Below are 1,153,433 nucleotides of genomic sequence, written 5' to 3' on the forward strand. Positions count from 1 at the left end.
GTCCACACAAATAATAATTTGCTTGCCCCTATCTGACAGATAGCACAACAAGGCATCCAAGTTTACCAGGAATAAATAAAAGTTTCCTGAAGGGCACCTATATACTGTTACAATTACAAAAGAGCCCTCCTTCAGTTTAAGTTGACAGGCACATGCTTCTATATCTTGTTCTAGAGAAAACGTTTTTGTATCTATGCTTTCTACACAGTGATAACTTTTGACATATATGGCAACTTCTCCTCCCACATTACCCTCTCTACTCATATGTGCAGCTAGTTTATAACCACTAATATTTACCTTTTGCATATCAGACACAATGTGATGCTCAGACAGTCATAGTATATCGATTGCGTTATCAGATTCAATGACATCTAAACAAACCAGGAGCTCATCTACTTTATTCTTCAGTCCCGGAATATTTTGGTGAAAAATGGTAATATTATTTTTTACTTTACTTTTGTGAGAATCTACTTTTTTCTTTAATCCATCAATATTTTGGTGAAATAATGTAACATTATTATTTACTTTCCTGCTGTGAGAATTTTGTGCGTTTTGGACCTCTTTAGGACCTGCCTTCCTGAACTTCTCATTGGACACTGATATTAGTCTAAAAAAGAGGTACATCCATGAATACTAGTGTATCCCCTTATGGATTTCGCTAACAACCCTGCCAGTTTACCCTTCCCTTTCCTACTGAGATGTAGCCCATGCCTTGTGAAATCCCCCCTATCAATAGCCTCGACAGGAACCAATCCAATGTCTGGCAGAGTGGCCACCCTACGCAACTGATCCAACTCCATATTTACCCCCCAGAGCGGTTCAGCTGGGGCTGATCACGCCGCACAAAAGCAGGCACAAGCCCAACATTGGTATGGGTCATTGCCGAGGCTATTTTCACCAGGTCACACTCAATACTGTAGCCCTGATCCCTATCAATACTGTTTCCCACTCTGCCCACTATCATCACATGATCCTGCTTTGTAAATCCCTTGCACAAGGAACCTATACCCTCTACCACTTGGCTAAGACTTGCACTTGGCTTGAAAAAGTTTGTGACCTGGTACCTGTCACCTAATTTTTCCTGGAAAATCTGGCCCACGCCTCTTCCATGGCTGCTACCTAGCAACAGAACTTTCCTCTTACTTTCTACTTTTTTTGAAACGGTTTACTAGTGAGATTCTGTTGCATCTTAACTACATCTACTTGAGCCTCTTCCTTACTTAACTGTGCTAGCAAGGCAAATCTATTGGTTGTGCCAATTGAGAAACTGTCAGACACTGTCCTCTTTCTGTGGCCCCTGTTCCCAGCTACCACTTCCCACCGCTGTTTTCCCTCCTCCCCCCTTAACCTCTTCAGTTCCTCCCTCGCTCTGTCCAAATCTCTTGAGCAAACCCTGCAAAAGAATGGAAGAGTCTCGTTTGCTTCCCCAATTCCCCAGCCGCTACAATTTCCCCAATGAAACCACCTGTCACAACAGCTGCACAAAACCCCTGAACTAACTTTCCTGCTGCAGCTCACACACTTAGTATCCATGGTAGTTTGGAAATTAGTTAAGAGATTCACTAAGTGATAACGATAATATATTAAATACAGATGCAAAAGGTCACTAAATATGTTTTGGAAACTAATATGTAAGTAAACTATTACCAAATGCACTTAAATTTGTGGTATAACGCTAAATATACACGATCAAAAATTTGGCCTAAACAGCCGAATGTAACCAAAACGAACTTTTTGCGATAAGTGGAAGAATACGTAAATAAAAGAAAAACCTTTAATGGCAAGCTTGAAGAATGAACGTATTTAATTAGTTAATCTATACCAAATGTACTTAAGATTACGCTAAGTACGCACACTCGGAAAGTAAGGCAAAGCTGCGAAATATAAACAAAACAAACTTTTCGCGATTACTGGAACAATACGCAAATAAAAGAAAAACCTTTAATGGTGATCTTCAAAAGCAACCTAATGAACGTTTTTAATCGATTAAACTGCAGCAAATGCACTTCAGATTGCGGTATAACGCTAATACGCAAGTAAGAGAAAAGCTTTTAATACTGAGCTTGAAGAATACACTAAGGAACGTATTTAATTAGTTAAGAGTGTTCAACTACAATTAATTACAATCTAAATTACTTATCTTCCACGAGAGCTCCGTCTCCGTACGTGCGGCCTTGTGCAGGGCTACCAACACTTATAATGTTGTTTGACTGTTTGATTGAAACTCAATCTCCTTCGTCGTTCTGTACCCCTAAAGATCTTTAGTAGTATCTTCTCGCCTGGTTGCTCTGCGTCTATAAGACTATAGGGTTGGATTCCAGGGGATTTTAAGCTGTTTTGACTTTCTAATAAACGTTGGGATCGCCTTCTCTTGCGCTGTCTGCAACGCGCAGAACAATTCGTCGGCTTTGGCGTCAAAATCAGAGCCGCTTCCTTGCAGTGGTTGTAATTTGAATTCTGCCTTTGAAAGTTCCCAATTCGCTTTGCTAAGATTGTACAGTCGTTCGTGATGGATGCTAGCGTCTAAGTCATTACCTGTGTCTGTAATTTTGAAGTAAATGAGATCATGATCACTTGTTGTAACTCCGTTACATACCTTGCAGTTGGCAATGTAGTCACTGACTTTAGAGGTTGCGAGGATGATATGTATATTTGTTCCCATACTTGTGTGATTTTGAAAAATAGCTGAGTTGAGAGGACTCTTCATCACATGAAGGCCAAGTTCTTGTATAGCGCCCTGAAGTCAGAATCCTTGTTCATCCATTACTCTTCACGTCACAACTTTGATATAGTGTGTGCGTCCATTACGAAAATGTGTCTGTTGTGTCGTCCCAGTATTGTTGCTATTTCCTATATGCATCGGTTATTTTAGAAACAACGTAACTTCTCATTTTATGCAAATTGAGTTATCTATGTCTAGGCCTTCTTTAAGGGTAGCCACAGCGTTCTATACGGAAACGACGTAATTTCCATCTATATGTGTATGTTTTTGTGTCTGGGAAGTTTGTGTTAGATTAGAGACACCGTTACTATTGGAGTTCTGGTGTTTCTAATATTAACCTGGCAGCACTGTTGATTCTGTTGGCAGTGCTGTGTGTTCTGTTTATTCTAGTGATAAGATTTGTCATTTTTAAAGAGTGGTTGTCCTTGACCTCTCCTTATCTCATGTAATTATGAGGTGCAGGCTGGTAGCAGTTTTATTTTAAAGTTCTGTGATAATGGAAAACTCTGCAAAATGAAAGAGTGGTATGAGGAATGAAGCTAAATACATGAGTGACGCGATTAAAAAAGCGTGTGTTCCTCAGACGCCTTTGTTAGATCGATTTAATAATTTCAAGAGCAAAGATGAATAGGAGATATAGTTACAAGATCTCATCGCCTGTATCGATGTACAATAGCCTCATCCATCTAAAAATGTGTCATCCATTAAACGTAGTCACAGTTTTAATTATTTCATCATACTCAGTTATGAAAGGAAGGAGGTCTGTCAAAAGGCATTTATAGCTTTCCATGCTCGTATGGGTGCCAGTAGACTCCATCGTCTAAGAGAATTGTTGATATCTGGTAAGTCTCTAGTTGATTTAATGGGAAACACTCCACAGTAGATTCAAAGCCTGCCGAAAGTAAGGTGCTCATTCATCAACACATTGACTCTTTTGCAAGAAAACAGATTCACTATTCCTCCAAGGTGAAAAATTACCTTTATGCAAAGTTAAATGTGAAAATCATATTTCAGATGTTTAAGAAAGAACATCCTGATGTAGGCATCACATATCAGTACTATGTCATATACTTTCATCTAAGTTTTGGTATGCCTCAGCTAGATACCTGCTGTATATTCAACGTTCTGGAACAGAAATTGAAGCCCCATTCCTCAACGAGATGGCAAAGAATGTTGCTGAAGCAGAATTAATGATACACAAAACAAGAGCTGAAAATTTTACAATACTCTTCAATCTCTGCAAAGAAAGGGAGGATCTGGCTGTTAGAACATTTAACTAAACGCCAAATATTTCAATGCCTACTATTCCAGTACAGGAGTTGTTTGATCTTCGACAGTTAATCCTCAACGTTTTTAAAATTCATAATGCAAAATCGTGAGGTCATTTTTACCTCTAAGATGAAAACCAGGGTAATATATGACCAAATGAAGTAGCTTCTTTTCTTCTACATTACATAGGTAATTGCATTCTGAAGTATGTGAAGGAACTGCACCTCTTTTGTGATAGCTGTGGTGGTCAAAAGAGAAATTATACGACAGTAATGTTCCTAGTGGCTCCTGGAGAAACAAAGCCTTTTGATAAAATCCAGCTCTTCTTTCCCCTAAGAGGGCATTCTTTTCTTCCCAATGACTATTATTTTGGTGTTGTGACAGGCTTGTGTCAAAGCATGATCGAATTTGTCTTCCAGTAGAAGTATGTGAGATAATAGTGAAATCAAATCTCCCTGGGAAGTTCATGGTTACTGTGGTAGGTATTGAAGATGTAATTGACTCCAAGTATTGGCGGCCTCCTCTATATAAGAAGATAGTAAATTCAGTGGAAAGCGAACATCTATCAAGAGACAAGCGTACTGCATTCCAGATATTAACATTAAGACATTTCAAGCACTCATCTCGGCATCCAGGGCAACGGTTGCTTCACCATTCATCAACACAGAAGTGGAACATATGTTCATCCTGTGGGGTAATGGGAAGCGAAGTCTGTGTTTAAAGCAAACAAGAGCATATAATAGATAGCTGTTAACCACTGAAGCTAAACATACTGACCTGAATAAGATCTTGCAGTATACAAGGGGCGTTTGAAAAGTCCGTGCAAAGTCCGATAGATGGCACCACTGGGGCGTATCGAGGTCATGTTTAGTTAGTAGCATCTTTGGAAAGAACGCACACCAAGTTTCAGCCATATTCGTCTAGTTCTTTGTGTTTGCCATTCGTGTGAATCAAGGAAGTCGAGTGACTGTCAAAAACTAGACGAAAAAGAATTTCGTGTGGTGATTAAACATTACTTGATGAAAGGCAAAACACCTCAGGAGACTAAAGAGAATGTTGATAAACATTACGGTGACTCTGCACCTACGATTAGTACAGTATATAAGTGAGTTCAAAATTTTTGGAGTGGCCATAGGGGCACAAGTGATGCTGAATATTCTGGACGCCCTGTGGAGGTTATGACTCCAGAAATCATTGACAAAATCCATGATATAGTGACGGATGACAGAAGAGTTAAGGTGTGTGAGATTGCTAGTGCTATGGGCATCTCGAATCAATGGGAACATAATATTTTGCATAAACATTTGGACATGAGAAAGCTATCCGCAAGGTGGGTTCTACAATTGCTCATGCTTGACCAAAAACGGAATTGTGTGAAGTGTTGCAAGGATGGTTTGCAGCTATTCAGGAAGAATCCACAGGACTTTAAGCTTCTTTTGTCACTGTGGATAAAATATGGATACATTACCATAGTCTTGAGACCAAACAACAATCTACACAATGGGTTACCAAGGAAGAATCTGCACCAAAAAGACGAAGACCATTCCTTTGGCTGGAAAGGTTATGGCGATTGTCTTTTGGGATTCGCAGGGGATAATCCTCATTGATTATCTGGAAAAGAGTAAAACTATTACAGGTGAATATTATTCACTGTTATTGGATCGTTTGATAACCGAGCTGCAAGAAAAACTCCTGTGATTGGGCCGCAAAAAAGTCCTTTTCCATCACAACAATGTACCAGCACACACCTCAGCAGTTGTTGCCGCAAAATTAATGGAAATAGAATTCCAGCTCGTTTCACATCCCCCCTATTCTCCAGACTTGGCTCCCTCGGACTACTATTTGTTCCCCAATTTGAAGAAATGGCTGGTGGGAAAAAGATTTTATTCAAATGAGGAGGGGATTGCAGCAGCTAATAGCTATTTTGCAGACTTGGGCCATTCCTATTATTCGGAAGGGATCAAGAAATTAGAGCAGCGTTGGACGAAGTGTATAAGTCTAAAAGGAGACTATGTCGAAAAATAAAAAAGATTTACTCCAAACATGTAAGTCGTTTTTATTTTTGCACAGACTTTTCAAATGCCCTCGTAATTGTGTCTCTGAAGAATATCAGCAATTTTACCTTGAAATTTTGGGTAATCATTGGTAATATGAAGTAATTGTTCTCAGTCTTACATTTGTATTGCTAAGTAGTAACTAGAGGCCAGGTTATATGCATGTTGCATATGCATTTGCATATTTGGCTCCTTTTCACTGGTTATTGCATATTTTAACTAAAAACTAGTGACAATGCATATTTTCACTTTGTGTTTACAATATTTTAAAAATTTCGATGGTCGGTCCCTAGCTCGATCTATTTTTGATGTCTCACAGATTGATCATGGCCTAGAACTGCCTGCAGTCGCTAACCGAGCAGCCACTGCCTAGCGAAATCATTGCAGAAGAGGAACAGGAACAGGCAGAGTCAATGCTCCTGTACCCATGTCCCTGTTTAATCCCCTCCGCTGTCATACCGTACACATCAGCAACAATTAAGCGGAACTACGCAAGTTTTTAGTCGCACATCCATTCTTTCAGTTTATCTTTCTATTTACTTGTACCTGTTTATAGCATGTAATGTCTAATGTGTTGTGCTCCACGCTGTCCGAATGAAGAAACTTCGTTTCGTGGATAGCTGACCATCCTGGAACGTTTACAGCTGACGGAAATGAAAAAAAAGTTTCAAATAGACCAGCATGTCAAGACAAGTCCTCAAATACACATCAAAAAAAGTTTTGCATCACCCCGATTGCCAGAACTCCTGAAGATAGACGTTGACTGTGGATATTGTATCACAGAAACAGTCCTTTTGACTGTTCAGAGATGTCACTAAACCCGCACAAAGATGTAAACAACCATGCATGAGCAGCGCCTATTAGACGGAGGGGGTCCGGCAGCCGGTCAGTTCCAGTCATTCCACCAGGCAGGAGGTACACAGCTTGTGTTGTTGTAGTTCCACCATGTCTAGATGGTCAATACCAAAGTTCGATCGCGACCGCATTGTTACTTTGTGCCAGGAAGGGCTCTCAGCTAGGGAAGTGTCGTCACGTCTCGGAGTGAAACAAAGAGATGTTGTTCGGACATGGGGGAGATACAGAGAGACAGAAACTGTCGATGATATGCTTCGCTCAGGCCGCCCAAGGGCTACTACTGCAGTGGATGACCGCTACCTACGGATTATGGCTCGGAGGAGCCCTGACAGCAACGCCACCATGTTGAATAGTGCTTGGCCTGCAGCCACAGAACGTCGTGTTGTGACACAAACTGTGCGCAATAGGCTGCATGATGCACAACTTCACTCCCGACGTCCATGGAGAGATGAGTGTTGCATATGCTTTCAGCCAGAGAATCGTCGGAGACGTGTTTGGAGGCAACCCGGTCAGGCTACACGCCTTAGACACACTGCCCAGCGAGTGTAGCCAGGTGGAGGTTCCCTGCTGTTTTGGGGTGGTATTCTGTGGGACCGACGTACGCCGCTGGTGGTCATGGAAGTCGCCATAGCGGCTGTACGATACGTGGATGCCACCCTCTGACCAGTAGTGCAACCATATCGGCAGCATATTGGCGATGCATTCGTCTTCATGGACGACAGTTCGCGTCCCCATCGTGCACATACTGGGAATGACTTCCTTCAGAATATCGACATCGCTCGACTAGAGTGGCCAGAATGTTCTCCAGATATGAACCCTATCGAACATGCCTGGGATGGACTGAAATGGGCTGTTTATTGACGACGTGACCCACCAATCACTCTGAGGGATCTACGCCGAATCGTCGTTGAGGAGTGGGACAATCTGGACTAACAGTGTCTTAATGAACTTGTGGATACTAGGCCACGACAAATGCAGGCATGCATCAATGCAAGAGGACTTGCTACTGGGTATTAGGGGTACCGGTGTGCACAGCAATCTGGCAAGCTGGACTACCACCTCTGAAGGTCTTATTGTATGGTGGTACAACATGCAATGTGTGGTTTTCATGAGCAATAAAAAGGGCTGAAATAATGTTTGTGTTGGTCTCTATTCCAATTTTCTGTACAAATTCCGGAACTGTAAGAACCGTGGTGATGCAAAACTTTTTTTGATATGTGTATCTCAGGAATACAGAAGAAAAGACCACAACAACAACTTCTGACAACAGCAAGTTGCAGTAGCAGTTCCAAAAGGAACCAAAAAAAGTCGGTTTAACATGGATCTATGTGAAGCATTCATTGCAAGCAAGATTCCTCTTCACAAACTTACAAACCCTATCCTAAGAGGCCTCCTGCGCAAATGTTGCTTACATCAAAATATACCAGATGAATCAACGTCGGGTAAAAATTACATACCGACAATTTACGTAAATGTTATGGAAGAATTACGCAATGAACTCAAGAACAGCATTATCTGGATTTCAGTTGACAAAACTACAGACACATATGGCCATTAACACTACAAATATAATTGGTGGTGCTTCAAAAGAAGAGCGTTCTTCTTCCTATTTAGCAAACTGCAAAGAACTTCAAAAAGTAAATCATTTGACGATTGACAGATTTGTGAATTATTATATTAGAAAAATATTTCCAGAATCTTCTGCAGATGTAAGGGTGTTTGTGTTTATTTCAGATGCTGCTCCCTATAGGATCAAAGCAGGAAAAGCCCTCCGAGTATTGCATCCCAATTTGATAAATGTGGCGTGCTTTGCTCATGGAGTACATTGATTGCATGGTTGAAAAAGTACGTTCCACGTCTGTGAATGTAAATAAACTGATTTCATCCGAAAAGGCTCCTGTGTTTCTAAAGGCTCCTGCTAGCATCAAGGCCTACAAAGAAAAACCACCAAATGTGCATTTACCTCCGGAACTAATGGTAACTTGTTGGGGTACGTGTGTCGAAATTGTGTTATTATACAATGAACATTTCGAAGCCATTAGCGGGGTAGTAAACGACTTCGATAGTGCAGAGGCTTTGGCAGTTTGCCAGTGGAAAGAATCTTTTAATGATTCTGTAATGAAAAAAGACATTGCTGAAATTAACACTCATTTTTCCCATATACCTGCAATTATTGAAAAGCTTGACTCTCAAGGTTTGGCATTGAATGAATCTATTCAGTTAATAAATAAAATTATTCTAGTTAACTCCTCATTGCCAGAGGTACTCCCAAGAATACTTAAAGAAAAACTCGAAAAAAATTTAAGCAATAACCCAGGCTTTGAACCCTTGTGACAAACTGACAGGTTTATTAATACGACTGGTGAACTTTTACCAGAAACTGTAAGTGCCAACATAGCGCCCAAATTCAAATACTGCCGAGTTACCTCAGTTGATGTAGAAGGATCCTTTTGTGCTTATAAAAATGTTTTGAGTGATCAAAGACATAATCTTACTAATGAACATTTAGAACAGTACATGGTCGTTTATGTTTACAATAGCAGAAAAATGTAAAATAAATCGTAAATGATGCATTGGTCCAATACTATCAATTAAAAGTTAATGCTGTTCAAAAACTTCATGGTTGTATGTTGTTTTTTTAATAAAATATCACGGAGTTTCTGCGCGTGGCCCTCTGCGTGCGATGTATCTCGAAGTTGGTCCTGTACATGTCGATTGTTTCGCTGCGACTCACTTGCACCGCATCCACTTGTTAGCGACAACTGTAGCAAAAAAGGAACAATTACAAAACACGGTATTCGTCCCCATTTTGCAAAATTTGGGAAATAATCCCAGAAAGGCCCTTTCCTAACCTCTACCAGAAAGTATTAAGAAAATGGTCGGCCTCTTCCTCGTAACTGATATGCAAGGTTCGAATTTGAGATTTAATGCACATGGTAACTACCTTGTTATTTATCATTTGATCTCGCTTGTTTCGACAGTTTCATGCTTTTTAAGCATTTTTAATGCATATTTGCGTGTATTTTAAGGTTATGCATATAGTTCGGTCTCTAGTCGTAACATTATAATGCTATTTTTATTGTGTAATTTAAAAAAAGTTAGATTCCTCAAATTAACGTTAATGTTAAACGCAGTGCGTTACTGCTGTCATACTTCTGTGTAGATTTGCTGTATAAATCAGTTTTTATATGTTTCACAGTCCTCTTGGAAGTAAAATTATTATTAAACTGATTGCAATAGCATACTTCAGTGACGAATTTTCGTAAGTGTTTGAGTTAATTTTAGAAAAAACTTAACTCCAATCATTTTGATCACTGTTTTGGCCCGGTCTACTAGGAACTGGAGATTATATTGTATGTTAAATTACTCACTTAACTATACACCTTAAAAAGGATGAAGCAAGCTTTGATATATGTTGAACATTCTTTTAAAAATAGTTTCCTATGTTTCCTGAAAAAATATGCATTTGGAGGTATGCTTTTTCTAAAATGGCCCATTTCTATGTGGTTGCCTCTCCTGACTGTATCTAAAATGTTGATTAGCTAGGTAAAATTTAAGGCAGCCATTATTTCTATCATCTCCCTGTGTTCGTCCCAGAGTTGATGTACCTTGGTCACTGTTATAGCTTTATTGGGCACCTCAATGGCAGCCATTGGATGATGACCTGATGTTGTGATCAGTGCTAAACTGGCAAGTGGGGTAGCGCCACATTTATGGAATATGGCACCTGTACACATAGTATGCTTAGGTCAAACTCCTCTAACACTTTCCCGAGCTCTAGCACCACCATAGCACTGTGCATCACATTTATCTGGCCCATTTTAGTCATTTGCCTCTGTTTAATTACCGATGAGGTGTAGTTTGGTTGTAAGCGAATGCTATGGAAATCTAGTGTGCACATAGCTATTCAGCCATTCTAATGTGTAATCATATACAGTTCGTCTATGTGCCATCGCTGGTTGCTTGCACAGATGCTAAATCTCAAGTGTCTTCTGCCTTCCTCTAAAGATGATCTCAGGTTGTCGACACTGTGGCAGGAACATTTGTAGTACAGGCTTTTGGATGAATGTGTCTTACCACGTGTTTTATTGCTAACTTTAAGACATGCATATTCTCCAGCTCAGTTAGTCTCATCTCTCAGGCCGCAGATTCGACCATAGACTTCTCCCATTCTTCAAATTAGCTGCATCCGGGTTTGCATCATTTTCATTATTCCTGTTGCCATCCGTAGATTCTTCTATGATCTGTGTTTCATTAGCTGTTGCGTGCGACCACACTCTGCTGCTATAATGTGTTGCATTCATTGCACATTCAACTTTTTCTGAATTTGAGAGTATGTTCTTCTTCTGTCTTCCTTGTCTAGAGATACATATGCTGTCCATTCCTGATTTTCCTTTCTCCTTAACCACTCCCTGAAACTCCATTCCTTCTCTCTGTTATTCTTATTATTGGCCTTTTTGCTGTCCATCTCATTATCGCTCTTGTCTGTACGGTTGGGCACATTTTTGGTTTGTGTCACTATGTCTCTTCTCGTTTTATGCTTCAAACTGGGCCAAAATATTTTGGCTCTTTCTGGGTCTCGCTTTCTTTTCCGCCAAGGTTTCCATTTCTTACAAAGATGAAAGCTAATTGTATAATCTGTTTGATCAATGAGTCATGTTTAATCGCTTTTCTTCCTAAACAATGTTCCATCTTCTTTGACTGTTGACCTGATATTTGTTGCGTTTGTATTAACTGTACGGTTTCGTGTGATGCTCCTCAGCAGATTACACAATGGTTCAGAATCCATATTCTGTTCTTCGAATTTCCACTCCCAGAACATTTGGTATGTCACACAGCGTTTACCTCATTGGCTGCATTATTTCTTCCTTTTTGCTTATAGAATGCACACAGGAGCTCGCTTGCTATTTTCATAGTCCTTTTTAGATGGTCACATTCTCCATAGTGAGGGCATTTTGGTTTTTTTTCCCTACAGTACTTTGCAGTGTGCCCATAGTCATGGCAGTTATAGCATACTGCAACGTAGCTCTTCACAGTGGTTGATCGAAATCCATCGTGTATTCTTTTCTGTGTAACCAAGTGTGCTTTGACTTTTGGCTTTACCTCCAGCACATAATTTACTGTCAGTTTCTCCGGTGGACATGTTTAGAACCTCACTTATGTTTTTTGTTACTAAGAATTGCTTCCTATCTAAGGTTCCCTCCTAGTTCTGCTCATACAGTGACTCAATTAATACATTTTCTACCATCGTAACTGGGACGTCATACACTATCACTTTCGGCATCCATTTCCCTGGTGGCTCACAAATCGTTTTATTTAGCCCAGAACTTTATTCCCTGTCTTCATTTCCTTGATTCTTATCTTTTCTTTCTTTGGATCAGTTAGATTCGTGAAATTCTTCGGTATTTGCTTAGAGTCTTTCTTGTCCTTCGATTTTATGACTAGTGTGCTAACTTGTTTGGCTTGTGTGGCCTCAGTCTTTGATTTTGTGGTAGCCCTAGAGGGCTAGTGGAGCAGTGGCTGCCACATTAGCGAAGGTTTTTGTCTTCCTCTCTAAAATTTGCATTTTCTTTTTCTAATTGTCCTATGCATCCAGTCAGTTTTGCATGTGATATTGCTCAATGAGTGAGTTTGTGCACCTACTCTAGTATTTTTGTGGTTACACATAATTCCTCATCGATGTCTCAAGTTCGTCTGGCTTTACTCTACTTGACTCTGAGTGTTCTGAAGTTTTTGTGGAGCGCTTTGTTGCACACTTTATGTCTCTTTTTGCCTGATGCATGTATCATACTGCATGGATGAGATGCCTAGGCCTTGATATTTTTGAACTCACATACAGACGCCATTACACCGAACTTGAGACGCCACAATAGTCGATTCATCCACCACACTGAACGCTTGGTTTCATGCAGGGCCCTTGTAAAATCAGTACGTAATTGAAATGGTACCCACTAAAGATGGTGAGCATGTTAAAGCATAGTCAGGAATTATTAAACTAGTCTGAAATAGTTACTGACACCCCTCCCCTGAGATGATTTCTGGCACTCACAACACCCCCCAGTATGACATGCTGTGATGTACGCGCCTGTCTTTCTCTTGGGCCTCGCTGCTCTGTCGCCAACGTCACACATCTTCTCTGCCAACGAAGCCGATGTCCTGTGTGGCTGGTGGTGTGATAGCTGGTGTCCATGCCACTGCTGATGTTTGCTGTACTCCACTTGTCACAAACGCTGACACTTCACATTCCAACATGGTACAATGCAGCCCAAGCCACAGAGAACGACTGTTACAAGCAGGCAAATACCCAAGAGTACTTACAAGTCTGTTATTAACACAGCCACATCCGTACAGATCCCACTCACTCACTGTGGAATCAGTGCCATTGCATGCACTCACTAATCGAATATGAATGTTTATAGATTCCATTTTCCATCGCAAATACATAGCTGCCATTACTGAGTTCATTCCCTGGGATTTAGTCCCGCAGCACGACTTGCCGTCCGACTCATGCCAGCGAGCAGAGGGTCGAATATCGCACTGCACAGCTGTCTCCACTCGCTGTCATGGTGACCACATATGATGTTGGGAGTCCGTCCCAGGTGTGGTCTCCGCCTCTGACGTCGCGACCATAGCCTACAATGGCCACCGTCCCTGCATCAGCCTTCTGTCAACACTGTGGGGTGCCTACGCAGCATCCTCTCACTAGGGCAGAAGCCGCCACCCATAAATCAGAGCTGTCCAGGATCAACAGCGTTTTTTGCCACGCTGAGTGTGGCTGAAGCCTGTACAGAGATTGAATGAAAGCCTTCTTTATTGTTAGCATTGTCTTCACTATGCCCTCTGGCTTCGCAACCACCATTCAAATCTCTGTAACCACAGTCAACAGCAGATGAGAGACCAAAGAAACGTGTATGTGACGAATGTAAAATTTTTCAGTTGTGGATGTGCAAAACATGTACAGAAGTAATGCTACCTGCCACAGGTGTCATAGGGATGGAGTGGACTCTCCACAATTTAATGGAAATGGACCAATGGCAGGGATGTAGGAGTAATTGGAGAAGTGGTCTGGGTGGTAAGTAATGTCCGTTAAACTTAAGAGCTGTAGAAAGAAGTTCCCAATAAAGTACAGTGAAAATGACTGCAAAGGTAGAGTATCCAATAGTGGGTGTGTTAAATGGTAGGGAATATAATGTTTTGTAGGAAACACAGGTACATGTGTCAGTGGCCTCAAAAGAGTTAGGAGATAGGAGGCATTGGAACCCACCATGTTACATGTTGTGTGGACAAGTGAATAGTGACGTACAACCAATGATGTCAGTAATAATGAGTTTTTCGTTTGAGAGGACTAAGTCCAGGCGATGTGTGAAACTGATGTCTCATGTAAGCGAGGGCTACAGCATTATCCTAGGGTTAGACTTTCTGCATCAACATCATGCCATAATTGACCTTTGATGATGTACAGTGGAGCTTAGTGAGAAGACATTCGGGATAGGGGAAGCTATTCTAAATGTTTGTCTGTAATGAGGAGCATCTAGTGTACAGGACAATCCAGTTAGACTGCAAACAATGACATTAAGGAATAATTGGCATTACTGTGTATGGAGAGGCACTGGAAAATCCCTATGGGTGACTGCAGAGCCTGACTTACCAAGTCATATGTCATGTATAGCGGAACTGCTGGAGGTCGTGAGTTATTGGATATAGAATGTTGTTTGGTGAGATGTAGTAGTGTACGTATACAAGAAACGGATGGAAGCAAGGTGGTACTCATCAATGAGAAGGCTGTGAGAGCTTATAGGATATTGCTAGGACTGCATTTCGTGAAAAGCTGCAGCATCTGAATGGGGCAAAAAGGACATAGACAGAGGACCTGCTATTAGAATTTAAAGATCTGTTTTTTTTTTTTTCTACAGTAAGATAACACAGGTCACTCGTGACCCATTTCTTAATTCTTTCATTTGCCACTCTTTTGTGTTATTGCCTAGAGTGCTGAGTTTCTGTGACTTTTTATGAAATAAGGCAATTAGCGATTACACTTAATTTTACATTTTATAGGAAAACCATAAAAGTGAAATATGATGATTCACCCAGAACCGTAGACAGGTAAGTTCTGACCCTTCTGCTGCAGCCACTATAATACTTGCATTGTACATGTAGCTTCATGCTTACTGTTAGACTGTGTGTGGTCAACAATGGCAAAATTCCCTCATTGCCTGATGACGTTGCAGTTTTCTAGTAAGCAAGGAGAAGGAAAGCAGGTTGAAACGCGCCTGACTAGGCATGCACATATTGCATAACCAATGCTTTGTTTCATTAAATACGGTTTTAGTAGTATATTCAAACTGTGTAAATAGTTCTTGCAGCCTACAAATTTATTATGGCTAAACGTCTACGAACAGAAGAGGACATTATCAATGTGCTAATTGAAATTTTGGATCATGAACCTGAGGGCGAGCCACTGGTGTCTTCATCGGAGGAAGAATTACAAGTACCTGTAATCCACATTTTTCATCAGAAGATGATGTTATTCCTCAGGATGTTCTACTGCATATTGATGAGGAAGGTATGCATGTTTATGTGTTTATTTTTATAATAATTATTATTTATGTGTATGCTGCATAGGCACAGATTTCAATTGCATCAGTTATGTTTATACTTTGGTGCTTCCATGAGTTTGTACAAGTCTTACATTACATTTATGAAAGAGCGTTTTTTGTTCGAATATTTCATAACATTTTGAATACCAATACTGTATTGTAATACTAATCACTACTATTACAGAAAGAGCTGCCAAAAAGGCTAGGTCAACTCATGGCTATGGGTGTTGTGGACAACTAAATGGCCAAGTTTGTGGACTATTTCAGTTTCCTTCAGGTAGAGATATGAAACGACCTGGAAGTGGGAGTTATAGACGACTGTTCAGCTGGCAAATAGTGACAACAGAATGTTTACAAAGACCATGCAGGACCCTCTCCGCATGCAAAGCGAAATGTGAGACCTGCTACAGTGCTTGGCATCTTATGATAAGGGACAAATTTTGAAAGACAATGCAAAATGCACTGTGACAGAAACATGAAAGTTCAAGAACTGGAAGCTTTTATACCTATATCGAACGCCTATATTGATATAGGAGCGTAGAGCTTAGAACTAGACACGGTATGGTCAATGAAGCGGGGAAATAATTTTGTGAAGTCGAAAATGGCTCATGACAGATTCAGAGAGATAACGCATTATCTCAGATTTGACATTATATCCATAAGATCAAAACGACAGGAAGAGGACACGTTTGCTTTGATATCAGAGACATGGTCTGAGTTCATTGCGAATGCACAAGTAGCTACATACCAGGCCCACATATAACAATCGATGAACAGCTCTTTCCTTCAAATTGACATTGCAGATTCACACAGTTCCTGGCCTCAAAACAGGACAAATACGGGCAAAAATATTGGATGGACTCCAAATGTATTGTAACTGCTTTCCCATATCTTGGAAAGGGTGACACTAGGCCAAGAGGTGAGCGTTTTGGGGATTTTGTTGTGAAAAAATTGATGCAACCTTACCTCAGTGAAGGAAGAAATGTCACGTGTGACAATTTTTTCATCTCCTTGGCTATCTCAGAAATCTCGAAAGCAAATGCTACAAGCCTCTTGGGCACCATAAATTTATCTCTTAGGAAAATTCCAGTGTGTATGAAGAAGGCAAAAGAAGTGTTATACAGCACAACATTGTTGAAGGAGAATGGTACCACACTGGCAATTTACTAGGGAAAGAGCAACAAGAATATGCTGATTCGCAGCACTATGCATCCTTATGTCAAACTTGAAGATGGTTTGAAAAAGAAGCTACATGCAGTAACATTTTATAATGGCTCTAAATATGGAGTGGACATGGTGGACGAATTGCTCACAAATCCTCTATCTTTAGAACTTGCTGGATTTGGCTAGGATAAATGCCTGGGTATTGTACAATGCTGTAAACGAGAAAAAATTGAAACGTAGAGACTTCATACTGCCCCTGAGGGAGGAGCTTGCTGAGAAGTATGCAGCAACCAGAGGACTAGTATCCTCATCACACCAGAAGACATTCCTGAGGGACAAGAAAAGCGAACACGTTGCCTGGTAAAGTGTAACTGTGAAGGAAACAAATCATTTATAAAGTGTCACATGTATAAGAAAACTCTCTGCAACAAATATACATCAAAAGACTGTTATTTGTGATCATAGCCAGTAAAGGCACCTAGCAAATGCGTGTAAGTTTTTAAAAATAATGAATGATAATTTGTGTAAAGCTACTTTCTTTTTGTTGATTTCATAGTAAAATTTCCAGCACTTCAAAGAATAGATTGATCAATAGTAACAATAGCCCACTGACACAGAATAATAAAACGGAAAGTCATGGGGCCATTAGTGACCCAGCCATGGTTCTAGGTAAGCCCAGACATCAGCGGTTCTAGTGCTAATCCGAACTTGTAGCGATCCCCAACACTCGAACAGTACTCAAATATGGTCACACTAGCGTTCTATACGCTGCATCCTTTCTGAATGAGCTACACTTTCCCAAAATTCTCCAAATAAAACGAAGTCGAGCATTCGCCTTCTCTACTACCAACTTGATGTACTCATTCCATTTCATATTGCTTTTCAGTGTTACCCCTAGAAGTTATCTGAAGTGACTGTGTCAGGCAACACCCTACTAATGCTGTGTTTGAACGTTACGGGTAGTTTTTCCTACTCATCCGCATTTACAGTGGAACCTCCCTTAACGAGCACCTACCATAACGCGCAGTTCGCATAATAAGCAAAACAAATTGTAAAAAAAGACGCGTTTAGCCAGCGATGTTTCGCATAACGAGTGGCGACGATTTAGTGTGACGTCACCAGTTGTTCGCTCTCGGCGGGGGAAACGTTCAACAACATGAACACATTGTCTTCAGCGACATATGAACAGTGTATTCAGTACATACTGCAGTCTGGGCTTAACGCTCTTTCTGCTACGATCTTAGTGCAGCTCGTGGGTACAAATTTTTCTAAACTTGTTTTCACACAGCGATTTTTGTGTGCAAATTTTAATAATCTTTGTAGAAATGTCCCAAAGATAAAGCCACACGAAGACATAACCATGGAGGTAATTCTTACCTCCATGATTATAACTATACGAGAAAGAAAATGATCTTAGAAATGAAATCTAACATTATAAATGGAAATGTCGTGTGACGAGGGCCTCCCGTCGTGTAGACCGTACGCCTGATGCAAGTCTTTCGGTTTGACGCCACTTCGGCGACTTGCGTGTCGATGGGGATGAAATGATGATGATTGGGACAACACAACACCCATTCCCTGAGCGGAGAAAATCTCCGACCCAGCCGGGAATCGAACCCGGGCCCTTTGGATTAGCATTCCGTCACGCTGACCACTCAGCTACCGGGGGCGGACATCTAACATTATTAAAAAATGCAAACATGGTGTGAGCATTGCTGATTTAGTACACACATACAGTCGGTCTGCATCAAATATTTGCACTATTCTCAAGAACAAGGACAACATTAAAGACACAGATGCTTCAAAGGGAATGACAAAAGTATCTAAACAACAGTTTCGTACTCTGTTCGGCGTCGAAAGGTTGCCCCTTATACGGATAAATGAAACGCTATTGCAAGGCGACATTATTAACGAGAACATCATTTGTGAGAAGGTGAAAATGATTTTCGCCGACTTCGTTAAGAAGACGCCAGGATCATCAACAGCCGGAGAAGTGTTTAAGGAAAGCCATGGGTGGTTCGAGAAGTAAGAGAAGAACTGTTATCCACAGTGTTGTGAGGCACGGCGAAGCCCCCAGCTCCAATACAAAGACAGAAAAGAACTCAAGATACTCATAGATTCTGAGGGTTATCTGCTGCAACAGGTTTTTAATTGTGATGAGAAAGGTCTGTTCTGGAAAAAGACGCCGAAGTATATCTTTATAACAGCAGAGGAGAATGCAGTGCCTGGTCACAAGCCAATGAAAGATCGTCTCACACTGTTATTCTGTGCCAAAGCAAGCGCCGATTTGAGAATTAAACCGCTGCTTGTTTACCATTCAGAAATTCCACGAGCCTTCAAGAAGGGTAAAGTCTAGAAGTGCAGGTTAAATGTGATGCAGAGGTCCAACAACAAGGCTTGGATGACATGATAATTTTTGTGTTTGGATCAATGAATTGTTTCTCCTTCGGTGAAAATATAGTTGCTTGACATGAACCTGCAATTCAATGTCTTGCTTGTTGTGGACAACGCTCCTGCCCATTCTCCAGACCTACAAGACCACTTCCTTGAAGAATTTCAGTTCATCAAGATCCAATATCCGCCTCCCAACACTAACTACCCCGTTATTCCAGTCTATTGGCCAACAAATTATTTCTAACTTCAATAAGCTCTACACTAAAGCATTGATTTGAATTGACTGAAGCTACCATCTCACTCTCAGAGAGTTTTGAAAATATCACATCAACGTCGTTGCCTGCTTCAAGATGATCGAAAAGGCGTGAGAAGGGGTTACCAAGACAAGTCTGACTTCTACTTGGAAGAAGCGTTGGCTGGAGCGTATTGTCGAATGTAATTCTGAGGCATTTGAGTACCTATGGAGCGTGTAGTCAAACGAGATCGTGGCTTTGCCAAGAGCATGGGACTAGGAGTGGGTAACAATGTCATCGGTGAACATGTGGAAGATCACAGGCAAGAAATGATCACAGAAAAGCTTATGGAGATACAGTGTGTTTGACGGCAGGAAATCGTGGAGAGGAGTTCTTCAGAGAAGGAGTAGGAGGCGGTAACAGCAAAACAGCGATTTTCTGGCGCATTAAGAGAAATGCTGAAAGTGTGGGACTCGATTGCATCATACATTGAAAATCGTCACCCCTATATGCGCACTACAAATTTATGTGACGATAATGCTATGTCGCATTTTCGCCAAGCACAGAAGCGTTGGCAGATACAGATGACTCTAGATATAGCTTCCTAGTAAAAAAAATTTGTCATGTGTCGTGAATAGTAGAGTACATAATGCTGTATGTATAATTTTCTTTGACTAAATGGCATAAGTAAGATAAATCTTTTTTACTTTTTCTGCGTGGAATGCATTGTCGTGTTTTGCATTAATTTATATGCAATAAGTTCTTCCGCTTCATGAGTGTTTCGCACTACAAGTAAGATTCTGGAAGGAATTATGATCTCTATGCGAGGTTCCACTGTACTTAGATTTTTCCACACTTAGCCCAAGTTGGCATTCATCACTCCACCTAGAAATTTCGTCTAAGCCATCTCATATATTCCTACAGAGATTCGTGATAAATGCAAGATTGGTAAGGGACTAATGCTGTAGAATACTCTTTGTAAAATTGAACTGGGATTCGATCTGGACATGGTGATTTATTTATTTTCAAATCTTTAAGTTGCTTCTCTATGTCAGGTATGTTTATTTCTATGTCATCCATACAGGAGTCTGTCTGCTGGTCACATGATAGTATGTTTTTACAGTACCCCTGCATGATCGATTTCTTGTACGTGAAATTTAAAACTTTGGCTTTCGTTTTGCTATCTTCAACTGCTACACCAGACTGGTCAACAAGGGACTGAATGGAAGCCTTAGACCTGTTGAGCAATTTTACATACAACCAGAATTTCCTCAAGTTTTCTGCCAGATCTTTTGCTATGGTGTGATGGTGGTAATTGTTGTATGCTTCACACATAGATCTTTTCACAGATGTATGAATTTTTGCTAACCTTCGCTTGCCATCATTTGTGCATCCCCTTTTGAACCTGGAGTGCAACAGCCTCAGCATCTTACGAATTTTGTTATTAAACCATGCTGGGTCTTTTCTATCCTTTGTCCACTTACTAGGCACACAACTCTCCAGACCACAATTTACAATCTGCTTAAACTTTGCCCATAACTACTCTACATTCATCTTACTGGTAGGAAGTGATGACAATTCACTGTCTAAGTAAGATGTTAATAACTGCTGAGGATATCTGGTCTATCTAGCAGGAACACTCTCCTAGCCTTCTTGACTGATTTATTGCCTTTCATAATCTTAGTTGTTGTAATGACATCATGATCGCTAATCCATGTTTCCATGCTGACATTTTCGATAAGGTCTGGCCTATTTGTAGCTAATGGGTGTAAGATATTTCTATTGTGTGTATGCTGCCAAGCTAGCTGCTGACAAATTTCAGAAAACGTGTTCAACAATATTTCCCATGACTGTGTGTCTTTACCCGACCCACAATGAATCCATAGACATCCCAGTCTATACTTGGTAAGTTAAAGTTGCCTCCAACTAGTATTGCATGATCTAAGTATTTATGCTCTATTGACCATAGACTTTCTTTGAATGACTCTAGAACTGCCGCAGCAGAATTGGGTGGCCAGTAAAAACATCCAACAATTAACTTAGTTTCACCTACACCTTTATATGTGACCAGATGATTTCACTGTTGCTCTCATCTTCGACCCCAAGACAGACAATATTTTTAGTCAAGTCTATGGGCTCTAATCTGTCTTTCCAATAGATGTTCCATGACCCTCTAAATATCTCAGAGCTTTCCACTTTGGGTTTGAGCCAGTTCTCAGTCCCAAGAATAATTTGAGCTCAAGAACTTTCCTGGAGGGCAGTAAATTCGGGAACTTTATTGCGAATACTTTTACAGTTTACTGATAAAATTGTGACAGTCAAAGTGTCTTTATTCAGAATGCCATTTGACTTCCCTTGCTGTGAATTGACTGGCGAGTGTTCATCAGGGCACCTCAAACTACTGCCTAGGCTAAAAAATCCTCATGTGCACTCCACAATGACTCCACTACCCAAGTAGCTACTTCCTTTGTGTAGTGCACCCCTAACCTATCAAGGGAAGTCCTACACCTTCCCACAGGTCCAGAAATCTGCAGCCAAGACATCACAGAGTTGACAAGGCCTTTGGTTGAGACTCTCCACTTGGCTCCAAATGAAAGGACCCTGATCAACTCTAGGAATGATGCTGAAAATTGGGAGCTCTGCTTTCACCCGGCAGGCAAGGCCATCAGCCTTCACCACCTCCGCCAGCCACTTGTATGAACTGAGGATTACATCATAAACCATGGGACAGACATCGTTGGCGCCGATGTGAGCCATGACTTCCAGATGACTGCACCCTGCAGGCTCAATAGCCACCAGCAAGGCCACTTCCACCTCTCGGACGAGGCACCCTGGCAGACATACCAAGTGAACATTGGTTTTTTTTCCCAGTTCTGTATGCTGTCTGCCTAAGGGACTCCTTAACACACCCAACATTGGAGTTCCCAGTAAGCAGTAAACCCCTCCACTCTGTGTGCCTGCTCAGACCCTGCTGAAGGAGGGTCCTGTCCAGTTATAGGATGAATGGGCGAGGCCAGGCAGCCAGTCTCCACATTGACTCTCTGCCCTGAGCGACGTGAAGGCATTACCACCCACCACTTGCCCTGCCGTGAGGGCAGAACCACTGCATCGTGTGCACTAGGTCAGGAGGTGCCTCGGAAGCAGAGCCTGTGTGTAAAACAAGTCACACTTGAGGTGTCCCATGCAACATGCCAGATTCTCTGCAACCGCTACATGCCGAGGCAGCAGCCCGAAGGTGACTGCCTGTAGCCAACAGCATGTTCAGCTGTTTGTGAACTGTGGCCACCTTCTCCTGCATCCGCACACAGAATGCATACATCCTGCTGATCCTAGCAAGACTAACTGAACAAGTGAACTATAAAAGCAGACATCATAGATGTGCGACTTGCTACCTTCCTGATGTGTCACCAGTGGACACTGGTGCATTAAGAAGCTACATAGTTGGGCATTCAGTGTGCATCGATTGCGCTAAAGAGTGAATAAATTTACACTTACAAAAACACGAGATTAACTCTCTTAAACAGGGAAGCATACATGAAATTTAATAAATATACTATGCGGAAAACACGGAAAAGAATAAACATTGAACTTGCTGCCCTGTAGATGCACTCATATCACAGGCGAGAGATGGAGCCTGGTCATGTTGATAAGGCAAACAGGAAGAGTATGAACATGATGTACAAAATTATAACCATCACAAATAGGCAATTCGGATGTTCCTTGAAACAAAATCAGAGTATACCACCAAACTATATTAGCATCAACTTGGGAAGCAGCTTCATTAGTCAGGAGTTCAATGAGGAGTGTTACTGAGATTAACGGGTGCTTACTGTATGACCCCCTATGATGAATTGTTAGTAATTCTAGAAATATTCCCATTGGAGTTGGAAATCAGCACAAGAGGAGCTCTTTATTGGTTAAAGAAAGGCGAACAGAAGTATGAAGGATACCTGGACCTGAGACAAGTATGAAGAAGTTAATACAAGGTTGTCTTACAACTGTTGCAAAATAAATGGAGCATTTCAAGCACAGGCAGGAGAACATTTGAATTCCTCCCTAATATCAGGGAGAGTCTAAAAATGAGATTTATTCACTTGGCAAGTGGACTGATACACAGTCGAACTGGCCATGAGTTGTATGCTAGGCCTACATATCTGTAGAAAATCAAAGGTCAGGTAAACGACAGCTGTGTCTCTGACAGTAAGGGCACTCCAAAGCAAACATTATATGACTGTGCTCTATGAAGATGTTGCTAGTAACAGTTATCAGGCATTCATGATGCTGGATCCCAAAACAGCACAGAGGAACAAATTAATATGGCACATCTTGGACGATATTGTAGCTGCAGTATCGAAGAAGGCCAAGGGCAGTTTTGTGAGAGATTTAACCACATGTCAGCATGCTGCTAGCCTGGTAAGATAATATTATCTACAGATGAAGGGGAGGCAGGTGAGACCAGTGACCACTGAATGAAACAGTTTTCAATACTTTCCATCATGTTTATTATGGAAGAGTGGTATCTAAGATGTGATGGGGATTCAATAAATCAATTGTTATACTGGAAATGCTGCTGTGCTGCTTCTCTGCCCAAAAGATCCAGCAGACAGTCAGTGTTGACTGGGGTAATTTGATGGCAGATCCAGTGGCAGGAATATGTGTCTACAGTTTATAGTTACCTTAATAAAGGAACATAAACAGAAGTGCACCAATGAGATTCTGTAATACCAGTAAGAGTAAAAGTAGTTGGGTAATTTGTTAAGAGGTTTATAGTAGTTCGGTATTGGTAAAAAGTAAGTTTCTTTTCTATTTTTGATTCTTTGTTGTAGTATTAAATGGTTTCTGTAGTTTTGTTGTAATCATTATCTTGTTTCCGACTGTTTGCAAGTAACAGGTAAAACTAACTAATATATACACTTACCATTATCCACAAAAATGTAACTGGAATGGCCTATGTTAGCATCCTAAAAAATAGGCTGTAGTTGTGAAGAATGAATAAATAAATAGTCACCATATATAAATGTATTGGCTACTTGTATGATTTGTTCATGCAAGGACTTGAATATGCAGTGGTGTAGTAAATGGGATACTACAATTGCTTCCAGCCTGTAACTTTTTCATCATACATTGCTGCGTCAGTACCACTCATGACAGATGAAGTGCCAGTGTTCATTGGGATACTACAATTGCTTCCAGCCTATAACTTTTTCATCATACATTGCTGCATCAGTACACTCATCGCAAATGAAGTGCCAGTATTCATTGCAGCAGGTCCTTCAGAGCTGTATCAGTAATCTGCACAATTAACAGCTCTTTTAAATTTAGTGACTGCAAGAGAGCTTCGACTGTAGGCAGAGTATCAGTAACACAATTTTGTGTCAGTGATGTGTCAGTTGTGAAATTTAGATTGCTCAGCTGTACTCACAGATAGTTGTTCCAGGGGCTGCATAAATGTGAATTTCGACTGTTAGCAGTCTGTCTAGATGGTAATTAGTGGGCCTTCAACCATAAATCTAAAGTTTTTAGGACCTGATAGGCAGCCATAGAACAAGTTGAAACATCTGAAAACTTTGACTAGCATGCTCTGATGACAGGATGTATAACAACCACATGGAGTGGTGCATCGTTCACAGGGTTGTTTATGAGCCAGTAATAAGTTTATTTTATGCAGGTATTGCCACAGTTCTCTCAGTGTCTTTGTGATCCGGTTCTCTTTTACGACAGTAATGCCTGGTGGGGTTAGGCATATAATAACAGCAGATGCCTTGAATTCGGTGAACATCACTTTTGTAGTGGCTATAACACACTTTGCCGATTTCAGTGGATTTCCTAGTCAGTGAAGGGGCAGAAGATTCCTCAAAGGTGATGATCATGTCTTCTGGTAAAGAAGACGCCACCAAATCATTAATGTATGTAAAACAAAAGTCTAAACTCATTAGCATTCATCAATATATCTTTGGAAGGCCTGTGCAACATTGCATAACCCCTATTATATAAAGGATACTTAAAACAGTATAGTAATTAATATTTTGTGTATCTCCTCAGGTACCACTTGTATCTTGTCATAGACCTTGATGAGGTCTATGGTGGGAAAACCATACAAACAGCAAGAAGACATACTAAGTCTCTAATGTGTCACTTTATATAGCTGTTGAGGATTGTTCAAGCATTCTATGCTCTGTATTTTCTGCATGATTTAACTGTTTGGTTTCTTTGCTACCACTTACAGTGACAATGTGCACACATTCTGAGGGTAATGCTATGTCTGCCTCAACAATTATTTCAGACTCTGCCTTAATGATTCAAAGTTTGTTGGGTGGAGGAGAGGAGGGCCAGTACATATGTAGGGCCATATGTAGTACACTGTTGTGTGGCATGGAAGATGGGTTGGGAGGGGGGAGGTTTTGCCACATGTACTGAACATGCAGTCAGTGAGAATTCCATTAATAGGTAGGTAAATGAGGGTTGTTCTGAGAGAATATATGCTGTCGAATCAAAGCACTGAATTAGTTGGCCAGGTGTTCTAGCTGAAGTTTTTTGGTACAAGATGCAACTAATTTCACGCCTTGAGCAAGACGTCGTAGGAGGACAAAAAGTCCATGCCTATAATCTGATATGTGACAGTGGAGATGACAAAGGGCCACTCAGAAACTCTAGATAAGCCCAAGATTCAAATTTAATGTTGCCAACAGTAATTTTCTGTAGGGAAGCCATTTGGTGCCATGCAACTGAAAATCCACATTGCTACCATGAGAGTGCATGTGAGAACACATATGAAGAGTTTGTTTCTTATAGGAATTCCAGAACAGTGGCTTTATCCATCACTCTTAGTTGTCACAGTTGTTGGTGGAGTATGGAGATATTCCTCCCAGTCTAGCATGGAAATGGATCTTGCACTGTTAGCTCTGGATAAAGCAGTGCATTCCTTTTTGCTGTGTTAGGGCATCACCATCCATTATATGCTGAATGGTAACAACTTGACATGTGAGATCATTCAACTGCAGTGCCATGTCATCCATGAAACACCAAATGAGATAAACACTAGTGGGACATGACCTATGATATTGGTCAGCTGTTTACCCAATCTTGTTAAAATCTAGTTCATGTGGCACCAAAAATAAGGTGCCAAACATGACATCCTTATGGACCACAGGAATCTTTTGGGCTCTTCTAGAACCCCAGCTGATAGAGATAGCAGAGAAATTGACATGGTTTTGTTTATTTCATCTCTTCCTTTTACCATAGCTGCTGTCAACATTGCATGTGTTAGTTTGAAAGCTGTCAGTCATTTTTGTATCAGCTGGTCGCAGGGGGTTTTGTGATTGATTCATACAGTTCGAGAGTGGTGCAGCTGTTTTAATGCGCCACAATGAGTATAGTTGCATGCATCCTGCTATTTGCTTGTTGCAGTGAAATGACTCTTGATGTGACTGAGTCAGTGTTAGGTATTCAGTTCAGAGCTGAGATTCTTTGAAGGTCACAAGGTGTGCTGCTCGCCTGAATGGCACAAAAAATCCAACTGACTTGCATGCAAGTGGTCTGTAATTATGGTGGCTGGACCTGCATGTGGTGTGTTGAGTTGTTGCTGACTTGGACATAATTGAGTTTGTTCCTGCAGAGAAATTTCACATTAATGGTGGCCTGTTAATATCTGCCACTGATCTTGATATTTCTTGTGTTAGGAGGTGACATTATCGTGCTACAGTTACTCTTGATCCCAGACAAGCACTTCTTCCTGGGCAAACTCTTGCTGTCAGTGCAGTAGTTGCTACTGCTTCTGTAACTGATTAGTCTACATTTACTATTGATGTAACTTGTAGCTGTGCATTCAGCTGTTCCAAAGTCACTGTCGATGATAGTGGACCTTCAAGATTCCAATGGTGGATTTTCAACTTTCTCATATCACAGATTTTCAACACTTGAATTACATGCTCACAAATTGGTGTCCTTGAGTCTGTGTCACCACTTTGTTTGGGACTAACATCAGTATACTGTGATATAACAACAAAAATTATCAATTTTTGACAATATAGTGTAATTGGAAGGATAAAAAACCTACTCACCAAGCAGCAACAGGAGAACACACATAAAAAGAAAGGTTTTAGGTAACAAAGCTTTTGGAGCCAATGGCTCCTTCCTCTGGCAGAAGGGTTGAAGGGGAAGGAAGAGGGGTGAAGGAAAAGGACTGGAGAGGTTTTAGAAAAGGGGTAGTGTCTGGAGAAGTCATGCTAAAACCCAGGTCAGGGGAGACTCACCAGACGGAATAAGGAAAAACAGACTGCTGGGGACTGCACTGGATTGGATTTGAAAACCTGAGAGCTTAAAGGTGGAAGACAGGATAATATACAAGACAGAGATTACTGCTAAAACATCATACACAAGTTAATAAGAGTGCTAAGTGTATTATATGTAATTGAGATGAGAAGGGGCTGGCAAAAACTAGACAGGTCAGAACATGAAAGATGTAGAAAACTAAAGAGTGAAGAAAGAAGTCGTTATTGTGAAGAAATGCAGAGACTGAAGAAATGTAACCTAAATTAAGGCCAGGTGGGTGGCGAGAACCAAGGACATGTGGAGTTCTGAGAAACTGGTGTCTGGGGGGAAGAATCCAAATGGCGCATGGGGTGAAAGAGCCACCAAGGTCACAGCTGTCATGTTGTGGAGCATGCATTCCAACAGAATGTTGTGCGTCGCCAGTACACACTGTCTGCCTATGCCTATTCATCCTAACTGATAACTTGGTGGTAGTCATGCCGATTTAAAAGGTCGAACAGTATTTACATAACAGCTGGTATGTGCTTTCCTTCTCATCCTGTCTGGTAAGTCTGCTCTTGACCCGGGTTTCTGGGTAACTTTTCCGAACTCTAACCCTTTTCCCAAACCTCTCCTGTCCTTTTCCTTCATCCCTCTTCTTTCCCCTTCAACCTTTCTGCCAGAGGAAGGAGTCACTGGGTCCGAATGCTTGCATACCTAAAACCTTTTTTATATGTGTGTTCCCCTTGCGCCACTTGGTGAGTAGACTTTTTATCTATCCAGTTACTATACTGTGATAAGTACACTGATTTTTTTTTATGGAATTATGTACAGAGCACCTCATGTTCATGACTTCTTACACTGCCATTCACCAGGTCAAAAGCTAGGTGTGCACACTGACAATCCTCTGAATTTTCTCTGTTATGGAGTTTCTGATAAGTTTCTGCAATTGTGTTGCTGGTTCCACTTACAGTGCCACAAAATTACCAGCACTGGTAGTTCTACCACTCATACAGTCACAGGTAATGGGAATTTTTATTATGTTTTGTAATTCAGTATGTTATGAAACTAATGCATTTTGTATTTTAATATGTTATATTCTTAATACATTCAATTTTTTCCATATCCACTGCCCTTAACTGATGTTAATTTTTTTGTTTTGAAACTGTTTAAAGAAAAAAGTTCATCAACTGTGTTGGGTGAAGTTTAATGTTGTTGAAAATAAATTTCAGCAAAATAATGTGGACTGCATTGTACATTACAGCAGTAACAGGAAGCAAAAAAAAAAAATTTATTTCCTGAATTAGCTGCCTTTCTGAAAATGGTAATTGAACTTGCAATCAAAAATATTGAGAAAGAGTCACTACAATCTGGAAACCAAACAGATGGCTAAGGAAATGGAAGTTAACTAAAAAGGAATATTTTGGAAGAAAGAACCTCCATTTGTAATAGCCTAAAGAAAAATGTTTAGAGCTGGCATATTTCAGGGAAACTGAAATTTACAGCAGCATCTGGACACAAAGCAGACTCCCCTCATGACTGAGTAACATCCAGGACTGGATCAACTGCATCACATTACCCAACACGGTATAGATCACCTCTTGTTGTGCCTTGAAATGAGGAATACCCTTCCCACTGTCCTTCACAACCTTCCTACAGCAGTCTTGCACCACCCACCAAACCTATGCAATATCCTTGCCCATTCTTACCCCACCCTGCCCCCAGTCCCATGCCTCATGGATCATATCCCTGCAATAGATATACGAGGTGTGAGCAAAAAGTAACAGGAATTTTTTAATTTACCCAGCTTTATACATCCGTTTGTCAATTTTTTTTATCTTGTTGGTACATATGTTCACGATTTACTCCTATGTTTGCATTTTCAGTTAATTTAAATATTTAATTTGTTGTTGATAGTCGGAAAGGTTATACCTGTTTTCAAGAGCTCAGCAAATTTTTACTTCAGAAAAAAGATGGATCAAAGAATATTCATGTTGGAAACATGGGGAAAAGTGCAGCTCTGCATTCAAAATGTTGACTGTGGCTTTTGGTGAATCTATTATGTTTAAGACAAGAGTTTACAGGGGTATAAATGTTTCAAAGAGGATTGAGAAGACCTTGAAGATGACAACTATCCTGGACCCTGTACCACATCAGTTAATGATGACAATGTGGAAGAAGTAAAGAAAACTGCCGAATCACCATCAGAGAGGTTGCTGATGATGTTGCCATATCCTTCATCTCATACCAAGCAATTTGTTTGGTTGTTTTTGACATTAAATGTGTAGCAACCAAGTTTGTTCTAAAATTGATGAATTTTGACTAAAAATTGTCACATAGACATCCCTCACGAATTGCTGAATGAAATCGACAAAAATCCAGAACTTCTAAAGAAGGTTATAACAGGTGACAAAACATGGATATATGTATATGACATTGAAACCAAGGCCAAATTGTCCCGATGGAAACTGCATGAAGAGCCAAGATCAAAAACAATTTGACAAGTTCGATCACATATGGAGGTTCTTCTTACTGTTTTCTTCAATTGCAATGGGATAGTGCACCATGATTTCCCGCCTTAATGTCATATGATCAGTAAGGAATGCTATCTGGGAGTTATGCGCTGTTTGCTAGAACCAATCCAAAGAAAATGACCAGAATTGTGGCAAAACCTCTTGTGGAAACTTGCACCTCAATGCTTGTTCATAATTTTTTGACAAAAGACAAAACTGTTATGTTGCCTCAGCCAACGTATTCACTATACATGACCCCCTGTTTCTTTAAAAAAAAAAAAAATGATCTTAGGAATGAGAAAATAAAACGATTTGGTCCTGTAACACTAAAATGGATTCTAGATCTTTTTAACAACTGCTTATGCTCTGGTAGGATCCCCGAAGTCTGGTGGAAGGCTCATGTCATCGCTATCCTTAAACCCGGTGAAGAGAACAATGACCCTAAGAACTACCATTCCATCTCTCTTCTTTGCCATTTGTATAAGATCTTGGAGAGAATGACTTTGAACTGTTTGACAGAAGCAATTGACTCTGCACTCATATATCAACAGGCTGGCTTTACACCGGGTAAAAGCTGCACATCACAGATCCTCAGTCTCACCCAGTACATGGTTTTGAATCATGTATGGTAACTGGTGTGGCCTTTGTTGACCTGTCTGCTACGTACGACACTGTGAACCATAAATTACTCCTGAAAAATTTTTATGATGTCACTAATGACTCTACTTTAACCACCTTAATAGCCAACTTCCTTAGCAACAGGAGATTTTTCGTGGAATTTCAAGTACAGCACAGTAGATGGAGACTACAGAGGAATGGCTACCCCAGGGCAGTGTTCTGGACCCTATACTCTTTAATATGTATACGAATGATCAACCACTCCCGCTGTACACCAGGAGTTTTCTGTATGCGGATGATCTCACATTGGCCACCCAGGGAAAGGATTTCCATGACGTCAAAAATAAGCTGTCTGAAGCACTGGAGAACTAGGACGGTTCTACAAAAATAATAACTTAAGGACTTACCATATGAAAATGCAAGTCTGTGCTTTCCACCTAAAAAACTGACAGGCCAACCAACAACTAAATATTTCATGGAATGGCAATCAACTTGAACATTCATTTTCCCCTAAGTATCTTGGGGTGACCATAGATCAGACCCTAACGTTCAAAACACCAAATTGAAAGTGTGCGCAAGGAATAATATCATATGAAAACTAGGGGGATCTAACTGGGGTGCACAGCCAGTCACTATTCAGACTTCGGCTTTGGTGTTGTGCTACTCTGCGGGTGAATATGGAACAGCTGTCTGGCATAACTCCTGCCATGCTAGGCATGTGGACATTGCTCTGAATGAGATGTGCCGCATAATCACTGGATGCCTGAGACACTTAAGTGGAGCAGCTGTATTATCTAGCAGGTACCGCTCTTTCCGACATAAGGTGTGAAGCACCTGCTCAAGCGAAAGTATGTAGAGCCTTCACGCCTGACACTCGCCCATTATTTGGCCATTCGCCAGCACCGTCTCGCTTTAAGTCCAGAAAAAGTTTTCTAAGGGCCTATGTAAATAACAACAACACAAACCAAAGGCTAGACATGTGGAGAAAGAGAGTAGATACTGCTCCTCTTGGCTGGAGACAACCTAAAGAAGAACTACCTCCCAGTGATAATGAGAGCTGGTGTACCTGGAAGTCCCTCAGCAGATTATGAACTGGTGTTGGGTGATGTAAAGAAACTCATGAAAAATGGGGATACGCTAGAGGACCCTCGACTTGTGAGTGTGGAGAGGAGCAGATGATGTCTCACCTGCACAACTGCTGTCTGTGCCCGTCATTATGCACCGAAGAAGAGTTGATGCTGGCCAGTTCTAAGACCTTGGACGTTGCCCGTTTCTGGGCAAAGACAATTTAATTCAATGTCTGTTAGCCTATACTTAAGTGTATTTATGAATTTTCATTTATTTGTTGTGGTTGGCAGGAGAGCCAACACCGGGTTACTAGAGGAAGCCGAAAGGCACGCGTTTTAGCTCACACAGGCTGGCATGAGGTCTGGAACAGGACAAGGAAATTAGAATTTAGAAAAAACGGACATAGCTGGTGGAATACTTAACTTTAATCCATTAATGGTGAACGTCGCTCTTGACGGTACATGATTCAGTATTAATAGTAACTGGTAATGGCACCTTGCTAGGTCGTAGCAAATGATGTAGCTGAAGGCTATGTTAACTATCGTCTCGGCAAATGTCAGTGAACCATCGCTAGCAAAGTCAGTTGTACAACTGGGGCAAGTGCTAGGAAGTCTCTCTAGACCTGCCATGTGGCGGCGCTTGGTCCGCAATCACTGATAGTGGCGACACGCGGGTCCGACGTATACTAACGGACCATGGCCGATTTAAAGGCTACCACCTAGCAAGTGTGGTGTCTGGCGGTGACACCACACGTATAATTACTTCTAACTGTATGATAACTATAATGCTTTGAACGTAGCTCATTTTTGGGCAAAAGCAAGTTAATTATAGATTTCCTTGCCCTTTTTCATTAATGTCCATTGTCTACTTACATGTTTTATAACTGTTAATTCCTTTGTAACTGATGCCTTTGACAAAAGAAGACCTGTGACTTCTTCTTTTCCGAAGGCTGAAGAGAACCTTGAAAGGACATCATTTTTCCACCATTGATGAGATAAAAGCAATCACTGAAGGAGCTAAACTTCATAACGAAAACTGAGTTCTGGCACAAGTGTATTATATCTGAGGGGGATTACTTCGAAGGGGACAAAGTTGAATGTGATGACCAAATAAAGATTTTTTAAGAAAAACAAAAATTCTCATTACTTTTTGGTCACACCTCCTAGATGCAAGACATGTCCCATACATCCTCCAACCATTACACACTCCAGCCCAATCACAGGTACATCCTGCCATCAGAGGCAGGGCTACCAGTGAAAGCAGTCTTGTGATCTACAAAGTAAGCTGCAACCATTGTGCTGCTTTCTAATGTGCATGGTGATTAAGAAACTGTCCAGCCACATGAGTGTTTACCAGCTAACTGTAACCAAGAGGCAGCAGGCTCACCCAATTGCTGAACATGCTGCCCAATACCATGTACTGCTTCACAGCCTGTGCCATCTGGATCACTCCTACCAACACCAGATTTTCTGAATTGCACATGTGGGAACTCTTCATGCAATATATCCTATATTCCCAAAACCACTCCTGGCCTCAACATTCACTAGTCCCTGTCCTACACTTACCTATCCCCTTCCCTGTTCCCACTTCAGCACAATACAGCTTTCCATTCCACCAATAGGAAAGGGACTAGCGAATGTTAGAGGCCGGGGATGGAAAAACAGGATATATTACAGAGAGTATTCTCACCTGTGCAATTTAGAAAGCTGTTACTGGTAGGAAGGAGTCAGATGGCACAGGTTGTGAAGCAGCTGTTGAAACGAAGCACATTGTGTTGGGGAGCATGTTCAGCAACTGGATGATCCAGCTGTCTCTTTGTTACAGTTTGCTGGTGGCCATTCACGTGAAAAACAGCTAGTTAGCTGTCATACCAACATAGAAAGCAGCACAGTGGTTGGAGCTTCGTATATAGATCTCCTAATTGCTTTCACTGACAGCTGTGCCTTTGATGGAACAGAAGATAATGAGACTAGATGGGAGTAGGTGGTGGTGCGGGACTGTATGGGTCATGTCTCATATCTATATTTATTGCAGGGATATGAGCCATGAGACAGTGGTTGAGGACAGGGGTGGAGTAGAGATGGACAAGGAGATTGCAGAGGTTTGGTTGGCGGTGGAATCCCACTGTGGGAGGTGTGGGATATTCCTCATTTCAAGGCACAACGAGAGGTAGTTAAACACTATCAAAGAATGTGATTCAGTTGCTCCAGTCGTGGGTGGTACTGAGTCATGATGGAAGTGGTCTTTTGCGTCCAGAGGGTGGGTATGTAGGAGGTAGTAGGTGACTAGAGAGACAAAGCATGGGAGATCTGTTTCTGTACAAATATCGGGGGGGGGGGGGGGGGGGGGCAGTAATTCAGGTCTGTGAAGGTCTCAGTTATACCCTTTGTATATTTGGAAAGGGGCTGCTCATCATTGCAGATGTGACAACCACAGTTGGCTAGGCTGTATGAAGGGGACTTCTTGGTATGGAATGGGTGGCAGCTGTGAAGGTAGAGGTATTGGGTGTAGTCTGTAGGTTTAATATGGACGGAGGTATTGGTGTTGTCATCCTTGAGATGGAGGTCAACGTTGAGGAAGGTGATCTGTTGGGTTGAGGAGGACTAGATGAAGCAAATGGAAGAGAAGGTGATGAGGTCCTGGAGGAATATGGATTGGGTGTCCTCACCCATCCATATAATGAAGCTGTCATCAATGAATTTGGATCAGGTGGAGGGTTTGGTTCTCTGGGTGATTAGGAAGGATTTCTCTAGATGGCCCATGAACAAGTCATCATAAGATCGTTTGAGATCATGGGTAGTAAAGAAAGGATTGCTCTTGCTGGCCCATGAATAGCCTAGCATAGGATGGTGCCATGTTATTGCCCATTGCTGTAGCATAGAATTGTTTGCAGTTGATATGCCTTCAAAGTACAAGTAATTGTGGGTAAGGATAAAGTTTGTCATGATGACCAGGACAGAGGTTGTAGACAGTGTTCAATAGCAAAAAAGCCATGGGCACTGGAGATGTTAGTGTAGAGGGAGGTACCATCAACAGTGATGAGCAGTATGCTGTGTGGTAAAGGAACGGGTACTGTGGAGAATCAGTGGAGGAAATGATTGGTGACTTTTTTTATTGGAGGATAGGTTATGGCAATAGGCCAAAGCTGTTGGTCTACGAGAGCAGAGATTCTTTCTGGGGTGGGGGACACTCTTACATAATTGAGTGCAACACTTATTAATTAAACAGATAGCAGCAGATGCAACCAATCCCTCAGACAATAAAGATCCAAGAACAGTTATTGTGGTTCCTTTTGATCTCTTATGGTGGTATTTGAGCTTTACATTGGATTTGTTCTGTATTTACAACCATAGCGACACATCGCAGCAGGTAGTTTGTGTTTCTATTCTTTGCCTTCATGTTTCATAATATATTTTTGCACGAAGTATTTTTCAGCATGTAAAAAAAACATTACAATTTTACACATTGCGATGTGATATTGTGCTAAATTCCATGCTTTGATTTGGAACAGTAATGTATGAGAAAATAAAATATCAGAATGCAAACTATCACTCATGACCAAGTTACAGGAGTAAAGATTCCTAGATGATTATCAAAGGAAATGAAGCATAAATCGCATTGCACGTTTCATATCAGGTACTTGTGTATCTAACAAACATGGGTTGTATTAAATGTCGTTCCAACAGAATTACAGACTTCACACTGCTGTTTCTTTTTGGCATCTATTCCAAAGTAAAAGATGTTTATTGACAATGAAATACAACAATAATACAAAAAATAAATATAATAAATTACAACATAGCCTGACAAAAGATATTTAAAAAAGTTTTAATTCATGAGGTAAGATGTTATTACAATATCAAACTTTGTACAAGAATCACATTTTGTGCAGGAAGGGCAAAAGAGAAGGACTGTCAACATAGAATAGAATAGAATATAGATGGCTTATGCAATATTGTGGAATTTGTACATTAATATATTGGGGTTGTCAATTATGAGACTTGAAATGGTCGTTAGTTGTGAATTAAGGATTTGCTAGAGAAGGGGAAGTGGAAAGAAGTATCATTAAATGAAGTCACTTAGGTCTTTGGAGGACGCCAGTGACTTGATATCTAAATAAACTGGAAAATGCATAGTCTAGGTTACTTTTGATTTAGTTAAACAGATTACCATATTTGCCTTCAGCCATTGTCAGATCTGTGATGTTCATAACCATACCTTCCACCAGTGCCACTGGCACCACGTTGTAACTTTTAGCAGCTGATTAAGCAGTGTTTATTTTGTTAAATAGGTCAATTTATGACTGTGCATCCTGTACATTATTATTCTTTTTTATGACCTGATAGTGGCTGTAAAGCTGAAACCAGAAATCTGCTTAAGAAAATCAAATGTCAAAACACTGCATTCTTCATTTTATGAAAAAAAGTAATTTTCAAACATTATGACTAGTTTGGCTTGTAAGAAATAACGTATGTAAAATTACCTTGTTTCATACAAGTTGTAAAGATTTTTTGCTTTAGCACGGAAAACTTCTTAATACAAATTGCAAGACACATTATATGTAGTCTTAGTTTCTGTTTGTTGAAACAGTCTTCAATAGTTAACAAGTATTTATAAAATATACATATCACTGTATGTACAGAGTATATATATTACACCGATATGTATGAAATGGTGATTTACACAACTCTATAATAATAAAGCTATGGTTTTGTCACAATGGCATAATTATCACTTACTATATTTACAAATCGGACAAAAATCTATTACTCAGATCTTCAATGCTTTGTTATTATTGTAGTAAAAATATAAATGAAATTGGCCAACATTCTTTGTGGGGTGATAAATTTAAAAATGTGAGATGTTACAAGTAGATTACTTCAACTCATATATTTTCTTATGATGAATTTTTATGATGAATGAAATATTTTTTTGTGTACTGTCAGCACTTATGTATCTGTATACTTTATGTTATGCGCACACGGGCATGCTGACAAGAAATTAGGTAGTTTATTTTGTTGGAAATTAGCTGTTACTTTGTACAATCAGTGTAGTTTAAATACAAAAAGAATTAATAACATTTTGTTAAGGAGAATGAAACCAGATTTCCATCTGTCATGATGTCCCTCTGCATTATGAAATAGAAGCTGATTTTCATGTTCCTTTTCTTTGTTGCTTGTTTCATTCTTAGGAAATACTTAGCTGGTGGTCCATTTGGAAGCACTGCACCTTGTATGTCATGTCATTTTGAATTTCAGTATTTTCAGAAAACAGTGGTTACAAAGGAGAGTGAATCTAAATATTTCATTAGAGTTTCATTGTGTGTACAGCCGCACACAATACATTGGATCTGAGCTACTCATTAAAAGATATAAAGCAAGGCAACATAACCATACAATAGTAATAGTAAAGGAATGATCAAGATTATACAGGCATTAGCTGAATTTTCAAATCTTGATAAATCCTCCAGTCTACTTGTCAAGGTCATATAATGTTAATTCGCTATGGAATATGTTTTGGTCTGAGATTTAATATGCAAAGTATTAACTCAGTCAGTCTTGTTATCATTACATTTTACATATTTACATGTATGATTTCAACATATGCTGGAAAAATTATGTTCTCCAGTTTATTGACAATTAATATTGAAGTTTTGAAGCACTTCTTTTTGTGGAAGTATGCACCAGCTATCTGAAATTATAATGATGTGTTGTATTCTTCTTCACTCTCTTCAGTCCTTTCACTATCACCAGCTGCACTGTGCTGTATTCTGTTGATACAGTTGCTCGTAATATGATTTGTTTCACCACTTTTAATTACACCATTAAGTTCTTTATTTGAAATAACATTAGTTATGTCTTTCTGAGCATTTTCTGGCATAATTTCTTCGTTAACAATATCAGGAGACTTTGGTTTTAAAAGAAGTTCATAGTTGTCACCCATGCAAACAAAGTATGTTGTCATGTAGTTTTTGCCTTTTACATAGGTAGGCCCTCGATATTGACAACATACACCTTGCTCTTCAAGCACTTCTGCAGTGTTTTCAGTGACCTGAAAATTAAATTTAATCATGATATGCTTTGCAGAGCGGTACCAAAATACATATTTACTTTAATTACTAAATGTGGTAGATTTTCTAAATGCTAACAGGCATTGTATAAAACAAATAAAATATAAATTTTACTCATATTGGGGTGTTCTTTGACTGATTGATTCCTTCATTTATTTATTGTTAATTTGCTTTTGAGTCACATTGTGTTCCTTCAGGAATGTGGAATCAGTCATATAAAACATTTATGGGCAGTAATAGCCACTGCAAGTTACTCTGTAAAGTTTATTATCAACTAGTTACTGTAGTGCTGATCTACTCTCATAGATAATTAAGGGAATTACTTGTAGATCAGTACTTAGTAGAAAATTGGGCTCTTTAAAAAAGGGGTACCATTGCTTTTGTCTTACGCTACTCAGATGTTGTTTTTATACAATATTTCATACTAATTGACACTCTGCAAAAGGACTGTCACATTATTAAATATACTGCATAAAGGAAAATCAATAAATGAAACAGAAGGTTCTAAATTTTTTGGTGTATATATTGATAAGGACCTGGACTGAAAATCTTCTAAATGTCTAAGCTCAGCAGTTTTTGTAGTATGGATAGAAGTGGACCCTAGGAGATGAAACTTTGAAGAAGTTAACAGACTTCTCCTTTTATCATTCACTGATTTCTTAAGGCATAATATTCTTGGGCAACTCTTCATTGAGGAAGAAAGTGTTTGTTATATGGAAGGGTGTAATAAAAATAACACGCAGAGTGTGGTCTACAAATGTTAGTCATCGTTTTAATAAACACCACAAAAAAGTAATGCAAATAATTTTTTGTTTGTTTGCAGGTGCATGTCTGCAGTTCTGGTGCATGTTAAAACCCTTGCACCACATTATTGTAACATACCACTAGAGAAACCAAGACAACATGGCACATCCAATCTTCACTCGCTCATCTACCAGATGTAGGAAAGTGACTAGCTGTAGTGAAGATTTTTTATGAATTATTATGCCCCAGTCAGCACCACAAAAACTGTAAATACAGAAGTATCAAATTCTTTGCCTGTTCTCGCAGACAACAGAATTTAATTTTTCATCTAAATGTACAGTCAATCAGAAACAAAATAGATTTATTCCTAATTTCAAACCCACGCCACATTTTTTGTGTAAATGAACACTGGCTCACGCCTGATGAGACTGCTCTGTATATCCCTGAAGGATTTGAGTCAGCAAGTTCATACTGTAGAAACAAAAGCAGATATGGAGGAATTGCAATTTTTGTAAATAAAAACTCTGACATTGAATATGTAGCACAGAAAGTTGATCAGTTTTGCAAAGACCAACTTTTTGAAATTTTTGTAGTGCTACTTCCAAAACAAAAGTTAGTGCCCATCTTTATTTATCACACCCCAAACTCTGATACAAATCAGTTTATTGATCAAATGGAGACTCCCTAAATAAGTACCTGCTGGTAAAATACATGCACCACAAGATAGTATACATTGGTGACATTGACATTCTACAAAAAACACCAACTGTCACACATTTTCAAAACCTGCTAAGATCCAACAACTTTTACTGTGTGAATGACCAGCCAACACGATTAGTGGCATGCCTGGATAACATAATTTCCAATTTAACAAAAGATAAATATCAGTATGGAGTGAAAGATCCAATATTATCTGATCACCATGGCCTATGGCTGATGGTCAATCGTGAAAGACACCCTATTCAGCAACCTAAACACATTAAGAGGAGACTGCTATATCCAGCCAACATCACATAGATAAGACAAAAATGTCTGCCTGTGTCTGTATATGTGCGGATGGATATGTGTGTGTGTGCTAGTGTATACCTGTCCTTTTTTCCCCCTAAGGTAAGTCTTTCCGCTCCCGGGATTGGAATGACTCCTTACCCTCTCCCTTAAAACCCACAACCTTTCATCTTTCCCTCTCCTTCCCTCTTTCCTAATGAAGCAACCGTGGGATGTGAAAGCTTGAAATTTGTGTGTGTGTTTTTTATTGTGTCTATCTACCAGCACTTTCTCGTTTGGTAAGTCACAGCATCTTTGTTTTTTAATATATTTTTCCCATGTGGAAGGTTTCTTTCTATATATATATATATATATATATATATATATATATATATATATATATATATATATAGAGGGAAACATTCCACGTGGGAAAAATATCTAAAAACAAAGATGATGTGACTTACCAAACGAAAGCGCTGGCAGGTCGATAGACACACAAACAAACACAAATATGCACACAAAATTCAAGCTTTCGCAACCAACGGTTGCTTCATCAGGAAAGAGGGAAGGAGAGGGAAAGACGAAAGGATGTGGGTTTTAAGTAAAAGGGTAAGGAGTCATTCCAATCCTGGGAGCGGAAAGACTTACCTTCGGGGGAAAAAGGGACAGGTATACACTCACACACACACACACACACACACACACACACACACACACACACACACATATCCATCCGCACATATACAGACACAAGCAGACACCACACGATATTGTGCTTGTGTTGGCCATGATCCCCTAACTACCATGCAGTTATGGAATTTATGGATCCAGCATAACCCTACCCAACATCATGAAGAATATCAGTGATCCCACGGGACTAGCACTTGAGAGTACAGACGTATTGTTGCCTGACTTGATATGTCTGCTTGTGTCTGTATATGTGCGGATGGATCTGTGTGTGTGTGTGTGTGTGTGTGTGTGTGTGTGTGTGTGTGTGTGTGTGTGTGTGTGTGTGTGCGCGTGCGCGAGTGTATACCTGTCCCTTTTTCCCCCTAAGGCAGGGGCGGGCAGGAATCCTGCACGTGTGTGGTGCACTTGCACGCGTGCAGTTAACAGGTGTTCTGCATGCACACAGGGGCAAGCTGACAACCCGCTTATCTCCCCTCCCCACCATACCTTCTGTCCGCTCCTTCCTCTGCAATGTGTTTTGTGTCCTAGCTTGGTTTATTGAATGAAGGAATGAGGTTAGTAGGAGTGCTTGAAAGAAAGCATGGCTTGAAAGAGTACCTATTACGTACGATACTTTTTATTTAATTATCACAGGTGGAGTTTACAATACGTTTAATATCTGGAACAAAATTTCTACGTACAGACAAACGCAAACAGTTATGTAAATTTTCATCACTGATGTTTGCTCTTAACAGAGACTTATTAATTCAGCAAATGGCTTTCCAGCTCTCACTATATTAAGCACAATCTTATAACTTGCACGTACCGCTGGGCTATCATTGTTGTCGTCCTGAAAAATTGAAAACAGTGCTCCATAAAATGTTAAATCAATTAGGTGAGAGAGATGACGAAAGAAAGTCGCAGATCTCTCATGACAACAGCAACTACGACAGATCATCTACTATCGTCAGATCGCTCTTCTTAAGCTCAGTCAATTTCCCCATCCGCTCAGAATCCAACAATAAATTGTACTCGTCCTTGTGAAATTTATTATAGAGGCCTTCAATACTAGACTTCCGCTGACCAGTGAGAATACTGCCACATATTAAACATTTCGAATTCTCACGTTTTTGCTCAAAGAAAAAATGATTCTCCCATTCCTTTTTAAAAGATAGCAAATCTCCACTTCTCTGTTTCCTTGATTCACTCTACATTTTCCAGTTCTTGAAATACAACGTTCACTACGTAGTGGTCACTTCGCATCAACGTCCGCAGCTTGGCCTGGCACTACTCTGCCGCAACCTGCTGGCTGTCGCCACTGCCCCGGTCGACGATTGCACGCGAGCAGCACACGTGCACCGCTGTGCGCTCATGAGCCGCGTGCAACGTTTGCCCGCTCCTGCCCTAAGGTAAGTCTTTCTGCTCCCAGGATTGGAATGACTCCTTACCCTCGCCCTTAAAATGCACATCCTTTTGTCTTTCCCTCTTCTTCCCCCTTTCCTGATGAAGCAACCGTGGGTTGCGAAAGCTTGAAATTTGTGTGTGTGTTTGTATTTGTTATTGTTTCTATCAACGTACCAACACTTTCATTTGGTAAGTAACAGAAAACAAAGTAATAGAATCTTTGTGTGTATAAAAAAACAAAGATTCTGTTACTTACCAAACGAAAGCGTTGGTAGAAACAATAACAAACACAAACACACACACAAATTTCAAGCTTTCGCAACCCACAGTTGCTTCATCAGGAAAGAGGGAAAGACGAAAGGATGTGGGTTTTAAGGGAGAGGATAAGGAGTCATTCCAAGACTTACCTTACTCGCACACACACACATATCCATCCGCACATATACAGACACAAGCAGACATATGTAAAGGCAAAGAATTTGGGCAGAGATGTCAGTCGAGGTGGAAGTACAGCGGCAAAGATGTTGTTGAATGACAGGTGAGGATTGAATGATTCCTTACCCTCTCCCTTAAAACCCACATCCTTTCATCTTTCCCACTCCTTCCCTCTTTCCTGATGAAGCAACCGTGGGTTGCGAAAGCTTGAATTTTGTGTGTTTGTTTGCGTGTCTATCAACATACCAACGCTTTCATTTGGTAAGTTACATCATCGAAAAATATATCTAAAAACAAAGATGATGTAACCTACCAAATGAAAGCATTGGTATGTTGATAGACACACAAACAAACACAAACACACAGACAAAATTCAAGCTTTTGCAACCCAAGGTTGCTTCATCAGGAAAGAGGGAAGGGGAGGGTAAGACGAAAGGAGGTGGGTTTTAAGGGAGAGGGTAAGGAGTCATTCCAATCCCGGGAGCAGAAAGACTTACCTTATGGGGAAAAAAGGACAGGTATACACTCGCACACACACACATATTCATCCGCAAATATACAGTCACAAGCAGACATATGTAAAGGCAAAGAATTTGGACAGAGATGTCAGTCGAGCCGGAAGTACAGAGACAAAGATGTTGTTGAATGACAGGTGAGGTATGAGCGGTGGCAACTTCAAATTAGCAGAGGTTGAGGCCTGGTGGGTAACGGGAAGAGTACTTCGTCACAGCGGGACCCACCTCCTCTTCCTCAAAATCACCCTCTCCAAACCTTCCAGGAATTTCTCATATATTAATTTTAGCTTAGTGTATTATAAAACTGTTTTGGTCCTCTTTTCTTCTTTTGTCTGTATGAAGGAACAAAGAGATAAAGGACAATTCAGGTTACCTATGAGATAATCTGAAGGGTACAACTTTCTTGATGATATTGTAAATATAGTTTCACAGTAGTGAGTAGAATCGAGCTATTACAATCAGAAAGATTTAAAAGTGTTTTACAATGTATTATCTTGCCTCTCAATCCATCTTGAAAAACCTTAATCCCACTCCCAACATCACCACTGCTGAAGCCCAGGCTATTCGTGATCTGAAGGCTGACCGATCCATCGTCATTCTTCCGGCGGACAAGGGTTCCACGACCATGGTACTTGATCGTCGGGAGTATGTGGCCGAGGGACTGCGTCAGCTTTCAGACAACACTACATACAAAGTTTGCCAAGGTAATCCCATTCCTGATGTCCAGGCGGAGCTTCAAGGAATCCTCAGAACCTTAGGCCCCCTACAAAACCTTTCACCTGACTCCATCAACCTCCTGACCCCATCGACATCCTGCACCCCTACCTTCCTTTTTTTGATGTTTTGGTTCACAAAAATGACAATGGGACTTTGGAACATAGTGCATATCAGGAACATACGTATATTGACCGTTCTCATCATGCAACCAGCTGTCATCCATCCCACCATCTCACAACGATTTTGCAGACTTTGCTGAAGAGAGCCTATGCCATTACCAACACAGAAAATTTGATACAGGAATTGGACCATCTTAAAATTGTTTTTAAGGAGGAGGAGGATATTAGTGTTTAACGTCCCGTCGACAACGAGGTCATTAGAGACGGAGCGCAAGCTCGGGTGAGGGAAGGATGGGGAAGGAAATCGGCCGTGCCCTTTCAAAGGAACCATCCCGGCATTTGCCTGAAGCGATTTAGGGAAATCACGGAAAACCTAAATCAGGATGGCCGGAGACGGGATTGAACCGTCGTCCTCCCGAATGCGTTGTTTTTAAGCAGAGTGGTTATAGTGACCAACAAATATGTCATGCTCTTCAGTTTGGACCACTGGGGAAGCAATCCGAGGATACTTGTCAATCTGTTGCTTTTTTTGCCTTTTGATGGGAGAATTTCATCAAAAATTTCAAAAATTTTAAGATGATATGACATCAAAAGTGTATTTATGCCACTGGTTAAGATTAGAGCCCTTCTCGGATTCCTAAAGGATGACTTGTGTCTGCGGAAACCTGGAGTTCGCAAAATTCCTTGTCATTGTGGGGTGGCTTATATTCACTAAACTGTCTGTAATATTCAGGACCTAGAAAACACCATCACACTTATTTGCTCCAGCCAGAGAAATCTGCAGTGGCAGAACACTGTCTTAATGAGGGATGTAAGACGCTGTATAATGAGATGCAAATTATCACTCCTGCTTCCCGCTATTGGTAATATATTCTACAGAAATCTATTTAAATTCAATTATCTGATAATACTATTAATACGAATAAAAGTTTCCCTTTACATAACACACAGAATCTGATTTTATCTGATATTATTCTACAACGATCTTCATTTTGACCAGCAGATTCTTTTAGTTAATGTTCTGCTAGTGATATACCATTTTGCCTATTGCTTCCATTGGTGCACTACTAGTTCTTTGCACTTGAGAACAGCAGCGATGGCGCTCACACACTTAAGGCGGGCTGGCTGCGGAGTATAAAGGGGCCACTGATTCGGTTGGAAACTCAGTTCAGGCAAGATGGTGCATCAGCATACACACCTGAAGATGGCGGCCTGTTGGTCTGTTGAAATATCATCTCAAGACGACTAAATTATCCTCTTGGATACTCAAGAGGAGTATCATCAGTCATTATGTTGGGAAAGTCTACATAATCACAATCAAGTCTGGTTTGCATAGCTCATAATTTCGATGGCAGCCATTACATTTCCAAAATGTAAAGTCTGTGGCTGTGCCCTTTTTCCAGGTTTCTGTGACACTGTCTTTCAACAAGATAACACGAGGCCATATGTTGGTCGTAATGTCCTGCCCTACCTCTATACAGAGGGTATTACACTGTTGCTATGGCCAGCACATTCTCCATGTCTCTAACCCATTGAAAACATCTGGTCATGAGTTACCAAGAGCTGTGGTATAGGGTTGAAGCAGCATGGAATGACAAATCCATATCTGTCATTCACTCTCAGTTGAACTTGATGCTGTTGTATTAGAACCATAAGTTCTGCAACGGGTAACAACTCTGTGGACTTAATTTTGCACCCTGCCTGTCCTCAAATTGCCAGCAAGTTTAATTATGTATTCTTTGTTTTATTCTGACACATACAATAAGTAAAATTTCATTATTTGCTATTCTACCGAGTGTTGAAGTTTTAAAGAACAGTATAATTATTGTCTTCAGAGGGAGATGTATAAACCTTTGTCTGGGTGTCCACATTGTAACTTCCAGGAAATATTGTTTTCATTTCCACACACACTGTATTAATTTTAGCATAGTGTATTATAAAACTTTTTTGGTCCTCTTTTCTTCTTTTGTCTGTATGAAGGAACAAAGAGATAAAGGACAATTCAGGTTACCTATGAGATAATCTGAAGGGTACAACTTTCTTGATGATATTGTAAATATACTTTCACAGTAGTGAGTAGAATCGAGCTATTACAATCAGAAAGATTTAAAAGTGTTTTACAATGTATTATCTTAACAAGTAACACTATAGTTTGTTATTTTAGGAGGAACTTAATGGTACCACTTTATAGCATACATTGAACAGAGAAGATACATAAATAGAATTTGCCAAGAGGAACAAAATGATTTTGCTTAACACTTTTTGTCAGTACAAAACAAAAATAAAATGCACTTGGCAAGGACCAAGTGTATGATGATGATGATGATGATGATGATGATGATGATAATGATGATTACTATGTGTTTAGGTTGCATTAGTGGAAGGTCTTCAGAGCACCTGTACTAAAATTCTGAGAGATGAGTATGGATAAAAAGTGCTAAAATAATAAAACTTCCACTAAACTACGAAAATACCCTAAAATCCTCACCCTTCCCCCCCCCCCCCCCCCCCCCCCCACGCCCCCTCCCCTCCCGTCCCCACGCACACACACACAAACTGAACAAATATTAAAATCATATGGTTTGTCAGTTCTAAAACTAATAATAAAAAGAGAAATTCAGTGGAAAGACTTAAAATAGCAGTGCAGAAAACTGTGACTGGCTGATTGCTGGAGAAACAAGGGTGAGCCAATCACACTGCAAAACCTCCCACCTAAAAGCTTAGAATGGAGTCCAAACACTACACAGCAAGTGATTACCACATTTGTCTCATCATCAGCTAAAACTGAAGACAGAGTGCTGCTTTAATTTGTTCCTGCTCCTCATCACAATATAAGATGCCCTCAGTTGAAATGTGGCCTGTAGTGATTTGTACACCACAGGCATCATAGACATGCTGGTCCACTTGCTGAAGTATGAAGCCATGTGTTGCAGAACGGTGGGGTAGAGTTACTTCTTCCACATATACAGGATTACTCTGCAATTCATACTTAAGTATTTGGCAGAGCATCCATAGAACCAGTATCTCAAATGAAACGGGGCAACTATTGAAGAGGAGGCAAGATCAGTAAATAATAATAAAAATGTGACAAAATATGTTGAATTAAAAAAACTGTTTAGTAAATTCAAGAGAATGTGAGAAATCAAATAGAAACTTTTGTTCGGTAGACGTCACTGTTCATCAGTGTAGATGGCAGATGGCACAGTAACTAACAACAGAAGTAAATTATACAAGTATTCAAAGATTTATTAAATGTATCTAGGTTGATGAGATGAATCAGAAACAAAGACAGTGAAAGCAATGATGACTCAAGGACAGTCAAAGAAATAAACACCAGGGTAAAAAATGATGTAGAGTGCTTTCGGTAAAGCAAATAGAGTTTTTGAAATGAAGATTCCAATTTTTCTGAAACAGAAAGTTACAGTCAGTGTGCAGTGTGAATTAACAGCTCTGACTTCTGGCAGGACACAAAAACCATTCAAAAACAGTATTGCTCAGTGCACAATGGAAAATTTTGGAACACGTATTGTGTTAGAGTATAATGACTTTTCTGGAGACTAGAAATCTACTCTGTAGGAATCAGCATGGGTTTCGAAAAAGACGGTCATGTGAAACCCAGCTCGCGCTATTCGTCCACGAAACTCAGAGGGCCATAGACACGGGTTCACAGGTAGATGCCGTGTTTCTTGACTTCCGCAAGGCGTTCGATACAGTTCCCCACAGTCTTTTAATGAACAAAGTAAGAGCATTTGGACTATCAGACCAGTTGTGTGATTGGACTGAGGAGTTCCTAGATAACAGGACGCAGCATGTCATTCTCAATGGAGAGAAGTCTTCCGAAGTAAGAGTGATTTCAGGTGTGCCGCAGGGGAGTGTCATAGGACCGTTGCTATTCACAATATACATAAATGACCTTGTGGATGACATCGGAAGTTCACTGAGGCGTTTTGCAGATGATGCTGTGGTGTATCGAGAGGTTGTAACAAAGGAAAATTGTACTGAAATGCAGGAGGATCTGCGGCGAATTGACGCATGGTGCAGGGAACGGCAATTGAATCTCAATGTAGACAAGTGTAATGTGCTGCGAATACATAGAAAGATAGATTCTTTATCATTTAGCTACAAAATAGCAGGTCAGCAACTGGAAGCAGTTAATACCATAAATTATCTGGGAGTACGCATTAGGAGTGATTTAAAATGGAATGATCATATAATGTTGATCATCGGTAAAGTAGACGCCAGACTGAGATTCATTGGAAGAATCCTAAGGAAATGCAATCCGAAAACAAAGGAAGTAGGTTACAGTACGCTTGTTCGCCCACTGCTTGTATACTGCTCAGCAGTGTGGGATCCGTACCAGATAGGGTTGATAGAAGATATAGAGAAGATCCAACGGAGAGCAGCGCGCTTCGTTACAGGATCATTTAGTAATCGCGAAAGCGTTACGGAGATGATAGATAAACTCCAGTGGAAGACTCTGCAGGAGAGACGCTCAGTAGCTCGGTACGGGCTTTTGTCAAAGTTTCGAGAACATACCTTCACCGAAGAGTCAAGCAGTATATTGCTCCCTCCTACGTGTATCTCGCGAAGAGACCATGAGGATAAAATCAGAGAGATTAGAGCCCACACAGAAGCATACCGACAATCCTTCTTTCCACGAACAATACGAGACTGGAATAGAAGGGAGAACCGATAGAGGTACTCAAGGTACCCTCCGCCACACACCGTCAGGTGGCTTGCGGAGTATGGATGTAGATGTAGATGTAGATGTAGATGCATACTGGGATTTTCTAGGAGAGAGAGGAGAAAACAGGGGGATCAAGGAACAGACTGGAGGGAAACATCGAATTAAGGGTGCAACTAAAATGAAATAGAAATGTGCAGAACACATAGTCAGGCAAATGAGTTGTCAGAAGACCAAGGAACAACTTCACTAAATTACGAGAGATGAGAAAGACTCAGAGGGTGACTAAATGGGAGGTGGATAGATGATGGTAGAAAACATGCAAGAGTAACATTGATCAGAGTAGCTGTAAACCCTAATGCTTGACAAAGTCTGCCAGAATCCTTTATTCTGGCAATGGGTTTCAGATGGCTATTGATGATGATAAAGGTAAATAATTATATCTGCTTTATACACAATTAATTTAGGTGACATGAAATGAAGACCGCAATATATGTCAGTTTAAAGAAACATGCCTTTATTAATAACTTGATGAATCATAAATGAAAGCAGCTTTTGAAACTGATATTTTGTAAGAGGATATGTTAACACTGTGTAGGACTGTAATTTACATATCAGTTACTTTATCACAGTAAGACATAGCATTTCAAAAGCTAGGGTCTGTAGTATAACATGTTTTTAGTATCTTTTGTGCTCCATGGTATTTTTCATGTGGCTGTCATCTGTGACTGGTATGATTATCATGAATAAAGACGAGATTGCTGGAGTGAGCTCTATAAAAAATTGATATAGTGCTGAGGTGTGAAAAACAATTCTGGCTTGAGTATGCCGTCTTGTCAATTCTGATTGATTGTGAATACATTGTGGATGAGGAATAAATGTCTCACTTGACATATGTGGTGAGACTTAAATTAAAATTGTTTGATATGTCTAATTTGTAACTGAAAACCACTTCTGCTCTTGTTATTAAGTCTTAGCATTGCATATTAGTGGTTTGTAGGAGGCTACAGAATCTAACTTTGTTGGTGATTTTCCTTCCCTACTAGATTTGACAAATTACTCCAGTCATAAACTGCAATGTCTTGTACATAGAGTAGCCTTGTACCAGCCATCGACTTTGTCTTTACAGAAAATTTTTAAGAATTCATTGAAGGGGACTATAATAACTAAAAGAATGCACCCCACGAAAATATTATTATATAGTGTCATCTGTGTTCAGTATTAATGCTTCCAGCAGTTGAATAGGTACAAATAAACAAAAACAAAAAAATATTATAAAGCCTTATATAAAAACTCCACAGTACATCCTATACTCCTTTCATCTGCACTGCCTAATCATCAGTGATTTTTCTGTTAGTATACCTGCCTCTTGTTTTCTTTTCACTGAGTTTTCTATGCCTTCGTCTCCTCTCCTTTATTCTTGCTGTTGTTATCGTTGTTGGTGGTGGTAGTGATATCATTTAGCCTAAAGAATGGTTTGATGCAGTTCTCCACACTAGTCTATCCTGGATAAATCTCTTGGTATCTGTCTACACACTTCCATCATCAAATTGACAACTCCTTGACGTCTCAAAATGCATCCAGTCAAATGACCCCTTCTTTTAATCAAACTGTGCCATACAGTTCTTTTCTCCTTATTGATATTTTATATCTCCTCATTAGTTATCTTCAGCATTTCTTTGTAGCACCACATTTCCAAAGCTTCTATCCACCTCTTGTGTGAATTGCTACAGTTCAGACAAATAGCTTCGGAAAAGACTTTGTAAGACTTAAATTTATTTAGAAATTAATGAATTTTTGTTTTCCAGAAATGCTTAAATAACATAATTGTTTAATGTATTATAATGTAATGTAAAAAGCCATTGCTTTCAAATGATAGCTCCCACTTTGTCTTTGTTTTTGAAATAGAGCCCCTACTTCACTTACAATAGTGACTTACTATTTATCTGTAATTATGATTCATGCCATTACTGTCAGGGATACACATTTTGACATATGCAGAAAATGTAAACCACAACACTTGCATTTATATTCAGTATTAACAATTTTCTTTTACAGAAATCCTTAAATAACATATTTAATTATTATATTATCATGTAATGTGGAAAGCCATTGCTTTCAAGGCATAGCTCTCACTTATCTTACGACAATGTATTACTATTTACCTGTAATAGCAATTTATGCAGTTATAGGTGGCAAGTACAATTTGATACATGCAAAATAATGTAAACTATATGATAAGCTACAGTATTCAGACTAATTGTAGTGAAATGTTAAAGTAAGTATTAACTCACCTGGATTTTCCCAGCTTCTCCAGTTGAATCCATCCTTGACGCCATATTAACGGCATCGCCCCATATATCGTACAGAGGTTTCTGTGCTCCAATAACCCCAGCAGTAATTGGACCATGTGAAATGCCTAAAAATGATGAGTTCATAAACCATACAATAATGTAAATGTGTGGAGAGTATATGAATAGGAAGGTAAAAAACCTTGCATGACTTCTTATCATCATGTTCATCATAACTTCTATTGAATTTGAACACTTACCCACTCTCAGCCTATATGACTGTTGACCTTCGGCATTTATTTTTTCTAGTGCAGCCATCATCCTTGTTGCAAAACGAGCAAGCACATACACAACATGTTGGGGGAATGTTTGCCTGCTAATGGAAGTTGTTGAGTCCCTGCGTCCAGGATCCAAGCCACAAGCAGCCATATAAGTCCAGCCAACTACTTTTATTTTCTCAACACGCAGAAAACTTGGTTCAAAGAGTAGCTGCATTATAATAAAATAAACACCTGTTATTTGGTAGTTCCATAAATATGCACAATTGATTTCACATTATGTATTAGTAATCAGTGTTATAATGTTTAGTGAATCCAATGATGACTCTGTTTAACAGACATTTAAAATAATTTTTCATCTGAAGTTTATGTAAAAGCAGTGGGATGGTGAAAGAACATGTGAAATATTATAGTTGGCTTAAGAAATAAAACAATCTGCTACATGCTTACGTACACAAGTTTTCTTATTAATATGGAAAAACTTTCTGTTTTCCACACTATGATCTATGAACATTTTTCAAAGAGAAAAAGAACTTGGTTTTCCATTCACACAAATCAGTAACCTCCATTTGTTTCTCCTTCTGCTTCAATTTTTCAAGATTTGATTACTGGTACAAATTGAAGATAAAGTCAGTAACTCACCTTGTCAAAGTCACATATGATTTCATTGAGTACTCGTAGGCTAACTAGTTCATTGCTGTTTTCAGGATGATCAAAGTCAAAAAGAGTGTAATCAGTAACAGTAGCAAACAAGACAGCTACTGAGTCATATTCTTCATGATACAGTTCATCAGAGGTCCTTTCTATGTTCAGGTAGAGCTCAGCTATAAAAAAAATTATATATATACAAATGAAATTTTTCTGCTACCAAGAGGCAACAGACACTGATAAAAATAAATAAAAGATGAAATTAAAGCTAGCTATCAAATTGGAATATTCCCAGTACACTAGACAAAATAATGTAAGGGGGGAGACTGTGAGTACAAGCCCAAGTGGAAAAAAATATAAGGAAGGAAAGTCAAACTAATGGAAAACAAAATCCATCTTTGCATACTTACATTCAATAAACTATGGAATATACCATTGAGAAATTGGGGAAAAAAAACCTTGCAGACATGCATTCAGACTTCAAAAACAGCCAACTGTTTAGAGAACTTAGGGTTCTTCCTGTTTCAAGTGTCTGTATTCTGAAATGTACAGTGAACGCAAACACCGTCTAATAAAAAGACTCCCTTCCCAAAACAAATATTCTTTTTACTGGTTTGATGCCATCCTAAATCTCTTCCTATTGTCTTTGGATACCTATGAAACCAGCATCCTCAGTAATCTTCTTGCATGTTCTGATCTTTATTTACCTAACAATTTCCTGATTAAAACTCTTTTCAGAATGAAGTTAGCCTTTCATAGATGCCTTTGCACATGCACCACTAATTGTTCTTACTTTTGGTAAGAGTAGTCTGGAGACTTTTCAATTCTTCTTCTTTTAAGTACTTCAACTGACATTTTGTATCTTCACATTAGTTTTAACATTCCTCTGTATCACTATACTTCGATATATTCAATTTCTTCCCTACTTTTCTGATGGCCTTTGGTTGTTTTTGTTATAGTAATGTACACTGTTCATATAATTTCACAAAGATTTTCCTCAATTCCACATCGATATTTGCTATCAATAGTTGTTCATGCATTTGTTTCCCAGCAGTATAATGAAATTAATTAAATTCACTAAATGCATAGATCAGTGGGGATGAAATCAGTTAAGATCCAGTTACATGAAATGATATTAGTGCAAACTGGCTAAGACTTTTCCTTTTGATATAACCAGTGTCCTCCCCCCATGGACCATGGACCTTGCCGTTGGTGGGGAGGCTTGCGTGCCTCAACGATACAGATAGCCGTACCATAGGTGCAACCACAACGGACGGGTATCTGTTGAGAGGCCAGACAAATGTGTGGTTCCTGAAGAGGGGCAGCAGCCTTTTCAGTAGTCGCAGGGGCAACAGTCTCGATGATTGACTGATCTGGCCTTGTAACACTAACCAAAATGGCCTTGCTGTTCTGGTACTGCGAACGGCTGAAAGCAAGGGGAAACTACAGCCAAGGGCATGCAGCTTCACTGTATGATTAAATGACGATGGCGTCCTCTTGGGTAAAATATTCCGGAGGTAAAATAGTCCCCCATTCGGATCTCCGGGCGGGGACTACTCAAGAGGATGTCGTTATCAGGAGAAGGAAAACTGGCATTCTATGGATCGGAGCATGGAATGTCAGATCCCTTAATTGGGCAGGTAGGTTAGAAAATTTAAAAAGGGAAATGGATAGGTTAAAGTTAGATATAGTGGGAATTAGTGAAGTTCGGTAGCAGGAGGAACAAGACTTCTGGTCAGGTGAATACAGGGTTATAAATACAAAATCAAATAGGAGTAATGCAGGAGTAGATTTAATAATAAATAAAAAAGTAGGTGTATGGGTAAGCTACTACAAACAGCATAGTGAACGCATTATTGTGGCCAAGATAGACACGAAGCCCACGCCTACAACAGTAGTACAAGTTTATATGCCAACTAGCTCTGCAGATGACGAAGAAATTGATGAAATGTATGATGAGATAAAAGAAATTATTCAGGTAGTGAAGGGAGACGAGAATTTAATAGTCATGGGTGACTGGAATTCGTCAGTAGGAAAAGGAAGAGAAGGAAACATAGTAGGTGAATATGGATTGGGGCTAAGAAATGAAAGAGGAAGCCCCCTGATAGAATTTTGCGCAGAGCATAACTTAATCATAGCTAATACTTAGTTTCAGAATCATGAAAGAAGGTTGTATACATGGAAGAACCCTGGAGATACTAAAAGGTATCAAATGGATTATATAATGGTAAGACAGAGATTTAGGAACCAGGTTTTAAATTGTAAGACATTTCCAGGGGCAGATGTGGACTCAGACCACAATCTATTAGTAATGAACTGTAGATTAAAACTGAAGAAACTGCAAAAAGGTAGGAATTTAAGGAGATGGGACCTGGATAAACTAAAAGAACCAGAGATTGTACACAGTTTCAGGGAGAACATAAGGGAACAATTGACAGGAATGGGGGAAAGAAATACTGTAGAAGAAGAATGGATAGCTTTGAGGGATGAAATAGTGAAGGCAGCAGAGGATCAAATAGGTAAAAAGACGAGGGCTAGTAGAAACCCTTGGGTAACAGAAAAAATATTGAATTTAATTGATGAAAGGAGAAAATATAAAAACACAGTAAATGAAGCAGGCAAAAAAGGAATACAAACGTCTCAAAAATGAGATCGACAGGAAGTGCAAAATGGCTAAGCAGGGATGGCTAGAGGACAAATGTAAGGATGTAGAGGCTTATCTCACTAGGGGTAAGATAGATACTGCCTACAGGAAAATTAAAGAGACCTTTGGAGAAAGGAGAACCACTTGCATGAATATCAAGAGCTCAGATGGAAACCCAGTTCTAAGCAAAGAAGGGAAAGCAGAAAGATGGAAGGAGTATATAGAGGGCCTATACAAGGGCGATGTACTTGAGGACAATATTATGGAAATGGAAGAGGATGTAGATGAAGATGAAATGGGAGATATGACATTGCGTGAAGAGTTTGACAGAGCACTGAAAGACCTGAGTCGAAACAAGGCCCCCGGAGTAGACAACATTCCATTAGAACTACTGACAACCTTGGGAGAGCCAGTCCTGACAAAACTCTACCATCTGGTGAGCAAGATGTATGAGACAGGTGAAATACCCTCAGACTTCAAGAAGAATATAATCATCCCAATCCCAAAGAAAGCAGGTGTTGACAGATGTGAAAATTACCAAACTATCAGTTTAATAAGTCACAGCTGCAAAATACTAACGCGAATTCTTTACAGACGAATGGAAAAACTGATAGAAGCCGACCTGGGGGAAGATCAGTTTGGATTCTGTAGAAATGTTGGAACACGTGAGGCAATACTGACCCTACGACTTATCTTAGAAGAAAGATTAAGGAAAGGCAAACCTACGTTTCTAGCACTTGTAGACTTAGAGAAAGCTTTTGACAATGTTGATTGGAATACTCTCTTTCAAATTCTGAAGGTGGCAGGGGTAAAATACAGAGATCGAAAGGCTATTTACAATTTGTACAGAAAGCAAATGGCAGTTATAAGAGTAGAGGGGTATGAAAGGGAAGCAGTGGTTGGGAAGGGAGTGAGACAGGGTTGTAGCCTATCCCCGATGTTATTCAATCTGTATATTGAGCAAGCAAAAAGGAAACAAAAGAAAAGTTTGGAGTAGGTATTGAAATCCACGGGGAAAAAATAAAAACTTTGAGGTTCGCCGATGACATTGTAATTCTGTCAGAGACAGCAAAGGACTTGGAAGAGCAGTTCAATGGAATGGACAGTGTCTTGAAAGGAGGGTATAAGGTGAACATCAACAAAAGCAAAATGAGGATAATGGAATGTAGTTGAATTAAGTCGGGTGATGCTGAGGGAATTAGATTAGGAAATGAGACACTTAAAGTAGTAAAGGTGTTTTGCTATTTGGGGAGCAAAATAACTGATGATGGTCGAAGTAGAGAGGATATAAAATGTAGACTGGCAATGGCAAGGAAAGTGTTTCTTAAGAAGAGAAATTTTTTAACATTGAGTATAGATTTAAGCATCAGGAAGTCGTTTCTGAAAGTACTTGTATGGAGTGTAGCCATGTATGGAAGTGAAACGTGGACGATAAATAGCTTAGAAAAGAAGAGAATAGAAGCTTTCAAAATGTGGTGCTACAGAAGAATGCTGAAGATTAGATGGGTTGATCACATAACTAATGAGGAGGTATTGAATAGAATTGGGGAGAGGAGGAGCTTGTGGCACAACTTGGCTAGAAGAAGGGATCGGTTGGTAGGACATGTTCTGAGACATCGAGGGATCACCAATTTAGTATTGGAGGGCAGTGCGGAGGGTAAAAATCGTAGAGGGAGACCAAGAGATGAATACACTAAGCAGATTCAGAAGGATGTAGGTTGCAGTAGGTACTGGGAGATGAAGAAGCTTGCACAGGATAGAGTAGCATGGAGAGCTGCATCAAACCAGTCTCAGGACTGAAGACCACAACAACAACAACAACAATAACCAGTGCAAATTGCTCAGATATGCTGGACCGGCAATTAATGAATGTATAGTGACATTTGGAAATTTGTAACACACCAGGACACAAACCCAGATTTCCTGTTTATTGCATCCAGTCAGCTTACCTTTTAGACTATGTGAGCATGCCTACAGGTCTGATTCAAACTTTTAATAGTCTCTGACACATAAATGAATTAAAAGCCCTGAAATGGAATGAATGGATTGATAACAATGAAATTAATCAAGTGCAGTGACATGAAATAATATCAGTGACAACTACTGAGATATGTTGAATTTGCAAAGTGTGTAGTGACAACTGAAAATTCATGCCAGGCTCGAAACTGAATTTAGATCTTATGCATATGGAAAGGAGTTGTCTTTACCATTAGGCTAGTTGAACATGCTTCCAGACATGGCTCACACTTTCATTGTCACTGATACTTCTCCCATTGAGATATCATTTATGAGTAACTTCATAACATCTTCAATTTCATACTCATAGATCCGTTTATCTCATTCTCAATCCATTTAATTCATTTTGTATTTGTTCCTTGTGGCAGTGTAAGCCAAGGTCCTTTACCAATTCCTTTTCCCCAGTGATGCTTTTTTCACATACCCCTTGGGAGAATCTCTGTTAGTAGTGTCTGGAAATCGTATGTGGAAACATTGACAGTGAAAGTTTTAGTAAGGCCTGTGCCTATGTTCACATTGCCCAATTGTTAACATGAACCACTCTAAGCAGGAAATCTCGGTTCAGGTCCCGATACAGCCCGAATTGTCAGTTATCACTGCATGTTCATTAACACCAGTGCTGAAATAATTTTTTATATACTTGTGACATCATTAGCCCATGCAAATTGTACGGATACTTGGATATGATCTGAAACATGATTGAATGGCCTAGATTTCTTTTCTACCATACAATCGATCGTCTTAAGAGCCAAATATATTTGGGAGGGGGAGGAGCGATGAAGGAATGAAGAAATTGATCTTGTGAAATAATGAGCAATTCTCTACTATGGGTTGTAAAGTACAGAAATGTTCAAATGGATTCAGAAAGCATTGGAGGAAGACTATATGATCTGTACAGAGTGCCAAGAGTTGTTATAGATTCTTAGTGAACCAAGCATCATATCTAATAGTTGTAATGGACAGACTTCACATGAATCACATCACTGCAAAAATTAACCCTCAGTTGCTACTGGACAAATTGAAAAAAAGGCCACTTTCACTCAGAAAATGCTTGAAAATTTAACTGCCACTGAAAACATTTTGAACAACATAATGACAGGAAATGGGACACAAATTTATGACTATGAAATATACACAAAGATGCAGCCATGTTAGTGAAAGGGGAAAGATGTTCTCCGCCACAGAAAGAAAGACAAGTTGACACAACATCAAGATGCTGATGTTTTATTTTCATTGATTGTTTATGCATTTCCATGCTGTACAAGGAAATGAGAATTTCACCAAGTTTGTTTAGGAGATGCCATGCATTCTCTTTGGCTGGGTGCAACTGAGTAGCTGCTGGGTGTCATGCACCCCCTTCCCTACTCCACTCTTCCTACCACTTCTCCTCTTCCCACTGCTCCCCTTAGCTTGCAGTCAGTACCATCACCACCACTTGTCGCTAGCTGAGTACCTGCCGATGAGAGAGGCATGGAGGCATGAGGAGTGGTTTGTCTGGAACTCAGTGTATTTGCATGAATTATTTATTGCAAGGACTGATCATCATGGTCTCAATTCATCAACACACTTTTAGTGCCTCGTGACTGTGAGTATGAATAGCTACCCACAGCTGAATGTATTTCCGTGGTGGGCCAGTTCTGTGGATACATCTGACACATCAAGCCTGCCAATCTGAGGCCCATCATTTCTCACTAATGTGCAGGTCAAACCCATTGGATCTAGTCTGCCTGATCTGCTCACACACCAGGTCCATTAGTGTGTGATGGGAATCGGCAGATTTCCATGACTTATTCTTGCCCTTCAGATCTCAGAAATTGTCTGGAAATCAGGGATCTTCACTTTGGGAAGCTTATGGAAACCCTGTGTGGTTAAAGTCGGAAATTTGATAGCAAAATTTGAATACTCACATAACTGCCATATAAAACTGGCCCACAAGCAAGAAATGTCAAAGTGATGGTAAAAATATTTTATAGATTATATTTATAAAATTCAAGGGAGGTGACTTCACAAAAGTGTCCATCAAGTATTAGACATCTGATGGAAAATAATTTATCAAAAGATATTTATTAATAAAATTCTTTAATACCACAGCTATTCACAAGAAACACAACTGCACACTTAAGACAATACTAATGGCAGAGCCCTTCTGCAGTAAGTCTTGAGTAATACTTAAGTTCTATGTAATGCAATACTGATGATAAAATGCAGTGGAACAGTCCAAAATACCAAGATCTAAACACTGAGATCAATAACATTTTGGATACTAAAGGCCAAAATGCTTCATTATTCTGGTGGCCTGTATTGGTATGACATATCTGATCGTAGAGGTCCACAGCTCGTGGTTTTGCGGTAGTGTTCTCGCTTCCCACACTAGGGGTCCCGGGATTGATTCCCAGCGAGGTCAGGGATTTTTCCTGCCTTGAGATGACTGGTTGTTGTGTCGTCTTCATCATAATCATCATTCATCCCCATTACGGTTGGAGGAATGCAATGGCAAACCACCTCCACTAGGACTTGCCTAGTACAGTGGTGCGGGTCTCCCACATCGTCCCCTATGCTCCTCGGAGTATGGGACCTCATCATCATCATCGTCATCACCTGATCTTAGAGATGATTCAGTACACAGGACCATGCTACTTTAGTACGGGTCACAGTTCTTTTGTACAATCTGTTCTGTTTATCCTTGGGAAACTGGTAACACTGTATAATGTATTTTATCTATTATAGACAATCATTATGAAAAATAGAAGACTGGCTAGGAAAAGAATTTTGAGCAAGTCTTCAAAGTTGAAAGTGTGTCAGAAAATAAATGAGGAGAGGAAGGGCTTACAGTGATAACTAATCAGGTAGAGATATCGAAATTTACTCATGTTCAGGAAAAGGTGGCAGTTGTGCATTAACATTTATGTGGACCATTAATTATGTCATTTTGTGTTCAGTGGTTTGGGAAACATTGTAAATAAGTTTTGTCATGGACTTACATAAACAGACCCTTGTGTGTGCATGCAGCATACATTTTTAAATTTTGCTGTGGACCATCATGGGCTAATTCGCAGAAATGATAGCATCTTATAGCTGAAGTTTCTTATTACTGTATCAACATTAGAACATAAGCCACCAATAAAGCTAATACAACAGGCTCTCAAAGCAGTGCGACATACCATGCAGACTAGTCGACATATTGCCTGCTGGCAGCTGTTTAGGTATTTTGGCCAATAGCTGTTTGCAACTGGCAGGAATCCTCAAAGAATTATCCTCTCTTGTTTGTGTGATGGCTGTTTGATAAGTAATCTGACATTTTGCCAGCATAAGTTACTGGTGTTCTTAAAGAATTATCCTTTATTGTTCATGGAGTACTGAAGTTGAGCAATGGAGGATAATTAGTTGAGAGTGCCCAATACTTATGATGGTGAGATGTCAGATTATCAGTCAAAGAGCCATAGGTTAAAATACCTCAAACACCCGCTGCCAGGTGATATGTCTATCAAGTGGCTATGAAAGTCTCAGTGATTACATAAGACTAGTCCCTATTAATAAGCAGTGTGACGTGATTCTCCCTTGGGCCAGGGTAAGTAAGTCAGATTCACACATTTCCATTAAAAGCTCATTGTACAGAATCTGGATGTTGTTGTTGTGGTCTTCAGTCCGAAGACTGGTTTGATGCAGCTCTCCATGCCGCTCTATCCTGTGTGAGCCTCTTCAACTCCAAATAACTACTGCAACCTACATCTCTCTGAATCTGCTTACTGTATTAATTTCTTGGTCTCCTTCAATGATTTTTACCTCCCACGCTTCCCTCCAGCACTAAATTGGTGATCCTTTGATGTCTCAGAATGTGTCCTGTCAACCGATCCCTTCTTTTGATCAAGTTTTACCACACATTTCTTGCCTCCCCAGTTCTATTCAATACTTCCTCATTAGTCACATGATCTACCCATGTAATATTCAGAATTCCTCTGTAGCACCACATTTTGACAGCTTCTATTCTCTTTTTGTCTAAACTGCTTATCATCCATGTTTAACTTCCATACATGGCTACACTCCAGACAAATACATTCAGAGAAGGTTTCCTAACACTTAAATATATATTTGGTGCTAACAAATTTCTCTTCTTCAGAAATGTTTTTCCTGCCATTGCCAGTCTACATTTTATATTCTCTCTGCTTCACCTATCATCAGTTATTTTGCTGCCCAAATAGAAAAATCGTATACCACTTTAAGTATCTCATTTCCTAATCTGATTCCCGTAGTGGCATCTGATTTAATTTTTATCCTTGTGTTGCTTTTGTTGATATTTGTCTTATATCCTCCATTCAAGACACTGTCCATTGTGTTCAACTTCTCTTCCAAATCCCTTGTTGTCTCTGACAGAAATGCAACGTCATCGGCAAACCTCGAAGTTTTTTTTCCTATCCCTGAACTTAAATTCCTTCTCCAAATTTTTCTTTTGTTTCGTTTACTGCCCGTTCAATGTACATATTGAATAAAATCAGGTATAGGCTGCAACCCTATCTCACTCCCTTTTCAACCACTGCCTCCCTGTCATGCCCCTTGACTCTTATAACTGCTCGATTTCTGTACAGGTGTCAAAAGCTTTCTCTAAGTCTACAAATGCTATAAATGTAGTTTGTGTTTCCTTAACCTGTCTTCTAAGATAAGTCACAGGGTCAGTACTGCCTCATGTGTTCCAACATTTCTACATAATATAAACTGATCTTCCCCGAGATCGGATTTTACCAGTTTTTCCATTCTTCTGTAAAGAATTTATGTTCATATTTTGCAACCACGACTTATGAAACTGATCATTCAATAATTTTCACACCTGTCAGCAACTGCTTTTAGTGTAGTTGGAATTACTACATTCTTCTTGAAGTCTGAGAGTATTTCGCCTGCCTCGCACATCTTGCACGCTGGATGGAATAGTTTTGTTATGGTAGGTTCTCCCAGGGCTATCAGTAGTTCTGACAGAATATTGTCTACTCCCTAGATCTTTCAGAGCTATGTCAAACTATTCTCACAGTATTGTATCTCCTGTTTCATATTCATCCACGTCCATTCCCTTTCTATAATATTGCTTTCAGATTCATCTTCATTGCATAGACCCTCTATATACTCCTTCCACCTTTGAGCTTTCCGTTCTTGCTTAGGACTAGTTTACCATATGACCTCTTGATGTACATACAGCTGATTCTCTTACATACAGCTGTTTCTCTTTCCCCAGAGGCCTCTCTAATTTTACTGTAGGCAGTATGCATCTTTCCAATGATGAAATATGCTTCTAAGTAGCTTGCTGCTTAGCAATTTTGTACTTGTGTCAGTCTCACTTTGTTAAATGTCTGTGTTTCCTTTTACCTGCTTCATTTGTGGCAGTTTTAAATTATCTCTGTTCATCAATTAAATTCAATATCTCTAGTGTTAGGCAAGGAGTTTTACTAGGCCTTGTCTTTTTACCTATTTGATCCTCTGCTGCCTTCTCCATTACATCTCTTAAAGCTACCCATTCATGTTCTGCTGTATTCTTTTCTCTGTTCTAGTTAAGTGTTCCTAATGCTCCCTCTGAAACTCTCAGAAACACCTGCTTCTTTCAACTTATCCAGGTCCCACCTTCTTAATTTTCCATCTTTTTCCAATTTCTCCAGTTCTGATCTTCTGTTGATAACCAATAAATTGTGCTCTGAGTCCACATCTGCCTCCGGAAATGTCTTACAATTTAACATTTCCTAAATCTCTGTTATACCATTGTATAATCAATCTGAAACCTTCTGGTGTCTCCAGGTCTCTTCCATGTATACAGCCTTTTTTTTAATGATTCTTAAACCAAGTGTTAGTGACAACTAAATTATGCTCTGTGCAAAATTTTACCAGGCACCTTCCTCTTTCATTCCTTTCCCCAGTCCTTATTAACCTACTATTTTTCCTTCTTTTCCTTCTCTTCTTTTTCCTACTATTGAATTTCAGTCCCCCATCACAATTAAATTTTTGTCTCCTCTAACTGCCCGAATAATTTATTTTTCTCATCTTACATTTCTTCAATCACTTCACCATGTGTGGAGCTAGTTGGCATGTAAACTTGTATTACTGCAGTAAGTGTGGGCTTCAAGTCTATCTTGGCTATGATAATTTGTTCACTATGCTGCTCATAGGAGCTTACCTGCATTCCTATTTTCCCACTCCTGCATTACCCTATTTGATTTTGTGTTTACGAGTAGAACCCTGTATTCAGCTGACCGGAAGTCCTGTTCCTCGTGCCACCAAACTTCACTAATTCCCACTGTATCTAACTTCAACCTCTCTATTTCCCTTTTTAAATTTTCTAACCTACCTGCTCCATTGAGGGATCTAACATTCCACATTCCAACCCATAGAAGGTCAGTTTTTTTCTTCTGATGACGACATACTCCTGAGTACTCCTAACCCAGAGATCAGAGTGGGGGATTACTTTACCTCTGGAACATTTTACCCATTTAACCATACAGTAGAGTTATATGTTTTTGGGAAAAATTACAGCTGTAGTTTCCTGTTGCTTACAGCCATTTGCAGTAACTGCACAGAAAGACTGTTTTGGTCGATGTTACAAGGCTAGATCCCTCAATCATTTGGACTGTTGCCCCTGCAACTACTGAAAGGACTGCTGCCCATCTTCAAGAATCACATGTTTGTATGGCCTCTCAGTGGTACCCCTCCATTGTGGTTGCACCTCCAGTATGGCTATTTGTATTGCTGAGGTACGCAAGCCATCCCATCAAATGCAAGGTCCATGTTTCATGGGGGGGGGGGGGGGAGGGGGGGGGAGAAGCTGGCTAGTAATGACATAGATCTTTCACTGTTTATGCTGGAAATAATGAATACTGACTTAGACTTAATGCTGTTAATTCATTCATTCAAGTGAAGTAATCAGGATGAGCCATATTAAAAGTGACATGTGTAATTAAGATATTAAAAAGTTTATATGTTTTTCTAAAAGGCACACAAGAACTCTTCAGAAATGGAGTATAATGATGTGATGCTTTTAATGCTTGTAGTGAGACTTCTTGAATAAATATTTGAGAAATGTGATGGGAAATTTAAATGTCGAGACTGTTGGTCCATTGAGGTTTCATGTTCGGTTGCAGATAATAGGTCAGATGATATCACTACCAACTAAGCTTAAAGAAGAGTCATTCAAACATGGCTTTCTCTTCAAAGGGAACAGTACTACCACTAAAAAAATCCATCATTTTGTTGAAAACAAAATAAAATAAAATAAACCCCCAGGAACAAAGAATCTTTCACTCTACAGCAGAGTGTGCACTGCTTTGAGACTTCCTAGCAAATTGAAACTATGTGCCGAATTGGGATTTGAATCCAGCAGTACTCTTACTGATCAAACTATTCAGGTAGGACACATGATTTATCCTCATAGTTTTGCTTCTATTTGTACGTCTCTTCTACTTTCAAGGAGTGCTAGTCCCACAGGGTATACAAGAGAGCTTCTGTGAGATCCGGACAGTAGGAGAGAAGTAATGGCACAGGTGAAATTGTGTGTTTGAATTGTGTCACACCTGGATTGCTCAGTTGTTACATACATTGGAGCAAAAGGCAAGGTTCTAGGTGTGTTTTTGCTTTTAGGAAGCTTTAACTGTCGAGTCCTAGTAATAGAGTTCCATAGATTTCGTGTTTGTTTTGAATACTGTCAGAGAGAGTCCCTTTAGTCAACCATAGTGCCAGGAGTGCTAGTGTTTGTTTTCAATACAGTTCAGAGACAGTTAGTGCTATTTTCATTGTTTTCTACAAGAAGTGTCTAGCAACCACAGTTTAGTCAACAATTAGCCGCCTTCAGTGAATTAGCAGCCTAGTTAAAAGTTGATTAACTCTCTACAGTAAATTGATTTCTTAGGATGGATAGGATGTGTGACTGCTGTGTACAGACGCAGGAGGAGCTGGCCACTGTTCGCGAACAGCTGAACATGTTGATGGCCACGGTCAGCCATCTTCAGGTTGCTGCCTCGGAGTGTAGCAGCAGTGGGGAGTCTGGTGCGTCGCATGGTACACCCCAGGTGTTACATGCTTCACCCACTGTCCCTGCTGTCGAGACATCTTCGCGGGTACAGGGCGCGGTTGGGCCACCCTCTCCCCAAGGGGAGTGGCAGGTTCAGCGGCGTTCACGGTGCACGAGGCGGAGGGTCAATGTGGAAGCTGGCCGTGTGGCATCGCCCGCTCTGCCTGTGAGTGGACATGTGGCTGCTCCTTCAGCAAGGTCCGAGCAGGCACATGGGGGGAGGGGTTTATTAGTTATTGGGAGCTCCAACGTTAGGTCGAGGAAGAAGGCCAGTGTTCACTCTGTCTGCTTGCCGGGGGTTTTATCCAAGATGTGGAGGAGGCCTTGCCGGCGGCGATAGAGAGCACTGGGTGCATCCGACTGCAAATTGTTGCTCATGTCGGCACCAATGACTCCTGCCGTCTGGGTTCAGAAGTCATCCTCAGTTCATATAGGTGATTGGCGGAATTGGTGAAGGCGGAAAGCCTTGCTTGCGGGGTGGAATCTGAGCTAACTATTTGTAGTATCGTTCCCAGAACCGATCGCGGTCCTCTGATTTGGAACCGAGTAGAAGGCTTAAACCAGAGGCTCAGACGATTCTGTGGAGATCTGGGGTGCAAATTTCTCGACCTCTGCTATCGGGTGGAAAATGTTGAGTCCCCCTGAATAGGTCAGGCATGCACTAGACGCCGGAAGCGGCTACAAGGGTAGCGGAGTACGTGTGGAGTGCACATGTGGGTTTTTTAGGTTAGAGAATTCCCTCCCTAGGCCCGACAAGACGCCTCCTGGGACGCAGCAAGGTAGGAGTGGGCAAAATGCAACAGGGAATAACAATATTAATATGCTAATAGTAAACTGCAGGAGCGTCTATAGAAAGGTCCCAGAACTGTTCTCATTAATAAACGGTCACAATGCCCATATAGTACTAGGGACAGAAAGTTGGCTGAAACCAGATGTAAACAGTAATGAAATCCTAAACTCAGATTGGAATGTATACTGCAGAGACAGGCTGGACAGTGAAGGGGGAGGCGTGTTTATAGTGATAAGAAGTGCAATAGTATCGAAGGAAATTGACGGAGATCCGAAATGTGAAATAATTTGGGTGAAGGTCACGGTTAAAGCAGGGTCAGACATGGTAATTGGATGTCCCTATAGGCCCCCTGGCTCAGCAGCTGTTGTCGCTGAGCACCTGAAGGATAATTTGGAAAATATTTCGAGTAGATTTCCCCACCATGTTATAGTTCTGGGTGGAAATTTTAATTTGCCGGATATAGACTGGGAGACTCAAACGTTCATAACGGGTGGCAGGGACAAAGAATCCAGCGAAATTTTTTTTAAGTTCTTTATCTGAAAACTACCTAGAGCAGTTAAACAGAGAACCGACTCGTGGCGATAACATATTAGACCTTCAGGTGACAAACAGACCCGAACTATTTGAAACAGTTAAGGCAGAACAGGGAATCAGTGATCATAAAGCGGTTACTGCATCGATGATTTCAGCCGTAAATAGAAATATTAAAAAAGGTAGGAAGATTTTTCTGTTTAGCAAAAGTGACAAAAAGCAGATTACAGAGTACCTGACGGCTCAACACCAAAGTTTTGTCTCAAGTACAGATAGTGTTGAGGATCAGTGGGCAAAGTTCAAAACCATCGTACAATATGCGTTAGACGAGTATGTGCCAAGCAAGATCGTAAGAGATGGAAAAGAGCCACCGTGGTACAACAACCGAGTTAGAAAACTGCTGCGGAAGCAAAGGGAACTTCACAGCAAACATAAACATAGCCAAAGCCTTGCAGACAAATAAAAATTACGCGAAGCGAAATGTAGTGTGAGGAGGGCTATGCGAGAGGCGTTCAATGAATTCGAAAGTAAAGTTCTGTGTACTGACTTGGCAGAAAATCCTAAGAAATTTTGGTCTTATGTCAAAGCGGTAAGTGGATCAAAACAAAATGTCCAGACACTCTGTGACCAAAACGGTACTGAAACAGAGGATGCCAGACTAAAGGCCGAAATACTAAATGTCTTTTTCCAAAGCTGTTTCACAGAGGAAGACTGCACTGTAGTTCCTTCTCTAGATTGTCGCACAGATGACAAAATGGTAGATATCGAAATAGACGACAGAGGGATAGAGAAACAATAAAAATCGCTCAAAAGAGGAAAGGCTGCTGGACCTTATGGGATACCAGTTCGATTTTACACAGCGTACGCAAAGGAGCTTGCCTCCCTTCTTGCAGCGGTGTACCGTAGGTCTCTGGAAGAGCGTAGCATTCCAAATGATTGGAAAAGGGCACATGTCATCCCCGTTTTCAAGAAGGGACGTTGAACAGATGTGCGGAACTATAGACCTATATCTCTAAAGTCGATCAGTTGTAGAATTTTGGAACACGTATTATGTTCGAGTATAATGACTTTTCTGGAGACTAGAAATCTACTTTGTAGGAATCAGCATGGGTTTCGAAAAAGACGGTCGTGTGAAACCCAGCTCACGCTATTCGTCCACGAGACTCAGAGGGCCATAGACACGGGTTCACAGGTAGATGCCGTGTTTCTTGACTTCCGCAAGGCGTTCGATACAGTTCCCCACAGTCGTTTGATGAACGAAGTAAGAGCAATGGACTATCAGAGCAATTGTGTGATTGGATTGAAGAGTTCCTAGATAACAGAATGCAGCATGTCATTCTCAATGGAGAGAAGTCTTCCGAAGTAAGAGTGATTTCAGGTGTGTCACAGGGGAGTGTCGTAGGACCATTGCTATTCACAATATACATAAATGACCTTGTGGATGACATCGGAAGTTCACTGAGGCTTTTTGCAGATGATGCTGTGGTATATCGAGAGATTGTAACAATGGAAAATTGTACTGAGATGCAGGAGGATCTGCAGCGAATTGACGCATGGTGCAGGGAATGGCAATTGAATCTCAATGTAGACAAGTGTAATGTGCTGCGAATACATAGAAAGATAGATCCCTTATCATTTGGCTACAAAATAGCAGGTCAGCAGCTGGAAGCAGTTGATTCCATGAATTATCTGGGAGTACGCATTAGGAGTGATTTGAAATGGAATGATCATATAAAGTTGATCGTTGGTAAAGCAGATGCCAGACTGAGATTCATTGGAAGAATCCTAAGGAAATGCAATCCGAAAACAAAGGAAGTAGGTTACAGTACGCTTGTTTGCCCACTGCTTAAATACTGCTCAGCAGTGTGAGATCCATACCAGATAGGGTTTATAGATGAGATAGAGAAGACCCAACGGAGAGCAGCGTGCTTCATTACAGGATCATTTAGTAATCGCGAAAGCGTTACGGAGATGATAGATAAACTCCAGTGGACGACTCTGCAGGAGAGACGCTCAGTAGCTCGGTGCGGGCTTTTGTTGAAGTTTCAAGAACATACCTTCACCGAAGAGTCAAGCAGTATATTGCTCCCTCCTACGTATATCTCGCGAAGAGACCATGAGGATAAAATCAGAGAGATTAGAGCCCACACAGAAGCATACTGACAATCCTTCTTTCCACGAACAATACGAGACTGGAATAGAAGGGAGAACCGATAGAGGTACTCAAGGTACCCTCCGCCACATACCGGGGCTTGCGGAGTATGGATGTAGATGTAGATGTAGGTGACTGCTGGTCTGGCACACGGAATAGAAGGGAGAACCGATAGAGGTACTCAAGGTACCCCCCGCCACATACCGTCAGGTGGCTTGCGGAGTATGGATGTAGATGTAGATGACTGCTGGTCTGGCACACAATTTTAATCTGCCAGGAGATTTTAAACATTCAGAAAAATTACTTGACAGAAAACCTCCTTTTGATATCTTACTCCATGTATGAAGTATTATGGGTTCAGTCCATATACACTAATCAGCCAGAACATTATGACCACCTACCCAATAGCCGGTATGTTACACCTTTGGCACAGGTAACTACAGTGACGCATCATGGCATGGAAGCAATGAGGCCTTATTAGGTTGCTGAGGAAGTTGGTACCTCATCTGCACAAACAAGTCATCTAATTCTTGAAAATTCCAAGCAGGCGGTGAAGAGTTCTGACACCACGTTCAGTGACATCCCAGATGTTTATGACTAGGTTCAGATCTGGCACGCTGGGTAGCTAGCACATCAACTGGAACTCACCACTCTGTTCCTCAAACCACTCCATCACACTCCTGACCTCGTGACATTATCTTGCTGAAAAATGCCACTGCCTTTGGGAAATGTGATCATCACAAAGGGCTGTATGTTATCTGCAACCAGTGTACGATACTCCTTGGCCATCATGGTGCCTTTCATGAGCTCCACTGGACCCATGGATATGCCCACACGAATGTTCCCCAGACTATAATGGAGCTGCCACCAGCTTGTCTCCATTCTGCAGTACAGGGGTCAAGGAGCTGTTGCTCCAGGGGATGACAGATTCACGTCCTCTTATTGGTATGATGAAGAAGGTATCACGATTCATCACACCATGAAACACTCTGTCACTGTGCCAACATTCAGTGCTGACGGTCACAGGCCCATTTCAGTCGTAACTGCCGACATCATGGTGTTAACACTGGCAGATACATAGGTTGCCGGCTGCAGAGGACCATCATTATGAGTGTTCAGTGCACTGTGTGTTCAGACACACTTTTACTCTGCTCAGCATTTGAGACTGAGGTTAGTTCTGCACCTGTGCTGTTTTACTTGTGTGCCCAGCCTACAATGTCCAACATGTCTAAGGAGGGGTGGCTGCCCAAACTCATGACATCTGGACACGGTTTCACATTGTTTTCGCCATACATTGAAGATGCTCACCACAGCACTTTTTGAACACCTGACAAGTCATGCAGTTCTTGAAATGCTTGTGCCGAGTCTCTGGGCCACCACAATCTGCCCTCAGTCAAAGTCAGCTAGATCACATGCCTTTTCCATTCCATGCATGGACAGCATGTTCATTGAAACTACATGAACCGTGCATGTGTCTGAAAAGCAGTCATTCCTTGACAGATGATGCTACTATCGCCTGACAGTTTTATATTATAGTAGGTAGGTGGTCATAATGTTCTGGCTGATCAGTGTACCTATGTGTGAATTATGTCATTCAAAAACATCTGATTTTTTCTGGTCTCTTTCAATAGGAAGGAAAAGATGAGAAGCAGAGAGAGATCTCACTGCTCATTACAAACACTTGTGCTCTTATTAATTTTTTTTATTGTAACACCGTTCCCACACCATTTTCCAATTGCAGCCTGTCACTCATTTCCACTCAGTCGAAAGCAGTTTCCACAACTTGCATTGTTTCTGTTTATTGTTATTCTAATTTCGCTCTTCAAATTATTTGGTTGACTTTTTTTCCAGTCTGTACCTCATAAACATACTGTGCCTAATTTGACAATAAACAGAGCTTTCTTTATCGTGATAGGAGTCCATTTATTGCCATTATTTTATTTTTTATTTCATTTTGTACATTTAGTATATCTGGGAATTTGGCTTACCACCTAGGCAGTGCTGAAGCAATAAAGGACCAGCCAGCTGCGAAGGGAGAGTAGCATACTAGCCACCATGACAAATGTACATTTGCAATACCATTTGTGAAATAGAGAGAGTCAGAAAGTTATAAGTTGTAACGCAATTTAATAATGAATTTTAGCATAGCAATACAAAGTGGCAGGGTGGTGATTCTTCTGGAAAACCTAGATTTCTCAGGGAATTACATTTCAGGGAAATCTCAGGGAATTTCAGGAATTTTATAAAATCTTGGGGAATTCTGAGTTTTTACCCTACATTGTAATTCAGTTTTACTAAGCTTTATAATTCATATATTTTAAAATGCTTAGTATTTCAAAGTGTGTTAATTATTTGAATATTAGAGTATATAAGTTATTGATGATTAAAAACTTTGGTTAAAATACAGCCAAGAGGGAAAAAAAGAGATGCTCAACCCATACTGGTCCTTCTCCCTGCAGCTCATGGTTAATTTCTCAGGAGCTCGTTACAAAATTATCTTCGTATCATCTTCTTCTCCTACCTGGAATTCTCAGGGAATTCTTATTTCAAGTTTGAGTAGCCACCTTGAACCAAGAATGATAAATACAGTAAAAAGGTTCTGGTGTGACAATGTAAACTATGAAATTGTAGAATTATAACATGATTAGGGACCAAGACAGCTGTTAGTGAAATGAACTCATTTGAAAGAGCCTCACATCGAACAGTAATCAATGTAGATAGTATGAGCTTTGTAAAAAGTAGATAGCAATCAAACAATGGGAAATCCAGAATGGAATGTAACAATATTATGAGAAGGAAAGTTGCTACTCACCATATAGTGGACATGTTGAGTTGCAGACAGGCACAACAAAAAGACTGTCACAATATAAGCCTGTCACAATACAAGTTTTTGGCCATCAAATGTCTTTGCCAAAAATAGACCACACACACACACACACACACACACACACACACACACACACACACACACACACACACACAAACAAACAAACAAACAAACATATACGCAAACTCAACGCACACACATGACTGCAGCCTCTGGCAGCTGAATCCACAATCAGATAAAACTGCAGATGATAGTAAGATTTTACCTTATTGTACAGGGTGTTACAAAAAGGTACGGCCAAAATTTCAGGAAACATTCCTCACACACAAATAAAGAAAAGATGTTATGTGGACATATGTCCGGAAATGCTTAATTTCCATGTTAGAGCTCATTTTAGTTTCGTCAGTATGTACTGTACTTTCTCGATTCACTGCCAGTTGGCCCAATTGAAGGAAGGTAATGTTGACTTCGGTGCTTGTGTTGACATGTGACTCATTGCTCTACAGTACTAGCATCAAGCACATCAGTATGTAGCATCAACAGGTTAGTGTTCATAACGAATGTGGTTTTGCAGTCAGTGCAATGTTTACAAATGCGGAGTTGGCAGATGCCCATTTGATGTATGGATTAGCACGGGGCAATAGCTGTGGCACGGTACGTTTTTATCGAGACAAATTTCCAGAACAAAGGTGTCCTGACCGGAAGACGTTCTAAGCAATTGATCGGCATCTTAGGGAACACGGAACGTTCCAGCCTATGACTCGCAACTGAGGAAGACCTAGAATGACGAGGACACCTGCAATGGATGAGGCAATTCTTCGTGCATTTGACGATAACCCTAATGTCAGCATCAGGGAAGATGCTGCTGTACAAGGTAACGTTGACCACGTCACTGTATGGAGAGTGCTACGGGAGAACCAGTTGTTTCCGTACCATGTACAGCATGTGCAGACACTATCAGCAGCTGATTGGCCTCCATGGGTACACTTCTACGAATGGTTCATCCAACAATGTGTCAATCCTCATTTCAGTGCAAATGTTCTCTTTACGGATGAGGCTTCATTCCAACGTGATCAAATTGTAAATTTTCACAATCAACATGTGTGGGCTGACGAGAATCCGCACGCAATTGTGCAATCACGTCATCAACACAGATTTTCTGTGAACGTTTGGGCAGGCATTGTTGGTGATGTCTTGATTGGGCCCCATGTTCTTCCACCTAAGCTCAATGGAGCATGTTATCATGATTTCATACGGGATACTCTCTACCTGTGCTGCTAGAACATGTGCCTTTACAAGTACGACACAACATGTGGTTCATGCACGATGGAGCTCCTGCACATTTCAGTCAAAGTGTTCGTACGCTTCTCAACAACAGATTCAGTGACCAATGGATTGGTAGAGGCGGACCAATTCCATGGCCTCCACGCTCCCCTGACCTCAACCCTCTTGACTTTCATTTATGGGGGCATTTGAAAGCTCTTGTCTACGCAACCCCGGTACCAAATGTAGAGACTCTTCGTGCTCGTATTGTGGATGGCTGTGATACAATACGCCATTCTCCAGGGCTGCATCAGCGCATTAGGGATTCCATGCGACGGAGGTTGGATGCACGTATCCTCGATAATGGAGGACATTTTGAACATTTCCTGTAACAAAGTGTTTGAAGTCATGCTGGTATGTTCTATTGCTGTGTGTTTCCATTCCATGATTAATGTGATTTGAAGAGAAGTAATAAAATGAGCTCTAACATGGAAAGTAAGCGTTTTCGGACACATGTCCACATAACGTATTTTCTTTCTTTGTGTGTGAGGAATGTTTCCCGAAAGTTTGGCCGTACCTTTTTGTAACACACTGTATAGGATCCAATGTTGAAACAAGTAGCCAGCATACACTTAAAAATAATGCCTGTGACAGGATGATTTGATTATAGGATCTGAAGATCGATGCATTGAATAAAATAATAAAATGGGAATTAATGTGGAAAAGGCATGATGTGACGAAAAAGTACAATGGTTTTAGTAGAGCAGAGACTGAGTATGCAACCAGTGAGTTATAGTACATTCAATACCAGAAGATGATGACAAATTTCATGGTACTGTTAGCAGTTGCAATGCTGTAGACATGTTGTACATAAGCATATTGTAAAGCAACAGCTTGTAAAAATATACCTAGATACAAGCAGTACTGGCAGATAGAAATTAATTTGTCTGAATTTAGTTGCCAAGAATAAGATGTTGTATTGTAACAGCAGTGGTAGTAACAGTGTGTTTGTTGTGATATCGTTGTAGTGAGAACATGAGGTGAAGGGAATAGTAATGCATGAAAAATAAAAATAGGGAGCAAATCAAAGAAGTGTGGTTTTAATAAGTTGGTATCTTGAGAGAGGGAGAGAGCTGTATTGTTTCCTGTGTGTACTGGCAAATGCTTATCATGACAAAATAAGCTCAGATGGTGAAATTTACTTGGGGACAAGAAGTGGAGATGAAAATATTTTGTGATTTAGTATGTGTAAAGGAGAAAGGAGAAAAACAGAAGAAGAAATTATTTTGTGATAAATTTTGGCAGCTAGAAAAGAAGGAAGATGCACGAGAAGAAACAATTGAACTAAAACCATGAATCTGAAGGTGAGGATCAGCATATGTACAGTTAGTTGGTATAGTAACAAAGTTATAATGGTGTGCAGAGTAATAGAACACAAAGACCATTTAGAAGTCAAGTGGCAAGTGTATTGAAACAGGCAGCTGAAGAATACTGCAAGACTAGGTTGGAGCCCAGAAGTCAGTCACAATAATTATAATCTGGCAACGACCTTGCCTTGTTGAATATACCAGTTCTGGTTAGATTACCAAAATTAAGCAATATCGAATGTGGCCAGTACTTGGATGGGTAACATCCAGGGTACGCCAAGTACTGTTGCTTGCTTTCCCTTTGCTGTTATGGTAAAGAGGAGGAGGGTTGGTGGCATTAAGTTTCTGATCACTAGACACTGTGCCAATGCCATGGATTAAATTCCAAACATCTCTGCAGCAACTCATGAAGGGAGTGCATGTGACACTGTTAATGGTTAACCATCAGATGGGGACATTAGCCTCAGTAGTCACCTTAGTGCTATTTGAGAGGAGTAGGCTATGTGCCAGCACTGGGCTTCATCCTCTCCCTTCTCTTATCTTCATTGTCCAGCACAAACATGGCACTACACACACCCATTATAGTCAACTACACTTATCAGTTACACTAAAACACACAACTCTCACATATTTTCAAAGAAAAGATGCCACTGTGCATGATAATTGTACACAACATCAGGATAATAGGCAGCAAGGTTGGAGTAAATCCTATGTCAAATGCAATCATGATGGATATAAGCCTAGGGCATGGTGGAAAGAGTACTACCGATGAATGCTAAATGTGTTTGGAAAGATCATGTGAGTGACATATCACAACCTAGTGAATTTTGCCATAGCAATGAAAACAGACAAGGTGTCAAGCATGAAAACAAATAGTGGTTCTATGCACGGTTTATTCTTGGACAATGTGAGCAACTGAAGCTGAAATGGAGGAGGAAGAACACAGACTACTAGTGGAAGTAGAAACTGAAATTGGAGGCAGTTTGGTCGTGGTAGCCCACTGTGCTCTGTTTCGTAAGATTTATATTACAAATATCTGAAATCTTGCAGATATGTATTCCCACTTGTGTTAAAATTATGGTTGTGGTTGGAGGCAAGAGTGGACATAAAACACTAGTAGTAAAAGTGATGATAATGGGAACAGTACATGAGAAGGTGACTTTGGTGGTGTTGCATTTAAACAAATTGTATGCTAGGGACCATCTAGTTTGATGACTGTTGTTGTTGTTGTTTTCATTGATGTTACCATTACAGGAATTTTCACTATATTGTGTCTGGTCACAGATTTGATGCTGTCTTTCACTGTCTCTTTATTTCATCTCATCTTCTTTTACATTGCCTCTGACTAAATGGTTGAAACTATTGAGTGGAAGGAAATTATCATTGCAGTTGCTTGACACTCAATGTCCATTTATGAATGTTAATATTATTGTGACTAGCATGTAAGAGTTATTTTCTGATTACAGTGTGTGGTATTATGTTTGTTGAATATTTTAGGTCATGAAACTGTGTTAAGATTTGCAAAGAAAACCAAATTTAAGAAAATATTTTTAGAACAGTTGATAAATCAATTATTTATATTTTATGTGGATAATCATACCAACATGAGATGGCAAGATGTTCTCCAGAAGCATCTTGTTCACTAGACGAGTTGCAGCTGATAGATCCTGCTCTTCTGAAAGTTGACGTTTCCAAAGATAGTCCAAGCGATTCATGTACTCTGACTGTGAAATTGCAAAAAACAGTGATTTCCTTTGTTAGAAACATAACCAGGCAGAACTATGCAATAAAAAGACAGACAGTCTGTTAATTTTCTTACCTGTCTATCTATCAGGTGAAGTGAGAATGTTAAGAACACAATGTACATGATGTGAGCTACCTGAGGTTCTAGATTTGGATTTGATGTCTCACTGTTCTGTTGAAAAGAGAAAACTGTTTAAAAATTTATTTAAATTCTTATCAGTAACTTTACTTACTGCCAACTGTCACTAAATTATGTATAATACGAAAATGTAAAAGTGCGTCTTAAGTTAATATACATGCTTGTGATAGGCTGAATCATTGTGTAGTTGAACATATCATAATGCATTGTTGTTTATGAAATGAATATGTTTATCCTGTGTAGACTCATTATAATATTGACAACAAACTGAGATTCACATTTTATTGTTTAATATGACTTCTTAAAAATAAAGTACAATATTAAATTGTTTTATTTTGTATTTGTCCGGTGAACTAATACCTTCCATCTAAATAGAAATTAAGTTATGATCTGAACAGATGATGTCCATCACAGTTATATTATTAAGTTTATAAAATACAAGAGAAAAACAGTTTTTTGAATTTTTTTCAATTTAAGAAAGACTCTTAATATGTCGGCAGATGCACAAGCAGACCTTAAAATACCCATGTATCATCGAATCATGATATGTTAGAAGAAGTAATGAATGTAGTTAATAATATGTGGCTGATTTTGGTCAAAATGTCATAGACCAGAAGAAAATAAAGCAATTAACTATCAAAACTAACAAAGAAAAGAAGTGAAAATTTCTGAATTTTTTATGAGAAGAGACAATTACATACCTGGTTGAACCATATTTTGTTAAACTGGTAGGAAGATACTGCCCACCTGTCAACTAATAAGTTCCTACTATTCTCTTACAGTGGCTTCATAAACAGTAGTAGAATAACAGAAATGAATTGAGGCATCAATTTTTTGAAATGAGAAAAATGTATTAGGGGAAGGGATAGAAATGATTAAGATAAAAGGTCTCCATTAGTCCAGAATGATAATGGGGTTGTAAGGAAGACAGTTTTACAAGAAGTGCAGGTGATTTAGTGGCCTTTATATACTTAATCTGTGGAGCTCTGTTTCACTCATATTGCTACTGCAGATACATTTTAAAGTTTTTCTGTGAGGTATTCTCCTAAAAAGGTCATGTTTTCTGTCATTTATGTCAATTGTTTACGAAGCCAAGTTTCTCTACCATTTCTTACAGGCCACATTCACACTCTCCCTCTTTTTCATCAATATATGACTAGCATTTTTTTCTTTCTCTTTCCTCCATATAGAACTAGAGTCTTTTTCTCATTAATAATTTCCAAAATGAAACTTTTCCAAATTTCTTTAAAATATTCATTTGTGTTTCTTGTTTATCTTCCCTCTTTCTAATTTTTATTTTTATTTGTTTCTCCTTGTCATTCATTATTTTTTCTGCTCTTTTTGCATTGCATTGCTGTTCTATCTATGCTTCCCTTCTTTTTATCTTCTTAACCATTACTTCAGAAATCACTGGTTTCTGAGAAGGCAGTTATATTTCCCAAATAGTTTGTCATTAACAACTGTGAAAATATTCTGTGTGGAAGTGTCATACACATTTCTTGTTCTTCATGGTGGAGTCTGCAACACCATTCCTCATCCTGGTTGACATTACCAGTTACTACCATCCTGGGGGCTTTATTCTGGCTTCTCACATGAAACTTGGTAAGCCAAGGTTGCTAACAGTGAGGTCACTGTTGAGGTGTTGCAGCTGACCATATGTTGTCTGTTACTGCTGTCTCCAAGTAGAATTGGTTTTGTGTGCAGGTAGTGCTTTGGTTTATGTTGTGACTGCTACTTTCCAAGTTAATATTGAATTGCTGATGAAATGAATGAGGTCAGGCATATTTGTGCTGTTGCAACAACATTGTCTATAAAACTCTGGATGTCATGTATCATCTGGTCCCAAAATACTTTATTGTTTATCACATGTGGATATCTTATTGCAAACAAATGAGTAAAATAAATATATTAGTACATGTCCTGCCTGAGGATTATGTGTGGGATTTGTAAAATGGGCTCTTAGGTTTGCCCACAGAAACCAAGAGCTGTCCCTTCATAGAAAAAACAAGATAGGATACAAAGCTCTGAATGCTGTAATAAATTCTAGCAATATTGGGCCTAAGAGGACAAATTAATTTCTTGAGCATGTTAAAGAGATGTTCACAGTACAAAGTCTATCTTTTTTTTAGCTGTTATGTGCGTTATGTAGTTGCTACTAATATTGTATTATTGAGAATGCATAAGCCTGCAACTAAAGGCGTTCAGTGCATTAAATGCAAGACCATTTATCATCTGACGTGTGCAAAGACGAATTCAAAGCGAAAAATCTGGCTCTGTCGTCAGTGCTGCAAAAATGATTTAGTTCTAAAACTAGAAAATGTCGACAGCAAAAACATTGTCATCTCCATACTACTGGACAAGATAGAAGTTTTGAATCATAAATATGACGTATTATCGGAGAAAAATGGACTTAATGAACGTGAAACAATAAAGAAGTGTAATTTGCAAGGTGCTACCAAACATTGCTCGCATAATTTCAAACTGGCCAAAGAAAAAAATAGCTCTACGCCAATGAAAAACGTAAACGATGCTGCTAAAGGCACAGCTGATATCATAGAGAAAACAGTTGGCCACTTCACAAGCACGACTAAAAACGTTGTGGATAAAACTAGTAGAACTCCCAAGAATAACAAAAGTATGGCAAACAAAGTCGAAGTGTAGTAATAAAATACTTATGCTGACTGATAGCCATGGACGTGGCTGTGCATCAGTCATTAATGAGATGTTAACCTCGGACTACAAAGCATCAGCGATAGTTAAACCAAATGCACGTTTTGAAGAGGTTGTGAAGGAAGCAACTGAACTCACTGGTGACTTCACAATGAATGATTCAGTGATTGTTGTACCAGGCGCTAATGACATTAACCAACAAAGAAGAAACTTCAGTGCAGCTGCTCAGAAGCTAATCTCGGTGATGAACCATACACAGCTGATACTATGTACAATACCATACCGATATGACAAGCCATACTTGAACAAGTCTGTATTTAATCTCAATAGCATTCTAATGGATGTTATGAGTGACAAAGTCCGAGTAGTGGATATCAACTATCTTTTACAGAGGTATGATTACACAAAACATGGGTTACAACTCAATGCAAGAGGAAAACTTAATTTGTGCAGAAGCCTTGCTGTTTCAGTTAAATGCACATGGAATAGAACAGAGGTAATGAAAACAGTTCCCAGTTCAAAAAATGGCTTTAAATCGGATCTGAGGCAAAGTACTCAGTTGATGGAATGCAGTAGGACTACTACCCAGCCCCATGGTTCATTACAGAACTCCCAACAAAGGAAAATGTCTGCAAAAGCCATCACACAACCTGCAAATGCTAACTGTGATACATCTTTATTCTCTGCTGAGGTGGTGCAAAAAGCAAACAGCCAGACCATGTGTAGCATGAAACAAACTGCAGTACGGGTTTCCTCTAGGGCAAGAAAGCTACCAAAGAGAAGAAATGATTTTTTATGGTTAGCTCCAGGGAATCTGCATCACCAGCACCTGGATCCAGCACCGACAAGGAGTTAGCAGCATGTGTGAGTAAGCCTACTCCAAGTAACAGAAGACTTCACACGGCAAGCTCACAAACTGATGTACAATTGCAGAACAATTTAGACCTGCCATCATGTAACAATGAGTCCCTTTTATTCATGCATATAAATATCATGTCTTTAAGAAATAAAATTGATGACTTGAGTATTCTGTTAGGAAAGAACAAAACACCATACTATGTGTTAATGAACACTGGGTAAGTGAAGGTCAGTTGGATTTGTATTTACCACCGGGCTTTGATTTAGTTACAGGATTCTGTAGAAAAACACAACAGCATAGTGGAGTTTCAATTTATATTAGTAGTGATCTAGATTTGCAATATAGTGTCTTTAACATTGCTGAATACTGTATAGAGAATGTGCTTGAAGCTGCTGCAATGCTACTTCCAACACTAAAACTCCTAATAGTGTCAGTATACCATACTCCAGATAGTGACAGTGAATTATTTACACAGGTCTTAGAAAAAAATGATCTTACACTTTGAAAAGTTAAGCAAATACAGAATATTAAAAATTGGGAGACATGTACATTGATATAAGGCTAAAGACATCAAAGCAGCTTTATCTACAGAATATGTTATGATCACATGATCTACATTGCATTAATAACAATCGAACAAGGCAGTTATCCTGTCTTGATAATGTTATCACCAATGTTGAAAAAGATCTGTATGAGCTAGGGTTGTTCAGTACTTATTTTCTTTCAGACCATGAGGGGATATGGTTAAAATTAAAAATCAATAAACCTATATCTAACTACCCCAAAGCAAAGCATATCAGGCTACTGTATGATCAAAATATTGACAACTACAGGACACAGTTGCAGCTGTTTAGATGGAATGACATCCTACTTGATAGTGAAAGTGTCGAGGATGCATTTACAGTTTTTATCAATATACTCGCAGACATTTTTAAGACCTGTTGTCCAAAAGTTCTGAAAAGAAATACGGCAACAACCAGAAAACATGACTCTACACCCAAGTGGTTCACACTCACTCTGTGGAGGATTAGAGCATTGGTTATGATTTATTATGATAAATATAAAAATCATGATGCAGACAAAGCTAGTTATATTAAGTTAAAGAGTAAATACAGATCAGAAATCAGGTTAGCAAAGTGTGAGGCAAATGACAATTACATTAATAATTCTGACAACAAATGTAAAGCTGCATGGAATTTGTAAAGACTGAACTGGGGGGAAGTAAGAACTGTAAAAGTGATGACTGTAATGTGAATATCACACCAGACGAATTCAATGCCTATTTCGTTAATGCTTGTGACATAAGTTCCTTTGCTGCAGCTGAGTCAAATAATAAATGTCAACAGGACCTAAAGGAAGCTGTATCTTTCCTACAACATTTGAAACACATTTCTCCTACATGTGAATGGAAAGAGGTCCAGTTAAGTGATATCATGAGATCAATTGGAAAATTAAGAAATTCAAGAGCGGAAGACATTTATGGTCTTTCTAATTTTGTAATTAAAAAAATAGGTGATATAATAGCATTTCCACTATGTGTAGTTGTAAATTGGATGTTTACTAGTGATTGTTTCCCAACATGTTTAAAAATGACAGTGGTCACACCACTACACAAAAAAGGAGACAAGTCATGTCCAAGTAATTATCGACCAATTTCTCTTATACCCATTCTATTGAAAGTAATAGAGCATTGCATGCAGCTCCAAATGCATAGGCATCTATCTGCCAACAACCTCCTTAGTGATTCTCAATATGGATTCAGACCTGTGTTATCAACTGTGAAGATAGTGAAAAATATTATTTCTTTCACTTTGTCTGCATTCGAATCCAAACTTTCTGTAAATGCCACACTTGTAGATCTAAGTAAAGCTTTTGATTCTGTCAACCACAGAATTCTATTAAATAAGCTTTGCTCGTATGGTTTTGAAGGCAAAGTACTATCTCTGATTACGTCTTATCTGTGTGAGAGAAAACAAATAGTACATTTTAACAGAAACAAATCAAACACACTGGGTGTAACACGAGATGTGCCACAAGGGTCCATGCTTGGACCCTTGCTTTTCATAATTTATGTAAATGATTTGTCCAATATGATGCCTTGTAAGTCCATACTATACACAGACAACACCACCTTTCTTACAGTAGATAGGGCCTTGGACATACTCAAGCACAAAAGTGCAGAACAGCTCAGAATATCCAGTGGATGGTTCAGAGCAAATTAAATACAAATTAACTACTCTAAAACTGTAAATATTCTATTCAGCCTATGTAACAATGACAACTGTAGTTCCTCAGTTAAGCTTCTTGGCATTCATCTGGACCCAAAATTAACCTGGGAAACTCACACCAATTATGTATGCAAAAAGTTATCCCGAGTCACCTATCTGCTAACTAAGCTCAGGACTTGTATGACGGACGAGCTACTGCTAAATGCCTATTATGTCTTTTTTCATAGCCACCTCACGTACGCAGTGCTGTTATGGGGCAACACCTCTGGGGCAAAAAGAATTTTTCTTTGGCAGAAAAAGGCCATTAGGTGTATTACTGGAGTGAGAAACCTTGTATCATGTAGAGACTATTTCATAGAGTTAAAAATACTGACACTTACATCACTGTTTATTCTCAGTTGCTTAGTGCATATAAAGGAAAACCAAGAAAGCTATAAACTGCGCGAGTCTGTACATAGCCATGACACACGTCAAAGGCAGATGATGGACATCCCAGTTACTAGGCTTAAAAAAACCCAAAACAGTTACACATACACAGGGATACAATTATTTACCATGCTACCACCTACAGCAGTCAGTGTATCACTGAATGTCTTCAAAAATATTGCAAAAAGGTGACTTGGACAAAAAGCATTCTATACAATAGAAGAATTTAAAGTATGTAATAAAAATGATATAATCTATTAAAACTGCTGTATGACATGACCACCATATTACAAGAGCACTTCTGAAAATGTTATTGTGTCATGCAGTTGTGCTTTATTTACATAATGCATTTTCCCCAATGGTTAACATGTATTAAGCCTGTCTCATTTATATGTGTTAAAATGTTTTTCTTAGCATGTGTATTGTGTTACACATACAGTATCTCCTTTTGTCATTCTGCACGACTCATTTATGTTTAATGACTACTAAACATGTGCAGTATAAAACAAATTTACTCTTTCAGAATGTTAAAAATGTATGACTTATTTTGTAATTATTAGTCCGCTGCTCGTGGTCTCGCAGTAGCATTCTCGCTTCCCGAGCACGTGTTCCCGGGTTCGATTCCCACCGAGGTCAGGGATTTTTCCTGCCTCGAGATGACTGGGTGTTGTTGTGTCATCTTCATCATCATTCATTCCCATTATGGTCGGAGGAAGGCGATGACAAACCACCTCCACTAGGACCTTGCCTAGTACGGTGGTGCGGGTCACCCGCATCGTTCCCCTACGCTCCGTCACGGAGTATGGGACATCATCATCATCATCATCATCATCATCATAATGTATGTAAAATAACGACATCAATTGCATGAAAAATGCTTGAAGATGGATTAATAAATCATAAGCACATGATTACGATTTACCTTTAACACTAAGTTGCCACACAAAGAGAGTATCACTTGTATACAAAATCTGTGTGAAAAACTTGAGCAGTAGTTAGTATTGAATCTATTCAGGATTCAGTCATATTTGTGGGAGAGAAATAAAATGAGGATCTCAGGAAACAACTAATGGCTATATTGTATCTTACAGAAGTCTCTAAAATGAAACATGAGACTGTTAGGAAGGACATAAAGGCTATTTTGTCACAACTTTTCACATCAGGATATATTCAATGCTCATTAAGTGTTCTCTGGAGCAAGGTTTTCAACCATTGTAAAATCAATTGAATTTTCTCATGTTGAGAAAGTATAAGAAGTGATCTGTTTTACTTGGTAAAAACTTTCTAAAGCCAAGATCACATAAATATTTATTTATTCAGAAACAACCAGTTTCGACGGACTTTGCAGTCATCATCAGGTCTTCAAAAATTTATGCTGTAAAACGTGTTCATTCTGAATTGGACCCCATGCCACATTGTCATGTAGATAAAATTTAGCAATTATCCTTTTCATAATATTGTCATTATTTCATCCTAGATTTTCCATTGTTTTGTTTTGTGTAGCCATTGTGACATTTGGTACAAACCTCCAGTTATATTCAAATATACTTCTGAAATGCATATCACAGTTGAAAGATAGCCCTTGTGATCATATCTTTTGTTGTGTTTATGAAATCAAGTAAAACAAGTTTTTCATCTAGTAACAGTTCCTTAGCAATTGCAGCAACAGACACCTTACCAAATGCCCATACTATCCTGCCGTGATCTCTAGAGGTTGCAAAACATGTTTTATGTGTGGGTAGAACAAGCTGAAAGTTTCCGTATGTTCAAATTTTTGGGTCAAGTAATAGCTACAATCCATAGTCTCTCTCATTCCGGTACTTTTTTTCATTATTTACAAGAGCTTGTTAATCATTTTGACATTGTAGGCAATAATGTATTGGCTGCTTCCATGTCACAAATGAACCATGCACCATTATCATCCGAAGTATCACATGAGCAGGCATAACTTATTTGACTATCTATGTCTGTTTAATCTCTTAATAGTCTTCCTCGTTCCAGTGCCGTTTTTTTATTATTTCCAAGAGCTTGTTAGTCATTTTGACATTGTAGGCAATAATATATTGGCTGCTTCCATGTCTCAAATGAATCATGCACCATTATCATCTGAAGTATTTCATGAGCAGACGTAACTTATGTGACTGTCAATGTCTGTTTAATCAAAAGTAAGAACAGATACTCCATCAAAGGCTTGAATCAATTCTTCCCCAGCTTTAATTAATTTTGTTGCCTTTTTCAAAATGCTGAGCTACACTCGGATTGTTTCATCCATTTTTTGGGGTGTTGAATGCCAGGGTGAAGGATTCTTCTGTCTCTTCAAATAAATGTATGCTTGGGAGAAAGTGGTCATAATGTGAGTACTTTAGCAGAAGAGACCAATGAAGACAGTGAAAATCTTCTTTTAAAACCTTCTTTTGAGTCAAGTTACATGTCAAACTAGACACCAATTTAACTGGTGAGTTGTGTTATAATAATGCTCTAGATAGAGGTGAAGACTGCTTGCTGCTAAAGGCTAATTTCAACTGTTCAAAATGTTCCAATGAAGATGTGGCACTGCATTCATTGAAATCTCTGGCAGGTTACATTGCCTTAAAGTGCATAAACGTCAACAGCTCATTGGAATGTCAAATAAGAAGTTGTCAGCCAACTGCAAAAGAAATCGTGGATCATTACTCACTTACTGGAATTACCAAAGGAGATCTCACATCCATATCACCTGAGTGACTGATTATATTGGTAGGGTCCAAGCTGTTTTCACAACTTTTGTTGTAGAAAGGATTTCAGTGTGCAGAAATGATGGAAGTACTGATGTCTGTGATACACTCTTAATTCAACAAAATAAACAAATAAGTTGTTTTCTTGCACATGAAGTGAAGTTCTTTCATCAAGTTGTGATGTCTAAACAGGAAGGCTGAATGGAGGCCATTAAGAAGAATACAGCAAGGAGACATCAGATCTAGACTGCAACTCTTTTAGTATACACAGATCAAACACATGCAATATAAATGTTATTTATTATCTTGCCTAACATGTCCAAAGTGTAAAATTATTATGGTGAAACTGGTATTCATATTGATCTAATAATTTTCTTAAATAATCCAGATATGCAGGTATGAGGGGTCATGAACCTGTCTTTGCAAAATCCTGCTAATGCTCTGGTGACATGGGGCACAGACCAATGGCATCATATTAGCCTGAACTGTCCTCTCTCTCGTATTTTCATTTACCTTGACTATCATCTTTATTTGTATCTCTGAAGAAAACAGAAATTCTTGATACAGTAGAAGTTATTGTGTGTTGCAGTTAAATGGAAGGAGATAAGGGCATGTAGTAGTAAAAACACACTAATACATGTAGTAGTAAAAACACAGTCTCCCACAAGTCCAACCCCTGGTCCAAGTCATGGGGGACGGGCAATGGCATGAAGTAGGGGATTGCCTGTAGGAGCGAGGTACATTGGGGACTGTATATGACCCGGGACTGCTACAGTAGCTGTGAAGGTCCTACAGGAACCCTGAAAAGTGACGGCTAATGGGGCTCTGGTGAAGCTATGATAGGCCAGCAAGCCAGTAGTGGACTATGATTTCTGCTTTCAAAAATAGCATGGGCCTTGGAAAGGACAGATTTAATCAACAATGAACTGGCTATAAACAAGGACTAAGATCTGGAACTTTAAATATACAAACATTGACTGGAAAGGTGGAGGAGATGATAGACATGATGGAAAGAAGGAAGTTAGACCTATTGGGGTTAGCTGAAACAAGATGGAAAGTGGAAGGAGGGAGAGAGCTGAGGAAAGGCTACCAACTGCACTGGAGTGGAAATGAGGAGGGAACGAGAAACGGAGTCGGAATGGATTAAAAGAGGAAGTGAAGAGAATAAGTGATAGGATGATGAAGACCAAAATATGACTCAAGGGGATGACTATAGAGGTAATACAAGTGTATGTGCTGCAGGTGGGTTGCACTTCTGAGGAGAAGCAAGAGTTTGAAGAGGAAATGAAGAAGCAGATGGGAAGGAAGAATATGATAGTAATGGGGGATTTAAATGCACACTTTGGAAGAGAAAGAGAAGGCTGCAAAAGTGTGCTTGGGCCAGAGGGTTGGGGCTGCCGAAATGAGGAAGACGAAAGACTATTGGAGTTCTGTCAAAGGAATGACTTGCTAGTTGGGAACTCTTGGTTCAGGAAAAGGGAGAGCCACAAGATTACTTGGTACAGTGAAGACTTAAAGAGGAAGTTGATAGTTGACTACTTCCTGTACGATAGTGAGACGAATAGGAACATCACTGACATTAAGGTATTACCATCAGAGGTCTTGGATAGTGACCACCGTTTGCTGTTAATGAACCTAAGAGGGACTAAGGATAATAAAGGTACTGAAAATCAGGAAAGACGTATAAGGGTATGGAAGTTGAAGGAGGAAGAAAGCAGGTTACAGTACCTACATCTACATCTACATCTACATTTATACTCCGCAAGCCACCCAACGGTGTGTGGCGGAGGGCACTTTACGTGCCACTGTCATTACCTCCCTTTTCTGTTCCAGTCGCGTATGGTTCGCAGGAAGAACGGCTGTCTGAAAGCCTCCGTACGTGCTCGAATCTCTCTAATTTTACATTCGTGATCTCCTCGGGAGGTATAAGTAGGGGGAAGCAATATACTCGATACCTCATCCAGAAACGCACCCTCTCGAAACCTGGCGAGCAAGCTACACCGCAATGCAGAGCGCCTCTCTTGAAGAGTCTGCCACTTGAGTTTGCTAAACATCTCCGTAACGCTATCACAGTTACCAAATAACCCTGTAACGAAATGTGCTGCTCTTCTTTGGATCTTCTCTATCTCCTCCGTCAACCTGATCTGGTACGGATCCCACACTGATGAGCAATACTCAAGTATAGGTCGAACGAGTGTTTTGTAGGCCGCCTCCTTTGTTGTTGGACTACATTTCCTAAGGACTCTCCCAATGAATCTCAACCTGGCACCCGTCTTACCAACAATTAATTTTATATGATCATTCCACTTCAAATCGTTCCGCACGCGTACTCCCAGATATTTTACAGAAGTAACTGCTACCAGTGTTTGTTCCGCTATCATATAATCATACAATTAAGGATCCTTCTTTCTATGTATTCGCAATACATTACATTTGTCTATGTTAAGGGTCAGTTGCCACTCCCTGCACCAAGTGCCTATCCACTGCAGATCTTCCTGCATTTCGCTACAATTTTCTAATGCTGCAACTTCTCCGTATACTACAGCATCATCCGTGAAAAGCCACATGGAACTTCCGACACTATCTACTAGGTCATTTGTATATATTGTGAAAAGCAATGGTCCCGTAACACTCCCCTGTGGCACGCCAGAGGTTACTTTAACGTCTGTAGACGTCTCCCCATTGATAACAACATGCTGTGTTCGGTTTGCTAAAAACTCTTCAATCCAGCCACACAGCTGGTCTGATATTCCATAGGCTCTTACTTTGTTTATCAGGCGACAGTGCGGAACTGTATCGAATGCCTTCTGGAAGTCATGGAAAATAGCATCTACCTGGGAGCCTGTATCTAATATTTTCTGGGTCTCATGAACAAATAAAGTGAGTAGGGTCTCACACGATCGCTGTTTCCGGAATCCATGTTGATTCCTACAGAGTAGATTCTGGGTTTCCAAAAACGACATGATACGCGAGCAACAAACATGTTCTAAAATTCTACAACAGATCGACGTCAGAGATATAGGTCTACAGTTTTGCACATCTGCTCGACGACCCTTCTTGAAGACTGGGACTATCTGTGCTCTTTTCCAATCATTTGGAACCTTCCATTCCTCTAGAGATGTGCGGTACACGGCTGTTAGAAGGGGGGCAAGTTCTTTCGCGTACTCTGTGTAGAATCGAATTGGTATCCCATCAGGTCCAGCGGACTTTCCTCTGTTGAGTGATTTCAGTTGCTTTTCTATTCCTTGGACACTTATTCGATGTCAGCCATTTTTTCGTTTGTGCGAGGATTTAGAGAAGGAACTGCAGTGCGGTCTTCCTCTGTGAAACAGCTTTGGAAAAAGGTGTTTAGTATTTCAGCTTTACGCGTGTCATCCTCTGTTTCAATGCCATCATCATCCCGGAGTGTCTGGATATGCTGTTTTGAGCCACTTACTGTTTTAACGTAAGACCAGAACTTCCTAGGATTTTCTGTCAAGTCGGTACATAGAATTTTACTTTCGAATTCACTGAACGCTTCACGCATAGCGCTCCTTACGCTAACTTTGACATCATTTAGCTTCTGTTTGTCTGAGAGGTTTTGGCTTTGTTTACACTTGGAGTGAAGCTCTCTTTGCTTTCGCAGTAGTTTCCTAACTTTGTTGTTGAGCCACGGTGGGTTTTTCCCGTCCCTCCCAGTTTTACTCGGCACGTACCTGTCTCAAACGCATTTTACGATTGCCTTGAACTTTTTCCATAAACACTCAACATTGTCAGTGTTGGAACAGAAATTTTCCTTTTCATCTGTTAGGTAGTCTGAAATCTGCCTTCTATTACTCTTGCTAAACAGATAAACCTTCCTCCCTTTTTTTATATTCCTATGAACTTCCATATTCAGAGATGCTGCAACGGCCTTGTGATCACTGATTCCCTGTTCTGCACTTACAGAGTCAAAAAGTTCGGGTCTGTTTGTTATCAGTAGGTCCAAGATGTTATCTCCACGAGTCAGTTCTCTGTTTAATTGCTCGAGGTAATTTTCAGATAGTGCACTCAGTATAATGTCACTCGATGCTCTGTCCCTACCACCCATCCTAAACATTTGAGTGTCCCAGTCTATATCTGGTAAATTGAAATCTCCACCTAAGACTATAACATGCTGAGAAAATTTATGTGAAATGTATTCCAAATTTTCTCTCAGTTGTTCTGCCACTAATGCTGCTGAGTCGGGAGGTCGGTAAAAGGAGCCAACTATTAACCTAGTTCGGTTGTTGAGTGTAACCTCCGCCCATAATAATTCACAGGAACTATCTACTTCTACTTCACTACAGGATAAACTACTACTAACAGTGACAAATACGCCACCACCAGTTGCATGCAATCTATCCTTTCTAAACACAGTCTGTGCCTTTGTAAAAATTTCGGCAGAATTTATCTCTGGCTTCAGCCAGCTTTCTGTACCGATAACAATTTCAGCTTCGGTGCTTTCTATCAGCGCTTTAAGTTCCAGTACTTTACCAATGCAGCTTCGACAGTTTACAATTACAGTACTGATTGCTGCTTGGCCCCCACATGTCCTGACTTTGCCCCGCACCCTTTGAGGCTGCTGCCCTTTCTGTACTTGCCCGAGGCCATATAACCTAAAAAACCGCCCAGTCCACGTCACACAACCCCTGCTACCCGTGTAGCCACTTGCTGCGTGTAGCGGACTCCTGACCTATCCAGTGGAACCCAAAACCCCACCACCCTATGGCGCAAGTCGAAGAATCTGCAGCCCACACAGTCGCAGAACTGTCTCAGCCTCTGATTCAGACCCTCCACTCGGCTCTGTACCAAAGGTCTGCAGTCAGTCCTGTCGACGATGCTGCAGATGGTGAGCTCTGCTTTCATCCCACTAGCGAGACTGGCAGTCTTCACCAAATCAGACAGCCGCCGGAAGCCAGAGAGGATTTCCTCCGATCCATAGCGACACACATCATTGGTGCCGACATGAGCGACCACCTGCAGATGGGTGCACCCTGTACCCTTCATGGCATCCGGAAGGACCCTTTCCACATCTGGAATGACTCCCCCTGGTATGCACACGGAGTGCACATTGGTTTTCTTCCCCTCTCTTGCTGCCATATCCCTAAGGGGCCCCATTACGCGCCTGACGTTGGAACTCCCAACTACCAGTAAGCCCACCCTCTGCGACCGCCCGGATCTTGCAGACTGAGGGGCAACCTCTGGAACAGGACAAGCAGCCATGTCCGGCCGAAGATCAGCCTGAGACAAGTAGTAAAGGAAAGCATCCCAGAGGGTGAACCAAAAATGGTAGAAGAGGTTTGGGGTAGATTCAAGGGAACATTAGTAAGTGCGGTGGAAGCAATATGTGGGAAGATAAGCAACAAAAAGAGATGGAAAGAAACACCCTGGTGGAATGATAAAACAAAAGATATAGTACAAAAGAAGAATAGAGCCTTTAGGGTATGGTTCCAGAAGAGAACAATAGAGACAAGGGAAGAGTATCAGGCAAGAAAGAAAGAAGCAAAAAGAGTGGTGGCAGAGGAAAGAAGAAAGTGGATGGAACAGTGGACCAGAATGATGGACAGGATAGAGAGGGTTCAAAAAAGGGATGGTTAAAAGTAAGAGGAAGAATGGCAAGGCAGATTATGCTCGAATGGTGAACAAAACTGGAAAATATGTAGAGAATAAAGAGGAACTCAAGAATATGTGGAAGGAGTATTTTGAAGAACTCCTGAACCCGAATGGGGACCTGGATGAGGAGGAACAAGCCAAGGAGAAAAAAGATGAGGAACAGCAAATAGAAAAAGACCTTACATGGAGAGAAGTGGAAGAGGCATTGGGCATGATGAAGGGAGGGAAGTCACCTGGTCTGGATGAGCTAAGAGTAGAGATGGTGAGAGCAGCAGGAGAGGTGGGGATACAATGGCTTTATCGAGTAATAGAAATTGTGTGGATACAGAAGATGATCCCAGAAGACTGGAAGAAGTGAATAATTGTCCCGATCTTTAAGAAGAGAAATAGAAAAGAGTGCAAGAACGATTGATGAGTCATTGTGCAAAGATATTTGAGAAAATTTTGGAAGCATGAATTCAGGCAAAATTAGAAGGAAGAATGGGAGAAGAGCAACATGGCTTCAGAACAGGAAGGTCCACGGTGGCTAATTTTTGCTGTAAGACAACTGCAGGAACAGCACTATGAATATGGAATAGATCTACTAATGACCTTCCTGGACATCAAAAAAACTTATGGTAGTGTACGTAGAAGCAAAGTGTGGAAAGCCCTGGAGAACAGAGGAGTTGCGAAGCAGATTATTTGGAGGATAAGGGAAATGTACCATGGAAGTGTGAGCTGTGTGAAAGTAGGAGGAGAGAGATCAGCTTGGATTGAACAGAAGAATGGCTTGAGGCAGGGAAGTGCACTTTCACCATTACTCTTCATTGTAGTGATGGATGGTATAATGAGTACAGTAGCACAAGTAATTGGTGAAAGGAAGATGAAAGCTGTGGTGTTTGCAGATGATCTGATGATATGGGGGTATAAGGAGGAGGAAGTACAAGAGCAGTTGGACGTATGGGAACGAACAGTACAAGAATATGGGATGAAATTTAGTATAAGTAAGAGTGAGATGATTATCACAACAAGAAAGAAGGAGAGAGGAACAACTGAGATAACAATTGGTGAGGAACAATTGGCGAGAGTGGAGAATTTCAAGTACCTAGGAAGCCTGATACAGAAAGATGGAAAAAACAACAGAGAAATAAACGGGCAGGGGGGAAAAGCAGAAGCATTCCAGAAGTGTGTCAGAAGCCTGATATGGAGTAAGGATGTACCCCAAATCAGTAAAAAGCTTATATACTGGTCATACTATGTCCCAATCCTGACATATGGATCAGAAACCTGGGTTATGAAAGGAAGAGAGAAAAGCAAAGTACAAGCCAGTGAGATGAAATTCTTGAGAAACAGTATTGGAGTGACAAAGATAGACAGGTTAAGAAATGAGAGGATCAAAGAGGTGGAACCAATACACGAGGAGAGAACAAGAGATAGATGTCTGAAAGGAGTAGAAGAATGCGTTCAGAAGAAAGGAAAAGACTGGACCAAGGTGGCAAGACAGAAGATGATGGAGAGGCATATGTTCCATACAGACCCGGCCAGAGGCTGGAAACTGTCCAAGATGATGAGTAGTAAAAACACAGGACTCATATATAGAACCGAGATTTTCATTCTTGTTAAGCTATCCTGATGAGGATTTACCAGCAATCACTACACGTAAATTGTTGTAACACTGTACAGACACAATCTTAGAAGTAACACCAACCAAATTTTATTCTGCTTCCACATGAAGAGCTTCACAATAACACTGAATGCAGTATAGAACAATACAAAGTCTCATAACTATAGAACACATCAATATTCAGTCTCATATGTGAGAATACAATAAGAAAATAAGCATAAGTGATGCCGAGAGCCCAGTGGGCTGGGCTTATATCGGCTTATATCTTGCAGCATCATCTGTCCAGGTTGTATGGTGACCTCTCTAGGCTGACTGTGGAGGCACTTGTATTTGTACTCTATTTGATTACCCAAGCTCACACTATAGGGTTACAGCACAAATGCTGGCATTCTTAATGTTGTGCCTTTGGGTGTACAGCTGAGTGACTTATTTCATTTTTCTGCATGATATTTCATTTTTCTGCCTGATATTTCATTGACCATCCAGTGATATTCCTCAGGTGCTGTGAGCTGTGTAATTATGTCTACTTATTGCCTGAGCCTCAACCACAATGTGAAAGATATACCTTCTGAAGCCCAGTTGTTTTTCGAGCCCACACCATTAATATGTGAAACACAGTCTCTCTGTGTTTTCCACGGGCAGCGAGATCTAACATAATGTTAAATTCCAAGTCTTAATTAAGTTGAAACCTCAATTCCAGTTTACAAAGTCTTCCAACATCTTTATTTCAGTAGACTTTTTCATTACAATGTCCCACAGACTTGGCATTTACACCATGTTAGTGTTCTCATTGTATTTCATTTCATGATTATATTTGAGGCATAGCCCAGCATCAAATGCTGTGCAAGATGTTTTTGTTCAATGTTTCACAGTTGTTCATTGTGCCTCTCCTTGACTGTTCTAACAGACATATCACATTTGCTTGGAAAGTGGCACACACTCAAATTTTGTCAGTGTAGATCATCTTTAACATCACAAAGAAGACTTTTCATTTTTGTTGATGGAAGCCAAATACATTGATTGGATGCCATGATTCCATAGGAGTCTATCAGCTGACAAAATACCTGAAATGTGGGAAAGTGGAAACACAACATTTGCAACTCTTGCAACTCTGCTCAATTTGCATACCATCCTAGTCAATTATGACTCTGGGATTTGGATATTATGATCAGTTTCGACATGGTTTTTCTCTTTATGAGAACCTTATTTTATGAAATTTCAGAAGGAATTGCAGAAAATAAGACATTTATTTTCACTGAATTATTATGGCATGTTCCAAGACCAACTTGCTTTCTAATTGATCAAAAATGTTATGAACAAACTAATAGTGTGGTGATTGCCTGTCTTAACATATCTATACCTGGAACTAGAAGCAAATATACTAGAATCCATTTAGTTCAAGCTAATATGTTGCCATGAATATTTTGATGACATTTTGTAGTTTGGTCATATGGCCAAAATATCTGAAGAGTTTTGGAACATTTAAACTATCTATGCTAACATAAAATACATGATGGAACTTGAAAATCATGGACAGCTACCTTCCCTCAATGTGCTAGTTAAGAGAAGAAACAGAGAATTCCTGGATTGCAGTGTGTATAGAAAACACATGCTCACTGACTTCTATTACTGCTCCTTGAGCAATCGCCATTCATCACAAAGAAAATAACAATTGGCAGCTGCTGTGAATCATTGTGTTGGAAAAGCTCCCGACAGTCACGTACCTGTGATACTGGTAATAAGAGTACCTCAAGTACTATCCATTCCTGTGGATACTGCAGACTGTGGAGCGTGTTGGAACAAATGACACCTGTTGTCTGGGCTCGGAGGTCATACTTGGGTCATTCCAGCGACTGGCAGACAAGGCTGAGAAGACCAGACCTGCATATAGTGTTTCAGTGAAGCTTACAATTTGCGACATTGTCCCCAAAACTGATTATTTGCCCTTTGGTTCTGAGTTGAATGATGGGCCAAACCAGAGACTTTGAAGGTTTTGTGACAGGCTAGGCTGTGACTCCCTGGACTTGCGCCATAGGGTTGTGATCTGTAGGGCCCCCCTAAATGGGTCAGGTGCACACTACATATCAGAGACTCCTATCATGTACCTGAATGTGTGTGGTGCACACAATGGTCTTTTGAATTGGGTGACTCTCCATCCAATCCAGATAACGTTAGCTGTAGGAAACCCTGAAGTATCAGTGTAAGATCTGAAAGAAATGCTTCCCACAAGTGAAGCACTCACAACAAAGTGCCAGAGTTTGAAGTGCCCCTGAAAATCAATAAAACTCACATAATATTAAGTACAGAAAGCTGACTGGAATCTGAAATTGATAGCAGTGACTTTTTTGGGAAAAATTTAAGTGTATATCGAAAGGATATGTGAATAGGAAATGAAGGTGGTGAATTTTTCACAGTGGGTAAGAAACTCAAATCCACTGAGATAGAAATTGAAGCTGCATGTGAGATTGTTTGGGCAAGACTCAATATCAGGGGTGGGCATAAAATGATAACTGGATCCTTCTGTTGCCCACCAGACTCATCTCCTGATGTAACTGCAAACTTTAGAGAAAACTTCAGTTGACTTGTAAGTTCCCCGATCGTACTGTAATCATTGGTAAAGACTTTAATCATTCAACAATAAATTGGGAATATTACAGTTTTTTTAGTGATGAAACATTAATAAATGCCTTCTCTGAAAACTGCATAGGACAGATAATTTGAAACTATATTGATGATGGGAATATATTGGATTTAATGGTAACAAATAGACCTGACCTCTTTGAAGATGTCTACATTGAAACTGATATCAGTGACCGTGTTGTGGTTGTGACAAGAATGATTACCAAAGTACAAAGGAAACTAAAACAAGCAGAAAGATATGTATGTTCAGTAAAGGAGATAAAAAAGTGGCAGTGTCATACCACATTGAGGAACTTGAAATTTTCAGCACAGGGCAGGAGCACTTAGAGGAACTATGGCTCCAGTTTAAAAGAATAATTGACCATGCAACTGGATAGATATGCACCCAGTAGGACAGATGATAATACGAGGAGCCATCCATGGAATACAATCACTGAAAAGGAATTTCTAAAGAAACAGAGATTACTGCATAATAGGTGTAAAACAAAGCTTAGGGCTATAGATAGTGAGTCATTGAATGAAATGAGTCTGGCTGTTATGAGAGCAAAGCGTGAAGCCTTTAGTGAGTACCATAGCAGAATATTGTCAAATGATCTTTCACAAAACCTAAAGAAATTCTGGTTGAAAGTAAAGGCTGTTACTGCACCAAAGTTAGTGTCTAGTCCCTAGCAAATGAGACAGAAACTGACATTGAGGGTAGCAAAGCAAAAACTAAAATACTTAACTCCTTTTTCAACTGTTTTTTTACAAAGAGAAATGCAGGAGAATTGCCCCAATTTAATATTTGTACCACTGAAAAGGTGAGTGAAATAAGTATTAGTGTCAGTGATGTTGAGAAACAGGTGAAACCGTTAAAACTGAACAAAGTTCCAGGGCCTGAGATGGATTTCATATCAAATTCTATATTCAATTTGTGGCTGAGTTAATCCCTCTTCTAATAATAATCTATCAAAGATGCAACAAACAAACGTGAAACCCAACTCAAACTTTTCTAAAATGACATACTGAAAGTTTTGGACCAAGGGAGTTGGATACATGCAGTATTTCTTGACCTTTTGACTCAGCACCACACCTACACTTATTGTCAAAAAGTATGATCATATGGGGTATCAACTGAAATTTGCGACTAGATTGAGGATTGTTTGGCAGGGAGGATGATGCATGTTATCTTGGTTTGGTGCATTGTCATCAGATGTAGAAATAACTTCGGATGTGTCCCAGGGAAGTGTGTTGGGACCCTAGCTGTTCATGCTCTATATTAATATAAAAATATGTGTTTCAGTGTCTTTGGAAATTCAACCCCTATGGGGGTGAAACGGTGGATGAAAGTTTTTACGGAAATATTTCATTGTGCAAGCATTTCTGAAGCTAAATCTATGAAAATTTGTATTTGGCTTCTCTGTTAGAAATAATACATACATGTCACTGTTTATGGAAATTCCACACCTAAGCATTTTTAAAGCTAAACCTTTGAAAATTGGTGTTTGGCTTCTTGGTTAGAGATGATTTTTCACTTTTTTGAAGTTCAGCATCTAAGGGGGTGAAGTAGGGTTGGACTGATTCACTGAGCCATCACCACCCAGACCAAATTTGCTGAGAACTTGAAGATGAAGAGGATGTGGATCTTATACTGTAGGCATTGTTTAAGAAGAGATCATCTGAAATTCCATTGCTAAGGGGATGAAATACAGTATGAAAGGGTTTTTGAAAGTATGTCACCATTACAGGAATTTTGGAGCTAGAACTACGAAAACTAGTATTTGTTTTCTCACTCAGAAAATAAAAAAATATATGTTTCAGCATTTTTGGAAATTCAAACACTAAGGGGGTAAAATGGTGGGTGAAATTTAAAAAATAAATAAATAATTACTAAAGAACTACTAAAGGATTTTTAAAGCTACATCTATGAAAAGTGTTGTCTGATTTCTTGGTTTAGAAATTATATATATATATATATATATATATATATATATATATATATATATATATATATATATATATATATATATATATATATATATATATATATGTCTTTCAGTGTTTCTGGGAATTCATCCCCTAATGAAGTGCAATAGGGGACGAAAATTTTTAAGAAAGTATTTTGTTACATTAGAAAAGTTTTAAAGCTAAATGTATGAAAACTGGTATTTCACTTCTCGGCTAGATATAAAGAAATGTTTGTTAGGGGATGAAAGTTGCTATGGAAACATCTCTACAAGAACACAAAAGGTATGATTAACAAAAACCTTGGACTCCAGCTAGAGAATCAATTTGTGGTTGGGAGTACATTTGGAAAAGACCATGATTATATGGGCTTAATTAGTGTGAAAAGCTTAGAAGGTGTTGCAATTTGCGAACAACATAAAAATTTGATTTTTTAAAAAAAAAAAACAACAACAAACCTCCACAAGCCACACAATCTACACAAATGAAGCAATGGACAGTAAGCTAGTTTGCACATAAAATGAAGGAAGGGCAACCAGTCACACCATACACTGATCATGGCCTCCATCAGCATTAGCTGAGCACCTTGCAGAAAGTGTAAGGGGGTCCACAAGCACACAAGACAAAATCCCTGTGGTTACTGTAATCAAAGGGGCAGATTTTTTTATGCTAGAGTCAAGTTACAGACAGAGAGTACTGAAAGAAATTAAAGCAGTGCAAGACCATAATATTTGTAACAGTCTCCAGAAAAATAAAATTAATTTGTTACATCGGAACATTCAAGAGTTGGAAAATGAGATAGATGAGCTTATTGTTTGCCATGGAGATGCTGAAAATTCTGAAGAGATAGATGTTCTTTGCCTCTCTCAACACCATGTAATGACAGGGATGGAGAAGTTAAATATCAAGGATTATATACTTGCATCATTTTTATGAAGATTAACTTGAAGAAAGGAGGACTTTTGACATATGTAAAAGTTGGACACAAAGTCACAAATATTGAAATAAACAGATTGAGTGTCAGAACCTATAAGCATGTACTTGTGAGTTGTCACTTCAGAATACTTCTTTGATAATTGTAACAGTCCACATATTCCCTCTAGGAAACTTTCAACTGTTTATGAGAAACTTACATACAGTATTGAGCTACCTGTCAGAAAAGAAGAAACAGTTAGTAGTTTGTGGAGATTTCCGTGGAGATTTCTTAGGACACAGACAGAAAAAAAAACCTAGAGCTATAATACCAGAGAAAGAAAGTTGCTACTCACCATATAGTGGAGATGCTGAGTCGCGATAGGCACAACAAAAAGATTCGAGACTCAGCATCTCTGCTATATGGTGAGTAGCAACTTTCCATCTCTGGTATTGTTACATTCCATCCTGGATTTTCCAAACTAGAGTTATAGTTTAGACATTTCCATCTACTCATGCACTGCAAAACAGTAGGACACTGATTGATAAGATTTTTATAGACAGTGCTCAAGCTGAAGCAATTAATGTGTACCCAGTAGCCAGTGGACTGTCTGGTCATATGCACAAATATTGGAAATAAACAGTTTTGCACCTTACAACCTGGAGCAGTTCCTGAACTACAGTGTTTAGCATTTCTGAACAGAACAGAAGCAGCGAGGATTATTGATGAGAACAGGATACAGTGTTTTAAGAGTAAGCTGAAAGGGGTGGTATGGGATGAGGTACATATAATTTATTTATCGTTCCAGTGATCCATGTTGTGACAGTATCACAGGATATGAAACGTGTCATAAATCTACGGTAGCATATAAAAACGAAACAAAATGATTTCAAATTACAGTAAACAGTAACTTAGGTTCTAATACAGAAAACCAGTTTTGAGATATAAATAAATATTACAAAATAATAAGTGTTACAGAAAATAAATATTGCAAAATATGTGTTTACAATAAAGAATAGTCAGGATTACAAATGCAGATTTGGGCATACATTTGCAGTTAACAACACAAGAAATGCTAAACACTGTAGTTCAGGAACTCTTCTGTCATATAACTGCCTTAAACTTTTTTTTAAACAAGAGCTCTTCTTCTACAAAACACTTAATTCTTGAAGGAAGGGCATTAAAAATCTTGCAGCCAGTGAAATGGACTTCTTGCTGTTCATACTTAGATTTGCCTGTTCATAGTGGATATCATGTATTCCTCTCATCTCATGTCTATTATACTCACTATTCAGTTTAAAAATTGATTTTTCTTTCGTTATGAAGCACATCAAAGAGAATATATATTGCGCAGTGGAGGTAAGAATTCCAAGTTTCTTAAAAAGATTCCTGCATGTGGCTCTAGGATGGAATCCACACATTGGTCCTTATGGCTCTTTTTTGTGCACACAGTACTCTTTAGCCAGTGATTTCCCCAAAAGATAATTCCATATGCCAAAATGGCATGAAAATAACTATAATAGGCTGACTTTATGGTTTCCATAACTCTATAAGAAGGAACAATGTGTAATGTGTAAGTTGCTGGATTCAGTCTTTTGTATAGGTCCAGGATGTGGTTTGATCAGTTCAGTTTGCTGTCAATCAGCAAGCCTAGGTATTTTGAGGTATCCACCCTGGTTATCACCTGCTCATCTATTTTTACTACTGTTTCTTCATCTTTGAATGTTGTGTGGAACTGAATGTAGTTTGTTTTAATATAATATAAAGAAAGGCCATGAATGTTAAACCAGTTCACTGTTTCACTTAAAACCTTATTTGGCATTTCCTCAGGTTTATCTACTGAATTATCAATAAGTAGTGTAGTATCATCAGCAAAAATGGTGAATTTACAATATTCCGTGCAGAGAGGCAGATCATTTATAAAGATAATAAAAAAATAGAGGGCCTAGAAGTGAGCCTTGGGGCACTCCACATGTGATGGTATGCCATTCTGAAGATAATGGTATTCCATTTTGACTATCCACTACAACTTTCTGTTTCCTGTTTGATAGGTACGAGTCAAGCCACGGACCACTTATACCAAGATGTGCAGCCTAATTATAAAAGAATCTCGTCACTGAAACACTTTTGTTAGACCACAAAAAATCCCAACCACTTTCAGTTTTTTTGTTGATAGATTCCAAGACTTTGCCAGCAAATGCAAATATTGCATCTTCCGTTGACAAACCTTTCTGAAATACAAACTGACTTTCACTGAGGATATTTTACTCCCTGAGATGCTTAACTATGCTGGTATGCATTAGTTTCTCTAAAACAATTGAAAAACTTGTCAGTAGTGATATTGGCTGATAGTTAGCAGCATCCTCCTTATCTCCCTTCTTATACAGCAGTTTTACAACTGCAAACTTAAGCCTCTCAGGAACTATTTCTTGCTAAGTGATGCATCAACAATGTGGCAAAGGACTTTATTAAAATACTGCTGCAGCTATACAAGTAATTTGTTAGAAATATTGTCAATTCCAGTAGAATTTTTACTTTTCAGGGATTTAATGACTCTTTCAATTTCTTGAACAGTGACTGTTGTTACCTTCATGTGTTGTACTGATGTAGGTACACTGGCTTTTAGAAGATTGATGGATTGGTTCATGGAGCTTTGTAAACCTATTTTTTCTGTTACACTTAAAAAATGTTTGTTTAATGTGTCTGCAAGTATTTGTGGATTGCTAACAAGATGACCCTCACTTTTTATTTGGATATGTCAAATTCAGTTTATTCCATAGTAAATCTGTGCAACATTTGAAAGTTGCTTTCCTAAAAAATTATCTAAAAGATCCATTAAAACACAAGTAAGCTGTGGATAAGTAGGGGAACAGGAAGAGGGAAATTAATATAAAGGCCAGGGAAAGTCAAGATCTTACATTGCTTGCATACTACGAAAAAGTACTGTAGTATTTTAAGGAAAGTCGTTAAAATGTTCAAAAGTATGGATGTTGTGACAGAAATAAATAATGCACATTAATAAGTTGCAAATTATATGGGACATTGTCAAACGGGAGACAGGACAGCCAGTCAATGTACGAGAATACATAACAGCCAAACTAAATGACAGTGTTGTGACATATAATTCATAAATTGGAAGTACTTTCAACAATCACTTTCTAAATATAGCAGCAAATATAGAATTAAATGGTTCAGTTGAAGATGCAAGAGAATATATTAAAAATGTCATTCCACAAAACTTTAAGTAACTAGAGGTAGCACCAACATTCTTCACTGAAATTAATACAATTATTAAACAATTATCATCCAATTTTCTTATTGCCATCTTATCCCAAAATATTTGAAAAATTAAAGAGTAACTGCACACTTGCTGAGTATGCTATTTATACATTCACTCATCAAATAATACAAGCCTTAAAGAATAACATATTGCCAGTTGCTATTTTTTGTGATCTCTCCAAGGCCTTGTACACAATTGATCATGATATATTTATGAATAATGATATTCTTTTATTGAACTGATGGCTTTACACACAGCTGTTTGGAGTCATATGTGACAAACAGAATGCAAAAGGTTGTACTGAATAATTCAGACAATGTTGGAAAGTTAGAAAATTTTAGTGACTGGAGTAAAATCACAAAGGGTTCAGTTTTCGGTCCACTCCTATTCCTTATATATGTGAATGACCTTCCACTTAACATTCAACAAGCAATTTTTGTTCTTTTTGCTGATGATAATAGTGTTATAATAAATCCCTTTATAGAGAAAGCAATAAAAGAGTATTTTCCCAAGAATTATTAAGTGGTTCTCTGAAAATGGACTCTCCCTACATTTTGAAAAAACAACCACATTCAGTACTCTAAAACAGATAGTATTGTACGAACAATTCATGTAAAACCTTAGCAGGAGTCAGTAAGTAGGGTAGAATGCTGCAAATTTTTGGCTGTATATATTGATCAAAACTTCAACTAGAATATGCTTATTACTTAGCTTATCAAACAATTAAGTTCAGCTGTCTTTGCTCTTCATATAGTTGCTAACTTGGAAACAAACATATCGATCATCTGACATTTTATACATAGTTCCAGTCAGTGACACTGCACAGAATAATTTTCTGGGGTATCTCATGACTTAGAAAGAAAGCATTGATTGCCAAAAAGTAGCAGTAAGAATAATAAGTAATGTTCACCCACAGAAATCATGTAGTCACCTCTTAAAGGAGCTAGGCATTTTAACTGTGCCACCACAGTACATATTTTCACTAATGAAATTTTGTCATAAACAATCCATCTTAACTTGAGAGGAACAGTGATGTACATACGTACAACACTAGAGGGAAAAATGACTTATTAGCCATTGTTAAAACTGTCAGTGATTCAGAGAGGAGTTCAACATACAGCAAAAAAATTTTTTTGACATTTTTCCCAATAACATAAAATGCCTGATAGTGTAAATTGTCAATCTAATTTAAAATTAAATTTCCTGGACAACTCCTCCTCCTCCATTGATGAATTTCTACTTAAAAACTAATCATAATAATAATAATGTGTTCATTAATGTTAACATTTACGTATAAAGTGAGTCATTCCACATTATTTTGTAAAGAATTGGTCAAATGACCTATGGAACATGTAACTAACTAATCAACTAACTTACTAACTCATCTATAGCTGAGTGATGTGTGGCACATAGAAGCATGCAGCAGAAACAGTATTTGCACTAGCTTTTTAACTCTTGTTCTTTCTCTGACAAAAGCACACACCTTCACACACACAACCACACAGGTGCTCAAATACAATCACTTTCAGTGGGCAACAACAACAAAATTTTTGTGACCGTTTTGAAATCCAGTAGCTTATTTTGTGTTTTGAAAATGTATGATCAGCATAACAGAAATCTATTTTCATGTATCACATCAGGATTCTTAAAAATTGCACTTAATACAGAATTTTACATCATGCTTTAAAGTTGCAGTTCCACATTTTGTGTAAACTGTAATAAGACCAGTATAATGACTAAACAAGAATTAAATGTTTATTCTATTGCACTATTTTCATACAAGGGACAGAAATTAATCCACAAAAAATAATTAAAAAACATTATACCTTAAGACTTACTACAACGCATACCTCCTTTCCATTTCTTTAATGTCTTGGAGAGATCTCTCACTCAGTTCTTCACTAACTGACATGAGGTTTTCTAGAAGCTTATCTAGTTGTGAGTGAAGGAATTGTACCATCAGACTTATTTTGTATCTAAGGCTTTATATTTTTCCAGTATGCTGTTCATATATTCCACATAGTTTGAATCCGTATTTCCCAAGAACTTATGAACAATTTCTTTGAAACCAATCCAAGCTTTCTTTTCTTGAGGAGTCATACATTTTTCAAAGCTTTTATCTTTAGTTAGTTACATGTTCTGCAGCCCTAAAAATATACCACTTTCATTTTTGTTTCTGCGAGCACAGGAAACTTGTTGGTGAGGTATTTAAAACATTTTTTTCTGCAATGTAAATCACTTCATTAGTCCCAATTTAATGTGCAAGGGTACTAGAATTTTCTGAGGATCAGCTAATGTTTTACCAATGATATTGTTGGATCCTAGAATCAGTGGTTTTTCTTAGAGGCTATTCTCATGTTGTTCAATGGTTCTTTCTATCTTGGCTGTCCCATTCACAAAAATAACATGGACAGCTGGTAAAACCTTGTTGTTGTCCTTACAACATAAAGAGAACTTTGAAAACACTGAAGATTATCCATTGATGTTTGTTGTAATTTACTTTTTCAAGTAGCAGATCAAGGATTTGAGATGGACAGAATGACTGACCGAGTCTGATGCTAGAATTTTTTGAAAGCTTTCATGATGCCTTCAGCTGCCGTTGTCTTTATTTCATGTATGGTTGTACAATTTCAGCCTTAGGCCATTTTCAAGTGTTTACATAGTTTAGTAGTAAATTATGCCATGAATGTTGTTGCTCCTATGACTCCATGTTAACCTCATAAAATAAACCCAAGATGTTTTACACTATTTTCGGAGCACATTACCTTCAAGCAGTTGTTGCAACAACAGCTCAAAAGTAACACGCTCCAAAAATAGCATAAACATCTCACATTTATTTTATTAGCATAACATGGAGTCATAGGAGCAACAACATTCACAACATGATTTACTACTAAAAATCATCCGTAAATTAGTTGAAAAATTGTACACTCATACTTGAAATAATGAGAATGGCAGCTGAAGGCATCATGAAATCTTTCAAAAAATTCTTCACAGCTGCAGACCCTATTGCATTGTAAATGATTCTAGAATGTTACTGTTATGTAGTAACATGCCTTTTTAACTTCTATTAGTTGAGTCACTGAAGAGCCTCCAGTCATCTGTCTTGTAATATGCTCCTAACTTGTTCATTATGTTTGGAATGTCAGTGCAGTATACTAATGAGTCTCCTTGCCTAAAATGCTGTTCCATGTCTTTATTTCTCTCTCTCTCTGTGTAAAATGTTACACTTGTTCCCGGAGTGTAGCAAGTTCTTTTCTTTCAGCCTTGAAGCTAGAAGTGCTGAATATCCTTTGGGATATTTAAATCTGTGCCCAAATCATATAGTTCAAGTCATGGGAAATGTTGGGGCATGTCTCGTATATATGCCCAACCAGAATCTTCAGAAGGCTCATCTGATGTACAATTTAATTCGGAAAGCAGTATCTTAAGGTTATTAGGAGGTATAGCTACAGGAACATAAGCACCATGTGGCACAGTCTTCTAGCAGACTCCAAATCAGGATAAATAATTCCCTTCTTGATTTTTGTGTTGAAGTCTTTTACTCTGAAAATGCAGAAGTAGCAGTTGTTGAATACCACACCATTGGAACTCCAAGACTAAGGGACTTTAATTTTCCTATGGCCATTTTCTTAACTCCACAATCCAAATGCTACACACAGTATGAGAGGCCCATGATTTATCCTGATCCCCCATCCCTTCCCCCGTTCCCCTCCAAAACAAGCAAAATAAATACATTTAATAAATGAGGTTATGTTCTGTCTCTGTGTGGTGATCATAAAACGTCCACAAATATAACAAAGTAGATATGGATTGTCCAAACACTCCTCTGCATGGTTGCAGCTCAACAAATAAACTGGAACAAAATGATCCACTGAAACACTCTGCCCAACCCTATAAAAGGCAGACCCATGAGTGAATGCAGCCATATTATCTATCACCAATGCTGCAATTACAGTACATCATGCAATGTGTGCATGACAAGCATCAAAATTGTTTTCTCACACGAAAGGCCACTGCCAAACCATAGCAAATTGCAAACTTGACCATCCAGTTGCTGAAAATGGTGTACATCACGGCACAAATAACTTGTACACGCCACTCCTTCCTCACCCAGATCATGTACTGCCTTCTTCCACCTCCCTCCTCCCCCCCCCCTCGCCCTCCAATCTGGGCATTATCTTTTTGTCTCTAACCCTCCTCTCTCACTCTCTCACACTCTCACACTCTCTCTCTCACACACTCTCACACTCACACACTCTCACACTCTCTCTCACACACACACACTCTCTCTCTCTCTCTCTCTCTCTCTCTCTCTCTCTCACACACACACTCTCACACACTCTCTCTCACACACTCTCACACACTCTCTCTCACACACTCTCTCACACTCTCTCTCACACACTCTCACTCTCTCTCACACACTCTCTCTCACACACTCTCACACACTCTCTCTCACACACTCTCACACACTCTCTCTCACACTCTCTCTCTCTCTCTCTCTCTCTCTCTCTCTCTCTCTCTCTCTCTCTCTCTCTCTCTCTCTGCCCTTTTCCATCCCCTGCCTTTCCCTCTCTGATCCTTGTCTCCCTCTTCAACTCAACTTTCCTCTCTTTTCATCCCCCCATCCACTGTTTTTCTTGTATGCTCTACCCTCTGAACTCGTTTTGCCTTACTGTGCGGCCACTGAGTCACCTGTTGAAAGACCTGCCTCACAATATCCCACTACCCCCTCCTTGCCTCATGTGTCCTTCCCTCCCCCTTCGCACTCCCATCTTCCAAAGCAACTATTTCTCTCAATAACAGATAACCAACAGTCCATCTTGCTGCAGTCATAAGTGTGTGGTTTGGGTGTCTGCATGGTTGTATGTGCATTTTTGCTGGGGAAAGAGCAAGAGCTCAAAAGTTGGTGCAAGTATGATTTCCTGTTGCATGTTTTCATTGGTCAGCTGTTGACAGCCATATTTTCATTACCAAAATATCATTATATTCCTATGATTACATTTATCAGAACATTCTACAACTATTCAGGTACCTTAACACTACTGGTAAGTAAGTGATTGTTTATATTTGTAACTGTGCTAATGAAAGAGATGTTTTCATATTATTTGATATACTTATTCTACAAAAGCACTCAATTCTACATACTTGAAATACTGATGGTTGCAGTACCCAGATGACACAACCATATGCACCTGTTATGAGGCATCCAATCAGAAGTTTGAGCTGAAAATGCATTCTCAGGAAAAGAAAACTCATCAGCAACACAAGTGCACATGTTTCTGTGATGTGCTGAAACACACAAAATATTTATTTTGAGAGATTTTAATACATTCTTAAACTAAAATGAAGTTATTTAACTTTTAGCACTCTCAGACTTTTGTGCATATGGAAGGTATTTCCACAATGATTGGACAAACTTTCAAAGATGATGGAAAGTGGGAAAAGGAGTAAAATTATGAAGGAAACATCTGTTTGTGAGTACACTGTTCAAAATGTGTAAACCAGAATAGCTAATGGCAGTCAGCAGGAGTTCCTTTTGTTGTTGGTAAGAAAGCTGGATTTTTGTAATTTCATTTCTGAGCATAAATCTGAAAAATCCTCAACTAAAATCTCTGTAGGTGATGGGGTTAAATGTTATAGATATTACTCCATTAGGTGTATCTTACAACAGTGATCAAAATGGTAGTTATTGCACTGGGACATCATACTAATAAAGAAGTGAAACATTATAATATGTTCCACAGAGATGAGCCATACATTATTTTGTAAGGATAAGCAGACTTATTACATCTCTAGTGACATTACTAATAAATGCTGTATTGTAATGAGAGCTTCACACAATGGTAAGTTTCATCTAGTTTATTTCAGACATTATAATGTGGAGTGTCCAGGAGTCATAAGGGCCATAAAAGTAACATCTGTGCTGAGCTGTGTATGGTACATGAAGGCACCCTGAACAGTTTACATAACATTTAGCCTCACAAACAGTTTGAAAAGTATACACTAAATGCTGTCCAAAAGCAACATTCATTGCAGAGTCATCTTGAAGTGTTTCCTGTTGTGATTGGAACACAGGGAACACAGGATCTTGGTAAGGACAGAATGTGGATGAAGTTATCATTGAATTATTACTTGAAAAGGAGTATAATATACAACATAATAAAAGAATTTTGGAAGAGAGAGAGGAAATTTTCCAGCCCACGAAAAGACTAACAGAACATGTGAGAGACTGAGAGATGAAAATTATATCCACACAGTGCAAAAAGATACCAAAAAAGCAAAGACATGGTGGTCACCAAGCTCTATGTTAAGGGTTTCAAATTGATCATGTAGGAACCACCGGCAGAGAGAAGCCAACTCCCATTCAGACAAAAATTAAAACTCAACCTATTCCTAAAACCACTAATAATAAACCTTTCAAGATACTGCAGTATAGGATAGACCGAGTGAATGGCAACTAGGATATAAATATCAGAAAGAAATGGGCACACTGGACTAATGAATGTTACACGGTAGCTCAAAGAAGCTAAGAAGGAACAAAACAAACAAATTTTCTGGATAAAAGGGGAAGGTACCCATAGTCGAATGATGAGAAGCTACTTTAACAAAATGTTCTGATGCTTGGGAGAATCTTAAATCTGCTAGAGTGAACTTTGTAGAATTCAAGAACGAAAGGAAAAGAATAGGAAAGACTATCAGGAATGCCAACGAAAATTTGAGAAAGATCACCTGTGGAAATGGAATAACATTTAAATGAGAATAACATAAGAGACTTGTAGCAAATCTTTAAGTCAAAGCTTTATAGCTATTCATCACCAAACCTCTGCTTTAAGAATGATCTTTGGAGATTAATTTTGAACAACAAATAAATTTGTGACTATGTAGCCAAATATTTCAGACACCAACTAAACTGTGAACCACCACATAATAATCTGATTTTCCAAGAGCTAATAATTATACTTCCCAACTGAAGCTCACCAGATTAAACAGAAATGAAAAATATCTTAAAAAGCCTCAAAAATAACAAAACATCTGTTAGGGACTCATTCACTATGGAGCTTCTGGGTATGAAATACACTAAACTCTCACTAGTCTGGCCCTCAGTAGTCAAACCTCTTAGTAATCTGGCCCACATCCAGCCTCATGCAGAAATGACACACACAGTAATGAATTCTCATGTGCAGGAATGTTGTTAGTTAATTATATTGTTAAACAATGCTATACATGTTTGAAATTGTGGCTTTTTTTACAGTTCAGTATCATGGCTTCTAAAAGGAAATGTGCTTTTATAGACCTCAAGCATAAACTCAAAATTAGATATTTGTTGAACTGAGATTCTTCACAGAAAGCCATTGCTGCTGAGTAAATTGTTGGACAAGCAACTATTTACAACCAAACTTTGACAGAGAGGTAATCAAAAGCGTATAGGGAAGTTAAGATGTAAGTTATGAAGAAGAGGACATAGGAAGACGGACATGAAGATATCTCATGCTGCTGGTGCTGAAGCTGCAGACATCTTCCTGGAGTACATTATGCAACAACCAGAAACATGCAATACCAATGTAACGTTTGTGAAGCTGTTGTGTGATAAAGCATAATCACGTATTCTCATTGTGGCAACTAAAAATTTGGGATATGTTTGACAGTGAGTGATACTACTGTATATGTACACACTCAAGGACTAAGCTTTCCATGAAAATAAGTGCATCTTATGACTTTATAACACATAATCCCTATGTACTTATAATAAATGTAAGACACACTTAATAATCCAGTACATTCACTAATCCAGCACCCATATGTGCAAGGAATGGCCAGATTACTGAGAATTTAATGTACTAGAACAATTAAAGAAAATCATTTAACAGAAAAGACCCAAGATGAATGGAACATGTAATTATTTACCTATTACACAAGAAAGGAGGTATCAACAATTACAGAGGCATACCACCTTTTCCAGTTGTGTACAAAATACTCTCTAGAGAACTACAGAATAGAACAGCATGTCATGTAGAACTGCAACTAGGATAGTACTGAGCAGGTTTCAGAAAAGGACTGTCAGGCATATAAGGGATATTTGATAGAAACCAAAAGGCTAGCAGGAGATAAGAGGCATGTAATTCCATACACCAAAACACACTTATAAAAATGCTGGAAGAGTTTGGAACAGATGACAACAAACATTAAGAAACATACAGTCATAAAATAAATTCTATGGAGAGATATCAGAATCATTTCACATCAAAACAAGAGTAATGTGAGGAGATGGCTTCAACACCCCCCTCCCCCCAAAATCAAATGATATAGTTACTGAAAAGTTCAATGAAAATTTGACTCTCATTTAAAATAGGTACCCAACTCGTGTAACTATCAGTCTACTCTTGATGTGTTGGCAAAAGAATATGTTTGAAGTTGGTGATAGGCATAAAACATCATCTGAAATTGTATCAAGTATTTCTCTGAAAATAATTGTCAGCAATGAGTTCGAGAGCCAGCAAGAAATGAAAATAGTTGCAATCGTTCTAACAAGACTGAATACCATAACATCCAAATCCAACAAAAATAAACACATGTGTATCTATGTAAGAAAGAAAACAGATTAAAATTTTCTTGACACTTTCCTAAGAGTCAGTTTCCATACATCCCTACTAGCTATGTAAGTTGTAGACCAGCTGCAGCTTAATTTCAAATATTACAGCTCATGATGAAAAATGTGATGCACCCAGAAGACACAGTCAGATTTCAAAGTAACGTCACACACATACACATCATGGGTGGGTATGTACGATGAGGAGTGGCAATTCTGTGTGACAGAGTAGCCACCAGAGTGCATTGGTGGTGTTTGTGTTTAGTTTTATTACCAGGCCTGACGGGGAATGTGAGAGGCTTGAACAGTATCAGATGTTGAGAAACCTCTGTGAAGGAGACTGAGATGTTGCATACTTGTGTGTGAGATTATTATCAGCGCCCGACAGAGTTTCAGACTCAATGTGAATCTCTGTTTAGCCAGCCGGTTAAATTGTGCTACATCCAGATTTGTGGGGCATTTGGATGAGACAGTGGCCCAATTTTGAACTCCATGGGAATGTGAGGGCAGGCATACTCATCGACAAGCTTCAGGTTGACCATATACGATCACCACAAGGAAGGATCACCATATTGTGTACCAAGCACAGAAAAAATAACGGACACCCTGCATCAATCTGTATCATCCTGCGCCACTGGTCAAAGAGTATCAGCAGCCAGAATAAGGAATTACTGTTCCATGTGCAGGCTGCCACTAATACTATAACACAAGTGCCTGCATTTGGAGTAGTGCTGTGAGTAGTTAGCATGAACTGCTGAAGAATGGTGTCACACTGTGTTCAGCAATCAATCTTGATTCTGCACTACCCTTGATGACCATCGTCAATGAGTGTGGCATCAATCTCAGGAGAGGTCCCATTCTTACTGTGTTTTGGAGAGGCACAGTTGAATTACACCTGACAACATGATGGGGAAGCTGTCAGGTATGACTTCAGATTGCGGCTGATATTGATTGGAGGAACTCTGAGAGCATATCACAGACATCACATGTCCCCATGTGTTACCTCTCTTGCGACAGTCTCCTGGTGTGATTTTTCAACAGAGCAATGCTCATCCACACATGGCACACATTTTTATAATCTATCTGCTTGATTATTATGAATAATAGCCAGCTACACTGCTCTGTAATTTTTTTTATTGTATATCATTCTGGATGAGCCCATTTTGGCATATTGTCATCATCAGGTGCTCTCACAAGTAACATCAATGCTTCATGTCCTGTCTTTTTTAGAATTATTAGTTTCTCCTAGGTGTACACTGGAGATGTATGTCTAATTGTACTGGTTCCCATGTATGCTACTTTTCTGACAACGTACATGGAAACCAACTAAAATCAAATATACACTCCAGTGTATGCGAAAGAGGAAGTAATAATTCTAAATAAGATGGGACATAACAGCAATGATGTTACAGGTGAGAGCAACTGATAATGGCAACATGTCGAAACAGGCTCATCATGAATAATATAAAATTAAAACATTTTACACAGCAATGTAGCTGGCTATTATTTGTAACAATCATGTCATTAAAAGACATATTTTGTTCTGCGGGCCCCAAAGAATAGAAGTTGTCTGCATGATCCTGAGGTAACCCCATGGTCAGCAAGGTGATGGGTTCTGCCCTTGATAGAACATGTGTGGGACCAGCTTGGATTTCAATTCCATCCCAGTGCCGGTACCCATGACACCAAGGACCAGTTACAACAGCTGTGGGCCAGTTTGCTGCAGGAGAGGATACAATAGCTTTGTGGCACTCTTTCCAACTGAATCAGTGCCTGCATCCAGTCCAGAGGCAGTGCAACATCACACGGACAAATGTTCTCACATTGCCAATTTCTTTGTAATTTGATTTAATTTTACAGCACTGACATAAAATCATATACCCCCTCAATCAGTGAAATTTTATTTCTTTTCCACCTCCCCTTCTGGGTGCTTTACTTTTGTGTCAGGCAATGTAGTACTGGCACAGTTTAAAGTTTCCTACCAAGTAAATTAATAACAAATGAAACACATCCCCCATGTTATACATAACAGGTTAGGACACTGTTGGAGAAACAATGAAACAAACATACCAGGTTTCAAAGAATGCAAAAGGTTCCAAGATTGGTGATGTTTTATGGAAGCTCAAAATTTAGCAAGGAATTCTATGTGAGATGCTTCTAAAGGTTTCCACAATGAAATCCTCTTTGGAATTCTTGCAGAAAACTCAGAGACATTCTAGTCCTATGTAAAATACACCAGTAGAAAGACACAATCAATACCACTAAAGCTGAGATAGGAAACATGGTTTTCTAAAATACCTTCACCAAAGAAGATGTAGTAAACATTCCAGAATATGAATCAAGAATGGCTGCCAACATGAGTGCCTCAGGAGTTGGTACACTTGAGTGACTTAAATCACTCAATAAAGTCAAGTTTTCCAGCCCAGACTGTATACCAACAGGTTACTTTTGAAATGTTTTAATGAAATGGCTTAATTTTTAACAGTCATATAAATCACTCATGTGACGAAAGATCTGTACTTAGACTGGAAAGTCACACATGTCACATTAACACACAGAAAAGGAAATTGGAAGTAATTGACTGAATTATCGACCCATATCACTGACACAAATTTACACTAGAATTCTGGAATATATACTGTGTTTGAACATTGTGAAAATGTTGAAGAAAAAGACCTATTGCATGCAGCCTGTGCAGAATTAGAAAGTATCATTATTGTGAAACGCAACTGGCTCCTTATTTGTGTGAACTGATGAGTGCTACTGGCAAGACATCTCAAGTCGATTTTTTTATTTCTAGATCTCCAGAAAGCTTTTGTTGCCACCACTCTCCACAAATAGCTTCTCATCAAATTGGATGTCTATGGAGTATCGTCTCAGTCATGTGACTTGATTTGTGATTTCCTGGTGGAAAAATTGTAGTTCGCAGTAACCAATGGGAAGCCATCAAGTGAAAGAGAAGTGATATTTAATGTTCCCCAAGGAAGTGTTATACGTCACCTGCTGTTCCTGATCTATATACATGATTTAGGATACCATCTGAGTACACTTCTAGGATTGTGGATGAAGCTTTCATTTATCTTCTAGTTAAATCATTAGATGATTAAAATGAATTACAAAATGATTTAGACGAGGTAGTGAAAAGCGGTCCTAAACAATGAAAAGTGTGATATGCTCCACATAAACACTAAAAAAAATATATTAAATTTCAGTTACACAATAAATCACAAAAATTTAAAGATTATTGATTCAATTAAACACTCATGGATTTCAGTTATGAAGAGTCATCAAATAAAACATTATGGGCAAGGCCAACCAAAGACTGCCTTTTATTGGCAGCACATTTACAAGATGCAACAGATCTACTGGTAGTACCTACACTACACTGGTCTGTCCTGTTTTGGAGTACTGCTGGATGGTTTAGGATCTATACTAGATACTTTTGACAGAAGATATCGAGAAAGTTAAAAAAAAAAAAAAAAAAAAAAAAAAAAAAAGACAACTCATTTAATTTTATCGTGGAATAGGAGAAACAGTGTCATGAATATTATAAGCAAGTTAGGGTGCAATTATTAAAACTAAGACCTTTTATTGCTGATATCCTTTCAAAAAATTGTTGACTCCCCATCTACATAGTGAGATATGACCAGTATCCATAGTACGAGGGTGGCTTGAAAAGTTCTCACAGTCACTACGAGAGGTCAGCACTAGCGCAACAAGTTGTTCACATGATATTCATTGGACTGTGACACTGTCAACACATGCCACATCAGTGCTCTTGGTAGAGAGCTGTGGCGATGATGTGGCTCTGTTGTTGTTACTGCATAGTGATTTGTGAAGATGGACAAAATCGATATTCAAGCATTGATTAAGTACTTCATAAAGAAAGGTATGAAAACAAAGGACATTCATGACAATTTCCAGAATACACTGGGAAACTCTGCTCCTTCATATTCAACTGTCACAAAGTGGACAAATGAATTTAAATTCGGTCGGGAGAGCTTAGATGATGATCCGAGCAGTGGTCAGCCAAGATGTGTCACTACTCCAAAAATCATTGCAAAAGTGCACAAAATAGTCATGAGGGATTGCCGACTGAAAGTGTGTGATTGCTCATGCTTGCCAAATGTTGTCTGAAAGGTTATATCACATTTTAACTGAAGAATTAGAAATGAAAAAATTATCTGCAAGATGGGTGCCGCGACTCTCGCCGTGCGCCCGCACACATGTGCCGTCAACATGGCAAAATTACACGAACTAAGGTATGAATTGTTGCCACACCCACCTTATTCACCTGATATGGCTCTGTCTGACTCTGTCAGAGTTTCACTTTGCCTTTACATATGTCTGCTTGTGTGTCTGTATATGTGCGGATGGATATGTGTGTGTGTGTGTGTGTGTGTGTGTGTGTGTGTGTGTGTGTGTGCGCGCGAGTGTGTGTGTGTGTGTGTGTGTGTGTGTGTGTGCGCGCGAGTGTATACCTGTCCCTTTTTTCCCCCTAAGGTAAGTCTTTCCACTCCCGGGACTGAAATGACTCCTTACCCTCTCCCTTAAAATCCACATCCTTTTGTCTTTTCCTCTCCTTCCCTCTTTCCTGATGAAGCAACCATGGGTTGCGAAAGCTTATTTTGTGTGTGTGTTTGTGTTTGTTAGTGTCTCTATCAACATACCAATGCTTTCGTTTGGTAAGTTACATCATCTTTGTTTTTAGATATATTTTTCCCACGTGGAATGTTTCCCTCTATTGTAGTCACATGAAGAAAGACATACATGGACATCAGTTTCAGTCAGACGAAGAAGTGCAAGAGTGGGTGCAATTGTGGATCCATCAACAGCCAATCATAATTTACAAAACAGGAACTGACACCTTATATCTCAGTGGGATAAATGTCTTATCGCATTTGACAATTGCTCTTGAGTAGAACCATTCCATTGTCCCATTGTGGCAGATGTTCAGTTTTGATTTGACTGCCATTCATAAATAAAAAGTGAATTGTCACTGTTTGTTTGAAATAATATTTTAGATGTATTTAGTTATGGCTAAAAGCTCTATAATTATAAATAGATAGTAGATTGTATTTATACTAACCCATCCTGCAACACACCCTGTCTCCCAAGGAGAATAATCCGTTGATACTGACTGTAAATAACACTCTGCCTGTAAAAGTCATTCATAATTTGTAAAACATAATTAAAAATTATTAGAAAACAAACAAATATGTACATATATTGAGATTACTGTGCTCTTACCAGTTCAAGCATGTTGCAGAGTGACAAAGATGTGCATACTATAACATATAGGCACGTTCTGACACATGGTTGCTCAACTATTCTCTCTGAAGTTGTATAGAAGAATTTCAAGATACAGTTTTGTGGGGGTGTAACTGGTCCTTCATCACCATGGGGATCATAGTATTTATTCCACAGGAAATGAGTCCAAGTTGTAGGCTGGAGAATAAAAAGAAAAACTCCAACCATTCCATAGCCTAACCATGGCAGCCAGTGTGTCCTGCACAAAGAATACCAACTTAATATTTGCTATTTTTTCAAGGAAATATTAGTACATAATAGCTGACTTTATTTAGAGGCTTACAGATTTCTTAAGTTAATTGATTTATTTAATTTTTTGCATACAAATAAAATTTAACTGGTAATGAGCAGTTAACTCTGCTGGCAAAAACATGACTTACAAAATATGAAATATTTTTTAGTTGAACATACAAGAGAAAGCAAGTAATAAATGGTGATATTTTTAAGAGGGAAAGAAAGACATAATGGTTAAAAATGGACTATCTTATTCTTTTTGAATATAGGTCAGTTGCAAAAGCAGTCGTATTGTATATTTGCTTGACTATGATCACTGAAAAGTATTTATGTGGGCATATTTACTAAGCAACTATATCTGCATGGATGTATATCAGTGCAAAATGCCACAACCAACAGTGGGGAAGGGCAAGTTTGACTACCTGGTTGATGAGCATGCTGATGAGCATTGTGGTCAAATTCAGTACCTGCTAGACAGCCTGTGTCATCTTAAACCCCACTACTCCTCTTTCCACTCCCAACCTCCAAACATCAGTTTATATAAATCATATAGGTGGAAACTGTCACTCAAAGATGTTCGTCATTTACCTGGTTCATATTTCTTTCTGTTGTCTTGGAAGAGATGAATACAGATTCTGTATGGTTTTCAAGTAAATCTTGTACCATTCTTCCTGCAAAACAGTGGCAAGTACAGGTAGTGATGATGGAAATGGGTGGCAGTCATGCACTCTCCTCCCTAAAGTAGACCACAGAGGCACAATAATATTGAGATCTAGTGACAGCATAGCCAGGGGAGATCTAACAGTTCATTCTTGCACTCACAAAACCAATCGTGGACAATGCAAGCTGTGTGAAGAGGGGCCCTATTGCTTTGGAGTGCAGTACCACCATTTGAGAAAAAATATTGTGCCATGGGATGGGCCTGATCAGCCAGAATATGATGATAATCCTTGCCAGTAACTCAGAGTACCCACGAGGCACATGGAATAGAATGATATGGCTGCCCAAATCATAACTGAATGCCTGCCATATTTCACCCTTGGGATGCAAACTTGGCCAAAAGGTGAAAATAGTGTGCAGCAAGACTCATTCAACCAAAGAACTTTTTTCCATTGCTTCATTGTCCAGGTTTTATGGCTTCAGCACCATGATTTCCAGTTACAGGTATACACATCACTGATGAGTAGTTTTGGAATTCCTGGTGCTGACAGCGTTCAGGAATCATGGCTTTCATGTCTACAGTGACTTCTTGCAGCTGTTTTTCTCTTTTTTTATCTTTTTGTCACAATAATTTTCAGTGACCATCTGTCACAGTCGCTCAACACACACTTTCATCCATGTTGAGATGAGTGATTTTTTTCCCTCACTATCTCTTGACGTGGTATAAATCTTCAATATGGTGACTCTTGCAACACCAAACAGTTCAGCTACCTTGGTTACAGAAGCACCTACCATATGAGCATCATCATTTTGCCAATGTTTAAAGTCATGAGCTCCAACATAATGCAATCTCAGTTAAACAGAACACTGTCCCGATCACAACTAACTCTTGCATCAAATTGAAAACATTGCACAGGAGCCATTCATAGTCAAATTCAACAGTGCAACCTGCAGGGTTGGTTAGCATCTGCGTTTATGATCAAGCATGCATTCGATAGTGTTTCCATATTTTTGTCCAGTTCCCATGTGTTTTGATTTCATCTCTTAGGCTCACACATTTTATGTGGTTTGGATTCTTCTTCAGTACTGATGAAGGTACAAAAATGGAGTTCAGTATGTATAAAATGTGCAATACTAGCATTTCATTCCTCAAGAGTTACAGAGGACTGAAGTGTTGTTAAATAATGGATAATTCATTAAGAAAAATATTTCATGCAAATCATGGCATGTAAAGAATGGAATGAAGATCTACCAGTGTATAAATATAGATGAGGATCAAACTATTATATCAAAAGAGATTAAATGAAAAATGTGAAATGAAACAGATAGCTAGGAATGTAGATGGTGACTGGAATGCTATTAAAGAAATTGTTATGCAAGCAGCTGCTAATGTTTAGACAGGAGGAAAAAGAAATATTCTATAGTGGTACTGATAATGATTTGGAATGAGCATACTTGCAAGTTATGGAATGATCATATCTGCAAACTTTTTTAAAAAAAAAAAAAAAAAAAAAAAAAAAAAAAAAAAAAGTTGGTATCTAAAAACATTTTCATTGCTTAATAATATGGATTATAGAGAGAATTATAAAAGTAAACCTGCTTTAGTGAAGAAAGAAATAAGTAAAATTAAACAGGAATTGGAACCAATATCTGCATGATAAAGGACATGATATTCAGGTGAGACAAAACAAAACATAAAAATTATGAAGCACTTACATAAATAAGAACAAGATATTTTATAGTTAAATATAATATCTGAAAAGGAATAGTTGAAGTTCTTTAAATGCTTAGGGACTGATAATAAAGAAAAACCAAAAACAAAAAGCAATACCAATGACTGTAGATCTGATAGCAAAGGAAGAACAGAAAAAAATTATCCAAGAAACAAAAAGTCATCAGGCACTGATAATATATTTTATTACTTTTTGTATTCATCATCAGCCAATATGTGTTGAACTAGACAATTTTACATTTCAAGTTTTTTATCACATTCAGTATTTTACCATCTTATTTGCTAGAAATTTGCCTAGTGTTGATGTAGTGTGCGTGGAACTGGTAAGAAATGCTGTATGCACTCTGTGTTATACAGCTCTGTACTTTTTTGCATGCTCTTTTAACAGTTTCAGGAATACAAGATACTGATATTTTATTTCCTTCTTAGCTTGATTATTACAGTAAGTGATGGGGTGAGGAGATTTACTGGGGAATAGCCAAGAGAAGGATGGGGGTCAGTGAAGGTTGAGACCATATGATTTATGAACACAAAGGATAAGGTATGTTGTAGGGTTAGTTCCCACTTATGCAGTTCAGAAAAGCTGATGTTGATGGGAAGAATTCCAGATGGCACAAGCTGTGAAGCAGTCACTCATAGTTTGTTGGTAGCCATTCATGTTGACAGACTGCTTGTTAGTTTTCTTGCTCACATAGAATGCAGCACAGTGGTTGCAGCTAAGTTTGTAGAGCACATGGCTGTTTTCACAGGTGGCCCTGCTATTGAAAGAGTGGGACATACCAGTAACAAGGCTGGTGTAGATGGTACTGGGAGGATGTATGGGATAGGTCTTTTATCTGGGTCTATTGCAGGGATATGAGCCATGAGGCTCTGTGATATACTGAATCACGAGAAGAGTACTCCTTTGTGGGCAGACTGTGGGTATAAGGGGGATGGTAGTTGACTGATGAGACAAGGCAAAGGAAATCTGTTTCTGGACCCAGAGAGTAATTTCAGTCTGTGAGGGCCTCAGTGAGACATTTGGCATATTTGTGAGGGACTGCTCATCACTACAGATGTGACATCCATTGGTGGCTAGACAATATAGAAGGGATGTCTTGGTGTGGAATGGGTGTCATCTGTTGAAGTTGAGGCATTATTGGTGGTTGGTAGGTTTAATGTGGACAGGGGTACTGATGTAGCCAAGCAAATGGGGGAGAAAGCATTGAGGTTTTGGAGAAATGTAGATAAGGTGTCCTTGCACTTGGTCCAGATCATGAAGATATTATCAGTGACTCTGAACCAGGTAATGGCCATCTAGGATGGTGCCATGGGGATGCCCATTAGTGTATCAGAGATTTGTTTGTAGGTGATGTTTTCAGAGGAAAAGTAATTGTAGATGAGGATATAGCTGGTCATGGTGACCAGGAAGGAGGTTGTAAATTTGGAGTAAGTCAGGAATCGGGAAAGGTAGTGCTCAACAATGGCAAGGACATTGGGGATGTTTAGTGAAGAGGAAGTTGCCACAGTGACACAGAGGGCACAGGGCTGTGAATAAACAGGAACTGTGAAGAATCGGTAGAGGAGATGGTAGGTGTCTTTTATATAGGAAAGGTTGTTGGTCCACAAGGGCAGAGATTATCTCTCTTGGGGTAGAGTAACCAGCCACAGTGGGGCACCCTATACAGTTTGGATTATGTACTTTATGAAACATGTAGAAGACAGGAGTGCAGATAGTGCTGGGTCTAAAGAGAGTGACAGACTCAGGTGAGAGGCTCTGGGATGGACATAATGATTTGAGAAGGGGCTGGAGATACTGCTGAACTTCTGGAACATGGCCACTGTTTCAGGGCTTGTAGGTTGACATATCTGACAGATGCACTCCTAGAGAAAAGTTTCCCTATCTCTAGCCAGAACCCAGTGGCACATACTGTTTCTGGATTAGTTCCTAGCTCATGGAATCCCTCCAAATGGCCTGACCATCAAATTACTCATTCCTAACTGCAACTCCTCTGTCCACAATTAACTCTGTCTATTCAAATTCCTTCAGTCCATAGCCCTCACCAACCTAGTTCTGCAAAAGCATATCAATTGGACCCTCCTTTCCATCTGTTAAATTCTGTTGCTCTGCAGTCCCAAATTCCTGCATCCTATCCCCCTGATTAAAACTCTTGCACTCCTTGAACTAGAGCAGCATGCATAATACCACCTCAAATTGCTATCCGATCTGTTGAACCCCTGCCTTGGAATACCACTATCCACCATCGCTACAGGAGCCCCAATTAAAACTTCCCCATATCCCCTTTTAGCCTCCAGATCCTGCCTTGCAGGTATACAACATTTTCCACACATTCAGATATTCCTTCCCCCCACCCAACAGAACCCCAGAGCCTAAACAGACTCACAACACTGTCATGAACCCATTCTTCAAAAGTCTCAGTCCAACAAAAGTATCAGTTCCTTCCAATTTTTCCCTTTTGCCCCACTTCCAAATTCAGTTATGTTGGGCTTGTTAAACACCTTCTCTCCTTCTCCCACTCATTACAGCGGAAACACTTTCTCTCCACTAAAACTACCAACCGGACTCAATCCAAAACCAAAATTGAACCATGAATGACTCAGTTTACTCTTCAAACAGTGATTCATCCCCAGTGCCCCCAAATAAACCACCTGTTAACCTTCCGGACTTTCCCAGCCTCAAACTTTGCCTCACTATCATTCCCCAAATCCCACAACATGGAAACCAACCTTACATCTGCAGAAAGACCTATAATCCACCACATAAATGCCAATCCCACTCTACGAACCTGCCTACTGGCAAAGGCTCTGCCATGGTGGTTATGAACTGCAGGTATCACCTGGCAGAAGTACTCTGTCAGGTGTCAGATATGTTCAACTAGAAGCCCTGGCACAATGACCCAGTACCAGATATCCAGCAGAATCTCAGAGAGATTCTCTGCCCTTGTGGATCAACACATTCAGCATATTACCCGCCCATATAAGAGTCACCAACCATTTCCTCCACTGCTATTCTGCTGTTCCTGTTCCTTACGAACCTTGTGCCTTCCTCCTCACTTTCAATGCCACCTCTCTTTACACTTAGTGTAAGTTTTTGCTGCAGCCTTACTGCAGGCATCTCGCTGCTGGCACATTGCTGCTCGCACATCACACATCGCTGCTAGGCAGTGGCATTGTTGCATTTATATTGCAGCATCACTGCTCACCAGCAGTAATTATGGCACAGCTGTTCTTATAGCTAGCTGAGTGCTAGCGGATTCAAATGTGGCAGTGTTGGAGTGACCTTGAAGCAGCCAGTCATGCTCAAATTTCAGGGCACACTGTGATGGCTACAGTGTAAAACACAAACCAGCTGGATGTCACCACCTGGTGAGGATAGTAGTGAGCAGCATGGCGAGCAGTGTTGGTACAGTTTAAATAGACTAGTAAGACGCAGTAGGTTTGAAGCATCATCGCTGGGCCGTGTTATGAGCAGCAAGCAATGAGGTGGCAGAATACATGCACCCTAACATCCCCAATGCCTATGGACTTGCTCTCATTGAACACTATATTTCCCAATGCCTGATTGACTCCAAACCTGAAACATCCTTCCTGGTCACCATGACCAACTATATCCTAATCAATAATTACTTCTCCTTTGAAGAAATCACCTACAAACAAACCTATGATGAGGCTCCCACATGACATCTTGCTGTGCTAACCTACTCAGGGCCATCTAGGTGAATCCTTCCCAAGCACCCAGAATCTCAAACCCCTCACCTGTTTCAGATTCAATGATGATGTCCTGATGATGTGGACCAAGGCTGAAGACACCCTATCCACATTCATCCAGAAACTCAACACTTCCTCCCCCGTTAGCTTTACCTTGTCCTCCTCAGCCCAATAAGCCCCATTTCTCAATGTTGACACCTAAAGGATGGCTACATCAGTGGCTCCACCCACATCAAACCTACAAACCACCAACAATATCTCCACTTTCAAAGCTGCCACCCATTCCACACCACAAAGTCTCTTAAATACAGCATGGTCACCCAAGATCATTGCATCTGTAGTAATGAGCAGTCCTTCCACAAAATGTCTGAGGTCTCCGAAATTACCCTCCCAGCCTAGCTCAGAAACTGAATTCCCATGCATTGTCTCATCATTCACCTACCACTCCTCCATACCCACAGTCCAGCTGTAAAGGAGCAATCCCCCTTGACTCAGTACCACCCAAGACTGGAGCAATGTAATCACTTTCTCCACCAGGCTTTCAGTTACTGCTCATCCTCCCCTGAAATGAGAAATGTCCTCTCCTCTATTGTCTCCAAGCCTCCCACAGTGGTTTTCTGCTGTCCACCAAACCTATGCTACACCCTTGTCTATCCCTCCCCCACTCCTGCCCCCTAACCCTTACCTCATGGCTCGTATCCTTGCAACAGATCCAAATGCAAGACCTATCCCATATGTCCTCCCACAGGCAGCACTACCTTCTTCCTCCATATCTATCCTGCTATCTCTTCCCCTGCTTGCCCTGTGCTTCCACTGGATTTTCCTAATTTCAGACCCAGCTGCAATCAGTCCGTAGTGCTTGGAGACAGGGTATTTGAATTGTTGTTGTGTGAAAGTGAGAGAGTTCTACTTGTGAAGAAGGACTTTGTCCAAAAGCAGATAACATGTCTAGTATCCTTTCTCATTGTGCCTATCAGCTACTGAACATTAAGAAGTGACAATTTTAATTTTATGACACTGCTGTTGGCTGCTGATCAGCTTGTAATAGGAAAATCTGAAGAAAGGTTCAAATTGCAGTATTTTAGGTGAGTCAAGTTGTCGCTAAGTACAGAACGAGAGTATCGACTGATAAAAAGTGATGGCATTTCAAGGACTATAATGCTTAGAGCCAAAACAGTTATAGACAGACAAGTAATTGAACAAGCAAAACATTTTAAATATCTAGGGTGCAATTTTATATTTTCCAGGCCAGGTGACGTGGATTTAAAATATTGAGACATTGTGTGGAACTGTAGAACATATATTAAAATATAACACAGGGAAAGGAATGTTATTAAGAAAACTTTGTGAAGTAATAACATGTGATTGCTGTTACATGATAACACATGTTGGACCCTATCATCAAATCACTTATAACAAATCAAATCATCAGAGATTCTTTTCAGAGGGATATTCAATACTGGACCACAAATTACACAGGAACTAAATGTAGAACTGATTACAACTATAACTGAAAAATACGGACTGAACTGGATTGACTATGTCCAACATAAGTCTAATAATAGGATAACTAAAGCTGCGGTTCTGTATAATCTAATAGGAAAGAGAAACATTGGATGTTCCTTAAAAACATGTTGTAAACCATATTCTGAGGCAGAACAATCAAAAGGCCTAATACTTGAAGATGATTATCATGATAATGATGACGAAGAAGAATAGTAAAAATCATGGATCACAACAAAGCACATCATGCACATGAGGCAGAAAACAATATAAGTTATACAAGGGTAAGTCAATCATTATCCACAAAGTAGTTATAAAATTTTATTGTAATCAATGAGGAAACTTACAAGAACATCATTTTTTGACATAGGCAAAAAGAGGAAGATGTATGAGACAGGCGAAATACCCTCAGACTTCAAGAATAATATAATAATTCCAGTCCCAAAGAAAGCAGGTGTTAACAGATGTGAAAATTACTGAACTATCAGTTTAATAAGTCACAGCTGCAAAATACTAACGCGAATTCTTTACAGACGAATGTAAAATCTGGTAGAAGCCGACCTCAGCGAAGATCAGTTTGGATTCCGCAGAAATGTTGGAACACGTGAGGCAATACTGATCCCACGACTTATCATAGAAAATAGATTAAGGAAAGGCAAAACCTACATTTCTAGCATTTGTAGACTTAGAGAAAGCTTTTGACAATGTTGACTGGAATACTCTCTTTCAAATTCTAAAGGTGGCAGGGGCAAAATACAGGGAGCGAAAAACTATTTACAATTTGTACAGAAACCAGATGGCAGTTAGAAGAGTCGAGGGGCATGAAAGGGAAGCAGCGGTTAGGAAGGGAGTGAGACAGGGTTGTAGCCTGTCCCCGATGTTATTCAATCTCTATATTGAGCAAGCAGTAAAGGAAACAAAAGAAAAATTCAGAGTAGGTATTAAAGTCCGTGGAGAAGAAATAAAAATGTGGAGGTTCGCCGATGACATTGTAATTCTGTCAGAGACAGGAAAGGACTTGGAAGAGCAGTTGAACAAAATGGACAGTGTCTTGAAAGGAGGATATAAGATGAACATCAACAAAAGCAAAACGAGGATAATGGAATGTAGTCGAATTAAGTCGGGTGATGCTGAGGGAATTAGATTAGGAAATGAGACACTTAAAGTAGTAAAGGAGTTTTGCAATTTGGGGAGCAAAATAACTGATGATGGTCAAAGTAGAGAGGATATAAAATGTAGACTGGCAATGGCAAGGAAAGCATTTCTGAAGAAGAGAAATTTGTTAACATCGAGTATAGATTTAAGTGTCAGGAAGTCGTTTCTGAAAGTATTTGTATGGAGTGTAGCCATGTATGGAAGTGAAACATGGACGATAAATAGTTTGGACAAGGAGGGAAATGTGGTGCTACAGAAGAATGCTGAAGATTAGATAGGTAGATCACATAACTAATGAGGAGGTGTTGAATAGAACTGGGGAGAAGAGGAGCTTGTGGCACAACTTGACAAGAAGAAGGGATCGGTTGGTAGGACATGTTCGGAGGCATCAAGGGATCACAAATTTAGCATTGGAGGGCAGCATGGAGGGTAAATACGAGGGAGACCAAGAGATGAATACACTAAGCAGATTCAGAAGGATGTAGGTTGCAGTAAGTACTGGGAGATGAAGAAGCTTGCACAGGATAGAGTAGCATGGAGAGCTGCATCAAACCAGTCTCACGACTGAAGACAACAACAACAACAACAACAACTCCTTGCATTTCAACATACTTGGTCCATTGTTGTCCAAGCTTCCTGCTGCCCTTATAAAAGGTTCTCAGTTGAGCTGCAAGCCAGGAATGCACCGCTTCTTTCACTGCTTCATCCAAGGTAAATTGACACCCTCTTAATGCCTGTATGAATGGACTAAACAAGTGATAATCAGAAAGGGCAAGATTGGGACTATATGGAGGATGATCCAGTACTTCAAATTTGAGTTTCTGGAGCGTCTCAGCAGTGTGGGCAGCAGTATGTGGATGGGCATTGTCGTGCAACAACACAACACCTTTTGACAGCAATCCTCAACATTTGCTTCAAATTGCAGGCTTTAGCCTGGCAGTAAGCATCTCACTGTAATGTACAATGTTTAATGTTGTGCCCCTTTCCCCATAATGTTTCAGTATGGGACCTTGTGCATCCCAAAAAACCGTAAGCATCAGTTTTCCTGCGGATGGTTGGGTCTTGAAATTTTTCTTACTCAGCGAATTTTGATATTTCCATTCCAGACTCTGCCGTTCACTCTCCGGCTCGTAATGATGGATCCATGTTTCATCACCAGTAGTGATCCTGTCTAAGAAGTTGTCCCCTTCATTACCATAGTGACCCAAATGCTTTTTGCAGATGTCAAAGCGCATTTATTTATGCAACTGTGTGAGTTGTTTTGGGACCCATCTTGCACAAACTTTATGAATCCAAGGTCTGTTGTGGATAATTTTGTAGGCAGACTTTGCAGACAATGTGACACTTTGTCAATAGTTAATCAACTGTCTAAGAGAATCATTTCACATGAATGCTCAATGGTTTCTTCATTTGTGGTGGTAAACGGTCGTACAGCTCCTTCATCATGTGTAACACTTGTGCAAACATTTTGGAATTTTTCAATCTATTTGTAGACACTCATTATCGCAAAACACTGTTCCCTTACTGTACTGAATGTCTTCAATGAATTTCAGCCTCTGATACGCCTTCTGACCACAAAAAATGGATCACTGAATGTAGCTCTTCTTTGGTGCAAAAAGACAGTGGAGCAGCCATGACTGACAGCACGGCAGCACTAATGAAACTAACCTAGCAGCTTGAAAATTGCAATGATATAACAACAAATAGACAAAGCATGCTTCATCAACATCAAATGACAGTACTGCCAAAGTAAACAAAAAAATCGAAATTATGGATAATAATTGACTTACCATCGTATCTTAATGTAAATCAGGATCTGATTACATTCAAATAACTTGCAGGTTATGTATGATTGTGTTATTACTAATTAAAAATCTGAAAGATGGAGAGTGATAATTGGTATAAGATACAGATGGTTTTTACAGCATTTTGCAGCAAATTCTAGAGAGAGAGAGAGAGAGAGAGAGAGAGAGAGAGAGAGAGAGAGAGAGAGAGAATCATCAAATGCTCTCATCCCAGTGTGCATCACTTCCTTCAGTCATATCCCTTATGCTAAAATTTGTAACTGGAGTAACCTTACCTGGAGAGTTTTGCACCCTGCATTGCAAGAATGCTGATAAGTACTATCAATGAACATAGTATATAGTACTTGAATAATGGATCTGGTTGTTGAGAAAAAGGTATTTCCCATTTTAATTCTTCAAAGGTCAGGCACAGAGGATTAAGCTTTCCACTCTGGCACCACCGACTGTAAAGAAATATTAAATAGGAATGTAATAGATTTACAAGAACATTGACTTTTGACACACACATAAAAAAAAAATACTGGAATAACTTCCTGTTAATTAAAGCCAATAAAAATATTTATCCTGATGCCACCAACAAAATGTTGCAAACAGATATTTCTGGTAGAAGATGTAAAAGGAAACATTAAAAACTGATTGTCTATCAGTTTCTGTAGTGAAGTATATCATTATTTACCTTCTTGATTTATAGAAACAAAGAAACAATAGTATCTTACTTGAGCTGGAAAGAAGATGCATTACCACCCCCTTAGGAAAAGTTGCAGCAGTTAGCTCAAATGCTACAGCCTGAAATGCCAACATTGACCCACTTATCACACTAACAATGAGACAGGTGGTGCAGGCCACTAAAACTTTGCTACTCATGGTGTGCCCAGCACACAGGAGTCTTTCCTTTTACTGCACTACTCAGTCCTCTGACAGCAGACCTATTGTGGCATGACCATAGTACTTTTTATCATTCCATTTTCATTTTGTAGTCATTTAGAATCCTTTTATATGAAATTCATGTTCCTCTGTCTCTCCTTGTTTTGAATGACTCCCTACTATTTCTCTACAGCAGAAATGACATAGAGTGTTACATTATAGAAGATGTCATTTGCATGACACCAAATTTGAGTTTACAGTTTCATACTCTAGTATAGTCCAATGCATTCTGTATTACTCAACTTAAAACATTCCTTGTGGGACCCATCACTGAAATAAACAGTCAAACCATTTACTGAGGACACCTTAATCAACAGACATGCAGAATTTCAGCCCATCAAAGCATGGGAATCAATACTGGTGGTGCTAAAACGTTGTAGATTGCATATAAATGAATGTAGTGGGAACACAACAAATGCGTTCAAAGTCAGAACATCTAGGCTCGATACCAACAAGGTACACCTAATGTCACAAATCATCTTGTCGAGCCTCACTGTGCCGATCAACACTAACTGTTCTGAAAGACCTGAAACAACTCCCAGGCAATCATCAATAATGACATATCCTGTCTCACAACCAACATCCATCAAGAAACCTATGAAATGTCAAACCATTGCTTTTGGTTGGGCTCTTTGCACAGTGCGGGATCAGTCACTTGTTGCCACAGTGCAGGCTCTGGAATTCTACTTCCCCTGTGATGACATAAAGCCCCTTCTCTCCTCTAAGTACTTGCTCTTATGAGCTGGTGTATAAATTGGCTCACCTCTACAACTAACCCACATTTGCACTTTAAGATGAAGACCAGCAGTGTTGTTTAAATATTGAATTACTTTCCATGACAACATTTGATGATATACCCAACAGCCATTCAACTATTTAGAAATGCATTCAAGCATTTGGAAATCAGCAGCAGCACAGATCTCTAATTAATCATAGATTATATTTGCAAACAAGACACATATTATCTGTGTACAAAACTATTTTAGAACTGAGAGAATGCCTTTAACACAAATAAAAAACACAGAAAATAAGAATGGAACACTGAGACACAACATATTTAATGTCATTGGTTTCAGATCTATGTACACTTCTTAAAGTTTTAATAATGAAATGCTGTGTCCTGTTAGGATATGATTTTATTAAGTCATGAGAAATACCACTTATTCCAATATTATATTGCTTACACTTATTTCAATTACCCTGTTAACTGTTGCAGACGGAGTTTCACAGATATACATTTTTAAGGTATTATTGCATAGTCCATCATGTCCTGCAGAGAGGAGTAATTTAATGGGTTAGTAATGTCTGTTTCTCTGCCATCAGTGAAAGTTAGATAAATTTTAGCTCAAATGGATTCTGCTTGAAAATGTTTGTAATCTCATACTGGCCACTTTTCTTTTTATTGGATTTATTAAATTTTTAATGTTAAAAATTGAATTCATATGTACAGAAAATGTATGAATAACTTGCAGACCAAGTGCTACACACAAAAATAATCAAGAACCCACTGCAATTACAAGAAATCAAAACAAAAGCAATTCATGAAAACTGGGCTCTTATAATAAGAATAAATACATGGTGTAACAGACCTCCAAAATGCATTTCTATACAGCAAAACTAAGATCTTGATTTTGTTACTCAGACTTTTGTATGCCATGTAACTAGTTAAACAGTTTATTTTTCAGGTAACTTCATTTTTTCATTTTGAATTGTTTTATAAAATACTGCTGCGGAAACAATTTGTTGGAATAATTAAATGTTATATAACTCATGTCATATTACTTGTATCAACTTTAAACTGTAGAGAACTCTTTGACCAAGGAATAGATTTTTGGCATTAATGCCTAAATATGTAATATTTATCAAATGTAAGGCATATCAATAAAATGTAATACCATATAGTATGCTTTCTCATTCAGTTAGCTACACAGCATCAATTCATCTGGTCTTAAGCATTCTAAAAGATTTTTTTTTTTTCAGCTACATTCTGTACAATTCATCAGATAGCTTTGTTCCCCTTAAAGAAAGAATATGTAACTCATTATAAAATATCATCCTACTGTGGAGTGTGAGTCTGCTACCATTAAGTTAAATTTCCAGCAGCTTTGCAGTTAACTTATGATAAAATGAACTATTATGCTTAGTAAATATGTACATATCTGTTGGAGATGAAACTTTCAGATTCAGTAAGTTAAAAAATAGTATTCAGCATTCAGAATTTTATATTTAACCCACACAGTTATTTTTGTTCTTTCCAGTGTCTAATACACTTTTCAAGGGTAATTCCCTCCCTGACTATTTCACCATATTTTATGCCTATTATTATATGAATAACAGCATTATGTATTACAAAATATACATACTCATACAGTCCAAGTTTCATGTTTTCGATTGCTTTTGACATTTCTTCATTGGCTTTGAGTAATGCCTGCTGATACTGATGCAAGTTGTTGTCCATGAAAGCAGTTCTTCTTCGTGATGCAACAGCAATACCGTCCCTTGCTCTAAGCTGCAATAGTTATTTACATTGCTTCATGACATGTTTTAGTTCAGATAACATTGTTATATTAAAATAATCACCAGAACCAAAATATCACTTCTAAAATTTGTTATGTTATGTTACTGCAACCTGTTGTGTATTTTATGATACAACTATTTGTAAGAAAGCAAGTGTTGTACTTATGGTACTCGTCACTGAAACTATCACTTTAATAGTAACAGCTTCAGTCTACAGTTTTGTTTACAGAATGTCTGTATTATGACTTTATGCAAAAGTCAGTTATTGTTGTAAGCCATTGTGAAACAGAATGGAAGGGATGACAGGAAGTAAAGAGAATAGGTACTGTACAGTGGAAGAATCAGATCATAATATGTGAAAATATTTGCTGCTTACTATTTTGATAATGCTCATGATAGTTCCACATAATTTTTATAAGCATATGATGGAGGTACTTCAGATGTGTGCTGTAAATGTAGGTGAGTTCTTGCTGTATCTGTGCCATTTTTTTTCGAATGCCTTCCTTGTTTCTTCCATGCAAATAATATTTAAGTGACACAGCTCAGTGTGTCAATCTCCACTGGTGATGCATCAGGAGGTTAGCAAGTTACATATTTACTTTCCTCTGTGTGCTTGTATAGCTAATTCTTAAGTTATGTCTGCTTGTGTCTGTGTATGTGCGGATGGATATGTGTGTGTGTGTGAGTGTATACCCCTTCTTTCCCCCTAAGGTAAGTCTTTCCACTCCCGGGATTGGAATGACTACTTACCCTCTCCCTTAAAACCCACATCCTTTCGTCTTTCCCTCTCCTTCCCTCTTTCCTGATGAGGCAACAGTTTGTTGCGAAAGCTTGAATTTCATGTGTATGTTTGTGTTTGTTTGTGTGTCTATCGACCTGCCAGGACTTTCGTTCGGTAAGTCACATCATCTGTGTTTTTAGATATAATTCTTAAGTTAGTAATACAGGGGATGGATAGAATGTTTGCATGCTGTGTGAGGATGCAGGAGAAGCTGGCTGCAGTTCACGAGCAGCTGAAGGTGCTTTTTGCCACAGTCAGCTGTCTTCAGGCTGCTGCCTTGGTGTGTAGAGGTGGCAGAGAATCTGGTGTGTCACATGGGACACTAAGGGGTCACTTGTTCCATCCATAGGCTCTGCTGCTGAGGCACCTTGCTGTGTCTTCAGTGTGGAGGATCTGCTCTCACCACAATATGACTGGCAGGTGGTAACGTGTTTGCAAAGTTGGACGTGCACAGTTAACGTGGTGGGTTGCCAGCTAGCCTTGCCTGTTCACCCTGTGACTGGACACATGGCTGCTCCTTCAGCAGGGTACAAGCAGGCACATCGGGGGAGAGGTGTATGCTAGATTCTGGGAGCTCCAATGTTAGGAAAGAAATCCAATTTGCACTTGGTACTTCTGCTGGGGGAAGGGAGAGGCTCATCTGAGAAGTCGAGGAGGCCTTAAGTGCAGCTATCAAGTATGCAAGGTGCAATAATTTGCAAGATAAGGTTCACATTGACACCAGCATCTGTTGCTTGGGTTCAGAGATCACCCTCAGTTTACTCGGATGACTGGAAGAGGTGGTGGAGATGGCTGGCCTAGAGCCCACAATTCACAGCATCATTCTGAGAAATTGGAGTCCTTTGGTATGGAGCTGCGTAGAGGATCTCAAACAAAGATTCCATCAGTTCTGTGAAAGTCTTGGCTGCACATTTCTGGATTTATGTTATAGGGTGGAAAATTATAGGACTCCCCTTGATAGGTGAGGGGTGCACTGTACAAAGGAAGCAGCTACTCTAGTATTGGGGTACCTCTGGAATGCACAAGGGTCTTTTTTGAGGTTAAATGAGAGCTTGAGGTCCTCTGATGAATGATTGGCATTCGATATGCAGAGATCAAAACCAGACTGTGTACAAAGTAAAGACACTTTGACCATCAAAATTTTGACAGTAAGTTGACAAAGTATTTGTAACAATTTCTGAATTTACTGCCCTCCAGGAAAGCTGTCATGCTAAAATTATTCTCGAAATTGCAAGCTGGCTGAAACCTGAAGTCAAAAGATCTGAAATATTTAGCAGGGCATGGAATTTATAATGAAAGTACAAATTAGATGCCTTAGGTAGGGGAGTGTTCATTGCAGTCAAGAAAAATATTGTGTCTATTGAGGTCAAAACTGAGTGTAACTGTGATGTATCTGGACATGTGTAACAGGTCTAGATAAACTCAAGTTAATTATTGTATCTTTTTACTGGTCATCTGATTATTCTGTGACAGCTTTAGATTCATTCAAAGATAATATACACTCTGTAGCTTGGAAATACCCAGATCATGCAATATTAATTGGCAGCAATTTTAACCTAGTGAGTATTTGTACGTCTGTGGATTCATTGTAGATGGTATGCAAAGGCAGTCTTGTGAATTACTTTTCAATATGTTTTCTGAAAACTGGCCAGTGCAGCTAGTTTGACAGCACACATCCTGGGGAAATATTTTAGACCTCGTAGGACCTTGTCGATGGTGTCAGTATAGAGGTAGGGATTAGTGATCATGACATCATCACAGTAACAATGGTTACTAAAGTTAATAAATCCAAAAGGACGCTAGGAGAGTATTTTTTCTAGAAAAAGCAGAAGCTTTTATTAGCATCCTATGTAGACAATGACTGGACATAATTTAGCTCCAATATGATGGAGGCAGAGGAATTATGAGCAAAGTTTAAACGGATTGTAGATCAAGCTCTGGAGAAATGTGTGCTGCGTAAGTGGATTAAGGTCAGAAAAGACCCACCACAATTCAATAAAAAAACTGGAAATGTTGAGGAAGCAGAGATGATTGCCCACTTGGTTCAAAAAAGAACATGCAAATGATGACAGGCAAAAGTTAGTAGAAATTTGTGCATCTGTAAAATGATAGATGTGTGAAGCATTCAATGATTACTGTCATCATACCTTAGTAAAAAGACCCTGCTGAGAACCCAAGTAAATTCTGGTCCAAAGTAAAATCACTAAGTGAGTCAAAGGCTTCTACACAGACATTCGTTGACCGTTATAGTGTGGCAGTAGAAGACTGCAAAACACAGACATTCGTTGACCGTTATAGTGTGGCAGTAGAAGACTGCAAAATGAAAGTTAAAGTTTTAAGTCTTGCATTTAAGAAATCAGTTACACAGGAGAACTGTACAAACATATTGTCATTTGGCCTTTGCATGCACTTCTGAATGGAGGACATAGTAATAGGCATCACTGGTATAGGGAAACAACTGACAGATTTGAAAACATATGAGTCACCAGGTCTGGATGGCATCCTAATTCAGTTTTACTTAGCATACATGTATCATTAATCCCTCACTCAGCACAAAGACTCAAGTGATTGAAAAAATGTGCAGATGACTCCTCTAATATGAAGGGTTAAAGAAAAGACCTGCAAAATTACAGATCAATATCCCTAACATCAGTTTACTGCAGAATTCTTGAACATAGCCTCAACTCAAATACAATACATTTCCTTGAGACAGAAATGCTTCTGCCCACAAATCAGCATGGTTTTAGAAAGAATCACTCATGTGAATCTAAACTTGACCTTTTCTCACATGATATCCTGTGAACCATGGATGAAGGCCAACAGACAAATTCCATATTCCTATGTTGCTGAACAGCTTTTCTCATAGTATCCCACTGCAGACTGTTAAGGAAAGTACGAGCACATGGAATAGACTCCCAGATATGTGAGATATGTAAGTGGTTCAAAGATTTCTTATGTAATAGAACCATATATGATATCCTTGATGTTGGGTAATCATTGGAGACAAGGGTATCTTCAGGGGTGCACCAGGAAATTATAATTGGACCTCTCTTACTATTCTCTACATTCATAAATGATCTGCAATCAGGATGAGCAGCAATCTGTAGCTGTTCGCCAAAGATACTTTGGTGTATGGGAATGAGTCACGGAGTGACTGCAGGAGAATACTAGATGACCTAGACAAAGTTTCTAGTGTGCATGGTGACTGGCAACTGGCTCTGAATATAGTGAAATGACATAGTAGGAAAAATAATCACATAATGTTCAAATACTGCATTAGTAGTGTCTTGTGCTTGACATAGTCATGTCAATTAAATATGTAGATGTAATGTTGCAAAGCAATATGAAATGGAAAGAGCATGTAAGGACAGTATTAGGGAAAGCAAATGATTGACTTTGGTTTATTGTGAGACTTCTAGGAGAGTGTAATTCATCTGTAAAGGAGGCTGCACATAGAACATGAGTGCAACCCATTCTTGAGTACTGCTTCAGTGTTTGGGACCCTCACAAGACCAGATTGAAGGAAGACATCAAAGCAATTCAGAATGGGCTGCTGGATTTGTTACCAGTAGGGTCGATCAACATACAAGCATTGCAAAGATGTTTCATGAACTGAAATGCAAATCCCTGGAGGGCAGATGACATCCTTTTTGTGAATCATTCTTCAGCTTGGCCTTTGAAGATGACTGCATAACAGTTCTGCTGCCACCAACATACATTTTGCATAAGGATTGCAAAGATAAGATTACAGAAATTATGGCTCGTATTCTGCATATGTTGTTGTTGTGGTCTTCAGTCCTGAGACTGGTTTGATGCAGCTCTCCATGCTACTCTATCCTGTGCAAGCTTCTTCATCTACCGGTATTTACTGCAACCTACATCCTTCTGAATCTGCTTAGTGTATTCATCTCTTGGTCTCGCTCTACGAATTTTACTCTCCACGCTACCCTCCAATACTAAATTGGTGATCCCTCGATGTTTCAGAACATGTCCTACCAACCGATCCCTTCTTCTAGTCAAGTTGTGCCACAAGCTCCTCTTCTCCCCAGTTCTGTTCAATACCTCCTCATTAGTTATGTGATCTACCCATCTAATCTTCAGCATTCTTCTGTAGCTCCACATTTTGAAAGCTTCTATTTGGTGGCAAGAGGAACATGACTTTTGGTCAGGTGAATACAGGGTTATAAATACAAAATCAAATAGGGGTAATGCTGGAGTAGGTTTAATAATGAATAAAAAATAGGAGTATGGGTAAGCTACTACAAACAGCATAGTGAACGCATTATTGTGGCCAAGATAGACACAAAGCCCACGTCTACTACAGTAGTACAAGTTTATATGCCAACTAGCTCTGCAGATGGAGGAATATAGATAGTCATTTTTCCCTTGCTCTGTTTGTGAACAGAAGAGGAAAGGAAATGACTAGTAGTGGTACAAGGTACTCTCTGCCATACACGCTATGGTGGTTTGCAGAGTATGTACGTAGATGTGTTATGTAGATTTGTATTGTGATGGAGACACTGAAACAGAATGTACCTTATTTTACATTAAGTGCAAGATTTTTTTTTTTTTTCTTTTTTTTTTTTTTTTTGAAAGAGAAGTGGAGAATACTGAAGATAAGAAACTTGTTCATCCACCAAACTTTTTTGACTGTATTGTGTTTTCTAAAAGACAGGGTAAGTAATATTATAATGGAATTTTTGTGATGACACAATAAACAAAGTGTTACCATTGCTTCATGTTAGTGTATGTGTGTGTGTCTGTGTGTTGTATGAGAGTGTGTATTTTCAGCACAAAAAGTTCAATAGCTCAAAACCTTAGTTATGTCTCTGCAGTGTGACATGTGTTAATGTGACACACACCACTTAGCTATTGGAAAAGAGAAATAGTTGTTTATAGACTTGAGAGCTATTGACAATCTGGAAACTGTTTGTCTTTTGAAACTTTCCTATTTCACTATTTATTGGACAAAAATCCTGATGGAATGTAATTCATTCATTAATCCACACATTCTGTTCTGTAAATCTCATAAAAGAGCACCTTTACAGATGTAGAATGAGTGAAGTTATACGTTAACATGGAGAAACAGCCAATGCACACTACTTCTATAAAGCATATTTACAGTGATTTATAACTAATGGTTATCCACTAACATATGTGGACAAGTCAGTAAGTAAAGGAATTATTTTCCTGTTCCATAGGTTGACAGAACTGACACAACAATGACATGCATGTGCATGTGCCTCATTGTCCATGTGCATCTACGAAGAAATAGGGGAATGATTTGTTTTTTGTACTCTGAAGGGACTAAAGATTTGGAGATTATTCACACAAAATAGCTGTCGTGTGGTAACAGGTATCTTAGTGATAAAAACATTATGAGTGGATAAATTTCTTTGAAAGTGGATGTACGAGGGCAGTTCAATAAGTAATGCAACACTTTTTTTTTCTGAAACAGGGGTTGTTTTATTCAGAATTGAAATACACCAGGTTATTCCCCAATCTTTTAGCTACACAACACTATTTTTCAACGTAATCTCCATTCAATGCTACGGCCTTACGCCACCTTGAAATGAGGGCCTGTATGCCTGCACGGTACCATTCCACTGGTCGATGTCGGAGCCAACGTCGTACTGCATCAATAACTTCTTCATCATCCGCGTAGTGCCTCCCACGGATTGCGTCCTTCATTGGGCCAAACATATGGAAATCCGACGGTGCGAGATCGGGGCTGTAGGGTGCATGAGGAAGAACAGTCCACTGAAGTTTTGTGAGCTCCTCTCGGGTGCGAAGACTTGTGTGAGGTCTTGCGTTGTCATGAAGAAGGAGAAGTTCGTTCAGATTTTTGTGCCTACAAACACGCTGAAGTCATTTCTTCAATTTCTGAAGAGTAGCACAATACACTTCAGAGTTGATCGTTTGACCATGGGGAAGGACATTGAACAGAATAACCCCTTCAGCGTCCCAGAAGACTGTAACCATGACTTTACCGGCTGAGGGTATGGCTTTAAACTTTTTCTTGGTAGGGGAGTGGGTGTGGCGCCACTCCATTGATTGCCGTTTTGTTTCAGGTTCGAAGTGATGAACCCATGTTTCATCACCTGTAACAATCTTTGACAAGAAATTGTCACCCTCAGCCACATGACGAGCAAGCAATTCCGCACAGATGGTTCTCCTTTGCTCTTTATGGTGTTTGGTTAGACAACGAGGGACCCAGCGGGAACAAACCTTTGAATATCCCAACTGGTGAACAATTGTGACAGCACTACCAACAGAGATGTCAAGTTGAGCACTGAGTTGTTTGATGGTGATCCGTCGATCATCTCGAACGAGTGTGTTCGCACGCTCCGCCATTGCAGGAGTCACAGCTGTGCACGGCCGGCCCACACGCGGGAGATCAGACAGTCTTGCTTGACCTTGCGGCGATGATGACACACGCTTTGCCCAATGACTCACCGTGCTTTTGTCCACTGCCAGATCACCGTAGACATTCTGCAAGCGCCTATGAATATCTGAGATGCCCTGGTTTTCCGCCAAAAGAAACTCGATCACTGCCCGTTGTTTGCAACGCACATCCGTTACAGACGCCATTTTAACAGATTGATCAAGTATTACATTCAAATGTGCTAACCTCAAATACAAAATCTATTTCAGATGCATTACTACATAAATACTGTGCACACCACAACAAGCATCATGATTCCCACATTATTGCAGGCAAAATATTTTGTAACTGTTATATAGGGGACATTAGGTAATTGTTAGAACTCAACAGCTAGTGCACATGCACTGTGTGCGACTCAAACTTGACAAGCAAATAGAACGATGATTGCCCACTGCCATGCACACGCAAATAACCAAGCAGCTCTGGGCCAAGAGTTTTTCAATTAGCTTCTACCTGATGGTACTTGACAATGCATCTATTTCAATTTTGCTGGTCCATTCTGGAACATGGTTACTGATTATCATCGATGTGTACAGTAGATATTCATCTGTATCCATTTTTCATTTCAGTGCATTTGAAAACTAGCACTAGCACCATAAAAGTGCTTGATTCTGTCATTTGGTTAGAAAGTTTTCCACAAACCATTGCTTCAGACAATGGTCCACAGTTTTCTTCACTGAAATTCCAACAGTTTTGCCAACAAAATGGGATTTGTCATATCCAAATGGCACCGTTCTCTCCTGAATCAAACATCAAAGCTGACTGTTTTGTTCACACTTTCAAGACTCAAATGCCCAAACTTCACGCTTCACACTCAAGGGAAAATTATTTGTTGTTGCTTCTTGGTATCTATTGCATTCTGACTTTACATGATGCTTTGCCAGCATAATTATTACAGTTCAAAACAAGGCAATTGGAGTTTAACAACTTGTCGATGATGAAATCATTAAAGATGTGGCACAAGATCAGGTTGGGGAAGGAAATTAGTCACACCTTTTTCAAAAGAACAATCCTAGCATTTGACTTAAGTGATACATGGAAACTGTGGAGAACCTAAATGTGGATGGCTAGATGAGGATTTGAACCATCTCTTGAATTTAAGTACACCGTCTTAACAGCTCTGTCACCTGTCATTGTTATTTATGGCAAACACCATTTAAAATGCAGAAAATTGTAGTAGGAATAAAGTTAAGTTTACCAACTGAGAATATATATGTCAATTTATGAAGAATAAAAAATTATGACTGTGCTGTGATAGTATAATATTAATTTTTCTCATTCCTGAAAGCACATGCAGAATTTTGAGTACTAAACAATCAAACTGATAATTATAGAACTGGAAATAGCTGTGCTTTTCTTAAATATATGTGCTGAAAGGAAGTGTATCAGAACAGTGCTACACAGTGAACTAAAATAGTCTCAAAAACAGTGTTAGAAAGATGAGGCAGTGTTCACTTACATAGATACATATCAAATGACAGCAGGGACAGATACACATGGTAACATGAAGCACTAGTTTTCATAAGTAAATATTTCTTCATCTGACAGCAGAGAAAAAAGTATTGATACTGATCAAGAATTAAAGATGAACAACATCCATGATCCTGAGTTAAATAAGGCACACCAGGGAAAGATAAGAAGTCAGTTAGTAACTTAAGTTACACATTTCAGACAAGCCAGTTGACAAGTCAGAGATAAAGGAAAAACAGATGTCTAGATGAGAGAAAAAAAAATACATCAGAAAATCAGAGGTCTGTTATGAAAATTGATGGTGCAGTCCAGATCAGTGGTACTGTGTGACAGGAGTTACACCCATTTGTTGTCTAAAGTAGTCATTAGTTGGTATTGGATGATGCTGCCTGAAAAATTCACATGTGCATGAGGCTGATGGCATCACTGAAAGGAATGAAGACATTGTTGAGATTTGCTGTGGATTTACACAGCACATTAGTATCTGAGCAGAAACAGACATTTTACGAAGCTTTAGGTGAGGAGTATTAATTTGGAAAAGTTTGCAATTGTCAAAGTTCTGGTGAGGAATGCACAACATGTTTCTCCCTCACCATTCATCTCCTCACAACTTTCCTTGTGCTGTATTCAGATTGCTTCCTTTACCCCTTGCACCACATTCTGTCAGTGCTTGAGAGAACTTTCAGCCATAAAGCAGTCCCCACACTGATTTCTTGGCAGGTGAAATTAGCCACAGTGGATTCACAGTGATGCCCCTGCAGCACCAGAATGGCAGAGACATACTTTCTCTCAGCTGTCCACATTAGAGCAAAGTCTACCAGATGGTGTGACATAATTATCTGCAGCTAGTCGATCAAATGTTGTCATCTGATGAAGAAGAGGTGCTTCTATCATTAGATCTCATAGAGGATGAACAAAGAGCAAGGTAAACATTCAGTTTGAAACATCAGGTCTGAGGCCAGGAACTGTAAGTTTTGATAATTACTGTTACAATTCTTTCAGAAAACAGAAGTCAGTGCGTATATCAGTGTGGAAAGATTTAAGTTTGTTGAATATTGTACACAAATGTTGCACCTGTATTTAGATGAGGAACAATTTTTCATCTGCTTTAGAATGACCAGTGAATATTTTGATCAGATATCAGATCTCATTGAAAAGGATGTAGGAAAACAGGATACAGCTTCTTGTGAATCAGCTGTCCCTGATGAACGGGTCATCACTTTACTGTAAATGATGCTGTAACCATATGTGCACAGAAACACTTTTTTATTTATAAAATTACAAATGAACTGTACAGAACACAGAAATAGCTAAGTGACATTTTAAATGACAGAGCTATATTATGGATTGTTATTGATTTCTGGTGAATGATTGCACATATTTTGCATCAAATGTTGCACTGATCAGTTGTAGGGTTTCACATCCTTCATTGGTAAAGTTGGGAATATTCCCTTGCATATCCTTAGCCTTTTTATTAGACAAGATGAGAGTGTTCCATGGCCTGTTGGCTGTCCTGAACAGTTTTGTCTACATTGCATGTTGGTGGGTTGCTGATATGTTCAGGAATGGATTCCCTGTTACTAGTCTGGTGAAGTAACCCCGCTGCCAAGTCAGACAAGAGGTGGCAATTTCATAAGAAGTCTGCCCCAGCACTGGTTCACACACATCAGGGATGTCAAACTGACAAGTGTATCTCTCATGTAGCCTGAGAAATGCACTACTGTCCGTTCACTGTTCTGAAATAGTTGACAGAGGTGTCACTGTAACACATGGTTGTGGGTATGATATCCTAATCCTGTAGGCATTGTCAAACTAGTTTGGCCACTTGTCTCATTCCTTAGGTGACTGCACTGCTTGTCATGATCTAGAGCACTTATAGTGGGCCACTTCTGGAGTTTGGGTAGTTGCATGGCTGCGTTCAGTTGCATACTTTCTTGTTGAAGTGAGTGTGAAACCAGCACAACTGCAGCCATGCTTTCTTGCTGGTGTATGGAGTGTCATTGTTTATTATTGTGGGTGTGATCTCCCCAGCTGACTGCAGGTCAGCGCACCCCAGTTGGGAGTTCTCAGTGGTGTTCGTGAGCATTTGGGGTTCAGAGTCCCTGCGCATGTGCCATGACCCCCACATGGTAACTGAATCAGTGTGGGGTGCATAATTGCATCATGCTTCTGTCCGCTGTCATTTATTTTATTTATTTATTTATTCATCCAGTAAATCTCTACAGATTGTCAGATGTCATTGCATCACACACACACACACACACACACACACACACACACACACACACACACACACACACACAAACACACACACAGGTTACATATAACTTCAACATTTATTTTAATAGTACAATAAATTAATTATATTTGATCTTGCTTTAGCAGCAGTAGCAACTTTGCATGTTCTTGCTTCATGTCTGTTGTACTTCACATGGTTTAAGAATTCTACCACTGAATAGAAGCAGTGATCTAATAAGAATGCCCTTAGGGATTTGTGAAACAGAGAAAATGAAGAAATAACTTTAATTTTATGTGGCAAACTATTGTACATTTGTATTTCACTATTTGTACTGGAGATTTTATAGGCTGTTGTCCATAATGACTCAACATGGAGTTTGTCTTTTTGCCGGGTATTATGTTCATCTACATTATGGTTTTTATTCATCTCTTTGATGTTTTTCCTCACATATTTACAATTTTCTAGAATAAAAATACAGGGAAGAGGGAGGATGGAAGACTTCTGAAGGAGGGCTCTACATGAGTCAGTCTGTTTTGCATGGTGCATTGCTCTTACAGCCCTTTTTGGGTCTGGAAGATTACTGAGCTAGAGCTGTGCTACCCCAGAATATAATTCCACACTGTAGTATACTGTGGAACGGTACAAATTATGCAATTCTAACAGTGTGGAAGCTTGCTTTGTGTGCAAGTGTAAGCGTAGGCTGTAGCATACTTACTGTGGGATTGCATAAAGTCTGTCAGCCAAACATAATTTTATCTTTGTCCGATCATGTTCTCTTGAAATCAAGTGCACTGAATTAGTTGAGGTAATTAGAGCAGACACATGTACCAAAATGTGCTGTCTGGCATAATTATGGGAGAAAGAGGCTCACATTTATGCTGCCATAGTTGCGAAGGCATTCTGCTACCAATTCATCCTTTATTAATAAGCTGGCTTAGCTGTTGTTCTTGTGTTTTCCAAGGTGTTTTACTAGTGGTGTCTTGTGGTATTGAATTTTCCTGTGGTTGTGGTGCATGGATGGTGTCATTGATTACATGAGCATAGTTTGCTATGTTTCTCAATAAAGTCACAAATTTAGGTGTATCTTCCATGATGCTAAGACTTTGTAAAATGAGCTCAGCAATTTGAAGACACATTGCCATGTGTTCTGATTGGAATGTCAGTAATTTAGGTGTGGATCCAAGTTGTAATGGAATTCCACTTAAGTCTGATTGTTTTGTGAAGGCAGATTCAGTCTGAGCTCAGGGCATGTTCACAATGTGGGTGGAAAGACTGAACCCATCATGCAAGACCCAGATAGCTGGCCTATGAAATATGCAGCAAACTGATTCTACTGGCACATAACTGGCATGATAGAACCAGGAAATGTGTGCAAGTATTCGTTATTCAGCTCAGGTCTGGTTGTTTGAGCACAATCATGACTACTGTAGCACTGTGGTCATCAAAGAAGAAATTGCCAGGCAGATCCAGTTGGTGCAAATGTTGTTTGGGTCCATGGGTTACATCAGCTGTGTTGGCCACATGATTCATTGGAATGACACTTTCATGTTTCACTTCCACTGCTTGTTGAACAGGGGATGTGAGAATGTTTAGAGGTTCATTGTCAGAAACACTGTTCTGAAGAGTTTGCCTGAAAGATGATGTTCTTGTAGATGTCCTCTTGTTGGTATTGGCATTGTGTCTATAGTGGACATTTATAAGGGAAAGCCAAAACTTGTTGTGCTATCTGGGGTCACCACTGTAGGAACGCCGTACGGAAAGTGTACTGAATAATGTTCAGATACACCAATCATTGATACACTTGCTTTATTGATAGCAAATTTATAACAAGATGGAAGTTGGTACATATAGAACAAAGAAAAAGAAAAAAAAAACACTTCATCAAAGAACACTGATGTTATTATCACAAGAACTTCACTCTCTGATACACTTCACATCTCTGATGGTAGGAATTCCAACATGCTCAAGTCTTTCATTTACTGCTGTTGCTTCTCAGTTCCTTCATTACTACACTCCAAATGTCATCATGCTTTCTGGTATTTTTATTACCATTGTGTGGCACATCGACCAGAAAAGGAAACTGCTTCAGTGATTTAGTAAGTTTCTCTGTACCCGTTTTGAGGACATGGGTACATGCATTACCTGGTATGATTTTAAGGTGGTACATGTGTATGGCAGCAAATGCAGTCTGCAGTGAATGAGCTGCACTGTGTCAGAAAATATTGTGCCACCGCAGTGACACTGGCTGGCAACAGCAGAGTCATTGTGGGCATCTCCATTACATGTCGTGTGTCATGAAAGTCTCAAGTGTGCCACAGGGGCTGCGGTGCTTTTTCTGTTGCGTCAGTGTGGGAAACAATTTATTAAGTAGAGAAATGGTTTCATATTTGCTTCAGAGTGTCTTGTGTTATTTTACTTCAAGTTGGAATTTAGTTAGAAACATTGTAAACAGAATACAAATTAGTGTAAATCAATAGCTTCTAACTAAATCACTAGCCATTACATTACAACTTAAATTTATATTCTATCACTTAGTCAAAAGCTTGAGTGATCCTTTGTAAATGACATTAATAAAAGGAAGCAATGGTCCTAGATGTTCCTATCTTTTAATGTTATTTTTCCCTTTAATATTAGACAGAACATGTATTGAACACTATTAAAGTCTTTCTTTCAATTGCTGGTAATATATCAGCACCAGTCAGAATTACTAAATGTTGCTTTGTGAATAAGGCTTTCACACAGCAGACAATACAATGGTATACCTGAAGTATAGACAAATATACCACATGATATAAGTGCCTGCAGCATGATCAGAGTACAGTGCGGCATCCTTCCACCACTTAAGATGCATTTAGTCTAGACTGGAAATAGATAAGTCACTATTTTCTGCTTTAAAGATAACTTTGCTATGTCAGCTAGAATTCGTATGCAACAATATGTAACCTAAAGTGTACCATACATAAAGTAGCCGGCAACTACATTTTTCAATGCAGACTGGATGAATGGAATATTTAAATTTGAAACATCATAATAACTATGACCAATAACAAAAAGATTGCTAGTCAGTGGTCAAATAGCAATGTCTGGCTCTTAAAAAGTGAAATTCGTGAAATTTTTTAACTGAAAATTGTTTGAGAAAGAGGTAATTCTTGTGTGTGTGTGTGTGTGTGTGTGTGTGTGTGTGTGTGTATCAAGAACATGTGCATCATGCAGTGGCATGGCAGGAAATGCTGCACTGTTCTGAAACTGTGGCAGCACCACACTGCAGTCTACTATCTCAGTGTGGGAAGCTGCATTATACACCACATGTTACAAAAATCAAGCATGCTGTTGCAGCTGTGGTGAAATTTCTACCTAATCAGTGTGAGAACTGCTTAATACCTGGCCTCATTCCACATCAACTCATCATTCTCTTTAGGAATGCAATCTATGGAATTTGATGTATGCACAACTCTTCCTCTGAATATTGACATATATTTAGCATTTACTTGCAATGATATGATTCCTTCACTCTGCATGTTACACAAGTGAAAATGATCAAAGAAGCACTCTTTTATACAATCATCAACTGCATGGACCAGCCCATGAGACATATTTTTTGCTACCACTAGAATCTCTGACAATTAAGCATCTATAGAGGAGTTGCTATATTTTTATTCCCAGAGTGCAATATGGAACATGATTTGAGCTTAGTTAAATTTTAGGACCAGCTTACACTGTACAAGGAACATACAGACTAACAGCAAATGAGGGAACCAAAAAGTATGCAAACTTTTATTCATCATCACCACCACCACCACCACCACCACCACCACCACCACCACCATCATCAGGTACAGCATTTCTCTCTCCACTATATCCCATGTTACTATTCTCCTCTTGAGATCTTCCTTAACTTGGTCTGTCCATCTCTTTCTAGGCCACCCAATTGGTCTTCTTCCTGGTACCTCCATCTCCAAATACTGGCATGGAGTTTGAGTCAAGTGCATTCGCTTCACATGACTGAACAACTTCAATCTCAAAGCACTCATTCTTTCATCTGTAGTCAATGTCATCTGCAGGTCTCTCCTTACATAATCATTCCTGACTCTGTCTCTCCTAGCTTTTTGTAGAGCTGACCTAAGGAACTTCATTTCACATGCTTGTATTTACACTCTTCTCTCTTATTTATGAAACAGGCCTCTAGACTACCCATCATGATTGGTAGGAGATAAGTTTTACACATGGCCTGTTTGGCTCTTTGATGGACCTCCTTGTCCCAGATTAGAATTTGTACTTGGTGAAAGAAGCTAGATCCTTTTGTCATTCTGTTTAAGACTTCTGGTTTGGAACTTCCACCATGTGGTACGATGCTACCCAGATAATTGAAGCCTTTTACACATTCAACCGTCTCCCCCTCCAGTATGATGTGACAAGATGTGGGTGTCCTGTTCATCCTCATTGCCACTGCCTTGTTCCTGCTAACAGTTAATTTGAATTCTTTAAACTTTATGTTCCAGTAATCTAGTCTCCTCTGAACCTCCATTTCCGTCTCTCCCCAAATGGCAATGTCATCAGCAAAAACAAAAGCGTTGAGATCTTTATTTTCTTCTTCCTTGATTTCTTTCATAATTGTATCCATAAGTGTAATGAAGAGTAAAGAGGAGAGCAAACTGTCTTGCTGAACACCTCTCTTTGTCTTAAACCATTTTGCTCTTCCACCTCCTACTTGTACACTGCTCTCACAACCACCATACAGCATCTGGAATTTTTTAATTAATGAATCAGGAACATTATGTTTTCTCAAGCATTCCCATATTTTATCCCTTGGTACACTGTCATATGCTTTTTCCAAATCCATGAATACTACTGACGAGTCCTTTCCTTTTTCCCAGTATTTCTCCATTGACTGATGGAGGGAGAAAATGAGGTCTATTGTTCCCCTTTTACTTCTGAACCCCTGCTGAACCAAACTTTTATTGTGATATGAAAAGATACAGGTTAAAATCTTATTGGCATATTAAAAAAATGAAACCAACTAGATTACTAGACAGGTTGTGGAATTCTGCAAAAGTGGCTGTATAGATGAAATTGAAACAATAAAATGGATTGGTACAGTAAAAGAAGGCCTGAAAGTACCATAGGATACTAGATATATAAAAAAAAATTAGTCATAAACTTCATAACTGAACAGTTGGCCTGTCAGAAGACTCAATAATACTGAAACAGCTTGGTCTGATGTTGGGAAAAGAGCACATTATCATAAAATAAAAGTAACATAAGCACAAAGAAAGGCTGAAACAAAATTCTGAAATTCCCATAGTTTTAAATCACATAGTCCCTTAGTGTGCAACATGAGTAATAATTTAAAAAGAATCTGTTTTGTCCTTGTTCTTGCAGAGAAAACATTTGCTGCATACACAGGGTATATCATTATTAATTTATTAATAACAAAAACTGACAGGCAGAGGTATACGATGGTAAAAGCAAATGAACCATTAGTAAGGCAATTGCGAATTTACAGGTATGAGCACTACTGACTTCAATATGAACTATTGTTGTAACCAGTGAAAATGTATTTGAAATGTAAACTTTTTTACTTAGCACCTGTCAAATTGGACTCAAATTTTACCCTTGGCCCATGGTTGGTAAACATGGTAGATGCATGCTAGGCCACTGACACATTTTGTTGCTGTTGATATAAGACATCTGACATGCCAGTATGATACGAGATGCAGAGGGAGAGCAGGACCTAAACCTCGACCTCCAAGATCACCTCGTGAACTTTAGTCTTCTGAATTTTTCTGTCTGGGATAATCACAAAAGTTAATTGTACAGCACTTTCATTGATAAAATTATTTAATTGGATAAGTAAAATATATACTCACCGAGTGGTGGCAGAACACACACACATAAAAGAAAGAACACTTCCCTTAACAGGTATAAATGTACAGTAAACTGTAATGTATAATGTGGTGAAGATGTATTTTATTTCTTGTTAAGGTAGATCATGAGTGAAATTTGAGCCCAATTAGAGGGGAACTTCTTGAAAAGTTTAAATTTCAAATACTTTGTACCAGCTAGGACAATATTTCATACTGAAGTTGGTGGCAGCTGGTAATGAAACATTTGCAACCATCTCTCTAAACAGGGAATGTTTCTGCTTATATTTTCATGTCCTTGCATCTGTGTGATTTTTTGCTATTAGTTATGGTACACTGTTCTGTTTGTTTGTCAGGATTAGTGTGTAACATTCACATCCTCAGATGAGTTAATGGAAAGGAAAAGAAAGTCTTACCGATTTATTGAATGTGAGCCTTCTCACTCCACCACTGAAACGGCGGTTGTATGAGGGTCTCAGTTCATTGGAAGATTCCTCTTGACTGTGCTGCAACATGACTCATGTGGCATCACATAATTAGAAAGAAGCCACACTGACAAGCAGTGTTCTTTTCTAAATCAAACAAAAGTAGACTCACCTCATTTGAAATTACAAAATATGTGATGATATTATATTTTTGAAGTATGGCATTTCGACTAGCTCCATGTCCTTCTTCATATCGATAAGCATTTCCTAACTGGTCCATTGTTTGCTGGGTAATGTGGACACGGCTGTAAAAAACAGTATTATAACAATAATAAAAAAATGCTGAGAACTAGAATGTATAAATTACATGTTTTTTTCTTACACTTCACTGTTATGGATACCAAATGATATTTAGGCGGTTCATTAAGAACTCTGTTCCAAACCATAAAAGTTTAGCTATATTGTTACAAACATTTTCTTACAAAAATAATTGGTTATTGGTAATATAATGTAAATGGACAGATAAAAAAATCTAATCACCAAGCGGTGGCAGGGGTACATACATGCAAAAGGATTTAACTTTCACAAGTTTTTGGAACCAGTGGCTCCTTCTTCTGGCAGAAGAGTTGAAGGGGAAGGAAGAAGAGTGAAGGGAAAGGACTGGAGAGATTTATGGAAAGGGGTACAGTTTAGAAAAGTCACTTAGACACTCAGGTCAGAGGAGACTTACTGAATGGGATGAGAGGGAAAGTCTTTCCTTCTCATTCTGTCCGATGTCCCGGGTTCTGGGTGACATTTCTGAACTTTAAACCTTTCCCTAAATCTCTCCAGTCCTTTTCCTTCACCCCTCTTCCTTCCCATTCAACTCTTCCACCAGAAAAAGGAGCCACTGGCTCTGAAAGCTTGTGAAAGTTAAATCCTGTGGTATGTGTGTTCCCCTGCCACCACTAGGTGACTAGATTTTAAAAAGAGCAATTTACGTTATTTAATTACAGATGAGTATGCTGACTAAAATTATTAAATTATACGTCCTTTTACAGAACAATACAGTTTTATTGTTTCTTCATTTTGGTATTTTGAAATGCCTCACCCAACAAAAATGAATCTGAATTCTACAGGCAAGAACTGGCTCTGGTTTGTGTCACCAAGCTGTTCTTAATTTATGTTAATTTCTTGCCCTTTCCTTCTTATCCATCGCCTTCTAGAGTTTTCCTTTTCTGATTTTACTTTCTTCATCTGTATAAGTGTCAGTCTCCCTTTTATTCCTGGAAACACATTATTAGTATCTGGAACTTGAATCTCTGCTACTAGTCCACTACTTGTTCAACTCTTTTACTGTAGCTTGTGATTCTCCTGAGCCAATCTCTGGAGAGACTTCCTCCTTTTCAGGTCCCGTAAGTCTCATATGTTTTCTTTTTCCTAAATTTATCTTCTAATTGATGAATGGACTAGTTACACTTATGAAACCTAAAGAACTGACTTTTGTTCTTTTATCAGCCATTCTTCAGCTGTTGCAGCACCTGATAGTCAGACACTCTTCTGCTGTCTTAAATCGATACATATATAAGTGTGGAGTGTCTGTGTGTGCCACCAAAACTTCACACACAAATTTGACAACTCCATGGGTATTGTATGGTATCATGTCCCTCCATCCCCAAGCCATGAAAAGGATTTTGTTTTGGAACTGCAGGGGTAAGTTATGAAGATATGACTGCCTAAAGAGGGCATTTGTTTGTGACCACATAATAAATATAAATGTGGATGTCACTATAACTCTGGCACACACTCCCACAACCCCAGGGGGTTGTATGGTTTTTCCATAGAAAATATATCAATGAACTTTTCAAATGTCTGGCATAACAGTTATACTTGAAAACTATATATTCCATAAAAAGTGATGCATCGTTTCTCTACTGTATGCATTAAATTGCATTTCATATGTTAATCCTTAAAAATGATTCATGATACAAGCAATATCATAGATCAGAAATCCCACTTAAAAATATTTGAACAAAAACGTTTTCTATAATTAAAAAAAAAATTATATGTTGAAATTTTACTCCTAGATCTGTAGCAAATTTGGAAGTTCGCTAAACCAAGTCAAACAGTCAGTCTGTCATCTTTAATTTGGTAATTTGCTTAAAGTAATAATATTCTCATCTAGTGTTATGATCATCTACACCAATACACTTATTTGCTCTATTTGTTGTCATGATAGAATAGTCCATTTATAACATGACTAAGCTTTGCATATAAAAATGAAGATTGTATTGTACTTAGGTTTCACAACAAATTTATGTATAAAAGTCGGGACATTTCTCCATTGAAATAATAATGAAAATTACAGGATGAAATACAGTGAAACCTCTATTTTACGATTTCATGTGGTCCAGACCTAAAAAACACAAAATTGAGGAAAATACAGACCTGAGGAAAATGTTGAACCCCCCCCCCCCCCCCCCCCAAAATATGACTAAAAACACATGTAATTGGTGTATACGATTACCAATCACAATTCTCTCCAACACTTTGTATAAAATCTATCAAAGAGAAAGAAATTAAATTTACAATACAATTTTTATACAATAATTTGTCTTAATGATCATCATTAGTTCTCAAAAAATTACAGATGTGTAACAGCAAGTAAAAACACATCAAAAAATTGAAATTTGTATCTGGGTATAAGGTAATCAAGCAGTTTTCTGACATGCTATGACTACAGATTATACATTCAAAGCATGAATTTTTGAGAGATCATCCTTTGTGCTTACCCAGAAAAAAGCAAAAAGTGATAACATGTTGAATTAAAACAAAAACATGACAGTTAAGTGGTTAAATAAGCTAAAATGCAGCTGCTTAATGATATACTATGTCACCACTGCTGTTATTGTTTAATGCTTTTCTTATGAGCCACACTTCATATCCTCACCATAATTAAAGTATTATTTTAGCCTTGATGAAAGAAACAGAGACATGGAAAAGTGAGTTTGCTTCCCCACGTGACGTTACAATTTTATTAGAAGTTGGCTCAGTGAATTTCTGTACACTGTGTAAAATGTAAATTTGAAAGGTAGCTCAGGTGCTACAGTTTCGCTTCGTGCCCTCAATCACTGCTGCCAATCTTTATGATCTACAATGTTTGGTGTTAAGTATATACATGAGTAGTGTATGTAGTTGTTGCAACTGTATCATGTCAGATTTGAACATGAAAGTCTTTAAAATGTGCTATCATAAAACCCTTGTTCTATTTCCATATGAAATCTCAGTCATAGCACATCATCTGCACAAAAAGTATTTCAGCACTTCACAAAGTGCTTTCACCCCTACCTGCATTCCCATCTTAGAAGGGCCACTCCCCCTCTCCACACATCCAGTAGGTGAGCTCATTTTACATGTGTTAGTGTGGTGTGGTGGCTGTGCTGGCTATTGGGTGACTTAACAAGCCACCACCCAATAAGAGTTCACTAGCCAGAAATGGGCGACATTTCCTCAGTTATGACTGAGTGTATTCTCTGAGACTCAGGGTTGATGATTGATATTGTTGCTGAATTCAGTACACCAGAAATACATGCAAGAAGATGAGATTGACTTATAAGTGGCACAAGAAAGGTAGTGGATGGGCCCCTTTATCACGTATTGGCTTAGTCCAAAACACTTCACATCAACTGTCTGGTTTTTACGATACCACTGCAACCTAGCAGTAGTTCAAGTTGCTTTGGGAACACCAATCATGGATTACATCAGCATTGCCTCTCTCACATCTCCCCTCTCCACATTGGCCTAAAATATTTCCTTATTTCTGCCACCACACGTGGTATAAACCATCTGTCTTTTGAGCCATTTGTAACTTATTCAACCACATCAAATGTCAATAGGAAGAAAATGGGATGAAGTCAAGCAAGATGTCAAATAAGAACTTAGAATAAAGATAAACCTTACCAGGAAGAATGGTAAAATCAGGGAATTTTAAGCAATGATCTTACCGGTTTTCACAGGGGCCACAAATTAATATGTAGAATTGCGAAAAATGTAAAATTGGAGAATGTAAAATTGAAGTTCAACTGTAAGAAATAACAAACAAATATGAATAAAGACAACCACTCAGTTGCAGATGAATAAAAAGTGACAAACAGTCACATGTAACAGATCAGAAAGTGCTTGGGGGGGGGGATTGAGCCAGTAAAGTGAAAGACATTGGCTTATTGGTTTCCCAGTGGAAGTAGCAAAGAATGTGTGTATATGTGTGTGTGTGTGTGTGTGTGTGTGTGTGTGTGTGTGTAAGGATATACTTACTCTAGTCTGCTGCAAGCTTGTCTGGCTGATGCCATATGGTAAGTTGAGTGCCAAGTGTCTCCAGTGTGTTTTATATAGGTGTGGAGCAAAAAAGTTACACTCTTACCCAAAATGTTGTAGAATTAATAGAAATTGGAAAAAAACCCTATCCTCAATTATGGCACTTGCTCAAAATTTTACTTTATTGTATCCTAATAGCACAATTGCCTCTTACCCTGGTTTCCCAGATTGCTCCATACTATTGGCAATGATGACATCTCTTGACCATACATCGTACTGCCACTTGCATACTCCCAGGAGACCACTGAGAATTTTTCCTGTGTGAATTCCAATCCTCATATCCAACAACTGGTTCAGCCTCCGCTCCTCTCTGCAATTTCAGAATTTGTATTTATTTTGCTTGCAATGCTACTCATAATACAAAATAATGAAGAAAATCATCAAAGTAATAGAATGTTTCATTTTGCAAAGGGTATCCTGTGAAACAAAAAGAACACTCTGTGAAATATCAAAACACTCTGTGCAACCTTCACAGTTAAGTCATTACAAACCCTTCTGTGAAATCATAGCCAAAGTCATTAAAAATCCAAGTACAAGGGTTGGAACTTTAATAGTGGAAACTATTTATTTACAGCTCGTACAAAATAGATGTGTGTTTCAAAGTTTTAGTGACCTTCAAAGTAGTCACCAACATTGTGTAAAACCTGTAGCCATTGATGTGGAAGTTGTAGGATATTCTTAGCAGTACGAATTGTGTTGACAGTTTGAGCAGCGCAGTCTATTGCCTGACGAATTTGTAGCAGTTCTCAAGTGAATGCTATGAAGTGTTTTCTCCAGTTTAGAAATCGAGTTGAACTTACGAGGGCTTAAGTCAGGGCAGTGCAGTATGTAGTGTAGCACTTAGCAGCCCCACCAGTCATACAAATCAGTAACAGCTTGCATTGTATGTGCTTGAGCATTGTCCAGCAAAATGACGGTCAGGTCCTGCAGAAAGTGTCATCACTTCTGTCTCTAAGCTGGTTGTAGTTGTGTTCCAAAAATGAACAGCATAGAGACAGAACTAATGACACTTTCTGCAGGACCTGACCATCATTTTGCAGGACAATGCTCCAGCACATATAGTGCAAGCTGTTACTGGTTTGCTTGACTGATGGGGCTGCTAAGTGCTATACCACCTACTGCACTCCCCTGACTTAAGCCCTCATAAGTTCAACTCAATTTCTAAACTAAAGGAAACACTTCACGGCATTCACTTCAGAACTGCTACAAATTCGTTGGGCAATAGACTGCGCCGCTCGAACTGTCAACTCAACTGGTACTGCTAAGAGTATCCTACAACTTCCACATCACTGGCAATGGGTTATACACAATGCTGGTGACTACTTTGAAGGTGTGTTCCAACCCTCATATGTGTGTGTAGCACCTGAAATTGCTAACTCAGGTAATAAAGTCAAATTGATTACGAATGTGTGTGTGTGTGGGGGGGGGGGGGGGGGGAGGGGGGGGGAGGGGGGGGATGTTGTAATTGTTAATAACCCAGAAATAATTGACATCAAAGAAGTGTCTGAAATTTTTATCGATCACCTTTTTATTGTTACTGGACCAAAAGGTTGCAATGGTTCTGCTGACAATGTTTCAGATTAATTGAAATATAGCTTCCCTGAACTGCACAACCAAATAACTGTGTCCCTGTAACTGCTGGTTAAATTTAAAACTGGTACAGGCATAGATCGTCATTCAAGTAAGCTGCTGAAAGCCTGCTGTGATGAAAACCTGTAAGCAAAGTTTTGGCTCATATCTGGAATATCTCCCTTAAACAAGCTGTGTTTCCAATAGAATGAATTGTGCTGTTGTTAGACCTCTTTACAAAACTAGAGATGGCACAAGTGTTTCAAACTATTGCCCAGTCTCAATCTTAACATTTTATAAAGCTCTTGAAAAAATTGTCTATAACAGGATACTGACACAGCTCATGGAACTGGCCATTAAGAGTACACAGTTTGTTTATCAAAAAGATCAAGCGATCTTCTCATTTACCAGTGATGTGTTAGAATTCCTAAACAGTAATAAATCTGAGTGGTGTCTTGTGTGGTTTCTCAAAGGCTTTTTATTATGTATACAAGATACTTTTAGAGGAGATATGTCCATCCTGTTTGGTCTTTATGTAGTGTAAATGCTATATCCAAATTATATTTTTTTCTAGTTCAGGGAATAAGCTAAACTCACTGTGCCTAATTGTAGCATGTGTCCAAATCCTGTGGTTTCTGAGCATCAATGGTTTTTGTTTCTACATATTCCCAGCAGATGACAGCAGCTGCTCAAAGAATGCTGTTTATCACAGGGTCAGGATATCTTTGAGTAATAAAGTTAATTTCTGTTTGTTTTTAGTAATTTTGGACTTCCTAGAATGTGTTTAGAATATGATATAATATTATAATATACCCTACTGCATCAAACAAGTGATTGCTTATTTCGTATCAACAATATAGCTTTATATTCCAGAATAAAATTTTCACTCTGCATCGGAGTGCACGCTGATATGAAACCTCCTGGCACATTAAAACTGTGTGCTAAACTGAGACTTGAACTCAGGACCTTTGCCTTTGACAGGCAAGTGCAAAAAATTTCATTCTGGAAACATCCCCCAGGCTGTGGCTAAGCTATGTCCTTTCTTCCAGGAGTGCTAGTTCTGCAAGGTTCACAGGAGAGCTTCTGTGAAGTTTGGAAGATAGGAGATGAGGTACTGGCAGAATTGAAGCTGTGAGGGTGGGTCATGAGTCATATTTGGGCAGCTCAATTGGTAGAGCACTTGCCTGCAGAAGGCAAAAGTCCCAAGTTTGAGTCTTGGTCTGGCACTGAATTTACTGAATATTGTATATTTTCCACATATTTCAGTTATATTCTAACATAAATAGTATTTACTTTGAGCATGTCTTACAAGTTTAGTGAACCATTCCAACGTGTTTTCTTTTAAGTCTTATTCTGTCTAAGAATACTGCTTTTGCCACCAAAATAAACTTTTCATTCGTAAAATCTGAGATCATCAATGAGGAGGTTATGTCAAATGATTTATACATTATATTCTATTTTATTATATGTTATAGCTGCATTTCCAACAATTATTAATTGTATACAACTAATTTTTAAAACACTGGCATTGGAATTCATTTTATTTCATTTACGTCATTTTACTTTATTTACAGAAATTGTAAGCTGAAAGGACAGTAAGGATTCCAAGAGACAAACCAAAAAAAGAAAAGATAACAAAACAGTACTGGAAAACTGAAAAAAAAGCTGAGAGAGTGAGAAACAAGAAGAAGAATGACTATCTTAACGTTTCCACGATCGCATCTCACAGTTTATTGTGCCTCATAAATTTGGCTTACATGTCCAGGTGTAAATGCACCAAAAACTGGCTTCCCAAACATATTAAGTCAAGGAGAGAAAGCGGTAAGAGTAACTGTGGTTTTCATGGGAAGTGTGAAAAACCCAAGAGTACAGTGTACAGCGCCAAGTAGCTTTAAATGTTCTTTCAGCGCAAAACAAGTAAATGAAATGTAGACTTCTGTTACAGTCTTTTGGCAAGTGATCCAGACATTCATTACAGTGTGCCAGTTTATTTTTACTTTCTTTCTACAATAGAGGGTTCTTGATGTAATGTCTGGGCAGATAAGATTATTTCAAATTTGCATGCTGCATGAACAAATATAATTGCAGTGAATGATTGGAAAAGTCTGCTTATATCAGATAACACAAATTAAATGAGTCTTTCAGTAGCCGTGGGGAGGGCGAGCATAATCTTTTTTTATTTGTTTTCATTTTTATTTATTTATTTATATTTATTTTAGCCATTAGAGATGGTTCGTGTTATCTCTAGCAAATGTGTAGTAGCACTGATGCTCCATCACATAATTGTCAACATTAATTGATGTAAACATCCTATTTGGTGTTCTAGGACTTACTTATTCCAAATTCACTTCCCTCTTTTTGGGTTCTACAGTACAATCTGAATCAAACTGGAGAAGAATTTCTTTTAGGAGTTCTTTGGGATGTTGTAATATATTGTACTGTATTTTGTTATTACAAGAGAGAATGCAGTTCCATTGTAGAGAATGGGTAACTGTAAGAAAAAAGGGAGGTTGATTACAGCTTAAAGTCCCATTGACTCCCACGTCATTAGAGATGGAGCTCAAGCCTGAAATGAACAAGACTGAGGCAGTAAAGCAGGTATGCCAGTTTCAAAGACACTGTCTTGCCATTTGCCTTGAGTGATGTAGAGAAATCTAAATTGTCATCAATCTCACCAGTCTCTGCATTACCACTAGTGTGAAGATTTAAACTTTAAGGCAATATCATAGAAAGAGAAGGGGGAGTAGAAGACGATGAGATGAGATGTATGACATGCAAAAAGAATTTGACAGAGTACTGAAATACCTAAGCTAAAACAAGGTTTCTAGATTAAAAAATTATCCCTCAGAATTATGTCATGTTGAAGGACATGAAAGCTACACAGAAGCTGTGAGGGAAGTGAGACAATGCCCAATTTAGGCATCAGATCAGTCTTCCGACTGACCAATCTGAAGATGATCATAATTGACCAAAACTAGTTATCAAATAAAATGTTAAAAATTCTTGTAATCAGAGACTGATACAAATTCTACATTAGCGAAGTTGTATTGATAGTTGCTAAAATAGATATATTATTTGCCCAGTCTTCTGACTTTTACAAAGCAAGCTGCTGCAATGGTTAAGACACTGGGCTTTCATTCAAAATGATTTGGACCTAGTTTCATCCTACCATCATGGATCTGTTTTTTGGAGGGTCCCGCAAATTACTTCAGATAAATGCTAGGATGGTACCCTCAACAAATACGTAGCTGATGTCTTGCTCCTCCTCCATCCAATTGAGGGTAGTCCTCTACTTTAATAACTTCAATCTTGATGCAGTGCTTGACTTTAAACACTCTTTCTTCTTCCTACTTAAGCTGAGGCTTAATTAGGGAGCTTAGAGGTTTAGACCAAGTAGGTCTAATAAGTTTTAATCTATTCTGTTGGTATCACTTAAATTCATGACAGAATATAAATCTAAGTATAGCAGTAGGAGGACTGTGTGGTGAACTTGTTACTGGGTTGTCTGTAGCAGTTTTCATGTTTAAAATGTCTGTACTGTACAACCATTCTTCCTACAGAAAACAAAAGAAAACAAGTAAGACCATATACATTACTAAATGAAGGTAATAAAGTTTTGAGTTTTATAAATAAGAGACTGTGAGCACTGCTAAGAATCTTAAGTAGTGCAGACAACAATGAAATTCACTTTAAATCATTTTATGCAGATGATAGACTAGTTATGTATCCAGATTTATTCGATGGTCTAGTAATACAAACAAAATATTTGTGAAAGTTTATATTTTCAAAATTGGGAAACAAAATACCACTTTTTAAAATATGTGGGAAGTGATCAATAAACCGGTTCTTTGGTTGCTTTCACTACTTTTTCTGTTGTATAGATGAACTACTCTAACACATTAGTTCTCAGTTCAAAACTTTAATTTGTGCAGAAGATTAGTCTGCGATCAGGAATGATAAGTTAATACTCGATATGAGGTTATTAAGGCTTGAACAAATATAATCCAGTACTGTAGTAATGCAACTTATGAGTGCAATAACATCCCTCTTTTGTGCCATGATGCTGCTGTATACAATTAAAATAATAAATAAAAACCCTAAAATTTTGATTGATCGAGGTACAGTTTCTCCATAAAATATGACAACTGCCACCGCATAAATAAATCTTCTACATATGTGTAATAGCACAACAAAAAGTAATACTATATCTTTGAAGATGCAAGTTTGTACACTCACCGGACTTCTTTAATGATTGCAATCATTTCCAGTCCAAGTTCTACACAGTTTTTTGCATGATGAGGATTGGGATTTGGCACACCAGACACACAGTAGTAGCAATCACCCAGGAACTTTATTCTTAGGACGTTCTTTTCCTGTGAAACACTGCTCTCAATTCAGTATTCATTATGTTCATTATATGGGCACACATTATTCTCAAATAGTGTAATGTGATTTATTCCTAATTATATTCATAAAGCAATAAGACTGAAAGTTTTTTTTACACAATGCCACAATAAAAGAAAATTTTGTCCAGATTTTATTACATAATTAAATGCACAAAAACTTTTACATCATACTTTGTTTATACTTACCTCTGAAGCTTCATCAAATTTCCCAAAAAGTTCATTCAATGTTTCTACCAGTTTTGTTACTGGTAATGATACTGTCAGTGAAGCATAATTGACAACATCAGCATAAAGAATAGTAACATTGTCATGTTCCCTGACATACATACCACTGAAAGGAAATGTGTATGTATTAGACAAACAATGTTTTGTATGCTGATACATTTATGGCACACAAATAATTAATTTGTCATATGAAAATAAGAAAATAAACCTATTTTGACTAGGAAGATAAGTTGTAGAGAAGTAAATCCAAGCTATTTGCCTAATTAGGAGCTAGGCCTTCACTTGGTTGATCGTATTTTATTTTATCATGCATTCCTTCGACCCCAATGTCATTACAGTTGCTATGAAATGGAACAAGTTAGTGTTTTTTACATTATTGGTCGCAGACTGCCAAGTGAAGTTATTCAAGTTTTCCGCTTCTGATCAGCACGTAGGGCTGGAGTGGGCCAGCCAGCACTGACTTTGTTGAGGAAGGGAGAAGAGAGGTGCTGGAATCCCCACCAGAAAGGTGATCAGCTGGGCCATTTATCAGCACTGCCTATGGGAGTCACAGTCAATCAATGGGTTCTGGGGCATAGCTTGGTCCTGCCTTCTAGGGAATGGGTGTCTTGCCTTTTGGGGAGTGGTTGCTGGCCATGATGGTGATGGGGACAAGAATTTGGCCTCCAGGGCACTGCAATCCAAAAACACTCGTCCTCCATCAGTAGTGTGGCAAGGGGGTCAATGGTGCTGGTGGGAGCTGGTAGTGGCTCAAAGTCCATTAGATCCCACTGATAGTCATTGTCAACACTCTGTTGATGCCTAACACAAGGGCAGCAGTTGTAATGGTAGCAAGCAGGCCGCTGGACAGGCTTGTCCCAGCGATGGTTGCATAGATCTTGCACTGTCGACAACTGAGGGAGGGGGAGAGGGTGTACGTCCTATTGTGGCCAGAATTGATTTCAATGCCTGCCTAGATGCTCCTGGCCAACTGCAACCTCAAACATTTGCTGCCCCCTATTGCAGATACGATGCCTTTGGTCCACCAGGGGTCCTGGCCAAAAGTATGAGCCCAGACATGGGAGCCCCCATAGTTGGGCACAGCAGATTGAAAGGGGGCAGGGTTTGTGCTCATGTGAAATTTTGGTCAGGCTATGTCCATTTACGGGGGTGGTAGATAGTGAAGAAATTGTCAAGTGCTTCTTCAGAGTGAGCTGTCATTAATTCATGCATCTGAATTTTGATGGTTCTGATCATCTGCTTGGCTTCCAAATTGGATGGTGGGTAGAAAGGGGCAGTTGTCAGGTGCTCAATGCCATTGTGTTCATAAAAATCCTGAAATGCAGTGCCATGAACTGAGAGCCATTGTCAGAAACTGTTGGGTTATGTCCGCACTATAACACAACAAATATTCCATGATAACCAAATTTATTTGACCTTCTGTCACTGAAAACAAAACTTAAGTTCGACTACACAACACTTCACTGGCTGTAGTGCCAAGGAGAAATTAGAGTCACTAGTAGAGAATACAAGTCCAAACCACTGCCAGCCAGTCGATACTGACGCGTCGCAAGTTTCCAGCCAGGGAGGCCACAGTGTGATTCGATTGTCACACATCCAGCAGCCGGGTAGTAACACAGTCATCGGTGAAGATTGAACAAGTTAAACGGGCTCAGGGAGCTCGCTTCAATCTGCAGGTCCAGCCAGAGTGTTGGTAGATGGCACCCTTACACGGTTGCTCACTCTGATGGCAAGGGCAGCACCGCCAGGGTAATCCGTATCGATAATGGTGTGTACGCTGCCCCTAACCCTGCGATGACGCGTTCACTTGCACCAGTTGTTGACATCGTGTGTGGCGCCAGCGGTACTCGCTGTGTGCCGCACATGTTGCAACACGCCGCGCTGAGTTGACGGCTGCTGTGCGGCGGCCGATACGACAGAAACCAGAGTGGAAAGCACCCTGACTGTTGCAAATATGAGATGAGAGGGCATGAATGGTAGCTCCTGTGGTGATGGTATCCATCCATGCCACATGTGGAAAGTTAGGGAGGGCGTCAACAACTAGCAACCACATTGCTCCTTGGAATGGTCTGATGAAATCAACATGCACTCTTTGTCAGGAGTGGTCAGCATATGCCCAAGAATTGAAACACTGTGCTGAGGCTGACTGATTTTGGGTATAGGTCTGCACTTCCAGACAGTGCTTTCTATGGCGGTGTCAACACCAGGGCAATACACATGATGGCGCACTATTGCCTTCATTCTGCTCATTCCCCAATGTGCAGTGTGGAGGAGTTTTGGTACGCTGGGGCAGAGTGTGCAAAGAACTAGCAACCATCTTTTGGAATAATTCGTATTTAACGAAATGACACCATCAGTGATGTACAGCCTGTGCCGCAATGAAAAGTAGGTGTGCCATTCCAGGTCAGTGCCCGTAGACAGACACTCTAGACAACCATACCACATACCAGATAATCCCCTATGGAGTAACAGATAATGGCCTGTTTCTGCTGCTACTTCACACACCATAGTCAGGAATTCACTGAGGATGTGTTGCTGATTTATGTTTAAGGCAAAACACAGTGCCTGTTAAATTCTGATTCTGGGCTATACAGCAAGCAGAAAAATGTGCCAATGTTTGAGTACTGTATGATGGCTGATAATGGATCATTTAGGTGTAGGAACAACTCCAACTATTGCAACTGCTGTGTGATCTTATCAGGAAGTTTTGAATGGGGACTGAACAATGAAACGAGGGCTCTATGACTGATGATCAGTTGACACTTAATACCAGAGAGATGTAAGTGAAACTACCTGATGCTGTATATGATAGCCAGAGCTTCTTTGTCTATTTGTGAATAAGTTCTGTGCACTGTATTTAATGTTTTATATGCAAATGCAATGGGCTGTTCGATGCCTTTGGTATATTTGTGGGACAGCATGGCACAAATGCCACAATCTGACACATCAGTGGCAAGCATTAAACTTCAACCATGATGTTACTCGTCATACAAGTTACATAGAACGAAAAAGTCTACAAGCAGAAATTACTGAGATCACTGACTTGAACACTGTTTTGTGGTATTATGTGTTACTCAGAGCTAGCAGTAAATCCTTGAAATTTCTTCCTGCAGAGAAAATAAGGAAATGTGGTCTGAGAGAATACTGATGATGATTTTACATTGCATGTGCTAAATAATGGTTTTATTAAAACTTGTAGTGAATTACTCAGCGACAAATTGTTGTTAAGTTTATGGAGATGAAATTTCCTCAAAAACAAACCCACAAAATTTGAATGCACACACCAGAGCATGTAATACTTGGCCACATTTTTCTTAAATTCAACATCATTACTTAATGTTGGAAATGTTCAGATTACTTATGTCTCAGGTATTTTATTTTATTCTGCTTAGGAAGAACATACTTTATGACCACTCAGACAGTTGGTAAGAATGGTGAAACGATGGGTGGATCCTGAGGTTGGTGATGACAGACATCACAAAGTAAAAAGCTAGCCAAAATCAAAGTCCACATTACGGGAAAAATTGTCATAAGTGTACACAAACAGTCCTGCAAGCAGTTTGAATCAAAATTGATACAGGAATGGTTCAACACTCTGCACTAATCAATAGTGGAAATCTAAGGCTTCAGTGCATCCGCAAAGACTGATTGGCATGTGTCAGGGCAATGTATTTTCCAGCGCACTCATGTCGGTGGACTGACCCCTGACTCAGATGATACATTTGCTGTCTTTATGCTTTTTTTCCATTATTCTACTGATTTACTATTAGTGGACCAGCAACATTTCACTTCACAGCTCAAAACCACTGTTGCTGTGAACACACAGAATCCATGACTGTTTGTCACTTACACCTCCTGAACACTGTTAACCGCATATCTGTCATTACCTTACATCTAATTATAACAATTCATAGCAATACAGAAGTGCATTTGAGAGATCATAAATATTTGATGCAGTATATATTCATAGGAATACATTATTATATAAAACCTATCAATACAAGTTTCACCTAAAATGACGAAATAAAATATGGCATCTTCTCAGGACTCGATATGACCGCAAAGGTCAATAGACGTCCTAAATGGTCAAAACTGGACATGTACACATCATAGATATGTTACAGAGAGGTATCACTGTGGTAAGTCTGACATCTTCCATAAAAGCAAGGTGTGTCGATTGCATTGAAGAGAGACAGACATCAAGTGAACAGCTAGAAAAATAAATGTGTTGTTTGAACTAAAATATCAGAGTGGCATTAGTAGTATGACTAGGTAAGTAAAATACTTTTCAAATTTCCCTGGTACCAGATTTTTTTCCCCCAAAAATGTCTCCAAGTTTTCAGTTTCCCCAAAATTTCCTTCAAAAAAATATTTTTCCCCGAAATTGTGAAAAAAAGACAATCTGGAGATGCTATTCACCAAAACTGATGAAGTAAATATTCCTGAAGTCAGATCAACAACTGCTGCTAATATGAGTAACTTAAGAGTAGATTTTCTCTGTGCAGTGAAGCTACTTGAATCACTTAATAAAGACAAGTCTTCCTGTCCAGATTGTATACCAGTTAGATCCCCCTCAGAATATGCTGACATATAGCTCCATACCTAGCAGTCATTTAAAACTGCTTGCTTGATGAAAGATCCATATCTAAAGACTGGAATGTTGCACAGGTCACACCAGTACTCAAAACAGGGAATAAGTGTAATTCGCTGAATTACAGACCCACATCACCAACGTTGAATTTCAGTAGACTTTTGGAACATATGGACGAACATTATGAATTACCTTGAAGAAAACACTCTGGTGAAACGTAGCACATATTCAGGAAACACAGCTCTTGTGCAACACAACTAGCTCTTTTTTTATCATGAAGTAATGAGTGCTATCAATAGGAGATCTCAAATTTATATAGTATTTATGAACTCTCAGAAGAATTTTGTACCATTCCTCACAAGCACTTTCTAATAAAATTGCATGCCCTTGTAGTATCATCCCAATTGTGTGACCGGGTTCATGATTTGTTGTCAGAAAGGTCACAGTTCATAGTAATTGATGATAGTCATTGAGTAAAATGGAAGTGATATCTGGTGTCTCCCCAGGGAAGTGTTACAGGCCATCTGTTGTTCCTAATCTATATAAAAGACTTAGGAGACAATCTAAGCAGCCCTTTTACATTGTTTGCAGATGATGCTGGGATTTACTGTCTAATGAAGCCATCAGAAGATCAAAACCAATCAACTGCAAAATGATTTAGATAAGATATCTATCTGTATGATGTGAAAAGTGGCAGTTGGTTCTAAATATTGGAAAGTGGACGTCATCTACATGAGTTCTAAAATGAGTCCATTAAATTTTGGGCACATGATAATGACACAGATATGAAGCCTATCAATACAACTAAATATTTAGGAATAACATTTACAAACTTAAATGGAACAATGATGTAGATAATGTTGTGGGGAAGGTGAATCTAAGACAGCTTTTTATTGAGAGGACACTTAGAAGGTGCAAGAGATCCCTTAAAGAGACTGCCTACACTATGTTTCTCTATCCTCTGCTAAAGTATTGCTGTATGGTAGCAGATCCTTACCTGGTGTGTTTAATGGAGGACACTGAAAACATTCAAAGATGGGCAGCTTGTTTGTACTGTTGTGAAATTGGGGGAGAGAGTGTCATGGATATGATACTTGAGTTGGGGTGGCAATCATTGAAACAAAGGCATTTTTTTATGTGGAGAGATCTTTTCAAGAAATTTCAATTACCTACTTTCGTCTCCAAAAGAAAAAAAATAGTTTGTTGATGCCCACCTACATAGGAGGAAATGATAATCATAATAAAATAAGAGAAATGGGCTTACAAAGAAATTTAAGTAATTGTTTTCCCTGTGCTCTGTTTGAGGGTGGAGCATTAGAGCAATAGTGGGAAAGTGGTTTGATGAACTTAAGTGTGAATTGCAGAGTAGTCATGTAGATGTAGACATACATATGTTTGCAGCTGCAGCGGTGCCACTCACAGGAGCAAGCTGCGGCTCGGGCATGAAGCCCGAGTATCTCTGACCTGTCCTCCATATCAATACTCAGGCTGGGTGGGGATTCTGAATCACTATCAGAGACTACATTAGGCTAGCAATAAATAATTTATGAGAAACAATTTCCTTATCTGCATTTCAGTAAATCTGTGTTATTAAATTGAAATGTAATGTGAGTCACCAGGATGGAGCAGCATGTTAAGGAAGAGACCACAGTGGTAGCCAATGCAAGCAAGCTAACAGAATTTGAGAAGGAAGTGAGCTCGATCTGCAGAACACAAAGTTACAAACAGGGTGTTTAGGCTTTGGAACAGTCAGGAGTTCCGTCTTCAGTATATGAGATTATGAAGTTTGTGTTTAACATGCTTTCTGGGTAGCAAGTGGCCACATAGTGCAAGTATTGGTACTTGGATTATTTCATGAGCCCAGTTCATGAGAGGACTTGAATTATTTTGCATATGAAACTTAGAGGACCTATAAAGTTTTTATAGGGAGTTGTGATGATATATGTTGTAGACTTAGCAGTCTGAACATTTATTCACAAATTGCATGTGACATGTGCAGTCAGCTCTTGTGAATTTTGTGAAGGAGAACATGGTCCATAGTAGGCTGTAGTATTCTTTATTAATTGTGCAATCAGCTGTTTTCAACATTTATCTTATTTTCAAGCATATACGGATATGATTTATCATATTTGACATGGCATATAAATCAGATTACTATTCCGCATATGAAGTCATATATGACATGGTTCATGTACAACATAATATCTAAATGAAAACTAGGGCCTTAGACTGGGTGTCCCAGAAATGTTGTGACAAACTTTGAGGGGTTATAGAGGGTGTCTTGAGGAACAAATCCAGGACAGAACACCATGCCCAGAAGCATCAAGTGATGATGCTACAGAGTGTTGAAGTTATAGGTGCCAATGCCTGCCACCAGGCCAGTAATTCAGCAGCAAACCTGACTTTGTACACTGATTGACCACAGCTGGAATGTCTCACAATGTTATTTGTTATCCAGTGATCATGACTGATTGCCACGATCACCAGTGGAGAAGGTGAAGCTAGCTGCTCTATCGAAAGACTGTCTCTCCTACATATGTAGTACTCTGTTGCTCTGACGGATGATGGTTTTGAGCACAGGTTCCATCTGCAGTTTATTTTTCTCTTGGAACTCTCTAAAATCTCCAATGTTTTTCAGTATATAGGAGATCAATAAACTGCAGATGAGGCCTGTTAATACATCAGCTAGCTCCATCTTCTCCACTGGTGATCGTGGCAGTCAGTCATGATCAAAGTCACATTAGCTGCCAAAGGGATGGCCTAGTGGCTGGCACTAGTGCCTATAATTTTAACATTATGTAGCATTATTGGATGACGTTTCTGGACAAAGGTTCCTATCCTCAGTTTGTTCCTCAAGACACCTTCTATAACCCCTTGAGGTTGATCACAACATTTCTGGGACACCCTGTATGAGGTTTGATTGGAAAGTTTTAAGAATGGATCCACTACTGCTTATTAGTTTGGTGGGCAGGTACACGGAGGGTGGGGAGTGAGGCATTGCCTTGTCCTTGAACACCCTCTGACAGGAAACTGTGTTTCCTTTATTCAGTTCATTGTGGCAGCTGGTTGAGCATGGGTCTGTTAGGGTGTGTTGCCGGATTCTGTCTGTGTAAAAATGGACATAAAAATGGAGCAACGAGTTTGTGTGAAATTTTGTTTTAAAACTGAGAAATCAGCTTCTGAGACTTACAAACTATTAAAAACAGGTTTTGGAGATAATTCTATCAGCCAGTCAAATGTTTTTGTCTGGTTCAACAGATTTAAAAATGGCTGCGAATCACTTGAAGATGAACCACAGTCCGGCCATCCTTCCACCTCAAAAATGAATGAAAATGTTGTGAATGTTCATGACTTAGTGTGTTCTGATCATAGGCTTACAATTAGGGAGATGGATGATGAGATTAATTTAAGTTTCTATGCAGTTCAGTCAATTTTAACTGAAGGTCTGAACCTGCATCCAGTGTCCACAAAATTCATTCCAAAAGTGTTATCAAGTGACCAGAGTCAATACCGACTCCAAGTGTGCCAAGAACTGATTAATTGGTCTAAAAAGACCCAGATTTGTTAAATAGGGTAATTGCAGGTGGTGAACCATTGGTATATGGATATGACCCTCAAACCAAAGTGCAGTCTTCGCAGTGGAAGACTCCAGGTTCACCACGACCAAAAAAAGCATGGCAAAGTCGGTTGAAGGTGAAGACAATGTTGGTGATTTTTTTCAATTCTACCAGTACTTTGTACCATGAATTTACCCCTGGGGGACAGACAGTTAACCAGGAATACTACAAATGTGTCCTTGAGAATTTGTGCAAAAAGGTGCAGAAGGAAAGACCTGCATTGTGGAAAGACAGGAGTTGGGTGCTACACCATGACAATGCTCTGGCTCATCCTGCCTCCTCCATCATTGAATTTTTGACCAAATTCAAAATTCCTGTGCTTCCACAACCGCCATATTCCCCTGATTTGGCCCCTGCAGACTTCTACCTGTTTCCTAAACTGAAATTTTCACTGAAAGGGAAGCAATTTGACTTGACTGAAGACATCCAGGCAAATACAGAGACCGTCCTTAACACACTTCAGAAAAAAAAATGTCTAGGAATGTTTCCAAAAGTGGAAACATCATTGGAGTTGGTGTGTTCAGTCATAAGGGGACTATTTTGAAGGAGATGCATCACAGTATACTGTAAGTACAACCATTGTACAATTACAAACCCAGTCTTAAAACTTTCCAATCACACCTCATATTACATGACCAAGTGACTACTGTTAAGGGTTAAGATGTTGCAAATGCTGTGCCTTACAAAAGACCTGTTTCCCTAAATACCACAATTGCTAAACTGTTTAAAAATGTTATGCAGCATTCATTTTGGATATCACTATCATGAGTGCAGACAGACAAGGGAAATTAAACAAGCAGAAGAGCACTATAAGCCGCACATTCTACAATCGCCAGTATATGTTTCATGTATTGAATCTCGAGCTGCATTTGCTCAGAGTGGCCACTTGAGAGTATCCTGCAACCAGTCAGCATAGTGAACATGGTTAGAACAGACATAGCTTGCTTTGTCATGAATTTTCAGTTTTAAAATTATTTGCGTAAATAATAGAGATGAGAATATATATATGTTATAACCTTTAATCAGTAATAAATTGCGTGGATATACAAACGTAGAAACAATAGTGGGTTACATGCTACCAACTCCGTATCTGTCACTCAACTGCTGTGCCGTGACATGCGGCCGGCGCCGTTCATAGCCAGGTGGCGCTCCCGCGCTCGGCCGAGCTGCAGAGCGCCTCTATCACCGTGATCGCGTACTGACGTAGCGGCACTTTTAAATCTCGTGGCACTGTCACAACAATATATTTTGTATTTTTCTTTTTTGTGGTTGATTTGCTTACAGGTTTTATTTGTCTTTCATCAGTTTTCTCTTGCACATGTTATTTCATTTTTATTTATCTAGTTTGGTTTATTATTCATGCTGATGTGAGAATTATTGGTGTCTATTACCAGTTAAGTTTATTTCTTCACTTTCTGATAAGGTTCAAAATATTTTCATGTAAAGTATTATGATACTTCTCTTATATCTGTTGCATCAACAGCTAAGACATGAACAGAAAGTTTTCCAACAAAAATAAATCACTAGAAAGTAAACATATTTCCAAATGTCTTTCCTCTCTTTCTGGAAACGAACATATGATAGAAGAAGAGGAGGGTGACGAGGAGACACCAGATGAGTTTCTAGGCTTACAAGTGCCAAACAGGACACCCAATGATTTTTCTTGGTGGGATGTATGAGCATTTCTACATCTACGTCTATAATCTGCAAACCACTGTGAAGTGCATGGCAGTGGGTACGTCCCTATGTCCCACTGTGCCAGTTATTAGGCTTTTTACTGTTCCATTCATGTATGGAGCGTGGTAAAAATGACTGTTTAAATGCCTCTCTGCATGGTGTAAATAATCTGATCTCATCCTCATGATCTGTATGGGAGCAATAGGTAGGGGGTTGTATATTCCTAGAGCCAGCATTTAAAGCCGAGGGTTGTTGTATACTCCTAGAGCCAGCATTTAAAGCTGATTATTGAAATTTTGTTGGTAGACTTACTTGCAACAATTTCCATTTATCCTCAAGAGTCTGCCAATTAAGTTATTTTAGCATCTCAGTGACACTCTCCCATGTCATACAAACCTGTGAGAATTTGTGCTGCCCTTCTCTGTATGTGTTCAACGTTCCCTGCCAGTCTTAATTGGTATGTATTTCACACATTGGAGGGGTATTTTAGGATGGATCACGTGTGTGTTGTGTGAGCAGTCTCCTTTGTAGACTGGTTGCATTTCCCTAGTATTCTACCAATAAACTGAAAATCTGCTGCCTGTGTTACCCACAACTGAGCCTATGTGATTGTTCAATTTCATGTCCCTCCTAAGTGTTGCACCCAAGTATTTGTACAAGTTTACAGATTCCAAATGTCATTCACTAATATTATATTTGTGGATTTGTGTGTGTGTGTGTGTTTTTTTTTTTTTTTTGTTTTTGTTTTGTTTTTTTTTTTTTTTTAATGAAATACACAGTTTTCCATTTTTGAACATTTAAGCAAGCTGCCAATCATTGCACTGTTTCGAAATCTTATCAAGGGAGAATATTTTTACAGTTCCATTCAGACTGTATTTCATTGTAGATATCTGCGTCATCTGTAAAACATCTAAGGTTACTATAAATACTGTCTGCAAGATCACTAATATACACTGATGAGCCAAAAGATTATGACCACCTGCTTAATAACTTGTTGGCTATCTTTGGAATGCAATACAGGGTTATTACAAATGATTGAAGCGATTTCACAGCTCTACAATAACTTTATTATTTGAGATATTTTCACAATGCTTTGCACACACATACAAAAACTCAAAAAGTTTTTTTAGGCATTCACAAATGTTCGATATGTGCCCCTTTAGTCATTCGGCAGACATCAAGCTGATAATCAAGTTCCTCCCACACTCGCCGCAGCATGTCCCCATCAATGAGTTCGAAAGCATCGTTGATGCGAGCTCGTAGTTCTGGCACGTTTCTTGGTAGAGGAGGTTTAAACACTGAATATTTCACATAACCCCACAGAAAGAAATCGCATGGGGTTAAATCGGGAGAGCATGGAGGCCATGACATGAATTGCTGATCATGATCTCCACCACGACCGATCCATCGGTTTTCCAATCTCCTGTTTAAGAAATGCCGAACATCATGATGGAAGTGCGGTGGAGCACCATCCTGTTGAAAGATGAAGTTGGCGCTGTCGGTCTCCAGTTGTGGCATGAGCCAATTTTCCAGCATGTCCAGATACACGTGTCCTGTAACGTTTTTTTTGCAGAAGAAAAAGGGGCCGTAAACTTTAAACTGTGTGATTGCACAAAACATGTTAACTTTTGGTGAACTACGAATTTGCTGCACGAATGTGTGAGGATTCTCTACCACCCAGATTTGCACATTGTGTCTGTTCACTTCACCATTAAGAAAAACTGTTGCTTCATCACTGAAAACAAGTTTCGCACTGAATGCATCCTCTTCCATGAGCTGTTGCAACCACGCAGAAAATTCAAAGCATTTGACTTTGTCATCGGGTGTCAGGGGTTGTAGAAATTGTAAACGGTAAGGCTTCTGCTTTAGCCTTTTCCGTAAGATTTTCCAAACCGTCGGCTGTGGTACGTTTAGCTCCCTGCTTTCTTTATTCGCCGACTTCCGCGGGCTACGCGTGAAACTTGCCCGCACGCGTTCAACCATTTCTCCGCTCACTGTAGGCCAACCTGTTGATTTCCCCTTACAGAGGCATCCAGAAGTTTTAAACTGTGCATACCATCGCCGAATGGAGTTAGCAGTTGGTGGATCTTTGTTGAACTTCATCCTGAAGTGTCGTTGCACTGTTATGACTGACTGATGTCAGTGCATTTCAAGCACGACATACGCTTTCTCGGCTCCTGTCGCCATTTTGTCTCACTGCGCTCTCGAGCACTCTGGCGGCAGAAACCTGAAGTGCGGCTTCAGCCGAACAAAACTTTATGAGTTTTTCTATGTATCTGTAGTGTGTTGTGACCATATGTCAATGAATGGAGCTACAGTGAATTTATGAAATCGCTTCAATCATTTGTAATAGCCCTGTACATCACCAGTTCTGTATATAATGGATTTTACAGTTTATTTGTAGATTTGTGAAGTTATGCTGTACCAGATGTCCTTGCACAAGTAATTTAATTTGCTTAAATAGTGGGCCGCTGATTTGCATATGCAGTGATGGCACCTGATAGTGTCCCATATAGTTTCCATTGGATTCATGTCAAGTGAATTTTGTGGCCAGTACATCAACAAGAGTAAACTATCATTCTCCTCAAGCCACAGTGGCACAGTTCTGCCTTTGAGACATGGACTATTATCCTACTGGAGGGTGACATCGCCGGCGGAGAAGACATCAAGCATGGACGGCAGCTGTCAGTGTGTCATCAATTACTCCCACAGGTCTCATGTGAGCACAGTAGAACGTCTTCATTGCATAATACTACTCCCAGCAACCTGCGTCCGTGGCATGGTGCACATTTTGAACTGCCGTTCATGTGGGTGACGGTGCTTGGGGAGACGACCATTGACTTGATGCGGCAAACACATGATTCATCCAATGAGTCAACACATTTCCATTGATCCATGGTCCAATCTCAATGATCCTGTGGCCACTGCAAACATAATTCATGATGTCATTGGGCCAACATGTGAACATTAAAGTGTCATCTGCAGCAGAGTCCCATGTCCAACAATGTGCAATGAACGGTGTGTGCTCCAAATCACTTATGCATGCAACAGCATTTTGCTCCTTCAGCAGAGATGCCACAGATCACCACCTATCCTGCTTTACAGAGTGGACGAGCCTCACAGCCTAGCCTGCCACAGAACTCTCAGAGTTTCTGGTTCAAGTCATCCACATGGCTAAGAACCAGGAGGCCATGACCTGTTCTGTGGACAATGCTGCAGATTGTGAGCTTTGTTGAAAATCTGTGCACAAGGCTGGTCTTCTCAGCCTTCTCTGCTAGTCACTGCAATCATCCAAGAATGACCTCAGAGACCAGACAGAGAGACTTCAAATGGGCATTGTTTATTCCAACGTGTGCCAGAAGCTGTTGCTCATTGCACCTTGGTCAGACAGGGGCTACCAGAATAGTCTCATCAACATGCTGAATGAGGCCCCCTGACGTACACATTGAATGCACCTGGTGTTGATTCCCATCTCTTTCTGCTGTTTTGCTAAGGGGTAGCATTATTCACCATACGTTTGAACTGCCAACAATTAATAGATGCCTAGACTTTTGTGTTTGCCTCTCTTCAGACAAACAATTTAAATATTGGGCCTAACCTCAACAGCATGAGAAGTTATTCACTATGCATGGAGGAATGGTGTGACTTGATGATGTAATCAAGAGGAAATGTACTCAACTGGAAAACACTTTAGGGGTAGGTGGGAACTTTTCAGTATTCTACACAAAAAGATGTAAATGAAGCATGAGAAACATTTTCATTCCAAAACCCAAACATTCAGTGTGTCTGAAAAATAGTGTGAACAGAATTTGTTGTGAAAGTGTTAATGATGCAGAAGAAGGAAAAAAGTAATCATCAGGTGCTCAAGCTGGAAGAAGGTGCAACAAAATTGCAGAAATGTTTATTTTTATTTATTTATTTATTTTGCAGAATAAATTATTTACAACTCTTAAAAAGTGTGAGGTACTGCACCTAAAAATTCTGGATTTAGTGATAACTAAAAAACAGACATAGACCTATCAATAAGGGTTTTACTGGAATTTCAAACATACCTTATGAGTGCATAATATAGTAGCCCTTTGTGGTTTGACAAGTGTGTCATGATTCCTGTCTCATGCCATGCACATTGCAACTGTTCATGCTTCTTTCCTTGTAGATTTTTCACAAATCCATGATCTTTAGTGTAATTCCATAAAAATCACATGATGACAGATCAAGCAACCATAGATGACATTCAAAAAGCATAGAATCATAATGGAAAACATGTATAATTCAAAGCTGCAAAATTCGATGCTCAGATGAATATTGATTTTACACACTTAACAAAAACTTCACTTAACCATCAGAATGGACACACTTGAATAAACTGAATGATGAAAACAGACACATTGCCCTATGCACTCCATGCTCTGACACTACAGCCTCTTAGTGGTGCATTCAACAACTGATATACAGCAATGAATCATAACTCTGAAAGATTCTCTGACTGTTGTATGACTTTTTGCTGTGCCTCTTGTATAGTCACATTCTGTATCCTCAGAGATATGTGTGGATAATCCTGTTGTTGTTTTTGTTGTGGACTGCAGTGCAAAGACTGGTTAGATATAGCTCTCCATGCTAGTGCAAGTTCAACAATTTTTCCTGCTCGTATGTTTCCTACTGCCAAATTCTAGTCCCCATCGCAATTAAAATTGTCACCTCCCTTTACTATGTAAATTTGTTCTTTTTATCTCATCATACATTCTGTCAGTCTCTTCATCATCTGCAGCCCTTCTAGGCATATCGACTTGATCTACTTTGGTGTGTGTCGCCTTTGTGTTTATCTTGGGTACTATAATGTGTTCACCATGCTGTTCATAGAAGCTTACCTGCATTCCTATTTTCGTATTTATTATTAGACTGATTCCTGCATTACCATATCTGATATTGTGTTGATGACCCTGTATGCACCTGACCAGATCTGCTTTTCGTCTTGCCCCGGCATTTCTCTAATTCTCATTTCCCTTTTTTAAATTCTCTAACCAATCTATCAGAATAAGAGGTGTAACATTACATGCTCTGACTCACAGCACACCAATTATATTTCTTCTGGTGACTTAAGATGTCATCAGGAGGTGAAAACTTGAATTGCCATAGTGAAGGAGGCATTCAACAGAAAGAGGAGACTCTTACGTGGAAAATTAGATAAAGATCTAAGGAAAAGGCTTGGCAAATGTTTTGTCTGGAGTGTGGCATTATATGGGGAAGAAACATGGATGCTGAGATGAGAGGATGAAAAAAGGTTAGAAGCATTTGAGATGTGGATCTGGAGGAGAATGGAGAGAATAAGCTGGGTGGAAAGAGTGAGTAATGACAGAGTGTTGGAAAGGGTTGGTGAGTGAAGATGTCTGCTAAAGGTTGTAAGAGAAAGGAAAAAGAACTGGTTGGGACATTCATTGAGAAGGGAGTGCTTGCTAGCAGATGCTTTGGAAGGATTGGTTTGTGGAAGAAGACTGAGAGGAAGAAAGAGATACAAGATGATAGATGACATAAAGGGAAGCAGAAATTATGCAGACCTGAAGAGGATGGCAGAAGATCAGACAGCCTGGAGAGCTACCATGTGAAAACCTACCTTTTGGCAGAACACTGATGATGATGATGATGACTACATCCTTCTGAGTAGTCCCCACCCAGGAGGTACGAATGGAGGACTATTGTACTACCAGAATATTTTACCCAAGAGGATGCCATTGTCACTAAACTGTACAGTAGAGCTATATGTCCTTGACAAATATTATGGCTGTGGTTTCCCTTTGCTTTTAGCCATATGCAATACCATCTTGGCTGATGTACCAATGGTAGATCAATCATTCATCCATACTATTCTCCTTGCAACTACTGAAAAGACTGCTGCCACTTTCTAACCCTTGCATTTCAACAGACATTCCTCTGATGTAGTTACACCTACTGTATGGCTGTCTGTGTCATTGAGGAGTGCAAGACACCCCTCTGCAGAAAGGGTGACTGTTCGTGAAATAAAAATCGCATCCCTTGTTACTTAAGGCAGATACCCTCAATATGACATTTTGTGAGAATTTATACTACTTCCAAAGAAAATAATTAAGACAATTTGGAAATGAACTGTAATGACACACAAACAAACACAAACATACACACAAAATTCAAGCTGTCACAACCAACGGTTGCTTCATCAGGAAAGAGGGAAGGAGAGGGAAAGACGGAAGGATGTGGGTTTTAAGGGAGAGGGTAAGGAGTCATTCCAATCCCGGGAGCAGAAAGACTTACCTTAGGGGGAAAAAAGGACAGGTATACACTCGCGCACACACACACATATCCATCTGCACATACAGATCGGACAGCCTGGAGAGCTACAATGTGAAAACCTGCCTTTTGGCAGAACACTGTGTATGTGAGGATGGATATGTGTGTGTGTGCGAGTGTATACCTGTCCTTTTTCCCCCTAAGGTAAGTCTTTCCGCTCCCGGGATTGGAATGACTCCTTACCCTCTCCCTTAAAACCCACATCCTTTCGTCTTTCCTCTCCTTCCCTCTTTCCTGATGAAGCAATCGTTGGTTGTGACAGCTTGAATTTTGTGTGTATGTTTGTGTGTCTATCAACCTGCCAGCGCTTTCGTTTGGCAAGTCACATCATCTTTGTTTTTAGATATATTTTTCCCACGTGGAATGTTTCCCTCTATTTTATATATATATATAGACACACACACTCAGGGGCAAGATACAGCAGGATGAAATTAAACTGCTCTGAGCATGTCATGATAATTGAAGACACCAGAAAAAACATGGTACTGGGAAGCATAGAAAGAGAGATAGAAAAAAATCAAGGATGAGGGCATTGAACATCATGTTTTCTTATTAGATTCATGGAAGGACTGAGGAACAGTACCTGTTGTCCTAATGATTCAGAGGATGCGGACAGCTTACAAAGAATAGTGCATGAAGGCATGAGTCACACACTCAAAACAATGTAATTTCCTATAGGAAAAAAAATGGCAAACTTTGATTATCAACTTTTGTGAAATAACTATGTAGGTCATCATCCTGGAAATAACCAAAAATATATAAGCAAATAAACCGTTTCCAGATGCAGAGAGTAGATTTCAGTGATTAAAAAGAAGATACTTTTGTTCATTGTTACGAAGTAACAAAATAAACTAGAGAGCACAGAGTAAAAAGAATATTTAATGTTGCTTGGGCATAAACAGAAATATATTAGTTATAACAAAAATAGATCACATATGGCAGGAATTCATTGATGACAAGAATGAAAAATATTTCTTATGTTGTGGGGTGGATATCTAATTATGCAGGGCCAAATGGGCAGAAAGAGAGTGAAGCAATATAAGCACAGCATTATCATTATGGAAACTAGCAACATTAATCATTTTTATCGAAAGAAGAAGACAAAATTTTTTTTCTCCACTTTATGATGAAAATGGTTCATCTTATGTGCTCGAAATATTTTACAGTTATTGTTCATACTGCAATTATTTTATTAAAAAATAATAAAATTTAACAAAATTTTCAACCCTTACACTCCTACTATGCCAAATACTCATTAGTTCTATAGAGTTATAGCATAAATAAAATTAAGATTTTGAACCAGATGTCTACCTGAAAGGCTTCTTCTTCAGTGGTGACTGATTGAGCTTAATGTGTTGAAAAATACTCCATATGTCTTCCTTTACTACATCTACGATATGCCTTGGTAGAATGCTAAGCATCAGATGTTCCTGAAAGTTTGAAATAAAAACCAATCATAAATCAGTCATATTTGGAAATTAAAGGGTAAACTTCTGTTGACAATCCTTCGATGATTAATAGTGTTCAACAACTCACCTCTTGACTTTTCTCAAATTGTAGTTTGAATGTTGTCTCGATGTTTGCACGGTGATCCAGAAATGTCCTCCGAATGGCTATCTCATTGAGCAATCGAAAGAATATTCCTATGAGATTTATGCAGGCCATGTAGATGACTTCTGTAGCGACCTGAAACAATTTAATTACATTTCTTTTATCTCAGAATGTGGCCTAACAGAATATTAATATAAATGACTTGTCATCATAGGCAACTGTACAATTTGGAAAACTGAAAGTATGACATCACAGATTCTAGCGTAAGATGTTAATGCCTCAGTATAGACACTAAATGTGATTGTAGTCCTATGAGGATTGTGTGTTAAGGTTGTACTGAGTGTGTCTTGTGTTGAGACTTGAAGCAGAGCAGATTAAAAACAAAAAAATTACAATTCCCAGATCTGTCAATTTGCACAGACTAATGTGTTTTGCAAATAAAATGTAAGCAATCTGAACAATTTCCTCACTGTTCTTGACTCAATTAACTCATTAAGTACCAATTTTTTCTTTGATCTACATTTATTTCTGTGTTGCGTGACTGACATAGAGATGTGGAAAAGGAATATAAAATAAAAAATGCAATAATCTTGAAATAAATGATTTATTTCAATCGATCCCCAAAAGGGGACACGACACAAGCCACTCTCTTTTTACATTTTCTTTTATTTTTTGTGCCAGAAATAAAAACAATCAATATGGAGTTCCATATTGCACACAGAACACTGTTTCCTCACATTTTTCTTGCAAATTGCTCGCTTTCTTTGATTCCATATTGTTGGGCATTGAATCATGTGTCCATTTCCGGAAGTTCTGAGCTCAATTGGAACATGTGGAGGGGATGATTGTGGGTATGATGGACTTCCTGCCCTTTTCGGATCAGAAGCAGAGATGATTGAACAAGATATGCCCTTGTCACCATCCTCTGGAATTGAAGCAATGGAATATTTTTATTCGAGAGGCAGTAGATGATGTGCATGTTGACCAACGCTACATCTAATGCATTGCTGAACAATGGGAAGTAACATTTCTTACCTCGAATTATTACACGATCTTTCTGAACATTTCAATCCCTTTGTCCACACCTCCCATATGATTTTTGTATTCTGAAATCATTCTTGGCTGTGGAACTCGCACTTCTTTGTTCTCAGCTTTGCTCCATTTCTTTACTTGGCTTACTGGATGCACTGTCTCATGGTTGGGCAAGAGCTTTACACAATTGTTATCCTTCCATATTACTGCCATTATCTCTGTATTCTTGTCAAACCTACAGTCATACGCTCCTCTTCGTTACTTCTTCATGCTGTTCTCCGATTCTATTGGGCAGTTAAGGACAATTCCAGTTGCTCCTAGTCTCATTTCTGAGAGCTCCTTTATCAAACGGAAGATCGTGAAAAAGTTATGAAAAACATACTTTGTGAAGTTCAGGTGTCTGCAGAAAAGAAATCGTATTCAACACAACTGATATGCTAAGTCCCAGAACTGAAACATCACTTGTATCCTCCGTTTTTCCTTCATAGACTGACATATGGTAACAGAAACCACTTTGAGAACAGCACATGGCCCATTGTTTGAACCCAAATCTCACTGGTCTCCCATGAATGAACAGTTTTAGGTAATGGTGTCCATAATATTGTATCATTTGCTTATCAATGCTCAGTCTGTCGGAAAAAACTTAAAATTTCCTGAAATTATTATTCAGTAAATCCATCAACAGACAAATTTTAAAAAGTTTATCCCTTTTGTCGAGTGGGATTCTGTTCAGACATATGTTGTTATTGAAATGAAGGTGGCGCTTTATATCCAGATATCTGTTGCAACTCTTACACTGTCGTACACACTTTATGTCAAGGCCCTCATCTCCATTCCAGTATACCTTTTCCTATGGAAGAGCATGGTATCCAGTGAAGAGTAGTATATCTATGAACTTTTTTATGCATCCACAGTTGCGATTATTGTTCTGTGTAGCATATTGGGCACTTTCACTTACAGTCAAGTTCAATACCTGTTCATCAAAAAATTCTTCAAAGCACTCAACAGCAGATTTTCCTTTTGGTGCTGCCACCAAACTGGATTTCCGCTGTTCAATTTCTGTTGTATCAGGATAGGTTTTAGAGTAAATCGCATCTTCTGTTGTCGAATTAGAAGTGATAACAACTTTCACTTTCTTCTTTCATTGGCCTGCATGTTCCTTATTTCCCTTTTCTCCATTGGCATGAATTTCCAAGGAACCTGGCACTTGAGATGGAACAGTATTTTCAAATATATTTTCTTCGATATCTTCACATGATCTGGAGGGAGCTCGACAATGTCAGTGGTCTCATTCACATCACCATCATCACCAAAAGAGGCCATGAAGTTTGGGTCATTTACAATTTCTTCCCATATCCCTCATAGAAAGTGCTTCATAGCGACACATTGTGCATGAGGAACAAATAAAACCAAAATAAAGTTTTACATGGAAACTGCCATGAGCACCAAATGTGGATCGAAGGTCAGACAGGTGTCATGCAGAAATGAAATAAGTCTTTGAAATAAATGATCGATAAACATCTCAAACCATTACAGAACATGCCTGTACACAGATACTGGAAGTTATTTACATAATAATATAACTTATGCTGTTTTGAAAATGTGTAACTCTCGTAACGCTGAAAAATGTAGCTTCTTCACACAAATAAAAGTGTTAACTGACGAAATTTCAATGCAAGCACTCGAAAAAGGTCTGGACAACAATAGGAATAGGTAGCATTCACTGTCAGCATTATTAGAATTGCAAAATTTCTGTTACAAAGACGAATCCCCCAAATGGGGATCATGGCATTGAATGGGTTAAACACGTACCATTTCACTTCTGCTGTGGAATTACACAAAAATCTTAAATCGCATGGAAAAGATTGTTATTGCTCAAGTGTTGCAGCTATGCCTTGAAATAACAGTTGTCACCTTTTCTGGATTATTTAGTACTTCGTTTCATTTACAATAGATTCTGTTAAATAGAATTGCATTTGAAGCAGGTTTATGTTTTCGGTGCACAAAGATGATATCAGCTTCCAGTTGTGGCGAGACTGTGCTTACAGCTCTGTGCATATCATTTAGATCAGGGATAGGCAATAAGCGGTGTTCACAGTGGCTCCGGCAATGGTTGTCAGACACCGTCACCAGAAGTCGCCCGACAACATCGCCGACGGAGTGGTCACGCCGACCGAGTGGTCACGCCCCGGTTTTTGGCAGCGTCAAGGAAGTTAGATTAGAATATATACAAAGTATGAAGTAGGTTAGATTTTAACCTCTTAGAATGAGGTGGATGCCACGACGCCTCTGTGCTTGGATACGAGGATAGCAGCTTCTGCTGTTAAAGAGACGCCAAATGGATGTGAATGAGCTTTCCAGTCTGGTAAAGAAAGTGGTGAGTACTGTACACTCTATCCTCAGTTATCGAAATTAAAAGACGAGTTTTACGAATGTATGAGATGACGGGAGAAACGTTGTGTTACATACTCGTGATAAAATCGTGGTAACCTTGAAAAGCAAGTTATAAACACTGTTTCACTGCATCTATTTGAAGTTGTGCAGATGCACGTCAATTAACCCTCAATGACTGTCATTTGGCACCCGAGTGAAAGACAAGCATAAAGTGTAGCATAAGATACTCTGAAAACGTAAAACAGTTAAAAGTGGAAATACATACCGTTCACCACATTTGCAAACCATTTATTAACAGCACCTCTACCCTACTGGCATAAAACGCCAGTAAGCAGTAATAATAATTTGTAGACAACTTATGACATCCTACCACAAAAAAGATCCAGTACAGTAGCTATAAGCATATATGATACGCAATCCTTTTCACTTAAACAAACTGTGTTTTGAAGTTATAATCCACGATTAAAATTTCCAATAAAGATTTTGCCTATTTGAGGTTTCCAGTAAACCTGCGATTTCAGTCCATAGATTCCAAATTATATCCCGATTATGATGTTTTCACCCACAGGATGCCACAAACTCACTCTTTCTTGGACTAAACTTAACAGTTTCTCACAGTCCATATTTCGTGTGCGAGAACGTCGGTCGATTTGACCGAAGAAAACAAACTGTTTTGAATTCCACCGACTGTTGTCAGAAGTCTGTATGTTCAGGCCTTAAGATCGGCCATAACATGATCGCGCATGCAGTGGCGTACTGATTTGAAAAGATCAGCCATCTCCGGTCGATGTCGGTCATCGGGGGAATCCACCGATATCGTAACCAGTGTGACCGTAGCCTTAGTTTGGCGGCCACACCCTTTAAAATGTTTACATGTGTTAGTTAACTTTGCTTTTCAGAAAAGATATAAATTGTTACATAAACATTCTAACTGTCTTGGTGGTCCACACGAAAACCTTTAGCGGGGCGCTATTTGCCAACTCCTGATAGATAACTCTGAACTGTAGTGTCGACGAGACCGGTCTAGCTACTCTTGTTTCATATGTTTTTTCGTTCATCTATACCGTCGTTATACCATTATGGAGGAAAGTGTAGTAAGCCTTGGAGACGGGATACGGATGTTCTCGATCATCTATGCACGTTTGTGATGGATCGTGTAGAAGAGCTACCAAAACTGGATGATCATTCAGCAGTTCTGTGCGTCGCATCACTTGTGAGAACAGTATCGCCAGCCACCCACTGCTGCTTTGTTGACATAATGGCTGTGCTACGCCGCAGCACCGACTCAGAATCTGTTAATGTCTTGCACTAAGTAGTTAAGCTAGATAGGATGACAACAGGTTTCCTAAACCGATAAGATCAGTTTCTTATTCAGTAATTTGTAAGACAGACTTCTGACCATCACCGATGCCTCAGAACTCTAACAAACGCTTTATTCAGATGTTAATAATAATGTCTCTTTTTCACAAAAATTTTTCTAGCTTTTGCAGCTCTGCATATTATATCCTGTTTATGTCTACCATCATCGCTTATTTTACACCTCAAATAGGAAAACTCGTTCAAGACTTCCAGTTTCTCATTTCCTGATCTTCCGTCAACATCGGTTAAGTTAATTTTATTGCACTCCAATGCACTCGTTTCTCTTTTGTTGATGTTCATCTTATAACGTCTTTTCTAGATGCTCTCCATTCCATTCAGTTAGTCATCCAAGTCTTTTTGCTGTTTGACAGAATTACATTACCATCGGAAAACGTTGAGTTTTTACTTATTTTCTTCCTGTACTTTATTTCCTTTTCGAACTTCTCCTTGTTTTGTTAACTCCATACCAAATGTTTAGACTGACTATCATAGGGGACAGTCTACATCTACGTCTCACTTTCTTTTAAACTACTGCCTCCCTTTGATGTCCTTCGACTGTTATAACTGCATTCTGTTTCTGTACAAATTGTTGATAGCTTTTCTCTTCATGCATATTCTGCCAAAATTGTAACAAGTTTATACCAATTAACACTGTAAAATGCCTCCTCTGAATCAAGAAATGCTATAAATGTAAGTTTGCCTTTTTAAAATTAATTGTTTCAGGTAAATTGTAGGGTCAGTATCCCACATTACTCCGGAACCAAAAACGATCTCCTTCCAGTTCATTTTCTGCTAATTGCTCCTTTACATGGAGAGCATTAAATGAACCTTTTTCTGGGCCAATTTCAGTTAATTTTTTCTTTTCAGGAGGAGATGATTTTTTTTACACATGGAGTCGATCATTACAAAGAACAATTACGTTGATCCCAGTTCAATTATTCAGAGCCAGTCCGTTAAACAGAGATTTCTTCACAAGAGAGGCACCTTAGGAAGGTACAGGGGTTGGATAACAAACATGGAAACACCTCGAGAAATGCATGCAGACGATAGCCAAGCCTGCAGGTTTCGCTGTTGTATTTGACCAAGAACGGCACCTGTGCAGTGTCCTCAATGTGTAGCAGCCGTCAGCCTTGGTCAGAACGGTGTTCTGTGTAGTTGTGAATGTTTTATGTCAGAGCTGGGTGAGTCGCAACGAACAGGTGCTCATATGATGGGTGCTTCTGTAACCAAGGGAGCCGAAGTGTTTCGTGTTTCAAGAGGCACTGTATCGAAAATACGAGGCTCATTCAATAATTAAAGAGACAAAATGGTCTGGAGAAAAAAGCATTTATTTTTACCAAACAATACTTTTTCTACTTTTCAACATAATCCCCTTGAACATTTACGCACTTGTTACGAATGTACGAATTCTCTGCCCTGCGAACTTTCCGCCCCAGTAGAAATGTGCGAACTCTCCTCCTCGTATATGTGTCTACATCTACATCTACATACATACTCCGCAATCCACCATACAGTGCGTGGCGGAGGGTACCTCGTACTACAACTAGCATCTTCTCTCCCTGTTCCACTCACAAACAGAACGAGGGAAAAATGACTGCCTATATGCCTCTGTACGAGCCCTAATCTCTCTTATCTCATCTTTGTGGTCTTTCCGCGAAATGTAAGTTGGCGGCAGTAAAATTGTACTGCAGTCAGCCTCAAACGCTGGTTCTCTAAATTTCCTCAGTAGCGATTCACGAAAAGAACGCCTCCTTTCCTCCACAGACTCCCACCCGAGTTCCTGAAGCATTTCCGTAACACTCGCGTGATGATCAAACCTACCAGTAACAAATCTAGCAGCCCGCCTCTGAAATGGTTCTATGTCCTCCCTCAATCCGACCTGATAGGGATCCCAAACGCTCGAGCAGTACTCAAGAATAGGTCGTATTAGTGTTTTATAAGCGGTCTCCTTTACAGATGAACCACATCTTCCCAAAATTCTACCTATGGACCGAAGACGACTATCCGCCTTCCCTCGCAACTGCCATTACATGCTTGTCCCACTTCATGTCGCTCTGCAATGCCCAAATACTTAATCGACGTGACTGTGTCAAGCGCTACGCTTCTAATGGAGTATTCAAACATCACAGGATCCTTTTTCCCATTCATCTGCATTAATTTACATTTATCTATATTTAGAGTTAGCTGCCATTCTTTACAGCAATCACAACACCTGTCCAAGTCGTCTTGTATCCTCCTACAGTCACCCAACGACGTCCATTGTGTCCCGTCCTACCTGCAGTCGGACCGTCCTAATCACCTTGCTCTACCTGTTCTCTGGACTCGGCCGAACTCCGCCCGCACAGTCCCGTTTGCCTGCTAGTATCGCTCTAGTTTTCGTAGACTTCACATCGTGCCACTTGGATATTACCATCTTAGCAGTTGTGTTATGGAAGTTTCAACGACAATTCGTGGTAAGCGTAGTTGCCACTATGAATGTTATTCTTACACAGTGAAGAAAACGAAGGAAACTGGGACTGTGATTTGGCGCTGTTCAAAACAGAAAGAGAAGCATTGCCGGGGAAAGCTTAAAACCAAGGATTCTGCAGTGTTCTTTTCGCACGAGCATCAGTGTGGAGCTCCGGATGACGCAAGTTTGGAAGTACAGACGACTCTGAATCAGGCAAAGAAGAGGGCAGGAGAGGAAAATACGCCTGTTTCCAAAATCTATTAAGAGGAGCTAGGTAACTTGCATAATCGAGGGTACGACTTTGTGACAGAAATGCCAGAGCACCGAACAACGAAGAGGACGTTATACGGGCAAAGGGCAAAGTCGCAGGGAAGTGAGAGGGATCCAGAGACAAGAGAAGAGATTGAAATTAAAGCACAGCTATTAACTATGAATAATGACAGCAGTTTCCTGGTAAGCGACGTTAAATCAGGAGACATGATAATAATTTTTTATGGAAGAGGAGGGAGAGAGGCTCTGAGAAGTAAACGAGACTTTTTTATGGATGGCACGTTCAAGTGCTGTAGCAAACAGTTTTTACATATATATACAATTCATGCAGATTTTGGAAGTAATAAAAATGAGACTAATATTTACCCAGTGGCATTTGCATTATTGCCAAATAAAAGGAAAGAGACACACATCCGACTTTTCAGAAATGTGCTGGAAAATATTCCAGAATGGAACTCTGCAAGTGTGATTGTAGATTTTGAGTCAGCAGCGATTTCTGCAATTATACATATGTTACCAACTTCTTCAGTGCTTGGATCCTATTTCCATTTGAGAAAGTCTCTCTGGAGGAAAGTACAGGATATTGGACCCGCTCGCGAATATAAAAAAAATGAAGAAGTGAGACAACAAATTCGCATGTGTGCTACGATGGCGTTTCTACGGCCTGAAGATGTATGTGATGGCTGGCTGGAGATACGTTCACAGGCACCGGATGTTCCTAGGCTTTCTGACTTTTTCGACTATTTTGTAGAGAGATGGATGGAAAATCAAGAAAACGCTATCAGCCTTTGGAGCTGCTACAAACGGCTCCATCAAACAACTAAGTCCGTAGAGAGCTGGCACGACAAAAATAATAATATGGTTTCCCAACCAAATCCTAAAATTAGTTATGTAATTACTTGCATGAAAACAGAAGCAGAAAATTCAGCGTGCATGTTAATGAGAAAGAATGTACATGGAACGGGATGAAAGGCTGGAGAAAATATTGAAAAAGTACGAGGAGGATGGTAAGATAAGGGCTTGCTTGCTCCTGCCTTCAAAAACTAGACTAAATAGTGTATCAGAATATGCATATAAATAAAAATTATATGAAATGTAAATACCAATCTTAAAAAAATACTAATAAAAACGTAAAAATGATACAAAAACTTGACGAAGCTTATAAGCTGATTTTAAACAACCCTAAATGACAATAAAATTACTTTTGCCATTTAGCCAGTCCGAAGCCTGGATAAAGTACGATGGGAAACGGATTATTTTTAAAAGTGTAGGTATGTGATTGCTAACGCATCTAAACCCAAAGCGCCACTAGTCCCATGCCTCTGTAGTGTTTACAAAATAACAGCTACAATTAAGCTACACTACACGTATGTGAACATATTTACACTTAATATTTTGGTGTATTTAATAAGTGCACTTTTATGAAAATATATCTACTGACAATGACTGCTGTCTGGTGCTGTAAAAGAACCGAATCTTCTTTATGTACTGAAATATTCTGAAGTCTCTGTGAAGTCTTATTTTTGTTATATCTACTGTCTATTTGTGGTTTATCGTACCAAGCGAGGTTAGCTAATGGTAGTCTGCTCTATTTGATTTTCCTTGTTTAAGCAAATGCTGTGAAGGTTCCTTAAAGTGGTTCAAAAATGGTTCAAATGGCTCTGAGCACTATGGGACTTAACATCTGAGGTCATCAGTCCCCTAGAACTTAGAACTACTTAAACCTAACTAAGGACATCATACACGTCCATGCCTGAGGCAGGATTCGAACCTGCGATCGTAGCGGTCGCGTGGTACCAGACTGAAGCGCCTAGAACCGCTAGGCCACTCCGGCCGGCTTTAAAGTGGTCTTGTTAGCTTCCTCCCCCCCACCCCCACCTCTCCCGTAACTAACAATCTGAGCGAAATCTAAATCTCTAATGACCACAACTGTGGATGTGACATGAGCACCAAATGCAAAATTGGTTTTCTCTAGGTTGTAATGATGAATGATCATATACTGAGCTAAAATTAAGCATATCTTTGGAATGTAAACTTGCTTTTTGTGAGTTCCCATTCACTTTAGAAAGACGCGCACTAATGATGCAAAGATGATACTCCTGAGCTATTTAAATAATAAGTTATTGAATAACTTGGCGATATTTGCCGTGATCAATTTCGAGTTCACACAGAACCGTATTAATTTCCTATTTTGTTACTTACACGTCGAACATTTTGTTCTGCTTCTGACTGACGTTTACGCACTGCTTTAGCTATGTATTTTGGAACCCAACGTGGACTTCTGTCATCCTCACCAATTACCATCCTCACAAAATCATTTATTTGTTTACTAATTCCGATAGGACCATTCTTCCGTTTGAGGTGCTGTCTAGGTAAGGTATTTGTGTTAACAGACTTGTTCTAAGTTTTAAGGTTTAAAATTCAACCACGCTTGAAAACTTTTAACAAATTTATATGCGTTGTGTTCCAACTCGTGGCTGTAGTATAAAAAAAAAAAAAAAAAAAAAATGGTTCAAATGGCTCTGAGCACTATGGGACTTAACTTCTAAGGTCATCAGTCCCCTAGAACTTAGAACTACTTAAACCTAACTAACCTAAGGGCATCACACAAATCCATGCCCGAGGCAAGATTCGAACCTGCGACGTAGCGGTCGCGCGGTTCCAGACTGTAGCGCCTAGAACCGCTCGGCCACACCGGCCTGCTGCCTGTGGTAGACTAGAACAAGAATAGCACAAACTGTGATTTGTAGTTGAATGTGGCATCCAAGTTCTAAAAACTTTCTCACGCTGTGGCTGATATAGAAGGAGTCAGACGTTAACTGTTAATTAACGCTTTTTTTATCTCATTGCCTGTTAAACAAATTTTTGTTTTTAAATTTTTTGTCACTTACTATTTTGATGATTCAACTGTTAGATTTCCAAGACAGGCAAAGGTCACTGACAGATGTGAGAAAAGAAAACATTACTAATAATTTCATTTGATTCTTCTTCATTTGCTCTTTCTTCAACTAACACACTGTCTTCTTTTGCACGACAGTTACGTGCACGATTTTCTACGTTTTCTTTAATTCTTTCAGTTTTATCAAGAACCACCTCCTTAATAGGTTCTTAATTTTTGTTAGTCTCATCAGTTTTTTTTATGATCTACAAATGCACTCTTGAACTATAATATTTTTTCGCCTTCTTTCATGTCCTTTGGATCAAGTGCTTCTCTGACGTAAGTTTAACAAATTTCAGCATTGAACCAGCCAACAAATGGCCCTTCAAAAACCTGACTGTAATTTACTTGTTTATTTATTTATTTACTTATTTTGTGCTCCACTTGGGCAACGTCGATGTGTATGTGTTCTATACCAAATTTCTGCATAAATTAATGATATTTTTTACTTTTAATCATTAAGAACTCTCTATGTAAAAACATATACATATCAGAACTAATAACACTGAAATTGTTACATACAACATGTAGTATGGCTATTACCGTACGGTTTGAGCATGCTAGATCGTGTCCCCAGGGGATTAGTCGGCCATTCCTTGACATTTTCTGGGCGGAAATTTCACAGGACGGAAAATTCGCAGGGCGGAGAATACACCCTTGTTCAAACGGGCTACAAGGTTTTTTATTCCGGCTGCAAAGAACTCTTTATCTTGATGTTTGAACCAATTTCCCACAAACTTTTTCACGTCCTCGTTGTCCTGGAACTTCTTCCCAAGTAATGCCTCCAAACAAATGGAAATCACTAGGTGTTAAATCAGGACTGTAAGGGGGATGAGGCAGTACTTCCCAGCCCATTTTATCGTTGGGTACACGGTTTAGTTGAGGAATGTGAGGACGTGCGTTGTCTTGCTGGAGAATCACACCTCTCCTCTAAGATCCATGGCGTCTCTCTCTCATGGCTGGCTTCATTCCGTGTAAAAGCAAATCCGAGTAGAGTTACAACTCTGAGGAGCAAATCCGAGAAGAATTACAAATCCGAGTAGTGTTGGCTGTTTGTTGTACGCTGCTCTTCGAGATAATCACAAAAAACTGGACCTTCAGCATCCCAAAACACCATCAACACGACTTTTCCTGCTGACGCTTGGGTTTTGAATTTTTTCTTGACAGGTGAGTTGGTGTGCTTCCACTCCGTACTTTGCCTCTTGATTCTGGCTCATAATAGTGTACCCAAGTTTCATCACAAGTTAAAATTTTGTTGAGAAAGTGCTCACCTTCTCTTCCACAGCGTTTCTTTAGCTCTGTGTACACTTTCAAACTTGTTTCCTTGTGTAGCCGCGTCAACTCCTTTGGGACCCATCTTGCACATGTTTTGCAGTATTTCAGCTTGTTACACATAATGTTATGAACTGTACCAGTACTAACTCGAAACTTATCAACTATCATTTCCACAGTCACACGACGGTCGGTACGAATAATGTCATCAATTCGACTCCCAAGTGAGGGAGTTGAAACTGCATCTGGTCGGCCAGGAAGGTTTTCGTCAGTCACTGAGTCGCGACCATTTTTGAACTGCTCTACCCACTTGTAAAAATTTGCACCATTCTTACAACCTTCACCATAAACTTTAGATATTCTACAGTATATATTCACTGGTTTCTCGCCTTCAGCAAGTAAAAAACGAATGACAGAACGTTGTTCAACTAATGTGGACGTTTCAAGCGGACTCGCCATCTTGAAATATGTTTTTGAGGTTATAAACAAAACAATGTTGATATATCAGCTGATCAGGACTTCATCCCAGTGATGCCAACTTAAACCTATAAAAGTACTAAACTTGCCCTACTACAGCTTTCTCCTCAGACCAATTCGTCTCTTTAATTATTGAATGACCCTTGTAGATGAAGCACACAGGAAGGCGGAAAATCATCATCCTGTAAATCACAACATGGACGAAAGTGTGTTTGGGGTTGTCAGGTTCAGTAGATGCTGTTATGGAATACCTCAGACCAGACATTTCAAGTAACTCTCATAATATGAATTGGACCCTCACTACCCCAGCAGAAATAATGTTCATCATAAAATCTTTAAAATCAAAAACATCTAGTGGATATGACGAAATATCAACAAAGTTAATTAAAGAATGTGATTCTGAGCTAAGTAACATATTAAGCTATCTGTGTAACCAGTCATTTATCAGTGGAATATTTCCTGAATGGTTGAAATATGCTGAAGTTAAGCCACTGTTTAAGAAGGGAGATAAAGAAATAGCATCAAATTTCCATCCAATTTCACTGTTGCCAGCATTCTGAAAAATTTTAGAAAAAGTAATGTACAATCGGCTTTATAACCATCGTATCTCAAATAACATACTGTCAAAGTCACAGTTTGGATTTCTAAAAGGTTCTGATATCGAGAAGGCTATCTACACTTACAGTGAAAATGTGCTTAATTCATTAGACAAAAAATTGCAGGCAACTGGTATATTTTGTGATCTGTCAAAGGCATTTGACTGTGTAAATCATAATATCCTTTTAAGTAAATTATAATATTATAGTGTAACAGGAAATTCTGCAAAATGGTTCAAATCTTATATCTCTGGCAGGAAACAAAGGGTATTATTAGGAAAGAGACATGTATCAAGCTATCAGGCATCATCCAACAGGGAACTAACTACATGTGGGGTCCCACAAGGTTCCATTTTGGGGCCCTTACTTTTTCTCGTGTAGATCAATGATCTTTCATCAGTAACATTACCAGATGCCAAGTTCGTTTTGTTTGCCGATTATACAAACATTCCAATAAATAGCAAATCAAGTGTAGTCTTAGAAAGATCAGCTAGTAAAATATTTGTGGACATTAATCACTGGTTCCTAGCCAATTCTTCATCACTAAACTTTGAAAAAACACACTACATGCAGTTCAGAACTTGTAAGGGGTGTCCCACGAGAATATGTTTATCATATGATGACAAGAAGATAGAAGAAGTGGACAGTGTTAAATTCTTGGGATTACAGCTTGATAATAAATTCAACTGGGAGGAGCACACCACAGAACTGCTGAAGCGTCTTAACAAATCTCTGTTTGCAATGCGAATTTTGTCAGACATAGGGGACATAAAAATGAAAAAGCTGGCATACTATGCTTATTTTCGTTCCATAATGTCATATGGGATTCTTTTCTGGGGTAATTCATTAAGCCAAGCTAAAGTTTTCTGAGCACAAAAACGTACAGTAAGAGTTATATGTGGTGTGAACTCAAGAACATCCTGCAGAAGCCTGTTTAGGGAACGAGGGATACGAACTACTGCTTCCCAATATATTTATTCCTTGATGAAATGCCGGCCGGATGGTTGTGCAGTTCTAGGCGCTACAGTCTGGAGCCGAGCGACCGCGATGGTCGCAGGTTCGAATCGTGCCTCGGGCATGGATGTGTGTGATGTCCTTAGGTTAGTTAGGTTTAATTAGTTCTAAGTTCTAGGCGACTGATGACCTGAGAAGTTGAGTCGCATAGTGCTCAGAGCCATTTGAACCATTTGAACCTTGATGAAATTTGTCATTAAAAACATATCGCTTTTTCAAACCAACAGCTCAATTCATGGAATCAATACTAGAAATAGGAATAATCTTCACAAGGATTTAAAGTCACTTAGTCTTGTACAAAAGGTGTGCATTATTCAGGAACACACATTTTCAATAACTTTCCAGCAGCCATAAAAAGCTTAACTACCAATGAAATTCAGTTTAAGAGAAGCCTGAAGGATTTATTGGTGGCCAACTGTTTCTACTCCATTGATGAATTTCTCAGTAAAACCAACTGATATATATATATATATATATACAATATAAGTCCTGCACAATTTCAGTGCAGTAATGTGTTCATTGTAAATATATATATATATATATATATATATATATATATATATATATATATATATATATATATATATATATATTTGTGTGTGTGTGTGTGTGTGTGTGTGTGTGTAAGTACAATCTAACTTCTGCACCTTATAAATAAATGAAAAACTTTTTTATTTTAAATTCAGTGCATTAGTATTTGTAAAATGACTCTTTCATATAGTGTTCATTAAAAAATGACGATCATTCCACTTGGGACCTGTGGAATGCTACATTGGCTTATTTGTTTTAGTTGTAAATATTTGTCATATATTGTTGTTTTTCTGACATGTTCCACATCCTGGAGGACCTCCTCACTACGGATCAATTGGAATGAAAGTAAATCTAATCTAATCTAATTGATCGTGATAAAGGGCCATTGAAGGGGGTCGTGACGAAAAATAAGAGGACTATAGACAGCTGCTAAAGTCACTGCAGAACTGAATGTCACACTTGCGAACCCTGTGAACACCGAAGTAATACATAAGTAGAGAATTGCAGAGCAAGCAGGAATTCCAAAACCTCTCATCAGTGATGCAAATGCCTGTAACGGGAAAATCTGGCGCCAAAGTCATTACGTGGCTAAGGAGCAATGGAAGAGAGTCATTTGGTTGAATAGGCCTTGTTTTACACTGTTCCAACATCTGACCGAGTGTACGTCCCAAGAGTGAGTGATTTGGGCAGCCATATTGTGGTGCTCCATAGGCTCCATGGCGCTCTGCAAGGTCGCATTGCAGCCAAGCATTATGAACCCATTTTGACCCATCAGGTCCGTAGTACAATGTTCGTTCCTCAACCATGATGGTATGTCCCAAGGCAACAGGGGCCCTGCTCACTCTGCTACATCGTCCAGGACTAGTTTTGTGAGCACGACGAAGAAGTGTTGCATCATCCCTGGGCACCACAGTCACCCAAGACATCAATATTATTGAGTCTTTGTGTCCTACTTTGGAGAGAGGGATGCTCAATCGCTATCCACCTCCATCATCTTACCTGAACTTACAACTATTTTGCAGGAATAATGATATAAGATGCCCCTGAAAACTATACAGGACTTGTATTTGTCCATTCTCAGACGAGCGGAAGCTGTTTCGAACGTCAACGGCTTTCCTACAACGTATGAGGCCTCGTAATGTGTTGTTTTTTGGTGTTCCCAGGTTTTTGTCCAACCCTTGTATATTCTGTGTGGCTTTACTACCAACCACCAAGGCTGTGTTCTACAGAGAAGCTGAGTGGTATGGTTTTTTTCCACCAGGAGAGGCAGGAAACGCCGATGAAATCAGAATTGTGAAAAAAGCAGCCAGAGCTTGCCTCTTGTGCATTTTGTTCGTACTCTCAGAGGATGTATCACATTCTGACAGTGCAATATAAAGCAATAGTCAGATTGATCGTGTAGAAGTGTTGTTTTGTGCAGAATCGGTTCAAATTGTTGTCTTTTATGAATTCATTAATTCCTTTGTGTGCGTGAATGCATTGTTAATAGCTGGATGCAGTAATTTGAAAGATGCATCCTATCAAATAATTTTCTTGCTGTATTTCAGTTCAGTCTCTATGTCCGTTTACCTCATTCTACTGTATCATGTTTCCCCTTACTCTCTACCTGAGCATCAGGAATAATCACGGACAAAAGAACTGAGGAATATCTATCCCTGCACAGTAAGAGAGGTTCGATCTCTTCTTCCTATGAGAAAGAAATACCAATCTCCTAATGTTAATCTGTAGTATAATAATTCAGTTTAATTAAACAACTTAAGACATGGCATGAAAGCTTTTGAAAAGTAAAGCTGTATTGGCCTACACTTACGATTTTCATTTCGTATTTTATAATGTTACTTTAAATCCGTCTTGATTGCAAATTTTTTTATTATTCATATGACCGGTTTCGGTTCATTCAGAACCATCTTCAGATCTGATATTTAAGTTACGGGAGTAACCCGTCCAATTCAGCAACTTTCACATGCTACGTCACATAAAATTGGTTGGCACAATTAATGAATTATTATCAGTCAAAACATAGTTAATCAATTATTGGCAATATATTTCATTATCAGTAGATTAAACTGTGCAAAGTACCTAATTTTAAAGACAGAATGACAGTCCATTATTCAAAATCTCGGTAGATAATTATCTGTGTTGTCAGCATTGCACTTGGCTGACAAATTATGAACAAAATAAGTGTAGTTAGATTGTTATGACATTGTTTTATATGACGACTCAGCCTGACACACCACTTACGTAAAAGTTCCCGTTCCACCTGCTGCGCTACAAACTGGTAAACTTTATTTTTGACACAATTATTCACGTACTTAACACTACTGTCGCTCATCAGTAGAGCTGGCGTCCGATTTTTTATTTGCTTTTACAACTTAATCATTTCTTTCGGCAAAATTTCCACTGGAAAAAATTATTTCCAAATTATTTCCATTATTTCATTTACCGATCGTTATTGAATGGAATTACTTATTCAATAACGATCAAGTTACAACGTCTCCTGTTTCCCGCGGAATAATCATTATTTACTTCGGATTCGGATGCCTTATCCCGACGCGGGTCAAAATTCATAATTCACGGTCATTCTCAACTTGTAATTCCGCAAATCCCGGGAAACAGGGGGTGTTATAGGTGCAGGCTGGAGGGGCGAGCGTGATGACCTGGTAAATGTTTTGGTGGCATTACTGTGGTGATCTCTTCTTTCTGGAAGGCATAGTGGTTTAGCACAAGTATGCGTCTATCGTTGGGGACCGTATCCTCCCCTACATGTAGTTCATTTTTCCCTGGCATGATGGTATCTACCAGCAGGAAAATGGTTCAAATGACTCTGAACACTATGGGACTTAACGTCTGAGGTCATCAGTCCCCTAGAACTTAGAACTGCTTAAACCTAGCTAACCCAGGGACATCACACACATCAGTGCCCGAGGCAGGATTCGAACCTGCGAGCGTAGCGGTCGCGCGGTTCCAGACTGAAACGCCTAGAGCCTCGGCCACAGCGCCCGGCAGGAAAATGTAACTTGCCACACAGCTCACAGTGTACGTGTGTGTTTCGAAGAGCAGCAGGGTGACTTAATGATACTTCCCTGGCCATCAAACTCACTGGGTTAAAACACAACCGAGAATCTGTGGGACCACTTCGATTGGCCTTTTTGCGCTATGGAGCCTCAACTGAACAACCTAGCGGAGCTGGACACGGCCCTGGAGTTGGCATGGCTCCACATCCCTGTCGGTACCTTCCAGAACGTCACTAATACATCATTGGAAATTCTATTTCGATGAGTAATGGAGAAACATATGCTTGTCCCTACGTCTCTTATTACAGAGACCTCCATAGTCGACATCACATTGTTATTGGCGTAACCGTGGAAGCAATGCATTCACTGATTTGCACTGAAATATGAGTTCTTGTAATTTTTAAAGAAGGCTTTTAAGTGATGGGCATTGCTGTATTAAGACTTCAATGCAGCTCGAAAACCACAGGAGATTAGTAGATGGTCGAAACAATTGTGACATCACTGAGTTTATCGTGCGTGATCCTGGGGTAATATTGGCTCTGGGACAATTTGCATTACAGGTACGCTGTATCACTACAATCTGCTCAGCTAGATGCAAAATACTAACGCGAATTCTTTACAGACGAATGGAAAAACTGGTAGAAGCCGACCTCGGGGAAGATCAATTTGGATTCCGTAGAAATATGGGAACACGTGAGGCAATACTGACCCTACGACTTATTTTAGAAGCTAGATTAAGAAAAGCCAAACCTACGTTTCTAGCATTTGTAGACTTTGAGAAAACTTTTGACAATGTTGACTGGAATACTCTCTTTCAAATTCTGAAGGTGGCAGGCGTAAAATACAGGGAGCGAAATGCTATTTACAATTTGTACAGAAACCAGATGGCAGTTATAAGAGTCGAGGGATATGAAAGGGAAACAGTGGTTGGGAAGGGAGTGAGACAGGGTTGTAGCCTCTCCTCGATGTTGTTCAATCTGTATAATGAGCAAGCAGTAAAGGACACAAAAGAAAAATTCGGAGTAGGTATTAAAATCCACGGAGAAGAAATAAAAATTTTAAGGTTTGCCGATGACATTATAATTCTGTCAGAGACAGCAAAGGACTTGAAAGAGCAGTTGAACGGAATGGATAGTGTCTTGAAATGAGGATATAAGATGAACACCAACAGAAGCAAAACGAGGATAAAGGAATGTAGTCGAATTAAGTCGGGTGACGCTGAGGGAATCAGATTAGGAAATGAGACACTTAAAGTAGTAAGGGAGTTTTGCTATCTAGGGAGCAAAATACGAGTAACTGATGATGGTCGAAGTAGAGAGGATATAAAATGTAGACTGGAAATGGCAAGGAAAGCATTTCTGAAGAAGAGAAATTTGTTAACATCGAGTATAGATTTAAGTGTCAGGAAGTCGTTACTGAAAGTATTTGTATGGAGTGTAGCCATGTATGGAAGTGAAACATGGACGATAAATAGTTTGGACATGAAGAGAATAGAAGCTTTCGAAATGTGGTGCTACAGAAGAATGCCGAAGATTAGATGGGTAGATCACATAACTAATGAGGAGGTACTGAATAGGATTGGGGAGAAGAAGAGTTTGTGGCACAACTTGACTAGAAGAAGGGATCGGTTGGTAGGACATGTTCTGAGGCATCAAGGGCTCACCAATTTAGTATTGGAGGGCAGCGTGGAGGGTAAAATCGTAGAGGGAGACCAATAGATGAATACACTAAGCAGATTCCGAAGGATGTAGGTTGCAGTAAGTACTGGGAGATGAAGAAGCATGCACAGGATACAGTAGCATGGAGAGCTGCATCAAACCAGTCTCAGGACTGGAGACCACAACAACAACAACAGATACCTCAGCTAGAAATAGCACAGATAAACGAGACATAGCTCAAGCGTTCCGTGTTACACCAAGAAAGTAAAAGATGATAAAGAGATTTAGAAGCTAAATTTTAAACTGCAAAACATTACCAGTAGCAGATCTGGATTTTGACCATAATTTATTGGTATAAACTGTAGATAAAAGCTGAGGAAATTACAGAAAGGTTTGAAAATAAGTGTATGAGACCTGGGTGAATTAAAAGAACCACTGGCTGTTGAAAGTTTACGACGCGGCAGTAGGCAACGATTGGCAGAAATAAGGGTAAGCAGTACACAAGAAAACACAATAGTAGCTGGGAGAGATAAAGCAGTGAAGGCAGCAGAGGATCAAATAGGCGGGCCCATTATAAATCCTTGAAAATAACTGAAGACATTATTATGGCGAGATCAGAGGAAGCAGATGATATGGGGACGCCAAACTACGAGTAGAAGATGACAGAACACTGACAGTTATAAGTCGAAAATAGGCACCTGGAGTAGATGACATTCCATTAGAATTATTAAGACCTGCAGGGAAAACTAGTCACGAGAAAACCATTCCACCTGGTATGCGAGGTGTATGGGAATGGCGAAACACCCTCAAACTTTGGAGGAATGTAATAATCCCAGTCCAAAAAAAGGCAGACGCTGACAGAGGTGAATATTGACGAACCATCAGTTTACTAAATCATGGATGTAAAGCCGGCCGTGGTGGCCAAGCGGTTAAAGGCGCTACAGTCTGGAACCGCGCGGCCGCTACGGTCGCAGGTTCGAATCCTGCCTCGGGCATGGATGTGTGTGATGTCCTTAGGTTAGTTAGGTTTAAGTAGTTCTAAGTTCTAGGGGACTGATGACCTTAGAAGTTAAGTCCCATAGTGCTCAGAGCCATTTGAACCATGGATGTAAAACACTGACACGAGTAATTTTCAGAAGAATGGAAAGACTGGCAGAAGTCAACCTTGTATAAGATCAGTTTGGATTCTGGAGAACGTAGGAACATATGAGACAAATCTGTCCCTACGACTTACTTTAAGAAATAGTTTACGTTTGAAGCATTTGTAGACTTAGAGAAAGCTTCATCAGTACACTCTTTGAAATTCAGAGGGTAAGAAGAAGAATATAGAGGGAGTGGAAGTTTATCTTTGTAAAGAAAACAGAGTTCAGGTACAAGAGGAGTCAGAAGATACTGAAGCAGTTAGATTCGGAACTGAGACACTGAAAATAGTACTCAGGTTTTGCTGTTTGTGAGAAAAAAATTATTTATGTTGGCAGATTTAGCAAGGATGTAATATGCAGATCGATAAAGAAAAAAAAGATTCCATGAAATAGAGGGATATCTTAACACTCAATACAAATTTAAGAGTTACTGAAGTTGTCTGGATTATAGCTGTAAATGGAACTGAAATGTTGACGATAAACGGTGCAGACAAGGAGAAAACAAATGCTAATACTACTGGGAAATGTTGAAGATTTGATGCGTAATTCGTATAATTAATGAATCGGGGAGAAAAATTTATTATCCAACTTAACAAAAGGAAGGGCTCGGTTGGTAGAGCACATTATGAAACATCAAGGAAGGGTTAATGTGGCCTTACTTTAAGAAATACAACGCCTAGCCATTTTTTTTGTATTTTTATTTATACCAATACTCGTTTCGGGCTTTCGACTACCTTCAATTGTCGTACAAATACTTAAATCTTTACTTAGTGCATCAATAAAAACTTCGACTGCAATTTGAGTTCTGTAGCTGCCTTTCTATTCTGCATGTTGTTGCTCCCATTTTCCTCGTTTATAAGCATGGCACAAACAATTTTTCTTTGTATCCGCCATCTCTCGCTTTAGAGCTTCTTACTTGAACCTTCAATCAGTCTCATTCAGAAAGAGATCAGGAATTTCAAACACACCTTTTTTAAATCTTCGTTCATGAGAATAGGTCAGCTGCAGGCAATGTTTCTTTCTGTTTCAGTCTCACTGGTATTTATCTTTGCCGTAAGATATTTGGTTCTTTCAGATTTAGGTTCCTGGTATAATCTCAGGCTTTCTTTAACAGGATATCAAACATTTCCAAAGTCCTGCTTTTAGAACGGATATAGAAGGGTTCACTCCCACTGCATTACAATCTGGATTCTGTAGAGATCGGACAAGTTCTTCATATAGTCCAAACATTTCAGTAGCGTCTGTCTTTAACCGTTTCGAGCGGCTTCGCTTTGCCACCCAGGACTAAACGTCTTTTTGTATCTAATAGTGCTCTGTGTAGTCAATACTTCGGTCACTGTTTTCTGTGCCCAGTCGTAATTTTCCATCAAATGTTTCCCAGTTTTTAAACTTACACCTCATCGGGTCGGGTACATTGATGTATCAAACGTAGAACTTTCAGATTTGATTTCGTCTTTCGACACCAGATGTTAGCACGTCTACGTAGACGTTTTTCCTTTTTGTTGTTTCCAGAATTATATTTGAGACGTCTTTGGCAGTTACCAAGACATCACACAATGAATCACAGCTTCTTGAAACTTCCTGTAGCGCAATAGCCAAACAGTATTTGCTGCAGTAGATGTAACATCTCTTTGAACGGCCCTGAAGGATTTGCTTCACACCTTAGTTCCGCCTGGATATGTTAGCTGTACCAATGTAACAACGAGGGCGCAGAAATTCAGTTCCTAGTGAGAGTCTTAGAAGGATGGTATGTTGTTGCCAGTGTTTATGCTTTGGAGTCTGGCGGAGTGTATAAATCCCAGAAAAAGCTATTTTAGTTCGAGCATCTAATAGTCGACGCAATGTACACAAAGAGTGAACTGCTTCTGGCCAGCCATGTCCATTGTTGAATCTTCCGTAATTCCGTAAAATGGAGAATATTTTATTTGGTGCAGAATGTCTCATGTGAACTATAACTATCAATAATTTGTTTTGTATCGCCGGTGCCAACCACGTGCCGTAGCGCTTCAGTCAGCTCTTCAGTTCTGGTGCGTCTTTCCTCCTTTATTTGAGAAGTGTCATGAGGTTTCCTGCCATCGTTTCATGACCACTCAGTGTTCTATCTTTCTCCTGATCTGTCAGCACATTTCATACAATTTGGCCTATCATGTTGTGCTGTTTTCATGTTACTGAATAATTGCGATAGATTTTCAGTGAGACTTTTTTGCAGCTTTTTTCCAGTTACAGAAATCTTCTTTACGAAAAAAAAGGTTTCTTTCTGTAGTCTTCTCTTGCTAACTGTGTTGATAGACTCAATGCAGTCGTAGCAGATAACACTCTCTCTTTACTTCGTAAACTAGCTACGTATAAGACACAAACCACTCCGATTTGCAATATCCTCTATTCCATCGCGGAAATTTAAGACAAGGCAGGATACAATGTAGTGTAGTGTAGACAGATCGTTTCTTTACACGGATGCTACAGTTTAATTCAGTTGTAAGCAAAAATTACTCTCAACCAAAATACTAATCGCATATTTGCTGGTTACAGCATAGCTTTATCCCGGCTCTGCTTGTAGAACATGCACATGTCTAACAGTAAGTGAACTTTACAGGGTAGAAACCGTATTTTGCTTCCTGAGACATTAAAAATGGGAGGGGCGAACCCCACCCTCCAAGTTGATACACGGTTGGATGTACTGTCAGAGACCAGGAGGCAAAGTTGTAGAAGACAAACGCAACAGTGAAGATGCGACTGCACGAAGTGTAACTGTAGCAGGCCATTCAAAAAACCATCGTCGTCTGTCTTCATAGTGCACCTGAATCCACAGTCTACAGAGGTCTAACCTCTAGATCGCGGGGCCCAGGTTAAATTCCCTGCCAGGTTGGAGAGTTTCTTCACCCGAGGCTCCCAATCACTTCATCTCATCTTTATCAGCGAAGTGGTGCCAAATAGAAAGACTTGCGCGTGGTGGCCAAAGAACCACAGACGGGACCTCCCGGCCATTAATGCAACACAGTCATTTCATTTCATCACTCAAATCCACAGCAATCCGTATCATGCTCTTTTGGCGGGTCAGCAAATCTCCGCAATATGGTACAGTTGCAACGAGTCTCTGGTAAGTCGAATGTTTTTTGTGCCGTATCCCGATGTAAAGTTTATGGACTTTTCTTTTTCAAAGAAGCAATTATTACTAGTGATTGTTATGTTGATGTGCTAGAACTATGACTCTTCCCTCAACTGGAAGAAGCTGTTCCACAGATCTTTATTTGGCAACAAGATCGTGTGCCGCTGCACAAGCATAACTGAGTATGCACTTAGTTAAATGATGCACCCAACTGCTGGATTGTCCGCAAGGGGCCGGATGACAGAACTTGTTTTGCATGGCCTCCACGTTCCAGCGAACTGACACCGTGCGATTTTACCTTTGGGGCTTCATAAAGGATGTGTATGGACCTCAGCTACCAGCTGATCCACACGACTTAAGAAATAGGACTGAAGCAGTTGTTGCAACAATTACTCCAGACACACTGGTTAATGTTTGGGAAGAACTCACCTATCGACTCGACGTGTGCTGTGTGACGAATGGTGCTCACATTGAACACTTCTAAGAAAAAGTGTTTGATTTGCTCTTTATTTGATGTGTTATTTACAATTGTAAGTTGTCTGTAATAAATTCTACAAAGTCTTAAAACCCGGATATTCATTTTAGACACCCCGTATTTTGCACATTCGATGCTCAAGGAAAATATGTGAACATGAATAAAACCGACAAACCGCAGGGGCGGATTCCCGATTGGAAATGGAGGAAAAAAGGTCCTAACAACATGTGTCCGGAAATGCATCATTGGCACGGTAGATGGTGCTGACGAATGACAGTTCCTCTGCTCATGTGCCGTATGTTCCTTCTATGTTGCAGGCTGTGTGATTGACGCAGCATACTGTAAGCAGCAGAATGGTCCGGTAATTATGTCGGGAACAAATTGGGAAGGTGCCTGTGTATGGTCAAGCAGATGGAAACGATCAAGAGGCAGCACGGCCATACCACTACAAGTACATCAACCACATCACATAACATGTCAAGCCTTGTTCAAAACGGCTCTGAGCACTATAGGACTTAACATCTCAGGTCATCAGTCCCCTAGAACTTAGAACTACTTAAACCTAACCAACCCAAGGACATCGCACACATCCATGCCCGTGGCAGGATTCGAACCTGCGATCGTAGCGGTCGCGCGCTTCCAGACTGAAGCGCCTAGAACCGCTCGGCCACCAACGGCCGGCTGTCAAGCCTGTTTGGGCGTTTGTGTGGTCATGGGTCCTTTCAGACATACGAATGTGCTGGGAGGTCGCAGCAGTGGCGGCTGTTGTGTTAAGAGCGCAGGAGCACGTGAACACCCTAACTTTTGACACCTTTCGGAGTTCTGATTATTTTTCTGTGAACGCCGTTAAATATAATGTAAAAGCAGTAATCTGAAATATACGGCCCTAAATCTACCGGACTGTACTTCATTGGTATTCCTCTAGAATCCGTGAAACTTGGCATCAGGATCGTGAGTACACTTTCAGTTGTGCACATTTTAGAGACTTTTTGCGCATGCGCAGCTGGCGTGACGTAATTGCCTTACAGGCTAAATACCTACAGGTTTTCATAAACAATGTGCACGGTTCACGGCGTGCACTGCTAACCGTTACCACTCAACAAAAGTTTACATCAATGCCACCAGGTGTAGCACACTGCAGCAGACTTTTATCCCCATTCTCTTTGCATAAATCCCGGTAGACGGTAGCACACTCCTCAGGTATGCAGATTCACTCACTACATAGTGAAATGACATCGGACATCAATACATATTACAGTTATACCGACAGAAAAACCTATTTTGTGGGATTATGAATGAGATATGATATATTAAGTTTTTGATTTTATCATACAGTAATCCATCTAAGGCGCTGAGAACCACAAAGTACATCATCGTCGATTGTGAGATGGTAGCAATTATTCACGTTTCTGACATCTGTTGATCATGTTCATCTGTGAAGCCAAAGTATAATTAGGTGTATCCTGCATAACAATGCATCCCATGGGGGCCACTTTGAACATCTGTTATGACATGGACGCGATGCAGTTTTGTACTGTGTTCCGGGACCATTTGTTGTCGTTGTTGCACGCACACCGTCCGTTTGTAGGCAAATGTTCATAGGACCTTTTTCCTCTGTTTTCAGTCAGGAATCTGTCCCTGTGGTTTGTTTTATTAATGTTCACAATGAATAACGTTGTCATTTTTGTTACTAAAAATTGTTTACATGAAGGTGCATTAGAAACTAGCAGTAAAAGGCAGAATGTGTGGCTGACTAGTGGGATAAGGATATCGTGTAGAACAAAGCGGGAATCATATTAAAATGTTAGAAGTAGTCATTATCAGGCTACAGTAGCCCATTACAAACAGTATTGTAAGGTGTTTAAAATGTTATTAGGAAGGCAAAGATTATGTGGTACGCAAATAGAATAGCTAATTTACAGGATAAAATTAAAACCATTATGGTCAGTTGTGAAGGAAGTGTCTGGTCAGCAGCACAAGGCCGACGATATAAAGTCAGTTCGCAGCAAAAATACTTCTGTTACTGATAAGTCAGATATATGTACAGTATCTAACAATCACTTTATGAGCATTGATGATGAATTAAATAAAAACTTAGTTTCTACAGGGAATCATATAACTCTCTTGGAAAATGCCTGTCCGAGACTTATGTCTGAAATACTCCTCTGTGATACTGACAAGGGGGAGATTGAGTCAACAATTAAATTACTGACGACCAAGATCTCTCATGGATATAATGGAATGCCTAGCAGAATATTAAAGTACTGTGCTGCACATGTTAGCCCTGTACTTAGTCATATTCGTAATTTTTCCTTTAAGAACGGTCAGTTTCCTGAACGATTAAAGTACACAGTAGTAAAGCCGCTTTATAAAAGGGAGAAAGGGGGTAATGTAGACAATTTTAGACCTATTTCTATGCCATTAGTGTTTGCTAAAGTTATTGAAAAGGCTGTGTATGCAAGGATAACTGATCATTAATAATTTGCTATCAAATGTACCGTTCGGCTTTAGAAGTCGTTTAACGACTGAAAAAACTATGTTCTCTTTTCTCTGTGCGGTACTGAATGGATTAAACAAAAGGTTTCGAACGGTAGGCATATTTTTTGATTTAACTAAGGCGTTTGATTGTGTTGATCAGAAAATACTGCTCCAGAAGTTGGACCATCACGGAATATGGGGAGTAGCTCACAACTGGTTCACCTCTTTCATTAACAACAGACAGCAAAAGGTCATTATTCGCAGTATTGAGAATGGCTGTGATGTTGAGTCTGAGTGGGGTACGGTGAAGTGGGGGGTGCCCCAGGAATCAGTGTTGGGGCCACTCCTGTTCAAGTGATATGCCCTCTAGCATTACAGGTAACTCTAAAATATTTCCGTTTGCTGATGGCACTAGCTTGGTAGTAAAGGATGTTGTGTGAAACATTGGCTCTGTAGCAAATGGTGCACTTCATGACATAAATTCATGGCTTGTAGAAAATAGACTAACGCTAAATCACAGTAAGGCACAGTTTTTAACACACATTTCAACAAAACCCATTGTTTTAATTTCACAGAATGGGCATATGATTAGTGAAAAGGAACAGCTCAAATTTCTGGGTGTTCAGATAGATAGAAAACTGTCGTGGAAAGCTTACATTAAGAATCTTGTTCAAAGAATCAGTGCTGCCATTTTTACTATTCAATCTTTATCTGAAATAAGTGATAGTTCGACACGAAAATTAGTCTACTTTGTTTATTTTCATTTGCTTATTTCGTACGGTATTATATTTTGGGGTAACTCTTCCCATTCTAAAAGGATACTTTTGGCTCAGAAACGGGCATTTCGGGCAATAAGTGGTTAAGTTCGCTAGTCTGGGTATTTTGACATTGCCCTCTAAATATATATATTCTTTACTGTCACTTCTTGTTAACAATATCAGCTTATTCCCAAGAATTAGCAGCTGCACTCAGTTAACACTAGGCAGAAATCGAATCTGCATTTAGACCGCACTTCCTTAACTCTTGTGCAAGAAAGGTGTGCAGTATACTACTGCATCCATTTTCAACAAGCTACGATAAAATTTCAAAAATGTTAGCAGTAATCCATGCGCTTTCAAATCGAAACTGAAGAGTTTTCTCGTGGGTCACTCCTTCTACTCCGTTGAGGAGTTCCTTGAAAAATTAAGCTGATTCGCATGTTATATTGTTGATTCTACTTGCTTAAACTTATGGCTTGACTTTTTTTGGGTTCACAGATATTTTATTTTACCTGTTGTAACTTTTATGTTGCAATTTCACGTACTGACACATTTCATGACCTTGGAGATTTGCTTCTAATTTGGTCCTATGGAACTAGACGTGTAAATAAAACAAATAAAATAAACATACTACAGAAATAAACAGTTCCACCATAAAAGTGGACGTTAAAAAGGATTACGAGTATCGAAAATACACACATCAAAAAAAGTTTTGCGTCACCTCGGTTATGAGAATTGCGGAACCTGTACAAATAATTGGAATAGAGATCAATATAAACATCATTTCCGCCCTTTTTATTGCTCGTGAAAACCACACATTGCATGTTGTACCACCATACAGCGAGACCTTCAGAGGTGGTGGTCCAGACTGCTGTACACACCGGTACCTGTAATACCCAGTAGCACGTCCTCTTGCATCGATGCATGCCTGAATTCGTCGTGTCATAATATCTACAAGTTCATCAAAGCACAGTTAGTCCAGACTGTCCCACTCCTCAACGACGATTCGGCGCAGATCCCTCAGAGTTGTTAGTGGGTCACGTCGTCCTTAAACAGCCCTATCCCAGGCATTGTCGATAGGATTCATGTCTGGAGAACATGCTGGCCACTCCAGTCAAGCGATGTCGTGATCCTGCAGGAAGTCATTCACAATATGTGCAGGATGGGGGCGCGAATTGTCGTGCATGAAGACGAATGGCTGGCCAATGTGCTGCCGATATGGTTGCACTATCGGTCGGAGGATGGCATTCACACGTATCGTACAGCCGTTACTGATCCTTCCATGACCACCAGCGGCGTACGTCAGCCCCACATAATGCCACCCCAAAACAGCAGGGAACCACCACCTTGTTGCACTCGCTGTACAATTTGTCTAAGGCGCTCAGCCTGGCCGGGTTGCCTCCAAACATGTCTCAGACGATTGTCTGGTTGAAGGCATAAATGCGACATCCATCGTTGAAGAGAATGTGATGCCAATCGTGAGCGGTCCATTCGGCATGTTGTTGGCCCCATCTGTACCGCGCTGCATGGTGTCATGGTTGCAAAGACGGACTTCGCCATGGACGTCGGGAGTGATATTGCGCATCATGCAGCCTATTACGCACAGTTTGAGTCGCAACACGACGTCCTGTGGCTGCACGAAAAGCACTATTCAACATGGTGGCGTTGCTGTCAGGGTTCCTCCGAGCCATAATCCGTAGGTAGCGGTCATCCACTGCAGTAGTAGCCCTTGGTGGCCTGAGCGAAGCATGTCATCGACAGTTCCTGTCTCTCTGTATCGCCTCCATGTCCGAACAACATCGCTTTGGTTCACTCCGAGACGCCTGCACACTTGTTGAGAGCCCTTCCTGGCCCATAGTAACAATGTGGACACGATCGAACCGCGGTATTGACCGTCTAGGCATGGTTGAACTACAGACAACATGAGCCGTGTGCCTCCTTCCTGTAGGAATGACTGGAACTGATCGGCTGTCGGACCCCCTCCGTCTAATAGACACTGCTCATGCCTGGTTGTTTACGTCTCTGGGCGGGTTTAGTTGAGCGGTGGTAAAAATTGCTGCTTTGAAGAGCGCGCCGCAGCGCGTAGCGTGAAACAGTCGCCCTCCGTTTCTGGTGCTGGCGCCGCTGTGGCAGTCGCAGCTTTAGTGGGAAAGGGGAAAAGTTACCTGTTCACGTGCATTTAAGGGGCGGTATGAGCTTGCCAGTCTGTCAGTCTCGGCGAGTCTGGTCAGTCGGAGTGAGTCTGGGTCAGTCTCGCGTCACCAGTTGCTGATCTGTTTCTCGTTCGCATTTGTGCGGCAGTTAGTTCTGTCTGGCGTCGGAGTGCTAGTATGTCTGTCGTTTGGATCAAACTTTAAAGCCGGTAAATGAGAGTCTTGCCACTCCGCCAGTAACAGAACTCAGCTAGTGGTCGCCCGGTCGGGGCTGAGTTCCTGCATCTGAGTCTGCGCGTTAGGCCGCCAGTCTGCTCGAGTTGCTCGGGCAACGGTCATTGGCGGTTGGATCGATCGGTTGGTCGGTCGCGCACTCAGACAGAAGATGACTTGTCCGCCGTGAGCGTCGGCGCATGTGAGTCCAGTGTTCTGCGCCTTATAGCGAGGGGTAGTGGCTTCGCGGTCGACACAAGAGCAACAGGAGTCAATCCACGACATCGGGCTGGCCGGTGCGAGCTGCGACGCCGTGAGACGGGAGATCGGCGCGTCTTCGTGCGTCCGTTGAAGCGGCTGGCAGCGGACGGTTCGGGAGGGCGTTGGGGCGCTGCGCCAGGTCTTCGCCAGACACCGCAGTTTTTTTTTTTTTTTTGAAGTTAAGTGATTCGTGATATGTTGTTTCATTTACTTGTTAAATTCTACTTGTTTTCTTGGTCAGTCTCTCGTCCCCAGCTTGCTCGTCTGTCTCACGTCTGCATTGGTTAGGCAGTTAGTGTCTGTCTGTCTGTCTGTCGGTCTGCCGTACGTTAATAGCTGCATCTGTCATGTTTGTCTTGTCGGATTCGATGTTAACGAATTTATTCCTTGAAGTGTAACGGCCGAATTCCTGAAAGATGTTTTTATCTTGCCTATCATTTTGAGAGGCGGTGTATGTGTAATGTAGAGCATGTTTGTATATTTTATGTAAAACTGAATTTCAAGGGTTTTTATTTAAATGATCATTTTAGTATATAAAGTTGCCACCCTTCCACCGTAAGATTTTTAAAAAAAAAATCAAGTTGCAGTTTCGGTGTCAAGTTAATTTTTCTAATGTTATTGTTTTGTACCATTTCCATCCCTCCTAGGGGGTGCATAGTTATGTGCTTGTGTGAGTTGTTAAAATTTTTAGTTTAAAGTAATCTGGTGTGTTGCAGATTTGCACCAGTGTAATCTTTCAGAGGTTGTGAGCGGTCGTGACTACGGCCCTGTCAAAAGGGAGCGGCAAGGTTCTCAGCCCGGAAGCTCCTACTGTCAAAATTTGTTTTCTGCCTCTGAATAAACTGTAACTTGATATTTAGAGGGTGCTTTCTGGTTATAAATTTAAATCTTTTTTTTTTTTTTTTAAATTGGCTTTTAGGAATAAAATTTCCATTGATTGAAAGAAATTTAATTTGTTTTCATCAGTTACCCACTGGCAACTACTTCCACGCTCACATAGTGTGATTAAATGCGTTAATGTTCTCGATGAATCGCTAGTAAATAAAGTAAATTCTTAAGAAAAGGTTTTGAAAGTTAAATCACGGTTCAAGTGACATCTCTGAACAGTCAAAGGGGCTGTGTTACTGATCCAATATCCACAGTCAACTATATATATATACTAAGATGGTATCTGTTCTTTCGGACAGATGAAAATGTGTGCCCCCACCGGGACTCGAACCCGGGATCCCCTGCTTACATGGCAGACGCTCTGTCCATCTGAGCCACCGAGGACACAGAGGATAGCACGACTGCAGGGATTTATCTCGGGCACGCCTCCCGCGAAACCCACATTCTCAACGTATTGCCCCGCACTACATTCGTAGTGCCCCCGCCCATTATACTCATTACTCGCGGCGCGTTGCCGATTCTCGTAAGAGTTCGGGCGCTGTTTGTGCATTCGCACAGAAGAAGAAGATGGTCAACTGGCCGGTGAGACTTAAATGTATATATATTAAGATGGTATATATACTAAGATGGTTCCGAAAGAACTGATACCATCTTAATATATATACTGGGTGATCAAAAAGTCAGTATAAATTTGAAAACTTAATAAACCACGGAATAATGTAGATAGAGAGGTAAAAACTGACACACATGCTTGGAATGACATGGGGTTTTATTAGAACCAAAAAGAAAATCAAAGCTCACAAAATGTCCGACAGACGCGTGAAAGATCTCTTGTGCGCGTCGTTTGGTGATGATCGTGTGCTCAACCGACACTTTCGTCATACTTGGCCACCCAGGTCCCCAGACCTCAGTCCGTGCGATTATTGGCTTTGGGGTTACCTGAAGTCGCAAGTGTATCGTGATCGACCGACATCTCTAGGGATGCTGAAAGACAACATCCGACGCCAATGCCCCATCATAACTCCGCACATGCTTTACAGTGCTGTTCACAACATTATTCCTCGACTACAGCTATTATTGAGACATATTGAGCATTGGCTGTAAAGAACATCATCTTTGCTTTGTCTTACTTTGTTATGCTAATTGTTGCTATTCTGATCAGATCTGTCTTACTTTGTTATGCTAATTGTTGCTATTATGATCAGATCTGTCGGACATTTTTTGAACTTTTTTATTTTTTTGGTTCTAATAAAACCCCATGTGTGTCAATTGGTACCTCTCTATCTACATTATTCCGAGATTTATTGTTTTCAGACTTATACTAACTTTTTGATCAGCCGGTATATAGTTTCTTTCGGACATGTCCGAAAGAACAGATACCGTCTTAGTATATACGAGTATATAGTTAAGGCTCACCGGCCAGTTGACCATCTTCTCCTTCTGTGCGAATCACAAACAGTGCCCGAACTCTTACGAGAATCGGCAACGCGCCGCGAGTAATGAGTATAATGGGCGGGGGCACTACGAATGTAGTGCGGGACAATACGTTGAGAATGTGGCTTTCGCGGGAGGCGTGCCAGAGATAAATCCCTGCAGTCGTGCTATCCTCTGTGTCCTCGGTGGCTCAGATGGATAGAGCGTCTTCCATGTAAGCAGGGGATCCCGGGTTCAAGTCCTGGTATGGGCACACATTTTAATCTGTCCCCGTTGACGTATGTCAACGCCTATCAGCAGCTAAGGGTGTTCATTTCATTGTAAATCCACAGTCAACGTCTACCCTCAGGAGTCCCGAGAACCGGGGTGATGCAAAACTTTTTTTGATGCGGGTGTTAAGTGATGCCGGCGGAGACAAACGAGCGCGCAGGTTCGCAGCAGATGAGGCGACGTACCCTGTTAGAGATATCCGAAACGTCGCGGTAGGTGACGGTGGCGAAGACGGCAGCGTAGCAGACGGTGACGGAGACGCCGAGGACGGCGGCCTGCAGGTCGTGCGCGAGCGGCAGGTAGACGTAGACGGCGAGCAGCACGTGCGCGGGGTAGGCGGGGCGCAGGCGGCGCGTGGTGCGCAGCGCGCACGGCAGCACGTCGGCCGCCACCAGCGCCGCCGCAGCCACCAGCGACGCGGCGCCAGCCGTCCAGGGCGGCGGAGGGGGGCTGCCCGCGCGGCGCACGCGCACGCTCCACGCGGCCGGCGCCAGCAGCGCGGGCAGCGCGCACAAGTAGCTCACCGCGTCCTGCCACGTCTCCGACAGCCCGTCCTGCCACAGTCACGTGCGGACCAACAAAACTTAGAAACTACACGAGATGGGTGGCCAGTACACTACTGGCCATTAAAATTGCTACACCAAGAAGAAATGCAGGTGATAAACGGGTATTCATTGGACAAATATATTATACTAGAACTGACATGTGATTACATTTTCACGTAATTTGGGTGCATAGATCCTAAGAGACCAGTACCCAGAACAACCACTGTGGCCGTAATAACGGCCGTGATACGCCTGGGCATTGAGTCAAATAGAGCTTGGATGGCGTGCACAGGTACAGCTGCCCACGCAGTGCATCAAGAGTAGTGACTGGCGTGTTGTCACGAGCCAGTTGCTGGGCCACCGTTGACCAGACGTTTTCAATTGGTGAGAAATCTGGAGAATGTGCTGGCCAGGGCAGCAGTCGAACAATTTCTGTGTCCAGAAAGGCCCGTACAGGACCTGCAACATGCGGTCGTGCATTATCCTGCTGAAATGTGGGGTTTCGCAGGGATCGAATGAAAGGTAGAGCCACGGGTCGTAACACATCTGAAATATAACGTCCGCTGTTCAAAGTGCTGTCAATGCGAACAAGAGGTTGTAATGGTACTTAAATTACGTAACCATTACGGCACCTCACCTCAACCTCTCGATACCAGCAATATTCTACTGTGTTTCTGTAAAATAGTTAACATATTTCTGTGACAACATTCAGATTTGATTTCATTAATGTAGAGGTACTTCGATACATCCATATGTATACATTGCAATGATATTATTCTTATGTGTATTCTTTCTTTTGTCACTATGATCTCTGACGTACTTGTAACTCTGATTTTTGGGGCGCGTAAGCGGTTATTAGAAAGTCAAGTTTTAGTCGTCATGTTAAAAAGACGCAAATTGTAGTCAGTTTATGAAATGTGAACTTTAACAGTGAGGAAGATATTTTCAAGTATGTTTTATATTGTGAAGTCATGTTTTGGAACGAATTACGTGACATTGCAACAAAAGTAATAAAAAAAATAAGTGTAACTTAAATTCGGTGTTCTGATTACTTTTTTACATCACCATTGTCCTAACTTGCAAACGTTTCATCTTCAAGAATGGTTTATGCAACACATCTATAAAACTTTAGAATATCGCAGAATAACACCTAGGCCTCTTTGCATCCGAGCTTGGAATCATCACAACCTAGATTTTCGACGATTGAGCCAGGAGTTCACAACGAGACCGGCGTGGGAAACACGAAAAGATGAGTGCCTAGTTTATCCATTATTTCAATATATACCTTTATTAACTGTGCTCTAATGACACATGCCACTTAATATAACTTTGTTGTTGCCCGAAAATGCAATATTTAGCAGCGTGAGCAACACTGCAAACACAATTAATTTTTGACCTTTGTTGTGGTAAGGTTGTTAGAAGGTGACCGAGACGTGTAACCAATGGCACCCCATACCATCACGTTGGGTGATACGCCAGTATGGCGATGACGAATACACGCTTCCAATGTGCGTTCACCGCGATGTCGCTAAACACGGATGCGACCATCATGATGCTGTAAACAGAACCTGGATTCATCCGAAAAAATGACGTTTTGCCATTCATGCACCCAGGTTCGTCGTTGAGTACACCATTGCAGGCGCTCCTGTCTGTAACGCAGCGTCAAGGGTAACCGCAGCCATGGTCTCCGAGCTGATAGTCCATGCTGCTGCAAACGCCGTCGAACTGTTCGTGCGATGGTTGTTGCCTTGCAAACGTCACCTTCTGTTAACTCAGGGATCGAGACGTGACTGCACGATCCGTTACAGCCATGTGGATAAGGTGCCTGTCATCTCGACTGCTAGTGATAAGAGGCCGTTGGGATCCAGCACGGCGTTCCGTATTACCCTCCTGAACCCACCGATTCCATATTCTGCTAACAGTCATTAGATCTCGACCAACACGGGCAGCAATGTCGCGATACGATAAACCGCAATCGCGATTGGCTACAATCCGACCTTTATCAAAGTCGGAAACGTGATGGTACACATTTCTACTCCTTACACAAGGCATCACAACAACGTTTCACCAGGCAACGCCTGTCAACTGCAGTTTGTCTATCAGAAATCTGTTGAAAACTTTCCTCATGTCAGCACTTTGTAGGTGTCGCCACCGGCGGCAACCTTGTGTGAATGCTCTGTAAGGCATCATTTGCATATCACAGCATCTTTTTTCTGTCGGTTAAATTTCGCGTCTATAGCACGTCATCTTCGTGGTGTAGCAATTTTAATGACCAGTAGTGTAGATGGCATTCATATCAATGGTTATTGTTCATTTTCCAAGGGGAGCCCACGACGTTGGGACCACGGATTAACTTCTAACTTTGTACATCTTTAGTAGGCCATTAAAGCCACATAATGTGCAAGTAATGAGGTGCAATAATGTGGCAATTAGAAGAAAATCCAAGAGAAGTCTTACTCCTCTACTATATATCTGTGCGAACTTGGCGGCTGTAAGAAGTCCTTGTAGTCAAGACCAGCACGGCAGCTCAGCGTGTTCTGTCGAGGGATAGTGCCGTCTAAAAAAAATAAATTGAGTGAATGGAATAATGATGAACTTGAACAAGCGTCATGGGGCGTCCGCCCCGATCAAATACAACGACGAATAACGATCAAAATGAGATAAAAAAGAAGTTTAGCGTCCGCGCTATGCAAGGCGGTCGTGGACGAGGCGGTGGGCCGGATCCCGCTAACACTAATTTTATTAATCTATATGTTTTTCATCACTGGTCACATTATTTATTTTATGTGACATTTGACAGGTAATATAATGAAAGAAAACCACTTGCATTTTCATGAAGTTGTGAATTTCGTATGCTATTTGACTGTTTATTATTTCCAATTAAATTTTCGAGGACGAGGGACAGATTTGGAAAGCCCAAGTCAGACAGGGAGTCACCTTCATTTTTATTCGTTCTTGCTACATGAACGACGTCTCGCGGCTTCGCAGGTTAACTGCCAAGTGGGGCCTGCCTCTGTGTCTGCAGTTCGAAGCGTCGAGGTGCAAAGTAGTTCCGGGTACTGTACCAGACTGCATGTATAGAGAATTACGCAAATGACAGCAGGTATACAAATAACATGAAATTCACTAAACCTTCATGCAAGTATGCTTCTTTTTAACTATATTACCTCTCAAATTTTATATAAATTAAATAGATTAATAATTGAATTTGAGCGGGAGTCGAACTGTTGCCCTTTTTACGCAGCTCGAACACTAATCACTTCACCACCACGAACTCTAACGTCCGGCACCTATGCACAAGGCAAATAAGAGACGCGTAAAACATGTCTTGCGATTTTCTCGCAAGTACCAGAGTAGTCTTCTGCTTGCGCATTATGTTGTTGTAATGGCCTACTAAAGGTGTACAAAGTGTGAAGTATATCTGCGATCCCAACGTCGTGGCCTCCCCTTGTTAGCACATCTTGCGCAGTAACGTACCTCAAGTGCCAGCTTCATCTGTTTAATACACTATTTGCTCAAACGTATCCGAGCACCCTTACGTGATGCCGAACTGATCATTACATGACACGAAAGGCGGACCCACTAGTTATAAAAGTTTCCAGGGAGTACAGGGCGAGTCAAAAAGGACTTCACAACTTTGGAATGATATAGAAATTTATTGAGATAACTTACAGAATTGGTAGGTATGTCATTTTGTAGCAAAAAACCTCAGGTTTGACTTAAAGGTGCCAATTGTCTCTTTGTTTCGATGTGATTAGCATTTGTGGTGCGGCAAACCTCCCACCGGTAATCAATTTCTTCCCACACTCGTTACAGCTAATCGGGCGTAACATGCGCATCGCCAGTGTAGATTCGATTTTTCACGTCGGCTAAACTGTTTGGTAGGGGGAGGAACATACACACGGTCTTTAACGAAACCCCAAGAAAGGAATGCAGGGTGTCAAGTGTGGGGAGCTAGATGGCGATGCGATTGGCCCTTCACGGCGAATCCACCGACCTGGGAAGCGATTATCGAGGAAACTTCGAACTTCTGTGAGGAAATGAGGCAGTGCACCTGTTTGCTGGTAGTAAAGCAGCCCATATCGGTCACCTTCATCGATCTGAGCAATTAAAAAGTTTTCAAGCATATCAGGATACACAATACTACTGATAGTTTTCTCCACGAAGAAGAAAGGGCCGTATACTTTCAGTTTGCTAAGGGCATAAAAGACATTAACTTTGGGGCTGTCGCGAACGTGTTCCAGGGTTCCATGCTGATTTTCGGTCCCCCATATTCTGCGGTTGTCGATGTTCACCATATCACTGATATGAAATGTTGACTCATTGCTGAAGATTATTGTGTTCAGGAACGCCTCATCGTCTTCTATCCGATGCAGCGTTTCCTCTCAGAATTTCCCGCAAGCAACCTTATCTGTATCGCTAATGTGTTGTGCCGTTGTGAATATCTGGTTTCAAGAGCAAATGTCTACGCAGTACTCGCCAAACCGTCTTTTGTGGAAAGTCAGTCTCGCGAGACTCATGTCGCGTTGATTTTTGTGGACTGCGGGAAAAACTTTCCTTAACCTGCCCGACATAAGACATCAACACGCGGGCGACCTGTTGATTTATAATGCCACAGTGTACAACCCGTCTCAGAAAGTTCTTGTTCTAAGAGTAAATTACAGGTCTGGGTGGAGGTTCTTTAGCGTATTCGGTGCGAAATTCACGCCGCAAAGTTGTTGCAGAGTTCTTTCATGAAACCAAAACACAGCGCGACGACGCTCTGCCCCAGAGAAACTAGCTATTTTAACTGTGCACTTTGCTGGCGCTTCTCGCCCATATGTTAGATTGTAGGGGGCAGCCAAGACTTGAACTGTTTCCAGTGATTTTGAAAATGAATGGTGACTTTAAGTACCCATAAAATGTTTCAGTTGCGACCCTGTTATAAACCTGCGTAACACCGACTTTTAAATCATTTTCTTGAAAGAGAAATAGCTAACTACACTATATTTTATCCTTTCCGAGACATCAGAGACATATCGGAAAACAGAGTAAGGAACATTTTACGTTGATAACAATAAATGAGCGAACTTTATGCTACGTGGCTGCAGGCTTTGTTGAATGCTGACAAATCACACGTGAAAATTAAATTGTCTGCAATGTTTTGAACCAAACTGATTTTGTATCTCGACGTCTTGCTGTAGATGAAATGTGGGGCCCATCATTTCAGGCCAGAAAAGAAACTGAAATTCAGGCAATAAGTGGATGCCAATGGTTTCACATCAAAAAAAGATGACGTCCATTTCATCCGCTGGAAGCCTTATAACCTATAATTTCTCAGTCACAAAAGAAATTATCGTACTGTGTAGAATAACAACAAGTGAATATTATGCATATCCTCTGGAGTGATTGCATATAAAATACATGATAAAAACGACGAAGAGGAGGGAATAAACGCAGAAACAAGTTCTTCTTCACGAAAAATTATCTGCCACAAAGGAGAACAGAGACCTAAAGTAGTAAGTGTTTAAACATGTTGTATAGATGTCTCAAGAGGTACACAGCAATACCACGGGGGGCCAGCGCAGCACAGGCTCATTACTCGCCGGGCGCCTTCTAGTTCCGAGCAGCAGCCTCCAGGTGGCGCTCAAATTTGGACTACTTTCTGCTCTTACGCCATGTCCATTTGGGTGTCACACTAGTCAACACGTGAGGCAATACTGACCCTACGACATATCTTAGAAGAAAGATTAAGGAAAGGCAAACCTACATTTCTAGCATTTGTAGACATAGAGAAAGCTTTTGACAATGTTGACTGGAATACTCTCTTTCAAATTCTGAAGGTGGCAGGGGTAAAATACAGGGAGCGAAAGGCTATTTACAATTTGTACAGAAACCAGATGGCAGTTATAAGAGTCGAGGGGTATGAAAGGGAAGCAGTGGTTGGGAAGGGAGTGAGACAGGGTTGTAGCCTCTCCCCGATGTTGTTCAATCTGTATAATGAGCAAGCAGTAAAGGAAACAAAAGAAAAGTTCGGAGTAGGCATTAAAATCCATGCAGAAGAAATAAAAACATTAAGGTTCGCCGATGACATTGTAATTCTGTCAGAAGCAGCAAAGGATTTGGAAGAGCAGTTGAACGGAATTGATAGTGTCTTGAAATGAGGATATAAGATGAACATCAACAAAAGCAAAACGAGGATAATGGAATGTAGTCGAATTCAGTCGGGTGACGCTGAGGGAATCAGATTATGAAATGAGACACTTAAAGTAGTAAAGGAGTTTTGCTATCTGGGGAGCAAAATAACTGATGATGGTCGAAGTAAAGAGGATATAAAATGTAGACTGGCAATGGCAAGGAAAGCGTTTCTGAAGAAGAGAAATTTGTTAATATCCAGTATAGATTTAAGTGTCAGGAAGTCGTTTCTGAAAGTATTTGTATGGAATGTAGTCGTGTATGGAAGTGAATCATGGACGATAAATAGTTTAGACAAGAAGAGAATAGAAGCTTTCGAAATATGGTGCTAAGAAGAATGCTGAAGATTAGATGGGTAGATCACATGACTAATGAGGAGGTATTGAATAGAATTGGGGAGAAGAGGAGTTTGTGGCGTAACTCAACTAGAAGAAGGGATCGGTTGGTAGGACATGTTCTGAGGCATCAAGGGATCACCAATTTAGTACTGGAGGGCAGCGTGGAGGGTAAAATCCGTAGAGGGAGACCAAGAGATGAATACACTAAGCAGATTCAGAAGGATGTAGGCTGCAGTAGGTACTGGGAGATGAAGAAGCTTGCACGGGATAGAGTAGCATGGAGAGCTGCATCAAACCAGTCTCAGGACTGAAGACCACAACAACAAAAACAACAACAACAACAACAACAACTAGTCAACTGATAGTGTTGCCAGCTGCCTAAGCCCATTGGCACACGGACCATGCTTTTAAATGTCAGTGTTGAGCGTGCCGAGTTCAACGTGCTGCTGAACGCTCAGAAACGTTGAGACTCCTGCGTATGGTACATGTGCCTCAACGTGGTATATGGGATCGCAGCGTTCGCCAGTGACTGTTGTCAGCTGTATCTGGTTGGTAAATTACAACTATTGTGTAGCTGTGACTATCTTCGAGAAATATTGTGACTCACGAGTCCATGATGCTGCTGTCTGCCATGGATTTTTTTTCCAGTATTTAAAGAAGTCAATCAAAGTTATTAGGATCGGATTACTGAATTACAGAACCTAACGAGTTAATGTAAATTTGTTTTTGAAAATGACCAGTTTAAGAAATCTAATTCCCTGGCAATAAGTCAAGGAAGGACCTGCTTAGTCTAACAATCTTATCTTCGCAAGACTGTCTGACATTGATTTGGGCGTACAAACAAACACGTATCTACTGAAACTCTAGAGTGGAGCACGCTGACGCATTTACTCCGCGTCCACTACCGGTACGACCAAGCGGCCAAACACTGAAAATACAGTGAGAGCAAGCTACTCGACTGGAACAGTCAATAATCAAGTTTCGAAACACTAAATTACGACATTGTTCATGCTGTGGCTAAACCACAGTAAATACAACTGTTTCTATTGAAACGCGTGTTATAATTACTATAAATAGACCAGACATAGGGCTGAGGTGTGCAGAAAGAAGCACAACTGGCAAAAAAATAAGACATTCAAGCATACGCCAGTGGTTAACGATAAAAAGTCAAGTAATGTTCATAACGAACATGTGCAAATTCAAAAATTTTCACGGAAGATGCGTCATGTGAATATTATCTCTTCTATCAATAACAAGTCGTTATCTGTAACTCTTCAGGTTAAAAATCAGTTTTCAAACTGACGCTGGGTCGTCAATTTCAATCGTTAACTTACAGGTGTACTGAAATTAGGACTGCCAAAATTAACAGACTTTCAAAGTTCACTCTTCAGTTACAGCAATCAGAAGATTACTGGGAAGGAGAAGCCTTCACAGATGGTACCTATAAGAATTTTATGAAACACGCTACATTCGTAGTTGTAAATTCAAATAAAGCAATTTACTAGGACTGGATCTCTTCAGTGCTTTGGGCTTCACCATTCACGAGGGAGCGAACAGAATTCAGACTGACATTCCGAAAGGAACGTTAAATCAGCTGTTGAAAAAATAGGATGACATTATTTCTGAAGCAACGAGCAGTATTAAAGTTTGTGGACCACACATTACACTCAAGCTAAATGCAGTGCCAAAGTTCTACAAAGCACACAGCCTTCTTTTTCCGTCACAGGAAAAAACAAAACAAAAAAGGTACTTGAACAGAATGAGGATCTCAAGGCCGTAACCAGTAAACTATGGGCGACACCGATCGTAGCTGTACAGAAACCGCACGGCTCAATAAGCAGCTACAGAGATTTCAACGTGGCGGTTAACGCTCAATCTATTATTGATTCATATACCACTCCCAGGCTGGAAGTACTGACGTCAGAATTAGCCGACAGTGTGTACTTTGCCAGACTGGACCTTAATGAGGCTTATTTGCAAATCCATTTGGACAAAGACACACAGAAATGTATAGTGACAAATATGCCATTTGGTCTATATCGTTACAGAAGGTTAAGTTTTAGAATAGCCAGCGCACCGAATTTGTTCCGGTGGTATTAAGAAAAATTAATTCGGAAAGCTCCAAAAGCAATGAATATCTATATGACACAATTGTCTCAGGAACAACTCCAGCAGAACTCTTACAGGATTTGGCGTCTGTTTTCAAAATTCTACAGGTGGCAAAGACACATGCATCTTCTTTCTATGCATATTTTTTGCACACGGCATCAGGCCAATGGTGCAACATACTGACGCCATTGAAAACCTTCTGGCTCCCAAGGACATCCAGTAGTTACGTGTCGTATTAGGTCAAATTAATTATAATACGGAAGTTTCTCCCTCGTGCAGAACTAACAGTGAACTAATGCACTCGTTATTACGTAAATGCACCAAACGGAATTGAAACATTTTTAACAAACAAAAACAGTTTTCACTGGACCCAAATGTTTCATGATATATGCTCTAACAAAATGCTCACAGTCGCTACAGATATATGAGACTATTCCACAGGCGTTCTTCTGTCCCATAGACATCATGGTTTTGAACGACCAGTTGCGTTTGTTTCAGAGACTGACAGTGTCACAAAGAAATAACAGCCGGATCGAGAAGGACGCGCTCGCCTTTATGCACTATGTGATCAAAAGTATCCGGACACCTGGCTGAAAATGGCTTACAAGTTCGTAGCGCCCTCCATCGGTAATGCTGGAATTCACTACGGTGTTGGCCCACCCTTAACCTTGATGACAGCTTCCACTCTCGCAGGCATACGTTCAATCAGGTGATTGAAGGTTTCTTGGGGAATGGCATCCCATTCTTCACCGAGTGCTACACTGAAGAGAGGTGTCGATGTCGGTCGGTGAGGCCTGGCAAGAAGTCGGGGTTCCAAAACATCCCAAAGGTGTTCTGTAGGATTCAAGTCACGACTCTGTGCCGGCCAGTGCATTACAGGGATGTTATTGTCGTAACAACTCCGCCACAGGCCGTGCATTATGAACAGGTTCTCGTTCGTGTTGAAAGATGCAATCGCCGTCCCCGAATTGCTCTTCAACAGTGTAAAGGAAGAAGATGCTTAAAACATCAATGTAGGCCTGTGCTGTGATAGTGCCAACCAAAACAAGGGGTACAAGCCCTCTCCATGAAAAACACGACCACATGATTACACCACCGCCTCCGATTTTACTGTTGGCAGTACACACGCTGGCAGATCAAGTTCACCGGGCATTCGCCATACCCACGCACTGCCATCGGATCGCCACATTGTGCACTGTGATTCGTCACTCCACATAACGTTTTTCCACTGTCCAATCGTCCAATGTTTACGCTCCTTACACCAAGCGAGGCGTCGTTTGGCATTTACCGGCGTGATGTGTGGCTATGAGCAGCCGCTCGACCATGAAGTCCAAGTTTTCTCACCTCCCGTCTAACTGTCCTAGTACTTGCAGTGGATTCTGATGCAGCTTGTAATACCTGTGTGATGGTCTGTGTAGATGTCTGCCTATTACACATCACGAAGCTCTTCAACTGTCTCTGTCAGTCAACAGACGAGGTGGGCCTATACGTTTTTGTGCTGTACGTGTCCCTTCACGTTTCCACTTCACTATCATATCGGAATCAATGGACCAAGGGATGTTAAGGTCTGTGGAAACATCGCGTACGGACATATGACACATGTGACACCCAATCACCTGACCACGTTCGAAGTCCCCGAGTTCCACGGAGCGCCCCATTATGCCCTCTCGCGATGTCTAATGACTATTGAGGTCGCTGATATGGAGTACCTGGCAGTACGTGGCTGCACAATGCACCTAATATGAAATACGTATGTTTTTGGGAGTTCCGGATACTTTTGATCACATAGTGTATTTGCAGTCAAGAAATGTCTCATTATATTTACGGACGTAAATTTACCCATCCCAAAGAGCAAAAACCTTTATCTTTGGGCCCAACAATAATATTCCTACACGGACAGCTCAACTTTAGCGGCGGTGCGCGCAACTTCTGCCGAATTACGACTGTGAAATTACATTCGGATCCACAGCGAAACCCGGGAATTTATATTTGCTTTCACTTCTGTCAACAGGGCAACATAAATTGTATGACTAATCAGCTGACGTTCGTTTTTCACAAAGTACTAGTAGTCAAGACACTATGGAAAATTTACTAGTAAACTCAAATTTAATTGCCGAACTTGTGCCTAAAGATCCTGTTTGGTCTAATATCAAACAGTATATTCAAGCGGAATGACCTAACGATGTGATGTTACTTAATCAAACAGAGATTGAATCTAACCGGAATATGAGGCATGCATTTGCAATGTATAAAGATCTCATTCATGTACATTCAGTATCAGACAAGACACGAGTGATTATTCCTGCAGTGCTTAAATCTAAGGTACCAGAGATGTTACATCAATTTACGTAATTGGGGCATAGCAGATAGCAGTTCTGATGTCTTCCTCTGTTACAGCCTCATAATATTACTTGGAATTTTTGAATTTTTGTAATGCAACTATGCCAGAACTTTGCCAGTCGTGCTCAGTACCACCTGTAGTGACGGCTAAAGTGAATTTCGGGTCATGGAATTCAACCAAGACACAGAAGCACATTATCTTGGATTGTATTTTAAAACATTCTTTCAGCGCTTTGTAGTGTAAATGCTCAGGAATCGTAAATCGTTCGTTTGCGGAGGATGCTAAGGCACAGGGCACTAGGTGTTTATGTCAGGAGCAGCTGCATGTCAATTGCGTTCTGAACTTTCCCCTTTTCCGCTTGTTCTCTCCCACCCTCATCGTCACTATAACATTGCGCTGCCGTGCACTCTTCAGAGTCTCATCTGTAACACATTAAAACACAGCGTCACTATACACTACATAAGGAATTTTAGCGGTAATATACACAGTCGCTCCGATTCGGCCGTTGAATTCCTCTTACAGAACTCGCAGTTAACGAAAGCATATTACTTTAACTATGTTTTTCTTACCGCTCATACGTATATTAACTGTTGATATTGATGAGTTGACGAAAGACTGAAACTGAAACAGGGGCTGGCCGAAGTGGCCGTGCGGTTAAAGGCGCTGCAGTCTGGAACCGCAAGACCGCTACGGTCGCAGGTTCGAATCCTGCCTCGGGCATGGATGTTTGTGATGTCCTTAGGTTAGTTAGGTTTAACTAGTTCTAAGTTCTAGGGGACTAATGACCTCAGCAGTTGAGTCCCATAGTGCTCAGAGCCATTTGAACCATTTTGAAACAGGGATAGAGGGAGGGGGGGTGGAAAAGGAGCAAGGCAGGGAGTTGGAGTTAGACATGCTGCAGGATGGCTTCACCAACGAATGTGCATTTAGTTACTGCATTCTAGACGGTCCGATGTGAGGAAGTGAAAAACAAGAGGATCTGAAACAGCGCCAAATCTAAAATATGAAGTCCAATACAATTTCTCGATCAGAGCAAACGTTTATACTTATGCCAAATACCATAGTCCTTTGAGGTTACAGGTGTTCCTATTTTTCCGCAGAACTAAAATGCAGCAGGCAGTGCAGCACGGGCTCTCAGCTATCGCGGTCGGAGTGCCTGAAACTTCCTCTGACGTCAGGGAAAACAGTTGCAAGTACGTGCGGTTTTCCCGCACTAGAGCTTGCAACATCCACTTCAGCAGGTAAAGTCTGTTCGACACGGAAGCTATATAACTGCAACGTAGCGTGTATCATTCTATGCCGTAACAAGTGTCCCATTATTTCCTCAATGAAAAAAAGTTGATTTGTTATTAGCTACCAAGTTTCTCTTATCAGAAATAAAACAATCAGTTGACATCATGACAGAAAATCACAATCAGCTATTTTCGAAATATTTAGAATCAAGCGCAGTTTGTTAGGACGATCACAAAAAATTAATATGAAGTGGCACGTACAACTGATTTCTTTTACAAAAAAGTTAACATAAACGAAAGGTGCACATTTTATACCTTCACGTAGCGGCATCATTTGAAAGAATGATGGTAATTTCAATGAATTTTTTTTTTTTTCATCATTTTTCCCAGAAATGAATAAGGCAGTTTATGTGAGAAAGGAAAGATGTGCGAGCGGTTACTGTGCTGTGAGGAGTTCCGATACGTTCGAGTTTACGTTCATTAATTGCAACAGACAACATGATGTTTATTGCTAGATGTTGAAGATGTAGGAAATCGCCACACATTTCTCTCATGAAAAATCTGCTTTTGAATCTTTATTTTTTTTGTTTTTTGTTCTGTATCAGACGTTAGTTTGACCATGCTCGTGAACTGTCTGTACGACTCTGCAACACAGTCTGTCCCCTTAACTGACTTTCAGCGAAATCCTGTTGTGCACCTCCGGTGGTATGGATGGTTCTCCAGAAAAACAGCCAACCTGTTGGACGAAACGTTTCAGCTGTGCCATTGATGATGGTCCAACATAGCTAGTCGCCCTGATTCCAAGTGGCAGTGCTCGGCAGGTTAAAAGTTTGACTGCCACCTCAGACGAGTTACCATTGCTGTTCGCATGGCTACTGCCACCAAATTAGGAACAGTGTTGCATCAACAGTGCCATCTAGGACCACTCCGGACAGTTTCTGGACGCTGGGCTACGAATCAGCGTGCCACTCTCAAGGCTTTCTCTCGCACTAAATCACCATTCACTTCATCTCCGATGACGTCGCGAAAAATATGACTGCATGGATAACTAGGATAATGTTCTCGTTAATATTCAGAGCATGTTATGCTTCGACGAAATTGATGGACGTTTGCGAACAGGATGTAGGGGAAGGGAAAGGTAAATAGCAAATTATGTCAGGCAGCGACAAACAAGACTACGTATGCACTTCATGGTGTTGTGAGCCAAAATCTACAACGATTGCTTCTTGAGCGAATCCATGCAGTGCAGGATACATGTACGACACCAACCAGCCAGTTCTGTAATCATTTCTCAAAAATTGCGATTAAAGGTGGTACATTAAGCTTTAGGCATTTTCTTATCTGCGTTACCAGCATCACCCCTTGATCAGTTCGTATAACAGCTATAATTAGCACGGGTCACTATCTACCAAAATAATAAACAAAACTTCTGTGATGGTCTCTAGGATGACTGCAGGTCTGCATTGTAGCTAGCGGATAATGCACAGGATATTGAAGATTTTCCATACATGCTGATACAGGAGCGTTTCGTTTGCAAAGCCCTAAGTAATTCCGTAGCATATTCCTCTAGTAGTTGAGTTGGCTGTGTGTCTTAAATAACGCATTCAAAGATAATAAGATTATATGAAAGTACATATACACAGACTAAGAGCGACAAACTATCTAAAATTAGTCCTCTATAATCACAACATTGAACACTGTCTCGTGATGATTTTGTAGAAATTGACTTCTATAGGTACCTGAAATGTGCCAGTTTTAAGAACTCCTATTCCGTACATCTGCATATTATATACATTCTGCAAGCTACTTTACTGTGCTTAGCGGAGGGTCCTTCGTGTTTCATTCGCGTATCGAACAATTAAAGAGAAGGAACAATTAAAGAGATGTCAAACGTCCTCATTGGCATTTTTTGCACTGGCAACACATTTTCAGTGCTATTGTGTTCCCGGCACTGTGGTGCATGTTCCTAGACTTGTTCCAAGAGCCAAATAAAGGAGTAAACGTTTCAAAGATTTCGTTACTAGAGGGCGCATGGCCTTTGCGCCAAGCATTGCTTCGCCGTTCGGAGTGGCCGCCTGTTTTAAGGCGTCTTGTCACGGAATGCGCAGCTACTGGCCGCCGGAGGTTCGCGTCCTCCCTCGATCATGGGTATGTGTGTTGTTCTTAGCATAAGTTAGCTTAAGTAGTGTGTAAGTCTAAGGGCCGATGACCTAAGCATTTTGGTCCCTTAGGAATACACACCCACCCAAGCATTGCTTCCCACTGAAGTTCCAAGTGTCAAGCATCAAGGTCTCTTCCATATATTTCATGCACAGTGTGAGATGGTTTGAAGAGATAACACACAAGGTTTTGATGAATGTGCACAGCTTTTTGAGCTGTGGCAGAGATTTTGCACTTACAGAGAAACGAAGAAAGGTTAGCAATGCCTTTGCTCCACAAGATTTACGCAAGATTGTTGAATCAGCTAAAATTATGAATCCATTCCACGTAAATGCAATGCATACAACTGATTTCTTTGATTTTAAAGATGCTACTCGAACATTGTTGTCAATGCAGGAACGTAGAATTTCCAAGTGCAGTTTGATCAAAGTGTCTTCTACATCTACATTTATACTCCGCAAGCCACCCAACGGTGTGTGCCGGAGGGCACTTTACGTGCCACTATCATTACCTCCCTTTCCTGTTCCAGTCGCGTATGGTTCGCGGGAAGAACGACTGCCGGAAAGCCTCCGTGCGCGCTCGAATCTCTCTAATTTTACATTCGTGATCTCCTCGGGAGGTATAAGTAGGGGTAAGCAATATATTCGATACCTCATCCAGAAGCGCACCCTCTCGAAACCTGGACAGCAAGCTACACCGCGATGCAGAGCGCCTCTCTTGCAGAGTCTTTTCTATTCCTTGGGCACTTATTTCGCTGTCAGCCATTTTTTCGTTTGTGCGAGGATTTAGAGAAGGAACTGCAGTGCAGTCTTCCTCTGTGAAACAGCTTTGGAAAAAGGTGTTTAGTATTTCAGCGTTACGCGTGTCATCCTCTGTTTCAATGCTATCATCATCCCGGAGTGTCTGGATATACTGTTTCGAGCCACTTACTGATTTACCGTAAGACCGGAACTTCCTAGGATTTTCTGTCAAGTCGGTACATAGAATTTTACTTTCGAATTCACTGAACGCTTCACGCGTAGCCCTCCTTACGCTAACTTTGACACCGTTTAGCTTCTGTTTGTCTGTGAGGTTTTGGCTGCGCTTAAACTTGCAGTGAAGCTCTCTTTGCTTTCGCAGTAGTTTTCTAACTTTGTTGTTGAACCACGGTGGGTTTTTTCCCGTCCCTCACAGTTTTACTCGGCACGTACCCCTTCTAAAACGCATTTTACGATTGCCTTGAACTTTTTCCATAAACACTGAACATTGTCAGTGTCGGAACAGAAATTTTCGTTTTGATCTGTTAGGTAGTCTGAAATCTGCCTTCTATTACTCTTGCTAAACAGATAAACCTTCCTCCCTTTTTTTATATTCCTATTAACTTCCATATTCAGGGATGCTGCAACGGCCTTATGATCACTGATTCCCTGTTCTGCACTTAAAGAGTCGAAAAGTTCGGGTCTGTTTGTTATCAGTAGGTCCAAGATGTTATCTCCACGAGTCGGTTCTCTGTTTGATTGCTCGAGGTAATTTTCGGATAGTTGCTACACTCATCCATCACAGAAAGCTATTAAATACTCTTACTCTGAAACAGAAGAATGGAAAAATGTCGATGTATTCAAAAGAAGAAAGATCATTTCTGATGTAGGCCACACCATGCTTCTTAAAAACCAGCTATGTTTATCAGAGGCAAAACAGGAAGACGTATTGACGATACTGCCAGTTCTTCCACTGAAGCAGAGGAAGTTTTACTGTAAAACTTCGCAATACCTGATCATAAGAAGGCTGCTGCTTAAGAGACAAGAGTCGATACTGAGAGATTTTTTTCCCTGAAATTAATTTTGTTATTCTTTGGTAAAAAATTTAAAAATATGTGAAATGGCTTTTGCTGACCTAAATTCTGCTAGTTAAAATATTACTCCTATATTTCCGCACGTTTATTATCACGAATAAAACTTACGCTAAGGACAACACACACACACCCATGCCAGAGATAGGACTCGAACGTCCGACGGGGGCAGCCGCACGCATCGTGTTAAGGCGCGAGCGACGCGCGGCTGCCCCGAGCGGCAGTATTAATGGAATCTTAGTGAAGAGGACAAATGATTGAAACAAAATATGTTCGCTAAAGCAGCGAAGAGTTACTATAGCCCATGTTAGTTGAATTTGTTTTGCAAAAATGAGGTTTGTACGTGAACTTTGTAAGGTGTCAGGCAAATCCAACACCTTCCATGAAAACCCTGACATGATAGCAAATCCGGCAGTATGTCACATAGCTCCGAATAAATCGTGACATTAAATTAACCAAAGTAATAAGATCAACGAGTGAGCAAATGGAATACCACAGACTAACACAAGAACGCCTAAATGCATGTCATACCTTCCCACTGTGAAACAGACGCAGTTCCGAGGGGAGAAACGAGAACAGAAGCCGAGAGCAGAGTCGTGTAAGCTACAAGGCCCTACGATAAGGGACAGCCACATCTTCCGCCGACCACCAAGACCACCCCCCAGCCTATGTTAAAAGATAGAGCCCTCCAGAAGAACAGTATAGATCTTACGATAACACTAAAAGGGCCACACCAGCTGCAAGTTTTAGCGTGAGACTATACGCGACTCTGTTACGTAGCAAACATTAAAAACATTGCCGCACCACGAAAAGTATAACGTTTCTCATTGGATACACAGAATTTTTGTAGGCGGAGCTTAAGGTTAACATTGAGACCCTGATTGGTCAGTTGAAAACACAGCCAGATACCTTTTTCTTAAAGCAACTTCGGGAAATTGTAGTAAGGAGAGGTTAGAGAGAGTTGCTACCAAGACGGCGAGGTGTGTGGAGCTGCGCCGCCCGCCGCCCCCTGACGCTAACCACCGACAAGGTCATGAACGCACGCGATGCCGCATAAGAGCGCATACGGCTTCACTCAGAACTGCAGAAGTCTCATCTGTTACATCCCCTTTTTGCGTAATAATAGTGTCGATCGCCAATTAAACTTCGTGGTATTCACATTTGCTACTGGAAGTTAAAATCTGAAGGCGATGGATTTTCTGTTATATAATTATTGAGAAGCCACATCAGCCACTGCAATTTACGACATGTTAAATAAATAATTAAAGATAATTGAGGGTCACTGTAGACCATTTTGATAGTTTTCTCTTTTATGAAACTTAACTTAAAACCTAGATTATAGATGTGATATGGCATAGGTCATCCTTCGATCCATTATAGAACTTGGTAACCCATTCAGGGAATATTCGTTCACATTTTTGTTGAACGCAGTTGGTTTTTATCATCCTGTATTAAAGTATTTCCTTTTATCAATAGCGCAATTTATAAACAATATTTTGTGAGTAGAATAAAAATTCCAACGGTAAACTTAACTGCTTTTTCGACGTTATTTTACCAGCTAACTAAAAATAGGAAAGCCTTGAATCCCTTCCACTAAATTTAGATAGTATTAAGATTCTTTTACAGGGAGTGCAGTGGAGCTGACGCTGAAATCATTAAGTATCTGATTATATCAACGCTAGTCTCACTGAACTCTTCTGAACTCTACATGTCATGTGTGGTCTGGCGTCTCCTTACCAGCAACAGGTCCCAGGTTCAAACTAGTCAATTCCCTAAAAAACACGCTCAGAGCGTCGTTGCGCGAAAGTGGTATGGAGACACGACTTAGAACAAACAGACACCACGCAGAATGTTAGAACTTTCCAAAAGTTGTGTGTTTGTAGGGCAAACGATTGGTTCATCATTTTTCAGTACGATAGGGTTTACAACAGAGAAAAAATTTATAGAATTTTGAAAACTTTTTGGAAATACTATGTCTGTCACTCAACTCACATAAGCGATGCATTAAATAAAGAAGAATATAAGGATAGTTTCCTTCTGTTGACCAATAAAGGAAAATCGAAAGTCGTGCTACCCAAGAATTACAAAGTGGCCCTGATCGAGAACATTTTTGTCATTAATCGTAGTGACTTACCTGTACGCAATATCAGATAGCCTTTATCCCGTGCGATTTTATCAGTTCTTTGGTCACTTTTATGTCGTAATGAGGGTGTGAACCTAGGCTACCAATTCCCTGCTATGAGGGCGAATATTTCCCTTATCGAGCGAAATGAACGAATCTGCCACTGTCCCATAGATGTCCGTTGCCTACATCTAAAATAAATACTGTTTTAAGTCCCTGCATGTTAATCAGAGCGGCTTTCTTTCCACTCATTTTGTGATAGAAAAATATTTCTCATTTATTCGTAAGCAGTGTAGACAGGCATGAGGATTGCAGCCCAAGATCCAAGGCACGTATATTGGCTGGTTCTTTCTTTATGCTAAAAATGACTTGGACAGTTGGAAGAGCCACATACACAAAGTGCTACGTCATGCAATGAATAAGATTCCACGATAAACTGTAAATAGCGTCATTACATTCAGATTTACCTGCTTCTCTTATCACAGCCTACACATTTTGAGGTAAATTTCCAGAACTGAACAATCATTTACACTTCACAGTCGCCGAGATACCAGATAACACACAAAAACCTCAAAGAGTGGTTCGCAAAAATTACAAAAATTGATAATAATTAGTTTCATCATCATCATTATCAATTATGTTTGATACATCTAATCGTTATTACATCTTTATATGTCGCAACGGCCCTCTCTATCCGCAGCTACCTGTGTTGTAGTTCTCAACTTGCATTTTCATTACGTGTAGGACGATATCGAATACACTCTGTAGCTTAACATTAGCGACGCTGTAGCAATTAACGTGATAATTTTTAAATTGGGAGGGAATTATGGCATGATTACAGAAAAGTGGAGCGTCCTTCCAATGGCCAGACGACAACAACTGTCCATGAACGGTGTACAGAACATGAAAGATACACCCGTCTGCGGCAACCGTCAAATTCGGCAGTAGCAGAGCACCGTATTTCTTTGGGACATTCAATGGAATACAATGGAACAAAAATTTTAGCTTCGGTTTCCGGATTTTGGGATTCTGTAATCAAAGAATCAGTGGAAATACGTCTTGCCGATAATCTTATAAATCGTAACAACGGCTTTCAGCTGGATAAAAATTGGAATCCTGTTATTAAAATTATACAATCACAGCGGAATCGACGGCGTCATTCGATACTCAATGACTAGATGATCTTTTACTTTCACTACGGAGGGTAGCACGTACAACTCGGCCATGCTGCGCATGTCAACACCTGACGCATGCGCTGTAGGATGCCAGTACATTTCGCATGCGCGAGATTCGACATAAATACTGCGACTGCACCTGGGCTCTTCAGTAGTTGTGTACTTACCTAATGATGGCCGGACGTCTCTGGGCCGAAATATCGTGGCAGAATGTCGACGGGATCCGGCTGCATACCCGGAAGTTATTAGAAGAAGAAATACGCCGGGAAAATTTCAGGAGTCACAACTATCGTACGCACTTTTTTTTATCCTCTGAATTACGTGTGCAAACATAGAACACTTTAATGTACTGTTACTTTGATTTTTGGCAAGCATCTACGCCACACATTGCGTATGTATGTATTAAACCGTGGACCTAGAAACAACGGAGAGGCTTCGTCCCTCCGTAGCACTCAGCAGTTCACAACCCCACAACAGGCCACAGCAGTCCACCCACCCCACCGCCACCACACGCAGAGCCAAGGGTAACTGAGCGGTTTGGTCCCCAGTGGACCTCCCCGCCAACGTCTCATACCAGACGAGCATAACCCCAAACGTTTGCGTGGTAGAATAATTATGGTGCAGGCGTACGTGGAAACGGTGTTTGCACAGCAATCGCCGACATAGTGTAACTGAGGCGGAATGAGGGGAACCAGCCAGCATTCGCCGAGGTAGATGGAAAACCACCTTAAAAACCACCCACAGACTTGCTGGTACACCCGACCTCGACACGAATCCGCGGGCCCCACTCCTTCCAGCGCGGGAAGCAGCGCGTTAGACCGCGCGGCTAGACGGGAAGGCACTTCTTGCGTGTTCTGAGGTCGTTCCATGTGGTGACACATCTAAACGTGCTGTCCAACAGGACCCAACTGACAATCTGTAGTCTGCTCTCCACGACGTTCATGCAAAATACTACAAATTTCTGACAGTCTTTTGCTGTTTGAGAGTTTCAGTTTCTACGCACGCTCTCCGTTCTTCTATCGGCGTCGTACCTTAGCTATCTGCAACTCCGTTTCATACAGTGATGACTACCTGTAGCTTTCACTAGATCGACAGGGACAGTATGTACTTTTTCCTCAAAGTGCTTGATAGCTATGCTGTAATTCTATCGTCTCAGTAGCATTGTTCCCAGTCTACAGATGACCGTCATGCTTGTATTCCTCACCGTTTGCATGTAACAACTTAAATTACTGTGGCACGGTATGCTGTTTTCCTGGTGCATAACCCCGCCCCTTTCTTGCAAGCAACAGTTTGCTTTGCGTAGGAGTTTAGATGTTGTTTGCTGTTGTGATCTTCAGTCCTGAGACTGGTTTGATGCAGCTCTCCATGCTACCCTATCCTGTGCAAGCTTCTTCATCTCCCAGTACTTACTGCAACCTACTGAATCTGCTTAGTGTATTCATCTCTTGGCCTCCCTCTACGATTTTTACCCTCCACGCTGCTCTCCAATGCTAAATTGGTGATCCCTTGATGCCTCAGAACATTTCCTACTAACCGGTCCCTTCTTTTTGTCAAGTCGCACCACAAACTCCTCTTCTCCCCAATTCTATTCAGTACTTAATCATTAGTTATGTGATCTACCCATCTAATCTTCAGCATTCTTCTGTAGCACCACATTTCGAAAGCTTCTATTCTCTTCTTGTCCAAACTATTTATTGTCCATGTTTCACTTTCATACATGGCTACACTCCATACAAATACTTTCGGAAACAACTTCCTAACACTTAAATCTATACTCGATGTTAACAAATTTCTCTTCTTCAGAAACGCTTTCCTTGCCATTGTCAGTCTACATTTTATATCCTCTCTATTTCGACCATCGTCAGTTATTTTACTCCCCAAATAGCAAAACTCGTTTACTACTTTAAGTGTCTCATTTTCTAATCTAATTCCCTCAGCATCACCCGACTTAATTCGACTACATTCCTTTATCCCCGTTTTGCTTTTGTTGATGTTCATCTTATATCTTCCTTTCAAGACACAGTCCACTCCGTTTAGCTGCTCTTCCAGGTCCTTTGCTGTCTCTGACAGAATTACAGTGTCATCGGCGAACCCCAAAGTTTTTATTCCTTCTCCATGGATTTTAATTCCTACTCCGAATTTTCCTTCTGTTTCCTTTACTGGTTGCTCAATATACAGATTGAATAACATCGGGGAGAGGCTACAACCCTGTCTCACTCCCTTCACAACCACTGCTTCCCTTTCATGTCCCTCGACTCTTATAACTGCCATTTGGTTTCTGTACAAATTGTAAATAGCCTTTCGCACCCTGTATTTTACCCCTGCCACCTTTGGAATTTGGAAGAGAGTATTCCAGTCAACATTGTCAAAAGCTTTCTCTATGTCTACAACGTAGGTTTGCCTTTCCTTAATCTTTCTTCTAAGATAAGTCGTAAGGTCAATATTGCCTCGCGTGTTCCAATATTTCTACGGAATCCAAACTGATCTTCCGCGAGGTCGGCTTCTGCTAGTTTTTCCATTCGTCTGTAAAGAATTCGTGTTAGTATTTTGCAGCTGTGACTTATTAAACTGATTGTTCGGTAATTTTCACATCTGTCACACCTGCTTTCTTTGGGATTGGAATTATTACATTCTTCTTGAAGTCTGTGGGTATTTCGCCTGTCTCATACATCTTGCTCACCAGATGGTAGAGTTTTGTCATGACTGGCTCTCCCAAGGCCATCAGTAGTTCTAATGGAATGTTGTCTACTCCCGGGGCCTTGTTTCGACTCAGGTCTTTCAGTGCTCTGTCAAACTCTTCACGCAGTATCATATCTCCCATTTCATCTTCATCTACATCCTCTTCCATTTCCATTGTTTTGTCCTCAAGTACATCGGCCTTGTGTAGACCTTCTATATACTCCTTCCACCTTTCTGCTTTCCCTTCTTTGCTTAGAACTGGGTTTCAGTCTGAGCTCTTGATATTCATACATGTGGTTCTCTTTTCTCCAAAGGTCTCTTTATTTTTCCTGTAGGCAGTATCTACCTTACCCCTCGTGAGATAAGCCTCTACCTCCTTACATTTGTGCTGTAGCCACCCCTGCTTAGCCATTTTGCACTTCCTGTCTATCTCATTTTTGAGACGTTTGTATTCTTTTTTGCCTGCTTCATTTACTGCATTTTTATATTTTCTCCTTTCATCAATTAAATTCGGTATCTCTTCTGTTATCCAAGGATTTCTACTAGCCCTCGTCTTTTTACCTACTTGATCCTCTGCTGCCTTGACTATTTCACCCCTCAAAGCTATCCATTCTTCTTCTACTGTATTTCTTTCCCCCATTCCTGTCAGTTGTTTCCTTACGCTCTCCCTGAAACTCTCTACAACCTCTGGTTCTTTCTGTTTATCCAGGTCCCATCTCCTTAAATTCCCACCTTTTTGCAGTTTCTTCAGTTTTAATCTACAGTTCATAACCAATAGATTGTGGCCAGAGTCCACATCTGCCCCTGGAAATGTCTTACAATTTAAAACCTGGTTCCTAAACCTCTATCTTACCATTATATAATCTATCTGAAACCTTTTAGTATCTTTAAGTATCTCCAGGTACCACAACAGCAAGGTCGTTTTGGTTAGCGTTACAAGGCCAGATCAGTCAATCATCCAGACTGTTGCCCCTGCAACTACTGAAAAGGCTGCTGTTTCTCTTCAGGAACCACACGTTTGTCTGGCCTCTCAACAGATACCCCTCCGTTGTGGTTGCACCTACGGTACGGCTATCTGTATCGTTGAGGCACGCAAACCTCCACACCAACGGCAAGGTCCATGGTTCATAGGGGGGCGTTTGCGTGTAACAACTCAAATTACTGTGGCACGGTATGCTGTTTTCCTGGTTCATACCCCGCCCCTTTCTAGCAAGCAACAGTTTGCTTTGCGTAGGAGTTTAGATAAAGTTATAACTTCGAAGGTGAGAAGCAGCTTGCTTTGGTCTGGAGACGCAGGCGTACTTACGGCGAGCGCGAGCGCAGTGATGTGTGCGGCGCACAGCAGGACCTGCACGAACACCAGCATGGAGAAGTAGCCGTCCTGGAGCCGCTGCTGGTAGCGCGCGAACAGCTCCTCCAGGTTCTTCACCCGGAACTGGTGCTGCAACACGAAGAACGCGACTCCGGTTACTTCCAATACAATGACTCATACCAGTGTTGCAGGTGTCTGTAGGACACCGAGCCGACTCTTGCCACACTAATTCTACTCAGTATTTGTTTCGGGTACGGGAAAGTTACTTGTGGCCATGCTGGCTACTTTTGGGAACTGTGACTCTGTGGAGTGATTATTTACTTGTATTTTCTGTTAACAGTCACTTTTATACAGTCAGTTTCACAAGAAAGTGGACGCCATGATTGTAAATTTACCGCCGCGCGGGATTAGCCGAACAGTCTGAAGCACTGCAATTTACGGACTGCGCGGCTGGTCCAGGCGGAGGTTCGAGTCCTACCTCGGGCGTGGGTGTGTGTGTTTGTCCTTAGGATAATTTAGGTTAAGTAGTGTGTAAGCTTAGGGACTGATGACCTTAGCAGTTAAGTCCCATAAGATTTCACACACATTTGAACTTCTTTTTTTTATTTTTATTTTAATGTAACGTCCGTATCGACGTATTGGTAGCGGTCTCGAATCTATAACCAATGCGTTTTTGTCGGTTGGGTTGCAGTTTAAAATAAGTGCAAAATATCTGAAGAGTCGCAAAGCATTGTTTCCTGTGAATCATGCAAAGGGACCAAAGCTTTCTCATGGAGCTGCTGCTAAAGTTATTAGAAAGTCAAAAACACTCGTTGCTAAATGGGCCAAACGATATTTAGAGGTTGGAAACGTGGATGATGGTTCAAATGGCTCAGAGCACTATGGGACTTAACTTCTGAGGTCATCAGTCCCCTAGAACTTAGAACTACTGAAACCTAACTAACCTAAGGATTTTTCTGACGTTTCGCCTCCACGAGTGGCTGGCAAAACGTCAGAAAAATCATTAGATGAGCGTCGGCCGAAGAACCCGAGACAGAGGCCAATAGGCAGTTTGTCAACAAGTGGCCACGAAAGCCATAACAATTTTGTAATCTAAGGACATCACACACATCCTTGCCCGAGGCAGGATTCGAACCTGCGACCGTAGCAGTCGCGCGGTTCCGGACTGAAACGCCTAGAACCGCTCGGCCATCGCGGCCGGCAAACGTGGATGATTTTCCGGAGAGAAGGCTAAGGTGCCAAATTGTAATCGATAATGGCGGCGACTGGATTAACTATTAGGTATATGTGGAATTAGTAATAACATTTATTTTCATGTAAACATACACTGATGCGCCAAAGAAACTGGTGTAGGCATGCTTATTCAAATACAGAGATACGTAAACAGGCAAAATACGGAGCTTCGGACGGCAACGCCTACATAAGACAACAAGTGTCTGGCGCAGTTGCTAGATCGGTTACTGCTACTACAATCGCAGGTTATCAAAATTTAAGTGAATTTGAACGTGCTGTTATAGTCGGCGCGCGAGCGGTAGGACACAGCATCTCCGAGGTAGCGATGAAGTGGGGATTTTCCCGTACGACCATTTCATGTGTGTACTATGAATGTCAGGTATCCAGTAAAACATCAAATCTCCGACATCGCTGCCGCCGGAAAAAGATCCCGCCAGAACGAGACTAAGGACGACTGAAGAGAATCGTTCAACGTGACAGAAGTGCAACCTTTCCGCAAATTGCTGCAGATTTGAATGCTGGGCCCTCAACATGTGTCAACGTGCGAAGCATTCAACGAAACATCATCGATATGGGCTTTCGGAGCAGAAGGTCCACTCGTGTTACTATTGATGACTGCATGACAGAAAGCTTTACGCCTGTCCTCGACCCAACACATACATAGGTCTGTTGATGACTGGAAACATGTTGCCTGATCTCGTTTCAAATTGTATTGAGCGGATGGACGTGTGCGGCTGTAGAGACAACCTCATAAATCCATAGATCCTACATGTCAGCAAGGGACTGTTCGAGCTGGTGGAGTCTCTGTAACGGTGTGGAGCGTGTGCAGCTGGAGTGTTATGGGACGCTTGATACGTTTAGATACGACTCTGACAGGTGACACGTACGTAAAAATTCTGTCCGATGACCTGCATCCATTCGTGTCCATTGTGCGTTCCGACGGACTTGGGCAATTCCAGTAGGACAATGCGACACCCCACACGTCCAGAATTGCTACAGAGCGGCTTCAGGAACACTCTTCTGAGTCTAAACACTTCCGCTGGTCTCCGAACTCACCAGACATGAACATTATTGATCATATCTGGGATGCCTTCAACGTGTTGTTCTGAAGAGATCTCCACCCCCTGCAGGATTCACCGTGTCAGTTACCTCCCTCATTACTTCAGACATTAGTTGAGTCCATGCCACGGGGTGTTGTTGCATTTCTGCGTGCTCGCGGTGGTCCTACACAATATTTGGCAGGTGTACCAGTTCCTTTGCCTCTTCAGTGTTTATGTAATTGTGTCTTTCATTTCACACACATAACGGCGATCACTTTTTTGTGGAGCTGAATGTACTTTTTATGTTTAATTTAACGTAACGCAACACCGTTCGAGAGTGTTCTGCACATTTTCTACTTAAAAAGAAATTGTCTTAAAGAATATTAATGTAGAACTTTTATTTACTGTCTGCTGCTGGAGGGTCTGTTGAGGTTTTTGGAAGGATGGAGGGCAATGGTTGGCCAACAATTGATATCCAGTGACGTCTTCTGCTTGTGTGGAGCAGTGTCTCAGTGTTTATTATGACTGATGCCACAGATTGTATGGGATGCAGGTAGTTTTGCATCAGTTATTATATTGCGGAAATCGAGTGGTACTCATATATATGTATATATGACAGTTGTTTGGCGTCCCAAAGTTTCATTTTTCACCCATGGTACACTGACTGACCTGTTGTATAACATTACACTTTGTACTACTTACTTTGTCATTATTTCTTGACATTGTTTGCTGCGTAATTTTTTTCTACGTACATGTGAACACTATACGCTTAATACCATACGGCGGCCTTGTAGCGTTGATGAGAATCGATTATTGCATTTACAGCGCTATCACGAAATTGACAGTCTGGTAGTCGTTCTTTTACAATGGCGCATCTTAAATCTGTTGCATTAGAACTGGCTTAAGACTACTGAATTCTGAGTTTTTGAAATCGGTTATCTCACTAAGAATATTATCTCCAGCCGCGTGGTGTGAGGCGCCATGTCACGGTCCATGTGGCTCCCCCCGTCGGACGTTCCAGTCCCCCTTGGCCATGGATATAAGTTAGTTGAAGTTAGATTAAGTAGTGTGTAGGCTTAGGGACCGATGACCTCAGCAGTTTTGTCCCATAAGACCTTACCACAAATTTCCAAACAAAAATATTATCTCCATACATTGTATTATGAATGAAAATTTCCATTTCTTCCATGATATTCATTATTTTGCTTTTTCCGATTTTGCACAAAGCGAACAGTAAACAAAAAGATCTGTATTACTCCAGCTTAAGACAATTTGTTTTTAGGTAATAACTTTCTGTATGGTTAAACTTCTGAAGAGGGTAGAAAATGCTCGAAACGCATTACGTTACATTAAATTAAACGTAAAACAGAAAAGTGACCAGTAACAGAAAATAAAATTAAAACGTTATTGTGTTTGGTGAAAACAAAAGTAGGCGGACTACAAGAGATGTTTGCATAGTCTCAAAATGTAGTACAGTCTGTGAAATACGTAACTGAGTGAATGAGTATGCCCATTATTGGAGGTAGTGGAAATGTGCTACATTCGCCAGTATTCTCTTGGCGAGATTCTAATGACTATGGTTTGCCACTGCCTTTCATTTTCCTCTGGCCTGTCGATGCTGTATCAGATGTATAAATGTATCGTGTGACGACTGTTGAGTATCGTTATATTGTGTTTAGATCTTAAATGAGGATAGAAATTAATGAAAGCGAGAAGTAGAAAAAGCAGATGTCTGTACACAGGCTACTGTCTCGAGCAGTGTCAAGTTTAATGTCTCTGTCCGGTGAACGGATCACGGCCATGTGTCACAAGGCTGTGCGAGATTTTTCTAAAAGCCTATTGTCATGGTTAAAAAATCTATCATTTTGTTTCTATTCTGGTTTAAAATCTATTGACAATCGCATTTGGGTATGTACAATCTTGTATTTCTTGATACAGTTTAACATAAATAAAAAAATAAAAAACAAGAACAACAATACAACTATAAATTTTCTTGCTAGCAGTCAACAACTGTAGGCTGTTCATGTGAGTGCTGCAGGTGTGTCTATTAACTCTGATTAAATAAGGACAGATAAGAAATATTGTATATATACACTATGCGATCAAAAGCATCTGGACAGCTGGCTTTACATGACTTTCAAGTTCGTGGCGCCGTCCATCGATAATGCTGGAATTCAATATAGTGTTGGACCACCTTTAGACTTAATGGCAGCTTCCACTCTCACAGGCATACGTTCAGTCAGGTGCTGGAAGGTTTCTTGGGGAATGGCAGCCCATTCTTCATGGAGTGCTGCACTGAGGAGAGGTATCGATGTCGGTCGGTGAGGCCTGGCACGAAGTCGACGTTCCAAAACATCCCGAAGGTATTCTATAGGAGTCAGGTCAGGACTCTATGCAGGCCAGTCCATTACAGGGATGTTATTGTCGTGTAACCACTCCGCTACAGGGCGTACATTATGAACAGGTGGTCGATAGTGTTGAAAGATGCAACCGCCATCCCCGGATTGCTCTTCAACAGCGGGAAACAAGAAGCTGCTTAAAACATCAATGTAGGCCTGTGCTGTGATAGTGCCACGCAAAACAACTGAAGTGTTGGCAGAAGAGCCAACACTGTGTTGCTAGAGGAGGCCGAAATGCACGCGTTTAATTACACGCTGACTGGCGCGAGGTCTGGAACGGTTAAGGGAATTAATAGTAGCAAAGAAAGTACGTAGTTGATATAATACTTAACTTTAATCCACAATTGGTGTACATCGCTCTTGACGGTACATGTTATAATCTTAATATCAAATGCTATGGCGTCTTGCTAGGTCGTAGCAAATGACGTAGCTGAAGGCTATGCTAACTATCGTCTCGGCAAATGAGAGCGTAGTTGTCAGTGATCCATCTCTGGCTAAGTCGGCTGTACAACTGGGGCGAGTGCTAGGAAGTCTCTCTAGACCTGCCGTGTGGCGGCGCTCGGTCTGCAATCACTGACAGTGGCGACACGCGGGTCCGGCGTATACTAATGGACCGCGGCCGATTTAAAGGATACCACCTAGCAAGTGTGGTGTCTGGCGGTGACACCACAGCAACAATGGGTGCAAGCCCCCACCATGAAATACACGACCACACCATAACACCACCGCCTCTGAATTTTACCGTTGGCAGTACACACGCCGGCAGATGACGTTCAGCGGGTATTCGCGATACCCACACCCTGCCATCGTATCGTCACATTGTGTACCGTGATTCGTCACTCCACACAACGTTCTTCCACTGTTCAATCATCAAATGTTTACGCTCCTTACACCAAGCGAGGCGTCGTTTGGCATTTTCCGGGGTGGAGCATGGCTTATGGGCAGCCACTCGGCCACGAAATCCAAGTTTTCTCACCTCCCGCCTAACTGTCATAGTACTTGCAGAGGATCCTGATGCAGTTTGGAATTCCTGTGTGATGATCTGTATAGATGTCTGCCTTTTACACATTACGAACCTCTTCAACTGTCGTCGGTCTCTCTCAGTCAACAGAGGAGGTCGGCCTATATGCTTTTGTGCTGCACGTGTCCCTTCACGTTTCCACCTCACTATCGCACCGGAAACAGTGGACCTAGGGATGTTTAAGAGTGTGTAAATCTCGCGTACAGACGTATGACACAAGTGACACCCCATCACCTGACCACGTTCGAAGTCCGCGAATTCCGCAGAGCGCACCATTCTGTTCTCTCACTATGTATAATGACTACTGAGGTCGCTGATCTGGAGTACCTGGCAGTATGTGGCAGCAGAAGGCCCCTAATACGAAAAACGTATGTTTTTGGGGGTGTCCGGATACTTTTGATCACATAGTACACACACACCCACACACACTATATATATATATATATATATATATATATATATATATATATATATATATATAAAACTTTTTACACGATTTTATATTAGTTCTTATATTGTCAGTCTCTATCTATCTACTGCTACTATTACTCACTGTGCACATTTGGACACACACAAATTTGTGTTTGTTAATTATAATTACAAACGTAAAACAACACAATAACATTTTCTGATACAGTTAACCCTGATTTTCCTACTGGCAGTTATCTCCAGCATGGCTGTCGACTGCAGCAGCGTAACGCATAAACGTAATCGCTCTCCGGATTCTACTTCCGACACGTTTAGTGAGTTGTTACATAGTCCCACGTCCCTGGGTTAAGGCTTTGGGTCCAAATATTTAATTTCGCCTTTCCTTACTACTACTGTCAAATATCGCAGAGAGATCGTAACTTGCCAGAGGACATTGAAGATTGAGGATAGGCCATTAATCAGGAGATCCATGCAACCAACCCTCCTCGCCTTGCCGTTTGTGCACTGCTTTTGCAAATTTCTTGTACCACCAGAATTCGAACACGCTGTCTTTGGATAAAGCGCAACTGCATCAGCCTTCGTAAGAGACCTTGGTCATGGAAGCGAACACTTAAACTCGTAGTGTTAAATAAAAACATAAAAGTCTGTAACTCTTTACGATTTAATTAGATCCTTCTTTATCACTAGGCCAACTGCAATGATGATTAAATATTAAATGGCGCAACGTATCGAATTTTTTCTTAACACTTGTTTCTCAACACAACCTAGCCTGCAACATCCTTTCAAGCTGTTCAGACTGTCTCTGACCGCCTTGTATAAGCTACGTAAAGAAAAAGAAACAACGAAAATCTAATCACGTTTTGAGTTCTACATCTACATCTACATACATACTCCGCAATCCACCATACGGTGCGTGGCGGAGGGTACCTCGTACCACAACTAGCATCTTCTCTCCCTGTTCCGCTCCCAAACAGAACGAGGGAAAAAATGACTGCCTATATGCCTCTGTACGAGCCCTAATCTCTCTTATGTTATCTTTGGGGTCTTTGCGCGAAATATAAGGTGGCGGCAGTAAAATTGTACTGCAGTTAGCCTCAAATGCTGCTTCTCTAAATTTCCTCAGTAGCGATTCACGAAAAGGACGCCTCCTTTCCTCTAGAGACTCCCACCCGAGTTCCTGAGGCATTTCCGTAACACTCGCGTGATGATCAAACCTACCAGTAACAAACCTAGCAGCCCGCCTCTGAATTGCTTCTATGTCCTCCCTCAATCCGACCTGATAGGGATCCCAAATGCTCGAACAGTACTCAAGAGTAGGTCGTCTTAGTGTTTTATAAGTGGTCTCCTTTACAAATGAACCATATCTTCCCAAAATTCTACCAATGAACCGAAGACGACTATCTGCCTTCCCCACAACTGCCATTACATGCTTGCCCCACTTCATATCGCTCTGCAATGTTACGCCCAAATATTTAATCGACGTGACTGTGTCAAGCGCTTCACTACTAATGGATTATTCAAACATTACAGGATTCATTTTCCTATTCATCTGCATAAATTTACATTTATCTATATTTAGAGTTAGCTGCCGTTCTTTACACCAATCACAAATCCTGTCCAAGTCATCTTGTATCCCCCAAGAGTCACTCAACGACGACACCTTCCCGTACACCACAGCATCATCAGCAAACAGCCGCACATTCCTAGCCACCCTATCCAAGAGATCATTTATCTAGATAGAAAACAACAGCGGACCTACCACACTTCCCTGGGGTACTCCAGATGATACCCTCACCTCCGATGAACACTCACCATCGAGGACAACGTACTGGGTTCTATTCTACATCTACATCTACATTTATACTCCGCAAGCCACCCAACGGTGTGTGGCGGAGGGCACTTTACGTGCCACTGTCATTACCTCCCTTTCCTGTTCCAGTCGCGTATGGTTCGCGGGAAGAACGACTGTCTGAAAGCCTCCGTGCGCGCTCTAATCTCTCTAATTTTACATTCGTGATCTCCTCGGGAGGTATAAGTAGGGGGAAGCAATATATTCGATACCTCATCCAGAAACGCACCCTCTCGAAACCTGGCGAGCAAGCTACACCGCGATGCAGAGCGCCTCTCTTGCAGAGTCTGCCACTTGAGTTTGTTAAACATCTCCGTAACGCTATCACGGTTACCAAATAACCCTGTGACGAAACGCGCCGCTCTTCTTTGGAACTTCTCTATCTCCTCCGTCAGACCGATCTGGTACGGATCCCACACTGATGAGCAATACTCAAGTATAGGTCGAACGAGTGTTTTGTAAGCCACCTCCTTTGTTGATGGACTACATTTTCTAAGCACTCTCCCAATGAATCTCAACCTGGTACCCGCCTTACCAAAAATTAATCTTATATGATCATTCCACTTCAAATCGTTCCGCACGCATACTCCCAGATATTTTACAGAAGTAACTGCTACCAGTGTTTGTTCCGCTATCGTATAATCATACAATAAAGGATCCTTCTTTCTATGTATTCGCAATACATTACATTTGTCTATGTTAAGGGTCAGTTGCCACTCCCTGCACCAAGTGCCTATCCGCTGCAGATCTTCCTGCATTTCGCTACAATTTTCTAATGCTGCAACTTCTCTGTATACTACAGCATCATCCGCGAAAAGCCGCATGGAACTTCCGACACTATCTACTAGGTCATTTATATATATTGTGAAAAGCAATGGTCCCATAACACTCCCCTGTGGCACACCAGAGGTTACTTTAACGTCTGTAGACGTCTCTCCATTGATAACAACATGCTGTGTTCTGTTTGCTAAAAACTCTTCAATCCAGCCACACAGCTGGTCTGATATTCCGTAGGCTCTTACTTTGTTTATCAGGCGACAGTGCGGAACTGTATCGAACGCCTTCCGGAAGTCAAGGAAAATGGCATCTACCTGGGAGCCTGTATCTAATATTTTCTGGGTCTCATGAACAAATAAAGCGAGTTGGGTCTCACACGATCGCTGTTTCCGGAATCCATGTTGATTCCTACATAGTGGATTCTGGGTTTCCAAAAACGACATGATACTCGAGCAAAAAACATGTTCTAAAATTCTACAACAGATCGACGTCAGAGATATAGGTCTATAGTTTTGCGCATCTGCTCGACGACCCTTCTTGAAGACTGGGACTACCTGTGCTCTTTTCCAATCATTTTGAACCTTCCGTTCCTCTAGAGATGTGCGGTACACGGCTGTTAGAAGGGGGGCAAGTTCTTTCGCGTACTCTGTGTAGAATCGAATTGGTATCCCGTCAGGTCCAGTGGACTTTCCTCTATTGAGTGATTCCAGTTGCTTTTCTATTCCTTGGACACTTATTTCGATGTCAGCCATTTTTTCGTTTGTGCGAGGATTTAGAGAAGGAACTGCAGTGCGGTCTTCCTCTGTGAAACAGCTTTGGAAAAAGGTGTTTAGTATTTCAGCTTTGCGCGTGTCATCCTCTGTTTCAATGCCATCATCATCCCGTAGTGTCTGGATATGCAGTTTCGAGCCACTTACTGATTTAACGTAAGACCAGAACTTCCTAGGATTTTCTGCCAAGTCGGTACATAGAATTTTACTTTCGAATTCACTGAACGCTTCACGCATAGCCCTCCTTACGCTAACTTTGACATCGTTTAGCTTCTGTTTGTCTGAGAGGTTTTGGCTGCGTTTAAACTTGGAGTGGAGCTCTCTTTGCTTTCGCAGTAGTTTCCTAACTTTGTTGTTGTACCACGGTGGGTTTTTCCCGTCCCTCACAGTTTTACTCTGCACGTACCTGTCTAAAACGCATTTTACGATTGCCTTGAACTTTTTCCATAAACACTCAACATTGTCAGTGTCGGGACAGAAATTTTCGTTTTGATCTGTTAGGTAGTCTGAAATCTGCCTTCTATTACTCTTGCTAACCAGATAAACCTTCCTCCCTTTCTTTATATTCCTATTTACTTCCATATTCGGGGATGCTGCAACGGCCTTATGATCACTAATTCCCTGATCTGAGCTTACAGAGTGGAAAAGTTCGGGTCTGTTATCAGTAGGTCCAAGATGTTATCTCCACGAGTCGGTTCTCTGTTTAATTGCTCGAGGTAATTTTCGGATGTGCACTCAGTATAATGTCACTCGATGCTCTGTCCCTACCACCCGTCCTAAACATCTGAGTGTCCCAGTCTATATCTGGTAAATTGAAATCTCCACCTAAGACTATAACATGCTGAGAAAATGTATGTGATATTTATTCCAAATTTTCTCTCAGTTGTTCTGCCACTAATGCTGCTGAGTCGGGAGGTCGGTAAAAGGAGCCAATTATTAACCTAGTTCGGTTGTTGAGTGTAACCTCCACCCATAATAATTCACAGGAACTATCCACTTCTACTTCAAATGGTTCAAATGGCTCTGAGCACTATGGGACTCAACTGCTGAGGTCATTAGTCCCCTAGAACTTAGAACTAGTTAAACCTAACTAACCTAAGGACATCACAAACATCCATGCCCAAGGCAGGATTCGAACCTGCGACCGTAGCGGTCTTGCGGTTCCAGACTGCAGCGCCTTTAACCGCACGGCCACTTCGGCCGGCTACTTCTACTTCACTACAGGATAAACTACTACTAACAGCGACGAACACTCCACCACCGGTTGCATGCAATCTATCCTTTCTAAACACCGTTTGTACCTTTGTAAAAATTTCGGCAGAATTTATCTCTGGCTTAAGCCAGCTTTCTGTACCTATAACGATTTCAGCTTCGGTGCTTTCTATCAGCGCTTGAAGTTCTGGTACTTTACCAACGCAGCTTCGACAGTTGACAATTACAATACCGATTGCTGCTTGGTCCCCGCATGTCCTGACTTTGCCCCTCACCCGTTGAGGCTGTTGCCCTTTCTATACTTGCCCAAGGCCATCTAACCTAAAAAACCGCCCAGCCCACGCCACTAGAGATGGGCAAAACTGTTCTTTTCAGAGATTGGATCAGAACTGTTCACTCCCTGAAATGAATCCTCTTTTTCATGACTCACTACTCATTTACAATAGAAAATAAATGGAAGGCACATTGTCCTTTAAACTTGGTTTATTCCAGTACTACACCTGTATTTTGATCTTATTTGATCCTATTTTTAAGTAACACAGATAATGAGTAAGAATTTTGTATTGTTTATTGAAATATCCACGATATGACAAAGTTTTTGATTATTGATTTGTTTTGCACTATCGTGGTTTTTTGGGTGATCGGAAAATGTTGTAACTTGAGATTTACATTAACAATATATTTGGCTATAATGTATTAAAATTTCATTAACCTCATACAAATTCATCGCAAGCCATATATTTTTAAAGTGAACGTTTCCTTCCGAAGACGCCTAAAATCGCAAAATCCGTACCAGAATAAGAAAAAATATATATATAAATTTGACCGTAAAACGAAAGTGCTGCATATAGCCTTACGCAGAACAAAACAAGGAAAATATTGGTGTATCACATTTTGCGATACGTTTATCGGTTAGCTCGTAATTAAAGCGTAAATTCGAGTGTCCATAATAAAAATCCCATAGTAAGAGGAGTCATCAGGAACCTAATCTAATCAGTTTAAATAAATAAAAATAAAATAAAAACAATTGATGTATACATAACATAGTAATGTAATATACATAGCGGTATTACTACGAAGAACAATATCCAGTAGGGACGAACTCCGATGCAGAGGCGCTGAGTCGAGCGGGTCGAGCCGCGAGCTGTATTACTGCGTGAGCTGAGACCGCAGAGACCAGAGTGACACCTGAGTCGCTTTGCTCAACGCTCTGGCTAGAGTCGAGACGGTGGGGTGAGCGTTGAGCGGGCGAGTTCCGAGGGTGGGGGGAGCGGTGAACTCACCCGCTCCGAAACAAATCGTCTGTTCTCTTGCGAGCAGGTTGTTGCAAGTAGTTCCTATGTTATTCGCTAGGTGGCTCTCTGTCCTGTTGCTCGCATCAACTGCCCAGAGGGCAGGACGTGCGACTGAAACGATCGCCGACAGAGTGCGATGCGAAGTTAAGCTGCGCCAGACACTGCGCGCGGCAGACGACGCACATGGACGGCACGGCATATGTGAAACACAAAATCCAATGGGGCACTGCACAATGCAGGCAGCCAAGGTAGAAGCAGGGCAGAGGCCGGCGCTGGCTGTGTTGTGTGGCGTCCAGTGTGCTCTGACCAGCAAAGGCCCCGCTGATATGCTCCGTCTCTCTCTCTCTCTCTCTCTCTGCTGTGAGAAACGTTTGGAGCTACCGTTCTTTTTTTCTGAATCACTGATTGTTCACTCCTTTGAAAGATTCAACTCTATGAATTAGTTCAAGAGCCCATCCCCCATCTCTACACGCCACACAACCACTGCTACCCGTGTAGCCGCTTGTTGCGTGTAGTGGACTCCTGACCTATCCAGCGGAACCCGAAACACCACCACCCTATGGCGCAAGTCGAGGAATCTGCAGCCCACACGGTCGCAGAACCGTCTCAGCCTCTGATTCAGACCCTCCACTCGGCTCTGTACCAAAGGTCCGCAGTCAGTCCTGTCGACGATGCTGCAGATGGTGAGCTCTGCTTTCATCCCGCTAGCGAGACTGGCAGTCATCACCAAATCAGATAGCCGCCGGAAGCCAGAGAGGATTTCCTCCGATCCATAGCGACACAAATCATTGGTGCCGACATGAGCGACCACCTGCAGATGGGTGCACCCTGTACCCTTCATGGCATCCGGAAGGACCCTTTCCACATCTGGAATGACTCCCCCCGGTATGCACACGGAGTGCACATTGGTTTTCTTCCCCTCTATTACTTAAGAAGTGTTCGAGCCACTCACATATTTGCGAACCAATCCCATATGCACCTACCTTAGTTAGGAGTCTGCAGTGGGGTACCGAGTCAAACGCTTTCCGGAAGTCAAGGAATATGGCATCCGTCTGTTACTCTTCATCCATGGTTCGCAAGATATCGTGTGAAAAAAGGGCGAGTTGCGTTTCGCAGGAGCGATGCTTTCTAAAGCCGTGCTGATGCATGGACAGCAACTGCTCTGTCTCAAGGAAATTCATTATATTCGAACTGAGAATTGTTCGAGAATCCTGCAACAAACCGATGTTAAGGATATTGGTCTGTTCAACAAAATGGTTCAAATGGCTCTGAGCACTATGGGACTTAACTTCTGAGGTCATCAGTCCCCTAGAACTTAGAACTACGTAAACCTAACTAACCTAAGGACATCACACACATACATGCCCAAGGCAGGATTCGAACCCCGACCGTAGCGGTCACGCGGTTCCAGACTGAAGCGCCTAGAACCACACCGGCCGGCTCTGTGCAACAGATTTGCTCTTTTTAGTAACGGGAAACATTTTACCCAAATTTTTATTGAGCGTTGGATTCAGGGAAAACATAGCAAGTGAGTAACAGCGTCACAAGATACGGAGATGATATAAAAGTATCGGCTTATCGCTTCCTTTTAAATAGTGTACCATCTGCTGCCATTAATTACTCCACAATCGAAGCGTTATCGATGCATAGACGATGGGACCAGAGCGTTCAGGGGATAAGAGAGCTGTATCTCACACCAACGCAAATGAATGCAATTTTCACCTCGTGGTAAATGGACGGTCTATATGCAGACGGCTCGACGATAAGGAGGTGATAAAAAAGCGATATCGGCGATTTCTGGATAGTGAAGTGCTATCAGCAACGATGTAGTTTCTTTCCTGCTCACCACATACCCAAAGACCTACATAATACATACATACATACATACATACATACATACAAGCTTGTGCGATATGATCTGAAGGTAATAAAATTTCATTAAAAATCTCCTGATGCGAGAAAAATAAATGATTTCGTTATGGAAGCTTTTTTTCCGTTATAAGGATGTATTATTGAGTTCTGGCTGAAATTTACACTAATTTCTCGAGTCAACATACCTTTTTCTCAACACATACTAATCGTACAGGGATGAATGGGGCACCGTTGGAAAGATTTTTTAATCTGCTCCTGACACTGCATACCGATTTTGCACTAAAACGTACCATATGCGGAAAATTTTAACACAAGAGAGACTTTTGACCATCATAGGTAAAAGGGCGCCATGGATACCGAGCTTCATACCCATATTTTACGAAGATAACTTTTAAATCAAGAATAAGAGACTCTTTTTCCATATTATCTTATTACAAACACTTTTTTATTTATTTTAAAGTACTTAGTAACCGGATAATTTGTATGCAGTAGTCCATTATCTCTGTGAGTCGTGCAAGCTGACTTTTCTAAACGAATATTACTCCCCGAAACAACAAACATTTTTTGTCATTGTCGCCAACTACTCTTATCCCATCGACTACACTCATTCCAAATTCTGTCATTATTTACAACAATAAAGGTGCGGAATCTCTTATCCCATCGACTACACTTATTCCAAATACTGTCATTATTTGCAACAGTAAAGGTGCGGAAGTTTCATATGGGCCCCCTGTTTTGAAGTAATGCTCAGCTGATTGACACTGGGAAAACTGTTGTAATATCACGGAAAAATTTAACATCATTTGATCCCAGCATATCATAACTGTCTTCTTGACAGTTGCCTATTAAAATTGCATTTGCCATCACTGCGAACAAGTCGTAGGGACAAACGCTTCAGAGAGCAGGACTGTATTTACCAAACCCCGTCTTTACCCACGGAAGACTGCGCAGCCTTTTCAAGGATAACTAAATCAAGTCACATTTTTCTATATCTTAAAGAAAATGAAAAACAAAAAGTACACGAAGATTACATTCTTACGTCAAATATCGTTTACACCGAGTTATTGTAATGCTCTGAAAGAATTTGGTTCAAAATTTTATACATGGAAATGTATATACGAGGCTGTAGCATAAATTCATGATTATTATTTCACGTCGTTCGGTTCATTTTTAAATATCTTTTTGTTCCCGCAACTGCCCTTGTACCAACGACTACACTTATTCCAAATAGAGCTGCGCGGAGTGGCTGCGTGGTTTGAGGCACCATGTCACGGAATGTGCGGCCCCTCCCGCGGGAGGTTCGAGTCCTCCCTCGGGCATGGGTGTGTGTGTTGTTGTCAGCATAAGTTAGTTTAAGTAGTGTGTAAGTATAGGGACCGTTGACCTCAGCAGTTTGGTCCCTTAGGAATTCACACACATTTGAACATTTTCCAAATAGTGTCGGCGCTGTTTAAAATTATAAAAGTGCGGAAGTTTCGCAAGGGACCCTGGTACAACAGTTAAACCAAACTCCTACGTTAAAATGTTACACAATTTGTGTACTGAGAAGTTTTTGCAGTGCGTCCCCATTTATTTGACTATTCATAATAATCTCCTCTGCCCTCATGATCTACCTGATTCTTCGAGATCCATACTTTTCATAAAAACGGATTTGCGCGCGCGTGTGTGTGCGTGCGCGTGTGTGTGTGTGTGTGTGTGTGTGTGTGTGTGTGTGTGTGTGTGTGTTCCACATCTCCTACTATAGCACTGGACCAAATCCAATCAAAGATGGTACACATGTCACTTGTTGCCTGGACAGAATCACTGTGGGGTAAGAACCACATACCTATCAAAGATGTGGGGGTGAAAATGCAGTGTAGCCCACGAAGCAAGAATGCACATAATTTATTCACCCAGTATTTGAGAATGATAGCTCTTAGTGATCTGCAACGAACTTTCCACGTCTTTCATACCTTTACGAAGCTTTTTCTCGTTAACAAATCCCACAAAATGACGAAATGAAAAAAGTTTATCATTTACTACATTTTCGCTTTCCATGCAGTAAAACTGCCACATGAGGCACGACGTTTTATTTTCTTACTTCTTTACTACTAACCGAATTCACGACACAGTTTGCAGACAGTATTCACGTACACCATTGAATGTACCAGCAAAATTATATCACTGTGCGACACATAGTTGAGGAGATACGACGTTATAAACACTGAGACACGTGAATAAGCCGCATCGTGCAGGACGTTTTAATTTATTATTTCTTTGTTATTAACTCTATTCACACTGCATTTCGAGACAGTAGCCACATGTACCACTGGATGTACCTGGAAAATTATATCACTGTACGACACATAGTACAGGAGAGACGACGTTATAAACATTCGGATGCGGGACAATAAAATTGCAGGGCGAAATTCGCTAGAGATGCAACGGAAATATGTGAAATATATTGGACATTTGCGTACGCGGGCACATCCACCGGTAAGACGCTCATCCTACACCCCTGAAACGATTTCAGTCATATTTCGTACACATATTAGTCACGATGTGGAAAGAAATACTATGGGGGTAAAAACTACCAAGCTCCTATCGGAGTGAGGGTAATAACGTGATAACATCAATGTGCTATTCACTGCCTCACATATGTCGATATGTTCTTGACCGAGAGTCGACAGTTGTTTTATTCGTCATTGCAACACACACCAGCACATCGGTCAAAATTCGCGCTGACTACTTATCAGCAGCAGATTTCAACGTTCTCGTGTACCATTCTTATAGGCCTGGCTTTGCGACGTGCGGCTCTGATTACTTCCAGATCAAGAGCACTTGACAGTGAGGGTTGTTTATTTCAAGAGCGAAGGGCTTACGCAGGTGCAGAACGATGAGTGGGCACAACTGCCAGATAAAGCTTAGGGAACAGGAGTTTTGTGAGTGAGTAGCAGAGTACCCAGCTTTGCAGGGTATGTATTTATTCCAGTCTTCTATTATCCCATCAACGCCTTCCCCCTGTCGCCGCCGGCCGGTGTGGCCAAGCGGTTAAAGGCGCTACAGTCTGGAACCACGTGACCGCTACGGTCGCAGGTTCGAATCCTGCCTCGGGCATGGATGTGTTTGAAGTCCTTAGGTTAGTTAGGTTTAAGTAGTTCCAAGTTCTAGGGGACTGATGACCTTAGAAGTTAAGTCCCATAGTGCTCAGAGCCATTTGACCCAACCCCCTGTCGCCGTCCCCTTGTTCCCTCTCCGTCCATCTTCTCCTCTCCCCTCTAATTCTACCTCCCGCTCACCCCTCTACCTGTCCATCTCCCTCTCGCTGTTCATGTCCTCTTCCGTCTGTCCATCTCCTCCTCTTTCCTTTCTCTGACCGTCTGCTCCTCTCCCCTCTCTCTGTCCGTCTCCTGCTCTCCCCTTTGTCTATCTCCCCCTTCCTCATCTGCTAATCTCCTCCTCCTTCTTCTCTCTGCCCATCCGTTCTTCTCCCGTATCTCTATCCGTCTGATCCTCTTTCCTTTCCCTGTCCATCTCCTTGTCTCCTCTCTCTCTTCAACTTCGCCTCCCTCCTATTTGTGTCCTTTCCCATCGCTGCCCATCTCCTCCTGTCTAACCATCCAGGTTTAGGTTTTTGTTGGTCTCCTCACTTGATTAGAGTGGGTGCGAGGCCGATTTTTCTCCTTGCTTGCCCTATCCGAGCTTGTGGTGTGTCCCTAATGACTTCGTCGCTAACAAAACTTTAAAACCTATGCGTCCTTGTATCACTAACAAATCGTTACATCAATTACATCAATATTTCGAATATTGATTATGATATACATTGAAGCGCCAAAAAACTGGTATACGCACGAGTATTCAAATACAGACCTACGTAAACAGACAGAATAAATGTTCAAATGTGTGTGAAATCTTATGGGACTTAACTGCTAAGGTCATCAGTCCCTAAGCTTACACACTACTTAATCTAAATTATCCTAAGGACAAACACACAGACCCATGCTCGAGGGAGGACTCGAACCTCCGCCGGGACCAGCCGCACAGTCCTTGACTGCAGCGCCTAAGACTGCTCGGCTAATCCCGCGCGGCAAACAGACAGAATACGGCGCTGCGGTCGGAAACGCCTATATAAAACATCAAGTTTAAATGGCTCTAACCGCTATGGGACTTAACATCTGTGGTCATCAGTCCCCTAGACTTAGAACAACTTCGACCTAACTAACCTAAGGACATCACACACATTCATGCCCGAGGCAGGATTCGAACCTGCGACCGTAGCACCAGCGCGGTTCCGGATTGAAGCGCCTAGACAACAAGTGCTTGGAGCAGTTGTTAGATCGGTTTGTGCTCCTACAATGGCAGGTTATCAAGATTTAAGTGAGTTTGAACGAGGCGGTATAGTTGTCGCACGACTGCTGGGACACAGCATCTCAGAGGTAGCGATGAAGTCGTGACTTTCCGAACGACCATTTTACGAGTGTACCTTGAATATCAGGAATCCGGTAAAACATCAAATCTCCGACATTGCTGCGGCCGGAAAAATATCCTGGAAGAACGGGACCAAAGACGACTGAAGAGAATCGTTCCACGTGATAGAAGTACAACCCTTCCGCAAATTGCTGCAGATTTCAAGGCCGGACCATCAGCAAGCGTTAACGTGCGAAACATTCCACTGAACATCACGGATATTGGCTTTCGGAGCCGAAGGGCCACTCGTGTGCCCTTGATGACTGCGCGACACAAAACTTTACGCCTCGCTTAAGCCCGTCAATACCAACACTGGACTGTTGATGACTGCAAACATTTTGCCTGGTCGGACGAGTCTCGTTTCAAATTGTTTCGAGTGAATGGACGTGTACGGGTATGGAGACAACCTCATGAATCCAAGGAGCCTGCATGTCAGCAGGGTACTGTGCAAGCCAGTGGAGGCTCTGTGTTGGTGTGGGGTGTGTGTAGTTATATCGGACCCCTGATACCTCTAGATACGACCTTGACAGGTAAAAAGTGCATAAGCATTCTATCTCGTCACCTGCATCCATTCATGTCCACTGTGAATTCCGACGGGCTTGGGCAAATACCAATAGGACAATACGACACCTCACATCCCCAGAATTGCTACAGAGTGGCTCCAGCCACATACTTCAGAGTTCAAACACGAAGGAAGATGTACCAGTTTCTTTGGCTCTTCAGTGCATAAACACACACACACACACACACACACACACACACACACACACACACACACACATATATATATATATATATATATATATATATATATATATATATATATATATATGTCGGTGTGGGGTGTTGGTGAGCGGGTGGAATGCTGTGGCCTGTTGTAGGGTTGTGAACCACTGAGGGCTACGGCCGGACGAAGCCTCTCCGTTGTTTCTGGATCCTCGGTTTAATACACAACGTAAGAACTGAACTTAAAATACCTCCACACAGAGACTCGATACCGTTCTCCACTATTCCGCTGCGCCAACCGTTGCCTGGAAACCAGAGTAACATGAATGGCTCTTGCTTCGGCCAACCCGCATCTAAAGATACTATTTTTTTCCAAACACTCGGTCTTCGGGAGCTCCCAGTTCCATCACTTTCATTTCTGAGCAAGCCCTGCATATTTCGTAAATTTGGACGAAATGAGTATGCGCCTTCCCTTGTTAGTGTCAAACGCTTTTTCTAAAGACCTTCATTGGAGACAATGGTTTTCTATCTGAAGTAACAGAAAATTCTGACCTGTGACGACGCGCCGTATGTACAGTATGTGTAGTTCGTACGGCATTACCCCCATGTTGTTTTCATGGAGGGTGTGGCAATATGCCACCACTTTTGGAATAAGCTGAAGGACATGGTACTACTTATTACACGGCGTTCGGTCCCACCAGACTTTAGCCAGCTCCACATCCTAGTAGGTGCTACTTAATGGAGAAGTATGGAGAAATAGCGGCTTATAACGTACAACAGCAGCCAGCCACAAAATGATTCTGGTTTACTTTACTGAAAACGGACGATTACCAGTTAGAATTTACACGTTCATCATCAGACTCCTTGCATACTTATGTGTGCAGTGATCATATGGCTAGGAGACTATACTCGTTGTTTGGCCGCAGGGTGCAACTATGTTCATTGGACGCCACTTTGGCTACTTCCATGCCTTTGTAATAAATCTGAGATGAAATGCTCAGGACAACACAAACACTCACATACAACGAAGAAAATCTCCGACCCATTCGTGAATTTAATGCGGAACCCCGACGCTAAGCACTCGACCACGAACTGCAGACCATAAATTACATAAAAGCCTTCTAATAGGAAATTCTAAACCAGTTATAATACTCTTACAATAAAGTAAATCAAAATCAACTTGTGACTGGTTTCTATTGTATGCTATAGACATTCGTTACCAGAAGACAGCCACAGTTCTTCACTAATGTCATAATCGACCAAATAGCGTTCGGCTTAGTATGGCGACACCACCTTGAGAAGCTGTGGGCGAAAACAGCAAGGGAAGACGTTTTAAAACCGACATCGGTGCTCCCACACATCCTGGAGATTTTCAACACAGTAAATTGCTGCTCTCTTCTTGCAATTCGGGTACACCTACCTTTAACTTGAAAAGGAACTGTCAACATTTATTTTGACTTGGCACGCTATTTCTCAACTATGGGCAACGGGCACTTTGTGTTCATTCATTATCGAGAACTGCAAGGAGACTACTCAGGGTGTAAAGTGCAGATATTTCTATTAGTGACTCAGGACGGTGTACTGAACAACATTACATCAGTGTTTACGTCATTTGCAGACTTTTAATTATAGCTATTACAAGTGATATGCTTTTAGATTGGTTAGTACCTCCAAGTACATGTGGCAAGAGCAATCCATTAATGCTTATTTTCCCCTGGGCAGCGGGTCATGTGTTGAAGTGTAGACAAGTGGGTGCAAAACAGTTAATCTTTACCGACGGCCATAGTCCACTTAGTGGTGCAGTTACAGAGGTGCAGAAAATATCAGGTCATAAAGTTTGTGATGTCTTTGTGAGAAGACTGTTTGAAGCAAAGAAAAACTAACAAACATACTGATGCGTGTACATTTAGGGTACCACATGTCAAAGTGTCTGCACTTGTACCCGTTACACCCTGTATATTTTAGCATGAGAAGTAAATAATATTGCAGAACTGTCAGATACGTAACCTGACTATAAGAGTACAGCTCTTTAAGCAAAAATGTGACTTGGTCTATTGTGAGTTATGTTCTCTGCCAAGGTGTAGCAATAGAATTATGAAGAAACAGTCTTCAAACTCAACCTATTCAAAGAAGAAACTATCTCTATGGTTATTTGGTTTAATCGGTTTGGTTCTTCTAAGATGCGATAGCCGTTCGCTTTTCCTGTGTTTTTTACAGCGACAGCACTGAAACCTTTCGCCTCAAAAGATGGTTATGAAAGATAAGATTACGAAGGGCATATTGTTACACAGAACTGCTTCGAAACATATACCGTTAGCGTCCATGCAGTCATTCGATCATGTTAACTCTTTACTTCTTCTGGTCCGGACGATTTTTGTTGTATTCACATCGCCTTCAGTTCTTTGACGAAACATTGGTGGAGCGTAGCAACTGAGAAACTTCGCACGTCACATGCGTCATTCATGGACCACCGATATGTGATCTCTAGCCGTTCAAGTAAAGATCCGTTACCATACTCAGTTACAAGCAATGTTTATGTGTTTCAGGCCCACATTCTCATTAGCAGAAAACTGTATGGCACGAGGAGTTTCATGTTTCGTGTTGCAGGGCAACTTCAGACTAGGGATTCCGTTACTTGAGTGCTGAAAATTGCTGTGTGAGTGTAGCGTTACGAACAACGCGTTCAACTGCTGCCGACTTCCCCAGCTCCTCGGAAAATATTCAATAGAACGCTCATTTTCTATCCTTCCTGTGCTGTGCGCTTTTTATTAAATGTTATTAATGCCAAAGATTGTAGTCAGATAAAGTATAGCATGATACAAAAACACGAAGGATGGAGAAGGAATGCTTACTGTTTGGCTAGACAACGTCGATATCTTTAGAGATGGAGCACTAACCGTAACGGATATGACTGCGGTCGTCATGAAGAAATAGTTCCAACTTCTGCTGCACGAAAGGCACGTAAATGCTAAATCAGAATCTCTGGACGGGGATTCGAAACCTATTGCTGAACAGGTGTCCAGTGTATTAACCACTACACATCGCTCGCTTCATGAAGGTCGAGTGTAATCTTATACCATTAATCTACTATAGAGAGTAAATGCCAATCAAACGATTACATTTAAATCAGTCATAAGGCTATAACAACTACATTATTTGAAGTTCATTGCTACAAAAATTCTTTTACAAATTTTACGCGCTTGACTGAAAGTTTTGTCACCACATTACAACCCAGTCCAGCAAGATCACTGAGAAACACCCGTTAAGCAACAAGCAAAGGCAGTAGGTCTTATGTACAGATATCTGCTGAACTGTTGGCGTGGCCCCAAATGACGACTCCATCAGCGAAGCTAATGGATGCAAGATTGTTTCCAGGAAAACATCACAGACCTTCAGAATTTAAAACTGCCCTAAAACCCACCTAATCCTCTGAGCATCAAGTGAACTTCATGAAATAGGGCATCTGCTCATTCAACAGACTTCCCCCTCCCACTTTTGCACTGACAACAGCAAGTCATACAGCGCATTTGGCTATGCCGCATGACTTGTATCAACGCCTCATTATAACAAACATTTACCACTGATATTACAAGTCGAAATAACTTAAACAATATTACTGACTGGTTGCAAAAAAAAAAAAAAAAAAAAAAAAAAAAAAAAAAAAAAAAAAAAAAAGAAATGGTTCAAATGGCTCTGAGCACTATGGGACTTAACATCTATGGTCATCAGTCCCTTAGAACTACTTAAACCTAACTAACCTAAGGACAGCACACAACACCCAGCCATCACGAGGCAGAGAAAATCCCTGACCCCGCCGGGAATCGAACCCGGGAACCCGGGCGTGGGAAGCGAGAACGCTACCGCACGACCACGAGATGCGGGCGACTGGTTGCAACTCAGTGATTAAAAAGAGTATAAAAATATGCGTTACGTGATGCAGCTCCAGTAGCATTACTTGTACTGGTAATAGCGTAAATGATTGTCCAGTAAAAAACTTTGGGATATTTGGGTGATCAAGTGACTACGCCAATAGAAGTGCTGCTGAGTTCGGAGGCGATGGCAATTGAAATGCCAGCAACATTTCTGCTGATTGAGCTCAAAGCAGAGTCCAATGATTCCTGCTACCGGTGCTTGTGGTTAATGTTGAAATATTAAAATCTCTGGCTTGTATTAGTTTGACCATGTAGAACCTTTTTCAATCATTTCATCTCATTTGCGCGAGTTCGTGAAGCATCCTGTAAATGCCAGAGCTGTTGACTTTTGTGCTCATGACGTTTTCCAAAACAGTTTATTGCTGAAATTTTTATTAATGTCTTGAGGTAATAAATCCACTCTCCCGTTTAAATTCGTATTCTAACCCAGTATCTTTGCAATAGTTTAGTACGAGTATATGAACTTGTGATTGACTTACCGAACTGTGGAATCTGTAATGTTAGCTGCATGTCTTGTTTTCTCAAGAGAAAGATCCTCACTATATCGCACTGATAATAATAAATTGCTCGATATTTTCCTGACTTATTTATCTTAGACGTCTTCGTACACTGTTTCGTCTTATCAAGCGTGCGTTAAACTATCATAATTAAACCGCTGTACTGAAAGGCAACGTTTCCAAGCTTTACTTACAACGTGTATAAAGGAACTTTTATATAAAATAATAAGGTATTTTCGTTACAGATGTTCAAAGCACTCCTCTGTTATAGTCCTCAGTGACCCAATAGTATTTCCACTTCCTGATGTAGTCCTGGAAATCTGCTTTTGGAATTTTTTGTCATGGTGAAGGAATCACTAATTGTTTTGCCACAACTGTGGTCTCTTTTTCTGAACTGTTTCGCGCAACCTGTTAAAAACAGTTGCATAATAAAGACGTCTTTCTGTATGACCTAGTGCTAAAAACTCAAAATTCACGTTTTCATTGGCATCTAAAAGAATAGTGAGCCCTACTTTGAGATCTGATGAAGACTTTTGAAGATCAGCGCACTGTGGAGATATGACTTTTTTCTCAATATTGAATCCATATTTCCCATGAACGTTTCTTCCTCGACAGATTGCTAAAGAAGCTGCTTGGCAAGAGTTCTTTTAATGTTCCTTCTGCTCAAAAGAGGAACAAAATTTGCTGCAACTCGATACATGTTGTTTGCTCCTTAAAATCTCGCGACACGAACCAATTGAGCTTCCAGCCTCTCTTGAAAGTTCTCCGATAGTTAGATGACGTTTGATACCGCCCAGATCTTTGCTTTTCTGAGTTTTAACGCCAACAGTTGAGACTGAAGACCCTCCTGCTAGAGTGTCATCTTCAGTTGCGTTTGACAACCACCTTTATCGGGATGTAGATGCTGTAGCTGTTGAATGAAAGAATGAATGAATGAATGAATGAATGAAGAGAGACATCAGCTATACTGCCTATCACCGTTTCCCTGTTGGCAATAAAAATATTATCATATGTCAATCTTCTGTCTACTGACCGTGGAGACACGAGACCTGTTCACTTATTGGAAATTTTTCAGTTGCCAGAATTAATTATACAAAGTATGAAGGGACAGGAAGAAAATTACAGACCAGTAATTTACAGCAATTAAATAAGTTAAAGTAGGGGAGACCGGGACACATTTGTAATAGGAGAATGACAGCCAACTTGTATTATTTCATTAAACCACTATTAAAATGCCGCACCTATCATGGAAGTTGGTCGCTCAATACCGTCGCCTTTCCACAAACGCGCCAGTACATTTAGTTCGTCAAGCGAGGTAGGGCACGCATTTTATGTTTTCTTGTTAGTGGAAGAAAAGTGTGCTTCCTCAAGATATTTTGCTGTGCACCCATGACAAGTCCGTTGGGGGCCGAACCGCACAATAACCCTGGGTTCGTTGTGGGGTGGTGGTGAGGTGGGTGGACTGCTGTGGCTGATGTGGGGTTGTGAACCACTGAGGGCTACGGCGGGTCGAAGCCTCTCCATAGTTTCTAGGTCTGATCGGTTGCGAAGTGAATCTGAAGTGAAAATAAAAAATGTTTTATTTGCAACAGTTAGTTACATTTCCAGATGCTTCTCTACATAGTCGCCACACCAACTTAGGCATTTGTTGTAGCATGGCACTAACTTTCCAATACCTACGTCATAGAAGGCAGCCGCCTGTGCTTTCCGCCAATTCACTGCGCTGGTCTGCAGCTCGTTGTGTGTGCCCAAATGTTACCTTAATAGCCAGCAGTTCATGTGAGCAGAGACGAAAATCACAGGGAACCAAGTTCGGGTTGTATGATGGATGATGAAACATTTCCCATCGAAAACGATGCAGGAGGGTTTTCTTCGCCTCTGCAGTGTGCAGCCGAGAATTGTCATGAAGAAGGAAAAGCATGACAATTACGTTATACGGGGTTGTATGAAATCAGGCGAAATTTCTCCGCCGGTACCATCACTTGACGAGGCGCACTATTTTTAGGCACCTTTACGTGCTCACTGTGCGTTCAGAACTGAAAAGAACGACGTGACGCGACCGACGGGCATAGCAGAGACATTTCCCAACACATCTGTGACAAGCTTCATTCGATTTTTACTGTGGTTTCCATTTCGCGATCGATTGTACCTTACTGTCTGAATAACTCTCGTAGTTGTAAAACATGGCGCAGAGGTATAATTTCCAAAATTAGCACTTCACGCGTTTATTTATACATGAGCTGTGAGATTCAGTTTGAGTAGTTAGTTAGGGTTTGTTCTATAAATGTTGAAAAGAACGTTACAGTATTACAGACTAACTACTTGTCGACGTCGAGGTCTTTAGAAACTTTGCAGGGGTTCTAATTGGACAGAGATGAAGTACAATACAAGCCGTGGCCTTGTTGAAGGAAACATCCGATCACTCACCACAGGTAAGTTAAGATCAGTTAAATGGTCACGTGTATCAATTCGATACGTGTGTATATGCGAGGCAGATGGGTAGATTAGTAATGGTGCTGCGAGTGTTGCCATGAGCTTCGTCAGTTACCGCATCAACTCTGCGGGTGAGTCAGGTGTAATGTGTGACAGGGGGACGAGGAAGTCAGCGCCGCGTGATGGAGGCCAGTCAAGGCCAAGCACCAGGCGCGGAGTTAAGGCTGACTAACCCACATCCACTGGCAGGTTTACGGCCACTCGCAAACACCTGCGGGCGAGAGGAGCCGGCTCTTGTCAGCCGCAGCTATCACGGGTGTGTTCACCACTGCCAGCCATTTGCCTGTAAACACATCACTATTTTTTTTTTTTTTTTACCAGGAAAGGTACTTTCTGCAATTACCTACATAGACAATGTAGCGTGGGAAATTGTAATTCTCTAACAAGAAGAGTAAGTAGGAGACAGTAGCCGGCCGGAGTGGCCGAGCGGTTCTAGGCGCTACAGCCTGGAACCGGGCGACCGCCACGGTCGCAGGTTCGAATCCTGCCTCGGGCATGGATTTGTGTGTATGATGTCCTTAGGTTAGTTAGGTTTAATTAGTTCTAAGTTCTAGGCGACTGATGACGTCAGAAGTTAAGTCGCATAGTGCTCAGAGCCATTTTTAGGAGACAGTTAAGTCGGGAAAATAATGTATGTAGCGAAGTTTGTGGCAGCAGAGCGTATGTAACAGAATTGAAAATTAGAGGCCTAAGTAGGAGAAAAGCTATCATCCAATTATGGGCAATCTTCACAACAGCCATTCTTGTAATTCTCTAACAAGAAGAGTAAGTAGGAGACAGTAGCCGGCCGGAGTGGCCGAGCGGTTCTAGGCGCTACAGTCTGGAACCGGATGAACTGAGAACTCGAATAAAAAGAAAATGTGTGTGTGTGTGTGTGTGTGTGTGTGTGAATTTCTAAGGCACAAAACTGCTGAGGTCATCGGTCCCTAGACTTACACACTACTTAAACTAACATGAAGTAACTTACGCTAAGAGCAACATACACACACACCCATGCCCGAGGGAGGACTTGTAACATTATGTGATTGCCTTATCATTTTAAATCATTCATTAATCGAGCAGTCGCTCGGCAACAGCTACAGTTAGCAAATAATGTTGCGAGAATGTAAAATGTGAACGACCTATGACGTAACTTGTTTATTGTCGAAGCGCCGTCAGAGATGCTGTGAGTTATTGACTTTGAAAACCGCGGCGCGAAAAACGGACAGAAGAAGAACACTTTTTTACACATTTTCTTTTTTTTGATGTACGAGATATTCTCGATGAACAGTTACTCATTCTTCTCTTGTCTCCTGTAACTTGTGTCGGACGCGCATGTCTTGCCGCCGTATTATTATCGTTAAAAATAATATTGTTTTAGTGTAAAGTAAATGTGTAATACTAAAAGTGCCTAGCAGTAGATTTATTGTGCGACGTGTATGTGAAAACGTCGAAGGAATTGTTTTCATTACGAGAAGTGCCAGTCAAAACGGCATCCATGTTAAATCCTTCATTGCAGTGTAAGTCCGTCTATTAATTGCCATAAATTCAGACTTACATGGAACTGGTGTATGGACTATTTATTTAATATAGAATCTATGTCTCACTCCTTCATGAAGTTATTTAATTTTCTTTATGTTTCTTCCAAATAGAGAGTTCACAGTCACGAATTCTTTCGTCGAAATCGGACGGAAGTTGTATGCGGCGAAATATTTTCTCCGCTCCATGTTCTATTGGTAAATGCATGATAAACTACAGTCCCTTAGGAAATTCATGTTGAGCTATCCAAAAATAATTATATTTTGAATAGGCATTTACTCTCTTCCGCAATGCAACTTCCGACTGATCAGACGATCCAACAAGAAACAGCTGCACACGGTCGGCGTTCGCAAATATGTTTCCACCGCTGATTATAGCTATATGTTACAGCACAAAAGTAAACATATTGTTATAATTAGCGGCTACGAACGGGGACATTTATAACTGTATGTTTATGTATACACATTACGTAAACATATCGTTATAGACTCGAACCTCCGACGGGAGGGGCCGTGCAGTCAGTGACCTCTAACCGACCGGTCACTCCACGCGGCTAAAAAGGAAAGGAGACAAAAGGAGAAAGAAACGAGGAAAAATTAAAGGTCTGTTTACATGAGATTTATAAGAACTAAGTATAAATTTGAATCAATATGGCCGGCCGGAGTGGCCAAGCGGTTCTAGGCGCTACAGTCTGGAACCGCATGACCGCTACGGTCGCAGGTTCGAATCCTGCCTCGGGCATGGATGTGTGTGTGTGATGTCCTTAGGTTAGTTAGGTTTAATTAGTTCTAAGTTCTAGGCGACTGATGACCTCAGAAGTTAAGTCCCATAGTGCTCAGAGCCATTTGAACCATTTTTTAATCAATATGCTTTCGTCATATTTTAATGAAGAAGATGTCTGCACTTTGTTGTTTCATAGTCCTTTAATCCGTGTTTTATTCTCTCCATTATAAAAGGTACGCTTCGTTCTCGCTTGAAAGAAGTGAGATTAGGGTTTAACTTCTGTGTTCCCTTTGATTGAGACCTTCCTTCTGACGTTACTTTTTCAACTGCAAAGCATGTCCACGTAACATGAACCAGAAATAGGCGAGTATTTTACAATGTAACTATTACTTACAATTTTTTATCTATTGACGTTACACCTCCAAAACACTTATGTGCCGCCTAAAGATCTAAAATGATGTTCTACCGACAAACGTTTTCGTACTTTAGCATACTTGAAGGTTTTTTTGTGAAAAGTTTTGTTGTAAACGTTAACAAGAGTTGCGTACTTCTCATTTTAAAGGCTACCGAATGCCGTTAAAGATGTAGATTTTTTTCATTTCACAAACCTAGCTCCTTCATTATTTCGGTAGACAAACAATTGCAAAAATTCGCATCTGTGAACATTATTGTCGAAAACCTAGTTTCGTTGTCTTGAACAGTCTATGAAGTGTCATGGGTGTCTAATTTACGTGGATGACCTGCATATGTTTCGAGTCTCTAATCAATCTGTGTTTGTCCTCTTTCACACAATACGTCGATTATTACTGGTCTGTCACGTACCCCAAATTCGTAATCCGCTGTACGCAGTTTACGTTTGGCGTAGTGAGTCAAATCTGGCTAAATGGTATGCGGGAAGATATTTTGAATCAGAGGACTACTGGCAAGAGAATAAAGGGCTTTCAGTTACACCCACTGAAGCAGGCGATAGGCAAAGATCACAAGTGCCGCCAAGTTTACCCGAGACCGCACGTGGCATTCCCATTAAGAAAGTTTATGTTACAAAATGATTATTCATACGATGACTGACTTCATACAGATCTTCTGGTATTAAGAGACAGGTAATAAAAGACATAGCATTGAACAACTTTAATAGAGGATGAACTAGCTAAGAATCTAGAAAGACTTAAGTGAACAGCTCCAAGAAAGAGGAGATTCGTACATAAGTAATCGACTTGAATTGGCGAAGAGATACTGCTGTGAGTGTAGTGAAGTGAACCCTGCAGATTCAGTCTTGTCAGATATGAAACTGAAATTCTGCGAGAATGGTACGCACTTTATGGAAATCAATACTACGTACTGTAAAAGAATTAAAAACCCACAGAAGAGATATGTATGATAACGATTTGAATTGATTTCCCCTGAGAAAATGAAAATATCCGGAGAGAGTTGGATTTAGTGACGATACTCATAGAACAATTTAAGTGTATAGCTCTGTAGTGTACAGCAGAACAATAGATGTTGATGTTGCAGTTTTCAATTAATATGAATAAACTCTTCATTCAAATGCGAGGTGATATCTGTTTGAAATGTATTGTCTTTTAAATTACACGTCCCTCCTCTGCATGAGATTAAGAGATTATTACAGAAAAATGAAAACTTCGACAAAAGAAAATATGGACAATAAAAATAAAAATTCCGCGGGCTTGTTCACCAGTTACAGATTTGTAACGAACAAAGGGTACACTGACCATGAATTTATTTTCCTCCCATGATAGTAACAGACACAGGATGCGTACTTGGTTTGTTTTCCTCAGTGAAACCATTTTCTTTCCACCATATTTCTGAAATTCTTATATCATCTTCACCATTGTTTGTGCTGTTACGGACTGACCTTGGATACTTCCCCACCTAGCTCTACAATGTCACATGGAGACCTCATTGCCCACAATTCCATATGACAGAAGACAGATTGTTACTGATCTTAACAGATATTTCTACTGCAAATTCAAACAACCTTGCCCGAGTTATCCTACACTTTCTCTAATAGCCTATACATATGATGAGTTTATCAGTGACGAAACATGAATCTGTAAATAACATGCACCGCGAACATTGCATATTCCTGGTGCAGTATCAATAGGCGACTGGAGATTTCAGAAATAGATTCTTTAATGAACGTGAATTCATCCAGTACCAGCTACAAATGTAATATGCTGCCGCTCATGAGTAAAGTACTGGGACAGGGGATTAAAAAAAAATCTATACCAACAAATAATGAAAGTAAGAACATTCCGGAATTGCGCTAGTGATATTGTGCACTGCGTAGACGCTGACAAGCCTGATGTAAAAATAAAAACAAGCAACACTTTTATGTTGTAAAATATAGCTTTTGTAGCAACATTTGTATTATTATGACAAGGAATTTAAATAATGTACATAACACAGTGACGACCTTCCTGGCCGTGCTGTTCCATCGCATGACATAGTAGACTCAGAATAGGCGGTTCAAATCATGGTGGCGAAAGAAAAAAATCATTGCGAGGATTTAGTTGTAATATGACAGTCAACTACATCAGTGCAAGTGTGGCACGCAGTACATCGGCCAGACGCAGCGATCCATACTGCAGAGCTGTTTGCAGCAGGTGAGGAGTGTTCGCCTCTAACAAACCGACAGGTCTGGAGTAGCTGCCTCTAAAACGGTGTGCCTGGAATTTCTTAGAAACACACTATCACCATTTCGTTTTCCTGTTTCTTCATCGAAGATCCGTCATAGCCCTTACGATTATCTCAAGGAAAATATACAATCGACTGCTATCTCGCCATATAAATCCTCGAGAGCAGAACTGTAGAACGCACGTCAAGTCTTAATCAAGAAGGTTAAGATTCAATGTCCCGTCGGCGGAAGGAAGATAAGAAGTTTTTCGAGACAGAGCACAGGCTGGGATTAGCGAAGAATCAGGAAGGAAATCTGTCGCGAGTTTCTCAGAGGAGCCGTCCCGCATTTGCTTTAAGCGTTTTTGAGAAACCGCGGAAACTATGCACGACCGCACGGGTATTTGAATTCCCGTGCCCCGTAATACGAGATCATTGTCTTACCACAGCACCGCCTCGCATTAAATTGAGCATAAGTTCGGCTACAAAAATTATGAGAGAGGAATTCGGTAGTGTTCTCTTCAGAGAAACCATATCGGGATAAACATTGGTTGCTTTAGCGAAACCATGAAGAAATAATATGCATACATTAGTGATGTCAACGAATGACAAACACTGACCATCCAGAACATTTTGACCACCTACCTAATAGCCGGTATGTACACCTTTGGCACAGATAACAGCGGCTACGCGTCGTGTCATGAATGAAATGATGCCGTGGTAGGTTACTGGTGAGAGTTGTTCGCGAAGTAACGGGTCCAAAGGAACGGTTCACTAAGATGAACGGAAGGAGCGAGGAACTAATTCTAAGGAACAATCTTTCATAGTTCACTTCGGTCACGGCTTTCTACTTATAGTTCCCGGGAACGGGAAATGGTCGGTCTCGTTCCAGCCTCGGTCCCGTTCCCGTCTGTCTCCGTCTCGGTCGGCCGGAGTCATCCTTCTTCGCGTGGCCACTCGTTGCAGCTCCACTGCCGAGCCGACTGCTCATAGTTACTTCAGTATCGAGTTGTTCGTTTAGTTCGCTGCTCACGCCCATTCTAGATCTGTTTCAAACCTTTTTTGAACTCTGAAGGTTCTTTTCATATTCTATTCAGCGTCCACGACCGGTAATGAAAACGTATTTTATAATTACGTAAATTACATAAAAATTACATGGTATGTAATACGTACATTTTTCAGGTAGCAGAACGGCTTATCAGCTTACTTCACTGTTTCGATAAACAGCAGAAGAAATACTTGTAAAAAAGGCAAGATTTTTTTGTTATTACACATGCAAAGGAAATCGGCACACGGCACACAAGAGTGGCCATTTTCCGTCTTTTTTTTTTTTTTTAATCCAAGGTAAAAGTGAATGTTCATTGTTATGGAAGGCAGACCGACTTGGAACCGAATGAAGCCCGCGCCCTATAATCAAGTGTCTGGTGTCACATTCTGCAAAGAGAATATGATAACTTCTACAATATTATTTCAGTGGTACAGGGTAGCGCACGAAAAATCGGCCCCGAGTACTAGACTGCTCACTGTCGCCCTCCAATCGTCATCTACTGATCCGAAGTTTTTGTTTGCATTAACGTATTTGTTACTTCTTCACTGCCTCATTATTACATGTTTATCTATTCTGGTTGTAGCGGTCAACAAATCGTGTGTAATTGGCGAACAGTCTGTACTGGGGGCCGGTTTTTCGTGCGCCACCTTATATTATTTCACCGCGATCAGCCACACAACGCTACAGTTGGCTAAACGATAGGTTTTGCAGAATCACTAAAATTACAAGTGTGTGAGAATTCTTTTATGAATAAAAACTCTGTACTCCATGGGGGATGCAAGTGCTCGCTCTCGGCTCCTTCCGTCTTCAGTCACCTACGCTACTAATTTTCAGTTTTTCATAAGAACCATATACCAAGCACAAATGAACGGTGAACGAGTAAAAATGAAAGGTTCCCAAAAAAGAGCGATCACCAGCGAACTAGTTCCCAAAGATGAACGAGTTTGCCCCTCTCTAGTTGGCACCACATCTACACACACAACTCACCTAATTCCCGTAAATTCCGGGGACGGGGCGAAGAGCTCTGACGTCACGTTCCATCGCATACCGGATGTGCTTGATCGGGTTCAGATCTGGCGAGTTGGGGGGGGGGGGGGGGAGGCAGCACATCAATTGAAATCCGCCACTGTGTTCCTCGTACCACTCCAACATACTACTGGCCTACTGGCCTTATTACATGGGGCATTATCTTGTTGAAAAATGCCACTGCCGTCGGGAAACATGATCGTCATAAAGGGGTGTATGTGGTCAGCAATCAGTGTGCAATACTCCTTAGCTGTCATGTGCCTTGCACGAACTCCGCTGAACAAGCGTCTGGTGTTTCTCTGTAATCAAGTTAAAGTAAGCTCAAGACAAAAAACAGATAATAACTGAAAAACATATTTTATACAAGTTCGACGAAGTATTGAAGTAATGTTTGATGTATTTTTGTTTTGCGTTTTTTTTTTTTTTTTTTTTTTTTTTTTTAAATTACCTTCTTATTGAGAAAATTGCGTTTCTAGCGCTATATGATAAATCTGCCTTGTTTTCTTTATTTCTGTACAACATCCCTCCGTTTCACGTTACAACAACGTTTTTCGAGTAAAACCTGAACTGAACATTGACAATTTCAATTTTGCTATAAATACTTTTTATTTTTAAGTAATGGTTAGGAGGAGACTACGTAGAACAAAAATGTTGTATAGGTTGCCCAGCCCTTTACATATCCTCACTCAGTCTCTAGACGGTTCACTGCGTCCGGTTTTTGGAAAAATCTAGTAAGACACTGATGACACGTGCAAAGAAAGCGATCGAAATGAGGGTGCGCCCGACAGGTTTGCGACACCCTCAATGTACAGGCAATTCGCGTTCTATCTTAACTGACAAAAGCTACTGGGGAAAGTAACGTCGTCTACTCATATTTCTGATAGTCTACGGTAGACAACGGTAGTTTTACAACTCTAGCTGCAGTTGATATGTAAAATAAGATACAAATTACATTAAAATGTTTTTTAAATTTTTTATTTTATTTTTTAAGCAGGAAACAGTTTACTAGCCCATGTCGTGAAATGGCGTTCCGGAAATTGGAACAGCTGTGGTTTGAGCCAAGTGCGGGGGCTCTGTGTCGCCTGCGCTGAAACACCGTGTGATGAATGCTGCCTCGCACGGTACAAATCACACAGAGCCTAATCGGCCATCAGCGGCCAATTAGCTCCACACGGGAACAGGTTCGGCTGCTTTAAGGAGCCATTTGTATACATAATCTCCACGTCTTCGCTGTATTTTTACGTAAATTCGTGGTGCGTCTCTCGCAGCTAAACTCATGGAGAACTGTCTTGCTGCAAAGTAATGGCACTGAATAGTTGCTAAGCTGTACCGTGGAGAAGCCGTTCTCCATTTCCAAGCTGCCTTTCACGCTACTTAGCCACTAGCTACATCAGAAGTGAAGGTCGCAAAAGTTTAACTCTCCCATAATTTGCTTTTCATCTCGGACACAAACAAGTTTTTTTTGTTTTGTTTTTTGTAACTGTGCACTTCATACTGAAGACGTTTATTAGAATAGAATGAAAATGCACGTCAGACTGATCAGGTTTATTCTAACAGAATGAGATCCGACGCTATTAACCTAGTAGTCAACGGGAATTTAATCTTCCTTCCTTCTTGTATTAAAATGAACAAAATCGAAATTTTGTTTTTAAGACTAAGTAAACATAAGGTAGATTTTTAAAAAAGGAAATCAATATTAAAAAGAAAATCAATGGCTGCTTTTTGTACTAGTCACTGGCAGTCATTGATTTTAAATTATTAGACTTCTTTATGAAATCTACAGCACATTTCGAGCAAAACTCTCTTCGTCAGGAATTTATCTTTACCACAGCGCAAGTATGTAAGCATGTATTATAATTATTTTAACTTTTGTGGGCCTGTATACTGTATAGACGATGTGCAGAACAAGATGCTCAGCGTTGCTTCGTTTATACCGAATGTGGTTCCTTAACGTCTTTAAGCTGAGAAATGACAGTTCAAACTTTTTGTTTAACACTAAGCTAATGATAGCATTGTCTGGTGGGTCTAAATCCAAAAATAAGATATGTTACGGTAGTAGCCTGTTGAAGAAATCTCCTTCGGATTCTCCTGAATTGATCTGGGCTAAGTACAAACAGCCAGTATGCCCGTACGGGAATTTGAGCCGCTCTCCTCCCAAATGTGAGTTCAGTGGCTGGACTATGGCCCTGCCTCGCTCCATAGCAAGACCCACAGCTGTATGGATCTAGCTTAACCATCTGCCATATGATAATGAGCACGGTGATCCGATCTTGCGGCTTCTGTGAATTATTGTGGGTGGAGGTTACACTCAACAACCGAGCTAGGTTAATGATTGGCTCCTTTTACCGACCTCCCGACTCAGCAGCATTAGTGGCAGAACAACTGAGAGAAAATCTGGAATACATTTCACATAAATTTCCTCAGCATGTTATAATCTTAGGCGGAGATTTCAATTTATCAGATATAGACTGGGACACTCAGATGTTTATGACGGGTGGTAGGGGCAGAGCATCGAGTGACATTATACTGAGTGCACTATCCGACAATTACCTCCAGCAATCAAACAGAGAACCGACTCGTGGAGATAACATCTTGGACCTTCTGATAACAAACAGACCCGAACTTTTCGACTCTGTAAGTGGTGAACACGGAATCAGTGATCATAAGGCCGTTGCAGCATCCCTGAATATGGAAGTTAATAGGAATATAAAAAAAGGGAGAGAGGTATATCTGTTCAGCAAGAGTAATAGAAGGCAGATTTCATACTACCTAACAGATCAAAACGAAAATTTCTGTTCCGACACTGACAATGTTGAGTGTTTATGGAAAAAGTTCAAGGCAATCGTAAAATGCGTTTTAGACAGGTACGTGCCGAGCAAAACTGTGAGGGACGGGAAAAACCCACCGTGGTTCAACAACAAAGTTAGGAAACTACTGCGAAAGCAAAGAGAGCTTCACTCCAAGTTTAAACGCAGCCAAAACCTCTCAGACAAACAGAAGCTAAACAATGTCAAAGTTAGCGTAATGAGGGGTATGCGTGAAGCGTTCAGTGAATTCGAAAGTAAAATTCTATGTACCGACTTGACAGAAAATCCTAGGAAGTTCTGGTCTTACGTTAAATCAGTAAGTGGCTCGAAACAGCATATCCAGACACTCCGGGATGATGATGGCATTGAAACAGAGGATGACACGCGCAAAGCTGAAATACTAAACACCTTTTTCCAAAGCTGTTTCACAGAGGAAGACCGCACTGCAGTTCCTCCTCTAAATCCTCGCACAAAGGAAAAAATGGCTGACATCGAATAAGTGTCCAAGGAATAGAAAAGCAACTGGAATCACTCAACAGAGGAAAGTCCACTGGATCTGACGGGATACCAATTCGTTTCTACACAGAGTACGCGAAAGAACTTGGCCCCCCTTCTAACAGCCGTGTACCGCAAGGCTCTAGAGGAACGGAAGGTTCCAAATGATTGGAAAAGAGCACAGGTAGTCCCAGTCCTCAAGAAGGGTCGTCGAGCAGATGCACAAAACTATAGTCCTATATCTCTGACATCGATCTGTTGTAGAATTTTAGAACATGTTTTTTGCTCGAGTATCATGTCGTTTTTGGAAACCCAGAATCTACTCTGTAGGAATCAACATGGATTCCGGAAACAGCGATCGTGTGAGACCCAACTCGCTTTATTTGTTCACGAGACCCAGAAAATATTAGATACAGGCTCCCAGGTAGATGCCATTTTCCTTGACCTACGGAAGGCGTTAGATACAGTTCCGCACTGTCGCCTGATAAACAAAGTAAGAGCCTACGGAATATCAGACCAGCTGTGTAGCTGGATTGAAGAGTTTTTAGCAAACAGAACACAGCATGTTGTTCTCAATGGAGAGACGTCTACAGACGTTAAAGTAACCTCTGGCGTGCCACAGGGGAGTGTTATGGGACCATTGCTTTTCACAATGTATATAAATGACCTAGTAGATAGTGTCGGAAGTTCCGTGCGGCTTTACGCGGATGATGTTGTAGTATACAGAGAAGTTGCAGCATTAGAAAATTGCAGCGAAATGCAGGAAGATCTGCAGCGGATAGGCACTTGGGTCAGGGAGTGGCAACTGACCCTTAATATAGACAAATTTAATGTATTGCGAATACATAGAAAGAAGGATCCTTTATTGTATGATTATATGATAGCGGAACAAACACTGTTAGCAGTTACTTCTGTAAAATATCTGGGAGTATGTGTGCGGAACGATTTGAAGTGGAATGATCATATAAAATTAATTGTTGGTAAGGCGGGTACCAGGTTGAGATTCATTGGGAGAGTCTTTAGAAAATGTAGTCCATCAACAAAGGAGGTGGCTTACAAAACACTCGTTCGACCTACACTTGAGTATTGCTGATCAGTGTGGGATCCGTAGCAGGTCGGGTTGACGGAGGAGGTAGAGAAGATCCAAAGAAGGGCGGCGCGTTTTGTCACAGGGTTATTTGGTAAGCGTGATAGCGTTACGGAGATGTTTAGCAAACTCAAGTGGCAGACTCTGCAAGAGAGGCGCTCTGCATCGCGGTGTAGCTTGCTGTCCAGGTTTCGAGACGGTGCGTTTCTGGATGAGGTATCGAATATATTGCTTCCCCCTACTTATTCCTCACGAGGAGATCACGAATGTAAAATTAGAGAGATTCGAGCGCGCACGGAGGCTTTCAGACAGTCGTTCTTCCCGCGAACCATACGCGGCTGGAACAGGAAATGGAGGTAATGACAGTAGCACGTAAAGTGCCCTCCGCCACACACCGTTGGATGGCTTGCGGATTATAAATGTAGATGTAGATAAACCGGTTGCAGAATTTACAGAATGAACTAGTCGTCTCAGATCTTAAATAGGTACAGGCAAAGATACGATAACGCTACTTTTTTGTGTGTTCACCACGGACAGAAAATAGAAGGAATGGGCGCAGATCACCAGCGGAGACACAGACTCAAAATTTAGCCTTCCATCATCTTCAATGATACGACCGTGATAAGACCGTGCTGCTGAATGTGGTATCCATCCAGACACATTATAAATTTAAGCACCCCCCCCCCCCCCCCGCGTTTTTCTGTCTGTATGTGAAGATTAATCTCATGAACTATTGTAGGGATTTTGAAACGTATTTTACACTAATAGATAAACTGATTCAGGAGGAAGGTTTGCGTATTTAATTTATTAAACTACCACTACGCCAGACAAGTTGTCCGACTGTAGATGCTCAGAGCTAGTTACGCTTACACAAATGACGCAAAGTGTATTCAGTTTCGTCAGTTATTGTTTTATCGTGTTCGTGAACTAACGAAAGACTTTCATCCCTACATATTCTAACAACATAATTACACTTATTACTGCAAACGTAAAGATTTACTCGCTAAGTAAAACTTGAAATGTTTACTGTGGTCTCCTTCAGAATGCTCAGTAACTGTATCTCCCACGATGCCACACGCAAAAAAATTTTTGAACTCATCATACCAGATGTACATGTAGATGCATCTAACACATTATGGCGAGCAATGTAAGAAAAAAAATCTCTATGGACTCACATTTGCTGCTTGATCCTGTTGTGAATTTATTAGTGTTATGTTTCGACAACCATGGCCCCGGGAGTAGACAACATTCCATTAGAGCTACTGACGGCCTTGGGAGAACCAGTCCTGACAAAACTCTACCATCTGGTGAGCAAGATGTATGAGACAGGCGAAATACCCTCAGAGTTCAAGAAGAATATAATAACTCCAATCCCAAAGAAAGCAGGTGTTGGCAGATGTGAAAATTACCGAACAATCAGTTTAATAAGTCACAGCTGCAAAATACTAACGCGAATTCTTTACAGACGAATGGAAAAAGTAGTAGAAGCCAACCTCGGGATAGATCAGTTTGGATTCCGTAGAAATATTGGAACACGTGAGGCAATACTGACGCTACGATTCATCTTTAAGAAGCTAGATTAAGGAAAGGCAAACCTACGGTTCTAGCATTTGTAGACTTAGAGAAAGCATTTGACAATGTTGACTGGAATACTCTCTTTTAAATTCTGAAGGTGGCAGGGTAAAATACAGGGAGCGAAAGGCTATTTACAATTTGTACAGAAACCAGATGGCAGTTAAAACAGTCTAGGGACGTGAAAGGGAAGCAGTGGTTGGGAAGGAAGTGAGACAGGGTTGTAGCCTTTCCCCGATGTTATTCAATCTTTATATTGAGCAAGCAGTAAAGGAAAAAAAAGAAAAATTCGGAGTAGGTATTAAAATCCATGGAGGAGTAATAAAAACTTTGAGGTTTGCCGATGACATTGTAATTCTGTCAGAGACAGCAAAGGACTTGGAAGAGCAGTTGAACGGAATGGATAGTGCCTTGAAAGGAGGATATAAGATGAACATCAACAAAAGCAAAACGAGGATAATGGAATGTTGTTGAATTAAGTCGGGTGATGGTGAGGGAATTAGATTAGGAAATGAGACACTTAAAGTAATAAAGGAGTTTTGCTATTTGGGGAGCAAAATAACTGATGATGGTCGAAGTAGAGAAGATATAAAATGTTGACTGGCAATGGCAAGGAAAGCGTTTCTGAAGAAGAGAAATTTGTTAACATCGAATCTAGATTTAAGTGTCAGGAAGTCATTTCTGAAAGTATTTGTATGGAGTGTAGTCATGTATGGAAGTGAAACATGGACGATAAATAGTTTGGACAAGAAGAGAATAGAAGCTTTCGAAATGTGGTGCTACGGAAGAATGCTGAAGATTAGATGGATAAATCATATAACTAATGAGGAGGTATTGAATAGGATTGGGGAGAAGAGAAGTTTGTGGCACAACTTGACTAGAATAAGGGATCGGTTGGTAGGACATGCTGAGGCATCAAGGGATCACCAATTAAGTATTGGAGGGCAGCGTGGAGGGTAAAAATCGTAGAGGGAGACCAAGAGATAAATACACTAAGCAGATACAAAAGGATGTAGGTTGCAGTAGGTACTGGGAGATGAAGAAGCTTGCACAGGATATAGTAGCATGGAGAGCTGCATCAAACCAGTCTCATGCCTGAAGACAACAACAACAACATGTTTCGACGCGTTTCGTGTGTATTCCACATATTTCTTCGGCATCAGAGCTTATCATTTCACGGTACTCCTACGGTTTTTTATGCAATTCGCTGATTTCCTTACTATTATCAAGCTGACTAGTTAAATCAACGATAGAATTTGTGCTATGCTAGGATTCTGGATTCATGTTTCATCAACGCGGAACTACTTAATTACTGCTTCCTTCATTTTTTCCTGAAACGGCCAGTAACATTTTTTAAGCAAACGCAGAGATATATTTTTTTACTTCCTCCAGCTAGCACTCTAAGATTACTGTAAAACTAGATCGTGTAATATGGCTGAGAAAAAAACAGTAAATTTGAACACTGAAATTTGATTACAATTTATAAAGGCTTGCAAATAAAGGTTTAGAACAATGTCACGCATACACGCAGGTCAATCAACTGTTACAAGTAACGCAAACTTACCTGAACGGTATACAGTTGGTAAGGAAATCATATTAACATGTACACTGCGATGTAGAAACGCACACGGATGACGCAATTGTCGTTTGATATCGACATGCTTCTTTTGTAGTACGCTCTGGGAAAGTGCGAGCTAAACAGTAGGGGCCAAATAAGACAACAGGAAAATAAAACCTGATACAAGAGCAGTTAGTAGTTGGTTATGGTCAGCATGATCAGCATGGCTCGACGTTCGGATGGTAAACGACGCATATGCAATTACACCTTGCCCCCAAAACTCTCCCTCTGCACCCCCCCCCTCCCCTCAAAAAAGATGAGCGCTATTCAAAATATCCTACATCAGTTCATAATTGTGAGCTAGCTGAAGGAAAAACGTACAGCAAGGCGTGTGTAAGGTACGCTCTTATTGGACACAGTTAAATGTCAGATACAGGATGACGTAAGGTAGAAAGTTACAGTGGCCGCCAGATGGTGCCATTATGTTGAAAAGTGACGAGTATGTGTATTGTATTGCTACGTGGGGAACGAATTTGTTGATAGCGGGTGTGACGTGTGATCACACGCACACAAAGTGAACGTACATTGAACGATTTCTCTTATTCCTCCACCTCTCTCCTCTCTCTATTACACTTCTAAACGCAGTCTCATGCGGCAAAGGCAGGCCGCAAAATAGCAAGGAATTTCGACTTGTCATTATACTATAGACTCGAGCATCCTCCGATGACATATCAAGAGGAATATTTTCAACCGAATAAGTGGAAATGTTTTCTTTGTTCCTGTTCACTGGCAGATTTCCGATCGCGAATAATCGTGAACTGCGCAAAGTGCAACTTTTTGGAGTAGATGAGTGTAATGAATGTGTGTAGCGAGCTCTTCATGAAATAAGAGGATTAAGAAAGGATAAAATGAAATTCTGGCTCGTTGTCTTTTCAATGTATCAATGGCTCAGTGGGCCTTGCATCTCCATTCGTTCTTCGGATGGAAACGTTAATTTCGACGACGTCCTTTATGCGAGTAATAAGTTACATATCGACTCCGGATTTCACCTTCTCCTTTCTATAATTACTCGTAACGTCACGAATACAACACCACACTTTATAAGGACACAACATAGCGCCACAAATACACACTGAAGATAGAAGAGGTATCCTGTCTTATCATTCCGGTATGTTTCACCAAGACACATGAAAACGAGTCACAGCGTTTCAGTTCAACCTAATTATTATTCACTCCTTTCACAGTAGTTGCATGTCAATCCTAAGGAGCGTCGCGCTTCTAGTTGTAGACAAAGTTTCGCCAATTACTAGTTAACAGCGATCCGTTGAGGTCGCCAGTCAGGACCGAACTCCTGGAGCGATGGCCTAGCAAGGATAGACTGACACGAATATTTCATACAGCTTGTGTAACTGCTGTCGTTTTTGTGCTGGTGTCTCTCTCTCTCTCTCTCTTGTCTTCTCTTTTTCCCCACAAAAAACGCAATCATAAACCCGGAGGACCAGGTGAACTGCGCAGCTGTTCACTGATCGCTTCCCTAGGGTCTTTCAGTGCTTTATTTAGTATGCTGTTAATAGATGGTGTGTCCCAGCCTCTCATCCAGTACATACAGCCCTCTCTTTTGAATGGTATTGGCTGAAATGCGCAGGCGTTAGTGATGGCAGTTTACTAATACACCTAACATTACGATAAGCGAAAGTCGCATAGAGTGTCATTAGGCTCTGAATGACTGTTCTAGCATATAATCAGCCAAGAAATTTTCGCATATACGAATAATGTACTATACTTCAAACCCTTCGCGTTTCGCTTTTTTTTTTTTTTTTTTTTTTTTTTGTGAGGAAACGTAACATACATGGAAATAAAATACACGCGCTTCGCAAAGAGCATGAGACACTGTCTTTTTTAATTTTATTTTTTTATACCTTACTATCTCGTCAATTGTGTTTCTAGTTCCCTTATGCAGAAATGCAACAATTTAAACTGTCTTTTAAGACTGCGCCATTGCCTGGTTAATAATCGTTTTCTGTCTCCACTTCCTACTGCCTATGACCAACGCGAAAAACAGTTTATGGCTGACAACTAAACACACACACACACAAATAGAATAAGCGGGAGGGTTAGCCAGGGACAGTTTTTTAAGCTGTTTAAAGCTAGTTACGTGTTAGAAAACGACGGCAGTACTTACAGGCTGGTGACTGACGCTGTGCCTCATGGCTTAAAGCGTTACCGAGACTGACGGCAGAGAAGGCCGTGTGACTCTCCGAATACCCGAATCAGCAGATAACGGCGCTTTAAAGATATCGACTAGCAGAAACACGAGTAACGTTGTCATCCGCCTGATATGATTGTCGGCGATGTTCGACATGGTAACATCTACATTAATTACATCTCTCTCATGCGCTGCGGCCTCTGTGTGAGAAGCGCCCTTCAGGACTGGTAACGGGGGGAAGAAAACTGTTAGAAGGCGGCAGTAATTACCGGCCCATCCTCTGTGTTGCTTCACCAGTGTCTGAGAAAATCCTTGCAGAATACTTACTATCCTATAGATACAAGAATTTAGTCTGTTAGAGTTTGTCTCACCTATAAGGCAGTTACCGTAGGTATACAGATCGATTAGATTAGACAAGAGTTTGAAGTTAAAGCCCTTACGAAGTTGTTCAGTGCACAATGATACGAGGGTTAGAAGTTTGATAGTGGCAAATGTTTATTTACAGCTCGTACAAAATACATACGTGTGTCGACCTTCAGAGTAGTCACCAGCATTGTGTATAACCCGTTGCCGGCGATGTGCAAGTCGTAGGATACTCTTAGCAGTGCCAGTTGTGTTGACAGTTCGAGAGGCGTGGTCTATTGCCCGACGAATTTCTAGCAGTTCTGAAGCGAATGCCGTGAAGTGTTTCCTTCAGTTTGGAAATCGAGTTGAACTTGGTTCAAATGGCTCTGAGCACTATGCGACTTAACTTCTGAGGTCATCAGTCGCCTAGAACTTAGAAATAATTAAACCTAACTAACCTAAGGACATCACACACATCCATGCCCGAGGCAGGATTCGAACCTGCGACCGTAGCGGTCGCTCGGTTCCAGACTGTAGCCCCTAGAACCGCACGGCCACTCCGGCCGGCCGAGTTGAACTCACGACGGCTTAAGTCAGGTGAGTGCAGTAGGTGGTATAGCACTTAGCAGCCCCATCAGTCAAACAAATCAGTAACAGCTTGCACTGTACGTGCTTGAGCACTGTCCTGCAAAATGATGGTCAGGTCCTGCAGAAAGTGTCATCCATCACTTCTGTCTATAAACTGGTCGTAGATTGTGTTCCAAAAATGAACGGCATAGAGACAGAAGGCAAGTTTCTCGTGGTTTTCAGTCGAGCACCGAAACTAGAAATCCCTTGCGAAACATTCCCAGCTGGGAACCCCTTTTTCCACTCGCAGGATTTTGGGAAAACGACGAAGTTCTTCAACAGCCAGACCTGTCGTAACCGTAGTGAACGAAAAATTAAAAAAAAAGTTGGCTATCATTTGATCAGCGCTTAGAATTTCAAGAGCAATGTACACAGACTTAGTTCTTCTATAACAAACGTTGTTGTTCTGTTTCAATAACGAGATATTTCTTCATTTATGATTAGCTGACACATTTGCCATTGTCTGGGTATGTATTATGCGAATTTTCCATTGGATCGAAAACGATAAATGGACAGTGTTTGTAGTGTAATATCGAAAAAGTTTCATTTCCATATGGTCGTGAAAACGCCTTTGAAATTATGAAACAGTTTCTGTACAGTGAGCGCAGCTGCTTCACATCTCTACAACGCGAGTTTGTAAACGTCTCTATGACAACGCCTCTTCGTAGTTCTATTGACTGCTAATCAAAGACTGCGTTTTATTGACAGGACACTTAGAAAATGTAACAGATCTCCTAAAGAGACTGCCTACACTACGCTTGTCCGTCCTCTTTTAGAATACTGCTGCGCGGTATGGGATTCTTACCAGATAGGACTGACGGAGTACATCGAGAAAGTTCAAAGAAGGGCCGCAAGTTTTGTATTATCGCGAAATATGGGAGATAGTGTCACAGAAATGATACAGGACTTGGGCTGGACATCATTAAAAGAAAGGTATTTTTCGTTGCGACGGAATCTTCTCACGAAATTCCAATCACCAAGTTTCTCCTCAGAATGCGAAAATATTTTGTTGATACTGACCTACATAAGGAGGAACGATCACCACGATAAAATAAGGGAAATCAGAGCTCATACGGAAAGATATAGGTGTTCGTTCTTTTCGCGCGATATACGAGATTGGAATAACAGAGAATTGTGAAGGTGGTTCGATGAACCCTCTGCCAGGCACTTAAATGTGATTTGCAGAGTATCCACGTAGATGTAGATTGTTTTCGCCTATAGCCGTTTGCGCTTCACACTTGAAAGCTGTCGCAAGTGCTACCAGGTGTCAGGGATTTCCTTATGCTGATTCGACTGTAGGAATCTGTTAGTAGTAAAAAATAAATGTATTAAAACTTCATTCATGATGTAGCAGTTTTTCACGCATCTCACTGTTTAAGATGTAATATCTGCTGGACTGTGATAGGCACTTGGTTCTTTCCCCCGCAGCGATTGTTGCCTGACTGTAAGGTATGTGTGTTTGTTGAGCATGTTACAAATGTACCTGTCAGAAACTTTCTCACCACGTCTCTCTGGCGACTGCTGTAGGACCTGAAGGTGGGCAAACCCCACCCAAGGGGTGTCGAAGTGATTGCCCAACTGTCAGCGGCTACAGCGGCCACCAAGCTGACTTGGTGTCGAAATTTCTGAAGGTACATTTATAACAATAAAGGTACCCGTGGAGTTCCCGAACTAGTGGTCGTAGAGGGATACTCTGCTGTTTTATTGATGCAACAGGTTTACGTTGCCCTCCCGCGTGATTACGCTACAGAGGGGCGGACAACAAAACGGTTGAAAAAGTACGAGTTCCCTTTGCTGCTATAGATCACGTTCAATTTTCGTCGAATGTTTTTGAACGGGCCCTAATAGTTCCAACCTGTACACGAGAGCAAAAATTGCGGTCGCGCTGCACTCAAGAGGGATGCGATCAAGTCCAGTGAGGATGTAGTCCCACGATGTCCTCAGAGAAGGGCTGAAACTCCTGAGGGTGCCAGCAGTGTCAAAGATTGTCCAGAACGTCTTCCTGTTGCTCTTCGCACAGCGAACTGTCGTTTGCGACTCCGAAATGTGTGGGAATCAGCTGCCCACCAGGGAAAGGGGTGGTTTCATCATTGACGAACTTTATGGCAGCCCCCACCCCCGGGCCCCACGGTAACCCGAGGTCTGTTCGTGTTGATTCTGAGCGGTGATCTGTCTGAAATGTTTTTCTCGGCCAGTCATAAGAAAACCATGAGATTTCAATGCTGGGTATCGTGTTCTTGACCTCCATCGCAGAGACGTCAAGAGAAGAGTGAAATATGGGTAAGAGGGACTGTGACGGCCTCCTCCTCGTGTGACGCATCCACGATGGCGTTGGGCAGAATGGTTGTGAAATTTGGTACCAACCCATCCTACAGCTCACATAAAATTCCGAGCTGTGGCCTCTTTTTCACATGTGTTGGCATCTGAAGCTTCGCCAAGCACTTGGGTGACGTCCCAGGGCGCCACAATTTTGCACCATTACAGAGAAATATTCTAGGCACCTCTGAGCAAAATTTCAAACTTATGCGTCGTAATGGGAGACAATATGGTCTTTAGAAAAAGTGATTCTGTAGTTCTGTTGTGCAGATAATTTTTCGTCTCAGTACAGTTGTAATTTTCCATGTAGTCTATTATTTAACGTGTCACATATTTTATGTACTCTAAATGTTCTTACATCGCATTTTAACTGAAACAATCTCTCTCGTTTTAATCCTAAATCAAACATTAAGAACCGTCTCCTTCGTAAACCACCTGAGGTACTCTGTAGTTGAATTATCTTAAAATCTTCAAAGCCACACATATTTATCTTTGTATCTAACGATGGCATAACAGCCGAAAACCGGTTTGTAAAATAGCGAAGATGGCACAATATTACACCAATGTCGTTTTTCATTCTTAATATATATTTCTTTACAAACGTAAACTTGGCCTTTTGGATCTTTGTATAGTGGGCCATTAAATATCACGTGACGTGCTTTCATATCTCTGTATTGTGCCGGTCTGTGCAGTGCTCGCATCACTTAGTGTTTCCAGTTCGCAGCTCAAGATGTGCACTGCTGGGTTACACCACTGCTGCCCACGCAATGTCATATGTGTGCGTGCCACGGCTGAGTACCTACTACTGAAATTGAAGTGTAAACACACTCTAAGACGACAAAAAAAAAAAAAAAAATCGACGCACTGCGAAGCAATTATCCGTATGAGACGGAAATCTTTAGCTGTGATGTACATATACAGACAAACAATTGATTACAGTTTCAGAAAAATTGGATGATTCATTCAAGAGCTTGTAACACCTCCGTTTTTATCCCGACCTGATCTGATCGAATAGCAGCCCAATATTTATTATTAACATGACCGTAAACCTAATGGGGCTGGTAATCGGAATTGACTGCTATGGAAGTTGTTATTTTCCAGTTCGTCCTGTTCAATACTATAATACTGAATGTACGGTAATAAGGAACACTAACACAGTTCTACTAATTACGAACTTATATTCTTCTCAAAACACAAAAAAGAGACACCACTGCCTTCGTCATACATACCTAATTACGGATAATCTCAGCACAGGCTTTCTTCATTTGCCATTATCGTCACACGCTAATCCATCACTGTATCCAACACTTCAATCCAAGGTTAGGCCGGCGCGGTAGACGCGAAACTAAATATCGGCACTAGTAACGTCACTGATCACTTTTATAAAGATGCTTCATCACTTTCCCGGTATTTATTTATTATTTAGGGGTCTAACCACGGCGATGGTGACACCCTTCTCGGTTAAAAACCTTTATTCCAATAATGGCCTACACACACACACACACACACACACACACACACACACACACACACACACACACCATTCCCGCCACCGCATCTCAGACACTCGCTATCGCAACACGTCACAATCGATTGTTCGCCCTATCGACCTGTGCCGAGTGCAAAGTAATAGTAAGGGCCTACGGACCGCTTACAAGCTTCACATTTTGAGTAAGTCAGTAACGCGTTGGTCCGCTTCAGGCCCTTATGCAAGCAGTTACACGACTTGCCATTGATAGAGAGAGTTGTTGGATGTCCTCCTGAGGAATATCGTGCCAAATTATGTCCAACTGACGCGTTAGATAGTGAAAATCCCGATCTGGTTGCAGGTCCCTGCCCATAACGCTCCGAACGTCCTCAACTGGAAGAGATCTGGTGACCTTCCTGGCCAAGGTAGGGTTTGGCAAGCGCGAACAGGAGCGGTAGAAATTCTCGCTGTGTGTGGCCGGGCATTATCTTGTTGGAATGTAAGCTCAGAGTGACTTGCCATGAAGGGCAGCAAAACGAGACGTAGAATATCGTCGACGTACCGCTGTGCTGTAAGCATGCCGCGGATGACAACCAAAGGAGTCCTGCTATGAAAAGAAATGACACTCCAGACCATCCCTCCGGTTGTCGGAGTTGAAACTGCAATCGTTTGTCTGCTTGTACGTGTACATCAATTTTTCGATTTCCGTCCCATTCGGATAATTACTTCGTGGTGCGACGTCTCTTTTGTCTTAAGAGTGTATGTGGACATGTTGTCATCTAGTGTGCAGGCGGCCTAGAACTCTACGCCGAGAACACTAAGGAGGAGAATGTTACACTGCTACTAAACCATCGTAAAATTTACTTCTCCACATTTTATTCAAAGAAAGTTTTCATTTATGGGTTATGCTTCAGTAAATTACCATTACTATATCTCTAATAGTATGTTACATACCGAATTAAGTACTGACTGCGAAAGGTCTCTGTTGGATTCCTATCATGTTAATTTCTTAAATCTGTTGTCATTTACGGCATACATTCCACTTTTAAATTTACTGCGGTGTTTCTGACTATTTGGGAGGAGACTGAGCAGTGGAACGTGTTACTTTTACACATAATCGAGAACGATCTGTCACACCACTACACTTTAAAACACAGTTTATATTAATTCATGTCACACAGTCTCATACGGAACCTACATCCGCTTTCTTTTATATACTGTATATGATAAGATACTGTCATCCCCCTTCCCTTCTGTGTGAAAGGATGAATGAGCAAATGTATTTCTAGTTGCATGCTTGATGGTAGCAGACAAGCCTGTCTGCTAGAGAACAGTAGGACCAACGTCGGAACAGGTAGCTACGCTTTCTAAAAGCAAACAGGTTTCTATTCTTGGTATGGTCCTGTCCGTCCCTCATCATGTTGATATAGGAAGTTGCCTCTCTGGTTACTTCCGTTTGTATCTGTGATGCACCCTCAGGAGGGGCCTACGGCAGTCTGTTCACGGCGAGCGTGTGAAGTGGTAAGATCTCCCGCTAAGCGCGTCTCTGCTAAGTCCGTAGGACAATGGATTTCTTAAGTTCAGCCTAACTGAAAATTTAATCACCTTTATTTCAGGTTTAGATCTAAAATATCTTATGTTATGTTAAATTGCAACACAGTGTAATTCAAGTGTGAAGTTCAGAATATTTTCCAGTAGTTGCTTTGTAACTACTTCGTGAGTAAAGTGGAACCACGTGTTGATGATCTGTAACTCTAACTAAGATCATCAATCTTAAATGTGAATGTGCGTGAGATTATAACGTCTCGTCTTGACAATATTTTTCAATATAGCAACTTTTCTTTATGTTCAACCCACGTGGGGTGTACTTTGCGAGACCAGTACTACGTGCTTATACAATTGTTTGAGCCATCAGGTTAATAGTAAGACGATAGTAACCAGTTCGAGGTTTTTCTTTTGTAAATTGCGGTTAAAGGCGCTGCAGTCTGGAACCGCAAGACAGCTACGGTCGCAGGTTCGAATCCTGCCTCAGGCATGGATGTTTGTGATGTCCTTAGGTTAGTTAGGTTTAACTAGTTCTAAGTTCTAGGGGAATAATGACCTCAGCAGTTGAGTCCCATAGTGCTCAGAGCCATTTGAACCATTTTTTTGTAAATTGCGTTTCGATGTAATTTATTTTAATTATCAAAATTATTGTGGAGTTACACTCTTTGTGTAAACCAAGTTGACCACGTGAAGCATGTGGCGTAATCATCAAAGTAGCCCTCAGCTATTCTTTTCGGGACGATTTCACAGAGAGTTAGTATGAATTTAGTATACCAGTGTGTGGTAATTTCATGACGGACAGGATTGCGTTACGGACGTAACTTCTTTGGGTGAAAATTGAATCGGTTGGCTGTGGTTAATTTCCTCTTGCATATGTTTCAACGTTCTTCGTGTGTTATTTTATGAATGCAGTGTTGTATGTAGTCTCCCAATCTTGGCCCCCTATTTGATGTGTTCCGTAATATTACAAACTCACATTTTTACAATCCTAAATAAGGCACCAGCTTAGTTATGAATCAAGTTTAAAGTTTAATATGCTGAAGTTTTAACGGATCAATGATCAATGTTAAAATAAATGTCCAAATATAAACTGATTTATTTCTTTTTATATATATATATATATATCACCGGTTGTCGTAAGATGACTATTAAAAGATTATAATTAATGTTAGTCTGGTTGGGAATTTGGCAAGTTAGAATGGATACCTGGTGAAACAGTTGCTGAGTAATGCAAGGTTAACTTCCCCAGATAGCTCATAGCTTTTAACCCGCTTTTATTGTCTTGAGTATCACCACCGCTTTCAGAACAACTTAATGCATCAACATTACAACTGTCCTGTTTTATACTCTACTGCAGTGATAAATTTTACGAGAGTTTCTAGGGTTAATGTAGTTTCGGGGTGATAAGTTTCATAACAAAAAATAGCTGACTTACGGTGCTGATAAGCCCCAGAAACAGTTTGCTTCCTAAAGTTGAAAATACGAACATTTTGATTCGTTCTCACACGAACAGGCGTGTGCTATTACGGTCTAAAACAATCAGAGACATACAGGGAAAAGGCAGCAGGGGAGTAGCACACCACACATTGGATGATGCATGGCCCTTGGATGCATGTCGGCACGATTTTGCACAATGGCCGCTTGATGAGACAGCAAATAAGAGGGAGGCCGTTGAGTTCGAACTCAGCGGGAGGGCAGAAAATGATGCCAGTTACAGATCTCGTGCAGAAATCCACTGACCAGGAAACTTAACAGAGAGAAATTCTTGTCTTTGCTGGAGGAGGGGCGTAGCTGTGAAGACCAGCTAAGTTGGCATCTTGGAAGGAGCCGAGAGCAGAAGACTCTCTCCGAAGTCAAGCGCGGAAAAAGAATGCCAAAGACTTTCGTGCTCAATCGAAAAGTCACCTCTCGACAGACAGTGTTGAGAAGGAGAGGTATCGCATAGTCGTCTCCAAAAACGATGTTCCTCTGATTGAAAGGTTATTATTAAAGTAAATCGTAACTTCAACTTGAAATAGTTACCGAAATTCCCATAACGATTCGTAAATATGCCATATGCGTTTGCTGGCATTCCAACAACATCTGTGCCGCACCTGGCTCTTAAGTCCACGCCCCAATGGTACTCATTGTCGCTGCTGCAAAGCACGTTACAGTATGCAGGTAAGCTCTCGGTGTGTAACAAAACCCTATTGAAATTAATCCTCTGATTTCTCCCAAGTTGAGTGGATTTCTGCACTTTGTTTTCACCACGGTTTCTTCATTGAAACTGAAGACTACCCTTTTCCCCAGGGGCTTCGCCTACACAAACATTCAACACATACAGCATATTAAACACACTTCCTCCTCCCTCTCTCTGTGTCCACCTCTTCCTCCCTCTGTCTGTCCACCTGTATGTATCTCCTCCTTCCAACTCTCTTTCTGTTCTCCCCTCTGCCTCTCTTTGTCCATTTCTTTCACCCCTTCTCTCTGACAATATCTTCCTCCCCATGTATACCTCCCACCTACCTTACCCTAGTCCCATCTCTCTGTCTACTTGATCCTCTCCCTCAGTCTGTTGCTATCCCCAGCTATCTTACGCCTCTGGAATCGTTTCACAGTCACAATATTGCTCTTAAACTCAGTAAGTTGGATGAAAGTGATGGTATTAATCCACAGAATTTGTGTGAACATTGCTTAAATTAATGTGAGTGGTTTTTTGAAGGAATCGTCGAGTAACGTTTCTCTGGCAACTTTTATTCGTTTATTTCAACTAGCCATACAGGCACTGTGGTCAAAGTAATTAATGAGCCATGGGCTATTAATATATTGTTAGATACTGACAAGGAAGGGTGTGGAGTTACTACCACAAGATAATGATACATTGTGGAAAATTATATGGAGAATTCGAATTTTTCATTGTGCAGTTTTATTGAAGCTATCATCAAATGAATTCACTTGCAGTGGTATTTTAAAGAAAGCAATTAGAAGAGAAGAATGAAGATCAAAGAGAATATTGTCTTCAAGCTGAGAAGTTATGAGCTGTCAGAGTCTACGCTCTGGTATTCTGTTCCAAAATCGTAAACCATCAGAATTCGCGTTCACCGATTTTCCATATGCCGCGCTTCACTTGCTTACTTTTATTTGTCCGAAGATGTAATCACGCATTGGTACCTTTCCCACAATAAAATTTCTGCTTACTGTATCTGTCTCCATATGTACACCACCTCCTTTTTCTCAGAGCAAACTTGCTAATAAAACTGTCTGATTTGAAGAAGTATCCCCTACAAATATGTATAGAGAAGCTAGTGGTAAAGAAGCAGTGTTCATTGCAAACACTTCAGGGCGAGTTTCCGAAGGTCAGGCATTAACCTGCTAGCAGCTATTCAAGGCAATGCACACACCAACACTAAGACACATACATATGGTGCAGGTATGATATGGGAAATTTTGGAACAGACATTTAACTTAGCATGGGTAAGTAGTAAAGCTTTAATGTCATAATACCAAAGCGCACAAAGACTGAACACGAGAAAACTGGAAAATAAAGGCACACATATAACTCGATAATCACAACTAGAAAGTCTACATTGAAGTACTTGCATTCTCTGGTTTGTGGAAGTCGTAGAATGCACTGCCATCGAGTTTCCTAAACTACACTACTAGTACTACAACTAACGGATCCTCTCAGTAAAGGTTGTCTTGACAAAACTTATTCCATTGCTTCTCGTGCAGGGCCATGTCAGTCTAACTAAACACACAATGCGTAAACTATCACTAGTGTGACTGCGACTACCCGGGAACAGCGAGCTATAGCCCTCTAGCAGGGCAAACTATAAGCAAGAATACAGAAAACTTAGCCTAACTGCTATGTCTTGGATGAGTTGCGTCGCAGACTGGCGTTGGCTGCGGCTGCTGGGGCAGCTGGTGCCTTGAAATGTCGCAGCGGTGCCAGTGCGGCCGGGCTGGGGGATGCTGTTGCTCGGCGAGTCCTGCACTGCGTTGGCGGTTTCGATGTCACCGTCGTCGCTGTTTGACAAGCACTGTAGCACCACCTGTGGGTCACCATTTGTGCCTTACGATAGCTTCGCAGTCAGCTTCGATGTCCTGTTCAGTGGGGTATTTTTTGCTGCCCCGTGTCTGGAGATAGCTTACCGTGCCGCCGCATAGTCCTGTCTGTGTGTGTGTGTGTATGTGTGTGTGTGTGTGTGTGTGTGTGTGTGTGTGTGTGTGTGTGTGAAGGGTAGGGGTGAGGAGCCTGGCTGATTACACTATACTTTAGGCCAGCTGAAGACTTCATATTCCAGGAAACTATAGTCTCCACAGTAGGGCTGTTGATGAATTATTGATGTATCGATATTTTTTCCTATAAACGTCGGGTACATTTTTTCACCGATATATCAATATCAAAATGGCAATATCATGTGGCGATAGTTTTATTTTATATTTTTTGCACAATTTTCGGTAAATGTTTGAAGTTGTTCTATTGAAATAGTAGTAGAACATAATTTTACTTTCACTGTGGGAAGAAGCCTAACTTCTGTTTAGGTTTCATTCCGTCCAATCTTTCTCTTTGATTATGTGAAGCAAGTGTATGTGGCACAAAACAAGTGCGTGTTCACTTCGATCAGAAATCGGTAGCTAAGGTAGAATATTCAAAATTTCTAGGTGTATGCATTGATGAGGGGTTGAACTGAAAAAAACACACTGAGGATCTGCTGAAACGTTTGAGTTCAGCTACTTATGCTATTAAGGTCATTGCAAATTTTGGCGATATACATCTGAGTAAATTAGCTTACTATGCCTATTTTCCTTCTCTGCTCTCGTATGGCATCATATTCTGGGGTAACTCATCATTGAGTAAAAGAGTGTTCATTGGACAAGAGCGTGTAATCAGAATAATTACTGGAGCTCATCCAAGATCATCCTGCAGACACTTATTTAAAGAGCTAGAGATCTTCACTGTAGCCTCACAATATATACATTCACTTATGAAATTTCTTATTAACAATCCGAACGAATTCAAAAGTAATAGCAGTGTACATTGCTACAACACTAGGAGAAAGGATGATCTTCACTACTCAAGGTTAAATCTAACTTTCGCTCAGAAAGGGGTAAATTATGCTGCCACGAAAGTCTTTGGTCACTTACCTAATAGCATCAAAAGTCTGACAGATAGCCATATAGCATTTAAAAGGAAATTAAAAGAATTTCTTAATGGCAACTCCTTCTACTCAATAGATGAATTTTTGGATATAGTAAGTGGGTAATTTCCCCAACCCCCCCTCCCCCCCCCAAAAAAAGATTAAAAATATTAAGTGTCATGTAATATTTTGTGTAATGTAATATCTTGTATAGACACCTTTTATTAACCTGACACGTTCCACATCATTACGAAGTGTCGTATTCATGATCTATGGAACAAGTACTAATCTAATCTAATCTAGGGCTGGTGGTGTGAATGGAATAACAAGATTTGCGATGTGAAGAAATAGCACACCAGTTGCGTTAAAGAGCAATTTTTAACGCAACTAGTGTGCTATTTTTTTCTCATCGGCATTCTTCAAAACCAGTTGTTAGAAATGATGAATAATACTTTAAATGAAGAGAATGGTCTTTGGTCTTTACGGGGGGGGAGGGGGGGGGGGGAGCGGGCGGAGACGTGTGGGGGGAAATGCTGACGTAATCGGCGCTCGGCGCTACCAACAGAAACTACAACGTTTAGATTCACCACGCAGTTTTGACTCTGCAACCGCTATGTCTTTGGCGTTGCTAGAAATGAAAAAAACAGGGAAGTCGACCCGAAGTGATATGTGACGAACCCGAACGAAGGGCACCTTTTATTGTGCCACTTACATGAAATTACCACCGTTAGCAAAGTGGTTATCGCCAAGAGCGAACGTGCATCGTTTTCCTTTCGATTCTTGCTCTAAGGGGGATAGGCAGGCTGCTAGCTTGTTGATGTACAGAATATCTAACAATAAATCAATACTTAAACGTACAGCTCTAAAACCGGCAGCATATTTACAATGTGCAGCCGATATTTTTAGAGGCAGGTGCGTCGATATTTTTGACGTCGAGTTATCGATATGTAAATGTTTTTCTACGCTGTATCGAGGGCCTACAATGATATTTTATAAATATCGATGTAAAGGATTCTCGATATTTTTAAAACGTCAACAGTCCTACACCACAGTCATAGATTTTACATCATGGTTTGCGTGTTCGATGCAAGTAATACACTTAAGAGCCGGGATCCTTGAGAAAATGAACCGTGTCTTGACTGGGCTTCATTTGCTTCATTCTCAATCGCTCTTTGTTGTGTTATATCCTGCGGGAGGTATCTCCCTGATACCCCAGTGACGTTACACTTTCCCATACATCTTCTCTTTTGTTGACTTTTATCAGCGATTGTATTTTGGCTTCTAGCAAGGACTCGTTCGATGTTGACCTCCTACAGCAAATGAATAATAATAAAGAGATTCTTTTGATTTATTATTAATTTGCAATTGACACGTGCTGCCGTTGGCGCCAGTCGGTTCTCTGTATTCATTTAAGATCTTTGCGATCGACTCTGTATCGCGTGGCCGCGGTTTTCCTCTTTGGTCCCTATTTAAGCGCACGACGGTGTGAGGAGAGGGCTGGTTTTGGTCGGCTGGTTGGCCCTCCGGAGTGCAGTCTGGTTGTCGGCGGTCGCTCTTTGCGCATGCTCCGCCTCTTTCTGTCACGTGGGCAGCGGGGCTGCAGACGGAGGCGTGCTTGCGGCCCGTGAGTGTGTACTGCGTTTAGTGTGAAGACCATGGTCTCGTCTGTGCTGCTAAACATGTGAAAGTGACTTTAGAGTTTATCAGCCTGCAATCGGATATGCTACAGAATCAAACGGCGGGACTTATTCAGGTTCTTAAGGTCATGCTGTATGTATGTACTAGATATTGAATTTCGTGCTGTTTGCAGTTAACGGCTCTCCCAGTGTTTGGACGCCCATGTTATCTGTTTCGTATTGACCACAACTCATTGAACAGTGGTGTGAAATGGTGGATTTGCGGAGGACTAGAGATTGGCTACTCGTACCAAACCGACATCAGATTTGGAGCAAGTAGAAGTTCTTTCCAATCAGTATGTTGAGAACACAGTCACCACCAGGAAGCTGCAAGATGAGCAGGTGATGGTATGGAGGTGATGAGAGAGGAGCAGAAATAATTTAAGCTGTTTGTGAGAAACAGATTGTCTACTCTTACAAAAAGCTCACTGCGTGATAATGTTTTGCGCCCGATATACTGTTTCAGAGTGGATGAAGTTGAAAGTTTGTCGGTCCCTTGTAGCCGCACTCCTGTTTTGAAATTTTTCTTATGTTTTAAGGATTGTGTTAGTCTGGATACTGCCTAGTTGCTGTGTGGTTTTATGTTGTTGTTTCAGTGGCATAATCAGCGGTACGCTTTGTCCGTTGTAGCTGGTCGTCTAACTGGGGGACGACGTCATGGCAGCGGTCGCTTTGAATTTTAACAGGCTTAGGCTAAGGTCGCTTCGCTTCCAATACTGTTCCTTCCTGTACAAATTTATGGTACAACCTTCTTGCAAGGGACCCATCGTATGTTAAAGTGTTGTCGAAAACGCCTCTGAGTCACAACAAGGCTTTTAGTTTCACGAAAAAGTAACACATTTGCCGATCGTTGCTGTGTTGTCAGACTCGCTACGGTCGCAGGTTCGAATCCTGCCTCGGGCATGGATGTTTGTGATGTCCTTAGGTTAGTTAGGTTTAACTAGTTCTAAGTTCTAGGGGACTAATGACCTCAGCAGTTGAGTCCCATAGTGCTCAGAGCCATTTGAACCATTTTTTTTGTTGTCAGACACCACTGAGTCAACTCTTGGGGGAACGTAGGGCTCGTCTGCTGTGGAGAGCCATGTTAGACAATGTGCGCTGAGCAGTGCTGTACTGTACTCTGTCGTCAGATCTGGCACAGATCGTCGCCTGACCTGCTTAACAGAGCACAAGCCACCGACTTCCACATTATACGAGGGTAATCCCAAAAATAAGGTCTCCTATTTTTTTTAAGTACAGAACTCTGGTCACACTGTTACGAAGAGTGCTTCACGCGCTGTGTGTAAACACGCGCACGCCGCGCTGAGGCGCTGTCTTGGCTCGGCAGCCGTTGAGAATGGAGCTCCCGTTGGATGTTACCGCCAAGTGCGAATTGCGCGCAGTTATTCGGTTTTTGAACGCAAAGAGCACTGCGCCGATTTAAATCCATCGCCAATTGACGGAAGTGTATGGTGAGGCGTGCATGGATGCCAAAAATGTTCGTAAGTGGTGTAGAGAGTTTGCAGCTGGTCGGACCGAAATTCACGACGAACAAAGGAGCGGGAGACCATCAATTTCTGAGGAGACAGTGTTGAAGGTTGAGCAAAGCATGCGTGAAGATCGGCGGATCACCGTGGATGATCTCCGCACGTTGGTTCCTGAGGTTTCCCGCAGCACCGCTCACAGAATTTTAACGGAAACATTGAACTACCGGAAGGTGTGCGCAAGATGGGTGCCACGCATGCTGACTGAGGACCACAGGTGGCAACGAGCTGATGCTTCCCGCGCATTTCTTCACCGCCTTGCAGCCGAACAGGACAACTTTCTGGACGCAATTGTCACGGGAGACGAAACCTGGGCATACCACTTTACACCTGAGGCCAAGCAACAATCACGCCAGTGGCGGCATCCTTCTTCGCCAAAGCCGCGGAGCTGGCGGCGAGCTGGTATGACATGGGCATACAAAAACTGCCACAGCGTCTACAAAAATGAATAGACAGAAATGGTGATTATGTCGGAAAATAGCTAAATGTTAAAGCTGTAAACTAATATAAACCATTGCCGAGATAAACAAGTCTATGTACATATAAAAAATAGGAGACCTTACTTTTGGGATTACCCTCGTATGATGACGTGTGGATGTTCAACACTTTGTCACCTACTCTTGGTTTCATTGTCCTTCAACCACTTCCCATAGATGCTCATGACCGAAACGTGTGAACAGCAGACCAGCTTTGGCATTTCCGACATGCTTATTCTCAGGTGCTGATCCATATCGAATTGCCCGTCGTCAAAGTCGCTTATGTCAGTGGGTTCCAGCATTTGCGGCCGGTATTGTTGCTAGAATGATTCCCCTGCCCCCTTTATTTCTTTATTGTAATTTCACGCTCCTCGCCCCATATGTGGAAGGAGGTAGAGAGGGTTGCCAGCGATACAACAATCCGCTCTTCAGCCAAGACCTTTTAAAAAGGGGTATATGAGAAAAGTAATGATACTGACAACCCTGCTAGCGACTTCGGAACGCTGTGTTGTTCAACTTGTGTAGACCGATGTGTTCATCCCTTGCAGATGCTCAGTCCGAGTTTCAGCTCCGTACAACCATCACTTGATTTTTCAGAGCTCCATCGGTGAAGTCGTGTTTTAGTTGTGTGCTAAGAAAATGGGCAGCGGAATTTAAAGCACCTTTATCCACTCAAGTTTTACGTTAAATTTGGGGATTCCGTGAGTATGACCTCTGAAAAGTTGAAACAGGCCTAGGGGGAACATTGATTATGAAGAGCACAAGTTCCTCGTTGGCACTAATCATTTTTGGAACGCTGAGAGCACGTTGAAGATAGGGAGAGCTTCAACTTCAAAAAACGACGAAAACGTCGAACGTGTGCGTGTACGTGCTCTTGTGAGATCCGACTGACCTTTAACAGTAAGGATGATGGGTGACTTCTTAAACTTAGGCACTTTCACCGTACATAAAATTTTTACCGAAGATTTGTATAGGCGAAATGTTTGTGCCATTATGGTGCCGAAAAACCTCACAACTGAGCTGAAAGACAACCGAAGAAACGTGTGTGTTGATCTTCTTGAGAGGACTGCCAATAACCACGAATGTTTTAGTCATATGATCACAGGTGATGAATCCTGAATTTTTGAGTAAGACCCTCAAACAAAAGTGGCAAAGCGAGGAGTGGCGCACTGCGACATTTCGACTGAGAAAACCTCGAATGAGCAAATCAAAGATCAAAACAATGCTGATTTGCTTTCTTGACTGTTGGGATATCATACGCAAAGAATTTGTTCCTCCAGGACCAAGTGATTTACAAAATGGCTCTGAGCACTATGGAACTTAACTTCTGAGGTCATCAGTCCCCTAGCACTTAGAACTACTTAAACCTAACTAACCTAAAGACATCACACACATCCATGCCCGAGGCAGGATTCGAACCTGTGACCGTAGCGGTCGCGCGGTTCCATACTGTAGCGCCTAGAACAGCTCGGCCACCCCGGCCGGCAAGTGATTTACAAAAACGTCCTTAAAGGCTCAGGAAAAGGATGAATCAAGGGAGATCAGCCATTGCAGACGAGTGGATGCTGCGTTGTGACAACACCCCATGTCACACGGCCACTTCCATCACGAAATTTTTGACATCAGAAGGCACTGCTGTTACTCCATAATCCCCCTATTCACCTGATCTGAGTTCTTGTGACTTTTTTCTTTTCCTGGAATTGAAAAATATCTTAAAAAGACGTCATTTTCGGACTCTGAAGAATATTCAAAAGAATGTGACCGAAATGTTAAAGGCCCTTCAGCGCTGCTACCAAGACTGAGAAGAATGACTCCGCCGGTGAATAGCTCTGAAGAGAACTACTTTGAAGGGGACAATACAGTTTTTGGAAAAAAGTAAAACTGTGGTAGATAAAAGGTTAGTCGCTTTACTTTTTTCACATACCTCCTAACAGGGACGAAAACAAATATTATTCAAAGGTGAAAAGTTTACAGCTGTTTGAAAACAATTCGAAGGTGAATTTTGTCAGCGTTCACATAAAAACTGTAAAAACTTAAAATCAAAAGTCTAGAAGTTAAAAAACTCTCTCTCTCTCTCTCTCTCTCTCTCTCTCTCTCTCTCTCTCTGAGAGAGGGAGAGAGAGATGGGAAGGTGACAGATGGATGGGAAATGGGATAGGTGATGGAAAGTGAGACAGGTGGCAAATTGTAGTTGGTAAGATTGATAGGTATCACGTTGGGTCTCAAGGTCTGGAAGAAGTAGTCGGCTGAAGTTCTATTGGGATAGTATGTGGATTGTGTGTAGGCGTAGGGATAGTGAGGCGTAGCAGCATGCTGAGATTAGTGGTTAGATGGGAAGCAAGTGGATAATTGGAAACTAATTTGTAGATAGTGTAGAGTATGCGGAGGTGTTTGATGTACATGAAGAGGAATGGGAAAATAATAAGATGGCGGAGGATCCCAGTAGGGGAAGGTAGACGGATGTAGGAAACGAAGTGGAGTGCGTGACGTTTATTTATCTGGATGGAGTTATTGCACTTAGGTGGGGGAGATATCCATGTAACATTTGCATACGAAAGGGTGGGCCGGATCAAGGTTTTGTAACTGTGGAGAACAGTGGAATGCTGCAGGTTCGGCGAGTTAGTAGTTTTAGCCTATTGTGGGCTTTCTCTTGGATGGTTAGTTGCTGAGGTTTCCATGTTAGTTGCCAGTCGAAGGTTAGTCCAAGATATTTTAGTAGTTTAGTTAGCAGGGTAGGATGGTCGTAAATGACGAGGTAAAAGACTATGGTGCCGGAAGGTGTTGCTGGTTCGTCCGATAATTATTGCCTGGGTTGATCCTGAGGTGCCTTTGGTTACAGCAGGAGGTAAACTGATTGCGGTGGATTTGGAGAGATGGTTGGGATTTCTGGAGTGCAGGATCGAGGACGAGGAAAGTCTTGCCATCAGCATATTGAAGGGGTGAATTGGAGGAGGTGATTTGGGCATGTCAGATTTGTAGAGGATAAAGGAGAGGAGAGAGTTCAGGGCATTGGGATGGAAAGTATGGGAATTGGTATTGTTAATAGTAACAAAGGATGGGCGAGTAGAGATGAAGGATGCGATAATGCGGGCATAGTTAGCTGGAAGTGCGTAAGTCTGGAGTCTGAAAAGGAGACCGGAATGCCGTACACGGTCAGGTCCTTTCTGTAGGTGGGAGAAAATAAAAATAGCAGATGTACAGATGATGATCTGGCGGCAAAGGAAATGAATAAGGTGCAGGACCTGATCATCAGACAGAAAGTTGGGAGAGAAGCCACGCTGATGAACAAGAAGGTGTTGGTGTTGGTTCAGGCTTTGAATCCATCTTCTCCCGACGCGTCCATCAAAGACCTTGTTAAATACTGATGTGTGGCAGATGGGGTGGCAGAAAGAGGTGTCAATCAGAGGTTTTTGCTGTTTGGGAAAAAATAGGATTTTTAAGGTTTTCCACAGTTCAGGATAGTAACCTGTGGGTAGGATAGTGGTATAAAGGGTTGCAAGGATGAATGGAGAGAAGAGGGCCCATTCCTTGAGGTGTCTACAAGTAATGTGGCCGTGACCAGAGGAAGTGTTGCGTTTTCTGTGAAGCATTTATTTTATGTCACCTATTTACATCAAATGGGAATGGAGAAAGAAAGGGAAGAGATGGATGAGAATTCGTGACTTCCAGCTGTGCAGGGCACTGTGGTAATGGCAGTGACGAAAGCTGAAAATTTGTGCCAGATCGTGACTCAATCCAGGATTTATCGCTTCTCTTGAGTTGTTTCCTTAGCCGCATCGGCCATCCAGACACAGTCCCCGATCGACTTAACTTTCCGCTGCAAAGCGTCCACTAAGCCACTATTCGCAAAGCATTGATTCCCGTAGGAGTTCGGATGGCGTAAGTGCATCTGCACTGAAACAAACGTCAAGGAGCCGTCGCGCGCTTACAGAAATGTACGTATTTGAGTGGTATCTATTGTGTCTGACATGTGACGTACATGTACAAATAAACAAGTGATAACAATTTCAGAAAACTGGGTGATTTATTCAAGAGCAAGGGCTTCGCACATTGATGAAATCACTAGCGCGCTGGTCCACCTCTGGCCCTCATGCAAACTCTTATTCGGCTTGGCACTGATTGATAGGGTGTATTCCTGATGGATATCGTGCGAAATTCTCTGCAGCTGGCACGTTAGATCGTCAGAATCCCGAGCTGGTTGGAGGTCCCTGCCCATAATGCTCCATACGTTCTCAGTTGTGGAGAGATCCGGTGACCAAGATAGGATTTTGGAAGCACGAAGAAAATCAATAGAAACTCTCGCCTTGTGCCTGCTCAAGTTGTCTTGCTGAATGTAAGCCCAGGATTGCTTGCCATGAAGGGCAACTGAACGGGGCGTAGAACATCGTTGACGTACCACTGTGCTATGGTGCCGTCGATGACAATCAAAGGAGGACTGCTATGAAATGAAATGGCATCCCAGACCATCACTGTTTGTTGGGCCTTATGGCAGGCGATAGTTACGTTGGTACTCTACTGCTGCCCGGGCCGTCACCAGGCACGTCTTCAGCCTGGATTATCGTTCACTGGCGTCACTGATCAGATCCGCTTGACCTTGACAACCAGCGATTGAGAACGTTTCGAATACTATGGGCGGGGTCCAACAATCTGCTCGGGATTTTGACAATCTAACGCACCAGGCGGACAAAAATTTGGCGCAATTTCCCTCAGGAGGACGTCCAACAATTTTATCAATTGCTTGCATAAGGACAGAGGTGGACTAATTCTCAATTGTCAATTCGAGAAGCTCTTTCTCTTGAATAAATCATCCAATTTTTCTGAAATTGCACTCATTTGTTGTCTGTAAATTTATTTCACATCTACCGAGCTCCGTCCGAATTAGATAATTCCTTCGTGGTGTGTCCTTTTTTGTATGTGGTGTGCTTTCCAAGTACTGGAAGCTGGAATCCAAGTAAGGGGGGTGGGGGGTGGGGGGGGGGTCAGTGGTGTTAGTGCTTTCATGAGTGGTAGGGAACAATGAGTAGTAAAAATTAGGGTCGTCTGGGACAGAGAAGGTGACGGAGAGATAGCGTGCAAAGTGGTGATTCTGCTTTCTTCCTCCCCCCTCCCCCCCACCCCTCTCGTAAATACTTTCCTTATCGCGTCACGTGCACACAGTGGCAACAGGTGGCATTCAGTCTCGCGGTGCGTAGTGATCATAATGTTTTGGCTTGTTGTAGCTCTCAGAGGCGCGGACTTTCAGCGTTAACGGAAAATCTGCCATCGTCTGTTATTGCGCAAACGTGTAAACTCTTGAGAGAACTCGCTGCTGAGGTGAAGTCCCTCAGATGGAGATTAGCATCTAAGTGTTTACTCCGAAGTCCATCAGTGCAGTGACACACTAGAACTATCTCTTTCCTATTATCCTGCAAAGTTTTCAGATAGCGTGTCGAGACATCTGAGCGGCCAGTTCAGCTGCTTCATCTCACCAATCAAATTATGTCACACAAATTTCATATTTGTTGCTTAACGGCTTTTTTCTTAAGTTAAAAGACATAATACGAGGGATATTATCCGATAATTTTGGTGTAAGGCACCCGTGGTCTCCAGTGCTCGTTAGAGAGTAATATTATAGCTACGATTTATACGGCTTATTACACCAATTATCTTTGTTTCTGTGAAAACACCTTCTTAACGGTGGAAAAAACCTGTAATACGCAGTCACCGAAACGTACCAAACAAAACGTCGAGTATGAAAAAGCCCTCAAGTGAAACACGTACACTTTTATCACAGTGAGTTCATTCTGTTCTGTCGGCTGTTGTGGCCAAACTGTTCTAGGCGCTTCAGTCCGCAACCGCGCTGCTGCTGCCGTCGCAGTTTCGAATCTTGCCTCGGGCATGGATGTGTGTGATGTCCTTAGGTTAGTTAGGTTTAAGTAGTTCTAAGTTCCAGGGGACTGATGACCTCAGATGTTAAGTCACTCACAGACATTTGAACCGTTCTATTCTGTCGGTGCACAGAGCAGTACGCAACACGTGAAGGAATGTTGACTTACAGGTATTGTTCAAAATAACGAACACGATTATCACAGCGTAGTGTATACCGAAACATTTTCAACCGCCTTAGACGTTCATTGATTCCAGGAGATTGGTGTACTCCTTCCTCGGTTGCGACATTCCTAGCCACCAGATCCATGCGAGTATCGATAGAAGTCTCGATAACTATTGTCTTTACACGCTCCCGTAAGAAGAAATCCATTGGTGTCATATCTGGTGACCATCCTGGCTACGAAACTGGGCCAATGCGACCAATCCACTGCCGTCCAAACTGTACATGATATTGATTCCTATTATTGACTGGAAAGTGTGCTGATGCCTCGTAGTGCTGAAATCCCATAATCTGACGAATTATCAGTGGCACATCTTCTGCGAAATGTGGGAAGGTCAGGCTGGAGAGATTTTTGTACTCATCGCAGTTCATTTTACAGGGAAGTACCGGAGTTACAGTCATTTACAATCGTTGACATTAGTACCCCATACATCTACAGCGAATTTGTCTTTATACGTTGGACACACCAGCACATATGCATGTTCATTATTCCATACATGGCTGTTCCTACTGTTGAGCATTATCTCTCTTTTAAAAATGTTCTCGTCCGTAAAGAACATGAAAACAGGAAAATTATGGTTTTTCTCTATATCTACACTACTGGCCAATAAAATTGCTACACCACGAAGATGACGTGCTACAGGCGCGAAATTTAACCGACAGGAAGAAGACGCTGTGATATGCAAATGATTAGCTTTTCAGAGCATCCACACAAGGTTGGTGCCAGTGGCGACACCTACAACGTGCTGACACGAGGAAAGTTTCCAACCGATTTCTCATACACAAACAGCAGTTGACCGGCGTTGCCTGGTGAAAAGTTTTTGTGATGCCTCGAGTGAGGAGGAGAAATGCGTACCATCACGTTTCCGACTTTGATAAAGGTCGGATTGTAACCTATCGCGATTGTGGTTTATCGGATCGCGACATTGCTGCTCGCATTGGTCGAGATACAATGACTGTTAGCAGAATATGGAATCGAAGGGTTCAGGAGGGTAATACGGAACGCCGTGCTGGATCCCAACGGCCTCGTATCACTAGCGGTCGAGATGACAGGCATCTTATCCGCATGACTGTAACGTTTGCAAGACAACAACCATCTGCACGAACAGTTCGACGACGTTTTCAGCAGCAAAGACTATCAGCTCGCAGACCATGGCTGTGGTTACCCTTGACGCTGCATCACAGACAGGGGCGCCTGCGATGGTGTACTCAACGACGAACCTGGGTGCACGAATGGCAAAATGTCATTTTTGCGGATGAATCCAGGTTCTATTTACACCATCATGATGGTCGCATCCGTGTTTGGCGACATCGCGATGAACGCACATTGGAAGCGTGTATTCGTCATCGTCATACTGGCGTTTCACCGGCGTGATGGTATGGGATGCCATTGGTTACACGTCTCGGTCAGCTCTTGTTCGCATTGACGGCGCTTTGAACAGTGGACGTTACATTTCAGATGTGTAACGACCCGTGCCTCTACCATTCATTCGATCCCTGCGAAACCCTACATTTCAGCAGGATAATAAACGACTGCAGGTTGGAGGTCCTGTACGGGCCTTTCTGGATACAGAAAATGTTCCACTGCTGCCCTGGCCAGCACATTCTCCAGATCTCTCACCAATTAAAAACGTCTGGTCAACGGTGGCCGACCAACTGGCTCGTCACTACTCTTGATGAACTGTGGCATCGTGTTGAAGCTGCATGGGCAGCTGTACCTGTACACGCCATCCAAGCTCTGACTCAATGCCTAGGCGTGTCAAGGCCGTTATTACGGCCAGAGGTGGTTGTTCTGGGTACTGATTTCTCAGGATCTATGCACCCAAATCGCGTGAAAATGTAATCACATGTCAGTTCTAGTATAATATGTTTGTCCAATGAATACCCGTTTATCATCTCCATTTCTTCTTGGTGTAGCAATTTTAATGGCCAGTAGTGTGAATAGGAACCAACTGGGCTCGAAATGGGAAGTTATCTGGCTGCAATGACTTAAGTTTGCGTGGGTGACACGGGTATAATTGTTGTTCATGTATGAATTTCAAAGCAGTTGTTTGCCTTGCGGTCAGAGCCCGTGCAATGCGCCGATTACTTGTGGTACTGCCTGTTATCTTTAAAATCGAATGTTCTGCCACGTCTTGCACAGCCAGTATCTTCCAGTCTAACACGGAAGTATCCGCTTTCTCATAGGCGCCTACGTACATATGCCAAAGTTCCGTGATGTGGTTACCGTTGCTATGGGTCTGCTCAGTAGAGTGTCTCTGTGTGCTCTTCCATTGTGTTCTGAAACCGTGCACAAAGTGCAAATCTTCCAATTCTTCATCAGTAAATTTAGCCCCACTGCTTTGGATCACTGGTAACTTACAACTAACGCAAACGGAAAAATGAACGCAACACAGATCCGAGCAATACTGAATTGTGGGCGAATAGTGAGGTGAACATTACTATTGTCAACAGCTATTACCATGGCTGACTGGAACAATTTCCTTTCCAAAGAAGACTCACAGCTAGCTCATAGCGTATCTGCACTGCTGCGTAGATGATTTCAAAGATAAAAAAATAAAGAGGGTAAAAGTCAAACGAAACGAGCTATCGGACACCACGGGACTGTTATACCAAAAATTCAGAAATTTCCCTTAACGACCTCCAAAATTTTGTCGAATTCACCCTATATTACAGTCTTCAGGGTGAGTTGTAAGAGGAGATGTAACGCTTCTAGTGGAGTGGTACTGGAAGCTGCAGCTAGGTACAGGAACACTTCCCGTGGTACTCGCCTTAAGGTATTCCTGCAAGGCTAGTAAAAACTTGTGGAAGCAACTGCTGACTGCACAGCTGTTTATAGACGTAAATATTTCCATCGTGGCAGGCCGTAGTAGCTTGCAGCGGTAAATTGTAATTACCAGCGCTTGTGCGCACCATACTTTTGTCTTTTCTGTTGCAGTTCTTAAATTATTTTAAAATTTAACATAACTGTATTTTCTACTAAATATTCACGAATGGCGTTTCAATTCAGTGTGTTGCGACCTAGTAGGATTGTTCGATTCCTGTAATGCTGTGATGACCCCATCAACAATATATGGGTACAGAGTGAGATTTCCACTCTGCAGCGGAATTTGCGCTGATATGAAACTTCCTGGTAGGTTAAAACTGTGTGCCGGACCGAGACTCGAACTCGGGACCTTTACTTTTCGTGGGCAAGTGCTCTACCAACTGAGCTACCACCTTCTTCTGCAGAAGAACTTCTGTGAAGTTTAGAAGGTAGGAGACGAGGTACTGGCAGAATTGAAGCTATGATGACGGGTTATGAGTCGTGCTTGGGTAGCTCAGTTGGTAGAGCACTTGCCCGCGAAAGGCAAAGGTCCCGAGTTCGAGTCTTGGTCCGGCACACAGTTTTAATCTACCAGGAAGTTTAATTGTATGGGTAGTTTGATGAGCATCTGTTTAAACATATCGCCTGTGCATCACCACTGCGTATATGAAAGTATCCCACACGCTCTTTTCTCTACAACGAGTAATGGAGTCCTCTGATATTAGTAAAATGTTATTTGAATAAACGGAACCACTCCAAATTATTTTCTCGCTTTCAGTAACTGTTACAGTGTTAAACTGTCAAGAGAACGCTAAAGCAAAGTTGTTGAAGTATATTGGTGTTCATAGTCGCACGAATCACAACAGTTTATCAAACTTGACACCAGCGGTTACCGTAATGGCAGTTTCACATTTGTAATGAGTACTCCTTGCTATTGAAAGGGCTCAAATCATTGCATCTTCTATATCCTTTTTGTACAAGACGAAGTGACAACTGACTGCCTCCCTGAACCTCTCTGCGTACGTGTAATCGATTACTTGGCTCCTTGATTCTGGCCCGCGGCTGATTTGTCAAATTACTCTATAGGCTGTCTCCAGAGCTACGATGCCAGCCGTAGCCGTAAAACGTTGCAGTGAAGATTTGTCACGTAAAGGCAGCAATGTTGCGATTAGCCTTAGAATTTTATGGTGGATACCGTCTGGACCGCGTGCTCTGGGCTGGTTGAGCTTTGCTAGCCCAACCTCATCCCGCGCGAATGAAATTACAATGGTTACGTTTGTGTACGCCTGTGTGCTCTCACAGAGGCTTACTGCAGGTGGTGATCTCATACTCACAGGGGTTTTCTTAACGTAGTGACTGCAACGGATGACTGAATTTGGATTCGGTTTTCAGATTAATATTGATCCAAGGTAACGAGTGATTATAGACACTATTCGGTTTGGGGGAAGGAGGAAGTTATTACTGTTTCTAAAACGCACTGGCACGTGACAGATCCGCGGCACCACGGTCAGGATGGTTTATCACGAAATTTCCGTGGTTCAGTAGGTCTTTTCTTCATTTTCAGTCGATGGAAACGGCTGGTCCGCGGAACTATGCTTAACGGAGGGTTAGAAGAGCGCGCGATTCCCCCACCATATTCGACTCGTCTAGGTGAAGCAAGACGCGTTGTCAGGAGTATTGCCACCTATTGTACGAAGTCCGGAGATTGTCTCGGTGTTGTTGAAAAAAAAAAAACTCTTTCGGAATTAGCCTCAAGAAATTTAGGGGAACCACGAGAAACCTAGATCACGAACGCCGGACAAGGATTTGAATACCGCACCTGACGAATGCGAGGTGAGTGTCTTAACTACTGTGCCACGTCTTTCTAATGGAGATGTGTTGTGGAGAAGGTGTTATGGAAATGCCTACAGTAGCGCTGAACATCTTCGTTTGGTGCCCCAAAAAGATGCAGGTCATACATTGAAGTTCACTGTGGGTACACATTTTTATTGACCTCGTAGCATGTTTTTGTTAATCGCTAGACGTATCACGATACTGCTCCGAATATAGCTGTTTGTTATTTGTTGTTCTGTGACTACGGATTTTGTTTTTAGATTTTCGCACTGTTTTTGATGCTTGTTATTCAAATTAATAATGATCTTCTTCTTCTTCTTCTTCTTCTTTTCCTTCAGCATTTGTCCCGCGTATCTGCAGGATCCGCTACATGGGTCCGTTGTCGCCATTTCGCTCTATCACGGGATGCAGCTGGGTGGATGTTCACGCGTTTAAGGCCTTTATGAATTTTATCAGCCCAACGTTGCTTAGGTCGTCCTTTGGGTCTACTGCCGACAACCTCAAGTGTGTAACCCGCCTTGGCAATAGAGTCATCACCGGCCTGTAAAACATGCCCAAACCATCGAAGATGACTCTCACGCATCTGGCCTTGGAACGACGCAACACCAAACCGTTTCCTAATGCTGTCGTTAGAAACATGATCTAACTCCACCCTCGGTCAACTCTTGCCCACTTCCGACCCCGGCGGTATTAGAGTATCCGAGGCCTAGGGAGTCTATCATTTCTGCCTTTCTTGGCCCTTGCCCTAGTGCTTCCGAATAGCTCATTCTTCGACTGTCAGAGCTCTTTCTCTTTCCATTTCTCTTGAAGTTAGTCAAAAGCCTCAACGGCGGACGAGGTCTGGATACCCAACGGCGAGGAAGATGGAAGAACCAACTTGAGCAGCGTCTGTACTCCATGTTAGGAGCGGCTGCATCAGGCGTCTGTTCTCCATGTCAGTGGCTGCCTTTCCTCCTGTTGGCAGTAGCTCTAAAATGCTTGGTGACAGGCTATGTGACGAGCCTACCGTAAAAATTCTGTCAGATGTTTATGGCAAATTAATAATGATGTCAATAATAATTATTATTATTCCTTAGCATCTGCCAAGCAATGAGTGGTTTCGAAAGAGTCTCCACTGACTGCTTGCAGAGAGAGCACAAATAAATTTACAAGATCTCACTCTAGATTATCACACGCCTCTGCTCTTTCAGATAGGCGATTTATAAGAATTGCTCAAGTATTGAAAGAGGAAAATTGGGAGGTTAGAGTATAGCATGTCTCCGACTAATCAAGTCTAGTCTGTTCAAAGGAATTATCCACGCAGGTGATTAGGAAAAGATATGGGAAACCTGAGTCAGGAGGTCAGAAATGAAACTTGAAACAGTCCCCTCCAGATTTTGGATACAGTGAGCACTATCGGCGTTCCAGGTCCGATCGGTGTCCGACCATCACATCTTTACGAGTAGATCTGATGCTACATGATTTACCATAAACTCTACGGCGACCAACCATTGACAGGGCAGAGGCTAATCAGAGACAACGGATGTCACTGGAGTAGCCCGCAATGCAACTTCCTTTACAACAGCAGGATGTATACTGAAAATAACTGGAGAATATCATCAACAATCAATCAAACCACAGATGATTATTACCACACAATCACTGCCCATGCTGGCAGAATCCAAATCAATTGCAACATTCCTTATAAACAACAACAGGCCACAAAACAAAATCCAAACTACGCCCTGACGTCCCTAAGCACGAAGTCCCGTTGTGTGAGCTCATTGAAAAAAACGTCATAATTCCCCAAGGCACTGGGCGAAGAATCATCTAGGACAGGTATATACCGCATGTTGACATGTTTTGTTTTGTGACGAGTCACAATTTAGTACCGAACCTGATATCCTACGCATTCTTATTTTTAGACACTTTCAGAAGTCAATAAATCGCATATTTTTGCACGATTCAGCACATTATCGTGATTGCGAACTGTTGATGCGGCGGAGGAATTGCCACGGTTGGCCGCATGGGCTTCCATGTCATTTGAAATATTTAACGGCTCGTGCTGTACATTACTTATATTGGCAATTCTTTCCTCTTTATGGTCAATTCTCATTGCTATCGAAATCAGCTCCTGCATATTAAGAGACAAGCTGAACATATCATTAGATTAACGTGGACCGTGTGCTCTTCAAATTTGAAGCACGCCTGGCATTTGCATGAAAAACATGTTACTACACTACTGCCCATTAAAATTGCTACACCAAGAAGAAATGGAGATGATAAATGGGTATTCATTGGACAAACATATTATACTAGAACTGACATGTGATTATATTTTCACGCAATTTGGGTGCATAGATCCTGAGAAATCAGTACCCAGAACAACCACCTCTGGCCATAATAACGGCCTTGATACGCCTGGACATTGAGTCAAACAGACCTTGGATGGCGTGTACAGGTACAGAGCTGCCCATGCAGCTTCAACACGATACCACAGTTCATCAAGAGCAGTGACTGGCGTATTGTGACGAGCCAGTTGGTCGGCCACCATTGACCAGACGTTTTCAATTGGTGGGAGATATGGAGAATGTGCTGGCCAGGGCAGCAGTGGAACATTTTCTGTATCCAGAAAGGCCCGTAAAGGACCTGCAACATGCGGTCGTGCATTATCCTGCTGCAATGTAGGGTTTCGCAGGGATCGAATGAATGGTAGAGCCACGGGTCATAACACATCTGAAATGTAACGCCCACTGTTCAAAGCGCCGTCAATGCGAACAAGAGGTGACCGAGACGTGTAACCAGTAGCATCCTATACCATAACGCAGGGTGAAACGCCAGTATGACGATGACGAACACACGCTTCTAATGTGCGTTCACCGCAATGTTGTCAAACACGGGTGCGACCATCATGATGCTGTAAACAGAACCTGGATTCATTCGAAAAAATGACGTTTTGTCATTCGTGCACCCAGGTTCGTCGTTGCGTACACCATCGCAGGCGCCCCTGTCTGTGATGCAGCGTCAAGGGTAACCGCAGCCATGGTCTCTGAGCTGGTAGTCCATGCTGCTGAAAACGTCGTCGAACTGTTCGAGCAGATGGTTGTTGTCTTGCAAACGTCCCTATCTGTTGACTCAGGGATCGAGACATGGCTGCACGATCCGTTACAGCCAGGCGGATAAGATGGCTGTCATCTCAACTGCTAGTGATACGAGGCCGTTGGGATCCAGTACGGCGTTCCGTATTACCCTCCTGAACCCACCGATTCCATGTTCTGCTAACAGTCATTGGATCTCGACCAACGCGAACAGCAATGTCGCTATACGATAAACCCCAATCGCGATAGGCTACAATCCGACCTTTATCTAAGTCGGAAACGTGATGGTACGCATTTCTCTTCCTCACACGAGGCATGACAACAACATTTCACCAGGAACGCCGGTCAACTGCTGTTTGTGTATGAGAAATCGGTTGGAAACTTTCCCCATGTCAGCCGGCCGCTGGTGGCCCAGCGGTTCTAGGCGCTTCAGTCTGGAACCGCGCGACCGCTACGGTCGCAGGTTCGAATCCTGTCTCGGGCATGGATGTGTGTGATGTCCTTAGGTTAGTTAGGTTTAAGTAGTTATAAGATCTAGGGGACTGATGACCTGAGTTATTAAGCCCCATAGTGCTCAGGGCCATTTGAACCATTTTCCCCATGTCAGCACGTTGTAGATGTCGCCACCGGCGCCAACCTTGTGTGAATGCTTTGAAAAGCTAATCATTTGCATATCACAGCATCTTCTTCCTGTCGGTTAAATTTCGCGTCTGTAGGAAGTCATATTCGTGGTGTAGCAATTTTAATGGCCAGTAGTGTACTAGACCAGCATCCATGACAATTCTCCAGTGACAGAAAATATTCCTCTAGAACCCATCTATAATTGCAGTTGTGAAATAATATCAGACGTTGCAGTGTATGAGCTACTCCACTAGTGTATAAATTCATCATTCCGTATGCAGAATCGTGTAAAAAACCTTAACACGTAATAGTTTGTCTGCAAAGTGTATCGTACGTAGAGAATTAATAAGTGATCTTCGTTGCTGATATATAAGCCAGGGATGGTTTCATGAGAGGCAACATAACGAGGCGTAGAATATCGTCGACTTACTGCTGTGCTGTAAGGGTGCCGTGGATGACAACCAAAGGAGTCCTGCTATGAAAAGAAATGTCACCCCAGGCCATCACTCCTCGTTGTCAGAACGTATGGCGGGCGAAAGTGGGGTTGGTATCTCACCGCTGTCTTCAGACTGGAGTAGAACTGTTGTCAGTGGTAAGTCCCGCAACGGACTGAACCCCGATGACCATCGATTGAGTGCGCTTGGAGCATTATGGACGGGGCCTTCCAATCAGGTCGGGATTCTGACAATCTGACGCGCCAGTTGGTCAAAATTTGGCACCATTTCCCTCAGGAGGACATCCGGCAACTTCGTCGACCAATGCGCTGAGCCGAATAACTGCTTGCATAAGGGCCAGAGGTGGACCAACGCGTTATTGACTTGCTCAGTTTGAGAAGCCTTTCTCTTGAATAAATCATCGTATTTTTCTGAAAATGTAATCATCTGTTTATATGCACATATACAACACATCTACCGATTTCCTTTCCATTAGGATAATTCCTTCGTAGTGCATCGTCTTTTTTCGTCTTAGGATATACTCTCAGTGTCGTCCTGATGCAAATAGACTATTGTATGTGCTGAGGGTGGAACATTTGCCACATGCCGTTTGTGATAAATCTACGTCCTCACAGGGGGCTCCTACCTGTTCAGTGTGAGGAGATGTCGGGGATCTCTGAGCTATGTGATGCATAATGCAAAACAACACGAAGGGCACTTGTAAGAGGGGAGGAACCATTATTTAACGCTGATGAGTTGGAGTACTGGCTCGGATTGGGCATGGAAACAAACCATCTCCCTTTCAAAGAAACCATCTCAGCGTTTGGATTAATCCTTCAAGAGACACCTGGTGAAACCTAAATCTTGATGGCTGCCCGAGAACTGCCTTCAGATGTGAGCCCGGTGCATTAACGATTAGATTACGCCGCACCGAGTAGTAATATCAGAAAGAGGAGCTGCAGTCCATCTTTCTGATGAAGCTGTGCTGTTACGTGCTCGAAGGAAAATCATGAGTTGATCCGTCCTCGTTTACACGAAACTCATCTGATCTCCAAGTCTTTTACCTAAACCTCTTCTCATGCAATGGTACGCAGTTACTGATACGATGTACGTCAAAGCCGGACACAGATCCTGAGACGAGGTCTATCGAATTTTGGTTATATTCTCGTGCAGCCGTCGGTCGTAAGGGCGTTCCATGTCTTCACGGACAGCTTATGAGCTCAAGGCATTGGAGGTACCAGATGCCATTGTTTGTGTAAGCGTATGACTTCACGTCGCCAAATGGCTTGTTTGAGAACTCAGAGACTGAAAAGCGCCATGTCGAGAAGGCTCTGTAGGACTATTTTTCCTTACCGTGTTTAACGCCATTATTAGTTCATGTTGTCGTCGCTCCAAAGACATTCAATGAGGTGTATACACAATTAATTGGCCAAACTGAGATTCTTACAAGAATCTTAAGGAAATGTATTTCATCAACAAAAGAATTGGCTTACAAAACACTTGTCTGACTAAATCTTTGGCGTTATTCATCAGTCTTGGACCCTTACTAATTATGAGTAACACAAAGGAGGGAGGGTGGGAGGAAGGGAGGGGGGGGGGCGGAGGGAGGGAGGGAGAGAGAGAGGAAATACAACGAAGAGCGTAGCGTTCCATCACGAGATCGTATAATCGGCGCAAGAGCGTTACGGAGGTGCTCAACAAACTCCAATGGTAATCACTAAAAGAGAGGCGTTCATTACCACGGAGAGGGCTAGTGCTGACATTTGGACAGCATACTTTCGAAGAAGGTTCGGGCAATATACTGCTTCATCCCACATACATCTCGCGAAATAACCACGAACAGAAAATCAGAGAAATTAGGACTCGTGCGGAAGTTAGCTGTTTTCCCTCATACCACCCGTGAATGGAATAGAGAAGGAGGAAAATAATAATGGTACCAGAAGTACCCTCCGCCATACACAATAATGTGGCTTGCGGAGTGTAGATGTAGATGTATCATGTGGGTACGTGACGATCTCCAGCAACCATCGCGCATAATGACGAAACCAGTTAGTCAGTGGGTAATGGGCGCTTCACCGTAATGATGAAAAGAAATTAGGGCAAAATCTGGGACAGGGGCGCTGTGGTTGGGGCGGGACGGGGGGGGGGGGGGGATCTTCTTTATATATGAGGTTGCATTTCTGCGATGTTCGAGAGTTGTCTGCGGAATCTGGTGTCAACACGTGAAATCAACGAAGCCTCAACACAAACGTGAGGAAAATCAAATAACTAATGGGAAAACGATTGCCGGGTTCTGCACCCCATACGTACTAACATGTACAGAAATATGCACCAGCTGATCACACTGTAAAATGGTGCTCAAAGCGAAAACTTATCACTCAAGGCCGCGTGCAGCACAATCTCACCATGAGAGGTTCGAATGGTTCTGAGCACTATGGGACTTAACTGCTGAGGTCATCAGTCCCCTAGAACTTAGAACTACTTAAACCTAACTAACCTAAGGACAGCACACACATCCATGCCCGAGGCAGGATTCGAACCTGCAACCGTAACGGTGCGCGGTTCCAGATTGTAGCGCCTAGAACCGCTCGGCCACTCCGGCCGGCCTCACCATGAGAGGCCCATGTGTTACCCGTGCCTCAGACGTACCTCATGTAGCGATTACGATCCTTGACCAATTCACGGTTCTTAAAGTGAGTGTTTATCAGGTGGGTCACAGTTTTTCAACCCAGTATACTGGTGTTCTCCGTGCTCTTAAACTGTACGTCACGACCATTTCTCACTTTACGACAATATTCTGGTCCTGAAGTATTTTCCCACCACTGGGATTCCAAAACAATTACTTGCAGGTGAAACGCCACCAATGGCAGTAGCAAGTGTTATCGATCTCCTCTATGAAGACGAATAGATGAACTAGACTATGGTCTCCAGTCTGGAACCGCGCGACCGCTACGGTTGCAGGTTCGAATCCTGCCTCGGGCATGGATGTGTGTGATGTCCTTAGGTTAGTTAGGTTTAGGTAGTTCTAAGTTCTAGGGGACTGATGCCCTCAGATGTTAAGTCACATAGTGCTCAGAGCCATTTGAACCATTTTTGAACCAGACTATGGTGTTATTGTGTCGGTATCTAGCGCGCTCCACTGGGTAAAAAGGTATTCCGTCAAAAGATGTTAAACCTTCCCAAATTTTAACTAAACCTATCATCAACCTCAAAGTTAATGTAAGCACTTACTTAGCCATGGTCCTATTGGAGGTCGTGTGTCCTTTTCTTCCTGCGTCCTTTGACCTAACTTACCAGACCATTTGTTGGGAGACCAACAGTTTAACGAGTACTCTGTTAATTTAGTTCGGCGCTTTGTGGATTGAACCCAAATCTTTTGATTTGTAGTCTGACACCCACTTATCCACCGATTTGCAATGCCAAACTATATTTTGATGTTTATTTATGATAAAATTAGGATAAACCAAACTAATTATGTAGCAGGGATCTCACTATTATTAGAAATAGTCGGTGTTTTCTTCTCTTATCCGGTCCTCTCTGTATTGACGGGTGCAGCGCGGCTGACTCAGAGGCAAGACGGACCCGCAATTTTAGAAGTGGAGAGACGTGTGTCCCGGATGTCGGCTCGCCAAAGCCGCCAGCTGGTCCGACATTGGTGGGTATTTTTAAAGCTCTACGCCGCGCGTACATAACACTTGTGGGCCTCTTCACGCTCCAGAATGTCTAATTCCGCGAAATGCTGCATTATACACTGCTCGAGTGCCTACGAAATTAAGTCCGCCGCAGTGGTCCGCTTTCACAAGGAAAACGTACTTTTGAGAACACGATTTTCGCGAAGCGAGCAAATAGCAACGTTGTAGAGGAGTTCTTCTCTGGTGATAAATGAGTAAAACTTGAAACAGAGCACAAATTTTGAAGTTTGAATGGTTCATATTTGCTTGCAAATTTATATTATTTACTAATGTCAGCGATCATAGTGTGTATGATAGCCGATGATGGCGTTGCTGCCTCTCTCGATGCCAAGTATACACGTAGTAACTTTTCAGACTCATTAGTAACGAAGCGTGTTTAAGGCGAAATGCTCAGCGTTATGTAAGATAAAAATAATGTCCCGTATAATCCTTGTAAGTAAAGGTGTTAAACCAATGTCAGCGGTGTTAAGAGGTACAGAGGCGTCGCAGTAAATTCAAGTTGCATCATTGAGATGACTCCTGAAAGTGATTGTACAAATTCCAGAAAACTACATTCAGTGATCGGCCAGAAAATTATGATGACACAGCTAATATTATCCAGAATAAGATTTTCACTCCGCTGCAGAGTGAAAATCTCATTCTGGAAACATCCCTCAGGCTGTGGCTAAGCCATGTCTCCGCAGTATCCTTTCTTTCAGGTGTGCTAGTTCTGCAAGTTTCGCAGGAGAGCTGCTGTAAAGTTTGGAAGGTAGGAGACGAGAGACTGCTAGAAGTAAACCTGTGAGGACGGGGCGTGAGTCGTGTTTGGGTAGCTCAGATGGTAGAGCACTTGCCCACGAAAGGCATACGTCCCGAGTTCGAGTGTTGGTCTGGCACACAGTTTTAATCTGCCAGGAAGTTTCAGCTAATATTATGGTGGTCCACCTTCGGATTCATTCATTGTATATTCATGCAGGTCCATGGTACTTGACCAGGCATAAATACCACTAAATGACATAACTGCTAGACACTGCGAGCTCTCATATCAAATTGAAATCTCAGAAGATTCTTGTAGCGTCTAATCCGTAGCTGGCTCCTCGGAAAATCATCATGGATTCTACGAAGACCTTCTGAAGCTGAGCTTGAAGCCCTCTGTACATTATGTCATTATTGTGGTTGCACGTTTATGATGTTATTTGCTTCTTTGTGACTCTTACAACGAACATACACAGCTGAGAAGGTAATCGACGCTGGAGGGATTTAATTTTCTGGACAAAGAAAATCCGACGAACTGAGAATAAAGTTATTTCCAATCCATGACATCCAGAAGACGGTTGCTAACTGCACGGCTGTTGATGCCGAGTCCGTTGACTTTCGGAAGACACTATAGCTCAACGAAAAATTGCGTGCTTATGGAATAACAGACAAGCTTCGTGACAGGATTCAGGACTTCCTAGCAGTCAGAACTCACGATGTCGGTTTCAACGATATGAAATCAGATGGAAATTAAAACTGCGGAATACATCTGCATGTACTCTAAAACTAAAGCTCCTCCTGAAAAGGCCATGAAGGCCCACAACGGTACCGACCGACCGCCGTGTCATCCTCAGCCCATAGACGTCCCTGGATGCGGATATGTAGGGGCATGTGGTCAGCACACCGCTCTCCCGGCCGTATGTCAGTTTCCAAGACCGGAGCCGCTACTTTTCAATCAAGTGGCCCCTCAGTTTGCCTCACAAGGGCTGAGTGCACCCCGCTTGCCAACAGCGCTCGGCAGACCGGATGGTCACCCATCCAAGTGCTAGCCCAGCCCGACAGCGCTTAACGTCGGTGATGTGACGGGAACCGGTGTTACCACTGCGGCAAGGCCTTTGGTTCTCCATGTACTCTGGCTGATAAAAAATGTGAAGCACCTAGATGACATGATGCAACTTCGTACACGAATACACCATCAGCGGCTATGTAAATTCTCTGTAGGAGGTAGGATGGTCAACAGAATGTATGAGTGTTGCTTGTGTTCAGTGTTGTTACCAGGTCTGGCGGGTTATTCAAGGGACGTGAAGAGTGTCAGACATTGAGTGCTCACTGTGAAGGGCACGGAGTTGCCGCGTATCGTGTGAGACAGCGTTATCAGCACCTGACAGAGTTTGAAAGGATACTTCGCTGCGGGTTTCCAATCGGCCTTCTGCTCGAATCGCGCAATGTGCAGGTTTATGCGACATTAGGATGTGTCATTGGCCCTATATTGGAGTGCATGGGAACGTGAGGTTCCGATCGACCGCGCCTGAGCATCAGAAGCGAGAATCGGCGTGCTGTGAACCAGGCACCTTGAAATTCCTTCAGATCTGCACCCGTCATCCGAGAACAAGCAGTTGACTTCTTGCAACATCTTTTGTCAGCTCGCTTTATTGGTCTGCGAGTAACAACAGTCAGACTGGAGAATTACCGTCGCATACGTAGGCTCCCATTAACCCAACACAAACGGCTGTGTTCGGAGTGCTAGCGTGACTGGGAAGTACGGAGTGCTGAAGAATGGCGTCGCACTGGGTTCAGGGGTGAATCGCGATCTACCACTACCCCGAATGGCCATCGTCGGAGATGCACTGGAATGTCCTGGCGTCATCATGTGGGGAGACGTCGTGTATGACCAGGTCGCTGCTGGTAGTGATTGACAGAATGCTGGTGGCACAACGGCACGTCAGTGGCATATTGCGTCCTCATGTGTTACCTCTCATACGATAGTATCGTGGTGCCATTTTTCAACAGGACAATGCTTGTCCACACATGGCACGTATCTATGAATTGTATGCATGATGTTGAGGTCCTGCAATGGCCAGCAAAATCGCCAGTTCTGTCCCCTATAGAACACACACTGAAGAGCCAAAGAAACTGATACACCTGCCTAATATTGCGTAGGGCCCTCGCAAGCACGCAGAAGTGCCGCAACACGACGTGTCACGGCCTCGACTAACGTCTGAAGTAGTACTGGAGGGAACTGAAACCATGATTCCTGCAGGGCTGTCCATAAATCCATAAGAATATGAGGGGTGGAGATCTTTTCTGAACGGCATGTTGCAAGCTGTCTCAGATATGCTCAGTAATGTTTATGTCTGGGGAGTCTGGTGGCCAGGAACTCAGAATATTCCTGGAGCCACTCTGAAGAAAATCTGGACATGTCGGGTGTCGAATTGTCCTCCTGGAATTGACCACGTCCGTCGGAAAGCACAATGGACACGAATGGATGCAGGTGATCAGACAAGATGCTTAAGTACGTGTCACCTGTCAGTGTCTTATCTAGACGTGTCGAGGGTCCCATATCACTCCAACTGCTCACGCCCCACACCCTTACTGAGCCACCACCAGCTCGAACAGTCCCCTGCTGACATGCAGTGACCATGGATTCATGAGGTTGTTTCCATACCCGTACACGTCCATCCGCTGGATACAATTTGAAACGAGACTCGTCCGACCAGGCAAGATATTTCCAGTCATCAACAGCCCAATGTCGGCGTTGACACCCCAGGCGAGGCGTAAAGCTTTGTGTAGTGCAGTCATCAAGGGTACACGAGTGGGCCTTCAGTTCCGAAAGCCCATATCGATGATGTTTCGTTGAATGATTCGTACGCTGACACTTGTTGATGGCTCAGCATTAAAATCTGCAGCAATTTGCGGAAGGGTTACACTTCTGTCACATTGAACGATTTCTTTCAGTCGTCGTTGGTCCCATTCTTGCAGGATGTTTTTCCGGTCGCAGTTATGTCGGAGACCTGATGTCTTACCGGATTCACGGTACACTCGTGAAATGGTCGTCCGGGAAAATTCCCACTTCATCGCTACCTCGGAGATGCTGTGTCACATCGCTCGTGCAATGAATATAGCACCACGTTCGAACTCACTTAAAGCTTGATAATCTGCCATTGTAGCAGCAGTAACCGATCTAACAAACGCGCCAGACACTTGTTGCGTTATATAGCCGTTGCCGACCGCAGCGCCTTATTCCGCCTCTTTACATTTCTCTGTATTTGAATAGCCAAGCCTACCCCAGTTTCTTTGGCGCTTCAGTGTATGTCGCATCGTCTCGGAAGTCATCCTTTTCCCTGTGCCAGTATCCATGATATAAAGGACCAGTTATAACGGTTGTGGGTCAGCTTGCCCTCAGGAGAGGATGTAATGGATTTGACACACCCGACCCAACCGAAATAGTGTTCACATACAGGCGAGAGAGGAACGCGAACTAATAAGTGAGCGCATACAGCCAAGTTCTTTGTAAATTTGACTCTAATATGTATTCACTGAAACAACGTCATATATCCTTGCAACCCGTGAAGTTTTACCTTACGTCCTCCACTTTCGGGTTCTTCAGTTTTTCTGTCACGCAGTGTATACCTACGACTACATTCTTTGAATCACTCTAATTCCTTGGAACAGGATATTTTTATTGTACCATACATAAGGTCCCTTCTCGTTCTATACACAGACGGAGAGTGGGAAGAATGACTACACGTATCTCTGCGCAAGCTGTTATTTGAGTATTGTATCTACAAGATAAGGAAAATTAGACGCTTAAAGTAGTAAATGAGTTTTGCTATTTGGGGATCAAAATAACTGATGATGGTCAAAGTAGAGAGGATATAAAATGTAGACTGGCAATGGCAAGGAAGGCCTTTCTGAAGAAGAGAAATTTGTTAACATCGAGTATAGATTTAAGTGTTAGGAAGTCGTTTCTGAAAGTATTTGTATGGAGTATAGCCATGTATGGGAGTGAAACAGGGACGATAAATAGTTTGGACAAGAAGAGAATAGAAGCTTTCGAAATGTGGTGCCACAGAAGAATGCTGAAGATTAGATGGGTAGACCACATAACTAATGAGGAGGTACTCAATAGAATTGGGGAGAAGAGGAGTTTGTGGCACAACTTGACTAGAAGAAGGGATCGGTTGGTACGACATGTTCTGAGGCATCAAGGGATCACCAATTTAGTATTGGAGGGCAGCGTGGAGGGTAAAAATCGTAGAGGGAGACCAAGAGATGAATACACTAAGCAGATTCAGAAAGATGTAGGTTGCAGTAGGTACTGGGAGATGAAGAAGCTTGCACAGGATAGTGTAGCATGGAGAGCGGCATCAAACCAGTCTCAGGACTGAAGACCACAACAACAACATCTACAAGATCTCTGCAGAATAGTAAGGACAGGGCTGAAGAATATTCTTAGACCTTTGTTATGAAAGACGGTTCCTGAAGTTTTGTAAGCCAACTTGATGATGTAAGATGTAAGACGTCTTTTTTCGAGCATCTGTCACTTAAGGTTATTCAACATTTTTTAAATTACTGAGTTAGTTAAATGTATGCCAGATTATTTGAACAATTAGTTTTGGAAATGATGTTGAAATAGTCACTTTAATGGGGATGTATACATGACTAGAGTTAACATTAATGAAAACGTTATCTTTTTAGTCTTAGTCACACAACTATACTAAAAACAAGTGTATTTATTGCTTTTTTTAAATAGAATATTAGTTTTTAAACAGAAATTCGTCCATTTAATAGGAGGAGTTATCCAGGAGAAATGGTTTCAGGTTAGATTTAGTATTTGCTTTGCTACCTGTCTGAAATTTTATGTTATTGGGCAAATTATCAAAGTTTTTCGTTGGTGCATGATAAATTCCCTTCTTAGCCACTGACAGCAATGTGTAATAAAGGTCATTTCTCCCTCTAGTGTTCCGTGTATGGCCCTCACTGTTCTTCTCTAGTTGTGAAGGACTCTTTACGACGAATTTCATTAGCGAATATATGTTTTGTGACGGCGCAATTTTTAAAATGCCCAGCTTGTTGAAGATTTACTACATGACGTCAGCTTTTACTATTTGATGAGTGAATGTATAAATCGAACTCTCTGTCGAGCAGCCCTTCTGGAATCCAAACTGTGAAATACTAAGTAAGCTTTTTCTTCTGAAGTGCGAGACTACTTTTTTGAATATTACGGAAATTGGACGTTAACTGTTTTTTGTCACCTTCCATGTGAAGAGGTTTAACAATTGCAAATTTTAACCTGTGTCAAAAAATTCCCTTTGCCAGTGATGCGTTGCATATATCACTAAGTACATTACTTATTATGGAACAGATTTTCAGAATTACATTTTAAATTCCATCAATTCCAAAAGAGATTTTGTTTTTTACAATTTTTATAATTATTTTGAGTAAATGATTTCGGTGCTACTTCTAGTTGCTTATGGTTTTGTTGAATGACATTTTTAATATGTTCTGTTGCATTTTCAACTGAACCAATTATTCGTATTTTTTCTGCGGCGTTTAGAAAGTGATTCTTAAAAGTATTTTCAGCTTGTGAATTATCAGTCACAACGTTGTCATTTAGTTTAATTGTTGTGGCATCTTGGACTCTGACTGGCTGCCCCGTTAGACATAATCTTGCTATCCGCATTATTAATCTCTGTCGGGACGTTCGTATTTCTTGGCATTTTAATGTCTTTCCTTAAAATATTACAGTATTTTATGTAGTATGGAAGTTACATCTCGCGAGTTAAACAAGCTTGCGACAATTCGCACCGCCGTCCTGTTTAAACAATCGCCGTGGCCTTTTATACGATTGTGTAGTAATGAGCCATAGATGTGTTATCTGGAATCTCTTTCGTGGACAGATTTCGGTTTCTCAGTTTCTTATCAATGAGTCATAGCCCGACATTTGCTTTACCTACAACTGAACATACACCACTGGCCATTAAAATTGCTACACCAAGAAGAAATGCAGATGATAAACGGGTATTCATTGGGCAAATGTATTATACTAGAACTGACATGTGATTACATTTTCAAGCAATTTTGGTGCATCGATCCTGAGAAATCAGTACCCAGGATAACCACCTCTGGCCATAATAGCGACCTTTATACCCCTGGGCATTGACTCAAACAGAGCTTGGATGGCGTGAACAGGTACAGTTGCCCATGCAGCTTCAACGCGATACCACAGTTCATCAAGAGTATTGACTGGCGTATTGAGACGAGCCACCGTTGACCAGACTTTTTCAATTGGTGAGAGATAGATATGGAGAATGTGCTGGTCAGGTCAGCAGTCGAACATTTTCTGTATCCAGAAAGGCCCGTACAGGACCTGCAACATGAGGTCGCGCATTATCCTGCTGAAATGTAGGGTTTCGCAGGGACTGAATGAAGGGTAGAGCCACGGGTCGTAACACATCTGAAATGTAACGTCCACTGTTCAAAGTGCCGTCAATGCGAACAAGAGGTGACCGAGACGTGTAACCAATGGCATCCCATACTATCACGCCGGGTGATACGCCAGTATGGCGATGACGAATACACGGTTCCAATGTGCGTTCACCGGGATGTCGCCAAACACGGATGCGACCATCATGATGCTGTGAACAGAATCTGGATTCATCCGAAAAAATGACGTTTTGCCATTCGTGCACACAGGTTCGTCGTTGAGTACACCATCGCAGGCGCTCCTGTCTGTGATGCAGCGTCAAGGGTAACCGCAGGCATGGTCTCCGAGCTGATAGTCCATGTTGCTGCAAACGTCGTCGAACTGTTAGTGCAGGTAGTTGTTGTCTTGCAAACGTCCCCATCTGTTGACTCAGGGATCGAGACGTGGCTGCACGATCCGTTACAGCCATGCGTATAAGATGCCTGTCATCTCGACTGCTAGTGATACTAGGCCGTTGGGATCCAGCACGGCGTTCCGTATTACCCTCCTGAATCCACCGATTCCATATTCTACTAACAGTCATTGGATCTCGACCAACGCGAGCAGCAATGTCGCGATACGATAAACCGCAATCGCGATAGGCTACAATCCGACCTTTATCAAAGTCGGAAACGTGATGGTACGCATTTCTCCTCCTTACTCGAGGCATCACAACAACGTTTCACCAGGCAACGCCGGTCAACTGCTCTTTGTGTAAGAGAAATCGGTTGGAAACTTTCCTCATGTCAGCACGTTGTAGGCGTTGCCACCGGCGCCAACCTTGTGTGAATGCTCTGGAAAGCTAATCATTCGCATATCATAGCATCTTCTTCCTGTCGGTTAAATTTCGCGTCTGTAGCACGTCATCTTTGTGGTGTAGCAATTTTAATGGCCAGTAGTGTCTGTGATCGTTCCACTTCATACTTCTGCGCATCGTTATTAGCAAATATGCTATGCTATCTGATTAACAGCATCCGGACACCCCATTATAATGCGGAATTGACCACTAGACGTCACGAGAGGCAAAGACGCCAGTATAAAAGGAAGCAGGATGTGTTGTGTTGTGTTGTCATTGGAGAATTGGAGAAGCAGCAACTGCAGACTGGATCGGTCAGAACAGCTCAGTGATTTGCATAGAGCTAAAAGCTACAGACACATGGTCATTACTCTTGTTGGTCATTTCCGGCCCATTAACAACAGTTACTAAAGGTCTGCCTCCTGCCAGTGCTTTTCAGATTTAATCTCCAACATATGCTGGAAAACAGCACTATTCTGGAGTAACCACTCGCCCTCGAAAACAGCATTGTCGGCCCTGACCACTACCTATGTGGCAGGACTAAGGAAAGACGAGCTTATTCTCCCCAGGTTCCATCCCGGGATCCAGGAAGTACACAACAGCCGAATGACAAGCATAAAGGGGTGATCAAGAAATGATGTCATCTCTCTTTAACGAGTGCCTTTGCCCCCATCTCCTCCCCCCCCCCCCCCCCCCCATCTGAATCAGTTTTACTAAATTAGACTTTGGTAGAAACATTGTAGAGGTAAGTTTAATTTCGTTTGTATCAGGTCAGTGCATGTTTTTATAGTGCTTCTTGTCGGCATGTTGAATGTAACATAAAAACATATGAGCTAATTAATCATCAACAACATATTCTCTCACATAAACTAAAACTTAATTTTAATTTAATCATTAACAGTCTCAGTTGCACCGTTTGCTTAGAATTTACCTAGGTTTCAGTCGGGATAACCTAACATTCTTCAGAATAACACTAACTACTGTTTGACCAAATTGGACGTCGTCAAGCTAAAACTGAACATCTATAAATTGTCGTCAGACTATAAAACTTATCTGGAACTGCCTCGGCCCCACTTCGCGACCGCGATGCGGCAGCCACGAGTGCTGTACTGGATGTCTGAGGACAATTTATGGATTTGTAGTTTTAGCTTGACAATGTCCACCATGGACAAACGGTACTTACTGTTATTCTGAAGAAGGTTCGGTTATCCCGACTGAAAGCTAGGTAAATTCTAGTCAAACGGTGCAACTGAGGCTGTTAATTATTAAAATTAATATTTGCACAGTTGCTGACAGGGCCGCGAAATGTTGAAGATATTTATAAACTAAAACAGTGTGATGATGCTCAGGCAGTTTTTGGATTTCATGCCTGTAGAAAGCTACAGCTTCAGAAATTAAAATGCTGTCAGTACAAGTTTATAATGCGTATATGCCCATAAGAAATTTTCTTCGTGTACGTACGATATGGAGCGACAAAAGTAAATTTTCGAGGTCACAGCAATACGTGCTGTAGGAATTGCTTTCCAGCCAAGCCCCTGGATTGGTTCTTTCGTGAAATCAGCAGAATGCCGACGAGCGTTCTCGTCCCGTTGCTACACCTGATGCAGTTTCTTTGGTCGTTTTTCTTGTACGGCGACCGCAAGACGTCTCAGCTGTCAGCAACACACGCCAACTGCGATGGAAATACCTCTGAGATGCAGTTCACAATACCTTGTTTGTCCCTCCAGATGCATAACACTACATTTTGTGGACTCACACTGGCGTCTGATTCAGAGTCGAGCATGCCACTCCTAGCGACTGGTGAGAAAGAAATCCGTAGGTAACTTCTCTTTGCATGTAGTCAACAACGATGATATGAGTGTCTTTGCCTCCCACTCAGTACAGGACTATTCTTCACGCTGTCTCCAGTTCAAACATACGCACATCTCACCACTCGTGTAACACATCGATCTTTAATGTCTCTTCATGGGTAGGAATCAACGGCGATAAGTGTCGAATTCGAATACCGGTAAGGCTTTTTATCTGCGTTTCAGTCGTCTCGTTGTTGGTGAAAAGTTTCGATATCTAACATTTGATTGTGCATAGTTAACAATCGATTAGTTACTGGGCTCGAAGCTCCGACCAACACAAAACCTTATGCTACGTCATTGCAAGTTCAGACATGTGACGGGCAGTATATTTAAAATCTTGCGTGGTCAGTTAACAGGGAGAATAGTTGGATAGGAGTCCTGGTCCTGTCAAAAACATTTCGTCATGTAAATTCAAGTTGAAAGTTGTTTGTTGAAACATTATTTATTGTAATAAGTTACAAACGTTAAGGACTGTAACATATTGTAACGGGGCATCCTCCTCTAGTATTACTTTTCCTCTACAGTAGTTGTCGATACCAGTATTATTTTTCGAATTTTGGAAAGGTAGGTATTATCTCAGTTGCTTTTCTGAAAACATTCATATAATTTTATACACAGAATGTTATATTTCAACCTAAAATTTATGAAAGGGAATTACTCTATAAAATATTTTTTTTAGATGATGTAATCAATAAGTACCAGTTCCGAATGTACAGTTAAAATGATTTTTTCCAGAAACCTTTTAAATTACGAATTATTTGCACACTTAAAATTTCTATTATTAGTTACGCAATCCTGTACTCTTTACTGCGTTTATTTCTGGATTCATTTATGAAATAATAATCGAAATTGATAATGTAACGAGAAGTCGTAGGAATTCATTTGTTAAGAAAAATTGTAAACTCTTTGGAATATTGTTATTTCCTCAGACACTGAGAACCATAAGCTTGCTTCTGATGTGATCGGACTTATTTTTGTATGATAGGTGCGAACAATGTAATTTCCGCTTTGATAACGTGAAAAATCAAAATACTGTCACAGATGCTAAAATGTGAGAAAATGAGAGGAAAATATATTTAAGTAAAAAATTCTGCAATCTTCCAATTTTTTTTAGTTCAAACCAACCGTAGGGACCTGATGTTATATTTTTAGCTTCAAGAATCAGACCCCTAGACAAGAAGGACTGGAGCCACCTCAACATGACAAGCTAAGTAAACTTGAAAGTTTATTGTAATCTTGGCTCCTCTAAAATCTTCATACAAGCTTGCTTATTAATTACTTGGACTGGATATTGTTTAATGTGGACAACAGATGGAAGAAGGAAGGAGGGGGAGATTACAATCTCTAAGAACGTGCCCCTTGATATTTTCATTATCGTGGTATCAATTTGCATCTGGACTGATTCGCATACAGAGCAAAGTTCTATAGTGGTCTGTTGTAGTAATTATTTGGTATAGTCAAACCACTGTACCGGAAGGAAGTTAGAGAGCTTGCAATACAGTTACGTTCTTGTGGGTTGCATACAAATCAGGCGTAATGTAATTCAGGTCTTTCGGACACTTGTGAGCATGATAGTACATGTAAAATCCCATCGTATAAACAAATGGCTCTGAGCACTATGGGACTTAACTGCAGTGGTCATCAGTCCCCTAGAACTTAGAACTACTTAAACCTAACTAACCTAAGAACATCACACACATCCATGCCCGAGGCAGGATTCGAACCTGCGACCGTAGCGGTCGCGCGGCTCCAGACTGTAGCGCCTAGAACCGCTCGGCCACTTCGGCCGGCCATCGTATAAACAGCTTCTCGTGTTGCACATTTCTTTTCGCGGTTCATCAGATATCGCAGAATATGCTGGAGCCGTTCAATGTTGATTTTCCATAATGTGTGCGAGGTAGCAAGTTACAAATGTGATCGTGTTACATATAAAATAGTTTCTACAGTACACGATAGGCAGTCAAATGAAAACAGTACATCCGCCACAATGGCACCATGAAATGGCTCCCGTCAAAAATAATCACCACCTGTGTTGAAACATTTGTCCCACTGGGAGACGAGACAATCGATTCCTGTTTCGTAGAACGCGGTCAGCCGCTTACGGATCTATAACCGTGCCCACTCTTGCACCTCCACGTCAGGCTGAAAACCGACGTCCACACTGGTATGAAAGCCGCTCGATGAAAGATCCGGGCTGTATGGAGGATGCTGCAGTGTTTCCAAACCAAATCACTGAAGCATACTCTTCGTCCGATTGACAGTGTAGAAGCGGGCGTTATTGTGAAACAGTATGGTTCCGTCCGACAGCCTGAGGGCAAACGGCAAAGCTGACAGTGTAAACAGTCCACATCTCCCCCGCCGAAGAAATCCAAAGCTGTTCACACAACTTCCGGTGAGGTCATAATGACCTTGTTCGACTATAGGGGCCCTAGAGAGTGGAACCACGATCAATTGAGATTCTTTATTTGCCGTTGACCTCATACAGTAGAAAAGGCTTTTCCAGAGATAGCAAGTTACAGTTGCAATCAAAGTATTAACATTAACGTTCATATTACATGAACAAATTAAGTATCTTATATGCAGCAATGCGCGGCGCCGTGAAGAAACTTTGCAGAAACTGCAAGGGGCCATAAAATCAAAACGCTCAGGAATGCCGTTGGTCGGAGACATCCTGTAACACCATAACGCCCTCCCCCACGCTGCCAACAGGACGAAGGCTACTCTTTAGCACTTTGGTTGGGAAACGCTGCAGCATCTTCCGTACAGCCCAGGTCCTTCACCGTGTGATTTTCACATCTATGGCGACTTGAAGAAAGACCGGTGTGGACGTCACTTTCAGTTGGACAAGAAAGTGCAAGATTGAGTGCGGTTGTGGATCCGTCAGCGGCCGACCGATTTCTACGAATCAGGAGTTGTTCGCCTCATCTGGCAATTGAATAAATATCTTACCGCGTGTGGTGATTACTTTTGAACGGAACCATTACAAGGTCCCGTCATAGCAGGTGTTCGATTTTCATTTGACTGCCTCTTGCATGTGTTTGGCATGCTCCATGTGTTTTATAGTGTTGTAGGTTTATTGACCAGAAGCGAAGTTTGTTATGTGGCACTAGAAAGCCTGTTTTCTGCGATTTGATCAGCATAGGGAAAGAACGTTTCGGAAAAGCTACTGTCCTTTTCCATTTTCTATCAAAGCGCCGGTGTATCGCAGTTCGTCTCCTTGTGGAGGTATTGGTGGCGGGCATTTAAATCTCGCAACGGCCGCTGCTCCAACAGTTTAACGGTGGTGCGGCCGGTACGTAGCTGGCAAATCGCTGCCGTTCACCGCTGCACTGCGGCGAGTAAACTGGAGCCCCTCCCGTCTTATGGCTTCAAAGGCTGATTGCCAAGCAACATTAAGAGGAAAATCCTTATCTCGGTTAACAAGATTCGTCGACACTCTTATCTGGATTGTCTCCTCAACGATGCTGTCGCAAGCGAATGTGGGAAATCTCACAGCGGGCATACGCAGCTCTGTGTCTCCCTGCGTTGCATCGGAGATATACGCAGCTTAATACACGGGCAGGAAAATAAGTCTCCACTGATTGAGACAGATTAACGGTGAATGTTCGATTTCGAAAAGATATTTGTCGTCTGCTCGACTAATAGCTTCCGGGACAGCACTATTAAGGAGACAATCGAGATACGAGAGCCATAGAATCTTGTATATCGAGATAAGGGGTTTGACCTCAGGGCAGCTTGGTCACCAGTTTTGAAGTATTGAGACGAGATAGGGCAGACATTTGCATCGCCTAGTGCAACGCTGGACAGCGGGCACGAGTTGCCTGTAAAAAATAAATCAGTAAGCCGGGTATCTGTTAAACTTTTTTGGAGCGGCCCTAGCGAGATTTAAATACTCTCCGCTTATACCTGCAAAAGAAGATGGACTGAGATACAGCAGCCGGCCGAAGTGGCCGTGCGGTTCTAGGCGCTGCAGTCTGGAACCGCGAGACCGCTTCGGTCGCAGGTTCGAATCCTGCCTCGGGTATGGATGTGTGTGATGTCCTTAGGTTAGTTAGGTTTAATTAGTTCTAAGTTCTAGGGGACTAATGACCTCAGAAGTTGAGTCCCATAGTGCTCAGAGCCATTTGAACCATTTGAGATACAGCAACACTTCACCAGATGATGGAAAGAAAGAGTAGCCTTTCACACTGCGATCTTATGCGGCAGGAAACCTGTCAAGTTTTTATTGCACCAATGAAGTTGTTCTGTTCGGAAACGTTCGCTAGTGTGTTCCCGTCGTCGGGTGTGTCAATTGGTTTAATCATTTCTCGGATTTTAAGATATGTCGGTTTAGTTTGCGTACTCCGACTGTATAGGAACAGCAAGCATACTAGAGCGTGGAGCCCTTAGCTATTTGGGTGGTGTTAACTACCGATGGAGACTTGCCGGGCTCTATTAGACTATAATAAATTCCGTTTCTTCTAGCTGAAATTTGGAGTCAGGTCCTTTTTTGTGTATACTGTAATCCTGATTTATTTATGAAAGAGATTAGTGGTGCGATAGAATAGAAACGAAACCAAGACGGTGTTGTGATTGTTTGTGATGTTCGTTTTCCAATCCAGCGGTCGGCTCTGAGAGTCTTCCAAAAGAATTTCGATTGCTAAGGGTATTTATGAGTGAAATATCAGTGGAGGCATTTTTAACCCCGTCTGGTAGATAAAAGCGAAAGTGGTGACCCTTATTTAGACTAATTTATGTTGTAGCAGTGCAGGGGTTAATCCTGGACGGCTCAATCCACTAATCAGATCAGCGGGGCAGTAAGTGGCGTAATTTCTATCGCACGGCGCGCATCGCTAAGAGTGTTTGCATTCTGGCTACATGAGCTCTGAGATGGGGCAAAAGGACATCTGAAACGATGTTCGCCACAAGATACCTCGAGACTTCAGACAGCAACTGTGTGTGTGTGTGTGTGTGTGTCTGTGTGTGTGTGTGTGTGTGTGTGTGTGTGCTTGTGGGTGTGTGCGTGTGTGCTTGTGGGTGTGTGCGTGTGCGTTTAGACACGACTGAAATTATGGACGAGGATGTGACTGTGTAATCAATAATGACTATGTGTCTGGGTGGGTAACATATTATGCCTCTGTCGTGTCATCTTCTAAGAACATCGCCACTGTAGCGCTTGTTGCTGTCGTAGTTTGGACGACCTGCAGGGTGGTGTTAGGACACTGGAGATGTGGACGTACCCTGAGGTGCCTCCAGGACCAGGAGCGCTCATCGAGGCTGACGGGCGCCGCGAAGGAGGAGCGCAGGTCGGGCGGCTTCTGCTCCACCTGGCTGAGGCTCGTCCTCGTCAGCAGCTCCAGCCCCGCCGCCGACATGGCCCGTCTGTAACACACCATCGACGACACTGAGCAACTGTGCCACGTGCAACAGTAGACTGTAATACAAGTGCGACTTGTACTCTCACGCCAGTTTCTCTGGTTCAGTGTCGGAAATACACTGACCCGGCAGAGTAGCCGAGAGCGCCAACGCGCTGCTTCCTGGACTCGGGTAGGCGCGCCGGCCCCGGATCGAATCTGCCCAGCGGATTAACGACGAGGGCCGGTGTACTGGCTAGTCTGGATGTGGTATTTTGGTGGTTTTCCACATCCCACTAGGTGAATACTGGGCTGGTTCCACGTTCCGCCTCAGTCACACGGCTCGCAGACATCTGAACACGTTCGCACTAGGTCACGGCTTACACTAGAGGCAGACAGTTGGGGTGAACTGATTCCTTCCCAGGGGGTCGCGGCGGTGACAGGAAGGGCATCTGGCCGCCCCTAAAAATTAACATGCCACATCCGATTAACCAACAGACCCCGCCAGTCGAGATTAATGCTTGGAAAGAGAGAGTCGGAAATACAATGAGGTGACAAAAGTCATGGGATAGCGATATGCACATATACAGATGGCGGTAGTATCGCGTACATAAGGTATAAAGGGCAGTGCATTGACGGAGCTGTTATTTGTACGCTGGTGAATCATGTGACAAGGTTTCCGACGTGAGTATGCCCACACGGCGGGAATTAACTGACTTTGGACACCGACTGGTGGTTGGAGCTAAACGCATGGCTCATTCCATTTCGGAAATCGTTAGCATCAATAGTGTGCCGAGAATACCAAATTTCAAGAATTACTTCTCACCACGGACAACACAGTGGCTGACGGCCTTCTCTTAACGACCAAGTGCAGCGGCGTTTGAGTAGAGTTGTCAGTGATAAGAGACAAGCAACACTGCGGAAAATAACCACAGAAATCAATGTGGGACGTACGATGAACGTATGCGTTAAGACAATGGGGCGAAATTTGGCGTTAATGGGTTATGGCAGAAGAGACGGACGGGAGCGCCTTTCCTTTCAGCAGAACATCGCCTGCAGCGCCTCTTCTGTGCTCGTGACCATAACAGTTGGACCCTAGACGACTGGAAAACCGTGGCCTGGTCAGATGTGTCCCGACTTCAGTTCGTAAGTGCTGGTGGTAGGGTTCGACTATGGCACAGACCCCACGAGACCATGGACTGGTTGATTGATTTAAGGGAGGGGACCAAACAGCGAGGTCATCGGTCCCATCGGATTAGGGTAGGACGGGGAAGGACGCCTGCCGTGCCCTTTCAGAGGAACTATTCCTGCATTTTTTTGAAGCAATTTAGGGAAATCACGGAAAACCTAAATCAGGATGACCGGACGCGGGTTTCAACTATAGTCCTCCCGAATGCGAGTCGAGTGTGTTAACCACTGCGCCACCTCTCGCTCGGTACCCAAGTAGCCAACAAGGCACTGTGCAAAATGGTGGTGACTCCATAATGGTGTGGTCTTTGTTTACGTCGAATAGACTGGGTCCTATGGTCCAACTGAACCAGTCATTGGCTGGAAATGGCTATGTTCGGCTACTTAGACCATTTGCAGCCATTCATGGACTTCATGTTCCCAAACAGCGACGGAATTTTACTGGGTGACAATGCACTATGTCACCTGGCTGCAGAGGCTCGTCGTTGGTTTTGGACAATTCGAGTGAATGATTTGATCACCCATTCTCAGCCGAACCAATGCATGCATCAAGTCCACTGTGGGGTAGGGAGTCGGGAGACGGGATGCAATGCCACACTGTTAATTGATCTCATACTGTGAAATTCTCTGTAAATCTGACTCGATTTTGTAGTTACCCCCACAACACTACATCCTCTCTTAACCCCTGAAGGGCGAACAGACTGGCTCAAATGGTTCAAATGGCTCTGAGCACTATGGGACTTAACATCTCAGGTCATCAGTCCCCTAGAACTTAGAACTACTTAAACCTAACTAACCTACGGACATAATACACATCCATGCCCGAGGCAGAATTCGAACCTGCGACCGTAGCGGTCGCGCGGTTCCAGACTGAAGCGCCTAGAACCGCTCTGCCACATCGGCCGGCGAACAGACTGGTTGGGGATGATGTGACCTAGAAGTTACCTTAAGAGAACACGGAAATTCTTTGTGCGCAGCAGAACTCCCCTTCGTTCACTATCCGCATTGTATTTAATTGCTTACACAGCTTAACATTTCAGGTGTGACTTTCTCAGTATATTCGTTACATCTCTCAGTAATAAAGGAAACGTAGACGACTTCGTCATCTAAGGGAAAATGTCATGTCACAAAAATTTGTGAAGGGGGACTGTAAAAGAGGATACTTACTTACTTTGGTATTCGCATTTAATGAAGACATCCACAGTTTTTCCTTAGTAACTACTCATCAGTAATCAAGACAATTAAATCATTCGTTATCTGAAGGAAGGAAACATTTTTGATAAAATTATTATGGCGATTAATATCCTTTGTTATTTAACAAAGAATTTCGACTTTAATACTGAATTGCTAAACAGGTTCCAGCGTTAGGAAATTGCGATAAGACATGCCGCTGGTTTAGCTCTTATTTACGTAGTAGGAAACGAAAAGTTGCTTTAGAATGTGAGATAACAGGAAATGTACTTGCAGCTAACTGGGACACTTAATCTCAGGTTTCCACCCACGAATCAATTATCTTCCTAATTTACGTCAGTGACACCATATTGAATGTACCTCGTAAATGTTGATACCTTTTTTTTTATTTGCAAGTGATAGAAGTATAATCCAAACGTAATCAGAGAAGAAGTTGAAAAGTAAAGCAATTAATAACTTTCTAATCCCCCTGCAAATGATTTAAGTTCCAGCAAAAACTATATAATAATTGCGATCTAACCTAATGAACCGCAACTCGACGAAGAGTGGAGTATGGAGCATCAGATACAACATCCTGCTCCTTAGCGAACTCAACGTAGGCCCATAAGTCGTACCTCGTTTCATAAACGCATGTTGTGCTACCTCTAGCACACCAAGTTTCCTCGCTGAACGATGATGCATGAGTAGCAGAGAAGAGTACTCGAAGGTTATCTCCCTGGCTACTGAGGTAACAACGTCTGATGGTCTCTCAAGAATATCGAAAGTGTTGCCATGTGCCTTACTTCCACACAAAAAAGTCTTATCAGTTATATTATAAAAAACGAATGACGAGTGCAGACCTCTAAGTTAGTTTTCATATGTTATGCAGGGTGCCTAGGGTAGAATGACGAATATTCATGGATATGACAGGAAGGTACATTCTAAGCAAAAAGTCTAGTAAACATGGGATCTAAAATGCATACATTAAGAACTACGAGCACTTCTTCATCTTCGACTGCATGAAACAAATTTATTCTATTGCGAGCTTTTTGCTTTCCGTATTTTGGGAGATGGTAGTGTGGCACAAAACAACAACAAAAATGTCCACTAAACATAGGCTCTAAAGTGCGTACCTTATGAACTAAGAACACTTGTTCATCTTCGTTGCTGTGAAATAAATATCGTCTACAGAACAAGTGATCCTAGCTCTAAAGGACTGCATTTCAGAACACAGTTCACTAGACTCCTCCCAAAATATGGAAATGAAAGAGCTTGCAGTAGAAGAGATTTGTTTCACATTATCAAAGATGGAGAAGTCGTCATGTCTCTTAAGGCCTGCATTTTAGAACCCATGTTTAGAAAAATTTTTGCTTCGAATGATTATTCCGTCGTATCCCTGAGTACTGTCGACTTGTCCCGGGACACCCTTTATACTTGCCAGATTATGTGAAACAACGTAACGAAATAGGGCAATGAAGGAATACTTAATGCAAGACTTGTGGCTCAAGAATAATACCATTATAAGTGGCCTGTTTATATGTTTGTATGTTGGCAGCGCTTTAGATTTCATTAATATCACTGACAGCGCCAGAGACTCTGTATCTGTTCGGGCCCGCAGTTAGAAGTTAATATGAGTGATGGAGTTTGGTAGTTAATGGTTAGCAGTGATGGAGGTTAGAAGCATTGTTAGCGCGAGCGGACAATCTGGACGTGCGTCCGTCATGGAAATTTAATTTGGTTGGACGTGGATTGTAAAATGTGGGTATTGGAATTATTGACGATTACATAATTTTTCGAACTGGATGTTACATGATTAAGGTAAAATCAGCTAAATACATTGTTTTCTCTGGAATAAAATCTTTCCTTTGCTAACTACATGCCTATTAGTAGTTAGAGACTACAGTAGTTAGAATCTTTTTATTTGGCTGGCTGTATACTTGCTGTCATGAAGATTTTCGTGTCATGAAGATTTTCTGTGAGGTAAGTGACTTATGAAATGTATGGGTTGTTGTTAGGATTTCTTCTAATTCAGGGCCATTCTTTTGTGTTAATTAATAGTCAGATTGCGTTATCCTAGAATGTTGTGGCTAATAAATGAATAAGTTTTAGCTGTATTTGTCAGGAATTATTCTGTAGGTCAGAAAAGAAATGATAAAAAAAATAGCAAAGAGACAGCACGTTCAGTTTCACTCAGTAGTTTCAGAATTAAATTAAGAAGTTTCACCATTAGCACTCATTACTGGTGGATTGTGCCTTCCTCTCAAACTAAAGGTTTGCAAAGGTACAACTGTCAATAATAATGGCTTTTAGTAATGCCTCGTAATCTATTTTTATTAGAAAATAAAGTTGAAGAAGCAGTTACAAGAACGGGATTTACATTACAAAACTAGAATTCAACCGGAAAACATATTAGGACGTCAAGAAGCGTGACAAGTTCCAGTTACACTTGACGCACAAGTGGTCTGAAGTACTGTGGATTTGAAAGCGAACGCAAGAAAGACGCACCTGCAACAAAATAATTGAACCGAGTGTATCTATTATAGCAAACCCAACATTCATACTAACCTTGTGCAGCTCTGTTGAAATATATAACATCACTTTGTGCACTGAAGTCCTTGCAGAATTATAAAACATGAAAAGTCGCGCCAATTTTGGTCAAAAACGACGTTTCGGACCTGAAGATGGCTGAATAATTTTCAGTCGAAGTATCGTGGCAAGAACACGACGTCATCCGGCGACAGTCACGAAACTTCTTGGAATATTGATTACACAGGGAAACGTCAAGACTGACATAAATGTGTAGTCACATAAGGTAGATCGACTATAGTTTCTTGAAATTCAAACAATAAACGCTATATTTCGTGTGGTTTACGATAGTTATCAATTACCGGACAGGGGTGCGATATTACATTGTAACATATCATTTACAGATCGGAGAGTAATCCACGAACTGTCTAGGATTTTGTCAAGAAAACTGTACGTAATCTCCTGCCATTCTTTCCTCGAAGCTCGACTTTTTAATGGGGCTAACTGGTAATGTAATGCTCTGAAGCAGATCTTCTTTCTTAGTGCTCAGGTCACTGGTATTAGTAAGAATGAAAAAGTGTTAGAGACAAGCTGAAGGCCGGCCGGAGTGGCCGAGCGGCTCTAGGCGCTACAGTCTGGAACCGCGCGACCACTACGGTCGCAGGTTCGAATCCTGCCTCGGGCATGGATGTGTCAGATGTCCTTAGGTTAGTTAGGTTTAAGTAGTTCTAAGTTGTAGGGGACTTATGACCTCAGCAGTCAAGTCCCATAGTGCTCAGAGCCATTTCTTGACAAGCCGAAGAAATTTGGAAATTTGTGGTAAGTTCTATGGGACCAAACTGCTGAGGTCATCGGTCCCTAGGCTTACACACTAATTAATCTAACTAACTTACGCTAATGACAACACACACACCCATGCCCGAGGGAGGACTCGAACCTCCGACGGGGGCAGCCGCGCGAACCGTGGCAAGACGCCTCAGACCACGAGGCTACAAGTTGAAACTTTGACGGTCTGTTCAAAAATGGCTCTGAGCACTATGGGACTTAACTTCTGAGGTCATCAGTCCCCTAGAACTTAGAACTACTTAAACCTAACTAACCATGGACATCACACACATCCATGCCCGAGGCAGGATTCGAACCTGCGACCGTAGCGGTCGCGCGGTTCCACACTGAAGCGCCTAGAACCGCTCGGCCACTCCGGCCGGCTGACGGTCTGTAACTGGTTTCGACCGACTCAATTGGAAAAGCTTTGCTTGTGAGAAGCCGATGTCCAGTTCCAGATACTGGTCCAGTGCACAGTTTTAATTTACCACAAATATACGGTCCACACATATTAATGCGACCACCTGTCAAAAGCCCGAATAATCACGTTTTGCAGCGCGCACGTGCAGGAAAAGTATCAGTGAGGTTCTGGAAGGTACCAACAGGGATGTGGGGCCATGTCGACTCGAGTGCCGTGGCCAGCTGCGCTAGGTTTCTCGGTCGGGGATCCATGGCGCGAACAGCACGATCGAGGTTGTCCTACAGAGTCTCGATTGCGTTTAAATCCGGAACGGGGGGTGGGGGGTTGGTAGCCTGGGGAGTACGGTAAACGCAACATAGTGCTCTCCGAACTACCCACGAACACTGAAAGCTGTGTGACGTTACATTGCCCCGCTGGTAGATGCCATCGTGCTGAGGAAAAACAAGCTGCATGTAGGGGTGGATATGGTCCCCGAGGATAGTTGCATACTTGTGTTGGCCCATTGTGCCTTCCAGAATGGGCAGATCACCAGAGAATGGCACGAAAACATTTCCCAGAGCATAACGCTCCCTCCTCCCGCCTGGACCCTTCCGACGATTGTTCCAAAGCCGTAGATGCCAACGGCCATCTGTTCGATAGAGTATAAAACGTGATTAATCTGAAAAGGCCTCCACCTGCCGCCACGCAGTGCGGTACTGGCGTGCAAGTACCAGCTTTCTTCACCGATGAACAGTAGTGCGTGAACCAGGCGCCTGCTGCGAGGGCCCATACGCAGCAACGTTCGCTGAACGGTCGTTGAGGAGACGCTGCTGGTAGCCCCTTGGTTCATATGAGAGGATAGTTGCTGAACAGTTCCGCGTCTATTCGCCCGTATACATCTCCTCAGCGGTCGTTCACCCCTATCATCCACGGTCCGTGGTGCAACACAGTTGCCTCGGTGCCAGTTTTGGATAGCGACACTTTGCCATGTACGGCATACTTCAACTACAGCACCATGCGAATAGCTTACAAACATTAGTTGTTCCGGAAACGCTTCCACCCTTGACCCGAAAGCCAATAATCATGCCCTCTTGGACGTCAGATAAATCACTGGGTTGCCGCCTGTAATGGTACTTGAACTACGTAACCATTACGGCACCTCAACTCAACCTCTCGATACCAGCAATGTTCTACTATGTTTCTGTAAAGTAGTTAACATATTTCTGAGACAACATTCAGATTTGATTTGATTAATATAGAGGTACTTTGATACATCGATATGTTTATATTGCAATGATATTATTCTTATGTGTATTCTTTCTTTTGTCACTATGATCTTTGACGTACTTGTAACTCTGATTTTTGGGCGCGTATGCGATTATTAGTTAGTTAGAGAGTCGGACCTTGAAAAAGTCATGTCTTGGACGTCATGTTGGAAAGACGCATAATGTAGTCAGCTTATAAAATGTGAACTTTAACAGTGAGGAAGATGTTTTCAAGTATGTTTTGTATTGTGAAGTGATGTTTTGTGTGTTACATGATATAGCAACAAAAGCAATAAAAAGGAAGTGTAACTTAAATTTGGAGTGCTGATTGTTTTTTTACATCACCATTGTGCTAACCTTCTAAGGTTTAATCTTCAAGAATGGTTTGTGAAACACATCTACAAAACTTTTGAATAGAGCAGAATAAAACCTAGGCCTCTTTGCATCCGAGCTTGGAATCATCACCACCTAGATTTTCGACGATTGAGCCATGATTTTACAGCGAGACCAGCGTGGGAAACACGAAAAGATGAGTGCCTAGTTTATTCATTATTACATGAAATGACTTTATTAACTGTGCTCTAATGACACCTGCCACATAATAACTTTGTTGTTGCCCGAAAATGCAGTATTTAGCAGCGTGAGCAACACCACAATCATTATTAAATTTTGACCTTTGTTGTGGTAGGGTTCTTAGACGCCTTACGACAACGACTGCACTGTTTTGCGAATCATCCCGAGACGTTTTATATGCCCTACGCTGTTAGTCCTGCCACCTGCCATCTGTGAGTGATTACTGATCGCTGGCGTCGAACATAGGCGGTGGTCACTTTAATGTGATTGGACCGTCTGTTTCACTCATTGTATTTTCGTCCAAAGGGTAAGAAAGATCAACTCATTTTATTCATTTACATTTTATTTGTGTTCATTTCATGGGTCCCCAACGATTCACTCTTTTCTTACTTTTAAAGAGAACTTAGTTACCTGCCCGTGATACGATGCACATAATTGTAGTCTGTTTAAATTGTAACGGATTCTGCTTTCTAAAATTGTCAACTTCGTCGCATTAATACGTCATCAGTGTGACAAGTAGTCTGCATCTTATTAAGGTACGAAAGACGTGCCGCGACCGTAATAAGTGGCTGTAGACGTAAGTTACCGCTAATTGCCTGGAATGTATGCAGACTGGAACTGCTAATACGGCTTAAGGAGATCCCACATGGACAGCGTGTGGTATGCGTGCGAGGTGAGAAATGTTGTTAATGTACTGCCAACACACGATGCCCAAAGAAATATAGGGTAAGCTATTATTAATTGTCCCCAAGCAGCGAAAAGTTACACACGCCGGCCTAATAAATTCTAGTTTACTCTCTCACCTTGAGTAACAACATTTACAAGACGCGGCACAGAATCTGCGACGTAATACGGTGTAGGCCAAAGCTAGCATTCAAAACAGCTGGAAACCACGTTAGGATACATTTATATAAATCCATCATGATGGCCAGTGTTATTTTACAATTGTATCATTCCTCGTAATTAATAAAACTGTTGTAATTTTTTCTGAGATGCTGGAGGAGAGTAACAGAAAGTGCTGGGAGCAATCCTTGCTTCACTGAGTGAACATGATCTCCTGAAAACATTCACGAGACTTTAATGTTTACCTTTCCTTTCTGTCTACATCTTCATCTACATGGATACTCTGCAAATCACATTTAAGTGCCTGGCAAAGGGATCATCGAACCACCTTCACAATTCTCTATTATTCCAATCTCATATAGCGCGCGGAAAGAATGAACAGTTATATCTTTCCGTGCGACCTCTGATTTCCCTTATTTTATCGCGGTGATCGTTCCTCCCTATGTAGGTTGGTGTCAACAAAATATTTTCGCATTCGGAGGAGAAAGCTGGTGATTGGAATTTCGTGAGAAGGTTCCATCGCACCGAAAAACGCCTTTCTTGTAATGGTGTCCAGCCCAAATCCTGCATCATTTCTGTAATACTCTCTCCCATATTTCGCGATAACACAAAACGTGCTGCCTTTCTGACCTGAGAACTTCTGAAATACGCAATATAGTGACAAAAATCCTTACAGAATCCGCACCAACTTCGCAAGCAGGCTAAGACAGTTCTGATTACAAATTTCCTTTGGTGTTGTCCATGCTATTGCATGAAACAGCGTAAAACACGTCGAAACACATTATATGTGTCCCTTGGTAGTAGCTCAATATGTGTACACATTGCACCACTGCATACCCTTCCATTATGTTCGTCTAGCTTACAAGTGGTTTCGCAACAGCAATTCCACCTTAAATAAAAGTTCTAGACGCAGTGGTATCATTGATATCATGTTCTAAAGACTCATACTAAGCGAAGCGGTGACTCTCACTTCAGCTGAAAAAGTTCTGTTGTACCTTCTGTTCCATTATTCCCCGTTGGTTTTTGACACACTAAGTTTTCTCATGATGCTACTAGATACATTAGCTCTGGATACCAATAGCAGATTTGTGACTATAGTAAACGCAGTAATTAAGTAAGCACCGTTGATACTCGTCGGTTGTAACTATAAAAGGTCCGATCTTAAGGTAATCGATAACACCGAAACGATTGCAATTACACTCCTAGCCTACAGCCTACAGCAAAGGCAATAACGCAAGTGTGATATAAATAAGACGGGAAACAATCTAAGCAAATCAGTTTTTATACCAAAATTGTTGTGCCAGTCTCTTGTACAATAGTGGAAAGCATTCATTTCTTCTTCCCTTTTTGCCACTGTGCTGTGGCTAACATTTTTTTTTCGAGTGAGTAGTTTCTGTTTTATTTGGTTATGCGAATAAATGAAGTCAGCGAGGGGCTCAGTCTGGTGAACAAGGTGGACGTTCCAGCAATTCGTCCTTAAAATCTGAGTTTTCCCAGTGCCATGGCATCTTTGTAGGACGTTCAAAAATGGCTCTGAAGACTATGGGACTTAATATCTATGGTCATCAGTCCCCTAGAACTTAGAACTACTTAAACCTAACTAACCTAAGGACAGCACACAACACCCAGTCATCACGAGGCAGAGAAAATCCCTGACCCCGCCGGGAATCGAACCCGGGAACCCGGGCGTGGGAAGCGAGAACGCTACCGCACGACCACGAGCTGCGGACTTTGTAGGATGTTGGATTCTATTGAATATAGCGCTGTTCCCGGGTACTTTGTCGTATAGCTGGGTCAGAAGACTTGCAAAGTGTTGTTCAGTTGTCATTTTACTCTTCCCTACGTAATCAGTATTAAGCATCAGTTTCGGTTCGCAGGCTAGGGCACAGTGTTTCTTTCAGATGAAGTCTACTTGTCTTCATCTGATTCACGACGACTAGCTTCCACTCAGTGGCTTCCACTCCATTAAGAATTCTTCTGTGCAATGGTTTGAGTCCTCAAGATGAAACACATCGTTTGTTTTTAAAAATGACTGGGTTCCCTCTCAGGCATTTCACATTATTTGGCAGACGATGGAACATATTTGACACGGCTTAGTTCGCACCGTACTGAGCTCACGTCAGCCTTGAAGAAGAGTACTGAAGGTCATTTGCGAGAGTTGTATTTATGGACATTTTTATTTATTATGAAATATTACTGGTCTTTACAACAAATTTCAAAAAAGCCATACTCTGAAGCTGGACTGGTACAACTTTTTAAATTAACGTTTACAAGATAATTCATGATAAACTCCAATTTTTTGCATTGCTTTTGTGCAATGAAAATTTTCTTTCGGCTACTTAAGTTACATTAAATTATTACTTCACACGCCATTAGCGAATGCAGACATGTTAACATATGGAGTTGTTTGTCTCGTAGACATGCTACTATACGAATATTAGAATGTGTTGTCATCCAGGAGATGCGCAATCTGTTGTAAATTTTTTATTTATGTTAGGGAATGAAAACCCAGGAAGTTTAGATCGCACATGAAATCTTCCGTATTTGGATTGATTACTAGTTTCGGCTAACAATGTAGTCATCTTCAGATTCTAAGACATTCTTGATTAGCATTGGTACCATTATGGGTTCAGATATCGTTTGAATCTTTCTTAAAATAACAACATCCATAGCCGACATGATTAAAAACGGCTTTTCATCGTTCGTGGCCAGTGTAACTGAACGATGATCATGAAACAAAGGCGTTATGCCTTTACGAGTTAGTAACTGACACAATCAGTATTTAAATCATTTCGCAAAAGACATCATCATATATACGTTTCTGTGACATGGAACATGTGAATAGTATGGCAACTGATACCGAATATTGCGTTTCTTGATCGTTGTAATGGGCATGAACTGTGGCGAAATGGGAAGAAAGGAGGGGGGAGAACGCCTACAAGTAAATCATTTGAAATTTTTATCCACGCCACATGCAGTGGATGACATAAGCAGTCGTTAAACTCAGTGAAACAGATAAAACAGGTAAATACGTTTACCGGAGACCAGTGATTCTAACAGATGACGTTCCGTTCTTATTCATGGGACGTTTATCTTTCTTTCCACCACCCGCTGACTACCTCTTTGATCTTGCCGCAGTTTTCCACGTCATTTAGTTACAGCTTGGTATTGCCGTTTGACTCCTGATAACAAACGTAATTGTGAAAAGTCGCAACGTTAAGTCAGATGACTTATCACTCGGCACTTCTTGTAACTGGCACTGTGAAATTTTTTTATTCATTTTACGAATAGCAGCAGCGTCATACGTACTAAAAAAAGAGAATCGTGTTGCAAATAATGTCAAAATTATTGCAACTTTCTAACCTTCGATATGCTTCTTGCTAGAGCAGCATCGCTTTTGATAATCAGGAGGCGTGACGGGATACACCCCGATCGCCTGCAATATAGTGAGATTGTGTTTAGAGACTCACCCATCTGTATCCAGTTTCAGTTTTATATGACGATTTACTCTTCGTGTTGCACGCGATCAGCCAGAAGCTCCACAGGGTATGTAACTTCTGAGGGCAAGTTTAGCCCAGCACCCAGTATCATAAGATTATTCGAATTGTAGCTGTGCTCTTCAGTTACGATGGCTAGCACACTAAGAATCTATCTTTTACTGTGTACGATGCATTCCACTGTTTCTCTGTGAAGAAAACCTCGCAATTGGTTCCTTAGACTCCGAGATTGTTTGTGGTGAAGGATTCGCTCGGTTGAACGTCCAAGGAGAAGCCAAACATCTGTGACGTTGTTCAAGGATGCTCACAGGACATTACCTGAGGTGGTTTAGGGACATACAGGAAATCCCAAGTCAGGATAGATTGCCTCAGATTTGATTTCCGCTTGGTTACAGCCGTAATTTCTATCAGTCACTGTCACTCTCAATCGATCGTAAAACTTTTATACTGAAATAATCCAAGAGGAGCAAAACTTGGCAATCTCTTTTGCACCTATAAGCGTACGAATATTTTATGTTAAGAACATACATCTGGCTCGTAAAAAGACCTCCGTCATTTTTAAATCTATCCGTAACAATGGATAATATTATTATGCATTGTCCCACAAACAAATTAAAAATGATTATAATCTCACGGGGCCTTCGAAGTTTTCAGGGATGTTTCCCTATCTGTATAAGGCGATTGCTGTTAACGGAAATCAGTTCCCAAAAGTTCTCAATTTGGAGCTGATGTTGTTAAGCTATCTCTGTGCATCAAGTTAACGTGTAGCTACAGTACCTTACTTGGTATCAAGGCAAACGTATTATTCTGTGATGAATCGAAATTCTAAGTACACATCTTGACATCTTTAGGTAACTAATGTAACACTGTATAGATATATATGTATCTTGAGGATACTTCGGGCTTACGGTAACCATAGTTCAGTAAAAACTTCAGCATATCGTCTGAATAAGGTTTGGAAGTATCTGGTGTAGTCATCATAGTTCAGTATAGGTGATAAATGCATTACTCGCTAAAGACAAGCTTTAAAACCAGGATGATGAGCAGCAGGAGGCTGGTAGACAACTACGGCATTAAAGCTGTACTGGAGTTTCCAGGACAGATCATTTTGTAGTGTGGTGTTGATTTAGACTGTTGGACTGTTTCCACAACAGTGCTACGGAGAAATAACGCACCTTTATAACGCGAAAACGTTTGGAACAGAGTATGCAGTATTCCTCCGCGGAAATTACGAGGCCTTGCAGAAAAGTAATGCCTCCGAATTTTTTATGTGAAAACTGCTAAAGCCTTTTAAATAAAAACGTTATTAACATTCTCGATCAATATTGTTCATGTCTAGATATTTGCTTCTCATCATACTCACCCTAGCGATGAGCACATTTCTCCCAAATAGTTTGTTGATATCGTCACTGTAGAATGCTTTACTTTGTTGACTGAGCCACAATCTTACTTACTGCCGTCCCCGCTTCATCACTATGAAGTTCTTGGAGGTGATCTTTAAGTTTTGGAAACAGATAAAAATCGGATGGAGTCAGATCGGTACTGTGTGGAGGAGGATCTGTGACAGTGAACCCAAGGCGTCGGATTGCTGCACATGCCGCAGCTCTCATGTGTTGTCTGGCATTGTTGTGCCATTGGAGATGGAGCTACATATGTGGAAGAATTCTTCGAATTCGAAACTCAATTACGGCACGCTGTTTCTCAAGCACCGACATAGTTACGTTACACACCGCCCTGTTGGTTGTTACGTACTACAATCCGGAGCCCTCTAGCGGCAGAGATACCAGAAGAATCAAGTTATGGAATGTTAGTAATGTTGTCTTTATTTAAAAGGTTTAAATAGTTTTCACACAAGAAATTCGGAGGCATTACTTTCCAGCAGGCCCTCGTAATTTTCCATTGTGATGCCAGGAAGGGGGTTCGCCAAGAGAAACAGAGGCCAGATCCATTGAGAGAAAAGACACACCAATTGCAGACATTGGAAAGAAAGTAGGATAAAGGCAGAAAAAATTGATGAGTGTTATCGCAAAACCCGAAACTTCTCCTTGGCGTTTACGTCCGCTAAATTTTGGACGATCATTAATGTAAACTGTTCTCAACACGTACTCTAACTTAAACATCAAATAGCTTTACCAGGCTCGAGCCCATTGGAGATGGTCCTTACCTCCTACCGATGTATGAAATGACTTAACCAACCAGTTTAATCTACAGTTTAATATGGACTCTGAGCCATGATGCAGCTAACACATATACAAACCATCCCAAAAGGGGAAAAAAGCGATAAAATAGGGAACATATCCTAGGTCTGACTGATAATTCAGCTCAGTTTTGATTTTGTGAATCACTTCCTATCTATGATCCGCAGTCTTTTTAATATCCATTATGCGTAACAAGAAACAACACTTGTCCGTAATGCATGAATTGTGATTGCCTAATGTTATGAGAAACTATAAATTGAAGTTGGCATGACCCATAGAACATCTTCATCTCAATATAAAAACATGATTATTTCTGAACACTGAATTCACATCAGACTACAAAAAAAAAAAAAAAAAATAAAAATAAATGATGATGTAAAGGGAGAACAGAAATGTTGTTGATATCATTTGTAGCAATTTATCCTAGCCAATAAGTTATTTGGTAAACTATGAGCAATAGACAGTTTGTAGCAATTCATTAAATAAATTTTACCGTTGGAATAAAATAATTTGGTTACCACATCCGCACAGGAGATTGAGTCGTTAGAAATTTTCAGCTAAGATCTCGCGTGATTGTCCAGTTCGTTTGCTTGCACTGAATAGACTGTCATAGTCCTACAAAATTGTCAAAACTTGAAGAGAAAATATTTTGTAGTTTCTATAAAAATTGATTACTGTATCCAATTATTCAGATCTGTTATTCTCACAACACAGAGCAAGGTTGTCACACTGATAAATTCTTGATTCGTCATTAGGAGCAATAAAGTACGAACTCTCAACCGGAAAGCTCAATTTACGTTTTCCGTCGTATGTTTAATCACTCTCGCAGTAACAATTTCGATCTAGTTAATCAACATACGGTGAAGTCGTTCAGCAACTCTTGTCAACACCGTCACTTGTCCTGCTACATGTTCAAATAGTAACAAGTAGGCAATTTCCAAATGAAAGAGCTTCAACGCAGCTATGTCATCAATCGGTTTCATTTCCGTTTGATTGTAATGCGGCTCAGAACGATGAAGTATAAATTGACGTAAGAAAAAAGAATGTACTTACTGTGCTCTGACGACAGTAACCGGATACAACCACAGAAGAAGACACGTTTGACAATTCGACCATTCCTGCCGGCAGCTATATGGCACGTGCGTAACTAATTTTGTTTGCGGGTCACGTGCGTTACTTGGCACTTCTTACTGGATGCGGCCCTGTTTTCCTCTCCTACTTTGAATGTCTTGCAGCTATCGGCACGGTATGGTACGGTACGGGATATTCGTTTTGTTTTCGTTTCCAAAACCTCGTGTAACAGTTGCAGGCATCATCGAAGATATTAACCAGTTTCGTGCCCAATATCATCATATCTGACCAACGTAATATTACGTCCTCCATGGGTTAACCATTAGAGTATTGGTAGGGAAGAGCAGTTTCATTTCCAGAGCGTACGGGAAAAATGGCTCTAAGCACTATGGGACTTAACATCTGAGGTCATCAGTACCCTAGACTTAGAACCACTTAATCCTAACTAACCTAAGGACATCACACACATCCATGTCCGAGGCAGGATTCGAACCTGCGACCGGACTGAAGCGCTTAGAACCGCTCGGCGACAGGGCCGGCTTATCGGAAAACAGGGGTAAGGATGAACATGTACTATTTTCGTCGGCTCCTTGCGACTCAATATAAAGACTCTGCGCGATGTCTCATTAAAGGAGCTTGTAGGGTAGCATTAACTGGGACCAACCTGTCAGATAGGTGGTGTCAGTTCACAGATCCTCCTGTTGATTTTCGGCAGGGGTTGCGCATTTCGTCTCCCCACTGCAATTTTCGTCAGTCGTGGCAACCAGTTGTGGCTACATTTGAAGGACCAACAGAGAGAACAACTCGACCCTAGCTAGTCTCTAAGTATCTCTGTTTTCGCATCCCGGTAGTGCGGTGGTGTGTATTCTACTTATTACATTTCTGCGAAAAAGTTAACTGTTGGTGCACTGTTATGTTGCTAACTCAATTGCAGTGATTACTTTCGAATAGAAATGCTTCTGTCTCATTGCTTACAATAAAATTTGGCTAAAAAGCCGAAATGCTGTTTACCAACGTTTTCCAACAAACTTTTTTCTACTGACTGTTGCAAATGAGAGCACAAAACATACGTTAGTATGCATGGAACAGTTCCTCCCACAGGATTACCCACGCCATTCCTTGGCAGAAAACTGGCATGGTCGTAACGCAGATGGTTGTAGTAGATGCATCAATGCAGCAGATAAACTTCAAATTGGTTTCTCATTTACATTCAGTAGAGAGGTAGTGAATACTTTATATGTTGTATTCAAACTTGTTGTCATAATCTTTGCGTGAAATTAATCTATCATATTATGGTCTTCGTTTTCAATAGCAGGCTACCTTACAGAGAATCCACAAGCACCTGTTTACAACGCTTTATCTTGATCTATCTGCCGTCAGAGAAAATGAGCATTTCTTGGATACGAGGTCCGTTCGAAGAAAAGTCTTGAAAATGGTACGTTCCTTATCTCCGTAAAAGAAAAGATCTCGGCCACGCAGTTAGTACAGCATCGATTCTGGATCCACACGTAAGAATCAAAGACAACTAAATTTAGGATATGATGCAACAGCTAGTGGTATTAATGGAGGGCCACGTCAATATGGAAAAAATGATTGTGATTATGAAGAAAATTTTATTAACGGGGCTCAAACTTTATTCTGAAATATGTCTAGCTAAGTTAAGAAAACCTAACATTGTCAGTAATGAAAGAAAAACTATCTTGTCACAATTTATCACACTAAACAGATTTTAACCTTTACCAGTTGAGAGGGAGTAATGCCTTATGGAACTTACTCCTTGCTCAGAAAACCAGCTATGAATGAATTACGGAAATTCGTATTTGAAATCTGCATAATTTTAGGTCGAGTCTTATACTTGATTGTTGAAGTTATTAATAAATTGACTTTCTGCATTTTGCACTGTATTATTAAATTCTTAACCATGTTTAAGTCATTTTTCGTGGCATAAGCACTATGCATTTGTATTTCACCAGTTTTATCCTTCCAAGCGTCTTCTTTCCTCGAATTTCCTTGTTCCACCTGTCCACTTTGATCTTCACGTCTTCTTTTTCTTGCAGGGTACAGTGGTCTTTGTGATATACGTTCCTTATGTATCATTTACATGTGATCAAAGCATGACAGAAGTGGGACAGACTCATACTGATACTCTGCATGGCTCTACTTTCATTGTCCCTAGTTTTACATTCTACTGGCCTCAGGAACTTTATATATCTGTACTACTTACAGTTTTTATTTTTAATGTCCGCTGTTGTCATCAGTAACTGTACTGTTCTTTGACTAAAACGTCTGATATTTGTCCTAAATACAACATAGTATCGTTTTTTTTTTGTTATAAATGCCTTTATCAAGGACAGCAAGTATGTGATTTTCTTTTTTTCATAGTTCTCCATAGAGGTGGATACTTTAACGTATTTGTGCACTTAAGCATGGAGTTATATTATCGAAAGTATATTTCATTGTTCAGAAACCCGTCGTTAGTGTGTTGATATTCTTTTGGCGCAACATATCCTGTGTTAGTTTGAAATGTTTGCTAGACTGGATCTCAGACCAGAAGCCTAGCGCTATTAGCACTTCCATTCCTTCCAACTGAATTTTCAGTTGCTTCCTCGGCTGTTTCTATGTCTAAACAGAGAGAGTAGATTTGAGCAAAGTACGCACTGCTGGACGAGGTAGCTAAGACAATTCACAAGTCACTACGAGGCAGCTTGAATGTGCGAATAGAATTAGCCATAACAGTGTTCTGCAAATGCTATATTCGACTCATTTCATACTTTCCGCATGTCGCTCAGTCAAGAACTTCACGACATCCTAAATTAGTTACCGTTGTTCGAATGCTGTCTACGGAAACTGCAAAGTGATGCAGCGTTTCTATGCAAGATTTTGTTTGCAGACGAAAAATCGTTTACAAACCACGAACAAACCAATCTTCGCAATACGACTCTCTTAAACAGCCATAAGCATATACAGTTCGTAACCGATGGTTATTGGCAGATACCCCACTGAACACCAGGCAGTCCGTGTCGTACCATCATGACGCATATCTCATTCATTACTCAAAGGTTATATTACAGATCTTCTGAACAGGACATTTGGAGAACGTTTGAGAAACATAAAATGACATGCACATTCATCAGACTTGATATCTCGAGACTTTTATCTTTGGAGGAAAATACGACTGTTAAGTTTACATGGAAGCACTGACGACTACCGCTTTCAGTTAATGCTGTGTAACACGCTGTATGTGCTGCGATAATTCCAGATGAAATTCAAAGGACAGAATAATTTGTCCAGAATCACTTCATATCACGTATTAATGCTCAGGGTCAATATTTTGGGCATTTAATATGACAGTCATAATAATTACACACGTTAATTACTTTTGTATACATTGTGGGAGTGAACAGTGATCAACGTGTTACAAATAATTACTATCAAAAACAGTCTTGATCACAATTTATTTATTATGGTGACCGGTTTCGACCACTACTGTGGTCATCTTCAGACCAATGAGTAAGAACCTCCTTCTGGTGGTAAATCACTCAGAAAGAGGTTCATTGGTCTGAAGATGATCACAGAAGTGGTCGACCCCGGTCACCGTAATAAATAAATTCTGATCAAGACTGTTTTTTATAGTAAATAATTACACACGTATTTGCTTACGTTTGGCACAGTAGGGCAGACCTTGTGGAACCTCTCCAACTGATCGAAGGTATTGCTCTTGGCACAGTGATCGAGTTCCAAACCTGCTACGTCGCTGAAGTCCTCTTCCAACGCTCTTTGCAATTCCACAGAAAAGTTATGCGAGGGTAAGTGAATTATTATCCGAAAAGTAGTTATAAAACTTTATTATAATCAAATAGGAAACTTACAAGAGTATCATTTTTCCACATAGTCTCCTTGCGTTTCAACGCACTTAGTCCATCGTTGTACAAGCTTCCTGATGCCTTCATAAAAGAAGGTTCTCGGTTGAGCTGCGAGCCAGGAATGCACCGCTTCTTTCACTGCTTCGTCCTAGTCCAATCGACGGCCCCTTAATGCCTGTTTGAGTGGACGAAATAAATGATAGTCAGAAGGGCAAAATTTTGACTATATGGAGGATGATCCAGTACTTCAAATTTGAGTTTCTTAAGCGTTTCAGCAGTGTGGGCAGCAGTGTGCGGACGGGCATTATGGTGCAACAACACAACACCTTTTGACAGCAATCCTCTGCGTTTGCTTCGAATTGCAGGCTTTAGCCAGGCAGTAAGCATCTCATTGTAACGTACATTATTTATTGTTGTGCCCCTTTCCCCATAATGTTCCAATACTGGACCTTGTACGTCCCAGAAAACCGTAAGCATCAGTTTTCCTGTGGACGGTTGGGTCTCGAACTTTTTCTTGCACGGCGAATTTGGATGTTTCCATTCTATACTCTGCCGTTTACTCTCCGGCTCGTAATGATGGATCCATGTTTTGTCGCTAGTAATGATCCTGTTTAAGAAGTTGTCCCCTTCGTTACCATGGCGATCCAAATGTTTTTTGCAGATGTCCAAGCGCGTTTGTTTATGCAACGGTGTGAGTTGTTTTGGGACTCATCTTGTACAAACTTTATGAAACCCAAGTCTGTTGTGGATGCTTTCGTAGGCAGAACCGTGACTAATTTGCAGACGATGTGCCACTTCGTCAATAGTTAATCGCCTGTCTAAGAGAATCATTGCACGTGAACGCTCAATGGTTTCTTCATTTGTGGCGGTAACGGTCGTCTGGCTCCTTCGTCGTGCGTAACACTTGTGCGACCATTTCGGAATTTTTTAATCCATTCGTAGACACTCCGTTGTGGCAAAACACTGTTCCCATACTGTACCGAAAATCTTCGAAGAATTTCGGCCCCTAATACACCTCCTGACCACAAAAAACGGATCACTGAACGTTGCTCTTCTTTGGCGCAAATAGCGGAGCAGCCATGATTAACAGTACGGCAGCGATAACGAAACTAACCTGGCAGCTTCAAAATTGCGAAGACATAACAACAAATAAACAAAGCACACGTCATCAACGTAAAACGACAGTACTACCAAAATAAACAAAAATATAACTAAATTGAGGATAATAATTGACTTACCCTCGTATAACTCCATTAAAAAAGATGTCGGTGTCATAATTCGGTAGTTATAAATGCTAAAAATTACTAACATACGTCAGAAAATTCATCACATTGTTCGCCACAACCTATCTAAACCTGTGATTTGATTTATTTACTCGTTTTGCATATATCTGAGGTACCTGTCCGGGCTGTCGCACGCAGCATACAAAATATGACTTGCCCACCCACACTGTAAATACTGATCTGCGCTGTAGAATCAAAATCAGTAATTCTTTGCAGTGAAAGTGAGCAATATGAGTCTGGAGGAAAATTAGGGTTAGATATCCGATCAACAAATAAGTCTTTGGAAAAGGACGGATGGATTTTGTCTGTTAGTGTTTATTAAATAATTTGTCAGTGTTAGTTTTTGCACTCTGAATACCGACAGTGCTGCTTAGCACCGAGATTCTTGGTAAACGGAGGAGATGTGAATATCAGTGACAAACAGACCTCTTGGAATCTAATGCTGAGAGTACCTAGCATTGCCAGATGCAGGAACCGAAAACGACTACCACCTTGTAGGCACTATTTGGCCGATAATGGCAATTAGAGTAGGTTGGAAAGATCGGATCAATGAGGAGAACGTGTGGCAATCACGGCTGATCCAGTAACAGACTAGAGAGGTACAGGGCAACAGTGAGGCAAAGTTCTTTCTATGAACACTAGGCAGAGCGTGTCCCTGCCTATGAGTGTTGTGCTTCGGAGGGTAAGGCATGTGTATTCCCTGAAATCAGACAAATAAGAAATTGAAGACAGAATATTTTTATCAATACCTTTATGAACATGAAAGTCTTTATGAGAAACGACATTTCGTCAGAAAGAGCGGTAAAGAATCTTCTTAAGTGAGAACTAAATGCCGACTGCCGAAATAGCATTAGCGCAAGACGAAACAGTAGAATGTGAGCAGTCTTATTCTCTTTGATACAATTACAGTGCGCACGGACCCGCGACGACGACGGCGGAGCGTCTAGCTGTATTCTCAGCTCAAATCACTAATATGTAACCAGCGAAGTGGAGAAAAAATGTAGAAAATAATTTAGTAACCAAATCGGCTTTCGCAATGGAGCATGGGAATAATTATGGGCAAAAATCAGTTTGATATATAGGTGCTTAATTAACGATATACGCGATACGCAATGTGCAGCTGTTACGAAAAGGTGTTCGCAGAATTTTTTAAGCATCCCTGCGGCAATTTACAGCATGCGAATGTAGGTTGCCATGTCAGGTGTGTCAAACTGCTTACAGAGACTTACGGGCTACCAGAAAACGCCTGAAGAATTTCAGACAATTGTGTAAATTCGGAAGATATTAAAATCATGACTTTTGTCACAAGTGGTCACCAAGCAGTCGTGCTCTCTATCCCAGTATATTGTTGAAAGGACTGACAAGTACTACTGAATGTATACAAAGAACGGACTCACGAATGGTCACATGTTTGTTGGACTGAAGAGAGCCCCATGGCTAAATGGTTCAAATGCCTCTGAGCACTATGGGACTTAAAATCTGAGGTCATCAGTCCCCTAGAACTTAAGAGCTACTTGAACCTAACTAACCTACGGACATCACACACATCCATGCCCGAGGCAGGATTCGAACCTGCGACCGTAGCGGTCGCGCGGTTCCAGACTGAAGCGCCTAGAACCGCTCGGCCACACTGGCCGGCTAGAGTCTCATGGAAGTGTAGGAATCACTGAACTGTCAGACGCTTGAAGATAGACGTCTACTATCTGTGAAAGCCTGCTTACAAAGTTTCAAGAACCATTAATGAGGAATCTATAAATATAAAACAGCCCCTTACGTATCGATCACGTAGTGAATGCAGAAGGAAAATTAGACTAATTGAGGCATTGTCTAGAACAATGACTAAACTGAAATATACGGTTGTAAAGGGGACAAGGGCACATATTTTTCTGTGTGGTACCTTAATACGTACATACATCAGTGTCTTGGTTGTACTTCCCCTGTGTCGAACAGCCTTCCAACAAACAAGTCACAAACTTTACGACCTGATGTTTTCTGCATGGTTGTAACTACACTCCTGGAAATGGAAAAAAGAACACATTGACACCGGTGTGTCAGACCCACCATACTTGCTCCGGACACTGCGAGAGGGCTGTACAAGCAATGATCACACGCACGGCACAGCGGACACACCAGGAACCGCGGTGTTGGCCGTCGAATGGCGCTAGCTGCGCAGCATTTGTGCACCGCCGCCGTCAGTGTCAGCCAGTTTGCCGTGGCATACGGAGCTCCATCGCAGTCTTTAACACTGGTAGCATGCCGCGACAGCGTGGACGTGAACCGTATGTGCAGTTGACGGACTTTGAGCGAGGGCGTATAGTGGGCATGCGGGAGGCCGGGTGGACGTACCGCCGAATTGCTCAACACGTGGGGCGTGAGGTCTCCACAGTACATCGATGTTGTCGCCAGTGGTCGGCGGAAGGTGCACGTGCCCGTCGACCTGGGACCGGACCGCAGCGACGCACGGATGCACGCCAAGACCGTAGGATCCTACACAGTGCCGTAGGGGACCGCACCGCCACTTTCCAGCAAATTAGGGACACTGTTGCTCCTGGGGTATCGGCGAGGACCATTCGCAACCGTCTCCATGAAGCTGGGCTACGGTCCCGCACACCGTTAGGCCGTCTTCCGCTCACGCCCCAACATCGTGCAGCCCGCCCCCAGTGGTGTCGCGACAGGCGTGAATGGAGGGACGAATGGAGACGTGTCATCTTCAGCGATGAGAGTCGCTTCTGCCTTGGTGCCAATGATGGTCGTATGCGTGTTTGGCGCCGTGCAGGTGAGCGCCACAATCAGGACTGCATACGACCGAGGCACACAGGGACAACACCCGGCATCATGGTGTGGGGAGCGATCTCCTACACTGGCCGTACACCACTGGTGATCGTCGAGGGGACACTGAATAGTGCACGGTACATCCAAACCGTCATCGAACCCATCGTTCTACCATTCCTAGACCGGCAAGGGAACTTGCTGTTCCAACAGGACAATGCACGTCCGCATGTATCCCGTGCCACCCAACGTGCTCTAGAAGGTGAAAGTCAACTACCCTGGCCAGCAAGATCTCCGGATCTGTCCCCCATTGAGCATGTTTGGGACTGGATGAAGCGTCGTCTCACGCGGTCTGCACGTCCAGCACGAACGTTGGTCCAACTGAGGCGCCAGGTGGAAATGGCATGGCAAGCCGTTCCACAGGACTACATCCAGCATCTCTACGATCGTCTCCATGGGAGAATAGCAGCCTGCATTGCTGCGAAAGGTGGATATACACTGTACTAGTGCCGACATTGTGCATGCTCTGTTGCCTGTGTCTATGTGCCTGTGGTTCTGTCAGTGTGATCATGTGATGTATCTGACCCCAGGAATGTGTCAATAAAGTTTCCCCTTCCTGGGACAATGAATTCACGGTGTTCTTATTTCAATTTCCAGGAGTGTATACCACCCAGACTGTCAGTATAGACTTACCATTTTGCGACCGCGCGCCCACGCTTCAGTACTTGACCTGCAGCCCAGGGGAAAATAAGTGTCCATGGCTTGCTATTGCCACATGTATTTGTAGATACTAACAAACCTAAAAACGTATGGATTGTAATACCTATAATTATTAGTCTGCAAATGATGTAAATACTGAAGTAATGTTTTTCAATACACCGTCCTCTGTCACTAAGAGAAACATCTGCTCTTATACCCGTTGTACCCTGTAGAATGAGATCGAGGTAAAGAGCGTCAAATGTTTTAAATAGCATTTTATTCGTTTCAAACTCTGATGTGTGGATTTAATTTCAGTCAAATATAAACAAAATATTTTATTTTCAGAATGAATGACGTGACAACGTAAGATGTTATAGTTACTGACTGATTTGGATTTCGGCTAAGTCGTTGTTCCAGAGAAAGCCTCAATTATAGTACGTATAGAGGAGCTTAGGCAGTCATTCTTTCCGCACTTCTTACGGAACGGGAAGAAACCCTGAGGCGCAGCGGGAATTACCCTCTACTGTGTATGTAGTTCTAAATACGGAGTTTAGAATACACCAACGCATTTCGGGAGCACTACAACTGTCTGTCACACAGTAAGGAGTTAATTTCGTTAGTAGCCAGTCACAATTTGATGAAGTAATGGACACAAAAACATCCTAGTTTTTAAATGGTTGCAGTTCACAGGTGATACGAACAGGGAGCATCATTGTTCAGGTAGGTTCTTACAAATCTATACCAACTATTGCTGTAGACAGGGGAATATAAGTTAGATTCCAGTAAGTTGACAGCAAATTTCTTTCAGAGACTTTGTGTAAATGAAAAACAAGTAAGGGCGAATTATATCACCACTGGAAACTTGACGTTCTTTCTGTCCAGACCGTCTAGGTGCCCGTTTCTGCGAGTGTACAAAGGTGTCTTACCATGACTTCAGTAGGTCAGACATCATAGACCGCCAGTTATCACATGTACATCTGTATGCTACGAATCTCTGTGAAATTCATGGCAGAGGATCCCTTTTGTTGTTACATACGAGGGTTATTGAGAAAGTAAGGAACGATCTGTAGCGAAATGGAAACCACAGTGAAATTCCGATGAAGTTTTGCACAGGTGTGTCGGGCAGTGTCTCTAATATGCCCCTCGATCGCGTTACGTCGTTCTTTCTAGTTCTCAGCACACAGGGAGCACATAAAGATAGTGTCTCCCGCTAAGTACGAGGGCCTGTTGAGAAATTTCCCTTGATGCTATGCAGCCAACATTACGTAACTATCGTGCGTTTTCTTCTTCAAGACAATTCTCAGCTGCATTCTGCAGGGGCAATGAAGATGCTCCTGCATCGTTTTCAATTGGAAATGTTTCATTACCCACAATACAAATTCAAATGGTTCAAATAGCTCTAAGCGTTATGGGATTTAACATCTTAGGTCACCAGTCCCCTAGACTTAGAACTACTTAAACCTAACTAACCTAAGGACATCACACACACCCATGTCCAAGGCAGGATTCGAACCTGCGACCGTAGCAGCCGCGTGGTTCCGGACTGAAGTGCCTAGAACCGCTCGACCACAGCGGCCGGCCCCACAATACAGCCCGTAATTATCTCTGTTCACATGAACCATTGGCTATGGAGGTAACATTTTGGAACAGACAACGAGCTGTAGACCAGCGTAGAGAATTGGCGGAAACCACTGGTGGCTGCCTTCTATAACGAGGGTATTGGAAGTTGGTACAACGCTACGACAAACGTATAAGTCGGATCGGCGACTATGGAGATAAGTAGCTGGAAGTTGTAGCTAACTGTTGCAAATAAAACAGTTTTGATTTTCACTGTGGTTTCCATTTCGCGATCTATCGTTCCTTACTTTCCGAATAGCCCCCGTACATTAAGGTTTCCTCTGTTTACATTCACGAATGGAGCATCAGAAGTATGACTATCCAGCTCTGTGAGAGCTGTTTCTTGTACACATTATACATTTTCTCTCCCTATGAGATAGGTACCTACGAGTCTTTGCAGCTGATGTCCTGAAAGTCGAACTTTCAAGTCAACTCTTGTGAGAATGGCAGTATCATTCTTAGAGTGTCTGCCAGTTAAAACTTTAAAATATTTATGTTACAGTCTTTCGCTAGTGAAACAAGTCCGGGACTAGTTCCACGACAATTCTTTGTGTACCTTGCATATTCCAGTCAGTACGACTTGTTATCTGTTCCATGCACTTGACCAATATTCAAATATGGTCCGCGAAAGTGTTTTGTATTGAATTTCTTTTCCACTCTTTTGTATCCCTGCCAGATGCATGCACGTCAGAGGAGGAGTCGTTCGCTGTCGAGGATCGGAGTGACCGGCGACTCCACTGTAAGCGGCCTGAGTGTGGCATGCACTGGGCAGTAGTTCTGTCTCTGGAGTCGTAACTTTTCCTAGTCTGACCACACGGATTTCGGAGGCAGTCTGATGCTAGCATTAGCCCGGATTCTTGTTTACTCAGCTTACGCTCGATTGCATTCGTGTTTGCGAATCCTTCGCGTTGTCGCCCTCTTGTAATTCCTTTTTGTCCCTGACGGCGATTTCGGCCACTCTGCTCGTTGGATGGGTTGACTTCGGTGCTTATCACCGACACCACGCGTCGCGGCACTCCACGCTCATCCTTCGTGGATTGCAATTTACCAGTATCCTACGAATGAGTCGTAGCCTTCATCTTCATCTGAGTGAGAACTCCCCCGGGGCTTACCACACATTACTACATTTTCTCTAGATCGTTCTTCAGCGAGGATAAAAGGCAGCATTTTCGTTAAAGCCAAACATCTGGTTAGATGTCACATAGGAATAATTGCTTCTTTTGATCCATACCTTGGGGACGAACAGCTTTTTTTCTTGTGCTTTGCTGTAGTTAACGAAGATATGTAGCGCTTGATTCGTGTAACATAATCCCGCAGGTGACTTTCTCTGCGATTATGGATATAGACGACAGTGACAAATAAGTAATCGAGAAGAAGCAGTATCCGAATTTGATTGGCGTATTGCTATGCTAACGTGTAGGTCTCTACAATCACTCCGGCTTCTGCCTCCCCTCATTGTGACAGAAATATCCACTTAAACTACATTACTTGTTTTCATTTACTTTAAATATGACAGAAGATCTGTTTGTACCTCACAAGGGTTTATGGGCCGGCTGGAACGCAAATGGAATTTTTGACCTTATTAGGAACACAGCTCGTTCTGAATGCAGCCTTTATATGTTGTGTGACAATTATCTTCGTTAACTCAAAAAAGTATTTAAATAAAAATAATTTTTTTGTTTAAAACGTTTTTAAATCGTACTAAAACGTTGGCATTTTTGCCCCAGCTGCCGGAGTTGGCGGACATGTGTGCATGAGGTGTGCTTGCTTGTGTGTATGAATGTGTGTGTTTTCCTTTTGCTGATGAAACCCGTCGCCGAAAGCTTTATGTAAGTGTCTTTCAATTGTGCCTGTCTCCAACGTAATACGTCTTTTTTACGGTAAGTAGCAATCTAGCATTTCCTATATTATTAAAATAATTTCTCTTATCCCATATACACTCGGCTAATGCCATGAAGATAGTTCTGAAAATCAGTGATTCTGAATTTTGTAATGGCTATGAAAGTAAGTGTAGGATTTATAACTAAAACGTGGGGAACATGCATGAATAGTTCACTTCTTTGCTATTATTTATTGCATCAGTTACGTGCAGGATGTACTTTACATTATGCATTGTAAATTTCCATAGAGACAAAACATAAACAATCATAAGTTTTCACAACTGTCCTTATGCGATTAAGAATCTGTGTGAGACTAGGAGAAATTATTTTATACTTTCTAGTCCGATTTATAAACGTGATTTATTAAAAATTTATTTTTATATAAGTAGGTTTTTCGAATTTTTAGCCCTATGGGAGTGAAATTTTTTAGTAGATTTTAAACATCTTGATGAGAGAACAATAGAGACTTGTGGTATATTTCAGGTTTAATTCAGTTTCTGTTCACCCGAGTCAACCAATATATCTCTACGCCCTACATATGTCTCGCGAAAAGACCGTGAAGGTAAAAATCAGACAGTGTCGAGCTCACACGAAGACTTACCAGTAACCGTTCTTCCATTCACGACTGGAACAAGGAAACTGGGAAATGGCAGTTAATCGGGAAATGACAATGGTAAATGAAGTACCTTCCGCCACACAGCACACAAGAATACGAGTCAATATTGCTTTGTTGTCCAGTTATGAGCTATGATGAATGTTTCATCATCAGGAAGTTAGTTTAAAATCATCTGAAAAAATTATGCTGACAAGAGCGTGAGTTAATGAAAACAGGGAAAAGTGAGTCACGTGTGTATCAAATTTGGTTGTAGTTGCTCCGGCAGTCCCTGAACTATGCTTTTATGTCATCCCTTGTCATCCCCACCGTCAGTTGCTTGGGAGGGTCTTACTGTCATAGTAATTTTTTTCTACGTATCAAGTCATACGTGTGTCTAGTTTGGTGTGAACTGCTTCAGGCATTACAAAGGTGCACCTATAAATCAAATTACTTGGCGCGCACTCTTTTTGCAGCACATTGCGCCGTCTATCTGCTAAGCACACCCATCGTGGAGGACCTCCAATTTGACAGGCGGTGCTCTGCGGTTTGCCTCCTTGTCATCTCGTTCTCACGCCCACCCCCTCCCCTTTAGTAGTCAGGTGGTTGTTAATGCCACACTATTGCACTGTCATCCACCTCAGAGCAATGTTTTAAGTTTCAAGTCGCCGTCTCATCGGGAAGCTAGATTAAATTCAATTGCAAAATAATATTTGTACCGAACAGACAGACAGGAAAGCGACCTAATAAAAAACATGTTAAAGCAGACCTCATCCCTGTTTCACCTTCTCTCTTTACAAAAGAGTTGTGATGTTTTGAGTATAGGCGTAATAGAGTTTTAGGCAATATGTTCCTTGCTTTCTGTAGCGCAACAACGGCAGGTATGCAGTCTATCATATAGTAATATGACAGTTGACAGTTGCAGTAAGCGAAGTAGAAAGGAAACAGCCTTGAGTTGGGAACAGAAGTGAAAAGAGTTATCCTTTGCACATTGAATATATATATATATAGTTTTGCATCACCCCGGTTCCCAGAACTCCTGAAGATAGACGTTGTCTGTGGATATCGCACAAAGATGTAAACAACCATGCATCAGCAACGCCTATTAGACGGAGGGGGTCCGACAGCCGATCAGTTCCAGTCATTCCACCAGGAAGGAGGTACACGGCTCGTGTTGTCTGTAGTTCAACCATGCCTAGACGGTCAATACCGCGGTTCGATCGCGTCCGTATTGTTACTCTGTGCCAGGAAGGGCTCTCAACAAGGGAAGCGTCCAGGAGTCTCGGAGTGAACCGAAGCGGTGTTGTTCGGACATGGAGCAGATACAGAGAGACAGGAACTGTCGATGGCATGCCTCGTTCAGGCCACCCAAGGGCTACTACTGCAGTGAATGAGCGCTACCTACGGGTTATGGCTCGGAGGAAACCTGACAGCAACGCAACCATGTTGAATAGTGCTTTTCGTGCAGCCACAGGACGTCGTGTTACGACTCAAACTGTGCGCAATAAGCTGCATAATGCACAAATTCACTCCCGACGTCCACGGCGAGGTCTATCTTTGCAACCAGGACACCAAGCAGCGCGGTAGAGATGGACCCAACAACATGCCGAATGGACCGCTCAGGATTGACATCACGTTCTCTTCACCGATGAGTGTCGCATATGCCTTCAACCAGAAAATCGCCAGGGACATGTTTGGAGGCAACCCGCTCAGGCTGAACGCCTTAGACACACTATTCAGCTAGTGCGGCAAGGTGGAGGTTCCCTGCTGTTTTGGGGTGGCATTATGTGGGGCCAACGTACGCCGCTAGTTGTCATGGAAGGAGCAGAAATGGCTGTACGATACGTGTGAATGCCATCCTCCGACCGATAGTGCAACCATATCGGCAGCATATTGGCGAGGCATTCGTCTTCATGGAGGACAATTCGCGCCCCCATCGTGCACATCTTGTGAATAACTTCCTTCAGAATAACGACATCGCTCGACTAAAGTGGCCAGCATGTTCTACATACATAAACCCTAGCGAACATACCTGGGATAGACTGAAAAGGGCTGTTTAAGGACGACGTGACCCACCAACCATTCTGAGGGATCTACGCCGAATCGGCGTTGAGGAGTGGGACAATATGGACCAACAGTGCCTTGATGAACTTGTGGATAGTACGCCACGACGAATACAGACATGCATCAAGTGCATGCACACACGCACACACGTGCAGCTGTTTTCTTGGATTCAGAATGAATTTTTTTAATAATTATGCTTGAAGGGAGGATGCTATGGATCTGCATTCAAAATGTCGATGTATCAAAAAAATTGTTTTCTTAATCTACAGAGTTTAACCTAAGTTGTGTATTAAATTATCTTGATATCAGCATTAAAATCCCTGTAAAATATTAAAATATTGAATCCCACACTTGGAACCATTCCCATTTTTTCAGGCATTTGGGAAATGTTGGTGGTCACTCTTCTTCTTTCAAAGCTGCAATAGATAACAAACTATACAATGCTCCAATAGAAAAATTGGAATGTGTTGCCCACATTCAAAAGTGGCTTGATGGTATGCTTCGTCGCGAAGGCGAAGAATTGTGAATCTCATGACGATGGAGAAAAGCTACGACGAAAAGGCAGGATACAAATTGATTCTCTGCAGCTATAAGATGGAAGAGCCATGAGGAAAAATACAATTTAGAGGCAATGAGGCGTACTGTTATGGTAAAAATAATTTCACAAGCCGTCCACAGACCAAAGAATAACGCATTTTCCGTGCTCGGAAGACGATTGGTGTGAGTACAACATAACAGATGAAATCTATTCACATAAACATTCCCTACCATAGGGTGTTATGGATGCAAGTAAGTCCATGTTCAGGTTTCTTGAGAACCGTGATGTATTAAGGGAATGTCTTCAAATGAAAGCCTAAATAATTTAATTTCGGTTAGATGAGCAAGAATGACATTCTGTAGACCAGAAGTACAGAAAACAGTTGTGTTTTACAGTATTTTATTTAAGCGAGGGAAATAATCTCAGAATTTAATTGCTGAAGAGAGTTGGTGCGTTTGCTGCAAAAGCATTTTACGCCATCGATCAGAGAAGGGTCGACAAAGCTGACTGAGCACTACCTGATCTCCACATACAGGCCAGACCGATTAGAAGAGAATAGAAGAGAAACCTGGAGTATGAGGATGATCAATATGGATGATTTTAAAATACAGCTGGACATGTTACATATTGAAACATAAGCACTAAATGATTGAACTACTTTTTTCAGTTCCACATTTTTTACATTATCACAAGCCTTTTCTCAAAAAGGCTACGAAATAACGACATAAAAATTTCATGGGCTGTCCAAAACAGGTGCTGTCGCACTGGAACAAAGGAAATATAATACCTTCAGTTAAATTTTGACTTATAGAATTGTATGTTAGCAAAAAACAAATACTTTTGATTGTTCAAATTTCTAAACATCGTAAATAACATAATTTTAAATGCAAATTAATGAGTCTACACCAGTGATCTTATAACCATCTTAGGACCGTGCAAGAAAATTTTCAGACTCATTGAATGATTAGGATTGCAGTTGTGGCTGTTTAAAAGAAGACAATGAAAACTTCTAAAAAATTAATATTTGTGGCAAAATATGAATCCTGAGTCTTTTATTGTATCTTTCTTTTAAAATACAGCACTTTTTCTTTACACATGCGAAACTTCAGATCCCTACCTTACTAACTGTGGCTGCAAAGATTTTTTAATGAAATGTTTACGTTGTACATAGAATCCCTTCCCCTCCCCATAGAATATATTAAGGATATATATTAGTGTGTCGAACAGTGCTTCGCCGGCCGTTGTGGCCGACAGGTTCTAGGCGCTTCAGTCTGGAACCGCACTACCGCTTCGGTCGCAGGTTCAGCGTCCATAACTGTTATAAGCATCTGACGAATAACAATGTTGCTATTGGCGTCAGCTGAGATGTAATTTGCAGAAATACAAGAAGGAAGGAAAATAAAGACTCGTCCCAACGGCGTCGGAGTCGTTAGGAATAGCCCACCAGATGCACTTAAGGAAAATTGGGAAAAGAGATTGGCTGTGTCTTTTCCAACGCAACCAAACCGGAATTTGCATTAACTCAATTACGAAAACAACTGAAAAATTGAATCTGGCTCACCGTACCGGAATTTGAACAGCCATTCTCCCGAATGTGGATTCACTGACTTGCCATAATGCCGCTTTACTCGGCGTAGCAATACACTCAAAACCAGGAAAAGGAGTGTAAATTTAAGAGTGAGAGCCAGCAACTACGATTAGAACAGTTAGTCAGAAAGAATCAACAATCAGCCGAATATGATCAATATGGCTAGAACAGTCCACCTTTTCACAGCAAAGTAATTGGAGCTGAGACACCTGCTCAGGACAGGAGAAGCTAATAGGGCATTTTTGTTGAAAAAAAAAAAATCATCCCATCAGCCACCTACAGTGAGTTACAGAATTGTAGTTAACCCAGACCAGGACGATATGACCTACATACGACCCATGATCTTTCCTATGGAGGAGCCGTTCTCAGTAGGAATGCAATGACGCAAATCATTACGCGTGGAATTTTCCACACCACACCAGTTAATTTATAGTTCTCAAGTTAATTAGAACAAATATTCCTTTTGTATTTCGCACAAGATGGATGTCCTTGTGACAGATAGCTATGTCGACCAGTACCGCGGTTAATGAGTCGGGCTGGCACAAAGTGGGATTCCGTGTAGACTGACGTTTTAAGACTTGACCTGTGACTTTTCTCTTTACACAGCTTCCCCGCAACTATCTTGCGAGCTGCTGCGCTATGCCCTATGTCCGTCAGTGCAGGACTCCAGGGAAGGTAGTGGGTGAGGCGGGACGCTCTCCCAGCGTCCAGCACTGCTTTGTTCACAACTCTCGTCAGAATATACTGCGGATACGATACCCCGAATAAGTGTCTCTCAAACGTTATCAAACGTACACTACTGGCCATAAAAATTGCTACACCAAGAAGATGACGTGCTACAGACGCGAAATTTAACCGACAAGAAGATGATGCTGTGATATGCAAATGATTAGCTTTTCAGAGCATTCACACAAGGTTGGCGATGGTGGCGACGCTTACAATGTGCTGACATGAGGAAAGTTTCCAAACGATTTCTCATACACAAACAGCAGTTGACCGGCATTGCCTGGTGAAACGTTGTTGTGATGCCTCGTGTAAGGAGGAGAAATGCGTACCATCACGTTTCCGACTTTGACAAAGGACGGATAGTAGCCTATCGCGATTGCGGTTTATCGTATCGCGACACTGCTGCTCGCGTTGGTCGAGATCCAATGAGTGTTAGCAGAATATGTGGGTGGGGGAGGGTAATACGGAACGCCGTGCTGGATCCCAACGGCGTCGTATCACTAGCATTCGAGATGACAGGCATCTTACCCGCAAGGCTGTAACGGATCGTGCAGCCACGTCTCGATCCCTGCGTCAACAGATGGGGACGTTTGCAAGACAACAACCATTTGCACGAACAGTTCGCCGACGTTTGCAGCAGCATGGACTATCAGGTCGGAGACCATGGCTGCGGTTACCTTTGACGCTGCATCACAGACAGCAGCGCCTGCGATGGTGTACTCAACGACGAATCTGGGTGCACGAATGGCAAAACGTCATTTTTTCGGATGAATCCAGGTTCTGTTTACAGCATCATGATGGTCGCATCCGTGTTTGGTGACATCGCTGTGAACGCACATTGGAAGCCTGTATTCGTCATCGCCATACTGGCATGTCACCCGGCGTGATGGTATGGATGCCATTGGTTACATGTCTCGGTCACCTCTTGTTCGCATTGACGGGACTTTGAAGAGCGGACGTTACATTTCTGATGTGTTACGACCTGTGGTTCTACCATTCGCTCACTGCGGAACCCTACATTCCAGTAGGATAATGCACGACCGCATGTTGCAGGTCCTGTACGGGCCTTTCTGGATACAGAAAATGTTCGACTGCTGCCCTGGCCAGCACATTCTCCAGATCTCTCACCAATTGAAAACGTCTGGGCAATGGCGGCCGAGCAACTGGCTTGTCACAATACGCCAGTCACTACTCTTGATGAACTGTGGTATCGTGTTGAAGCTGCATGGGCAGCTCTGTACCTGTACACGCCATCCAAGGTCTGTTTGACTCAATGTCCAGGCGTATCAAGGCTGTTATTATGGCCAGAGGTGGTTGTTCTGGGTACTGATTTCTCAGGATCTATGCACCCAAATTGCGTGAAAATATAGTCACATGTCAGTTCTAGTATAATATGTTTGTCCAATGAATACCCATTTATCATCTCCATTTCTTCTTGGTGTAGCAATTTTAATGGGCAGTAGTGTAATATACGATAGAATGAAACACTGACATGGTAACAGCTCCTGTTACCCATTTGTGAAGGATGCGGTCGTGTAAAAGGATCCCAGTAAGAAGAAGAACTACCCGATTCGCAACGGGAACCAACGAATGTTTAAGACCGAAATAGGGACAAAGGAAATGTTCCATTACATGACCATTGAGTATTACTTGATGACAGCAGTCATGTAACTGCTCCCAGCGAGCTTTCAATAAAAACAAGGAAATGGAAATTTTGCGAATCGAATACAGCGAAAATAATGAATTAGTGTTTTTTGCGAACAAAAGGGATTTGGAGAGCTGCCGCCAAAGATCTGCAGTAAATTTGATAACCATTTTTTCTGTACGTACAGAAACATTTCAGCTAAATCTCTCATACATTGAAGGAACTGTTGTTTTATTAATCATCCAGGAAGTATTTTTTATTGAATCTTGTCAAATACTACACGCAGCTGCCATTTGGTGCGTTCTATAATATATCATTTCCTAGTCTGTGCTATGTTCAGAGGCGTAATTGTGTGATTTATTTTTTAAACGAGACAGTGATTTTCCGTTGCTTCGAACCGACGCATGAGACGGCCGCACATTAGGAAATGATGAAATGGGAAGTAGCACACAGCAGAGAAGCGCTTTGAGAAATCGGGTAAGCAAATGCCCAACGAGAATATCCGTCTGTAAATAAAAAGCCCCTCTGGGATGAATGGCTAAAACGTCTGAATGTTTAGACGGTTTCGGGAGTTGTTTAGAACTCGGAGCGTTCTCTGTGAGTCTGTCAGTAGCCTTCATGGGCCTAGGAGGATAGTCTTGGGCCCTGTATGCTGGTGGTCTACCTTAAGAGTGATTTATACGAGGGATGTTAAATAGGTAATGCAACACATTTGTTTTCTCAGCCAGCTTCGTTTAAAAAGTGCGGCGTTTGATGTGGGACATCGTGGAATAATCTCGCATCAGCCCCTATAGTTTCAAGAAGTTCCAATAGGTGGCGGCGCTACACGTAGCCTCCGAAGTGGCATCTGTAACGGGCGTGCGTTCCAGGGAGACAGCTGTCATCGAGTTTCTTTTGGTAGAAAACCAGAGCATCGCAGCTATTCATAGGCGCTTGCAGAATGTCTACGGAGACCCGGCAGTAAACAAAAGCACGGTGAGTCGTCAGGCGAGGTGCCTGTCATCATCGCAACAAGGTCGGGCAGACCTGTCATATCGCCTACGTGCCGGCCGGCGGCACACAGATGTGACTCCTGTAATGTTGGAACGTGCGGTCATTCTCATTAGAGATGATCGACGGATCATAGTCAAGCACCTCATTGCACAACTGGATGTCTCTGTTAGTAGTGGTGACAGCCTCGTCCACCAGTTGAGATACTGAAAGGTGTATGCCCGCTGAGTTTCTCAACGCTTAACAGAAGACCATAAAGAATAACGATCGGCCATCTGTGCGGAATTGCTTGCGCGCTACGAATTCGATCGTGACAAGTTTTTGTAGAATATGGTCATAGGCGATGAAACATGGGTTTATCACTTCGAACGTCCATCCCTGGTAGGTGAGTGGTCAGGGCGACGGAATGTCATACCTATCGGCCCGGGTTCGGTTCCCGGATGGGTCGGGGATTTTCTCCGCTCAGAGACTGGGTGTTGTGTTGTCCTTATCATCATTTCATCCCCATCGACACGCAAGTCGCCGAAGTGGCGTCAACTCTAAAGACTTGCGCCAGGCGAACTGTCTATCCGTCGGGAGGCCCTAGCCACACGGCATTTCCATTTTTTAACACTTCAAACCGGAAACAAAACAGCAATCCATGGAGAGTCTCCACATCACCTCTCCTCCGAAAAAAAGTTCAAAGCTGCACCTTCAGCCGGTAAAGCCATTGCGGAGGTCTTCTGGGACTCTGATATCCTCCCTTATGGTGCAACGATTAACTATTGTGCTACCATCAGGAAACTGAAGAAAACACTTCACCATGTTCGTCACCAGAAAAATGCAAATGAACTTTTTCTCCATGCAACGCAAGTCTACGCACCCGAGAGGAGCTCACAAAAATTATTGGACTGTTCTTCCTCACCCACTCTACAGCCCGGATCTCTCACCTTCCGACTTCCATCTGATTGACCCAATGAAGAATGCACTCCGCAGGAATCAGTACGTGGATGATGGGGAGATTACTGATGCAGCAAGACGTTGGCTCCGACGTCGACCAGTAGAGTTGTGTCGTGCGGACTTACAGGCCCTCCCAGTAAGGTGGCGTAAGGCCTTCGCATTGAACGGAGATTGTGCTGAAAAATAAGATTTTGTAGCCAAAATAATGGGGAATTATATGGTGTACCAGAATCCTGAATAAAACCAACCTGTCTCCAGAAAAAAAAACCTGTGTTACATTATTTATTAAACGCCCTTCGTACATCTGAAGCCAGAAGTGAGTGACTGACGAAATTTTCCTTTCAGTACAGAAAGTTTACAAGTACTTGCAAGTGTATTACCTTGTGCCGACGTGAAATTCTCATCAGTTTCTTCGCTACAGTCCGGAACCGCGCGACCGCTACGGTCGCAGGTTCGAATCCTGCCTCGGGCATGGATGTGTGTGATGTCCTTAGGTTAGTTAGGTTTAAGTAGTTCTAAGTTCTAGGGGACTGATGGCCTCAGAAGTTAAGTCCCATAGTGCTCAGAGCCATTTGAACCATCAGTTTCTTACGAGCTTTGTGGTCAACTATCGCGCCTTACTGCGAGCGCAAGCGATTGGCCACTGTGAGCCCAGAATTAGATCTAGCTACGTAGAGGTGATGTTCACTGAAAACGTCGACACTGTAAGGTGTAACTGGACTAAATAAGTTACCGTATGTTGGTTTATGTGGAAAGCTCATATTCTTTTATTTTGAGGCGATTCGTAGCCTACGTTGTTTTGAATTGTTATTCTGTTTGATCCTTGTGAACACGTGTGCAGATATTTCAGGGATCTAGGTGACTGTTCGTGGTGTACGTTTTCAAATCCAGTGTTCGGATTGTTGGAGTTTTTTGACTATAGTTATCGTGTTACAGGACATTTATCGTTGGTATTGGGGTAGATCTACATTAAAGCGCCAAAGAAAGTGGTATATGCATGCGTATTCAAATACAGAGATATGTAAACAGACAGAATACGGTGCTAAGGTCGGTAAAGCCTATATAAGACAACAAGTGTCTGCCGCAGTTGTTTCATCGGTTATTGCTGCTACAGTGGCAGGTTATTAAGATTTAAGTGAGTTTGAACGTGGTGTCATAGTCGGCGCACCAGCGTTGGGACACAGCATATCCCAGGTAGCAATGAAGAGGTATTTTTCCCGTGCACCGTGAATATCAAGAATCCAGTAAAACATCGTTGCGGCCGGAAAAAGAACCTGCAAGAAAGGGACCAACGACGACCGAAGAGAATCGTTCAGCGTAATAGAAGTGCAACCCTTCCGCAAATTGCTGCAGACTTCAATATTGGGCCCTCAATAAATGTCAGCGTGCGAACCATTCAACGAAACATCATCGACATGGGCTGTCGGAGCCGAAGTATCGAAAAATACACTTTAGCATGTACCTCAAATGGGGACTGCTATACACAGTGCGGAATATAAAGAGTGTAACAGGTATTAGTGCAGACATTCTTATATTTGGTTCATTAGCATGTATATACATCAAGTGTGTTTTTCTGCATCGAACAGACTTCCCACAAAACATCGTATAATTTACTACATGATGATTTCTGCGTTATCATAGCTGCACCACTAAGTGGACAACGCCTGTCAGTACAGACTAAGATCTACTAAGGAGAATGCCTACACTACGCTTGTCCGTCCTCTTTTAGAATACTGCTGCGCGGTGTGGGATCTTTACCATATAGGACTGGCGGAGTACTGAAACGCGTATGTATTCAGTACAGCGATGGCGAGGCATGACAGAATCTCTGACCAGAGAGTTGTTTATCGTTGCTAGTCTGCGCTTGACTGCGCGAGAGTTCAGTTGCGAGTTGTACTCAGTCGAAGTAGTTGTGTGTGAGGAGTCGGCGGGCGACGACATGGGTCTCTGGTCACGGTTCGGGACGAGGTATATTGTTAAATAAGGTAATGAAGCAGCATTGCGCACATCTGATAATGTAATGTATGTTAATTGTAACTAATTTGTTCAAGAAATGCCCCAATAATAATTTTGTTTTCAAAGCAATCGTTTTTAAGAAAAGAATCATTCCAATTGAAACAATATTTCCTATGCTTTTCCTCCCAGAATCAATTTATCAGATTAATTATTGCACAGGGCCTAAGGTCAGCGATGCTGCCCTATTATTGTGGGTTTAAGGATTAATCTTCATTTCTTAATTTTTGTGTCGAGTTTACATCGCGCCATTATTTTTCAATATTTTTGTAGCGAAGGTACTGTTGCTTTTATTTCAATTTAACGATGTTTTGTGGGAGCTCAACAACATTTGGGTCATTATTATTCAGTAATCTTGTGCGGAACTAACCTTTGGCACGTTTTCATTATCATAGACTTTTCTTTTATTTCTGTTGGGAGGTTACGTTTAGCACGATGTCCATTCTCATTTAATGATTTTCATTTCCATTTGTGGGGATGTCCGTCCTCTTTTAGAATACTGCTGCGCGGTGTGGGATCTTTACCATATAGGACTGGCGGAGTACATTGAAAAAGTTCAAAGATGAGCAGCACGTTTTGTACTATCACGAAATAGGGGAGAGAGTGTCACTGAAATGATACAGGATTTGGGATGGATATCATTAAAAACAAAGGCGTTTTTCGTTGCGGAGGAATTTTCTCACGAAATTTCAATCAGCAACTTTGTCTTCCAAATGCGAAACTATTTTGTTGACGCCGAGCTACGTAGGGAGAAACGATCACCGTGATTAAATGAGGGAAATCAGAGCTCATAATGAAAAATATAGGCGTTTTCCGAGCGCTGTACGAGATTGGAATAGTAGAGAATTGTGAAGGTGGTTTGATGAACCCTCTGCCAGGCATTTAAATGTGATTTGCAAAGTATCGATGTAGATGTAATCGTTTTGTGTCCACGTGTCCAAACTTCAACACCTGACCCGTTGGACAGGGGAAAATCATTGATGGTTCGCTCTTGCCACATGGTTTTGGAGGTACTACCCAAGCTAAAAACTTATTACACCCTCACAGCTATATCTATTACTCTGAAAACGACGTAAATACTGATGTAATGTTGTTCCGTACACCGTCCACAACCACCAAGAGAAATGTCTACAATTATAGCCGTTACACCCTCTATGTACATAAAATTAGTTATTACAGAAAGAACGTTAACCATTTGTCGAAATGAAAACGAACCGAGTATCGTAAAACAAGCACAGCAGCTGCAGCGGAAACCAATATAAACAGTACGGATTTTTATTTAAATATTAATCTGGAAGAAAAAGACACTCATGAATCGACCATATATTAGTAAGCCGATTGCTTACACGTGACTGGGTGTCAACGTGAGGCGCGCTGCTGCAGACTGTGTGTGTTCGCCGCTGTCCGGCGCCTCCCACGCGCGCGCCTGCCCTACATTGTACTGCGGGCCTGCGGTACACTACCGCGAAAAACCTGTTCGTTCGCGAAGTAATTAAGCGTTTTATATACCGCAGCTGACTAAGGCCCGGACTTGCGAAACGACGGCCGGGACACCGCCGTAGAGCCGCTGTTTCTTCAGCTAGGAACGTCGCCTTCTGCGGACTGCCTCTTCGTGTTCTTCTCTTTCTCACTCTGGGTCTTGTTTCAGTCCATAAAATGAACCGAAGTTTCCAACATACAGTAACACCCACAATCTAATCAAATTCACAGGCTTTTAGACATAACAAATGGTCTTAATTTTCGTCGACAATGTGTATCAGAACAAGAACCACTTAGGCCATAGCTATAAGCATTTCATAAAGAGAAAAACGGTTTTGGAAAGACTGTCTGTAAACCACATGCATCACACAAGACAAGCTAAAACTTAAGTACAGGTGACGTTTTCCCCAAAGTATGTTCATTATCCACTCTTTGTAAAGACGTTTCTAAAGAAACAGCGACTACAGCACAACCTGCCCAAAACAAAGCATGCGGCTATAGATAGAGCAATCCTGAATGCAAAGTGTTTTGCTGTCAGGAAGGAAATGTGCAAAGACTTCAACGAGTACCGTTGTACAGTCGTAGCGGAAGACCTCTCATAAAAACCAAAGAAACTCTGGTCTTTTGTAAAGACTGGTAGCAGCAACAAAATTAGGGTCCTGACACTGGTAGATGAGACTAGAACTGAAAACGAGGGTAGCAAAGCAAAGGCAGAAATGCCGAACTCTGTTTTCAAATGCTTTTTTTACAAATGAACACCTAGGGGCACTGCCCCAGTTTCATCCTCGAACCACTGAAAAGATGAGCCAAATAGATATTAGTGTCATTGTAGTTGAGGAACAAGTGAAATCGCGAAAACTGAACAAAAATCCAGGCACTGATGGAAGTCCTGTAGAATTCTATACAGAATTAATAATAATACACCGTAGATCGCTCGAACAAACTGCGCACTTGTCACACAGTTCTACACCAAGAGTACAAAAAGTAATACGTAAAACTATCTTCAAAGGTCGTTGATATTCATCTGTACCAGAACGATAGACCACATTCTAAGCTCAAATCTAGTGAGGTATCTGGAACAGTATGTTCTCCTCCAAACCAACCAGCATGGATTCCGCAAACATCGGTCAGATGAAACAGAACTCGCAGTTTCTCTCACATTACATCCTGAGCGCCACGGATCAAGGCAGTCAGGCAGATGTAATATTTCTTGACTTTCGAAAAGAATTTGACTCTGTAACACACCTTCACTTGTTATAAAAAGACGATTGTATGGCGTATCAAACTAAATTCGTGAATAGATTGAGGATTTCTTGACAGGGAGAGTGGAGCATTTTATCAAATGGTTCAAATGGCTCTGAGCACTATGGGACTTAACATCAGAGGTCATCAGTCCCCTAGAACTTAGAACTACTTAAACCTAACTAACCTAAGGACATCACACACATCCATGCCCGAGGCAAGATTCGAACCTGCGACCGTAGCGGTCGCGCGGTTCCGGACTGAAGCGCCTAGAACCGCTATGCCACACCGGCCGGCAGCATGTTATCGTGGATGAAGAATCGCCAACGGATGTAGAAGTAATTGCAAGCATGTCCCGGGAAATGTGTTGGGCCCTTACTGTTCATGTTGTATGTTAATGACACTGGCAGGCAGTGCTAATAGTAACCTCAGACGTTTTGCAGATGCTGTTATCCATAATGAATTGCAGAAATGTAAAATTGAGCACTTAACAGAGCGAAATAGTGTATTATCCCATAGCAACAAATATCAGTGAGTTACAACAGGAATCGTCAGGTGATGCAAACACCTGTGTTCTCAATTTGTTGGGATATTAAATGGAGTGATGACTAGGCTCGGTCGTAGGTAAAGCAGGTGCACCACCTCGCTCGGTTCCATCATTACGAAATTGTGATCTGAGTCTGTATCTGCTTATGGGTGCGCCTTACACCACGATATCTCTGCCTGACCACAATGTAATGCAACGGAAATCTTCCCGTATCTCCCGGCCTTTTCCAAGTATTCGTCCTTATTCACCTTCCTCTTGTTTTTTGAACAGTGTTCGCTACTACTAGCTGGAGTTTACTGCAGAACTCAGTCTTTTTCCTCTCTCATTCCTACTACCATATTCTCCTGTAACTTTTTCTTCTACTCTTTCCTCTAGAGCTGCATTCCAGTCCCCCATGACTTTTACATTTTCATGTCGTTTATGTACCGAAGTACCCTTTCAAAATCTTTATATACATTCTTAATCTTCAGCTTGCGACGTCGATATGTGTACCTGAATTATCGTTGCCGTTGGTGGTTTGCTGTCGACTCTGATGAGAACCACCCTATCTCTGAACGGTTCTCACTAATACTATTACCGAGCGAGGTAGCGCAGTGGTTAGCACACTGGACTCGCATTCGGGAGGACGACGGTTCAATCCCGTCTCCAGCCATCCTGATTTAGGTTTTCCGTGATTTCCCTAAATCGTTTCAGGCAAATGCCGCGATGGCTCCTTTGAAAGGGCACGGCTGATTTCCTTCCCACTCCTTCCCTAACCCGAGCTTGCGCTCCGTCTCTAATGACCTCGTTGTCGACGGGACGTTAAACACTAACCACCACCACCACTAATACTATCTCTGCGTGACCGATGACCTCTCTGTTTGGTCCCCTCTCCCAAATCAGCCAACCAACACTCTCCACCCTACCTTCCTATTCGTAACGAATCCTACTCCCATTATACCATTTTCTGCTGCTGTTGATATTACCCTATAGTCATATGGCCAGAAATAATTGTCTTGTGTCCATTTCACTTCACTGACCCCGCACCATATGTAGAGTGAGCCTTTGCATTTCACTTTTCAGATTTTCTAGCTCCCCTAGCACCTTCAAACTTGTGACATTCCATGCACCAAATCGTAGAACGTTACACTTTCAATGTTTATTCAGTATTTCTCTGATGGTCACCTCCCCCTTGGCAGTCCCTTCCCGCAGATCTGAGTGGAAGACTATTCCGGAATCTTTTGCCAATGAAGATATCATTATGACACTTTTTCAGTTAAAGGCCAAATGTCCTGTGGTTACACATTATGTGGCTTTAATGCAATGGTTTCCATTGCCTTCTAACTTAATGATGGTTGATATGTATTTGCAATTCCGAATACGGACAACCATGAACAGTGTAAAAAAAATGGAACTGCGACAACGCTGAAGCGGTCCGGCACAAATTTTTACTGTCGTCATTCCATTGTACAGCTGACGATTGTCCGTATTTGCAACTGCCAATACATTTCATTTATTTCATGACGACTACAGCCGCCGCTGTGCCTGTCCCTTCGGACTTGCATGCACGTCCTAAAGAAAATTGCGTCGTACTTCTTAAGAACACAGGCACTGTAATATAGCGTTTATCGATACCTGTACTGAAAATGTTAAGCTGTGGACGCAGTCCTGATTTCGAATCCACTTGCCTAAACTCTGGCTTGACGTCCCAAATAATCTAGAGCATCAGGAAATAATTTATTTTCGTTTAATAAAAGTTTCAGCTGCGTTTAGATATACGGAACGCTAAGACTGAAATGTTTGTGTGAATTGCTAAGGGACCAAACTGCAGAGGTCATCGGTCCCTAGCTAAAACTGAAGAATAATGTACTACCAAATGGCGAATAAAACATTGTCGCTTTCTGCAGCCTGTTTGTCATTGGTGCTCCCGATACACTCTGTAGACTTGGCGATTCGGACGGCTACGAGACAATATTATCACTGGAGCAGTCTAGATAATAACTTGTCTCGCGAATGATTACGCCGTCGCACTTATATAAAACACCGCTCTTTTCCCCACTTGTATATGTCAGGCGTACACGGCCCTGTGAATGCAGCAACGTGAACGTCGATTTTATTACTTATCCCGATTTGCTACAATAATTACTACATGTGATGAGGGAAAACTATCAGTACTGTTCAATAAAGATCATAATATTTTTGACAACATGCCTTTACTGAGCCTCATAATTTTGATGGTCCTCCTCGACATAGTCTCATTTGGGTGCGTCACATTTTTCCCAGCGTTTCTGACAGTCTGCAAACCACTTTTTGAAAGGTCCATCAGAATCTTCTTGCAGCCTTCACTACTGGTTCTATGAAGCACATTGCTTCAAAGTAAGGTATTTCTGCATGTTATGGAATAGAAAAAAGTCTCAATGGAGGATGAGGGATGCACTTCACATTAATCCTGGAAGATATTCAGTAAAAACATTTGTATAATGCAGCCGTGCATTATCATGCTGCAGCATCCTGCCCGTTTGGTGGGTATGTGGACTTTTGCGCCTGACATATACTTGCAAAACCAAGACAGTTAGTCAGTGATTCGCCGTAATGTCACAGCCATAGTTTCCCATAGTGCTCCAGTTTCTATAATATTTGAAGAGAACAAGATATTGAGAACCCATTAACCATGATGATTCTAGCTTCTGTGTCACCATGTGTTTCGTCACCATGATCTGCCCACAGCTGCAAGTACAACAAAATGTATTTACGTCGGAATGCCAGTATAAAGTTACTCAAGGTTCGTCATACTTTCGTCGTTTCTAAGGATTGTTTCACTGGATGAGACAGGTGCCCATTACCAAACCGGAGCTCATTTCTAAAGTGGACCAACGAGGATGTTTCAAGGTGGAGATGGACCAAAGTGTGGGACTTTCGATGAGGGGGGCCACTCTTCTGTGCTATGGCTCGGAGGGAGAACACTTATATTCCTGAAGTTAGCGTAAATGAAAAATGGAGCGCTAAGTACTGGGAGGTTACAATTAAATTGCACCTACTCACGGAGGTTCAGTGTGAGCTGTAATTATCGTATGGCAGCGAAACTTGGTATGTATGCTAATGCGTTTATGCCGAACCGATTTACGCACAAAAAATTAGTTCCAATTTTGGCCACCACGTGTAAATCTGGCGTTGTACAACGTCTCGTCGACGTCTCCAGTGCTCATATTGAATAAATTGTGTAAGTGGCGGTTAATAATAAAATCAAATTGTGTAAGCGGCGGTTAAAAATAGAATCAAAATTATGTCTTTCTCATTTGTGAAGTCAGTGACAGTTCACAATCAAACATTCACAATGATCTCCCAATTGGCTCATTTGCAACCTGCGGTTAGTGAAATGTTTTTGCGTCTATTACCGTATACATTAACCCGCGTCAGTTTTTGTTATTAGTTATCAATATTCGATAACAGCCAAAAAATTTGTGTACTTACTCGGACGCGGAGATTAGAATACGGGTAACGACTAAAAAGGTCTTTCCCTTCTGCTAGCGGCTTCAATAAAAAGTGACAATTTGTCATTTTACATTCTCTTCCGTTATCGAGCAGTTAGTCTGTTGTATTTTTCTACCGAGTTGGAACTAAAATTTCACTTCTTCCTCTTCTTGTTCTGTTACTTAACGAGCGAGAGAAGTTCTAGGTGTGATGGATTAGGTGTACTGCAACTACCCTGCATAGCAAATCCTAGGGCACTAAGAGGTTTCCAGATACTCGGCTACATTACAGCAGTGTATGTGATTTCTAGAGAATGTTTGTAAGCGGTCTATTTTTACAGTACACTATCGCAGGTCATTTATCGTTAATAAAAATATGGACAATCTATCAAATATTTTGTTAAAGGATTTGTCTAAAAGAAAGAAATACAGGTTAAGAAAAATTTCACGCGCCTTTGAATGATACTCGACATCGCATACAGCATATGAGGATCCGATTGAGAATTTAAAGTTTAATGTTTAACTTAGAATTTTGGGGCTCTAGAGGATATTTTTCTGGTGAAATTTCACTAAATGGTCTCCTTCCGTCACAAACATGTGAGTATTTCAGCTGCTGTACATGACTTCGAGAATCATTCAAAGGGCCGGCCGCTGTGGCCGAGCGGTTCTAGGCGCTTCAGTCTGGAACCGCGCGACCGCTACAGTCGCAGGTTCGAATCCTGCCTCGGGCATGGATGTGTGAGATGTCCTTAGGTTAGTTAGGTTTTAGTAGTTCTAAGTTCTAGGGGACTGATGACCTAAGATGTTGAGTCCCATAGTGCTCAGAGCCATTTGAACCATTTTTTGAATCATTCAAAAGTGCGTTAAATGTTTCTATAATCTATTTTACGAGAATTTCTTACTTTTAGACAAATAATTTCGCAAAATATTTGACAGATTTTTCAATTTTTCTTTTAATTTTCGAGTATTGTTCATATAGTTTAAAGTATGATATACTAGCTGAGGTACCCGGCTTCGCTCAGGGAGTTGATATGAGATTCTGTGATAGTTGGAATAAGAGGATAAATTTCGGAGGATAAGAGGTAAAAAAAAAATATTGAAAATATATTATAGCTACACTCCTGGAAATGGAAAAAAGAACACATTGACACCGGTGTGTCAGACCCACCATACTTGCTCCGGACACTGCGAGAGGGCTGTACAAGCAATGATCACACGCACGGCACAGCAGACACACCAGGAACCGCGGTGTTGGCCGTCGAGTGGCGCTAGCTGCGCACCATTTGTGCACCGCCGCCGTCAGTGTCAGCCAGTTTGCCGTGGCATACGGAGCTCCATCGCAGTCTTTAACACTGGTAGCATGCCGCGACAGCGTGGACGTGAACCGTATGTGCAGTTGACGGACTTTGAGCGAGGGCGTATAGTGGGCATGCGGGAGGCCGGGTGGACGTACCGCCGAATTGCTCAACACGTGGGGCGTGAGGTCTCCACAGTACATCGATGTTGTCGCCAGTGGTCGGCGGAAGGTGCACGTGCCCGTCGACCTGGGACCGGACCGCAGCGACGCACGGATGCACGCCAAGACCGTAGGATCCTACGCAGTGCCGTAGGGGACCGCACCGCCACTTCCCAGCAAATTAGGGACACTGTTGCTCCTGGGGTATCGGCGAGGACCATTCGCAACCGTCTCCATGAAGCTGGGCTACGGTCCCGCACACCGTTAGGCCGTCTTCCGCTCACGCCCCAACATCGTGCAGCCCGCCTCCAGTGGTGTCGCGACAGGCGTGAATGGAGGGGCGAATGGAGACGTGTCGTCTTCAGCGATGAGAGTCGCTTCTGCCTTGGTGGCAATGATGGTCGTATGCGTGTTTGGCGCCGTGCAGGTGAGCGCCACAATCAGGACTGCATACGACCGAGGCACACAGGGCCAACACCCGGCATCATGGTGTGGGGAGCGATCTCCTACACTGGCCGTACACCACTGGTGATCGTCGAGGGGACACTGAATAGTGCACGGTACATCCAAACCGTCATCGAACCCATCGTTCTACCATTCCTAGACCGGCAAGGGAACTTGCTGTTCCAACAGGACAATGCACGTCCGCATGTATCCCGTGCCACCCAACGTGCTCTAGAAGGTGTAAGTCAACTACCCTGGCCAGCAAGATCTCCGGATCTGTCCCCCATTGAGCATGTTTGGGACTGGATGAAGCGTCGTCTCACGCGGTCTGCACGTCCAGCACGAACGCTGATCCAACTGAGGCGCCAGGTGGAAATGGCATGGCAAGCCGTTCCACAGGACTACATCCAGCATCTCTACGATCGTCTCCATGGGAGAATAGCAGCCTGCATTGCTGCGAAAGGTGGATATACACTGTACTAGTGCCGACATTGTGCATGCTCTGTTGCCTGTGTCTATGTGCCTGTGGTTCTGTCAGTGTGATCATGTGGTGTATCTGACCCCAGGAATGTGTCAATAAAGTTTCCCCTTCCTGGGACAATGAATTCACGGTGTTCTTATTTCAATTTCCAGGAGTGTATTTAAAATACTTTTTAAACATGAAAGGTAAAAAATTTTTTTTGGAAACATATTCCAATTATTTACAGTACTTATTTATAAACAACATTTTTCATTTTGTTAACCGGGGAATATATGTACAAAATTTTTCGAATCTCCTACTCGAAGAGAAAACAATGTGTAATTGAATGTGAGAGAAGCAGCAGTCTTTGAGGTTGATGCCGCAGTATTTTAAAGCTTTTTCTTGCTCTTTGTTAATTATAAAACTGTAGGCTAATCTGATTGTAAATTGCAGTCTTTCAAATTTGAATGACAGTTTAGTAGAGATCAGTGGTGTTCTGCGGATAAATAGTGTGTGCCCTTTGCACTTTCCAGTCATAAGTTCGGCTTCGATGATATTATTCGGTAGTTGTTTGACGACCATCCTTGCTCTATTACATAGTTTTCATTAGTCGAGATTTCTCAGTAGTATGATCGGAGATCTTATTTTCATTCGAAAGCAGTGTAATGGCATTTATGGTACCTGCAATTAGTTTAGAAATTCTGGAGGGAAGTTTACACTTTCATCAACGTTTACCACCGTGTCGATTGATTTGTATATTTTCTCTTCGCCGGGTATTTTCTTTTGAATATTAATGTTGATATTGTCAACAATATTACGAGGATTGTCCAGAAAGTAAGTTCCGATCGGTCGCTGAGTGAAAACCACAGTGAAAATCAGAAACATTTTACTTGCAAGAGTTAGATACACTTTCCAGACACTTCTCTAAATAGTCGCCGCTCCGACTTCGACATTTGACGGAGCGTTACACCAAATTTCCAACACCATCGTCATAGAAGGCAGCCGCCTGTGCTTTGCGATAATTCTTTACGCTCGTCTATAGCGCGTAGCCTGCGCCCAAGTGACGAGCCAATTAGGGCTGTGTTGTGGGTGATCAAACACTTCCCATCGAAAAGGCCACAGGTGCGGCTTCACTGCCCTTGCAGATTGCGGCTGAGAATTGCCATGAAGAAAGAATTGCGTGGCAGTTAGATGGGCTACATTCATTAAGATGAAGCCTCTCAGCGGGCCCTTCTACTTGGCGGCAGACACCGTTGTTCTAGGCAGCTTTAATAGCTCACAACTGAAAAGAGCGTCTTGATGCGATCGACGGCCATAATAGAGACACTACCGAACATATCTGTGCAAAGCTTCATCGGGTTTTCACTGTGGTGTCCATTTCACGACCGATCGGAACTTACTTTCTGGAAAACCCTCGTATTTCTAGTTGCCAAAATTTCCCTTTCAAACAGCCGGTCCGAATTGGTATAGTTGCAGGGTTTGGACAAATTTGGTCTATGAGTTCGTTTCCAGCGGTGGCTAGGTTGCAGAAATTGCTGTTGAGTTTAATGAGGCCGGTCGTCTGGTCAGTAGGATATGCGCCTTCAACTGTTTATAAAAGTTTTTGAGCAAAGTGTGCTGTTGTTTCGTCTTTCGATAGCTAAAATGTAAGTTTTTTGTTAGTCACAGTATTTTATGTGTGGCCAGAGATGTGATCTTTTCTTAACCACACAATGATCTTGTCTGCTGGAAGTGTTTGCCGAAAATCTGAGAGTGTAAGTAGAGCTCCTCCCATTACTTCAGAACTTCCTCGCAAGTCTTATAATGTTCTGTCCACGGCTTCGAGTGATTTTTTATGTGCCATTGGGCATTCGTCCCAGAAAATAATTTTATCTTGCTTTAGAAGCTCACCCCGTCCAGCTGCTCTTAAGATTTTACGTAACGGCTACATTTAACGGTAGTTCGTCCTTTCATATGTGTGGCTGCAGTGCGGAATGGTGTCAGTGCAAGTGCGATGTGTTGATTAGCATGTATTTCCTCCAGCGATAGATTTATTAAAAATGTTCTCTCGGTGCCGCCTGGTGCGTCCAAGTAAATAACTACGCCAGTGTTGTTGGTTCGGTCATGATAACGTTGTAAATTTCCTATTGATTGTCATTGAGGAGTGGTTTGTTGTCGGCAGTGTATTGAAGTAGCTAATGTAGCTTTTTTCCTTTTTAATTTCTAAGTTAAGCACACTGATAGCATCTTTTCCTGGTGCTTGCATCCCAAGTTGTACGGAGGTCTGGTTGTTTATTGATAAGCGTTTATCTTCTAGGCCAATGAGTGTTAATTGAAGATATCGTCGTTAAATTCGATGGTCAGTTCAGGACGAGCTTGTCGGATTTGGCGCAGTGTATCATCACTCATACATTCTTTGAAGGACTCCCATATCTGTTTTAGATTCGGTGGGTTACATATTGTTCGAATTATGGCGAATGAGTCTCTCATTTGGTCAGCTGAGACTGTGAGTGAGCCTTCTTGTAGTGTTAATTCTCAGTGTTTGTCGTTTTCCAGCAGTCCTAAGCGTTGGCATGCTTCTCTGTACGTATGGCACAGGCAACCGTCAACAGTTTTGAGATGTGTGAAACTTGTTTGTCCCCGTGTTTTGTGTATCAAAATCCGGAGACAGAAACATTCGGCGTTGTTCGGATGTACTGTGTGTACTCGACCTAGTGTGCCAATTTTTATGATTCCTGGAATTGCTTGTTTTCATCTTGGAAAGACATTTCTTGTTGAGTTGCACGTATAATAGATATAATAGGTATAATAGGTAGGGTCGTCGACATATAGTAATGTTTTCGCGAATGGATCCGTTTGGAACAGTTGGTAAAAAGCTGTTCTGAGGTGGTTTGTTGGCAGTTTTTCCGGCGGTATCTTTTGTGAAGTAAACTCTCTGTCGTTTCTCCACTTGTACTGCTAGATGTTGCACAATTGGTTCGCGTTTGTGTATGGAAAAACCGAAAACCCGCAACGCTGTTTCGTTACTGTTGATGTATCCTCCATTTGGTGCATGAGGGTCTCGTCGTTTTTGTTTTGCTGTTCGCTGTCTTCGGCTATTTGAAATATTGCCATGTCACTGCCTTTGTTCACATACTTACATATTTGATGGTTTTCAGTGAACTGCAGTACTCTACGTACTTCAGCGCGTTACATAGTAACTCATCCACTGAAAAGTCCCAAAGAGCCACTCGCAATATGAATATACCTGCACTTCCATTGTTTGAACTGAATGCAGCAATTGACTACATAATTCACTCTACGACAAAAGAAACAACAAAAAAATGAAAATACTCACCGAAGTAATTATCCGAATGGGATGGAAATTGCTAGATGTGATGTACATGAGCCGGCCGGGTTGGCCGAGCGGTTCTAGGCGCTACAGTCTGGAACCGCGCGACCGCTACGGTCGCAGGTTCAAATCCTGCCTCGGGCATGGATGCGTGTGATGTACTTAGGTTAGTTAGGTGTAAGTAGTTCTAAATTCTAGGGGACTGGTGACCTCAGAAGTTAAGTCCCGTAGTCCTCAGAGCCATTTGAACAATTTTTGATGTACATGCACAGTTATAGTTTCAGAAACATTGGGTGATTTATTCAAGAGAAAAAACTTTACAAATTGAAAAAGTCAATAACGCATTACTCCACCTCTGGCCCTTATGGAAGCAGTTTTTCGGCTTGGCATTGGTTGGTAGACCTGTTGCATCTTCTAATGGGACAACCTCCTCTAGCATTACTTTTCCTTTACAGTAGCTAACGGTACCAGTATTATTTTTCGAATTTTGGACAGATCAATGTTATCTCAGTTGCTTTTCTGAAAACTTTCATATAATATTACACACAGTATGTTATATTTCAAGCTAAAATTTATGAGAAGGAACTACTTTATAAGATATTTTAGTTGCTATGTCATAATTGATAAGTACTAGTTCTGGATGTATTGTTAAATTATTTAAAAAAACCATTTGAAATTACAAATTATTGGCACACTTAAAATTTCTATCATTAATTGTATTATTGCGCAATCCTGTACTGTTTACTATATTTATTTCTGGATGATCTATGAAATAACAATCGAAATTGATAATGTAACGGAAAATAGTAGAAACTGATTTGTTAAGAAAAATTGTAAATCCCTGAAATATTGATAGTTATAGTGGGGCAGTTGTAAGCTTGCTGCTGATGTGATCGGACGTATTTTTGTGCGAACAATGTAATTTCGGCTTTGTTAATGTGAAAAATCAAAATACTGTATGATGTACTAAGATGCGAGACAATATATTTTCGTAGAAAATACTGCAACAAGAATCTTCAAATCTATTTAATTCAAATCAACCGTAAGGACATAATGTGAGATATTCAACTTCAAGAATCAGACTCCTATACAAGAAGAACTGGAGCCACCTCAACATGACAAGCTAAGTAAACTAGGAAGTTTATTGTAAGCTTCGCATCTCTCAGATGTTCATAAAAGATTTTGCTTATTAATTACTTGGACTGGGCATTGCTTAATGTGGACAATAGATGGAGACAGGAAAGGGAGGGGAGATTACAATGTTTCCCTGAGAGCTGTCGTGCCAAATTCTGGCCAACTGGGACGTTAGATTGTCAAAATTCTGGGATAGTTGGAGGGCCCTTCCCATAATGCTCCAAACTTCGTCATTTGGGAAGAGATCCGCCGACCTTTCTGGCCAAGGTAGGTTTTGGCAAGCACAGAACGGAACGCAAAATGGTTCAAATGGCTCTGAGCACTATGAAGCTTAACTGCTGTGGTCATCAGTCCCCTAGAACTTACTACTTAAACCTAACTAACCTAAAGGATATCACACACGTCCCTGCCCGAGCCAGGATTCGAACCTGCGACCGTAGCGGTCGTGCGGTTCCAGACTGTTGCGCCCAGAACGGAACGCAGAATATCGTCGACTTATCGCTGTGTTGTAAGGGTATCGACAACCAAAGCGGTTATGTTACGGAAAGAAATGGCACCCCGACCATCACTCCTGGCTGTCGGACCGCATGGCGGGCGAGAGTCAGGTTGGTATCCCACAGCCGTCCAGAGCGTCTTCTAACACGTCTTCGCTGGTTATGGGGGCTCATTTCTAATGAGACTCATCACTGAAGACAATTCTACTCCAGACAACGAGATTCAAGGTTGAAGACGTGCCTGGAGACGCCCTGGACAGCGTTGAGATACGAATCTCACTGTCGCCAGCCATTGGCCCGACGACCATTAGTGATGGTCTGGGGTTCCATTTCTTTTCATAGTAGGATCCCTTTGTTTGTCATCCCCAACATCCTTGCAGCACAGCGATACGTCGACGACATTCTACGACCCCCTTTTCTTGCCCTCCCTGGAAAGGTATTTTGGGTTTACATTTCAGCAAGATAATGCCCGCCCGCAGATGGTGAGAGTTTCTGCTGCGTGTTTCTGTGCTTGCCAAACCCTGCCTTGGCCAGAAAGATTTCCAGAGCTCTCCCCGTTTGAGAACGTTTGGAGCAATTTTGACAGGGACCTCAAACTATCTCGGAATTTTGACCGTGTAACGCGTCATTTGGACAGAGTTTGGCACGATATCCCTCAGAAGGACACCCAAGAACGCTATCAATCTAGGCCAAGACGAATAACTGCTTGCATAAACGCCAGAGGTGGATCAATGTGTTATTGACTTGTTCAGTTTGTGAAGCTCCTTTCCTCTATGAATCATCCAATTTTTCTGGAATTGTAATCATTCGTATGTAATATCAAGTTGGTGACTCTTAAATTGCAAATATATGATTAAGAATATTCACAGTGTAAGATTGGTAATGAGATAATGCGTTTACAAAGTGAAAATTAGTAATAGTTTACTTAGCTACTAATTTGGAAAGCTAGATGTGCACTAGAAACAAGACCGATGACGCCTACGTGCAGATGCGATTCTCGAATTTCCAACGTGTAGCCTGGCTGCCCCAGGTATATTCTAAACCGCTATTATGAAAGAACTGACTGACAAATCAAGTTACTATTAGACAAGTGTGAGCCGGAAGAAAAAAGAACCTCAACAAGATAAAAGGCAACAAACAAGGATAATAGATATCATAAAAGATATGAAAAAAATGTAGGAAATGTTTCATTACCGAAATCGCTTTGTTCACTTGACAGTTGACTTTTTCAAAAATTAGTAAAGCTTTGAAGTCCTCCATGTGAATCCAAATGACATCCTTTATGAATATGGTGACAGATATGAAGATTGCACATTTTTCGACTGTGTACTCTGTCTTTACACTGTGCTCCATTGATTCCAGCCGCCCCTGGGCAAAACTGCTGCGGTATGTGGAATGCAAAAGATGGCACGGCCTTTTGCGAGGAACCCGACTCCAGATGTCGGATTCATGCAGTTCCCTTTCTAACGTACGCTTGCAAAGTGGTTCAGATGAACTGCACTCACTGACTGCTGCAGTTCGTGTCGCGTTTCAAACCAGTTATCATTAAATAGGAATGACGTTCTCTGGTCGCTGCCAGTTGGGATTTTACGCGGGTCGTTCTGAAAGTAATGCGTCCTATTTTTTGTGGTGACTTTGGATGTCCGCGCCAGATGTCGTTTATGTAGTGCTAAGGCTTGAACATTCCTCATCATTTGCAGGTGGTTCCGTTGTTCTGCGGTGGTTGGCGCCAGCAGAGAAGTGTTCCAAAATGGAGTCTGCTGTAGACGCGCATTTAACACAGCGACTTGTGATTGAATTCCTCACTGCTGAAGAAACTGTGCCGATTGAAATCCTTTGACGCTTGCTAAAGGCGTGTGGAGACGATACAATAGACTTGAATAACGTGAGGCTGTGGGTACGGCATTTCCAAGACGGTGGAAAGGGTATGCAAGACAAGCCACCGCTCAGTCGACCCTGCACAGATGTCATTCCTCGCAAATGCTGAGCGTCTTGATCAATTCATCCGTGCTGATCGGCGGGTAACAACCAGAGAATTGTGTGTAAACCTGAATGTCGACTTTAATACCTTGGAAACAATGTTGATTATCGCATAGTCAGTGCGAGACGGGTCCCGCGGATGCTCACAGAACAAAAAAAAATTCGTCGAATGGAAACTTGTTACCTGCTGGACCAATATGAAGCTGTCACAGACAATTTTCTGTATAGCATCATCACCAGAGATGAGACGTAGTGTCACCACGAGCCGGGATCCGAAAGACAATCCATGGATTGGTGACAAGCGAATTTTCCGTCAAAGGAGAAATTTAAGACACCACCGTCTGCAGGCAAGCGATGTGCACGGTCTTCTGAGTTAGCCTGAGTGTGGTTCTTTTCAATGTTGTGGAGCCTGGAGAAAGTGTCAATTCAGCACGCTACAAAACAGCACTGACTAAACTGAGAGCGCAAGTATCCAGTGTAAGGCCAGAGAAGAACACCAACTTTCACCTGCAACATGATAACGCAAGGCTCCACGCAACTCACTGCAAAATTCGGCTGGACTGTCTTAACACATCCACTGTACAGTCCCAATGTAGTGCCTTCAGATTTGCATCTCTTTGGGCCTCTGAAAGATGGACTACATGGCGAACATTTTCACGGCTCGGATGCTTTTGCCAAAGCTGTAAGGAAGTGATTAGCCTCAGGTGGTTCCGATTTTTACAAGCGCGGCATGCAGGCTCTGGCTCAACGTTAGCAGAAATGCGTAAAGAATGGTGGTGACTATGTGGAATAATGACAGTCTGTAACTGAAATATTGCTCCATTTACCTGTGCTGTTGCGATTCATGTATCTGATGTAGTTTCCATGACTAAAAATAGGAAGCATTACTTTCGGAACGACCCTCGTATTAGGAACACTTTCTAATGCCGTGATGCATAGTGTACCACTCCCTGTAGAGCCATTGGATAGTCTGCGTTGATACATCAGCCAACCAGATTAACGGTGTAGTCATGGGCATGTCCAAACTCGGCAGTGCTCCACGTGGACCCATCTTACTACACTGACAGCATATAACCCAACGGCCGAGGAAGATGGCGCAATGGTTAGCACACTCGACTCGTATTCGGGAGGAAGGCGGTTCAAACCATTCGTCCAGCCATCCAGATTGAGGTTTTCCACGATTTCTCTAAATCGTAAGGCAAATGGCGGGACAGTTCGTTTCAAACAACACGGCCGACTTCCTTCCACGCCCTTCCAAAATCTGAGCTCCTGTTCCGTCTCTAACGACCTCGTTGTCGACAGGACGTTAAACTTTCATCTTGCTTTACAACCCACTGGCACATACACACTACTTCACTTTTTTTTCCCTTTCTTTTGCTCGTGCCGTTTTTCACGCGGATACGCAGGGTCGGCATGGTTAATCGAATGTGGCAATGTTAGTTGAAGGGGTGGCCGGATGCCCTTCCTGGCGCCACCCCGTACCCCCCGGGAAGGAATTAGTATACCCCAACTGTCTGCGACTAGTGTAATCCATGGGATAGTGTGAAAGTGTTCAGATGTCTTCGAGCCGTGGAACTGAGGCGGGACGTGGGGACCAGCCCGGTATTCAACAAGAGGGATGTGGAAAACCGCCTAAAAACCACATCCAGGCTGGCCGGCACACCGGCCCTCGTCGTTAACCCGCCGGGCGGATTCGGTGCGGGGCCGGTGCGCCTCCCCAAGTGGCTAACCTGGCGGGTATACATACTACTTCACTGTCATAGATCATTTCGGCGACGGAGAACCGCACGACATCCCAGGACCGCCTCTGCACCATCTACACTCTACAGCACTCCGAAGTGACCAGCGTTCTCTTTTAAAGAATGATTAACATTTTGTCCGGTTTGACGGCCACCTCCCCTCATGCAGCAGCTGGAATGCGTCTGCTAGCTGAGGTCCAAATGCGTTGACTAGAGAGCATGTGGCACGTCGCAACTGCCAGCGCCAGCGTGTACGTGTACTGTGAAGAGGCGCACGCACGCGCCACCCTGGTGGTCCTGGCGTCGCGCCGGCTTACACAAGCTGCGACGACGCTCGCAGACTGCTTGGCAAAACGCGGAGAAAGCTCTCATCCCACCACGTGCACAGCAATCTAAGCAACTGGCGCAACCCGCGGCCTTGCCGTCGTCTTTTCATTTCTCTGCCTGCGGCGCACCGCCAACTTCTTTTCGTGTTTGGTGACTGGCATTTCACGAGAGATCGCGGAGAAGAATTGGCTTCTTACACCATCCATTCAGGAACGGTGTTCGCAAGTCAGGAATTATTGCGCGCGAATGGCGCAGTATGGCTAGTTTTCACACTCTTTGGTGCCATTAGAGTGTAGAAGACTTTACAGTGGTTGGCGGACGTATAACGGCTCTCTCCACCGCCAACATGTCTGTATCGGTTACGAATTATGATTGACACATAACAGGTCGGGGAAGTAGTAATTGTAGCACCCTGCCCGGCTAGCCACGAGGTCTAACGCCACGCTTCCCGAGCGGGAAGGCGTGCCGGTCCCTGGCACGAATCTGCCCGGCGAATTAGTGTCGAGGTCCGGTGTGCCGGCCAGCCTGTATATGGTTTTTCAAGTAGTTTCCCATCTACCTCGGCGAATGCGAGGTGGTTCCCTTTATTCCGCCTCAGTTACACTGTGCCGGGCCGGCCACTGTGGCCGGGCGGTTCCAGGTGCTTCAGTCTGGAACCGTGCGACCACTACGGTCGCAGGTTCGAGTCCTGCCTCGGGCATGGATGTGTGTGATGTCCTTAGGTTAGTTAGGTTTAAGTAGTTCTAAGTTCTAGGGGACTGATGACCTCAGATATTAAGTTCCATAGTGCTCAGAACCATTTGAACACTGTTCCGGCAATTGCTGCGCAGACAGTGCTTCCACGTACACGTACACCATAATGACTCTACCACGCAAACATTGGGGTTACACTCGTCTGGTATGAGATGTTCCTGGGAAGAGGAGGGCCGGGGGGGGGGGGGGGGGCGGGGGGCTCCACTGGGGGCCGAACCGCACAATAACCCTGGGTTCGGTGTGGAGCGGCGGTGGGGTAGGTGGACTGCTGTGGCCTATTGTGGGGTTGTGTACCACTGAGGACTACCGCGGGTCGAAGCCTCTCCATCGTTCCTAGGTCCCCAGTTTCATACAATACAATTGTTGGAGCAGTACAAGGGCAAGAAGAACATTTCTCAGTGTGGTACTAATTCTTACATTTCTCGGCCAAAACCCAATATATTTTCTACGAGGTGACTTTTATGTCGATGTAAACTGTGCAACTTTATGCAATGAGTACATCTCTCAAATCGTTTAACAGCGTCTGTAAATGTATGAAGAAGTAAAAATCAACAGTATGACAAATCTGGCGGATGTGTGTGCGTGTGTGTTTTAACATTGCTCTTTGGGTAAGCTAAGGGTTATGAATATGTTTGCACGTTGTGCTACGTTTTTTCTGTAGTATTTCGATATGCCGTGCAATGAAAATAGGTGCTAAAAGTCTTAACGTTGTATTCGCGGATGGAACGTGGGAAGACCCATTGTTTATATGCATGTGTGTGATCAGTTATTAGTCTAATCTTATCTTGACGTTATCTAGCAAACCTGTAAAAATGGAGCTGTACGCTCCTCGTAGTAACCCCATTGAAAGCTGTTTTACGAAGCGTTATATGTGGGCTTTCCCACTGTAATAGGCGTATTTCCTCCAGTATCGACTTCCACATATTTTTTGGGTGACTCAAGTCTCGTGTCTCATATACCTCAGTCAGCAGAATTGCCATGTAAATATTAATGAAACATGGGGATGTTCGTAGAAGCTCTCAGTCCAACAAAGAAATGGCATGAATGGAGTCATAAATAGTATGATCTTAAAGAAGTATGGCTGCAGATGGTGTACTTAGAAGTTTCAGAGATGTATTCTAGTTCTTTGTGATGTAAACAGCCGGCCGAAGTGGCCGTGCGGTTAAAGGCGCTGCAGTCTGGAACCACAAGACCGCTACGGTCGCAGGTTCGAATCCTGCTTCGGGCATGGATGTTTGTGATGTCCTTAGGTTAGTTAGGTTTAACTAGTTCTAAGTTCTAGGGGACTAATGACCTCAGCAGTTGAGTCCCATAGTGCTCAGAGCCATTTGAACCATTTTGTGATGTAAACAATGAAGTATCTAAATTTTGTTCAAGAAACTATTAACAGTACTTTGTTTTAAAATATGTAACCAAAACAAAATTGATCCCTCATTTCTCATTTCAACAGAAAAAGTCTTAATTATTAAAAACTTATGAAATATTCATAAAATGCTGGTCTAGGGGCTTTCAGGATATAATCGGCAGTGAACTAGCCGAAATGTGTAAAGAACTGATGATAACCAATTTATTTCCCCGTAATTCACTGTATGAATGATCTTGTTGAACCAAAAAAAAAAAAAAAAAACTCAACGGGGGATGATTAAAGATTTCAGGCCGATTACTCTCCTGAACTCTTATTTTTAAATTCTAACACAGCTCATAAACAGCAGGATGAAACCGATGACAAAGACGATACTAGTGTCGTATGAGACAGTCGCGGTACCGGATCGGTCGCCCATGAACGTGTTGTGTGCGCTTATTTTAAAGTTCCTTTCACTTTAAAACTGTGTGCTGCTTCGCATTCGAATCCAGGACTTTGACCTTTCGCTTTCCAAACACGGCTCACGACCTGTCCTCACAGCTTTGATGCTCAGTAGGTAGAGCAATTGCCCGCGAATGGCTAAGGTCCTAGGTTCGTGTTCCGATCCGGCACACAGTTTTAATCTCATACAATGCTTCAGGTCAGAGATTTCTAGTCAAATGATTAAGCAGTAATAAATACATCAGTCACAGTAAATGACGTAACAGGTTTTGGAATCGTTATGAATAAAAAGGTAGGTAACTGGGTGAATTATAAGGGACTCAGTGATCGATTATTCTTCTGAGGACTGCAACAAAGCCAGCACCAACCACCACTCTACAGTTTACATGCGCACTTCTCGAGCTGATGGCTGGTTGAAATGGCTCTGAGCACTATGGAACTTAATATCTGAGGTCACCAGTCCCCTAGAACTTAGAACTACTTAAACCTAACTAACCTAAGGACATCACACACATCCATGCCCGAGGCAGGATTCGAACCTGCGACCGTAGCGTCGAGCTGATGATTATGAAATAGATTATAAGAGGAAATAAAAGTACTGATAAAATTCGAGATGTGGGTTGAAAATGTAAAAGGCTTAGGCAATTGCAATGCTATTATATGGGAGGGAGTTGAAATTAGGATCACTGGATCGTATGGGCAGGGGAAAAGGAATAAGAGGGGTGAGAGACCATACATTTGAATTGGTTGAAGCGAACTGCATCTTCCAAAATCACAGAAGAAGAACTGGTCCTCAGAAAAGATTGGGAGACAGTGTAAGTTGTCAACTGGATTAAATCAACGTTAGATAAAGGGATCAACTTCAGGACTGCGGCCGTAGACTCATTCTACATATTAGTAACGATGTGTAGCGGGCTGAAACTGAAGAGCATAAAGAAAAAGCGGTTGCAATGAAATGAGATATTGAGAATTTAGGAGAGAATGACACAAAATGGAAATTCTTTCTAGCAGTGACAAATGTCCTCAGCAGAATCGTGTAGGGTAGTTAATTAGAAGTGAAATGTAATAAAGAAGGAAATAACACAAGACAGGAAGCTGTAGTTTAGCGAAAGAAGAGATGAAGACTCCATGGACGACCAAGAAAATACTCAAGCTTATGGATGAAAGAAGAATATATGAGGGGCCTGTCAGTGATTAGGAAGGCAGCAATAGAGCTTGCTTAAGAAGTGCTCTCAGGATAATTCGAAAATACTAAGAGAACAGGTAAACATATTGAGAAATATATAAATATACCAAAAGTCGGCATGTCTTACTAAAAGAGTAAACAGAGGAGAGAATGCACCTACGGGGTGCAGGTGGAAAACTTCTGTTAAATGCAGAAACATGGCACGAGTTGCTACGTGGAAGGCCTGCATGGTGTAGATTATCTGTCCCAAACAACGACAGAGGAGGAGGAAGAAGAAGTAGAAGAAGAACGTGATGCAGTATTGCGTTCAAAATTTGACAGAGCGCTTAATGATCTCAACTCAAACAAGTCTGCAGGAGTCGAAAAAATCTGGGGGAGATGTAGCAACTAGAAGACTATTTGAGTTGGAGTAAAAAAAAAAAACCAGGAAACGGATGATCATAACAGGGCATCAGATTCCACAAGCCCGAAAGCATCACAGACATGCTTAGCCAACTCAGGTGGAAGACGCTATAAGAGAGGAGTTCTTCATCACAGTATGATTTACTATTAAAATTTCGAGAGCGTTTATTCTCTGAAAAGTCAACCAATATATTGCCTTTTCGTACGTAAATCTCACGGAAATATCATGAAGAAAAAGTTAAGACGATTCGGGCTCCCAAAGAAGCTTACCAACAACAGTTGTTCCTGCGGACCTTTTGTGATTGTTACAGGAAAGCGGGGAAGCGGCAGCGGTACACAAAATGCCCTCCGCCATATATCTTACGGTGGCATGCGGACTATAGGTGTAGAGGTAGTTATGTTATCATTACATTAACGGGGGTAGGACGTCAAACGGGTCGATTTGGTGCAGGAGAGGCAGCACAGAACATTTCAATTTCCACTGTCTATACTTTTACAAATAAATCCATAAAACTTTATCAGCATGTCCAGGAAGGATTCAGGATTCACGCTCATAGCAGTGGAAGTACAAAAACGTAATAAAATAAATTTTTTTACATGCTAAATTTCATCATTTTTTCTCTTACTGTTGGCTGCATTTGTTGCTATATGTACACTTTTGTTCGTAAGTAAGAGATATTCTTCGATGAATTTTGCACTGCTTATTAAACACAAACTCCTTAAATCAAAACTCTAGAATTTTCCAAATCTATTAAAAGGCTTAAAGATTTGCAGAGGAAATGATAAGGCAATGAAGAGTACTACAAAGGAAAGTAACGACTCGTTTAACATCGACACTGGGAGCGACAAATCCTTCACAAGATGACCGACGCAAGGTTATCAGAAACAGATTGGCATAGGCAAAGAAAGTTTTCTTCAGTAAAAGACCTCTACTGATATCAGACGATATGGATCTGAGAAAGAAGTTCCTGATTGTGTTCGTATGCAGCACTGCATCATAAGGAAATGAAGCATGATCCTTCAGAAATACAGAGTAGAAACTGGAAGCAATTAAAATGTGGTGGTGTCAACAAATATTAAAGAGTAAGTTGACAGATAAAGTACAAAATGAAGGAGTAGCAAGAAGAAATGGTGAAGGTAGACGTCCATGCAAGATACTGACTAGAAAAATAGACAGTCTGTTACGGCAACCAGGAACAGTTAGCCTGACTTTGGAAGGAGCATTATAGGAGAAAAATGGTGAGGTCAATACAAGACTAGAGCTATCAGAACAGATAACAGAGGATCTTAAGTGTAATACTTAGGTAAAGGTTGGTTGGTTGGTTTGTTTTGGGGTTTGATGGGGGTTAAACATCGAGGTCATCAGTTCCCTGTTCCAAACAGACATACTTGTAAAAGGCCTATACAGTAAAAGCGTAACATCTGCACCCACAGGGAGGAAACACCAAGGGGTACAGAGCTAAAATGAACACCGCAGTAACACAAAATAGAGGGCACTGAAATGGAGCAGAGCAAATAGTTGACTAGAGTAAAACAGACTACTGTGGTTGATGGATCAGGTAAAAGGTCAACCACTCAACCACAAACGAAGAACCTCCAGCTGGATAGCATTGATAGAGGTACCAACACAACTTGTTACCATAAAAGACACTATTTTGGTATCCACGTCACAATTAAAAGTCGCTGGAGTGGGTGTAGCCTGAGAAATCTTGCGTGAGCGCCCACACTAGAGTGAGTGATAAAACCCAGCTACACGGATAAAACGTAAAACTGGGTCAGCTATAGAGGCATCGTCACCTAGAATTAAAAGAAGTGCAGCTGGTAAATTAAAGGACTGCCGCAAGGGGGCTAAAAGGGGGCAGTCCATCAGAAGATGGACCACTGTCAGCCCTGCATCACAGCGACACTTGGGCGGGTTCTCACGGCGATGGAGATAGCTGTGGGTCAACCGCGTATGTCCAATTCGAAGACGGCAGAGAACAACTGAGTCCCTATGCGTGCTCCTCAAGGATGAGTTCTATACGGCCGTGGACGACTTGACCATGCGGAGCTTATTTGGCGTGTTCAAGACAGACCATTTAGAGTTCCAGACATCGCGGACCTTGCGATGTAGGGCTGACCGGAGGTCTCTTTCCACGAAACCAAGGTCCAGGGGTGGCGAATTGGTGGCCTGCTTGGCTAACCGTTCGCCACGTTCGTTTCCGATGTGGACCGGGGTCCACACGAACGTAACTGAACGACCACACTCGGCGAGAGCAAAAACAGCATCTTGAATACCGCGCATCAAGGGGTCCCGAGAAAAAAAAAAAAACTTAGGTAAAGACGAAAACTTTATGCCTACGTACGGAAAGCTAGACGAGAGCATGAAACCAGTCGAAAGATTAATAAACTGAAATATAAATAAAAAAACCTCAACATCCAGAAAAGAAGCCTCTGATTCTCTTTTAAAGGATTCTTTTGCTCTGTTTTCACGATTAAGGAGTACTATGCTGAATTTACAAGCTATTTTCCAGCATCTGAAGAGGATGAAAGTCAGGACACCCAGAAACTTGTACGGCCGACAAATACACCATCCGTCCATAAAGTTCTGGGACAGATTTTTTTTTACTGCGGTATCAGCGACGGTGACAGCTTGAACTAAAAACTGCAGCCTTCAGTTGTGAGCCGGCAGTGTTAAGTAGTGGACATAGAGCCATGCTGTGTCGCGTTGTTGTGTTACGAATCACGAAAGAGAAACACCTCTAAATCAAGTGTTCAAGGTTTTTTCCAGAATGCTTTGAAAAGATAAAAGTGTGTAAAAAGTTTGTGCCTCGCGCCTGAACTCCTGAACAAAAAGGACGACGCGTGGACGCCTGCCGCGACTGGACTGAAATGCAAAACGGGGACAATGTTTTTTAGGAAAAATTTATCACGGATGACGAAGCTACGTGTTATCGAACTTATCATAAAACGACAAAGAGAAGCAACAACGGTTTCCGCTCAACGGGTGTGGCGACCTACCAGACGACTAAAAGTACATTGGAATGAACATTTCTCGAGAATATGTAGACTTCTTAAAGATATCTCTGATTTTCATATCAGTATGTGAAACATTAGAAACATCATTACCAGTGGGAGACAAAGGAGCAGTCGACACAACGGGTCACAAAAGGTTACAGTCACGACATCAAAACTACAGTGAAAATCCGGTGAAGCTTTGTGCAGATGTGTTGCACAGTGTCTCTAGTATGCCCGTCTATCGTGTCACATCGTACTTATCAGTTCCGAGCACACAGTGAGTATGTAGAAGTGCCTTCATCTATACTATCTCCCCCTAAGTATGAAGTGCCTGTTGAGGGATTTCGCCTGATTTCATGCAGCCCACGTAACTGTCATGCGTTTCTTCTTCATGACTACCCTCGGCAGTACATTGCAGGTGCAACGAAGACGCTCCTGCAGCGTTTTCGTTGGGATATGTTTGATCACCCACCATACAGCCTGGATTTGGCTCCTTCTGCTTTTCATCTCTTTGCTCACATGAACCGCTGGCTATGAGAACATGATTTTGGTACAGATGACAAGGTGCAGACCAGTGTCGGGAGTTGGTGTAAGTGATAGGCGGCAGCCTTTTATGAAGGATGTACTGGAAAGTTGGTGCCATCCTACGTCAGACACCCAAGGTGGAGTGGCGACTGTGTAGAGAAGTAGCTGGAAAGTGTCGCTAAATGTTGCAAATAAAACTTTTTTGATTTTCCTGACCGATCGGAGGTTGGGAAGAAAAACAGCCCTTGTATCAACAGAAAAACCACACCTACAGATCTTTGGAAATGTAGTGGTGTGCCTCACGCAGACGGTCTTTACAACCGCAAAACCATCAACGGAGAGTTACGCTACACACTTGAATAAACTGAAATATAGTAAAGAGGCAAAAGGTCCATCTCTTCCAAGGAACAAAATTCTCTCCCACAAAAATAGCGCGTCCTCATAAACGTTTGATATCGTTGCAAAACTGCGTGACCTTCACTTTGAAACTCTTCCACGTCCACCATATTCAACAGTTATGGCTACCAAACTTAATTTTTGTTCCTCAACTTGAAGAAATAGTTATGTGGATAAAGATCATTTGATGAGTTTGAAGCTGAAACAGATGCGTGTTTCGTAGAGGTGGAAAAATTTTGTCTTACTGAAGTTATTACAAAGCTGGATAATTGGTGTTGTACTAAATATATTGATGCGAACAGTTGAAAATATAAAGCTAAAACACTAACTCTTAAACGTTTCTTTTAAATTTCGTCAGCTCTCCATCGCTTGCTGAGCAGCCCTTAGTTCTTGATTTTAGATTGATGTCCACGTCTCTCTGGCATAAGTAAAAGATAATGCTCATTGCTGTTAAGAATTCTTGGGTTTTTGGTACCATGTGCGGCGTGTTCCCATACAACACCTCGGCAAAAAGGCCGAGACGTCAGATCTGAAAATTCTAGAAACAATAAAAAACTCAAGAACTTTTACCATAATCGATGACGGTCGCAATAGCCTACGCTCTCGTATATCATACACTAATTGTAAAGTTTCGATTTCAGATAACATTGAAAGGTTAGATTTCAAAATTGTTTGGTTCACCAAGGGCACTCCAGTACTTTTAACTCTACTCTGTATCTCTTGTCTGTCCATTGTCTGGAAAAGCCCTAAATAGAAACGCACTCGTCACATAAATCTTTGACTTCATTGTAAATTTATGCTTCCCCAACAGCCCAAAAAATTTAGAGACTGTATCAATAAAAAGAAGACAAAAGTTAAAATGGTGGTTTTAGTGCTTCAGGTGGTTCTACGCAGCCTCCCCCCACTTGAGCACCACACACAGAACGTTTGTAGACATATAAAATGTCACAAAACTGCAACATTGGGCTGTTTTTCAACTCCTACATCGCATTGGCTCGAATCCCGGTTACGTCGTTAATGCTTTGACCCTTCATGTGAATTTCTACATTTAGTCGTTTTGTGGTAGGTTCGTATTGTTAAAACAGAGTTCAGTCACTCGGTGAGATGTTTCTGGGAAAGATCTGTCACGTTTTGTGTTTGAATCGAGTCGTAGCAGGCGTCCACGCGTTGTTCTTTTCGTTTGGGAGTCCATGTGTGCGGGACAAACTTTATACACATTCTTCTTTTCTGCTAAGCATTCTCGAGAATGTCTTTAACACATGAGTTTGAGACGTTTTCCATTGTGATTTGTGACACAACAACGTCGGCACACAACGACCGCACATCCACTACTTAACACTGCCCGCTCATATCCGACTGGTCGACGGCGGATTTATTGTTTACAGTTGTCGGTTCAAACCGTCGCTGCATTTACTGCGCTAACGTCGCGTATAATACGTCGTAAAATCGGTTTCGGAACATTTTCGAGGAGTCGTGTATTTTCAGTGCTGATTATACACACAACACAAAAAAGTTTTGCATCATCTCGGTTCCAAGAGTTCCGCAACCTGTAGAGAAAATTGGAATAGAGATAAACATAAACATCATTTCCGCCCTTTTTATTGCTCATGGAAACCACACATTGCATGTTGCTCCACCATACAGTGAGACCTTCATAGGTGGTGATCCAGATCGCTTTACACACCGATACCTCTAATAGCCAGTAGCACGTCATCTTGCATTGATGCATGCCTGTATTCGTCGTGCCACATATTCCACAAGTTCTTCAAGGCACTGTTTGTCCAGATTGTCCCACTCCTCAACTTCGATTCGGCGTAGATTCCTCTGAGTGGTTGGTGGATCACGTCGTCCGTAAACAGCCCTTTTCTCTACCCCAGGCATTTTCGATAGGGCTCAAGTCTGGAGAACATGCTGGCCACTCTAGTCGAGCGATGTCGTTATCCTCAAGGAAGTCATTCACAAGATGTGCACGATGGGGGCACGAACTGCCGTCCACGAAGACGAATGCCTCACCAATATGCAGCCGATATGGTTACACTATCGGTCGGAGGATGGTATTCACGTATCGTACAGCCGTTACGGCTCCTTCCATGACCATCAGCGGCGTACGTCGGTCCCACATAATGCCACTCCAAAACAGCAGGGAACCTCCACCTTGCTACACTCGCTGGACAGTGTGTGTAAGGCGTTCAGCCTGACCGGGTTGCCTCCAAACACGCCTCCGACAATTGTGTGATTGAAGGCATATGCGCCGCTCATCGGTGAAGAGAACGTGATGACAATCCTGAACGGGTTATTCGGCATGTTGTTGGGCCCATCTGTACCGCGCTGCATGGTGTCGTGGTTGCAAATATGGACATCGCAATTAAAGTCGGGAGTCAATTTACGCATCATGCAGCCTATTGTGCACAGTTTGAATCGTAAAACGACGTCCTGTGGCTGCACGAAAAGCACTATCCAACATGGTGGCGTTGCTGTCAGGGTTCCTCAGAGCCATAATCCGTAGGCAGCGGTCATCTACTGCAGTAGTAGCCCTTGGGCGGCCTGAGAGAGACATGTCATCGACAATTCCTGTCTCTCAGTATCTCCTCCATGTCCGAACAACATTGCTTTGGTTCACTCCGAGACGCCTGGACACTTCCCTTGTTGAGAGCCCTTACTGGCACAAAGTAACAATGCGGACACGATCGAACCGCGGCATTGACCGTCTAGGCATGGTTGAACTACAGGCAACACGAGCCGTGTACCTCCTTCCTGGTGGAATGACTGGAACTGATCGGCTGTCGGCCCCCCTCCGTCTAATAGGCGCTGCTCACGCATGGTTGTTTACATCTTTGGGTGGTTTAGTGACATCTCCGAACAGTCAAAGGGACTGTGTCTGTGATACAGTATCAACAATCAACGTCTGTCTTTAGAAGTTCTGGGAATTGAGGTGATGCAAAACTTTTTTTGGTGTATGTATGTTATTAGCACGCATCACTGGATTCGCACTGCCGTACAACTTGTCTGACATATCGGTAAAAAAAAATGATACAGGGTGGTCAGTAACAGTCTGAAAAGATTGTAAGAATGCTGCAGGGTAACTTGTTCTGAGAAGTAACTCTTATGGAAAACATTGTATGCGTTGCGCAGTTTCCGAGTTAATTGGCATTTAAGTTAGTCTGTCAGGCCGTTACGTGCAAATTCAAGCACCCCCCCCCCCCCCAGGTACAGATAGTGTCATAGCGTAGATGATAGCGCGTAAGACTGCTCAGTCTTTGGCTCGGGTTCGATCCTTACTACTTTCCCGTGTTTTCAGTTTTAGGAAAGCAAACTAAGAACACGTTTGGTGACACCATCACTGGCGAGCCGCTTAAATTTGCGCCTGCAGCGGCCTGACTGGCTAACTTCGAGTAACTTCAATGCTAAACAACTCTGAAACGTCGCAACGTATAGAATTTTTCTTCTTAACAGATATTGCTTAGCATATCCTATCCTGCAACACCCTCACAAGTTTTACAATAATGTTTCTGTCCACCCTATGTACACAATCTTTCCCCGTGAATCTGTGTATTAATGAAAGCCGTATCAGTAGCCACACAGTTGCTGAGACTAGCCTCCACTTACAGACCTAAATCACAAAATCGGTATTTGCGACAAATCCATTTCAGCGGTAAAAGGTGTCCGTTCCACAAAATATAACCACAAATCGACTGTTGTCAATCATATCAATCAGAGACGTGTATCTTCAACATCAGCAAACGGCAGCGCGAATGGTTTCTCAGTGCTATTTAGGAGCTGTACCGGTAAGTAAGAGCCTGACGAATTTCGTCCGGTCGAGACGCCTCGTCTTCGCATCGCAATCCTTCGGTTTGCACGATTGCTCTTCGCTGATGTGTAGCTGGAGGAGCACGGTCGTATGGCTCTGCAAGGCCCTGCAGCCGAAATCGTGGACGAGCCATTCATCTCGCACACTGATTAGCGGGAACAACGGCGAAGGCCTCTGGTCTCTTAGCGGACTTAGCGCCGGCCTGCTGTCCGGGAAGACGCCAGAGTGGTGCGCACTGGACGCGATCTGGGCTGCCGTAGCAGCTGTGTGCTAAATGTTCGGCACCACTGTAGCAGCGTCGTCAAGACCACGACGAACGCGGTTGTATCAGAATATGTTTGTAGAAACACAGTATACGAAGCCGCCATGGGAATAGTTACTGGCGTGGTAGGTTTGATAGAATAAGCATAGGACTGATTACAAACGTTAGCGAATTTATAATTCCTGTTCTTACAGACATCTTCAGCTTCTCACTCGTCAGCTGGACATATCCTGCCAAATGGCTGGCGACCTTGATACCTAAATAATTCGTAGGATTCACTATTCTTCATATTTTATTTTATTTGAAAAGATATTCTGTTTCATATTTACTAGTATCATCAGATCCTAAAAAGATAGAGACGCAGAGGACGCTTTGAGCTTTGTAGGAGACCGGTGACCTTGATATTTAAATAATTCGGAGAATTCACTCTTGGTCATATTTTGTTTTATTTGAACGGATTATCACATTCTCATAAATAGGGATGGGGATTTTGTTTGAATTTTTCGTGGAATCCTACTCTCTCCCTTGTCAAAAACAGAGGACAGAGTTAATGCTGCCTCGCCCGTTGATTACTCTATCGATTACTTCTGACGTCCGTCATCTTTGATTTGTGATGGCCCCAGTGTTTACAGTGTGTGTGTGCGTGTCTTTGTGAAGTTCCTCCGCAGACTGAGGTTTTCAACTCCCTTGCACAGCGCTTATTGCTGTTGTTATGCCTTGAAAATGGCAGGGTTTGCACCTGTCAAAATATCGTCGATTGTCTAAGTCAGCGGTCTCCATTACCGTAAGTTATTTGCAGATTCTAATTCTTTGAAATTTTTTTAAAGATGTCACCTACAAGTCGAATACATACAGTTGTTATGTTTTGTTTGTTTACTACCGTAGTGTTTATTTTCTTTTCTATCTTTTTAGCCTATTTCTCAAAGAGTGCAAAATCGTAAAGTCCACTAAAGCGCACAGTTAAGTTCCTTCACTTACGTCAGTTGGATACCAACTATAAAATATCGTTTATATTTATTTAAGTATATCATTCTTTAAGCTCGCTAACAACATGTACGGATAGAGAGAAGTAGGCTAGTGCCAGAAACGGGCTTCGTCAGTTTACATCTCTCAGTAACACCAACGCTACACTACATTCCACGCGGACTCACTAACTAATTACACTGGAGACTCCATATTCTCACTTCGTAATTAATATCGCCATTATGTGCAAAGAATGAAAAATTGTCGAAGTTGGTGCCTCAGACAACAACTTGATGCATCCCAGCCAGGAATCCCATCCAACTTTATTCTTTACCGTAAGAATAGAATCGAACAGCTTGAAGCAACGGGATCTGATAGCCTGATTTCCAATCTCCAGAGTACAGGAAAGCGAAGATTTTGGCCTGTGATTCCTTACTAAACATTCCAGACGTTGTCACACACTAACGCGGACACAGTCTAGCACAACCATTCAATAAACATGCGTGAGTTGCCTGCGATACCTAATGGAGTAAAAATCACACAATGCTGTCATAACTGTGAAACCACCGATGAAGAAAGTACTCACGCTTAGGTTCGACAAAGCATGCTGATGTGTTCAGCTGAAATCTGCCTCCCAGCCAGCTGATTAATATGATGGGCAGCTTTCACGCTTATCTCTAGGCAGACCGGACATTTAATGGAACAAGAGATATAAACAATCACTTTATCTCTGGCTGTCGTTAAGGTGAAGGCTGTTTCTTATTTGTCAACATTCACTCTTCAAAGCATAGTTGTAAGACAATGTTTAGTGATTTTCTGTTTCTAAAAAGAATATAGCATTTGATCACACATGCCTACTATGTAAAGTAAGTAAAGCAAACCTTCGCACTCTGGCCCTATACGGGCTACTCGGATCCGACCGACCGCCGTGTCATCCTCTGTCAATGGCGTCACTGGATGCGGTATAGAGGAGGACGTGCTCAGCACATCGCCATCGCGGTCGTTGTCGGATTTCTTGAGCTTTACTACTCAGTCAAGTAGCTCCTCAGTTAGCCTTACGAGCCTGAGTGAACACCGTGCCACTCCTCTTAATCAGGTAAAAGTCTCTGGCGGTACCCTGCCTGGTAGTCAGCTGTGCTGACCACTTTTTCGTTTTTTATTTATTTTTTCATCATTTTGGTCGTTATTGTTCTCGGTACTTGGTTTTGGCGGTCGTCGCATGAAACTTGCTCAAGTTGGTCGTTGAATACTTCACTGAGTGCTTTTTTTAATTTTTAATTTTTTTATTTTTATTTTTTTATTACATAGGGCAGCCAGCCCTCTTGCCGAACACGCTGAGGTACCGTGCCGGCGTCAGTTGTCTCTTAACCTCGATTATTCAATGATTACTGCTAGAAGCCATCTACAGGCAGAAGTGTCCATGACTCCTTTTAATCAATTTTGTATTTTGAACATATCTGTCCGCTTGTCTGTCTAATTGCCAATACTATGTAACACTAAGTCTTTTTCAGTTTTCCATACTAAACCAGTGATGCACATATTCTACTCTCCGCAATATATTTTCTACGAAATGAAAACCAGCGAGAACGGTAATCATGTTCATTTGCATATCATTCAAAGCCGCATACATTGCTGCTGAAAATAAACACTCCAGAAAAAAATTGCAACCTCAGGAGATGCTAATAGCGTGTAACACAACTCATGCCTTGTGTGTGTAGCACATTTAATACACACTGAGAAGTGGAAGTCCAGTAAGTCCAATAAATGTGGTCGTAAGGACGCCGAAACTCGGCCATCTGGCTTATGCGGACCGAGTAAATTAATCTCCAGAACGCCACACAAGGATTAACATTAGAAATCACCACCGAAGATCCTTCACAAACAAAAGAAGCGAAACACATGTGGCAAAAACCAAATTGTCTTTCATTTAGCCGGCCGTAGTGGCCGTGCGGTTCTAGGCCCTACAGTCTGGAACCAAGCGACCGCTACGGTCGCAGGTTCGAATCCTGCCGTGGGCATGGATGTGTGTGATGTCCTTAGGTTAGTTAGGTTTAATTAGTTCTAAGTTCTAGGCGACTAATGACCTCCGAAGTTAAGTCGCATAGTGCTCAGAGCCATTTAGAACCTTTCATTTAGGTGCAAAGACGGAATGCACCTCCATGAATTGTGAAAAGCTATCTTTATTCTACAAATGTTATAAAAGTGGGTTTTCCTTTCTTAAAGGTACCTTCTATACTAAGTTGGAGAGTCAGTACTGCCTCGCGTGTTTCTGCAGAACCAAAACTCATCTTCTTCGAAATCGGCTTTATGCAATTTTTCTATTCTTAGTGAATAATTCGTGTCAGTAGTTTGCAGCGATGACTTATTAAACTCATGATTCGGTAGTTTTCGCGCCAATAAATTGGAAGCATTACATTCTTCTTGAAATCTGAGGGCATTACGCCTGTCTCTTGCACACAAGTTTTCGTCATGGATGGCTCTCCCAAGAATATCAGTAGTTCTGACGGAATGTCGTTTAGTCCAGTGGCCGTGTTTCACCTTAGTTTTTTTTTGTGCTCTGTCATAATCTTCCGGCAATATTATATCCCCAATCTCGTCTTCATTTACTTCCTCTTCCCTTTTTATAATATTGCCTTCAAGTTCATTTCCCTTGTACCGTCTTTCTATACATTCTTTTATCTTTCAGATTTCCCTTCTTTGCATTGTAGTGGCTTACGTTGTGGGTTCTTGATGTTAATACAGGTGCTTCTCTTTTCTACAAAGATCTCTTTAATTTTCCTGTAGGCGAAATCTATCTTTCCCCTGCTGATGCATGATTTTACAACTTTGCATTTGTCCTCTAGCCATTCCTGATTATCGAATTTGCATTTACTGACTACATTTTTTAAATGTCTCTGTTCCCCTTCGCCAGCTTCATTTTCCTCTTTCGTCAGTTAAATTCAATCTCTCTTATGTTATTCAAGGATTTCTGCTAAGCCTTGTCTTTTTATCTTTTTGATCCTCTGCTGTCTCCACTATTTCATTGCTTGGAGCATACCGTTAACATTCCTATTTCCTCTGATGTACGGATACCTCTCTCTCTTGTGCACAACAAATAGAAAAAGGATACGCAGACGAAATGCATAATTCGGAATATGCAGCTCCCATTAGCGCAGGGATGCGTGCATCAGTTGTAGTCATGAATCAGTGGTCTCACAAACAGAAAACAAGCAAAGAAATACTTCAGTCAGCAACAAGTATGAAACGAATGTGTATCTGTGAGCAGCGTTTAGAGATCATTCGAAATTGTTATTGGGAGGAGGAGGAGCAGATCAGGAAGGATACACTGAGCGGCATAAAAATAGCGCCCAGATACTAATCCGCAGAAGGTTACTGAAAAAGTAATCATATCTACTTCTGAACAGCTGACAGGAGAAACATTCAAAGAAATTAACGTCACCTTCGTGATATTGTAATGAAATTTGCACTTGCGCTACCTCATCTTAAATACGTGTTTGTTTTGTGGTATTCTTCCGTGTGGCTGTGTCGAAATGGATAGTAATATTAATCCTTCGCAGTATGTTTTATTTTATTTAACGTACATTATTATCAGTTTCACCAATGTGCCTGAACTTCAGATGACTTTGCTTTCTAAGAAGGCTTCCTTAAATCACACAGCACATATCGTTAGGTACTAATATTGTTGTCTCTTCGTGTCAGTTATGATACGTGCTCTGCAATCTATCATAACTGAACGGAATCTCGTAAGAAATCACTTCAGTCTGAAGGATTGCTTTGTCGACTTCGATGTGGTTATGAAACACTACGTAAAACAGAAACATTGAGTGACTGTAATCGTCTTTATGGGCGTTGATGCACATGTTAAACATTCCCGCGAAATGAGGAACTACCATTCGAGAAGTATCAGTACGATGCAGGACCTTCAAATTGTCAATAGTTAACAACCGGTCAGAGATCTTCGTTGTAACATGCACTCTGTGGTGTCACCGCCAGACACCACACTTGCTAGCTGGTAGCCTTTAAATCGGCCGCGGTCCGTTAGTATACGTCGGACCCGCGTGTCACCACTGTCAGTGATTGCAGACCGAGCGCCGCCACACGGCAGATCTAGAGAGACTTCCTAGCACTCGCCCCAGTTGTACAGCCGACTTTGCTAGTGATGGTTCACTGACAAATTACGCTCTCATTTGCCGAGACGATAGTTAGCATAGCCTTCAGCTACGTCATTTGCTACGACCTAGCAAGGCGCCATTATCATTTGCTATTTATCTTGTGATGCATGTACCGTCAGACCGATGTTCACCAATTATGGATTTAAGTTAAGTATTCCAGAAGCTACGTACCTTTTTTTTTTGCTAGTCTCTATTCCTGTAACTGTTCCAGACCTCACGCCAGCCTGCGTGAGCTTAAACGCGTGCCTTTCGGCTACCCGTCACAGTGGATTGGCTGTCTTGCCAGTCCACAACACACTCCACTGTGGCAAACAGAGTATTCATCAGTTAAAGATATTGATCAGCAAGATATTTAGCTTCCCGTGCGACCACTTCAGACTAAATCTGACGCAATTTCAGGTCACGCAAAAAAAAAAAAAAAACAACCAAAGCAAATCCATCACAACGCGATTACAGCAAACTTTCAGATAATTCGATGTTAATCCTTCTGTCATTGAAGTAGAGCAATAACCCGATATGAAGATGGCTGTCGTAGTTCGGTACGTAGGGCGCTGTTCTAATTTTTCCTTAAGAGGTTCGTCATTCTTGTTCTTTCGACCTGTTGGAGAAGCGCCAGTCACAACAATAGATAGCAATCCACAAGCTGGTTTTTCATCGTATGTGTGCAGTTGCCCACCGCAGGAACATATATTTCGTTCAGTACTTTTTGCTTTTGGCAGTGGCGCAGAATCATTTCTTAGCCCTCGACAGTATTAAGCAATACTTCTTTTCTGCTCTCAAAGATATTCTAAGTCACGTAAGCGGCTCAAGTTGAAAAAGTCCTGCATAACATCTATATTGAGGCTTGCATCTGAAAGAATTGGCTCACAATACGATATCTATCTATAACACTCCTTAGGAATCACTATGCCATATACTGCATTGTAGTTTTATTTTGAAAGGTGCTGAGAGCTACGGTTATCCCAAGCATCAGCAGTAAACTATGCCATTTTCTGGAGATAAAATAACACCCCAATCGGATCACCGGGCGGGGACTGCAAAAGATACAGACAAGGTGAAGGAAAATAATCTCAATTTTAACATAGAAACTTGGAATGTGAGAACACTGCTTCCGTGTAGCAAGCTAGAAAATGTAAAACTTGAAATGGAACGACTGGCAGTCGATATCCTAGGCATATCGGAGATGAGATGGCCCCAGTCAGGTGATTTCTGGTCTGAAGAATACAGAGTCATTCACAGCGGAACTGACCAAGATAGACCAGGAATGGGAGGAGTTAGAATAATTTTGAGGAAAAACTATGGCTCACGTGCCAAGGGATATGTTCACTCTATCTCTCTAATAATACTAGTCAAACTTGAAACTAAACCAAAGGACTGTGCGATAATACAAATATACATGCCAACATCCAAAGAAGAAGATGGAGACGTTGACGAAATATACGAAGAAATAAGTAATGCGATGAGAAATGTTAATGGAGACGAAAACCTGATTGCCAAGGGTGACTGGAATGCGAATGTGGGTGAAGAACCGGAGGAAGGAATTGTTAGCAAATATGGACTTGGAAAAAGAAATAAAAGAGGAGATCAACTAATTGAGCTCTGTTCGAGGCACCAATTAGTTGTTGCAAACACACTTTTCCAACATCACAAACGACGAAGATACACATGGAAGGCTCCTGAACACCTGAGGAGACAACAGATTGATTGGATTCTAGTGAAAGCACGTTTTAGGAACCTGGTAAATAATTGCAGGAGCTATCCATCTGCATACATAGGCAGTGACCGTAACATGGTCCTGATGAAAAGTTCACTCAGATTCAAATGTTTGAAGAAGAAGCCAGTAAAACTTAAATGGGAATAGAAAAACTGAAAACTGAGGGACTGGCAAAGCGCTATGCTCATGAAACAGACAACCCAGCTAAAAATTTTCATCATGGTGAAGTAAATTAAGACTGGGATCAAATTAAATCTGGTAAATGTAAAGGAGCACAAAAGATAGTTGGAAAAGCTAAACCCTAAAACAAGAGGAAATGTATTAAAGCGGATATTATTGAGATTATAGAAAACATAAGATTATAGAAAAATGCGACTGATGAACAAGGAAAAGCTGAAAACAGAAGACTAAGGAATTTAGTCAATAGAGGATGCAGAAAAGCAAAAGAGAACTTTCTTGAGGAAATGTGCAGGGAAGTGGAAAGAAATATGTAAAACTGAAGAACTGATTTATCCTACAGAAAAGCAAATCAGTTTTTTAACAAACTTAAAACTACACTCTCAGGCACAATATAAAATAAATAGGGGAAGTGTTGTTTGGTGAACACATGGTGAAGAGAGGGAAAGAATACATAGAGGAGTTGTATGCCGGTACACCTCTTTCGGAGGAAGTAATAGGAAGAGAAGAGCAAGTAGACGAAGATGACAAGGGAGATGACATTCTGCAAGAAAGCTCTAATAGAACTATGGGACAGCAAAGCAACAGGTATTGATGATATCCCTGCAGAACTAATAAAGAATGCTGGTGGCAGTATGAAAACGATCCTGCTTAAACATATTAATGTGTGCGTGAATTCCTAAGGGACCAAACTGCTGAGGTCATTGGTCTCTAGACTTACACACTACTTAAACTAATTTAAACTGACTTGTGCTAAGAACACCACACACACACATCCATGCTCCAGGGAGGATTCGAACCCTCGACGGGACCGCGTAATCGGTGACATGACGCCTCAAACCGCGCGGCCACTCCGCGAGGCCTTAAACATATTAGGTCCATCTATAACACAGGAGAGATACCGAGAGATTTTCAGAAATGCGTCATTGTTCCTATACCAAAGAAGGCAGGAGCTACAGTACCGAAGTTTAACCCTAATATCGCATGCATCAAAAACTCTCATAAAAATAGCTCTGAAGAGAAGTTTGAGGATATGCTGAGTGAAGGTCAGTTTGCTTTCAGAAGGGGATTGAGAACAAGAGAAGAGATTCTGGCACTGAGACTCCTTATAGAAAAGCAATTACAGAAGAATAAACCAACTTAGATTGCCTTTGTAGACCTGGAAAAGGCATTTGATAACGTTATCTGGCAAGAGATGTTCAGAGTGCTGAGGAAAACTGGAATGAAGTACAAAGACATCTGTGTGATACTCAGTTTCTATAAGATGAGGTGGCAGTGATTAGGAACTGTCACCAGGAACAAGAAGCAAATATCACAAAAGGGGTAAGACAAGGCTGTGCTCTCTCTCCCCTTATATTCAACGCTTGCATCCAGGAAGCTATCGATCAAGTTCGAGAAACTACTGAGGTGGGGATGAAAATTAATGGGCAGAAGATAGACATGCTACGTCATGCAGATGATTTTGCTATAGTCACGGAGACAAAAGAAGATCTAGAGGAAGTCCTCAGAACAATGGAAAGAATTCTATGCAATCAGTAGAGAATGAGAATAAACAAGAAAACAGTGAAGTGATGGTATGCAGTACAGGAGCAGAATATGAACGTCTGAAAATGAGAATTGGAAGAGAGGAGCTGGTAGTGATAGAGGAATTTACGTACCTGGGAAGCAAAATCACAAGGGATGGTAGAAGCCGGAAAGAAATGGCGAGCAGAATACAAAAGGCCAAAATTGCATTTAATCAGAGGAGGATTTTACTCACCACCTACCAGTCTGAAAATAAGGAAACGTATCATGAAAGCTTTCGTTTGGAGTGTGGCCCTATACGCATGTGAAACTTGGACAGTTGGAAGAGAAGAGAGAAGACGGCTAGAGGCCCTGGAGATGTGGTGCTATAGAAGGATGATGAAGGTCAGCTGGAGTCAAAGTAACAGATGAAGAGGTTCTTAGAAGAGTACAGGAAACCAGATCTCTGTGGAGGCACATCCTAACAAGAAGAGACAAACTTGTAGCGCACATCCTACGACACGACAACATCAATGGAACAGTAGCAGAAGGAGCTACTGAGGGAAGGAATCCGCGGGGGCGACCAAGGATACCATACATGCAACAGATCATGAATGACGTTGGATGTAACACATACGTGGAAATGAAGAGGAAGGAAGACGGAGGAATGGCGCTCTGCTGCAAACCAACCTCAGGGTCGAACACTAAAAGAAGAAGAAGGTGCTGAGATTGCAAAAGACTCTACAAACAACTAGAATATGTGCTGATTTTTGATTGTACAGATTCTACGTACATGCAGTCTACCTACGCTACCTAAGCGAATTAGTGTTTGCATAGAGCACCTCGGTTATGAAGCGCACATCAAGAAATAAATGCGTTCTGGTGCCCGTAGTGGACCACATAGACTTCCGATGGAAAGTACAAGCCACCTGACAAAATAAGAACACGAACAGGAAACAATTTGCTCTCGCCGTCGGGAACCCTTTAATTGCTTGTTATGTTCTCTTAAGCGGAAAATTCACGTTTCTCTTTTAAATCCAGTTAAACCGGTTTTTGGAGCAAACTGTGCCATCTACATACCAGAAGGTAGGCATCACAGCCTTAACCGTGTACTTATCCTTTTCAGAGGATACGGCCTCCACATGAGCCACACAGGTTCATCTATAAAGGGAAATGGTGGTTGGTGCTCCGAACCATCTATGATAGATTGACCGATAAATGCTCTAAACTCACTGTAGTGCACCACAGGCAGGAATATTGACCTCTCTCTGATTCCAGCGCCTCGAAGGAAGCCAAGAAAAACAAAAGCAAAAGGAACCAAAGATACCTGACTACACAGTCGTACAACACATCTGATTTCAGTGAAGACGACTGCTTTATAGAAACTTCACTGCTGGCCATTAAAATTGCTGCACCAAGAAGAAATGCAGATGATAAACGGGAATTCATTGGACCAATATATTATACTAGAACTGACATGTGATTACATTTTCACGCAATTTGGGTGCATAGATCCTGAGAAATCAGTACCCAAAACGACCACCTCTGGCCGTAATAACGGCCTTGATACGCCTGGGAATTGAATCAAACAGAGCTTGGATGGCGTGTACAGGTACAGCTGCCTATGCAGCTTCAACACCATACCACAGTTCACCAAGAGTAGTGAGTGGCGTATTGTGACGAACCAGTTGCTCGGCCACCGTTGACCAGACGTTTTCAGTTGCTGAGAGATCTGAAGAATGTGCTGGTCAGGGCCGCAGTGGAACATTTTCTGTATCCAGAAAGGCCCGTACAGGACCTGCAACATGCGGTCGTACATTATCCTGCTGAAATGTAGGGTTTCGCTGGGATCGAATGAAGGGTAGAGTCATTGGTCGTAACACATCTGAAATGCAATGTCCACTGTTCAAAGTGCCGTCAATACGAACAAGATGTGACTGAGACGTGTAACCAATGGCACCCCATACCATCACGACAGGTGATACGCCAGTATGGCGATGACGAATACATATTACAATGTGCGTTCACCGCGATGTCGCCAAACACGGATGCGACCATCATGACGCTGTAAACAGAACCTGGATTCATCCGAAAAAATGACGTTTTGCCATTCGTGCACCCAGGTTCGTGTTTGAGTACACCATCGCAGGCGCTCCTGTCTGTGATGCAGCGTCAAGGGTAACCGCAGGCATGGTCTCCGAGCTGATAGTCCATCCTGCTGCAAACGTCGTCGAACTGTTCGTGATGATGGTTGTTGTCTTGCAAACGTCCCCATCTGTTGACTCAGGGATCGAGACGTGGCTGCACGGTCCGTTACAGCCATGCGGATAAGATGCCTGTATTCTCGACTGCTACTGATACGAGGCCGTTGGGATCCAGCAATGCGTTCCGTATTACCCTCCTGAACCCACCGATTCCATATTCTGCTAACAGTCATTGGATATCGACCAACGCGAGCAGCAATGTCGCGATACGATAAACCGCAATCGCGATAGGCTACAATCCGACCTTTATCAAAGTCGGAAACGTGATGGTACGCATTTCTCCTCCTTACACGAGGCATCACAACAACGTTTCACCACGCAACGCCAGTCAATTCCTGTATGTGTATGAGAAATCGGTTGGAAACTTTCCTCATGGCAGCACGTTGTAGGTGTTGCCACCGGCGCCAACCTTGTGTGAATGCTCCGAAAAGCTTATCATTTAGATATCACAGCATCTTCTTCCTGTCGGTTAAATTTCTCGTATGTAGCACGTCATCTTCGTGGTGTAGCAATTTTAATGGCCAGTAGTGTACTTTCAAAGTTGAATCTTGAAACTGCTCGCCACATGCCTCTCTCCCTCAAAATGTGTGTGAATTTCTAACGGACCAAACTGCTGTGATCGGTTCCTAGTCTTACACACTACTTAAATTAAGCTAAACTAACTTACGCCAAGGACAAGACATACACCCATGCGTTATTGACTCGCTAAATTCGTGAAGCTTTTTTTAAATAAATCATCCAATTTTTTCGTAATTGTAATTATTTATTTTTCTGTACAAACATCAACCTATTTCCGTCCCATTACTTCGTGCTGCGTAATTTTTTTTTTTTTTTTTTTTTTTTTTGTCTTGAAATGTACGAGTATGTTCATGAAATGCACATCCTCTTATATTATGTGGGAAATTAAGTGGTAGTCTGGAAGGCGGCTCGGAGAATGGGGACTGGCGTCTTGGAGAGAGATGTGCGGCACGCACAGTAGCAGGTGTCCGCTTATCTGCCGACACGGTCAGTCCATTAGAAGGGGCCTGCCGTCCAGAGCAGGGTGCCAAGCGACACAGTCCGCCGTGCTCCTAGCCGCAGCTCACGCCCGTTCAAAAGAACTGCCGACCACTTATATCCCCAGAAGTTTCAAATCAAGTGTGCGTCTTCTTTCTGACCGTTTTGTGTTCAGCACGAATGTAAACATCTGAACGTGGGAATGGAGCTGCTTGCTGGCGGTTATAATATATACACTTCTAAATTAACTTTCTATAATAATATTCAGAAGAATGCAAAAGAAACTTCATGATGAAGTCATTAAACAGCCTTGCCTTATCGAAATGTAAAGGTACCAGAGAAATAAATCTCACCTTGCTGCTAGTATCTACAACATAAATGGTTCAAATGGCTCTGAGCACTACGGGACTTAACTTCTGAGGTCATCAGTCCCCTAGAACTTAGAACTACTTAAACCTAACTAACCTAAGGACATCACATACATCCATGCCCGAGGCAGGATTCGAACCTCCGACCGTAGCGGTAGCGCGGTTCCAGACTGTAGCGCCTAGAACCGCTCGGCCACATCGGCCGGCCAACATAAACAAAGAATATGCCTACGTTATTTGTCGACCTAGATAAAGAAACGTGGAGTAACATGTTTTGAATCATAAAGAGTCTTTGTTTCAACTTGAGACAACTAAGTATCTCGAGAAAGACACATCGTTCGGTAAAAGAATGTACTAGCTGAAAAGTTAATATTAGTAAAGGGGACTTCTGTCTGTGCTATAAATGGCCCTCTCCTAACCATCCCGCCTGCATGGGACGGTTCAACTTCGTATTTTCAAATAGGAAACCCTCCCCCATCCCCCCCGCCCCACTACCATTTTATTGTATGTCTGGATTCTGCGCCAAATAATAGGTACAGTTTGCTTACACCGTTGTATCTCAGTCGTGATAGATGGCACTGTAAACGATAAATATCAAGTGTGTCTGTTTTTGCAATCAAGACTCGACGCATTTGAGTCTACATTTCATGTACGATATAAATGGAAATCTTTGTGTTCCAACTGTTGATGCCGGCCGGGTTGGCCGAGCGGTTCTAGGCGCTACAGTCTGCGACCGCGTGACCGCTACGGTCGCAGGTTCGAATCCTGCCTCGGGCATGGATGTGTGTGATGTCCTTAGGTTAGTTAAGTTTAATTAGTTCTAAGTTCTAGGGGTCTGATGACCTGAGAACCTAAGTCCCATAGTGCTCAGAGCCAACTGTTGATACTGATATTCAAACGTTACTTGAGTGTTACAAATGTGATTGTATAGTAGAAATAATAAGGGTAGGTGTTGAATTTCCTGGCAAAAAAGTGACGTGTGGTAACGTAGTTTTCTGTCCCCTACGAGGTTCATCTAAATCTACATGAATACTCTGCAAATCACATTTAAATGCCTGGAAGAGGGTTCATCAAACACATTCACAATCCTCTATTATCCCAATCTTGTATAGTGCGCGGAAAGAACGAGGAGAAAGTTGGTTATTGGAATTTCGTGAGAAGATTCCGTCGCAACGAAAAAACGCATTTCTTTTAATGGCTTCCAGCCCAAATCCTGTATCATTTCAGTGCCACTCTCTCCCATATTTCGCCATAACACAAAACGTGCTGCCTTTCTTTGAACTTTTTCGATGTACTCCGTCAGTCCTGTCTGGTAAGGATACCACACCGCGCAGCAGTATTCTAAAAGAGGACGGACAAGCGTAGTGTAGACAGTCTGCTTAGTAGATCTGTTACATTTTCTAAGTGTCCTACCAATAAAACGCAGTCTTTGGTGAGCCTTCCCCACAACATTTTCTATGTGCGCTTTCCAATTTTAAGTTGTTCGTAATTGTAATTCCTAGGTATTTAGTTGAATTTACGGCCTTTAGATTTGACTGATTTATCGTATAACCGAAGTTTAACGAATTCCTTTTAGCACTCATATGGATGACCTCACACTTTTCGTTATTTAGGGTCAACTGCCAATTTTCGCACCATTCCGATATCTTTTCTAAATCGTTTTGCAATTTGTTTTGATCTTCTGATGACTTTATTAGTCGATAAATGACAGCGTCATCTACAAATAACCTAAGACGGCTGTTCAGATGGTCTCCCAAATTGTTTATATAGATAAAGAACAGCAGAGGGGAACGCCAGAAACCACTTCTGGTTTTCCTGATGACTTTCCGTCAGTTACCACGAACTGTGACCTCTCTGACAGGAAATCACAAATCCAGCCACATAACTGAGACGATATTCCTTAAGCAGGCACTTTCACTACAAGCCGCTTGTGTGGTACAGTGTTGATAGTGCAGCGTCCACAAACCACTGGAATGCTTGATTTCGGTGGTTGCCCTCGAACCCGATCATCAGGGTGACGGAGTCGCCGGCCGCTGTGACAGAGCCGTTCTAGGCGCTTCAGTCCGGTACCGCACTGCTGCTACGGTCGCAGGTTCGAATCCTGCCTCGGGCATGGATGTGTGTGATGTCCTTAGGTTAGTTAGGTTCAAGTGGTTCTAAGTCTAGAAGACTGATGACCTCAGAGTTTAAGTCCCATAGTGCTTAGAGCCATTTGAACCATTTGAGTGTGCTTCCATCCAACCGCCGTAACTCTTAGACTTGCCGCTACAACCATTGTAATAAGGCAAAATTTCTATGTAGAGATAGTCACAGGCGCATCTTCCATGTGTACTCACCGAAATCAAGCACCCCAAGGATGAGAGGTAAGGGGATTCATCCCAATGATGAGAGACAAGAGGACACACAGAAATCAAGCTCCCCATTGGTAGAGGCAACCCAGACTGGAACAAATAGCTATTACACCCTCGTCATTGTTCCCGGATCACGCAAACGAACTTTCTATTCAGACAATGAAAGGGCTAACCATAATGTACTGAGCTACCAAATTTGCAACACTAAAGTAAATTTCGAACGAACAAATATCAACCATTAGAACACAAAGGCTTACATTTACATAGTAAATGAAACGTAGAATCAAATGCTTCACTTCTTAATTGCAAAGTCAGGCACACTTGATATTTATCGATTACAGCGCCATCTACCACGAATGGGGAACAATGATGTGAGTAAACCGTATGTAGATTCCAAATATGCATTAGGAACGAAGGGTTGCAATTTCAGAATTTAAAGTTCAGCCCGCACACATTGGGGGGAGGGGGGTTAGGTGGTGGCCAGTTACAGCACAGACACACCCATTTACTAATGTTAACTTCTCACCTAAACCTTTTTTTCCTTACGATACTCTGCCTCGTGATGACTGGGTGTTGTGTGATGTCCTTAGGTTAGTTAGGTTTAAGTAGTTCTAAGTTCTAGGGTACTGATGACCATAGATGTTAAGTCCCATAGTGCTCAGAGCCATTTGAACCTTACGATACGTTGTTTTCGATACATTTAATTGTCTCAGGTTTAGACAAACACCCTGTACAAAGGGGGAAAAGTACACACACATTGGAATAGTCTAATGTATTAAGGACAAACAGATGGGAGTAATAAAAGTGGAACATCAAAAATGACAAGCTCTTAAGAAGAGCGCGACGGAGAGCATTCGGCTTTGTAGTTTCACTTGTAAGTCGGACAAGCGATGCAGGAAGTGAAATAAAATTTCAAAATACAAATAAAAGTGCAAGATAAAAGAATTACTAATGTTTGTAGACGAAACGGGCTTTCAGGCTGAATGTGAGAAAGGTCTGGGAGAATATTGTTGAACAGAATTTGCAAGCTACATTTGCAAAACGTAGTTTATGAATAAACTACACAAAATGTAAACGATGAATAGTAAAAGAAAGGAGAAGAACCACAGCTTATACATCAAAATTAGTGGAGGCACAATGTAAGAAACGAAAGAAAATGTGCTAGCTAGGAAGCGAGATTTTACAACTCTGCCGAAGAAGGGTAAAAGCTGTCTGTTGCACGTGAAGAAACATTTTTTCAGTAAAAGCCTTCTACTGATATCAACTTGTGAAACAGAAACAATGAAAAAGATTCTACATCTGCGCGTCTGGTTGGCAGCATTGTAAGGAAGTGTACGTGGACCGTGGGAAAAACGGAGAACAACAGTGTAGAAGTATCTGGAATGTGATGATGCAGAAGATTTTTAAATATTAAATGGTCAAAAGAAGTACGAAGATGAGAGATCTGTAATGAAAAGAGGAGGTAATAAGTCCACGAAAAGCTCTATCAAGAAGAAGCGCCAGGTCTTTCAGTAAGTTTTGAGGCACTGAGACGGAGTTTTATTTGACAATTTAAGGTGCGGTAGAGGGTTTACATAGGAACGACAACCAGTGACTGGAATAGGTAAAACAGATTACTTAGAATGTTTGCTGCAATGAGAGTGTAAACATTGACTGGATAACAAATTACATCTAATACACTACACGGTTAAGACCTGTGAAATGATTAATGTACAATTTTTTATAGCAGATGGTGAGGAGGTTTTAAATGACTGTGATAACGCGTACCGACTGCTTTTGAGTGTGTGATGATGTATGAAGCGTGACGTCGGCCAAATGTCTTAAGCTACAGCGCTGATGGATCGTTTACCAGAAAAATATTTCTAAGAAATTTGCACTTCAGGAAATTCAAGGGAAGCAGAGCTTGAAAGCGAGAGTGTGTGTGAGAGAAGAGAAAGACGACTTCAAAAGCGAAAGTGAGACAGACTCGCTTGAGAGCGTAGAGAGGCGTAAGGGAGTGCTCGCAGAGGACGAACAAAGGAAACCGTCGTTCATTTCCCTGTTTCATTTTGTTTGTATGCTTCCTGAGACTGTACGCTTAATGTTCATGCGTGACTGTAAGAAAGTAAATTCGACAGTTCTTAAAGTTGAAGTCGCAGTAGATGAATTGTCTTTATTATCAAAAAACACCACTGGTTGGCGCGAGTGGTAAGTGTTCACCATTATCTGAGAGAATGTGAAAAGGTACAATTACAATCTGGCAAGAGTGACAACTGAAAACAATATGACTATGTACAAGTCAAAACAGGAACTTCTGTTGGTTAGACATCACATTTCATCACTGGAAGTAACGTAAGGATCCCACAACAGAGGAGAAATGTTACAAGCACTCGAAGATTTCTTTAAATGTATTATAGTTGAAGAAATGTATCAGAAAAACAGACATAAAGTAATGGAAATCAGTAAGTAAAACTATATGAGGTGCATAACGGCATTCGAGATATGAAGAAAGGAAAGGCACCTAGAGTTGATGGTATTCAATAGGAATATTTAAAGATGGAGAAAAAATAATATAAAAGAAACTTTCAAATTTCTTTACAGAGAAATAAAATTCCTCAGAAGAGGAACAAAGCTGTAAATATTCTCCTCCAAAAGCAATAAGACAGATAAAACTTAATCAACTGTACCTATCTGTTTTATCACCACAATGTACAAGATATCCATTAAAATTAGCACTTAACGTCACGTTTTAATGTAGCAAACAAACACGCTGGATCGGGAGGTTGGTACAGCACAATGAACCACTAATGTGAATATAATTGTAAGAGGAAGCAATAAGGATGAATTACCATCGGTTTGGAGAAAGGTTCTGATTCAGTTTCAAGAAATCTGTACTCTCAACTATTAAGGAACAGGCAATGACGAACTGATGAACATCTTCTTGAATGCTACAGCTGCCATTAATTAAGAAAATTTCAAAATTGAAAAAGGAGATTCCAAAACTATTCTCAGCCGTCCCGAAGACAGTTTTGGGATCCTTAAACCGGAAAAACGAGGAAGGACTACGTGTTAACAGGACACACATCAGCTACATTCGTCTTGCTGATGGCAGTGTAGCTCTCTGCAGAAACACTTCAGGGACGAATGGGAAAAGTTAACAGAGCAACTTTGAAAACAGGCCTGAAAATTCAATAAAATAATATGAAAGTAATATGCAACCAATGTATTGAAAAAGAAAGTGGTACAAACTGACAATGAAGCCATAGAATCAGTTAATCAAATTTTGGAATTATGGCTGATCAAAACAAAAGAAATAAACAGGACTGTAAAAATCACCTGGTGAAGTACGAGGGTGCGCTGAAAAGTAACGCCTCCATATTTATGTGAAAACTCCTAAAACGTTTCAAATAAAACATTCTACGCCCCTGTTCGGTGCTCCACGTGTAGACGAACTCTTTACGGTTAGAAACTCTATTATATCGGACTGTTTCTCACGCATTGACATAGTTACATCACACACCGCCATTTTACACAAAACAATTCGGAGTCCTGTAGCGGCAGAGGATTGCAACTTGCATCATCGAAGCGGCGGGACAATCGAAATTATGAGAACAGAATAAAAACTTCGAAGGCATTACTTTTCAGAACGCCCTCGTAAATAGGATTTTCAAAATTAAAACTCCAATGTACCTGATACGGAGTGCTTACAACAATCGTAGCCAACTTTCGATGTATTACCATAGGAGACAAAGCAACCAGAAATTATAACAGCAAGCAGTTTTACTTTATCCATATAAACTATTGTGCGGATAAAGCTGACACTTGAGTTACTTTACTGCGTAACATGTACCAACACAACAAAATCAAAAATTCATACACTATCTGATCAAAAATATCCGGACACCCCCAAAACATACCTTTTTCATATTAGGTGCATTGTGCTGTCACCTACTGGCAGGTACTCCATATCAACGACCCCAGTAGTCATTAAACATCGTGGGAGAGCAGAATGGGGCGCCCCGCGGAACTCACGGACTTCGAACGTGGTCAGGTGATTGAAAGTGACTTGTGTCATACGTCTGTATGCGATACTTCCACACTTCTAAACATCCTTAGTTCCACTGTTTCCGACGTGATAGTGAAGTGAAAACGTGAAGGAATGCCTACAGCATAAAAGCGTAGAGGCCGACCTCGTCTGTTGACTGAGAGCCGACAGCTGAAGAGGGTCGTAATGTGTAACAGGCAGACATCTACCCAGACCATCACTCAGCAGTTCCAACCTGCCTCAGTATCCACTGCAAGTACTATGACAGTTAGACGGAAGGTGAGAAAACTTGGATTTCATGGTCGAGCGGCTGCTCATAAGCCTCACATCACGCCAGTAAATGCCAAACGACGCCTCGCTGGGGGTAAGGGGCATAAACATTGTACGATTGAACAGTGGAAAACCGTTGTGTGGAGTGACGAATCACGGTACACAATGTGGCGATCCGATGGCAGTGTGTGGGTATGGAAAATGCCCAGTGAACGTCATGTGCCAGCGTGTGTAGTGGCCACAGTAAAATTCGGAGGCGGTGGTGTTATGTTGTGGTCGTGTTTTTCGTGGAGGGGGCTTGCACCCCTTGTTGTTTTGCGTGGCACTATCACAGCACAGGCCTACGTTGATATTTGAAGCACCTTCTTGCTTCCCACTGTTGAAGAGCAATTCGGGGATGGCGACTGCGTCTTTCAACACTATCAAGCACCTGTTCATAATGTACGTCCTGTGGCGGAGTAGTTACACGACAGTATCCCTATAATGGACTGGGCTGCACAGAGTCCTGACCTGAATCCTATAGAACACCTTTGGGATGTTTTGGAACGCCGACTTCCTGCCAGGCCTCACCGACCGACATCGATACCTCTCCTCAGTGCAGCACTCGGTGAAGAATGGGCTGCCATTCCCAAGAAAACTTTCAGCACCTGACTGAACGTATGCCTGCGAGAGTGGAAGCTGTCATCAAGGCTAAAGGTGAACCAACACCATATTGAATTCCAGCATTACCGATGGAAGGCGCCACGAACTTGAAAGTCATTTTCAGCCAAGTGTCCGGATACTTTTGACCACACAGTGTAGATAGAGGACCATTTTCATGTCTACCTGAGACGTACAGATCTTCATATTTGATGTCATATGATCAGTACAAAGGGTAGCCATAAGTATTTAATATGACCTCAAAAACATAAATTTACGTAATTCAATTACTGTTTGTTTGCAGGTATGTGTCTGAAGTCCTGGTACACATTTAAATCACCGTGGCACAGCTCAGTATCGCCGCTGACAGCGGGGCTAAAGCAAAATTGCGTAGCCCACTGATAAAGTGGAGTATGGAGCAGTAATTCATTTTCTGCATTTGAAGGGGAACAATGCTACAACAACAGATATTGACGTAGTGGATGACATGGCAAGAATGACGTAGTGGTCAGGTGGCGCAGAGGCTTCCAGTGAGATCAGACAAGCAGAACCGGTCGAAATTCTTTTCCACGCAAGTGACTTATCATTTAGTCCCCCTCCCCCCAAATTTCCATCCTTTTTCTCGCTGGCAGTTTCGCTTCTAATTGTGGTAAGCAAAGTATATAAATTTGCCCTGTCTGCGGATATTAATTGTGTCCGACGCACAACGAAGGAATTATCCGAATGGGACGGAAATCGATAGATGTTATGTACATGTACAGACAAACAAATGATTCTAATTTCAGAAAAAGATGATTATTTATTCAAGAGACAGAGCTTCACACAATTTTGTGTTGGTCCACCACTGCCCCTTATTCAGGGAGTTATTCGGCTTGGCATTGATCAACAGAATTATTGGATGTCTTCCTGAGGGATATCGTACCAGATTCTGTCCAACTGGCACGTTAGATCATCAAAATACCAGACTGGTTGGAGATCCCTGGCCATATGCTCCTAACTTTTTCAACTGAGGAGAGATCCGGTGACCTTGATGGCCAAGTTAGTGTTTGACAAGCAGGAAGACAAGCAGTGCTCGGGATGGCAATAAGTTACTGAAATGAAAGACCAGGATGGCTTGCCATGAAGGTTAGTAAAACGATGCATAGAATATCGCTAACGTACCGCTGTGCTGTAGGGTGCCACGGATGACAACCAAAGGGGTCCTACCATGAAGACAAATGGCACCCGAGACCAGCGCTCCTGGTTCTTGGGCCGTATGGCGGGCGACAGTCACGTTGGTACCCTACTGCTGGTCATCGGATCGGAGTTAGAAGCGGGACTCATCACTGAAGACAGGTCTACGTGAGTCAACGAGATTCGAGGCCAAAGATGTGTCTGGATACGTCGCAGACGGCGGTGGGATACCAACCTGACTGCCGCACGCCGTGCAGTCGGATAACCAGAAACTGTGGTGTGGGGGTGCGATTTCTTTTCGTAGGAGATACCCTTACATGACAGTGGTACGTCGTCGGTATTCAACGCCCCGTTTTCTTGCTCTTCATGGCGAGCCAGCCTTGGCTTACATTCCACCAAGATGATGCCCGCCCGCACACGGCAAGCGTTTCTACTGCTTGTTTTCCTGCCTGCGAACACGGCTGCCGGCTGCTTAATATGTTGTTTCAATCTGAGGACACTCATTCCCTGTAAGAATGGGACTGGTCATTTATCCGACAGGCTGGGGTGGTGGTGGGGGGGGGGGGGGGGGGGGAAGATGAAGAGTAGTAGAGCGTTACGAGCTAGTTCCATAACTCTTGTTGGAGTTGAACCGCCAAGGTACATGACGTAACGATGTTAAGCTCCGTAGATGGTTCAAATGGCTCGGAGCACTATGCGACTTAACTTCTGAGGTCATCGGTCGCCTAGAACTTAGGACTACTTAAACTAACCTAAGGACATCACACACATCCATGCCCGAGGCAGGATTCGAACCTGCGACCGTAGCGGTCGCTCGGTTCCAGACTGTAGCGCCTAGAACCGCACGGCCACTCCGGCCGGCTAAGCTCCGTAGACACCAACAGAAAAAGATATAGCCAAAACAATAGTTGCTCCTCACTGAATAGGCCTGTTGGGTTTCGGACAGAGGACGTTGTGACCTGGCACTCGACGGAAGTCTGCAGTGCTACAGTGCTCGGAATGTTTAACATCTGCCACACAAAATTATTCGCCTTCTGGCTTGTTGATACTCATAGCGAATGAAAGCATTATGCGAAGCCGGCCGCGGTGGTCTAGCGGTTCTAGGCGCTCAGTCCGGAACCGCGCGACTGCTACGGTCGCAGGTTCGAATCCTGCCTCGGGCATGGATGTGTGTGATGTCCTTAGGTTAGTTAGGTTTAAGTAGTTCTAAGTTCTAGGGGACTGATGACCACAGATGTTAAGTCCCCTAGTGCTCAGAGCCATTTGAACCATTATGCGAAACTGCAATCGCTTTAAATCGAAGGGCATATTTGGATCATTGGGTGTCAACAGAATGCAAGGAACGAATACGTCTTGATCTGCGGCATTCATGAATATCAGGTTCTAGGCTTCCGGTCTGACTTTTGTAAATATACACCAGTTTCATACCAAACATTTATTAATAACAATTACATCGTAGATTATGCTTGGATTTCTTTTTAAATTACAGATTAAAGTAATGCATCTGTAATGCATAATATACGTAAAATCTAAGTGTGATGAACGGTACATACTTTTGATTTCAATACACTTGATTTTCTGCAAGAAATATTTTGACTCTAAAATACGCCGTGTGAAAAGATAATTAATTGCGCCATCTGTTGTTACATTTTGCGACAAGTTCTTGAAGTATTTTTGTTCTGTCGTTGCAACTACAAAAACTATGTTTCAGCAGACGGCATTTCTCAATGTAAGCGAGAAATCAGGCGAAAATCGCCGTAAGTGCAAACCAACATATTATTAACGAACTGTTTTCGATCTTAGGGCAAATCAAAATGTTAATAATTTAATTAAAGACCGCTGATGATCCTTTGCGTCAATAAAGCGAAACGCTTCTAGTGGAAAAAACGCGAATTTTGTAGTTGCAACGACAGAACAAAAATACGCTCAAGAACTGTAAAGCAACTACGGGTTTGGGTTGTTTGGGGGAGGAGACCAGACAGTGAGGTCATCGGCCTCATCGGATTAGAGAAGGACGGGAAACCTAAAACAGGATGGCCGGACGCACTGCACCGTCGTCCTCCCTAATGCGAGTCCAGTGTGCCAAAAGCAACTACGGACAATATGGCTACACAAATGAAGAATTTGCGTTAAGTATCTCATTGTCTTCTTGGAAAATTCGTCTATCATTGTTCCAGCTCATTTTTCACTGAAGTAGGGCTGTGTTTGAGCAAGTCTCGAACTGTTCGAACAGTTTACGTCACAGTTCGGGAACACTCGGGTTCTGTTCGGTCTTTCACTCGTCCTGCGATCTACTGATGTGTGATGGTACTATCTCCAAGCGGATATTGCTACTGTAATTCATTCTCGGGATAGGAATTACAGTCAGTTTACGACGATGTATTTCGTCTGTTAGACATTTAAATTATCATTAATCTCTCTCCTGTCAGAGAGGTCACAGTTCATAGTAAGTGACGGAAAGTCATCGAGTAAAACAGAAGAGATTTCTGGCGTTCCCCAAGGTAGTGTTATAGGCCCTTTGCTGTTCCTTATTTATATAAACGATTTGGGAGACAATCTGAGCAGCCGTCTTCGGTTGTTTGCAGATGGCGCTGTCGTTTATCGCCTAATGAAGTCATCAGAAGATCTAAACAAACTGCAAAACTATTTAGAAGAAATATCGGAATGGTGTAAAAAGTGGCAGTTGCCCTTAAATACCGAAAAGTGTGAGGTCATCCACATGAGTGCTAAAAGGAACTCGTTAAACTTCGGTTACACGACATATCAGTCATATCTAAAAGCCGTAAATTCAACTAAATATCTAGGTATTACAATTAAGAACGGCTTAAATTGGAAGGAACACACAGAAATTGTTATGGGGAAGGCTAACCAAAGACAGCTTTTTATTGGCAGGACACTTAGAAAATGTAACATATCTGCTAAGGAGACTGCCTACACTACGCTTGTCCGTCCTCTTTTAGAATACTGCTGCGCGGTGTGGTATGCTTACCAGACAGGACTGACGGAGTACATCGAAAAAGTTCAAAGAAAGGCAGCACGTTTTGTATTATCGCGAAATATGAGAGAGAGTGTCACAGAAATGATACAGGATTTGGGATGGACATCTTTTTTTTTTTTTTTTTTTTTTTTTTAAAAAAAAAGGTGTTTTTCGTTGCGAGGGAATCTTCTCACGAAATTCCAATCACCAATTTTCTCCTTCGAATGCGAAAATATGTTGTTGACACCGACTTACATAGGGAGGAACGATCACCAAGATAAAATAAGAGAAATCAGAGGTCGTATGGAAAGACATAGGTGTTGATTCTTTCCGCGTGCCATATGAGGTTGGAATAATAGAGAATTGTGAAGGTGGTTCGATGAACCCTCTGCCAGGTACTTAAATGTGATTTGCAGAGTATTCATGTAGATGTCGAATTTCCTTCACCGTTTCATCTGAATGCAGAAATATGGAGTAAATCGTCCAAGAACTCTGAAGTAAATCGGCAAGTACTTTTCGAGATGTTTGGCAATATACATCAGTAAGGGAGTAGTTTGCAGTCCGATGAGATGAATGCTTAGCAGGCAGGTTTGTCGCACGCCGAGTAGTTACCTGTCGGCGTGGCAGGCCCTTCAGCCCGTCTCACTCGGAGCAAGATTCGCTGGTTTCCTTGCTGGATCGCGCGGCGGCTACCTTGCGGGCTTCGTCGTCTGCTAGCGGGCTACCTTGCTGGGAACCTTGTAAGATTTCCAGGACAGATCCAGCGCTATTTTTCTTGCAAGGTTCCCTGCGTGCTACCTGCGTTGGCCAATCATGAGGCGTTTCGTTTGTGACGTCAGACGCTGTTGTGAGGTGCGGTAGGAAGTTCTTATAATTATTAAATAATGGCACCGCAGTGGTCCAAGGAAGCGATTGAAACATTGATATGTACTTATAGGGAAGAACAATGTCTGTACGTCGTGAAAAGCGCAAACTATTATAATAAACACTTGCGTGCAGAGACACTCGAAAGATTTGCAAATACTAATACATCCATTCGTATGAAATTTGTAAAGGATGTGCGATCTTCTATCCTATAAAATAAAGTCGTATATAACAGTCATTATTGGTATATTTATAAAATCAAACAGTAATGAAATGGTGATACTTTTCAAACAAAAGTAGGTGTTATGCGAATTAACCTCAACTCTTTATGAAACATGGAGAGCACACGTTTTTCCAGCGTTTCTCCTCTTAATACAGTTTTTCGTCCATTCTTTCTTTCTTCTTCTCTCATTAGCATGCATTTCTGCATCGTTTAGCACCAAAACAGCTAATAACGCCAGTTTGCTCTGAGCATCTGTACCTGAAGCAGCCATCTTCGTTCGATACAACATGCAGCCGATCACAACACAACTAGCTGCCGATCTTGCACCGTGGGAGAGCTTCGGGATGGAAGATAGCCGGCTCCTTTCCCTGCAAGCCGGCAGGCATGCACGCCATCTCGCCAACTTGCGGCGAACCTTGCTCCGTGTGAGACGGGCTTTAGCGCCGCCGGCCAGTGGCGCGAGTGCGGGGCAGGGCGCAAGGCGGGCATCCTTCCTCTCGTCTAGGCCGACGTGCCAGGCGCATGAGCTCACGCCGCGCCGCGCCGCGCCACGCCGCGGCAGACGTCAAATTGGCGGCGTGATACACGGCGGCTGGTGAAAGCGTGGCCCGCGGCTGCGCAACGCCCATTCAGCTGGGCCGCCGCTGCGACTGCCAGACACCTGGCGCCACGCAGGCGTGCGCAAGCGCGCCAACCGGCGGCGAATATCACCGCCGAGACGAGGCGTACAGCGCGCCGCAAACGATTTCGATCAACCGCGGGCTCTTCTTCAGCGTACAGTTACTAGACGGGGGATGGTGTTAGTCAGACTGCGGATTATGAAAACAGTGTGGCGCGCAGCGTGTTCCCTTCGCACAAAACGCTCTGGAGGCCCACAGATGGGGACGAGAAAGCACACCCTCCCTGCAACAGTATCTTGAGCAAAAGAAACTGGTACACCTGCCTAATATCGTGTAAGGCCCCCGCGATCACGCAGAAGTGTCACAGCACTACGTGCAATGGATTCGACTAATGTCTGAAGTAGTGCTGGAGGCAATTGACATCATGAATCCTGCACGGCTGTCTATAAATCCGTAAGAGTACGAGGGGTTTGAAATCTCATCTCAACAGCACGTTGCAAGGCATCCCAGATATCCTCAATATTGTTCATGTCTGGGGAATACGGTGGCCAGCGGAAGTGTTTAAACTCAGAATACTGTTCCTGGAGCCAGTCTATAGCAATTCTGGACGTGTGGTGTGCCACATTATCCTGCTGAAATTGCCCAAGTCCGTCGCAATGCACAATGGGCATGAATGGTTGCAGGTGATCAGACAGGATGCTTAAGTACGTGGCATCTGTCAGAGTCGTATCTCGACGTATCAGGAGTCGCATATAACTCCAACTGCACACGCCCTACATCATTACAGATCGTCCACCAGATTGAACAGCCCCCTGCTGACATGCAGGTCCCATGGATTGATGAGGTTATCCCCATGCGTAGTACGCATCCATCCGCTCGATACAATTTGAAACGAGTCTTGTCCGACCAGACAACATGTTTCCAGTCATTAATAGTCCAGTGTCGGTACTGACGGGTCCAGGCGAGGCGTAAAGCTTTGTGTCGTGCAGTCATAAAGGGTACACGAGTGGGCTTTCGCCTCCGAAAGGCCATATCGATGAATTGATTGATTGGTTCGCACGCTCACTTGTTGATGGCCCAACATTGAAATCTGCAGCAGTTTGCAGAGAGGTTGTTATTCTGTCTCGTCGAACGGTTCTCTTCAATCGTCGTTGGTCCCGTTCTTGCAGGATTTTTTTCCGGCCGCAGCGATGTCGGAGATTTAATATTTTACCGGATTCTTGATATTCGTGATACACACGTGAAATGGTCGTTCGGGTAAATCCCCACTTCATTGCTACCTGGGAGATGCTATGTCCCATCGCTCGTGCGAGGACTATAACATCACTTTCAAACTCACTTAAATCTTGATAAACTGCCATTGTAGCAGCAGTAACCGATCCAACGACTGCGCCAAACACTTGTTGTCTCATATAGGCGTTGCCGACAGCAGCTCCGTATTCTGCCTATTTACATATCTCTGTATTTGAATACGCATGCCTAGACCAGTTTCTTTGGCGTTTCAATATGTATGTCAGGTGTCTCTCCTATGTGACATCAGACGCATTTTCTCTGGTGTTTAGGCAGATATTTGCGACTTCTTTTTTGCAGTGTATAGCTGGAGTCAGCTCAAACAAATACTGGTCATCACGTCATTCATACCACACCCAGCATTGACGGAAAGCTTCACTTTGTTTCCCATTACAAAGAAAAAAAATCATTTTTAAAATCGGAATTTTACATGCCCATTGGATAGAGCGCTTCCAAATCAGTGCAGTGCGTTATTCGTTTTATCGATACGTATCAAAAGTAACATAATAGTACGAAGCATGATAAGTACTGCAGCAGCGATTGAGCAGCGCTTCTGCATGGTGATAGCAGTCAGCGTGGACCAGGGCGGTCCTGCCGTTGCTGGAGTACTCCTTATCCTTCGTGTTCCTTCGTGTTATACTGTCCCTGTTAATAATCATCGATAAAGCGAATATCGCACTACACTAACCTACAACCGCTCTGTTGAATGGGCACGTAAAATACCACTGTAAAAATAATTTTGTTTGTAACGAGAAAGGAACAGTCAGTTTCCATCGAAACTGGGTGTCACATAAAAAACGTGATGAGTCGTAGTTGTTTTGACTGACTCCAGCTACCCGCTGCAAAAACAAAATTACTAATATCTCCAAAACCTGATGAATCTTAGCACATATGAAAATACCCACTTACACCTGTTACACCAGAGTGTCTGTCCTATCATAAGATGCACGAACATGAGTGTGTTTGTCGTTTTTTCTCTGTGTCAAACAGTCTCCGTACAAACACGTCACAAACTTTATGACCTGATGTTTTATGCACGATCGTAACTGCACCATTAAATGGACTACGCCTGTAAGTATACACAAACTTTGTGGCGTCCTCGCATCCACACTTCAGCACCTAACTACCGCTTTGGGAAAATTCTCTAAGGTGACACAAGGCATGGCGTAGCGATATGCACAAACATAGATGGCGGTAGTGTCGCGTACGCAAGGAATAAAAGGGCAGCGCATTGACAGAGCTGTAAATTAGAAATTTGTGGTAAGTTCCTATGGGACCAAACTGCTGAGGTCATCGGTCACTAGGCTTACACACTACTTAATCTAATTTAAACTAACTTACGCTAAGGACAACACACACACACCCATGCCCGATGTGGTTATTAACAGACTTTGAACGCGGAATGGAAACTGGAGCTAGACGCGTGGGATGTTCCATTTCGCAAATCGTTAGAGAATTCAATATTCCGAGATCCACAGCGTCAAGAGTCTGCCAAGGATACCAAATTTCAACTATTACTTCTCACCACGGACAAGGCAGTGGCCGTCGGCCTTCAATTAACGATCGAGAGCAGCGGCGTTTGCGCAGAATTGTCAGTGCTAAAATACAAGAGACTCTATGTGAAATATCCGCAGAAATCAGTGTGAACGTACGTCTAATCTATCTGTTAGGACAGTGCCGCGAAATTTGGACGTTACTAACATCGCGTCTCCTAGGCTCGTGACCGACGTTATCGATTGGACTCTAGACGATTGGAAAACCGCGGCCTGGTCCAAAGGGTCGTCCCGATTTCAGTTGGTAAGATCTGATGGTACGGTTCGAGTGTGGCACAGACCACACGAAGCCATTGATCCTAGTCAAGCCTTGTCAACAAGGCAGTGTTCAAATTGGTGGTGTTACCATAACAATGTGGCTTGTGTTTACATGGAACGGACTGGGCCCTTTGGTCCAACTGAACGACTCGTTGACTGGAAATATTTATGTTCGGCCATTCACGGATTGCTTGTTCCAAAACAATGGTGTCATGTCACCAGGCCACGACTGTTCACGATGGGTTTGAAGAACATTCTGGACAATCCGGGCAAATGATTTGAGCACCCAGATCGCCCGACATGAATCACACCGAACATTTACGGGACATGATCGAGAGGTCAGTTCATGCACGAAATCTTGCATCGGCAATACTTTCGCAATTATGTACGGGCTGTAGAGGCAGCATGGCTCAATATTTTTGCATGGGACTTCCAACGAGTTGAGACGGCGCCACGTCGAGTTACCGCACTACTCCGGACAGGAGGAGATCGGACACAATATTAGAAGGTGTCCCATGACTTTTCTCCCCTCAGTGTATGCATTAATAGTTTGCTCTTGCCACAAGTACTTGCAGATATTAACCAACGTAAGAACATACCACTCCTAATATCTGTAATTATTAGTCTGGAAATGAAGTAGATCCTGATATAATGTGGTTCAGCACACCGTCCACAGTAACGAACAGAAATATTTGTACTTACAACTGACACAGGAGGAAGTTTATAGTAATGTCTAAGAAACGTTCCAGTAAACATGGGTTGCAAACAGGTCCCCATATAATTATGCTCAAAGTTGACCAAATAGCATGTCGTAACATGAAATACGATACTACTTCACCACATTAAATGTTACAATTTACTGTACGTATGTATGTTCCATGTTTCGTCCGCACTCGTCTCTGCAGTGAGTTGCGAATTCTTTCAGATAGTCCTGGATCATATTGTAAACCTTGACGAGACTCTACAAATTGCTGCTCCTGTTGTTCAACCATTTCAACAAGAGTGCTATACACTTAACTACTGAGGTGATTTCCACACATAAAAATCCAGAGGATTGTGGCTAGGTGATTTTGTAGGCCAATGTAGAGACGCTGTGGGCGTACCACCTTGGATCATATTATCATACATGTACCGCATTTGCCAAGCGTTGGTGAAATTTTAAGTTAGTTGGATGGGGGAAATTTTACATTTCAAATGCAATACAATAGTAGCCACACGTTTCCAATTCGCAAACGTTTCCTTTGCTGACCCATGTTTATTGAAACATTTTTCTCCTACTACCGTTTACGTGTTAGTTATGGGATTTTTTGTGAGATAGCATTCAGAAAGTCGGCCCTTGACAGAAATGTACAAGGGATCCGAATGAAAGCTATACTCACTGTGACATACACTGAGTACACAGCAGACAATTCCAGTTAATAGTGTAGATGAAGTCGCTATAACAAGACTAGAGAACACAGCAACTTCTATAGGACTACTCTTGATATCAGAAGTTAATGCTCTCTGGATTAAAAACTGTAAGAATCCAGTAAATCTATAATTTAACTGAACAAGGATGGGAAAGAAAACCGACGGTCACTTATTCGGAGGAACCACCCGTGCTTTAGCCTCGTTTGATTTCGAAAAGATAAAAAAATAAATGATAAAAGAAAACTTAAATTTGGGTGGGCGGGCAATGATTTACTTCGCAGTTCCCAGGATTAAGAGTAATGTAGTCTTACACAAGTGCTACCTAGCCTGGTCGTCCGTTGAATTCCATATTTGAACCCTACTAATCCTAAACCGCTTTGATGCTTTCCGTGCTTCAGGATTAAAAATGTAGGTTATGTTAATGGTTAAGACTATATGTTTAATGCGGTAAAGTCATATGATTCTGTCATAAAAGTTACATTTTATGAAAGTAGTAGTGCAGCATATGAGTCGTTACCGTCTTATTTACGAAAGAGTAATCAGAGTGACAAACTGAAGTTAATTCGTCTAATTTATGGGAAAAGGAAACTCATTTACACGTGGAGAAATTGCAAAGATATTCCCTTCCTCCCCGCCCCCCCCCCCCCAAAAAATAGTAATTGGTTAATAGCTCTACGAGCCACTTTAAAATGCAGTGCTTAATTTAGGAACACGAGGCAGAGCCAGTTTGTTTTGTTGACAATATATTTGTTACTGTTCATTCAAACTGACGATAGCCAAAGTAAAGAGCATATAAAATGAAGACTAGCAATATCAGTTCTGAAGGAGAGAAATTCGTTATCTTCAAATATAAATTCAGGCGTTAGGAAATCTTTTCTGAATATGATTATCTTAAAAATAGCCTTACATGGAAGTGAAACTTGGGCGATAACTAGCAAAGACGACCTAACAGCTTGTGAAGTACACGAATCTGCAGCGTCAGTCTAGTTTCTTTTGTGTGAAACATCGTTCACGGCATATTTAGGCGAAGCGTAAGAGCCCATTCGCGAGTTAACTGCTCGTCCACAGACTATTTTTTTAACTGCTCGTCCACCGACTTTTTTTTTGTTTCTTCTTATATCGGACTTTCCTAGAGGTGGTGTTAATGCATCAGCTACTCCATGTATACTGGAATACCGACGGTGTATGATGGGCTCATAACAGGAGCGAGTCAAAGACTGCAGCGCGACAGCTAGCAATTTTTCACATCCCACAATATATCGCGAAGACGAGATTAAACCAATAACAGGGCGCACAGAGGGGCGTAAGCACTCATTATTACTAAGCCCCGCCGGCGAGTGGAATGAAATTAGAAATTAATGCGTGGCAAAAGAAGTAAACTTTTGCACTTATTTCACAGCGATTTTCAGAGCCCTTCTTCACCCTTATTGTTGAACTTTGCTGTACGCTCATGAGTTGTACTACCAATTCCCCAAATATTTATCTCGCCCCTGGAGTTACTCAACGCACATGACGTAACATCGACATTCCTAATACAAAAATAGAGTAGGTGTAGATTTTCAGGTGTGACAAAGCAACTAGCGAGTGTTTGAGAAAAGAAGTTCTAGAAATTTTCAGCCCTTTTCAGCACATTTTTGAACCTTACAATGAATCATTCCATCCAAATAATGGTGCCTGTACGCCATTTCTAATGTTTCTTCGGAGTGACTTAGTAGCTTCGTGTTCAGCAGGGACGAAATTGACCGGCCGTGATAACTTTATCACTAGGGTTACGGTCCGATTCCTTTGTATAATTCAAATCCACGCTGACACTGCTTTTCATGACACTGCTCCCAACAGGTCAACCCTTCAGTAAGTGCGTGTCTGAGTTAAGAAAATTGAGGATGCAACCAGTGGTTATTCAAATGTTGTAGTCATTGTTTCAAATTTTTCTGAATATTGGCGCAGTTCAGGCCTGACTTTTTTTTTAAACATCTTTTTTGATCAAACGTACAAAGCAATTTGCTGAATCATTTCCTAGTTCATTTTTGAAATTGACTTTTTTATGTTATTGTAATACTAGCTGTGCCCCACTGTGTTACCAGCGGTTAAACTGTTATTTATTAAAATAATCCTAGGTATGTACCTGTTCAAATCTTCTATTTGTCCATTTCTTGCTTCTGCCTCTCTCTCTCTCTCTCTCCCCATCTCCTCTTTCCTTCTATCCATCTTCTCCACCCACTCTCTCTGTCCATCTCCTCCGCCCCATACACTCTGTCCATCTCTTCCTGCCTCCTCTCTCTGTCCTGCTCCTCCTCCATCCCTCTTCCTGTCCATCTCCTCCTCAACCCTCTCCCTGTCCATCTAATCCTCCTATTTCTCACTGTTTATCTCCTCCTCCGCCTCTCTATGTCCATCTCCTCCGCCCCACACACTCTGTCCATCTCTTCCTGCCTCCTCTCTCTGTCCTGCTCCTCCTCCATCCCTCTTCCTGTCCATCTCCTCCTCAACCCTCTTCCTGTCCATCTAATCCTCCTATTTCTCACTGTTTATCTCCTCCTCCGCCCCACACACTCTGTCCATCTCTTCCTGCCTCCTCTCTCTGTCCTGCTCCTCCTTCATCCCTCTTCCTGTCCATCTCCTCCTCAACCCTCTCCATCTAACCCTCCTATTTCTCACTGTTTATCTCCTCCTCCGCCTCTCTATGTCCATCTCCTCCGCCCCACACACACTGTCCATCTCTTCCTGCCTCCTCTCTCTGTCCTGCTCCTCCTTCATCCCTCTTCCTGCCCATCTCCTCCTCAACCCTCTCCCTGTCCATCTAATCCTCCTATTTCTCACTGTTTATCCCCTCCTCCGCCTCTCTATGTCCACCTCCTCTTCTCCCTTTTCTTGGTGAATCTCCTTCTCACTCCATGTCCATCTCCTCCTCATATCTTTCATTATCTGTTTTCTCGTCTCTCTCTCTCTCTCTCTCTGTGCATCTACTCCTCCCCCCTCTCTCCATCTCCTCCATTCCCCTCTCTGTTTGTGCATCTCCTCTTCCCCCTTCTCTCTCCATGTTACCACCACCATCCCAATAGGAGGCTAGTTTATCCCAGGGAAGTATTCGAGTTGAATGTGGCCAGCTGGGGAGTGGCAAAGGGAAGTGACAATAGGCAGCTTAGGGCGGCTCAAGCTTTGAGAATGCGGTAATGGGGCACAGCCTCCAGCTGCCTTAAGATGAGTGACAGTGAGGTGGGGGGGGGGGGGGGTTGACCCAATGCTGGTGTACTGGGAAGCAGACGGAGAACTTGTACACCTGTTGATAAATGTCCGTCGTCCAATTTTCAGTGAAACATGCGAGTAAGTCACGCAAAGCTATGACGGAGCGGTCAACAGAGGCCAAAATATGTGTGTTCATGACTATAGCAACTTCATGCTGAATTCACGGTCTGCAGTGTCTGAAGTAAATCAGGTGAAGAGCGACAGAATGAAATACACCGGCCTCCGATGGGAGCATAGGACCAAGGAATTTGAAGTACTCTCCTGGGAGTCAGAATTCCGGAAAAATTGGTGTTTTGTGCAGACGCTAACCTTGATGGGTGACCTGGGAGGAGCTAAATAACAGAAGTTGAGAGGAAGGGAAATTTTGTGGGAATTTGTTCACTTCCCAGAGCAGGTATTGGTCGGCGCTGGGAAGCGACGCATAATTAACGCGACTTGCGCTGCAATTGGCGTAAGTGATTTTGCTGGAGGGGAAACCGAGGCGAAGAGCAGACTGGGTGAAGTCCCCGTAGTGGTCTTCCGTTCCCAGCTTGCCTAGAGTGCGGACGTGGCGTCCTTTACTCTGCTTGCCTGAGAAAGAGTGAGCATCTCTGCAGTTTAGGACTTAGCAAATTGAACGATTGAGCTTGGAGATAGGAAGTTTTGGTTCAGCTATGTACTGAGCAAGATAGCTAGGAGTGAATAGACGAATGCAACCTTACAGCACCATGAGGTTGGCCGACGTCCGCACAATGACGCCGCTCCACCACGCTGTATTTGGTGATATTGCGCCCGCTCCGGCCACTGATTAATTTGTTGGATCACGTCGGCAAAGTTTCCACGATAGTTTCAAGGGCCGTGTATTATAGAATTCTTCTCGCACTTCGCATTACGCGTGGGTCAGTCGATAGGAATTACTTTTGAGTTATCGAGCAATTTATTACCACTGCCTGGTAGGAGAGTCATGTAATGTGATGATTGAAGGTCGTGAGTTAAAATAAACTTGTGATAATCGACTGCATCTGTTTTCAATCAAGTAGTTGAAATCCCAAGTCACTTTCTTAATTAATGTTCAACATTTGCATCTGGTATTCAATAGCTGAATATAACATCAATGTGCACCCCTTTTTAGTAAAAGTGATCAATTCCGAATCACTTAATGTCAACACTGCCACCGCAGTTCAATCAGGAGTCACAGGGCCTTATTACTTTCTTTGCGTTATCCGACATTGCGGCAGTTTTTGCACTCTGTTGATCTATTAGTCAATTACCTGGGGTGAACACACGCCAAAACCAGATAAGTGACGGGTGGGGTGTTACAAGGTTTGAAATTACGTGTAAAGTATGTTGCAAGTCACTGAGTGCTTTCGTTCTCAAATTATGGATGAATAAAGTATGGGTATTAGTTCGTCGTGGGCTACGCTTATTTTTCACTGCAACCCACACCCCATTGATAGGTAGGTATATGTGTCAGGTTGCCTGTGTTCTAATTTATCTTCATACCAAATTTCATCCAGATCCGTCCAACCACTTCAACCTGAAGCGATAATGAAATGGTATCACATACACACACAAACTGTCGCATTTATAATATATGTAAGATTAATAACAATAATTTTCTTATTTGCGAGTTTCATTGCCTAACTAAAGAGCGTAGTATAAAATGTCATTGAATTTCAGTTGCTCTACTCTCATGACAGGCAGCTATGATAGATGGTTACTCCAGATGGGGCATAACGTGAAAGTTCCTGCCAGTGCCGGCATTTCTCTCATAACCACATGTAACCTCCCAAAAGAAACCACGATTGTGATCGGGAGACTGCGAATTATCTTTCATTTATTACCAGAATCGCACTGTGCCACGAAAAAAAGTTTTGTTTAACTGTATGTAGATGTGAAAAAGTTCACATCGATGAGTTGGGTTGTTTTGTGGGAGGAGACCAAACAGCGAGGTCATCGGTCTCATCGGAATAGGGAAAGATGGGGAAGGAAGTCGTCCGTGACCTTTGAAAGGAACCATTCGGGCATTTACCTGGAGCGATTTAGGGAAATCACGGAAAACCTAAATCAGGATGGCCGGACGCGGGATTGAACCGTCGTCCTCCCGAATGCGAGTCCAGTGTGCTAACCACAGCGCCACCTCGCTCGGTCACACCGATAATTTGCATGACGTGTAATAAAGCGTACTTCAGTTCTGAAGCACGCGTTTCTGATGATGAACAAAGATTATTTTTAAGTGTCAAATGGGCAGAGCGTACTGTTTTAGAACTGGACCTAAGATAGACGTCTGTTCTTCTCAATCAAATCCTAACGAACAGAAAGTGAGACGATGGGTTACCCAGTTGGAACATTTGGACGAGGAAGACGGCTGAAAATCTTAGTTGGAACGACAAGGGAAGGGAAGGCTGGAGCTAATTTTAATTTTGACGTAGGACAGTTATATCCCAGCGAAAAATATGTAAGTCTTGTGAGGGTGTGCGTGTGAAGCAGTAAAATCGGCGTAAAGTAAACGTATCTGAGTCTCTCATGAACCGAGGGCGTTAAAGAGTGTCATTTTTCATGATAAGAGAGCCCATTCGACTGTAAGTAAACACAATGATCGTGATTCTGGATTTCCTCCTCAGAACAACACGCCTGTGGCCACAACGCGCTGCTGGCCCACACGGCCTGCTGAGGCGCACCCTGGCTCGGCGTCAAGTCTGCCACGCTGGCCCGCTCACGATTACAATCTCGCGTATGTACAAATCGCTTACGGCAATTCTTACTCAATGTCCGTCAGATTACTTAAGACCCAGGCAGAGGAGAGTCTGAGTAGGAAAAGACGCGCAAGTCGCTTCTCATGTTGGTCAACCAGACTGTTTTGTTTCGCTGTGCAACTGCTTCTGCGTAAAACAGGCGCTATGTAACTGTGAAAAATGCTTAGAATTCTGATACTGAAGAGGCGGTGATGACTATTTGAGAAAATCGTGGGTAGTATTCCAGAGTGAGCGATATGGTCCTAGCGATGAGTATATTTAGCACAGTAAAGATTTTGTACACAAAAAAAGAAACATAAATATCGTTTCTTTGTTTTCCTTACTAAGTCTCTTGGTGAATGCGTTTATCCACTGTATGTTGAAAACTGTCTCCCTAGTGCTGATTTACTGTTTTTACGCAGGCATAAGTGAAAAATATTACATCGTGCAAAAATAGTCCGATATTTATCAAACTTTGCTGAGATATTCATAAATAACGGAATTAATTAATTAAACTTTCATTTCACTTGGAATTGATGTCCATCACCAATATCAGTACGTACATCCATGGGCACGAGTACACTTTTAGTTTACCTGTGACGTGTGAGGTAACAGCCGCCAAATGATACGTTGAGGAATTTCTTGCCACGCCTCAAACACATTCTGTCACTTTATCAGCATTGGCGGCTGGAGGCTGGTACGAGGGTCGTTCAATAAATAATGCAGCACTTTTTCCGGAAAGCAGGTTAGTTCTGTTCAGGATTCGAATACACCATATTATTCCCCACCCTCTTGGCTACATAACCTTATTTTTCAACACATGTCCGTTCAAAGCGACGGCCTTAGGCCACCTTCTGCGCGGTGGATGAGGAGAAACAGTCCAGTGAAGATTTGTGAGTTTCCTCTGGTGCGCAGAGTTGTGTGAGGCCTTGCATTGTCGTGGAGAGGAGAAGTTCGTTAGCGAACACGCTGAAGTCGTTTCTTCAAGTTCTTTAGGGTAGCACGGTACACTTAAGAGGGTGGCCGAGCGGTTCTAGGCGCTACAGTCTGGAACCGCGCGACCGCTACGGTCGCAGGTTCGAATCCTGCCTCGGGCATGGATGTGTGTGTGATGTCCTTAGGTTAGTTAGGTTTAAGTAGTTCTAAGTTCTAGGGGACTGATGACCTCAGAAGTTAAGTCCCATAGTACTCAGAGCCATTAGAACTTAAGAGTTGATCGTTGCACCACGAGCGAGGACTGCAACTAAACTAACCTCCGTCCGAACAGGCCTCGGAAGGTTCGACGGTACCGATCGACCGCCGTGTAGTCCTCAGCCGATAGGCGTCACTCGATGCAGATATGAAGCGGCATGTTGTCAACACTCCCCTCTCCCGGCCGTTGTCAATTTTCGTGACCGGAGCCGCTACCTCTTCATCGAGTTAGTACAGCCAGCTCGCCAACTGCTCTCGCCAGACTTGAACAGTCACCCAGCCAAGTGCTAGCCAAGCCCAAAAGAGCTTCGGTGGTCTAAAGGAAATCGGTGATACTATCACGCCAAGGCCGTTGGCCCATGAGGGACCACATCAAACAGTATAGCTCCTTCAGAGTCCCAGCAGACTCATGCTATTGCTTTAGCGGATGAGGGTGTGGCTTTGAACTTTTTCTTCACAGGAGAAGTGGAGTGGCGCCACTCCATGGATCGCCGTTCTATGTCCAGTTCGAAGTGGTGAACCCATGTTTCATCGCCTGTGACGACGTTCGACAAAAAATTGACACAATCAGCCTCGTAACGCGCAAGCAATCCCGCACAGACGCTCCTTCGTTGCTCTTTATGGTCTTCTGTTGGGCGGCGAGGCACCCAGCAGGCAGTCATCTTTGAGAACCCAAGTGATGGAGGAGTGTGTCAGTGCTACTAACAGAGACGTCCACTTGTGCAGCGAGGTGTATGATTGTGATCCTTCAATCACCTTGAATGAGTGTATCCGTGCGTTTCGACATTGCAGGAGTCACAGCTGTGTGCGTTCAGTCGGCAAGCGGGAGATCGGACAAGTTTGAGATGATGGCAGGCGGTTCGTCCAACGATTCACCGTGTTTTTGTTCACAGGCAGGTCTCGTAGACGTTCAGCAAGCACCTATGAACATCTACGATGCTCTGGTTTTCTTCAACAACAAAAAATAAATAAATAAATAAAATAAAAAAATAAAAAAATAAATCACTCAGTGACAGCACTCTGCTTCGAACGCACCTCCGTTAGAGACGCCACTTTAAAGGCTACTATAGCGCCCTCCACCTGTCGGAACTCCATGAAACTATAAGGACAAAGGGGAATGTTCCGCGGTATTCCACAATAAATTTCACTTTTTTTTTCAATCGAAATTGGCCGAGAAAAAACGTGTTGCACTGCTTATTGAACACTCATGGGAATGGGCAGGGGCCGGCCGAGGTGGCCGAGCGGTTCTAGGCGCTACAGTCTGGAACCGCGCGACCACTACGGTCGTAGGTTCGAATTCTGCCTCGGGCATGGATGTGTGTGATGTCTTTAGGTTAGTTAGGTTTAAGAAGTTCTAAGTTCTAGGGGACTGATGACCTTAGAAGTTAAGTCCCATAGTGCTCAGAGCCATTTGAACCCTTTGAATGGGCAGACCAGTCAAGGATCCGTAAGATTTTCCAGGAGTGTGATTCTAAAAACTACAGAGGTATCTCTTTAATCAGCGTTGTGGGTAAAATCTTCTCAGGTATTGTTGAAAGGAAAGTGCGAGTATTAGTTGAGGACCAATTGGATGAAAATCAGTGTGGGTTTAGGCCTCTTAGAGGTTGTCAGGACCAGATCTTTAGCTTACTGCAAATAATGGAGAAGTGTTATGAGTGGAACAGGGAATTGTATCTATGCTTTATAGATCTAGAAAAGGCATATGACCGGGGTCCTAGGAGGAAGTTATTGTCTGTTCTACGAGATTACGGAATAGGAGGCAAACTTTTGCAAGCAATTAAAGGTCTTTACATGGATATTCAGGCAGCAGTTAGAGTTGACGGTTAATTGAGTTCATGGTTCAGAGTAGTTTCAGGGATAAGACATGGCTGCAACCTGTCTCCACTGTTGTTCATATTATTTATGGATCATATGTTGAAAACAATAGACTGGCTGGGTGAGATTAAGATATGTGAACACAAAATAAGCAGTCTTGCATATGCGGATGACTTAATTATGATGGCAGATTCGATTGAAAATTTGCAAAGTAATATTTCAGAGCTAGATCAGAAATGTAAGGACTATGGTATGAAGATTAGCATCTCCAAAACGAAAGTAATAACAGTGGGAAAGAAATATAAACGGATTGAGTGCCAAATAGGAGGAACAAAGTTAGAACAGGTGGAAGGTTTCAAGTACTTAGGATGCATATTCTCACAGGATGGCAACATAGTGAAAGAACTGGAAGCGAGGTGTAGCAAAGCTAATGCAATGAGCGCTCAGCTACGATCTACTCTCTTCTGCAAGAAGGAAGTCAGTACCAAGACTAAGTTATCTGTGCACCGTTCAATCTTTCGACCAACTTTGTTGTATGGGAGCGAAAGCTGGGTGGATTCAGGTTACCTTATCAACAAGGTTGAGGTTACGGATATGAAAGTAGCTAGGATGATTGCAGGTACTAGTAGATGGGAACAATGGCAGGAGGGTGTCCACAATGAGGAAATTAAAGAAAAACTCGGAATGAACTCTATAGATGTAGCAGTCAGGTCGAACAGGCTTAGATGGTGGGGTCATGTTACAAGCATGGCAGAAGCAAGGTTACCCAAGAGACTCATGGGTTCAGCAGTAGAGGGTAGGAGGAGTCGGGGCAGACCAAGGAGAAGTTACCTAGATTCGGTTAAGAATTATTTTGAAGTAATAGGTTTAACATCAGAAGAGGCACCAATGTTTGCACTGAATAGGGGATCATGGAGGAATTTTATAAAGGGGGCTATGCTCTAGAATGAACGCTGAAAGGCATAATCAGTCTTAAATGATAATGATGATGATGATGATGATGTGAAGTGCAGTGTGGGTCCTTGCATAATCCTGCAGGAATATGCCAGTTGCGACCCTGATCATGAAGTGTATGACAATAGGGTTTACCATCCTTACCATATAGCAGCGAGCTTTCAGCTGCCATTCAACAGTCAGTCATAATGTCGTACCTAACAGCTCCATACACCACCACGATTCCAAGAGGTGAAGAGGCATGAGTCCTGAGAATCGTTGTTTCCAGTGACCTTTCACCATGTCGTCTACAGATTCGGTGGCGTTGGTCTGACCGCTACAAACAAATGCGAGAGTCATTAATGAAGGTCGGCCGCTGTGGCCGAGCGGTTCTAGGCGCTTCAGTCCGGAACAACGCGGCTGCGACGGTCGCCGGTTCGAATCCTGCCTCGGGCATGGATGTGTGTGATGTCCTTAGGTTCGTTAGGATGAAGTAGTTCTAAGTTCTAAGGGACTGATGACCTCAGATGTTAAGTCCCATTGTGCTCGGAGCCATTTGAACCATTTTCGCATTAGCGGTTGATCGCATCGACACGTATTGGCAGTATCAGACAGTATCCTGTGGCTCCTCGAAAGAATTACTAGCCTTTTCGCATAGGTGACAGCAGAACACTATAACGGTCACTGTGCAAGTGTGAGAGTGGAGGAATTCCACACCATTTACTATATTATATATATATATATATATATATATATATATATATATATATATAATTTCTGAGCGATGTTTCGACATCGGTTTCTAAAGGCTTTAGCCACCCATAACAGCCTGCAGTGGGTAAAAACTGTAGGGGAAGACAGGGATTGGCCTACACCCAGCAAATAATTGGGGACATAGGTTGCAGTCCCTACTCTGAGATGAAAAGGTTGTCACAGGAGAGGAATTCTTGGCTTGCCGCTCCCATCCAGTCAGAAGACTGATGAGTCAAAAAAATAAAAAGCAAATCGTACTGTCAGTCAGTGGCTACACACTGGACTCGCATTCGGAAGGACGACGGTTCAACCCGCGTCCGGCCATCCTGATTTAGGTTTTCCGTGATTTCCCTAAATCACTCCAGGCAAATGCCGGGATGGTTCCTCTGAAAGGGCACGGCCGACTTCCTTCCCAATCCTTCCCTAATCCGATGAGACCGATGACCACGCTGTCTGGTCTCCTTCCCCAAACCAACCAACCAACCAACCAAGCACTGTCAGTTATCAGCAGTCTGCGAACACGGCTGTATCGCGGTGGTGCCGATCGCTCGTGCGGAGCTCACAACACCTGCGCGCTGTCTGAATGATACCGCAAGATTGATAGCCGTAGACTCTCACGTTTACTCAGGCGGTTGTGTGTCAGGGTCAAAGGCCCCTTATCTGGTACTCCAATATCAGGCCCCGTCATAGAGCATACACACCGCTGTTTCCCCCTGACCAACTTCAACACCGAGAGCATTCGTTACTTAACTTTTTCTTCAACAACGAAGGTGAACTGCAGTCGGCGAAGCTAGACTCCTGGACGTGGTAGACGAGAATACATTAATCAGATGTGAATAAAGATACTAAATAACATTTTTTTGCAAAAACAGTGCTTTTAATTGATCTCAGTCCGTTTAATCGACCGAGATTAATTTTCATAATTCCAACGAAGAACACTATTTTTTTCAGTTCTGCATCGTTCACAGCTCTGACAAGTTTTTAATACGTCTAGAATTTCTTTCCTGAAAGCCATTTTTTGAGGTTGGGAAACAGAAAAAGTCACATAGGGCCACGTTTGGGGAACAAGTGAACCGTTTCGAAGTCAAGCTGAAATATTTTAACGGCCTCTATGTAAGCAGTCCACTAAGCTGGTGCGCGCTTATCCGGTTTGCGTATGATTCAAGTCACTCTGCAAGCAGTCCAACACGGTTGCCTATTACGAGCCATTTTCTCTATTAAACTGTTTCAAAGACTCCTCATGGTAACACCTTGTAAATGAATAAAAAATGTGTCATCGCTCTTTCTATCAGCAAAACGATCCTCGGCCTTCCCGCGCAGTTTTATCACGACAAACTGATTTCACTTCACTTTTATTTTCGCATAGTAATGGTTGAACTACGTGTTGTCCGCAATGAAATAACGATGCCAAGATTCCTTTAAATCAGGTTTCAGCGTTTCCGAACACTATCTTAATACACTACTAGCCATTAAAATTGCTACGCCAAGAAGAAATGCAGATGATAAACGGGTATTCATTGGACAAATATATTATACTAAAACTGACATGTGATTATATTTTCACGCAGTTTAGGTGCATAGATCCTGAGAAATAAGTACCCAGAAAAACCACCTCTGGCCGTAATAACGGCCTTGATACGCCTGGGCACCGAGTCAAACAGATCTTGGATGCTTAGATGGCGTGTACAGGTACAGCTGCCCATGCAGCATCAACACGATACCACATTTCATCAAGAGTAAAGACTGGCGTATTGTGACGAGCCAGTTGCTCTGCCCCCATTGAGCAGACGTTTTCAATTGGTGAGAGATCTGGAGAATGTGCTGGCCAGGGCAGCAGTCCAACATTTTCTGTATCCAGAAAGGCCCGTACCGGACCTGCAACATGCGGTCGTGCATTATCCTGCTGAAATGTAGGGTTTCGCAGTGATCGAATGAAGGGTAGAGCCACGGGGCGTAACACATCTGAAATGGAACGTCCACTGTTCAAAGTCCCGTCAATGCGAACAGGAGGTGACCGAGACGTGTAACCAATGGCACCTCATACCATCACGCCGGGTGTTACGCCAGTATGGCGATGACGAATACACGTTCCAATGTGCGTTCACCGCGATGTCGCCAAACACGAATGCGGCCATCATGATGCTGTAAACAGAACCTGGATTCATCCGAAAAAACGACGTTTTGCCATTCGTGCACCCAGGTTCGTCGTTGAGTACACCATCGCAGGCGATCCTGTCTGTGATGTAGCATCAAGGATAAACGCAGCCATGGTCTCCGAGCTGATAGCCCATGCTGCTGCAAACGTCGTCTAACTGTTCGTGCAGATGGTTGTTGTCTTGCAAACGTCCACATCTGTTGACTCAGGGATCGAGACGTGGCTGCTCGATCCGTTACAGCCATGCGGATAAGATGCATGTCATCTCGACTGCTAGTGATACGAGGCCGTTGGGATCCAGCACGGCGTTCCGTATTACCCTCGGAAACGTGATGGTACGCATTTCCCCACCTTACAAGAGCAATCACAACAATGTTTCACCAGGCAACGCCGGTCAACTGCTGTTTGTGTATGAGATTTGGTTGGAAACTTTCCTCACGTCAGCACGTTGTAGATGTCACCACCGGCGCCAACCTTGTGTGAATGCTCTGAAAAGCTAATCATTTGCATATCACAGCATCTTCTTTCTGTCGGTTAAATTTCGCGTCTGTAGCACGTCATCTTCGTGGTGTAGCAATTTTAATGGCCAGTAGTGTATGTCCTTTCTCGAGTCCTTTGGTCTGAAGCTTACAAACTGTGCCCCCATCGAACACTCACTTAACAAGCAGAAATTCCTCTATGGTATTGTTTCCACTTTCATATCAGATACCTAGCATCTCAAAATTATCAAGAATCTTCAAATGATGGTCTTGTATAGCGAATTTGGTGGACAATCCTTCACAACAAACCACAATGCAAAGTTATGTTGCTCGTACGACCACATTTACATTAATTTATTCAGTAGTAAACCGTCTCCTGTTCCAGAAGTAGTCCCTCCTCAGCTCTGTTCGTAACTGGGCTGCCACACCACAGTATTCGTCTCTACGATTTCTGCAGACCAGGCTACACCGATTATTTAAGATAAATGCCAAAAACCAACAGCGTGGAGCGTCCCTTGCAAAAATTTGAACTAAACTGTTACTACACCGCCAGCAGAATTAAAAGATACTTTTTCGAGTCCCCGTAATTGTCTCCCGTTACGACACGTTTGAAATTGGGCTATAAGGTGGCTACAGCCTTCCTCTATAATGGTACAAAAACCTGGCACCCTGTGATGTCACCCTCGGGCTCTGCTACGCTTCAAACAGCACATGTGAAGAAAAGGCCACAGCTCGCAAGTCCATGTGAATTGCGGTGGGTTAATGATGTCACATTGGCAGCAAAATTCACCACAATTCTGCCCATTGCCACCGTGCACCGTGTCACACGATGAGAAGGTCATCACATCCCCTCTTACTGATATTTCACCCATTCTATTGACATCTCTGCGATGGAGGTCATGCCGCGCGGAGTGGCCGTGCGGTTTAGGGCGCCATGTCACGGAGGTTCGAGGCCTCCCTCACGCGTGTGTTGTCCTTAGCGTAAGTTAGTTTAAGTAATGTGTCAGTCTAGGGACCGATGACCTCAGCAGTTTGGTCCCTTAGGAATTCACATTCATTTGAACGTTTGATGAAGGTCATAAGCGCAACACTCTGCGTTGAAATCACGCGGTTTTCGTATGGGTGACTGAGGAAAACATTTCAGACAAGCCACCATCGAGAATCGATACGAGAAGTCCTCAGGGGAGCTGGCCGAAGTGGCCGAGCACTTATAGGCGCTACACTCTGGAACCGCGCGACCGCTACGGTCGCAGGTTCGAATCCTGCCTCGGGCATGGATGTGTGTGATGTCCTTAGGTTGTTTAGGTTTAAGTAGTTCTCAGTTCTAGGGGACTGATGACCTCAGATGTTAAGTCCAATAGTGCGCAGAGCCATTTGAACCATTTGAAATGTTGAGGACAACGCAAACACCCAGTCATCTCGAGACAGGTGAAAATCCCTGACCCCGTCGGGAATCGAACCCGGGACCCGGTGCTCGGGAAGCGAGAACGCAACCGCGAGACCACGAGCTACGGACGAGGTCAATGAAACCTCCTCTTTCCCTGCGGCGTTGATTCCCACATATTTCGCAGTAGTAAACGACTATTAGCAGTGCAGTCAAACGTAACTTCAGTAATTTCGACACCAGCTCAGCGGGGCCGCTGGTCTAGCGCCTGAAGGCAGACATCCCCTTCGATAGCCCTTGGGTGAAGTTTGCCGACCTTCACGGGCTAGAGCAGCCGCGAGGCTGAATTGGCGTCGAAGTTTCTGACAGTTACATTTGTAAGGGGCTCAACAAAGTTGCGTGGGTGGAACCGCGGTTGTTGACGAACTGGGGGTCTTAGAGGGACCATTTGCCGTGTTATTCACGCACATGTTATGTTGCCCTCCCACTTGATCATGGTCACAGGAGGACTGAAAAAGCTCAAGTACTCTTTGCTGCTTCGGATCAGTTTCAAATTTCGTTCAATGGTTTCGATTGGTGCCGATTCCATTAGTGGCAATAACATCTTCCTGTTGGTAATCGCACCGTGAACTGACGTTTTCATCCGTGAAATATGTGGGAATCAACGCTTCAGAAAAAGGGGAGGTTTCATTGACGCCCTTCTATTCACCCCTGAGGCCTTTTAGTATCGTTTCTGGGCTGCGGTGTGTCTGCCACCCGCTAAGAAAACCGCCTGATTTCAGTGCTGGGTGTCGTGGTTTTGACTTCCGTAGCAGAGACGTCAAAAGAACGGGTGAACTGTGTGGAAGGGAGGCTGTGCCACATCCACGGTGGTGTTAGGCGGAACTGTGGTGAATTTTGGTATCACCTAATAGCTCACATGAACTTCCGAGCTGTAGCCTTTTTTGTCGTGTGTCGACACCTTTCTGTTTGAAGCGTCGTCGAGCCCGATGTGACGTCACAGGCCGCCACACTTTGGCACCGTTACAGAGGAGTGTTGAAGCACCTTTCTGCCAAATTTAAAACTTATGCGTCACGATGGGAGACAATTTCGGGGTTTTGAAAAAGTGGTACTTTCATTTTGTTGCGCTCTGTAGAATTACGCTTACCTGAAGTCGTGTCCTTAACAAAATTATCCGCTGTGTTGTAGAAATTTACCAAAGGTTTCATCTCCCCCCCCCCCCCCCCAATCCCTCCTAGGACCCCTTGTATTTCGTGATGAAATCTCATTGACTATGTGCTGTGCAGGACACGTCTGCAGGTGCAAAATATTTTACTTTAGTGCGATGAAGCATCGGAGTCCTATTTGACTACGATAATTGATAAGCTGCGTTGTAACGTGGTACTTTTTGTTTTATAAAGGCCATTTTGTATTTTTCTACGAAATGGTTATCTCTTAATACACGTCTTTAACCGCTTGTGAAAGAAGTTTGGAAATTTGTGGTAAGGGTCTATGGGACCAAACATCCGACAGAGCAACTAACAGCGCCTGATATATTCGCCATCAAGTCGGCGGCCAGAGGGATGCGGAAGATTCCCATAGTGTCGAGTTATTACTGTGCCGATTTTTGTTAACAATGAATAAAGAAAAAAATATATGATTTCTATTGTAAAACTTTCAGTCTTTTTTTAGATATAGAAACGACAAGAGTTGTAATCTGGTTTTATAATATCTTAATGGCCACATCTATCGGATACATTAAAAACATTACGTAGCATGACGCTGTATGCATAGTGTTGCAATAAAATTTTTGTGAAATGCTCAAATTAATTTGAAGATCTTGTTCCGAGCTATGTATATAATTTTGAGAAGAGAAACTTTCAAAAGTCAGCAATGGAAAGATTAATATCATTTTAAGAAAATACATAATTATAAACAAAATTAATATTGTGCCTAATGAAAAAGCGAAATTTCTCTTTGATTGGTAGAGACTTAAACAAGTGGGCATTATAATTTTAATAACCTGATTTGTGATAGGATGGTTCAAATGGCTCTGAGCACTATGGGACTTAACTTCTAAGGTCATCAGTCCCCTAGAACTTAGAACTACTTAAACCTAACTAACCTAATGACATCACACACATCCATGCCCGAGGCAGGATTCGAACCTGCTACCGAAGCGGTCGCGCGGTTCCAGACTGTAGCGCCTTTAACCTTGTGATAGGAGATCGGACCAAGTTGATGATTGATATTGACGTATTCTTTAATTAGAAAATTCTAGAAGTTTCAGTGAAATGAGTGCCTAAATTAGAGACCAAAAAGATTTTAATTTGAAAATAGGTATTAAATATCAAAAAGTATATTATTCCACTGCGCGGAGATAGTAGAGATCTCTGGCTAAAACATATTAGGCCGGTTACAAATGGATAAAAATCACCTCACAAGAATTTGTGCCAACTAGACATCGTCCTGATGTCACTCGCAATATAGACAACCGCAGGAATTGCTAGCGACTTCGTGACAAGGGAAAACATGAATGTTATTTCTCCTCGTTTCATTCGCTGCAATTTAGGTTCCTCTTAGGTTTCAGCATATAATCACACACTGGGAAATCTCCATTTATCTGGAAATAAAAAGCCAATATTTGCTAAAAGGAAGAACATGAATGTTATTGCTCCTCATTTGATTCGCAGGAATTTGGGCTGTCCTCTTAGATTCCTGCCTAACCAAACACTCGTAAACAGTCACATATTCGGAAATAAACAGCCAAATATTTATAACAACGAAGAATATGAATTTTGTTGTTGCTCGTTGCAGTCGGAGCAATTAAAGCTATCTTGTTAGATTTCTGTCTAACTGCATACTCGGAAATCGCCAAATATTTATTTCATCCTTCATTCTCTAATCTGTAGGTAATGCAAATAAAATCGAATACTGGAGAACGTTCTTATATTACATTTATAACAAAGTCCTAGAATGTCTTAACAACGCTAAGATGGGCAAAAATTAACCTATAGCGGGATGCAATCCGATATCGTTGGACTCAATAAACCCCGACATTAATTACTAACTTTTGGACATGTGAAAAATGTTCAAATGTGTGTGGATTCCTAAGGGGCCACACTGCTGAGATCATCGGTCCCTAGACCTACACACTACTTAAACCAACTTATGCTAAGAACAACATACACACCCATGCCCGAGGGAGGACTCGAACCTAAGGTGAGAGGGGCCGCGCAGTCCGTGGACATGGTGCGTCTAACCACGCGGCCACTCCGCGCGGCTGGACTTGTGATTTTAGTTACCAGCCATTTTATTACAGTATCTATTCAAGGTTTATATCGATGATGCGTTGTTAACTAGCATTTAATGATAACAGTGACGGGTATGTGATACATTTTCAATGCGATGTTCCTTTGAAGCGGAATGCAACAAGCTATAGAGCAAAACATATAAATTTGATAAAATCAATATGGTGCCTTCGAAAGGTTGGCTCTGAGCATTATGGGACTTAACTGAATATGGTGCCTGCCGCATCGATAGTCGATATTGCGTGTGACGTCAAAATGACCTCACGTTTGGAGAAAGGTTTGTGAGATGAGTCCCATTACACAAATCACAAGTTCAAATGTTTGTAGTTTTATGAAATTATAGCCACATATGTTTTCTATAAGTGTACAATATTTCAAGGTGAATCGTCAATGTTCATAAAGAAACTGACGACTATTAAGTATTTTCACAGAACAAAATATTGTGACCAACCGAGTGGCCGGCCGGTTAGACAAATGTAGTTAAACGTGGTCTCTGGGTTGAGATAGCAACAGAAAAGCAACGAAGTCGTTGCACCTGGTTAAAAATGACTTTGAAAATAGCAGCATTTACTTGGCACTTTATAAAAGTAATGTCCACATTCAGATCGCTAGAGTGTACAAGAATCTACAGTCATTGAATTATCTTCGGGGGTGTAGCTCGCGATCCAATGAAGAGTAAGTACATTCCAGAATGAGATATTCACTCTGCAGCGGAGTGTACGCTGATATGAAACTTCCTGGCAGATTAAAACTGCGTGCCGGACCGAGACTCGAACTCGGGACCTTTGCCTTTCGCGGGCAAGTGCTCTACCATCTTCCTTCTTTTTTTTTATCTCATTTTGTTCGTTGTATCTGCTCGGGGCGGACGTCGCAAGACACCCGTTTCAGTTCGTCGTTGATCCATTAACTCAGTTTTTTTTTTTTTTTTTTTTTTTTTTTTTTTTTTTTTTTTTTTTTTTTTTTTTTTTATTACAGAGGGCAACTAACTCTCTGACCGAACACGCTGAGTTACCGTGCCGGCTGACCATCTGAGCTACGACTCACGCTCCGTCCTCACAGCTTTCTCGGTCCGGCACACAGTTTTAATCTGCTAGGAAGTTTCACTAAGTACATTGTCTTAAATACGTTCTGATGGCTGAGTAACGAGGTTTCCCCACATTAAGAATGTCGTGCCAGTGCAGTATCTCGAAGATTTCTCGAATTAATGGACGTGTGTGTTCCACGTCCTCTAAATAATGGCTCTTTTGTAATACTGGCGTTAGACACGCTCCGTGTTAGCTATCTTCATGGCAGATAGAGAACTGCCACTTGGGAAGTAACACCGGTCGCATGCGGGAGGTGGAGATGGGGTGACAACGCCTGCCTGCCTGCCGGCTGGCGGGCGCCCAGCGTTTTCTAATGGAAGTGTGCCCACGGCGCCGTGACGTGGCGTGACGCAACACGGCCTCCTCTCCGCGCCGCTCGACGCTTCCGCACTCTTGCTTTCGACAGACGCGGCGTCATCAGCATTCGGCGGCAGGCGCTGAACCGCGAGGCCGGGCTCCACGAAGAGCCCTGCGGGACCTCACCTTGCTCCTCCATACGGGCTCACCCGCCAGCCACGGACGTGGCGTGCGCTGTTCGACCTCACGTGCAGGGAAGAATAAATTAGCAGAGACACTGACGCTCCTATTGTGTTCGGAATGAATATCAACTTTCGGCTGTAGTCTCCTACAGCAGTTTCGTACCAGCTTCAGGAGAATGACTATTGTCTCGCACGACTAGTTTCGGCGACATATTACCGTCATTCTGAGGTATGACTTTGGAGGTTATTTTATTGAGGTTCTAATAATTGTAGCACAATGGCCTATAACGGCCTTGCCTAAAATCAAAGTACCTGTTTGCACACCTTATACCGTTTGGCATAAATACATACTGTCTATAAGCGTCCCGAAACTGACGCACCAATTGTTCCACATTAGGCTTATAATACCACAATTCTTCCAACACTATAACAACTGCAGAATAATTAATCTTGTTGCCATAAACTATAATAGCAAGTTCATCAATCCTTTGTTGACTATTAGGAACAAGGAAAGCCAGCCGTAGGTCGTCCGGATAATTACCAATATGGTCCCAATTGGCATAAAAAAAGCTGCAGCGCAGACATTAGCTGTAAACAAATACTTTTATTCAGAACGTTACATTACCCTTCCTTTTACAAAATGTCATATACACTATTTCTTACAATAAATGTGACATATTTAACTTCACTTTGAACATTATCATTCTTTTCCGGTTCATCACCAGCTATCTGTAGACCAATATAAAAAGGATTCGTGCCTTGAAACAACCTATTTTTAACTTCACACTCTTTTTCAAGATCTGTCCAAGACTTAACTTTCGTTGTATCTGCGCTTTGTTCTGGCTTAGAATATGTTACAAACTTAAACCTATTCTTTCTAGTATATTTCCTCCAAGGCTCACCGGGTGCCTTCTGCGGATTCAAATCAAAAGCTTCCATTTTATTACTACATGCTATACGTACTTTCTCCAATGCACCAAGGTCCTCAAAAATCTTCTCGTTAGCTTTATCATCAAGAGTTAGCCTTTCAATCCTGACATTAACCCTATACACATATGTTACAATTTTATTAATAATTACAGAGCCATATTTGCTACCAAAAAACTTAAATTCATCAGTAATATCATAATTCTGCATTGCCAAAAGAGTATTAGACATCCTTGGCGCATTTATTGTGGAGTCCTTGTTACTAGTACACGTGGGCTAGCTTTCCTAATTGGTCTCTACTCCATACCGTGTTGTTCCCAATGCAGAAGCCAATGGACCTGAGGTGGGCGGTAATGAGCCGCCGAAACTAATCGTGTGAGACAATAAATGCAGTCTCAAAATGCACCTTTGGTGGTACTTTTTCTCATACAATCGGAATTTGTTGTGGGGCATCACGAAATATTCCTTCTTCAGCCCCTATAGTTCCGGAAGGTGGCGGTGCTTTTGCGTACTCTTCACAACAGTGTCTGTAACGGGGGGGGGGGGGGGGGGGGGGGGGGAGGCGTTCCAAGCGGACTGTCACTGAGTTTCTTTTGACGGAAAACCAGAGCATCGCAGATATTCATAGCTGCTCGCAGAATGTTCAAAATGTTCAAATGTGTGTGAAATCTTATGGGACTTAACTGCTAAGGTCATCAGTCCCTAAACTTACACACTACTTAACCTAAATTATCCTAAGGACTAAAACACACACCCATGCCCGAGGGAGGACTCGAACCTCCGCCGGGACCAGCCGCACAGTCCATGACTGCAGCGCCTCAGACCGCTCGGCTAGTCCCGCGCGGCTCGCAGAATGTCTGAGGAGACCTGGCAGTGAACAAAAGCACGGTGAGTCGTTGGGCGAGGCGTCTCTCATCATCGCAAGAAGTTCGCACAACCTTTCTGGTCTCCCACGTGTCGGCCGGCGGCACACAGCTGTGACTCCTAATTGTAGGCCCGTGCGGACACACTCTTTCGATGTGATCAACGGATCTCAATCAGAAACCTCGCTGTTCAATACTACACTCCTGGAAATTGAAATAAGAACACCGTGAATTCATTGTCCCAGGAAGGGGAAACTTTATTGACACATTCCTGGGGTCAGATACATCACATGATCACACTGACAGAACCACAGGCACGTAGACACAGGCAACAGAGCATGCACAATGTCGGCACTAGTACAGTGTATATCCACCTTTCGCAGCAATGCAGGCTGCTATTCTCCCATGGAGACGATCGTAGAGATGCTGGATGTAGTCCTGTGGAACGGCTTGCCATGCCATTTCCACCTGGCGCCTCAGTTGGACCAGCGTTCGTGCTGGACGTGCAGACCGCGTGAGACGACGCTTCATCCAGTCCCAAACATGCTCAATGGGGGACAGATCCGGAGATCTTGCTGGCCAGGGTAGTTGACTTACACCTTCTAGAGCACGTTGGGTGGCACGGGATACATGCGGACGTGCATTGTCCTGTTGGAACAGCAAGTTCCCTTGCCGGTCTAGGAATGGTAGAACGATGGGTTCGATGACGGTTTGGATGTATCGTGCACTATTCAGTGTCCCCTCGACGATCACCAGTGGTGTACGGCCAGTGTAGGAGACCGCTCCCCACACCATGATGCCGGGTGTTGGCCCTGTGTGCCTCGGTCGTATGCAGTCCTGATTGTGGCGCTCACCTGCACGGCGCCAAACACGCATACGACCATCATTGGCACCAAGGCAGAAGCGACTCTCATCGCTGTAGACGACACGTCTCCATTCGTCCCTCCATTCACGCCTGTCGCGACACCACTGGAGGCGGGCTGCACGATGTTGGGGCGTGAGCGGAAGACGGCCTAACGGTGTGCGGGACCGTAGCCCAGCTTCATGGAGACGGTTGCGAATGGTCCTCGCCGATACCCCAGGAGCAACAGTGTCCCTAATTTGCTGGGAAGTGGCGGTACGGTCCCCTACGGCACTGCGTAGGATCCTACGGTCTTGGCGTGCATCCGTGCGTCGCTGCGGTCCGGTCCCAGGTCGACGGGCACGTGCACCTTCCGCCGACCACTGGCGACAACATCGATGTACTGTGGAGACCTCACGCCCCACGTGTTGAGCAATTCGGCGGTACGTCCACCCCGCCTCCCGCATGCCCACTATACGCCCTCGCTCAAAGTCCGTGAACTGCACATACGGTTCACGTCCACGCTGTCGCGGCATGCTACCAGTGTTAAAGACTGCGATGGAGCTCCGTATGCCACGGCAAACTGGCTGACACTGACGGCGGCGGTGCACAAATGCTGCGCAGCTAGCGCCATTCGACGGCCAACACCGCGGTTCCTGGTGTGTCCGCTGTGCCGTGCGTGTGATCATTGCTTGTACAGCCCTCTCGCAGTGTCCGGAGCAAGTATGGTGGGTCTGACACACCGGTGTCAATGTGTTCTTTTTTCCATTTCCAGGAGTGTAAAAGGAGCATACGCGTTAGGTCCCTCGCCACCTAACAGAAGAGGATAAAGAGCTTCCATCTGATTGGCACGATGAAAGATGTACTCTGCGGTAAGTAGAAGGTGTATAATGGAGATGCAGCAAGTCGTTGGCTCTGACATCAACCAGTAGAGTTGTACCATGCCTCCGTTGATCACCTCCCAGTAAGGTGGCGTAAGGCCGTCGCATTGAACGGAGGTTATACTGAAAAATATGGCATTTTAGCCAAAATGAGGTGTATAGCAACCCTGAAAAAAAAATTCCTTTCGGAAAAAAATGTATTGCATTACGCATGGAACACCCCTCGTATAACTGAAGGTAGTTTTTCGCTGTAACTTCCCGCCACAACTGCCAAACGTTGCTGCCTGTGTATTTCACTGAAACTGCTCACCGCCGTGGCGACACCATTCAGCATATTAGTAACCTCTGTGAAATGAAGCATGCGAATTTGAAACGTAGACTGTACTATCAATACAGTTTTTCTGCTGGAAGAGGAAGAACAGGAAATTATGATTATGGTAAGCAGTTCTAGCTCCAGTAGCATATTCCAAAATCTGCCATACGTTATCCATTGCAACACATTTCTATGATCTTTGTGCTTATGATCATGGACAACAGGATAGCTACAAACGTACCCTAGTACTCCTAGGAGTTCATCTCAAAATATTACTTCAGCGCCATATCTGAAATAAGACATGACGCGCACAGTATCTAGCATACCCGGTAGTCGAAACGTGATTGCCAGACCACTCCTTCGGCGATCGAGCCACAGTGTTTAACGAGAACGAATCGACGACGTAGCGACCATTGACTGTCGAGCAGTTCCAGTTTCGTCTGATAACAGGAGTCAACTGCCAGACGTCACTAGTCACTAACAGCGGCTACGGCGGGCAGTTCCAGAGAAATAGTACCTTGAGAGGTACTAGATTTATTCTTTTTCAATAAGAAATTTTTATTCAGGCAGTCTTCATGAACAGACGCCGATCCGTCGGTGGTTTTGTCAACTACGACACGATCTCACCCGCTGAAGAGTTTTAATGAGATTGTGTCCAGGCGCGAAAGTCTACTCTCTTAAGTGTAATCTCGCTTAATTTGCTTAACAGATGTACACACATATTACAAAAAAGTTTGAAAATGAGCACATTAACGTCTGGTCCGCACTACCGTTGACGCTGCCATTAAGCAAAGGTGCGATGGGTAATACGTCCTACAGGCATCTACGCGTAACGCTACTGTTATAAAAGTTAGTTATCAATAACAAACGTTGCCCAATTACGTGGCTCTTACAGCTAAAAATGATATTATTGGAATCCACTACTCTTCTTTAGGCTTGTAATCGGATCATTGATTTTCGCTGGCACGTCTCTTCCGACTGAGACAGACCAGCCCTCCCCCCACCCCCCCCCCACCCCCCACCACCACCGCATCTACCATACAGATAAAAAAAAAGAATACCGAATGAAATTTGGAGTCTAGTGATCCGTCGGCATCGAAGTGATCAGAGAACAGATCTTAGATTCGGCAATGACGTGGGAAGAAAGTGTTTCTTTATTGAAGAAAACATCCCAACAATCGCCAACGTGTTGTAAAGAAAAGACAAAAAAGAAATTATGATGGCCAGGTGGGAATTTGAACACCGCTCTCCGCACTTGCCAATTGACTGTGTATGCACATACTACGCCACTCGAACGTACCAATCAATCCCCGTAATACATTAGCCTTCCATCTCTCACGAAGGTAGGTCTAAGTCCAATGTACAGAAGAATTTTCATCCTGATGACATCGTTTACTCTGAGTGGAGCTGTGAAGACAGCTTTATGCTGGAAACGTGTTGAAAAAAATGCTTACAAATTTGGGCGGACAACCAAAACTAAGAAGCGAGAGTCCCTGGCAGTGGACGAGAATAAGTCCCCACTTCTTCTTCCGTTATTGGGTCTGTAGGATGACAGGTAGCCTCTTCACGGATTGTATTTTATCCTTCTCCTGCCAAAACGTCTTTGTCTTTTCTCCTCTTCTCTTGCGCTCTTTTTCAGAGATCTTCGGTATCTTCTTCTCTTGTCTGTTCCACTGCTAACTATTATGTATTCTTTTCTGTCGTTGATCTCAAACTTATTGGTCAGTGTGTATTTGCGTCCGTAATCTTCGTTTCCATCCACGTTTAAGCCCAGTTATGACCACCCCTTGAGTTCAACGACCGCACTCGGAGAATGAAGAGATTTTGGGCGCAGATTACCCAAATCCAACATGTCTTAACACGGTCCAGATTGATCCCAACAAATGAAACATAGTAATACTGATTATACAAAGTAACTTGTACCAGCATTACAATTAGAATAAGAGATTATAAAATCGCGAGTCGTAAGGCGTACGTTTTAGATAATGTAGAAATGTAGAAGTAGCTGGTTATGCACAAATGACAATGCAACTGCAAATGGCTAAGCTGTGGGTACCAGATCATCTTCTTTCTGAACCTGCGAAGCGATTCACTTCGCAACAACCCAACGTTATGAAGTAGTTGTGCCATGCAAAGCGCATTTTGAAAATAAATTCTACATTTCACTTGATGACGACTTTACACCTTCTCATTAAGATGACGATGTAGACATCGTCATCATGATGTTAAGTGTAGACCTCTTTGCACTTGAAAATGAGATTTTTTTTTGGTACGCGTTGTGTCTACCACAAAAAGCGGAATATAAAAAATGAATGGTTATCTTTGTGACCTTATTTGCCGACTGTCGTATGACTATTGCGTAATGAAGGAAATAGGTGACAGAGTCCTGACGAAACGCAGGTAGCTGCGAAGGTACTTGTAGTGTAATACCTGGAGCACACATGCAACAATGACTGTATCACAACGAAATGACGTGGCATTGCTGCACTCATAACTGGTAATAACTGCTTTCATATCCCGTGATATTAAGCATGGTCTCACATGAGGTCACCAGATTAAGCGTCACGGGCCCCGCAATGGTTACATAAATAAAGCCGTAGAGATGCTTTCCCCATTCATATCGGAATCGAGGTGGTGCTCAATCTTAGTAATCCGCTCTCACTGGGAATAATCCGTAGATGAAGCAATATGTAGATAAAACAGTTAAAAAAAAGAGAAAAATACGTAGATGTGTCATCAGTGAATACCACTAAACTGACACAGTTTACATTTGCTGCAAAGTGATTAATTTGTAATTTAGCCAGTTGTCATGGTCCTTGACAGCAGTTGGGAAAACACGGTATGCTCTATTTTTAACTGGTCTCTCAGTTTTAACCTAAACTTCTCTCACCTAAATCGAATCTATTAAATTTTCCTGTCTGATTCCATTTCATAAGCGGATCCGAAGCATGCGAATTAAGATTTCGCGGCATCTACACTGGCTACGAACTACTGAGTCCACAGAAAACTGTAAGTAAAATTTTCGAGTTCTTTGATATTCCTAGAAAGAAATTTATTTCCGGAAACTACGCAAATATGATGTTTCAGCCAAAACATGACTGTGAACAGTTGAAACCAGTAATGAGAATTCTGAAATAATAGTAATCAGAAATTACGAGAAATAAGCGACACGTCACGTTGAGCTGAAATACTTGGACACAAGGAAACGTAAGAAAATCGCCGATTTGTTGTAAATTAGCATTATAACGAAAATTAAGAGAATATATTTAATTGAAGTTTCTTAATCAATATACATTAACGATATGTAACTCCTAGTATTTAAATTTAATATTTACACTATCAATTAATTTGAGATCACAGCACTCGAGCCTTGCCTCAGGCATATTCGAAGAAAAGGAAGATTCGGGTTAAACATCTCGTGGACGACAATGTCATTAGAGGCTGCAGACGCAGTTCAAATATGGACGATCATTGATAGATCGAAGAAAGTTATCTTCAATATAATTATTTGGAAGTTTTACGGATTTTCCTACACTCATGGACATGAGTTGCGATTACAGATCTTTAACCACAGGGATGTGTCTGGCTGTGGGCGATATAGTTACTCATAACGACATTTCTGTCATTGTGTAGTGAGGGAAGACATCGTCTTTACGTTATTGCCACTCATTTAAACAGTGTTTGATAGATGTCTCAACAAGTATTTCATTACAGCTGTAGATATTCTAAGTAAGCGAATATTTGTTTAAATCTGAGAGGGAAGTCAATGACAGCACTGCTGATTATTACGCCTTTCTTTGTAAGTTATAGGCTCCTGACACACTTCCGTAGTTTTCTAAAAGAACCCACAGCTGTTTGAAGTTTTTATTGTTAATGTAAGTAAAACCCATGTTTCGACTCTTTATGCCATTTTCAAGTATTTGATTGTATGTCTTTAACATATATCGCAGGACGCTTATGTTAAGTGTCCTGCAACGCCATAAAAGGCCAAAATCTGGGTTGTACTTAAATAAACAATAAAACAGTCAAAAGGCGGTGTGTTCCTTAAAAAAATATTGTATGGGTGTTGCTCAGGAACATAAAAAACTGTTTTTTTCTGTAGTTAGAAATCTCGATGGCAGATACCATGCGATTTAACATCGTGGTTGAGATTCTGCATCTTTCTTTGGGTGGAGCACGAATCAAATCCGCGTCGAGCCACTGAGATTTATGGGTGCTGGTTTTCTAAAATCACTTACAACGAACGCCGGGATGATTACTTTGAAAAATCCTACCACATATTAATCAGATCCTTTAGAGACCTAGATGTTATTTTAAACTTTAATCTTCCTCCCTTCCTTTACGACAGCAGAAAAATACCCGCGACCAAACTTACCTTTGCTGAATTCGAGATATCTGCCATGATGGTGGAATGACGCTCCTGTAGCCACAGTAAATAGAACAGTTAGACCTACCAAATAATCGTGACCGCCGTTTCAATAGCGTTCGTGTAAATTTGTATGCAGGCCAGTTTTTGGAAAATGCTTTTTTTTATTCATTGATATATTGCACATAATGCTATTCAACGTAATGAATACAATGTTTACACTGTTCTCAACGTGTTTAATCGGTACTTCCATACCAACATTATAAATTCGAAAGTAACTCTGTCTTTTACGTTTTCAAGGTTAAACGGCTGAACCAATTTAGGTGTAATTCGGTACAGGGATATCTTGAACTCTGAGGAAGAATTTAGACTACTTTAGAAATCAATAAACCACTAAGAGAATGCAGTAGAGAATGGAATAGTTTTTTTACGTCGGTAAACATAAACCATGTTAAAGAATTATTAAATTTTTTTCATAATGTACACATTGTATACTGTATAGGTACTTTGCAGCCTGATGCATAGATGGGCAATCCTGCCTACACTCTTCCACAAGCACCACCGTGTCGTGCATTGGAGCGTTTGGGGAATTGGGTGGGGGGTGGAGGGGATAGGGCAGGGAGGCCTACATCACGAGCTGCGCTTGCCCGGAAAGGTAAACACGTGAGGACCAACACCTATCATAACAGTGAATGCACAGACAGGTGACAGCTGGTTCCTCACAAATGTGTTGAAGAAGAAGTTGAAATAAAATACTACTTCATGTTCACACACACCTGAAAGAGTGGGCCAAGTCACAGTACGAAAACCACTCCTGCCTGAACGACACCTTCCACACACTTTAGCCTAACTGCCTCATTGGGCCACCAGAGCAATCGACACCTTGCATCACTTGAGAGAGGCATCTCAACCTGTTGGGACTCGCAACAAGGCTCCAGTCAGCTGCTGTCTAGTTTTTGTGTAGTTTGGTCCATTGAATACATGCAGCCTCATGTGCTGTTATTAGCGATAGCCTTTTGCGAGATACTCATCTCCAAACGTCCATTTCATGAACTTCAGTTCGAAAAGTTCGCTCAGAAACTGGATGAGAGCGTCTGTATTCACTGAAAGCAGCAGTTTCTGTCGGGTTTGGAACCGACTGTCGCTGACATGGCGAGATACTCTTGTCCCTGTCGGCTGGGACCTTTTTACGACCACTGTTCTTATGCCGTGTTACATGGGTTGGCCAGTGCAAGAAAATAGACCAACAAATCGAGGAGCTTCATTTACCGATGGTCATGAGCATGCCAAAACATGATAGCTTCTTTTTACTATTATGTCACTTTTCCACAGCGACCAGTTTTACTGCGCTGATTCTATACATACGAACCATTTCACTGTTATGACTTAAGTCAGCCGTGAAGGGCCATGTTACCGCCTGGTACCAAGTCTCTATTCCCTACTGCGATCCAAAGTGACCAGTGCGCTCTTCTAAGGGGGCAACTAACATTTTGTGTGGTGAACGTGTTTGTTCTCACGTATTTTGACGTTTCTGAAGAACAGGAGACTCTGGTGTGAGGAACAGTTGAATTTACGCAGGGACCAACCGTGTGAATTCCAGCTTGCTCTCTTCGTTCGTGAGTTCCAGAAGACAGTGTTGTATGGAGTGTAGGTCGATGCCATGTTTCCTGACTTCCAGAAAGCCTTAGATCGATTCACCGTGGCCTGACTTTAGCACATCTTCTTAATGAGGCCCGTACACTTCAAAATCCTAGGCGTCTTCCGAATGCATCGACAACCATCTACAATGCATTCACTGAGCTGTCCGACACTATCGACAGGGCTCGAATACACCATAGTTTTTAAACATCCCCACACAAAGAGGGCCAACTGGTTCGATTTGGATAACGTGGGAGGGCCTGGTATTAGAGAGCCACGACCGATATACTTCATGTTGATACCCTATCCATACTTAGGTACGAGGCAAAACGAGGGCTGTTTATCACTTTGTAATTCGTGCCTCACTTACGGTGTTTCGAAATAAACGTAGCCCTAGACATTAGCAGTGTTTTAATATAGGCATGACTGCACTTGTGTACACGTCGTGCTGTAAAAATCATTGCTTTGCGGACCTGTGTTTATAGAGATTATGTATTTATTTCATTGCTCTCGACTCGCCGCTTCCGTCTGCACGTATAATGGCCAATAAATGGCCTGGCAGAGAAGGTCTGAATTCCTGTGAGGCGGTTCACAGAGAGCAGATTTATGTGCAAAGAGTTGACATCAGCATTAGGAAATTGCTTCGAAATGCGGAAACTTTTAAACGACAGTACGTGATGCAAGAGTTGCCACTGATCTCTCGACAAAGAAGTGCAAAGTAATGAGCGTAAGTAGTCGAAGAGATGTGATGCCATCCGAATGTGCAATTAAAGATGGAAACAGCTCGCTTATAAAGCCCTCGCTGATCCAATGCTTGAGATGTTTTAGACGGTCTGGGTCTCTTATCAGTTTGAATTTATGGAAAAGATTGTGAATATTGAAGGATAAGCTCCGTGCTTCACCACAGGTACATTCTGTCAGCATGAGAAATAAACGAACTACTGTGGAAGACGCCACAACAAAGATTTTGTGTGTTACGGAAAGCCTTACTCATAAAAGTCCTGGAATCCACATTCAAGAACCAGTCAGGCAACATATTACTTACTCTAGACTACATTTTGCATGGTGTCCACGATGGTAGAATTAGAAATCATCAGCTTTATACGGAGGGTGGCAACAATCATTGTTCGATCATATTATCCCTGAATTGATTAGTAAGAGGGAGAGGGAAAACTTGATGTGCTACACTATTTACCCTCCCTCACTAAACGTAAGGTTGTTTGCGGCGTGGATGCAGATGCGAGAGACAGGAGTCACCAGAGCAGTCAACAGCGACCACATTATTGGGGCCAAGCACAGAGGTTACTCCACCTCTCTGAAGTCGTGCGGATACTGCGTTTTCACGGGCCACTGTGTCAAGGGCTGTTTCCAGGAGTCGGTTCGAGAGAAACCGCTGCCGCCTTGGTCGACGTGTGGACAACTGTGATGACGGCGGATAGCTGAGATTGCAACATTCGACGCACAAACCACAGCACTACCTGTATCTTGCTGTACGCCCACTCGTCACGAGACGGAAGTTCTTCTTAAGTGGTCTTTACAAAATGGGGCTCAGATCTTCGATCAATCATCCATTGTACTGTAAATTACCTCGATTACTGCATATGATACAGACTAAGTCATACTGTTCGAAGAAACCCAAACTCCTCTTACCAATATCCTATTGTGTGATGCACTGCTGGAACATCCGACAGCACAATGTTATCATCGCGTGAGACATGTGGTGTCAAGCAAAAGTTATCACTTTAGAATTTTCACTGTGCTGTATATGATAGTCACATACGTCAAACATCCGTAACTCCAAGTGGACTGAGAGCTTCTATACCGTCAAAATCGGATAGTAACTGGTAACTGGAATGACTGGTACAAATTGTAAATGATTTGGTCTAAAGTATTTGTCTCTGCGGGAGCCGGATTTTTTTATGGTCGAAAAGGACGTGGGCAATCTTTCCTGTTGCCTACTGAAGCGTCCGGTATTACCTAACAGCGGAGTCGCACGCCATTCGTCGAACTATACTTTACATAGTCGGCTTACAAGTCGACAGGGTCCTATTATTTACTGACTAGAACTCGTTGAGTGCCCTGCAGTCTCTTACGACGGTAACCGAAGGAAAAATTGTTAATCCTTTGGCGTACGATACACTGCGAAGTATCAATTGAGCAAAGGAGCTGTCAACGGACTCATCTTCTATGGATATCGCGACATTCAACTGGTTAAAATCGTTCTCTATCTACTTCCCATCGACATGTCCCTACCATGTAGTGATTTTCTTAGAAGACAAAAGCGGAATGGACAAAGCTAGTGGGCATAGAACGTAACATTAAAGACACGTAGTACTGAGCGATTCGGCGACAGATTACAAGTCACCCTTCGCTTCTCAACTTGACGCTCACGAGAAAAGAAATTGTTACTCGTAACATACTATGAGCACGGCATACGAATGCCAATAAAACGAAATATTTGTTAAAACTTATTCCTTCTCCAAGCTGTGTTTTCTACCTCATTGACGAGACATTGTACGTAATTACATTCATAGAACATGGTAAACATCATCATCTAAGATGAATTGCATTATACAATACTTTACCAAAAATGGTTCAAATGGCTCTGAGCACTATGGGACTTAGCATCTGAGGTCATCAGTCCCCTAGAACTTAGAACTACTTAAACCTAACTAACCTAAGGACATCACACACATCCATGCCCGAGGCAGGATCCGAACCAGCGACCATAGCGGCCGCGCGATTCCAGGCTGTAGCGCCTAGAAGCGCTCGGCCACCTCGGCCGGCTATATTTTACAAATTAATTACTATTTTTCTGTTATAGTAGCTCTTAGTTCCATCAATAGGTCCGTTGTCAAATGTATTTGCAATTTCATTCGTCTTAGTAGAAGGAAACTTTAAAATTTGAGGGTATCTTTAATGATTCTTTATGTAGTTATGTAATTGGGTTTTATGGTAAAACTTCACGGCTTTTACTGTAGTGGTGCAGTCAGACGTACATACTTTGTTGACTCCTTATCTCGTCTAATTATGTGTCAGATTTTGTAATGGAATCAGATCAATGTCTTGTTTTTATCATTATGTGCAATTGTATTCGGTAAAAAGGGCCGTGCCTGAAACCAAATAAAATAACAGAAAAAAACAGAGTACTACAGATAACTTGGCATTTCATTTCCGGAGGAAAACGTGTGATCTGTTATACCATTTATTTTTCTTCCAGAGCGTGTACTTTATTTGGCCGTCTAAAATACATAGTTGCAATGTATACTGAGTTGTATGAAGATAATACATAAATGCATATAATGAAAACTCAAGGTCACAGTTCTGTCCACCATGAATTGTTAGCAAGAAGATCTAGAGGTAAATTAGAAAGTTTTCATATATCAACTTATACAAAATCTCAAACTTAATCATAAGCAATACATAAAAATTTGATATGCATACCTTTAGAACCTACAGATTTTTCCACGTACACAATGTCTCAGACACAATCATAAGCAACACATTAAAATAAAATACGCGTACCATTAGAAATTACGTATTTTCCCCTGTAGTCTTAAGGAAAATAAGAATAATTTGATGAAGGCGAATGTCTTTAGTAAACAAAAGAGAACAAGCTGACTGAGGGAGATGGTATACCTTACTCAGCAATGTCTTCGACAAGTTTGATATTTCACACTCATATTTGGGCCAAGAAAACAAGATGAGACTATTAGCTTCCGACTCAGAATCACGCTGAAATGGAGGAGTACCGTAAATGTTGATTCGATGTAGATATAAAGGAAAGGAGGCGTGGTTCAAGTGGAGTCCAGTGAATGTGGATATCATTAACAGTAAGTTTACAGGAAGATAGTCACCTTCCCTCCAGCGATTTGGATATGGGTTCTCAAGTATTATTCGGAAATTTTTCACAATTTTACCCAGTGACGGCTCGTAGGTATACAGTTTAGGTGTCCACAAATTTTTAAATTCAGATAAATTTGAGAGTGCCAAATTAATAGCACCTGCCGCGTAATAGTTATACTTATCAACATATTTATAAAACTGCAGCTACTGTCAATAATAATAAGGAGAATAATAATAATAAGCATAACTTGTCTGAAAAAAGAAAGAATGGTTTTTGTGGAATTCTGTTGTTTTGTACATAATTAAGTACAATTTAAGATGAGAACGAAATAATGTTTAACCTTTCGCTACTCTCCGTTTCACGTTTTTGTGTAAGTGTGAGTTTTCCTATTAGTTAACGAATTAACTTCTAGGCTGAAAATAAGGCATTCTTATGTTGCACCCACACAACAAATTAGCTTATTATACACTTCTTTGTTACAAGTTCGTTTGTTCAAATGGCTCTAAGCACTATGGGACTTAACATCTGAGGTCATCAGTCCCCTCACAAGTTCGTTTGTAGTCACGCTTATTCGATTTCGTCACTTTCTCAGGCAACGGATCTGGTCTGGAATACTCTAGTTTCCTTGCGGCTAACTTTTCCTGGTAATTTTCTTTTCTGTTAGCGCTTAATAGAAGTTCAACAGAGTTCATGTTGACACTCAGCAGAAAAGCCGATTTCTGCGCAGTAGACAACCAACTCCAAACACAAACTGCCGTTTCCGGAAATGATTGAATTCAAAGTACTGTCTACCAGCAACGTCACTTGATTAGAATACAAATGAGGCGCTGAGAGCCACAAGGCCCAAAAGCACACTGTCTTCGACCCCCCATATTTAAGTGAAAATCAGAGAAACCACTGAGACAGCTTTTCGTGAATGTTCAGATATACGTACAATGCGGGCCTACAGTACAGATAAACGTGACACACTATAAGATCAACAGATGTCAGAAGCATGAATAAATGCCACAGTCTCACAAATCGACAGTGATGTGATTTATGGTTCACAGCGCCTCAAATGGATTACTCTATTATAAAATACAAAACTTATCTCATTCAGAATCCCACAAAATAGGTTTTTCTGTAAGTATAACTATAACGTGATGTCCGATCAAATTTTACTATAAAGTGAGTGAATTCGCAGATTGGTGGAGTTAAACCAAGCGAACGTAGGTACGTGTGCTGATGGCATTGACGTAAACTTGTAGCTGAGTGGTAAGGGCTAGCAGCGCACGCCGTGAACCGTGCATATTGTTTATTAAATACGTATGTATTTAGCCCATAAGGCAATTACGTCACATCAGCTGTGCATGCGCAGAAGCTGCTGAAAATGTGCACAAATGAAGGTGTGCTCACTACGCTGATGCCAAGTTGCACCGATTCTATAAGAGCAATATGTAGCACAGCGCAGTATACTTAAGTGCCGTGCATTTCAGATTACTGGATCTGCATTACGTTTAACAGCATTCAAAGAAAAATAACCAATAAATCCGCAAGGTGTCAAAAGTTAGGATGTTCACTTGCTCTTGTGCTCTTACACAGCAACCACCACTTATTTTTCCCCTGTTTCACGTATTTCCGCACTTGATTCACCAAATACGAAACCTGACGTCTAACTTTCTCATAACAGATAAATGCATGTCACCTCACTCAAGAGCAACTGAAATTTACATATTAGACGATTTGCACGTGAAGATGGACCAACGGGATCCGAAATGCATCGTGTATTTTAATAAAACACGAAAATATTGTGACTGAAGGCGTTTTTATTCTAACTTCCCATGTTCTGAATAGAGTCGCGTTCACTCCTGCCAAATATGAATAAAATTTTTAAAAAGAGTCAGTTCCGTAAAAGCTTGTCAAGACACAGAAAACAGCACTAGCGAATTAGCAGCGACACCGAATGCTCCATATATAAGGGGAAACAACATTGTAACGCATCATGTACAACACTTGAGACAACTGATCCGTCTTGGTAATGGCTTACAGTTTAGCTTAGCAGCGGTTTTGCATTGTATAACACGGCACTCATGCCCCTCTGTCATTTTCCCACAGGTCGAAAGCGGCGACCCTTACACTCAGCATGACAGAGCATCAACCGATCATTCCTGAACAGTGTCAGAATGTTTCAGTGAGCACTCCTTGGACATGAATTTGTGTTTTTCATATACTGCTCCTCCAGGGCCTCACCAGTGGTTCATGGCTGCTGAGCAATATGCACTTGTCTCCCGCATGCTTCCGGTATCTATCTGCCACAATCAACGGATGCATTCCTGCTGATCTATGAACAGTTTTTCTACAACCCACATTTCATCAATCCAGTGGGAAACCTCAGTTCTCCCGCTGGGTACAGGAAAAGACAACACTGGACTCTCAGCATGTGAGGGAGAGACCATCATGACATTGCCTGCTAACCCCATTTTGGGTGTTGTCACGTCTGAGCGCTTTTGCTTTGGCAAGACGCTTCTCTTTCTTCACGGATCCCTATGAATATATCATTAGTCAGTAACTAATATGACGGACAACAACATACCTGAACTGTTTTGGAATAAGCAGAGCTTCGACCTGTCGACAGTGAAACGTTGCACATGTTTGTGAATCGACGACCAGTTGGCACTAGCTTGCAGTTTAGGTTGCGTCAACTATTCACTATACATCCAATTCAACACAACTGCTCCAGTTTCCATAATGTCCTAATAGTGCATTTGCAGGGCCAGTGTACACATTTATTAATCTGAGTCATGGGGCAGCGCTACTGAAATAGCTACATTACTTGCCATGTGTTATATACACACATCAAAAAAAGTTTTGCATCACCTCGGTTCCGAGAGTTCCGGAACCTGTGCAGAATAGAGATCACTATAAACATCATTTCCGCCCTTTTTATTGCTCATGAAAACCACACATTACATGGTGTAGCATCATACAGCGCGACCTTCAGAGGTGGTGGCCCAGATTGCTGTACGCGCCAGTATCCCTGATACCGAGTAGCACGTCCTCTTACATTGACGCACGCTGCATTCATCATGGCATACTCTCCACAAGTTCATCAAGACACTGTTGGTCCAGATTATCCTACTCCTCAACGGGCCGGCCGCGGTGGCCGTGCGGTTCTGGCGCTGCAGTCCGGAACCGCGGGACTGCTACGGTCGCAGGTTCGAATCCTACCTCGGGCATGGGTGTGTGTGATGTCCTTAGGTTAGTTAGGTTTAAGTAGTTCTAAGTTCTAGAGGACTTATGACCTAAGATGTTGAGTCCCATAGTGCTCAGAGCCATTTGAACTCCTCAACGGCGATTCGGCGTAGGCCCCTCAGAGTTGGTGGGTCACGTCGTCCATAAACAGCCCTTTTCGATCTATCCCAGGCATGTTCGATAGGTTTCACGTCTGGAAAACATGCTGGCCACTCTAGTCGAGCGATGTCGTTAATCCTGAAGCAAGTCATTCACAAGATGTGCACGATGGGCGTGCGAACTGTCGTGCATGAAGAAGAATGGCGCCCCAATATGCTGCCAATATGGTTGCACTGTCGGTCGGAGGATGGCATTCACGTATCATACAGTCGTTACGGCGCCTTCCATGACCACCAGCGGCGTTCGTCGGCCCCACATAATGCCACGCTAAAACATCAGGGAACCTCCACCTTGCTGCACTCGCTGGAAGTGTGTCTAAGGCGTTCAACCTGATCGTCTCCGACGATTGTCTGGTTGAAGCCATATGCGACACTCATCAGTGAAGAGAACGTGATGCCCATCCTGAGCGGTCCATTCGGCATGTTGTTGGTCCCATCTGTACCGCGCTGCATGGTGTCGTGGTTGCAAAGATGGACCTCGCCATGGACGTCGGGAGTGAAGTTGCGCATCATGCAGCCTATTGCGCACAGTTTGAGTATTAACACGACGTCCTGTGGCTGCACGAAAAGCATTATTCAACAGTCAGGGTTCTTCCGAGCCATAATCCGTAGGTAGCGGTTATCCATTGCCCTTTGGCGGCCTGAGCGAGGCGTGTCATCGACAGTTCCTGTTTCTCTGTATCTCCGAACAACATCGCTTTGGTTCACTCCGAGACGCCTGGACACTTCCCTTGTTCCCTTGTTGAGAGCCCTTCCTGGCACAAAGTAACAATGCGGACGCGATCGAACCGCGGTATTGACCGTGTAGGCACGAGCCGTGTACCTCCTTCCTGGTGGAATGACTGGAACTGATCGACTGTCGGACCCCCTCCGTCTCATACGCGCTGCTCACGCATGGTTTAGTTATATCTCTGAACAGTCAAAGGGACTGTGTCTGTGATACAATATACACAATCAACGTCTATTTTCAGGAGTTCTGGGAATCGGGTTGATGCAAAACTTTTTTGATGTGTGTATATTAGCAGCATGTGTATAATGTACGAGGGGTTTCAATAAGTAATGCAACACTTTTTTTTCTGAAAGCATGTTGGTTTTATTCAGGATTCCATATTATCCTCCACTCTTTTCACTAAAAAAGCACTATTTTTCGAAATAACCTCGGTAGAATGTGACGGCCTTACGCCACCTTACTGGGAGAGTACCGCATGGTACCTTCTACTGGTCGACGTCAGAGACAACGTCTTGCTGCACGAATAACCTCCCCACCATCCATGTACTACTTCCTGCGGACTGCATCCTTCATTCAGTCAAACAGATTGAAGTACGAAGGTGCCAGATCCGGGCTGGAGGGTGGGTGAGGAAGTTTTGTGAGCTTCTCTCGCAAGCACTGACTTGTGAGGGGCCATGCTTGTCATGGAGAAGGAGAATTTCGTTTGCATTGCTGTGGCAACGAACACGCTAATGTCGTTTCTTCAATTTCCTGAGGGTAGCACAAAACACTTTCGAGTTGGACGTTGCACCATAAGGGAGAACATCAAACAAAAAAAAACAAAAAATCCTTCGGAGACCAAGAAGACCGACGCCGTGACTTTACTGGATGAGGGTGCGACTTTGGACTTTTCCCTCGGAAGAGAACTGGTGCCGGCCGGTGTGGCCGAGCGGTTCTAGGCGCTTCAGTCTGGAACCGCGCGACCGCTACGATCGCAGGTTCGACTTCTGCCTCGGGCATGGATGTGTGTGATGTCCTTAGGTTAGTTATGTTTAAGTAGTTCTAAATTCTAGGGGACTGATGACCTCATATATTAAGTCCCATAGTGCTCAGAGCCATTTGTTTCCAGTTTTGTTTCCAGTTCGAAGTGTTGAACACATGTTTCATCACCTACGACGATGTTCGACAAAAATTGTTACAATCAACCTCGTATGCAGCAAGCAATTCCACACAGATGGTCCTTCGTTGTTCTTTATTGTCTTTCTGTTAGGCGGCGAGTGAGTCAGCGGGCACAAGGCTTTGAGTATCCCAAATGGCGGACGAGTGTGTCAGCACTGGCGACAGAGCTTCTAGTTGTGCAGGGTGGAGTGTCATTGTGGTCCGTCGATCACCTCGAATGATAGTGTCCGCAAGTTCCAGCAATGCAGGAGTCACTGCTGCATGTGGGAGCTCGGACCCGTTTTCCCAACCTTGTTGCCATGATCGCCCAACGACTCACCCTGCTTTTGTTCTCTGTCAGGCGAGTCGCCTGTGTATATCTGCAATGCTCTGGGTGTCCGCCAAAAGAAATTCACTGACAGCGCTCTGCTTGGAACACACCTCCGTCACAGACACCACTTTGAAGGCTACGTATAACGCCGCCGTCTGTCGGAACTTCTCGGAACTGTGTAGCGGTTGAAGCGGGAATAGTCTACATCGTCCCACAACAAATTCCGTATCTTTTCAACCGGAACTGACCAAGAAAAAATGCATTGCATTACTTATTGAATGCCCTAGTACTTTGCCCCTAATCTTGTCAGTTACGAACAACCTTTCCTCTCTGTCCTTTTACCTACGACGTGGACGCACGTTATCAGAGAAAGTGGATGTTATTAGGCATGGAGCAATCGGGCGATGATAGACAAGGAAATGGGAAACAGCGTTTTTCTCTTTCCGTAATCTTTTTTTGCCAGCTATTAAAAATTCCCTCTTGATTGCACTTTTTTATTATAATTCAGATCCATAAAAGACTCGTCTCGCGAACTCTATAGCCAGACCATGATACTAATAATTTCTCCCACAAATACATACATAATATCTCCTTGTACAATCTACAAACCTGACTACTTTTTCGCCTTTTCTATCACGATGTTCTCTCAAATAACAAGTCTAAGGTCATAATGTCGACACGTTCATTTGAACTTTTCTCCCCCACAATCTTAACCATTTGTCCACACACTCATGCTATATTTGTTCAAGCAACATCTTTTCTAGACACCTCTTTAGAAGCAGAGGTACATAATTTATCACGTTTGGGTGATGTCGTCTGCCGTTTCTCGTCAGCATTCTACACTTCTTAAAAAAAAAGAGTTTTATCGGGTGTGCCATGAATGTAAACTGTGATTAAGATATGTATTGTTGCTCTTGGTCTTCCGACGTGTTTTAATAATAGCACAATGCTCTACAACACGTTTGAAAGTCATTGCTTAGTGGTAGTTTTCAAATGTACCGTGCAGTGCCTAAGAATGAAATGGACGAGCGAAGACTCGCTCTGCCATCTTGTGAGTTTAGTGAACGAGTGCGTCTCTACACCCTGTGTATGTTTCATCAGTCAACATGAGGCATCTGAGTGAGGCATAACGTGTTCGGGCAGTGACATTACTGCAGGAATATGGTATTGCAGTGGCTGCGTTATTCAGAAATACGATATTAAGTTCCAGCGAACACGCCTGCATGTCCGAAGGAACAGGCACTGCAGCGACTACAGCCGTTATGAAATACATTAAATGTAGTAGCAGTTGCGAATGTGGACAACGATCAGCTGCATAGTGGAATGACGACAGTGATAATTTGTGTCGTACCGGGACTCGAACCTGGATTTCCTGCTCATCGCGAGCGGTCGCTTATAACTTGGCTACCTGAGTACGATTTTCAGCTAGATCCAAACTTCCATATGTCACCAATAATGTGTCTACGTGTACCCTATGGTAAGGCGAACCCTCGCGATAAGCGGGAAATCCAGGTTCGACTACCGGTCCGGCATAAATTTTCATTGTTGTCATTCCGTTATACAAATGATACTTATCCAGATTCGTAACTGCGAATGCATTTAATGGTTTTATAAAGGCTGCAGTCGCCCCATTCTGCCTGTTCCTTCGAACATACATGCATGTTCGAAGAACTTATTAGCATCGTAATTTGGAATAATGCAGGTACTGCAATATCGCATTTATTCGCCGACACCGGGCAAGCAACTTTTAATTAAAATGTCTCCCCTGTACTGAAATATACGTAATGAATATACGAGCGCAAACTGTAGACACTTGGTTGACGACATATGTAAGTTTGTCTGGCCGTGGAGCGTGATCGGATAGCCAAGTGGTTGTCCATATTCGCAACTGCGAATACATTTAATGTACTACTGCAGGAATGTTGGGCTATTCGTGCAGTGCCTACAGAGCCTAATTTGGCTTCATCTGGTGTTGTGAAAGTTTGGAAACGATTTAGTGAAACTGGTACATACACATGAAAACCAGGACAATGGAGAAAACGGAAAAATCTGTCAGAGACGACCGATGTGTGGTTACTTGTTCTCTCCGCCGGCGCACTGCGCCTGCCTGGGACATACAGAATAATGTAACAGCAGCAAATGCCCGGATTAACACCAAGAAGACCTCATCACGTCGATCGATTAACTGCTGGGCGCATGAGAAATCGACTTCCATTTGCCGAGAAACATAGGCACTTGCAGCGGCGTCATTGGCGCAATGTATTGTTTACATACGAGTCCCGCTTTCGTCTAACACGGTGTGACGGAAGTATAGGGGTATGTCATCGTCGTAGTGAACGTTATACTGAAGCAGCAGTCCAGGAAATGGACAGATCTGGCTACGACCCAGTCACGGTGTGGAGTGCCATCACAATTTATGGCCGATCGGACCTTCAGATATCTACATCTACATCCATACTCCGCAAGCCATCCGACGGTGTGTGGCGGAGGGCACTTTGAGTACCTCTATCTGTTCTCCCTTCTATTCCAGTCACGTATTTTTCGTGGAAAGAAAGAGCGTGCAGGCTCTAATCTCTCTAATTTTATCCTCATTGTCTCTTCGAGAGATATACGTAGGAGGGAGCAATATACTGCTTGACTCCTCGGTGAAGGTATGTTCTCGAAACTTCAACAAAAGCCCAAATCGAGCTACTGAGCGTCTCTCCTGCAGAGTCTTCCACTGGAGTTTATCATCTGCGAAACGCTTTAGCGATTACTAAATGATCCTGTAATGAAGCGCGCTGCCCTCCGTTGGATCTTCTCTATCTCTTCTATCAACCCTATCTGGAACGGATCCAACACTGGTGAGCAATATTCAAGCAGTGGGCGAACAAATGTACTGTAACCTACTTCCTTTGTTTTCGGATTGCATTTCCTTCGGATTCTTCCAATGAATCTCAGTCTGTCATCTGCTTTACCGACGATCAACTTTATATGATCATTCCATTTTAAATCACTCCTAATGCCTACTCTCAGATAATTTATGGAATTAACTGCTTCCGGTTGCTGAGCTGCTATACTGTAGCTAAATGATAAAGGATCTTTCTTTCTATGTATTCGCAACACATTACAGTTTTCTACATTGAGATTCAATTGCCATTCCCTGCACAATGGGTCAATTCGTTACAGATCCTCCTGCATTTCAATACAATTTCCCATTGTTACAACCTCTCGGTATACCACAGAATCATCCGCAAAAGCCTCAGTGAACTTCCGATGTTATCCACAAGGTCATTTATGTATATCGTGAATATTTATTTATTTTATTTAGCTTATGGCATATAACACATCATATAGAAAAGACATAAAAATCATAAGACACAGAAATAAAGAGTAGTCACAGTGTGTAACATATAGTTGTAGATATAAAAGTGTTTAAAAATAGTGTATATAACAAACAAAAGTTCACAAACAAACATCCAGATTTGTGACATAGTCTATTGCACTTTCAGTCGCGGTCAGAAACTCATTGGGGTCTCCTGCAAAACGTCTCAGAGGGCAATCTTCCACGATGTGACGAATCGTCTGCCGGTCCGCACCGCAGTCACATCTCGGGGTGGTGATTTTACCCCACCTGTGGAGGCTGTCTGCACATCTGCCGTTGTTTGTCCGAATTCGATTCAGGGTCGTCCAAGTTTTCCTTGGCAAATTGAATCCTGGTGGTTGGACATTGATGCATGGCATATTCTGCAGGTTTTGGGGCACAGATTCTCTCCACCGCATTTTCCAGAGATTGCCATAATCCGGGTTGAGAGGATGCGTATTTTTTGCCTTTTTTAAAGAGGGGTGTCTTGAGCGCAATCTGTTCATCTCCAGGGCAGGAACATTCTTATGGATTGGCAGTTTCTCGTTGTTCAGCACTTTTCCATACTCGCGTAAGAGAGCGTTCTCTCTGCGCAGGTCCGGTGGGGGAATGTTGCTCAGTATAGGTAGCCAGTGTAAAGCCGTTGGCTTTATTGTTCCTGATATCATCCTCATTGTGTAGTTTAGTTGAGCATCGATCAAGCCTGTGTGTTTACTGTTTAGCCATACTGGTGCGGCATATTCTGCTGTTGTGTAGACAAGTCCCAGAGCCGAAGATCTCAGTACAGCCGCTTAAGAGCCCCACGTGGTCCCACATAGCTTCTGTATGATATTATTTCGAGTTTTAAGTTTTGCGGCTGTATTACGTAGGTGTTCCTTGAATGTTATGGTTCTGTCAAAGGTGACGCCTAGATATCTGGGGTAATTTTTATGGTTTAGCTGCCTGTTTTCGAAATGAACGTTGAGCTTTCTTTTTGCTTGGGCATTGTCGAGGTGAAAGCATGTCACCTCCGTTTTTGTCGCGTTTGGCCGTAATCTTCACCTTCGGAAGTAATCTCCCAGCTTTGTTAGATCCGCAGTTAATGTGTTTTCCGTTGCCTCCATTGATCTGCCTCTTGCAGCTATTGCCCAGTCGTCGGCATATCCGAATTTTTGAGAAGTGGTTTCAGGTAAGTCAGATATGTAGAGGTTAAACATCAATGGCGCCAGAACGGAGCCTTGTGGTAAACCATTGTTGAGCTTCATTTGGTCACTTTTTAAGTCGCCCATTATGACTCTGAAACTTCTATCTGTGAGCATGTTATCAATGAGGTTGGCCAGCTTATTACATGGTATGACCCGCAGCAACTTAAATATCAGGCCTTGTCGCCAAACGGTGTCATAAGCGGCTGATAGGTCAATAAAGGCTACTGATGTTTTGAGTTTTTTCTGAAAGCTCGCCTCTATATGAGTTGCTAGGGAGAGGATCTGGTCGGTGCAACTGCGGTTGGGTCGAAAACCTGCCTGTTCAATCGGTACCACTTCAAGAATTTTTCCGCTTATTCTGTTGTAGATGATACGTTCCAACAGCTTATAGACACAGTTCAGCAGAGCGATAGGGCGGTAGTTTTGGGGCATGTCATTAGGTTTGCGTGGCTTTAGTATCGCTATAATCTTTGCTCGTTTAAGCTGGTGTGGGATATTACCCAATTCTAAAATATCTGTTAAGAAGTTTGCGAGCCATATTCTAGTATATTTTCCACAGTGAAGTAGGAATTCCGGGTGGATGCCATCGAAGCCGGGAGCCTTGCCACTTTTGATTTTTGACAAGGCTGCTGCAACTTCTTCCGCTGTGATAGGCTGGGAAAATTCGGAGGTAGGCGATGCCCTTTGTTTTAAGGATCTTAATTCACATTTGACGGTCGTGGTGTGTGTTCAGTCCCTTGGTGCTCTTGAGGTTCTAACTATGTGTGCGGCCACATTGTTAGGGGTTATCGGGTGGGTGTCTTTTATTTTACGTTTACTGCCTCCCAGGTTACGGAGTAGGGTCCATGCTTGCCTACTGGATTTAGTGAAATCTAAATTCTCCACGGTGTCCATCCATTTTTCCCGTCGAGCTGCGTCTAAGCTGTGCAACAGTTCGTCCGCGATTTCTTGGTTGTTGGTTTCGGTAAATTCCTGGTACAGGTCTTCGCATCTCTCATTCCAGCCAGGGATGTACTCTTTTCGGTAGCCTCTGGGTACATTCCTCTTAGCCGTGGCGATGACTGCTCCCACAAATCTGTCATAGTTGTCCCTAGTCGAGAGTATCCAACCTAGGCACTTGTCAAGGTTTTCTGCAAAGGTGGCCCAGTCTGCCTTCTGGAAATTCCATCGTGTGCGAGGAAAGGATTCCGACTTTTAAGATAACAGGGCGATGCTGGCTATGTGGGAAATCAGACAGGACTTCACGAGTTGCGGCTAGCGGTCGGTTGTTTTTGTTTTTAGTGACAAAACATAAATCAGGGTTATAATCTCGTCTCCATGCTGCTGATCGAAATGTTCCGCGGTCCTTGGCGTCGAAAAACAGGTGGGTGTTAGTCTCCTCACTCCACCTCATCAGGGATTCACCGTTCTGGTCGTTTTGTGCGTACTTCCAGTTCTCATGGTGACTATTAAAGTCTCCTACGTAGATAGCAGGGTGGGGATATTCTTGGAGTACTTCTGGAGGCCATGGACAGCCGGGAGGCTTATAGATGTTAACTATAATGGTCTCGCCAATTTTGACAGCAACTTCATGTATGTTGTTGTCTGTAGATATCTTACACAGGGAAGCATTTTCTATCTTATTTCGTATGTAGGTTGCCACGCCGTAATTACGGTGATAGGTGGCTCCCAGTATCTCGAATCCAAGAATTTTTCCTCTAGAGGCCAGCTGATCTATGTTTTCCGCATGAGTCTCTTGTATCGCGACTACGTCGATTTTGTTCTGAGTGAGAACTCTCTGGAGAAATTCACATTTGCTCCTACTTATGCCTTCAATGTTTAGGTGGCAGGCTCGGAGGCACGGTCCGAGTGCTCTAGTCAATTCTCGTGAATAGCAACGGTCTTACGACACTCCCCTGAGGCACACCTGAAATCACCCTTACTTCGGAAGACTTCTCTCCATACACGCCGACTTCATGCTCAGAGGTACATCAACAAGATTGTACTGGGTCATTTGTGCCATTGCAATTGTAAGGGGTCCCTATTTTATCCTGCGACAAGATACTGCGAGAGCGTATTAAGCAGCAGCCACCAAGAAAACGTTACAGGACGTAGCGATTCAAACATTAGATTGGTCTGCTCTGAATTCTGACCCAGTCCTATTGAGCATTTGTGGAATATGCTGGACAGATAACTTCTGGCCTGTCCTGTAGCACCTCAGACTCTTGAACAACTTGCAAAGGTCTTTAATGAGGAGTGGTAAAAAATTCCACAAGGTAGTATTCACAGACTTGTCAGGGGCATGCCTCTAAGATGTGAGGCAATAGTATGGGCACATGGAGTGCCTATCACATACTGAAACGTTTCTTTTTGTGCCTTATGTGACTTAAATGAAGGAGTTCTCACTTTGGTTGGTCTGATGGATGGGACCAAACACCGAGGTCATCGTTCCTATCGGATTAAGGAAGGATGGGGAAGGAAGTCGGCCGTGCACTTTCAAAAGAACCATCCCGTCACTTGCCTGAAGCGATTTAGGGAAATCACGGAAAACCTAAATGAGTATGGCCGGATGTGGTTTTGAACCGTCGTCCTCCCGAAGGTGTTTCCACTTTGGTTTACGACACTATGTTGAATTTGTGGTCACAGCACCAATATGTGTGACGAGAAGACAACAGAATATGAACATTTTGTTAAATAGAGATTTAATTTTCCACAAAAAAGTCTGTTTGACTCCATACATTCCTGAAAAAAAAAAGATTGTCCCTGTAATTTTTTTGAGCAATGTACGAGGCAATTACCGCTGCACTTCGCCAAATCTTTTGTTTTCCAATATTATTACATATTCAAACAGTATAGGTCCATCAACACAAATCACATATTATTTACTTCCGAGATTTATTATCCAACTGGGTTACGGAACTTACGCTTTAGACTAGCACAGTTAGCAAAGCTTTTTTCCTATAAAACCTGAAAGGATGTAGTTACTCATATGTGCTTGCTTGAGGTTACCATTTTATTGTGTAACACATGAGGCGCTATTGATACTGCCACTGATAAGACTAAGTTATCGCTGAATTTCTAACGATAAGACGCAGAAATTCTTAGTTGGCGTCGCGCCATGAGAAGCGGGCGCGCTGGGAAACATGACGTCATCAAGTTACACGGACCAGAGAGGAAGTCGGTGATTTTCTCTTTTCCAGCACTTAGACGGTGCAATGCAACTTGTGCGTGTGTACTTCTTGGAGCAGAGAGAGGACAAATTCATGGGTTACCAGAACCCTTGGACTGTAAAACTTATTTTCTTTGTTTCACTAGCTAACTTGATCGTTTCGGGTGTACCACTCAATACTTTAAGTGATACGCGTTTCGGTTTCATTACCAAAACAGTTCTTACTTACAGATTTTTTCAGTGAGATGCCGTTTCTGTTCCTTTTTACACCGTCTACACCTTTGTTGCTGTTGATTCGTCTGTTCGTTATTAATCTGTCTTAAATACAGGTCGTTTTCGCACAATTGGATTGGCTGAGCTATATGGCACATCTAAAACAGACGAGTTAGAAAAACGTATGTAAACCAAAGAAACCTTTATAAGAAACTGGTAATTTGGGGGGCTGTTTTCAATGTCAGAAAATTCAGATGGATTATTAATACAGAATGAAGATATATACTCGTACCAAAATCGTTATTTAGTTCCTGACGTTTTATGCAGAAACGTATATAGTATAAAATGAAAATTTATCTTCAGTCTTTTTCACCATTAGGAAAGTGAATTATTTAGCAGACAACTAGGGACCAAAACATGCCTAAATGTTTGAAGGATGCAGCGTAATAGAAGGTTCCGGCTAAAACTGGGCACCAAAAGCTTCGTCACGTTTAGGGGTCGATATATGAAGCGGGAAATAAATATTGTCGCCTTGAATGTGGTACTGAAACTGATAAATATCCGAGGACAATACAAAATAGGTCAAATTGTGCAACGACAGTCCGAATGAAAAATACTGCCGTTTTGTTCGGTATCCTAGATAATTTACTGTGAAATACCTTTGGACGCAGTGGGAAAAAATGGAAGAGAGAAACATCAGATCTGTATCGTATTCACCAAGATCGTCCTGTTTAACATAAGACCATAGAGCCTAAATCAAGGAGGGTTTGTTGAACCGTACACTTGAGGTGTTTTAAGGGACAGCACGTGAAACCTGTTAGAATCCTCGGTCGGGGATATGCAACCCACTCCTCCCGTAAGAAAAACAAGTATCTTAACTATGCACTACTGTATCCATAACTCCGAATTTTGCGCATATTGAACTGTTCATAGACCTCATCTAGATCTACGTGACTACTTGGTAATCCACACTTAACTGCCTGGCAGAGGGTTTGTCGAATCACTTTCATACTTTTTCTCGACCGTTTCACTCTCGAATAGCTCGTGGGAAAAAACGGACACTTGCATCTTTCCATCTGAGCTCCAATTTATCTCGTTTTATTACGATGACAATTTTTCTCTATGTACGTCAATAAAATATTTTCGCATACGTTGGAGAAAGCTGGTGATCGAAGTTTCGTGAAACGATCTCGCCGCAAGAAGAAACACTTTTTATTTTAGTGACTGCCACCCCAACTCGCGTGTCAAAACCGTTACAATCTCTCCCCTTTTTCGCGATAGCACAAAAAGTCCTACCGTTCCTGGAACCACGTTAATGTCCTTCGTCAGTCCTATCTAGTAAGGATCCCGTACCGCACAGCAGTACCCTAGAAGACGACGAGCAAGCTAAACCTCAGGTACTTCCAGTCTGTCGGACACTGAAGTCAAATATTAGGGATGCGTTTGAGGGTTTGTTCAATTCTTGAAATACATACTCAGGAACTTTGACAACAAACCATTTTGCTGTTGCTGGGAGGGCAATAAGAGAGTCATTCTGTACCCGGCAAGAACTCAGTTTCGCCATAAAGCGTCGTATATTACCATTTTAACTATCTTATCAAAGGAATTATTAAGTTCGTTGCGTTTTACTTTTTCATGTTGATATTCCAGTTGCCGTGTGTGTATTTATCGACTGTCATTTTTTATTTGTCGTTCACTGCTGCTGTTTGAGTTAACATATTCTCATTTTGTTCTTTGGAGATAGTAACTGCAGCTGTGGACGCTAGAAAATGGAGTGACAAATGGATAAATCGGAACATTTCCGACATATTCTTCTGCATGATCTCAATAGAGAGGTGACAGCAGTGGAGGCAGCCAGAAACATTTGCGCCGTGTATGAGGATAATGTCATTGGACAGAGCACGGCGACAAAATGATTTTTCTCGTTTGTGGGACTCTCCACATTCCGGAAAACCTTCGAGGTATGACGAAGGGCGCTTAAACGCATTAATACACAATGATCCACGTCATTGCACGCGAGAACTGGCAAATGTGATGAACTGCAATCATTCCATCATCGTGCGACGCCTGCATGCAAAGGGGAAGGTTCAGAAATCGGGCGTGTAGGTACCCCATTCCCTAAGCGAAAATCACAAAAACAGCGGGGGGCCACATGCGCGTCTCTGCTTGCTCCACATCAATTGGCTCGTGAACAACACCGACCATTCTTACTGTGTACCGTTGCTGGTGACGCGAAATAGTGTCTTTATGCTAATAGGGAAAAGAAAGGAATAATTGAGCCAAAACAAAGCAGCAGCTCTCCGTACAAAGAACTGCACATTTACACAAAAGATAATGTTATGCGTCTGGTGGAACAGTGGTGGTTTGGTGTACCACTGTTTGCTTCCCCGAGGTGTAACCATTACTGCTGACGTTTATTGTGAACAACTGAGACGTCTTGCAGACGTAGTCCAAGAACAACGACCAAGAAGACTGCGTGAAGATATGCTACTCCACAATATAATCTACTAGACTGACAAAAAACGCCATACAGGAGCTGGGTTGAGAAGTCTTTCCGCACTCACCTTATTCGCCTAATGTCGCCCTTAGATTTTCACCTTTTACTAACAACTTCCAAGGAACTTCCTTTCCAGTTGAAAATGCGCTCAGAACATGGCTTGACGAGTTCTTCGTCTCAGAACCACGTGATTCCTACAGTCGGGAAATCGAGAAGCTACCACAGCTCTAGCAGACTTGTAAACAGTCAAGGAGAGTATACGAGGGTTATTCGGAAAGTAAGGAACGATCGGTCGCGAAATGGAAAATAAAGTGAAAATCTGATGAAGCTTTGCACAGATGCTTTGGGCACTGTGCCTAGTACGCCTGTCGATCGCATCAAGCCGCTCTATTCAGTTCTGAACTCGCAGTGAGAACGTAAAGACGGCTAGAAAGTAGCATCTCCAGCCAAGTATGAGGGCTTGGCGAAAGAGTTCGCCTGAAGCTATGCAATCCACACATCATAACTGTCATGCAGTTCGTTCTACACGACAATTCTCGGCCGCGCTCTGCAGGGGCAATGAAGGTGCTCCTGCAGCGTTTTCGATAGGAAGTGTTTGATCACCCACAATACAGCCCATAATTGGCTACCCCTGAGGTTCATCTCTGCTCAAATGAACCGCTATCAATGAAGACAATACTTTGACACACACAACCAGCTGCAGTCCAGAGTAGAAAATTGTCGAAAAGCACTGGCGGCTGTCTACTGTAACGAGGGAATTGAAAAGTTGGTACAATGCTACGACAGATTTCTAAGTCTGAGCGGAGACTGTGTAGAGAAGTAGCTGGAAGGTGTACCTAAGCGTTGCAAATAAAACAGTTTTTATTTTCAATGTGGTTTCTATTTCCTTACTTTCCGAATAGCCCTCGTATTATGTGTTATTTTTGTGTGTTTACGTTACTAACTTAGTCACCAACCCAATATATTTTCATGATAAATTTGTGAACCTTTGTTCGCTCATTTGTAATGAAATTCAGATTGGTTTGCTGTCTGACAGCAAAATCCTTATGACGCTTTTCCCATGCCGTAGTTATACCTCACAGCGAGGCTGACAAGAAACTCTGGCTCGATACACTGTAACACAATTAATGTTTTTGTTATTAAAATTCATCAGGTGGTAAGCGTACGAAGTACGCTCGAGATATCGATTTGAAGCAGGCAGCCACAAAATCTTGATGATATTCGTGGAAGTAATCCCGAATTTCCGCCGCCAGTTTATTTGACATATTTGCGTAATTCAATGCATAACCAAGGCACAAAAACACAAAAAGAAGTATATGCGGAATGATCTCCAGTAAATGTTACTTAGATGTCTGGCGTGAGGTCGGTCGCTTGACGGCGCATGCGCCGCGCGGGCCCGCCCGTTGCCGGCGCGCCGTAAGGCACGGAAACTCGCACTAGGGCGTATCGCTTCTAGTCAGGCGTGCCGCGGCAGTCCTCACAAGGGGAAGTGATGCGTCTCTCACAGCCTCTCCTTCCCAAGTGGCTCTTTCCGCCTTCCCGTGGTGCCAGACAGCTCGGCATTTTGCCTTGCGACAAAAGGGAGAGCTGCGACCCAACCCGATGCGAAAGCGAAGGGTGCGTGGCACAGGGGGAGCTGTGTCGAGGGACCCAACACCAGTTCTTTTCTGTTCGCAGGGCACAGACCAACAGGTGCTCTGCATGCCGGCGACTTCGTTTGTCGGCGTGGGATCGCGGCGCGAGTCGGCAAGGGTGCTTCGCCGCGCCCCTGGGTAACCGGGGCGTGTTCTGCCAAACCCAGGAGGTGGTGACATCGCCTGGGCCAGGTTAGATGGGTTCAGACCGCCGAACGACTGGGGGACCGACCCGCCACCTGAGTAGGAGTGGGTCCTTGGCCGAGAGGTGGAAACTCAGGCAAGTAGGCGGCGAAGGACGAGAGGTGCATACGCCTCTCCGGAGTGCACTTGCCGAGGAGCGTCGCGTGAAATCGTCGATGACGGGACCACCGAGGGGGACCAGTGCGCTGGCAACGGCGCGTTGAACCAATACCGACTCAAAGAAGTCGGTGTTGGTTGAACCCGGCAGCTCGGGAATGCCCTCGACCTAGGGGCGAGGTCGGTGGGCGAGTTGCAGCAGTCCCCCCCCCCCCCCCCCCCACATGCCAGAGGAGCCGGTCCGGGGCAAGAGACGGGCTCCCACACCTTCTATCACTCGTTACCTATGATGGCTGAAAACGAAACGAGTGATTCGAGTGCGCCTTTACGGGCATCTACGATGTCTGCTCCCTCTCCACAGGACGGGACGGGACAGGCAGAGGATGAGAGTGTCGTGCAGAGACATGCTAGGATTACCATGCTCTTAGAGCAAAATGTTAAAAACGGGAAAATCAGTCAAGCGGTTCTAAATACAATCAAGAATGAGCTATCGGCTTGGGCCATAGCTCATGCAAGACTTGAAGGCCGCGTTATAGAGTTAGAAAAAGAAAACGAAAGGCTAAGGAAGCAACCTACTAAGACTTGGGCGGCTGTGGCTGCACAGGCGCCAACAAAACAAATCACAACCAAAGACACTATTGAAAGAGTTGAAAAACGGTCAGACACGGCAGTCTTCTTGAGGACCCTGCCTGGCCAAGATACTAGTGTTAAAAGAGTACAGGAGCTGTTAACAACAACAATTGACCCAGTTAAGGATAAAATTAAGATTAAGAGAGTTAAGCCCAGTAGAAACTCGGTAATTGTGGAAGTTGCTAGTGAGGAGGACAAAGAGAAACTGTTAAATAACCAAAAACTAAATTCAGTTGTGAAATGTGAACCACTCAGAAAGAGAAACCCACTAATAATACTATATGACATACCAACAGTAATGACGAATGAGGAGCTACACGAGACAATTAGAACACAAAATTTCGATGACTTAGACGAACAGGAATTTAAAAACTCTTTCAAGTTAAAATTCAAAACAGGGCCTCGAGATCGGTATGTGGTACACCACGTGGCCGAGGTCTCTGCGCAATTGTGGAAAAGAATCAGATCAATGGGCAGACCATATGTAGGCTTTCATGCCATTAACACCAGAGATTGCACCGTGGTACCTCGTTGCCATAACTGTGGCGACCTGGACCACATTCTGAGGCACTGCACCAGGGGGTCGGCTTGCTTCAGGTGCGGCGAGAGTGGACATAACCGTAAAGAATGTAAAGCAACAGGGGTCTGCATTCCGTGCAAAAGTCGCGGGAAGAAATCCTGTGGTGCCACGGGACGGAACTGCCCCGCTTACCGGATGCTAGAACAACGCCTCATTTCTAGAATTGACTATGGCTGAGCAGGGCTCAGTTAACAGGATGCTTAAACGCAAGTCCCCGAGTAAAAGGAGGAGGGATGCTGTGAGGGCCAATAGATTTAGAGAATTTTTAAGGTTGCTTTCGGGCACCGTAAAAGTTACGACAGTAGAGAAAGAAATTCAAACAGATCCCCCTATGGTGGACAGAGGTATACAAACTGATATCTCGGAAAGGATCACAGCTCCCCCTTCCCAAAACCGGGGAGTAAGGCCGAATAAAGATCTACAGCGGCAGAAGCATCCTGTGGTGGTGGCGGCCTCCCTGGCCCCTACCCAAGAATCTAAACATACTGAACGACAGTCACTCCAAGAAAGCATAGTTACTAGCACCAGTGCACATCCAACTGTGGCAGATACCCCAGTAGTCAGGCTATCGCCTGTAGACCCAGTTAGGGTGTATCCTAACATTGAATATACAATGCAATTGGCAAGATTGGAGCAGCCGACTATCCTGGCCACTGCCTTACGACATGTGGTCCGGATAGGACATGAGAACGGAAGAAAGGTCACCTTCTTGGTAATGGAGGCTGTAGATAGAATACAACTAAAGTCAGTGAACCTTCCCACTGACTTCGGAGCCCTGTGAGACTTACTCAAGAAAGTGTTTGAAAGACGTGGGGAGAAATTTGACTTAGACGACATCTACACCCAGTCAGTCCTAGCTCACGGTCGAATCGCCTTTGATTGGAGTAAGACTTGGCCTGACGATAGAATGCATACTTACTTCCCATAATGACTAAACTAACTGTCGGGCAACTAAACACGCATAACAGCAGACTTGTGATGCAGGAGCTTCGAAGAGAGGTGGAGGAGAGGAGGCTTGACGTACTCTGCTTACAGGAGCCTTACTCTCAAGCTGGGAAACTTTCATTTGCAGCCGCTACATGGCAAATAGCTAGTAGTGGGGATGCCCCCAAAGCGGCAATTGTCATTACGAACCAGTCTCTACGAGTAACAACACTCGCACAATTCTCCACCAGTCACTGCAACGTCGTGGAGATACAGGCTCCCGTGGGAACTATAACATTCATAAGTATGTACTTCCAATATGGAGACAATATAGAACAACATCTGGATCACCTAACAAGAGTAGCCACGGCGTTGCGGGGACGCAAACTGGTTATAACAGCTGACATAAATGCAAAATCCCTCCTATGGTACGGTGGCACAAGAGATGAAAATGGCGAAAAAGTGGAGGATATGATCATGGCGTTACAACTTGTAGTGGCAAATAGACCTGGCAACCCTCCCACCTACGCGGCGGGAGGGGGCCCTGGCACCAACATAGACGTATCGCCAGTTACACCAAATACTGCCAACATCATCCAGAACTGGGAAGTTAAAAAGAACGCTACAACAAGTGACCATAATCTTATTACTTTTAGCCTAGGAAATAGAGGGTGCCACTGGGCCATGGGGTGGGAGCTGACTGGGAGAGAGTAGCGAGAGAGTGCGACATTCCTCCATTGCCAGAAGGTGACGCACAACAGGACCTGGACATAGACAAGCGGGCCGAAGAACTGGTGGGCGCAGTTACCAGAGCGGTAAAGGTAGCTGTTCCAACCAGGAGGAGGGCCACGGCGGCCTCCCCGTCACCATGGTCAGCTGAACTTGAGCAAATGCGTCAGTCTGTTAGAAGGCTGAGGAGGCACTACCAGCGCAGTGTCGTCTGGTGGGAAAAGCAAAGATAGTTACTGCAATACCGGGAGGCAAAAGAGAAATTCCAAAAAGAACTAAAAGAAGTTAGAATACGAAGTTGGGAAAGATTTGTACTGGACCAGTTGGCCTTGGACCCATGGGCAGTACCCTACAAATTAGTTAGGGAAAAGATCCGATCCCCAATGATGCTATCGACGGTCAGGCATGGGGATGGGATGACGGATTCCTGGCAGGAGACTGCCGAGGTCCTTCTCCGGTCCCTGCTGCCTGATGACGATGAGGCTACGACACTGAAGGCCAGTCCCAGCTACGAAATGACGATCCAGACAGAATAGCAAACGATAGGGCAGTCTACCCCTTCTCTGAAGAGGAGGTGGCTGGCCACATCAAAGCATTAAAAACAGGGAAAGCCCCTGGCCCAGACGGCATTGTGGCGGAGGTAGTGCAGTTCCTGGCACCCCAACTGGTGGCGCCACTAACCCAGCTATACAATGAGTACCTAAGACTGGAAAAATTCCCAAAAATTTGGAAAGAGGCCAATGTTGTGATCATCAAAAAGGAACCCGACAGGGACCCAGCGGATGTCAAGTCCTATAGACCGATCTGCTGTAAGAGGTATGCGCTGCCTGAGATATGAAAGCTATAAGAGAATCTGAGACCAAAGAGCAGTGTTGGCTGCTGTACGAACTGTGTAGCAGTAGCAGTAAGTTGTTGCTAGCGAGCAGTCGCCTGTCGGCGCTTGTCAGTCGAGTGTATCATGTTGGCTGGGCCGGTTGCGGTGCAGCGATGCCGGAGCCTGAGTATTATTGTATAAGGTAAAAAGCAGCCTCGCGCATATCTAGTAATGTTACGTGAATCGCATGTAGATCTTTTAAAAATGTCCTAATAATAATCTTCGTGATAAAAAGTAATTTCTAACAAACATTCATTTCAATTTAAAGAATTTACTAATTTCTTCAATCCATGATCATTCCTATTGTTGCAAAAGAAAAATCAGTTGCTTCCTTTCATAAATGACAAATCTATCGGCCAGCATTGCACAGAGCTGTCCCGGAAAAATTTTATGTAAGAGCAGATATATTCGCGGTTTTTATTGAGGTAAGAATTTTTCCTTTTTTTTTATTCAGAATGATCTTACAAGGCCATGACGCAGCGCTGCTGTCGTCCAAATTCTACCAGGTTACTGAATTTATTTTTTACTACAAGGTTTAGGAATTTTTCTGTTTCGAGCTTACATTAAATGGGAAACAAATTTTGTGTGGAGGTTAAATGTGAATGAATTTCTGTAGGGAGGTTAAAAATGGGAACCAATTTTGTTCTGAGGTTACACTAAAATTAGAATCGCTATGCATAATAATTATTTAATTACAATTTTTTTTTTGTGGGGAGGTTACACTGCCTATTGGACATCTTTGGGAAATTACTCGAGAAATTGCTAGCTGACAGACTGACTGCACACCAAGTGCTGTGTGGGATGAGTGGCAGGCAGTTCGGCTTCAGGCCGGGGCGATCGGCAACCGACGCGATCGCTCTGGCGGCTGAGGTCTGCGGCTCTACCCCGTACAAGTACGTTGTTGGCATCATGGTTGACATCAGTGGCCCCTTTGACAACCTGTTGGTGGCCTTCGCTCTTCTCCTGCTTGAGGGAGAAGGAGTGTCCAGGGTCGCTACATGGTTGCCTGAGGAGCTATTGTGAAGGGCGGGAGGTCTGGCTATCATCCCCTAGCGGCAGAGTAGGAGAAACTATAACTAAGGGATGTCCCCAGGGTTCCGTCTTAGTTCCCCTGTTCTGGGACATCCATATGGAACCACTTTTAGATAGTTTGCAGCAGAGTGAAAAAGTGCTAGAGGTGATAGCCTACGCAGATGACCTTCTGCTGGTCGGCGGCCGGAGCCGCGAAGACATCGAGCCAAAAATAGACAGAGCTATGACCAAATTACAACTGTGGTGTACAAATACTAAGATGACGATCTCACCAACAAAATCAACGTACTTATTCCAGAATGAGATTTTCACTCTGCAGCAGAGTGTGCGCTGATATGAAACTTCCTGGCAGATTAAAACTGTGTGCCCGACCGAGACTCGAACTCGGGACCTTTGCCTTTCGCGGGCAAGTGCTCTACCAACTGAGCTACCGAAGCACGACTCACGCCCGGTACTCACAGCTTTACTTCTGCCAGTACCTCGTCTCCTACCTTCCAACTTTACAGAAGCTCTCCTGCGAACCTTGCAGAACTAGCACTCCTGAAAGAAAGGATATTGCGGAGACATGGCAAAGGTCCCGAGTTCGAGTCTCGGTCGGGCACACAGTTTTAATCTGCCAGAAGGTTTCAACGTACTTATTGCTGAAGGGACAGCTAGTAAGGAACCCTACAGTCAGAATCGGAGGCTCACCAGTTATAAGACAACAAGAGACTCGCTACTTGGGCGTCATCATCGATGAAAGGTGGAACTTTGGAAGGCACATTGAGTCCGTAACCCAAAAAGCACTACAAGTACTTAACAACCTTACTTCCATAGGGCACAAACGATTCCACCTTCCACCGCACCTAATCAAGCTATATCACAATACTAACTTCAATAGTGGGTTACGGATCGGGAGTCTGGGCACACAGGCTCATAAGGGTGGTGCCTGCCATGGCAGTAAGAAGAGTACAGAGAAACATGCTGTTAAGATCTATAGGGGCGTACAGAACATCCCCAGGAAGTGCCCTATTAATAATAATGGGGCTCTGTCCTTTAGATATAAAAATACGAGAGCAAGCAGCATGGTATTGGGTTAAGAAGGGGCACAACATGAAAATAGAGAATATCCTGGGAGCTCTGATGAGGGACAAGGGAGAAATACGCGGAAGGGGTGAGGACTTATGGAAGGAGTCTTGGGGAACGGATGAAACTGGCAGAAGAACCTTTGGGTTCCTGCCAAATGTAAAAGAAAGGTTAGGGATGAAGTATTTCGAGCCAACACGGGGTCTAATACACTATCTCACTGGTCATGGCCCCTACCCGACATACTTGTGTCGGTTTGGGAAAAAGGCTACACCTGAGTGTGACTGTGGCGCTTCGGAGGGCACTCCCGACCATGTGGTTTACGAGTGCCCCCTTTTCGATGATGTAGCAATGACATTAAGACAACAACTTCCACATAACAATACATACGACCTATTAAGACATGAAGAGACGTTTGAAACTCTAAATAGTTTGGCAAACGAGGTATCACGGAACTGTACTGACAGCATACTTGAGGGACTTTCATGACTAAAGACAAATACTGAACGCGTCCAATTACCCTGATCCTATACCGCCTGTGCGTGGACAGGTCGACTCTTAGTTGCAATCCGCCACGTGCAGGGCTAGGGGGACCAGGGTACACTAATCTAGACCAAATAGCACCGGAATTGACGTAGGTTAGTCCAATAGTTGTAGCATTAGATATAGATATAAAGTTAGGAACCTGCAGCGACAAACAATCTTGGCCTGCCCAGTGTCAGGGGCACGTTCATCGGGATTAGCTCGATGAGCAGGGCCTATAGTAGTAGGTTTATATCTACGCTGACACTCCTGTAACGCTGCAGGCAGTTAGGAATTAAAAAGTAGGTGAGAAAACTAACAATTAGTGTAGTAGTAGATCAATAACTGTAGTCTGCCTATTACCCTGTATTGTATCCTGTCTGTAGCTCACAATAATAAACATAGTACCATTGTAATAACAATAAAAATAGCTGCTGAATATATAACACTGTAGTATTATTATGACCCACTAATCACTAAGGTGGTGGGTTCATTTTGGATAAATATTATAGATGTTATCAATAAAGATTTTTTTTAAAAAAAAGAAAAAGAAAAAATGTTACTTAGATCCAGTAGCAACATGACAAAACAAAAACAATGTTATAGTTTACAAATTCAAAAATAATAAAAAAGTTATATACCCTTGTTCGCATTGTAATATAAAGGTAGTTCTCCGACAATGTCACTGTCCTGAACAAGCAATTCTGATGATATGTTTCTAAGAGCGAGATCTTGACGTTTCAGAGGAGTTTCATAAGTAAGGGAAAGCCTGCACTAATGAAACTCTCTTATATAAGTAAGCCGGAAATTGACATAATGCTTTATCATGTTTTACCCTTTAGATTCAAATTCGCTAACTTTTGAGAAATTAAGAGGCAGGAGAGGACAAAGCTAAGTGGAACGTCTAGTATAACAGGAAATACTGAACTGCCAGCGAAAAGCACAGGTAAAGCAAATTGTTGCTATTTTCGTTAAGCAACTTTATTCAAATCTTATATTGTAATAACTATTTCTCACATCCTTTTAACCAGCATGTCTTGTGATATGCTATACCATAATTCTGATTTCCACTCTGTCACTATTTTGCACTGTAATTCAATTTCTTCATTGGAGTATCGTCTTTTTAACATGGCTGACCGAAGTTGAAAGAATTGAGCAAGGAACATAATAAACTGACACATGATGCATGACATTAGAGCGCCTGTGATCTTCCATTGAAGTGTGTCTGCAATTAATAGAGAATCACTACTGCTCTTACAACTCCCACAAATGTGAACAAATAAGGAAAAAAAGACAAATTCTGATTATCTTCTTTACATCTCGCACAAGCCCTGCACACAGTGTAGATTTCAATTTTGTAACAATTTGAACATAGTTTGGTTCGGTGTCTACAGAAACACTGACAGTTTTTCGACATAAGCGTATCTTCTTCACTTGGGTAAACAGTGCAGCGCTTAAGTTAAACATATATTTTTTGCAGAAGAGACTACAAATCTCATTGTTGAGCCGTATACAGTTGTTTGGAATCTTGGAGGTGTAGAAAATCTACACCACGTGAATTTGGCTCCTAAGAGTGCGCATATCACTGAGCGTGTGCCAAAGTATTTGATTAAATTACAGTGTTCAACGGGAAGTGTACTGAGTGAGAAAATAAGACACTGTGAATCTAGGACTTCCACGAAGTGTATTGCTGATGAGAGTTTTCAGGTTTCCAGCCGGTTGACAGATTTGAAAATTGTAACTTTTCGACTAGTGTAATATTCATCATCTTGTAATGAAGCGACAAGTTTGACACTCGACAAAAGGTCGTTGATTTTCAACACTGCCATCCAGTTAGAATCAAGACCTTTTCATCAACATAAAGCACTGTTTTAGGTGACCCCTGATCATTATTACTGCTGTGAATATGACAATTAAGTGTGGGGCACTCGACATTAAGAAAGATTGTGGTTAAACTTGACAAGACTGTAGAAGTTCACAGAAAAATACCTATAGCAACGGTTCTCCAACGCGCGCGCGCACACACACACACACACACACACACACACACACACACACACACACACACACACACAAAGGAGTTTGGAAAAAATGGTTCTGAGTACTATGGGACTTAACATCTGTGGTCATCAGTCCCCTAGAACTTAGAACTACTTAAACCTAACTAACCTAAGGACATCACACACATCCATGCCCGAGGCAGGATTCGAACCTGCGACCGTAGCAGTCGCGCGGTTCCGGACTGCGCGCCTAGAACCGCTAGACCACCGCGGCCGGCTGAGTTTGGAAGAAGAAGATGTGGGTGACGGACAGTTGAGGTCGTTAATCAGACTTTTCCTAAAAGGTACAGTAAAGACTCAAGAGAGATTGGGGGGATGAACAAAAAAATACAGTAACAGTTGTGGCTGAACACTAAGCTAAAAATAGATAGACCTGCTGCTTTGCAAGCCATTTATTAGCTCAGAGTCTTTACAGTACGCAAAAATATTAAAATGCGTGCCACATTTGACGTCACCAGAATTAGAGTGCAGGTCTCCATTGTGTGACCTGTCCGGTGACGATCACTTCGTGCCATCATCACACAAGACAGAGATACTTCACAACGGCAAATAAGCATTCATCTCAGTCACTCGTAGTATACAACAGAGGTGTGGTATGTTACCCACTGGTTGCAAGAAGGAAATGGGAAACTGTCTCCTCTAAGATGTTGCTCTGAGTGTCACTAGGGAACAGACGAGTTCACCATACTAGACTAAAATACTCGCAAGAAAGAATTCGCTATAATAGCACAATAAAAATTAATTTTCTGCAAATACCCTGTCTCATATTCCAGTTGCCAGCAGTGTCACACTGGCAAACAGGACTATGTGCGTGAACTGTGAGCGATACGACAGGGCGTCCTTTACGTCCGGAGCACTCGCGCAGCCAGCAGTTGCTGCCACGTGAGGCGGCGCCAGCACCAGACAGGCCCTGCTCACTCTGCCACCCACGCACAGGCGTTTCTGGAGAACTCACTCACCTGTTGCACCCAAGACGCAGAACTTCCACCGCCGGCGCCGGTCGGCCGCTGTCTGGCCGCTTTCGCCTCACTGAAACTTTCCTGGTGTGACGGACGTCCTTATCATAGCGCACGCTCCGAGATGCACCGTGAGTAATCGGCGCGCAGTGCTCCACCTCAACAGACTGACGTGTGAAAAATCAAAGAATTCGAGACTCCGTCTCAGGGAGATCGACAGATAATTAGGCGTATCCGGAAAGTAAGCAGACAGTACCTTCTCCTCAGCAGCACACAAAACAGAAAGGTAATGTTTTACCGAACTTCTTTCTTATACATGGATTGTGCACACATTAATTAATTTCTTCGTACGATATTCGTCATCGTCGAAACACTTGTATCAGGCTTTCGTGTGCCACCAGCGGAACCGAGAGAGGTGGCGCAGTGGTTAGCACACTGGACTCGCATTCGGGAGGACGACGGTTCAATCCCGCGTCCGGACATCCTGATTTAGGTTTCCCGTGATTTTCCTAAATCGCTCCAGGTAAATGCCGGGATGGTTCCTTTGAAAGGGCACGGCCGACTTCCTTACCCGTTCTTCCCTAATCCGATGAGACGAATGACCTCGCTGTCTGGTCTCCTCCCTCAAAACAGACCCAAAACCCACCAGCGAAGAGCGTGGCCGCAAGAGACGTCATCTATTCTTGTCCACTATCATTCTGCCTGTAAAACTCCAACCTTCTGGTGTCTTTTGTAGTTCTTTCACTTACGGATGTTGAAAAAAATTTTTTTTTAGATTTCAAAAGAGACAAAACGCTGAAATTGCGAACGAGTTAAATATTTTCAAACATCCATTACCGCAATGATTAATATACAGGGTTTTTCGCAATGTTTTAATGCTTTCAAATTTGAATAAAGAGTGCTAAAAACAAGATACAGCAACGGTGGGGCCGTCTTAGTGCGGGGCGTAAAGTTTCATCTTATATAGGGTGTTTCAGAAGTGATAGTCAATAATTTACACATGGAACGTATAGGCCAAGAAGCTCCAATAAACATGGGACTACAAATCAATCGTTGTCGAGATACATCACAACTTCTGTTGCGGTCCATCAGTGCCTAGGAACACATGGCATCTCTAAACGTTAAAGTAGATTTTCGAAATGTTGTCCGCGCGTCTGAATGCAACACTGAACTCGTCTCTTAAATGAGTTGCGAATTCTCTCGAGAAGTAAATGTTGGAACGCTGCTTCAATCTGCAAGCATTATTCCTCAAGAGAGAATCTCAGCATAGACCAGGTCTATGACATATACTCACACAGAGAAATCCATGGGATTTAAATCCGGAGACTTTGGAGGCCACGGCCATACGTACTAGTTTGAATCCGGCGCATTCGTAAATGAAAATGTGCTGGAGCACCGTCATGAATGAACCACATGTTCAGACGTTGGTTCAGTGGGACATCATCATGTGTATCTGGAAGTACAGTCCGCAGAAACCGCATGTACTGCTGTCATGTTAGTCTCTGTGGTAGGTAGTGTGGTCCAGTAATGCGGTCTCCGAGCAGTCCTGCCCAGACGTTCAACGAATAACGTTGCTGCTGTCGTGATACGTGTGTTGCATTAGGATTGACATCGATCCAAATATGACAGTTGTGGTAGTTGTAAAAACCGTCACCGGTAAATCCAGCCTCTTCCGTGAACAGTATACTACCTACAAACAGGGGACTCAGGGTGCACTGTTGTTGCACCCATTGGCAGAAATTCTCTCTAGAAGGAAAGGAAGCATCGTTGAGGGTTTGTACTTGCTGGAGATCATATGGATATACTTGCCGACGGCACACACTGACATGAGTCAGGACACGCTCTTGGGTAAGATTTCTCTTTGTTGAAGTACTTTGGCGCTCGTGTACAATGCGTAACACGATTTCGTCAACATCGATTGTTGTGGATGTGGATCGGCCTTATCGTACATGATGTGCGAAACTCCCGGTTTCTCTAAGGCGCTGATGTTACCGGATAAATGTACGCCTGTCTGGCTGCTTGCGAAGAGGAAAATCTTTTTCATACAATGTGCAGCCTTAAAGGCACTGCCATTCGATTTGCCTTACATGAAGTGCATGTCAGCGTACTCTTCATTGGTATAACCTCTACACGTGGTGCCTTCACGTTCGTAATTGTTTGTGAGGCCGAGACGGCACAGTGCAGAGAGGGGAAAAGGGAAGTAGTTGCGCATGCGTGAACAGACAGGCGGTCCCAAACCTTGAGATACCAAGGTAAATACCGTGGTATCCAGCGGCGTTTACGGTTGGTTCCCAACTCGAATTAATGCGATACCTCGGCAACGATTAATTTGCGGACCCATGTTTATTGGAGCTATTTAGTTGCTTTCCGGCTACACTTTCCACGTGTGAATTATTGACCATCACTTCTGAAACAGCCTGAAATCATTTTGAAATGGTCCAAGCAACATCGTGCGTTCGTGGTGGAGAGCTATTTTCGCTACGGCAAATCTGTCGTGTGTGTTCGCCCCTTTCGTAATCATTTAAAAATTCGGCCGTGATATCCAGTTCCTGCTCGTAGAACAATATTGAACTGGGTAAGAAACTTCAATGCCGCTGCCAGTGTATCGAATCGAAAGTCAACCGGCCCTCGGAAAACCGTCCGAACTCCCGAGTACACCGAACGTGTGCGTAGTACTTTACAGGCAAGCCCTCGTCTTTCGTTACGAAAACGTTTCAGCAAGCCAGTGCGACGTGCCACACATCCTATAAGTCCTTGCAAGTTCTCCGTGAAGCGTTTGGCAACCGTATAAGTTCCAAACGGTCTTGTGACGAATGACGGCCCCGCTCTCCTGATTTGACTTATACCTATGGGATTATTTGAAGGAGAATGTGTACTCTGACCGGCCGAGAAGATTGCAACAGTTAAAAGATCGAATTCACGATGAAATTTCAAGAATTCTTCCAGCAGTTACGAAAGATGTGTTCAAACACCAGATGAAACACCTCGAGTGCTGTGCAGCTGCGAATCGACGCCATTTGTCGAATGTAGTAATTTCATTAAAATGGAGATCGTCAAAACGCTGTGAAACACTCTGTGTGATTAAAATTACATAGTGTCGAAGCAAGGATGCTGCAAGGAGGAGAATGTTATTTAAATTTTTTTATACTTGGTGTCGCCGTAAATGCCTTTACTGGGCAATGTGCTCCGTTTGTTTTGTGTATAATGCAGACGGGTAAAAGTCTCGCGGTAGCCCGTACACAGTAGTGTGGGTCATGTAATTCGTATTTTTTTTTTAGGTTTCCCGTAACTTTTGTTTTTATTCGCATCAACAACTTACCTGATAATGCACAGGGGATAAAAATTAATCACTTATAAAATAAATTATTTATTTAAAATAAGAAACAGCCCGATGCAAGAAAACCACTGCATTGAAGTAGCAGACAAGATTTTACAGGAGATGGCTCTAACTCTCTAGAATTATTTGAAAGTACCGAGCAATTCCGTTTCAGTACGTACCGTCATCGACGATTACCAACGGCTTACTGATGGATAAGGCTCACGGCATCCTACAAATTCCCAACTGTAACGCTGCAGTCAGTATATTTGAAAGCAACACACGCTTCCCAAGAGAGACGACAGCAAGTTACTTTGCGCTCCCTGCGGTGCCACTCCGTACCGTTAGCTGCATACACGCTTTAAGACAAAAAAGCAAAGCACCACCAAGGAATTATCCAATGGGACGGAAATCCGTAGATGTGATGTACATGTGCCGACAAACAAAAAAATTACAAATGGGGCCTGCCCATTATGCTCCAAACGTTGGCAACTTGGAAGAGATGCGGCAACCTTGTAGGCTAAGGTAGGGTTTGGGAAGCACGAAGACAAGCGGTAGAAACTGTTGCCGTGTGCGGCAGGCATTATCTTGCTAAAATGTACACCCCGAATGGCTTGCCATGAAGGGGAACAAAACGGGGCGTAGAATATCGTCGACGTACCGCTGTGCCGTAAGGATGGCGCGGATTGGCAACGAAAGGGGTTCTGCTGTGAAAAGAATTAGCACCTCATACAATCGCTCATAGCTGTCGCGGCCGCGCGGGGTATCCACGCGGTTTAAACCAACTTGACACGGTTCCCTGGCTCCCCGCGTCGGAGGTCCCAGTCCTCCCTCGGGAATGGGTGTGTGTGTGTGTGTGTGTGTGTGTGTATGTGTGTGTGTTGCCCTCAGCGCAAGTTAGTTTAAGTTAGTTTAAAGTAGTGTCTAAGCCTAGGAACCGATGACCTTAGCAGTTTGGTCCCATAGAGACTTACCACCATGACTGTCGAGCCGTACGGCGGGCGACAGCCAGGCTGGTAGCCCACCACAGTCTGGGGTGTCTCCAGATGTGTCTTCGCCCTAGAATCTTATTGACTGAAGTAGAATTGTCGCCAGTGATGACTCCCGCTCCGGACTGAGTCCCAATGGTCAGTGAAGACTTGTCCGGAGATGCCCTGGACGGTGGTGGGATACCAACCTGAATATCGCCTGCAATATGGCCCAGCAACCTGATCATCTGGGTGCCATTTCTTTTCATAGCAGGACTCCATTGGTTGTCATTCGTGGCAACCTTAAAGCACAACCGTGTGACGAGGATATACCCCGTTTTGTTGCCCTTCGTGACAAACCATCCTGGGCTTAGAGTTCATCACGATAATACCTGCTATAGATGTCGAGAGTTTCTACTGCTTGACTTCGTGCATGCCAAACCCTACCTTGGCCTACTTAGTTGCCGGATGAAGTGGCCGTGCGGTTCTAGGCGCTGCAGTCTGGAAACGCAAGACCGCTACTATCGCAGGTTCGAATCCTGCCTCGGGCATGGATGTGTGTGATGTCCTTAGGTTAGTTAGGTTTAACTAGTTCTAAGTTCTAGGGGACTGATGACCTCAGATGTTGAGTCCCATAGTGCTCAGAGCCATTTGAACCATTTGAACCTACTTGGTTGGCGGATCTCTCCCCCATCTGAGAACATTTGGAGCATTATGGACTGGGCCCTCCAACCAGCTCGACAATTTGATGATCTAACGCTCCAGTTGGACCGAATTGACACGATATCCCTCAGGTGCACATCCAGCAGCTCTATCTATCAACGCCAAGCCAAACAACTGCTTCCATAAGGGGCTGAGATGGACCAATGCGTTACTGACTTATTCAGTTTGAGAAGCTCTTTCTTTTGAATAAATCATCCAGTTTTTCTGAATTTGTAATCATTTGCTTGTCTGTGAACGTAATCACATCTACCGATTTCAGTCAGATTCCGATAATTCCTTTGTGGGCATACTTACCTCCAAACCTTTGGTACCCTCACCGGCCAACGTTGCCATGACTCTGAACTTCTTCCTTAGGTGCGTCTTTTCAGAGACACATTCGACCTTACTTCATTTTCATGAATGACAATGAGCGACCGCATCGAACTGCGCAGGGGGAGGAGGAGGACGAGGAGGACGAGGAGATCTTGAAACGAGACGATATTCGTCTAACGGGCTGAGCCTACTTAGATCCCATAGGGCACGTGTGAGAAGCATTGGGGACACATATTGCAGCACATACACGTGCACCAACGACTATCCAGCAATTTTCAACCGCGCTGGTGGAAATGTGAAACCCCTTACCACAACAACTCTTACCAACCTTGCGGCCAGAACGGGAGACAGTTGCGGAGCATGCAGCGGCGTCCTTGGTGATCACACACCCTATTAAGAACATGTCCCGCCTTTTGTATTGTCCTGGTGACCTTAATGAAGCGCTGTGACTTCAGTATAATTATTGTCTTTGAAAACAAGTGTGTTTTATGTTCATCTCAATGCGTATTTCTTTAAGTTACCATCTTTACTATACTCTAGCAGTTCTTGCTATGGTCCACGTTTCATCGAGCTATGTTACTTGGCAGCGACACATCATGCTAAGGTTACTTTCGTCCGTTTATTTGCACGCAAGAGTAATGTAATAGGCTTGGGTTTGCAGCGGCGTCAGGTGACTGTAATTCCACGACCTTTCGCCGAGTACTCCTCAGTCGTTCTGGAGTAAAAACTAGTTGCTGGCGTCATTGTTATGTAACCGTGGTGCTGGTCGTGTTTAGAGTAGCGGTGGATACCCGCAGTAAATGCGGTGGCCTGCGACTCAGCGGGCACCCACCACTTGACAACCACCGACACCTAGCCGGCTATATCACCACCTGTGCTTCTTTTGACCTGTTTGACATTGCTGGTAGCCTTTGAAGATTTAATTACATCGTATCACCCAGAAATTATTTCCTCGTTCTATATCTACATGATTACCCTGCAACTCACACTTAAGTGTTTGGCAGAGAGCTCAGAGAAACACTTAAACCGCTATTTCCCGACCATTCCGCTCTCGAATAACACGTCGCAGAAATGAGTACCTCAGTCTTTCCCTGTGAGTTATGATTTATTTTATTTGATCACGATGGTCATTTCTTCCTGCATAGGCGGCAGTGAACGTAATGTTTTGGGATTCAGAGGAGAAATTTGGTGGGTGTCATTTCGTGAAAAGATCAGAGCGCAACTAAAAAGAGTTATAAAGCAGCAGTTCATAATCTGAATTGACAACTATTGCCGTTGGTATCCACATGAAGGATGCAATGCGAAACACATGGAAAGTCATGTCCAGAAACTAAAACAAATTATCAGCACCATACTCGTTCTTGTAATAAGCGCTTCATGAATGGAATATTACGTACAGCTGCTGCTGCAGACGGAGCGCAGTAGCTTCAATGGTGTTTCAGAGAATGCTAGCGGAATGTCGGCTACAAACGGTCATGAAATCAACAGCTTTAGTGTTGAAATACTGAGTGAAGCCTGGCTTACCTGTCTGACTTCTTGGACATTGTGGTCACCACTGAGCTGCGTGTTTTGGAACGACGACTTCTAAGAGAAGCACGAAGAGCCGGACAGCCAGCCACGAGTCACACTCACAGTCTTCTGCAAAAATGCGAATTGAGCGATGTCTGTTAGTTACGAGTAGTCTCCGGAGCACACTCTCTCTCCCACAGGAGGCAAACAGTAGCGACCGTCTTGCTTTCAAAACGTAGGAAACAATACCGCGTGAGAGGAAAATAAAGTAGTCCGCTGTGAAATCAGGTTTCAGGCGTTGAATGTAGCCCCGAAATTTGAAACACCGGTGAGTTTTTGGGAAAGCGAGTCACGGCTGTTCAGGGGCTCTTAATTCTTGAGAAGGAATAGCTTTTCTCTGTAGTATTAATAACGGTTGTAAAGGACTGGAAAATTCTTGACATGGTTTTAATGCGTAATCTATATCTACATGTGTATTCCACTATCCACCAAGCGGTGTGTGGCGGAGGGCACTATTCGCACCAAAGTCATATTCCCTCCCCCCCCCCTCTCCCTCTCTCTCTCTCTCTCTCTCTCTCTCTCTCTCTCTCTCTCTCTCTCTCTCTCTCTCCTCTGTTCCAGTAGCGGATCGCGAGTGGAAAAAACGTCTGAACGCCTCAGTAAGAGCTCTAATTTCCCTTATCTTTGAATGGTGATCATCGCGCGATCTGAAAGTTGATGGTAATAATATATGATCTACATCCTCGGCGAACATCGGATTTTGGAATTTAGTGAGCAGCCCCTTCCGTTTAGAGCGTCGGGTATCTGAAAGTGTATCCCACTTCAAACTTTCTATGAGATTTGTAACGCTCTCGCGATGGCTATATGTACCAGTCACGAATCTTGCCTCTATTTTTTGGACCTTCTCAATCTCTTGAATCAGATCCAAATGGTAAGGGTCCCATATAGACGAACAATACTCCAAGACTGGACGAACTAACGTATTGTAAGCTATTCCCTTTGTTGAAGGACTGCATCGCTTCAGGATTCTACCAATAAACCGCAGTCTAGAGTTCGCCTTATCCGTTACTTGCGTAATCTGATCGTTCCATTTGAGATCATTTCGAATAGTCACACCCAGATACTTGACGGATGTTACCGCTTCCAAAGACTGGACATTTATTTTGTACTCGTACATTAATGGGGACTTTCGCCTTGTTATACGTAGTAGGTTACACTTTCTAATATTGAGAGATAACTGCCAGTCATTACATCACGCATTTATTTCCTGCAAATCCTCATTGATTTGTTCACAACTTTCGTGTGATACTACTTTCCTGTAGGCTACAGAATCAACGGCAAACAGTCTAATGCCGCCGTCAATTCCATCAACCAGATCGTTTATGCAAATCGTAAAAACGGACCTATCACGCTGCCTTGGGGCACACCTGATGTTACAGTTGTTTCTGTTGAAGTCTCCCCATACAGGACGACATACTGCTCTCTGTCTGTTAGGAAACTTTCTATCCAACCTCATGTGTCATCGGATAGACCGTAAGAGCGCACTTTTTGGAGTAAGCAACAGTGCGGAACTGAATCGAACGCCTTTCGAAAGTCAAGGAATGTGGCATCAACCCGACAGCCGTTATCTAGAGCCTGTTGTATATCACGCACAAAGAGGGCCAGCTGTGTCTCTCATGACCGCTGTTTCCAGAAACCGTGCTTGTTTCTGCAGAAGAGCTTCTTAGTCATTATGTCTGAACACAAAAAATGTTCCGTGATTCTACAACATATCGATGTCAGTGACAGTGGCCGGTAATTACGAGCAACCGATTTTCTACCCTTTTTATAGATTGCTATGATCTGGTCCTTCTTCCAGTCCCGTGAAACTTTCCTCTGTTTCGATGATCTCTGAGAGATGGTGCATAAAAATGGTGCTATATTTGTAGCATAGTCAACATGTAATCTTACGGGGATACTGTCTGGGCAAGATGCCTTCCTGACGTTTAAGGATCTTAACGGTTTTACAATCCCAGATACACTAAACACTATGTCAGCCATCCTTGCGTTTGTTCGATAACTGAAAGGGGTAATGGTGCCGCAGTCCTCTACCGTAAACGAGTTTTTGAAAGCTAGGTTTAGAATTTCGGCCTTCTGTTTATCATCATCCGTTACATTACCCGTACTGTCTAGAAGAGAAGGTTTTGAATTATTTGTAGCGTTCATAGATTTTACATACGACCAAAATTTTTGGAGGTTATTTTTAGAATCTACAGATAAAATATTGCTTTCAAATTCGTTAAAAGAATCTCTCATTGACCTTTCGACAGCTGCTTTCATTTAACATAATTTCTGTTTGTCAGCGGGGCAGTGCAACGTTTAAAAAGACTGTGCAAAATTCTCTGCTTTCTCAGCAACTTCCCGATATGTTTGTTGAATCAAGAACGATGATTTCCCTCCCCTCTATTTTTGCTAGGCACATATTGTTCTAGCACCTGGTGGACAATACCTTTAAATTCCGACCAAAGATGCGCAATATCTTTGTGTCCCGCGGTGAATGCTTGGAGCTGACTATGAAGATATTCATTAATGGCACTTATTTGCTTTCCCAAACAGGAAAACTCTACGCTGTTTCTTTGGGTTTATTGCAACTAGTCGAAGTGCTGTATCTGATAAATGAAATAATGATGCTACTATTAAAATTACACAGCGTTGTACACGGTGGCGCAGTGAAAAGTAGGCCGCCTCCCCTCTGATTGTGAATGCAATGTTTCGACATGTGAAACAGAGTAAACTGCTACAACAACGAGCAGTTTTGTGCAGTAATAGATTGTTGTTCCATCGGCGTTTCAGTTTATTTCATCAGATAGAAGAAGGAATTGAAATTGTGTGAGCATATGCGATATTTTCAGGGTCAAGTATCTGGATAGAAGACTACCAGCAAAGAGAGCAACACAGAGCCTATATAGAAACTGGCGCACCTGCGGATCTGCGCAAAATGCAAAACGACGAAGAACTCCTCCAGTTCGCGCTCTGGAAGTTATTGCAGACATTCGCCGAAGAATTATTGAGAGCCCGAAGATGTCTGCACGTAAGTTGGCCTAACACGCACATGTAAGGAGGAGGAGTTGCCAGCGGATATTGAATTTGAGGCCATATCGAGTGACGGTTGTGCAGCAATTACGTATGATGACAGTCAGAAACGTGTAGATTACTCCACGTGGCTTTTGAATAATATCAACGATGGTTTGTTAGCCGCTTTTCATTACATCATGAGTGATGAAGCATGATTGCACTTTTCCGGTCGAGTGAATTCACAGGACACGAGGTACAGGACAACGGAGAATACTAACATTGGGTGTCAGCAACCACCACATGATGAAAAAATCGATGTGTGGTGCGGTGTAGCAGGAACGCATATCATTGGACTGATACCCTTTCACACTACGTTCAACATGGTTGCATATATGTAAATTTTTGATACATTTAGTGCTCCATTCACTATGATAGATACAACAGGCCACACTTCTAATGTACCCGTGGAACGAGTCCATGATGTCTTCAGTGAGGAACGAACTGTCAGCAAATATTTATGGCCACCATGTCCGGCGCATGTGAGGACACTTGAAGAGCAATGTCTGTGAAACAAGTCCACACACAATATAGGAACTGAAAGACATTAGCCGCAAAGTTGCCGCTATCGATATCCGAACTTTACACCGGGTGTATCTGAATATGCTTAGACGTGCACAGCTGAGTATTGATGTTGCAGTGGGTCATTTTCAACATCTTTTATAAATGTATTTTTCATTGTATTATTCATTGTAAATAACTGTAAGCCCATTTCAACCCGTTTCTGTAATTTCACTGCATTTGCTTTAAATTTACACAGGCTCCTTTTATCTGCGTCACCCTCTAGAATATTTACTTCTACTTTCATGCTCTTGGGTATAAGTAAGATAATTATAATGTATGAAATAGGCAATAACCTAGTCATGGTAGAAATATATCGATAAGAGCAGAATCGGTCATAGAGCTAGTGCGTTAATGATATGAAGAGGTCGCACGACCTGAAGCTGAGGAATTCATTTGGGTACACCCATGACGGTCTTACGGTGTGCCGACTACAGAGATTGACGAGATGTAAGTGGAAAGACGTTTATAAACTGAGTTGAGTGTGTGCATGTCATATAAACTGCTGTTGTCGTATGACTAAATTGTAACCGCCTAAAGAGTATGCAACATATTGTATCAGTTGGCTGAATGGCGTAGTGGATTTCACATCGAAAATTAAACAGAGAAAAAATTGTATACATGGGTTTTCTACATATCTATGTGTGTTCAGTGAATTAATATATTTGTATATTACGCTAAGTAATAAAATGTTATAAGCTGATCAGTTTTTTCGATGCAAAGCGTAATGCTAGTGAAGGGCTATAATTCATGTGTCTGAATTCCACTGTTCCAAAGGAAATAACTGTTAAAAACGAGACTATTGACACTAATAGTGAAAATCGTGCCTTTAATGAAGATCGGCAAGGTAAAGAAAACCGTGAGTACTTTAGTGATTGTAACTACTAACACTTTAGTTCACTGTGTTACATACTTATTGATCTTCAGCCGTTTGTAGAGGAAGAAGTTCATATATTAAAGTGGTGCTTAAATCTGTGACACTCATAGTGTAAATCAAATAGTTGATGGTAGCTTAACCATGATGCTCATTTGCTGGTGTTTAATGCGATAATCATGCCGCAACTGACGAGGGTTAGAGATAAATAAGTTAAAGGATTAAAGAAGTGCTTGCAAAAAGCAAACTGAGAAGATATACTCATCAAACTTGCCTTGAACGTAAAATATAATGTGTTCTGTAACACAGTTATTAGGTAATTTGAAAACTTTTGCCTTAATGTGTAATCTGTGCCAAAAGACAAACCTCCTAAACCCTGGGTTACAAATGTTATCAGAATATTCTGCAGTGCTTAGAAAAAAATTACGTATCGAGACACACTAATGATGACACTACGAACAGTGATATAAAATTCTAAGTAAAGCCATTTGAACATGAGAATCAATGTACCTTCAAGAACCAATAAGTTTCTCTAGTAACAAGATAAGGTGTCTTTGGTACACAGGGAAAAATGAATCAACTAACTGAAATTAATTCTTTAAATATAAACAGTGACCTTTTTTCACCACTATCAGATAATATAGGTTCAAATATTCTTTTAAATTGTCGTTTACAGTTTTGATGAAATTCATCTATAACCTATATCTGCAAAACGAGTCTTCAGTATCATCAGTGTTCCAGCACTTATACTACAGTCAATAGCAAAAATAATTAAATGGTATTGAGCTGAGCTTTTTACTAAGTGAACCTCTTTATAATGATATTTTTTAATCCAATTAAAAAATGATGTTTCCAAGAAATATGGAGATAAAACAGTAGTAAACAAATATCGACCCATCTCATTAATGATATCTTTTTCAATAATTTTCGAGATGTTATTGCGTAGCAAAATTTGTAAACGCGTGACACAGAAAGAAAAGGCTTGACAGACAAAGTGAAGTCACATTAATGTATTGTATATAATGTAAATCCTTGACTTCCCACATTCAAGAGAGCTATCTCCGCAGAAATACAATTCATGTAATGCAAATATAAACTACACACTCATTTATTTGTTATTGTTGTGGCTTTGCCTATTAAGGAAATGGCTACCCTTTTTGGCTCATTACTGATTAATGTGGAGCATATTTTCGGCACTGGAAAAAGAGATGGGAACTCCCAAATAATACACGAGGGTTGGAACTTAAATAGTGGCAACTATTTATACACAACCGATACAAAAGAGTTAAATGTTTGCACCTCATACTGTCCTTCAAAGTAGTCACCAGCGTTGTGTAGAACCTGTTGCCAGCTATGTGGACGGCGTAGTATACCGTTAGCAGAGCCAGTTCTGTTGATGGTGCGAATGGAGCGGTCTTCCGCCTGTCGAATCTTTGGAACAGTTCTGAAGCGAATGCCACGAAGTGGTTCCTTCATCCTCGGAATCAAATCAAAGTCACAAGGACTTAAGTCCGGGGAGTATGGTGGATGGTACAGTACTTCCTAGTCCCATCGACCGAACAAAGCATCCACAGCTTGGGCTGTTTGCGCCCGCGCATTGTCGTGCAAAATGATGGGTGGGTTGTGCAGAAAGTGTCGCCGCTTCTTTCGCAAAGCTGGTCGCAGGTGATGTTCCAAAAACGAACAGTAATACGACTTAAGGCCTTGTGACTTAGATTTGATTCCGAAGATGAAGGAACCACTTCGTGGCATTCGTTTCAGAACTGTTCCAGAGATTCGACAGGCAGTAGACCGCTCAATTCGCACCATCAACAGAACAGGCTATGCTAACGGTATACTACGCCGTCCACATTGCTGGCAACGGGCTCTACACAACAATGTAACCATTGTACAATGGTGGGTGTTTCAGAAAGTATTAGAAAGTTCAGTGTTAGGTGCCTCAGCTGACGTAGGATTTTTCTAATACCCAACACGACTTTAAGATCTGTCATTCGCTCCGTTTGTAGCAACAACTTAGTTGATTTGTGACTGAGATTGACCGTTAAGTTGTAGGCGCCCCTCATAACCGATTGGTCGCGCTATTTCACAGGTAAGAACAATTCCGGCGAGTATAATCACCCGTGAAGACCATGCCCACTACGGCACTTTTTTGTTCAAACTACCCTTCATGCAATGACTGCTTTCCTCCTGTATCAAAGGCCATATGAAAATGAGAAATGACGAAAATGTGGTTTGGATTTCTTTTTCAAGAAGCGCACAAGAAGAAAAGTATAGTTTTGTACTTTATATGGCTCGGAAATTTATTTACCTTAGTCATAGGTTAAAGAATTTTTGACATGAGAATAGTGTTCTAGAAAACTAAACATGAAGAACTCTCTCTGCTTACTAAACTGTGGTTCCGTAAAGTTTCTCTGTGCAACTGTTATGCGTAATTATCCCCAGCTAGGAAGGAGAGTAATCGACTGGAAGACCAAATATAGTAAAAACACATACCACTAAAACAATTGGTTCGTTGATGATTTCACTGACAGCAGCACTGTAAATATCAAATAATTTAAAAAATTCGGTATTCCATAAATGATTAATCTAAACATACGATTAAATGGTGTAGTATGCAGTCAGTGAAACCTCAAGAGTTTTACGCGTAAAAATACAGTAAATAACGGTCTTCCAATCAATAAATAACTTTGATGAGTAACGATAACATGTAAACAGAATATTGTAAATTGTGGGGATTTTCTTTCAGTGATATTAATATTCCCACCGAAGATTTCATGAGCATTCCAGAAATTCCTTCTTCTGTGACTTTGTCGCGTCTTCTTTTTCTTCTGGTGATCACACTCTTACTAAGTAAAGATTGCTGTCGGTTTTTTAGGCTCGAAAAACAAGTTTGATATTAATTTTCATATAACGATAGTCTCTGCGGCTAAGTAAAAAGTCATGAATTTTTCGGTTTATTTTGTTTCTGAAATATACTTAGTGATCAGTTTTTAAGATTGGTTTTACATGATTTTTGTACTTAGCTGATAAATTCGAGTGATGTATTCTTCGAATTTTAGTGTGGACATGTCATTATTTTGTGCTTGGCTGCAAATTCCCAGACTACAGAGTCCATGCGTTGGTTCCGCGTCGACTTCCGTTCCTCACAAGCAGTAATTTTAATCTTTTTTACGACACCTTTCTCGGCCTCACTACTTCATGTTAATGTAACTACCACAAACACCACTTTTAAATTTACTTTCATTTATTTTTTATTGGTTCCCGTTTTCCTCAAGCTTATCAGCCCCCAAAAAAGCAGAAAGAGTAGTGAGGTAACAGTATTTATTCAACCGGCATGTGATATCCTTAAGCTCTAGTCCGCATCACTCAATAACGTCAGCCGAAACACTGACTTATATTAACCGTTTGAGAACAATGAAAACTTTTGGCTAGCAAACTGTATGCACTCTGTGCTATTTTATAAGGATTTCCCACACGGGATGTTTTCTTCAGAGAGATCGTTGATGTCCACGAAGTTTACTTAGGGATGGCTTACATAAATCTAGACAATTATGACTGGGACGTGGATTTAAGCTTCTCGAGGCTTTATTGCGTGCTGTTGGAGCTGGTGTGCCATTCTCTTTTCCGATGTGTGAAACAACAGAGGAGCGACATCTAGATTAATGCTGAATTCCAAGTAAGCCACATTAAGCGCCAAAAAAATATCAGATTTATCTTCAAACTTTTATGATTCAAATGTGAATTATAGATTCCGCTACCACAGTCAGTTACATGTTCCATAGATCAATTGAAAGATTCTTTTCTCGGAATGATGTGAAACGAGTTAGTTTGCAGAATATGTATGCATGACAAGTGTTGCGCATTATTTTTTAGTCCTAATCGTTCAACTACACTTAAAAACTTTTTCTCTTTTTATGCAAACATGATTTTAGGTTAGATTTAAAATTTGCTTTGCTACCTGTCAGACATTCTATGGTATTCGGCAAAAAGATTTTTGTTGCTGCAAATTGAATTTCTTTCTGAGCCAATGGCAGCTGAAACGGTCGGTAAGGGAGGACACTTTTCCCTGTAGTGTTGCAGGTATAACGAATTCTCTACGACGAATTTCATTAATGAATATATGTATTGTGCCTGCGCAGTTAAAATTCCTAGCTCCTTGAAGAGGTACCAACATGACGTCCGTGGGTGAATAGCACATATTATCCTTCCTGATCGCCTTTGTGCTATTCATACTTTCTTTCTAAGTGGCGCGTTACAATAGAAAATTATTCCATAAGACATTATTGAGTGGAAATATGTAAAATTTGTCAAGAGGTCAATTCGTTTGTTTCCAAGATTAGCAATTACACGAAGAGCAAAAGTAGCTGAACTTAATTCTTTGAGAAGCTCAGCAATAAGCTACTCCAGTTGAAGTTTTCATCAACACGTACGCCCAAGGATCTATCCCATTTACTGACTCCTGCTCATGCGCTACGTCATTTGTTGACATGACTGTTTGTTTTACAAAACTGAATGTACTGTGTTTTTTCAAAATATAGAGAGACTTCATTTTCTCAGAACCACTTTATAATTCTTTGTACAATATCATTTACAATCTCTTCTGTTGTTTTCTCCCTAATGGGATTTATTCTAACATCAGCATCGTCTACAAAAAGTATCAATTCTACTTCTTGAATGTTAATGTCATTCACGTTATATAAGGTATAGGAGAAGACTCAAAATTGAACATTGGAGAAGTCCCTATTTGATTTCTCTCCAGGCACTAACATTTTCTACCCTTCTAATATTATTTGAAATACTCAGTACATTTTTTTTATTTTTATTTTTTTTTTTTTTTTGCATTCTGTATGTTACGTGTGATTCAAACCAACGTTGCATAAAGCCATTAATTCCATAAAATTTGAGTTTTTCTAAGAGGATAAGATGATCTACACAATCAAACGCCTGGGAAAGATTACCAAAAAAATACGAAACGGTCATATTTTATGTTTGCCAATGTGAATAGAATTTCTCTGGTGGTATATCAAAGTCATCGTATAAAATATTACGATATTCTGATTAATTTTGCAAATGGGAAAGTAAAAGAAATAATGGTGAATGGCATCACCTATTAAAACTTAAATGCCGTTTCAAGTGGCTGTGATTGATCTTGATGACACTACGTTTTGGGAAACGGCAGCTAATTCCCGTAGATTAAGCATGAAAGCATGAGAGAGGTTGCACATTGAACTGCAATGTTTTTAAGCTATGATACTGATCTACATCTCCAGGAAAAACTGTCGCGAGGCGTTCAAGTTCCCACATACCTAGATAAAACAAAAGATGAATCCGAGTCAACCGTATCTTAACTGAGGTCTGATTTACCGTAATAATATAATTGATGCACTTCTACGCAGTTATTTGTTGGACAGCTGAGCTACAACACTAGATATAAGTCTTACTTCCAACGAAATGCCTAAGAAACATAATTTCATTCATACGATATATTCAGTGCAAAGTCTCATCGAAGATCAGTACAGTAGGAAAAACTTTTTATTAAATCATGTGGCGAGGCAAGAAACTCATTAATGAAGAAGATGAACAGATTTAGTTAAAATAAATCCATTTAGTTGCTGCGTTGTTAGTTTCAGTTGTAATCGATGCTCTGAAATAAATATTTGACGTAATTAAATACTTAAACTCTTTTCAGTTTCCGAAGAGATAAATGTTAATGGAAAGCCCATCTGATGCGTATTTACTTCTGAATGTCGCTAAAAAAAACATTTAAACTCTGATTACAAAACGAGCAACAGTACGTCATTTGTTACTCTTGCTCTTCAGCAATCTCAGTGAATCACATATGATATAGATACAGGGTGTCAGTTACTGAACTATATGAAAAAAACCTTAATTAGTTACATACCACAGCGTACTCACACGTTATTCACCATGTAAACGTCACTACAGATACTCGGGTTTCGGTTGTGATATGTTCGATATGCCTGCCATCATTGGAATGATGTGGTGGAGACGAATGGCAAAATTCTGTATGACCCACTGAAGTGTCGGAACGTCGATGCTGTCTATGACCTGCTGAACGACTGTTTTCAGCTCAGGAATGATTTTGGGATTATTGCTGTGCACCTTGTCTTTAACGTAGCCCCACGAAAAGGAGTAGCATGTGCTCGGATCCGGAGAATATGGCGGCCAATCGAGGCCCATGCTAGTGGCCTCTGGGTACACCAGAGCCAGAATTCGGTCCCTAAAGTGCTCCTCCAGGACATCACTCTCCTGCTACGTTGGGACCAAGGTTCGTCTTGTATGAACCATATCTTGTCGAAATCCAGTTAACTTTGGATAATTGGGATGAAATCATCTTCCAAAACCGTCACGCACCGTTCGGTAGTCACAGTGCCATCAAGGAATATCGCACCGATCATTCCGTGACTGGACATTGCATACCACGCAGTCACCCGTTGAGGATTAAGATACTTCTCGATCGCGAAATGCGGATTCTCAGTCCCCCAAATGCGCCAATTTTGATTACTGACGAACCCATCCAAATGAAAATGGGCTTCGTCGCTAAACCGAACCGTACTAATTCCCATCATGACCCGCGACCAACCGTACAGTTTGATCGACCTAACGCAAACCGTTCAGAAGTTATGACGATTTTATTTCATGTAGTTCAGTAATTGTCACCCTGTACGTAGTTTGGAAACGCCACATGACAATCGGAGATCTGTGTATTGTAACTGCAGGTCAGTGCTAAGTAGAATAAGCGTGTACGCTATCTGGTCAGAACTATCCGTAATGTGGAACTGACCACTAAATTTCATGAGAAACGGATCAGCCAGTATAAAAGGAGGGGAGGAGTGTTGTGTTGACAGTAGAGGAGTAACAGCAGAATGTGTCGGTCACGATAGCTCAGTGACTTCGAACGTGAACTAGTGATTGGATGTCACCTGAGTGACAAATCTATAAGGGACATTTCAACCTTTCTGAAGCTGCACAGGTAGACTGTTTGTGATGAGACTGCGAATTGGAAACGCGAAGAAACAACCACAGCTAAAGCGACACTAGGTAGGTTTCACGTACTGACGGACAGGGACCGTCGATCTCTGCGGAGGCTGGTTGTAGAAAATCGCATGAAATCAGTGGAAGGAATCACTCGTGAGTGCCCAAGTACTACCAGGTGGCCAGGTAGCACAAGGACTGTGCGTAGTGGGGTGCAATGCTCGAGCAGCTCCTCGTAAGCTACACATTTGTGTTGTCAGTAGGGGGTGACGCTTGAGGTGGTGCAAAGGGCGACGCCATTGGACAATGGATGATTGGAAACGAGTGATTTGATGCCCGGTGCGAATCCGATGGAAGAGTTCGGGTTTCGCGAATGGCTGCAGAACACTACCTGCCATCATGTGTACTGCCATCAATGAAGTACTGAGGAGATGACTTTTAAGTTCAGGGATTGTTTTTCGTGATTATGATGTGGTCCCCTTACTGTGGTTAAGAAAACGCTAAATGCGGAAGGATGTCAACACATTTTACAACATACGAGGTGCAATAATAAAGTAATGAGACTGATTTTCTTTGCACGATGTTGCAACCCTGCAAGCTTACGTAGGCCCAATATCTTTGACCTTGGTCTGTATGGTGCTTCTAGTCAAGCGGCACATCGATGCAACTGCACATTCGTGAGTTGTGCCTTAATAAGTTAACACGTGTTTGTGTCTCGCGTTACGGAAATAGAACCGCATAATATTGCGCAATGGTATGTCATTTCTTTTTGCGTGAAATTAGGTGAAAACGCGACGACAACTTACGGTAAGCTTCAGAAGGCCTTTGGAGACGAGGTCTTGTCAAGAGCTCAAGTTTTTCATTGGCATAAAATGTTTAGTGAAGGCAGAACGAAATTGGAAGATGAAGGCTGCAGTGAACGACCATCAGCCTCACGGACGGATGTCAGCTTGGCCAGGGTGCGTGAACTCGTACCATCTGATCGAAGATTATCCGTGAAAATGGCTGCAAAAGAACTGAACATCAATCGAGAAACGGTTTGTCTAGTAATAACTGAAGATCTTGGGTATGAGAAAGATTTGTGCAAAAATGGTCCCCAAAAATCTCACACAACAACAGCGAGAAACACGGAAAAATGTGGCAGCCGATCTGTTAGAGCAGACGGAAATCAATCCAGAATTGTTGAGCCGTGTTATAACTGGTGATGAAAATTGGCTTTTTCAGTATGATCCAGAGACAAAACGCCAAAGTTCGCAATGGTGCTCAAAGAGATCACCCAGATCAAAAAAATCTCGCATGTCAAAGTCAAAAGTGAAATGCATGCTTGTGGCTTCTTTGATTCCAAAGAGTGGGTGCCCCTGGACAAACAGTTAACCAATATTACTACAAAAAAATTTTAGAAAGAGTTCGTAAAAGAGTTCTTCGCGTCCGTGCCAACATTACTGATAACTGGATTCTGCATCACGATAATGCGCCATCCCACACTGCTCTGTCAGTACAGCAATTTTTAACCTCAAAACAAATTTCAGTACTACCACAGCCACCTTATTCACCAGATATCGCTCCGTGTGACTTTTTTATATTTCCAAGAGTGAAAAGGGCTATCAAGGGACACCATTTTCAAACAACCCAAGATGTCCAAAAAGCTATGACGAGGCTCTTCGAGGATATTACAGAAGGTGGGTTCCAGAAATTTTACCATCAATGGCAGAAGAGCTGGAAAAAGTGTGTGCAATCAGAAGGGAACTGCTTTGAAGGAGACAACACTAAACTTGACTAAAACGGTAAGCAACTTTTTTTTTCACATCAGTCTCATTACTTTATTGTTGCACCTCGTAGTATACTACATACAGTACAGGAATAGTTCGAAGACGATGATAATGCAACATGTCGTCATGCAGCATTTGTGTGGCAATGATCTGTTGCCAATGACAATCCTCAATTGAAATTAAAATTGGAGAACAGCCACAAGGCGCATGTAAATTTTCTTTATTTTGAAATGTTTCACTAGGTCAACGCGAACATATTCAGAACTGTGGAAATACAATATGTTACATTACCATCCACTAAAATAAATTCAAAGATTTAACTTGTAACCTAATTTATGATACGTAGCCGAAGGCTATAAGTTTATGACGTCAACAGTGTCAAACAAGAGTGGTCTTCCTGTTGCCGTCCTTTTTGAATACGGAACTTCCATGAAATTTTAAATTTCTTAGGTTCATGGCTATACGAAAATAAGTGCATGTACCAAATATATATGTTCTTAATAAATATGTATGTTGTAAATAAATATGTATGTATTCTGGAATATGTATATTATAAATACGTGTCGCACCGTAATCACCGTAAACGTAAGACGAATCATGTCACCGTGTCTCATTAGTACATTTCATCTACGCCAATATAGGTTAATTTTTTCGGCATTAATAACCTCTTACATGTAAGACGTATGTGTATCAACACCCGTAAAAGTAGCAGTTATAATTTCAGCCTGTAATTTCGCTACGTCTTTTGAAAATTATTTTCATAACTAGGTATGATTTTTAGACTTTTATCAGTGAACGGCCGAAAAAGCGGTGGATATTTGACATAGTTTATTAATATTATTGCTTTTTGTATTACATTGTACTACATTAAGTTCCATGAGGTAGTTTCAAACAAAACTCATGTCGATAGGGCCGTGACTCCTTCAACAAGAAATGATATGTCTTGTTGTTTAATCTTGTAATGTATCTGACTAGACAGTTTATGTTAATTGTACACAACCAGCTTGCTCAACTTTTGTATGACGGCGGTTTGATATTTGTAACGTATGGTTTTCGGCTACGTAATGCAGGTTACAATGTTCTAAGCTTCATCTGTGAATTTATTTTATTGTACGGTGGCGCAACACAATGTATTTCTACAGTTCTGTATAAGCTTACGTTTGTCTAGTGAAACATTTCGAAACAAGGTTACATGTGACGTGCTGCTCTGTAGACTTAATTTTTAACGAACGCTGTTCTTCTGTCGGCAAACGCCAGCCAGCTCTCGCTTTTCCTACAATGTTCTTCCCAAACGCTGAGTCCCTGCTGGAACCCAATGTAACACCTTTGGGATGAGTTAGAACGTCGCCTTCGCTCCAGACCCAAGCGTTCTAAATCACTATCTTCACTACCTTCGACTCTAGAGGAACAATGGTCCGACAGTCCTCCGCAGACGTTCAGACACTTCTTCGCAAGTCTCCTCAGCAAAGTTCAAGCTGTCACAGAGACGAAGAGGGGACACGCTCCACATTAATGGCGTCTACTAGGTGTCCGGCAGGCAGTGTAAAATGCCAGGTGTATTCAACACTTTTCATGACAGCTTTCAGCTATGCGACAGGTTGGGACTCTGAAATCCACGCAATTTTTGCAAGCGAAAGACAGCTGCTAGGGTTTGAATCTCTAAGCGGCATACACTTTTAAGCCTTCACTTACGCTCAATGCACAGACTGCTACTCGTCTTCTGAGAAACTTTTTGGTTAATGTTCCTTAATTGGGTCTTGGTCGTAGTTAAAATGCTAGAGAGTCTGTTAGTTGCAAATGAAGATTTCCTAGATGCATTTGTTATACGTTTATACAAATTTCAACATTTTGTTTCCATTAAATGTAGCACCTGGTATCACACCACAGGTGTGTTTCTCTTGTGGATAAGAAGATAATTCAGTTTCTCTTCAACATGGTTGGATCTCTAGTGGCATCACTGCCAAGCGTATCTTAACCTCCGTCCTTCAGTCCAGCACACCTTGCAAAATGTGTACCGCCGTTTGCAAACGAATTCCGACGGAGTAGCAGTAAGTCCTGGATAATGAACTCTTATTCATGAAGAGATTCACTCCAGTTATAATTACCGTACGAGTACCAATTGTTTGTTTGACTGTGCTACTGTCAATTATTCTCCTCAACAGCATTAGTATCATTTCAGGTTTAATTCAAATCTAGATGTATTGGCTCCAGTAAGACACTGTTCTATTAGAGACACATTCAGTGGCAGACGGCAAAGTAAGTACGTATTGAATTCAAAGAAGCTACCAGTAGGGCCATACAAGCCAGTCACGCTTCGACAGAGAAATCAGTTGCAGTGTATCTCATTTCTTTGCACAGAGAGGGATCTCGTTGGTTGACGAAGCCTACGAGCTTTCCTAAGAGTGAAGACGGAGGTGAGCAACCACGTCCGCTTAGAGACAGCGAAATGGCACTCCTATAAATAGGCGTACCTAGCACAACATTCACTATGGAATCACGAGATATTTTCTCCTACTGAAAACCCTTGTAGAGAATGAGGTATAAGATTGTTGTGAATGCTGATGAAACAGATGGAAACACTTGAACGAGAGTTGACCAACTGTTATCTTCTTGAACTATTGAAGAGCAACACAAATTCCGAAATACGCTGGGGAAAATAACTAACCATGGTACATCTGCTTTAAAATCGGCTTCAGACACACTGAAGCGTCAAACAAACTGGTATAGGCATTGCTGCGGTTGGCAACGCATATACAAGAAAACAAGCGTCGGGTGCAGTTGTTGGGTTACTGCTGTTACAATGGCAGGCAGAGTTTGAACGTGGTGTTGCAGTCGGCACACGAGTTAAGGGGCACAGCAATTCCGAGGTAGCGATGAAGTGGGGATTTTCCCTCACGACCGTTTCACGAGTGTACCGCGAATATCAGAAATCGGGCAAAACATCGGATCTCCGACATCGCTGAGGCCGGAAAAAGATCCTGCAAGAACGGAAGCAACGACGACTGAAGAGAATCGTTCAACATGACGGAAGTGCAACCCTTCCGCAAACTGCTGCAGATTTCAATTATGGGCCATCAACAGCTGTCAGCCTTTGAATAGTTCAACGAAACATAATCGATATAGGCTTTCGAAGCCGAAGGCCCACTCGTGTACCCTTGATGGCTGCACGACACTAAGCTTTACGCTTCGCCTCGTCTCGGCCCGGCAACACAGACATAGGACTGCTGATGCGGAAACATATTGCCTGGTCGGACGAGTCTCGTTTCAAATTGTATCGAACGGTTCGACGCGTACGGATACGGAGACAACCTCATGAATCCATGGACCCTGCAGGGGCTGTTCAAGCTGGTGGAGGCTCTGTAATGGTGTGGGGCGTCTGTAGTTCGAGTGATATGTGACCCCTGGTATGTCTTGATACGACTCTGACATGTGACACGTGCGTAAGCATCCTGCCTTGATCACCTGCATGCATTCAGGTGCCCACTTGGGCAATTCCAGCAGGGCATTGCGGCACCCCACACGTCCAGAATTGCTGCAGAGTGGTTCCTGGAACACTCTTATTAGTTTAAACACTTAAGCTGGCCACCAAACTCCCCAGACATGAACATCATTGAGCATATCTGGGATGCCTTGCAACGTGCTGTTCAAAAGAGATCCCCACCTCCTGGTACTCTTACGGATTTATGGACAGCCCTGCAGGATTCAGGGTGCCAATTTCCTTCAGCACTACTTCAGACATTAGTGGAGTCCATGCCACGTCATGTTGCTGCACTTCTGCGTGCTCGCGGGACTTCAATCAACTGGAGAAAGCCTCTCCTTCGGGAATTTTTGATTTTGTAGTTTTCTCCCTCCGGATTCAGTTTGCAGATACAAATTGTCGAGTATTCTGAATGAGTGTGGAAGTTATATACGGTGCTTTAGCGCTGTGGATTATTTGAAGGTCTGCTTCAATATTCGGTGACACCTATCACTAATGATTGGCTTCAGTGCAATGATACATACAGCCACTAATCGCGTAAGCTGCTATCAACTCGAATACAATTCCTTTCAGTGTAAGTGCAGTGCTGGCAAATTTGCGATTTACTGTCTTCAAGCAGCTGAACTCGAAAAATAGGGTCGCGTTAAGAGCGCAAAGCTTCAGCTACCTTAGGCTACCGAGGGGACGAATACGAGCTAGAATCAGTCAGTATATTGGAGCCAGTGAAATGACAATGATAACATGATTCGAAACATCGGTGGTTTTCTTACTCTAATAATGATTTCTGTTTTTCTGTGTATCGTCTTCCACTTCCCTCGAAAACTGAAAACCTATTTTAGTTCACGTCACCGAGAGAAATGAGCGAATGACCAATGTCCTTGTTAAAGATTGATTTATAAGCACCCCATTTCGATAACCGTACAGAAATCAGGCTTCACTGAAAAACTTTTTCCCGTCATCGAGAGAGTGCACGAGGTTTTGTATCGTAACCTCTTTTCGGTGACTGATTACCGGCGCAAAAACTATCAGAGAAAAATGTTATTACAGTCCAGGTCCATCGAATCTAGAAAAACTGTTAATTCACAATATTTTGAAGAACTTCAATAAGCATGTTACAACACAAAATTTCTAACTCGGCGGATATTCCATGTGGAATTTTTTTAAAAAATGTCTGGAGTAATAATATTGAAAGAAAATTTCGCGTTCAATGACTTATTTGGATGCCACAAGCAGCAGCGACCCGGATAACACTTAAAAGTTTGAAGTATCAATCATCAGGAGGACGGTAGCGATAAAACAGTACTCTACTGGTTCTTATCTGTGCTCTTCAAGTGGAACCACAGTAGCTAGATAGAATACAGATATTTTATAACGATATGGAATAAACTGTGAAATCTAGAGCAATATTCTCATCTACAGTCGATGTTTTCCTCAATGAGAACTTCAGTGAACTTAGCAGTACATTAGTTTAAAAATTTCTTAGTTTACGTCCAGCATGAATGCCTGTTCACTCCTACTAGACATCTTTGTTTGTTAAATTGCATGCACTATTTTTATTTCATTTCATTTCCAAGAAATACAAAAGCGGCTGCCTACTTAGGTGAGAGGTGAAACCGCGAATGGCTCATTAAATCAGTTTGCCGGCACGGTAGCTCAGCGTGTTCTGCAATAAAAAGACTGAGAGAATGGATCAACGATGAACAAACGTCATCAGACGTCCACCCCGAACAAATACAACGACCAATAAAGAACAAAATGAGATATATTAATAAAAGTTAAGTAGTAACGTGTTTGTCTACCACGCACCGGGCCCGGGTTCGATTCCCGGCCGCGGTGGAGATTTTCTTCGCTCTTTGACTGTATGTTATGTTGTCCTCGTCATCACCGCCACGCAAGTTGCCCAATATGGCGCCACCTGAAATAAGACTTGCAACATGACGGCCGATCTCCCCCGGACGCGGCCTCCCGGCCCATAATGCCTAATGATCATTTCATTTCCTTTTACTGTCACGGTTGTCAGAAGCGGTCTATATTAAGAGTAAAGATAGTACCGAATCCTGAAGCAGGATACAGCGAAGACATCCAACACGCAGCTACAAAATTAGAACTCACTGAAAATTGTTCAGCTCGAAAACAGTGAGTAGTGCATCCATAAAAGCTACACAAGTATAGTGTTTAGCTAAACTTAAATTTCTCTTGAAGTGGTGACGTCGTAGAGATGTGAACACTTCAATTTAAGTTAGTAACGTATGAGCATAACGCACTATTTATGCCAGTGACGTTAAAGACCGAGCACAACTTGAGCCAAAAGGGAGGGGAAGGGGAGGGGGGGGGGGGGGGGGAAGAAATCGGCCATGATTTTTTCGAAGGAACCGTATCAGCGTTTTTATCAATAAAATTCGTCAACAGCCATGTAATTTAGATTTTATTTTATTTTATTTTCACTGTCAGTTTCGGCATTCCACTATGTCATCTTTAGACCACATTTGCATGGCTTAAAAATAAACGATATTGAGTGCCAGTGCCATGTATTTCTGGATGTCGTAAATCCAAAACCGTTTTCCAAGTGTTTCATTCGAAGACTTGACACCAACCCACTATCTCTCTTTTCTCTCACACAACCGTTTTCCAAGTGTTTCATTCGAAGACTTGACACCAACCCTCTATCTCTCTTTTCTCTCTGCCCTTCTGAAACTAATCTACACAAAAAAACGAATAAATAAACAGAAACCCTGTGATGAGACTGTGGGAACACTTGAAACGACAGAACTATTTCTTAATCATGTTTTATGGAAAGTAAGGGTGTGGGTGAATTAATGTAAAAAATAGTGTGAAAACAGTGCACACAATAGTGATAGAAAGAACTATCCATTAGAGATACACAACAGGAAGGAAAATGCAAGTACAGTAATTTACATAACCATTGCCCAAGAATATGTATTTTAAAAACTCACGAATCCCTTCACGACTGCTTTGCAGATGACGTACTGTCAAAACGACAAAAAACGCGTTTTCACTAACAATGAAATTTTAACTGAGCAATCGAAACAAAACAAAATGCATATTTTTTAATTTTTAGGTCTACTATAGATAAACGATCGTGAGCTTTGTGCTATATTTCATAGACATAAATTTGACCCACCGAATATGACAAATAGGTGTCGAAAAATGTGTCGATGAATAAAAAGGAATAAACTCTATTTTGCATATGGCGTTGTTCAAAACACCCATTTTTTATGTGAAGTAGTTGCTCCGTAAGATGACCATGCGAACCTGCCCTGTTGAATGTAATACACCACTGTGGACTTGCCTTGTGGCACATTAAGATTAAAGGAGTTTTACATATTTGTGGTTGTAGTGGTGTAACAGGTTCTACCCTGTTGCACGAATCAAATTATTGTTAAACTGTTCCGTGGCAGATTAACATTAAGAGATTTTTACGTATTTGTTGCTGTCCTGTTGGAAGTAGTAACTTACAAGACTGTTGAGTGTAACATTTAGAGCTAAGCCTTACAATATGAGATTATAGTTACGAGGTGCATTCAAGTTCTAAGGCCTCCGATTTTTTTTTCTAATTAACTACTCACCCGAAATCGATTAAACTGGCGTTACTTCTCGACCTAATCGCCCTGCAGACGTACACATTTTTCACAACGCTGACGCCATGATTCCATGGCAGCGGCGAAGGCTTCTTTAGGAGTCTGTTTTGACCACTGGAAAATCGCTGAAGCAATAGCAGCACGGCTGGTGAATGTGCGGCCATGGAGAGTGTCTTTCATTGTTGGAAAAAGCCAAAAGTCACTAGTAGCCAGGTCACGTGAGTAGGGAGCATGAGGAATCACTTCAAAGTTGTTATCACGAAGAAACTGTTGCATAATGTTAGCTCGATGTGCGGGCGCGTTGTCTTGGTGAAATAGCACACGCGCTGCCCTTCCTGGACGTTTTTGTTGCAGTGCAGGAAGGAATTTGTTCTTCAAAACATTTTTGTAGGATGCACCTGTTACCATAGTGCCCTTTGGAACGCAATGGGTAAGGATTACGCCCTCGTTGTCCCAGAACATGGAGACCATCATTTTTTCAGCACTGGCAGTTACCCAAAATTTTTTTGGTGGCGGTGAATCTGTGTGCTTCCATTGAGCTGACTGGCGCTTTGTTTCTGGATTGAAAAATGGCATCCACGTCTCATCCATCGTCACAACCGACGAAAAGAAAGTCCCATTCATGCCGTCGTTGCGCGTCAACATTGCTTAGCAACATGCCACACGGGCAGCCGTGTGGTCGTCTGTCAGCATTCGTAGCACCCACCTGGATGACACTTTTCGCATTTTCAGGTCGTCATGCAGGATTGTGTGCACAGAACCCACAGAAATGCCAACTCTGGAGGCCATCTGTTCAACAGTCATTGGGCGATCCCCCAAAACAATTCTCTCCACTTTCTCGATCATGTCGTCAGACCAGCTTGCGCGAGCCCGAGGTTGTTTCGGTTTGTTGTCACACGATGTTCTGCCTTCATTAAACTGTAGCACCCACTAATGCACTTTCGACACATCCATAACTCCATCACCACATGTCTCCTTCAACTGTCGATGAATTTCAATTGGTTTCACACCACGCAAATTCAGAAAACGAATGACTGCACGCTGTTCAAGTAAGGAAAACGTCGCCATTTTAAGTATTTAAAACAGTTCTCATTCTCGCCGCTGGCGGTAAAATTCCATTTGCCGTACGGTGCTGCAATCTCTGGGACGTATTGACAATGAACGCGGCCTCATTTTAAAACAATGCGCATGTTTCTATCTCTTTCCAGTCCGCAGAAAAAAAAATCGGAGGCCTTGCAACTTGAATGCACCTCGTATTTCTGAATTATGAGGACTCTTAGGTAAATAATAGTTGTAAAGAACTAACGACATATAGTAACTGTGTGAACGCTGTTGTTATTATTATATGTTAGTATACTCATGGGTGCTGGGCTGGGTTAACAAAAAAATTTTTGTCTGGACAAACCACAACTGTGGTTCACATCATTAAGGAAAACATTACCACCGTTGATTCATGTTATGGATGCACTTGTATAAGGATTTATCTTATGTAATCTGACGGCATGGTAAGAAATTCAAATCTGATTAAGTGAACTAAAATTCTGTTGCACGCAAGGTTAACTGCATGCCTGGAATAGTGTACAACTGTTTCTTAAAAAGCTCCGTGCGGTCGAAGCACAATTCACTACTGTTTGCTACACTTACTTCTTGTCAATTAAACTGATTAAGAAGTTAGTTGAGAAAGATAAATCGGTTATTGTACTACCTGATCTGTTTTGGACTATCTGTACAATTTTTTAATGTGTTAAGATTGCTTAACAATATCAGGTGTGTGTTTTAACGATTTTCAAATGCTCAGCAGAGCGGAGTGTAAATTTTAATTTAGCTGCTGTGAAAATAAAAATTGTCTCCTGCTATTATTGTTCATGTCGAAATACCCAGCATGCTTCGCACCCTCACTCTGCGATTCCCCGTCCCAACTGTAATCATTTGTTTTCCTGTACGTGTACATAACTTCTACCGATTTCTGCCCTATTCGAATAATTCCTTCGCAGTGTAACGCTTCTTTTGTCTTAGAGTGTATAGTGACTGGGTCCATCAAGATAGTCTTTTAAGTTTTGAAAGCATTGTACAATGAATGGTGTGGGGACTTCAAAGAAAATCAACATGAACATTTAACAAACTGGTAACTGATTTAGGATGCGCCATAAGTTATTTTCCCGTCGTCATCGTTTCGGAAAAATTAAATTTATATTGTCTAGAGCTGTGTTGCAGGTAGTACTACAGATCTTTAAATAGTGAAAAGTATCATCTGATTTCATCGACTCTTGAATAATGCTAACTGCTGGAAGTGATAGAAATTTCAGTTAATAGTCTTCTTCGGCCCGTTAGGTACTTCTGAGCGAAGTTTCTAATGACTGTTGCATTAGTGAGGATAAGCGTGTGATTTCCTTACTGCTTCTGTTAACAGTATCTCCACTTAAGAGTTGCCCCTGGACGTGTTGTAGAAACCACTTGAAATACATTTCTGTGGGTGCCCAGGATTGATGTGCAGTAGTCGTATCATCTAGTCTAACGAATGTAGACACTCAGTGTCAGTGTGAAACCTTGAAATGTGATACCTCATCTTATTCTCATTGCTTTGTCTTGCTACAGCTGATACGCCTTTCACCTTCTAATGGTCTGTGGTTCATGCGTCGAATGATTAGCTGTATCGCTTGAGTCGCGACTGTCAGAGGGAAAGCAATAGCCCAGCAAAGCATGGATGGAGAGAAAGATTTAGAAAACCTTCTGAAGTTGTTAAGCTACGACTACGAAAAACTAGAATCGGGATAGCTTGTCGACACTTTGAACCTCATTGTTTTTTATGCAACTCAAATATCTTAAGCGCCATACCACTCCATTCGGTACGCTCGGAATAAATCAATGGAATAAACTGATATCAAATCTATTGCTGTTGGTGATGTGTTAGTTATGGAAGCAGGATGTTCGAGAGCCAGAGGTAAACAGCAATCCGACCTTGAATATAACAACTCACTGGCAGCGGGAAAACCTACTGAAAAAGAGCTGTCAAGAACACAGAGCGCTATGGTTAAAGTGAACGAAGAAACTCCTACTAAAAAAAGTGGTGTGCTTACAGTTCGAACTATGTGAGACGAGATCCTGGTCTCAGAATAAGTCGAAATATGGAAAAAATTAACATGAAAATGCATATTTTTAAATTAACAAGTAAGAATTTCGTGATGATTTTCATATTTTTCAGGAGGCTTAGGACTCGCTTGGTCGAGATACCTTAATACAAGTTCTAAAGAAGATTACTTTGAACAATAAAAGAGGGGCAAGCATTGGACAAACCATATCAGCTATGTACCGGACCGAGACTCGAACTCTGCGGAATTAAAGCTGTGAGCACGGAGCGTGAGGTGTGCATGGGTAGCTCAGATGGTAGAGCACTTGCCCGCGAAAGGCAAAGGTCCCGAGTTCGAGTCTCGGTCCGGCACACAGTTTTAATCTGCCAGGAACTTTCATTCCAGTGCACACTCCGTTGCAGAGTGAAAGTCTCATTCTGGCATATTCGGCTAAACATCCAAAGTGAAATTAGGGAAGGGGTTTGGATATGCTGTGAAATTAGCACGGGGATGAGGCACGAAGATGAAGATACATTTTTTTTTTCTAATGCGTTCTGTAGGACGTTATTCTCGAACGGCGCAAGGAACTAGATAAAAAATATGTTCAAAATGGCACCCGATTAGGCTATAATAACAGAAAACTGAAAATTGACTGTTTAGCTGTTACAGACGATCTTGCAAATCTTCTGAGCTCTTCACACAGTTGCTAAACAGATAAACCAACTTCACAGGTTAGCAACAAAGGTACACTTGCAAATGTGACTTGAGAAACACGTTTCACCGAGCGAGGTAGCGCAGTGGTTAGCACGCTGGACACGCGTTCGGAAGGACAACGATTCAAACCCGCGTCCGGCGATCCTGATTAAGGTTTTCCGTGATTTCCCAAAATCGCTTCACATAAATGCCGGGATGGTTCCTTTGAAAGGGCACACCCGACTTCCTTCCCTAATCCGACAGGACCGATGACTCATTGTTTAGTCCCCTCCCCCACATCAACCAACCGAACACATTTCGTAGAGAGCATCCAGTTAGTGTCTGGAGAATTACTGATGATTCAGGGGAAAAAATGAAGCGAATTGAAAAATTCAAATACATACTGCAATGCGTAGAACTTAATATCTCTGAGACAAGTGCTTTCAAGTAGAGACCAATACCGTGTAAACAGCATATCACCTTGCCAAAGATGTTTATAACAAACTATCAGTACCCACCAACGCCAAGCGCAGCTCAGTTTGGTTCAAAATGGCTCTGAGCACTATGCGACTTAACTTCGAGGTCATCAGTCGCCTAGAACTTAGAACTACTTAAACCTAACTAACCTAAGGACATCACACACATCCATGCCCGAGGCAGGATTCGAACCTGCGACCGTAGCGGTCGCTCGGTTCCAGAGTGTAGCGCCTAGAACCGCACGGGAACTCAGTTTCACAGAACGGTACCGAACGACTTAGCTTGAAAGCTGTGTATTCAGTAAAATGCCTCATAAAGAATACCAGAAGTCTGTCAGAACAACTACTGAAAAAGATCCTGGTCCAGCTCAAACCAAACAGGGAATACAGACTAAGACTAACCATGAGCTACATTCAGATTCAGAAAAGGCCCAATTCTTTCTATGATCATCTGATAGGAATGCGATCAGAGAGGTTCTTTAGTCAAATCTTTATCTACTGTATCTACCTAAAAGACTTTGAGACACAGAAGTTATGCAACGTTACATCACATGATGACTAGCAGAAATGTGACGCTCTAAAGACGAAACTTGATAAAATAGTTTTCGAACAAATCCTTAAGAAGAATACAGAAAAAAAAGTGGATCAAAAACAGGAAGGATGCTCAGAGAAAAATAATACTAGAATACTGGGCTAATATTAACGTCCAAGCGAAATTCATGAAGCAATATGCTCTATAACAGGTCGAAAGTCTATGTAAACATGCAGCAAATATTAATAAAATCGTTTATGTGTGTTGAGATCAGATGGAAATGTTACAAGTCTACATATGTTTAAAGCAAATAAGAGACATGAATACTCCATGTAGACCGTTGAAAGTAATAGTACAAAATTCCTTATGTGACCAAGTACCACGTGTTGTTTTAGCAATAAGAATCTATCCTGTAACAGAACGGAAGTATGCTCTTTTTTATCAGATCTCACTTGTTCTATCGCCCGTAATGGTTAACAAACCGAGAAACTACTACGTGCAGCCGGGTAAATTTAATACAGAAGGCAGCCGAAGAATATACTGTTAGTGAAAGTAAGGTGAGATGCAGAGGATATGTGAGTGCTACCCAAAAAACCTACCATTCCAGCCTTTGTCCCAGGAACGAAATGTCTTTTCAGACTTATTGCCTGCATACCGGATAACGTCCGGTACGAAATATGTCAAAGTTGACTCTTTCATTGTGGTCTACAAAACTTTAATGTTCATCAGCATTGAGTTGTTGGGTAATTGATGTAAGTAGGCTGTTTAGGTTTTTATTTTCGTAACGCCATGTAGCGCTCTATATGGAAATCACTGACTGTGCTGTGTGCAGTCTGTGGCTGGTTTGCATTGTTGGAATTTGGTATTGTGGTGTTGGGCAGTTGGATGTGAACAGCGCGTAGCGTTGCGCAGTTGGAGGTGAGCCGCCAGCAGTGGTGGATATGGGGAGAGAGATGGCGGAGTTTTGAGAGCGGATGATCTGGACTTGTGTCCATCGGAGACAGTAAATTTGTAAGACTGGATGTCATGAACTGATATATATATATATATATATATATATATATATATATATATATATATATAATGACTTTTGAACACTATTAAGGTAAATACATTGTTTGCTCTCTATCAAAATCTTTCATTTGCTAAGTATGCCTATCGGTAATTAGTGCCTTCAGTAGTTAGAATCTTTTATTTAGCTGGCGGTATTGGCGCTCGCTGTATTACAGTAGTTCGAGTAACGAAGATTTTTGTAAGGTAAGTGATTCATGAAAGGTATAGGTTATTGTTAGTCAGGGCCATTCTTTTGTATGGATTATTGAAAGTCAGATTGCGTTACGCTGAAAATATTGTGTGTCATTTTATTGATGATCAGAATAAGTAAAGAGAGAAATGTCTGAGCACGTTCAGTTTTGCTCAGCTGTTTGAAAATCAGATAACCTAAGTGGTTTATCAGCACTGCAATTCATTAATTTTTCTAAGGGGACGTTTCATTGTTACTTTCCAGTTCGTCAAATTGTGAAGCCTTATTTAAAAGCCTTAGCTGAGCTGTTACCTTACTAAGTACAAGTTATGAAAAATTCAGACTGGAACTTAAAACGGGTCTGCTCTGTGAAGAACGACAACAGACGAGGAAAGAATCCTACGGCTTGCATAATCGATGTTGAGTGTGCGGCAAACTAACAATTTTCGCGCCAGGAGAGCTGGCGGCTGACAATGATGGATATGAGGCAGCGGTTATTTGGGTCAGGAAAGCAGGCAGCTGTTCAGGGTCGCCTATCGCACCTGGCGTCGGCGCAGTTTACGTTATCGTGCAAAAATACTTCACTGCTCACTGCCTTTATATCTGCATGTTTACACCGTAATTCACAGAAACACTTTACGATTCTTTCTCTACCGTTCCACTCTCGAATAGCATGTTGGAAAAATGAACACACAAATCTTTCCTTGAGAGGTCTGATTTGTCTTATTGTACAAAGACGTTCATTTCTCCCTGTGTAGGTATATTAGTTGAACATTGTGTGTTTTTCGCCTTCCGACATATTTTCTGTGCGTTGGTTCAGAATTGCTGAAGAGTGGATGGGTAGATAACGTAACTAATGAGGAGATAGTGAGTAGAATTGCGGAGAAAAAGAATTTGTGGCACAACCTGACTAGAAGAAGGGCTCGGTTGTAGATTCAGAAGGATGTAGCTTGCAGTAGTTATTGGGAGCTGAAGAGGTTTTTACACGATAGAGCAGCATGGAGAGCTGTATCAAACAGGTCCCGGCGGAGGTTCGAGTCCTCCCTTGGGCATGGGTGTGTGTGTTTGTCCTTAGGATAATTTAGGTTAAGTAGTGTGTAAGCTAAGGAACTGATGACCTTAGCAGTTAACTCCCATAAGATTTCACACACATTTGAACATTTTTTTTTTTTTTTTTTTTTTTTTGGTACCAAACCAGTCTCTGGACTGAAGACCACCACAACAACAACAGCGGTTCAAAATTAAGTAATTCGTAATTGTAGTTAAAAGGAGAGAGGGGGGGAGGGGGGAGAAAGAAGAAGAACGAACTACGCTTCACAGAGACTCGTTGTTCTGCCCAGTTTCGACAAAGATCTTGGTGGTCAATTAAAGCCTGTAGTGGATACTTTATCAATTCTACCGAATGGTGAACTGAGCGCAGCACCGAATCCTCCCAAGCCGCAAGGGTCTGGAAAACGATGGGACCGAATCCTTCCGTTTGAAGCAGGTAGCAGTTCTGAACGTTATGAATACTCCAAGCAGGTAAAGGAAAGCATATGAAGTTACAGTAGAAGATGTAAAAGTTTTTCGCGTGTATTGTATGTTTAAAAGTTTTATCTTATTAGCCGGCCGCTGTGACCGAGCGGTTCTAGGCGCTTCAGTCCGGAACCGCGGTGCTGCTGCGGTCGCAGGTTCGAATCATGCCTCGGGCATGGATGTGTGTGATGTCTTTAGGTTTAAGTAGTTCTAAGTCTAGGGGACTGATGACCTCAGATGTTAAGTCCCATAGTGCTCAGAGCCATTTAAACAATTTTTTATGTTATTGAGATAAAGTCCAGCCGGCACAGCGCCAGCGACGAAGTTCAAATGGTTCAAATGGCTCTAAGCACTATGGAACTTAACATCTGACGTCATCAGTCCCTTAGAACTACTTAAACCTAACTAACCTAAGGACATCACACACATCCATGCCCGACGCAGGATTCGAACCTGTGACCGTAGCGGTTGCGCGGTTCCAGACTGAAGCGCCTAGAACCATTCGGCCACACCGGCCGGCAGACGAAGTCCCGCTCAAGGTCACGCGCAAAGCGTGCGTAAGTGAATCAATAGTTTTTGTTTAAAACATGGGAGGGTAAGGGAAGGAGATAAGGAACATGGCAGATATAATTATATTATTGTCTATAATACAACATAGAATGTGTCAGTCTGTTAGGATTCGGTCCTGTTACCTGCTTACCCACCTGGTTTCGGGAGCATTCGGGGCTGCGCCCGGTGAACTTAGAGTACTGTGGTACTGTGCTGGGCACTCTGTAGACAGACTTTCTAATATCGAAATAGTAGAAGCAACAACCAACTGGTAGATTTAGATTACAGCGGCACCTCGCTTACCATTCTGTAAATAGACTTTATAATATCGTAATAGTAATATAAACAGTTCTGACCCATTCGGGTACTATGTTTCCACATGCACCAACGGCCATCCAGCAGGTCTCAACAGGGATAGCCAAGGACTTGAACACCCAACCCCAAGAACTCCTTACCAACCGTATGGCCAGCATGGGAGCACGTTGCAGAGCATGCACTGCAGTCCATGGTGATGACACACCATATGAAGAACCATGTCCCGCATTTTGTAATTTCCAGGAGACCTTCGTAAATAGCGATGTCCTCAGTGTAATTATTGTCTTTGAATAAAAGTGTCATTTCTGTTCGTCTCATTCCGTGTTTCCTTCAGCTGCCTACTGTGCTCTACTGTACTGCACTGCAGCAGCTTTTTCTACGGAAGGTCCAAATCTCATCGAGTCACTTGGCTGTGACGAATCATGTGAAAGTTATTTTCATCCTTATGTTTTATACACCAGTGTATATCCCATTTTATTACTTAGTCATAAGCATGTGTACTTTTATGGCAATCATTTTGTCGTCACATGCTTTATACATTATTTTCCGAATTACCTGCAGTGCTACTAAAGGTTTCTAATCAGAACGTGTATTCATGTTTTTTTCCTGAAATCTAAAACCAGGTACTTGCAAAGCCTATAGGCGGTCATTTTTGACGATTTCATACTATAGCTTCTGGCAAAGTAAACGTCTATGTAACAACTATATTTTAGTACAGTATAAATATAAGAACACCAATGTACAGCATCCTGTAAAGAATGAGCTTGTAAAACTAACGTCACACTACGATCCCTGGCTCTCTGGAAAAAAAAAATCAAGTCTTTTCTTTGCTTCTGAGCGTCGTCACCAAGGCGCAGGATATGTACAGTTGACGTGGCCCACCTTGAGGGCGAAAGCCATAAAGATACGATAATATCTAATGAAATTAGTGCAGATTCAGAATGCGAAAGAAAGAGGATGAAAATAAGTGTCGAAGATGGATCAAACATGGTCACTGGATGCTTTCATAGACTTTTCATAAACCCACTGCCTTGGAGAGTACTTCGCTTAAATTTCCTGATCATGTTATGATTTCAGGTGGAGATGATGCTACAACATGCAATGTGTAATTTCATGAGCAATAAGAAGGACGGAAATGGTGTTTATGTTGATCTCTATTCCAATTTTCTGTACAGGTTCCAGAACTCTCGGAACCGAGGTGATGCAAAACTCTTTTCGATGTGTGTAAAATCAGAGAGATTCGCCTTACCAGCAATCGTTCTTCCGGCGAACCATTCGCGACTGGAATAGGAATAAGGAGAAGAGACGCTTGTATACCGAGTACCTTCGGTCACACACCGACTGGTGACTTGCTGAGTATAGAGATATGCAGTAGATGAGTACCGCTGAAGTACCGAGGCTTCTGTATGGATTTAGAATTGACCACTATCGTCGTAAGAGTAGTAAGAATTAGTTTCCGAATGACAAAGCCATAAGTAGCAGTAACAACAAAAAAGATCTTTTTCGATCTTAGAAACGAACAGAATTAACCTGAAACTTATGAATTGCTCACTGTGAATAGATAACATGTAAATGGGAAAACACATGTGCGAGTATAAGTTACGATGAGGCACAAGTGTAAAACTGTAGAAGTGGATAACATTAGAGGCAAACCAAAAGAACACTGCGAATAAGAGAGAGGGGCTGAGGGACGGGACGAGAAAGGCTTGTGGCGCCAGACGGTTTAATGCAAATGTTTCCACGTGGCCTCATTTCGGCGACGTGCCTGTCAGAAGAAAAAGATTTGTACCCGTCTCTATTACTGTTGTGATAAAGTATTTCGTGTGTAAATGCATAAGGTAAATAGTGGTTTGTGCTTGTTTTTCTCTGAATTTAAATCAGAATGAAAAGAAGGAATAAAAATTCTGGAATATAGCCGGATTTACCAGATGAAGACTAAGGACGCACGTAGGGTTTAATGCGGATCCGATGCAATGACAACAATCAATACCCGCACTCCTCACTGTTCACAACATTGAGTTCGCCGGGCTGTGTGGTACCGAAGTCCTCTATTTAATGTCCTTTTACAAATGGTTCAAATGGCTCTAAGCACTATGCGACTTAATATCTGAGGTCATCAGTCCCCTAGACTTAGAACTACTTACACCTAACTAACCTAAGGACATCACACACATCCATGCCCGAGGCAGGATTCGAATCTGCGACCGTAGCAGCTGCGCGATTCGGGACTGTAGCGCCTAGAACCACTCGGCCACAGCGACCGGCGTCCTTTTACATCATGACATTTTTCGATGATTCTGTAATACAATTCAGACCAGAGGTCACAGGTGTTAGCTAGTCAGGTAGCAAGTTCAGTGTTCTCTAACAAGAGAATGAGACTGTGTGAACCTAAACAGCCAATAGCGATGTTCTCTTTCTTGTACAAAGGTCGCTCCGATAGAAATCCACAAACTTTTTTTTCAAAAATCCAAATTTTGTTCTTCATACTTGCTTTTCACTGAGGTTACAGAAACATTCTTTCCGCTTCAGTTAAATCTAATTTTCACCCCATCCGCAAATCGCGCTGTCGTAACACCCCGTGAAGATGGCTGCTGCACTTGATGATCGTTGTGTTATTGTTGAAGTTTCTGCGTTGAGAGACCCAGACAGTGGCAAACATTAAGAAGGAATTGAAGAAGGCGTCTGGTGATGATGCTGTAGAATTGTAAGTAGATCAAGCAGATCATCTGGTGAAAGTGTGCTCGCTCATACTCGGGGCCGGTCGCTCGACGGCAGATCGTGTGCTGCATACACTCCTGACAACGTGCAGCATATTCACAGAAGGAATTGAAGAAGGCGTCTGGTGATGATGCTGTAGAGTTGTAAGTAGATCAAGCAGATTATCTGGTGAAAGCGTGCTCGCTCATACTCGGGGCCGGTCGCTCGACGGCAGATCGTGTGCTGCATACACTCCTGACAACGTGCAGCATATTCACAATCCGATGTTGGCTAACAAATGCACAACGGTGAACGAACTGTCAATCGGAGTGGGAGTAGGAGAAGCGCGTGTGTGCAAAATACTGAGACGGTTATAGCTGAAAAAAGTTTGTTCTAGGTGGGTTACGAGAATGTTGACAAATGCCCACGCAGAAACACGGAAAATTGTGTGCAACGAACTTTTGGGACTCAGCAGTCCTTATTTGGCACCGTGTGATTACCAAGTCTTCGGTTAACAGAAGGAATCCCTTTGCGAAACGAGATTGAATGATAATGACCCCTCTTGAAGGCTGCTAAACAGTGGCTCAAACGTGCTGGTCCTGACTTCTACCGAGCAGGTAGACTGGGCCTCATTTCCATGTTCGGACTGATGTTATATACAAAAATAATTTTTGGCCCTCAAGAATGTATTAACGTACTGCAAAAATAGCAAAGATATGGAAAATAAATTCGAAGTTTAGGAAAACAATGTGCATTTCTTTTGGAGTGATTCTCGTTAAGTATTATTACATGGAAAAGTCTTCGTCATAAGTAAACCAGAATGAAAAATAAAAAGTTTTCGATGGTGTTGGGGCACAGTCATGCAATATTTTTTGAAAAAGTAAACCGCCGTTTGACTGTGTTTTATGGTATTTATCTTTTACACATGCAGATTTCGGCTTTTATGCCATTATTAAGTACAATGCTAAAAGTTGTTTGACCATTATTAAGTTATGTCTGTTAAGGCGGTCCAAAGCAGGTAAACAAGGATAACATATGTCTTTAAGATATAACTGGACAGTTACATCTTAAAGACATGTATTAGCTTTGTTTACCTGCTTTGGACTGCCGTAACAGACGTGGCTTAATAATGGTCTAACAGCATTTAGCATTGAATTTGATAACGGCATAAAAGCCGAAATCTGGATGGTACGAAACTATAACAATACTCGCCAGAACGGCGATTTACTCTATTAAAAAGAATGAAAGATGTCCTGCTACAGCACAAAGATGGCGAATGTGTCCTGGGCAGAATTAGGGATGTAAAAGAAGGGAACTAGCTTTTCGACTTATCTGGCACCTCCAAAGACATTTAAATCAAAATATCTTTACATATTCGCGCTTTTTACTTGCTGAAATTAGTACCCATATCATGTAATCTAAGACATCGTGTAAAGTAAAGTAACATTGTAACGGGACATACTCCTCTAGCATTAATTTTCCTCAACAGTAGTTGTCATTACCAGTATTATTTTTCGGATTTTGTACAGGTCAGTATTATCTCAATTACTTTTCCTATAATTTTCATATAATTTTATACACAGTATGTTATATTCCATGCTAAAATTTGTGAAAAGAAATTACCTTATAAAATATTTTAGTTTCGATGTTACAATCGATAAGTACTAGCTCTGAATGTATAGTTAAAATTTTTTTTAGAAACTTTTGAAATTTCGAATTATTTGCACACTTAAAATTTCTATTATTAATTACGCAATCCTATACTGTTTACTGTGTTTATTTTTGGATTCATCTATGAAATAATAATCGAAATTAATAGTGTAACGAAAACTAGTACGAATTAACTTGTTAATAAAAACTGTAAACCCTTTGGAGTATTGTTATTTCCGCAGGGTGAGAGAGTCGTAAGCTTGCCTCTGATGTGATCGGACGTATTTTTGTATAATAGGTGCGAACAATGTAATTCCGGCTTTGTTAATGTGACAAATCGAAATACTGTATGGTACACTAAAATGTGAGAAAATCAGTGGAAAATATATTTACATAAAAAAAATTCTACTATAACAATCTTCCAATTTATTTAGTTCAAACCAACCGTGAGGACCTGATGTTAGATTTTCAACTTCAAGAATCAGACCCCTAGACTAGAAGAACTGGATCCATCTCAGCATGACAAGCTAAGTAAACCTGAAAGTTTATCGTAATATTCACTCCCCTCACATTTTCATAAAAGACTTTGCTTATTAATTACTTGGACTGGGCATTGTTTAATGTGGACAGTAGATGGAAGTAGGAAGGACAGGGGAGATTACGATACATGATATGTCGTATAACACGACATATGCCCCATGTCATCCAACGTGGCATTTGTCATGTCGTGCAATATGATACAACTTGTCATTAAAGTTTGGGATGCATCCATTCCCACTCTTGAATACTTCTATCATAAATGCACACCCACTCTCGGATACTACCTATTGCAGATGCAACCTACTCTCTAGAAGCACATAAATTTGTGTCTATTTGTCCTTACACCCCTCACCATACATGTACAAGGAGGCTAGTCTAAAAGAGTCAGTTCGCTGGGTAAGTAGGCTTAACACGTAAAAAAGTACGATTATGTCAAGATGTTTTGATTTAAATGTCTTTGAGGCTGTCAGATAAATAGAAAAGCTACTTTCATTCTTTTGCATCCCTAACTCTGCCCAGTATATATTCGCTTTTTCTTGTGCAACGAAAGGAGCAGTTTTCAATCTGGATCCAAATTTTACTCTACCATAATTTTGACATAAGGCCACCACAGCTTGGCAACCGATGTACATTTTTATTGGTTCGGGCGACGACTGATCCGGTATCGGTTTCTTTTTGGTCTTTCGAACCATGTTGCTTATTTCGTGGCAACGGTTAAAGCTTCCACAAAACAACAGGACGATAATTAATTACATATATTTGTCCACTTTCTTACAAAATTTGAACCGATTCGCACAGGTCTGAAACGTAGAAGTGGTGCGCGTGAAAAATTCACAAAAATTTGTTTTTTACGTGTAAAATTCAAATGAAAGTGCGTTTCCAATTTTACCGTAAGAATACATTTTTTATTTATTTGATACCGTTTAAACCGTTCCCACGAATTCAATTCACGTAAGAACGAATTTTACGTGTCACATTTAGATAGACTTTAAACCATCGTATCTCGCCAAGAATATTGGATAAAAAAATTCGTTTTCACTTTATTCATTTATCTGCCTTCGTGCGAAGTTTGTACCGATGCGTGCAAGTTTGAAGTACAGAAGAGGCGCGCTTCAGGAACCTTCCAGAAAAACATTAAATCATCGTATTTCGACAACAGAGAAAGATTATGGGATTTAAAAAATTCGTTTTGACATTATCCACTTACCTACATTCGTGCAAAGTTTAAACTCCGTACAGGTTTAAAGCAAAAAGAGCTGCGCATCAGAAACCTCCCAGAAAAACTTTTTTTGCCCGTTAAAGCAAAACGAAGCAAAATTTTTTCAGACGATTGAAACTTATATTAGACCAAGCTTAGATACACCAGTGGATCAAATTTGGACCATCATCTCGCTCCATTCTGGATTTATTTAAGGGAGACTGTTTTTTTCCCGTAAAATACGAACGATGCAGTTACGCACGTACAAATGATGTCATTGGCTGAGCATTAATAATTTCTGCCCAACTAAAATCTTTTGCCAAAGGAGTTAATCGATTCGCACAATTTTCCTGGTTGCTAGGTCCGGTTCGTCGTTCAAATCTTACTTAATATACTGTAACACAGCTGCAATAAGTTCGGAAGGCTGTACAAATAGCCGCTGGGCCGGACCAAACCAAAACTTTGTATCCCAAGTTCCTAGCTTAAATAGGAACCGAGCCCCAAGACTCCCCGCCCAACCGAGATTCTGGGCGTGGCGTTTTCAGACATTTTTGATGTCCCGTGATTTTATGTTAACAGATCTTGTATTAATGATAATTAGTTGAAACCCTAAGCTGCCGACAGGTTTTGTTGATATATCTCGATGGGGACAGCTGAAAATGTGTGCCCCGACCGGGACTCGAATTGGTGATCTCCTGCTTACATGGCGGACGCTCTATCCATCTGAGCCACCGAGGACACAGATGAATAGCGGTGTGTATTGTTTAGGAATAATTTGAGAAGCTGCGGAAAAAGGGAACTGTGTTTAGAATATTCGCTGAGGCGTATAGTCATCAGACGGCAGCTGTGACCAACTTAGACACGCAACACACCACCGCGACGCGCCGGAGAGGTTGTAGCAGGCAGCGGTCGCCGCCACCGCGCTGTCTCTCCAGCACCTCGCCTGGTTCCGCCTACGCCGACGCCAGAATAGGGGCATCAAGCGAGGTGGCGGAGTGATTAGCACACTGGATTCGCATTCGGAAGGATGGCGGTTCCAACCAGCGTCCGGCCATCCTGATTTAGGTTTTCCGCAATTTCCCTAAGTCGTTTGGATAAACTCCGGGATGGTTCCTTTGGAAAGGGCATGGCCGATTTCCTCCTCATCCTCCCATAATCCGAGCTTGAGCTCTGTCTCTAATGACCTCGTTGTCGACGGCACGATAAGCACTAAACTCCTCCTCCTCCAGAGAAGGCGCGTCAGCTGCTGTTGGGCAAAATTCTGCTAAGGGGCCGCTTCTGAGACGATGCACTTCGCCAGCTGCCGAAGCAGTCAATTCAGACAGAATGACCTCTTCCGTGCCAAAACAGCATGGGTTCTGAAAACATCATTCCCGTGCAACCCAGCTAGCGCTATTCTCGCATGAGACCCTGAAAGCCATGGAGCAAGGCAAACAGCTCGATGCACTATTTCTTGACTTTCGAAAAGCCACAACGAAGCATATAATAAGATCATATGCGGTATCAAGCGAAATCTGTGACTCGATAGGAGATTTCATGTTATCTGATCAAAAGTATCCGCACTGTATTTGTGGACATATATATGGGGTGTGTCTACTCTTCGTCTTTATGACGGCTTGAATTCTGCTGGAGACAACTTCAGTAAGTGTCTAAATGTTTGTGGAGTGGCAGTCCGTCCTTCCTCACCAGCCTTAACCAGAAAAAGTAGTGAAACTCTACGCAGGAGTCTGGAGCGAAGTTGGCGTTCTAAGTCATCCCAAAAGTGATGATGTTGAGTTGGGTTGCGGGGGCGCTCGACATCACGGTCATCAGCGCCCTGACGAAAAAAATGGTTCAAATGGCTCTGAGCACTATGGGACTTAACATCCATGGTAATCAGTCTCCTAGAACTTAGAACTACTTAAACCTAACTAACCTAAGGACAGCACACAACACCCAGCCATCACGAGGCAGAGAAAATCCCTGACCCCGCCGGGAATCGAACCCGGGAACCCGGGCGTGGGAAGCGAGAACGCTACCGCACGACCACGAGATGCGGACCCTGACGAAAAGTCAACATGAAATCTCACGGGTGGGGACGAAGGCTGTCCCCCACATGCAGAGCAGTTTATAACGTACAACAATCTGCCGCCCTTCCCCACCAGTTTAGGGATGAGGCTTGATAGTTCACGAAATTTCACCACTCTGTTAACACTCGTATCGGTATCTGCGAGGACGGTGGGCAGATCTACAGAGAGAACAAGGGCTGCCCTAATATCAGTATACAGAACACACGTAGCCACAACATGCTGAAATGAAACCTTTGTTTTCTAGCGGTTGATGCTGATGTTGAAACGTTAATTGCCGGCCGGGATGGCCGAGCGGTTCTAGGCGCTACAGTCGCAGGTTCGAATCCTGCCTCGGGCATGTATGTGTGTGAAGTCCTTAGGTTGGTTAGGTTTAAGTACTTCTAAGTGCTAGGGGACTCTGAGCGCTACGGGACTTAACATCTTAGACTTAGAACTACTTAAACCTAAGGACATAAGTTTATGATAAATAACGGGCCATTTACAGGAAAACCGCTCGGTTTGAAGTGTTCCTGATGGATTTGCAACTCAGGTGATATCCAACGACCAGTCCACGTTCGAAATTCTGAGCTCTCCTGAGCGAACCATTCCCCTGTACTGGCAACAAAGTACTCGCCGTCTCTTTTTTATACCGGCGCGGCGGGTCCGAGTCTCGCGACATGTAATAGTCAATTCCGCATTGCCTCCGCACGGATACTTTTGATCATGTGAAAGTAATCTCAGACACAATAACCTGTCCCACTAATCTAAAACCACATTTGAAATTTCTAACTGTGTCAGCAATATGACATTAATGAATGGAATAAACTTTTTAATGCTTTGACTCAAAAAATGGCTCTGAGCGCTACGGGACTTAACATCTTAGACTTAGAACTACTTAAACCTAAGGACATCACACACATCCGAGGCAGGATTCGAACCTACAACCGTAGCAGTCTCGCCGTTCCGGACTGAAGCGCGTAAAACCGCTCGGCCACAGCGGCCGGCAATACTTTGGCACCCAAAGTCAATAATCACATGCAGCGCAAAGGTTGTCCACTTTACATTGTTCTCTTGCTGTTGGTGATGTTACATCCTACCTTGTACGTAGTTGATGAACTGCCATAAGTTTATGATAAATAACGGGCCATTTACAGGAAAACTAATCACGTCTGCAACTTTGTCACCCGCACAATTTCGCTGACCTGCAGAAAGGAACGGATGGAATTACCACGCCTGTGTTCCAGAGCAGACTGTTCTGTGAATTTGCAGCGTCCGTGGTCCTATAGAACAAAGCCAGAACTTACGCTACTGCTCTCAAAGGGTTAGCCCGATTTGGTAAACTGTAAAGATGTCGCCCTACCAGCCCTTTGCTCTGCTGTCTGGCATTCGAGCACTCATACTAAGAAAATCGACGTCCAGTTGAACGAGTGTATGAGGATAATAACGGGTACTATTAAATCCACCCCAGTCGCTTGGCTGCATACTCTAAGCAATATCTCACCTCCACAATTGAGAACGCAAGAAGCAGCAGCAAGAGAGTGGTCAAAAATTCATGACTCAGATTACGCACAGAATCTACCAATCCATGATGTTTTGAACGAAATACCATCACCCGCTTGAAGTCACGGAAGCCTATATGGGTTAATACACAAGAACATCAACCTGACATCAAGGAACAATGGCGGCACTTTTGGAATGATTCTGGAATTAATAAACAAGGTATCTGGAATTACCGGGCTTTGACCTGAAGAGATGTACCTGGACTAAATTAAACCGTATCAGAACGGGCCATGCAAGATGTAATGCATATAAGTACAAGTGGGGTCTATGCGACTCACCAGCCTGTGACTGTGGAGCACCAGAACAGAACGTCCGCCATATTATTGAGGAATGCCCATTAAGAAGATACGCCGGACCTGTCTCTGAGGTTATATATGCGAAACCCTCTGCTTTGGATTGGCTGTGCAATCTAGATATTGAGCTTTAAATATATGAATGAGTTTCTAGTCAGGCTTGGCAAGTTTTTAATGTGTAGCTATTTTGTCTTGAGTGTTTGTCCTTTATCCTTTTGTGCTATTGCATGTTTTTTACACATGTGCTATTTACACATTGTTTTGTTTTATACATTTCGTTTACATATTGTTGTACTTATATAAAATATTGTCGCTGTATTGCCATACGCAAAATAAAATAAAATAAGCCCTTTGCCGGGAAAAAAGGACTGATGCAGACGATATGAAAGATTTGATTCTACGCATGCGTAGAAGTTAATGGTTTCTTAAAAGTGACCAAATTTTAGGTCGAACTGAAGAGCGGTGGCAGCAAGGCAGGGCCGTGTATGCGCACCAGTGGGACTGGCCGGCTACGGTCACTCAGCCGTCTTGCGCATGCGCGCCGCGTCGCCGGAGTTCCGGGTAGCTCAATGCGGCTTCCGCCGGCGCGGGTCGCGGCCGTGAATTATGGCGCTCAGTCGGGCACCCGTCCAACGGCAGTCTTACGGGACGGCTGTCTGGTCTGCGGTGATACGCACACAGTGAGCGACTTATGGCACGCAACACACCCAACACCCGATTTCACCTTGCCAGACCAAATAAAAAGCTACAACTGAGCTGAAACACTGTCATTTCTTGTAATGGCAATCTGAAGGGTACCGAAATAATTAACTCATAAAAATTTGAAAGTATTTACAAGGAAGCATGTACAATGTGTTTGTTTTAGCTTGTGACAATTAAATATCTCGAAAACGACGTATCGTAAGAAAAACATGGTCTAGGTAAAAAGTTGAAATTTGTAAAGGGGAGCCGCGCGGGATTAGCCGAGCGGTTTAAGACGCTGCAGTCACGGACAGTGCGGCTGGTCCCGGCGGAGGTTCGAGTCCTCGGGCATGGATGTGCGTGTTTGCCCTCAGGATAATTTAGGTTAAGTAGTGTGTAAACTTAGAGACTGATGACCTTAGCAGTTAAGTCCCATAAGATTTCACACACTTTTTTTTTTAGTAAAGGGGACAGCCGTATGGGGTGCAAGTGGTAACTCCTAACGACCTCTCCTGCGTGGGCAATGGCAGCTTTGTATTTTCAGACAGGAACACCCACTTTTATTGCATATTCTGATTCCGCTCTAACCATTGTTTTCGTGGTAGAGGACGCTGTAATCCATAGATCTCAAGTGTTCCTTTTTTTGCAATTAAGAACCGACGCATTTGATTCTAAATTTCATTTACGATGTAAATGTAAACCTTTGTTTTCTAGCGGTTGATGCTGATGTTGAAACGTTAATTGCCGGCCGGGATGGCCGAGCGGTTCTAGGCGCTACAGTCGCAGGTTCGAATCCTGCCTCGGGCATGTATGTGTGTGAAGTCCTTAAGTTGGTTAGGTTTAAGTACTTCTAAGTTCTAGGGGACTGATGACCTCAGAAATTAAGTCCCATAGTGCTCAGAGCCATTTGAACCATTTGAAACGTTGAGTGTTCTAAATGTGGTTGTACAGTATAAATAAGACGGCTAGACATCGATAATTCTGCAAATAAGCTACTTGCATGATAACATAGTTTTCTGTTCCCTGTGACATGACTGATTTTCGTGGCCGCCCTCGAACCCCGCCACCAGGGAGATTGATTTCGGTGTTTGTTTCCATCCAACCGCCGTAACTCTCACGCTGGCCGCTTCGTGACTACCGGTGGAATACCACAACCATTGTAATGCGATAAATTGTCCATGAAGTGATAGTGGCAGGCTCATCTGTCATGGATGCACACATGTCGTGTAAATACTCACACACTCACCGAAATCAAGCACCCCATGGTGAGAGCTAAGGGGGCTCACCGATATCAAGCATCCCGGTGGAAACAGAAAACTATCACATCCATGACGTTGTTCCTGGATTACGCTAAACGTAGTTTCTAACCAGACAATGAAACAGCTAACCATACTATGCTGTACAATAAAGTCTGCAGGACTAATGTAAATAATTTCGAACATAAATATCAACAGTTAGCATACAAAGGTTTACATTTTCATTGTAAATGCCCCTTCGTTCTTAATTCCAAAAACAGGCTCACCTGATATTTGTCCATTGCAGCACTATCTACCAGGAATGGAAAACAATAATTACAGTAAACCGCACGTATTTTTTGGCATAGAATCCGAATATTTTATAAAAATGGGTGTTCCCATTTAAAAATACAAAGTTGATCCTGCCCACACACCAGTGTTTGTTAGGAAGTGGCCAGTTGTAGCACTGCCAGTTGTATCCTTTGCTAATATTAACTTTTCTCGTGGATTTTTTTTTTTTTTTTTTTTTTGTACGTTCCGTAGTTTTCGAGATATTTTACGTGTCGAGTTAAATCAAGCATCCTGCATATTTTACAAAATGAATTTTACACAATGAAGACCAAGAACAAGTTTGCCACATATTATTCCACCCAGACGTTACCTGACGTAAGACGCTGTAGTTCTGGAACACTCAGAGATGCGAAGGGAGGAAAGAAATTTGGTTCCAATGAAGAGGTTGAACATGCATGGTACGAGTGGCTATGCACAGGGCCAAACGATTTTTTTTCTTTTTTCAGAGGAATCCGTGCAGTTCCTATGCACTGGAGGAACTGTGTTGAACGACAGGAAGACATTGTCGAAAAATGGTACACTTATATTCCACTTTTGTTCAATTCAAAAATTTAAAAAAATATATTTAAAGTTTTCAACTGACCCCCCATCATAATTAAATTCTGCTGTTCGATCGTTACACAGAACAATGCTCTTTATTTCTACGTATTTACAACAAAATGGTCTGCAAACATTTTAATCGGTTCTTGAAATACACCGACGAGCCAGAACATTATGACCATCTGCTTAATAGCTTGCTAATCCACCTTTGGAACGCAATACAGCAGCGATTCTGCGTAGCGTGGATTCGACCAGTCCTTGCTGGGTTGCCGGAAGTATGCGATACCAGGTATCTACACACAGGTCACAGAATTCTCGTAAATTGCCTATCTGTGGTTTGTGGGCGCGGAGTTGACGACCGATAGCGTCCCAGATGTATTCTGTCGTGTTCACATCAGGTGAATTTCGTGGCGAAGACATCAATGGAAATTCACTACCGTGCTTCCCAAACCGACGTAGCACGATTGTGTGCTTGTAACACAGACAGTTATCCTGCTCGAAGATGCCAACACTGTGGGGAAGACATCATGCATGAAGGGATGCAGGCTGTTTGCACGCAGTTCACGATTGTCATGGTGCCTTCGATTACGACCGCAGCTCCCACGGAAGACCAGGTTAACGTCCATCACTGCATAATATTCTCCCACGGGTCTGCAGACGTGGAACGGTGCAGCTGCGCGCCTGGATGACGGCGTATCCGGACATGATCATCGACCAGGCGAGAGGTTTCTATCGATCCATGATTCGATCTTGCTAATTCCCATTCGAACCGTAACTGAAGACTTCGTCAGGTCAGAATGGCAACACGTTGGAGTCGTCTGCTGCAGAGCCGCAGATTCAACAATGTGCGCTGAACATCCCCGTCAGTCCAAAAAGTTTCGAGACTGGATCAATAAAAAACAGAGAAAAATTAAGATGGTAGTTTTAATGCTTCAGGCGTCCTAAATAGTCTTTCCCTAGTTGAGTACACCGCACAGAACGTTCATATAACCAAGAGGAACTATCAAAAAGGTGCTGCTCCACCTTCGCAATGAAATAAAGTAGCGATATTGTTCAAGACCCGTGTCACGTTGACTTGAAAGTCACAACACTGATCCTTCATATGAGTTTTGGCACTTTCTCGTTTTGCGATAGGTTCATATTGATAACAGGGCAACGGCCTTGCCACAGTGGATGCACCGGTTCCCGTCAGATTACCGAAGTTAAGCGCTGTCGGGCGTGGCCGGCACTTGGATGGGTGACCATCCGGGCCGCCATGAGCTGTTGCCATTTTTTGGGGTGCACTCAGCCTCGTGATGCCAACTGAAAAGCTACTCGACCGAATAGTAGCGGCTTCCGTCAAAGAAAACCATCATAACGATCGGGAGAGCGGTGTACTGACCACACGCCCCTCCTAGCCGCATCCTCATTGAGGATGACTTGGCGGTCGGATGGCCCGATGGGCCACTTGTGGCCTGAAGACGGAGTACGTATTGATAACACCAGGCCTCGTCACCTGTGATGATTTTATCCAAGCAAGAATTATCCACACTTTCATTTCAACAAAGACGCAGCAGACGTTCGCGCATCGTTTTTGTTCGGAAGTCAAGATGTGTGGCTCAAACTTTGCAAAGATTTTTCTCTTCTGCAAAACATTCTGAATAAAGTCTTCAACGCTTTATTTAGAGATGCTGCTCCTTCGTGATTTGCGACAGGACAACATTGATGCACTACGGCGGCATGTCCACCACTGAACATTGCCTCCTGACAACTGACTGGTCGAATGCACGCCTATTATTTATACTTGTTAGTCCAAACTGCCACTGTAATTACTGTGCTGATTTTGTTTGTACAAAACAGCATCCGAAAACGGCCTGAAGGCCCAGTGCTACCATCCACCCGAGTGTCATCCTCAGCCCTTAGGCGTCATCAGATGTGGATACGGAGAAGCATGTGTTCAACACACCGCTCTCACCAGCATTGTCAGTTTTCATGACGGCTGCCACTACTTCTCGATCAAGTAGATCCTCAGTTGGCCTCACAATGGCTGAGTGCAACCCGCTTGCCAACAGCACTTGGCAGACCCAGACACTGACCCATCCTAATGCTAGCCAAGCCCGACGTAGCTTAACTTCTGTGATCTGACGGGAACCGGTGTTACCACTGCGGCAATGCCGGAATAAAATCGGTAGTACACGGCCGTCATTGATCCTCAGCCTTTAGGCGTTACCGGATGTGGATGTGGGGGGGGGGGGGGGGGGCACATGGTCAGCACACCGCTCTCCCACCCGTTGTCAGTTTTTGAGACTGAGGCCACTACTTCTCAATCAAATAGCTCCTCAATTGGCCTCACAAGGGCTGAGTGCACCCCACTTGCCAACAACTCTTGGCAGACGGGAAACGGTATTACCACTGCGACAAGGCCGGAATAAAATTGGTGTGACAACTTTTTGGATGGACAGTGTGTGCCTGCACCAGCCTTGTACTCTGTCGCCCATCGCCGCCAACCCTACTTTGCAATGGAGGCAAGTCCCTGGCCTCCACGTTCAGTCAGGAGGGGCGGGCTTCCAGCACCTTGTCACCAGTGGCGAAGCCTGATATTTTTTGTAGGGTACGCTGAGAATACGAACTTTGAGAAAAGAAAAAAATCTTAAAATAAAAACTTGTAAAATAGAAACACTGCAAAAGTAAATTCGTTATTACTACAGAAATTGTTATAAGTAAATGTATAAAAATATTAAACAGCTACAGATAAATAAAAAGATAAACATAGCAACTCACCGCTACATCTTTTTATAAATTAGTTCTATCCTCCTGTCCTTTTACTGGGCGTAAACATCGACATTTGATTGAAGATTTCACAGTCCCCTTCTCTGTAGCCAAAATCGCCACGTTTGACAGTCATTTGTCATTCTGTTGCGAAGACAGGTTTTAACGCGTTTTAATGTACTCATGTTCCTTTCGGAAGACGCGGTGGCTTCTGGAATTGCAAGAACCAACGACAGTAATTTCGCACATTCCGAGAACGTTTTTTATTTCATTGTTTATAATGGGTTGAAGGAGGTCCTGAGGTTTTAGACGTTTATCCTCACTGCTGTAAATAAACATAAGTTCTCCTTTCAGTTTTTCAGTGTCAAAGGACGAATATATTTTAAGTAGTTCTTCATGCATCGGTAAATCGTTTGGCCTACTATAACCTGTTAACTTTTGCTCATTTACAAGCTCTGTAAAATGCGTTTCGTGAAAGTCCTGGAATCTAGTTTCTACGTTTACTACTACTGTGTCAATTATTTCGACTACTAGCCTTCTCAATTTCTGATTACTTGCCTCTGTTCGTTGAAGTTTATTTCAGATATTCCTGCTGAATTTATATGCCTCTTAGCGTCCACTATGCATCACAGAAAAATTTCCTCACATCTTAGTCTTTCAACAGCCTTAATGCTATTTTCAACTTCAAGCTTACAGTGTCTTACGTCCATAGTTTTACTTTGCAAGATTTCAAACAAGATACTTTTATGTTGGAAAATCGAACTGCATGGCTGCAGTAGAAAAAGAAAATTTTGATCATCCAGTATAATATCTAGCCCCGTTGCCTGATGTAAAGAATTGTTACTTCACCCTTCACGGATTATCACATCATTAAATGCTGCTCTCAGGCCTGTATAGTGATGAATAATGATTTGTACAGTGCGTGAACGAAAATTCCACCTTGTTTCACACGTACTTTTTAGTGTAAATCCCTTTCCCTCAGAAGTTCACTTTTTTTACTGGGGCGGCTAAAAATGCGTGATATCCTGATAGATTTCTCACAAAAATTTTTACTTGCGTAATATTTTTACAAGCATGAAGGAGGACTAAGTTCAACTGATCTACGTAGCAGTGGATAAAGAGAGCATGAAGATATACTCGTTTCACAATAGAATGGACACCATACTTTTTCCTCGCCATTGTACAGCAACCACTGCATGTTTGCAATACCAATTTATTTATATCAAAATTCCAACTGCTTAGTACTTGCCACAAAACAGTGGCTATGCCATGTGCGCTCCGGTCTTTGGATACGTCATAAAATCCTACGAATTTCTCTTGTATTTCTCCAGATTCGTTATTTTCGAAACAAAAAATTACTCTCATTTGACTTCTAGTTGAGTCATCCGTTACTTCGTCGGCTTATACTGATATAAATGGCTATTTTCAACTTCACCTGAATTTTGTTCTTTTAGAACATTCGTAATACAAGCTATAAATTCGTTCTGTGTCAGAAAAATGTCTTTAAATACTCCATCGGATGCTAAAGGATCTTCCGCATTCTCCCAAGAAATCCAAAAGTTGTAAATAACTTCCTTTATTTACTGACGCCTCAGATTCGTCATGACCTCGAAGATCTGACTCTTTCCGTGCTAAAATGCAGACAGTCCAAACAAGTCTCTTCATCATACTTCTGTTTCGATCAAACTTCTCGTTATGTTTCAAAGCTTCAAGGTGTGTTGCTGCTGAAAGAGAATGCTCAGTTCGTACTGTACCTAGCTGATTGTATGTAACAGCTGCTGTGATATGTGAACTGGAACATTCGTGCTTTTTAGCTTTCGAAAGGAAATTTTTGAAGACTCTCTTCGCCTACTCCCCACTTGCGCGATTCAAAACCGTCATTACCCATTCCAAATAGTACACAGTAAAAACAAAATGTTTGTTCCCTACAACACTGCCACTTAACCATGGTTTTGAATTTTAATAGTGTGTCTGGAGACGTCTTACGAATTATCCATAAGATTTTTAATAGACAGACTTGGAGTAAGCTTCTCTTGTTTGACAAGGATTTTATCTCCCAAACAAAGACGAGAGAAGAGTGCAGGGTTTTCAATTAAAAAATTCAATGGATCTTGTGATAAAATAAATTCGTCCATGGCAGTTTGAATAGCCAGAAATACCATGCTTTAAAAATAATTATTTAAATATTAGGCAACTTACAGTTTTCCTTTCGACAGCACAGTGACAAGACAAATTGACGATGACACCTCGCAAGTGACAGCGCACACCGAAATAGACTTCAGTAATCAGTTAAACACTACCATCACTTACTTCAAGTCAACTACAAAATTCATGTTCTACGACCCAATAAGTGTGTCTAGTGCTGTTGATAATGACAACCTACAAGCATGCTACGGACCTACCAGCGTTTGAAATAAGTAAGGCTACTAAATTTTGATATGAAGAACCATGAAACTGCATAGGCTATTTCGTGTCATCTTGCAGCAACATCCAATGATGCATCCACATTTATTTCCTATGAGTTATGAATGTCTTCTTGTTCTTTGTGTTTTAAATAAAAAATTAAAAGTTAATGGTTTCACATTTTGCCGAGCTTGCTTCCAGCGGGCTAGACGATGCGTAGTAGCGCTATCTGTTAGGGAACTGCTGAATGACTTGTTATTGCACTTGTGTGTATCCACCTGCTGGCGATAAGTAGAAACAAATCGAAAGCTAGCTTTTAAAAACCGTGTCCACGCTGTAGTACCCCAGTCCGCCACGTGAAAGAAACTGGCTTAGTGCGCATGCTCGTAACAAACACGGAGTTCTGAGCTGCTATTGGTTGCAAAGCTAGAGAAGTGATGCATTATACCGGCGGGTGCATATACGAAGTTCGAGTGTAAAATATTTGAGAACACTTACGCGTGTACGTGATCAGATCGGATAAAATTCAGTTTGGACGACTTATTTTGGATTTCTTTGAGTAGCCTCAGCCATAGAGTCTTAATGGACATTTCGCCACTGCTTGACACCGACTCATTGTTTCATCGTCCTCAAAACGCTTTCCACAGATATGGCTCTGAGCACTATGGGACTTAACATCTGAGGTCATCAGTCCCCTAGAACTTACAACTACTTAAACCTAACTAACCTAAGGACATCACACACATCAGTGCCCGAGGCAGGATTCGAACCAGCGACAGCAGCGGTCACGCGGTTCCAGACTGAAGCGCCTTGAACCGCTCGCCCACAGATACTCACGAATGTAGCACGCGAATAGCTGACCGGCTTTGCCGTTTCCGCGGAGTTCGTTCCCAGGCGTCAGGCCATAACGATCTGCCTTTTGACTGATACCCTATTCGTCTCTCTTCGCTTATACTTTTCTTTCCGCTTAAGGAGCCTGGCATTCGTTCTCGCGGTTGGCAGTGGCCGTAATGTTCTGGCTCATCAGCGTGTGTGTCACAGAGACGTATACACTCACTGAAGTTTTTTTGTCCCAGTCTTCTCTCTACTTCTTTGAAATTCCGCAAGGAACAGGGAGTAGTAGCAACCTGTGGAAAGCTGAAGCTTTGAGTCTATCTGTGAAAGATTCTCGGATAGTCCAGCTGGGAAAGAACTGTCCGTGAGAGGCAGAGGTACTTCTGTTCGAGCCATGGTCCGTAACACATCTGTAAGGTGCCACATTGAATCTAGAAAGCGATGGTCCGTTAAAGAGCACACACATTAATGTGACCACCTGTTAGAAGCCCCAATAGCCATCTTTTGCAGCCCGGACCGCTGGGAGGCGTTCAGGAAGACAGCCAGTGATGTTCTGGAAGGTTCCGACAGGGATGTGGAGCCATGCCATGCTGCGGCCGCCCGCGCTATGTGTTTGTGTTGGGGCTTACGGGCGCTCAACATCGAGGTCATCAGCGCCGCTCTATGTTTCTCGGTTGAGGATCCATGGCGCGAACACACCGATCGAGGTAGTCCCACTGATTCTATATTGATTTTAAATCCAGCGAGTTTGGTGACCAGTGGTTTAACTGTAAAGTCATCCCGGTGCTCTTTGAACCACGGCCATACATTGTGAGCTGTGTGACGTGTTGCAGTCTCCTGCTGGCAGACGCCATGAGTGACGTGTTCGTGATAAACCTCCATTGCTCTGTTTAAAGTGACATACTGTCATAAAACACAAGTTATAATACGAAAGGTAGCGAACAGGGACGTCAGGTGAACGCTTTCCGATTTCAGCCAAATGACAGACGCACTTCCGAATTTTAGTCACTTGTCCCGTTTGAAACCGGCTGCACAGTTTTCATGCTCCTCCAAAAGAGGGGCGTACAGACACCACACGCTGCCCACGAGACAAATGACAGGCGCCAAGCAAAGATCAATGCGCTCAGTACTAAACTGAAGAGACTACTCAAATGCGTCTTTGTGTAGGAAACTGTGACGGTTTTTGATGGAGCCGCCATATTGAAGAGGGGCATTTGTTGTTGTTTACAGTTTTTCTGCTTACGACTTCAGAGTGGTTATGTCCTTTTTTTAAACAAAGATGGTTAAACATTGTGTTGCATGTAGATGCAGTAACTGGTGCACAATAGGAAATGGCTTTTAGTTCCACAATTATGATATGTAAGCTTGAATATACGGTATTGTACAGAAAATGATGTTCGAGAAATGAAAATACCAGTTTTGCTACAAATATATTTAAAATCCTCTTAGATTTCCTCACTCGCATACAGAACTTCTAAAGAAATGGATGTATGCAGCTTGGAGGGAATACTGAACAGCATCAAAATATAGCGTTATTTGCAGTAATCATTTTACATAAGGTAGCAACATGTTTCGATGAGGAGTTGATATATGGCTGCTAAAGAGAGATGCTGTACTAAGTGTATTCATTTTCCTGTCATTTTGCTAGTGAAAATCAATCTGAGAAAGATGTTTGGAATACACCAATAGTTACTGAGGTAAAACCATCTGTTTGACAAGCAACAAGAAAACGCTTCGCTGTTCATGTATCTTAATGTAATTGCAGTAGCTCCTAGTTATTGCCGATGGATTGTTTTAATTTGGTTTCAGGAAATGAATGCGATCCAACCAATAAATACTTTGTGTGAACTTGAGATCAGTTACGTCAAATGTCTTGGAAGTGTTCAGACTGGAGTATCTCACAGAAGTGTGGCCTTTAGGAAGAAAAAGAGAGGACTGCAGATGAAACTTGAGCTGTGAGGAAACCGTTTCATAACTGATCGGACTGCCGAAGGATGGAAACTGTATAAATGATAATCTCGAAAGAGTACTCCAGGAACATTGTACTGATTTTAATTGAAATTTTATTGTTTCTCAACTGAAAAATAGTGGTGCTAAAAATGAATCCAGGCAGAATAGCGAATTACCTAAACAATCTGCCCTGAATCTGCAGTTACATTCACCCGGCCATACAGATCTGTATACCCAATGTTTCTTTTGCCCCGCACCAGTATTCTTTGTGGTTGGGCGTGTCCTGTAAATTACAAACTTGGAAGTGGTTTTCAATTATTTAAAGCAGAATACCAGTGAAAAAGAATGTCTTAAAGACTTTGCACTCGTTTTGATAGTATTTATTTATTGCCAAATTATAGACCTTTTACCTGATGTTTTAAAGCAGCTCGTACATCTTACAGTTTTCGTTTTTCATCTTTTTTGTAGTTTTATTTTTTCTTGTTTTTATCTTCAACGTTTTGCAAAGAATAATACTTTTTGAAATAAAAATAATTTAAGGTTGAAATATAAGTAAAATTTTGTTGTTGTTGTTTTTTTTTTTTTTTTTTTTTTTTTTTTTTTTTTTTTTTTTTTTTTTTTTTTTAAAGAAGGATATTAAAAGATGGTAGGATAGAGGAGAGATTTGTTAGTGCCATCACCTATTGTGACTGACGCTGAATACCTTGTAATGGTTTCTTCGGTATGTTGACCGCCAGTCACAACAAAAAGAAGTTTGGTTAGTAGTAGAGAAATAGTATTGCCAATCCCGTGTTGCTAATTCAATATGTTAGCTTTAGGTGCTCATCGGTATACAGCATTTGGTGCTTTCTTGGCTAGATCGCCAGCATCTTATACTAATTTACTGTCACATCTTTTCTTCCTCCTCCTGTTCCCTTCAGTGTCACTTTTCTCGCTGTCACTGTGGGTGTCGCAGTCCACCTTCTGGAGATGGTTGTTACGTTGCATATAGGCATGTCTGCTATGTAGCGTCCGCGGGTACTCTTCATGTGTTATTTTTGAAATACTGTTCGTCAACGTGTTTAGTGGTGCCCGTCGTCCTTTGTCTCTTATTGCTGCGTATATGTCTATGTTTTTGTGTAGCCTAAGTGTAGTGTATGTCTGTTGTTCGTGTATTGCCAGCAAGAAAAGACAGTGTGTCCTGGGGAACCTTTCTTTCCCCGCATGTGCATGTAGATGTCTGTCTCAGGTCGGTATGTTTCATTCTCAACGTCTCCTTTATGTCAGGGAGGAAGTCGTGCACTCTTCGTACCTTATCACTTACATCCCACTCACCTTGCCATATATGGGAACGCTAACTTTTCAGGTGACGTGTCGTCTGTATCGGTACACCAGTTATTGTGTGTACCTTATCTAGTATCTCCACCTTTAATCAGTACCTTGCAGCTCTGTATTTGATCGTGATATCTATGGGGCATATTCAGAGCACATTGCATCCACTGAGGTGGTGCCGAAGGCCCCAGATAGCCTAAGTATGTCACTCTTCTGTCCTCGTCTGACTGATGCTTTGTTGGTGATCAGGTTCACCTTTGTGCCCACATGCTTGCTGAGAAGCTGAGTACTGATTCGAAGAGTGCACAATGGTATGTCCGTATGACTGTTAGAGGTAGTCTGTACTATTTTGAATTTAGCCTCACCAGTTTATGTAGTATTTTTTTCTGTTTTATCTGTTGTTAGCCCAAAGGGTTCGTGGAAATTCAATTTCTCATCTATGTGTACCCCAAGATAGCGCGTAACATGTGCTTGTTTGCTGTTTTTGTTCCCAATTTTCACTGAAGTATTCATTTGGAGTAATACTTTCAGTAATGTGTATGTTGTTTCGTTTTCGGCTATCATGAGTTTGTTTTTGTGACACCATTGTTTAATTGTTTTTAGTATTCCGCTGGGTTTCCCTTCTCGTTGGGCTCTGTTGTTTGCAGTGACAACAGCTGATGGGTAATCTGCCTAAGCGACAATTCCGTCTGATCTGTCATCCTCACATCTTCATCTAGAAGTTGTAGGAGGGGTTCGATTGTAACGTCCCAGAAGATGGGGCCGCTGATCGACACTTGAGGACAGCCGTTGGTAATTCTTTTAATTTCTTTTCGGCTGTCCATCCGCCATTCCACCACCCGGCCTTTACAGTAGGTTAGGAAACTTGTACAGTGATTGCGGTACCTCCAGGTGTCTTAACATTTGAGACGCTGTGGGCCACCAGAGGCTACCGAACGTCCCGGCATTGTCGATTATTATTGCCAGGGCGTATTTCTGTGTTGTTGTATTAAATATGTGTATACCCTTGAGAGCTCTTTGTGTTTGCAAGCGCTTACACAGTAGCTTCTCCTGAATCTTTGCTAGGGTGTTTATTAGGCATATTGGCGGGTAAGTCATTGGATCTGAAGGATCCCTGTCTGCTGATTTCTTAACAGTGACTGCTTTGGAGGTTTTCCAGACTCTAGGTATCCTGCCCAGCTGTAAGGCATCGTTCAGTAACGTTGTTGGGAACGGGGTGATCTGCGGCGTTAAATCTATCAGTGTTTCCGAAAGGATACCATCTGGCCCAGGTGCTTTCTTCTTTTTGCGCTCGGAGATTGCTAGCACAACCTCTTCTTGCCCAAAACGACAGGTGACAGTTGCAGTGCTGTATGGTGTCTGTAGGTCTTCTTTTAGTGTTGTATGATGTTGTGTGTCTGTATCGATGACGTCGTCAGGAAGCAGTTTATACAGCAGACACTCCTCTGTATTCCTCCATCCCCGCGTCCTCGTGCCGTCATCCTGCCTTAGCGTTCCCTGAAGTAGTCGGGTTTTTATCTTCAGTCTGAGTAATTTGTATGGTTGCCCCCCCCCCCCAGATATATTTTACCCTGTTTGTGTTGTTACAAAGCGTTCCCATTGTTGTCTACGCATGTTGAATAGTGTCTGTCTGTGTAAATCTTGTGCGTACAAATATGCTTCAAGTCTTATACGTCTGTCTCTATCTGGTATCGCCATTCGATACAGTTTTCGTTTGCGTCTGGCATCTTGTTTGAGTCTTATGAGTTCGTTGGCCCATGCCATTGGTGAGCGTTTTATGTTCTTTGCTGTTGTTCAAAAATGGCTCTGAGCACTATGGGACTCAACTGCTGAGGTCATTAGTCCCCTAGAACTTAGAACTAGTTAAACCTAACTAACCTAAGGACATCACAAACATCCATGCCCGAGGCAGGATTCGAACCTGCGACCGTAGCGGTCTTGCGGTTCCAGACTGCAGCGCCTTTAACCGCACGGCCACTTCGGCCGGCTTTGCTGTTGTTATTCGTGTGTTTTGTGCATGTTGTGTGTTCTGTAATCGATGCATCCATTCATATTTACCAGATAGTATTGTTGGATAATTTCCGTTAATTTGGCCGGCCGCTGTGGACGGGCTGTTCTAGGCGCTTCAGTCCGGAACCGCTCTGCTGCTACGGTCGCAGGTTCGAATCCTGCCTCGGGTATGGATGTATGTGATGTCCTTAGGTTAGTTAAGTTTAAGTAGTACTAAGTCTAAGGGACTGATGACTTCAGATGTTAAGTCCCATAGTGCTTAGAGCCATTTCATTTTTTCCTTTAATTTGTTTCAGTCTGCTTTGTGGAACAATAAGTGTCTGATGTGTGATATGGTCGTTGTGTTACGAGTGTGAGTTCGTGAGTGTGTTATAACAATCTGGTCACTACTGGTTATATATTCGTGTACGGTCCAGTTTCTTACGTATGCCATTGCTGCATTATTTGAAAGCGTAAAGTCGATATTACTGTTCGCCGGCCGGAATGACCGTGCGGTTCTAGCCGCTACAGTCTGGAACCGAGCGACCGCTACGGTCGGAGGTTCGAATCCTGCCTCGGGCATGGATGTGTATGATGTCCTTAGGTTAGTTAGGTTTAATTAGTTCTAAGTTCTAGGCGACTGATGACCTCAGAAGTTAAGTCGCATAGTGCTCAGAGCCATTTTTTTGATATTACTGTTCGCAACATCGAACCCTGCTTATGCTGGTATAGGTCCCTCTGTGTTCATTACATGTAATTCTGTTTCTTATATAAGGTCGGTGACTATGTGTCATCTGTCCTCTGTTCTATGTGAGTTCCAGAGGGTTGATCATGAATTAATGTCATCATTTACCACTAATTTTTGCCTGTGTCATACATGATTAGGTCTCTGATGTGGTCTGCGTACGGTTATATTTGATGGCTGTATTGGGCGTTCATGGATAAAGTGACCATTGTAACGTTCCCATTGGTTATATCTGTGGTAACTAAATGTTGATTGCATAACTGTGTTACCTTAATTATGTTATAAGTTCTAGCTGCCAGTTATTGTGATAGCACGTTTTGGTAGACAAATTACTTTCCCATTTCTGTTATAAGGTTTTTGTAAGTACATAATGTCTGCCTGCAAGTGTTGTGCTATTTTAGGGATTTCCGAGCTGACTGTCGTACTGTTTTTTTTATGTTGTAAGATATTCATTTTCGTCTATGTGTTCTGGGTGCTTTACGTGTGTAAAACATTTACTGCCTGTCTGTGAGTAATCAAAATATGTTCGTCTGTGAGCTTTTACGTGATCTCTATATTTTTTGTCCAAGTCGAATGGTTCTGACGTGCGCAGGTAGACCTGAAGCATGAGGTTGAGCAGCGGCTCTGCTAATGTAAGAATATTCTCTGTCCTTAGGATGGTTCTGTCTGTCTGCTCAGTTACTGGAAAACAGAGAGAATCACCCTTTGTATGACACAATCTTACTAGCATCCGCTACGCTGTCTGCTGTTCTCTTTTATCTGTAGCCTACTTAAAAGTAAGTTAAATTCCAAATTATCATAATTAGGAGCAGCTGTCTTCATGTTGGAACTGATTTCTGTTGCGGTTTCTGCGGCGGTACTACACGGATTATGGTTTGGTCTTAGCCGCTGATTTTGAGACTTTCTAAGATCTCTTTGGGATGTCACACAGTTACACTTCATTTTGTCACATGCTTCTTCAATCCTTTTTTTCTTTCACACGTTTTTCACTGATGTTGTCGGTGCTTGCTGGTGTGGTATCGGCGTCGGTGGTGATTTGTGTTGGACTGACTGTGTGTTATGGTGTATTTGTTGATGTTTGGAGTGGTGGTGTTTCTCAATGCACGTTGACATCGTTGCAATTGTCACACGTGTCTCCCAAAAAATTTTCATCTAATTTGTCTACTTTTATAAATCTGAGTTCGGTAGTTTTGGGTTTTGTATTGGTTTGTGACCTGATTGTTTCGGCGTCTATTGATTCAAGCTCTATGTATCTGTCTATTCCTTGTTCCTTTAGTCCGGGGTGGAGAATGCCTCCCGACGCAAATTTGACTGCTTTGATGTCGTGTTCACATTTACGTGTGTCGTAGGTTTTTCCATGTAATGATGATTACGGTTTGTGTGCGCGTCTTGTGTATGTGTGAAGTGATGTTCTTCGGTTGGATGAACTTGTGAGCAGCTTATCTATCCTCTGCTTTAAAGTCATTCGGAAGCTTATCCGGTTGTGCAATTGTCTTTTGATTTGATTTGCCACCTTGTAGGGGATGGAGCCACCGGCTCTTGTGTCATCTATATATTCTATCGTATTAATACAGCTACCCTGTAAAGTTACTGAGTGTGTTAGGGGCGGTATGAGTTCATTGTTGTCGTCATTTTCCGGCAGAAGACTCATTTGTATTCTCCAGGAAATTGCGTATTGTTGACGGTGTTCCGTATATATGTGTTTGGGTGAGTGGCTTTGTCTGTTCATATTTGTCGTATGTGTGTTGATTTTAGCTGCCGTAGTCTATACTGCCCAGGAGCCGGTCATGCAATGTTTATATATTTGACAATCGCCTCCTTTTGTTTTGTTGCAGAGACAGCCTCTGTATTTGCAGGGGATGCAGACGCAAGCCTCGGATGTACACTCAGTGCGGTTGTGTCCTTTATTGTCACACTTGGTACAGGTAACATCCACCTTCCTGCAGGTGTTAGTCGTATGTCCACAGTGTGTGTGTGTGTGTGTGTGTGTGTGTGTGTGTGTGTGAGAAATCCTATGGGACTTAACTGCTAAGGTCATCAGTCCCTAAGCGTGCGCACTACTTAACCTAAATTATCCTAAGGACAAACACACACACCCATGCCCGAGGGAGGACTCGAACCTCCGCCGGGGCCAGCCGCACAGTCCATGACTGCAGCGCCTTAGACCGCTCGGTACGTCCAAAGTCACAACACTTAAAAAAAAAAAAACTGGTTTACCACCGTACAATCTTTCACAGAGAGTGATTCGAAGTCTATTTAGACCCTCTGTCTTTGTTTTAGTACTCTCTACAGGTGAGGGCTAACCTCCAGTACCTGATGACTGAAACCCCTTCTCCTAGGATCAACTAGCATGTCAACTAGAAAGTAATTCGTGTGGAATAATAAAAAGAAAAGATTATTCAGGGTACGCTGACTTCGGTAACACACTGGATATAGATGCTGAAGAACTGGCTAGTGAAGATGAGGCAAAGATTAGGCAAGTTAATTACATTTGGCAGTCAGTGACGTGTTGTAAATGCACATTGAATGAAGCAAAATAGTAAATAGTGTTTAATGTTTAAGTGTTACTAATACGACAATATCATTTCTTTTCAGAAACTGTTGTCTGAAAATTGTCAATATAACAACCTGTTAAGTGATTCATAGAAATATTGAAGCTTTTTCCTCTGTTTGTAGCTGGTTCAATACCAGGGGGTTTTAAGTGAAAAGCAGCCACTCACAGAGGTTCCAGTGTGGACTGTAATTATCTTATGGCAGCGAAACTTGGTAGATATTGTAATGCGTTAATGCGGAAGCGATTTACAGTGGAAAGAAAGTAGTTCCAGTTTTGCCACCAGGTGCAACTCCGGCGCTGTGAATGTTTCCATATGTAATGGAGTAGGAATGGGACGTAGACAAACAAGTGAGAAAGACATAATGTTGATTTTATTAACTGCTGCTTATATGAGTTGTTCAATATGAGTACCGAAGATCTGGACGAGATGCTGTACAGCACCAGAATTGCACCTGGTGGTCAAAAGTGGAAGTAATTTTTTCTCAGCGTAAATCTGTTCCGTACTAACGCATTAGAATATCTACCAAGTTTCGCTGCCATATGACAATTACAGCCCACACTGGATCTCTGTGAGTAGCTGCACCTTAATTATAGCCGTTTGATATCTGGAATGAGGAATGAAGCAATAGTTTAGCAGTTTTGTTGCCTAATGACGTTTAGATAACTGTTTTTCGTTAACTATAGAGACAGAAGTATTTTTCATCAATTGAGCTATTGCATGAAAGTTCGCTACCAAAAAAAACTATTTCTGAATGTACCGAACATGTTCAAAGGAAACAGGTGGATGTTGTCTTGTGTTGTGGAAAATAGTTCATTCGAAAGCGAAATGTTTTTAGAAAATCACCATTATCATACATACCCGTAGCAAATTCCGGCCTCAAAATACTACTATTTCCATAATTTGAAACTCATGCAAATGAAATCTTTTGTTGCCCATGCGGTATGATAGTATTCTCTGCACATTATTATTGTCCTGATGCTTTATGCGTGGACTTTCAGGATTTATGATAAATTCGAATCATATATCCTCCACGTTTTTGTGTTACTGCCACAGACAGATATAGGTGTTTCCATGCTGCTGAAAGCATGTACCTCACTAAGACGATGCTGATTTTAAAATGTTTCTCGTCACCCAACCACAACTTTTCCATCGGCTTCTCGCCGGTATTGCATCGTACCAGAATACTAGAGTAACGATAGCAATTCATCCATTTCACACGCAGCTAGACGTATTGTACCATTGTTATTTTAAAGAAGTGAGATATCTGAGCACTTCTTACGGTTTAACGCCCATTTCACAGCGAGATAATTAAACAGGGAGCACTCTTTCAGATTAGATAACGCCCATAAATGAAATCGTCCACAGAATGGCTCGTGTCCACGAGCAGTGATTTTAGACAAGAAATAAATACTTGCATCAGGACGGAGGAAGATCAGAAATGACGGGTTCGACTATTGGGAGGTGTTAGTTATTGGTCGACTAGCGAAACGTTTACGATATTTTACAAACTGTGAATATGACGGTCGAGTGAGTGCTTTCACTTGAGGAATGTCACTGTCTAGATAGCTGAACGGTATACTAAATGCTCTTGGAATAGCAGTTCAGCCGGCCGGTGTGGCCGTGCGGTTCTAAGCGCGTCAGTTTGGAACCGCGTGACCGCTACGGTCGCAGGTTCGAATCCTGCCTCGGGCATGGATGTGTGTGATGTCCTTAGGTTAGTTAGGTTTAAGTAGTTCTAAGTTCTAGGGGACTGATGACCTCAGTAGTTAAGTCCCATAGCGCTCAGAGCCATTAATAGCAGTTCAACAAAGACAGTGGCAAATAACACGTTTATCCTTTTTATGTGCCTAGATTATTCAAAAATGATGGAAAGTAATCCCATAAAATCAAAATTTAACTGCGAGCAGATGTAGTTATGTAGGTGTTCTTGAGGTCTGGTACGCCGACACCGTAATTGTGAAAAACTTACAGAAAGTACCTAGAAATAACTTTATGGCTCTATGTAACATCACTTAGACCATTAAATTTTGCTGCCCCATAGAAAGTCTTTTCTGTTAAAAACTTTGCCAGTTCGTCGAAAAAAGTAGAGTTTTATGAGCTAGTTCAGATGGACATGAATGATATTGGCAAACAATTTGGTGTCATTCGTCATATATAGTTCCTGTCGAGGAAGAGTTCCATACACTACCTCTGTTTTGCTACAAGAATACTACCTGAGCATAGCTGATCACTCTACACAACTACATTCTATGTCTCGTATACCGAAATAGCAGTACATTTACCCGCTAATGAGACCTGTAGATATAGTAAGTAATTCTAACTACAGTTCCTAAAAAGGCAGGTGCTGACATGAGTGTATATTACAGAACCATTAGTGTAATGAATCATAATTGCAAGATACTGACACAAATTAAAGAAGAGTGGAAAGACTGGTAGAAGGCGAACACGGGGCAAGATCAGATTTGAGGGGTTGTGTTGCACGTAGTCTACTCAAGATTTTACTTCATAAAATGAAGTAACATTATCAATAACGTACACCTGACTAGTTACTCTTTGATGTACATATGTCTATCGTTATCTCTTCACGATGACTAACTTACATCTGCAGGTTAAATAACAAAATCTACTAATGTCACTGACAATAACCATTGCCAATAAATACCGTCAAGAGTGGCGCAGCCTTACAAGAGCGTTTTCAACCCATTTCTATGCCATGATACTGTAGAACATTTAGCTCTTACGCTCGGAAATGGTACAAAAGTTGAAACTGAAATATCCTAATGAAACAGTTTCACCTAACAGCGAACATCACATCATTTAAAAAATTTATGAAAGTTGTGAATCCGTATTAGAAGAAAAGTAGGAAATGACTTAATCATAATTCCATGTCTGCGTAAGAGAATACACCTGCAAATTTTTTTCTGTGGTACCAGAATGGCTTATCAATCACTGACGATCATTAACTCCTGACTCTGAATGTGCGACACACGTAAACATCGACCACCTCACAGGGGCCACCACGTGCCTCCTACACCCAGGAAAGCTCCCGGCTGTCATGAGCAGCTCCAAGCCGCTCCCGACATTGTTCAAGCGTTGGTGCCTTTCAGTCAATGCACCTCAGCAGCAAATGTGGGGTTTTCATCAATCACTCCTTACTCCAGCCATTACCACTCCTCTGGAAACTACGGCTTCCTGTCAGGTCTTTTCACAATTCAAGTTAGAAGGTGCTGGAAAAAAAAAAAAAACTACCGTCATCGGAAAGTCTCTAGCGTTCAAGATACAACACATTTTAACTGGATTAGGAAGAAGAGAGAGAGAGAGAGAGAGAGAGAGGGAGAAACATTTCCGCGCTAGAAGAACCTGTGGTATCGTCCAAAGATCACGGCACCACACCAACCTCGTCAACGTACATCGATACCACAGACATTAGCGATGCCTCGCTGCTGTCCGCAAGGACGAATAGGAGAGGCTGCAGAAGACACGCCCTCTCTCTCAGCACAGCACCGCCATCGCACAGAGATCAATATAGAGCCAAGCGTGGAAGCGCTCTACCCAGTTCTTGACCTCAGCTGAAGCAATCAACATCATTGAGTGGAACCAAAGAGTTAATCAAGTCTCAGATGGATATGCGCTTTTGTAAATGTTGAACATTGTACTTCAAGAGAACAGTTTGTTAATTAGAGCATCAAGTGATGTTTTAAGTCAATGACAGTTGTAAATATTCAAGCACTCATGTGGGAAGCAGAGGTACGTATCAAGTTAAATCAATCTTTTTATTCATTCATGTAATAAAGTGAACTAATATGTCGTCTGTTGTAGTTCCAGTGAGCCATCTCCCAGAGTCATGGCCAGACGATTGTTTCGTCTGCTCACAGGAGAAGCAAATTCTTACGACTGCCAGATGCATCGCTAACAGCCAGGTATGGTAAATGACGTATTTCTAAATTATTATTAAACTCGATAAAACTGACCTGCCTAAACTCACAAGAAGACGAATATAATCTCATTCCAAAGTTGTGAGAAATATACTGCGAGTTAAAAAAGATAGAATCGGATCTGAAGTCCTATTGATGACGGTGAGATCTAAATATTCGATAACATCATTCTTTTTCACTCTAGCTATAATCTTATATTATTACCGTTAGTTACATTTTTCATTTCTTTCAGAGTACATTTTTAATTACTTTCGGAACGGCGTCAATGTCCACGTCCTCAAGTGCCGTAAAGCCAACAAGTAACATAGCCACTAACCTCCTATTATACTAATTCATTACTAACAATGAACCATTTAAATTTTCCAGGAAAATATGGTGAAAAGATGGACCCTCCATGAAACTTTAATTGCAGAAGGTATCTGCGTAGTATAAGAAGTATTGTAATACTGTTAACAAATTTTACTATATTTCTTCAGCATGCAATATTTTGCTTCACTTCTTTCCATATCCACATTACAATCAGTGAGCAGAACTGACACACACATTACTGCCTACGCTAATGAGGATCAACGTAGCTCTGATAGTAATCCTCAAACACATATTTGGAAAAGAAACATCATAAATTCCAAATTTATTAGGGTTTAACACCCCGTCGACGACGAGGTCATTACAGATGGAGCACGAGTTCGGTTTTGGAAGAGAAATGACCGTGTCGATTTCAAATCAACCACCCCAGCATTCGCCTTAGTAAAAATCATTGCCTTGTGCAGAGAGTTTTTGGCGCATTTGCCTCAAATAATTTGGCCGAACGAGCTGGCGCTGTGTCTAAGCTGCTGGACTCGTAGTCATGGGAATGCCGGGATGCTTCCTTTGAAACGGAAAGGACAAATTTTTCTTCGGCACCCTTGTCCAACTCGAGCCTGCTCTCCGTCCTCAGTGTCGTCGTTGTCGACTGCTTGTTGCACCATAATCTTCATACTTTCAACTAGGGAAACAACCGTAGCCGTAAATCAGGTTGGTCCTATGGACGTTTGAACCTCGACCCTCACAAATACGAGTCAAGCGTGTCTACCACTGCAGTACCTTGTTCATTCTTTCATTCAAGGTAGTGTTTCCTGACCAAGCAGTACGTTTTAAAATTTATGTAAAGAAGTTTAGTTTCACTATAACAGACATACTCGTCTCGTGAGAAATCAGCTGTTGCGTTTCTATACGTGGTCCATTTTTTCCTTTGACTACTTTCGATCACACTATCATCTATAGGCCTGTGTAGTTCCGTATGCAACATGTCATGTTAATGCGGGAACTACGTAGCAGAATACCGGCATCCGAATATGGACAGCATTCTGACGTATAGTTCCCGAACAAACAACTACACAGATCTGACGATGTTCGATTGTGATCGAAACTAGTCATGTTAAAAAAAAGTGCAACTGAGGCGTGATAGTAAACGATATATAAATTTCTAGAGCTTATTTTATTTTCTAATTACCATCGTATTAATGAGTATCAAATTCAGAATACGAATTGCCAAGTACTCTGTTAAGAAGATATACCGTCATTGTTTGGTTTATTAAGATTCCAGATTTATTGTCCGGCAAATGGTATGGTTATTAGCTTAGACAGTATGAGATTGAGAGAAGAAATACTCTGTTCTCTTGTTCAAAGTATTGTGCTATCATTAGGCTGAAATAATTCAATGAAACCATAGAGAACTTGACTCGGTATGAACCCCAATCCAAAAACGAGTCCAATCCCTTGCCTCCTGCATCACTGACTTTGCGCATAGTTATGGTATATATTGACTTTGAATACCAGTTAACATCTGAGGTTTAAGGTGGAATATTTTAATCAGAAAAAATCGAAAAGCAAGAGGTAAATAGGGCCAGAATGAAACAATTTATGCTCTGTGTATTGTCTGATGGTGACCTCAGCTGTAAGTAGCCGTTATTTCGTGTTCGTTCTTGCCACAACATATTTTCGGCGTACAACGGATTTTTCCAGGAAGGGAGCTAATAACACAAGAGTCACATGTTCAGTTTCTTTCTTTCTTTCTTTTTTTTTACTTGAGACCTCGAAGACATCAGATTTCATCCTTACGACTACTGATAAAATAGCAGTTTTGCGATTGATTCTTCAAAACGCACCAACTTCGTCTGTATAACGATTATTACATAAACAGTAAACCATCTCCGTTGACGAAAGTTAGTATACAGCCTCTTTATTTTGGGTGTTCACTGAACTCGAAGCTCTTTCACGCCCTCTGTCTGCTAATGGTTGCACAATCTTCCTCACAATTTGTGTTAGCGGGCAAGACAATTCCCACTATGTCGTTAACTTCACGAGTCTATACTCAGACCGAAGGTCCTGTCAAATAGAGTGCTATGAGCAGTGACGCTGAGAGAGATTTTCCAAAAGGCGAATTTAGAAAAAAAAGAAGTACATCTCTGTCAAGTATAAATCATTTCAACCATAGGAAGACAACCACTGCTAACCAAAATCAGCTGTCCTTCATTGCCCGTAGTCTTAAGCGTAACACCGAAATTCGAAGAAGATGGTCTAATAGCGATCAAAGTTTACAACCGCAATTTCACACTACTTTCTGTCTTTTATTGAGTCACTGCAGGATTTTCATTACATATTGATAGACTGAAGAAGATCGTAATATCTCAACAAAATTTTCCAACATCAAAAGTACGAGATGCATAGACTTCGAAAGACATATTTCATTTCGTTCATCATAATCAGTGTTCTTTTTGAAAGCCTGCAACTGTATTATTCATGACTTAAATAATAAAACTCAGCCAGCTACCCTTTTTTAAGCAGAGCACAATGAGTTTTGAGAATTTATACTCATTATCAAGAGCAAATATTAACACGGTACTTTTATTGGTTTGTAAGCGTGATGTTCTGTCACTTCTGCCCTGCAGTCGTCTTTTTGTATTTTTATGGTACTGTGCCTCCTCAGAGTCGAATCCAGGATTGGATTTTGGTCTGGGTGGAGGCTGAACTCATAGAAATTTTGTACCACCGTGCCTTCTCCAAACTATCTAGAGCAAAAGTAGGTGTTTTCTTAATCTACTATAATAGCAACAACAAAGGCGTGTAAGTTTCTGTGACTGTTCAGTCTGAATGTGATGTTGCAAAGTAAATTTAAAAGAAAAAAAAAGAATCAGGTGAAGTTCTGGGGTGAGTGAGAGACAGTTCCATAGCCCACCCCCGCCCCTTTTGGCTCGCCTCTGTGCCCTCTTCATTATGCAGAAATTCACACATGCAAACATCGCTCACATTGTTTGTTTACGTGAAATCAAAATATGGTACAAAGATGCCACTGCAGCAATAAATAAAACAAAATAAAATAAAAATAAGAAAACCCATACATGCAAACATCACAAAAAATTCCAATGTGAATATTTGCACTTGATACAAGAATAAATTCTCGAAACTTGTTGTGCTTTGCGCAAAAAACCGTAACTCGTATGATGTTTTATTATTTAAATCACGGAAAAATATATATTTACTAGGCTCAATGCGTGTACAGGTTGTTGGTTTACTAGAACCAGAAATTTTCAGGTCTCGCAAAACACAGTGGCGGAAAGACACTGATGTTATCCGGTGAGCAAAACGCATATGTTTCTGAAGTACACAGGAGACTTGTCATTTGTTCGACAAAAAGTAACGGATACATAATTAATTATGCACACATGCAACAAAATACATTCTCACAAGGCGTATGCTAAAATACGTTTCCGCAGCCTTAGGAGAACGTTTGCCCAGCCAGTATTTCGGCACTCACCTTCAGAAGACGCTGATCATGACCAACGACACACTCGTCTGCAGCGGGTCCAGCGGCGACGGCCGATATCTAAGATGCAGGTAACGTGTTCGGCCAGATAAGGCGTCAGTCCCCCGGAGATAATACGCACGCCGGGCCCGTTGCGCTCACTCGCCCTGCTGCGACCGCCGCGACCGCACTGCGTACGAACGCTGCACCGGCTCGCGGGCTTCTGGCCACTGGCAGTTCGCTGCGACTCCCAGTGGGAGAGGTCGACGCCAGCGCCCCTACCTCAACTAGGGCCTCCGTGAACGGGGCCCCGCAGACCAGTTTTGTGTCGCTCCTTGTGTTTTGCTACCTCGTGCCACAAAGGTCTCGTGCAGGCTTCTTTGGATGACGCTCACCACGTCATTGTAATTAGTGCTACACCAACAATCCAGAAATTACCTTCCGTTTCTACATTCCAATCCTAAAGATGTTAAAGTAAAAGCCTTTTTCCAAATATATTTCACTGCGGAAGCTCGTACTGTGGTTCTTCGTTTAAGTCGTGGCACAAACTTAAAAATGACAGATACCGAAATAAGTTACCATGGGATAGAAAAGTAACTTAAATCATTCAACAGAGCAAAGGCCACTGGACCTTAAGGCATACCAGTACTATTCTATACATGATACACGAAAGAACTTTCTCCTCTTCGCCAGTCGGAGTGGCCGAGCGGTTCTAGGCGCTTCAGTCTGGAACCGCGCGACCGCTACGGTCGCAGGTTCGAATCCTGCCTCGGGCATGGGTGTGTGTGATGTCCGTAGGTTAGTTAGGTTTAAGTAGTTCTAAGTTCTAGGGGACTGATGACCTCAGAAGTTAAGTCCCATACTGCTCAGAGCCATTTGAACCATTTTTTCTCCTCTTCTAGCAGAGGTGCACCTAAGTCGCAGGAGGAGGGAAGCTTTCCTAAGGATTGGAGAAGGGTGCAAGTCACTCCCGATTTCAAGAGGAGTGGTGGAACAGACGCATAAAACTATACAGGGCGATTTTTTCCGCCGTGTACGAACTCTAGGGATTGATGGAGGAGAGGATACGGAACAATAAAGGTCTAATGAACTTAAGTCTGGAAATGCATGGTTTCCATGCTAAAGACCATTTATTCATGTATACTTCGTTGCAGAGACTGCGGTGTAATACGCGCTGTATCATGCAGCCACACTGCGCATGGTTATTCCATAGAGGCTGGTACTGTTTGCCACACGTCATGCCCTAGCGCCCTCCCATGCCATGGTCATTGGTAATGTTGTGTCCGATTTACTTCTCTTGCTGACTCGTCTTGTAAGCCGGCCGCTGTGACCGAGCGGTTCTAGGCGCTTCAGTCCGGAACCGCGCTGCTGCTACGGTCGCAGGTTCGAATCCTGCTTCGGGCGTGGATGTGTGTGATGTCCTTAGGTTGGTTAGGTTTATGTAGTTCTAAGTTTAGGGGACTGATGACCTCATATTAAGTCCCATAGTGCTTGGAGCCATTTGATTTGAATCATCTTGTAGTGGATGTGATATAGCGTTGAACACAGTTGTTCCGTATTCGAATGGACAGCTTGCCGACGTGGTGTTTACTTACGGAAAGGCAAATGGCAACGGAAGGCGGGCAGCAAGGTTGTATCAGGAGACATATCCCTGCCGACAACAACCATAGCATTCAATGTTTGCAACAGTGTTTCGCCGTTCGTCTGAGGCAGGGTCGATTCAGGAAGCAGGAAATCATGGACGTACCCGTCATGTTTGGACACCAGACTTGGAGGAAAATGTGATTAACACTGTGGAAGGCGACCGCCGTGTCAGTACCAGGTAGTTGGTCTGCCGGTACAGATTAAGCCAGACGACCGTGTGGAAAATTTTCCATGACAATTGTTACTATCCTTATCACTTACAGCGTATGCAGGGCTTACTAGTGACAGACTTTCCACATTGGGAACAGTCTTGTCACTGGTTTCTTCACCAGGCAACCACAATTCTGCGATTTGTGTCATCCACCCTACTAGCAGATGAGCCCATCTTTACGCGGAGTGGTATCTTCAACTTTCATAAGAGTGGTCTGTGGGATAGTATGTAAAATCTCAATGGTATGGTGACAGCGAATCATCAGCATCGGTGCAGCCAGAATGTTTGGGTTGGGATAATTGGCGACCGTATTTTGAGAGCAGTCTTCCTTCGACGACGCCTAACAGCCCGGAACTATTTGCGTTTCTTCCGGGCAACATTGCCTCCGCTGCTGGAAGAAGTGCCACTGATGATTCTAAGGGGTGACTACTACCTGATGGTGCTCCAGCCCACTTCGCCGTCAACGTCCGGGCGCATCTCAGTCGCGTCTTCCCTGGGCGATGGATCAGACGAGAGGGTCCAGTTGCATGGCCTGCTCGTTCCCCAGATCTCAATCCGTGCGATTTCTGGTTAATAGACCATTTCAAAAGTATCGTGTATGCAGAGCCCATTCCAGATGTGGAGACACTGGAGCAGCGTATCATCATGCTGCCTGTGACAACTGTTCGGATGCAGCCTGGCCGTTGTGAACGTGTGAGACAGAACATGCTACGGTACGTACACGCACGCACATGGAAGCAATTTTCAACATATACTGTAACTGTACATGCATGAATGCATTAGACCACTGTCTCTGTAACAGTGTATGTTTGAATAAATCGTCTCTAGTATGGAAACCAAGCATTTCCGGACATAAGTTCATTAGACCTTTTTTTGGTCCGTATCCTCTCATCGATCAATCCCTAGAGCTTGTACACGATCCAAAAAATCACCGTGTATGGTCCTATGTCACTGAAGCCGGTCTGTTGTAGAATTTTGGGATGTGTTTTGCGCTCGAGTTTTATGACATTTCTGGAGACTGTGAATCTCCTCTGTGGGAATCAACATGGATTCCGAAAAGAACAATCTTGTGAAACCAAATTTCCTTTGCTCGTCCGCGAGATCCAGAAGAAGGGAGATACCAGCGCTTACGTTGCTGGCGTGTTCCTCGATTTCCGGAACTGTTCAGTACATTTCAGTAGCGCCGACTACCGACTAATGAGCAAAACACGAGTGCACGCAATGTCAGATCAACTGAGTGAGTGGACTGAAGTGTTTCTAGAAAACAGAACACAGCATGTCATTCTGAAAGGAGATAAATCTTCAGACGTAAAAGCTACTTCGGCAGTAACCTAAGGGAAATTGGACCATTACTTTTCACAATACATAAAAATTACCTAACAGATAACGTCGGAAGTTTTATAGGGATTTTCACGGATGATGCGTGGATGAAGAACGCTTTGGAATTGTAAACAAATGCAGGAGGACCTTCAGAGCGTTGATGCTTGGTACAGGCAGAGGCAATTAGCCTTAACGTAAACAAACGAAACGTATTGTGAATACATAGACAGAAAGACGCTTTACCGTACGATTACACGATTGCAGAACAATCACTGGAAGCAGTTACTTCCATAAAGTATCTAGCAGTATGCGCAAGGAGAGATTTAAAGTGGAACCACCACATAAAACTAATTGCAGGTGAGGTAGGTGTCAGACTGAGATGCATTGGAAGAATTCTCAGGAAATTTAGTCCATCCAGAAAAGAGGTACCATAGCTTACAGAGGCCTTGTTCGACAAATACTTGAATATTGCTCGTCACTCTGTGGTACGTACATGATAGGATTAATAGAGGTAATACGGGAGACCCAGAGAAGAGCAGCACGTTTCATTACAGGTTCATTTAGGTGCTCGGCCAATTGCAATGGCAGACGCTGCGTGAGAGTCGTTCCGCATAACATTTACTGAGAGTTCCCAGAGCACTCGCTCCTAGAAGAATGAACCTATACATTGGTACATCCCACGTACATCTCATGAAAAGACCTAGGAGGTAAAATTAGAGATAATCAAGCTGACACGGAGGCTTATCAGGAGTCGTTCTTACCACGAACCATTTGCGGTTGGAACAGGAAAGGGAAGGGGGACGAAGGTACACAAAATACTTTCTGGCACACACCGTGAGGTGGCTTGTGAAGTGTAGAGATATAGATGTAGGTATTTAGATGCTCGCCCGGCTAGCCGCGCGGTCTAACGCAGTGCTTCCCGAGCGGGAAGGCGTGCCGATCCCCGGCACGAATCCGCCTGGCAGATTAGTGTCGAGGTCCGGTGCGCCGGCCAGCCTGTGGAAGGGTTTTAAGGCGGTTTTCCGTCTACCTCGGCGAATGCGGGCTGGTTCCCCTAATTCCGCCCCAGTTACACATGTCGGCGATCGCTGTGCAAATACTGTCTCCACGAAGACGTACAGCATAATTACTCTACCATGCAAACATTTGGGCTTACACTCGTCTGGTATGAGAAGTTCCCGGAGGGGGCGGGAGGCAGTGTCCACTGGGGGCTGAACCGCACAATAGCCCTGGGTTCGATGTGGGGCAGGGGTGGAGTGGGTGGACTGCTGTTACCTGTTCTGGGGTTGTGAACCACTGAGGGCTATGGCGGGACGAAGCCTCTCCGTCGTTTCTAGGTCCCCAGTTTAATACATACACACATTACACTGATATGCAGCCCAAGAGGGAACACCGCTTGTAAGTAGGCTATTTAGGTTTTCTTATTGGTAACGCCACGTAGCGCTCTGTATGAAAACCACTGGCTGTGCTGTGTGCAGTCTGTAGCTAGTTTGCATTGTTGTCTGCCATTGTAGTGTTGGGCAGCTGGATGTTAACAGCGCGTAGCGTTGCGCAGTTGGAGGCGACCCGCCAGCAGTGGTGGATGTGGGGACGTGAGATGGCCGATTTTTGAGAATGGATAGTCTGGAGGTGTGTCCATCAGAAACAGTACATTTGTAAGAATGGATGTCATGAACTGCTATATATATTATGACTATTAAGGTCAATACATTGTTTGTTCTCTATTAAAATCTTCCATTTGCTAACTATGCCTGTCAGTAGTTAGTGCCTTCCGTAGTTTGAATCTTTTATTTAGATGGCAGTAGTAGCACTCGCTGTATTGCAGTAGTTCGAGTAACGAAGATTTTTGTGAGGTAAGTGATTTGTGAAACGTATAGGTTAATTTAGTCAGGGCCATTCTCTTGTAGGGATTACTGAAAGTCAGATTGCGTTACGCTAAAAAAAATATTGTGTGTCAGTTTAAGCACAGTCATGTATAATTTTTCTAAGGGGACGTTTCATATGTCGACCCTTAGCCGAGGATACCTCACTGGAATCTTCTGATTTTTTCTTGTAGTTTGTGCAATGAGTGCAGCCTTTGTTCATTGCTAGCGCGTAATTGTAGAGAGAATTGCCTTTGTAGTTGTAGTTTTTCATTCTTGTACAGTAAAACAGTTGTGGCATGCATGTAGATTTGCATCAAGTATTTCTTAAGGCGCTCAGTCCGGAACCGCGCGACTGCTACGGTCGCAGGTTCGAATCCTGCCTCGGGCATGGATGTGTGTGATGTCGTTAGGTTAGTTAGGTTTAAGTAGTTCTAAGTTCTAGGGGACTGATGACCACAGAAGTTGAGTCCCATAGTGCTCAGAGCCATTTGAACCAAGTATTTCGCAGCTGCGCTTGCAATTAACGAGGTATTATTTTCAATGCTATGTTAATGTGTTTTCTTATTTTGCTCTTCAAATTGAGCTTTTCTGTGTTGTCGTGTGAAATATTGTGACAATAATGGCGTGTGAAAAACGTAACGCTGGGCTCCAAAGTAAACTGAGAAATAATATTGACGACGAGCGTAGCTTATCAGCGCCGCCGAGTAATGAATTAACTAATGTTCAAAGTAGTATTTTGGTAATTGTGCATAGGGAAATGGAGCGGGCTGCAAATAATGGTGTAGGCAGTGAAACAATTAGTGAACAGGGAAGCATTATCGACCGATCGGTCGGCAACAGCTCGCATCAGGAATCCGAAATGACAGGACACAATCTTGCAAATACTGTAGATTCAGGTTTTGCGTCCTCACCGTTTTCTCAAATAAGTCAAGACACATTTTCTGCTTATCAAAATGTGAACGTTGCCGGTGCAAATGCACTGCCGAAAAGCATAGAGGAACAGATTCCAGACGCTAATACATTATTATTGCAATTAATGCGACAAATGGAACAAAATCAGAGACAAACACAGCAAAAACTTCAAAAGTTAGACACAATGGAACAAAAACTTCAAATGTTAGACTCAGTGGAACATACGCTTGAACAAACACGTGAAGATTTAACTACTGAGTTACATAAAATCGAATCGAAATGTCAAAAAGTCTGTAATGACGTAAAAACACTAATTTGTGAGCATTTCCAACCTATTTTTTCGCGGCATGAAAATACATTACAGAATCACGAATTAGCCATAAAAGAACTGCAAACTATTGTTTATGAAAATCATGAGACCTTGCAAGCTAAAATTGATTCAGTTGCATCTACCGATTCGGTTACGCAACTTGCAAAAAATCAGGAAAACTTAAAGGACACGGTAGATACGATTTCAACACAAATGGACACTCTGAAATTTGGTTCAGAAAAACACGCTGAGGATATAAGTACACTATCGGAGAAAGTAGCCGAACTTTCGAATCAGTTCACTAACTTATATGCAAAGGTAGATGATGAACTGAATGACACAAGACCTGTAGCCATCACTGACACAGAAGAGTATGAACAAATTAAGAAATTCAAACAAAATCAGAATCAAATTAATACGCAACACCAAAGAGAAATCCGGGAAGTATGAGATCAGTTGACACAGGTAATACAGGAATTACATATTTTAGAGGACGCTCGCGCTCCAATACGGGAAGACGGACATAGAAATACGGAACAGCCACTAAATAATAACAAAGGGCACTTCGGAAATTATAAAAGAAATTGGCAAGGTACACCGAGTTTTGAGATGGAACCGCCGAAACGACGTAACAATGACCGACATGCGACTCGCCGACATGATGATTTTGACTATAAGCTGTTTGTTACTACACGTAAATTCAAAACATTTAAGAATTCCGGCAACGACATTCATCCACAAGCGTGGCTTCATCAATTCTCTCATTGTTTTCCTCCCAACTGGTCATTAGAGCACAGATTAGAATGTATGTGTGGCTATTTAGAGAATGAATCAGATGTAAGAATGCGATCGGTCATTCACGATTGCCACAGTGAAGGAGAATTTCATCATACCTTCCTCTCAGCATATTGGTCTCAAGCTACACAAGACCGATTAAAACATAGCATCATAATGATGAAACATTTCGAATAATCCAAATTTTCCAGTCTTGTGAAATATTTTGAAGACATGTTGCACAAGAATCAGTACCTGTCAAACCCATACAGCCCCTCAGAGCTCATCCGCATTTGCTTAATCAAATTACCTGAACATTTGCGACATATTATTTTGGCAGGACGTTGCAAAGACGACACTGAAGCGTTTCAGGGACTCTTACAAGAATTAGAAATTGGCACTGACAATCGCGGAATGCGAAAACAGGAACACAACAATTACAGGTCACATCCGTCGCAATTCCGGGATGATAGAAATCATAACTGGACACGACAAGGCTATTCTTACAACGTAAATCGTGACCAAAACAGACACCACCCGTATGACAACCACTGGCGGAGTAATAGTTACAGAGAAAGATCGCATTTCCATAGTAATGAATATGACAGAGACAATCACAGAAACAGACAATATGGAAACCAAAACTATTATTATCACGGGAGACAGAATAACTTCAGACGCAACGGTCCACCATGCAGTGATAATTCAGGAAGAAATTCTCCACTAGTTAACTGACAAGAAAGAAACTACAGGAACTACCGACATGACGACAGACGATATAATCATAACGACAGACCTGAATTTCATCAGAACCGGCGGGATTCAAACAGGGGAGTGCCCTCTCGACAAGGTCTCCTAATCCAAATAACGACGCGCGCCAACAAAGAGACAGACAATGACTCGCAGCGCAGGCAGCCGCTTGCGCCTGCTGGCTCAGAGAAAAATACCATAGACGCTAACCTTGAGAAAAATTCCAGCATTCTTTACCGACGTATACGACACGATAATTCCGTTGAAGCTCGAGCTTTGCATAGTAGGAAGAGTAAAGGTTTACACCACATTTCACATGTAAAACCGTTTATTGAAAGATAATCTGCTTTTTAACTTTGTCTTTGCCATAAAACTTTTCACTTCACATTTCTAGCATGCTTTGTCAGACTTAAGAAACTGTTAATATGCAAGAATGTTTCAGGTTAAATATCCACTCAAGAACCAAGAGAACTTGTTTAAACAGAAATTACGAATGCATTGTTGTTGTGAACAGACGACACAGTGTTATTGTGTGTGTACATTCTTGCTTGTTAGTTGCACAATTACGTAACGACTATCAGGCTTACATACTTAGAACTTATACTGCTAATGAAATTTTAATGCAACATTTTGGTTTACTTGAAAAGATACTCTTTATTTGAAGTACATTCGGTAAGATTAAAGATGACTTAGCATTTGGTTTCTTTGATAGCTACACGATTATATCACGACGCTACTAATATGTGACACAATTTACATTGTTGCTTTTGTGGTGTATCTGTTTTATATCTGCACAGTTTTTCTGTATTATTCTGGAAAGTAAAACATGTTTTAGTAGTAACTTTTGTGATATAGCTACAATGAGACAGCCTTTTTCGTAGCACAACAATACGTCACATTATAGTACTTTCTTGAACACTGTAAGGTACGTAATAACTACGATATCTATATGCAAAGCATTTCACTTTCGTTTATGATGAGATAAGTACATTGACTTCAGCAGAACTTTGCTTACAGAGGACGATAACTACGAAACTTCCACAGAATTATCTTACAACAAGACGCACAGTTTAGCGTTACAGTACACGTATTTGAATGATTAATTTTGTACTTAAAACATTTATTTTTTTAAAGATTTTTGAATTACAAAGAAAGTTTTCCGTGATACATTTCGTTCCATTGCTGTAATCTGTAACACCTGAGGGTATAATTACATTAATCCTGAGGGGGATACACGCTTACTTTGTGTACCATGTGTTTGGCAAACACAAGGAGCCCTAGCTAATATGGTATTTGCTTATACAACTTTACACATCGGTACCATATTTCTGTAACACAGAATTACACAGATATCTGATTATTTGACAGAGAAACAAACATTCTTTTTCCTACGTCAGTGACACATGCTTATGCAATTACACAGTTGGATAACTTCACACTTATGAAATTTTATTTTGTATGTAGTTTGTGAACTGTTCATATTTTTTCGGAACCATTGTGATACTATGAGAGCTTTGAATGATGTATTTGGTATGGGATCATGATTTTTAAAGTACGTTTGAGGTAGATGAAACTTTTTACATGAGCAGAGAATTTTTTTTAGGTTTTGAAATTATTGGAGGAAGCTACGACGATTTTGAGATTTGGCTGAGGTTTTATGATGTTATGATGACGATGTGTATCATGCTGTTGCGGTATGTTTATGATCAATAAGCTGATGCTATATGAGGAATTTGATTATGCTATGTATTTATTATGATGAAATATTGAAGAAGTGTCTACGAATATGTATATGTGTAATAAAGCAAGGAATAATGAGTAGTGGTTAGGGACTCTGGTTTGCGAAAAAGGATGTTGGAAACCGAGAATCGTACTTTAAGAGTTATGAAATGTGTGTATATGCGTGAATGTATCACTATGCTGGTGAAAATTTTTTGTACACTGTTATAATTACAGGATTTTGTTTCTACAGAATTGAAACGCAAATTCTCGACCTGTGAAATTTTTATATGAGACTGTCACTGTAGCTGAAACTGCTGTTGTAAATATTTTGGTAAGAAAGTTAAGTGACCACCTTCATGTAATGCGTCGTGGGCACCCAGCTGCGCGACAGTCGCCTGCAAAAAAAGCCATTAGTATGTGCCTTTCAGACGCACAGGTGGAGAAAAAAAGGAGGCCATTATCCTCGCTATTGACATTTCTTTGTAGAAAGCATTGCAAATACGACACGCTCAAACTCGAAAACATATGATTACACTGTGGAGCTAGTAATTTATGATATTTACTAAAATGCCTAATGAAATGATGAGAAACATTTTACATCTATTGTCTTTCTAGTTGAGAGAATTTTTTTGCCTTTGGAGACGCCATTTGCCTAGTGAATGACGTGTCATATGCTGCTTTATATATATATTTGCTCATTTTGTTTAATATCAAGTTTCTAGCTGCAGCAGCATTGGTTAAAATAAAATTTAATAGATGTACTAATATCACTATTTTCTGTCTACCGACCCAGTAAAGAATAATTTTATGATGTACTTTCATAGAAAAGAGAGCACAAATAGACATTTCCCTTCACAGGAACTGCAAAAATAATTTTTTAACAGTTTGGTAACTTGTCTGCTAGAGTAAGTCAAGGTGATGCATCACTCTAGTATTAAGTTGTGACATAGGTATTAAACATGGCCATTTTTACTGTAATATTTTTTCCGCTTGAGCTTTGTCATGTTTAGGTATAAGTTATTGCATTTGCTGCTGATGTGTGCCAGGCATAGTGTTACTGAATTTCACTTTGTATTACTCTGTTAAGCCAGCTTTACTACTGCTTTATTTTTCTTTTTGCTGCACATTGGCACATATTAGTGATAATGTTGCATTTGCTTTGCTAACTTATATATAACTAATATATATTGCTGCTTGCTTTACCAATTTGCATTTTTTTGTCATTGCTGTTTGTGTTAATTGTTTTGTACTGCTGCATTGCCTCGTCCCTTAGTATACATATCTGAGCTCAGTAGATTTAAGTTAGCTTAAGATGGGGTAGACTATATAAGAGAATGAGTTGCGATGAATTGGAAGAAATCCATTGAGAAGTTATATGAAAAAAGTACAGAAAGCAGGTATAGATCGGACTTTTTGGAAATAATGAAGAACGAAGGGAGATCCCCGAGAAGTAAAGAAAGTTTTGTTTGCAAAATACTGCAGTAAAACAAACCCTGTCCTTTCCTTGTGTTATCCCACTATGTTTTTGTGTACCCTAGTGTATTTGTGTTTTTCCTGTCTTTATGTGTTTAGCTGTTGAGAGTTATGTTGTAGAATTTTTCTAGTACTAAGGTACATTCACTATGATGAGGAATACTGTTATCCTCAAATATAATTTGCATTAATAATATGTTATTCACTTTGTAAAGATGTTTAGACATTATTAATTCTGTTCTGTTTCAATGCTCAAGTGTGAAATTAATGTTTCGAAAACTATTCTCATTATTTTATATATTTACTTATGTCATAATTCCTGTAACACTGATGTACATGTTTATTTCTATTCTTTTGTACAGCCTGTTTTACTACAAATGTTATCTGTATTGTTATGTTCTTTAATGATGTATTTTGTACCTTTGTTATTGTATTCTCATGTTATAAAATTGTAATTGACACCAGTTCATCAAATTAAGTAACTTGTAAGCATTCATTTCACTGCACACATTTCTGTTTGTCATAGTATATTGACAATATGTGAGAAGTAGGGACTGATAGTGTTTGCACATGTGTTAATAATTCAGCAGGGGCTGGATAACAGCATTGCTGGTTCTAAGGACATTCCAAAAAAAATATTGTAAGTGCACAAGTGGTGGTTCATGGACTTGCTATATTGTCCACAAGACTCTTCGATGGTGATTGTGCACCTGCACAGTCGCAGCAGATGGCTGCTGGCCATCTCTACAAGGACTACAGTGGGTCTACACCTTTGATGATCCATCAATACCATTATTTCTACAAGGACTGCAGTGGGTCTGCTCTGTGATGACCTACCTACCAATATTCTTCAAAACTTCGACTGACTCTGCTGTGGGTTTGCTCTGTTGTGGCCCCTTACCTGCCTGCATGTCAAGAGTCAGCACTGTCTTTCCATTAGAAGGACAACACTACTTCTCCAAGACTGCATGGGAATCCACTACTTACATGTGCATTTTCTTTTACTGCTCAGACTTTGAGAAAAACACTGCTATTTTACTGTGATGAACGATCAGGACTGTCTTTATACACTGTGAGAAAATTTTAGCTTTTGACCAACATTGTATCAATAAGTGTGTGCCTTTGATTTTTTTTGTTATTGTAATTGTGAAAAAATTTTAACAAATATGTATTGGCCAATGCCCAAAACAATTCGTAAAATTTTTTGTGGGGAGCATGGGGGCTATGTAAGTAGGCTATTTAGGTTTTCTTATTGGTAACGCCACGTAGCGCTCTGTATGAAAATCACTGGCTGTGCTGTGTGCAGTCTGTGGCTAGTTTGCATTGTTGTCTGCCATTGTGGTGTTGGGCAGCTGGATGTTAACAGCGCGTAGCGTTGTGCAGTTGGAGGCGACCCGCCAGCAGTGGTGGATGTGGGGACGTGAGATGGCCGATTTTTGAGAATGGATAATCTGGAGGTGTGTCCATCAGAAACAATACATTTGTAAGAATGGATGTCATGAACTGCTATATATATTATGACTATTAAGGTAAATACATTGTTTGTTCTCTATTAAAATCTTTCATTTGCTAACTATGCCTATCAGTAGTTAGTGCCTTCCGTAGTTTGAATGAATATTTTATTTAGCTGGCAGTAGTAGCGCTCGCTGTATTGCAGTAGTTTGAGTAATGAAGATTTTTGTGAGGTAAGTGATTTGTGAAACGTATAGGTTAATTTAGTCAGGGCGATTCTCTTGTAGGGATTACTGGAAGTCAGACTGCGTTGCACTAGAAAAAATATTGTGTGTCAGTTTAAGCACAGTCATGTATAATTTTTCTAAGGGGACGTTTCACGCTGACACATTATGGATTGTATGAAGAACGTTTGGAATGGCCGCAGCAATGCAAAATTCCGTCGAGTGAGAAGTGCATCCAGTTAATCGTTTTGTGGGCGAAATATGCACTGATGAGCCACAGCATTATGACTAATTGCCTAATAGTGCTAATAGTGTTAATAGACATACAACAACTACTATAATTCAGAATAGAATCTGATTAATAGGATAAAATTGGATACCTCCTTTGAAACTTAATATGGAAGCCATTCTGTGGGGCATGGTTTCGACAGTTGCTTTATAGGTGTTAGCAGATATGTGGCACCAGATACCTAAGTAAAGGTCACGCGTTTCCCATAAATTACGGGCTGGTGGTTTATGAGAGGAGAGCTGTCTGTCGATATCGTCTCAGATGTAATCCATTGGGTTCAAATCAAAAGAATTTGGTGGCCGAGACGACGCGAGCTCTCTATCAATCTCCTCAAACCACTGTAGCACAATTCTGGCCTTGTGATACGGACAGTTACCCTGGTAAAACATGCCATCGTCGTCGGAAAGACATGAAGCATGGTTTTTTTAAATAAACTTTATTATTGTATTACGCACTTACACAGTTAATTCAACACTGTAAATATTAATTTGGTTCGACATTTCAAATAGTTCCTAGTGACTATGCGTTACTGGGAGGCTGATTCCGTGTAGAGGGATGCCTATTTATTTCATTCGGCTGTTGCTGTGTCTTGATGTTGACAGTAACCCGCCGGTTTTTTTTTTTTTTTTTTTTACGCACTGGTTTCCAACGTTCACGAGTATTCTTTTCAAGGCTGTAATAAAAAAATACATAAAAATTTCTTTCATATTTTGGTGTTTTCCTCGTCTCCTCATGTTGGTCCCATAGATAAGTTAGAAATCGTAATTGCTCTGTGTTTCGCAGGTGATAGATTGAATGCTCTGAATGGGCGTCTCTTGCAGGCAGGGAATGGCCTAAAGTCTGGTGCCGTGATTATTGTTCCGGCGAAATGGTTTCGTGCGGCTCTGTTTATCAGGCTGAACATTACTATACTAGTTTACTATTGATTTCATAGGCATAATGCCGTGGTGTCGAGCATGTTTCAAGCAGCCGCTCAGCTGGATGACTGCGCATTCCAACACGACCGTCGACCTGGTGTAACAACGCTAGGTGGCACGTTTCCACCAATCCACAATAATATCCCGATGATCCCGTGCCCTCTGCAAACGTAATTGACAATGTCGTTGGGTCAACGTTGGAAAACGTGGGGGGTGAGGGTCGTCTGCTGTGGGGAGCCCTGTGCTCAACAGTGTGTAGTAAACGGTGTGCTCTGTCGATTTGAATTTCACGTTCACGGAAACTTTCCCCGCCACTCCAATCAGAGTTTTGGTTTAAACGTGCCAGGGACACTCGGAGCGTGAATGAGACAGATGAGTGCTGGACCGCAAACGAACCATGACTGGATTTTTTTGAAATTTAGCGGACCTCTCACTCGCCTAAAGACAGAGCGCCGTCTTGGAGACAACAGAAATGGCCGGGGTGAGCGAGACAATTGAATGAAGATCCTCAAGCGAGGGGCGTATTGGATGTTTTAAAATCAAACGAGCCTCCATTCCTCTCCTTTTGGACGTGGAAGCCGCGCTCAGGGAAGGGCGCATGTGGAGACGACAGTGTAAGGGATAGTTTCAGACAAAATGGTTCAAATAGCTCTGAGCACTATCGGACTTAACATCTGAGGTCATCACTCCCCTAGAACTTAGAACTACTTAAACCTAACTAACCTAAGGACATCACACACATCCATGCCCGCGGCAGGATTCGAACCTGCGACCGTAGCGGCCGAGCGGTTCCGGAATGAGGCGCCTAGAACCGCTCGGCCACAGTGACTGGCTGGTTTCAGACAAGAATGGAAAAGTTACTATCGTGGGGAGAGAGTTTGATTGGTCATTTTCAAATGTAACAAATATTGCTTTCATCCAGTCCTAAGGACGGGGAAATGACTTCAATTATAGAAGCGCTTTTGGCCAATCAGCGGTGAGCGCTGGGTGGCTTCCGTTTGCTGGAGGTGAGTACGCAAACGTGAGCGCGAGAGCGGCTCTCTTGCTCGTGGGAGGTCCGTGTTAGGTAATGTTAGATTGTGGTTCTTTCACGTTCAGTTACGCTTATTTGTCTCAGTTAAGCCAGGGAGAGGTTTGATACCGTTCTTACGCCTCAAAATGATAAAGTATCAGAGGCTTTCAGTTCCAGCCTAGGCCCGTGTATTTTTCTCACACTGTTCAGATGGCTCTGAGCACTATGGGACTTAACTGCTGTGGTCATCAGTCCCCTAGAACCTAGAATTACCTATACCTAATTAACCTAAGGACATCACACACATCCATGCCCGAGGCAGGATTCGAACCTGCGGCCGTAGCGGTAGCGCGGTTCCAGACTGTAGCGCCTAGAACCGCTTGGCCACTCCGGCCGGCTTTCTCACTCTGTCACAAGTGTTCGCAGTAGCGAGCAGTAACTAGAAAAGAAGCATGTTTCTTGGGAGTGTCTGCAAGGAATATGAGAGAGTAACACTTTTTCCTCCTTATCCACTGTTTCCTTGGTTTCCTCCTCAAACGAGTGCATTTCCGATATCGTCATTGAATCACTATGTTAGGTGGGCCATTTCTTGATGTGTAAATATTCTTTTTGTAATTGTTTATTGCAGATTGGTTCGTTGTTTTGATTGTGAATGTTTGGTGCACCAGAAATTGTTAACGTGTCTTAAGGAATAAACGATCGCATCATAAATTATGATATCATTTCACCAGGTGTACAAACGCAGCTCCCAAGGTTTCTAAGATTTCTTCCCTTCCATCGTCTGCATTGCTAGAAAGAGCGAAGGGTATATTTTCACCCTGAATGAATAAAGAAGCCGGCATTGGGCTGCATACCATGTATTAGGGCACTACATGTCTCGCCAGATCACCCCCCCCCCCCCCCCCCCTTCTCACCCGTCCTGTCTAACAAGGCGTTTCCTTTGAGCAGCATCAAAGTATATCTTCATGGGCCATGACTTAACCGTCCATCGTAATTGTCATAGCAGCAGGCAAGGAAGTTGACGTGGATGGTCATGTATGGACAATGAAACTGTTCTTAGATTAATTTCAATGTTTTAGTTTTGTTCTTCTTGTCTTAATTACGAGGTCAGTTTAAACAGATTGGAAGTCACATTTCACTTAAACCACCTCTGTTCGGATATACACTATTTTCCACAAACAACAGGCGTCTGTCAATAAGCTCACCCAGACAGCATGTATGTGGGGTTATCATAGAATAACCCACTATACATGCTGGCTAGGGTTATTCTGACGATCTGACGTGCCATTTCGACAGAATTTGGTGCGATATCCATCAGGAGAAGCCGAATAATTGCTTGCATAAGGACCAGAGGTGAACCAATGCGCTACTGACTCGCTCAATCTGTGAATCTCTTACTCTTGGATGAATCATCCAGGTTTTCTTAATCTTTTCTTTGTCCGTACATGTGCCTCACATCTACCGATTTCTGTTCCATTCGGATTATACCTTAGTGGTAGGTCCTTTTTTTTCTTCGTGTATATGTAGAATACTTACCTACTTTGGGCTAAAATACAATGGGCAGTTAAAAAGTTAACGTTGGGAGGCAATATCGCCTGAACATTGAGGCAGTTATCGCACCGAAGCACAAGGTTGCAGATACCCGTTTCGTAGAGCACCACCTCTTGTTGCGTGAAGAAGTCCGTAATTGCCCGCTGCACATCCTCATCCGACAGGAGTCTTCGACCCTTCAGGCTTTTTTAAAGGACCGAAGGACTGATAATTGCATGGGTTCTCGATGTCTCCCACTTGAGTTTGCGTAACTTCTGCTGGCCTCCCAGATCGAGGAGCGTCTTTTCTCGAATCGTGACCAGAACCGAAATTGGCGCACCATTCCGTAACGTTGATTTTCGACGGACATGCTGCCCCATACACGTTTTTCGTTCTCCGATTGATGTCTACAGATAATTTTCCTTTGGTATATATGAAAATAATAACAGCACGTTATTTCTGTTTCGATGTATTTGGTGATAACGTCACCATAGTTCGCGCACGTCAGAAAGACGCGAATGTCGCCCTAATCCTGTACCTATACCTCAGTGCTTACATAACCGCGTTGGAGTTGCACTACGTTGCATATACGCTGCAGCAACGCCCTCAAATAGGAACTTTTTGATGCCACTTGTACCAATCATTTGCGTATACTTCATGCTGATCTGATACTAGTTACATGCCGCGGACCTCTTCTTGAGATTTTAATGTCCGGCAGGGTGCTTTGTACATGGTGCACAGTAACAGTACTTATAAGATAAGTGTAACAGATGACAGTATCAGGGGAAGTGCACAACACAATACGGTCTTGGACGATTGGCGGTGTATGAAAGAGCTGACGCCATAAGCATATCAAAAGAAAGAATTCTGTACATATTACACGAAGAAACGGATGTGCGAAAGTTGTGTTTAAGTTGGAGCCATTATTAGTGAGTGGTGACTAAAAACAAAAGTAAAACGAAACTTCCTGGCAGATTAAAATCGGTGAACCGGACCGAGACTCGAACTCGGGACCTTTGCCTGCAGCGAAGATTCATATCAGCTCACACTCCGTTGCAGAGTGAAAATTTCATTCTGGAAACATCCCTAAGGCTGTGGCTAAGCCATGTCTCCCCAGTATTCCTTCTTCCAGGATGTTAAGTCCCATAGTGCTCAGAGCCATTTGCTAGTTTTGCAAGTTTCGAAGAAGAGCTTCTGTGAAGTTTGAAAGGAGGGACACGAAGTTCTGGCGGAACTAAAGCTGTAGGGACGGGTCGTGAGTCGTGCGTGGGTAGCTCAGTCGGTGCCAGCACGTTAGCTCAGCGCGTTCGCTCAGAGGGTTAGCTGCCCTCTGTAATAAAACACAGAGTGAACGGATCAACGATGAACTTGAATGGGTGTCATGGGACGTTCGCCCCGAACAAATACAACGAACCAAATGAGTAGAAAAAAAAAGAAGTTGCCTGCGAAAGCCAAAGATCCCAAGTTCGAGTCTCGGTCCGGCACACAGTTTTAATCTTCAAGGAAGTTTCATATCAGTGCGCAATCCGCTGCAGAGTGAAATTTTCATTTTTAAAAGTAAAACGATTTATCAGTAATGTTAGAACTGTTTTAAAATAAATCCAGCTGGTGTTGTGCGCCGATTTGTTAGTGTAGAGCCCCCAGTTTATGTCACAAACGAAACAACAATGAACGCAGTGGCTGGAAGTTGGTCCCATGAAGTTTTTACTCATTAGTTTAAAAAATCATGAGGAGAGACGTGGATTACAAGAAACAATCTAACTGAGGTCATTGCTCTTGCCCACAAATGAGGTTTGGCAACCGGAAAACTGAGGAATCTGAAATACGAATTGCTGGAATATCTATGCTGTTCACCAGTTTTATCACCCTTCGCCTTCCACTTATTGCTACATACGAAGATGTTTCTTGGGTCCCATAAACAGGCTACGATTGTCCGCAGACAGATAGCTACTGTAGATCTTCAAGCGTCGCGCTTCGTGAGTGGGAACTACTAAATGAAAAAATAGTCTTTTGGTAGAAAGCACTAGGCTTGAAGGAGATAGCGTCAAAAGACAAATGCATGTTTATGTAAAAAGGACAAGCGCAGTGAAATTTCTTCCCCTTTGTATGATTCTTGTCACATTCACCAGTGACAAACTATTTCTGGTTGGTAGATTGCCTAAGCATCATGTGTGTGTGTGTGTGTGTGTGTGTGTGTGTGTGTGTGTGTGTGTGTAACTTATACCTCACGTCCCATGATGAAGTAGGTAATAGTATCTGATGGGACTCGTGGGACAGTCTGTGAGATGTTTCTTGGAATGATTAATTTGACGCACATCTTAAGCCTAATTTACTCAACAATAATTGTGAGATATAAGTGTTTGTGACACACAGTCAAGCCATGAGTTTCCTGCTTGGGCTGAATACACCGTATTAATCTCTAGCAAAAATTCATGCACCAAAGCCCTTCTGCTATTCAGAATAAACGTAGATGTTTCTAAAAATTGGAAATTTGTGGTAAGTTATATGGGACCAAACTGCTGAGGTCATCAGTCCCTAGGCTTACACACTACTTAATATAACTTTAACTAACGCTCAGGACAACACACACACCCATGCCCAAGAGAGGACTCTAATCTCCGACAGGGGCAGCCGTGCGAACCGTAGCAAGTCGCCTTAAACCGCTTGGCTACCCCACGCGGCGTAGATGTTTCTTTAAACTCTGATAGTGTTACGGCAACTACACATGTGCTGTTGATTGAAGGCATCCTTGCAAATGCCAGAAAACCCACGATGGGGAAGTGAAAGCTGCTATATAACAACAGCACACTAAACAAAAATAATTATCCAATTCAAACAATAGCTGTGAGACACCCTGCTTAACCCGCAGGACAGGACAGGTAGTTTAAATTGTTGAAGGGGGCCAAAATAAGGGGCTGTCAGTTACACTCGAACATACAACTTTATTATTTGATCAGACATTACAAAAGCCCAAAAAAAATTTTTTTTTAGCACACAGCTTTAACCTTTTGGACTTAATTACCGGCTGAAAGCCACTTTAATTTAAAAACGGCTGAAGGCCAATAACATAAAACGCAAGCATAATCAGAAATTTAAAAGGCAAGCCTTCTCTTAAAACAGTTTTTTATTTAGGCTGAAGGCCCAAGGAATCCGGTTTTTTAGAGCAAACCATTTGAATTCAAAATCGGCTGAAAGCCCAACACTTAAGGCTAAAAAAACTAGGCCTTACGTAAAACAGTTCTTAATTAGGCAAAACTCAACCAAAACAGAAATTTAAAAGGTAAAGCCTTATCTTAAAACAGTTCTTTAGTTACGCTGAAGGCCGAAAGACTAAGACACTTCAAGAGCAGTCTAGTTAAATTCAAATCGGCTGAAGGCCTAACACTTAAAATTCAACAACATTAAAACCTTTAAAATGCCAAAGGTCTTAAGTGAAACAGTTCTTTAAATTAGGCTGAACGCCTAAAGAATCTTACGCCTTAAGGGAACAACAACCTTAATTTTAAAAAAAAACGCTAGAAGCCATACAAGTACAAACAACAAGAACAAATAAAGAAAGGCAGTACACACAAGGTTGTTCAGATGTTCGAGGGTCGGCCTAGAAATCAAACACTAACGCTCGGTTAGGTGAGACAGGCAGTCGGCCTAGCCCTTGTCGATCCGACGACAACCCAACCGACCGACAGTCAACGGGCCCACCGACAAGATAACTTCCACTTCACCCGACCAGGGCACAACAGGGAGTTCAACGGATAGCACGATGAGGAAACTACACTGCCTGAAATTTACGCCAACGGCAAGGGCACGTAACCGGAACGTTAACAGCCACAAGACGGAAGGTTCCGGTGGTGCACGTCAATTCAAATAACCAAATACACTGAAACTCCACCAGAGGGTGGCTAGAATTTTCCAACTTGAAAACCACGTTGTTGCTCGCTGGAATATCCCAACAGCCGACAACGAACTCCAAACGACACAATGTGAACAGTCTTGACTTGCTGGTAGATTAAATCAAAACTCAACTTTCGTGTCCAGGGTCGGTGAGCCACGGACCTCGTAGCAATGGCAACAGCCCCACACACTCCGACACCGCGTAGAGACCGCCATCGGCTCCGACCAATCAACGTCCTGCGGAGAATTCTTCGCTGCTGCACGCTAACCGACCGACTGCCCAGGCCCGGAAACGGTGAAAGGAGCAAGTATACGTCGGCCGATGAGACGACCAACCGAACGACCTACCAACGGTCGTCCCGCTCCAATCTCCCTCCGTCGGACACTCCGTGTGTATCGCCAGCGGTCGGCGAGCACTGGCTGTCAGCGCCTCACCGGCGCTCCGTCCCCCGACTGCACTGCTAGTCCGTCCCAAACTGACTACCGGACACACGACGGCCCGGAAATACTATCGGTCGCTCCAGAGATGGCACGACAGTACACTTATCGATACGCGCTATTGCTGCCGCTCACGGGCAAGTAAGGCAGGAAATTAGTGACGCAAGTAAATGGAATACGAAAACGAGGCGGCAGTACCGTAATAGAAGATGACAAACAATAAATGGAATAAACGCGAACCGTGCACGGCTCAAGCTGAAATGCATTATAAGCTTCCAAAGAATTCAAGGGGAAGGAAATAATTAATTATTGAAGGAGACAGCTTTACTCGAGTATACCTTGGTGGGGTAGATGATACAGCTTCCAGAAACCATTACTTTGATCCACCCAAAGAGGGTGACACGCTGAAGTGTTACTGCATCCTGCGGAATTACAGTTCCAAGTGATAGAGCAGTATATATAGAATGCTAGTCCGCTGCTGAGCATGCTCTGGATATTTCGCAGCCAATTCTCGACTTTCTTAACTCATCAACCCCACCCATTCCTGTTCCATTCATGACTGGTACATAGAAAGAGCAACTGATGGTCCAGTTTTACCAGCACTTCCAGTCGCTTTCTACTTTCTTTTACAGATATTACGTCTTAAGGTACTCAAACACAGAAACGTATATACTCCAGGCATTCATATTTTTGTCTGTGAACTATTGCCCAGAGATAAATATGTCCCCTGCGCGCTCAACCAAGGTTTTCGGGAACTTTTTGTCTGTATTATTTTCCTGGTATTCACTTAATTGTATAAAATAAAAATTTGTATACTTTGATATAATGATATAATGGCCGCAAGTTCGAATAAATGGTGTCATGAGACTATTCTAACAGTTCTCAATCTAGTGTGATGCTGAAGTCCACGCTAGCCTAAGCCGTGCAAGTCTTTTCATGTCTGCACAACTACCGCACCTTACATTCATTTAAACCTACTTAACTGCGTACTGCAGTCATATCTTGATCTCCTCTTATAATCTGTACCCCAACACTTACCTTTATAACAAAATTATGCATTCCTTGATTGCCAGAATGTGTCCTATAACCGACCTCTTGTTCTAGCCAAGTTACGAAATAAATTTCCTTTCTGCAAGTTCGATTCACTTCCTCTTCATTACTCATCCGATCAATCCATCTAAACTTCAAGATTCCCCTGTAGCACATTCCAAAAGCTTCTACGTTCTTGCTGTTTGGATTGCCTACAGTCCATGTTTCACTTTCGTACACTCCAAACAAATGCAGAGTCCAGTCACGTTAATGTTGACCACACGTCAAAAATCTGAATAACCGCATTTTGCTGGCAGATTTTCAGGAAGAAAGTCAATGATGTTCTGGAAGGTATCTACAGGAATGACCGTGGCCAGCTGGGCTAGGTTTCTCCGTTGATGATCCATGGCGTGAACAGCCCTATCGAGGTGGTCTCACAGATTCTCGACAGCGTTAAAATTCGGGGAGTTTAGTTACCGGGGGAGGTCGGTAAACTTCTCCTGTTGCTCTTGGAAACACGTACGCACACTGCGGGTTGTGACACGTTGCAGTGTGCTGCTGGTAGATGCCATTGTGCTGAGGAAAAACAAACTACATGTAGAGATGGACGTGTTTCCCAAGGATAGATGCATACTTGTGATGATCCATCGTGCCTTACAGAATGACGAGATCACTCAGACCATAATGTTTCCCCTTGGTTCATGTGGGTGGTCGGTTACTTAACAGTTGCACGTCTACTGGCCCGTACACAACTCTGCAGCTGACGTTCACTCCCGTAACCTAGCCCCAATGGTGCATCAAATTTGCCTCGACGCCAGCATTGAACACTGCCGTTTTGTCGTAAACGGTATGCTTTAACTACGGTGGCCCGCTAACAATTTACAAACTTAGCCGTTTCTGAAATGCTTGCACGCTTGGCTCGAAAGCCAATGATCATGCTCTTTTGGCCGTCAGATCCGCTCCGTTTCCGCATTACGACAACGACTGCACTGTTTTCTGCATCCCCCAGCTTTATCCACTTTATGTACCTTCCACTGCTAGGGCTCTCAGTGCCATCCGTGAGTGCTTATTGCGTAGGAGGAGGTCACATTAATGTTTCTGCACTATGTATATTGCAACCATAACTTATTAAATTGTAGGTTCCGCTGTATTTACACCTCTTGGGCCTTAATGACGTAAAAAGTCTACTTCTATATTACGAACGTCGCGTTCGACTTCAAGGTGACCAGTTCGCATCCTAGCGCTGGAAAGAAATTTCAACACTAGAATTTGGCCACAAAGGAGAGGAGATTTGGTGATGTACATTTCCTAATCAGCAAGCTGCGTGGCAGTGTAGAGGCTACATAGTCCCGGGTTTCTCTTCAGTGTTTCATACAGAGTGTGAGGCACTATTGATAGCCATCAGTTCGTCAGATGAGAATATGGAATTAGGTGGCACCTTTGGTGTTGTTAAGGAGGCAAGGTACGTGGCAGGCTTAGAGAGTTACCCTCTCCGTTTCTTTCATTCGATATTCCTCTAAGAGTATAGCAACAATATTAGCGTAGCACGGCAATAAACAAGAACACGATACAATCAGTTGCCTAGCAACGACAATAAGACAGAAGCCGCTCTCTAAGTTCGATCTTCAGTTGCCTAGAAACGTCTGTAATTATAAACGTCGCTCTGAATGTTTACCACAAGACAAAGAAGCGTACGAACTTGCCTGAGAGTAAACAGCTCAGCTTAAATCAGTGATATGTGAGTCAGCATTGTTTCTGAAAGTTACTAAGCGTCGCTGTGTGTGGTGGCGACTATGGGGAAGGTGGCTCCGATGAATATTACAGCCTGCATTAGTCATCAGAGCGCCACAGACTGCCACCATGGTTACTACTATGTGGACCACTTCAACAGTGACACCAGATCCTCCACCATCATGCAGAAACACAGAAATTCGAATGGATGAGGATTCATCACAACCACTAACACAGAGTCGTCGCAAACTGAAATCAGACGATAAAAACATCAAGAAATTGCAGTCCAAGCGCAATAAGGGATCCAAGATGGAGGAGACCACAACCGCACGGTATTGGTCCGCGACTTCGCAGAAGCAAGATGTTACTAACCTGCACCCTGGTCAACATGTGCAGGTAAATCTTAGCTGTAATGAAGCAGGCCATCACATTATCGTAGTAGACAGAGGATTTAAAAGCGTAAAAAAGCGTCGTCCTGAGGCCGTAAAATTCTTAGTTTATATTTTCTATATCATGATTAGCAACAACGTCAGCTAAATCACCTCGGCTGGTAGAGTTAGGTGAAATGTGAATTAAAGCAATTGTGGTCGCTGGTGTCCTTGACTAACCTACTAGCTTCAGTGGTAACGTCCTCAATGTCTCTACGGGGTTGAGAAGAAAAACCCGCTAATAAAGTCAAAACAGGGTAGTGGGCGTCGAATCGAGCAAAATTTTCCAGTTAAAACAGGTCGGAAATGCACTACTGTGAAGCCACGGGTTACGAATACCTCTGTTCGTTACATCTGTGATGTTAGACACTTTGATCACATTTCATCATTATATACACAGCTATCCAGGCTGCGTGCAGACAAACGTAGAGATTTCCACACCCTCTGCCTTCTCTACTGTCTTATCAGTTAACACAGTCCCACATACCTCTCCTCAACATTAACACTCTGTTCTGAACAACATGGCAGAAAACCCCCCTCCCGTCAGAGCAAAATACTGTCTGTTCCACTCCATCGTTCAGCCACTTTCTCGAAGTCCTTCTCGGTAGCATAAAATCGCGAATTCCAAAGTGCTACCAGTAGTCCAACGGAGTTAAAAAGAGTGGGCTACAATGGTCGTCCAGCTCCTTCATAAGCCACACATTTCCGGAGTCAGTGCTACGCTACATTTGAAGAGTTGTAAAGAGCGACACAAGTGGGCTCTGTGGGAGTGACGGGAATTGATCTGGAGTGGTGAAGCACGCTGTACCCTGTGGCAGTCTGATGAAAAAGTTTGGGTTTGTTAAATGCCTATAGAACGTTACCTGCCATCATATATTCGGCTAACAGTGAGGTAATGGTATGGGGTGTTTTTCGTGGTTAGGGTGTGGGTCCCTTATTGCACATAAGAAAACACTAAATGCGTATGGATGCGAACACATTTTACAGCACTGGACTGCGTACAGTAGAGGAACAGTTCATAGACCATGATTGTACGTATTAGCATACAATAAACCATGACCTAAAGCATAAATTGTGAGACAAGGGTTTGTGGAAAATAACATTCCTTTGGGATGGGTCAGAATGTCAATTTCTCTCCAGACCCCAGTGTCTAAAATCACTAGCTTCCCTGGTTTCGGTTCTTGAGGAGGACATTCAGGCATTCCCAATTGGAATTAAAGCCATCATAAAGGCGAAATGTGGACACACCCCATATCAGTATGGATTTAGTCCACAGAAAGGGACAGTCGACGTATTGTTGGCTGTTAAGAACTTAGTAGAGGAAAGAGTATCAAAATGACTGTATGTAATAACGATAAAATCCGATAGAAGAATGGGAAGGAAAATAGGCTGAAACTACAAAAGGGGCAATCACAAAAGATATTTTTCCGACTTTTCAGCATCATCTTTCCATAAAATTACCGTAGTCATCTAATCTTACAACAATGTTAAATTAATGTCTTACTACATTAATTAAAATTAATGTCTTACTACTCGGTTCGGATTAGCCCCAAGTGCTACTTGTACCTGCGGAGACGGCGATCAAACAGGAGATCACCTGCTGTGGGTCTGTCACGAACTTAACACACAGAGAGATGCCCTAAGGAAGTATGTTATAGGAAAGGGAGGCAGATGGCCCGTCGATGAACCAGTTTTAGTAAAGCTATACATCACACATTTTTGCAATTTAATAACGTTGCCCAGCATATGTATATTTATGTTACTAAAAGTTTTAAAAAAATGTTCTACCTGGAAACCTTATGTCGATCCTACAGAAATTTACTGTTGTGAATATAATTATTAGTATACTTTTATCATATTGTACCTGGAAATCTTATATAAGTTTTCTGTTGTGAATGCTGTTCATCCATACCATTATAACTCGTTGTAATTAGACTACTTCTTCATGTATCTTAGTATCTAACATGTAATATTATAAATACTGTCACGGAGCATGTTGAATATATGAAACGAAATGAAGAGACTTTAGCAGGGACACACTTTTCTGCTAGTGGGATTGTTTGGGCTGAATTAATAGCAGCATTCAGTTACTACGTTCATAACACCTTTTCTAGCTGCACGTAATGAGAATCACATGTGCTGTGAACAGTTCAGCGTGACTGGTGAAGAGCGCAGGCCATTCCAGTTTTTAAAAAACGCGCAAAAGACTGGATCGACAAAACTAGGTACAGCAGGATTTCGGTCAATATATGGGTTGTTAATAAGCTCCACATCTGCCCAGTAGTAGTCGTCGAGCTCCCGACTGGATGAAATCTTCTCAAGCCTTGACTGAACGCCAGACAGATCAACATTCCGACGCCAGACAGATCAACATTCCGACAACTTGGAGTTACAATCGGACTTTATTACACGCTGACCATACATAAAACAGGGGATTCCTCATTAGGATGCGCCTTTATGTTAGGCTTGTGGTATCAACGTTCGATACCACACTTGTTAGGGGTTGCAGATATCGACCGCGGTCCGTAATAGATATCGTTGGACCCGCGAGTCGCGACTAGCGCCGCTCCGCGGCTTGTGTCAAGTATGTAGCGGGCTCTCGTCCACTCTTGCTCGAGACGTCAGCTAAGAATGTAGCATAGCCTCCATATGATAGGAAGCGACCTCTAACAAGACGTTTAGCCAAGAACGACATAAGTAATGCCTCTCTAGATATCTGTTTGTAATTATATGTATGCAGCATATGAAGAAGCTTGTAACACAAGTTAAGTACAATACACAGGGTGGTCCATTGATAGTCACAGGGCCAAATATCTCACGAAATAAGCATCAAATGAAAAAAACTACAAAGAACGAAACTCGTCTAGCTTGAAGGGGAAAACCAGATGGCGCTGTGATTGGCCCGCTAGATGGCACTGCCATAGGTCAAACGGATATCAACTGCGTTTTTTTCAAAAAAAGGAACCCCCATTTTTTATTACATATTCGTGTAGTATGTAAAGAAATATGAATGTTTTAGTTGGACCACTTTTTTCGCTTTGTGATAGATAGCGCTGTAATAGTCACAAACGTATAAGTACGTGGTATCACGTAACATACCGCCAGTGCGGACGGTATTTGCTTCGTGATATACATTGTTGTTGTTGTTGTGGTCTTCAGTCCTGGGACTGGTTTGATGCAGCCCTCCATGCTAATCTATCCTGTGCAAGCTCCTTCATCTCCCAGTACCTACTGCAACATACATCCTTCTGAATCTGCTTAGTGTATTCATCTCTTGGTCTCCCTCTACGATTTTTACCCTCCACGCTGCCCTCCAGTGCTAAATTTGTGATCCCTTGATGCCTCAGGACATGTCCTACCAACCAATCCCTTCTTCTAGTCAAGTTGGGCCACAAACTTCTTTTCTCCCCAATCCTATTCAATACCTCCTCATTAGTTACGTGATCTACCCACCTAATCTTCAACATTCTTCTGTAGCACCACATTTCGAAAGAAGCTATTCTCTTCTTGTCCAAACTATTTATTGTCCATGTTTCACTTCCATACATGGCTACACTCCATACAAATACTTCCAGAAACGACTTCCTGACACTTAAATCTATACTCGATGTTACCAAATTTCTCTTCTTCAGAAACGCTTTCCTTGCCATTGCCAGTCTACATTTTATATCCTCTCTACTTCGAACATCGTCAGTTGTTTTGCTCCCCAAATAGCAAAACTTCTTTACTACTTTAAGTGTCTCATTTCCTAGTCTAATTCCCTCAGCATCACCCGAATTGATTCGACTACATTCCATTATCCTCGTTTTGCTTTTGTCTGGCCTCTCAACAGATACCCCTCCGTTGTGGTTGCACCTACGGTACGGCTATCTGTATCGTTGAGGCACGCAAGCCTCCCCACCAACGGCAAGGTCCATGGTTCATGGGGGGAGGCGTGATGCATTACCCGTGTTTTAACTGCTTACCAGTTGCAGAAAAGATAGATATCGTGTTGGTGTATGGCTATTGTGATCAAAATGCCCAACGGGTGTGTGCTATGTATGCTGCTCGGTATCCTGGACGACATCATCCAAAGTGTCCGGACCTTTCGCCGGATAGTTACGTTATTTCAGGAACCAGGAAGTGTTCAGCCACATGTGAAACGTCAACCACGACCTGCAACAAATGATGATGCCCAAGTAGTTGTTTTAGCTGCTGTCGCGGCTAATCTGCACATCAGTAGCAGACAAATTGCGCGAGAATCGGGAATCTTAAAAACGTCGGTGCTGAGAATGCTACATCAACATCGATTGCACCCGTGCCATATTTCTATGCACCAGGAATTGCATGGCGACGACTTTGAACGTCGTGTACAGTTCTGCCACTGGGCACAAGAGCAATTACGGGACGATGACAGATTTTTTGCACGCGTTCTATTTAGGGACGAAGCGTCATTCACCAACAGCGGTAACGTAAACCGGCATAATATGCACTATTGGACAACGGAAAATCCACGATGGCTGCGATAAGTGGAACATCAGCGACCTTGGCGGGTTGATGTATGGTGCGTCATTATGGGAGGAAGGATAATTGGCCCCCATTTTATCGATGGCAATCTAAATGTTGCAATGTATGCTGATTTCCTACGTAATGTTCTACCGATGATACTACAGATGTTTCACTGCATGACAGAATGGCGATGTACTTCCAACATGATGGATGTCCGGCACATAGCTCGCCTGCGGTTGAAGCGGTATTGGTTTTAGGCGCTTCAGTCTGGAACCGCGTGACCGCCACCGTCGCTGTTTCGAATCCTGCCTCGTGCATGGATTGTTGTGATGTCCTTAGGTTAGTTAGGTTTAAGTAGTTCTAAGTTCTAGGGGACTGATGATCACAGATGTTAAGTCCCATAGTGCTCAGAGCCATTTGAACCATTTTGAAGCGGTATGGAATAGCATATTTCATGACCAGTGGATTGGTCGTCGAAGCACCATACCATGGCCCGCAAGTTCAGCGGATCTGACGTCCCCGGATTTCTTTCTGCGGGGAAAGTTGAAGGATATTTGCTATCGTGATCCACCGACAACGCCTGACAACATGCGGCAGCGCATTGTCAATGCATGTGCGAACATTACGGAGGGCGAACTACTCGCTGTTGAGAGGAATGTCGTTACACGTAATGCCAAATGCATTGAGGTTGACGAACATCATTTTGAGCATTTATTGCATTAATGTGGTATTTACAGGTAATCACGCTGTAACAGCGTGCGTTCTCAGAAATGACAAGTTCACAAAGGTACATGTATCACATTGGAACAACCGAAATAAAATGTTCAAACGTACCTACGTTCTGTATTTTAATTTAAAAAAACTTACCTGTTATCAACTGTTCGACTAAAATTGTGAGCCATATGTTTGTGACTATTATAGCGCCATCTATCACAAAGCGAAAAAAGTGGTGCAACTAAAACATTCATATTTCTTTACGTACTACACGAATATGTAATAAAAATGGGGGTTCCTATTTAAAAAACGCAGTTGATACCCGTTTGACCTATGGCAGCGCCATCTAGCAGGCCAACCATAGTGCCATATGCTTTCCCCCCTCAAGCTAGACAAATTTCGTTCTTTGTAGTTTTCATTTGACGCTTATTTCGTGAGATATTTGGCCCGGTCACTATCAATGGACCGCTCTGTATATTAGTTTTTACCAGTGACTACTAATTATTTCAGACGTTGCAGATACAGACTACGCAGCCAGCTCCTTATGGACTTCACTGCCAAATCAGCAATATATGTTTCTATTTAGCATTGGCCACCTGTCATCATAACTACTGACGACGAGAATCATAACAAGACTGACATCCAATTCAGACATGGACATCCAACCAATTAAACAATGTGATACTACAAAAAGATTCAATATACACTGACAGAAAAGAATACCAGTACCAGGAAGAAGCTTTGCGCCATAAACGAAAATTGGTAAGCGTATTTCTATATCTAACAGGTAATGACTGTTACAGTTTCGCGCCAATCGCGTAAGAGTGGCGCAAGTGGCACCACTACGAGGATATAAATCAGATTTGCTTTAAATACGTGTTGTAACGGTCATGAGCGTCAGTTACTTTTGAGATTGGATGTGGCGAGTTGATGTTAGTCGAGGATGCCTTAAAAGCGACAAAAACGCCTTTATCAACAACTCATCGAGTTCGAACAAGGTCGTGTAATAGGGCTACGAACAACTGATTGTTCTTTCTGCACATTCAGAAAAGACTTGGCAGGAATGTAGCCCATGTACATGATTGCTGGTAGCGGTGGCCATGAGAGCGTACAGTCGCAAGAAGACTGGACTCCGGACGGCCACATGGCATTACCGAGAGGGAAGACGATCGTGTTGGGCGTATACGAACTGTTACAATTCGGTTACTTCAAGGACGGCTCCGATCCAGACGCCCTGTAGCGTGCATTGCACCGACCCCAAACCATCACCATTTGCGACTTCAGTGGTATCATGCGAGAGCTCACTGGACGGCAGGGTCGAGGTCTGTTGTGTCTGATGAAAGCTGGTTCTGGCGCCAGTGGTGGCCGTGTGTTGGTTAGAAGGAAGCGAGCTGAGGACTTGCCACCAACCTGTGTGCGTGCTATACACTCTGGACCTACATCTGGAGTTGTGACCTCGGTTGTGATTTCGTATGACAGCAGGAGCATGCTCTTGGTTATCCCACGTGTTGTTGTTGTTGTGGTCTTCAGTCCTGAGACTGGTTTGATGCAGCTCTCCATGCTACTCTATCCTGTGCAAGCTTCTTCATCTCCCAGTACCTACTGCAACCTACATCCTTCTGAATCTGCTTAGTGTATTCATATCTTGGTCTCACTCTACGATTTTTACCCTCCACGCTGCCCTCCAATACTAAATTGGCCATCCCTCGATGTCTCAGAACATGTCCCACCAAGCGATCCCTCCTTCTAGTCAAGTTGTGCCACAAGCTCCTCTTCTCCCCAATTCTATTCAATACCTCCTCATTAGTTATGTGATCTACCCATCTAATCTTCAGCATTCTTCTGTAGCACCACATTTCGAAAGCTTCTATTCTCTTCTTGTCTAAGCTATTTATCCTCCACGTTTCACTTTCATATAGCAACACTCCTTTACTGCTTTAAGTATCTCATTTCCTAATCTAATTCCCTCAGCATCACCCGACTTAATTCGAGTACATTCCATTATCCTCGTTTTGCTTTTGTTGATGCTCATCTTATACCCTCCTTTCAAGACACTGTCCTTTCCGTTCAACTGCTTTTCCAAGTCCTTTGCTGTCTCTGACAGAATTACAATGTCATCGGCGAACCTCAAAGTTTTTATTTCTTCTCCATGGATTTTAATTCCTACTCCGAACTTTTCTTTTGTTTCCTTTATTGCTTGCTCAATGTACAGATTGAATAACATCGGGGATAGGCTACCAACCTGTCTCACTTCCTTCCCAACCACTGCTTCCCTTTCATACCCCTCGACTCTTAGCCATCTGCTTTCTGTACAAATTGTAAATAGCCTTTCGCTCCTTGTATTTTACGCCTGCCACCTTCAGAATTTGAAAGAGTGTATTCCAACAACATTTTCAAAAGCTTTCTCTAAGTCTACAAATGTTAGAAACGTAGGTTTGCCTTTCCTTAATCTTTCTTCTAAGATAAGTCGTAGGGTCAGTATTGCCTGACGTGTTCCAACATTTCTACGGAATCCAATCTTCCCCGAGGTCGGCTTCTATCAGCTTTTCCATTCGTCTATAAAGAATTCGCGTTAGTGTTTTGCAGCTGTGACTTACTAAGTTGATAGTTCGGTAATTTTCACATCTGTCAACACCTGCTTTCTTTGGGATTGGAATTATTATATTTTTCTTGAAGTCTGAGGGTATTTCGCCTGTCTCATACATCTTGCTCACCAGATGGTAGAGTTTTTGTCACATACCCTGAGTACAAATCTCTGTGTCAGTTTGGTGGTTCGACCTGTTGTGCTGCCATTCATGAACAGCATTCCAGGGCGTGCTTCCCAGCAGGATAACACTCGCTCACATACCGCTGTTGTAACCAAACTTGCTTTACAGAGAGTCGACATGTTGCCTTGGCTTGATCGATCACCAGATATGTCTCCAGTAGAGCACATACGGGACATCACCAGATGACAGCTCCAGCGCCATCCACAAACAGCATTAACTGTCCCTGTTTTGACCGACCAAATGCAGCAGGCATGGAACCATTTTATCGTATCGATACATTTCTAATACAGTACAGTCATGAAAGAACTGTGACAGAAGCCCGAACAACACGTGACTTATACTTTCGAACATGCATTGATACGATAAAATGGTACATTGATAATGGCTAGGCACTAGCCGAAATCTAGATTTTCCGAATAAAACCTGCAAGAAAAGTACGACTGATTTCTGTTCTCTATCATTTGAAAGTCAAACCACAGTCTTTGAGTGAACCCACGTTTCTAATGGAACGTAACCCGACTAAGATATATTACCTGGACAAATGTATTCCCGAAATTTCATTATTTTACATAAATAATTTTTTGGTGTTGCAGTTTTTCCTTCAGCGTATGCATCGAATGTTATTGCTAAATATTACGTTCGAGTCGTTGATATTGCTCGGAGTCACATACGACACAGCGGTCTCTTTGCTGCATTTGCGACGTGGAGACCTGGGAGGCCACCGGCAATTAAGTTCATCTTATGCTCCTCCAATCCAGCGTTCCCGATCTCACGCCTCGTGACTTAAATCTGCGGGATTACTTAAAAGACCGCGTTTTTATCCCCCTACGCCTCTCGCTCTTGAAAGTCTGCGACATCACGTTGTTGAAGCTGTGAATTCGATAACAAGAGACCAACTGCTCCATGTGTGGCAGGAAATGAGCCACCGCTTTGATACTTGTCGTGTAAACATGATGCTCACGTTGACTGTATAAAAATTTGAACGTTTGTCTTTCCAGGAACGTTGAAATTGTGTCTCTATCTGTGGTAGCTTGGAAGCAATAAATGTCTGAAATCTGTTCCTTCTTTTTGAATAGCCCTGTATGTTTAAGCTCTGTCTACTTGTATCATAATAATAAGCTTCAGGTGGAAGACTTCAATCGTGAGAGAAAAAGAAACATAAAGCTTGTGAGACACATTTTTCCATGTTATTCAAGTAGACACGATTTTCACAGGTATCTAATGTCTTCGTATCATTATTCTTTCTTTTTGTATTCTCGTTTGTTACGCAAATCTAGTTATGAAGCGTATTCACCTGGAAAAGGTTATGTACATTCTGTAAACAGCTAACAGTTTGGTAATCAATCACCTTAACAACTCATGCATCCAAGTTGCTGACAAGAATAATATACAGAAGAATGGAAAAGAAAATCGAGGATGTGTTAAATGACGATCAGTTTGGATTTCGAAAAAGTAAAAGCACGGGAGAGGCAATTCTGACTTTGTGATTGTCAATGGAAGCAAGACTACGGGAAAGGATGTTCATAGGATTTGTTGACCTGGAAAAAGCGTTCGACAATGTAAAATGGTGCAAGATGTTCGAAATACTGAGAAAAATAGGGGTAAGCTATAGGGAGAGACGGGTAAAAGCCAAGAGGGAAGCGATCGGATTAAAAAGGGTGTAAGACAGGAATGTGGTCTTTCGTCCCTATTGTTCGATCTGTACACCGAAGAAGCAATGACAGAAATAAAAGAAGGGTTCAAGAGTGGAATTAAAATTCAAGGTGAAAGGATATCAATGATAAGATTCGTTAATGACATTGTTATTCTCAGTGCACGTGAAGAAGAATTACAGGACCTACCGAATGGAATGTACAGTCTAATGAGTACAGAATATGGATTGAGAGTAAATCGAAGAAAGACCGAAGCCATGTGAAGTAGCAAAGATGAGAACATAACATCAGGATTGGCGAACACGAAGTAGATGAAGTGAAGGAATTCTGCTACCTAGGCAGCAAAATAAGCTATGACGGGCAGAGCAAAGACATCAAAAGCAGACTATCACTGGCAAAAACGGCATTTCTGACAAAGTGTAGTCTACTAGTATCAATTTGAGGAAGAAATTTCTGGGAATGTACGTTCTAGCACAGCATTGTATGGTAGTGAAACATGGACTGTGTGAAAACCGGAACAGAAGAGAATCAAAGCATTTGAGATGTGGTGCTACAGGTGAATTTTGAAAATTAGGTGGACTGATAAGGCAAGGAATGAGTGGTTCTGCACAGAATCGGAGAGGAAAGGAATACCATATATGGAAAACACTGACAAGGAGAAGAGACAGGATGATATGACATCTGTTAAGACACCAGGGAATTACTTACATGGTACTAGAGGGAGCTGCAGAGGACAAAAACTGTAGAAGAAGATAGAGATTGGAATACATCCGACAAATAATTGAGGACATAGGTTGCAAGTGCTACTCTGAGATCAAGAGCTTGATATAGAAGAGGAATTGGTGATGGGCCGCATCAAACCAGTCAGAAGACTGACGACCCAAATAAATAAATAAAATGTAAGTAGTAGGGATTTGTTATCAATCGAGGTTAAAAAACTTTTGTGTAGTACATACTAGAGAAGTGAGTTCTGGATCTTAAGTCTGCTTAACTTGTAAGTAAGAGCTTAGTGATTTCCTGTTCACAGACATACAGCTCTAAACTAATGGATGGAGAAGGGCATGGATTGTGGGCTTATAGAGGACAGCAGAAAGAGGGAAAGCAAAGTGACGGGAGCCAAGCGACGAGGTGCAACGTTAGGGGGCGAAGTGAGGGGGCGTTATGAGGGGGGGGGGGGTTCAAATGAGGGTGCATTGTTAGGGGTTCGGTTGAGGGATGCAGAGTGAGAGAGAGAGGGGGGGCTATGGTGAGAAGATGGGAGAGGAGTTTTGCCACTGGGAAGAAAGTGGGAGAGCATTGCAGAGGCGAGAGGAAGATGGGGAGGCAGTTTCACTGGCAAGAGGAATATGGGTAGGGGTCACGCTAGCCAGATGAAGCCAAGGAGTGAAGCGGTTGTGCTGGCAAAAGGGGTTGAGGACTGCCAATGAGAGGAAGGTGGGTGACAACGAGAGGAAGAGGGAACACTGGCGAGATAGGGGGAGGGAGTGGAAAGATAGGTAGAGGGCACAGGGGGAGGGGGGGGGGAGCAGACAGATAGGTGGGTGGGCAAAGAGGTAGGTGGGCAGGCAAAGAAATAGATGGGTGCACAGAGAGATAGATGGCAGGAAAGCGAAATAGGTGGCGATGGAGGCAGGAAGATTGGGAGAGGTAAGGGAAGAAAAACAGATAGGGGTGGGACCCGGGAGGTATGTAGGAGATAGAATGATAGGGGCACAGAGATAGGGGCAGAGAGATAGGGAGCAAAGAGATAGGGGGTAGAAATGAGGCAGAGAGAGAGGGAACGGAGAGATAGTGGGCATAGAAAGAAAGGTTGAGAAAGAGAGGTTGAGTATGAGGGGGTCGAGAAAGATGGGGAGAAGAGACTAAAACAACATATGACGAGACAGAGGAAATTATGGAGATAGTTAAGAAGTCTAAAATTTGATACTGATGTGAGACTTGCATTCAACAATAGGAAAAGGAACAGTAGGAAAAAATAATAAGAGACTATGGACTGAGGGGGGGGGGGGGGGGAGAAATGAAAGAGGAAGAAACTTGGTAGAACTTTGCGCAGCACACAGTATAAATGCTACTAATAACTGGTTCAAAAATAACGAATAAGGTTTTATATATGGAACTTACCTGGAGACACCAGAAGGTTTCAGTTAGGTTATTTAATGGTAAGACAGAGATTTGAAACTGTATTTTAAGCTGCAATATCATTCCAGATGCAAATGTGGACTTTGACCATAATATATTTGTATGGACTGCATACTGAAACTGAGGAAATTACAGTAAGCTTCATTAGAGAGATGGGAACTAGGTAACTTGATAGAACCAGAATTATGAAAGTTTCAAAGAAGCACTAAGCAAAAAGGGAAAGAAATACATTAGAGATGAATGTGTAGCCTTAGGAGACGGAAAACTGAAGGCAGCAGAGAATCAAATAGGCAGCAGAGAATCAAATAGGTGAAAACACAAGGTCCAGTAGGAATCCTTGCATGGCATAATAGATATTGAGAGCAGGGTTGACGAAAGCAGAAAATATAAAAATGCAGCAAATGTAGCAGCCAAAAGAGGACACAGAGGTCTAAAAAAATAATATCGACAGTAAGTGCGAAATGATGAAGTAGGAATTATTGGAGGAGAAATTCAATATTACAGAAAAAGAAATGAGATGGTGAATATGGTGCTGTGAGAAGAATTTGACAAAACACTAAAAGGATTATGTCGAAGAAGGAAGGAAGATTGGGTTTAACGTCCAATCGAAATCAGTGTCATTTGAGGCGGAGTACAAGCTCGGATTTTGTCAAGGATGGGGAAGGAAATCGGCTGTGCCCTTTCAAAGGAACCATCCCGGCATTTGCATGGAGCGATTAAGGGAAATCGGATGGTCGGACGCGGGTTTCAACCGTCGACCTCGCGATTGCGAGTCTAGTGTGGTAACCACAGCTCCACCTCGCTTGGTGATTATGTCGAAACAATGTCCCTGGAGCAGACGACATTCCCTTAAAACTGCAGTTGACAAAACTATACCACCTGCTACGCGATATACACAAGGCAGGCTAACACCCCTGCGCTTCAAGAAGAGTATGATAATTCCAGTTCCAAAAAAGGCAGGTGTGAATATTACCAAACTATCATTTTAATAAGTCATGTCTGCAAAATAATGAGACGAACTATTTCTAGAGCAATGGAAAAATTGGTAGAAGAGAGATCAGTTTGGGTTCCAGAGAAATGTAGAAATACGCGAGGCAATACTGATCCTCCAGCTTATCTTAGAACAGAGACCAAAGAAATGCAAATACATGCTTACAGCATTTGTAGATTTAGAGAAAGGTTTTGACGATGTTGACTGGACTAGTTTTGTAAAAATTCTGAAAGTAGCAAGGATAAAATACTGGGAGAGAAAAGTTATCAACAACTTGTACAGAAACCATATTGCAATTGCAAGGGTCAAAGTATGTGAACCTGTGGCAGTAGTCGAGAAGTGAGTGAGGACAGGGTTGTAGACTATCCCCCATGTTAATCAGTCTGTACATCGAGCAAGATATGAAGGAGACAAGGAGAAATTTGGGGAGGGAAGTAAGCTTGAGGGAGAAGAAATAATAACGTTGGGGTTTGCTAACGAGACTGTAATTCTGCCAGAGACAATAAATTTCCTTGTTGGTTTTGATTCATCAGTCTTTGAGGAAAACTTTGTCCAGATTGGTCCTCTGTTTTTCATCCGTCATCGCAATGGCTACCATTTCACAAAAACCACCGCATGGGTTTGTGTGGTAAATGCACAGTCACAGCGTTATATAAGAAAGTCAGCCGTTCATCAGCGTTTCTCATTGTGGCCAGGGTCGATGCTTCTACATTTTTTTGGGTTTCAAATAGATGACATCAACACGGTATCAGCATTCGTATTATTTGATGAAACAGAAATTGTTAGATCTGTTTCCACCAGAATTAGGGTATACAAAAAATTATACAGCTCACATTCAGTTAAAGTTTCTGCAGTACCTCGCTACTTTCGAGCAAGACCAGTGCCAGTACCATTGCGGGTTGGTCTCAGGACGCAATTAGACAGCCTCCCATTCACCACATCATGACAGTTGGCAACACCGTTGACAGCTTTACGCAAAGCAAATGGTTCCCTCCATGTTTGCAGTGTCATTAAAGCAAGCCATAAATGCACAATCACATATTGACGTCAATCTCATTCCGCTGGCACAAGAGGCTCATGTCAAAACTATGTGGTAGCTGATAATTCTCCAAAATTGTCCTATCCAAAGCATATTAGCAATTGACACTAGAGCGTCAGTTGTATCAGTTCACAAGTACTAACATCTCATTTGGTTTACTGCACATAAAACAGGTTGCCGTTCGGAACTGGTAGTGCAGCAATGGTCTTGCAGCCTGTTTTGGAGTCGCTGATACAAAAGATTCCAAATATGGTCAATTACCTGGATGATGTACAAGTGGCAAGCAGATTAGTTTTATTCAGGAATCCGGTACACCATATTGTTCCCCAACCTTCTGGCTACAAAAATCTATTTTTTAACATAATCTCCATTCAGTGTCATGGCCTTACGCCACCTTACTGGAAGGATCTATACGCCCAGAGGTACCACTCAACTGGTCGATGTTGGAGCCAATGTCTTGCTGCATCAATAACCTTCCCACCACCCATGTTCTGCTCCCTGCAGAGTACATCCTTCATTGGGCCAGACAGATGGAAGGTGCGAGATTTGGGCTGCATGGCAGATGTGGAAGAACAGCACAAGGAACTTTTGTGAGCTCCTCTCGGGCACATACACTTGTGTGAGACCTTGCCTTGTCACAGAAAAGAAGAAGCTCGTTTGCATCTTCGCAGTGACGAAAACGCTGAAGTTGTTTCTTCAATTTCCTGAAGGTAGCACAATACACTTCAGAGTTGATTGTTGCTCCATGAGGGGGGAAGTCAAACAGAATAACCCCTTCAGAGTCCCAGAAGACTGTCCCCATAATTTTACCAGTTGATTTTCTGGCTTTGAACTTTTTCTTCAGAGAGAAGTGGTGTGGCACCACTCTGTAGATTGCCATTTTGTTTCCGGTTCGAAGTGATGAACCCATGTTTCATTGCCTGCGACAATGTTCAATAAAAACTGTCACGATCAGCCTAATATACAAGCAATTCCACTCAGATGGTCCTTTGTTGCTCTTCATGGTGTTCTATCAGGCAGTGAGGAACCCAGCAGCAAACAGCTTTTAGTACCCCAACTGGTGAACACGTGTGTCAGCATTATCAATAGAGACGTCCAATTGAGCGGCGAGGTGTTTGATTATTATCCGTTGATCACTTCAAATGAGAGTGTCCGCATGTTCCAGCATTGCTGAAACCACAGCTGTGTGTACCGGCTAGCACGCAGGAGGTCGGACACGTTTGCGCGACCTTGTTGTGATGATGACAGTCGCCTTGCCCAATGACTCTCTACATTTTTGTTCACTGCCAGGCCCCCACAGACATTCTGCAAGCGCCTATGAATGTCTGCAGCACTCTGGTGTTCCATCTTAAGAAATTCACTGACAGCTCTCTGCTTGGAATGCACCTCCGTTACAGACGCAGTTTGGAAGGTTATATATAGCTCAGCCACCTATTGGAACTTCATAAAACTATATGGGCGGAACTGGGAATGTTCCACTATGTCCCATAATAAATTCAGTATTTTTTCAGCCGAAATTGGCCAAGAAAAAAATGTGTTCCATTAATTATTGAATGCCCCTCGTATTGCTAAAAGGAGATACAATGTAATAAACTTATGCTTACTTTTCTAGATGCTTCAGTAAAATGGACTTACGTGAAATCTAGAAAAATTTGAATCTTTCACAAGACAGTAGAATACTTAGGCCACCTGTTGAATCAAAGGACTGCAATTAATCCAGTAACATGAACTTCAGTCATTTTTAACCAAAATCAATTATTATGCTAAATTCATATCAAAAGCCACACAGATTTCCAGAACCAAAACCAAGGTGCATTGACATTAAGAACCTCTTCAAAATGTACTTGAAGTGTGAATCCATTCACGTTAATTCCACACCCTGGCTTAATTTATATATAATAGTCTTTTCCTCACCAAAGACACCTAGTTATAACTGTGCCAAAGTATTTTATCATAAAATAGTAGTTAAGAGTCATAAAAGTGTCTGAAATTTAAAATAAAAAAAATTTAAGAAATTGTAGTGTTTCATTCTCCATGCCAGTCAGTGTTTGTAGACAATTATACTTGCACTGTGTTATGAAGTCAAACTTCCAACCTCACCTGCTTCCAGTTTATGCAGCAGTTCTAATAATTTGCTTTTGAGGTGTGCCTGCTTAGCTTTTGATGTGTGCCTGCTTATGAACTATCTGTCATAGTAGCAAGCAGTAAAGAAATGTTTACGTTTTACCTTTACTTTTCTGGAATAGATTACATTGTGTAAATTCTTTTGTAGTAAAATTGTTAGATAGCAACTTAACACTGCACAAATCCTGCAAATTTTGGAAAAAACCCCATTCAGATTTTGATCCACACACTTCTGAGTGCAAGAGGTGATACAAATGCAGAAGCCTCATAATGTGCAGCATGTTAGTTCAGCAGAGTAATTTGATTCCTCTGATGAACATGAAGATTCTGCAGTAGATAATGAGCATGCAGATTATTTGTAGTGTTCTGGTACTCAGTCCAACAATGACATACGGTCTGACAACACTGCAACAATATAGAGAATACAATTTCAATAAATGTGGAGGAGAAGTAAAAATAATGCGATTACTGCATTTTTTGCGAATCCTCTGGATAAATTACCCAGCAATTTTGTTCCATATACTTCTTTTGTTATTCTTAATAATAAAATTATTACATCTTCAACAGATCAGCATTTCGTTTTACAAGAGTAAAAATTGTAGTTGAAAAACTGACCACAAAATGCTCTGATAAAGTAGCAGATTACAGTTTTCCATGACACCTGCAGGGTCTACTTGAAACACAAGCCTCTCCATTTTCTCTGGTCTTCTCACCACATCTCTGTCACTACTCTGGCTGTCTTCTCCTTTCTTCTGAATTTCTTGTAGTGACTTGTTGCTCAGTCTTTCCTTGGCCTCCATCTTTATCTTGTGGGTCTTTCTTGTAATCCTCTTCCCACCCACTCTTCACATGCCAGTACCATTAAATCCTTCTCAGCCTTTTCTTCTACAGATCTTTTATCTTTTTCATTTTTATTACATGAATCTGACTTCATTTACTTGGTAACACCTTACTTTTTAATCCTTCTTTCACAAACAAATTTCTGTAGCATACAACATAATGTATATTGGGTATATCAGCTTCTTACTTTCCAAGGGGACTTCTTTGTCCCATATTATTCCATCTCTGTTATTTCTTCCATTTTTTTGTAATTATACTGCTTATGTACTTGAAACTTTCCACCACTTTCAGTTATGAAGAAAAAGAGGTCTTGTCTGTCTCACATCAGACCACCACAGAATGCCATTAACGGAATTAAAAATTTTCTTTTTCAATACTGTGACTTCCGCTCAAACTGCATTTCAGTATTCCTCCATTGACTTAATTTTGCAGACAGTAACAGAGGTAGAAAAGAGGAGAACTGAGTTGACAGAAATATCAAACACAGTGCACAGAAAATTTTGTGCAACATGCACAGCAGATGAAACTGTTGCCATAGATGAAACCTTGTTACCTTTCACTATTACTCATTTTTACTATGTATCTCCAGTAAATACTGCAAACCCAGTGTTAACATTCTCAAATTATGCAATAACACTGGAAATACTTTATTCATATTAACTTATGTAAGTTACATGAATTTTGTGCCTAAAAACTGGCAGACTCAGTAGTATTAGACCTTGTGAGTGAATATGTTGTTAGGACTGTTAAGTTGTGCAGATATCTCTTACATGCTAGTTCCTTTCACAAAACAGCTCTTTGAGAGGAAAAAAATCATGAAAGGGGCACTGAAAAATAAGAGAGAGCCTAATGGAAGAACAAAGGTCAAGCTTTTTGCTGTCAACAAACCATGTTAGATATGGCTGAATTGGGCAAAAAGATGAGAATGGGAAAAAACAGCCAGCAGTGATTGTTTAAAATAAAAAAAAGGAAACCAGAGAGAAGAAATTACAGACCAAAGATACTGTAAGCCATAAAACTACCTTTGAGTTTACCACAATGTAGTGTCAGAGGGCCATTGCTGTTCAGAGTTTATACAGCAAGGACCAGAATTCATATAGTCATAGTATGGACTAAAACATACCTACAGAGCTATGAGCACTTGTTTAGTAAAAGAAACATGTTTCACATTACTGAAGATGAACAAGTGCCCATAGCTCCTGCGGTATGCATTTTACAGCCTGTGTTCACTGGACACTTCTTCTTGTTTTGTCCATACTACCATATCTCAAAATATGGAAAGCAAATAGCTTTCAATAGAAGAGATTTGCTCACAGCAGAAAAGATGAATAACATCTCTGAAAGTTTGTCAATGGAGTTCTGATTCACCCTAAATAAATGATCTGGTAGGTAATGTTAGTTCCACAAGGCTACTTACAGAAAATGATTTTGCATATACGAAAGTCTCAGTGTCATGAAGTTTCAGTAAAATGAACAAAGACCTGCAAATGATCAAAGGCTGGCACAGGAGTGACAGCTTACCTCAACATGAACAAGTTTTATGTATTGTGCACAAATTGATGGAAAGAAACAAAAATATTCAGTTAGACAATTGGTGATCATTAAACAGTCAATTAACATGTACCCAGAGCAACAATGTGGAACCACCACATAAAATTAGTTGTAACAACATCAAAAGCCAGGAAGATTCATTGGAAGAATTCCATGGTTACCGAATTCACCCGTGAAAGTTACCCTACAAAAAAAAGTGCTCGACTTAACCACAAGTGTAGCTCATCATCGTGAGACCCTTGCATGGTAGGATTAAAAAAGGATAACACATTCCTTTTTGCTCACCGTTGGGGCTTCTGTGATAAGTCCAACTCTAGGCCATGGCCAGAATCTTCACTCTCTTAGTGCTGTGAAATGCGCTAGACAGGTTATGCAATGTATTGCTCTGCAGATTTATTTGGAAACATTTCATTTCAGATTGATTATTTTTCTGCACTGCTACAGTTCACATAAGGGTCAAAAGCCTTGCTAAGAACCACAAGACAGGGTTTAACTTCTAACTACTACCTCCTGTAGCTATCCAACTAGTTTCAAAGAGATTCTACGATCCAACCAATGGACTGGAAAATGTACATCACTACTAACTAGTTCATACACTGCCTCCAGCTAGCTTTTAACAATGGCTACTGGTAACCTCCACCAAAACAAAAACTTAATAACAATCCAAAGTCAATATGAAAGTTCCAGAAACACCACAGTTTCATTTTTCACAGTAACGAATGTAATTGGGTTCAATTAAACTTCAGCACATCCATCTCATTAACTACACACTGTCTACTTAGCTACTTGGCTCCACGATCTAGTTTGAGGCTTCTGGCCACTAATCATGTGTGCACACATGCACATAAACACTGGACCGCTCCACTTCCCTAGAAAACCAGAAATGACAATTACAGAATTCCACACCCACGCATTTTTTAATAATTCTTGTAGGCTTCCCATATTTGAAAAATAACTTGGTTGATCACTGACTACCAACACTAGAAATACAGTTCAAAAAAACACTTCTATACCTCTACCCTAGAGGGCCTGCTCACGACATCTACATTCTTTCCACATCAAAAACTTTTGGCCATAAAGTCTGGCCACCCAGGTATAGTGTATCTGCCCAGTATTCTGAAGGTCTCACAAAGGCCTCCACAGACAGACACTATCCCCCAGACCTAGTCCACAGACAGATTTCCCATTCCATATCCCCATACAACACCTGTCCTCCCACCACCTCCAAGAACCAGCTACAAAGGAGTGCCCCCTTCATCATCCAGTACCACCCATACTGGAACAACTGGGTCACATCATTCATTTGGGCTCTGATTATTTATCATCATGCCCTGAAATTAGGAGCAAGCTACCCAAGGTCTTTCCGATGCGTCTTAAAGTGGCATACCGTCACCCACCCACCCTCCACAACAACCTAGTCCATTCCTAGATGTTCCAAGTCCCAATCCCTTGCCACAGGGATCATATCCCTGTGGAAGGCCCAGGTGCAAGACCTGCTCAGCAATTCCTGTTCCACTCATGTCACATGCTTCCATCAGAGACTGGGTCAGCTGTGAAAACATCCAACCAGAGGTTCACCAGGATGAATGGCCACCACCAAACCGAGCGAGGTGGCACAGTGGTTAGCACACTGGACTCGCATTAGTAAGGACGACGGTTCAATCCTGCGTCTGGCCATCCTGATTTAGGATTTCCATGATTTCTCTAAATCACTCCAGGCAAATGCTGGGATGGTTCCTTCGAAAGGGCATGGCCGACTTCCTTCCCCCACCCTTGCCTAATCTGATGAGACCGATGACCTCGCTGTTTGGTCTCTCCCCCCCCACACAATCCAATCAAAGACTGGGAGTTTGTAACAACACACGCACGCCACCACCAAACTGTGGCTGAGAGCAAAGTAGACCATCCTGTGCCCAATATGCAGCTGAACATAGCCTGCTTTATTTCAATGGCTGCTTCTCAACCTCAGCCATCTGGATCCTCTCTCCACTATCAGCTTTTCTCAACTGCACAGATGGAAGTTATCCTTACAACATACGAGGGAAATCCCAAAAGTAAGATCTCCTATTTTTTTTATATATATAAGTACAGAACTCTGTGTGGCAGTTGGTCACACTGTTATGAAGAGTGCTTCACGCGCTGTGTGTAAACATGCGCACACCACGCTGAGGCATTCAGTCTTGAATTGGCAGATGTTGAGAATGGAGCTCCCATTGGATGTTACTACCAAGTGCGAATTGTGCGCAGTTACTCGGGTTTTGAACGCAAAGGGCACTGCGCCGATTGAAATCCATCGCCAATTGACGAAAGTGTATGGTGAGTCGTGCATGGATGTCAAAAATGTTCGTAAGTGGTGTAGAGAATTTGCAGCTGGTTGGACCGAAATTCACGATGAACAAAGGAGCGGGAGACATTCAGTTCCTGAGGAGACAGTGTTGAAGGTTGGGCAAAGCATGCATGAAGATCAGCGGATCACCCTGGATGATCTCTGCACTTTGGTTCCTGAGGTTTACCGAAGCACTGCTCACAGAATTTTAACGGAAACATTGAACTACCGGGAGGTGTGCGCAAGATGGGTGCCACACATACTGACTGAGGACCACATGCGGCAACGAGTTGATGTTTCCCGTGCATTTCTTCACCACCTTGCAGCCAAACAGGACAACTTTCTGGACTCAATTGGCATGGGTGATGAAACCTGGGCATCCCACTTTACACCTGAGACCAAGCAACAATCACACCATTTCATAACTTTCTGAACAGCATGGTGGCGAGCTGGTATGACGTGGTCATACAAAAACTGCCACAGCGTCTACAAAAATGCATCGATAGAAATGGTGATTATGTCGAAAAGTAAAATGTTTAAGCTGTAAATTGATGTAAACCATTGTAGAAATAAACAGGTCTATGTACTTATAAAAAAATAGAAGACATTACTCTTGGAATTACCCTCGTATTCTCTACTCCTGAAATCAACTTGGCCTCAACCTATGCTCACACAGCCTCCATCCAACAGTTTCTCTCCTCCTGTCCCACCACTTATCCCCAATTCACGTCCTTTACCCTCATTGTGTATCACTCTCTGCCAATACACCCACCGGTCTTTCCCTCTTTCCTCTCCTCTTCTTTTCCACTCCCCATTCCCCCCTTACTCTCCCAAAGCCTCCTGACATTCCACCTGGCAGCCTTGTCTAGTCACCATCTACTCCCTGCACACTCTACCAGGCAGCACTCATTTCTTTCCCCCCACCCGTACCCTGCTATCCCTCCCCCTCTCCCACCCCAGTCTGGGTTGCTGTTTCCATTTGACACAGTTGCATTCTGGCGAGTGATATTGGTTATGTGTTCTTGCTTGTGTGAATCTATGTGTGTTTTCTTTCTGGAGAAGGCTTTGGTTGAAAGCTCAGCATGTAACAATCTTTTTGTTGTGCCTGTTTGCAACTCAATGGGTCGTCTTTATGGTGAGTAGCAATCTATCCTTTTCAAGAGATTGTTGATATTGCAACTAGGGCTTTGCGTTATGATTTCATGTGGATATCTACTCATTGTCACCCAGTTATATTATATTCACCAAGGAACCTGTAACAACTATTAGTATTGTATTAACACCTTCAGCTGCTGACACACCGGGACTCGAACCCGGGACCTCCTGCTTACATGGCAGATGCTCTATCCATCTGTGCCACTGAGGGCGACTGCAGTAACTATCTCGCGCATGCCTCCCGTGAGACCGACATTCTCACCTTGTATGTCCACACACTACACTCGTAGTGCCCCACCCCAACACACTCATTACTCATGGAAGACATTCTTTCCAAGTCCCGTAAGAGTTCGGGGAGTATGTGTGCATCCGCACAGAAGGAGGTGGTCATGGCCGGTATTGCCCTAACCCAACACACTTGTCCGAAAGAACAGACACCATATCCATATAAATATGTAACAACTATGGCTCATTTCATTTAAAATCACCAAAAATAAAGAAATCTTGTTGCCATCATGTCACAGATACTTGTGAAAATTTGGTGTAAGAAAGTACATAAATAGAAGGTGATAAAATAATTTTTTCAGATTCTTTAGATCAAAACTGAAGTCAGGTGGGCATTTTGAAGTGTCTAGCATTTTCTCCATCTGGTGTCAGTATGAAAGGTAGGTTGGAAGTTTTTAACTACTATAACTCCCTTGTTTATAAACCAATTTTATTCAATTTGGTGTCATTAGAAAGATAAAAGGACCAACTATATCACTAAACTATAAAAATGCTGCAACTGTGCATATAAATATGTGCAAATCTGTAATTAAAGCCATTTTTCAAAAATTTTTTTACAAACTTCATGAATTTTTTTGTCAAAATCACAAGTTTCACCATTTTAAATTTTGTCTCAAAAAATTCCTATTGTCATACATCTCAACATTAAAAAAAATCAGAAGGGTGTTTGTTCTGATTAATCATTTAAAACAGAAAGGACATAAATAATAGTATACATGTTTCATTTTGTGACTCTTACCTAGTGGTCAAAAATGATGATCAGTTCTCATAAAACACATTCACAAAGTTCTAAAAAGCATTCATTCTCTCGAACAAGTTTTCAATGAACAATATTATGTCTGATTCAAAAGTATATAAACGACTAGTACTTGTGCTTGCACTAGGAGCAGGCAAAGCCATTAAAATGTTTTCATAAAGTATCCAGAAAATATCGGTGTGAAGTGGCCATGAATAACTTGAGGAAGGGCCACTTGGACTCATGAACTTGACTTTTGCATCTGTGTGTTCTTCACTTATCTCTAGAATTTTTCCAAGCTACTACTGGTTATCGTAGACGTGCGACAAATGTTTCTTCTTCAATTGTGTTAGAAACAGTGTTTTGAATTCCGTGGTACATGCATACACATGTTATGCATTCCACGACTGTTTACAGTAACACATTTTTTTGGCCTAAGTTTACAAAATTTAGTAAAACCAATTTTATCTTCAGAGTATTTTTCTCCTCAATGGTTCCCAGCAACCATACAAAAAAAACAGTAAAAGACCTTGGAATAATCTTGGATGAACACCTAAACTGGGAAGAACAGTCACAGCTTGCTGGAAATCGCTCTCATCCCAACATGCAATCCAAAAATTTAGAAAATTATTTCCAACCCATGTTAAACAAAAATTAGTCCAAACACTAGTCTTGCCTAACCTTTACTACTGTGATATAGTTAAACAGCACAAATAGCGAAAATTCAAGATGCCTCGAGCTAGTGATGAATGCTTGTGTTAGATACGTGTGCAATATACGGTTGTATGATCATATCAGTCCTTCATACTTCCAGCTAGGTTGGATACGCCCACATAAGGTATGCGATCTCCACACGGGTGCCCCCAATACTTATCTTCTCACATTAAACACCTATCATCATCCCACAACCACAATACCAGATCGGATATGTCTAGCATCTTGGCCGTTCCTTTACATCACACAAAATCTTTCTCCGTGTCATTCTCCATCTCAGCCATATGACTATGGAACGCGCTCCCCTGTGATCTGCGTCTTATCCAGAACCACGCAACATTCAAGAGGGAACTCAAAACTTACAAATTAGGGACGGTATAGCCACCATTGTAGTGCTCCTCTCATCTCTTTCTTTCTCCTTTCCACCACAGCTTCGAATTTTACCATTCTACTCCTCTTCCTCTAACCTAGCTACCTCTTCTATATCTTTTTCATCCCATTCTATCATCTTTTGTCTCTGCTTGATGTGAATAACTCACAAGCTGCAAGAACATAACGAGAAAATTCCCAAATAGCAATAGGACTGACATTCATAAAAGAAAACTATGTTTACTTTCATATACATGGGCATTAATATTAATATTATTATTATTATTGATTGTTATAATTATTGTTTTGATTGTTATAATTATCCTTGTACTACTGTTATAATCTCTATTTTTTTCTTTAACATTAATACTGTACAACACGTGGTATGTCTATAAAGTTCTGTACAAACTGAAATTCGTTCAATCTGAGTATGGTATGCCTGGTTAGGTGTAAGAGAGGGCCTGAAGGCCCTAATCTTGCCAGGTAAAATAAATGCATAAATAAATAAATAAATATACATCTTTCAGATTATGTAAAATTAGTCTTTTTGTCTTATACACTCTTTTGCCATTTTCTGAAGGGACAGTCTTTTTTTATTAGCAGAAATGTGACTTACATCATCTTCACAGTAAAAATTCTGGACATGTTTTTCCACATCCTTACCTATTCTGTTTCCCACTTTATAACTCCCTTTTGACAAAATACTATCTTATTTTAGCAGTACTCTCGATTTCTTTACCATGTATTCAGTAATGTTAAAAAAATTTGGATTTTTTCTTTACTCCATGAAGCTGGTGCTAAGGTAAGTATTTGTAGTTTTTCTTTAACAGAATTTCTGCTGAATTTCTCTTTTAAGTTTTTGAATTAAAATATTACAGTCTGTACATTCAGCACTGCCAGTTTCTTCAGACACATTTTTCACTGGAACATGTAGCACTTCTGATGCTGTTTGGTGGAATTTTAAAGTTAAGTGACGAGACTTGGATTGAATGTATTCTGGATGCCTGTCTTGTGCTTTCTTGGTAACCTTCAATGGTGAAATTTCAAGTAATTCACAAGTTTTTTAAGAGCTGCAGATGGATCTGGTGTATATTCTTGATCTTCAGCTTCACATTCATCCATCCCTGGAAGGTTATCCCACAAAGGAGATAAAATGTCCTTACAGCATGTTATGCACAGCTTGGTACCTGGGATAAATCCAAGGGTTTTATATTTCCTTGCCATGGTTAAAGAAATAGGTTTCAAAGATTTCTTAGCAGTCTTTTTACCATGCTTCTTAAAAGGGTCACAGCAAATTCTTTGTCTTCAAATGTTCCCAAATAGAGCCTTTTGTGAAAAGAACAAACACTCTCAATATTTTCACAGGTGATTCTTAGCTTCAATAATTCAATATCAGCTTGATTCAGGCTTGACATATCTATTAAATCAAGCTCTTCACTGCTATCACTTTCCTTCTGACACAAAACCTAAAGAACATTTGTTTTCCATTGTGATTTTGAATCAACTGTGTATGTTGCAGAAAAGAACTGGATGGTTCGAAACTTTTTCTTGTTCTCTAATTAGTCAAGAATATACTATGAAGAATCTGTAAGGGGAAAATGAGAAAGAGTTAATGACCACTTTATTAAGTGATCTCTAATATTCACATTATGGAACAACTTTGCATTACAGTGTGGACCCCTCAATATGGAACCCGTCGATATGTAAAACCCCTCAATATGATATTCTAGAACCCCTCAACTTGATAGTGTGACGTATTTTATGACAGTCAATCAGAAGCTACTATAGGAGCGTAGTAAGATTCATAACACAGAAAACCTCTGATTGTGTAATTGAATTATGTTTATTATAATTTGTTTCATTTATTTTATTTGAATTATCATATATAAGTAATAACTTTTACATAAATAAAGAAAATATTTTTTTTTGTTTAAAGTCTGTGAAAATATGTAAAACACTTATAACCTTAAAAATTAGTATTGATAATGTCTTAACGGGCTTTAAAATGAATACCTAAAAATTAACTTTCAACTGCCAATAACAAAAGCACTGACAAAAATAATCAATAACTATTTATTTATTACTTAGTTATATATTGTTAAAATTGAGTGGATTAATGACTGGTTTGGTTGGTTGGTTTGGGGAAGGAGACCAGACAGCGTGGTCATCGGTCTCATCGGATTAGGGAAGGATGGGGAAGGAAGTCGGCCGTGCCCTTTCAGAGGAACCATCCCGGCATTTGCCGGGAGCAATTTAGGGAAATCACGGAAAACCTAAATCAGGATGGCCGGACGCGGGATTGAACCGTCGTCCTCCCGAATGCGATGACTGGTTTGAAGGCAATATATATTTGAAGTATATAAATTACATTTAATAAATAAATTAATATACAAATCTCAATTTTTTAAATTTATAATTAAACTGATTATATTATATAGTGAATAAACAATAATTTAAAGAGCAAAAACTAATTATGAAAAACCTTCAAAATAGAGATATAAGTACGACTAAATTTTAATTTAATGTATTTTTAAATGAATTATCATTGATCATAATATAATTTGGTATGAAACAAAATTATTTATTATTAATAAATAATAATAATAATAATAATATTTATATGACTATATCATTATTTCTAATAATAACTGATATAAAAACACGTGAAAAAAAACAATGTTAAATAAAATACATGATCTTTTTTCACTCTTTATAATATTTGATAAATAAAATTCACTAAAACATCTGATAACAAGCCACAATTAAACAAAGCATATACCGCAACAACCATTTGTAGGTTATAATATGATTGGGTGGTCTAGTGTCGCTTCATAAAAATTATACATCAGAGGGCACTGTAATACGTTGAAAAAATGCAACCCATTGTGCTTATGGAAGTTAAATTAAGTCTCCCTGGTTATACGTTACTGCGCAACTATGCATGGATTGGATGAATTCTTTCTCTTTTTAATTTCAATCGTTCCTTTTCACTATCTGATATTGAGGGGCTCTATTTTCCGAACATTATCATATTGAGGGGTTCGACTGTACTTTTAAATAACTTACCAGACAGAATGACTGCTTATGTAAGAAGCACAAAATCAAGACAAAAAACGTCATTCGGATATATAAAGTGCACAGACACACAAAAACATAACACACACAGCCTTTGTTGCATGTGAATGTTGCTGCTAGACTGAATTTTTCATTGTTTCATGTATTGTTGATAAGCTATTTAAAGCAATTAATTATTACAGCATTATTGAAAACGTATAAGATCTAACAATGGAGGACAAACACCCTTCTGATTTTTTTTATGTTGAAAAGTATGGCAGTAGGAATTATTTGAAACAAAAATTCAGATGGTGAAACTTGTTATTCTGCTGGAAAAAAATTCCTGAAATTTGAAAAAAAAAAAAAAAAAAAAAAAAAGTTGGTGACAATACACATTAATTACAAATTTTCAAACATTTGTTGCTTAGACACAGCACTTGAATAATTTTTTATTATAGCTCTATTCTTTTACTTTCCAATGACACCAAATTGAATAAAATTGATTCATAAATAAAAAAGTTATAATGGTTACAAACTTACAAGGCACTTCATTTCTCAGCGCCAGTTTTTAGAAGGGGCCCATATTTCAAAATGGTCTCCTAATTACAATTTTGGTCAAAAAATTCCAGAAAAAATATTTTGACCCTAACTCATTATGTACATTCTTACACCAAATTTTCAGAAAAATCTGTGGCATAAAGCCAACAGCCACTGGGTGATTCCACATGAAATTACCACTATATTAGAATTAATGTACCGATTTCAGAATTGTCTAACAATTACTAATGCGGTCTATATAGGGGCACCATATTTACAGATACAAAAAGCAAGATCTACTAGCTATGCCACATAATAGTACCAAATCAACACCTTACCACTCTAAACATTGTGAAATAAATTACAATGGTGAAATAAGCACTGAAGCACCAAAGAAACTGGTACAGGCATGTGTATTCAAATAGAGAGAGATGTAAACAGGCAGAATACGGCACTGTGGTTGGCAACGCCATATAAGACAAGTGTCTGGCTCTGGTGCAGTTGTTAGATCCGTTACTGCTGCTACAATGTCAGGTAATCATGATTTAAGTGAGTTTGAACATGGTTTTATAGTTGGCACCCGAGCGATGGGACACAGCATCTCCGAGGTAGCAATGAAGTGGGGATTTTCCCATACGACCATTTCACATGCGTATTGTGAATATTAGAAATCCGGTAAAACATCAAATCCCCCGACATCGCTGCGACCGGAAAAAGATCCTGCAAGAACGGGACAGACGACAACTGGAGAGTCATTCGAATTGACAGAAGTGCAACCCTTCCACAAATTGCTGCAGATTTCAATGATCGGCCATTAACAAATGTTAGCATGCGAATCATTCAATCGATATGGGCTTTCAGAGCTGAAGACCCACTCATGTAACCTTGATGACCACACGACATGAAGCTTTGTCTCACCTGGGCCTGTCAACACCAACATTGGACTGTTGGTGATGATTGGAAACATGTTGTCTGATCACATGAGTCTCGTTTCAAATCTATCGAGTGGATGGACGTGTACGGGAATGGGGACAACCTCATGAATCCATGGACCCTGCATGTTAGCAGGGGCCTGTTCAAGCTGGTGGAGGCTCTGTAATGGTGCAAGATGTGTGCAGCTAGAGTGGTATGGGGCCCCTGATATGTCTAGATACGACTCTGACAGATGACACGTACGTAAGCATGCTGTCTGATCACCTGCATCCATTCATGTCCATTGTGCATTCAGACAGACTTGGCCAATTCCAGCAGGACAATGCGACACCCCACACGTCTGGAATTGCTACAGAATGGCTCCAGGAACACTTCCGATGACCACCAAACTCCCCACATATGAACATTATAGAGCATATCTGGGATGCCTTGCAATGTTCTGTTCAGAAGATATCTCCACCCTCTCATACTCTTATGGATTTATGGACAGCCCTGCAGGATGCATGATGTCAATCCCCTCCACTTAATTTTAAATATTGAGTTTAATATTAGCTGTGGAAGTTAATTTCTGACATCATCTTTAAATATTCCTGATTGAAATTAATTTAACTCCACAAAAGACACTTACTGATTGTTAAACAGTTAGATAATAATACTATAAAACTTTTAATCATGTGCAATAAAAATTTTTACTTGGTTATTAATTGATTAGCATTCCGCCATCCAGCATCAGATTCCCATCACCAGACCGACAAGAATGTTGACTGATAGTATTATTCAGGGGCCAATGACCAATCCTAACATTGCACAGTTTGCGTAATTACATTGCCTGTGTACTGATAGAAAAAGCCAGTAAAAGAAATCTTAGGGACACTGAAATAAAACTTATATAAAGTACATGACATCTGAACACTAGCAACATTCGGCTGTGGTCACCAAACAATTCGTTGGCAACTCTCCTTCGCTGCAGCCTGAAAAAGTTCTAAAATGCAACATAATAAATCGAGTTGTGGCATTAACAGAAGAGGAAAGTAGGTTTCTTGATTCAAACACAGCTGTTGCCATTAAATTAATGTAATAATTCAACCAAAGGTTACAGATATGAGAGTGACACTTACATTTTATGAGACAGCAATCAGTAACAAGTGAGAGAGAGAGAGAGAAAGAGAGAGAGAGAGAGAGAGAAACACGAGCGCAGCTCCTGCTTTTATACAGCCAAAGTAAATTATGGCAACTGCTTCAACTTGCTTCACAGAGTGTCTTTTGTAAAGTTTTGATATTTAAACATTTCTCTGGAACATTCTTCGCATGAACAGTCAAAAATACATTTTTTATATTAAATTATTACATTTTCTCCTTAATTTAGAGAGAAAATTTATTTTTAATGTCTTTTAGCACTAATTAAACATTTGAGGCATATTTCGTCAGTTGTTCAAAAAGCAACATTTCAGCACCCCCAAAGGTTACATTGTCTGCTTGACGTCCAACAATCTTCCTTTCAAAGTTATGACCACTTAGTGCTTTCAGACTATACGAAGAAACAATATCAGAATTTTCCCTGAACATTTCTTGGAAGTGCAGAACTGGCACCTGTACTCCTGTCTTGAGATAAAAATATCAAACTGAAAGAGGAAAAGGTTTTGTCGAATTGTGATCCGAAGAGTCTGTGGACCCCCCCCCCCCCCCCCCCCCCTTTTGCACTTTGCAATATGGCACAGACATTAACACTGGGCTTTGCTACTGGTTAATTTGTTACCACAACTAGGTTCTCTGCTTTCACAGTCATTAGTTTTGCCAATTTAAAACCAAATGGTCATGTTCCAACCTAACAAACTGTTCCCCCAATATCACACTTCGACCCACCCAAATATTTATGTCAAAACACTTTTGAACCAACTTTGATGTGCAGTCCATTGGTTATATTGAATGGTGTAAGGAAAAATAACCTTCAGCACAGCCAATTCTTCTTCAATTACATCCAGATTTGCCCCTCAGAATAAAGTTTTAAGAGTCAGTGGATACAGCAGAATTATCACCCCAACTATGCTAATTTTTGCACAGGTCTCAATATTTCACTTCATTCAGCGTTCACTATTGAGAACACAGCAGAATATTTTGCACAGCGACATCACTATTGGATTTATCTTTAATGCCTACAATAAATGGATACAAGGATCACAATTTTGCATTCAGTACACGTTTTCCTTTCACTTTTGGCACGATGTTAAACACCACTCCACAACTGACGCAGTAATCACTTGGATGCCCCAGATCATATAGGTTGCACATACTGTGATTATCAGTTTTGCCCGATTCTCTACATAGACATGTAACTACCACTAAAACTTATTTTCCTTCTTAAAAAGAGCCCTGCATATACAATTTTCAGTCTCCATTAGCGGTATAATTATTGATTTCCCTTGAATAAGATAAGTTAATTCCACATGATAAAATTGAAATGCAGATCACCCTAGGTCCGTATAATCACAAACTTGTGCCCATTGTCGGAATTAGGTATTGAAATCAGTGTCATCAAATCGTAAGATGATCATCTTCCAATTTAATGATAAAAATGCAACGAAGTGTCTATTCCCACCTACTTTTTTTTTTAAGTTTAAAATAAAGTAAGTGTGTGTGTGTGTGTGTGTGTGTGTGTGTGTGTGTGTGTCAGAAATATGGCAGACAAACCATCCAGTTTTAAACCAGTGATGGGGGGAGAGGGGGGGACTAAATGAAAGCTAGTTTCTTAAAAGACATCATAGTCGCCATTGGCTGTACAAAATATTTATTATTACTATTGCAACTTCGGCCTTATGGCCATTTTCAAGTAACACTGCAAAAGTTACCTAAACACAAAAATAAAAAGTGAAGCACAGGGTGTATATACATAATTAAGCAAACATTTCATTAAGAAAGTAGCTCAACTATAAAAATCGGAGAAAACTGTACATTACTTACATTCTGTCAGAATATAAAACTATCTGACATGAGTACATGTCGTCATCAGAATGCAGCCTTTTGACTGTGAGAGTCCCACAAAATCCAGTTTGATCATTAAGTAGGTCATTGGGGCGATTTTTAATACAGTTGTAAATCTCTTTCTTCTAGAATATTCATGATTCTACTTTTAGGTAGAGTATGCAGTATCTTAAGGGATGAACCTATATTGTTGACCAATGTTTATTCTCAATTAAGTGTTTGCTAAAGGTAGAGGTCTGCCTGATGTGCTCTTTAAACCTGTCATTAAATGCCCGCCCAGTTTGTCCAATATAACATTTTGTGCACAAGCCACATTCTATTCTGTAAACCCCTGATCTTGCAAACTGGTTTGTTCTACCTGTTCCATGCCTGAAATTGCAATAGTAGTAATAAATATTTTATACAGTCAACAGCGACTACGATGTCTTTTAAAGAAATATTATATGACTGTGTATCCCAACCATGAGAAGTTTTTTTAGAAGTGTTAGGAATAAATTATTAAGAGTGTTGGGGGACAAAAGATGATAAGGCATAGTAGGTGTCAGCCATGATCACTTGAAGGGCCACCGAGGCTTGTCACGCGGCAGAACCCACATTCTGCACCCAACTAGACTCCAATACCTAATGCACTACTTAATTCAGTAGAGTTGACAAGTCAGCTAGCTAATACAATGAACACAATTTTTTTATACATATTAAAACTCACAGTAGTATGAAAACTGAGTACGTATGTCACAGGTTGAGTAAGTTTCCATCTTGGGGCAGCTGGGGACCACTCAAGGCTAAGAATGCAGAGAGAGGCGACACACAATCACTGTCCAGCAGTCAGCACGAACATACAAGTGTTGGCTTCTGATGGAAGTACACAATCTACTCTGACAAAGTTTTAAATTTGATTCACTGTCTCGACATAATCAACTGACAGTCCATGGAGTTACTCTGCAAGCTGTGAAGTTTTCCATGCAGCAGTGAGGGTGAGATGCTCCAACAAGGTACATGGGTGACTGTCAGGGGAGTGCCACAATTACAACAGGATTTGTTGGCTGTCGTAGGATGTATCCATGGGTCAGAATGGTGTGGCAAACATGGAACCGATTCACGTCAGAGCAACCTAAGGGAAATCTGCCACACATACTTTTTTTTAATAGTCCACAACCCATTGGTTGTGGCTGACACATTCCATTCTTTGTTTCATACTACTAAGAATGTGAATGTAATGTCATCTGCATGTTGGTCACAGTCTCTTTATTTGCACATAATTCTTGATCCTTGGCAAGCCAATTCACCAGTTCATTGCCCTTGAGCCCCCCTTTTTTTTGTAAAGGACTTGAATGTGTGGTACCAATGGATGCCGAGAACAACAATGGGTTAGATTGTAGGCTGCTCATGGAGTTACTGCAAGTTACAAAAGACTCATGTGATTGGTTACAGATGTAGTGGACACCTTTGATAGCTACTAAATCTGCCGTAAAGATGATGCATCCACCAGGCACGGAGTATTGTTTGCTGCTCCTGGTGCATATAAAGGCGTAACCTGCTCAGTCTCAACTACTGAGCCATTGATTTATACCAATGTCTGAATTGGGGTAGTCACTTCAGTACTGAGAGGTACAATTAGCGGAAAACCAACCGTCTATCACATTCATTGAGTGAAGAGGAAGAGCCAAGCAAAGTTTTGGTAAAGACATGTGCCTTTGGGATGTAACAGTCTGTAAGGATTTTCTGGGCTGATATTTCCCTAGTAGGAAGAGAAGGTGCTGATTTAGATGTTTTGCATCGCTACAAAAGTGTATAGCATAACTGAGGTGGTAACTGGTGGCACCCGAGTTATCGGGGAGAGGGGAGGCACCTGCTTCAAGTATCATCCCATAATAGTGTATCAGGTACAGGAGTCACAATGTCGAGGGTACCACTGATCCGTAGGCCATCCTTCCAATGTCTGAATGTGATAAGATGGCAGCTCGGTACAGTCGGAAAGTGGTTTAACAGACTGCAACAAGAGGGGTGTTACTGAGACAGGATATTAAATATGAGTTCTATGAAACAATATTTCTGTACTACATGAAGCTGCTCCTTATGAAGTTGGGAGTCCTGGCTGCAATGAGTGCCCTATGTCAGTAAAAGTGTCTAATGCACACTTTGGTAAAATGTAAAATGGAAGCCATGTTCACATGCCCAGTATTATTATTTCCTTTTCTTACTCTTATTCCTCCTCCTCCTCCTCCAACTGGCTTAACAGCGCTACGAGGGTCTGGCTTCTTAGCAATTTCCTTACATTCTGCCCTCTCGTTTACTTTCTTTCTCCATATTTTGTCTCTGAGAGGGCAGTCCGGCTTTCTCTGTTACGTTATTTGCAACAATAATTTTTTTCCAAGGCACGTGTTTTGGCCCCACTCAGCTCTTTAGTTTTTGGATGACCATTTCTTCTACTCTCGTCTGCCCTAACCCTGGTTCCCACTGGGACTGGGTAACCAGTCTCCCACAGAGTTGTTCAGGCTCCCAGGGTTCGCCAACTTTGAGCTGAGAGACGAGATTGAGTAGGAAAGGCTATGTGACTCAGGGCAGTTAGGGCTGCCAGATTTGCCTTCACCTCTGGTTTCTTAGTTCCTTCTTTTCCTTTCCTTTCTTATGGGATTTGGTGGTACTAGTATTTAGATATGAGCCTGTTACAGATGAAGATTGGACTGTTCTGCATCCGAAAGTCGGCGCCTCTTGCAACCATTGGCTGGTGTTAGTCTGGGATTGAGGTGGTTTTAGTTGTAGGATCAGGAGGGAGCACCTCTTCCACTGACTGTGTCGGCTAGACGTCTTTATTATATGGGTATGGGGAACAATGTCCCCAGTACAGATGTAGAGATATGAGTAAGAGGACAGGATGAACTATAGTGACCAGTAGGCAGACTGGTCATTAGGAGGAGTGATCCTCTCCACAACTGGTGCAGTAAGGCGGACTTCTTCAAGCAGTGGTCATCCCCAATCTCTACAGATAGGTTCACTCATACAACTACATGATCTGAGGCCAAATTTCATCCACCTGCCCACCTCAAAGAGGTTAGTACATAGTGCTTCAAATCACACAGGTAAACCATAATTATAACTTTACCCAGTAATAACACACCCTCAAAATCCAAGATATGGGACTGGAGTAGGACATGTGAGTCCGTATACTGGTGGGGTCTGGCATCATCGTCTTGCACGGGGTTGTGACATATGTTGCACGGGAAAGGAAGTACGTGTATTGTAAGGGGATAGAGTGTGGATTGGGTGAATGGCAGAATACGAGTTTGGAGGGCTCTGAAGCATTGCAGGATGCGGATTGCCCAAAAATTAGGAAGATCCTCTCTACATCACTCCCACCATCCCAAAGAGGTATTCCGCTGCCCACTAAATCTATGCGATATGTATGCTAGTCTATCCTTACTCTAAAGTTACTCAGGGCTCCTTGCCAAACGGGTCATACCCCAGTAGAGAACCCAGTTGAAAGACCTGCGCAATACAGCCACTGGAAACATCCCAAACCAGTGCCTTCACATGCTCATCCTATATCAGAGGCAGGGCCACCTGTGGAAACCGCATCATGTAACAGACCACCTGTAATTTCTGCACTGCAGTTTATGTGGTCGAGACCACCAACCTTAGTCCGCCCCCCCCCCCCCCCCCCAAAAAAAAAAAAAAAAAAAAAAATTCAGTCTTAGAACATGCTATTAAGCAGAACATGCTCTACTTCAATGGCTGCTATGTAACTCTTGTCGTCTGGATGCTTCCCCCCAAACCAGCTTCTCTGAATTACATAGTGTTTAACCTTGCAACACATCTGTTGATCCTGTATTCATTCCAGCCCCAGTCCCTGCTAGCCCCTTTCCTACCATCACCTGTACCCCTGCACTATGACCCTAACTTCAATCATCTTTAACTCATACCATCTTCTGCATTCTTCCTGATCATCTGTACCTCCCCCCCCCCCCCCCCTCCTCCCCTCACAATCCACAACTGCATGTTATTTTTGCAGTGTCCATCTCGCTGTGTGTGGCCGGAACAAACTCATTGCTGCCACATTCCTACCCTATGCAGCAGCTGCCTCTCCCCCATCTATCAAATCCATCAATTACCCTTCCTCTCTCAACCAATTACCCTCCCCCCCCCCCCATTCTCCCATCACAGTTGAACTGCAGTGCCAGAAAAATGTCATCAGCTATAATAATGTAGCCATAGAGGTGTATGTTACTAACTCTGGAGAAGGATTTGTCCCAGAAGTTTGCAACACTCTTAGCCTGCTTTATGTGCCTGTTGACAACTCAGTGCCTGAACTATTGAGCAAGTTGTTACTTTTACTCCTTAGACCACTGAAATTGTTTACTAGCTAGTTGAAATTGCTCTTTGAAAATGTGCTGAGGATCTGGACGCATATTTCCAGTTCTTCAGGGTGGTCTATTCCTTGCATTTTCTTCTCATGTGTTCTGTAAATTATATTTAATGCTGTAAACACAGTGGCCATGTTGCTCCATATCAGTGGTAGAAGCACATTTATAAAAGTTTTAAAATCCAAAAGCATCAAAGTTCTCAATATGTGTTGCTAAGTCTGGCCTGGAAAAAACTGGTGCAAATGTCATGCTCAATCTTGTGAACATCTTAATTTGTGACCTAGACTGGTAGTTTTGGTGCTGCGTAGTTGAATGCCTGTCCCTTGTAGAAAACTTGCAACTTGGCATGAGACTGTACCCGGGAAAGGATTGTACATTAATACTTTGTTCTTAGACGTTGTAAATTTATTGGTAATGAATTGCATTTGGCCTAGTGAACAATGCCCTGTTTTTTTTTTTTTTTGTTTTTTTTGTTTTTTGCACAATATTACAATATTCAAACGTAAACCATATAGGTACACTCACAGAACAGTCAGCTGCTGCACACATACATTTCTTAATATGTGAGGCTGATGCCGACATTAATCATTTTGAAAATAAATTTTTCAGTGTCATTACCCATTAAAAGATAGTCAAATCCTTATCAATGCACCGAATTTAAGGAAATGCTACTTTTAACAGATATTTCCTTATGTCCCGCAAAACTCCCTTATTAGCAACACTGTTCTGTCCCACGTTTCCTGAAAGTCCACTTTTAAGGAATAAATGTGTAACATTCTGCAAATTAATCCAACTTTTATGCAATGGTAAAAATGAATTTCAAATTTATTTCAGTTACACATGGGTTGTACTTAAACATTGGAAAATCCAGGGTGAAATAATGACAATATTATGAAAAAGATAGCTGGCTGGCTCAGAGTTGCACAAGCCGTCTGCAGCCTTTGGATCTGTGCATAATAAACCCTGTTGAAGCCAAATACAGAATAACAGCTGTCTAGAAGTAAATTTCATTTCTTGAGAGAAAGAAAGTGATGACTCAAAATTTTACAGCTTCTGCATATGTTCATTGTGTGAAGTAATGTATGTGTGGGAAAAATAAGATGATAAATCGTAAATGGTAGAGTGACTTGATGAAAATTTTTTGAGGATTTGCAATTACATTGTACAAAAATGTACAGGAAAATTAAGATATAATTGTTGTTGAACAGATCAAAGGAATCTCAATTAGAATGAACATTTTCGATCTTTTATCTTCTGTTAGCTGTTCTGGGTTCTTGCATGTAGTGCCTGTCTGCGTAATTGATGGCAAAATTCATATATTTTAATGGAATATACTTCAAGAAAGTGTGTATGCATGCAGGTGATCAAAGGAGCATGTGCGAACCATGCACACATGCGGACATCTGCATCTACACCTACTCTCTGCAAACCACTGTGAGGTGCATGGCAGATGGTACATCCCATTGTATCAGTTATTTGGGTTTCTTCCCATTTCATTCACTTACGGAGTGCTGAAAGAATGATTGAATGCCTCTGTGCTTGCCGTAATTATTCTAATCATATCCACATGATCTCTCTGTGAGCAATACATATGGGGCTGCACTATATTCTTAGAGTCATCAGTTAAAGCCAGTTCTTGAAACTTTGTTAATAGATTTTCTTGGAATAGTTATGTCTATCTTCAAGAGTTCAGTTCCTTCAGTATCTCTGTGACATGCACCAACAGATCAAACAAACCTGTGAGCATTTGTGCTGCTGTTCTTTGTGTACATTCATCAACCCCTGCTAGTTTTATTTGGTATGGGTCTCTTACATGTCAGCATTATTCTAGAACCATGGACTGACTGCAATTCACCAGCATTTTACCAATAAACCAAAGTCTACTGCCTGCTTTACCCATGACTGAGCCTATAAAATTACTCCATTTCATATCCCTACATCATCTTACACCCAAGTATTTGTATGAGTTAGCCCTTTCAGTCAGTCATAGGATACCAAGCTTTTTTTCATTTGGTGAGGTGAAAAATTTTACATTTATGAACATTTAAAGCAAGTTGCCAGTCTGTGTGCAATTTTGAAATCTTATCAAGATTTGACTGAATGTTTATGCACCTCCTTTCAGATACTAATACATCATAGATAACCACATCTTCAAAAAGTCTGAGGTTACTATTAATATCAAAACTTCCTGGCAGATTAAAACTGTGTGCCGGACCGAGACTCGAACTCGGGACCTTTGCCATTCGCGGGCAAGTGCTCTACCAACTGAGCTACCCAAGCACGACTCACGCCCCGTCCTCACAGCTTTACTTCTGCCAGTACCTTGTCTCCTACCTTCCAAACTTAACAGAAGCTCTCCTGCAAGCACTTGCCCGCGAAAGGCAAAGGTCCCGAGTTCGAGTCTCGGTCCGGCACACAGTTTTAATCTGCCAGGAAGTTTCATATCAGTGCACACTCCGCTGCAGAGTAAAAATCTCATACTATTAATATTGTCTGCAAGATCATTAATATACAACATGAACTGCAAGAGTCCCAACACACTTCCCTGTGGCACACCTGTAGTTAGTTCTACAACTGACTGGCTCTCCATCCAAGATAACATGCTGTGTCCTCCCTACCAGAAAGTTCTCAGTTCAGTCACAAATTTCACTTGATAACCCATATGATTTACTTTTGACAATAAGAGTAGGTGTGGTACTGAGTCAAATGCTTTTTCGAAATAAGAAATACTGCATCTACCCAACTGCCTAGATCCAAACCTTTGAGTATGTCATGTGAAAAAAAGTCAAGTTGGGTTTCATAATTAGATTAGGGACTAACTCAGCTGCAAATTCAGTATAAAATCTGACACATTCCATAGGGTCCTGGAACTTTGTTAAATTTTAACGATTTCAGTTGTTTCTCAACACCACTGACAATACTTATTTCATTCATTTTTCCAATGGTACAAGGATAAAAGTGGAGTGGTTCTCCTAAGTTTTCCTTTGTAAAGGAACATTTGAAAACAGAAGCATTTCAGCTTTTGATTTGCTACCCTTAATTTCAGTTCTTGCAACGTTCACTGGGTAGTGGACATGACCTTTGGTGCCGTAACAGCCTTTACATACGACCAGAATTTCTTTGGGTTTCGTTAGAGATCATTTGACAATATTCTGTGAAAGTAATCACTGAAGGCTTCATGCATTGCACTCTTGATAGCTAAACACATTGCAGTCAGCATCTCTCTGTCTATAGCCCTCTGCTCTGTTTTACACCTGTCATGCAGTAATCTGTTTCTTTAATGGCTATGTACCATGTGCAGTCCCTCCCATTAAGAACTGATCTCCTGAGTACATATCTATCCAGTGCATGGTCAACTCTTCTTTTAAACTTGAGTCATAGTGCTAATTGCCTGTGCTGAAAGTCTGAATTTCCTCATTGAGATATGGCACTACCTATTTTTTATCTAGTTCATTGAATATGTATATCTTTCTGCTGGTTTTAATTGTCCTTTGTACTTTGGTAATCCGTGCTCCAAAACCGTGTCATGGTCACCGATGGAAGTTTCTATGTGGACATCCATAAAAAGGTTAGGTCTATTTGTTGCCATTAGATCCAATATATTTCAATGATGAGTGGGGTTCTAAACTGTGTGTTCTAGGTACTTTTCAGAGAATGCATTTAGTAGAGTTTCACAGGATGTTTTATCATCCCCACCACTAACGAAACTGTAAATTTCCCAATTGACTGTTTGATGATTTATCTCCATCAATGATTACATTATGATTGGGGAACTTCATTCCAAGTGAGTTGAGGTTCTCTCTCAAGTTTTTGTTACATCATCAGGAGATGAATCTAGAGGGTGATAGAAGGATCTAACTATTCTATGTCCATCTCTGATACTGAGTCTTGCCCAAACAATCTCATATGCAGCTTCAATTTCTGTGTCAGTGGATTTGAGTTTCTTGTCTACTATGGATTTGAGTTGGTCTACTACAAAAAATACAGCACATCCATTTCACATTTGCTTGTTCTTTTAATATACACTTAAATTTTCCACTGAAGTCTCACGGCTACCAATTTTAGGTTTCAACCGGCTTTCTGTGCCTAGTATTATGTGAACTTCACTGCTTTTCAAGTGCACTTCAAACACTGGTACTTTTTTGTGAATGCTTCAGCAGTTAACCATTAGGGCTTTAATACTCTCACCTGTGGGAGACATTTCTTTTGATCTTACATTGATACTCATGAGTTTTCTACAGCTATCATCATCTTGATGATAGCTGTAGCCCACACACACATACATACATACAGTGTCAGGTATCTGAGTAGCAGCCTCTGACATGTAGTGCACACCTGACATTTAGGGGGACCCTACAGTTCTCAACCGCACGACCTAAGTCCAGGAAGTTGCAGCCTAGCTCATCACAGAACCTTCACAGTATCTGGTTCAGTCCTTGCACTCGGCTCAGAACTGCAGGGCCACAATCAGTTTTGGGGACAATGCCGCAAACTGTGAGCTTCGTTGAAACTCCATGTGCGAGACGCTGGTCACCCTAACTTTCTCTGCCAGTCACTGGAATGAGCTGAGACAGACAGACATCATCATTTGTTCTAATATGCGCCGCAATCGGCAGTTATTTGCATCCTGGAAAATCCTCTTTTAACATGTTGAACAATGCCTCAAGGCACATACACTGAGTGCACCGAATGTGCTTTTCTGTCCCTTGTTGCCATTTCCCTAAGGGGTACCATCATTCACCGTACACCTGAATTGCCGACAATTAATAGACCCTACGCTTTTGTTTTTGCCTCTTCTTGACACCAGACAAAACAGTTTTCCTCAGAACAGGTGAAGTGAGTCCCACTGGCTCTGTTTCAGGGAAAGACAACACCTGAAACTTGCTGGTTGGAGGGATCGGACCACCACCCTGAGTTCTCCATGGTCCCTGTCAAACCTGTACACAATGGTTAACTCTACCATTAACACACCACTTACGTCAAGTAGATGAGTAATGACAGATTCTGTACTCTCTGCAGGATGTTTTCTAATTCGGAAGAAGGGCTTTTCACTGAAAGCTTACTTGTCTGTCAGTCTCTCTATTGTGCCCATTTACAACTCAACATCTCTGCTACATGATTAGTAACAATCTATCCCACTCGTAATGTTGTTATTTCATCCTGAAGAAATAGGTCAAATGTTATTCTGCTCAACAGAAGTGATTTCAGAGGTATCATAACAATAGGTGCCAATTTATCACATGGACCAGTTCTCTCACATTGGGGGGGGGGTGACTAAATTAAACTCACCTGAAAGGGTTTTCAGATTAATGCACACACCAGACAAAAAACTGATGAAGTGGAAAGAGCTTTCAGAAAGTGTGACAACATTTTAACACCTGTTAGCTGTGCCAAATGGCATTTAAAAGAATTAAACATTCCATGTGGGAAAAATATATCTAAAAACAAAGAAGATGTGACTTACCAAACGAAAGCGCTGGCAGGTTGATAGACACACAAACATACACACAAAATTCTAGCTTTCGCAACCAACGGTTGCTTCATCAGGAAAGAGGGAAGGAGAGGGAAAGACTTACCTTAGGGGGAAAAAAGGACAGGTATACACTCGCACATACACACATATCCATCCGCACATACACAGACACAAGCAGACATATATATATATATACACATATATGGTGTGGATGGATATGTGCGTGTGTGCGAGTGTATACCTGTCCTTTTTTCCCCCCTAAGGTAAGTCTTTCCGCTCCCGGGATTGGAATGACTCCTTACCCTCTCCCTTAAAACCCACTTCCTTTCGTCTTTCCCTCTCCTTCCCTCTTTCCTGATGAGGCAACAGTTTGTTGCGAAAGCTTGAATTGTGTGTGCATGTTTGTGTGTCTATCGACGTGCCAGCGCTTTCGTTTGTTAAGTCACATAATCTTTGTTTTTAGATATATTTTTTCCCACGTGGAATGTTTCCATATATATATATATATATATATATATATATATATATATATATATATATATATATATATATATATTTGTTGTTCACTCTGAACACTGGTTTCAGGCTTCTCCCACACTACTCCATCCTATACCCACCTCTTCATTTCTGGGTGACTATTGCGAACCACATTGATTTTAATTGGTCTACTACATTAAACCCTTAGTCTCTTACTACAATTTTACCCCTATACTTCCTTTACAAAACTGATGACTTCTTGATGCATTAGAATGTATCCTATCGATTGATTCCTTCTTTCTTTCAAGTTCTGCCAATATTTCTTTTCTCCTCAAGTCATTTTAGTACCTATTCACTCACTGGTTATAGTGCAGACAAATACCTTCAGAAGAGACTTCCAACATTTAAATTTGCATTCAACATTAACAAATTGTTTCCGAACGTCATCGTATGTTATGGCTGGACTTTGGCAGCCAATTTCTGAGGCAATTTTATTTTGGTTACAACAATTTTAGAGGTAGGAACTGTATTGATGCAAAGGATAATGAATATGAAGCACCAATGCAATGATATTAGAAGTGTGTGGTACACAGAAGGCCCACCAGCAGGAGGGACCTGAGCACAGGAAACCTCTTCATAAATAGATGACAAGATTTTTTTAAAGAAATACTTTTATTTTCAACATTTTCTATATTTTGGGTGTAAATCCCAAGCACTAATCTTAAATCATAACATAGAAAATCGTTAAAAATATATAAACATTTAAGTCTAATAATGAATAAGAAATAAATAATTAAAATATCAAAGCTATGGAATATAACTTTCTTTTATGGTCACAACATGCACCTCTTGTGGTAAATGAAGATATATATATTTATCAGATTGGAAAGTACTTCAGAAAATTAATTTTTGCTGCCTGTTCTGTAAAATAATCTAGTAGCATACACAGTAAGTTTTCACTGTCACAAAAACATTTATAGTTTACACTGAAAACAGTGCGAAGATTTGGCATGCAGACTAGTTGTTATACCAGTCGCCACTCATAACAATAATTTACATGCTCTTGGACATAACATTTTCTTTCGAACCTTAGCACATAACAAACCCACAAAATGGTGAGAAATCCCATTTTCATTGCTTTCAATGGTAGTGAACATATTCAAGAAATCTCAGTCTTCATAATGAAACAATGAGTATTAACAGTTGCCATACAAATGTATTATTTTTCCATCACCTGAGATTGATATGAAATTTGAAGGGTCCAATTTCATTTAGTGAACACTCTCTGCTACTCTCAAATAATAAACTCTTAGGATTTGGGTCTCAATTTGCAGACAAAAGGAAGTTTTATGGAGAATATAACTTCAATAAACCACAAAATATGGGTAGTACAAACTGCAAACTTTTCTTACAACACTGAAACATGGAACACCAACAAAACTATGAACAAAATAACACGAAAATCATGGAGCAGTCTTTCTATTTAACATCACGCCAATGCAAAGCTAACAAAAATGTTCGTTATTTCGATCAGTCCAATTAATTTATGGTATTTGCAAAGAGGATACTACCTCTGCAGATATACCAGCTAATGTTGTATTGAACTCTTGTGGGAAATCTCTGTGCACTTGGTGCACAAAGTTTTTGACTAGATCCAAAGTATCTGTAGGAAAGAACAAAATATTAGTCGAGAAATAATCATATCTAGCATTACAATTACATGCAACAGTAAATTCAAGTACCTGTGGTGCCCTGTTTTTTGTGTAGGACTTGAAAACTTGATGCTAAAAGGGCACCGAGATGTGCCACCAGCTGTGGGTGGCCTAGCTGATACAAGTACAGGAGGCATTCGTACACTGTCTTGTTCTCATCAAAATCCTCCCTTAAGGGTAAATACTCCACAAATACAGGAAATACCTGGCAACAGCACAAACAACAATTTTAGTTCAAATTTCTATGTTGAGCATTCATTACTGTGTAACTGATGCAGTTTTTAAGTATGCCACTGTCATTGGTATTTTAAAGTTGGCAGTAAAGAACAGTCCAGAAGTGTTGTGTGTAACATGAACTGCAAGAGGTTTAGCTGCTAATGAAAAGATATTTTCCAGTTTATCTTTAGTTTACACCAACTGAGACACTGTGCTGTGTTAGCTGAAATCTGGGAAAGTATTTTCCAGTTTTGTACTTGAGAAGATATACAGTGCCAGATACATCTACAGCAGTCAGAAACAGTCGATTTTTTTTTTACAGCCAGTATTTTTCAAACTGCTTGAAACGAATCTGGCACCAAGTTACAAAATGACCTATCATTGCACATGATTCAGTCTTTTCTGTCATATAACACAACTTTTAAACATTAAAATCATTGCAGACAATCCAATAATGAAGAACAGGGTACTCCAACAACAAATGACCAAAATTTAATCTTATGTTAGCTAACAGTTACCTGATGAACTGGTACTCCTTCAATGTTAGTCATGATAAGCCTAGCCAAGGCACCACAAATATTGTCTAATGTGCATGGGTATTTCTCTTTTCCAACAGCATTTGACAGAGCCATCAGTATTTGTTGATAGTGACTTACTGTTAAGGAAGCCATTAGGACACAAGACAGACATGCAATAACTTTTTAAAAAAGAATACAACTATGAAGAAAATTTAGATTGTATATCACTCATCTTTCAAGAGACAGAGCATACATGTACAAAGATCTCTTATGATTAATGTATCACAAACACTGCTGCATTAACCATATTTCAGTATTTCATGGCGGTCATGTGCACGCATGTGTTTGTGGGGGAGGGGGTGGGTGGGGGTGGGGGGGGGGGGGGGTCACCTCGCATGCACACGCTTTTCTGATGAAAGTTTTGGCTGGAAGCTTATGATTAAGTGTCTTTTTGTTGTGTCTGCCTGCAACTTAACTATTGTCATATTTACGGCAAGTAGCAACCTGTATTTTCCTTCTGTTGGTGTGTAACTTCCATTCAAAATTACCCACCATCAGTATTTAAATGCTAGCAACTTCATTTTAAAGTCATGGGAAAGTAAATGTTTTAGTAGTACGGAAGTTCTATTTTCCCCTCTTTTGTGGCACCTACTCAATATGGCTTCTCTCTTCCACTGTCCTCTAAAAAAAACAGTTTCACTTTGTTATTAGATATATTTCATCACAGAGTCGCTTTCATTGTACAAGCCGTTCTTGTCACATTATTAACATAGTTGAATATTTACAATAGGTTAAATCATTGTGAGGCTGGTGACTGATCTACAATACCCATCTTCTGCCAACAGTGAACTTGTATTCAACCAATTCAAAGTATTTAAGAAGTATTTTTTCCAGAAAACAAAAGTTTCAAACTAAATGGGTAAATAATGACAGCTGAAGGCTTTGTGCACATTGACAAATGTCTTTAAAATTTGACCAATCTTGCTGGAAAAAAATTGGTTTAAGTTTTACACACTGTTTGGGACAGTCAATTTGTGTACACCTCATGTTTGGTCCACTGTACAGTACAACAGAAAAAACTGATTTGTGTATTAAGTAACTTAAACGAGAAGTCACTCCACATCACCCTCCCTTTGACAGGTTTGTGCTGTTACCCTCTAGTGCAGTTAATGTCCTGATAAGGGAAGTTAAATTTAATGCTATGACTGGATTTTTATTTGGTTTTAACTTCCACTGCATTGCAAAACATTATCAGCAACGTACATACTGACAAGTCTTCGTTATTATTTATTTTATTGGCAGATATTCCAGAATACCTATTTTTCATAGAGCGTATCTCTATACATGATGAATGTTATGAAGAAGATGTTGAATTATCTTAGCTTATAATGTGCTCATATGCGGAATATTTCAAGTATTTTGGAGACAGGAAAGAAAGAGGAAATTCCTCCAACACTGTAAACTGTAAGTTAGAAGTTGGAGTTAGAAGTGTCAATTGGCACCTCATTTGGTGCACATGATTTGGAGTACCATTCAAAGGTGCTTCAATTTTTATCATCATCATCATCATCATCATCATCATCATCATCATCATCATCATCATCATCATCAATAGAGTATATAAATCAACAGAAAGCAGGGAAGCTTCAATGAAATTTCATTAGCACTGCTAGCAGCAGCTGTTCCTAAAATATTTCGACTTCTCTCAAACCACAAATTAAGTTTTTCTTAATTAACCTGATTATTTCCAAGCAATTAAGCCTTTTTCCATCTAAACCTCTCACACTTGTCAATTTAAAACTCCACTGCATGATTTCTAGGGAATTTTTTTCTGCTCCATTCAAACATTTGACAAAAAATATTCAAATGAATGGCTGCTGAATCGACAGAAGATTACATCAGTGTGCCTGTGCAAAATTTTTTTTGTTTCAGACTCACAGAAACAAACTGATCTTTCCAGCTGATAAGCTCAATGAGGGGCCTTTTTTTATCTCTAAGACAATACAATGCTTCAGAGTGCAATACTTTTTGACCTGTTCAGTTGAATACCTAATGAATGGTCCAAGTCTCATACAAAAGTCTTTAATTGTTATCACAGAACAAAGTACAGCAATGTAACTGTCAAAGAGAATTATTTCTCATGAAAAGGCACAACACCCTATTCATCCTAGAATTTTGTAAACATGCGAAGAAATACAATCACAACAATTATGAAAATGGTAGACTGCTACTCACTCTAAGGACACACCGAGTTACAGACAAGCGCAACATAAAGAATGTTACAAAGCTTTGGCCACAGCATTCTTCATCGAGAGGTAGCGGTCGTGTGATGAGGTGTATCTGGTTGGGTGAATGAGTGTTTTCCTTTCTTTTCTGAAGGCATCTTTGGCCAGAAGCTTAGCGTGTAACAATCTTTTTGTTGTGTCTTATGTGCAACTCGATGTGTTATCTTTACGGTGACTAGCAATCTACCCTTTTTGTAATTGTTGATATTCCAACCTGGACTTTCCTTTGTCTGAAATAAAAACCACTAAGAGGTAGAAGGGTGTTAGGGAGTCATTTAGTTTTCTGTCATACAGTTTTAGAGCACATAAATAATAACGAAGTGCAGATTTCTTTTGAGGAGGAGCATCTGTACATTGTAATAAATATCCCGTGATTCTCAGATACTTACCCTTCTGCATTCAGTTTCACACAACAGTTAAAAATGAAAAATAACCAAAGAAATAAATTCAAAGGATACGAAAAGAGAGCTTCCTTTCCAAATTGGCACAGCACACCTACTCCAAAGATTGCATTGTTGCGCACTTCCTCACTTTCATCTTCTGTAAGCTGTAAGAACACTGGTAATAGCTGTGGTGCGAACTCTTTGGTGTATGGTCCTAATTCGGGCAAGCATTCTGCCAAAGTACCAACTGAGAATGAACGTTGTGAAGCTGAACATCTTTTCCTCTGTGAAATAAATATTACATCCATATCAGAGTAGCACTGAGTATTCTCTCTATAAAATAAAAAAATCCACACTATCAAGAGGATTAACAATTTTCAAATTATGGATGCATGAGAATCTATGAAGGTAATATGCTGCACAATCAAATTACAAATATAAATATTCAGGAAAAACAAACAATATTTTGAATAGTATTTATGGACATGTAAATGTGGGAAATATCTGAAATTGTTAGCATTCACTTTGTAAAACTGCAGCACTTTAGGAAGCAACATTTTCCTTATGGAGCACATGCAGTGGTACAAAATTGAAAAAATATTGTGTGTTTTTGTCACTTTGGAATGTCCTGTATTTTAAAGCATGTGGGTCTTTTTGACACTAAATACCATATTTACCAGAGTTAACATGACCCCAATTACAAAGGAGGCTCTTTTTTTCGAACGGGCTTAGAGAAAAATTCATTTTTAACATATTCCAAAATCGAAAACTTTTACTGAAAAAGTACCTGCCAATAAACTTAACCTTGTCCTATTCTAAATGCCATTTATTGATTGTCTACATTTTGATAATACAAAGAGATACAAAACAAATGAAGAGAAATGATTTACATTAATTTTTGGGCCATTTTCTTTTCTACATTTTTTCTTACTAACACTGCTGTCTGTGGTATCACTACATACCACCACCACCACCACCACCCCCACCCCACCCCCCCCCCCCTCCAAATAGCACAACTGGAAAATTTATATCTTTGATGTCACAAATTTTTGGTTACTTCTTCCGGATATGTTGTGATTTCCGACATTGTGGTTACTGTGAGTCCTGAGAACACAGCTGTTTTTATCTGAATAAATATCTGAGTTTGCTTTGATAACATTGTCAGAATGTTTCAATTTCTCTTGCTTCTGAACACATTGTCTGCCCACCACACTCTCATTGACTGCATAGAGCCAGCAGCTGATGCGCCCCTTTCACTCTTGTCAAGTCACAGCGAGTGTCGGAAACATTGCAGCACAAAACACACAAGTACGCCACTAGCCCCAATCTAGACTTTAACCATCTCCTGCAGAAATGAGAGCTCACCTTAGTACCAGATAGTAAGTGTCTGCATGAATCACAGTGAATTGAATCTGGTAAGTTTACATGCGCACGATTGCTGTTACTGTGATGCATAGTTTTCTTTCTTTCAGACATTTGCAATCACCAAAATTTTTTAGTGGTTAACCGCAGTATTTTAAAATTGGGCAGCAGAATGTTTAAATTAAATAGCTGGCAGCACTGGGAAAGATAGGTTGGAGTTTGACTTCCCATCAACATCTACACTGAAGAGCAAAAGAAACTGGTAATTTGTCTAATATCATGTAGGGCCCCCTGAGCACACAGAAGTGCCACAACAGGATTTGGCATGGACTCTACTAATGTTTGAAGTAGTGATGGAAGGCACTGACACCACAAATCCTGCAGGGCTGCCATAAATCTGTAAGAGTAGAAGAGGATGGAGATCTCTTCTGAACAGAATATTGCAAGGCTTCCCAGACATCCACAATAATGTTCATGTCTGCAGTGTTTGGTGCCCAGTGGAAGTGTTTAAACTCAGAAGAGTATTCCTGGAGCCACTGTAGTAATTCACTCCAATTGCACACACCCCACACCATTACAGAGCTTCCATCAGCTCGAATAGTCCCTAGTCCCCTGCTGACACGCAGAGTCCTTGGATTCATGAGGTTGTCTCCATAACCACGCATGTCCACCCACTCAATAGAATTTGAAACGAGACTCATCCAATCAGGCAACAAGTTTACAGTCGGCAACAGTCCAATGCTGGTGTTTAAGGCCCAGGCAAGGCATAAAGCTTTGTGTCATGCAGTCATCAAGGGTACACGAGTGAGGTTTTGACTCCAAAGCCCATATCGATGATGTTTCGCTGAATGGTTCGCATGCTAACACTTGTTGATGGCCCAGCATTGAAACCTGCATCAATTTTTGGAAGGGTTGCACTTCTGTCATGTTGAACGATTCTCTTCAATCCCTCGAGTTCTTGCAGTATCTTTTTTCCCGGCTGCAGCGATGTCTGAGATGTTATGTTTTACCAGATTCCTGATGTTTACGGTACACTCTTGAAATGGTCGTAAGGGAAAATCCCCACTTCCTCACTACCTTGGAGACGCTGTGTCCCGTTGCTCATGCACAGACGAATTCCATATTCAAACTCACTTAAATCTTGATATCCTGCCATTGTAGCAGCAATAACCAACCGATATTACAACTGTGCCAGACACTTCTTGTCTTATATAGCCATTGCCAACAGCAGCTCCATATTTTGCCTGTTTACATTTATCTATATTTGAATATGCATGACTATACCAGTTTCTTTGGAGCTTCAGTGTACATCATTCAAAATGTGACATTAGCTTAACTGGAAAGGGAGGGGGGAGGGGACAGAGACTGCTTACAGCTCTATTTTAGAGTACATTGTCCTACCTCTAACAATTTTGAGAAACAATGGAAAATTTAAATCAAGATTTTCAGAAGGGATTTTCATACATTTGCAAGAGGGAGAGAGTAAGTGTTAACTGCAGCTTGAATGGAACCATCCTGGAATTTGCCTACAGCAATCTAAGAAAGCAACAGAAAACTTAAATCTGGATGACTAGATGGGGTTTGAACTGCCATCATCCCAAATGGTAGTCCTGTGTGCTAATGAACAGGAGAGTACTTTATAAACTTAAGCTATGAGCTACAGATTACATTGGAAGACCTAAGAAACAAAACTAACAAAATCAGGAAACTCACAGACAAACAAACCAGACAGCAAACAAGAATCAACAAACAGAGAATAGAAAGGGTGATTTCTGATGAAGAAAGAAGGAGGAGATCTGAGAGTAGTAGTATTGGGCTGACAGAAAACTGAAAAATTCTTTGTATAAAGTTGGCTTGAGTGGTCTAATGAAGGCCATAAAATGTAAATAAGTAAATAAATAAAATTAAGCTTCTGCGGCCATCGTCACATTCAATAAAATTCCGACTGGGACAGCACATCAAGTCAGTGGCGGTAGAAGACCAAGAAGAGTGCGGCAAACAGACTGATTTTAGTGAAGCATGTGTACTGGCAAAACGGCCTCTTACTTTCAGGAGGAAGATTAGAGAGGTAATAGAAATAGTCAAGCGACTGGCCAACATGGACAGAGAAGACGGGTACTGACTTCAGTCGTCTTGGCTGCCAGCAATAACAGCATTACGTGGTGATAGCTCACGTGAACCAACACATACAGGTGCATGGGAGACCCCAGTGGCCCCAGGCACATAGAGTACAGGTGCGCCTCGGATGGCACTAGAAAGCAGGAAAACCACGCCACGTCACAGCTGCCGCCTGGTTTTCCATTTGGTGATTTCCACCAATCACAAGCAGTAATGCAAACACCAATCAAGATGTCGTGTTTCCACCAACGAAGAGAAACAATAAAAACATAAATAAAGACTTCTAATATCCTTCCCCTTCATCCTAAACAGCCTATCAGAATTAGATAACAGCCATGTCTGCAGGTATATAAGAAACAAAGTTTTCTCATTCAGGAGTAAACACAAACAGCCTAAAGGATGTCACTTGCACTAAGGACCGAAATGTCTGTAGCTTATATTATTGACAATGTGGTCACAAACCCAGAAAATTTTTATTGAAGGAGAATACTTGACTGAACTGTGCCAAGAAACTGAAATTTCTACAGCTGATACATCTAAATCACACATAAATGCTTATTTACAATTAGAGAAATAAAACAAGTACAAAGCCTTGTCAGACTGACTAGCAATTTCAAGGCAGATTTCTACATGAGCTCTCCACCCCAGAAGATGCATTAATGTACAAGGCCTCAATTGATCGACACTGAATCATTTACGTAATACGTATCTGAAGGAAGGTGTTTATTAAGTGATATATGCATGATATCCCCAGTGAATTAGAGCACTGAAGGAGGAGGAGCTATTTTGTAAATAGAAAACTTGCACATTTTGTTGTGATTTAAGGTGTCACAAATGTTGGAATGGCCATCATCTAGATCTACATCACCACTCTGCAACTCACATCTAAGAGCTTGGTGGAGGATTCACAGAATCACTGAATATTTCTCAATCGTTCCACTGTAATACCATGTGGGTAATCTGATCACCTAAATCTTTCCATGTGAGCTCTCATTTTATTAGAGTGGTCATTTCTCCCCACATAGCTGGCAATCAACAAAATATTTTTGCATTCAGAGGAGGAAGTTGATGGACATTTTGTGAAAGAAAACTTTGCTTTAATAACTGCGAACTGCAGCAGACATATCGCATTCACATCCATGACTCTCAAGCCCCCCCCCCCCCCCACCCATTTTGGAAGATGAAACAAGCTGCCCTTCTTTGATGTTCTCCATAAGTACTATTTGGTAAAGATACCATGCCATAAAGCAATACTTTAGCAGAGCAAGCAACTAATTGGATTGAAAATATGAACAAGCTTAAAATGCTACTGCAGTAGGACAACATGCATGCTTCACATCAAGAGTTGTCGCTGCAAAAGTGTTTAAGAAATATTATGAAATAGTTTGGCTCATGTGATTGTCCTGTGGCCTTAAAAATGTTTTGGGAGAAGAAAGGCCATTTGACTAAAGTTATCAATGGTGTAAATGAGTATTACGCAGCTCGAAGAATAAATTTATTTTCCAATACAATGTATCATTGGAATACTACTGGACTAAATGCTGCCAGAAATTTTTGTTTTGCAAAAAATTAATATTTAATTACCAAATTTCTCAATCCTCTTATATAATCCAATATACAAGCATTCCGTCACGAGAAGATGAAACGAAACTTGCAATGGTCAAATATTTTATGTGGCACATTAGGTATGACTAATCAAGAAAAATGTTACACTACCACTTTTTCTTGTGGTGGTGTGCTTTACATAGGTCAACATAAACATGGTACTTCTTACTGAACTAAAGTAACAATGAAGCTTATGGTGGTAAAATGAATTTGTTCAAATGCATTAGAGCCATGGAGCATGTTTTACAAGTAGGTTTTGAAATTATTTTGAATTATTGCTTATGATGTGGCTCAAGCACGAACAAACAACAGCCGAGTTTCAAATTGGGTTAGTTCTTAAAATTAGATAGAATGTTTTAAGAAGATGGATCCTATCTTATGAAAAAAAAATTGTGGACAAACAAAAAAGGCTATTTGGATGCGACACGAACACAAACTAGACAGAGTCTATAGCATATTTCTACAAGTATTTAAATAATTTCAAACCTGACAGGAGCAAAGGCCTTGCAATCCCACCAATGGACATGCACAGTATCCTCGCAAAAGCCAAAAGTGTTTTAGTAATAAATGACAAGCACAAATTAATGGAAAATTTTCCACTTAATATTTTTAGTGGGGGGTATTTAGTTGCTATCAGCCATTATCCTACGTACAGTATTCAAGTGAGATGCTACTTTGGTCAATCTTAACTTTTTCGCATCCAATTGCCTATTAGACTAAACAGAAAATGATAATTACTGGAAAAAAAAAAAAAAAATTGCCCAGTCAAAGTACTCAAGTATGCTTACCCCACACTAAGGGGTTTACATACCAACCTAGTACACTATTACAATTCATTAGCACATACAATCCTAGCCTATATTAGCATTCACTGACAAGCCAAAACATTATGTCCACTGCAGGCACACGACGCAGTAACAAAAATACGTAAGCAGAACAGGCATGGATGGCAGATCACCCTAACTAAGATATGGGCTGCAATTGGGGAGGTACATTGAGGTAAGTGACTGACACAGGACAGATTATTATTAAGCAGAGCTTGTGAGTGAGTATCTTGGAAACAGTGAAGCTGGTCGAATGTTCACGTGCTACTGTTGTGAGCATCTATGGAAAGAGGTATGACAGTGAAACTACCAGTAGGCATTAAATGGCTGGATGTCCATGACCATGGGGTTCGGAGGCTTGTCTGCTCTGCAAAGTACGATAGATAGTGATCTGTGCTGTGTCTGCCAAAAGAGCATAACTGTTTCATAGTATACTGTTCATCGTACATCACTGAACATGGAGCTCCACAACAGACCACCCCTACATTTTCACATGTTGACCCAATGACTTTGGTAATTACTATTGTATGGGTGCACGACCATGGGGATTTGACCATCTATCATTGGAAATATGGTGGATCTTTGGGTGAATCATGTTTTTGTGACACTAGGTCACTGGTCGTCTCCACAAATGCTGTATCAAGTTGAACAGCAGCTTGAAACATGCAGCGCCCTACAGATGCAGGCTGGTGGGAGGAGTATTATGCTATGAGAGAGATTCTCCTGCACTTGCATGGGGCTTGTGGTAGTAATCGAAGACATGTTGACAGCTGTGAACCACCTGCATGCCTTCATGCTTGATGTCTTCCTTGACAGCAATGTCCTCTTTCAGTAATATAACGGTCTATGTCCCGGAGCCAGAACCACGCTACAGTGGATTGAGAAGAAATACAGTGAACTCAGGTTGTCTCAGCAGCCAAATTCGGCTAGTGTACATCCTATGGAACCCACCTGGGTCGCCACTGCCGCACATGCAAATCAGTGGCCTGTTATTTATGTGAATTACATGACCTGTGCATAGGCATTTAATGCCACTTACCTCCAAAAACCTGCCAACAAACTGTAAGATTCTCAAAATGCAGGATCAGTGATATATTTCATTCCAAAGACAGACAGACAAACTTAAGCTGGTAGTCAATGTTTTGACTCATCAGTTTGTAAGTTACATACTAAATGCAGCACTCAATATAAAACACTATCCCTTCAAAATTAAGCACTTTTCAGAATTAGGATACAGGAGTAATTATTGGTCACTTAAAATATGATTACCATAACTCAATAAAGCAAATTTTTTATCCGAGTCTCATAAACTGAACTTACTGTGTTTTTCAGGAAAAGTGGCATCAGCATACCATAATATTGTGCAAATGTTTCCTGATCCATAGCTTTTGCTAATGCTGGCAAAACATCACCAGCACACTCCAGCAGCAGTTCATCTTGTTCTGCATCTGGCTCGTCATCTGCTATATTTGTATCGTCGTCATCTTTATCCTGACATTCCGTCTGCATAAAACAAAAGTGTATCACAAGACATTCAAAATGCAACAACAGCAACACAGAATGTATGTTTAATACATATTAAGCATGTGCATTTGCACAACTGTTGTGTGAGATGTATATACAACAGCCACTAAAAGCATACAACCACTACAGATAGTGCATTATTTTCATCTCCATGTGTAGTTTCTTAACAGTTGTTCCTTAATAGGCGAGCAGTTGCCCATCCTCTTTGTTGTTCCCATCCTGGATACCAACACAAATCAGACAAAAATATCCTACATAGTGCATCACTATGAAATCATGGTTTTACATTGACATTCATAAAATAATCCAGAATTGAACAACCCAACAGAACCAGTAGGGTTCAAACAAGACTTTCCACCAATTGGTAATAGGTTAAAATACATTACATGATACAAGTCAAAATGAGACGTGAATATTACATTATTACACTATACATATTGAGTCTTCAATGACCAAGTGAATTATGGTACAGAGGATCTCTCAAAAGCATTGCAAGTTACATAAAATCTAAAACAAAACATCTTAACTACAGTCCAAATTGTAATGGAAAAATTAAAAAAGTTAACATGGAGAGGCACAAAGAATTCAGATTTATTTGCACCAACTGTAAAACATGCATTAAGGAGACTGCTCAGTGATGATTGGGATAACTGCTGTGATTGAAGCATATATATTCTTAAAAGTACCAAATACTGTGTTCTGCATAATCTGCCTTCTGCACATCTTCAGTGGAGTAATGTGATTAATGTAAATCTATGTTTTAAACAGATTTTCTGTCTAGCGTGTGCCTATATTAGCCTAAGAAGAATCACTTGCATCTCTTAAGTGAAAAGGTTTTCCAGATTTATTTTTTACTCAGGCCACAAAAATGATGATCAAACAATGGAATCTTCAGGTAGGAGCATCAACATTGTGGTAAAGACAGATTGTTACTTATGGTAAAGAACACATGTAAAGTTGCAGACTGGCACAATTAAAACAAACTTACATAAAGCTTACAGCCACAGCCTTCATCAGTACACACACACACACACACACACACACACACACACACACACACACACACACTCTCTCTCTCTCTCTCTCTCTCTCTCTCTTCATGCACGTAACGTGTGTGTGTGTGTGTGTGTGTGTGTGTGTGTGTGTGTGTTTTTACTGATGAAGACTGTGGCCGAAAGCTTTTTTTAAGTGTCTTAATTGTGCCTGTCGGTCACTTGACTTGCCTTCTTTACAGTAATTAAGAACTATGAGGATCATTTACCTTACAATATCTTGAAGGAATAATAGCTGATCTCTTTTTTAAGTATGTATGGCACATTACTATTTTACGGTATGTTTTACAACCTATATGGTCTCTTTGCTATGGGTCTACAGAACAAATATATCTAATATAATGTAGATCAAATAAGATTTCTAATGATACTGTGATTTTTACAGATCATCTGTGTGACCTATAAAAGATTTTAGAACTATTCAGAAAAGGGATGAAGTACACTGATCTATGCAACTTCAAGAATGAGAATTGATAACCTGGAACAGTAACTGATCAAAGTTAAACTTCTATGAACAGAATTATGAAGCAGTAAAGATAAAGAATTCTAAATACTATACAGTGAAATCCAAAACATTTTAAGTGATAAAAGATACACATAGGATCCCCCTTTGCATTTTCGCACTTTATGTATGATATTTGTACATAACAGGCATCAAAATATTTGTCGGAGACCTGTTTATTATCTAATAAAAACAGTTGGTGTAACCAGAACTGGTAACCGTATGGAAAGTAGAAACATTTGACTCAATTTTATACATCATAATCGACATTTTCGGAAAGACTGCAGCTGTAATTCATTATTTAAATAATGAAATACTGCATCAATTATGTATTTTTTCATGTTTACCACAGCATATTTCAAGACACTTTTCTTGTTAACTGCAAATATTTAAGAAAGTATTTTGTGTAGTGTTTGCATCTGTGTTGTTTTTGTCTCTTGTACTGCAGTATTCTTTTTGAGGTTATCAGGTACTAAGGCTCCTCAATTATTTAGAAAACTGCACATATGCAACTACCACTCTCACTTTTTGTCTGTGAAACATCACAAAAAAATACATATGTAAATATTGCCACTGGTAATGAGAAATTCTCAAAATGAGTCTGGCTAAGCATGAAAAAACAATTCAAAGCCAGTGAACATTCAACTAGCACTACAAGTGGTCAAATGACGATCAAAACAATCACAAAGCTCTGCATGCACAATACAGACAGTTTGGAAAGGGTTGCGATTGGTCATTATCTCTCTATTCAAAAGTTCCTAGTTACTACCATCAGCCACCATGCCGAGATGAGCTTCACAGAAGCAGAAGACGCGGCAAGAACTGTTCGGATTTTTACAAATTTACCGCTTCAGATCTGCTGAGTGGAGCACGCTGATTTGAGAAATTTGACCATGTAATATTTGTAAACACTACTTGATGGCCAACGCCATGCCAGCGCCACTTTACGTCAATTTTTCTCCATGAACATTTTTTCATAAAGCATAAATTTCGGGAAAATTATAAACAAGGCAACACAAAATAAGGTATGAATTAACATTTGGGACATAAATTTCGGGAAAATTATAAACAAGGCAACACAAAATAAGGTATGAATTAACATTTGGGGCATAGGAAATTTGACAGTACCGAAACCATAGAAGTGGGGTTATACTGTGTGTGTGTGTGTGTGTGTGTGTGTGTGTGTGTGTGTGAGAAAGAGAAACGGAAACAGTTTTTCTTACAATTATTCAGTGTGAACACCGATCACACATCAAGTCAATATGCGAGTTATACCGAAACGTTGATCAATGCAACAACACTGTTTCGAAAGTCGGATAGATCAGCTGGTATCCGAGGCACATACACATGATCACGTCACATCACGTGTGAACATGGAGGTCATGCATAAAATGCATGTGTCAACTGGACCCTTGTGCTCAATCCACTGGCTGAATACAACGTTGTTTAACGAGTCATGTACTTAGGTATGCCAGTGAGGCAGCACACCTTCTTGTTCCCAAATAAATGAGTGTTTTTCAGCTTCTTCCCATTGAGGCATGGGCCATAGTTGTAGCACACCAAGATAAGAAACATCAGTAGCAGCTGATTCACTGAAAAAGAAAGGCCCATAAACTTTCCACAGGGATATTTCTTGGGGGCTAAGCGTGAAAGACTCTCACTCGGTCAACACATTTTTCAGTCACTGTTTGTCATTCCTTACTCTTCCCACTGTGCACAGGTACACAAACAAAACTGTTTGAGTTGCTCTTTCATTTGGTGTATTTACAATTTTAAGTTGAATGTAATAAATGCTACAATGCCTTAAAACTGGTATGTTCATTTTGAAACACCCTGTACATTTAGTCATTTTTACATATTTTGTAGTGTTGTGTGTTTACTACTTAGGCATTTAAGGATACAGATAATTTGTATTCTGGATTGTGAATAATGACACTATACTTTTCTGATATGAAATTTTTAAGGATTTGAAACTTTTTATCTTCATAATTTTTATTCTTTATAAAAAAAATCCAGAAAACAGTTCCTTTTCTTCTCTATGCACAAATTAATATTACAAGTCTGGTGAATAATTGATGGACTTCCTCTGCCGTTTGACACCTTGCATATACCTCTCTTCACAAACACAAATGGCCAATGTCCAACATTGTTCTCATGAACCTTTTGGGGAACTGGCTTTGATGCATGCTATATTTTCTACTTCTTTGCGTATTCAGTATCTACCCTTTAAGGTCTTCCCTCTTTCTTCCATTTACATCCTTTTTCATCTTGCACAGGACATCAGCTACTTCAGCTTTGAACTGACAAAGCAGGTTCTGATTATTTTTTGGTAACCTGAGAGTTTGTGCAATAGCCTTGGATTTACCACCACCATATAAATGAAGTGGATAAATAGCTGATAGAAGTTATAGCACTATCTGATGTTGATTCTCTATAATGCAATTGGTGACTAAAAGATCCACTACTCCCATGAACTCTGTGGAAAAGAATAATTTATGAATGATCAGCTTCAAGCCTTTTTTGGCCTTCTTATCCAATTGGTTCCCCTTCCTTAGTGATAGAACTAGAAGAGGCACTCATGCGACCGTCGTCACTCTCCAACAACCCCATGAGCGATAACACCACTCCTCTTTCCATAAAATATTGCTGGACTCATTATCCAAAAAATGAGTTCTTTGCTTGCAAGTGCAAAAGTTGACAGATTTGTAAGATTTAAAAAATTGCTCAGGAATTCTAGGAATAATGCCAACCATAATCATTTTTAATCCAGATATATCTTGACATTACCTCCATTCCATAATATTTATTTAAAGTTGATAGCTTAAGTTTCTAAAGATCAGTACTAATAAATCTCAACAGCTGAAATACAAATGTCCACACTACACAGAATTCCCAAGATGCAACTGTTCAAGTAGTTTAAGGAATTCTCTCAGTGCAGCTTAACATTCCATACTTTTAGTCTGAAATGTTACGAGTTTGCTACACACAGCCACTGTGAGTAAATGCTCCTCACTATGCACATACAGCTGTGTATCACAGGCTTTACATATTTGTCAAGCTTGCCCAAGGAGGTTTAAAATATTCCACACAGAACTTAGCAATTTACATACATTTGACAGATATTCACCAAAAAGAAATTGGTGCTCAGATAAACACTTAAATAAGAGTATCAGCTCTCAATACTTACTAAGAGCGGTGATTTACTGAGTAAGTTAGAAAACATTTTATTCCTACTTTGACCTTGTTCTCAACTATAATAACCACTACTTTCAGGTAACAGCAAGGAAACAAAATTAGCAACTGACAGCATTGGAAAGAGGCACGCAAAATGTATGCTGTAAAAAATTATAACTTAAGATATGCATACATATGCACAATTAATTTAAATGACACTGTCACTTCATTCAAATCTTTCAAACCAACTTTAAAACAATAGAGTGGGAAGCTCTTTATAACATCTTTTCTATTGCTCTGCACCAGTCAGATGCAGCACTTTTATAACCATTTTATTTAAGATGTGGCCACACCCTCCTCGTGCCACTCAAATGCAGATAAGTCTTCACTGTTTGAGAGCATCACTGGATTTTGAATTGGATGAATGTTCTGGGAGGGATGTTCATTTCAGTGTTCATTACACTCCTTGGTGAAGTCAAAAATTTCTGTGACCTGAAAAATCAGCCCAATCTATCTTGTGTACCTTCAGTGTAAACCTGGTGGATTCTGGTAAGTGCTACTTAAAAATGAGTTTTTCTGGAACTGTCTACTTAAGAACTTGCACCTTGGCAGATCGTCTGAGATGTGGAGGAATAATACCGGATGCAGCAGGCAAAAGCTGTGTGTGTGTGTGTGTGTGTGTGTGTGTGTGTGTGTGTGTGTGTGACAGTGGCAGTAACATCTTCATGGTCTTATTCAGAAATGTGTGTCTTGGTTGTACATGTGCTTTTTTCCCCACGCAGGGGCACAGTATTCAGCAGTCAAGCACACATTAAATTGGAGCAGTGAATAGCATGTGCGTATTTGCTCCACAATTTTTTCCAGTTATTTTGTGGAGAAGCTTTACTATTGTGCAAGGTTTCTTTGACAGTTTCATACAGTGCTGTTTAAATGAGAATGTGAGTGAAAGTGACACCTAGAAATTCAGGTAAGCATTTTTGAGAAATTATGATGTCGATCAAAAAATGTGTTGTGTGGGCCTCTTTATTATGCAAATGGAATGCTGTGACATAGGTTTTATTTACGCCATCAAGTGATTGACAGTCTTGAATGGGTTAGGGAACGCTTCGTACTTTTCATGAACAGAAATTTCAGCTAGAATGTCTATTTCACCAACAGGCAGTAAGCTACATGAGGAAGTGCTTTGTGACAGTAAGAACTACTAGGACTGAAATCTGGAAAATTTGCACACATACAAACTTGTTAATGGATCCAAAATTTTTCAGATATACAATGTAAGTAACCAACCTTGAAAGTCATAACATCCTGTATGCAATTAATTATGGCATCTTTATGCCCTTCCCCTTCCAGAACAGGGTGCTTTACTTCCTTCAATAACTCAGTATACGCTTCGAGGGCAGTTGTTACTACTTCCCTTTCTTCATCCATGCGAATTAGTTCAGCACACTTAGGAACGAACATGGATAATGCTTTCATCAAAGCTGAAACAATTCCATAACAAATTATGTTAAGACCTTTAAAAAACTAAAAGTTAAATTTAAATCAATCATAATTTTCTTCTTGTTCCCACTTAATGGATATGAAGTGATTTTATTTCATGCAACTGTACAAAATATGAAGGTACTGTATACATAATATTATTACTCTAATTTGAATTTGATAATGACGTAAGTGAATCAAATACAAGTGACATTCGAAACACAGATTGGTTTACCAATGGTAGCAGTACCTGCTTTTCCTGCTGGTGTATCTATCTTTGAGAAGTTGATGCAGAACTGTGAAAGTGTTTCAATCGCTGCTTTGCGGATATCATCCTGAGGGTAATTTAGCAGCTTGTAAACCTCTTCAAAACAGCCTTCAAGGTGCGGCAGGAAAGCAGGACTAAACAAAAATTTAAGTTGTATCATGTTATGATAGTCAGCTGAACCATACTTTTATCCAACATTTATTGCATTAAAGCAATGCTTACATATGTAAAAAACAAAACAAGTTAGTAAAAATGCAAAAACATTGAGCCTGTCGATGGAAAGTCCTTGTGTGATGTAATTTAGCGGTAAATATCACCCACCAAGTAGCAGAGTCATCTAAAGGCACATAAACATGACAGAATTTTGCTACCTTTCGAACTAGTCCTTTCTAGAGTTAGAGTACACACAGACTGTTTGGCTAAATTGTACTAATTTCAACACGGTCCATTCAGCTTGAGAAACAGAAATGCTCACGTTGAGGACTGATCTAGCATTTGTATTTAAGCCTTACAGCTCTCTGTTTAAAAGAGGGGAGATACCTTCAATACTGAAGCATGTCTCTGTAACCTAAAGCAGAACAGGCATTTATGATAACCAAATCTGAGCACAGAACATGTGCAGATATTTTAATGTACATTCAGGGTGTACACGCGGACAAGGAACAAAAATTCCCAGATTTTTCCCGGTTAAAAAGACACTTTTTCCCAGGAGAAAATACAGCTTTTCTGTGTTAAGTGATAGTATACTTTTCCTCGTAACTGTAAAACTTATCAATCCTTTATGGTTTTATACACTAAGCTATCTGTGTAACCAGTTGTTTATCAGTGGAATATTTCCTGAATGGTTGAAATATGCTGAAGTTAAGCCACTGTTTAAGAAGGGAGATAAAGAAATAGCATCAAATTTCAGTCCAATTTCACTTTTGCCAGCATTCTCAAAAATTTTAGAAAAAGTAATGTACAATTGACTTTGTAACCATCTTATCTCAAATATCATACTGTCAAGGCCACAGTTCGGATTTCTTAAGGGTTCTGATATTGAGAAGACTACCTATACTTACAGTGAAAATGTGCTAAATTCACTAGACAAAAAATTGCAGGCAACTCGTATATTTTGTGATCTGTCAAAGGCATTTTACTATGAATCAATATGCTTTTAAGTAAATTAGAATATTATAGGGTAACAGGAAATGCTGTAAAATGGTTCAAATCTTGTATCTCTGGCAGGAAACAAAGGGTGTTATTAGGAAAGAGGCATGTATCAAGCTATCAGGCATCATCCAGCTGGGAACTAATTACATGTGGGGTCCCACAAGGTTCAATTTTAGGGCCCTTTTTCTTGTGTATATCAATGACCTTTCACCAGTAACGTTACCATAAGCCAAGTTCGTTTTGTTTGCGATGATATAAACATTGCAATAAATAGCAAATCAAGTGTAGTCTTAGAAAAGTCAGCTAATACAATATTTGTGAACATTAATCACTGGTTCCTAGCCAATTCTTTGTCACTAAACTTTGAAAAAAAAAAAAAACACTACGTGCAGTTCAGAACTTGTAAGGGGTGTCCAACGAGTATATGCCTAACATATGATGACAAGCATATAGAAGAAATGGACAGTGTTAAATTCTTGGGATTACAGCTTGATAATAAATTCAAGTGGGAGCAGCACATCACAAAAATGCTGAAGCGTTTCAACAAATCTCTATCTGCAATGCGAATTGTGTCAGACATAGGGGATATAAAAATGAAAAAGCTGGCATACTATGCTTACTTTCATTCCATAATGTCATATGGGATTCTTTTCTGGGGTAATTCATCAAGCCAAGCTAAAGTTTTCCAGGCACAAAAACGTGCAGTAAGAGTTTTATGTGGTGTGAACTCAAGAACATTCTGCAGAAGCCTGTTTAGGGAACTAGGGATACTAACTACTGCTTCCCAATACATTTATTCCTTAATGAAATTTGTCATTAAAAATATATCATTTTTTCAAACCAAAAGCTTAATTCATGGGATCAATACTAGAAATAAGAATAATCTTCACAAGGATTTAAAGTCAGTTAGTCTTGTAAAAAAAGGTGTGCATTATTCAGGAACACACATTTATAACTTGCCAGCAGCCATAAAAAGCTTAACAACCAATGAAATTCAGTTTAAGAGAGGCCTAAAGGACTTATTGGTGGACAACTCCTACTCATATTATATAGATAAGTTTATTTATTTGAGTTGTAAATATTTGTCATGTGTGAAACTTCCTGGCAGATTAAAACTGTGTGCCCGACCGAGACTCGAACTCGGGACCTTTGCCTTTCGCGGGCAAGTGCTCTACCATCTGAGCTACCGAAGCACGACTCACGCCCGGTACTCACAGCTTTACTTCTGCCAGTACCTCGTCTCCTACCTTCCAAACTTTACAGAAGCTCTTCTGCGAACCTTGCAGAACTAGCACTCCTGAAAGAAAGGATATTGCGGAGACATGGCTTAGCCACAGCCTGGGGGATGTTTCCAGAATGAGATTTTCACTCTGCAGCGGAGTGTGCGCTGATATGAAACTTCCTGGCAGATTAAAACTGTGTGCCCGACCGAGACTCGAACTCGGGACCTTTGCCTTTCGCGGGCAAGTGCTCTACCATCTGAGCTACCGAAGCACGACTCACGCCCGGTACTCACAGCTTTACTTCTGCCAGTACCTCGTCTCCTACCTTCCAAACTTTACAGAAGCTCTTCTGCGAACCTTGCAGAACTAGCACTCCTGAAAGAAAGGATATTGCGGAGACATGGCTTAGCCACAGCCTGGGGGATGTTTCCAGAATGAGATTTTCACTCTGCAGCGGAGTGTGCGCTGATATGAAACTTCCTGGCAGATTAAAACTGTGTGCCCGACCGAGACTCGAACTCGGGACCTTTGCCTTTCGCGGGCAAGTGCTCTACCATCTGAGCTACCGAAGCACGACTCACGCCCGGTACTCACAGCTTTACTTCTGCCAGTACCTCGTCTCCTACCTTCCAAACTTTACAGAAGCTCTTCTGCGAACCTTGCAGAACTAGCACTCCTGAAAGAAAGGATATTGCGGAGACATGGCTTAGCCACAGCCTGGGGGATGTTTCCAGAATGAGATTTTCACTCTGCAGCGGAGTGTGCGCTGATATGAAACTTCCTGGCAGATTAAAACTGTGTGCCCGACCGAGACTCGAACTCGGGACCTTTGCCTTTTGCGGGCAAGTGCTCTACCATCTGAGCTACCGAAGCACGACTCACGCCCGGTACTCACAGCTTTACTTCTGCCAGTACCTCGTCTCCTACCTTCCAAACTTTACAGAAGCTCTTCTGCGAACCTTGCAGAACTAGCACTCCTGAAAGAAAGGATATTGCGGAGACATGGCTTAGCCACAGCCTGGGGGATGTTTCCAGAATGAGATTTTCACTCTGCAGCGGAGTGTGCGCTGATATGAAACTTCCTGGCAGATTAAAACTGTGTGCCCGACCGAGACTCGAACTCGGGACCTTTGCCTTTCGCGGGCAAGTGCTCTACCATCTGAGCTACCGAAGCACGACTCACGCCCGGTACTCACAGCTTTACTTCTGCCAGTACCTCGTCTCCTACCTTCCAAACTTTACAGAAGCTCTTCTGCGAACCTTGCAGAACTAGCACTCCTGAAAGAAAGGATATTGCGGAGACATGGCTTAGCCACAGCCTGGGGGATGTTTCCAGAATGAGATTTTCACTCTGCAGCGGAGTGTGCGCTGATATGAAACTTCCTGGCAGATTAAAACTGTGTGCCCGACCGAGACTCGAACTCGGGACCTTTGCCTTTCGCGGGCAAGTGCTCTACCATCTGAGCTACCGAAGCACGACTCACGCCCGGTACTCACAGCTTTACTTCTGCCAGTACCTCGTCTCCTACCTTCCAAACTTTACAGAAGCTCTTCTGCGAACCTTGCAGAACTAGCACTCCTGAAAGAAAGGATATTGCGGAGACATGGCTTAGCCACAGCCTGGGGGATGTTTCCAGAATGAGATTTTCACTCTGCAGCGGAGTGTGCGCTGATATGAAACTTCCTGGCAGATTAAAACTGTGTGCCCGACCGAGACTCGAACTCGGGACCTTTGCCTTTCGCGGGCAAGTGCTCTACCATCTGAGCTACCGAAGCACGACTCACGCCCGGTACTCACAGCTTTACTTCTGCCAGTACCTCGTCTCCTACCTTCCAAACTTTACAGAAGCTCTTCTGCGAACCTTGCAGAACTAGCACTCCTGAAAGAAAGGATATTGCGGAGACATGGCTTAGCCACAGCCTGGGGGATGTTTCCAGAATGAGATTTTCACTCTGCAGCGGAGTGTGCGCTGATATGAAACTTCCTGGCAGATTAAAACTGTGTGCCCGACCGAGACTCGAACTCGGGACCTTTGCCTTTCGCGGGCAAGTGCTCTACCATCTGAGCTACCGAAGCACGACTCACGCCCGGTACTCACAGCTTTACTTCTGCCAGTACCTCGTCTCCTACCTTCCAAACTTTACAGAAGCTCTTCTGCGAACCTTGCAGAACTAGCACTCCTGAAAGAAAGGATATTGCGGAGACATGGCTTAGCCACAGCCTGGGGGATGTTTCCAGAATGAGATTTTCACTCTGCAGCGGAGTGTGCGCTGATATGAAACTTCCTGGCAGATTAAAACTGTGTGCCCGACCGAGACTCGAACTCGGGACCTTTGCCTTTCGCGGGCAAGTGCTCTACCATCTGAGCTACCGAAGCACGACTCACGCCCGGTACTCACAGCTTTACTTCTGCCAGTACCTCGTCTCCTACCTTCCAAACTTTACAGAAGCTCTTCTGCGAACCTTGCAGAACTAGCACTCCTGAAAGAAAGGATATTGCGGAGACATGGCTTAGCCACAGCCTGGGGGATGTTTCCAGAATGAGATTTTCACTCTGCAGCGGAGTGTGCGCTGATATGAAACTTCCTGGCAGATTAAAACTGTGTGCCCGACCGAGACTCGAACTCGGGACCTTTGCCTTTCGCGGGCAAGTGCTCTACCATCTGAGCTACCGAAGCACGACTCACGCCCGGTACTCACAGCTTTACTTCTGCCAGTACCTCGTCTCCTACCTTCCAAACTTTACAGAAGCTCTTCTGCGAACCTTGCAGAACTAGCACTCCTGAAAGAAAGGATATTGCGGAGACATGGCTTAGCCACAGCCTGGGGGATGTTTCCAGAATGAGATTTTCACTCTGCAGCGGAGTGTGCGCTGATATGAAACTTCCTGGCAGATTAAAACTGTGTGCCCGACCGAGACTCGAACTCGGGACCTTTGCCTTTCGCGGGCAAGTGCTCTACCATCTGAGCTACCGAAGCACGACTCACGCCCGGTACTCACAGCTTTACTTCTGCCAGTACCTCGTCTCCTACCTTCCAAACTTTACAGAAGCTCTTCTGCGAACCTTGCAGAACTAGCACTCCTGAAAGAAAGGATATTGCGGAGACATGGCTTAGCCACAGCCTGGGGGATGTTTCCAGAATGAGATTTTCACTCTGCAGCGGAGTGTGCGCTGATATGAAACTTCCTGGCAGATTAAAACTGTGTGCCCGACCGAGACTCGAACTCGGGACCTTTGCCTTTCGCGGGCAAGTGCTCTACCATCTGAGCTACCGAAGCACGACTCACGCCCGGTACTCACAGCTTTACTTCTGCCAGTACCTCGTCTCCTACCTTCCAAACTTTACAGAAGCTCTTCTGCGAACCTTGCAGAACTAGCACTCCTGAAAGAAAGGATATTGCGGAGACATGGCTTAGCCACAGCCTGGGGGATGTTTCCAGAATGAGATTTTCACTCTGCAGCGGAGTGTGCGCTGATATGAAACTTCCTGGCAGATTAAAACTGTGTGCCCGACCGAGACTCGAACTCGGGACCTTTGCCTTTCGCGGGCAAGTGCTCTACCATCTGAGCTACCGAAGCACGACTCACGCCCGGTACTCACAGCTTTACTTCTGCCAGTACCTCGTCTCCTACCTTCCAAACTTTACAGAAGCTCTTCTGCGAACCTTGCAGAACTAGCACTCCTGAAAGAAAGGATATTGCGGAGACATGGCTTAGCCACAGCCTGGGGGATGTTTCCAGAATGAGATTTTCACTCTGCAGCGGAGTGTGCGCTGATATGAAACTTCCTGGCAGATTAAAACTGTGTGCCCGACCGAGACTCGAACTCGGGACCTTTGCCTTTCGCGGGCAAGTGCTCTACCATCTGAGCTACCGAAGCACGACTCACGCCCGGTACTCACAGCTTTACTTCTGCCAGTACCTCGTCTCCTACCTTCCAAACTTTACAGAAGCTCTTCTGCGAACCTTGCAGAACTAGCACTCCTGAAAGAAAGGATATTGCGGAGACATGGCTTAGCCACAGCCTGGGGGATGTTTCCAGAATGAGATTTTCACTCTGCAGCGGAGTGTGCGCTGATATGAAACTTCCTGGCAGATTAAAACTGTGTGCCCGACCGAGACTCGAACTCGGGACCTTTGCCTTTCGCGGGCAAGTGCTCTACCATCTGAGCTACCGAAGCACGACTCACGCCCGGTACTCACAGCTTTACTTCTGCCAGTACCTCGTCTCCTACCTTCCAAACTTTACAGAAGCTCTTCTGCGAACCTTGCAGAACTAGCACTCCTGAAAGAAAGGATATTGCGGAGACATGGCTTAGCCACAGCCTGGGGGATGTTTCCAGAATGAGATTTTCACTCTGCAGCGGAGTGTGCGCTGATATGAAACTTCCTGGCAGATTAAAACTGTGTGCCCGACCGAGACTCGAACTCGGGACCTTTGCCTTTCGCGGGCAAGTGCTCTACCATCTGAGCTACCGAAGCACGACTCACGCCCGGTACTCACAGCTTTACTTCTGCCAGTACCTCGTCTCCTACCTTCCAAACTTTACAGAAGCTCTTCTGCGAACCTTGCAGAACTAGCACTCCTGAAAGAAAGGATATTGCGGAGACATGGCTTAGCCATCTAAAGTTTGGAAGGTAGGAGACGAGGTACTGGCAGAAGTAAAGCTGTGAGTACCGGGCGTGAGTCGTGCTTCGGCAGCTCAGATGGTAGAGCACTTGCCCGCGAAAGGCAAAGGTCCCGAGTTCGAGTCTCGGTCGGGCACACAGTTTTAATCTGCCAGGAAGTTTCATATCAGCGCACACTCCGCTGCAGAGTGAAAATCTCATTCTGGAAACATCCCCCAGGCTGTGGCTAAGCCATGTCTCCGCAATATCCTTTCTTTCAGGAGTGCTAGTTCTGCAAGGTTCGCAGAAGAGCTTCTGTAAAGTTTGGAAGGTAGGAGACGAGGTACTGGCAGAAGTAAAGCTGTGAGTACCGGGCGTGAGTCGTGCTTCGGTAGCTCAGATGGTAGAGCACTTGCCCGCGAAAGGCAAAGGTCCCGAGTTCGAGTCTCGGTCGGGCACACAGTTTTAATCTGCCAGGAAGTTTCATATCAGCGCACACTCCGCTGCAGAGTGAAAATCTCATTCTGGAAACATCCCCCAGGCTGTGGCTAAGCCATGTCTCCGCAATATCCTTTCTTTCAGGAGTGCTAGTTCTGCAAGGTTCGCAGAAGAGCTTCTGTAAAGTTTGGAAGGTAGGAGACGAGGTACTGGCAGAAGTAAAGCTGTGAGTACCGGGCGTGAGTCGTGCTTCGGTAGCTCAGATGGTAGAGCACTTGCCCGCGAAAGGCAAAGGTCCCGAGTTCGAGTCTCGGTCGGGCACACAGTTTTAATCTGCCAGGAAGGTTCATATCAGCGCACACTCCGCTGCAGAGTGAAAATCTCATTCTGGAAACATCCCCCAGGCTGTGGCTAAGCCATGTCTCCGCAATATCCTTTCTTTCAGGAGTGCTAGTTCTGCAAGGTTCGCAGAAGAGCTTCTGTAAAGTTTGGAAGGTAGGAGACGAGGTACTGGCAGAAGTAAAGCTGTGAGTACCGGGCGTGAGTCGTGCTTCGGTAGCTCAGATGGTAGAGCACTTGCCCGCGAAAGGCAAAGGTCCCGAGTTCGAGTCTCGGTCGGGCACACAGTTTTAATCTGCCAGGAAGTTTCATATCAGCGCACACTCCGCTGCAGAGTGAAAATCTCATTCTGGAAACATCCCCCAGGCTGTGGCTAAGCCATGTCTCCGCAATATCCTTTCTTTCAGGAGTGCTAGTTCTGCAAGGTTCGCAGAAGAGCTTCTGTAAAGTTTGGAAGGTAGGAGACGAGGTACTGGCAGAAGTAAAGCTGTGAGTACCGGGCGTGAGTCGTGCTTCGGTAGCTCAGATGGTAGAGCACTTGCCCGCGAAAGGCAAAGGTCCCGAGTTCGAGTCTCGGTCGGGCACACAGTTTTAATCTGCCAGGAAGTTTCATATCAGCGCACACTCCGCTGCAGAGTGAAAATCTCATTCTGGATTTGTCATGTGTGTTGTTCTTGTGACATGTTCACATCCTAGAGGACCTCATCACTACAGGTCAATTGGAATGAATGTAAATCTAATCTGATCTACGTAGCACAGAGCTTCCCAGCACTTGAAAGGGGGGGAAGAGAGAGAGAGGGGGGGGGGGAGATAGAGAGAGAGGGGGGGGGGGGGAGATAGAGAGAGAGGGGGGGGGGGAGATAGAGAGAGAGGGGGGGGGGGAGATAGAGATTTTGGAAAGATCTTTGATGTGCACCAACATATACATTGCATATTTTCGTGTATGGAAGTATACATTTGAATTACACCAAACACCGCATGTTACTTTCTGAAGCACTAAAATCTAGATTGCAATGTGCTTTTGTAAGACAGTCATAGCTCATGTCATGTGTGCTCTCACCAGCCGATGACAGCAGATACTCCGAGCATAGGACACGTGATGATGTCAACCAATAGCAACGTCATTGTTAAGTAGCACAAACACACAAATACGAAAAAGTTAATGGTTTAAATTAATATACACCGTGTTGCTACAAGAAAAAAAGCTTTCACAGATAATATTGGTCTTCAAGATTAATAAGCTGCAAGAGAAGCTAAGCTTTCCCATGTAATGTTGATTTTTTTTTGGGCATGTAATACTTTAAGATAAATCACACAAATGTGCCAGTAAAATTTTTAACAATGGTTGGTTGGTTGGTTTAAAGGCGGGAGAAGGGACCAAACTACAAGGTAATCGGTCCCTTGTTCCTAATAAAACAATGGCTCAAGTCTTAGAATAAAACAGACGGAACATATAACACAAGATGGAAAGAACGGAAAAGCCACAAGTACGAAGGCAAAGGAGAGTAAAACATGAAAGTAAATTACAGTGGCTGGGCAACCACGATAATAAAAAGGGAAAGCCAGCCACTCTGCAACACATTAAAAGCTCCACCCTAAAAGCACTAGGGTGGAGGACACAGAGGAACAAAGGACTGTGCTAAAAAACCTACACAGAAATACAAAACCCACTCTCACAGATAAAACGTAAAACTAAAACTGTTGTGGAGGCATTTTCACCGCAGGATGCTGCAGAGTGGCTAAAAGTGGGCAGTCCACCAAGGGTTGGACAACTGTCATTTGGGAGCCACAGCAACACTGTAGAGGGTCCTCGGAATGGAGTAGGTAACCACGCGTTAGCCACGGATGGCCAATGCGGAGGCGGCAGAGGACAACCGATTCCCTGCGAGGGGCCTGCATGGAAGACTTCCACACATTCAAGTCTCCTTAGTGACACAGTTTGTTGTGCGTGCTGTTATGCCATTCCATCTCGCAAAGCCGGAAAACCCTGCGGTGTAAGAAAAAATGCAGGTCAGCTTCGGAGATGCCAATCCCCAGAAGCGGTTTCCGCGTCACCTGCTGGCCAGCCTGTTGGCAAGTTCATTGCCGGGGATTCCGATGTGTCCTGGGGTCCATACAAACACCACGGAATGGCGAGACTGTTCCAGGGCATAGATGGGCTCCTGAATGGAAGCTACCAGAGGGTGGCGAGGGTAGCACTGGTCGATAGCTTGTGGGCTACTCAATGAGTCAGTACACAGGAGAAATGACTCTGCCAGGGCATGAGCAGATGTACTCAAGAGCACGAGATATGGCCGCCAGCTCTAAGAGCCCTGGAACAAGTCAAGAATCGAGAGGAAGTGACAGCGGAGAGCAGTGGGGTTAACGGAGTCATTAGGGCCATGCAAAAGGTCCAGACGAAGCTGCAGCCGAGGCGTACACCATGGAGGCGTACGAGAATGGACCGCAAGTAGAGGTGGTAAAGGGAAGCACTCCAGTTCGGAGAGAAGGGACCGCATGTGAACCGCAATTGTTAGCCCCAATCTGGGCCGCCGATGCAGGAGATGGACTGCCACGGGCGGGAAAAGGCGATGGTAATTCGGATGCTCAGGGAACTATAATTGTGTGCTATGTACCTTGCTAGCAGTTGCGCATATCTGATCTGCAATGGAGGGACACCAGCCTCCAGCAGTACACTCGTCACCGGACTCGCCCTAAAAGCTCCTGTCATTAATCTAACCCCACAGTGGTGCACAGGGTTGAGTAAATGCAACGCTGAAGGCGCTGCCGAACCATAAAACACTCTCCCATAGTCAATTCAGGATTGGACAATGGCTCTGTAGAACTGCAGCAGTGTAAAGCGATCTGCACCCCCAATTGGTGTTGCTCAGGCAACAAAGGGCATTGAGGTGCTGCCAACACTTATGCTTAAGATGACTAAGATGAGGGAGCCAAGTCAATCGAGCGTCAAAAACTAGTCCTAGGAATTGATATGTCTCGACTACAGTGAGTGGATCGTCTTTAAGGTAAAGTGTGGGTTCCGGATGAACAGTACAACACCGACAGAAGTGCATGACACAAAACTTTGTGGAAGAAAACTGGAAGCCGTGGGCTAGAGCCCATGACTGCACCTTGTGGATAGCTCCCTGGAAGCACCTCTCAGCAACAACAGTACTGGAGCTGCAGTACGAAATGCAGAAGTCATCTGCATACAGAGAAGGTGAGAGAGAGAGCCCGACAGCTGCTGCTAGACCGTTAATGGCCACTAAAAATAGAGAGAGACTCAATACAGAGCCCTGTGGGACTCCATTCTCCTGGATACGGATGGAACTATGGGAGTCACCAATTTGGACACAGAAAGTACAGAGGGACAGGAAGTTTTGGATAAAAATCTGGAGTGGTACGTGGAGACCCCACTCGTACAATGTGGCAAGGACATGATGTCGCCAACTTGTGTCGTATGCTTTACCCAAGTCAAAAACGATGGCAATCAGGTGTTGCTGCCTGGAAAAGGCTGTTTGGCTGGCAGACACTACGGACACAAGATTATCAGTGGTATTGCGATCCTGGTGGAAGCCCCCCCTAATATGGAGCCAGCAAGCCTCATGACTCCAGGACTCAACCCAACCGCTGACATATCGTACGTTCCAGCAGCTTACAGAGAATGTTGATGAGGCTGACGGGCCGATAGCTACTCACATCAAGTGGGTTTTTATCGGGTTTGAGCACCAGAACAATGCTGCTCTCCCATCATTGCGATGGAAAGACGGCATCACACCAGAGCCAGTTGAAGATGACAAGGAGATGTCGCTTGTAGTCAGATGAGAGATGTTTAATCATCTCGCCGTGGATGCGATCAGGCCCACGAGTTGTGTCGGGGCAATGTGCAAGGGGACTGAGGAGCTCCCACTCTGTAAATGGGGCGTTATAGGATTCACTGCAGCATGTACTGAATGAGAGGACGTTCCCTTCCAGCTGCTGTTTGCATGTGCAAAAGGCTGGAGGGCCATTCTCCGACACAGAAGCTTGAGCAAAGTGCTCGGCAATCGCGTTTGCGTTGGTACATAACTCACCATTTATAGTAACACCGGGCACAGCTGTTGGGGCCTGGTACCCGTAAAGACATTTGATCTTTGCTCAGACTTGGGAAGGTGACGTGTAGCACCCAATGGTGGAGACTTATCCCTCCCGACACTCCTCCTTCCATTGTTTGGAAAGTTGGTGAATGCGGGCAGGAAGCCATTTAAAGGCTATAAGGTATTCCAGGGAAGGGTGTTGCTTATGCCGCTGTAGAACTCGCTGACACTCCTTAATTGCTTCAGCAACTTCTGGCGACCGCCAAGGTACTGCCTTACGCCTCGGGCACCCTAAAGAGCGAGGGCTTGCATTTTCTGCTACAGAAACAATTATGATAGTCACCCACTCAACCATCACACTGATGTTACCATGTGGGGGGAGATTCAGCAGTGACAGCAGAGGTGAAAGTTCCCCAGTCTGCCTTGTTCAAAACCCATCTGGTCAGGCGTCCGTGTGCCTGATGCTGGGCAGTGACAGGAAGATGAGGAAGTGGTCACTACCACATAAGTCGTCGTGTGCTCTCCAGTGGATAGATGGGAGAAGTCCTGGCCTGCAAATTGATAAATCATTGGCAGAGTAACTACCATGACCCACACTGAAATGTGTGGCCGCCCCAGCATTAAAGATGCAGAGGTCGAATTGCGACAAAGTTTCGAAATCTCTGCCTCGGCCAGTAAGCATGGTACCACCACACAAGGGGTTGTGGGCATTAAAATCTCCCAGAAGTAGGAAAGGTTTAGGGAGTTGATCAATCAGTGCAGCTAATACATTCAGGGGTACTGCACCATCTGGAGGAAGATATACATTGCAGACAGTTATTTCCTGCGTCGTCCTTATCCTGACAGCCACAGCTTCAAGAGGGGTTTGAAGGGGCATAGGTTAACTACAGACTGAGTTTAGGACATAAACACAAACTCCATCCAACACACTATTATAGTCGCTACGGTTCCTGTAATATCCCTTATAGCTGCAGAGGGCAGGGGTTCGCATTGCTGGGAACCAGGTTTCCTAGTGGGCAATGCAGATAGCAGGTGTGAAACTTTACAGTTGCCGTAGCTCAGCCAGGCGGTGGAAAAAGCCGTCACAATTCCACTGGTGGATGACATTGTGAGACTGGGAAGGCATGAAACAATGAGGCAGTTTACATCTCAGGGTCACCTGCTGCCACCAATTTATTGCCTGAGCAGTTTATGTCCATTGTGTGTGAGGGTCTAGCGAGATCTAGGTCCTCAACAGACGCCAAAATCTCCACTCCATCCTCAGCCGCAGGGATTGTAGGTAGCAGTGGGGTGGGTGCCACTGCAATTTCCTAGGTCTTAGGGGTTTTCTCTTTGGATTTCTCTCTATGCTCCTTTGGTTTCCTGGCTGGGCGGACTTCACTGGCTCAGTGACTGAGGACGAGCATGAAGCCCTACGACCAGCTGCTTTTGGGCTCATCAGCCACTTGCAGGTGTCTTCTTTCCCACTAGAAGAAACCTGGGAAGGAAGTGACCCAAGGGGCCCCTTCCTAGCGAGATAAGCCAAAGACGACTTACGCTTCTCCAGCTTATAAGTGGGGACGGACGTCCCCAATGGTTTGGGGGATGTTGCTCCTGAAGTAGGTGGTGCAGGAGCAACAGGGAGGGAAATGCCCCCCCATCATCAAGAGGGCAGGTGTAGTCTTCCAGTCTTCCGACTCAGAGGTGAGCTGGGTTGGTGGAGCTGATGGTGCCAGAACTGTTGTAGCGGCGGCGTAAGACGATGTCATACGCACAGGACGCAGGCGTTCAAATTTTCTCTTAGCCTCAGTACAGGTCAGTCTGTCCAGGGCCTTGTACTCCATGATTTTCCTTTCTTTTGGAGAATCCTGCAGTCAGGTGAGCAAGGCAATGGTGCTCTCCACAGTTGACACAGATGGGAGGCGGGCACATGGAGTATCGGGATGTGATGGGCATCCGCAATCTCGGCATGTGATGCTGGAAGTACAGCAGGAAGACATGGCCGAACTTCCAGCACTTAAAGCACCGCATCGGGGGAGGGATATAGGGCTTTACATCACACCGGTAGTCCATCACCTTGACCACCTCGGGCAGTGTATCACCCTCAAAGGCCAAGATGAGGGCACTGGTGGCAACATGATTATTCTTCAGACCCCGGTGGACACGCTGGACGAAATATACACCTCGGCGCTCTAAATTGGTGCGCAGCTCATCGTCAGACTGCAAAAGAAGGTATCTGTGAAATATTATACCCTGGACTATATTTAAGCTCTTATGGGGCGTGATGGTTACAGAAACATCCCCAGCTTGTCACAAGTGAGTAATGGCAGTGACTGGGCAGAGGATGCTGTTTTGATGAAGACTGACCCAGATCTCATATTGGACAAACCCTCCACCTCCCCAAACGTGTCCTCTAAATGCTCAACAAAAAACTCAGGCTTCATCGTCATGAAAGATTCCCCATCAGCTCTCTAACATACAAGGTACCGGGGCGAATAAGATCCGCTGCCATCGTAAGCCTGACGTTCCTCCCACGGTGTGGCCAGGGAGGGGAACAATTTGGAGTTGTACTTGTGTGCGGTGAATTGCGCTTGTGATCGCTTATGGAGACTGGTGGTGTTTCACCACCAGCAATAGATGGACTGTCATCCACTCTGATGCCACCCACTCTGACCACGGGCCCTCCCCACGGTGCTACCCAGCTGCAGCAAAGGCCACCTGGCAGGATGGCCATTGACGGCGTTCCCAATGCCCCAGAGGGATGGGCATCTACCCCTTGGCATACATGGGGAGTTAACCGCACAGGCATCAGCAGAGTGATCCCTGTGGGGTCAGAGGTCTAGAAGCAACACTGCGCATGGCAGCCCCACCACAACGGACTGGCTACTGTGCTGGATATCAGGTGCAAAAGAAGGCCATGGTCATCATCGGCACAGAAATCAACACTGCAAAGTGCATGGTGGAAAACGCATGCACCCAGGAAGATGTCCTCGCCCAAGAGATGGAGAATGGGCAGGACTGCAATGTGACTACTAATAAGTGGGCTAAGGATCTCAATGCACAATGGACACGATGCACCTTGTAAGGCGCCCTTCCCCAATTGGCTCGCCTATTCTAACCCCCAGACCTGCAGGGGGATTTTAACAATGACATGAATGTCTGATTTGGGTTCAAAATCTTCTAAATGGTCGTCCTCAAAGAGTTGATTTTTAAATGAGAGTCAAACGCTCTGTGATAAAGAAATTCATCACACATTCTCTCACATAGTTCATCTTGCATAAAAGGAAATTTATGTTAAAAGTAACACTTTTCAAGCAACCATTCGCAATATTTTCCTGCGACTTGTTAGAAACATGTTCGTTTCAGCAGTTGCCAGAGAGCGCCAGGTAATAGGCATCACCACGCTTGCGCAGCTACGATGACACACAAATTCCGCATGTTCGTACGTGTAAAACATTTGAAGTTCTTACACTATGTCATAAAAGAAACAAGCATCAGAATTTCATGAACGATACTGAAATGCATAATTCGGCATAAAGTGCACATTTGTATGTCCAGATTCTGATGTAAATTTTCTTGGAGTACCAGTACTGTATTATCTCATGTTTGGTTCTTTATTATGCCATAATGCCACACATGCTAGAAGATTAAAACGTGCACTCTAAACACTTGAAAACGGCCAATAGTGAGGAATTAAACAGTTCATTTCAAATAAATTGATTGCCTTGGCGTAAAAGGTTAATAAAAACCAAATTTCTTTATCAAACCAACAAAAATAACTTCATTTTTCTTCAAGGCGATTAATGCTTGACAGTCAGAAAGGTGGAAATAAAATAAAAGCGGAAACTAATAACATTTTAGCCCTCTGTAATTATGTGAATGTACTTTAATTCATTTGATAGCTCCCAGCCACAGAAATCCATTTTGTTTTCATTTAACGTGAGAGAAATAAATGAAGAGGATACGCCAAAATCACTAAACGTAAACACGGGTCACTTGGAGACTACCCACCTCCCCACTACAACTCTGACTGCTCTGTGCATGAGCCCCTGATCTATGGAGCCCCTGCCCCCCTCCCCTCACCTGGGCGTTTGAGGTGTGACACCAAAAATTTAAAAAATTGACTTTTTAAAAAAGTGTTCATTTTGTAGTGCACATCTTTCTGAAGACAGTGACACACAAAACATGAGTGTTCGAGGAAATGTAAGACATGTTATTTGGTCTTAAGTGTGCCAAATTACAGTGCCACACCTCTTCACACAGCATTGTTTGTCACACATTGTGTTCCGTTCTGTGGAATTCAAACATGTAATATTTTTTAATGGATGTCATCAAACTATATTCAGGACAGTGGAAATTAAGATGTCCTGTTGTGCTTCTCCTGCTCCAGTTGGCTGGTTTGACATCCTGCCCCTCTTAAAACCAACTCTTAATTAATATTGGATGGGATTATTTCTAACAAGGGGAACAAGAACTCTTCAGAACATTTGCACTCTCTATTGCCTATTAGCTAATAACTTGCTGTTTTGTGTGACACAAAATTAACTATAGGGTACGTAGAACCAGTAAAGACAATAGACAAGCATGACAGTACACATTTCTTCAATCCTTAAGTCCTGACATTTTTTTCCTCTCCAATCTTGCTGCAGCTTTACATTGTATGCTTTCCTTTGTGGGAAAGAATCTATCACCTCATCAAAGTTTGTCAAATTTTTTGCTACATGAAAAAATGAGATGCCATTCTCTAATACTGAAAAAGCTGTTAATACAAATAGTATCCAAGACTGGTGTGGTTTCTCCATCTGATTATGTGTATTTTCTCACTGTCTGTTAGATAAAATGAAATAAAAGCTTTATGTTAGGAAATAGTTTCGTAGTTCATTCATACATTCCCAGCTTCTCAAGCATGAGACCTAGAAGTAGTAGCATGGAATTTTTATATAAATTTGGAATCTTCATATTCTTCCATAATTGTGTCACGTCCCCCGTTTCATCTCCTTCCTCGTTCTAACAAACAATCTTATCACCAATTCTGTAACTATTCCTTCCAGTGTCAAGACTTATTCTCTGGTTAACTTCACTAACCCTACCTCAAGTTTAGTTATCCACGATTATTCTCTGGTTAGACATTATTATGTATTCGTACAATGCATTTCCCATGCTACTTCCAGAACAGAACTGTACAACTGACCCTTACTAGTGTAGCGGCCTGGCCAAAAATTCTGTCAACATTTCATTTTCTTGGATCCAACGAGAAGAAAACATTATCTTTCTTACCTGTTATTCCTGTTAGTCATTTATTTCCATTCTTGTTGTCTGAATCTATGGATTTCGCTAGTAATAACAACAAAAATGGCTCTGAGCACTATGGGACTTAACATCCGTGGTCGTCAGTCCCCTAGAACTTAGAACTACTTAAACCTAACTAACCTAAGGGCATCACACACATCCATGCCCGAGGCAGGATTCGAACCTGCGACCGTAGCAGTCGCGCGGTTCCCGACTGAGCGCCTAGAACCGCGAGACCACCGCGGCCGGCTAATAACAACAATGCTGATCATTCACAAACCCAGTCAACCTCATTAACAGTGATTGGGTTTCACCTGTTCAGCCTTATTCCACTCAGCTAGTATAGCCTGTCCCCTTTCGTCTGCGGGAAAGTTTATTTCTAGATGCGACAGGGATTCCCCTGGCAGAGACATCACTTACACTATGCGCGCATTCAAAAATCAACTTACGATTCACTCGGAAATCAAGTTAGAATGTGTAAAAAAAATGTTCAAAAACCAACAGTGATGCATTTTAAAACCATATGAATAATCGATAGACCAATGTGCTCTGGATGCTAGGCACTTTGTGAAACGAGGTTTTTTCCTCAAGAATATGAATCTGAGGACAGCAGGACCTCGGTGGTGCTGTCTATCAACTCAAGATGCTGCACTCAATCGGCAACTCTAAATACCCCGCACTCAATCGGCAACTCTAAATACCTTCACCTTTTCTCTGTGAAAGGTCGTATTAGCGCCTAATTGAGTCTGGCCCACCCTGTAACTGGATTCTAAAGCTCAAAAATTTTTTATTCTAGGTTGTTTATGGATGTTACTAACACAAGAGTAGTACGTCAAGTGCAAATTGTCATGGTTTTTTCCATTTAAATTTCTCAAAAACAGACAGGAAATATATATGCATAGCGAGAACTGCTATTTTTGTTTTTGATAATGTGCAGTTAGTTTCTTACACTGCTGGAAGGTGCATACCACTGATTTTGTTCACGATATGGAAAACAAATCAATACTCACCCTGTGTGCAGAGCCAGCTCTCTCAATGCCAAACAAGCCTCTTCCTTCTCTTCCATATAGGAGTTTTCCACTGTATAGTCTGAAGACAAAAAACGAATAACTTACTGTAGCATAATTACAAACAATCTGCTACAGATGAACTATTCTTTTCACCACCACCACCACACCACCACCACACCACCACCACACCACCACCACACCACCACCAATAAAAAAAAAAAAAAATGGATGAAAGAAAATTCAATAGTGAGAAGGAGATGCCGGAGTACTCGAAAAAATAGCAAACAACAAATGAGTAATTTTAGATACCTGATCCCAGTTGGTCAGTACAAAGGTAAAAAATATATAAAAATAATAATACATAGTCAAAATTATACCAAAATGCCATCTTCCTTTGTTAAACATTCCAGAGACAAATACAGCTGCTTCGTTAGATCTCCAGGGATTTGGGGCGAGGGAGGGCGGGGGTGGAGGGGCAAGCAGCATGAGAAGGATAAATCCAGAAGAAATAAAGCTCTGTATATCAGGGCTTAGAATGTTCAGATTTTGCAGCGTGCAGTTGCAGCTGTGGCGGTTAGGACGCTAAGTACTGACAAAGTTATTTGTGCACTTTTATACAGTTATTAAATTTAATTGTTTTATGGCGAAATAATGATTTAATAAACTTTTGGAAACATTCGCTCGCTGTGTTTTTAGAGTTTTCTGTGCATTGAAGTTGTTTAGTAAATTTCGTGCTTTAGTTTCCAGCTGGCACTTATTATATTTCAGTGTTTTAACTTCATTGAGTGTTCCAGTGGCCACTTGAATTTTGGGTTTTGGCTAATAATTTTGTGAAGTTTTGTTGGTGTAGTCATTAGTGAATGGACCACACACCCTTCCTCTCCAGGCTTGGACAAAGCTTCAATGCCACTATTGAATCTGACATGTTATGTTCCACAATTGCTTAGTACTCTCTGTGGAAGGTATCAGAAGTCCTGATGACTAGCAAAACAGCTCGAATCAGAGAATCCAATGAAAAGAATAGTTTACTCTTTTTGTGTGTCTTAATTTGAGGTAACCACATTTGAAAAGTGTAAGTTTTTGGTTTCTATCTTACCAAAATTTCTTTACAAACAATTCCATATCTGACATATTATGGCTTCATGAGGGAACATTTGGGGAAGAAATTCACCCATGGCTCCTGTTGCACAGCTATTGGGCATGGCCCCTATGGTGATGGGGGTACTGTTTTCCACACATTGGAACTGGCTGTTGTTAAACCACCATGGCCAACACCAACACATTTATGTAACTTTTCATGTGTTCACTAATGTATCATTAACCGCAGATTAGGCTAACAAATATAATATTGCAGTTTAAAGCAGAATTAAAACTTGCACATCAATGTCTTTACACAATAAAGACATCCTAATAATTTTCCAGCAGATGAACCCATTCCCAAAAATATTGGGACGACTGCTGAGAACTTTATCAAAATATGACAGTGGTGTAAAACCTGCAGTCTATTTATACAATATGTGCCACAGCTGTCATGCAACAATTTTACTACCATGATCTCCACTGCCTTGATAAAGCACAGTTAAATTGTGAAGCTTGTAACCAGTTTTGATTGTGTAGTTATATCAGAAAAACTGACTGAAATACGTCACAATCAAGTGTTACAAGTCGTCACTTTTTTTAAATGTTATTTGGACTTTCTCACTTCCTAGCCCATCACAACTTTTGATATTGCTGTCGTCAGAAAGTAATAACTAATTGTAGAACATAAAAGATATCAGTTTTCGTATGAGCACCAACAGGACATGGGTCCATTTACAATGCACCTCCGCCTTGTCATCTTTTAGGACAATATATGCTCACACTGCATGATAAATATTGTGTTAGGTGGTTTGGAACATGATCTTTCTACAGAAAATGGTTTAAGAGTGTTTGCAGAGGACAGTTACTAAAGAAGTGGGCCAAATATTGCCATTTTTCAGAAAAAAAATGACAACTTTGCCATCAATTTGTAAGCCATTGAAAAGCAGTAAAGACCTTGTACTAGTAAGTTATTACATGAAAGGTTTCATGTGTATCCCTTAATTACTTCTGGAGATATAAAAAGCTAAGCTTCACATATTTCAAGTATATATTTTTTTTGCTGCTGTACTTCAAATTATCCATATGAAACTACTCAGAAAATTATTTTTGAATTATTTCACTTGAGGAAGAACAAAAAGCTGTATAAGGTGACGTAGTTCAGTTTCTTTCAAGAAAATATTACTGGAGATGATATGTCTCAAAGTTACTGAAAACTCATGGGCACTATGGGGTCAAACAAATGACTAAGTGTCCGGATGTATTTAATTATCTCAAAATTTTACCAATGTTCATTATGAACATGAGACTGTTCATATAGAATTTCATCAAAATCTGTGGTGGTCATGTGGGAACCTCTAGACCACTTGGCATGATACAACCCTATTTAGTGTCCCTTTTGTAGTGACTGACTGGTCTAGCTGCAGCTGGGGGTCTACAGTATCATCCTCCCTGTATACTGAATTTTTGCATTCACTATCGCTTTTCCAATGTGGATGTTACTGAATGGCAACTGCAGGGTGCCATACAAAAGGCACAATTCTGGGCTCTCGTCTATGGCTTCCTGTTTTCAGCCGTTGAGACATGCATGAAGCTTTTGTTGCTATCATATTGTCCATCCACAATCAGAACTCAATGACCAGCAGCCCAATATGTTTGTCTTACTGCTTTTTGGGACTGGTTTTTTGATAACCTGTTGACGTAGCTTCCACATCTTTTCCAGCTTAAATGACCATGCTGCTCTTTGCTGCTTCAGTAGCACCAGCAGGGACACAGACTACTCTACAAAGCTCTGCTCCTCTCATGTCTTGTTTATATAAGTTTGTCATATGGCTTGGCATTGCCTTCAGCAATGCAGATTCTGGATCCAATAGGCTATTGACAGGGGCATTGCAGACAACCCCTCTGAAAAGGTTACTAGTGAAGGCTGGTGTCCTACTACAGATCAGGCACCATCGACTGCTTTTCAACTATATGATGCACATTCACTGCTTCACTCAACTTTCAATCTACCGTGCCCTTTTCTCCTGGTAGGGATATCCACCTCTCACAACAGAGACCCAGGACTGGAGTGATGAACGCAGTTCGCATGCAATGTCTGCACTCAGAACTCTGACTTCCCCCACTGTCGCCTCTTGTCAGGTAGCAATAATGTATGCTTCTATACTGCGTACACTATCCTCAGATCTCTCTCTACCTATCCTTTGGACCAATAGACTGTTGACCGCTTAGATTTTTTGCCACTTTTTCCTTGCCATCCTTGATTCATTTTCAGGTTCGGAACTGGTACACCCTATTGGCTCTATGGTCAACAGGCAAACCGATTTTACGAGACACATGCAAGGTGCAGTGAACAACACTCCCTGCTTAACGGGCATCGAGAATTAGTGACCATCATTAGAGCCCTCAGTTACATCTGTTCTTACACTGGTGAGACATTCTTAATCAGCAAGCTATTGACTAGTGCTGCCCTCGACATCCACCGATGGTGACTATTCATGGTCTCCTTTCAGATCTCCATGGATGTGGATGGTCGTTCACCTTTGTCTGGACCCCAGGTCATGCTGACCAGTTGGCCAAGTCTGCCACCAGGATGCCAACTTTGGAGATGGGAGTACAATAACTGGATCTTTGGTCAACTCTATGCTGTCAGTTGTTGAAGGCTTGGAACATGTGTTGGTGTCCCCTCATTTTTCCTAATAAACTGTAGCAATAAAGGGGACTCCGACCACGTGGCAGTCTTCACTTCATGCTTTTTTGCAGAGAAACTACCATTCTGTCAACTTCACATTGGCTACACTTTGCTGAACCATCACCATGTTCTACGATGTTAGGATCCAACCCACGGTCAGAATGGCACCATGCTGTCAGCATGGTGCCATTCTGACAGTGGTCCACATCCTACTGGGCTGCCCTCAGTTGGCCACCTTGTTACGAAACCTCAAATCAGCTGACACACTGCCTTTGGGGTTAGCGGACAATGCCAAAGTGGTTGATATAGTTTTGTTTCATCTGTGAACATGGTTTCTACTCCTCTGTGTGAGGTAAGTCACATTGGCTTTTTGGCCGCTTGAGGGGTTCCCCATTGCCTGCTCCTTTATATGGAGTCCATGGCTGCCCTTGTTTCAGAGTTCAACCTGCCTCCTACCCTTCCCACATTTCTTCTTCTTCTTCTTCTTCTTCTTCTTCTTCTTCTTCTTCTTCTACTACTACTACTACTACTATTCTCCTGTTTTCTTTTGTATATTTGTTGTATTGGGTATGGATATTTCGATTAGTTGTGTTAATTTCTTCTTTTTATTGGTGAGTATGATGTCCGGTTTGTTATGTGGTGGTGTTTTATTTGTTATAATGGTTCTGTTCCAGTATAATTTGTATTCATCATTCTCCAATACATTTTGTGGTACATACTTGTATGTGGGAACATGTTGTTTTATAAGTTTATGTTGTAAGGCAAGCTGTTTATGTATTATTTTTGCTACATTGTCATGTCTTCTGGGGTATTCTGTATTTTCTAGTATTGTACATCCACTTGTGATGTGATCTACTGTTTCTCTTTGTTGTTTGCAAAGTCTGCATTTATCTGTTGTGGTATTGGGATCTTTAATAATATGCTTGCTGTAATATCTGGTGTTTATTGTTTGATCCTGTATTGCAATCGTGAATCCTTCCGTCTCACTGTATATATTGCCTTTACTTAGCCATGTGTTGGATGCGTCTTGATCGATGTGTGGCTGTGTTAGATGATACGGGTGCTTGCCATGTAGTGTTTTCTTTTTCCAATTACTTTCTTCGTATCTGTTGATGTTATGTGATCTAAAGGGTTGTAGAAGTGGTTATGAAATTGCAGTGGTGTAGCCGATGTATTTGTATGAGTGATTGCTTTGTGCATTTTGCTAGTTTCTGCTCGTTCTATAAAGAATTTTCTTAAATTGTCTACCTGTCCATAATGTAGGGTTTTTATGTCGATAAATCCCCTTCCTCCTTCCTTTCTGCTTAATGTGAATCTTTCAGTTGCTGAATGTATGTGACGTATTCTATATTTGTGGCATTGTGATCGTGTAAGTGTATTGAGTGCTTCTAGGTCTGTGTTACTCCATTTCACTACTCCAAATGAGTAGGTCAATATTGGTATAGCATAAGTATTTATAGCTTTTGTCTTGTTTCTTGCTGTCAATTCTGTTTTCAGTATTTTTGTTAGTCTTTATCTATATTTTAGTTCTTCTTTAATATTTGTATTATCTATTCCTATTTTGTGTCTGTATCCTAGACATTTATAGGCATCTGTTTTTTCCATCGCTTCTATGCAGTCGCTGTGGTTATCCAATATGTAATCTTCCTGTTTAGTGTTTTTTCCCTTGACTATGCTATTTTTCTTACATTTGTCTGTTCCAAAAGCCATATTTATATAATTATCAGCAAAAATTTGTTGTTCAAAATGACCAAATAATGAAATTCACAAGCACCATATACTAATCTTTATTCACACGTTATGTTAAATTTTATGGGCATATTAAAAACTAAGAGTCGAACAGTAACTAGAAAGTCTATCCAATTCCACAAAACTCTTTCTAAATCAGGAACAGAGATTGAGATAGACCAAAGAATGACTGAAAAGCAGCAGGAATAACCACATGAAATAAAAGTAGTTTTTAGCAGAAAGTCACAACTGAACATTTGTCCAGCTACAAAAATCTAAGCCTCAATAGGAAAAAACCTTTGAGAGAACAAAAATTATATACCCACAAAGATGGGTAAAAAGATTCTGAAATGCTCTTTTTTGTTCACTGTGTGGCCCAATACAGCCGAAACTAGGAGGAGAAAGAGAAGAAGAAGAAGAAGAAGAAGAAGAAGAAGAAGAAGAAGTAATAATAGTAAAAATAATAACCTTGGAAATCATCATCTTCATCATCATCTCCTGACTCATTTTCAATGTCCTCCTCATCTGCTGTGTCACTTAAATCATATATTTGAAAATCATTTTCATCATCTTTGTACGTTGGCTGCAACAAAAAACATTGTTTTTATTAGCACTAGTCATGACTTAAAAACAAGATTATAAAATGAAATTTTTTAACAAGCCATTATCCAGAAGGACAGTTTTCGACACCAGCTGACGGCACAAATGTTTACAGCTCTCTCATAAGTAGAGACCGGATTATATGCATCATAAAAACCTTGAAATATGCACGCAAGTATGAATGAAAAATTCTTAAAAAATGCATAAAAAGTTTCGAAATAAGCAAGATCAAATAATAAAAAGCATGGTAGTTAGTGAGTGCATTCTATGTTAAAGTTGAACCTATGCAATTCAACTATGACGATGAGTGCCAACCACGTGAAAAATCTGTACATTTAGGATGCTGATGATATTTTCTGAATACATTCTAGTAAAGGTTAGAAAGGGGGCCTTTCTTGGATTGTTTTCTGAAAATTTGCAAAATCGGGATGCATACTGTGTTTCAACAAGTGCTCCTTCTTTGCTATTATTGTTGGTAACAAACGGATGTGATGCGAGTGAGTTACTGTGAAACAATTAATATGTATAAGACCAACTTCAAGACATATCGCATGCAGAGAGGCAAGCTCAAAAACTCCATAATATTTTATTCAAGAAACAACACACACACAAATTTTTTTGAACAGCATTGACTTAATACTATGGGACCAAAGAATCATTTACAATTTATTTTACATTTTTCTGCAATTGTAAACAAATGATCAAGTACTGTTCCACAGGTTTGGTAGTAAGATTGTGTCTTTGATCACTCAAAACATATTTATAAGCAGAAAAGGACTGTTCTACATCAACTGAGGTAACTGGGCAGTATTTGAATTTGCGTGCCATGTCGGCACTTACTGTTTCTGTTAAAAGTTCACCCGTCGTATTAAGAAAACTATTGATTTGGCACAAGAGTTCTAAGCCTGGGTTATTGTTTAAAATGTTTTCAAACTTTTCTTTATGTTTTCTTGGGAATACCTCCAGCAATGAGGAGTACACTAGAATAACTTTATTCATTAACTGAACAGACTCATTCAATGCCAAACCTTGAGTCTCAAGCTTTTTAATACTTGCTGTGATTAGCACCGATTTCTTCCACATACCTGCAATGTCTTTTCTTTAATACCAGAATCAAAAGCTTCCTTGCACTGGCAAACTGCCAAAGCTTCTGCACTATCAAAGTCATTTACTACCCCTCTAATGGCCTCAAAATGTTCATTGTGAAACAACATAGCTTCAACCCACGTACCCTGAGTTACCACTGATTTGGGAGGTAAAGGCACATTTGGTAGTTTTTCTTTGTAGGTCTTACCACGAGCAGGAGCCTTTAGAAACACTTTCTTTATGGATGAAATCAGTTTATTTACATTCACAAATGTGGAATGCACTTTTCCGGCAAAGCAATGTACCCAACGAGCAAAGCACGTCACATGAATCAAATTGGGATAACATACTCTGAGGGCTTTTCCTGCTTTGATCACATAGGGAGCAGCATCTGAAATAAACACAAACACCCTTTCATGTGGAGAAGGTTAAGGAAATATTTTTCTAACAGCCTCATTCACAAATCTGTCAATCTTAGATGGATTTACTTGTTCAAGTTCTTCACAGGCCACTAAATAGGAAGAAGGCTCTTCTTTTAAAGCACCAACAAATTTGCAATGTAACAACCACAAGTGTATGTAGTTTCATCAACTAAAATCCAGCTAATGCTATCCTCGAGTTCAATGCGTATTTCTTCCTGAACATTTAAGTAAAATGTCAGCGTGTAATTTTTACGCAATGCTGATTCAGCTGGTATATTTTGATTTAAGCAATATTTGCGCAGGAAGCCTTCAAGGATAGGGTTTGTAAGTTTGTGAAGAGGAATATTGTTTACAATGGATACTTCACATAGACCCATGTTCAACTGACTTTCTTGGTTACCTTTGGACAAATCCTTGCTACTGCAACTTGCTGCTGTCAGAAGTTGTCATGGTCCTTTCTTCTGCATTCCTCAGGCTCGTCTATTTGAAACATTTGTTTGCATGAAACTTTTTTCTAGCAAACTCGACAATATAAAACAATTCCCTCGTATGTAAATGTTCCAGGATGGTCAGCAATCCACGAAACGACATTTCTTTTTTCATACAGCACGTCGCAGAACACTTTATACACATTACACGTCGTAAACACAATGAACTGTATAGAACTAAATAGAAAGCTAAACTGAAACAATGGACATGCAACCAAAAGATAGCATAGTTTAATTTGATTGTTGCCGATGTGTACAGTATGACAGTGGAGAGGATTAACAGAGGGGCACAGGCATTGAGCACTGACTGTCTGCTGTTCCTGTTCCTCTTCTATAATGATTTTGCTAGACAGTGGCTTCTCAATTAGCGATTGCACACAATTCTAGGTCGCAATCAATCTGCGAGACATCAAAACTAGATCATGCTCGAGATGGTCCGTCTCAATTTTTAAAATTTTGTAAACATAGAGCAAAAATATACATCACTAGTTTTCAGTTAAAATACGAATAATGGGTGAAAAGGAGCAAAATATGCAAATGCATAAAATCCAGTCTCTACTCATGACTATGCACTTTTACTGAACATCATGTGCCAAATTTAGTTCCATCTAACATAGTATTAAACACTAAGATGATTACAAATTAAAGCTACATGCATTTGATTTTGTGATTTTTCTTTACAGCTTTTGATACTGAAGTTAAGAACTACAAACAAACACGCAACAAAGTTCTTAATAAGTGAATACAGAGGTTAACAACTGAACAACGCAGTTGAGAAGTCTGTACTAGCATACGTCCCCTGCAGAAAGTGCCTCAGCAGCTAATATCCCAAAGTTAAAATCAAAACTAAGGTAATAAAAAAGAATATTTTCTTACCACAAGTCCATCAGTACTCTTTATGGATTCCATCATAATCTCTACAATAGTAGGCAACACAGAATGCATTTCTTCTTTCATAATTGATGCGAGAGAGGCAAACAGACCAAATGCTGCTTTTCTTAAATCAGGTTCATCTTTATGTTGAACAAATTTCAAACCTAGTTGTATGCTTTCTTCTGCTAATGGCAAAAAGTTTTCTGCTCCCACAGCTCGTGCCATTGTACCTAACGTATCTACAGGAAAACACAATGTACAATAAAATCTGGAAACACAAATCCCTGTACCTGTGCACATAAAAATCTAATATCACAAATTTACAAATTATGCTACAGGAAAATTATGTTGGGACAGGTCCCAACCTGTTGACAGAATTTAGCACGGAATGAAGGAGTCTACAAGGGTAGCCTGGAAAGTTTCGCACCTATGATATTTTTCCTCAACTATTTTTATTTTTCAACATAATCTCCTTGTAAGTCTATACAACTCTCCCAGCAATGCTCCATTTCTTTAATCAGTCCAAATAATAATAGTGTCTTTCTCTGCAATTTTTTTTTTTTTATTACAACAGTGATGGCCTCTTCAGTTGACAAAAATTTCTGCCCTCCGAGCTCAACTTTTAGCCGAGTGAACAAAAAACTTCACAATGTCAAGTGCTGAGGCTTAACACGGTGCAGAGTGAGCAATCTTGGCACCCAGCATGCCGTCAGCTTTAATGTTCGTCATGCAAGCTGGTATGGCCAAGTTAAAACACAACTGCCCAAAATAATGGCACTGAGTTGCTGTAAAGTGTGTCAAATATTTGTTAATTTGCATAGGTGTATTGCTTTTCAGAAACAAAAATCTAGTGACAGCTCGATACTCTATTTCGTCCATTTTCACAAGAACGATCACTGACTCACTAAAACCACTATCTAACAACTATGCATCCAAAACGGTTGAAATTTTTGACAAGTGCCTTATTAGGTACATTCAAATTCCCCAAGTTTTGTTGAGAAGGCCTACTAATCTTCATGCTGAGATCGGAAACTTAAACTACCCTCGGACATGAAATAAAACCTCATATGGTAGTTTTTTAATGTTCTGTGGCAGCATGAGGGAGAGGATTCAAAACAGTGAAAGAATTTGCCTAAGTAACAACAATATACACTAATTTGATTACTTAATGCTAAAAAGTCTAAATACATAATGCCAAAGTGTTCCTCTCTTTACCTTGTGAAATGAAGAAGTGAGGAAACCAAATAATTTGAAAGCTCTCTTAAATTTCCATAACTATTTAGCAATACAATACAGTAAATAATAATTTAATATTAAACATAGTGTAACTACAATAATAATCACTATAATATCGAAAAGAGGTTAGCGTGACAGCTAACATTAGGCCTGCCATAATTGTAGTCACTACCATTACTACCTTCAGCTGTTAAGTTGTGGTGTTCAAAAATATTTCTCTATATTTGAGCTGTATGTTCTTGAACTGACAATATTTGACACTGCGTTACGTTCAGAATCTGAAAAAGGTATGTCTTGAGGATCATCAAACCGACTGCAACGACAGTGGCCAAGTAGAATTCACTATTGTTCAGATGGATATCTGCCTGTTCATTCAATGTATCATCTGATTTTATTTTTCCTCGGACATACATTACTTTTCCTTCTAATAAACTCATCTGCAGAAATGTATGTTGACAAAGTATTGAAAGCCGAAGTCTGAACAATGGCTCTGGATTAGAAGACCTTCCCTTATAATTACTGAGATCCTTGGGAAAGTGAACCACGACAATTTACTTCATCCGGTGTGCAAGAAATCGGAGACAGGTGACATACCCTCAGGCTTCAGGCAGGATGTAATTCCTATTCTAAAGAAGGTAGGTATGTCAGTTGTGAAAACGCAACTGCAGTCTCAGGCAACTGAGGCCACACTGCAAGCAGCGCACTAGTGCATGTTGGGAGTGGCGACTGGTTGGGGGTAAGGAGAAGGCTGGAGCGGGGAGGGACAGGGATAGCAGGGTAGCAGTGTTGGACAGAGATGTACTACTGGGAGCACACATGGATTAGGTGAAAAGAGGGTGGGCACCTATGTGCAGTCGGGATGTTAGATGGAAGGCGCAGAGAGGTGGGGAGGGAGATTGCTGAAAAGGAGAGAAGTAAAAAGACTGGGTGCAATGGAATACTGAATTAAATAGGCAAAATCAGTATTTATATTGTATGCCACCAACACTTTTGTTAACTATACGCATTTGTACTCCCACTCAAAGGGCATCTGAAAAGGCATTCTACACACTTCCAGCAAGAACTGTCCTAGTTACTCTTATTACACTCACCTCACAACTAGTGTGGAAATTTCGTAACTGCAATGTTAAACAAAACTTGCACAGAAAATATGCAATATCAGTCCACAGACAAGTGTAATATATCGTCACCATCACTGATGAAGGTTCAATTTTACATGTTCCCTTTAACACCTCCATGCACCACTGTGCCGGGGTGTTTGTATTATTGTCCTAACGTAGGCAAAGAGGCCAAAATTGCCATCCACAAAGAAACTATAAAAAACGGGTGCCTAGATTTGGTTTGTACATTATAGGCATTATGATCTTTGTAGAAAGAGTGGTTGTGATTAGGTGCCTATAAATTTTCAATGCAGTTAATCAACTGTACCACCGCAAACTTTCAGTTCCTTTGAGCACAACGGGCAACATCTCACTTGTGACAAAAACACAACAGAAAACAATGCAATGATCATTATTTCTGAGGGAGTGTTACCTCTCCTCCTCAGATTTGTAACCTCCCTTTCTCTATTCTAACACACTCATTTCCACTGTCGTTAGAATATCAAGGTTGTTTAGCTGCTACCCATGTAACAGCAGGGATGACCAATGAAAATGACTAACACAATTTCACAGCAGTTGAGGATGTGAGGCAAACATACTCTGGCAATAAGAACTTTCTTAAAAAGAACCCACACTACTCCATTCAGTAGCCCTTACAATGCCTATAAAATGTTTCCTTAATAGCTTTCTCTGATGATGTACTTTCAGCTTTATTGTGGGCTTCACACAGTAAAATGATCAGAAAGTCATCCCAAACATTCATTCACAATGTATCAGCTATTGAATGTGTGAACTACACAACACACTGTAGCTATTCAACTATTTGATGTCATTTACCACGCATAATGCAAACTTTGACTAAAATGATGTGTCTGTTACAGCACATAACTAAATCTTTAGATAGATTTTTTATGTTTCAAATCTTATTGTGTAAATTTTATTGCTTTATTTCTCACATATATAAAACACTGCAGGAAGAAAGGAAATTTTTGACTATCACTGTAAGATTCTTGCATATACTAACACATAAATTAAAACACAGCTCATCACGTAAAATGTCACACTATACCACATTGCTGAACTTTCCATTTTGCCCCACAATTGCACAAATGCATGCAGCCATTGCAGACAGTTGTTGATTTGTTAAGTACAAGATTATTATGAATTACTGAAGCAATTTCATAAATTCACTGTAGCTACATTGATAAGATTTGGTATGTAAGACACCCGCTACTAAGAGGCTTGTTAATTTAGTGAGATCCGCTTCATGTGTACTAATTATTTATTCAAACCATGACTGGTTTTGCAACTTCTAAGTTCATCTTCACCTGTATGAAATTACAGTATTTGATAACAAACAACACGTGTTCAGGCCAGTCAGTGTAATAGTTATAAATCACTGCATGCTGACAGGCACTTTATGCTGCCAGGCATTCATGGTTGGCGTTCATATTGTGCAGCTGCCTGATTGCTGACGGTTTCCACCAATATGTAGCGATTTGGAGCTGTTACACTGACTGGCCCAACCACACATTGTGTGTTACCAAGTACAATAACGTGATACACCTGAAGAGGGAAATCTCTAAACTGGTCATGTTTTGAACTTATAATTAGTACAATTGAAGTGGATCTCTCTAAATTAATTTACATTGACACACAACAAAACTCCAAACTCATCCAGAGAAACAAGATGTTTTGTATATTTGTAGCCGCACGTCAGATTTCTGCCACCAACAGGAGTGAGCAGTTATGCAGCACAGCGACAGGTGCCAAGAAAGTATATGTTGTGGTTGAAATGCACCCTTATCAGACTGCTGTAACAGGGCACCAACACTGCAGAACGAAATTCAACAAAGATCCACTAACTGCCAACCCCATTTGGCAATGGTACCTGCAGTTTAATGCTTCAGGATGCTTCTGTATGGGGAAATCAACAGGCTGGTTTGCAGTGAGTGAGGAAATCATCATATGATTATATGCGGGTGAGTTTTGCACGTTGCCCACAGAAGTCAACGAACAGAGCAAGTTGAAAGCTTAACATACCATAATTTACCACTTGGAAACTCTTTTGGAAACACTTAAGGAAACAACTTAAGCTGAAGCCTTACCACTTGCACCTGCTACAACCCGACCCCAAATGACCAATTCAGATATTTGAATTTTCGGCACAGTTTAAACAGTTTATGGATGAGGAGGGTTTTGTGAGCAACTTATCTTTACTGACCAAGCAACAATTTTTATGAATGGCAAATGAACGGGCACAATTTGCCAATGTTGGGGTAGAATCCCCATGCAATCATGGAACAAATTGGGGACTCATCAAAAGTTACTGTGCAATATCTTGTTTTAAAGTTTATAGACCCTTTTTCACTTGCAAGAAGACAGTTACAAGACATGTGCATCTGGACATGCTGGAACATTGGCTCATGCTACAGCTGGATACTGACAGTGTGGACTTCATAAACCAACAGTATGTTGCTCCTTCCAACTTTCATCACGATGATAATGAATTCTTAAACAGGTAATCAAGGAAAGTTTGGTTCGGTGGTGTTGGGGTTTATGATCATCGATTCATGTCATGGCCTCCACATTCTCCAAATCTAACCCCACGTGATTTTTTTAAGTGGGGTTCCGTGAAAAATACGGTGTTTACCACCTCATCTACCAGAACTGTAAATTTGTGTCAAATCTACCAGAACTGTAAATTTGTGTCAGCAGTGCTTTTGAACATACTATAGGAACATGCTGTGTCAAACGTGGGAAGAACTTTATCATCAACTTGATATCTGCACAATCAGTAGGCAGGCACATATTTATCATTTTTAAATTGTAAAAAAACTGAGTTTTTCTATGTATGTGCAAGGCCCTGTGACAATGTTAAATAATATAGCTACAGCAAATCTGAGAGATTCCTTCAGTCATTTTTAATAACCTTGTAGATGTACCCATATGACAGTAGTTAACAGAAATGGACCATGTGTCTCAAGACAACCTTTAATTGAGAAAGATATCTTTGCTCACTTTAAAGTAGCATATGGAAGTAGGTATCTGTTTGAGAATGACAGCTGCCAGCCATCACCAGTATCATTTCTCTACAGGTCTTACTGCATTTTGATGCAGTCCTGAGGCTGCTGCCTTCTTATAGGTAACAGCACTGTCCACAAACAGCCTCATGGAGCTTCTAACAAGTTATGAGATTTCATTCTTTTGTAGTCACTCAGAATTTTTAAGCTTGTTTGACTGGCACAGCACTTTCAGTATTTTCATTTAAATACTTGAAAGTTGATCATTCCCATGGTAACAGCCGCTGCACTACATCACGTACGCCAACTGGCCAAAATCCAAGAAAGTTAGTTATGTGGTATTGTTTCTTCTATGATGAAAAGTAATTATGTCTACTATGAAGATTACATACCCAATGCCTGAACCTGGCACGAAATTTCTTCCTTTATTTCATCAGTCAAATAAAGTCTTAAGCATTCTGTTATTTTGGGAAAATATGGGATCATTCCCTCCTTGGCAGCATTTGCTAGTAAACAAATAAAACAAAAAATATAGATATGTGTTGCAACAATAAATTATGAAAACACAAAAGCAGTCACTAATTCTACAGTGAGCAATTTGTGTGTGGATTACTTTTTTCACAGAAATGTGGGAACCAAGAGAAATGCAGACCTAGAGTAAGTATCAATGTATCCATACACACAATTTTTTTCCTGTAATCCCTCTCTGGACATCAATGCTTAAGCCGCTGGCACACAGGACAATGTTGCCGACACTGATATGGTTCTCTGAGTTTTGTGAAGTCACTTCCAGCTATTTCATATTAAGGAGCTATTCCATCAAGTGGAACAAAATAAGTTCTGCAATATTTCAGAGATGTGTCAGTGGAACCAGCAGAAAGCAAGAATGCCATCTACATCACAAGCAGAAAACTTGAGGTCTGCAGATGGCAAGACACCATATTGCACTCTTCTTTTTCAATGGAAGCCCATATTAGGTGGGTTTTATACTATACCTTACAGCCCATGAATGTATGTTATTTCTGCATCAGCACATTTAATGTCTCTAGAATGAACTGGTATTGGTATGATTTGCTGTAAGAAAACTACAGCAAACATAATACCCAAGGTTAGAATATTTGTGTTAGAACTCGTGTTATCAGAGTAAGCCATTTTAAGGCAGGGGCTTATCAAATAATCACTAAAAACATGTTGCTCTTGTTAGGATTTGTTACAATTAAATGTAAATTAATACCATGTCACTGAGTAAAGCCTACAGAAGACTAAGCTAAATTCCGAAGTCTCTAATTATGCAGCTATACCATAGCGTAATGCGAGAGGTACCATGTTATAGTGCAGAGATTTGGTTGGAATAAGGTTGAATTCCTGTTTTATCTATTTTTTTTTTCCCTTCACTTTTTCCTAAAGGCTGTGTGACTTTCTAACAAAATAGACAATTTCTGTTTTGCTTAATGTATGTAAATGAAAGTTTCACGAATTTCTTATTTCCACAATGTTCATTTGCATCCAATTTTGCGCCAACATAGTTATAATTTTCCCGCGATTTATGCATGTCGAAAAAAATGACATTGGCATAATACTGTCCGTCCAACAGTGTTAAATATTATGTGGTTAAGTTTCTTGACACCAGGGCACTTAACTCAGCAGATCTGAACAGGTAAATGTGTATAAGTTGGAACAATGTGTGTTGTATTTCCTGCCGCTGCCAAGCTCTACTTGGCATTGTGGCTCAAGGGAATGAAGATAATATGACTAATCACAACGATTTCCAAACTGTGTCTACTGCGCAAATGAATTTTATTGATTATTGTGATCATCTGGACACCTCTGTTAAACCACATTTAACATGTTTCAGTGTCTAGCCACTTATAGCACTAGTTGACATCATCATTTACTTTGTGTTTTTAGTTCAAACACAGTGCCGGTTACGTACTCTTTCATTCTGAGAAAACCATGTTTCGAGAATTTAATCTTGTTAAGTGCAATATTTGTGTGTGAGTTTCTTGTGATGTCACAAACAATGTGAGTGAGAGTTCATGTTTGTATGGTTTTCTACATAACTGAGGAGGCACAGTATACGATAACCTGCAAAAAAGATGACTACAGTGCAAGAGAGCCAGACTAACACATTAAAATGCCACACAAAATACTTGTGTACATATTTGCACTTGACAATGACAAAAAATCCTCTAAATGCGTCGTGCTAAGATGGAAAAAATACGTAACTAGTAAGTACTTCATTATTTAATGAATGCAGGTTTTTAAAAACATTGACTATGACATATGAAATCAAGTCAAACATTCCTACTTCCCAAACAGTTATCAGTTTCATTTACATAAGCTATTTTTATTAGATAATAAACCTCTACTAAATAATAAAAAAGTCCCCAACAAGGTTTTTGGTGCCTGTTCACACAGCATGCATAAAGTGTGAAAATGCAATGGGGTATCCTATACTTAACTTTTACAGCTTAAAACGTTATTTTACACCATATTTTTCAAGTCCCTTACAAAGTGTAAAAGGGGGGTTTCACTATACAAAAAATTAATATAGCGACCAGTTGCACACGAAAAATTTAATTTCTTTACTGGTTCCAGGCACAAAGCCCTCAGCCATAACTAAATAATGTTTATGGGTAATAAGAACTTAGTCCTTCGCAGTCAGGACTACGGAATTTTGCTGTATGCATCTTACTGCTGACATTCGCAATAATGCAATAGGTATAACTTTCTGAAGAAGTTACCTAAGTGCCCAAAACCAGTAAGGAAATTACATTTCTTTTATGCAACTGGTCACTTATTTTGTTATATGCAACAGCAGTTGTTGAGGATGGACAAAATACTAAACAAATTTAAGTATTTGACAAGGGTAGACTCGGCATCATCATTACAAATTCCCATAACTTTGGGAGATATCTCTTCTAAACAAAATGCATCACGTCAGAATGATGATTAAGTAGAAAAATTTAAATTATTTATGCACATTCACTCTTATGGGTAGAGGTAAGGTGTATATGTCCAAGGCAGTACCAGCACATTATGCTATTGCATCTGTCCAATACTTTTAAGAGCTATTCAGCAAATTAAGCGACGACAGCTCAGAAGGTGGCTGCCTTAGCACACATAGTACAAATACAGATTAATGGTATCCATTGACGTGACATTTAATCGCAAAAACATAAGGAAAAGATAACTTCATAGTAATTCACATCACACAATAAACCAATTTATTACATCACTTTAACAACAATATTTTTTCTTCATTTGATTAAATCTGTTTTTAAAACATGTTAAACACATTTACAGCTTAAGGTGTAATTAGTACACTGTGTAATTATTGAGCATGTAAAAAAATTAAGTATTTAATTGATGAAGTGTGACATCTTGATGTTGTTATCAGATGAGTATGACATGTCAAAGTCTTGGACTCACTTTCTAGCAAGTTACAATTCTACCACTATTGCTGAAAAAAAATTAATATACATCAAAGACACAATGTACAAATAGTTCATGGTAGGAAAATTAAATCGCAAAATATGTGAGTGCAGAATCTGTAGCTAATTCTGGATACTATCAGACTGCAAGATTACTTAATGCAAATGAAGTCATTTGCTGTCTAACAAAATTGGAAGACCTACTTAATGATATAAATCTCTTACACCACACAAAGCCTACAGATTATATTAGTATAGGAACAGAAAATTAAGCACACGCTGCTGTAAGCGTGAGATACTAGCACTCTAGAAAGGAACTGCAATCTTATCATTGAGGTCATGCACTATGAGAGGGCCTTGTCTTACGAATGTAACATGCATTAATCTTTGTACAAGTGATAAGTGTCATGCTAACAAAGTCTACCAGCAGTTGTGCATCAGCTTATTTCAAATGTGGTTTTATGTGTATTACAAAATGTAGGACTGGAGAAAGCAATGTTCAGATGTTATCAAGGATGAAGTTCCTATCTATATACTATTGAAGTAAATTACTAGCTCTTGGCTTTGTGTAAACATTGCAACAGCAACACACATAATCAACACTCATTTCTATACATCATAAATTGCTAATGAGTAAAACTATCTGTTGACAATACCTGCTGCACTGAAAGCACTTAGCACTAGCTCATGTGCATGAGGTAGGTTTGTATTTGCCATTGTTGCAAACAATCTTTCCATTAGTGTGGGAAGGTAAGGTAGTATTTCTTGCTCCAAATTTTCACAAAACATTTCTAATGCATAGAAAGTCCTATCTAGGCCTGGTGGTTCTTTCCCACTTTGCTGCAACTGCACACACAATTGGCCTAAGTGCTCAAACAAAACAGGCAGCAAGTCTGATGCATATTGGCTTATATCAGGCTGAAATAAAAACACATACATATTAGTAATTCCTGAATATTTAATACAATTGGATAGCTAAATTATCTACTAATCAGTGGTAACAGGAGAGAAAACAAACAGTTATGATAAACAGTTATGATAATGTGCAAGCTTTTGCAGCCAGTGGCTCCTTATTCTGGCAGAGAAGTTATAGGGATAGAGAGAGTGACGAAGGAAAAGTACTAACATGGTTCAGTAAATGGGAAGTATTGTAGAAAAGTCACCCACAATCCTGTGTCCATGGAGACCTACCAGATGGGATGAGAAGAAAACACTTCTCTCGGACATGGATGTCAGACCAAACACCTTTCAGCAGTCTAATTTCCAAACTATTTCTCCTTTCCACCCCATCTGGTAAGGCTCTCTCGACCTGGGGCTCTGAGCAAGATTCCATAAGGCTGTGGTGTGCTCATGTTACGGTTACCCCTGAGGCTAAAAGAATAGCTGTATTAAGTAATGGGATTTGTATAGGATTAAAAGGTTGAATTCCTGTTGGGGGTCATAGTATTCCTAATTCACACCATTTTCTTAACCTTACTAGTGTTTTTTGTCAGCCCCTCTTCCTTTCTCTTTAACCCTTCTGCCACGAGAAAGCGTCACTGGCTGAGAGCTTGGCATTATAACTTTAACCTGTGTTTTCTGTTGCTGCCACTTGGTGAGTAGAGTTTTTGTATATACAATTACATTACACACACATACTGGGATATTTAAGTTGTTTTTGATGACATTGCTAGAATCCAGAACAGCAACTAATGCAGGTGAGGCACACATTCTGCACAGATGGGAAGGGGGGGGGGGGTGGTTGTGCTGCTAATTTGCATCCACCAGTTCACCCAATCTGATAGCTGGTGCACCAGCACACAATCATCATGAATTATTTCCTTTAAATACTGTCTATGTTTAGTGTTTCATCTTGTGAACGATATCAATCTCTTTTGTTTTAAAATGAAGTTTTGCATTGTTTACATTAAGCAACCACTGTGATCCAATACATCTGAAGCATTTCCAACCTTTAAAAATGTATGATCTTAAGGGTATCAGAAACAGATCATTTAATGGGTTACTAACAACTGATTTCCTTTCATTGTGCAATCTGATACAATATCATAATTTCTGTGACTGATTGAAATGCGACTTACAAAGAAAACTGCATTATTACAAGGGCAAACATGACTACTTAAGGTATTAATATTTTTAATGCACCTGCAGATAGTCAAAGTCTTATGTACCAGTAATTAATGTTTCCATACTTCACTGTAAGAAATCTATCCATCATCTTTGCTGTCCAATGTAGAGGACTCACATTCAGCAAGATTTGTAAAGCAACGTTCTATAATTGTGTCCTTGCCAGTTTCCGTCAATCTTCAGCCCACAATTTTTTTACACATCTTACACAAGCTGCCCATGCAGACACTGAGATGCCATTTATTGCCTTGTGCGTAAGTCCCATAACATCTGCAATTTTAAATGTATTGTCCTTTTCCACAATATATGCTTACACTCACGTCCGTACCGGCTGGACTAGGTTGTAGCAAGAACGGTATGGGGGTAACTTAACATTAGTGTCCATGCTGCTTTGTGGTTTCATCTGTCTCGGGCACTATGCAGGCTTGAGGCACTGACAAAAACCTACAATTCTGTTCTGATACATCTCAAATTATGAGGGATTCCATTACAGGACAAGCATGCAATAATGTCTGCCTTTTTGGCATTTGACACACACACACACACACACACACACACACACACAGAGACAGAGAGAGAGAGAGAGAGAGAGAGAGAGAGAGAGAGAGAGAGAGAGAGAGAGAGAGAGAGGGGGGGGGGGGGGGGGCTAAATTCACACACTCCTTATGTGCCAGCAATTAAAAAAAAAATGTGTCAAAAAATGTCTGTCAGAAAATTTCTTAAGGCGAGTACATCCAGCAGAAAAGGATGTTAAAGAGTGGCAGTCTGGCAATACTGTAACCAAATTTATGACGATTACCTCTGTCAGCACATTAGTCATGCTGTACAGTTGATGCAGTTGATAGAATTTTGGGTTAGCATACAGGAGATCAATAGTTCAATCATGGGTTGAGGCATATGTTTTTCATTTGGTAAATGTAGTGATTTGGAATGGTATCTGGCATCTTAATTGTCAACAGCAATTACAACAGGTCCTCTAGAAAACATTTGCACTTACCATTGTGAAAATGGAAGATTGGTCAGCTTTGAAAGAAGCCCTTTCCACGTCGCGTGAAACCTAGTTTCTTTGTACCCTCCTCCACTGGCCCATAGATTAGTACCAACTATTATTCTTGCCTCTTTCAAGTCCATTACATTTCATTAGGGTCTTACACTGCCAGTAGGACTAGCAATGTGCTTTGCGAGTAATGTCCAAACTCTGTTACTATTTGTATGTGTTATCACCATGGTCCCACTAACTATGCCTTTCAACATCGAGTCTGGTAACCAGATGTTTAGTAAATATCTCAATTATTATTATTATTATTATTATTAATTATATAGATGGGATTGTGGAAACATCACATCTATTACCATTAAGGAAACAATGTAATTCGAAACCGAACATTTCACAATTAGCAGTGTTGGGATGAATCCTGCAGAACAATATTTGTCAGAGGGGTAATGTAAATTAGGTGGAACAGCGCGCAGGACAGACAGTACGTTTACACTGTATGCTCTGTCCACCAGACAGGGATTAGTTGCAAGCGGAGTAACACACCCATGACAGACTCCAATGTACATGCGTAAACGTATTGAATTTTCTCATTGTAAACCTTTAAACCAGTGTAGCAGACATATGGCATACACAAATGATGAATATGTGGATATTCTTCTGGTCCTACGTGCATCTGAAAACCAGGCTGGTGTTGCTCCACGTGAATATGCTGCTAGATATCCTCATTGATGCCATCCAGATAAAAATGTGTTTCATCATCCGGAGCTGCGCCTTGGAGTTAGGTTCTCTCCTTCCATCATCGCGTGACAGTGGTCGTCCACAGACTTGCCGTACTCCAGCTACTGAGGAAACTATTCTGGAGGTCATACTCCAAGAACCTCAGCAAAGTATATGTAGCATAGCAAAGCAGCTGCTTGTCTCACAATGCACGGTCTTCAATGTGCTGCATGAGCATGGGCTGCACCCCTATCATTATGCTCTCATGGAACACCTGTATCCTGTAGATCACCATCAGTGGATGCAATTCTGTGAATGGTTCCAACAAGAAGCCAACGATGGCTTCGTGTACACCGTAATATGGTCAGATGAAGCAGCATTCACTCATGACAGTGTCTTCAATATGCACAATGACCACCATTAGTGCGAGGTTAACCTGCACATCACCCACGACCGTGGATATCATGTCCGCTTTGGTATCAACGTCTGGGTCGAAATATTGGGTGTGAGGTGCTTGGGCCCTTACATGATGCCTGACTGCATGAAGGTATGACACATTCCTCTCAAAATATCTGGTTCATGCGCTGGTAGATGTTCCACTAAATGTTCAGGAGAGGATATAGTTCCAACAAGATTGTGCACCTCCACACTCTAGAATTAATGTGCAACAGTATTTGGGCAGAACATTTCCAGGGAAGTGGTTTGGACATAGAGGTCCAGTTGTTGGTCACCACTTTCACTTGACCTAAATCCCCTGGATTTCTTCCTGTGGGGACATCTGAAGGAGCATGTGTACTCTACTCCATCGATGAATGTGGAAGAATTGGTAGGGCGTGTTCATGCTGCTCTTGTTACTGTGGACACAGCTTTGCTGCAAAGGGTCCAGAGCTATATGATCCGGCAGGTTGTGCATTGTTTGGATGTGCAGGAAGGTCGCTTTGAGCATCTGTTGTTCTGATAACATATTCTGTTGTGAAGGTAATGCAGTCATTAATATGGACATTATTATTGTCACTGGTTACTAATGTGCAACATCTGAGCCCTCATATTACATGTACTATAAATGAAAAGTAGATAATGGATATTGTACTGTGCTATCATCTTTAGCATCTTTAAACTGATATTGTTTTTGTAGATGTTCTGTCCCATGACAGGTCATTTGTTTCAACTGTATTTCTTGTTTGCCTAAACATTTTGTTATGTCCAGCATTACACGATGTTTTAAATTTAGGATACATGTGGCCTAAGAAGCAATGTATATTACAGTATGAAATGTCAGAATGAAATTAGCAAATAAAAAATGCACCCCAACCCAGTATTGAACCCTTGACAACCTGCATGCTAATCCAAAAAACTATCCACTGCACCAACCGCACAGCACAACTAATATGTGCTGACAGAGGCAGTTACCATACATGTTATGGTGTGATTGCCACTCTAATGTCTTTCTGCTGCATTTTGGGAGGATAAAGCTGTGGAGCAGACCTTGCTCTTTTGCTGTCTGAGGGATATGAAGCATCTTCTGATCTACCCATCGTGAGACTCCTGTTCTCTCTGTACAAATGGAAGTCAATAGGGGTGGAGACTTTTCTTTCAGCTAATTTTTCTTTTCATTCTGGTTGCATGTTCTTTGTTTATGGTAGGTGTAAGAGGTAGCTTTGAGAAATTTAAGACAAGTGGAGCAATAGCTGTGGCTTTGGCTTTATTTTGTCATGAAGTCAACTGGATGAATACAATCATATTTTTCAGTAAATGACATATGGTCAACCATTTTATATTCTTTTCATTTTTAAATATTAGTCAAACTAGGAAATTTGGAAGATGGTGTTCTGGACAATTCACACAAGTGCTATTGTTTGCAAAGACGGCCTTTGTGAAGCAAATGTCTGCAGTGCAACAGGATGATGTGTGTCCATAACTTAAGCAACAGTAACAGTAACATCACACGGGTGGTGGGACAATACTTCATATCACACCTATACACCAAAACTAACTTCCCCTGGAAGGATATTTCTTTCACAAGAGAGACTACAAGTTTATATGCCAAATAGTTCTGTAGATGAAGAGACTGATGAAATGTATGATGTGAGAAAAGAAATTATTCAGATAGTGAAGAGAGATGACAATTTAACAGCCATGGGTGACCAGAATTCGATAGTCAGAAAAGGAAGAGAAGGAAAAGTAGTAGGTGAATATGGAATGGGGGTAAGGAATGAAAGAAGAAGCCGCCTGGTAGAATTTTGCACAGAGCGTAACTTATAGCAAACACTTGGTTCAAGACTCATGAAAGAAGGTTGTATACATGGAAGAGCCTGGAGATACTGGAAGGTTTCAGATAGATTACATAATGGTAAGACATTTAGGAACCAGGTTTTAAATTTTAAGACATTTCCAGGTGCAGACGTGGACTCTGACCATAATCTGTTGGTCATGAACTGTAGAGTAAAACTGAAGAAACTGCGAAAAGGTGGCAATTTTAAGGTGAGGCCTGGATAAACTGAAAAAACCAGAGGCTGTAGAGTTACAGAGAGGCTATTATGGAATGATTGGCAAGACCAAGGGAAAGAAACACAGTAGAAGAAGAATGAGTAGCTTTGAGAGTTGGAATAATGAATGCAGCAGAGGATCAAGTAGGTAAAAAAAAAAGAAGGAGCTACTAGAAATTCTTTGGCAACAGAAGAGAGATTGAATTTAATGGATGAAAGGAGAAAATATAAAAATACAGCGAATGAAGCAGGCAAAAAGGAATACAAATGTCTCAACAATAAGATCAACATGAAGTGCAAAACGGCTAAGCAGGGATGACAAGAGCACAAATTTAAGGATGTAGGGGCATATATCACTAGGGGGTAAGGTAGATACTGCCTACAGGAAAATTAAAGAGACCTTTGGAGAAAAGAGAACCACTTGCATGAATATCAAGAGCTCAGATGGAAACCCTGTTCTAACCAAAGAAGGGAAAGCAGAAAGATGGTAAGAATATACAGAGCAGGGCAATGTACTTGAGGACAACGTTGTGGAAATGGAAGAGGACGTAGATGAAGATGAAATGGGAGATATGATACTGCGTGAAGAGTTTGACAGACCACTGAAAGACCTAAGTCGAAAAAAGGCCCTGGGAGTAGACAACATTCCATTAGAACTACTGATAGCCTTGGGAGAGCCAGGCCTAACAAAACTACCATCTGGTGAGCAAGATGTACGAGACAGGTGAAATACTCTCAGACTTAAAGAAGAATATAATAATTCCAACACCAAAGAAAGCAAGTGTTGACAGATGTGAAAATTACCCAACTATCAGTTTAATAAGCCACGGCTGCAAAATATTAACACAAATTCTTTACAAACGAATGGAAAAACTGGTAGAAGCCAACCTCGGGGAAGATCAGTTTGGATTCCGTAGAAATTTTTGAACACTTGAGGCAATACTGTCCCTATGACTTGTCTTAGAAGATAGATTATGGAAAGGAAAACCTACATTACTAGCAGTGTAGACTCAGAGGAAGGTTTGACAATGTTAACTGAAATACTCTTTCATATTATGAAGGTCAAGATACAGGGAGCGAAAGGCTATTTACAATTTGTATAGAAACCAGACGGCAGTTATAAGAGTTTTGGGCCATGAAAGGGAAGCAGTGGTTGCGACGGGAGTGAGACAGGGTTGTAGCGTATCCCTGATGTTATTCAATCTGTACATTGAGCAAGCAGTAAATGAAACAAAAGAAAAATTCGGAGTAGGAATTAAAATCCAGGGAGAAGAAATAAAAGCTTTGAAGTTTGCCGACAACATTGTAATTCAGTGAGAGACAGCAAAAGACCTGGAAGAGCAGTTGAACGGAATGGACAGTGTCTTGAAAAGAGAATATAAGATAAACATCAACAAAATCAAAATGAGGATAATGCAATGTAGTCGAATTAAATCGAGTGATGCTGAAGGAATTAAATTAGGAAATGAGTTACTTGAAGTAGTAGAGGAGTTTTGCTATTTGGGGAGCAAAATAACTAATGAAGGATATAAAATGTAGACTAGCAATGGCAAGGAAAGCATTTCTGAAGAGAAATTTGTTAACATCAAGTATAGATTTAAGTATCAGGACATCATTTCTGAAAGTATTTGTATGGAGTTTGGCCATGTGTGGAAGTGAAATGTGGATGATACATAGTTTGGACAAGAAGACAATAGAAACTTTCGAAATGTGGTGCTACAGAAGAATGCTGAAGACTAGATGGGTAGATCACGTAACTAATGAGGAGGTATTGAATAGAATTGGGGAGAAGAGGAGTTTGTGGCACAACTTGACTAGAAGAAGGATCGATTGGTAGGACATGTTCTGAGGCATCAAGGGATCACCGATTTAGTATTGGAGGGCAGCGTGGAGGGTAAAAATCGTAGAGGGAGACCAAGAGACGAATACAGTAAGCAAATTCAGATGGATGTAGGTTGCAGTAAGTACTGAGAGATTAAGCTTGCACAGAATAGAGTAGCATGGAGAGCTGCAGCAAACCAGTCTCTGGACTGAAGACCACAACAACAAAACTTAAGATTAATGCACCTTTATGTTTGGTTATATTTCAGATATTCTGGTAAGTGACTGACAAAACTTACAGCTCATTATCCTAGATTGGTTCATAGCTATTCTTGTGTCTGAAGTGTTGAGTTTCTCTGAAAGATAACTCCTTATACCACATTCACAGTTTTATGTCCATTAATAATTACTGATCTGTCACCCACTCTTTCTCAAGTCTGAAGTGCTTACAATTGTGCAGCAGAGGTAAGTATAATCAATAGTTACCCCTATTTCACATTTTTTACAATGCATCTGCTCCAAATTTATCTTCCATTTGTTCCACAAAAATTAATGACTTCATCACCTTAAAAGTATCTTTTCTGCTACACACCAAACAGAGAACAAATTATTTTGTTGCCATCTTCTTGTTTGTCCCTCTTCCTATGGGGGTAGTCAAGCCAGCAAATGCAGCTGGATTGCAACTGCCTACAATGAAATACCTACACCTATCTTGAGACAGCCAAATTAGTACAGCCACTATGTTGGTTTAGTTTAATTATTAATGTATGCGAAACATCCATCACTATACCACCAATTCCAATCAAGGACTTTTCCCATGGGTGCCATCAAACCGCAGCCAAGGTCATTTGGCACAACAGTAGCTGGGAGTCCTGCTGCTCCAGGATTATGGGCATCTACTCCTTGGCATGTGTGGGTCGTTAGCAGCTCAGGGATCAGAAGTGTGATCCACCTGTCATGCGTAGGATCTACCAAGAGGACCTGTGACAACTTCACCACATCAGGTTTGCTACCATTTTTACTTTTGAACATACATTTGAGTTTATGTAGTAACTGTCGACAGATGATTTTTCGCACAGTAGGTAAGTGAACACTAACATTTCCTTCCCCAACTTATTCACATTACAAGAAAATACTGAAAATGGGAATCAAATTCAAAAGGCAGCCCAAAAATGACTTCAGCAGAGAAGTTTTCATGAAACTTAATGGATGATCTGAACAAATCAGTACCAAGAAAAATAGCTGCGTCAACATCAAACTATGATACTAACTGGTGGACAGCAGAGAGATGGGAGACTGTAGTACAAGAAAGGAACTAACTGCTGCAACAGTCTGAAGGCCCATGCTTGCTGGTGCCCTTCCCACAACACACACACACACACACACACACACACACACACACACACACAAAGAGCAACTGGCCAATGTGGGAAACTGTGCAATGTGAGCTGAACCTGCAGTTGGATCCAAATACGTACATAATGTTATGGTGGATATTTTCCATGAGCATCTACGTCTCTCAAAAAGTACAGTGCATACTGATGGAGTTACGCAAGAAGGAAACCTAAGTTTTTTTCATCTTTGTCACCACAACCACACTTTTTAAAAGAATTTCACTTCCTACTTTTGTCATATTACCATCACAGTCATTTACTTTCACACTATCAGCTGGTTTCAATGATGTGTTATTTCATGCAGATACTAGTACTATGCACTAGCCCCCAATATTTTTAAGCACGGCATATAATGTGTGTAATGTGCATTGTATACAGAGCAGGCACTTTAAAATGGCTCATAGCCAAAATACATAACTTATTAACTAATTGTTGACAATGCCCACCCAAGTAGTCACTGAAAATTTGTGTTGTTAATATTACATCCATCTTCAGAAACTATGAGCAGATTTGTTGAAAAACAGGCAACCAGTTGCACAAAATCAAGGTTTGTACAACTGGTTGTTGATTTTTCAACAAATATGTTTTCACTGGCCATCACAAAAGTACTGTGCGGTTTCATACGTGACTGCTGCAACTATTGAACATTTCATCTCTGGTGAAACACGCTTCATCCTAAGAAAGTGCATATGAAGGAAAATAATCAACCACGTTGCATTCATTAGCTTAATGCTACACAAGCAATGAAGACATTAGTTAAAGCTTGCACTTTCTGTGAATGGTGTGGGTGTATTTGCTGTTCCCATATTACTTCCCACACTGCACAGGGTGTGAATTTCAAAGGCAAAGGCTCAGGTGCTGGCTGAAGAATAAATGACCCACATTGTCATTCTGTTGGTGGTGATAAAACTGTACAGTTCAAATTAGTACAAAGACTTCATGTAGAAGACTGACCATGTTGGTGTATACAGGAGGAGTTCTGGAGTTTCCAGTTTCACCTATTCTGACTTATACTTACATGTTGGTCAAGGTTCACTGCCCTTACCAAGTTAGCTACTACATATGTAATAAATCCTTTGAATAACTGCACTATGATCACAGGTTCCCATACTCCACTGATAGACGCAACAAACCATTATAATCTTTCTTCATAGTTCTCAACTTCTTTACAAACCAGAGCTCACTTCAGATTTTTGCACGTGCCCTTCTCCATTCTTATATGAAACAAACCCATACCTGAAGATGTTCGGAGAATTGTCCCAATGCATATAGTGCAGCATTTCTGACGACAGGTGTTTCATCTGTTATACCCTTGCAAATGAACTGCAGGAACACTTTCAAGTATTTATTTCTTATATATTCAGCACAGCCTTCAGCGACAACAGCCAGAGCAAGATAGGATGCCTTTTTTGCAAATATGTTTTCCCCTTCAAGACCCGGCTGAACAAATTCCATCTAAAAAAGAATGAAACAGTAACTAACTGTTAATGTTATTTGCAAGTCTGGCTTGCTGCCAATAAGAAAATACAAAATTATGCAGATTACACTGGAGTTCATCTACTAAGACGTACAATTAAGGTATTCTATTATAAGCTGGAATCTGATGACATACATACCAATGGAGTGAACAGTTTTTCTGGTGGTAAATGGAGAGCCAACACATCTAAAGTTTGTGTAGCACAAGTAACTGGCGTATTTGATTCGCCATCAATAATGAAGCAATCATCCACTTCATCTACATCAGGTGGAAGACACATCAACCGGAAAAGTGTATTCACTATAGATGGTATCAGTTTATATTTTATTATAGCCTGTAATACAAGAGTAATGCTGTTTCAAAAGCTTACAGTTAATCAATGTACATTTTCAGCTGCACAATCCATATGCTCACAAAACACGACACTGACGTATCATCATGATATGATGTTTGTTTACATCTAAATTACAATGTTATGTTAAAATTACTTAGTAAATAATACACACACACACACACACACACACACACACACACACACACACACACACACACACACACACACACACACACACTTGTAGTTTCAGGTATGCAAACCTGTGGCAAAATGACACTAACAATCCAGGACGTCAACCATGGGGAAAACACCAGCATATGAGTTAATTGAGAAAGGGACAGATGGCATAAACTAATAAATATCACACAGTATGAAGTTAAATATTTAAAGTGTTTGCTGCACTGCCTGTTTTGTAGATACATGCATAACCTTGCGAACTGTAGCTGGTTGCAAGCCAGCGACACATTCCTTCTCCTTCTCTCCAACTTCTGCATACTATCAACCACGAAGTTCTTTTATTCAAGCTATAACAAAAACAAAAAATTCTACACCTTAGAAGAGGCAGCCACAATGATTTAAATTAATTTCTTCATATTTAATAAGGGGTCATTGTCATTCTTATGCCAACAACTAAAGTTTTAATAGCAACAACATAATTACGATGTGAACTGCAAAATACTAAGAAACGTCACAAACAAAGGAATTACGTAAGGTAAATTTTCACTGTATGAACGTCAATATCTATTGACTGTCTTGTAATAGAGAAACAGTATTGTCTTGTGCCTCAGCTATACTTTGTTTCTCGAAATGGTGCACTATTTTCCTCCTCTTCTTCGTAGAGAAGAACCGTCTCTGAGTCTGTATATTTTGTTCCCTTCTTGATGAAGGGGCCAATTCCTTTATTGGAGTCAACAGCAGCTAATGTAGCTTTCAAGCTTGACATGTGGCGTTTTAAAACTTCCTGTTGCCCTGGAGAAGATATTGTGTCAATCACTTCAGATTTAACTCAGGAGAATGAGAAAATGAAGAGAAAATTTGCTGAAGATTCAATATTTCCTCTGCTGAGTTCGACCAATACACTTTCTTTTTCACTTGCTACTGATCCCCCTTCTTCATAAATATGTAATATATCCTCACCATCATTAACATTACTGACGTTCACTGAACTGGATGACTGTCTTGTTTTGTATAGGCAAACAGAGTGAATATGTTTGCACGTGTTCCATCTGATACTCTAATCTAAGCACAAGCATGTATACTGATGTATGCAGGCCTCACAGTCAATAAAAATCAATTTACAGCTGCAGTCTTGCACATTTTGCTGTACAAAATGACACCCATCTCAGAAGTAGATGGTACAAGCCAACCTTTTCCTTCTTCAACTACACATTTCTGAACCACCTCAGTACTTAAGTCATGCTTTGAGCGAATATCCTGGAGTTTGTCAGTTTTCCCTTGGTCAGAATAATGAGCCTGTCATGTAATTTGTCCCTGACGAAGCTCATTAATGAATGAATGGATCTGTTAAGTTGTTTTACATGTTTACCACACAAATATACGTATTTTATTGTTCGATGCATCCTTTCAATATGCATGTTTGTATTGGTACCACTGTTGACACACTAACAATATGCTCAGCACCTGGTGCTTTTAGCATAGGGCCTAATGTTCTTGGAGGTAGAACCCAAACTCAGCTGTTACAGGATCTGAAACCAGGCACTCCAGAGCTAAAGGAAATACGTGCTCAAATGTTATGACGTCTCCTTCCTGCATTAAACTCCTCACTAGCTTAAAAGTTTCTGCCTGTCTTTCCTTTGATTTGATTTTAATACATATATTTTTCCTCCATGCCCTGTCAGTATGCCACGAGCAATAAAGTCTTCTCACAGGTTCTTCCATTTTTGAAAGCCAAGCATTATAAAAAGACTCACTAAATCTGACATGAACACTTGAGGACATACTTTTCCTACTTTAGTCTTTATTTCATTAAAAAATGACGACAGCACATCTTGATCAGACCTGTTTGAGATAAGAAAAGCACAAGGAAAACCTTGTCTCATGTCATCAAGCGCAAGAAGTGTAATTAACTCTAAACCATAACCGTTAATTCCATGAGTTCCATTGATGCAAATACGGTCACTGCCATACTTCTTCAGAATATCACATTGACCATTGTTCATGATGATGACAAAGTCTTAACTTCTCAGGAGAGGATGACTTTGGCTGCTTGTATCTTGTGGTTTGAGATTATCACTAGCATTGATTTTGTTTACCCACACTTCTACACTGATGCCATCGTCTATGTCCCATGATCTCGGAACGTAAATTATTACACTGCTCAATGTTGTATAAATCTTTTTTTGTCAGTAGATAGATACGTTCTAGCATGGAATCAGATAAACTGTCTCTCACTTTGTCAAGTATCGCTTGCAATGGTACCTGGTTTGCGATGTCAACGGCTAACGTGTTTCTTTCTTCTGTCAAATCTAAATGTCTAACACCATTTTGATGACCCACATGAGTAACCACGAATTTTACCTTGCAGCTACCATCTCCAGCTTTGGTTACTTCAATGCTGTAAGGATATACACCTCCTATTTTGTTAGTGCCTTGGATTTTCATGCAGCGAATACCTTTACTCTTAGATACATATTGTCCTGAATGATGGCATACAAAGGAATGCCGAGTGACATTGTCCGAAGTACGATACGACCCACAATTTTTTATGCAGAGTGACAACGTTTTTCTCTCAGTCTGCTTCTTCCACTCACTGAATTCCTGGAAAGATGCAAATTCAGTCTCTTCAGATGCTATTGACACAGCATGTTTCATTGACAAGTGATCATAATAGTTTTTCTTAGAAAGAATTGAAATATCGCACGATGGGCATTTCACTTTCATAAAACTATTTTCCAATCCATGTTCCTTTCTTTCGTGGCACATTACATTGCACTCATTGTTGAAGTGTTTGCCACATCAAGTACACAAATATTTATAAAACTTTTGCACTTTTAATTTTGGAGTGACATCATTTAACTTTCCTGGATGTACCTGTTTCCTCAGAGTCTTGTTACAGCTATAGCTTTTTCCACACTCTGAACATGTGTATCTTTTCTGGATTTATCATATTTCTGATGGTGCTGTCCTAGTTCAAGAATGAGAAAACCTTCACACTTTCGCAACACCTCGAAGATTTAACACGACAACGAAAACTATACGCGCAACACATACACAATAGACCACATAGTCTACTTGCTACTAGCAACCAGGCCGCTATTCGCTGAACATGCCATTTTCCGTGTCATCTGCTGCATCGACTTTTTCGCTAACGCTCGGCTCCGGTGCCGCAGTTACCTGTCACCCTGTAGACACAAGTCTAAATGACAGAGACTGATCACACAAAGTTTTGAAACTTCCAGCAGATTAAAACAGCGTGCCCAAGCAGGACTGGCACCCAGAACTTTGCCTCTTGTGAGCCATGCTGTTACTAGCAGCTATCCAGATGTAACTCCATCCTGTCTCCCAACTTCAGTTCTGACATTTCACTTTTACTGTCCTGGTCCATTACATTATTTTTATCAGCTCCACTTTTTGAAACACTGCACGTACTGCTGCTGAGTGACTCAGCGACGGTCAAGCATCTAGTACATTCTGCAACAATTAGTATGTGATTGAATAAATGGTCATCAGGGGTCCACTTCTCCCAGATTAATAATTACACAGTTCTTCTCATTGGACAATTGAGTTATTGATATCTTGCTACTGTTTAACGGCATTATTTACATACGAGTCTCGGAAAGTATAACTGCTGTGACTAGTTTACATCACATTATACCTGCATTATTTTAAGTATTTATAAGTTTTGCCATTCTGACTAATAGTTAATAGTAGTTTAAAAGTGTACACAATTAAAAGTAGAAACACAGCTCAAATGTTATTTCTAAGCAATAAGCAACTTACTTACCTTCTTCTTTAATCTTGTTATCCATCCTATTAAGTTGATTGCTTTGACACGCAATGTAACATCCAACTCCTGATTGCAGGAGAAGTTAAGACACATTTCAACAAGTGGTTTAATAAAGGGAATAATTGCTGTTATTGCAGTCTCTGTTAATAAATCAAATAGCTCCATAACCTCACAAGCCTTGTTCTCATCAGTACGCGCAAAGACTTCAACGGATTGCAGAATTCTTGGCATGAGTTTTTGATAAGTACCCATCATCTGTAAAGAAAAGAAATCATAGTGTCTATGTACATGTGACAAAGAGGACAACTTCCTGCGAGAGAAAAAGGAACAGTTCTTGCTTTTCAATGCATTTCTACTTGACAAATTACTTTCCTACATCCTCTTCCTTCTAATCAAATGTCAGAAGTTTGCAGGAATACAAACCGAAATTATCGCTTTGGCTCAGTCATAGGTAGAGCAGGTGGCAGACTTCAATTCATTGGTTGGAAACTGGCAAAATACAATGAGCCTACAAAGGAGACTGTCAACAAAACACTCATGCAATCCATCCTATAATGCTGCTGAAGTAGGTGAGACCCACACTCAGACTAATAAGGGATATTTGAAGCATGGATGATCATTTGTTTGTTTAACTAATTGGAGAGTTTCATGGGAGTTCTGAAATACCTAAACTAGTAGTTGTTTGAAGTTTAATGTCTACTGTTCCATGAAAGACTACTTGCAAAGTTCCAGCAACTAGTATTAAATGAAGCAACCAGAAGTATACCACAGCCCTCTTTGTATCATTTCTGCAAGGACCACAAAGACAAGATTACATTAATTACTGCACACACAGATGCATGGAACAAGTCACTTTCTGTGCTACATATGCACATCTAAAAGAAAAACTTAGTATCTGGTACAATGGGAAGTATCTCTTGCCACACATTTTGCAGTGGTTTGCAGAGTACGGATGTAGACGTGATCTCTTGACTTTAGTATGTGTATACCTCGGTATTTCATCAAACTTCTCTATACAACAGGTGTTGTTTTGAAAGATGTTTATTAAATGTTTTACAAGCAGTGGAATCTGTAGCTTTTAGAAAATTGCAAGAAGAAGAAAGGAAAGTACTCTGCAAGGAAAAATTTGCTGAAGACAAAAAGTAGTAACTTAACACTGGATAGGGAGGAAAGGCTCTATTCATGTTTAAAGACAGACTCTTAAATGGTAACCTAACTTAACCAGGTCCTAAATTATATAAAGAAAATAAATAAATAAATAAATTCACTTACTTCAACATCACCTTCAAAAATTGGCAAAACATGAATCATTGTCAAAAGTGTGTAATAGACAACTTGAGACCCCAAATCTTCATTGTTCATCATATTCATAATTAAGAAGGCCAGGTGTCTTCCATGGTTAAGAAATTGGTCCGCAGAGATTTCCGTGATGACACTGAGGGTGTACATCCCAAGCTGAAAAAGGTAAGAGACATTAGCAGTAATCTTGTCTCTTCTTAAACTACAATAAAGTAGAAGTCAGTAACATTCTTGAGACACTGGTTAAGGTTCGCTGAAGATTTTTATGTACAGTAAAACCCCCTTTTTTACACTTTTCAGTGAACTGTCCTAAAAAAAGCATAAAATGCGGGAAGGTGGAAAACACAGGAAAGCATAGGAAACACAATGAATAAATTACTCCTATCATTCTTTTTATATTGTCCAATGAAAATGCAGACCTTATGGCAAGCTTATTTGTTTGGATGCATTATCTTTTCAGCAATACACCACCATTCTCACCTCAGTCTTCACTCATGTAATTACTCCACCAGCCTAGTTCAAAAGCAGATTTCCCAGGCCATCACATCCAATCCTTGTACTCCTAAGCCCCCAAAAAACAATTTCAGAGCACACCACTTGGCACTCAGTATTATCCTGGTCTTGTACAGAGTGTTTAAAAATGGCTTTTACAACTTTAAAAATTCATATAAATATATTGAAAGAAAATACGGAGCTGGGTTTAGTGTTATTTTGTAGGGAAACATCAAGGTTTCTTTCCCTTAAACTAAATATGTACGTGGTTAGCAGCAAAGGGGTTAGGTCAGGAATAAAGGATGGCTGGTTAATTTGGGGGAAAGGGACCAAACAGTGAGGTCACCACTCCTATGATCTAGGATGACAAATCAAGAGAGAAACATTAGCAGCACAGTCCAGTCAACATGCAAACAAAGAAGGAAAAGGGAAGTTAGAGCAGCATAAAGAGGAAAGATCAGGAGGGGGATCAGGGGAAGTATGAAGAGCAAGGGTGCCCCACAAGCACTGCACATGATGGGGCACTGGCACTGGCACTGCCACTGAACTGTCCCAACACCAATACCACATGACACCACGCCACAATACAATGGGACAACACCAGGGGAAGCAGACATAAGAAAATGGGTAACAAAACAGCACAACAGACCAGAAAAATGTAGGGAAAAGATGTAGGGAAAAGACTGGCAGAACCTAGTGTGCATGCATGGTCAAGGCCTCCATAACCAATGCCTATGCTAACTGTAGACAAAAGAAAAGGTAGGTAGGTTGGTTGGTTGGTTGGTTGGTTTAAAATAGGGGGGGAAGGGACCAAACTGCAAGGTCATTGGTCCCTTGTTCGCTGTAAAATAATTGCACAAGGAAAAGAAGGAAAGAAAGGAGACATACAGCACAACAACAGGAGAAAGGAAGAACCAGATGAACGACAGGAGGACAACCAACATTACTATGGACTAAGCAGGAAAAGAAAACCACAAGAGAGAAGCAAGAAACAGGTAGAAGGGGTATGAAACAAGACAGCAAAGACCGTGGCTGGCCAACCACGAGAATAAAAAGGAAAAGCCGACCACTCTGCGACACTTTAAAACATCCACACTAAAAGCATTAGAGTGCAGAACACAAAAGGGACAAAGAACATACGCGAAAACTTACATAGAATTATGAAACCCGACACACATAAAACGTGAAACTAATCGATAAGGCGTTGTCAGCTAAAATTAATGGCAATGAGTCCAGTAACTGAAGAGTCCATTACAGTGCAGACAAAGTAGGACAGCTCACCAAGATATGGGCCATTGTCAGACAGGCACCGCACCGATACTGAGGTGGGTCATCACGGCACAGGAGGTAGCTGTGTGTCATCCAAGCGAGGCCAATGCAGAGCCGGCAGAGAATTACAGAATCCCTGCGAAAGGCCCGCATGGAGGACTGCCACACATTCTTAAGTCTCCTTAATGGAATGCATTTTGTTGTGCATGCTGAGGTTATGCCATTTTGTCTCCCAAAGCTGCAAAACCTTGTGGCATAGTACTGAATGCAGGTCAGTTGCAGAGAAGCCGATCTCCATTAGTGGTTTCTGTGTAGCCTGTTTGGCCAGCCTGTCAAGTTTGTTGCTTGGGATTCCGATGTGACCTGGGGTCCAGACAAACACCACTGAACAACTGGACCGTTCCAGGGCATAGATGGACTCCTGGATGGTTGCAACCAAAGGATGACGAGGTAACACTAGTCAAAAGCTTGTAGGCTGCTCAAGGAGTCAGTACACAGAAGAAACGACTACCCAGGGCATGAACAGATGTGCTTAAGAGCACGAGATATAGCCACCAGCTCTGCAGTGAAAACACTGCAGCCATCGGGCAAGGAATGCTGTTCAAAATGTCCTCCATGGACATATGCGAAGCCAACGTGACCGTCAGCCATTGCTGTAAATCACTTCATGGACTCTGTACATGTCAAGAATCTAGAGGAAGTGAAACTGGCGAGCCGCAGGCTTAACCGAGTCCTTAGGGCCATGCGAAAGGTCCAGGCAACGCCACAGCCTGGGTGTACAGCGTGGAGGTGTATGAATGGACCTCAAGTACAGGTGGTAAAGGCAAGGACTCCAGTTCGGAAAGAAGGGATCAGCCACAAACTGCAATCGGAAGCCCTGACCTGGGCCGCCAATGCGGGAGATGAACCACCATGGGTGGGAAATGGAGACAGATTCAGATGCACAGGAAAACTACGAACTGGCCAGCAGTTGTGTGCACCTAACCTGCAATGGAGGGACTGGTCTCCACAAGGACACTGGTCACTGGACTCATCCTAAAAGCTCCTACCACTTGGCTAACACCACAGTGGTGTACTTGGTCGAATAAAGGCAATTCTGAGGGCACCGCCGAACCATAAAGCAGACTCCCATAGTCAAGGCGGGATTGAACAAGGGCTCTGTGGAGCTGCAGCAGTGTAGAGCGATCTGCACCCCAGTTGGTGCTGCTCAGGCAGCGGAGGGCATTGAGATGCTGCCAGCACTTCCACTTACACTGACGAAGGTGAGGAAGCAAACTCAATCGGGAGTCTAAAACCAATCCTAAGAATCAATATGTCTTCACTACAGTGCGCAACACCACTAGTACGAAATGCAGAAGACGTCTGCATACGGAGAGGGTGAGACGAACAGCCCTATAGCTGCTGCTAGACTTGACGGCCACTAAAAAGAGAGACACTCAATACAGAGCCCTGTGCAGGACCCCATTCTCCTGGATGTGGAGGAGGGGGAGGGGGGGGGGGGGTGGAACTATGGGAGGCACCAACTTGGACATGGAAAGTAAGAAGTGACAGTAAATTGTGGATAAAAATTAGGAGTGAGCCTTGGATACCCCACATGTATAATGCGCGAATGATATGATGTCGCCAGGTCATGTCATATGCTTTTCATAAAAAAAAAAAAAAAAAAAAAAAAAAAAAAAAAGACGGCAACCAGGTATTGGCGTCTGGAAAAGGCTGTTCAGCTGGCAGACTTGAGGCACGTGAGATTATCAGTAGTAGAGCAACCCTGGCGAAAACCGCCCTGACGTGGAGCCAGTAGGCCACGCAACTCCAGGACCCAACCTAACTGCTGACACACCATAAGTTAAAGCAGCTTACAAAGAATGTTGATGAGGCTGATGGGCTGATAGCTATCCACATCAAGCGGGTTTTTACTGGGTCTGAGCACCGGAATGATGGTGCTCTCCCGCCATTGCGATGGGACGACACCATCGCACCAGATCCAGTTGAAGAGGACAAGGAGATGTTGCTTGTAGTCAGATGAGAGATGATTAATCATCTGATGGTGGATCCGATCTGGCCCCGGAGCTGTGTCGGAACAATGTGCAAGGGCACTGAGGAGCTCCCACTCTGTAAATGGGGTGTTATAGGATTCACTGTGGATTGTAGTAAATGGGAGGACTTTCCCTTCCAGCCGCTGTTTGAGAGTACAAAAGGGTGCTCAGCAATCATGTTTGCGTCAGTAGATAACACACCATTTATGTCAACATAGGAACACCTGTTGGGGTCTGATACCCGAAAACACATTTGATCTTTGCCCATACTTGGGAAGGTGACGTATGGCACCCAACGCTTGAGACCTGTCTCTCCCAACACTCCTGCTTCTATCGATTGGTAAGTTAATGAACGCGGGCAGGGAGCCATTTAAAGGCTCTGAGGTGCTTCAGGGAAAGAGGTTGCTTATGCCGCTGTAGAACTCGCTGACACTACTCAATTGCTTCAGCAACTACCAGCGACCACCAAGTGGCTGTCTTCCTCCCTGGAGGCACCCTGAAGAGCGAGGGATCGCATTTTCTGCCACAGAAACAATTGTTGTTGTCATCCGCACAACCATCACATCAATGTTACCATGTGGGGGAGATTCAACAGTCACAGGAGCTCATCTGGGCAGGAGTCCATGGGCCTGACGCTGGGGCAGTGACAGAATTATGGGGAAGTGCTCACTACCACCCAAGTCGTCACGTGCTCTCCAGTGGATAGATAGGAGAAGTCCTGGACTGCAAATTGATAAATCAATGGCCGAGTTGCTACCATGCGCGGCAGCCCCAGTATCTAAGAGGCAGAGGTCGAACTGAGACAGTAAAATTTCGACATCTCTGCCCCTGCAAGGAAGCACGGTGCCACCCCACAAGGCATCCCAAAAGTAGGAAAGGTTTAGGGAGTTTATCAATCAGTGCAGTTAATACATTCAGGGATAATGCATCATCTGGAGGAAGATATACATTTCAGACAGTTATTTCCTGTGTCATCCTTATTCTGAGAGCCACAGCTTCAAGAGGCGTTTGAAGGGGCACAGTTTCACTATCGACTGACTGTAGGGCATAAACGCAAACTAAACCTGACACTCCATTATAGTCTCTACTGTCCTCTAGTATCCCTTATAGCTGCAGAGGGTAGGGGTCCACATTGCTGGGAACCACATTTCCTGGAGTGCAATGCAGAAAGCAGGTGTAAAGCTTAACAGTTGCCTTAGCTCAGCCAGGCGGTGGATAAAACCACCACAATTCCACTGGAGGATGACATCGTGAGACTGGGAAGGCATGAAACATTCAGTGAGGCAGTTTACGCCTCACCTGCTGCCACTGACTTCTTGCCTGAGCAGTCTATATCCATTGTGTCTGAGGGTCTGGTGAGATCCAGGTCCTCAGCGGACGCCAGAATCTCCACCTCATCCGCAGACGCACAGCTTGTCGGTAGCTGTGGTGTGGGTGTCTGCAAATCCCTTCATCTTGGGGACCTCCTTTCTGGATTTGTCTCGCTGCTCCTTGGGTTTCCTGGCTGGGAGGAGTTCACTGATTCAGTCTCCAGGGCTGAGGATGAGCGTGAAGCCCTAAGACCAGCTGCTTTTGGGCTCTTCCGCCACTGGTGGGTGTCTTCTTTCCCACTCGCAGAAACCTGGGAAGGGAGTGACCCAAGGGACCCCTTCCTAGCGAGAGGAGCTGAAGCAGACTTATGATTCTCAAGTTCAGAAGTGGGGATTGATATCCCCAATGGTTGGTTGGGGGGGGAGGGGGGGGGATCACTCCCGAAGTAGGTGGTGTGCGAGCAAAACGGAGGGAAGTGCCCATCAAAGGGGCAGGTGCGATCTTCTGGTTCTGAGAGGCGACAGGAATGTGTGGAACTGACGGGGCGACAACAGTTCTCATAGCAGCGGCATAAGAGGTGGTCATAGCCATAGGACTCAGGTGCTCAAATTTCCTCTTAGCCTCAGTGTAGGCCAGTCAGTCCAGTATCTTATATTCCATGATCTTCCCCTCTTTCTGTAAAAGCCTGCAGTCTGCCAAGCAAAGTGAATGATGCTCTCCACAGTTGATACAGATGGGAGGTGGGGCACATGGAACATTAGGATGTGATGGGCATCCACAATCTCAACCTGTGACACTGGAAGTACAGTGGGAAGACATATGGCCGAACTTCCAGCATTTAAAGCACCGCATCGGGGGAGGGATGTATGGCTTGATGTCACAGCGGTAGACCATCACCTTAACCTTCTCGTACAATGTGTCACCCTCGCCAGGATTAAGGCACCGGTGACAACCTGATTATCCCTCGGACCCCGATGGACACACCGGACGAAAGTAACACCTTGCCGTTCTAAATTGGCACACAGCTTGTAGCCAGACTGCAAAAGGAGGTTCCTATGGAATATAATACTCTGGACCATATTTAAGCTCTGATAGGGGGTGATGGTTACAGAAACATCCCCCAACTTGTCACAAGCGAGTAATGCCCGTTACTGGGCAGAGGATGCTGTTTTTATCAAGACTGACCCAGAACGCATTTTGGACAAGCCCTCCACCTCCCCGAACATGTCCTCCAAATGCTCCACGAAAAACTGAGGCTTCATGGACATGAAAGATTTCCAATAAACTCTTGTACATACGAGTTACCGGGGCAAATAAGCTTCACTGCCATCCTTGGCCTGGCGTTCCTCCCATGGTGTGGCCGGGGAGGGGAATGTTTTGGGGTCATTTCTTAGCATTGAAATTAGACGTTGCCTGCTTAGAGACTGCTAGGGATAGACCACCAGCAAGAGATGACATACTATGCTTTATGGCATTTCATCTGCCCTGATGCCACCCGCTCCAAGCAGGGGCCCTCCCCACAGGTGCCACCCAGCCTCAGCAAGGCCCAACTGGCAGGACGGCCATTACCGGGAGCCCCGATGCCCCAGGGAGATGGGAATCTACCCCTTGGCATATGTGGGGAGTTAACAGTACAGGCCATCAGCAGAGGGATTCCCACGTTGTCAGCAGGATACAACCAACAGGGTACATGGCGGCCTCACCACAATGGACTAGCCAGCGTGCTGGATATGAGGTGCAAGGAATTCCATGGTCCTCGTCGGCGCAGAAAACGACACGTCATAGTGGGTGGAGGAAAATGCAGCCCAGAAGGTGTCCTCGCTCAAGAGATGGAGGATGAGCAGGACTGCAACGCCACAACGAGAAAGTGGGCTCAGTATCTCAATGCACTATGGACACTATACACCACGTAAGGCACCCTTCCCAAATTGGCTTGCTCTTCAGGAACAGTTTGAAAAATGGAGGTCAAACCCTACAGGGGATCATCACTTAAAGGCTGAAAGGTGTGAGACTCCTTTTAGTCACCTCTTACAACAGGCAGGAATACCTCAGGTCTATTCTAATCCCCGGGCCCCCACGGGGAAAAAGAAAAGAGGAAACAAACCAGAAAAATTTAGGGAAAAGGTGGGCAAAACCTGGTGTGCAGGCACAGTCACGGCTTCCATAACCAATGCCTATGCTAACTGAGGGGCTAATTCCAGAGGAAATTTCAAGGACTTATCAGAGTACAAACCGCCCTCATGAAGGAAACGTAGGACAGACTTCACCATGAAGGGTATTCTGCTAACACCCGAGACTCCTTGTCTCGCAGGGAAAATTACACAAATTAAAGACTGCAGATGGTTGGTTGGTTGGTGTTTAAGGAACCAAACAGCAAGGTCATCAGCCCCTTGTGTCAAAGGTGGTCCATTCGGACGGATTTACATATCACAAGAGTCATAACAACAAAAGGTAAAAGGCTAAAAAAACGCAAAAGTGCAGTCGTGTTGTCAATGGTGAAAACAAAAGAAGGGCAGTCAGCAATTTGGCAACCCCAAGGCTATGCTAGAGGCAGGAAACATCCCACCTCTGATGCAGTACAGGCAAGACCACCTGCTATTCAAAAGCGTTCAGCTGCTAGAATATGAAAGTGCGTATTGTAAAAGGAGACGAATGAAATCCGAAAAGCAATAAAAACAGAGTAAAAGGGAAAGAAAAGAGGATTTTGGCTAGGGAGGGGAGTCGGGAATCTCCAAACACAGCTTTCAGTGAGAGAGACCCCAACCCTCACCACCCTGCCCCTAATCCAGACGGAGATTAAAAACTTTAGAACTGAAAATAAAAACTACTTTCACAGAGGAAACTGAGGACCAGTTCCACGATCTGGGAATTGTCTGCCAACATTAAAGGTAAAGTGCGGGGAAGTCCGTACTTAGTATGTAGAGCCAAAAGAAGGGGCATTCCACCAAAATGTGGGCTACTGACTGGAAAGCTCCACAACCACAAAGTGGGGGTGGCTCATTACAAAAAAGAAAACAATGGGTCAGCCTCGTATGGCTGATGTGAAGATGGCACAGGGTGGTCGAGTCCTTTCGGGAGAGGCAGAAGGAAGAACGCCACGGGACAGGTGTCACCTTAATCGCACAAAGTTTATTAGACAGGGAGGGAGCCTCCCAAGAGTTGACGCATTACTGTGTGAAGTGGGATTTGATATGAAGCCGTAAATCCGTGACAGGAAGAGTTACAGAGAAGGGGGGTAAGTGATTGCTCCCCCAGCCAAACAATCAGCAAGCTCATTACCTGGGATACCCACATGGCCAGGGACCCAAAGGAAGTCAACGGAACAAGGAACATGGTGAAGATCAGCGAGATGGCCATGGATGGCTGAGACCAAGGGATGGCGGTAAAAACACTGGACAATAGCCTGAAGGCCACTCACTGAGTCCGTACATAACAAAACGCACTTGAGTTGGGACCGTTTAATGAAGGGCCTGGAAAATTGCCATCAATTCCGCAGTAAACACCCCACATGCAGTTGGCAGGAGATGATTTTCCATGCCAACAGAGGATGAAGGCATATCCCACATGATCAGCAGATTTAGAGCCATCTGTGTAATCATCATCATCATCATCATCATCCCAAAATTCCCATAAAATTCGGCGGAAGAAACAACGGAACACCATCGGGGAACAGAATCTTTCAGACCTTGGCTGAGATCCATTCGAATCTGGGGCCGAGGAACTAACCAAGGGGTGGGATGTTGGGGAGGGAACATGGGAGACAGGACAAAGGAGGAAGCTGAGAATCACAGTGAAGAGACGCAAGGCGGAGGCCAACCAGTAAACCCGTCCGAGGGCAGGAATCAGGTGGGCGACGTCCTGTGTCTGGGAACAGGATTGAATATGAAGGATGAGTGGGAGAGGAATGGACAGCAATTGCATAAGAAACCAGAAGCTGGGACTGCCAAACAAAATGGGGGGGGGGGGGGGGGAGATACCAAATTCAACCAGCTAGTAGGTAAGGCACCGTTGGCCAGACAGATACCACAATGGTGGACTGGATCCAGCCAGTGCAGTGTGGAAGGAGCAGCCGAACCATAAACTTGACAACCATAGTCAAAGCGAGACAGCGCTAAAGCCCGATAGAGGCGGAGAAGAGTGGAAGGATCCGCACCCTAAGAGGTGTGGGCAAGGAAGTAAAGGACATTGAGTTTACGGAAACATCCAATCTTCAGAAGTCTGATGTGAGGCAGCCAAGTGAGCTTGTAGTTGAAAAGAAGACCCAGGAAACGAAACTGTGGGACCACAGGTAATTGTTGTGCGTCAAGGTAGAGCTACGTATTGGGGTGGACTGTAATACGGCGACAGAAGTGGACCACCCGTGATTTTAAAGGAGACACTTTAAACTCTTGTGAGAGGGTCCATGCAGAGGCACACAGTATAGCACCCTGGAGCTGCCACTCTGCAGAGGCCATCAAAGAGGAACTAACCCAAATGAAGAAACTAACCACATACAGAGCATGGGTGACCAAAGGACTGACAGAGACCACAAGTCGATCTATAGCAATGAGGAAAAGAAGTAGACTCAATATGGAACCCTGTGGGATGCCATTCTCCTGGGTCCATGGAGAACAAAAAATAGTACCAACCCGAGCCCTGAAGGACAGATGGAACAGGAACTGGCAGATAAAAATCGGAGTGGGCCCCAAATACCACAAGCTGTGTCATAGGCCTTGCGAAGTTCGAAAAATACTGCAACCAAATGGCGGCGCTGGGAAAAAGCCTGCCAAACTGCAGATTCCAAGCGAAGTAAATGATCGATCAGAGACCGTGCCTCTCTGAAGCCACACTGGTAAGGGGACAATAGATCCCAAAATTCGAGGACCCAATTGAGTCGATGGGCTACCATCTGTTCAAGTAACTTGCAAACAACGTTTGTCAGACTAATTGGTCAATAACTTTCGACAAACAGGGGGTTCTTACCAGGCTTAAGGAAGAAAAGCATGATGCTATCCCTCTATTGAGAAGGGAAGTCACCCTGGAGCCAAATACAGTTAAACACCTGGAGAAGATGTTGCCGTTTTGGAGCATTGAGATGTTGAAGCAGTTGGCTATGAATGGAGTGAGCCAGGGGCCGTATCAGGAGGAGACGAAGAAAGTGCAAAAAGAAGTTCCCATTTAGTAAAAGGTTCGTTGTAAGATTCTGACTGACAAGGCGTAAAACATAAGGTGGAAGCTTTGGCCCGCTGTTTCTGGTGAAGGAAAGCAGCCAGATAGGAGGTTGATGCTGATGCTGTTGCAAAATGGGTCATAAGTTGTTCCGCAAGAATCAATGGGTCTGTGCAAAGGCCATCCAGGAGGTGAAGGCCCTGGAGGGTAGACTGCCGATGGCAACCTTGGAGAGAGGGAAGTGCAGCCCATACCCGTGACATAGGGACAGTAGAACTGAGGGAAGACACAAAGTGTTCCCAACATATCCGTTTGCTCCATTTGATTAATTAACAGGCTTTGGCACGAAGGCGTTTAAAGGTAATAAGATTGGCAACAGATGGGTGCCTCTTAAGGTGTTGCAAAGCTCGATGACGATCATAAATGGCAATGGCCTTACTAACCAAGGAACTTGCTGGTGGCGAAATGGTCCAGATGAGCACAGGATAGCAAGGCTAGCAGCACGAACAATCACATCAGACCCGTCACGTAGGAAGTCATCAATACAACCCGACAAAGAGGGAGAAAAAATGACCTGTGCAGCATATAGAGGCCAATCGGCATGCTGGAAAGACCAGCGAGGTAACCTGTCCATCAGCGAGTGGGAAGGGAGTGAAAGAATGAACGGGAAGTGGTCACTACCGCAAAAGTCATCATGTGGTGACCAGTGTAATAAAGGGAGGAGGGAGCAAAAAGAAAGAGAAAGATCAATGGCAGAAAAGGTACCATGATTGGCACTGAAATGAGTAGGGGAGTCATCATTAAGAAGGCACGAGTCGTGAACGAGAAGAAACTGGTCTATGAGAAGACCCCGACTAGATGGAAATGCACTTCCCCACAAGGGATGATGAGCATTAAAATCCCCGAGGAGGAAGAAGGGAGGAGGAAGTTGCTGAAGAAGGGTAGTTAAGGTAGCAGGTGTAAGAATCCTGTCAGGAGGAAGATAAAGATTGCAAACTGTGACCCCCGAGTTCACGTGGACCCTAATAGCAACCGCTTCCAATGTAGTTTGAAGAGGAATCCACGTGCTAGCAACACCCGTACGGACCAACGTACAAACTTAACCAGAGGCCCGCAGGTGGCCGACCCGATTTCGACAAAGCACGGAACCCACGGAGGGCCGGCGAGTGATAAGTAAAATGAGATTCCTGCAGAACCACACAAGCTGCAGAGTAAACCAAAATAAGGGATGTCAAGTCCGGAAGATGACAGTGATACCCATTAAAATTCCATTGGATAACCACAGGACAACAACTTAAATTTGGGGTGAACAGGCTAAAGCCAGTCATGCCGCCTGGTCACTATCTGTCGCCAACAAGGAGGGGGTGACATCCATGAACAGCAGGTCAGAGTCAGGTTGCGAAGGTGGGGACAGGAACTCTGGCGACACCAGAGGCTCCTTGTCCTGGGACTTATGTTTCTTCTTCTTTTGTGATTGAGATTGAGGAGGACTGTCCTGCAAAAAGGAGCCAGCTACAGCAAGATCTGGAACAGAAAGAGAGCGGGCGACCTGGGGGCCCACAGACTGGTTCTCGTGGTCGCCGTGTGGCAGCAGACCTTTGGCCTGGAAGGTGCCAGAAAGGGGGGTCCCGAGAGGGGAGCCCTTGACCAGCAGACGCCAAAGAAGTGGGACACTTCTCTGGCTGGGGAGGGTGTGGGAACTGCAGGTGAGGCGGGGGGGGGGGAGGGGGTGTGGGACTGGGGTAAGGAAGGGGGAGGAAGAGGTGAAGACGTAACTAAAACATAGCTAGATGTCATTGACACAGGACGAAGACTTGCACAGTTCTTACGAGCCTCAGTGTAGGTTAGACGATCATGGGACTTATACTCCTGTATCTTTTCCTTCTTATAAGCCGGGCAATCCGGTGAATGTGGAGAATGATTGCCTTGAAAATTAACACACACAGGAGGGGGAACAAAGTCATGGATTGGACGTCCACAATCACCACAGAGAAGGGTCTGCAAACAGTGGAAAGACCTGTGTCCAAAACACAAGCACTTAAAACACCTCATAGGTGGGGGGGTGGGGGGGGGGGGGGGGATGTACGACTTCACGTCACATCGATAAACCATGATGACCTTCTCAGGGAGGATATCCCCTTCAAAGGCCAGGATAAAGGCACCAGTATCAATACGATTGTCCTTCTGGCCCTTCTGAACATGCTGAACAAAGTGAACACCCTGACACCCTGCTGTCCTAGATTGTCCCTAAGTTCCTCGTCAGTTTGAAGGATGAGGTCTCTGCGAAAAATTACACCTTGAACCATATTCAAAGACTGGTGGGAAGGGGGGGGGGGGGGGGGGGGGGGGTAACAGAGACAGAAATTGTGCCAAGATGGTCACAGGCATGAAGAGCCGCAGACTGTGCAGCTGAAGCAGTTTTTATCAACAACGAACCCGACTGCTCCTTGCTCAGAGTCCACTTTGGCAAACTTGTCTTCAATATGTTCCACAAAAAATAAAGGTTTGGTATTGGTGAAAGTATCCCCATCAGCTCTGGTGCAAACCAGATAGCAGGGGAAAGGTTTCGTCCCTAACCAATGAGCCTGACCCTCCTCCCAGGGGGTAGTCATGGAAGGGAAGGCCGAAGGGACAGGAGAAGCAGCAGCACTAAAATAATCATTTCCATTCAAAGAGATGGCCGTAGAAGAATGGCCAGAGTTCTGGACCTGTATGAGTTTCATTTGCATAGCATTCGCCCTGATACCACCCACTCCGATCAGGGGCTCTCCCCACAGGCGCCACCCAGCCACAGCAAGGGCCGTCTGGCACAGTGGCCATTGCTGGGAGTTTCGATGCTCCAGGATGACAAGCAACCACTCCTGGGCTTACATGAGGTGGTCAGAGCTCAGGCACCAGAAGTGTGATCCCTGTGTTTTCAACCAAAAGGGTACATAGCGACTCCACACAGGCTGGCTACCATGCTGGCTATGGATCCTAGCATCAGACGACGACGTGAAGGAAGAGATGGAAGGAACTAGGAAAGCACACGCTGGAGACACTAGGTAAGGTGCTCTTCCCCAAATGATTCACACTACGGAATAGAAATTTAGTAATGGAGGTCAAATCCCAGAGAGGGATCAAGGAATGCTCAACGAAACCAAATCACAAAGCCAACATAACCAGGAGGCTAACAGGACTGGGCCAACAAACAAGGACACCAAGAGGGAGAGGAGCAGGCAGAGAGGAAGGGAAAGGAAATGCAGATCGGGAAAGGAAGGAAGGCTGCAATAGCTTGGAGCCCCACGCTCGCCACACACGTACTCACGAAAGGACCATGATCCCCCTGGGGGGAGGACGGCAGAGGACAATGTATTCCCACCTGGAGAGGCAGAGGGAAGAATGTCTTATGGTGTGAGTCTATTTGATGGCATGAAATTAGGCAGGGAGTAGCCTCCCAAAATTCAGTCCACGACCAATCACAAAGGGATTTGCTGTAAAGCCATGAATCTGCCCACAGGGGGATCGTGGCGAATGGGGGAGGGGGGGGGGGGGGGTAGGTAGCCAACCCTCTAGCCACATGATCAGCTAGTTAATTACCCGTGATACCTGCTTAGCCAGTAACCTGAAGAAAGTCGACTTAACAAGCAGCATAGCATCACCAAGATCAGCAAAAGGGTCATGGATGGCAGAGACCAAGGGATGGAGGGCAAAAAACAGAGTGATAGCCTGATGTCAATACGTAACAAAACTTGGGTGCTGGATGACTACTTAATAAAACAGAGGGCCTGATAGATGGCCAATTCCAGAGTAAACACTCCTACATGCCAGGCAAGAGACGGAGTTCCGTGTCAATAGAGGATATTGAGGCATATCCCACAGGATCATTAGATTTCGAGCCATCAGTGTGAAAAACAATGATATCCTCGAAGCCCCGTAAGAGTGTCTGGAACATAGAACAGAACACCACTGAACCTTGGAGGCTTTTGGACCCAGGAAGAGACTCACCAAATCCAGGACTGAGGAACTAACCAAGGAGATGGAGGTATGGTTGGAAGAGAAAATGGGGAAGAGGACAAGAAGGAGAGATGGAAATCATGGTGGAGAGAAGTGAGGCAGAGCCCAATGGGTAAACCCACTCGAGGGCAGGCAGCTTGTGAGCAAAGGCCCGAAGCCGCAAAAAGAATAGAATAGAACAGGACAGGTGCGCAGAGGAAGGGAGGACAATGACGGAATAAGAGACCAGAAACTAGAACCGCCAAATCGAAAGGCAAGGAATTGCAGCATCAACCTGAAGACTACCGACAGGTCTAGTGTGAAAGGCACCAGTGGCCAAATGGATACCCCATGATAGTGTCCATCCCCAATAGATGGGGCAAGGAAGTGAAGAACATTGAGTTTATTCAAGCAGCCAAACTTCAGGTGACATGGTTTAACAGAATAAGCTTGTTGTCAAAAAGAAGACCCAATAATATGAACTGGGGGGACCACTATCCTCTGTGCCCGCGGTGGCTCAGATGGATAGAGCGTCTGCCATGTAAGCAGGAGATCCCGGGTTCGAGTCCCGGTCGGGGCACACATTTTTAACATGTCCCCAAGGAAGTGTATCAACGCCTGCTTGCAGCTAGGGTGTCTATTTAATCATCATTTCATTTCTAGCAAAGCTGCATGGTCATCCACGGTAACTGTTCTTTCGGGAACAGATACTACCGTCATATATAGTACTCGGATAAAATATTAGAGAATATAGCATTAAAAATGGAAGCAGGAGTGCTCTCTCTCTCTGTACTGCACCAAAACTAAAATCCCTATGGGCCTCTCAAGTAACCAGGGTGGCGGGCGGTTAAAACCCTGGATTTGAGGTCGTACTGGCTCCACACCAAGTGACTCCAGCACACATTGCATGCAGATCCCAAATGGCATTGTGGCTCGTGAACAGTTGGAAAACAGGCATTACAGAGGTGGAGGAGCAACAGTATGGTGTGCGGGTTAAGCTGGGGCTGCAAGGAACTTACACGTCCAACACACCATGAGGAACTGGCGCTGGATGGTAAGTGGCAGTTCCCGCGCCTCGGCACAGATGCTAGGTGTAGGACTGGTACATTAAGCACCCTTGGCCAGCCGAATCCTCTCATGACAGACAGCACCAAAGATCTTCAAGTAAGAGGGCCTCGCTACCATGCAACCATAGTCCAGCTGTGAATGCACAAAAGCCTGATAAAACTGAAGGAGACATGCCCTGCCCTGCCCGTTCACCAATAACTGTGGCTAAGGCACTTTAATCCCACCTTTGCAGCCCACTCTAACCTCCACACTAAGTTTCAACTGACAGCTTGCTGTTGCAACACAGGAGGAGAAATAGGAAACAGCAAAATCTGTCTACAAATAAGGATCACTGTACCACAGATGTAATACTATTGATGGTTATGGCAAAGACAGTAACACTTACAACACTGCCCTGAGGAACCCATTCTCCCGCTCAAATCGATCAGACAGCTTGCCACCAACTTGGGTCCGAGAAAACTGCTGTGACATGAAAGACCCACTGATACAGTTGTGAGAGAATACATTGTCTTAAGTAGTATTGTATGTCTTACTTATATCTAAGAATATGCTGATACAGTGATGCTTATGGAGGAAAGCCTGCTGAATAGCCACCTCTAGGAGGGTCAGATTGTCGACAGTGGACCAAAATCTTTGGAACCCACACTGAGAACGGCTAAGGACTTGCCTGATCTCTAACAACCAGACCACACAATGGTTACTCTTTCGTTCCACGGTCTTTCCTACACAGCTCGTTAAGGCGATATTTTGATGACTTCTGGGACACGTGCAACCCTTTCCTGGTTTGAGGAGAGAGATCAGAACTGTCTCCCTCCACGAGTTGGGGAAGTTGCCTGTCTGCCATATTAGATTAAAACATTCAAGGAAGATTTCCTTTGATGCTGCTGGCAAATGTCTAAGTGTGCAGTACCTGATTTGGTCGTGACTGGGTGCAGTGTCATGAATCTCAGTCAGTGCCTATTCATGCTCCCACATGGAGAAAGGGGAATTTTAGACCTCAGAACTGTTGAACCGGAAGTCCAACTTTTCCCTCTATACAGTCACATGATAGCGATGAAATGCCAAATCTTTGCTTGTATTGACACTAGTTTGTGCAAAATGTTTGGATAGCGTCTGAGCATTGTCTCTGGGTGGTGTTTGGAGGCAGCTCTGTTTCAGCACTGTTGCTATCGGTTAACATCTGTTTACCGGAAATCCTCTGGATGGCTTCCCATACTTTTATAGAAGTGGAATGATTGATGGAGTCCAGGAACACTTTCCATGACCTTTCCTTACTCTCCCTAATGATGCGTCAAGCCTTAGCCCTGGCGACTCTAAAGGTCCTAAAGTTGTCTGCTGTCAGCAGGCATTTAAAATGCCTAAGAACTGCACGCCTTTCCCAGGTCATGGAACAGCACTCATCTGTCCACCAAAGTACTGGTCCCCTCCTAAGATGACCTGAGAACTGTGTGATGGAGGACAACGGTATGACAGATCACTTGTGTGATGTGGTCCACCCATGCTTGGACACTGTCGCAGTATTTGAACACGGCCAGCTGGCTGAAACCCATCCAGTTAACCCTGCTGACCATTTTGGGGGCTTAAGTTCATGTAGTGAGTCATTTAGTAGTTTAAGGCAGATTGGGAAGTGGCCACTGGAATGAAGGTTGTCAATGACCTCCCACTGAACAGAGTTGGTGAGGTTGGAAGGCCAGAAAGAGGGGTCAACAGCTGAGAATGACCCAGTAACAGAAGAGAAATATGTGAGAGTACCCATGTTGAGGATGAATAGCTCACGGGATGTCGTGAGGCCCTCCAAAACCCAACCCCGAGGGCAAGTATTGGTAGAGCCCCACAGGACACGATGGGCACTGAAATCTTCCAGGAGGAGGAATGGTCGCAGGAGTTGTGCTATAAGACCCCTGAAAGCCTCAGAGTCTAGTGCATCTTGTGGAGGTAAATACAGTGAGCAAACAGTGATCTTTCGATACACATGAATTTGAAATGCAACTGCTTGCAGGTCAGTAGCCAAGGGGAGGGCAGGAGTGGTGTGCATTAATGACAAAAAATGCAACATCTCCCTTGGCCCTTTTCCCCAATAGGTCATCCTCGCAGTATAGCACATATCCCTGTAGCATAGGGAGATCTGAATCTTTAAATGCATTTCTTGTAAACAAAAGCACAAGGGACATGCCTGCGCTAGGAGTTTCAGTTCCTTCACATGAGTCCTGAACCCATTCATATTCCACTGTAGTATGAAAGCCATGTCATCGGTGCAGTTTTAATTTACCCCTATCTTTGCACTGTGGAGGTGAAGCACTTTACGAAGGGGAGAGAGTGGAGGGGCTGCCTGGATCCAAGGCATCTGATTACGGGAAAGAATGATGTCTGATGGCGCTTGGGACAGCTTTTGAACTGAACATTGTGAGCCTTTCCTTGCACTCTGTCCTTTCGAGGGTGAGGGGGAATGGGGGCGTTGAGAGGCACACTGTTTTTCTTGTACCTTCTGGATGCTCGGTGTGGAACTGTTGTTGGTCTTCCCCGGTGCAGCTGTCTGGATTGCTTTGTCCTCACTCTTTTTCCCTTGACATGTACATGTGCAAGTACAGCTACTTCTGGTGGATAGAGGCACACTAGTGCATCTTGTCTGTGTCGAAGCGTCCATCTTGGAATTAGGATTCTGCACCAAGGAAGAATATGAGGTGACAAAGAGAGGGATTTCTTTGCTTTATATTCTTTTTTAGCTTCAGCACAGGGGATCCGCTCGGTCACTTATCTCCTGTATTTTGCATCCTTAAGCAAAAATCGGGCAGTCTCGGCTTCAGACTGGGCGGTTCCCAGAGCAGTTGATGCAGATTACTGGAGACCGGCTGTCAGTCCCAGCGTCACGAGCGACTTTTCCACAGTTCCCGCACATTGTTTCACCTCGATAACTCATGGTTGTATGGCCGAAATGCTGGTATTTATAGCACCGCATAGAGTTTGGACTGTAAGGCCAAACATTAAGTCAAAGTAACCCCACTATAAGTCGTTCAGTGTCAGAGAATTGAATGTGACAATGAAAGTGGCAGTCTTTTCAGTTGCCCCATTATACCTGTGCATTTGTTGCTCCACATCGACTATTCCCTGGGATGCCCATTCTTGGTTCAGTTCTGCTACGTTCACATCCAAGATATCTCGGCGTGTGACAATGCCCTTACTGGAGTTAAGAGAGGTGTTCATTCCAACAATGATATCATAGTCATCCAGTTTCTGCAATTTCTTAAGAAGGTCTATCTGCTTTGACCTGCTAGTTTCAACCAACAATGAGCCATTATGCAATCGTTTTATAGATTTTAATGTTGCAGCGAGGTCTTCCAAACCCTTATGGACATAAAAGGGGACACTTTTTCAAATCTCTCCTTCATCACCAGAAACACACTTATTCATGACTCCATGAGCTCTATTTCTGCAGTCCAAAATATTCTTTTTATCCGGAGGACAAGCCCCTCTCATTCTTTTGAATGAATGGGTGTGAATACACCCAAGCAGTGCATACTTCCCACCGGGAGGAGAGGATGATGATTTTGAAGGTTCCATCTCAGTCTCATGAGCAGCTAGGGAAATAAGGGTCCACTCAGACAGAGCCTCACATGCCTTAGTAAGCCTTATACTACTGAGGTGCGGTAGGTTCCTCAGAGGTTTCCCGCTAATGACTGTTCCCCTCAACAGCCATGCATCCCATCAATGTGCAGCACACCTTAAGGTAGAGTGTTTTCTTTTGAGGTTTATCCTGTTCTCACGATCTGGGCGGTCAAACCAAGATACCTGTTCCCTGAGACACACGACATTCCACCGCCGCACCATGCGGTGGCCACTGAAGCATGCCCAGAGCTTACGGTGACGGGGAATTGGTGGTGCTTACCAATCCCCAGTTCAGGAGCCCCTGGGTCACCAAGCCCATACCCAGAAAATCAATTCTGAGCCCGTGGGGGCTTAACAGAAATGCACTACCCTTGACTTATGGGGGGAGAACTGAAAACTGTTCGAGTGTGTTCACATGGAAGTGAACCAAATGACACCCTGGAGCTCTCGTTCCACAGAGGTCACCGAGTGGGAGCTAGCTGAAATGCAGAAACCATTCTCAGAGAGCAATGGTGACGAACAATCCTGTTGAAGCGACAAGTCCATTAACAGCGATGAGGAAAATGACACTTAATACAGAGCCCTGTGGAGTGCCATCCTCCAGGGTCTGCAGATAGCTGAAAACAGTGCCAAACTCACCTCTGAATGATCATTGGGATAGGAGCTGGCTAATGAAAATCTGGAGCAGCTCCTGAATATATTCCAGCCATGAAGTTTAAGTAGCAACCGATGGTGCCACACTGTGTCTTAGTCCTTACAAAGATCGAAGATTTCTGACAAGGTGGTGATGTTGAAGAAAGACCTGTCAAAATGCGGTTTCCAATTGAAGCAGGTTAACTCCAAAAGCCACACTCATACAGATATAAAAGGTCCTGAGATTCAAGGACACAACTGAGCCAACAAGCCATCATCTGTGCTATTAATTTGCAGGGGACACTGGTAAGGCTGACAGGCCGGCAACTATCAAGGGATGATAGATCCTTGCCAGGTTTGAGGACAGAAACCACAATGTCCCTGCACTGAGAGGGGAAAATGCCTTTGAGCCAAATACAGTTAAACACCTGGAGGAGACACTGGCATGGTAGAGGACTGAGGTGTTGAAGCAATTTGTTATAGATTGAATCGGAGCCAGGGCCAGAATCATGAGGAGGAGAGAGGGCCAGAAGCAGCTCCCGTTCAGTAAATAGTTCACTGTAGGATTCTGCCTGACAAGGGTTAAAACCTAAGTGGGAAGCTTCAGCCTGCTGTTTCCAGAGTAGGAAGGCAGCTGGATAAGAGGCTGACGCCAATGCCATCGCAAAATGGACGTGAGGTGTTCCAAGAACTGATGGCCCCATACAAAGGCTACCTGGAAGGGCTAGGCCCAGAAGGGAAGACTACCTCTGATAACCTTGAAGAGTGCAGAGTGTAACCCACACTCTTGAAGGGATATAAGAGCATAGGGAGGAGACAACATACCCATTTGCTCTGTTTGGGTAAGTAACGGGCTATGGTGCCAAGACTTTTGAAGGTAATAAGACTGGTGGAGGACATGTGCCACTTAAGATGTTGCAAGGGGGGTGGGGGGGTGATGATCACGGATAGCGGTGAAAATAGCCATGCCCCACCATGGAATTGGCTGATGACAAACGGCATCCCTCAAGTTGGGAACAGCCAATGTCAGCAACACAGGTTATCTTATTGGAGAGATCATGGATGACTTCATCAATAGAAATTGATAGAGAGAGTAGAAACATGAACTGGGAAGTATGTAGATGCCAATCAGCATGAAGAAAAGCCCAGCAGGGTAATCTTAGCAGTGAGAGAGGCAATGAGAGAATCAACAGAAGAGGTTACTATCAGAGGTCATTGTGTGGTGACTAGTGGGAGGAAGGAAGGAAGGAAGGAAGAAAGAAAAAGGGGGAGGGGAAGAGCATGTAAGATCAATGACAGAAAATGCCATACACAGCACTAATATGAATAGTGGCAGCATTGTTAAGAAGGTACAGGTCACAGTCTGCAACAAATTGGCTAATGAGAAGCCCCCAAAATACATTAGAAAGCACTAAATGTGATGGGCATTAAAATCACCAAGGAGGGGGAAGGGAGGGGGAGTTGCTGAAGCAGTGCAGTTAGGGCAGCAGAATTAGGTTGCCTTTCAGGAGGGAGACAGACATTGCAAACCATGACACCCGACTCCAAGTGGACCCGGATGGCAACTATTTCCAATGGGATACGAAGTGGGATCCATGTACTAACGAAATACATATGGACCTACAGGCAGACACCACCAGAAGCCCTCTACGGACCAACTTGGATCTGACAAAGCACGAAATGAATGAAGAGGCAGTGAGTGACTGTCAGTAAATGAGAATCCTGGAAAAATATACAAGCTGTTGAGTAAAAAGTAATAAGAAATTTGAACTCTGGGAGGTTATGGTAGTATACAGTGACATTGAATTATCCTGGAGCAGGTATCCAAATGGGAGGTGAACAGGCTGGAGTAAATCACGCCACCACATTACCATCTGCCACCAACAACAATGGGGTGACATCCATAAATACAATGTCAGACTGGTTTCAAAGGGGAGATGGTACCTCCAAGGGCATCAGGAGGGGGTGCTTGTCCTGAGACATCTCCCTCTAAAGCCAGAATAAAGGTGCCGGTATTGCTGCAGTTGCCGTTACAATCCTCACAAGTAAAACATAAAACTAATTAGCTGATGAGGCGTTGTCAGATAAAATTAGCGGCAAGTCCGGTAACCGAAGATTTCGTTGCAATTCAGTCAAAGTGAGACAGTGCACCAGACTATGTGTCACTGTCAACCGGGCACCATATCGACACTGAGGCGGGGCTTCACGGCGCAGGAGGTAACCGTGGGTCACCCAAGCATGGCCAATGCGGAGCCGGCAGAGAAACACAGAGGCCCACATGGAGGACTGCCACACATTCGTTGTCTCCTTAATGGCACACAGTTTGTTGTGCGTACTGAGACCATGCCATTCCATCTCCCAAGGCTGAAAAACCTAGTGATGTAAAAACGAATGCAGGTCAGTTATTGGAATACCGATCTCCATAAGAGGTTTCCATGTAGTCTGTTTCACCAGCATGTCAGCAAGTTTGTTGACTGGGATTCCAACGTATCCTGGGGTCCGGTCGGACCATTCCAGGGCACAGATGGACTCCTGGATGGTCGCTACCAAAGGATGACAAGGGTAGCACTGGTCGATAGCTTGTAGGCTGCTCAAGGAGTCAGTACACAGAAGAAACGACTCCCCAGGGCACGAACAGATGTGCTCAAGAGCACGAGATATATCCATCCGCTCTGCAGTGAAAACACTGCAGCCATCAGGCATTGACGCGCAAGTCGCCGAAGTGGCGTCAAATTGAAAGACTAGCACTCGGCGAACGGTCTACCCAACGGGAGGTCCTGGTCACATGACATTTATTTATTAGTGAAACCTTTGGCTAGATTGAGGATTTTTTTATAGGGAGGACACAGCATGTTATCTTGGATGGAGAATCATCATTAGATGTAGAACTATAACTTCGGGTATGCACCGGGGAAGTGTGGTGAGACGACCCTTGCTATTCATGTTGTATATTAACAATCTTGTTGACAATGTTAATGTTAACAGACTTTTTGCAGATGATGCAGTTTTATACAATCAAGTACGATCTGAAAGAAGTTGCATAAATATTCATTCAGATCTTGACAAGATTTCTCAGTGGTGCAAATACTGGCAACTTCCTTTAAATGTTCAGAAGTGTAAAATTGTGCACTTCACAAAGGAAAAAAAAAAAAAAGAAAAAAAAAACCATGATATCCTATGGCTACAATTTCAATAAGCCACACTGTACGGATATGAAATGGAAGGATTGCATAGGCTCAGTCCTGGGTAAAGCAGATGGTGAACTTCAGTTTATTGGTAGAATACTGGGGAAGTGCAATCAGTCTACAAAGAAGATTGCTTACAAATCACTCTTTCAACCTGTTCTAGAATATATATTATAGTTATTCCTCCTCCTCTTCCACCACCACCACCAAATTTCTAGCGTTAACAGCAAGCCACTGGGGTTTCCCATAATATTTTTTTGCACTTTTAGTAGAAGGTAACAATACACACTACTTTGTATTGGAACATGGCTGTACTCAGTCACATGATTAGTTACTTTTCCACCGAGATTGGTGTCTACAGTTCACTTTGTTGAGTAACATCTTTGACGTCTAGGGATAGATTTGAAATAGTGTCCTCCCTGCACTGCCCAAAACTGTTAACAAAGGTATATAGCATATAATTTTTTGTTATTTCATGTCTGTCACACCACAAACATGTCTGTTTCGGTGACAAGTCAATTGGCATCTTGCTGCATCAGTCTTCTTACAGTACTTACAATTAGACAATATTTGAGACTAAATGGAATCAATTCACATCATCTAAACTTTTTATAGGTTTTTGCTGGGAACAAAGTCAGAGCAATAACTCTGCACTAAGTAGGCACTATGAATGGTCAGAGTAACAGTGGTGGTAGTATTAAGTTTACAAAAGCTTCAGTGAAAAACAATTTACTTTCCTATCAAGAAAAATAAGTTTTTTCAGTGATGGAATCAACTTACTTCCTTATCTGCATAGTTTTCACTAGAACACAGCTGCTGAATAAACTGCAGGACTTCGGGCCAGCTCTGGCTTGGTAGCTCATGTTTCACCAGGATTCCAACAAATTGTGCAATGGAAGTCTTCACACTTTTCTGCTGTTCTTTGACCAAAGTCTCCAGTATACCTTGTTTGATCCTGCATAAACACCAACTTAGTAAGTGCTCATTGTTAATACATCGGAGTTGATGCTACAGTCTGTACTGTAGCACATGAAATCTATTTACTTAATAGACAACAAAAGGCATGACTATAATCATATTCATATCTACTATATGCTATTTTGACAAAAATCTACAGACTGTGCTTGAGTGGAAATTCATTTGGGTTCACACTGATAATTCCCCCATTTTATTAAAACATTAATTTATAGAGCTACTAAAAGGTACTAGCTGCCAATTTTATTTTCCAGGAGAATTGGTTGGCTGGTTGGGTCATCAGTCCTCAGTCAATGGGCAGTTCATGTGGAGTTAGTGACATCTGCCAGGAATGTGATGAGATAATGAAAGCACACAGGAGTGGTAAAATCTATGCACTGAAGGCAACACTGATGCCAAAGTGGAGAAAAAAATTATGAGGAAACAAAAGTATATGGATTGGGCCAGTATGTAGGTCAGAAGAGATGAGGGGTCTCCCAACGCTCATCGGTGGCAAAAGAAACCCCACTGATACCTAATCCAAACCAATCCAACTAAAGCTTAAGACAATTACAGAGTGAAGAATGCCTTCTTGTCATGAATTCACAGCAGTAAAAACGAGAAGACTGAGAACTTAATGGACATCAATGGGACTGACAATAATAAAGCAAGATGAGAGAAATATTTACAGGAGAAGGTGGGTGTGTCCCGAGCTCTGCTTACAATGGGAGCACCACCCTTTTCCATTAGGGTCAAAGCATTAATGAGGGAGCAACACCTACTATTCAACAGTGACACCCCTAAAACTTAAAACATGGTGCAGCAGAAGGGCCAAACAACATCTAAAAGCAATTAATACATAGTAAAAGGGGGATGACAGGGGCAGCTGTCAAAGTATGCAGCGTCAAGGGTCCCTAGATGCAGCAACCAACAAGAGATGCCCCAATCCCAACCATCCCGAAGGTAGTTTAAAACTTCATATATCATAATAAACACCTCTATCACGGAGGGAACTGAGAACTAGTTCAAGTGTCCATGAGTAGCCTGCCAATATTAGAGACAAACAATTCCAAAGATCATGCTCATCATGGAGAGCCAGAAGGTGGCGGCATTTCACTGGATATGAGTTGTCTACAACACTCCACAAACACAAGATGGGGGTAGCTCATTACACAAAATAAAACTATGGGTTAGTTCAGTATGACAAATGCAGAGGCACGAGGATGGTAGATTAGTGGGGGAGTAGCTCATCAGACAATGATACATTTCTGAGACAGTAGACACCTTATCTGCACCAACAAATCCACATTCAAGACTGTCAAAATGAATATGGGACGAGTAATGGTTCGTCTAGCCAAACAGCCTGCCAGTTCATTTCCTGCAATACCCACAACTTGGGAACCAGAAGTCAGTTAAGCAGGCAATACAACAAAGGTCCAAGACGTCATGAAAAGCAGATACCACAGATCAGTTGCCTGATACTGCTCACCGAGTCACTACAAATTAGAATATAGTCAGGGGAGGCCCCTTTAATAAAGCTTAGGGCTCTTTATGACCATCAGATTTGCCATAAAAATGCATGTTCCCGGCAACCAATGTTGTTCCTGACCGGCAGGACACTTAAAAGCATATCCAACCTTATCCATAGTTTTAGAGCTGTCAGTGTAAATAAAGATAGCATGCCTATACTAATGAAGAACTGAAAGGAACAGAAACTGAAAACTCAACGGAGCAACAGACTTTAGGACCTTGAAATAGATCAGCCCTAATACATTCCCTGGATACCAAGGGAAGTGTACAGGAAAAACATGGGGAGCACATTTTAAGGAGATGAGTCCAGGTCTCAGGACTGCGAAGTATGCCCCAACTGGTGATCCCACCTGAGGGCGGGTGTCAGGATCAGTGCCCTCATATGCAAAACTAATGCGATTAGTTGGATGAGTAGGAAATTGTAGGATTACGATTGCGTAAGTGCGTAACTGCTGTTACTGTTTGAACTGAAGAGGGATGATTTTCACGTCAGCAAGCAGACTAACTATAGGACTAGACCAGAATACACTGGAGTGGCCAGTCTAACTTCACAATGGACTATGTCTTTAGTTTCATGGTGAAGGTGCTTCCAAACAAGACCTGGTACTCCTAGGCAATTAGGATGAAAACAGGGACCAGTAAATGCAGAGATAAGTACTACAATCTGCACCCCAATATGTGCGGCGAGGAAGCACAGTGCATTAAGCTTCTGCAAGCAGCTACTCTTTAGCTGACAAGTGTGGAGCAGCCAATTCAGCTTTTTATCAGAGAGCAGTTCCAAAACTAAAGACTACGCAACTAAGGCCAAGCACGGCGTACCCAGGTAGATGGATGGCTGGCTGGTTGGTTGGGGGAGGGGACCACATAGCGTGGTCATCGGTCCATGATTTAAGGTGGCAGAAAGCAAAGGAGGAACTGAAACAGCACAGCACAGCCAAGAGGGAAGGGGAAAAGGGCAAATAAAGAGGTAAATAGAATATCAGGGCAGCACGGAAAGTAAAGAACAGCAGGAGGGTGGGGGAATGGCTAGAGTAGGGGCACGCCAGAGACGTGCACCAGCATCGCCACCATCCCTTCTCAATACCTGCACCATACCATGACCACATGAGGTGAAGAAGACAAGAAAAAGGTAAACAAATGGCATAGAAGACCAGATAAAACCTAGGGAGAAGAGAGGGAGAACCTGGCCCAAGTGGAGGGGGGGCATTCACTGTGGAGTATACAACCATAGGTCAACCAAGTATGGCCAATATGAAGACGGCAGAGGATGGTAGGTCCCCGCCTGTACAGGTGGAGGGAAGAACTCCGCCATGATGGCACCCTCCTTGATTGCACGTAGTTTCTTAGTCAATGGGGTAACCTGCCAGGGGAGTCATCTCACTAGTAAGGGAAAAGGGATTTGACGTAAAGCCACAAATCACAAATCTGCCCCTAGAGGGGTCACAGAACGGGTGGTAGATGTCTGCTCTTCCTCTGACATTTGGCAATTCACTACTCGGGAGCCCAATGTAAGTGACCCGAACAATCAGCAGCACCAAGACTGGCAAGAAGGTTGTGGATGGCAGAAACCAAGAGGTGGCTTGAAAAACACCTAACCTAAAGGCCACTCAATGAGTCAGTACATAACAAAACTCAGATGGAGGACCTTTTAATAAGGTAGAGGGCCCAATGGAAGGCCATCAGTTCTACAGCAAACAACCCATACATGGCAGGCAAGAGATCTTCAGTGCCAACAAAAGATGTGAAGGTACATCCCATGTGATCAGCAGATTTAGAGCCATCAGTGTAGAAAAACAATAGCACCCTGAAACTCCTGTAAGAATGGACAGAACAAACAATGGACCACCATTGTAGTGATAGGGGTTTTGAGCCCTGGAATAGATCTGCCCAAATTCAGGGCTGATCAACTAACCAAGTGAAGGTGGTTGAGAGAGAACGTGGTGAAGAAGAAGAAGAAGAAAACAAGGGAAGATGGAAATTGCCGTGAGGAGAAGCAAGACGGAGCCTAACTTATAAACCAATCTGAGTGCAGGCAATGTCCCAAAGCAACAAAAAGACTAGCAGGGGTGTGCAGGGAAAGAGTGGATAGTGACAACATAGAAAATCAGCAGCCGTGACTGCCGAACAGAAAGGGGAGCGATTCCAGCATCAAACAGAAGACTTTTCACAGGGTTGGTGTGAAAGGCATCAGTGGTTAAACAGACACCATGATGATGCACTGGGTCCAAGAGGAGCAGCATGAAAGGGGCAGCTGATCCAAGAACTTCACAACCACAGTCCAGACAAGACAGAACTGATACCCAATAAAGGTGGAGAAGAGTCAACCAATCTGTACCCCAAGTGGTGTTGGCAAGGAAGCGAAGTACAGTAAGTTTATGCAAACAGCCAACCTTCATATGAGGGATCTGGGGCAACCAAGTACACTCCTTGTCAAAAAGAACACCCAAGAAACAGAATTGGGGGACCACAGTCAGGTGTTGGGCATTGAGGTACAGCTTCGGATCAGGACTGATCGTAATATGGCGACAAATGCACCAGCCTCGACTTAAGGGGGAGAACTGGAAACTATGAAAGTTTGATCACATGGAAGCGAATCAGATGGCATCCTGGAGATGTTCCACAGAATCCACTGAGAGCTGGCTTGCCCAAATACAGAAATCATCCACATATAGAGCAGGGGTAACCAACAGTCCAGCAGAAGCCCCAAGTCCATTAATAACAATGAGAAAAAGGACACTTCATACGGAGCCCTGTGGAATGCATTTCTCCTGGGTCTGCAGAGAGCTGAAAGCGTTGATCAGTGGGATAGGAACTGGCTAATAAAAATCGGGAGGGGGGGGGGGGGGGGGCAAGATCACTCACAGAGTGTAAGGAGGATGTGATAGTGCCAATCTGCGTTGTAGGCTTTAGAAGATTGAAGGAAACTATGACAAGGTGGCATCACTAAGGAAAGGACTGCCAAACAATGGTTTCCAATCGAAGCAGACTATCGATCAGAGACCGTCTCTCTCAACAGCCGTATTGGCAAGGAGTTAAAAGGTACCGAGATACAAGGATGCAAATGAGCCAACAAGCCACCATCTGTTTTTGTAACTTGAAGGGGACATTGGACACGCTGATCGGCTGGTAACTATCAAGGGACGATGGACCTTGCCAGGCATAAGGACAGGAACCATAATACCGCTTTCCAATGAGAGGGAAAAATGCCTTCAAGTCAAATATGAACACCTGGAGGAGATATTGCCACTGTGGATGATTGAGATGTTGAAGCAGTTGGTGATGGATGGAATCAAGGCCAGGAGCTGAACTGTGGGAAGAAGAGAGGACCAGAAGAAGCTCCCATTCCGTAAATAGTTCACTGTAGGATTTCACCTGACAAGGGGTAAAACCTAAGTGGGAAGCTTCACCTCTCTGTTTCTGGAGGAGGAAGGCAGCAGGATAGGAGGCTGATGCCAATGCTGTCCCAAAATGGGTCAAGAGTTGTTCTGTGAGAACGGATGGATCCATACGAAGGCCACCTGGAAGGATAAGGCCCAGAATGAAAGACTGCTACTGACAACCTTTGAGGGTGCAGAGTGTAGCCCACAGCCATGACAAATGGACAGCAGAACTTAGGGAGGAGACAAAGTGTTCCCAACACACCTGACTATCTGATTAACAGGCTTTGGCACGAAGACTTTTAAAGAAAGAGACCGGTGGAGGACAGGTGCCACTTGAAACGTTTCATGGGGCGATGCCGATCATAGATGCGAGTGGCAATGGCTGTGCTTCAACTTAGAACATGCTAGCAGTGAGCGGAGCCTGTCGAGCAGGGAATGGATAAGCTGGTGGCATGAATTATCTTATCGGATGGATGACAGATGACTCCATAAATACAGCATGACAAGGAACATGTAAACACAACATGGCAGGCATACAGAGGCCAATCAGCACAATGGAAAGCTTAGCAGGATAACCTAGCCATCAGGAGATGGGAAGGGAATATGAGAACTAACAGGAAGTGGTCACTGTCATAGAGGTCATAGTGTGTTGACGAGTGTAGGGAAGGAAGAAAAGGAGGGGAAGTGAGCAGAAGGTCATGGCAGATAAGTTCCATAGGTCGCACTAAGATGAGTAGGGGAACCATCATTAAGTTGGTACAAGTCGTGGTCTGCAAGAAATGTGTCAACGAGGAGGAAGCTCCATCGCCAGTGGGTACGGGAGGAGGCTGACACCTCTCCGGCCAGGGACGTAGAGTGGCACATGGAGTGGAGGGCTTCGGAAATGCAGGGGAGAGGAGCAAGGAGTAGTACAGAGGTAAGGATGAGGGAGAAGGGGGAAAAGGATCTAACACATGCTGAGATATGTTTCACCAACACAGGATGAAAACCATATTTCTGAAGAACCTCAATGTAGAATAAACAATCGTGGACCTTTTACTCCTGTTATCTTCTTTTCCTCCTTATAAATTGGGCAATCTGGTGAGTGTGGAGAGTGATGGACATGACAATTTACAGACATGGGCAATGGAAGCGAAGGACTCCCCTGACGGAGTGGATGTCCATATTCATCACACTGAGGGTCATCCGTACAGTGGGAAGATGTGCCCGAAATGCGAACACTGAAAACTCCTCATGGGTGGTGGGACATACGGCTTCATGTCACACTGATAACACACAACCTTGACCTCCTCTGGTAGAATATCTCCCTTAAATGCCAGAGTAAAAGTTCCTGTATTAATGCAATTCTGAACCCAACAAAATGAAAGCCCTTTGTTCTGGATTGGCCTGGTGTTCCTCATAAGTTTGAAGGATGAGGCCCTTACGAGAAATGGCTCCCTGAGCCATACTCAAAGACTAGTAAGGAGTAATGGACACTGGGATGTCACCAACATGGTCACAAATATGAATGGACGGATGCAGTTTGGGTGGCAGCAGAAGAAGTTCTGATCAACAGTGAACCCGACCACATCTTACTGAGGGATTCCACTTCGCCAAACCTGCCTTCACTATTTTCCACACAAAGTTATGGTTTTGTGATGGTGAATGTGTCCTTGTCCATCCTAGTATAGATCAGGTAGTGGGGAAAAGTGTTTCACCGAAGCCAGTGAACTCTTCCTCTCAGTGTAGCCAGGGAAGGGAAGGCCACGGGGTCATAAGAAGCAGCAGTAAATGATCCATTGCCAACCAAAGATGACCAGTATTTTGGAGCATAACACGTTTCATATGCAAAATGTCTGTCCTGATACTACCAACTCCGGTCCAGGGCTGTTTCACCCTGTGAGCATCACCCAAACACAGCAGGGGACATCTGGCACGGTGGCCATTGCCAGAAGTTCCAATGCTCCAGAATGACAAGCAGTAACTCCTAAGCACGCACTGGGAGGCAACAGCTCATGTATCGAAGTGGATACCTTTGTTGTCAGAGATCTCAACTAAATGGATACGTAACAGCCCCACTACACAGACTGGCTACATGTGCTAGTGACATAGTGGAGCAGGGGGAGGGCACTATGACAGGGAAGGAAGAGGGAGGAGGAATCCACACCGAAGATGCTAGAGAGAGAGAGTTCTTCTCTAAATAGCTCACACCACAGAGAAAAGATAGAAATGGAGGTCACACCCCAAAGGGGGGAAGTAAAAGAGGGTGAAAAAGAAAAAGCAAGAGGAACAAATAGTGGAAAGAGTAGAAGAAACCTAATGTATAGTCAGACCGACTTAAGTAAGAAAAACCCAGAGAAGGGAAGGTGGTGGCAGAGGGAAAGGAGCAGGGACAGGGAAGGGAAAGTAGCAAGAACAGTGAAGAAGGGGCACAGAGAAGGAAATGCAGCCCAGGAAGGAAGAATGGGCCACAATAGCACTCATGCAGAGTTGTGTGTCACGATGAACCACGGTATGATAAGAGAAATGCATGAACCGCATTCCGGCCTGAGAGAATTTGAAACCATAAGAAAGGGTATATATGGAGGGCCTTTGGATGGGGCCTTGGAGCTTGTGTTCAGCGAAGGCTAGACTGGAAGCTGTACCAAATGCTAAAGTTATTGACATACAATTCAAGGTGAGCAGTAGTCCAGACAGGTCACTAGCCCACTGATGGCGATGAAGAGTATAACATTCCACAAGGAGTCCTGTGGCATGCCATTCTCTTGTAGCCATGGAGAGCCGAGTTCAGTACCATCTACAGTACGAAGGATCAAAGGGGTGGTGGATATAAGTAAAATGTGATGGGGCCAAGCACTATCCTATGCTTTCTGTACATCAAAAAAGACTGATAAGGTGTTGGTGTTTATAAAAAGCCTAGCCCATTGTCAATTCCGAAGTAACCAGATGATCAGATTTAGATCATCGTCCTATGAAACCACACTAATAGGATAACTAAAGGCCCCAAGGTTCAAGAACCTAGCATAATCAATGGGCAACCACCGTTTCAAGGGATCTGTAGAGCTTGTTGGTGAGGCTACGTGTCATTAGCTGTTGAAGGACATTGGGATTTTACCCAGCTTAATGACTGGTACAACAATACTTTCTAATCATTGTGAAGAAAAGACACTTTTGAGCCAAATATGGTTAAGGATCTTTAATACACAGCCTTTGAGTAACCATCAGACATAGGATCATCTTTTCAGCCTTTTCAGTAGTTGAGGGGCAACAGTCTGAATGACTGAATGATCTGGCCTTGTAACATTAACCAAAATGGCCTTGCTGTGCTGGTACTGCGAACGGCTGAAAGCAAGGGGAAACTACGGCCGTAATTTTTCCTGAGGGCATGCAACTTTACTGCATGGATAAATGATGATGGCGTCCTCTTGGGTAAAATATTCTGGAGGTAAAATAGTCCCCCATTCGGATCTCCAGGCGGGGACTACTCAGGAGGACATCGGTATCAGGAGAAAGAAAACTGGTGTTCTACGGATCGGAGCGTGGAATGTCAGATCCCTTAATCGGGCAGGTAGGTTAGAAAATTTAAAAAGGGAAATGGATAGGTTAAAGTTAGATATAGTGGGAATTAGTGAAGTTCGGTGGCAGGAGGAACAAGACTTTTTGTCAGGCGAATACAGGATCATAAATACAAAATCAAATAGGGGTAATGCAGGAGTGGGTTTAATAATGAATAAAAAATAGGAGTTCGGGTAAGCTACTACAAACAGCATAGTGAACGGATTATTATGGCCAAGATAGACACGAAGCCCACGCCTACAACAGTAGTACAAGTTTATATGCCAACTAGCTCTGCAGATGACAAAGAAATTGATGAAATGTATGATGAGATAAAAGAAATTATTCAGGTAGTGAAGGGAGACAAATTTAATAGTCATGGGTGACTGGAATTCGAGAGTAGGAAAAGGGAGAGAAGGAAACATAGTAGGTGAATATGGATTGGGGGTAAGAAATGAAAGAGGAAGCCGCATGGTAGAATTTTGCGCAGAGCATAACTTAATCATAGCTAACATTTGGTTCAAGAATCATGAAAGAAGGTTGTATACGTGGAAGAACCCTGGAGATACTAGAAGATATCAGATAGATTATATAATGGTAAGACAGAGATTTAGGAACCAGGTTTTAAATTTTAAGACATTTCCAGGAGCAGATGTGGACTCTGACCACAATCTATTGGTTATGAACCATAGATTAAAACTGAAGAGACTGCAAAAAGGTGGGAATTTGAGTAGATGGGACCTCGATAAACTCAAGGAACCAGAGGTTGTAGAGAGTTTGAAGAAGAGCATAAAGGAACAATTGACAAGAATGGGGGAAAGAAATACAGTAAAGAAGAATGGATAGCTTTGAGGGATGAAGTGGTGAAGGCAGCAGAGGGTCAAGTAGGTAAAGATGAGGGCTAGTAGAAATCCTTGGGTGACAGAAGAAATACTGAATTTAATTGACGAAAGGAAAAAATATAAAAATGCAGTAAATGAAGCAGGCAAAAAGGAATACAAACGTCTCAAAAATGAGATCAACAGGAAGTGCAAAATAGCTAAGCAGGCACGGCTAGAGGACAAATGTAAGGATGTAGAGGCTTACCTCACTAGGGGTAAAATAGTTACTGCTTACAGGAAAATTAAAGAGACCTTTGGAGAAATGAGAACCACTTGTATGAATATCAAGAGCTCAGATGGAAACCCTGTTCTAAGCAAAGAAGGGAAAGCAGAAAGGTGGTAGTAGTATATAGAGGCTCTATACAAGGGCGATGTACTTGAGGACAATATTATGGAAATGGAAGAGGATGTAGATGAAGATGAAATGGGAGATATGATACCGCGTGAAGAATTTGATAGAGCACTGAAAGACCTAAGTCGAAACAAGGCCCTGGGAGTAGACAACATTCCATTAGAACTACTGACAACCTTGGAAGAGCCAGTCCTGACAAAACTCTACCATCTGGTGAGCAAAATGTATGAGACAGGTGAAATACCCTCAGACTTCAAGAAGAATATAATAAATCCAGTTCCAAAGAAAGCAGGTGTTGACAGATGTGAAAATTACCGAACTGTCAGTTTAATAAGTCACGGCTGCAAAATACTAACGCGAATTCTGTACAGACGAATGGAAAAACTGGTGGAAGTCGACCTCGGGGAAGATCAGTTTGGATTCTGTAGAAATATGGGAACACGTGAGGCAATACTGACCCTACGACTTATCTTAGAAGCTAGGTTTCTAGCACTTGTAGACTTGGAGAAGGCTTTTGACAATGTTGACTGGAATACTCTTTCAAATTCTGAAGGTGGTAGGGGTAAAATACAGGGAGCGAAAGGCTATTTATAATTTGCACAGAAACCAGATGGCAGTTATAAGAGCCAAGGAACATGAAAGGGAAGCAGTGGTTGGGAAGGGAGTGAGACAGGGTTGTAGCCTCTCCCCGATGTTATTAAATCTGTATATTGAGCAAGCAGTAAAGGAAACAAAAGAAAAATTCGGAGTAGGTATTAAAATCCATGGAGAACAAATAAAAACTTTGAGGTTCGCCGATGACATTGTTATTCTGTCAGAGACAGCAAAGGACTTGGAAGAGCAGTTGAACGGAATTGACAGTGTCTTGAAAGGCGGATATAAGATGAACATCAACAAAAGCAAAACAAGGATAATGGAATGTAGAGGGAGACCAAGGGATGAATACACTAAACAGATTCAGAAGGATGTAGACTGCAGTACGTATTGGGAGATGATGAAGCTTGCACAGGATAGAGTAGCTGTAGAAGTAGGAAGTATGCAGCAGACCTCAGTAGTTACGGTGGCTAGAACAGTTGCAAAGTCGAAGAGGAAGAAGAAGGTTCTGCTGTTAGGTAGTTCTCATGGCAGAGGTGTAGGCCAGCAGTTTCAGGAAGTGCTGGGGAGTGAGTACCAGGTCACCAGCATTGTGAAGCCTAATGCAGGATTGGCTCAGGTGACTTAACATAGGGGGGTTATGTAGGGATTTTACTAAAGAAGATCAGGTAGTGATTGCGGGTGGGGCTGGTAATAGTATTGATAGGGATGGGGAGTATGACATAGATGGTGACCTGGAAAAGATAGCCACTCAGACTGGCAACACGAATGTGCATTTCGTGGAACTGTTTCAGCGTCACAATCGGCCTCTTAACACAGCCGTCAGGCATAATAACATGACTTGGGGTGCGCTGATGACAGAAAGTGTGGGTCACATTTCAGTGGTGTCTGTGGAGTCTATCAGCAGGACGGGTTTCACTAGACATGGCCTGCACCTCAACAGGTATGGGAAGGGGAGGTTGGCAAAGCTTATAGGTGACAGTATAGGTGGGGTTGGTGGGATCACTCGTGGGAAAATTCCTGCAGTAGTGGGTGTTAGAGCTGCACCTTTTTTAGATTGAAGTCAGCTGACAGGTATTCCTGCTTAAGGGAAGTCTCTCTAACAAAGGAACCACTTTTGACAAAGCTTAGGTATCCGAGTAATGAGGGAATTAGTATATTTCATCAAAATATACAAGGTATTAGAGATAAAGTTAGTGAACTGCTTATAGATGTTGACTCTGAAATTATTGGTATATCTGAACACTTCTTAAATAAGGAGATAATTCAGAGGCTTCCTTTACCAGGGTACAGGTTGGCTGGCAGCTTTTCGAGGAGCTCTTTGCGGTGTGGGGAAGTAGCCATGTATGTGAAAAACAGCATCCCATTTGAGTCAATTGATGTTTCAAAGTACTGCACTGAAAAGGTGTTTGAATGTTGTGCAGGTGTGGTTAAATTTAATGGAGCTAAACTTCTAACTGTTGTTATCTATAGATCCCCAGACTCTGATTTCACAACATTTTTGCTAAAGCTAGAGGAGGTTCTTGGTTCATTTTATAGGAAATACAAAAAGTTAGTTATATGTGGTGACTTCAATATTAATTGTGCAAGTGATTGTGCAAGTGATTGTGCAAGGAAGAGGATGCTGGTAGACCACCTTAATTCATATAATCTTATGCAAACCGACTTCTTTCCAACGAGAGTGCAAGGGAACAGTAGAACAACCATAGACAACATTTTTGTTCATTCCTCATTACTAGAAGGGCATTCTGTTAGCAAAAAGGTGAATGGCCTTTCAGATCATGATGCACAAATTTTAACTCTAAAAGATTTTTGTGCTGCAACACATGTTAAATTTAGTCATCAGCTGTTTAGGAAAGCTGATCCAGTTGCTGTAGAGACCTTTGTAAACCTTATCAAGGAAAAAGAGTGGCAAGATGTTTATAGTGCTGATACTAGTAGACAAATATAATGCTTTTCTCAAGCCTTCTCGTGCTCTTTGAAAGTTGCTTTCCGTTAGAATGTTCAGAACAGGGTACTAGCACTTTATGAATATAGAAGGTGAACTAAATAGAAACCTAGTCCCAACAGGGAATCATATAGCGCTCGTAGAAGAAAGTGTTCCGAGACTGTTACCTGAAATGCTCCTCCATGATACTGACAAGAGGAAGATTGAATTAGTAATTAAATCACTCAAGACCAAGAACTCTCATGGATATGGCGGGGTATCTAGCAGAATACTGAAGTATTGTTCTACGTATGCAACCCCAGTACTTAGCCATATCTGTAACTTTTCCTTTAGGAGTGGTCGGTTTCCTGACCGATTAAAGTACTCGGTAGTGAAGCCCCTTTATAAAAAGAGAGACAGGAATAATGTTGACCTATTTCTATGCCATCAGTGTTTGCTGAAGTCATCGAGAGGGTTGTATATACAAGGTTAGTGGAGCATTCAAATTCACATAATTTGCTGTCAAATGAACAGTTTGGTTTTAGAAATGGTTTAACAACTGAAAATTCTATATTCTCTTTTCTCTGTGAGGTTTTGGATGGATTAAATAAAAGGCTGCGAACACTAGTTGTTTTCTTTGATTTAACGAAGGCTTTTGACTGTGTTGATCACAAAATATTACTGCAGAAGTTGGACCATTATGGAGTAAGGGGAGTAGCTTACAATTGGTTCGCCTCTTACTTTAAGAACAGAAAGCAGAAGGTAATTCTCCACAATATTGAGAGTGGTAGTGATGTTCAGTCCCAATGGGGCACTTAAGTGGGGCGTTCCCCAAGGGTCGGTGCTGGGGCCACTGCTGTTTCTTATTTAAATAAATGATATGCCTTCAGATATTACAGGTGACTCAAAAATATTTCTGTTTGATGATGACACCAGCTTGCCAGTGAAGGATCTTATGTGTAATACTGAAACAGTATCAAATAACTGTAGTTCATGAAATAAGTTTGTGGCTTGTGGAAAATAATTTGATGCTAAATCACAATAAGACTCAGTTTTTACAGTTTCTAACTGACAGTTCAACAAGAACTGATATTTTGATCAGACAGAATGGGCATATTATAAGCAAGATGGAACAGTTCAAGTTCCTAGGCGTTCGGATAGATAGTAAGCTGTTGCGAAAAGCCCATGTTCAGGATCTTGTTCAGAAACTAAATGCTGCTTTATTTACCATTAGAACAGTATCTGAAATTAGTGACAGTTCAACACAAAAAGTAGTCTACTTCACATATTTTCATACGCTTATGTCATATGGTATTTTTTTTGGGGTAATTCTTCTAATTCAAAAAGGGTATTTTTAGCTCAAAAACGGGCTGTTCGAGCTATGTGTGGCGTAAGTTCGAGAACCTCTTGTCGACCCCTATTCAATGGTCTGAGAATTCTGACATTGCCCTCACAGTATATATTTTCTATAATGTCGTTTGTATTTAGCAATATTAGTTTATTTGCAAGAGTTAGCAGCTTTCACTCAGTTAATACTAGGCGGAAATCAGATCTGCATGTGGAATGCACTTCCTTGACACTTGTGCAGAAAGGAGTGCATTATCCTGCTGTATCCATTTTCAATAAGCTACCACAAGAACTCAAAAGTCTTAGCAGTAGCCCAAACTCTTAAGTCTAAACTGAAGAGTTTCCTCATGGCTCACTCCTATTCTGTCGAGGAGCTCCTGGAAGAGCTGAAAAATTAAGCAAATTCCAGTGTTATACTATTGATTTTCTTTATTTAAACTTACGAATTTTAGCCTGAATATGTTTCTTACATTTCATTTTATCTGTTTTTACTATCGTGTTATAATTTTATGTATTGACTCGTTCCATGACCATGGAGACTTCTCCTTAATTTGGTTCCACGGAACAATAAATAAATAAATATAAAGTACTCTCAATTTAATCAGGTCATCTCCAAGAACAGTGACTTGGAAATCTCATCCTGTACTTGCTGCATTTTTGAAACTCTCATGTCATTTACTGACAAAAATACAATATGTTATGTCCAACAATATAAGCAACCTCAAGAGCACTACTTTTAAATGACGATGTTTTACATGCAATGATTCTAAAGACACACACAACAAGCAGTACATTTGTTTGGCACCTTCAAACTTTTCACATTTTGACATTCATTTGTACTTCAATTGAAGAAATTACTGCAGGCAGTATCTAATTTGTCCACTAGAGATTATTTAAGAAAAATTCCTGATATTCTGTGACCAGGAACTTCATGAATGATGCAGCCTAAGCCATTTATCGTTTTTACACATCAAGCCCTACATTATTTCATGTTTAAGATCTTTCCGATACTGTCATCATTGGGCCAAAACGTGTTACCTTATTTTGTTTCGTGACAGTTCACATTATGATCATTTTCTCCAGTAATCCTTCCTCAAAAATTTTGAGCTTTTATTTCCTTCTCATCTTCATTGCCACTTCACATAGGCTACTGATTTATTTCCCTTCAACCATTTGCCTTATAAACAATAGTAACATTGCAATACAAGTGAAGGCCTCTGTTTTGCAATTTTAAATTGTGTGTGGGTATATACATGTTTTGTTGCATATGTGTCACTTAAATGTATGCATGCTTGAATAGTCCATGTCAATAGGGCACACAAATTTCACTGCCATTTCAACATATTGGCTATTAATTTTATAAACACACACACACACACACACACACACACACACACACACACACACACACACACACAGATTTGGGTCCAACAAGTAACTCCAGCTCTGATTAGGGAAGGATGCCTGTCGTACCCTTTCCAATGACCCTTAATTTCTTAGCGGACTTTAAACAAACTACTAATAAGGTCGGATTTCACACTACATAAAAAATGACTTGTTTGCTTCTGCGGAAACATCAAGAATTGCAAAAAAACTGCTATGGATTTGCACTGTCTGTAGCAAATAAAACTTGCTAGCATTAAAAAAACGCATTCACTTGCAGTGACTACACTAAATAGCAACTTTCTCTACGACAAGATGTTTATTAGTCAACTCACTTATTTCTCAGATCCTCTGGTAGTTTCATCCAATGTCTCCTTCGTCCAAGCCTCTTCCTAAGCAATACGGCAGCATATTGGCGTATTTGAGGATTGTCTGATGACCCGACAACATTACATAAAAGTGGTATAACGTCCGGTTGCTTGAAAGCCTCTTTCAGTTCTTTGCTGCCCTGGAAGTTAATAACAAGTTGTGGGAGTACGTTCTTTCAAAGAAAGTTTTCGTATCATGGCAAAAATAGCACAACAATTTTTTATCTGAAGCAGAATAAACGACAGCAACAGACGAAAACACGTGTATGAAGAGTGTATTATAGAAGTTTTTATTAGAAGGAAATTGTAATTTCATATGAAGTGAATACGTGACAAAATAAAATGAACTGCGTGTTCGTCTTCGAATATACCTCCTTAATGACAGCACTGTCAGACACCAGCAGCTTTTTCAATATCTCCTCCATCCTCGAAATACTGCCGCACCGCTTCTTACCTACATCTACTGTTGCCGAGGGTTTGTCAAAGATATTTAACCTCAAAGACTGCCCAAAGAATAACACGCGTAAACAAATGTCCATTTCATGATTTTTGCAAGGATTTTCTCACATCTGAAAAGAAACTGAGAGGTATACCTGTTCCTAAATGGAACATTTGCATAAATCATTAAATAAAAAGTTGTTATTTTTTCACCTACGGAAATGATACGCGACCCCTCTGAGTTTCCTTTAATTAATGTTGATGGCATTACGTAGTACCACGCACGATTGTTAGGGTGGATAAAATTATTTATATTATTTCTTTGCATCACCTGACATGATGCGCCATTGACGCTTTTGTCAAGGGCTGGAGTATATAAAAAGAAATAAGTTTTCGCACTTTAATGTGATCTTGCAGAACGATATGATTTACGGTTTGACGTAAGTCCGTAGATCAATTTCTTTTACCACTACACCACCACAGATTTTTCTTGAGCGACCTGTTGCTGAAGTCAACCAGCAAATGGAGCGGCTTCAAAACTAAAATCAATATTTCAGTGAATAGTTTGGAAATGGTACGGTGAACATGACCTTGTGGAATGTCGTAAAAACATTCTTCAGATCATAAGTACCACCTGTCTTGTCTTACGTTTTTAAAACAGACCTAAGGTCTTGAAATAGGTCGGTTGTTACTCAAAAATTATGCTAATTAGTGTTACGTGCCATTGATTTAAAGAGGATTCGCTCATTGAACACTTCATATGGAAGTTTTTTTTTTTCTAAATTTGTTTTGTAATTAATTTTGTGGGTTGTTAATAGCCAGTGGAGTCATATGCCAAGAACAAGAATCACATTTCGAAACCTCTGTGTCGCACTGTGTGTTTTCGTAACAGCGTGCAAAAATGTAACAAGACAGAGAATGCTCCACTGAACAATTTGAGACAGGGAATCTGGGGTCGGAGAAACCAGCTTACAGAGATCTGGAAGTAAAATTGTCTACTGCTTTGTCTAGCATTACTGTTTTCCAGCTAATTTACAACTAACGTGGGTTTTAGTTTACATGTACTGTGCTGTTTATTTACATGTACATTTTTATTTTCCAGCAAGGAAACTAGGGGGACGAGCCTGATTACTAGGAAGCATTTCCTGGTCGCTGGATTGGAAGGAGAGATCTTATTCCTTGGTCTGTGAGGTCACTTGACCTGAATCCCCTTGATTATTTCCTATGGGGATATCTAAAGTCACTTATGTATGAAACCCTAGTGGACACTGAGATGGAATTAGATGCCAGAATTGTAGCTACCTGTGATGTGATTCGAAACATACCAGAGATACTTGTCAGGCTGCGCCAGAATCTTGTTCGCCGACGTCACGTTCGCATTGAGGCTAATGGCCGTCAGTTTCAGCACGTTTTGTAAGATAAAGTACAAGTGGCATGTTCATTGTGTCAGTGATGGTATTTATAGTTAACTGTAACCAATGTTAATAAAAAAAGTACACTGTATTGTGATCTTATTCCTATTATCTCCTTGAGCTGACTGCTCTGACCCCAGATTCCCTACCTCAAATTGTTCGGTGGAGCATCTCTACATCCTGTTAAATTTTTGCACGTTCTTATGGAAACCCCCTGTATGTCTGCTATGATTGTGGAGGTGTGGGAGTTTATCATATTCACCACTGAATATAAACTATAAGATAATACTGTACTTTATTAGCAATGTAAGACAATATTCTTCAGAGCACAAAATATGGAACATCTACATACTCAGAAAGTACCAAAGAGCCTCAGATACCATAGCAAAGATTTATCCGGACACTTGACTCAATTATTAGCTAGAGTCTATTACATAACCCCCTCTCCCCCTCCCCCATCTCTTTTACAGAGAGCTGTAGCTCGTCAGTTCATTTAGACAATGTGTGCAGATTCACCACAATTCACTTATTCACTTACACTGTTTTAGCAGATCTAGCAAATCCAGGTGCACCAGGCACTGCTCTACCTGAACGCTTGTGAACAGCTGGTGGTTGACATATAACAGAGAGTAGCGGCGACCCCTTGCGGTTTCCCTGAAAGATTATTAGGGACCATCCTTGCAGCATCGGAATTGTCTATGTAATAAACAGGTTTTAGGTGATATAACGAGACATTTATCTCAATAATAAACACTTTGTATCCACGCTGAATGCTCTAAAAAGGACCTGAACAATGGGGGGAAAGTGATGGTCTGATTCTATTGTCTGTGATCCAAACAAAGTGACGTGTATTCAAGACTTTATGGAAAAGGGTGGACATTACATCGTGCCTTATAGGATTTTATGGCGCCAGACAGTGCATATCTGTCTGTAGGTCGCCCGGAAATTCTCCATAGTCCGATCTGCAAACTTGATGGTTGTGAGAGCGAGAAGAAATCGTTGGGTACCTTCAGTAGTTCACCACACACCAGCTGTGTGGCAGAGTAATCAATGGCATCTTTTATAACTGTGAGTAATCCCAATAAAACCAACAGTAGTGTAGAAGACAAAAATTCCATGTGGCAAGCTAATGGTGTCTTTAATGTTCAGCACATTCGTTCCACCATCTTTTTATTGATGCGATGGTAGCTCATAGTGTAGATGTGTTTACATCCACATATTTGCAACAACTCTGCAAGTAATTGGCACACGAATTCACGATCCCTCTCTGAAGTTATTACCTGTGGGATGCCAAAACACGATAACCTATTAGAAACCAAAATGTGAGCCACTGAAATGGCCAAAATATCCTAAATAGGTACTGCTTTTGGCTATCTAGTAAAACAGAGGGAGACAGCCTACGATATCCACATGTAAATGAGAAAATCTCCCAGAAGGAGAGGGAAAATCACCAACAGGAACCGATATGCCTATTAATCTTATACTTCTGACATTTAGGCATTTCCTCGCCCAGCACTGGCACACCTGCATTCCCAGTCAAACGACTTTTTCTGTTATTAATCACGCCGTTTTCCTAATTCCGAACCGAGCGAGGTGGCGCAGTGGTTAGACACTGGACTCGCGTTCGGAAGGACGACGGTTCAATCCCGCGTCCGGCCATCCTGATTTAGGTTTTCCGTGATTTCCCTAAATCGCACCAGGCAAATGCCGGGATGGTTCCTCTGAAAGGGCACGGCCGACTTCCTTCCCCATCCTTCCCTAATCCGATGAAACCGATGACCACGCTGTCTGGTCTCCTTCCCCAAACCAACCAACCAACCTAATTCCGATGTTGGCCAAGGTGAGAAAAGATTCAAAAATAGCATGTCGTCACTTCGCAGGAACGAACAGACGCTCTTTTTTTCGTAGATGTATGGCACCAGATACTTGAACCATGTCACAGTAGGCGTTCAATGTGTAAACTCATTGAGGCCAGGTCCACACGAAACAGATAAGGAATGGGCCCATATCCTGTTGTGCAGCCATGTCCATCCAATTACCACCACGCAGTTACGTGACAAGCAGTATGCCACCACATTTTCTTGCCCTAAGACATGTTGAATACCAGTGGAAAATTGTTCGGTGTACTCCATGTGGCGCACCTCCCATGTGCAATTAAGCTCTGCGACTCGTTTGAAGGTAGATGTCGGTGGCTTACGATCAGTGAAAATAGAAAAAAAAATCTGACCTTCCAGCCATAGGCGAAAATGTTTCACTGCTAAATAAATAGCTAAAAGATCTCAATTGAAGACACTCCATGATTATTGTTGGACAGACAAAATCTTGGGGAAGAAAACCAATCGCTGTTGCCCTCCACATATCGACTGCTGCAAAACCGCTCCTATTGCTGTTTGGATAGCATCCACCTACAGGGTGATGGGAGCATTAGGAATCGGATGTGCCAATAATGAAGCCTGAGCCAGTGGATTTTTCAAATCCTTGTAATCTCTTGTTGCCACCGGAGTTCAATAAATCTTCATGCTGCCTGACATGTTTCTGTTCCTCAGGAGGTTGTCGAGGGACTCTCAAATCTCAGCCAACTCTGAAACGTGTCTATGATAACAGTTCAGCATACCCTAAAAACGGTGGAGCCCTTTGAAATTATCAAGAAGGGACAATAGCACGACATTCGATTCCTTTCCTGCTGTAAGTGATATGCTGTTACCTGAGACAATATAGACCAAAAAAGGTTGATATGCGGTTGCAAGAGACCTATCCTAAGAAAGGAACTTTCTCCTTCATAAAAACATATTTATCGACATTAACCATTGTCCCACAGCTTTCGAACCTCAGAAACACTGCACTTTATGCTCCGTATGTTCTTCATGTGTTGAGCAAAAAAATAAAATGTCATCAACTTAACAGAAAACAAAAGAGAGATCGTGCATAAAACGTTGCTGTTTTTTGGGCTGTGTTTCGTAGCTCAAAAGGCATCACATTGTGCTCAAATGGCCTGAATGGGGTAGTAATGGCAGTTTTCTTCTTGGGGCAACCTGAATTTGTACAAAAGCTTTTGCACAATCGATCACAGTAGAGGAGCGCAGACCTGCCAAGTTGCTGGTAAAATCTGTTACATTTGGTAATAGGTACTTATCAGGTATTGTGCGACAGTTCAGTTCTCTACAGTCACCTCACGTTCTCCGTTTACCGCTACTCTGTTTAACCATCTTTGATAGAGAACGCTAAGCATTGCGAGAACGACATGTAGATCCTTCAGCGATCATCTTGTCAAATTCTTTCTTGACTGCCCACAGCTTATCTGCAATTAGATGTCTGGTCCAACTAACCACAAGTTGTCCCGGAGTCGTTCTGGAATGCCTACTTTTGTCATCATCATGTCGGTCAGCGCTGGGAACTGCTGCAGCAACGGTTGGCTGGGGTTGTAATCCGCTGCTTTCCCAGCCTTAGCAGTAGAAAGAAGGGAAGACGCCTGGCCCACATCCTGCGAGCCTGCTCCACCACGCAAGCGTCGTATCTCCTGGCTTACCTGCTCCAAATTAACACAAACTTCTATCCATGCTCTCAAATCCTGATTTTGCATCTGCAAGTCTGTTGCTGCCTCTGTTTCTTCCTCTGACATCATTTTGCACTGATCAATCTGGGCCTTAAGTGTCTTACAATGATCCTTTAACTCTGAACTCTTGAAAGACACAGATGCAGGAGAACTCTATGGTTTCTCGCATAACACACACATGTGCACTCCGCATTCAGATGGACATGGACCCGAGAGGTGACTAACCGATTCGAAAGATGTGATTTGCTGGGATATCTTCACGTGGTCCATTGCGTGGGCATCGTGCATATTGCATCCCGATTTGGTAGTATGTTGTGGTATGATAGGTCCCTTAATGAGTCAGTTATTAACTAGGTAAGGCGTAACAGGAAAACTCCTAAGATATCACCCCTATTATTGGCCCACTCACATCAGATGGAATGAAAATACTCTTTGTTGGGAACAGTTCCCAAATTCCAAAGCCAAAGTTTGTTTTCCAAAAGTTTTGATACATGAGTTATGTGCAGCTGTGAGGATAGGCACACCGGTTTTCCTTTGGTATTTGCCCACTGGTCATAGTATTACACTAATTTCACATCCTATTCCAAACAATCAGGTTTCTTTTTCTGACAAATAAACCTCGCAGAACCAGCAACAGCAGTCATCATTGCATTCAGTTTGTACTGCAGGCACTGTGAACGACTTCGACGTGCCTGTGCACTTGCTGGCACTTTCTGATCGTGCTTGCGTAAGAGCAGGGCCTTGTACACCTCCTTGCCATTGAGCCAAAACGTTTGTGATATCAGCACCAAGGCTTGTTTCACTGTTCTCTGTTTGCAGGCTCTTTGGCTCAGCTCTCCATAGATGATCTGTTGGTGTGGGATGGTTGATGCTCTGTATACCAGCAGCATTAATGCAGGGGTTGGAGCCTCCATCCACAATCTCCTTTACTACTACACATTGACACATATGGCACACACAACAGCTACCACATCATCTTTCCTAGCCAATTCATCAATCGAAATATCTGTAAAAGCTGACAGTACCTACCTCACATTCTTTGGACATCTCTATATCCAAAATATTTTTAAATATACCTCTGCCAGAAGTTCAGTATGCACCAGTACATGTAGCAAACGAGGGATCTGAGGTCGGGATTCACCCAAATACGTCTCATTGTCAATGATTTCCTGGAGACGCAATTCTGGTGTTAACACAATCCACTGCAAGAGAGCCTCTTCAAACACAGTGTAAAACTGATTGTGAAAAACGTCATCCAACTGTTCAACCACATTTGAGAGCAATTGAGAAATCATTAAAGTAAATTGCTCTTAGTTGGACACAAGGCCATGTAACCTAAATATAACCTCATCCTGAGTAAGCCACAGCAGTGTTCTTGTAGGCCAAAAAGGAGGCAACTAAATATTGAAATTTCTGTTGGAGGTGCCAAAGCCAGGGGTGACATGCACAGAAGCTGGTGGAGAAATAATGTTGGTTGCTGTAGGCACAGGCAAAACTTCCATCTTCACACCAGTGTTCACGACAGGCTCCATTGTGTTGCTCTGAAGATTCGGAAAGTTAGCTACTGTTCAGAATCAGGGTCACCACTTTGGGGGAGTGTATCACATCCACCTCAAAACAAAAAATATTTGATAATACTGCACTCTTTATTAGAAATGTAATACAATATTCTTTAGAACACAAAACATGGAACATCATCACACTCACAAGGAAGCAAAGAACTCCAGTTACCATTTCAAAGACATATCACTTTAATCTTAATAATCTCTGACGGAGTTCCTGGCATTTGACTCAATTATTAACTCGAGTCCACCTAAAGATGGTAGAGAGCAGTCGCTTTTAAATCTTGACGCAGGTGCTATTCTGTGCATATTGCAGTCAGGGCCAAGCTTGGTCCCAACAGATTGTTGCGTTTAACAAATGATGCTTTTCAGTTACTTGCATGAGGACCGGTCACTTGCTTGGTTTTGTGCCCGACTACTTGCAGAGAACATTCCAACCAGAAAAAGTCACCCATTCACAGAGTGACCACAGTACCTGTTGCCAACAAAAAAATCTGATATGATTTGTGAATTCACATGTAGAATCGGCAAAATGCAGGAAGTTGAATAAAGCAAGATGGTTAGGGAAAGCTGTCCAATAGAGAAAAAACTAAAAAGACTAACTTTCTCGAAATGAAGTAGAAATGTCTTAAAGAAACAACATTCTCCCATTTAGAAGCTTACATAAACATAGTCCACAGACATGTTCGCAGATGCAGTGCAAAGTAATGTACTGACAGTGGTAAATGTACACTTAGATTTTGCTTCTTGTACATTTTGATATTGCTAAAGCTGTGAGAGTTTGTTGCTCTTACAGTCCTTAACCTTAGAGTGGGCATGCTGATTTACTTATTTTGTACGAGTAAGTGCATGAAGTATTCAGCACCCCACCTTCTATGATAAGCTACAATTTCTGTAGGAATCAGTATCAGTGAAATATTCATATTTGCATCACACATTAGAAATAGAAATCTTTTCTAGCTCATTGTGGCCCTCAGTACATCGATACCTTAACTGTCAATCTCCTAGCGTTCTTTTACATTTAAATAGTGACCTTTCTCTATACCTGTCAAAAATAAAACGCCGAATAGTGCCATATTTCGCATCCATCATATCAGTTTCAAAAAGCTTGAAAAAACGCATCAGATTCATTAGAAATATTGCTTGTGATACCAGGCGAAACTTCTATAATATTTTTTTGCTTGCATTTTTTAGAGACCAGTTTTTCACTCCATTTTGAAAGTTTGTCTTTTTCTAAGAAAATTTCAGTTTTTGAACTTCTTCCTCACTCTCACTTTCGTCTCCCTGTTTGGAGTTAGGAGACAAAGTGAAAATGGCACAGAAAGAAGCAAGTATAGCACGAATGGCTGCACGGTATACAGAGTGCCCCACTACCGTTTTTCTTGTAGTGACACATGTTTTCAGAAAATGCTTTTAAAATGTTATATTTTTGTGGATTGCCATTTCTTGCAAGTTAAACCAAAGCAATATGTTGAGCACTAATGTACACAAATATTTTAATACACGTTATTTATTTTGAAAACTCTAGGCATACGTCGATCGATTCGTTAAAAAAGGTGGTGTTAACAAATTACATGGAGATTGGACAGGGGAGGAGGAGAGGGAAGTAAGCAACTGTGGCCCCCACTCCCTCCAGAACCAAATGCTGGACCCGCGTCTGAATCTGGCGATGTTGATTGTGCTGTTATTCCCTTATAGAACTGCCGCGTGGTTCAGTAAGAGTCAGATTAAAAACTTGTATAGGGCAAGACCCTCCCCTACCAGGGACTGTGATCAAAGGCTGAGTAGCAAGTAAAGGAACATATTTTACAAGAGACCCTTCATGCTATATGAAAAATGATAGCTGCCATGAGCTCCAGTTCATAAACTCCATTGTATCCATTGGCTGCTCTGTTAGATGAAGCAACTGATGGGTGGACGCATTCCTCTTGCAAAAACACAAATAGCAAAAGTGTACTGGTGACCCTTCAGGAAGTAGTTTAAACATTATTAAGAAAATAGATATCTGTATATTCTTCTTTGGAAGTTCCTTTACTTTCGTGGCCTTGAGAGTGTTGTTCAGCACAGTTTTGGATAGGCTGCTATAGCAGTAGGTTCTTTTGTATTCATATGGACTTTAATCTTCTTAAAAAAAAAGTAAGATGTTGTTCTGATCTTTGGCCCAAAGATGCAGCTCTCCACACTAGTCAATCTGTGTACTCCCACTTCTGCCGACTTGTAGAAGCCTAGGCATCCCTCTGTAATTTTCCCCACCACACTTCCCTCTATTACCAAACTGATGATTTCTTTATACCTCTGGTTACGTCCAATCAACTGGTCCCTTCTTTAGCAATTCTCTTTTTTCCCCAGTTTGTTTCAGTGGCTCCTCATTAATTACTCAGTTTACACACCCAATCTTCAAAATTCTTCCACAGCACTACATTTCTTCATTTAGTGTACTTCTTTTTATGAAATAAGTAGAACAATATTTAAAATTGTGAATATGTGATTATTTTAACATCTGGTGAACCAGTAAAGGTTTTTAGTTGTCGGTTAGGAGGTCACAGTATAATAAGGAAAACAAACCATGGACATGAGACAGAAACCTAAATTTGTCAGTAACACTAGCCCAACTGGGCGTTAGAAAAGATGCCTGTTGATAGTAGATATGTGGAGAGAGTGGCAGTGGTGCTGAACGAACAAGCATATGTAGTAAAAATGGGCTTGGGAACTTCGGTTGTGTAATATGCAGCGTACAAGTTCGAAGAAGTGTCCCATCACCAAGCAGGAAAATGCTGCCTATTCGAATTGAACTCTACTGGGAGAAATGTGCTTGATTTCCGTTACACAGTGTGATGAGAGGATATGGTGTACAGTGTACTGAACTAAGCCAACTAATGTTATGAATGGTCATTAGTTCATAAATCATCAATGTTGGTTTTGCATGAAAATGTAATTTAACAGCAAGTCTAGCTGAGCCCTTGTAATACATGTCTAGGACCTCTTTACATTTTGCAGAGTATCCATCTCAAAGTAAATTAGCTAATAATTTATGAGGTTAGATTCCACTTCTGTTACAATACCACAAGGAAATGACAAACCAAAAGGGTTTGTTTTTAACGTGCAGCACTCAGATATAGAAGGTAGGCTGAATGTCACGAATTCCCTCTATAAGGTGCACTAACATCTCAACTTATGCAAGTGTGGTACCAGTGCTTTGAAAAATAGGTTTTGTTCGGTGTGGCTAAAAGAGACTAGTTAAAAGTGGGAGCACTTAAAATATATGCTTACAAAGGATAGGTATTTTGGAATTGTCTTTTGTTAACCAATGACTTCTTCTTGTTACCAATAAAAACTTTGTGCATCAGCAGTAGATTAGTAAAGTATGACTTGAGAGGTGTGTACATGTTCACATTCAGCTGCAAAATTATGGTGAACATGGCTTAATACCTTCTATTTTACACCCTAATGTGCAATGTGCACCTAATTGTACCGGGTAAATATAAAAGAATCTACTCCTAATTTCAATACAAATACTTTATTGTGATCATTGCTGAATGGGTTTCGTGTTTCCGGCATTATACATGAAACTGCGAGCATCGCAAAGGGTACTTGTTACTGATGAGCGTTTTGTGAACGACAAGATTACTGGAGATGGCACACAAGCTTATATTGTGAAAGATAGAGAAGAACATAGACCTTGTAATTTCCGAAAGGAAGATCCCACTATTTGCCTTACAGGCTTAAGGAAACCTTAAATTGGTTGGCCAGACATGTATTTGAAGGCCATTAGTCCCAAATGTGAGTCGATTTCTTAATCAGTGCGCCACTTCACTTACTGTGTAAGGCTGGGATGATTGTAAATTCCAAAGGACAATAACAAGAATTACTAATTATATTGGCCAATTGGATTAATATAGTTAGGATAAAATAAGGATTCTAACAGAGTATGAATTCATGTTATGAATATCGTTAATTATAACTATAATATCCATATTGACGATAGCACCCCTCAGGCTGGAATTCGAAGTATTATTTAGCACTATGCAAGAGTGAGTAACTTATTCACTGTAGGGGTGCGAAAATTACAAGCCAAAGAAAAAATATCACCAAATTATCTGCCAAATCACCACAGCAGCAGTGTAAAAGAGGTAAAGAAAGGGTGGAAGCAGTCTTGTTGGAGTGCCTCGGCCGTTTAAACACAGGTGACGAGACGAGCAGGCAAGAAAATGGCACCAGTTACATTAATTAACACCAGTAAATCCTATTTAATTAAAGAGACTCTCTAATAAATTCAACTGATGACCACTGTATTAGTAGCTTTAAGATACATGCGGAACTTTCCCGGATTTTAACTGCCCGAAGATAGCATGTATCCACACCTTTGGATAGTTTTCCACGAACAAGTTGTTGTAGGAAACATCTTCTAGGTAACCTGCTGACGGAAAGGTAGCTTTTTCGTAAATTCTTTGGCAAAGAAATCGTGATCAAGTGCTCTCTGTTTACTGAGGTTGTGGAGTTGGCCTGCTATTTCAAATGGTTCAAATGGCTCTGAGCACTATGGGACTTTAAATCTTAGGTCATCAGTCCCCTAGGACTTAGATCTACTTAAACCTAACTAACCTAAGCACATCACACACATCCATGCCCGAGGCAGGATTCGAATCTGCGACCGTAGCAGTCACGTGGCTCCGGACTGAAGCGCCTAGAACCGCACGGCCACCGCGGCCGGCCTGCTATTTCTTCACCTGACTCAGAAGAGATTTTGTTGGTAGAATTTTGGTCCTGAGTGTCCTACACATACACTCCTGGAAATTGAAATAAGAACACCGTGAATTCATTGTCCCAGGAAGGGGAAACTTTATTGACACATTCCTGGGGTCAGATACATCACATGATCACACTGACAGAACCACAGGCACATAGACACAGGCAACAGAGCATGCACAATGTCGGCACTAGTACAGTGTATATCCACCTTTCGCAGCAATGCAGGCTGCTATTCTCCCATGGAGACGATCGTAGAGATGCTGGATGTAGTCCTGTGGAACGGCTTGCCATGCCATTTCCACCTGGCGCCTCAGTTGGACCAGCGTTCGTGCTGGACGTGCAGACCGCGTGAGACGACGCTTCATCCAGTCCCAAACATGCTCAATGGGGGACAGATCCGGAGATCTTGCTGGCCAGGGTAGTTGACTTACACCTTCTAGAGCACGTTGGGTGGCACGGGATACATGCGGACGTGCATTGTCCTGTTGGAACAGCAAGTTCCCTTGCCGGTCTAGGAATGGTAGAACGATGGGTTCGATGACGGTTTGGATGTACCGTGCACTATTCAGTGTCCCCTCGACGATCACCAGTGGTGTACGGCCAGTGTAGGAGATCGCACCCCACACCAAGATGACGGGTGTTGGCCCTGTGTGCCTCGGTCGTATGCAGTCCTGATTGTGGCGCTCACCTGGACGGCGCCAAACACGCATACGACCATCATTGGCACCAAGGCAGAAGCGACTCTCATCGCTGAAGACGACGCGTCTCCATTCGTCCCTCCATTCACGCCTGTCGCGACACCACTGGAGGCGGGCTGCACGATGTTGGGGCGTGAGCGGAAGACGGCCTAACGGTGTGCGGGACCGTAGCCCAGCTTCATGGAGACGGTTGCGAATGGTCCTCGCCGATACCCCAGGAGCAACAGTGTCCCTAATTTGCTGGGAAGTGGCGGTGCGGTCCCCTACGGCACTGCGTAGGATCCTACGGTCTTGGCGTGCATCCGTGCGTCGCTGCGGTCCGGTCCCAGGTCGACGGGCACGTGCACCTTCCGCCGACCACTGGCGACAACATCGATGTACTGTGGAGACCTCACGCCCCACGTGTTGAGCGATTCGGCGGTACGTCCACCCGGCCTCCCGCATGCCCACTACACGCCCTCGCTCAAAGTCCGTCAACTGCACATACGGTTCACGTCCACGCTGTCGCGGCATGCTACCAGTGTTAAAGACTGCGATGGAGCTCCGTATGCCACGGCAAACTGGCTGACACTGACGGCGGCGGTGCACAAATGCTGCGCAGCTAGCGCCATTCGACGGCCAACACCGCGGTTCCTGGTGTGTCCGCTGTGCCGTGCGTGTGATCATTGCTTGTACAGCCCTCTAGCAGTGTCCGGAGCAAGTATGGTGGGTCTGACACACCGGTGTCAATGTGTTCTTTTTTCCATTTCCAGGAGTGTATGAGGTGTTTCAGGACCTCACTGACACGCTTTGAGGAATGATGGCCCACATTAGGAGGTTACTTTTTTATTATCATTAAGGAACCTGTAGTCTCAAACACGCCCTTGTCATAACAATGAAAAACTACAATTGCACAAAAATTATCGTTTATTATCATTAGACGTGTTCTGATAGCAATTTATGTGATTGGTTGAAACAGTCCGCCCTGTGCCTTAATATATGCTGCACACCTTCATATCAGTGACTGTCCAACTCTGGACAGCACTAGAGTATCCTGTCGGATTTAGTGGAATGCCTGACTGACTCGCGCTATCAGTTCAACTTTAGTGGCAATTGGAGTAGCGTAAACCATACCCTTGAGAAGTCCCAAAGAAAGTAAACTAGGAGCGTCAAGTCAGGCGAGCGCACTTTGGCGATGCAATATGTCCTGTGTGCTGAAGCTCCGCCAAGTTGGAACCAGAGGCCTCTGCGTGCAGCAAACGGTAGCTTGTCCAGCATTTCCGGAAGTGCGGTCTTTAGGAACTTAAGTAAGCTGTTGCAGTTAACCTAGGTGGCAGTATTACAGGCCCTAGAAGATAATTATTCACAAGCCTCTCCCACAATTTTATGGAGAACCTTCGCTGGTGTGATCTAACAGCAACTGCAGGTGGGTTCTCATAGTCCCAGGTTTGGCTGTTCCTGCTGTTAAAATACCCATCACGTCTAAAGACAGAATCCTCCCCACCCCCCTGCCCGTTGCCACGCTTCTATCGCTGTATCCCTCCCTCCCTCTATCTCCACACCCTCCATCTCCTTCATCAGGGCAATTTCCTTCACCGCCCCCTCCCAGATGTTGAACTTCGCCTAGACATCTACCCTTCCTACCAACTGTAGGCTGGCCTTATTCCCTGCCCTCCTCCCCAGGGCCCCCCCTTTTCCTCTCCCCTCCTTCTCCTGGAACAGATTTTCCTCCTTCATCCCTGAGTCCCTGCACCCTCTCCTCGGCTGTTTTCCTCTCCCATCCCTTTCCTTCCCGACCCCTCTTCGGCGCGCCCCCCACTTCATCCCCCATTTCTCTCCCCTCCTTCTCACTTCCTTTCCCTTCTCCCTCGTCTCCCACCCCTGGCAGATCCTCCTCAGGACCAATGACCTCAGCAGTTTGGTCCCATAGTCCTTACCATGAATTTCCAATTTTTCGAATTTTATTCCTCATCAAGTGTGCTGTGTTAGTGTTGCGTCCAGTGCCATTCTACAGTGTCATCAGTGATGTGGTTTTAATTGCGTGCTCGACCTATATATAGTCCGTGATTGGTTCCGTGCTACACCGTCCATGAAGTGGCTGTTTTAATTGTGCTGCGACTTTTTACACACTGGCCGTACTTTGCCTGGTGTCTTTTAATCCTTAAATTGTGTGTTTTTGTGTGGACAATACTTTTTAGATTTTTACCTCCGTTTTACAGTCGGCGCTTTTTGTATGCTTTCTTCTCTGATGTTCCGCCTTTTTTGTTTGTATGTTCCGCCACGTTTTCTTCTTTATATTGTTTTAAATGTCTTCCTGTCTGCTTGTAATGTCTTTCGGCTGAAGAGCAGCTCCTATGCTGCTGCCAGGCAGCCTGAGATGGGGAATTGAAAATACAATAAAGAAAAAAAATGTAAAGACGGCCACATCTGCAAATAAAACGTGTGTGTAGCAAGCAACATCATTCACTCTGTGGTGTGCAAACCACTGCACAAACTGCATAAGATGTGGGTAATGTAATAAACTAATTTTTGTAGTTTAATTAAGTGCTATGCAAAGATATATGTATATCCTTGATCTCGATGCATTAGGGTCAATGTATCAATTTCGTTCTTCCTTTACATGAAACAAACGAAGTTCCTTAGAGTATTACTTACTTCTCCCAACTTTTTCTGTTAGAAACATGTAAGAACGCCATACTTACTTCTTTGCGTTAAGCATTGGAGGGAAGTGTGGGGGTTGAATATCTTAGAGGGGACCAAGAGATGAATGCAGCAAGCAGATTCAGAAGGATGTAGGTTGCAGTAGTTATTCGGGGATGGAGATGCTTGTACAGGATAGAGTAGCATGGACAGCCGAATCAAAGCAGTCTTCGGACTGAAGACCATACAACAACAAGTTAGTTGTGAACAATAACCTTGATACTGATTTGAAATGACTTACTTTTTGTTGAATATGTACCTTAAACGTCAGTAACAGCCTGTACGAGGTCGTGATATGTTTCAGCAGTCTAATTCTGCTGGGAAGCATACGTTCGGTGATAAGACAGTCACACGCTATCAGCGTGTTATCGTATGCATATTTGCATCTTTTCTATTAGAACCTGCATTGTAAATTGTTTTCTGTACGAAGTTCGATTATTCTTTCTGTGTACTGCGACATAGTTCATCGTATTGTGCTACATTTTAACGCCGTCAACCGCCACCCGACTTATTACTGTCTTACAGTGATCTCTGCGCGTGGTTTCATAACAACCAGAAAAACACCCACAGAGTCAGGCAGTGGAAGTTAGTTCAAATCGCATCTTAATTTAAAACTAAATAGGACCATTTGCTCTACCGCTACAGCATTTGTGATTTTCCCGCCTCAGAGCAGTTACTATTCTGAGGCACAATACAATCAAGTATCCAATTTGACTCTGACGAAACACATCTTTTTATGGGAAATATCGCAGTAATCAGCTGGTCCTAAAACCTACACTCTTTGAATATGGTTCGCACGCAGGCTGTACTCCTACAACATTCTCCAAATACACGTCCTGTTCCCATAGCACTGCCAATAGTACGCATGCTGCTTGAAGGTTCGTTGCCCTTCTACGGATCACTTCGCACTCAAAATCTGATGTTTTCACGTTACGCCTACGACCACCAACATACTGAGGACGCAAGCGTCCATGAATTGTGTGAAAGGTGCTGTGGTATGGGTGTCTTCTGTTAGGTAACTGATTTCTGTAGGAGCTGCTCTTCCATTTTCCTTCACCTCAGTGAATCATGTCAGTGAGTTCAACAGGTCCATACTCCGTGTTTCATGGAGTGTTAGCAGCAAGAAAATCTGCAGGTCGCTAGTTGGCACTGCACATCGTGGCAATGTGCATATCTCTTAAATGGCGAAGAAAAACGTTTATATTCCTTCACAAAAAATGATTTTGAGTGATCATCATCGATGAGATCTTGAAACTGCCTGTATATCTGAAATGTAAACTTTTCGATTAAGTCTAACTAGGCTGAAATTTCACCAGTGACCTTGACAAGAAATAAAATGCTGCTTCAGTGCGTTACCTGTTACAGTATACTGCATACCGTTACCTATTAAAGCAGGAGTTCACGCGCTGTCCTCGCATTTGGATGCAGTGCTGCATCCATCTTCTTAATGAGTTACAGCCTCTTTCAAATATCCCCGGGTAATCTCGTTAATATCAAAAAGATTGTGCAACTCACTGCTACTAGTTCTTCAACCGTATCAGCGGCAGTGCTCTACCTTTCACTTTTGAGATGACCCGAGGCGGATAAAACAACAGAGTAGATGAACTAGAAGGCCAAGTTACAGGCTCTGCTCCACTTGTGCATCTTGCACCATAGTGACACGTTAGATATTGTCTTACATCAGCAGCAAACCTGCTGGTGCTCATGAAGCAGGTATCAATTTTATTAACCATATACCATGGGCGAAATTTGGGCCCAATAAGATGGGGACCTCATCGAAAATTTTACATTTCAAATACATTTCTACTAGCTAGGATAATATTTGGTACTGAATTCAGTGGCAGCTCGCACACATACAGTCGAAATTATCCCGAAAACGACTTATTTGTGGACCAATGAGTCCCGGGAAATTTTTACCTCGTTGTCATACAGTTACACCCATATCAGGTTTCAGTACTGATGATGATACACACTGTATACTTTTGATTCCATTTTGTGAGTACAAAATGCAGTAAAATGAAACTACATGGTACATGCCGTAATTATGATACAAGGTGTATGCTAATGTTCTTTTCATAGATCCCAGATGAAATTATCGTCAAGGATGTGGGATAAGTAAAAAGTCTGAAACATGTTTTCTTTTAAAAGTTAATACCAAAGTTATCGCAAATATGTGATTATATATAAACTAAAGTACGTAAGATAATACTGATGCTACTATAGCCATTCATCACAAACACAATACACCTTACAAACATTTACATATAGGGATAGCATTATTGCATGGAAGGTGTGGTGAAATCATATTGTACAATCACGTTATTTGAAGTCATTTGTAATGAACACACCATTTGGTTCTATTAAGAAATTCGTGGATGGCATAGGACGAATTGACCACCAACAAATCCTTTAGGTTCCTCTTAAACTGTTCTTCATTACCAGATAAACTTTTTATGGGGTATTGAAATTGCGTGTTCTTGAGTAAATGAAATGACACCAGTATGGACGAAAATAAGTGACTTAAATCTTTATGTATATTATTAACTCTAATACTGATTCCACAAACTGAGGTGCTGATTTAGAAAAAGAGATGTATCACTTATGAAAAAAGATAATTGAGAAGTAATTATACTAGGAAGCAGTATTTAGTGTAGCCAGTTCCTTGAACAAGAATTCGCGGGACATTCTTGAATTCTTGCTACAGATAGTTCATACTACATACTTTTGTCCTCAAAAAGCTTTGATTTGCTTTGATAAGTTTCCGCAAATTATGCCCCAGTGTAAATTAGTGGAGAGAATGTAAGTGAAGAATAGCAACTTTTTCATTTGTATGTCACATATGCCTTCCAGCATCCACATTCCAAACAGATATTTGTTTAGCACATTCCGCAGTTTTGTGGTATGTTTCTCGCAACTGAATTTATTGTCAAGTTGTAATTCCAAGAAATTAACACAGCCATCTTCTTGTGGTGGTGGTGGTGGTTAGTGTTTAACGTCCCGTCGACAACGAGGTCATTAGAGACGGAGCGCAAGCTCGGGTTAGGGAAGGATTGGGAAGGAAATCGGCCGTGCCCTTTCAAAGGAACCATCCCGGCATTTGCCTGAAACGATTTAGGGAAATCACGGAAAACCTAAATCAGGATGGCCGGAGACGGGATTGAACCGTCGTCCTCCCGAATGCGAGTCCAGTGTGCTAACCACTGCGCCAGCTCGCTCGGTCATCTTCTTGTGTCAGCTTGACTTCGGACGAGCATTTTAGACATGTGCTGGATGGAACCTTTTCCAAGTTTTGCATATCAAGGATGTTTTAATCATACAATGAAGGATGTTTCCTAGTACAGGCTTATGGGTGACATAGTGGGGACTTAGTAGATAAAATTTTGATAAGGAACCCGCGACCGGAAACGTCCAATTTGGATATAATATAAGTTTAAAAAATGGTAGCTTCAAATATGTCGCTTGGAAATAACGAGCTTTGACCTTTCTGTTCTACAGGTGACCATGGCGCGGGCAGTGTTTCGAGTATTCGTCCTCGGGTTCTCATTTGTGTGATGAAGAGCGTCCTCTTCTAAATCGAGAGTGCAGTGCATCCGTCGAGCATCTACGTCTACATCTGTACTCTGCAAACAGCCGTGAGGTGCATGGTAAAGGGTACGTCCCATTGTACCAGTTATTAGCGTTTCTTGCTGTTCCATTGACGTATGGAGCGCGGGAAGAATGAATGTTTGAACGTCTCCGTGCCTGCAGTAATTATTCTAATCTTATGCTCAAGATCCCTATGTGAGAGATACATAGAGGGTTGTATTATATTTCTAGAGTAATCGTTTAAAGCCGGTTCTTGAAACTTTGTTAATAGACTTTCTCGGGATAGTTTATATTTATCTTCAAGAGTCATCCAGTTCAGTTCCGTCAATATCTCTGCGACACTCCCCCATGGATTAAACAAACCTGTGACTATTCGTGCTGCCCTTCTCTGTATACGTTCAACATCTGATAAGGGTCCTACACACTTGAGCAATATTCTAGAATCGGTCGCACGAGTGATTTTTAAGCAATCTACTTTGTAGATTGATTGCACTTCCCCAGTATTCTACCAATAAATCGAAGTCTACCACCAGCTGTACCCTCCACTGAACCTATGTAACCGTTCCGTTTCATATCCCTACAAAGTGTTACACCCAGGTATTTGCATCAGTTGGCCGACTCCAACAACGGCTCATTGACATTATAGTCGTAGGATACTACATTTTTCGTTTTTCGAAGTGCAGAATTTTACATTTCTGAAAATTTAAAGCAAGTTGCTAATCTCTGCTCCACTTTGAAATCTTATCTAGATCTGACTGAATATTTATGCAGCTTCTTTCAGATAGTACTTCATTATAGATAACTGCATCATCTTCAAGAAGCCTGGTTTAATTATTAATACTGTCTGTAAGGTCATTAATATACAATGTGAACAGCAAGGGTCCCTACACACTTCTCTGGGCCACACCCGAAGTTATTTCTACGTCTGAGGATGACTCTCCATCCAGCATACCAGTTTCTAGCAGTCATTGTAATAATCGAATGAAAATGGTTAAGTGACGCTAGAATTACAACAGAGACTGACGACTAAGCCCTCATCTCAGTTGGTGCGTCTGTGTACTGTGAAGTAGATTTGAAAGTGTTCTGATTTTCAGACTTTTTTCATATCAAAACGTCACATTTCATCATAACTTATGTAGTAAGCCCTATCTGCAATTCCCAAGAGCTTGAAATAGGAAGTGTTTTCGAAATTAAGTGGAAAAGGGTTGGCCAGAGGCTGTACATACTGCTCTGCAAAACTGAAGGACGAGGGAAATGACATAACATATCAACTACACGACAGAAATGAACGAAAGTTCGGCAGCATGTTGCCAGAGGTCTCCCAGTCCTGCACAAAAAGCTGGTCTCCACATGGTGTGATGGAACGAGAGGAAACATTGTGCGCCAATCAGCAGACATTTACGGTGCACTGTGGTGATATTCTTCATTACAATATGGCCATGAGGCAACATTCGGGTGATTTCAGACGAAAAAGAATTATCGGGAAAATGGAAGAAGGATGAAATGTGATAAGTATGGTCCGGGAGTTTGGTATTGCTCAGACATTGTTCCACATGCATGGGGGGCATTCTCAACCACAGGTACTCCTGCCCGAAGGAAAAGAGGTGATCGACCTCGCTCAGCTACAGCGGCAGATGCCCGCTACCTCGTGCAACAGGCAAGAAGGAACCCTCGTCAAAAGACGGGTGCAATTGCGTCCACATTTAACTGGGACTGGAAGACACGCAATCTCACACTCAACAGTGGCACGGCAATTGAGTGAGGGTGGTATCTTTGCCCGACGACTAGTCCGTTGTCTTGCGTTAACACCCGCGCATCGGCGGCAACGCCGCTAAGAGCATAGGGACTGGACCAACGAGGTGTGGGGTCGCGTGCTCTTTTCGGATGACAGCAGATGCAGTCTAAGTAGTGATCCTGTGGCGAGGTGTGGGAACACGTATTGCGCCCAAGTACATAGCCGGACGAGATCTTTATGATGGTCCAGGTATTATGGAGCGGTGAGAAATAATGTAGCGTGGGCGTACTTACCTCCACATGTTTGAACATGATACATGCACTGGTCAACGTTATTGTGACACTGTACACCTCCCCGGCGTGCGTCTTTTCAAGGGCGCTTTGACCCTGACTTTATTTTTGAGGGTGACAAAGCGCAATCGCATCAAACAGAGCAGGTGGGGGAGCTCTTGGAAAGAGAGGTTCTTTGGTTAGTGGACAGGCCTGCTTGTTCCCCTTGCTTAAATCCCATCAAGTACGTGTAGGATGTGTTTGGGAGGCTATTGCAGCACGTCCACATACACCAACGACCATCCAGCAGTTGTCAACGGCGCTGATCGAGAAATGGAATGCTCTACCACAAGAATTCCTCGCCAACCTTGCAGCCAGCATAGGAGTACGTTGTATGGCATACACTGCCATCCGTGGTGATCACACATCTTATTAAAAACTATGTAGCGCCATTTGGAATCTCTAGGGGTCCATCATAAATCGCGGTGACTTCACTGTAATTATTGTCTTTGAATATAAGTATCATTTCTGTTCGTCTCATTACGCATTTCTTACAGTTACCTTCTGTACTCAACCCTCTATGGGCCATGGACCTCGCCGTTCAACCACAACAGACGGGTATCTGTCGAGAGGCCAGACAAACGTGTGGTTCCTGAAGGGTGGCAGCAGCTTTTCCTGTAGCTGAAGGGGCAACAGCCTGGATAATTGGCTGGTATGGCCTTGTAATACCAACCAAAACAGCCTTTTTGGGCTGGTTCTGTGAACGGCTGAAAGATAAGGGAAAGCAGAACCGTAATTTTTCCCGAGGGTGTACAGCTCTACAGTATGGTTAAATGATGATGTCATCCGCTTTGGAAAAGTATTCCGGAGGTAAAATAGTCCCTGGCTGGGACTTCTCAGGATGATGTAGTCATCAGGAGTAACAAAACTTGCTCCTACGGTTCTGAGCATGGGATGTTAGATTCATTAATCGCAGATTTAGGCTAAAAAAATTATAAAAGGGAAGTGGATAGGTTGAAGCGAGATAAAGTGAGAATTGGTGAAATTTAGTAGCAGGAAGAACAGGATTTATAGTCAAGTGAGTACTGGACCATAGACACAAAATCAAATAGGTTAATACGAGAGAAGGTTTAATAATATATAAGAAAACAGGCTTGCGAGTAAGCCAACACCCATCACAATAGTACAAGTTTATATGCCAACTACTTCCGCAGATTATGAAAAGATTGAAGAAATGTATGGTGCGGTAAAAGAAATTATTAGATAGTTAAGGGAGACGAAAATTTAATAGTGATGGGTCCTGGAATTCAATAGTAGGAAAAAGGAAAAGAAGAAAAAATTGTGTATGAATATGGGCTGGGGGAGAGCAATGAAAGAGGAAGCTGCCTGATAGAATTTTGCACAGAGCACAACTTAACCACAGTTAACAACTGGTTTAAGAATCATGAAAGAAGGTCGTACAAGTGGAAGAGACCTGTAAACACCTAAAGGTTTCAGAATGGCTATATGATGGTAAGACAGACATTTCGGAACCACGTTTTCATTTCCAGGGGCAGATGTGGAGTCCGACCACAATTTATTCGTTATGAACTAACTAAACTAAAGAAATTGAAAACAGTTAGGGATCTGGATAGGTTGAAAGAATTAGATTGTTGAGATTTTCAGAGCGGGCCTTAGACAAATATTGACTAGACCAGTGGAAAGGAGTACAGTAGAGGACAAATGAGGAACTTTGGGAGATGAAATAGTGAAGGCGACAGGCGTTCAAATAGGTAAAAAGACAAGGCCTAGTAGAAGTGGCTCTGAGCACTATGGGACTTAACTTCTGAGGTCACCAGTCCCCTAGAACTTAGAAATAGAACCTCTCAGCCACAACTGCCGGCTTTCTTTTGTTATCACGGAGGTATATGACAATATTTTTTACGACATCGTGAAAAGCAGTGGAATTAATGGCAAAAGAAATAAAGATTTCAAATCTTACTAAAAACAGATTTTATCATCACAATTGATATGGATTAACACCAACAGTTTTCGTTTGTCTCCTAGAAGTTAGTGACAAATTTGGTCCTTGAAACTATCAACACATAAACCAATTTATGGAACAACGTCAGAACGTGCACACAGCATCCACGAAATCTAGAAAGCTCACAAAAGTTTCTGGGCAAAGTTTTGCGACTTCACATGAAAATGGAGCCGTTGTTGTACATTACTGACTCATGGGGTGGGGAAAACGATCTCTCATACTATGGGCTGTTTGTCGATGAAAAATGGCCATTAACAGCAACTATGCCGAAGTGTATGTCGTTACGTAAACCCTGCGACGGATACTTTTACGAAAAGGTGAAGAATTAAATTCGCCGATTACAGAAGGGCCCTACTCTCATCGAACAACAAAGGGAAATCACAAGGAGAAGCGATGCAGTTAAAATACTCACCTTGATCAATAATCGACTTTAGAGGAAATGCTCCGACATGAGTGGTTTACCTCGAAATTGTCGGCGCGTTGTGAGGTTGTTTCTCTAATGATATTCAAACAAGTAATATAAATGTTAAATATGTGACTTAGTTCATTGTGTGAGTAGGACCAGTACAAGACCACTGAATATAATATGCTGCATTCATATCCCCGTTGTGCAGATCATCACATGATGTAATGACATACTCATATAGAATGGAAATACGCCTGCATTCCTCTCCTGAAACAACACTGTCATGCAATTCAACGTATGATATGCGAAACGCAAGGTTAGCTAATCCTAAACACAAGAAATTGAGGCGAGACAAGCATACTTCTGTAGGTATTAAGCACCGCCCAGTCAAACTCAGCGGGGCTGACCTTTTTTTAATGGTAACAAAGATCAAATCTCGTTTTCCTATTGTGATGTAGGCTTGAAACGTTGGGAAGAATCGGACGATCCATAGGTTGAATATGCTCTGTGGTTTCCCAAGTGTTTGTTTGTGATGCTTGTGAAGGTCAAAGATTTTGAAGACACTATATGTCAGAAGAAAGATGTGTTAATTACAGTGAAGAATACAGCAATACCGAACTTCCTCCATATCATCAGGAAGCTGTAACGATTGTTAACCTGAAAACAACAAGTTTTTCGTCATCTAAACAACAAGTGACAACGAAGGTTTTTGACAGTGCTTGCTTGTGTATAATTTGTTGCTTAGAATAGATGGGAGTGCTAGTTCTTCTGTGGAGACACATCTTTGTTTGCATTAGATGTGCACCTTCCCTTTTTTCATATACTATATGTCAGAATACTGTGTTAGTTATCATAAGGGCATATTTGACATAATAAATGTCATATCAATTAACAGTTTTTACATATAAAATGGATTGTTAATACGCATTTTTGTAATTTGTTAACTGGCAGAAACAACCGATATTAAAAAAAGTCACTCTTTTTTTATATACTAGCAGACTTAGGCATAACACACTTGTAATAAGTAATACAGACAATTTAGCTGCAGTGCAAAGTGTGAGAAATCTAACGTATAATACCATGAATGATTAATAATTCTATATTTTTTCGAAATACCGACCCTTTCACGGTCTTTAGAGACGTTGCATCTCTCACTGTTAGCGCCTTTAGTCGCCTCTCGTGAGTGTGTGCGTAAACAATGTGTGTCACTCTACAGTTAATTGATGTCAAGTAATAAATCTCCTTATTTCTTCGTAGAATCGAACACCTTCTTTCTTCTTTCCTTCCCTAAAAATAGTGCTGTGTGTGTGTGTGTGTGTGTGTGTGTGTGTGTGTGTGTGTGTTGGTACTATTGTTAGATGTTGGTGTAGCTGGTTTTTAGCAAGCCATAGGTCCAAACGCACCAGCAGTTTACGAAATACTTGTCATTGATTATATTTTTTCTTGTGAAGCATTATCTTTGCTCCCCTCCTAAACTAGTGATGAAAAAGCGTTAGGTGATGACAGTTCATTTTACCAGATTAAATACCCTTTACGTATTTAGATACTGCTGCAACGTGAACATTATACTTTCTTGCATTGCTGAAGCATTTTAGAATATTTTGGCATTTGACAAGCATCGTAGATGAGGTAAAATACGCAATTGGTCATTAAAATTGCTACACCAAGAAGGAATGCAGACGATAAACGGGTATTCATTGGACAAATATATTATACTAGAACAGACATGTGATTACATTTTCACGCAATTTGGGTGCATAGATCCTGAGAAATCAGTACCCAGAACAACCACCTCTGGCCGTAATAACGGCCTTGATACGCCTGGGCAATGAGTCAAATAGAGCTTAGTTGGCGTGTACAGGTACAGCTGCCCATGCAGCTTCAACACGATACCACAGTTCATCAAGAGTAGTGACTGGCGTATTGTGACGAGCCAGTTGCTCGGCCACCATTGACCAGACTTTTCAGTTGTTGAGAGATCTGGTGAATGTGCTGTCCAGGGCAGCAGTCGAACATTTTCTGTATCCAGAAAGACCCGTACAGGATCTGCAACATGCGGTCGTGCATTATCCTGCTGAAATGTAGGGTTTCACAGGGATCGAATGAAGGGTAGAGCCACGGGTCGTAACACATTTAAAACGTAACGTCCACTGTTCAAAGTGCCGTCAATGCGAACAAGAGGTGACCGAGGCGTGTAACCAATGGCACCCCATACGATCACGCCGGGTGATACGCCAGTATGGTGATGAATACACGCTTCCAATGTGAGTTCACCGCGATGTCGCCAAACACGGATGCGACCATCATGATGCCGTAAACGGAACCTGGATTCATCCGAAAAAATGACGTTTTACCATTCGTGCACCCAGGTTCGTCGTTGAGTACACCATCACAGGCGCTCCAGTATGTGATGCAGCGTCAAGGGTAACCGCAGCCATGGTCTCTGAGCTGATAGTCCATGCTGCTGCAAACGTCGTCGAACTGTTCGTGCAGATGGTTGTTGTCTTGCAAACGTCCCCATCTGTTGACTCCGTTACAGCCATGCGGATAAGATGGCGAGTGCTCATCAGACACTAGGGAATCGGTAAGAGTGTCCAAGGGAAGTGTGATAGGACTGCTGTTGTTATCTGTATACATAAATGATTTGGTGCACAGGTTGGGCGGCAATGTGCGGATGATTGCTGGTGATGCTGTGGTGTACGGAAACGTGTCGAAGTTGAGTGACTTTAGAAAGATAAAATACGACTTAAAATTTCTTGTCGGTGTGATGAATGGCAGCTAGCTCTAAATGTGGAAAAATGTAATTTAATGAGGATGAGTAGGAAGAACAAACCTGAATTGTTTGGTATAGTATTACTAGTGTCCAGCTTCAGACAGTCAATATCTGGGCGTTACGTTACAAAGCGATATGAAATGGAACGGGCATGTGATTACTGTGGTACGGAAGGCGAACGTCGACTTCGGTTTATTGCTAGAATTTTAGGAAAGAGTGGTTCACCTGTAAAGGAGACCTCATATAGAACGCTGGTGGGACCTATTCTTGAGTACTGCTCGAGTGTTTGGCATCAGTACCAGGTCGGATTCAAGGAAGACATCAAAGAAGTTCAGAGACGGGCGGCTAGATTTGTTTCCAGTAGGTTCAAACAACAAACAATTATTACGGAGTTGCTTTGGGAACTCAAATGGGAATCCCTGGGGGGAAGCGACGGTTTTTTTGAGAAACACTATTACACAAACTTAGATAACCGGGATTTGAAGCTGACTGCCGAACGATTCTACTGCCGCCAACGTATATTGCCCGTAACGACCGCGAAGATAATATTCGAAAAATTAGGGCTGATACGATGACATACATACAGTCGTTTTTCCCTTGCTCTACTTGCGAGTGGAACAGAAAAGGATATCCCTAACTGTGGTACAGGGTACCATCCACCACGCGCCGTAAGGTGGCTTGCGGAGTATCTGTGTAGATATGGATGTAGATACATATCTAGAATTTTTTAATGTTGCGTAGTTATTAGCTAGAGGTAAGGAGAGGGGGCAGGGGATTTGGCTTCCCGGTGATAATGATGATGACGCCACTGATAATGACTTCACTGATTACGTCACTGGTTAGGATGATTATGTCACTAGGTCAATGACCTTAGTGCGACCTAGTCGCCAATGTAAACACAACGGAACATAGTCTGCCAATCTATACCACTCATGTTAAAGAAACTGCAGTGAGAGTAAGGCTCCAAATCTAATGTGAGAATACGTAAAACATGACGAACAACAGCGATGGGCCAGGATGGGTCATAACTAAGCTCGAGAAGACTGAGTGAGTCAACAAGTTTAAATATCTAGGGGAAGTAATCCAAAACATTGAGCTAAAAGAAAGATACAGAAATTAGAACTGATGTACCAACTGACTAAAAACTTCTATAGTAAGAAGTAGTGAAACTCAGACACTAAAACATTGTTCTAAGGCTAGATTCTTATGTCTCTAAGACCCTGTACGTGAATCGAAAAGGATAAGACATTCAGTTATGAGAAAGACAATGCAGTATACTATGAGAGCTCTTAGGAAACTATGTTCGACTGAGCTACAATAAAGTAGCACACAGTAAGACGTCTACAAAAATAAATAAAAGGCACCACTTACACATTATGTGTAATGGCCATTTCACTATGAATTTATGGAATTCCCTAAAACTGAAATCATATAATTTTCGGTGGTTGCAAGAGTGTGGGAGAGGTGCATGAGAGATGGGCCCTTCTGAAGATAAAATAGCAGGGATGGTTTCAGTAGGGCAGTGAAAAGCAATCAGGATTTCGTTGAGGAACAGAAACTAGCATATGAAGAAAACCAATACTAAAGGAGAGAAAGGAAGCGTTGATTGATAGGTGCATCATATACTGGGTGTCAAAGCCAGGTGACAGACGAGAAAGCAAACTGAACACGAGCTTGTTGCTTAGGGCGCAGTCCAAATACCTCAGTAGGGAATGAAAGTAAAGAACTGTCAATACCGCAGATGTCCCTCTTCAGCTTTGAAGATTTTTTAAATTTGTTGTTCACTCTAGGTATATTTTAACTCTAGCATCATTTGTAAACAAAATTCTCTCCGCTGCAAATGAATGAGTTATTAAACATGTATCAAGGGGAATAACACAGGCCAACAACGAAGAGCTCGAATTAAAAAGGGTGCAAGACAGAAAAGCAGTCTTTGGACCTCTTGTGTTCAATGAATACGTCGAAGAAGCAATGACGGAAATAAAAGAAAGGTTCATGAGTGGAATTTAGATCCAGGGTGGAAAGATATCAATGATAAGATTCACTGATGGCACTGCCGTCCTCACTGAAAGTGAAGAACGTATATTACACTACTGACCATTAAAATTGCTACACCACGAAGATGACCTGCTGCAGACGCGAAATTTAACCGACAGGAAGAAGATGCTGTGATATGCAAATGATTACCTTATCAGAGCATTCACACAAGGTTGGCGCCGGTGGCGACACCTACAACGTGCTGACATGAGGAAAGTTTCCAACCGATTTCTCATACACAAACAGCAGTTGACCGGCGTTGCCGGGTGAAACGTTGTTGTGATGTCTCGTGTAAGGAGGAGAAATGCGTACCATCACGTTTCCGACTTCGATAAAGGTCCGATTGTAGCCTATCGCGATTGCGGTTTATCGTATCGCGACATTGCTGCTCGCGTTGGTCGAGATCCAATGACTGTTAGCAAAATATGGAATCGGCGGGTTCAGGAGGGTAATACGGAACGCCGTGCAGGATCACAACGGCCTCGTATCACTAACAGTCGAGATGACAGGCATCTTATCCGCATGGCTGTAACGGATCGTGCAGCCACGTCTCGATCCCTGAGTCAACAGATAGGGACGTTTGCAATACAACAACCATCTGCGCGAACAGTTCGACGACGTTTGCAGTAGTATGGACTATCAGCTCAGAGACGATGGCTGCGGTTATCCTTGACGCTGCATCACAGACAGGAGCGCCTGCGATGGTGTACTCGACGACGAACCTGGGTGCACGAATGGTAAAACGTCATTTTTTCGGATGAATCCAGGTTCTGTTTACAGCATCGTGATGGTCGCATCCGTGTTTGGCGACATCGCGGTGAACTCACATTGGAAGCGTGTATTCGTCATCGCCATACTGGCGTATCACCCGGCGTGATCGTATGGGGTGCCATTGGTTACACGTCTCGGCCACCTCTTGTTCGCATTGACGGCACTTTGAACAGTGGACGTTACTTTTCAGATGTGTTACGACCCGTGGCTTTACCCTTTATTCGATACCTGCGAAACCCTACATTTCAGCAGGATAATGCACGACCACATGTTACAGGTCCTGTACGGGCCTTTCTGGATACAGAAAATGTTCGACTGCTGCCCTGGTCAGCATATTCTCCAGATCTCTCAACAATTGGAAACGTCTGGTCAACGGTGGCCTAGCAACTGGCTCGTCACAATACGCCAGTCACTACTCTTGATGAACTGTGGTATCGTGTTGAAGCTGCATGGGCAGCTGTACCTGTACACGCCATCTAAGCCCTGTTTGACTCAATGCCCAGGCGTATCAAGGCCGTTATTACGGCCAGAGGTGGTTGTTCTGGGTACTGATTTCTCAGGATCTATGCACCCAAATTGCGTGAAAATGTAATCACATGTCAGTTCTAGTATAATATATTTGTCCAATGAATACCCGTTTATCATCTGCATTTCTTCTTGGTGTAGCAGTTTTAATGGCCAGTACTGTATAATGAGTACAGAATATAGATTGATAGTAAACCGAAGAAAGACGAAATGAGAATGGCGAGAAACTTAAAATCAAAGTTGGTGATAATGAAGTAGACGAAGTTAAGGAATTCTGCTAATTTGGTGGCAAAGTAAACCATGATGGATGAAGCAAGGAGAGCGTAAAAATCAGACTAGCACAAGCAAAAAGGGAATTCATGGCCAAGAGAAGTCTACTAGTATCAAACACAGTCCTTGATTTGAGAACGAAATTTCTGACAATGCATGTACATTTCGAGCACAGAATTGTTTGGCAGTGAATCATGGACTGTGTGAAAACCGGAACAGAAGAGAACCGAAGCGCTTGCTAGTTGGTGCAACAGAAAAGCATTGAACATTAAGTGGACTATTAAGGTAAGGAATGAGGAGGTTCTCCTTAGAATCGGCGAAGAAAAGAACATACGGAAAACACTGGCAAGGAAAAGGGACAGGGCGACAGGACACGTGCTAAGATATCAGGGAATAACTTGCACGGTACCAGAGGGAGCAGAAACAGCATAGGAAACCAGAGATTGGAATGCATACAATAAATGAGGGTGTAGATTGCAAGTGTAACTCTGAGACGAAGAGGTTGACTCAGGGGAGGAATTCTTGGTGGACTGTATCAGTCAGAAGACAGATGACTCAAAATGATAATATAGACAAGATGTAATAGATGTAAGTGCAGATATTTCAGCTGGTGAATGAGGACGATGTTGCGAACTACATCAGTATTTAAGTCATTTGCAGACTAACAATTACAGCTACTACAAGTCGTATGCTTTTATGTTGGGTAGTGCCTCCAAGTACATGTGGTAAGAGCAAGCTACTAATGCTTATTTTCCCCTGGGCAGCAGGTTAGATGTTAAAGCGTGGACGCATGGATAGAAAAGGATTACTCTACATTGACAGGCGTAGTCCACTTAGTGGTGCGTTTACGAGCATTCAGAAAACATAAGGTAGTACAGTTTGCGACATGTTTACGGAAAGACTGTTCGACACAGAGAAAAAACAATGAACACACTGATATATGTATGTATTAAGGTACCACATATAAAAATATTTGCAATTATACACGTAACACGTTGTACATATCTTGAAAATGGCTTTCTGACATATTTCTGCCCTCTAATGTCTAATAAGAATTCAAGAAATCATAAAAAGAAAAATAGCCTCACTCGACCAGATATTAGTCACCACCTGTAAAGAGAACACTGACCGCTTTAAAGCTCTGTAGATGGTAATAGAACTGGTACGAGGAGGTCAAGTGACGCTACACCGATGGCATAATTCACGACAATGGAGTGGTATGTACGGGCCAGTCGGTTGATTGGAATCAGCACAGTAAGATGGGTCGCGTGGTAATGTAATAGAATGTCAGACAGTAGCTATGGTGTTTGGACGTGCCCATGGTTACACCATGAATCAAGTTGCACGACTTGCATGTGTATCAACATAGGCTGTCTAACACGTCTACAAGGAATAGAGTACCACTCGCACTCAGGTGATGTGGGTCAAGAACAGTGGTCGTAAAAAAGGATCCTAACTGACAGGGTCCAGGAACGACTGCCATACCTTGTTATTTGACAGTCGGTTTCAAATCCGACAGAACCCGCTGCTGTCAGTGAACACAAGTCCATCTCAAGCAGCTTCCGAGCGAACATTGCTAATTACAGAGTACTGTGGGAGTCGGGTACTTCGTAAAAGGCCGTTGCTTGCTGCAACACACGGGCCAAACAACACAGAAACTGGACAACGCTGACTAGAGACGTGTAGCGTGGTCCAGTGGGTCCCGAGAGTGCCTCCTTTTAAATGATGTGAGGTGCAGAGTGCTCGAACGACCCAATGAGGCTTTTGATCTGCAGGGCAGGACAGGCCTGTGGTGGTTGTGGGATCTTTTGGAGATTTTTTTCGTACGGTGACTTATATCCATCCATTCAGGTTGCCATGAACGTGAACTACGACGTGCATCTTCAAGCTTTTAGCTGAGTGATGAATGGTTTATTAGATTTCGGGTGTGCACCTGAAGTCTAATGGGTGGTGAGCCGGGTTGTTTATCTCAACATTTGTGATGACGAAGTGTTGCCCTTTCTTCTACGTGCTCCAACGTGATAACCGTGTTGTTCACACTGAATGGTCACTCCTCGGGTCAGGAGGGGAGTGGGAGTCGAGGTTGTACAGGTGGGGCGGTGACGTTACAATGTGTCGGAGGCCGAGCTCCGAAGGCTGGTGAGTGTTTCAGTTTTACGTCCGACGGCGCCAGAGAAACTGGAAACTGAGGTTTCTGAAATAGCATTTTACCAACTTGTCTCCCCCCCCCCCCCCCCACACACACACATACACACTTCCAGGGTTCGATTCCCGGCGGGGTCAGGGATTTTCTCTGCCTCGTGATGACTGGGTGTTGTGTGCTGTCCTTAGGTTTGTTAGGTTTAAGTAGTTCTAAGTTCTAGGGGACTGATGACCATAGATGTTAAGTCCCATAGTGCTCAGAGCCATTTGAACCCACGCACACACCAGGGGTCGGTGAGAAAAGCTGGACACAGCGCCCAAACCGTTTGCGTAGTGTGCAGCAGATCAGGCACCCTGCCTGAGAGCGGAGCAGAGTAGGCGTGGCAGCGGTACCACAGTCTAACGTAACAGTCGTCACACTTCACCTCGATTTTGTTGCCTATTGCGCCAGCAGCCCGCCAAGCGGCCAGTAAGTTAAACTGTAGAGATCGGCGCGATCGTGAAAGCGAAAGCGAATAGTACTTGTTTATTTTGGTTTGTACAATGGCTTTTACAAATGGGAGCGTAACGTAGCGCAATAGATTGCAGCACAAACAAGAAGAAGATACCACATCTGTCTTTTTTTAGGTTTCATAAGGACCCTGAGAGGTATATACCATCATGTTACTAAACTGTATCGTCAGGGTCCGCTTTCAAACTACATATATATTGATGATTAATGCCGCGCGGGATTAGCCGAGCGGTCTCAGGCGCTGCAATCATGGACTGTGCGGCTGGTCCCGGCGGAGGTTCGAGTCCTCCCTCGGGCATAGGTGTGTGTGTTTGTCCTTAGGATAATTTAGGTTAAGTAATGTGCAAGCTTAGGGACTGATGACCTTAGCAGTTAAGTCCCATAAGATTTCACACACATTGAACATTTTGATGATTAATGTTTCGTTTTAGGAGCAGAAAATGGCCAGTGAATAGCAGACGGGATCTTTGTCCGCTGCTCGTCGAACAAAATCAGTTCATGAATGCAGACAATAATAAACTCGTGTGGAATGCAGTTAACCGCATTTTTTGACATTCCAAACACGCCACCTCAACTGACGACGAAGAGGAAACTGCCACAAGGGTTCGACAGTCCGTCTGAAACTGTATACACTCCTACGGCACAGCCGGCCGCGGTGGTCGTGCGGTTCTAGGCGCTCCAGTCCGGAGCCGCGCTGCTGCTACGGTCGCAGGTTCGAATCCTGCCTCGGGCATGGATGTGTGTGATGTCCTTAGGTTAGTTAGGTTTAATTGGTTCTAAGTTCTAGGGGACTGATGACCATAGCAGTTGAGTCCCATAGTGCTCAGAGCCATTTGAACCATCCTACGGCAAAAAGCAGCTAGTTCAACTCTCCATATACCAGCGCCAGATTATCTGAATGGTCAACACCGACCTGCGTTGACGATGAAGTGGTAAAATTGAGCGCAGCTGTTCGTGTCCAAAAATGGTCCAAATGGCTCTGAGCACTATGGGACTTAACATCTGTGGTCATCAGCCCCCTAGAACTTAGAACTACTTAAACCTAACTAACCTAAGGACATCACACACATCCATGCCCGAGGCAGGATTCGAACCTGCGACCGTAGCAGTCCCGCGGTTCCGGACTGAGCGCCTGAACCGCTAGACCACCGCGGCCGGCGCTGTTCGTGTATAGAAAAAGCGTGTAGATTATCAGAATGTGCAGATCGGTAGACGTCGTGCAAAACTGTTATGGGACAAGGAAAGTGACTATCATTTTAAATACAGACAGCAACAGAAACTGTATCAGAAGGATCAAGTGAAGGACAAACAAATTTTGAAGACGTAGGATTTCGATGTTTAAAAAAAAAGATGGCCTTGACTTCTTGTTAAGCCAGATTAGCATGCCATCTGCAAGATGGAAAGACGAAAATAAGCTGTTTGCTCTAAATTTATTATATTGCACCACTTAGGCACACAAGTTTTGTCAGACTCTTTTTATATTTCAATCAGTGCATACATTACAGAGGTATGTGGAAGGCATACAAATGAAATTTGGGATAAGTGACAATATGTTCCACCTTTTAAAGCAGAAGGTGCAGCATTTCTCCGATACTGATAAACTAGTGCATATGTCATCGGATGAAAAGTCTCTAATGGCAAATTTAACATATGACAGCACTTCTGGTGGTGTTGTTGGCTTTGAGGACTTGGGGTTTAGACACACAGTATATTACTTGTGGAAACAGGCGATAATAACTAAAATACAGTAGGCCTACGGAACGACAAATGGGGCGTCGATCGCTTTTGCACGTAGAGGTATATGTCTGTGCTTCTTATGTGTCAATTTATGTGTTTATATTCCGTTGATATCAACGTGGTAAGCTACAATTCTATCCAACGTCACATGTGTTTCTTCACGAATGTGTTGTAACTTGCCACTGGGTTCATGATTTTTATCCCTATTTGCGCATATTTTAGCATAATTTTTAGAGACATCTATGTTTTCTGATATTACACAAAGCTTGGACACAAAAAGAAAATTAAATATTTCGTAAATCACGTAGGAGAGGGATGCAAAACAAACATGATGCTTACGGCGCATCTGAAGTTCACCTTTCTCGCCGCTTGGTGCGGGAGTGTCGCTTCAGCTGTCAAACGGTAACAACTTTACAGCAGTGAGTGTCGCGACTGTTACGTTAGATTGTTAGACTTTGGCGGTACGCCGTGTGTGGCCGCGGAAGTGCCACAGTTAAGTCGAAAGCCTCAGCGCACTCGAAGAAGGGAGCACCACATCGTCTCGATGGCGGTCGTAGTGAAAGCAGAAGCCTCGGGCTCCTTCAGCACACACGGCGTACTGTTAGGGAAACGGTGCACATACAGCGTACGATGCGGCACTCGAGTTCCCACACAGCAAGCAGAAGATGGCAACTTGTAGCCAGACGGCCACGCACTTCACCAGAGGAAGACCCTGAAGGTCTGCTTCTTCTATCTGTCACTGCTGCGTGCAATCAGGGGCGGCGTCCATCGACAGCCGGCAGGCTGCAGTTTCCTAGTTGAAATCTTCAGACAGGCGGCAAAAAGCACGCCACGGTTCGCCAACAGCGCTAACCTGTAACCAGCGGAACTGTCACTCCGTCGGATACCACCTCACTGTAGACGGAATGAACAGACACACTGCGGACGAGTTGTCCGAAACAGGTGTGTTCCAAGCCAGATATCACATCACTGTAGCAGCTTAGGCGGCCATTTGTTCCCGTTTAAACGGATATGTCAGCGATCCTGTCCACATAGTGGTATCTCAGGAACGGACGATTTCCCCTGTCTCTGTATTTCTCATCAGCACTAGCACGATTTGGACTGGCGGAGCTCGGATTTTGCAATTATTACTCCATATTGTAGAGTTTGCAGAACGGCGTGGTGGGTGCCTCATACAGCACCATGTGCACTCCTTGCTATAGCTCTGCTTGCTATGTAGCAATGAGTCGCGGACCTTTCCCTGCTTTTTCAATACTGGCAGTCTTCACGTGCTCTAGATTGTCGTTGAGACACACGGTGTGAGACTGATTTAGTTCTTTTACTGTCTATTTTGAGTAACAGCTTCGAAATTTTTTTAGTGTACCAGGTAACAGGGTTGCTGTGCTACAATACGGTGCACACAAAGCGAGTGGTTAAAATTAAAGTTTCCCTATTTAAAAAGTGATAACACGGAAACTAATTACCGTACGAGGACCAAACTTAGTAGCATTAATGTCAAGGACATGGGGAAGAGAAATAATGCAAGATCAATTCAACTGAAACACTTCTAACGTGCTGCTACGGTACATCATACCTTTACATTCCGGTACCATTACTGCTAGAAAAGGGGCTCAATACGGCGTCCATCAGTGTCGAGAAGAGTCTGAAAGCGCAGGATTGCTTCTGCATAGCAGAACGTTCAAATGGTTCAAATGGCTCTGAGCACAATGGGACTTCCCAACATCTGTGGTTATCAGTCCCCTAGAACTTAGAACTACTTAAACCTAACTAACCTAAGGACATCACACACATCCATGCCCGAGGCAGGATTCGTACCTGCGACCGTAGCGGTCACGCGGTTCGTGACTGAAGCGCCTAGAACCGCACGGCCACACCGGCCGGCACAGCAGAACAAAGCATGTCCGTAGGTATGCTGGCTACCTCTCTTGATTTGCTGCGCTTCAGATCAGCACATGTGTGAATGTTCCCCTGGTAAACTCTGTCCTTCACGTAGCCCCACGACCAGGAATCACAGGGAGTGAGATCAGGTGATCGTGCCGGCCAAGCCTTTGGAAACGATCGGCTGAATATTCGATCGCTTCAAAATGTGTTTCAGGAAAGCAGGTGAACTTCAAGAGCGACGTGCGGTGGAGCCCCATCTTGCATGAAAACTGTTGAGTTCAATGCGTCTCTCTCCTGTAGGGCGGGTATGACATGATGGCGAAGCACATCGCAGTAACGCTGGCCAGTCACACTGCACGTCTTTGCTCCTTGAGCGCCAACGTGTTCAGAAAAGAATGGGCCAATGATGAACGTAGCCGTGAAGCCACACCATACGGTGACACGTTCACCATGCAGAGGAACTTCATGCACAGTGACTGGAGGTGCCCACACTGGGCACTTCTGAGTGTTCACCTCACCCGTCAGAGAAAAATGAGCTTCGTCTGTCCATAGGATGGTCCAGCGCCAGCCCTCACCAACTTCAATCCTTGCGAGAAAGTGGAGAGCGAAGTCAACACGTCGTTGTGTGTCCCGTGGCGCAAGCTACTCTACGATACGTAACTTGTACGGATACCATTTGAGAATGGTTCCAAGCACCTTCCGTACAGTGGACCAAGGGATGTTCAACTGTCGTGATACAGCACTCGCACTGCCTGACGATCGGGAATTGCGAGCAGCGCTGTCTACCATAGCAACAGCGATTTCATCAACCACCTGTGGTGCAACCGGTTTTTGGGCTCTTCCCGGAGCGACGCCCAGTTCTCCAGCTGATTCTAACTTCTTCGTCATGCTCTGCACAGCAGGTAGAGAGAGCGGACCCTTCACTAATTCTTTCAGCCGGAGATATTCTCGAAATGCACCTGCAGCATTACTGTTCTTTTGACAATAGAGATTCTTCAGCAATGCCCTGCTACTTTTGTCCAAGCTCATGTTGACACGTTAACAAGAGCACTGCGACTGGTCAGATGTGTGAGATTATGAATCACGATTACTGATCAAGGCACCAAGCGGCCATAGAACTGGATGGTGGCGCTGTGACGCATGAAAATCATGCAACCCATACTCTGGGCATTAATGCTACCAAGTTTGGTTCTTGCACGGTAGTTAGTTTCCGTGTTATAACGTGTTAAATAGGGAAAGTTTAATTATAACCACCCGGTACCTTCTTAGTTTGAAGAACACGCAGGCAACCTATTACATCTCAGCTTGTCCGCTAAATAACCCGATCTTACAATTAATCCCAAAGAAAATATCTATGATAATCTGGAACATCGGGTGAAACGCATCAGCCATCCTCCCCGCAATTTCGTAGCTCTAGCCTCTACGGGATCTAATCATCAAAGAGTGGCTTCAGCTGGAATGACATACGTGAAGAAATTTGTGACCCCTTCTTTTGAACGCTTTAAAGTTAGAGGCAGCGATACATGGCATTACCATGATGTCTCGAGGGGGTAACTAATTTTTGACGAATGTGGTTACGTAGAAAGGCAGTAAGGTAAATTTTCCGGGGGTGTGGTTCTAGGAAGTTATGCTGTTCGTGCATTTGTGCGACACGCGACTTGTTTCTCTCTATGGCGCAACATGAGTGAGGCAGTAGCAACTCGCGCTTTCGCCAGAGAGATGAGATGCCGTGGCGTTTTCTCTCAACTCCTGCCAACGGTAGACGTGGACATACAAATGATAGCGCCGTTAGTGGCGTGATGTCGTAACGGCTACTCAAACAAGAGTTGATAACGACAGCGTGCCGGGGATCTGGTTCTGTGTCGGAGAGGCCAAAGGTGAGAGGCGCAGGGGATGATGAACGAACAGATGCAAGGCAAAAACAGTATTAGGTACTTCAACATCTTTCATTTTGGACTATTTTCACAGTTTGGTTCTCTATATGTAAAACTTGTTTCTGAATGGTACATAAGGGGCCATAAAAAAGGCTCCGTTTGAGTGGTTGTTGCAGCGTATATACAATGTAGTCTGACTACATTGCGGGTACACACTGAAGTGACAAAAGTCATGGGATGGCGGTATGCACATATACAGATGGTAGTAGTATGGAGTACGCAAGGTATAAAAGGGCGGTGCTTTGGAGGAGCTGTCAGTAATACACATGTGATTCATATGAAAACGTTTCTCATGTGATTGTGGCATCGCGACGGGAGTTAACAGATTCTGAACGCGGAATTGGAATTGCAGCTAAAAGCACATAGAAAATTCCGTTCCGGAAATTGGGGAATTCAATACACCGGGATTCACAGTGTCAAGAGCGTGTCGAGAGTACTTAATTTTAGGTATTATCTCTCACCACCGACAACGCATTGGCCGACGGCCTTCGCTTAACGACGGAGAGCAGTGGCGTTTGAGTAGAGCTGTCAGTGCTAACAGACAAGCAACACGTTGTGAAATAATCTCATAAATTAATGTAAGACGTATGACGAACATAATACGTTAGCAAAGATTCGCGTGAGTGTCTTTGCAAACAGCACGAGATGACCTGCAACGCCTCTCCTGGGATCGTGACCACATCGGTTAGACTTAAGACGAATTGAAAACCGTGGCCTGGTCAGATGAGTTCCGATTTCAGGTGGTAAGAACTGATGGTAGGGTTCGAGTGTGGCGCAGACTCCATGAAGCCATGGATCCAAGTTGTCAGCAAGGTACTGTGCAAGCTGGTGGTGGCTCTCTAATGGCGTGGACGGTTTTACATGGAATAAACTGGGTCCTCTGGTCTACCTGATCCGGTCGTTAACGGGAAACGGTTATGTTCGGCTACATGGAGTCCATTTGCAGCGATTCGTGTTGTTCATGTTCCCAGACAACAATACGCCTTGTCAACGGGCCATTCATGACTGGTTTGAAGAACATTTGGCCACCCAGATCGCCCGACATGAATCCCATCGAACATTTATGAGACGTAATCGAGTGATCAGTTCCTGCACCGACAACGCTTTGGCAATTATGGACGGCTACAGAGGGGGCATGGCTCAGTTTTTCTTTAGGGGCTTCCATCGACTTGTTGAGTCCGTGTCACATCGAGTTGCTGCACTACTCCAGGCGAATGGAGGTCCGGCTCGATATTAGGAGGTATCGCGTAACTTTTGTCACCTCATTGTATAAGCATCGACAGGGGCAAGGGATTGGTGCGGCATACGTGTCTTTCTGTCGCGCGTGCGGTAAATGCGGAAACGTGTACCATGGCGATGTTATTACCAAATGCCTCCAGACAGGACCAACGCGCTGTTATTCTTTTCTCGGTTTCTGAAGGAGCAGCATCGCTAGACATCCATCAGAGTATGAAGAACGTGTGTTGGGCAGCAACAGCGTCGAAAAGCGGGAAAACTGCGACAAGGGGTGCTGCTGCTTCAAGATAACGCACGTCCACATGTTGCAAATGCCGTAACGCAGAAGTTACGCTAACTCAAGTGGCAGACATTCGAGCACCAGCCCCACAGTCCTGGTCTCTCCCCACGCGAATATCACGCCTTCGGTCACTTAAAGAAGGCCCTGAAGAGTCGACGATTACTGTCGGACGAGAACGTACAGCAGGCAGTTACGGACTTCTTCACAGAGCAGGACACGGTGGTTTAATAAATGGGTATCTTCTTCCTGGTGCGTCGCTGGGATGATTTCCTTAATGCTCTTTGCGATTTGGCCTGATTGGCATACCGATCCTAGACTGTTCGGCCTTCTAACTGAAACTTTTTGATCGGCCATTATTATATTGATATGTAATGAGACTATTTTTTAAAACTCATTTTAAATGTCCCGTTGATTTGCTAATGAGTATGTAGAATAGCTGAAAAGCAATTCTAAGTGTTTGCTATTACGTGACACATCTCGAACAGAATCACCTCCTCCAAGCCAGCCAGCATAGTTTTCGAAGTCATAGATCATGAGAAACCGAACTCAGAAGACATCCTGAAAGTCATGAAGCGAGGCAATGAACCGAATGCAATATTTCTTGACTTTCTAAAAGCATTTGACTCCAATTGCACCAGTGCTAAATTTCGAAAGTACGACCATACATCGTATTAAAAAAAGTTTGTGAGTCTGTTGGAGACTTAGTGGCTGGGAGGACGCAGTTTGTTGTCTTGGATGGAGGGTTGTCGACAGATATAGAAGCAACATCATACATGACACATGGAAATGTGTTAGGACTCTTGCAGTTCATGCTGTATATTAATAACTTGTCACACACTATTGATAGTAACTACAGACTTTTTGTAGATGATGCAGTTATGTGTAATAGAGTATTACCTGAAAAAAAACTGCTCAGATATTCACTCTGATCTTGATAAGGCTTTAAAGTGGTGTAAAGCTGCGCAGTTTACTTGGAATTATCAGAGATGTAAAATCGCGCTCTTCAAAAATTGCAAAAACGTAGTATTGCATGACTACAATATCAATGACTCACAGTTAGAATAAGTCAAGTCAGACACATGCCTGGATATGATAATTTATGGGTATATGAAATGGAATCACGAAAAAGGCCAGTTTTAGGTGACAAGAATCCATTTACAATATTTCGCAAGTGTATGGGATACATACAAAACAGGACTAACATGAGATTTTTAGAAATATACAAAGAGTACACGAATTCCCTCAATTTTGTTTGGCCCATGGGATAAACTCGCGAAAATGCTTACAAATCCCGAAAACCTACTTATAAAGTTTCAAGAGCAAGTATAGGTGGGGCTCTAGGACTATGTTACCCTACATTACGCCTCCGTCGCGACCATGAAGTCGAAATTAGGCTAATTGTACCGTGCATGGACGCATTTCAACAGTCACTCTTCCCGCACACCATATGCAAATGAGACTGTAATACGTGGTACATGCACTTAATAATGACATGTGTAATGCAGATGTCCATGTAGAAACACAGAACATTTCCTTGTTTTGTACTTTTCATGGTAGAGAGAAGCTGGTCAATTGTAAGAGGACTCAAGTAGAAGAAAGACCTTCTACTTGAAGATTCTACCCCACACGCTGTTTGTTCACGATAAGTTGACGGGTTGAGCGGTGCCTGTTGGGAACGGCAGGAGACTCGTCTCACCCTCGCATTACGACTGCCGAGGGGGAGGAGGGGGGAGGGAAAGCAGTCCTGGCACTGTTGCCCACAACAGCGTGCACAATAATACTTGGCGTATAGGGCAGGCTTCCCAGACTGGTGTATCGTGGGAAGTGCATACGTGTTCCACGAAAAACTACTAGCAACACGGCGTTTTTTTCGAGATTTTGACAATACTATTTTTTAAACTTTATTTTGAATTCTGCGTTATTAGTAATGAGCTGAAATTGAAATTTTTCAAATTTTAAAAATATTGTTAAGCTTCAAAATAAACAAAGTGTTCCATCAGAGTACCTGGATTCTCAAAGTGTTGCGTCAATGGAAAAGTCTAGGAACCCCTGGAGGGGCATATTAACGTTGACAGTGCCCGGAGGTAAATGAATACCTTCCAAGCAGCGCCGCTTCTCTCTGCGTTTGGCAGTACCAGTAAAGTCGTGGATAAACAGTGGTAACTTCCGTAGTGTAGTAAGTCTATCATTGAGATTGCACGCACCCGCATCCACAAATGAATAATTTGAATTTTCTCAAACTTAATTTAAGAAATATGAGAAAGCTAACTGTCACTATTGTGAGAAAAATTATCCCAAACACAATAGGTGAGACACAGACAGCCGACAAGAAGTCAAAATGGGAAAACTAAGTCTTTCATAATAGACTGCGAAGCCTAATGATGTGAAGCAAGTGTGTCAGACATTCATCAAGAGCAACTGTGTCAAAAGAAATATCGACAGACTTCATTCGAGGCAGTACAACATTAGCGCAGAGTTATAACGGACGAAAAACAGTTCACCGTGGCCAAAGGCGTTTGGACATAGTCGGACTCTAAATTTTATAGATTCTTGAAAATCTTTGTACACGCTGCTTTCCGCAACAGTGTCCAAGAAAGTGATGGCATACTTCACTCGAGGCAGTACATTATTAGCGTAGAATTATAATGACGGAAGACAATTCTCTGTGGCCAAAGACTTTTTTGCGTATTCGGCTACTAAATTTTGTAGTCATTTCAAATATTTGAACGACATACATTCCTCTGTATGGAAATTTAATGAGCTTCATTTTGTTGCTGTAAAAGATAATATATTTTTGCGTGTGTACCTCCGATATTAGTGGATAATGCATGATTCTTGCAGCAGTACGGTTACCGAATATTACGCAACTGTTCCAATGTTTGTTGTTTTATTCTGTTTGAGGTACACGCAAAAGAGGGTAGCGGGCCACAGCCATTGTCAGGTGCCAAGTGCCGAGTTCGTGGGGACAATTGCTACACACCGAGGTATAGGGATAAGAGAATATGACTTTCTTCAACGTTAGGGAAAAAATACACATCGTCCCAACGATATACTAATTAGATGTGCGTAATTTTTTGTTCAGCTTGATTTGAAATATTGATCTGGATCTGTGAATTCAAGTTGATCGAGACTGCACACAAGCTATATAATTTACATTGATACAAAAAAGGGAGTACAAAAGCTTAGTGTGTGATTTACAGGGGGGATGGGGGGGATTCCCCCCCACCCCCCCTATGCATCAGACCATCCCCTCCTCTGGTTTTAGTTTATGCATCCCAACCTGGGATGTTTATTTCCCACGCACTGGATTAAAACTTTACATACAATTTAAATTTGTGGAGCCGAACACTGAAAGTTTTTAATACAGTCTTACTATTAATACTATTAATATGTTTTCTTATTAATTTTGAAAAAGTGTTATGTAGTAGTTAAGCATTTCAAAACATCTAGAACTAAATCATCATTCTCATGTTGTCATTGTTGCTTTCGTCTAAGGTGCGTCATCCGTTTACTTGGGAGCTTGAGAGGGAAATAGTGTGGCAGTCATACCGCAGCAGACGTACCGCAGAGTTGGGTGAGCTGGGGGCTGAAATTCCCACCCCGGGCTCTGACACAGGGTGGTGACCGGCCCGGTACCTGTGCGAACATTTACCGTTAGGCTACCTTCTGGCAACGGTATGGCGCGGACTAATGCGCCTGGGACGAAAGCACAAAGTAGTGCGAAGCGAGCAACGGTACCCTCCAAACGGGATCGGACAGTCTGACTTCGCTAGCCGCGAACCACCTGGGTGGAGCTTAACACAGGCTCCCCAGCATCGCGTACTCCAGATTAATTGGTGCCGTTCGTTCGTTGCCTCGCGTCCCCCAAACACACGGCGATCTTCACACGTTCCTGCTTCAGTAGCTTTATTAGTGAGTTGAGCGCGTCCGGGCCTGTAAGAAGTGCGGAATTTCAGGGTGTCATTCAAACAAAGCAAAATTTCTGATTTCCTTAAGAGCAGTGCATTACCTGATACGTGTACAAACTCTGACAGTCAGGATACTAACAGTGGTACTAAAAGAGTTAAAACAGACAGTGAATGTAAAAAAGAAAACGGTAATGATGGTGCTAATACAGGGGAAGAGACTGAATCTCCGGTGACTGAAAACTGTGACACGTCTCAAGGTAGGAATGGGAGTAACAGTACTCTTGAGATTATAGTAGGAAATTGTGTTGCCTTATCACGTTTTCAAAACTGGCTAAAGACTAAGCCGTGGCTGTCCGTAAATGACAAAAACTTAGTAATATGCACAGTGTGTTCACAAGGTCGTGAACTTACGGAGGAAAGCAGTGAACGTGTGCGTATCGATAACGCGTTTTTAGCTGGTGTTTTTGCTAATAACGCCAAAAAAAATAAATGATAAAATCGGGGATCATGCAAAGTGCAAATCACACATGAAGTGCGTAGAAATCATGAGTATAAAAGAAAAGAAAAGTTTAGAAAAATGCGTGAGTGAAAGTGAAAAGTGTGGGGAAAGCAGCATCAAGAAAAAGTAATCGCAGTTGCTTCGTTGTTCAGATCTGCATATGTAACAGCTAAACAGAAATTATCATTCAAATCGTATCCTGCAGTAATCGAACTACAAGAGCTTAATGGTTTATCAGTCGGTAATATGCTTCATTCTGACCATGCATGCCGAAATATCATTATTTTTGTAGGAGAAGAAATGAAAAAGAATCTTGCTCACTTCCTTGTAGAATCGGGTACAAACTTTAGTACCATGATGGACGAAAGTACAACGGTTTCCAGTAAAACTTGTTTAATAATATATTTACGTTTGTCCTTTGAGGGAGTTGCTTGCAATTACTTTTTTGACATTGTTGAATTAGAAAGTGGGACAGGAGAATGCATTTTCAGCACACTGTTAGCAGCTCTTGAAAAGTATGGCATTACAAATGATGTACTAAAAAACCACCAATAGGTATCGCAACAGACGGTGCCTCAACAATGCTTGCACCTTACAAAGGCGTAGTCGCTCTACTGCGTTGTCATTTACATTAAGGATTTAACAGTCGTTCATTGTATGAACCACAAAATGGAATTAGCTGTCCACGATGTTATGAATGATGCAGCAGATGTATACCATATACAGGTTTTTTTTAGGTTCCTTATATTCTGTGTTTTCTCGAAGTCCCAAAATTCAGAGACTACTACAAAGTGTTTCGCAAGAATTATCCTCGCAGCTATTAAAACTAGGCCGTATTTTTCGCGTACGTTGGGTTGCTTCCTCAATTAATGCTGTTCGAGCTCTTCTTGAAAGTCACAGTTCTCTTGTCCATCTTTTTGAGAAACTGGAACATGATGGTTCCCGATCAACTCAGGAGGGATCTAAATTTGAAGGTTTACTAAAACATGTCACAAAGTGGTTGCTTGTAATGGAATTAGTTATACTTTATGAGGCCCTAGAGGTTCTGCAAGTATTATCATTCTTTATGCAGAACATTTATGCATTTAAGTATCTAGGCGTTGACATCACTTCGAGAAATGAGCTTGAATCCGAACTGAAGAAGAGATTACGGGCGGGAAACGCGTGCTACTTCTCACTGAATATATTACTTTCATCACGGATATTGTCTAGGAATTTAAAGATTAGAATATACAAAATTATTATTCTACTAGTTATGCTGTATAGGTGTGAGACTTGGTCTCTCACTGTGCAAATTGAAAAGCCGTTTCGAATATTTGAAAACAAAATTTTGAGGAAAATTTTCGGAGCAAAAAGGGATGACATTAGCGGAGAGTGGCGAAAACTGCATAACGAAGAGGTTCACGAACTCTATTCAAGCCCTGACACAATCTGTATTATTAAACCACGTAGGCTGCTATGGGCGGATCACGTAGCTCGAATGGATGAGGGCAGGGCAATGCGCAGAGTACTGGTAGGGCACTTGGAGGGAAAACGTCCTGTGGAGAGACCGAGGCGTAGATGGGAGGACAATGTGAAGGCTGATTTGAGGAGTCTAGGTATTGAAGGTGAATGGAAGGAAATAGCCCAAGACAGGGACAGATGGCGAAAATACGTTGCTGCGGTAATGGACTCTCGAGTCCGGTATGACCAGTGAGTGAGTGTGTGTGTATGAAGAACAGTTCTTCAGTCCTTACAGCAAAACAGGAAATTGACGTGGCTATAAGAACTCTTGAATCGCTGAAAACAAATGACTCGTCACGAATTAGGATAATAGTACAAGAGTTGGAGGAAAAGCGCACATTAAAAGGGGTATTAATTAAAGAACCATCTTATGATGAATATAACGGATTTCAGACACTTCGGAAGAAATTTTTTCAGTCTTTGGTAGACAATATAAAAAACTGCTTCGAGAACCTGGATTTCTTTTAGGATGTAGCAGTATTAAATTCAGATACATGGCCTTCAGATTATTATGAACGTGTGTTTTATGGTGACATATCAATTTCTCGCTAGTGTAATAAGGTGGATTTTAAATTACGTGAAAGCACGTGTGAACCACTAGTTAAAGATTTTCGAATCTATAAAGAAAATCCTCAACAGATGCTCAATTCTGTGAAGGAACTTGTGAAAGCAGTCGAAGTTATACCTATATCTACGGCTGAATGTGAACGCGGATTTAGTGCCATGAATTCAACGCTGACTGATCAGAGAAATCACTTACAAATTCCGACACTTTCAAATCTACTTTTCATTTCAATAAATGGACCTCCACTGCACTGATTCGATGCAGAAAAATTTGCAGCAAGGTGGATCAAGTCTCAGCACCCTAGCGCCCTTGACAAACCAACAGGCACACCCTCGAATCTTCAGGAGCAGTCTCATTCATCTCGTCCCTTCAACCAAACTCTGTAAGTTAAAATGACAATTATATACTGTAGTGTTAGCTGAACTGGTCACACTTTGCTGTGGCTTTGTCATAATACGATGATTTAACAAATTAACATTCACTTATAATTTAAGAGTGTTAAAATTAAGCCCAAAACAGCACAAAAATTTCAATTTTACATTTTATTCATCTCATATTTTAGTATAGTTTGAGTATCATATATTACATGAATAATTTACGAAGTTGTTAATTAGCAACATATGCCGGCCGGAGTGGTCGAACTGTTCTAGGCGCTACAGTCTGGAACCGGGCGAACGCTACGGTCGCAGGTTCGAATCCTGCCTTGGGCATGGATGTGTGTGATGTCCTTAGGGTAGTTAGGTTTAATTAGTTCTAAGTTCTAGGCGACTGATGACCTCAGAAGTTAAGCCGCATAGTGCTCAGAGCCATTTATTAATTTTATAAATGAGGTAAATAAACTCGGCATTGCCCGGATGTCTCTACCTTCCCCTTATGTCCATCTCCTTCTTTTCCCACTCCCCAGCTTCTCCTGCCCTTCTCTCTGTCCGTCTGCTTCTCTCCTCTATCACCTCCTACCCCCTCCGTCACTCTCCCCTTCACTAAGGTCAATTTATCTCCCCCTGTAAGTCAATCTCCTCCTCCCCTCCCTTTCCGTCCCTGTGACATCCAACATTTACATATTGAAAGCAGTAATTTGTGTCTACAATTGCCATAAGGAGAATGCTGAATGTTTTTTTGCAGTTGATGTATTCACTTCCAATATTCGGAGGACACATAATTTGCACATGTTTGCCATGTATGGCTCCTATGCAGTGAGGGAAATTCCACTTCACTTCGAAATTTCTTGCTACCTTCTGCCATTCTTCAGCATTCTTTGGAATCTTAAAAGTAAAACATACTCATTACTTTCCCTATTTTTTCAGACTAATGACACAGAGGACACAGTATCAAAAGATGACGGCGATGTAGCTCTTGAAGAACATGTACCTCCCACATGTATCAAGCACATATTTTCAAATGTTCTTTTTAAAGCGGCCTTGGGGGAGTATGAACAACGAACTCCGAGCATCGAAACATTGGTTGCAAAACCTAGCTGTGAAATTGTATATGTGGACAACAATAATTGTGACGAATTTGTTCAAACAGAAACAGAAGAGCTCGAATTAATTAGATTTTAGAAATAAGTATTTTTAACAGTTCTTTAATATCCATTTTAATTTGCTCAAAATGCCAATAAAACATTACTTAAATGAAATCAGTATTGAATGTTGCGTGCGTACCTTTATGTAATTCTTCAGCACCAATGAAATAGCTTCACATACTTCTGGCACTATGAGGGAAATAGCAGAATATGGTACTTTAAATAAGTACATTAGTGACTGGTATGAGTAACAAGTGGCTAAAAATCGTAATGTGATGGCCCCTCGAATTCTTGGTGAAATACTGTCTTGGCAGTTGTTATCTTTCTTTAGAATAAGAGGTGTAGTTAACTGCAGTAAGTAATTAAAGTCTTCAGTAGACATTCTCGTAAGATTACTAAATAACGCCCCATAGTCTGCTTCTAGTTCCTAGGATACTATTTCGTGGACCTTCTTCAAATACTCTTGTCTTCCACCATAGTTTTCTTTTCATTTCCGTTGTTAGCTGTATGTGCAAGTACCAAGTAGGCCACCGCTGCGATCACTTTATCATCCATTATACTGCAAGACCGACACACGTGTGGCACAAATTCTGTTGCTTTGGTATAAATTAACCTGCTGCATGCAACATACGCCGCAAGATGTTGCCTGTTGTAGCATGCTACAAGACGACGCACGCCACATTTCCGTAGCATGCCACAATGTTGCAAGACGTCGCCTCAGCGTAAACGAGGCTTTAGAGCCAGGTCTGTATTGTATGGTGGATGTGATGTGTTGCGTACGAAACTAAAACCTTCAATCAGATCCAAACGTCGTGGAAAACTGTGAAGAGGTGTCATCCTGCATCAAGATGACGCTCGGCAACATTCTGCCAAACGGACAGCTGACGCAATAAAGGAGTTGAGATTCGAGGTGCTGGAACATCCACCATACAGTCCAGACCTGATCCCAAGCGATTTTCACATGTTTGGACCCTTAAAGGGCCGGCCGCGGTGGCCGTGCGGTTCTAGGCGCTACAGTCTGGAACCGCGTGACCGCTACAGTCGCAGGCTCGAATCCTGCCTCGGGCATGGATGTGTGTGATGTCCTTAGGTTAGTTAGGTTTAAGTAGTTCTAAGTTCTAGGGGACTGATGACCTTAGAAGTTAAGTCCCATAGTGCTCAGAGCCATTTGAACATTTGAACGCTTAAAGGAAGCACTACAGGGAAGAGGATTTGAAAGTGATGAAGACGTAATTGCTGCGGTGCAAAATTGGTTACAGATGCAACCGAAAAACGTATTTTCTGATGAAATTTAAAAAAACTCATAAAACGTCGGGAAAACTGCATTGAAGTTCAGGGAGGTTACGTAGAAAAATAACGCATGTTTCAGTTTTATATCATCAGAATAAGTACAGCTTTTCACAAATGTGCCTTTACTTTTTGAATTCCCTTCGTATACCTGTATGTAGATGATACTGTAAATAAGCTTTACCTATAATGTACTTTTAAAGATATAACAAGGAATGGCTTTTCTGATGGTGCATACGCATGAATAGTGAGTTTCGGCATTAACATTTATTTATAAATAACTGTTTAATCATGGGTAACGCCATGGTCCAAGCTAGTAACATATATAATTATAATATATTAACCCCCTAAGACATCCCCCCCACTGGTAAAAGCACAAATCACACACTGCAAAAGCCCAAAATAAACAGACAAAAGACTCCACCAACCTGGGTCCTAAGGGGTGGAAGGTTACCTGTAACAACCCAGGATAGAGGAGCAGTGGTGGAGGAGTAACACACCCTTAAAAAATCCTTGGTTCAGCGTGCCCAGCAGGTAGCGTCGGTCAAGGGCCACTTGCCAGGGTTATAGTGAAGACCTCAACAGCAACGAAGGCGGAGCGGATTGACTTCGAAGTGGCAGAGCTGGCGAAAGAGGCAACCTGTTGTCCAAGGCTAAAATGAACAGAGGACACTACGCGATATCCACACTATAGTGGCTGTACTCTTTCAGCGTCTAGTCCACCTGTTATTGGCGGCTGAGTCGGTAAAATTCAAAGATAACGATTTGATCTTATTTTGGTAATTCAGGAATGACCCTGGATATCTTGCTTCCCACAGCACAACTTCAGATGTGGAATCCAACAGTACGCCTTGTAATCCACTGGGACCTAGAATTGTAGAGTCTCAACATTTGTGGCGAACAAGAAATGGCATACAATGAAATGCCTCCTAAGTTCCACAAGAAGTACTGCTTTGGAGCATTAAATATAAATTCTCTTCCAAAAATTGGAAAACAGAAGGAGATGGAATTGATTTTACAGAAGAACCACATTATCAGTGCAGGAATCGAGAGTATTAGGTGAGAATGTATTTAATGAACAGTACTAGATTGAAGCGCCAAAGAAACTGATATGGGTAAGCGTATTCAAATACAAAGATATGTGAATACGGCACTGCGGTTGGGAACGCCTATATAAGACAACAAGTGTCTGGTGCAGTTGTTACATCGGTTACAATGGCAGGTTATCAAGATTTAACGGAGTCTGAACGTGGTCTTATAGTCGGCGCACGAGCGATGGGACACAGCATCTCCGAAATAGCGATGAAGTGGGGATTTTTCCGTACGACCATTTCACGATTGTACCGTGAATATTAGGAATCCGGTAAAACATCAAATCTCCGACATCACTGCGGGCGTAAAAAGATCCAGCAAGAACGGGACCAACGACGACTGAAGATAATCATTCAACGTGACAGAAGTGCAACCCTTCCGCAAATTGCAGAGCCGTCAACAAGTGTCAGTGTGCTAACCATTCAACGAAACATCATCGATATGTGTCCACTAGTGTACCCTTGATGACTGCACGACACAAAACATTACACCTCACCTGGGCCCGCCAAACCGACATTGGAGTGTTGATGACTGGAAACATGTTTCCTGATCGGACGAGTCTCGTTTCAAATTATATCGAGCGGATGGACGTGTACGGGTATGAAGACAAAATTTCATGAATCCATGGACTCTGCATGTCAGCAGGAGTCTGTTCAAGCTGGTGGAGACTCTGTAATGGTTTGAGGCGTGTGCAGTTGGAGTGACGCGGGACTCCTGATACGTCTACATGCGACTCTGACAGATGGCACGTACGTAAGCATTCTGTCTGATCACCTGCATCCATTCATGTCCATTGCGCATTCCGACAGACTTGGACAATTTCAGCAGCACAAATCGACAGCCCACGCATCCAGAATTGCTACAGAGTGGCTCCAGGAACACTCTTCTGAGTTTAAACACTTGCACTGGCCACCAAACTCCTCAGACATGAGCATTATTGAGCATATCTGGGGTGCCTTCAAACGTGCTGTTCAGAAGAGATTTCCCCCTCTCGTACTCTTACTGATTTATGGATAGCTCTGTTGCCAGTTGCCAGTTCTCTCCAGCACTACTTCAGACATTAGTCGAGTCCATGCCGCGTCGTGTTGCGGCACTTCTGCGTGCTAGCGACGGCCCTACACGTTATTAGGCAAGTGTACCAGTGTGCCAGTTTGTTTGGGCCTTCAGTGTATTTGAAAATGTTTTCTAGCCTCTTTGTCTGCGGGTGTGTTTACCCTGAGGGTTGTTTTAAACGTAGTTTGCTGTTTGCTCCTCAATCCAGAATTCGTATTCATGATTTATCGCGCAGGACTGTGTTACGACCCGTTATATTCAGAGTGCTTCTGAACAGTAATTCGAGTTATCCGTACTAGGGTTTGAGTTGTTTCACTGACACTGTTACCACGAAAATCTGTAGTCATTGTACATGTGTGCTGTTTTACCCTCTCTCAGAGTTGGCACTTAGTCTGTTCCAGGCAGCACTGTGTATTGCCGAGCAGAGTTCTTATTCGAAAGCTTTGTTGTTCCGCCAGATATTTTCTTCGAAGGTTTGATTGTTGCCTCTGTAGCGGATGAGCAATTACTGTAATACAGATGTACTGGATGTTGGAGAAGTAGTTTTATGATATTTTTGATGTGGTTTTGTCCTGAGCGTTTTAAGATTTAAATTTCTTGTTCACTTGATTGTGCTATAGGCCCCGACGTGTTCGTAATTTATATTTTGTACACTCAGTTGAAATTGTGTCACAGCCACCGACTGTCTGATACGCGAACACAGCCTTAGTGCCGCTCTGGCTGTCGAAGAGTTCAAATCGCGCGATTCGTGTATTTTTGACACAGTAGCTCAGATATGGAATTTTCAACCAGTAATCACGGTAAGCCATGTTGCCACTACGAAGGTTATTCTTACATAGTGAAGAGAACTAAAGAAGATGGAACAGTAACGTGGCGCTGTTCAAGATAGAGATCACACCACTGCCGAGGAATGCTGAAAACGAAGGATTCGACAGTGCTTTTTTCATTCGAGCACCATTGTGGACCTCCGGATGTCACTCGGTTGGAAGTAAGGAAGACTTTGAACCACGCAAAGAAGAGGGCAAGAGACGAAGAGACGTCTATTTCAAAAATATATTCAGAGGAACTGGGTTGCCTGCATAATCGAGGCTATGATTTTGTCACTGAAGTGCCAGAGCAGCAAACAACGAAGAGGGCTTTGTACTACCAGCGGGCAAAATCACAGGGAAATGAGAGAGATCCACCGACAAGAGAAGAAATTGACCTAAAGGCAGATTTACTAGCTATGAACGATGGCAGCAGTTTTCTGTTAAGCGACGACAAACTAGGAGAGAGGATAATAGTTTTTAGTTGAAGGGCAGGAAGAGAGGCTCTAAGGAGCAAACAAGACTTTTTTATGGATGGTACGTTCAAGTGCTGCAGCAAACAGTTTTCCCAAATATACACCATTCACACCGACTTTAGGAGTACAAATAATGAGGCAAACATCTATCCAGTTGCCTTTGCACTATTTCCAAACAAAAGAATAGTGACGTACGTGCGTCTTTTCCGAAATTTGATGGAAAAAACAGCTGAAGTGCATGGATGTTATTTCCATATGAAAAAGTGTCTCTGGAGAAAAGTTCAAGAGCTAGGACTTACTCGTGAATACAAAGAAAACGAAGAAGTGAGACAACATGTTCGCATGTGCGCTGCGCTGGTGTTTCTACGGCCTGGAGATGTATGTGATGGTTGGTTGGAGATACATTCACATGCACCGGATATCCCCAAACTTTCTGAATTTTTTGACTACTTCGTAGATAGATGGTTGGAAAATGAAGAAACCCCTATCAACCTTTGGAGTTGCTACAAACGGCGCCACCGAACAACAAACGTTGTGGAAGGTTGGCACCACAAAATTAATAACATGCTTGCTAAACCAAATCCGAAAACTAATGACGTTGTTAGGTGTTTGAAAAGAGAAGCAGAAAATTCAGCGTACGCCTTAATGAGGGCAGAACTGAGTATGGAAGGTAAACGGAAAAAAACAGTCTACATGAAACGTGATGAAAGGTTGGGAAAAATAGTAAAAAAATACGATGAGGATGGTGAGATCAAGGATTGCTTGAAAGCCATATCCTAAGTACAGAAACTTGACTGAATTTATCAGAAGATGTATATAGGTACAATAGTGTTCAAATGTAAATAGCAACTTATATAAAAATAATAAAAATTTAAAAAAATATTGACGATGCTTATAAGCTGATTTTAAACACGCCTAAATGACGTTTGATCTTTAGCCATTCCAAAGCCTGGATAAGGTGTGATGGATATCAGCTTATTTTTAAAATACAGTATATGTGTTTTACAATACACCAAAACAAAAGCGAACCCTTTTCCGAGTCAACTCTTTACAATTATACTTCTCATTCAAGAGTCACCACCCCAATTCCTCGCTTGTTTTATAAATTAAGAGTTAAAATTAAGTGACATTACTACTCGCCAAGTATAGAGTCACTTGATATTTCTGAGTATTCAAGAAGTGTAGTTGTTATAATGAAAATGATATTGATAAGGACTGCTGAATGGTACTGCAAGTGAAGCAAAAGAATGTAATCTCTTGTATTTATTGCAGTTTGAAGTGGTGTGTGGTAGAAACTTAATTCTCTCTCTCTCTGTCTGATGGCTGAAAACTCCAGCTCGGAAGCCTCCAGGTAGCGTCTCTCAACTCTTTTGTCTGCCGGACAAGGGGATTAGCGGACCCGTCCTCGACCCTTTCTGGGCGCGAATCTCAGTGGGCGCGTTTTCCACTGGGCGCGTTTTTCGGTACACCGTTTGTTCCTCCGTCGGCTGTTGAGCAGTCGCGCTAGCGAGGCGATCACTGTGCCTACTGCTGTGTGGGACTGTGTTATCGGAGCCCACTCTGTACACTGAATTTATATGTAAAATATAAGTTATATTCGTTTTGTACTAACCCTCTCTGATAAAGTTTTGGTGTGTCTGCCTTAATAGCTTGTGCTTTCCAAGCGATCAATAAATTCTATTTAAAGAAAAGGGATTTTACTTTTTACTTTACCATACCTTCGGGTTCGCCTATTGAGATTGGTAAATTTTTGTACTGTTGTTGTATTTTTATATTTCTAAATGAAAGAAGGTTGATTTGTTAATGCTTCCTTAAAAATGTTAGTGGACGCGAAAAATTTCGCCGTTAGTATTCATTTAGAGTATAGGGTTCTCCTGTCCCCACTAACAGCGATTATCACGTGTTGTTGACAATTTTGTTAGTAATCATGTGTTGTGATTCCCTCATTTTCCCGGATCGAATTCTTGCCCTTTATTGCCACCATCGTGCTTTTTCTAGGGGCATCTTATTATTAATATGGTTGCCACTCTTTGGGGCTCGTTATCTGTTGTAAATAAATTTTGGGAATTGTCGTTATTTGTTCGATCCATTGTTATTTGCTAAAATAGTTATTAATTTGTTCACGTGAAATGAAGTGTTACTTACTGATCTCTTGCCACTAAGAGGTTGCTAAAATCTTTCAAAGAAATTCTGAAGCTCCTTTAAATTAAATATTATTTTTCTATTTGAACGCTTTATATTGTCGAACAGTTGTTTTAAAGTCGTAAACATTGTTTGAGTTTAGAGAACATTTATATTTCAGTGTAAAGTTCATTGCTTTAATTCTAAAACTTCTTATAAATAAATCATTTATGTGCAACAAATGGTGGATGACGACCCAGTCCTTGCACTAAAATCCTTATTGGTGCTTTTAGGGGCCGAGGTTTCCCCATTACACTATAGAATTTATAAAGGGAAACTAACAGTAAGAATAATGGAAAATATGCCAATGTTTGGAACATAATATTATGGAAATAAAAATTCGTAGAAAGTATAACAGATTTTTAGTCAAATTCTAAAAGAATGAGCCCATTAACAATAAAGAACAAGAATAAAATGTACATACTTATATATTGGCAAGCTCCTGTAAAGGTAATGGAAGAACTCTGCAGAAAGTAAATTAGCTTTGGGATCATTTAGAACTTTAAATCTTCAACATACCTAAAAAACAATGCTAATAAAATACTTCTCAGAGATTTCAACGTGCAAGTTTGGAAAGTAAAGAAATTTACGAACATTTTAGACGAATATGCAATACTTAGGAACAAACAGAAGTAGTGAATGATAAATATGTGAAAAATGTTTCATTTAAAACTGATTTTCATAGATTTTTATTAACTACTAAGAAAAACCAAAACTTGAATATCTGCAAATCTAAATCTAGGAGAATTTCAGCTGGATCACATTATTAATGTTAACGTGATCAGATCATTATCAGTGATTCAGATCATAATCTCTCTAAGGTCAAAATACGATTCCTCCCAGTTAAAACAAAAACGGAAAACCAGAAAGTAATCAGATACAACTCCAGCAGAGCCAGTGTCAAGAACGAAAGAACAGAACATTTTAGAAGTGAAATACAGACAATCAAGAAGGTTGAGTGTCGTGGACTCCAGATATAAATTACGAAAGCTCCAGATAAAACATTAAGATCTGAAAAGAATAAAAACAAAACGTGGTGGTACCAGGAGTGTGTAAAAGCGCCATGACAAAGAGCTAAAAATGAGAAAATGGAGATTTACAGAAAGTAAGAACCCTTGAACAAATTAGACAGCAAAGAAAACACATGTCAAAAGTAATCCGGCGAACGAAAAGAATCTTTGATAAATCTCAGCTTATAGAAATACAAGAGAAATTCGCATAAGAGGTCATTAATTTCCTTGAGGAACTCTGTGAAATAGTAACTAAAAGTGGACAGAAAATTTCTTTTCAAAATTCAATGGATGGGAGGTTCTCCTCAATACCTAGGTGGACATCCCATGTGCACACAGTTTATCAATTTGTCTCAAGTATTCAGATTTATATATCTAGGAAAAAACATCCATTAATTTGTGAAGCTAACAAAGAGTATATAATTAAATTACAAAAAGCGTACAGAATTACAAGGAATAGGTACAATAAAAAAATCAAAATCTTGTATTGCAAAATAGTCAAGTAGTTAAACTTGAAGTGTTATATACATCAGCTGTAATTATCCGAGGTATTTTATTAACGAAAGATATACAAAAATAAGAAAGGAAAATATTGCGGAAAAACTTTTGGTCCAGTTTTTGTTGAGGGAATCTGGTGAGACGGAAAGGTAACGTCAAAATCTGGAGAAAATCTCGGACACTTTCAGGAAAACAAAACTGTAGTTTCATGGTCATATGCTCAGGATGGGCTATAATAGAGTGACCAAAAGGATCCTCTATCTTGCCTTGTAAATGAAAGTTAAAACAGTTGGATTCTTGAAATTGAAAATGGTCTTCAGGAAATAGGCGTTACAAACAAAATACTACAGCACAGAGGCACATTCAAAACTGTAAATGATGAGCATGAGTTTAAAGCTAAAACAAGTGTTACATCTAAGAGAACATGGACGGAAGAACATAAGATAAAAACTGTCTGAAGATGAAGAAATTTTGGGAAAAGGAAAAAAGCAAGTACATCAGCGAAATAAGCTCACTCGCTCTCCATAGCTGGACATAACAACGTAAAAAAAACTCATCAACATTTCAACAACTTTTAAAAGTGCAGTTAAAGGATATCCGACACCAAGCATTTGTTTCAAATATGAAAGTGGCAAAATAGGATTAAATAAGAAAGAAAACTGTGAAACATTAGCTATTTGGCTTGCTCTTTAGTGGTCCATTTCCAACAGTTAATTTAAAATTTTAAGCAATGCCACCGGAGAACCTAGAGGAAGCTCTCCCACCAGCAGAGCTGGAAATTCACGAAACTATTACGACATTCAAATAAACAAAGAATGTGCTAAATACTCCATCACAGTCTGATTATTGAAATGGTGAAAATCAAAGATTATAAGAGATCTACACTTGGTTTGTTAGAACATCTAGAAAATAGAAAAGATTCCAAAAGAGTGGAAAATAACATTAACTGACACACCACACGAAAAGGAAAACAAAAATATTAACAATTACAGATAAGCGCTAGTGGCATAATGTTATAAGAAATCTCTCTGAACAGAGTTGAAGAAATTTTAGACAAAATACAGTGAGAAAATCTCGGCGGTTTTCGATATGGAAGAACCTACATATAAAATATTTTTAACTTAAAATCAATTATAAACCACAACAAAATGCTAACAAGTAAAGCTATAATATTATCACGTATTAAATTCAAGAAAACATTTGACACTGTAGACAAGAAACAATGTAATATGTGCATGCAGAACTGAAACGACAAATGAAAATTTTCACCAGGATTCGAAAAAAATGTTCAAATGTGTGTGAAATCTTATGGAACTTAACTGCTAAGGTCATCAGTCCCTAAGCTTACACACTATTTAACCTAAATTATCCTAAGGACAAACACACCCACCCATGCCCGAGGGAGGACTCGAACCTCCACTGGGACCAGCCGCACAGTCCATGACTGCAGAGCATTAGACCGCTTGGCTAATCCCGCGCGGCTGCCAGGATTCGAACCTGGGTCTCCTGCTCACTAGGCAGACGCAGTAAGCACCATGCCGTCCTAGCACAGTGACTTTGCACAACTGCACCGACTATCTTAGAACGTCTCCCTCCTCAATCCAAATTCCCATTCACACTTCATCCCACATGATATTCCTCCTAAACTCAAACAGCATTGCAGAGGCTCTGCAACCATACTGGAACAGCACCTCAGCATTGAATGAAATGGGGGGATCCATTCTGAATTGCAGACGTACATGCTTTACTCAAATTGTAGTGGCAACTTCTGGCACCGAATGTATCAGGATGGCCAAATGTAGTGGGAAGAAGTAGAAGGCACCATATTAAAACTCGGCAAGAACTTTCCAAGTGTTATATTGGAACAAATAAGCCCTCGGTCACAAATATTAAGTCAAAATTGACCTGGTTTCGACGCTACTATGAGCGTCGTCTTCAGAATTAGACTAACTGTTCTAAAACATATTAGGTATATAGTACATTAATAAAATTAAAGTTTGTACTGACTGGAAGAGGTGCAGTACTTACAAGTCACATATTAAGAAAGATCTGAGCCGGAAAGGCGACGTCATGAACAGTTGTGAGATGGCGAGCCGCTAAGGGCTGCTCGTACTTTGAACAAGGGTTGCAATGAGACTTTCCAAGTGATTTATTGTTTCCAACTACAGTGCCCTCGTTCCTCTTGGTCTGCAACACAAGGCCCCGCAATGCTGATGAAGCACCCCGGTCCATGCAACACAGTGCTGTGTCATGCTGGCCTTGGACAGTCGCGGAATTGTGACGGCGTCAGGATGCGTCCACAGTTGGCCCTATCCTAAACAGTGGTGCCGCTACAAAATGAAACTATATGGTTTCAGAGTTCTTTGCAAATATCAAACATCTACGATGTATGTATGCAGACTGAAGTGACAAATGAAGAAATGTACCAAGGCCAATATTCGAACCAGGTCTCCTGTTGACAAGGTAGATGTGCAAGCCAATGCGCCACCCTGTCACAGTGGCTTTGCACAACTGCACGTGCTTTCCTAGTGCGCCTCCCTCCTCATTCCAAATCCCATTCACACATCAGCCGACATGATATTCCCCTTGAACTCGAACAGCGTTGCAGAGGCTTTCCAACTGTGTTGGAATAGCATCTCACCATTGAACAAAATGGAGGATCCTGCCTGAAACTCAGGCATAGGTGCTATATGATTACAGATACATTTTCAAGTCTCAAACGATGTATGTATGCAGACTGAAGCAATGAATGAAAATTAGTGACAAGGTCGGGCTTCGATCCCATGTCTCCTATTCATTAGGCAGATGCGCTAACCACTACGCCACTCTGGCACAGTGGCTTCCAAATTCCCAGTCTACTATGCCAGGGTGGCATAGGGGCTAGTGCATATGCCTAGCGGGCAGGAGACCTGAGACTGAATCCTGGAACTTGGTACGAATTTTATTCATAGTTTATGTCAGCATATCTACATTATAGACGTTTGACATTTGAAAATTTCTCTGCAGCTATATAGTTTCATTTTATTAAAGCACCTATGCCTGGGTTTCAGGCAGGATACCCCGTTTTGTTCAAAGCTGAGGTGTTGTTGCAATGCAGTTGCAGAGATTTTCCAATGCTGTTTGAGTTTGGGGGGAACATCAAGTGGGCTGCAACGTGAATGGGAAGTTGGATTGAGGAGGGAAGCCTGTTAGGGTAGCCCGCGTGGTTGCGCAAACCCACCGTGCCTGGTTGGCTCATTGGCTAGCACATCTGCCTTGTGAACAGGAGACCTGGCTCGAATATTGCTCTTGATACAGATTTTCATTCATTGTTTCAGACTGCATACGTACACCATAGATGTTTGAGACCTGAAAGGGCTGTGGAACTATATAGTTTCGTTAGAAAAACAATAGTCAAAATCATCAGCGAATATGATGTTAATGCTAAATTAGCAAACATAATTCATGAAACTCTAAAAAATACAATTTCTTAAATGAAATTTGAATTATGAACTGGTCTTAAACAAGGGGAAGGCTTACCATCTTTACACTTAATGGACAAAAGTCATGGGATACCTACTAATATCGTGACGGAACCCACTTTTGCCAGGAGTACTGTAGTAACTCGGCGTGGCATGACTCAAAAAGTCGTTGGAAGTCCCCCCGTAGAAATACTGAACCATGCTGCGAAAGTGTTGCCAGTGCAAGTTTTTGTGCACGAACCGAACTCTCGATTATGTGCCATAAATGTTCAATGGGATTCACGTCAGACTATCTGTGTGGCCAGATCATTCGCTCGAATTGTCGAGAATGTTCTTCAAACCAGTCGCGAACAGCTGTGGCCCACTGATATGACGCACTGTCAATCGTAAAAATTTCATCTTTGTTTGGGAACATGAAGTCCATAAATGGCTACAAAAAGTTTCCAAGTAGCTGAACATACACATTTTCAGTCAGTGATCGGTTCAGCTGGACCAGAGAACCCAGTTCATTCCATGTAAACACAGTCCACACCATTATGGAGCCGCCATCATACTACACAGTGCCTTGTTGACAACTTGGGCGAATGCCTTCGTGGGGTCTGCGCCACACTCGAACCCTTCCATCAGCTCTTACCAACTGAAATCGGGATCATCTGACCAGGCCATGGTTTGGCAGTTGCCTAGGATCCAACCGATATTATCACTAGCCCAGGACAGACACCTCGTGCTGTTAGCAAAGGCACTCGCGTCGGTCGTCTGCTGTCATAGCCCATTAACAGCAAATTCCGACGCAATATCCTAACGGGTACGTTCATCGTACGTCCCACATTGATTTCTGCTGTTATTTCACGCAGTATCGCTTGTCTGTTAGCACTGGCAACTCTACGCAAGCACCCCTGTTCTTGGTCGTTAAGCGATGGCCGTCGGCCACTAATTTGTCCTGATAAGAGATAATACCTGAAAATTGGTATTCTTGGTAGGCCCCTTACACTGTGCATCTCGGAATATTGAATTCCCAAACGATTTCCGAAATGGAACGTTCCATGCGTCTAGCTTCAACCACCAATCCGCGCTCAAAGCCTGTTAATTCTCATCGTGCAACCATAATCACATCGGAAACATTTTCACATGGATCACTTGAGTACATATGACAGTTATGCCAATGCACCGCCGCTTTATATTCTGTGTACGTGATACTACCGCCGTCTATATATGTGCGGATCGCTATTCCATGACTTACGTCACCTCAATGTATGTGTAACTGTATTTTAGACTAAATTCCAAGGCGGTGGAATTTGGAGCTAAAAATCACGAAACTGAACCAATAATTCTGGAAAATAAATCTTTTGAAACTAAGATAAACTCAGAAAATCAGCGGAGAGCACAAAATTCGTAATAAATAAGAAATCGCAACAAAATACATAGAAACACAAATAGGTAAGTAGAATGAGTTAGCAGATTTTAATATCTTGGAGAAACGATACAGAAGAATGGACTAGAGAAACTGCATTAGATACTGATAAGAGTTAATAAAACGGAATGTGTATGTAGTTTGATAATAATATCTGTAACATAAATGCATATATAAAAAAACGTAACTAATGCGCTTTATCACAGTGATAAGGCCTAATGTTTATATGTATGTGAATGTTTAGCGATGAACTGTATCTGGACAGAGTAGATGTACTTAGAAAGCGAATTATTAGGGGACTAGAGAGTGAAATACAGACTACAGGTGGTTGGAAATTGAGATATAATGAGATCTACGAAAATGTATAGAAAATATCAGAAGTATTAGGAAAGCGATGGTTAGTCCTTTTTAGACGGTGCTACCGAATGAGAGGGACCACATTAACGTAATTTCTGGAGAAAGAAATCAACGGTAGCATGGATTGCAGAAACAAGAAAAGAACTAGAAAGAAACAACATCAAAGAATCGGAAATAACATAAAGAAACATTTTAAGAATAAGATATTATATTTAAGGTGTAAGGTGGCATCATTTTGAGCGACATTACAACTACCACTCCGGAAGTGTAAACATCGAGACAGGAAACCATTAACGATACTGACATCGGCTAGGGATCTTAATTTGTAGCAGAATATCTGCACTTTGGGCGATAGTGAAGCGGACGGAGACGGGAGGCTGACAGGAGAACGGGAAAGACACAAGCGTGGCAGGCAGGCCTGAGAACTGAAGACAACAGCGCCCATAAGCTACTCTGGAAACCCCAGGCGGGTGGTTGGTTCAAATGGTTCTGAGCACTATAGGACTTAACTTCTGAGGTCATCAGTCCCCTAGAACTTAGAACTACTTAAACCTAACTAACCTAAGGACATCACACACATCCATGCCCGAGGCAGGATTCGAACCTGCGACCGTAGTGGTCGCGCGACTCCAGACTGTAGCGCCTAGAACCGCTCGGCCACTCCGGCCGGCCCCAGGCGGGTGGACCGCGGCTTAGCGGGAGCCACGTGGCCGAGGACGAGGAGAAGACACAAGGGCTCGCTCACAAAACGCGTGGCGGCGTGTAGGTTCTTTTCCCAACGGCCGGAGCGGAAGCTTCTGGAACAGTCTGGAAGCTTCTAGAAGCTTCGGTCGGTTGCAAAAATGAGATTGGTCGGCGCTCAGAAATGAACGCCTTCCAGCAACATGATTGGCCACACACATTAAAAGGGGGAAGAAAAAAGAACAGGAGCTAGGAAAAAGCGTAGCGACTGAGAAACACTTGTTCCTGGAGCGTCGAGGAGAGAGGTTGGTCGTGGCGAGGTGTGCGACCTCGTTACTGGGACAGAGTACTTGTAGCGAGAGCCTGAGGATCGTCTGGTGTTCCACGGCAGCCGTGGAGATGCCCACAGAAGCTTTTGGTGAAGTAGAATTTATGTTATCTCGCTGAGCCGAGAACCTTTGCAGCGATAAGCGTCAGATCACTGTAGTGGTCGTGCGAGGGAAGTAAAGTAAATTCCTGATCACGCGTATTTTTCGTTCTATGCTGAGGCTTCACGTTGCTAGTCGCGAGTGTAGTTCTAAATATAATTCCAATTGCTATAGCTGATGTCAGTATTCCGCGCTTGAATTAACAACCGCGATTATATATCACAGGACAGTGCCAGACAGAGCGATTACCAAATGTGAATAGGCAGAACTATAATGTTGCTCGTACTGTGTAATCTTGAATAGAGTGAATTGCAGAAGAGTAAAGAATTTAACACTACTGAGTGTATCATTTCATAGCTAGTACTTTCCTTTGTCATTTTAATATGTCCTTCTTTGTGAATTTCATGTTTGCAACCACCTGGTGGAGGCAGTGTTTGTAGGTCAGCACATCTGAACATTCTAGCGTATACGGAGGATATGGTTAGAAACTAATCAGATTTGCATACGACTAGTTAACGTCACATATAGAGCAAAGGATAAGCGTACCCTTCTGGAGAGAGTGTAAGTGTCAGGGCGACAAATGAGGTGATCGCGGATCACAGGGAGTTTCTGGAGGAAGATAGACTCAGCCAAGCCAGGGGACGAGAATCTGATAGCGAGGAAGATCGTAGAGAACACGTAGATGCAGTTGTTACCATCAGAAACTACGGTGTAGTGAGCCCACGTGAACATAAAAGCGACGTAATTACTATGACCGGCCACAATCAAATGCGTCGGCACGCAGCCACGCATCAGGTTATAGTGGGTACAACAGGCAAGAAGAGGTTGATAGAACACAGTACCGGTATGTCCGCGCTTGTTCAGAACCTGTTGTGTCAAATAACGTGCAAGGTGGCGGTAGGAATGGCAAACATACTTGCGTTTCTTAAAAATATGGGCAACGAAATGCAAAGTAACAAGACAGAAATCCAAAATAGTATGAAAACCGAAATTAAGGGAATTCAGACTAGTATAAAAAACGAAATCAAGCGAATTCACAGCCGGATAGATCACGTTAGTATGGATATTAATGTGATTAAGACGGAAACGAAAGACATGAAAGACGATGTAGCTGCGTTACAAGCCACATTGGCACGTGAGGTAGCGGAAATTAAAATAACGGCAAACGAAGCGAAATTAATAGCAAAAGGCGCAAAGCGCATGGCTCGTGCAACCAAAGAGGAAACATTGCAAACCGCGAAAGTGGGAAAGGGAGCGATACACAAACCCCAGAACCGGATAAAGAAGGTCGAAGAAACACAATTACGTACCAAAGACGCACCTCAGAACGGAGCATCGAATGCAGAGCTCGAACAACTAAAAATAGACGTGACTAAAGAAATGGAGCGGCTAACAGGGGAAATAAAGTCACCGAGCAAAAATGCAGAAACTATAGAAGACCGAAGTAACAGCCCCTCAAGTATGGAGGGAACGACGAGAACAGGAGCAATTTCACCGCCAACCAGTCACACGCAAGCGGCGAATAGCGGATCAGAAATTAATGTAATCCACCATGGGAACATGGAGAGGGAATTTAATATGGCCAACGGTGGCATAGAACGGACAAATCTTTGAATCCACCTGCCCCACTAATCAACAACGGTGCGAATAGCAACATTACGGTCGACTCAAGTAATTGCAGTCCGTATCAGCTGTGTAATTCCGAATGTGCCGTTACCATGAGGAACGAAAACTGCCGGTACAGTGAACAGGAAGGAAGACAAGAAAGACGTGAGATACCGAAGTCAGAAGACGACTTCGATTTTAAGCACTTTATATCGGTCCGGCGGTTCCAGCACTACAAAGACGACGGTATTCTGTTGCACCCGAAAACATTTATCGGACAATTTGACCTACGTTTACCACCGCATTGGCCGCTCCGATACCAGCTAGACTTTGTCTGTTCACATATGGAAGGCGCCACCGCAGAGTGGATGCGAAACATTGTGAGAACTTGCAATACCTATGAAGAATTCCGTACTGCGTTCCTCAACAAGTATTGGTCGAAAGAAACGCAAGACAGAATTAAACAAGAACTCATGATGAGCTGAAATTTTGAAAGTTCAGGTTTCCGCAGCCCCGTCAAATATTTCGAAAACATGACCAAACGAAACCACTACTTAGACCAACCGTGTAGCTAAGCAGAAGTAATCAGATTATGCTACATGAAATTACCGATCGCGTATCAACAAACCCTAGCTGGTAGGTGCGGCGACAACAACGAGATATTTAAAGGCACGTTAAGGGAACTCGATTTCGCTTTTAATGAGCAGCAAAACAGAGAAAGGAAAGTGCAAAAGGACACACAAAGGGCTAACTGGGAAAACCAGAACGAAAACGGTAGAGGACAGGGCTGGCACAAGGATGGTCGTAGATCGCCTCAGCGAAACTTCCAACGTGAAAATCAGACAGGGAACAATCCCAATTGGACAAACAATCGAAATAACAGGTAGCATAATGATCAGAGAGCGAACACGTGGAAGAGTAATAGCGGACAGAGGAGCAACAACAGAAACCACAACCGAACGCAGACGTATCAGAATTGGGAAGGAAACGGACGCACCGAAAACAGGCATGAAGTTGAAATTCGGCCACCAAATGCTGGACGCGTGCAAGCTATCGAAGTAGACAATGATAATTGACTAGGCCACAGGTCGGGGACAACACAAAGACAGCCCGAAAACAATATCGGATACGGTCAAATGAACATGCTAGAATACGAAGATATGGGTAAACTACTATTAGAAGAAAAGGATACGAAATGTAGGGCAGAAATATACCCTCTGGTAAAAATAAAGATAGGTGAGATCAACTGCACGGAGATAATAGACAGTGGAAGCGAGCTGTCAGCAATATCTGACTCCCTATATAATGAATGTAGAGACTCCGTAAATCCACCAACGCTTGCAGTAAGGAAATCGAAAGTGAGGGGCGCGCTAATGGTGAAAGGCACTGCAATTTCGCAACAGACGCAAATTGACTTCGACTGCCAAGGGCACAAACTCACAGCAAATCTGTTTGTCAGTCCCAAATTAACTGCAGGCATTATAATAGGGGTTGATTTTCTCTCCGCCCAAAAGGCAATAATAGATTTAGGAAGAGGCGAACTTACTATAGGGGAGAAAGAAAGAATCACAATTTGGTTTGACGAGGAAGCCATAAAGGCGCAAATCCCGACAAACTGCCGAAGGTTACAGTTTACCGAACGACAGGCCGAAAACGACAGTGTTCCCCAGGAAAAGATAAACAGTAAAGAACCTTGCATAACGGAGAGAGAAGAGCTACGGGAAATTCGTCAGGAAATATACACTACAATGCAGGCATTAACGAACATACCTCCTAGGTCGAAACAAGAGTTAGAAGTGACGCTGCACAATAATGCTGAAGTCTCTCTACCCAAGACTGGTACAATAAAAGGATACCGATACAAATTCAATGTCAGGAAACATAGACCTTTCCGCGTCCCACCCAACATCATACCTTGGGCATACCGAGACAGAGTTTTATCAGAATTACAAAAAATGAGGGATGATGGAGTCATTGAACCGGCAACATCAGAGTACAACAGCCCTTTAAGAGTAGTCGAGAAGAAGGATGGCGGAATCCGGCTTGTATTAGATTCGCGTCAGATCAATACAATTATTGTCCCGGAAACGGACAGACGTGAACGATTAGAGGAACTACTCCAGAAATTCCATGGGATCACTGTATTCACCTCATTAGATATGAAGTCTAGCTTCTGGCAAATCGAGCTGGATCCAGCGTGCCGTAAGTACACTGCATTCATTGCATTTGGACAGTGCTTCCAATTCTGCAGGTTGCCATTCGGTTTAAGTATCTCGTCAGCCGCATTCATCACAGGCTTCAGTAGTACATTAAGTGACAACCTAAAAGAAAGGATCACTTGTTAAGTCGACGGCGTCCTCATAGCTGAGAGCACGTGGGAACGACATAACACGCTACTGGCGGAAATGCTGGGCAGACTGAAGCAACATGGGGTAACGGCAAACATCAGGAAATCATGTTTTGGAAGCAGTCAGGTGCCCTTTCTGGGTCACATTGTAAATAGTGAAGGTATCTCTCCTGATCCCGAAAGCCTGGCGGCTATAGCCGAATTTGCCACTCCAAAAACGAGGAAGCAACTGAGGGGATTCCTCGGAATAACCAATTTCTACAAGAAAATTGTTTATGTGGAAGCTCTTTAGCGACGCCTCGCCTCTGTCAGTTAACGAGTAAGAAGACACCATGGGTATGGGACGAGAATGCGGACAGGGAGTTTCAGGCGCTCAAATCAGCACTTTTTACGGCTCCCATACAGTCACACCCGGGTTTGTCGCAGGAATTTTGCATGGCGACGGCTAGTGCGAAGACTGGATTAGGAGTGATGATATTTCAGGAGTACGAGCAGTACGGAAAACAGGTACACAAAACAATCGCGTTTGGGAGTAGAGTTTTGACGAAGAGTGAACGCAATTATTCAGTGACGGAACTCGAAGCCCTAGCCATAGTTTGGGGATTTAAAAAATTCAGATATTTCCTTTTTGGCAGAAAAACAAAGGTATATAGCGATCACAAGGCACTTGAGTTCCTGCTGACTGTTAAACTCACGCACGGAAGACTGGCTCGATGGATTACCGCATTACAGGAATACGAGTTCACGACAGTACACGTACCAGGGTCCACCAATGTTATTGCCGACGCGTTGCCGCGTTCACCGTTAGGCATAACTGAACAGGCAGCAGAGGAGCTAGAACACGAACATTTTTCGTTGTTTTACCTTCGAAAGGTGGCGTTCGAAAATTTCATTACCGTCACTATGCAGGATATCATGGCGGAACAGGACAAGGATCCCAGACTCCTGGAGATAAAACGGAAATGGAGGGATCGTACACAGGCAAATATACGTCAACACTACCTCCTTAGAAAGGGCATTCTCTTCTATAGAACGAATATGGATGAGTCACTATGGGTAGTGTGTGTGCCAGAAGAAGTCATCAATAAATTAATTTGGTACACCCACTTAAGTTATGCACACTTTGGTGCTCGTAAATTAAAAGCGATATGTCACTTTAAGAACATGGAGAGGCGAATAAGAAAGGTGTCGGCCGTCTGCAAAAGATGCCAAAAGGCAAAGACGACAACAGTAGCGTTGCAAGCCCCGATGTACCCAATCATACCCAAGAAATTGCGCCACATCGCGGCCACTGGTTTAATGGGTCCTTTGCCGGCGACGCGAAGGGGATATAGGTACATCCTGGTAGTGTTAGAACTAACGTCTAAGTTCGTTACTCTGACACCACTACGGAGAGCCACAGCCCTCACCGTAAGCAAGGCGTTCTGCAAAGACTTCTTGACCCAGGTCGGGACGGTTGATGTAGTTCTTTCTGACAACAGCCCGCAATACAAATCAGAGATTTGGAAGAGAATGCTACGGAGGCACAAAATAAAGCCCGTGTTCATCTCAAGGTTTAAACCCAGTTCAAACCCTTCAGAGAGAACGATGAAGGACCTAGGGAACCTGTGTCGACTGTATTGTGGCAAAAGACATGTAACGTGGGATGTCTTCCTGAAAGATTTTCAGGATGTTATAAATGAACTTCCTCATAGCACCACATTGTTACCACCAATATCTGTATTCAAGAATAGGCCGGCTCCAGATGGGATAAGGGAACTAGTCGATTTCCCGCCCAGGAAACGACAATAACATGGAGCCCTCGTAGCAGAGGCGCTACGTAACATTCGCATGTCAGGAGAAACACGTAAGAAGCGAGCAGATAAAAAGGCAAATGAGCGTGAATTTGTTGTTGGGCAGCGAGTTTTAGTAAAATCTCAACGTTTGTCCAACAAACAAAAGAGGCTTTCCCACAAATTCTTCGATGTCTATGACGGGCCTGTAAGGATTAGGCGATTGGCACATGCGAACGCAGTGGAACTGGAGTCCATCAAAACAGGGAAGTTACTTGGTTTACACCACGTAAGCCATATCAAGTGCTTCGTAGAGTAAAACAAGGAACGGAAAACAGATAAACGGGGAATGAGATGTACATTATGTAAATTATTGCTAAGTCTAGATTAAGCAGATATAATAATTCTAGTATAAAATGATTAATATTAAGCTGTGGGAAATGAACAATAGATATGACACCAGCATATGAAGGACCTGTTATTGATTTTCATCTGGTCTATACCTGAAAAGGACAGAACGATACTAATGAGTTTAGTCATGAAAAGCTATATCTATTTAAATATATTCTAGTCATCTGGGTGTGTAATAACAGAATCACCTGTATAAATGGGGGCGACAGTTTTCGGAACGACTAACTGTACAGAATATTTAATTTGCGTGAATACAATGCCACCAGTGAGTTACTTGATAGACATTATTTACGGAAACAAATGGGTATGCCTGCTGTGTTATGCCGAAGTGTTTATGTTGATGAACTGGTGGTCTGCTTTGCGTAAAGTTCGCAAAAGCGCACCGCAAAATAAAGAGGGACGTTTGATGTATTTATAATGATAAGAGGTCAATTGGGTGGCCAGCTCTGCGTAAAGCACAGTTACTCGATCACATAAGATTAAATACAAGTGGGGAACACGCCAAATATAGGCACAAGAAATTCCGAAACTTGTCGCTTGAAAAAATGGGTTAATTATAAGATCGCATTATAGTACCTGTGATACTGAGCAGTGAACACAATATCACACAAACGATTCATCTGTCTACAGGTACCAAACAAAGACGGAACCAGCGGTGATCTCAACAAGAAAAAACTAAATTCCCAACAGAAAAAGACGTGACTAATCTTTGCGCTGTGGCGCAATCTGTTCTTATGTTAACAGGGAAAGCTACACACCTTCCGCAACCAGAGAACCACGGCGCAGAAGAAGGCTTCCGAGATGATAAAAACAGGGAGTTTTTTGTTGTTCTATGAATAAAAGTAGAGTAGACATGCTGGCCAGCGCGTTTGTGAATTCTTTAGCTTTTTAGTTGTATAGTTTTAACAGAAAGTGTAGAAAACGTCTAACTCATGTCATGGACCTTGGTGTTGGACTGCACAAAATGTACTAATGAAAATATTTCTCCCACATAAGCAAGTTTAAATGTAAAGCAAGAGCTTCATAGAATACATGTAACCATCAAATTGGAATAGGATAAAATTAGAAATTATAATACTTGCTGAAAAGGGGTCACTGCCGACCATCTTAGAAAGTCATTCTATGTATGTAAGATGTTTATGTATGTGTTAAATTCCATGTACAGGTATTGATGATTGAGACTGTGCACTTTAGTGGGTGCAGGTATTCAGAGAACCGGAACGAGTATGACGAGCTGCTCACGATAACACTGGAGGAGACAGGCGCCGGGCTGGCTGAACTGCTGGCGGACTTACAAAGTGGCGGCATGTTCAATAAGACATCGACAGCAGATGGCATGGCAGATAACTGATAGGATCACAGCAACCGAACGCAGGACTTTCACAGACGACGTTTGTGTATTGATAAAGAATACATTATCGCTACAATTGTAGCAAAATTATTACTTAACGAGCGACTTCTACGTCGCGAATACAATAGTTACGTGTCTTCCGACACCATCCAACGGGAACCGAGGCTCGGATTTCCAAGCGGGAGACCTAACCCAATCCTCATAGTAATATTACCCACAAAAACCTATGTTCCTTACCTGATTACAAGAGTTTACAAGAGAAGGAAGATCACGAAGCAAGAAGATTAGGAACACAAAAACTAAAGGCCAAAGAAGAAATACATGAAGATTGAAATAGGGACAGCTACAAAAACTCTTAGACAACGAAGAAGAACTATAGGTTTCCTTATACCCACTACTTGCACCACACAAGAACCGGTGTACCTTCCTATCGACCAGTTATCTGTCTCGGTGAAGAAAACCCATGAAACTGCCCATCAACGCAGCACTTTGCCTTGCTACTCACCTTGTGAACCGACATGCCATCCCCCTACGTCACTGTACCGCAACGATCAGTGATAATCGACGAGAAAGCGGAGTGCCCATGGACCCTATTGCCAAGGTACTAGAGTGAATTCAGGCCAGAGACGCGCGTCAGTTCATGCCATATCACACACGCACAGACTACAGTGCCCTCCTGTAAATAAACTGGCATCGATAGTGTCAGTGTAATGTCAAGCAGTGCCTATGCGTTATGATCATACAAACAGTAGAACCACGTCAGATAGACTCGGACTAAACACCCACAGACAAAACATTATCGATGCCTTTTGTTTTTTTTTCTCCTCTTTGCTTTGTATTTTGTAAACTGTATTAATTTAAGGTGTATCTGATTAATCATGTTTACACATTTTCCTGTAAGCAAACTCATTGAATACTTATATATTGTTTCTCTTTATTGTATTGGGAGGTCGATCCAAAAACGGGCATTGGTAATTTCCTTTAATAAAAATTGCCAAAGTAAATAAGAGTATTGACTCTATTGAATTTACGAGATGTACACTAAAAGTAAGTACTGGACTTACCCAGACAGGTTATCAATTATGTAAAGCTAACTGACTCATACACCAGAGACAGAAACACTTCCAGATCCAATTATAGGAAATTGTATATGCGATGAATATTAATTAGTTAAAATGAAATTGAATATATATTTGTTTAAATGAACTTATAATGACGAAACTGCCCTCTGCAAACATGAGAAATGTTAATATTGGACGACCATGTATATCAAATATGTTTTTATGTTGCATTACTATAGATTCAGTTAGTGAAGGATGCGTGGTTACGTAACAAGAACTTGATTTAAAATAAAGGGACTACCATTTACCATAATTAAATAGATAAATCTCATTGTTAGTTTACAGTTTTCTTTTGCTGACGTGCGTAATCTTGCACCTGAACATTGTAATCGTCGTGCCACAAACAAGTACTATTAACAACATAAAGCACGAACGAACCAATCTATAAATAATTACCATGTCAATTAATTTAAATTAAATTCAACCAAAGTTGATAGAATCCCGAGTATTAATGTTGCAATAAAGACACCTTGGTATTCATCTGTCCCACTGCCTTCGTCAAATTTGGAGTGATAACAAGGGCAAAATGTAAATGAATTTTGTACTGCATAAGATGAAACTATTAGAGTCACCTCATGCAAGTACAAAATTGCTCGGAACGGGAAGGTATTGTAAGGTGGCATCATTTTGAGCGACATTACAACAACCACTCCGGAAGTATAAACATCGAGACAGAAAATCATTATCGATTCTGACATCGGCTAGGGATCTTAGTTTGTAGCAGAACATCTGCACGTTGGGCGATAGTAAAGCGGGCGGAGACGGGAGGCTGGCAGGAGAATGGGAAAGACACAAGCGTGGCAGGCAGGCCTGAGAGCTGAAGACAACAGCGCCCGTAAGCTACTCTGGAAACCCCAGGCGGGTGGACCGCGGCATAGCGGGAGCCACGTGGCCGAGGACAAGGAGAAGACACACGGGCTCGCTCACAAAACGCGTGGCGGTGTGTAGGTGGTTTTCCCAACGGTCGGAGCGGAAGCTTCTGGAACAGTCTGGAAGCTTCTAGAAGCTTCGGTCGGTTGCAAAAATGAGATTGGTCGGCGCTCGGAAACGAACGCCTTCCGGCAACATGATTGGCCACACACATTAAAAGGGGGAAGAAAAAAGAACAAGAGCTAGGAAAAAGCGTAGCGACTGAGAAACACTTGTTCCTAGAGCGTCGAGGAGAGAGGTTGGTCCTGGAGAGGTGTGCGACCTCGTTACTGGGACAGAGTACTTGTAGCGAGAGCTTGAGGATCGTCTGGTGTTCCACGGCAGCCGTGGAAATGCTCACAGAAGTTTTGGTGAAGTAGAATTTATGTTATCTCACTGAGTCGAGAACCTTTGCAGTGATAAGCGTCAGATCACTGTAGTGGTCGTGCGAGGGAAGTAAAGTAAATTCGATCACGTGTATTTTTCATTCTATGCTGAGGCTTCACGTTGCTAGTCGCGAGTGTAGTTCTAAATGAAATTCCAATTGCCATAGCTGATGTCAGTATTCCGCTCTTGAATTAACAATCGCGATTATATATCACAGGACAGTGCCAGACAGAGCGATTACCAAATGTGAATAGGCAGAACTATAATGTTGCTCGTACTGTGCAATCTTGAATAGAGTGAACTGTAGAAGAGTAAAGAATTAAACACTACTGAGTGTATCATTTCATAGCTAGTACTTTCCTTTGTCGTTTTAATATGTCGTTATTTGTGAACTTCTTTTTTGCAACCACCTGGTGGAGGCAGTGTTTGTAGGTCAGCACATCTGAACATTCTATCGTATACTGAGGATATGGTTAGAAAATGGCTCTGAGCACTATGGGACTCAACTTCTGAGGTCATTAGTCCCCTAGAACTTAGAACTAGTTAAACCTAACTAACCTAAGGACATCACACACATCCATGCCCGAGGCAGGATTCGAACCTGCGACCGTAGCGGTCTCGCGATTCCAGACTGCAGCGCCTAGAACCGCTCGGCCACTTCGGCCGGCTATGGTTAGAAACTAATCAGATTTGCATACGACTAGTTAACGTCACATATAGAGCAAAGGATAAGCTTACACTTCTGGAGAGTGTATAAGTGTCAGGGCGACAAATTAGCGTTATAAAATCCGTTGTGCAAAATTTTTCACTTATACGCTCTCAGGCTTAACCATCAACAGAAAAGAGCATAACAGAAGCGATAGCTTACAAAGGGACTTCCAGAAAAGATAAGAAACCAGGAACAACCTGCACAGAAGAAAGGAAGAGGACATACGGAGAGAGTATAAAGAAGTGCCGGGAAAATAAGAAATAACAAATAAAGAAAAGGAGCTGAAGTTGCGAGATCCTCGTTGGTCAACACGAAGGGGGAAAAAAAGAAACAAAAAGGGGAAGTCCAAGCGTTGGAAATGGAATACCGATAGCCACGGTTGTATGGAAATATACAATACGTATCGTAACAAAACACGAAAATTAACATACGTACCAGGTAAAGGTAATAGAAGCAGAAACGCTGTTGTAACCACAGGTCTGCAAGTGAACCATTAACGACGTAATTTGGGAATGTGTAGCTATAATTCGCCACTTGTTTCAGCCTCTAATATTGTCCTCGTTAGCAAGAATGTATTTTAATTGCGAACTTTTTGGATTATCTCCATTTTACTGGGCTCAATTTTCATCCATGGCCTACCTTAATGAGAAACACAATACTGCTCCAGCAAGTTAAATATTACAGTTTATTGTACCCTCGTATCTGTTAAGGGAATACTCCACGCAATAATTTAACTATTCTTCTACTTGGCCTATTTGAACCAAATTTTAAAATCGTGTCTATCATTTAAAGATGTAGCAGGAGCCAAGTTTTTGAGTCCATAACTTCTTTAGTTTTTGAGTTTTGATTTTTTAATATGATTTTTGATGGTATTTAGAATACAAAACTTTGGTACCATTCCAGATTTTTTAGATTAGGCGACAAAAGTTGTGGGATACCACCTAATATCGTGTCGGGCCTCCTTTTGCCCGAAGTAATGCAAGAACTCGATGGGGCATGGACTCAAGGAGGCGCTGGAAGTCAGGCCAGTGCAGAAATATTGAGTCAGCCTATCTCTATAGCCGTCCATAATTCCGAAAGGGTTGGTGGTGCAGGATTTTGTTCTCGAACTGACCCCTCGATGACGTCTCCTAAAAAATTTTGTGGCTGTTAAATTGCTGTATGTTGAAAAAGTGATCGAAAGGAGAAGTGCAATCTGTCAGTCAGTTTGTCGCCTGAGAGAAATGTATTTGATTTAAAAATAATTAATTACACACTGATCTGACTCCCACAGAAGATTCCTTGTAACTAAGGTACACGAGTCTGGGTGCAAAGATAAATAAAAAAACTTAATGTGCGTCATGCAAAAGGCGTTTTGAACTATTGTACTTATCCGCAGCTGCTGCGAACATAACCAACACAAGTTACTTGTTATTAATTTACTTCAAGTATTTTTTCAGTTATCAGTACATAAACCCATACATATTATAACAATATATATATATATATATATATATATATATATATATATATATATATATATACACACTCCTGGAAATTGAAATAAGAACACCGTGAATTCATTGTCCCAGGAAGGGGAAACTTTATTGACACATTCCTGGGGTCAGATACATCACATGATCACACTGACAGAACCACAGGCACATAGACACAGGCAACAGAGCATGCACAATGTCGGCACTAGTACAGTGTATATCCACCTTTCGCAGCAATGCAGGCTGCTATTCTCCCATGGAGACGATCGTAGAGATGCTGGATGTAGTCCTGTGGAACGGCTTGCCATGCCATTTCCACCTGGCGCCTCAGTTGGACCAGCGTTCGTGCCGGACGTGAAGACCGCGTGAGACGACGCTTCATCCAGTCCCAAACATGCTCAATGGGGGACAGATCCGGAGATCTTGCTGGCCAGGGTAGTTGACTTACACCTTCTAGAGCACGTTGGGTGGCACGGGATACATGCGGACGCGCATTGTCCTGTTGGAACAGCAAGTTCCCTTGCCGGTCTAGGAATGGTAGAACGATGGGTTCGATGACGGTTTGGATGTACCGTGCACTATTCAGTGTCCCCTCGACGATCACCAGTGGTGTACGGCCAGTGTAGGAGATCGCTCCCCACACCATGATGCCGGGTGTTGGCCCTGTGTGCCTCGGTCGTATGCAGTCCTGATTGTGGCGCTCACCTGCACGGCGCCAAACACGCATACGACCATCATTGGCACCAAGGCAGAAGCGACTCTCATCGCTGAAGACGACACGTCTCCATTCGTCCCTCCATTCACGCCTGTCGCGACACCACTGGAGGCGGGCTGCACGATGTTGGGGCGTGAGCGGAAGACGGCCTAACGGTGTGCAGGACCGTAGCCCAGCTTCATGGAGACGGTTGCGAATGGTCCTCGCCGATACCCCAGGAGCAACAGTGTCCCTAATTTGCTGGGAAGTGGCGGTGCGGTCCCCTACGGCACTGCGTAGGATCCTACGGTCTTGGCGTGCATCCGTGCGTCGCTGCGGTCCGGTCCCAGGTCGACGGGCACGTGCACCTTCCGCCGACCACTGGCGACAACATCGATGTACTGTGGAGACCTCACGCCCCACGTGTTGAGCAATTCGGCGGTACGTCCACCCGGCCTCCCGCATGCCCACTATACGCCCTCGCTCAAAGTCCGTCAACTGCACATACGGTTCACGTCCACGCTGTCGCGGCATGCTACCAGTGTTAAAGACTGCGATGGAGCTCCGTATGCCACGGCAAACTGGCTGACACTGACCGCGGCGGTGCACAAATGCTGCGCAGCTAGCGCCATCCGACGGCCAACACCGCGGTTCCTGGTGTGTCCGCTGTGCCGTGCGTGTGATCATTGCTTGTACAGCCCTCTCGCAGTGTCCGGAGCAAGTATGGTGGGTCTGACACACCGGTGTCAATGTGTTCTTTTTTCCATTTCCAGGTGTGTATATACAGGGTGTCCCAGCTATCTTGTCCACCCAAAATATCTCTGGAAAAATAACAGCTATTGGAAAACGACTTTCACCTGTATCAATGTAGGGCTGGGGCCCATGAATGTACATATTTGGAAACATTCTAAAACGAAAGCATATGTGTTTTTTTAACACAAACTTATGTTTTTTTAAATGGACCTCCTATATTTTTTCTTCAGCAATCCATAGCATGACAAAGCACATACACAATGGCGTTGATTGCATCGCAATATTCCCATTACATCCCGAGATATTAAGACGCGAAGTTGACGCTTGAAACACCCGACATGCGCTGCTAGCGCAAGTCCTGAGGCTGAGGCGTGAACCCCATGCTGTCCGTAATCGCGATGTGATTGACATGCGTAATCACACTTCCATACTTGTCAAGAGGTCCAAAACGAATAATACGGTCTGCTGCCATCCTGCATTAACGTCGTACATTCCAGCAGGTATTTATCCCATAGGCTAGGGGTGATGCGGTTCTGTAACATATCTGTGTACCGCAACGTTAGTCACAAAGTTAACTTCACTTATCGTTAATCCGTTACTAAAAAGGTAATGCCGTTCAACGTTAAAACTTTACTTTACTGTAGATCTAGCGCAAGTGACAGTTAATCATTCACTCGTAATAGTAGAATTCATGTTGATGGTTTTAGTGAAACGAGCAAGTGGAATATAAGTTTTACCGTTGTTTAAGTAAAAATGTTTTGATTTGGGAAGTTCAGGTAGGACATAGAAGATGAATGTAAACATGTTTAACCAATTAGTTTTATTATCACATAATTATCAATGTTATGTTTATCTAATGCGGTAAATGACAAATTGTTGCAAACAAATGTTTCTTAACATCACTGGGTAAAATGGCCCTTTGTAGAAACTTCCACTGTGATACCAGCACTACATACTAAACATAGCGTTCACGTCTCATGCTCAAAGTGATGCCCATTGGCTTGCATACATAGGGTCACTCTGCGGATGAAGGATGCCCTACATCGTGCTACTGTTTCTTCTTTGATGGCTGTACAAGCACCAATAATGCGTCGCTTCATGTCCTCTGGTGTTGTTGGTTCATGTTGGTAAACAGCATCCTTCACTGCTCCCCAAAGAAAATAATCCAGCGGTGTAAGGTCCGGAGATCGGGCAGGCCACCTAACTGGGCCACCTCGTCCAATCCACCCACCAGGGAACTTACGGTTCAGAAGTCGTCGTGCTCGTAAGGCGTTATGTGCGGGGCATCCGTCATGCTGATACCACATGACCATTCTCCGGTTCAGAGGTACGGTGTCCAAGAGAACAGGAAGATTGTGTCGTATAAATCTGGAGTATTGTCTGCCATTTTGGATGCCATTTATAAAGAAAGGTCCGATAATGGTATCTCCAATAATCCCACTCCAAACGTTAACTTTCCACAGACGTTGATGCTCTACCTGACGGAGCCATTTTGGATCGTCTGCGGACCAATAATGCATATTCCTCATATTGACAATTCCTTTGTTGGAGAATGATGCCTCGTCGGTAAAGAGAACACCTGCAAAAAAAATTGGATTAGTCAGAAGTTTTTGTTGAGCCCACCGACAAAATGTTACCCTATTGCGGAAGTCATTTCCATGAAGATCCTGGTGTAAATGAACATGGTAAGGATGAAATTTATGACGTTTAAGAATACGCTGTGCACATGATTTCGCACACCAACTTCACGTTCAATTTGGCGTGTGCTGATTTGAGGATTCACAGCTATGGTAGCGCGCACAGCAACTTCAGCACGTTTATCTGTGCGTGGTCTAGGACGATGTCGAGGTCTTGGATTTAAGCTTCCCGTTTCACGTAGACGAGATGTGAGATGACCAAACACCCGGCGCGAAGGCGATGGCTTGTCAGGGAATCGTCTTCTGTACAGTCGTTCTGCCTGAACAGCATTTCGTCCACCTACAACAGGGTACAGTACAGGTATGTAGAGTAGGGTAGAAAACAGACATATTAACTCAATAATCATAACGTTCGCTAACAGTACTATCAACAAACAACCAATCTCATAACGTATTTCCCGTCAACGCACATTCTCCATAGATCAGCAGCATTTCTACCATATCTTCATGTGTGTACATTATACTGTACAGTATAAGTTCCACAACACAACGTTTATTCACAATGTGTACTACCTCCGTGCCGTCACTAGATTACTCTGATGCACGACTACACTGGCAAGCGGTGTACTGCACGCCAAAGCAACAACAAATGGGACGCTCGGAGGGTGGTGGAGTACAGGAGTTTGCATGGGTCGTAAATCATAAACAAGGCGAAGTGGTAACTGTGGCAGTAGTGGGAACTACGTTGGACACTTGACTAGGTAGAGCCTGGCCCTGCGCGACAGGCACAATGGGTCATATAACGCATCAGATAAACCTTATTTTGAGTGTGCAGGATAAATAAGACAACCTGACGGGTGTACACCGATCGGTACTGGTTCGTATTGTGTACGTAGATACGTAAAACGTGCAAGAGGGAAACCATTATGTGCTTATGAGAGTTGATGGCAGCAGACCGTATTATTCGTTTTGGACCTCTTGACAAGTATGGAAATGAGGCTACGCATGTCAATCACATCGCGATTACGGGCAGCATGGGGTCACGTCTTAAGCCTCAGGACGTGCGCTAGCAGCGCATGTCGGGTGTTTCAAGCGTCAACTTCGCGTCTTAATATCTCGGGATGTAATGGGAATATTGCGATGCAATCAACGCCATTGTGTATGTTCTTTGTCATGCTATGGATTGCTGAAGAAAAAACATAGGAGGTCAATTTAAAAAAAACATAAGTTTGTGTTAAAAACACATATGCTTTCGTTTTAGAATGTTTCCAAATATGTACATTCATGGGCCCCAGCCCTACATTGATACAAGTGAAAGTTGTTTTCCAATAGCTGTTATTTTTCCAGAGATATTTTGGGTGGACAAGATAGCTGGGACACCCTGTATATATATATATATATATATATATATATATATATATATATAAATCCCATACATACTATAACTATAATATGAGATGCGCGAAAAACTGCCGTGTCATGCACGACGTTTAATTTTTTTTTTACTTCTGTGCGACTGACTATATTCGCAATAAATTTCGCAGTCGTTACCCACATATGCCGCTAAAAGCATCCACAAAATTAGATCATAGTGCAACACTAATTCAGGTAAACTATGTGTTGCATGAGAAAGTGCAAAATTGTTCGTGACGTTTAAATTTATTATTTCTTTGCTGCTAACTCTATTCTCAACACATCTTGCAGACAGTATCCACATGTGTCGCTGAATGTACCTGAATGTATGACTCATATGTCAGGAGACATGACGTCATAAACAATGAGATGCTTAAAAAAACTTCCACATAATGCATGACGTTTAAATCTATCACTTCTTTGCAACTAACTCCATCCGCAACGTATTTCGCAGATGGTATCCACATACGGGTATGCCGCTGAGTGTACCTACACAGATACGTAATTATACGACGCATAGTTCATTAGCATTGAGATGCATGAAAAAATGCCACATCCTGAATGAAGTTTTAGTACATTTATTCTTTACTACTAAGACACTCCTAGAGTCGAGTAAACGTAAGGAAATCCCTGATACCTGGCAGCGCTTTTGAGAGCTTTCAACTGCTGATAACAAACGGCTGAATGCGAAAATAATAGCAGTCTGTGAGGCTATGAAGAGGCGTTGTCATAGAGACGTTTACAATATCGCGCTGTAAACACGCGAAGCAACTGTACCTACACATTTTTGTATTATGCATATATCCTTGTACGACTGATTCATAATTTCAGAGGTATTTTCACGAAAACATGGAAATGAATTTCATTCGCTATTACACTACAAACACAGTTAAGTTTCTATTTCCGTTTCTAACAGAAAATTGTCAAAATGAATATCTGGACAATGTCAGGATTGTCGGCTAGTGTGATAATAAAGTAGACAAGCTATATCTTCGATAATTAATGCAGGAGTATGCACATACCTCAAAACTACTTTCTGCAAAAAATTCATTGAGACTGGTTAATATTCGGGATAAAAGAATTGGTCTTTAAGACAGAATAACAGATTTACGGAAAAAGGTATTTTAAAATTTTATAAAAAAAAAATGAATGCTAGTAACAGACACGTACCCATTAAAATTCACTAGAACAATACGTTTTCTCTCCCTACTCCGGTAAGACTTATTGTTGCTGTAATTTCAATACCAGGGTTGGATTTTTCTTGAAATTTTCCTTCTCTAGGCAGAATGTTGTGGACTGCTTCGTTTATGTCTAGATAAGAAGATCTTCTCCTGTGAGGATGATAAAGGAGTGCTGGGAGTCCTGTTCTCTTCACTTTTCAGACATCGCCGGCCGCAGTGGCCATGCGGTTCAAGGCGCTTCAGTCTGGAACCGCGCGACCGCTCCGGTCGCAGGTTCGAATCCTGCCTCGGGCATGGATGTGTGTGATGTCCTTAGGTTAGTTAGGTTCAAGTAGTTCCAAGTTCTAGGGGACTGACGACCTTAGATGTTAAGTCCCATAGTGCTCAGAGCCTTTTGAACCATTTTTTCAGACTGCAGTACTGAAAAGAGAAACAGCTTCTAGAAAACCGAAAAGTATTTTCTTTTTAGATACAAAAATTTCTTTGGGTCACTCGGACCAAATGCCACTGTACCAATTTTCATTTGTTTTTTGTATCTTGCCGTCATTATATCTTTCCAGCAGTGCATCAGATGCAGGTCTCTGATTGGCACGTACTATATTGATCACAACACCCCTTGAGGAGCGCGAATTTCATCTATGTGTGGTTCTGGCACTTCAGTTAGTTCTTGTAATTCGAATACAGCCACATCGTTTTGGAATCTAAGTGCGAACACTCCAAAGACATGAAATAGCCACTAAAATTTTTTGAAGAAAACTGGGCTTTTCGTGGTGGAGTCTTCCATTAAAGCACGTGCTCCACATGTCATACTCACATTTGGATACAACGCAGCACTCGTCTTCGCAGTGAGCTACGAATTCTTTCAAACATCCTCGGATAATCTCGGCAATCTTGAGGAGGCCGTACAGTTCACTGATGAGTTTTTGGACCTCATCAATGTTAGTGCTGTACGCTTTACTTTGAGACGGTGCCAGACAGAAAAATCCAGAGGACTGAGGTCAGCCGATCTTGGAGGCCAAGGTGCAGCTGCTGCTCGACCCGTCCACCCAGCAACTTCTTCCCGCGTTAGGTGTCGACTCGCATCACCAGCATAACGTGTTGGTGCCCCATCACACATGCACCACATTCCTCAGCTGTGGGCTACGAGTGAAGTCTCAACCCAATTACTTCATGTTACATACTGAGTTCCCTTTATCGAAAAGGCACGTCTATATATCTGAAACTAGTAAACATATACAATGAATTTTAATTTTTGATGAACGGGAAACTCAAAAAGTTTTTTTTGTACCTTTTCATATGTGTTCTATATTTCCCTCTTGAGATGCGCGGCATACGTCAATCCGGTATTCAAATTGTTTGCATTGTTTACTAGAAATTTTTGCTTTGAATTATTGTTCCTGCCCTATCCCAGAATACTAACCATTCTTCCTAGGACACCTTGTACAAGAACCCCGTCCTGATGTCTGCATTCCTTTCAAATCTAACAGACCCTTTCTTTCCTTACTCCTATCTGGAGACCTCCCTCACTCATCCCTAACCCTTGGCTTACGATCCATATTAAAACTATCCCATTCCCTCCTTACGAAAATCCTAAACCTTTCCTGCTCTCAACAAATCAGCTGCTGCTTTTCATGCGATTCCAAGATAGCAGGTTCGAATCCTGCCTCGGGCATGGATGTGTGTGATGTCCTTAGGTTAGCTAGGTTTAAGTAGTTCTAAGTTCTAGGGGACTGATGACCACAGATGTTAGGTCCCATAGTGCTCAGAGCCATTTGAAACATTTGAACCATTCACTATATAGCAGGTATAGCTCTTTCACGTAAAAGTGACAGTCTTCATTGGCTATGAGCTTCATCGTTTACTTGAGTCATACATCATCTCCATTCGTTCAAAACCTGTAATTTTGCCACTAAGTAAATTTTTTGCATCGGTTTTTAATATTCTTAAAACACTATCTCTCCCCTCCCCAATTCTCCCTCATGCCCCTCTCGCTCTATCTCCTGGGGTCACGGCTATGAGTAGCGTGGATTATGAAATAACAAGAAAGGAAAAGAAAATAACGATCCACTGAAGAACTGCACACAGCAAATATAGCGTCAAAATTCAACTGTCATATATAAGAACGTAATCTAGGAATCACAAAGTGAACTGTGCTATTTGAGCATTCATTGTCGGTGGAAATTTCGAAAGTTACGATCACTAGCAAGAACACATTAGTGTAACACAAGTCTTTTCATGACTGTGCAATGCAGTCCAGTGATGTCTGAAAGAGAATAATGCGATTCAATTGGTTAACCATTTTATTTCCAAGGTCATGCTAGTTTTATGAACGATAAACGCCGAAACAAAGTTGTAAGAAAGGGTACCTAGTTTCTCCATGATTACTGTGTCTTCGTTGATGATTATAAAATTGCTCTACCCAGAAGAGACGGAAAAGCTATTTTTGTTCAAATGGCTCTGAGCACTATGGGACTTAACATCTGTGGTCATCAGTCCCCTAGAACTTAGAACTACTTAAACCTAACTAACCTAAGGACATCACACACATCCATGCCCGAGGCAGGATTCGAACCTGCGACCGTAGCAGCCGCGCGGTTCCGGACTGAGCGCCTTAACCGCGAGACCAACGCGGCCGGCCAACTATTTTTGTAACAAAACACTTCGGATATCTGTCAGACATTCTGTTTCCATCAGAAGAGTGTCAAGGAGTCTTATGGCTGCATATCTCACTCCTTTCCATGCAAAAGTTAGAGTCACTAAAGGGATGTGCAGGTTGCTGAAACTGAATTGTTGTCGTAATTTTCATTCGTTAGTACAGAACAATGTGGCTGTTGTTAACATTCCCATCTGATTTAACAGATGCCTGCAAAAAGCGCATGTTCAATCTGATACATAGTTTGAAACTTCCTGGCAGATTAAAACTGCGTGCCCGACCGAGACTCGAACTCGGGACCTTTGCCTTTCGCCCCAGGCTGTGGCTAAGCTATGTCTCCGCAATATCCTTTCTTTCAGGAGTGCTAGTTCTGCAAGGTTCGCAGGAGAGCTTCTGTAAAGTTTGGAAGGTAGGAGACGAGATACTGGCAGAAGTAAAGCTGTGAGTCCGGGCGTGAGTCGTGCTTCGGTAGCTCAGTCGGTAGAGCACTTGCCCGCGAAAGGCAAAGGTCCCGAGTTCGAGTCTCGGTCGGGCACGCAGTTTTAATCTGCCAGGAAGTTTCATATCAGCGCACACTCCGCTGCAGAGTGAAAATCTCATTCTGATTCATAGTTTATTTACTTTCTCTTGTGCGAAGAATGCATTCTGCCTGCGTGAGAAACTGTTCCAGGTTATTATTTCATAGGTTATCGGGGAACGAAAAGATGCAAATTATGTTAATTTGATTTCTGTGTCTCCATTGTTGGTAATTACTGTTATGACAGAAGCAGCTGTATGTAAATATATTAGCAGTACTAGTATATAGTTTTTACAGTTTAAGTTCTCATCCATGTACAGCAAACAACTTAGAACTTCATGTTTATTACCTTTTCCTAGAGCGCTACACTGATATAAATTCCGTTATTTGTCACAGTACAAAACTCTAAGAGCCATATTTTAAAAAGTTTAAAGGTAGCTCATTTGTGTAAAAACATTTACTAACATTTAAAAAATCTTTTACTTCTGTCCCTGCTCCTGATTCTTTTCTCGGCTTGGCAATGTTTGTATCGTCTGCAAAAAAGTCTAAGTTGACTACTCATTCACATAAAAAGGAAGAACAATACTGGACCCGTGATCGTACCCTGAGGAAGGCGCCTCGTGATTTTTGCACATACAGAGAATGTATTACTCGAACATTTTGGTGTAACTTTCTTCAATCTGTTTCACAAATAGGAACTAAATGAGTTACGTGGTGAACCAAATATGGCATAGAAATTTAACTGCTCTAATCGACTATGGTGATTAACACCATCAAATGCCTTCGGCAGGTTGCAGAAGATTCACACTTGTGAAATTTTATGATTTGAAATTTTTATTATGTGCTCAGTGAACGTGCAGTCGTGGTTTAACTGGAAACTAAAGTTAATAATTTCGATGTCTAAATGATTTATCTGATCAGAACAGTATCGGGCAGTTACGGTTTGTTTCAGTGCCGAGAACCCGGTGCAGATGTTCATAAGTAGATGAACAGGTTTTCCCCTGAATCTTGACGGAATCAGATACTGCACTGCGAACTGGGTGAGGTGGAATTTCCATAGAAACATTTTACCAGTAGTAGATATACATTCTAGGAATTACAGGCTACAAGTGTCTCAACATCTTATACGTCGCCTCCGATTAGGGTTTCCTTTACTCTTACGACCGTCATCGTCTGGTATGGCATTCCTTCCCTTCGTGTGTTATCATCTATCGACAGATCTTTCGGGTCTCAGGACATGTGCTACAGTGATACGCAATATTTATTCGTCGAGTTGGGTACATAACGATGCACAAGGCATTGTGCATGTACGACTTCATCAAATGGTAACAAATTCTTTTTTCAGGGGAGTCAGAAACCCCCCAAGGGGTATGTCTGCTGTGAGTTCTCTTGTTGAGACACACAATGAAAGGGAATAGAGGAGGCACGTGGTTGTTACATCATACGGGTACAGTTTGTGGCAGCGATGTAGAACGGTCTCTCTCTTAGCTAAAGTCTCTGAACAACGGGTCACTTCCGTGAATGAATAAACGCTTTAGTTTATTATTCTGTTGACTCAGCGAACGGTCTGAGTCAGCGGTGGAAAAGATGCACTTTGATCGAAAATATTGACAAGCTTGCTGAGTTGTTTCAGAAGGCACGTGCCGAGTCAGGCTGGCGCAAGCTGGAAAATCTGCAAACAGACTCTGCTCATGACCGTGTCGAACGTTAGCAAACGGGGACAAGTGGCTGATCTAATCGCCATGTGTATATATTCCTTCTGCTTATTTTTCCTGGTCTCATATCTTCACAGGGTCGTTATGTTAATCTGGATTTGCGATTGTTAGTAGGAGAGAGTAGCCAGATGCCTTTCCTGCGCCCAAGCTGTGGCGCATTGTCTGAGAAGATGGGACGAATTCTCAGGAAATATCCTGTAAAGACTTTTTTCTATGCACAGATTCAAACACAGAGATTACTTGCTAATGTCTAGGACGACCATGGTCTGAGAAAGTCCGGAGTCCATCAAATCCCCTGCCAATGCGTAGTAAGGTTAGTGATAAAGTGTTAATCATCAAGAAAAAATCGAGCTCCATGAAACCAGGTGACGGTCTTATTACTCCTCTACATATTCACCCTTCCATTCGACACAATTTTCCCAACGATGGATGACTTATTGGAGTCATTTGTTGTCTGAATTTTGGTTTATCGGGGAACGTCCCACCTGAAAAATCGCTCTATCGTCATTCTCGAAATGCCAGCAACGCGATGGTTTCTTCGTCTGAGAAAAGAACTCACTAGATGACATGTCAGGAGAAGATGGGGAAGAGGCTAAAATCTGAAAACCCGGAAAAGCAGTATGCGACGCTGTGTACTGTGGAGAAGGGATTGAGGTATTATCCTGGAGCAAAAATCTTACCCCCACACTTAGATTGACAGTTTCTAATTAGTTACTTAGTTACTTGCTTGTTCCATGCACCATTTTAATGATACTTTTATCGAAATGAAATGGAACGAGACAGTTTATAGAATATTTATATGTGATTAGTGTTAATATTAATATTTCAAATAAAATTTCGTCCATGGAATGGAAGGAGCTATCCAGAGGAAATTATTTCAGGTTAGATTTAAAACATGCTTAGCTGTGTATCAGATATTTTATGTTATTGGGCAAATGATAAAAAATTTTTGTTACTACGTATTGAACTAGTTTATGAGCCCCTGACAGCTGGGTACAAAAGGTCATTTTTTCGTCTTGTGTTGAAGGTGTGGACATCACTATTGTTCTCAAATTGTGATAGCTTATTTGTGACGTATTTCATTAGTCAATACATGTATCGGGACAATGCAGTCAAAAATTCCTAACTTCTTGAGAGGCGCCTACACGACGACCGTGAGTGAAAACCACATTTTATTCATACTGCTCACTTTTGTGCAATCAGTGGTTTCTAAGTAATGAAATTATTCCATCAGATATTATTGAGTGGAAATGTGGAAACTATGTTCGAAGATTGATTCCTTTGTTTCCAACGCTAGCAATTATGTGAAGAGCATAAGGTGTTGAACTTGTTTGAGCAGCTCAGTAATATGCTTCTTCCAGCTGAAATTTCCATCAGTATCTAAACCCAAACATTCAGAGCATTCTACCCTGTTTACTGATTCCTGTTCATGAGCAACGTCAGTTGTTAGTATGACTCTGTTTGTTGTAAACAAGTGAATGCAGTGTATATTTGTTTTGTAAATAAAATCTACCTTTTCTTGCTGCACTGTAATTTTTTTTTCCCAGATGTGGTTCGCCTTTTCTTACTCTAAGGCATCTTCAGTGGGTCTAGAACGACACAGTTTTGTTTCGATATGTGTTATTTTTAGATTATAAAATAATTCATGTCGCGTTTTTATGTGAATAAGTAATTGCTTATAGTTCTTCGCGTTTTTGATTGTCATCTACGTTTCCTCTCATCTGATCTGGAGGTCGCACTACCACTTCATTTACGAAACACAATCAAGTTTTTATATTCCAAACTTTTTCCTTCACGCTATTCATCTTGTTTAACTTTATTTTTGTGGTGCACTAAAATGGCTCTGAGCACTATGGGACTTAACATCTGTGGTCATCAGTCCCCTAGAAATTAGAACTACTTAAACCTAACCAACCTAAGGACATCACACACATCCATGCCCGAGGCAGAATTCGAACCTGCGACCGTAGTAGTCGCGCGGTTCCGGACTGAGCGCCTGTGGTGCACTAAATTGCTGTTTGCTCTCTAATGGGATTTTATTATAACACTACAACCATTTGCAAATATAAGGACAAACAAGACGAACAGTTGAAGGAAAAAGTTTGGAATATAAAAATGTGATTATGTTGGGTAAATGAAGTGATAGTGTGACGTTTCCGACCAGATGAGAGGAAACGCAGATAACAACCAGAAACACGAACAACTGTAAATAATTACTTATTTACATAAAAAGCGACGTGAACTGTTTTATAATAACATACAATAAATAAATTTTGTAAATAAAATAACACATATCAGAACAAAATTGTATCGTTCTAGATGCCCCTGAAGACACCTTAGAGCAGTGGTCGTCAAACTGCAGCCCGCGGACCGAATCAAGTATCGTGTGGCCCGCGATTCTCAGTCGTATTTTATAACAATATGCATCTGACAACTAACATCCGAATCCAAAACGTCAACTAACGCTAAGAGCTGCAGTTTTCCTGCTTTGTAACAAAAAAATACTTACACAGCAAATCACGATTTTAAGATGTGCTTCCTATTAATCGATGTTGATGAATTCGTCCATGAGCTAAGTAAAGTTGGCCGCTTACCTCAGGGGTATAAGGGTCAAGTAGCGCGGCCACTGCTGGGTTACAGCGGGAAACATTTATCGTTTTGTCTTCCAGTACCGATAACTCACGTGTGCGAGCGTCTCGTAGCGATCAGCTGCTACGGTATGAATTTTGAGACGGAAATAATATGGATTTGTGAATGCACGTTACAGAGACGGCCATCTTCAAATGTGGAACTTACTTGCAGCAAGGAACATTTCAAAAGTGGTACTTATTTACAGCAAGGAACATTACATTACAGATCTTACAACACAGTGCAATGAGTAGAGGAAAACTGACATTCAACTCATATGTCATAGTGTCTCATATGGAATAATGCTTTGAAACATAAGTACAGTTTCTTTTCTTAACCATCCGTTCACACAGACAATACAAGACTTAGTTACACAAAGCCGTGCTGCGACTTTGGGGTCATTGAGGTATTTCATAAATACCTCTGAAATTATGAAACAGCTGACACGAAGTGGTCTGAATGGTGCCGATTTTTAACGATCACTACATGGGGGCCAGCTGCCAACTTATCGCGCCCTTACCACAACTAGTCTACTGGACGCTTGCAACATATCAATTTGTATAGTTTACCAATTAATAATAAGACTGGTACATATGCGGCCGGAGGTGTCGTCCCTCAATGTTAATACAGACTGTTGAACAAAAACCTTTGACGACCGCTGCCTTAGAGCAAAAAAAGGCGAAACGAGTCTGGGAGAAATAAATCACAATGCAGCAAGAAAAGGCGGTTTTTATTTACAAAACAAATATTTCTGTGCTTGCTGCGGAGGATGGCCACGCAAACAAATTTGTGAATAGAATGTGTTTTCTCAGAATTAAGGGAGAGTTCATTTTCAGAGAACTACTAAATAGTTCATCGATAAACGTCATTAACAATCTCTTCTGTTGTTTCCTATCTAATGGTTTTACTATAACACTATACGTTCTCGCTTCCAGCGCACAGGATCCCGGGTTCGATTCCCGGTGGGGTCAGGGATTTTTGCTGCCTCGAGATGACTGGGTTGTCGTCTTCATCGTCATCATTCATCCCCATTACGGTCGGAGGAAGGCAATGGCAAACCACTTCCGTCAGGACCTCGCCTAGTAGGAGGTGCGAGTCTCCCGCATCGTCCCCTACGCTCCTCGGAGTATGGAACCTCATCTCATCATCTAATCAACTACAAAAAGTACCAATTCTGCTTGATGAACGTTAAGTGGTTCATTCAGAAGAAATAAAAGTGGACACAAAACTGAATCTTCGTGATTTCTCAGTAGTCACTAAAATTTCCTCTACTTTCAGCTTTTTTTTCATTTATTCAACACAACGTGTTGCATTCGGTTTGTTATGTGTGATTCAGACCAGTTGTCTGTAAAGCAATCATTTTCATAAAATTTACGTTTTCTTAGAGAGTAACATGATCTGCGAAGCGTTACGGCATGGAAACATAACAAAAAATACCAATTGGTGATATGTTAGTATTTAAGGTAGGTAATATTTGCTGAGAAATATCATTCTCAGTCAAGCAACCATTCTGGAATCCAATCTGTGAGGTACTAATAAACTGTTTGAACTTAAAATGTGAGACTAGGGAAGAACGTCCAGATATCGGTTAGCGTTCGTTTTCAGCCAATGACATTTTTCTTGTGAAGATTAAATTATTGAAAATCCGTTGAAATTATAATATTGCTTGTGCACTTCAATATAATGATTTTTTCTGTAAACCATTCCAAGAACACCAAATTTTTACTTGGGTCCAAATATGGCCTTCCTCTGACATGAAATAAAAACAGAATCAAAAAGGGAGAGTTCAATTTTATTTTCAATAACCACAAACAAATATGCCGCTGTTCATACCCTCACATTCAGTATGGAACCACTGGATACATTGAATCCAAGTTTCTCCGTTGGCGTCCGCTGAAAATGGGCTGTCAGAGGACAGGCACGACACATTTTTCCCGGAAAGCGTGCGGTCTCCAGAAAACTCAAAATCTCTTTCTCCGTCGTCCAGTGAAGGTTCATCCTCCTTATATGATTCGTCAGACGAAGATACTTCCTTCTTTCTCCGTAGATTTTTTTATTCCTATCCCTCCTTTATTTGACTTTTCATTCTGCTTCATTTTTGAATTGTAAAAAAGCAGCGCTATTGTTTGTACGGTGAGCCAGTGATCATGTAAGATTTTGCAGCTTTCCGGCTGTTATTTGTACGGAGATCCAGTTATCATGTTAGCTTTTGCAGGTTTCCGACTACTGTAGATATTTTTTTTCGTTTATGCGTGGTGGGGTGACGTCAAAAGGGGCGACAGTTGCTGACGTTCCAGGATGGACCTTTGATGAGGGAGGGATGCGCAGCGGAAATTCTGAAGACCTTTCTAGCTGAGGAGAGAAAAAACCTTGGATACGGCTATTCGGCTGGAGATCCTGTGTTATCCATCCATGACGATCCTGGCTGAGGGTTGGATGCGACAACAGACGTTTGTGCTGGTAGGGACACGTCAGCAGCGTCTGGCAGCACATCAGTAGAAGCAAGGGATGGTAGATCTTTACAAGATTTGTGAGCTCCTTGCTGAGCAGCCAGAAAAATCGGCGGCAGTGAAGAGCTGCTTGTTCAGAGGATAAATCTGCTTTAAATCCACTTACTGCAATATGACCCATTTGAACTTGCAAATAAGCTTTCCCAAACAGTTCCTTTTCGCTATATTCTGAAGTAGGTTTCTGAGCTTGAACCACGTTGTTTAGATTGTTAACCTTAGGCCTTAAACGGTCTTATGAAAGTGTTATCAACAGGCTGGAGATTCTGTACTGACTGAGTTGCCAATCAAATTATGCAAATGTATTTCATCCCGGTCGTATCCCTCGCGTGGTTATAGTGCCCATCTAAAACAAGGAGAACTAGTGAAATTTCAGTTGACTTCACTGTTTCAATGAAGTGATTGAATTCCTCTGTAAAGAAACGAGTTTGCACACAGCCAGATGAGTAGGCACGGTCGACACTTCTGGGGGGTCTCCTTTCATCATTTGGTCTGACATTCTAGAAATATGAAAATTAATATAAGGAGGAATAAAATTCCCCGATGCGCTCATTCAAGCTGTGAATGTCCATACAGAACGTCTTTCTGCAGATGTAAGAGCTGCATCTTGACGCTTTACCTTTCTTATGATTACTCGAGGCTGTTTACTCTTCACAATACTCAAATCTATCCCATCTTATGGATATGACTGATGGATAGTGATGTTGACTGTAATCGTCTTCTAATAGCTCAGTAGGAGATGTGACATTTTCTTTGTTAAAAGCCAATGCTCTTCAAAAAGAAGAAAGGGCTTACGAATTGATAAGTCATATGAAACCGATCTGCCCATCGCCCACGGGCTTCGTTAGTGGTGAAAGGTGAGCTAATGCCATTACTCTCATCTAAAAGAAACGCCATTCATTTCGAGTTGGATAAAGTACAACCGAGAAACTTTCGTTCCGTAATGAACAAGTAAGAAACAAGCTATTTTTCCAGACGCGTTCAAATGGCTCTGAGCACTATAGGACTTAACATCTGTGGTCATCAGTCCCCTAGAACTTAGAACTACTTAAACCTAGCTAACCCTGGACATCACACACATCCATGCCCGAGGCAGGATTCGCACCTGCGACCGTAGCGGTCACGCGGTTCCAGACTGTAGCGCCTAGAACCGCACGGCCACACCGGCCGGCCAGACGCGTTCCTTGAAAAGATGTCTATCTAGTTTAGCAATGGCAGCAGCAGTTGCAGTAAGATCTGTCTTCTTGCTTAAAGGTAGCAGAGTAGAACGAGGCACATTATACGCTTTTGCAGCCTACCTAGTTACCATTCCTTCTCTCTTACAGCAGCCATCTTTAAAGGGTCTCGGGTCTTCCCTTTGCTCTTGGATTGATATTTAGGCTTGCTAGCTGCCATCCTGGAACAAGAAAACTGGAGTAGCTTTCATTCAGAGTTATAGGAATATAAATTGATCCAAATATGGGCTAGCCCGTAATTAGATCCTTCATGGTAGCTCACATTTGAACGGTACTGTGATTTCCACAAAACGGCCACGACAGTCGTTACGAAATGCAGAGAGAAGTATGGAAACTGGGGAACAGTGCTTAAAATGTCAGTAAAATAGTTCTAGAAATAATTTGCAAGCAGAATTCAGACCAAATCTAAAGTAACCGTGAAATACATACCTCTCGTTAGATATCAGTCCACACAATCCAGTTTTTCATGCGTGAAAATTCACTGTACTCGAAAAATATAGTTCAAACACTCAACTGTTTACAGCCATCCTCGGAGGTAGCGCGGAGTAGGTTCACACATCCCCCGCGTAGATGGTAGTACTTGTTGGGTCCTCAGGTCTTCTAGTCCTTATATTTAGACTAATGCCCATATTTTGACCTTTTCCTCTGCTCTTCGGTACGTTACTTTTTCGGATATGTTGGAGAACTGGGTGATAATTATCGAAGTCTTCCTTGTCACCTTTCCTAAATAGAGGTTTAGCAATTGTGTATTTCAATCTGTCACGGGAAATTCCATATTTCAGTGAAACATTACATAAACCACTAAGGAGGTTACTTACTAAGCTAGAACAACTTTTCGGAATTCTGTTTGAGGCTTACGTTATTTTAGAATTTTTGTAACTCTATTAATTTCAGTGAAGGATGTTGGCGGTACTTCTAGTTGCTTAATGTTTTGCGGAATGACATTTCTACTACATTCTCTTGCTTCTTCAACTGAGCCATTAAATCATATTTCTACTGCTAAATTTAGAACGTAATTGTGAAAAGTACTTGAAACTTTTGTGTGGTGTCACCGCCAGACACCACACTTGCTAGGTGGTAGCCTTTAAATTGGCCGCGGTCCATAAGTATACGCCGGAGCCGCGTGTCGCCACTGTCAGTGATAGCAGACCGAGCGCCACCACACGGCAGGTCTAGAGAGAAGTCCTGGCACTCGCCCCAGTTGTACAGCCTACTTTGCAAGGAAAGGTTCACTGACAAATACGCTCTCATTTGCCGAGACGATAGTTAGCATAGCCTTCAGCTACATTTGCTACGACCTAGCAAGGCGCCGTATTCAATTGATAATTAATATTATGAAGCATGTACCGTAACGAGAGATGTTCTACAATTGTGGATTAAAGTCAAGTATTCTACCAGTTACCTCCTGTTTTGCTAGTCTTATTTCTCTGACCTGTTCCAGACCTCACGCCAGTCAGCGTGTAATTAAACGCGTGCATTTCGGCCTCCTCTAGAAAAACAACACTACATTTTGAATTATCAATCACAATATGGAGATTTAGTATTATTGTTGTGCCATCTTGTACACTGACTGGTTGACCTGTCCCTTGTTTCACGACGTGTTGTTGTTGTTGTGGTCTTTAGTCCTGAGACTGGTTTGATGCAGGTCTCCATGCTACTCTATCCAGTGCAAGCTCTTCATCTCCCAGTACCTACTGCAACCTACATCCTTCTGAATATGTTTGGTGTACTCATCTCTTGGTCTCCCTCTATGATTTTTACCCTCCACACTGCCCTCCAATACTAAATTGGTGATCCCTTGATGCCTCAGAACATGTCCTACCAATCGATCCCTTCTTCTAGTCAAGTTGTGCCACAAACTCCACTTCTCCCCAATGCTATTCAATACCTCCTCATTTCTTATGTGATCTACCCATCTAATCTTCGGCATTCTTCTGCAGTACCATTTCGAAAGCTTCTATTCTCTTCCTGTCCAAACTATTTATCGTCCACGTTTCACTTCCATACATGGCTACACTCCATACAAATACTTTCAGAAACGACTTCCTGACACTTAAATCTATACTCGATGTTAACAAATTTCTCTTCTTCAGAAATGTTTTTCTTGCCATTGCCAGTCTACATTTTATACCCTCTCTACTTCGATCCTCATCAGTTATCTTGCTCCCCAAATAGCAAAACACCTTTACTACTTTAAGTGTCTCATTTCATAATCTGATTCCCTCAGCATCACCTGACTTAATTCGACTACATTCCATTATCATCGTATCGCTTTTGTTGATGTTCATCTTATATCCTCCTTTCAAGACACTGTCCATTCCTTTCAACTGCTCTTCCAAGTCCTTTGCTGTCTCTGACAGAATTACAATGTCATCGGCGAACGTCAACGTTTTTATTTCTTCTCCATGGATTTTAATTCCTACTCCGAATTTTTCTTTTGTTTCCTTTATTGCTTGCTCAATATAGAGATTGAATAACATCGGGGATAGGCTACAACCCTGGCTCACTCCCTTCCCAACCACTGCTTCCCTTTCATGCCCCTCGACTCTTATAACTGCTATCTGTTTTATGTACAAATTGTTAATAGCCTTTCGCTCCCTGTATTTTATTGTTCCAGTCAACATTGTCAAACGCTTTCTCTAAGTCTACAAATGCTAGAAACGTAAGTTTGCCTTTCCTTAATCTTTCTTCTAAGATAAGTCGTAGGGTTCGTATTGCCTCACGTGTTCCAATATTTCTACGGAATCCAAACTGATCTTCCCCGAGGTCGGCTTCTACCAGTTTTTCCATTCGTCTGTAAATAATTCGCGTTAGTATTTTGCAACTGTGACTTATTAAACTGATAGTTCGGTAATTTTCACATCTGTCAACACCTGCTTTCTTTGGTATTGGAATTATTATATTCTTCTTGAAGTCTGAGGTTATTTTCTCTGTCTCATACATCTTGCTCACTAGATGGTAGAGTTTTGTCAGGAATGGCTCTCCCAAGGCTGTCAGCAGTTCCCACGTAATTTTAAATCTATTGCTTGCGTTATTAATTTATGTTAGGACGAGGATATTTTGGACATTTTAATGACTTTCCTTTAAATATTACAGTATGCTTTGCAGATGGAAGTAACATCGGACCTTGACTTATATCGGCTCTGTATACACTGATCAGCCAGGACATTATGATCACCTACCTAATAGCCGACATGTCTACCTTTGCCTAAGATACCAGCGACGACGCGTCGTGACATGGAAGCAGTAAGGTCTTGGTCGCTCGACGGTGTTGGCACTGTATCTGTACCCACTAGTCCCCAAATTCCTATAAATTTCGGGGAGGGGGTGATGAGCTCTGAGGCCATGTTCAGTCACTTCTCAGGTATGTTAGATCGGGTTTAGATCTGGCGAGTTGCGGGCCAGTACAACAATTGAAACTCGCCACTGTGTTCCTAGAATCACGCCATCACACTCCTGGCCTTGTGACATGGCGCATTATCTTGTTGAAAATATCACTGGCGTCGGGAAACATGATGGTCATGAAGGGACACGTGGCCAACAACCAGTGTACGATACTCCTTGACCGTCGTGGTACCTTGCACGAGCTCCATTGGACCCACGGATCCCACGTGAATGTTCCCGAGAGCAAAATGGAGCCACCGCCAACTTGTCTCCGTCCTGTAGTAGAGGTGTGAAGGAGCTGTTCCACTGGAACCCCTCCCATCGGCAGGATGAAGAACGTATCGGGGTTCATCAGACCATGCAACGGTCTGCCATTGCACCTAAATCCAATGTCGGTGGTTACTTGGCCATTTCAGTCGTTGTTACCGTAGTCGTGGTGTTAACATTGGCACACGCATGAGACGTCGGCTGCGGAGGTCCATCGTTAAGAAACACTTGTATTCTGCCCAGCATTAAAGTCCGATGTTAGTTCCGCCACAATTCGCCGCCTGTTCTATTTTACCAGTCTGCCCAGCCTACGACGTCCGACATCTGTAAAGAGGGGCGGCCGCCCTATCCCACGACGTCTAGACGTGGTGTCACCTTGGTTTCTCTACGTGTTGAAGGCACACACCAAGCACACCCGACAAGTCGTGTAGTTTCCGGAATGCCCATGCTGAGCTTCCGGGGCATCACAATCTGCCCTCGGTCAACCTCATAAATCGCGCGCCTTCCCCATTCTATACGGAGACAGCATGCTCACTGATACTGCATGCACCGTGCATATGTCTGACTAGTAGTTATTCCTCGCCAGATGACGTTGCTATCGTCTGGACAGGTTTATATCGATAGTAGGTCAGTGGTGATAATGTTCTGGCTGATCAGTGTAAATTTCTCTTTTCCTCTTGCCTGAAATTTTAAGCCCTTTATTTGTCCATGGTTTACTTGTTTTTCTTTATGAGCTTTCAGGATAACTTTCTACGAAAGCTGCTTTCAATTACTTACTCAGATTTACTGTGAACATACTAGAATTCACGTTAGCATCTCTTTATATATGTACTTTATCTCATAACACGTTTTTTATCTTATTCTTAAAACTTTGTATCATACTCTTATTAATAAGACTCCTTTTTTGTAGGAACGGCTCCCAGAGCTGTAAGGTGCCATAGTGTTTATTTCCAATAAATGTGCATGATGACCAGATAGTCCATTAACAATTAAGTAGTTTCAACCGGAGCTCTCTCTATAAACGTGTTATCAGTCAAGGCCTGCTGTCTTTCTCGATGCTAGTTTTAAAATTAACTACTGAAATCAAATTGGAGCAGTCAAACAATGATTTTAGTTCATTTCTCCTGTCAGACTCTTTTAAGACATCTATACTGACATCTCTACAAACCACTAATTTTTCCGGTTTGTCTGACAGGTAGCTTAATAATGCATCTAGATTTAACATCAATAACTGAGAGTTGCCTGTAGGTGATCAGAAGACCGTTACAATTACAAGAGAACTAGTTTACAATAATAAATCACAAGCACGTGATTCTAGGTTCAGATCAACACCAAAAGTACTTGTTTCAATATTTTGGACTTTGTGTCCAACTTTAACAAATGTTGCAACTCTTTCTTTTACCATATTAACTCTGCACAAAAATATGCTTATCTTTAATCCCTGATATTTAACTTCTCTATCCCTGCGGCTACATTGTGTTCAGAATAGCACAAAACATCTGTCATTTCAGAATTTTCGACATATTCTAGACGTACAAGGAATTCATCTATCTTGTTTTTCAGCGCCCTTATGTTGTGATGAAAAAAAATTGTTTTTTATGGAAACTGTTGCACATGTTATAGTTCTGTTCTAATTTATTTCAAGACCGTCTGTAACCTTACTGTAACCGAAAAAAATGTTCCCCACTGACTCCATTATCACAGGGATTTTGTCTTGTGTGCTTGTGACCCTCCTTACACTTTCTGTACGATGCTCAGCTTATCTGCTCTTCCCACTTGTATTCAGGTGCAAGCCATGATCACAATTTCCCAGTGTCGAAACAGGTAGAGCATAGATAGAAGCCTTTTTTTCAGTCAAAAGAAAGCCATCAAAAGAAATTCACTCAGCTGTTTGTTTACGCAGCTGACTGATGTGTTAACTAAGGGTTGGTCATGGCACTGCAAAAGTCAACAAACCACAAACAAGTGTGTTCAGTTGCTGCTCTTGTTTCTTCCAGGTCACCTTGAACACTATTCTCTAAGTTGCTATCAAGACTGTTTCGTGCTCCTCGTGTTGTTATTATCTCATCTTATTCCTCAAAATCTCTGCACAAAGCCCCAATGTACTCTGTCACTTGACTATGCTTGCCAACAGGTGTCACTGAGCCTAGATTTCGTGTAACTTTTTGCCTGCGCCCCTCCCTTGACTGCTACCTAGCAACAGGACTCTTTTGTTTTGTGCTTGATTTTTGACTTTTCTACTGGCCTAGCCTTGAAGTTGTTCCTATGAGTATGCTGTCCTATACTTCGTTCAAAAAGTGGTATTTTTCAGGCAACAAGTGAAACTGATTGCTAACCGGAATGTGAAATGCGATTTTTGAGTTTTCTCCTTTTGCTTATATCTCGTTACCTTTCCCAGTTTCTATTGTTTATTTCCCCCTTCAACGTACCTAATCCAAAGCACATCATTCCTAATTCTGCCTGAAAGACACAAACCTTACTTACTCTCTCCACGATTTCCTTTTCTCGACTGTATGATCTACAACTATCTGTGAGAACCTCATCCGATAGGTCATGGCATCCCCAACGAAATATCAATCCACACTCCTGACATGTTTCTCCTATACTATCTAGCCTATGACAACATATGAAGTCACTTTTACAGTAAACTAAAAGAAAGAAGTAGTGAAAACTTATCTTTCAGTGAATTGCGCTGCTAACTTCCAGATAGTAAATGTAATGTAAACACTACACAGATATTCACTGAACGTAAGTTTCAGAGCGCAGAATGCGCCTGTGACAGTTTGCCCCTTGCGATCATAAATTGTAGTTCCAAAAAGCACTCAGCATTATCTTACCCGAAGATAAGTGGGTCTTCAGCGTTTTCAGGAGTGGCGAATCCACATGTTTTCACTGCTTGCTTTGCTCCTTTGTTTCTTGGCCACAGTGATACAAACAGCACTCGTAATGATGATCAGGCAGTTGAAGACTGGAGGTGAGCAGATGCAAAACTCAGCGATCCGTGACTCTTTCAGTGTTCAAAAGGTTCTGCAAGATGTTGAAACTTGATCCGTGATAGATTTTCGCTTTTTCCACTATAGCTTTGATAGTGATATGTTGATCTTCGGAATCAGAGCTCTTACTTCGTTTGCCTTCCCGAATTCCTTACAGAGAGATGGTCTATCACTACTTTTATCGTCATTCAGACGTATTTGACTGGAAGTTTCTGTGCCACCTAACCACAGAGTCATATGACAGTGCATTATAGCCTTACACTTTCACCAACTCAGCATAGATTTTTGCAGCATTGTTCCATTTCAAATGCAGAAAACGAATACCCACACCATACTCCAGTCCAGTTTACGGGTAGTCTGCATTGTTCTTTTTTTTTTGGTGGGGGGGGGGGGGGGGGGGCTCCTCTGACGGCGTGCGGCAGTGCTGCGGCACGGCGACTTCAGTGTGTATCTCCAAACAAACAAAAAATAAACTAAGTAACTTTATTTTTTTCCGAGGCGATAATTACAACTTCATGGCTACCGCTCGTACACTTACGGAAATGGAAAGCATTACTCCGTGAAGCACCAGTTTAAGTTTTGAGGAGATGTTCGTCACATACCGGGTTTTAAATGATTAAACTTCTATTTTTTATTCCAGTCGGAACCGCTTACTGTCATCAACATCAGTACGAGTGTTATCGCCCATGGGCGTGATTAAACTCTTATAATTTTTTTCGGATGGAAGCAAACTGTCTTCGAATCTCATCTCTACGGAGTTCTTGCCGTACCTGAAACACATGCTTTATCAGTGCATGGAGATTGCTGTCTGGAGGCTAGTCATGTTGTCATATCCAGTAACTCTCCTCATCACGATTGGGAGAACTGGAGAGGTGTGGGTATTAGAGAGTCATTTTTTCCTGTAACCTTTCCCGAATTTGTCTGTAGACAAGTTGGTGTCGATATGACCGTCACAAACTTAAGTCAGGCGCATCGCTTAACATCACAGAATGACACTCAGTCTTCCGTTGTCTCTGGTTCTACAGTTCTATGCCATGATGCACGTCTCTTTTGTCTGCGGTATTCTGTCAGCAGTAAACTATGCGTGTGAACTCGTGATCTCAATCCAGCTTTCGTTAATCTGTTCCCAAATATTCGTAGAGACGCTATGCCTGTGACTTCTTTCCAAATTTCAGCTTTTGCGATTCATCTATCTGTTAGAGCCACACGAACAATGCTACGATCTTCTCGTGGTGTGATGGGTCTGGGAGGACTCCTGCTAACCCTTATTTCCATACTGTTGTTCAGAGTCCATTTTAGCACCACTCGTTCTACAGTCATCGCTCTCACGCCAACAGTCAGTGCCACCCACCGCTTCCACGTGTCAATGACCTGGCCAGTCTCAAACTTCGAAAAATAAGTTGCACGTGTACATTTTCTGAGAATATTGTGTTGTGATCTCCACCTATAAACATTTTCCCAAGAGAGAGAAACTTCTTGGATATACAGGATGTCCCAGGAGAAATGTTCAATATTCGAAGCAAAAAAAGGGTCTCTAAAATGCATGCTTCCATAGCTATGAACACTTCTTCATCTTCAATACTGTGAAACAAATCTCTTCTAATGCAAGCTCTTTGCTTTCCATCTTTTGGGAGGAAGTAGTAAGAACCAAAACAAGAAAAAATTATCTAGTAGATATTTGCTTGAAATGCAAACCTTGATTTTCCCGTACGACCATTTCACGAGTGTACCGCGGATATCAGGAATCCGGTAAAATATCAAATCTCCGACATCGCTGCGGCCGAAAAAAGATCGCCGGCCGAGGTGGTCGAGCGGTTCTAGGCGCTACAGTCTGGAACCGCGCGACCGCTACGGTCGCAGGTTCGAAACCTGCCTCGGGCATGGATGTGTGTGATGTCCTTAGGTTAGTTAGGTTTAAGTAGTTCTAAGTTCTAGGGGACTGAGGACCTCAGAAGTTAAGTCCCATAGTGCTCAGAGCCATTTGAACCGAAAAAAGATCGTTCAAGAACGGCGCCAACAACGACTGAAGAGAATCGTTCAACGTGGCCGAAGAGTAACCCCTGAGCAAATTGCTACAGATTTCAATGCTGGGCTATCAACAACTGTCAGCGTGCGAACCATTCAACGAAACATAATCGATATGGGCTTTCGGAGCCGAAGACTCACTCATGTACCCTTGATGACTACACGACACAAAGCTTTACGCCTCGCCTGGGGCCGTCAACCCCGCATTGGACTGTTGATGACTGGAAACTTGTTGCCTGATTGGAAGAGTCTCGTATCAAATTGTATCGAGCGGATGGACGTGTACGGGTATGAAGACAAGCTCATGAATCCATGGACCCTGCATGTTAGCAGGGGACTGTTCAAGCTGGTGGAGGCTCTGCGATGATGTGGAGCGTGCGCAGTTGGAGTGAATGGGACTCCTGATATGTCTAGGTACGACTCTGACAGGTGACACATACGTAAGCATCCTGTCTGATCACCTGAATCCTTTCACGTTTATTGTGCATTTCGAAGGACTTAGGCAATTTAAGCACGACAATGCGACACACCCGTCCATTCAGAACTGATACAGAGTGGCTCCAGGAACACTTTTCTGAGTTTAAACACTTCAGCTGGCCACCAAACTCCCCTGGCATGAACATCATCGAGCATATCTGGGATGCCTCGCAACGTGCTGTTCAGAAGAGATGTCCACCCCCTCGCACTATTACGGATTTAAGGACAGCGCTGCAGGATTCATGGTGTCAGTTCCCTCCAGCACTACTTCAGACATTAGTCGAGTCCATGCCACGTCATGTTGCGGCACTTCAGCGTGCTCGCGGGGGTCCTACACAATATTAGGCAGTTTTACCTGTTTACTTGGCTCTTCAGTGTACAAGCATTTGTTCAGTACAAGAAATAAGATTCACAGGAGCGAAGGTAATAAGTGCCCATAGCTCTCAAGTTATGCATTTTAGAGCCCTCGTTTACTGGACATTACTTTCTCGCTTTGGTCCATACTACCACCTCTCAAAATATGGGAAGCAGAGATTTTGCAGCAGAAGAGATTGGTTTCACAGTATCGAAGACGAAAAAGTGCTCATAGCTCTTAAGGTATGCGTTTTAGCCCCCATGTTTAGGAGACGCTTTTGCTTCCGATGATCGTTCCTGTCATATCCGTGAATACTAACAATTCCTCGTGGGACGCACTGTACATACATCAAATTAATGCCTCAAATACTCTTCAGCATTTTATGAACACAAGCAAACAGTACTGCAGCAGAATGACGCGGGATTTTCTACGGCACCACCGTCACAGGGAACTTTTACCACAAGAGGAGGATAAGAAACTAAAATTGTACATAAATATAGACCAGTGTGTAACTCCACGTGAGCAAACGTCTGAAAATGAACCTATCTATTAGAAACTGGTAACGGCGCTGTTTTTGTAAATAAATAGCATTATCAAAAGTGGTTGATTCCTGTTTTCTTTCTCGCAGAATCGATCTGTACTAAATAACATCTGTACTAAATAACATCTGTACTAAATGACTTCACTGAACTCGAGTCTATACAGTGGAATTATCTTCATTGTATTAAGTGAGTATTTTTTTGCAGTTATTAAGTAAGCTTTTATGTAAAAAAGCTCAACAGCTGGAGCTGTCAGCTGGCTGCCACAGTGAAGATTCTGCCCCAAGACTATGTATTCGACAATGTCGATTTCATTGTCTCCGCAATCACTGGTTGGAGTACTTTTCACTGCACGAGGGGCATCTAGTGGATCACCCCAGCCTCAGCTCTCTCGTGATTTAAAGAGGCTTAGAAGTTCAAATTGGCTCCCTCTGCAACAGAATTATGTCGCCTGGGTGTTATGGAGCTTCAGATATTTCAACATCAGACAAGCAATGGATAGAGGAGATTACGTTCTAGACTAGAACATTATCAGTCCTGTTTCATCAGCCATATTCACACACATCTTGCAAATGTACAGTGGTTGAGCTTCAAGTGGTTCCACTTAGTGCAGGTCAATCTAAAAGTGCTAGCAGTCTCCGACTGGAAGACATTTATGCAGCACATTTCTGAAAGTTCATAATTCACCACCAAGTGACTGGAGCACGGTTACTGGGCTTTACAATACACTGTCTACGATGGCTAGCTGCAAGGTGAATCATTAATCATTTCAGTCCAGTTCCCACCAACTTTGCATAGTTCACCAACAACATTACACTTAAAAATTAAACGTTTCTCAGTCATTTGTCATAGGAAAGTTGACTTAACAATTGCAAGTTCACTTAACAACTGCAAGGAGTATTCACTTAACCCTTTGTTGCCTGCTGATACTTTTGAGAACCACTTCTTTCGTTCTGTGTTTGTTCCGGTGGCACATACATTTCCCTCATCCTGGAATGATGGTACGTTTAAGTACACGTTTATTTTGACTGGAAAATTTTTCACCGCCTTCTAGACTTTTTCTTGTTGAGAAAGCATACTTGTATAATCTTTGGCGACAGCTGAAGATCTGCTCCGGAAAGACTGTGTTTGTTGCGTTTACTGTCGTAAATGTTTTAGCAGTTTTTGTCTTTACCAGCACAGATACGATGAAGATTAGGTCCTATTTTCATCTCGTACAACTCTTTTGTTAAATCTGTAATTTTTATTGCAAAATGGTTCAAATGCCTCTAAGCACTATGGGACTTAACATCTGAGGTCATCAGCCCCCTAGACTTAGAACTACTTAAACCTAACTAACCTAAGGACATCACACACATCCATGCCCGAGGCAGGATTCGAACCTGCGGCCGTAACAACAGCGCCGTTCCGGACTGAAGCGCGTAGAACCGCTCGGCCACAGTGGCGGGGTGATTTGTATTTGCGGAATAAAGCGGAAACTATGTAGTACTTGAGAATACCGTCGGGTCATGTGTGCACTTTCCGTGTACTACTGCACAAATGTAGTTTGTTCCTTTATCCAATGTTTTTCATTGTACTTTGCAAACTATGTCGATCTAGTTGCAGAAAGGTCTAGCTCCTTTTAATGTTTGCATGATTTTCATTGTTGTAGATGTTGTTTCACAGAGAAATGCCACTTTTAGTGCTACAAAGTTGCTAACAGATGACGAAATTGTTGCAGCTGTTTTCGAAGATTTGCAAGAGGTAATGATGTTGTGGAAGCAGATAATGAAGACGATGAGACTGAAGCAAATGAAGCTAATAATAATGCAACTTTACGTTATGACACATTTTTTTCGAAAAGCTTTATGCTTTGAATCAGGTTTTGAAAGAGATTTGATACAGTGTGTACCAGTGGTGCTCGAAATCAGTTCGACTGAAACTGTAGAGAAATGCAAAAAGCTACAGATAAATGTTTGCTTACATGAAACGTGGAAAGGTGCAGTAGACCGCAACTGACAGAAGGTGAGGGAAACTTACGTGCTTCAGTAATTTTCTTCAAAGGGAGAAAGTCATTGAAACAATACACCCCAATGAAACCTGTGTAATGTGGTTACAAATTGCGGAGAATTGCAAACCAGAAAGCCTACATTCTTGCCTTTGATATTTATCTAGAGAAACAAATCTCTCGAGATGGAATTTGAAAATCATGCATTGGTAGGGAGGGTAGTATTAAGTTTATCAAAGCAGCCTTGGGGCAAAAATAGGAGCGTGGCCTTTGTTTACTTTTCCACTTACTCCGCCCTGTCTCGACTCTAAAAGCAGAGTAAACTTGGTTTTTCTTTTTTTTTTTTTTGGAAAGAAAACAAAACCATGTATTTGGTTTCTAATTACCTTGGAACAGAAGTAATGTTTGTGAGCAGCAGAAAGCAGAAGTGTAGCACTAAAATTAATATGCAGTTTTCTCCTATAGTAAAGGAATGGAATTTTATATGAGAAGTGTGAACCACGCCAGCATTCTTAGATCTGTTGGGAATAAGATCCAAAAAGTATTTGTAAATGTTTATTAACTGTGCAGTGAAATGTATGGAAAGATTATACCTTCGGAGTTTAGGAGAACTGTTGCTCAGGCACTGACGTATAAGCCCAATGCAAAGCATGTCAGTCCCAAAGCAGCAAAGCCAGTTTTACAGAAAGCAAGAAAAGGAAGAAATTAATTCCAAAGGATGTAAGATTAGAAACTAAAGTTGATAATTTGATAACTTTTGCAGCAAACACAAGAACATATGAGATATGCAGTAGAAAAAAGGTTCACTCTAGCCCACACTAAAAATGTTTATTGTGCGGAGTACTTCTCAGCTGCGATGAAATAAAAATATTTTCACTGAATTCCATTTCATAACTGTGTAATTACCTTTCTCAAAGTTACTGATTTGTAGCTTTCGTGCACTCAAACGCATATTTATTCTTGACTTAGGAAAAATGCTGTACCAGGAATTGTTGGTCGGTAAGCCACTGGAGGGCCAGGAGGTACTGAAAAGGTGAATGGTCAAAAAACAATTCGAAGTGCAAAAAGGTTCACTGTTGTTTTGTAACTATTTACTGCAAAATTCAGGCAACAAAAGGTTAATAAATTGAAAATACCTCTACTATATAAACACAAGCTTAGTGACGTTATTTTGCCGAGGAACATGAGAAACCAGGACAGGAATCGCTCGGGAAGTATAGTCAACATGTAAACTGAAAAACGAGCAGCACTCAGAGTAGGAGCAGTCGCCTTTCTCCGAAGAATGCTATAACAGCCATACAAGATAATTAAGAATTAGTTTGCCCTCTAACATTATAGAACAGTGTGCAAGGGTTTACATGGTTTCTTGTTAGTGTTATTAGTAACTCATATCAGTATAGCATGTATTGTTAACGCACTTTGTGTAAGAGATACACCCCAGAGGTGTGCCTGAGGCAGTGTTTAATAATGTACACTGCAAAAGGGTCAGTATAGCTTTGTGAAACATGCTGTAGCTGCTTCTCATGATGTAGTGAGGTAGAGAGAGGGTGGGAAATCGCCTGCGCACTTTCATATGGAGGAGGGAAGTGAATGACCACAATCCAGTACCTGCATTCCTAGACAGGTCTACCCTCAACCCCTACCCCTGTCCCCCTGCCCCATCACACCCCCAGAAAACAATTCATGTCTTAACATGGCTCTACTACGATTTGATGTAGTGCATATATTTAATATTTGTTCTTAAACTTCTTCATTTGTTTCTTCAGTTATACAATATAAAGCAGAGTGTACATATGTACACATGTATGTTTGGGCTCTCCTCCTAAACTCCTTAATCGATTTCAATCAAATTTGGCACAGAAACAGCAGGCCTCACGAGTATCAGCGATGTGGGACTTATAGCCTCCTAGCTCCAGTAGGAGCGGAGATAGAGGCAAAAACGTGTGTTTCCTTGTCATGTTAGTTGCTCTTAATGACAGGGTTGTAGAGTGGGAACAGTATCAGTCTGTCTTACTGACCTGCTTTGCAGTTCAGGGGTAAGAAATGGTTTTTCAACCTCTGACATGTAAGCTACCCTGTATGACAGGTGTGTTGTATTGAGGTTTGCAAGTCCCTGACATGTAGGCTGCCTGGCATGACAAGTGTGTTACGGCCTGCTTTATAGACCTGTTTTTCAAAGGCTATGTATATATGCCTGGGGAAAGTCTGAGATGGCTGGAGGAGGGAAGGAAAATGGAGAATAGGCAGGAGAGTGTGGACAGGGACAGAGGGGTAAGAGGGTATGTTTAGTGACATAGGGGATGGACAAAGAGGAGGCAGTAGCGGATGGACAGAAAGGGGGGGGGGGAGGAAGTTGGGGAGGAACAGAGAGAGAGGTAAGAGGGAAGACAGAGAGATTACAATAAGGAGGGGATGGATAGGGAGAGGTGGGAAGAGGAGATCGATGGGGAGGGGGAATGTAGTAGATTATTAGGGTGAGATGGGGAGGAGGTGGTATAGGGACAGGGGGCCAGAAAGAGATGGATAGGAAGGGTGGGAGGACGAGATGTAGTGGAGGAGACAGACAGAGGAAGATGCAGCAGGAAGAGAAGATGTACCGAGGGAGAAGGGGAGGAGGAGGACAGATAGAGGGACGGGAGGGGATAGACAGAGAGGTGAGGAGGAACAGAAGGGCAGAAATAGGGGAGAGGAGGAGCAGATGGACAGACAATGGAGTGAAAAGTATGTGGACAAACGGAGGGGGGAGGCGATGATGTTTGGTTTGTGGGGCGCTCAACTGTGTGGTTATGAAAAAATGGTTCAAATGGCTCTGAGCACGATGTGACTGAACTTCTGAGGTCATCAGTCCCCTAGAACTTAGAACTACTTAAACCTAACTAACCTAAGGACATCACACACATCCATGCCCGAGGTAGGATTCGAACCTGCGACCGTAGCGATCTCGCGGTTCCAGACTGTAGCGCCTAGAACCGCTCGGTCACTCAGGCCGGCGCGCAGTTATCAGGGCCTGTACAAAGTCGCGATTTTTACACAATCCAATCTAGCCACTGTCACGAATGATGATGATGATGAAATGATGAGAACAACACAAACACCCAGTCCCCTGGCAGAGAAAATCCCCAACCCAGATGGGAATCGAACCAGGGACCCTGTGATCCAGAGGCAGCAACGCTAGCCACTAGACCACGAGCTCCCAACAGATGTTCGAAGAGATGGAGCAAGGGAGATGGACAGAGAGGGGGGGAGGATATGAGGAGACAGAAAGGATATTGAGGAGGAGACGGAGAATCAGACGTGGGGAGGTGAGGGGGACAGAGGGATGGGGCTGGAAGAGGTGGATGCTGAGAAGGTGGAAGAGGAGATGTCTGCAATAAATGTGTCGAATATTTACGCGATCGAAGCAGTGTGGATAAGGTTAGTTTAACAACAAACATTAATTCTATACTATTAAAACACTATACTCAATAATTTGTGATTTTTGAATCCTATGCATCGTACAATCTGTTCTAGACAAATAATGAAGAAGATCCTTTTTGTTGGAAACTTAATGTAGTTTAATGTTGTACTGGGATACATTTACGCCAGAGTCCACGGTTTTCGAGTTATTCAAGAAAAACTTAGAAAGTAACCTTCACAGGTATCCTCATCCTCGCGCTCACAAGTCTTTGGAAGTCTATTCCAAAGAATTTTTTGTTGTTTTAGCCTTATATGTCAGTGAACGATGAACGGTAAACAGTATAGATAAAAAGAGATACAAAAGGTTTGAGTAGTAGTCTTACAGAAGGTTGCTGAAGATTTGATTGGTGTATTCAGTAACTAATGAAGTTAGGAATAGAATCGGAGACAAAAGAACTTTATGGTAGAAATGACTAAAAGAATAGGCATGGTGATAAACCGCACACTTCATTATCAACTTCGGGAATGGAAGGGTGTGTGTGTGTGTGTGTGTGTGTGTGTGTGTGTGTGTCGGAAAGAGGGGCGAGGGCGGGAGGAATTTTTGCAAGGGGGTGGGGGGCGAAGAGTTGACTGCACTAAGAAGTTTCAATTGGATATAGCTTGTTGCAGTAGATTGCGCCAGAACAGTCTTGGACTGTAGACTACGACATTTTAAAGAAATAGTGAAGCAACAGCTAATTTCAGATTTCTAGAGCAAAGCTGGAAGACAAGGCATTGTCCTAAAAAGTCCTGAAAAGCCGCTGGACACGAGTCGTCAGTCGGCTGCTGAAGCCTGTGTCTCGGTATAGTCTTCGTGGATAAAAAGAGGGTCACGTCGTCCAACATTCAAGTCGGCGGCGAACTGAATCACAGCAAACTGTCGCGCGATCCGTATGGCTCTGCGGAGGTGACATGACGTCCGTTCGTGATACTCCTGTGGAAATGTTATGTCTGCGATACTGAAGATCCACCCCAGACACTGTTTATCTCAATAACAGAATTCCTACGTAATCTTGGATCGTCTTCCATCATTTATCATCCCGTGTTAAAAGTCAATTATCTCGTGATATGCTGCCATGTTCACAACACTCCTTTGGAGTGCACGCATACGCTGATTCAGTTGGAAAGGGTGTCATAATGCTGCTGTATCCTCTCCTGAGGCAAACTGGCCTACAACTTTTGTACTTGGTCTTTGATGGAATTGATATCCAGCGAGTCCCACACATGTTCTATCAGGACTGATCTGGAGATCTTGCTGGCCGCGGGAGTACCTCAGCATTACGCAGACGGTAGACGCGTGTGTGGACGAGCATTGGACTACTGTAAATGGCACCATGATACCATAGATTCTCTTTATTTCGAAATCAGATGAACTGAAAATTCCGTTAACGAGTAGCAGCTGTTCGGTCTCTGTTGAATTACATCGAAAAATCTACCACTTCAACCGAATTTCGGATAATTCGTACTAAAAACTAAAATTTGGTCCCTACATTACATATTCCACAATCTCATTCTTCGTCTGAACCGAATAAGTATTTACATACGCAGTGCTGCGCACTACGGTATTTTTCATTATTAATTTCATATAATTTTTCTCAGTAATGCAGTGTACTACAATTTCTCAGCAATAGCTTAATCGCTTGCTTGCTGCTCACGTAACACTTCCACAGCAGAAAGGCTAGGGCGGAGGAGGGGAGGAGTTGGTCAGCAGACCGCAAATAGCGCGCGCCGCGGAACAATCCAGAGAGGTCTGTGTCTCTGTTTGTCTGTGAACAGTGAATATGTTTGTTTTTTTTTCCTTTCACTCCATCACTCGCAATATGCTGCCGAAACAGAAGCGAACTCATAATGCACGGATGTGTTGTATTACATGACGCACTGATTGAATAGGTAGAATATTGTTCCACAATACGTATGAAATTGTGTCGTTTGAAAAAAGTGATGACAAACATTTGACAACATGTACTCCCTGTAGCAACGTCAAGACTGAAATTAACTCGACATCCACGGAAAAAAATCGGTCCATTCAATATGACACTTTGTGCAGTTTCATTTGTGCCAAGTTTATTCTCCAGGCTTATTATGTGTTTGTAGAGTGGCACGGTTGGCCGTGCGGTCTAACGCATGGCTTTCCGGGCGGGAAGGAGCGCCTGGTCCCCGGCACGAATCCATCCGGCGGATTCGTGTCGAGGTCCGGTGAACCGGCCAGTCTGTGGATGGTTTTTAGGCGGTTTTCCATCTGCCTCGGCGAATACGGGCTGGTTCCCCTTATTCCGCTTCAGTTACACTATGTCGGCGATTGCTGCGCAAACACGTTCTCCACGTACGCGTACACCACCATTACTCTACCACGCAAACATAGGGGCTACGCTCATCTGGTATGAGACGTTCCCTGGGGGGTCCACCGGAGACCGAACCGCACAGTAACCCTGGGTTCGGTGTGGGGCGGCGGAGGGGTGGACTGCGATAGTCGTCGTGGGGTTGTGGACCACTGTGGCTGCGGCGGGGACGAAGCCACTCCGTCGTTTCTAGGTCCCCGGTTAACATACAGTACAATACAATACATACACTTTCTCAGTTAAACAAATGGAAAAAATTCTATTGTACATATACAGTGCAGCTATTTTTATTTTTTCTTAGAGGCCACGAAAATAGAGCACCATCGTTCGTTGGTGCCCCTAACAAGAGAACAAGTGAACTAAACAAGTTCAAATGATTCAAATGGCTCTGAGCACTATGGGACTTAACATCTGAGGTCATCAGTCCCCTAGACTTAGAACTGCTTAAACCTAACTAACCTAAGGACATCGAACACATCCATGCCCGAGGCAGGATTCGAGCCTGCGACCGTAGCAATCGCGCGGTTTCGCACTGAAGCGCCTACAACCGCTCGACCACCGCGGCCGGCGAACTCAGCAAGTATATTTTTACAAAATAACTTGCTTACTCGAACTTTGTTAAACCGAGTTGGCTGTTTTCGGTGCCCTGAAATTTGCTTAAATGAGGACCTACAGTACTGTTATACGAGGGTCGTTCCGAAAGTAGCCTCCTATTTTTATTCATGGAAACTACAGGAGATAAATATATCACAACATCACAGTTAAATAGAGTAATATTTCAGCTATAGACTGCCATTTTTCACATAGTCACTACCATTCGTTATGCACTTTTGTCAACGATGAACCAGAGCCTGCATTCCGAGCTTGTAAAAATCGGAACCAGCTGAGGCTAACCACTTCCTTACAACCGCATCCGAGTCTTGAAAATGTTCGCCACGTAGTCCGTCTTTCAGAGGCCCAAAGAGATGGAAGTCTGAAGGCGCTAAATCGGGACCTTACTGTGGGTGTGAAAAGAGAGTCGAGCCGAATTTTGCAGTTAGTTGCGTGGTGGCAAAACTGGTGTGGGGCCTGGCGTTACCATATTGCAGGTGAAAGTTGGTCTTCTTCTCTGGCCTGGAAAATTTGGGTTTTCAGTTTAGTCAGTCCGTCTTGCAGCGGGATGAATTGACAGTTTATCCAGGGTCAAGGCCATCCAAAAGAAGCACACCCTGATTATCCCAGAAGACTGTGCAAATGACTTTGCCTGCAGCCGGCTGTGTCTCGATTTATTCTTTGGCGGAGAATTCGTATGTTGCCGTTCCATGGACTGTCTTTTGGACTCCGGCTCGTGGCGGTGACAAATGCCTTAAGCAAAACTCTATTTCCTTCTTTTCATCCACTCAGACATGTTTCGACACCTATGTTTTGTTTTCTGTGGGAAAAATTTATTTCTGTTAAGTATAATATAAAGTTTCTAATCATTTATCAACTGTAGGCTTAAGAATTAAAACGTGTACTTGTTGTGCGATTGCTCGCCTGAAAGTTGCATTGCTAGTGAAACTGCATTATTACAGATGGGTTTTTGTGTTCTTTTTTCGGTTTGATAGCATGCCTTCTGTAAAGAAGTCACAAAGAAAATTTTCGTGCATTCCTGAAACTCTGTTTCATGGGTAGTGGTTATGTATGTTACTGTACTTACATTTTCCGTTCTGTTGTATATCTGTGATGGATACCTATTTCTACTGCTGTTGAGTACACTGATAAAAAATTACACGAGCGCGTGGCATTGTTGGCCGGGAGGTCCCTATTCGGGGAACTTCGGCCGCCAAGAGCAAGTCTTATTTCATTTGACGGCGCATTCGGCGACTTGCGCGCCAGTGATTAAATGATGAAATGATGATGAGGACAACACAATACCCAGACCCCAAGTAAATAAATTCTCCAACCCGGCCGGGAATCGAACCTGGATCCGCTTACGCGGGAGGCGATCACTTTACCACCCAGCTAAGCAAGCGAACAGTACACTGATTTCACACTGTTACGTAAAAAATTTCATTCACAACCTCAATTCACACATATTTCACACAATACGTGATTTGAACAGACACTTTCGTCTCCGTACTGATTGAGAGATGCTAAGTAGTTGTCGCTGCTAACTTGTTCATCGTTTGATTTATGTTTATTGTGGCACTGATTTTGAATGTTTCGTGAATTTTCAGTGGGAGGGGGGGGGGGGGGGCACGTATGTGACGTCCTGTGATGTGTGTGTGTGTGTGTGTGTAAAATGAGAGAGAAAGAGAGAGAGAGAGAGCGAGCGAGCTGGAACGAGGGGGGGGGGGGGGGAACAGATGTCTTAGATTTTTGAGAATGTTTAATTATCATAATTCATGTGAGTAAGTGTCTTTGTATAATGTAATGAGTGTTCCAAACAGTTTTTTTATTGCATTGGTATAGTTTCACTGATGACTTTCTTTCCTTGTATCATTGCTTTTTGCATGCGATAGTTCTCAGATGCTGTGAGTTTTTGATAAAGACATTGCGTTCTCTGAGGACCGTAAGAGCGGTGTCAATGTTGTTCGCGTGGTGTTTTCTTGTATAAGATGATTTGCAAAATTGAAGCGCGTTCTGTCACTTTTTAAGGCTCTGAGATGTTCAGAGTGTCTCGTTTTGAAATTTCTGCGCGTTTGGCCTTTGTAGACAGATTGACGTGTTGGTAAGGCATCTGTCAAACTGAGATTCATTGGAAAAATTGGCAGAAGGGAACTTACAAAATCCTCGTTCGACAAGCACTTGAATCTCGCTCATCAATCTGGGAACCATACCAGATACGAAGAAGGAGAAGACAGAAAAAGATCCAAAGTAGAGCAGCACGTTTCATTAGAGGTGCATTCAGTAAGTGCGAAAGCGTCTCGAAGATGACCAGACAACTCCAGTGGCAGACGTTTCAAGAGAGGCTTCCTGCATCAGTTTGTGGATTAGTGTTAAAAAGTAGAGACAATACATTCCTTGAAGGGGCAACCGGTATATTGCTTTTTCCGACGTATATTTCGCGAAAAAATTATGAAGGTAATATTAGAAAGATTTAAGCTCACACGGGAGGCTTAGGAACACTCGCTGTTCCTGCAAACCATCCGCGACTGGGGAAGGTCGTGACAGTTGTACACAATGTACCCTCCGCCACACATCGTAAAGTGGCTTGCAGAGTATAGATGTAGGTGTAGATGTAGAAAACCGAGTCGTTTCGTGTGGTTCCTGCCTGCGACCACAGTGCCGGCAGCAGTGCGGGCTGTTCGAGGCGTGTGGGGCCTGCGGCGGCTGCTGCTGCTGCTGTGTGGCCGGGTCCCCCCGCACGCCCTTTAATTGGCCGTGTGCGCTGCTTGCTCAGCAAACAAATAGCACTCGGACCCCCGGCGCGCCCAAGAATGCCGCCTTCAGTGTCTGCGCCGACACTTAGTAGGCCGACCACAGCGTCAGCGGGGACAACACGGTCGGCCCTGCATGCGGTCATTAAGGCCAGATTAAACCTTCCGCTCCGACCAGCTGGAGTCGTCGGTCGTTGTCACCAGGCACTAGACTCGTTCTGAGAGCTATCTCCAACCGACCAGGCAACATGTTTCCAATCATCAACAGTCCAATGTCGGTGTTGCCGGGCCCAGGTGAGGTGTAATGTTTCGTGTCTTGCAGTCATCAAAGGTACACGAGTGGACACATACCGATGATGTTTCGTTGAATGGTTAGCACGCTGACACTTGTTGACGGCCCAGAAATTTGCGGAAGGGTTGCACTTCTGTCACGTTGAACGGTTCTCTTTAGTTGTCGTTGGTCCAGTTCTGGCAGGATCTTTTTCCGCCCGCAGCGACGTCGGGTATTTGATATTTTACCGGATCCCTGATATTGACGGTACACTCGTGAAATGGTCTTACGGGAAAATCCCCACTTCATCGCTACCTCGAAGATGCTGTGTCCCATCGCTCGTTCGCCGACTATAACATCACGTTCAAACTCATTTAAACCTTCATAACCTGCCATGGTAGCAGAAGTAACCGATTTAACAACTGCGCCAGACACTTGTCCTATATAGGCGATGCCGATCGCAGCGTCGCATCCTGCCTGTTTACATATCTCTGTATTTGAATACGCATGCCTATACCAGTTTCTTTGGCACTTCAGTGTAATAGCTGCTATGTCCACACGGATAACAGCGGCGACTCGTCGTGGCGTGGAAGCGATGAGAGCTTGGTAGGTCGCTAGAGGGAGTTGGGACGACATCTGCACACACAAGTGACCTAATTCCCGTAAATTACGGGTGGTAGCGGGGGGAGGGGGGGGGGGGTGTCATAAGGCCGTTGTGACTACTTTTGAAGCAAGCTGGCCGACAACTGGACGTAGGATATCCGTAACTTATCCTTGTGCCAATCGCTACTAGTCGTGACAGAAAGTCTTAACCGATGGTTTCCCACACCACGACACTAGAAGTAACGTCTCGATACATCTCTGAAGCTTTGGAAGAATAGGCACTCTCCTCATGTCACAGTCATACTCGCTAATGATAGTCAACCAACGTAGAGCTGAATGGCGATTCATCGCTTAACACAGTGCGACACCATGAAACATCAGGCCATACTTGCCAGACACGGCACCATTGCAGACGCAGCCGTTTGTGTTGTGTTGTTAACGGCAGTCTGCTCTTGGGACGGAAATTCTCTACTCCGCTGCTATTTTCCGACCAATGTTGCGGCATGACACAGAATTTTGCAGCGAGTCGATTACTTGTACTCGGACGGCAGGCGCAGATGTGAAGGGGTTACGATGTGCTCGGTGCACAATACGCCGATCCTCGCTTCTGGTAGTCAGACGTGATCGACCGGAATGTTTACTATGAGTATGCCAGTCCTCAGATTCCCATGCAGCTCAACTTCCGGCCTCTGCTCCTCGAATCTGGGTATTTCACGGTTCGAACAGCTCCTCAAATTAAAAGCGACACTGAGGCCCCTTCCAGACTGTCTTGGGTACTGATAACGCTGTGTCAAAAGAGTACTCAACATCTCCGTACCCACCACAGTAATCACCAAACGTCTGTCGCTGCCGTCGCTGTTTGCGCCCCTTAAGTCTGATAACAATTCTAAAAACGAACAATGCTAATGTTCTTTGGTAGCCGTTCTGCTTGTCACAGAGAATTAAGGCTTTAATCATTAACATACGCGTCGGTGGTGTGTACGTGTGCGATGTTACATCGACATCTGACCACGTCTTGTTGATGCCTCACCTGTTTGGTCGGGCAGTGTATATTCTCAACCTTTCTATCTCTTCGATTCGTAATATTACTTATTAAACATTCCCAAAGCCTTCCGTTCGTGACATTTCTGTTTTTCCTGTTGTACTTGATTCACAAGCTTACAGAAATGCGCACAACACAAATGCTTTCCTGAGTCTTTTTCAAATGTTTTTGAATGTAATTAGTTTTTGGCTCGTGCAGTGCTAGTTTCTACGTTTTTATTGCATCTCCCTTCTCTATCCGCCACAATTTCGAGACAGAATCTTCAGTAGCCTCTTGTCCATGGTTAGAATTTGGCCATCCTACATTTCCACCTGCTGTTGCTGCGTTCAGTGTTAGCCTACCCCTCCTGAGAAGCTGCAAGGGCGCCGTCCAGCTTTATCAGTCCATCTTCGAGTCAGGTCACAATAAGTGTCACGTGTCTACTAGTACCAAACATATATCTAATTTCGAGAAGAAATTTCCGAAAATGCACTTACGGAGCACGGCATTGCATAGAAGTGAATCGTGGATTGCGGGGAAACCAGAAAAGAAGAGCATCGATCCGTTTAAGATGTAGTGTTACGGGATAATGCTGATGTGCACTGGAATTCTTCGTCCTGGAATGTGATTGACAGGAGTAGAATAGTCTTCATTGATGAGTCCTGTCTTGAACTGAGCCCCGAAGACGTGTTCCAAAAAAAATGTTCAAATGTGTGTGAAATCTTATGGGACTTAACTGCTAAGGTCATCAGTTCCTATGCTTACACACTACTTAACCTAAATTATCCTAAGGACAAACACACACACCCATGCCCGAGGGAGGACTCGAACCTCCGCTGGGACCAGCCGCACAGTCCATGACTGCCAGAAGACGTGTCTGAAGACTCTCCAGACAGTAGTGGGATACCAATCCGGCTGTCGCCCGCCATACGGCTGAGTGATGGTCCGCCTTGCCATTTCTTTTCATAGCAGAACCCTGTTGGTTGTCATCCACGGCTTCCATATAGCACAACAGTACGTCGACGATATGCTATGCCTCGATTGGTTGCCTTCATTACAAGCCATCCGGGGCTGATATTTCAGCAAGATAATGCCCGCCCGCATATGGAGAGAGTTTCTACTACTCGTCTTCGAGCTTGTCAAACTCGACCAAGGCCAGCAAGGTCGCCATGTCTCACCCCAAGATCCAGATTTTGACGATCCAAAGCGCCAACTCGGTATAATTTGGCACGATATCCCTGAGAAGGACATCCAACAACTCTATCAACCAACGACAAGCCGAATAACTGGTTGCATAAGGGTCAGAGTTGGACCAACGCGTTATTGGGTTGATCAGTTTGTGCAACTTTTGGTCTTGAATAAACTATCCATTTTTTTGACACTGTAATCATTGTTGTCTGTACTTATACATTACACCTAACTAGTTCTGTCCCGTTCGGATAATTCTTTCGTGGTTCGCCCTTTCCTTTTTCTTTCTTTCTTTTTTTCCCTAGAGTGTACATCCGACAAATAATCGAGGACGTTGGATTGCAAAGTAATCGGTCATGCGAACCTCAAATTAGTGATTTCTCACATGACATCCTAAAAACCTTTGGTTGGAGGCAGTCAAGTAAATGCAGTATTTCTGGACTTCTAAAACCGCCTTTAACTCAGTACCACCAACGCTTATTAATGAAAGTGGATTGAGGTTTCCTTGATATGGAGGACAGTGTGTTGTCTTGGATGGAGAGTCATTGACATGGAACGAAGTAACTTCAGGCGTGCCCAAGGGAAGTGCATTCGAACCGTTGCTGTTCATTTTGTACCGGCCGGTGTGGACGAGCGGTTCTAGGCGCTTCAGTCTGAAACCGCGCGACCGCTACGGTCGCAGGTTCGAATCCTGCCTGGGGCATGGACGTGTGTGATGTCCTTAGGTTAGTTAGGTTTAAGTAGTTCTAAGTTCTAGGGGACTTATGACCTCAGATGTTGAGTCCCATAGTGCTCAGAGCCATTTGAACCATTTTTTGTTCATTTTGTGTAATAATGACCCGGTAGATAGCATCAATAGTTACTTCAGACTTTTCGCTGATGGTACAGTTACCTGTAATGAATAGTACCTGAAAAAGCTGCACAAATATTGTCAGTTCTTGATAAAATATCAAAGTGATAAAAGTTTTGGCAATTTACTTTAAATGTTCAGAAATATAAAATAGTGCACTTCAGAATACGCAGAACTTCAGTATCTTATGACTATAAAAACAGTTGCAATCATCTAGCTTATACAACTATCAACGTGCAAGAACTTGTAGGGCTGTGAAGTGAATGATCACATAAGTTCATCGGTAGGTAAAAGTTGGTACTGCTTACAGAACTCTCGCGCGACCTGTCCCGGAATATTTCTCAAGTGTATTAGTTCGTAACAAACAGAAGTGTCAGGGGATATTGAACACGTACAAAGAATTGCAACACGAACAGTGGAAGGTTTGTTTGATACCTCGGATGGTGTCACGGAGATGCTGAATACCTGAACTCGCTGACGCTTCAAAATGGCTCTGATCACTATGCGACTTAACTTCTGAGGTCATCAGTCGCCTAAAACTTAGAACTAATTAAACCTAACTAACCTAAGGACATCACACACTTCCATGCCCGAAGCAGGATTCGAACCTGCGACCGTAGCGGTCGCTCGGTTCCAGACTGCAGCGCCTAGAACCGCACGGCCACTCCGGCCGGCGCTGACGCTTCAATGTCGACGTCAACTACCCTCTTTTTTTGCAATCATTCTTTCTGTGCTCCATACGTGAACAGAATATGAAGAACCTCTAATAAGTTGTACAGTGGGAAGTACCCTCTACGATGCACTTTGCAACTGTTTACAGAGCGTAGATGTGAATGTTATTGCTACTCTGAGATGAAAGGTTGTCACAGGTTGTGAACTTTTCCCGAGTCAGAAGACTGATGATAACGAACCCGCCACCCATCCACCAACCCCCCCCCCCCCCCTCCCACGCCCCCCCCCCCCCCCGATAAAATTACCTTACAAGTTACAAACGTCTTTTCGAACTGTGTTGCGTTCACTTTTAACACAAAAGCGAGTTCACGACATTTCAACACTGCGTTTAATAGTGTGCTAGACTGTAACGGTGAGTAGCACATGGAAGGATGAACAGAAAGTGCTGATCTTTGACAGTAGATCCAAGGAGAAGATATCCAGAAACGAGCATCATGTGGTATGTGAAGAGCCAAGCTCCGTCAGGGTTAGGTCAGTTCACCATTTTACGAAAAATAGTTGCGATAGGCATTCTGCGAGGAACCTTTGTCTCAGAATAGTTCTATCATTAAAATTGTGCCCAGCATCAGAACTGGACTTACGTACCCTGGAATGGAGAGCGTTTCCAGAATAGAAATTTAGCAGTCTCGTTAACAGGAAAATTACACGCATTAGTAAGCACGCAGAACCCAACTGTTAGCATGGCTAGTCTGAAATCCTAAGGTCAATAGACGGCACAGTTGACTCCGTTTCGATTGCAGTGTTTATATCTCTTCTGGCGGTCTTTAATACAAATTTGCAGTATACTGTAAACTCCTTATTGTTTTATTATTATTACCAGTCATTCTTTATCATTTCACGTACAGGGTGATTTAGCTAAATGGGGACAGATTGTAGGAAACGAGCCAAAACAGAATAAGGTGCAAGAAAGGTCATATGGACACATGACCGGAAATGCGTTCCAAGGGAGGTCCAACAACTTGAAGATGAGACGAAAGATTGTTGATAGTGTAGATTTCAGTGACTGAAAACTGGCGTGAGAACAAAGTAGGCAAGTGGGAAAGTTCTGTCTGTAGCAGTGTTTTAGATTCTATCTCAAAAGGGCTGTAAAATTGTCCACGGCAGCGGTACGCTCACACATCGGTACTGGAGGGCATCATGTTGTTGCCGATTTACTCTGGTGTGGACATGTGTCGCGTTGGGCAGTACTGAGAGATGAGGGCATGATACACGAAACAGTAACAGGCCAACCATGGTCTTTACACATGGACAGGCAGATGTCAATGGGCAGGCTGCAGCATGACTAAATCGGTAAAAGTATACTTGCCGACAGCCATCGCACCATAAAATATTTCCAATAGTGTTCGTAGTTCGTTTGAGTCAGGCTCGCTTACGTGAACGGATTACGATGAAAGGCTGGTGCGCCCGGGACGTATACAGGTCTTGGAGAAAGGAGTACTGAACACTGTGGAATATGACCCGAGTATCAGTACCAGGCAGATGGCGCGCCAGCATCGGGTAAGCCAGAAGACCGCGTGGAACATTCTCGACGACAACTGTAACTACCTGTATTACACACGACGCGTTAAGGTCTTATTTTCCACGACCTTGTTTCCGTGGCGGCGGGTTTGTCGCTGGTTCGACTCACAGGTCACCACGGTGCTGGGATTTCAGTCATCCGTCCCATTCACAGATGAGGCTACGTTTACGAATAACCTAACCAATACCCACCTGTGGGATACGGAGAAACATCAGCATCAAATCAGCATCAATGTGTGGGCGGGGATTATTGACGACCGCCTCATGGAAACACTCATCTTTCCACAACGCCTCACATGTGGGGCCTATCTGCACTTCCTGTGGGTGATCTTGCCTCAACTGCTGGAATACGTGCTTTTGGTGATACGAAGGGTATTGAGGTTTACTAAATGATGGCGCTCCATTTCTCTTCCACATTTACGCACGGAGACATCTCAACAACATCAACCCCAGCTCGTCCAGTCGCATGGTCCGTCTGGGCGCAGGACCTGAACCATTTAGTTCTCTACCTGTTGGGACACATGAAAGAATCGGTGTATGCAAACTCCCTTCCGGACTTGCAGACACTGGAGCAACGGATTCATGCTACCTGTAACGCCATTCTGCTCGTCTACGTGCATGCGTAGAACTCATGGAGGCCACTGTGAATACTTTGTCTAATTGTGGTCTCATCACAGCATGTCGTGCTCCTTGTTGCACTGTGCAGGCATAATTAATTAATAAATACTCTGTAGAATAGACAACATGCATTTCCAGCTCGTGTCCATATGATCTTTTTTGTTCCGTGTTCCAGGGACAGCTTCCGGCAGTTTGTCCTATTAAGCAGTATCATCCCGCATAATGTTATTATTGAATAGAGAAAGGAAGCAATAATTACATCACTGATACCTGTTATCACTTAATGCTTTTTCATCTCTAGCTAGTCTATATGTATGCAATAAATGAGGAGTTGCATTATATTTCCGATTGCAAGTTAAATTGCAGTTCTCCCTATAACTGACTGGGTCTGTCAGTTCACAAGTGGGATGGTAGGGAGGGCACGTAACGTCCAGTAGGGCGTTCAACAAACATTTAGAAGAACAACGCCTTTCTTCAAAGGGTACCAATTTTAGATATCTGAGAATCCATGTCACATTTTCGAAAGTATTATAGTGACATATTACAATCCTAGCAGCGCGTTTCTGATGTCGTTCGTTGTCTGCTACTTGATACAGATTCCAAACGCAGGAGCAGTGCTCCAGTATTGATTGCACTACCATGTTGTATGTCATTGCCTTAATAGATGCACTGCATGTACACAGAACCTTTCCGACACTCTAATGTCTTCTATTTACCTATGAGACTATAGATTTTACGTGTTTATCCCACTTCGTAGCGCTTTTTAGTATTATCTCAAAATATTTAAACAGTGTTACACGCTACACCTGCTCACCATTAGTGTTGCAATCTGATATATTCAGATTCGTCATCTTTGTTATGGACATTAACAGAGCTTTAGAAAACTTGCGGTCAAATGAAGCTGAATAGGTAATATCCGTTCGAAATTTATAAATCCATTGGGGAATGTGGCACCAAAACGATTATTCAAGTCGGTGTCGTGCAACTATGATACTGGAGACGTACATCAGACTTTCTGAGAAAAATGATTCACACAGTTCCAAAGCTACCAAGGTCAGATAAGTTATAAAACTGTTCTGGAATAGCTAAACAGCGCATGCATTGAATTTGCTGATAAGAATAATATACAGATGAATGGTAAAGAAAATTGAGGGTTTGTTAAGTGACAATTAGTTTGGCTTTCAGAAAGCTAAGAACGCCAGAGAGGCACTTCCGGCGTTGCACTTGATAATGGATGTTATGTGAACAGAAACGTCTTCATCACCAAACAAAATTTTTATTGCACTGTTTCGATTATTTCCAGCATTAGATACAAAAAAAACTTTAACTGCGAAACAAGGTTCAGTTTTAGTATTAAAACCTACACCTAATCGGGAATTTGCGCCCCGGTTAGGCTTAGGTTTTAAGCTTGACACTGAATCTTGTTTTGCAACATACATTCGTGGTTTGGCTTGCCTAGAGTCTCGATCTGAACCCAATGGGACACCTTTGGTACTCAGGCTCTGCACTGAAAGTCTCCCCAGCAGAGCTGAAGCCAACATATAACCGAAGGCCAGACATACTCCATACTGATATCCACTAATAAGTGTCCGAATACGTTCGTCAGGTAGTGTACAAGAACCAAGAGCAGAGTCTAAGAACGAAGTGCTCTGCTTAAAAATGGTACAAGACAGGGATACAGTCTTTCGCCCCTACTACTCAATCTATACATCGAAGAAGCAGCGATGGAAGTTAAAAGAAATGTTCAACAGTGGTATTAAAATTCAGGGTAACAGGATATGCATCATACTTGCTGATGACTTTGATATAAGCGTGGAAGAATTCTGTCATCGTCCACCTCACCAAGAACGAAATTGCCGAAATCCACATGTTGTTGTTTGTCACCTCCACGAAGAGCTTGCAGTGGCTGAGTTTTGTACGGTTTCATGTGTAAACGTCGACGCAACACACGCCAGACAGACACCGGGGGCATATTGAGGTGTCGAGCTGCACGGCGCACGGATTTCTGTGAACTCCTTGTGAAACTGTGGCGGATGCGTTCGACGTTTGTCAGACACACGGGGACGGCCGGACGATTTGCCTTTACACAGACAACCTGTTTCTCGGAATTGTTCATGTCGTCGTCTAATGCTCTGTGCTTTAGGAGGATCCGCACCATACCGAGTACGAAAGTCACGCTGAACGGTTATTACTGTACCGCACTGCGCAAAACATAGAACACAAAACACTTTCTGTTGTTCCGACACTATTTTTACTAGAACTGAACTACTGCTACCTAGCGCGAATCATGTAAAACTTGAGAGATTATCCTTTCCAACAATACGTTGTTCACGCACATATCTCAAATAACATAATAGTTAGGAATTTTAAAATCGGATGATTCTTTTTGACACACCCCTTATCAGATCGTTCAAGTGTAAGCTGTTAGTAATTGTAATCTATAGATACTTAGTTGAACTGGTAACCTTACATTTTCAATGAATTGTCGTGTAGACGTATATGGACAGAATTTTTGTATGTCTGCCCTTGTGACCGGAGGTCTGGGGACTTCAGCCGTTCACTTATGTAATAAAATGAAATACATACAGCCGTCCTTAGATGTCATTTATTGTATGTCTACCCGTTTTGGAGCTTCAGTATACCATCTTCATGCCTTGGCTAATACGGAAGGGGTGTATACGGATGGTGTTAACCCCTTCAGTATTATCTAAGACCTGAAGATGGTGCACTGAAGCACTGTAACTGGTAGCCATACAATAAATGACATCTTAAGGACAGCTGTGGGTGTTCCATTTTATTACATATTTAACAGAATTTGTGTAACTCTTAGATGGAGGGCCTCACACTTTTATCGTTCAAGATCAGTTGCCACTTTTTACACAATACAGTTATCTTCTCTAAATCATTTTTTAATTTCATTTGATCATATGATGACTTTACTAGAAGGTAAACATCGATGTCATCTGCAAGCGATCTAAGAGGGTGGCTCAGATTGTCCCCTAAATCGTTTATGTAGATTAAAAACACCAGAGGGAATATAAAACTTCCTCGAGGAACTCCAAATACACCGACGGAAAAAAAAAATCGCAAGACCAAGAAGGATTTGTGCGACATACACGAAAGTTGGTAGGTGGGTTCTACGTCTGAAAGATGTCATCATGAACACCTCACTGAGTTTGAACCAGATCGTGTAATAGGAATACGAGAAGCTGGATATTCCTTCTGCGATATTTCAGAAACGTTCGGCAGGACTGTAGCCACTGCACATGATTGCTGGCAGTAGTAGCCACGAGAATGTACGGTCGCAAGAAGACCGAATCCGGGATGCCACGTGGCACTAGCGAGGGGGAAGACCAAAGTGTTCGGCGTCTGGCTCTGAATCTGCAGCAGCACTCAGAGCATCAGTTGGCACCACAGTGACACAACGAACTGTTACTTCAAGTACAGCTCCGAGCCAGACGCCCTGTAGCGTACATTCCACTGACTCTAAACAGCCGCCATTTGCAACGTCAGAGCTGTCAAGCGAGATCTCGTTGGAGGGCAGGGTGGAAGGTTGTTGGTTTTTCTGATGAAAGCAGGTTCTGCCTCGGTGCCAGTGATGACCGTGTTTTCGTTAGAAGGAGCCCAGTCGAGGGCCTGCAACCAGTCTGTCTGTATGCTACACTTACTGCACATACACTTGCAGTTATGGTCTGGTGTGCGATTCTGTATGACAGCAGCAGCCCTCTCGTGGTTATGCCAAGCACCCTGGCTGCAAATTAGTTCGTCAGTCTGGTGATTCGATCTATTGTGCTGGCATTAATGAGCAGCACTCTATGGACTGTGCCGGCCGCAGTGGTCGTGCGGTTCTAGGCGCTGCAGTCTGGAACTACGAGACCGCTACGGTCGCAGGTTCGAATCCTGCCTCGGGCATGGATGTGTGTGATGTCCTTAGGTTAGTTAGGTTTAACTAGTTCTAAGTTCTAGGGGACTAATGACCTCAGAAGTTGAGTCCCATAGTGCTCAGAGCCATTTGAACCATTTGAATCTATGGACTGTTTTCCAACAGGATAAAGCTTGCCCACATCCCGCAGCTGTAACCGAACATGCTCTACAGAGTGTCGACATGTTGCCTTGGCATGCTCGATCACCCAATCTGTATCCAGTCGAGCACATACGGGATATCATTGGACGACAAGTCAACCGTCATCCACAAACAACATTAATCGTCCCTGTATTGACCGACAAACTGCAACACGAATGGAACTCCATCCCAGAAACTGACATCTGGCACATGTGCAACGCAATGCAAGCAAGTGTGCATGCTTGCACTCAACAGTCCGGCTGTTACATTTATGATTAATGTACCAAGATTTCACATTTGCAATGACTTGCCTCGCGCTTACATTAAACTGCGATCTTGCAATGTTTAATCACTTACATGTGTCACCTAGTAAATTGTATTCCAGGAATTTCAGTACTCTACGTTAATTAATTTTTGGCGTTGCTATTTTTTTTTCCATCAGTGTATATCTTCGGTTTCTGTAGGTGCTTTCCTCTTCGTTACTACGAACTGTTTCCTCTCTGATAGGAAAGCACGAATCCAGTAGCACAGCTGAGAAGATACTCCACAGGCACGCCATCTGATTGGAAGCCGCTCGTGGAGAACGGCGTCAAAAGCCTTCTGAAATCTAGAAATATATAATCAAGTTGAGATCCCAGCTCAATAGCAGTCATTACTTTGTGTGAATGAAGAGCCCGTTATGTTTCACACGTGAACGATATTATCTGAATCTGTTCTGGTTATGTGCCAGTAGATCGTTTGAGCGAACGATTGTGTATGATTACCAAAAGTTGAACTATTTGTTCAACATACTCTCAAACGTTCCTTATTTGTATAAAATGACCGGAAGGTGGGAGCAGGATACTGACTACGCATACACGATATCTTATAATGGCGTCATGTTCCTCAGGTACAATATGTCTGTATCGTTTTGATTTTAAACACTGTAGTTTCGTGCCTGTCTTTCTGTAATTTTGTTTCATGCATTGCAAGTAATTGTGAAATGCTGCGTTTTACATTGTTTTCTAGTTTGTTAATGACACAAAATTTCGTGACTGTTGTCAATGGATGGTCGCTGATCTTCTCTTGCACGTAAGTAACGTGTTAAAGCGGTAAGTGAATTGGGTATTGACCATAATCATTATGTGTGCGGATCACTGTCTTTTTCCTCCGGCAAGTGCATTATTCCTAACAGAAGGTCGGAATGTGCTTTTTCCGATGGTCCTTTGCTGTTACTCTAAGAGTGGAGCAAGAAACGAGAGTTATCTTAGTTCGTTGTTAAACTTGTAAGTCCGGTTTACTGTCCAAGTTGACTCAGTTTCCGGGAAATGACTAGCTTATCAGAATGTACCTCGACTGATCTGTTGAAAGAGCACTATCTACATCTAATACCAGGAATAAGTTGTTAGTGATTACAGTCGCTTTAACAATGCTCAACACTGTTTAATGTTCTGCTAATCGGTTTCTTAAATACTGATTGTGAGTCACAAAGTGATAATGTGGAATCTCTTTGCACTTTGTCGCAGTTCTTTGCCCACTCTGAGGATGGCTGGAAGATATGCGGCTGAAATATTAATGAAATAGTTGGAACGCGGACGGATCCAGATCCGTGATATCTTTGATATTTGTTATTAGTAGTATTATGTCATCATTAAGCAGCAATTTATTTGAATCCATAGGTACTACATTAAAATCCAGTGCAGGAAACTAGACGAAAGATCGAAACACATTGCAGCAATGTATTACAAACGCAAACACAGTGTTGACTGGATATACTTATTTCCAGGTAAGTTGACAAGAACTTATATTAAAACGGAGAGTACAAGAACATAGTATTAAGTCGTTGATATTCATATAAGCATGTTTACGTATCAGAAGAAGGTGTTCGTATGACATATGTCTCAATGTTTAGGTGTTATGCGCATGGTACACCAAGATATGACCAAAATCTAAAAATGATGAAATATACGATACCCCATTTGTATCAGCGTCAGTTTAAAATTATGGATATAACCTTTGGCACATTATGTTAGGTACACTTGATTAGAAAACTGCCTCCAGCAGGAAACTGTCAGATCAGCACAATGCTGCAATACTTCATTAGAAGAGGCCCAAAAAATCTGGATAAGTTTTTCCTTCACTTAAGCTACGTGTTCCACAAGCCCTACAGTGGTTTTGTTCCTTCAGATGATAACAGAAAATATAATGCTCATGAATCACACACGCTTGGCGCCGGTGGCGACACCTACAACGTGCTGACATGAGGAAAGTTTCCAGCCGATTTCTCATACACAAACAGCAGTTGACCGGCGTTGCCTGGTGAAACGTTGTTGTGATGCCACGTGTAAGGAGGATAAATGCGTACCATCACGTTTCCGACTTTGATAAAGGTCGGATTGTAGCCTATCGCGATTGCGGTTTATCGTATCGCGATATTGCTGCTCGCCTTGGTCGAGATCCAATGACTGTTAGCAGAATATGGAATCGGTGGGTTCAGGAGGGTAATACGGGACGCCGTGCTGGATCCCAACGGCCTCGTATCACTAGCAGTCGAGATGACAGGCACCTTATCCGCAGGGCTGTAACGGATCGTGCAGCCACGTCTCCATCCCTGAGTCAACAGCTAGGGACGCTTACAAGACAACAATCATCTGCACGAACAGTTCGACGATGTTTGCAGCAGCATGGACTATCAGCTCGGAGACCATGGCTGCGGTTACCCTTGACGCTGCATCTCAGAGAGGAGCGCCTGTGATGGTGTACTCAACGACAAGCCTGGGTGTACGAATGGCAAAACGTCATTTTTTCGGATGAATCCAGGTTCTGATTACAGCATCATGATGGTCGCATCCGTGTTTGAACCCACATTGGATGCATGTATTCGTTATGCCATACTGGCGTATCATCCGGCGTGATGGTATGGGGTGTCGTTGGTTACATGTCTCGGTCACCTCATATTCGCATTGACTGCACTTTGAACAGTGGACGTTACATTTCAGATTGTTTACGACCCGTGGCTCTACCCTTCATTCGATCCCTGCGAAACCCTACATTTCATCAGGATAATGTATGACCGCATGTTGCAGGTCCTGCACGCGCCTTTCTGGATACAGAAAATGTTCGACTGCTGCCCTGGCCAGCACATTCTCCAGATCTCTCACCAATTGAAAACGTCTGGTCAATGGTGGCAAAGCAACTGGCTCGTCACAATACGCTAGTCACTACTCTTGATGAACTGTGCTATCGTGTTGAAGCTACGTGGGCAGCTGTACCTGTACACGCCATCCAGGCTCTGTTTGACTCAATGACCAGGCGTATCCAGGACGTTATTGCGGCCAGAGACAGCTGTTCTGGGTACTGATTTCTCAGGATCTATTCACCCAAATTGTGTGAAAATGTAGTCAAAAGCCAGTTCTAGTATAATATATTTGCCCAATGAATACCCGTTTATCATCTGCATTTCTTCTAGATGTAGCAATTTTAATGGTCAGCAGTGTATATGCTTTTGACGCTGAGTGGCAATAGAAATTTAGCTCGGTAATTGATCACTTCAGATTCCAAATACATGAAAATGTTTGAGGACTGGCACTTTAATAGTGGCAACCGTTTATGTATAGCTTATACAAAAGAGATATATGTTCCAAAGTTTTATTGTTCTTCAGAGTAGTCAACAGCATTATGTAGAATCCGCTGCCAGGGATGCGGCAGTCATTGGATACACTTAACAGCGCCATTCGCTTTGACAGATGGAGTGGAGCGGTCTGTTGCCCGACGAATCTCTGTAACAGCTCTGAAGTGAATGCTATGAAGTTCTTCCTTCATCTTAGGAATCATGTTGAAGTCACAAGGGCTTCGGTCTGTGGAGTGTTGTGGATGGTACAGCATTTACCAGCCCCATCGATCGAACAAAGCAGTCACAACTTGCGCCGTATGCGCCTGAGCATTGTCCTGCAGAAAATGTCACCTCTTCTTTCCTAAAGCTGTTCATTTTTGCAACACAGCCTGCTGGGATGTGCTGTATCACCCACCACAGTCCACTGACTTAAGTCTTTCAACTTGATTCCTAAGATGAAGGAAGTAGGCCTACTATGTAGCATTTGCTTCAGAACTGTTACAGAGATTCGTCGGTCAATAGATCGCTCCACGACTTATCCATCTTCGGCAACGATTTACGGGAAATTCTGTCGATTACTTTGCACAATAAAACTTTGAAACGTATTTATTTTGTGTAACTTGTAAATAAAAAGTTGTCACTATTAGAGTTCCAGTCGTATTTCGCTTTAGTTTAGTAATTAGGTGTATACACACTTCTTAACATCAGATTCTTCTTAAGCAGTACTCGCATGAATCGCTCCTAATTTTTATTATCAACTGTAGCATGTGTGAGCAAGCGTTGTGAAACTTGTTCAAGAGCGTCTGCATTGTTGGAAACATTTCATTTAACTAATTACACAAATTTAAAGGTTTGGGTGATACAGCATTTAACTCATCGATTTCTATTCGCTCCCAAGGAGTTACTTTTCACAAATGAATGAAGAGTAAATCATAAGAGAAATTTAGCAAAATGAGTTATATGTTCAGCCAATCGATGTCCGGATCACATTAGACTTTTAAAACGACATAGCAAAACAGTCGCCATTTTTGTACTAGTTCCGAAGCAGTTTATTTTGCTCTTCACCAGAAGTTTGGAAAATCCAATGTAACAAGTTCATATTGATGTAGAATTGTAAACTATTTTCTGTTAGCGTTCTAGTGACACTGTTTTGTTGCCGAGTCGTAGATACAGAAGAAAGGAAGTGTGACGCCCTGCAGCGTGCTGAGGCAACTACAGTTCGACCTCCAGTTTAGGTAGATATCACTGGGTAATATAAATATCAAAAAAGTATAGTCGTATTAAAACGCATCTAAAACGTTTCCAATATTGGAAGCTCTCGCACACAATAAAATGCAAAAGTAAAAATAAACGAATATAGAGCTCTCTCTCCTATATTACAGAATTTTTGTGTTAATAATTTCCGTAAGGGGCCATTTTTTTCATGATGAAGGCAAGGAATGACGAGAAGATAAGAGGATCACAACAGGGATTATTAAGTCAGATATGTCTGTGTATATAGGGTGATGCCGTGAAGGTGTTACAAACTTTCAAACCTGATCCGGAAACGGCCAAGTCGAAAGTTATAAGCGCAAATCGTTCTGATACCTCTTCCACTGAAATCTCTTTGCCCTCCATAATTTGAGAGGAGGTAATGCGAATCAAAACAAGAACAAATTCCCGTACACATGGGCTCTAAAGTGCGTACTTTAAGAGCTATGAGCACTTGTTCACCTTGGATACTGTGAAACACATCTTATCTTCTGAACAAGTGCTCATAGTTTTTAAGGTATGCTCTTTAGAGACCACATTAACTAGACATATTTTTATTTTCTTGGTCCACACTATCCCGTCTCGCGATATGGAAAGCAAAGAAGTCCACTGTCAGAGGTATGAGGTCGATTTTCGCTTATAGTTTTCGACTCGGTCGTTTCCCGACCAGGGTCCATCACCTCACATTGATACATTTACCCTTTTCCATCATTCGTGAAAGTTTATCATCACGGCATCGCGCCGTATAAGCAGGTAGTGGTGTTTTCATGAAATCGAGAGTTTTGTTACTCGTGTGCAAGCGAATGACACGTTGTTTCGAGACTTTATAAGGAGAAAGATAAGCTCTGTAGACAAGCCATCTTTTGCAACGCGGACCGCTGCGAGACGAGGAGGAAGAGAGTCAGTGAGATTCTGGAATGTGCCAACTGGGATGGGGAACCGCACCGACTCCAATGTCGCAGCCAGCTGCGATTGGTTTCACGGTTGGGGATCCGTGGCACGAACAGCCCGATCGAGGTTTGGCTTTGAATCCGGGGAGTTTTGCGGCCAGGGGACTACGGTAAACTCATCCTGAACCACGCACGTACACCCCGAGCTTTGTGACAGACTGCGTTGTCCTACTGGTAGATGGCACCGCGCCGAGGAAAAACAAGGCGTGGACATGCTCCTTTAGAATAGATGCATATTTGTGTTGATCAGCTGTTCTTACCAGAATGACGAGATCACGCAGGCAATGACACGAAAACATTCTCCAGACCTTAAGGCGCCCTCCTCCGACCTGGATCCTTCCAGTGATTGTTACTCGTACAGAGTGTTTTCTTTCACTTTGTTACGGAGAGTTTGCTTCCCCTCCTATGGAGCATAAAACGTAATTCAGCTGAAAAGTTAACATGTCGCCGCTCAGAAGACGTTTGGTTGCGGTACTGGCATGAAAATTCCAGTCTTCGTCGCCGATGAACAACAGTGAGCATGGTTTCATGAACCAGGCTCCTGCCGTGTAGCCCCATATGCAGCAACGTTCGCTGTACGGTCGTTGTAGCCGTTTGGTTCAATGGGCGTTCAGTTGCTCGGCAGCTGCGCGTCTATTCGCCCGTACACATCTCCGCAACCGTCGTTCATCCCTGTCATCTACTGCCCATAGTACACCACAGTTGCCTCGACGCCGGTTTTCGATAGCACTTTTATTCACATAGGTCATATGGCTCTGAGCACTATGGGACTTAACATCTGAGGTCATCAGTCCCCTAGAACTTAGAACTACTTAAGCCTAACTAACCTAACGACATCACACACATCCATGCCCGAGGCAGGATTCGAACCTGCGACCGTAACGCTCGCGCGATTCCAGACTGAAACGCCTAGAACCGCTCGACCACCCCGGCCGGCCACCTTTTTCCATGCACAGTATACTTCAGCCACGGTTGCAAGCAAACAGTTTACAAGCTTAGCTGTTTCGGAAATTCTTCCATTCTTTACCAGAAAGACAATGATCGTGCCTGTTTGGATGCAGACAAATCACTCCGTTCCCGCATTACGACAACGACTGCACTGTTTTCCGGACCGACTTTCTATATCCTCCACTGTTAGTGCTGCTACCTGGTGTCTGTGAGTGGTTACCGCACATTGACTTTGAACATAGGCGGTGGCCACATTAATATGACTGGACAGTGTGTATGTCACGCTATTAAAGCAGCACAGTAGTCGCTTTGGAGTACTGTTGATGGATGGAACCAGTACCAGAGGGTTATGTCATCCACCATCGCAAAGTGAAGTGTAGCAGTGAAGTGGTGTGCTTGTGCCACTCTGTTGTATGGGATCAGCGAAGTCATATGAGCCGACAGACGTGACAGAATGGCTACCCTTCAACAAACCTAACGCACCCTTCAAACCCACCTTGACCAGCTCGCCACTTGGTGTAACCAGTGGTTCCTTCATCTCAACCTCTCGAAAACCCAGGCAATCGTCATAGGCCGCACCACCTCTTCCTTCCATCTCCACGATTTCTACCACTCCATTTATTGTTGTCCCATCCATTTCACCCCCATCCTGTGATACCTTGGCCTCACCCTTGACCATCACCTCATCTGGACCCCTCACCTCCTGACAATCCAGCAGAAAGCGCATCCGCACTCCTACCTCTTGAAACTCCTGTCTGTCCCGACATGGGGATTGCATCCTTCCACCATCCTCCACACCCACAAATCCCTCACCCATCCTATCCTCTGTTATGCCAGCATTGCCTGCATCTCCGCACCCACCCGATTTTACAAGGCGCTCCAAATTCTCGAACGCCATGCACTCCACCTTGCCTTCCATGTCCGTCTTCCTTCCCCCATATGGATCCTGTATTACCTCGTCTCCTTCCCCCACCTCCTCCTTTTCCTCCAACATCGCATCCTTTACACTGTCTGCAGGCTTGATCCCCTCACCCCCTAGTTTCCTCCTTCCTCTCCACTCCTCACCTGTTGCTGCGCCTCTATCGCTGTATCCTTCCCTCTCTCCACCTCCACACCCTCCATCTTCATCAGGGCAATTTTCAGCATCTCCCCCTCCCGGATGTTGAACTTTGCTGTGACATCTACCCTTCCTCCCAACTGTAACCTGGCCTTGTTACCCCCTCATTCCCCAGGGCCCCCTTTTTCCTCTCCCCTCTTTCTCCCTGAGCGGATTTTTCTCTTTCCCTCCCTGAGTCTCTGCACCCCCTCCTCAACTGCTTCCCTCCCACGTCCTTCCCTCCCCAGCCGTCTTCTACGCGCACCTGACTGTCTCCTCCCCATCTCCTCCCCTCCCTCCCTTCTTCCCTTCTCCCCTCTCTCCTCCCCCCCCCCCCCCCCTTCTGCACTCCTTCGTCATCGGTATGCCCCTGGCAGATCCTTTCTGTTTGCTCATCGTCATCAGTGTACAAGGTCAGAGTTGTGTCTGGTGCTGTTCTCCTGTGCGTCAAGAGCTGTGGTTTTAATTGTCTGCTGGACTTGTACATAGTGTTATTGTCAGTGATTGTTATGTGCTAGGCCATCCGTCGATACTTTTCTGATCCAGTGTGTGGTTTTGTTTTGTGTGCGGTAATTTTTTACAGTTTTTATCTCCATTTTACAGTCGCCCCCTTTTTGTCTGTTCTCTTCCATGATGTTCCCCCTTTTGATATGGATGTACGCCATATTCTCTCCTTTATGTTATTTTAAATGTCTTCTGAGGGGTATCTGTTGAGAGGCCAGACAAACGTGTGGTTCCTGAAGAGGAGCAGCAGCCTTTTCAGTAGTTGCAGGGGCAACAGTCTGGATGATTGACTGATCTGGCCTTGCAACACTAACCAAAACGGCCTTGCTGTGCGGGTACTACGAACGGCTGAAAGCAAGGGGAAACTACAGCCGTAATTTTTCCCGAGGGCATGCAGCTTTACTGTATGGTTAAATGATGATGGTGTCCTCTTGGGTAAAATATTCCGGAGGTAAAATAGTCCCCCATTCGGATCTCCGGGCGGGGACTACTCAAGAGGATGTCGTTATAAGAAGAAAGAAAACTGGCGTTCTACGGATCGGAGCGTGGAATGTCAGATCCCTTAATCGGGCAGGTAGGTTAGAAAATTTAAAAAGGGAAATGGATAGGTTGAAGTTAGATATAGTGGGAATTAGTGAAGTTCGATGGCAGGAGGAACAAGACTTTTGGTCAGGTGAATACAGGGTTATAAATACAAAATCAAATAGGGGTAATGCAGGAGTAGGTTTAATAATGAATAAAAAAATAGGAGTGCAGGTAAGCTACTACCAACAGCATAGTGAACGTATTATTGAGGCCAAGATAGACACGAAGCCCATGCCTACTACAGTAGTACAAGTTTTATGCCAACTAGCTCTGCAGATGATGAAGAAATTGATGAAATGTATGATGAGATAAAAGAAATTATTCAGGTGGTGAAGGGAGACGAAATTTAATAGTCATGGGTGACTGGAATTCGAGAGTAGGAAAAGGAAGAGAAGGAAACATAGTGGGTGAATGTGGATTGGGGCTAAGAAGTGAAAGAGGAAGCCGTCTGGTAGAATTTTGAACAGAGCATAACTTAATCATAGGTAACACTTGGTTCAAGAATCATAAAAGAAGGTTGTATACATGGAAGAATCCTGGAAATACTAGAAGGTATCAGATAGATTATATAATGGTAAGACAGAGATTTAGGAACCTGGTTTTAAATTGTAAGACATTTCCAGGGGCAGATCTGGACTCAGACCACAATCTATTGGTTATGAACTGTAGAGTAAAACTGAAGAAACTGCAAAAAGGTGGGAATTTAAGGTGATGGAACCTGGATAAACTGAAAGAACCAGAGGTTGTACAGAGTTTCAGGGAGAGCATAAGGGAACAATTGACAGGAATGGGGGAAAGAAATACAGTAGAAGAAGAATGGGTAGCTCTGAGGGATGAAGTAGTGAAGGCAGCAGAGGATCAAGTAGGTAAAAAGACGAGGGCTAGTAGAAATCCTTGGGTTACAGAAGAAATATTGAATTTAATTGATGAAAGGAGAAAATATAAAAACGCAGTAAATGAAGCAGGCAAAAGGGAATACAAATGTCTCAAAAATGAGATCGACAGGAAGTGCAAAATGGCTAAGCAGGGATGGCTAGAGGACAAATGTAAGGATCTAGAGGCTTGTCTCACTAGGGGTAAGATCGATACTGCGTACAGGAAAATTAAAGAGACCTTTGGAGAAAAGAGAGCCACTTGTATGAATATCAAGAGCTCAGATGGAAACCCAGTTCTAAGCAAAGAAGGGAAAGCAGAAAGGTGGAAGGAGAATATAGAGGGTCTATACAAGGGCGACGTATTTGAGGACAATATAATGGAAATGGAAGAGGATATAGATGAAGATGAAATGGGAGATACGGTACTGCGTGAAGAGTTTGACAGAGCACTGAAAGACCTGAGTCGAAACAATGCCCCGGGAGTAGACAACATTCAATTGGAACTACTGACGGCCTTGGGAGAGCCAGTCCTGAGAAAACTCTACCATCTGGTGAGCAGGATGTATGAGACAGGCGAAATACCCTCAGACTTCAAGAAGAATATAATAATTACAATCCCAAAGAAAGCAGGTGTTGACAGATGTGAAAATTACTGAACTATCAGTTTAATAAGTCACAACTGCAAAATACTAACACGAATTCTTTACAGACGAATGGAAAAACTGGTAGAACCCGACCTCGGGGAAGATCATGTTGGATTCCGCAGAAATGTTGGAACACGTGAGGCAATACTGATCCTACGGCTTATCTTAGAAGCTAGATTAAGGAAAGGCAAACCTACATTTCTAGCATTTGTAGACTTAGAGAAAGCTTTTGACAATGTTGACTGGAATACTCTCTTTCAAATTCTAAAGGTGGCAGGGGTAAAATACAGGAAGCGAAAGGCTATTTACAATTTGCACAGAAACCAGATGGCAGTTATAAGAGTCGAGGGTCATGAAAGGGAATCAGCGATTGAGAAGGGAGTGAGACAGGGTTGTAGCCTGTCCCTGATGTTATTCAATCTGTATATTGAGCAAGCAGTAAAGGAAACAAAAGAAAAATTCGGAGTAGGTATTAAAATCCATGAAGCAGAAATAAAAACGTTGACGTTCGCCGATGACATTGTAATTCTGTCAGAGGCTGCAAAGGACTTGGAAGAGCAGTTGAACGTAATGGACAGTGCCTTGAAAGGAGGATATAAGATGAACATCAACAAAAGCAAAATGAGGATAATGGAATGTAGTCGAATTAAGTCGGGTGATGCTGAGGGAATTTGATTAGAAAATGCGACACTTAAAGTAGTAAAGGAGTTTTGCTATTTGGGGAGTAAAATAACTGATGATGGTCAAAATAGAGAGGATATAAAATGTAGACTGACAATGGCAAGGAAAGCGTTTCTGAAGAAGAGAAATTTGTTAACATCGAGTATAGATTTAAGTGTCAGGAAGTCGTTTCTGAAAGTATTTGTATGGAGTGTAGCCATGTATGGAAGTGAAACACGGTCGAAAAATAGTCTGGACGAGAAGAGAATAGAAGCTTTCGAAATGTGGTGCTACAGAAGAATGCTGAAGATTAGATGGGTAGAGCACATAACTAATGAGGAGGTATTGAATAGAATTGGGGAGAAGAGGAGTTTGTGGCACAACTTGACAATAAGAAGGGACCGGTTGGTAGGACATGTTCTGAGGTATCAAGGGATCACAAATTTAGCATTGGAGGGCAGCGTGGAGGGTAAAAATCGTAGAGGGAGACCAAGAATTGAATACACTAAGCAGATTCAGAAGGATGTAGGTTGCAGTAAGTACTGGGAGATGAAGAAGCTTGCACAGGATAGAGTAGCATGGAGAGCTGCATCAAACCAGTCTCAGGACTGAAGACATCAACAACAACAACAAATATCTTCTATTGTATGATTAATTTCTTTCGGCTGAAGAGCAGCGCATATGCTGCTGCCAGCCCGCCCCAGATGGGGTATTGTAATACAATAAAGAAAAAAAACGACAGTGTGGTAGGAATGAGCCATCGCATTTGGACTTGTCAAAGACCACGCCGCAAATGATGTTGTCTGATTGTTAGTGTATCAACGCGCACTGTCCAACGTGTCTAAAAGGAATACTACACTACTCCCTGCTGTGTTGCGGGATAAGAACATTGGCCATAAAAGAATTAATCGACAGGGACCGGAGACGAATGTCACTCCATGTCAAAGACAATCGCTTTCAATCCCGATAAGAAGCGCTTCCTAATAATGGCAGGTTCAACCAGTTTTCGAGACGACATGGTGAAGGGAATTTCATACAATGAGCATTTTGTTTCGGGTATCTCGCAAAAACGCATTGCTCTCGGTTGCAGCCGAACAAGACGGACACTGGACAGTAGCTGATTAGAAGCCTGTAGTGCTGTAGTGTGTTCCGACGGGCCGCAAGTTTACTTGTTTTCAAATTGTGCACGGCGTCGATTGCACCAGTGGTCCAATGAGGAGTTTAACCAACCCAATGTGGAGAGCTAAGTTCAGACCGGAAATGGTTCTGTGCTGTTTTTTTGATGATTTACTCTCATGATTTGGACCCACTCATTCCCATTACTCTGAAATAAACCAGACTGCTAATTTCTATATTGTCGCTGATCAAGTGTTGACCTTCCTTTTATATTTCCATGATGTGTGTACTGTGGACACTTTCATTTTTCAAGACGATTACAGCCGCATTCACAGGCTGCGCGCATACGTTCCTGGTTTAATGAATGCTCAGCCACCATACCGCGCCTCGACTGGCCCGCTAAATCACATAATCTTAACCCCATAAAACATGTCTGGGACTGTTTGAAAGAGCTGGTGGAACACAGTAGCCAACACCTCTGCAATCTGGCTACCTTCGTAGTCTAATCATCAATTAGTGGCTTCAGCTGGATGTGGCGAAAGAACTTGTGGAGTCTCTTTCTTGCCGATTTGTAGGCACTATCAAAGTTAGAGAGGTGTTGCATGGTAATAGAGTAGTGTCTCCTGGTGATAAGTCATGTTTTGTCTGACATGCGATAATATCATCAGTGACAGAGAAAGAATTTGAAATTGCAAAATTCTAGTGAACAAAGAGAGAGACGACTGTCGATGGAGTAACAGGGTAAAATTTACCTCATGAAGGTATAAAGTACTTCTCTGGTCGTCGCACATATTTCTGGTATTTTATAATGCTAGTTGGCATGTTGTATGTCATTATTCACGTTTGGGTTCTAATGGACCACACGACGTGCAACAACGGGCAACTTCAGGGTTTTGTTTTGCCTTTTATTTGAGCCCATATTACTTTGGTTCTCTGAGAACTGACCCTTTTCGGCTCGTCAGACCAAGTCGTTCCGGTCTTCTTGGGTTTTTCCTTCCAGGTTAAACGTCCAACTGTGCCATTGTAGCGATGCGGGTGACTTTCTCAGGCAATGCTAAAAGAACAGAACCTATTATTTCCTTTTATATTCCCACAGTGGAGAAAACGCGGAGGCAGAAAGAACACACATTGTCGTTGGTGGATGTGCTGTGACGTCTGTCTTACATCCCACTTTTTGAGCAGAGAAACATGATAAAAAAGTGGACTGGAGGAGGAGTTAATACGGAGTCGAAGGAGAGAGTAAGAGAGACCTTATAATTTTATACTACTGGGCAATGTTGGCAACAAAGCGGGATATTGCACAGAAGTTTGAAGAGTTTCGAGAACGCTGTGGAAGGGTGGAAGAGTAGTTTTGTTGTTTGCTTTTCGTTTTTTTTAATTATTTCTTTATTTATTTATTTTTTTTTTTACAGGACCCTGTAGTGAGGAGAATCGGTCAGGGGACGCGGAACAGGGAGGACAGACTAACGTTCAGATCGTGGGTGCCGAGATGAGCAGAGCACACACACATACGTATGACTACCAGTGACAGAGGGCCTACTATGGTCCGATGGCAGTCGACGCAGCTCATGGTAAGAATACGTTGCGGCATCAGCATAGGCATGACGAATTGTTCGTTCGGCTAGAAGTGCCGCCCTCTGGAATGGTCATTCTGCCCAAACAGTAACATTATCTTCATTTCCTGTCAATTTCTCACTGTGCAATCACTGCTTACCCACCATACAACTTCGCGTGTCTCTAAATATGATAAAATCAAGGCGCATACTGCTTGTGATCCCTATTCGTCTCCAAACCATGCCAACAGAGAACGATGATTATTAATGTCAACAGTTGTGTATTAACTGAGACGAGGTTGTGAATCATAATTATTAATCCTTGCAAAGCACAATCCTATTTGTAGAATAAACTCTAGATAGTGCTACTGATGAATTTAATTTCATAGATATTAAATCCCATATCATAGTAAAGAGATGGAGAACTTGTTAAGAGACCTCATCCAGGATTCATTGCTTAGAGTCCCTTACACCAGATCACGTTATCCAGAATCCGTTGCGTAACTTCATTAATTAGCATTATGCCCTCAGGAAGGTCTGCTACTGAAACCAGACCAGTCTGATGTGATTAAAGAAGCTCAACTACGATCGATGTTTACAACAAACGGCAGTGGTCTCACATTGTGATCGATGCTATTTCTTTCAAGGTTTTGAAACCAACTAATTTTAGAATTTCTGTGACAATTCTGGCTCCATCAGATGCATTATTATTGTTTAGCCCTGTAATTTGTCCAGCAATTTCCTCTTTATTTGGTGCTTGTGAATTTGAATTGGAAGTTAGGGAGGAAATTCTTCTGTGGGCTCAGGGAAATTTAGAAGGTTTTTAAAATATTTGCAAAGTTCTCTGCAGTTTTCGTGATTATTAGATTCCAGTTGTCCATTTTGCTTCTTGGAGCAGAGCTTTTTATCCTCGTTTTAAAAGTTTTATAAAAAGTTGTAGCTTTTTTTAAAAGTCTTTTTTCAGTGTTAGAGCGTTTTTCAGTTTTAGAGCGTTGACTGTTCTCAAGTGCTGATATTGTCGTTCTGTTTGCATAATTAATTTGGAAACTTATTTTTCGGTTGCCAGGATCATGTCAGCTGCATTTTCTACTTTGTTACTGTTCCATGTTTTGAATGCTTTGTGTTGAGATTTAACTGTCTGTTCATGAGCTACTTTGCACCAAAGGAGCTTTTACTGCCTTGTTAAAGGAATTTATTCTTGTTGATGACGGTCATGCATTTTGTTTTGTGGTTTCTTCTTAAAAAGAGGCTGACATTATTTTCAGGCTGAAATATCTACAGAATTCTACCAGAGTCTCTCCATTTTGATTGGTCTATTTGTGCACAGGGAGGTCATGAACCATTTTCTGCAGTTTTGAAATGTTTTACTGTTTTTATTGTCGCGAAACTTTATGCAGAGATTGTAAATATTTTGAGTTCTGCACATTTAAGTGCTGCATAATATGTTGAAGCTATTTGTAATACATTGTTAATTCTTCAAACAGAATTTCATGGCAACTAAAACTGATTATACAGGGCTATTACAAATGATTGAAGCGATTTCATAAATTCACTGTAGCTCCCTTCATTGACATATGGTCACGACACACTACAGATACGTAGAAAAACTCATTAAGTTTTGTTCGGCTGAAGCCGCACTTCAGGTTTCTGCCGCCAGAGCGCTCGAGAGCGCAGTGAGACAAAATGGCGACAGGAGCCGAGAAAGCGTATGTCGTGCTTGAAATGCACTCACATCAGTCAGTCATAACAGTGCAACGACACTTCAGGACGAAGTTCAACGAAGATCCACCAACTGCTAACTCCATTCAGCGATGGTATGCGCAGTTTAAAGCTTCTGGATGCCTCTGTAAGGGAAAACCGATGGATCGGTCGTGGTGGAGATCATGATCAGCAATTCATGTCATGGCCTCCACGCTCTCCCCACTTAACCCCATGCGATTTCTTTCTGTGGAGTTATGTGAAAGATTCAGTGTTCAAACCTCCTCTACCAAGAAACGTGCCAGAACTGCGAGCTCGCATCAACGATGCTTTCGAACTCATTGATGGGGACATGCTGCGCCGAGTGTGGGAGGAACATGATTATCGGCTTGATGTCTGCCGAATCACTAAAGGGGCACATATCGAACATTTGTGAATGCCTAAAAAAACTTTTTGAGTTTTTGTATGTGTGTGCAAAGCATTGTGAAAATATCTCAAATGATAAAGTTATTGTAGAGGTGTGAAATCGCTTCAATCATTTGTAATAACCCTGTATTTTAAAACTGGTTATATGACGTGTGGATTATGAAGTCATACGAGGGTTGAACGAAAAGTAATGCCTCCACCTTCGTTAATTGCATTTAGATGGGGATAGTTTAATAAATCAAACGCAGAAATAATCCTTAGAATGTGATCTTACCAATATTCGCTTCTCCACATAATAACCAGCGAATTGGATGCATTTCTGCCAACGATGAACAAGTTTTCTGAAGCCGTCACGGAAGTAGTCGACACTCCGCTTCCGCAACCACAGTCTCACAATTCACTGAACGTCTTCATCAGACCCACAATGATGTCCTCGCAGAACGTCTTTCATTATCCGGAACAGATGGAAGTCAGACGGTGCTAAATTTCAAGTCTGTGCACTTTCATTTCAGGAGTCAGTTTCCGGGGTATCCAGGTACCCATTGTGCGCAGATCTTCCGATAGCCAAGCAAAGCAATAATGTGAGCCACACGTTCTTGTGAAATGCCGATTGTGCTTGCAGTTTCTCTCTGAGTGATATGACAATAGTCCTGAATCAATCTGTCAACATTTTGCTTGTGAAACTAGGTGATTGATGTCACAGGACGTCCAACTCTTTGTTTGACACGCAGGTCAGATGTTCCCGCCTCAACATCTTTAAACTTCCTCGCCCAACGACGCACGGTACTCACATCAGCACAATCACCATAAATTGCTTTCATTCTCTGTTGAATCTCCTTTAGGGTGACACCTTCTGCTTTCAAGAACTCAATGACTGCACGTTGCTTAAATAGCATTAACTAACGGTCTGGGCAGGGTTCCATACTTTACTCTGTAACAACACAATCGTTTATTTCTAAAGCTTCCCGCCAACTGGAGCTGTAGAGAAGAGGCTACGGAACAAGCCAGTACCTGCCGCATACCAATGCTGCCAACTGTTGAAGATTTACGAAGGTAGAGGCATTCTTTTCAGTCAACCCTCGTACTTCGTCAGTCGTGCTCCATCTTATACCTTGAAACGGAAGAAGGTCTTCTGCGATGGAACAAATGATATTCGCAAATGAACTGAGTCTCTTTAATGTCTTAACAGTTATCCTTGTCTTGAAAACGGAACATTTGTGTTAGCTGTGAATAGTTTATATTTCAAAATGTTTTTAACTTACAACTGGTTTCTGATAATACTTCTTTTTAATTTGATTTCGCTTGCCGGTTATTATGTAGTAGAGTAACATATAGACCGTTGAACACACTACCGCCAAGATTTTCTGTATTCCAACATTTTTATATTTGAGTAGAATATTTATTGCTAGATACATGGAGCGGGGTGGCGCAGTGGTTAGACACTGGACTCGCATTCGGGAGGACGACGGTTCAATCCCGCGTCCGGCCATCCTGATTTAGGTTTTCCGTGATTTCCCTAAATCACTCCAGGCAAATGCCGGGATGGTTCCTCTGAAAGGGCACGGCCGACTTCCTTCCCGATCCTTCCCTAATCCGATGAGACCGATGACCACGCTGTCTGGTCTCCTTCCCCAAAACCAACCAACCTAGATACATGACCACATTGTACCTTGGAACAGTTTTCACACTTGGAAAGGTCTGACTTCTCCGGAGAAATTTTTGTAATTTCAGAAAAAGTTAACTCTATCATTTCAAAATGGAATAAGGAAATATTTTAAAATTCTGTTACAGGGCTGGCTAGAGGGCAAAGTCTGTAAAATATTCCAAGCTACAACATTTTCTCCTACGTGTAGTTGCAGGGCAAACAGCCTGGATGATTGACTGGTCTGGCCAAGCAACATTCAGTAAATACAGCCTTGCTATGATGGTACTTCAAACGATTGGCCACAAGGGGAAACTACAGCCGTTATTTTTCCCCATGGCTTCCAGCTGTGCTGTATGGCTTAATAATGATGGCATCATCTTGAGAACGGAATTCCGGACAAAAAACAGTCCTCCGTTGGGCTATCCGAACGGGGACTACTCAGGAGGGTACTGTCATCAGAAGAAACATAACTGACATTCTATGGGTCAGATCGCTGAATGTTGTATCTCTTTTAATCAGATAGGTCAGTTAGAGAGTTTTAAAAAGGGAAACGGATAGGATGAAGTTATATGTAGTCGGAGCTAGTGAAGTGCAGTGGCAGGAGGAACAAGGTCTCTGATTTATAAATACAAAATCTAAGTTGGGTTATGCAGGAGTAGGTCTAATAATGAATAAGGAAATAGGAATGCGGGTAAACTACTATGAACAACACAATTAATACATAATCGTAACCAAGGTAGGCACGAAGCCCACACCCACCACAATAGTACCAGTTTATATGCGTACTAGCTCCGCACATGAAGAGGTGTAAATAATGCTTGATGAGATAAAATAAATTATTCACATAATTTAGAGAAACGAAAATTCAGATAAAAAGACAATATCTTTTGAAATGTGGTACTATGAAGAATGCTTAAGTTAGATGGGTAGATCGAATAACTAATGAGAAGGTACTGAAACGAATCGAGCAAAACAGAAATTTGTAGCACAATCTGAGTAAATGAAGGGATTAGTCGATAGAACACATCCTGTTGCATCATGGAATCATGATTTTAGTAATGTAGGGAAGTGTGGGGCAGTAATGGTAGAGGAGGACAGTAATCAGGTTCAAATGAATGTATGTTTGAGTTATGTTGAAACGAAGAGGCTTACACAGACTACCGCCGGGAGTTGAATCAGACCAGTCTTCGGACTGAAAACCACAACAAAAACTTATTGTGGACTGAAGTAACTGAAATTCCTCTGTAAGAGCCTAAAAGGAGCTTATGTCTTCCAGAATCGACAGTGAATTTGAATCTTTGAAACAGCTTGTTAATATGGACATTCTTTTTCTCAAATGTCAGTCATTTACAAAAAAAAAAAAAAAAAAAAAAAAAAAAAAAAAAAAAAAAAAAAAAAAAAAAAACTTAATTTGGAAGGGCTAAGCAAATTACAATGCAGAATATTCGCTATATTAAAATTTTTTGAGACTATGTTTTAAATTAGTGCATGAATGTAAAAGAAAAAGTATGGTAATTGAAGAATGTTGTTAACAGCTATAGAAATGAGGTAAAACTAATGTAAGAACTGTGAATAGCTTCAGAAACGGACCCAAAGGGTTTTAAATACACTGTGCAGTAATAAACATTTTTAAATGAAGATAGATTTTGTTTATTACTGCAGTGTCAATAACAGTAAAGCTGATAAATACGCCAGTTTTCAGAGAAAGTGAAATGTTCTTTTAATTATGGTACGTGATGTAAAGGTGTACTGTGCGTATGTAGTATACGAGGTACGGAAGGGCTGAATTATAAGTTGCAGTGTGCATGGATCATGCTAATTATACGCCTATGATACGTAGAGTGTCCTTATTGAATAATAGTGCCTTACAGTTGTGTGGAATGAACATACTGTTGTGTGTACATGAATAATGCTAATTACACGCATATAATATGCAGGATATGCTTATTGAATAATGGTGACTTCTAGCTGTATGGAAAAAACATACTTTTTCACAAGATCGATAACGCCCGTAAGAACTGTTTTTCATTTACGAGGTGTATTTAAAAAATAACGGGAATTTTGTAATTTCGCATGTTGTATTAGTCCAATTCGCGCGATATTTTGTTGTTGTATTGGTAAAAATATCTAAAAAGTATAAGTACAGTGTTAGGCATATCGGATGTTTAGTCTGTTGTCAACTATCGAAAATGTTACATGTGTTTTGGTAGTATTGGCGATTTTTGGTATAAAAATGAATCAGAAAATTTATGTTAAATTTTGCCATAATAATAGAATAAGTGTAGCAAAGTTTTATAAATGCTAAATATTCCTTTGGAGAATCAGCTATTAGTAAAATGACGGTTTATGAGTGGTACAAACGTTTCTGTAGACGTCGAAGCTAACGAACGCCCTCCCGGTGCAACAGCACATCAACCGATGACATATCGGATAAAAAGGAGAGATGCGGCTATGAACGATCGCCAAATTATAGTCATAGAAGTCGCTGAGATTGTGGCATGTCATTTGGCTTATACCGTGAAATTTTTTCGGATGTTTTGGGTATGAAACGTATGATAGCAAAATTTATACCGAATTCATTGAATTTCGTACACAAAAAGCGGCGAATGCGTGATGTTCAGAACTTATTAGATGGAGTCAACAACTGTGCAGAACTTCTGAAACATGCCATAACAAGTGAGGAACGACGAATTGATTGATAAGAAGTCTAATCGAAGGCCCTAATCGTCCCGGTGGAAGAATTCTGGATCGCTAAGACCGGAGAGAGTTCGAGAAGTGTGGTCAAATGTAAAGGTTATGCTTTCTGTATTCTTCTATTTTATCGGCGTAGTGGTTCAGGAGTTCGTGGCATAAGAAAAACCACCCGAATTTATGGCAAACTATTCACGGATTTTGCACTACTAGAATGCACCTACTCACACATAGTTGCTTGTTCGAAAATCTTTACCAGTAACAATAATGTAATGATGCCCTAGCCTCACATTGGCCAGGCGTTGTCCAAATAATAAACAAAATCATTAAGGGCCATCGTTTTACAAGCATATCCCAAAGAACGAGTTCCTGAACTGGAAAAGGGCTGGAGTAAGGGATAATACCTAAGGAGCGTTGTTTTGGAGGGGTAACATTGACGTAGACGAATAATATCATTTATTTAAAAGGAAAGTTAGTTTTTGAACAGACCTCGTATTACATACAGCCACATGTCATATCTACCATTTGATAATGGAATGTTGTAATTCTGAAGCCGGTTGTGGCAAAGCAGTGAATTCCCTAGAGTTGTTTACTGAAACAGCCATGGTTTTCATCGCACTACCTTCAAATAGTTTATTCAGCACGAAAAGCACCGTAGTGGACATTGACCTTGCTGTCATCATAAGATGATTAGTGTCAAAAGTTTTTGTGATCTTGACAGAAGAAAAGAAAGGAAAAAATCAGAGTGGCGCAGGAATCTAACTCACTACTATTATTCGATTTTTGGCAGTTAGGGACTATACAGCTACGATTAGACTTTTGGCGATTGAGGGCTATATTTCTGTCATCACTTGCGTTCAAGTCGACTGCCTGATGCTGGAGCATCCACACGTTTATAGTGTGTAATACTGACCTCAGCCTTTGGGGTGGTGAAATGTTCCTGCCGGATACAGTTTAGAGCTGATAGAAATTCTGGCTGACAAACTTTTACCAGCAATAAGACGAGAGACGGAAGTGCAAGCTCTAAACGGATAAGATAAGGCTGGTGATAGTGGTTGGAGATAGTGACTGTCAGATAACGTTGCAGGGTACTTACTATCCGTATGGGCACTGAGCAGGGGGGCTAATTCCTACCCTCGTTCTGTTGGTGCCTCAGAACATGTTTCAGTTGACTGGTGCCGTAGTAGCGATCTGAGGTGTTTTCTGCTGGACAAATCAAAACAGAACCGAATAATTCTGATCACGCTTATCCAGCAGATTCAGCAGACCACGGCCAATAGACCTAGCTAATTTTCGAACCTGGTAATACTGATTTGATCTCTAACAGAAATCTAAACTAATTTTTCTTAAACTGTTCACAAAGATACTAAACAGGAATCGCTTTTAAAGAAACTAGTAGATCATGATGAAAATTCTGTAGACAAAATGCCAAACTATTGCATCATATTCATCATCGACATTATCATCAAGATCGTCTCTATTTGTTTGATTTCTTCACTTGTTTAAGTCCATTTTACAGTCCTGTACGACAGTAATAATAGTGTCATTTACAAAATATTCCATAGGTACCTGGAGGAACATAGACTTATTACACCTGAAGTACACAGCATTGATGTTCCACAAGTGTAACTGTGCACCATCACTGATGGGTGTTTTAGTTTCTAATTTTATTTTGGTTTCATTAATTAGCTTTAGGAAATCATCTTTCATGATAGTAGCAACACAGTTTGCTGTTCAAGTCGTTACCAGAGTTTCTTCTTCACAGATAGTGTATAGCTTTTTGCAATAACCTGATTGTTTAGATTTCAAAATCGCAATACTTTACGAAATGTCTCTCGCCTGTCTACATAACTGTTTCATAATTTCGTAGCCCTTACGTTGATGTTACCGCATAATATTTTATATTTTACTAACAAACGTGTCAAGTCGTGCTCATTAGCAGCCCAAACTAGGAACTGGTGCTATGGGATGGGAAAGAGAGCTATGAGCACTTAGTACCTACTAATCCAAACACATTTGTTGCTTCTGTTCTTTCTCATTTATAAAACAAATGTACGTTGTGTTGCGTTTGGATTAGTTTTCAGAATGAAACTCTTTTCAGAGACTTCACGAGAAAGTTTAATTGATTTTGGCTATAATGGTGCATGAAAACAGATGACGAATAGGGCAGTGGCATCACGAAAGTCGCCTTTATTCCAAGATAACGGTCTAATATGTTCAGATCATTATCTTCTCACGCAAAAAACAGAGCAATTCTTAATCCTGATCTAGGTTTTGGGGAATAACTTCGTTGTGGTACATGTCAGTTTCTTCTCCCAAATAAAAGCAATAAAAACATATATTTCTCTTCCTGTCACAATTTAATATTCAACTCGTCACCAGATGTCTTAAACAGTTATATAGCTAGTGTACTGTCCAGTCACATTAATTCAATGACATGTCAAATGACTGAATAACCACCTCTTGCACGAGGACCGCTGCGTGACGTACAGAAAGACAATGCGAGGTTCTGGAAGGCACCGACAGGTATGTGGAACCATACCGACTCCAGAACTGTGGACACCTGCGCTTCGTTTCTCGATTGAGGATCCGTGACGATAAAAGCTCGATCGACAGATTCTCGATGTGGTTTGAATCCGCGGAATCTGGTGGCCAGGGGAGTACAGTAAACTCATTCTGGCACTCCTCGAACCACGCACGTAAACTGCGAGCTGTGTGACAGGTTTGATTATCCTGCTGGTAGATGCCATCATGCTGAGGAAAACCAGACTACAGTTAAGGATGGTGACGGTCTCCAAGGATAGATGCATACGTCTGTTGATCCATTGTGTCTTTCGGATTGACGAGATCACCCAGGAAATACCACGAAAGCATTCCCCAGTCCGTAACGCATGCATGGTGTACACGCCAAAGGCCATCTGTCCGATGGAGCATAAAAGACTATTCATCTGAAAAGACCACTTGTCGGCACTCAGTGGACGTCCAGCTGCGGCACTGGTGTGGATATTCCAGTCTTCGTCGCCGATGAACATCACTCAGCCTGTGTGCATGAACAGGACGCCTGCAACAGAGGCCCATACGCAGCAACGTTCGCTGAATGGTCATTGAGGTGGCACTGTTGGTAGCCCTTTGGTTTATCTGGGTGTTCAGTTGTTCAGTACTTGTACGGGTATTTGCCAGTACACATCTTCGCACCCATGTTCACCTCCAACATGTATGGCCCGTAGTGCACCACAATTGCCTCAATGCTGGTTTCCGAGAGCAATGTTTTGCCATGCATGGAATACCTCAACCACGGCAGCACTCGAACAATTTACAAACTTAGCCGTTTCGGAAATGCTTCCTCCTTCGGCCGAAAGCCAACGACCACACCACACTGAAAGTCAGATAAATCGCTCCATGCTCGCATTACGGCAACTACAACAATGCTTTCCAGTTCTTTATTTGGTGAAAGGGGGGGGGGGGGATGGTAGGTTACAGTACAGCGCCTCAGCTGTAGATCGATCTAACTGCTTTGGTGTAGGGCTAAAATATCATATCTTCTAATGACATCATTGCATTGAAGGTGTGGCGGTGGGACCTGAAGTCCCGTACCACCCTACGACGGTGGGAGTTCAACGCTGTCGCTAATAAGTGATACAACTACATAGGTAGTTACAGTGGTGGTCGTTCCACGTCCCCTCCACATGATGCCACCTGGCGGCTGTGAGTGGTTATTACACGTTGACGCGGAAGATAGTGGAGACTGGACCGTGTACATCTTTGAAGCTCGTTGTAAACAGGCTTAATCATATGGAGCACTGCAGGTGAACCACTCGTTTCTTAATCATGGGCAAGGACGTGCTGCGTACCTTCAAGGTCTCCCTTTGGTCTATAAAGGCGACAAAAGTCATCATATCGTGTCTTTGACACATTCTCAATAGAAAATAGCCAGTGGAAGTCTTGAAAATTTGTCGTAAGTCCCTATAGGACCAACCTACTGAGGTCATCGGTCCCTAGACTTACACACTACTTAATCTAATTTAAACTAACTTACGCTAAGGACAACACACACACCCATGCCCGTGGGAGAACTCGAACCTCCGACGGGGGGAGCCGCGCGAACTTTGGCAAGGTGCCCAAGACCGCGCGGCTACCCCGCGCAGCTAATTGACAGTGTTCTACATTTGAGGCGACAGTTCTTCTGTTTTCGCAGTTTATGAAATTTTTCAAAACGTAACCTCTGCGTAACTGTATAGACTTACCTCGGATTGAACAGATTTGTTTCACTGCATCCTTCAAAGCATCCATCCTAACGCCAGGCTTTCTCAGAGTTCGTCCTGTACTGCCAAGACCAGAGGCAACTGAACTTGGGCGCGAGGGTAATTTAAAGGATGAGAGCTTTTGTCAACGAAGCATTTTGATATTACATCTGTTACGCTGTATAAAGTATTAATAAATCATTTATAAAACAAAGTCGTAGGAACAAACCCTGGTTATACGTGAGGGAGTGCTGATCGACAAGCACGCAAACAGAATGTGGTTGTAAATTACGTTAGTCGAGTAAAGTTAGAGTCTATACATACACTGCTCAAACGAGTAATCATGATTGAATAGCTCAGTCGGTAAGTCAAGACCATTTTAATCTGCGAGGAAGCTTCAACTATGAAAATTGTATAGAATTATAGTTCGTTGCAGAATATAATAGTAGCATTAAAATTGCTACACCAAGAAGAGATGCAGATGATAAACGGGTATTCATTGGACAAATGTATTATACTAGAACTGACATGTGATTACATTTTCACGCAGTTTGGGTGTATAGATCCTGAGAAATCAGTACCCAGAACAACCAACTCTGACCGTAATAACGACCTTGATACCCCTGGGCATGGAGTCAAACTGAGCTTGGATGGCGTGTACAGGCACAGCTGCCCATGCAGCTTCCACACGATACCACAGTTCATCAAGAGTAGCGACTGGCGTATTGTGACGAGCTACCATTGACCAGACTTTTTCAATTGGTGAGAGATCTGGAGAATGTGCTGGCCAGGTCATCAGTCGAACATTTTCTGTATCCAGAAAGGCCCGTACAGGACCTGCAACATGCGGTCGTGCAATATCCGGTTGAAATGTAGGTTTTCGCAGGGATCGAATGAAGGGTAGAGCCACGGGTCGTAACACCTCTAAAATGTAACGTCCACTATTCAAAGTGCCGTCAATGCGAACGAGAGGTGACCGAGACGTGTAACCAATGACACCCCATATCATTCGTGCACCCAGGTTCGTCGTTGAGTACACCATCGCAGGCGCTCCTGTCTGCGATGCAGCGTCAAGGGTAACCGCAGCCATGGTCTCCGAGCTGATAGTCCGTGCTGCTGCAAACGTCGTCGAACTGTTCGTGCAGATGGTTGTTGTCTTGCAAACGTCGCCATCTGTTGACTCGGGGATCGAGACGTGGTTGCACGATCCGTTACAGCCATGCGTATAAGATGCTTATCACCTCGACTGCTAGTGATACAAGGCCGATGGGATCCAGCACGGCATTTCGCATTACCCTCATGAACCCACCGATTCCATATTCTGCTAACAGTCGTTGGATCTCGACCAACGCGAGCAGCAATGTCGTTATACGATAAACCGCAATCGCGATAGGCTACAATCCGACCTTTATCAAAGTCGGAAACGTGATGGTACGCATTTCTCCTCCTTACACGAGGCATCACAACAACGTTTCACCAGGCAAAGCCGGTGAACTGCTGTTTGTGTATGAGAAATCGGTTAGAAACTTTCCTCATGTCAACACATTGTAGGTGTCACCACCAGCGCCAACCTCGTGTGAATGTTCTGAAAAGCTAATCATTTGCATATCACAGTATCTTCTTGCTGTCGGTTAATTTTCATGTCTGTAGCACGTCATCTTCGTGGTGTAGCAATTTTAATGGCCAGTAGTGTATTTTGTTCTAGTGTTTCCTGTGTACGATTGGAGGCAGCATCATTAGGAAGGTCTGAATATTTCGGCTAGCACAGGTCGAGTAGACGGATACCTAAAATCATACGCGTGAACCCCAGTGAGAACCAAAGATACTACTGTGCAAGCAGCCATACACGGTAATTTGAGAAATGGCAATTACATGTCAGCTTCTGTTGCTTTATCGTTGAATATTAACTATACAGCTCCGGAAATCTGGCGAATGCCTTATCGATTCCGGTTTGTTTTCCTTGAAATGCGACAGAGAGACTTGTAAGTTCAAATTACGAAACTTCTCGCACTACATTCTTGGTCTGATCATGGAGGAGCCAAATTGCCGTTACCTTCTCTTAGCCCGTCGAATGAGTATCAGTAACGTAAGGAGACCATTATGGGCACATATTAATGTACATTGCATACAAATACAAGGGGTGGACAAAAATATAGAACACAAGAAACACCAGACATTACCATCCTTAATCGTTGTTATTTAAAACAATTTCCAGTTGTCTCGGAATGTGTAAGCACAGGTCCTGTATAGTTTTCAAGGGAATATTATCCCATTCCCCCTGCAAATGATTTAAATGCCTCTGAGCACTATGGGACTTAATATCTCAGGTCATCAGTCCCCTAGACTTAGAACTACAGGATGATTCAAAAAGAATACCACAACTTTAGGAATTTAAAACTCTGCAACGACAAAAGGCAGAGCTAAGCACTATCTGTCGGCGAATTAAGGGAGCTATAAAGTTTCATTTAGTTGTACATTTGTTCGCCATTTCAGCCAATAAAGTTTTTGGTCCCTTTTTCTTCGAAGGTGCTACTGTAACTGGACTACAGTATCTGGAGATGTTAGAGAATTGGCTGTTTCCTCAGCTCGAACAAGAAGCACAACAATTCATATTTCAGCAGGATGGAGCGCCACCACATTGGCACGTATCTGTCCGTAACTACCTGAACGTCAACTATCCGAGGCGATGGATCGGCCGCCAGGCAGCCCGTGACAGAGCACGTCATCACTGGCCTCCAAGAAGCCCTGATCTTACCCCCTGCGATTTTTTCTTATGGGGGTATGTTAAGGATATGGTGTTTCGGCCATCTCTCCCAGCCACCATTGATGATTTGAAACGAGAAATAACAGCAGCTATCCAAACTGTTACGCCTGATATGCTACAGAGAGTGTGGAACGAGTTGGAGTATCGGGTTGATATTGCTCGTGTGTCTGGAGGGGGCCATACTGAACATCTCTGAACTTGTTTTCGAGTGAAAAAAAAACCTTTTTAAATACTCTTTGTAATGATGTATAACAGAAGGTTATATTATGTTTCTTTCATTAAATACACATTTTTAAAGTTGTGGTATTCTTTTTGAATCACCCTGTACTTAAACCTAACTAACCTAAGGATACACATCCATGCCCGAGGCAGGAATCGACCTGCGACCGTAGCAGCAGCGCGGTTCCAGACTGAAGCGCCTAGAACCGCTCGGCCACATCGGCCGGCATTCCTCCTGCAAAATAGTGGAAAGCTCAGATAACGATGACTGGCGTGGATACCAGTCACGTACCCTTTTCTCCAAAGTAAATCACAAAGCCTCAACACTACTGAGACCTGGTGACTGCAGTGGGCAGGAGGGATGCGACAATGTATCCTCGTGCTCACAAAACCAGCGAGCTGTGTCAACAGGGGCGCTGTCGCCCTGGGAAACAAACTTCTTACCATGGGATTGACCTGATCATGCCAGTGGAATAACAAAATACGCCTCTCAAATTATGATCGAGTTCGTACCATGTTCTATTTATGGGATGTAAACTCGGTAAGAAGTTGAAAACAGTGTGGAACAAAATTCATAAGACCAAATGATTTTCTTCCATTGCTCCATACTCAAGTTTTGACGGCCTCAACACCGCGATTTCGAGATACGGGCATGTGAAACACTGATGTGTTGCACAACGCAGATCGCCCTGCAGTTGCCAGCTTGTGGAACTCCCTTCGTTCAGTTTTGATGCTGACAGGGTTTTCTAGAATTACTTCTGCAGCTATTTCTCTCCAATTTTTCGTCACATTCCTCTGCAACGACGGACCATTACTATCACTCAATACACATTTCCGTCCCTGTTGTGACTTATCGAATGATGTTTTTCCACTTCCCCTGAATAGGATATATTATTATTCGATACGGTCCATCTTGAAAGACCAAATAGTTCGTCTAGCTTGGTAGCGGAAGCACCCTTCACACCAGTGCTAACAAATTTCCCGTGTTCGGCTTCACTTAGCTTAGACATAATGCACTCACAACTACACGGAACACTGGTCTGACTATAGCTGGCACTGCAACGTGTTGAGAACAAAGCACAGGTGCCACTCGTGGTCAAATATAAGAGCTCAACCTAAAAGCTTGGCTAGCATCTGCAATGATGTTCAAGCACACATTTCTAGCTGTTTTTCCATATTTTCGTCCACCTCCTGCATGTATCTTGAACAACGCTGATCTATAGTTATCCTCTGATGGAAGAAAAGAAGGGAAAACTGGAATTTAATGGGTGTGGACGACAAGAAGATTAGTTCGGATTCGACAAGCGTGGGAAGGGAAATCGGCCGTTGTTCCAATGGAACAGCTTCGGTAGTCGCCCGAAGTAATTTAGGAAAGCAAGGAGAACGTAAATGTGCGTTGGTTGGCCCGAATTTGAAGCCACACCTCTACAAAACGAGTCCAGATGGACAGCTGGTTGATCACTAAGTGACACGCCGTGAGAGAGACGAAGCTGCAGCAACAAAAGTCGAAAATTAAAATGATAAACTGATATTGTAAGTACGGAAGTGCATGGCACAGCTAGTTTTACTTCTACTGAACTTGTACGTTGAAGAGAAACGTAAAGAAATTGAAAGCAAATTTGAGAGCAGGACTAAAAATGCATAGGGAACACGAGATAATGGTAATAGGATATAGACTCTCCCCGGGAAAGTAAAGGAATCTTAGAAAGAGTATTTAGCGGCAGGCAAATTGATCAGCAAAGGTTATGTGTTCAGGATATACCACAGAAAAGACAAGAATGATGAATGCTAGCATTGAAAACAATACTGAATTAGAAAGGTGTAATAGAACAAGTGAAATAATTGCGATGCAAAGATAGCAAGGACGTAGATGACGCAAGCCGTGTGTCATCAAGAGCTGATTGGAGAAGGTGACATAAAATTTTCGCTTTCCTTAAAAATGAAGACATCAACGGTTTTCAAAAATTTATTTTTGATACTGTATAGGTATGTATGGAAGTTAGAGTTTAATTGGGATATTTTCAGAAAAAGGAACTGAAACCATTTGAAGTGTGACGCTTCGAGGGATGTTACAAATTAGATGAACATACACAGTCTGAATTGCAGCTGCATCACAAAAATTAGTGGAGAAAAGAAGACTACGGAAAATCCTTGCCAGAGAACGAAGCAGGTTAGTGAAACATATGCAAAGGCGTCCAATTGCCACTGCATAAAGCGGAAGAAGGGAACATATACAATAGCAGACAATATGTGAATCAAATTATGAATAACGAATGAAGGAAATTGCGGAGAAGAATAATTAACTCGAAACAGAAACAGATGGATTCCCACATCAAACAAACAGCTAGTGTATCGGTTATTAAAAAGTGACATTGAATGTCAGTATACGGCGCTACTGATGATGAACTATTCATTTTATGGGGACTCAGAGCTTGAACACCTGAGGTACACTTCACAGTTCCTAGTCAGAGGAGACCAAGCATTCTGTTCCATTATTTAATGTCTAAATTTATAAAAAGTTCAAAAGAAACACACACACACACACACACACACACACACACACACACACACACACAGATACAGACACGCACCCATCTTCAGTCCGAAGACTGCTCTAAAGCAGCTCTCCATGTTATTCTATCCTGTGCAAGCCTTTTCATCGAATAACTACAACAACCTACATCCATTTGAACCTGCGCACTGTATTCGTGTATTCGTATCTTGGTCTCCCTCTACAATTTTTACTGCTCCCTACACGCACTTTCCTTGATGATTCCTTGATGTCTCAGATAGTTTCCTATCAGTCGATCCTTTTTTCTAGTCAAGTTGTGCTTCTTTTCTCCTCAGTTCTACTCAGTATCTCCCCATTCGTTGCGCGATCTATCAATCTGATCTTTAGCATTCTTCCGTAGGACCACATTCCAAAAGCTTCTATTCCCTTCTTGTCTGAACTGGTTATCGTCCATGTTTCACCTCCACACAAGGTTACCTTCCAGACAAATACCTTTAGAAAAGACTTTCAAACACTTAAATTCTTCCTCCTTGTTAATAAATTTCTCTTCTCCTCAAACGTTTTTCTTGTCATTTCCAGTCTACATTTCATACCTTCTCTATTTCGGCCATCATTATTTATTTTACTGCCCAAATAGCAAATCCCAACTATTACTTTTAGTGTCTCATTTCCTAAACTAGTTCCCTCAACGTCATCTGATTTATTTTGACTACATTCCATTATTTGTATTTTTCTTTTGTTCATGTTCATCTGACACCCTTCTCTCAAGACACTGTCCATTCCGTTCAACATCTCCTCTAAGTGTTTTGTTGTCTCTGACAGAATTACAGTGCCATCGCCATTTCTCAAAGTTTTATTTCCTCCCCATGAACGTTAATTCAATTTCCAGTTTTATCCTTGATTTCCTTTACTGCTTGTTCGATGTACAGATTGAATAACATGTGGAATAGACTGTAATCCTGTTTCACTCTCTTCTCAATTATGGCTTCCCTACCAGGTCCTTCGATTCTTATAACTGCAATATGATTTCTGTGGAAGTTGTAAATAACCTTTCGATCCCTATTTTTACTCCTCATACTTTGAATTTTAAAAAGTGTATTCCCGTCAGCATTGCCAAAAGCTTACACTAAGTCTACAGACGTTATAAACACAGTTGTGCCTTTCCTTAAACTATCTTATAACATAAGTCGTAGGGGCAGTATTGCCTCGCGCGTTCCTACATTTTTTTTGGAAACCATAGTAGTCTTTCCGTTTTTTTCCCTTTCTTCTGTAAATAATTCGTGTCAGTATTTTGCAGCCATGACTTTTTAACGTGATAGTTCGGTAGTATTCACACCTGTTAGCACCTGCTTTCTTTGAAATTTAAATTAGTACATTCTTTTTGAAATCTGAGGGTACTTCCCCTGTCTCAATCATCTTACACACCAGATGGAATAGTTTTGTCATTAGGACCTCTTCCAAGATTATTAGTGGTTCAGAGAGTGTCGTCTACTACAGGGCCTTGTTTAGACTTCGGTTTTCCAGTGTTCCGTGAAATTCTTGTCACAGGGTCATATCTTCTACCTCTTCCTGTTCATCTATTTCCTCTTCCCTTTCTATAATATTGCCTTCTAGATCATCTCCTTTGTATAGTCTCTTTCATACTTCTTCCACGTTTCAGATTTCTCTTCTTTGCTTAGAGTTGGTTTTCCAAGTAAGCTCTTGATATTCGTATACTTGTTTTTCTTTTCTACTAAGGTATCTTTAATTTACTTTAGGCGGTATCTATGTTTCCTCTCGTTGTACATGCTTCTATAGCCTTGTATTTGTCCTCTAGCCATTCTTGCTTAACCATTTTTCACTTTCTCTCAATCTCAGTTTTTAAATGTCATTTGCTGCACTTTTATATTTTCTTTCTTTATAGATTAAATTCAATATATCCTGTGTTATTCAATGAATTATACTAGGCTTTGTCTTTTTCCCGTTTGATCTTCTGCTGCCTTCACTGTTTTGTCTCTCAGAACTACCATTTTTTGTTGTATTCATTTCCCTGTTTCAGCCCATTGTTGCCTAAAGCTCCCTCTGAAACTCTCAACAACATTTGGTTTTTCCAGCTTACCCAGGTCCCGTCTCCTCAATTTCCTAACTTTTTCTATTTCTTCAGTTTTGATTTACAGTTCACGAACAATAAATTGTGTTAAGAAGGTACATCTACCCTTCGAAATATATGACAGCTAAAATGCAGTTCCGAAATCTTGTTTTACAACTACATAATCAATCTGAAACCTTCCAGTGTCTCCTGGTCTCTTCCAAGCATACAACCTTCTTTCGTGAGCCGTAAACCAAGTGTTAGTGATACTTAAATTACGCTCTGTGCATAATTGCACCATGCGGCTTCCTCTCTCATGCATTTACCCCAATTCAGATTGTTCTTTTTACATTTCCTAGTATCGAATTGATGTCTCCCATCACAACTAAATTTTCCTCTCCGTTAACTACCCGAATAAATTCTTTTAACTCATCATACATTCTTTCAACCGTTTCTAAGGTATTTTCTCCAGTTTCACCTCTCTTGCATATGTTCTCTATATACTCCTTCCATTTTCAACTTTCCCTTCTTTGCTTGGGACTGGTGTTCCATATGAGCTCTTGATATTCATACAGCTGCTTCTCTTTCCTCCAAATGCCTCTTTAAATTTCCTGTAAGCTGTATCTATCTTTCCCCAAGTGAAATATATTTCTAAATAATTACATTTGTCCTCTAACCATTCCAGCTTAACCATTTTACACTTCCTATCAATCTCATATTTTAGACGTTTGTATTCCCTTTCGCCTGCTTCATTTGCTGCATTTTTATATTTTCTCCTGTCATCAGTAAAATTCAATATCTCCTGTGTTATTCAAGGATTCCTACTAGGTGCTGTCTTTTTACCTATTTGATCCTCTGCTGTCTTCACTATTTCATCTCTTAAAGCTACCCATTCGTTTGCTACTGTACTCCTTTACCCTGTTCTAGCACCGTTGCGTAAAGCTCCCTCTGAAACTGTCAACAACCTCTGGTTCTTTCAACTTACCCAGATTCGATCTAATTAATTTCAAACTTTTTAATAATTTCCTCAGCTTTAATCTACAGTTCATAACCAGTAAATTGTGGTCAGAATCCACGTCTGACCCTGGAAATGTCTTACAATTTAAACCCTGTTTCCGAAATCTCTATCTTACCGTTATATAATCAATCTGAAACCTTTCAGTGTCTTCAGGTGTCTTTCACGTATAAAATATTTTTTCGTGAATCTTAAACCAAGTGTTAGCGATGATTAAATTACGCTTTGTGCAAAATTCTACTAGGCGCTTTCCCTTTCATTTATTTCCCCCATTGTATATTCCCCTAATATTTTTCCATTTCTTCCTTTTTCTCCTATAGAATTCCTGTCCCCTAACACAATTAAATTTCGGCTCCTTTAACTCTCTCAATAATTTCTTTTATTTCGTCACACATTTCTTCAATCTCTTAATCATCTGCGGAGCTAGTTGGCATATAAACTTGTACTACTGTGGTGGGTGTTGGCTTCGTGTCTGTTTGCCTCATGGTTATGCGTGTAATTTTTCCTCCTTCTTTTCTACGAAATTCTGTAGCTCTCAATTCGTTCGAGCAATCAACCATTCATGATAGGAAACACAGTCATAGCTCAGTCACTCAAAATGATTCTGAAATTTTACTTGTTAGAATGAAATCAGGCGATGATTCTTCTTCTCTGCAGGCTCGTGCTTTGCGGCAGTCTGCTAATCTGTACAAATAAAATGCCTCGTAATTTTGGGAGCGTTGTATAATCAGTCGGGAAACCTCATATCAAGCGGATATTTGGCTTTGATGAAGTTTAACCTTCCGAAGAAGTAATGGAGCTCTTGGATTATTAAATGCAGGTTCGTATCCAGTCTTTCGGAAGTTCCCTTCTGATTAACAACTACGCAATACATCGATAAATATCATTAATTCTCAAATTTCCAATACACTCCTTTTATTTGAAGGAGCAATCTATATATATTTCCCTTTTAATCGTACAGTTTCGTCTCAGTTATCTTCTGTCATAAATCTCAATAATCAGATTACAATTCTTCCAACCAAGCTCAGGCTAATAGGCACGAAGACAATCTCGGAAGCTCCCTTTCTTTTTTTTTCTTTTCTAACAACCACCAGAGAGAGTACTACAAAGAATACTTATGCGCTCATGGCATAGCTATTGTATGAACTACTTTTCTCATGGATTCTGCAAGTATGAAGATAGAAAATTAGTAAACGTCATTCAAGGGTAGAATTGTATCTGAATAATTCATCGAATATAAAGAGATATTACAATTGCCCCTCGCAGCGAGCAAAGTTAATGATAATACACTTTGCGAGCTAACAGAAAAAATTTGTTGGGTTGTTTATTCAAAAGAGGAATATTTTGAATTAGTAGAATTTTACTATAGAGAGTATTGGTAACATGTTAAAACAATAAGCTACGAGAATACCTAAGCAGTAGCTTTTACATGTACCGGGGTATACCCGCATCCCGAGTACATAACCAGGGAAGATGTAGATTGGTGTAATTACGAAAAAGGTCTACCCATTTGGGAACTGGCCTTCACAGGGAAACCCTGGAAAACCCGGAAGAATAGACCCCAGCTCAGGTATTAAAGAAGATAGGAAAGTCTAAATCCAGTAATTTTGAAAGATATAGAAGCTCCATAGATTAGATCGAAGGAAAAGTGCCTCATAGCCAAAAAAAAATTTACAATATTGCTCAAAAAAAAAGAAAATTTCAAAATTCTTCTTTCGACGCTGTAGCCGGCGATCTCGTTGTGAAGTCGATGGAACAGGAACAGTGGATACGGACACCGGGTAGGCGACGTACAGCGTTTGGTGGAGGCGGCACGGAGGACAGGCGATGGCTTATGGTACGGGATAGAAGCTGGTAACGTGCCGTAGAAACAGGAAGATGATCTCAGGAACAGATGGTCAGGGACGTGAACATGAAACAGGTTTAAAGTGGAATAAGAAAAGGTTCTGACTGAATAAATCCCTGGAAGAGAGTGGATTAAGGCAACGAAGTCCATATTTCATCGTTGAACTCAAAATCGGAGTGGATTCTTATATTCTTCCATCTGTACTAGACTGGAATATCCATCAGTCCTGACAATCACGAATTTTTTTGTAGTCCTCAATACCAAAGTTGTTTTGCATTGCAACTGCTGATTGTCCAAAACATTGCCAAATAGACTGTGGGCATTTAAATTTTGTTGTAGCTCATGTCGAATGTCTTCCTCTCAAAAAAATTTTTAATCTAATCTTCGTTTTGTTGTAGTGCAGGTGGAAGTAGAGCATTGAATCTGTCCGAGGTTTGCTTTCAATTACGAAATTATGGATAAAATTTAAGTTTACACCTGATGAAAAATTTTGAACATAGGCATATGACATTGACTCCACAAAAGGAATAATTTGAAAATTTTTCATTATTCTTATAATTAATTGATTTGTAGATCCACTTGCAAATAAATATCATTAATGATGACGTATGTTCATTTAACAAATCATCCACTCGCAGAATCTTCTTCATCCTGTCATGAACATTTATGGAAATATATTTCAACAACTATGTCCATAATATGAAACACACAAACTGCTATTCTTAAAATGTTAATTAAAATTCTTAAATTAATTCTCCTGATAAAGAAGGCATAATGAAAAAATCTAAAAATTATAATAATTTTCTCTCGCGCAACCAGAGAGTTTCTTCAATCGTTTGCAACATTGACATTATCGACTGTTGCTTCATTTCACAGTTCATTTGTTTTCTTGCGCGAACAGCGCACATCAGACACACAGCGTATTTACTTACATATCCCACACTGTTCAAGTTTCACACTCATTCCTCACATAAGTGCCGTGTCTTGAGGAAATGTAGATGCACTTTCATTGTATATCACTGTGGCTTCTGCTCATAGTCCACACTTACAAACACTAGTAATTAACAAATTCTTCTACCTATCTTAAAATTTTTGTGCTAAAGTATCACAGGAGTAATCTCACTGTCTCTTAACCTATCACAGGAGTAATCTCACTGTCTCTTAACCTATCACAGGAGTAATCTCACTGCCTCTTAACCTATCACAGGAGTAATCTCACTGTCTCTTAACCTATCACAGGAGTAATCTCACTGCCTCTTAACCTATCACAGGAGTAATCTCACTGTCTCTTAACCTACCACAGGAGTAATCTCACTGTCTCCTAACCTACCACAGGAGTAATCTCACTGTCTCTTAACCTCTAGACAACATAAACTTCTTGATATTTATATACACATTCGACTCATAGTCAAATTCCACTCTAAATTCTTCTCCATATTTGGTATCACAGATCTACGATCCTTCAAAAAAATTTCTTAATATCATTATGCGGGAATAATCCCTTTATTCTTTTCGATTCGGGATATGCCAACAAGTATGATCCCGGATTTGGTATATTTACAATAACATATGGTCCGGTATAAATAAGATTCCGTTTCTTTATGTTCTTCATCAGTTTCGAGGAATGAATGTGTCGCCTCAATAAAACCTTTTCTCCAAGATGAAACGTCTGAATCCGGTGAATCCGTTTATCATATGTCAATTTCCGTTGTATTGCCTATTTAGTTAAATTGACAAGTGCGAGTCGAATCTTTTCCTCCCATTTTAAATTCTGGTCTTCATACTTTGGCAGATGGTTTATCCAGAAGTTCTTTTCAATCTGACTAAACATAAGCTCTGTTGGAGTAAAGTTAGTTGAGGTATGTGTCAGATTATTAAATATTTGTTCAAATTCTGACAAATAATCAGCCCATGATGTTTGTTTACTGTGACAGTATGTACGCATAAATCGGTTTAATTCTCGGAAAACTCGTTCTATTGGACTACCTTGTGAATGGTAACATGATGTCAAAATTTGTCGAATACCATGTTGTGTTAGTGTTTGCTTCCATTTAAATCCAGTAAAAATTCTGGCATTATCTGTAATTATGGATTTCGGTAAACCTACATGCGGAAAGTAGTCACGCACCAATCTCACTACAACAGCTCTGGCAGTAGCACACTTTAATGGATATAGTTTTACATATTTTGTAAACACGTCATAGAATCCAACAATGAATTTGACTCCTCCTCTTGATCGTGGGAGAGGGCCGCAGATATCACACGAAATTAACGCCCTTGGCTCTCGTGGAATAATTGAATGCAGAACATGCTTACTACCTCTATTATCCGGTTTTGCCTTTTGACAGAGTAAACAGTTTTGTATTGTTTGGTGCACTTTTCTCCGAATATTCAGAAAATAACAGTATGCTCCTATTTTATTGGCACATTTAATTACACCAAAATGTCCCCATGATAAGTGGGTAAACCAAATTAATTTTTCCTCATATTCCTTCGGGATACATACACACCACCGTGGATTGTTGTCCTTCCCACGTCTGAAGAATAATACTCCATTTACTAATTTATAACGATCTAAACTAGCCCTTGAACTTTGTTTTTCCTTTAGATGAATTATCTTCTTCCATCGAGGGTCTTTTCGTTGTAAATTTCCCATATCTCTACAAAGATGTACATAATAAGTCTTGTAGATATTGGCCTGCAACAATAATACTGGAAAATCCGGAGTATTTACTGATTCTATTTCCGGCGTTAAACCTTCTGGGGATCTTGACAGTGCATCCGCAATAATATTTTCTTTGCCAGACACATGAATAATTTTAAATTGGTACTGTTGTAGTGTCATTGTCCAACGTGATAGTCTAGGATGTAATAATTTACATGTTTGCAAAAAGGTTAGTGATTTATGGTCACAATACACAATCGTTTTCGAACCATATAAATAATAGTTAAACTTCTTGAATGCCCAGATAACCGCAAGTGCTTCAAGTTCTGTGGTCGTATAGGCTCTTTCACAGGGCGATAACACTCGACTAGCAAATGCTATCGGACAGAATGTTGGTACCCCTTTTATTTTCCTTATTTGGAAGAGACAAGCATCTAAACCAACATCCGATGAATCCGTGGACAGACAGAACTCACAATTCATATCAAGGTGATATAATAAGGATGCGTTAACGAGTTGGTCTTTAATTTCTCGAAAAGCTAGTTCACATTCTTCAGTCCATTGCCATGGCACATCCTTCCGTAGAAGCCGGTTTAATGCCTCAGAATTCATGGCTTGAGTCTTTATGAAACGACGGAAGAACGATGCCATACCTATAAATCCCTTCAGCTGTCTTTTATTCCGTGGTGATGGAAAATTTCGAATTGCACTTATCTTCTTCTCGGTAGGCAGGATACCTTTCGCATCTATCATATGTCCTAAGAACTTAATTTGTGGTAACGCAAAATGAGACTTTTGTAAGTTTGCTGTAATTCCGGTTTTCTTGAAAACAGCAAAAATCCTTTCCAAAATATGCAAATGCTCTTCCCATGTTTTCGTGGCTATTAATAAGTCGTCAACAAACACAGTTATACGACTACACAATTCTGGTCCAAGAACATAATCCAACGCTGAAATAAATATTCCAGCACTAATATTAAGTCAGAACGGGACAACTCTAAATTGTTAACTTCTCCCAGCATATATAAATGCGGTATATTTTTTAGATTCTTCATCCATTTGGGCCTGACAGTACGAACTTCTCAAATCAACACTAGTTAAGTACGAAACATCCTGGAAATTTTGAATTAATTCATCTATATTTTCCGGATGAGTTCTTACAGGTACTATTATTTTATTAATCTCTCTCGTTGCCTCCAGGTTTTGGAACGACTAAGAGCGGAGAACAATATGGACTACTTGATGGCTCAATCAAGTTCCATTCTAACATTCTATTTATCTCCCTTTGAACAGATCGTTTTAAACGCCAGGGGATCGGATAGTGCGTGTAACAGTAAGTCTGATGTGGCTTCACTTGTAGGTGACAAATATACCCTTTAATAATTCCTGGTTTCTCATCCAAAATCTCTTCATATGCCCCTAACAAATAATGAAGCTGCTGCCTTTGTTCTCCGGTAAGCTGATTTGATTCACTAGCTTTTATCATTGTTGTTTGGTTAAAGTCCTCTTGTTGTATCAAATACTTTGAAAGCTCCTTCCAACGACCGTTTGTAGTGTCAATTAATTGAATTATGGCACCGCGACAATATTTCTCATGCACAGTTTCCTTTCTATTTAAATCCAGTGCTCTCTCTTCTCCATTTAATCTAAATTTAACTATTCCTTCCAAGAAATCAATCTGACAATCGTACTCCTGCATACTCCCAATACCAAGAATACAGTCCACTAATAACTTCTCCACTACAAGGAACGTGCATTTTATTGCTACATTTCCCATTTTCATCTCTAATTGTGTTTGTATTTTGACATTGGGAGAGCGTGCTCCAACAGCTCCGATGATTTTGCAGTTCTGTACTGGCAAAATTGGTACCTTCTTCTTCCTAATAATTCTCCGAAAAAGAGCGCCTGAGATGACGTTGGCGGAAGCGGCGGTGTCCAATATCACATTCGTTGGAACTTCCTCCATTTCAACAAATACTTCCGATACCGGAACACTCGATCTGTCATTATGACACGTTATTAAATCCTTTGTTAACTCTTCAGTCAACAGCTCACCATCATTATATCTTAACAATTGTAATTTTACTGTTTCGCCCATAACAGATCCCCTGACCGCTCCTCCGGGGCACGATGCGGTCATGTTTAGTTTGACTGATTGTTGGTCCGATTGGTATTTGTCTCTTCAGCTACTTCAGTGATTATTGGTTGTTGTGGTGAATTCTGTCTATGTTGTCTTGCTTGATTCGTGTAATTATTGTTGTTGTTCTGCTGGTGTTGGTAGAACTGTCCTGTGTTGCCATACATTGGATTATATCTATTAACATTCCTACTGTTCCTAAAATAGCCCCTCGCTGCACCATTACTAAAGTTTCCATTATGGTAATAATTATTGTGTGCATTTTGTCCATTTCTAAGTCTCCTCGGAGAGTGTAGTTCGTTATGATTATTGTTACTGCTACCATTACTGCCATTCCCATTCGCGTTGCATCTCGCATTCGCTTCTATTGCTCTTCTTTGATATGAAATTTCTCTTGCCCTTTTATTGTCCTCCTCAATTATATCAATACGAGTATTCTAAGTATATCCGGCAAAGGAATCGGTACATCCCAATACAAGGATTTATTAATGTATTTCTCAAAATATCTCTTTAGAGATCCTCTAGGAAATGAGAAAGGCTCAGGATATAATACTTCCTGCCTAAGTCTTTCTTGTACTCCAGCAGGCCAATATTTTGCTAGAAAAGTCTGCTCAAATTATTTGTAACATTTACAAGAAGATGTTTGTTCGGATGCCCACAATGCTCCTGTTCCTTGTATATATCCAGATACAAAACTAATCTTTTGCCATTCTGTCCAAGATCGTGGAAACAGACCTCTGAAACTACGAATAAAGACTACAGGATGAACATTCTTTTTGTAAGGGTTAAAGATTTGAAATTGTCTCTGTTTAATCATCTTCTCCTCAACGGTACTACGATTCCAAAAATCATCCTGTTCGTACTTTTCCCTGTGGCTATCCGTTATATCGAATCTAACTTGTGACGTTCCAGTTCTGTGTACATCGGATCTTGACGTGGACGGAATGTCACGCGCAGATTGAGGATGTTGTTTCCTACTTCTCGCTGTTTCTAAATCCTCCTGCGAGAGATTTAGTGATCTTTCGATATTTTCTTTCCAACGCGAGAATTCTTCGCCAAGTTGTTCTCGAACTTCCTTTAACCCTTTGTTGAAAAAATTCTCCTCGGAACTCTTTGAAATTGACTGTAAAGCTACTTTCACAGTTTCTTCTATGGTTTCCGAAGGAAAATTTTGCCGCTCTAATGTCATTTCTGAAAACTTTCCCGCAAGTACATTCATTCTATGTTCCACTGTCTCCTGTTTTTCCTTCTCGTCGTCAAATTGCTTCTTTAGATTATCTTGGGATTCTATAATTTCTGGTATCATAGATACGGAACACTGTATGTCCTCTTGAGCTTGTATTACTTGAGGAAACAGTTCTACTTGTTTTTGTATCGTGTCAATTTTGACGGATACGTATTCGGTTAGTTCCGCTTTTAATTTATTATTGTTTTCTTGGCATTGTTGGCGGACCTGCTCAATTTGAGCAATAAGATTCTGTTCGGTCCTTTCTGCCTGTTCTTTTATTTCCTGTGTCTGGGTATTTAATCTCTGCTCTAATTCGGTAAAGGTTGCTCTTAACTGACTTTGTAACTCTGTTGGATTTTCGGCTAGTTGATTTTGGAGTTCATTTTGTATAACGGATAAGTCTCGTTTTACCTCCGCTTGGCCTTCGGCTAATAGAGACAACTGTTGCATAATAACAACTAATGTGTCAACAACAGTCTGATCAGCTGTTGTATGAATGTTTTCTGAACCAGCGGGGTTATTTATATTGCTACCGCTAGCCACAACAGTCTCAGAATTGCTATCCGTGGCCTCTGCTCCTGCGCAAACAGCTGAAGGCTGTTGCACTTCTCGTTGCTGATTCAATGACATTTTAAATGCCGCTCTAGTCAATACCATTAAGTAACTGTCAATATCAGGTTCTAATCACTAAATACAGTTTCAAATTTACTGTCGTAGACACACTTAACTTTCAAATTACTTCACAGATGGTATAAAGTTCAATGCCCAGATACGAAAATCACACAATATGCAGTTCTACAATCTAACTACTATCTGGAAAAAAGTTCTTTCTAAATCGATTTCAAACTATTTTAACTACAGGATAAAAAAATTAGATTTCTCTGGCCTTGTTCTGTAGTCTCGGTGTTGTCCAATAGTTGAAATCGTTTCGTGGTATCAGCAATCTTTTACTATGGGCACCGAATCTCTCTTCAGATTAGTTACCTCTCGTTCTCGTTGGTTTTCATGAAACAGAAAATACATATGTTATATAACAATCCAAGAGAGTCCTGTCACGGTCGCCACTGTAATTTTTCCTCCTTCTTTTCTACGAAATTCTGTAGCTCTCAATTCGTTTGAGCAATCAATCATTCATGATAGGAAACACAGTCATAGCTCAGTCACTCAAAATGATTCTGAAATTTTACTTGTTAGAATGAAATCAGGCGATGATTCTTCTTCTCTGCAGGCTCGTGCTTTGCAGCAGTCTGCTAATCTGTACAAATAAAATGCCTCGTAATTTTGGGAGCGTTGTATAATCAGTCGGGAAACCTCATATCAAGCGGATATTTGGCTTTGATGAAATTTAACCTTCCGAAGAAGTAATGGAGCTCTTGGATTATTAAATGCAGGTTCGTATCCAGTCTTTCGGAAGTTCCCTTCTGATTAACAACTACGCAATATATCGATAAATATCATTAATTCTCAAATTTCCAATACACTCCTTTTATTTGAAGGAGCAATCTATATATATTTTCCTTTTAATCGTACAGTTTCGTCTCAGTTATCTTCTGTCATAAATCTCAATAATCAGATTACAATTCTTCCAACCAAGCTCAGGCTAATAGGCACGAAGACAATCTCGGAAGCTCCCTTTCTTTTTTTTTCTTTTCTAACAACCACCAGAGAGAGTACTACAAAGAATACTTATGCGCTCATGGCATAGCTATTGTATGAACTACTTTTCTCATGGATTCTGCAAGTATGAAGATAGAAAATTAGTAAACGTCATTCAAGGGTAGAATTGTATCTGAATAATTCATCGAATATAAAGAGATATTACATGCATACACAATGCTATTCATAATACCTTACCCGCATTCCTATTTTCTTTTTCAATATTAGATATATTCCCGCACTAGCCCTATTTGGTTTTGTATTGATAACCCTGTACTCACCTGACAAGAAGTGCTATTTTCCTACCATCGAACTTCACTAATTCCCACTGTGTTTAACTTCAGCCCATCCATTTCCTTTTTTAAATTTCCAAATCTATCTGCCTGATTAAAGGATCTAACATTTCGTGCTTCAACCTGTAGAACGTCAAATTTGCTTTTCCTAATGACATACTTCTAACTAGTCCTCACCTGGATAGGCAGATGGGGGACCGTTCCACGTCATGAAAATTTTACCCAAGGTGATGACATCATCGTTTAACCATGCAGAAGAGCTGCACGCCCTCGGCAAAAGTAACAGCTGTAGTTAGGCGTTGCTTGCTGCCTTTCGCAGTACCAGCGGAACAAGGACATGCTGACTGATATTACACCGCTGGATTAATCGGTCATCCACACTGTCGTCCCTACAAGCACTGAAAAGCCTTCTGTCCCTCTGCCAGAAACAAATGTTTGTCTGACAGGAAACAAATGTTTGCCTGACTTCTCCACAGATACCGCTCTGTTGTAGTGGCGCCTACATTACGACTGTCTCGCTGAGGGATTCAAAGCTATGCTGTATACACTAGCTGGTTACCTGGCTTTGCACAGATATGCATTTATTCCAAACTTCTATTCGTCCGTCTGCTCCTTCTCCTTCTCTCTGCCCATCTTCTACTTCCTCTCTCTGTCCATCTCCTCCTCCCTCTATCTCTACCCACCCCTCCGTCAACCCACCCTCTCTTCATCTCCTGCTGCTCCTCTCTCTGCCCATCGGTTCTTCCCCCTCTCTTATTCCATCTGCTGCTTCCCACTTGTCCATCTCCCCCTCTTAAATCTAACTCCTCCTGCCCACTCCTCTCTCTGTCACTCTCCTCCTCCTCCTCCTCTCTCTGTCAACCTACTCCGCCCCCACTCTCTGTCCATCTCCTCTGGCCCCTCTCTCTGTTCATCTGCTCCTTCCCCTCTCTGTCAAAAATATGCTCCCCTCCCTCTCATTACATATGCTGCTTCACCCTCTGTCCATCTGCTCTTTCCTCTCTGTCCATGTCATCCTCTTCCTCTAGCCCCATCTCCTCCACACCCACATCTCCTCCTTGCCCCATCTCCTTATCCCCTGTCCCTCTGTCCATCTCTCCCAGCCTGCCCCCCCCCCGCCCTCTCCCCCCCTCCCCCCGCCGGCCGCGGTGGTCTAGCGGTTCTAGGCGCTCAGTCCGGAGCCGCGCGACCGCTACGGTCGCAGGTTCGAATCCTGCTTCGGGTATGGATGTGTGTGGTGTCCTTAGGTTAGTTAGGTTTAAGTAGTTCTAAATTCTAGGGGACTGATGACCACAGATGTTAAGTCCTATAGTGCTAAGAGCCATTTGAACCAGCCTCCCCCTCTCTGCTAGTCCGTCTCCTCCTCCCCCTCTCTTTGTCCATTTCCCCCTGCCTTCACTTTGTACATATCCCCCACCACCTTCCCCTGCTCATCTCCTCGTGTTTCCTTTCCCTGCCCATTTGTCTCTTTCCATTTCTCTCTCCATTTCCTCTTCACCTGATCTGTATCCATTTCCTCCTCCACTTTCTCTATCTGTCCATCTCCTCCTGCTCCCTTCTGCTCCACATTATCACCACCAACCCAACAGGAGGATTTGTTTCCAGGTGGTAATTAATGTACATACCAAGTTTGGTTGAAATCAATCCAAGGGTTTGCGAGTAGCTATTTAACCTCAGCTTTGCCCGCCCACGCACTTCTCACATGTGTTTAACATATTTTACTAATATTTGTATACATATTTCTGTCTCTAGCGAATTTCGTTCTGCGGTTTCGTTTTCACGCAGCTCAATGTTTATGACGTTGTATCTGCTGAACTGTGTGTAGTACAATAATATAGTTTTGCAGGTATATGGAGTGGTATATGTGGATACCGTCTGCGAAATGTTTTGCCAATATATTTCATAGCAAGTAAGTGATAATTAAAACGTCATGGCCGACGCAGCAGTTTTTCATGCATCTCAATGTTTATGACGACTTATCTCCTAAACTATGTGTCGTACAATGAAGTACAGGTAGATTCAGCGACATATGTAAATTCTTCTGCGGCCGGTCGGTGTGGCCGTACGGTCCTAGGCGCTTCAGTCTGGAACCGCGTGACCGCTACGGTCGCAGGTTCGAATCCTGCCTCGGGCATGGATGTGTGATGTCCTTAGGTTAGTTAGGTTTAAGTAGTTCTAAGTTCTAGGGGACTGGTGACCACATATGTTAAGTCCCATAGTGCTGAGAGCCATTTGAACCATTTGAATCCTTTTGCAAAATATGTTGCGAATAGAGTTAGTAGTAAAAAAATAATAAACTGAATCGTCATGCCTGATTCGACAGTTTTACTGCTTGAACAGCGAAAATATAGTAAGTGAAAAACTTTTTTTTTTTACTTTCATCATTTTGTGTGTGTGTGTGTGTGTGTGTGTGTGTGTGTGTGTGTATGTGGGAAGGGAGGGGGTCACTAATCTCGTAAAAGTTGGAAATTACCTGTTAAGTTTGTTACCAGTATCTCAGTGCTCTCATTTTCAAATACTGTATCATTAAACTCTGGCTACTTGCGTCGAGAGCTTCAATGCTTTTTCACACCCACCGGCACCGCTTTGAGAGGGAGATGGTTCTTACCTTCAGAGTGGCTCTTCACAGATACGTGTACCAGGATTGGTTGGAATAGATCCGTTGCTTTGAGAGGAGATATTGAACACACACACACGCACACACACACACACACACACACACACACACACACACACACACATGCATACATCCACTTATAAATGTATGACGGCGTGTTGAAAAGTAATGCCTCCGAATTTTTAATGTGAACACTCGTAACGTTTTTGTTGTGGTTGGCAGGAGAGCCAACACCGTTTTACTAGAGGAAGCCGAAAGGCACGCGTTTTATCTCACGCAGGCTGGCGTGAGGTCAGGAACAGGACAAGGAAATTAGAATTTAGAAAAACGGACGTAGATGGTGGAATACTTAACTTTAATCCGTTAATGAAGAACGTCGGTCTTGACGGTACATTATTACAGTATCAATAGTAACTGGTAATGGCGCCTTGCTAGGTCCTAGCAAATGACGTAGCTGAAGGCTATGCTAAATATCGTCTCGGCAAATGAGAGCGTATTTTGTCAGTGAACCATCGCTAGCAAAGCCGGTTGTACAACTGGGGCGAGTGCTAGTAAGTCTCTCTAGACCTGCCGTGTGGCGGCGCTCAGTCTGCAATCACTGATAGTGGCAAACACGCGGGTCCGACGTATACTAACGGACCGCGGCCGATTTAAAGGCTGCCACCTAGCAAGTGTGGTGTCTGGCGGTGATACCACAGTTTTTTAACTAAAATAAACCTTATAAACTGAAATTTTCATTCTACAGCGGAGTGTGCGCTGATATGAAACTTCCTGGCAGATTAAAACTGTGTGCCAGACCGAGACTCGAACTCGGGATCTTTGCCTTTCGCGGACAAGTGCTCTACCATCTGAGCTATCCAAGCACGACTCAGGACTCGTCTTCACAGCTTCAATTCCGCCAGTACCTCGTCTCCTACCTTCCAAACTTTACAGAAGCTCTCCTGCGAACCTTGACCTCTCCCAACGAGAGACCAGTTTGTTGATACCGTCACTATATAATGATTTTGTTGACGGAACTACAACCTCACTTCTGCTTGCTCCGCTTAATCACTATAAAAGTGAAGTCCTCGAAGGTATTCTTTAAGTTTTGGAAGCAGATGAAATCGGGTGAGATCAAGTCACTATTGTATTGAGGATGGTCGATGACAGTGAACCCAAGGCGTCGGACTGTTGGTTGGTAGATTTGGGAGGAAGGGACCAAACAGCGAGGTCATCAGTCCCATCGGATTATTTAAGGAAGTCAGTCGTGCCCTGCCACTCGAACCATCCCAACAATTGCCTGATGCGTTTAGGGAAATCACGGAAAACCTAAATCGTGATGTCCGGATGCTAGTTTGAACCGTCGTCCTCTGGAATGCGAGTCCAGAGTGCTAACCGCTGCGCCACCTCGCTCGGTGCGTCGGACTGTTCCAGATGTCGCAGCGCTCGTGTGTGGTCTGATATTGTCTTGCTGAATTAGAAGGTGTTCCATATCTGAACGAACTATTCGAATCTAAAACTCAATTACAGCACGCAGTTTCTCACGCTCCGATATAATTACTTTACACACTACCATGTTACGCGCTACACTTCTAAGCCCTCTAACGTCAGAACGTTGTAACGTGCGGCAGCGAAGCGGGAAAGTCGACCGCGAAATATGCATGTAATACTTTAACTTATATTGTGAACGGAATAAATATTTCGGTGGCATTACTTTTCAGCACAGTCTCATTCTTTTCGATTTGTTATTAATTTAGGCGTTAAATAACTGAAGAGAGTGCTACATTGCCTAAGAGTGCTGAAATGGACTTCTATATGTTGATTTGATGTGGCAATCAGTCTCTTTCTATTTTGAGCTGATTATTCTTCGCTGCATGCCTCCTACATTCATTATTCACAATTTGTATCAAGTATTGTTAATTTTGACTGCCATTATAAATGCTCCCTACTCCTACTTCATACATTCACAATTTAGTTTCCTTTGCCCATGTTTCACTAGTAGTGCGACAGAGGAAATCTCCCGTGCGAGTATCTACTTGGGAGGAGATTATCAGTCCAGCATTTTCTTTAAAACTAATGGGGAACTCCTCAAAAAACTTCGGTGTTGTTCCACAACACAATAAAAATTTGTGTGTGTTTTAATTTGCTGAATGTCATCTCTCCCGCTAGATCGTATATAGTTTGAAGGCAAACGTGAAATTATTGGTAGACAATTGAAGGAGCTCTCACGGAATCCCCTGGCACGACACTGAAAATGTGCGTAAAATACAGGTCTTCAAATCTGCATGTTTGTTGCATGGTTCGACGCTGTATCTACATCTGTGTTCCTAGCATCTTAGTGGCGTTCCGTTGCTCGACTGAAAACCAGGAAAAGGACGAAGAAGGCTTCCGGGCCTTCGGCAAGAGTGCGAAACGCAAGAAATTAGGCTTTTCAGGAAAATATTATTATGTTGACTGTTGGACATATGGTCACAAAAAACTGAAAATCCTACCAGCGGATAGGATCACATACTTGACGGCATTAGACAACTTACAGGTTGATGACATAAACATTCTGGAGCACGCTTTGCTTTTCGATCAGTGCAGCAGATAAACCTCCAACTGCAGATGGTAGTGCCTTAGGACGTTCATGTCGCTTGCGCTACGGTTAGTTGGTTTACTCTCAGATCTGATTTTCCAGAAATCGATTTTCCAATACCATTTCATGTTGCCATTTAAACACTGTAGTATTGATTCTGGACTTGTTTTTCCAGGTTTTCCTAATTTCAAATCATGCGATCGATATTCCAGTATAAACGTATTACCGTATTTGACTGGTGATTTGATTCTCAGACTGATACTTGCTTTCTAAATGTCAATGAATGTGGACCAAGTGAATTTATGAGTTGTGAAGGAAAAGAAGGACTCTGTTGAGCAGAAAGGTCTTTTTGTTCTTTTAAATAATTGAAAGGAAACACATTTTATCGTCATTGAGTGTGGAAAGTTACGGAAGTGTGATATATTTGCTGAATGGAGTGAAACTAGTTGCTTCACAAAATATTCGCTAGTTCTTGGCGGGAAACAGGAATGTATATTTATTTACCAGTTCTAAAATTTTCTAGCTATTCGGAATATCAAACATGTCGTAGTACTGCAGTGTTCTACCGGAGATCACGACGCGCATGATCTAGGTTGGCGTAAGAAAAGTGATTTTTATTTATCCATTTATTTTTCGGCATCTCTTCTTGAACAGTCTCGTTCTTCGAGTTAATTGATATCAGTAAGGAAATCATACTCGTTCTTTATTAAGAAAGTTAGAAAGATACTTATAGCTACACTAGAAAAAATTGAAGTTCCAGTAGTGCTGACTAAATCGGAACAGTTGACTTCTAGAAAAAATTCGCGTAAAGTAACTGGCACCCCGAAAACCGGTATCTGATTGGATTAGCAAAACAGATTTAGGCTTAACACGTAAACACGATAGCGAAAATCGGCTTCGTATTTTTATTTTTGCGCTGCTCATGTAATGTCGTGTGAAAACGTGTCAAAAAGTATGACATTCACCTTTACATTTGAACTTTCAGCCCTTGCTGACTGGTTGATTTTGTCCTGACGGCTTTCACTCACTTTCATTGGACGAGTCATCAGTAATCGTGAACCTAGCACATTCACCTTTCACTGGGTGCCCTACGTTAAATCACAGAAGTTACTGAGCACTCTGTGGGTAATCGTCAGTGTCCATGCCCGAGGCAGGATTCGAACCTACGACCGCAGCGGTGGCACGGTTCCAGACTGAAGCAGCTAGAACCGCTCGCCCACACCGGCCGGCATTTGTAACTTCTGCAACTTTTGTTTTCTGCTAAGAGAATATCGTTCAAAATCAAAGGACGCTGCACACTCAAGCCGTGAACATTAAGGTGAATACGTAAATCCCCCATTACTGTTCTGGACAAGGTCCTGTTGGGAATACTTCGCCGTTGTAGTGTTGTGTTTGTATTGTTACTGATGGAGAGAAGGTGGCGGTGAATCTCAGTGCTAGGAGACAACCTAGTACTCCCATTAGGAAAGAATGTTCTTGCTGGAGTTGAAAGTATTTTAATGGAAGTAGTATTAGTGTATTTTGTAGAATATCATCAATTATATTCCGTTTCACTTGCGTCTGTTTGTGACAATGTTTGAATAATCTCATGTAGTCTGATGTGAGCCATAGAATCAGAAATGCGTCTACTTGTTAATTATGAGAGAATAATGTGCAATTTTAATTTGTTGTTGTCGTTGAGTTCGTTGCGAAACACAATTGAAATAAAAAGAGCGCGATAAAGAACCTATTGCTACTGAAACAAATCTCTAGTTAGCGAGTCAAAATACCCGTACACGAGTTTTGTAGGCACCTATAAGGTTTATATGTACAGACAAACGAGGTGTATTAATTCACACAGACGCCAGTTGAATGCGCCAAAGGTATATTAATTCATATAACGTAGCGTTATTGTAATCTGAGAGGGCGACGGAAAAATGAAAAACGCTTTACTTTCACATTTTTTTACACAACCTCTCTTGTTTTATCCCTTGTAACATAGCTCTTCTGTTATCGTCCGCCGTGGTGTCCGGATGTATCTTGTTCTATATGTGCTTAACAAATAAAAACTGGATAGCTCGTTGAAGAAAAGTGTTTTATTACTACGAGCTTCAAGTACACATGTTCTCCTCAATTCGCATCAGTAACCATTACGTCAAATCTTCGGCTGCACGGCAATTATGTTCAAGAAGACGACCGCCGCATCATCATCTGCATTGTCGTACTACGAGAGAGAACAGGTAATTATCATTACTAGGAAGAGACCTTTCGAAGTTAATTATTCCTAGTTTATGTTGCAGAAGACTGGAAGCAGTACCTATCGTCTTGTCCTGCACGGTGTTTGTGTAAAGGGAAAAACTGTACAAGTTGGCAGGCGTTGTTGATTACGGTGTTATCGTCACCCGTCTCTCTCTCTCGTCAAATTAATTGTATTTTTGTACAAAGTTAACTAATTTTACTATGAGTTACATGCCTCGCCACGTAGTTTTGAGTCCTATTTCGCGGATGAACGTTCTAGTTTTGTTGCCAGTCTCATTTTATGCGAACGATTTTTATTCCGCCGGTGCTTTCTTGCATCTGAAACTCGCGGTAAACGGTTCAGGAGTTCTTACGTCACACCGACTGCGCTGAGATCTTTTTCGCCCGACAGAAACTAGATGTCGCGGTCTGTCTGCCAGCTCAGCGCAGGGCTCCACTTCGCTTTAGAGATAAGCCACACTTGCATGCAACTATATTATCATAAATACTGGAGAGACAGGCGAAAAATTCGATTCATAATTGAAAGCAGTTCAACTAGAATGATATGGTATGGTGCTTTCTCTTGGCGCAAAAGAAAAAGAAAGCTGTCCTAGCGAGACGATAACCTGAATCACCTATAAGCTCCTACAAATTACTGTCAGTTGCGGGAAGTCATACACTGAATGATCAGCTGTGCGGCGAGGGGTGAATGAGAATTCTGAGTTGCTTTCTTGATGAAACCTTTTCAGGACATTGTTGAATGCTCCGAGCTCTGCGAGCATGTGTTTGGAACTTGAATCGCTCATCACAGACAAAGCGTTGTGACTCATTCCCATGATAAATTGTTTCTCTTTCCCAAGCGACATCAGATTTATGACTTATTCGTATGTGAAATCAGATTATTTATTACAGGAAAGAAGAAAAATATCACTTTTATAGGGCCAAGTAACACAAATGTACAGTCTGGAGCTATATTGGCGATTTTAAATCAATCGTGTGAAAATTTCAGTCTGAAATTATTCTAATACAGCAAACATTTATTTCATAAGTGCATAATAGTTTTGCACAACTATTTAATCATCAAGATGCTTATGTGGAACTTTATTAAACTTTTCAAAGGAAAGTGTAACTAAAAAATTATGCACATCTGATGAAAGACATTTTTCCACCTTCAATGGCGTGTTGGCATTTAATACGTTCATTACAAAATTCCATGAATTACATTTACGATCGCAGATATTACCATACCAGCTTCGTGACCTACTCTGTGCTGAATACATTGCACTGTAAATGTCTACTTCCATGCACGAAACTGATTGTAGAGGTCAGACTAAAGTCGAATAATGAAATGGCGATAGTGAAACTTTTTCCTGAGGTTGTTCACATAGCAGTTTGACTGAATCACCGGTCTTTCTCATGTCAGCTTCTGATGAAAGAATTACGTATCAAAACTTTGACAATACTTTCATGTCTTCTATGACGATATCCGCAAAGTAACAACAGAGTTTCTCCCATGAACCATGACCGTTGACGGGGAGAGGTGACTTGCATACATCAAGGATACAGTAAGCCGACCATGTTAGAAGGATATGTGTGGAGAGATCGTATGGTTTCCTGAAGACGGGTATCACCGTTGTCAGTAATTACGTCGGTATGAGTCTGGACGGTTGAGTGATCTGGGTTTATAACATTAACCAGCACGACCTGGCTGTGATCGCACATCATCGCGTCTGAAGCAAAGGAGAAATAACAGCCTTACATTTCCTAAATCATGTAGCTCTTCAATATGGTTTAATGATGATGGCATTTTTCTTAGTGTAATACTCAGGCAGTAACACAGTCTCCATCCAGATCTCCGGATGTGGACCATTCGGAAGAATTCAATAGCATGAAAAAAATCGGTCGCTCTATTCATTGGCGTATTAAATTTTGGAGATCTTGAACCTGTTGGTAAATTACAGTACCTGAAAAGAGATTTATAGTTTAAAGTGGGAATTAGTGAAGATAGGGGCTTGCCAGGAATAATACGACTTCTGTGTAGGTGAGTAGAGGATTATTGTCACAAAATGAAATAGTTGTAATGCAAAAAGAGGTCTAACAATAAACAAGAAAATAGGAATGCTGTTAAATTACTATGAATAGCTTAGTAGCACATTAACGTAGCCAAGATGGGCACAAAGCAAAGATGTTTAATACAGAAGTCAAAGTATACAGGCATATTAGTTACCCAGCTGAGAAAGGGATTTGAAGAAGTAAATAATCATATAAAAGAAATTACTCAATGCATTGATATAGACAAAAATTTAATTTTTACGTGCTACTGGAATTCCACAGTTAGAGCGTTTGTGGATTTCACTAAAGCTTTTGACGATGTTAGCTAGAATATATTCTTTGAATTTTTGAAGCTATAGGGATTAAAATACTGAAAAATGGATTGAGTGGTAGAACTCGACCTGATTGAAGATCTAGACATAGGAAAACCCGAAGCAATGTCCACACGAAGGATTAGAAATAATTTGAAGAAAGTAAGCACGCAGTTATAGCGTATTCAGATTTGGATAAAGCTTTTGGCAATGTTGTCTGGAATATATTCGTTGAATTTTTGGAGTTATTGGGATTAAAAAACAGGGAGCGAAAGGTTATCTACAACTTGCACAGAGACCAGAGTGCAGTTGTTGAGAACATATTGATATGAAAGGGGGTGACAGTGAAAAAGAAATGACACCGTGGTGTAGCGTATCACCCATGCTGTTCAGTCTGTTTACCGAACAAGCAGTAAAGGAAACTCAGGAGAAATTTCTATTGAAGGTTTCAACTGTAGAGATGAGCATCGAAATCCGCGACACTGTTTGTGATAACGACCAAGTACAGATCTATCAGATGTTGGAAACTGTAACTTTTCCGGGTGACTGGATATAAATATTTTAAAATATATGGAAATAAGCAAATCTTTAGCACTATCTGAATTTTACGTCGATGTTTGGCAGAACACGAAAATACTATTAAACAGCAAACACTTTCCTGTTGTTCTCCAAAATAAACAATAAATTGAAAGACGGTTCGTTATGAAATAAATAACATTTCTCAGAAGATTAGATACGAGTAAATGTTTCCTATTTAATATTAAGCCATCTGCATTTTGAATGCGTACCCGATCGGATAACTGCGCGCGTTCGCATGCCGCTTCCGGGATTCGAGGAGTCGCGCCGGCCCCGCTCGAGAAGCTCCGGTGTGCTGGCCAGCCTAGATGTGGTGTTTTGGTGACTTCTCTCATCCCATTAAGTGAATACCGGGCTGGTTCCCACGTCCCACCTGAGTTACATGTTTCTAATCCCGTGAAGTAACAGGATAAAATACAGGAAAAAAAGAAAAGAAGAGCAGTTTCATTATCTTATCCATTACATTTAAATAAAGTTGGAGTTATCTGATAAATGTTCAGCGATGTCTAGTTACATACTGACTCGATATAAGTGCGTTTCTTGAGGCACTATGTCGTGATGATAATGTCGTTCCAAGACTAGGTGCGCATCAGTGAAGCTGTTAACCGCTGTGTTTTAACGTCGCATTGCAAGTAGACTGAATCTAAGCAAAAACGGAAGCAGTGGAAGTCAATCAGCGAAAATACACTAATGATCAACTGTTCTATTAGCTGGACACATTATAGCCAGCATCTTTGCGTATTCTCGTGGACTGATGCCGACCTTTTACCAGGAAAAGAAGAAAACAACTACTAGTCAAATGGTTCAAAAGGCTCTAAGAACTATGGGGCTTAACATCCGAGGTCATCAGTCCCCTAGACTTAGAACTACTTAAACCTAACTAACCTAAGAACATCACACACATCCATTCACGAGGCAGGATTCGAACCTGCGACCGTAGCAGCAGCGCGGTTCCGGACTGAAGCGCCTAGAACCGCTCTGCCACAGCAGCCGGCAACTATTAGTCGATTCAGTATCCTCTCTGTTATCCTTAATCAACTAGGAATTGATAAATAAGTTACTTCATTTGACAAAAGGATTGTTTTCTTTTTCAAGGATGGTATCACGGCTCTCGTGTTGGCAGTACGTGTGGACCAAGTGAACGATTTGCGCTACTGTATGCTATCTGTCAGCGTTTTCTTTTCGTAACCTTGAGGAAATAATAGTTTGATCCACGACAATGGTGCTAGGGCGCTACGGCTATGAATTGAATCAACTGAAGATGTACAGCTGCTAGTGACGTTTCAGCTATTTAGTATGATGTAAGTCATTTAGCACTTTCCTCCCTCTTCAACTGACCAATGCAGTTACAGCTACTATGTGTATACCTGCTATAAGTAGACATAAGGTGAAATGCATATCAAGAAGCTTGCAATTACTTCACTCTGCTAAGAAAGAAATAGAAATTCGTTCACTCGAATGTACATCACAGCCTGGCATTCCCAATGGCCAAACAGAATTATCAACAAATTATTTGTAAGTAATTTCAATGAAATTCTGATAGAATATAATCATCTGTAGCAGTCCTTACGGATAAATCCACATAAAATTTTATTTTCAAACCTATTACAGCCAGCCTGTTGTCATCTCATTAGTAGATCTGATATGTTTCAATAAAACATTTAATGCTGTATGTATCAGTCCCGGAGGCACTCAAAAGTTCCCACTGTACTTCACCCCTGTAGGCCATCCCCCACTTTGCCATGTTGACCGCCTCATACGGCTTGGACGAGAGGTTGGTCTTCTGAATGGCGAAATATGGATTGGATTTGAACAACTGAAGAAGGTGAAAGTGACAAGTGCTTGGGAAGTGAAACAGAGAAAATGGAAGAAATAAGAAAAGTATCAGTAAACGTAGCAGACAGGTAGAAGCACTTCTGCGGAGCTTTAGGAGTCGGGTTTGGAACTAAGACGTCCCACAAAAGACAAATGATACATAAAAATTATTATATTCCAGTTCTGACCTGATATTGTCGTTGTTGTGGTCTTCACTGCGAAGACTGGTTTGATGCAGCTCTCCATGCTACTCTGTCCTGTGCGTGCCTCTTCATCTCCGAATAACTACTGCAGCCTACATCCTTCTGAACCTGCTTACTGCATTCATCTTTGGTCTCTCTCTACGATTTTTATTCCCCACACTTCCCTCCAGTACTAAAATGGTGATCCCTTGAAGTCTGAGAACGTGTCTTATCAACTGACCGCTTCTTTTGGTCAAATTGCGCCACAACTAACTTGTCTCTCCAATTTTGTTCAGTACCTCCTCATTAGTTACGTGATCGACCCATCTAATCTTCAACATTCTTCTGTAGCACCACATTTCGAAAGCTTCTGTTCTCCTTTTGCGTAAACTGTTTATTGTCCATGTTTCACTTCCATACAGTACTTACATTATTATATTCCATACAAATTCTTTCAGAAAAAACTTCCTAGTACTCAAATCAATATTCGATGTCAATAAATTTCTCTTCTTCAGTCTGCATTTTATATCCTCTCTACTTCAGCCATCATCAGATATTTCGCTGTGCAAATAGTGGAACTCATCTATTGCTTTCAGTGCTTCGTTCCCTAATCTAATTCCCTTTAGCACCACCTGATTTAATTCGACTGCATTCTATTATATTTGTTTCTTTTGTTGATGTTCGTTTTATATTTTCCTTTCAAGAGACTGTCCTTCCGTTCAACTGCTCCTCCAAGTGCTTTGCTGTCTCTGCCAGAATTACGATGTCATCGGCAAATCTTACAGTTTTTATTTCTTTTCCCTGAACTTTAATTTCTACTCCAAATTTTTCTTTGGTCTCCCTTACTGCTTGTTCTGTGTACAGGTTGAAAAGGATAGGCTACAGCCTTGTCTCACTCCCTGCTCAACCACTGCTTCCCTTTCATGTCCCTCAACTCTTACAACTGCCATCTGGTTTCTGTACAAGTTGTAAGCAGCCTATCACTCCGTGTGTTTTTCCCCTGCCCCTTCTGAATTTCAGAGAGAGTATTCCAGTCAACCATATCAAAAAATTCTCTATAACACAAATGCTATAAATGTGGGTTTGCATTTCCTTAGCCTGTCTTCTCAGATAAGTCGTAGGGTGAGAATTGCCTCCCGTGCTTCTGCATTTCTCCGGAATCTAAAGTGATCTTCCCCGATATCGGCTTGCCTCAGTTTCTCCATTCTTCTGTAAAGAATTAGGGTTACTATTTTGCAATCGTGATTTATTAAACTGATAGCAACTGCCTTCTATGGAATCGGGATTACTGCATTCTTCTTGAAGCCTGAACGTATTTCCCCTGTTTCATACATCTTGCACACCAGAAGGAAGAGTTTTGTCACGACTGGCTCTCCCAAGGCTATTAGTAGTTCTGACGGATTATTGTCTACCCCCGGGGTCTTGTTTCGACTTAAGGTTTTCAGAGCTCTGTCTAATTCTTCTCGCAGTATTATATCTCTCATCTCATCTTCATCTACGTCCACTTCTATTTCTATAATATTTCCTGCAACTTCATCTCCCTTGTGTAGACCTACTATATATTCCTTCCAGTTTCCAACTTTCCCTTCCTTGCTTGTGGCTGATTTTCCATCTGAGCTCTTGATATTCATATAGCTGCTTCTCTTTTCTCCAAATGCCTCTTTAATTTTCCTGGAGGCGCTATCTATTTTTCCCCTAGTGAAATATGCTTCTAAATCCTTACATTGTCCTCTAGTCATTCCTGTTTAGCCACATTGACGTATGCGTCTGAAACATGGGTAATAAGACATGTAGGTAGATTGCAGGCATGTGTGAAATAGCTCCTCAGAAATAGGACGGGAGTGACAAGGAGAAACAGATATGATTAATCTACGGCTAAATGAGATGTAAAATTTTATCTCTGACGAGCTTATATAAGGGATGCAGACACTAAATTCTCCCCTTTTTCTTTGGTCAGATATCGAATAGATAAAGTGTATAGCTGAATTGTTTTTAACTGTATTGTTCGTATTTATGAAGCATTATGAAGCAACTAAGTGATTTTTTTCTAACCATTTAAGCTCAGAAAATCCATGGACGGTTAATCAGAGGTGATTCAGGTGAGACCATTGGAAATGTATCCACTTTTTCTTTGTAGGCATATCATCCAGGAATTAAATCACTGTTAAGTAGCGACGGGAACAGCTCAAAATGCGAGTTTCAGAAGTTCCTTGCTGACGAATGGACATGGATAACGAAGCGACATAAAAAGTTCCCACTATTCGTCTTGGGTCCAGCTTTATTGTTTACGAGATGTTTACAAATTGTACCAAATTGTTCCTACAATTACCCGCGTAAGTACCTGGTAGCATCTTGTTTTTTCTTGGCTAGTATATAATTATGTCAGTGGCACTAACTGTGAGTCTTAATTGCTCATCAGTACTCATAAGGCGAACAAGTTTCCATACAGAGTATTGCAGCAGATATCAGTAGTGGTGTTAATTGATGAAAATTGTAGATCAAACATCGCAGCTGCAGAACTGCTACACTAGTTACTAATCTGTATTCGTTCATGAAGAATGTACTGTTTGAAAATGTTTTGTAAGTAAATACAGAGAGTATGTTTTGTTAGTTATTAAGGAACTATTGCCCTTATCGAGACCAGGCATTTGCGTTAAGGGATGATGTCATCAGAATGGCGGCCATAAGTCGCTCATGGAAATCGTATGTGTAAAATATACGACGACGAGAAGTACTCTCGTATCACATTGTTGGCGTTTCCAATATATAAGGGGCAATCAAATGAAAACGGGACAGGTAGGAAAAAGGTAATAAAAGACTCAAGTCGAAACAAGGCCCCGGGAGCAGACAACATTCCATTAGAACTGCTGATAGCCTTGGGAGAGCCAGCCCTGACAAAACTCTACCATCTGGTGAGCAAGATGTACGAGACAGGCGAAATACCCTCAGACTTCAAGAAGAATGTAATAATTCCAATCCCAAAGAAAGCAGGTGTTGACAGATGTGAAAATTATCGAAGCATCAGTTTAATAAGTCACAGCTCCAAAATAATAACACGAATTCTGTACAGACGAATGGAAAAACTGGTAGAAGCTGACCTTCGGGATGATCAGTTTGGATTCCGTAGAAATGTTGGAACATGTGAGGCAATACTGACCCTACGACTAATAAGATAGATTAAGGAAAGGCAAACCTACGTTTCTAGCATTTGTAGACTTAGAGAAAGCTTATGACAATTTTGACTGGAATACTCTCTTTCAAATTCTGAAGGTGGCAGGGGTAAAATACATGGAGCGAAAGGCTATTTACAATTTGTACAGAAACTAGATGGCAGTTATAAAAGTCGAGGGGCATGAAAATGAAGCAGTGGTTGGGAAGGGAGTGAGACAGGGTTGTAGCCTATCCCCGATGTTATTCAATCTGTATATTGAGCAAGCAGTAAAGGAAACAAAAGAAAAATTCGGAGTAGGAATTAAAATCCATGGAGAAGAAATAAAAACTTTGAGGTTCGCCGATGACATTGTAATTCTGTCGCAAACAGCAAAGGTCCTGGAAGTGCAGTTGAATGGAATGGACAATGTCTTGAAAGGAGGATATAAGTTGAACATCAACAAAAGCAAAACGAGGATAATGGAATGTAGTCGAATTAACTCGGGTGATGCTGAGGCAATTAGATTAGGAAATGAGACACTTAAAAAGTAGTAAAAGAGTTTCGCTATTTGGGGAGCAAAATAACTAATGATGGTCGAAGTAGAAAGGATATAAAATGTAGACTGGCAATGGCAAGGAAAGCGTTTCTGAAGAAGAGAAATTTGTTAACTTCGAGTATAGATTTAAGTGTCTGGAAGTCATTTCTGAAAGTATTTGTATGGAGTGGACAAGAAGAGAATAGAAGCTTTTGAAATGTGGTGCTACAGAAGAATGCTGAAGATCAGATGGGTAGATCACATAACTAATGAGGAAGTTGAGGAAGTATTGAATAGAATTGGGGAGAAGAAAAATTTGTGGCACAACTTGACTAGAATAAGGGATCGGTTGGTAGGACATGTTCTGAGGCATCAAGGGATCACGTATTTAGTACTGGAGGGTAGCGTGGAGGGTAAAAATCGAAGAGGGAGACCAAGAGATGAATACACTAAGCAGATTCAGAAGGATGTAGGTTGCAATAGGTACTGGGAGATGAAGAAACTTGCACAGGATAGAGTAGCATGGAGAGCTGCATCAAACCAGTCTCAGGACTGAAGATCACAACAACAACAACAAGAAACTGTTTATTATTTCAAAAGTAATCGCCATACATATTAATACAGTTACTGCACAATGAGACAAAACTGTCAGTGCCTTCATAGAAAAATGTTTGCGGTTGACTACGAAGCCATGATTGTACCAAAGCGTGGACCTCTTCGTCAGAAGCAATTCGACAACCACGAATGTCTTTCTTTAGAGCTCCAAAAATTTGGAAATAGCGTAGCTAGAGATCGGAGCTGTATGGAGGATGTGTAAGAGCTTCCCAGTGAAACTTCAGCGTCTGCTCGAAACGAGACTGAAACATGTGGGGGTGCGCACACATCATCCGTACACTCCCGATCTCTCCCCATGTCGCTTACATGTTTTTGGAGCCCTGAAGACATTCTTGGCCGTCTTCTTGCTTCGGACGAAGAGATGCACTCCCGTGTACGATCTCGATTCCGTAGGCAACCGCAAGCAACCTGAAGACACTGACCGTCTTGTCTCGCAGTGGATACATGTATTAACAGCTATGCAGTTATGGTGGTTGCTATTGAAATTGTAGACAATTTACGTCCTTTTTTTATGTCTCATTTTCATTTGGCCGTCCTTTATACAACCAGACTACCACCTTTAAAGCTGACCTGAATCTCAGACCATGTCAAGATTAGTATGTCACTACGAATTAGATGAAGTTACATCTGTTGTTCGCTGTCCGATCGCATCTAATCGTGATCAGTCTGTTACTACAAACTACAGCCGGTCCAGAATACAGGAGCAAAATAAATATTGTCAGCGATTTGTACTGTCAGTGTCTGAGAACATTCCACAAATCATTACGTCACCGGTCACAGTCGACGTTGGTACCCGTACTACAGGAATACAGAGTTAAGAAATGACGGCAAGCAAATTATCTGCATGGTAGCATGATACTTTGCGCTATCGAAAGTTAGTTCTGCGTCGGAACAAATTTTCTTCGCCGGCGGTAAATCATTTGCGAAAGAGCGGAGTGGCGCACGCTAATGGCGTGCAGTGACGACAGCGCTGCCGGCGGGACTGGGGGAAACTGCCCGCAGTGTGGCCAGCTGACGTGAGCTGGGAGCGGCGGCTGCAGGGGAGCCAGCGCGCTCGGCCGCGACTGTCCGCGTGAAGTACGAGGTGGCGAGTAAGGCACTCAGCCAGGCAGCCCGGGCCAGACGGCCGCCGCCGCAGCTCGCAGCTGGTGTAGCCGGCCGGCCACCTCCGGCCGCGTCACGTCCCACCAGCAGGTGAGCTCCCGCCGCTGCGTCTCATGTCAAGTACATTGTAACCTCAAGAGGTTACCCCTACATAGTCGGAGGTCAACAGTGGAGCGAACATATTACTTCGTTGCATAATAGATCGTTGATCCCTCGAACAAGAAACTGTGTCCAGTGATACGAAAAATGTACAGATCACTTCTGTCTGCAACAGGGTTAGCAGATATGACACACAAAACTACCATCCAATCTCATTAATGTCCATCTGTGGTAGAGTCCTAGAACATATTCCGAGCTCTAAAACAATGGCGGAGAAAAATGAAACACGGGTTCCCAGGTAGATGCCATGTTTCTTGACTTCCGCAAGGCGTTCGATACAGTTCCCCACAGTCATTTAATGAACAAAGTAAGAGCATATGGACTATCAGACCAATTGTGTGATTGGATTGAAGAGTTCCTAGATAACAGAATGCAGCATGTCATTCTCAATGGACAGAAGTCTTCCGAAGTAAGAGTGATTTCAGGTGTGCCACAGGGGAGTGTCATAGGACCGTTGCTATTCGCATTAGCCGGCTGGAGTGGCCGTGCGGTTCTAGGCGCTACAGTCTGGAGCCGAGCGACCGCTACGGTCGCAGGTTCGAATCCTGCCTCGGGCATGGATGTGTGTGATGTCCTTAGGTTAGTTAGGTTTAATTAGTTCTAAGTTCTAGGCGACTGATGACCTCAGAAGTTAAGTCGCATAGTGCTCAGAGCCATTTGAACCATTTTTATTCGCAATATATATAAATGACCTTCTGGATGACATCGGAAGTTCACTGAGGCTTTTTGCGGATGATGCTGTGGTATATCGAGAGGTTGTAACAATGGAAAATTGTACTGAAATGCAGGAGGATGTGCAACGAATTGACGCATGGTGCAGGGAATGGCAATTGAATCTCAATGTAGACAAGTGTAATGTGCTGCGAATATATAGAAAGAAAGATCCCTTATCATTTAGCTACAATATAGCAGGTCAGCAACTGGAAGCAGTTAATTCCATAAATTGTCTGGGAGTACGCATTAGGAGTGATTTAAAATGGAATGATCATATAAAGTTGATCGTCGGTAAAGCAGATGCCAGACTGAGATTCATTGGAAGAATCCTAAGGAAATGCAATCCGAAAACAAAGGAAATAGGTTACAGTACGCTTGTTCGCCCACTGCTTGAATACTGCTCAGCAGTGTGGGATCCGTACCAGATAGGGTTGATAGAAGAGATAGAGAAGATGCAACGGAGAGCAGCGCGCTTCGTTACAGGATCATTTAGTAATCGCGAAAGCGTTACGGAGATGATAGATAAACTCCAGTGGAAGACACTGCAGGAGAGACGCTCAGTAGCTCGGTACGGGCTTTTGTTGAAGTTTCGAGACCATACCTTCACCGAGGAGTCAAGCAGTATATTGCTCCCTCCTACGTATATCTCGCGAAGAGACATTGAGGATAAAATCACAGACATTAGAGCCCACACAGAGGCATACCGACAATCCTTCTTTCCACGAACAACACGAGACTGGAATAGAAGGGAGAACCGATAGAGGTACTCAATGTACTCTCCGCCACACTTGCGGAGTATGGATGTAGATGTAGATGTAGAAATTGATGTAGAATAATGAAATTTCCGGAATACATTTGTCTAGGTAACATATTGAAGTGATTAACATCACAAGATCGCAGGCTAATGTAAGTGCAAGATGAGCTGGTACATTAATAATCGGTGTAACCGCCAGAATATCGGATTCAAGAATAAAAACACGCGTCAGTTGTGTCGTACAGATGCCGAATGTCAGTTTGTGGGTGGTAATTCCATGCCCGTTGCAATTGGCTGGTCGATACAGGGACAGTTAACGCTGTTAGCGGATGACATTGGCGTTGTCATCCGATGATGTCTCATATGCGCTCTATTGGAGAGAGATCTGGTGATCGAGCAGGTCAAGGCAAAATGTCGACACTCAACAGACCATGTTGGGTTACAACAGCGGCAAGTGGACAAGCGTTATCGTGTTGGAAAACACCTCCTGGAACGTTGTTCATGAATGGTAGCGCAACAGATCGAATCACCAGATTGACGTACAAACTTGCAATCAACGTTCAAAGTGGGTGGGATAATTATCTGATGGAGTTACAATATTTACGCTGTGAAAAGCAGTGTCTGGAGAAATAGTTGTATTGAGTGGCAAAAGAACGACAGTACACTGCAAAAAAGGAGGAGAAACATGGTGAACAGTGTGCTGAAGCTCAGAACGCAAAGTTGTGCTTATATGTCAGTAATAAAGTGGTAGTGCGACCTCCAGACCAGATGTCAGGAAACGCAGATCAGCAAATCATTCCACTGATGATGCCTTAGAGCAAGAAAAATGCGAAACGCGTTTGGGATAAATAAATTAAGTGGCAGCAGGAAAAGGCAGTTTTATTTACAAAACAAGTATTTATTGGATATGTTTGCACGATTAGTTTTAATATTAATGAATATATTTTTTTTCAGTGTTACCCGATCAACTGCATTTAAAAACAATTTTTTTTGCAGGATACGAAGTTTTAAATAGAAGTTCGTCCATGTAGTGGAAGGAGCTGTGCAGAAGATAAGAATTTATGGTTATATTTAAAACTTGCGTTGCTACCTGTCAGACATTTTGTGTTATCGGGCAAATGGGCACACAGTAGGTAAAAAACGTAATTTCCTTCTCTAGTGTTGCAGATATGGATATCACTATCCACCTTACATTGCAATGAAGTACTTATGTAGAATTCCATTAGGGAATATATGTAATAATAGTGCAGTTAAAATGCCTATTTCCTTGAAGAAGCACCTACCAGATGACCGCAGCTGAACACTACATGTTGTCAGAATGAGATTTTTGCCCTGCAGCGGAGTGTGTGCTGATATTAAACTCCCTGACAGATAAAAACTGTGTGCCGGACCGAGACTCGAACTCGGGACCTTTGCCTTTCGCAGACATGTGCTCTACCAACGAGTCTCGGTCCGGCACACAGTTTTAATCTACCAGGATGTTTCACTACATTTTGTTCTTACTGCTCCCTTTTGTGAAGTCAATACTTCGTTTCTAAGTGATGAATTGCCCCAAAACTTATTCCATGAGGCGTTACGGAGCGAAAATATGCAAAATATATTAGGAGATTGATTTGTTTGTATCCAAGACTGGCAAATTATACGAAGAGCAAAAGCAGCTGAACTGAATAGTTTGAAACCTCTGTAATACGCTTCTTCCAGTTCAAATTTTCATCAACATGTACACCCAAAAATTTAGAGCATTCTACTCTGTTTACTGACTCCTTTTTATTTGCTACGTCAATTACTCGTATGACTATTTGTTGTACAGAATAAAGTATAATTTTTTCTCAGAATTTAGGGATGGTCCATTTTCAGAGAATCACTTAATAATTAATTGAAAACATCGCTAACGGTCTCTTCTGTTGCTTTTTCTGTAATGGGATTTATCATAACACTAGTGTCGTCTGCAAAAAATACTATCTCTGCCTGATGAATGTTACGTGGAAGGTCATTGATATATACAGAGTGTTACAAAAAGGTACGGCCAAACTTTCAGGAAACATTCCTCACACACAAATAAAGAAAAGATGTTACGTGGACATGTGTCCGGAAACGCTTAATTTCCATGTTAGAGCTCATTTTACTTTCGTCAGTATGTACTGTACTTTCTCGATTCACCGCCATGATTTCATACGGCATACTCGACCTGTGCTGCTAGAACATGTGCCTTTACAAGTACGACACAACATGTGGTTCATGCCCGATGCAGCTCCTGCATATTTCAGTCGAAGTGTTCGTACGCTTCTCAACAACAGATTCGGTGACCAATGGATTGGTAGAGGCGGACCAATTCCATGGCCTCCACGCTCTCCTGACTTCAACTCTCTTGACTTTCATTTACGGGGGCATTTGAAAGCTTTTGTCTACGCAACCCCGGTACCAAATGTAGAGACTCTTCGTGCTCGTATTATGGACGGCTGTGATACAATACGCCATTCTCCAGGGCTGCATCAGCGCATCAGGGATTCCATGCGACGGAGGGTGGATGCATGGATCTTCGCTAACGGAGGACATTTTGAACATTTCCTGTAACAAAGTGTTTGAAGTCACGCTGGTACGTTCTGTTGCTGTGTGTTTCCATTCCATGATTAATGTGATTTGAAGAAAAGTAATGAGCTCTAACATGGAAAGTAAGCGTTTCCGGACACATGTCCACATAACATATTTTCTTTCTTTGTGTGTGAGGAATGTTTCCTGAAAGTTTGGCCGTACCTTTTTGTAACACCCTGTATAAGAATATGGAGTGAACCGAGAATTGAATCCCTTAGTGATCTGTCCTCAGTCTCTGCAATTTTCTCTCGTTCCAGTAGAACCTGAATGATTTGTCTCGAGCAGTTCCATCGCGGTTGCCGCAGCCAGATCCGTGAACCCTTAGCGATGAGCCGGCCCTAGTGACCGAGCGGTTCTAGGCGCTACAGTCTGGTACCGCACGACCACTAAGTGCGCAGGTTCGAATCCTGCCTCGGGCATGGATGTGTGTGATGTCCTTAGGTTAGTTAGGTTTAAGTAGTTCTAAGTTCTAGGGGACTGATGACCTCAGAAGTTAAGTCCCATAGTGCTTAGAGCCATTTGAACCATTTGAACCTTAGCGATGAGCGGCGCGGGAGGCAAATAACTGCACGACTTACTCTTCCTCTAAATCGACCGGAAACGTTTACTGGCGGACCTGAATTAATCCTCACACTGCTTCATGTAAACACTAAGTCAACCGTCGATGCCTCCCTTCCACCACGATACACAGCCAAAATTGTCATACTACTACAACACTCAACGCCCAATAGCAATTCAACCACTTTCAGATGACTCTCTGATCCGACCATTAGTTTCAAAAACTTGCTCCGCGAAAAGTCACTACATCGTCTTCAACTGATATCTCGCCATTCCCGCTGATAATTGCCTCCATACACAAAATACAGAAACAATCTGAAGCCAAAAGGGAGAAGGGCACGGAAAATACAACAAACTTCAAGTTTTGAGAGGAACATAGTATTTCTACCAGACCTCGCCAAGTCCGCCTCTTTCATTAAGCCAACACATCAGGATGGCTAAGGACTCCACGCTCCGCTGTGTGGCCTCTCATTTCATAGTTCGTGTACATCCACTTACTGAACTGCCACACTTGTCTTGAAAGACCGGCGAATGACTGAGCCGATTTTCACGTCCAGACACGTGGACACAGTTACGAACTTTTTCGAAACTTCCCACTCAAGGATAATAACTTCACTGATCACTGGGGAACACTGACCACCCACTTCCGAAATTCTTTTTTAAAACACCAGGACCCACGACTTGTACGCGACACTCACGAAGTTTGCTAGCCGACTTCCTCTTCCGTGCCCTCCAAAATACTCTCCACAAAATTATATTAGAAGGCCTTTCAACCAGTCATCCTAACGAACCCAGTTGAAAGATTTCCATTGGGCATTTCCAGCGCCACTAATACCATTAGCAAATGGCCGTTTCCTGCCAGGACTTCTCAGACCTTATCCCAAACAGGTGTTGCAAAAGGCTGGCCGGGAAAATCGGTCGCCATTGGAAACAGCGTTGTCGATGCAGACCACTGCCCAGTTTGCAGGATTAAGAGAAGATCAGACCACAATCTCCACGCTTGAAACTAGACCCCATCCCCTGGATACTAGTAATCCGGCGCTGGAGTCCCCCATAGCGACTAGCGTGAGTCTACGGGAGTGGCCAGTAAGTAAAATTATGTTACGCGTGTTAGAGCGTAAGAATCGTCGCAACAGAAGCATATGCATTGCCTTGCATGTACCTCTGTGTTACGTGCTCTTACACTGCAACACTGATCTGAGTCATAGCCGAAATCCACCATTGCAACAATAAAACCAGTATTGCAGTCGTGTATAAATAAAAGAAAGCTAACTTTGAACTCCAGACAATTTCATTTATAGGAGACTAGGAAAAGTTCCTAGAAGCCATCTAATATCAATACCGCTTTTTAAAGTAAGATTGCATCAGAATTTCTGAACTGATCTTCTTGGACTCTTTGTTAGCTGCTTATAAGTTTGCCGTAGAGCACGGCGCTAAGGTATCGTAACTTACAAGAAATTAATAGAAAGAAAATGTAATCCGTACCTTTTCTCACTGGTGCCGTTCTGGTATGGAGATACGAAAAGTAGTTTCCTTCGACTGTTTAAAAACTTGAAAATGAATGTTCCATTATTTTATCATTCACTTTTACATTACCAGATCATTTCGGCGCCTGGCTATGACAAGTCCTACACAAATCAGAGCTCTATCTACAAATCACAGCCCATGCAAGAACATGGGGATGAGCCAGTATCAGGAACTGTGTGAGCACCTTCCAGAACTGATGTTCTATACCTGCCATACTCCACAGTTACCCAGGAGATAATTATTACAAATATTTTCTTACGTGAACCGAAGGAAAGCCTCGAGCATTTGTCATAACAGCTGTGTGAATGTTTCTGTTAGCGTGAATATTGCAACACTGAAAGGATAAGTTCTAAATAATAGCATTCAAGCAAGGCTGGTAAAATGTTAACTGATTAGAAAATAGTTGAAGCGAAAAACATTGTAGAATAGAAAGAACACTGCTTTTTTATGTATACTATTGATGTGGGTACGTTGTAATTAACATTTGGGGCTGTTTCAGACTGGTGGCCTAGATACGACAAATGCGAAAGCATCCCAGCCGTAATATTTGTAAGAATGGACACGTCTGCGTATTCGCAATATGTTTCATGGTAGGTGCATCTGAAGAGGTCTCACATTCGCATTATTATTCCGTGACTTCCGATTTTCATGTACAAGAGATTTGCATTATTTCCGGATTAAGCATACGAGATAAAAATGGAAATGTCGTGTGACTAGGGTCTCCCGTCGGGTAGACCTTTCGCCTGGTGCAGGTCTTTCGATTTGACGCCACTTCGGCGACCTGTGCGTCGATGGGGATGAAATGATGATGATTAGGACAACACAACACCCAGTCCCTGAGCGGAGAAAATCTCCGACCCATCCGGGAATCGAACCCGGGCCCTTAGGGTCTGTCACGCTGACCACTCAGCTACCGGGGTTTCTGGAATGTCTCACAAACAACTTTTTAGTCGCACCTCGTTCTAATTAATTAGCAGCACTTAAAAAGTAGTTCCATTGGAGACACACCCTCCAATCCGGGCAACAGTGCCGTTTTTAAAATCGATCCTAAAAGGCCTTCTTCGTCCTTGTTTGAATGTTCTAAAATGTGCCAAATCTTTGCGTCTGCAACCTGACTGACATTTTAGGGACAACGAAAAGAAGTCGCACGGGGAAGTTTGGGGAGCAAGTAGAGGTACGAGCAACATTTTCGTTGATCGATTCACTGATTCATTCGTGGATACGTGCATCGCGTTCCTGACGGCAGGAGCTGGACGTGGAAAGAGCCAAGCTCTAACAGAGTCTAACAGAGAAAGGGACATCCATACGCATCAGTTGATGTAACTTAGGGTACAGTAACAGTGTGTGTACTAATAATGCATCTTGACAGCACTTTAACACGTGTCACACAGACATCGGTTAAAAATTAACTGGCCTTAACCTGAGGATGACTTTCCATATGTGGTTTAGCTTATAGTAAATAGTATAGTATAGTAAATAGTATAGTACAGTAAACAGTATAGTATAGTAAATAGTATATTCTAAAATCGCCGGTTTTCTAAGACAACCTAAACGAGATCTGTTAACTACACTAATTCAAGACCTTATTATGTTCCAAACACTTGAGGAGCAAAAGTCCTAAGTCTGCAATTCTAATTCAATTAAATGCTCACAAATATTTAAATTTTTACAATAGTAAATTTATATACTTAAAACGTTCATTTAATTCATTGAGATGTACGTCAGGCTGCTCACTCCAAGTGAATTAAAACGTTTGCATACAATCTTGAATGAGAGACGATATGAAAGTGTTACGATAAAGTGGGATATCAAGCAATGAAACCATAATGTTCTAATATTTTTATGTTATTGATACGTATTGCAGTCCTCAGTTGTTGTTAATATTGCAGTAATGTCTTTTAGATTAAGATCATCTGTTTACAACTAAATAAAAGCAATATTTATTTTAAAAGAAGCTTTTTGCTTCAATTCATTAACCCATTATCAGTGACTTTGTATAGCGATATTGCACGTGAAGCTGCCGTTCAGTCTGTGTCACTAAACATCATTTCCAGCATAGGACACAAACTGTGTACTGTTTCCTTGATGTTACTTCAACTTCTGTTGATGGCTCTCTGCCTAATATAACATTCTGTGTTCTTCCCTATAGAGAAATTGACAATCGAATCACAAATTTTGTTTAATATCGTATAGGATCGTACTTTTGTTAATAAACGTTAGGTGAGGTACCGACTCAAATTCTTTCCAAGAGTCAAGACATACTGAATGCAACTGATTGTCTTGATCCATGGCTTTCAGGATGTTATCGAAGAAAAGCGTGAGTCTGTTCCCCACTGGCGTAGTACTTCTCAGGAACGAACGTTTCATGTTTCACCAACTGCGACATGGTCGCCTATACAAACAGTGATCGAATACTGTCAAATGTTTTTTGTTACAGTCTTTGATCACAATATCAATTCTTTAGACGATGATCGGTTTCATTCCGTAATGACCATCCTCAGATCTATAATATACAAATATATACACCTAGTGAGCAGTGTGTCTTTCAACATAATACAGCAATGCGTATCACAGTATATTGTCATACAACCAGGGAAATGTCCAGATAAAATACGGTAAACCGTACCTTTTTTACACCATGTCCTAAAGTGATACGGCGATAATGGCATCGTCTATACATATAAATATAATCAGCACATCATCTTCACATAGATCTAAAATAAAGTGTAGAATAGGCCACATCATCCACACAGTCACTATTGCAACTGGCTACTGAAGTACTGTAGCTACCAGAAATCTGTTTGCCTACATCCTCCCTAGATGTCGCTACTGTGGGCTTAGATGTAGTCATCATTTACGCAAAAATTTTTTTATCGGATTATGTTTTTTGCGTAAATGATGACTACATCTAAGCCCACAGTAGCGACATCTAGGGAGGATGTAGGCAAACAAATTTCTGGTAGCTACTGTACTTCAGTAGCCAGTTGCAATAATGACTGTGTGGACGATGTGGCCTTTTCTACACCTTATTTTAGATCTATGTGACGATGCTGTGCTGATTATATGTTTTGGTGATGCCATTATGGCCTTATCACTTTTGGACATGGTGTAAAAAAGGTACGGTTTACCGTACTTTATCTGTACATTTCCCTGGTTGTATGATAGTATATTGTGATACGTATTGCTGTACTATGTTGAAAGACACGTTGCTCACTAGGTGATATATTTGTATATTATAGTTCTGAGGATAGTTATTACGGACTGAAACCGGTCATCGTCTAAAGAATTGATATTGTGATCAAAGACTGGAATAAAAAACATTTGAACGTTTCATGTGTCCAAGCGTACGGCCTCATGTTTAAGAGCGCGAAAAGCCATCTGCCGACTAAAACCTGACGGCAAGTTTCCAGGAAGACCTCTTCTTGACATAGCATTGTGCCTTCTTGTCTCAGAAACTGTAGTGGAACCGAATCGGAGACTTTTATTACGTGTAGTCGGGTTAATAAAATTGGATGCAGAATGCTCTACATATGTTGAAAGTAAAAATTAAATGTCACTATTGAATACGTCTGGCAGCAAAAATAGTTTAAAGTTTTTAACAACTTGGAATTTAACTACAGAGAATAGTGAAGAGCGCCATGGGGGCTACTAAACATGCGCTAAATATTTTTCTCTATTACCGATTTGATGTTCCTTCAGAAATGAATTTCCCTGTTTTATCGTCAATGAATGTCACGCTGACTATGAGTATAAAGTACACAGTGAACAAGATTCATACTAAAAAATAGGATCGTATCGGTAAATAATTCTTGCCAATATAACGCATTTGTAATGTACTAAAATCTTCGTTAATTGCTTTGCAAGTTCTTCACATTTGTCTACAGTATTTGCAGCCGGTGTCTTTTTGCCAGGGCTTACTTTGAGAGAGAGTTACGTTTGTCACGCCGAGTAACTATGTATTTGAAAGACTTTGACATTCTTCGTAACTTTAGTGGTGAGTTCTTCTGATTCAGTTTTCGCCTTACATGTCCAGGGACACAATGATCCAATCATCTGATAGCTCTTTTATTGGTATTTCAGCCATTGTGTCTATCCTGTTGTGATACCGCTTATTTATTATGTTGAGACTCCTGGTCAGTCTCTTGTAACCTCCCACCTATGATCGGTTACTGGTCCTCCCCCTCAGAGCTATCGATAATATTACAATTTATGATGCTTATACTTCCCAAAAAACAATTGTTTTATTTATCTAAAATTTTGTCGATATAACTACGTATAAATCGTGAAAAGTGTTATAACTTACTGGTTGAATTTTGTTCTGTCATGAACATTGCCGAAATTACGTCATATTACTCACCCCGATAAATGAAGTGTTTGGACATAGTCATCTTTTCAGTATTTTTGTCTCTGTGTCTACAACTGACTTGTCAATCGTTTTGAACTACCAAATACTATACAGCGTCTTACTAGCAATCACAACGAGAAAGTTCTGTTTATTACCGCCATGCACACTCTTGTTCAGAAAGAAAGAGAACACCATAAAACAATAGAGATAGGACGTTCATTTTCACAGGACGTGTACATTAGTGTGTTCTGCAGAAATGATTAGCATTTGAACAATGTCGGCCCACCGGCTCAAGTCAACATCGATATCATGGCGCAACACCACCTACTCGTAAAATGTGTCTGGGGCTCTCGTTGTCGCTATAAACCGGTAGATAACAGATTAATGTGACTTGAAGAGACGTGCAGGGAGTCACAGGATGTCAGGCTTTTGCCCTGTCTCACCAAATCACCAGACTTGTCGTCAAACGAAAATGTGTGGGATATCGTGAAATGACGGGTGCAGGGCTGTGACCCAATTCCAACCACCACAGATCAATTTTGGAACGAAATGAATGCAGCATGGATGGCTATACCACAGGACATCATTCGCCTTATACGCGTCGATACCATCAAGCATGAAACAAGTTACCAGGGCCATTGGAGAACCCTAAGCATTCTAGGCAACAGGACACATGCTGAACCGAGATGATTGAAATTCTAATCATTTCTGCAGAACATAATAATGTGCACGTTCTGTGAATATGAACGTCCTGTCGCTAGCTGTTCCAGGTGTTCTGTTTTTCCTGAACTTGACTGTAATTGGTCAAGGCGTTCTGTTTTTTCTGAACTTGAGTGCTCACTAAATTACATTTTTGGCGACAACAAAACATAATCGAGTTCAGAAGCGGTCTGAACAACGTGCAGCTTTCTGAATCTTTTGGTGGACTGCATGGTTGGTATTTTCAGCGTCTAATGACGTCAGGTTTGTTTTCCTTGAATGCCCTTTTCAGTTGGATGCATATCGTTTTGTGAAACGTGGTTGACAATTCTATGAAACCAGCAGAAGTATCAAGCTGTCAACAGTCGACTTGAGTGCACAGGTAAGGACAGCGAAATCCACGGCAACGGCTACAGTCTCCTGTTTTGATCCGGACTGAACATTTCGGAGAGTGCCAGATCGTCGTGTGTCCTGTGACTGGGGCCTCCCGTCGGGTAGACCGTTCGCCGGGTGCAAGTCTTTCGATTTGACGCCACTTCGGCGACTTGCGCGTCGATGAGGAATGATGATGATTAGGACAACACATCACCCAGTCCCTGAGCGGAGAAAATCTCCGACCCAGCCGGAAATCGAGCCTGGGCCCTTAGAATTGATATTCTGTCGCGCTGACCACTAAGATACTTGGGGAGGACAGTGCCAGATGATTATATTGATATCCAACGCAGTCCTGGGCGTGACATCAAGAGCCGGAATGTTTCTTAGACTACGCTTACAAAGGCAAACATATATTAGATTTTTCGTAAGATGGCCATTTTCGACATACATAGAGGCAACAAGGACTTACGAAATATGGCATAAAATTTATTTGGGAGAACTTTCTTGATGATTACAGAACTAGTCTTTACGCATTTCTCACACAAGCAAAGGCGAATGTAAGCCGCAAAATGCAACGAGACGTTAGAAATACTAACAGACTGGATTATTTTACGTGAAAAATTGGAGTCAGGAAATATTTTATTTTAAAAAGCTGTGCATAGGCTGTGTAAGATGCGAGCGCGCTGGGCAGCTCTTTAACACTTATCTGGATATTACAAGCGCCGTATAACCGTGGGTATACCGATTAAATAAAGTAAATGACTTCAGTGTCATTTTTCAGCACTTCTTTGTTCTCCTAAAGAACGTTTTGTTTGTGCTAAACTCATTTTCTAGTTTAGTTGCGACGGTATTAATTTTGAAATTGTGTTGTAGACAGCAACGTAGTCTATAGAAGAAACGACGGAATTACATGGAAAAGGTTTTGTTATTTAATCGTGTGCAGGTTTAGAAGATCGATTCAGTGTTTGAGTATGTATGCTACCTTTGAACTGATCCGCAATGAAGCGTAAATATATTTCTCCAGTACGTTTGATAATGAAGTCGTCAGACTTTTCAATTACGCGATTATTCTACGTGTTTCAGCTTGTATCCCGAAAAATTGCTTGTACAACGCTGTGCTGCCCATCTGCATCTGTGAATATAGCAGGATATGTTGAAACGTCCCCTTAGAAAAATCAATGAATTACTGTGCTGGTAAACCCCTTACGTTGTTTAGTTTTCAAACAGCTGAGCAGAACTGAACGTACTCAGACATTTCTCTCTTTACTTATTCTGATCAACACTAAACTGGCACACAACATTTTTGGCGCAACGCAATCTGACTTTCAAAAATCCCTAGAAAAGAATGGCCCTAACTAACATTAACCTATACGTTTCACAAATTCACTTACCTCACAAAAATCTTCGTTTCTCGAACTACTGGAATACAGCGAGCGCCACTACTGTCATCTAAATAAAAGTTCAAACTACTGAAGGCACTAAATACTGATAGGCATAGTTAGCAAATGAAAGATTTTGATAGAGAACAAGCAATGTATTTACCTTAATAGTGTTCATAAGTCATAATATATATATCAGTCCATGCTATCCAATATTACAAATTTACTCTTTCTGATGGACACACGTCCAGATCGTCCGCTCTCAAAATTCCGCCATCTCTCTCCCCACATCCACCACTGCTGGCGGCTCACCTCCAACTGCGCAACGCTACTCGCTGTTAACAGCCAACTGCCCAACACTACAACGGCGAATATTACTCCAACAACGCAAACCAACCACAGCCTTCACACAGCACAGTCAGTGATTTTCATATAGAGCGCTACATGGCGTTACCAACATGAAAACCTAAACAGCCTACTTATAAGGTAAGCATAAAAAATTATTGTTTTATGTGAAAGCCGTATTACACTGGAATATTTTTAAATGTAGTAGTTTGTGATACAACTGAAATCGTATTAGAAGGTTACTTATTTAATTTTAGAAGGAATCATTTCTTTAATGTCCCACATCGAACATCCGAATTCGTGGTTTTCAGGCTGAGGGATCTTTTGTCGTAGATTATATCCCATGAAGAAAAACAATGCGTGTAAATAAACTATTACACACTTATATAACTGCAAAGGCACGGCGTACTATATTTGTACCGTGAGGTCTCTGAACATTCTGACTGACGTCATTGAACACAAACAGAAAACACAATTTTATCTGTAAATTAGCGAAACAGTTGACGAATAGTTTTAAGGTCTTATAAAAACTGCAGTAATAATTGTTACTGAGAAGCTATGTCCAAAGAATCTGTGAGAATCATTACAAATCACTATCAATAGGGCCACTGTCAAGAGTACGTGCAAAACGATTTATGTTTTGTGCAGAGAGATATTTTTGCGTTAGAGATGATTCTTCGCTGCTCCTGTTGTGTTTGAGGGGATGTGAAATTTAATGCGCAGCTGCCTTCTCTGGTAGTAATAATGATTTTAAACTGGCTGATAGTGGATAACAGATAAGGGTACGTCGTCCCATGCTCCTTCAGCTTTGTGCCACCGTTCATCAATTGCTGCGGATGGCGAGTGACAGTCTCCGGACAACGCAAGACCAGATGGGAGATGGGAGATAGATTAGGGTAATGTGCTAGTCAGGGCAACAGTAGAATACACTTTGTATCGAGATAGGTCTGAACAGCAAGAAATGATGCGTTATCCTTTTAAAAGATAACGTCACGAATGCCTGGAGCACACAATCCAGCTACCGGCCTTAACACGTCGGAAATGTAAAGGCTGCTTTCTAAATTACCGGCTATGCGATCCAGAGATGATGGTGTTAGTTACCTAACGGCTACCCATACAATCACACCATTTACTGGGCCCATACGACGATGACGAAATTAAGCTGGCACGTGTACACATTCATTATGATGCTAGCGTAAGGAGATAAAAGCCATAGAATAGCGATATGCACATACGAGTATACAGATGGCGGTAGTATCGCGTACACAAGGTTAAAAGGCCAGTACATTGGATGAGCTGTCATTTGTACCCAGGTGATTCATGTGAAAGGGTTTTCGACGTGATTAAGGCTGCACTACATGAATTAAGAGACACCGAACGTGGACTGGTAGTTGGAGCTTGACGTATCGGACATTCCATTTCGGAAATCGTTAGAGTTCGAGATCCATTGATTCAAGAGCGTGCCGAGAATATCAAATTTTTGGTATTACATCTCACCACGGACAACACAGTGGCCGATGACATCAAATAACGGCAGAAAGCAGCGGCGTTTGCGAAAAGAAGTCAGTGCTAACAGACAAACAACACTGCGGGAAATAATCGTTGAAATCAATGTGAGACGAACGACGAACGAATCAGCAGTGGGGCGAAATGTGGCGATAATGGGCTATGGCAGCAGGCTACCGACGCGAGTTTCTTTGGTAACAGCACCACATCGCCTGCAGCGCCTCTCCTGGGCTCATGACCATATCGGTTGCAACTGTCAGATGAGTCCAGATTTGAGTTGGTAAGAGCTCATGGCAGGGTTCGAGTGTGGCGCAGACCCCGAGAAGCCACGGACCCCGTTGTCAACAAGGTACTTTGCAAGCTGGTGGTGGCTCCTTTATGATGTGGACTGTATCGACATGGAATGGACTGGGTTCTCTGGTCCAACTGAACCGATCATTGACTAGAAATGGTTTATGCAGCCATTTTAAGCCTTTCGTGGATACCATGTTCTCAAACAACGATGGAATTTTTATTGACGACAGTGGCCCATGTCATCGGGCCATAATTGTTCGCGATTGGTTCAAAGAACATTCTTGACAATTCGAGCGAATGATTTGACCACCAACATGAATGACATCGAAAGTTTACGGGAGATAACCGAGAGGTCAGTTCGTGCACAAATTCCTGCACCGAGAACACTCTCGCAATTATGGACACCTATAGAGGCAGCATGGTTCAATACTTCTGCGTGGAACTTGCAACGACTTGTTGAATCCATGCCACGGCGGGTTACTGCACTACGCCAGGCAAAAGGAGGACCGACACGGTGTCAGGAGGTACCCCATGACTTTTGTCACCTGAGTGCATGTGCACAGCCGGGACCATATGATGTCACTCCTGAGTCTAGTGCTGCCACTGGGCGCACCACTGCCGGTACACCTGTATCTGCTGCCTTGACGAGAAAGTCAGAAGTAACGCTCGCCGTGATGATAGTCAGTGGTACTCCAGACACCGACTTCGTCTCACCGTCCGTACGGATTCTTGTCTTTTTTGTTAACAATCCATCCTCAGGAAACTAAAGAGACTAAAGAGAAGCTTGATAAATATTACAGTGACTCTGCACCATCGATTAGAACAGTTTATAAGTGTTTTCAAAATTTTTGGAGTGACTATTTGGGCACAAATTATGCTGAACGTTCTGGACGCCCTGTGGAGGTTACGACTCCAGAAATCATTGATATAATCCATGATATGGTGACGGATGACAGAAGAGTTAGAGTGCGTGAGATTGCTAGTGCTGTGGGCACCTGGAATGAATGGGTACATAATATTTTGCGGCCGGCCATTGTGGCCGAGCGGTTCTTGGCGCTTCAGTCTGGAACCGCTCCACCGCTACGGTCGCAAGTTAGAATCTTGCCTCGGGCATGTATGTATGTGATGTCCTTAGGTTAGTTAGGCTTAAGCAGTTCTACGTTCTAGGGGACTGATGACCTCAGATGTTAAGTCCCATAGTGCTCAGAGCCATTTGAACAATTTTTTTAATATTTTGCATAAACATTTGGACATAGCTATCCGCAAGATGGATTCCCAGATTACTCACACTAGACCAAAAACGGAATCGTGTGAAGTGTTGCAAGTATGGTTTGCAGCTGTTCAGGAAGAATCCGCAAGACTTTAAGCTTCGTTTCGTCACTGCGGATGAAACACGGATACATTAATATACTCTTTAGGCCAAACAACAATCTAAACAATGGGTTACCAAGGGAGAATCTGCACCAAAAAAGGCGAAGGCCAGTCCTTCGGCCGGAAAGGTGATGACGACTGTCTTTTGGGATTCGAAATGGATAATCCTCATCGACTATCTGTAAAAGGGTAAAACTATTACAGGTCCATATTATTCATCATTACTGAACCGTTTGAAAACCGAGCTGCAAAAAAAAAAAGCCGGCGATTGGATCGCAAAAAAGTCCTTTTCCAACAGGACACCAGCACACACCTCAGCAGCCGTGGTCGCAAAATTAATTGAAATAGGATTCCAGCTCGTTTCACATCCCCCCTATTCTCCAGACTTGGGTCCCTCGGACTACTATTTGTTCCCCAATTTTAGGAAATGGGTGGCGGGACAAAGATTTTATTCAAACGAGGAGGTGATTGCAGCAACTAATAGCTATTTTGCATACTTGGACAATTCCTACTATTCAGAAGGGATAAACAAATTAGAACAGCTTTGGACGAAGTGTATAAGTCTAAAAGGAGACTATGTCGAAAAATAAAAAAAGGTTTACCCCAAACACGTAAGTAGTTTTTATTTTTGCGCGGACTTTTCAAGCGCTCCTCGTATGTGACGTGAATGTACGCTCTTCCACAGCTCAGCGAACAATATGTCTGTCCTCTCGGGTGCTATCCGTGTGAGATTGTTGAGATATCCGGCATGACATTGTGTGAAGGATTCCTGAACCTATATACACTGAGGTGACAAAACTCATGGGATACCTCCTAAAATCGTGTCAGACCACCTTTTATCCGGAGTAGTGCAGGAACTCAACGTGGCACAGACTCCACAAATAGTTAGAAGTTCCCTGCACATATGTTGAACCATGCTGCCTGTAATGCCGTCCATAATTGCAAAAGTGTTTCTGGTGCAGGATATTTGCACGAACTCATCTCTCGATTATGTCCCATAAATGTTGGATGGGATTCATTTGGGCGACCAGGGTGGTCAAATCATACACTCGAATTCTCCAAAACATTCTTCACATCAATTACGGACAACTATGGCCCGGTGACATGACGCATTGTCATCCATAATAATTCCACCCTTGTTTGGGAACATGAAGTCTATGTATGGCTGCAAATGCTCTCCAAGACGTTCATTCGCACCAGAGGACCCAGTCTATTGCATGTAAACTCAGCTCATACCCTAATGGAGCCACGGGCAGCTTGCGTAGTGCCTTGCTGACAACTTGGGTCCATGGCTTCATGGGGTCTGTGCCACACTAGAGCCCTACCATCAGCTCTTACCAACTGAAATCGAGATTCATTCGACCAGGCCACGATTTTCCAGTCGTCTGATATGGTCACGAGCGCAAGAGAGGCGCTGCAGGCTATGTCGTGCTGCTAGCAAAGGTACTCGCGTCTGTCGTCAGGTCGTCAGCTGCCCTAGCCCATTTACGCCAAATTTCACCGCACTGTCCTAACGGATATGTTAGTAGTTAGCAGTACGAACCACATTTACACTCGTGCTCATAAATTAAGGATAACTGCAGAAAATGGTGCCACACAACGTGGCACTACATAAAACTGGTGCTAATAGCATAGGCACATAAGGAACACACACAGCACAGATCTGTAAGTCCACAGTATTTGTGATAAGTTGAGAAAACCGTGCCGAAACACATGTGCTACAAAACGCCACTGTTTCCTGGGCACGTACCCCGATATCAATATAGGATATGATCACTATGCACACGTACACAGGCCGGACAACGGGTTGGCATAATATGGATCAAGTGGTAGGGCAGCTGCTGGGGTATAGCCTCCCATTCTTGCACTAGTGCCTGTCGGAACTCCTGAAGTGTTTGAAGACATGCAGCGATACGTCGACCGAGAGCATCTCAGACATGCTCGATGGGGTTTAGGTCTGGAGAACAGGCAGGCCACGCCATTCGCCTGATATCTTCTGTTTCAAGGTACTCATCCATGATGGCAGCTTGGTGGGACCGTGCGTTATCATCCATCAGGAGGAAGGTGGGACCCACTGCACCCCTGAAAAGGTGGACATACTGGTGCAAAAATGACGTCGCGATACACCTGACCTCTTACAGTTCCTATGTCAAAGACATGCAGGTGTGTATGTGCACCCATCATAATCCCACCCCACACCATCAAACCACAACCTCCATATAGGTCCCTTTCAAGAGCATTAAGCGGTTGGTATCTGGTTCCTGGTTCACGCTGATGAAAACCCGGCGAGAATCACTGCTCAGACTATACCTGGACTCGTCCGTGAACATAACCTGGGACCACTGTTCCAATGACCATGTACTGTGTTTTTGACACCAGGATTTACTGGCTCTCCTGTGACCAGGGGTCAGTGGAATGCACCTTGAAGGTCTGCGGGTGAATGAACCACGTATGTTCAATCGTCTGTAGACTGTGTGTCTGGACAGAACTGTTCAAGTGGCTGCGGTAAGGTCCCGAGCAAGGCTACCTGCAGTACTCTGTGGCCGTCTGCGGGCATTGATGGTGAGATATCGGTCTTCTTGTGGTGTTGTACACTGTAGACGTCCCATACTGTAGCGCCTGGACACGTTTCCTGTCTGCCGGAATCGTTGCCATAATCTTTATATCACTGTGGCACACGGAGGGACCTTGCTACGACCTGCTGTGTTTGTCCAGCCTCTAGTCGCCCTAGTGTTTTACTCCTCATAACGTCATCAATATGTGTTCTTTGAGCCATTTTCAACACACAGTCACCATTAGCACGTCTGATAACGTCTGCACGCTTACTCGCTGCACCGTACTCTGACATGCACCAACATACCTCTGCGTATGTGGACTGCTGCCAGCGCCACCGTGCGACGACCGCAGGTCAAATGCACCGCGTGGTCATACCCGAGGTGATTTAAACCCGCTAACCGCCCACCAGAGCGTTGTTTCACCATGTATCAGCATTATCCTTAATACATGATCATGAGTGTATTTGTGAGGTTTTTTATGCAGTTGCTTATCTGTTTGCACTGACAACTTTATGCAAGCGCCACTGTTCTCGTTGTCGATGGTGAGAGACAACGCCTGAAATTAGGTATTCTCGGCACACTCTTGACGCTGTGGATCTTGGAATATTAAATTCCCTAACGATTTCCTATAAAGAATGTTCCACGCGTTCTTGTCCACCTACCATTTCTGGTTTGAAGTCTGTTAATTCCCTTCGTTCGGCCGTAATAACATCAGAAATCTATTGACGTGAATCACCTAAGCATAAATGACAGCTCCACCAGTGCAATGCTCTTTCATACCCTATGTACGCTATACTACCACCATCTGTATATGTGCGTATCGCTATCCCGTCACTTTGTCACCTCAGTGTACACCTATCCTTCCGGCTTTGTGCGGTTGTGCTGAAATAGATGTCCTCTAATGCACTTTGACGTTTGTTCCGTGCCGCCTTCACGGGCCAGTAGTACGGTATTAGTGCACAAATGTCCGCCAGACTGTTGCCCAGCGAATGGGCGTCGGATCTGGGCAGCCGTGGGACCGGAAGATGTTAATGTCTCCGGAACGAGGCTAAAAGCGGCCTATAGTCGGCCGCGCCGCGCCGCAGTGCCGTATGACCTTAGCGTCACACAAAAAGAGCGGGGGCGCTGGCGCTTCCTCCTCCCCCCTCCCCCTCCCACCACACTCCTTCTGTCGGCAGAAATCAGCCCGCCGCTCCGTTCTATCTGTACGTTGTTGCTGTCCAGAAAAGTGGAGCGGCTATTCACGGGTGGAAGACATTTGTACATTGTCGGGGCACGTTATTACACTCCTAGCCATTAAAATACACTGTGTGATCAAAAGTATCCGGACACCACCAAAAACATACCTTTTCCATATTAGGTGCATTGTGCTGCCACCTACTGCCAGGTAATCCATATCAGCGACCTCAGTAGTCATTAGACATCGTGAGAGAGCAGAATGGGTCGCTCGGCGGAACTCACGGACTTCGATCGTAGTCAGATGATTGGGTGTCACTTGTGTCATACGTCTGTACGCGAGATTTCCACACTCCTAAACATCCCTAGGTCCACTGTTTCCGACGTGATGGTGAAGTGGAAACGTGAAGGGACACGTAGAGCGCAAAAGCGTACAGGCCGACCTCGTCTGTTGACTGACAGAGACCGCCAACAGTTGAAGAGAGTCGTAATGTATAATAGGCAGACATCTATCCAGACCTTCACACAATAATTCCAAACTGCATCAGGATCCATTGCAAGTACTATGACAGTTAGGTGGGAGGTGAGAAAACTTGGATTTCATGGTCGAGCGGCTGCTCATAAGCCACACATCAGGCCGGTAAATGTCAAACGACGCCTCGCTTGGTGTAAGGAGCGTAAACAATGGACGATTGAACAGTAAAAAAACGTTGTGTGGAGTGACGAATCACGGTTCACGATGTGGCGGTCAGATGGCAGGGTGTGGGTATGGCGAATGCCCGGTGAACGTCATATGCCAGCATGTCTAGAGCCAACAGTAAAATTCGGACGCCGTGGTGTTATGGTGTGGTCGTGTTTTTCATAGCTTGCACCCCTCGTTGTTTAGCGTGGCGCTATCATAGCACAGGCCTACATTGATGTTTTAAGCACGTTCTTGCTTCCCACTGTTGACGAGCGATTCGGGGATGGCGACTACATCTTTCAGCAAGATCGAGCACTGTTCATAACGCACGGCCAGTGGCGGAGTGGTTACACGACAGTAACATCCCTGTAATGGACTGGCCTGCACAGGGTCCTGACCTGAATCTTGTAGACCGCCGGCTTCGTACCCGGTCTCACCGACAGACACCGATACCTCTCCTCAGTACAGCACTCCATGAAGAATGGGCTGCCATTCCCCAAGAAACCTTCTAGGGCTGCTGATTGAACGTATGCCTGCGGGAGTGGAAGCTGTCATCAAGGCTAAGGGTGGGCCAACACTATATTGAATTCCAGCATTACCGATGGAGGGCGCCACTAACTTGAAAGTCATTTTAAGCCAAGTGTCCGGATACTTTTTGGTCACATAGTGTAAGTACAACAACATCTATGGGAAAAGATCGTCGTCTTTTGAGATTGGCTTATCGTTCCGTGTACTGGTGCTCACATTGGTCAGAACACCATGACTGTCACCCAAATATGAAACAGATATCTTTAAGAGAGCCTTGCTCTAAACCATGCAGAATCTCTGCCGCCGGACGTGGATAGCGGCCGAGAGAACGGTCATATTGTTTACTCGGCTGTGCAGGTTTGGACAGTCACGTCATGTATCTTGAGTCAGCAAATGGGCCAGTTTGCAGCAAGGTCAGTATCTTCGCTGACAATGAGACGACGCCTGGACCACTATGGACAGTCAATACGGCGACAACTGTCGCAGCTTCCTTTGACACAGCACCAGTGACAATGTTGGGCCAAAGGCAACAGCGGACACAATAGTGCTACCGTGTGCCTTTCGGTTATGGTTCTGCGTACAGTATCAAGGGGGCGCATCCGTTTGGAGTGAAGGCACGAAGAGAACGAAGGTTGGCACGTCGCATTCATCTTAGAAGTACTACCCCTGCACCTGCTGTGTTGGTATAGGAGGGCACTCGATCACAACACGGTCACCTTTGGTCTGTATAGTCGGTAATTTGAACAGAAGCCCTTATATTTCTGATGTGTGGAGGATGGTTTCTGCGCCCGTCTTCGACGGCTCTGTGATGTCACCTTCAACAAGAGAACTCAGTGTTGTCCGTTCTTTTCTAACCCACATCAATAGAGAGAGGGTTCGGATCTTGCCCTGGCCAGCACATTCTCCAGCCCTCTCACACAATGAAGAGATTTGCGCTTGGGCTCCCGACAGAGTGGCACACCACCACTCTCCAACCATTAAGACTGGTCAACTCTCGTATAGAGCCGAAACAGTATGGAATGACGTGGGTCATCCGAGTTCTGTTCGACTCGATGCCATAGTTATTGTTGGACGTGGTAGCTGTGTGTACTAAATGTCACGCCCGTGAAGCCCCAAATCACCTGCACAGACTTAATAATGTATTATTCCTACCATGCCGTACATATATGTAAATAAGAATGAAACTGTTTCTTTGTTCAAAATCGTAAATAACCGAAAATTCTTTACCGATTGCTTTGAGATTTTGACGCAATGTTTCATTAAGATACGCCAGTGTTTTTATATAGCTAGTGGAGCGCCATCTATAATGTACATACATCGCCTCAGTTCCCAGAGCTCCTGAAGATAAATGTTGACTGTGGATATTGTATCACAGACACATTCTCTTTGACTGTTCAGAGATGTCACTAAACTCGTCCAAAGATGTAAACAACTTTGCATGAGCAGTGCCTGTGAGACGGAGGGGGTCCGACAGCCGATCAGTTCCACTCATTCCACCAGGAAGGAGATACATGGCTCGTGTAGTCTATAGTTCAACCATGCCTAGACGGTCAATACCACGGTTCGATAGCGTCCGCATTGTTACTTTTTGCCAGGAAGGATTCTGAACAAGGGAAGTATCCATGCGTCTGAGACTGAAACAAAACGATCGGACATGGAGGAGATACAGAGAGAGAGGAACTATCGATGACATGCCTCGCTCAGGCCACCCAAGGGCTACTACTGCAGTGGATGACCACTACCTTAGGATTATGGCTCGGAGGAAACCTGACAGCAACGCCATCATGTTGACTAATGCTTTTCGTGCCGCCACAGGACGTCGCGCTGTAGGCTGCATGATGCACGATTTCACTCCCGACGTCCATGACGACGTCCATCTTTGCAACCAGGACACCATGCAGCGTGGTACAGATGGGCCCAACAACATGCCTAACGGACCGCTCAGGATTGGCATCACGTTCTCTTCACCGTTGAGTGTCGCATATGCCTTCAACTAGACAATCGACAGAGACGTGTTTGGAGGCAACCCGATCAGGCTTAACGCCTTAGACACACTGTCCAGCGAGTGCAGCAAGATGAAAGTTCCCTGCTATTTTGGGGTGGCATTATGTGGGGCCGACGTACGCCGCTGGTGGTCATGGAAGGCGCCGTAACGGCTGTACGATACGTGAATGCCATCCTCTGACCGATAGTGCAGCATATTGGCGAGGCATTCGTCTTCATGGACGACAATTCGCGCTCCCGTCGTGCACATATTGTGAATGACTTCCTTCAGGATAACGACATCGCTCGATTAGAGTGGCCAGCTTGTTCTCCAGACATGAACTCTATCGAACATACATGGGATAGATTGAAAAGGGATGTTTATGGACGATGTGAACCACCAACAACTCTGAGGGATCTACGCCGAATCGCCGTTGAAGAGTGGGATAATCTGGACCAACAGTGCCTTGTTGAACTTGTGTATAGTATGCCACGACGAATACAGGCGTGCATCAATGCAAGAACGTGCTACTAGGTATTAGAGGTACCGGCGTGTACAGCAATCTGGACCATTACCTCTGAAGGTCTCATGGTGGTACAACATGCAATGTGTGGTTTTCATGACCATTAAAAAGGGCGGAATTGATGTTTGTGTTGATCTCTATTCCAATTTTCTGTACAGATTCCAGAACTCTCGGAACCCAGGTGACCCAAAACTTTGTTTGATGTGTGTATAAATATATATGTAATAATTATATGGGGAATATATAAAAATGTAAATGTTCGTTTCTCCAGAATGGTAAATCTTCAAAAGCTGTTCATCGACTACTTTAAAATTTTGACGCAATATTGCATCGAATACGCGCATGTTTTTATATACGTGTTTCTAAATATATGTAATATGTAAATAAATATGTAATGTATACAGGGGAAATGTTATTTCCAAAAATATCGATAAGTTCCTGATCTATATACTACCAATTTTTACACACTACTCTAACGAACATTCAGATGGACACAGGATGTATATTTTTAACATATGTAGTATATTAATATATAAGTAATATATAACACGGAAAAAGTATTTGATCGATTTACCTTAAATTTTTACACGTTACTTTAATAAACGTTTGGGCACATATAGGCTATATATTTTTATATTTATCATGCATAAATATATATAATATGTAGGAGTGAAACATTTTTAGCAAATAGAAAAGTTGTATTTATGGCTTATCATATTATAAATAGATTGCTGCTACAGAATCTGAATTTGTAATAACAACAAGCAAGGCTGAATTTGAGAGAGGGGGGGAAGGGCAGATGGGGAGGGGGGGGAAGAAGTGGGCATAAAAAGCGGTAAGGGGGGTGAGGTGAGAGGAGATTGAGAGATGGGAGAAGAAGGTGGACATAGAAAGGGGGAGTAGGTGATGGATAGAGAGAGGAGGGAGGAAGAGATGGAAGGAGGAAAGGGTTACAAGATTGACAGAGAATGGGGATGAGGTGATGGACAGAGAGAAGGGGCAGGAGGAGACGGAGACAGGGGGGAAGGAGAAAATCGACAGAGAGGGGGGGGGAGGAGGTGATGGACGGAGAGAGGGGGAAGGAGGAGATGGAGACAGGAGGGAAGGAAAAGAGAAATAGAGGGAAGGGGAGGAAGTGATGGGCAGAGAGAGGGGGAAGGTGGAGCAGATGGGAAAAGAGAGGGGTAGAAGGAGATGGACAGAGCCAGGGAGGGGAAGGGGATTATTCCCTTACACACACTACACACATGTGATTCCTCTCCTCTTTTTTTTTTTCTTTTAACCACACTGAGCCACAGGAACACATGACCGGGAACAGCTGGTGAACAATAAAAGTCAGATATTTTTCATAATTCCTCGTAATTATAATGCTCGACAGTGTTTTAATACTCTCAAAGAGGCTAGAGAGACCAGCGTTCACTGTACAAACGGCATCTAAACGACCCACAAGTCATTCATTCCGCTGCTGATACCTTTCCGCGCGTAACTGGCATTATGTCGGCTACATTCCTACGGAGATTGACCAGTATGCAACAGATGATTGAGACACAGCTGTGAAGTTGGTCCCATAGATGTTCAACAAAATCTAGTGATTTGCTGACTCTGGCATTATTTCGAAGTGTTAATCGTGTTCTACTAGCCATTGCCCAATACTTCCCTGGGGCAAGGTTCCTGCTGAAAAATCGTTTCCTTTCGAAAGAAAAGAGATCATGGTCTCCGAGAACGAAATCGGTCACTAGTGCCCTCTACTTGGATTAAGTGTGCTAGCGTGAAAGAATAGTTCTCACTAATTTATAACAGTACTGTTGTAATACTGACTACACAGTTGCCAATCAATCACTGAGAGGAGTCGCATTCATTAAAAAATCTCGGAATATGTGTTCGCGCCGATTTAAAGTAGAACATCCACATAAAACTAATAGTTCGGAATTCAGATGCTAGACTGCCGAATTTCACTGCGAAATCTCTCTGTAAGTGCAGTCCACCCACGGCGGAAGTAACTTGCAAAATTGTACTTCCACCAACATTTGAAAACTGTACTCGGCCTTCGCTCTTGCTAGATAAGATTAATAGAGGAAAGGGAAAGAAGGTTAAGGTTTAAGGTCCACCGAAAACGAGTCCATTAAAGACGGAGCACAAGCTCGCATTGATGAATGATGTGGTATGAAATGTGGATAGCCAGACGGCAATCTGATTCGCCCTCACTCCCAAATCCGACTCCACTGTCTTGTTACTGAGCCACAAGAGAAGCGTTGCGCATCATTGAGTGGTTTACTGTTAAAATTCCGAGAGCGTACGTTCTAGAAAGGGTCAACCAGTATAGCATACTGCTTCCTCCTACGTACATCTCGTGAAAATATCAAATGGTTCAAATGGCTCTGAGCACTATGGGACTCAACTGCTGAGGTTATTAGTCCCCTAGAACTTAGAACTAGTTAAACCTAACTAACCTAAGGACATCACAAACATCCATGCCCGAGGCAGGATTCGAACCTGCGACCGTAGCGGTCTTGGGGTTCCAGACTGCAGCGCCTTTAACCGCACGGCCACTTCGGCCGGCTGAAAATATCATGAAGGTGAAATTAGAGGCATTAGATCTCACTCGAAGCCCTATCAACGATCGTTATTTTCGCGCCCCATTCACGATTCGAGCAGGAAAAGAAGGAAGTGTTAGTCGTATACTAAGTACCACCCGCCATACACCACAAGGTGGCTTGCAGAGTACAGATTTACAGGTGTTGGAAAAAAAATATGGAAAAACCAGGAGAAATGTATCCTTGGGCATAAATGCAGATAATAGCCAAGTCTGAATGTGTCGCTGTTGCATTTGACTATGAAAGGTACCTGAGAAATGTTCTCAGTACGTTATGAGTGCCAATCGTGCTCAGAACAGCGTTGTGTGTAGTTGTGAGTGCATTATGTTGGAGCTCAGTGTATTCGAACGAGCGCAAATTGTTCGTGCTCATATGGCGTGAGCTTCCGTAGCCACCGCAGCCGAAGTGTTTAATGTTTCAAGAGACACAACATCAAATATTTATACCACATACAGGGAAACCGGAAAAAATGTTATCCGCTAAGTCACAAACCGGGCGAAAATGTGTGTTGAGTGATCGTGACAGACTGTCATTGAAGAGGATTGTGACCTAAAATAGAGGACGATAGCTGCAAAAGTCAGAGCGGAACTGAATGCTGTACTTACGGACCTTGTGTGCTCCAAAAAAACTTGAACAGGGAACTGCAGGGCGAGCTGAAGTCCAGAACTATTCACCAGCGATGAAAATGCCCTTAACAGGAATACCTGGACTGAAGCTATAAAACGTGGACCAATGGAAGAAAGTCATTTGCGCGGATGAGTCTTATTGAACTTCGTTTCCAACTTCTGCCCGAGTTTACGTCCGAAGAGTGAAACGTGGCTGGGATTCAGTGATGATTTGGACTGCCATATCGTAGTGTTCCATAGGTTTCATGGTTACTCTTCAAGGTCACATACTGTTAAGGTTTAGCTGACCGTTTTGGCTTATCAGTTGCAACCCATACAATGTTTGCTCGCCAGTGCTGAGGCTGTGTTCCAGGACGACAGGGCCTTGTTCACACAGCTCACATCATCCAGGACTGGTTATGTGAGCACGACGGTAAACTGTCCATTTCTCCTGGTCACGGCAGTCACCAGATCTCAATACTGTTCAGCCTTTGTGCTCTGCTTTAGAGAGAAAGATGCGTGACCGCTTTCCATCTCCATTATTGCTACCCGAACTTGTCACTATTTTTGGGAAGAACGGTAAAATGGAAATGCCGTGTGGCTAGGGCCTACCGTCGGGTAGACCGGTCGCCTGGTGCAAGTCTTTCGAGTTGATGCCACTTCGGCGACTTGCGTGTCGATGGGGATGAAATGATGATGATAAGAACAACACAACAACCAGTCCCTGAGTGGAGAAAATCTCCGACCAAGCCGGGAATCGAACCCGGGCCGTTAGGTATGACATTCCGTCGCGCTGACCACTCAGCTACCAGAGGTGGACGGTATATAACGCTCCCTTGAAAATGAAGGCTATTTGGAATTACAACGTTTTTCCTTCATTGTACTAGGCATGATAGAGTGTTGTGTTTTTGTGTTGAGCTTTTGGTGTTTCCATATTTTTGTCAAGTTCTAAGAAGATATGGAGGCTGACACCAGTAGAGCATTACTGCTGTGAGTGTAAGGGTTGCCATATGACTAAACTTAGAAAATAGGATTTTTTTATTTCAACAACGTTATACATAACGGAGTAAATACACTTCAGCTGTCTGAGCAGCATTAAGCGCTACTGAAGCTAGTGTGTGCTGTATCACCTGTCTAGCCTCGCAAAGTATTACCGCCTGAAAGTTTTTCATGGGTATTATACCATCCATTCCTTGAATATACCTAGCAGGTCATCATAATGCTGCCACAACTTGACAGCACAGTGAACACGCTACATGAGAGATTTGGTTACTTAAATGTTGTGTGTCATGAAAGGAGAATGTTCTTAGTACTTCTAATTTGCAGCCTCTCTTAAAGCAGAAAATGTGATAAAGAACCTAATCCAAAGCTGACAGTTGAATAAAGACAATGCCCATTTTGCCCATTATATTTCATATTTCATATTCTCTTATTTATGCTCTTTCGCAACGGACGTAGCCTCGACCCCACGCTTAAGATTTCCTGTGACGTCTTCCCTGCCAAATATTGGTGCCAGAAAGTGCAACAGTCCCCAAGCTTGTTATCGAAGACAGCAGCTCCCGCCCAGTTGCCAAAGAAAACTCACACCGTGCTAGCGTGGCTCCACCCTGCCTAGTAACCGACATCTCGGGCAAATTTCTACTCACAAAGTCGTATTAGCGACCATAGAGCGATATAGACTTCTTGTTCATGAGCAACAGCTTCACTCAGGCGCGTTTATCTACTCGTACTCCTTCTCTCGTCCCATGTACTGGCGCTAGTCGGTGTGTCGCGTGAGTAGTTGACATTCACCTCCGACAGAGGGATTCTTGTAGCTCCGTAGTTTCTACAATGACAAATTAGCCGTGGAACCGCGTGAATGGTTCAGAAACTTCGGAATTTCAGTAACCGGGGCCTAGAAACGACGGAGAGGCTCTGTCCCCGCCGCAGCTGCAGTGGTTCACAAACCCACGACGACTACCGCAGTCCACCCCTCCGCCGCCCCACACCTAACCACTCTTTCAGGGTTACTGTGCGTTTCGGCCCCCTGTGGACTCCCCCAGGGAACGTCTCACAGCAGACAAGTGGAACCCCTTTATTTGCGTGGTAGAGTAATGGTGGTGTACGCGTACACGGAGAACTTGTTTGCGCAGCAATCGATGACATAGTGTAGCTTAGGCGGAATAAAAGGAACCAGCCCGCATTCGCCGAGGCAGATGGAAAATCACCTAAAAACCATCCACAGACTAGCTGGCTCACCGGACCTCGACACAAGTCCGCCGGGCGGATTCGTACCAGGGACCAGGCGCTCCTACCCGCCCGGAAAGCCGTGCGTTAGACCGAAAGGCTAACCAGGTGGGCTACACTCCCTTATTTGAGTAAAAAATCAATGATAATCCACTTTCGTACCTCCATAAATTGTTTAAATTTCGCCTAAAGCAACAGTGAGTCAAATAAGTTCAGACAACCAAATATTCATTCGTACACCTACTTGACCAGTGCACATCAAGTGGCCTACGGTGCGTCATGAACCAAGCGCTGTCACATCGAGAAGGTTGGCATAATAACTGAGTCAACAGTGAAAGAGACCTGGAGGGACCCATTCCATGGTGCTGTTGTGATAGCTCATTTTGTAAGTCCTTAATCCGAAGCTATCGGCAAGCTCAGTACCGGTTATTCTTTGCTTGAAGGGGCAATCTGCATTGGCCACGAGGAGCATATCTCCCTGGATAACGGTCTTCAGGGAAAGAGAGGGGTCGGCGTATATCGTGTCGTGCTTCTGCGAACTCGAAAGGCTTACCTACGCGCTCCGGTACGAGTGACGGCTAACGTCGGCCACAGCAAAGTTAACCCTACAGGGCAAAGATCGCTACGAATTGTTATGGAAGCATAGTGTCTCCTGGAACTCCGAGGCTGTTAGCTAACATCGAACGAATTTGGGTCGGTAGATGCAGAATGTTACTTTCCTGTTAAGTGTAATAGTTAAGGTTTCCAGACGACAGCTTCCGGAAAACACATCTGGGAGGAGCGAGCAAGGCTGTGGGCTGGTAGAGAATCGAGTGAGCAGTGTGAGCGAGTATCTATTGACGTTTTTGGGACAACTAATCAAAGGACTGAAGGGAAGAGGGATTTTTTTGAGGTACGGGAACTGGAAAGGAGTGGAGTCAGTCGGTGGTGGGCTGGTGTTGAGCACCTAAGGGGGAAGTGGTGAGTGCAGAGTACGATAAGAGACATTAAGGCAGCGGTAGGTAGGCTGCACGAAGGAAGAGGCTGCGATTTCTGTCTTCAGGGGCAGAAAGTGGAGAGACGCTGTCTGCTTAATTGAAGGTGTAGTATTGAATGGAACTGGTTTGAGTTAGTTTACAGGTGTAAGAGCTTGAGATTTCATAGCTCTCTGTTAGTTTTCTGTTATTGCGAGTAGTTCCCAGAAGAACCTGTGAGCTGCCAAGGTTGTTACTGAGAATTAGCAAAATTTTAATAACTATTTGAGTTAAGACACGGTGCCAGGAACTGTTTGGTGGTAATCCAATAGTGCTGTTGGCGCATTCCAGTGGGCTCTGTAATAGCTGTATGTAGCTGATGAAGATGAATGGAAGATTTATTCATTTAGTTCAGTTTTTTATTGTGTATTTCCCGAGGTTCATATATCTCGAGTTTAACGATTCTTTGACTGGTTGCTATGTCTTAGGGAAACAAGCAGTCAGAAGGACCTGACGGGTCACATTTAGTGAATAATTTTTGTCTCACGAGGGCAACATTATATAGTGAGACTGGCGACCCAGTTATTTACAGTTATCGGTGTTGCGAGTTTAGTATTGTAGACTGTAGAAAGCAATCGTCCTTATTTTGGTAAGTAAGTAACGGCGTTGTAAATTCTTGCCCGCCCGGCTAGCCGTGCGCTCTAACGCACTGCTTTCCGGGCGCGTAGGCGTGCCGCCATCTGCCTCGGCGAATGCGGGCTGGTTCCGCCTCAGTTACACTATGTCGGCGATTGCTGCGCAAACACTATCTTCACGTATGCGTACACCATAATTACTCTACCACGCAAACATTGGGGCTACACTCGTCTGGTGTGAGACGTCCCCGGGGATGCGGAAGAGTGGGGGGGGGGGGGGGGGGGGGAGGGGGGTGTCCACTGGGTACCGAACCTCACAACAACCCCGGGTTCGGTGTGGGGCGGCGGTGGGGTGAGTGGACTGCTGTAGCCTGTTGTGGGGTTGTGAACCACTGAGGGCTACGGTTCGGACGAAGCCTCTCCGTCGTTTCTAGGTCCCCAGTTCCATTCAAATGGCTCTAAGCACTATGGGAGTTAACATCTGAGGTCATCAGTCCCCTGGACTTAGTACTACTTAAACCTAACTAACCTAAGGACATCACACACATCCATGCCCGAGGCAGAATTCGACCCTTCGTCCGGAGCAGCAGCGCGGTTCCGGACTGAAGCGCCTAGAACCGCTCGGTTACGACGGCTGGCTCAGTTCCATACAGTACAATACAATATCACGGCGTAGTATTTCACAGAGTGGTCTAGGGATACATGACCACAGACGATGCCTATTAACTACATAGTTCTGGACGTCACCTTACTCGTAGAGTATGAGGAGTCAGAAAATACAGGCAATAAGTGAATTGCGCAACGCAATTAATGGATCATTTTTGCGAAACCCTGTAACTGTCTTCTGCTGCGACTCATTGGTTTGAAATGTAGCTTAAATGTCCCTATGGCAACGGCCTAGCCGCAGTAGATACACCGGTTCCCGTCAGATCACCGAGCAGTCGGGAGTGGTCAGCACTTGGATGGGTGACCACCCGGGCCGCCATGCGCTGTTGTCATTTTTCGGGGTACACTCAGCCTCGTGATGCTAATTGAGGTGTTACTCGACCGAATAGTAGAGGCTCCGGTCAAAGAAAACCATCAGAACAAGCTCCTTCTATCCGCATCCTCACCTGAGGATGAGACGGTTGTCAGATGGTCCCAATGGGCGACTTGTGGCCTGAAGATAGAGTGCTTTAAATGTCCCTATACCTTCCTCTGTAATGGTGCAGAAGCGTGGCGCACTGTGACGTCAAACTAGGGCTCGATAACGCTTCAAAGAGCAAGGTGTCGACACGTGGAAAAAAAAAGGCCACTATGAGATTTTAACTCTGCAGCGGAGTGTGCGCTGATATGAAACTTCCTGGCAGATTAAAACTGTGTGCCCGCCCGAGACTCGAACTCGGGGCCTTTGCCTTTCGCAGGCAAGTGCTCTACCAGCTGAGCTACCGAAGCACGACTCACGCCCGGTACTCACAGATTTACTTCTGCCAGTATCCCGTCTCCTACCTTCCAGATTTTACAGAAGCTCTCCTGCGAAACTTGCAGAACTAGCACTCCTGAAAGAAGCACACTCCGCTGCAGAGTGAAAATCTATTCTGGAAACATCCCCCAGGCTGTGGCTAAGCCATGTCTCCGCAGTATCCTTTCTTTCAGGAGTGCTAGTTCTGCAAGTTTCGCAGGAGAGCTTCTGTAAAGTTTGAAGGTAGGAGACGAGATACTGGCAGAAGTAAATCTGTGAGTACCGGGCGTGAGTCGTGCTTCGGGAGCTCAGTTGGTAGAGCACTTGCTTGCGAAAGGCAAAGGTCCCGAGTTCGAGTCTCGGTCGGGCACACAGTTTTAATCTGCCAGGAAGTTTCATATCAGCGCACACTCCGCTGCAGAGTGAAAATCTCATTCTGGAAACATCCCCCAAGCTGTGGCTAAGCCATGTCTCCGCAGTATCCTTTCTTTCAGGAGTGCTAGTTCTGCAAGTTTCGCAGGAGAGCTTCTGTAAAGTTTGGAAGGTAGGAGACGAGATACTGGCAGAAGTAAATCTGTGAGTACCGGGCGTGAGTCGTGCTTCGGGAGCTCAGTTGGTAGAGCACTTGCCCGCGAAAGGCAGAGGTCCCGAGTTCGAGTCTCGGGCGGGCACACAGTTTCAATCTGCCAGGAAGTTTCATATCAGCGCACACTCCGCTGCAGAGTGAAAATCTCATTCTGGAAACATCCCCCAGGCTGTGGCTAAGCCATGTCTCCGCAGTATCCTTTCTTTCAGGAGTGCTAGTTCTGCAAGTTTCGCAGGAGAGCTTCTGTAATGTTTGGAAGGTAGGAGACGAGATACTGGCAGAAGTAAATCTGTGAGTACCGGGCGAGAGTCGTTCTTTGATAGCTCAGTTGGTAGAGCACTTGCCCGCGAAAGGCAAAGATCCCGAGTTCGAGTCTTGGTCGGGCGCACAATTTTAATTTGCCAGGAAGTTTCAAAAAGGCCACTGCTCAGAAGTTCATGTGACGTGTAAGGTGGGTTACTGATGTGACATTAGCAGCAAGTTTCGTCACAATTCCGCTCAACGCCATCGTGGACGTGTCATACGATGGGAAGGTCGTCACAGCCCCTCTTACCCACATTTCAGTCCTTCGATTGAGGCCTCTGCGATGGAGGTCAGAATCGCGACGTCCTGTGTTGAAATCACGCGGTATTCGTATGTGTGGCCGAGGAAAAAATTCCAGCCCTTACGGGTGGCACAGAGAGCGTCAATGAAACCACTACTTCCCCCTGGGACGTTGATTACCACATTTCCCTGTCGAAAATGAGATTTCGCAGTACAGTGAGCAACAGGACGACGTTCTTGAGACCCTTTGACTCTGCTGTTGCCTCCGGACGTTTCAACCCTTCTCTGCGGATATTTTGGGGCTATATCCCCCTTTAACGTGATCGCCCACCTTTGATGCGCAGCGCATCCGCAAGTTTTGCTCTTGCGTGCAGGTTGGAACCACTGTGGACCGTTCCAAACCATTCGACGAAAAAAAAAATGAAGTCATCGTATGGCATTGCTGGCCGGGAGGCCCCAACCGAGGAAGTTCGGCCGCCGAGTGCGAGTCTTATTGCAGCCGACGCCACATTGGGAGACTCGCGTGCCGGTGATGAGGATGAAATGAAGATGAGCACAACACCCAGTCCACGAGCGGAGAAAATCTCCAACCCGGTCGGGAATCGAAACCGGGCCCGCTACATGGGAGGCAAGCACGTTACCAGTCAGCTAAGCAGGCGGACCATTCGACGAAATTTGAACTTGATCCAAAGCAGCGAAGGGTGCTTTTGCGTTCCCAGTCCTCCTTCTTACGTACTCCTGAGGCGTGACATTGACACATGTTTGAATAAAACCCGTCGCTTTGGAAAAAACATCGATGGCACCCAACTACCTTTACTGAGAATTTTAAACGTGAATGTCTACAGAGGGGATCTCTAAATTAGTCAGAGGCGCCAGCAGGCAGGGATGTCAAGGGGCTATCTACCTCCAGGTGCCTTGGACTACTTTATAGGTTGTTACTGTACACGTTCATTTTTGAAATCTTCAATAAAGGTAGGCAGGTGCCACCGACGGTTTTGCCGAACTATAGGGTCTTAGAGGAACCCTTAGTCGTTTTATTCACACATCCTTCTCTAAACGTGAGCAGAAACTGCGGTCGCGCTGCGCGTCAAAGGAATTCGATCACGTTCAACGGGGACGCAGACATACATGTCCATACAGAAGGGTTGAAACGTCCAGGGGTATCAGTAGTGGCAATGTTTGTCAAGAACGTCGTCCAATTGCTGATCGCACTGAGAAATGTCGGTTTCAGCCGCGAAGTTTGTGGGAATCGACGCCCCAGAGGAGAGGGTGATTTCGTTGACGCTCTTTATGCCAACTCCTTAAGACTTTTCGTCCAGATTCTGAGCGGCGGTGTATATGTAATGATTTCCTCAGCCGCCCGTAAGAAAACCGTTTAATTTCAACCGTGGGCGACGCGATTCTGACCTCCACCGCAGAGGCCTCAAAAGAAGGGGTGAAATGTGGGTAAAGGGGCTGTGAGGACCTCCCCACCGTGTCACACGGTGCACGGCCACGTTGGGCAGAATTGTGGTGAAATTTGCTGCTAAAGTGACATCATTAACTCACCTTACACGTTACATGAACTTAAGAGCTGTGGCCTTTTTTCTCGCATGTGTCACCTTGAGGGGCCGGCCGGGGTGAACGAGCGGTTCTAGGCGCTAAAGTCTGGAACCGCGCGACCGCTACGGTCGCAGGTTCGAATCCTGCGCCGGGCATGGATGTGTGTGATGTCCTTAGGTTAGTTAGGTTTAAGTATTTCTAAGCTCTAGGGGACTGATGACCTCAGATGTTAAGTCCCATAGTGCTCAGAGCCATTTCACCTTGAGGTTTGAAGAGTTGTCGAGCCCGAAGGTAACGTCGCAGTGCGCCACCAATTTTTACTCTTCTGAGGAAGGCTGTAGACATCTCTGAGACAAATTACATACTTCTGCGTCACATTGTAAGATATTTACGAGGTTTTGACAAACTGATCCTTTAACTGTGTAGCGCAGTGTGCTTTGAATGTTTTGCAGAATTATTCGCACAAAAATGGCAACAAATATTTAATAATACAAATCACGTTTTGCGGATTTGAAAAAATTAATTTCTTTTCCGTTATCGATTGATACCACTTCAACATCCAGAGAAAGAGGTTTTTTCTGTGATGCATAAACAAAGTAGATCAGATGTTGATAGAAATGAATTATTTATTTACCGTAACTTATATACAGACTGAAAAGATGCTGTGGAAGTCATCCAGCAGTGACAGTTATTTGTTAAATGTTGCTGAAAGCAATAAATGTATATTTTTAAGTAAAATAATTGAGCCAAATAAATAATACTTTAGTTTGGCACAATGCACTTCAATCCTACCTTGAATAATCAATATACTTTGTTTGTCATAAAAAGGCGACAACTCTAGTGCAGACCTCAAAAACTTACGAAGGTCAGAATAATATTTCGTATAGCAAGTGATTTCCTCAGTCAAAACATCGTTGTCAGGTAGCTTAAACCACATTCAGTAGAAGAAAGACATAAGAAAGCTCGAATTTTCTTTTTGAGACGGCTTGTCTTATATCAATAACCCCTAACCCCCAATCTTCAAAGAATCAAATTTCCACCTGTAAAAAAAGCTTTAAATGTCTAATTACTTTACAAATGTGATAATGTGTTAAATATTTGAGATAATCTATGAGGATAGTGTCTGCAAAATATGTTGTGAATAGAGTTAGTATCGGCAGCCGGCCGGTGTTGCCGTGCGGTTATAGGCGCTTCAGTCTGGAACCGCGTGACCGCTACGGTCGCAGGTTCGAATCCTGCCTCGGGCATGGATGTGTGTGATGTCCTTAAGTTAGTTAGGTTTGAGTAGTTCTAAGTTCTAGGGGACTGATGACCTCCCATGTTAAGTCCCATAGTGCTCAGAGCCATTTAGAGTTACTATCGGCAGTAGAGAAGTAAAATACAGGGTGCCCCAAAAAGAATGACCCAATTTTATTTTTAATTATTTATTTGTAAGAAGGGCTTAACACCAACAAATTGCATACTAAATTACTCAGAATAGACAGAAGTTTATAAAAATCCATCATCACTGTTCAATATGTCCTCCATTGGCTGCACGGACGACATCTAGCCAATAGACGAATTCATCCCAAACTGAGCGTAAGGTGTCTTCTCTCACTGAAGCTACAGCAGTTGATATTCTGGTTTTTAGTTCATCAATGTCCCGAGATCAGGGAGGAACGTAAACACGTTGTTTAAAATATCCCCGCAGGAAAAAATCACATGGTGTTAAGTCAGGGGACCTAGGAGGCCAGGAGTGTAAAGCCTGATCTCGCGGTCCTGTACGCCCTATCCAACGTTGAGGCACGTTCGCATTGAGGAAACTGCGCACGTTGTTGTGCCAGTGCAGTGGTGCTCCATAATGCTGATAGATGAAATTGTCAGAGTCAAGTTGTAGGAATAACCAGTTCCGTAGCACCGCAAGATATGATTGTCCTGTTACGGTTTCCATAAACCTTGCTTTGCGAAACAGCACAAAAAACATTCACTTTTGGTGAATCACGTTCGTGTTCGATTGTTTCACGAAGATTTTGGAGCCCCCACGTACGGACATTATGACGGTGAACCTTACCGCTAATATGGAAAGTTGCCTCATCGCTGAATATCAACCGTGATATAAAAGTATCATCTTCTATGTTCTCTAGAATAGCATTGCTGAAGTCCACTTGCTTCACTTTGTCAGTATCTCCAAGAGCTTGTACCAGTTGTAATAGGTATGGTTTGAGGACTAAACGACGCCGTAACACGCGCCACATTGTCATGCATGGTAACACAAGTTCTCGGGTAGCACGACACGTAGACTTGCGGGGGCTCCGCTCAAATGCTCGTCGGATTTGTTCCACTGTTTGTTCAGGAGCTCGTGGCTGGTCAGGACTTTTGCCTTTACAGAGGCATCCTGTTTCTTCAGGCTGTTTATATCACCGTCGAATGTTCTTTGGTGATGGTGGTTTAGTACGAAATCGAATATGAAACTCCCGCTGAACTGCGATCACTGATTGAGTACAATTAAATTCAGTAACACAATACGCCTTTTGTTGCGCGGACGCCATACTACACGAGATTGGCTGCACGCTCTAGGTCAGCGCTCGTAGCGACATCTAGCGGATTTTTTCTAAAACCCTAGCCCATGCCGATTACATCTAGCGCTGTTTCAGTTACCTAGTGACATCTCAATATTATTACAAGTTAAAATCGGGTCATTCTTTTTGGGACACCCTGTATTAAAACATCATTCCCGATGCTGAAGTGCTACTTTATGAATACGGAAGTGTAGTAAGTGATTAACTTTTTTCCTTTCATTATTTTGTGGGAGTGTCAGACAGAAAGAAATTCGGAAAGATTGGAAATTATGTGTAAAGGCTGCTGGCAGTCGCTAAGTACTCTCATTCTCAAATACTAGATGAATGTAATGTGGGGTATTTCCGCATCACGAGTTACGCCGCCCCAAGGCTTAGACTTAGACAGTACACAGTTTCGACTTTAAGATTTTTCTCATTGTGCTGAATTTTTGATATAAAATTGTACCACTTAATGATTAAATTATGACAGAAGTTTATATTTTTACATTCAATCAATAATTATATAAAATACTGAAAAGGAGACTTTTTTGACTACGGAAGCCGTCAGATAGACAACCTGAAATCTCTGGGACAGTGTGAAGGTTTCAGTCCCTTAGTAGAACAGATGAGCCCGGCTGGTTCTCAATCCGCCTCTCTCTGCTGATGCTGTTTGTCATGGCGGTGCTGCGTGAGTACTCACCTCATACTACCGTGTTTTTCTCTACTTTTCTTCGAGAGACTCCCATTCATCCGTCATTTTGCTCAATCTGTACTACGTCTTCCTCACTCGAAGATTTGCCTGCTATCATTTTAATTATATACCTTAGACCAAAATGGCCTTTACACCTGTTTTAATTTAAGGTTGAGTAACAGGTACATTGTTTTTGTTTTTCTGATTTTTCTTGATTTCAAACTAGTTTTCGGCTTACTAGGCCATCTTGAGGAGACAACTGGCTAGAGGCTAAAGGGACACGATTACTTAGGTAATGTAATGTTATAAGCAAAGATACACTCCACTTGCACTGAGTGTTGTACATCAAACTTGTTTCTTAATGTTGAAAATACAATTTACACAACCGACAAAATTAAATGCAATAAATAATTGAACTACATAGTATTATAACTGAAGTGGCTGTAACGTAAAATTATGTGAGGTCTTCACATTAACTGGGAACTCTTCATTTATGTTGTGCAACAAACACGATTTTTAACATCATAAACTAAATTTTAGCCAATGGACAGGATTATGCACAGTAATTAAAATACACACTCTTACATTATTGCAGGTTACAGATAATATCGCAGTTTGTGAGATCATGACATCGGTTGAGAACTATCTAACTAAGCACTAATAGCTTACGTTGTGCAACAAACATGTTTTAGACTGTAAATTAAATTGTTATGCGATGGGAAATATTAAACACAATGTTAAAGTATTACAAGCAGTATATGTCATTGTGTAGCAGTATATGTCATTGTGGTGATTTGTGGGTACGTGGCTCAGTGAGTGCATCATGTGAAGCTTAGGAATGGGGATGTGCTCAGTTGTAATTTATCGTTCAGAACCAACTGCGGTTTCGAGGTAAGTGTCTGGTTATCTTAAGTGCTTTTAACATGTTTAGTTTTATTCCTTTGTTGACTGTATGTAGTATTTCCGTGTGGACTTGGTATCTGTGTCGTTCCTTCAGCACATCTTCGGCAAACGTGGAGTCTGAATTATTTTATTTGTCAATTTTTCTAATTCTGTCACTTTTTTTACATTCACTGCACATATTTTCATTGCCCTGTGCCGTGCTGACTTTATTTTCCTGTTTTGTGTCAGTGTCGCTTACTTTAATTCTATAATGTCGTACTGGATCACTGCTTGACAACTCACCAACTAAAACTAAGGTTTTCCAAGATCAAAGGCGTGTAATACGAATCACTTGTGATGTGAACTCAACAGCATCCTCCAGAGGCCTGTTCGAAGAACTGAAAATACTGACTAATGATTTCCAATATACTTATTCCTTAATGAAATTCCTCATAAATAATAAATATCTTTTTCAAAACAAACAGAGTTCACAGACTCAGTGCTAGAAATAATAATACACTACAAAAAGATTTAAAGTCGTTCGCTTTGGTCCAGAAATGTGTGCGTTATTCAGGAACACGAATTTAAAATACCTTGCCATGATGAGATTAGCTAGTAATATAGTTCAGTGTCGAAGGAGCCTGAGGGGTTGACTGGTGGCTGGAGCCATGTGCTGCATTGATGTATTTCTTAGTAGAACTAACTGATGTATATGTATATCTGTATTACTAACCCACTAACCTGGTCCATGGTTCATGGTTCATGTTTCAGGGAGCCATTTGGAGGTTGCCCATTTAATGGCATCGAACGAGGTGGCACAGTGGTTAGCACACTGGACTCGCATTCGGGAGGACGACGGTTCAAACCCGCGACCGGCCATCCAGATTTCCTGATTTAGGTTTTCCGTGATTTCCCTAAATCGCTCTAGGCAAATGCCTCGATGGTTCCTTTGAAAGGGCACGGCCGACTTCCTCCCGCCATCCTTCCCTATTCCGATGGGACCGTTGACCTCGCTCTTTGGTCCCCTCCCCCAAACCAACCAAACAACGATTTAACGGCTTCCAGTTGCACAAAAATTTGATTTTTAATATTTCATATAGTTACCGACGGAATTTAAAAAGCTTTCATAATTTGTTCATTAAGATATAATTTTATATCTCTTAATGAGTAAATTATGTTGAAGTTTTAACACAGTAAGGTACGTATTACAATTAGAAACTGTGTATGTGTCTTGAGGCGTATTTGAGAAACAAAGCACTAGATAATTTCAAATCGCTACAAAACTTTTTCTCGCTGAAACCCCGCCCCAACCCCAACCCCCAAAAGGTGAAAAAAAAACTAAAAGTTCAGCAGCAGTCATGACGTTTAAATGTATTAATTCTTTCATACTAAATGTATTCGCAACGTATTTTGCAGACAGTGTCCGCATATACCACTTGAATGTGCCTGCAAAATTGTATCATTATACGACACATAGTTCAGGAGATGTGATGTAACAAACATTCAGATGGGTGAAAAACTGACTTTTACTTAAAATGGATAGCAAATTACTCTGACCATATTCCTCCCGTGTTTCATCATGAGAGCACTTAGCGACTTCCAACAAACCTTAAACTTGATTTGAAATCTTTCCTACACTTCCTCTTGGTTACATGCTTAACGTCAGCTGTTTAACACATTACCTCGTTTGTAAACTAATTTAATGTTTGAAACTGTTTTATACATTTGAATTCGATTCTTCAAGGAATCCTGGGTTTATTGGTAATTATCAACGTGGCAGAGCGTGAGCATTGAGTAAAACCAGACTACACTCCATGTTTTCGGTTTGATGATGCTTAGCTACATTAGCTTAAGAACGTTCTCTTGCAAGGTTTAATGTTCATGCATTTACACGTTCATGAAAATTTTGTTATTCTTTCTTATATGAAAATATGTATGATGTATTCTTGTTTTGTAACATGTTCCTTGAGGATCTCTTCCCTATGGATCAACGGAATAGAAAGTTTATCTAAAGTAATCTAATATAATCCAGGACAAGAAGTACCGACTGTTCCCTTTAAATAGGACAGTATGCTACTATGTGCCATTAAGATTGTTCTTGGACCGTCGTGTTTAATGATTCAAAGAAGAACGATATAGTTTTGTTAGGCTTATCCACCTGTGATACTAGATATTCACGAGCTGCGACATAAAACATGAAGCAAACAGCCAACAATCACTGGCTATTCATTTGTTGAAGGTACCATTTCTTTTTATTTTTGCACTATCGAGTGTTCTTTTTTGTTCTCCAGCTAGATAATCATTGTGTTTTGAATGTTTTCAGTGTCGGTTTGATCGCGACTGTAACTTAATTTAATGCACTGCGGTATTTTTTGTTCGTCATTTGATATGTTCGAGAATTCGCGTTGTTGTTGTGTCCTTCAGTGCGAAGAGTAGTGTGACGAAGCATTCCACAGTGGTTTGTTCTATGCAAGCCTCTTCATCTCTGTACACCCACTATAATTTATATCCATACTGTTTGCGACAGTCAAGCCTTGGACTCTATTGATAATTCTACCGTCGCCTCCACCCCTTGCGCTTCTCTCCATTACCAATTCAACCATTTTTTTATCCCTCAGGATGTGTCCTGTCACACTACCCTTTCGTTTAGTCAAGTTGTTCCATAAATCTGTTTTCTTCTTAATGTGATACAGTACCTCCTCATTAGTTACAAGACCTAACCATTTAATCTTCAGCAGTCGAATTTCAAACTCTCTTCTTCTTTGAATTATGGTCTATGTTTCGCTTTCGTGTAAGATTGTACTCCAGGCAAATATCTTCAGAAAAGATATCCAGCAGTTAAATTTATATTCGACATTAACAAATTTATCTTTTTCCGAAACGCTTTTCACGCTACTGTCAGTCTGCATTTTATATTCTCTCTACTCCGGAAGTCGTCACCTATTTAGGTAGCCAAAGAGCAAAACTCATCTACTAGTTAGGGCTGACTACTTAGGGGTGACCACAATTAGTGAAAGACGTTAACAGTATTTGAAAGTTTCCTCTAACGACTGCTCGGCGTCCTGCAATCTCAGCGGCGTCTAGAGCGAGCAGGGCGGTTACAGAGTTGAAGAGGACGGGCGCGACACGTGCGACAATGATGGCAGCAAGTGCGGAGCGTCGCTATAAAAAATAAGCGAGCAGCGGCGGCGGCGGCGGCGGCGGCGGCTGCGGATGCTGTTTGTTTTGACAGGGCCTGCCTTTACGGCTCAGCGCCCAGGCGCCACACACGACGTTCCCTGAATTCTGGCCCCGTGTGTCGGCCCGGCCCGGCCTACATCCCTTCCTCGCGTATTAATGCCCTCCCCCAGTGACGTCGTCTCAACTCATCTTTCTCGGGAGTCCTGGGAAAATTCTAGACAGGCCAATCGACAGGAGTCGAAATTCCAAAATTTGTATTACTGATCATCGAAACTGCAACTGCAGGGATGACAACAAATCGCGATTTTTATTAATTGTTCACATTTTGTGTAGAAGGAAAATCCATCATTGAATTTAACGGTGATGTGGAGGTAAGCCGGGTGCGAAATTTAATGCATAGTGCTGCCACTTATGGCAGTAAATAATAACTCTGACCCAGCTAGGTATCGAATCGATCAGAATTTGGATAACAGACACGGGCACATCAGTTCAAACTGCTTTAATTCCGTGCCAAAGTTCATTAAACGTAGTGGCTGGCGGTAGGCGTGGTACCACTCTCTCGGCAATCCGTAGCCCGGTGTTTCCGGTGGTTGGGAGATGTGGAGAACGTGCTAGCAACCGACCGTCCTTTGTATCGAGCAGGGTCGGTCCAGCACGGGCTATATGCTGTCTTGCGTTATCTTGTTGAAACATAACATCACGGAGACCTCGGAGACTGAGCACCGTCGTCAGTCTTAATTAGGGCTGTTTCTAAATATCGATATTTCTTTCCAAGACGTATCGGTATTTATCGGCGATGTACCTTGAATAACATATCTATATATCGACATCGAAATTGCTGTATCGGGTGCCGATATTTTTATTTTACATCTTTTTCACAATTTACAGTAAATTTTTGAAATTGTAGTAGAACATAATTTTAATTTCATTGTGTGAAGGAATCTTACTACTTGAGCTTTCATCACGTTCAGTCTTCCTGTTCTACTGTATTGTGTGAAGCAAGTACACGTGGTACGAAGAAGAAGTCGGATTGCTCTGTGGCTCTTCTGTGGCGGGAGGGGGAGGGGGAGGGGGGTTGGCGGTGTGAATGATATAACGAAAACAATGTTTAACGCAATTAGTGTGCTGTTTCTTCGCATCGGCATTCTTCAAAAACAGTTGCTGAAATTAATGAGCAAAAATCTATATGGCAAGATCGGTCTTTGCGGTAGACGGAAACGTGTGAGGAGAAATCCTGACGTAACCGGCGGTCGGCGCTACCAACAGAAACTGCAGCGCTTACCTTCACCGTACAATTTTGACACTAAATTTGCTGGGTCGCTGCAGAAATAAAGGAACAGTGGAGTCGACATGAAGTGTTCTGGACAGATACAATATGTAACGAAACCAAAACATGGGCCCATCGGACACCTTTTATTGTGCCACTTACATGCAGTTAATTTGTTAGCAAAGTGTTTATTGCCAAACGCGAAGGTGCATCGTTTTCGTTTCATTTCTAGCTCTGTGGGGGATAAGGAGGCTGCTAGCTTGTTGATGCACAGAAGGTCTAATAATAAATAAATACTTAAATATACAGCCCTAAAATGGGCAGTATGTTTACTATGTGCAGCTAATGTTTTTATAGGCCGGTACGACGGCGTTTCCTCCATCGATATATGGTGGGCCGATATTGATCTTTCGATATCGATATATCGTATACCTGATATTATTAAAATTATCTACAGTCCTAGACGTAACACGTCGGAAATGTAACGCCTAATGCATCTCATACCAACGAGCCAGATGTTATGCCGGTATGACCAAGACGCAGGTGACAGCATTAGTACTTTTTGGATCCTCCTTATACAGATACGTGCATCGCGATGCTGTACGCAGAAGGGGGCTCGTCCGAAAAGACGATGTGGCGCCGGTACGTCCAATGTTGTAACTGGGCGCAACACTCTTGGCACATGTCTTTCCGCTGCCGCGTCGACGATACCTTGAAATCAAAGCTTGTTTCATCCGGTTGTTGTGTAGAAGGTTTTTCCACTGGTCGCTTGCAAATCCGGTGTCATTGTCTGAGTGCTGTGCTTCAGTCTTACCAACACTCACAAAATAATCATCTTGCACATGTCTAATCAGAGACGTACTCGTCGCATTCCTGATTTCGTACAGCCATGAATATTTGCTAAACATGTCATGTAACGTTAAAATGTAACTGACTACGTTTTTTCGTGGAAGAAACCCATAAATATCAATGACGACAAGCTGCAACTGTTTAGTTGCAACACGATTATGTAGTATTCCCTTCTGGCAGAAGTTAGAGGATTTCACTTTAAATGCGAACATTTTTAGGTTAGGCTTTACTGTGACTGTTACTGACATTAAATGAAACAACAAGTTTACTGGTGACTGGTAACAGTAAACTTGTTGTTTCATTTAATAGAGGATTTCATTTTGTGTCAAACCAAACAGGCTGTAGGGGGTCCGTGATCCCACGAACATAGATATTAGTATGCGACACCCAGGTTGATAGCAGACGGGAGTCGATTGTCGAGCGCTGCAGGAGGCAGTGAGATGAGTGTCGAGTGAGCAGCAGTAGTGCCGAGTGATTAGTAAATTCACCGGAGTGTGACAAATGAGCGCGTCCCCTTATCGTCGTGTGGTTGACCCTCATCAATACCGATTTCCGAGTGATATAAAACCAAAAATGACAAGTGCCGAATTACGCGTTTCGCGTCAACGGCGTCGGCCAGCAACAACCATCGATTGCAGTGAGGATTGATGTGGATGTTAACCATCATCATTGCGTGTGACGAAGTACTTAAAATCAGCAACCAATAAAAGATATAACCGTAATTAAACGTGTAACGCGAAGGTAGCAACTGCCTCAGAATTTGTGAGTTAATAGAAAACGCATATGAGTTTGTATATCGCAACCTTTGTGGTCTATAATAATAGAAAATCTTTCAGTCATTACTATTCCGTCTCAGAACAGCCGCACTCGGTTGAAATAATAATAGAAAATCTTTCAATCATTAACTATTCCGTCTCAGAACAACCGCATTCGGTTGAAATTCCCCCGAAACCACAGCAGAAAAACCGATGGCCTTTCATCCATTAAGCACACGGTCATATAATCATAATAATTAACTGTTTGGCGGCTTCCGTAAATCAAACAAAACCCAATAATGGACATAACGGGGGTTTTTCAAGGTCTTGATTGTCTGTTGAGCTCTTCATGGCATGTTAGGGAAGAAGCAATACTCATTGGGCTTATTTGCACACGATAACCCTTTGAGACCCGAATTTTTTCAGGAGGAAAGAAATTTTTCTTCATGTTTGTAGTGCTCTACGTGATTTTTAAATGACATTAGATGCAAGATTTATACCAAACTATGTACCCATTTTCAAAACATACTTTGAACACTTGGTTTCATTTTATGGATTGCCGTGCGGAGTGGCCGCGCGGTTAGAGGCGCCATGACTCGAATCGTGCGGCCCCTCCCGCCGGAGGTTCGAGTCCTCCCTCGGGCATGGATGTGTGTGTTGTTGTTAGCGTAAGTTAGTTTAAGTAGAGAGTAAGTATAGGGACCGATGACCTCAGCAGTTTGGTCCCTTAGAAACTCGCACACATTTGAACTTTTTTTAATGGACTAAATTTACTAATTACGAAATATTCTCTATTGTGTTAAATAATAAAATGGTCATTCAATAATCACCGTGCAAATAACAATAACAACATTCATTTATACACTGGAATCTACCGAATCAACCACATCCGCGAATTCCGATGGTCATGAGCTGTTGCGCAATGTAACATTGCCTTGCTGATATTTTCATAGTGATGCGGAACAGTTGGCAGCACTTGGGCGTGATGGAGAGGTTGAACATTTCACAATGTGTACCTCAGGTTTTCACTGGGAAAAAAAGCTTCTGTCGCAGCTAAGATACAGTAGAAGCTAATGTACACAATTGTAGCCACACGGTATGAAAGGAATAATACGCCAAAATGTCCGTAAGCAAAATGCATGCGCCAGATTAGCTTTTTTTATTGCTTCTTAATGAAAACACACTCGCCACTGCTCACTATCCAGATTTCTCCGATAATATAACACATTGTCTTCTACCAAGTAGTGGCACATGAGCTGTACGTGATTCCCACCTAATAATTTTGCTTCTACTGCGCACCAAACAGCATCAGCGTCTTGCAGTTCTGATATATCCTTGTTGTTGTTGTTGTTGTTGTGGTCTTCAGTCCTGAGACTGGTTTGATGCAGCTCTCCATGCTACTCTATCCTCTGCAAGCTTCTTTATCTCCCAGTACCTACTGCAGCCTACATCCTTCTGAATCTGCTTAGTGTATTCATCTCTTGGTCTCCCTATACGATTTTTACCCTCCACGCTGCCCTCCAATACTAAATTGGTGATCCCTCGATGTCTCAGAACATGTCCTACCAACCGATCCCTTCTTCTAGTTAAGTTGTGCCACAAGCTCCTCTTCTCCCCAATTCTATTCAATACCTCCTCATTAGTTATGTGATCTACCCATCTAATCTTCAGCATGCTTCTGTAGCACCCCATTTCGAAAGCTTCTATTTATTCTCTTCTTGTCCAAACTATTTATCGTCCACGTTTCACTTCCATACATGGCTACACTCCATACAAATACTTTCAGAAACGACTTCCTGACGTTTATATCTATACTCGATGCTAACAAATTTTTCTTCTTCAGAAACGCTTTCCTTGCCATTGTCAGTCTACATTTTATATCCTCTCTACTTCGACCATCATCAGTTATTTTGCTCCCCAATTAGCAAAACTCCTTTACTACTTTAAGTGTCTCATTTCCTAAAATAATTCCCTCAGCATCACCCGATTTAATTCGACTACATTCCATTATCCTCGTTTTGCGTTTGTTAATGTTCATATTATACCCTCCTTCCAAGGCACTGTCCATTCCGTTCAACTGCTCTTCCAAGTCCTTTGCTGTCTCTGACAGAATTACAATGTCATCGGCAAACCTCAAAGTTTTTATTTCTTCTCCATGGATTTTAATACCTACTCCGAATTTTTCTTTTGTTTCCTTCACTGCTTGCTCAATATACAGATTGAATAACACCGGGGAAAGGCTACAACCCTGTCCCACTCCCTTCCCAACCACTGCTTCCCTTTCATGTCCCTCGACTCTTATAACTGCCATCTCGTTAGTGTACAAATTACAAATAGCCTTTCGCTCTCTGTATTTTACCCCTGCCACCTTCAGAATTTGAAAGAGAGTATTCCAATCAACATTGTCAAAAGCCTTCTCTAAGTCTACAAACGCTAGAAACGTAGGTTTGCCTTCCCTTAATCTTTCTTCTAAGATAAGTTGTAAGGTCAGTACTGCCTCACGTGTTCCAACATTTCTACGGAATACAAACTGATCTTCCCCGAGGTCGGCTTCTATCAGTTTTTCCATTCGTCTGTAAAGAATTCGCGTTAGTATTTTGCAACTGTGACTTATTAAACTGATAGTTCGGTAATTTTCACATCTGTCAACACCTGCTTTCTTTGGGATTGGGATTGTTATATTCTTCTTGAAGTCTGAGGGTACTTCGCCTGTCTCATACATCTTGCTCACCAGATGGTAGAGTTTTGTCAGGAGTGGCTCTCCCAAGGTTGTCAGTAGTTCTAATGGAATGTTGTCTACTCTGGGGGCCTTGTTTCGACTCAGGTCTTTCAGTGCTCTATCAAACTCTTCACGCAATCTCGTACCTCCCATTTCATCTCCATCTACATCCTCTTCCATTTCCATAATATTGTCCTCACGTACATCGCCAATGTATAGGCCCTCTATATACTCCTTCCACCTTTTTGCTTTCCCTTCTTTGCGTAGAACTGGATTTCCATCAAAACTCTTGATATTCATGCAAGTGGTTCTCCTTGCTCCAAAGGTCTCTTTAATTTTCCTGTAGGCAGCGTCTATCATACCCCTCGTGAGATAAGCCTCTACATCCTTACATTTGTCCTCTAACCATCCTTGCTTAGCCATTTTGCACTTCCTGTCGAGACGTTTGTATTCCTTTTTGCCTGCTTCATTTACTGCATTTTTATATTTTCTCCTTTCATCAATTAAATTCAATATTTCTTCTGTTACCCAAGGGCTTCTACTAGCCCTCGTCTTTTTACCTATTAGATCCTCTGCTGCCTTCGCTATTTCATTCCTCAAAGCTACCCATTCTTCTTCTACTGTATTTCTTTCTCCCATTCCTGTCAATTTTTCCCTTATGCTCTCCCTGAAACACTGTACAATCTCTGGTTCTATCAGTTTATCCAGGTCCCATCTACTTAAATTCCCACCTTTTTGCAGTTTCTTCAGTTTTAATCTACAGATCATAACCAATAGATTGTGGTCAGAGTCCACATCTGCCCCTGGAAACGTCTTACAATTTAAAACCTGGTTCCTAAATCTGTCTTACCATTATATAATCTATCTGATACCCTTTCGTATCTCCAGGGTTCTTCCATGTATACAACCTTTCTTCATGATTCTTAAACCAAGAATTAGCTATGATTAAGTTATGCTCTGCGCAAAATTCTACCAGGCGGCTTCCTCTTTCATTTCTTAGCCCCAATCCATGTTCACCTACTATGTTTCCTTCTCTCCCTTTTCCTACTGACGAATTCCAGTCACCCATGACTATGAAATTTTCGTCTCCCTTTACTACCTGTATAATTTATTTTATCTCATCATACATTTCATCAATTTCTTCGTCATCTGCAGAACTAGTTGGCATATAAACTTGTACTATTGTAGTAGGCGTGGGCTTCGTGTCTATCTTGGCCACAATAATGCGTTCACTATGCTGTTTGTAGTAGCTTACCCGTACACCTATTTTTTTATTCATTATTAAACCTACTCCTGCATTACCCCTATTTGATTTTGTATTTATAACCCTGTATTCACCTGACCAGAAGTCTTGTTCCTCCTGCCATCGATCTTCACTAATTCCCACTATATCTAACTTTAACCAACCATTTCCCTTTTTAAATTTTCTAACCTACCTACCCTATTAAGGGATCTGACATTCCACGCTCCGATCCGTAGAACGCCAGTTTTCTTTCTCCTGATAACTACGTCCTCTTGAGTAGTCCCCGCTCGGAGATCCGAATGGGGGACTATTGTACCTCCGTAATATTTTACCCAAGAGGACGCCATCATCATTTAATCATACAGTAAAGCTGCATGCCCTCGGGAAAAATTACGGCTGAAGTTTCCCCTTGCTCTTTCCTTGGAAAGATTAATAAAATGCGCGGTTCAGTCGCTTACGTTCGACCTCAACATGGAACAACCACTCACAGGCGGCAGGTGGCAGCACCAACAGTGGAGGACATAAATCGTGTCGGGGGACAGCGGCAGCCGTGCAGTCGTTGTCGTAATGGAGCGATTTATCTGACTTCCAAAAGGACACAACCATTGGCTTTCGGGCCAAGATCGGAAGTGTTACTATTCACGTGCCGCAGTGATTACAGTATACTCTGCAACGCTGCATGGCAAAACGGCGCTGTCCAAAGCTGGCGCTGAAACAACTGTGGTGTGCCACGGGCCATACATGACAGGTGGGAACGACGGCCGCGGAAATGTGTACGGTCGAACAGACGTGCAACTGTTGAGCAACTGACCGCCCAGATGAACCAAGGAGCTACCAGCAGTGTCACCTAAACGACTGCTCAGCGAACGTTGCTGCGTGTGGGGCTGGCTATTGTTCATCGCGACCAAGCCTGGAATCTGAATGCTAATAGCGCAATTGCACCACCACTGAGCGGCAATAGGTGGCCGTTTCGGATGAAACACGATTTATGCTACATCGCAAAATGGTTCAAATGGCTCTGAGCACTATGGGACTTAACTTCTAAGGTCATCAGTCCCCTAGAACTTAGAACTACTTAATCCTAACTATCCTAAGGACGTCAGACACATCCATGCCAGAGGCAGGATCCGAACCTGTGACCGTAGCGGTCGCGCGGTTCCAGACTGTAGCGCCTAGAACCGCTAGGCCATCCCGGCCGGCGCTACATCGCACAGATGGCCGTTGGCGTGTACTGTGTGGAACGTGTGGAAGCGATCACTATGGTCTGGAGAATGTTTTCGTAATATTCCCTGGGTAATCTTGTAATTATGGAAGGCTCAATGGATCAACACAAGTGTTCATCTATCCTTGGGGATCATGTCAACCCCGACAATCATTTTGTTTTTCCTCAGTACGATCGCATCTACCAGTAGGACGATGCAACGTGTCACACAGCTCGCGGTGTACGTGCGTGGTTCGAAGAACTCCAGGATGGGGGGACTTTACTCCCCTTTCCACCAAACTCACCGGATTTGAACCCAAACGAGAATCTGTGGACCACCTCGATCGGACTGTTGGGGTCGTGGGTCCTCAAACAAAAGGCCTAGCGCAGGTGGTTGCGGCACTAAAGTCGAAATGGATCCACATCCCTATTGGTACTTTCCACAGTCTCATTGACGATTTTCATGCAGAGGACCTCCATGAGAAAGGTAGTGATTCATGGGTTTCACAGATGGTAGTGTTACTGTGACTGGACAGTTTATCTACGGTGTATCGCATCCTTCATGACCAACACTTGAATGTCCCTTTCTTTGTCAATATTATGGATAACATTTCCTAATCCTTTTCTTTTGATTAACATTCATCTACATCTACATCTACATTGATACTCCGCAAGCCACCCAACGGTGTGTGGCGGAGGGCACTTTACGTGCCACTGTCATTACCTCCCTTTCCTGTTCCAGTCGCGTATAGTTCGCGGGAAGAACGACTGTCTGAAAGCCTCCGTGCGCGCTCTAATCTCTCTAATTTTACATTCGTGATCTCCTCGGGAAGTATAAGTAGGGGGAAGCAATATATTCGATACCTCATCCAGAAACGCACCCTCTCGAAACCTGGCGAGCAAGCTACACCGCGATGCAGAGCGCCTCTCTTGCAGAGTCTGCCACTTGAGTTTATTAAACATCTCCGTAACGCTATCACGGTTACCAAATAACCCAGTGACGAAACATTCTGTTCGAGGCCCCCAGAGTAGGTATAACGGTGACCCAAACATATAGTCTGCGCATCTGTAATGAGCTCACCTCAGTGGGGAGGGGAAAGACAACATCTGCATCCGGGCGAGGATTGGCTCCGCGGTGGCAGCGTGTCGTCCAACACTGACATACTAAAAAAAATGGCTCTGAGCACTATGGGACTTAACATCTGACGTCATCAGTCCCGTAGAACTTAGAACTGCTTAAACCTAACTAACCTAAGGACATCACACACATCCATGTGCATGTGGGCTTAATTATATATTAATGAATGCAACGCAAATACTTTTTAATTAATTTTTTTTTTAGTCGCTGTCTGTCCGTTTACGAAGTCTCGAAAACGGTTGGCCCTGATTAGTTTTAGTACGCAATCTGACTGCATAGAATAGCAACAAAGAATGAAAGAAAATTTCCGTTAACACAATTAATCAATTAAGTCCCCAGCAACTATAAAACGTACGAAACCAAAGCACAAGTGTAATTGTTCTGTGTGTGGAAGTGTGATTCAACGTACACATCTGGCACGGTTCTTCTTCAATAAGCAAGAAATTTTAAATATCATTTATACTGAAGTAATAAAAAAAATAGAAATACTATAATTGCGCAAGAAAACCAGAATTACACTCTAATACAAGAACACAAGCCAGATGCTTTGTTGACTGAACCTGTAATGACGCATTATTTAAGACACTGAAATAATGAAAAAAAGGGAATTTTTTTACCTTCATATATATCGACGAAAAGCACTCTGATCATTACAATATCTCCATTCGAACAACATCTGCTGTCTAGCCCATCAAACAACTGCATACAACATGGCCACAAATAGCACAGCTATCAATATCCTCTCAGCAAGATCTGCACAAGCACTCACTACGACGACATCTCAACAACGACTTGATTCCTACTACTTCTCAACAAGCACTGACTACTGCCACATCTCGACAACCACTCTCCATCACGACTTCTCGACAAGAACCGCCAGTGGAGGCGGCGGAATAAAACTCTTTGGCGCAATCTTTGGCGCTGTGGCTCAGTGCATCCACCTTTCATATGCCCTTCCTCCAGGGGCCAGACTTTGATGGTATTTTTGCCAGCATTGGTGGTCAAAATACCACCAAATTCGTCCACAAAAATATAGACAAAAATAAAAGATAATATTAATACGTAAATATCACATAATTAGATAAAATTTTGGCTTTGCACTGACCTTTCAATAACCTAATAATTAAAATACAGTAAGCAATACAAATTCTTTCATACATGTGACTTTACATAATAGTTTACACAATACAAAAAATCAGTTTATACAAATGTTCACATAAAATTGCTTTCAATGATTAAAAAAACAAGTAGTTGATAGTTCCAGCAGTAGCACCCAGCAATGGTCAACAGGTGCAAACAGCAAGAAGTAACATCATTTCAGTAGAAACAGTTCCAACAGTGGCACCCAGCAATGTTGAGTAGGTGCAGACACCAACAAGTGACATCATTTCAATAGAAGCATTTCCATCAGTTGCATCCAGCAATGTTGAACAGGTGCAGACACGAACAAGTGACATCATTCAGCAGTAGCAGTTCCATTAGTGGCACTCAGCAGTGTTGAACAGGTGCAGACACCAAAAAGTGACATCTTTCAGCAGAAGCAGTTCCATTAGTGACACCCAGTAATGTTGACAGGTGCAGACAGCAACAAGTGACATCTCATCACTGGTTGAGCAGTTCCAACAATGGCACCCAGTAATGTTGAGCAGGTGCAGACACCAAGAAGTGACATCATTTCAGTAGAAGCAGTCCATCAGTGGCACCCAGCAATGTTGAGCAGGTGCAGACACCAACAAGTGACATTATTTCAATAGATGCAGTCCATCAGTGGCACCCAGTAATGTTGAACAGGTGCAGACACCAACAAGTGACATCATTTCACTAGAAGCAGTTCCATAAGTTGCACCCAGTAATGTTGAACAGTGCAGACAGTAACAAGTGACATCATTTCAGTAGAAGCAGTCCATCAGTGGCACCCAGCAATGTTGAGCAGGTGCGGACACCAACAAGTGACATTATTTCAATAGATACAGTCCATCAGTGGCACCCAGTAATGTTGAACAGGTGCAGACACCAACAAGTGACATCATTTCACTAGAAGCAGTTCCATCAGTTGCACCCAGTAATGTTGAACAGTGCAGACAGTAACAAGTGACATTATTTCAGTAGAAGCAGTTCCATCAGTGGCACCCAGTAATGTTGAGCAGGTGCAGACACCAACAAGTGACATTATTTCAATAGATGCAGTCCATCAGTGGCACCCAGTAATGTTGAACAGGTGCAGACACCAACAAGTGACATCTTTCAGCAGAAGCAGCTCCATTAGTGACACCCAGTAATGTTGACAGGTGCAGACAGCAACAAGTGACATCTCATCACTGGTTGAGCAGTTCCAACAGTGGCACCCAGTAATGTTGAGCAGGTGCAGACAGCAACAAGTGACATCATTTGAGTAGAAGCAGTCCATCAGTGGCACCCAGCAATGTTGAGCAGGTGCAGACACCAACAAGTGACATTATTTCAATAGATGCAGTCCATCAGTGGCACCCAGTAATGTTGAACAGGTGCAGACACCAACAAGTGACATCATTTCACTAGAAGCAGTTCCATCAGTTGCACCCAGTAATGTTGAACAGTGCAGACAGTAACAAGTGACATTATTTCAGTAGAAGCAGTTCCATCAGTGGCACCCAGTAATGTTGAGCAGGTGCAGACACCAACAAGTGGCATTTTCAGTATAAGCAGTTCCATTAGTGGCACCCAGCAATGTTGAACAGGTGCAGACAGCAACAAGTGACAACATTTCAGTAGAAGCAGTTCCATTTGTGGCACCCAGTAATGTTGAACAGGTGCAGACAGCAACAAGTGACAACATTTCAGTAGAAGCAGTTCCATTTGTGGCACCCAGTAATGTTGAACAGGTGAAGACACCAACAAGTGACATCATTCAGCAGAAACAGTTCCATTAGTGGCACCCAGCAGTGTTGAGTAGGTGCAGACACCAACAAGTGACATCATTTCAGTATAAGCAGTTCCACTAGTGACACCCAGTAATGTTGAACAGGTGCAGACAGCAGTCCATAATATTCACTATCACTAATCACACTGTTCATCAGAGTTTATCAGCAGAAATTAAACATGTCCTAGTGGCACCAATCATGTAGAAAAGGTGCAAGTAACAGTCCATAATATTCACTATCACTAATCACACAGTTCATCAGCAGAAATTAAACATTTCTAAGTGTCACACATCAATGTTGAACAGGTGCAGGTGTGAACAGCAGTTTTAATGCACACACAATTGCTTTTACAAAATTATTATCAATGCTCCTACACTAAACATACAAATTATAATAAACACACAAATGATATCAGATAATTGTCATATTAACTACTACAAATTCACAAATATCAGTAAACCTATAATATTTATGGGTGTCAGTGCAAGCCACAACAAACAGGTAAAATAATATTTAGGAGATAGGTCGGTACCAATTATTTGGGATTAGGAAAGGAAAACACGCAAAACACACTCACTCATCTTTCATCCACATTAAGTGCTACTGTGTAATTGAATAGTGTTAACTGTGTACATGCAATTCTGTCAAAGCTTTGATGTTCAACATGTGCATCAAGTAGTAGTGGCAGCAATGTATAACAGTCAATAATAGTTAGTCAACGTCATAGTCATCATGTCAAGACCAATGTTTGCCAAGCCAAATCAAAATGTACGGTTGCTGAACAACTGTCAGTGAGCCAAGATGTGCAAATACTTCCTCTCTCCAAAAAAAAGTAAATACTGCTTAGTGATTTAACAAAGTGTGTGTGTAGACAATCTTCTTTCCACTTGAGTGTTCTAGTCTGCTATCTTCATCCTCCTTGTTCCATATAGACAAAAAAAAAAAAAAAAAAAAAAAAAAAAAAAAAAAAAAAAAAAAAACCATGCTCCTCACTTACTTTACCTCTTATCCACCAAATCTCCAATAATCATCAGCATCACATAATCTCATTACTTCAATAATATCTCTTACGTCGATACATATCATCAATGTCATTTACCTTACCTCTTGTCCACCAAAACTCCAATAATCATCAACTTCACACAATCTCAATACCTCAATAATACGTCCTCAATATGTCGATACATATAAACCTTATTACCAATATCATTTCACTTCCATAACAACTCTTTCCTCTAGTCAGTCTCCTCGAACAAGTACAGATAAAATCTTAGTGCAAACTTCAATTCATCATCCCATGCAATCCGAAGACACAGTGTCCACAAACAACCTCTGTGTAATCCATCTGATCCAAATCTTCAACTCATTATGAATTATAAGATACATTTTGGTTACCTTGTCCATCATTAAACAAAAGAAATGCATACATGACTTCTAACAGCCTTTAGTTTGAATAACTCTCAGTAAGTAAGTACGAGTACGTAGTATGAAAGATCACATAAGACTTTGAGTGAATAAATCGTAATATTTCACAGTGTGTACACCACTTCAAGAATCATGGCAAATCAGAAACATACATGTGGAGTATTTCTTGTGTCAAGTGTCACTTCCTATTTCAATTGCTCACGAAGAATGCAGTGTAATAACTGTCAATGGTCTAACCCTAGTGTTGGTATGTCATGTCGTTAGCTTCCTTCCTATTAGCATAAATTTATACAGCTTCCATAAAACCTCCAGCTCATGTGACTTCTATGAAGTTTCTTGTACTAATGTCTTTCGTCGAATTATAGCAGTTCATTTCCTTATCTTAAAAATATAAGGCACTGAGCGTAAGCAAAACATGCAATAGCGAGTAAATATACCAGTGGAGAACATAATGTCAACAAGTGCATGCAGCACAATCACTACAACGAGGCTCTGCCAAGCAAACAATCTATAATTAATACCATAGTGTAACCTAAACTCTATGTTCGTACACTGTACATCAGCGTTGCTATATTCTAAATTGAAGAGTAGTTATGACAACAAAACAGAAATGTGTAAATATGCAATCCATACGCAAAGCAGCAAATATATATCTCACATAATAAACAGGCCATTAGCATCATATCAGCATAAGCAAATAAATGTTCATATGAAATCTTAATAAGTAAACATGAAGGCGCAAGCAGATAAATCACAAAGTATAACTTACATACATAACCATATCAGCACAATTAATCAGGTGACAATTATAATTTAAATAAATAAGCGCAGCAGGCACATAATAAAAAAAATATGACGTCAGTGAAAAAGCAGTGCAGCCAAGCGATGCATAATATACACAAGTAACAACCCTGTTCATTAATCAATCATTGTCAATATCAGTTAACACGAAGTATGAATCACGTAATCGCGAGCAGCAAATTACGTCTAAAGTACGTACCTAATCGGAAATATGTTACCTGAAAAATGAACTCAATTAATAGTTACCCTTTTTAGTTTATTAGTTTCTTCTTCGAAATTACATTCTTCCTGAAAATTTCTCGATAGCAAGTCCTCTTAACGTCGGACCGACACAGAATTTACCTGAAGTTCTTAAATATTTTATACAACCGTATCCTGAAAAATACTGAACGTTAATAACATAATTCATCAAGTCACTATAGCTTTATACTGAATTTAATCGGAGAAATTAGACTGTGCATTTGTTTACGGCTGTCAGTGCATTCGCACCGAGCGCTCGATCAGCTGTAGGTACGCGTGACGTAAGAAGTAATTGTTTGCGGTCAACGACTGCCTTGTGCAGCGCGCAGACTTGACTGTTGCTTTGAGTATGTGCCGCTGCCGGAACACGGCGCGGTATCCTTGCATTCTCCGTGTGTTTACGTATAACTGTTGATGTCTCAAAAGTATGTCATTCCACAAAAATTTTAACGTTAGATATATGATGTATTCCCTTAGAGCGCCGAGATTTAAGAGTCTACTTCAACAGTGTTATCATGAATAATTTTGCGAATTCTATATGGACCGTTATAAAGCAGAAAAAATTTGCGACACAAGCCTTTTCCTTTGTGAGACAAACGATGAGACTTAATTAACACCTTTCGACCAACTGACAATATTTTTAAACGACCAGGATGTTTAGCTGATTTCTCTCTTCTAGCAGCCGCAGATGCAATATTTTGCAGAGCCAGGTTGACAACTTCAGAATGCCGCAGTTTCCGTGAAGGCAGAAAAGGAACGATTTCAGAAATGCGAATTGTCGGTGCTTTGTTTTTTAATATCAGTATAGGCGGTAAAGAAGTTGAGTCATTGGGAAGTTCATTCAGAATGTTTTGAAAAATGTGAAGATACTGATCCCACGTTCTGTGATTCTGATGACAATAAAGTCGACACAATTTATTGATTTCCTTCATCCATCTCTCTGAAGCGTTAGATTGAGGGTGAAAAAGTGAAATGCAAATTGGTTTAATCTTACGACGCCTTAGAGTACGAAGCCAAATTTTAGAGCGAAACTGTGATCCATTATCTGATATAACCTTATCAACATGACCCACTTCTTTAAGAAAATGTTTGATGAAAGCGTTAGATACTGAACGAGCTGTTGCTTTGCGTAAAAGTGTAAAACACACATATTTTGATGTCAATTCCACTGCTACCAAAATGTACGCAAAACCATTAGTAGAACGAACCACTGGACCGAACAAATCGACTGCAGCCATCTCCTTTAATTTCGCTGGATTGATAGGAAACAACGGGGCTCTGTGAGAAATAGTTGGCGGCTTAGCCTTTTGACATAATTTGCATTTGGCAAGAACAGATCGGCAATAGTTTTCTGCACTACAACGCCGTTATCTTCTATCTCATGAAATAAGTGTGCACCTAGGCCTTTGTATGATGAGTCCGTCGCCAAACAAAAATCTTTAGATAAATCCGGATGTGAAAGAAGTGGAGCAGCAACTAAAGCATCACAAAGTTGTTCAAATTCTGATTGAACTTCCTCATCCCAACACCAATTAGAATTCTTTCCAGATAGTTCACATAAACGAGGTGTGGCCAAATTGTCCAATCTAACAAAGCGTCTAAGAAAATTACAGACACTAAGGAAACTACGAACATCACGTTTTGTGGGAGGAACAGCAAAATTACGAATAGCGTGTAGTTTCTCTGGATCAGGAAGAATACCTTCTGTAGAAATAATGTGACCGAGAAATTTCACCTGAGAACGACCAAATTCAGATTTTTCCAAGTTCACTGTAATGCCAACTCGTGCAAAAATACGTAATAATGAATCCAAAATTTTGTTGCGTTCACTCCAAGAATGTTTAGCAATAAGAATATCGTCAACATATGAAATAATATTGTCACGAAGATAAACAGGTAAAATTTCGTTTAAACTACGAATGAATGCTGATGAAGATACAGTAAGTTCAAATGGTAATTTCCGAAATCACTTTTAGGTAAAATAGTCATATCCGGTTATTCTTTACCGATTCTCTAGATAGATTGATAGTCGAAGAGTTGTTTTGACAGATGCAAAGAATAGTAAAAGAGTAGGAAGCGGTGCAGAAAACTAAAAGGGAAATAGCACCACTACAGCTCGGGGCCCTATGCACGCTACGGCACATATTCACTTAGTGTAGTGAATCCCCTGAGGACATTAATAGCCGCACATAAATTCCAGTTTGTGACTTAGTGGCCAATTTGGTGGAAGTGCGTACGTAAATTGATCTAACCATGCACATGGATGTATGTCATTCTTAGAATTGCGAAAGATTTTAAATTTCCGAACAGTCAAAAAGTGTTTATTATCAAAGTTTTCGCCTCGTGGCGACAAAGACCTATCGCGTCTGTCCCAGTCCCAATGACGATTATTGTCAAGTTCGCGCGCCTGGCGCTCTCTTGTTGCATCCCGTAAATGAAACAAATTACTTTCTTCAAACCCTTCTGCTATCCGTGATTCTAAATTTCTTTTGCTGTCTTTTCCTACGATTTCGCCTTCAATGTGTTTGACTTGCTTTTGTAATGCCTCAAATTCCCTTTTAACGCGTTCATTAAATTTTCCCTGATTTTCAACACGCTTATTTATGTTCCGGTAGTCTTCGGTTTCTGCAAATGGTAATGGAGCTGTATCATCTGAATCTCTGTCCCCATGTAAACTAAGATTTGCCAGTTTATCTGAAATCTCCTCAACTCTTTCCGATAAGTCACCTATTTTTTCTTTCTGTTTATTTACGTCTTCTGTAAGTGTCGCGACTCGGGTTTCAGTATTGACACATTTAGTAGTTAACTGTTCATATTGTTGTGTTAGGTTATTTATTCTGTCATTTGGTATGGATTCCTCGATTCTCTCAAATATTTCTTCCTTATCGTGTGCACGTTGTAAATTTAACTCTGAAAATTTCTGTACTATCACGCGATCTCTTTCCTCCTGTTCTCTATCCTGTTACTTTTGTCTGATTTCTATTGAAATTAATCTATTATTGTGAGCATTCAAAATCGGTTGTACTTCTTCTCTAATTTCTTTCTTTAATTCATCTTCCATGTTTTTGAAACATGTCCCTATTCGTGAGTCTAACCGTGTTTCCATTGTTTCCATCTCTGTTTTAATTGTTCCTATTTGTGATCCCAGTGAGTCTAACCGTGTTTCCATTGTTCTCATATCAGTTTTAATTTCAGATCCCAAAGTTCCCATCTCTGTTTTAATTGTTCCTATATCAGTTTTAATTGTTCCTATTTGTGATCCCAAATTTAATATTGCACCCATCAACTGCTCCATATGAACTGATTCAAAATTCCTTTCGCCCCTAACATTTCCCACAAAACCAGCTTCCTTCGTCATAGCTGTAAAGCTATCTGTGTTCGATACTATTCCAGAATCATCTGTCGTTAATCTCGAATTCTGAAAATTTTCTAATTGTGAAAAGTTTTGAATTGGTTCTGGACTATTTTCCCGACTTGTTAAATTGTTTTCAACTTCATTATTCATCACACTGTTCTCCTGTGTTGGCGAGTTCGCCATGTTAACAATTTCGTCATTCTCACTATCCATCATTTTTGCCTTTTTCATCGATCGCGTAATCATTTACAAAACATACAAAACTCGTCACTACACAAAAATTTCACGCAATGACACTTTATCACCAACAATATCATTCACACGAAATGCTTCCCTCAAACTCGATTAACGAACAATTGAAATCTTCCTAACTGCAAAAAACTGTCAAACCCGTATACAACACAGCAAAAATTAAATTCTGCAAAAAAATACCATTAGAAGAATGACAATTACCAAATCTACACATGCAATATAGACTACAATTACTAAACTACAAATTACTACAACAATACTACTGTCTACTATTTTTACAGTCAGAAGAATTCCAAGGGACGATCCGAAGCAGCGGTCGCCACGTGCATGGGGGCTTAGTTATATATTAATGAATGCAATGCAAATACTTTTTAATTAATTTTTTTTTTTAGTCGCTGTCTGTCCGTTTACGAAGTCTCGTAAACGGTTGGCCCTGATTAGTTTTAGTACGCAATCTGACTGCATAGAATAGCAACAAAGAATGAAAGAAAATTTCCGTTAACACAATTAATTAATTAAGTACCCAGCAACTATAAAACGTACGAAACCAAAGCAAAAGTGTAACTGTTCTGTGTGTGGAAGTGTGATTCAACGTACACATCTGGCACGGTTCTTCTTCAATAAGACAAGAAATTTTAAATATCATTTATACTGAAGTAATTTAAAAAAATACAAATACTATAATTGCGCAAGAAAACCAGAATTACACTCTAATACAAGAACACAAGCCAGATGCTTTGTTGACTGAACCTGTAATGACGCATTATTTAAGACACTGAAATAATGAAAAAAAGGGAATTTTTTTACCTTCATATATATCGACGAAAAGCACTCTGATCATTACAATATCTCCATTCGAACAACATCTGCTGTCTAGCCCATCAAACAACTGCATACAACATGGCCACAAATAGCACAGCTATCAATATCCTCTCAGCAAGACCTGCACAAGCACTCACTACGACGACATCTCAACAACGACTTGATTCCTACTACTTCTCAACAAGCACTGACTACTGCCACATCTCGACAAGCACTCTCCATCACGACTTCTCGACAAGAACTGCCAGTGGAGGCGGCGGAATAAAACTCTTTGGCGCAATCTCTGGCGCTGTGGCTCAGTGCAACCACCTTTCACATGTCCGAGGCAGGATTCGAACCTGCGATCGTAGCAGTCTACATCTACATCTACTTCGCGCGGTTCCGGACTGAAGCGCCTAGAACCACTCGGTCACATCGGCAGGCCTGGCATACTCAGTTCTTGTCCTGTTCATCTGCTATGGTAGACATATCTCAAGGAATTATCGTGGAAGCGAATTTTAAAAACGCTCACGTTTAAAGGCGGTACAATGTGGCAGCAACAACAGCGCACACAGTTCACGTGCAATATTTCGTGCCACGGTTACTGGAATGCATTCCAGTAGCCGTGCTTTGACCAAACAATAGATCGCTACGATCAGCAGCTGTGGTAGAAGGCAAGAAGTACATTGACTTCTACTGAAGTTGAACTTCAGCGTTCGCGGTCACTATGGATTGGATAGATTGAAACGGACACCTTGTCAGTTATTTTATTTTGCGCAGTATTCTGTGGCAGAGTCGGTGTTCCCCCAAAATCGTTGTCTCTTGTCGGCTGTTCCATTTCTCGTTTCTTTCGCGTTGTGAACCGTTACTGACGTGAAGTGGATCATTGTTATTTCGATTGTGTGTTCTAACAGAGCTGAAAAGATGTTTTGTAAGAAATTGTAACCAAGGTAACTGGGTTAGATAGTTCAATAATGTGCAACACAACGTATCAATATCATATAAATGATCGCCGTCGCTTCAGAGACTGTAACATAATTCAGGATAAAAAGTACAGCCATCAGTTGCACTTCGAAAAGAATTTATTCGTGGTCCATTTCAGCTAGCATAAGCTATCTATTTTCAAACGTTAATTGAGAAAGATTTGTGACATGTGCGTGCATTGGCATCATAAATCACATACATGAACCATGCAATCACTTGTGAATTAAGCAAGCTGTGCTCAGCTCGTGCGTTCCTAGAGTATCACTTCTGTTAAGGTTTATGTACACTCAATCGCAAAGGTATTCGGACAGTGGGAAGTTTCACAATGAGTACTCGAGAAACACTGACTATGAAACCCAAACATATTTATTAGCAATATATATGAGTAACAACATTAATTGCAAAAGAATTATTGTATTACTTCGTTTCAAAAACACAAATAACAGAAAAACTAACAACAGAAATGAAACATCCTGCACACCCTGCTGCTACAAAAGTATTCGGACACTGTCCAATAAATGTTTATAAGTTGTACGACGAAAATGTCAATACCTTGTGGGTCGACCTTTAATTTTCAATACCTCCTCCAATCTACTAGGCATACTTTCCACGAGTTTTTTCGTGAAATTTGGCCTATATTTGCCCATTCTTGGCGCAGTTTCTCTTTCAAGGTCTCATTCGTATAGATGTTGTCCGCGCGGAGGATCCGTTTCAATTTATCCCACAAATGTTCGATTGGGTTAAGGTCTGGGGAGGGGGTGTGCAATACTTTCGGGCAATTTAAGAGCAACCACATTTTTACAATATGCGCGGTATGCTTGGGATCATTATCCTGATAAAAATGAAAGTTGTTCGCAATACCTAGATGTCGTGCACTCTGCTTCAAATGTCCTCGCAGTATATTCAAATACGCTTCCTTGTTCATCGTATCATCAATGAACACTAAATCACCCACACCACTGCCGGACATGCATCCCCACAGCATGATGCTCCCACCTCCAAACTTTACTGTTGGTTTGAGGTTCCGGGGATTCAGCTCTTCATTGGTCTTTCGCCACACGTTTGCCTTTCCGTCGCTTTGCCATAATGTAAATTTACATTCGTCGCAAAATATCATCCGATTCCACCAAGCCTGATCGTATTCGGCGTATACGTTTCTTCCGGTTCACTGCATCTATGAATGGCTTTCGCCGTGCCACTCGACCATGGTACTGCGATCGTCGTAGTACTCTCCGCACGGTTTCGGGATGAACTTTTATACCAAGGTCTCCCTCCACCTCACTTGCAGTTCGTGTGGCAGATATTTTGGAATTCTGTTGTACCTTTCGCACAATCATACGTTCATCTCTCTGTGAATATGTCTGTGGCCGTCCTGTACTGCAACGGAATTCCAGTCGGTCTTCTTTCTCGAACCGTTTACTAATGTCGTGAACTGTACTTTTCTTCATGTTCACTATTGGGCCAATTTCCCTGCAGGTTTTCCCCTTCGCGTGATGATAAACGACAAGTTGCCTTTGCTCGAACGTAGAACACTTCCCTCTGCGTCCCATCGTCGACCTGTACATGCTCGCGATACCTGTTTACTAATCATCGCTATCGTCTCGCGGAAATGTCGGACACACTGCAGTCGCTTCACCCTCTGTGCGTCTCGGAATGAACTATTCTCTCACGTTGTCCGCCTTTGTCCGAATACTTTTGTTGCACCTTCCCACGCCGTTTTCAGGAAATATTACGTAACAGACACATGTCCAACAACAATTCTTCGTATTTGACGCCTGTTTCACGTTGCGACATCGTACCCAGAGTCCCAAATACATTACAAAGTGCAATTTCTGTATTTGTTCATGCGGCAAACTGCAAAATTATGCGCCGTTACGTGCTGTCCGAATACTTTTGTGACTGAGTGTATGCGAATTATTCTACCCAAGCACAAACATGTGATAAATCAATTCATGTAACTTTAGAAAATGGATGTCTTACGCTAACCGAAGCTGGTTGTAATATTACCTATTGTTTTGGTACATAATGTTACGCATCGTAAACACGCGCAGCAAGGAACAGTTGATTTAATTCTGTGGAAGTAAGCAACTAGACGAGCCGCTTTTCTGCTGGGCTAAGTAAGGGAAATTTCTCAAGGCACGGTAACCCTTTGTTTGACGTCAGATAGCTCTGAGGGGCGGCCATTGCCTAGGATTGAGGAAGCGGTAGTGAGGCACCACGCAAATACTTTTCTGAAACTCGAGTACCATTAAGTAGAATCTGTCTGTCTCCGCCTTTCAGGATGTTTGTCTCACACGGTAACTTAAGTGATTTTCACAGTACATACGAACGACAGACACGTACAGAAAATGCTGCTGTCCTTATTTGTTAACACGGTCGATGTATTTATTCCTTAAGAACGTGTATTTATTATAAAATGTGTGCTTACAATTCTACAAGCAAATGTAGTTTGAACATATGAGGTGGATTATACTAATTGAGAACATTTTTTTAGGTACGTGTACCAAAGATCCAAAAAAATAACCATCCCTCGATCAGTTCATACGTCTAAAAGAAAAAGTGGACTTCAGCAGAGAAAAGCAATATAAGCTGAAGCTAATTCACTTCGGAGCATGTGTCGAGCCGTCTTGAAATATGTTTCAAAAACAGGCCGTAGCCAAAGTTCATAAAGAAACTGATTCTCACGTTGATGCAAGGAATGGTTTAGATAATATCACCTCATCTTCAGAAAGCAACACCGAAAATACAGAAATGATGAAAACCCATGAAGAAGACGGATCAGAAAAAAGTACTGAAAATGGGTCCGATGATACTGATTATGTTACTACTATCATACAATATAATAATATAAATGAATCACTTCAGGACTTGAGATATCTCTCTCATCGAAGCATATCCGTTACTGATAATATTCGCATTGTCAGCATAAAAAAGGATGTGAACATTTACAAAACTGAGAACGGCCGTTTGGCACTGTATCTAGGCACGGATCAAAAACAAAGGGTGATTTTTGGTATCTTACAAAAGAACGGTTTCATAAGGTGATGTCTAATGGAGTACTCTCTTACAACAACAACAACAAAAAAAAAAACATGTGCCGCTACTGCTGCCGCTTATTTGCTGTCACCATTAGTATAATGAGTGGATTTCGGAAGTGGTGGAAATTGAATCCTGAAGTGGACGACGATGAAGTTACAAATGAACATTGAAAAATCAGGAAAAGTGGAAAACTTCGGATGTGCCTAAAATTGCATAAAACAATAGATGACGCAGCCTTAGAATTCATGGATATTTAAAAATTTAGGTGGAAGTATTTTTTATACATATTATGGAATAAAACTTTGTGTCTGGCTCAATAAAGTCTAACATTTCGTGAAATGATAAGGATGTTGTTGTTGTGGTCTTCAGTCCTGAGACTGGTTTGATGCACCTCTCCATGCTACTCTATCCTGCGCAAGCTTCTTCATCTCCCAGTACCTACTGCAACCTACATCCTTCTGAATCTGCTTAGTGTACTCATCTCTTGGTCTCCCTCTACGATTTTTACCCTCCACGCTGCCCTCCATTACTAAATTGGTGATCCCTTGATGCCTCAGAACATGTCCTACCAACCGATCCCTTCTTCTAGTCAAGTTGTGCCACAAACTTCTCTTCTCCCCAATCCTATTCACTACCATGTGATCTACCCATCTAACCTTCAGCATTCTTCTGTAGCACCACATTTCGAAAACTTCTATTCTGTTCTTGTCCAAACTATTTATCGTCCATGTTTCACTTCCATACATGGCCACACTCCATACAAATACTTTCAGAAACGACTTCCTGACACTTAACTCTACACTCGATGTTAACAAATTTCTCTTCTTCAGAAACGCTTTCCTTGACATTGCCAGTCTACATTTTATATCCTCTCTACTTCGACCATCATCAGTTATTTTGCTCCACAAATAGCAAAACTGGTTTACTACTTTAAGTGTCTCATTTCCTAATCTAATTCCCTCAGCATCACCCGAGTTAATTCGACTACATTCCATTATCCTCGTTTTGCTTTTGTTGATGTTCATCTTATATCCTCCCTTCAAGACACTATCCATTCCGTTCAACTGCTCTTCCAAGTCCTTTGCTGTCTCTGACAGAATTACAATATCATCGACGAACCTCAAAGTTTTTATTTCTTCTCTATGGATTTTAATACCTACTCCGAATTTTTGTTTTGTTTCCTTCACTGCTTGCTCAATATACAGATTGAATAACATCGGGGAATGGCTACAACCCTGTCTCACTCCCTTCCCAACCACTGCTTTCCTTTCATGTCCCTCAACTCTTATAACTGCCATCTGGTTAGTGTACAAACTGCAAATAGCCTTTCGCTCCCTTATTTTACCCCTGCCACGTTCAGAATTTGAAAGAGAGTATTCCAGTCAACAATGTCAAAAGCTTTCTCTAAGTCTACAAATGCTAGAAACGTAGGGTTGCCTTTCCTTAATCTAGCTACTAAGATCAGGGTCAGTATTGCCTCACGTGTTCCAATATTTCTACGGAATCCAAACTGATCTTCAACGAGGTCGGCTTCTACTAGTTTTTCCATTCGTCTGTAAAGAATTCGCGTTAGTATTTTGCAGCTGTGGCTTATTAAACTGATTTTTCGGAAATTTTCACATCTGTCAACACCTGCTTTCTTTGGGATTGGAATCATTATATTCTTCTTGAAGACTGAGGGTATTTCACCTATCTCATACATTTTGCTCACCAGATGATAGAGTTTTGTCAAGACTGGCTCTCCCAAGGCTATCAGTAGTTCTAATGGAATGTTGTCTACTCCCGGGGCCTTGTATCGACTCAGGTCTTTCAGTGCTCTGTCAAACTCTTCACGCAATATCGTATCTCCCATATAATCTTCATCTATATCCTCTTCCATTTCCATGATATCGTCCTCAAGTACATCGCCCTTGTATAGGCCCTCTATATACTCCTTCCACCTTTATGCTTTCCCTTCTTTGCTTAGAACTGGGTTTCCATCGGAGCTCTTGATATTCATACAAGTGGTTCTCCTTTCTCCAAAGGTCTCTTTAATTTTCCTTTAGGCTGTATCTATCTTACCCCTAGTGAGATTAGCCTCTACATCCTTACATTTGTCCTCTAGCCATCCCTGCTTAGCCCATTTGCACTTCCTGTCGATCTCATTTTTGAGACGTTTGTATTCCATTTTGCCTGTTTCATTTACTGCATTTTTATATTTTCTCCTTTCATCAATTAAATTCAATATTTCTTCTGTTACCCAAGGATTTCTACTAGCCCTCGTCTTTTTACCTACTTGATCCTCTGCTGCATTCACTACATCCGTCAAAGCTACCCATTCTTCTTCTACTGTATTTCTTTCCCCCATCCTTGTCAATTGTTCCCCTATGCTCTCCCTGAAACTCTGTACAACCTATGGTTTAGTCAGTTTATCCAGGTCCCATCTCCTTAAATTCCTATCATCTTGCAGTTTCTTCAGTTTTAGTCTACCGTTCATAACCAACAGATTGTGGTCAGAGTCCACATCTGCCCCTGGCAATGTCTTACAATTTAAAACCTGGTTCCTAAATCTCTGTCTTACCATTATACATTCTATCTGAAACCTGTCAGTATCTCCAGGCTTCTTCCATGTATACAGCCTTCTTTTATGATTCTAGAGCCAAGTGTTAGCTATGATGAAGTTGTGCTCTGTGCAAAATTCTAGCAGGCGGCTTCCTCTTTCATTTCTTAGCCCCAGTCCATGTTCACCTACTATGTTTCCTTCTCTCCCTTTTCCTACTACCGAATTCCAGTCACCCATGACTATTAAATTTTCGTCTCCCTTCACTATCTGAATAATTTCTTTGATTTCATCATACATTTCTTTAAATTCTTCGTCATCTGCAGAGCTAGTTGGCATATAAAATTGTACTACTGTAGTAGGCGTGGGCTTCGTGTCTATGTTGGCCACAGTAATGCGTTCACTATGCTGTTCGTAGTAGCTTACCCGCACTCCTATTTTTTTATTCATTATTAGGCCTACTCCTGCAGTACCCTTATTTGATTTTGTGTTTATAATCCTGTATTCGCCTGACCAAAAGTCTTGTTCCTCCTGCCACCGAACTTCACTAATTCCCACTATATCTAACTTTAACCTATCCATTTCCCTTTTTGAATTTTCTAACCTACCTGCCCGATTAAGGGATCTGACATTCCACGCTCTGATCCGTAGAACGCCAGTTTTCTTTCTCCTGATGACGACGTCCTCTGGAGTAGTCCCCTCCCGGAGATCCGAATGGGGGACTATTTTACCTCCGGAATATTTTACCCAAGAGGACGCCATCATCATTTAACCATACAGTAAAGCTGCATGCCCTCGGGAAGAATTACGGCCGTAGTTTTCCCTTCCTTTCAGCCGTTCGCAGTACCAGCACAGCAAGGCCGTTTTGGTTAGTGTTACAAGGCCAGATCAGTCAATCATCCAGACTGCTGCCCCTGCAACTTCTGAAAAGGCTGCTGTCCCTCTTCAGGAACCACGCGTTTGTCTGTCCTCTCAACAGATACCCCTCCGTTGTGGTTGCACCTACGGTACGCCTATCTGTATAAGGCTCTACAAATAAGGGACATTTTCTTAGACTAGTCAAACTATTGTCAAAGTATGATATAGTACTGAAAGAACATATCTTGTTTTAGGAACATAATAAATCACTAAAAGTATCATATTTGTCACAAGAACTACATAATGAATTTATTAATGTTTTAACTAAGCACGTAAAATCTAAGCTTATCAACAAAATTAAATCGGCAAAAAGTTTTGGCCTTATGTTCGATAGAATAGTTGACATTTTACTTATTGATCAAGCGTTTGAAGTGATTCGTTTCCTGAAAATCCATAAGAGAAAAATGGAAGTAACAGAAGTATTCCTTGAGTTTTTTCTCTAAAACAACAAAAAAAACCACTGACCTAAGTAACAAAATTCTTAAGATACTTGAACATAACGGTTTTGTTGTTATACTGCGTCGTTCCCAAGGTTATGATAACGCAGCTGTTATGAGTGGCGTAAATGGAGGTGTTCGAGCTAATATGAAAGCAAAAAACAATAAAGCCGTTTTTGTCGAATGTATTGGCCATTCAATTAATTTATGTTGCCAACACTTATTTGCACAAAATGTATCTTGTGTAACAGTTTTTGGAGCTGTAGAGACCATTTTTACATTTTGTTCCGCTTCCATTAGCCACTGGGAAGCCACTACTAAACAAAGCGAAGTATCTGTTAAAAGGCTCTCGACAACGCTTTGGGGTTCTCTTTATGTCGCAGTAGATGCATAGGCAGGAAATTTTGATAAGGTTTCTGCTGCAATTAACGATTTACGTGATCAACAAGAAAATTTAGACACCAGTCTAAATTTACAGTCTGCTGTATGTAATATCACATTCCTTTGCTATCTTTACTTGTCAAATGATGTACACTAAGAGAAGTAAATTGTGCTCAGGTTGCATCTGCCAAGTAAAGGATTCAGTCTTGATTAGTTAGCTATGAGAGCTATTTGTTAAAAGCGCAGTGTTTCATTCTGTCAGCATATTAATTTTTTAAATATTAGCAGTTCAAGTTTACCGTAATGTAATCACCTAATTTGACAATCTCCTGAGAAATGACCAGGGTAGTAAATATTATATTCAAACTTTTTATGTTTTTTATGTTCATGTTCCACATCCACGGGATCATCTCAATTTTTGGTCTATGGAACTAAAACTGAACGTAATCACAATCTAATCTAAAAACAGAGGCACTTCGCATCAATACCGAACAAAAACGAGGTCATGCTGTAGAAGAGGCAACAGGTCTTGCTGCGGAAAAATCGGAGGACTACGATATTTCAATATAAGGACGAATTTATTGTAAAAAGAAAGAATGGCTGATGAATTGGTCACCGATGCAGGACTCATATGAGAGCAAAACATAAAAAGGATATGTTGGAGTGTCTTGACCGACTCAGTATTGAAGTTCGAACCAGATCATAGTTCATTCAATATGTCGCCTCATTGTTCGTGTTGTGCAGCTAAATACCTTGCTTTTAGCAACCACCGAGGAGCTGAAATTAGCAGTTGCAAAACTGACTGGTTTTACGCTGAAGTATCAGAAGCAGAATACCTCTTTAAGATTCCAAGAGGTTTAGAATCCGCAAATGTTACAACTTGTGAATGGGTATGTCAAATCTTTTTGAAATTTATTGTGGAATGGGATTTTACAGACACTCTTCGTAGTCTTACGCTAGCTCTAAAGTTATTTATGGCGATTTGCGAATCAGTTGCTTTGTGTGAGGGGAGCCTTAGACAATTAAAATTAGTTAAAAACTAGTTATAGTCAACAGCGAGCAATATGGGGCTAAACAATCTCGCCAAGTTAACTGTCGAACATTAGGCAACACAAAATATTAATTTTGAGGATGTGTTTCACAGTTGCAGCTATTAAAGCGAGAAAGAAATTATAATGTTTATGACTCGCTTTGCCAGTTAGTCTTCTGAAGATTGAATACTAATGTATAGCGCATAATACTGTACAATAATATATGATGCATAATAAAAGAATACTATTATAATTTATATTGCCGTCTGATCATTAATGATTCTAATGACTTTATTTGTATATCATACTTTACACATATACAGTTTTATTGAAAAAGAGTTTTTATTTGTGGGACGATACTGCTGATATCCATCCCTGGTGCTGTCCACACTTCCTGCACAACTGAACAGCGAACAACATGCTAAACGTGGGTATAAAATGTGGCAGCGAGCAAAAGGATCGGCGCCTTCCCGCCACTGTAAACTTTCGTGTGGTGTTCCACTAAATAGTAGAGTCAGTGCTTAAATACCGACGCCACTCCTAATGCTTCTAGTTCTGTTGTGAAGTACGCCCATTCACAACTGTTTAAGGTGCTGTTCCTAAAACTAATGGTTGGTTTATACCACTGTTTTATCATTCACTTGTCTAGTTTGGAATAGGCTGCAATCTGTTCCTACATTGGTAGCATCTTGCCAGACTAAGGTCTAAATTCAAATGTCGAGTTGAAATAACATCGTCATTCTGACGAACTGCCCTTTATCTTCTGAAAAGCCACTTTGCGTTTGGATGCCCAATACTAATGGTTATGTTTCCTTAGCAGAATGGTAAACAGGTCACGATTGGGTGCTTGACAGTGGACGAATCTTCTAAAGAAAGAACAAAGACCTGAAATAACTTAGCTCTTTTCCGCGTCTATGGACATGGGAAATTGGCTGTTGCTTTTATTTCTCTGAGATCAGCAAAATACCTCGCTGATTTATTACATGCCTAAGAAATTTAAGTTCAGTGTACCCAAATTTGGATTTCTGCATATTACCAATAACATATGTTTCTGTAAATGCTTGTAATACTTTTTGAATAAAGGTAACACTCTCTGTACAGGTGGTAGTGGAAATTAATAAATCATCCACACAGGGTGTAACTTGTTCCAACAGTTTAGGGCCAAGTACCTCATCAAGAGCAGCTACAAATACACCTGAAGTAATACACAATCCAAACAACAATTTTAACTCGTAGCTCCTACACAAAAAGTGAACTTTGTGACTTCTTCTCTCATGTAATTTGCTAGTAGGAGGTCCTCAATTCAATGCTGCCTAGATATTTTGTTCTATGAAATTTTTCTAGTGGTTTATTTAAATTCTTTTGCTTGGTCCTAACTGCTTCCAGCACCTTACTGATACCTCTGGCATCAAGTACTAGCTATATTTTACCATCAGGCTTGGTCACTGATAAAAGTGGGCTTGCATAAGCGGCTTTTGATGATTGACTGAAACACCAACATAACATCTGATTTATTTCTTTTGTAGCAGCGGGTCACTTCGCTCATGGGGTGGAGTATGATGACAGACTGAATGATTGGTGAGGTAAAACTTCTAGTTTGCACTCATAACAGGTAATTACATTAAGTCTCTCCTAAAAAATGATGTTGTATTTGGTTAGAACAACTTGGAGATCGACTTTCTGGTGGACATTGAAATGGCTTGATTAAGATTGCTGTTATTATATTACATAGTGTTTTAGGTATTAAGAGGTATGAATCTGGAATTGGTTCTCACCATCTGCACTCATACCTGTGGACAGAACTGGCTGTGGCCTTCAGCTGAAGCTAATACATGCCCTAAAATGTACAGCCTTCTAATCATACAACAGGGAAATCTACACATAGTATACAATCAACTGTCAGGGCGCCAACAATAAGGAGGGTGTGATACACTGCCTGATCCTTAAGTTTTACTTCAAGTTATACGTTGGAACTTAACAACTTTACTTTGCGTACCTGTGACAGCTAGTGTTCTGCTTGTGCTATCAGGCAATGTAGGTACTTTCTTACACTTAGAGATTTGTGAGAACAGGGCAGTCGAGATCAAGTTATCTCAGCCCCGTAATCAATAGCTGCCACTGTGTCTATTCCATCACTTTCAGTAATGATTGCCTATCACTTCTCATTAGATTCGAGTCGTGGACATCTTTTATGGATAACTTATAGTTCATTACACATGTCCACGGCATCATTGCAGTACAACGCGTGTACATCTACGTCTTTGTTCCTTGCGTCGTCCTCGACCAGCACATTGTGGCTAACTTGTATAGTCAGAATTAGTTCTGTACGTGGTGATCAGTGGATTAATTTGCACTACTGATCGCAGTCCCTATTACGAGGGTTTTCCAGAAAGTAATGCTGTACATTTTTTTTTCTCAGCCGAAAACAATGCTACGAATGCGAAACGTTACGTATGTATTACTTGAAGTCTCCTGAGGGAGCGCGCCAAGTTTCCGTCACTTCCGACAGATGGCGTAGCTACAGGACAGTTTCAAAATGGCGTCTGTAGGTGATGTACATTACAAACAACGTGCTGTCATTGAATTTCTCACTGCAGAGAAAGAAACTGTGGGGAATATTCACAAAAGCTTGTGCAAAGTGTATGGAGGATCTGCTGTAGACAGAAGTACAGTTAATCACTAGGGACGGAGGGTGAGGTCATCAGAAGGCGGGAGCTCCACGATTTGCAGCGGTCGGAGAGACCATCCACGGCTGTCACACCTGACATGTTGCAGCGAACCCTCGGAGTAGCACTAGTTTGGGCTATTAAAGGATGGCATTCGTGGAAGACATTTTGAGGATAATGAGGAGCTGATTCACACAGTGAAGCACTGGCTCCGCCGCCATGGCGAGTATTGTTAATCGACAGGGCATACACTCTCTTGTTTAGCACTGGAGGAAGCCCATAGAAAGGGATGGAGATTGCGTGGAAAAATTGGGTGTGTAGAAAAAACACCATTCTTTCGTGTGTATAATTCTCATTATGTTCAATGAAGAATTGGTGAATAAAAACATGGGGTGCATTACTTTTTGGGCTACCTTCGTATTAACACTGAGATATTACGTGTTTACGTTATTCCAATACAAAAAAGAACCCCATATAATGTACATACAGAACAGTACTGATGCATTGCAACAGCGGCTCGATGTGGCGACCACCAATGTTATTGCAATATAGTACTCACAAAACATATTATGGTACACACTCACACTTTGTGATCTCTCAAAGGCTTTTGATTGTGTAAATCATGAAATTCTGCTAGACAAGCTCAAGTATTGTGGCATGAGTGGGACAGTGCACAAATGGTTTAATTCGTACCTAACTGGAAGAGTACAGAAAGTTGAAATAAGCAGTTCTCATAATATGCAAAGATCAGCACATTCCTCAAACTAGGGAACTATCAAGAATAGGGTTCCACAAGGGTCGGTCTTGGGTCCTTTGTTGTCCTTAATATATATTAATGAGTTGCCATATTATATTCATGAAGAGGCAAAGTTAGTTCTCTTTGCTGATGATACAAGTATAGTAATCACACCTGACAAACAAGAGTTAACTGATGAAATTGTCAATAATGTCTTTCAGAAAATTACTAAGTGGTTCCTTGAAACTTCCTGGCAGATTAAAACTGTGTGCCCGACCGAGACTCGAACTCGGGACCTTAGCTACCGAAGCACGACTCACGCCCGGTCCTCACAGCGGTACTTGTGCCAGTATCTCGTCTCCTACCTTCCAAAAGTTTGGAAGGTAGGAGACGAGATACTGGCAGAAGTAAAGCTGTGAGGCCCGGGCGTGAGTCGTGCTTCGGTGGCTCAGTTGGTTCGCCGGCACGGTAGCTCAGCGTGTTCGGTCAGAGGGTTAGCTACCCTCTGTAATAAAAAAAACTGAGTCAATCGACCAACAACGAACATAAAAGGATGTCTTACGACGTCCGCCCCGAACAGATGCAACGAACAGAAGCGAACAAAATGATATCTTAAAAAAAAAAAAAAGTTGGTAGAGCACTTGCCCGCGAAAGGCAAAGGTCCCGAGTTCGAGTCTCGGTCGGGCACACAGTTTTAATCTGCCAGGAAGTTTCATATCCGCGCACACTCCGCTGCAGAGTGAAAATCTCATTCTGAAAGTGGTTCCTTGTAAACGGACTCTCTCTGAATTTTGATAAGACACAGTACATACAGTTCCGTACAGTAAATGGTATGACGCCATTAATAAATATAGACCTTAATCAGAAACATATAGCTAAGGTAGAATATTCAAAATTTTTAGGTGTGTCCATTGATGAGAGATTAAATTGGAAGAAACACATTGATGATCTGCTGAAACGTTTGAGTTCAGCTACTTATGCAATAAGGGTCATTGCAAATTTTGGTGATAAATATCTTAGTAAATTAGCTTACTACGCCTATTTTCACTCATTTCTTGCATATGGCATCATATTTTGGGGTAATTCATCACTGAGGAATAAAGTATTTATTGCATAAAAGCATGTAATCAGAATAATAGCTGGAGTCCACCCAAGATCATCCTGCAGACATTTATTTAAGGATCTAGGAATATTCACAGTAGCTTCTCAGTATATATACTCTCTTATGAAATTTGTTATTAACAACCGAACCCAATTCAAAAGTAATAGCATTGTGCATAACTACAATACTAGGAGAAAGGATGATCTTCACTATTCAAGATTAAATCTAACTTTGGCACAGAAAGGGGTGAATTATACTGCCACTAAAGTCTTTGGTCACTTACCAAATGGTATCAAAAGTCTGACAGGTAACCAACAAGTATTTAAGAAGAAATTAATAGAATTTTTGAATGACAACTCCTTCCACTCCATAGAGGAATTTTTAGATATAAATTAAGAAAAAAAATAAAGAAAGAAAGTTGTTATATTAACTTAATTATGTTGTTAAATTAACTTAATTATGACATGTATTGAAAAATTTGACTCGTTCCACATCATTACGAAATATCGTATTCATTATCCATGGAACTAGTATTAATCTAATCTAATCTAATCTCACTTGGTTTCTCTTCAGTTTCTAGTGCAGCTGCCAGAACTCGTGCCAACAGATATTCCCCTAAAAACACTATGAATTATTTTATTTTGTTGGGAGAATATGATCTTGTTTCGCCCTGGAGGAAGGCCCGTAGAATGGAATGGAGATTATGTGGAAAAATAGGGTGTATAGATAAAACAGCATTCTTTCGCGTGTGTAATTCTCATCATGTTCAATAAAGAATTGTTGAAGAAATAAAATACAGTGCATTACTTTCTGGGCAATCCTCTATCATATCCAGGATTGTAACAATTGTTCCACTTGTTTTTCTATCGCCTGTTATTAGATCTTCGTGAGTTTCGTTCATCATTGTTAGTATTATTTTGCCACTCACTGTACATGCGTGTTTTTCTACATTGGTGGTGCCTGCTGCTCTCGTGTGAGCATCGTCCTTTCTGTTCATCCGTGTGCCCTTGGTTGTTTCGTGTAATACACGAGAACTGCTCACAGCGCTACGCCTACCTTCCCTCAGCAACTTTATGGCACGGATTGAGGATAGAAATTGGAACTAGGGAGAAAATACGTTTATGGTACAACGTGACTAAGAGAAGGAATCAGTTGATAGAACACATCCTAAGGAACCGAGGGACCGTGAATTGGGAAATGGAAAGAAGTGGGGGCAGGGAGAGGGAAATTGTAGAGGAAGACCAAGGCTCGAAGACAGTAACGAGGTTCAAATGAATGTTGACGTTAGTTGCTTCCAGATACCACAGACACCGAAAGGTTTCCCAGACTAGAACAGTAAAGGGCACTCCACACCAACAGAGAGGAGACACTACTAAACGTAAGACCAGAAGACCAGCGCTTTAAAACAGACACTTTACCGCTGTAAGTTGTCCCATAGTTCGTCGCTAGAAAACTTGCTTGCTACAGGAGCGATGCTAGGTTCGATTCCTGGGCTCAAGAAAGGTGTCTGTGTAGAAGAATGATTGTCCCTGACCAAAAATATACGCACAAGGGCTAAAGCAAATTAATTATCTGTCTCAAGACATATCAACATATGACAGATAATTTATTAAAAACACATAATGCACCAATTCATGCTTGACAATTAGCAGTTTTACATAAATGCTATCATATCTTTGATTGCAATAAAGAACAATGAATATAACGAATATTATAAACGATGGTCCTTTAAACCTATGTTAATAGACTGGCAGAAATTTATAATTGCATTATTCTTAACACAAATGTTCAAATACATTCCCCCTTGTTGCATGCATTGATGTAAGCGCCTCTCGGTATTAGCATGGACACCTCTTAGCACATATGCAGATACTGAAGTGCAAGCATGGCGTATTCGTTCTTTTAACATATCTGGATTTCGGGTCGGTTTCGTAAACCCTGGCCTTGATATAATCCCATGGCAAAACATCAAGGGCTTAAATCAGGTGATATCGCTGGCTATCGAATGCAAGTACCACGACCTATCCACTGTTTGGGGCACACATTGTTGAGGTATTCCCTAACTACGCTACAATAATGGGAAGATGCACCATTGTGCTGATGGTTCAAATGGCTCTAAGCACTATGGAACTTAACATCTGAGCTCATCAGTCCCCTAGACTTAGAACTACTTAAACCTAACTAACCTAAGGACATCACACAAATCCATGCCCCAGGTAGGATTCGAACCTGCGACCGTAGCAGGTTCCGGATTGAAGCGCCTAGAACCGCTCGGCCTCAGCGGCCGGCCATTGTGCTGAAACCACTGCCACACAACTAACTGAAATGGGATATCTTCTAGGCGATGACCAAGATTCAGCTCATTCTGTAGGAATTGCAAACACAGCCGACCAGTTAACTGGGAATCCAAATAAACTGGTCCGCTGGTGTGGGGTCCTAGCATACCGCACCATATGTTAACACACCAGTGCACTTGAACGTGATGTGGTCATAACCAGTGAGGACTTGCAAGAGTCCAGTAATGTAGATTGTGTCTATAATGTAGATTGTGTCTATTGACAGTGACGTCGTTGGCGAAATAACATTCATATCCCCATAAAATCTGTCTGATGGTATCCGGATTTACGGCTACTTTATTTACGAGACGTCTGCAGAGCAATAACCGATTTTGGAAATCGTTTCCACGTAGCTGCTGGTGTAGGTGCAGCTTAAAGGGATGCAATTCCGCTCCTCCAGAATTCTTTGTACCGAAGACCTCGATATACCCTGGGTCCCTGCAGCTCTTCTTTGTCCTAATTATGATGAGAAATAGGTTTTACTGGATGAGATCAAATGATTTTCATAATAATAATAATTAAAATAATAGTATTATTATTATTAAAGATACAAATAATACTGCAACTTTCCGTGCGTGAGATGTGCTCCAAAATACTCAATAACGTTCCAGGAAACATCGGTTGCGTCGCATATTGGTCTTTTCACGACACGTTGGACCTGGGAAGCTCCCTTGGTTCTTAAACACATTTCTGTACGTCTAAAAACAAGCGCAGAAGGCAGACGTCGCGTTGGAAAACGTTGTGAATATAGCCTTCGGGCCTCAGTTACAATGTGGTGCGCCTCCCCTTAGATCAGTGTCATATCTGTGTAGTCTTCACTGGAGTACATTTCAGTTGTAGCCTGTTTGACTGTAAGACCAGACTCGAACTACAAACAGACGGCCACGCGATCTTATCAGAGCGGAACCAGGAGGAAAACGCAAACAGATGGCGGCACAACTTGGTGGAGGTTCGCATGTACCTGCACCTCCCCTTTGGACTGCAGTGATGAGGTAACCCTTCTTGCATTAACGTATGTGGGAAACATAAAACTAAGAGGAAGGCTTGCCTAGGCCTCCTTTAAATCATAAATGTAGTATTGAAACTTAGTACTGGAGGCAAGTGTGGGATGTAAAAATTGTAGAGGTATACTTGGGCATGAATACAGGAAGTAAGTTGAAATGGTTGTAGGATGCAGTACTTATGTAAAGACTTGTACAGAATACACTACCTTGAAGAGCTTCAACAAACGAGCAACAAAAAGATGGCAGTAAATGTAAATATCGTGTGACTAGGGCCTCCCGTCGGGTAGACCGTTCGCCGGGTGCAAGTCTTTCGATTTGACGCCACTTTGGCGACCTGCGCGTCGATGGGTATGAAATGAGGATGATTAGGACAACACAACACCCAGTCCCTGAGCGGAGAAAATCTCCGACCCGGGCCCTTAGGAATTGACATTCTATCGCCCTGACCACGCAGCTACCGGGGGCGGACAGCATGGCAGTGATTTTTTTTTTTTTGGGGGGGGGGGGGGGGGAGAGGGGGATGGAAGGTTCACATTACACAAAGTTGTCGAACAACAAACCAGTCACTATTCTCAACTCTTAATAATTTATGTATCACCTTGTACACTGTGTTTACAGTGAATATCAACTGAGTCGCACTACAGATTCCAATGCGGCAGCTCTCACAAGCATTACACGTACAGCTACATCAACACATCGCAAGCAGAGCGTGCTACGTGTACTACCGTCGTTTCCCCCATCCAAGTTCCATTTGCAAATGTTGTACAGTAAGAGCGATCGTATTTAAACCTCTGCAAGAGCTCGAATCTTTCTAAGTTTACCTTCTCTATGAGAGGTACGCATAGGAGCAAGCAATACGTTGGTTAACTCTTTAACGAAAGTACGCTCACGGAATTTTAACGGCAAACCACGAAGTGTTGCACAACTCCTCTTACGTACCATCCGTCAGAAAACTTGGATGATCATCTCTGTAACGCTTTCATACTTACTAAGCGAAACTGTAACGAAATGTGTTAGTTTTCTTTGGACCCTGAAAGGTCTCTGTTGGATTCCTTTCCTGTTAATTTCTTAAATCTGTTGTCATTTACGGCATAAATTCCACTTCTAAATTTACTGTGGTGTTTCTGACTATCTGGGAGGAGACTGAGCAGTAGAACATGTTACTTTTACACATAAACAAGAACGATCTGTCGCACTACTGCACTTTAAAACACAGTTTATATGTAATTCATGTCACACAGTCTCATACGGAACCTACATTCGCTTTCTTTTATATACTGTATACGATAAGATACTGTCATCCCCCTTCCCTTCTGTGTCAAAGGATGAATGAGCAAATGTGTTTCTAGTTGCATGCTTGATGGTAGCAGACAAGCCTGTCTGCTAGAGAACAGTAGGACCAACGTCAGAACAGGTAGCTACACTTTCTAAAATCAAAGAGGTTTGCATTCTTAGTATGGTCCTGTCCGCCTCTTGTCTTGTTGGTATAGGAAGCTGCCTCTCTGGTCACTTCCGTTTGTATCTGTGAAGGAACCTCGGTAGGGGCCCATGGCAATCTGTCCGCGGCGAGCGTCTGAAGTGGTAAGATCTCTGGCTAAGTGTGTCTCTGCTAAGTGTGTAAGACAATAGATTTCTTAAGTTCAGCCTAACTGAAAATTTAATCACCTTTATCTCAGGTTTAGATCTAAAATATCTTATGTTATCTTAAACTGCAACACAGTGTAATTTGAGTGTGAAGTTCAGAATATCTTCCAGTAGTTGCTTTGTCACTACTTTGTGAGTAAAGTGAAACCATGTGTTGATGATCTGTAACTCTAATTAAGGTCATCAATCTTAAATGCGAATGTGCATGAGATTATAACATCTCGTCTTGACAATATTTTTCAATATAGCAACTTTTCTTTATGTTCAACCCACGTGGGGTGTACTTTGTGAGACCAGTACCATGTGCTTATACAATTGTTTGACCCATCAGGTTAATAGTAAGACGATAGTAACCAGCTAGACGTTTTTCTTTTGTAAATTGCCTTTCGATGTAATTTATTTTAATTATCAAAATTTTTGTGGAATTACATTCTTTGTGTAAACCAAGTTGACCATGTGAAGCATGTGGTGTAATCATCAAAGCAACCCTCAGCTATTCTTTTCGGGAAGATTTCACAGAGAGTTAGTATGAATTTAGTATACCAGTGTGTGGTAATTTCATGATGGACAGCTACGAACGTAACTTCTTTGGGTGAAAATTGAATCGGTTGGTTGTGGTTAATTTCCTCTTGCATATGTTTCAACGTTCTTCGTGTGTTATTTTATGAATGCAGTGTTGTATGCAGTCTCCCAGTCTTGGCTCCATATTTGATGTGTTCCGTAAGATTACAAACTCACATTTTCACAATCCTAAATAAGGCACCAGTTTAGTTATGAATCAAGATTAATATGCTGAAATTTTAACAGAACAATGATCAATGTTAAAATAAATGTCCAAATATAAACTGATTTACTTCTTTTTATTTAAATTCTCTTTATATATATATATCATCACCGATAGTCGTAAGATGACTGTTAAAAGATTATAATTAATGATTGGTTGGGAATTTGGTAAGCTAGACTGGATACCTGGTGAAACAGTTGCTCAGTAATGCAAGGTTAACTTTCCCACATAGCTCACAGCTTTTAACCCGCTTTTATTGTCTTGAATATCAGCACCGCTTTCAGAACAACTTAATGCATCAACATTACAACCCTTTCTACTCAGTTTATCAATCCTTTCTGGTGCGGGCCTCAGACTGACGAAAAATATTCAAATTTTCAGTGAAAACTACGGTTAGTTTTACGCGGTGGTTCCACTTCATATCGCTCCATAGACATGTATGAATATATTTACTGGTAGCGTCTGCTTTCAGTCTTTTTTTGGCTAGCGTGGAATCATAGAGGAATGAGTCTTTCTGTCTGTTTATGTGTAGCACATTACATTTGTTTATGTTGAGAGTTATACTGCAAGACGACAGACCCTCTGGCCTCTTCATAAGGGACAGCAAAACCAGCCTATCTTGCATTTCTAAAATCTGAATTTGCATACATGCAAGTTAATGTTATTTTACATCTGTATTACATAGTCATGCAAAGTAGCTAATCGGATGCTATGTACCGGGAAGTACATGATTGGGCGTAGGCTGAATGTCTATCAGAACTGTGTTCATATCACGTTGAAAACGAGCGGGAACGTTTGGCCAGAGAGAAGGTCTGACGCTCAGGATATGAGGGGGTGGGGTGGGGGGGGGGGGGGGGGGTTGGGGGGGGGGGGAGTAACATCCGACTTCTGGAAATTGCGGACGGTGTCTTGTCTTGTGGCTGACGGATTTCTCCTTTGATATAGACTCTCAGAGGCCAGAGAGATGGATGTTCACTACTTTTACTATGGCTGGAGGCGGATTTGTCGCGAAAGCCTCATGTTTTGGGCAGGGATGCGCCAGCTCGGGGCCATCGCTATGGTGTCGTTTGGGATATTTCGGAGAAATAGCCTCCGATCTTCATGGGACAGCCGGCAGAACGGTGCCACACGTAGCACACTAATCATCATATTGGGTTGGCACCCGTTACCGCGAAGCTTCCCCCGCAAAGTCCTGGCACAGACTGTGAGAGACTGCTCGACTATTAATTACATCAGCACACTTTTGCAGTCACCGTCGGAAATTGGTGGGAAGTTGTAATATTGACACTTAGATCGACGGAATGTGGTAGTGGGAGTTACACGAATTTGTGAAAGGTTTGTTAATCGACCACAATTGCTCAAGTTCTGGCACGACCAGTAATCGTTCTCTGGGCGCTAGGCAGAAGGGAATGTGTGCGGTTGTGGGTTCCTGACCGCCGCACCGCCGCAAGTGTCAATTGCATACTTTGCCGTCCTTGCTGCAGAGTAATTTCATTCGCAGTTTCACTTGTCCGGCCGCCTGGACAAACACTTGGAGTGTTTTTGCACTTGCGCTTCGATCGGTTTCCAAGGCGGAGCCCACCACCATGCAGCGGAACTGACCACAAGAAGCACCCGTCATCAGCAAGCCGCCTTGCATCATATTGTCAGTAATGAGTGCTTCTCCAGCCTGTAGCGTTTCAGTAGATTTTTCACCGGCCAAAATTTGAGATGAGGTTTCACAGTGGTTGCTTCCGTCGAATCACTTTGCCTCCTTAGGTGATACAATCGTACTGCATTCTATTACCCACTTGTTTATCTACGTTATACATGGCACCTTCTCATAGTAGAGTAACACACTAGATTCCAAGGTGTGTCGTTTGTACTAAGTTCTTGCCAACACCTCCATCAAGTGAGGACTATTTACATGTTTTGTTTATGTTAATATATATGATTGTTCTGTGTACAAATAATCGATCAATTTTGTGTTCCATTTAAAGTTAATTAGTTAGATAGTTAGTCACTTAGTTACATGCTCCGTGGATCATTTTGCACCATAGATCTAACTGATGTGGAGAGTCATTTTGCATTCACATCACTAATCAATTTGTACATACGGTTACATTGAAAGGTCTCTGTTGGATTCCTTTCATGTTTGATTTCTTAAATCTGTTGTCATTTATGGAATAAATTCCTCTTCTAAATTTACTGTGGCGTTTCTGACTATCTGGGAGGAGACTGAGTAGTGGAACGTGTTACCTTTACACGTAAACAAGAACGATCTGTCACACTACTACACTTTAAAACACAGTTTATATGTAATTCATGTCACACAGTCTCATACGGAACCTACATCCGCCTTCTGTTATATACTGTATATGATAAGATACTGTCATCCCCCTTCCCTTCTGTGTGAGAGGATGAATGATCAAATGTGTTTGTAGTTGCATGCTTGAGGGTAGCAGACAAGGCTGTCTGCTAGAGAGCAGTAGGACCAACGTCGGAACAGGTAGCTACGCTTTCTTAAAGCAGAGAGGTTTCTATCCTTAGTATGGTTCTGTCCGTCCGTTGTCATGTTGGTATAGGAAGCTGCCCCTCTGGCCACTTCCGTTTGTCTTTGTGAGCCACCCTCAGGAAGCACGCTCGGTAGTAGGCAGTTGCAGTCTGGCGGTGGCGAGCGTCTGAAGTGGTAAGATCTCCGGCTAAGCGCGTGTCTGCTAAGTCCATAGGACAATGGATTTGTTAAGTTCAGCCTAACTGAAAATTTAATCATCTTTATTTCGGGTTTAACTCTAAAATATCTAAGGTTATCTTAAATTGCAGCGTAGTGTAATTCTCGTGTGAAGTTCAGATTATTTTGCGGTAGTTGCTTTGTCATTACTTTGTGAGTAAAGTGGAACCACGTGTTGATCAGTAACTCTAACTAAGTTCATCAATCTTAAATGTGAATGCTTGTGTGATTATAACGTCTCGTCTTGACAATATTTTACAATATAGCAACTTTTCTTTATGCTTTTCTTTATGTTCAACCCACGTGGAGTGAACTTTGCGAGACCAGTACCACGTGCTTATATAACTGTTTGACCCATCAGGTTAATAGTAAGACGTTAGTAACCAGTTCAAGGTTTTTCTTTTGTCAATTGCTTTTCGATCGAATTTATTTTAATTATCAAAATTACTGTGGAGTTATACGCTTTCTGTAAACCAAGTTGACCACGTGGAGCAGGTGGTGTAATCATCAAAGTAGCCTTCAGCTATTCCTTTTGGGAAGATTTTACAAAGAGTTAATATGAATTTAGTATACCAGTGTGTGGTAATTACATGACGGACAGGATTGTGTTACGAACGTAATTTCTTTGGGTGAAAACTGAATCTGTTGGTTGTGGTTAATTTCTCCTTGCTTATGTTTCAACGTTCTTTGGGTGTTGTTTTGTGAATGCAGGGTTGTATGCAGTCTCCCAATCTTGGCTCCATATTTGATGTGTTCCGTAAGATTAAAATCTCACATTTTTACAATCCTTAAACAAGGCACCAGCTCAGTTATAACTCACGTATAATATGATGAAATTTCAATGAACAATCTTAAAATAAATTTCCAAATATAAACTGATTTCTTTCTTTTTATTTAAATTCTCCTTTTTATATATAGATATATTACCGGTTGTTGTATGACTGTAAAAGATTATAATCAATGTTAGTGTGATTGGTAATGTGGTAAACCTAGACTAGTTACCTGGTGAAACAGTTGCGCAGTAATGCACAGTTAACTTCTCCCCAGACAGCTCACAGCTTTTAACCCACTTTCATTGTCAATTACCACCGATATCAGCATACCAAATTAAAGTTACAACATTACACATGGCGACCCTGTTCTGTGATTCCGCTAGACTCTGGAATCTCTGAGACGTTAGATTGCAAGTGTTGTATAATCTTAATTTTTTTTCCCTACAGCGCTCAAACAACTTCTGCGTTGTTTCTGAGGAGACTTCCTAAAGATTCACTGCGTTGTTGAGCTGCGTTGTGTTGTTTGTCTTGTTGTTTTGTTTTCTATATTTGTGTGTTTTATATGTGTGTGTGGCTTTTTTTTTTCTCGCTTGTAAATTTCACTGTTTCGATCAAAGATAAAAATTTGTTTTGCGTGTGAAAAAGTGAGTACTAGGTTGGGTACCTTTCGTGTAACTGTCGAAATTTTTGGGGGCTACATTTACTGTGATTAGTGTGTTGCGTACTGGGTATAAATTGAACTAATGCAGACACGTAACCCAACTAAAAGTAAGCGGTCCGACAACTTAAGCAACGTGGACCAAGGGGATAATTTGATTTCGAATGTTAACGCGTCGGGCGGTTCCGAAAATGCAATGGGAAATACTTCAGACGAAATGCAGAACAGCACGAACGGGCTCACATCAGAGCCACAAATTAATTTGCCTCCTACTAACCAAAATGATTTGGCAGAACTCATGAAAGCCTTATTGCAACAAAATAAAGAAAACGCACAGAAATCCGAAAAATCGATCCGCGAGCTAGGCGAACAAATAGACGAAAAACTAATCCAGCAGACAAATAAAGTCGCCAAGTCTATGCAGAGAGTGTCCGATGATATCTCACAAAGAATAAACAATCTGGCAAGTGAAATAAAAAGTGATATTATGAAAGAATTAGGCCGTACATTTGAACAAATCGATGATCGTCTGCAAGCCTTAGAACAGAGCAAGCGGAGTCGGGTTGCCGAATCTAAAGAAAGCGAAAAACGGCTACTTAGGAATTTCCAAGAGCTGAGGGAAGAATGCCAAAGGGAACATCAGCAGGTACTCTCGAGCGTCCAAGAGGCGGAAACGCATTGTCCCACGTCCGTTAGCAACACAATAGCGGACAACAGTTTAGCGATCCACGCGTTGGAACAGCAAGTAGAACAATTGAAGCAGACTGGGGCGGAGGACAAGAGACAAATAGATGATAAAAATGGTTCAAATGGCTCTGAGCACTATGGGACTCAACTGCTGAGGTCATTAGTCCCCTAGAACTTAGAACTAGTTAAACCTAACTAACCTAAGGACATCACAAACATCCATGCCCGAGGCAGGATTCGAACCTGCGACCATAGCGGTCTTGCGGTTCCAGACTGCAGCGCCTTTAACCGCACGGCCACTTTGGCCGGCAAATAGATGATAAGATTGCGGCCTTAGCGGACATTGTAGGCACGATGAAGCTGACGGAAAGCGAGAACAATACTACACCCGTAGCGGCCGCAGAGACCGAAGAAGTGCGTTCGCTTCTGAGATTTCAGAAGGGACAATTCGAAGTGAACAGGCAACACAAGGCTGTAACAGGCGAATTACAAGAACGCGTGGCGCATCTGGAAAACCGCATGGCGTGTGATTCCGAACTCGCCAATAGCACTAAAAATAGCCGTACGAACAGTGCAGAGATGGACTCCGGCCACGAGGGAGATTTTGACGATAGGGAAGAATGTAATTTGAGGGGCAGACATGAGAAAAATAGAAACATTCAAGGGCCTCGACAGGAGGAAATGCGGGGATTTGATTTCAAACATTTCCTTACGGTAAGAAAGTTTGAGATATTCCGAAATTCGCAAAAAGGAATACATCCACGTGCATGGCTCGAGCAATTTGAGTTTTGTCTTCCCCCCGACTGGTCAAGTTCACATAAGATAGAATATATGTGTGGCTATTTGGAAGGCGAACCGGCGAGTCGCATGAGGTCGGCAGCGCGTCACTGCAACTCTACTCGGGAGTTTCGACAAGCCTTTCTCTCTGCCTATTGGTCGGAAGCGGCACAAGACAGGGTCAAACATGGCATAATTATGCTGCCAAATTTGAACCAGTCTGGTTTCGGCAGCCCTGCACGCCTATTCGACCACATGCTGCAGGCAAATCAATTTTTATACGACCCATACGGGCCTGCGGAACTAATTAGGATATGCATCACCAAATTGCCGATGCACTTGCGGCACGTCATTCTTGCGGGACGATGCAAAGAGGACGTGGAAACGTTTAAAACACTTCTCCAAGAGTTGGAATATAATACAGCAGAATGCCCGCCTAATCAAGCACAAAGTTATTACGGGGCACAGCAGCGCGACCGCAGTCGTGGCCGTATTACTAATCAACGGCGTGACTGGTCGTCGCGACGCGAACGAAACAATAATCGGGACCGGCCGTATAGAAACTGGGGTAACAGTCGCGAACACAGGTGGAACAACAGAAATGATCGAGGACATGGACAGAATCGTGAACGGAACAGTTACGGCAACCAGAATCGATATCACGGTGAACACGGTGGAAATAGGACTGTAGGCGGAGCACCTCATGATGTTGAAATTCGGCCGGCTAACCCTAGACATAATCCAGAAAATAGAAATGAGCAAAACCGGCAATGACAAACGATCAGCGCAGAAGGCGCCCAATCGGAACAAATGAGTGACATGGCAAATGAGTAGAAAGGACAGTGAGAAGTAGAGAGGACGGTGAAGAGAATGAATTGATTAGTTTAAATTTGTGACATGCATTTTGAATAATATGTTGGTAAAAATTAATGATAAAGATGTTTTTATGTGATTGATTGAAGTGATGTTGTTAATTTGTTTTCTTTCCTTGTGCAATTAGGATTTAGTTTGATTCAAACGTAAAGGTAAAAGGTTTCCTTGTGAACGAGTGAAATGCTTTTTTTTTTTTTTTGTGTGTGTAAATTGAAAAGAGCCGCTCCTGAGAGAAGCAAGATCGGTGTTGAATTAATGCAAAACTCAGGGGAATATCCGATCTGTGGGTATTATGGGTCTGGCAAACCCAGGTCCCCAGCTGTTAGTAGCCTTGTTTCCGATTTTCTGCTTTCAGTACTACTATCTATCTATTACTATTCTATATCTGTCAGTATAAATGAGGATCTCTTACTATAGTATGCGTGCTGTATGAATATTTTAAGACAGGAGAACTCTGAGAAAGGAATGAGTAAGTTCAGAATCTTGAAAACAGGACGCGATAATACGATTGTTTAACCATTGGCTTCCCAATATGCGATGATATGTTAATATTGATGATATATGTCTTTTTTGTCCTTTATAGCTGAGTACGGAAAGTGCTGTCTGTGGATTTCGTAAGTAGATTGATTCCCTTCAAGGTGAAAGAAGAATTGTGGTTTGTGTAATTTACGTCGCCCTGAAATATTATTGTGGCAGTCAAATACGAGCAGTTTTCCAGCAAATGGAGAATGGAACGGAAATATGGATCCTTTCGGTAGTCTTGATTGATGTTGAGCCAGAGCCTGAAAACTTATTCTGCGTTAATACTTGTCCTAGAAAAGCGACGTTTATGTGTTTTGCTGATGCTGTGAGCATTACAGCTTACCGTTTTCGCTGGTGCGGGATGCACTGCAGCCTATATGATTTGTACTGAGGAAATTTCCCTCTTGAAGGTAGAGGATGATTAAATAATTTTGATTATGGGAACGAAGGAAAGCTTGGTTTAAGGTAATAAGGATGAAGCAAAACATTTGTCATTTAAACTGCAGGAGGATTCGGATCTTTTGTGTCTGTTGTAAGTTCAATATGTTAAGATGATACTGTTTTACAGAATAGAGGTGACCACAATTTTGCCATTCATGAGAAATGAGTCCAGAATAACCACCACAGGCGAAATAACTGATTTGGAAGCGAAAGGTAACTTAAAGAAGGGACGAAATGGGTAAGAAAATGTAGTATAACCTGTATAATTAAAATATTTGTACCCTTCTCAGAGCCATCTGTGTGATTAATTCTTATGATAACGTAATTTTAGATGAAATTTTCTTACTGTTTTATGTGTGAATATATGAGTATGATAAAGGTATAATTGCGAGTCTCTTATCAGGTGTGTCAACTGGTATAAATGTTTTGGCGTGTAAATAACCATTGTTCTTTTTACTGTGTATGTTTAAGGAAAGTTTCTCCATATTTATCATGTGACAAGACGTATGCCGCGAGCGTCAAGAAGAGGACGAATTAGAACAATGTTGTAGTGGTATATACACGGTGTTGAAATAGCATTGAAGTAGCTTGTGGGCTTAACTAGTAGTGGAGTGAAGTAGAATTTTGAGTAATGCATGTTTATGGGTAGTTAGTTTGTAGAATAGACAACAGGTGTGCATGTGTGTGTGTAAATAACATGTGAACCCTATGCTGACCCGACCTATACTTGCACAAGGCATAATCCTATTCATTTTAGTGAATTAGTAAGTAGCACTTGCTTTATTAAAACGTAAGTGAACCACATTAGTGATGTGGATTTAAATATTATATTGTCAGTTCATTTAATTTTTATTTTTTTTACATTGTAAAGTCATTTCATTTTTATTCTTTTACATTGTCAAGTCATTTAAATTTTATTTTATATTGTCGATTCATCTAATTTAAAAAAAAAAATTAAGTCTCACGTTTGTTCTTAAAAATTGTGAAAGACAATACTAAGTGGTATTATGTATGACATTGTGTAATCACATAACTACGATAAAAAAAAATTTCTGTGAATGCAGTTGAGAACGTGAAAGCGAACCGGCTAAACTCTTACGAGACAGCAGGAGCAGCCGGACTAGTTGTAAACTGGCGGGTTTCCCAGCGGGGGACGCTGTCAACCGGGCCACTTCGGGAGCGCGGTCGACCACAAAAGAAGGGCATGCGGCAAACACTTTCCCTTGCACCTGGAGCTAATGGGCGGCCGCCCCGTGCGACCCTTCCTGAAGGCGACGACCTGAGATGGGCGAGCGGTCCACCGCGCGGAAATCCATCTGCTGGCAACGCACCACACGCACGCGACCGTGACGAGACGGCCGCGGAGAAACAACACAAGGGGCGTGGAGCCTTTTGACAGGTACTGTCCAGAGAAACTGGCAGACTTCAACGACGCCTATCAACATTTCCTGATGGATGCCTACTGTCAAGCGACAGTAAATCATGGTTCGATGTTCTCTGGTCGCTAAGGGTGGCACAAAAGAAGAGCCACTAAGTGCCATCCTTGCCCAGGAATATCAACCTGGCGTGTCAATCGAGGATACCGCACGAATTTGACAACACAAACATGGAACCAAATCGAGATGTACGTGACACAGACCACCAAGAGAAACTTCATGAGAGGGCAGAGACGGCGGGATTGCACGCAACAGATGGACAAAAATCCCCACTGACAGCTGCGGCGACGCACCCCCTTCCCCTCCCCTTATATTGTGCCTCGGAACAGTGGAACTAGTGAGTGTATCAGTGAACAGTGATTATACGGTTCTTAGTTCAATGCATATACGTGTGTTTCGGTCACAGAAACTTTGACTCGTGTGTTTTGCAGGGATTCGATTTATTGGTGTTTATTAGACTGACTCTTGTATTTTGCAGGTGTTCTATTTTTGTTTTTTTTTTTAGACTTTGACTCTTGTATTTTGCAGGTGTTCTATTTATTATTTTTTTTAGACTTTGACTCTCGTATTTTGCAGGTGTTCTATTTATTGTTCTTTTTAGACTTTGACTCTTGTATTTTGCAAGGTGTTTTATTTATTGGTGTTTTTTTTTAGATGTTGACTAGTGTACTGTTTTATTGATCAATGTTTGTTCTTGTGTGATGTATTAGATTTGTGTTATTTTGTTTCGTAAATTCATTCATGTGGCATTGGATAGTTTATCAGTCAGATTGCTATTCATTCTCATTGGACTGTGATCGATTAGCCTTTGCATGGGGCATATTTATTGTGAGGAACCCCTTAAGGGTAACAATCACAAAATTATTGAAGTTTCAGTATAATGACACAGTGCTCATTGTTTGCTAGCTAATTGAAATATAGGAGAGTGATTAAATTGTGCCACATAGTTATTTTAATTCTACCAATTACTAGTTTTATACGATATAGAATTTTTTTGCGATAACCACTTTGTAAAACATGTTTTTTTCTCTTATCATTTTTTTTGCTTTTGCGGATTGTGCATTGTAATGTTCTGCTTTATAATACCGATGTTATTTGATGTTCTTTTTTTAATTGCTGTGGCATCTTTGCTATTTTCATAAATTTTACTTGTTAATAAACAGTCATAAATTTTCCTGTGATCAGTTGGCTCTTGCAATGAGCAAATACTGGTGAACTCCATAAGGGTAACAACCAGAAATTGTTTTCATATTAATGACACAGGAACCATTGTTTTTACTTGCTGACCGAATTAGGTCTACAATATCTTTTAAATACGTGTCACAGATTGTTTTTTTTTGTTTCCTCCTTGAAATTGGTAGATTCTAAAGATGTGTTGAAATTATTGTGTTTTAGCAAGTAGCTGGTGACCTTTTGCCTTTTTTTTTTACATTTTTGGTTTAAGTAGGGTGTGAGAAGCCTGCTTGGGAATGTCCTAGCATGGCCAGAAAATTCCCTGCACAGACTTTTCCCGGAGCGTTGGGGTTATGAAAGGTCTCTGTTGGATTCCTTTCATGTTTGATTTCTTAAATCTGTTGTCATTTATGGAATAAATTCCTCTTCTAAATTTACTGTGGCGTTTCTGACTATCTGGGAGGAGACTGAGTAGTGGAACGTGTTACCTTTACACGTAAACAAGAACGATCTGTCACACTACTACACTTTAAAACACAGTTTATATGTAATTCATGTCACACAGTCTCATACGGAACCTACATCCGCCTTCTGTTATATACTGTATATGATAAGATACTGTCATCCCCCTTCCCTTCTGTGTGAGAGGATGAATGATCAAATGTGTTTGTAGTTGCATGCTTGAGGGTAGCAGACAAGGCTGTCTGCTAGAGAGCAGTAGGACCAACGTCGGAACAGGTAGCTACGCTTTCTTAAAGCAGAGAGGTTTCTATCCTTAGTATGGTTCTGTCCGTCCGTTGTCATGTTGGTATAGGAAGCTGCCCCTCTGGCCACTTCCGTTTGTCTTTGTGAGCCACCCTCAGGAAGCACGCTCGGTAGTAGGCAGTTGCAGTCTGGCGGTGGCGAGCGTCTGAAGTGGTAAGATCTCCGGCTAAGCGCGTGTCTGCTAAGTCCATAGGACAATGGATTTGTTAAGTTCAGCCTAACTGAAAATTTAATCATCTTTATTTCGGGTTTAACTCTAAAATATCTAAGGTTATCTTAAATTGCAGCGTAGTGTAATTCTCGTGTGAAGTTCAGATTATTTTGCGGTAGTTGCTTTGTCATTACTTTGTGAGTAAAGTGGAACCACGTGTTGATCAGTAACTCTAACTAAGTTCATCAATCTTAAATGTGAATGCTTGTGTGATTATAACGTCTCGTCTTGACAATATTTTACAATATAGCAACTTTTCTTTATGCTTTTCTTTATGTTCAACCCACGTGGAGTGAACTTTGCGAGACCAGTACCACGTGCTTATATAACTGTTTGACCCATCAGGTTAATAGTAAGACGTTAGTAACCAGTTCAAGGTTTTTCTTTTGTCAATTGCTTTTCGATCGAATTTATTTTAATTATCAAAATTACTGTGGAGTTATACGCTTTCTGTAAACCAAGTTGACCACGTGGAGCAGGTGGTGTAATCATCAAAGTAGCCTTCAGCTATTCCTTTTTGAAGATTTTACAAAGAGTTAATATGAATTTAGTATACCAGTGTGTGGTAATTACATGACGGACAGGATTGTGTTACGAACGTAATTTCTTTGGGTGAAAACTGAATCTGTTGGTTGTGGTTAATTTCTCCTTGCTTATGTTTCAACGTTCTTTGGGTGTTGTTTTGTGAATGCAGGGTTGTATGCAGTCTCCCAATCTTGGCTCCATATTTGATGTGTTCCGTAAGATTAAAATCTCACATTTTTACAATCCTTAAACAAGGCACCAGCTCAGTTATAACTCACGTATAATATGCTGAAATTTCAATGAACAATCTTAAAATAAATTTCCAAATATAAACTGATTTCTTTCTTTTTATTTAAATTCTCCTTTTTATATATAGATATATTACCGGTTGTTGTATGACTGTAAAAGATTACAATCAATGTTAGTGTGATTGGTAATGTGGTAAACCTAGACTAGTTACCTGGTGAAACAGTTGCGCAGTAATGCACAGTTAACTTCTCCCCAGACAGCTCACAGCTTTTAACCCACTTTCATTGTCAATTACCACCGATTTCAGCATAGCAAATTCACGTAGCAATATTACAACATTTTGAACACTTGTAAGTTTTTCTCTTTTCTTAATACAAAAAGAATATATATATGTGAGTTAGTAATTCCTGACCACCACCTTTTACACATTACAGTAATAGAAATTCTTCTACGGAATAGAAGGAGTTGTCAAGGAGAAACGTTCTCAGTTCGTTATGAAGCTTTACTTTGCTATCAGACACTTTGCTGTCAGACACTTTGTATCACTAGGTAAGTGATCAAAAATATTTGTTGCCGTATTGTGCACCTCTTTTTGTGCTAAACACAACCTTAATGTGGAGTAATGAATGTAATTTTTTCTTCTGACATTGTAATTATGAACCTCATTGTTCCTTTTAAACTGTACTGGATTATTTCCAACAAACTTCAAGAGGGAATAATTACCTTATGAGGCCGCAGTCAGTCTGCCCATCTCCTTAAACAGATGCCCACAAAATGATCGTGGGTGAGCACAACATATTATTCTTACAGCAAGTCTTAGCGCGGTGAAAACTTCATTTCTTTAAGATGAGTTACCCCAGAACATTATTCCATAGGACATTATTGAATGAAAGTATGCAAAACATGTCAGCTCACTGATTTGTTTCTCTCCAAGATTTCCAATGATTCCAAGCGCAAATGTGGCTGAACTAAGTTGTCTTAGGAGTTCCAAAATGTGTTTTTTCCGTTGTAAATTCTCGTCAACCCCTAAGAATTCTGAAACTTGCACCCTATTTATTATATCCTCACCCTGTGTTACACTTATCATTGGTGTAGTAACTCTAAGCGTGCAGAAATGAATATATTGTGTCTTTTTAAAACTGAGGGTGAGGCAATACGCAGGGAACCAGTCGACGATACTCTTAAGAACTTTGTTTACCATTTCTTCTGTTATGGTACCTATGCTTAGTTTGCTTGGATACCAGTGTCATCTGCAAAAGGAACTATTTCTGCTTGCTGTATACTAGACGAAGATCGTTTAAATACACTCCTGGAAATTGAAATAAGAACACCGTGAATTCATTGTCCCAGGAAGGGGAAACTTTATTGACACATTCCTGGGGTCAGATACATCACATGATCACACTGACAGAACCACAGGCACATAGACACAGGCAACAGAGCATGCACAATGTCGGCACTAGTACAGTGTATATCCACCTTTCGCAGCAATGCAGGCTGCTATTCTCCCATGGAGACGATCGTAGAGATGCTGGATGTAGTACTGTGGAACGGCTTGCCATGCCATTTCCACCTGGCGCCTCAGTTGGACCAGCGTTCGTGCTGGACGTGCAGACCGCGTGAGACGACGCTTCATCCAGTCCCAAAAATGCTCAAATGGGGGACAGATCGGGAGATCTTGCTGGCCAGGGTAGTTGACTTACACCTTCTAGAGCACGTTGGGTGGCACGGGATACATGCGGACGTGCATTGTCCTGTTGGAACAGCAAGTTCCCTTGCCGGTCTAGGAATGGTAGAACGATGGGTTCGATGACGGTTTGGATGTACCGTGCACTATTCAGTGTGCCCTCGACGATCACCAGTGGTGTACGGCCAGTGTAGGAGATCGCTCCCCACACCATGATGCCGGGTGTTGGCCCTGTGTGCCTCGGTCGTATGCAGTCCTGATTGTGGCGCTCACCTGCACGGCGCCAAACACGCATACGACCATCATTGGCACCAAGGCAGAAGCGACTCTCATCGCTGAAGACGACACGTCTCCATTCGTCCCTCCATTCACGCCTGTCGCGACACCACTGGAGGCGGGCTGCACGATGTTGGGGCGTGAGCGGAAGACGGCCTAACGGTGTGCGGGACCGTAGCTCAGCTTCATGGAGACGGTTGCGAATGGTCTCGCCGATACCTCAGGAGCAACAGTGTCCCTAATTTGCTGGGAAGTGGCGGTGCGGTCCCCTACGGCACTGCGTAGGATCCTACGCTCTTGGCGTGCATCCGTTCGTCGCTGCGGTCCGGTCCCAGGTCGACGGGCACGTGCACCTTCCGCCGACCACTGGCGACAACATCGATGTACTGTGGAGACCTCACGCCCCAAGTGTTGAGCAATTCGGCGGTACGTCCACCCGGCCTCCCGCATGCCCACTATACGCCTTCGCTCAAAGTCCGCACTTACGGTTCACGTCCACGCTGTCGCGGCATGCTACCAGTGTTAAAGACTGCGATGGAGCTCCGTATGCCACGGCAAACTGGGTGACACTGACGGCGGCGGTGCACAAATGCTGCGCAGCTAGCGCCATTCGACGGCCAACACCGCGGTTCCTGGTGTGTCCGCTGTGCCGTGCGTGTGATCATTGCTTGTACAGCCCTCTCGCAGTGTCCGGAGCAAGTATGGTGGGTCTGACACACCGGTGTCAATGTGTTCTTTTTTCCATTTCCAGGAGTGTATATGGGGAACAATAGTGGACCTAAGGTTGAACCTTGGGAAACACCATATGTGATTTCTGCCCTGTCAGAATTATGACCCTGGACTACATTGCTTGATTTACTGATTACAACTTTCTGCATTCTTTTGGTTACACATGACATTATCTACTGGTTGACTATACCACAATCTCATAAAATGTCAGTTTGGCTAGGAGAATACTCTGATTCACACAATCAAGAGAGGTCGCAGAAAATACAAACCGGCGCTATTTTATTATTTGATGCTTGTAAAATCTGGTGAACATGTAAATGGCATTCTCAGTAGAGCAACCCTTCTAAAAGCAAACTGTGGTTCGCTAAGGATGCTATTGTTGCTAAGATGAGGTACTGTTCTAGAATACATCATCATCTCAAAAATTTTGGAGAATGATGTCAAAAGTGAACCATGTCGATTGTTATTTTCATCTGTCTTACCACCTTTATTATATGGGAACAGATTCTTAGTGCTCTACTGGGAACACCATCAAAACCAGATGAGCTTTTGTTTTTGAGAGAATGTACAATTTTCTTAATTTCAGAAGGTGAATTTGGTGATAAATTCATATGACTGAGTTACATTTTCAATGCACTGCTGTGATTTTGCTGTTGAACCCTTTGTCCCAGTGCTTTCTACTATATTAAAAAATGCATTTGCCACCTGTGACTCATCATTTATAGCCCTTCCATTCAGTTCATTAGTGAAATAAATAATAAATAAAAAAGTGAATAAGTTTAATTGGAGCATTTATCTAGTAAAAACCCACACTCACCAGAATCCTTCCCATCATAATTTTTGGAGGGGGGACTTTGATCAGTTAATTTAATGATTTAATTGCATGAGACTCTAGTCACTCCAAGTAGGATTTATATCAGGGCCTCACAAGACTGCGCTACACACCTTGTGCAGATTCAACATAAACTCACTTATCTATGATTTGCATAACATCGTGATTCTGGCCTCTAGCTTGTATATCAGTTAAGGGCCCCACGATAGCAAACATGCCTTAGGATTCGTATCCTACGGATCACACCGATACAACTTAGTTTCTTTTTTCTCTCCCTCACAAGTTATCTGAAAATTTCATTCAGATCCGCGGTAGGTTTAAATTGTCGGCGCGTATGTGCTAATCCTTATGTTGTCTTTATCATTTATTTAGCGAGTTACCTTCCACGGTGACTCACGTTTTTGCGATTTCTTCACCACGTTCATGATAATTGTTATAAATCAACGTTATGAAGAGCGTCGTTAGCTTGTACAAGATTTCCCTTGGGTGTGTGTTATTTTTGGAGGGGAAAAGTTTCTTTGATGATTGCCTCGAGAAAAGAATGGCAGATTATTGAATTGGTTCTTGCTTGTAATGTCATTCAGTTCTGAATGTTGACAAGGAGTAAGGTGAAGTTGTTAGGGGTAAGCGAATCGTACAAATCCTAATTATATGATGCAGCAATTTGATTGAAGGGACGGTGACTTTTCGGGAGGTAAGATGGTGTTCGAAAACATGGAGCAGATAGCTGCAGAAGCCAGTGTTTTTCATAGTTCTGAGATTGATCACGAACGGGGAACATACTCCATTCAGGATAATGCGGATTCCGCTGAGTCACACTGTAGGCAATCCAGAACCAGTTGCAAAAACACAATAGATCGGTCAGTCGATGCTACCGTAATAGCGCGCGGGAATCCACAGTTGCATACCCTGTTACCAGTATCGCATGTGAACTACGGCTGGATGTTATTTTGGGTCTTCTTGAAGAGACGGAAAGAAAAAAAGAGGAAACTGATAAAAGAAGGGAGGAAGCAGAAACAGAGAGGGAAGAAAAGAGCGAAGAATTCCGTAAGGAAACTCTCCAAGTGGAGAAGAAGAGGAATGAGGCAGATAAGTAGAGGGAGGAGTGGAAAAGGCACGAAATGTGAAGTTTAAAGAACTTGTGAGACGGATTAATATGAAATTGTTGAACTCGGAGAAAAGATGTAGAAAATAGGAAAAATGTGTGCAGAAGCAAAACAAACTGAAATCGGCGCAAAAAGAGAGGCGTGTCAGCTAAATTAAAAACGGCGAAGAAGATAGCTCTCACTACAGCTGGGAGAGCTAAGCACGCGAATCATAGCACAAAAATTTTCCACAGTGGTCTGAGAGAAGGCGATGTCGTGGCCGAGCGCGTCTCAAATAAAATCACAAAACTAGATGCTCAACCTGAGCAACGGTTCAAAACAGATACTGCAAGGGAAGATGTACAAGAGCCTATACTGTTATGTGGGTCACAGTCGGTTCAATCTTTACCGACGAGTTCTGGTTTAAGCAGCGGCCCACACAATTCGAAGAGAGATGCAATCAATGGGCGCTCGGAGATCCATTCCGGACGCACGCGAGAAGCAACACCGAACACCCTTAGCGGTGATTCGGGTCCGTACGATGGTCGCAGTAGACGTGATTTAGCACATCATGTCGAACTTGTTCAGATATCGGAACCGATGAGACGTTCAGACGCGGAAAGAATACCTGCGTTCGATTACAAACACTTTCTGACCATCCTGAAATTTCAGAACTTCAGAGAGATAGGGAGTACTTCAGATCCCAAGATTTGACTGGGACATGTTAGTAAGTCACTCCCCTCTTAGTGGCCACTGAATGGGAAATTGGAGTTTGTGTTCACGTGGAGGGTGTCGCTGTGGAAAAAATGAGAAACGTTGCGGCACGTTGCAGTTGTTCGACGAATTCAGAGACGTATGGTTCGCCACCTGCTGGTCGTGAGAATTTCAAGAGATCATTAAGCAAGAGGTAACGATGTGGCCAAATCTAGAAACGTCTGGATGCAAATGTCTTTTCAAAACGTTCGACTCATTTCTTACAAAAAATCAATTCTTAGACTCCCCATGTAGCGCGTCTGAGATAATTAGGTTCTGCTAGCAGACATTTTTAGTTAAACTGGTCTAACGGTCTATGTTAAGATATTCATCTATAGAATAGGAGTTTCCCACCAAAAAAGTCTTCCAAACTCTTTTTAAACTGTGCTTTACCTGAAACCCAGGTGTTAGTAGTTGCTGGTAATTTACTGAAAATATGTGTTACTGAATATTCGGCCCCTTTCTGGGCCAAGGTTAGTTATTGTGGTCTTTATGTAAAGTGTTCTAATTCCTAGTATTGACGCTATGTATTGAGCTATTCGTTGGAAATAGAGACACATTATTTGCAACAAATTTTAGAAAGGAATAAATATACTGAGAAGCAGTGGTTAGAATACCCAGTTCCTTGAACAGGTTTCTACATAATGTTGTTGAATTTACACCACAAATGACTGTTATTATGCGCTATTGCACCCCAAAAACTTTTCTATGGTTTCACTAGTTACCCCAGCATGTGAGCCCACATGGCATAATAGAATGAAAGTAAGCAAAGTATGAAGCTTTTTTTTTATATTTATACCGCCCACATCTGACAACATTCACATTGCAAATCAGACTTGTTTAGACGCTTAAGCAATCCTGTAGTATGCCCTTCCTGACTTAATTTATTATCGAGTTGTAGTTCCGGAAATTGAACACTGTCACCCTCTCCTACCTGCAAGTCTTCATGTGTTGTGCACACGCTGGAAGGAAATCTCTTAGAATTTCTAAACTGCATATAACGGATTTTTCGAAGTTTATTGAAAATGAATTAGCTTTAAACTATTTATTGATGTAAGTGAAAATTTGATTAGTAGCCATGTCTAAATCTGTACTTGACTTGCTGTTTATTACAATGTTTATATCATCTGCAAACAAAACACACTTAACATCTGAGAATGTAACTGCCAAGAGGTCATTAAGGTTTAAAAGAAAAAGCAATGAACCCAAGATAGAACCGTGAGGAACACCATATGTAATTAATCCCAATCAGATGAAGGCTGATTGCTTGCTCAACAGGTATTCCGCAATGATAGTTTGTTTCCTGTTAGTGAGGAAAGACATGAACCATTTTCCACCACTGCCAGTGACACCATTATATTCTAATTTACTTAAGAGAATGCTGTGATTCACACAGTCAAACGTTTTGACAAGTAACAGAAAATGCCAGTAGCCTCTAATGTGTTATCTAATGAATTATGGACATTGACACTGCACATGTAAATAGCCTCTTCTATATCAAAACCCAAACTGTGACTTGGACAATATATTATTTGCAGTCAGATGCTTAAAAAGATGTTTGAACACAAAGTTTTCAAATATTTTTGAAAAAGCGAGCAAGAGTAAAATTGGTCGATAGTTTAACATTATTTCTTTATCTCCCTTTTTGTAAAGAGACTTAACTTCAGAATATTTCAACCAGTCTGAAAATGTTCTGCTGATAAGAAACTGATTACTCAAATTAACTTAAGATAGAACTCAACTCACGTGAACATTCTTTGATTAACTTCATTGACATGTTATCATAACCAATAGATCACTTTGATTTTAAGGATTTTGTGATGAATGCTACGTCTTTGGAAGAAGTGAGTGACATCCATTTAATGAAGTTATTTGTAGAGACTGGTCACAGATATTCCACTGTGCCGTTTACTGAACCTCACAACTCCAAGCTGTCAGTAACAGAAACAAAGTAGTTGTTTAAGTGGTTTACTATACTACATGCACTTGTTGCCAATACCTCATTTATTTTTAGGGCAATCTGTTCCTCTTCCTTTCTGGTCCTAACCGTCTCTGTCTTCATTATATCAGATATATTTTTCTGATAATAAAGCTGCTTAGGTTTCTGAATTACTTGCTTCAGTATTTTGCAGTACTCTTTGTAATGCATAAGACGCTAACATCCTAGATAGTAAATACATGATGCCTTTATTCCTTGCGTAATCCATGGTTTATTTTTAGACTTCTGTTTAATTTGAGTTTCCTTCAGGGAAAAACAAATCAATGCTTTGTATTTTCCAGAAGTATTGTAAACATCTATCCTGTTCATATCTTAAAATAATCTCCTCAAGTATTCAATTTTTTACTGATTTATTACACTCCTGTACTCAGTTTAACAGATTTTATATGCTGACGAGTTTCAATATTTAACGTAAGATGCTGCAAGTCATGACTAGATGGCCCTTTTACTGTTGGTTTTGTGGAAAAATTTGTGGTAAGTTCCTATGGGACCAAACAGCTGAGATCATCGGTCCCTAGGCTTACACACTACTTAATCTAACCTAAACAAACTTACACTAAGGACAACACACACACACACACACACACACACACACACACACACACAACCATGCCCGAGAGAGGACTCGAACCTCCGACGGGGGGAGCCGCGCGAACCGTGGCTAGGCGCCCTAGGCCGCACGGCTACCTCGGCTCGGTTTTGTTGTATCAGTTGCTTGGCCATTTGCTGTTGGCTTTGTGCTATTAGTGTTTTCCCTGGATTTTCCTACAAAAATATTATCAATATCAATCTCAGAGCATTTACGTACCCTACTTGCGAAGTTCACAGTAGGAGTTAAATTGAATGCAGTGTTAACGATTGTAATAATTGTTCACTGACAGATCTTTTCAAAAAGACCGCATTGAAATCAACAGAAACCATATTTCCTTGTCCTTTACCGTGAAATGGGACAACAGAGCTTCCAGATTTTATACGAAGAGGTTAAAGTTTCCTGAACGTGCTCTGTATACACTTATTATTATAAAGAACTTATTATGAAATATTGCTTCTGTTGAAAAAGCGTCTAAGAGCTGCTCTGAGAAAAATTTATTAATATTAGTATTCTTGAAATTAAAATAGTTTCTGAAAAATGTGGCAGCTCCTTCTTTCTCCGTATTTTCTCTACAGAAGTAAGAGGGTAACATAAAGAAGTAGCTTTTAACATATCTATATCAGCGGTCACATGATGCTCTCAGATAGACAGATTTATCAACGGACGGTCACTCTCTGGGCGCTCTCTGGAGAGAGAGGGGGGGCAGGGGGGGGGGGGAGGGAACGTGGGGGGTTGTCGGTTCCTGGCCGCCGCAGGGGTCAGTCGCATACTTTGCCACCTTTGCTGCAGAGTAATTGTAATGTAATTGTAAATGTGTATGTAATATGTAATATTTAGAACGGCATTTGTATGTTAAACAGTAACATGCACCAGACTCCTTTCCCATCATCATGTTTGGAGGCTAACTTCGATCAGTTAATTTAATGAATAAATTATACGAGAAGCTAGTCATCCCACATAGGATTTATATCAGGACCATTATAAAATTGCAGTACACACATTGTGCAGATTCAATATAAATCCAGTTGTGTGTGATCTTCAGAATATCACGATTCTGCCCCTAACTTGCGTATCAGTTAACGGTCGCACGTGGCTAGTTTCCTAACTCCCATTTCTTGCGTTAAGATTCGATACTCTGCTTTATCCTGTATTTATCTACGAATTTTTGGTGTGTGATTTCTTTACAAACAACAGCATCATGTGGCAGTCTCATGGAACTTCCGACGCAATCCACTGCGTCATTCACTCTGATGAGCAAAAACATTACAACCACTGCCCATCGCCCAATTAAATGTTGCCTGGTGACGTTGTGGGCACGTGACATTGTAAGGAAAGTATATATAGGTGGAGTAGAGACGAATGGGGAATCATTCTAACGTCGATATTGACCACAAATCCAGATGCCTGCCATCATAAACGACAATGACAGAAGACAGATTGTTATTGCTCGGCACGGGAAACGATCATCTTGGAAAAGGCGAATCCAGTCGGCTGTTCGGGTGCTACACTCGTGAGGACCTATCGAAAGTGGCTTAAGAACGATAAAACCATGGGTAGGCCATAAGGTGTCGGACATTTACACGTCATCACAGAACAAAGAGGGGGGTGGCTTGCCCACTCTGATAGTAGCACAGGCTGCGAGTTGGGGCAGCTCGGACGAGACTACACTGCTGTTATATACACAATTGTTTCGGATGACGCACGTTGTGGAACATGTGGCTCAACAGCAAACGATCTGTACGTGTTCGCACACTGACCCAACGACTTCATCAGTTACGATTGCAGTGGTATGTAATCTTCAAGATTGGACAGTAAATCAGTGGAACGTGTCAAATGGTCGGATAAATGACGTATCTTGCTACAGAAGGTCGATGGTCGTGTTCGGGTATGCCATCGTCCAGGCAAATGGCTGCTTGGAACAACCGTCATGCCATGGATGCAGTGCGGATAGTATTATGTTATAGAGGTTATCACCTGGGTTCTCATAGGACCTATGATAGTTATGGAAGGCACCATGACAGCTGTCGACTACGTGAACAGTATTGTGGGCCAATTGTGTCCCTTCATGGCTGGAGCCTTCCTGGCAGCGATGGTACCTTCTAGCAGGATAGCTGTCTGTGACAGAAACATGCTACAATGGTTTGAGTAGCATGACATTGAACTCACTTTGATGACTTGGTCACGAAATTCAGTTGATCTGAACCCAGTGGAACACTTGTGGGACGCTATCATGAACCAGCCCCGCGGAACCAAACCGCCGGCCTGTAGTTTGCGTAAACTGCGCCAGCTGTGCTTAGATCTCTGGTCCCACATGCTAGAGCCCCGCAACAACACGGCCTATCTGTGTGGCTTGCAAGCGCCTGCAGCGTGCGAGTGAGGTGGCGAATATGCTTCGTAAACGTTGGCAGAAGGTGCCGAAGATTACCGATGTTAATGACGTACATACACCGGCCATGCGCAGTGCACATCCGCGTGAGTGAATGTCCGCAGCCACACGGGTTTTACGCGCCTTCACTCACTTCCGCATAGGCTGCGAATTTTCGGTATGCGCATGTGATTCGCTTAGCACCAGTCTTGGGAGAAAGTTATGCGAATAACAAACAACGAATAAAGACATAAATTACTATTCCTTATTCGTAAATAACAAATATTATTCGAAAAATTATTCACTTACATGAATAAAAACACTCATTCGTCATTTGTGAATAAAAGGTATCAAAATGTGAAAACCAATTGCTTTTAGGGCTCCAGTTCTTTGTCATTTATTAAACGAATGTACTCTACGTTTCTGTTGAATTAGTTCTCAGAACAGTCCGTTTTTGAAACGTTGCATCAGAAACTTTATTTGATTTACAGAGATTCACCGTTGTGACAATAAAGGAATATACACATGCTGTACACTCCAGAATTCGTCTTTTATCTTGACTTAGCTGTATGACTTTTAGCTCATAACCCTCTTCAGCAAAAATTGATAAATCATCAATTCTGCTACTTTTTTTTTTTTTAGCAAACAATTTGTTGTGATTCCACTTTAACTTCACTTTTCAAATCCCACTGCATATAATATCTTCCTTTTACGTCATAATGTCATTCGAGAATCGTAACCTGAATCTCTTTGACATTTCTTTGGCTGTTACATGTCTGAAGTTTGTTGTAACTCTCTATTGGTCATGGATAGCAATAGTGGTAAACCATTTTCTTTAAATCGTGGATAAGACTGCTGCAATAATTGTAGTTGGTATTGAAAGGCGAAAGACGTCTTCTAATCGTCACTTGACACTTTCGCGTTACACAAGTTGCAAGTGTGCTGCAGTATTACGAACTCTTTTATATACTCGAGCCCAGTGTCTCTTCTGAAATTTTTGTGTGTCAGAGCTCTACGTAACTGCATAGACGGATGTAGGATCGAAAAACTATTCCAAATTATAACTGAAAGCTAGCTCAGAGTTTATCCTAAAACTCTTTGGATGACCCTGGACACCCAGCAGCATTCCATAAACGTTTTAGAAGACTTCAGATTAAAAGTCTGGTGATGTTAATCGTTAGGAACCACTGAGTTCTTGCTTGGTTCACTCATTTTGTAACAGTACAACCACGTGTTGCGTAATTATATCAAGGAGACGCGCATATCCAATAGTATTAGCACACTAACAAAGGTGTTGAAGACTGAGAGTTTTTGTCGGCTGTATTCTCATCGTTCGCTGCTACCATAGATTTCTTGCGCCATGTTAGCAGTGGGAGGGGGAGACGTATTGGCACCTGCAGATATAGATGAAGGGGGCCGAGTCAGTAGTGTAGTAGGGCTCTAAAGCACTAGGAAGGCCTCTGCGGCAGCTAATAAAAAAATGGGGTGTTTTGTACCCCGCGTGCTGTGCTGCTGCGACACCCGACTGACTCTGCGCTAATGGTCGCGAGTAGGCTGTCTCGTGGAGAACGTACGTGGTTGCCTTGTGCCCGTGCAATTGTGAAAGCAGGCAGACCTTACCTGCATCCTGACACAGAATTCGTGATGGCTTTCAACAGCTTGTAGGACTTGGGCGAATTTCCAGTTCTCGACGGACGTACAATATGTCTTCAAATTTATAGCCATATCTTTCTGGCACATTATTTTTTAAAACACAGCATGCATTTATTACCTCAGTTGCAAATTCTCGAACATACATTGGACGATGTAACATTAACCGTTCTCCATTTATTTTCCATAGCCCGAAAAGTGCATTCTATAAACCATCCAGTCCGAGAAATCGGTTTTTAAAGGTTCTTTTATTGTTAGCTAAACTTCTTCCTCTATAAGGACGCATTAAATTTTAAAATATACCAAGCGCACGGCATCGGTACTCTCTTGCTTGATATGGAGCTTTCCTCCGATATTCCTAAATTTTTACTAACGCGATGTTCTTGCGAAACCGACTGCATAAGAATAGATGAGTCACTATATTTTCCCTATGCTCCATGAACTTATAATCTGTAGCGCATAAAGCATGTAAAACGATGGACAAATAATTCTTATAATTACAGTAAAGAACGTTTGTTATGAGACAAAAGACATAACGTAGTCCACGCCCATCTCGCTCAGCTGATCCGTCATGGCTGACCATCAGCTGGCTGACTAAATTGGCTGCTTAAAATTGCGGCTGCCTATTGCGATACAGACGCCAATGGCCTTTGGAGTAGTGGTAACACCGATTCCCGTCAGGTCACCGAAGATCCGTCGGGCTGGGCTAGTACTTGGACGGGTAACCATGCAGTCTGCCGAGCGCTGTTGGCAAGCGAGGTGCACTGAGCCCTTGTGAGGCAAACTGAGAAGCTACTTGATTGAGAAGTAGGGGCTCCGGACTCGTAAACTGACATATGGCTGGGAGAGCGGTGTGCTGATCACATGCCCCTCTCTCTCCGCATGCAGCGACGCCTGTGAGCGGAGGATGATACGGCGCCCGGTCGGTATATTTGGGCCTTCCAAGGCCTGTTCGGACAGAGTTCAGTTTTTTTTAATGCGTTATAGCCCAACTACTTAGGCCGTCGCTCTGCTAACATTTTAAGCTTCAGTTATAACACTGAAAATCAAGTAAAGCTGTGCTCAAATTGAAGGATTGTTTCAGCACCACAATGCTTTACAGGTCATGTTCGTGTACCCTTGACTTCCTCCTACCTCTGAACAGACTTACACAACTAGTTAGTGGGAGACTACATTTCAACACGTGCTCCGAAATACGGTGAAAGTTGACTTCGCATTATTGTCATTGTTATAGATGAAAGAAGCGATAAGATCAGAGAAAATCGTAAGGCCAACCAGGGTTCGAAACCTAATCCTAAGTATTGTAGGCTGGGACTTAAGCCACTGAGCCACAAAGGCACATTTCTGTACAAACTATTAATAACTTATTTATAAAACAGAAACTATAGTGAATCAAAGGAACAAATACTAATTTTGTACAAGAAGTAGACAAAGTAAATGCAGTGGTTTTAGACGTTATTCATTATTTAATTTACAGATAATTTATTGGGGAATAAATTTTTTTCAATGATCTGCTTATTCTCTGTATAGAAATCTATTCGAATAATACCCATCTCTTTGCATACTACACCTTACACTGCCTCTCCCTTTTTATCCATTATCAAATGTAGTGCGTCCTGCTAGTTCATTTGCTCGATTTATTCACAAAAGCCTACAGGATAGATGGATTGAAGCTTTTTTGTTAATTATAAATAAAGTTGACAGTGAATACAAAGTATCAATGTTCCACAATAATACACTCCTGGAAATGGAAAAAAGAACACATTGACACCGGTGTGTCAGACCCACCATACTTGCTCCGGACACTGCGAGAGGGCTGTACAAGCAATGATCACACGCACGGCACAGCGGACACACCAGGAACCGCGGTGTTGGCCGTCGAATGGCGCTAGCTGCGCAGCATTTGTGCACCGCCGCCGTCAGTGTCAGCCAGTTTGCCGTGGCATACGGAGCTCCATCGCAGTCTTTAACACTGGTAGCATGCCGCGACAGCGTGGACGTGAACCGTATGTGCAGTTGACGGACTTTGAGCGAGGGCGTATAGTGGGCATGCGGGAGGCCGGGTGGACGTACCGCCGAATTGCTCAACACGTGGGGCGTGAGGTCTCCACAGTACATCGATGTTGTCGCCAGTGGTCGGCGGAAGGTGCACGTGCCCGTCGACCTGGGACCGGACCGCAGCGACGCACGGACCCACGCCAAGACCGTAGGATCCTACGCAGTGCCGTAGGGGACCGCACCGCCACTTCCCAGCAAATTAGGGACACTGTTGCTCCTGGGGTATCGGCGAGGACCATTCGCAACCGTCTCCATGAGGCTGGGCTACGGTCCCGCACGCCGTTAGGCCGTCTTCCGCTCACGCCCCAACATCGTGCAGCCCGCCTCCAGTGGTGTCGCGACAGGCGTGAATGGAGGGACGAATGGAGACGTGTCGTCTTCAGCGATGAGAGTCGCTTCTGCCTTGGTGCCAATGATGGTCGTATGCGTGTTTGGCGCCGTGCAGGTGAGCGCCACAATCAGGACTGCATACGACCGAGGCACACAGGGCCAACACCCGGCATCATGGTGTGGGGAGCGATCTCCTACACTGGCCGTACACCACTGGTGATCGTCGAGGGGGCACTGAATAGTGCACGGTACATCCAAACCGTCATCGAACCCATCGTTCTACCATTCCTAGACCGGCAAGGGAACTTGCTGTTCCAACAGGACAATGCACGTCCGCATGTATCCCGTGCCACCCAACGTGCTCTAGAATGTGTAAGTCAACTACCCTGGCCAGCAAGATCTCCGGATCTGTCCCCCATTGAGCATGTTTGGGACTGGATGAAGCGTCGTCTCACGCGGTCTGCACGTCCAGCACGAACGCTGGTCCAACTGAGGCGCCAGGTGGAAATGGCATGGCAAGCCGTTCCACAGGACTACATCCAGCATCTCTACGATCGTCTCCATGGGAGAATAGCAGCCTGCATTGCTGCGAAAGGTGAATATACACTGTATTAGTGCCGACATTGTGCATGCTCTGTTGCCTGTGTCTATGTGCCTGTGGTTCTGTCAGTGTGATCATGTGATGTATCTGACCCCAGGAATGTGTCAATAAAGTTTCCCCTTCCTGGGACAATGAATTCACGGTGTTCTTATTTCAATTTCCAGGAGTGTATTTATTAGTTCGTCATGAACTGGCTTTCGGCTTCTTAGGCTGTTGTCAGCTAACTTGGTCTAAGAGCCATGGAAAATCGACAGCGATGAAAAAATAGTAATTTCAAATGCATTTGAATGCTTGCGCGCGCATTATTGCCGCTACGTCGTGTCGAAGCTGTGTGGACTGCACGTTTCGTTACTCGCATGGCAAGAGCATTGACACGTGTTTTTTTTTTATCACGGTGTACTTCTCTGAAAAAATACTTACAGTCTGATTTTGTTTCTAAGTCGTTGGCAGTGCCGTAGCTTGGAGGAGGACTAGTGGCAAGCCGTAAAGCCGTCGTCACACGGGACGAGGCAGCTAACGTTGACGTGGACGCGGACAGGAGATCCAGTTTTGCGAGACACAGCGCCATCGGCGTAGGCGACGAGATGCTAACCTCACTTACGCTCTCAGCGCTCTCCAGCGGCAACCGTCGGCTTTATTTGACTTGTAGACCATACAGTTTCTTTACAATAATGTACGCTCCTAAGAATCCTGTTAGCTATATTCAAACGCACATTCCCTCAGCTACACATATGTTGTTCTGTCTGCAGCATACATAAATAAAACTCTTAGTCTCCACGAACATGTAATCAGACGAAAAGGAAAGTTACATGTCCAGTTAGTAAGGACTTAGCTTATAAAAATTCGCCAAATCGTACGAACTTGCTCCTGAGAGAGAGGGCACTTATATTTACATAACACAAAATACAACAAAAATTAATTCTATTAATTTAACAAAGCTGTCCCACAACCTTTCCGAAAACACGAAAATAGAAAAGAATCTGGATACGGAGGGACGTGAACCCACAACACATCTGAAACCATCCCGTCTCCTCTATATCTCTTTTGTTGTTACGCAACCTTTCTTTTTACAATAACCTATGAAACCTTCCCTTAGGATTTCTATCTCTTGATTAATAATAACAAATGAAATCTTCCCTTTGAAATTTATTCTCTTTCTCAATCTTCGCACAAAAATTTAATTGCTGCTTATTAAAAGTGATTTTCTGATTATTTCGACGAAACATAGAATGTGTCGTCATCGTGGCCCTCAGTCGTTATCTGCAATAACCAGAACCGTTCCTTACCTTTGTTACTGCTACTGGATCGCCATCTGACTGCTACATCGAACTGCGATATGAATACATTTACTCTGTTTTACTATACTCTATTAGCTGCTGGTGGGCTGTCATAATAAGTGGCTGTATTTATTACCAAAGCTCACATTATTCTTTAATAACAAAGCTGACGTTTAATTAATTTGACTGAAGTTACGTAATTCATAGTTAAACTTTTTCTTGACAACAATAAAATTTTGCGAAGTTTTACGTTGATGGTTTTTGAGATGGATTATAATCAGTAATGCAATATTGCTGGCAAAAATTAATTATATTCTGAATGAAATGATCTTACAAACGTTTAAATGGGCCTTACTTTTTACAATAATCTTACAACTAGCAATGCGCAAAAATACCTTCAGTAGTCTTGAGTTTCTCAAAAAATTAATTCAATAATATTAGTTCCTCTTATGATAATAGTTAGCTGATGTCTCTGTACATCTGTTTATAATCTCTTGTAAATCATAGCTAGTGGCTGGCAGGCACACCGCTCCTCTCAACCTCAACCTGCTACCGACTCGCTTCACATCTCGCTTACTACTGACTTCCTACGAACGCTAAAGTGCGGTCTCTCCTGCCAACTGGTGCAGACAATCCCTGCTACCATTACAAAATGTATCAATGCGCGGTCTTTCCCGCTCTTTTCTTAAAATGTATCCATACGCTGAGCGTCTCTCCCGCCCTTTTTAAAATTATGTCAATGTGCGGTCTCTCTTGCCAACAATACTTTGGTGCAGACATTCCCTGCTACCACAATTATTTCCAACATGACAAATATTAATTATTCCTACTTAATCCTATTAATAAAATATAAACATCTTTCATAAATTGTGGTTTGACAATACACAACAGAAATATACACGTCTTACACATTGTTCCATCGTTTGGCGTCCATAACAATTGTGATACACTGACGTTTTACAAGGAACAAACTGGTAATCAATGTTACAATCTGCTTAAGACTTTTATCGCAACATGTTATTAATGGCATTTAATTAAAGCAAATCTCACCTAGAAAGACAAATTTTGATGAATCTTCAATGTGCTGTTTCCTTAAAACGGCGTTCTTTCATAAAATGCGAGTTATAACACGAAAATAAGCAAATGAGACAGTCCTTTAACAACCAATATGATGTTTCCCCTTCTTTTATTATAACAAATCGCTCCAATAACGACACATTCTCGGGAGATGCAAAGTGCTGGTGCTCAGAAATCTTAGATATAACAGTGTTTAAGTCACAACATAAAAACTTTAAAGTATGTGTTTCAGCTGCACATGATAAATACACTACGGTATCCTACAAGTTCTGCTTATGACGTTGAAAACGTTCTGGCTTCTTATTGATTTATTAAGTGGCACGTTGCCGAAATATCGCAGAAATTATTACGTGTTTCACCTGACGAAATGGCTCCTCATCGTGAAACAGCAGGAAGCGACGTCACAGAACTAGTAAAGCGCCATGTCAACGGTGGCTAACGACGGGTTAAAACCTCGTAGAAAGGAGCAGTGGGCTGCGGCTGGGGACTCCCCCGGCTGTACAGTGGCGGAGGTATCGATAGGCGACGGCTGCTCTCAGCGGCGGGCCATCCGTATCCCTCAGCCGCTGTCAGGCTCCTCGTTAGCGCTGCCAGAAAAACTCGGAACCAGCCGGCCTGCATGATGGACGCGACCTCTGCCGCTGCCGCTGCCGCTGCCGGAGCGCCAGGCCCCCGGCCGCTCGCTGCTGGCTGGAGCTGACCCTGAGGAACACCGTCTGGGACTAGGTGCCCGCCACTGAATTTGGTAGCCGGTCTTCTGGTTAACTTTGGCTGAAATATTGTCATTCATTGTGTCTAAAGGCTGCGGCGATTTCCTTTCTTAAATGAAGGAAGGAAGACTACTGTTTAACATTCCGGCGAGAACGCAGTCATTAGAGACGTAACACAACCCCACCATGAATCCTATCGCACATTTATGGGACATAATCGAGAGGTCAGTTCGTGGAAGGATGGGAATCTAAACCCACCGTGCTCTTTCAAGGGGATCGTCCCAGCATTTGCCTTAAGCGATGTAGGGACATCACGGGAAAGCTAAAAGTGGTTTATCGGAAAGGGATTCTAACCGTCGTCCTCCAGAATGCGAGTTCAGTGTCCTAAGCACTGCGCCACATCACTCGGTTCCAAATGTCCTTTAAGGTGAGATAGCGACATGCACATTTACAGATGGCGGTAGTATCGCGTACACAAGGTATAAAAGCGCAGTGCATTGGCGAAGCTATCATTTCTGCTCAGGTGATTTGTGTGATAAGGTTTCCGAGAAGACTATGGCTACACAACGGTAATTAACAGACTGAAAAAAAATGGTACTTGGAGCTAGACACACGGGACATTCGATTTTGGCAATCGTTAGCGGTTCCACAGTGTGGAGAGTGCATTAGGGTGTACCTCTCACCGTGGACAACGCAATGGTCGACGGCCTTCACTTAACGACCAAGAGCAGGAGCGTCTGCATAGAGACGTCGGTGCTAACAAAATGGCTCTAAGCTCTATGTGACTTAACATTCGAGGTCATCAGTCCTGTAGACTTAGAAATGCTTAAACCTAACTAACCTAAGGACATCACACACATCCATGCCCGAGGCAGGATTAGAACCTGCGACCGTAGTAACAGCGCTGTTCCGGGCTGGAGCGCCTGGAACCGCACAGTCACAGGGGCCGGCTCAGTGCTAACAGACATGAAAAAAAGAAGCTTGAAATAACCGCAGAAATCAAGGTGGGACGGTCCCTAGACGACTGGAAAACCGTGACGTGGTCAGATGAGTCCCGATTTCAGCTGGTAAGAAATGTTTGAGCGTGGCGCATACCCCACGAAGTCATGAACCCAAGTCGTCAACAAGCCATTGTGCACGCTGGTGGTGGCTCGATAATGGTGTGGCCTGTGTTTACTGAACCCATCATAGACTGGAGGTGGTTATGTTCGTCTATTTGGAGACCATTTCCATCCATTCATGTACTTAATGTTCCCAAACAACGATGTCACGCCACCGGGGCATAGCTGCTCGCGACTGGTTTGAAGAACATTCTGGACAACTAGAGCGAATGATTTGGCCACCCAGATAGCCAGATAGCCCATCACATCGAACATACACTCCTGGAAATTGAAATAAGAACACCGTGAATTCATTGTCCCAGGAAGGGGAAACTTTATTGACACATTCCTGGGGTCAGATACATCACATGATCACACTGACAGAACCACAGGCACATAGACACAGGCAACAGAGCATGCACAATGTCGGCACTAGTACAGTGTATATCCACCTTTCGCAGCAATGCAGGCTGCTATTCTCCCATGGAGACGATCGTAGAGATGCTGGATGTAGTCCTGTGGAACGGCTTGCCATGCCATTTCCACCTGGCGCCTCAGTTGGACCAGCGTTCGTGCTGGACGTGCAGACCGCGTGAGACGACGCTTCATCCAGTCCCAAACATGCTCAATGGGGGACAGATCCGGAGATCTTGCTGGCCAGGGTAGTTGACTTACACCTTCTAGAGCACGTTGGGTGGCACGGGATACATGCGGACGTGCATTGTCCTGTTGGAACAGCAAGTTCCCTTGCCGGTCTAGGAATGGTAGAACGATGGGTTCGATGAAGGTTTGGATGTACCGTGCACTATTCAGTGTCCCCTCGACGATCACCAGTGGTGTACGGCCAGTGTAGGAGATCGCTCCCCACACCATGATGCCGGGTGTTGGCCCTGTGTGCCTCGGTCGTATGCAGTCCTGATTGTGGCGCTCACCTGCACGGCGCCAAACACGCATACGACCATCATTGGCATCAAGGCAGAAGCGACTCTCATCGCTGAAGACGACACGTCTCCATTCGTCCCTCCATTCACGCCTGTCGCGACACCACTGGAGGCGGGCTGCACGATGTTGGGGCGTGAGCGGAAGACGGCCTAACGGTGTGCGGGACCGTAGCCCAGCTTCATGGAGACGGTTGCGAATGGTCCTCGCCGATACCCCAGGAGCAACAGTGTCCCTAATTTGCTGGGAAGTGGCGGTGCGGTCCCCTACGGCACTGCGTAGGATCTTACGGTCTTGGCGTGCATCCGTGCGTCGCTGCGGTCCGGTCCCAGGTCGACGGGCACGTGCACCTTCCGCCGACCACTGGCGACAACATCGATGTACTGTGGAGACCTCACGCCCCACGTGTTGAGCAATTCGGCGGTACGTCCACCCGGCCTCCCGCATGCCCACTATACGCCCTCGCTCAAAGTCCGTCAACTGCACATACGGTTCACGTCCACGCTGTCGCGGCATGCTACCAGTGTTAAAGACTGCGATGGAGCTCCGTATGCCACGGCAAACTGGCTGACACTGACGGCGGTGGTGCACAAATGCTGCGCAGCTAGCGCCATTCGACGGCCAACACCGCGGTTCCTAGTGTGTCCGCTGTGCCGTGCGTGTGATCATTGCTTGTACAGCCCTCTCGCAGTGTCCGGAGCTAGTATGGTGGGTCTGACACACCGGTGTCAGTGTGTTCTTTTTTCCATTTCCAGGAGTGTATAATTAAGGAGAGGTTGGTCAATGGTCCTTTCCCTGAGGATGCACACCACACTCGAACTCTTACGGGAACCGGTGAAACGCCGCGAGGAATGAGAATAATGGACAGGAGGAGTACGCCAGTAGTGTGTGGATAAGCTGAGAATTTGCGTCTGACGGGAGGCATGCTAGAGGAGTCCGAGTTGTTGCGATGACAACTGTGTCTGGATGCTTAGTGGCTGCTGTCTGCTTTCTGCAGTCATGCTGCTCGAATGTCTTTTTATGTCCCTGCCGCGGAGCTTCGCGCACTCACGGTTGTTGGGTTCCTGTAAGTCTACGCGAGTGCTTGCACTTCCGACCTAGAAGCCTCATTCATAACGACAGTCTACCATCAAGATCAGCTCTAATAATGAATTGGTACGACCGAAGGCATTTGAAGTGGAACGATTTATACGAGAGGAAATTAAATCGAACCACTTCTCTATCACAGCTGTGTTCTGCCTATGTGTACTACCTACTGGCACTATACGAAAATTTGTGCAGGACTGGGACTCGACCAGGATTTCAATCTTTTCGCGACCGGTCGCGTTAACCATTAGGCTATCCGTGCACGGATCTCAAAGTGACCCAAACTTCCGTTTGTCACACTGTCCACATCCGTATACCATAGTCTCCTACATTCATTACTTAATACTCTTCATTTCCACACCACTGAGAATGGGCCTGTGAGGTATCGAGACCCATGATATATTCATCTTCTGCCCCCCTCGGCGGGTAACATTTACTTGAATGTCTGAATGAACAGACATTGTTCACGATAAACAGCCGTCAGAAGTTGCTTCGTCATAAACTTGTTGAATGTGAATAACTTGGCATCAGCTAGGTACCGATAGATAGTACACCTATACCGAACGCAACTGACGCCAAGTTATTCGCATTCAGGGAATTTATGTCGAAGCAACTTCCGACGTCTGATTGTCGTCAACATGTCTGTTCATCCAGACATTCAAGTAAATTTTAATAATCACTTCGAACAAGTCAAACCGCGACCATAAAAACTGGTGTCTGTCTTCGTCCTTCTGTAAATATTCACCCTTCCGTGAGACACATTTCTCCCAGCGATAGATGACTTGGAAGATACTTTTTTTGTAGAAATCCGCTGTTCACGAAACGAGGAGAGGAAGAAGTTACTGGGTGCCATAACAGCAGAACAAAAGAGAATAACCCCGAGAAGCAGCCCAGAACAAATTGCAGCGTTGTCGTGGAGCAAAAACACTGTCGCGTCCCAACACAGGATAGAGAGAAGAAAGGAGTTACAAGTCAGTCGGCAATTTCTGAGCGTTTAGGAGCAAGTGCAGTCAAGGCAGGCTGATTACATGGATCAGCGGCAGACACTGTCACGGGACACCCACGGGAGGCACGGATTTTGGGACTCGATACGATGCTCACAACAGGAGACTCATGGATACTCAGGATCTGACTAACACTATTTATTTGCAATCAGACTAACCACTAAATTGCAATAAGACCAACCACTACAATGAAGGCTAATTCTAAACGCTAGAAAAAGCAAAAGATGCAACTGGATGCGCAATAGAATTCAGTGTCTGAGCCACTGGGGTGAGAACTAACAGAAATAGCAATCACTTGCAGCATTGTAGAGTACGAACTTTGAGAACAGCACTCCAAGTGAGAAAAACAGACTTGTTGGTGCTTACCCGAGGCTGGAAACGATGTACACGAAGTTGCCGCCCCAACGATCTGACTGCGAACTCTCTCTGATAAGCAAAAACATGGCTTCTTAAAGGTTGTGGCGGCGCACTATCTCTTCCTTCCTATAGCCGGCTCACCAATCCACCGGATTTTACAGACTTCGTCCAATCTGACGACTGGCTCTGCACCTCCAGGGCGTCTCTGACCAACCACATTCTGATCCCTCCCCTTCTCCTGCTCGGTAAGTAGGGATGTTTCTGGACTTAACATTACCAAACTCCAAGTCTGATAGCAACACCGTTCATCTGAAAGCTAAGCGTCACTGGTCACTGCCCTTCCTCTTATGATTGTCAACAACAATGTTACGCGTCACCTGACCTCATCCTCGTGAGTGGGGACCGCTTTTGTAACACTCTGATATGTGGAAACCCACCGACTTCGCGGTTCTCAGGGGCAAGTATCAAGCTTGTTGCGTCTGCTAAGACGTGCCTTTTTCTGGCCATCTTTTACAACAGTGCCCAGGTGAACGGTGTCTCTGATTTCTGGCTTCCAAGACGCTTAAGCTTAACAATGTAGAAGTCATTATATAGCCAATATATGACAACACGGCCTTGGACAGCTGCCATCGACAATTCGGCTTGATTCAAGGAGCTCTCGCAACCTGGATTGGAGAATTTTTATAAAACTTCCTGGCAAATTAAAACTGTGTGCCAGACCGAGACTCGAACTTGGGACCATTGCCTGGAATTTTCATAGTTTGCTTCTGTGAGGGTTAGTCCTTTCCAATTGTAATTTGTTAGCACCACGCCATGGTAGGCCCAAAAAACCCTCAGTATCACCTCGCTCAATGATGGTTGCGTGTAAGTCCTTTTCCACTGCATGTTTTATCCATTGTCTCAGGGCTATAGTGACATGCCCAGCATGCATCTACAGTCATTAGGTGGCTAAACGAGGTCTCTGCACAGGCCTCACACAGGTGAATCTTTCCCACTGCTGGCTCGGTCCGGCGGGCCTTTTAAATGGGTGTATGTGGTGGAGTACCATTGCCGTGTTTTAAATGTCACGCAAGATGCTGGAAGAAGATCCACTACTGATTTCAATCTTTTCCAATGTCATTTCGCTTGTGACAGGCCAATGTTCGTGCGAAATGGTTCAAATGGCTCTGAGCACTGTGCGACTTAGCTTGTGAGGTCATCAGTCGCCTAGAACTAATTAAACCTAACTAACCTAAGGACATCACACACATCCATGCCCGAGGCACGATTCGAACCTGCGACCGTAGCTGTCGCTCGGCTCCAGACTGTAGCGCCTAGAACCGCACGGCCACTCCGGCCGGCCAATGTTCGTGCACCAGGGCCTCGATTTGTCTTGCGATTCTCGGTTCAGCACAGAGAGATGATCTTCTACTTTGTTCTTCATTAACACTGGAAATGTTTACACAGCTGTGTCATACAATGGTGGACAGTTGCCCTATACTGTCACTGATTCAGTAGGGGTTGTAGAAGCGTTGTTCCACTTTAAATGGAAGAAACGATTTATCGAATGATAGTCTACTTTATCACAGGGGTCCGCGAGGTTAGCAGAGAGCGCTAATGGGCTGCTTCCTGGACTCGGGTAGGTGCGCTGGACACGGATCGAATCCGCCAGGTGGATTGACGACTAGGGCCGGTGTGCCGGCCAGCCTGAATGTGGTTTTTAGGCGGTTTTCCACATCCCACTAGGTGAATATCAGGCTGGTCGCCACGTCCAGCCTCAGTTACACGATTTGCAGACATTTGAAACACGTTTGCACTATTCCATGACTTCCACTAGACGCAGATAGCTAGGGTGCACTGATTCTGTCCCGGGGGGTATGGGGTAGCGGTAGGAAGGGCATCCGGCCACCGCTTGAAACTAGCCTTGCCAAATCCAATGTAACCATTCCGACCCTGCGAAAAACTGCGGGACAAAGGCATCAGCGACAGCAGTAGCAGCAATCCACTTTATCAACGGGCTGCGCTATTTTCGTTTGGTTCCTTTAATGGCGTGCTTCGGTACTGTATTGCGAACAGTGGATGTGAACCACAACGAGAGATGTGTACCTGTAAATAAACAAAAATTATTTACGTTACTTTATTTTATCTAGGTGGTAATTAAAAGGTTACAACTACCTGTCGTAAGCTATCTACAGAAATTGAGGTAACGTTGAGTTTCACTAGAATTACCGACTCACCGTAGCATAAAAGACGGGAGGAGAGTACTGACTGAAGGATGTACGCCCGTCTTGTGACGACGCAGCGGGGAGCCGGCAGGGGGCTGAGGCGCGCGCACATCGGCCGTTTGCCCTTATGGAGGAGGCCGGCGACGCCAGCGAGGGCGCGGCCTGACTCACAGAGTTGGCGGCTAAATTTAACGCGGGGCCGCGCTGGCGGCGCCTGTGCCCGCCGCTCCCGCACCTCGCAGCAGATAAGCGGCCGGCCTTCCGGTGCGCTACGTGCGGCGCGGCCAGCGCGCCCTCACACCGGCGCTGAGTCAGTCACACGCCTGCAGCCGCCACGGCACGGCACAGCGTGGCGCCCACCCGTCTGGCGGCGGAGAGCGCGGCCCGTGCTCGCCACTCGTTGCACTAGGCTGCTTTAGACTACGCTTATCCAGTGGCGGCTGTTGTGTAAAAGCACGTGAACACCCTAACTTTTGACACCTTGGTTACTTTTCTTTGACCGCTGTTAAACGTATACGCGGTAATCTGAAATACACGGCACTAAATCAACTGCGCTGTGCAACATTGCTCCTCTACACTCGGTGAAACTTGGCATCAGGGTCGTGTGCACACCTTCATTTGTGCACGTTTTAAGGAACTTCTGCGCATACGCAGCTGACGTGATGTAATTGCCCTACGGGCCAAATACAAACAGATTTGACAAACAATGTGCGTGGTTCACGGGGTGCATCGTTAGCCCTTACCACTCAACTGCCACCCGGGTTGGCCGCGCTGTATGAGGCGCCATGTCACGGACTGCACAGCCCTTCCCGCCGGAGATTCGAGTCCTCTCTCGGGCCTGGGTGTGTGTGTGTTGTCCTTAGTATAAGTTAGTTTAAGTAGTGTGTAAGTCTAGGGACTGGTGACTCAGCAGTTTAGTCCCTTAGGAATTCACACACACTTGAACACTTTGAAACGTCCCGTTAGAAAAATTAATGAATGACTGTGCTGATAAACCTCTTACATTATTTGCTTTTCAGACAGCTGAGCAAAACTGAAAGTACTCAGACATTACTCTCTTTACTTATTCTGATCAACACTAAGCTGACACACAATATTTTTAGCGCAACGCAATCTGACTTTTAATAATCCCTACAAAAGAATGGCCCTGACTAACAATAACCTATACCTTTCATGAATCACTCACCTCACAAAAATCTTCATTACTCGAACTACTGCAATACAGCGAGCGCCAATACTGCCAGCTAAATAAAAGATTCTAACTACTGAAGGCACTAACTACTGATAGGCATAGTTAGCAAATGAAAGATTTTGATAAAGAACAAACAATGTATTTACCTTAAAAGTGTTCAAAAGTCATAATATATATATCACTTCATGACATCCAGTCTTACAAATTTACTCTCTCTGATGGACACACGTCCAGATCATCCGCTCTCAAAACTCCGCCATCTCAACTCCCCACATCCACCACTGCTGGCGGCTCACATCCAACTGCGCAGCGCTATGCGCTGTTAACAGCCAACTGCTCAACACTATAATAGCGAATATTGCAACAATGCCCACCAGCCACAGACTGCACACAGCAACTAGAACCACTGAACTACATTTTATATCAATACCAAAAGGTGGTAGCAGACTGCAGCAGACTATTATCCACATTCGCTTGGCATAAATCCCGCTGGCGGTAGCACACTCCACAGATACACCATTTCACTCACTATATAGTAAAATTACATCGGCCATAGTATATGTTATAGTTATACTGATAGGAAAATCTATTTTGTTCGATTATGAATGAGATATAGTAAATTAAATTTTGGATTTTATCATCCAGCAATCCATTTGGGGCACTGAGAAGGTAAAGCACATCATCGTCTATTGTGAGACAGTAGCGTTTATTCATGCTTCTGACAGCTGTTGATCTTATGGTGGGTCAGATTTATCTGTACTGTAGGCCCACACTGTACGTATACCTGAACATTCACGAAAGTCTGTCTCTTTGGTTTCTCTAATATTCACCTGAATATAGTAGGGGGGGGGGGGGGGTTCAAAGACGACGTGCTATTGATCCTTACGGTTCTCAGCACCACATCTGTATTCTAGTCAAGTGACCTTGTTGGTAGATAGTACTACCTGAATTCATTAATTTACGCAAACGGCAGTTTGTGTTTGGAGTTGGCTGTTTACTATGCAGGAATCGGCTTTCCTGTCTAGTGTCAAAATGAGCTCCGTTGAGCCTGTATTAAGCGCTAACAGAAAATAAAATTACCAGGAAAAATTAGTCACAAGGAAAGCAGGGCCTTCCAGGTGAGATCCGCTGTCTGAGAAACTGACGATATCAAATGAGCGTGACTACAAGCGAACATCAAGCAAAGAAGTGTATAACAAGCCAAAGTTCTTGTGTGGGTGCAACGTAAGAATGTCTGATTTTCAGCCAGGAAGTTCACCCGTTAGCTAATACATGCATTAGAGATCTTGCACATTTGTCTGAAAAAATAAAAAAGGCACGAAAACTCCCAATTACATAAAAATGCCATAAAGTATACTTAATCATGTTCAATACAAAAAAATCTACAAAACAATTCTTCCTCTTTTCAGATAAGTTATGCATATTATTATTATTAATACTGTTATTATGATTATTATTGCTTTTATTATTATTATTACTATTATAATTCCAGACACGTCTTCACAGGTCACTGGGGCTCAGTACGAAGCGGGAGTCATCACTGTCGACAATTCTGCTCCAGTCAATGAGATTCCGGGCCGAAGCCAGTGAGTTGTTGTGGAAGGATGCCTGCTCCCACAAGGCGGTTTCCAATAATCCCCGCCCACAAAACGAGGCCGCACCACTGCTGATTGTTTGTGCCACCATACCATTAAAACACAAATACACAAGAAACATTTCCCATTAATCTGATGTTTTCTCATGGGTACTTTCAACTACTGGAAACAGCACAGTCAAAGATCTGTTATCTCCACCTTCAAAGGTGTGTATCTCCAATGGAACGCCGGTATTTGGATGGGTAGCCGCACATGTACGCCACACGGTGTTGGCAGCTTCCCCTTTGCCTTGACGGAAAAAGCGGAGGAAGTGTGTTGGCGTAGCGTTCTCGATCAGCGGTCTTTGCGCCAATGTCGTGGATTCAATCTCAAACCTGTCCGCAATGTCTCAGAAAGTGAAGTCAGTGACACTGTTCGATGGTGATCCGTCCGTCGGATGGGGATTGTTTGACGGTGGGCTGTGTACCAGTACTGTGTTTCACCCCGTCGCTTTCCTCGTCATCATTACACTACACAAACATAACACTGCACTACACATATACCCATTACAGGTACCTAGATTTCTCAGATACACTTGCAACATACAACACTCACACTTCGTGAACGGAAGGTGTCACTGTGCGCTAGTAAAACGACAAACATTACCCATTAAGTGGCTGATTGTGCCCTACGGCGTCTCCCAGCAAACCGTGCCATACGTCCTTACCTTTTCTTTTACTCTACAACAGCAGTCCTATCACACTACCTTGAGGTACGCCGGACTCCACCTCTGCTTCTGGCGAGGCCTCCCCCTTAAGAACATCATGACGAAATAAATCTCGGGTAAACAGCTTTGTGTGAGTGTACAAAGGACGCAATATTTCGGCTGTCGACCTTGCTGCCATCATCAGGTGTGCTGCCAAGGGACGGCAGGCGTGAGGTTACATCTTGAGTTTTGCCTGCTATCGAGTCTTCAATCGCATCGTATTTTTCTTTGGAGATCCCACAAGGAAGTTAACATCGTTTTTTAGCTGATACTGAGAAACTGTACTAAAGGCATTGTGGAAGCCAGGAAATACGGTGTCAACAAGAGCTCCGCTGTCATTGCGAAACCTGGAGAATAATGCTTGCTCTAGTAGAATAATGAAAGCTAGCTGCGTTGTCCTTTGATCTAGGCAGCTACGGTCCTCTGTCATGAAAGGCCAGTTAGCGCCCGCAAGAAAAGTGCATGTGTGTGCTGAGCCACGGACCACGTGTTGGTACTACCGCTGCTGCCGACTGCACTTTACGAGTGCTACTGGCGCCGGCTGCCGGTCGTACTTCCTCCAAATGGCGCGCTATCATTATTGCCAAGTAACGCTCCGGCCGCAGATGCCAGTCACTACGTTTCTTTATCACTGATTTAAAACCATAAATATTGAGGAATATAAGGAACACTTATTTTATAGGCTGCCGGTTGACAAACCCGGCATTGCCTGGGTATTCATTTTGTCAACGTTCTATTAGAAACGAAAACAAAAATGAACCGTGTTTGTAATAAAGTAGCTATCGAAAAAATTTCATTTCCATATACTCGCGAAAACACCTTTGATATTATGAAAAAGTCGTACAAAGAAATGTGCATAATTTACAAATGTTTAAGTACAACATCCAAATTAAGAAACATGATCCCGGTCAGTTCCTGTAAATTGGGGGCTGCTGCTTCGCGTGACTAAAACGCGATTTTGTGGAGGTAGCTATGGCAACGCGTCACGGAATAATTGGTGCGACATTCCTTGATGGCAGGTGACTACCGAACGGTACGTGAAGGTTTTGGAAGATGATTTCATCCCCATTATGCATAATAACCGTGATTCCGACAAGATGTGGTTACGCAAGACCCAATCGAAGCAGGAGAGTGTTTGATGTCCTGGAGGTGCACTTTGGGGACAGCGTTCTGGATCTGGGGTACCTAGAGGCCACTGGCATGGGCCTCGATTCGCCGCCATATTCTCCGGATCTAACACATCTCGCATTCGGGAGGACGACGGTTCAATCCCGTCTCCGCCCATTCTGATTTAGGTTTTCCGTGATTTCCCTAAATCGCTTCAGGCAAATGCCGGGATGGTTCCTTTGAAAGGGCACGGCCGATTTCCTTCCCCATCCTTCCCTCACCCGAGCTTGCGCTCCGTCTCTAATGACCTCGTTGTCGACGGGACGTTAAACACTAATCTCCTCCTCCTCCTCTAACACATGCGACTCCTTTTCGTGGGGCTATATTAAAGACAAGGTGTGCAGCAATAACCCCAAAACCATTGCTTAGCTGAAAAGAGCCATTCAGGAGGTCATCGACAGAATCTATGTTCCGACACTTCAGCGGGTCATGCAGAATGTCGCTTTTCCTCTGCACCACATCTTCGCCAATGAAGGTAGTCATAATGTACATAGATTGTTCATACATCTTCGAAATCGAGAATCTTGACGATTTTTAACAGTTGTCCACGCCAGGAAGGTATAGGTCACGCGAATTTTAAATTTTAATGTTTTGTTTAATTTCGCGTTCGGCATTGTAATTTATCGTGTATTATATGAATTTAGCAGCTTTACTAACATGCTGTGCTAATTAGCCGTTGCAGATCCATTGACTCCGTCTTCTCTCGACCCTGTTGCGATTGTTTGTAAGGTTTGACGTAAGTCTCGAGAGAAGGAAACGGTTCGGCCGTCCATAGGGCTACTGTTGTTACGCAAATGTCGAGTTGTTCCGTGGAACACTTCAGCGGATATTTTATCGCAAACAATGGAACTACGATCCTGCATCAGTGTCCGGTATTGATTTACTCTGAAACATTACAGATGCTGGACGTGCCGTAAGCAAAATTTGTATTTAGGATAAGGAATTTGTGTAGGACCTGCTGTCGTGGCCCAGTAGTCGGGCAACGTAATGCTTATCACCGCTAGATGGCAAAGGCACCGTTTTCACAGTGGAAAGGGAATTGTCTTCATCGTAGCTCACTCAATTACCACAAAATATTTATAAATTATACACACAACCTTTTCCCGTGAATCACCCTATCTATTGCCGAAAACCATATCGAAATCCCTAAAGTAGTTCCAAAGAGTTTTGACGAACTTCCGAATACAGTGTAAGTTTGTAACAGACCAAAAACAGTTTAATATGATATAACCACAAATTGACAGTTCTAGTCTTTTTTCCTTTACTTGTGCCGTGAAACATTGCTTCCTGACAAATTTTGTGATTCAAAGTTAACCCCACAGGTTTCGATGAATTTGCGGGTACCAAAAAAATGGCGGTATCCAGTGATTGCTTTGACTTAGAAGTTTAAATGTTTTACACTGTCAAGGGACCATGTGACATAAATATCAACTTTGTGCCTTTACACCTTCCTGAAAAAAGGGCTCTTGACAGTGGGACTGGCAGACGGACGGACGGAAAACCAAGTGATCCTATTAAGGCACAAAAGAATTAAATTCATTAGCTACCACTGGGTATTAATTTATAGTGTGGGGCAAGTGGAAGATTTGTGTCAGGTTGGGATTCTAACACGGGCCTCTTCCTGACTAGGTAAATGCGCTGACCACTACGCTGTCCGGATACAAGATCACCACAACCGCACGTACTAACCTAGCACGCTTCCCGTCCGACTCAATTTCTCAACTTATCCCACACACTACTGGTGTAGTGCCCTTATCATTAGCCACATTACTAGTGTCAATGTCCGAAAGAACAGACTCCACGAATATAATTACGGCAATGACGACCAATGATCCCTGAGATGCAGCGAGTAATGAGACTAATGAGCAGGGCTCTACATCAGTAGTGTGTGGGATAAGTTGAGAAATTGAGTCTGACGGGAAGCGTGCTAGGGTTAGAACGTGCAGTGTGTCCAAATGGTTTAGTGATCACTGCTTCTGTCTAGTAAGCATGAGACCCGGGTTCGAATACTAATCTCATACAAATTTTGGACTTTGCCCATTGATAATAAATCAATGTTCACTGGCAGCTGGTGTCTTTAGATCCTATAAGGGTTCCGTTTTTACCGACTGAGTCGCAGAACCCAAAAAAGGGTCAATTTTATGGCACAGACCCATGGCGGGGCTATCAGCCTGAGTGCAGGCACAGTGCAACCGTTCTTCACCGCGGCACTACTAAGGGGGCGGTGGCAGGTCCGTCACCTCGGCCGCCTCTTATACCCGGAAAGATCTTCGGTTCTCATTTGGTAGAGGGTTGAGTTGATCTGGAGCCGTCCTCCAGGGACTAGAACGAGGGAAAATCGCCGCCTCTATCCCGGATAGAACACTGGATCTCCAAGGCCCGAGTATAGTGCTGTAGCCGCTAGACCACCGCGACCACTGTTTGACATAAGTATGTTCTTCATTGAAGCGCCAAAGATACTGGTATAGGCACTCTAATTCAACTACAAAGATATGTAAACAGGCAGAAAACGGCGCTGCGGTCGGCAACGCTTGTGTAACACAAGTGTCTGGCGCAGTTGTTAGATCGGTAACTGCTGCTACAATGCCAGGTTATCAAGATTCAAGTGAATCTGAATGCGGTGTTTTAGTCGGCGCACGAGCGATGGGAGACAACACCTCCGAGGTAGCGATGAAGTCGGAATTTACCCGTGCGACCATTTCACAAGTGTACCGTGAATGTCAGGAATCCGATAAAACATCAAATCTCCGACATCACTGCGGCCGGAAAAAAATCGTGCAAGAACGGGACCAAAGACGAAGACTGAAGAGAAGCGTTCACCGTAATAGAAATGCTATCCTTCTGCAAATTGCTGCAGATTTCAATGCTGGGTCATCAACAAGTGTCAACCTGCGAACCATTCAATGAAACATCATGGGTTTGGGTTTTCGGAGCCGAAGGCCCACTCGTGTACTCTTGATGACTGTACAACACAAAGCTTTACGTCTCGCCTGGGCCCCTCAACACCGACATTGGACTGTTGATGACTGGGCCGGCCATAGTGGCCGAGCGGTTTTAGGCGCTACAGTCTGGAACCGCGCGACCGCTATGGTCGCAGGTTCGAATCCTGCCTCGAGCATGGATGTGTGTGATGTCCTTAGGTTAGTTAGGTGTAAGTAGTTCTAAGTTCTAGGGGACTGATGACCTCAGAAGTCCCATGGTGCTCAGAGGCATTTTTTTTGTTGATGACTGGAAAGATGTTGCGTGGCCGCACGAGTCTCGTTTCAGATTGTATAGACGGGATGGACCCTGTTCGGATATGGAGACAACCTCATGAATCCATAGGCCCTACATGTCAGCAGGGGACTCTTAGAGCTGGTGACGGCTCTGTGATGGTGTGGGGCGTGTGCAGTTCGAGTGATATGGGACCCCTGATACGCTTAGATACGCCTCTTAACAGGTGCCACGTACGTAAGCGTCCTGTCGGATCACCTGCATCCATTCATGTCCATTGTGCATTCCGACGGACCTGGGCAATTCCAGCAGGACAATGTGCCACTCCACACATCCAGTGTTGCTACAGAGTGGCTCCAGCAACACTCCTCTGTGTTTAAACACTTCTTCCGGGGACCAGACCACCGAGACATGAACATTATCGAACATATCTGGGATACGTTGCAAAGTGCTGTTCAGAATAGATCTCCACCCCGTCATACTCTTACGGATTTATGGACAGCCCTGCAGGATTCATGGTGTCAGCACCCATCAGCACTACTTCAGACATTAGTCGAGTCCATGTCACATCCTGTTGCGGCACTTCTGCGTGCTCGCGGGGGCCCTACAAGATATTAGGCAGGTGAACTAGTTTCTTTGGCTCCTCAGTGTAAAACAGTATAACAGATGAGTAAAATCGGTGAGTCTTCAAGTGTATGCTTCCCTTGCGAATGATGGAACAGCGAGATTGGGGCTACAAAAAGTGGAGCAGGTTGACGTCACTGCTGTGCTGTCGGCATTCAGCAGGGCCCGCTAGCTGGAGCGGCGGTCTGAGTTCCTGGAAGCAAAGCGCGGCCCCTGAGCTGCGGGGCCCCGCGGCCTGTGACGCTGGCGGGCTCCTTCAGCGCTCAGCCGGCGCGTCACCAGCGCTGCCCCAGCCTTCTGACGCACGCGCCGTCTTGTTTTTAGGCCGAAACTTCCCGTTTCCCGTCCAGCTGTTTGACGTCAAATACTCCGGCGCTTTTGGCTTTGCTAGAAATAATGCTGCGGCTGCGGTTTGGCCGCTCCCTGCGTGGCGTTTCCTTCCAAGTTTTGCGTCTACTGCGTAGGGGACAAGTCTTTCTTCATGGTGGAGAAATGCAGAGAATCCCGCAGTGTCTAGAGAGCTGACAGGCTCGCACTGAGAAATAGTGAGCCCTTCCACAATCTAAATAGAGCGCTGAATTAACAGAGAGACATCAACGATTTACAGACATATGAAAGTTTTCGAGAAAGTAAATACAGGAAAGCTCTAGGAGATAATGAACAAAGGAGGAAAACCTCTGCACATAATGAAGGTAGAGGAAGCTTGTACCAAGGATTAGAAATCAGCATTGCAGGAAACGGAAAGTCTAAGACAAGGACAAATTTGGGAGTAAGAAAAGGCTGCAGTTTCCTCCGGTTCCTTTTAATACTTATACTGACGATATGCTGCTCCCATTGATAAGAAAAGTAATTTATACACTACTGATTTCAACGAAGGGGGCTGTTCTTTGACATTGATTTTTGCCGATGATCGAGTCATGATTGTTGATAGTGAGAAAACGCTGCAAAAAGCTGCTCATGTTTGATCCACAACAGCTAAACTATACACTGAAGAGCCAAAGAAACTGGTACACCTGCTCAATATCGTGTAGGGCCCCCGTGAGCACTCAGAAGGCCGCAACACGACGTGGCATGGACTCGACTAATCTCTGAGGTAGTGCTGGAGGGAATTGACACCACAAATCCTGCAGCACTGTCCACAAATCCGTAAGAGTACGACGGGGTGGATCTCTTCTAAACAGTACGTTGCAAGGCATCCCACATATGCTCAATAATGTTCAAGTCTTGGGTGTTTGGCTGCCAACGGAATTTTTTAAACACAGAAGAGCGGTTCTGGAGCCACTCTGTACCAATTCTGCGTAAAGCTTTGTGTCGTGCAGTCATCAAGGGTACACGAGTGGGCCTTCGGCTCCGAAAGCCCATTATGTTTCGTTGAATGGTACGCACGCTGACACTTGTCGATGGTCCAGCATTGAAATCTGCAACAATGTGCGGAAGGGTTGCACTTCTGTCACGTTGAAAGATTCTCTTCAGTCGTCGTTGGTCACGTTCTTGCACGATCTTTATCCGGCCGCAGCGATGTCGGAGATTTGATGTTTTGCCGGATTCCCTATAATCACGGTGTACTCGTGAAATTGTCGTACGGAAAATCCTCACTTCATCTCTACCTCGGAGATGCTGTGTCCCATCACTCGTGCGCCGATAATACACCACGTTCAAACCCACTTAAATCTTGATAACCCGGCATTGTAGCAGCAGTAATCGATCTAACTGCGCCAGACACTTGTTGTCTTACAAAGGCGTGCCCATTGCAACGCCGTACTCTGCCTGTTTACATGTCTCTGTATTTGAATACGCATGCCTATACCAATTTTTTTGGCGCTTCAGTTTATGTTTGGTCAGCTACCAACTGTGAAAGAAGAATGAGATTTTAACTCTGCAGCGGAGTGTGCGCTGATATGAAACTTCCTGGCAGATTAAAACTGTGTGCCGGACCGAGACTCGAACTCGGGACCTTTGCCTTTCGCGGGCAAGTGCTCTACCACTGAGCTACCCAAGCAAGACTCACGCCCCGTCCTCACAGCTTTACTTCTGCCAGTACCTCGTCTCTTACCTTGCAAACTTTACGGAAGCTCTCCTGCGAACCTTGTAGAACAAGCACTCCTGAAAGAAAGGATATTGCGGAGACATGGCTTAGCCATAGCCTGAGGGATGTTTCCAGAAAGGCAACTGTGAAAGAAATTATTTTGCCTCTCCTGGGGATTGGTTACTGCCAGCCCGAGAAGGGAAAGTGAGCGTTTTCCCGTCACAGCCAGGCCTAAAGCTCGTCATATCACTTCCACCTCAACTGGGACTCGGCAGCTGGAAACCTAAAGTAAACTGCAGACAATTGGTAACGGGATCCATCACATACTTAAAGACATGAGGGTTTGTGCCCGAATATGACAATGACCGGGTTTAGTATCCCCGCTAGCGGGTATACATATCGACGCAGATAAGCTGGCATGAGTCTCGCACCAGGGCAGTACCGAAAGCTATCGTGGGCGGCGAGCACGAATCATCGTATGGCAGAACCGCTGACCCAGGTACTTACTTGGCGCACCAATAGGCTGGGCCACTCAGTTCTTATGCAGAAATCGACTGACAAGGACCTGGCTTTCGCATCGCCCCACGCCGTTCGTTCCGTGTGCTAGTTGTAACCATCATTCGTCGTGGTTCTGTTTTTCTCTGTGCCTGTCTCTACACAGTCTTCAGAAACACTTCTCTCCCGTGGACTGACACGCACGTCTAGTTTTTCCTCTTCCGGGGTCCAGCTCCACGGCATCTGGGTCGAGCTCTCAGCGTCGGCTGGAGTAGTGACATTTTGCTGAAAGGACAGTTTCGCGGAGGGTTGTCACCACTGCGCAGTTACAGAAGTGGCGACGGAGGACATTTCTACACATGTGATACATTGTTTCTTTTCGTAGTGTTAATCTGTGACCACCATGGAACCGGCATTTTTGCGATGCGAGCAGGAACAGTTGTGACTGCAGAAGCAGCAGCAACAGCTGCAGCTGGAGAAGCATCGAATACAGCAGAAGCAGGTGCAGAATGTGGAACTGATCCGCCCTCACACTGTACTGGCGACGGCCTAAGGGCCTGCAGAGAAACCCTCTCCCCCACTTCCTCCGATGCTGTTCCTCAGTTTTGACGAGGCACCACAAAGGTGGGACACTTAACGCCGGTTCTTGCTGCACTGCCATGTAAGGTATATCGTCCTTCCAGCTGATGAGATAGGCTTATTATTGTCCAGAAGTAAAGGGTTGTTCGAAATAGTGGAAAATTTGAAGCCTTCTAACGATCCCAAGAAACTTAACTTTGTGGAACTCTGTCAGTTGCTAACGCATCAAACCCAAGTGGTAGTGTCACGGTTGCAGTTTAATCAACACTACAAGCGTCATCGGCAGTAGTATACAGCCTGGAATCCCGAAAAGCGAGGTCCCTGTGCAAGTGTCGGTTTTAGTGTCCCCAGTGCGCTACATCGTATGTGGACTCGCTAATTGGAAAGTTGGTAGTCTAATTGGCACCTGACCCCAAGGTCAAAACCAGGGCACTGGCCTTTTCCAACTTTTCTTTAGCCAAAGTTGCCATGACTGCTGCAACACATTATCTTACGACAGTATCAAGGGACATATTTAGTACAAATGGCTGGTGGCGAACTGGTCCCCCCAGGGATTGGGCAGGCGACCTTGCCTTCCGCTGAGCCTCTGTTGTTATGACGCAGTTGACGATTAGTCTCTAATGATGTCACAGTGCTGCCTGTCTTCGTCCTTAGCGGGCTCGCTGGGTACTGGGGTACAGGCAAGTCGAAGATTCATGTTCTCTACTAACAACGTTTTTCATGCTCTTGGTATCACTCTCCTTCCATCTGTGTTTCTACTCAATGGGGAAGTGGGCGATTCGCTCTCAATTTTTATATGGTACATATTGGACAGTATTGCTCGTGCGAAGACGTCATGTGTGGGACATGCCGAAAAGTTGGCCATCTGGCATCACTTTATGACAGTCGATTAGCTGCAGGACGGTTGTCAGAGGTTCCAGTGTGCCACTGGACTTGGTGCTGTCACCAACACCTCACAAACATAACCCAGCGTATTCTGCTAGTGTTAGTCATGAGTGTAGGTACAAAGTGAACCTAATTAAGTTAAACACATACCGGTTCTTGGGCTGATCAGCATTGCAAAGACTGCTGTGTCAAGTAGATGTTGTAGTATACAATGCATTCCTTACGTCTCAGCATGTTGTTAGTGGTGAAGTCAAAGGTGGCGCAAAATTTTTTGAGCTGAACTTCTTTTCTGTTTTTGGATTTCAGATAGTTGACAAAGTAACTTTAATATCCAAGTCGGTCCCCTTTGAAAACTTGGACTCTTTATTAAGTTCATACAACCAACTGTTTGAGAGTACCTTTGGCTGAGTAGAAAATTTCTAAGCTCATATCTCCCTTCAGTCGTCAGAAATACCTAAATTTTGTAGCCCCTACCCAACTGTTTTGCCAGTGTGACAAGGTCGAGGCCGAGATGCAGCGTTGGCAGGAGTTCGGCATCATTTCTCCTATTTCGTCTAGACAGTGGGTCACCCATCTGGTGGAGCTGTGCACCTTTTGCGTCGGTTTTAAACATATGGTCAGCACCCACTGTTGACTCATATCCCAGTCCGCATCCGGTGAAGTTGTTGGCAAACTTATTAAGAGGTTAGTAATTTTCCCACATCGGCTTGTGAAATGCTTTCCTGCAGTAGCCACTGGACACCCCATCTCAGAGTTTCTTAGTGCTCAAAACCATCCATAGACTTTATCAGGTTAACCACTTGCCGTTTGAAACTTCGTCTGCCCAAGGAATTTGTCAAGGATTTCCTAGCATTTAGTTAACTACATTCCCTGTTGTGTCAATTATCTGGATAAGTTCTAGTTCACGGTCTCCACGTGAGAGGAGCATTTACGAAATCTTCAAGTGATTTTCAGTGCCATCTGTAGAATGGCCATTCTTGCAAATTGGAAATATGTGCTTTTTCCCCAAAGGTGTAGTTTTTGAAACATGCGCATATCAGAGGTGCTCTCATCTTTATGAACGAGCATTTCAAAGAAATTGCCAATCCGCCGACGCCCAAGAACCTGAAGGAGCTTCAGTCCTTTCTGGGTAAGATTTCTTTTGTGTCAAGTTCATCCCCCAGGCCACGTGCATCTGCCACTCTCTTAACTGACTTCACCAAAACGGATTCAAATTAATGTGTGTCTGCAGACTGTCAACGATATTTTCAGCCCATAAAGTAGTGTTTGTGTTCCACTCCATTTTTTACTTGTTTTATGCGCAGTAAACTCTTAATATTGACTATCAACGTCTTTCAATATGGCACTGGTGCACTCCTGCCACATCAGAATCTAGATGACACCGACCGGCCTATCGTTTATGCACTGAAAATGCTTCCAGTGGCGGGAAGTAGCTACTTGCAGATAGCTATCATTTTTAGCGTTAAAAATTTTCATGCGTTTTGTGTGGAACGAAGTTCCTACTCATCATCAACCACAAGCTGCTGATTTCATTATTCGGCCCTCATTCTAAGCTACTGAGTAGGACTGCCCAACAATGGAAGAGGCAGGACTCTTTTTCAGTAATTATTGCTATGAGATATGTTACCACTCCACACTCAGTACACCTATGCAGATACACTCTCACAGTTGCCAGCAGGACCTGATCTTGACATCAATCAGCTGGAGTATCTCGTTTTCACGCCGGATGATACCTTGGAGTAGACATGCTGGCACTTCCTTTGACAGCACAAGAGGTCATGGCTGCCTTGGCCATCAACCTGGAAAATTATCTCATCAGTCAAGACAGGATGGCCCAAGTGCGCACCTTTGGGAGAGGCATCGGTGTCACACATGTTTTTGCTACTATGGTATCAATTCAGTGTTGTCCTTGGGGTCCTCATGCTTGCCATGGAGAAAAAAAACTGTCGAGTTGTAGTCTCTCTGCCGCTGTGTCCTAGAATACTCCACCTGATGCATGAATTGCACTGAGTGTGTCTCATATGGCTTTTGCATGGCTGTACGTCTACTGGCTGGTGATAGGTCGTGACACCGAACATCTTGTGCGGACTTGGGCAACTCATGCACAGAAACAAGCTGTGCCGCCACATCAGTTTTCCTCATAGGCAGTTCCAGAGCACCCTTGGGACAGGGCGCACGTCGACTTTGTGGGCCCTTTATGGGAAGAATGAGGTTGTAGGAGGTGGATGGATTTTCCAGTTACCTGTATGTGGTCAAAGTGCCCTCCACGACGTCGACAGCAACTTTTCGTACATTGTCAGTTGTTTTTGTTATCGAGGGCTCTCCCCAAAACCCTCACATCCAATAACGGTTGGCAGTTCGTGTCGTAGGAGTTTGAGGATTTCTTAATTTGTGATGCAAATGTCGAGCAACTGACTACTGCCCTCTTTTACTCGCCTTATATCTCCGAAGTGAAATGGTTCAAGTGAACTTTCAAGACCCAGAGTAAGAAGTCCGTGATTGCATGATCCCGCGACGATGCATAGTGCAGCTTTCTACCCACGTACTGGGCGTCTCCAGTTAATGGGTCAAGTCTGTCGGAACATTTTTTTTTATTTTTATTTTTTAAAAAAAAATCTTTATTGATAACCATTATAATTATACAAATTGACCCACTACCTTAAACTCATTAGTGGGTCCTAACAGTTATACATTTATATTGAATTGTGCAGCTAGCTTTTAATTTAATAGTGAGCTACAGTTACCCTAACAACAATGGGCATTTAATATCTATATCTACTGTTTATATCTAATTCCTATAACTAATTGAGTTTATGTATTTTCTGCAGCGTCACATGTGTGCCAGTAAGAATATAAACCTACTTAATATGCCTTGTTCTTCGAGCTAACCCCGAAGAACATGCCCCTGGCACTGGACAGGCCTCGACGTTATAAATCGCTGCAGCACCTATTCTAATTTCCTATAACTAAGTCCTACAAACTAACTTATCCTACGTCATATTCGGTGTGTCATAGTCGGTAGTTGGTCCCTACTCCCCCTAGTCCTGTACATGGCGGATTCCAACTCGGGTGGAGTTGGCCAGTCCACGCACATGCGGTATGGGACCAGGGCTCTTGGTCACAATCGGTAATAATTATTTCCTTGTTCTTACTGTATCTCTCTTAAATATTCAGTTAAAACTTTTCGAGATACCTCGTTTGCCAAGGTGTTTAGTGTCTGAAAGGTTTCCTCACGTCTAAGCAGTTGATACGTGTCATGGTTAGGAAGTCTGTCTCGTAGTGTGTTGGCGACATCATTGAAGAGAGGGCATTCGTAAACAACATGTTCGGGTGTACCCTCCGGATCGCCACAGTCGCACGCTGGTGTCGCCCTTTTCCCAAATCGACATAAGTATGTCGGGTAGGGTCCATGGCCAGTGAGAAAGTGAATCAGACCTCGTGTAGGCTCGAAGTACTTCATACCCAGGCGTTCCCTCACATCAGGTAGAAACTGGAAGGTTCGTCGTCCAGACTCTTCTACAGCCCAGGTCTCCTGCCAGAGTTCCTCCCCTCTTATCCTTATTTCTCTTTTGTCCCCCAATCTGATACCCATAATATCTACAATCTTTTCGTAACTATCCCTTTTGGCCCAGTACCAGGCCGCTTGTTCCCTTATCTTGATGTCCAGAGGGCAGAGCCCCATTATGACTAACAGGGCCCCCCCTGGAGATGTTCTGTAGGCGCCCACAGCTCTTAGTAGCATGCTTCTCTGGACCCTTCTCACTGCCATGGCGGGCACTACCCTCGTGAGCCTGTGCGCCCAGACTCCCGAGCCGTAACCCACGACTGAAGTTAGGATGCTGTTGTGATATAGTCTGATTAAGTGTGAAGGAAGGTGGAATCTTTTATGACCTATTGAGATGAGATTGTTTAGTATCTGAAGGGCTCTCTGGGTGACGGTATCAATGTGCTTGCCGAAACTCCACCTCTCATCAATGATGACTCCTAGGTAGCGTGTCTCGCGTCGTCTAAGAACTGGTGAACCGTCTATTCTGACAGTCGGATTTCTAATGAGATGTCCTTTTAGCAGGAGGTAAGTAGATTTGCTGGGCGATATCGTCATTTTAGTCGCGTGGCACCATTGTTGGAGTCTGTCTAGTGCTGTCGCTATCTTTGGTTCAATGTCTTCGCGGCTGCGGCCGCCAACCAACAGGAGGAGGTCATCCGCGTAAGCTATCACCTCTAGCACCTCTTCACTCTGTTGTAAGCTATCTAGCAAAGGCTCCATATGGATGTCCCAGAAGAGGGGTCCTAAGACGGAGCCTTGGGGAGATCCTTTAGTGATTGTCTTGCCAACTCTTTCGCTAGAGGATGATAGCCAGACCTCCCCATCCTCACAATAGCTCCTCAGGCAACCATATAGCGGCCCTGGACACTCTTTCTCCCGCAGGCAGGAGAAGAGCGAAGGCCACCACAGGTTGTCGAAGGCGCCACTGATGTCAACCATGATGCCAACCACGTATTTGTGCGGGGTCGAGCCACAGGCCTCGGCCGCCAGGGCGATTGCATCAGATGCCGACCGCCCCGGCCTGAACCCGAACTGCCTGTCACTCATCCCGCACAACACCCGGTGTGCTGTCAGTCTGTCAGCCAGCAATTTTTCCAATATTTTGCCAAATATATCCAGCAGGCAAATCGGCCTGTAGGATTTAGTTTCTGCGGGATCCTTATCTGGTCCTTTCTTTATGATGACTACATGTGCCATTTTCCATATCTTAGGGAACTTACGCTGTCTGAGGCATTCATTGTACAGATGTGTTAGTGGTGCAGTCAGCTGGGGCGCCAGAAACTGCACCACCTCCGCCACAATGCCGTCTGGCCCAGGTGCTTTTCCTCTTTGCAGAGATCTTATGTGGGTTGCTACCTCCTCTTCTGAGAAGGGGTAGACAGCCGTCTCATTGGTGTATATTTCTCGGTCTTGATCTCTGAGTTGCTGCTGCCTCTCTGTTTCCCCATCCGCATTGTCGTCAGGCAGCAGGGAGTGGAGGAGGACCCCCGCAGTCTCCTGCCAGGACTCCGTCATCCTATCCCCGTACCTGACTGTGGATAATTCCAGAGGAGAGCGGATTTTTTCTCTAACTAGCTTATATGGGAGCCCCCATGGGTCCGTGACTAGCTGGTTGAGCACGAAGTTTTCCCAGCTTCTCATTCTGACTTCCCGCAGTTCCTTTTGGAATTTTCGCTTTTCCTCCCTATACAGCAGTACCTCCTCAGCCTTCTGACAGACTGACGCAGTTCGCTTAGTTCGGCAGACCATGGAGACGGTGAGGCCGCCATGGCCCTCCTCCTAGTAGGTACGGCTGCCCTCACCGCTCTTGTCACTGCGTTCACCAGTTCCCCCTCTGATCCACGTCCATATCTAAGTGCATGTCGTCTTCCGGTAATGGAAGAATGTCACACTCTCTCGCTAGGCGTTCCCAATCGGTTCTTTTATAATTTAGTTGTGTTTCCCACCCCGTGGCCCAGTGGCTCTCTCTTTCTCCTATGGTGAAAGTTATCAAATTGTTGTCGCTTGTGGTGGCATTCTCTGTGACTCTCCAATTTTGAAGGTTATTGGCTGTATTCGGAGTTACAAGGGTGATGTCAATGTTTGTGCCCTGTCCTCCACCTGCAGCGTAGGTGGGAGGATTTCCGGGTCTGTTAGCCACCACAAGTTGTGATGCCATAATAAATTCTTCAACCTTTTCACCATTTTCATCTCTTGCGCCACTGTACCACAGGGGGGATTTTGCATTAATGTCGGCAGTTATTATGACTTTTCTTCCCCGCAACGCCGTGGTAACTCTCGCTAGGTGGTCTATATGAAGTTCTATATTGTCCCCATACTGAAAGTACATGTTAATGAGAGTTATAATTCCCGTAGGGGATTGAAGCTCCACGACGTTGCAGTGGCTAGTTGTGAACTGCGAGAGTGTGGTGACTCTCAAGAGTTTGTTAGTGATTATGATTGCTGCCTTCGGGTCATCCCCTCTACTGACTATTTGCCAGCTTGCGGCAGCAAAAGCTATTTTCCCAGCTAGGGAGTATGGCCCCTGTAGACAGAGTACATCAAGTCTCCTCTCCTCCACCTCCCTTCGGAGCTCTTGCATTACGAGTCTGCTGTTGTGTGTGTTAAGCTGTCTTATAGTAATTTTTGTCATTATGGGTAGTATGTATGTATTCGGTCATGTGGCCAGGTCTTACTCCAGTCGACTGCAATTCGTCCATGTGCCACTACTGATTGTTGATAAATGTCGTCAACGTCGAATTTCTCTCCTCGTCTTCCGAATGCTTTCTTGAGCAGGTCTCGCAAGGCTCCAAAGTCGGTGGGGAGATTCACTGATTTTAGCTGGATTCTGTCAACAGCCTCCATAACCGGAAAGGTTATTTTTCTGCCGTCTTCATGTCCTACGCGGACCACATGTCGTAAGGCAGTGGTCAGGGTAGCCGGCTGCTCCAATCTGGATAGCTGCATGGTGTACTCCAAGTTGGGGTACACCCTAACCGGATCGACCGGTGGTAGTCTAACTATTGGTGTGCACTGAGTGCTGGGGCTCATACTAGAGCTCGTCACTACATTTTCCTGTATTGGTTGGTTATTAGTGTTACTGTCCTTATGAGTTGCTGGAGCCGCAGGATGCCCTTGCCGCTGTTGGTGTGGTTTCGGCTTTGTTTCCCGGCTTCCAGAGGAGAGAGTTTCTGCCATGGGGAGATTTGTTTGTATTCTTATATCCATTGTTGGAAAATCAGTTTGTATAGCCATGTCCTTTGTTTCAGTTTTGATGACTCCCGTAAGCGACCTCAAAAAGTCCTTGAATCTATTTGCCCGCATGGCATCCCTCCTCCTTTTGCTCGGGGACTTTCGCTTTGGCATCCTGTTCGGTATACTGGGCTCAGCCATAATCAGTCCTGGAGATCAGTCTTTCCTCCAGCATTCTGTATGTGGGGCAGTTTCTACCGGTGGTTCCACAAGACTTTTTTCCTCGAATCCTACACGGTATGCAAACTGCCGCCGCCTTGCAGTCTTTGCGGCTATGACCTTTCTCCCCGCACTTGGTGCACGCCGGCTCCCTGGTGCACAGCCTTAGGATGTGATCCAGGTCACCACAGTTGTGGCAACGAGGTACCACGACATAGTCTCTTGTATTGATGGCATGGAAACCAACATACAATCTGCCCATTGTTGTTACATTTTTCCACATCGGCGCCGATACTTCGGCGACGTGATGAACAACATCACGACCCCGCGGACCAGTCTTAAATTTTAACTTAAAGTTGTTCTTGAATTCATCTTCTTTCATTTTATCAAAGTTCTGTAACCTAATTGTTTCTGCTAGTTCTTCATTTGTCATAATTGCAGGTACGTCATATAATATGACGAGAGGGTTTCTTTTTTTCGGTGGTTCACATTTGACCACCGAGTTCAATTTCTGGTTGCTCAGTAGCTTTTCTTTATCTTCTTCCGAGGCAACTTCAACGATCACGGAGTTTCTGCTTGGTTTTACCTTTTTGATTTTGATCTTGTCTTTAACGGGGTCGATAGTTTTTGTAAAAAGTTCCTGTATTTTCTTGACACTTGTGTCTTGCCCAGGTAGTGTCCTGAGGAAGACAGCCGTGTCTGTCCTTTTTGTGACCTTGTCAATGGTGTCTCTAGTCGTACTCTGTGGGCGCTTGGTGGGCGCTTGCGCAGCCACAGCTGCCCACGTCTTTGCCGGTTGCCTCCTTAACCTGTCATTTTCTTTCTCAAGTTCTTCTACTCTTCCTTCAAGTTTGGCGTGGGCAATAGCCCATGCAGCCAGCTCATTTTTTATGATGGCAAGTCCTGCTTGGCTGATTTTGCCATTCTTTATTTGTTGCTCCATGAGCAACGAGATTCTCGAGTACCTCTCCATAACTGTCTCATTCTCTGCCTGTCCCTGCTCGTCCTGGGGAGAGGGATCAGGCTGTCGGAACATTTTCATGGGCGCAGCAGCGGGGCCTCTTGGGTTCCTTACACTCTAAGTCACAAGCCCCGGAACGCCGCGGCCCGCCGCATTTCCCTCGCGGGTCGCAGGGCTGCCTTTGGATCCGGTCTTTCGGTATGCAGCAGAGAGGTCTGCCGTATGTACTGGTGGGCCACGAAGATCGGGATTTCTTTGTGGTGACTGTCGGCTGGGGGCAGTTGACCCCACCATCCTACTTTCGCTCGCGAAACAGGGCGAGAGCAACGATCGCTCCCGCTACTCCCAATGCTGAGGGTTGGAACTGGCGCCCTACTTCCTCTACTCACATGTGGATGAGTCCTCGCCCCTGCCGATGCAGGTGGATCTGCCATTACGGAAGCCTCCGCTGTCTCCCGCCATTCTAGCGGAGACAGCTGAGTCATCATTGCCTACTCTGGTGATAGATCCGCTGCCAGGGAATCTCACTCCCTATCCTGGTTTTGCGACGGAGGTCGCGGCAGAAATCTGGCTATTTTGGTCCCTACGTGGCTCTTCTAGGGGGAAGAAATTTAGTATCCTTGCCAACTCCGTACATTGACCAGCAAGTCGAGTTTTTCCTCGTCTAAAATGCAGCTCCCTGGCTTTCGGTTTGAGCATTCACTGTCAGTTGGAGTAGTCACGTTTATGTCGACAAGACGGTTTGGTAGCGTCGTCACAAATGTGCAGATTCAAAACTGGTATCATGCACAGCAGAAAATAAGGGAGTGCAAGCATAGCAGGTTCAACAAACTAACGTAATAAACAGTCACGTTTATGGAAAGCAGAACGTTTGTATTCTTCAATTGACAATGACACTAATCCAAAAAGATACATACTGACAAGATACAGTAGTAAAAAAATGGTTCAAATGGCTCTGAGCACTATGGGACTTAACATCTGTGGTCATCAGTCCCCTAGAACTTAGAACTACTTAAACCTAATTAACCTAAGGACATCACACACATCCATGCCCGAGGTAGGATTCGAACCTGCGACCGTAGCAGTCGCGCGGTTCCGGACTGAACGCCTAGAACCGCTAGACCACCGCGGCCGGCGATACAGTAGTATTTACAGTGTAAAACAGGTGCTTCTTGTTAAGGTTTCGTGGGAATCATCTAACAGAAAATTTAACCGTGGATGTGGTCCTGTCGCTAGCAGGGTAGTTGGCACAACAATCACCGTTTCTGAACATGGTCTACTTCTGGCAGGGAGAACTACTTGAACATACTGCAAGTATAATTCGAAATGTAGAAGTATTGATAAGAGATTGGAAAGAGCAGGATATATACATATATGAAGGAAAAGAATTCATGAGGAGAAGTGAACCTACGAGTAAGGTCTCAACCCGACTTGGCTGAGAAGGTCGGAGCGTATGTGGCAGCATCTTGCGTTGTGGTAGCTATGATGGTGACAAATTACTAATAACGTTACGATGTGGCTACTGAAAGTAAATCATGGCTTAAAGTGCAGAAGACTGCCTGATTTCCTTTGCTTGCCAACAGTCGCTGAACGTGCGTGTTAGTCTGTGTTGGAAAACAAAGATGGACGCCTTTAGCTAACGGCTCTTTTACTAATAGTCCATTTTATTTGTCCTACACAAGACGACTAATCTTCAAGATAAAATTCGAATGAAGCGTAGGCAAAGAGTGAGTGTGAGGTGAGGTGCGCTCGCAGTTTTATTAACCTGATTTCCAAAAAACAGGGGACTCCGCAAGTCGGCATACCACCAACCGTTTATTGGCGCCTCTGACACCAGCGCCTGGATGGACCACTGGACACCAGTTGACACCCACTGTGCGTGGGAGAGTGAAGTCTCAACGAAGTAGCCAAATTCAAACGAGCGATGGTTGCTTCTCATTAGTTGTCTTTTGGGGACTTCAGTTAATGAATTAATGACTAATGCCATCAAACCGAAACTCTGGGCACAGTGAGTAATACACATGGGTAGGGTATTGAAAGTTCACCTCGCTCAGTCCAACGAAATGAAACGTTTAAAATTAAGCCATAACGTTTCCTGGAATTTAAGATAATTAGCATACCAAAATTTCAATTATATGACTACCTACCTTCAGTTTTCATTAATTGATTGATACTATTATTTAACTGTCGATATTTGAGGAGCTACTGCTTCTGTGGAAAGAGGCCACATTAGCAAGACTAACAACAGATCAGTGGCTTCCTCACTCGTCGCCGCTATCTCAGGGAAGATGACCCACAGATCTTGTTTCTTATGGACTAACAACTGCGGTGTAGAAGATTTTAATTGATTTCCTCTTACTGTATATTCCAGTAACAGGGTAGCAATATGCCCCGGAAATTGTTTGGACTTTTGACTATAGACCACCAACTTTTTAATTTATTTCTAGCAGTTACACGTGTTTTAATTTGTGTCTTTTTGAGATTTATGCATACAAATGAAACTGTTTACAGCCGCGTGGGATTAGCCGAGCGGTCTAGGGCTCTGCAGTCATGGACTGTGCGGCTGGTCCCGGCGGAGGTTCGAGCCCTCCCTCGGGCATGGGCGTGTGTGTTTGTCCTTAGGATAATTTCAGTTAAGTAGTGTGTAAGGTTAGCGACTGATGACCTTAGCAGTTAAGTCCCATAAGATTTCACACACATTTGAACATTTGAAACTGTTTACAACTATCCGACTTCTGCTGTTTTTACATTAAAAAATACCTTATTAGGCAAAGCTATCCCAAAGTGAAAACCTCGTGGGTGCTAATGGTAAAACTGTTGGGCACCCTAAACACAAATTCATTATCAAGAAAACAAACAGACCATATTTTCATTATTAGTGGGAAACCGAGCGAGCTGGTAGCGTGGTTAGCACACTGGACTCGCATTTCGGAGGACGACGGTTCATATCCACGTCTGACCATCCTGATTTAGGTTTTCCGTGATTTCCCTAAATCGCTCCTGGCAAATACTGGGATAGTTTCTTTGAAAGGGCACGGCTGATCTCCTTCCATATCCTTGAAGCAATCCGAGTTAGTGCTCCGTCTCTATCGACCTCGCTGTCGACGGGACGTTAACCCCTAATCCTCCTTCCTTCTTTTGCGTTAGGTCTGACGGCATATCAAACACCCGTCCGGCCGTTCAGATTTTCATTTTCCTTGGTTTCCCTCTCACGCCAAATGCTGGGGTATTTCCTTTGAAAGGACATACTCAGCTGGCCTCCCGTCCTTTATCCATCCAAGCCTGTTTCTGGTCCTAAATGGCCTCGTCTTCGTTAGGACATTAAACTTGAAGTTTTCTTTCTTCCCCCTTTGATTCGTCAAGGTATGACGTACTCGACTTTTTCCTGCATACTTGGTTGAGCTGCCGATGTTTCAACAGCTTTGGCCTACAGAAATATACATTTGATGATATTAAATCGAGGGTAGGCGTGCGCTCTTCACATGGGAACACCGAACAGCCTGAATAAATCCGCCCCCTATTAAAAAAGGACAGTATGTCTAATTTCGTATCCAACCACTGAAGACAATTTTTTGTTAGTCCTATCAGAAAAATTTCGACACGAAGAGCATTGTTTTGTCCACTATCTTAGCCTGGTATTTTAGAAAATCTGATGTTCCTTAATATCTGGTGATAAGGGATAGGAATCGACTTTCTGAATTACTGAGACACTTTTCATGTAATCTCTGACATGAATTTCTATGCCCTTGACGGCCTATCTTTTGTTTCAGATGGAGGGCAAAAATCTTCCAAATAATACGCCAGCCACTGAGATAGCTTCCTTAAATGTTAGCTTGATTCTCTTTAAATTCCTTTTATTTTAATTCTGTTTTTGTGTTTTTCCAAATTTTTATTCTTGATTTCTGTTCTGGTTCTTAAACTGTTAAATTTCGTTATTAAAGAGAGTGTGCTATTCGTGAAATAAGTGGAGAAAATATAAGTTTAACATTTTTAATGTCGTGTAGACACCTGCCTACACAAACCCCCGGCCGGACCACACTCCAGCCACATCCTAAGCTACAATAATTTGCCTGAAGCTCTCGGTGATAACAACTGAATAACAAATATTGCTTGGAAGCAGTGGAGCATCAGAGGGTGGAGAAATTGCGAACATGTCAGTTAATAGATGACATTAGGACGAAATAGTTATCCGACAAAAGTAAATACCAGTTCCTCGTTCATCATAAATATATCATGGCCCAGCCGAAACTGCGTAGGATAGAAACTTGAAATTTGTGGAAGCTTTGGATCTAACACACATAAAAAAAAAATTTTGCGTCGCCCAGGTTCCCAGAACTCCTGAACATAGACGTTAACTGTTGATATTGTATCACAGACATAGTCCCTTTGACTGTTCAGGGATGTCACAAAACCCGCCCAAAGATGTAAACAACCACGAGTGAGCGCCACGTATTATACGGAGGGGGTCCGACAGCCGATCAGTTCCAGTCATTCCACCAGGAAGGAGGCACACGGCTCTTGTCTTTAGTTCAACCATGCCTAGACGGTCAATACCGCGGTTCGATCGCGACCGCATGGTTACTTTGTGCCAGGAAAGGCTCTCAAAAAGAGAATTTTTCAGGCGTCTCATATTGAACCAAAGCGATGTTTTTCGGACATGGAGGAGATACAGAGTGACAGGAACTGTCGATGACTTGCCACGCTCAGGCCGCCCAAGGGCTACTACTGCAGTCGATGACCACTACCTACGGATTATGGCTCGAAGGAAACTTAACAGCGACGCCACCATGTTGAATAATGGTTTTCGTGCAGCCATAGGACGTCGTGATACGACTCAAACTGTGCGCAGTAGGCTGCATGATGCGCGACTTCACTCACGACGTCCATGGCGAGGTCCATATTTGCAACCACGACACCATGCACTGCGGTACAAATGGGACCAACTACATGCTAAATGGACCGCTCAGAATTGGCACCACGTTCTCTTCACCGATAAGTGTTGTAACCTCCCCACAAAAATTTTAAAAGAAAGCAATATTATATAGAAATGCTAATGGACATTGCGCTAAGTGTAACTTCTCCACCAAAATTTAAAGACAGAAATAATAAATGAATATGAGCCAAGAATAACCTCCCTGCAATGAAATGTACTGACAATAACAATTAAACAAAAATTAGCAATCTGACTCAAATATAAGATCTTCACAAAAAAATTAAAGTCTATTCAGTGATAAGAAAATCTCAGTGATAATGATAACTCAATTAAACCGAAATATCGGTCTTTGGCCCTGTGCAAAATTCAGAATTAAACTCTTACCTCATTGTAACAGCTAGTCAAATTTCTGCTCTTATTCTTGCGCACGGCTTGGAGGAACTGCACTGCAAATAATAATATTCTTTTTTTTTTATTATTTAACTGAAAACTGAAACTTCTCTTTAAGGGAAGTGGAACGAAATTGTTACTTCAATTAAATAAAATCTTTTGTAAAATTGCTTTTGAAATCAAAATTATTATTGGGGGACTTGTTGGAGATTAATTACAATAAATAAACTTTACATTATCTGATGATCATCTTAAGTAACAGTATACCTCATTCAGCATCTTGACCAATGTTGCCGACAGACTACATCACACAACCGCACTGGGCTGCTACTACTGACCGACTGCTCTGCATGACGACTACTAGCGTACTGCACGCCACTGAACAGAGCTACTGCTCGCAACAACTACTGACAGAGTACTGCTCGTAACACTCGCGCGGTCAAGCGCAGTCAAGCGCATACTCTCTGGTCAGAGACGCTGCAATGCCTCGCCATCGCTGCTACGTTACATACGTGTTTCATAACCCTCCACTGGGGGGGCAAAAATTTGGCAGCGATGGTGAGTCATTTGGACTTGCCAAGCGCGGCAAAATTTTTCATTAATTAGTCAACTTGTACAATTTACAGAATGTTTAGATACATGAATTAAATGTGGTGCACATGCACAGAGTACAAAACATTTCAGACAAAGACAAGATATGAGTACAAAACATAGTAGCAAATCATAAAAATGTATATACAAATTATTTGACAGAAAACAAAGTGCACAGGCACTGAAAAAATTCTTTAACATAAACAGAATGGCAAAAAACAGAATGGCAAAAAAAAAAATCATGTTAACAAGTGACATGAGTGCACATGCACTGCAGTTGAGAATATATCAGCAAATGATGAAATGTATATACAATTAGTAACAAATGACATAAGTGCATACGCACTGAAGTATTGAATATACAGAATGAGTACAAATCATATTGAAAAATGAGAAAAGTGCACGGGCACTGAAGTTCAGTAGAAAACATATTAACGCCTAGTATAAGTGCACATGTACTGTAGTTCAGAACATATCATTAAAATAAAAAATGTATATACAATATAAAAGACAAGAGTGTACATATACTGTACTTCAGAACAAATCAAAAAAATGTCTTTAGCATTTTCGCAATAAATAAACATAATGGCAAAAAACTCATATCGATAAGTGACATAAGTGTACTCGCACTGGAGTTCAGCGAATCAAAAAAAAAAAAAAATGTATAACCCATGAACATAAATGATGTTAGCAAAAAATGATTTTCACTATGTGACAAGAATTAGGATAGGAAAGGGAAGGATTGCATCATGGTTGTAGCACTTTAGATTGCACACAGCTGTTCTGAAAGTCCATATCTTTCCACAGAAGTACAACACCAAGTGACACAACTTGAAGTACTTTTCCCATCAGAATTTATCAGTGTAGCCAAGACACTGAACTGTCGTAGTAATGTTCCATGTTTTCATTTTGGCAGTACATTAGGTACACCAAACAGTGGGACCATAATAACGTTTTCATCGCTCACGGTGGTGGACAGCATGTTGTGTCAGCACCACGCTCTTACAAGGCACACCAACGTAGAATTAGTGCAAAACCAAATATAGTGCTCCATGGTCACTAGGATAAACAGGACAAATGGACATTGCAGTAATTCAGGGTAGTTAGCTCATGAGGTGAAGGACATTAAGTCACATAATATTCACAATTACAGTCTTCATTAGTAGTTTGTGGCATTCATAGCCCAGTTATTGAACATTTCTGTACCAAGTATGTAGTATTACAGAAAAATGTTCATTAATTGTTTTACATAGAATCAGTAGCCTTCTTTTCCTAGTTACAAAGTATAGCATGGTTAATTAATCATTTGTCATTCCAATAGTATTAATCATTAGCCTTTTCCTAATTACAAAGCATTATGAAACAGTCACATTGCTTTCCAGTTACAAAGTATAATTAAGAATCATTAGCCTTCTTCTAATTACAGTTAATTAATCATTTGTCATTCCAATATAGTAAGAATCATTAGCGTTCTCCTAATTACAAAGCATTATTAAACAGTAATTAAGATTCATTAGCCTTCTAATTACAAAGCATAGCATCATTTGTCATTTCAATATAGTAAGAATCATATTCTTTTCCAGTTACAAAGTATAGCATAGTTAATTAATTATGTGTCAGTTAATTAATCATTTGTCATTTCAATAGTAATAATCATTAGCTTTTTCCTAATTACAGTTAATTAATCATTTGTCATTCTAATATAGTAAGAATTATTAGCTTTTTCCTAATTACAAAGCATTATTAAACAATCACATTCTTTCCCAATTATAAAGCATAGCATAATTAATTAATCATTTGTCTTCCAATAGTAATAATCATTAGCTTTTTCCTAATCACAAAGCATTATGAAACAATAGCATAGTTAATTAATTATGTGTCATTCCAATCTAGTAAGAATCATTAGCCTTCTTCTTATTACAAAGCATTATTAAACAGTCACATTCATTTCCAATTACAAAGTATGAACATTGAAAACAAGAGCTAATTAATGGCATAATTAATAACAATTCATCGAGTGACATTAATTATTGGCACTCAGTGGCCAGCAAGTATTGAATAGAATAAAAACATAGTTCATCATTCAGTATTATTCAGATCATTACGAAGACATTATTAAAAATCAGTTAATTACAGTCATAGCATTAATAATCATGGGCATTTTAAGTAGTCTCATTACAATAAACAGTGTTCCTCACTCAGTAGTATTCAGATCATTACAAAGTCATTATTAAAATCAGTTAATTACAGTCATAGCATTAATAATCATGGGCATTATAAGTAGTCTCATTACAATAAACAGTGGCAGTTATTAGCCAGTTACAAAGCATTATTTTTATATATTCTTTTTGTCTCATTAAGAGGTCATTACTCAAGTGACATACTATTCAGAGCTAATCAGTATTATTCAGAATTTTCTCAAACTGGTATCACTACTTGGGACTGGTAATACATTTTTTTTTTTTGTTAGCAATGCATTGCGTTGGGATCGATAATTAATTGCTGAGGCATAGCACTATTTGCTTTTGACCTATTGCTGCAAATGAGGATAGGTAACGTCATTCGTCATGAGTCAGCTGTAGCAAGGTTATGTAACAAGGCAGTATATGTGATCTCATTCATAAATGATAAACACAAATGGGTAAAAAAAAAATAAAAAATGCAAGTACTAGAACAGGTATAATAAGTAACAGGTTTAGTATCATGAAAAACTTCTCCTGAAAAAAATACAAAATGGATTATTGATCTGAAAGAAGAAACGCACACTATGCTGAAAAGTAGTGAACTTCGAATTAACAGGTAGTGAAATGTGTATAAAAATGTGTTCCATAGCTGTCCTTTCCAAAACTTTCCGTCATCCTACTATGCAATATAACACCTGCTGTCAAAACAAACTGCAACAAATACTTAAATAACTACATAGCATAAATACATAACTTCAACATTATCCTCATCTGTAAAGAAAACTTCATTATCCATATCATCATAACTTCACTATTATCATCACCTGTAAAGAAAAACTTCATTATTCATAATAGCATATTCTTCATCATTATTCATCAGTATTCATTATCATCTGCACAAATCACTTCATTACTCATTATACAACTATTCCTTATCTCTAGCATATTTCATTACTAAAACTAAGATGTGTAGTTCTGTCTGACAGCCTGTATCAATCACCTTGTACTCTGAAAGAAAAAATTAGTTAAGACTGCTATTCTACGATGAGTATAGTATATTCTTGTTAATGCTTGTTAATCCTGATCCATTTACTCTTCCTCATAAAGTTATTGCATCCTCTTTCGTTTATTCCATAGGTGAAATTCCTGTTTCTGTTGAATTTATTTCTTACACGCATCATTTCTTTCTGAAATTGATGAACAAAGATTAACGTCTTGCATTTAAATCATATACCTACTAAATAATGACTGGTTTATGGTAACACACTTAAGCATACAGCCTAACATGACAGAAAACGTAATATGTCAAAGACATTGACAGTGTTCAAAGCCAAAATGTACAGAGAATATCACAATGCAGCAGCAAAAAACGTAAAACAGTCACGATGTTGAGATGTCATAAGGCAAAAAAATGTCAAAGTTGACTGGTGTGTGTTATATCTTAACTATTTCACAGTGCATATAAACAAAACTGGAGTATAATCATACACAAAAAAAGTGGAAAATGTGCACGGTCTGATGTGTAACGACAAGAAAAGCGACCTGCTAACCTTACCTTGCCGGGCACTTGCCAAGAAAAAATACGATAATCATCAGTAATTAGTCAGGTGAAATAATTGCATTAGTAAATGACATCATAGTGTGTTGAATCATAAAGTGTCTTCATTCAATAAACGGTTTAATGTTTGAGATATGGTGGTTGCCTTTCGATTTTCTGGTTCTCAAAGTTTCGACGTGTACAACATTGGGGTGAGGAATGCTGCGAATCCGATATGGACCTGCGTATAGAAGTTCAAATTTACTGCACTTACCTTTTAATTTGCTGGATAAATAGTGTGTACGTACTAATATCTTCTGTCCAACGTGAAAGTCGCGGCGTGTACAAACCTGTTTTTGCTGTCTTCTCCGGCGCTCTGCGGCACGTTTGATGTTGTTCAGCGCAATGTCAATTATTTCGTGGTGTCTTAGTCGACGACATTTAGGGAAGTTTACTAATTCTTTAATTTTGTTTGGTGGTTCAACGTTTTTCAATATAACAGACGGAGATAGCATAGTGGATTCATTTGGAATGGAATTAATTACATCTTGGAATGAGAGTATGTGTGTATCCCAATCAATATGTCTTTTGTGGCAGTATCTTCTACACAGTTTACCAATTTCTTTCATTAATCTTTCACAGGGGTTCGAAGAAGCGTGGTACTTGGATATATAGATCGGAGAAATGTTTCTAGCTCGTAACATGCGTGTCCATACGCTACTACGAAATTGAGATCCATTGTCAGAAATTACTTTCATCACATGCCCTACATGAGATAGAAAATGTTTTACAAATGCCTTCGAAACAGTTTTGGCAGTAGCTTTGCGTAATGGAGTGAAAGTAACAAATTTTGAAGTGAGCTCAACAGCGACAAAGATGTAGCAAAAACCTCTGTTAGTTCTGGGAATCGGACCAAAAATATCTACTGCGGCCATGTGTCTTAATTTAACAGGTATAATGGGATATAAAGGAGGAATATGTGAAGTGGTGTCTGATTTAGCTTTCTGGCAAATTTTACAAGACGCTAAAACTCGTATACGTTTCTCCATGTTGGTAAAATAACAGTTCTGTCTCAGTATAAGAAAACATTTTCGTGCTCCGTAATGTGCGTAACTTAAATGAGTGTACCAAATTAATTTGTTAACCAGTTCGTCAGGAATGCATAATAACCAATTGTTGCTGTCAGGATGAGAGCGGCGAAACAGAATGTCACTGCGTACAGTGTAATGGTTTCTAATCGTAACATTATTCTTATCTTGCCAAAGCTGTTTAATTTCTTTCCACACATTGTCTTTATTTTGCTCTTGTGCTATGTCCTGTAATGACGATGAAATAAAATTTTCAAATGCTACTTGCTGAATGTACATGACACTGAAATTTGTTTTGCAGAAGTTGGTTGCTACGTCTTGCTGATTGTTGCCGAGAGAACGCGATAGTGCGTCTACTATAACATTTTGTGTACCGGGAATGTGAACTATTGTAAAATTAAATTCTTGTAAATATAGTTTCCATCTACTTAATCTATCGTGTGTGAATTTAGCCGAAAGTAAAAATTGTATCGCTCTGTGGTCTGTGTAAACTGTGGTATGTCTGCCATAAAGAACATGCCTAAATCTCGTGAAAGCCCATACAACACATAATGTTTCCAGTTCTGTAACAGAATAATTCGCTCAGCAGGTGACAGAATGCGACTTGCAAATGCGATGTTTTTAATTACTGTAGAACCATCTTCTTCAATTTCCTGGAAAATGTGTACGCCTAAAGCGGTGTTAGAACTGTCGGTGGCAATGGAAAAATTTCTGGTAAGATCTGGGTGCGATAAAAGTGGAGCATTCAACAAAGCATGTTTCAAATAACATTCTCGTGAACAAAATTCTGCGTCTCAAAAGTAATGTTTGCGTTACTGTAATATGCAATCTGTGCTGTATCTGGTTAAAATCTATCGTATGTGTTATTATTTACGGGAGAATGTTGTGGCATATCCACTATATGAACTGTTCTGTTATTTCTTACTGACGTGTTACGCTATGGATGACACCTATTGTCTGTTCCATTCATGATTATTCGTTGTTGCTGATGTTGCTGCTGCTCATAAGATCGACTGTTATTAAATGTACGCTGAAAATTGTGCTCATCATTTTTTTTTTTTTTTTTACGTCTGTCCTGATAGTAATTCCTATACGGCGCATTGCGATACGAGTTGAAATAGTGTGTTGTCTGTACGTAGTTATTTCTTTGCTGCCATGCGTTACTATTTGTTGGAGCTGGGACTATACGTGCACGCGGCGAAACATTAAAGTTTGCTTGACCTTGTAGACTGCATTGTTGGTTACGTATGCTAAGCGGTTGACTTTCATGCTATTGTGGTGAAAAGCATCTATTGTTACGAAAATATGGTTCCTATTGCTGATAATTTTACACATACTGATGATTACGATTTTATCTGTTATTAAAATTACAGCGGTAGTTGTCATTACGGGAGTGCCTACTGAAAATTGTCACATTCGGTAAAGATTTGTCATATCGGGTTTTCATTACAATGTTTCTTAATCCTAGATAGAGCAATAGTTAAAGAGCAGTTTGGATAGATATAAAGGATAGTAGAAGAAAAGGCAGCAGTGCAGAAAACTAAAGATGAAATAGCACTACTACAGCTCGGGGCCCTATGCTCGCTACGGCACATATTCATTAAAGCGTAATGAATCCCCTGAGGTCAATTACGCACTGCAAATAAATTTTAGCTTTTGCGTTACAGGCAATTGCGGTATAAATTAAAAAGCAAATAGTTGTATCCATGTTAATTCTAGTTTCTGCATTATAGGCAATGCTGTTGTAAATACAAAAATAAATTGTCGCATCTGGTTCAAAGCTAGCTTCTGCATTACAGGTAATAGCGGTGAATGCACAAAGATAAATTGTCGTATACAGTGCAAAGCGTGTATCTGTGTTCTGCCATTATTAAATTCCTTAGATTTTCTTACAAATGCAAATTGCTCGAAATCTACGTTCTCGTCATTGAATTTGAAAACACGTTCAGGTTTGTGTGTGAATCTGTTCGTCTGTGTCATTTCGGATTTCAAGTTGCGTAGCTTTTCAGATTTTAAGTCGCGTGGTTTTCCGGATTTTAAGTCGCGTAGTTGCTGTAAATTGCTCAAATTATACGCACTGCGTAAGTCTGACAAATGCTCGCAACGTGGCGGGTTCTGTGACGTATTGGTGACTGAAATAATTGTTAATTCTGTTACTTTACTACTTTCGTCAATTTGGTTGTTCTGACGTTCACTTTTATTATTGACTTCCGTATTCAGAGTGTGTGAAACTTCCAGTGACTCGAAATTAAACTCGTCGTGTATCTGTACTGCATTTTTAGGGCGTTGTTCATTGACTGCATTAATTTCGTGTATCAGTGTTTCGTTTGCTGAACATTGTTCAGTGACTGCATTGATCTCGTCTTTATGTGATTCTGTTGTGTCTACACGTGTGCTACTTAATTCTTGTGCAACAGTGCCAACTTCTTCATTACTGTTATTAGCACAAGTCTTAGTATTCACACGTAATTGTTCTTTACTGTCCCGACATTGCAGGGTAACAGCTGTAATCTGCTCACTAACTTGTTTGTTCTGTTCTTTAAGGTCGTCTTGTTTTTCGTTTGTGAGTTTGAAACTTTTATCAATCATTTCCCTAAGTTGTTTGTGCTGTTTATCAAGTTTTTCATTAATTTTATTAAATTTTTCATTAAACTGTTTGAAATTTTGCCGCAAAAATGCCATAATTGGATCCGATTCAAAATTAGCATTTCTATTCTCTGTGCTATTCAATGGTCGATCTGGAATTGTCTCGTTTTGCATGACCATTTGGTCATTCTGTAATTTACAAAAAGGTTTGCCAGTTAAAAATACACTGTCAGTCCCTATTTCGGAATTAAATAAATCCGTCGTACCTTCACTACACTGGCCATTTTCATTCAAAAAATTTGTTTGTATGTTACTTGAATTTTCCAAATCGGGTGTGTTAAGCTCGGCAGCGCTCATTGCAATAGAGCGTCCCGCGTCGTCAATTGTCGTCAAATTAACAGACGAGACAATTGAGTTCGTTTGTTCATTATCAGGGTAAAAGTCATCACTAGTGGTTGGAATGCACTGATTGTTAGTGAACGCAGTATTGTCATCATTACACTGCGTGTCATATGTCCTATCGGTAAAGTTGTTTGAGTCGGTAATTTCATTCATAATACCTCGCGATGCACTATTCACAGTCTTTCGCGGCATTTTTACAATAGTCACAATTTTTCACAAAATAAATAAGCACAATGCAAAAGCAACACACAAATACAACAGAGGAAACGAATTGTCGTTGATCTGTGGAAAGAAAGTCACAAGATTAGTAAAAGCGTTGCGCCAAATCCTAATTATATCTAAGCAGATATCTGACTGTTTTTCAAAAGACTCTCAACGAAATACGATCCTGGCAGGGTCGCCAAGTGTAACCTCCCCACAAAATTTTTAAAAGAAAGCAATATTATATAGAAATGCTAATGGACATTGCGCTAAGTGTAACTTCTCCACCAAAATTTAAAGCCAGAAATAATAAATGAATATGAGCCAAGAATAACCTCCCTGCAATGAAATGTACTGACAATGACAATTAAACAAAAATTAGCAATCTGATTCAAATATAAGATCTTCACAAAAAAATTAAAGTCTATTCAGTGATAAGAAAATCTCAGTGATAATGATAACTCAATTAAACCGAAATATCGGTCTTTGGCCCTGTGCAAAATTCAGAATTAAACTCTTACCTCATTGTAACAGCTAGTCAAATTTCTGCTCTTATTCTTGCGCACGGCTTGGAGGAACTGCACTGCAAATAATAATATTCTTTTTTTTTTATTATTTAACTGAAAACTGAAACTTCTCTTTAAGGGAAGTGGAACGAAATTGTTACTTCAATTAAATAAAATCTTTTGTAAAATTGCTTTTGAAATCAAAATTATTATTGGGGGACTTGTTGGAGATAAATTACAATAAATAAACTTTACATTATCTGATGATTATCTTAAGTAACAGTATACCTCGTTCAGCATCTTGACCAGTGTTGCCGACAGACTACATCACACAACCGCACTGGGCTGCTACTACTGACTGACTGCTCTGCATGACGACTACTAGCGTACTGCACTACATGACGACTACTAGCGTACTGCACGCCACTGAACAGAGCTACTGCTCGCAACAACTACTGACAGAGTACTGCTCGTAACACTCGCACGGTCAAGCGCATACTCTCTGGTCAGAGACGCTGCAATGCCTCGCCATCGCTGCTACGTTACATACGTGTTTCATAACCCTCCACTGGGGGGGGCAAAAATTTGGCAGCGATGGTGAGTCATTTGGACTTGCCAAGTGCGGCAAAATTTTTCATTAATTAGTCAACTTGTACAATTTACAGAATGTTTAGATACATGAATTAAATGTGGTGCACATGCACAGAGTACAAAACATTTCAGACAAAGACAAAATATGAGTACAAAACATAGTAGCAAATCATAAAAATGTATATACAAATTATTTGACAGAAAACAAAGTGCACAGGCACTGAAAAAATTCTTTAACATAAACAGAATGGCAAAAAACAGAATGCCAAAAAAAAAATCATGTTAACAAGTGACATGAGTGCACATGCACTGCAGTTGAGAATATATCAGCAAATGATGAAATGTATATACAATTAGTAACAAATGACATAAGTGCATACGCACTGAAGTATTGAATATACAGAATGAGTACAAATCATATTGAAAAATGAGAAAAGTGCACAGGCACTGAAGTTCAGTAGAAAACATATTAACACCTAACATAAGTGCACATGTACTGTAGTTCAGAACATATCATTAAAATAAAAAATGTATATACAATATAAAAGACAAGAGTGTACATATACTGTACTTCAGAACAAATCAAAAAAATGTCTTTAGCATTTTCGCAATAAATAAACATAATGGCAAAAAACTCATATCGATAAGTGACATAATGTACTCGCACTGGAGTTCAGCGAATCAAAAAAAAAAAAAAAAACGTATAACCCATGAACATAAATGATGTTAGCAAAAAATGATTTTCACTATGTGACAAGAATTAGGATAGGAAAGGGAAGGATTGCATCATGGTTGTAGCACTTTAGATTGCACACAGCTGTTCTGAAAGTCCATATCTTTCCACAGAAGTACAACACCAAGTGACACAACTTGAAGTTCTTTTCCCATCAGAATTTATCAGTGTAGCCAAGACACTGAACTGTCGTAGTAATGTTCCATGTTTTCATTTTGGCAGTACATTAGGTACACCAAACAGTGGGACCATAATAACGTTTTCATCGCTCACGGTGGTGGACAGCATGTTGTGTCAACACCACGCTCTTACAAGGCACACCAACGTAGAATTAGTGCAAAACCAAATATAGTGCTCCATGATCACTAGGATAAACAGGACAAATGGACATTGCAGTAATTCAGGGTAGTTAGCTCATGAGGTGAAGGACATTAAGTCACATAATATTCACAATTACAGTCTTCATTAGTAGTTTGTGGCATTCATAGCCCAGTTATTGAACATTTCTGTACCAAGTATGTAGTATTACAGAAAAATGTTCATTAATTGTTTTACATAGAATCAGTAGCCTTCTTTTCCTAGTTACAAAGTATAGCATGGTTAATTAATCATTTGTCATTCCAATAGTATTAATCATTAGCCTTTTCCTAATTACAAAGCATTATGAAACAGTCACATTGCTTTCCAGTTACAAAGTATAATTAAGAATCATTAGCCTTCTTCTAATTACAGTTAATTAATCATTTGTCATTCCAATATAGTAAGAATCATTAGCCTTCTCCTAATTACAAAGCATTATTAAACAGTAATTAAGATTCATTAGCCTTCTAATTACAAAGCATAGCATCATTTGTCATTTCAATATAGTAAGAACCATATTCTTTTCCAGTTACAAAGTATAGCATAGTTAATTAATTATGTGTCAGTTAATTAATCATTTGTCATTTCAATAGTAATAATCATTAGCTTTTTCCTAATTACAGTTAATTAATCATTTGTCATTCTAATATAGTAAGAATTATTAGCTTTTTCCTAATTACAAAGCATTATTAAACAATCACATTCTTTCCCAATTATAAAGCATAGCATAATTAATTAATCATTTGTCTTCCAATAGTAATAATCATTAGCTTTTTCCTAATCACAAAGCATTATGAAACAATAGCATAGTTAATTAATTATGTGTCATTCCAATCTAGTAAGAATCATTAGCCTTCTTCTTATTACAAAGCATTATTAAACAGTCACATTCATTTCCAATTACAAAGTATGAACATTGAAAACAAGAGCTAATTAATGGCATAATTAATAACAATTCATCGAGTGACATTAATTATTGGCACTCAGTGGCCAGCAAGTATTGAATAGAATAAAAACATAGTTCATCATTCAGTATTATTCAGATCATTACGAAGACATTATTAAAAATCAGTTAATTACAGTCATAGCATTAATAATCATGGGCATTTTAAGTAGTCTCATTACAATAAACAGTGTTCCTCACTCAGTAGTATTCAGATCATTACAAAGTCATTATTAAAATCAGTTAATTACAGTCATAGCATTAATAATCATGGGCATTATAAGTAGTCTCATTACAATAAACAGTGGCAGTTATTAGCCAGTTACAAAGCATTATTTTTATATATTCTTTTTGTCTCATTAAGAGGTCATTACTCAAGTGACATACTATTCAGAGCTAATCAGTATTATTCAGAATTTTCTCAAACTGGTATCACTACTTGGGACTGGTAATACATTTTTTTTTTTTTGTTAGCAATGCATTGCGTTGGGATCGATAATTAATTGCTGAGGCATAGCACTATTTGCTTTTGACCTATTGCTGCAAATGAGGATAGGTAACGTCATTCGTCATGAGTCAGCTGTAGCAAGGTTATGTAACCACCGCTGGTGGTCATGGAAGGCTCCGTAACGGCTGCAGGATACGTGAATGCCATCCTGCGCTCGATAGTGGAACAATATCGGCAGCATATTGGTGAGGCATTCGTCTTCATGGACGACAATTCGCGCCTCCAGCGTGCACATCTTGGGAATGGCTTCCTTCAGAATAATGTCATCGCTCGACTAGAGTGGCCAGCATGTTCTCCAGACATGAACCCTATCGCACATGCCTGTGATGGATCGAAAAGGGCTGTTTATGGAGCCACCAACCACTGTGAGGGATTTTCGCCGAATCGCCGTTGAGGCGTGGGACCATTTGGTCCAACAGTGCCTCGATGAACTTGTGTATAGTATTTCACGAAGAAAACAAGCATGCATCAAATCAAGAAGATGTGCTGCTGGGTCTTAGAGTTACCGGTGTGTACAGCAATCAGGCCTCCTACCCCTGAAGGTCTCGTTGTACGGTGGTACAACATGCAATGTGTGGTTTTCATGAGCAACAAAAAGGGCGGAAATGATGTTTATGTTGATCTCTATTCTAATTTTCTGTAAAGGTTCCGGAACTCTCGGAACCGAGGTGATGCTAAACATTTTTTGACGTGTGTGTAATGTAGGCGTCGTTTAAAAATCCATTTTTCGAAATTCCAAACCTAAGGGGGTGAGACAGGGGATGAAGGGTTTTTTTAATGTCACTGTTAAAGCTGTTTTGAAGCTAGATCAACAAAAATTGCTATTTGGTTTCTCGGTCAGAAATAAAGAAATACTAGTTTCCACATTTTGGAGAATTTAATCCTATGGGGGTGAAATAGTTGGTGAAAGCTTTTTTCGAAAATATGTTATTTTTAAAGCTACATCTATGAACATTGGCATTTGACTCCTCGCTTACAAATAAAAAAAAAGCATGTTTCAGTGTTTTTGGAAATTTAACCTCTGTGGTGTAACAGTCAAGTGGTCTGTTGCATGCGCCATTATCGCTCCTGGACTAGCACAAATTCTAATTAAATGATAAAATTGAGTTGCGGGTTAGGATTTGTTAGTTATGTGCATAAATACTGTGGAAGTATTTGGTTTTTATATGTGCAGATAATTCAAACACCGAGACAGCAACCGGCGCGCACTTTCGTTGACGCGGCAAGTAGCGGGCCGCCATGGAGCAAACACAGTGAGGCTGATGACGTCGCTCCATGGAGGTCCAGAGTCGCGGCGGCGGGATACTCCGAGGCGGTAGTTGGACTTCGGAGGAAAGAAACGAAAAATGTATAATGAGGAACTTTGTGTATAACAGCGAAAGTAGGAAGAAGCACTTTAACGGCCGGTAACGCAGTAGGCGGTCCCTCAAGAGCCGACTGTACACAGGTATCAGAAATAAATCGCTGTAACTATTGCAAAAAAGGAGATCTGAATAAGGGTTATTACGAGAAGAAGTCAGACAGCGTCAGTTACCGGTGAATAATCGCCATAGGCGACATTTTCTTCATCAGCTGCGCCGTCCCCTCTTTCACTCGACGAATTTAGTCAACATTAAGACAGAGCCGAACTACGCAAATAATAAAACTCATCAGTGGGGCGGGGACAGCGCACCTTTAAGGGGATGAAATAGGAGATGAGATTTTTTATGAAAACATTTTATTAAGAAAGCATTTTTAAAGCTAAACCTACAAAATTTTGATTTGGGCTTGTCGGTTAGAATAAAGAAATACGTGTTTCGCTGCTTTAGGAAGTTTTTACGGAAATATTTCATTGTGCAAGAATTTATAAAGCTAAATCTATGAAAATTTGTATTTGGCTTCTCTGTCAGACATAAAACATACATATATCACTGGTTTCGGACATACAAACCCTAAGGGGGTGAAACGTTTTATGAAAATATTTCATTGCGAAAGCGTTTTTAAAGCTAAATCTTTGACAAGTGGTGCTTGGCTTTTCGGTCAGAGATGAAAAAATACGTGTTCCTTGTTTTTGGAAACTAAACCCCTAAGAGGATGAAACAGGGTTAGACTGATTCACTGACTCATCATTGCCCAGCACAAACTGCTAAGGGTAGAAACTTAAAGTTTGCAGAAGGTGTGAATCTTATACTGTAGGCAACATTTAAGAAGATATTGTCCAGAATTCCACTCCTAAGGGGCAATAGCGTATGAAAGGCCTTTTGAAAGAACGTCGCCATTAAGGGAATCTTGAAGCTAGAACTACAAAAACTGGCATTTGGTTTCCCAGTCAGAAAATAAAAAATAAGTGTTTCAGCATCTTTGGAAATTCAACCATCAAGTGGGTAAAATAGTTGGTGACAGATTTTTGAAAATAAATTATTGCTAAAGAACCAATAAAACACTTTTAAGGCTACATTTACGCATGACAGCTAGTTAGAAATAAAAAAAGTAAGTGTTTCACTGTTTCTGGAAATTCAACCCCTGAGGGAGTGCAATAGGAGATGAAAATTTTTAAAAAGATATTCCGTTACATTAAAAAAATATTTAAAGCTAAATTTATGAAAATTTGTATTTCACTTCTCGGATAGAGACGAATAAACATTTGTTAGTGGATGAAAGTTGATTTGGAAAGATCTCCAAGAGACCGCAAAATAGATGATAAAGAAAAACATTGGACTCCAGATACCAGAATCGCTTTTTGGTCAAAAGTACATTCGGAAAATATGGCCTTAATTAGCTTGAAAACCTTAGAAGGTGTTGCAATTTGTGAACAACATAAAAATCGATTAAATAAAACAAATAAAAATCTCTGCAGGTCATACAATGTAATTAAACTTTCCCTATTTAACACTTTGTAACACGGAAAATAACTACCGTACGACGACCAAACTTGGTAGCATTAATGTCAAGGACATGGTGAAGAGAAATAATGAGGAATAAATTGAATTTCCCCCTCTCCCCCAACCCCCCATGAACCATGGACCTTGCCGTTGGTGGGGAGGCTTGCGTGCCTCAGCGATACAGATGGCCGTACCGTAGGTGCAACCACAACGGAGGAGTATCTGTTGAGAGGCCAGACAAACGTGTGGTTCCTGAAGAGGGGCAGCAGCCTTTTCAGTAGTTGCAGGGGCAACAGTTTGGATGATTGACTGATCTGGCCTTGTAACACTAACCAAAACGGCCTTGCTGTGCTGGTACTGCGAACGGTGGAAAGCAATGGGGAGCTACAGCCATACTTTTTCCCGAGGGCATGCAGCTTTACTGTATGATTAAATGATGACAGCGTCCTCTTGGGTAAAATATTCCGGAGGTAAAATATTCCCCCATCCGGATCTGCGGGCGGGGACTACTCAGGAGGACGTCGTTATCAAGAGAAAGAAAACTGGCGCTCTACGGGTCGGAGCGTGGAATGTCAGATCCCTTAATCGGGCAGGTAGGTTAGAAAATTTGAAAAGAGAAATGAATAGGTTAAAGTTAGATATGGTGGAAATTAGCGACGTTCGGTGGCAGGAGGAACAAAACTTTTGGTCAGGTGAATACAGGGTTATAAATACAAAATCAAATAGGGGTAATGCAGGAGTAGGTTTAATAATGAATAAAAAAATAGGAGTGCGGGTAAGTTACTACAAACAGCATAGTGAACGCATTATTGTGGCCAAGATAGACACAAAGCCCACGTGTACTACAGTAGTACAAGTTTATATGCCAACTAGTTCTGCAGCTGATCAAGAAATTGATGAAATGTATGATGAGATAAAAGAAATTATTCAGGTAGTGAAGGGAGACGGAAATTTAATAGTCATGGGTGATTGGAATTCGAGAGTAGGAAAAGGGAGAGAAGGAAACGTAGTAGGTGAATATGGATTGGGGCTAAGAAATGAAAGAGGAAGCCGTCTGGTAGAGTTTTGCACAGAGCGTAACTTAATCATAGCTAACACTTGGTTCAAGAATCATAAAGAAAGGTTGTATACATGGAAGAATCCTGGAGACACTAGAAGATATCGGATAGATTATATAATGGTAAGACAGAGATTTAGGAACCAGGTTTTAATTTGTAATACATTTCCAGGGGCAGATGTGGACTCTGACCACAATCTATTGGTTATGAACTGTAGATTAAAACTGAAGAAACTGCAAAAAGGTGGAAATTTAAGGAGATGGGACCTGGATAAACTGACTAAACCAGAGGTTGTACAGAGTTTCTGGGAGAGCAAAGGGAACAATTGGCAGGAATGGGAGAAACAAATACAGTAGAAGAAGAATGGGTAGCTTTGAGGGATGAAATAGTGAGGGCAGCAGAGGATCAAGTAGGTAAAAAATCGAGGGCTAGTAGAACTCCTTGGGCAACAGTAGAAATATTGAATTTAATCGATGAAAGGAGAAAATATAAAAATGCAATAAATGAAGCAGGCAAAAAGAAATACAAACGTCTCAAAAATGAAATCGACAGGAAGTGCAAAATGGCTAAGCAGGGATGGATAGAGGACAAATGTAAGAATGTAGAGGCTTATCTCACTAGGGTAAGATAGTTACTGTCTACAGGAGAATTAAAGAGACCTTTGGAGAAAAGAGAACCACTTGTATGAATATCAAGAGCTCAGATAGAAACCCAGTTCTAAGCAAAGAAGGGAAAGCAGAAAGGTGGAAGGAGTATATAGAGGGTCTATACAAGGGCGATGTACTGCAGGACAATATTAGGAAGTGGAAGAGGATGTAGATGAAGATGAAACGGGAGATATGATACTGCATGAAGAGTTTGACAGAGCACTGAAAGACCTGAGTCGAAACAAGGCAATCGGAGTAGACAACATTCCATTAGAACTACTGACAACCTTGGGAGAGCCAGTCCTGATAAAACTCTACCATCTGGTGAGCAAGATGTATGAGAAAGGTGAAATACCCACAGACTTCAAGAAGAATATAATAATTCCAATCCCAAAGAAAGCAGGTGTTGACATGTGAAAATTACCGAACTATCAGTTTAATAAATCACAGCTGCAAAATACTAACGCGAATTCTTTATAGAAGAATGGAAAACTGGTGTGGGAAGCAGTGGTTGAGAAGGGAGTGAGACAGGGTTGTATCTTCTCCCCGATGTCATTCAATCTGTATATTGAGCAAGCAGTAAAGGAAACAAAATAAAAATTCGGAGTAGGTATTGAAATCCATGGAGAAGAAATAAAAACCTTGAGGTTCGCCGATGACATTGTAATTCTGTCAGAGACAGCAAAGGACTTGGGAGAGCAGTTGAATGGAATGGACAGTGTCTTGAAAGGAGGATATAAGATTAACATCAACAAAAGCAAAACGAAGATAATGGGATGTAGTCGAGTTAACTCGGGTGATGCTGAGGGAATTGGATTAGGAAATGAGACACTTAAAGTAGTAAAGGAGTTTTGCTATTTGGGGAGCAAAATAACTGATGATGGTCGAAGTAGAGAGGATATAAAATGTAGACTGGCAATGACAAGGAAAGCGTTTCTGAAGAAGAGAAATTTGTTAACATCGAGTATAGATTTAAGTGTCAGGAAACGTTTCTAAAAGTATTTGTATGGAGTGTAGCCATGTATGGAAGTGAAACATGGACGATAAATTGTTTGGACAAGAAGAGAACAGAAACTTTTGAAATGTGGTGCTACAGAAGAATGCTGAAGATTAGATGGGTAGACCACATAACTAATGAGGGGGTACTGAATGGAATTGGGGAGAAGAGGAGTTTGTGGCAAACTTGACAAAAAGAAGGGACCGGTTGGTAGGACATGTTCTGAGGCATCAAGGGATCACAAATTTAGCATTGGAGGGCAGAGTGGTGGGTAAAAATCGTAGAGGGAGACCAAGAGATGAATACACTAAGGAGATTCAGAAGGTTGCAGTAGTTACTCAGAGATGAAGAAGCTTGCACAGGATAGAATAGCATGGAGAACTGCATCAAACCATTCTCAGGACTGAAGATCACAACAATAACAACAAATTGAATTGAACACTTTTAATGTGCTACTACGGTGCATCATACCAATACATACCGGCACGACTACTGCTACAAAAGGGGCTCAATATGGCCCACTTGTATGGGTCACCATCCGGGAGTGCCGAGTGCTATTGGCAAGAGGGGTGCCCTCAGTCCCTTTGAGGCCAACTGAGGAGCTACTTCGCCGAGAAGTAGCAGCACCGGTCAACTGACAATGGCCGGGAGAGAGTAGTGTGTTGACCACATGCCCCTCCGTATCCGCACCCGGTGATGCCTAAGGGCTGAGGATGGGACGGCGGCCGGTCGGTACCGTTAGGCCTTCAGTGTTTGTTTGAGGTGCATATAGCTTGTTTTAAAATGACACCAACAAACTTCGTGGGGATATAGAAGGTGGTCGGTCGCGAGGAACAACTGAAAATAGGAAGCTCTCTCTGGAAACGCTATCCAACGATGCTACAGGACGTCAAAGTTATACTCGCGGAAGCCTGCCGCTAGGTCTCCCCTATGGCAGTTTGCGTGACTCTGTACGGGAACAGACTGCACGCAGAACGTCTCGCAGTGTACCTGACAGCAGTATGGACTTTAGATGGCCCTAAACGCGGCCAGGCCTGCCACACCAACACTACAGAGACCGCTAACAGCGGTAGCGGCAGAGGTGGAGGACAAACATATGCGGCAGAAGTACAGCGCTCACTCGCAGCTTCTCACGTGCTGGTGTGCCCAGCAGCGCAGCCTGCATTTCGTGGGGAATATTGAAGAATGGGTTACAACCCGTCGGCTTTGAAAAATGTCACAAGTTACACAGATGCATTTCCAAGACGTAGACGAGTTTCAGATACAAAGGAATGTACTACAGGGAAAACAGATCGTAGACTTATACTAGGTACATTTCGAACGTACTTTGACACAAATCGCTTTTTTCGCAGTAGAAAGTTCTCGTAGTATCCTATTCTTCAGCTGATTTATACTGGTCAGCTGAAGAATAGGATACTAGTATTAGTGAATGCGAAAAAAGCGACAAACGTAAAATTTGTATCCTATACTTCAGTTGATCTACGTAGGTCAACTGAAGAATAGGATACAACCTTCGCAGTTCAACTGGGATACAAGATGCCAGCGTCATGTATGCCACTTTTTTTGCTTTCGCTGGTACTAGTATCCTATTCTTCCTACCTATGTAGTACAGGATACGAATCAAGTGCAGAGGAAGCAAAAATTGGAACGGCTCACTATCAGACAAAGGTGTAATTCAGAATATGTACGCAAATGATTTAAAATTATCACAAGTGACAAAAACATACAGAGTATTTATCTTTTGATAGCACATTCATTTATTTTTATTTACGGTGATGAAGTTTTGCTGTAGAAGATAGCCGATTTATTATCTACGGATCGAAAATAGACATCTAATATCTATGATTAAAATATGACGTCATTGGTCAAAGCCGACGAGTTGTAACCCATTCTTCAGGTGACTCATTTCGCCTATGGTGAGGTGAGAGGCAATGGGCACGCACCCTTACGCATGTATCAGCAATGATATCTCCATAGGCGTCAGCTACACCAGTCCACGTTTGCGGCCACCCATCGACGTTTGGGAGAAACGGGTGATTTTCAAAGGCTATCGACGCGACAGATGCCGCGCGCGAAGCGTACGCACACCACCATTTGTGGAGGACAGACTAGAGAGGTTCGATGTAGACCCATCCGCAAGCATCCGTGCGGTGGAAGGCGCAACGCGAAGCTCCCACTCAGCAGTTTGGCGGGTGCTGGATAAGGAGAGAAGGCATCCGTTTCATCGTCAGAAGACACAGGCGCTGTCGGCGCACAGGCAGTGGTTCCTGCAGCGTTGCGCCAGGTATGTCTTGTTCACGGGTGATACGTTCTTCACCACCAAGGGTGTGTTCAACAGCCGTAACTGCCATGTGTGGGACGATCGAGGTCATCAAGGAAAGTTCACCAATCAATGTATGGGCTGGAATTATCCACGATTATTTGCTTGGTCCCTACGTCTTCCCCCTCAACTCACAGGCGACAGCAATACATCATTCTTCCGGGAATACCGGCCCATCGACGTATGTGGTTCCAGCACGATGCTGCACTCACACACTTCAGTCTAGCTGCCAGAACACAGATCGGACGGATGTTTTGGGATCGCTGGACTGGTCAGGTAGCCCTGTAACGTGGCCGCCTCTGTCACCCAACCGGACTTCTTCTTGTGGGGCCATCTGAAGAATGTGGTGTACGAAACCGTGGTGACATCAGCGAAAGACCTAGTGGCGAGGCTACATGCTGCGTGTGAAGTTGTTCGCACCATGCCCGGCATCTTCGAACGAGTGCGGTTTTCACTGATACCCAGATGTCAGGCATGATGCGACGCTGGAAGCAGGTTTTTTGAGTACGTACTATAACTGTATTTAATAAGTAAATGGCGAAAGCACTGTTGCTGAGAGTGCCAGCGATTCGACAAATTGATTTAAACGAGTGATGAAACCGATCTTGATAGCAATAGAACATTTGTTTCACATGTTGTTTACTTTGTACAATGTATTTCATTTCCAGTACCGACGGAATGAATGGTACCGTACATTCCTTGAATCCTGATGTCTGAGGCTTATCTCAGTGTCTACATATATGGATCCTCCCCGATTACTTTCATTCGTGGTTCCTGTCCAACAAATGGTCCAAATGGCTCTGAGCACAGTGGGACTTAACTTCTGAGGTCATCAGTCCCCCAGAATTTAGAACTACTTAAACCTAACTAACCTAAGGACATCACACTCATCCATGCCCGAGACAGGATTCGAACCTGCATCGTAACGATCGCGCGGTTGCAGACTGTAGCGCCTAGAACCGCTCGGCCACTCCGGCCGGCGTTCCTGTCCTTTAAATTCAACAAAGGCTCCGACACATCGGAATGTCTGCCTTTCTTCATGTAATCATTGTAATGTTTCCGATGGCCGCAAACTCCAGCGGAAAAGACGGCAATAGATGCTGCGTAGGCCGTCGTTCATCCCAGTAATTTCGACGGTGTCCTTCCCTGTACGTTAAATCCTGTATAGCATACCGCAAAACTTCGGAGATTGTATAGAGCGGTGATCGTCAAATATTTTTGCTCATGACCCAATAATGACACTCTGGGGTGGCACTTCGGTCCGCATACGTACCGATCTTATTATTAACTGGTAACCTACATAATCATTTTATGAGCCCCCAAAATACTACGTAGAGCGAGGGCGTGACAAACTGGTCGCCGGCTCCCAAGTACTGATTCTTAGACGTCGGCACCATTCGAGACACTTCGTGTCGACTGTTCTCTGTTTCGGAATGCTGACACGCTCAGTGACCACAAAGCTGTGAGACTATAATTGTCTCAAAAAGTATTGTTTTGTTGTCTGTGTGAGCGGGTCATTAACTAATTAATCCGGGTGTTCAGACGAGGAGCTCCTTGCCGGGTAATTACAACACCTACGACTGGTGTTCCGAAGGAGTAGGTACTCAGATCATCAAATTGAGCGGGCGATGCAGTCAAAATCGAGAACGCCTGGAAAATAGGTTGAGATCGAGGAATAGAAACTAAAAATCGCTCATCTGCTTTATAGTGGCCCAATGTCTCGAAAGACCGGTAGATTCCTACGGAAACATGGCATCCAATTTATTTCGCTCTCTTCAACTACGATAAAGAGTATTCTCTGTAATGTTAAAGATGAATTAGGGCTCCGAAAGCTGGGTGTGTATCGCATTCGATGCGAATGTGGCGTGTCCTATTTGGCACAGTCGAGGAGAGGTGCAAGGGATGTCAGCGACACATCCGGGTGAAACCACAAAGCAAATCAGCTGTCACCGAGCACTGCCTCGAATATAATCATGAAATGAAATACGATGTGACCAACGCAGTGGTGCAAACACCAGGTTTCTGCACAACATAATTAAGGATTCTATCGAAATAAAGATGTCAGGAAACATAATGAATTCAATTTAAATAACGTCTGGGCTCCGGCACTCAATTTATTAAAGTTTCGCCGATTATCACATCCATCAGAGATGAAAAACGCTGAGGAAATTTGCGTTTCACGGAGTATCACTGCGTGTTCTGTAAAACAAAAGAGTATAAAAGGGCGCAATGGACGTCGGAAATCCGACTTTGCTATATATAGCGGCGTGATACCAACAATAGCTCACAGTCTGGTTGCAGTCCAGGGAGCGAGCGCACATCATAGCGCAACTCGCAGTACGTAAAGAAGACGGCAAAGTCGGTCGTGGATATATTCTGCCAGAAAATGAAAACAACAACGTGGCTGAACATCCGGAAGCTGACTATTAAAACCTGAGAGGTGTATTTAAATGCATTATGGTATATCAGACATGATTCTAATTGTTTACTGAATATTTAGAATCTCATATTTCTTCCATTCCGTGCATTGTATTACGACAGCGTTAATTTAATTTCATACATTCCCCCTTATAAAATCCTCAAACACCGCAGCGCCAGGGCTACTTACCCCTCTGTCTCAGTTCACAACCGAATTCACCAACGTCAGTCAATATTAAACACACCTTAAAGTATTAGTGTCTCCGTAAGTATTTTTATTTGTTACTGAGCTTGAAAACTAGCTCTTAACGTTAATTGGCGTTTATTGATTTAGCTGTTAGTTGTTAAATGTGTTATTATGAAATATGACTGCGAAACACGGCCCATACGAATACTTCATTCGGGCCGCATGCGGCCCGCGCGTCGCAGTTTGACGACCACCGGTGTAGAAGGTTTCGAGAGACAATACACTGCGGACAACAGCCCTTGTCCGACACCATCAACTACCAGCGCAAAAGAACATCGAATTCATAGTGGACAAGACCTTGTAACAACAACAACGCTGTACTATTGTACATATAATAATTTTTTCTTCTGATTTTTGATAAATTAGTGTAATCGATGTTCTGATTTCATTTCTTTTTTTGTTTCATGCCATTATGTTAAAGAAACTGTAAACAATTTTCAATGTGAATATTAATGTTTATGTCAAATTTCAAGCAATATTGTAATGGAATTGAAGGGTAACAAATGTTGAAACTGATGTAAGATGTTAAAGTTGTAATTGTGCGTCTGGTCCATACGTAGGCAATGTATTAGGATATGTAGAATGCAAAACCTTGGGTGAATACCCTGTCTGTAAGGGAGCGGTAAAAGGTGGAAGGCAGGCGAGCGCGGGAAAATGCACACGGGCACTGTACGGCATAACGGACTCAGCAGTAGTAGTCGGAGTTGGGCACTGGTCAGAGTAACACGTTCTGGATCGAGGAGGCTCTCCTGGAAGACGTAGTTTCATTGAGCCTCGGATATGCCGTTCCGACGCCTATACAGCATGGCAAAATTCCATAGGCACTAAATGGAAAAGTATTGCGACGCTATGAAGAAGTAAAGTGCCGATACATCAAGAGCCATTGCTGTGGTTGTATGTGCGCTCTGTGCTTCGCCATCTCGCCGCCTGCCAACCGCCACATCGATACAAACAGGTTGAAACTTTTAGTATTGTATTCGTGTGGACCAGTGTTACTTTTGTTCCATACTATTCAATAACAACTTAAATTTTACCAGAACTGTCCTATCATTTAATTATCCTCACAACTAACCTAGACAGGGTCCTTTCCAAATGTTGTGCAATCCGAGTGTCCCAAGATGAAAAATTAAAGTTTGTGTTAATAATAATTACCTGCAGACCTAGCTATGTTAGAATGATGTTTAAAGAATTTTTTTTGTTAATGAACTAATAGACGAATAACAAAGGTCTGACAAAGGGGGAAGATAATTTTGATATTGATTTAGTAATGAAACTTAATTATTTCGAGACAGATATAATGGTATTTAAATGAGCAGGAAATAAGACAAAAAGAGTAGTAAATCATATATTGGAAATCTTGAGGGCATAATGGTTTCAGTAATTAATTGTTTTAATTCAGTGATCATAACAGTTTCAGGGTCCCCCCCCCCCCCCCTCTTTTTTATTCATTTGAATTCTGAAGTGTTCTACACTGATTTGACCAGCAAAGTTAAAGTCAATATAAAAACAAAAATTTATCAGTGTTTTACCTTTATCAAAATTGACATTGTGTGTGTGTGTTTCGAAAGTGCTATTTCTAGGGCAACCTATGCCCGATTTTAATCAGATCAATAGACAATACGAAGTTTTGTAGTAAACATTATAGTGTAGTGTTATGTATTTATGGTTTATCCATATCAGTACAGAAAGTGAAATTATTAGTTCAGTAGATTTTCTGGTTCTAAAATTTACCATATTATGCAGTGTTACTACGTGTTGTTTGGCATGAACGTACATCAACTTGTACAGGGAAGAAACTTAGTTAATGCCTAATTAGGCTGGCGACCGTATTATTAACAAATTGGTAGCATCTTCTGTGTTGTTTCTTGTTCGTCCTGACGTGTAGTTGCATTTTGGACTTACTTGACGTATCATTTTTATTACCGAGTGGGTGTAAGTCTGATTTGCCTCCATTCAGGTACACGCGGTCAATTTCTATACAAAAATCCTTTCTCATAAGGTGAAGCCCGTCAACTTACCATAGTACAGGCTGTAATGAGTATTGTGAGCCCCACCGCGCACGTTACAACCTGCATATACAGCAGCAAGCTCCATCTGCTGTACTGTCGATCTTGGCAGTCAATCACCATTACCGAATATCAAAAACCACAGATCTCGACCCACCCGCAGTCTGTTCGCGTACAACGTCACACCTGCTGCCGGAGTGGAGGCCTGTAACTTCGACGCTCTGTACCATCGCTATATGGGAGCATGTTCCTGTCCTGATTTTGTTCCTCAAGACACCTTCTGTTTCCCCTCGAAACATGTTCAGACCAACAAATGATTACACGAGGGTTGGAACTTACATAGTGGCAACTATTTATTCACAACCGATACAGAAGAATTACATGTTTTCACCTGCTACTGTCCTTCAAAGTAGTCACCAGCGTTGTGTAGAACCCATTGCCAGCGATGTGGAAGGCATAGTATACCGTTAGTAGAGCCTGTTCTGTTGATGGTGCGAATGGAGCGGTTTACTGCCTGTCGAATCTCTTGAACAGTTCTGAAGCGAATGCCACGAAGTGGTTCCTTCATCTTCGGAATCAAATCAATGTCACAAGGACTTAAGCCCGGGGAGTATGGTGGATGGTACAGTACTTCCCAGTTCCATCGACCGAACAGAGCAGACACAGCTTGTTATCCTAACACATTACGTTCCTTCGCGGCAGACCGCCAATGCAGAGTATTACTGTTCGTTTGTGGAGCGTCACCTGCCACCAGCTTTGCGAAAGAAGCGGCGACTCTTTCTGCGCAACCCACCCATCATTTTGCACGACACTGCGCGGGCACATACAGCGCAAGCTGTGGCGTCAAATGAGAGGATTTACAACAGGCGACCGATCAATCCCAGACAGATTCTTTTGGCTGATAATGCAATATGATCATTTCCTTTTTTTAAAGACGTTGTCACTGTAGTAAGAACGTGTTCGTATTATTGTTCTCAAATGACACAAGCTCTTTAACTTCCGGACGAATGCTTTTAAATGGAGTATTACCTTGATTGGCAATTTATTAGAAGTTATATTAAATCGAAGAACTGAGTACTGATATAAATAAATTTATTTGTATTATATTAAAATATTTTATTTTTATTATTATTATTGAAATCTTCGTCATCTGTAGCTCTTAGAGACTGGTCTTAACGCAAAGATATACTTGTGCGTGGGTAGGGGTGGGGAGGGGCAATAGACCGTAACAAATTATAATGTTTCCCCTCCTCCCTTCTCGAGAACGGTTGCCTGAATTTGCACCTGCGTAGATGTGTTGTAACAATCCAAAGGAAAGTTTACGATGAAAAAATAAACACAAAACTCCAAACAGCATTTTCTACCAAGGAATGAAACTGTTCAGTAAATTGCCCAAGGAGATCAACCGTGTTAAACACGTACAGCACTACTCATAAATACTGTTTATTACTTTATTTACTACAAACAATTGACTTAATTAGTAATAATCACAATAGTTCCTCTTATAATTATGAATACCACATTTATGTTTCCAAGTCGGTAGGCTTCAGATATCAGAGAACAAATGAGTAACGGTAAGTACTTTTACCTATGACCTTTGAGGCAAACGTTTTCAGAGCTGGTTTTGTATTCAGCTAGCATTTTTCACCAGTGGATTTATGTTCTGATGTAAACTACGGTGAGCTGAATTAAAAGTAAAACATTTCCATACCATAAAGTGATTACGGAAGTCGTCTGTAGGCGAATTTACAGCTAGTTTTCTTCCGCGCCGCACCTGGATGCAAACAGATTGACGTGGATTCAGTTCCTAGTTACATTCAATTTTACTCATTATATCCTGTGAAATGCTTTTTCTAATGAAGAATGAATACTGCAGATATCATAAATTATTTCCACTGACACTGTATACGCTGGATGATTACTGGAAATACGGAACACGACGAAAACAGTTTATGACCACGCTTGAATTAATTCACTTCCCAGTGGTTTGCAGGTTTTAGATGTAGATGCAGGTATCTGTTTATTTGATGAAAGTCGTGAAACTGACTCAGATTCTGAAGTGGCTGGAAATGCTGATTTATATGCACGGTCTAGAGTCCAGTACGAATCGGAGTGTTTCGGTAAAAGTCTTCCTACTGACGGTATATGTTTACTAACAGAAGCTGACATTGCTATCCAATATGTCACGACTAACTTAAAAAATCATAATACTCGTAAATTGAACAGTTTTCTTTATTTATGTTCCCAGAGAGTACATACTATTCGTTGTTAGGCTGGATAAAACATTTTATTATTTAAAGGGTTAAAGAGATTTCTAAAATAAACTTATTTGAAAAGGCAGTTAAAAGATACCTGCTAAGCAATACATTCCATACAGTGAAAGATTAGATAACACAGATAGGGGTTTGGTAAAGCATACAACACAAATAAACCATAATAACGATAGTAAAACATCTATCATTTCACAGAACATTTTCATGTCATATTCTTACCTTCTTCTTTTTATTTTCTGAAAATAGTTACTCCCAAAGCTATGGAACGCACAATACTAACACCTTATCCTGTTCCCGAGCGCGACATCCTACTAATACTGATGCTACTCATTTTTCAGGCTAGCAAATGGAAAGTTGCGTCACACACGATTGAACCAAACATCGTCGCTATGCTAATGACGACAGCTGATAATGTATGAATTTTTACAGCATCAAAGTGCGTGTAATGGGTGCAGCGACTGGGGATGAAAAATGGAAGTACATTGTAGCATTAGTCTTTTACATTATTAAATAAACCGAATAAGGTAGCACTATTTTAGACAGATTGGCCTTGTAATCTGGAGTGTGGAGGCTCCAGTCTTCATCTGGCCATCCTGATTTATTTTTCCCGCGGCTTACCTAAAATACTTCAAGCAAATACCAGGATGGCTCCTACTATAGGGCCGACACCCTGTCCCACGCTTTTCAAATTAGAATTGTGAATCCCTCTATGCAGGAATTACGTTATTTTTGTTCAGGTCTCATTTAGTCCACAAGGATTCTTGATGGTCTGTATTTTTTAAAATATTTTGTTTCAGTTAATTCACTTCAATGACTTTGTATGTGCCTTATTGAAGTATGTTCTGAAAGGAAAACAAAAAAAAAAAAATATTTTGCAGTTTAAGTTTGGTATTCACAGTACTAAGTGTCACAGTGGGAATGTAATTTGGGGTTATCTGTAATTAACTTCTGCCCTAGAATATTGTGCAGCACAGAACCACCCTTCAGGCCCACCACTGTGAAACTTTTCGCAATGGATGACTAAAATGCTAATGACTGATTTGGACCCATACCAATGAAATAGAAGTTGACACTTTGTACTACATTCCAAAATAACTGTTGTTATTTTCCATATGCATGAATAAAATTAACAAATGATCAAGGCACGTTATTTAGTGCAGTAAGAGATGACATTCAAGATAACGATAGGTTTATTACCAAAAATTAGTGAAATCAGACGTAAACAGAAATAAACAAACATTAATAAATTCAAGCACCTGTTTAACGCCATGAAGTATGCATCAATATTCAGTTGACGAAGTTGGGAAATGGGTGGAATAATCCACGTTAAATATGGATAACATGATCTGACTGAATTTACTTTGGTTGACAGTGATAGTGAACCAGTGAACAGTACTGATGAAAATGAGCCAGTGATAGCTATTTTGCAATTGCACTGCAATCTACTCACTTACCCTAATATGCCAGAGCTGGAAGCGAAGCTTACCATTATGTTCACTGTATTATGAACACAGTGGAGACACAGCGACTCTGCGACCTGAGAGTGGCAGCTAAAACTTATTCTGCGTCTCCTGTATGTGGCTTCCACCCCGGAACTCCTCCAACTTCCGCCTCTCTCCACCGTCTGTGACGGCCTATATGAAACTTATATATTTCAAGTGTCATCCCAGCAGCTTTCTCCTTCCTTCACACCAACAAAATGCGATCACCAATTCTCTTAAAAGATGAAACAGCCTGCCAGTGGTGTATTTGTATCTTTGGTAATATTTCACACCCAGAAACGGCGAAACAACAACAAACCAATGCATGGGAATTCTTCCTCTCTTTTTCAAAAAGCTTCGCACCAAGTTTTACGGCCTCACGGCGTCACCATCAACAGTCCAGTCGATGCTCATTTGGCCTCAAGCTAGCCTCGTATTACAGGTTCTGTGACTTGTTAAAAAGCTTGCTACGAAACTAGTAGACAACTTTGCTCCAGCGTCTATCTATTAGGTAAGTCAGCGCTGTTTTGTCCAGTTTTTAGGAAAGCCAGGAGATGCGTATCTGCTTAAATATACCACTTAACAAGTTTCTAGCGTCTACTACCTGCTGAAATAGTTCCATCTGCTGGAAGCAAGGCCTTTTATCTAGTCTTCTTACAGACCGTCCTGTAAGTGCACAATGGCTTGTCTGCCCCTTCCCGTATGGCAAAGCAACTTCCATCCTCTGGCAAGGAGTCAGGCGCTCTGCCTACTGTTTCTTCTCTCTCTGGTTGAAAGTTGGAGGTTGTACTTCCTAGCGAAGATGATAATTGATTTTGCTGTGATGTACATGCACAAACACTGAGTCTGAGATATTGAGTTGTTGAGAGGAGTCGGAAGTGGTCGGACGCAGCCTGCCGTGATCGTGCTAGTAGCGCCGGAGGAGACTTGGGTATTAACTGAGGGTTTTTGATAATTTGCCTTTTTATTGCGCTTGGTTGTTCGCCGGCCGGTGTGGCCGAGCGGTTCTAGGCGCTTCAGTCTGGAACCGCGCTACCGCTACTGTCGCAGGTTCGAATCCTGCCTCGGGCATGGATGTGTGTGCTGTCCTGAGGTTAGTTAGGTTTAAGTAGTTCTAAGTTCTAGGGGACTGATGACCTCAGATGTTAAGTCCCATAGTGCTCAGAGCCATTTTTGAACTTAGTTGTTGCTTTCTTGCGCATTGGAGGAATTTTATAAGATTTGTGTATGCATACATTGAGAGTAATATTCGGTTACCTGTTTATTGAGTTGGACATTGTTTAATAATTAAAGTCTGTGTAAAGTTTATCAGTGTTTAAATAGTATATTTTGGGAATATAGTAAATTAAAATCTTTATTGGTCTATTTCATTTTTTACACCTTTTAAGGCTAATTGACCAACCCCTCCTGATCATTCAATTTCTCTATATAAAAATATATATAGCAGTAGTCGTTTCAATTATTGTGACCATACATCGCGCTCTGCATGGATAGCAGTATTGCATTTGAAATATTTTAGCGTGTTGCTGATCACCCAATTGACAGCGGCGAGATGAGGTAAGTTGTCCGTTGCGCACAGGAGCATTGCAGAACAGTTGTTAGAGAATATTTTAAAACTCGCAGTCAGACATTGCATGGGGGCTTAATTAAATATATATGATTGAAAATGATTTTTTGTTTTTAGTATGTCCGATTACGCAAGTCTCGTAACCGGTTGGCCCTGACTAGTATATTTACGCTATCTGACTGCAACAAACAATGTAAGAAAATTTCCGTTAACACAGTTAATTAATTAAGTCCCCAGCAACTATAAAACCTACAAAACCAATGAGCACAAGAGTAACTGTGCTGTATGTGGGAGTGTGACTCAACGTCCACATCTGGCACGGTTCTTCTCCAACAGACAAGAATTTTTTAATACCAATTATACTGACGTGACAAAAGAAAATTAGAAAAACTATAATTACGCAAGAAAATCACAATTACACTCTAATCCAAGAACACAAGCCAGATGCTTTGTTGACTGAACCTGTAGTGACACATTATTTCAGATACACAAATAATAAAAGAACATTGTAAGTTTTACCTTCATATATATTGACGAAATGCACTCATTACAATAACATCTGCTATCTCTCCCATCAAATAACTGCATAAGACATGGAACAACACTCTTTACTACAACATCTCGCTCCGACTTCACGACAAGCAGTGCCCACTAGCACATCTCGGCACGACTCTTAACACGCACTGTCCTCTACGAGCTCTCTACTAGCACTGACTTCTACGAACTCCCGACAACCACTGACTGCCATGAACTCTCGACAACCACTGTGGAGGCGGCTTAATAGTACTCTTTGGCGCAATCTCTGGCGCAGTGGCACAGTGTAGCCACCTTTCATATGCCCCTCCTCCACAGGCCAGAATTTGATGGTATTTTTGCCAGCATTGGTGGTGAAAATACCACCAAATTCGTCCAGAAAAATACAGACAAAAATAAAAGATAATATTAATACCTAAATATCACATAATTAGTTAAAAATTTTGGCTTTGCACTGACCTTTCACTAACCTAATATATGAAATACAGTAAGCAATACAACTTCTTTTCATGCATGTGGCTTTACATAATAGTTTACACAATATACAAAAAAATCAGTGTATACAAATGTTCACATAAAATGCTTTCAATGATTAGTTTATACAAAAAAAAAGAACACCAACAGGTAACATCTTTTCAGTAAAAGCAGTCCATCAGTTGCACCCAGTAAAGTTTAGCAGGTACACCCAGCAACAAGTCACATTAGTTCAGTAGAAGCAATCCATCAGATGCACCCAGCAATGTTAAGCAGGTGCAGACGCCAACAAGTGACTTCATTTCAGTAAAAACAGTTCATCAGTTGCACCCATCAATGTTGAGCAGGTGCAGACACCAGAGAGCCACATCATTTCAGCAGAAACAGTCCATCAGTTGCACCCAGCAATGTTGAGTAGGTGCAGACAGCAAGACGTAACATCATTTCAGTAGAAACAGTTCTAACAGTGGCACCCAGCAATGTTGAGTAGGTGCAGACACCAGCAAGCAACATCATTTCAGCAGAAACAGTCCATCAGTTGCACCCAGCAAAGTTGAGCAGGTGTAGACACCAACAAGTGACATCATTTCAGTAGGAGCAGTCCATCAGTTGCACCCAGCAATGTTGAGCAGGTGCACCCAGCAACAAGTGACATTATTTCAGTAGAAGCAGTTCCATCTGTGGCACCCAGTAAAGTTTAGCAGGTGCAGACACCAACAAGTGACATCATTTCAGTAAAAACAATCCATCAGTTGCACCCAGCAATGTTGAGCAGGTGCAGACAGCAACAAGTGACATTATTTCAGTAGAAGCAGTTCCATCTGTGGCACCCAGTAAAGTTCAAGAGGTACACACAGCAACAAGTCACATTAGTTCAGTAGAAGCAGTCCATCAGAGGCACCCAGCAATGTTGATCAGGTGCACACAGCAACAGGGGACATCTTTTCAGTAGAAGCAGTCCATCAGTGGCACCCAGCAATATTGAGTAGGTGCAGACAGCAAAAAGTCACCTCTCTCAGCAGAAGCAGTTCCAAAAAATTCACCAGCACTGATCACACTGTTTATCAGAGTTTATGAGCAGAAATTAAACATGTCCTAGTGGCACCAATCATGTAGAAAAGGTACAAATAACAGTCCACAATTTTTTAGAATCACTGATCACACAGTTCTTCAGCAGAAATTAAACATGACTAAATGTCACACATCATGTTGAAAAAGTGCAGGTAACAGTTCAGAATATTTATCTTCACTAATCAGACAGTTCAGGCATGAACAATAGTTTGAATGCACATACAAATGCTTTTACAGTAACATATAAATCATAACAAACACACAAATGATATCAGATAATTGTCCTATTAACTATTACAATACACAAATACCAGTAAACCTATAATATTTATGGGTGTCAGTGCAAGCCACTACCAACAAATAAAATAATATTTAGGAGATAGGTGGGTAGGATTAGGAAAGGAAAACACACAAAACACACTCACGCATCTCTCATCCACATTAAATACTACTGTGTAATTGAATAGTGTTAATTGTGTAAATGAAATTCTGTCTAAATCTGATGTTCATCATGTGTATCAAGTAGTACTGGCAGCAATGTATAACAGTCAATAATAGTTAAGTCAACGTCATAGTCATCATGTCAAGACCAATATTTGCCAAGCCAGATCAAAATGTACTGTTGTTGAACAACTGTCAGTGAGCCAAGATATGCAATTACTTCCTCTCTTCAAAAAAAAGTATATACTGCTTAGTTATTTAACAAAGTGTGTGTATAGACTATCTTCCTTCTATTTTAGTGTTCTAGTCTGGTATCTTCATCCTCCTTGTTCCATAAGACCAACAAAAAAAAATATGCTCCTCACTTACTTTACCTCTTATACACCAAAACTCCAATAATCATCAGCTTCACACAATCTCAATAATACCTCAATAATACCTCTTCAATACGTCTTATCATCAATATCATTTACCTTACCTCTTGTCCACAAAAACTCCAATAATCATCTACTTCATATAATCTCTATACCTCAATAATACGTCGATAAATGTGAACCTTATTGCCAATATCATCTCACTTCCAACACAACTCTTTTCTCTAGTCAGTCTCCTCAAACAAGTACAGATAAAATCCTAATGCAAACCTCATCTTCCCATACAATCCGAAGACACAGTGTCCACACACAACCTCTGTGTAATCCATCTGACCCAAATTTTCTACTCATTATAAATTATAAGATACATTTTGGTTCCTTGTCCATCATTAAATAAAAGAAATGCATACCTGACCTCTAACAGACTTAGTTCGAATAACTCTCAGTAATTAAGTACGATTACGGAGTGTGAATGATCATAATATTTCACAGTGTGTACACCACTTCAAGAATCATAGCAGAAGCAAACATGTGGAGTATTTTTTGTGTCAAGTGTCACTTCCTATTTCAGTTGCTCACGAAAAATGCAGTGTAATAACTGTTAATGGTCTAAACCTAGTATTGGTATGTCATGTCGTTAGCTTCCTTCCTATTAGCATAAATTTATACAGCTTCCATTAAACCTCAGCTCATGTGACTTCTATGACTTTCTTGTACTAATGTCGTTCGTCGAATTATAGCAGTTAATTTTCTTATCTTAAAAATGTAAGGCACTGAGCGTAAGCAAAACATGCAATAGCGCGTAAATATACCAGTAGATAACAGAATGTCAGCAAGTGGATGCAGCACAATTCTTACAACGAGGCTCTGCCAAGCAAACAATCTATAATTAATACAGTAGTGTGACCTAATCTCTATGTTTGTACACCTTATATCAGCATTTCTATATACCAAATTAAAGAGCAGTTATGGCAACAAAACAGAAATGTGTAAATATGTGATCCATACAAAAAGCAGCAAACATATATCTTACGTAATAAACAAGTCATTAGCATCATATCAGCCTAAGCAAATAAATGTTCATATGTCATCTTAATAAGTAAACATGAAGGCGCAAGCAGATAAATCACAAAGTATAACTTACATACATAATCACAGTCAGCACCATTAATCAGTTGACAATTATAATTTAAATAAATAAGCACAGCAGGCACATAATTAAAAAATATGACATCAGTGAAATAGCAGTGCAGCCAAGCGATGCATAATATATACAAGTCACAACTAGTTCATTAATAATCATTGTCAAAATCAGTTAACGTACGCAAGCACGTCGCTTCACAAGTAAATTCATAGAACATGAAAGTAGCACATCACGTAATCGCGAGCAGCAAATTACGTCTAAAGTACGTACCTAAGTGGAAATATGTTACCTGAAAAATAAACTCCATTAATAGTTACCTTTTTAGTTTATTAGTTTCTTCTTCGAAATTACATTCTTCCTGAAATTTTCTCGATAGCAAGTCGTCTTAACGTCGGACACGCACAGAATTTACCTGAAGTTCTTAAATACTTTATACACCGTATCCTGCAAAATACTGAATGTTAATAACACAATTCAACAAGTCCTTATAGCTTTATACTGAATTTAGTCGGAGAAATTAGACTGTGTATTTGTTTACGGCTGTCAGTGCATTCGCACTGAGCGCTCGATCAGCTGTAGGCGCGTGACGTAGGAAGCAATTGTTTGCGGTCAACGACTGCCTTGTGCGGCGCGCAGACTTGACTGTTGCTTTGAGTATGTGCCGCCGCCAAAACACAGCGCGGTATCCTTGTACTCTCCGCATGTTTACATGTAGCTGTTAGTTTCTCACAAGTATGTCATTCCGCAAAAATTTTTCAAAAGTATATCATTCCACAAAAATTTTGGAAACTACGAACCTCACGTTTTGTAGTAGGAACAGCATAATTACGAATAGCGTCTAATTTTTCTGGATCCGGAAGAATACCTTCTGTAGAAATAATGTGACCGAGAAATTTCACCTGAGAACGACCAAATTCAGATTTTTCCAAGTTCACTGTCATGCCAACTCGTGCAAAAATACGTAACAATGAGTCCAAAATTTTGTTGTGCTCACTCCAAGAACGTTTAGCAATAAGAATGTCAAGTCAACATATGAAATAAATTTGTCAGGAATATAAACAGGTAAAATTTCATTTAAACTAAGAATGAATGCTGCTGAAGGTACAATAAGTCCAAATGGTAATTTCCGAAGTCACTTTTGGGTAAAATCGTCATATCCGGTTATTGTTTATCTACTGTCTAGATAGATTGATAGTCGAAGAGTTGTTTTGACAGATGCAAAGAATAGTAAAGAGTAGGCAGCGGTACAGAAAACTAAAAGAGAAATAGCACCACTACAGCTCGGGGCCCTATGCTCGCTACGGCACATATTCACTTAAGAGTAGTGAATCCCCTGAGGACCTTAATAACTGCACATAATTTCCAGTTTGTGACTTTGTGGCACATCTGGCGGAAGTGTGTACGCAAATTGACCTGACCATGCACATGGATGTATGTCATTCTTAGAGTTGCGGAAGATCTTAAATTTCCGGACAGTCAAAAAGTGTTTATAATCAAAGTTTTCGCCTCGTGGCGACAAAGACCTACCGCGTCTGTCCCAGTCCGAATGTCGATTATTGTCAAGTTCACGCGCCTGGCGCTCTCTTGTTGCTTCTCGTAAATGAAATAAATTACTTTCTTCACATCCTTCTGCTAAACTAACACTTGTCAATTTATCTGAGATCTCTTCGACTCTTTCCGATGAGTCACTTAATTGTTCTTTCACTTTATTTACGTCTTCTGTAAATGTCGCGACTCGAGTTTCGGTGTTGTCAATTTTAGTAGTTAAGTGTTCACACTGTTGCGTTAAGTTATTTATTCTGTCATTTGGTACGGATTCCTCGATTCTTTCAATTATTTCTTCCTTGTCTTGTGCACGTTGTAAATTTAACTCTGAAAATTTCTGTACTATCACGCGATCTCTTTCTTCCCGTTCTCTGTCCTGTTCCTCTTGTCTGATTTCTGTTGAAATTAAGCTATTATTGTGAGCCTTCAAAATCGGTTGTACTTCTTCTTTAATTTCTTTATTTGATTCGTCTTCCATGTATTTGAAACATGTCCCTGTTCGTGAGCCTAACTGTGTTTCCATTGTTCCCCATTCAGTTTCTAATTCAGATCGTAACTGTGATCCCACTGCTTTCATCTCGGTTTTAATTGTTCCTATTTTTGAGCATAACCGTGTTGTCATTGCTTCCATCTCAGTTCTAATTTCAGATCGTAAAGTTCCCATCTCAGTTTTAATTGTTCCCATCTGTGATCCCAGTGAGTCTAACTTTGTTCCCATATCAGTTTTTAATTCAGATTGAAAATTTAATAGTACACTCATCAACTGCTCCATATTAAATTGTTCAGAATTCTTTTCGCCCCTAACATCTCCCGCAAAACTAACTTCCTTCGTCACAGCTGTAAGGCTATCTGTGTTCGATACTATTTCAGAATCTTCTGTCGTTAATCTCAGATTCTCTGAATTTTCCGATTGAGAAAAATTTTGAAATGGTTCCGGACTGTCTTCCCGACTTATTAAATTATTTTCAACTCCATTATTCCTCATACAGTTGTCCTGTGTTGGCGAGTTCGCCATGTCAACAATTTCGTTCTCACTATTCATCATTTTTATCTTTTTCATCGATCGCGTAATCATTTACAAAATATACGAAAGATTCGTCACTGTACGAAAATTACACACCGTGACTCTTTATCTCCAACAACACTATTCACACTAGATGTTTCCCTCAAACACGATCAATCGAACAATTGAAATAATTGCACTAAATTGTCAAACCGTTGACAAGACAACAAATTTAATTCTGAGAGAAAAAAAAAATACCATTAGAAGAATGACAATTACCAAATCTACGCATGCAAAATAGACTACAATTACTAACTACAAATTACTACAACAATACTACAGTCTACAATTTTCACAATCAGAAGAATCCAAGGGACGATCCGAAGCAGCGGTCGCCACGTGCATGGGGGCTTAATTAAATATATTGATTGAAAATGATTTTTTGTTTTTAGTATGTCCGATTACGCAAGTCTCGTAACCGGTTGGCCCTGACTAGTATATTTACGCTATCTGACTGCAACAAACAATGTAAGAAAATTTCCGTAAACACAGTTAATTAATTAAGTCCCCAGCAACTATAAAACCTACAAAACCAATGAGCACAAGAGTAACTGTGCTGTATGTGGGAGTGTGACTCAACGTCCACATCTGGCACGGTTCTTCTCCAACAGACAAGAATTTTTTAATACCAATTATACTGACGTGACAAAAGAAAATTAGAAAAACTATAATTACGCAAGAAAATCACAATTACACTCTAATCCAAGAACACAAGCCAGATGCTTTGTTGACTGAACCTGTAGTGACACATTATTTCAGATACACAAATAATAAAAGAACATTGTAAGTTTTACCTTCATATATATTGACGAAATGCACTCATTACAATAACATCTGCTATCTCTCCCATCAAATAACTGCATAAGACATGGAACAACACTCTTTACTACAACATCTCGCTCCGACTTCACGACAAGCAGTGCCCACTAGCACATCTCGGCACGACTCTTAACACGCACTGTCCTCTACGAGCTCTCTACTAGCACTGACTTCTACGAACTCCCGACAACCACTGACTGCCATGAACTCTCGACAACCACTGTGGAGGCGGCTTAATAGTACTCTTTGGCGCAATCTCTGGCGCAGTGGCACAGTGTAGCCACCTTTCAACATTTGGGAATTGACTTCTTTATAATTTATAGGTAGAGTAATTAATTTCTGTTTCTTTTTATTCTCAGACGAACTTAAATTATTGTCAGAGATGGAACGTCACGTATTTCCGTAGATCTTTCAGCAGAGCAAACAATAATTACAAATATACACGAGGTTAAAAAAAAAGTATCAGTCTCAAGGTTAAAAGAGGAAGTGAAATTAACTCAGACAATCACTGTCATATCATGACTCCCATTAAATTAATTCAACTCCTCTTCATTTGTATAATTAAAGGTGAATAAGAAGGAAAAGAGACTAGCTGAGGGGCTTGTCGTGATTCATGGTCAGCGTCAGATGTGACGAGAATGCTCATCAAATAGCAGTGCGAGACGCTACAGGAGACGGTGTTCATGGCACAGAGACTTGTCCATATAATTTTAAGAGGGCTCATTCCAAAATGAGTCAAGAAGCATGCTATTTTGACCAGCACTCGTCTCGTGTATTGACAACGCCCATAAGAAACTCGAACCGGAATGGGCCTTTATTGACAGAGTTTCTACGCATGCTCCATCCATGGTTGCAACGATAAGTGAGGCGGAGGGAGAGGTTGTAAATGCGACTGGTTCACTAGTAGACTCCGCCACGTACTGCACGGTGGCTTGCTAGGTGTATCCGCCACCTCAGGAAAAGTGTCCGGAAACCCTTATATAGTGCAGAATCGACAACTAGATGTCACGAGAAGCGATGGCTTCACTATAAAACGAGGGGGGGGGGGGGGGGGGAGTATTTGTTGTCAGCTCAAACAGTAACAGCATAAAGGGACAGTCGGGATAGTTCAGTGACTTAGAATGTGGACTAGTCCTTGGAAGTCACCTGAGTAACAGATCCGTCAGGAACATTTAAATGCTTCTAAAGCTACCAAAGTCGGCTGTTGGTGATATGATTGTGAAGTGAAAACGCGAAGGTTCAAACACAGCTAAAACTACACCAGGCAGGTTTGATGCACTGACGGGCAAGAACCGTGGAACAATGCGGAGGGTGGTTGTGAGAAAACGCTTGGAATCAGCGGAAGGAATCACTCACGAGCACCAAAGTGCCAACAGCAACTGTGTGTTGGGAGATTGAAAAACTGTGTGCAACGTCATAACTCCCACATTTCTGTGTAGTCAATGCCAGCCGACATTTGGGGTGGTGTAAAGAGAGGCATCATAGTACAGTGGATGGCGAGAAACGACTGATTTTAGGTGATGAATCACGCTGAACCCTGTGGCACTGCGATGGAAAGGTTTGGATTTGGAGAATGGCTGAAGAATGTGATCTACCATCATGTGCAGTACCATCAATGAAGTACAGAGTAGCTGATGTTACGGTATGTGGGGCATTGTCGTGGTTAGAGTGTTGTCCCCTTACTACACTTACGGAAACGCTATATATGAAAGTATATGAATACATTTTACAGCAGGGCGTAATGCATATGGATACATGAAAACTGTACCCAGTGAAATTTATACCCAGCCAGAAATCGTGAGACTAGCACCCAGTATACCTGAAAACTACCTGCTCACTATGTCACAGCCTACCGGCACAACGAGCCCCCGCTCTCCCGCTCCCTACGCCACTTTGGAGTGCGGCGCGGCCCTGTCCTGGAAATTGAAATAAGAACACCGTGAATTCATTGTCCCAGGAAGGGGAAACTTTATTGACACATTCCTGGGGTCAGATACATCACATGATCACACTGACAGAACCACAGGCACATAGCCACAGGCAACAGAGCATGCACAGTGTCGGCACTAGTACAGTGTATATCCACCTTTCGCAGCAATGCAGGCTGCTATTCTCCCATGGAGACGATCGTAGAGATGCTGGATGTAGTCCTGTGGAACGGCTTGCCATGCCATTTCCACCTGGCGCCTCAGTTGGACCAGCGTTCGTGCTGGACGTGCAGACGGCGTGAGACGACGCTTCATCCAGTCCCAAACATGCTCGATGGGGGACAGATCCGGAGATCTTGCTGGCCAGGGTAGTTGACTTACACCTTCTAGAGCACGTTGGGTGGCACGGGATACATGCGGACGTGCATTGTCCTGTTGGAACAGCAAGTTCCCTTGCCGGTCTAGGAATGGTAGAACGATGGGTTCGATGACGGTTTAGATGTACCGTGCACTATTCAGTGTCCCCTCGACGATCACCAGTGGTGTACGGCCAGTGTAGGAGATCGCTCCCCACACCATGATGCCGGGTGTTGGCCCTGTGTGCCTCGGTCGTATGCAGTCCTGATTGTGGCGCTCACCTGCACGGCGCCAAACACGCATACGACCATCATTGGCACCAAGGCAGAAGCGACTCTCATCGCTGAAGACGACACGTCTCCATTCGTCCCTCCATTCACGCCTGTCGCGACACCACTGGAGGCGGGCTGCACGATGTTGGGGCGTGAGCGGAAGACGGCCTAACGGTGTGCGGGACCGTAGCCCAGCTTCATGGAGATGGTTGCGAATGGTCCTCGCCGATACCCCAGGAGCAACAGTGTCCCTAATTTGCTGGGAAGTGGCGGTGCGGTCCCCTACGGCACTGCGTAGGATCCTACGGTCTTGGCGTGCATCCGTGCGTCGCTGCTGTCCGGCCCCAGGTCGACGGGCACGTGCACCTTCCGCCGACCACTGGCGACAACATCGATGTACTGTGGAGACCTCACGTCCCACGTGTTGAGCAATTCGGCGGTACGTCCACCCGGCCTCCCGCATGCCCACTATACGCCCTCGCTCAAAGTCAGTCAACTGCACATACGGTTCACGTCCACGCTGTCGCGGCATGCTACCAGTGTTAAAGACTGCGATGGAGCTCCGTATGCCACGGCAAGCTGGCTGACACTGACGGCGGCGGTGCACAAATGCTGCGCAGCTAGCGCCATTCGACGGCCAACACCGCGGTTCCTGGTGTGTCCGCTGTGCCGTGCGTGTGATCATTGCTTGTACAGCCCTCTCGCAGTGTCCGGAGCAAGTATGGTGGGTCTGACACACCGGTGTCAATGTGTTCTTTTTTCCATTTCCAGGAGTGTATTTTTGTGATTTATCGTGTAAACAAAATTAAATCGATTTCTTTTAGTACTTACGTGAATACCCTCACATTTCTCATTATTTAGGGTTGAAGTTAGCACTTTTCTCACCATATAGGTTTCGTCTAAATAATTTTGCAATTGTCCGCTCCTGGTAGCTCAGTGGTCAGCGCTACGGACTGTCATACCTAATGGCCCGGGTTCGATTCCCGGCTGGGTTGAAGATTTTCTCCGCTCAGGGAGTGGGTGTTGTGTTGTCATTATCATTTCATCCCCATCGACACGCAAGTTGCAGAAGTGGCGTCAACTCGAAAGAATTGCACCAGGCGAACGGTCTACCTGACGGGAGGCCCTAGCCACACGGCCTTTCCCTTTTGCAATTGGTTTTGATTTTCTGGTGACTTTACTAGACGGTAACCAACAATCTAAGATGAGTGCTCAGCTTGTCTCCTAAATCGTTTACATAGAATATAAAGAGCAGAAGGCCTAGAATACCTCGAATCCAGTTGCACAACTGAAACGATACTCCATAGGCACGCATTTTAATTAGGTGTCGCTTGTGAGAAACGGTATCAAAAACCTCCAGGAAATCTAGAAATCTAGAATCAATTTGAGGTCCCCTGTCGATAGCACTGATTACGTCGTGAGAGTAAAGAGTTAGTTGTGTTTCACAAGAACGATATTTCTGAATCCGTGCTGACTATTTGTCAATAAATCGCTTTCTGCAATGTAATGCATCATAATCGAACAGGGTATATATTCCAAAAGTCTACTGCAAATCGACGTTACTAATATGGATTTGTAATTCAGCGGATTTCTCCTACTTTCTTCCATGGGTATTGGTGTGACTTGTGCAAATTTCCCATCTTCAGGTACGGATCTTTCGAAGAGCGAACGGTTGTATATGATTTCCAGGTATGGAACTATTGTATCAGCATACTCTGAAAGGAATCTGACTGATATACAATCTGGACCTGACGTCTTGCCCTTATTAAGTGTTTTAAGCTGCTTTACTACATCGAGGATATTTACTTCTAAACTTACGAAAGTTAGAATATTTATTTCGTCTTCTTAAGCGAAAGAATTTCGGGCAGACGGGTGATAGCATTACTGATTCTGAAAAAAAACCTTGATCTGGACATATGCCCTATTCCGAGTGCTTTCCGAGATAGAACACTTTTAATGTACATTTCTGTTTATTTTCTGTATTATTCGTTGCCATTGTTCACAATGTGCCACAGTACTATAGAGGAAGTAGAGAGTAACATTTTGATGCAAGACGCTTGTGGTCTATCAGGCCGGAAAACTACCTCAACCTGGCCTGCAAAAAGTACCTAAGCTACAGCGCACGCGCGTCGCGCGAGATTTTCAATATTCCCGCGATCTCTCCGCGCATACTGTTAGTCCTAGGCAAAAAATAAATAGGACGTTTTTCAGTAGCAGATTTAATTTAATTATGAACTGAGACACTTTTTCGTTGGAGCGTGCGGTTTTCGAGTAATAAAAGAAAAACGTACAAAAGTAATATGAAACGTGTTCTCTCTGGGAAACCGTTCGCAGTAGGGCATATGTCCATATGAAATTTTTTGTTCAGAATCGCTAATATTATCGCGTCTCAAAGCATGTACCTTTCTTCCTGACTCACCCTGTATATAATTTTATAATGCTTACCTATCTTCCACTTCGTATTAATGACAAAATAATATAAAACTATCCAAGAGTATTGCTCCTACCACTGCACCACTGCAAAGAGAAGAGATACGGATATTAGTGTGAGTGGTGTTGAGAAACAGCTGAAATCGCTAAAATTTAACAATTCTTTAACACTCGATGGAATCCCTATCAGATTCTTAACCGGATTTCTGTCTGATTTAGCCCCTTTTAACCATAAACTGTCATAAAGCACTCGTACAAAAAGCGGTGCCCATTGGTTGGAAGACAGCACAGATCATCTACAAGAAACGTATCTCAGAATGAACCACAAAACTAACGTCCAGTATCCTTGAGATCCATTTGTTGTAGAATCTTAGAACATATTCTGAGCTCAAACGTAATGAGGTATCTCCTCCATACCAAACATTATGGATTCTGGAAACATCGACCATGTGAAACCCAACTCGCAGTTTTTTCACATGACACCCTGATTTTCGTAAAGAATTTTACTCAGTACCACATCTACGCGTATTATCAAAACTACGATCGTATGGAGTAACAAGCGAAATTTGTGACCGGATTGTGGATTTTTTGGTAGGGAGAACGCAACAAGTTATCTTGGATGAAGAGTCATCAACAGATGTAAAAGTAACCTGAGTGTGAACCAGGTCAGTGTGTTGGGACCCATGATGTTGTGTGAAGTAATGTCCCTGCATACAATATTTTATTAACCTCAGACTTTTCGCAGATGATGTAGTTATCGATAATGAGGCACTCTTTGAAAAAAAGCTGCCCAAATGTTTAGTTAGATGTTGATGAGATCACAAAATGGATAAAATGCTGAAAACTTGCTTTAGATGTTTAGCAATGTAAAATTTTGCGCTTCACAAAAAGAAAAAAGTGTAATATCCTAGTACTATAATATCAACGAGTCACTATTGGAATCGGGCAACTCATACAAACAGTTTGTAGGGGTATGAAATGGGACGTTCATATAGGCTCAGTCGCAGGTAAAGCATGTGACGGACTTCAGTTCGTCGGCAGTGTATTGGGGAAATGCAGCATGTATACAAAGACAGCCACATACAAAACACTAGTGCGACCCATCCCACATTATTGCTCAAGCGTGTGGGACCAAATAGGACTAACAGAAGATATTCAACGAAAAAGAAATCGGCAGCTCTAATGGTCAAAGTTTATTCTTTCTTTTTTGAATCAGTGGGAGAGTATCACAAAAACTGGTAGGCCTTTGAAGATGGAGGCAAAGTATCCCGAGATAGCCTAGTTAGTAAGTTTCAAGATCACCTTTACATGATGGATGTAGGAATATACTACTATCCCCTGCTTATCAATCCGATAGGGCAAGTTTAGAATAATTACAACGCCCATTGAGGCGTTTGAACAACCATTCTTCCCACTCTCCGTGCGTGAATGAAATGGGAAGAAACCATAATAACTGGCAGAATGGGGAGTAAACTCTGCCATGCAGTTCAGAGTGGTTTGCACCGCATGGATGCAGGATGTAGAATTATTTACTAAAGAAAACTGATGTCATGTTTTAAGTCATAACAGCGTCTTCAAAAAAAGTGTTTAATGCTTTGAGAGGTGGTAGAACTTATCGAAAAAATAAAAGTAAGCCCACTAAACATCGGCCCTGAAATGCATACTTTCTGGGACAAACAGGCGTTTACAGGAGTTGTTCAACGTGGCGTCTATTCATGACAGTGCACCCGCTCCCCTCTGGTGTTAGGAACGCTCGTACCCTTTGAAGTACATCCGTTTGTTGCTGTACCTGCCGGCACACATTGAAGACACGACCGTGCAGTGTCCACCCTTTGTTGATTGGTGTGGCCTACGCCAATTCCTCCAAGTGTCACCGTAACCTAAAAGTCCAGGGGACTGAAGTTAGGGGAACGAGCACGCCTAGGTGTGAAGCCTCCCCACTGACAAATCCAGTGGTACTGAAATGTTTACGTCAAATGTTCGAGCACATTGTGACGAATGAGTGCCGGTGTCCAATCATCCATGAATCACATTTGTATTTGTTGCTGTAATGGCATAGCCTCCTGCAACGTAGGCAGTGCATTAATGAGGAAGTCCAGATAATGCGCCCCAGTTAACCTTTGTGAAAGCACGTATGGCCCTATTAATCTATCGCCAAGTACGCCTGCCCATGCGTTGATTAAGAATCGGCGTTGATGCCCTCTTTCCTGAACTGCTTGGGGCTTTACATATGCCCAAATGTGCTGGCTTTGGAAATTCACAACACCATCTCTTGTAAACTCTGTCTAACCGGGAACAAAATCTTGGATGTGAGCAGTGGATCTGTGGCACACTTTTGCAACAGCCACTGACAGAACCGCCATCCGTCATGATGATCCTGTGGCCTTAGGCCTGAACGCTCTATAGATGGTATCAGTGCACCAATTGTTCATGAAGTAACTCCAGATAAGAGAGTGAGACACGCCTTCTGCTGCTAATCGTCGGACACTGGTACCAGCGGTATCTCCCAGCGAACGTGGCACAGGCTCTCCGTGGCAGGCATGCGGACTGTGTAGAGCCTTTCACTGTCAGTCTTCCGAGGTACAAGGGTACCTGTGTCCCTCAGAGGGCACGGACTACGTCCATTTGCTAAACCATAGCAGAATATCATATCGGCCATGTCACTTGTCGATAGTAGGCTTCTACTCTTACTAAGTGGTAGAAGAGAGAAAATGTAAATATACTGTACCAACTTTACGTACAAGCAGGACAATAACAGTAAACACGTAACTGAATCCGCATCTGGAAGAAGGTAAAACACTATGATATGGACCCAGGATTGACAGTGCTGTAAAATAAGGCAGACAAACACGTCGAAAACTAGCCAACAACACAACTTGAACCACACAACCGACTGCAGACCATCTGACGGTAGATAGATAGGTCCTGTGAGTAAGACATCGTAGTAACCTGCCGATACACTTGACGGATCAGCAATGCAACGACTGTGCTAATATCGCAACCAAACGTCGCGCAGCTCTTCCTATAAAAGAAGCACTACGTCTTCAAGCCACGAGTGGCCTACCGGGACCATCCGACAGCCGTGTCATCCTCAGGAGAGGATGCGGATAGGAGGGGCGTGGTGTCAGCACACCGTTCTCCCCGTCGTTATGATGGCATTCTTGACCGAAGCCGCCACTATTCGGTCGAGTAGCCCCTCCATTGGCATCACGAGGCTGAGTGCAACCCGAAAAATGGCAAACACGCATGGCGGCCTGGATGGTCACCCACCCAAGTGCCGACCACGCCCGACAGTGCTTAACTTCGGTGATCTCACGGGAACCGGTGTATCCACTGCGGAAAGGCCATTGCACAGCCCTGCCTATAAACAAGCGTTTATTTTGGAAAGTATGCGTTTCCGGACCCGCGGTTATTGGACTTATTTTTCTTATTTCGATGAATACTACCATCTCTCAAAGTATCGACAGTTATTTTCAACATCCTGTACACACAAGCAACACTAGGATTAGGGGATTTACGTATAACTCATATAACTACAGGATGAACCAGAGCTCCACCGAAAAAATTTCGGAGTTTGTTCAGAGATATTTTCTGAGTATTTTGTTGTAAGCACCGATGGTTTCCAGTGGGTCGTCACATGGTAATAATGTAATGATGACGGAAAGAACTTTGCTATCAGAATTATCTTTGTTTCCGTGAAAAAATTTTCACATCAGTGAAAACGCTTATAATGTGCAATCACCAAAACGTAATAACGCGAAATAATCCGCTTATTCGTAGAAGCCTATGTATAGATGCAAAATTGTTGTTGTGTGGTTGCCGTCGCTATGGGAACGGCTGGGCGTATCGCCGTCATACCGTTTTTCCATTGCATTCAGTGAAACCATAAACGAGATGCATATCGGCCACCGCGTGGTCTTGGGCGCCTTGCCACGGATCGCGCGACTCCCCCTATCGGGAGTACGAGTCTTCCTCGGGCATGAATGTGTGTGTTGTCCTTAGCGTAAGTTAGTTTAAGTTAGATTAGGTAGAGTGTAAGCCTAGGCACCGATGACCTCAGCAGTTTGGTCCCATAGGAACTTAACCTCCACCACCGCATATCGGCTGATTTTGCATCAGTAAATCTATGTATAGTGTGGTGTGTCACTGTTAACGAAACGACTAACACTGGCGGAAAAGCCGACGCGAGACTGGAATGAGCAGTACTTAATACAAGCTCGAGGACTAACAAGGGGAGGCCGCCAATTGTGAAATTCAGATTCGATTCATACTGCGCATAATAAAAGCTCATAGGCAGAGGTGTAATGTGGCAAAGCACCACGATGCACTTCTCAGCCGTTGTCGAGAAAATCGACAGTTAAAAGAAACCGTGCAGGTGAAATACTCTCTACGATTTGTAACTTCCTACAGCGTCGTGGCGCAGCGGTAAGCGCTCGCGTTCGTAATCCGAAGGTCACCGGATCGAATCTCGCACCATGCAACTTTTTTTTTTTTTTAGTATTTGTAATTTATATATATATATAAAATTCACGGCAATCAGTTGCAACAATTATGCATATAATAAGTTGTTGAAAGTCGTTTGTCGTGGAAAAACTGGCGACTTCGAACATGATTATGTTTTCTGCAAACAAAGTTGAATTTCACAAATGTTATTAATTGCCTTCATAATGTTTACACGTGTAGTTAACGGAAGACGTAGAAACGATATTCCGAAACGAATACGTATAGTGTAAGTCAAACGTTCGAATTAGAGACCCCGTGATATATATATATATATATATATATATATATATATATATATATATATATATATTTGAATTACAAAAAACAAATACTTCACCGCAACGGTTTCTATTAACTGTCGATTTTCTCGACAACGGCTGAGAAGTGCATCTTGGTGCTTAGCCACATTACACCTCTGTCCATGAGCTTTTATTATGCGCAGTATGAATCGAATCTGAATTTCACAATTGGCGGCCTCCCCTTGTAAGAGTAAAGTAGGCCTTACTGTTGTCAACAGCAAGCACCGTGAGAGAATGGAACAAGTTTGTTTTTTTAAAAAACGACACGCAGTGCATACGGTCGACATGCAGATATTTTCAATGCAGTACCAATGCAAGGGGCGAGAAATTAAACGACATGCAATTACCCTGTAAAGAGCCACTGGAGACCACGATCCGCTAATACCAATATACTCGTAAGATTTCCCTGGACAACCTTCTGAATTTTATCGCTGGAGTTCTGATTCGCCCTGTATACGTGCAAAATGGCTTTTTCGTTAGAGTGACAACGCATCTTACGTACGTTACATTTATCATACACATGTCGTTGGGTCCAGACCACAATTTATTTTTAAGTGCACTTTGCTGAGTTGTAATTAGCTTTAGTGTATTGCACGGTATTTTTCGAGGATCTAGTCCTAAGTAAAAAGCTACTATTGGGTCCGACAGAAAATAAAAAAATTGCAATCATATCCGACCGTAAAACTTTTGTCATTACAGTGCTTGTTCGAGCATGTCCAGTTCTCTTCACCAGCACACCACGTAAGGGCAGGAGAAGGTGGGCGTCAGCTCTTCTACCTGGTGGGTAAGTCGCACAGTATAGACAGGGGGATTAGTGGACCCTTCCTCGACCTTCCGTGAGTGCAAATTTCTCTGGGCGCAAATTTCAGTGGGACACCATTGCATACTGTAGTCGAACATTTCGGAGACCAACATTGTATTACCATGTTGATACATGTTGTCATAAAGCAACATCCGTAAACCAATTGTTTGTGGGCAGTAGTATTCCTGAAATGAGCTAGCCTTTCCACAGTCCCGAACTGAACCCAATGGAACACCGCAGGGACAAGTTAGAACGTGGACTTCACCCCACGCGATTCCAGCGCCCAAAATCACTACTTTCTCTGCTCTCTCGAGGGAGAATAGGCTGGTTTTCCTTCACCGACATTCAGACACTTTGGTGAAAGTCTCCACAACAGAGTTCAAACCGTCATGAAGGCGGACACGCTCCATATTACTGTCCGGATACTTTTGATCACACGTAAATTTATAGGGAAGGAGATGGTGATACTGCAACTGAGGAAGTATCAATAACGGTGATTCCGTAATGGAGTCGGAGGATTCCGGCGAAGCGGCGAGGCGGTGCGCGGCTGTAACGCCATGTATATTTGGGCAGTACCTGGGTGGGCCGCGGCGCTGTGTTTACTGCAATGAGCAGGCGGCCGGCGCGCTGGCGGTTTACGGCCCAGATGCGGGCAGCTGCCGCGGCCCGGGGTGGCTTTTATGTACTCGGCAGACACTTTCATCGGGGCGCGCACCCGTCACCGGCGACCTGCCGCCATCCAGCGGCAGCGGATCAAGCGCGGCCGCGCCTCAAAGGCCTGCCAACCTCACAAATAAAAAGCCGGGGGCGCGCAGACCTGCAGTGCCACGGCGCGAGACAAAGGCTCTATAAATAAACCCGCTCTTGCGCGATGCATTCCGTGCGAAATGCGAGCGAGACAATGGCTCTTCTGACCACGCCAGGTCTCAGCTTCCGATTACGAAAGGGTGCTCACGGCGGCAAAAGTCGGTTCCGTTGGTAACAGTCGTGAGCGCTCGCAGAAATTTAGCCAGGGAAGGGTAAGACGCGAAAATCGCCGTGGAATCATAAGCTGTACGGCAGTTGCTGTAGGCACAGCACTGTTGCACTGTGACCAGCCATGTAATGCTACAATTGGCTAATCGAGAGGTCTAGTGGAATCCTTGGAAATCACTTCTAGAAATGTTAGGTGATCCTGTAATGAATAAAAAACACTGTACTTCAAATTCCTCGGGGGAAACGGAAGGAGGGACGAATTTCCCTCTGGCTCCTCCTTGCGGACGGCCATGTTCCTAGTGTGTACCTCTTCAGCAGCTCGGACTTAGCAACCAGACAGGTATCCCAAACCAGTAACGTCAAAAATAATTCTTTAGGGTTCGGTCAGAGCTGCGGTTTCCTTGAAAGACGTCAGTTTTAAGCAGGCAGACCAACCAAAGTTAGTCACCTCCGATAGACATCACACTAAAACCGTGTAACACCGCCTCTGTCCTTGGTAATGGTGCAATTTGGCGAAGATGTGAGTGCGCAAGGCTCTTCAGGTACGCCATATCCAGCTGAAGCAAGTAACTGCGTCATTACATCCCATAGGGTTACCAAGTTGCGGCGTTGACTGCTGCGTTTCATGCACTGTTGCAAATGGCCCCAGATATTTTATATGGGTTTAGATCGGGTTATTTAGCAGACCAATGACACTCGACTCCAGTCCCTACGAGAGGATATGCCGTTCCTTCTGTGCATGTAGTACTGTCTCCCTTGATTCACCAACAAACTCGATAAGTTCGTGTGGTCAGGAGTACATCGAAAGACTATATAATTTGACTACGCCCACTGAAAGTCATGTTGGCACTTGGTTTTAGTGTGTCGATAACAACTATTTGGATGTTATTTAGATGAAGTGTTATCTGTAACAAGTTAGAAACACAAACGCACATAACACAAACACTCAGAACACACACACAAGCACACATGAAAAAGAAACACCCATAACAACAAGCAAATGGCACACTTTCACTTACAACAACAAAGCAGCCCATAGAACAAGCGACATATTGAAAAAAAAAGGGACTACAATGGCCTACAGGACAGATAACTCAACACATAGAAAACTAAGAGCAACAATCACAAGCACAGACAAGCACAACACATCTGGCATTTAACTGACACGCCACGACTGCAAATCAATGTACACAGGGCAATACCAGATACACAGAACACAGAAGAGCGTTCTACATTCACTGAACATTTTATGGACATGAAACACAGCCCAACAAGCATCAACCCTGATCTGAAAATTCCCAAATGCAGTAACAGCCTCCCCCCACAAAAACTGATAACTGAAGGAAAGTATCAAATACAAAAAGCCATAATTGAAGGGAAACAAGTAAGAAATGAAAACATAGTTCTCTGCAATGGAACTGTGTTCTCTGCCCTCAAAGAACTATCAGCTAACAACAACCCATGAACACCACATACACACACACGCACAAAATAAAACAAAATAAGTAAATCAAATCAAAATAAAAAAAGTAATAATTAAATAAATAAAGCTCACTCACTTTCACCTACCCACTAACCCACTCACTCACCGATCCACACAAACACACACACACACACACACACACACAAAATGACAGATGTACTCTACTAAGATTCCCACCCAGAGAGCATTCAGCTGTTCAGCTGTCCACCTTCTTGTTTCTGTCTTTTGTAAACGGTGACACTAAAATTTACGTAGATCAGGTCTTCACAGTGAAGATAATGAGGAAACCAGGAAGAGCAAGTGAAACATGTTGCTAACACACACACACACACACACACACACACACACACACACACACACAGACACACACACAAACACACACACACACAATTTTCCACATAATATTAGTCAATGGTAGGTATAACCATAACATGCCCAGTCGTCCATTTTCGAATTAAATAACTCCAGTTAAGCTCTATATGGTTGCAGATGACAAACTGTTAAACAAAACAACTCCGTTAAATTACACAAACTCCAGTAAATCCACGGCATGTGGTAACAAGGTATAAATATAAAATTTTGTATGTTTTTTGAAATATGTAAAAACTGTCTTTAAAAACTGAAATTTATATATGGACTAGTAGTAAAAAGCATTTTTCCTGTTTGACAGAAGATAACATCAAACCCACTGATGATGCGGTAACTCCGGTGAAACATGTCTGAGAAATAAAAAGAAAAGTAGGAAACTGTGTTTTGCTTAAGGCGGACGCCCTCTAAAAACAATCAAAAATGTTTTATTTAGCTTCAAAATATTTTTGGAAAAAAAGCATTTGTAGCTGAAGCTCATTGTTATACACTGCTGTGACAAAATTCATGGGATAGTGACATGGACATATACAGATGGCGGCAATATCGCGTACACAAGGTGTAAAAGGGCAATACAATGGCGGTGCTGTTATTTGTACTATGAGCCATGTGAAACGGTGTCCGACATGGTTATGGAAGCACGACGGAACAGACCTGGAGCTAGACGCATAGGACATTTCATTTCGAACATCGTTAGGGAACTCAACATACCGCATTCCGAGATGCACAGTGTCAAGAGTGTGCCGGGAATACCAAATTTCAGGCACTGCCTGCCACCATCGACAACACAAAAACCGACGGCCTACTGTTAACGGCCGAGTGCGGCGGGGTTTGCGAGGAGTTGTCTGTGGTAGCAGAGAAGCAACACTGCGTGAAATAACCACAAAAATCCATGTGAGACGTACGACGAACGTTTTCGTTAGGACAGTGGGATGACATTTGGTGCTAATGAGCTGTGGCAGCAGACGACCGACGCGAGTGTCTTTGCTAACAGCACGACACCGCCTGCAGCGCCTCTCCTGGGCTCTGACCATATTCGCTGGCGCTAGACGGGTGTAAATCCGTGGTCTTGTCAGACGAGTCCAGATTTCAGTTTGTGACAGCTGATGGTAGGGTTCGAGTGTGCTGCAGACCCCACGAAGTCGTGGACGCAAGTTGCCAACAAGGCATTCTGGAAGCTGGTGGTGACTCCATAACGGTGTGGGCTGTGTTTACGTGGAATGGGCTGGATCCTCTGGTACAATAGAATCGATCATTGCCGGGAAATGATTATGTTCGGCTACTTGGAGACCAGCTGCAGAGATTCATGGACTTTACGTTCGCAAACAACTATAGAATTTAATAGATGACAATGTGCCATGTCATCGGGTCACAGTTGTTGTTGGTTTGCTGAAGGTTCTGGACAATTCGAGAGAATGATTCGGCCATCCAGATCGCCCGTCTTGAAACCCGTCGAAAATTTATGGGACAAAGCAAAGAGTTCACTTCGTGCACAAAATCCTACACCGGCAACACTTCCGCAATTATGGAAATTTGTGGTAAGGTCTTAAGGGACCATACTTCTAAGGTCATCGGTCCCTAAGCCTACACACTACTTAACCTAACTCAAACTAACTTAAAAAAAAAAAAAAAAACTGTGAATTTTTCAAATGCCTCTAAGCACTAAAGCACTATGGGACTTAACATCTGAGCTCATCAGTCCCCTAGACTACTTAAGCCTAACTAACCCAAGGACACCGCACACAACCATGCCCGAGGCAGGACTCAAACCTGCGACCGCACCAGCACGCGGTTCCGGACTGAAGCACCTACAACCGCTCGACCAAACGGCTACCCCGCGCGGCTAACAATTATGGACTGCTATATAGGCAGCATGGTTCAAGATTTCTGCAGGGTCGTCCAACGATTTGTTGACTCCTTGCCACGTCGAGCTGCTACATTACGCCGGGAAAAAAGAGATCCAGCACGATATTAGAAGTATCCCATGACTTCTGTCATCTCAGTGTGTAGTTTATTCTGTCACCTTTATTTGAGGTTCGAAATGTAAGAGAATGTTTCACCGTTTTGTAGTAAAATGTAACAAAACTGCTACACTTGTATGGATTTACTGATAGTCAAATGGTTCAAATGGCTCTCAACAGTATGGGACTTAACATCTGAGGTCATCACTCCCCTAGACTTAGAACTAATTAAACCAGACTAACATAAGGATATCACACACATCCATGCCCGAGACAGGATTCGAACCTGCGACCGCACCAGCACGCGGTTCCGTACTAAAGCTCCTAGAACCGCTCGGCCACAGCGGCTGGCTACTGATAGTCACTAGAAAGCTAGGAGTCTGCAGTTCAGTTGCAGAGTACATGTACTGTCGGTAAGGGCCGTTTTCACCAAGCTGCGAAGTTCCTGTCGCTGAACAGGCAAAGGCTGTGAAGTTCGTGTGAAGAACACAAATCTCATACTTGTGAAATAAAACTTAAAATATATTATATGGTAGTTCATTGAAACAAATCATAGTCAAATTCGACATTTCCTGTGATTGTAACAGCAGTAGGAGTATGAACGTTATTAGTGCCAGCAGTTGTGTGGAACGGAAGTATGCAAGCACACGCTGTTATACAAGTCACCATTCATACTGTGTCATCCGATATGAAGCCTACCTACCACGGGCAGTTGCATGTGTTAACTATCACCTCGAAAGAAAATAAAGAGGTCCCGGCGGAGGTTTGAGTCCTCCCTCGGACATGGGTGTGTGTGTTTGTCCTTACGATAATTTAGGTTAAGTAGTGTGTAAGCTTAGGGACTGATGACCTTAGCACTTAAGTCCCATAACATTTCACACACATTTGAACATTTTTTTGAGAATCAAGATGTGACACACTTACTACAACGAGGGTGAATGGCGGAGATGTTTATTGTAGAAGTCTGCACTCTGGTAGTCCAGGAAATGTTTCTCCTAGAAAATCACGTTGTCCTCATTCTGGAAAAGAGGAAGAAGTTACTGGGTGCCATGGCAGGAGAACTGGCACATGGCTGTTGGGGGTGGGCGTGAGAATAATTTGATAACTCAGACAAGCAGAATGTATAGCTATGTCCGATGCTGAATGAGCTGGAGCCAGGCCGTGGAGCAAAAGCATCCCTTGGACAATTTCCTGTGATGCTTTGTCATCAAGGCCTCCCGTAACCTCGTCACAAGATTTCTGTAGCGTGCTTCTGTGATAATTTGTCCTTTACGAGCATTATCTGTTAACACCACAGAAGGTCATCTACCATTCCGTTCCTCATCATTTAGCCTTTTTGACCATAGTGGAACCGTCTGTGCCCCGTAAACACTGTTTCATATCATAGAGCGTCGTTGCAGTACACTTCCACTAACTCAGGATCGATTGTTACACCGTCGTTTCCCTTCAAATACAGAAAACGAATTTCGGCCCGCTACTCTATCAGCCAACAGCCTTGCCGCAGTGGTAACACCGGTTCCCTTCAGATCACCCAAGTTAAGCCTGTCGGTCTTGGCTAGCACTTGGATGGATTCCTGTCGGAGTCTGCGAAGTGCTGTTGGAAAGAGGTGTGCACTCAGCCCTTGTGAGGCCAACTGAGGAGCTACTTGAGTGAGAAGTAGCGACTCCAGTCACGAAAACACAACGGTTGGGAGAGCGGTGTGCTGATCACATGCCCCTCCGTATCCCCATCCAGTGAGGCCGAAGGTGCGACGGCGGTCGGTCGGTACCGTTGACTTTCCGAGGCCTGTTCAGACGGAGTACTCTACTTGGTGACCTAGCTGCGCCTTGCTGTTTTGGCTCCTCCACTGTGGCGCAGGGATTTCACTGTGTACTAGTGCTTCAGACAAGCACTTCAAACCGAACCGTAACCAAATTATGTAAAGTTATTTTTTTCCAAATGGTAATTAAAAATTCATAGTTACCTTAACCCTCGTGTGGAGACTGTTCCATCGTGCGGTGGGAGTTTCGGTGTACACAGCCGAGACAGGGTCGGAATATCGCTGACAGCTCGCAGCACTGTTACGAGCGTTCAGCTGTGAAGCACAAACGTTTGCAGGTGAAAAGCCGAAAACGATAGCAGCCTATAAAGCTGCGTCAGTACCCAGGCTACAAAGTGATGTTACGTTACTGGTTGAAAAAGGCACGTAAGCTGCCGCGCCCAGACCACTGCAAAGGTCAAATATCAACCAAGGTCGGATCAGTAATAGCTGAAGAGCATCTTGTCTGGGAAACCATACTGTGCTCTTCAGCTAAACACCGGATCTGCCGCTGCATGATCGAGCAAAGCCACAGAAACGCCTTGCACATAAAAAAAGCTAATTTCGTGACTGCATACGTTGTATTTTATTTGTGTTTCAAACAGAGAGCCGCAAACATATCAGTGTGTAAATAATTACAACGCTACCAAAGGCAGTAGGCTGGCATATGGTTAGCTCTTACAGTGCACAGTATTAGCTTTGTATAGTAGTGCCTGCAAAGGCAGTTTAATTGATAGTGCAGATGGAGTTATCACAACAGGATGAAATGGAGGAATGAAATTATCTTATCATAATGTTGATAGGGAGATCACGACCTAATTGGAATTACCATAGCTGCTTCTTTCCTTCAATAGACGTGTATGCTGAGCTTTAAACATATCTGTTGATGCTAGGTGACCGTGGCAGTGTGTCATCGTGTTGTTGATGAAAAAAGGGAAAAAGAGAAACCTGGAGCTAGAACAGTCCTCTCATCTCCAATAGGTTACGGCAGTTGTTTGCTGATGATACCGTAGTGTACGGTAAGGTGCCGATGTTGAGTGACTGCAGGAAGATACTACTTAGACAAAATTTTCAGTTGATATGATAAATGGCAGATAGCTTTAAATGTGGAAAAATGTAAGTTAACGCGGACGAGTCGGAAGAGCAAAACTGTAATGCTCGGCTCCAGTATTACTAGCGTCCATCTTGCCACAGCCAAGTCGTTTAAACATCTGGTAATAACGTTGCAAAGCGATATGAAGTGGAACGAGCATGTGAAAACTGTGGTATGGGAGGCAGATGGTCGACTTCGGTTTGTTGGAAATATTTTAGAGAAGAGTGGTTCACTTGTAAAGAAGACCGCATACAGAACGCTGGTGCGACCTATTCTTGAATAGTGCTCGAATGATTGGGATCCGTACCAGCTGGAATTGAAGGAAGACATCGAGACAACTCAGAAAAAAATGGCTCTGAGCACTATGGGATTTAACATCTGAGGTCATCAGTCCTCCAGAACTTAGAACTAGTTAAACCTAACTAACCTAAGGACATCACACACATCCATGCCCGAGGCAGGATTCGAACTTGCGACCGTAGCGGTCGCGTGGTTCGAGATTGAAGTGCCTAGAACAGCTCGGCCACACCGGCCGGCGAGGCAATTCAGAGGAGGGCTGTTAGATTCGTTACCGTTAGGTTCGAACAAAACTTAAGTGTTACGGAGATGCTTCGGGAACTCAAATGGGAATCCCTGGAGGGAAGGCGGCGTTCTTTCCGGGAACCACTCTTGAGAAAATTCAGAGAACTGGTATTTGAAGCTGACTACCAAAGGATTCTGCTCCCGCCAACATACATCTCGCGTGAGGATCACGAAGATAAGATACGAGAAATTAGGCCTCATACGGAAGCGTACGGACAGTCGTTTTTCCCTCGCTCTGTTTGCGAGTGGAACAGAAGAGGAAATGAGAAGTAGTGGTACAGGGTACTCTCCGGCACACACCTTACGGTGTCTTGCGGAGTATCTGTGTAGATGTAGAATAGAACGACATGGATGGGATCCGTTCATTTGAGAAACTTTGCACTAAACACACTGTCCTAAAATTAGATCATGTCTAAAATGAACATATGTTTGATCAAAACACAAGGATTTTTTTCTGGCCTTTGTAATAGTTTGCTCAAATTTTGTGCTTCATATTTCAGTGATTGCCATCTCTGTCGACTTTTCAAACCACATTTTCGGGAATGACTGCCGTGGAGACGAAGTTGGGATGGCGCGCTCTCTAACAATTGCAGGCTCAGGCGGCCCCGTGCTGGCGGGGACGCGTGCGCTGGCGCTCGCTGCGAGAGGCGGCAGTGCCACTCTTCATTGACTCCGGCCGACTTTTCCGCGAAACACTGCGTCACGGCGCTGCAAACTGATCCTGGCACGCGGCGGCGCCTACGGGCCACCCAGCGAGGACAGCCTCACCCCCCCCCCACCCCCCGCCACTGGTAACCTTGCCCTCTACTGTAGTTTATACACTAATGTTCGCGACAATGGCAGAGCCCAATATGATTGGATCGAGTGAAGCTAAACACGGAAGAGGTGTGCACGCGATAACCTGGGATATACGATGGAGATTGCGCGAATGACTGTCGAACGAGGGTAGCAGAACATACAGTTTCGACCTCAGTGGAACATCACAACATTTGTGACCTTTCTGCAAAGCGGTTTGGTCTAGGACTGCTGATATTTTTAAAAATATCGGGACCCGATATATCGACATTGAAAAAGTATCATTATCGGCCCTCTAAATATCGAATGAGAGTCGATATATCGATACTTCGACTAGAGAAATATCGAAATACCGGCCAAAAAAATATCAGCTACACATTGAAAATATGCTGCCGGTTTTATAGCTGTATATTTAAGTACTAATTTATTATTAGATATTCTGTAATCAATAAGCTAGCAGCCTGCTTATCCCTATTAGAGCAAGAAATGTAAGGAAAACGATGAACATTCATGCTTGTCGATAACCACTTTGTTAACATTCGTAACTGCATGTAAGTGGTACAACAAAAGGTGTCCGATGGGTCCGTCGTTCGCTTTCGGCACGTATCGGATTTGTCCGCAGGACTTCATGTCGACTTCCTTTTTTTTTTTTTCTTTCATTTCTGCAAGCGCCTGCGATGTAGCAGTTGTGTCAAAACTGTGTGGTGAAGGTAAAAGTTACAGTTCCTATTGGTACCGCAGAGCGCCAATTCCGTCAGCATTCCCCCTCACACCTCTCTACCCACCGCAAAGACCAAACTTGTCATTTGGTGTTTACAAATGGCAGAGCACAGCAATCAGTCGTCCTTTTTTGCAAGTTTTATTTGGGAAATCTAGATTTCGGCTAGTGCCTAGCCATTATCAATGCATTATGTGATCTAAGTAGTCTTGGAGGAGCTATGACAGGCGCTCGAACTACAGGGAACTGACACGGATTGGTTCTATGAAATAATGCATTGATAATGGCTAGGCATTAGCCGATTTCCCAAATAAAACCTGCAAAGAAGGACACCGGGTTGCCGTGCTCTATCATTTGTAAATCATGTCACAGTCGCTCAGTGCACCCACATTCCTAATGGAAGGTAACCTGTTGTCATTTAGTTTTTGCTCGTCATTTTCAGCAACTGTTTTTGAATAACGCCAATGTCAAGAAATAGCACACTAGTTGAGTTAAAATTTGTTTTTCTTTTAATGCAATTGGAGTACTGTTTCTTCACATCGGAAATCTTGTTATTCCATTTAACACCATCACCATCCCAAGTGCATTCGGACTTCTTCTTTGTGCCGCCTGTACTTGCTGCACACAATCAAAGAGAAAGATTGGATGTGATGACAGCTCGAAAGGTAGTGATTAGATTACATTAGATTAGATTAATTTTTCGTTCCATAGATCCGTGCTGAGGAGATCCTCGTGGATGTGGAACATGTAACTTTTTTTTAAAGCTGAAATAACAATACTAATAGTATGAGTATATACAATACATCATTTCAGAATGAGATTTTCACTCTGCAGCGGAGTGTGCGCTGATATGAAACTTCCTGGCAGATTAAAACTGTGTGCCCGACCGAGACTCGAACTCATTTGTTTCTATTCAAAAAATTCGTCAATGGAGTAGAAGGAGTTGGCCACTAGTAAGTCTTTCAGGATCCTTTTAAACTGATCTTTATTTGTAACTAAATTTTTTATGTTTGCTGGCAAATTATTGAAGATGAGTGTTCCTGAGTAGTGGACCCTTTTTGAACTAAAGTAAGTGCTTTTAAGTCCTTGTGCAGATCATTTTTGTTCCTGGTACTGTATGTATGAACTGAGCTGTTTGTTGGAAAAAGAGATATATTATTTAGGACAAATTTCATTAAGGAGTAAATGTACTGAGAGGCAGTAGTTAGTATACCCAGTTCTTTGAAGAGGTTTCTACAGGACGTCCGTGAATTTACTCCACAAATAATACGTATTACACGCTTTTTTGTTTGACTTGAAGATTTACACCAAAATATTATACCATATGACATTATGGAATGAAAGTAGGCAAAGTATGCAAGCTTTTTCATTTTTAGGTCGCCTATGTCTGCTAACACTCGAATTGCAAATACAGATTTGTTAAGGCGTTTCTGCTGTTCGGTGGTGTGTTCCTTCACACAGAGAAATTAAAATTATGTTCTACTACAATTTAAAAAGAACAGTTTCAAATATTTACCGAAAATTGCAAAAAAATATATATATACAATAAAATTAACGGCACTCAATATTGCCATTTCGATAGCGGTATGTCGATGTATTGATGCAAAAATTATGTCCGTTATATGTCGATAAGCTGATGGCGTGAACATCGATATATCGATTTATCGATATTTTACCAGTAGCCCTGGCTAGGTCCCATCTGCTGCATACCGAAATAATTTCACTGATGCCGTTTGTCAGTTGCCAGTGTGCAGAAACCATATACGTCTCCAACTACAATGGCCACGTGCTAAATTGCAATATGGAGCATGAGGTCCAGTTCAACACACAGTGCAGCTATGGCCGCATAACTGTTAAGGCTGCCGTAGTTACCACAGTCTACCGTCTTGCATTGACGAGATCACAGAGGATGAAGTTTATCTACGAGGGTTTGCGGCGCTGTTGTATACAACATCGATTGCGACCGGTATGTATTACGCCCAGCAATATATTGTAGCAGTTCGATCTCTGGCCACATATGACGTAGGAAATGTTCGAAAAATGGTGCCTAATCCGCAGATTCCCTCGCCTCCATAATCACTTTGCATCTCACCCACTGAACGTGTCAGGAATGTGGTTGTCGGCAACTTAAACGCTACTCTCCTTCAGCTTGCGCTGTCGGGGTTTTATATGTACGAGGAGCAGTGAAAAATTTAAGTTATCACCTCGAAAAAATGAGGTTGTCTAACCAATTTATTCTTTTTTTGCAGGTACATGTCTGCGTAGTGTTGGTAAACACCGAAGTTCCAGCGCCATACTACGTCGCTACAGGTGGCTACATGAAACGCCGAAGCCCACACATAAAATGGAGTATCGCGTGCATTTCGCTCTTGGAAACAGCGGAAATGTTGCAGCAGTGTCGGGTTAATTCAGATGACTCTTTAGCCGCCTGGGCTGGCTTGACACGGCAGGCAAGGAGCTGACATGGATAGCCGCCAATCCCTTCATCAGCAAACGAACGGGCTGGCCTTCGTTATTCTCTTATCTCCTCCGTCAGCTCAGCTTAACTAGCTGCCGATGATGGCTAAATAATGAGCGCAGTATAGTGGCTGAGCTGTGGCAGTTATTTGGTTGGTTATTAACCAGTAACCTCCAAACTCAATTATTTAAAGAATCTAACTCCCACGTATGAAACAGTTCTTCACGGATCTCAATGTTTATGACGTCATATCTCCCGAACTAAGTGTCATACAATGACATAATTTCGCAGATACATTCAGTGCTATATGTGGTTACTGTATACAAATTGTGGTGCGAGTAGATTTAATAGTAAAGAAGTAATAAATTAAAACGTCTTACTTGATACTGACAGTTTACTGCATGGTCAACAGAAATATAGTAAGCAAAGAACTTTTTTCCTTTCATTAATTTGTGGTGGGTGTCAGCGGGAAGAAGTTTCGAAAAGGTTTGACATTATGTGTGAAGTTTTTCCATAGGCGCGAAATATATTCATTCTGAAATACTGGGTGACTATAGACTGGGTAATTAGAGCGCCATGATATACACAGCCTCAAGACTGTAACACCCCACCCGTCACTTATCTGGTTTTGGCGTGTGTTCACCCCAGCTAATAGACGAACAGACCAACAGAGAGTGCAAAACTGCCGCAATATCGGATAATGCAAAGAAAGTAATAAGGCCCTGTGACTCCTGATTGAACTGCGGTGGCAGTGCTGACATTAATTGATTCAGAATGGATCACTTTTAATTAAAAAGGGGTGCACATTGATGTTATATGCAGCTATAGAACATAAAATTAATTAAGAAAGTGACTTGGGATTTCAACTACTTGATTGAAAACAGATGCAGTCGATTATCACAAATTTATTTTAACTCACGACCTTCAATCATCACATTACAGGCAGTGGTAATAAATTGCGTTTGCATGGAGTAAAGCTCGATAACTCAAAAGTAATTCCTATTGACTGGCCAGGTTTAATGAGAAGTGCGAGAAGAATTCTACAGTACACAACCCATGAAACCCTCGTGGAAACTTTGCCGACGTGATCCAACAAATTAATCAGTGGCCAGAGCGGGTGCAATATCACCGAATACAGCGTGGCAGAGCGGCGTCGTTGTGTGGATGTCGGCCGACCTCATGGTGCTGCAAGGCTGCGCTTGCCTATTCACTCCTAGCTATCTTGCTCAGTACATAGCTGAACCAAAACTTTCTATCTCCAAGCTCAATCGTTCCATTTGCTAAGTCCTAAACTGCAGAGATGCTCACTCTTTCTCAGGCAAGCTGAGTAAAGAACGCCACATCCACACTCTAGGCAAGCTGTAAATGGAAGACGTCTACGGAGACTTCTCACAGTCTGCTCTTTGCCTCGGTTTCCCCTCCAGCAAAATCACTTACGCCAATTGCAGTGCAAGTCGCGTTAATTATGTGTCGCTTCCCAGCGCCGACCAATGCCTGCTCTGGGAAGTGAAAAATTCCCACAAAATTTCCCTTCCTCACAACTTCTGCTATTTTGCTCCTCCCAGGCCACCCATCAAGGTTAGCGTCTGCACAAACACCAATTTTTCCGGAATTCTGACTCCCAGGAGAGTACTTCAAATTCCTTGATCCTACGTTCCCATCGGAGGCCGGCGTATTTCATGCTGTCGCTCTTCACCTGATTTACTTCAGGCTCTGTGGACCATGAATTCACTGTGAAGTTGCTATAGTCACGAACATGCATATTTTGACCTCTGTTGACCGCTCCACCATAGCTTTGCGGGCTTTCTCGCGTGTTTCACAGAAAACGGGACGACGGACATTTATCAACAGGCGTACAAGTTCTCCGTCTGTTTCCCGGTACACCAGCATGGAGTCGGGGTCAACCACCCACTCACTGTCACTCATCTTAAGGTGGCTGGAGGCCACGCCATGTTACCACTTTCTCAGAACTTGAGCCGCCCTAAGCTGCCTATTGTCGCTTCCCTTCGCTGTTCCCCAGCCGGCCACAGTCAACTCTAAATGCTTCCCTGGTGTAAACTAGCATCCAGTAAATCGACTCGTTTCCACAAAGTTTTCGTGTCATATGAATTACTTTAAAACCATCACCTGACATTAATTATTTCAATATGTCCATACTATACCCTCTATAAGATGCATAGTGCCTTGTCAGTCATTTTTTGTTCAACCCTACTGTTCGCTCAACGTGAGTTAGGTGATCTTTAATGACTTGATGTAAGGGGCATAGTTCTTGCCATCTTACAAGACATACACACAGTTTCTAATTTACTGTGTTCAACATTTAAAATACGCTGTGCCAATTAATGAGCCGGTTATGACAGCATTTTCAGTCCTTAAATTCGGCCAATATTATTTTTGCTGTTCCTAGAAGACGTTAGGCAGGCACCTGCACTTGAAATTGAATGTTTTTAACTGTTTAGTAATATAGATTATTGAATGTTGATAATGGTAAGGTGAGGTTATACTAGATTGGTTAGAACTTGGAATAGGCTCCTCTTATTAGCTATGAATTAGAATCATGGATCATATCTGTACTTTGTAGGCCTGTGGTGGGCGAAACATGTATTGACTGCTGGCGTAATTAACAAACAGCCATTTCATTTTGTTGGATTAAACATTGTGGATGGTGGAGCATCATTGATACCAAGAATAATTCTGACGAGCTAGGAGCGGTCTTGGATAGAACTCCCAGACAACAGTTGTACCGTTTAGCACTTTAGAATTGTTCTAGTCATCAAAAACATCTCGTATTACTGTCATACAGTCACTGATGGCGAGTATTGTTGCATTATGCTGCGTGAAATAACCGCAGGCATTTTAGTTAGTAGTTACTTCCATGAAAAAGAAGTTGCAGTGTATTGTTCACAAGCACTATATGATCAAAAGTACCCGGACTGCTTTTAGTAAGCGTTAATATGGATCAGATGTGTCCATCCTTCGCCTTTGTGACAACGTGAACTCTGCTTGCGGACAACTTCAGTGAAGTGGAGGAACGGCAGCCCATTCTCCCTCAAAAGCAGAAACCAGAGAAGATAGTGATGTTGGATGCTGGGGTCTGAGTTGTAACTCAATCCAAAGGCGTTCGACATGGGACTCTGAGCAGGCCAGTCCATTTCCGGAATGTTATCGTCCACAAACAATTGCCTTACATATACTGCTCTATACGAAGATGCATTGTCAAGCCGATAGAAACAATTATCCCCTCTGAACTGTGCCTCTAATGTATGCAGTACACAATGCTATTGGATGGTTTAGTATTTTATCCATCCTATAACATGGATTCACATCCATCCGCATTTACCTTTTCCTTAAGCGCAATAACCACGACAAACACCTTCATCAATAACCACGAAAAACACCTTCAGACCCCAATACCACATCCCTGTTCTTCGCTATTGGCACTACACATGATGACAAATAATCTTCTCCAAGTATTTCTCAAACCTAAACCTTTCCCTCGGACTGTCATAGGGTGTAGCGTGATTCATCACTCCAAATCACTCCTTTCCTTTCATCCGCTGTACTATGCTGTCGCTCTTTAAATCACCTTAAGCGTCTACTAGCACCGACTTCAGAAATATCTGGCTTCTGAGGAGCTGCTCAGTCTTAGTACTCCACAGTCGTTGTACTAGATGGAAAGCTGGTAGTATCTTGGAAGACACGTTTGATTCTTTCGCAAATTTCGTGCAATTTCTTACGACCCCCCCCCCCCCCCCCCCTCCACAATGCTTTACACTCCCTGTACGTCAGGAGACGAGGTCTGGTTATACTTGGTTTTGCTGTGTTGTGGTTCCCTCACATTCTTCTTCATAACCGTTTCTCTAACGTCTTGGGCAGCTATAGAAGGATTGAAACGTTCTTGCTGAATTTGTCACTCAGCTGACATCCAATGACTAGTCCATATTCGAAGTCATTGAGTTCCCCCGACCGCCCATTTCTGCTGTTACTGCTTCTGTACTAACAGCACAATATTACCCACCACTTTCATCCTGGCGCAGATCCGCCTCTCGTGACATTTAATGGTCAGTTCAGCATTACATAAAGATCTCTAAATACTTGTGATGGGATAATGTCCTCATTAGAGGTTGAGGTTTGATGGAAAAAGACCGATCCAGTAATTTGAGCTGTATTAACAATACGATGCAGTCTTGAAATCACACTATTCAAAGGCTCATAACGTAACTGATGATGATTTTCAGAATTCTCGCGTCGATTTTTCTGCGACTTAACGTACCTCAATACATGCAGCTATGCTTTACCAGGGAAAAGAGCATTAGAAGACTAGCCTCTCCTTCAAGTATGGCCTAAAGTATACAGTGGCACCAACTACTTCGAGTGGCAAATATCCGAATCGGTCATTCGATACACTACCATTAGTTTGTAAGCATTTTGTGAATAGATGCTGCAAACACACGAGTTTGAAGCACTAAACAGTGCAACGATTTTCTCGGACTTCTTTCAAAGGCTACTGCTTTATTCTAGGCTAAAAGATAAACACCACCCGCCACGCAATCCAATTGATGGGCCAAAACATCATGCGACGACCGCAAATTATGAGCAGCAAGTGAAAACCAGGTAAACTATGGTTTACGACTTGCTGTATCGCTATTTGCTGTTGTCCAGGGCATGCACTTGATAAAAGGGTTGGAATAGTGGCAAGTGAAGTTGGGGAGTAGGGTAACTGTATAAGTGAGAGCCCAGGCTGCGCTGTTGCCATGTCTCTCCAATTCCCCCTCCTGTAAGATACCACCGACGACACATATATTGTTTCTTGATTTCCCCACCCTAAATCCCTCTGCCGTGATAGACTAACTATTGTGCATATAAAAGGCAGGAAATTTAAAAATTGGTACGAAATTCAAAATAACCCAAATGGCGCTGAGGTTCTTTTCCCACTCCTATGACATCACTATTAGATTATGCTAAGACTCAGGTTCCCCTAAGTGTAAACTGTGAAAAGTGGCTACACTGAGCCACAGCGCCAGAGATTGCGCCAAAGAGTATTATTCAGCCGCCTCCACTGGCAGTGCTTGCTGAGATGTCGTAGTGAAAAGTTCTTGTCGAGAAGTCGTGGTGGAGTGTGCTTGTCGAGATATGGCAGTAGTTAGTGCTTGTTGAGATGTGGTAGGAGTGAGTCGGTGTTGAGATGTTGTAGTAGGGAGTGCTTGTTCCATGTTTTATGCAGTTGTTTGATGGGCTAGACAGCAGATGTTGTTCGAATGGAGATACTGTAATGATCAGAGTGCTTTTCGTCAATATATATGAAGGTAAAAAAATTCCCTTTTTTTCATTATTTCAATGTCTTAAATAATGCGTCATTACAGGTTCAGTCAACAAAGCATCTGGCTCGTGTTCTTGTGTTAGTGTAATTCTGGTTTCCTTATGCAATTATAGTATTTCTATTTTTTTAATTACTTCAGTATAAATGGTATTTAAAATTTCTTGTCTTATTGAAGAAGAACTGTGCCAGATATGTACGTTGAATCACACTTCCACACACAGAACAATTACACTTGTGTTTTGGTTTCGTACGTTTTATAGTTGCTGGGGACTTAATTAATTAATTGTGTTAACAGAAATTTTCTTTCATTCTTTGTTGTTATTCTATGCAGTCAGATTGTGTACTAAAAACTAGTCAGGGCCAACCGCTTACGAGACTTCGTAATCGGACATACAACTACTAAAAATTAAAAGTATTTGCATTTCATTCCATATTTATATAATTAAGCCCCCATGCACGTGGCGACCCTGCCAGGATCGTCCCTTGGAATTCTTCTGATTGTAAAAATAGCAGACAGTAGTATTGTTGTAGTAATTTGTAGTTTAGTAATTGTAGTCTATATTGCATGTATAGATTTGGTAATTGTTATTCTTCTAATGGTATTTTTTTTGCAGAATTTAATTTTTGATGTGTTGTATATGCATTCAACAATTTTGTGCAATTATGAAGATTTCAATTGTTCGTTAATCGTGTTTGTTGGGAAGCATTTCGTGTGAATGGTATTGTTGGAGATATAGTGTCATTGTGTAATTTTCGTATAGTGACGAGTTTTGTATGTTTTGTAAATGATTACGCAATCGATGAAAAAGGCAAAAATGATGGATAGTGTGAATGACGAAATTGTTAACATGGCGAACTCGCCAACACAGGAGAATAGTGTGATGGATAATGAAGTTGAAAACAATTTAATAAGTCGGGAAAATAGTCCGGAACCAATTAAAAACTTTTCACAATTAGAAAATTTTCAGAATTCGAGATTAACGACAGAAGATTCTGGAATAGTATCGAACACAGATAGCTTTACAGCTATGACGAAGGAAGCTGGTTTTGTGGGAAATGTTAGGGGTGAAAGGAACTTTGAACCAGTTCATATGGAGCAGTTGATGGGTGCAATATTAAATTTGGGATCACAAATAGGAACAATTAAAACTGATATAGGAACAATTAAAACTGAGATGGGAACAATGGAAATACAGTTAAGATCAGAATTAAAAACACAGATGGGAACTTTGGCAACACGGTTAGAAACTGATATGGGAACAATGGAAACACGGTTAGGATATGAATTAAAAACAGTGGCAACACGTTTAGAAACAGAGATGGAAACAATGGAACCACGGTTAGATTCACGAATAGGGACATGTTTCAAAAACATGAAACATGAATTAAAGAAAGAAATTAGAGAGGAAGTACAACCGATTTTGAATGCTCACAATAATAGATTAATTTCAATAGAAATCAGACAAAAGGAACAGGGTAGAGAACAGGAAGAAAGAGATCGCGCGATAGTACAAAAATTTTCAGAGTTAAATTTACAACGTGCACATGATAAGGAAGAAATTTTTGAGAGAATTGAGGAATCCATACCAAATGACAGAATCAATAACCTAACACAACAATATGAACAGTTAACTGCTAAAAGTGTCAATACTGAAATTCGAGTCGCGACACTTACAGAAGATGTAAATAATCAGAAAGAAAAAATAGGTGACTTATCGGAAAGAGTTGAGGAAATTTCAGATAGATTGACAAATTTTAGTTTAAATGGGGACAGACAGTCAGATGATACAGCTCCATTGCCATTTGCAGAAACCGAAGAGTACCAGAACATAAATAAGCATGTTGAAAATCAGGGAAAATTTAATGAACGTGTTAAAAGGGAATTTGAGGCATTACAAAAGCAAGTCAAACAAATTGAAGGCGGAATCGTAGGAAAGGACAGTAGAAGAAATTTAGAATCACAGATAGCAGAGGGGTTTGCAGAAAGTAATTTATTTCATTTACGAGAAGCAACAAGAGAGGGCCAGGCGCGCGAACTTGACAATAATCGACATTCGGACTGGGACAGACGCGGTAGGTCTTTGTCGCCACGAGGAGAAAACTTTGACTATAAACACTTCTTAACTGTTCGGAAATTTAAGATATTTCACAATTCTAAGAATGACATACATCCATATTCATGGTCAGGTCAATTTGCGTACGCACTTCCGCCAAATTTGCCACTAAGTCACAAACTGGAAATTATGTGCGGCTATTAAGTCCTCAGGGGATTCGCTACACTAAGTGAATATGTGCCGTAGCGTGCACAGGGCCCCGAGCTGTAGTAGTGCTATTTCCCTTTTAGTTTTCTGCACTGCTGCCTACTCTTTTACTATTCTTTGAATCTATCAAAACAACTCTTCAACTATCAATCTATCTAGAGTCAGTAAAGAATAACCGGATATGACTATTTTATCCAAAAGTGATTTCGGAAATTACCGTTTGGACTTACTGTATCTTCTGCAGCATTCATTCGTAGTTTAAACGAAATTTTACCTGTATATCTTCGTGACAATATTACTTCATATGTTGACGATATTCTTATTGCTAAACGTTCTTGGAGTGAGCATAACAAAATTTTGGATTCATTATTACGTATTTTTGCAAGAGTTGGCATTACAGTGAACTTGAAAAAATCTGAATTTGGTCGTTCTCAGGTGAAATTTCTTGGTCATATTATTTCTACAGAAGGTATTCTTCCTGATCCAGAGAAACTAGACGCTATTCGTAACTATGCTGTTCCTACTACAAAACGTGATGTTCGTAGTTTCCTTAGTGTCTCTAATTTTCTTAGACGCTTTGTTAGATTGGACAATTTGGCCACACCTCGTTTTTGCGAACTATCTGGAAAGTTCTTTTTAAACGAAAATCGGTTGACAATTCTTTTTGGTTAGTTTGCATTCCTGATGAGTGGGTTAATAAATTGATTTGGTATACACATTTCAGTTATGCACACTTTGGTCCCAGAAAATGCTTTCATAAATTACGAGAAAATTGCTACTTCAGTAATATGGAAAAACGTATTTGATCTGTTCTTGCCAAATGCAAATTATGTCAAAAGGCTAAGCCGACAACTATTTCTCACAGAGCACCGTTGTTTCCTATCAATCCAGCGAAATTAAAGGAGATGGCTGCAGTCGATTTGTTCGGTCCAGTGGTTCGTTCTACTAATGGTTTTGCGTACATTTTGGTAGCAGTGGAATTGACATCAAAATATGTGTGTTTTACACTTTTACGCAAAGCAACAGCTCGTTCAGTATCTAATGCTTTCATCAAACATGTTCTTAAAGAAGTGGGTCATGTTGATAAGGTTATATCAGATAATGGATCACAGTTTCGCTCTAAAATTTGGCTTCGTATTCTACGGTGTCGTAAAATTAAACCAATTTTCATTTCACTTTTTCACCCTCAATCTAACGCTTCAGAGAGATGGATGAAGGAAATTAATAAACTGTGTCGTCTTTACTGTCATCAGAATCACAGAACGTGGGATCAGTATCTTCATATTTTTCAAAACATTCTGAATGAACTCCCTAATGATTCAACTTCTTTACCGCCTATATTGATATTAAAAAATAAAGCACCGACAAATCGCATTTCTGAAATAGTTCCTTTTCCACCTTCACGGAAACTGCGGCATACTGAAGTTGTCAACTTGGCTCTACGAAATATTGCATCTGCGGCTGCTAGAAGAGAGAAATCAGCTAAACGTCCTGGTCGTTTAAAAACCTTGTCAGTTGGTCAAAAGGTATTGATTAAGTCTCATCATTTGTCTCACAAAGGAAAAGGCTTGTGTTGCAAATTTTTTCTGCTTTATAACGTCCATATAGAGTTCGCAAAATTATTCATGACAACACTGTTGAAGTAGAAACTCTTAAATCTCGGCGTTTTAAGGGAATACATCAAATATCGAAAGTTAAAATTTTTGTGGAATGACATACTTTTGAGAGACTAACAGTTACATGTAAACACGCAGAGAATACAAGGATACCGCGCCGTGTTCCGGCGGCGGCACATACTCAAAGCAACAGTCAAGTCTGCGCGCCGCACAAGGCAGTCGTTGACCGTAAACAATTACTTCCTACGTCACGAGTACCTACAGCTGCGAATGCACTGACAGCCGTAGACAAATACACAGTCTAATTTCTCTGATTAAATTCAGTATAAAGCTATAGTGACTTGGTAAATTATGTTATTAACGTTCAGTATTTTTCAGGATACGGTTGTATAAAATATTTAAGACCTTCAGGTAAATTCTGTGTGTGTCCGACGTTAAGAGGACTTGCTATCGAGAAATTTTCAGGAAGAATGTAATTTCGAAGAAGAAAGTAATAAACTAAGAAGGTAACTATTAATTGAGTTTATTTTTCAGGTAACATATTTCCACTTGGTACGTGCTTTAGACGTAATTTGCTGCTCGCGATTACGTGATTCATACTTCGTGTTAACTGATTTTGACAATGATTGATTAATGAACAGGGTTGTTACTTATGTATATTATGCATCGCTTGGCTGCTATGCTTTTTCACTGATGTTATATTTTTTTATTATGTGCCTGCTGTGCTTATTCATTTAAATTATAATTGTCACCTGATTAATCGTGCTGATGTGGTTATGTATGTAGGTTACACTTTGTGATTTATCTGCTTGCGCCTTCATGTTTACTTATTAAGATTACATATGAACATTTATTTGCTTATGCTGACATGATGCTAATGACCTGTTTATTATGTAAGATATATATATTTGCTGCTTTGCGTATGGATTGCATATTTACACATTTCTGTTTTGTTGTCACAACTACTCTTTAATTTGATACATAGAAATGCTGATATGCGGTGTACGAACATGGAATTTAGGTCACACTATGGTATTAATTATATATTGTTCGCTTGGCAGAGCCTCGTTGTAGGGATTTTGCTTGACATTCTGTTCTCTACTGGTATATTTACTCGCTATTGCATGTTTTGCTTACGCTTAGTGCCTTATATTTTAAGATAAGAAAATGAACTGCTATAACTCTACGAACGACATTGGTACAAGACACTTCATTGAAGTCACATGAGCTGGAGGCTTTATGGAAGCTGTATAAATTTATGTTACTAGGAAGGAAGCTAATGACATGACACACCAACACTAGGTTTAGACCATTGACAGTTATTACACTGCATTCTTCGTGAGCAATTGAAATAGTAAGTGACACTTGACACAAGAAATACTCCACATGTTTGCTTCTGTTTTGCCATGATTCTTGAAGTGGTGTACACACTGTGAAATATTACTATCATTCACACTCCGAACTCGTACTTACTTACTGAAAGTTATTCAAACTGAAGGCTGTTAGAGGTCATGTATGCATTTCTTTTATTTTATGATGGACAAGGTAACCAAAATGTATTTTACAATTCATAATGAGTAGAAGATTTGGCTCAGGTGAATTACACAGAGGTTGTGTGTGGACATTGTGTCTTCGGATTGTATGGGATAATGAATTGAAGTTTGTTCTAGAATTTTATCTGTACTTGTTCGAGGAGACTGACTAGAGGAAAGAGTTGTTATGGAAGTGAAATGATATTGTTGATAAGGTTTATATGTATCGACGTATTGAAGAGGTATTATTGAGGTATTGAGATTATGTGAAGTTGATGATAATTGGAGTTTGGTGGACAAGAGGTAAGGTAAATGATATTGATGATGAGGTTTATATGTATCGACGTAAGAGGTATTATAGAGGTATTAAGATTATGTGATGCTGATGGTTATTGGAGTTTTGGTGGATAAGAGGTAAAGTAAGTGAGGAGCACATTTTTTTTGTTGGTTTATATGGAACAAGGAGGATGAAGATGGCACACTACAACACTCAGGTAGAAGGAAGATTGTCCTTACACACACACTTTGTTAAATCACTAAGCAGTATATACTTTTTTTGGAGAGAGGAAGTATTTGCATATCTTGGCACACTGACAGTTGTTCAGCAACCGTACATTTGATTTGGCTTGGCAAACATTGGTCTTGACATGATGACTACGACGTTGACTAACTATTATTGACTGTTATACACTGTGCCCCTACTACTTGATACACAAGTTGAACATCAAATTTTGACAGAATTGCATTTACACAGTTAACACTATTCAACTACACAGTAGCACTTAATGTGGATGAAAGATGAGTGAGTGTGTTTTGTGTGTTTTCCTTCCTAATCCCAGATAATTGGTACCGACCTATCTCCTAAATATTATTTTACTTGTTTGTTGTGGCTTGCACTGACACCCATAAATATTATAGGTTTACTGATATTTGTGTATTTGTATAGTTAATATGACAATTATCTGATATCATTCGTGTGTGTATTATAATTTGTATGTTTAGTGTAAGAGCATTGATAATAATTTTGTAAAAGCAATTGTGTGTGCACTCAAAATGTTGTTCACACCTGCACCTGTTCAACATTGATGTGTGACACTTAGAAATGTTTAATTTCTGCTGATAAACTCTGATGAACAGTGTGATTAGTGATAGTGAATATTATGGACTGTTACTTGCACCTTTTCTACATGATTGGTGCCACTACGACATGTTTAATTTCTGCTGATAAACTCTGATGAACAGTGTGATTAGTGAGAGTGAATATTATGGACTGCTGTCTGCACCTGCTCAACATTGCTGGGTGCCACTAATGGAACTGTTTCTACTGACATAATGTCACTTGTTGCTGTCTGCACCTGCTCAACATTGCTGGGTGCCACTATTGGAACCGCTTCTACTGAAAAGATGTCACTTGTTGGTGTCTGCACCTGCTTAACATTGCTGAGTGCCACTACTGGAACTGCTTCTACTGAAAGATGTCAGTTGTTGGTGTCTGCACCTGTTCAACATTGCTGGGTGCCACAGATGGAACTGCTTCTACTGAAATAATGTCACTTGTTGGTGTCTGCACCTGTTCAACATTGCTGGGTGCCACTAATGGAACTGCTTCTGCTGAATGATGTCACTTGTTGGTGTCTGCACCTGTTCAACATTGCTGGGTGTCACTGATGGAACTGTTTCTACTGAAATGATGTCACTTGTTGGTGTCTGCACCTGTTCAACATTGGTGAATGCCACTGATGGACTGCTTCTACTGAAATAATGTCACTTGTTGGTGTTTGCACCTGTTCAACATTACAGGGTGCTACTGATGGACTGCTTCTACTGAAATGATGTCACTTGTTGGTGTCTGCACCTGCTCAACATTGCTGGGTGCCACTGGTGGAACTGCTTCTACTGAAATAATGTCACTTGTTGGTGTCTGCACTTGTTCAACATTACTGGGTGTCACTAATGGACTGTTTCTACTGAACTAATGTCACTTGTTGGTGTCTGCACCTATTCAACATTGCTGGGTGCCACTAATGGAACTGCTTCTACTGAAATAATGTCACTTGTTGGTGTCTGCACCTGTTCAACATTGCTGGGTGCCACAGATGGAACTGTTTCTACTGAAATGTTGTCACTTGTTGTTGTCTGCACCTGTTCAACATTGCTGGGTGCCACTAATGGAACTGCTTATACTGAAAATGTCACTTGTTGGTGTATGCACCTGCTCAACATTGCTGGGTGCCACTGGTGGAACTGCTTCTACTGAAATAATGTCACTTGTTGGTGTCTGCACTTGTTCAACATTACTGGGTGTCACTAATGGACTGTTTCTACTGAACTAATGTCACTTGTTGGTGTCTGCACCTATTCAACATTGCTGGGTGCCACTAATGGAACTGCTTCTACTGAAATAATGTCACTTGTTGGTGTCTGCACCTGTTCAACATTGCTGGGTGCCACAGATGGAACTGCTTCTACTGAAATGTTGTCACTTGTTGTTGTCTGCACCTGTTCAACATTGCTGGGTGCCACTAATGGAACTGCTTATACTGAAAATGTCACTTGTTGGTGTATGCACCTGCTCAACATTGCTGGGTGCCACTGGTGGAACTGCTTCTACTGAAATGAAGTCACTTGTGGTGTCTGCACCTACTCAACATTGCTGGGTGCCACTGATGGAACTGATTCTACTGAAATAATGGCACTTGTTGCTGTCTGCACCTGTCAACACTGCTGGGTGCCACAGATGGAACTGCTTCTACTGAAATGATGTCACTTGTTGGTGTCTGCACTTGTTCAACATTACTGGGTGCCACTAATGGACGGCTTCTACTGAGATAACGTCACTTGTTGGTGTCTGCACCTGTTCAACATTACTGGGTGCCACTGTTGGAACTGCTTCTACTGAAATAATGTCACTTGTTGGTGTCTGCACCTGTCAACATTACTGGGTGCCACTGATGGACTGCTTCTACTGAAATGATGTCACTTGTTGCTGTCTGCACCTGCTCAACATTGCTTGGTGCCACTGATGGACTGCATCTATTGAAATAATGTCACTTGTTGGTGTCTGCACCTGCGCAACATTGCTGGGTGCCACTGATGAACTGCTTCTACTGAAGTGATGTCACTTGTTGCTGTCTGCACCTGCTCAACATTACTGGGTGCCACTGTTGGAACTGCTCAACCAGTGATGAGATGTCACTTGTTGCTGTCTACACCTGTCAACATTACTGGGTGTCACTAATGGAACTGCCTCTACTGAAATGATGTCACTTGTTGGTGTCTGCAACTGTTCAACATTGCTGGGTGGCACTGATGGACTGCTTCTATTGAAATGATGTCACTTGTTGGTGTCTGCACCTGTCAACATTACTGGGTGGCACTGATGGAACTGCTTCTACTGAAATGATGTCACTTGTTGCTGTCTGCACCTGCTCAACATTACTGGGTGCCACTAATGGAACTGCTTCTGCTGAAATAATGTCACTTGTTGGTGTTTGCAACCGCTCAACATTACTGGGTGCCACTGATGGACTGCTTCTACTGAAATGATGTCGTTTGTTGGTGTCTGCATCTGCTCAACTTTGCTGGGTGCCACTGATGGACTGCTTCTACTGAGATAATGTCACTTGTTGGTGTCTTCACCTGTTCAACATTACCGGGTGCACTAATGGAACTGCTTATACTGGAAATGTCACTTGTTTGTGTCTGCACCTGCTCAACATTGCTGGGTGCCACTGATGGACTGCTTCTGCTGAAAGGAAGTCACTTATTGGTCTCTGTACCTGTTCAACATTACTGGGTGCCACAGATGGAACTGCTTCTACTGAAATAATGTCACTTGTTGGTGTCTGCACCTGCTCAACATTGCTGGGTGCCACTAATGGAACTGCTTCTACTGAAATGAAGTCACTTGTTGCTGTCTGCACCTATTCAACATTACTGGGTGCCACTGATGGAACTGCTTCTACTGAGATAATGTCACTTGTTGGTGTCTGCACCTGTTCAACAATGCTGGGTGCCACTGATGGACTGCTTCTACTGAAAAGATGTCACCTGTTGGAACTGTTTCTACTGAAATGATGTTACTTCTTGCTGTTTGCACCTGTTGACCATTGCTGGGTGCTACTGCTGGAACTATCAAGTAGTTGTTTTTTTGAATCATTGAAAGCATTGTATGTGAACATTTGTATAAACTGTATTGTGTAAACTATTATGTAAAGTCACACGTATGAAAGAATTTGTATTGCTGACTGTATTTTATATATTAGGTTATTGAAAGGTCAGTGCAAAGCCAAAATTTTATCTAATTATGTGATATTTACATATTAATATTATGTTTTATTTTTGTCTGTATTTTTGTGGATGAATTTGGTGGTATTTTCACCACCAATGCTGGCAAAAATACCATAAAATTCTGGCCCGTGGAGGAAGGGCATATGAAAGGTGGCTACACTGAGCCACAGCGCCAGAGATTGCGCCAAAGAGTATTATTCAGCCGCCTCCACTGGCAGTGCTTGCTGAGATGTCGTAGTGAAAAGTTCTTGTCGAGAAGTCGTGGTGGAGTGTGCTTGTCGAGATATGGCAGTAGTCAGTGCTTGTTGAGATGTGGTAGGAGTGAGTCGGTGTTGAGATGTTGTAGTAGGGAGTGCTTGTTCCATGTTTTATGCAGTTGTTTGATGGGCTAGACAGCAGATGTTGTTCGAATGGAGATACTGTAATGATCAGAGTGCTTTTCGTCAATATATATGTAGGTAAAAAAATTCCCTTTTTTTCATTATTTCAATGTCTTAAATAATGCGTCATTACAGGTTCAGTCAACAAAGCATCTGGCTCGTGTTCTTGTATTAGTGTAATTCTGGTTTCCTTATGCAATTATAGTATTTCTATTTTTTTAATTACTTCAGTATAAATGGTATTTAAAATTTCTTGTCTTATTGAAGAAGAACTGTGCCAGATATGTACGTTGAATCACACTTCCACACACAGAACAATTACACTTGTGTTTTGGTTTCGTACGTTTTATAGTTGCTGGGGACTTAATTAATTAATTGTGTTAACGGAAATTTTCTTTCATTCTTTGTTGTTATTCTATGCAGTCAGATTGTGTACTAAAAACTAGTCAGGGCCAACCGTTTACGAGACTTCGTAATCGGACATACAACTACTAAAAATTAAAAGTATTTGCATTTCATTCCATATTTATATAATTAAGCCTCCATACAACTGGCAGGAAATTCAAATAAATAAAAGATCGGCAACTGTCCTATTGGTGGGAAATCCAAGCTGGAAAGATGTAAAAATGTCATTTGTGCTCAGAATCCATAGTGATACAGGCTCAGGCCGTCACTGAGCTAAGTGTAGAACCCAAGGTGGCAGAACTGCAAATTCTGCTATAGCCGGCATGATTGTCGGATTTCTCCCTCCGCCCCCCCCCCTCCACGCCACGACTTCAAAATCCAAGAGTACGATTACGATGGGTTTTCTTCGGCCCTATAATGTCAGAATCGAATATGGTGGAATCAGGGATATGATCCCAAACTGGTTTCACGTATGTTCTAGGTTTGTACAACGAACCTAATTATAAATTGGTTGGAAATTCCTAAATCCTCCTGCGCTAAGTTTAAAACATATGCATCTTATATGTTTAAACTGTCCCCCCCCCCTCCCCACACACACACACACACATGACTCTCAGATCTCTGATATAGCTCGCCAACATGTGCTGTTCAAACATTTGTTGCCCTAAATTTACAGCCCAAGGACTGAACTGCCCTACTTTTGAAACTGTGTTCTGTTGAAACAGTTGCTATCGCTGCTGGGGTGGGATAGGTGTGTGTAGTTACACTATATTTAAACATTTTACACCATGCACTGTTGAGAACCATGTGCGGGAAACGCCTAGTCTGGGCTTCCACCACCGTCAGAGGGCGAGGTCTGGCAGCAAATTGTCGCCTCCAACATACCATGCTGTCAGCCCAGCTAGCTGCTGTGAGCCTAGTGCAGCATGTACTGCAGACCACAATCTCCTACAACACTACACAGGACAGCTACCTACAGTAGAAAATGAAGGGAAAATCAAAAATACAAGATATTAGTTCTACCTTCTACCACTAGTATGTTCTTTGTGATAGTGCTCCTCTTACCCTACCACTCCTCAGACATCACAGCCCACATGACCTGAATTAAAATGAATTATCCCACACTAAAACATAGTGGGAAATCCAAACTGTAGAAAGTTTACGTAGCCAATAGCTTACACATATGTTCTGCAAGTAAATTCAAAGTCAGGAGATCCACACTCGTCCTCTGCTGAGAACTTGTGCTGTAGATAGTTTACGTGCTATATTTACAAAATCCACTAATAAAATTTTATCTGTGGGACAGGTGGTAGCTATTAAATAAACACTAGTCAGCGTCTCCACATCAGTTAAAAGACAGTACCTACCAGGCTGAGAAACAAACCTATTTATATGAAGTGACCAGACGAATGGCAATTGCCAAAATCGTTACAAACACATTTGATGAGACACAATGATGTGGTATGAGAATAGTCGCCAAGGACCACAATGTGAGGGGCATTTATTACTCCAAAGCTCTGCTACAGTCTGTGGGAGAGTACAACGCTATCTAGTGGATTGAAGTTAAACCAGGAGGCCAGTCGAGGACTGTGTGCCACACTCTCAAAAACGTCGCAGAGACACGCGTCACAGCAAACGACATGGGCCAGGGCACAAGTCTAGCTGGTTCAAAAATGGCTCTGAGCACTATGGGACTCAACTGCTGAGGTCATTAGTCCCCTAGAACTTAGAACTAGGTAAACCTAACTAACCTAAGGACGTCACAAACATCCATGCCCGATGCAGGATTCGAACCTGCGACCGTAGCGGTCTTGCGGGTCCAGACTGCAGCGCCTTTAACCGCACGGCCACTTCTGCCGGCAGTCTAGCTGGTTGCGTGCGCGCAGCCGGCCACGGCGTTTACTCAGGTGCCTCATGTGAGGCTATAGACAACGTAGGAGCACGAGCCATCATGACAGGAGTCTGACACTTCCAATTTGCAACAGGTTTTCATGGTCATAATCGACTGGTGTTGGGGTAGCGTCTTTGATTAGTACTCAAAATTTTCTCATTCCAAGATTTGAACCCCACCATCTCTTAAACTTTGAATAAAAATCAGCAATGGCAGCCGAAAGCTTCTGGCATAAGAAGTCATCGTCATTCACGAAAAAGACTTGTCAAAGAGGGTGGACGAGCGGACAAAGGTTCAGAGCACACTCTTGCCCTTAGGGTAGGAAGCTGCCCTTAAAGTCGAAGAATCAGCAGTGCCCAAGGCATAAGTATGCAGAAAGTAATGGAAGTTATTGCATTAAAGACACATAATGTGTATCCGCAGGATGTTATGCGGTTTGCGCTAAAGTGGATAACAGCTGTGTTGTGCCACTCTCGGTACGGAACCCTCAGAGCGTGAGTCCTTCTTGTTTCTTTTTTCTAAAGGCAGGTGTAATTAAGCAGTTGATTGGTTAATGAATGCTTACAAATATTTGTTTGGATTCGTCTTTTGATGAAACTGTTAGTGATTCAAAAGAACTTTCTACAGTAATTGATGTGAACGCTGATTTTCGAGCAACAATAACATGACACTGTTAAGAATATTTACGTTATATTATATGTATGTATTTTTGCAAAATGCTTTGGGAAAAAAATACACAAGGGAATGTACTAGTGCAGTGCAAAGGCTCAATTCGTCTAACGGCTACTGGACTGTGGAGACGCTGTTATGGGGAGCCCGTCGGCGCGTGGAGGAACCACAGGAAGTGGATCAGTCTGGAACCCCTCCAGGCGAGCAAAAGAGTGGTGGCAGCTCGCGGAGACGAGCTCACCGGGTTTTTAACCGTTATCCTACGATGGCGAACTGTATTAGTTATAAACAGTTGAATGCACAGTGTCGTCGCAGTCTTCGGGATAGCAAAAGGGCTAGCTGCATTTCATTTACTAGTTCTTTTAACCGTTTCACTCCCTCTCCCTCTCCTCTGGGGCCAAGGCCAATTCCCCGATTTTCGGGCTGACTGTAGCAGATGATGTCATTGTGGACACTATTGCTATCCGTAACACCTTGGGCCGCTATTTTGCGGCGATCTCGAGCACTATCATCTCGCCTTCCTCCCTGGGAAACAAGTGTATTAGATCAGAACCGTGAATGCTACAATGTCGCCTTTGCTATGAGGGAGGTAGACCACGCTCTCACTTCATCCCGATCTCCTGCCCCAGTACCGGATGATGTTCACTTTCAGATGTTGCAGCACCTTTCTCTTGCGGGCAAGCACTTTGTCGTTCATATGTACAGTGGCATTTGGGCAGATGGCACCTTCGCATACGCTGGCGTGAAGCCGTTGTTGTACCCTAAACTGAGCCTGGTATGAACAAACACCTTCCTTCTAGCTACCACCCTATTTGTCTCACCAGCTGTAAGTGGAAAGTGATGGAACGTATGATTCATGGCCAGCTGGTATGGTGGCTAGTCTCACAGTCTACTAGTCTACTAACTACTGCACAATGTGGATTTCGAACGCGCCCTTCTGCAGTTTGCCATCTCGTCACATTTTCACCCATGTTATGAACGGTTTTCTTCAGAAATACAAACTGTGGCCTTTTTTTCTGGTTTGGAGAAAGCCTGAGACATCTTCTGGAGCACAGGTATCCTCCTTATTCTATACTTATGAGGTCTTCAAGACCGCCTGTCCCATTTCTTTCAGGAATTTTTAAAAGACAGAATTTTCAAGGTACATGTGGTTTCGGCCTTGTCGGACACCTTTATTCAGGAGAACTGAGCACCTTCCGGTTTGATATAGCAGTTAACCCTACTACGGACTGTATCCTGCCAGCCATCTCCGGATCCCCTTTTGTCGACGACCTTCTGATATATTGCAGTTCTCCACGGACTTGTCTCCTCAAGCGGCGTCTTAAGCGATGTGTCGATCGTCTTTACTCGTGGAGCAGAGACAATGACTTTCACTTTTCCACGGACAAAACCGTATGTATGAATTTCTGGCGGTGCAACGGGCTTCTTACACCGTTTATGTATCTTGAGCCTTTTACTCTTCCATTCGTTGAAACTACGAAATTCCTGGGGCTCATGCTTGATAGAAAACTTCTCTTGGGCCTCCCACATGTCTTACCTGGGCACTAAGGGATGGACTGTGTGCAGCACAAAGAGGCTCTGAAGGGCACTGAGAGAATCAAAGCATAAAACACAGTTAAAAAAACTGTGTCGCGAAGTGTACTGTGTTGCCTGATAAGAGAGCAAAGAGCTCTGCTATAAAATCGAGCATCATTCTGGAAGCTGACAACGGAAATGGTGAGTGCCAAAGATGAAGACACAGCTGACACCAAGAGTAGGCGTTAGAGCCATCAGTGTACACAAAGATGCTATCGCTAAATTGCGGGCGAATATCCAGAAATTTACAGCAATAGATCGAATCCAGAGTAGAATTGTTGGGAAGTGCATGAAGTCCAAGATGAACATGGACCACCACACAAAGCCAAGGCGCGAAGGGCTTCCACTTGTTCGCTGTTGAGGGAGTCAATGTGATGTTCACGTGGGTTCCTGGCCATATCGGTTTGACGGGAAGTGAGGCTGCTGACCCTGCTGCCGAGGCTGAGGTTCTCCTACCTCAGACTGCTATCTCCTCCATTCCTTTGGATGGTCCCCATGTTGCCCTCTAGTGGCAGATGGTGTCACTTTGGCATCACAGGAACAACCTCTAGGGATCTCCCAGCAGCTTGGTCGACCACCTCTCAGCCATTTCGTCATGAGGAGATCATATTAGCTCGGTTGCGTATTGGGCACCGTCTTTTTAGCTTTCGCCATTTGTTAAGTGGTCATGCACCGGCACTTCGTGGTCTTTGTCATCAGCCTATGACGGTTCGCTCTTTCCTGACGGAATGCCCTTTTTTTAATCACTTATTTTCCAGTGTGTGTTTGACGTCTGAGTTACTGGTCGTTTTAACAAACTACGCTCGGACTGTCGATCGCCTTTTACTATTTATCCGTCTTACCAGTATGGCGAAGGACATTTAATCTTTGGTTCAGGTCCTCCGCTGTCTCTTCAGCGTATTTTTCAGAGCTTTCTCCAAGTGGAAGCTATTGTTTTTAGCTATCTTTCCTTCCATCGGTTGTGCTTAACGCATGGTCGCTTTTATCTTCTTTTACTTATTAGTGTTCTAAGGTCATGAGATGGGTGCTTATGACCTCAGTTGTTTTTGCGCCTAAAACAAAACGAAACAAAAAAAAAAAAAAAAAAAAAGACACGCACGAGGCGGGGGACCCCCGGTTATACGTCAGCGGTGGCTTGCAGGGCCGCCTCAACGAGACGGTCGCACTGGGTCCTGCTGTATCAGTGCCTGGAGGTCTCGTCGCTGCGGCTGCTTTCGGCGTATTCTGAGGGACATCGGATTGGTGAGCCTTGCCACTAGCCAGATTTGACTAACTAAATGCAGTCGTGCCTACGACAGCACACCACCTCCGCTCAACAGTCTCCGAAGAAGAATCCTGTTTCTCATCTGTGGTGATTAACAGCTGGGCCGGCCGGAGTGGCCGAGCGGTTCTAGGCGCTTCAGTCTGGAACCGCGCGACCGCTACGGTCGCAGGCTCGAATCCTGCCTCGGGCATGGATGTGTGTGATGTCCTTAGTTTAGTTAGGTTTAAGTATTTCTAAGTTCTAGGGAACTGATGACCTCAGATGTTAAGTCCCATAGTGCTCAGAGCCCTTTGATTAAGAGCTGTGTTTGTGTGTGACTGCTCACTTGTGGTTGCCCTGTCTAGGTGGACCTTAGTCATGAACCATACATAGCTTCCCGAATGTGAAGACTATGAATCCACTAATTTTCAGTTTAATAATTACTTGTAATGAATAATACATTACTCTTTTCTTCATCGTTTTTAGTACTTGTCATGTGTATCAGAGTAGGGCACAAACACCCATAAGTCTTATTTTCTGTTGCCAACGCAAATAAACTGAAATTTTATTCCTCAACATTTGAGTTGATTATGTTATAATTGTATATGTATACAGATATGACACATAGTTATTTTCACATATCGTTTTGTGCATGCTAATTCCATTATACGAGGACTGAGTATTTCTGTGATACGAACACATTTTCACACAAGTATCTACGACGCAGGAGCGCTACTGTTGTTTATGCATATTTACCTGCATTTCACATTGTTTGTCTATGATGCTATGTCCAATGTGTCACAATGTTTTTCTTTGTGTCGCATAATTTATCAATCGTTGCATGAAAGCTTTACATTACAGTTACACTTAGTTTACCTATGTGTAAGAATGAAATGTGCCTACTGAGCCCCCCACCCCCCCCCCCACCCCCTCCTCCCGCAAAAAAAAAAATTGCCTAATGCCCGAGCTACAGTGAATGGACAATCATTCTAGGGGATACCCTGTAAGAAGTCATACCTGTTATCTGAGATTTCAGCACGAATCTATGTAGCTACTTAAATTCAGAATGCAATAATGTTGTCAAGTTTTCGTTTCCTATCGTTAAAGCATGAATGTGTCTGATTTTATGTATCTAAATTGACTAAATGGGAAGCTTGCCATGACTACTGGACAAAATTTGTAACTGCAGCTTCTAGTCTGCCCTTCTGGTATATGTCCAAAATGTATGAATATGTGAGTGATTGCGACTGGACTCCCTGAGTGGGTATCTGTTAGAAGTGTGGTTTGTTGTATTGAGAAGTTGGCTGCATCATAATACACCCACATTCAATTCTGCTATATATTCAGAAGTCAATAGTATCGTTTGTAGCGACAAGCTAGTGCAGTTTTTCAGATCGTTCTTGAGTGATTGACACACACTCCTACTAATGAGTCAACCACTAACCAAAATGATCTACAATGATTGCGGGGATAGGGGGGGATAGGGGTTATGAGAGGGGACATGCCTTTTCCATGCCTTTTCTGGCCTGTATCCTCTCATTTCTGTCATCTTTATCATCATTTTTATTACCTTTGGACTGAGGCTAGCGAGCCATCGCTTCACATCAGGCGATGACTCCTCGTGGAGCGATAGGGCTGTAAAACACTGTCCACTCCACACATACCTGCATACCATAGCGTTGTTTGTCCTCCAACAGAAAGGCGTTGGCGTCATCGATGACTCGCAATAAGACCGTATAGGATTCGCGAGAAAGATTGTCTTTTTTAGATGGATGTGGTTTCTTTTAAGGTTTTACTCCAAAGCTAGAACAGATCTTCATCTTAACTTTTACAGATGCCCAGAATTATTTTCGACTTGACGCATTTTAAAAAAGAATTTAACTCCAGAATTTTCACCTCACTCTCTGTATTTAACATTTTAGACAGGGTGCAAAGTTTCAAAGGTGTGTACACTGGTGGTAGGGAAGCTAGAACATATGCCGTCCTGAAGGGACTCGAATAGATGAGACTGAGAAGTGACATGCCTTTTGTGTGCCTTTTTTGTCCTGTCCCCTCTCATTTTTGCCATCTTTACCCTGATCTTTATTATGTCTCTAAGGAAAATAATTGAATAAGTTCCTTCCGGGTAATGCAATCATTATTAAGACCTCTATCCATACTGAGGTTGGGACTGTGCATGTTTTCTTTGCTGTACTGTTAGAGTTCATTTGGGTGGTCTACGGCACAGCCAGGATACCTCCACGGGCAAGTGAAGATAGAGGTGGGCTGGTTCTCGGGCGGCCTTCCTGAAAATTCTTTTGCCGGCCTGGGAGGCCGAGCGGTTCTAGGTGCTTAAGTTTAGAACCGCGCGACCGCTACGGTCGCAGGTTCGAATCCTGCCTGGGGCATGGATGTGTGTGTTGTCCTTATGTTAGTTAGGTTTAAGTAGCTCTACGTTCTAGGGGACTGATGACCTCAGATGTTAAGTCCCATAGTGCTCAGAGCCATTCGATCCATTTTGAGAATTCTGTAGGGTCCTCTGACAAAAGCAGCCGGCCCGGAGTTGTATTCTGACCTATTGTACGCACCGTGAAGCGACGAGGAAAGCGACAGCCCTGCGACGGTGTAATCGCTTTATGACCGTCTGGCGTCTCCGCCTGACTTGGCTGACGGCACGAGTGAGTAATGTATTCAAACCTACCCAGAAGTGGGCACTAGATAACCCGCTGGATGCGACTCTTTGGCATCTGCAGTTCGATGATCTTTTGGTCTAATGTGTGCAGCACTGTGTGCGACTATATCCTCGCGCCAGCGTAGATGTAGGAAGTCGATTGGGCAGCTCACGATGATGCTCAGTGGCGTCAGAGACTTATCCTGAAATTCTCGGGACAACATACCATTGGATGGGGTATATCACTCGCTGGTTTAGTGGAATTTTCTACTGCGCCTGGAACTTCCGTTTGCCGCATGTTCCTTAGCCGCCGTCAGTTTCGAACTTTCGACAGTGGCGAGTGTCGTGGATGGCTCAACTTGGAAAGTGTGAGCACGGCGCTCGTTACAGAGGCGATTGTGGACCTAGCCCTTGTACTGTCTGGGTGCAAGATTTTGTATTAGCCGTTTTTCTCTGTCTCTCCTCCTGGTGACACTTTATCGCGAGCTAGCAAGTGCAGTGTCTCGGTCACCCTGACAGAAGTAATTCGTGTCTGGTGTTTTCTTGCATATGGAACATGTTGGAAGAGTCATCGGCCCAGATCTCGGCGGCTGCACCACCTGCTGTTTGCCGACTTGGTACTGGAAAAGACATTTGTGGTAATCTTGACTGCTCCGGCAATGTAAGGACTTTGTAAAAGTTTTTGCACTGAAGCCCTCAGCAGCGCGAATTCTCGGTGTCCCTAACACCACCCAAATTTTCTACTTTTTCTAATTAGAGTTCCTTCTACCGATTGTCATACTGTTAGATAGTCGGGGTGTAGCATTCAATGTGCGGACTCAAGATATTGATCAGATCAATCTTCTCTTTATATGAGAGGAGGAGCCCCTTTAAATACATGGTCAACTTTGTATTCATTATTCAAATCGTTGTGCCCTTTCTATGAGGATTTATTGTAGTGTATAGTATATTTTTCCTGTTCTCAGCTCAATAAATCACTTTGTTATACTTAAACTATTTGTCATTTAGTAGTTTATTAATAGCTGCCATTTCGTCCCTTTTTGATTACTAACGAACTAATTACTTCATAATTTAATTAAGTTATCTCATGTGTTCAACTCCGCCTGTATTTATCCTTGTGCTGTAGTTATCGTGATACTTAGAAAGGGAAGAGCTCGGGGGGGGGGGGGGAAGGGGGTTGAATGCGTGATCAAGCCACATGCAACTTCTTTAAAGTGTCCACAAAACACTTTTCAACCCGTCTTCTCACAAGGTGTCATCAGGGCAAACAGTTTCTCATCTGCTCCTTTTCCCTTAGTATCCTACAATCTTTGAAAGCAGAGGAAATGGTCCAGCTCATACATGATCAACTGTACTTCCTTCAACATAAGAGGAAGCAGATATCATTCTGCTGGGTACAGGTGCATTTGGGAATTTGGAAAAATGAACAGCAGACCAAGCCACGAAAGAGGCCTGCAGGGAACGCTGCATGACGCAATAAGCTGTTCCCCTGCACTCTGTTACTTCGCTCACGAGTAAGAGAGAGGAGGAGTATCTGGCAGTGAAGGACAATAAGCTGCAGTTACTGGTGCCGACTATCGGGCCGTGGAGTTCATCGTGCCGGTCAATGCGGCGGTATGAAGTAGTGGCTCTGACCCACTTCGGAGTTGGCTGCTGTCCTCTCAAACTTGGCTATCTACTCTGGTGAGAGCACATGCGGACATGCTGAAATGCGGACTATAAACGAAAAAAGTGTCACGATGATGTCTCCACTGGCAAAAGATTCCGGATTAGGCCCCAATTCGGATCGCCGGAGGGGATGCCGAAGGGACGGTGACTATGCGAAAAACATTGAATAACTAACTAAAGGATAACGTTCTACGAGTCTGGGCGTGGAATGTCAGAAGTTTGAACATGTTAGCGAAGCTAGAAAATCTGAAAAGGGAAATGCTAAGGCTCAATCTACATATAGGCGGGATCAGCGTAGTGAAGTGGAGAGAAGACTAGGATTTCTGATCAGGTGAGTGTACGGTAATGTCAACAGCAGCAGAAAATGGTATAACGGGAGTAGGATTCGTTACTAATAGGAAAGTAGGGCAGAGAATAAGTTACTGTGAACAGTTCAGTGACAGGATTGTCTTCATCAGAATCGGCAGCAAACTAACACCGACAACAATACTTCAGGTATATATGTCGACGTCGCAAGCAAAGGATGAACAGATGGAGAAAGTATATGAGGATATTGATCGGGTAATTCAGTACGTAAAGGGACACTAAAATCTAGTAATCATGGGGGATTACCATGCCGTTGTAGAGGAGGTTTACGGGAGAACATGGGCTTGGTGGTAGGAACGAGTGGGGAGAAAGACTAATTGAGTTCTCCAATAAATGTCAGTTAGTAATAGCGAATACGCTGTCCAATGAACACAAGAAGAAGAGGTATACTCGGAAAAGGCCTGGAGATACGGGAGGATTGCACATAGATTACATTATGGTCAGGTAGAGATTACGAAATTATATATTGTAATGTAAGGCGTCCCCAGGAGTGGATATAGACTCCGATCACAATTTAGTACTGATGAAGAGTAGACTGAAGTTTAAGAGACTAAACAGGAAGAATCAATGCGCAAAGAAGTGAGATACGGAAGTGGTAAGGAATTAAAAGACACGTTTAAAGTTCCCTAAGATCATAGGTATTGAGGTCATCACTGGCTCAGTAGCCAATGTAGTTGTAGAGAAACGGACATATCTAAAAACGGCAATCACAGAAGCTGGAAAGAAAACTGTAGGTAAAAGGAAGGTAACCTCGAAGAAACCATGGGTAACATATGAAATACTTCAGTTGATCGGCGAAACGATATATAAAATTTTTCACGGAAATTCAAGTCACTTAGAAACGAAATAAATATAAAGTGCAGAAAAGCTAAGGCGAAATGACTGCGTAAAAATGTGAAGTAATCGAAAAATATGTGATTGTCGGAAGGACGGACTCAACACATAGAAAAGCCAAAACAACCTTCGGTGAAATTTAAAGCAAGGGCGGTAACATTAAGAGTGCAATGGGAATCCCACTGTTACATGTACAGGAGAAAGCCGATAGGTGAAAAGAGTATATTGAAGGCTTCTACGACGGGGAGAATTTTTCTGGTGACGTGATAGAAGAAGAAATAGGAGTCGTCAAGGAAGAGATAGGGTATCCAGTATAAGAATCAGAATTTAAAAGAGCTTTGGAAGACTTAAGAACAAACAAGATAGCAGGGCTGGACAACATTCCAGCGGAATTTTTAAATGGTTGGGAAAGTGGCAACAAAACGACTAATCACGTTGGTGTGTAGAATATAGATTGGCGATATACCATCAGACTTTCGGAGAAACATCATCCACACAGTTTTGGAGATAGAAAGAGCCGACAAGTAAAATTGTCGCAGAATCAGCTTAATGGCTCATGTATCCAAGGTTCCTTTAGAAAGAAGCAGCCCGACATTTACTTTAAGCAGTTTAAGGAAATCACGGGAAACCTAAATCAGGATGTCCGGATGCTGGTTTGAAACGTCGTCCTGCCGATTGCGAGTCCAGTGTGCTAACCACTGCGCTACTCCGCTCACTACTGTCAAGGATAGTACACAGAGGAATGAAAAAAGAAAAGTGAAAATTGTTAGATGACGATCAGTTTGGCTTTAGGAAAGGTAAAGACACAAGAGAGGCAGTTCTGACGTTGCGATCGATAATGAAACCAAGGCTGAAGAAAAATCGAGATGTGTCCATTGAATGTGTCGACCTTGCCAGTGTAAAATGGTGCAACATTCTGAGAAAAATGAGGGTAAGCTATAGGGAAAGAAGGGTGATGTGCAACATGTGCAAGAACCAAGCGGGAACAATAAGCCTGGAAGACTAAGAACGAAGTGTTCGGATTAAAATTGTTGCAAGGCAGGGATGTTGTCTTTCGCCCCTACTGTCCAATCTATACATCGAAGAAGCAATGAGGGAAATAAAAGAAAGGTTCAGGTATGGGATTAAAATTCCAACTGAAGAGATATCAATGATAAGATAGCAAAAAGGTGAATGGCCTTTCAGATCATGATGCACAAATTTTAACTTTAAAAGATTTTTGTGCTGCAACACGTGTTAAGTATAGTCATCAGCTGTTCAGGAAAGCTGAGCCAGTTGCTGTAGAGACCTTTGTAAACCTTACAAAGGAACAAGAGTGGCAAGGTGTTTATAGCGCTGATACAGTAGACGATAAATATAATGCTTTTCTCAAGACTTTTCTCATGCTCTTTGAAAGTTGCTTTCCGTGAGAACGTTTAAAACAGGGTACTAGTACAAACAGGTAGCCTGGGTGGATGACTAGAGGGATAAGAATATCTTGTAGAACAAAATGGCATTTATATCAAAACGTTAGAAAAAGTCAAAATCTAAATGCAGCAGCCCGTTACAAACAGTATTGTAAGGTGCTTAAAATGTTATTAGGAAGGCAAAAAGTATGTGGTATGCAGATAGAATAGCTAAGTCTCAGGATAAAATAAAACCGTATGGTCAGCCGTAAAGGAAGTTGCTGGTCTGCAGAGTCAGGTCGAGGATATAGAATCAGTGCGTAGTGGGAATGTCCGTGTTACTGATAAGTCGCATATATGTACAGTATTTAATAATCACTTTCCGAATATAGCAGGTGAACTAAATAGAAACCTAGTCCCAACAGGGAATCATATAGCTCTCTTAGAAAAAAGTGTTCCGAGACTGTTACCTGAAATGCTCCTCCATGATACTGACAAGAGGGAGATTGAGTTAATAATTAAATCACTAAAGACCAAGAACTCTCATGGATATGACGGGGTATCTAGCAGAATATTGAAGTACTGTTCTATGTATGTTAGCCCAGTACTCAGCCATATCTGTAACTTTTCATATAGGAGTGGTCGGTTTCCTGATCGATTAAAGTACTCGGTAGTGAAGCCACTTTATAAAAAGGGAGACATTGATAATGTTGACAATTTTAGACATATTTCTATGCCATCGGTGTTTGCTAAAGTTATCGAGAAGGTTGTATATACAAGGTTACTGGAGCATTTAAATTCACATAATTTGCTGTAAAATGTTCAGTTTGGTTTTAGAAATGGTTTAACAACTAAAAATGCTATATTCTCTTTTCTCTGTGAGGTTTTGGACGGATTAAATAGAAGGTTGCGAACGCTAGGTGTTTTCTTTGATTTAACGAAGGCTTTTGACTGTGTTGACCACAAAATATTACTGCAGAAGTTGGACCATTATGGAGTAAGGGGAGTAGCTTACAATTGGTTCGCCTCTTACTTTAAGAGCAGAAAGCAGGGGGTAATTCTCCGCAATATTGAGAGTGGTAGTGATGTTCAGTCCCAATGGGGCACTGTTAAGTGGGGCGTTCCCCAAGGGTCGGTGCGGGGGCCACTGCTGTTTCTTATTTATATAAATGATATACCTTGTAGTATTACAGGTGATTCAAAAATATTTCTGTTTGCTGATGACACCAGCTTGATAGTGAAGGATCTTGAGTAATATTGAAACAGTAACAAACAATTTAGTTCATGAAATAAGTTCGTGGCTTGTGGAAAATAATTTGATGCTAAATCACAGTAAGACTCAGTTTTTACAGTTTCTAACTCACAATTCAACAAGAACCGATATTTTGATCAGACAGAATAGGCATATTATAAGCGAGGCAGAACAGTTCAAGTTCCTAGGCGTTCGGATAAATAGTAAGCTGTTGTGAAAAGCCCATGTCCAGGATCTTGTTCAGAAGCTAAATGCTGCTTTATTTACCATTAGAACAGTATCTGAAATAAGTGACACTTCAACACGAAAAGTAGTCTACTTCGCATATTTTCATACGCTTATGGCGTATGGTATTATTTTTTGGGGTAATTCTTCTGATTCAAAAAGGGAATTTTTGGCTCAAACACGGGGTGTTTGAGCCATATGTGGTGTAAGTTCGAGAATCTCTTGTCGACCCTTATTCAAAAATCTGAGAATTATGACATTGCCCTCACAGTATATATTTTCTTTAATGTCGTTTGTTGTTAGCAATATTAGCCTATTCCCAAGAGTTAGCAGCTTTCACTGAGTTAATACTAGGCAGAAATCAAATCTGAATGTAGAATGCACTTCCTTGACTCTTGTGCAGAAAGGAGTGCAGTATTCTGCTGCATCCATTTTCAATAAGCTACCACAAGAACTCAAAACTCTTAGCAGTAGTCCAAACTCTTTTAAGTCCAAACTGAAGACTTTCCTCATGGCTCACTCCTTCTATTCTGTCGAGGAGCTCCGGGAAGAGCTATAAAATTAAGCAAATTCCAGTGTTACATTGTTGATTTTCTTCATTTAAACTTACGACTTGCCACCTGAATATGTTTTTTTATATTTCATTTTATCTGTTTCTAATATCGTGTTATAATTTCATGTATTAAATCGTTCCATGACCATGGAGACTTCTCCTTAATTTGGTCCTACGGAACAATAAATAAATAAGATCTCCCGATGTCATTGCTATCCTGAGCGAAAGTGAAGAAGAATTACAGGACGTGTTGAACAGAATGAACAGTCTGATGAGTACAGAATATGGATTGAGAGTAAATCTAAGAAACAAGAAAGTAATGACTTTTAGCAAAAATGAGAATAGCGAGAAACTTAAAATCAGAATTGGGGGTTCACGAGGTAGACGAAGTTAAGGTATTCACCTAGGCAGGAAAATAACCATGACGGACAGAGCAAGGAGGGCATAAAAAGCAGATCGGCACTGACACAAAGGGCATTCCCAGGAAAAAGACATCTGCTAGTATTAAACATAGGTCTTAAATTGAGGAAAGTATTTCTACGAATCACAGCGTTATGGAGCATAGCGTTGTGTGGTAGTAATAAATGACGTTCGAAAAATCGGAACAGAAGAGATTCGAAGCCTTGAGACGTGATGTTACAGAGGAATGTTGAAAATTAGGTGGACTGATAGTGTAAGTACTGAGGAGGTCCTCCGCACAATCAATAATGAAAGGAACATATGGAAAACACTCATAAGAAGAAGGATGCACGAATTCGGACACGGGTGTGGTGGGGGCGGAGGAAGGGCATCCGTCTATCCCCTACCACTAACATTGCCAAACTAAGATTAACAAGTCCACCCGCTGAAGATAAGGGCTAATGGCAAGAAAAAAGGTGGAGACCAAAGTGTGTAGTAAAGAGGTTATAACATAAACAACAAAGGTGAAACAAGGGTAACGTAATGAATTTGAAATTAAATTGCGTAAAGCTGAGGGAATTAGATTGTCAAAGGTGTCACTAAAAGTAGTAGACGCGTTTTTGCAGTTTACTTGCCTGCTTTGCTTTACTTTACATGTGGTAAAGTTCTTATGGATCACACGCCTTTTCTACGAGTCTCTTACATTTCTTTCTGTCGAGTGCACTGCTTGTCTATTAGGTGTTCATGGTTATCCTAGCTGTGTCCTCCCGGATGTTATCTTGCCACGTACTTCAGAGTCTTCCACTCGTTCCGTCTGTTGTCCTGCCGAATGCTTTTTAGGGTAGTCCGTTTTCCGTCATTTTTGCTGTATGGCCTGCCCTTCCCTTCTTTAGCATTTCGGCGATGTTAGGGTTTTTAAACAGCTGTCTTAGTCCTTCATGTTTTCTTATCCTCCACGCAATGTTATTTTCATCATAAACCAGTCGAAAAAGTATTCCTACTATTTTTATTTCATCTTTCTAAATATTAATGCTACACATCCATATAATGTTACTGGCATAATAGTCCATTGATACAAAATTTTGCAATTTGGGATGCAAAAACTGACGGTGATCAAAGGAAAGAGGTCATAAGATGCAGATCGTAATACCAAGAAAGTATTTCTATGAAAGAGAAATCTGTTAGTATATAACTTTAAACTTTAGTAGGTCGTTTCTAAAGGTCTTAGTCAGGAATGTAGCCTTGTGAAGAAGTGAACTGTCAAGAAGAGGATAGAAGTTTTTGAAAAGTGGTGCTATAGGAGAATGCTGAAGATTAGATCGGTTGGTCAGATAACTGATGAAGAGGTACTCAATCGAATTGTAGAAAAAAATGTAGATTCAAATTTTTGTGTGTTGAAGAAGCTGTGCATAGATGAAGAGACGAGCACGGGACAGACAAGTATGAAAGGCTGCATTAAACTACCTGTCGGGCTGAAGGCCACAACAAGAAATACGTACAACAGTCGCGCTAAGGTCGAACAAAGTTGGTGGCCCATGGTATGCATGCGTCCCTTGTGAGTTAGAACCGTGTTTCTGAGAGACAGAAAATTGTGGTCAACTTGAGCCTTCGATACCGTCCCTCGGCTTTGAGCCGCGACTAACGACTATTGTGCTGAGCGACGTCATTCGTTACTGAGCATACAACTCTAATGAGTCACAGGTTACACATTTTCTGTGGCTGTCCTAGTAAAGAGCGTAAACTATGATTGAAATTTAGGTAAGCTTGAAATTATTTGTGAATGTTTTTTCCTTTCGAATTCAAAGCTATTAATAGTTTGGTTTATTTCAATGCAGCATTTCGTTGCTTGCCACGATTTTTAGCTAGGTGATTTGGTATCTCTTTTTAGCTCTTTAGACTGTTCTCGTTTTTTTTTTACTTTTGGTGTTGGTATTGACGTTTTTTAAGTTATGCAGGTCAATAGATATTTTCGGCACCACGTTCCATTCGTTCTTGCGTTTTTTCATGTCTGTATTGGAACTGATCTTTATTGGCATTTTTTATTACTATCAGTTTTTGGCTTTCTGTACTGGTATCAACGTTATGAGTTGTGCTGCATAGATCAAGTGATGTTTGGATACCACGTTTCGTTAGTTCCTCCGATTTTTGGTTATGTGTGTTGCAATCGCCTATTCGCTATTGGTTTGTGGCTTTTTTGATCGATATTGGGATTTTACGTTGAGCTGCAGAGTGCAAGTGATGTTTCCGACACTGCGTTTGCTTAGTGCTTGCGATTTTTGGCTATGGTTGTTCGCATTGCCTATTGGCTTTTTGTATTGTATCGGCGTTTTAGTTCAGCTGCGTAGGCCAAGTGATGCTACCAATGTAATGTTTGGTTAATTTCTGTAATTTTCTACTATCTATGTTGGTATCGCTTTTTGATTTTATTATTGCTATTGATTTTTTGGTTTCTGTATGGGTATTGGTCTTTTAAGTTGAACTATGTAGGTCAACTGATGTTCTCGATATCGGTTAAAGTTGGTTCACGCTAATTTTGTTTTTAAACCCCCCTATAACTTACCATAGTATCACGTTTCTCTCGTTGTTTCGTCTTATGCCTGTTGGTTTTATACAGGGTGTAAATTTTAAGTTGACAAACTCGAAAAATAAGCTTCACACGAAAAAATGTGTAGAATCCAAAGTTGATTATTTTCGTGGGGGACATCTGCTGGTACTAAAATTAGCCCGCCCCCTGGGGGTGGGGCGGGAGACAACTTTAAACTTTCAAATGGGAACTCCAATTTTTTATTGAAGAATCAGATTTTACATAAGAAACTACGTACATTTTGTCTTAAACATTTGTTTTGATTCTTGGTAGTTGGCGCTGTAATTCAAGAAAATCGATGTTCTCATTTTTGCGTGGAAAATGGTTACCGATAAATAAAAAATACTTATTTACTTCGTAAATTTTGATTCGCTAAAACTAAAGCTCTCCCTCTCTCCCCATAGTGTGGGATTTGAGAGAGAGGAATTAGAGTTTTACAAATGTCGACCCAAATATTAATTTTTTCCGCAAATTCGGATAAGTTTTGTTTGTTTCGTGGTCATGAGGCCACACAACTTTTAATTATCAAACAGACCATCTGACTAGCTAACTAACTAACCAAACATCCTACTTACTAACGAGTGAACTCATTAACTAACAAAGCAAAAGACTAACTGAGGATCAAGCCGGTGTGCCCAAGCGGTTCTAGGCGCTACAGTCTGGAACCGAGCGACCGCTACCGTCGCAGGTTCGAATCCTGCCTCGGGCATGGATGTGTGTGATGTCCTTAGGTTAGTTAAGTTTAAGTAGTTCTAAGTTCTAGGGGACTAATGACCTCAGATGTTAAGTCGCATAGTGCTGAGAGCCATTTGAACCATTTGAACTAGCTGAGGAAAAGACTAACCCACTCACTAATTAAAGATGAAGGTAATCCCGTTTAAGATTTGGTGGTCCTGAAAAGGAACGATTGGTTTCGTTTTATTGTTGGTTATTTGCAAATACTTCTAAGTAAATGAATTACGGGGTGCTTGTTTCCAGTGAGTTACCTCGCCTCTCACTTTCGGCCTGCTTGTTGTCCGTAAATCCCTTGTATCTCACCGTTTTATGAAATCAAATGTTCAAAATGATGACCTCCAACTTCGGTACATTTATTGTGCTGTAAATCCCTGCACACATCTTGATAACATGTCTGGTGGGCTAATTTTAGCACTAGCAGATGTCCCCCTCGAAAATAATCAACTTTGGATTCTACACATTTTTTCGTGTGAGGCTTATTTTTCGAGTTATTCTGGTTTGTCAACTTAAAATTTACACCTTGTATTTTGCAGGTAATGTCTTGTTTTGCCCCTTCCAAAACCCTCAGTTTCCCATGGTTGTCTCGATATCTTCAAAGTTTGTTATTAAAAATTTGTATGATTCTGTATGTGATGTTTGTATTTCGACGCCATGGAAACGAGTATGTCATTGCACGAAATTCGAAATCATTTTTGTGTTTAATTTTGACGCTTTTTGTGATGTCACAAGTCAATGTCACCATATGGCATCGAAGGCTCCTGTTCATCCGAAAACTGGAGCGGCCTACCGTTACAGCAAGGGCGGTGTCGCTCCTCCCGGAGAACCTCCCGCCCTCCCCTCCAGCTCCACCTCCAGCTGCAGCTCGCGTTTCTGGAAGACGTCGAGGGCGCTGCGGGCGGCCCCGCCCCCCCTCCCAGTGCCACCCTGACGCCTCAGCTGAGAGCGGGCGTCCAGCAAAAAACACCTCGCAGACAGCGCGCGGCACGCCCCACACACTCGGGGCTCTCAGATCGCTCCATTCGGAGATCGACGTATGCAGAAGTACGTGGAGCATGACCGCAGTTTTTAACAGCGACAACATAGGTATCCGTACAGCTGAAATACTCGACCAGTCTGGCCCCTTTCAGCTGAATATTTTATCACATGGCGCTAACCGGTTCCTTATGTAGCCCACTCACATATTTGTAAAGAAAAAGAATTAAATCTGTCTATAGTGGGTAAACTAACTTACAAGTAGACCTACCCAAAGGATAAACTTCAATTCTGATCAGCTTTGAATATATTGTAGCGTAGAGCAAAATAAGAGACACAAACTTTTTATGTGCCCATACGATCGCTAAGGGGGTGAAAGACCCCTTGAAAAAACTGAGTTTAATGTTCTGACTGACTACCGCTGTAACAGATACAAAAACACTTCTAATAATGGTCGTGTCGTTTTTAATGTTTACAACGGTGCACGCAGATGTGACGAAAACGTCTTTTTTTAAAAAAATTCTCCGTGTTTTGTGCGCAAATTCAAAGTACATTCAGCATTTCTCTGACCCGAACAATTCTGCAGATCCTCATTATTGTACAGATTTACAATAACGTTATAGCAATAACGTACAAACAATTTCAAATATAACACAATGATATCTGAAATGGTTAAAACTTGAAAACAAGAAACGAAACAAAAAATACGGTAATGTAAAAAAACTCAGATACAACACAAGGTTAAAATACACTGGTCAGCCAGAACATTATGACCATCTACCTAATAGCCGGTATGTCCACCTTCGGTACGGATAACAGCGGCGACGCCTCATGGTATGGAAGAAGTGAGGCCTTGGTAGGTCGCTGGAGGGAGCTCGCACCACATCTGCACACGCAAGTCACCTGACTCCCGCAAATTTCGGGGGAGAGGGGCGACGAGCTCTGACGCAACGTTCAGTCACATCCAAGACGTGTTCGATCGCGTTCAGATCCGACGAGTTGGTTGGTCAACACACGAATTGGAACTGGTTACTGAGTTCATCGATCCACTCCATCATAGTCCTGGCCTCGGGAGGTATCTTGTTGAAAAATGCCACTGCCGTCGGGAAATATAATCCTCATGAAGGAGTGTACGCGGTCAGCAACCAGTGTACAATACTCCTTGACCATCATAGCGTCTCTCACGAGCTCCACTGGAACCATGGATGCCCATGTGAATGTTCCCCAGAGCATAATGTAGCCACCGCTAACTAGTCTCCGACCCGCAGTAAGGGTGTCAACGAGCTGTTCCCCTAGAAGACGTCGGATTCACATATTCACATCAACATGATGAAGAAAGTATCGGGATTCACCAGACGAAGCAACGCTCTGCCATTGCGCCAACGTCCAGTGCCGATTGTCAGGTGCTCATTTTTGTCATAGTTGCCAATGTTACGGTGTTAACATTGGCCCTCGGACGAATTGAGATACATCGCACGCCTTCCCCATTCCACACACGGACTCCACGCTCACTCATACTCCACGCACAGTGCGTGTGTCTCACTGGCAGTCATTCCTATCCGGATGACGCTGCTATCGCCTAGAGCGGTTTATACACTGAAGAGCCAGAGAAACTGGTGCACCTGCCTAACATCGTGTGGGCCCCCCCGCGACCACGCAGAAGTGCCGCAATACGACGTGGCATGGACTCGACTAATGACTGAAGTAGTGCTGGAGGGAACTGACGCCAAGAATCGTACAAAGCTGTCCACAAATCCGTAAGAGTAAGAACAGCACGTCGCAAGACATCCCAGATGTGCTCAATAATGTTCATGTCTGGGGAGTTTGGTGGGCGGCGGAAGTGTTTAAACTCAGAAGAGTGTTCCTGGAGTCACTCTCTAGCAATTCTGGACGTGTGGGGCCGCACTGTCCTGCTGGAACTGCCCAAGTCCGTCGGAATGCACAATGGACATGAATGGATGCAGGTGATGAGACAGGATGCTTACGCATATGTCAACTGTCAGAGTCGTATCACGACGTATCAGGCGCCCCATATCACTCCAACTGCACACGCCGCGCACCATTACAAAGCCTCCACCAGCTTGAACAGTCCCCTGCTGACACGCAGGGTCCATGGAAAATTTGGAAATTCGTGTTAAGGTCTTATGGGAACAAACTGCTGAGGTCTTAGGTCCCTAAGCTTGCACACTATTTAATCTAACTTAAACTAACTTACGCTAATGACGACACACACACCCATGCCCAAGGGAGGAAACGAACCTCCGACGGAGTAAGCCGCACGGACCGTGACAAGACGCCCTAGACCGCGCGGCTATCCCGCGCGGCTAGGGTCCATGGATTCATGAGGTTGTCTACATCCCCTTACACGTCTATCCTCTCGAAACAATTTGTTTGTATACGATCTTTGTAGCTCATTTTCCACCCATGCTGAAATATCATCGGAGCAGTCTCTCATCAGCCTGTCAACAAAGAAAACTATGCATTTGACTCTAGTATCGATATTTCCGATTATTTTCAAATGTAGTCTCCTTCCTCGACGAACTCTCATCTCTAGCGGTATTTGGGTGTCTTACCTCCATAGTAAGTGGTTAGCACACTGGACTCGCATTCGGGAGGACGACGGTTCAATCCCGCGTCCGGCCATCCTGATTTAGGTTTTCCGTGATTTCCCTAAATCGCTCCAGGCAAATGCCGGGATGGTTCTTCTGAAAGGGCACGGCCGACTTCCTTCCCCGTCCTTCCCTAATCCGATGAGACCGATGACCTCAATGTTTGGTCTCTTCCTCAAAACAAACAACAACAACAACCTCCATACTAAATTTTCTTCGGTAGGAATGCTACCATTGTCCACCAAATTCTATTTCCTATGAACGAATAACCACCTTGTGGTTATTGACCAGTCTGAAACTTTCCCAGTGCATCCAAATATCTAGAATATGTTATTCACTATTAACTGGCTTAATACTGGCTCAAATATAACTCCTTTGAGACATATCAACCCGGATTTAGAAAACACCATGGTACAAACATTACATTAATTATGATAACCGACGACCTGAAATACTCAACAGGTAGCCGTGAGCCCACAATAAGGACACTACTATAATTCAGCAAACATTTGATACCGTCAATATCGAAAACAGATCAGAAAAAATGTGACAGCTGAGTTTTTCAGTTAGTTTGCTGAAGTGGTTTGAAAGTGAGTTGTCTGTGTGAACGAAAAGTCATCGTGAAAGCATGTACTGTCAGGAGTGCCAAAAGTGTCAATTCTAGGCCCACTACTGTTCTCGTTGTGTCTCAGCGACATCTCGTCATTATTGTCCGCTGGTAAATATAATTTCCATGCCGACGACCTCCAGCTTTTCCTACACAAGACCAACCATGAATTACTGCATGCCTTACATCCGCAACATTCGCCTCTTTGACCGTGCCATTGCTTCACATGCCTAGTGAGGATGGTTGCGGGTAGGCATTTTATGTGGTTACAAGCGCTGTGTCTACTTCATCCCGGAGTGGCCGAGTGGTTCTAGGCGCTTCGGTCTGGAACCGCGTGACCGCTACGGTTGCAGGTTCGAATCCTGTCTCGGGCATGGATGTGTGTGATGTCCTTAGGTTAGTTAGGTTTAAGTAGTTCTAAGTTCTAGGGGACTGATGACCTCAGATGTTAAGTCCATGCTCAGAGGCATTTGAGGCATTTCTACTTCATCGGCCTCTTACCGCATATGCACCCGAATACGTCGCATAAGAGATTAAGCACCTGTCATCTCATTAAAATCCCAACACAAAGCGTGAGTTATCTAGTATACTAGCTTTGCCTGTCCATAAATCATAAACATTCGCAAACTTCTGCTGTGACTTTGTTGTCCGCCTCTGGAACAAGTGGCCCTGCGCTCCGGGTACAATCCAATGCGCTGTTGCGCTTATTGGTCTAATTTTAAATAAAAAAAGGTGAAATGCTCAGAAGACCAAGTCGCATGCCAATCTAACTTTGTACACGTACATGTCATCGGATGGTAAGTGATTACAGCAGGAATTCTTTGTGTCAAGTAGAAACGCCACCATCGTGCATTAGTGTTGTTCGTATTTAGTGTTGGTACCAGGTCTGATGGGTTATATAAGGCTGTGAACAGCGTCAGATGTTGAGTGATAACTTTGAAGGACACTGAGATGCCGCATACATGTGTGAGAGAGCATTATCGGCACCTGTCAGAAACTTTGGAAGAGGCGTCATCGTGGTACTTCATTTGGTCGGCTGGTTGAATCGTGCTATATCCAGATTTGGGGAGCATTTGTATGTGATAGTGGCCCGATTTTGCACTGCATAGGAGCGTGAAGG

At 42.1% G+C, this 1,153,433-nt stretch overlaps 2 protein-coding genes, 1 non-coding gene and 1 pseudogene across 3 annotated transcripts; 2 read left to right on the forward strand and 2 right to left on the reverse strand.

The window, feature by feature from the left end:
* Positions 1–35,545: 35,545 nt before the first annotated feature.
* Positions 35,546–551,143, reverse strand: LOC126481973 (adenylate cyclase type 2-like). Its single transcript, XM_050105938.1, has 22 exons — positions 550,967–551,143; positions 320,943–321,084; positions 229,559–229,693; positions 205,735–206,103; positions 173,353–173,502; positions 173,128–173,246; positions 155,572–155,716; positions 155,216–155,352; positions 149,565–149,720; positions 145,230–145,362; positions 145,049–145,138; positions 127,683–127,828; positions 124,671–124,838; positions 113,539–113,797; positions 113,378–113,446; positions 104,847–104,990; positions 74,746–74,841; positions 74,527–74,650; positions 51,293–51,474; positions 50,633–50,861; positions 50,376–50,500; positions 35,546–37,788 (listed from the first exon to the last, which is right to left on the reverse strand). Exons 2-22 carry the CDS (start codon positions 321,075–321,077, stop codon positions 37,435–37,437), a joined length of 3,465 nt encoding a protein of 1,154 aa, XP_049961895.1. The 5' UTR covers positions 321,078–321,084; positions 550,967–551,143; the 3' UTR covers positions 35,546–37,434.
* On the forward strand, positions 529,852–529,969 carry LOC126482609 (5S ribosomal RNA; annotated as a pseudogene).
* A 66,146-nt stretch (positions 551,144–617,289) lies between the features above and the next one.
* LOC126480685 (importin-4-like) lies at positions 617,290–727,537 on the reverse strand. The gene is made up of 19 exons (XM_050103914.1): positions 727,413–727,537; positions 727,009–727,181; positions 711,572–711,746; positions 688,048–688,230; positions 686,773–687,030; positions 682,614–682,808; positions 682,234–682,452; positions 672,115–672,376; positions 668,417–668,530; positions 662,669–662,904; positions 659,665–659,779; positions 653,700–653,778; positions 635,586–635,737; positions 635,144–635,337; positions 628,925–629,107; positions 621,771–621,979; positions 619,028–619,160; positions 618,324–618,498; positions 617,290–618,244 (listed from the first exon to the last, which is right to left on the reverse strand). Exons 1-19 carry the CDS (start codon positions 727,464–727,466, stop codon positions 618,126–618,128), a joined length of 3,228 nt encoding a protein of 1,075 aa, XP_049959871.1. The 5' UTR covers positions 727,467–727,537; the 3' UTR covers positions 617,290–618,125.
* Positions 702,808–702,882, forward strand: Trnat-ugu (transfer RNA threonine (anticodon UGU)). The gene has a single exon. It is a non-coding gene; the product is annotated as a tRNA-Thr (tRNA).
* Positions 727,538–1,153,433: the final 425,896 nt, after the last annotated feature.

This window comes from Schistocerca serialis, chromosome 5, assembly GCF_023864345.2.
Source record: "Schistocerca serialis cubense isolate TAMUIC-IGC-003099 chromosome 5, iqSchSeri2.2, whole genome shotgun sequence".
NCBI lineage: Eukaryota > Metazoa > Arthropoda > Insecta > Orthoptera > Acrididae > Schistocerca > Schistocerca serialis.

Bases quoted from the DNA above. Each gene is read 5' to 3' on its own strand.
- LOC126481973 (XM_050105938.1), bottom strand. From the start codon at position 321,077: ATGTCGGCGGCGGGGCTGGAGCTGCTGACGAGGACGAGCCTCAGCCAG. The intron at 229,694-320,942 runs GTACGTCCACAT...TTCGTGTTGCAG, and splicing joins GGTCCTGGAGGCACCTCAGG to CACCAGTTCCGGGTGAAGAA. The intron at 50,862-51,292 runs GTGAGTTACTGA...ATTATAATGCAG, and splicing joins TCATATGTGACTTTGACAAG to CTACTCTTTGAACCAAGTTT.
- LOC126480685 (XM_050103914.1), bottom strand. From the start codon at position 727,466: ATGGAGGAGATATTGAAAAAGCTGCTGGTGTCTGACAGTGCTGTCATT. The intron at 659,780-662,668 runs GTAAGAAAATAT...TTTTTGTTGCAG, and splicing joins AGAGTACTGATGGACTTGTG to CCAACGTACAAAGATGATGA. The intron at 621,980-628,924 runs GTAAGTTCAGTT...TTTATTTCACAG, and splicing joins CACTTTTCCTGAAAAACACA to AGGAAAAGATGTTCAGCTTC.